The 1009064-nt window shown below is 42.9% G+C and overlaps 4 protein-coding genes and 2 long non-coding RNA genes across 8 annotated transcripts; 3 read left to right on the forward strand and 3 right to left on the reverse strand.

The window, feature by feature from the left end:
* Positions 1-21344: 21344 nt before the first annotated feature.
* On the reverse strand, positions 21345-110222 carry LBH (LBH regulator of WNT signaling pathway). 3 transcript variants are annotated; one of them, XM_073791472.1, is made up of 6 exons: positions 109398-110222; positions 105641-105786; positions 98301-98530; positions 78464-78602; positions 45181-45283; positions 21345-23979 (listed from the first exon to the last, which is right to left on the reverse strand). In XM_073791472.1, the coding sequence occupies exons 4-6, from the start codon at positions 78523-78525 to the stop codon at positions 23791-23793; spliced, it is 354 nt and encodes a 117-aa protein (XP_073647573.1). In that variant the 5' UTR covers positions 78526-78602; positions 98301-98530; positions 105641-105786; positions 109398-110222; the 3' UTR covers positions 21345-23790. The 3 variants fall into 3 exon arrangements, with proteins under 3 accessions (XP_073647573.1, XP_033694679.1, XP_019798543.1); XM_033838788.2 differs by lacking the exons at positions 98301-98530; positions 105641-105786; positions 109398-110222 and adding an exon at positions 87550-87605; XM_019942984.3 differs by lacking the exons at positions 78464-78602; positions 98301-98530; positions 105641-105786; positions 109398-110222 and adding an exon at positions 47871-48111.
* Positions 110223-110369: 147 nt separating this feature from the next.
* YPEL5 (yippee like 5) lies at positions 110370-122382 on the reverse strand. The gene is made up of 3 exons (XM_073791473.1): positions 122365-122382; positions 113720-113884; positions 110370-112277 (listed from the first exon to the last, which is right to left on the reverse strand). Exons 2-3 carry the CDS (start codon positions 113858-113860, stop codon positions 112053-112055), a joined length of 366 nt encoding a protein of 121 aa, XP_073647574.1. The 5' UTR covers positions 113861-113884; positions 122365-122382; the 3' UTR covers positions 110370-112052.
* A 2911-nt stretch (positions 122383-125293) lies between these two features.
* Positions 125294-137436, forward strand: LOC141276350 (uncharacterized). Its single transcript, XR_012325760.1, has 3 exons — positions 125294-125691; positions 126030-126098; positions 137218-137436. It is a non-coding gene; the product is annotated as an uncharacterized lncRNA (long non-coding RNA).
* On the reverse strand, positions 134249-135549 carry LOC117307867 (eukaryotic translation initiation factor 3 subunit F). Its single transcript, XM_033838410.2, has one exon. It carries the CDS (start codon positions 135523-135525, stop codon positions 134434-134436), a length of 1092 nt encoding a protein of 363 aa, XP_033694301.1. The 5' UTR covers positions 135526-135549; the 3' UTR covers positions 134249-134433.
* A 121120-nt stretch (positions 137437-258556) lies between the features above and the next one.
* Positions 258557-955511, forward strand: LOC109551098 (ALK tyrosine kinase receptor-like). Its single transcript, XM_019942470.2, has 9 exons — positions 258557-258652; positions 310761-310892; positions 558724-558849; positions 578329-578493; positions 746688-746889; positions 888492-888619; positions 945193-945324; positions 953051-953182; positions 955348-955511. Exons 3-9 carry the CDS (start codon positions 558807-558809, stop codon positions 955509-955511), a joined length of 966 nt encoding a protein of 321 aa, XP_019798029.2. The 5' UTR covers positions 258557-258652; positions 310761-310892; positions 558724-558806.
* An 18783-nt stretch (positions 955512-974294) lies between these two features.
* On the forward strand, positions 974295-994778 carry LOC109551100 (uncharacterized). The gene is made up of 3 exons (XR_012325761.1): positions 974295-974448; positions 994391-994485; positions 994656-994778. It is a non-coding gene; the product is annotated as an uncharacterized lncRNA (long non-coding RNA).
* Positions 994779-1009064: the final 14286 nt, after the last annotated feature.

The following is a 1009064-nucleotide window of genomic DNA, read 5'->3' on the forward strand; positions in this document are numbered from 1 at the left end:
CTGCACTCCCAGCCCCATTCGAGTTCCTTATCACTTGCTTCAATTTCCCCATTACATTTCACTGTCAGGCCCACCATACATTTTGTTAGTTACTTATTTTTTTACTGTCTATCTCCTCTCCTAGAATGTAAGTTCCATGAAGGCAGGGATTTTTGACTGTTTTGTTCACTTTTGTATCCCCATTGCTTAAGCATACAGTAGGTGCTCAATGAAGATTTGCTGAATGAACTAATTCATAAGTAAAATATATCTTGTCTTCCCAAATGCTTTCTCCCTGCAGAAGTGAATGTGAAATGACTGTGTCTTATGAAGTGGGGGCCAATGGGGTCCCTGAATGGAGGAAAAAAATAAGATTATGAACCCAGAACACAGTCCTTTAGAAAGGCAATTTTTCCTTCTCTGGCCCTTGTGGGTTGGCAGAGTTAGCTAATCGTTTGGGAATGAAGACAAAGAGAGACTTTCTAGGTAAAGTAAGAATAATTACAGATGTGACAAGCTCTCTGAAATGGAAAAAGGGGTGAGGGCTTATTATCATTATTAGTGAGGGCTGCCGTGCACTGGGGTTCATTGTGGTCCCCCAGCGACCCCCCATGGGCAAACACATAGCTTTTTATGACTAAAGTTGGCTTCCTTGGCCTGACTCCTTACTTTGGGAACATAATCTTGGCCTGAGATGTCGTTGCCCAGCAAACCAGGAGGAACCATCCAGCCTGGTCAAGACCCAGGCAGGCCCAGGCCCAGGTGAGGCAAACCAGGGACTTAGGGCACAAAATTCAAGGAGGCACCCACTCTGGGGCTCATGACAGAGCAGGGTTCTTCCTCACAGGAACCTGAAAATGAGAGGCTCCTTAAATCCTTAACAGGATGCTTACTCTCAGGACAGGAACCATGACTTCCGGGGTCCTGGGCACTTGCACCTTTGTCATCCTTTCCCTCCACTAAGAAATATATAGGAAAAATTATATTTCAACTTGGTATAAAGACAAATTTAATCCAAGCTGGATTATATTTTTTTCTTCTGACTTTAAAATAAATTAAAACATTTTTCATGGCCTCTAAAAGGGTCCTAGGCAGTGTTCCTACCATGTCTCATGTTTAAGATGGCCCTGGCAACGGGGGGACACACAAACCTGAGAGTCCTCCTAAATTTTGTACCCTAGATGCCTCACTTGTCTCACCCTAGTCCCACTTCTGGGTGCAGGAATATTTACAGTCCCTAAGTTAGCAACCTCCATTGAGTGATTTCACTTCTCTGAGCTTCAGTATCCTCATGTTTAAAATGGTTATAATCAAGAATTGTATATCCAGTCTCAACAGGAGAATATAATAAAGTCACTATATGATCCAGCAATTCCACTCCTAGGTATACATCCCAAAGAATTGAAAGCAGAACTCAAACAGATGCCTCTGCACCCATGTTCACAGCATCATTATTCACACTAGCCAAAAGGTAGAAACAACCCAAATGTCCACTGACAGATGAATAGACAAAACACAGTGTACACATACAATGGGATATTATTCAGCCATAAAAAGGAATGAAATTCTGATACAGGTTACAATATGGATGAATCTGAAAACATTATGCTCAGCGACCTAAACTGTATGCAAAAGGACAAATACTGTATGATTCAGTTTATATGAAGTACCTAGAATAGGCAAATTCAATAGCGACAGAAGTTCAGAGATTCGGTTAGGGATGATGAGAACCTTCTGGAAATAGATGGTGGTGATGGTCGCACAGTATAGTGAATGTACTTAGTGCCACTGAATTGGACACTTAAAATGGTTTAAATGGTACATTTTACCACAATAAAAAAAAAAAGAATCTATACATAAGCACTCTGCACAGGGTAAAATGTCATACAACTGTAAGAAATCATTATTATCATTATCGATCGTTATTGTATTGCTGTGGTGGAGGAGCGTTCCAAAGTTCTCAGACAGATAGGCGGGCATAAAACTACTTTGTAAACACAGCCTTTCTCCAGCCTGGACCTGTAGCCCCCCGCCCATGCAGCCAGCAGATTTAATGACCAAGTGGAAGAATGAATGGCTAATGGCCAAGATTCTTGAAGCACTGGGTATGATCGAGCATACACTTTCATCCTGGAGACCTGTCATTCTGTGCCCTCCAACAGTATTCCCTACTGGGGACGAGGGACATGGGCTTGGCCGAGAGAGCTAAGACAGTCCTGGTGTTGGTGGCTCGAGGAGGGACCCATGAGGGGCCAGGTCACCCATCAGGCCCTGACAATGGGTACTTTGTGCTGAGGTCAGCCTGATTGATATCCTGGTTTGGAAGGAATGTCCTGGTATCTGCATGAGCTGAAAGGGAGCTCTGGGATAGGGACCCACAGGCCTCAGCGGCAGAGCTACTTCTCTTTCCATGAACGGACACTACTTGCCAAGATGAAGTCTTATAAAACACACACAAGAAGTGAGGTGGGTTGTGGGATTCCCAGGACAGAGGACACTTCACAAACGAATTCCCCACAGAGAAGTCTGTCCAGAGCCATTTCAGTTCCAGAGACACCCCTCCTCTCAGGGGAGCCCGTGAACTACCTGGAATTTGTCGGTATCTGTGGAGAGAAAGTCTGTAGCTTCTATCAGATTCTCAAAGGAGTGCATGACCCCTACAAAATGCTTTTAAAACTACTGTTCCTGTGAATTTAAAATGTGATCTTAAAGATCAGTATTTAACTTATACCCAGTTTTCAGAAGGGGACGTCTGGATTACTTCAAATGATGTGTGGGACTGCACACACCTGGCAGCAGAGGAAGGCAACGCCTCAGTGGGGGTCACTGCTCAGTCCTCCCACCCTCTTCTCCTAAGTGAAGCCATTCGTTTTTTTTTGTTTGTTTTATTTTTTTTGCTGTACGCGGGCCTCTCACTGTTGTGGCCTCTCCCGTTGTGGAGCACAGGCTCCGGACACACAGGCTCAGTGGCCACGGCTCACAGGCCCAGCCGCTCCGCGGCATGTGGGATCTTCCCGGACCGGGGCACGAACCCGTGTCCCCTGCATCGGCAGGCGGACTCTCAACTGCGCCACCAGGGAAGCCCAAAGCCATTCGTTTTTAAACAAGCTTTACATCTGTGCACAAACGCTGGCACCAAGTGACACCATGGCTCCTGTGGACCATGATTCCTCCTCATTCCTCCCGGCTTTTGTACACATGGGTAAATGACACACCCGTGTCGCCAGTCAGCCCAGAGCCCGAGCCCCACTGATCTCTTTAATAACTCTTAGAGGTCTATTTTAAGCCCCCAAACAGAGTCTTAGGTGCTCCATGAGGACTTTTGGCCAGGCTGGTGCGTCAGGTAAATGCCAGCCCGCTGGGCACTGCACATCCCTGCAAGGCGGCGGGGGTGGGGGTGGGGAAGCGGCGAGGAGAAGGGTCATAATGAATGGGTAATTTAAAGGCTCTGAAGAGTGACTCAGACATTCCAATGGGGCTTTTATGTTTCCTTTTTGTTGATGTGTGAAATGTAATTGTAGTCATTTTTTCCAATGAGTTGATAAACAGTGATTATCCACGGCAGCTTTTGAGCTGGGGCCATTGTGAACCAGTCCACATGCCAAAATTTTTCTCTCTCTCACCCCCAACACCTAAGATAACCACTCCCAAGCCTAAGGTCAGAGGTTCTTTGGTCTCAGGAATTTTAGCAAAGCTGCAGGCTGTGAATGGTCAGAGGCTGTCTGGGAAGTGTGGCCATAGTAGGGGGTTGGAAGCTTGTGAGCTCAGGCCAGACCCTCAGCCCCACCCACCCCTCCTTTGTACCTGGGATGAAGGCAAAACAGAGAAATGGCTGTTCAGCATCAGAAAGATGGTCATCAAGAAAGGGGCAGGGGCTTCCCTGGTGGCGCAGTGGTTGGGAGTCCGCCTGCCGATGCAGGGGCCGCGAGTGCGTGCCCCGGTCCGGGAAGATCCCACATGCCGCAGAGCGGCTGGGCCCTTGAGCCATGGCCGCTGAGCCTGCGCGTCCGGAGCCTGCGCTCTGCAGCGGGAGGCGCCGCAGCAGTGAGAGGCACGCGTACCGCAAAAAAAAAAAAAAAAAAAGAAAGGGGCAGAAGACCTATAATATTTGGTGAGCCCCATCTGTGGGGCAAGAGCTAAGCTAACTAGCCCCTTCCACGTGAATCACTTCACGTAATCCTCACAACAGTAGAGAATTGCTTAAACCTAATGCATACTAAATGCCAGATGTTATACATACCTGATCTTTACAATCATTACTCCAATTAATTATTATTATCTCCCTTCAATTTATAGATGATGACACTATACACACACACAGAGGATGAAGTCACGTGGCCAGTTAGGGAGCGGTGGGGGAATTGGGGTTTGAACCCAGGTCTGTCTAACTCTAAAATCCATTCTCTCACCACCGCACAAGGCTGCCTCCCATCAGAGAGCTGGTCTTGCTGGCCCGCGATGGCCCCTATGACAATGCCCAGCTGTGACAATGTAATAGAACCTCCCAGGTATTCCACAAAATGTAGCGGTTCATGGTTTTCTCCTCACCAACCACAGAGACACAGGCTTTCAAGGAGAACCTGCTTTATTCATTAACTGGTTGCTGGTTCACGGCCTGCTAGGGAGTGACCGTGGACACAACCAGCTGGGGAGGTCTGCTGAGTATCACTGATGTGTGCTGTCATCCATCCTCCCACAGGCAAGGGGACAGGAGGACAGCCCCTTAGAGTGGCATCACGCTGCCAGGGGCACAGCCCTCATTTCTGTGGGGAAATTCTCTTTGGTGACAGGACTGTTGCAGGGACCCCCCAGGCCAGGATCCCATAACCCAACCCTAGCTGGCAATGTTGGGTAAAGGACGGAAAAGCAAGCTGGGACTGGGGTGGTACTTCCGGCAGCTGCTTCAGGTCGTTCTAGCTGGGCTGCTCTAGCTACCCTTCTTGGTGAGAAGTCCTGGGGTGTAGCAATGGGGCCAGGCTGGGGTGGGGCAGAAACACTGGTGAGAGATGGAAGGGGTGTTTGGGAAGGAAGTTTCCATGAAGGTTTGGCTGGCAGGGCAAGGAATCAGGGAACTGAAAGTGAACAACAGATCTGAGGCAGAGATTAGAAAAATGGCAGGACCTTTTTCTAATTGTTTGCACTAAAGACTGGGTGAGGTTTGGATCCCAAGGTAAATTTTTATTTATATAGGAAAGTTTAATACTCACAATTTTAAAAAGGGGTGGGTAGGAAGGAGCAGGTTATTTATTCAAAAGAGCCTTGGTGACTTAGAGTTAAAACTGCCTTTAATACTATGGGCTTCCGAGTTACTCATGATTAAAATGGGGGCTGTCGTTCCTCAAAGTTAGTTTGTCGGGGGCATCAAGGAAGCAGGGGAGAGTTCAGGAGTCACTTTACTATTAATTCCACTGAAGTTAATCATCTTTTTACTTCTGGCTGCTTTTAAGATTTCCTTTTCATACTAGGTGTTCTAAATTTTAATTTGTTCTGTCTAGGTGTGTATTTCTCGTCATCTTTTTTAGGGGGATTCAGCAGCCTTCTCAAATTTACGGATTATTCTGTTTAATGATTTATGACAAGTTCTCATCCATTCTCCTTTTTGTTTCTTTAAAATTTATCTTTTTCTTCCAGTTTTACTGAGATATAATCGACATACAGCCCTGTATAAGTTTTAGGTGTGAGAAGCATAATGATTTGACTTATATCCTCATGAAATGATTACCACAATAAGTTTAGAAATGATTCCCACAATGATTACCATCATCTCATATAAATACAAAATTAGAAATAGAAAACAATTTTTTTCCTGTGATGAGAACCCTTAGGATTTACTCTCTTAACTGTCCCATGTAACCTACAGCGGTGGTAGTTATATTTATCATGTTGTGCATTACATCATTAGCATTTATAACTAGAAGTTTATACATTTTGACTATCTTCGTCCAATTCCCCCTCCTCTCACCCTCTGCTGCTGGTAACGACAAATCTGATCTCTTTTATTCTGAGTTTGTTTTTGAAGTATAACTGACCTACAACACTATGTGAATTCCTGGTGCACAACAGTAATTTGATATTTCCATACACTTCAAAATGATCACTACAATAACTCTAGTTACCATCTGTCACCACACAAAGATATTACATTATTATTGACCATATTTCCCACACTATATACAATATTTCACACCCACAACTCACTTATTTTGTAACTGGATGTTTGTACCTCTTAATCTCCCTCGCCTATTTCTCTCCTCCCCCAGGCAATCACCTGCTTGTCCTCCATATCTACGACTCCGTTTTTGTTTTTTTATGCTTGCCTTTTAGATTGCACACATAAGTGAACTCATAGTATTTGTCTTTTTCTGTTTGACAAATTTCACTTGGCATAATACCTTCTAGGTCTATTCATGTTGTTGCAAATGGCAAGATTTCATTCTTTTTTATGGCTGAGTAATATTCCATTGCATATATACAGCACATCTTCTTTATCCACTCATCTATTGATGGACACTTAGGTTGCTTACATATCATGGCAATTGTAAATAATGCTGCAATGAACATAGGGGTGCATATATTTTTTCAAATTAGTGTTTTTGTTTTCTTCAGCTCAATACTCAGATGTGGTCTATTTTTAATTTTTTTGAGGAATCTCCGTAGTGTTTTCCGTAGTGGATGCACCAATTTACAATCCCAACAACAACGCATGAGGGTTCCCTTTTCTCCACACCCTTGCCAACACTTGTTCTTTGTTGTCTTTTGGATAATAGCCATTCTGACAGATGTGAGGCGATATCTCATTGTGGTTTTGATTTGCATTTCCCTGATGATTAGTGATGGTGAGCATCTTTTCATGTGCCTGTTGGCCATCTGCATGTCTTCTTTGGAGAAATGTCTATTCAGGTCCTCTGCTTATTTTTTAATCGGGTTTTTCTTTTTCTGATGTTGATTTGTATAAGTCATTTGTGTACTTTGGATATCAATCCATTATCAGACATATCATTTGCAAATATCTTCTCCCATTCAGTAGGCTGCCTTTTTTGTTTTGTTGATACTTTCCTTCACTGTGCAAAAGCTTTTTAGTTTGATGTGGTCCCATTAGTTTATTTTTGTTTTTGTTTCTGTTCCCTGAAGAGACAGATGCAAAAAAATATTGCTAAGACCAATGTCAAAGAGCATACTGCCTATGTTTTGTTCTAGGAGTTCTATGGTTTCAGGTCTTACATTTAAATATTTAATCCATCTTGAGTTTATTTTTGTTTATGATGTGAGAAAGTAGTCCAGTATGATTCTTTTGCATGTAGCCGTTCAGTTTTCCCAACACTATTTATTAAAGAGGCTATCTTTTCCCCACTGTATATTCTTGCCTCCTTTGTCATAAATTAATTGCTCATATAAGTGTGGGTTTATTTCTGGGCTTTCTATTATGCTCCATTGATCTATGTGTCTCTTTTTGTGCCAGTACCATAATGTTTTCATAATGGTAGCTTTGTATTATAGTTTGAAATCAGGGTGCATCATACCTCCAAATTTGTTCTTCTTTCTCAAGGTTGTTTCAGCTATTCAGGGTCTTTTGTGTTTCCATACAAATTTTAGAATCATTTCATTAGGATTTTTGTATCTATATTCATCAGTGACACTGGTCTGTAATTTTCTTTTTTTGCAATATCTTTGTCTGGTTTTTGGTATCAGGGTGATGTTGGCCTCATAGAATGGGTTCAGAAATGTACCTTCCTCTGCAATTTTTTGGAATAGTTTGAGAAGGATAGGTGGTAAATATTTAAATGTTTGGTAGAATTCACCTGTGAAGCCATCTGGTCTTAGACTTTTGTTTGTTGGGAAATTTTTAAATTACTGGTTCAATTTCATTACTGTAATTGATCTGTTCACATTTGCTTTTTCTTCCTGATGCGGTCTTAGGAAATTGTACATTTCTAGGGATTTGTCCATTTCTTCTAGGTTGTCCATTTCTTCTAAGTTGGCATATAACTGTTTGTAGTAATCTCTTGTGATCCTCTGTGTAACTTCTTTCTCATTTCTGATTTTATTTATTTGGGCCCCTTTCTTTTTTTCTTGGTGAGTCTGGATAAAAGTTTATCAATTTATCTTCTCAAAGAACCATATCTCTGTTTCATTGATCTTTTCTACTTTTTTTAGTCTCTATTTCAATTATTTCTTCTTTTATCTTTATTATTTCTTTCCTTCTATCAACTTTGGGTTTTGTTTGTTCTTTTTCTAGTTCCTTTAAGTGTAAGGCTAGGTTGTTTGAGATTTTTCTTGTTTCCTGAGACTTGTATCACTATAACCTCCTCTCTTAGAACTGTTTTTGCTGTGTCTCATAGATTTTGGATAGTTGTGCTTTCATTTTCATTTATCTCTAGGTATTTTTTGATTTCCTCTTTGACTTTTTTCACTGACCCATTGGTTTTTAGTAGCATATTGTTTATCCTCCATGTGTTCATGTTTTTTTGCAGTATTTTTCTTGTAGTTGATTTCTAGTATCATAGCATTGTGGTCAGAAAAGACACTTGATATGATTTCAATCTTCTTAAATTTATTAAGACTTGTTTTGCGGCCTAGAATGTGATCTATCCTAGAGAATGTTCCATGTGCACTTGAAAGGAATGGTATTCTGTTGCTTTTGGATGGAATGTTCTATATATATAAATTAAATCCACCTGATCTAATGTGTCATTTAAGGCAGGGGTCCCCAACCCCCAGGCCTGTTAGGAACCAGGCTGCACAGCATGAGGTGAGCGGCGGGCAAGCAAGTGAAGCTTCATCTACCACTCCCCATCACTCCCCATGGCTTGCATTACTGCCTGAACCATCCCCCCCACACCCCAGTCCATGGAAAAATTGTCTTCCACAAAACCGGTCCCTGTGGCCAAAAAGGTTCAGGGCTGCTGATTTAAGGCCAGTGGTTCCTTATTGATTTTCTGTCTGGATGATCTGTCCATTGATGTAAGTAGGTGTTGAAGTCCCCTACTTTTGTTATGTTACTGTCAATTTTTCTTTTATGTCTGTTATTATTTGCTTTATTTAAGTGCTTCTATGTTGAATGCATATATATTAACAATAGTTATATCTTCTTGGATTGATGTCTTGATTGTTATGTAATGTCCTTCTTTGTCTCTTGTTCCAGTCTTTGTTTTAAAATCTATTTTTTTCTGATATAAGTATTGCTATCCCAGTTTTCTTTTCATTTGCATTTGCATGGAATACCTTTTTTCATCCCCTCACTTTCAGTCTTTAGACTTGAAGTGAGTTTCTTATAGGTAGCATATATATGGGTCTTGTTTTTGTATCCATTCAGCCATTCTATGTCTTTTGATTGGAGCATTTAGTCTATTTACATCTAAATTAATTATTCATAGGTATGTACTTATTGCCATTTTGTTCATTGTTTTGGTGTTGTATTTGTAGTTCTTTTTCATTCCTTTCTTCTCTTGCTCTCTTCTCTTGTGATTTAATGACTACATTTAGTATTATGTTCGGGTTCCTTTCTCTTTTTTGTGTGTATCTATTACAAATATTTGGTTTGTGGTTGCCACAAGGTTTATATATAAAACCATATATATATATATATATATATATATGATTATTTTAAATTGCTGATCTCTTAAGTTCAAATGCATTTTAACAATCCTGCTTTTTCACTAAATCCTACCCCCACTGCCCATGTTTAATATGAATCCCTTAACTACTTATTGTGGATATAGATGATTTTACTACTTTTGTCTTTTAGCCTTTCTATTAGCTTTATAGGTGGTTGATCTACTATCTTTTTTATATATTTGCTTTTACCAGTGAGATTTATTTCCTTTCATAATTTTCATATAGGTAGTTGTGGCCTTTTCTTTTCTGCTCAGAGAAGTCCCTTTAACATTTCTTGTAAAACCAGTTTTGTGGTGCTGAACTCTTTTAGCTTTACTTGTCTATAAAACTCTTGGTCTCTCTTTCTAATCTGAATAATAGTCTTGTTGTGCAGAGTATTCTTGGCTATAGGGTTTTTTTTTCTTTTATGGCTTTATTTTTTTATAGGTTTTAAAAATTAATTAATTAATTTGGCTGCACTGGGTCTTAGTTGTGGCATGCAGGATCTAGTTCCCTGACCAGGGATCGAACCTTGGACCCCTGCACTGGGAGCACAGAGTCTTAACCACTGGACCACCAGGGAAGTCCCTATCACTTTAAATATATTGTGCCACCCTCTTCTGGCCTGCAGAGTTTCTGCTGAAAAGTCAGCTGACAGCATTATGGAAGTTCCTTTGTACATAAAGTGTTGCTTTTCCCTTGCTGCTTTTAATATTCTCTCTTTCTCTTTAATTTTTGCCATTTTAGTTACAGAGTGTTTTGGTGTGGTCTTGTTTGGGTCGTTCTTGTTTGGGACGCTGTGCTTCCTGGACCTGGATGTCTGTTTCCTTTCCCAGGTTAGGGAAGTTTTCAGCTATTTTTTCTTCAAATAAGTTCTCTGTCTCCTTTTCTCACTCTTCTCTTTCTGAAACACCTACAATGTGAATGTTAGTATGCTTAATGTTGTCCCAGAGGTCTCTTAAACTCCTCATTTTTAAATTCTTTTTTCTGTTCAGCTTGGGTAATTTTCACTGCTCTGTCATCCAGTTTGCTGATTCATTCCCCTGTATCATCTAATTTACTGCTGATTCCTTCTAGTGTATTTATTTCAGTTATTGTATTCTCTACCTTTGTTTCTTTATGTTTTCTAACTCTTTGTTAAACTTCTCACTGTGTCCATCCATTCTTCTGCTGAGCTTCTCGAGCATCTTTATGATCACTAGCTTGAACTCTTTATTGGGTAGATTGCTTATCTCCACTTTGCTTAGTCCTTCTTCTGGGGTTTTATCTTGTTTCTTGAATATGTTGGAATATATTCCTCTGTCACCTCATTTTGCCTAATTTGCGGCTTTTATTTCTATGTATTAGGTAGGTCAGACATGTTCCCCAATCTTGGAGAAGTGATCTTATGAAGGAGACATCCTCTGGGGCCCAGCAACACACCCTCCTCTGGTCACCAGACCCATACGGTCTAGCAATGTCCTCTGTGTGGGCTGCATGGGCCCTTCTGTTGTGGTGGGCTGACTACCGTGGACGTGCTATTAGGTGTGACTGACCTCTGGTCTGGTTGGTTGACAGGCCCTGCCTGGTGTGGAAGTTGCCAGCCAATGATGGATGGGGCCAGGTCCTGGCACAGCTGGCTGTATAGCCTGTGGAGTTTCAGTCCTGGTGCCATCCCACTGGTGGGTGAATCCAGGTCCTGGGTTAACTGGCTGCAGGGCCCTGGCAGTCCTAGGGCTAGTGCCAGCCCACTGGTAGGTGGGGCTGGGTCCTTAGCCCTCTGGTGGGTGGGGCCAGACCCCAGGGTAGCTGGGGCCTCTGGTGGTCCTATGACAGCTGGTCTGCTAGTGGGTGGGGCTATGTTTCTGGTGGTCCTATGACAGCAGGTCTGCTGGTGGGCAGGGCTATGTTTCTGTCCATGTAGCTGCTTGGCCATGAGCTTCCCAGGACTGGTGCTGACCAGCTGGTGGGCAGGACCATGTCCCAGTGCTAATAAGCTATAGGTAGTATTGCACAGTGGTGCCTCATGGTAGAATGAACTCCCCCAGATGGCTGCTGCCAGCATCTATGTCCCCAGGGTGAGTCCCAGTTGCCTCCTGCCTCTCTAGGAGGCTCTCCAAGATCAGGAAGTGGGTTTGACCAAGGCTCCTTTCAAATTACTGCTTCTGCCCTGGGTCCCAGAGCATGTGAGATTGTGTGTGTGCCCTTGAGGAGTAGAGTCTCTATTTCCCACAGTCCTCTGGGTCTTTTGAAAGTAAGCTCCACTGGTTTTCAAAGCCAAATATTCTGAGGGCTAGTCTTCCTTGTTCAGGAGCCCTGGGCTGGAGAGCCCAATGTGGGGCTTGGACCCCTTGTTCCTTGGGGAGAACCTCTGCAATTGTAATTATCCTCCCATTCGTGGATCACCTATCCAGGGGTGTGGGTCTTGACTATACCACATCTCCACCCTCCTACCCATCTCGTTGTGGTTCCCTCTTTATATCTTTAATTTTAGAAGATCTTTTCTGCTAGTGTTCAGGTCATTCTCATCAATAGTTGCTCTGTAAGCAGTTGTAATTTTGGTGTGTTCATGGAAGGAGGTGAGTTCAGTGTCTTCCTACTTTACCATCTTGGCCACTCCCTCCTTATCCATTTTCTTGTTGAATATCGTATCCCTTTTATTTTCCTTCTTACCACCTTCATAAGCCCCAGTTGGATGTATATTAGATATTTTATCTCTGTTCTCTGTTTCTACTCCATGTTTTCATGTTATTAAGCTCTTTATTTCTCTATCCTCAAAGTTGTTGAGGGACAATGTTTGGCACATAGAAAGCACATGATAAATCATTGTACTCTTTCCTGGTAAAGGTGGGTAAATATATAATTACTGGGGGGGGTGTGGTTAGGTGAGCCTTATATTTAAAAGACAAACCGAAAAATGCATCACTGCAAAATATATTTGTATGAAGAAGAATTGGGATACAGAATGGTCCTCTACATCTTTGCTACTCAGGCATGGTTCCTGGACTATAGCATCAGCCTCACGTGCAGAATCTCAGGCCTTACCCCATACCTGCTGAATCAGAATCCGTATTTTAACAAAAGCCCCAGAAGATTCACATGCACTGTAAATTTTGAGAAGTGCTGTTGCTTTACAAACTTGCCTGAGAATATTGGAATCACCCGAGATATTTTAAAAACTACGGGCTCCTGGGTCTCACCTCCAGAGACACTGATTTCATTGGTCTGGGCATTGAGTCTTTTGAAAGCTCCTCTGTAATTTTAATGTGCAGTAAGCATTGAGAACCACCACTCTGCATCCCTGGGCTTTCAGGTATTTGGGGGATCTGGGCAGGGGGTGAAGCCGAAAGAACAGGTTGCCCGCTCAGCTTTCCCAGGCAAAACCTCGCCACAGCAGGAGTCGGCCCTGGCTTTTGCCTAAAGGAGGCTGCAGGGCTTAAAGGAAGGAGATTCTGTGTTCTAATCCCAACTCTGCCTCCCCAGTAGGCTGTGTCCCTGAGCCCAGTCATTGCTAGCCAAAAGAAGGACCAAGTAAGTGACTCGTCTCTCTGAGTCCTGGTGTCGTCACTTGAAAATGAGGCTATTTATTCCCTCCAGCCATAAGGTGTAAAGTTTCCCCTACATTTTCTGTCCCTCCTGCTTTATGGTCCTGCTGAAGAGGGTTTCTCCCAGCTAGGCTGGCAACACTGGGGCTTGAAGCAGCTTCAGGTGGAGCAGGTGTGCTCCTGACGGGTAGAGCGTATGATTTCATTTACAGGAAGGTGGTGGGGGTCAGAGTAGTGGTTACCCTTTGGAGGAGTAATTGACAACAAATCGGCACTCGGAAGCCTTCTGGGGAGTGATGGTATTCTATATCTAGACCTGGGTGGTGGTTTTATGGGTGTATAAACCTTCACTGAGCTATTCACCTGGGAACTGAAGACTATGTAAATTATACCTCAATTAAAAACAAAGAGCAAGTAGTGCTCGGCAGGCCCCCAGGGGAATAAAAAGTTCAAATCACTTTATAGCCAGGAGCTGGGAGACTTTGGCTGGTTTGGGAGCTAAAGCAGAAACTGGGTAGGTGGGGAGAGAATGAGAGTCGGAGACAGACCCAGAGAGACAGGTACAGACAGAGATGGACAGAGAAGGTGCTTAAGGGAATAAGCTGACCCGAATTCCAGGTGGCTGAATTAGTCCTAGGTAAAAAGGGTGGGGTTTGGCATCCACGTAGGGTGACCAACCATACTGGTTTGCCCAGGACTCCTGGTTTTAGCCCTGAGAGTCCTGCATTCTGGGAAACATCTCAGGCCAACGCAGTGGGGACAGTTCCTCACCCTGTTCCCAGGCCTTGGGCTGAGGCTGGCAGGGAAATGAAGCGGGTCCAGGGAGAAGCTGCCCCACCCAGGGCCCCCAGGACGGTTAGGGAGATGGGCTCTCTCCTCTTCAGCCCGCGGTGGCTGGGACTCCGCAGAGTGTGAAATGCGGCAGCGGCCACCTACTTCGTGGCCGTCCTAGATGTGGCTTCTGTCCAGTCTCTGCCTTCATGGCACCCATCAGGCTAGTTTGCAATTGCTTATTTGCTTATGGGTATTTCTCTTGGCTTTGCGCCCCTGGGGGTTATGGGTGAGGCTTCCTTGCCCTTGCGTGCTGTACTCTAGCTCTGCTCAGGGCCCCAGCACCAGGCCCTCAGGGGCTTCCTCGTCTTCTGGGGCCATAGATCCTTTTGGATCCTTTTGGAAAAAGTTTTAATCCTCTTCTCAGAGTAATGCTTTCAATGCATAAAATAAAATGCAAAGTGTTGCAAAGAAAATCAACTATGCTGAGATACAGCTAAGCCTTTGTGACAAAGTCATAAGTGTCCTTTATTAATGCTTTAACAAAATGAAGCAGCAGGTGTGATATTCTGAGGTAGCCATGACTACAGATGGTAATTCATGATACCTGCAACAAGTGTGCCGTGAAAATGAAAATACCTGTGATATCTATGGGTGACAATCACAGGTGCTGCTGACAGTACAGTGCTTTGTTGCCTACATCCCTAATAGCAGGACATGCTAAATTTCACTTAGTAGTTAAGGAAAATACAGATGTACTTTCTGTCCCAATCCAAATTCACATGAACCCCTGAATTCTGCCCATGTGCCCAGGATAAAAAAGTGCTGCGTAAGTGAATGAAAGATCAGAAGTGTGTATTGTAAGCTGTAGAGTGCAGTGCCGTGTAATATTGTTGTCCTTGGGGGATGCGGGTGCTTCTGGGATGGGCAGGGGAGGATGAGAAGCAGGCTAAAACCAGATTATTGGCCAGCAAACTGCGAGGCCAGAAGCAAACAGGGCCGCCTGGTCTGTGTGTTTCAGACCTGGCGGCTGATTTTCAGCAGGCTTTGCTCCAGTAAAGTAACACTGGGCCAGATCTCACCCCCTCCCTCCATTCCCCAGCGTGTAGGGAGACTGACCGCTCGCAGAGCTCAAGCACTGAGGCGAACAGGGAACCTCTCTCTTCAGCCTGGAGAGAGGACTTTGGGGGCACAGTGGGAGGTGCTTCGGGGTCAGGCCATGCCCATAGCCAAGGGAGAGAGCTGCAGGGAAGGCCTCTGTCCTCACTCCACACGTATCCCCCCAACCCCCATCGAGACAGGTTTCAGGTAAGCCCTCCTGGGCTGGGGCCCTCTTTTAAGAAGAAAGTCCACCTGGGAGAGGTGGTGCATTCAGAGCTCAAGATCTCAGCATGAACGATTTTGTATATCACCCTGTGTAAGAGTGCAGGGGAGCAGAGACCCTGGGGGCAAGGGGCCCCATTCCTGGCACCAGCCCAAATGACCTCCAGCTGAAAAACTGCCCTCTAATTAGCAATCAGGAAATCAAGGCCTAGCACGGCGCCAAGTAGCATGACCCCAGCTGTAGAGTGGTGAGAATCCAGCCCTCTAGACCGCACGCCCCTGCCCCGCACGGCAGAGCTGCAGAGCACATGGGTTATTTTTATCTAACGGCGCTATTGTTGGTTGCCTGGGAGCTGCTGTGGTGGGTCTAGCAGCACTGAACTTACAGCCAGGATTTCCTGTGCAGCTTCCTCCTCCTCCCTCATGCAAGGGTCCCTCCCTCTAGCGCTCAGGAGGCAATCTGAGGGCTGCCTGGAGCTTAACCCTGGCCTCCGAGGAGGAGGCCAAGGGCATCGTGGCCTTCTTCTCTGGCTGGTCCCCTCAACACAGGCCACCCCGACCCCACCCTTGGGTGCCTCAGCCCCATTTCCTCTGCAGAGAAGGGTATAAAGGTACTTTTTCTAGTTGCCTCTCTCCCACCCTACAACTCTATGAGGTAAAAGCACTCACTGCTTTCTAGAAAGCCAGGTTCACTCAGTGACTCGCAAACTGTTTTGACAGTGGCACAATTTCTCATGACCCAGTACACACATCCATACATAGGTAGGCATGAAACCAAGTTTTCAGGGAATAACAATCTTCCCATGTCTGCTGCACTCTGATATGTTTTTCCTGTTCTATTCTAGTCTTTTCTGTCATCTTTCTTTTTAAAAATTCTGGTTGCAAACCACAAATACATCGATTTCACAACCCAATAATGATTCATGATTCAGTTGGAAAAATACTGTGCCAGGTACATCTTTTGGAGCTATTTCTCTTTTCTGAATGAAGGGCCCTTGAGTTTATAGAGGGCCTCTGAACGAGGCACGGTCCTGGTTTTGGAGTTATATCCATTTTACAGAAAAGGAAGCTGAGACTCAGGCTGAGGGGCTTGTCCACGAAATCAGCCAGAGTGGGAGCATTTATGCCATGGAAATTGGCAAAAGTTTTAAATCAGGTTTTTTGGGTTTTTTTCCCTTGAGCACCAGCTTCTACACATTTACCAGCACATCATTGATTCTAACCCTGCTTTCGGTATATTTTAAAGCCCTCTGACCTCAGCTTCCTCATCTGTAAAATAACATTAAAAATGCCGACTTCATGGGAAAAAAATATATTGAGTACATTCTGGTAAGTATGAGGGACAATGGAAGGAAACAAAAATGCAAATAATCCCATCACTTGCCACCGTAATGGGATTTGAAAGATGAGGTCCCCAAACTCCACCGTCTTGTATAATTTCCATCATTGCTAATTGTAGTTTGTACAGAAAAAAAACCTCTCTCTATAAAAACCCACACTTTGTAAAACTGTTGTGAGAGTTAGAAGAAATTACGGTAAACCTATAGCCCAGTGCTCTATAAATAGTAGCCAATATTAGAAAAGGGTGAATTCATACTTTTCTGATTGGAAATGGCAACAGAAGTAGTGCAAATGGAATTACATTTCAAAGCAGGACCTTCTATGCAGGTAAATGGGGAGAAGGGAGTGTTCTAGTGAATGTTCTGATACATAGGCTATAAGGACAAACATATCACACATCAATCACTAATTTTCAAAATTCTAGAATAAGCTCTTTACAGCCTCAAACTTACCCAGTCCCAGTGCAGCGGTGCCCCCTCCATCTGACAGATACCTCTGCCTGGTGACACCCAGAAAAGACTCAGCCTTAGGACAGCATGGGCTCTAATTCTGGACAGTGGCCTCGGCCTGCTTGAAACCCCCTCCGGTCCATTGCCACCCTGCTCTCTGAGGCCACACAGGAAAAGTCTATATCATCATCACCATCATCATACGGTAACAGCGGCTGTATTAGTTTCCTATTGTGGCTCTAACAAATTACCACAAAGGTAGTGACTTAAAACAACAGAAATTTATTATCTTACCGTTCTAGAAGTCAGAAGTGCGAAATGGGTGTCACTGGGCTACAGTCAATGTGTCGGCAGGGCTGTGTCCCTTCTGGAGGCTTCGGGGAGAACTGTTTCCTGGCCTTTTCCAACTTCTAGAGGTACCTGCATTCCTTGGCTGGTGACCCCTTCCACCATCTTCAAATCTCTCTTTGACTCTGGCACTCACTCTTCTGCCTCCCCCTTGTAAAGACGCTTGTGATTAGATTGGGCTCACCTGGATAATCCAGGCTCTCCCAAGACAAGGGCAGCTGATTAGCAACCTTAACTCCACCTGCAACTTTAACTCCCACTTGCCATGTAACATAACAGAGTAATAGGCTCCGGAGGTTAGCCTGTGGACAACTTCGGGAGTTGGGGGTGTTATTCTGCCTACCGCAATGATTAACATTTTGAGCACTCACTGTGTGCCTGCTACAGTTCTAAGCATGTTACTTGTAATAGTGCATTTAAACCTCACCACAACTCTGTGAGGTAGGTACCCGTTTTACAGAGGAGGAAAGTGAGGCCCAGAGAAGAAAAGTAACTCACCTAAGGTCACACAGCTAGTAAGAGGCAGGCCTGAGCTACAGATCCAGGGCCTTGAGCTCAGAGCCCATTCTCTTAGCCATAACCACACTTCAGTAATTGGAAGACAGATGTACAAACTGAATTCTACCTAATTTAATTCTCCTTTGATGATCCAGAAGCCCCTTCAGGCAGTGACATTGCCTCAGGTCCATCAATACTGACTGCCATTTGCCACCCGGTCAGACAACTTTGGGTGGGCTGACCAGTGGATTTCCGGGGGCTGGGATGCCTGACGAGCCTGCTTCCTTCCCCAGTGGGCTTCTCAGAGTGGGCAATAGTGATTCTAAACTCCGCTCTGTGATATCTGGCCTCAGCTACTTCTCTTTTCCTCTATTCTAGCCCTGCTGGCTTCGCAGACATTCCTCAAAAAAGTCAAGTCAATGTCTACCACAGGGCCTTTGCATTTGCGGTCACCCACACCTCTACACAAAACTCAAGCATCATTTCAAACAGGTTTCTGCCCAAGGATCTCCTCTTTAAAAAGGAGCCAGACATCAGGCCTAGCTTGATGGGAGATGTCTCCCCCTTCCCTCTCCAATATTTCGGTGGACAGAAGGCATTAAAGTTCCCTTCTTCTCCCTGTTTTCCCCTCCTTCATGGTGAGAAATAAAAGGGGCAGACTAAGGGAGGTGCATTTGTGAGTAGGGAGCTGTCCTCACCTTGAAGCTCTCCTTGACTCTGGTGTGCACACAGGACTCAGAGCAAAAAACAGGGGAGAGAAGGAAGGGGCCGGTTCCTTAGATGTTTAAGGGGAAGAGAGGTAAAACCCTGACTTGTGGAGTGCCTACTGAGTGTTCAATCCTCACATCCCTGTGCAAGAGGTACTAGAAAAGAAACCTGAAGATCCTGGACATTAAGAAACTGGTCCCAGATAACATATGGAGGGGCTGAGCAGGACTTGAATACAAGTCGTCCTGAATAACACAGCAAAGGTCACCAGTTGCCACCAATGTTCCTCCTTTAGGGACAGAGGAGGTGACCTGGGGTGGAGTGGGGACAGCATTGAAGCGATTGACCAACCATGAAGATGAATTTTTTCCTAAATGAATAAATATTCTATTTAGAAAGTCACATGGAGACAATGGGAGACAGAAGTAAAGACTCATGTTTCCATCCCCAGGGGATATTTGCATGTGGATGTACAATTGTTCTAACACCAATTGTTGAAAAGACTGTCCCTTCTCCACTGAGTTGCCTTGGCACCTTTGTCAAAAATCAATCATCCATTTACGTTTGGGGCCATTTCTGGACTCTGTTCCGTGGATCTCTTTGTCTATTTGATGCCAACGCTAAATGTTTTGATTACCGTAACTTTGTAAGAAAGTTTGAAATTGAGATTTGGGTTCTCTAACTTTGTTCTTTGTTAAAGTTGTTTTGGCTATTCTAGGTCCTTTGCATTTTCACAGGAATTTTAGAATCAGATTGCCAATTTCTGAAAAAAAAAACAACTTGCTGGGATTTTGATTGTGTTGAATCTATAGCTCAATTTGGAGAGAACTGACATCTTAACAACATGGTGTCTTCAGAGCCATGAAAAAGGTATACCCCTCTGATTACGTAGGTCTTATCTCATATCTCTCAGTAGTGTTTTGTAGTTTTTATTGAATAGGTTTTGTACATCTTTTGTCAGATTTATCCCTAAATAGTTTATGTTTTGATGCTAATATAAGTGGAATTTTCAATTTCAATTTCCAATTATTCATTGCTAGTATACAGAAATATAGTCGGTTTTTGTATATTGATCTTAGATCCTGCAACCATGCTGAATTCACATGTCAGCTCTAGTAGATTTTTGGGGTAGGTTCCATAGGATTTTTCTACATAAATGATATCATCTGTGAATAAAGACAGTTTTCTGTGGGGCTATGTTCAAGGAGGCTGTGTTGTAATAAACTCTATCCTCAGGCTGTCTGGGGGACACAGAGGGCAATCCAAGATGAGGATGATCAAGGCTTGAACATTATCTTCAGGGCAGCAGATCCATAGATCTAATGGTCTGACAGGCTAATGTTAAAATGGATTGATCTTCCACTAATATCAATTGAGCTCAGCACAGATCACTTGATTACTTATACTGCCCATGGTTAAGAGCCCAGATGTGGGCTGAGTGAAGGCAAAAATAGCCAGCCTCAGGTTCAACAAATGTCCAAAAACCCTTTCCACAAAGCACCACCTTCTCTCACTCTGACCTCCATGAAGCCCCCTTCCTGGTCTCTTAGCCTTCCATCTTGCCCGCTCCAATCCCATCTCCATAAAGCCAGATTGTGTAAAAATGTAAATGATACTGTCCTAGGCCCTGCACTTAGAATAAAACCCAAACTCCTCACCCAGGCCTAAGCATCCCTCCTTGCACTGTTTCCTCCTCCCCATTCCCTCCAGTCAAGCTCATCCCAAGCCTTTTCTGCCGGAAGTACTCTCTCCATGCACCTCACCCGCTTCTTCTCCTACCCCTTGTCACTTCTTCAGATGCCTCTCCTGACCCTTCCAACAGACACTTACTCTTAGAGCACCCGTTTTTCCTTTAATTTTACACTAAAGCAGTGCAGTAAGAGCTGCGACCACTGTTATTTTGTTCACCCAAACTCTTTAACAATGCCTGATAAGTCCTAGGCACTCAGTCAATGGTTTGAATGATTCCTGGATTTCTCTCGAGCTATATACACACCCATTCATTCACTCCCAGTCTTTGTGAACAACTTTACAATATAGTTTGGATGTTTCTCTTCCCTTAGAAGGGCGGTTTAAAACCATGGCTGTGAGACTTCCCTAGTGGCACAGTGGTTAAAAATCCACCTGCCAATGCAGGGGACACGGCTTCGAGCCCTGGTCCAGGAAGATTCCACATGCCGTGGAGCAACGAAGTCCGTGTGCCACAAACTACTGAGCCTGCGCTCTAGAGCCCACAAGCCACAACTACTGAGCCCACATGCCACAACTACCGAAGCCCGCGTGCCTAGAGCCCATGCTCTGCAACAAGAGAAACGACCGCAATGGGAAGCCTGTGCGCTGCAACAAAGAGTAGTCCCCGCTTACCACAACTAGAGAAAGCCCACGTGCAGCAATGAAGACCCAATGCAGCTAAAAATAAATAAATAAAATTTTAAAAAAAAACAACCACCACCATGGTTGTGTGTTAAAATCTAGGTGATTCTAAAAAATGCTAATGCCTGGACCTCACCCCAGACCAACTGAAATGCAAGTCTGTGGGGGTAGGATCCAGGTTATTTGTATTTTTTTAAAGCTCTCTTGGTGACTCTGATGCACATCCAGAGTTAGAACCTCTAGCATAGAAGAAAAAAGCTGCTTTCATTCAACCAGCTGATAAAAACCATGGATGGGCTCACCCCAGAAGGGTCAGAAGGTGAGATATGTAAGGACCCTCACATGGGGCTCCACTGAACTCAGCCTCCTGCAAGAGTATCTCCTGTGCTTTGTCTGTTCTAATGGAGCAGCAAGAAAGAAAGAAACCAGACAAGAGTGGAAAGCATTTTCAAACTTTATTTACAACTGTCACAGTGACAAAAAGTAGTTTGGAAAAAAAAATGCTAGTTTCTCCCTGAGCCTCAAAAAAGAACAGATAGAAGTTATAGGAGGTTCATCTTACAACAGGCATTTTTACTGAAATACTAGGGGGTTTTTTGTTTTGCTTTGTTTTGTTTCAATAGCATCAGTTAGAAATACACACAAGTTACTTAAAAAAAAAAAAGAGGAGGCCAGACAGGAGCTCAGTCACTTGTCCAAGAGCAGCTGGGTCGCCCCAAGAGGCTCGCCGCTGAGGGTCCTGACTTAAGCTGTCAGCCCCTGGCCTGCTCAGACTGCACGTGACCGTACAAAGGGGTCTAGTGACCGGCAAAAATAATAAACCACCCCCATAAACACACATATACACAAAGTAGATTTGTTATGCAGTTTACAAGCACGTTCCCATCAGACGGCAAGACCAGGACAGATGATACAGGGGAGCAGATGAGAGGGGAACACAGAAACATGGGATTTTCCAAGGCAAGACCCCATCCACACAGGGAGGCACGGGATGAGAACTGCAGCTGCGGGGGTGTGAGGGTAACTGGAAAGGCTCCCTGCAGCCAGAAGGAGAGGGAGAGCGAGAGTGAGAAGCCCCCTCGCAGGGCAGGCTGCAGGCCTCTCCCACTTGCTCGAGGAGCTGGAGGAAGTTATTGCCATCAGTGTGTGCAACACAAGCAGACAACACAGAGGTTGGGGGCAGAGGGGTGAGGGGGTGAGCGTTGGCTTCCCAGGACCAAGTCCTGCTGATGTGACAACAGCACACGCTGGTCCTCCTGCACCAGCGTTCTCCAGAGCCACACTGACCTTGAGGTATTAAGTACAACTCTACACGCATGTCCCAGCTGGGATCAAGCTGGACTGACTGGAGCCCCGAGGGGACACGGTGGGTGCCTCCGCTGGCCGAGTACGGCCCCAGGGAGGGTCTTGAGCACACCTCTTAGCTGCACCGTCCTGCTCTGAGATAGAGACGGTCTGAAGGGCTTGTCCTGCAATCTCTGCAGCTCCAGATGGTTCTTAACTATGACGAGAAGCTCTAAGTCCAAGCTAGCCTTCTCTTGCAACTTGCCCTTGCAGGGGTCAGGTGGGAGGTGAGGAGGGACGATGCTCCCTCGTCCTGTCCCCTGCATCCAGACACACCGCGGAAGAAGCCCAAGACCTCATGACACCCTTTAGTTTCAAATTCAATCCCCAGGCTGCTGCGTGAGAGCCTGTCACTGCCATCCAATAACTCCCAGGCTCTGCCAGCTCTCAGGACCTGCGTTAAAGCTCACTTCCCCCACAAGAAACAGAAAAAGCATCCTCCATTCGCCATTCAGCTCCCACCGGAAAAAGAGGCCAAGATCCCACGCGGGAATGGGTGCTGTGGCTGGCCAGGCTGGCTGGAATCTGCGGCAGGGCTGGCAGCCACCCTGCCTGACCGCTGTGCCAGGGCTGGGGGGGTGGAGATGAGGAGAAGGAAGGGCCAGCCAGGGGGAGCCCACCACTCTGTGCCTCTGCCCAAAGGGAGAGCAAGTGTGTGGGGGGGCAGGTGGGGATGGACCTTGGTGTCCAAGCATCTCCATCGGCCCTCCAACAAGGGTGGGAAGGGCTCTCGCTACTTCCAGAAGGGCTGGGAGGCAAAAAGGATAAATCAGGGGAGCGCTCAACATTGCAGCCTCTTTAAAAACCTCCAGATTACGGGGGCACACGCACCTGCTAGGGCCTGAGGGGAGGGTCTGGAGAAGGAAACGGGAGGCGTTCCTGGCATCGGCATCACCTCCAGCTGGCTTTGCAGGTAGCCAGCCTCCACTGCTCTCCTCTGCCTGCCTCCCCATTACAGACCAACACATCTGAAACAAAAACAAAGGCTGGCAGTGGGCAAATCTAGAGAGAGATGAAGACTTTGTTGTCTGATGTCCCAGCAGCCAGAGCGAATGCTTGCTGGGTAGGTACTTCCTGGCTGCACTTCTCTGCTCAATGTTTTCTTTAAAATGTGTATTTTCTCTTTCATCTCCTGTTTGTTTTCTTGCCCCAGATGTTCCTTGCTAGCTTTGCACATCCCCCCATCCCAGCCCACCCCCAGAGCCCACTGGAATCCCACGGCTGCCCCCAGCCTGCTTGAGTTCAGATAAAGATCTCCAAGACGCCCGCCTCCCCGCACCCCCCAACCCCTGCTCTAAGCAGCTTCCTTTCTCAAAGGTCCGGCGTGTTGTCGCAGAGGGCTCCACTGCCCGACATCTCAAAAAAGGAAAAGAAAAGAAAAGAAAACCAACTCAGTGATTTGCAGGTGCAAAACGGAAGCCATCGTCTGACTTTTTCAGAACTATTGTGGCTCATGCTCTCCTTCCATGGTAGCGGGAAAGAACACAGTTCAGGTACAGATGCTGTCTGGTGTGACCCTGTGGGAGCCGGCGTGGACCCTACTGTTCCTTGTCTTCGTTCGGTGTCTCTTCACAGTTGTCCTGTTCATCCTCCTGGACCAAGAACTCCTCGGGGGGCCACCGGAGCTCCCCGCTCTCTACCTCCCCCTCTGTGGGCTCCACCACGATGGAGGGCAGACGGTCCTTCAGTTTGCAGCAGCGGTCGAAGTCTGACGGGTCAGGGAAGATCTGAAATAAAAGCGGAGAACCCCATCAGGTACACGTGCAGGACCGAGCCCCCGCTATATACCAGAGACCGTGCTACGCCCTTGGGATACTGGGGAGCAGCAGGTGGGATACTGCAGAGCATCAGGCAGGAGCCAGGGAACAAACTCTGGGGCAACAAGGGAAACCCAGACTAATCCTGAAGCTGAAAGTTTTCATGGCAGTGCCACCAAATTTGCGTTTGTACTTTTTGGTCTTGTTTTCAGATAAAAGAACTCAAAATCATGTCCACAGTGAGTCACATCTCCATTTGCAGCAAGCATTTTACTCTAGAAGTACAATGCATACAACAGGTGCTATAACATTAAATTCCTCCCAGGATAATTATTGGCACCTACCAGGTACTTTACATATATAATTTGGACCCAACACAGTCAGGCAGAAACATAGGTGCTGCTCACGCCACCTGAAAGAATCCAGGAGATTCCTGGAGAAGGAGGTTGCCCAAACCATTCAGCCTGGAAACGAGCAGTGGTAGAATGGGATCAAACCCAGGTCTGCCTGACTCCCAAGTCCGTGGCCAATATCACGTGCCTCTCAAGGAGACGGGTTCTGATCTCACTGTAGCTGTAAAGTCAAAGTCAAATCAGGGTTGAAGGCATGGCCCCAGACACAGGCACATGGGAACATAATCCCAGGCTCTTTTTTCACCTGTAAACAACACCCGGCTCCTTGACGGCTCTACACCTGAAAGAGTCTACTTCTCTTTCCACAGTCCTGTCAACGAGGTTCCTTTTTCTGATGCCTACTGTGTGTCCTGACCAGAGCTGGGAGAAACCCCAAACCAGGCTATAAAATCCAGGCTCTGCGGATTCCCTTTGCGCACACTGCCCTGTGACTACAGCTGACCCAATTCTTTGCCCAGCAGCTTAAGTACTTAATCCAATGGGCTGCTGGTCTCCTGCCACACACAGCTCTCGGGGACACGCCAGAGAGCCGGAGAGAGGAGACTGTCTGGGACGCCTGGGCTCACAGAATCACACGGCACCTGCAAGGCCATCTCTTCCAACCTCTCCATTTGATAGATAAGGAAACTGAGGCCCAGAGCGGTCAGGAGACTTGCTCAGGGTCACACAGCTTGTTAATGGCAAAAGAAAGGAAAGCAGACCCTGGAGGGGGTGGAGACACACATTTGAAGAGATCCCGGGGGTTCCCTGTGCCTGGCTCTGTTCCTTGGAGGTAGCAGAAGTGCTCTCCTAGAAACTCAGGCCTTCCCAACTTCTGGGGTGTTATGAGGGTACCCAATCTTATTGCACCTAGCCCCACGCAGTGCTGTCCCCATCAAGTCCCTGACCATGTCAGGGGCCACGTGGGGCTTCCGGGAATCAGGGGCCTCAACACAACCTCCCCAATCCCTGCAGACGAGTGATTATTAACCATTTATCCAATAAAGCCCTATTGCTGGGGGATTAAGTCTTAAGCCAGCTGCACAACCAGGCATCATTAAAGACTTAACGGGGCTTATAAACAGGATGGTAATGGCGGCCAGGAGGAAAACAAGGCAGGGAGGGGCTCGGCTAGTGGGGTGAAGGGAGGGCGGGAAAGATGACGCCCCCCTGCGGGCTTTCTCTTCCTGATGCAGCCAGCCCTGCAGGTCTGCCCCTGGACTAGGCTCTGCGCACAGACCCATATGCCGAGCAGGGAGAAGGTCAAGTGGCTTACTTGGGCCCCTCCTCACTTCTCCTCTGGGGAGCCGGAGCCTCCTGCTGTGGATGAGGACACAGGTGCCCTTCCGAGCACAAGCCTTGGGCATGAGTGAGGGGAACCCCCACGAGTGGAAAGTATGCTACAGTTTACAAAGCTTTTTCAGATACCTCTGGTAGGCCTCCCCTCCCCCCCTCCCCCGCTGCCCAGGAGCAGAGGGACCTGGGGCTCTGAGGGTCACAAGGAAGAGCCAGGATTCAAACCTAGATCTCCTGTCTTCAACACCTGTGCCTCTTGAACAATGAATGGATGCCACTGGGTCAACATGCCCACTTCACAGAAAACTGACCAGGGAGGGTGGGCAAGACGCTAGGCTTTTTTTTTTTTTTTAAGATTGATTAAGATTGATTAAGATTAAGTTGGGGGTAGGAGTTTATTAATTAATTTAGGATTGATTAAGATTGATTAAGTTGGGGGTAGGAGTTTATTAATTAATTAATTAATTTTTGCCTGTGTTGTGTCTTCATTTCTGTGCGAGGGCTTTCTCTAGTTGTGGCAAGCGGGGGCCACTCTTCATTGCGGTGCGCGGGCCTCTCACTGTCGCGGCCTCTCTTGTTGTGAAGCACAGGTTCCAGACACGCAGGCTCAGTACTTGTGGCTCATGGGCCCAGTTGCTCCGTGGCATGTGGGATCCTCCCAGACCAGGGCTCGAACCTGTGTCCCCTGCATTGGCAGGCGGATTCTCAACCACTGCGCCACCAGGGAAGCCCAAGACCCTAGGCTTTAATGGCCCATTTGGCAGTTCAGGCCCCAGGATGACCATCTGGGCAGCTAGGTCCAGAAGATGAGCTGCCCCGTCCAAACGGTTGTTCTAAATCTTCAAGGACAGAGCTGCGAAATATCAAGAGGGGATGGACACCTGGCCCAAGACAGCCCTGGGCCCCTGCCTCTACCCTCTGACCTAAAGCCCAGGGCTGGGCCTGCGCTGTGACCCCCTGGCTGAGAGAGGTGGCACCCGGCTCCTAGCTAGGATCGCACCCGCTGAGGAAGAGCCAGAGAGACAGGCAGCGGCAAGGCCAGCAGAAGCAGGAGGACAACGACAAGGGCGGAGAGCATATGATTTTGTTCTAAGCCGGGAATGCGTCTTTAACTAAAAGTGGGGGGAAAAGTGTTAAAATAAGGAGGCTGCTGATGATGGAAGATATGCCAGGCACGTTTGCTGAGCAGAATCTCAATCTTCACAATAATCCTCTGAAGTATGCAGTGGTGTGATCACTTTTTATAGATGAGGAAACTGAAGCACAGAGAGGGCAAGTGACTTACTCAAGGCCACAGAGCTAGGAAGCGGCTGAACGGGGACCCAAACTCAGACCCACAGGACTTCGAATGAGGCGCTCATTTGACAACACTTGGGTCAAGCCACATCAACCTTGACATCACTTGTACAACCCTAACCAAGACCTCTCAAACGCCCGGGCCTCAGTTTCTCTTTTTAAGAAGTGAAGTGGCCTTCTGGTCTCACTAGGTGGGTGCAAAGCCTGGGCAAATACAGAGATGATAAAATGCTTTGAAGACATATGCTAAACTCAAATCGGAATGTCCTCTTTGGAGCAGTTTCAACAGGACTGCGAGAGCAGTCTCCAACAGCAGTTTCAAACTCCAAGCAAGAGGCAGAAATACTAACACAGTAATTAAAATAACTCTAAACAATGCCTTTCATACCAGGAGCCACACAATTAAGTCTTTTAAGTCCTTGGGGGAAGTCTGAGCATTGAACTTCTGATACTGCTTACTTGCCAGAGAACTTTGCTCCCTGAATTGCTCAAAGCAGGCGCCATGGAAAAAAAACTTTTTTTCTTTTACAAAGCCTGTTAATTACATTTTTAAAAATCACTATAATAATCTAACCCTCCCATCAGAGATTATATTGTATTATCAGATAATACCAATTTATGCCTCTGAAAATTGTAGCTCTCTCCAAAGACAAACAAAACGCACCCAGAACCAACCAGCTTCTCATTTCCTCACATCCAGACAGAAAGCCTTGCAGAGCAAAGCTGAGTATTTTGCCAGTACAATCTTATCTCTGACAGCTGCCTAAGAGGCTGACCCCAAGGAGGTCAAGATTTTTCCACTAAGTCATGCTTTTTAATCATCTAGGCAGCAGAAAAATGAGAGGTTGCAACGGCAGTTTGACGGGGTGGGGAAGGCAGTGGAAAAAAGGACTCAAGTCAGACTTGCCAAGCACATGACAGGTAGAGTTGGGGCAGCAGGCCAGCCCAGCATGCTGTTTGCCTGCAGGAACTGGCCAGGAATAAAGCACTGCCCCTGTTCCAAAAAGAAACTGCTTCTGGTTAAACCTCTTACCCCAAAGCGTCCCTTCTCCTTGGACTGGAGAAGGGGAAAAAAATCCTTTTCGTTTCTCTCTGAAGCAAAAGGCTCCTCTCTAAGGTGTCCAGAAAGGAAGATGGGGAGGCTCTGAGAAGCATTTCCCACCCTCACCCTCCAGGGCAGAACAGATCACAAAGCATCCATCCCAGCTGTGATTCTCTCAGCCTTGCCCCTTCCTCTGTCCACCAACACCGGACTCCACATCCAGCTGTTACACTCGGCTGCCAGGGCTGATGGCTTGGATGAAACTAATAGACACCAAGTTCCCTCCTTTGCAAATGACATCTTGGAGATCACATGCACCAAGAACATCCCGGGCCCTGCATGTCCCACTGTGGGGAACAGCAGGCATTCAAACTTGGTAATGGTCGGGCTTCCCTGGTGGCGCAGTGGTTGAGAGTCTGCCTGCCGATGCAGGGGACACGGGTTTGTGCCCCGGTCCGGGAAGATCCCACATGCGGCGGAGCGGCTAGGCCCGTAAGCCATGGCCGCTGAGCCTGTGCGTCCGGAGCCTGTGCTCCGCAATGGGAGAGGCCACAACAGTGAGAGGCCCGCGTACCACAAAAACAACAACAAACAAATAAACAAAAAAAAAACTTGGTAATGGTCAATTTTATAGCGGACGCTTCTTCAAAGGCATCCTTTGCCAGGTGGCCTCCAATCCCAACAGGATCTGACATTTTGGGAACTCAAATGAGTTCACTCAAAAGGTCAAAGGAGGGGCTTCCCTGGTGGCACAGTGGTTTTAAGAATCAGCCTGTCAATGCAGGGGACACGGGTTCGAGCCCTGGTCCGGTAATATCTCACAAGCTGTGGAGCAACTAAGCCCGTGTGCCACAACTACTGAGCCTGTGCTCTAGAGCTCACGAGCCACAAGTACTGAGCCCATGTGCCACAACTACTGAAGTCCGCGTGCCTAGAGCCTGTGTTCCGCAACAAGAGAAGCCACCGCAATGAGAAGCCCACGTACTGCAACAAAGAGTAGCCCCTGCTCGCCGCAACTAAAGAAAGGCCACACGCAGCAAGGAAGACCCAACGCAGCCAAAACTAAATAAATAAAATAAATTTAAAAAAAAAGGTCAAAGGAGCTTTAGGACCTTCTAGGAAGAAATGGTCTGTGAGATGTAGTTTGGATGCCAATATACTGGAATTTCTGCCTGTAGATCAGAGCTGTCCAACAGAACTTTCCGCAATAATGGAAATATTTTCTATCTGCGCTGTCCAATGGCAAACACCAGCCACATGTGTCTCTTAAGCACTTGAGGCTAAAATTTTTAATTCCCTTTCATTTTTATTAATATAAATTTATATGAAATATGTAAAGTTAATATAAATTGAAACAGCTACACAAATAAATAGATAAATATGAGGACAGTGAAAGCAGGACCGTCCAGGAAAGCTCAGGATGCTTGGCTAATAGACCGACACGGGAGGCCTGAGAGCAGAGAAGTCTGGGGTTGAAGGTGAGCCCCTGGAGATGCGAATTAGTCAGCAGGCTTTTGTTGAAAGTATAAAAGTCACCGGTCAGTCGGCTCCCATTTCACCTACAGAGGGGAACTGAAAGGTAATACCAGGGCTCCAAAGGCCCGAAATTTGGGGGCCTAGCTATCGACTGTCTGCCTCTAAGCCAGGTGACCTAAACCTGGCTGCCTCTGGGGTGGGAGAGAAGAGAGATGCCTGGCACCTAGGATGGAAAATGAGCGACTCTGGTTGGAGCAGCCCTCCCCTGTGTGCGTGCATCCCTCAGCCGTCACCCCTGACAAACAACCCGAGCTGGCCACAAAGAAGGTGGAGGGCTCGGCAAAGAGCTGAGAGATGCTAATAGGGAAAGCGGACACCAGCAGGTAGAGGAGATGAAAGGTGGTTAACTAGATACAAAGGGCTAATTACCAGCTCTGCAAGCTGAGACCCAGGGAGCTCAGCCATCCTGCTCCTTTTTGCTGGGGTGGAACAGAGGAAGGAGGCGTGCTGGGGTGCGGGGGAGAGGGCAGGTGGGACAGAGGGCCTGCGATGAATAACCAGGTGGCTCTCCAAGGCCCCAAGAGGGATCTGCCTCGGCATCCAAAACCACACAGTGTGTCTCTCCCCTCTCTGGTTCCAGAGGAGGGGGTAGAAATGAACCTCAAACCTGTGATGGAAAATCTCCACTCCCACAGGTAGACCAGGAGTCTGAAAGATCTGGCTTTTCCCTTGTCCCCGTGTTTTGTTATCTCTATGACTGGGGTCAAGTCGTTTTAACTTCTCTGAGCCTCAGCTGCCTCGTGAGTAAGATGAGGAAGGAATTTCCACTCTACAGTATTGTTGAAAGGATTACACGATGCTTCAGCCTGAGTGCCAGCACGGAAGCCAACAGGCTCAAAGATGTGGAGGCCCATCGCCCCCCTTTCCTCATTTATAAATTGGGATTACTACTAATTCCCATCTTATAGGCTTTGGAGAGAATTAAATACAGGTATGTCTGTATGTTCTATAAACTTTAAATTCCTAATGATGGTTCTTATTAGGTAAAGCTGGGGTCCCCAGGGAGCATTTACAGTAAGGCACTGGAACGTCTGTAGCTGTGGCTTGGGACAGGAGGAAATTAGCAGCACTCCTGGGCTTGTGCTCACAAAGTCTAGGCCAGGTTCTCTGGACTTCTCCTACAGTACCTCTCTTTTCCCAGGGCATTGGTTAGGCCAACTGGAATGGAAGCCACTGCCTTGTCCAGATCCTGGCCTTTCAGTGGAAGCCCCTGCAGCGTAAGTCTCCCCATTACGCACCCTCCCCTCCTTCCCCCAGCCTACTCTAGGGGCCTGCCGCCTGGGTTTCTTATTTTTCCTGGAGAATAACAATGGATGGGCCTTGTGTGTTTATTCGTTCCTAGGAAGGGCTGGTTTCTAACAATGGGCAGATCTCTACCAGCATCCTGCTCTGACAAAGGCTGAGTGAATGAGGGGCAGCTAATTCAAAAGAAAAGTACACCCTGCTTTTTGTCCCCTAACAATACGTGAAGGCAAGAAATATGTTCTTTGAAATCCTCGCCTCCTGCTATTTTATCATCATCATCATTATTTGCATTTTATTGACTTTTCAGAGTGAAACGTGGGTGGCAAGAACAGAAAGAATTATAGCAAAGGGGCACAGTGGCTACTGCCTGGATTCAGAGGATGGGGAAGAACATTCTAACACCTCCACTCAGATGCTAATGACCTCATTCTCCATCCTTGAGACTCACGTCACGCAAATCTCCCCTGGACTGGGGTTATAGACTATCCACCTCACCCTCTCCTACACTTCTCTGGTGTCTCTAATCCTACAGGAGACTTGAGCAGAGATTTGGGGCTTTATTAACAACTGTTGGATCTCCTTCCTTTGGATTAAAGATGCTTAAGCCTCCAGCCTTGAAACTTAAAAGAAAAGGAAATCCTCTGGATAAACACCATCTTTCATAAACATCTCTCCAACACACACCCATCCTGCAAGTCAGGAGTTCCAAATTCCAATTAATTAGCACGAATTGCTGCAGATAATTCGGGCCCAGCGAGCTGATGGGGCTTTTGTAATGTTACAGAACATCTCTCAAAGTTCTCCAGGGTGGTAAGAAAACACTGCAGCTTTCTGGCATAGGATGATTTCAAATACCCCCATCCAAATATGCCCCCTGACTATCTCATTATTGCCCTTTGAAAAGAAGACATGCTTCCCAGTCATCTCTGGGCCTTGGGGGATGGCCTCTCTCTCTCTCTCTCTCTCTCTCCTGCTGGTGCCACCCAGGTGTCCCACAGCCACACACCCTCTCTCAGAAAGCCCAGACTGACAGGGCTGCCATTTCCAACCATTCCCTCATTCTTTGTTTTGGAGACAAAAATCTTGAATATTTAGCCTGGTCCCATAGCCTCCCATTCTCTTCTTGTCTGGGGTTCCCCTATTACCTGGCTTCCAAAACCATCGTTGGATGGAAACCACTCTCAAGTCTCTGAGGACTTGCTTACAGCCCAGGCCCAGGGCCCTGCTTGGCCTTCAGTCACCACGACCTCTGCAGCACACTACCAGGCCAGCCTGCTTCAAGGCTGCTTCTCTCCTGATTCTCATGACCCTGCTCAGGTTCACCTGACCTGTCTAACCTCACCTTCCCTGTGCCCTCCCTGGACTTGGTGTCAGCCTAGGCTTTTCTCTGGACTCAGGCAGCTTCCTGGCTTCCACTGTCCATCTTAGGCTGAGGATTCCCCAATCCACGGCTTCACTGCCCTTTCCACCATCTGTGAAAGTCTCCACTTGGATGACATCCATCACCCCCAACTCACCTTTTCCCAAAGTGAGGTCATCAGCTAGTTTATATCTTTCTTTAAGTTAAAAACTTTTCTTCCCCTCTCCAACAGGAAGCCTTGCTTGATAGTAGGTCCAGTAAAAGAGGCCTGGAGATTATAGTTGATCGCAACTGCAGTATTGATGTGAAAACACTGAAGCAAACAGGGCTATGTTCCTAGAGGTCCGCTAATCTCATGGAGACCATCTACACCACCTGCACTAACAGGGAGGTGATGCCCAGCTAGCGTCTGATCAGACACATTCTGTTCAGTCTAGAGCAGTGGTTCTCAAAGCTTAATTCCTGAGCTCCTTTCAGGGACAGAGTGTCCATGGAGTTAAAATATTTTCTTAGTAATACTAAGATGTTATTTGCCGTTTTTCCTGTGCTGATACTTGCGCTAATGGTATAAAAAGCAACGGTGGGTGAAATTGCTGGCACCTGAGCAAGGATTAATGCTGGCGGCAGCTGCAAACTGTGCTGGTGGTCATTGTATTCGTCACCACCTCCCACTTGCAATTAAAAAAAAACAAAAAAACAACTTCGGGCTTCCCTGGTGGCGCAGTCGTTGGGCGTCTGCCTGCCGATACAGGGGACGCGGGTTCTGTGCCCCGGTCCGGGAGGATCCCACATGCCGTGGAGCGGCTGGGCCCGTAAGCCATGGCCGCTGAGCCTGCGCGTCCGGAGCCTGTGCTCCGCAATGGGAGAGGCCACAACAGTGAGAGGCCCGCGTACAGCAAAAAAAAAACAAAAACAAAAAAACTTCATGTCCTTGATGAAGCAGTAAAGATTAATTTTTATTAAATATTGACTGTTAAGTACATGTTGTTTAATATACTCTGTGATGAAATGCAAAGTCGTTATACAACACTTCTGGTGCACATCAGAGCACAATGGTTGTCTCGCAGAAAAGCATTTATGGGATTGAGTGGTGAGCCGCTTTTTCCATGGGACGCCATTTTTAGTTGAAAGAATGACTGACCAACAACCATGGTTATTCAGACTTGGGTATTTGGCAGACCTGAGCCTAATATTTCAAAGAAAATGAGCCTGATATTTCAAAAAAATGACTGATGGTATTTGTTACCAATGATAAAAACTGAGGTCTCAAGCAAAAATTAGAATTTTGTAAAACTTGTATCAGCCACCATAATCTTGACAGTTTCCTATCACTTGAAGAATTTCTGATGAGACCACATATTAACTAATGTGATTTTTTTTGATATTATGTAACAAAATGTGTTAACTTTGGAAGATCTGCATAACTCAGCAAACCTATATTTTCCAAATGATCAGTACAGCACGTTATGAAAACAAGCATGCGTAAAAGATTCGTTCAAAGTGCAAGATAGGCTAATGAATTTTAATGTAAGAGTACAGAAAGTTCATTGATAAGGTTTCAGATTCCACATTACCACTAACCTTTAAGAAACTACCACTTACTGAGTTTTGCCAAAATATCAAAGAAAAATATATGAAAAGGCTACTAAAATCTTTCTCCCTTTTCTAAGTACATATCTGCATAGGCCAGATTTTCTGGCATAGGCCAGAAACCAGTAGTTGGTTTCTACTTCAACCAACACCGATCACAACAGATTGGAAGCAGAAGCAGATGTGAGACTCTAGCTGTCTTCTATTAAGCCAGATATCAAACAGATTTGCAAAAATGTGAAACCTTTCTTTGTGCTGAACTTTTTTTTTGTTTTGGAAAATATATTTATTTTTATTAAAAATCATTACTTATATTAACATGTAATGGTTTTATTGTCATTTTAAAGGAATTAATAAATAATAAAATTTTTAAACTTTTAATATCAAAAGATATAACCCACATAAACAAATATCTCTGGGGGTCCTAAATAATTTTTTAAAAAGTAAAAGGAACTGAGATTTAAAAATTTGAGAGCCAATGGCCTGGAGAAAAAAATACCTTCACAAAGATGACTCCATAAATCAAGGTTGAAGGATAATATGTTTTAAAACTGGAAAAGATTTGAGGGGAACATAAGAGGTGCCTTCAAATACTTAAAAGGCTGACATGAAGTCTAAGAGAGAGCAGATTTTTTTTAACTCCAGGGGGCCTATCTAAAATCAGAATGGAGGATTTCACTGCATTATACAACTTCTAACAAAAATGATAGAATGAACTCTCTCCATTACAGATGGGGAAGGCAAGGTCCAAAGAGATGCTGGGAGTCGCCTGAAATGACATAGACAGTAGCAAAGCCAAGATTAGAAACCAGTTATCCAGATTCATACTTCATAATCCCGCTGCGCTGAAAGGTTCTGAGCTCTGTATCACTGGCAATGTCCAAAGAACACGTAAGTGACCCAGTGCCACGCTACTGTAGAGTGCATTCTCACATCTGATAGAGACTGGCCCAGTCTCAAAGGTACCCTCCCCCTCTGGGATGCTATTGTATCTCAGTTTTGATCCCAAGGAAAATATCTATATCCACGATCTCCAAACTTGGAGATTGAAAGAATCTTGAAAGAATTTTGAAAGAATTGAAAGAATTTTGAAAAACTGTCTCCTTTCACACCTTTTAAAACCGACACCTAAAACTTCTGCTATATTATAAATATTACCATTTAAAAATAAATTTTTATGCCACTCTTTTAAATAAGTACTCAATGGCTTATAAACACCATAGCAATTTGATATCTACCATCACCTATTTTAAAAACTCATAAGCAAGCTCGTAAGTCAAATCTTATTCCTTTCTCTACTTGAAAATGTATTTCCATTCTACTGCTCCATAGAATTTTATATTAATGTATTTTCATGTTTGAAAGTTTTTAGTCATTAGCTTTTTTCATACTTCTCTGCAATAAAAAGATGTATTTGTAAATTGGCTTTTAATGTTTTTATGTCCCATGACCCTAAGCCTTGTTAGTTAAAAAAATAAAGTTCTGGATTGGCTTATTGCAGCTATTAGTATATAAGTAATCAATAAACATACCACAAATAATAATTAAACGCAAAGGTAATTTTTCACTGGTTTTTTTATAGATAGGTGGGATTTATGACGCTTCTTAGACAGTAACATTTTTAAATGGTCCATTTGTTCGATTCTCCTAAGGTTTCTATACGCTGGGAAGGTACCTTAAAAGATTCACGTAGGTGAGAAGCAGGTCCTCTTACAAAGGGGGTGGAGGGCAATCTTGATAGGAAAGGTAGGAAGAGAAAACTGGTGAAGCCTGTCTTCAGGAAACGCAATTTTAGAAAAGGAACAGAAGGAAGCTAAAGATGTGGAAATTGATTTCTCCAAAATGCTCTCTGCTGTCGTATCCCTTGAAAGTTTCTGTGAACCTCAGGGGCAGCTGAGGTTTTAACACTTTGGTTTTAACACTTTGTTAAAACATGAAGGGGTGTATACATAGAACCTGATTAAGAAGTAATCTGGCATTAAAACCTCCAATATTAGGGTGCCAAGGAAAACAGCCAAGAACGTTTCTGATATGGCTTTAACTGCTATATCCAAGGGGGCAAACGACCAAAGAAATACAGAAATCATAATTTAGTATTAGCTTATCTTTAAGAATGCTTCCGTCCAAGAGGACAGATTCAACTCTTGAAGAAAAAAAACTCCTTCATGGTAACAACGGTGACGCCAGTCCCAGGAAGTCAGGCACCACCATGGTTACGCTTTCCCGTCCACATACACACTATGGCTCAATTATATTTTTTCTTTACTCACTTGTTTAAAACATTTAAAAAATAAAATAAAATTCTATCACTACATAAATGGAAAAGTAGTATTACTTGTCATAGGTAATAACCATAAAATACACTAACATTTTCAAAGTTTGTCTGTGTAACACCTAAATTAACTTTGTAAACCGCCAGGCATATTGGACTCTACTGGAACATTGGCCTAGGCTGTTTACCTGTCGCAAAGAACCTGGAGCCTTGCGGTGCTATTGGGTGGAAGGCCCTTGAACACTGGCCCAAGACTTCCATTATGTTCAGATCTACTTCTAAGAGCCCAGTTTATCCTTGATTCCAGGGAAGCAATATTTCTAAAACCATGACCATTCCATAAGCCAGACCTGGAACCCCAGGAAAACCAAGATGGTTCAGGGGACTAAACGTGCGTCTGTTCAACCTTCGTGGGTATCCAAGCCAAGGCAACTACCCTGGTCTTCCTCAAGGTCACACGGTGCTCCAATGTCATTAACAGAATAAAGGAGATAAGTAGGGGGATCGCCAACTCATATACATTTGTAATTCACAGAGCATGTCAACATACCCACTAGGGGACAAGAATGTCCCTGGCTAATTTGCAATGCTGGCTAAATGGTGCCTAAACATCATTAACTGTTATCATCTCTGCTCAAAATAAGCAGTTAACAAACTAGGGGAAGATGTACAACATCTCCCAAACACTTTAAAGTAACCAAACACCTTTCTGACTCTCTCCACAAAGCTCCTCCATCATCCCATTGGTATAGATTTTACAACCCTGAGATTCTATTTGTAGAGCTTTCAATGCTGGGAGCTTATACTATGATAAACTCTTTTATTTGTCTTCTGTTATTAAGGTAATATATAATCAAGAGGCTTAATGATGTTTAATCTCTTTGATTCAGCAATTCTACTTCCAGGAATTTATTCTGAGGAAACAAATCAGACCTGCGCAGAGATTTGTGTAAAATGATATTCAAAGCAGTGTTCTCTGTAAGAACAAAATATGCCACAACCTAAATATTCAGCAATAAGTGGTACATAACAAAATGAAATGCCATTTTACAAAGAAAACCAAGTGACAGGAACATAGTCACAATATTATACGAAGTGAAAAAAGATTCACTCTGGCACATACAGTTTTACCTCAATTTTATTTTTTTAATAAAAATGCATATAAAATACTGGAAGTAAACATACCAAAATATTTCAGTGATAGGAATATAGGCATTTAAAATTTCGTTTGTACTTCTCTATATTTTCCTAAATTTGTAAAAGGAATTAATATCACCTTTATAATTATAACACACACACACACACACACACACACAATCTCTTACACCTTTTGACTCAGAAATTCTATTCCTAAGACTCTAAGGAAATAGTATAAACTATGGACAAAGATTTATATATAAAATTATATATAAATTATCACATTATTTATAAGAGAAAAATATATACAATTTAAAAATAATTCAACAATTGGAGAATGGTGAAAAAATCATGTTGTAACTTTATAACTTTGTGCAGTTATTAAAATGCTGGCTTTGAAGCATTTTTAAGATAAATTTTGGGCTTCCCTGGTGGTGCAGTGGTTAAGAATCCGTCTGCCAATGCAAGGGACACGGGTTCGAGCCCTGGTCCAGGAAGATCCCACATGCCGCGGAGCAACTAAGCCTGTGTGCCACAACTACTGAGACTGCGCTCTACAGCTCATGAGCCAGAACTACTGAGCCCATGAGCCACAACTACGGAAGCCCGCGTGCCTAGAGCCCGTGCTCCGCAACAAGAGAAGCCACCGCAATGAGAAGCCTGCACACCACAACGAAGAGTAGCCCCCGCTCGCCGCACCTAGAGAAAAGCCCGTGCACAGCTACAAAGACCCAACTCAGCCAAAAATAAAAATAAATAGAATAAATTAATTTATTAAAAAAAAGATAAGTTGTGATGATGTGATGCTGATGACTTACATACCATTAAGTAAAAAAGCAGAACACAACCCTGTGTGATCTTGGCCATATAAAAACAACTTCTGTGGAAAAGATGCTAAAATGTTAACAGTTGTGATTTATGCATGGTGAGATTATGGTGACTGGAAAAAAAAGTTTAAAGAAGAAAATAAAAATTCCATAATGGGCCTATGCTACTTTAAAAATTTGAAAAGTAAGCATAAGAATAATAAAATACATAGTTTGCCAGTGAAAATATGAAATTACTCAAAAAAGGGGAAGGAAAAGAAAATTTTCCTGTAATTACAGCACTCTGATCTAAAACAACTGCTATTAACATTCTGCTGTCTGCCCTTTTGGTCGTGTGTGTGTGTGCGCATGTGTGTGTGAGTTCATGTAAGTGCATGCGAGTGTGTGTGTGTGTGTGTGTGTGTGTGTGTGTGTGCGTGTGAGCCTCTGTAGGCATCTCAGGCTCTGTCCCATGGGGATCAGCGGCTGAGCCTGGGGCTGCCCACACACCTTGGGCTAATGCTCACCTGCGGATAAATTAGAACTGACACATAGGGCTGTGTCTGGAGAAAATGGTTAGGAATTTGGGAAAACCAAGGATGCTCTCAAATCCAGGGTGGACATGTGTTTCAAGTTCTACAAAGTAAAGACAGGAGATGAATTCAAGGTATACTAATTAATTCTGCCTGGCAACCACCTTCAGGTTCAAGTTAGGAGAAAGTCAGACCTAGAGACCAACGCCCCCCCCCCACCCCCCGGACTGAGGTTTGTGACTTCCCTCTTTGCTCAGGGCAGTTCTCCTTTGGATGAGAGATCTGGAACCTTCCTTCCCATTGGCTCCAGTACAATTACTGGCTGAGTTGCAAGCAGTCGATGTCGCTTCAGCTAAATGCTTGGGTGCCTCTTCTATACAATTTACCTAAAAGGGGCTTCTGACAGTGTAAGGCAATTAATTCTAGCAGTGAGGGGACTGAGGGAGCTCCCAAACTTCCCTTGAGGTCAAAACAGGCTGGAGAAACTTTTGGCAAATATTAATTTTTTTCTAAGATAGGTCTGTGCAACGAGGGGCCCTCCCCCAGTCAAGGAGTGGGGAGCAGACACAGGAGCTGATTGACTGATCAAGAATCCTCCTGAGCTGGGCTCCGGGACAAGGGAAGGGCAGGTGGCGAGGCGAGAGACAGCCGAGGGGGGCGCAGGGTCTATGAGACTGAAAAGGAACGAAGCCCCAGCAACTCTGGGCCCCGTGTGAATGAGGGCCTGTCTTCATCCTCCGAGGAGTATTTCAGGACTCGGGCCTGACAGATCATTTCAGGACATTCACTAGACACCCAGGAATAGCTCTTGGCTCCAGTCACAAGATTCGCCACCCAAACTCATCCATTTCCCTAATGGTACAATCCTCCTCTCTATCCGACCCGGGAGACTGGGTCACCATAGAGAAAATGCTGATTCTATAAAAACCCGCGCCGTGGGATAGCCGAGGTGGAGGCATAATTCTCAGTTCAGGAAAGGGAGAGAGGAGGTGTCCAATCAATCATACAGCATCCATTAAGCAACTACTCGCAGGACACTGTGCCCGGCATTGTGGGAACAAAGCCGTCTAAGACACAGACCCTGGGCCTGGAGAGGGATGAACACACCACCGCCTGAGAGGCCTCAGGCCTAACACAGGCCCTTTGAGAGAAGGCCAGGTTGTATGGCTCCAGTGTGTGTCACGTTGGCTAGGGAAGCGAAGAAAGCTTGTTCTCTCCCTGGCAGTGCTACAGACTCACTGCTGTGACCACAGTGTGTGTGTTGGGGAGGAACCCCATGGGAATAATTCCAGCCCTCTGCAGGCCCTCACCCAGGGGCACTGCAAAACACTGAACACCATGTTTGTGTCAAGGCCTTGGGCACTGAAGGAAGGTGCTGGATCCCTCATACAAAGGAGACGTGACCTGAAACTGATGTGACCTGGGCACTGGCTCAAAAAGAGGCCACACGAGGCTTCCCTGGTGGCGCAGTCGTTGAGAATCCGCCTGCCGATGCAGGGGACACGGGTTCGTGCCCCGGTCCGGGAAGATCCCACATGCCACGGAGCGCCTGGGCCCGTGAGCCATGGCCGCTGAGCCTGCGCGTCCGGAGCCTGTGCTCCGCAACGGGAGAGGCCACAACAGTGAGAGGCCCGCGTACAGCAAAAAAAAAAAAAAAAAGAGGCAGCACGTTCAGACACAGGCCCAACGCCACCCAAAGACATGAACTCCTTGTGCCTCTGAACCTTGTGGCCCTAACTGCCTGTTTGCCTCATGTTCTTATGAATGTTCTTGTACCAAGCAGGGAGCAGGGTGGACGGGGTAGGGAGAGGAAAAAGAAAACTCACTGGGATTCCAGGAGCATGTCGTGTCCATGGGGGGACATCTCCTGCCAAGTGCTTTGGAATTTTAGCTTTATGTTTCTTCAGGGACAACTGAGGCTTTTTTAAGTCTGATGTGAAAGATGTTTTCCTGGTGACCATGGGACTTCTGTGCGCCTGCCCAGCTGGGCCTCCAAAACTCTTAAGAATATGTGGGGTACCATAGCTGGGAGTATCCAACGAGACAAGGGCACCAGGAGGAGGAGACAAAGGGAGGTGATGACTTATGCCTGGAGTGGCCTTGTGAGCGGGGGCTTGAGGGAGGCGAATAGAGACAGGCGCAGGAACCCCAGCCCATCATTGATTTCAACACCTGCATTTACACGGGTGGGAGCAAGGAGAGCCAGCCTCGGGGGTCTCATAAAGAAAGGCTCAGCAGAGAGGTGAGTGAAGAGAAAGTGTTTCCGAAGTGCTACCTGACTTTAGAGGTTCAACTGAGACTATTCTTTGAGAGAGGAGTTGCTGCTTCTGATAAAGAGCGAGGAGGGAGAGATAAAGGAGTCGTCTATTGTTGGGCCTTGGAGATGGAAGAAGCAGAGAGCTTCTATCTGGGGAGGAGCTATTCTCAGCCAACACAGTGCATTAGACCCGTCCTAATGCAGAGCTAAAAGCGAGGCTCAGACTGCAAGAAGCTAACGGCAGGGCTGTGGCAGGAGAAGGTCACCCACCACTGTCCGTTCTCCCTATCCTATCAAACGCCAGGATATCCCTCCCTCCTGTCGGGAAATGCAGGGGAAGCTCTTAAGGAAGGCCCAGAACACGGGGCACTGTGGTACATGTAGAATTAGCGCCTCTGGCTTACAGCGCATCCTCCCTGGCTCCCCTCATCTGACTGGTGGGTGGCCGTTAAATGGTAGGAGTATGAGACCAAGAACAGCAAGAGGAATACAAAAGGTGACCAGGGAGGGACATGTATGCTGATCAGAGAGGAATTTAAAGGGCCTTGGGAAGGATAAAAGTTATCAGATCTTGGTCCAGTTGCTTTAGATGGGAGAGTCTTAAGTGAAAACTGGGGAGCCATATCTCTGTCTAGAACTTAGCAAGAGGGATAGAACTGCAAAAGCCTCAGCAAACTGTGCTGGGGGAAGCTAGGCAGCACAGCCCTTGTGGTGGCAGCATCAGTGTCCACAGGCAAATGCCCAGGTCCCTTCTCCAGGCCAACTCAGGCCCAGCACGGAAGGAGACCCAGTCAGAGAGGCATTCTGAATTGCCACATTCTTAGAGTCCCTAGAGCTGGGATGCGGGAGCCTGCAAGGCAGCCACTGACCTGCTCCCCTGAATTAGGGAAAGGAAGAAGGCATTAGGCGCAGACGTTCCCATCCCAGGGGCCAGAGAACAGGAGGCTGACAGATGCAGTGTGGGAAGCGAGCTGCAGCCAGCAGGGGCAGAAATGTCCACATGGAGACCCTCCCACTCAGCCCTGTGAGCTGGCCGCCACTCCCATCCCACCCAACATGTCCTCTACTTTCTAGTAACCATTCACTCACCCACCCCACGGGGTGTCATAATTCATGCCAAGTGAGAGAGCTGACGTGCATTGCACATACTGAATTGACTCTCCAAATAAATGTTAAAGACAAAACAAGGCACCGGCTCTGTGGATTTTTTATACATGCTAACTCCCTAAGCACAAGAGACGGGCTTACCCGAATCTTTCAGGGGATAAAAAGACATCTATCTGACCCTGAGGAGGCCCTTTAAAAATTCTAAGGCAGAAGTGAACGCGGGCAGCTTCAGAACCAAGAGACTCAATTTAACTGAAAGCACCACCATCCATTTAGCACCTGCTCTGTGAAGGCCCAGGGCCAGCAGGCACCTTGGGTTGGGGAGGGCTGCAGGAGGGGTGATGGCTGATGGGCACAAAGAGGGAATAAGTCATCCCCTGCCCTCGGACACACGGGCAGGGAGAAGGTCAGGCAGGACCACGGCAGCATCGTTTAAGCACAAATGCCACAGGTGCTGGAGAAGAAGGAGATCACATCTGGGGCAGAGAAATCAGGAAAGCTTCCTTCTGGGTAGACCTGGAAGGTGGGGGAACAACTGACAAATTCCAGTGTGCCTATTTATTTTATGACCTTGTTTCAAGGTCAAACCACAAGTCTGAGATTCTATTTCAACTGCCAAGTTGGGATTGATGTCTCCTTCCCACTTTTAGTTCCTTGGAAAACCAGGTCGCAGTAAAAGCCATGTACTATTATTACCCTCAGGAGGAATGCCAAGAACAGAGTTCAAAGATCTCCTGCCCCCAGAGCCAAGCCTAGCCTGAGCATGTACAATGGACAGGCTCCAGCCAAGTGCAGCCCCAGCCAATCCCCAGAGCTCTGGTGGGAATGTGTTTAATTGGATGGCACTGGCTTTGAGTGGGCCCAGAAAATACCGGCCTCGTGACAATTGGCAGATCAGTTCGCTGCACAGCGCTGCGCCTGGCTGAAACAGGGGCAAGCCAAGGGGTATCTGAAGGTGCAACAAAATTAGAGGTGCGAGTGTCCTCTCAAAGCCTCTTTCAAGGCCCAGCCCAGTCTGACCTCCTTCTCCCAAGCCTTTAGATTGCCACACATCCCTGGACTGACCGTAGCCTTCATATTGCTCCACCAGATGGCCTGTGTTCCAGTTATGTACATGCTAGTTTCCCACGTGAGCCCTGGACCCTTCCTACAATGCCCAGCATAGCATGTTACGTACAGCAAGTGTCCAATAAATACTGCTTGCTTGACGATAACCACCTCTCCCCTTTCTTTTCACCAGGCAACCAGAAGACCTTTCTGAAATCTTGTGACAGAGTGCTTTGAAGTTCTAGGTAAGATATTTTGGAACTGTGCAGTAGTCCCCACTCAGGTAGCAGGGCAGATTTCCTGAGAGGCTGTGAAAACTGGGCCCTAAGTCTAGCACCACAAAGGAAGATTTGCGGGCCCTTTTCTTAGGCAGCATCGAGTTATCTTAGGAACCCAGAGGCGATTTTATTTTCCTCCTGCCGTGGCAGCCCCAATTCAGCTGTCCTCACCCAGCACTGCAGCCCCTTCTTGGGTCATGACCTGTTCCTACCCTCAGATCCAGCGGAATGGGCTGAAGGTCAAGAAAACTGCCCTGTAGGACCTGGTCCTTTATCCTGGAACATGTTCAAAAGGAGAATATCAAAAAGCACACACAGACATACTGATGACTGTGTTTGGAAAGGTTTTGTGATGGAAATCTAAAACCCAGAACTGAAAAAACAAAAAAAACAAAAAACACCTCACCTGTAACCACAAAGAGATTCAGTCTGATTCAGTGGCTTGGAAACTGGTATCCAAAAACACCCCAGCTGGTAGGTCAGGAAACTTCTACCCTCCCACAGGCTGTGGGGCTTTCAATTGTCTCTCTCAGACCCGCTCTGAGGGTAGAAGGTACAAAACCAACCAGGAAAGGGTATTTTCCCCCTCCCTCTGAATCCCCGCAGCCTACCTGAATACTTATTTCCAGCCAGCAAAAGGGGCTTGGCCATTTTGACACACAACAAAGGGGCCTTCTCTAACCTCCCAAGTGTGTCTGAGGTGACTCTTGCTGTCACCTGCCAAATTACCTTACCCAACCTTAGCTTTCATCTCAGCTCTCTTTGATCACCCTCCCTCCATCACACCCACCCAGCTTTCTATTTTCTCTTCCTTCACAAAACAAATGCCCCTGGAATGGTTCTAAGGCAGAACAAGTCTAGATTCTAGCCAAGAGCCAACCTCAAGGCACAGACACATGATACATCAGAAGAGCAAGGTTTTGGAGTTCGAGACTCAAGTCATCCACTCAGTCTGAGCCTGTTTCCTCATCTGTGAAACAGAACAAAAATTCCCATCTCAGTGCCCACGGTCAACAGTGAATGAGTAACATTTGTAAAGTGCATGGCCCATAGCCACATTCAGTTAATATCTGCTGAATGAGCCCATCACACTTCATTCATCTTCCCCGGACAGCCATCCTACACAATTTCCCTAGCTCCGAGATCTTCCCTTAAGAACAGACTCTTTCCTCCCCTGAAGGTAATAACGTAGGCACTCTTCTTGGAAATCTGAAAACAGTTCACTGCTTCGGCGCTATCTGGAGGTCTCTGCAGCGGGCTGTGGGCAGTGGAAAGTGAACGGCAGGCCAGAATCTGAATGGGCTGAGAATCTGAAGGTGTTACTTAGACCACTTTTTTGGTCCTTATATATTCTGGATCCACCACACAGCATAATCTCTATGCTGGATCCTGGCAATAACATCCCTGAGACAGCTACCCTTCTGGGAAAGGTCTCTTCAATTCTAAGTAGTTTGAACATTAACCCTGTTGGAATCAGTTGGTCAACCATCAACCAGAGGAAGAAAGCAGCATTTGACACAGCAATGCCTCCACCAGACTACCCTTCCCCATAAGCTGCCCCTCACAGCAGTGTTGCTACTGCCCAAGGCTTGGGTGGGGAGGGAAGTTCTGATCTGAACTGACTGCACATTATCACTTCCCCCTTTGCCACCATGAAGGGGAGAGTCCACAGCAGCCAGGATGACTAATTAATAACATCAGCTCATGCTTCCTGAACGCTTACTGCCTCCCAGGTACTGTGAATGCCTTATCCATGTCATCTCATCATGTTGAATCTTCACCACAATTCTGTGAAGTAAGGACTCTTGTTGCCCCATTTTACAGATTAAGAAACCGAGGCTTACTGGCATTAGGGGACTTTCTCAAGGGTGCATAGCTCTTACAAACAGCACTGGGATACAGAACCAAGTCTGCCTCCAGCCCCAGCAAAAGACACTAGGCTCTAAGGAACCAGAAGGAAACCAGTACTGAACTTACCTGATAGGAAAGGCCATCCTTTCGGGGGCTGAGGCCTATTTCCTCCATGGATGGGGTGTTCATCATCACCTCAGTCATCTCGGCTGATCTCAGATAGTCAGGGCTGCCAAGAAACCCAGAGCAAAAGTCAACAAACACACGCACTTTCACATGCCTACTCTCAGTGCCTTCTGCTGTTAAATTAGAGGACTGCCTGGAAGCAGGATGAGAGGTGTTCAAAACAGAACTCGCTGAAAAACGAGCTCATGCCCCGAGGAAGCACCTTACAAGCCTAGAGCATCAGGGCTCTCAACCTCCACCAACAAAGCTCATTGTCTGAAAACCGCTCTGGCAAACCTCCTCTTCCCTCCTCTCCTGTACTAGTCCCTACTGGCACAGAGCGACTCTGGATTTTCTTTTAAGTGACAGAACTAGAAAAAAAATAAAAACAGTAAGTAGCTGAGGCCGTCTATCTATATTAAAACCAATTCAACCCGTCTCTAGGGGAACTGAATATTATCATTACATAATGATAACAGGTCAACCTCAGAGAAACCAAGTTCGATAATGCTGCCTTCCTAAATTTCTCTCTGTGTCTCTGGTGTTCCTTTTTGCAAAATGTCCCACTTAAAGCCCCAAAGGGTCAGCTTTCTGAAAGCTTCACATCTGCCATCCAACCTCCTTCTCTAGCCCCAGCCACAGCAGCTGCAAGCTCACAGCTTGAAAAACATCCCCTGGATTAAAAGCCTTAAGGATGCCCGGACTCTGACTGCAAAGGAAATTTCCAGAGGGGCCAAGCTGGCCCACCAATGGCTGACATGTGAAAGTGCTTTGTACTCTGTAAGCAGGATACAAATGTTCCATTATCCTCACACAAGCCATGGGCACGTACAGGGTCCCGAATGTGTAATGCCAAATAGCACATACCAAAGTCAGTGTACTCCCTACCCAACAGGCAATATTTTCACCATCATGCCTTTACACATGGTTAAAAAAAAAAAAAAATGTAGGGTAGGCCTTAGAAAGACTGTATCTAAGGAAACAGGGGTACCAAACTCTTCTTCATTTTACAGCTACTACATAGAGTAGAAATGGCACAGGAGTTGGAAACAGAAGCAATAGGTTCTGGTCCAAGCTATGCCACTCAAGTGCTGTGTGATCTTGAACAGGTCGTATAACCTCTCTGAGCTGCAGATGCGCTGTTAGTCTGTTACCATGATGCTAATAATGCATATCTCACAGCTATGGTAAAGGACTAATCTCTGGGGGGGAAAGCATTGCAAACTATGAAATGCCAATCAACTGTAAAATAATACCAAACCTTAATCTCTCAGGGGACAATAACCCTGATGAGTCTGAACACCATTTTGGCAAGTTTTGAGTGGCCAGGGGCACACAGCCTCCACTGCCTTCCAAGTTTCACCCGTATGGTACCTGGAGGTGGGAGGGAAGGAGAGCTCAGAGGAGAGAGGTACGCAAGCCTCCGGGGTGAGGAAATTTTTACTTTGTTTTGAGAGTTCAGTCTCCTCTCTAAACAGAGACGGGCTGGATTGGGGGAGGGGAGACTAAAAGAAGATGCTAGGCTTCCGGGCAAGTTTAGGGTCAGGAGCTAGGACTCCAAAGTCAGTTTCCCCCTGGGTTACGGAGAGGCTACTGCCCACCCCCAACGTAACGGGCCAGAAGAGCGCCCACCGGGCTCTCGCCAGGCTCTTAGCCTGGTGTCCGGGCGTTCGCTCCTCGCTCCCGGCTGTGGCGCGGGGCCGAAAAGTTGAAGCAAGAAGCATGAACTTTCCGGTATCTGAGCTGAGCAGGACTGCGCGGACACGGAGCCTGCGGGGCCGGGCTCTCCACGCCCGCACCTGGAAGCGAGCTCCAGGCCGCCAGCGCTCGCCCCCCGACAGCTCTTCCTCTTCCCCAGAGCAGGAAGGAAGCAGCAGACGGTGCGCAAGTCCCAGCGGCCGTGGGCCTCGCTCTTCAACGAGGCGGGCGCCCGGGGCGCATCTCTCCCAGCCCCGATACCCGGTCGGGTGCAACCTCCGCCTCCCCCCACCCGGCCCGGGCTCCTTCCCGGCGGGCCCGGTGAGGGCGGCTCCTCCCCAACCCGGGCCCCCATCAAGGCGCGTCGGGTTTAGGGTCTATGGAGAGAAAAGGGATCGAGAGGGTGCAGCGAGGAACTGTGCTGCTGCCTGTGGCTTCAGTCGGGTTACGTGTGGGGAGAGCGTTTTCCCTCACCCCTCGGAGCTCTGCAAAAGCCGCCGCTGCACCAGCTCAGCCCCGCTGCCGCCGGCCTCGACGCCAAGACTTGCATGCAAACAAAAAGGAAAAGGGGAGGGGCCCGGGGAGAGCAGGAGCCCCCTACGCCAGGCAGGGCGCGCGCCTCCCGCAGCCCTCCGCGAAGGGGCTTTTATTAGCCGGGTTCAGCCGTGACCCCTGGTTCTCCCCCGACCCCACTACGGCCGTACGCACACCCTCCCAGCCGTAACTTAAGTGAGAGCTTCGAGTTCACTTCCTTTGTCTGGATGCTCTCAGCGCCACCTCCCCACCCCCACCTTTGCAACCTTGACGTTGACTCCTGCTCCGGCTTGGGCGGCGGGTTAGTGCCCGGCGCCCGCGCCACCCACTGCCCTCGCACAGAGCAGGCACGAGCAGGCGCCTGGGCCCCGCAGCCACGGCCGCGAGACGGATGCCCGCCGAGGGCGCAGGATACTCACCAGTGAATGGGGAAATATACAGACATGAAGTCCTTGGGGAGCCTGACCCACGCCCTTGTGATTTAAACACGGTCACTGCGTCTCGGGTAAGGATGTCACGGGCGCAGACAGGCGCGGCAGGCTGCCGAGTGTGGGCACTGGGCGTTCGCCGGTCCGCCTCCCGGAGACAGCCCCACTGCCAGCAGCGTCGGCAAAGCAGACGGAGCTCTCGGCTCTCCACCGAGCTCGCGGCCCCACAAAGAGCCCAGGAAGCCGTATTTATAGGGGCGGGGGCGGGGCTCGGCTCCGGGAGGCCCCGCCCCCCCTCGCCCACTCCTGGAATAACGTCACCAAAATCATGAATGGCTTCGGCGCTCGCAGCTCCCGCTGGCGGCGGCTCGGGGGCGCGCTCGGCTCTGCTCCCCGAGGGCAGTGGTTTGCTGCAGCTTCTAGCCCGGCCCCCACCCCACGACTCACACACTCAAACACGCGCGTGGCCACGCGCGCGCGCGCACACACACGCACGCAAGGGGACCGGAGTTCAATGTCAACGCTACTTCAGACCTACAATCCCGCGGGCGTTGGCGCCCCGCGCCCCTCTCCCTGCACACACCTCTGGGGCCGGGTGGGGGGGTACTTGGGGGCAGAGGACCGTGGTGTGAGGAGGGCGCCGGGGCCCGCTCCGGACGTGACCGCTCGGCGCGGGGGCGGGCGCCATCCCTCAACCAGTGCCCTCTTTTGTACCCACTCGCCGTCCCCGGCCCACACCTCGGGATCCCTCTTCAGCGTACATCCCCCAAACTAGGCCTTCCCCTGACATCCTCGCCCGTGGCACCTGGATTGCTGCGCCCGAGACGCGTCTCTTCTATCCCTGGGAAGATGCGTGCAAATGAGAGCACAGCTAAAAAAGAGGCAGTGGGAAGGTGGGAGGGGACGCGGAGCTGCGGGACCGAGTGCCCGCGGGGGTCACGTTAGCTTGCAAGGGACTGGTCTGCAGCCCTGAGCGCCGTGGAGGGTGCGCGAAAGGATGTGGTGTCGTCGTAGGGTTTTTCCATTGGACACATACACACCCGAGCCGTGGCGGGGGAACGGGGGTGCTGGAGGACGCCGCACAAGCACATCCCACCAGCCTTGGCTCCCAGATCTCCTCCAAGAAGAAGAAACAAAGAGCTTCAGCCGAACCCCTCCCACACTGCCCGGGAATTGCAACGCCGGGAGTCCCTCCGTGCGGTCAGGCTGCGCAGCCCCCAGAGCAGGGATGGGAGTCTGCCCCTCTGTGGCTGGAGTGCGTTGCTTCACACCTCTGCCACAGAGACTCCTGTAAAATGGCTTTATAACCCTGACTTAAGTGTGTACTGGGGACAGAGGAAGTCTATGTGTGTGTGGAGGGGGGAGGAGGGGTGACAGGGGGAGGACGGTATCCAAAACTAGGCAAAATGAAGTGTGCACTGAAGTCAGCTCTTTGAAAGATAGTGAATGTATTGAATCCATATATATGCGCTTAAAAGTAGAAACATCAGGTTTATCTCAGGTAAAGGAGGATAGGATTAATGGTGAGGGTTTAACAGTGGCAGGGCCATGAGGAGGCACTCATAATTTGATCAGCCCTCTCAAGCCAACCCAAATAAAAATAATCGCTAAGAATTGACAAGAATAATTAAATTAAAACTAACTTTGCTATTTTTAGTCATTCATATATACAACCTGAATAAAAACAGTGAACTTCCAATGAAAATGCAGCTTCAAGATCAGCCCCCTAGGGACTTCCCCGGTGGCGCAGTGGTTAAGAATCCACCTGCCAATGCAGGGGACACCGGTTCGAGCCCTGATCCGGGAAGATCCCACATGCCGCGGAGCAGCTAAGCCTGTGTGCCACAACTGCTGAGCCTGAGTTGTAGAGCCCGTGCTCCGCAACAAGAGAAGCTACCGCAATGAGAAGCCCGCGCACCACAACGAAGAGTAGCCCCCCGCTCGCCACAGCTAGAAAAAGCCTGAGTGCAGCAACAAAGACCCAACGCAGCCAAAAAATAAAATAAAATAAAATAAAAAAGATCAGCCCCCTAGTTGCTCCCTCCAACCAGAGAAATTCAGGAGCTTCTCGTCACCCCCATCTCCACTCCCTCCCCACAAGATAAATCAGAAATTGATTTGTGCTTCTAAGTACCACCTCCATTCTGCTCCTCTGGAGGTACTGTCCTGATGGAGGGCGATGATGCTTCTGTGGACAGGTGCCATGGTGGGGTGGGGATTCCAGGTGTGAGGTTACTGCCGCCAGGGGACTCTGTTTGTGCCTTGGGTGTAGGGTGGGGAAGCTTCTCAAAGGGTGGGTGTGACATGTCATCTACTCCACCAAAGGAGAAGCCAGTGCTTGGAGAACTGGTTTCCAGGCTGGACTTTCTGGGGCACTTAGAGGAGAGTGCCTGAGCTAGAGCCTGGGTGAGCAGAACTGATGCCTTCTGCCATCTCTCCCCAGTAGCAACCCGTGGCAAGGCCTGGCATGAAAGACTGTCTCACCACTCTTACACCAACAGCCGTGCATTACATCTTTGTGATTATTGCTTTGTGAAACTTTCAAAACTCAGAAAGCTACCCACACACACACACCCCTTAGTGTCAAAATGGCCTCATTTTTGAGAAGAGGATGGGAAGTAAGGCCTCCATCAGCAGATATCTGGCCTATCGGGCCTCTGGAAAAATTTCCTACGTTGGAGAACACTGAGGTAATTATCTTATGCTCCTCTTGGGGAAAATTTGTATTAATGCCAATTTTAGCTAAATTTCACCTCCGTCAGTAGGATGCAGTTGAAAGTAAGCCTTGAGTTGGGACCCCAAATCTATAGTTTCTGTTTCCCCTCTGGGTCCCCATGACACATTCATTCATTTGAAAACATGGGAAGCATAGGGCTAAACTTTTATACAACTATAACAAATATAACATTTCTCAATCCGAATACTCTCTATAGCACCTGGCAGGTTTTCAAAACATTTCCATGATCTCAACTTTCAAAAGAATGTAGAAAGATTACCATAGCACAACTTTACAAATATGCCAACAGAAGCTGAAATAAATGAAGGGGGTTTCCAAGGATCATACCGCCACTCTACTACATTGCTGTGGGCCACTGTGTTTCCTTCATCTCTCTAAAGACACAGGTTATTTTAACCTGCAGACTGACCATTTCTTCCCGATACCCCATGAGATAGGTTTCTATCTCTGCTTTCTTTGAATAAATGAAGAAACAGAAACACAAACGAATGAAGTTGCACTGAGCTGCAGAAACTTAGAGCTGAAAGAGACTTTCCAAATCACCGAGTCCAGTCTCCTCATTTTACAGGTGAGAAGACATCGAAGATTAAGTGGCATGTCCAAGGTCGCCAGGCTATTAAGTGGTATTGATGGAACCTGAACGCAGGCCTTCAAACTGCTGGTCAAATGTTCTTTCCACGACAACCCCACGCCTTGCATTGCACTTGCCAGGAAGTCAGCAACAGAAGTCAAACACACGACCCGGTCTCTTGAAACCCCCTGAGTCCACCACCACCATTTATTGAGCATTTACTATGTGCAGACCAGGGAACTAAATACGTTTCCGTAGTCCCTTCTCCTACCTTTGTCCCCAGGAACTAGAAAGTTGAATTGCAATTCTGCTTCGATAAAAATCCAAGTGTAATGAGAACTTTACAACTTGAAAAATCCAAGTTGTAATGCTTTCCAACATTACATAAATCCAGTTTCCCAGCTCCTTCTCACTCTCACCTAAAATAAGAGTTAAAAAAAAGAATAAAGGTACTGAGCTTTATATCTCAGACACCACTATGCCATGTATGCAGGACACGTCTCTAATTACTCATTGAGTAAAAAAGTCTCCATCCACATTCATTTAGCAACATATTCCCACACTTTATGTCCCTTCTGCCTTTGCAAAAAGGCAGTATTGCCCGCAATTTGCCTAGTAGTGGTGAAGCTGGTTCTTGGGTTAGCTAGAAGGGACTTCACAAGGTAAGTTTGCTGAGATACATTCCCATCTGTTAGAACACTTATGCCTCACAAACAACTTTAAGACAGAGGCACTATTGCCCCATTTTAGAGCTGAAGAAAGAGGTTCTGAGAGGTTAAGTAACGTGACTCTCAAATGGCTCAACTAAAATTTGACTCTGGGGCTTGTTGGTTCTAAAGCCTATATTTTCCCCACAATGCGACATTTATCCTCCCCTCTGTGGCTTTGTTTGTTTTAACAGCTAATCTATAAACTGAATACACAGGTGTTGATTCCAATAGCAAAGATCAGGACTACTTTGTGACCATCCAGTGGGGTAGTAGGGCTGGCAGAATAAAATTTCCCACCCTGGGAATCTAGGAATTTCTCAAACTATCAGTCAAAGGCTTGGGGTTTAAAAAAAAAAAAAAAAAAGTGAGTGGGAGAAAGGGAGTTTCTAGCCAATTTTTCAGTGAAATTCATTTGAGTATATAAGAAATCTGAAAGGCAAGAATGTGTGTGGGTTGATGTGAGGATGAAATGAGATAATGTTATGAAAACACTTGGTAAGTTGGAAAGCACTGAGCAGATGCACGGCTTGTTTTTAAGATGTGGAGGGGGAGGAAAGAAGGGGTTCGGCAGACATGATTGCATCTGCTTCAGTTTTTCACTTATTTCAACCACAGACTGCCCCATTTCCCCTGGAGCCCCTTGACTGAAGTTTCCAGCTTTTGTGGGGCAGACATCAGAGGCAAGCAGTGAAGCTCTGCCTGGTGGGCACTGCTGTGGTGCCAGAGTCCTAGCAGCTCCCCTCACACCCCATGGAGTTTTCGGTGCCTCCCAGCAAGCGTTCAGCTGGGTTCTGGGCACACGATGAATGAGCGGGCCTGAGAGTGTGGGCACGCTCTCCCACCTCGGCCGTTAAGGAATTAGCAGTCCATGACACAGAGCAACCCAAACCCACCAGACAGAATCCTCTAGCCTTCCACTGACTTTGCTCTAAGTCCTCAGCAAGTTGTGTAAACTCTCTGTCTCAGACTCCTAAAGCAATAAGGCAGGCAATAGCGTCTCTTTTTAGCTCTCAGGGCACTAATAAGGCTGAGAGAAGTTGCTTTAATAAATGCTCAAGGGCGAAGTGCTCTGCATCCTATCATCAGAGCCCTGCAGCCCAGTATGAAGCCCGTGGATGCTCTTGCCCTGTGCATCTCACGAGGAGCCTCCACCGTTCTGCCCAGAACGTTCTCACCCCCAAAAGAAGCCTGGGATCTGGCAGCCCATGAACTCTTGCCTTCCCAAATATCAAAGAGATTTCAGCCCTGGCTTATTCTTTATTTCTATCAAGGGGGCTTTGAACCAAAGGGATTTTTTCAGAGAAAGAAAACTCTATGGAATCTTTAGGGTCCAGGCTCTTAAAAGAAAACACTAAAACTGGAACCAGTTCAAGGCTCTCGTGTCCAATTAAGGAAATACTCACATTCCTGTCCTGGCTCTGGCCCTAGCGTGCTTTCTCTCTTTCCACATCTACACAGGAATGTACTTTAACAGCCAGAAAAGAGGTTACTATCACCAGGACACAGATCATATAGCAGAGGGCTCCTCGGGGTGGACTCCAGCAGGCTGATACCTTCCTCGAATTAGACAAAGAGCACAGACCACAGAACAATCCAAATTCCCTTCATACCACCCTATCCCCCGCCATTTCACCCACACCTCTGGACCAGAGAAACTCCATGGCTCCTGGGGGGTTAGGAAAAAAGAGAAAAACACTTACAATAGTTTCTTGTGAAGAAAAGCACTTTCAGTTTTCTTTTCAAATATACAGGATGTCAGCTAGCTTCCTCCAGGGCCAGCTGTGTCCCTCTTGATTTCACACCCACTGTTCCTCCTTGGAGGAACAAGCAGTGAATTATGCACGCTGAGCAGCTCCTTCTGAAGGCCTCTGCCAACTCTGTAACCCAAGCTAACACCAGCTCACTGGAGTCCCCCGTGTACTTCACACCCACATGGTGCCCAGCCTTGGGATCAGATAGCTGGGTCCATATTACACCTTCCTGACCTTTCAACAACAATTCTACCAACAGGTAGAATTAAGGCGGTATTAAGCACCTACTACATGCCAGATGGTGGAGTTCCAAGGAATTATTTTAGGAGGTCTTTAGTTCTCTCCCATCTCCATCACCCCCAAAACCATCTCAAATAGACACACACACTATGTGATAATAGGGGGTCTGATGGGCCAACACAGCTCTAAGACGAGTCACTAAATTGTTTTAGCGATCCCCTAAATAATTGTAAAGCCGAATAAAAACAGCATGTGTGCTATGTAAGTACCGTTTGCATATAAAAACCCGAGCCTCTGTGATTTGATTGAAATAAAACGAAATGTGTTGTCCTCCTCCAAAAAACAAAACAAAACAAAAACAAAAAAGCCCTATAGCCTCTACCCTTCCTACCAGATTTCCCATCTCTGAGTTCCCTTTATAAAGAAATCAGGGGTTGCCTCTGGTGCTTGGCATGGTGTCCGTCACTGGGGAGATTGGGAGATGCCAGCCCCTCTAGGACCATCTGACAGCTGTTGTGATAGAGATGTGAGCATGGGGGGTGTCGTGATTACTCTTGTCCTGGGGAGAAGGGTGCTGACTACCAGAATATAAATTCTACAAGGGCAAGGATTGAGTCTGTTTTGTTTACTGCTGTACCTTCACCACCTGGAAGGGTGCCTGGCACATGGTAGGCACTCAAGAAATAGTTGTTGAATAAATGAATGGTATCAGGAGAAGCGAAAGGGAAAGGATGCTACTGAGCTGGCCTCAAAGGATGGGTAAAAGCCAGAGAAAGGCGATGCTAGCAACAAGAACAGCATAAGCAAAGACCCAGGGGTGAGAAAGTGCCAGGGTGTGTTGGGAACCAGGAGTGAGCAAAAGAATCTAGAGCTTGGGGTGGGGGGACACTGGAGGCCCCTAGGCTCCAAGTCTGCATGTGAAATGCAATACTTATTTGTTAGGAAAGGGCCTTGTGCTCAGCCGCATGGGCTGTGCACCAAATTTCTGGCAGGAAAAATGTCTGGAACTTCTGTTAGCCAAACCAGTCCAGTTTTCCTCACCTCTACATTATTTGAGTTAACATCAGCATTTCTCCTCCAGTTGGGTGGGGCCTAAGCAGAAGTGTTAAGTAGGTCAGATTGAATTTATGTGAATCGTGTCTTCTGAGACTTCCCCTTTCCATCTCCTCTTGTTTCACACCTTTTTTCTGACCCGCCTCAGGCACCCACTGATCTCAAGAAACCCATGCTCCCTCCTACATATTGGCCTTCCAAACTCCAAAGCCATCTTTTTTTCTTTTCCAAAGAAAAATCCACTCTTCAACGCCCTAATGTCAGGCAGCTGCCAAGCAAGTGAACTTGATCTGCCAAATTCACACTATTGTGAGAACGACATGCTCACAGTACCTCCAGGGTCTCCAACTAATAGTGCCATTTCAGGCAGGCTGAGTGGGTGAGAGGGAAGATCTCTGTGGTCCCGGAGCCTGGAGTATGGTTGATGGTCGGAGGCTGAGGGGAAACCATGCCCTGAGAGGACAGAGAAGGAAGTGAACCCCTCAGAAGGGCTCGTGGGTGCAACCATGGGCACAATAGAAAACGACTTTCCTAGTCGGTCACAGCCCTTCTGGAGGGATCTGATGGGAATCTTTGACCCCAGCTCGAATCTGACGACAGCATTGGAGCAGATTAACGCCAGTGATCAATGGGGAGGGGTATAAAAAGTCTGGGCAGATCATTTTCTTCCTTCCTTTGTACTAAGAAGGGACGGAGTTTTAGACCAAAGGATACTTCTCCAAGTGGACCCCAGGCACCCAGCACCCTTGCCCAGGCCAGGCCAAGCAGCCCACGTGTGCACCAGGAGAGGTGGCCTTGACATCACTACTGAAGTCCTGCACCAGTGTGAGCAAAGCTGATGACAGGTCATGATGGCGAGGAAGGCCAAATGCCCTTTCACATGCTTGATGAGGCCCTGGGGCGTCAGAGGCTTCCATGAAGGGTTTCTAAGCCTTGCGAGTGGACGGCGTGGCACATGGGCTCGGGCAGAGCCGAGGACAGTACTGCTCACCAGCTACTGAGGACAGTGGGGCAGCTGGCCCCCACGTCCTCCACCCCCGACCCTGACATCAAAGCCTGAACTGCAGGACCCTTGCCTTGCATCTCCACCTGCCTTCTGAGAGAGCACCTGGCTGTCTCCTTCCTCATCACCCTGGCATCCTCTTTTTTTTTTTTTTTTTTTGCGGTATGCGGGCCTCTCACTGTTGTGGCCTCTCCCGTTGCAGAGCACAGGCTCCGGACGCGCAGGCTCAGCGGCCACGGCTCACGGGCCCAGCCGCTCCGCGGCATGTGGGATCTTCCCGGACCGGGGCACGAACCCGCGTCCCCTGCATCGGCAGGCGGACTCTCAACCACTGCGCCACCAGGGAAGCCCTGGCATCCTCTTAAGAAAGGAAAATCAGGGCTTCCCTGGTGGCGCAATGGTTAACAATCCACCTGCCAATGCAGGAGACACGGGTTTGAGCCCTGGTTCAGGAACATCCCACATGCTGCGGAGCAACTAAGCCCGTGCGCCACAACTACTGAGCCTGCGCTCTAGACCCGCAAGCCACAACTACTGAGCCCGCGTGCCACAGCTACTGAAGCCCGCGCACCTAGACCCTGTGCTCCATAACAAAAGAAGCCACCACAATGAGAAGCCCGCGCACCGCAACAAAGAGTAGACTCTACTCGCCACAACTAGAGAAAGCCTGCACACAGCAACCAGGACCCAGTGTAGCCAAAAATAAATAAATTAAATAAATTAATTAAAAAAAAAAAAAGAAAAAGAAAGGAAAACCAGAAATAGGGAAGGAGACCCTCCTGAGGCTGTTTTCTAACTTCACTCTTTAATGCCCTGATGTTACTATTGAAAAAAGCTAGAGCATTCCAGTCTTTCAGGAGGCTGGGGGCGGGCGGCCCCCACCCCTAGCCACAGGCTTTTTTTTATTTAGGGGTAGTTGGAGAACCCAACTGAAAGCCCTGACCCACTTCACTTCCTGTTCCTCACTGGAGGAGGTCTCCTCCACACATGTTCCCCAGGGTTATTCTCCTGTTATTGCCTCCACCTCCAGGACCCTAATGTTCCCCAGTTCTTACTAATTTCCTCACTTAAAAAGAAGAATATATAAAGACTAATGAATTACACACCATATATGATGTTGTCTGACATTCTTAATAAGAGAATGAACAGGTCTCTTTACTTGTCTGGCCTCAGTTTGCTCCTCTGTAAAATGGACCTTATATTCCCTGCCCTCAGCTCGTCACACATAAGGGTGCAGTCGGGGCAGACACTCTGCTTCCTTGGCAGAAAGGTACAGTGTTAAATTATTCTCTACTGGATCTGCTTGAAGATGAACAGTAAAAAGAAGGGATAGTGAAACCCACATCAATTATTTCATTTTGTTGCTTAACAGGAAAACATAGCAAAGGTAGCAACCCTTTCTTGTTTTCTGAGAGAGGCCAAGCCAGTTCTCTTAGAAGAGGATGATGCCAAATATAATGGTTGATAACCCATCTCTCCCTCTTCCCAGCACATTTCTCAGAGTATTTGCACTAGTCTTGCACTTGCCAATGCCTTGGCTAGAAGCACACGGTGTGTGAACTGCTGCATTTCCATCAAAGCCCAGGGAGGTTCCACCAGCCTTAATTGGCAGGCAGACGGCATCCCGCCTTCACAGCCTGCCCTTCTGCACATGGGGACACGAGCAGATGAAAGCTATTTGTTCAACAAGGAACATTAAGAAATACCCTGGTATTGAATGCCAGCAAGTCACCCAGCTCTTTTTTTGTTCTTGGGACCTCCACATGTCCACACAGGCACATACACTTACATGCCAGGGGCACCTCCGCAGTTGAACAAGTGCTCTGTTTTCTGGGTCTAAGGTAGGGAAATCACACTGACCTCAATCCAAATAGAAACAGAAACTTATCCAATTCATGTTGTTTTACCACTTTGTGTATAAGTGTTTGTCACAAGCAGCAACAAATACCTCCCAGTGACTACAGGGGAAACAGGTGTGAAGGACTGGTGTGATTCCAGTATCTGACATTCTCTTCCTTCCATAGAGCGATGACGGGGGGCAGTGGGGGCCATCACCGTGACAGGAGCCCGCACAGGTATAACCATCTGATGGCAAGTAAGGAGGGGCGAGCTGGAGCAAGGGAGGTCAGAAGGGGACCTGCTGTGATGGCCCAAGAGAGAGGTTGTGTCCATGGGAGGTGCAGATGACAAGGTGAGAGGCCATGCAGAGATGGAGGCTTTAGAACTCGGTAATTGTTTGGATGTGAGAGCAGAAGGGAGAAGGAATTGGAAAAGTCTTGAGCTTGGGTGACTGGAAAACTGCCACCATCCACTGGGAAAACAAAGCCCAGACGGGACTGATTTGGGGAGAAGAGGATCATGTCAGTTTTAGATGGGTGGGGCGTCCACGTGATGACTGCCTGTTGAGTTGCGGCTGTGGCTATAAGTGTTGTCACACCATCCACACTAGTTGTTTCTCTCACTCTGGGATCCCTGGTGGCTAAGGCTTCTGTTCTGAAGGTCAGGTCTGGCAAGTCTCTGTGCCGTGGGTGCTTTGAAGCTGTTGCAGACTAGGTTCTTCAGAGGCAGCTGTGGAGACAGGGTTTGGGGCCAACACTGATGAAAGGAAGGGGAAGAAGCAGGCTTGGGCCGAGAAGGAAGTCTAATGCAGGCTCAACAAATCTCAGCCAATCCTATGGGGAGCTGTGGGGGAAATATTACCTGTCAGAGTGTCCCGCATTGGGACAAAATGCCTGGGCCTTTGTTCTCCTGCATCTGCAGTGTGGGCTGTCCTGGGGAAGGCCTGATCTTGGCAGAGGAGGCCCTCTTCAGCCGAGGCTGACCTTGAAGGAGCTGGGAGCTGGATGCAGTCTGCTGACCCCACTCCCAGCAGCTGGGCAGCAGGTGCTCTCCTGAAGCGGATCCAGGTGGCACATTTCCATTTCTATCACAGACCCCAAAGCTTGCAACTCTGCTTTCTTGCCTCTCTTCCATTTGCCGTGCATCACGGAGGACCACAGCTTGGGGAATCCTCCTGGAACGGACAGATTAGATGCCAGCCCATCTTCTCCCTTTTGCAGGCAACAGAAGTAAGGCCCAGAGAGAGGAGTTGACTTTCCTCAGTTGTGACAGTCAGTGAGCGTGAACTCAGGACCAGCACTGGTCCTCTGGCTCCTCAGCCTGTGCTTTCCCAGGAAAAGAGACTGCTCTGTGCCCAGCAAGTCATGGCGGGCAGACCATTGCTCCCAGCTCGGGGATGGGCTACAGGTTGTGCCCCGTCTTCACCTTCATTGTCTGCAGATTTGCTGGGAGTGCTCAGGACGCACACCCCAAAATTAAGTGAGGTGGGCACAAGGCCTGGAGAGCAGACTAAATTCAGATTCGCAGAGAGGCAGGCGTGAGGAGTGCTTAGAAATCAGACTGTCAGATTACCAGAGCAGTTCCTTGCCTCTGATTTTTATCCTGGGACGAAGCCAGCTCCGCAGGGGTCATTCTGGAATCTTTCACAATTGCTCTCGATGGACTAGGCATTGGCATGGCCGTCAGCCTGCACTGGGCGAATTAGAGGAAACACCCCCATGAAACAACCCGTGGGACTTCCCATAGAGCTGGTGTTGAGGACACTCTTGATGACATTCCACTGTGTCTTCTGGTTCTCCCTCATGAAGCCCCATGGGGAACCTCAGCACCAGGAATAGCTGTGCTTCTCTGAAGCAGCTGCTTCATTTTTATAGCATAGGTGTAGTGAATGCTGTCCATGCTTTTCTTTTTTGCTTTGTAGGTTAGGAAGTCAGAGCTCGATTTAAGATAACTTAGGCCAAGTGCGTGGGACCTTAAAATATTTGATAAGGTATTGACCACACCAGGCTTAATCCTCTTCTTTTATTTTCCCTTCCTCCCATATTCCCTCTCCTTATTTTTTTTTAAAGTTTGCTCTCTTTTATGTGGTTTCCGTAAACTCCCTCAAATACTTTGTAGGATGATGTAATATGTAAATAACAAAATTAAATGTGACTTTTTGGAGGCCTTCAATTTGTCTTGGGACTTGCTGCTCTGAGTATTTTCTTCTGTGTAACAAGGATGGAGTTGTAATGGCTTCCAGGAGGACCTGAACCTGGCCTTCCCCACCCTGCAGTACAAATCATGGTCGCATCTTGGAACCACTATGGATGAGGTTCAAATGCTAATGGAGTCCTAGAGCAGTCCGACTTCCTAAGTGGTCACCAGAATTCAGGTCTTCCAAGGGTCTGGGGGAGAGTATCATATTTTTCCCACTTTGCCCTGTGTGTGGCCAGGACCAGCTAGCTGGATTGCCTTGCTGGTTGAGATGCAGATGTGATGCAAGTTCATACCCGGAAGTTGTCTGGGTTTTGCAAGGGCACATCACAGTTCTTGGAGGTATTTAAATATCTCCAGGTGGGTCAGTCAATTACAACTGCCTTCACGCTGGTGTTTACACAAGCTGGGGCATTTTTTTTCCCTCCTGCAGTCCTAAATGGCCCTTAAGAGGCATTCTTTCCAAGCTGACACATCAAAGCATCTCCTCCTGGTATTTAGAATCTTAAACCGCATTTCCTAGGGGTGAACACATCAGTACAATAGGGATTTGAAAACCAGACGTGTCCACCTTTCTGAGTGACTATCTCTACTGTGGCCAGGGCTTACTGGGCCAAACATTCACTCCAGGATTCCTGAAGTCCTGTGCTTGGCCCTGATGATTCTGTACAAAAGGAATTATTCATTCTCGGATGTCAAGTGGGCCGATCACCACAAGCAGACAACGCCCAGCCCTACACAGGGTGTGTATTATCCTTTGTCTTTGGGTTATTTCAGATCGTGGGGAAGGGGAGGGAAGATAGTAATGAAAGGTTTTGGAAATGACACTTACAGAGCAGGAATTAACCTCTCTTAGCCTCAAGTTCCTTGTCTGCCAAGGAAGGGGCAGGGATAATAATGCCTACCTTGCAGAGCTGGTATGAAGAGTAAAAGAGCTCAGTGACAGAAGACACCTGGTACAGCACCTGTCACAGAGTCAGACGGGGCTCCTTAAATGGTAACTATTTCGACCGTGTAAAATGCACACGGTCATCTCAACATTGAGGCTTTGCCAGCTCACAGTGTGCTCCATAGACCAGCACCATCAGTATCACCCGGCAGTTTGTTAGAAATGCAATTTCTCAGCCCTGCCCCAACCTGCTGAATCAGAAGCTGCATTTTAAGGAGATCCCCAGGTGACCATATGCACATTACAGTTTGAGAAACATCAAATTAAGGGACGTCTGTTTTACCTTTGAATCTGGTGGATTTGATGGCATTTCTCTTGGCAGCCACAGTCAGTAAATGAGTCTGTCAGTCAAATCTAGGCAATATTTACCTAACACAGCCTGCTTGGGGCCAGGCTGGCTCTGCGGTAGCTCTGGCCAGCCCGTGGCTTGCCCTGCTCACCTGCCTGCCGCGGTCACCTGCCCAGTGGCCAAGGCTCCGGGGAGATGGAGGGCCCCTTGTTTACAGGGCAAGCACAGATAAGGTTTCTCACAGCCCCACCTGAGCTCCTGAGCCAAGGTAAACTTGCTCTCCAGAATCGCTCCCTGACTGGAAAATGTGTCAGTCTATTTATTTCTCACTCCCACTGGAAAAAAGGTGGGGTGGGGGGGAGTGGTTTGTCATGATGTCATTCTTTCCACGGAACTTCTCAAAGGCATCAAATTTCACGGTGACTTCCAGGCACTGCTTGTGTTTCGCTCCACAGTACAGAACAGAACTGGCCAGAAGCACAAGTTTCTCTTCCTTCTCCCAGCTCTCTGCCCCCTTCCTCCTTCTCTTTCTGGGGTTTTCACTCCCTGAGGGTTCTGCAGGCAGCCCTGCAAAAGGAACCTGGGAGCCACGAGGTGTGGAAAGTTTTCTTAGCATTTCTCTCACAGGTGACCTGTGTCTGGGGAAACAGTTGCTGGTTGGTGGGGATGGAGGGCAGGTGCTGGCTCTAAGTGGGTAGGGAAGGAACTCTCTGGGGGCAAGGTTAGCACTTTCCAACACATCAGAGAATTAGGAACAAAGGGTGAAATGATTTTTCTAAAACCATACAAAGAGTCAGCAACAATTGGGACCATTGCATTCATCACAATTCTTGTTTACATTTCTCTGGAGAAGAGCTGAGACTTTCTGATTGGAAAGTCTGGCTCCCACAATCTGACCAGAGAGCACTGGAGGAAATCGGGACTCGTGCTAGGAGTGCGAGCCCATCATTCATTCCCTTTGTCAATACATCAAGATGTCCTGTCATTCAACATTGCTTCCATCTCAAGTCTGAGGTACTTACTAAGAAAATGAGAATTAATAGAATAAGAGAAGGGCATTATGCAGACCAATAAAGACAATGTGCCGTGAACTGAGAAATATGATTAATCCAGTCCAATTTAAAAACTTTAAAAAATGTATTTGTAATATTTCAACATGTAGATAAAATCAGAGACTAACACAGTGAACACCTATGGACACACTTCACAGCTATATCAGTCAGGACAGAGTTGGTTGTGCTGTGGTAACAAACATCCCCAAATTTCAGTGGCCAAGAGCAATAAAGGTTCATCTCTCACTCATCCACCTGTACTCCACAGGTTATCTGGAAATATCATGTCTGCTTAGGGCCTGGGGAGGAGAGAAACTTTGTCTCTGGGCTGCCATGTTGGCCAACACTTTTGTGCACTGACACCAGAAATGTAAGTCACTTCCACTTCAGTTCATTGGCCAAAGTCTCCAGGCTACCCCTAACTTCAAAGTGAATGGAAAATGCAATCTTACCATGGGCCTGGAAAGCAGAGAGCCAGAAATATTCAGTGGACAGCATTAATGATGGCCACATCAGCTTTAGAAAATATTAGTATATTGTCTTATTTGCTTCAGGTCTTCTTACTTCAAAGAAAGTAAATATTAGAGACACAGCTGAGTTTCCCTCTGTCCTCTTCCCCACTCCATTCTCCTCTCTCATTTCCCAGAGTGAAGCACTGTTTTGAATTCAACATCCTCGTGCATGTTTTTATATTTTTTATTATATTTATTGCATTTTTATGTATCCATAAACATTATAAAGTATTATTATGCTTTTAAACTATACATGTATATGTGTGTGTATACATAATCATAATCTTCTGCAATGTGCATTTCTCCCCTAGCATTACAATTATGAGATTTTCATCTATGCTGACACACACTGTACTGTATTCCATTGTATAACTATAATACAATTTAGTCATCCAGTCTCATGGACTTTTAGGTTGTTTCCATGTGGCAGCATACATCTTAATACATGTCTCCTTGTGCATATATTCAAGACTGTACGCCTAGGAGTGGGATTTCTGGACACGACCACCTACAACTTTACTAGTAACAGCCAAATTGCTCTCCAGAATACTTGTATCAATTTACAATCCCACCAGCAGTGAATGAGGCTCCATGACATAACAGATCTTTGCCAGCACTTGGCATTGTCTAACATAAATTTTTGCTGAGCTGGTGGGTGTGTATGGTATAACATTACTGTTTTAATTGGTATTTCTTTGATTAATAGTGAAAGCAAGCATCTCTCTGTATTTTTATTGACCTCCCGGGGTTCCTCTTCTGCAAATCGATAGTTTATATTCTTTGCCCATTTCCCCCCATGTGTTGTTTATCTTTTTCTAATTAATTTTAGAGATTTCTTTACATGTTATAGTCACTGAAAATATCTTCTCCCAGGCTATGGCTTGTTTTTCACTTTGTTGTAGTGGCCTTTTGTTGTGTAGAAGTTAATTTTAATGTAGTCAAAATTATCCATTTTTTCTGGTTTCTATTTGTGTGTGTGCATTTCTTAGAGAAATCCTTCTTTATCTTAAAGTCATGAAGAATTTTTCTATAGTTTCATCTTGTATCTTAAACTTTTGCTTTTTGTTTTTATTGAAGAATTCTTTAATCTACCTGGGGTTGATTTAGGGTAGAAATCTACTTTTGTATTTTCCATATGAAAACAGTTGCTCCTTAGACTCGTTTACTAAATAGATCCACACTGATTTGTGACATCTCTGCCTTATATTCTTTCCAAGTGCAGGTGGGCCAGTGGCTGGGCTCTCTATTCTGCTCCATTGGTCTATCCTTTTGCCCAAATGCTATTGTCTTCATTACTAAATATTTTGATGATAAGTCTTGATATCTGGTAGGGTAAGCTCTTCTACCTTGTACTTTTTCAAAATTGCTTCTCAGTTATTCTTGGCCCTTTCCTCTTCCAAATCACTTTTGGGATCAGATTGTCTAGTTCCAAACAAAACAAAACACCCTGTTGGACTTTGATTAAAATTCCATAGATGAATTTGACATCTTTATGATTTTGAATGTTCCTATTTATTCATTTCATTTTGTATGACATGTGATTATGATTTCCAAACCCTCCATAAGACTCCTCATTTCCTCCTCTGCTCCCCTCTCCAACCCTTCCCACTTTTACTCAAGCATTGCTTACTTCCTATTTCTTATTGCAGCTTCAGTATTTTTACTTGTATTTCTTTTTTTAAAAATTTATTTACTTATTTTAATTTTTGGCTGCGTTGGGTCTTCGTTGCTGCACACGGGCTTTCTCTAGTTGCAGTGAGTGGGGGCTACTCTTGGTTGCGGTGCATGGGCTTCTCATTGCGGTGGCTTCTCTTGTGGAGTACGGGCTCTAGGCACACAGGCTCAGCAGTTGTGGCTCTCAGGCTCTAGAGCACAGGCTCAGTAGTTGTGGCACACAGGTTTAGTTGCTCCGCGGCATGTGAGACATTCCCGGACCAGGGCTCAAACCTGTGTCCCCTGCATTGGCAGGCGATTCTTAACCACTGCGCCACCACGGAAGCCCTTTACTTCTATTTCTTATCTGCTTCAAAGATCTCCTAATTCTTCCAACTTTTCCCAGTGTGCAAAAGGTAAAACCTAGACACATATCATAACGACAAAGGGTAAAGAAAAGGGTTCCAATAGTCTCCTATGAGCAGATATGACAGCATAATTACATATAGGGGGGTGCACAATAATCTTTTCTGATCTTCAGGAGGTAGTATGGGAAAGAGGCCATTCTGCTGAGTTTGAATCCCAGCTCTATCATTTACCAACTCCAATTTTGGGCAAATTACTTAACCTTACTCTGCCTCAGTTTTCCCTTCTGTAATGTAGGGATGAAAATATTAATTATCTCACAGCATTAGTATGAGAAATAAATAAGTTAATGTATGTAAAGTGCCTGGTATATTGTGTGTTATCTATTATTGTCATTACTAAGATAGGATTACCATGGCATACCAGGAATGTGGCTAGTTTGAATGTTCAAACTAGATAATGTCAGAGTAACTCAGTAATCTTAACACCAGACAGAGAACTTACTGGTTAGTGTTGTATCCTCTCATTAGGTAGAAGGGCACCAGCCACATTATTGCAGGTTTAATCATTAGTGGTCCTCAGTGGTGCTAGTTTAGTGTTAACCATGTTGCAAATTTCACAGAATCTTTGAGTTCAGGGTTGGATGGTGCCCAAGAAAATCAAATCTAATTTCTTACCTCATGCTTGAAACCTCTTAAAATAAAGCTATAGAAGAGGAAGACTTTTATGAAAGAAGATCAGAAAAGCAAGAATATTGAAAGGGTATCAGATCTACTTAAAAAATAAAACTGAGGAGATGGTAGAAAATAGTATGAATCAATAAAGTTTCAAAGATTGCTGGGAGTGGCCATTAAGAGAAGCTGAGGGCTTCCCTGGTGGCGCAGTGGTTGAGAGTCTGCCTGCCGATGCAGGGGACACGGGTTCGTGCCCTGGTCCGGGAAGATCCCACATGCCGCGGAGCGGCTGGGCCCGTGAACCACGGCCGCTGAGCCTGCGCGTCCGGAGCCTGTGCTCTGCAGCGGGAGAGGCCACAACAGTGAGAGGCCGGGCGTACCGCAAAAAAGAAAAAAGAGAAGCTGAAAGTAAGGGGGGTGGTTCTAAAGAGCTGATAGCCTGGGTCCAAAAGAGAGAATTTCATTCAGAAAAATGTCTGTGCCTTGGACACCAAGGGCATATTCTCAAGAGTCCACATTACTGCCTAAATGGGTTATTTGAAGGTCTTGGAACAACCGCTCCCCTCTTCCTGCCACCAGGCTGCCAAGAGACCTGGTACTTCTACTTTTGTGTTAAGACCTTGGGTGCCCTACTGAAAGAATATATATATATATAATTTATGAGGAGTAAGCCCATATCATCCAAGGAACACTTAGATTGAATTCCTCAGCTTAGGCCTAGCTAAGAGCAGGACATAAGTTATATACATAGCAAAAGAAGTTCTGCTGGGCAGAGGGGAAGGGAAATGCTCTGGGCGTTGGGACCCTCTTACAAGCAGGGAAGGTCAGAATGGAGCCTCAATGAAACCAGAGCAGGGAATGGTGGGGGGATGGAGTGAGGTAATACAGTATAGGGTTGTGAGTGAGGGTGTGGGAGGGGAGGGTGAAGGGTGGATGGAATCACCCACCTGGAGTTGGCTCTAGCTCCCAGAGGTTTCTTTCAAATGATCTGAAGAGCCACAGACCTGTGGGGAGTCTTGACCCCCTCCAAGGAAGCAGGGTTAGATCAAGGCCCACATGTGCCCATGTGGGAATCTCCCTTCTGAACGCAGACTCCAGGGTCAGAGAGTTTTACATGCACTGTGGTTTGTCCCTGATGAGAGCAGCACCCTGTTTACAAGCACTTAAATATTTTTTTGCTGCCCCTTACACCCCTGGAAGCTGGAAAGGACAGTAACATTCTCCCCAAGATATGGAAGAGAACACTGAGGGTCAAAGAGGAGGGCAACTTGCCATTGGTTCCACAGCTGGACAGGAAGGAGTCAGACAGGCCACACATCGGGAGCCCCACAGCTGCCAGAAGGGAGCTTTGAGCCAAATGGAGAGCTGGTCAAAGCTATGGCAGGCACTCACCCCAGGTCATTATCTTAGAACATGACTGGGCTGGGCTGGCTGCCCTAGGTGTTTCCTCCCACAGGGAGGGCTCTGCTAAGGAGCTGCCACCCTGTAGAGGTCATACACCTGGGTGTGGGCACACAGTACTGTCATGAGGCTTGGTTGCTGCCCCGGCTGCAACAGCACCTCCTGCTCTAGCCCTGTGGTCACCGCCACTCCTCCATTCTCTTCATTCATTCATTCAACACACAGTGAGCACTGACACACTAAGAATACAGAGGCAAAATAGGCCCCTATCACGGCCTTTTAGCGTGGGGGAAGGAGGCAGTGGCTAAGCAGACGAGGGCAACGAAATCTTGACTCTCTTTTCAAGAGCGGGAGGATAGTGAAGTGGTTAGTATCACAGACTTTGGAGCCAGAATGGGAAAATGAATTAAGGCAGGAGGATATATTTGAAGGTATCGTAATTGAGAATGTTGTAGAAATAAAGAAAATATAAAACTTCTGTTGAAAGGATTCAGTGTTAAACAAGATAGATAAAAAAAGGAACTCACACCTAGAAATATTGTAGTAAAAGTTAAGAACATTAACAACAAGGAAAATTCTCAAAATATTTATAAAGAAAAAGTAGATCAATGAAAAAGGAAAAAGAATCAGAATTATATGAAACCTCAATAACAAAAATGCATACAAGAAAGCAATGAAGTAATATTTTTAGTGTTGGTGGAAAAGGACTTCAAACCTAGAATTTTATATCCAGCCAAAACATCATTTAAATGCAAGTAAAATAAAAGTAGTATCAAGTATATAAGGCTTCAGAGGGCTTACTCCAAACCCCTTTTGAAACATTCTTAGAGCCAATTTTTCAATGCAGGAAATTAGAAAAAAGCTCCAGAATAAACCTAGAAGGAGGAAGAGGAGAAGGATGAGGGAGGAGGAGGAGGAGGAGAAGAAGGAAGAGGAGCAGAAGGAGGGGAGGAAAGGAAAACATAACATAATGTCAGAAATCAGAGAGACAGAGTGCAGAAACAACAAGACATTAAGCTGGTTTCTTGAAAAGGTTGTAAAATATACAAATAGTATATGACAAAGTTAGAAGAAGAAAAAAGATATGTAAACATGCAATTAATATTGAAAGAAGCACCAGCACAAAAAGTTTTAGACTAACAATATTATGAAAAATTGAAATTTGGAGACATTAAAATTGATACAATTCTGGAAAAATATGAAATTCCAAAGTTGCAACAGTAATAAACAGCAAACTGAATTGTCAAGTATTCAATAAAGAATTACAGTGTAATCAAAGACCTCTCCTCTTCCTGAAAAGCCCTAGGCTCAGATGGTTTTACAGATAAGTTCCACCTAATCATAAGGATGAGATAATACCCTGACATATACAAACTGTTCCAGAAAATAGAAATCAGTTTCGCCTTTGTTATAAGACTGGTCTAACCTTCATTACAAAGTCAGATAAGGATGGTAAAAAAAAAGAAACAAAAAACTATAAGGCTATTTCATGTTTGAATATTGATATGAAATTCTACATAAAATATTACCTAACTGTATCCAAGAGTGTATTTAAAAAGTTATGACCAAGTAAGGTTTATTTTTAGAATACACGAAAGTTTAATGTGAGAAAAAACTATTAATGTAATTTTTACCATTAATGAACAGAAGAAGAAAAATTTCATGATTATCTCAAGAAATGTTTTAAAAAACATTTGAACTTTTATTGTGAAAACCATTTGTATCAAATAAACACTTCTGAATTTTTTTAAAAAGTCTCCAAAAAAACTAGAATAAATGTTTATTTTCTCAACTTGATGAAGGCTATATATTAAGTGTCTACAACATATATATTACATGGAGAAAGTTTAGGTTCATCCCCACAATCAAGGGTGCCTGTTATCACTGCTATGGCTCAGCATAGTACTAGAGACCTAGCTAAAGCAATAAAAATCAGAAAAATAAATAAGAGCTATAGGAAGGAAAGAGAGAGAACTCTGACCGACCACACTGACAACTCAACATAATAAAAAAATTATTAGCACTAATAAGAAAGCTCAGCGTTTGCTCAATGAAGATATCACAAATATCTTTCTTCTATTGATATATCACCTATAAAAAGTATATTAAAATAGAAAATATATGAAAAACATACAGTTTTTTTCAAAATAGCAAAAACAAAACAAGCCATGATGTATTTGAGTATCATTCTTACAAAAGAAGCATAATACCTTTAAAGAGAAAAAAATTAAACAAAAAAATCAGACCTACAGAATGGGAGAAAATATTTGCAAATCATATATCTGATAAGGGGTTAAAATCCAAAAAATATAAAGAGCTCATATAACTCAACAGCAAACAAACAAATGCTCTGATTTTTTTTTTAAGAGACCTCTTTCTAGAGAAGACATACAAATGGCCAACAGGTAAAAAGGCACTCAGCATCACTAATCATCAGGGAAAGTCAAATCAAAAGCACAATGATATATTACCTCACACCTGTTAGAATGACTGTCCTCCAAAAGGCAAGAGATAACAAATGCTGGCAAGGATGTAAAGAAAAGGGAACCCTTCTGCACTGTGGGTGGGAATGTTAACTGGTGCAGCCACTATGGAAAACAGTATGGAAGTTCCTCAAAAAAATTAAAAATAGAACTACCATATGGTCCAGCAACCCCACTTCTAGATATATATCCAAAGGAAATGGAAACAGGATTTCTAAAAGAAATCTGGACTCCCATGTTCTTTGCAGCATTTTATTCAGGATAGCCAAGATTGAAAACAACCTAAGTGTCTGCCAGTGGATGAATGGGTAAAGAAGATGTGAGATACAGATACAGATATAGACATAATCTCACATCTTCTCTATCCATTCATGTTTTATATATATATGAATGTTATTCAGCCATGAGAAAGAGGGACGTCCTGCCATTTGTGACAACATGGATGGACCTTGAGGGCATCATGCTAAGTGAAACAAGTCAGACAGAGAAAGACAAATACTGTATGATATCACTTATACATGAAATCTAAAAAGCTGAACTCATGGAAATAGACTATAATGGTGATTGCCAGGGGCTGGAGGTGGGGGAAATGGGGAAATATTTGTCAAAGGGTACAGAATTCCAGTTATAAGATGAAATAGTTCTGGGAATCTAATATACAGTATGGTGATTATAGTTAATAATACTGTATTTATACTTGAAAGTTGCTGAGAGTAGAACTTAAATGTTCTCACCACAGAAAAAGAGATGGTAATTATGTGATGTGATGCAGGTGTTAGCTAGCACTATGGCGGTAATCATTTCACAATATACAAGTATATCAAATCAACATCATTGTACACCTTAAACTTACACGATTATATGTCAATTATATCTCAGTAAATCTGGGGAGGAGGGCAGAAACTTCAGTGTGCATAGAAATCATATGGGGAATCTTGTTAAAATGCAGATCTAATTCAGTAGAAGTTGGTGTACCTGAAATTCTGCATCTCTAACAAGCTCCCAGCTTCCAGATGGCAATGCTGCTGGTCTAGGGACTACATTTTGAGTAGTAATGCAATAGATCTGTGCTTTCCAATAGGTAGCCATATGAAGCTATTTAAATTTTAATTTAAATTAATTAAAATTAAATTTTAGCTCCTCAGTCACACAAGCCACATTGCAGCTGCTCAAATAGCCACACGTCGCTAGCGGCTACCATACTGGACAGTACAAAAGTATAGAACATTTCCATTATCGTGGTAAGTTCTATGGGACACCACTGCTTCAGCATCCAACTATTAAAGAGTACGAAAAACTTGTAGAAGATCAAAGCAAGAGTTCAGTGATTTACTGTCAGCCTCATAAGGAGCTTACTCGGACTTTAGGTGACGGTGAGGACTGACTAATGTGTTGATTGTGTACATCACTGTCACCAACCTGGATGAAGGACTCAGAAGCATGTACAGTAAATAAACAAATAATACAAAACGAGGAGGGAAACACGTCCAAGATGATAAAAAGTCTAGAATAATATAAAACAAATCAGAAGCCAATAAGAATAAAACAAATTAAGTAGGCACAAGTAGCAGGTAATATACTTAGGGATGCAGGAGTAGGGGATGAGTAAAGCATATAAATGGGAAATGACTAGAAGTGTAGAAAAAAAGGAATCAAAATTAGGGTCCATGAGTTGTGAACGACAATAACAAAAAAATGCTTGTTAATAGCATCATAAACACATTATTGGTCAGAAATGTATCTGGCTCAAGCCTACAAATGAATGAATAAATAAATCAATCAGTGAAAGAACCAACCAACCAAATCAGAGGGGGTGCCCATTTAGGGGGTAAGAAGAGGTGTTGAGTGGGAACACAAATTGGGGATGATAGGAAAAGGAAATAAAATTAAATCAAACAAAACAAAAGAAGGTCTTCGCTTAGCTTGACGATGATAATGTACATAAGTTGAGAATGATGACCTTATATGTCTATACCGGGAGTTTAAAAAGAGAGAAAGCAGATGGAGAGAGATAGAAGATCTCTCTTGATAGAAAAATTAGTACAAGGTGGTGTCTTTAAGGCCATAAGACCAGGTTCTGAATTGGTTGGGGTTTTGTCATTGTTGTTCTTGTTGTTGTTTTTTAACTACTGCTTGACTTTGGACAAATTGTTAAGCTGGCTGAGAGTCTCTTTCTCTTAAAAAATTGGAGTTAAAACTGTATCTGTCCTACCTCCCTCTCAGGACTGTTGGCCTGGTGAACAAAATCACAAATGAGATGGGAAGTTGTGCTCCTGGGAAGAACTGTAAAGTGTTGTTACTGTGACGAGTGCCGGGTTGGGGGTGAGCAGCAACGGGGTCCTTGGTCTCTCGCACTTAGCCTCACCAGCAGCATTTCAGTTCTGAGCTGTCTGGCTGGGAAGGGACTCTGCCCACCATCCCTGGGGCTGAGGGAGCTGGGCCACATCACTGAAAATCAGGCCTCTCAGGTGCTGCCGGGGAGGTTTGGGGCTCTCCTCTGAGGACACAGGACCCCGGAGGACAGGCAGCCCATGTGAAGCATGTCAACTGGAGTGGAGTGTCCTGAGGTCAGAGTGACCCTGATCAGAGAATGGGGGCAGTGGCATCCCCTCCTCTGCCTACCACCTCCACATCCCCAGCTCCACACCCCCTCCCCTGGCCTCCCAGCACAGGTGTCAACCTGGCCTCCTTGTCAACAGCTCACGTGCTAGTGAGAGACACTAGAGCAGCCTTCATTCAAACCCAGCTCCACTAACCTGCCAGCACATTTTATAATTTGCAAAGTACTTTAGCTGATCATCCTACGAGGCAGTTGTTATTACCTTCTTTTCATGGATGCAGACGCAGGCACAAACAGGGAGAGTGACAGAAGATAGACACTGGGGGATTCAGGACCCAAATCTTGGATTGTTTGTATTCGAATCCGTGCATGTTTCAGTGTCTTGTGCTGCTGTGGGCCTCTTGCCTTCTGGGTGCAGGGGACCCAGAAGAGAATGCTTTTCTTTCCATACCCCTGGCTCCCAGATGCATGCCACCTGAAACCACAGCGGTCCACACCGGCACTTTCCTACTCTTTCTTTGGGTTCCCTCTCGGTGAAAAATTCTTACTCCCAGACCTCCGTGGGCTTTAAAGGATGTAAGCACCTATATAGAATGGCAGGCTTCTGCCCTCTGCTGGCAACTCACGAGATTGCCCTGAGCTAACCCATCCATTCAATTCCACCAAATCCATTTCTTCTTCTTTGAGATCACTTTCTTTCTTGAATAAATACTCTGGGATTTTTCCAGCTCTTACTGTGTCTGAACAGAATACAAATCATAATATCATGCAATGAGCATCAGACTAAAAGTTAGGAAACCTCGGCTCGAAACTGCTTGTTTTTTGTGGGATATTGGGCAAATCTTTCAGCTTCTTTGAGCCTCAGTTTCCTTATTTGTAAAATGGGTATAATATCTACCCCTTGGAATGACCGTGAGGATTGAGTGATAGGAAATACTTGAGGGTCACAGAGTGGGGTCTGAGGAGAGTCCCAGTTAATATTTGTTCGTACTCATGGCTTTGCAGGATTTCCAGGACTCCTCCACTTGCAGGAGACCTCCTAAATTCAGTTCAAATAGTTCAAAGATTCATAGAGCTGGAAGGCAGCTAAAGGCAGGTCACAAAGTGGTTTTTAGAGGCTCCCTGTAACGCACATTAAAAGTAGCCAACACCCTATTCATTGTTCAAATAGTCCTGCCCCCAAACCTCACCCCATATCCTCACAAAATGCGGAAGCTGAGCGTCTTGAGAAGCAGCCCATTTCCCCTTTGGCCAACTTGGCCTGGGAGCAACTTCTCTCTCCCTTGTGGGAGAGCATCCCACTTGACCCAGAAGTGAGGCCCAGAAGTAAGGTCAAGGGGAATGCTTGGGGCATATGGTACTTTCTGCCAAAATCCATTTGCTCTGCTCTTCGGTGGATTAGTATAAGCTGGGGGCTGCCTGGTTCTGCCTTTATTAAAACATCTCATTCTTGAATTCTCCCACGTTGGAGTGACATTTGGAAGAACAGAGTCCCTACCTTACAATGCAAGTGTTTTTGAGTGGGTCTTTTGGCCATTCGTAGCTCCATGTGGAAGCCAGCCCCACTCACTGATGCCTGCAGCACAGGGGTCAGAACTACCATTGGTGAGAGGTTATTTGGGGACAGGTAAGCCTGGATGGGGTGAGGGACCTAGAGCAGTGAGGGGACCAGGGAAGGCCATCTGGGGAGAAGAGCACCCAAACCGGGAGGCTGGGGACATGTTCGGAAAAGGAGGTGGAGAAGGCAACTTGAATTTCTTGACAGTTTTGGCAGAGGAGCTGCTGAGAATCATCTCATACTCTTTGCCACTTGCGGGCAGGTTTTGCATTCCTGCATTAAGAAATCACCCAGTCTGGGGACTTCCCTGGTGGCGCAGTGGTTAAGAATCCACCTGCCAATGCAGGGAACATGGGTTCGAGCCCTGGTCCGGGAAGATCCCACATGCCTCAGAGCAACCAAGCCTGTGCGCCACAACTACTGAGCCTGCGCTCTAGAGCCCGCGAGCCACAACTACTGAGCCGCATGACACAACTACTGAAGCCAGTGTGCCTAGAGCCCGTGCTCCTCAACAAGAGAAGCCACCGCAATGAGAAGCCCACGCACCACAACAAAGAGTAGCCCCTGCTCGCCGCAACTAGAGAAAGCCCACGCGCAGCAATGAACACCCATGCAGCCAAAAAATTAAAAAAAAAAAAAAAAAAAAGAAATCACTCAGTCTGGATGGCTACACACCTCAGCCTCCCAGAGCCCTCCCATTCTCCCCAGAACCCAAATCTGATTGCCAAGCGTCTGCCCTGCAGCTCATTGTTCTCCTACTTAATCCATCTTCTATTCCCTTTGGAGGGAAGGGAGAGGGATAGTGATGATGTGGAGGAGATACAGGCAGGTTTGCCCATTCCTTCCTTGCCTTTTATTTGTACAATACAGACACCGTTTCCCTGACTCACTATTTGTGGGGTCTCCAGAAAAAATTAATTCTGAATGCTTTATCTCCCCTGCTAGTCTGTGGGAGCCTTGAATGTAGGAACCAGGACTTCATGTGTCTGAAGCCTCACATAGTGCCTGGCACACGACAGGTGTACAAAAATGTGTGTTGAATTTAAATGAACAGCAAGTCATCTGAAGAGTTTAAAGTTGGAAGCTTGACATCATTTAGTCTAGTAGCTCTCAAACCTGGATGTGCATTAGAATCACCCTAGGAGCTTTAAAAAAAAAATTAGAGCCCTAGTCCCTCCTTAGACCAGTTAAATCAGAATCTCTGAGAGCAAGATTTTCGTAGTTAAATGACCAGAAAAGAGCTCATCACCTGAAGGCATGCTGCAGTGAATCCTTTTATGAAACTGAGGTCACTTTCTAATGCACCCTAATTATCCACTGCATTATGTTTCAGTCATATAATACATTTTCTTAAAGTTGAGCCTATGTGCTCTAAATACATAGAACATGAATTTTTAAATAAGTAACTAGCAAATATAGAAGGAAAAAGGTAATTTTCACTGGGTATTCAGAGACTTGCCCATTTGTGGAGTGGCAAAAGGTTCAGCATGATATCATAATGGTTGAGCTGAATTTCATTTGAAAAAATGACAAATAACCCAAAGGATGGAAAGGAGTGAGAGAAGGAAGACCCCCCACCCCCAATAAGAGTCTTTGTGTGACCTATTGGGACAGATTCTGGTCTAAAGACACCTTCTTTGGGGACTTCCCTGGCGGTCCAGTGGTTAGGACTCCGCACTTCCACTGCAGGGGGCGAAGGTTTGATCCCTGGTCGGGGAACTAAGATTCCATATGTCTTATGGTGTGACAAAAAAAAAAAAAACCCCAAAAAACAAAGACACCTCTGGAAATGTGTATATATCTGAATATCCTCTGTTTAAACAGAACAGAAGTGATAAGAATCTAGTGTGGGTTTTAATTATATTAAAGTGTCTGCTGAGAGAAGCTTGGCCAGCACTACCTACACAGCCCCAGCTGCATGGAGATGGCAGGGAGGGTTTTATAGATCACAGCACTTCAGGACTGGAGCAGGATAGAGACAGGCAGAACCTCAACGTCTTTCTCTGAGTGTGGTCCGGAACCAGCAGTGTGGACCTCCCTCATCCAGGAGCTCGTTAGACCTACTGAATCTGAATCTGCACCATAACAAGATCCCTGGATGGTGTACAAATACGCGGAAGGTTAAAAACATTGCCTTTAAAGGTGCCCCACTCGGCCCCCTTCTGATGATTGCCACTGGCTTTACGTGGAGAGGGCTAGATCTTTTCTTTCTCACCCCAGTAGCCAGTGTGTAATAAACTCTTACAATATTTTAACAGCCTTTCTGAGCCCTCATGACATTTTCTCTTTATAGGGAAAAGAAAAAAAAATTAAAAAGAAATGAAATAGTTGTCATTACTGATTTGAGGCCCAGAGGGAGAGAGGAAGAGATCAAAAGTCAACATCTGTGATTCTGCAAATAGAAAATGAAATGTTTCCCAGGCGGGCTGGGAAGCAGCCATCGAGTGCTCGGCTGGTCCTTCGTGGTCCTGTCGGAGGTGGCTGAGTTCAGCCCAGAGCCTTTAAAGGGCTGAGGTGGGAGCGCTTAGCCAAACCCCCAGGAAAACTTGAGGTGGGTCTGCAAAGGCCTAGGCACCAAGAGCGCAGGCCACTAACAGTCCTCTGCTCACTGGAGACCCTCACAAGGAGCAGGATAAAATATCACCTGGACGTTGGACACTTCGTACAGGTAATGCTCCAGTTACCTCCTCCCCACCCCCACCCCCAGCTCTGAGCCTTGTCCTTCCTCTGTCTGGGGACCAGGTCTATCTGGGGAGCATGAAAGTGATGTAGAGTCCGGAGCCTTCTTTCTGCTCTGAGAGAAAAGCCAGAGTGTTGCAAAGTAATCAAGCTGCCAGCGTTCTGCGCTGGGGTCGAACATGATGGGGGCCGGTGGGGTGGTCAGGGAGTGAGGGGATTCGTTCCAGAGACTTAAGTCTCCCAGAAATCCCTGTGATCCATCCATACCTGGATGGGCTTCCCCATCAGGGCTCCCAGAAGACGTGGGACAGAAGCAAAAGTAGTGAATGCTACAACTGGCTTTAGTGAGCTCCTCCTGTGGGCCAAGCATGACACCAGGTCCTTTTCAAGCATCATCCCTGTTACTCTGAACAGGAACCCTACAAAGCAAGCAGTCCCCCATTTTACAGAAGAGGAAAGCTGAAGCTCAGAAGGCATGAGTACCATCCCTATGTTCAAAGAATTAATACACAGCAGAGCTTGGATGAGTACCCAAGCTCAGTGGTCTTCTCCCTACTGTACCTGCCTCTGTACCCAGGGATTGAGAAGCACCCAGTTCTGGCCCTAGCCCTTAATTAATTGGCCCCGTCACCTTAAGCAAGGCCTTTTGTTTCTCTTGGCCTTGGTGTGCTCATTTGTAACAATGGGGATTAATGGGCCTCCCTTGTGTTTTAAAGTGCCTGGCACTCAGCAAATCCCCAGTGGGTACTAGTTTTCTTCCTTCTTCCTTTTAAAATGAAGGGATGGCCTTGGCACTAAGATGTAAGTCGTGGAGGTTTAAGACTGTGTGGCTGACCACCCGCAGGGAGGGCTACTATCTCAGATGGAAGGGCTCCTCCGGCGGGGTTCCTGTGTGAACCAGCATCTTTGCTCTCCTTCAATGCCACACCTGGCTCAATGCTCTGAGCACTCTTGTCCTCTGTGTAGCCTTGGGACCTCCAACCAGACAGGCTCACCTTGACCCAGATGCAGTTTTCTTTTCCCTACTCTGAATTCTGGCCAAGAGCAAACCTCAGATACACTGACCTCAGGACCATCGATTCTTGGGCCTTCTGCCGGCACTCCCAGCCTGCAGGGCTCCAGTGAGGGAGGGTGCTGGGGGGGCAGGGCTAGAATGGTTCCTCTGCTCCGCATCCCCTCTCCACCCTGTGTCCCCTCTCCACCCTGCATCTCCTCTCCACGGTGGGGAGAACACATGTCAGTCCAGTGATTCAGTGCTGAGGGGCCCCGAGCCAGAGTCCCCTGGCACCCTGAACAGGGTGCTCATTGCTGCCTGGGCTCACGCCTTAATCACTCAAGAATCAGAGCTGGGTATCACTGAACCACTCTTCATTCCTGACTGAGTACTAGGCAAACGGTCAAAATTGGATGCATTCCTGGCTTGAGGGTTGAGAGTAGGAAGAAACACCTTCTTTGTATATTTTTTCTATATGTTTGGATTATAGTTTCTTTGGGGGGTAAAGCATTAAATGTTGGTGCTCTTTAGCCAGTAATTCCATCGTCCTGAGGACATATTCTGGGATAGGAACTAAGGTGTATATAGATGTTCATGACATTGCCACTAAAGATACAGAAAATAGCATAAATGTTCAACAATAGGGAAATTGTTGAACAATTATGCTACAGCTTTATGATGGACAATGATATCCATTAAAAGTGATGTTTTCAGTGATGTAACCACTGGACCGCCACTTCCCTGGCGGTCCAGTGGTTAAGACTTTGCCTTCCAATGCAGGGAGTGCAGGTTCGATCCCTGGTCGGGGAGCTAAAATCCCACATGCCTCGTGGCCAAAAAACCAAAACATAAAGCAGAAGCAATATTGTGACAAATTCAATAAAAGTTTAAAAATGGTCCACATCAAAAAAAAAAATCTTAAAAAAAAAAATAAAAGTGATGTTTTCCAAGAACTTTAATCACTGGGCAAATACAAGAATCATGTTAAGAGAAAAAAGTGGGATTCAGAACTGTATACACAAATTAATTATAATTGTGAAACTATATGTAATACAGATGTGTGTGTGTGTATATAATATATAATAGAATAATATGTAAAAGACAAAACCCTAAATGTTAACAGTAGATGTGGATTATTTAATTATGGGTTTATTTATTTATTTCCTTGTTTAATCCTTTCTATATTTTCAGGTTTTCTTGTCAAATTTTAAAAATATATTTTAGGAGAGGGAAATCTGTTTGTATAAAGGGCACTCCTTAAACCCCATCCAACCAGTACCCGCCACGCAGGCTGATGCTGGGCTCCTGGCTCACCTCATTGGTGTGTGGCAGCTGTGAGTCCACTGTCCCTCTTGCTCCAGCCCAGTCTTCTCCATCTGCTTCTCCAAATCCTGGGCCAGCTGTGTGTATGGCTCTGTGGGTCACCAACTAACCCTGCAAGTCACCTGCGTCACTGAAAGGAAGCAAGACAAATACAAGTTGCAGTTTCTCCCTGAGGGGCCCAGTTCATTTTTGTGGGTTCCAGTTTGTCCTTTTCTCCCCTACTTCACATCTATCTTTCCTTCCCAACTGCTGGCCCAGGGGACTTCAGGCCCAACACTGGATGCAGAAACAATGACTTTATGTAGACTGCTTAACCAGATCCGCAACTGTGTGATGCCTAATTCTCCCCCAAATGTCTTTACTTGGTATCACTCATCGTGGCTCTGCCTCTCTGATCAAACTCCAGTGGATAAAGTGAGGGGTGCAGGGACACAAAGATAAACCCCAGAGCTGGGCTTTGATCCCAAGACTCTCCAAAGCCCACCTTCTTCCATGACAGTATACAAATGCAGATTCCAGGGCCCACCCCAGACCTACTGAGTCAGACTCTCTCATGTGTGAGGTTGGGAATCTGAATTTTAAATACTCTGTCCAAGTGTTTCCTCTGCACTCTCAAGTTTGAGAAGTCCGAGGGAGTAGAGTTGGTCTTCCTTTCCCCACCCTATGTGTTCAAATCTGTACTATATCTCTGACATCGATGCCCTTTGGAGGAGGTGATTTTCTCTTGCTTTTTTCCCATCACCTGTGCTCCTCCCCCTGGAATGGGCTGACATCTGAAGGCTGGACTCCCAGGCCAGCTGCCTGCCTTCAAGCTATCGTCCCCCTTGGTCTCTGGCCAAGTGGCTGCCAGTTGGCTGCCAGGGGCAAAGGGCAGCTGACTCTCAGGCTGGGGCAAAAGGTCAAGGGTGCACCCTGCTTGAGTAGACAGTTACCAGCCCATCAGGGAAGATCACACAGGGCACCCACATTGGGGCAGCAGTGGCCTCTGCTGGACACACAGCCAGGAAAGGCCACCTCTAGGCTGACCCAGGCTTTGCACTATGATGGCCTCAGCCCACTGGGAGCAGCTGGATGGACATGAGATGGATCTGAAAGCCTGAAGCCACACCAGGTCACATGCCTGAAGAGATCCCTTTGCAGGAGAGTCCGAAAGGCCTGCTGTGCCTTTGTTCCAAGGAACTGAGTGTTTTACAGACTTTCACAATCCAGTTCAATGCACATTTGTCAGGTGTTTGCGATGTGCTGAGCACAGGGGTGGGAACTGAGGCAGAGACAAGGGGAAGGGTAGGTCTCGTTCTGCACGTTACTCACACTCCTGCTGGGGGTCGAGACCCACACGTGTGGAATCACGGACTGGAAGGCAGAGCTGGAAGGGGCCTCCAAGAGCTCGCCAACCCTCCCTCCCCCATTATAAAGAGGAAACTGAGGTCCAAAGAGGTCAAGGGTACAAGGACTAGAGCCAGAGTTGATGGCAGAGGCTGCACTGGGTGCCACAAGCAGAGAAAGGAAAGCGACACCAACGAGGGCTGGGAATGGCGGGGCGGGGGCGCCCACCGAGATGGCATCTAAGTTGAGTTCTGAAAGAACGGGAGGAAACAGGTGAAGGACAGTGGGGAGGAGGAATCCAGGAGGCAGGAAAAGAATGAAACAAGACCTGGGACCTTGGTGCCCACTGAAGTACTGGAAGAGAGACCCCCGAGGAAGGGTCAGCTGCATAATTTGGGGACCCCATGCAAAATAAAAGTTCAGGGTCCCTGCTGGGTTAGGAAAGTCATTCTCCCCTCCCACAGCTGAAGGGCTATCACCTCAAGCCACAGAGGCCAGGTGACCTCAAGGGATTGCAATCCTCACACCCAGTTGCACTTGTACCTCCATCAGGGGTCGGCAGGAGGTTCTAGCCAGGCCACCTATGCCAGCCCTGAAGGAGGACGGCTGCTGGCAACCCCACCCTGAGATGTGGCGGGGTGGGAGCAGGGCATGTGCCTGACCATGACCTTCCCCATACCTGTAATCAGGTCCATGGGTCTGTCCCTCCAGTGAGACCTGGTCACCCCCTGGGCAGAGAATGGCAGTGGCTGCAGGAGAGGGGTGGGGAGGGGCAGGCAGGCAGGGCCTGGAGCCCCAGGGGGCAGGGAAGAGGGTCCCCGGGAGGCGGCAAGGGGAGGGACCATGAATGAGACCAGGCTCCACTGTCCCATCAGACTTCACTCAAAAACACAAATTCAAAGACAGAATTATTAAGAATTTCAAGACAGCAACTGCAGAGCATTAAACCAAGAGTGGAGGGACCCTTTAGGAGTGCGGGGCCTTGTGTGACTGCACTGGCCACATGTCTATAAAGCTGGCCCTGCCCAGGGGACCTCGCCTGCAGCCCTCGCCTCCATCCTAGGGAGCTCCGTCCGCAGCACAACTAGTCACTAACAGCAGTCAACACCCAGTGAAGAGAGAACAGAAGAAATGAAACCAAGAGCCAGCGCAGAAGCTCAGAGGAGGCAAAGTTGAGGGAATGCAGTACAGACAGAGAGAGAGGAAGGGAGAGAGAGAAAGACTGTATGTGACAGCCACCAGGGAAAAAAAGTGTATTTTAAAATTTTTTATTGAGTATCTTCCACTTGGGCTAAATGATGTCCTATTTTTTTTTTTTTTTTTTAACAAAAAGCCCTATTTTGATTTTCCATCCCAGCAGACTGTCATTTGACATTCAAAACTACATCAGTACCATAAAAACAAACCTTTGGATGCTTGTTAGTAAACAGTTTGGGGGAGCTGTAAAAATATTTTCAGTTGGTGAACATTTTTTGCAATTTTAGTCTAAATAAGACTATCCACAAGAATATAACATTTGTGATGTTCTCCAAGTTTTAAATGTCAAGTTAAAAAATAGAAGTACTTTTTTGTTTTAAGCTGCCTATATTTACAAAGCACTGTTTTCACTGCGTTGTTTACAAATGCCTTGTTATTTGATTCCTACGTCAGCCCTGTGAGCTAAGGGTCAGTGCCTGCTGTACAGACACTTATCTTAGAAAGTGGACCCCAGGCCTGGCTTTAGGTCCGAGCTCTGAGACCTAACCTCTCTGCCCTCGGTGTCCTCATCTGTGAAATGGGAACAGCTTAATCTCTCATATGCTATCATCAGGTGTCATGCTAAATGAGTGTGTGTTGGAGCCCTGGTGTAATGGCTGGTATAGGGCAGACATTCAAGTGATAGGTTTTCATTAAGTCCCTTAAATTCTCCCCTAAATCCTATGCAGGGGGTATGATTATCTCTGTTTGTTAGTGCAAGGAGAAGAAGGGACCTGGTGAGCAGAACTTCAGGAACTGCCCCTGGGCCGCCTGACTCAAAGCCTGGGTCGTCTCCACTACCCCACACCCTCAGTAACCCCCCGCAGGTGCTAATGTCCCCACTTCAAACGTGGGAACTGAGCTTCAGAGAGTTAAGTGATAGGCTCAGGGGCCCACAGCTCATAAAAGGAGAGGGGTCACCTTTAGACACTAAATCAGAGACAAAGAAATGCATGTGAAGCAGAAATAGAGAACAGACTGGAGATTGCCAAGGAGGAGGGGGGTGGGGGAGGGATGGATTGGGAGTTTGGGATTAGCAAATGCAAACTATTATATACAGAATGGATTAAAAAACAACGTCCTACTGTATAGCACAGGGAACTATATTCAGTATCCTGTGATAAACCATAATGGGAAAGAATATGAAAAAGAATGCATACATATATATATCAATACATAAATGTATATGTGTAACTGACTTTGCTGTACAGTAGAAATTAACATAGAATTATAAATCAACTATACTTCAATAAAATAAATTTTAAAGAAAGAAAATAGCAAGACAAAAAAAAAAAAAGAAAGAAATAAAGAAATGCATGTGAAGTGCTTAGCACAGCTCCAAAATGATAAGGAGGAGGGAAAGGAGGAGGGAGGCAACCCCCTCTCTGCCACAGCTGCCTCCCTCCTCCTGGTTTCACCACCTTCAAGACACAGGCTATTGTCGGGGGGATGGAAGGCACTGTGACATTTCCCCTCCCTCAACTCTGGGTCATACTTTGTCATCCAGTCCCACAGCCACAACCCTGGAATTACTGACCCCTTAGCCCCCAGCATGATGTCCTGCCACCATCCAGGCACTTTCATTTCAGGGTGACATTGACACACAGATCTGCTAAAAATAAGATCACGCTCCTATTTCAACGGGAGCATTGCAGTGGTGTATGAGCCTGCTAAGGAGCGCCCCCTCCTGGCCCCTGGTCAAACAAGGAGGGAAAGCTCTTTGTTTGCAAGCTAACTAGTGCTGAAGGCAGCCAGCATGTTTCTTTTCCTACACCTGGCCTCACTGTAATCCCACCCACTGGTCACTGCTACCAGGAAACGGTGGTGACCAGAGGCAGGAGATCTGTGAGAGGCATTTTTCAATCTATCAAGAGATGAGCACTGGTGTCTCTTTTTTTTTTTTCTTAAATACACAATACGTTTTAGAGCAGTTTTAGGTTCACTATACGTTTTAGAGCAGTTTTAGCAAAATTGAGTGGAAAGTACAGTGGGTTCCTGTATACCCTATGGCTCCCCACATACACAAAATTCCCCCATATCAACGTACCCCACCAGTGTGATATATTTGTTACAATCAACGAACCTGCACTGACACCTCACGTTCACCCAGAGTCCATAGTTTACATTAGGGTTCACTCTTGGTGTTGTACACTCTGTGTTTTTTTGTTTGTTTGTTTTTTGGGGGGTCTTTTTGGCTGCACCATGCAGCATGCAGGATCCTAGTTCCCCGACCAGGGATCGAACCCGCACTCCCTGCAGTAGAAGCACAGAGTCTTAATCACTGGACCACCAGGGAAGTCCCAGTGTTGTACACTCTGTGGGTTCGGAAAAACTGTATAGACATGTAACCATCATTATGATATCACACAGAGTATTTTCACTGCCCTAAAATCCTCTGTGCGCTGACTATTCATCCCTCCCCTCTAACCCCTGGCAACCACTGATCTTTTCACTGTCTTCATCATTTTGCCTTTTCCAGAATCTCATACAGTATGTAGGCTTTCCAGATTGACTTCTTTCACTCTGTAATAGGTATTTAAACTTCCTTTATGTCTTTTCCCTCTACTTATAAGGATACCAGTCACTTTGGACTTAGGGACCACCCTAATCCTGTATGACCTCATCAGATGTAACTTGATTACATCTGAAGACCCTATTTCCAAATAAGGTCATGTTCGCAGGTTTCAGAGGTTAAGACTTGAACATATCTTTTGGGGGGACAGAATTCAACCTATAGCACAATGTTTTCCCCATTATATCAGCTGCCTCATCTGAAACATGACTAAAATGTCAAATGCTTCATTCAGGCATTATTTGTTCTCAGTTCTGCTTGAAGACTTCACACTATGGCAGAAAGAAATAAGAGTGGTCCTTGAGCTGTGGGTTGGCATCCCAGCTCTGCTGTACATTACAAGTGACGATTCTCATCTACTTGCCTCGGTTTCCACATATGTAATTATAAGGAAGTCAGACTGGATAGGTAGTAAGGTCCCTTTAGATCTTGATTTGACTATAATGACAAAAATCTTATACAGCACCTGTGTCCAAATTATAGCTATTTTAACCCAATGCAATGAATATTTACTCAGCGCCTCTATGTATCCATCTCTAATTATATTGCATTTTCCACAACTAGATATGTTCCCTAGGGCAGTGACCATGACTAGCGCCTAGTGTGGGCTCCGGAAATGCTTGTTAAATAAACAAGAACACAGAAGACAGAGGTTAGAGTGTCAGATTATGTTGACACCAAGTGTTGCAAGTGTTTATGCCTTGTTTCCCCAAAGGGAGTGTAAGCTTCTAGTGGACAGAGCCTTCCTCTGTTATTTACAATGCCCAGGGCAGGGCTAGAGGCAGTAGAGATGCACCACACAGTTTAACACCCTCCCCCTTATTCATTTTTACATAAACACATAAATGTGATCACATCAGACTCGTTGGCTCTTTTTTGTTATGGTTCCCTTTTGTTTGGTTCCAACTTTCCTCTCTCCCCCACCCTCTTCAACACCTACCACAAACCCAAATCCTGCCAGGGGTAACTGATATTAACAATCTTGTATGTTTCTTTCCATATTTTTCTCCATATATGTAGACTCACATAGAGGCACATATTCATGTACATAAGTACTCATGTCATAAATGGGGAGGTTGTTTGTCATGGTTTTATATGATAGGATCATATTTTAGATGCTTTAAAAGCTAAAATATTTTGCTTTTCTCATTTAATAATAATACCTGGTGGAACTCTATCCAAGTCCATTGGTATAACTCTAATTTGAAATTTTAAGTGAATGCACATTATTTCATGGTACAGGTGTACTGTAATTCATTCAGCAGATGGCAGATGGGCCATATTTGATTTGTTGATCACTTGTTCTCGAGGAAGAGAGTTGCCGAGAATTCTCTGCTCTTACTGACAAATTATGTTATCCTCATTTCCCACCCTCCTCCCTCTGCCCCAGAGGTGTTCACACGGGCCTGCCAGTACTTGGAGTTCTGACTTCTCCCATCAAATCGGAATCCACACGGTTCTCAATATTTCATCTTAATGGGATCCAACACTTTTAAAAATGGAATCCAGACTTCCTGGGCTGTTTCCAAAGGAGATGACTTTTTACTTAATGCCATCAACCCTGCTAATCCTGTCTGAAATCTAATCAACACATCAGACACGGGAAGAAAATGCTGTTTCTTAAGTGAAACAGAACAAATTTTCCACAATGAGATGTCTCCTCTTGATCAGGAGCCCTGAAATGCGGGAGGGGCAATTTCCAGGAGCCCTAAATGGGCTGAGAGGCAGGTGAAGGAGGTGGTCCTTGCAGGGAGAGGCAGCAGAGCCTGACCCGGGAGCTGGCCCTCCAAGCTGAAGCACTCTGCCTCGTGGGCGGGGTGAGTCCTTCCCAGCATCTCCAGTCTTCAGCTGCATCAAGAGAGCAAGAACTGGGGCTTCCCTGGTGGTGCAATGTTTAAGAATCTGCCTGCCAATGCAGGGGGCACGGGTTCAAGCCCTGGTCCGGGAAGATCCCACACGCCGCGGAGCAAGTAAGCCCGTGCGCCACAACTGCTGAGCCGCGCTCTGGAGCCTGCAAGCCACAACTACTGAGCCCACGTGCCACAACTACTGAAGCCTGCGTGCCTAGAGCCCATGCTCTGCAACAAGAGAAGCCACCGCAATGAGAAGCCCGCGCAATGCAACGAAGAGCAGCCCCCGCTCGCTGCAACTAGAGAAAGCCCGTGCGCAGCAACGAAGACCCAACGCAGCCAAAAATAAATAAATAAATAAAATAAATAAATAAAAGAGAGCAACAACTAAGTTGATTGTTGAAAACTTTTTTAAAGTTGTAAAACATAGCCATGTACATAAGAGTATATGAAACAAAAATGTTATGAAGACTTTCATGAATAAATGACCATCTGTGCGACCACCTCCAGGTCAAGAAACAATATTACCTGCACTTCAGAATATTACCCCCTCCTGTCCTTTCTGGTAACAATTCTTCACTCCTTCCTAAAGGCAGCAGTGTCCCAACTCTTGTGAGAATCACCTCCTTGCTTTTGTTAAAAAAAAAGTGACGTTTTGTAGTGTGTTATCACTACTCAACTTAATACAAACATATCATCCAATTGGTTGACATTTTGTAGTGTGTTATCACTACTCAACTTAATATAAACATATCATCCAATTGGTTGAAGGCCTCAAGTGCAAAGACTGAGGTTTCCAGAAGAAATTATCCCCAAAACTGCAATATAGAAACCCTGCCTGAGTTTCCAGCCTGCTGCCCTGCTGAATTCAGACTCAAGATTGCAGCATGAGCTCTTACCCACGCTGACAGCCTGCTGGCCTGCCCTATGGAGTTTGGACTTGCCAGCCCCACAATCATGTGAGCCAAAAATTCTCTCTCTCTGGCTCTCTCTCTCTCTATATATATATGCATATACGTGTGTGTGTGTGTGTGTGTGTGTGTGTGTATCTCCTAACTAAAACATTCACTTCATCTTTCAAGCTTTCATTTTCTCATCTATAAAACAGGAAATAATGGAACCAATCTTGTAAAGTTGTTATGAAGATCAGATATAACACATATAAAATTTCTAACACAGATATTTAATGGGTATTTAATAAATGGCTATTTATAAAAACAAAAACAAACACCTAATTTGTGTCAAGTAGATCCAGAAAGTGATATCTGCCCATGTTAAAGAAAAAGTTAGTAGAACCAAAGAGTACAAAATAAGTAATAGTCTCTCTCTCAGCCCAAAGAAAACTACTGTTAATGGTGGCTTGTATTTCTTCCAGAAGTTTTCTATGCAAAAGCATACACAAATAGAATCAAGCTATATCTATAGTTCTGAGCCTTAGTTTTAGTTCAAAATGTGTAACAAACACCTACAAAACTGTCTCCACATGGTCTAGATTCTGAGCAATGTCCTGATCAAAGAAATAGCCACGACAACCAAAAGGTAATTAAAAACGAACTCAAGTTCATATTCATATTTTTTGAACCACATGAAGGATCTGTCTTAGAAAACCCTGTTTTTTTTCCTCTCTCCTATTCTCTTGGCTCACACCCCTGAACTATCCTGCATTTCATTCTTCAAAATTCCATGAAAAACTTGTCCCTCAGCGTTGAGTCCCGGTTCCTCTTCCCTTCCTCATGGTCCTTCCCTCCTCTCACATAGGAAAAGCTCACAGAAACTTCCCTGGCAAGACAAGACCCCTCAGCTTCAGAAAGAGGAAGAAACTGAGTCTTCTTTAGAGGTGGGAGGGGAAAGGCTGGAGACAGGACAACAACAACATGACAGTGATGTGCCAGGTGCCAGGCACTGTAGGTTACCTGTATTTAATTCTCACGCAAACCCTACGAGATGGGTGCTGCTCTCATTCACATTTTACAGCTGAGGAAACCAAAGCTCATACAAGCTAAGTAGCTAGGTTAAGGCAGTTGTAATTTAAATAGCTAGCGTGTTGCAGAGGCCAGGGTCAAACCCACGACATTAGAGAGATTCCTACTCACATGCTAATAGGTTTTGTCCAGTTACCCTTCCCCTCTGCTGATTTCTTTTGTGGACCTTCCCAAGGGGATGTCCAATGTCTAATAATGCCTCCTATTAACGCCCCCTGTTTACAGGCTAGAACCTCCCTTTCTTACATCATAATCTTCTTAGGACCATATTGAATTCCTCTCTGGGGATTCTTTGGGCACTGCTGGCTAGAGCTGAATGAGTCCATTTTACCTCCTCCTCACATACTAGGCTGGGGTTGGAATGGCACCATGGCAGTAAAAATCTTTTTTTTTTTAACATCTTTATTGGAGTATAATTGCTTTACAATGGTGTGTTAGTTTCTGCTTTATAACAGAGTGAATCAGCTATACATGTACATATATCCCCACATCTCCTCCCTCTTGTGTCTCCCTCCCACCCTCCCTATCCCATCCCTCTAGGGGGTCACAAAGCACCGAGCTGATCTCCCTGTGCTATGTGGCTGCTTCCCACTAGCTATTTTACATTTGGTAGTGTGTATCTGTCAATGCTACTCTCTCACTTCATCCCAGCTTACCCTTCCCCCTCCTCGTGTCCTCAAGTCCATTCTATACATCGGCATGTTTATTCCCGTCCCGCCCCTAGGTTTTTCAGAAACTTTTTTTTTTTTTTTTAGATTCCATATATACATGTCAGCATACAGTATTTGTTTTTCTCTTTCTGACTTACTTCACTCTGTATGACAGACTCTAGGTCCATCTACCTCACTGCAAATAACTCAATTTCATTTCTTTTTATGGCTGAGTAATATTCCATTTTATATATGTGCCACATCTTCTTTATCCATTCATCTGTCGATGGACGCTTAGGTTGCTTCCATGTCTTGGCTATTGTAAACAGAGCTACAGTGAATATTGTGGTACATGATTCTTTTTGAATTATGGTTTTCTCAGGGTATATGCCCAGTAGTGGGATTGGACAGCAAAAGTCTTAATGATACCTTTCAATTCCTAGTCCCCTCAAGCTTCAACACCTTAGTTATGGTAAGGAAAAGGAACTGTGGGGAGCAAGCAGCCTTTCAATCCCTATTTGTCATAATCTATGTAACTACGAGGCCTATGTGGGTTTTTAAATAGGTCCACAAATTCTTTGAAACTCCTCTCTCCAAGAGAGGGAATCTAAACCTCCCCTTAAGTACAGGTTAGACTTAGTGACTCAATTCTAACAACAACAAAATCTAACAACAACAACAACAAAAGTGACAGAAGTGATACTATGTGATTTCCAAGGTTAGGGCATAAAGAGGATACAGCATCTGCCTGGCTCTCTTGGAACCCTTGTTCTTGGACCCAGACACCATATCCTGAGGAAGCCCAAAGTACATGAATAGGCTACATGTTGGTTGTCTGGCCAACAGCCCAGCTAGGCCTTCAGCCTGTGGTCAGCCTCAGCAGTCAACTGTGTGAGTGGATGAGCCTTCCCATCACTCCAGCCCCAGCCTTCGCTCCTTCCAGCTAAAGCCCCAGAGCTGGTGGAGCAGAGACAAGCCCTCCTCACAGTGCTTGGCCTGAATATCTGAGCCCTGGTACCCACAAGAGATAATAAATCATTATTGTCTTAAGCTACTAAGTATTGGGCCACATTGTTACACAGTGACAGACAACTAATGCAAAGCCATTTCCAATCTCATGGTGAAATATCTGAAGGTGAATGATGGGAGTACATTGTTCTCACTCCTTATCTTGCCACGTGGAAAGCAAATTAGAGACTTATACTCAGTACTTGAGAGCCCTGGGCAGGGGAACCTGCTTATCCACACCCGCTGAGACCTGGAACATCAGGGATCTGTCCTCAAAGGGTGGAGCCACGCCAGCCTGGACATCAGACCTGAGCGCCACTTTTCAGTCCTGCTTCTTGCTGGCTGCTGGAGTGTCTTTTCTTTCTTCCTCAGCTCACGGGCACTCACATTCAGTGGTACCTCAGAGTAACACTGAGGGCCAATACCCTGTGGTTTACTCGTTTTTGGCTGCATATCATTGGCCCAGGAACTCAGGGAGGGCGTGCATGAACCCTTGTGCCTTGCTCTTTGGGTCCCAGACAGAAAGCACACTGCAATCATTTGGGGAGATGTCAAATGTTCCCCAAGTCCCAGCTGTAAGGTTATGAATTTGATGTACCCATCCCAGTTGCTATCTACCCTGCCATATGCTTATTTCAGAGAAGTGAAGGTGACCCGTCCACCCAGAAATGCTCTCTTGCCAACACTGCTCTGGGTGGGGCCTTGGAAACGCTCAGTTGGGTGGGTAGTGGTATCTCCCTGCTCTGGTGTCTGTTTATCCTCGTCCTCTTTCTGTAGCACGTTCCAACCCCTTCTTAAACATTTCCTCTTCCCCCCAGCATAGGGCTCCCTGTGCATCTTCCCAGTGGAAAGCAGTTCAACCCTGTGCTTCCCAGATATTTGGTCCCCAAGGCAGTGGCTAGTGGGCAAGCAGGTTGTTGGCTCTGAACTAGCCTGACCAGCAAATTCCGATTCCGCAAGGGAGTCTCAGAGATTTCCTCCATTTAGTGACTCACACAATCGTTCTCCACTTGGAACAGCCAGTTCTGAGCCATGCTGTCTCCCAGAAATTGTAATTCCAGTCTCATCCTCATCTTTACAACGTCCCTTTTGCTTTCCAGTGGTGTTCCAGGAAACTTGTTCATGCCGGGTTCTTCTCTCTCTCCCCCTTTCAGGAGGCCAGGATACAAATGCAATTTCGGCTCACATCCAGGGATCTGATTTTAATTTAAGATGCAGCTGGCCTGCTCCTTAATTCCAAAATTCTTAACAGCAATCTCCACCCGCAAGTTGTAACACTCACAAAGCCACCCACATGGTACAGTTTTAGAGCTGTGTAACCATTAATGAAATACAGTGTATTGTTCTACTTCATTTAATTTAATGGCTGCATCATGTACCATGGATGTACCATAATTTGTTTAACTAATCCCCTATTGAAGAACATTAAGGTAATTATTATTGTTATTAAACGAGCAGCTGAACCTTGGAAACACACTCTTAAATGCTTTCCCTCTGAGGAAAATGAAGAAACTGACTGTTTCTTATCAAGCTAACCAAACCCTTGGAGATTATTATACCCCAGCCTGAGATTCACTGGCAGCCTTAGAGGTTGTTACCGATAGGAGTGGGCCACTCAGGGTGTTGGAGCCAGAAAAGGTTGACAACCAGCACAGCCTTTGAAGACTAAATATTCAAATCAAGGACAAACCTCTGAAAGATCCACTGATGAAAAGGTAACCAAACTTCCATGTATTTTCTTCTGATTATAATCCTCAGGACCTTCCTTTACCCAGCCACAGAATATGTCTTCTTGAATATGCTTATGGGTGATGTCTCTTCCTCTTAGATGTTCAGAAAGGCCTGCTTGCTGTATAGGAGAGAAGCCAAGAGACTCAGGGTGTCTGCACAGCCACAGCCCCCCTCAGATGACGGGAGGCTCCTCACCAGCAATGTGCCCTGTTTTGTGTCTTGTGAAAGTGCTTCGTAGCCAATGGCAGCCACATTTAGGCAGACAAGAGAGAAGGCCTGTGAGAGCTCTCCATCCATGAGAAACACTGCACTGGACTGTGGCAAAGAGACCCAATCAGAGCCCAGGCTTGATGGGGAGACCACAGGTAGATGGTGTAGAAGCAGGAAGTCTGTCAGCAAGGACTGATGTGCCAGACACTCCTCTAAACGCTTTACATGTTCTGACTCTTTCAATGTCACACTAGCCCTATGAGGTAGGCGCTATGATCGCCATTCTGCAGATGAAGATGAAACTGTGCAGCTCAGATTGGGAATTGAACCCATGAGCCGGGACTCGAACCCAGCCAAAACCCAGATTGGGACTTGAACCCATGGTCTTTACACGGGCCTCTCACTGCTGTGGCCTCTCCCGTTGCGGAGCACAGGCTCCGGATGCGCAGGCTCAGCGGCCATGGCTCACGGGCCCAGCTGCTCCGTGGCATGTGGGATCTTCCCAGACCGGGGCACGAACCCGTGCCCCCTGCATCGGCAGGCGGACTCCCAACCACTGTGCCACCAGGAACCCATGGTCTTTTAATTTAGATCAGACACATAGTCTCAGGACTTAATGAAGCTCGGGTTCTTGATTGCTCGTCACAGAAAGAATTCAGTGAAAGACAAAGTGATAGGTAAGAAGTGGATTTATTTAGAGAGAAACACACTCCACAGACAGACTGTGGGCCATCTCAGAAGGTGAGAGCGGCACCAGGGTATGGGGTTGTCAGTTTTTATAGGGGTGGGTAATTTCATAGGCTAATGAGTGGGAGGAGTATTCTAGCTATTTTGCGAAGGGACGGGACTTCCAGGAATTGGGCCACCGCCTAATTTTTGACCTTTATGGTCAGCCTTGGAACTGTCATGGCACCTGTGGGTGTGTCATTTAGCTTGCTGATGTGTTACAGTGAGTGTATACTCAGGCTCAAGGTCTAGTAGAAGTCAACCGTCTGCCATCTTGGGCCTAATCAGCTTATGTCATGTCCTCAGGCTATGTCATTCTTTTAAAGGTTGTGCCCTGCCCCCTTCCCTCCTGTTTCAAAGAGAATGAAGCTCAGAAATGTTACACAACCAGCTCAACGGAAGCCCCCAGTGACACTGAGATCTGGACCCCGCAGCCTGACTCATGCTCCTACCATGACACTCACTGTTTTTCATTGTAGTTGAAGTAGAAGCGGCCACAGTGAGGGGCCATAAAGAGTAGATAAAACAGAGAGAGAGGTTTTTAAAAAAATATTATTTTATAAATTTATTTATTTATTTTTGGCTGCATTGGGTCTTCGTTGCTGCCCACGGGCTTTCTCTACTTGGGGCAAGCGGGGGCTACTCTTCGTTGCAGTGCACAGGATTCTCATTGTGGTGGCTTCTCTTGTTGTGGAGCACGGGCTCTAGGCGTGCAGGCTTCAGTAGTTGTGGCCTGTGGGCTCTAGAGCGCAGGCTCAGTAGCTGTGGTGCACTGGCTTAGCTGCTCTGTGTCATGTGGGATCTTCGCAGACCAGGGCTCGAACCCGTGTCCCCCGCATTGGCAGGCGGATTCTTAACCACTGCGCCACCAGGAAAGTCCGAGAGAGTTTCTTGACTGTCAGGGGGACTAGAGTCGGGAACTAAGGGGAAAACAAGGTGATCAGGTCACCAGAACAGCCATTGGTCCTGAAGGACAAGGAACCCTTGTTCCTGAGCTCCAAGGGTGGGTGGGGCACGCTTTGCCGTTTCTCAATCTCCTTCTCAGATCACATTAGGCCTCAAGAAACTGGAGGCAGTCTTTGTTCCCTAGGGCTTGAAAGAGCCTATCTAACTTGCTTTATTATGTTAATTGTGCAGATAACCATTATAAGAAGGAAAAAAAGAAAGATTAAGGTAAATAAACCAGGAGCTCGAGTGCCCAGCTGAGCAGCAGATCAAAAGACAAAGGAATTGCCGGTCTTGGGACCTTAAAATCAGACAAAGCTCCCTCTGTAATTACAGGAGTCTGTGCATCAACACTACTGCCAATTTACTCTCCACTGTTTCACAGGTTCAATAGTTTCTCATGTCCTTTATTTATTTCATTGTCACATCCACCCTATGAGGCATGCCAGATAGGTACTACTACAGATGAAGAAGCTGAGGCCCAGGGATGGTGGGAATTGCCCAGGGTCATGCAATTTGATAGCTGCAGAGCCAGAACTGGAACCCATGGTTTCCCAGTGGGCGTGGAACCAGGTCACAGCAGTTCTTGAGAAGTGAGTGCATGCATCCCTTCCCAACTCCACGTTCAGCAGCAACGCTTTGGTAGCTTGATGGAGTACTTACACCATGGAAACAGGAAGCACTAGAAATCTGGGCTCCCTGACTCTCCCTGCCACCTACCAACACACCACTGAGTTATCCCACTAATGTTTCAAGTTATTGCTGTAGAAATTGTTATGGCCCTTAAGATTTCAGTTGATGCAAAATAACTGAGGTAGGAAAGGGCTGTATTCCCAAACCCTTCAATCCCCCCTTTGTGGCAGCAGAAATCATAAGAACTAGCATTTATTTTAGGGCTTGCTGAGTGCTTTGTGCTCTGTGCTTTATGCGTTATCTAATTTATTCCTCATTACAACCCTTTTCTATAGATGAAGACATTTGAGAATTTATGTAAATTGTTCAAGGTCACACAGTTAGAAAGTGGTGAAACTGGGATTCAAATCTAGGTTTGTCTGAACTTCTTAATCATGGTGCCACTGTCTTAGTTCCTATTATTTCATAAGTAGAACAGACTTTTCGTCTCAGTTCTACAGCACCCCTCCTTCTCCCATGCTGTAAACATATAATTGAATTATAACTAAAATCAATCAAGACAACTAATTTCTAACACATAATGAATACTTTAAGGACCATCTCAAACCTCAATAAAACTCCATAACCTATTAGACCATTCTAGCAATTTATAACAATGGCCTATAGAGAATGTCAGAATTGATATTCTGCTCTCATATTATTTCAACCAACAGAGATATTTTACATGATAATTGGCTCTTAGAAACCACAATCCAATTTAATTTATTTATGAATACCTTGTATTTATATTTCATGGATATTGTTTTAATTATTAAATCACTACATCTTGGAAAGAAATGTAATTTTGTTATAGAGCAAGTGTTCTTCATGTTGACATCTGTAATGCCATTTTAAAAGTGTATGAGGATAGGGCTTCCCTGGTGGTGCAGTGGTTGAGAGTCTGCCTGCCGATGCAGGGGACATGGGTTCGTGCCCCGGTCTGGGAAGATCCCACATGCCGTGGAGCAGCTGGGCCCGTGAGCCATGGCCGCTGAGCCTGCGCGTCCGGAGCCTGTGCTCCACAATGGGAGAGGCCACAAGAGTGAGAGGCCCACGTACCGCAAAAACAAAAACAAAACAAAACAAAAAAATGTATGAGGATAAAAAGATTGCCTAGGTTTCAAAAACAAAATTTGGCAGATTTAGCTGGAAAACATTTTGTCGGAAAATAAATACTACACATTCAGAACTATTTAGAGTTCTAAAGTAATTATCTTGATGATTAAGGGGAAAAACCCACCTGCTAATGCACTTTAACCTGTAGTGTCCAGAATTAATATCCTAATTCAGAGAGATGGGCTGACTTGAATTAGACAACCAAGTCAGGAGGGCAGCACCACTGAATCAACAGAGCATGGATTTGCGGTTGGCAGCAGGGACCTGGCTTCAAATCCCAGCTCTGCCATTTTCCATCTGTATGAACTTGGGTGAGGTTCTGAACCCACTCTGAACATTGGTTTCCCTAGGATCAACAATACCTACCAAACAACAGAGTTATGGTGAGGATAGAACTGGTTATATAATTTGCAGGGTACAGTGCAAAACGAAAATTCCTTGCTCAGAAGACATTAAGAATCTCAAGATGACAGCAACAGCAGAGCAGTAAGCCAAGTGCAGGGGCCCTCCTAAGAGTGGGCCCCTGTGAACTACGTGGGTCATGTACCCATGCAGCTGGCCGAGGGTAGGATTATATTAAATGCCGCATGTAAACTGCATCCCACTTGGGAGGTGCCTGAAGAATGTCAGCTATTTGTGTTTTGGCTCAGTTCGTCACTTTATTTTTATACAGCGTGGAAAAGAAATCTAATAGTCCCTCTTTTTTTTTTTTTGAAGATAGGTGCCAGTCAAGCTTCACAGAATAGGCTGATAGATATCTAGCCCTGAAAGGGCTCAAAGCATAGCAGTTCAGGGTGCAGGGGGCACAGAACTCAGGAGAGCTGTGCCGAACCCCAGCCCACTCCACCGCCCCGCCCCACCTTTCCGTCAATTTTTGGAAGAGGAATAGAGATCGCAGGATTCTGTTTCCTAGCAGAGGTCTTGAAACCATAAAGCCAACCTCATGGGCTTTGTACTACATTGAATTAAACTCCTAACTCTAATTTCACCAAATAGGGTTACTGGGAGACCAGGAAGTAAAGCTTGATAACTGAGTTCCACTGTCCAGAAGGAGTCAGGAGAGAACAGAAAATCAATTTCCTGATTGTGCAGAAGCTCATGAAGCTATTAAGATACATTGGGACGAGTCTGTTTCTTTGTAAGGAGGCAGACATTTCTGACAGACTGTTCACATAGAGGGGGCCCGTATGGTTTTCTAAACATTTTTCTTTGGGGGTCCTCTTCATCGTGGGCTGATGGAGCCTCCGCTGATTGCCTTTGCTCTTCCCTACTGCAGGTAAGAGCACCTGACGAGACTAGGGATTGGAAAGGTGAGTGTCCCTGGGGTGGAGGCATTCATCAACCTCACGTGGATAATCTTGGGGGCTCCTTTTCGGGTCATTTTCCTAAAAACATGTGTCCAGCTTCTCCTCAAAGCCTACCACTCTGATTCTCACAGCTCCCCACTTTCTTCCATAGGACAGAAGGAAGCACCCCAATGTCTCCATGGTTTCAGAACACTCTCCATTTTGCATGCTGCTGTGCATTTCTACCTGAATAACAACCTAGAATTGTATTGAGCTTCAGTTTCTATATGCCTCGTCCAGCTGGTCGATGCAGGTCTCTACTTCATTCTGTGTGCCTTGAAAGTGGAGATAAAGACAAGGGTTGTTTTATAAAGTACTTTACATTTGGTACTCGGGGAGGGTATCTGTTGCTCACTTACTTTAGGATCTTCCACAGCACTCAGCACAATACCTTACATGTAGCAGGTGCTCAGTCATTATTTGTTGAATGAATATATTCCTATAGCACCATTTGTTTTTATCTATTTAGTTTTATCATGCCACCAAGACCATAACACCCTTGAAGCATTCATTTATAAAAATATTCACATTAGGGCTTCCTTGGTGGCACAGTAGTTAAGAACCTGCCTGCCAACGCAGGGGACATGGGTTCGAGCCCTGGTCCGGGAAGATCCCACATGCCGCGGAGCAACTAAACCTGTGCACCACAACTACTGAGCCTGCGCTCTAGACCCCGCGAGCCACAACTACTGAAGCCCGTGTGCCTAGAGCCCGTGCTCTGCAACAAGAGAAGCCACCTCAATGAGAAGCCTGCGCACAAAAACGAAGAGTAGCCCCTGCTCACCGCAATTAGAGAAAGCCCGCACGCAGCAATGAAGACCCAATGCAGCCAAAAATAAATAAATTGAAAAAATATATATTCACATGAAAAGATGCTCAACATCGCTAATTATTAGAGAAATGCAAATCAAAACTACAATGAGGGACTTCCTTGGTGGCGCAGTGGTTAAGAATCCGCCTGCCAATGCAGGGGACACGGGTTCGAGCCCTGATCCAAGAAGATCCCACATGCCGCGGAGCAACTAAGCCCGTGTGCCACAACTACTGAGCCTGTGCTCTAGAGCCCACAAGCCACAACTACTGAGTCCAAGTGCCACAACTACTGAAGCCCGCATGCCTAGAACCCGTGTTCCGCAACAAGAGAAGCCACTGCAATGAGAAACCCTCGCACTACAACGAAGAGTAGCCTTCACTCGCCGCAACTAGAGAAAGCCTGTGCACAGCAATGAAGACCCAACACAGCCAAAAATAAATAAATAAATATATATATATTTATTAAAAAAAAAAAACTACAATGAGTTATCACCTCACACTGGTCAGAATGGCCATCAACAAAAAGTCTATAAACAGGGCTTCCCTGGTGGCACAGTGGTTGAGATGCCGATTAAGGGGACGTGGGTTTGTGCCCCGGTCCAGGAGGATCCCACATGCCGCGGAGCGGCTGGGCCCGTGAGCCATGGCCACTGAGCCTGCACGTCCGGAGCCTGTGCTCTGCGACAGGAGAGGCCGCAGCGGTGAGAGACCCGTGTACCGCAAAAAAAAAGGGGGAAAAAAAAGTCTATAAACAATAAACGCTGGAGAGTGTGTGGAGAAAAGGGAACCCTTCTACACTGTTGGTGGGAATGTAAACTGGTACAGCCACTATGGAGAACAGTATGGAGGTTCCTTAAAAAAGTGAAAATAGAACTACCATATGATCCAGCAATCCCACTCCTGGGCATATATCCAGAGAAGACCATAATTCGAAAAGAGACATGCACCCCTATGCTCACTGTAGCACTATTTACAATGGCCAAGACATGGAAGCAACCTAAATGTCCACTGACAGAAGATGTGGTACATATATACAATGGAATATTACTCAGCCATAAAAAAGGAATGAAATAGTACCATTTGCAGCAACATGGATGGGCCTAGAGATTATCATACTAAGTGAAGTCAGAGGAAGACAAATATCATATGATATTGCTTATATATGGAATCTAAAAAGTGTTACAAATGAACTTACTTACAAAACAGAAACACACTCACAGACTTAGAAAACAAACTTATGGTTATCAAAGGGGAAAGGTGCGGGGGAGGGATAAATTAGGAGGTTGGGATTAACATATACACACTACTATATATAAAATAGATAACTAATAAGGACCTACTATATAGCACAGGGAATTCTTCTCAATACTCTGTAATAACCTACAGAGGAAAATAATCTGAAAAAGAATAGGTATACAATATGTATATGTGTAACTGAATCACTTTGCTGTACACTTGAAATTAACACATTGTAAATCAACTATACTTAAATATAAAATAATTTTTTTGATTTATTGAGTGCCTGCTGTGCAACAGGAAAATTCTGAAAACGAAAGGAATGAACATGATTAACTCTATCAAATATTACAACATATGCTCTTTTACAATAACAATGTGGCATATCTAGAGAGGGAAAGCAACTCACTGGGCGAGAGCGGGTTCAGTCATCTAACCACAGATCTTCGCAGGGACTGGAGTTTCTCTCACTGCTGGGACTGAGATCTGGCAAGGGTGAGGGTCCCAGTGCAACATCCAGGATGGAGAAGATCAGCTTTGGGATGGTTTGTGACAATAACTACGGAACCACACTTCATGTCAACTGGGGGCTTCCCCAAACAAGTTGGAACCTGGTGTCTTCTTAGTCCATTTGGGCTCCTATAACAAGAATACCACAGAGTGGGTAGCTTAAACAATAAAATTTTATTTCTCACACTTCTGGAAGCTGGAAAGTCCAAGATCAAGGGGCCGGCAGGTCTGGGGTCTGGCGAGAGCCTGCTTCTGGCTCATAGATGGCTGTCTTCTTGCTGTGTCCTCACAAGGTGGAAGGGGCAAAGGAGCTCTCTGGGATCTCTTTTATAAGGCACTAATCCCATTCACGTGGACTCCACCCTCATGACCTATGCTCATCCCAAAGGCCTTACCTCCTAATACCATCATATTGGGAATTAGGTTTCATATACGAATTTTGGAGGGGTACAAATATGCAACCTATAGCACCTGTCAAGTGCAAGTTTGTTCTCAGAAGCACCAGGGCTTGGTGTGATAAACACAGCCTTCAGATCAAGCAGGATGATCTCCTCCATTACTTGCTAGCTGAGCTTCCTAGGGCAAGTTGTTTCACCTCTCTGAGCTGTAGCTATTTCACCTGCAGAATGAAGGCACCTAAACCTATTAGACACCTAATAAGGAATAGCTATCACAGTGTCTTGACAATGGGGCTGATACAAGGATAGGCTCAAAATGTGTATCTGGCTAAAGGTTAAAGTACTATCTCTACCTTTTCTAATCAGAGCTGCATAAGGCTAATTGATAGCATAATTCTGGAGCCTAAGAAATGAGTGCCTCTTATAGAACTGAATTGTCAAGGGACGAGCTGAGGCAATAATCAATCCCTCTACAGCAGTGCTTCTCAACACAATCAAACCCAATGCCTCTCTTTTATAACCATTTTAATGCTTTGTATTAGTCAAGGTTCTCCAGAGAAACAGAATCAATAGGATATATGTAGATATACAAGAGGAGATTTGTTATGGGAATTGGATCATGTGATTATGGAGGCTGAGATATGCCATCTGCAAGCTGGAGAGCCAGGGCAGCTGGTGGTATCATTCAGTCCAAGTCTAAAGGCCTGAGAACCAGGAGCTCTGATGTCTGAGGACAGAAGATGGATGTCCCAGCTCAAGGAGAGAAAGGGAATTGCCCTTCCTTCGCCTTTTTTGTTCTATTCAGGCCCGCAAAGGATTGGATGATGCCCACCCACACCGGCGAAGGATCTTCTTTACTCAGTCTACTACTGGTCTACTGATTCAAATGCTAATCTCTTCCAGAAACACCCTCACGGACACAACCAGAAACCAGCTATCTAGGCATCCCTTAGCCCTGTCAAGTTGACACGTAAAACTAACCATCATGTGCCCCTTTACAGTGTTGAAGCTCATAATTATTAACACCTATCTATGTGCATAATTTCAAAGAAAAATAACACCCTGCAATAAAAAGGAGAAATAAAAGCAATGTATAATATTACTTATATGTATGTAGCTCAATGTGTAAATGCTTAAGCACACTACATCAGAAGAAAAAAGGTGCCTTCCTGACATTTTCACAAGCCCCCTGGAGCCCACGTGGTTCTGCCTACTACCCAGTTCTAAGGGCAGGGGGAGTAGGTATCAGGCATCAGTCAACTCCTGGTACATTAATCTTCACCCTCTCACCCCCAGCCCCTACCTTGACCCCATCACCAACAAGGAATGAGGCAAAGCATCCAGGATATGTTCTAGCCCTTTCTACCCTCCCCTACAAAGCTCTGCCTCTCCAGGGCGAGGAAGATGTAGCAGAAGAAGCAGGAAGGCCTTTGATACCCCGAGTCTCAGCCTCAGAGGAGATGAGGGCCATCAGGGCTCTCTGTTCTTTCTGAAGGATGAGGAGAGCAAGGAGGGGTGCTTAGCTGTCCGACCCATCTCTCACCTCCCAGCAGGAACTAGGGTGCTGCACTCTGACCCCAGCTGTCTTCAGCTTGCGGGCCCTCTCTCAGGCTGGCTGGCTGGCTAGCTGGTCCCTGGTTTCCAACTCTTCTACGGCTGGGGCAGACCCAGCTGACAGGCCTGCACTCCTTGAGGCTGGGCCTGGGTCTGCAAATATGTGATGAGGGGTCCCAAAACCTTGGGCACAAGAAGGACAGTGTCAACTGCCCTCCTGCAGCAGGACTTTCTCATAGGCTGACCATGAGGTGTGCTCACTGGCAGGGTGGGGGGCTCCGGTGCACCAGCACAGCAGAGGGAGAAAGGCCTGTCACTCGGGCTAGGCTCTCTTTGGCCCTTTCTTCTCAGGGGCGAATGAGTCATTTGGACAAGACATACAAACCCTCCCCCAGTGGTGCCTCATGGCCACAGCACCCGTGATCAGGGTCTTTGCTCAAGCCCAAGAATGGGAGCTTCTCTGGCCACTGGGGAGTTGTATTCAAGCCTGCCCAGAACTTGCTTTAAAGCTGTGAAGCGGGAGAAGCAGGGTTCTGAGCCGTTCTCTGGGCTTCCTAGCTACACGGGCAAGGGATCTACTCTGAGCCGATTCTTGGGCCTGGTTGTTCCCCAGGGACTGCCATCATCTCTGTCCACGGGGAGCAGGGGCCTGAAGTGGCTGGCCTATTTCCTGGGAGGTCTGGCATTTCCTCTTGCCAGACCCAGGTGCGCCCACTGCTTGAGGGAAAAAAAATGCCAGCTAAGAAAATGGTCCAATGGCGCTCCCTGCTGGTCATATGCTAGACTGCGTGGCTTTGCAGACGGACATGCCAACCTGTTGTTTCTCACTTGGGAGAGGAGACTGACTTATTTTTAAAAGCACTATATTAGGTAACTATTGCTGCAGAAAAAATGAGTGGCTTAAAAAAACAATACTGTTTGTATGGGTCAGGAATTTGGTGTGGCTGGGCAGTTCTGGCTCCAGGTCTCCCATCACGTGGCCATGAGACATCAGCCAGGCCTGCAGCCATCTCAGGGACTCACTTCAGAGGTGGTGCATTAAAATGGCTGGCAAGTTTGTGCTGGCTGTTCGCAAGGGGCCTCAGGGCCTTTCCATGGGGGCCTCTCCACAGCTGCTTGCCCGATCTCATGGCACTGGAGACTGACATCCCCTGGAGCAAGTGATTCAAGACGGTGAAGTGGAAGCTCAGATGGTTTTTACCACTTGGCCCTGGAAGTCACACACTGTCACTTGCACGATATTCACACAAACTAGCTGTGATTCAGTGTGGGAGTAAACTACACGAGGATATGAATTCCAGAAGGTGAGGATCCCTGGTGCCATCTTGGAGGCTGGCTACAGCAAGCACCTACCATGTGCTAGGTAGTGTGTGAATAATATATAACATCAAACAGAGCATACAATTTGCAATTATTGCATGTTGACTATGTGTCCAGGTGCTCAGTACTTTCCCTGAGTTATCTCGTTTATCTTCACAACCCTACCAGTTTGGTCCTGTTATCACCCATGGAAGAGGTTAGGAAATTGGGACTTAGGGAGGTTAGATAGTGAGGTCACATGGCTGATAAGTGGTTGAGTCAACATTCAAGACTTTGTTCTGTGTTCACTATGCTGAATGCCTTTCTAGGCATTTAGAGCTAACAACCAAGGAGGTGGGCACAGATGAGGAAACTGAAGCTCAGAGAGATCAAATAACATAGTCAAGTTTACAGAACCAGTCAACGGCAGAGCCAGGGTTTGAACAGAGGTGACACCAGAGCCCATGCTCTGTCCACCCCACTGCATTGCTCCAGAACAGAGGAGAAAGATACAGAAAGAATACAAAGAACTTTGAGGTAGCCAGCCCATCCAGTGCCTTTGTATCTATCAGAAGACACACCCTCTGGGAGGCTGTAGTTCTGCAGGCGCTGGGCTTAGCAAGCTCAGTCCTTACTTTCCTCCTGGGCTAGGTGCTCCTGCCCAGGGCAAAATCTGAGTGTGGTATCCCTCGGGTAGGAAGCTAACAGGTAGACAAATGGGAGAGAAGTGGTCATAAGCTTAAGAGGGTGGTGGCAGGGGAAAAGGAAAGGGGATGGGAGGAATAATAAACAAAAAAGGAGAAGGGAGAGAGAAAATTTTATGAGGAGGGGAAGAACAGGGAAAAACGATAAAAAACAGACCAGGTGCATGGGGCCTGATTAGTCCTCCCAGGTGAATGCTTGGGACCTTCTCGACGTGTGGCGGGGAAAGCAGAAGACCAAGTGTGTGAAGTCCTTCGACTCCAGTTCACACATTCCTCCCCACCTCCATCACTAGTCTGGGGAATGGGGAGAAGGAAAGACACTGGCCAGAGGACAACCTGGTTTCAGGTAAAATGGGGTACAGCAGGGTGGGCAGCCTCCTGGGGACCCAGGGAAACCCAATGCAGAGGATAACCACTAGAGTATCAGAGAGCTGATGGATGGATCGATTAACTAGAAGATAAAACTGGAGAGTATAATTGATAGCTTCATCATTGCTTTTCTTTGCAGTTTGATCTCCAGAGCTAATTGTTTAACTGGCAGGTTCAGCTTTATTAGTGGCCGCTGATGATCTAATGTCTGCTTGCTTTTGCATTTGAGTTTGTCAAGTTTTACTTTCACAGCAGGTTATGGAGTCAGAAGCCACCTGGAGGGGCTGATAATTTGAAGTATAAAGAGTTATGAGACTCAGAGGCAGAAAAACCTGGATTTGAGTCCTAGTTTCACAGCAGCTGGAGATGACAAGCCGCCACCCCTGCCCCAGTAGCCACGAGTGCTCCCACAATCAAGCTTGACTTGGGCTGCCTCTCTGGAAAGTTCAGCAGCCTCCCAGAGGCCAGTCTCTAGAAGGAGGGTGAAGCAGAAAACTCACTTTTTTCCTGCCTCCTCTACTCCAATAAGATCTAACAGTTGCCAACTGGCCTAAAAAACATATCTGTTTGTTTCACTCTTCCACTCATAATCTTGCAATGATTTCCATCTACCTATGGCATAAAATTCAAATTCCTGAACTTTTGCTTATGCTGTTACTTTTTATTGAAAATCTTCTACCTCTCTCTGCCTGGTACTCTCCTATTCAAACTTCAACTTGATTATCCACCCATTCACCCATCCATCCATCCATCCATCCTGCATCCCGAAACTCTACTTCAGTGCTTCCTAAGCTTGTCTGCACATTGGAATCACCTGGGGAGAGTTGAAAAAAATGCTGATATCCTATCTCATCTTCAGAGACTGTGATTTAATTGGCCTGGAGTGTGGCCTGGGCTTCAGAAGTTTAAAAAGATCCTCAGGTGATTCTAATGTGTAGTTAAGTTTTGGGACCACTGCCCCACCACTCTGTACCATATACTGTCATAGCCCCTGAGGACTTAGAGATAAAAGTTGGTTTAGACTAGAAATTTAGTGTAGAAGGAGAAATAGATTGGTAAATATATAATTACCCAACAATGTACACAAGTGCTATGAAAGAGGTAAGCCAGGTATTCTCGGGAAGGTACAGGAGGAGCACATAACCCACAGTGGTGGGACTGAGGGATGGTGGTCAGGGCTGCCAAGTCTTCCAGGACAAGAAGGGGGTAGGCATCCCAGTCGGATGGAAACCTGAACACAGCACAGCAAGCTGGAGAAAGCATGTCACTTTTGGGGGTGGACAAGAACTTAAGGTGACTGAAGCTTTGCGGGCAGTGAGCTTGTGGAGGCTGATGGGGCCTTACAGGGAGCACGAACTGGAGAGCTAATGAAGGCAGTGTCAGTGGCAGGGCAGGTAGGGCACTTGGTGAACTTCTCCAGGGAACTCTCCCTCACATCTTCTCCACCTGCACACTCCAGCCCACGACAGAGCCCTAACCTTCCTTATGCCTCTGGCCCGTAGCTCTGTGCCTGGCAGAGAATAACTGCCCACACCTCATGTCACATGGTGAGGTAGAGAAAACATAGGCTTCGGTGTCAGACCAACTTGATTCAAGACCCAGCTCCAGCGGTATGATATTGGGTGAGTCAGCCATGTTCTCTGATCTTGGTTTTCTCCACTATAAAATGGAGAAAATGCCAAGCTCATGAGATGACACTGAGGATCAGAAGAAATTCAACAGTGTTTTTCACAGTATGGTCCTTGGACCATCAGCCTCAGCACTGCCTGGGAACTTGTTAGAAATGCAAATTCTTGGGCCCCATCCCAGACCTGCTGACTCAGAAACCCTGTGCAAGATGCCAGCACTCTGTGTTTTCACACACCCTGCAGTTAGTTCTAATACATGCTGAAGTTTGAGAAACACTGATGTAACTGCCTCATCCCTGTGCTTGCTTTTCTGGAAACCTACATTACTCCTAAAAAGTAGAACAATCGAACCAGCCACAGAGCTCCGGCCTCTGCTCTGGCCCCCCCTTTCCTTCTTATTGGTCACTGCAGATGTGAGGCTCAGGAGGTCAGGCTTTGAAGTCAGTATGTTTGAGAGGGAGTTCCATGCCAGCTGTGGTGTGTGTGTGTTTGTGTGTGTGTGCGCGCGCCTATGCAGATTTTTGACCTCTAGTAAAGCTGTGTGACCTTGACCTCTAAGTATGTGTTTCCTCATCTGGAAACGGAATTGCTAATACCTATGGGCCAGTCACAGGTCTAAGTACTTTCCACATATTGATGCATTTTATCCTCACCACAGCCCTATGGAGTTAGTACAATTATTATCCCCATTTTAGAGACAAGGAAGCCAAGGCACAGAAAGGTTAAGAAACTTGCTCGAGGGCACACAGTTCTTAAGTGTTACAGCTGAGATTCAGGCACAGGCCCTCTGGCCACGGAGTCCATGCTCTTAGGCAGTCTGCCTCCAAAGTCTCCTCTGAAATATGAATAACGCATCCGACCTCTAGCATACTCTGTGGTTGTGTTGAAATGCCTCACCTAAAACAGTCTTCTCTCTGCTACTTACAGAGAACATGCCTTAGTCACTTCACCTCTCCTGGTCTTAGTTTCCAAATGTTTAAAATGAGAGGTTGGACTAGGTGAGGGATGTAAGCAGGAGCCCCTAAGGTGTAAAGAATAAGCTGTTTTGTTTATTTGACTTAAACCAAGCGTCTGTCTTTAATTGGTATATGCTCCCCCTCTTCACTCTATAACCACCCCTTTCAGTAGTCTTACACCAGGCCCACTTTCCTTATTTTAATGAACTGTCTGGCATCCAAAGGCATCTGAGTTTGAGATCACTAATCCGACAATGCCTAAATCTACAAGTTTACAATTCTTTCACCTTCGCCTTTCTTCTCCCCCAATCCAACTTAAAGAACACTTTACCTGGGCCGTTTCTTGTGCAAAGGCTCTGAGCCTTGGCCCCTGCCTTTCACTGTTACGGAAGTCCTCTACTTGGCATGTCTGTTGGAGGTGAGCTGGTGTTCCTTCTTTTCTCCATGTGCCCTGAAAATGCTGATTTACATTTGCTTCTGGAAGGGAGACAGAGGAAGCTCATTTTAGAATGTAAGGTTAATCCAATTTCAGAGTCCATTGCACATGGAAAGATGATTTCTGTTATTTCCATTTAAACTGGTAGGTTTCCTCTTTTCAAACTTAGAACTTAATTGCTGGAAAAACAAAGGCCTTTTATTCTGCTTTATGAGCTTGTGTACCCCTATGTTGAATGTCTTCATTTCCTGTAGCAGGAATACAGTCAGTATTGATACAGTGGCTTTGAGGATTTGTACTGGGCTTTGCAAACATCCTTCGTAAGGCTGCTGGGAAGTAGGTGCCAGGTGTTGCTGACTAATGACTAGCATATTGCCTGACACACGTAATAGGCACTCAGATATTGCTGAATATGGATAAATGAACGAGCAAATACTTTCTAGCAACTGGAGCCTAAGCTAATTAAATAACTCATTGAACCTCACTCAATTTATAGAAATGTTTTGTTTTTAGAATACTGTAGGGCTTATAGTTTTCACACATGTTCTCTAGAAATTAGTTTCCATATTTTTTTAAAGTTGAGGAAATGAGGCTTCAAGAGGTTAACTAACTTCAAAGTCACACTGTGATGTTCCTGTGACCTCAGGCTGTCATTGTCAAAAGACAATATCAAAAAATAGTTGTTGAAAAAAAATTTTGAAGTTGTGCAAGCTAAAGCTTTAGATACTAAAACAAACATGGCGGAAAAAAATCACTTACCATAAAAATCTGGAAATAGTACTATTACTTGTATAGTAATTCATAGTTTCTAGGGCATTTTCTCACGGACGATTTCATCTGACCCCCTGCAATTCTACTCCAGTGGGGTGAAATCGCCTCTCGCTTCAGGTTAGCTGACCATTAACAACAGTAACAGACTGCCCCAGATATTAACTCTTTTCCAAGGCAGGCCAGACTGGCACTTAAGAACTGAATATCCTGCATACTCCTGCCACCTACTGGTGCTTTTCTGGTAGCATGGGTTTCAGCTAATTTTATATTAACAAACGTTTTTTCTTCAGTGGGACCACTCGACTCTTTTACTCCTTATCACTCAAGTCCTTAAAAAGACCCCGCTGCCCCCATCTTTGAAACTCAATTTCTAAGGAGGCCACTCTGAAACAGGACCTAAGACTTTCTTAGGAAAGGGGTGGAAATACTTCTGACTCCTTTTGGCATACTGGCAGGTTTCAGAAATGTCTATGAGCACCTTCCAGTTGGCTTAGAGGCTGGAGGAAGGGAGGTGGCTTAGCCAGGGACAGAGAATACTCACGGATTTCACGCTTTCGTAGTATTGCCTCCACTTTGCCCAGTATTTTCTGGGAGGGCTACAGGTAGAGAGCGGGTCAGCTGAGAAGGTAGTGTGCCAGATGCTGACAGCTTACTCCATGGCACCCCAACAGTTAGTGGAAGAGGAATGAAATTCTGGGGGACAACTGAAGCCAACGTCCTGACTCAGGGGCACACCAGTGAAGTTTCTCAAACTGCACCAATCCCTGAAAACCTCTGGTCAATACCTTTTTTCAAAGCTGGGCTTTGCTCTGGATACAAGTTTTTAAAATTATTACACAAAATCTGTCTATGTACTTTACTAGAAATCCAGGGCTGAGAGATGACTTGTTCATCTTTAGGGCAAATTACCAGAGTAGGATTAAAATGAGATGATCTGGTATATAAATAGTTTCTCATAATTTTAGGGTTCTTTAAAAATTGAACTAACACTATTATAGCAGTAGTGTGAAATAGGCTGAGGCAAACACGGGAGAAAAAATTGGATGTGAAAAGTAACTAGTGGAATTTTAGTGGAAATTCTTGCAGGATTCTTTTCAAAAAGTAAATTTGTCTGACTGGGGAGAAAACTTGTATGCTTTTTTCTTTATCACTGAGGTTGTATTTAATGAACTTTTAACCTTCCCTTCCTTCTGCTCCATGTTAGGACAAAAATAGAAGCTCTGACAATTTCTGAAAGCAAAGTAAAATGTCTATTGTAGCAGATGATGAAAGCTTTCTTATGGTCAAAGGTCAAGACAGTAACATTTGATAAACAGCAGATTTCATGCCCTAATTCCCTTAAAGATTTAGCAGTACATATCAAGACCAGGAAGGATTTATAAAACTTTGAAAGCATTCTGGTCATTCTTTAATTTAGAGCAAAATTAAGTTGTGAAGTGTTGTTCAGGATTATTGAAAAAAAACAGTAGTTATTTCAAACATTTGCATGATACTTAACAGGTTTTTAGGCCATATATTTCACTATATTCTAACCAGAATCATTTAAGATAGGGCTTGTTTTCATAATTCATACTTGAGAAAACTAAGGTTCAGAGGTTAAGTCACATACTTCCCAGTCATGCAGCTGATAAATCACAGCATTGAAGACAGGTCTTTATAAAGTCTAGTGATCTTTCTAGAAACTCTTCCCGAAACTTCTCCTCTCTTTAAACATCAGTTTATCTGACTATTGTACTTAACTGTTTAAAAGAGCCACTGTTTTTAAAAAGCAGGTGGAAATTAATCTGCTTTTTCTTAGTCATACTTCTAAGCCTGTGGGCCTCCTGTGATAAACACCTGCGTTTACCAGGTGGTAGCACACCAAAACTATACATTATTTTGTTTGAACAACCCTTTGAATAGTGATTCTCACATCTTAGCAATAGGTTATCTTTGCAGTTTTGTAAAAAATCTGATTTCTTGGCTCCACCTCAGGGACCAATCCAGTATAGTGGGAGGGAATGGAGACATAATTCACTGTTAACAAGCCTCCCAAAATGGTCAAATTGCAGATGATTTTAAAGAACATAAATATGGGCCTTCCCTGGTGGCACAGTGGTTAAGAATCCGCCTGCCAATGCTGGGGACACGGGTTCGAGCCCTGGTCCAGGAAGATCCCACACGCCGCAGAGCAACTAAACCCGTGCGCCACAACTACTGAGCCTGCGCTCGAGAGCCTGCGAGTCACAATACTGAACCCGTGTGCCAGAACTACTGAAGCCTGCATGCCTAGAGCCCGTGCTCCACAACAGAAGCCACCGCAATGAGAAGCCCGTGCACCAGGATGAAGAGCAGCCCCCGCTCGTCCCAACTAGAGAAAGCCCGCGTGCAGCAACGAAGACGCAACGCAGCCAAAAATAAATTAATTAATTAAAATAAATAAGTAAAGCAATGCCCAGGATCACAAAACCCTTAATGGTGCTTTGAAATGTATATTTTTTTGCCTTAATGTAGAAAAGTTTCAATTTGGGAAGTACCAATATTTTAAAATAAAGAAGCCATACAATTCATATCCAATTTAGGATGAGTATCCATGCTAATTTCTCCTCTTAGTTGTGCTTTATTTCTATAACAGATATTTTCTTATCATTGCAATGTGCTACCTTAAAAGGAGTTTTTCAGTTTAATCTTGCTCTATTCCCAATTCACACCTTTCCTAGATTAAGTTTTGGTTTTATATGGCTCCTCGTGGGAAACCAGTGTTAAAAAGTGACATGCAATTAATTAGTGGATCTGTTTGAACTGTGAGGTATTTTTAACTGTTGTAAAAATGAAATCCATAAACCTGTCTCTGAATATTGTACAGTTGGTAGTTTCCAAATCCTGCCTGATCAAAAATTACCTGTGGGGCTTCCCTGGTGGCGCAGAGGTTGAGGGTCCGCCTGCCGATGCAGGGGTCACGGGTTCGTGCCCCAGTCCAGGAAGATCCCACATGCCGCGGAGCGGCTAGGCCCGTGAGCCATGGCTGCTGAGCCTGCGCATCTGGAGCCTGTACTCCGCAACGGGAGAGGCCACAACAGTGAGAGGCCCGCGTACCGCAAAAAAAAAAAAAAAAAAAAAATTACCTGTGGACTGATTTAGGCCTGGGCTAGGGCCCAGACTCTACATTTAAACACCCCATATATGACTTTTATGAATAGGTATTGAAAACTGAAAATAGAAAACAGTTATGGTATTGCTATTTTTCTCCTCCAATCCCAAAGTAGCCACTCACAATTGTAACTTAAATCATTACATAATTACTAACAGATATTTAACTCAGAATATTCACTTTAGGACAGTCTCTGTACACATTTCAGTAAGCCACTCATTATACAGTATATTCACCTGTATTTGGTTAACTTTTCCTTCCCACAGCAAAATCATTCCCACTAGTGGTTTCCCATCTCAAGTGCACAGTGTGTTTGCTTTTCTGTAAACAATTCAATCTGACTGGATCCTCCATATTGCTATTTGTTTTTGTTTTTTTGCAAATGAAGTTTTTAAAAGGAAGGGTGTAGAGGAACTTGCTGCTATGGTACCTGGTGCAGCCACCTGAAAGTTAACCTAGTGCTATGACATTTTATTTGTTCATATATACTGAATTATAGGTGTCAGTGTCTGAGGCAAAAGTCATCTCAGAGAAGTTAATATTTGTAAATTCAGTATCTCCATGTGGAAATTAGGTAGAGTTACCTAAACCAGAATGTCACTTTATCACTGCCAACTGAAAAAGCTATAGCTACTCAAAGGTAAGATGTATGTGTTCATAGATAAAAAACTAAGATGATTACTAGACAAGGATAGTGGAAAATAAGTAGCAGTTTTGCACCAATGCAAGACAAAATATACTTTATTGTGACAGCAAATGCACATAGTGCTATAGGTAAGGCATGCTACTAGGAATCTGCATATAATCAAAGGCTGGTATGGAAATGAATGGGAATCAGTGTTGTGTCTTAATGCATGAAGATTTAGTCCATGGTGAAGGAAAGAGAAGAATTTGTGTCCACATATCTCAAATGCAATATTATACACCTACCAAATCAGAGGCCTATGCCTCTAACCAAGAGCCCAAAGGCAAATAAGAGAAACTTAATCCTAACTGTACTCAGAAATCACATCTAGTATCAATAACAGAAAGATTTTGCTAACTAATTTGAAGCAAATTTCATCTCTAGACAAAGACCTAGAAATTGAGCAAACATCCATTCATTCATTTAGCCAATTTTAACGCCATTTATTCCACCAGAAATACTCGAATATCTAGAAATAGTTTGGATAGAGAAACATTTACATTTTAATACTTCATAATGTTGTAAATTTTGGGCTAAAATAACCCCCTGAGTCAAATTTGATCCCTTTCTATTTGAAGGGGCCAAGTAGAATTTCAATTTCAACAGCTAAACTTCTGAGGGAAGATCTGAGAAAATAATGCTAGAAGATCTAGTCCTTTGATGTAACTATCAGGCTCCACAGACTTGTCAAAATCAATGCAAAACTGAGGAGGATAGGTTGAAACACTTTGCAAAGCAGTAGTTTTAGATAGGCTGCTTCACTTCCCTCCTTTTAAAACAGATGCAGATGAAATGCTTTCTGCATGAATGCACACTGACATTCTGTTCAACTGTTTTCTAAATGCAATACTGTGGATTTAAACAGTATGCTTTAATTTAAACAAAGTAGAATCTTATACACAATTTAGCTTAAGAGATGAAAAGAAACACTACTATGAAAATTACTTAACAAATACTCTGCTCTTTTAAAAGGTGATTTTAAAAGCAACACAGGACCAAAAACATCCAACTATTACTTTATTTATATTACTATGCTTAAGTTACATGGAAAAGACAACCAAGCAGTTCTGCCCCATATCAAGAAAAGTTTCCAATCAACACCAATTATGTGGTGACAAGTAACTAGGAATGGTGACATCTTTGGGTCAAGACTGACAAGGAAGAATGGGCTCTGATGCTACGGTTCATCTCCAACAAGAATATGGCACAATGGCCAGCACAAGCCATACTAACACTGAACCTTTAGCGCTGGTCACAAATTCGGATCTCTTCTCTGAAGCTAGCAAATCAAGTGAAATAACTGGGTTTAAAAAAAAGTTTTAAAATGAAGCCCAAATAAATTTAAGAACCATGCTCTTGACACATTTTCCTTTCAAAATTTACATAAAACACTTTTTCACTCTAATGGTCCAGATATTTTTCCTCACATAGCCCACCATGTAGCTGCAGATAGACTATTCTGCCTCAAGATGTAAACATAGGGGGGAAAAAATTAACGGCATCCGCATAATATTCTCTCTACACACTGCTGTTGGATGGAAAATAGAAAATTTAAAAAAAAAAAAAGAAAGAAGGAAAGAAAGGTTCCATCATAGATTCTCACAACCTCTTGTTCCACAGTTCATGAATCCGACTCTGATGCTAAGGTGACAGTGTATGTAAGTAGATTTTTGTTTTCAGTGAAGAAGACCTGGGAAAAAGATGGATTTATCTCTTTTTCTTCAAGAGTTATCAGATGGTACATGCTCCTCAAAGCCCTCACTTTCTCGAACTAGCGCACGTTCTAGGATCACACGGCCTTCCTTATAACGCTGGCTGTCTTCAGTGGCAAACTCATAGATCCATCCCAGTTTGCTATTGCAGTTTTTGCAGCTCACATCTCGAACCATGTGGCGGCCAGTGAGCATGACCCGGTCTTGAACTTCACTGTACTGCAGGTTAACTACCTAAGAAACATGTGAAAACAAAATTGCAAAGCCATGTAAGTTATCTGCCAAAAATGGTACACAATATTTTTGTTGGTGCAAGAACAGCAACTTCAGAAAAACGAATAGCAGTTGTTACTTTAGTCAAACCTATAATACATTTCCCAAGAGCTATTTTTACAAACTGCTGGGACAGGTAAGCATCTGTACTCAACTGGACATCTAATGTAACCATGCATTATTGTATTAGTCTAAGTCACACTATTATACACGTTAGTTACACTTCTGTGTTATAGTGAAGAGTCCTTAACTTGGAGTCATAAAACGTAGGTCTGGGTCCAACTGTTATAATTCACCACTCAATGATGAGTACAACTATGGCTACCAATGCAAAAGAACCTAGTACGCAACAGGTACCCCATAAAAAGAAATTTGGCAGATTTGTTTCTGAAATTACATTTTATCTATAAAGAGACTGGGGTAGATTGCAATACATAGTTTTCAAGTGGGTTCAGAGAATCTGTGAAGAATTTCCAATGATTCTTAACAACCAATAATCTTCCACACTTTACTTTTCTGTAAAGAACCAGATAGTAAATATTTTTGGCTTTGACGGCTATATGGTTTTTGTTATAGCTATTTAGCTCTGCTGCTGTAGCACAAAAGCAACCATAGATAACACATAGAAGAATAAATATGGTTGTGCTTCATTAAACTGTACTTACAAAAACAGGCAGCTGGCCTGCCATGGTGTGCCAACCCCTGCTCTATACCGAAATAAAGAGCAAGGGGTATATACGCTATCAATTCTTTGAGAGAAAAAACTTATTTCTAAGTGGAACAGGGGAGTGTCCACTGGAGAGGTTTAAGTTGAACTTCTAAGAACAGGACCTTGGACTAGTTCTGTTCCTTAGCGTAAAGTATTTGGAAATTCAAGTTTGCTGGTACACATTAGATTCCAGGAGGCAGAATCACATCAACCAATTTCAAAGCCAGCCAGAAATTAGAGAAGGAGGCAGACTATACACTAATGTGTAAGTCAGGAAGCGCTCTTCCTGTTAGCAAACCTCTTAGCCAAATCATAATCAGAAGGATGACTGGTAGGCATAAGTTAAAGCAAGGGAAGTTGGTTAGATGATCCTTATTCACTTGCACTGTCAAACTATGACAGCTTAATGCAGCTACCTCTCTATAAGGATAAATCCGTGATATGGGGGTATCTTGGCCCCTTCAATAGTCTGTGAAGTAACTACCAAATTCTTACACTGAATGTCTTCTGAAGCAACGGAGACCACCCTTCTTATTATAATACAATCTTTAAACTCTCAACAATCAGTTCTATAGAGCACTGCTCTCATTCTGACTCTTCCTGGCATCTCCATGCTCTGAGGGGTATTCTGGTACTGCTATCAAATATATCCACTGAACCCACTTAGGAAATGAAACTGGTTTTCCCCACCAACCTTGTTAAAAAGAAATGCTCTGCCAGTGGCGCCTGTGAATCGAGTGGAGATGAGTTCTGAGCGGTTGGTCAGGATCGTATCGCAGTTTGCACAGGAAAACAGACGGGTACCACCAATATGATCAAGGAAAATCCTGCCCATTTTTATAGCTGAAGTTCTAAAAACCTAGGAGCAAATGGAAAAGGACAAGAAACACATTATGATTTTTTGAAAAAATTTGTTAGTACCTACTTGGTGGTGTCATAGAGAACCATTTATATACACATATGTGATCTCTTTATAGTACTTAATACGTGAAATAGCTGACTCTGAACAAAAGGATCCAAAGTTCACACACTGAGGAAACAAATAGGCATACCCAAACTAAGAACATTTTAGAAGCAGTAAGTCAAGGAAGTAAACATGCTTAGGAAGGCCAAAGAATGGTATCACTTCTCTTTTGATGGGTATGAAAAAAACAGGAAGACAGTGGAATATCAAACTGAATGATGAGAAGCACAAGCAGAGAGGTGAGAAAAGAGGTTTAGCACAGGGTTAAGTATACATTCTGAGTATGTGTAATTTGAGAAAAGACTTGTGGGATGAGAGTGGGATGATCAGATAAGAGTAGAAAAAGGGGCGATCAGAAAACAAGAGGGTAGTCTGGTTCGAGAGCATGGGGGGCCTGGCTCTCTGGTCATCAGGTGCGTCAACAACCACGAAGGGGTGATGGCACTAACAGTAGTTAAGTTTGAGTCTGTGGAGCACTGTACTAGGATGCTTTACTTATTTCAAAATCATCACGACAACTCTGTGAAGTTATCGCCCCCATTTCAAAGATTACCCAAGGTTACTAACTGGTCAAAGGTTACACAGTTTCAAGTACAGAAAATCGTGACGGGAATACGGCTCACCCAAGTCAAAGCCAAAATTTTTCCATTACTCTAACACAAGAAGAGGACACACAAGATGGTCTAGGCTGGCATAAGGCTAGTAAAACAAGAACAGAGAAGAAGGGAAAGATGAGCCGTCGTTATGTAGCTTACTATTTTTAAGAAATCCTTCCAATTCAACAAATCACAGAAGTTCTGAAACATTGCAAAAAATCTCTGAATCCAACTTCTGAAACAAGGATAATCACACTCCAATATTTTAAAACTTAGGAGAGTTAATATATGCAACTCCTTAAATTCACTGCAATTAATCGCCTAAAACAGTATTTTTAAGATCTAGACATAGTCAAGAACACACTATAGCTTTTCATTTTAAAAAGCATTTATTCCTGCGTGTAGTGATCAGCTCCTATGTTTTAAATATTTAACATTATATGTCTTTAAAATGGCACGCAGAGCTAACACAGCTACCACTATGGAAAAGAAAAATCTAGAAGCCATGTGTAATCCACTGTCATCTTAAACTTGGGGAAATTCCATTACAAATTAAAAATTCCATTCCTTCTAACATCTGTCAACTTCCTCAGCCATTAGGCAGTTCTAATGTCATCAGAAATGTCATTATCACAAAGATAATTATGACTCCCATTACACATTATGATATGGGAGTTTAATAAAGAATGAAAAACAAATAGTGACTATAATTACAATGTATAGCTTGTAAAAGGAAAGCCAGTGCACTAACAAAAGTGTCAATGAGTAAACCCTGGGTAAAAACACAAGACTTATGACATTTAGCTTTCTGATTGTATTTCTGCAAAACGACAACAGAAGGTAAGACTTGCTGTCTATTGTTTCAGTCTCTAGGATAGCATTACTTTTCCCAGATGCCTAAGAACACATTATTTGTTATGCAAAGGTCAAAGGCTGCAAATCTGAGGCCTGCTGGCTGAATTCATTTGGTGGCAGAGGCATACAGCAGTGAACAAAACAACCCTTCCCTCACAAAACACAAGTGGACATGTTTAATCTGGAGCACAGTTTTTTACTTTTAATAAAAAACCGCTGAGAATCACTTAAAATTTGAGAGATTTCATTAAGAGCCTGTATTGGGCCTTTAAAAAAAACAAAAAACAATGGGGAGAGCTGGCAACACAGGGCATATATTCTCATAGGGCAACAACTGGCTAGAGGTGAGTGGTGGCTGCGACTCCCCAAGCTAGGCCATTTCATTTGCTTTGTGTCCATTCTGTGCCACAAAATTACTTCACCTGTTAAGACACTTGAGTTTATGACTCTTGATATAAATTAAGCATTCAACAACCCTGTGAGTAGTTGATTTTGGTCATCTTTCTTAATACTGGTCATTTAGAGAAAGGAATCAACAGCAGGGTTTTATAGTCTCACCTCTGAAGACATAGTCCTCAGAATCTATATTTCTCTGAAAACTAGTATTTGTGCAGTAATTTAGCCTCCAGCTTGGGCTTCTGGGAACTGTTACTTTCAAGCCAATTTTCCTTCAAACTTTTAAATACAATATTCATCTTGTAAGTTATTTCAACCATAATGCAAGAATAACTATATATTTTTGAATTGACTGTGACAGATACAATACTATTGAGGAAAATGTTCAGAACTTCAAAATGAACTCTCCTGATACCTTCTACCTACATCTCTATCTTTGGTTCAGTATTACAACATAGCTGTGGCCATCTGCTTGCTACTGGATACATGCAAACTATTTCTAAATGGGGTAAATAGATTTAACATGCCTTCTCTTCCCTGCTTCAAATTCAGACTATTTTTAACTTTTACCCAGCTATTTTTTACTGGATTCAGTTACATGATTCATTACCAAGACTAAAAATATCTGTACAGAATCACTATTCCCAGTTGCAGTTGCTATTTGGAGAGTTCTATATATGTTTATAAAACTGTAAAATGTAGTTCTAATTTGCCAAAAGAGAGAAGCCTGAATGCCATGGAATCCAGCAGAAGCAAGCAAAACACCACTTGCTGTTGAAGGTCTCTGGGACATAGAAAAACCTTCGCAGGCCATTGGGTCCCAGGTGTTAGGCTTTAGCTTCGCTGGGCTAGGAGTGCAACCTAGTGCTCACTTCCCCTGTGCACATTCGGGAGGACTGACGTCAAGCAGACTGCCACTTCCTTACAGAAGGGGGAAGGTTATTAAAAAGCTAACACATAACACCTGAATCAGGTTTCTCTGGACCTGGACAATATATTGAACTCTGTCTTAGACTTAATAATATGGGACACTGCATTTGGTACTTTACATATCACATTTAATCTTGACAATTTCTAAAGTAGATATTATCCTAATTTTGAAGAGGAAGAAATAAAGACTGTGACTTTATGAAACCATCCAAACTGGGATGTGAACTAAATTCTGCTCCAGTTCTTTTCACCCCACTTACTCTCTAGTGACCAGAAGAGACAGCCAGATTCAGTCCTTCTCCCTCAGATTTATCATGCACCCCTCCTGTCTCCATGCTGAACCTGCTATATTCCCTAACTTTGTTGATGGCAACTCCAATCACTCTCCTAAACTAGAAACCCTGGCAACTTCTTTAAGAAACTGCAAAATTGACAATACCTCCGCGATCGCTTTTCGAGGTCTTTCCTCCCCCTCCCTCATCAATGTCTTAGTTCAAATTCTCATCACTTCTAGATAAACCTCTTGTGGTCAGGGAGTGTGCATTAGTAAATGCAACATACATTCACAGGTGCCACTACATTTATGCTAAATTAGATAGTGCTACAAAAGGTACTTCAGCCTTACTTACAAAAGACATGGACTTCAGCCACCCCTTTCTAAGAGCTTATACAGACCACTCCTCTACAAACTTTGAAACTTTTTATCTGACAGGATAGAATATAGCTGATTCTTTAAAAACAATTTTCTTAAAGGAATAATTTACATAACATAAAATTTGGCCATTGTAAGTGTACAAATGAATGACTTTTAGTAAATTTACAAAGTTGTGCTACCATCACCACAAACCCTTTAGCTTTAGAATATTTCCATCACCTCCCCCAAATCCCCACAAACCCTTCTTCAGTCAATCTCCAGCCACAGGCAACCAATGATCTACCTTCTGACTGTTTTTACATCTAAATTATTTCCCAGATATGCTAATCACCTTGCTTGGATTTAGAAGAGTACCAAATATCTTCAGTCACATATCTCTAAAATATCTTAAGAATGAATTGCTTTCACAGATGACTAATGTTCTCTGTATTGATTCTGGGGGCACTTACTGTGTCCCTAAGTAATAAAATGTGTGTTATGGTATCAGTGTTGAAGTTCAAGTTTATAACCAAAATTAGCCCCAAACTCATCATTAATTAAAGCTTTAAGACGCTCTCTTCCTTTTTAGCATTTCAAGCAAAAAAGAATCTAATAATTTTAATTTTTATAAGTGCCATTCCCCAAATAATTTAATAAATAAGGTCTCTTGGGTACTAGATTTTCTTTGCTGTAGGTTATTGAAACCTTAAAAGGTGGAAGTAAGAAAATTATCAAATTTGAGTGTTTAACTGGAAGCCTAACATCAGTTCATTTGAAATTACTGGAAACAGTAAGGTGTCAGGTTGAAAATATAAGTGAAATTCACACATGATATGTTGATATTTTAGTAATTGATTTCAATTTCCTCCCTCTTCAATAAATAGAATTTAGCTACCTAGAATTTTCAATTTCTATTTTAATAGGAGACTCCAGTGAAGCAATAGATTAAGACCTTTACCTTTTTACAGTTTTTTAAATTTATAGGAGTTATAGAATCTAAGAGAAAAAATAGTTTTTCTCTTTCAGAAATCCATGAAAGACAGTCTCCAGGAATGTATTATTTTAAAAATTAAGACATTATGGACTATATAATTTCCAGGTCAATAAAACAATTTTCTAAAAAAAGGTTTTTGGATTTAGTTTTTTAGAGCAGTTTTAGGTCCACAGCAGCAAAATAAGGCAGAGATTTTCCACATGCTCCCTGCCCCAACAAATGCATACCCTCCCTCATTATCAACATCCTTCACCAGAGTGGTACATTTGTGACAACTAATGAACCTATAATGACACATCATAACCACCCAAAGTCCATAGTTTTTTAGGGATCACTCTCAGTGTTGTACATCTTATGGGTTTAAACAAATGTATAATGACATATATCCATCATTATGTTATCACTGTTTTAAAAATTCTCTGGGCTCTATTCTTCCCTCCCTCTACCACCAACCCCTGATCTTCTTACTCTCTCCATAGTTCTTCCTCTTCCAGAATGTCATACAGTTGGAATCATACAGTATATAGTCTTTCCAGATTGGCTTCTTTTTCTTACCAATATGTACTTAAGGTTCCTCCAAGTCTTTCCATGGCTTCATGGCTCATTTCTTTTCAGTGTTGAATACTATTCAACTGTCTGGATGTACCAGTGTATTTATCCATTCACCTACTGAAGGACACTATGGTTGCTTCAAAGTTTTGACAATTATGACTAAAGCTGCTATATATATCCCCATGCAGGTTTTTGTGTGGATATAAGTTTTCCATTGGGTAAACGTCGAAGAGTGTCACTGCTGGATTATATGGTATGTTTAGTTTTTTAAGAAACCACCACACTGTCTTCCAAAGTGGCTGTACCATTTTGCATTCCCACTAGGAATGAATGAGCTCTACAACCTCACCAGCATTTTGTGGCGTCAGTATTCTGGATTTTGGCCATTCTAATAGGTGTGTAGTGGCATCCCACTGTTTTAACTTACATTTCCCTGATGACATATGATGTGGAGCATCTTTTCATGTGCTATTTGCCATCTGTGTATGTTCTTTGGTGAAGCATCTGTCAAGGTCCTTGGCGCAGGTTTTTTTTTTTTTTTTTTTTGCTGTACACAGGCCTCTCACTGTTGTGGCCTCTCCCGTTACGGAGCACAGGCTCCAGACACGCAGGCTCAGCGGCCATGGCTCACGGGCCCAGCCGCTCCGCGGCATGTGGGATCTTCCCGGACCGGGACACAAACCCGTGTCCCCTGCATCGGCAGGCGGACTCTCAACCACTGCGCCACCAGGGAAGCCCTTGGCCCAGTTTTTAATTGGGTTGTTTTGTTACTGTTGAGTTTTAAGAGTCCTTTGTATATTTTGGGTAACAGTCCTTTATCAGATATGTCTTTTGCAAATATTTCTTTCAGTCTGTGGCTTGTCTTTTCATTCTCTTAACATTGCCTTCCACAGAGCAGACTTTTTCATAGTAATGAAGTCCAGCTTGTCAATTATCTATTTTCATGGGTCATGCCTTTGGTGTTGTATTTAAAAAGTCATTGCCATTCTCAAGGTCATCTAGGTTTTCTCCTATATTATCTTCTAAGAGTTCTATAGTTTTGCATTTTACATTTAGGTCTGTGATCCACTTTTGAGTTAATTTTTGTGAGTGGGGGTGTAAAGTCTGTGTCTACATTCACTTTTTTGCATGTGAATGTCCAGTTGTTCCAGCACATTTAAGGTTATCTTTGCTCCACTGTACTGCCTTTGGTCCTCTGTTAAAGATCAGTTGACCACATTTATGTGGACCTATTTCTGGGCTCTCTATTCTATTCCATTGATCTATTTGTCTGTTCTTTCACCAATACCATACTGTCTTGATTACTGTAGATATATATTAAGTCGTGAAGTTGGGTAGTGTCAGTCTTCAGACTTTATTCTCCTCCTTCAATACTGTGTTGGCTATTCTGGGTCTTTTGCCTCTTTATAGAAACTTTAGAAAAAATTTGTTAATATTCACAAAGTAACTTGTTCGAATTTTGACTGAGACTGCATTGAATTTACAGAACAAGTTGAGAAGAAATGACATCTTGACAACATTGAGTATTCCTATCCATGAACACGGAATCTCTCTCCATTCATTTGGTTCTTGTTGATTTCATTCATCAGAGTTTTGTATTTTTCCTCATATAGATCGTATACACATTGTTAGATTTGTACCTAAGTATTTCTTTGGGGGGGGCGGGCGTGCTAATGTAAATGGTACTGTGTTAATTTCAAATTCCACTTGTTCACCACTGGTACTGATTTATACACACCACACACACATACACACTAACAAATATCCTGTTCATTAGTCTGGTTCATTGCTGAATATATTCTTTAAAAGCAGTGGTCAGCAAACGAAGATCTACAGACAAAATTCAGCTCACCACCTATTTTCATATGACCCAAAAGCTAAGAATGCTTTTTACACTTTAAAATGGTTGGGGAAAAAACACTGAAAGAATATTTTGTGACATGAAAATTACATGAAATTCAAATCTCAGTGACCATAAATAAAGTTTTATTGGGACAGAGCCATACCCATTTGTTTATACTTAGCTGCTCTCTCACTACAATGGCAGAATTTGAGTATTTGCTACTTAAACCTTATGGGCTGCAAAGTTCACAATATTCACTATCTGGCCCTTGACAGAAAGTGTGCTGACCCTTGCTGAAAAAATTGTTTGGAGAGCAGAAGAGCTTTTCATTTAAAAAGCAGACAGTCTTTCTCAGAAAAAAAGGAAACTTGATTGGCATTCAGGTTTAAGGATCAACAGGAGTATCCAACAAAATCAATTTAATCCCACTCCCCTCTTCTTCATGGATTTTCTAACTAAAGTCCTTAACTTTCTGTAGTAAATTCAGCATGTTGAAGATCAACAATACAAAGATTATAAAAATAGATAGTATACCCAGCTGCTGCCTCCTTCTCTCTCCACCCCTAGGATTTAAACAATGTAGCTCAAATACTTGAACTCAGGGTTCAAATCTCAGCTCTGCCGCTTAAAAGTTGCATAAACTTTGGGTAAGGTATCCTCACCTCAGTTTCTTCATCTATAAAACGGTGACAGCAGTACCCATCTCTGAGTTGTGAAAATTAAATGGCGATAATACATTTTGAGAACAGTGCCTGGCACACAATAAATGCTAAATAAAGATAAATCTAGTAAAATTAGATTATCTTCTTCAACATTCTCCACCTGAACTTCCCCCTCCAATTACAGATGAAGAAAGCAAGGCTCAGAAAGGATATGAAACAAACAATATTAACTGGCTTCATTTCCTGTTAATCACTGCAAAGCTAAGTGACCAGGTGACAGAAATTACATGCAGGAGGAAAGTTAGAAACCTTGTGAAGCATCTCAAATTCTCAGTATCATAATTCTAGGTCTTAAAATAGGCACTTGACCTCCCTGTAACTAATAATCCAGTTGGGACTCAACCCTGGCAAGTAGAATTCACAGGAGGAGGAATCACACTTCCCAGCCCTAAAAATACCAGGGAGGCATCTCTAAGAACCCTCTGGTGGGAAAACACCCAATCCACAGATAGACTTTTCCTTTGTAAAAGAATTATTTCCTCAGGGCATTTCCACAGACCAGAAAACACACACTCTACCCAACTCTAGCTATCATTGGACAGGTAAGAGTTTTTCCACTGCACTAGGAGGTGGTGGGCAAATACAAGACACAAAAACTCTCTCCTGCAGGGAACTGAGTGTGCAGGAGCCTAGTGCAGAAAGGGTTAAAGGAATCTGCCCTTCCAGGAAAGGCTGTGTTTTGCAATGGTTTGGCTAAAATGGAAACATGCGGGAGCAAGCTTGTATATCTGGTTTTCAGTCTCTTCCCTCTCCAAAAAGGGAAGGAACAAAACTCAAAGGACTTTTAACAGTGCTGGGCTGATTACTATAATTAGCATCTAACTCTACTGTTATCTCATCAACTATTTCATACCAATTTGTGATGAAGTTCTATTGAAAACCTACAAGAGAAAATAATAAATTTAGTTTGATCCACAAAACCAATTTTCCAATTTTTTTTTTTTTTTTTACAAAATGTTCACCAAGCCAAGGTTTCGGTGACACAAGAAAGCTATGCTTTCCTCTTGTTCTCTTGCAATACCTGACCAGTTTACTTTGCTGTTTCAAATGATGTTCTGGTTGTGCAATCAGGTCTTCATTTTTTTTTTTTTTTGCAGTAAGCGGGCCTCTCACTGTTGCGGCCTCTCCCGTTGCGGAGCACAGGCTCTGGACGCGCAGGCTCAGCAGCCATGACTCACGGGCCCAGCCGCTCTGCAGCATGTGGGATCTTCCCGGACCGGGGCACGAACCTGTGTCCCCTGCATCGGCAGGTGGACTCTCAACCACTGCGCGCCACCAGGGAAGCCCTCAGATCTTCATTTGACAGTAACTTTTATATTTTTGTTCTTGCCTGCTAATAATGCCTTTGTTGTTGTTAAATGTTTTCCAAGCTCACTGTTTCTATAATTCTTATTGTTCAGTTATCTCCAGAAAATAAGACTAGTCATGTAACTCAGTGAGTCAGCTAAACAATCTGAGTTGGTAATCGCCCCAAAACAGCTTTTGGCAAGACAAATTCAAGATCTCTCATTTGCTGTGATGCAATACCATGAGTCAAAAAAGCCTCTAATTGGATGGACTGGAGTACAATTTAACTCTCTGGTTTCCTGATTCAGGTGTCAAGTAGTAAGTTTCATGTCACACCTAAGGTTCAGTTCCTACACCACCAAGACATTACTACACAGGATTATCAGAGAAACTGATATTGGTTTATATAGCCATTTAGGCACTATGAAACCTAAAGTGATAATCTGGGCAGGATTATACTTGGTAGGACTATCTTCACATCTTAATATTTAGGATTAGCCTCATGTCTCATGGGCTGTTTTTCTGGAGGGTAGTAGCTAATTTAATCTCATTTTTAGACTTAACTTTGGCCTTATTTCCCTTCCTTTTTAATTTTCTAAACCTTTTTTTCTTTCCTACCACTTAAATAGAGCAAAAGAAAAGGCAACTAAGTCTAGGGAAAGGTCCTCAATGATCCAGCCAGATTATTTTAGAAGCAGCAACATGTATTTTACATGTTAAAATCCAATTTAGTGTCCCTGTATAGAGTTAAATAACTTACTTAAGCACATTTCATCAATACCCTCTCCTATAGATAAGATGGCTGCCAGAAATAAACTTAAAAAAAGAAGCAAAAAAAGCCAAACAGTAAGCCTGTATTGGGCACTGAGCTGGGTGAGAATGTGATAAAGGCAGACATTGATTCTTTCCAAGGAGCGTGACATTTTACCTGGTATTCCAGTACAAAGCCAGAAAGATAATGGCATATGTGGAAAATACTTTGTGTGCCAAATTCCACAAGCTCTACCTTCTCACTATCTATAAAGGCTCTGGGCCTCTTTTTTTCCTCCTAGGCCTCTGTTTGCCTAATAGCATCCCAAAGCCTCTTCATTTTCTAGGTCTAATTAATATCAATCCACTCTAGGATGCTTCACTCTTCTCACTGCCCCATTTTTGAACTTCTACAACATCATTTCATAACTTACTAATATTTAACTGCGTACTGTTACCCAATTTCATTTGCCTATGCCTTTTTACTAAAAACTGTGCGTTTCTAGAGAAAAGATCATAAATTATTTGCAATTTCCTTCTTACCTAACATAGCGCGAGTATGCAATAAACTTTTAGGGAAAGATTCCACCAAGACGCTTCACATCTGGCACAAATATGTACCCTGGACACACTTCATGCATTTTGGTTCGTCTTTTGTTGGAACACAGCTGCAACACTGCATATGCAACTGTGCAAGATTAGCTAATACCCTATTGCCCCCAGTTACTTCAGCAGCAAGTCTAATTTCCCCAAAACACAAGGTTAGCCTGAGGTTACTTCAGGTTTTCCATCTGTCAAGGAGATCTGAAATAAAAATCCTCAGATTACCAACAGGGCTCTGTAAACAGAAAAAATTTAAAAATAAATGAGCTGTACACCTTCCCAGACTCTCCGCGCAAGGGGAGATTAATCGGTGTCGGGATTAAACAGATCTTTGTAGTATTCCAATTTTCCAACTCCCGCTGTCCGGAATACTCATTGTCCTACCTACGAGTGCAGAATAAAGGGGTGACCAGGGTGCGCATACGCCCCACCGACAAGGAAAGCAAGGATGCTGTTCGCGTGGGGCAGCAGGCGGCCGCGCGACACCCCGCGCCGGTGAGCACCGCCGCAGCCACCCACGCCCCGCGGCCCAGGCTAGCCCCAGCTGATTGCGGGCACGTGACGCCGCGGGCCAATCGGGAGGGGCCGGGGCCCGAGCGCGGCGCGGCCGGGCCTCCTCCAGCACAACAAACACGGGCCGGAAACAGCTGAGCGGGCGGCCCCGCGGCCCCGGCCGCCCGACGGCCGCCCAGCAGTTGCGCCACGCCCTCCGTCAAGCGTACCCCTCCCTCGGCCCGGGGATCTCCTGGGGTGCAAGAAGGCAGGGTGGCGGGCATCCAGCCTTTGGGGGGCAGCAAACAAAAGCCAACGCCGACCCCCGCTCATGGCCAGTGCCAACCGAAAGGGGATGTGGCCCCTTTGAAGGACAGGCCACGCCGTGGCGTTATTAACGCCGCACATCTCGGAGTCGAGTTCGGACTTCACCTCGGGGCCGTGGGCGCAGGCCCCGGCGGAGACCGCGGCGGCGCGGAGTCCGGGGCGCGCCCCCGACACTGCGGCGGGGACGCGGCCCGTGGGGGCGGGGCAGCCCAGGCGACGGGGTTGCTGGCCAAACTGCCCGCGGAGGGGCGCCGGAAGCCCCGGCCGCGACGTGCAGGGCCTTAGAGGCTGCGCTGGGGCGGGAGGGCGCGGGCGCCGAGATGGAGGTCGCGTCCGTTGCGGTTGCGCCGGTTGCCCCGGTTGCGCGGCGGGGGCGGGCTGACGGCGGCCGCCGCGCCTGGGCCTCACAAAGAGGAAACAGGCCAGCTCGTCAGCCCGCAGCCCCGGCACCGGAGCCCGCCCAGAGGGGCGGGGGTCGGCCGCGCTGGGACCCCGGAGGGAGCGCGGGGAGGAAAAGGCACTTCCTGCCTGGGCCTCCCGCCCCGGGCCGATCCCGAGTGTTTCGAAGCCGCTGACCCAGAGGGGCGCCTCAGCCCCCCTCAGGCCCCGAATCCAGCCCCCGACCGCCGCACTCACCCCGAGCGGCTGTAAGATCCACGGCCGCCAGCGGCTCTTCGGTCCTCAGCTGAAACGAAGCCCCCTCAGCCAGCGGAGTCTCCAGGTTTAGTCAGGCCCTGGCCTTGGCCCCGCCTCTCCCTGGTTGGGCCTCAGCGTCAATCACCCGGCGTAGCCCCGCCCCTCGAACAGTCGGCTCTCCCGGTTGGCCCAGAACGCCCATCATTTCTAGACCCCGCCCTCTCCCCGGCACCCAGCCCTTTCCGCTGGGCCCCGCCCCTTCTCTGGCTCACCCTCCCCCACCCCCGCTCCCCTTTGCGTCGCGGCCCGCCCCTCCCAGAAGCCGCAGACCCAGGGCAATCTCCCTGCAGCTCGCCCCGCCCCTGACCCAACGCCCGGGACTCGGACAGCCAATCAAAGAGGCTAACTCTGCCCCCTCTCGAGACGCAGCCAATGTGGAGAGACCTGAGATCCACCCCCTTCCCAGCTGAGAGCACACAACACAGCGTCCACGTGAGTCAGCTTCTTAAAGGAGACTGCCCGGCCTTTCTAATTGCTGCAGCTGAGAGACATTGCGCGTTATCAGCGTCACCAGGTGGTGGCTAGGGCCTAGTTTCCTGAGGCCCAGTGATGAAAACAACAGGCCGCTTTTCTAGGTAAAGCAGGTGCCTGGATAGTTTAAATGCACCGTGTAATTAATTTCTTTGAGATTGTTTACTCTTGCCCCTCCTTACAGTAGGCCACCTTTTATTTACAAACCCCAAACCCTTTGAGTCTGGGCATATAGGAACAACTGGAGCAAGCATTTTTCAGGTGTGGCCGAACTTTATTTACAACTGCCTGAGTTCTTTCTTGGTAGTGGAAGTGTTTATCAAAAAGATGAGAAAATTCAGAGTCTTCTACATGAAGATTTTTTTGCCTCAGAGAGTCTGAGATTTGTTTGTTGAAAAGGGTAGCTATTCCCTTAATCCTCATCAACGCTTAAAATGGAAGATTTTGCGTCTCATTAAATTAGAATTTCCCAGGTTATTACATTAATGGTCTTTGGATTAATGGATAAAGTAGAAATGTTTGACGATAAAGTAGAAATGTTTGACGATGCCTCTTTCTCAGGTAAAAAAATAAAGACTAACATTTGAGACTAACCTGCAAGGTGCTTAAAGCTGTCTTTAGTGGGATAGAGGTTTCGGAGCAAATCGTAGCATTTGACTCCTCACCAACCCCAAACTCACCAGTATTTTCATTCAGGGCAGATAAAAACCTGGATTATCTTTTGATAAGCGAGTTTTCCAAGAGATGAGGAAATTTAAAACTTTTTAAAAGTTTTTTTTCTCATTATTCATTTGTTTTTACTTAGTTTTAATTACAAAATCAATACATGTTCATTGTAGGAAGGTCATACAGTCTCATTTCATAACAGAGACTGTCCTCTGCTTACAGCTTCATGTGTTTTTTCCTATTCTTCCTGAAAGGAACGTGCATCTCTTATTCCTCAATTTGCTTTTTTCACTCAATATGTTATGGCCATCCTTCCATGTCAAATATATCTTTTATCTACAAATTTACCTTTGTCTCCATAGTTTTTTTATAATAGGACTTCATCTTTTATTAAGCATTACTTTTTCTACTAACAGACATGAGGTTGCCTTCAATCTTTTGCTATTAAAAATATATTTTTTAGAAACTTGTATTCGTTGATAAAATATTGGTCAAATATTTCTGAATATAATCGTTTGAAAAGGGCATACAATGCCTAAACCCCAAGGAATGAGTTTTTCTCAAAGTGAACACTTTAAGTACCAGCAAAAAACAATGGGAAAGATATTTATTCATTTAACAAATACATATAAAGCACTTACTGTTCCAAGTGCTTTAAAATTATTAACTCACTTTTCATAATAACCCAGTGAGGTAAGTACTGCTATCATTCCCATTTTACAGCTAAATAAACAGAGGCATATTGATTAACTAACTTGTCCAAGATCACCCAATAGAGGTATTGAATACAACATTTGTAAACTTGTAAAAGAATGATTAAAACCATATTTTAGAAAGATAAATCTAGGTGTTGGTGTTGTGCAGAGTTAGGATCCACATATGAGGAAAGGTGGGCAGATAGGAATGGAATGGAAGGGGTAGGTTTAACATTAACAAGAATGGCTATACAGAACTGACTGATTGTATGTAGGTGGGCTAAGAAGAGAGAATTTTCAAAGATAAACCAGAGGTTTTATCCTAGGTGATTGGTAGGGTGATGACTTCCTATTGCTAGGTATAGGGTGGTTGAGAAAGTTGATTTGGGGTGAAAGCTGATGGGTCTGGGATGATGGTGGCATGCCCATTAGAAATAAAGAATTTACTGTTGAAGATAACAAATATGGAAGAGAAATAAAAAGAAAGTTTGAGAGATTTGATATTTTATCTTGTTTGATTTGTGTTATACGTATTAATTTAATTTGGAATAAATTTGCACTTTATAATATTGAAACTTTCCCACCAAGAATATGGTATGTTTCTCCATTTATTCAAGTGTTCTTTTATGTCTTCCAGTGAAATGTCATGATATATCTGTCTTCCTTTAGGTTGCTTCTATCTTCTTAGAGTTATATTTAGGTATTGTATATTTTCTGGGGATATTATGGACTGAGTTATGCCCCCTTGATTCGTATGTTGCAGTCCTAAGTCCCAGTACCTCAGAATGTGGCTGTATATTGAGATAAGGCTTTTAAAGAGGTGATTAAATTGAAATGAGGTTCTTAGGGTTGAGCCCTAGAACAATCTGACTGGCATCCTTGTAAAAAGAGGAGACTGGGATATACAAGGGATGTGTGTGCACAGAGAGAAGATGGCCACCTGCAAACCAAGGAGAGAGGCCTCGCTAGAAACCAAACCTGCTGACTGTTTGATCTTGGAATTCCAGCCTCCAGAACTGTGAGAAATCAGTTTCTGTTACTTAAGCCACACAGTCTGTGGTATTTCATTGTGGCAGCCCTAGCAAACTAATAGAGGGGGTTACTGTGAATAGAAACTTCTCCTATCATATAACTCTAACTGGTTGGTTGTTATTTTGTAGGAAAGATAACGATTTTATAGTTTACTTTCCTGAATTTTCTGGATAGAAAATTCCTCTGCCTGCAAATGATCATAATTTTGCCTACGTCTTTCTAGTCATTTTGCCTTTTATTTCTGTTTAAATATCCTTGTACATATATCTTTGAGTACATGTGTGAATATTTCTGTCAAACAAATTCCTAGAAGTTATCGATAGTTTGTAAGGTTTCTTTTTTTAAAATGGGTATGCAATTTTATCAAATACCTTTTTAGTGTCTTTTGAGATAAACATTTCCCCCTTTATTCCTTTATGTGATGTATTACAATAACCCATCTCCAACATTAAACCAGATTTACATTTCTTGAATAAAAGTTCCTTCATCACTTGACATATGCTAACTCTGACATTCTTCAAGTCCATAAAATAAGAAACAGGAATATACCAACATACACCAACATACCATGGTGTTTTATCCTGGTTGCTGATTATACTTTCTGGCCTAAACTGTCTGATATCCCCCCAGATGGGTGATTCAATATAACTACAAACCCTGGGTCAGGCTTTCAGAATGCCCTTCTGTTGCTGTTTCCTTGGACCCCTCCTCTGTGTGCCTTCTCTTGCTTTAAAGGACTCACACTGGCGCTGCTGCTTTAGAGGTAAGACCACCTTTCAAGTGTGTGCTTCATGAGCAATTAGCTATGAGCCTCCCCACACTTCCCATGGCCTATGAAACCTCCTTGCTTCCCAAACTTGAAACATGTGGGCCTCCACCCACCTGTCTCACTCTGCAGATACTCATGTCTCATAATTTAAAGTCAGATGAAGACTGTTGGAAATGAGCTACTTCAAAGTTTCTCTACTTGATGTTTTTTCCTACATCACCTATTTTCTTGGCACTTTCTCCTGTGTTGGATGAAAAACCACCTTTCTTCTTTTCCAGGGTCTGATGGACACCTATACCTGGATAAAACTCTGAATCTTGAAGCTCAGTTTGTTCTAAACAGAACCCACATTTCCTCTCTCAACAGCAGAGACAAACAACAATTTCCTTAGGCCTAGGATTGTCACTCCCTTCTCGTGTCTGTTAATGGACCCCAATCCCCCAATCCCCCATGACTTCGTCAATTGCTGCAAGTATTCTTTGGACTCTACATACAAGTGACCTGTCCTCACACCTAACACTATAGTTTAGACCCATGTAACTTCTTACAATAACCCCTTTATCTTTTCCCTTGCTTTATATTGACATGACATGCACTTGCTGCCCACCCTGCCCCCGCCATCCTGCTTCCTGCAAAGTTGCCTGGACCACAAGGACCAGGATTCCATCCTAGGGAAAGGAACCTGGATCCTGAATGCTGTGTAGCGTAGAGTTGACATACTAGCCTAGGACTGTATGGTTTTCACTTTAACCTAAACTTATGAGAACTCTGGGTAATTTAAACAAAATAGCTCCTTTGGGAAGAAACAGATATATGTAAATACAATTTCAGATTAGTAGTTAACATAAAAAATATATAACTTATTCTGAGTTACAGTCCTGCCACTTTACTAAAAGCTGTCTCAAATGTCACTGATCGTAAAATACTTCTTTTTTGTATTTGAAATCATCAGCCAAACATCCATAAAAATTCTTCAGAATTTTTATCCTTTTGGCTTTGGCAGTAAAGTAGTCACCTGTGGTAGACAGAATAATGACACCTTTTGCCCCACGAGTTATCTGTGTTCTAATGTGTGGAACCTGTGTATGTTACCTTACGTAGCAAAAGGGACGTTGCAGATGGGATTAAGTTAAGATCTTAAAATGGGGAGATTATTCTGGATTTTTCAGGTGGGCCCAATATAATGACAAGGGTCTTTATAAAAGGGAGATAGGATGGCCAACAATCATATGAAAAGATGCTCAATATCACTAATCATTAGATAAATGTAAATCAAAACCACAATGAGATATCACTTCATACCCATCAGGATTGCTACTCCTAAAAAAACAAAAACCAAACAAAACAGAAAACAAAAAGTGTTGGCAAGAATGTGGAGAAATTGGAAGCCTGGTGCTCTGTTTCGGGGAATATAAAATGGTACAGCTTCTATGGAAAACAGTATGGAGTTTCCTCAAAAAGTAAAAAATAGAACAATTCCACTTCTGGGTATATACCCCAAATAACTGAAAGTATGGTCTTGAAGAGATGTTTGTATACCCACGTTCATAGCAGCATTATTCACAATAGCCAAAAGGTGGAAGTAACGTGAGTGTCCAACAATTTAATGTTTAAACAAAATGTGTCTACCCATACAGTGGAAATAATTCAGTTTTAAAAAGTAAATAAATTCTGACACATGCTATGACATGGATGAACCTTCAAGACATTAAGCTAAGTGAAATAAACCAAACACAGAAGGACAAACATTGTATGATTCCATTTATATGAGGTATCTAGTGTACTCGATTCATAGAAACAGAATGTAGCATTGTGGTTGCCAGAGGTTAGGGGGAAGAGGATATGAGAAGTTGTTTAAGGAGTGTAGAGTTTCAGTTTTGCAGGTTGAAAAAGTTCTGGAAATTGGTTGCACAACAATATGAATGTATTTAATAATACTGAACTTTACCTTTAAAAATGGTTAAGATGATAAATGTTATGTGCATTTTACCACCACTAAAAAAATAAACTAGGTTTTCTAACAACAAAGAAAGAAAGAAAGGAAGAAGGGAAGGAAGGAAGGAAGGAAGGGAAAGAAGAGAAAGAAAACAAAGGAAAGAAAGAAAAGGGCGGTAGGAGAGTCAGAGTCAGAGAAGTAGATGTAAAGATGGAAGCAGAGATGGGAGTGATGTTGGGCCATGAGCCAGGAATGCAGGCACCCTCTAGAAACAAGCAAAGGCAAGGAAACAGATTCTCCCCTAGAGCCTCCCAAAGGACCACCACTCTACTGATACCTTGACTTTAGCCGCATAAGACCCATTTTGGACTTGTGTCTTTCAAAATATAAGATGATACATTTGTGTTGTTTTAAGCCTCTAGGTTTGTGATAATTTGTTACATTAGCAATAGGAAACTAATACTTCACCTGTTTCCTAAAGTCGTATTGTATACTGAGTTTCCTTATGAATTACTTGGTGCTATTTATAATTAGTTTTAATTTTGTTACTGCACATAACTATATTTCTTCTAATGTATATTATTTCCATAAGTCTGACCTAGCAAATGTTGAAGTGGTCAGGGAGCAGAACCTCAGTCAATAAACCTCCAACCCTTACTTGCATCAGGTTGTGTCAACCAAAAGGATATTGTAATATCCTCCTCTAAATTTATTTTAAAACCAACAACAAAAGCATTAGTAAAATTTCCACAAACTTTCCCAACAATAAAAATGTTTACATCTCAAAATCTGAGTTTTGAGGTAAGGACAGATAAATGTCCCAAGTCGGTGGTGGCAGGGGAAGGGGCTGGGGAACTGGAGAATAGAACAGGATAAATGGTGGTGAGGAACACAGGCTTTAGAGCTATTTAGCTCGAGTTCAAATACCAGCACTGCCACTTTCTACCTGTCTGACCATAGGCAAGAGCTTCAATTTAATTACTGAAAATAGTGATAATTTTTGAGTTACTGTGAGCATTAAATAATGCATCTGTTGTCAAATGCTTAGCCAATGTCCCTGGTACCTATTAAGTACTCAGTAAAAGTTGCTGTTGTGTTAGTTCTTGTCATTATTTCCATGACTCTTGATTATGAAGCTGAGTCCAGAGTGAGAAGGTTTTGCTGTTTTCCCTGTACTGTCCACATTATAAGGTCACCTTGCATATTGCCCGGCAAATACCTGATAGCTCTCTCCCATGGTTCAACCCTGATTCAAAGAGTACTTGAAATACTGCCAATAGCCTGACATGGAGGTAAGAAATGAGCCATTCAGGGACTTCCCTGGTGGCACAGTAGTTAAGAATCCAGCTGCCAATGCAGGGGACACGGGTTCGTGCCCTGGTTTGGGAAGATCCCACATGCCATGAAGCAGCTAAGCCTGTGCGCCACAACTACTGAGCCTGTGCTCTAGAGCCCATGAGCCACAACTACTGAGCCTGTGTGCCACCACTACTAAAGCCCACGCACCTAGAACCCGTGCTCCGGAACAAGAGAAGCCACTGCAATGAGAAGCCCGTGCACTGCAACGAAGAGTAGCCCCCACTCGCCACAGCTAGAGAAAGCCCGTGCACAGCAACGATGACCCAACACAGCCAAAAAATAAAAGGAAAGAAAGAAATGAGCCATTCAACTTTTTGCAAAACCTGTCTGCACACAAAAAGGCAATTGCACAGGTCTCCTGGCTCTAAGCTAGAATTCCATCATTGAGATAACACACACTCTTACTGACCACTATTACCAGTGGTAGTCATTTAGGAGGACACACTTTGACCATAAACATTTAAAACACCACCAAGCACCAAGCAGATCTATATGAATTGATATATCATGATATCCAAAATACATTATTAAGTGAAAGATGTAAGCTATAGGATTGATTAAATGCATAGTCTGATCCAATTTTTTACAAAAATACCATTATATGTATTTATATACATACAGACAAAATTCTGAAATATTCACTTTCTACACTGTCCTAGTTTTCATAAACATATTTTAAATGTGTACGTTTAACTTTAGCAACCAGAAAACTGATAAAGATAAATTTTATTGCCACAAGCGCATTTAAGTTTAGTGTGCCCTCAACTTTTATTGAGGAATGATACAAAAAAATGATCATGTGAAGAATCTGCATCTTCTGCAAAACTGCCTGTATCAGTCCATACCAGTAATCCAGCAATCCAGCCTGAAGTAACTAAGCATAAGAAGGAAATGTATTGGCACACATCACCGAAGAACAGGAAGGGTGGTCTGATCTGGCCCGAGAGAACTTAGATGTGGCCAAGAATGGCTGATTCTGTCTCCACTTCTGTTTCGCCTTGCACTTCCCTGCCATGGCCTCATGCAGCTCCATGCTTACATTATCACAGCTTCCTGACAAGAGAGGAAAGTCTTTTCCCTGCAATCTCCAGTTAGGAAAGTTCTAGAGAAGGATTCTGATTGGCCTGGCTGGATCAGGGACCAGTCACCATGGCCAGATGTGTGAGGTCTTGTGATTGGCATCCCCTATACCTTCCCAGCTCCATGGGGTTGGAGTTGGGGAAATGGCTGCTATAGTACATAACAAAGTCCCATAGACTGGATGGCTTATAAACAACAGATATTTGTTCCTCACAGTCCTGGAGGCTGCAAGTCCCATACCAGGGTGTCAGCATGGTCGAGGTTCTGGTGACAGCCCTCTTCCAGGTTGTGGACTGCCAACATCTTGTATCCTCACACGGCGGAAAGAGAGTGAACTAGCTCTCTGGCCTCTTCTTCTTTTTTTTTTTTTTTTTTGCAGTACGCGGACCTCTCACTGTTGTGGCCTCTCCCATTTCGGAGCACAGGCTCCAGACGCGCAGGCTCAGCGGCCATGGCTCACGGGCCCAGCCGCTCCGCTGCATGTGGGATCTTCCCGGACCGGGGCACGAACCCGTGTCCCCTGCATCGGCAGGCGGACTCTCAACCACTGCGCCACCAGGGAAGCCCTGGCCTCTTCTTTTTTTTTTTTTTTTTTTTTTTTTTTTTTTTTACAAAAGGTAGGCTATGTTTATTTACAGTCACAAGCAGTTGACTGACTCAGTGTGACTCAAACCACAAAGAAACCATTTCTCCTTCACTCCATTCTGAGTCCCAGGGTTGGCTGGGGCCCAGCCTGGTAGAGGGCTGCTTGCGGACCATTCACAGGTTCACAAGTTTCTCATTAAGGGCAATCTGTGACTGCGTGAGATTGGCCAGGTACGTCACCATCAGCAGGTCGTTGATGTTGCTGTTGAGCATGGTCTCGAAGTCCTCAGGAACTATTTTGGGTACTTGGTTAACCAGACTCATCAAGAAGCGGCCCACGGTATTGTCAGCTGACACCTTTCCAGACAGCACGTCCTCCGCATACTGCAACACTGTGCTGAGGGCATCCTGGATACGGGCCGATGCCCCTCCCACTTGCTGCAAGTCACTGGAGAGGCCGATTACCCGGTTGGGGCTAAAACAGGTCTTCATGATCAGGTCAACTCCAATGCGTTCAGTGTCGTAATATGCGTATTTCACTGTCAGAGGGGTGAACATCACCCCCATGGTCCTCCCAGGAACACCCATTAAAGTGCTGACGTAGGCCTTAATGCTCATGCGGCCGTTCTGCAGGCTCGTGTCCACTGTGAGGTGAATGGGGTTGGGGGCTTCCCGGCTGTAGTACTCGTGGATCAGCACGGAGTGCTCTGTGATGTCATGGCCCGTAGCATACCAGCCCAGGATGAGCTCATTTGGAGAGACTTTCTTGTGCAATTCATACATGTTCTTAGCAAATTCCATGTCAACAGCCACCTCATCTTCTGACTCATTGTGCGGCACTGAAAAGCAGTTGGTGACTTCCACTGAGTGCTTGTCCACGGTTCCCAGCAGGGTCCCGATGACTCGGGCAGCGCCCTCGTTGCGTCGCTCGTAGCTGTCCACGATGGAGGCCAAAATGACCGGGTGCAGCCGGACCACGCGGCCGCCAGGGAAGGGGCCTGGGAGAGCCGGGCCAGGCAGCGACTGTGCCGGGGCCTGCGCTGGGGCTGGCGCTGAGGCCGGGGTCTGGCCCGGAGCTGCGGTCGTAGCCGCTGCTGCCGCCGGGTCTGAGGATGAGGCTGGAGCCGGCGTTGGAGCAGGAACCGGCGCTGGAGCCGGCGCTGAGACTGAGGCTGGGGATGGAGCCGGGGCCGGGTCTGAGGCCGCAGCCGGGGTTTCGGTTGGGGTGGCGGGAGGCGTGCTCGGCGGTACCGCCGGTGTGGCCATCTTGTCGAGAAGGCCCTGGCCTCTTCTTTTAAGGACAGTAATCCCATTCATAAGGGCCCACACTCATGACCTAATTACCACCCAAAGGCCTCATATCCAAATACCATCACATTAGGGGTTAGGGCTTCAACATATGAATTTTGATAGGAGAACACAAGCATTCAGCCCATAACAATGGCATTTCTCAAAAGAAGGGTGGTCCTGTTCCAGGCAGATGGAGCCATATATTTTTATTGCTGAAGACATTGCCAGGATGCATTCTAGCATCTGTTGTAAAAGTTCCTTGGTGATCAATTTGCCCTTAAACTAAGGCTCAGAGACAGGAAGCGTCAGCATGCTTGGGGAAGATGGAAGACTGAGGGACTCTGTTTAACAGAATAACGTCTGTAATGAGCAATAGCCAGGGACAAGGTTAGAAACCGAGGCTGACAATAGATGGTAAAGAGACCATAAGGGCTAGTCTAAGAAATTTGGCTGGACCAATACATTTCTTTTAAAGTATAATTACAGGTAAGTTTGTTTTTAATCCCAAAGTCTTTAAGGTCTTGAGAGCCTCAATTTTAAAAGTTTCAAAACCTAGGTTTTTAGGAACAGAGCCTCACTATTGGAAAGGGAATGCTTATATGCAAATTTAAAAATGAGTCTGTTAGACATATTGGTGACAGGACTGATGAATTTAGGTGTTCTATCAAGAAGTATGTATTAGTTAGGGTTCTCCAGAGAAACAGAACCAATAGAATATATATGTATAGATAGATAGATTTATTATAAGGTACTGGCTCACACAATTATGGAGGCTGAGAAGTACCACATTTACCATCTGCAAGCTAGAGATCCAGGAAAGCCAGTGGTGTAGTTCAAAGTCCTGAAAGCCAGATTGCTGATGGTATAGATTCCAGTCTGAGTCTGAAGCCCTGAGAACCAGCAGTGCCAAGGGCAGAAGATTATTGATGTCCCAGCTCAAAGGTTGAATCCTTCCTCTGCCTTTTTGTTCTATTCAGGCCCTCAGTGAATTGGATGAGGCCCACCCACATTGGGAAGGACCATCTGCTTTACTCAGTCTATGGATTCAAATGCTAATCTCTTCCAGAAACACCTTCTCAGACACATCCAGAAATAATGTTTAACCAGATATCTGGGCATCCCATGATCTAGTCAAGTTGACACGTAATGAACTATCACAATACCTTTACATCCTTACTGTAATTCTGAATTTTAACCAGTGCCAGCTGAATAAGCTTCGATCTGAAAAGATTTCATCCTATGGAGTTCATAGAAATCCCTTTGTTTTGACAAAGGTTGTAATTATATCAGTAATCTTGGAGGAGGCTTACGGCTAGCAAACTTTTGACTTCTGCAGATGTGTTCCCTGGCTCCAAAATGGACTTTGGAGAATGGGCAAACTGATCACTTCTTGGAAAAAGAAAAGGAAAGAAAAGAGAGGCACACAGAGAGATAAAGGATTCAAAGATACAAATATAATGACCACACAGTAGATAGAAACATAAATCAGTGCTTATTTATCAGATTATAAATAGCCTTGTCTTTCCCCAATGCCATGGCCATTGTGTTCCTGGGTAACTGTAACAGGGAAGAACTAAATCGGACTCCACGTTGGATCTGTTTCTTTGACTTTAACCTTTGCTTTTCGTTGCCTTTGTTATTCTAATCGTGCAAAATGGCCTGCCTCAGGGAACCCTGCCCCTCTGATGTTCAGCTCACTGGGAGACAATCTGACCCCGTCCACCTGCGAACGGCTGCAAGAAAGAAGAAACTAACACATCCCCTCACAGAGACTGCTCATTCCAGATGTTTTGCAAGAATGATGGCTCTTTTACTTCCTCACCGCCTCTCCCTCTCTGATTCTATAAAGGAAACTGGCATCCAGAGCCCGATAAGATGGTTTTTCAGAGACGCTAGTCTCCATCTTCTTGGTCTGCCGGCTTTCTGAATAAAGTCGTCTTCCTTGCCTCAACACCTCGTCTCCGATTCATTGGCCTGTGTGGCGAGCAGTATGAGCTTGGACTTGGTAACAAAACCTCATGTCACTTAACCTGTACCAGGCAAATAGGGTTAACTGTACCCACTGTGACAGCTCTGTTTCACTAGCACTGTTTAGCTCAGTGGGAATTCTGCAGAAAGACTTCAAGCAGGGCTGAGCTTTGTCTTTCGTGGATGTGCCATCCGAATTTCAAGAAGAACACACCATGAATAATAACCAGCGCCTTTTGGTGATGGTACGTGACAGTAAAATACACTGCCATGTACCATCACCAGATGGTGAGTTTTTAATTTTCTCCAAGCAGCACTATGTCACTGTGGTTTTTTCCCTTAGAAATCATTGGGAAGTATTACAGTTTTCCTTTCTTTTTTAAATCCAGTTTTTGAATGACATATGTAGAATGCAGAGTAGGTCATATGTAGTATTCTGTGTGACACGTGAACAAGTTGAAAAGGGTGACAACTTTAATAACGAGTGAGAAAGCTCAGGTAAGGGGAAGGAGACGGTAAGAGAGATTTTTATAATTTATGAAGATGTGAGGACATTTTTCTAAACCAAAAGAAGTATCAGGAAGTATTTAGTTAGCTCTGTTCTTCATGAAGTAATACTTTATATGGTCCCAAATAAGTCACAGTAATAATAACAATGATAGTATATTTAAATAGTTTTTACTATGTGCTACTCAGTATTCTAAATATTTTACCCATATTTTAATTTATCTAATACAATAACTCTATGGGATGGCTAATACTGTATCCACATCTTATAAAAATATGACAATACTGAGGCATAGAAAGGTTAACCTATCTGCCCAAGGCATATTGTAAACAGTGGGGCTTCCATGAGCACTCAGGCAGTAGGGCTCCAGAGCCCATGCTCTTAACTGCCACACAACCTGATTAATAATTTTTCCATTTGTACACAACTTTGTATTCTAGAAGATACTTATACACTCATTATCTCTTATGTATAAACCCTGAATGCCACAGAATGCTAAGCACATGGCAAAGCCTGGATTCAAATACAGACCTTGTGAAATGAAGTCCACACTCATTCTCCCAACCCACAGTTCTCTCTTTAAAGTCAGGAAAGACTCTAAACCAACAATTCCACTTTTGGAACTTAGTCTGTGAAAACACTTATCCAAGGGTGCAAGAATATATGTAAAAGAGAGTTCTTTCAAGCACTATTTGTAATATCAAAAAAAGGAGAAAAAAAAACACCCTGGAAATGATATAAATGTCTATCAGTAGGGAAATGGTTCAATAAATTATGGTATAAACATGGTATGCTATCTTGTGTTAGGATGTGGGTTTATATGCACTGACATAGAATGGTGTTTGTGTGATATTTTTTAAGTGAAAAGAACAACATGAAAAGAGTAAATATAGCATAAAACCATTATTTTAAAAAATTCTGGACACATATGTATGTTTTCATTCCTTCATTCAATAAATATTTACTGAGCACTTACTGTGTACCAAGCACTGCTTTATTTATTTACTTTTTAGTATTTTTTTATTTTAAAAAAATTTTTGGCCACACTGTGCAGCATGTGGGATCTTAGTTCCCCAACTAGGAATGAAACCCGTGGCCCCTGCATTGGAAGCGCAGAGTCTTAACCACTGGACCACGAGGGAAGTCCTTAGCAAGCACTGCTTTAGAAACTGGAGATGCAGTGCTGACTACAATCGAGTCTGTGCCCCTCATGGGTGATGGACTCTAGTGAGAGGGAAACTAAACAAGTAAGTGATTAAATACTTGCAGGTCATCTTATCTTGAAGAGAACTCAGCAGTGTGTAGGGTTAAGTGTGGGACAGCTATTTGAGGTCCTGTAGGAAGAGATATTTGAGAAGGAGCACCAAGTGAAGATGCCAGAGGAGAGTGTCCCAGACAGAAGGGACAGAAAATTGAAGGTCCCTGCATGGAAGGTGCTGCACGTAGCCTAGAAAGGCTAGTGAGCCTGGGGCATAGGGGCTTAAAAGTGGGGAAGATCACATAGAGCCAAATGGGTAGGATTTTATTCCAAGTGTAATGGAAAGTCATTGCAGTCATTTAAACTTCACTTTCATTTTGCATTTTAAAACAATTCCTCTGATTGCTCTTGGAAGCATGGAGATCAGTCAAAAATCGAATGCTATAATCTAGGTGAGAGTAGACAGTGGCTTACAACAGGGCCGTGATAATAGACACTGTGAGAAATGGCAAAATTTAGGATATTTTGAAAACAGAGTCAACAGGACTTATTTTAACATCTTTATTGGAGTATAATTGCTTTACAATGGTGTGTTAGTTTCTGCTGTATAACAAAGTGAATCAACTATACATATACAAATATCCCCATATCCCCTCCCTCTTGCGGTTCCCTCCCACCCTCCCTATCCTACCCCTCCAGGTGGACACAAAACACCAAGCTGATCTCCTTGTGCTATGTGGCTGCTTCCCACTAGCTATCTATTTTACATGTGGTAGTGTATACATGTCCATGCCACTCTCTCACTTCGTCCCAGCTTACGCTTCCCTCTCCCCGTGTCCTCAAGTCCATTCTCTACGTCTGCGTCTTTATTCCTGTCCTGCCCCTAGGTTCTTCAGAATCTTTTTTTTTCTTAAGATTCCATACATATGTGTTAGCATATGGTATTTTTTTTCTGTTTCTGACTTATTTCACTCTGTATGACAGTCTCTAGGTACATCCGCCTCACTGAAAATAACTCAGTTTCGTTTCTTTTTATGGCTGCGTAATATTCCACTGTATATATGTGCCACATCTTCTTTATCCATTCATCTCAATGGGACTTATTGATGCAGTAGATGTGGGGTGTGAGGGAAAGAGAGGAACCAAGACTGACTCCCAGATTTTAGCCTGAGCAACGAGATAAATGTTGGGATCCTTTAGTGATGGGGAAACACTGGGGCCTCAAAGAATGGATTTGGGGCATGGAGTGGGACAACAATCATTTAAGCCCATTTTGGACTTAAATTTGAGCTGCTTATTTGGAATGCAAGTAGAGATATCAATTCAGTGATTGTATATTCCTATGTGTGTTACTTCCTGGGAGTTGACTGGAATTAGACAGAGATGAGTCAGGACTTATACTTTTTCTTCATAAGCTTCCGGGTCTTCTAAAAAAACCTTTTTTCTTTTCTTTTTTTGTTCTATTTTGTTTTGTTTACAGTAAGCTTCTGTTTCTCTGATAGTCTTTAAAATTCAAAAGAGAAGATGTGTATAAGTGGAAATTTATGAGTTTGTGCAAAAGAGAGAAAGACCTGGAAAGAGAAACATCAAACTGTGAACAATGGTAACCCTTAAGCAGTTTAGCTTTTACACTATATATTGATCTTTTTTTTTTTAATTAAATAAAGAGGCTGTAAAACCTTTGTAGTTTCAAAAAAGAAGTCAATGCAAGTAAGGGCAGGTTATGGTCTCTGTACCACCTCTGCTTCTGGCAGGAGCCCAAGAGCACCCCAAGGTCTCAGTGTCCCCTCTTCCCTATCCATTTTGTTCCTGCTCTCCTCTGCCTGGGATTAACTGCGCTGTTCACAAGAAAAACTCATGCCTCTGTTTAACTCTATTGGTTAATAAAGAAAAGTCATCTTTCTCTTTGATAGTAAAGACCACATTCACAAATTTGAAATCTTAACAAACTCAGTTTATGGAACTGTAGAGCTGAAGGAGCCTGGAGAGTATGTCGCCTAACTCTCTCATCTTACAGATGAGGAAATCAAGGTTCTGCGGGACAGTGATTTTGTTGCCATCAGTGGTGGGTTACTAGGGTGGTAGCACAGTCTAATGCAGCACACTGCCACTTTGTAATCAGTCAGATCCCCACAGTCTTCTCATCACCAAGGTATCATGGTAGCTGAATTCCTCACCAGAACATAATAGCAACAACAGGGGCCTGGTGTGGGGGATGTCTTATCTAAGCTCTGCTGGGGAAGCATTGAATCTCCCCAGCCCACAGCAGAGGGCATGGGTCTAGTAATCACACGTGCTGAGCCCCAGTCAGCTTTTCTCTCCGTCACATAGTCACAGATTCTCTCTGTGGGTCAGTTCAGGTCCTCCAAGAGGCAGATGCCAAGATCAAATCAGAGAATTAATGTGCAAGATGGGCAACGGAGGAAACAGCTGAAGAGGTGAGGCTAAAGCAAGTGAGAGCATCAGACTGTGAAAGGAAAGAGGAAAGGGAGATTGCAGAGCAAGAGCTTAGGGCCATCTCCAAAAAAAGAGAGCCTGTTAGAGGAATTCTGCATCAGGCAGAAATGGCCCAGCTGCAGTAGCCCCTGTGGGCTCAGGCTGGGAGAGGCCAGGCAAGTGCAGCTGAGGCATGCTCTTTGGTGGATCCAAAGTTGTGGCCACTGGAAGCTGCGCTCCCTGCAGTAGTTTATTTTTGGTGGGAGGTCCAAGCGGCACATGTCTATGACCACCATACTCTTTCTGTTTCTTGTACCCATCATCTTCCTGCAGCTCCTTCCACTGTAGACACTTTCCCCACCATCTCCTTCCCCTACTGGTACCTGATGTTCTGGCCACATTACACTCCCTAGAGCTCCCAGACACTTTGTGAATTGTACCCACTCTTTGCATGTCATAGAAAACCTCTGCAAAGCCTTCAGGACTTTTGATCTTGATGTAATTTGTCAAATTAAAAATTTCACATAGTTGTGTTAAGCATATAGTTAGGTGATAACGTTTCAATCCCTCTGTCAATCTCCATTTTTTAGTGTATCTAGATCATTTGCATTTAGTGTAATTATTGGTATGTTAGGACTTCAGCTGTGTCTTATCTTTTGTTCTCTCTATATTTGTTTTCTGTGTTTTTCATTTCTTAGTTTTCTTTTTCCCTCATTCCTTTGGATTGCTTGAACTTTTCTTTTAGAACACCTTTTCCTCTATAGTGCTTTTTGAGTATATGTCCTTGTTATCTTTTTAAGTGGTTTCTCTAGGTAGTACATTATATATACCTAACTTATTACTGTCTATTGTTGTCAACACTTTACCAGTTCAAATGAAATATAGAAACTTAAATCCCTTGCCCTCCCCACCTATAATATAAATGTCTTAAATATTTCCTCTACATGGAGAACCACATCAGACGGTATTATAATTTTTGCTTTAACAATAAAACTTAATTTTGAAAACTCAAGAGGAGAAGGAAGGACTATTGTATTTATCCATATTTTTGCTTGTGTGTGCTTTCTTCCTTCCTAATGTTCCAAGATTCCTTTAAAAGCATTTTCTTACTGTTTACATAATTTTCTTAGCCACTCTTTTAGTGTAGTTCTGTCTGCGAGCAAAAAATTCTCTTAGTTTTCTTTCATCTGAGAATACCTTGATTTATCCTTCATTCCTGAAGGATATTTTCTCTGGATAGAAAATTCTGGGTTGACAAGTCTTTTCTTTCAGCACTTGAAAAATGTTGTTCTACTTTCCTTTTGGATTCCATGTCTTATTTTGTGAAATTTGCTGTCTTTCAAATTGTTTTCCCCTATAAGGGGATGTTGTTTCTTATTAGGATGTTTTCTTTGTCTTTAGTTTTCAGAAGTTTGACCATGGTAGGCCTTAGTGTGAATTTCTTTGGGTTTAACTGTTTAGGGTTTGCTCAGCTTTCTGAATCTGTAGGATTATGTCTTTTGACAACTTGGAGAAGTTTTCAGTCATTATATATTAAGGGACTTTTCCAGCCCAGCCCTCTTTCTCCAGGACACTAATGTTAGATATTTTGTTTTAGTCCCATAGATCCCTAAGGCTCAGTTCATTTTTATTTTTCAATTTATTATGTCTCTGTTGTTCAGATTGAGTAATTTCTATTGTCCTATCTTCAGGCTCCCTGATTTTTTATTGTCTCTTATATTCTGCTGTAAGTCCACCAATTGGGTTTATTTTATTTCAGTTACTGTGATTTTCAGTTCTAAAATTTCCATTGTTCCCTCTTTCTTTGCTTTTTTAAAAAAAATCTTTTTATTTGTTTCAAATGTGCTTATAATTGCTCACTGAAGCATTTTTATTGTGGCTGCTTTAAAATTTTTTCCAGAAAATTCTAATATCTTTGTCTTCCTGGTATTGGCATCTATTGATTGCTTTTTTCATTTAGTTTGAGGTCTTCCTGGTTCTTGCTGTGATGAATAATTTTCTATTGAAAGTCGTTTATTTTGGGCTTTTATATTGTGAGACTCTGAATCTTGTTTAAACTTTCCATTTTAGCTGGCTTCTGCTAACACCACTCCGGCAGGTGTCAGATAAAATCTAGTGTGAGCCCAGCGGATGAAGGGGGAGCTGCTGCCTCATTTTCCCAGGGGTGGGGTTAGAAGCCCAGATTTTCCATTCAGCCAACCTCCGTTGACACCTGAGGGGGAGGATTCCTCAGTACTACTGGGTAGAAGTGGATATTCTTTTTTAATTAATTAATTAATTAATTAATTTATGGCTGCGTTGGGTCTTTGTTGCCGCGGGCAGACTTTCTCCAATTGCGTTAAGCTGGGGCTACTCTTCGCTGCAGTGCGCAGGCTTCTTACTGCAGTGACTTCTCTTGTGGCAGAGTATGGGCTCTAGGTGTGCGGGCTTCAGTAATTGTGGCACGCAGGCTCAGTAGTTGTAGTTTGCTGGCTCTAGAGCGCAGGCTCAGTAGTTGTGGTGCATGGACTTAGTTGCTCCACGGCATGTGGGATCTTCCTGGATCATGGCTCAAACCCGTGTTCCCTGCATTGGCGAATTCTTAACCATTGCGCCCCCAGGGAAGTCCCTGGAGGTGGGTATTCTTGATCCCCTATTGGCCTATACTACACACCCTGCAGGGAGGGATAGGAGTGGCTTCTACTGTACCACAGGAGGAGGTGGCTTCCTTATTACTGGGCAGTGGTGAAAGTCCTCCCCTGAGCCTATGACACCAGTCTAGTGAGGAGAGGTAGGGATGCCTCATTACTGCAGGATGGGGGTGGAAGTCCAGGCTCCCCATGTGGCCTCCAATGACACCACATGTCTAGATGGTTATGGGGGAAGGGGAGAAGGAAAGTTTTAGCTCCCACTTGGTCTTCTCTGACAACACCCTGCCAGGGGGCTTGGGAACCCTATTACAGTCTGATGAGGATAGAGGTCTAGGCTCCTTTTGCTGGTGAGGGTGGGGATGGGACCATAGTTTTTTTTTTTTTCTGTGGCATTTGACTGGAGTTGAGTAGTTATTGTATAAAAGTTTCTCTTCTGCTAGACTATATTTTTCTTGGTTCTTTGGCTGGAGAAAGCAGGCTTTATGACTGCCTGTTTCTATTTCTGAGTTGCTGGCTTCTTCAGCTCCAGGTCTGGGGTATATGAGGCAAAAAGGAAACTCAAGACACTAATCACAGTGTCATTCTTTGAGTCCCAAGGTCCTTAGCTTGTCTTCCTTCTCTCCACCTTCAGAGTCTTCTTTTGTTTGTACTATATTGAATGTCCAGGGTTTTTGGTTATATTTAGCAGGACAAATAGGGAAAAGTATGCTTGCTCCATCCTTCTGGAAGCAGAAGCCCTCATGTAACATTTTTAAAAAGGTAAAGTGTAAGAATGAAATCTAGTGTCAGCCTAGTCTTTTGGCTGTCCCTGGGCAGCAGGGACTGCCCAGGAGGAAGTGAGGAGGGGGAGTGGGTGAGGCTCCTGTCACAGGTTGACTCCTCCTGGAAGCAGACTCTGACATGGAGCTAGCATGTAGGAAGCTCAGTAGGGGGCGTTTTGGGGATCAGCACCCACGGAAGAGAAGGGAAGTGAACAGAGCAAGGTTGCGTAGACGGAGATGTCAAGTCCTCATGGGAACCTCAGCAGACCCTACAGAGCATTCTGAAGATGGGATGGGCTTTCAGAGCTGTCCCGAGTTGGGAAAAGAGGTGCAGGCCTTTAGAACCCTCATCATCAGTCACAGGATGGGACTCATCCCAAAAAGATATGTGACAGGGCAAGGCAGTTTTCTTCATTGAGGTCACCCCTGGAGAGGGCTAACAGTTGAGGGTGGCCTGCCAACAGCGCTCCAGCAGCTGGGGAACCAGTCCTTCATCCAGAAGGAAGGACACTCTGGATGACACACCACAGCTTTTGCCACATGTACTTCTCGGCATTGGGCCAGTGACAGAGAGCTCTGATTACTGTCCTTAAGTTGTGGCCAGATCTGGGTTTTGTTGGTTCCCATTGATTTTCTAGTTTTGATCAGTGTTTTCAAGGGTAAGCCTCAGACGGGAGGTTTTCTCTGGACACACAAGACTACATTCCAGCAAGGAGCGCAGAGTTCTCACCCTGTCCTAACCCACTGTGTCTGGCTCCAGCCAATTTTGCTTCAATTTAAACTCCTTGCATTAAGACTGAGCTGCCACCTTTAAAGACATTATGGCTAACAGTACTGATAATATGACTATCATTTATCGAGCAACACTACTTTTCTGTCGATTTACATATTTTATTTTATTGAGCACTCACAACCACTCAATGTGGTAGGAATTATTATTTTGCTAAATAACTTGCACCAAATCTACAAGCTACCAAGAAGCAGAGTCAGAATCAAACTCTTGTGCTTTTTCTACCATTCTGTGCCATCTGCCTCCCATTCACTAGGGTCTCAGGCGGCTCAACAGAGCCATTTTTATGTAGCACATTCACTCTAAGCTCTGTACAAAATGAGACTGTCACGTGCAATTTCAATTTTAGAAAAGAATTTGGAAGAAAATATTTCAAAATATGTACTTTGGTTATCTCCAGAATGTTAGGGCTACAGGTGATTTTGTTTTCTTCTATACTTAACAGTATTTTCTAAAAATTTTGCAAGAACATATATTATAGGTATAAAAGGAGAAAGCCTTTTAAAAAAGAAAATAAACAATCAGACAAAAGAGATTGTTTAAAAGTGAAGCCAGGAGCGGAGTCAAGATGGCTGTGTGGGAAGATGTGGAGTTAGCTTCTCCCCACATCTAGGGCGCCTGCCGGCCGCTGGTGGGGGACTCTGACATCCAAGGAGATGGGAGGAACACCAAAATGGACCAGTAGGATGTAGGGGGACTGAGGGGGGAGGAGAAATGGAGGCCAGACAGGATCTGCGACCCTGAGGCCAGGGAGATCAGGAGAGGCAGGTGGGAGGAACTCTCTGGGAAGAGTGGGAGAGGAGAGGAGGGTATTTACCCACCCAGTCGAGACCAGGAAGCCTCTTGGGATCCCAGGTAAGGTCCCCTGCCCTCTGAGACCAGGGTTGGGGGGCATGCCTGGGCCCCTTCTGTCCCTTGAGCCTAAGCCCCACCCCCCACAGCTCCCAAGGCCTTTTCCAGCCCTGTGGGTCCTGAGCATTGGCCCCGCCCACTGCCCAAACCTTGCCCTTGCTTAGGCCCCACCCTTCACAGCCAAGGCCTTTTCCCCACTTTTTCTTTTTTCTTTTCCCTCCTCCTCTTTTTTACTATCATGGTACTGAGGTAACTTCCAGTTGTTGATTCATCTATATTTTTATTTTTATATTCTTTCTAACATATCTGTTAGTTTCCTAGTCTAATTTTATTTTTTACTTCGTTATTGTTCTCTTTTTTTTGCTGCCCCACACAGCTTGCAGGATCTTGGTTCATGAGCCTGGGGTCGGGCTGAGACTCCTACAGTGGGAGCTCCGAGTCCCAACCACTGGACTAACAGAGAACTTAGACCCCAGGGAATATTCATCAGAGTGAGGTCTCATGGAGTTCCTCATCTCAGCATCAAGATCCACCTTTACCAATATCCTACCAACTCCGTGTTGGAAGCCTCAGGCCAAACAACCAGTAAGACAGGAACACAATCCCACTCATAAAAAAAAAAAAAGAGAGAGAGAGATGGCAAAAAAATATGTCACAGATGAAGGATCAAGGTAAAACCCTACAAGACCAAATAAATGAAGAGGAAACAGGCAGTCTACATGAAAAAGAATTCAGAGTAATGATAGTAAATATGATCCAGAATCTCAGAAATAGAATGGAGGCATGGATTGAGAAAATACAAGAAATGTTTAACAAACATCAGGAAGAACAAACAAACAGAGATGAACAGCACAATAATTGAAATAAAAAATACACTAGAAGGAATCAATAACAGAATAACGGAGGCAGAAGAACGAATAAATGATCTGTAAGACAAAATGGTAGAAATAACTGCCGAGGAGCAGAATAAAGAAAAAAGAATGAAAAGAATTGAAGACAGTCTCAGAGACCTCTGGGAAAACAATAAATGCACCAACATTCAAAGTATAGGGGTCCCAGAAGAAGAAGAGAAAAAGAAAGGGTCTGAGAAAATATCTGAAGAGATTATAGTTGAAAACTTCCCTAACATGGGAAAGGAAATAGTCACCTGAGTCCAGGAAACACAGAGAATCCCATAAAGGAGAACCCTAGGAAAAACATACCAGAACACAAATGAATCAAACTAACAAAAACTAAATTCAAAATATTAAAAGCAGCAAAGGAAAAATAAAAAATAACATACAAAGGAATCCCCATATGGTTAACAGCTGATTTTTCAGTGGAAACTCTGCAGGCCAGAAGGGAGTGGCAGGATATACCTAAAGTGATGAAAGAGAAAAACCTACAACCAAGATTACTCTACCCAGCAAGGATCTCATTCAGATTCGATGGAGAAGTCAAAAGCTTTTCAGACAAGCAAAAGCTAAGAGAATTCAGCACCACAAAACCAGCTTTACGACAAATGCTAAAGAAACTTCTCAAGGCGGGACACACAAGAGAAGAAAAAGACCCACAAAAACAAATCCAAAACAATTAATAAAATGGTAATAGGAACATACATATCGATAATAACCTTGCATATAAATGGATTAAATGCCCCAACCAAAAGACACAGACTGGCTGAATGGATACAAAAACAAGACCCATATATATGCTGTCTACAAGAGACCCACTTCAGACTGAGGGACACATACAGACTGAAAGTGAAGGGATGGAAAAAGATATTCCATGCAAGTGGAAATCAAAAGAAAGCTCGAGTAGCAATACTCGTGTCAGATAAAATAGACTTTAAAATAAAGACTGTTACAAGAGATAAGGAGGGACACTACATAATGATCAAAGGATCAATCCAAGAAGAAGATATAACAGTTATAAATGTTTATGCACCCAACATAGGAGCACCTCAATACATAAGGCAAATGCTAACAACCATGAAAGGAGAAATCAACAGTAACACAATAATAGTAGGGGACATTAACACCTCACTTACATCAATGGACAGATCATCCAAACAGAAGATAAATAAGGAAACACAAGCTTTAAGTGACACAATACACCAGATAGATTTAATTGATATTTATAGGGCATTCCACCCAAAAGTGGCAGAATACACTTTCTTATCAAGTGCTCATGGAACATTCTCCAGGATAGATCACATCTTGAGTCACAAATCAAGCCTTGGAAAATTGAAGAAATTGAAATCTTATCAAGCATCTTTTCTGACCACAGCACTATGAGATTGGAAATCAATTACAGGAAAAAAACTGTAAGAAACACAAATACATGGAGGCCAAACAGTGCACTACTAAATAACCAAGAGATCACTGAAGAAATCAAAGAAGAAATAAAAGTACATAGAAACAAATGACAATGAAAACATTACGACTCAAAACCTATGGAACACAGCAAAAGCAGTTCTAAGAGGAAAGTTTATAGCAATTCAATCTCACCTCAAGAAACAAGAAAAATCTCAAATAAACAATCTAACCCTACACTTAAAACAACTAGAGAAAGAAGAACAAAGAAAACCCAAAGTCAGTAGAAGGAAAGAAATTGTAAATATCAGAGCAGAAATAAATGAATATAAACAAAGAAAACAATAGCAAAGATCAATAAAACTAAATGCTGGTTCTTTGAGAAGATAAACAAAATTGATAAACCTTTAGCCACACGCATCAAGAAAAAAAGGCAGAGGACACAAATCAATAAAATTAGAACTGAAAAAGGAGAAATCACAACTGACACTGCAGAAATACAAAGGGTTGTAAGAGACTACTACAAAAAACTATATGCCAATCAAATGGACAACTACGAAGAAATGGACATTTCTTGGAAAGCTACAATTTGCCAAGACTGAACCATGAAGAATTGGAAAATATAAACAGACCTATCACAAGTAATGAAATTGAAACCATAATTAAAAATCTTCCAGCAAACAAAAGTCCAGGACCAGATGGCTTCACAGGCAAATTCCATCAAACATTTATAGAGGAGCTAACACTGATCCTTCTCAAACTCTTCCAAAGAATTGCAGAGGGAGAAACACTCCCAAATTCATTCTACAAAGCCACCATCACCCTGATACTAAAACCAGAAAAATATATCACAAAAAAAGAAAAGTATAGACCAATATCACTGATGCACATAGATGCAAAAATACTGAACAAAATACTAGCAAACAGAATCCAACAGCACATTAAAAGGATCATACCCCATGATCAAGTGGGATTTATCCCAGGGAGGCAAGGATTCTTCAATATATGCAAATCAATCAATGTGATACAACACATTAACAAATTAAGGAATAAAAACCATATGATCATCTCAATAAATGCAGAAAAAGCTTTTGACAAAATTCAACACCCATTTATGATAAGAACGCTCCAGAAAATGGGCACGGAGGGAACCTCCCTCAACATAATAAAGGCCACATATGACAAATCCACAGCAAGCATCATAGTCAAAGGTAAAAAACTGAAAGCATTTCCACTAAGATCAGGAACAAGACAAGTATGTCCACACTCGCCACTCTTATTCAACATAGTTTCGGAAGTCCTAGCCATAGCAATCAGAGAAGAAAAAGAAATAAAAGGAATACAAATTGGAAAAGAAGAAGTAAAACTGTCACTGTTTGCCAATGACATGATACTATACATAGAAAATCCTAAAGATGCCACCAGAAAACTACTAGAACTAATCAATGAATTTGGTAAGGTTGCAGGATACAAAATTAATGCACAGAAATCTCTGGCATTCCTATATACCAACAACGAAAAATTAGAAAGAGAAATGAAGGAAACACTCTCATTTACCACTGCAACAAAAAGAATAAAATACCTAGGAATAAACCTGCCTAAGGAGACGAAAGACTTGTACTCAGAAAACTATGAAACACTGATGAAAGAAATCAAAGATGACATAAACAGATGGAGAAATATACCATGTTCTTGGATTGGAAGAATCAATATTGTGAAAATGACTATACTACCCAAAGCAATCTACAGATTCAATGCAATCCCTATCAAACTACCAATGGCATTCTTCACAGAATCAGAACAAACAATCTTACAATTCCTATGGAAACACAAAAGACCCCAAATAGCCAAAGCAATCTTGAGAAAGAAAAATGGAGTTGGAGGAATCAGGCTCCCCGACTTCAAACTATACCATAAAGCTACAGTAATCAAGACAGTATGGCACTGGCACAAAAACAGAAATATAGATCAGTGATACAGGATAGAATGCCCAGAGATAAACCCACGCACATATGGGCACCTAATTTACAACAAAGGAGTTAAGAACATACAATGGAGAAAAGACAGTCTCTTTAATAAGTGGTGCTGGAAAAACTGGACAGCTACATGTAAAAGAATGAAATTAGAACACTACCTAACACTATACACAAAAATAGACTCCAACTGGTTTAAAGACTTAAATGTAAGACCAGACACTACAAAACTCTTAGAGAAAAACATAGGAAAAACACTCTTTGACATAAATCACAGCAAGATCTTTTTTGACCACCTCCTAGAGGATCAGAAATAAAAACAAAAATAAAAAAATGGGGCTTAATTAAACTTCAAAGCTTTTGCACAGCAAAGGAAACCATAAACAAGACAAAAAGACAACCCTCAGAATGGGAGAAAATATTTGCAAATGAAACAACAGACAAAGAATTAATCTCCAAAATATACAAACAGCTCATGGAGCTCAATTTCAAAAAAAACAAACAATCCAGTTAAAAAATGGGCAGAAGACCTAAATAGACATTTCACCAAGGAAGACATACAGATGGCCAAGAGGCACATGAAAAGATGCTCAACATCACTAATTATTAGAGAACTGCAAATCAAACTACAATGAAGTATCACCTCATGTCAATCAGAATGGCCATTATCAAAAAATCTAGAAACAGTAAGTGCTGGAAAGGGTGTGGTGTAAAGGGAACCCTCCTACACTGTTGGGGGGGATGTAAATTGATACAGCCAATATGGAGAACAGTATGGAGGTTCCTTAAAAACCTAAAAATAGAACTACCACATGACCCAGCAATCCCACTACTGGGCATATACCTTGAGAAAACCATTCAAAAAGAGACATGTACCTCATTGTTCATTGCAGCACTATTTACAATAGCCAGGACATTGAAGCAACCTAAATGTCCATCAACAGATGAATGGATAAAGAAGATGTGGCAATATATACAATGGAATATTACTCAGCTATAAAAAGAAATGAAATTGAGTTATCTTTAGTGAGGTGGATGGACCTGGAAGTCTGTCATACACAGCGAAGTAAGTCAGAAAGAGAAAAACAAATACCATATGCTAATGCATATATATGGAATCTAAAAAAATAAAAAATGGTACTGATGAACCTAGTTGTAGGGCAGGAATAAAGATGTAGACATAGAGAATGGACTTGAGGACACGGGGTGGGAGGGTGAAGCTGGGGCGAAGTGAGAGTAGCATCGACATATATACACTACCGAATGTAAAACAGTTGGCTGATGGGAAGCAGCAGCATAGCACAGGGAGATAGGCTCAGTGCTTTGCGATGACCTAGTAGAGGGGTGGGATAGGGAGGATGGGAGGGAGGCTAAAGAGGAAGGGGATATGGGGACATGTGTATCCATATGGCTGATTCGCTTTGTTGTGCAACAGAAACTAAAACAATATTGTTAAACAATTATACTCCAATAAAGATCTATTAAAAAAAAAAAGTGAAGCCAGCTGTCAGTGGGCAAAGTGTGAAAAAAACCCAACATGGTCCATGAATAGACACAATTTATATACTCTGTCCTCATTTGTAGAAATGATTCCTGCTATGTACTAGATGAGTTTCTGAAATGTTGATTCTAGATCAGTGTTTTTTAAGTTGGAGCTTATTTTTAGGATAGGGAAAGTACTTATATAATACTGTAGTAATTTCCTTTGTAAAGTGTGGATGAAAAATGTTGCCTGCCATATCAGTAAACAGAGGATGTTGTGGCCATCAAGCCATCAGCCACTGCAGCAGTGCGCCTCCCCCGAACCCACACCCCATGGGCACCCTGAGGGGACTCAGGATGGAGAAAAGCAGGATACTGGCCCTAGATAGTTAAGGTGCATATCAAAGGAATGATTTCAATGAGCCTAGACTATTGCATCTTCCCATACATAGAAAAGCACTAAATTCATTAACGTGAGATGTCTGGTTTTTCTTTAATTAACAGTAATCTTTTGATGTTCTAACTATTGGGGTTTTTTTGCAAAAACTCCTATATATCCCGGGTCCTACCTTTCCGGTTCCACACCTTCCCTCAGAGCTATCTGAGAGGGTGTCTCCTGGTCTTAACTCCTTAGTACATCCACCGAATAAAATATTATTCTCAAATTTTAGGTTGTACATTTTTTTCAGTTGACAAAAGTTACGATAATATATTTATTCACACTTTATAGTTGACAAAGCATTTTAATATAAACTTCTAGCTCGACCCTTCCAGCACTGATGGGTGAGGCATTGTCTTCTTTCTTTAACAGGCAACAAACCAGCCTGAGATTCAAAATTTTCAGTGTGTTGACCCATACGGCTAGAAAAAAAATCCACCTAGGACTAAAATTCATGTCTTATGACTGCTCAACCTAGTCCTCTTTCCACTATACCAGCCTTGAATTTAGTTACTTGCAAATAGTAATTTCCATGTCTACTTGACATGAATTTGTTTTAAAAGCATTTCTTTCATTAGTTCATTCTAAAGCTTTTGAGTGCCTGCTATGTGCTAGGCCTCTTCCCTTGACTGAGGACACAGCAGGGCATGAAACAGACAAGATGCCAGTCTCTTGGAATTTACAGTCTGTGGGCCAGGGCTTGGGGCATGGGAGAGAAAATTAACGAAAGAGCATTGCCAGATGGTGGCTCAGTATGATGACGATGGCAAGCCCGATGCTAGGGCAGAGAGAGACTCATTGGGGTGTGGGTGTGGGGTCACTTCAGGAAGGGTTTTCTGGGGGTTCTTTCAGAGGAGGTGGTATTTGTGCTATACCTGCAAGATGAAGCCAGTAATGATTGGGAGGTTAGAGCGCTCCAGTAAGAGGAAACCATAAGAGCAAACTCTCCGAGGTGGTGGGTATGAACTTGGTTTGTTTGGAACCAAGGGAAGGTCTGTATGACTGGACTGGGGGCTCTTGCAGCACCAGTGGACTATGGCTAAGAATCTGGCCCATGGCTTACTTTCAGCCTTCCACAGAGCAGGGAACGGGGCCAGCTCTTCCCTGAGGCTTTTGTGTAAGTGATAGCCAGCAAGGTCTGGTGGGTTCCAGGCCTGGCCCTGGCACTCACTCCACCCTATTCTTGGGCACATGGCTCCCTGCATTCCCAGCCTCAGTTTCCCCACCCATGAAGTGAGAGGTTATTGAAACCACAGAAATGTGTCTGGGGGGAGGTGCTCTGAGAAGCTCCGGTTCTTTATGTCTCAGCGCAGAAAAAATTCAGCGAGAGGCAAAGTGATAGATAAGTGATTTATTAGAATAGGACACTTGTGAGGTTTACAAGCAGGTGGGCAGGAAAGAGGGTGCCAACCAGAGAACTTAGTGGGCTATATTTATAATCAAAGGAAGAGTGGGGAGGGGCAGAAGACCACCTTCTTCCTCATTCTTGAGATGTCAAGCTTCCATCATCAGTTCCTCCTCCACGTCGGGAGGGGGAGTTTTCTTGTATCACTAACTACATGGTCAAGCCAGGACTGTCATGGTGCAATGGAAATGAGTAAAAAGGCAGTAACATATACTAAAATATGTTAAATCATCTCAGGTTTCAGTATAATGTCACCTTTTCCTTATATTTTTGTTTTTAGTGTGCACAGAATAGCATGTCCTAGGAATCATTTACTTAGTGACCCCACTGGGGAGGATGTGGGTCTCATTCCACAATTGTTGTATTGTTTGGGGGCATGTCTCATGCTTCTGTTGTATGGTTTTGTTGCTAAGCAAGCCTGCTTGGTTTTGTGGTTAAGCAAACCTGCTCTCTTGAGTGATCAGTTGTCTCCCATACCTTTTTCTTTCTTATGATCCCTTAGTGGGATTAACTATTTAATCACCTACTTTGTCCCTTTACTCTGTCCCTATCATTATCACTGTCCTCTCCCACTGAATTCATCCCCCCCCCACCCAAGACCATAAATTCTGTGAAGACTGAAACAAGGTCTCTTTTTCATATACAACTTCTCTACACCGCCAACCCATCCATCCACCCACATTCAAAAGCAGAGGCCATTTTTGTTAAATCATGACAGATCAACTGATATAGAAGGTGGGGTTTAAGAAATACATAGGGGTTAGAATAAGCTGAATTTGTTGACTAATTGTAAAAACTCGCAGTAATATTGGCTATAAAAAGAAAAAGGAGGCATATGTAGGCCCTGCAGCTGGCTCACTGCTAGCTCCCAACCAGCCCTCACCACCTGGGCTTGGGTGCAGAGCCCTAATCCAGTCCCTCACTCGGGTGAGTTGCCGGGAAGAAACGTGCTACCTTGCCTAACAGGCTCTTTAAAAGTCTGGCTTCCTAGTCTGGAAGTCTTCTGGAATGAGATTTACTTGTCTGAACAGCTGTACTCAGACTGGTGGCCCCATCCTAACTATACCTTCTCTGAAAAATTTAGTGAAAAGAAGGGGTAGATGATGTTTGCTCAGCTTTATCCTTAGGAATAAAAGAGCAAGTTTTCCGAATTCAGAACTGATCACTTACTCCCAGCTCTCCTGGGGCTCCCCGTCACCCTCAGAAGGAAGTCCAATGTCCTTACGGAGAATTTTAAGGTCCTGTGTGTTCTTGCTCCTACCTCTCCCCACTGCCAGTGTCACCCCACACCATTCTATTCTGTCTTTCCTCCTTCTCTGAGTCCCGGTATCGGCCATCCTGACCTCTCTCCCAAGGCTGGGAATTCTATTCACCTTTCCCACTGACTCTTTCTTTGGCCTGAACTCATTCTTATCCTCATCCCTCATGTGTCAGTTTGAGTATGACTGCCCTGGGAGATCCTGCCTGGGACACAGGTTCTTCTGTTCCAAGTCCCCACAGCCCTCAAAGTAACTCGCTCTCTCATATCTCATTGTAATTTGCCTTTAATGCCCAGCCTCTCTGAGGACAGGGACCATCTGACCTGTTCACATGGCAGTCTTCCTGTCTCACCAAGTGTCTGGCACAGAGGACAAAAATCTTTGCTGAATGGATGAACAAGTTAACCAGGAAGGCCTTTGAAGCCTTTTAGCATGGCTTAGATTTTAGGGTGAAATTTAAGGAATCTCTTGAACTTTTTTTTCTCAATTTCTGGCAATTGTTGGAATGAACAGGGCCTGTGGCTAGGAAGGGGAAGGCGAGATAACAGTAACAATGGGAGGAGTATTGTTACGCTCTTAACCTCAGGCTCTGCTCTATGCTCTTTACATGAATTATCTCATTTCATCCCCACAATTGCTATTATTATCTCCACTCTGCAGCCAGTATGGGTGGTGGGGGAGAAGGGTGATGAATATTAGGTGGGAAGAAAATCAAGATGTAAAGAAGGTACTGGAAACTTCAAATAGAAAGAAAAGCAGACTCAATCTGGGCTCTTTTGGAAGAAAGGAAAGGGGCCCCAGTCTCTGGCTTCAGGGCTGGTAAGTGACTCTGGGTTGCCTGGTCCACAATAGACAGGGTTTACCCAGTGCTGGCCAAATGTTAGGCACTGGGCTAAAGTGCTTTACGTGCACGCTTCATCCAATCTGCAAAACAGCCCATTGAGGAAAAGGAGCTTCAGAACAGTTACATCACCTGTGCAACGTCATACAGCTGGTTAGTGGCAGAGCTGTTACTTGAGCCCAGATTGACTTCTGTCTTAGCTCTGGCTGGTATAACAAAATACCATAGGTTGGGTGGCTTAAACAACAGACATTTATTTCTCACAGTTCTGGCAGCTGGAAAGTTTGAGATCAGGATGCCAGAATGGTCAAGTTTTCGTGATAGCCCTTTTTCCTGGCTTGCAGACAAATGCCTTCTTGCTGTGTCCTCACATGGCCTGGGGGGTTAGGGTGGATAGAGCGAGGTTGCATTGGTCTCTTCCTTTTCTTTAAGAACACTAATCCCATCAAGGTGACTCTACTCTCATGATCTCATCAAAACATATTCACCTCCTCAAGGCCTCACCTCTGAATACTATCCCACTGAGAATGATTAGGCTTCCACATATGAATCTTGGGGGGACAAAAACATTTGTTCTGTGACAACCCTGAAGTCAACATGCTCACTGGGGGATTCCCAAATGGTCAATGAAGCACCAAGTTCTGGTTCACTTCTTAAATTAGCTGAATGCATTTACCTGAAGCATTGAGGCTGTGTTAGAGGTTTATACAAACAATATACTGCCCAGATCAGCAAGTCCAAGTGTATAAGGGCAGGTATAGGACCCACCTTTGTCCAGGTAGGAGACAGATGATTTTAACTGAGATCCTCAGTCTGGAGACCCCCAGAGAATCCTCTGAGCTGAGCCCGGTCTCTTGATTCCAGATTTTTTTGGCTAGTGCTTCAAGTAATTTCTCTGCTCCCTGGTTAAACCTCTTCCCTATGACATCCATAAAGCACAGTCTCTCCTATAAAAGCAAAAATTCTTTTTCTCAAGCTGAGTCTTATGTCCCAGTCAGATGCCCGAGGTCTCTTCTTTCTTACAGTTTCTGCTTCCAGAGCCATTTCATCTCTCCAGATAGGGTGACCAACTTGTCCCTGTTTGCCCAGGACTTTCCTGGTTTTAGCACTGAAAGTCCTCTTTCCTAGGTCTCTGAGTAAATTGGGATGTTTGATAATTCTGTACCAGGAATGGGCAGAGAAATGTTTTTTTTCTCACACGCACCATTTCTTTAGCTCTCAATGTATACCAGCTGTCTGATTGTGTGACAAACTTTCAGCTTTGTTCCCAGAAATTGGCAGGTTAAGAGCAAAGTATTTGGGCTTCCCTGGTGGCGCAGTGGTTAAGAATCTGCCTATCAATGCAGAGGACATGAGTTCGAGCCCTTGTCCGGGAAGAGCCCACATGCCGTGGAGCAACTAAGCCCGCATGCCACAACTACTGAGCCTGCGCTCTAGAGCTTGCGAGCCACAAGTACTGAAGCCCGCGCGCCTAGAGCCCATGCCCTGCAACAAGAGAAGCCACCGCAGTGAGAAGCCCGTGCACCACGATGAATAGCTTTCGCTCGCCGCACCTAGAGAAAGCCCGCACGCAGCAACAAGGACCCAACACAGCTAAAAATAAATAAATAAAATAAATTAAAAAAAAAAAAAGCAATGTACTTTTGCAGACATGGTTGGCTGACTTCTTTCATGTCCGCATATCCCCTTTTGGACACTAGGTGGCAGCCTTTCCCCCTTTTCTAAAGAAAGACTGTGTCTATCACTTAACAGGCCTTTGGGAAGTCCTAGCCTTGCAGGAAAACCATGGGCCAGAGAGAGAGAGAGAGAGAGAGAGAGAAGTGAAATATATTTATGTTTATGGGACAGACTGGAATAAGCAGATTAGTGTAAAATGGCAAGTGGTAAAAAGCAAAAATAATCAGATTCAGCTCAAAATCCTTCAAGCATTTAGAATTTAGGGTGGGAAGAAAGGCATGCTGGGGGCGGTGGTGGTACGATGAATTGGGAGATTGGGATTGACATATATACACTAATATGTATGAAACAGATAACTAATAAGGACCTGCTGTATAAATAATAAGACTTAAAAAAAGGTAACTATTAAGAAAATTAAAGAGGCAAGCCACAGCCTATGAGAAAATAGTTGCAATGAACGTATCAGATAAAGGCCTTGTATTCAGAAGATTGAAAGAGTTCTTACAAAACAACAACAAAAGACAAACTATTAATAAAGTAAGGAAAATACCTGAACAGACACTTCACAAATAAAGAAATGCAAATAGCCAATAAGCACATGAAAATATGCCTAACAGTATTAGTCTTCAGGGAAATGCAAATTAAAACTACAGTGAGATACCACTCCAGGACCACTAGAATCACTAAAATTAAAAATTAAAACAAAACAAAACACTGACCTTATGAAGTGCTATGAGAATATGAATATACTGGAATACTCATGACACACTGGTGGAAATATAAAATATAAAATGATGTAACCCCTCTGGAAAATAATTTGACAGTTTCCTAAAAATTTTTTTTTTTTTTTTTTGCGGTATGTGGGCCTCTCACTGTTGTGGCCTCTCCCGTTGCGGAGCACAGGCTCCGGACGCGCAGGCTCAGTGGCCATGGCTCACGGGCCCAGGCGCTCCGCGGCATATGGGATCTTCCCAGATCGGGGCACGAACCCGTGTCCCCTGCATCGGCAGGTGGGCTCTCAACCACTGCGCCACCAGGGAAGCCCAGTTTCCTAAAAATTTAAACATACATCTACCATATAAGCCAATATTTAACTTCTGCTTATTTATCGAAGAGAAATCAAAAGTTTATGTCCACACAAAGACCTGTAGACAAATGTATGTAGCAGTTTTATTTGTAACAGCCGAATAATGGAAACAACAAAAATGTCCATCAAGTAAATGGATAAAAAAATTGTGGCATATCTACACAATGGAATATTACTCAGCAACTCATGCAACATGAATGAATCTCAAAATAATTATGTGAGTGAAAAAGCAGGTAAAAATGCATATTGTATGATCACATATATATAAATTTTAGAAAATGAAAATTAACATGTAGTGACTGAATGAAATTAGTGGTTGTATGGGGATAGTGGTGGAGAGAGAATTTTGGGGGTAATGGAAAAGTTTGTTCATGGTTGTGGTTTCATAGATGTATATATGTAAAAAAAAAAAAAGAAAAAAATGAAAGGTATGCTGTTTTACTGCAGAGTGGGCCTACTTTGACCATCTGATCCGAATAATATGCCCATTGTGAATAAATTGTATAAAGGAGGAAAAAAGCTAACTGGAGTTAGAGAAGCCAAATGCAGGGAACAGAACATCTTCTGGGTTGATTTAATTACAGTTTTGGTTCTCTGGGTGAGTGAGCAGCACGATACAGGAGACATCCCCTCAGGTGTGTGTAAGCAGGCCCCAGTGAGTAGCTGAAGACAGGCTGGCAAGCTGGGGGAGAGGCCCCTCTGGAGGCTGGATGACTCATTCCACCTGCAGAGAGCACACTGGCCATGAGCCTTGCTCATCCTTCTTGAAGCTAAATTTATACACTGAGAAAAGAACACAGTGGTGCTGAAGCTGGCAGGAGGGAGCAGAGGAGGAGATGGGAAGGGAGAGTGGCATCATCTTGGGGTGGGTCACAATTGATTTTAAGTGGATTCACACCATAAGGGTTTTGTGAGTGAGCCCAAGGAATTTTCTTTATGGAGAAAGTAGTATATGAACAACGCTGGTTTTTCTTAAGCATCTGTCCCCTCCCCTTAAATCTCAGTAAATACTAACACTGAATGTGTGAGGCCCACAAATTATGCTACTGACACCACCTCCCCTTTCAAAACCTTGTTTGAGTTAAGGATTAACACACTGCTCTTCACAAGCCATACTGGTTAACCCAGAGGACGTGCTGGGTGAAGCTGGACAGGCCCTCAGTGGCCCAGTGGTCCAGGGGCTTTTCAAATTGTTGGAGAGTCCTAGCTCTCCAGAGTTTCCCTAAAAGTGTTATATTTGATTCTGCACATGGAATAATTTTAAAATGTCTAAAGAAACTGTTACCACTTTTATCTCTTTTATTATGGGCTCTGGAAAAATTTGGTTTGAAAAAAAATTCCTTATTAAGGGTAAAAGTTTGAACACCACAGATCAATTTTTCAGACCCAGAGTGGTAAAGTCAAACAGCAGCCTTTCCCTAGAGCTGATCATGCAGGGGGATTAAACCCCAGTGGACGGGGTTGCTGCTGGCAGAGCCCAATCAGCAGACACTCTTTTCCTGTATTGGCTCCCAAGTCCTTTGAACTCAGAGGAGCAAGTCAGAAGAGGTCTCCGAAGTGTGAGCCTGGAGTGGAGTCAGCAGTGCTAGAGATGAGGATGTTGTGAGGAGAAAGCTCTGGGGAGGCATCACCTTAAGGTGCTTCAGCTCAGATGCTGGAGTTGCTCTCTGCCTTTCAGAGACTGGGAATTTGATGCCTCAAGAAGTTGTATCTGCTTTTTCTTAGACTCTTTGTAGCTGGAGGAAGGTCTTCACTCTTGTCCCTGGAAGTGGGAGTCTGGTAGGGCACAAATTGAGAAGAGTCCAGAACTGCAGGGCTGGTGGGAATGTTCCAGACTGGACAGAAATGTGACATAAGTGGTGGGAGCAGCAGAGTGGAAAGAGCGATCGATGCAAGGAGGAAAAGAGACCTGGGCCCTTTACACCCCTGAGCCTCAGTTTCTTCACCTGTAACATTAAGGAAAATAATAGGGGTTCTACATACCCCAAGCGTTGTTTTGAGAAACAAATCAAATGATATATATGACCAGGTGTTTTAAACCATAATGTTGAATACTGAAAGTAGCTGACAGTTTTAGAGCACTTACTGTATTAAACACTTGACACAGCCAGTGCTCACAGAAGGGCTTGTAAGAAGCAGTGACACCTTAACATAATGAATGTGGGCATCCTACATTATACTTGCTGAGAGCAGGGATTGTGGCATCACACAGGCCTGGGTTTGTTTCTGCCTCTAACACTACCCACCTATATGTGAGGCTGGTTTCAGTTTCCTCAAGGTGACACCCAGCTTACAGGATTGTACTTGTATGGGTCAAATGAGATGATGCATATAAAACATTTAGCAAAATGCTCATCAAGTGCCTAAAATATTGGCTCAAAGATGATCCTTTTATGTGAGCTTCTGCTGAGCTTCTCTCCTAGTCACTAGGGTATGTTAACATTAATAGGGCATTGTGCCTGCATCTGCCCTGAAGTGTTTACAGCCTAACTGGGAAGTAAGACATAAGCATGGGCAGATCACAAACATATAAGGCAATTGTAAAATATAACAAACGAGGGGTCCAAACTTTATATATTTTAAGGAATATAGAGTAAGGAGAGCAGTAAGTTCAAGGAGTCAGGGCAGGAAGACTTTTCGTAAAGCCATTAGAGGTCCATACATTTGATTTCTTGTCACCCTCAAGGCAACATATAAAGTAAATCATAGGTAATCCAAACATCTTGTCCTTGTTTAATCATGTTTCCTGAAGGTCTATCATGTTCTGGATACAGTTTATACGGGTGGATCCAGGCTATTTGGAGTAAACAGTGGGTATAAAATGGAGTAGAGCAGAGCTGCTTGGACTCGAGTGTGCTCAAGATCAGCTGGCAGGTTGTTAAAAAGTCTATAGACCACACTCCAAGAGGTTCTGATTCAGTAGGTCTGGGTTGTGGCCCATGGGTTTGCATGTGGGTCTGCAGACTGCACACTGTGAGCAGGGCTGGAATGGGAGCCGTCAAGGGCTGCCCTAGGACCAGAGCACACACCTGGGCCTCTTGCTTACTGGTGTGAATTCCATTTGCTCCTATAACTTTGACTTGTCCCTGTTCAAACAACCCTCTTGGATGACCTGGGGAGAACTTCTCAATTTCTCAGAACATCCATTTCCTCATTTGAAAATGGAAATGATATCTATATCACGGGGTTGTTGTGAGAATTAATGATAATATAAGCAGAAGTATGCTGCGCTGTGCCCACTTGCCATGGAGCCTCCCTTTCTCTGGACTCTGCATCTTGCCTGCCATCCCTAAGTGTGTGTCTGCCCTGTCCATCTTGGTTGACTCTTCCTGGTCCTGTAGCCTCTTCCAGGACTTGGCCTGACTCACCCGACTTACAGGACTGCCAGAACTCTTCTCACTGACCCAACACCTAGTCATAGTTCCTCCTTCATTGGTTTTTCTTGTTGCAATTATCCTAGTCAGTTCTGCTATAACAAAGTACCATAGGCTGGGTGGTCTACAAACAACAAATGTTCATCTCTCACAGTCCTGGAGGCTGGAAGTCTGAGGTCAGGGTCTAGTTCTGGTGAGAGCCCTCTTCTGGGTTGCAGCCTGCCAACTTCTCATTGTATCCTTGCATGATGGAAAGAGAGAGAGCTAGCTCTCTGGTCTCTTCTTACATGGGCCAAATCCCATTCATGAGGGCTCCACCCTCATGACCTAATTACTTTCCAAAGGCCTCACCTCTAATACCATCACACTGGGGATTAGATTTCAACATATGACTTTGGGAGTGGGGACACATTCAGTCCATAGCACCTATACATTTCTGAGAACAATCTCCTCCAGATGTTTTCACATATAGATATCTGAACTCTGTGAACCCTTCTTGATTATTATAGCTAAGACTCTTGTGTCCAGAACGACCAAAACCTGGGAAGTTCTATTTTATAGTGAACATACATCTTTTGGCTATTTTCCCTGACTAGGCACAGAACGGGCATTGAGCAGGCTAGGCTCTTCATTGTACACAATAATTGGTTAATGGAATGAGCATTGAACAGGGCCAGGTCAGTCAAATTTCTCCCCTGGGATTTTTCATACAGTAATTGAGAAAGTCCGATATCTCAGGTGTCTCCCAGACTTCAGCTCTTTTTACAATGTGACTTTTTCACTCCTCCTGTTGAGAAATGGGGTTTACGTTCCTTCTCCTTGAATCTGGGTAAGTTTGGGACTGTGGTGGAAAAAATGTTGTTTGATAGCTGAGGCTATATAATAAAAGATAAGTGTTTTCTATCTGATTCTTTTGGTACGCTTACTCTTGGAACCCAACCACCATGCTATGAGGATGCCTAAGCAGCCACATGGAGAGGTCATGAATAGGTGTTCTGGCTGATGGCCTCACTGAGGTCTCATCAACAGCTAACATCAATCACCAGACAAGTGGGTGAGGGATCCCTCAGATGGTTCCAGATCCCAGCTGTCAAGTCACCCTAGACTTTGAACCCCAGCTGACACCACAAAGACTAAATAAAGATGAGAGCCCTGCCCAAATCATAGGTAACAGTAATAATTATTATAGATTCATGAGCAAAATAAATTATTGTTGCTGTATTAAACCACCAAGCTTGGGGTGGCTTGTAATACAGAAATAAATAACTGAAATATGGAACTTGATAAGAATTTGGAATTTCCAGCGGCCATGTCCACTATATGAAGATAATTAACTGGTAGTAGGAGAGAACAATGCCAAACAGATTAAAGTGAAAAAATAATAATAAAAGAGACTGAGTTCCAATGATGATTGAGTCCTCAGATCCAGTCCCTGAGGTCCTCAGATTTTCACCCACTTCTGCAGTTTTTCCGCTCACACTGTGAGCTACCCATTCCAGTTTCCTTTCAACAAATCTGTTTTCTTACTTAAGATAGCTTGATTTGGATTTCTACCACCACTTTCACGAAGAGGTCTTAGTGACACTTGTTTCCTTCAGCACGCATGCTACAGCATTTCTACTCAAGGTGTGGTGCAAAGATCAGCAGCATCCGCCTCGACCGAGAAATGCAGATTCCCAGGCACCATCCCAAACCTACTGAATCTGTGGGGATGGGGTCCGGGAATCAGATTTTAACAAGCTCTTCAGGGGATTCTTACACATATTAAAGTTTCAAACTCACTCTACATTTTAGTAGTGCCTTATTTTATTATTATTACTTCTTACCTTCCCTAAAGTATTAGTTATAGGATGATGCAAACAACATAGGGTTTTAAAGGTCAGTTCCTCACCCTACCTCTCCACTGTATCACTCATATGAGCTGTATCCCAGGTTTGAGGTGCTGTTCACAGAAGAATGGAAAAGGAAGTGTGAATGATAGTGATACTATATGGGAATAATTTTCCCACAGAGATTATGGACTTGAAATTATTTATTCATAACCATTTTTTTGCTCTATAGCCCTGCCTAGGTGTTGAGAGTATATCTGGATATTGACACAGTTCCTCTTCCCAAGTTAACTGAAGCTTAGTTTTGGAAAAACAATATGAATAAAAGAAATTAATAATGCACTGTATGTAACTCATGCCAAAAGCCAAAGGACAGATACGGCCATGCATTCTGGATGCCCTATACAATCACCACTTCAAATATTTTGTTCCCTGGCCCCATACACTATAAAAACGTCCTCCAGAGTCCAATTTTTGAGCATTCAAGCAACATTTCCCAGACTGTCTTTCACATCTGTCAACAGTACAAAATTCTATATCCACGTGTCCCAATTTTGGGTTCAGAAATATAGTCTCTATAGATAGGTTTTTAATGAAAGGAAAGATAAATTATCATCTAGTGGTGGAGCCAAGAATGGATTTTCAGAGGATGTGAAATTAAGTTGGGTCTAAAAGGATGGGCAGCTTGCATTCTAGGGGAAAAGGGGGAAGGGCAGCCTTGGGGTGGAAAGGGACCATATAACTTGGGGATTGCTGAGGAAGTGCCAGGGAGAGCCATGGGCCTGTTAGACTGGACTGTAAAGGAGAAAAGCTGGAGAAAGGAAAGATGGGTATTGTACTTGTCCACGTAAATCATGTGGGACCACGGGAAATGGGAGAGCAAGAGCTCACCATGAAAATGATCTTTGAGAAAAATGACTCTGACAGAAGCATGTAGGATGGGTCAGGAGAGACTGTGAAAGGACTCCTCTTAAGGATTTGCCGTGTCCCATGTCATTTCTGTCCCATTCTGTGGGGAGACGGCACTTTGCTTTTTAGGCCTTTAATCCCATATAAAAATAGTTCCAGGTTTATTTTAACTGCAGTCCTCATCAGTCATTTTCCCAGGAGATTCATTCCTGTTGCTACATCCTTCAAAATGCTGACTCTCTCTTTCTAACCTGTGCACATTTTATCCTGCATCTAATCTCCCACCACACCCTCCCCTCCCACCCCTGCCCCATGTGTGGCATTCTCTACCTTGATCAGTGTTTGGCAAACTCTGGCAATGATTTGAGAGTGTTAAAAAAAAACCACAACACCTTTATTAAAGTATAACTGATATACAATAGACTGTGCCTATTTAAAGTGTATAATTTGATGTTTTGACATACATATATATAGAACCATCACCACAATCAAGATAATGAACATATACCTGATTCCTGGAAGTTTCCTCATGCCAATTAGGGGGCATTTTTAGCTGCATTTTGCAGGAAGAGTATCTTCCTGCTGGGGGAGTGGTGATCAGAATAGAAAATGGATCCCCTTTGGGCATAAACGTGGACTCCACGCCATTTCATGGGCAATTCCATTCACCACTGTCCCCCTTATGCCCCACAGCCCCTGCAGATTTTAGGGAATGGTTCTGAATAACCATTTCATTGCAATATTAGGTTGGCAGCAGTTAAAATCATATGTTGATACAAAATGCACAATGCCTCACCTGACTTTTATTACTCCTTATTCTTCTTCCTCTCTAAAAATAAAAAAAGCCATAAGTTTTGATTGCCTACCAAGTGCGAGGTACTGGGGTAAAGGCTCACATACCATTTTCCACTCAATTCACTTTTCTGAGGTGGATATTTTTTCTTAATATATTCTTTCCAAGGTAGGTAAGTTAGTGACTTGCCTAGGGCTCTGCAGTAGGTAAGTAGAGGTACTGGCATTTGAACTTTGCTTTGGTGACTACAAACAGGGCCTCTGTGTGCAGCAGCACAGGTTGGGCACTGCACAACTCCAGGGGATCTCATTCACATGGACTGCAAGGGCCTGCTCCAAAGCCCGTTCGCTTTGTTGTTGCCTCCTTTTAAATGAGCTAGGCAAGATAGAAGCTGATGGTGCAGAGGAATATTTCCTGGGAGAGGCTGGCTGACCATTAGGAAACCACATGCAGTTATACGTATTGTAATGAATTCACCAAGGTCTGGAATCTGGTTCTCAGCTTTGTAGGTCCAAAGCTGAGCCAGAATTTTCCAGTCTCAAGCTTTCTGACCCACACTGCTGATGCCATAGTGCTTAATGTGCACCAAGTATACTAAGCTTTTGTGCTGGCCAGACCAGTGCCTTCTTTCCTTAAAGACCATTGGAAGCAAGATTACTAGCAGGTGGCCTGGAGAGCATGGACTCCAGACACAGAGAAATAGTTGTCTCATTTGAATATTTAATGATATTAGGCTGAGATAACCCAACCCACCTATTCCTCCACTGCTAGGAGCTGAATTGTGCCCCCCAACCATTCATGTGTTGAAGCCTTAATCCCTAATGTGACTGTACCTGGAGACAGAGTCTTTAGGAAGCAATTAAGGTTAACCAAGGTCATAAGGGTGGGCACTAATCCAATAGGACTGTGGCCTTATAAAAAGAGGAGGATCTCTTTCTCTCTCTGCCATGTGAGGACACAGCAAGAAAGTGGCCATCTGCAGGCCAAGAAGAGAGTTCTCACCAGAACCAGACCACGCTGGCACCCTGATCTTGGACTTCCAGCCTTCAGAACTGTGAAAAATAAATGTCTGTTGTTTAAGTCACCTTCATTATGGTGCCCTAAGACAACCACAGTTGCAATAACAGCAAACTGGATTTTGTTTCTACCTAAATTAGGCACTTTCTCACCTGGGAAATGTTTTTTTTTTTTTTTTTTTTTTTTTTTTACTTTTATTTCTATTTTTTTGGCTGTGCTGTGTGGCATGCAGGATCTTAGTGCCCCGACCAGGGACTGAACCTGTCCCCTGCAGTGGAAATGCAGAGCCTTAACCACTGGACCACCAGGGAAGTCCTGGGCAGTGTTTAAATGGGCCCAGACCCCTCCCTTGAGCTCTGGACCCATAGAAACACTTGGATATCTTGCTAGAACTTCCACCTAAAATAGAATGCATTGTCTATACCTCCAACCTCCTCCTCCTTCTGGGTTCCCCAACTCAGCAACCGGCAATACTATCTACCTGGGAATCATGCTTAGGTCTTCCTTCTTCCTTACCCATATAGCTAATCAGTCACCTAATCAAGTCCTGCCACCTCCACAGCCTATTTAACAATTCTTTCCATCCAGCTGTTACTATCCAAGATCAGGCCACCATCATCTCGCTCCTAATTGGCATCTATGTCTCCTACCCAGTCACTTCTAGTCATTTCTCCTCCCAGCAGTCAGAGTAACTGTTTTAAAAAGCAAATCTGACTGTATTATTCCAATGTCCAAACTTCTTACCTGGCTTTCCAAGGTGCATGAGATCTGGACCTTTCTTGTATCTCCAGTTTTTCTCTCACCACTCTCCCCTCACAGCATAGGTGGTGGTCAGGCTGAATTCCCTTCTGGCCATTTTGGGACCTGTTGTGTTTAGTTTCTGAAAGTTCACACAAACTGGTATCCCTGCTCAGGTCACTGTTCCTTTTTATATATACGTTTCTACTTTTTTTTTTAAATTTCATTGTGATAAAACCACTTAATGTGAGATCTACTCTTTTTTAAAAAATTTATTTTATTGAAGTACGGTGAATTTACAATGTTGTGTTAATTTCTGCTGCACAGCAAAGTGATTCAGTTATACATATATATATATATATACATTCTTTTCATATTCTTTTCCATTATGGTTTATCACAGGATATTGAGAGAGCTACTCTTTAAACTGATTTTTAAGTGTATAATACAGCATCGTTAACTATAGTTACAATGCTGTACAGCAGATCTCCAGAACTTATTCATCTTTCATAACTGAAACTTCATACCTCGCCCCCTGAGCCCATCCCACCCCTCCTGTTTAACTCCTACTCCTTTCTAGAAGATTGGGATGATTGAAATTTAGAAGCTAAAGGAAGGGGCACTGCTCAACTGGTGCTGGAGTCTCTGAGCTTGGAGGAGGGTTCCAGTGGAACTGGGACTCACACCTCTGATGGGGGAGAGCCACTGGCTGGTACTGGACTGGTGCTGGTGTCTCTGAGGCAGCATGATAGGACTGGTTTTCCAAGTGCTAGAAGAACTGCAAGCTGGATTTAGCTGCTGCTGCTGCCAGGGTGAAGTAGTGCAGCTGGGCAATACTCACAGAAACAGGAAGCAGCCAGGAAGGAGCAGTCCTCTTTTCCTCTGCCAGCCTGCAGATTCTTTCTAGAGTCCCTGACTGCCAGAGCCTAATGGCAAAGTAGGGTTGCAGTGCCAGCATCACAAAGCAGGGAAGAAAGATGAGTTTAAAGCCAAGAGAAAACAGCTTACTGACTGCCACACTTTCTCTGATAGACTTTCTTCAAGAAGGAAGATTTATTCAATAAAATTTGAAGCAGCAAATACTTAATATTAGTTAATTCTTCCTTTGTGGAATGAGAGGAGCATAAATAAGGAAATGAAATAAAGTTAACATAGCATTCTGTTAACCTTGCACTTCATGCACATCATTCCTTTGAAACAAAAACCTTTTGAGAAAAGTAGAGAATAATTATTTTCTCCATGTTATAGATGGGGAGACAGAAACACAGAAGAGATTTCCTCAGGGGTCAACCTGATTGGAAATGGGAATTGGTAAATCAGAGTCTTCCAATTTATAATATAATTTTATGCTTTCATGTTCCTTAAAATGTCATAATTTTAATTGTGTTAGATAAAAATCAGGCAATTATTGTGTTTTGAAAAATGTATGTACCTGCATTTTTAATTGTCTTAAGCTACAAATATATATCTAAAGGAAGCAAAACTGCATTAAAGCAAGTATTAAAATTTGGTCTTTTGGATACTGTTTTACTCTGAGGGAAAGGGACTATTCTTCAGGCAGTGAAGCAGATTAAAGAAAGTTACTATTCTGGGCTTCCCTGGTGGCGCAGTGGTTAAGAATCTGCCTGCCAATGCAGGAAACATGGGTTCAATCCCTGGTCCGGGAAGATCCCACATGCCGCGGAGCAACTAAGCCTGTGTGCCACAACTACTGAGCCTGTGCCCTAGAGCCTTCGAACCACAGCTACTGAAGCCTGTGTGCCTAGAGCCCGTGCTCCGCAACAACAGAAGCCACTGCAATGAGAACCTGCGCACAGCAACGAAGACCCAACGCAGCCATAAATAAATAAATGAAAAAAAAAAGAAAGTTACTATTTTAATCATAGCTGTTTCACAAGCTAATGATTCAGGAGAAAGTTTAGATTGAATTAGGCCAAAGATACTTTATATTTTTTTCCAGAAGGGAAACATTTCTATGAAATTTTCCTATTTTATTTTTTAACTCCAAGTCAACGCCTTTGATTAAGGCAGTTTATTGTTCTGGGTGCCAGTTTAGCCTGCATGGATATTTGTAAAATTAGCTTGTGGACAAAAATCTCTACTTCCTTCTCAACCTCCCTCTATTATCATAAAACAAAATAAAGGATTAGAGCCATAGCCTTTTGGTAAGTCAGCTCTTTCCCCAGTGTGAAAGCTCTTCCTTGGTTTTGATTCCCTATTCAGGCAAAGGCAGCAGAGGTAGATTCTAATTCAGCTCCAATACTATCTGGGTTTTTATCATAGCTGCTTTAAAATCCATGCTAGACATCTGTGTCATCTTGGTGTTGGTTGATTACCTTTTTTCAATCAAGTGGAGATCTTCCTGGTTCTTGATATAAATTTTTTATTGAAACTAGGATATTTTGAGTATTATGTTATGAGATTCTGGATCTTATTTAAATCTTGTGTTTTAGCAGGTCTTCTCTGACACAGCTTTGGTAAAGGAAAGGGGGACATATATTACTCTGTCATTGTTAGGTGGGGATGGAAGTTCAGGTTCTCCTCCTGGCCTTAGCGCATACCTCTGGGGGAGAAAGACTTCTTGTTACTACTAGACAGTGACAGTAGTTGAGGTTCCCTACGTGTCCTCTGCTGACACCACGGGGAAGTGGGGATGGAGGAGCTAGCCTCATTATCACTGTGTGGCGGTGTAATCCCAACTCTCTCTAGGTCTCCTCTGATCCCCTAACACCACCCCAGCAGGGAAAGGAAGGGAGGGGTGCCACTAGAAATCCAGGATCCCCACATAGTCTGCACTGACCACTCCACTCTATGTGGTCGGGGATGGCTGTTACTGCTCCGCAAGAATTAAAACCCCAGCTTCCCACTTGGCCTTCTCTGACTACACACCAGTTGCAGGTAGGGTGCTGGAAGGGGGTTGGTGATGCCTTTTTACAGCCTGACAAAAGTGGAAATCTAGGCTCTCCATCTGGCCTTTACTGGTGAGGATGGAGGCTGGGGTGGCCACAACTTTTCTGTGGTCTTGGCTGGAGTTGAGTGGTTTTTGTCTAAAAGTTTTCTGTCTTGCTAGATTGCTCCTTTCCTAGTCCTTTGGCAAGAGAGAACAGACTTTGCTTGGAGCTTTTTTTTTTGGCACTTATTGGCATTTCCAAGTTGTCAACTTCTCTAGTATCCAGTCTTGAGGTAAAAAAGAAAACTTAGAGAACTCACCATTGCATAGTTTCTTGTTCCCTGAGGTCACTAGTCTGCCTGTCTTCTCCTAACTTTTTGAGTCTTCTTATGTTTATTTTAATGTCTAGGGTGTTTATTTGTACTTAGCAGAAAAAATAGGGGAAAATATGTCTACTCCATCTTTCTGGAAGGAGTAGCCCTAGGTCAGTTTTAACTCTAGCAATCTATGGGTCTTTGATCCTGGAGCCCTATAGAGTTAGTTTGGACTCAGCACCCCAGTGGTGCCTAGTGGCTGAACGTTAGTCCAGCACAAACGGTGATTCTGCCCTGACTGCTGTGTGACTCTGCCCAAGTGACTGTCTCTCTCTGATTTCCTACATGTCCTGACCCGGGTTCCTGGAAATGTAAGGACCTCACTTTCAGAACATTCTTTTCTCTTTCCTTCTTGCTTTCCTTGACCATTAACCCTGGCCCTGTTCCTTTATTGTTTGCCAGTCTTTTGTCTTTATTTCCCTTCTCTCATTTTCTTCTTATCCCATTTCCTTCCTTCCTTCCTTCCTTTTTTTCTTGTTTTTCTGACTTGACTTGTAGGAACAAAGTAGCAGGCCAGCCCCTGAGAGTACACTTTTTTGTCTTCATGGGGGTAGGGGAGTTGAAGGACACTTTTCTGTTGTGATATTCACGTTTGTTCTCCCTAGCGTATTTCAGGGTACTTATCAGTGAGGGTCTTTACTTGTAAGGGCTTAATAAGGTTGAAGGGTTGATACCCTCAGGGATCCCTGCTAAATATGTTGCTTTACACCTAACTTTGTTGAATATTGCCCCTTTGTGGAGTGAGTGGGAAATTCAGACTAGAGGAGACTCAAGGACAGCCGGATATTTGAAAATATGATAAAGATGTCCCCTGAGTAAACTGCCCTTCCTGGATGATGTTTCTTTTCTTGATGTTGTATAACTATTTAAACCAGTTTGTGATTCTGATTCATATGCATCCTTTTGAAGGGAAGTGCTGTGGGAAGCATAAAAGTAGATGCTGGATTTCCTGAGAACTAGGGTTGAATCTCAGCTAAGCCTTGTAGGAACTGTGACCTTGAGAAAGGCCCCTGACATTTCTGAGCCTCTGTGAAAGAGGAAGTGATCTCAGGGTGATTCTGAGAAGGGCAAGGTAAGGGGAGAGTGCAGGGCAATGTTAATTTCCTTCTTGCAGTGATGAAGGAAGGAGGGGCCACAAGTAAAGCGTTAAGGGAAAGGCTTCCATCTGGGTCTGGATTGTGGCTGCAAGTGGATGCCTTGAGTCAGAGGAGGAGGGGAACTGACATTGACTGAGGTATAAAGTGCCAGGTAATGTGCCAGGTACTTAAATGATTTCTGTTATCCATCCAACAATCCTGTGCAAAAGGTACTATAATCTCTACTTTTTAGGTGGTAAACAGAAGCTTGGAGACATTAAGCAACATACCACATGCCTAATAAGTGGACACTGTAAGTGGTGGTGTCAGCTTTTGAACCTATCTGCCTGTTTTTTGGTTTTTTTTTCCTTTGTTACCTTGACCTGATGAGTGTTGGCAAGGATAGCTTTCTGTTGAATTTGTCCTGGTTTACTCTTAGGTTACCTGTGACATCACTTTTAGAGTTGCTAAGAGGTAAAGGTGAAGGGGCTAATAATTTGGCTGCTGCTACCAGGTTCCACTTCTTCCTCCACCATCTGCCAGGAGGGCGAAGTAGGGGTTCTCTAAACAGGTTTGAGTCCTGGGCTGAAGTGGGAACAAAAGGGGGCTGAGGAGCTGGGCTGAGCTGCAGAAGCTGAGATCCTGAGTGAGACTTGTCTGACTGGGGAGGGCTTTTGGGGGATCAGGCCTATTTGATATCCCTGGAGGTCTGCAGAGGGGAGGCTTCTGTGGGAGGGGTGGTCCTGGAAGACTGTATGTATATTCAAGATGTTGGGAGTACTGTGACTTAGGTGGCCTAGGAGATCTCAGCTGTGCTGGGGCATGTTGTCCTTGTCCACTGTTGTCCTTGACTATGGGTTGGTTGACTGGATATTTGGGGTTATCACACTGGCCAGGGAGGGCTGGGGAAAACTTTTAGGTTGAAGGGTGGACCTAAAAGGTTGTAAACTTTTAGGTTACAGGGGGATTGCTGGAACAATACCAGTGTGGGGAAAGGAGAGTGCATGAGTCAGAAAAGGAATGCAGTTCTTTAACATTTGTGTCATACTTACTAGCTTAAAAATATTCTTTCATGTCCATCATTTGATCTATTATTTAACCATCAATGTTGGTTGAATTTACTATGAGCCCAGCACTGTGCAAGATACAAGCATTCAAATAACTGAGATAGACAGTACTCTCTGCTCTCCCAGAGCAAAGGGTCATCCCCTTTGCTCTGTGAATAATAACTCTGTGAAGTTGGCAGATTAAGAATGATCCCATTTCCCAGATGGGGAAACAATGGCTCAGCAAGGTTAGGAGACTGGCCTGTTAGGGCATGGTACACTGGGACCTGAGCCTAGGTTTACTTGTTCAGCGGACCAGTGTTCTTTCTAGTATTCTATGCAGACTCTATCTGCATTTGTGTATGTTGTGACTTTTCATTGTGGAAATATACTTCGTTCAGACCACTACAAAGTGGTTCAGACCACTACAGACCACCTGCAGTGTGTATCAACACAAAAATCCATCCTCTTACAGCTTGGGGATGAGCCGTGGAGAATGGCAGAGAAAAAGGTGGATATGGGTGAGTCCATCCTATTTATTTGCTGAATTCCCTTCAACTATGTTTGAATAGCCTTTCTGGAATGCCCCAGAGTCCTACAAATAAACCACCCATTCTCTCTTTTTCATTTATCTTATTATGAGCTGAGAGCTTCTCAAGCTGGCAGTTTTGAAAAGGATTGAAACCATAATTCATCAACTATATTTACTGAGATTATAAAATTACCCACCTGTTTATATATACACTCAAGCACAAACACAATCATGTCCTTCTGCAAACTTGATGGCCAACCAGCATCCCTCCTCTCTTGGATGCACTCTCAAATATCTTGCTTCTCTCTTGCTTTGTAGCATTCTTAGCGCAAAACTCTAACCTTGGTTAAATGTAATTCTCTGTCTTCTCTATGCCTATACTCATGCAGCTGAAGATGGCTGGAAAAATATACAAAACCATGCTGATTGGTCTTACTCTAAATTCATACTACAAACTTCAGTGGAGCCTTTGCACCTGCTCAGCAGTCCTATCATATTCTCATAGTCCATTTGCTGTCTCCTACTTTCATAGGTGATATTTTGCTCATATTTTCTATTATAATTATTAAACAATATTCACAGCAGCTTTGTTTGTAAGAGCCAAAAAATGGAAACAACCAAAACAGCCATCAATAAGTAAAAAGATAAACGGTGGTGCATCCAGGTGAGAATACTACTGACCAATATAAGGAATGAACTGCTGATACATGCAAGGACATGAATGAATCTAAAAGTCATTATGCAGAATGGCAGAAGCTAGACAATAAACAGTAAATACTACATGATTCTATCTATAAAAAATTCTAGAAAATACAAACTAATCTGTAGTGTCAGAAAGTAAATCATGGTCACCTGAGCAGTAAGGGGAAGCCAAAAAGGGCAGAATGGGGGTGTTACAAAGGAGCACAAGGAAACTTTTCGAAGCGCTGGGTAAGTTCACTATCTCGATTGTAGGAATGGTTTCACGGGTGTACATATATCTTAAAACTTATAAAATTGTACACTTTAAATATGTGCGGTTGATTATGTATCAATTATACCTCAACTAAACTCTTAAATTAAAAAAAATATAAATCAAATTAAAAAATCTATCTAACCAATGTAAAGCCTGCTTCATGTTGACTCAGTATTTTCCTTTTGCATCTGGATAAGGAGCTACAAAATTTGATCTACTGTTTAAGAGTATCAAAACACACTTAAGGGCTTCCCTGGTGGCGCAGTGGTTAAGAATTCGCCTGCCAATGCAGGGGACACGGGTTCGAGCCCTGGTCCAGGAAGATCCCACATGCCGCAGAGCAACTAAGCCCGTGCACCACAACTACTGAACCTGCACTTTAGAGTCTGTGAGCCACAGCTACTGAGCCCATGCACCACAACTCCTGAAGCCCACGCCCAGAGCTTGTGCTCCGCAACAAGAGAAGCCACCACGATCAGAGAAGCCCACGCACCACAACCAAGAGTAGCCCCTGCTCTCTGCAACTAGAGAGAGCCTGCGTGCAGCAACGAAGACCCAATGCAGCCAAAAATAAAATAAATAAATTTATTTAAAAAAGCCACTTAAGTCTTAGGTCTCTGATCCTTTGGATTTTTCTGCAATTTAAACTGGGTGCACTGGAAAGAAAACTTCACATGATTTTGATAAAAGACACCGGAAACTGTTTCTAAAGGAAACGGTATAAGGAGGACATTATGAAAAATCTCGGTACCTCGGGGCCTGCACATCAAAAACCATAGCTGCTGATGTACCAATTTCGCTACTGAGGATGGAGAGTGCAGGGGGGCTGCTGCGTCGGGTGGGGCTGGGGAGGGGTCGGGTGCGGGTGTACTCACACTAAGACCCAGCTCTACTGAGTCCACGTAAAGAAACTTCCCACGGCTTCTCATTTTCTGCTAGCCTGTAAATCCAAAGTCCTTGTGCATCCTACTTAAATTTGGAGGTTTCCTCCCCCCTCCTCTCGTCGGTCCCCATCTGACCAATTCCACAGCTATTTCTGATCATTTCTCCACACGAGGCTTCGTGTAATAACGTCCACTGCCCACCCTGCCCTCGCTTGTACGCACCGAAGGGTTACGGTGATGCCTGGCTCAGGTTTGCTGAAGCGCGGACACTGGAGCGAGGTTCATTGCCTAAGGGAGGACCTGTTCCTGTTTCCACAGGAGACAGAAATGTACTCACCACCTGCGGTTTTCAGGATGTTCCCATGCCCCCAGGACAGCCCTTCAGGAAACCTTGCTCAGGCCTAGGTGACACCCAAGGTGGGAGGGAGGGGCGGGCACAGGTCCCAGTGGGCACGGGTCTCGCGGGTCTTGCGGGTCTCGCGGGTCTTGCGGCGCGGCGGGTGCGCGTCTGCTTCCGGGTCAGCTGAGGGCCGGACGCCAGGGAGGAGGTGCAGCAGCAATGAGTGAGGCGGAGCGCCGACGACGCTGGAACAGGCCTGGGGCTGAGTGGAGGTGAGTCGCCCTGCTCTCCTCAGAGAGAGCCCTCATCTTCTGAGGCCGACGACGTGTCTGTGGCTTGCAGGTTGCCTGAGAGCAACGTTCTAGAACACACGGTCGTTGTGAGGGCCCCGTATCTCCTCTCTGTGTTTGGCCAGAGCTCCTTGCATGGTTCAGCAGCCACGTCTGAGGGGGGGTGGTCGGCGGGGCAGGTCGGCCTCTGCAGTTTGGGGGCGGCCGTGGTTTGCGAGGGCTCTGGAATCCTCGCCTCTGCGTGTAGGGATGGGTCTGCACCTGGGGTAAATGGTATCAGCCGTGCAAGCAGCTTCCCAGAGCTCCAGCTCACGCTCCACAGGGCCCGAGAGGTGGCTGGAACAGGGGCTGCATGGCTCTCCGTTATAACCCGTGACAGTTGAGATCTTACGTCCTATTTCTGTGAGACAGCGGAAGCCACCAGAAGAGAACCTGCACCGCCACCCAAACGTACCTCCACCCTCCCACTCTGTCTCTCCCCTTCTGCTCCTTCCTCCTTCCTCTTATTCTCAGTTTAATCCTCAGGCTCCTAAATTTGTCCACCTTTGGCATTCTATCCTACCTCCTCGCGTCTACTCAGGGGCACTGCTTCTGCAGCCACCTTCATTTCCATTCAAGTTCTTCCATCATCATTTTCCTCTTCACTGGATCATTTTTTTTGAAATTTTATTTTTTTATACAGCAGGTTCTGATTAGTCATACATTTTATACATATTAGTGTATATATGTCAATCCCAATCTCCCACTTCATCACACCACCACCCTCACTTTCCCCCCTTGGTGTCCATACGTTTGTTCTCTACATCTGTGTCTCAATTTCTGCCCTGCAAACTGGTTCATCTGTACCATTTTTCTAGGTTCCACATATATTCCATATGTATGCGTTAATATACAATATTTGTTTTTCTCTTTCTGACTGACTTCACTCTGTATGACAGTCTCTAGATCCATCCACGTCTCTACAAATGACCCAATTTCATTCCTTTTTATGGCTGAGTAATATTCCACTGTGTATATGTACCATATCTTCTTTATCCATTTGTCTGTCGATGGGCATTTAGGTTGCCTCCATGACCTGGCTATTGTAAATAGTGCTGCAATGAACATTGGCGTGCATGTGTCTTTTTGAATTATGGTTTTCTCTGGGTATATGTCCAGTAGTGGGATTGCTGGGTCATATGGTAATTCTATTTGTATTTTTTTTAAGGCACCTCCATACTGTTCTCCATAGTGGCTGTATCAGTTTCCATTCCCACCAACAGTGCAAGAGGGTTCCCTTTTCTCCACACCCTCTCCAGTGTTTGTTGTTTGTAGACTTTCTGATGATGCCCATTCTAACTGGTGTGAGGTGATACCTCATTGTAGTTTTGATTTACATTTCTCTAATAATTAGTGATGTTGAGCAGCTTTTCACATGCTTCTTGGCCATCTGTTTGTCTTCTTTGGAGAAATGTCTATTTAGGTTTTCTGCCCATTTTTGGATTGGGTTGTTTGTTTTTTAATACTGAGCTGCACGAGCTGTTTATTTTGGAGATTAATCCTTTGTCCGTTGCTTCATTTGCAAATATTTTCTCCCATTCTGAGGGTTGTCTTTTCGTCTTGTTTATGGTTTCCTTTGTTGTGCAAAAGCTTTTAAGTTTCATTAGGTCCCATTTATTTATTTTTCTTTTTATTTCCGTTTCTCTAGGAATTGGGTCAAAAAGGATCTTGCTGTGATTTATGTCATAGACTGTTCTGCCTATGTTCTCCTCTAGGAGTTTGATGGTGTCTGGCCTTACTTTTAGGTGTTTTATCCATTTTGAGTTTATTTTTTTGTATGATGTTAGGGAGTTTTCTAATTTCATTCTTTTACTTGTAGCTGTCCAGTTTTCCCAGCATCAGTTATTGAAGAGGTTGTCTTTTCTCCACTGTATATTCTTGCCTCATTTATCAAAGGTAAGGTGACCATATGTGCATGGGTTTATCTCTGGGCTTTCTATTCTGCTCCATTGATCTATATTTCTGTGTTTGTGCCAGTACCATACTGTCTTGATTATGGTGCCAGTACCATACTGTAGCTGTGTAGTAGAGTCTGCAGTCAGGGAGCCTGATTTCCTCCAGCTCTGTTTTTCTTTCTCAAGATTGCTTTGGCTATTCGGGGTTTTCTGTGTTTCTATACAAATTGTGAAATTTTTTGTTCTAGTTCTGTGAAAAATGCCAATGGTAGTTTGATAGGGATTGCATTGAATCTGTAGATTGCTTTGTGTAGTAGAGTCATTTTCTCAATGTTGAGTTTTCCAATCCAAGGACATGGTGTATCTCTCCATCTATTTGTATCATCTTTAATTTCTTTCATCAGTGTCTTATAATTTTCTGCATACAGGTCTTCTTTCTCCTTAGGTGGGTTTATTCCTAGATATTTTATTCTTTTTGTTGCAATGATAAATGGGAGTGTGGTCTTAATTTCACTTTCAGATTTTTCATCATTAGTGTATAGGAATGCAAGAGATTTCTGTGCATTAATGTTGTATCCTGCTACTTTACAAATTCATTGATTAGCTCTAGTAGTTTTCTGGTAGCATCTTTAAGATTCTCTATGTATAGTATCATGTTATCTGCAAACAGTGATAGCTTTACTTCTTTTCAGATTTGGATTCCTTTTATTTCTTTTTCTTCTCTGACTGCTGTGGCTAAAACTGCCAAAACTATGTTGAATAATAGTGGTGAGTGTGCGCAACCTTGTCTTATTCCTGATCGTAGTGGAAATGATTTCAGTTTTTCACCATTGGCTGTGGGTTTGTCATATATGGTCTTTATTACATTGAGGAAAGTTCCCTCTATGCCTACTTTCTGGAGGGTTTTTATCATAAATGGGTGTTGAATTTTGTCGAAAGCTTTCTCTGCATCTATTGAGATGATCTTCAAAGCTTTTGCAGAGCAAAGGAAACGATAAACAAGACGAAAGGATAACCCTCAGAATGGGACAAAATATTTGCAAATGAAGCAAGTGACAAAGGATTAACCTCCAACATTTACAAGCAGCTCATGCAGCTCAGTATTAAAACAACAAACAACCCAATCCAAAATGGGCAGAAGACCTAAATAGACATTCCTCCAAAGAAGATATACAGATTGCCAACAAACACATGAAAGAATGCTCAATATCATTAATCATTAGAGAAATGCAAATCAGAACTACAATGAGATATCATCTCACACCAGTCAGAATGGCCACCATCCAAAAATCTAAAAACAATAAATGCTGGAGAGGGTGTGGAGAAAAGGGAACCCTCTTGCTGCACTGTTGGTGGGAATGTAAATTGATACAGTGACTATGGAGAACAGTATGGAGGTTCCTTAAAAAACTAAAAATAGAACTATCATACGACCCAGCAATACCACTACTGGCCATTCACCCTGAGAAAAGCATAATTCAAAAAGAGTCACATACCACAGTGTTCATTGCAGCTCTGTTTACAATAGCCAGAACATGGAAGCAACCTAAGTGTCCATCGACAAATGAATGGTTAAAGAAGCTGTGGCACAGTTATATTGATTGATTTATTTTTGGCTGCATTGGGTCTTAGTTGTGGTGCGAGGGGCTTAGTTGCCCCACAGCATGTGGGATCTTAGCTCCCCCACCAGGGATTGAACTCTCATCCCCTGAATTGGAAGGCGGATTCTTTACCACTGGACCATCAGGGAAGTCCCTGTGGCACAGTTATAGAATGGAATATTACTCAGCCATAAAAAGAAACGAAATTGAGTTATTTGTAGTGAGGTGGATGGACCTACAGTCTGTCATACAGAGTGAAGTAAGTCAGAAAGAGAAAAGCAGATACGATATGCTAACACATATATATGGAATCTAAAAAACAAAACAAAAGAATGGTCATGAAGAACCTGGGGACAAGACGGGAATAAAGATGCAGACCTACTAGAGAATGGACTTGAGGATATGGGGAGGGGGAAGGGTAAGCTGGGACAAAGTGAGAGAGTGGCATGGACATATATACACTACCAAATGTAAAATAGATAGCTAGTGGGAAGCAGCTGCATAGCACAGGGAGATCAGCTTGGTGCTTGGTGACCACCTAGAGGGGTGGGATAGGGAGGGTGGGAGGGAGGGAGACGGAAGGGGGAAGAGATATGGGGATATATGTATATGTATAACTGATTCACTTTGTGATAAAGCAGAAGCTAACACACTATTGTAAAGCAGTTATACTCCCATAACGATGTTAAAAAATAAACAAACAAAAAACCTCCGCAAAACAAAAACACACAAAGAAAGAAAAAAAAGTGGAAAACAAAACCATAAAAGTGTTTGAAAAAAATAGTGACTTTTCCTTTAAAAAAGAAAAAAGAAAAAAAAACAAAATTGGTGAGTTTTTGTGTTGCCATTTTAATATCGAAGATGGAAGAAAAACAGCATTTTTGGCATATTATGCTTCATTATTTTAAGAAAGGTAAAAACAGTAGTGAAATGCACAAAAAGTTTTGTGCGGTGTATGGAGAAGGTGCTGTGACTGATTGAACATGTCAAAAATAGTTTGCGAAGTTTCATGCTGGGGATTTGAAGTTTCTTGTGCGAGATTTCTCGCTGGACGATGGTCCAGCGGTCGGGTAGACCAGGTGAAGTTGATAGCAATCAAATCGAAACAATAATTGAGAACAATCAACCTTATACCATGTGGGAGATAGCCGACATACTCAAAATATCCAAATCAAGCGTTGCATATGATTTGCACCAGCTTGGTTATGTTCATTGCTTTGATGTTTGGGTTCCACATAGGTTAAGTGAAAAAAACCTTCTTGAGCGTATTTCCACATGCAGGTGTCTACTGAAACGTAATGAAAATGTTCCGTTTTTAAAACAACTTGTGTTGGGCGATGAAAAGTGGATACTGTACAACAACGTGGAATGGAAGAGATTGTGGGGCAAGCGAAATGAACCATCACCAACCACACCAAAGGCCAGTCTTCCGAAGAAGGTGATGTTGTGTATATGGTGGGATCGGAAGGCAGTCCTCTATTATGAGCTCCTTCCGGAAGACCAAATGATTAATTCCAACAAGTACTGCTCCCAGTTGGACCAACTGAAAGTGGCATTTGACAAAAAGCGTCCAGAATTAGTCAACAGAAAATGCATAATCTTCCATCAGGATAATGCAAGACTACATGTTTCTTTGATGACCAGGCAAAAACTGTTGCAGCTTGTCTGGGAAATTCTGATTCATCCACCATATTCACCAGACATTGCACCTTCAGATTTCCATTTATTTCGATCTTTACAAAATTCTCTTAATGGAAAAATTTCAATTCCCTGAAAGACTGTAAAAGGCATCTGGAACAGCTCTTTGCTCAAAAAGATAAAAAGTTTTAGGAAGATGGAATTATGAAGTTACCTGAAAAATGGCAGAAGGTAGTGGTAGTTGTTCAATAAAGTTCTTGGTGAAAATGAAAAATGTGTCTTTTATTTTTACTTAAAAAACCGAAGGCACTTTTTGGCCCACCCAATACTTTTGCTTCAGTAAGGCGACTGTGCTAGGTGAAGATCTAATTCATTTTGAAATTCACCTGGTATTGGTCTTTGTGAGGGCTATCAGTCTTACTCCGAGGGTGTACCTCTTCCAGGCGCCCACCTGAAATCCTGGGGATACTTTACAGAGTCCTGGACTCCACTGTTGATTTCGCTAGCCCTTGAGACTACCAGAAGCTTTGCTTAGTTTCTCAACTTCTTTGTTGTCACTTTCAGCAAATATTGTGAGAGGAAAAAGTGTAGCTGTGTTTCTGACTCCCATCTCTATGCTTCTCTCCTCTCTGAGGTCTAGGTTCAAGTTCTCACTGTTTCGGTAAGTCTCTGATGTTTGGAAACATCTTTTAAATAACAGATGTGTTCTCCTGGTTTTTAAATATTCCTGATAGAAGACTTGGTCTGATACAAGCCATAGCTTTAAGCACAATCTATTCAGGTTTTGAGTTCAGTGATTATATTTTTATTTCTAATTTGTTTCTGGATCTTTTACAAATATTCTAGATCATTTTTTATAGGCTGGAACATGATTTCCATTCCCCTTTTCATTAAATGTACGTGTATATTTTATCACAATATAATTAATATACGATAAAATGTACAAATCTTAGTTTAGTGAGTTTTTTTTTTTTTTAGTTTAGTGAGTTTTAACAACTGTATATCCTAACCTCTCTCCTACTTTGTCCTAATCAACATATCGGATATTGTCAACATATAGAATATTGCCATAATTCCAGAAAGTTCCTTTGTGTATCTTTCCAGTTTATTTTCCTCTTCTTTCCCAGATCTTCTGACTTTTATCACCCATAGGTTAGTTTTGCCTGTTTTTGAACTTTATATAAATAGAATCATACAGTGTCTATGTGTGGCTGCTTTTTTATTTTTAATTAATTAAATTTATTTTATTTTTGGTTGTTTTGGGTCTTTGTTTCTGTGCATGGGCTTTCTCTAGTTGTGGAGAGCAGGGGCTACTCTTCCTTGAGGTGCATGGGCTTCTCATTGAGGTAGCTTCTCCTGTTGCGGAGCACAGGCTCTACGTGGGTGGGCTTCAGTAGTTGTGGCACACGGGCTCAGTAGTTGTGGCACACGGGCTCAGTAGTTGTGGCTCATGGGCTCTAGAGCACAGGCTCAGTAGTTGTGGCATGTGGGTTTAGTTGCTCCGCGGCATGTGGGATCTTCCTGGACCAGGGCTCAGACCCATGTCCCCTGCCTTGGCAGGCTGATTCTCAACCACTGTGCCACCAGGGAAGCCCTATGTATGGCTTTTGTATTTGTCTTCTTTTTCTCAGCATAATTTTTTGAGATTTATCCATGTTGTAGTTAATTTCTTTAATTCATTTCCTTGTTATTGTTGAGTAGTACTTCACTGGATGAGTATCCCACAATTTGTTTATCCATTCTCCTATGGATGAACATTTGGGTTGTTTCCAGGTTTGTCCATTATGAATAAAGCTGCCATGAACATCACTGGACAAGTGTTCTTGTTGACATATGTCCTCTTCTGCTTTCACTTATTTTATATTTTCTATCTGATAATTTTGTCATCTGAGTCATTTGGGATCTAAATCTTTGCTTTTTTTGTTCGCCCTTTCCTGGTGGTTTGTTTTTGTGTTTTTGGTTATTTTTGGTTTGATCATATTTTGCTGACTGTGGGAATCCTGAGGGGTTTGAGCAGTTTTGTATTTGCATCTGCCAGGGACCCAGGGTGATTTTTTCCAAGAAGCACTTGAAATTAATTTTCCCTTTGGGGTTCTCTGCATATAGATAGTGTATTTTCAAATCCCTCCTGTGGGAGGGAAGGCTTGTGCTAATAAATTCCCAGGGAGCCTTTTTTCCCAACTCTGTGTTGTGGCCTGAGACAGCTCCTACATTAACATTTTCCCCCAGCTCACTCCTCTGCAAGGGTGTGCTCTTCAGAGACCCTGTATGCATACAGAAGTCTCACTTCCAGCTTCCACCTTGGGTCTCTCAGCGCCTGATCTTGGATCTTCCATGGGACTGTTAAAACAGGGCTTCTGGGTTCTGTGCAGAGAAGCCAGGGCAGCCTAGGTTTCTCTCATCAATCTCCTTTCAGTTAGACTTCTATTTTTAGACCTTGTGACTTTCCCTTACTTTACTATGAGCTTAGCTATGCATTCAAAAGATGTTTGATGGGCTTCCCTGGTGGCGCAATGGTTGGGGGTCTGTCTGCTGATGCGGGGGGTGCGGGTTCGTGCCGTGGAGCGGCTGGGTCCTTGAGCCATGGTCACTGAGCCTGCGCGTCCGGAGCCTGTGCTCCGCGGCGGGGGAGGCCGCAGCAATGAGAGGCCCGCGTACCACAAAAAAAAACAACAAAAAAAAAGATGTTTGTTATACCTATCCCATACTTTTAGATATTTATAGCAGGAACTCCTCTCCCCTATTGCCTGTTCACTGCCCCAGAGTGTTATCTCTGCTTCATGTTTTCAATTTCCAGTTTTTAGCATGAGCAGCAAGCCTGCTTACTCATCATAAAATCCTGCATTGTCACAGGATTTTTTGGATAGCATTTTAGCACTTATTTCTTTTCAGCTGTCTTCAATCAGAAGTAGCAGAGCTGTTTGCTACCTGGCCACGAGAGGGATAGTTTTTGTAAAGATTTTGAATTCGGCCAGTTTCCTGCTTCCCCTTTCCCTTGGTGGTGCTGAGCAGAGTTCTGAGATGCCCCTCCTTCTTTACTCAAGTTAACCGTTGCTGGTTTGGCCTTTTGTGGTGTTTGCAGACTTCACCAGAACTGTGCACCACCCAAGGCCATTCTCTGCTGCCTCCCTTGACTTGGCACAAATGGCAGTTACTCTCCATCCCCTGGGCTTTGGGGTTTTGGCTGTTTCCTAGTTTTGCTGAAGGTGAATTATCTTCTCTATTTTCCATCCTTTTTGGAAAGAGGTGGTTAGATACACTGGAGAGAGCATTTGTTGAGCTGCTGGTGGCTGAGGCCTCATGCATCTGTGGAACAGATGTTCCCCCTTCTGGTCCTTAGTCCTCCTCAGGAAAGCTGTGCTCCTGCTGCACTCTGAACCTACGTGTCACAGCCCCATCCCATTTCATCCCATCCCATTGTGCTTGCCTGCTTTTTTGGCTAGATTAAAAATATCTTCAGGACAGGATTGTCTTTTGTTCTTGTACATATAGTGCCTGGCACATAGTGTGTGCACCAGAAGTATTTGTTTACTAAATGACTTTGGGTTCACTCAGAGGCTGTGTCTTAGCCCTTGGGGTGCCAGATGTGGGACTGTAGATACCCACCCCCACATCTAAGGCATCTCCCCGGCTAAGTCCTGATGATGTGATGTTAAGGAATGACCACTTGCCTTAGGACCAGGAGACCTGGGTTTGTAGATAAATAAGTTAACTTCTCTGTGGTTTAATCTTTCCTTAAAATGGGGCTGTGACAGCTTGCTCTGCCTGCCTTGTGAGGTTGTAGTGAGGATCAAATGAGGCCATAAATGTTAAAGTACTTTCGAGGCTGTGAAGCTCTCTTTTCAGCTCTCATCATGGAAAAGGATCTGTGTGTTTCACCGAGTTTAGCTCATTTACCCACTGTCACCTAATTCTCACCACCCCTCAGCCTGACATGCCTGGGAAGCTGGAGGGCAGCCCTGGCTGGGTGATGTCTGGGAGTAGGCCTGTCTCTTGTGCCCTGAACAAAAAGGGAAGTGTTGAGAGCCTGGAGTAATTGCCATGACCACTGGGTGTCACTCTTGGCCTTAAAATAATGTATTATCCCCCACCCTGTAAATTTTCCTTTTCTGTCAGCCTTGGTTCAGGGCATTAAGTATGGTAGGTCTTATATATCCTGTATATTTCCAGTATGTGTTCTTATAGTTTTTAAATTCCTGGCAGCAACACTTGCAGCCATCACCCAGCACCCATTTAGGCCTTTGCTTTCAGGTAGAGGGTACTTGTGCAATTCTATTGTAATTGATTTTAATTTTCACTTAACCAACGCATGACCAGAATGGTATACCTGTGGCCAAAATGTTCATAAACTGGATTTCAGAGCCGAAAGTGAGTAAAGTTTTGGAAGTCATTACATTTGGGATTGGTCATGGCAAGTTCTCTACCACCTTCCTTCTCAAGATTTTTGTTGTTAAATATGTTTTTCAAACCACTGCCTCAGGCTACCTTGTGTTTGTATTGAGAATAGCAGGACAAGGAAGGGAAATCTCTGACTTTACCTCCACCAAGGTCTTCCAGATGGACGAAACCAGTGATACTCCAATTTAGTTTTTATCTTCCTTGAGCTGTCTGGGGGCATTTACTCTGTTGATTACTCACCCCTTTTTAAAAATTTTTATTTTTATATTTTTGAAAAGATTTTATTGGAGTATAGTTGATTTACAATGTTGTGTTAGTTTCAGGTGTACAGCCAAGTGAATCAGTTATACATACACATATATCCACTCTTTTTTAGATTCTTTTCCCATATAGGTTATTACAGAGTACTGAGTAGAGTTCCCTGTGCTATACAGTAGGTCCTTATTAGTTTACTCACCCATTTTAAAAACACTCCCTCAACTTCAGTTCAACTTTCTCCTGGTGTACTTTCTAGTTCTCTAGTTGTTTCTTCTTAGCTGGCATCTTGGGCTCCTCTGCACCCATGGTCTCTCCCTGTTTCCTAGGGGTGCTGTCCTTGGCCTCCGTTCTACTCTATACAGTCTCCTCTCCAAATCTGTATTTTATATCCAGAGCTCTGCCTATTTCCATCTCTGCCTGGGTGTCCTGAAGGACATTGCTTTAAAAAGTAGTTTTATTGAGGTTCATTCATTTTAGGTGTATAGTTTATGAATGTAGGTAACTACCACCTCAGTGAAAATATAGGCTTTAGAAAAATGTACTGTCTCTCACTCTGTAAGTTTTTTTTTCACATCTTAGCCTTGGTTCTCAGTATTCCCTCACCCTAAAAAGTTTCTTTGTCGTCCTTTGCAGTTGGTCCCCTGCCTGACCCTTAGCCCCTGGCAACCGCTGATCTGCTTTCTGTCACTATGTTGTTTTACCTTCTCTAGAAGTTAATGAAAATAGAGTCAAATGGTACATAGGCTTTTTTTTTTTTACAGCTTTTAAAAAAGAAAAATTTATTTCTTTACAGTTAAAAAATGCAGTATTTGGACATATACAAAGCCAGAAATTTTCTTCAAATACTAAAATTCAAATGTAACATACTACCCAGAGACTACACATTTAGCTAAAACAGGATATAGCTGTTCACAAGAACTAATTTCAAAATATACATATGTGAATTTACACAACTGATATTTAGAAGTTCTTCAAAATCTACATGTAAGCTAGAAAGTTAAGCAAAGTTGTCTTTGTCTCTGTAGCTTACAGCTGCAGACTGGCTGTGTGTCACGGTACGCAGCCCTTTCTTGCTCCTCTCCCACTCCAGCTGCAGTGTGGACCTGGGGAAGAGAAGCTGCTGTCTGGGTTCCTTTCCTTTTGGCTATTTATGGCAGAGGTACATTATGCTTGGTCTCAGCCGGGAAAGAACATAAGGTACATAGGCTTTTGTGTTTGATGTCTTTCACTTAACCTAATCATCACTTTTGAAATGTGTGAGAAACAAGCTTATCTCTTATGCGAAGCTTCTTTTGGGATGGTGCCTCTGTTCACCCTGATAGGTTTCTGAAGTCAGAAACCTGGGTGTCATTCTACCCAGGCCCCTTCCTCTCATTCACTGTGCCCAACACCCTGCCATGTCCAGTTAGTCAGGAAGTCCTAGAGCTTCTTTCTCTTCTTTATCTCTGAGTCTACCCTTCTCTTCATTCCCAAGGTCACTGACTTAATTGAATTTCTGTTTACTTCTTACCTCTCCTGTTTGGTCTTCATGCCTCCATCTAGGACCTCTTCAATCTGCCCTTTCTCAGAACCACCAGCGTGTAGTTCTAAAACACAAATCTTATTCCACCACTTCCCTCTTCAGCGGCTCCCCATGGCTTCTTTTTTTTTTTAATTAATAATTTGTTTGTTTTTATTTTTGGCTGCGTTGGGTCTTCGTTGCTGTGTGTGGGCTTTCTCTAGTTCAGGCGAGCAGGGGCTACTCTTCCTCGTGGTGCGCGGCTTCTCATTGTTGTGGCTTCTCTTGTTGCAGAGCACGAGCTCTAGGTGCTCCGGCTCAGTAGTTGTGGCACGCGGGCTTAGCTGCTCCGCGGAATGTGGGATCTTCCCGGGCCATGGATCAAACCTGTGTCCCCTGCATTGGCAGGCGGATTCTCAACCACTGTGCCACCAGGGAAGCCCTCCCCATGGCTTCTTCGCTTAGCAAATGCTACCCTCCACCATGATTTGTTTTTTTTCTGCCTAAATCTCAGTATCTTATTTTTCAGAGCTTCCTCAAGTACAGCCAGTGCTCAGCCATTTCTTGTGATTTTCTTGCAAAGGCTGCGCTCACTCATGCCTTTGCACATGCTGTTCCCTTGACGTGGGATGCCCTTTTCCTTCTCCTTCATCTAGCCATCTCCAATTCATTCTTTAAGAGCCAACTTATATAATTCCTCCTCTGCAATTCCTTCTCTAGCCACAGCCCCATACTGGGTTAGGTGTTTCTCCATCATCGCATTTATCATTAGTCATATCAGATTATATCAGTCTATTTGTTGGGTTAGTTATCTGTGTCTCCCACTAGGCTCTAAGTTCCTTGAGGAGTTTGTGTTCTGTTTGAGTTTGTATCCTCTGTTTTTAGCATAGGGCCAGGCACAATAGGTGGCTCCAGTGAATGTCTTCTGAATAATTAAGGTAGAATGGAGGGAGAGATCTGGAACACAATGAAGAGGCAAGGGGGAGAAGAGGCAAAGGGGAGCGTCAGGAAGACCTGACGTGGAAAACAAATTCTCATTTTAACTGGCCTTGATCATAGGTAAGTTTACCTGTTGTGAAAGGAGAAGAGTAAGGGGGGGAATCATTGGGGAGAATCCACAAAGAGGAATGAAGTATAGGAAGGCATGTTCAAATGTCTGGTCCCTCATTCTAGCAGTGAAAGTGTGTGAAGGAAGAAAGGGAATAGCTTCATTGCGTTTTAGCAAAAAGTTAAAAAAGATTTTAAGTGAGGGAAAGTCAAGAGGGAAAGAGAGCCTAAACTATGACAAAAGCAATAAAAATGAGGGAAATATACATTCTTAGATTTCTGGGTGAGAAAGCAAGGCTACTAAGTCCCAGACAGTGCTTTTTTGACAACATCATTCAACTGGATGGGTCACAGATGTCATTCTTATTGTGAACAGTGTCCTGCAGTTTCACAGTACTCTTGTAAGCATTGTCTCATCGTATCTGCACACCAACCCCGGGAAGTAGGTAGAGTTGATATGATGAATCCCATTGACTAATGCAGAATGGGAGGCTTAGAGAGTCTGGGTGACTTACTCATGCCACAGGACTGGCTGGAACTCTTTCTTTCTTTTTTTAATTCTTATTACTTTTTAAAATTTATTAAATTTATTTATTTTTGGCTGTTTTGGGTCTTCATTGCTGCACGCGGGCTTTCTCTAGTTGCGGTGAGCAGGGGCTGCTCTTCATTGTGGTGCGCGGGCTCCTCTTGTTGCAGAGCATGGGCTCTAGGCCCTTAGGCTTCAGTAGTTGTGGCACGCAGGCTCTACAGCACAGGCTCAGTAACTGTGGTACACTACTTACTTAGTGTGATGCACCATCACTACTATGGTGCAGCCCTTAGTGAGGGCTTAGTTGCTCTGCAGCATGTGGGATCTTCCTGAACCACGGATCGAACCCGTGTCCCCTGCATTGGCAGACGGATTCTTAACCACTGTGCCACCAGGGAAGTCCCTGAAGTACAACATTTGATAAAGCTCAATACCCATTCATGATAAAAAACCTCCAAAACTCTTAGCTAACTAGGAGTAAAAGGAAGCTTCCTTATTAAGATAAGAATTTGCCAAAAAATAATAAAAATCTACAGTAAGCATAATTAATGGTGAAATTTTAAAAGTTTTCCTGAAACATCAGGAAGGAGACAATGATGCCCCCAACACCACTTCTCTCCTACATTGTACTGAAAGTCCTAGCCAGGGAAATAAGTCAAGAAAAAAAAAAAAAGGCAAAATGAATAGGAAGGAAAGAAATAAAACTCTCATTATTTGCAGATGACATGATTGTGTACACAAAATTCAGAAGATTCCACAGATGTGGGATTTGAATTATTAGGTGAAATTGGTAAGGTCACTGGATACAAGGTCAGTGGTCAATAGCAGCAAACAATTAGAAAATGGAAACAAAAAGTATACTGTTTTCAAAAATGTCAAAAGCATCATGTATTAGGAATAAGTTTAAAGAAAGATATGCAGAACTTCTATGTTGGGTCTCCTTCAATATATAGAATTTCACTTAATTCTACTGTTTTCACTGAGATACCTGATCCTTATTTTCTGATAAATCTGATGTGCTCAAGAGAGAGCCTTTTTTTTTTTTAAACATATTTATTGGAGTATAATTGCTTTACAATGGTGTGTTAGTTTCTGCTTTATCACAAAGTGAATCACTTACACATATACATATATCCCCATATCTCTTCCCTCTTGCATCTCCCTCCTGCCACCCTCCCTATCCCACCCCTGTAGGTGTTCACAAAGCACCGAGCTCATCTCCCTGTGCTGTGCAGCTGCTTCCCACTAGCTATCTACTTTACATTTGGCAGTGTATATATGTCCATGCCACTCTCTCACTTTGTTCCAGCTTGCCCTTTCCCCTCCCCGTGTCCTCAAGTCCATTCTCTAGTAGGTCTGCGTCTTTATTCTCGTCCTGCCCCTAGGTTCTTCATGACCTTTTTTTCTTTTTAGATTCCACATATGTGTGTTAGCATACGGTATTTGTTTTTCTCTTTTTGACTTACTTCATTCTGTATGACAGACTCTAGGTCCATCCACCTCACTGAAAATAACTCAATTTCATTTCTTTTTATGGCAGAGTAATATTCCGTTGTATACATGTGCCACATCTTCTCTATCTATTCATCTGTTGATGGACACTTAGGTTGCTTCCATGTCCTGGCTATTGTAAATAGAGCTGCAGTGAACATTGTGGTACATGACTCTTTTTGAATTTTGGTTTTCTCAGGGTATATGCCCAGTAGTGGGATTGCTGGGTCGTATGGTAGTTCTATTTTTAGTTTTTTAAGGAACCTCCATTCTATTCTCCATAGTGGCTCTATCAACTTACATTCCCACCAACAGTGCAAGGGGGTTCCCTTTTCTCCACAGCCTCTCCAGCATTTATTGTTTGTAGATTTTTTGATGATGGCCATTCTGACTGGTGTGAGATGATATCTCATTATAGTTTTGATTTGCATTTGAGAGAGCCTTTTTAGTTCTGTTAAACTAATGGCGAAACCTCTAGTCTTCTACCAAAATAGAGAGATGTAGTCACTTGGGTACTTGAGAGTGGGCCTCTTCACTGCTTTTAATCTTCTTGTTTTCAGCTCCATCCCTTGCCTCAGCCATTTGAGTTTTCTGGTTCCTGAAAATTCAGAGGTTTTTTATGGTTCTGGTGTACAAATTCGTTTGCTTCTTGATGACTTCTTTCTTTTCATGCTTAGTTTTCAGCTTTGCTTCATTTCAGCTTTCTCTGTATTATATAGTTGGCTATCACTTCCATTTTCCAAAGCCTTGTTGATATCTTTTGTCTGCTGTTGTCTTCTTTTTCCTCTTTGTCCTTAACAGATTCACACTTAAAAAAAATTCTTTTACTGTCATTTTACTAGGATTGGAGGAAGAAGCAGAGATAAATGCATGGGTTCAATCTGCCATGCTTAACCAGAAGTTCCGAATGAAGTTATAAAAAGCAAAGTCACTTTGCATGTTTTTTAACATTCACTTTATTAGTATTTTTAAATTTATTTATTTTTTATTTTTGGCTGTGTTGGGTCTTCATTGCTGCACACGGGCTCTTCTCTGGTTGTGGTGAGCGAGGGCTATTCTTTGTTGCGGTGCGCAGCCTTCTCACTGCGGTGGCTTCTCTTGTTGCGGAGCACAGGCTCTAGGTGCTTGGGCTTCAGTAGTTGTGGCACATGGGCTCAGTAGTTGTGGCACATGGGCTTAGTTGCTCTGCAGCATGTGGGAACTTCCTGGACCAGGGCTCGAACCCGTGTCCCCTGCATTGGCAGGCGTATTCTTAACCACTGTACCACCAGGGAAGCCCACTTTGCGTGTCTGTTGTACTTGATTCCTGTACAAGCCATCTCACACCTGCCGTCCCATACCCCGCCTGCTTCCACAGTTCTCTTAGTTGCTTTCCCTCACAGGCCTTTGAGTCTGTTGTTGCTTTACCAGGTGATATTTGGGGGTCCAGCTCAGCCTTTAAAGCATGTCTTCACATTGCATCCCAGCTGTGTTTCACACCATGAGGATCTGGTGTTGACTGACAGGAAGGAGACCACGGTCCTGGAGTCCTCAGTCCCCCTGTTCATGAGGTTGTCTTTTGGGGCTTGAAAGAACAGAGACCAGCTTGAACAGTGTAATTAATTAAAGCATATTCGAACTGATTGGATAATCCTAAGGTAGCTTAAGTTTAAGGAAGTGAAGGGGTAAAGGAAATAGGAATAGATGCAGAAATTTAGAGAGAAAATTCTCTTTCTTTTTCTCTCAGGCTTGTCCCAACTCCCAGTACCTGATAAAAAAAGGTCTTCTTATCCTGTTACTTGCTGAGCAAATGGCTCTCCTTCCTACCCCCTCCTTGCCTTTCCTCTACCCCCAAATATCTACAGTGTTTCCTAACTGTGAGGCTGGGGAGTACAGCGATCAGGTGTGGGAATGCCAGCAATTCTAATTATGCTTCCACCCCTTACCAGCTCTGTGACTTTGGGCAAGTCACTTTACCTCCTTGTGCCTGTTTCTTCATCTTCAAACTGGATCAGTAATAATGCCCACCTCATATCGTTTTTGTGAGAATTAAATATATCAGTATGTAAAAGTACTTAGAACTGTGCTAGACACATATTTAGCACTCAGTGCACAGCTGTTATTATTATGTGCTTTTCTCTGCAAATGAATTTGAAAGATGTAATCATCATACTCAGGAGCTCACCATTTGCATGAATAGGCAAGACAGACTAGTATTTGAGTGCAGAGGATGCTATGAGGGCCAAGAGGGACAGTCAGAACTCAGTGGGGATTGGTGACTGGTGGTTGTTAGTGTGTAGAGGACATTTAGGAAATTATCCTGGAGCAGGTAGTGATCCTTGAGTTGAGCCACAGCGGGGAGAGTATGAGTTAGCCATCATCAGAATGTAAGCATCGTGAGGGCAGGAACTTATCTTTGGTACCTAGAACAGTACCTGTCCCATAGTAGTGCTCAATAAATATTTGTTGAATGAATGGATGAGTGATAAGCTGGAAGAGTGGGCCAGGGAGTAAAGAATTCCAGATAGAAGAAGCAGTTTATAGGAAAGCACTGGGTTCAGAGAACGCATGACACACAATTGGGGGGAGTGTAAGGGCATAGTAGGGCATGAGCTCAAGGTCTGTGTCAGAGAGAGGAAGCCAGAGAGGAGGCAGGCCTGGGACTAGTGAGAATGTGGAAGATGTGCTTCACGGGACACAAAACCGACGAACTCATTTTAGTGGCACGTGGGCCCCAGACCCTCATTTTCTTAGCCACAGTGTCTCAGTTGCAATAGCAATTCCAAATAATACCAACCAAGTTTACATTTTTATAATGCTTTCCATTCTACAAAGCAACAAAGCATTTTCACATGTATTATTTCATTTAAGAATCACTGTACCTTGTGAGGTTGGTAATATCCACATTTTAAATATAAGAAAACTGAGGCTTAGAGGGGTTATGGGGTTTACGAAGGTTACTCAACTTGCAACCCTGAGATTCAAACTAGGACTTTGGACTTTAGGCCCAGTACTCTTTCTCTCGCGTAACAGTGGTCACACTGATTTGCATTTCTCTGGAGAGCATAGTGCTTCACTGTTGTTGCAGAAACATAAATTCATAGTATACTGAATAGTTTTAAAATAAAACGCCCATGTAACTGTCACCTAGCAATAGAAACATTACCAGCCATCCCAGAAGGTCTTTATGTCCTCCACTCTGGTCTCAACCCCCTTCTCCCTCCAGAGGTAATCACTTTCCTGATTGGTACAGTACTAACTTCATTGCTTTTCTTTCTAGTTATAGCACCTATGAATGCAGACTTGTTTTTTTATCAATCAAATAATCATTTATAATTGGCATTTTTCATTAGCCTATAATTGAGAGACCACTTCTGTGGTTTAATGCATAATTATTCTTTTGTTAAATGTTTCGTGAGTATCTCCTAAGAGCCCAGCAGCTGGGTTCTGAGGAGCTAGAAATAAAAATATGCCCTGTCTTCAGGCTGGAACAACTTTACTGTCCTTGCTTTAATAATTGGTATATTAAAGATTTTTAATTAGAAACAACAACAGTAACAACAGCAACAGTGACCCACAACAGCTCTGGGATGTGAACACTTGATGTCATTTGACTTTTCACAGGTATGCCTCTACCCTCCTGGCTAGGTTGTCCTCTGTTCTATGATGGGTGGCAGGGCAATCAGAATACCAGCTCCTCATTTTGACCACTTGCTATCATGTTGGCAACTGGAATTTGTGGTATTGTTCACCTTCAGAAATAAATTTATTGTCCAGTGTTTCTCAAATTTGAAAATTCATAGCCTCCTGAGGATACATGTACATATCTCCAGCTTGAGAGATCCTTCACTAAAAGTTAAGTGCTTGTAGTTCTGGGTAATCACTTGGTGTCAGTATGTCAACACCCAGTTATAACACTAACATTGAAATCTCATGACAGTATTCAGGTATCAGTGACCATCCATGAGGTACAGAATAAACTTAGATTAATTTGTAAAGGTTATCATAAAAAACGGAAATAGAAAACAATTTTTACAGAGAGCTTTGAATTCCTGAGGCTATCTCTACAGCCCCCAGTTTGAGAAACACTGATATACTTTGTCAAAGGAAACGCATGAACTTCCATGTTGATTGGAATTATAGATAAACCCATGACCAGTCTGCTTTTGTATGCATCTTGATATCTTCAAAGTAGATCTACTTTCTAGGTATGTTTAGGTTCCATTCTTATAACCTGTGTTTGTTTTTTTTTAAATTTTATTGGAGTATAGTTGATTTACAATGTTGTGTTAGTTTCAGGTGTACAGCAAAGTGATTCAGTTATACATATACTCGTTCTTTTTCATATTCGTTACCCATGTAGGTTATTACAGAATATTGAGTAGAGTTCCCTTTGCTATGCAGTAACACTTGTTCACTCCAGGGGAAACTGTTGACTGCAGAGGGTGGATGACTGAGTTGCAAATTATTCCTGGATAATCTATGAGAAATCAATAGCAAACTAGGTCAAGAGACCTGTCATTGGATCCCCAGAAGCTTTTATTTTAAATTCCCATTGAAGAACTGGGAGATGATCTGTTTTCCCAGTCTGGTTACTTGTTAAATCAGATGCTTCGGTTTTTGCTCTGTTTGTTCTTTCTCTGACCACCAGACCCAATGGATTAAACAACTCATTGTGCCAGTTTGACCTATGTTTGTTCTAACATATGGAACAGAGTTAATGAGTTTGTTATGAGTACAGCAGGATCCTACTCAGTGAGTCATGGAATTTCTGAACAGAACAGAAAAGAACCAACATTGAGTAACTGGATTGTCACAGCAGCCTCCTAACTTGTTTCTCTGTCATCAGTCTTCATTTGCTGCAGTCCATTTTCCACACAGATCATAGTTGCCTTGTGTCAGGTTCCCTAGAAACAAAGCCTGAGCTGGGGTTTGGGGATGCTAGTGTAAGAGCTTTATTGAGAGTGCTCTCTTGAGAAGGAGAATGAGGGAAGCAGGACATAGAAGGAGGAAAAAAATGAAAGGATGTGCTCCCAGCTAGAGCTCAGCTTCAGCCTGATCCCATGGGATGCTCTGGAGTAGAAATGGCACCACACAAGTGGCCCCACCTTGAGGCAAAGGGGCCAACCCTTTGTAACCCATGTTAACCACTCTTCGGCTAGTGGAGAGTGGGCCAAGGGCAGTTCTTCAAAGAAGAGTGGCAGCTGTGAGCATTGGCAGCCAATACTCACAACAGTGGGGGGATGGGTGCTGTCCTGGAAAAGGTGATCTGGGCTGGGCGGCAGCTGTACACATGACACTAGGTAAACTTAAAATGCAAATTTGATGCTGACAGCTGGTAAATTGACTTGTCTAGGAGCACACATCTAGTGCTTTGCAGATACAGCCTGCATCCCTTAAAGTTTAGCCTAGCTTATATGCTATTTGGTGATTTTTCCCAAGACCATGTAGCTATAGTTAAAATGCTTCATTTGAGATTAAGTTTCTTGGGGTGGAGCAACAACAACAACAAAAACCCCTAAACATTTCTGATAATTCAGGCAGGCTTGGTGGTGAGGCACGCTGGGACTGGTCTGGCCCTACTGGAACTGACTAGTTACAGCACAGTCTAGTGAGGAGGGTAGTCTGTAATATTCAAAAGACTCTAATCCAGTGAGTTAGACACAACATTGGGGTCTCTATAAAATGGCATTCTTACAGTCAGGTGGGTAACAGAGTAATTCTGGAATAGGACACAAAGGGCCCAAACATCCCCCCAAGCTTGTCTCAATGTAACTTATCTAGATCCTATCCACTGAGGGTGATGGGACTTCTGATATACCCTTGTTTTAGTCAAGGTTGGCTTGGGGACTGTGTGGGGCTTGTCCTCAAAGACTTTGTTGAACAGGGCTGGGTAAGGCCAGGGCTAACAGGAATTATACTTTGATTCAAATCTTTAGTAAAATAAAATATTTCCAATTTAAGAAGCTGAAATGAGGAGCTGGGTCCCAAGGGGAACTGTACTATTTTGTTACAAACTAGTTGTTGCTTCATTTTGGTGAGAATTAAGCTTTTCCCTGAAGTCACTGGATGGTTTGATGATCTTCATAGCAATTATAGATGCAGTCTGGAAGCTGGTGCCAGATGAAAGGAGCTGTCCCTGCGGTCTTTATCCCTGTGTGCTTTATTGACTGGCAAATATGACACAGAGAATTTCAAGCATAATGATTGCTCATCCAAATAGATCAAATCATATTTCTAAAAGCTGTCTTTTTTTTCAAAGCTAATACGTTTGTTCCTAACTCACTCTGGGGCATCGAGTTGTAAGGAACAGATTGGAAATTATTTTATTGATTTTTTTTCTTTTTTATTTACCAAAAGTGAGAGTGATTTCTTTTCCCTGAGTGTTGCTCAGCTGTGAGTATAGCGAAGGACATTAGGAGGTTTGGGTAGAGTTGTATTGGAACAGTTACAGCCTGACTTTGCTGCCCTGGCACATAAACACTCAGGAAAGTGCATTGTGGAGTGAAAGAGCAACTTCACTCTACTGTCTAAAGGGCAAAGTCAACTTTTCTTTATGGCCCTGGCTTAAGTGGCCATTGGAAGAGCTCAGTGGCCTGTGTAAGCAGTGCTCAGCAGACTCACAGCCTCACCAAGCCCTCGAGATCATAGCATGGGACAGCAAAGGCCATTCTCTTAGCTGAGATTCTTTGGGAATTGTCTGATTCAGAATCTTCCTTTTCTCCTTGGCCTCCAGTCTTTCATCAGGAGGGAGAATGAGAAGAGTTTATCTCTGTTGAATCCAGGAGAAGGAGCTTTTCTTGCTACTTACAAGAAGGAGGTGTTGGGTGAGGAACAGGAAAACATTTTTTTCTCTCAATTTTTTCTTTCTCAAGGACTCTCCCCGTTTCCACTTCCAAATTGTTTAAACAATTAACAGTGAAATATCATGTTTAGGATGTCTTCACATGGCCCTGTCTGTTTTTTGTTCCCCTAACTGATTTCGAAAGTTATGCAAAGTGGAAATTTTTATGTGCACTATTAGCAGACAGTAATGACTTACTTACATGACACTGTGCTAAGTAGCTTCACATGCATTACTTTATTTAATCCTCTAAGGAACTCTATGAATTAGGTTATTATATCTGCCTCCAATTTACATAGCCAGAAAGTGTTGAACCTGGAATTCAAACAGAGGCGTATCACCTGAAACTTCAGGGCCTATGCACTTCACCATAAAGCAGCACCACTTCCCAGCTCACTGAGAGTGAAGACATACCTAATCAGGGAGCTTGCTCTGAGGGCCTGGCTTCAAGGTATAGTGGCACCTCCTCATCCTAGCCAAGGTCTTATTGTGGGGCTACCACAGTGATCAGAGCCAGGCAACCCCATAGAGGTGCAGCAAGTTCATTTCTGACTATTTATACTACCCCGTATGACATGCCCCATTCACTGACAACAGGTGGTAGAAGACAATTCTTAAATGTAAGAGAAAGATGCGCATTGGCCTGCAAGCAGCACTTCAACATCATGACAGAAGGAAGACAGTTCACTACCTTATTGAACTTGTGCGTTACCTATTGCTTCATGTTGACCCAAACTGCGTGAATAGATTTTTAATTATAGCTGCTTAGACCTCAGAGTTCTGGAGGTCTCTGAAGAGACCCTGGAACTAGTGTTAAAAGATGGACCCTGGCATCTCCTGGATGCTCGGACTATGAGCACCATGAGAGGAATTCTTCAATGCTATAAACGTTAAGATGTTGCAGATGTACTCCATTAAAATGAATCAGTATCCTATTAACTTGTATGTGTTTGATGTGACCTGTTAAATTGATAAGCACCACCCATGCCTCTCACATAGAGACATAAAGGTAATAAAGCAGTAGTTTTCAATCCTGGATGCACATTAGAGTCACTTATAAAGCCTAGCAATACCTGGGTCCTACCTGAGACCAATTAAAGCAGCCTCTCTGGGTGTGAGGTCCAAGCATCAGTATGTTGTCAAAGCTCTCCAGGTGATTCTAATGTATGTGAGGCTGAGCACCACTGGAGGAAAGCTAAGTCAGCTGTAAAACTGTGTTAATAAACCGTGTCCTAAGTAAACTATGATACAGATGGGAATTTGAGCATTAGTGTGCAGTCAGTTGACTAGCCCGGAAGAGGTCTCGGTGGTGATAGTGGAGTTGCCCACAGTGATAGCTTTGTGGAAGCTAGGTAGGGGAATGGTAGAGAGTGAGGGATAAGCTGATTGTCTGGCAGACATTGCTACAGCAGCTTTGAACTCTGGTGGAATAACTGGCTACGACTATGCAGGACATGGGGTCAGCTGGCTATAGTTCCAGCCAGGTGGTGGCATTGGTGTATTGTTGTGTGAAGGTTTGGGGTGTAGGGATGCAGGTACATAAGGGTGTAAAAGCTGTTGGAATTATGGCAGCCTTATTGAGCAAGATTATAGACCTTGGAGACATATAGGGCAATGGCAGCAGCCCCAGGCCAAAAACAGTGGACACAGAGCTAGGAGGGATCAGGAAGTCCAGGCCTCACAGGTTTCCAGGCCAGTCAGACAGCTGTAAAGATTTCTGTCCTACCAGAATCCCTGTTGGATGCTTCCTTTTTGAAGTTTGTGACATGACCTACCTTAGAAAAGCATCTCTTAGGAACATTTAGAACTGTGCATCTGCAAGTTTATATAGTGATAGTGAAGCGAGGACATTGTAGAGGATGTTATATTCAAAGTGTTTGTTTGCATGGTCTTCATAATTAATGTGCAACTCCCTGTCTGACCCTCTCACCCCATCCCCCACCCCCAGCAAGAATAACAATGCATTGTAACTAGTCCAGAATTTAAGCCTACAAGAAGGCAAAAGTTTGGAGACTCCTAGAGGGAAAACAGGAGGGAAAAAAGCCTCCATCTCTGAACCTAGACCTGTGTCTTAATGGAATCCTGCTTATTCAAGTAGTTGCAAAGGAGCTGGAACGGAATGCAGAGATGTGGCTCAGCCCATTCTGCGTTCTGCATATGAATGGAGACTGGTCATTCAGTCACTTGCTGGGCTTGGAAACTTCCAGATCTGGGGCCCAAAGAGGCTAAGGCAGGGCCCATTGTCATTTCATGATGTGGTCCTATCTCCCATCACCGTATCACCATAGCTCAATGGATGTCCCTTAATGGACTCCAGTCCCTCCCTTCAAGGAGCCCACAATCAGGTAAAGTGGACAGATAATGCACACAACCATCTCTAGGAGAGTGCAGGTTTAAACAGTGGTGTAATACTTCCACCTGCATCCTCACTGTGTTATGAGAATCAGTTAGCCAATATAAGTATAACGTGCAATAGCAGTTAAGGTATTAGTGTTATCAAAATTCAGGATCTTAAGCTATATTTCAGCTGTATTGCCATATTTTTCATGTCAGAACCTGATGTTTAGTGCAAAATCACCTACACTTTAGAAATGAGGTGAAGCCTGCAGGAACAGGAAGTTCTTAAGCATTATGTCAAGAGGATGCCATTACAATATTTATACATGCTCTGGTTTAAAGTAGCTCCTTAACTATAGTCTTCTTCCTTGCTCCTTCTTCCAAGCAAAATGATGAGACCAACTTTGACATATGGAAGAATTTCTGCAGTGCAAATTATTCTGGAGGAGAAAAACAAAACATGGTTTGCAAATGCTGTCAAGGAAATGTTTCTTTCCAAAGGCTGTAAGCAGAACAGAGCACGTACTAGTGGGTGTGTCTTGTGGCTCTGCATGGCTGTGAATGAGAGGACCATGGGGATGTGTATGCCAGGAACTTCACCCGTGTTCTCCACCCAGATGTTTTACTACAGTGCTTTTATGATCCCGGCATTTTCACCTTGAAATCTTCAAGACATTAAATATTCCAGGCAGCGAAATTCTTACACCTCTGTCTGTCATTATTGTAGACAGGATGACACCTGTATATTAGTGAATACCTTGGCCGTGCTCTTCCAAGAGTTCTGTATTCTTGGATCCCACCCTGAATAGCCTTAAAAGCATCCTTAGAGGGAATGTTTAAATTATGAAGACTATCTCATTTTTCCTGCAGGCTCTTTTTGAGTGAATCTCTTCATAGTCTTACTGAGTGGGAAATGGCGTTGGAGCAAAGGAGAAGCAATGATGCTTTTATCTTACAGCACTTACACACATAGGTGGACAGTATGTGGGGAAAGGAATCATTGCTTTGGTAACGACACCTCATCCAGTGTTGTGCAGCAGCAGTGAAACAGGAACCAGATACACAGCAGAACTATTTTGCTATGAAACACAAAAGGAGCAGAATAGTGTAGTGGATAGCAGCATAAATTTTGAAGTCTGACAAAACTGGCTCTGTCATTTACTAGTTGGATGATTTTGGATGCCGTATTTAACCTTTCAAGGCCTGAGTTTCCTTAGCTTTAAAATGGAGGATAACTGCACTTACCTCATAGAGTTGTTGTAATAACGCATAGAAAGGGCTTTAGCTCAGGACGTGGTGCATTGTAAACACTTAAACACAGGTCCTACTGAAGATATGAAGATAGCCTAGAGCATTTGCTTTACTGACCGATAAAATAAGTACTATTATGTCTGTAGCTGGATGAGAGGTTATAATAGATAAATATTCATGTGTGACTGCAACAGGATATTCATCTCCTGATTTAAATATGTTTCTTTATGACATCATGAAGTTGGGAACTCTCCAAGTGATGCATAGGTGCACAAAGAATGTTACAAACATGTAAAACTACACTTGAAGCTGTCTTCCTAAAGGAAGAGCAAAAACACTGGGTGAAATAGAAATTAAAAGTTCTGTTAAACAAAAAAATAACTTAGTGGCTTCTTAGAAACATAATTTTAATTTTTGTCAAATTAATACATATGTATAATTAAAACAATCAACTAATACTACAAAGTTTATGTTAAAAAACTGTAGGTCCCTGTTTACCCCATTCACCTTAGAGTTCCACTCACCATTGGTAAAGACTTCCAACTCTTTAATTTGGTTGTTTTCTATTTATCTCCTGTTTCTATTAACATACAATTTATGTCTCATAGTGAGTTTTCAATTCTATATATTATCTGTTGACTTCCATTTCCTCAAATGACTGGTGATTTTTGGACAATCATTTATATTGAATGAGGTCCTAGAAAGTAGATTGGATTTACCTCCCAAGCAGGGAAAGTAGACAAATCTGAAACCCAGGTTGGGATTGTAAGACACTTGTTGACTTGCTTTTCATCTTCAAAGAACTTTGTTGATACTGTTTTCTTTGTCTTTTTGGGCCACTGTCCTATTTATTCCTTTACGGTCATTTTAGTGAGGTTTGAGATGGAACCAGAAATAAATGCTAGGAGTCCATCTATGTGGAAAAATCACATCTATAACTTGTCAGTAGCCTTTGAGAGGCTACTAAATAACAATTTATTTTTATTTATTTTTATTTTTTTTTGCGGTACGCGGGCGTCTCACTGTTGTGGCCTCTCCCGTTGCGGAGCACAGGCTCCGGACGCGCAGGCTCAGCGGCCATGGCTCACGGGCCCAGCCGCTCCGCTGCATGTGGGATCTTCCCGGACCGGGGCACGAACCCGTGTCCCCTGCATCGGCAGGCGGACTCTCAACCACTGCGCCACCAGGGAAGCCCTAAATAACAATTTTTAAACATTACCAGTTACAATCAAATTTTAATCAGTCATTTCCTGTGGGAAATGACAATTCATGTAGAGGGGAAAGAGAGGATTTTACTTCTTATGGCACACACTTTAAAATATATACATAATATACATACACACACATATATATATGTACATATATATTTTTTAAAAAATTAAACTACTCATGATTAATACAAGGACACTTCAGACAAGTTAGTCATCTGCAGTCGTTGTTGTTCAAAAATTACACTATACCAGGGGATGAGATTGTGGTTAGGATTGAAGTTTCCATTCTTTCATTCCCATTTTGAATTGCTCAAAGTTCTGAGGAAAAAGTCTTTTAGGTTATTTTATGCCAGCCTAAAATGGCTTTGGGAATGTTAAAAAAAGATTTTTACTCACTTTGAACAAAAATTGATAAGGCCTTGCAATGAAAAACAGTATTTTCTATGATGATGTCTATTGGACTCTAACCATGTACTAACTACAGAATGACTGAATAGGTATTCCAAAATTACTAAACAGAGTAAAGTTAAAGGTTTCAGTAAGGCGTGAAAAGTAGTTTGCCTTTATCTGCTGCAGTTGTCTTGAGTCCAAGAGTGAAAGGCCTAAAGGCAGTAATAGCAGCTGTAGTAACACACCAAAAAACTCAGAGTAGAGGAGAGTCAAGGCCAGAATTTGGACCTCTGTAGTTCCATCTTGGTTTCAGCCATCATGCTAAACACAGGAACCAAGTGCTTTTAAACAAAACTGAGAGGTCAGAGGGTGGCATTCTGCCTGGGATGTTTGGAAAAAGCTTTATCAAGAAAAGGACGTCTAAGGTGGATAATATGTCACTGCTCACATGGGCAGTGTCTACTCTCAAGCCTCTGTGAGTTTTAGAAGGAATATATGATTGTAGGAGGTAAAGGACTTGCTGGTACTCTTCATGTTCCTCATTTTACATAAAGATATTCTTGATTTCCATGTAAGGAATGACTCTCTACTTGGAAACTTAGACTCACTGGATTGTAAAGCTACAAAGATCAAGTCAGTATGGTATTGGAATTAAGATAGACTTGTCAATCATTGGCATAGAATTGACAGTCCTGGAACAGATCATCCTTATATGGTCAATTGATTTTCAGTAAAGGTGTCAAGGTAATTCAGTGTGAAAGGAGAGCCTTTTCAATCTGTGGTGTGGGAACAATTGGTTATTCTTGCTGGCACTCTTCCTTTTTCTCATTGCATGTGATAAAGCTATTCTTGATTTCCATAAGAGAAGTGACTCTCTACTTAGAAACTTAAAATTACTGGACCACAATGGAATTAAATTAGAAATCAACACCTAGGATATTTGAAAAACTCCCAAATATATGGACATTTAAACAACATACTTCTAAATAATATGTGGATCAAAAAGAAATTACATGGAAATTAGGGAGTATTATGAACTAAATGAAAAATGAAAATACAATGCATAAAAATTTGCAGAATGCATCTAAAGAAATGATTAGAGGAAAATTGATAGCTTTAAATGCTTCCATTAGAGAAGCAGAAAATATTAAAATCAATTATCTAATCTTCTACATTAACAAATAAAGGGCAAATTAAACCCAAAGGAAATAGAAGGAAGAAAAGAATAAAGATCAGAGAAGGAATCAATGAAATTTTAACAGGCAAATATTAGTGAAAATCAATGAAATCAGAAGCTCATCTGTGAAAAGATCAGTAAAGTTGATAAAAATTTTGTTAGACTGATAGCAGAGAGAGAGAGGGAGAGGGAGAGAGAGATTGAAAGATTGAAAGAGAGAGAACAAGAGAGTCAAATTCTTAGTCTCAGAAATGAAACAGGGACATCACAGTAGATTTTACAAACATTGAAGGGTAATGAAATGAAAAATTTTATGCTAATGAACTTGACAACTTAGATAAAATGGATAAATTTCTTGGCAGACATAAATTACCAAAGCTCACTCATAAAGAAATAAATTGAATTGTAGCAAATCTATTGAATACATTGAATTCTTAATTAAAAAACACAAACCTTCCAAGCCCAGATAGCTTTATTAGAGAATTTCATCAAGCATTTAATGAGTAAATAATAGCAGTCCTATGCAAACTCTTGCAGAAAATTGAGGAGGAAGGACCACTACACAATTCATTTTATGAGGCCACTATTACCAAACCCAGATGAGATATCACAAGAATAGAAGACCACAGACTAATATCCATCATGGACACAGATTTAAAAATCTTCGCAAAGTTTGAACAAACTGAATCCAGCAATATGTAAAAATGGCAGTATACCATGACCAAGTGGAGTTTATCCTAGTATTTAAGGTTGGTTTAACTTTATCAAATCAATCAATGTATACACCATGTTAATAAGATAAAAGGTAAAAATTAGTTATTTAATCATCTAAATAAATGCAGAAAATGCCTTTGAGAAAATTCAACAAAATAAAAACTCTCAGCAAACTAGGGCTAGAAGGGAACATCCTTAATTTGAGAAAGGGCATCTATGAAAAACCTACAGCTAACCTCACACTTAATGGTGAATGTGTTCCATCAAAGGTCAGGAATAAAGGAAGAATCTGCTCTCGTCACTTCTATTCAACATTGTAATGGAGGTCTTAGCCAGTGCAATAAGGCAAGAAAAAGAAACAAAAGACATAGAGATTTGAAAAGAAGAAATAAAACTGTATTTGAAAATAATGTTAGCATGTACGTAGAATGTTCTAAGGAATTTCCAAGAAAAAAGGAACTAGAACTAAGTGAATTTAGTAAGATTGCATGATACAAGATCAGAAAACCAAAATTAGCTGTATTTCTGTATACTAGCAAATAACAAGCCAGAAATAAAATTTTAGAAATTTCGTACACAATAGCACAAAATACTCAAATAAATTTAACAAAAGCTTTGTAAGACTTCTACACAGAAAAATATACAACATTGTTGAGAGAAGTTAGAGAATACCTAAATAAGTAGAGAGCTATGCCAGGTTCATTAATTGGAATACCCAATATTGTAAAGATGACTACTCTCCCAAAATAGATCTATAATTTCAATGTATTCTAAGTTAATATTCCAGTCAGCTTTTTTTTTAAAGAAATGAAATTGACAAGCTGATTCTAAAATTTATGTGGCAATACAGAGGACCCAGAAAAATCAAAACAGTTAAAAATAAGTTGAAGGGGTTACATTTCTGATTACAGAGAATACTCTAGTTATAGTGATCAAGCCAATATGGTATTGGCATAAGGATAGACTTGTAGATCATTGGCACAGGATTGAGAGTCCTGGAGCAGATCACTCTTATGTGGTCAATGATATTCAGTAAAGGTGTCAAGATAATTCAGTGGTGAAAGAATAATTTTTTCAGTGGGTGGTGCTGGAACAAATGGTTGTTTATGTGGAAAAATGGACTTTGGCCCTTAATTCATTGCCATACACGAAATTAATTAAAACTGAATTAAAAAGTGTTAAAATCATAACAAATTTGTAAGCAAACATAAAAGAATCTTTTAAGCAACATGCATCCAACTAGAGATTATCATACTAAGTGAAGTAAGGCAGAAAGACAAAGACGAATACCATATGATGTCACTTACATGTGGAATCTAAAAGTCAGAAAGAGAAAAACAAATACCATATGCTAACACCTATATATATGGAATCTAAAAAAAAAAAAAGGTTATGAAGAACCTAGGGGCAGGATGGGAATAAAGATGCAGACCTACTAGAGAATGGACTTGAGGACACCGGGAGGGGGAAGGGTAAGCTGGGACAAAGTGAGAGAGTGGCATGGACATATATACACTATCAAATGTAAAATAGATAGCTAGTGGGAAGCAGCCGCATAGCACAGGGAGATCAGCTCGGTGCTTTGTGACCACCTAGAGGGGTCCTTATCCCTCCTTATCCCTAGAGGGATAAGGGGGGTGGGAGGGAGGGACACACAAGAGGGAGGAGGTACGGGGAAATATGTATATGTATAACGAGTTCATTTTGTTATAAAGCAGAAACTAACACACCATTGTAAAGCAATTATACTCCAATAAAAATGTTAAAAATAAAAAACAAACGACACAAATGAAACTTTCTGTGAAACAGAAACAAAATCAGGGACATAGAGAATAGCCTGGTGGTTGCCAAGGGGGAGGGAGGTGGGAGAGGGTAGGAGTGGGAGTTTGGGATTAGCAGATGCAAACTGGTATATATAGAATGGATAAATAACAAGGTCCTGCTGTGTAGCATGGGGAATTATATTCAGTATCTTGTGATAAACCATAATGGAAAAGAATTTGAAAAAGAATGTATATATGTATAACTGAGTCCCTTTGCTGTACAGCAGTAATTAACACAACCTTGTAATTCAACTATACTTCAATAAAGATAAACTTAAAAAAAACAAACAAAAAGATCTTTTAAAACTTGGGTTAGGCAAAGATTTCTTTGATAGGACAAAAAAGCTTAAACCATAAAAGAAAGAAATTATAAATTGGATTTCATCAAAATGAAAAACTTCTGCTCATATAAAAACGTTTAAGAAAAGGAATGAAAAGCCATGAATAGGGAAAATTATTTGCAAAATATATATCTGATAAAGTACATACAAAAGTGCAAGGAACTTTTCTACAACTCAGTAGTAACATAAAACAAATAATTTAAATAATGGGTAAAAGATTCAAACGGACATTTTACAAAAGAAAATATCGAAATGCCCAGCAAGCACATGAAAAGATGCTCAACATTATTAGTTATTAGGGAAATGCAAATAAAACCTCTGTGAGCTATTGTTCATATTCCCAAGAGTGGCTAAAGAGATTGACAGTAGTAAAGTGTTGAAAATAACATGGAACAGCTGAAATTCTCATATTGCTAGAGGAAGTGAAAAATAATACAGCCTTCTTAAAAACAAGTTTGGCAGGTGTTTTTTTTTTTTAAATAAAGCTAAACATACACATGCCATATGACCCAGCAATTCTGCTTGCTATCTATACAAGAAAAAAACCACACATGATCACATATGGAGACATTATTCATAGTAGTCTCAAGTTAGAAACAACCCAATATCAACCAACTGGTGAATGGGTAAATAAAATATGGAATATCCAAACAATGGAATATCACTCAGCAGTAAAAAGGAAAGAACTACTGATAATCACAACATGGATGAATCTTAAAACCATCATGGTAAATTGAAGATGTCAGACACAAAAGACTCCATACCACATATTGAATAATTCTGTTTAGATGGGATTCTGGAAAAGGCAAAACTATCATTGTAGAAAGTAGATAAGTGGTTGCCTACTACCCCAATGTCAGGGATTGGCTGCAAATAGGTATAAAGGAACCTTTATATCTATGGATGAATTGGATGAACTAAATGGATGAATTACAAGTAATTTATACTTTAATAAAAAATATAAAAATACTGCAGAAAGCCATTTACACAAGTAGCTGGCTTTTTTTCTAGGACTCTTAAAAAAATGTTTTAGCTCTAATTGTTTTCCTTCCTTCATGGTGGCAGTATGTGGTGGCATGAATTTTGGACTTTCAGTAGTTCTGCATGTGAACTCTTAGATGTAGTTGAGCAAGCCTTTCCTGGAAGTATTGGGGTAAAGTGGGGGTAAAAACCTAAATCCAGATCACATTTGATTATTTTGAGAAATATTTAAAAAATAGTTTAGACCACAAAAAAATGACCTGAAATTTTTGGCTAGAATTCTTTCCATCAAAAATTTGCATGCTTGTTTATTTGCATTTTTTAAGATTCTGTAGTGCCCTCTTCCTCCTGTCCCCTTGTTTAATGTGTTGGTGAAGAGAATGATTTCTCCATCTGTTTCCACAAGTGGCAACATCTTATGCTTCTGGAGAATAAATGATGAGAACGTAAATGTTCCTTATTGAATGACCATATTTTGCCTACTCTGTGGTTGACGATTATTTTTAGAGAATCTTCTAGAGGTCTAGGTCTCAACAATGAGAAGAAATAGTAAGCTTTTTGTATCCTGAGCAAAGAAAAGTTGGAACAAAATAGGAGTTGGATTAATGCTTATGAGAAATAATACATTTTTGTCTTGGTTTCTTTGTCTTTCTCCTTTTCTTTCTCTCATTATCTTTCTAGCTTTTATACACACACACACACACACACACACACACACACACACACGCACGCGCGTACACCCCTTCATAACAATTGTGACATTTGGAGCTAGAAATGAAGAAGGTAAAATAGAAGTCAAAAAATTCAAAGGCAAAACTTTAAACGAACCATTTCCATTTCCATGATTTTATCCTAAGGAAAAATTAAGTACATGAACAAAGTTTAAGTTATAAGGTTTTCATCTCATTTTTGTGAATAGTAAAACATTTTTGTAGTAGTGAAAAACCAATCTAATGTTAACCAATCTAAATGTCATGTAGGGATTTTATTAAATAAACTACTGTAATTTTATACAGTGGAATAGCATGCAGCCATTAAAAAACCATGTTATAGAATATTTATTCTACTACATGGGTAAATGTTATTTTGCTAAGCACAAGGTCAGGTTTGCTTCCATGACTGGTGGGTCCTGGTCAGGTCTACTGTGGGACCAATAACTCTTTAAGAAACAGTAGACGAAATATACCACTGTGGTGCTGCAAGAATTTCCTTACATAGTTTTAGAATGGACCCGTGAATGCTGGCAACCCCCAATGTCAGGGATCCTTTACCACTTGCTTCTTAAAGTGCAATCCATGCACTAACATCATCCTTGCACCTGAGACTTGTTCGGCATGCAGAATCTCAGTCCCCACCCCAGACCTAATGAATCAGAATCTGCATTTTAACAAAAGTCCCACGTGGTTCCTATGCACATTAAAGTTTGAGAAGCCTTGCATTAGCCTGACTCTGTGAGGGCTGCACAGGCCATCAAACTTTGGGTGCCCTTGGAGAGCTGCACTAACTTATTTGTGCCCTTGGTCTTGTAAATAACTTTGCACTGCATGATTTGCTGGTTTGGAAGTCAGTCTCAGTGAAAACAACATCAATGGAGTTCAAGCCACTATTCTCTGCCATCTTTGAACCAGATCAGCCTTTGTTATCTGGACTAGCTCGTATATATGATTCTAGATTCTAAAATGATTCTAGTTCCTAAAATGTGTTCACTGGGACACTGGTTCATTCATTTTCTCAATATTACCACTTATTAAACCCAGCTCTGTTATAGGCACTGGGGTTACAGCAGGGAACCAAACAAAATCTGTGCTCTCATGGGGCTTATGTTATATTTGGAACTGGTATGAACAGATTAAGAAAATAAGAGCTACGTGGGATTTGTGGCCATATATATGTATTAACTGAAGTTTCTCACATGCTTTAATATATTATTGGGCATTTATAAGTTACTATGGGGTAGAGAGGGTAAGGTGGGCAGAGGTTGAGGATATTCTGTGCAGCATTTGAAAAACTGATTTGACTGGAGCCTCTTTATTAAGGGGATCCTGGAAAGATTCATGTTTTGCAGAAAACACTTTGACAAATGTAATTCCAAAATCTTAAGAGTGAGAGGATTTCTTACTGTTGTTATTGTTATTCAGCTCAGTAGGGTAGGAATCTATTTTTCACAAAATTCAGAGATGTTTATTTCTTCTCTCCTTCACCTTCAAGTAATGATACTTTATACTTATTTAACAACTAACTCCATTGATGCTTAAAACACGCTGACATTACTCCATAATGATGTTAAGGGCAAATGAAGTGAGAGGCTGGTATCCTCACCCACATTTAATAGATGAGAAATTGTGAAAGGAGAAAAAAGTATTGGAATAATAATAACTATAATAGAGTGTGACAGCCAGAATTCTAAGATGGTCCCCATAACCTTTACCCATCATGTTACTCCTGTGATGATATATCTTACATGGTAAAAGGGATATTGCATATGTAATTAACAAAATTAGTCAGTTTACCTTAAGATAAACAGATTATCTGGTGGGCCTCACCTAATCACATGAACCCTTTTAAAAGGAGAGTTTTCTCTGGCTGATGTGTTGATTTCAGCCTATGATACTCAGAGCGGAGAACCCAGTCATGCTGGCCTGGACTTTTGACCTTCAGAACTGTGGATCTTGTTTTAAGCTGTTAAGTTTGTGGCAATCTGTTTCATGTCAGTAGAAAAGCAAAACACAGACCTAGAGAGTGATTGTGCCTCTTATTTAACAAATGAAGAAACTGAAGCCTATGGAAATGAAGTGCTTTGCCTGATAGGAGTGTCTTAGAGGGTCTTTGAGGTCGCTTCCGGAGGTCACTTGCATCTTTAAAATGCAATAGTTTTGTTTTTTTAATTTATTTTATTGAAGTATAGTTGATTTACAATGTTGTGTTAATTTCGGTTGTATAGCAAAGTGGTTCAGTTATATATATACATTCTTTTTCATACTCTTTTAAAAAATTTATTATTTATTTATTTATTTTTAAAACATCTTTATTGGAGTATAATTGCTTTACAATGGTGTGTTAGTTTCTGCTTTGTAACAAAGCGAATCAGCTATACATATACATATATACCCGTATCTCTTCCCTCTTGCGTCTCCCTCCCTCCCACCTTCCCTATCCCACTCCTCTAGGTGGTCACAAAGCACCGAGCTGATCTCCCTGTGGTTTATCACAGGATATTGAGTATAGTTCCCTGTGCTATACAGTAGGACTTCGTAGTTTATCCATGCTACAGTATTATAATAGCTTGCATCTGCTAATCCCAAACTCCCAATCTATCCCTCTCCCACTCACCCTCCCCCTTGGCAACTACAAGTCTGTTCTTTATGTGAGTCTGTCTCTGTTTCATAGAAGTTTGTGTCATATTTTAGATTCCACATATAAGTGATATCATATGGTATTTGTCTTTCTCTTTTTGAGTTACTTCACTTAGTTTGATAATCTATAGTTCCATCTATGTTGCTGCAAATGGCATTATTTCATTCTTTTTATGGCTGAGTAGTATTCCATTTATAAATGTGCCACATCTTTTTTTTTTTTTTAACTTAAAATGGAAATTTTATTTTCCTTCTATACATCATGACTGGGGGGGGGGTCATCATTTTATTTATTTATTTATGGCTGTGTTGGGTCTTCAATGCTGCAAGCAGGCTTTCTTTAGTTGCGGCGAGTGGGGGCCACTCTTCGTTGCAGTGCACGGTCGTCTCATTATGGTGGCATCTCTTGTTGCAGACCGCGGGCTCTAGGTATGTGGGCTTCAGTAGTTGTGGCACTCGGGCTCAGTAGTTGTGGCTCATGGGCTCTGGAACACAGGCTCAGTAATTGTGGCGCATGGGCTTAGTTGCTCTACAGCATGTGGGATCTTCCCGGACCAGGGCTCAAACCCCGTGTCCCCTGCATTTGCAGGTGGACTCTTAACCACTGCGCCACCAGGGAAGCCCCATTCTGATTACCACATCTTCTTTATCCATTCATCTGTTGATGGACATTTAGCTTGTCTCCATGTCTTGGCTATTGTGAACAGTGCTGCTATGAACATAGGGGTGCATGTATCTTTTCGAATTATAGTTTTGTCCGGATATATGCCCAGAAGTGGGACTGCCAGGTCATATGGTAACTCTATTTTTAGTGTTTTGAGGAGCTTCCATACTGTTTTCCATAGTGGTTGCACCAACTTACATTCCCACCAACAGTGTAGGAGGGTTCCCTTTTCTTCACACCCTCTCCAGCATTTGTTATTTGTATACTTTTTTTTTTTTTTCTTGCGGTACGTGGGCCTCTCACTGCTGTGGCCTCTCCCGTTGCGGAGCACAGGCTCCGGACGCGCAGGCTCAGCGGCCATGGCTCACGGGCCCAGCCGCTCCGCGGCATGTGGGATCTTCCCAGACCAGGGCACGAACCCGTGTCCCTGCATCGGCAGGCGGACTCTCAACCACTGCGCCACCAGGGAAGCCCATGTAGACTTTTCGCTGATGGCCATTCTGACCAGTGTGAGGTGGAACCTCATTTAGTTTCGATTTGCATTTCTCTAATAATTAATGGTGTTGAGCATCTTTTCACGTGCCTGTTGGCCATCTGTATGTCTTCTTTGGAGAAATGTCTATTTACTTCTTCCACCCATTTTTTGATAGGGTTGTTTGTTTTTTTGTTGTTGAGTTGCGTGCCTATGATCCATTTTTAATAAACTAATGTGTAAGGTGTAAGGTCAGTGTCTACATTCAGTTTTTTTTTATGTGAATGTTTAGTTGTTCCAGCACCATTTGTTGAAAAGACTATTCCTTCTCCATTGAATTGCCTTTGCTCATTTGTCAAAGATCAATTAACTGTACTTTTGTGGGTCTGTATCTGGGCTCTATTTTTTCGATTGAGCTCTGTCTATTTTTTCATGAATACCACCCTGTCTTGATTAGTAACAGCTAAAGTTGTAGATCCAGTTCTCCGACTTTGTTCTCCTTCAGTATTGTGTTGTCTCTTCTGAGTCTTTTGCCTTTCCATATAAACTTGAGAATCAGTTTGTCAATATCCATAAAATAACTTGTTGGGATTTTGATTGGGATTGCATTGAATCTACAGGTCAAGTTGGGAGAATTGCTGTCTTAACAATATTGAGTCATTTTTGGAAAATATGATTTGCCACACTTGATGAGGGCAGGAACATTTTTGCCTCTTTTGCACTGTTATAGCCCCCAAATCTAGATGAGCATTTAACAGGAAATAGATGCTCAATAAATATTTTTATTACATGAATAAGTAAGTCTTTCCAATAGAATGTCCAGCCATGCATTCTACATCTTTTAAATCATCACCCTGTCCTATGCTCTGTGCCAAACCTGGGTGGTGGTGGTCCCATACTCATTTGGACTTCTCTGGACTCAGTTGATGGAACTTGGAGCCTGAGGCTATAACCTCTTCCATTAAAGAGCACAGCATGGGGTAGCTGTCACATGCATACTCAGCCCACCTCTTTTTTTTTTTTTAACATCTTTATTGGAGTATAATTGTTTCACAATGGTGTGTTAGTTTCTGCTTTATAACAAAGTGAATCAGTTATACATATACATACGTTCCCATATCTCTTCCCTCTTGCGTCTCCCTCCCTCCCACCCTTCCTATCCCACCCCTCTAGGTGGTCACAAAGTACTGAGCTGATCTCCCTGTGCTACGCGGCTGCTTCCCACTAGCTATCGATTTTACATTTGGTAGTGTATGTATGTCCATGCCACTCTCTCACTTTGTCACAGCTTACCGTTCCCCCTCCCCATATCCTCAAGTCCACTCTATAGTAGGTCTGTGTCTTTATTCCCATGTTGCCTCTAGGTTCTTCATGACCTTTTTTTTTTTTTCTTACCTTCCATATATATGGGTTAGCATACAGTATTTCTTTTTCTCATTCTGACTTACTTCACTCTGTATGACAGACTCTAGGTCCATCCACCTCACTACAAATAACTCAATTTTGTTTCTTTTCATGGCTGAGTAATATTCCATTGTATATATGTGCCACATCTTCTTTATACATTCATCTGTTGATGGACACATAGGTTGCTTCCATGTCCTGGTTACTGTAAATAGATCTGCAATGAACATTTTGATACATGACTCTTTTAAATTCTGGTTTTCTATGGGTATATGCCCAGTAGTGGAATGGCTGGGTCCTATGGTAGTTCTATTTTTAGTTTTCGAAGGAACCTCCATACTTTTCACCATAGTGGCTGTATCAATTTACATTCCCACCAACAGTGCAAGAGGGATCGCTTTTCTCCACACCCACTCCAGCATTTATTGTTTCTAGATTTGATGGCCATTCTGACCGGTGTGAGATGATATCTCATTGTAGTTTGGATTTGCATTTCTCTAATGATTAATGATGTTGAGCATTCTTTCATGTGTTTGTTGGCAATCTGTATATCTTCTTTGGAGAAATGTCTATTTAGGTCTTCTGCCCATTTTTGGATTGGGTTGTTTGTTTTTTTGTTATTGAGCTACATGAGCTGCTTGTAAATTTTGGAGATTAATCCTTTGTCAGTTGCTTCATTTGCAAATATTTTCTCCCATTCTGAGGGTTGTCTTTTGGTCTTGTTTATGGTTTCCTTTGCTGTGCAAAAGCTTTGAAGTTTCATTAGGTCCCATTTGTTTATTTTTGTTTTTATTTCCATTTCTCTAGGAGGTGGGTCAAAAAGGATCTTGCTGTGATTTATGTTATGGAGTGTTCTGCCTATGTTTTCCTCTAAGAGTTTGATAGTATCTGGCCTTACATTTAGGTCTTTAATCCATTTTGAGTTTATTTTTGTGTATGGTGTTAAGTGTTCTAATTTCATACTTTTACATGTAGCTGTCCAGTTTTCCCAGCACCACTTATTGAAGAGGCTGTCTTTTCTCCACTGTATATTCTTGCCTCCTTTATCAAAGATAAGGTGACCATATGTGCGTGGGTTTATCTCTGGGCTTTCTATCCTGTTCCATTGATCTATATTTCTGTTTTTGTGCCACACTGTACTGTCTTGATTACTGTAGTTTTGTAGTATAGTCTGAAGTCAGGGAGCCTGATTCTTCCAGCTCCATTTTTCATTCTCAAGATTGCTTTGGCTATTTGGGGTCTTTTGCGTTTCCATACAAATTGTGAAATATTCTGTTCTAGTTCTGTGAAAAATGCCAGTGGTAGATTGATAGGGATTGCATTGAATCTGTAGATTGCTTTGGGTAGTAGAGTCATTTTCACAATGTTGATTCTTCCAATCCAAGAACATGGTATATCTCTCCATCTATTTGTATCATCTTTAATTTCTTTCATCAGTGTCTTATAATTTTCTGCATACAGGTCTTTTGTCGTCTTAGGTAGGTTTATTCCTAGATATTTTATTCTTTTTGTTGCAATGGTAAATGGGAGTGTGTTCTTAATTTCACTTTCAGATTTTTCATCATTAGTGTATAGGAATGCCAGAGATTTCTGTGCATTAATTTTGTATCCTGCTACTTTACCAAATTCATTGATTAGCTCTAGTAGTTTTCTGGTAGCATCTTTAGGATTCTCTATGTATAGTATCATGTCATCTGCAAGCAGTGACACCTTACTTCTTCTTTTCCAATTTGGATTCGTTTTATTTCCTTTTCTTCTCTGATTACTGTGGCTAAAACTTCCAAAACTATGTTGAATAAGAGTGGTGAGAGTGGGCAACCTTGTCTTGTTCCTGATCTTAGTGGAAATGCTTTCAGTTTTTCACCATTGAGGATGATGTTGCCTGTGGGTTTGTCATATATGGCCTTTATTATGTTGAGGAAAGTTCCCTCTATTCCTACTTTCTGCAGGGTTTTTATCATAAATGCGTGTTGAATTTTGTCGAAAGCTTTTTCTGCATCGATTGAGATGATCATATGGTTTCTCTCCTTCAATTTGTTAATATGGTGTATCACATTGATTTGCGTATATTGAAGAATCCTTGCATTCCTGGAATAAACCCCACATGATCATGGTTTATGATCCTTTTAATGTGCTGTTGGATTCTGTTTGCTAGTATTTTGTTGAGGATTTTTGCATCTATGTTCATCAGTGATATTGGCCTGTTGTTTTCTTTCTCTGTGACATCTTTGTCTGGTTTTGGTATCAGAGTGATGGTGGCCTCGTAGGATGAGTTTGGGAGTGTTTCTCCCTCTGCTATAGTTTGGAAGAGTTTGAGAAGGATAGGTGTTAGCTCTTCTCTAAATGTTTGATAGAATTTGCCTGTGAATCCATCTGGTCCTGGGCTTTTGTTTGTTGGAAGATTTTTAATCACAGTTTCAATTTCAGTGCTTGTGATTGGTCTGTTCATATTTTCTACTTCTTCCCGGTTCAGTCTCAGCAGGTTGTGCATTTCTAAGAATTTGTCCATTTCTTCCAGGTTGTCCATTTTATTGGCATAGAGTTGCTTGTTGTAATCCCTCATGATCTTTTGTATTTCTGCAGTGTCAGTTGTTATTTCTCCTTTATCATTTCTAATTCTATTGATTTGGGTCTTCTCCCTTTTTTTCTTGATGAGTCTGGCTAATGGTTTATCAATTTTGTTTATCTTTTCAAAGAACCAGCTTTTAGTTTTATTGATCTTTGCTATCGTTTCCTTCATTTCTTTTTCATTTATTTCTGATCTGATCTTTATGATTTCTTTCCTTCAGCTAACTTTGGGGTTTTTTTTGTTCTTTCTCTAATTGCTTTAGGTGCAAGGTTAGGTTGTTTATTTGAGATGTTTCCTGTTTCTTAAGTTAGGATTGTATTGCTATAAACTTCCCCCTTAGAACTGCTTTTGCTGCATCCCGTAGGTTTTGAGTCGTCGTGTCTGCATTGTCATTTGTTTCTAGGTATTTTTTGTTTTCTTCAGTGATCACTTGGTTATTAAGTAGTGTATTGTTTAGCCTCCATGTGTTTGTGTTTTTTACCAGTTTCTTCATATAATTGATATCTAGTCTAATGGTGGTGTGGTCGGAGAAGATACTTGATACGATTTCAACTTTCATAAATTTACCAAGGCTTGATTTGTGACCCAAGCTATGATCTATCCTGGAGAATGTTCCATGAGCACTTGAGAAGAAAGTGTATTCTGGTGTTTTTTGATGGAATGGCGTATAAATATCAATTAAGTCCATCTTGTTTAACGTATCATTTAAAGCTTGTGTTTCCTTATTTATTTTCATTTTGGATGATCTGTCCATTGGTGAAAGTGGGGTGTTAAAGTTCCCTACTATGACTGTGCTACTGTCGATTTCCCCTTTTATGGCTGTTAGCATTTGCCTTGTGTACTGAGGTGCCCCTATGTTGGGTGCATAAATATTTACAATTGTTATAGCTTCTTCTTGGATTGATCCCTTGATTGGATTGATCCCTTGTCTCTTGTGATAGTCTTTATTTTAAAGTCTATTTTGTCTGATATGAGAATTGCTACTCCAGCTTTCTTCTGATTTCCATTTGCATGGCATATCTTTTTCCATCCCCTTACTTTCGGTCTGTAAGTGTCCCTAAGTCTGAAGTGGGTGTCTTTTAGACAGCATATATACAGGTCTTGTTTTTGTATCCATTCAGCGAGTCTGTGTCTTTTGGTGGTAGCATTTATTCCATTTACATTTAAGGTAATTATTGATATGTATGTTCCTATTCCCATTTTCTTAATTGTTTTGGGTTTGTTATTGTAGGTCTTTTCCTTCTCTTGTGTTTCCTGCCTAGAGAAGTTCCTTTAGCCTTTGTTGTAAAGCGGTTTGGTCGTGCTGAACCCACTCAGCTTTTGCTTGTCTGTAAAGGTTTTAATTTCTCCATCAAATCTGAATGAGATCCTTGCTGGGTAGAGTAATCTTGGTTGTAGGTTTTTTTCCTTTATCACTTTAAGTATGTCCTGCCAGTCCCTTCTGGCTTGCAGAGTTTCTGCTGAAAGATCAGCTGTTAACCTTATGGGGATTCCCTTGTGTGTTATTTGTTGTTTTTCCTTTGCTGCTTTTAATATGTTTTCTTTGTATTTAATTTTTGATAGTTTGATTAATATGTGTCTTGGGCGTGTTTCTCCTTGGATTTATCCTGTATGGGACTCTCTGTGCTTCCTGGACTTGATTAACTATCTCCTTTCCCATATTAGGGAAGTTCTCAACTATAATCTCTTCAAATATTTTCTCATTTCCTTTCTTTTTCTCTTCTTCTTCTGGGACCCCTGTAATTCGAATGTTGGTGTGTTTAATGTTGTCCCAGAGGTCTCTGAGACTGTCCTCAGTTCTTTTCATTCCTTTTTCTTTATTCTGCTCTGCAGTAGTTATTTCCACTATTTTATCTTCCAGGTCACTTATCCGTTCTTCTGCCTCTGTTATTCTGCTATTGATCCCTTCTAGAGAATTTTAAATTTCATTTATTGTGTTGCTCATCATTATTTGTTTGCTCTTTAGTTCTTCTAGGTCCTTGTTAAACGTTTCTTGTATTTTCTCTATTCTATTTCCAAGATTTTGGATCATCTTTACTATCATTATTCTGAATTCTTGTTCGGGTAGACTGCCTATTTCCTCTTCATTTATTAGGTCTGGTTGGTTTTTACCTTGCTCTTTCATCTGCTGTGTGTTTTTCTGTCTCTCATTTTGCTTAACTTACTGTGTTTGTGGTCTCCTCTTTGCAGGCTGCAGGTTCATAGTTCCTGTTGTTTTTGGTGTCTGTCCCCAGTGGCTAAGGTTGGTTCAGTGGGTTGTGTAGGCTTCCTGGTGGAGGTGACTAGTGCCTGTGTTCTGATGGATGAGGGTGGATCTTGTCTTTCTGGTGGGCAGGTCCACGTCTGGTGGTGTGTTTTGGGGTGTCTGTGGCCTTATTATGATCTTAGGCAGCCTCTCTGCTCATGGATGGGGCTGTGTTCCTGTCTTGCTAGTTGTTTGGCATAGGGTGTCCAGCACTGTAGCTTGCTGGTCGTTGAGTGGAGCTGGGTCTTGGCGTTGAGATAGAGATCTCTGGGAGATTTTCGTCGTTTGATATTACGTGAAGCTGGGAGGTCTCTTGTGGAACAGTGTCCTGAAGTTGGCTCTCCCGCACTGACTCCTGGCTGGAGCACCAAGAGCCTTTCATCCACATGGTTCACAATAAAAGGGAGAAAAAATAGAAGGAAAGAAAGAGGATAAAATAAAATAAAATAAAGTAGAGTAAAATAAAATAATTAAAATTATTAAGAAACAAAATTTTAATAAGTAGAAAAAGAAATAAAGCAAAAAAACGGATGGACAGACCCCTAGGACAAATGGTGAAAGCAAAGCTATACAGTTAAAATCACACACAGAAGCATACACATACACACTCAGAAAAAGAGAAAAAGTGGAAAAAATAATATATCTTTGCTCCCAAAGTCCACCTCCTCAATTTGGGATGATTCGTTGTCTATTCATGTATTCCACAGATGCAGCGTACATCAAGTTGGCTGTGGAGCTTTAATCCACTGCTCCTGAGGCTTTGGGAGAGATTTCCCTTTCTCTTCTTTGTTCTCGCAGCTCCCGGGGTTCAGCTTTGGATTTGGACCTGCCTCTGCGTGTAGGTCGCCTGAGGGCCTCTGCTCTTCGATCAGACAGGACGGGGTTAAAGGAGCCGCTGATTCAGGGGCTCTGGCTCCCTCAGGCTGGGGGGAGGGAGGGGTACGGATGCGGGGTGAGCCTGCGGTGGCAGAGGCCGGCATGACGTTGCACCAGCCTGATGCGTGCCGTGCATTCTCCCGGGGAAGTTGTCCCTGGACCATGGGACCCTGGCAGTGGCGGGCTGCACAGGCTCCCGGGAGGGGAGGTGGGGATAGTGACCTGTGCTCGCACAGAGGTTTCTTGTTGGCGGCAGCAGCAGCCTTAGCGTCTCAAGCCCCTCTATGGGGTGCGCGCTGATAGCTGGGGCTCGCGCCCATCTCTGGAGCTCCTTTAAGCAGCGCTCTTAATCCCGTCTCCTTGCGCACCAGGAAACAAAGAGGGAAGAAAATGTCTCTTGCCTCTTCGGCAGGTCCAGACTTTTTCCCGGACTCCCTCCCGGCTAGCCGTGGCGCATTAACCCCCTGCAGGCTGTGTTCACGCCGCCAGTCCTCTCCCTGTGATCCAACCGAAGCCCGAGCCTCAGCTCCCAGCTCCCGCCCGTCCCGGAGGGTGAGCAGACAAGCCTCTCGGGCTGGTGAGTACTGGTCGGCACCGATCCTCTGTGCGGGAACCTCTCCGCTTTGCCCTCCGCACCCCTGTTGCTGTGCTCTCCTCCGTGGCTCCAAAGCTTACCCCCTCCGCCACCCGCAGTCTCCGCCCACGAAGGGGCTTCTAGTGTGTGGAAACCTTTCCTCCTTCACAGCTCCCTCCCACTGGTGCAGGTCCCGTCCCTATTCTTTTGTCTCTGTTTATTCTTTTTTCTTTTGCCCTACCCAGGTACGTGGGGAGTTTCTTGCCTTTTGGGAGGTCTGCGATCTTCTGCCAGCATTCAGTAGGTGTTCTGTAGGAGCCGTTCCACCTGTAGATGTATTTCTGACGTATCTGTGGGGAGGAAGGTGATCTCCGTGTTTTACTCTTCCGCCATCTAGAAGCTCCTCAGCCCACCTCTTGTTAGCGGCCTCATCAAATAAAGTGCAGGCCTCTTCCTCTCTCTGGCAGTCTGCCTTCTGTTTTAAGACCCCAAGAGCCCCGGCTGGAAAGACTGCCAGTAAAGTCATCCCTGGACATCTGTTCTCTACGGGGCAGGTAACTTGTATAACCAGGCAATCACTGATTGGTTGGCTAGGCCTACCTTTTCTCGGAGAACCAAGCATAGAAACTTGGTTAAGTTTTGGTTTGCTGACTTGGGTTTAGCATGAGGGACTTCATCTTGGGCCTAGTCTGGCTACTATAACAGGACAAAACCCTTTTGTCTAGAATTGTTCCATTTCATAGAAGAGAAACTGATTAAACAAACTAAAGTGGTAGGGGAGCTCCTGATTTTAAAACTTGGCTTCTCTGTGGAGTCAGAGGAACCTAATGTTGTCAGCCTACTCTGTTCTCTGCCCCCAAGGCTGCATGGGCTGCTTTCTCTGCCCTTCTGAACATTTATTTCTACCTCTGTTTGCCCAGAGCCCATCCTGGCCTCTACCTGGTAGAGCCTCTGAACCTAAATACCTCCTAGCTTGACTCCTCATGGTTGATTGACTCAGTCTCTGATTGTCCTTATTTGATATTGTTGGCTTTCGGTGGGGGGTGGAATTGAGGTATTTGGGATCAGGTGTCCACTCTCGCCCTGTGGATGGGGCAGTCTTTAAGAAGTCCATTATGGAGACTGCTATTACAAGTGCCAAGCAAGGGTGGCTGTCACCTGGTTTTGTGCAGCTCTTTTAAGAAACTGCTTCTGCCCTGGCAAGACACACCATATTATAAAGATCCCATTCTCTTCCCTCCTATTCTCTATGAACCCTGTTATCCAGAGATCTTTTATGTCATTTCCTTTGTCACTTAATCTTTAATTCAGCTCTTTCACCCTTCAGCTTTTTCTCATTGATGCTTTTGTCTCTTCTTGGATTAGACTATCTGGAGGGCCTTTAGGGACATACATTTTATGACTCCACATGGTCCTTGGAACCTTCCCTTTCCCTATTTGTTCTAAGAGCAACCCCAACCTCAGTGTGTCCTGGCTTTGAGGGCAAGGACCAAACAGCCATGGCTGGAATGATGGTGACCAGATGGGATAATGCTGATGATATTTGTTTCAGAGGCCCAGCTGCTTGGCTGATGTAAATGCCAGGTGATGTCCATGAACATGACAACTGTGTGGGCTCCAGGGCCACATTCAGCCCTCTGACTCTTCCTGTGAGTCACCCTCACTGGGGGTTGTTGAATCACTACAATCAGGAAAAGGTACTAATACTTGGCACTGAAATTTAGTAGCTCTACTAGCCTAGGGACTTCATTGACTGGAGGGAGAATCAATGACAGGCTCTTTATGACCCAGGGCTTCTACTTAGCACTCCCTAGGCCATCCCATCCAAGAACAGGAACTGTGCTATCTTTGAATGGACATTTGAGAGAGAAAAATTTCTTTTTGTTGTTTTATATCCCAGATATTTATTCCTCTTCTCTACAACTCAGACCTACATCCTATATATCAAGGTGATTATAATCTGGCCTTTGGAAGGTGGGGAAACAATTGATTAGAGATGTTTGGGAATGTCTGACCTTGGCAAGCTAGTAGCTATGATGTTATTAGACTCATAACTCTGTCTTTGGGGAAGTATGTGTTTAGTAGCATTGTTATTCTATGTTTGCTTGCTTAATTGCATCTCTATGCAACCCAGTTTATGGTGTCAAAAGTGCTTTTTTGCTTTCTTTGAGTCTGTTCCACATTCGTTTTTAACTTTTCTCAATTCTGATCAACTCCTCGAAACATTTTCTGCTAAGAATTCTGTTGGATTACTGTAGATTAAATGTCTGAGTTTGGCTTCAGAAGATAAGGATTCTAAGCCTTGGTTGGTTGGTAACTCAGAGTGAGCTTGGACAAGTCACCCTGAGGAGGATGAAGATAAATGGTCCTGGCTCTGTTAACATCAAAAGAGAAAACTTATTGGAAGTCATTTTACTTTTCTGAGCCAGTGCTCTCATTTTAAGGAGTTGTTATACAAATGAGCTTTGGAGAAGCCAGATGTGGGTTCAAATCCCAATAGAAGCATTGATTAGCCATGTGGTCTTGGATCAGTTTCTAAGTCTCATTTTCCTTTTCATCTGAGAAGTGGGGAAAGAGTATCTCATTACATTATGTTGGAGTTCAGTGAAGTGATTTAGATAAAGCATGATATGCATTATATTGCAGCCTCTTCCCAACTCCCCAGCACATCCTGTCCCCGTATTCACCTCTGTTTTTTTCATAGCATTCATCAATTTTTAGATTCTATATCATTTACTTATTTTGTTTCGTATCTGTCTCCTCCCACTAGCTCCACAGGGATAGAATTTTTTTGTTTGTTCTGCTCACCTGCTGTATCCCCAATGCCCAAAACATAAGCATTCCATAAATACTTGTAGAACGAATGTTAAATGAATGTGATTCTTGTAGAAAAGAAAAAGAAAATTTATCAGGCTTTTTCTGCAAAGGGCCAGATAGTAAATATATTAAGCTTTGCAGGCAGTTCAGTCTCTCTCCTAAAGAGTCAACTTGGTGTATAGTCTGAAAGCAGCCCCATAGACAGTACATAAACAAATAAGTGTGGCTGTGTTCCTGTAAAATTTCATTTGCAAAAAAACAGGACTTGAGCTGGATTTGGTCTGTAGGCTATAGTTTGCCTGTCCCAGCTATAGACACATTGGGTGGTTCTGAATTCTGATGTCATTCCATTTATTTATTTATTTATTTATTTATTTGCATTGGGTCTTAGTTGCGGCAGGCGGGCTCCTTAGTTGTGGCATGCGAACTCTTAGTTGCGGCATGCATGTGGCATTTAGTTCCCTGATCGGGCGCCCTGCATTGGGAGCGTGGAGTCTTAACCACTGCACCACCAGGGAAGTCGCCTGACGTCATTCCTGTAAATCATTAATTTAGAAACAGCCCCATTTGGCTTCCTTTGGTAGGAAAGAGGGAAAGCCCATCTTTGATATTTTCTCTTTGCCCTCCAGATGCACTCTCCTTGCTTCTCCCTGCTGCCTCTGTCCTAGGGGGCTGACCCTAGATGGCTTTATCCTTTGCCCTCTTGCTTCTGGTTGATTTCAGTGCCTTAGAGGCACTGGCAGGTATTCAGAGCATGGGAGGGGAGGGGGATTGGGGTGCTTATTCTTCAACTTCCTCCCTGCTGCAGTGGAATGGGGAGACTGAGTTCCTTTCCTATAGCCCCAGCTCTTTGCAGCTTCCGATTCTACTGTTTCTTGATCCAGGACTTAGTCATTTTTTTTTTTTTTTGGTGCGTTCTCTTAGCTCTTTTCACACCTTTGTAAACAGTGCCTTCATTAAACTTGCTTTTCTTACCAGCTTTAGAGGGGCTGTCTGTTTTTTGCCAGGTCCCTGACTCATGTACTGTCCAAAGGAAGAAACACGTAGTGGGAGCCAACTACAGCCTCCCTCATTCCTCATCCTTAACTGCAGGTGCTCCCAGCTCTCCTGTAGCAGTTTCAGAGCTTTTGTTTTTTGTAAGACTTTGTGTTTTCTCTTCTTTTCCTGCCAAAAAGGGCAGATAAAAGAGAAAATGACTTGCCTGAGGTGGTAGGTTGACAAAGAAATGAGAGATTCTACTTATTTCTCAAATTCATCAAAAACTAGAACAGAGTGTCTGAATTTTTCAGTTCTAGACCCAGACTTTTCACTCAGTAGCCCTGTCTCTTTAGACAAGTTATGTAACTTCTTTGAGCCTCAGACTGGTTATCCTTAAAATGGGCATAATAATCCCTGCTATGCAAATTTGTATATTTAGTATGATTACAACTTAATGAAAAGGAAAAACTCAACAAAATGAATTCTTAGAATGTGATATACTATTGAAAAAATGTTAAGCATGAAAATCTACAGGTAGTTTTTTCCCTTCCTGTATTTTCCAAATTTCGTAAGTGTTTACTGTTTTTGTTTAGAAAGAAAGAAAAAAGCACAGTCTCTGTCAACTCTACAAAGTGGCTCAGTAAATGAAATGAAATGTTGTATATGTTGTATTCAAATGCACTTTGAAAACTGTAAAGTGCCATGAGAATTAGAATTACTATGATTAATTTACCCTGTGGGTTTGAAACAATGTGATTCAGTAAGTGACCCTTTGCTTGTCTAGAGGGGACTCCTTTTGCCAGGCCCTTTACTCTTGGGTCCTCAAAGCTCAAGGAGATATTACAGGCATACCTCGGAGATATTGTGGGTTTGGTTTCAGATCACTGTAATAAAGTGAATATTGCAATAAAGTGAATATTGCCATAAAGCAAGTCACATGAAGTTTTTGGATTCTCAGCATATATAAAAGTTATGTTTACACTGTACTGTAGTCTGTTAAGTGTGAAGTAGCATTATGTCTAAAAAACCATAGCTTAATTAAAAAGTACTTTATTGCTAAAAAATACTAACCATCAGCTGAGACTTCAGCAAGTAGTCTTTTTTTGCTGTGGAGGGTCTTGCCTGGATGTTGATGGCTGGCTGACTGATCAGGGTGGTGGTTGTTGAAGGTTGGTGTGGCTTATTTCTCAAAATAAGACAATAATAAAGTTTGCCACATCAAATAGACTCTTTCACAAATGATTTTTCTGTAACATGCAATGCCGTTTGATAGCATTTTATTCAAGAACTTCTTTCAAAATTGGAGTCAATCCTCTCAAATCCTGCCCTGCTTTTTCAACTAAGTTTATGTACTATCCTAAATCCTTTGTTGACATTTCCACAGTCTTCACAACTTATTCACCAGGAGTAGAGTCCATCTCAAGAAACCACTTTCTTTGTTCATCCATAATAAGCAGCTCCTCATCTGTGAAAGTTTTGTCATGACATTGCAGCACTTCAGACATATCTTCAGGCTCCACTTCTAATTATAGTTCTTTTGCTGTTTTCTGCCACATTTGCAGGTACTTCCTCCACTGAAGTCTTGAACCCTTCAAAGTCATCCATGAGGATTAGAGTCAACTTCTTCCAAACTTCCATTAAGTGTTGGTATTTTGACCTCTTCCCTTGAATCACAAATGTTCTTAATGGCATCTAGAATGGTAAATACATTCTAGAAGGTTTAAAGTTGACTTCGACCAGATCCATCAGAGGAATCACTATGTATGGCATCTATAGCTTTACAAAATATATTTCTTACATAATAAGACCTGTAAGTCAAAATTACTCCTTGATCCATGGGCTGCAGGATGGATGTTGTGTTAGCAGGCATGAAAACATTAATCTTATTGTATATCTCCATCAGAGCTCTTGGGTGACCAGGTGCATTGTCAATAGCAGTAATATTTTGAAAAGAATCTTTTTTTCTGAGCAGTAGGTCTCAACAGTGGGCTTAAAATATTTGGTAAACCGTATTGTCAACAGATGTGCTGCCATCCGGTCTTTGTTGTGCCATTTATAGAGCACAGGTAAAGTAGATTTAGCATAATTCTTAAGGGCCCTAGGATTTTCAGAATGGTAAATGAGTATTGGCTTCAACTTAATGTCACCAGCTGCATTAGCCACTAACAGGAAAATCAGCCTCTCCTTTGAAGGCTGGCATTGACTTCTCTCTTGCTATGAAAGTCCTAGATGACAACTTCTACAATATAAGACTGTTTCATCTACACTGAAAATCTGTTGTTTAGTGTAGCCACCTTCATTAATGACCTCAGCTAGATCTTCTGGATAACTTGCTGCAGCTTCTACATCAGCACTTGCTGCTTTACCTTGTACATTTATGTTATGGAAATGGCTTCTTAAACTTCATGAACCAACCTCTGCTAGCTTCAGACTTTTCTCCTGCAGCTTTCTTACCTCTCTCAGCCTTCATATAATTGGAGAGTTAGGACCTTGCTCGGGATTAGGGAATGTTATGGCTGGTTTGATCTATTCAGACCCCTAAAACTTTCTCCATATCAGCAATAAAGCTGTTTCTTATCATTTGTGTGTTCACTGGAGTAGCACTTTTAATTTCCTTCAAGAACTTTTCCTTTGCATTCACAACATGGCTAACTGTTTGGTGTAAGAGGCCTAGCTTTTTGCCTAGTTTTTGACCTATCTCAGCTTTTGATGTGCCTTCCTCACTAAACTTAATCATTTCTAACTTTTGATTTAAAGTGAGAGACATGTGACTCTTCCTTTCACTTGAACACTTAGAGGCCATTGTAGGGGGTATTGACTGGCTTAATTTCATGCTGTTGTGTCTCAGGGAATAGAGAGGCCTGAAGAGGGGAGTGAGCCGCCAGTCAGTGGAGCAGTCAGAACACACACAACATTTATACATTTACTGATTAAGTTCGTCACCTTATATGGGCGTGGTTTGTGGTACCCCAAAACAGTTATTGTAGTAACATCAAAGATCGCTGATCACAGATCACCATAACAAATACAATAATAATGAAAAAGTTTGAAATGTTGTGAGAATTACCAAAATGTGACACAGAGACACAAAGTGAGCAAATGCTGTTGGAAATAGAGCATTGATAGACTTGCTTGACGCAGGGTTGCCACAAACCTTCAATTTGGCAAGAGTTTCTTTTCTCTTTTTTTCTTTTTATGGCTGCACCATGTGGCATATGGGATCTTAGTTCCCTGACCAGGGATTGAACCCACACCCTCTGCCTTGGAAGCGTGGAGTCTTAACCATTGGACTGCCAGGAAGGTCCCACCACAAACCTTCAATTTGTAAAAACTACAGTATTTTTATAGTGCAAAAAAAAGCGAAGCGCAATAAAATGAGGTATGCCTATACTGGAGGTTGGCAGAGACCCTGATGCTCTGTTTCACTTCTCCTGTGGTACAACCTACCCCTCAGGTTGCCCTTTCCCTTGGGCTGTCCTGATTTCAGCATCAGTTATTGCACCAGTGTCCTAAGGGATTTCCAGAAGCACCTTGCACAGCTCTAGGCCCCAAGGTCTTTTTGCCTGCTACATGAGCTCAGACCCTGCTAGATAGGGGCAGCAGGCACCAGTCCCTCCTCTTCATCACATTCCTGTGCCTGAGCTCATCCTCTGCATGTGCCCTGGCCCTCGGGATTGAGGGAGGATTACAGAATGGGGCATCACGGGCGTTTTTTATTGACCCTCTTTTCTTGTATGTTTTTAGGATGAATCCTTTCCTTTGTGCCTATACGGCATGATGTTTAGTGTTTGCCTTCACTTACCCTCCCAAAGAAATGACTTTCCTAAAGTGGCCCTTTTTTTGTTATACACACACATGTACAGATAAAGCTGAAGTTCCATTTTCCTCCCTTCGTAAAGTCAACCACTGTCATGAAATGAATTTGGGTTTATATTTTATATTAATGTTTTCTGATTTAGAAGTGATGGATCATATTTATGTTCTTTTAATTGTTGCCTTTAAAATTTTTGAATAAAAGTTTTTATTGAAATGTAGCATACATTCAGAAGTTGTGCAAATTCTAAGTGTACAGCTTGATCAGTAGTAGTAAGGAGGGGTGGTGGGAGCAGTTCATTGCAGCTTTAGGCAATGAACTGCAGCTTTAGGCAATGAACTGTGGCGGGGAGGGGGGGCGTTCACTGCAGAGAGTTTAAAAGCAAGAGAAAAGCAACCAGGCTGCTTTTTAGTATCATTGTACATTGGCCATTGCTGTGGTAGACCACTCTCATGGTCCCCCTACCTTGGGACACCTCTTCAGGTTGATAAATATCATAGGGTGAACACATCCATGAACTACTACCCACATCTAGTAATGGAATCTGCCAGCACCCTGGAAGACTCACCTATACTATCACAGATTTGTTTTGCCTATATTTTAATCTTATATAAATGGAATAATACAGTATCTACTCTTTCAAGTTTGGCTTCTTTTGCCCAGTATCATGTTTGTGAGATTCACGCATATTGTGTGTTCCAGTAGTTTATTCATTTCTGTTGTTGTGTAATATTTGATTGTATGAGTATACCAAAATGTATTTATCCATTCTTCAGTTGATTAACATTTGGGTTGATTCTGTTTTTGAGCTATTCTGGATGCTGCTGCTCTGAATGTTATTGTGTGGTTTTTTTTGTTTTTTTTTTTTTTAGTTTATTTTATTTTTGGCTGCGTTGGGTCTTTGTTGCTGCGTGAGGTCTTTCTCTAGTTGAGGTGAGTGGGGACTACTCTTTGTTGCGGTGCATGGGCTTCTCATTGCGGTGGCTTCTTTTGTTGCAGAGCACGGGCTCTAGGTGCACAGGTTTCAGTAGTTGTGGCATGGGGGCTCAATAGTTGTGGCACACAGGCTCTAGAGCACACGCTCAGTAGTTGTGGTGCACGGGCTTAGTTGCTCTGTGGCATGTGGGATCTTCCCAGCCCAGGGCTCGAACCCATGTCCCCTGCATTGGCAGGGGGATTCTTAACCACTGCGCCACCAGGGAAGCCCTGTGTGTGTCTTTTGATGCACATATGTAGGCATTTCTATTGGGCATATACTGAGAAATGGAATTGCTTAGTTACAGAGTGTACAGTTGTTCAACTTTAGTAGATATTATCACTTTTTTAAAATGGTTATGCTTATTTATACCCCCGCCAGCAATGCATAAGAGGTTCAGGTGTTCCGCATGCTCACCAACATTTTGTGTAGTCAACTCCCCAAATTTTAACCATTCTGGAAGAAGTGTAGTGGTATTGTATGTGGTCTTAATGTGCACTTCTTTGATCTCTAATGAGTTTAAGAAACTTTTATGTTTATTGGCCATTTGGATACTTCCTTTGTGAACTGCCTGTTCAAGTCTTTTGCTCCAGTTCTGATTGAATTGTCTGTATAATTGATATGCAAAAGTTATTTATATAGTCTGGATAAGCTCGTTTTTTCAGTTATATATAATGTCTTTTCCTCTATCAATGTTGTGTTTTGAAGCACAGTAGTTTTTAATTTTAATATATCAGTAGATCAGTTTATCAATTTTTAAATTATGATTAGTGCTATTGTATCTTGTTTAAGAAATCTTTACCTGCTACTAAGGTTAATTCTCTTATGTTACTGTCTAGAAGCTTTATTGTTTTGCATTTTATATTTAGATCTGTAATCCACCTGGAATTGATTTTTATGTATAGTGTGAGAGAGGGGCCAGTTTTTTTCCTATGTGAATATCCAGTTTACTCAGTAATTGTAAAGTGATGAAAGTAATCATCATGGTTTTGCTCCCAGTCTCAGAGGAAAAGCATTCAGTGATTCAGTGAAACGCAGTGTTTGCTGTAGGATTTTTGGTAGCCATCGTTTGTTGGATGAAGAAAGTTCCCTTCTACTCCGTGTTGGCTAAGTTAGTTTTTTCTTTCAAATCATGTGTTGATTTTCATCAGATGATTTTCCCTTATTTATTAAACTAATTTTTGAAAATTATTTTTCAATTAAATTAGAAAATTACATTGATAAATTTTTAAAATGTTAAATCAGTTTTACTTTTTGGAATAAAACTGCCTTGGTCTTGATGCCTTATATTCTTCTTGTATACTGTATTTTAGTTGTTGCATAAATGTGGGTCTTGCCCCCCATTGCTTTGAGAAAGGGGTTTGCCTTGTACAGATTTGATAGCCCTCCCCCAATAGTGCTGAGCCCTTAGGAGATGCCCAGTGAGTTCTTGTGGCAGTAAAGGGCCATTAATCCAAGTAGAGTCAGTCATTTTTCCTTCCTGCAGTCTGGTGAGTTTGACAGTTTGGATGGTGTGATTCTCACAGTGGCTAAGGAGCAGCTCAGGAATGCTAATGAAGGGCTTCCTTTGGTAGTCTCCTGTGAGTCAGCAAATGAGCTCTGTAACTTGGAGAGCCAGAAGTTAATTAGCGCCCCAGTATAGACAGACCCTGATGGAAATAAGGGAATTTTGCCTGTCAGAGCAGACCACTAAGCAGTTTTAAAGATGAGGCCAGGATTGGGGACGTGAGGCAAAAGGTGAACGGAAGCCAGAGCTAGGGTTTATGAATAAATGTCAGTAAGGAACCAGGAGAGGCCAGAACACGTGGCCTACACAGGATGAGGAGCGGACCCCAAATCTGGGTATCGCTGTCATCAAGAGTTGCTGTTGACTCACATCTCTCCCTGGTAGCAGAATAGAAGAGAGAAATGCAGGAGTTGTGTGCAGCATGAAGAGCTGAAGCAGATCACCTGCCAGTGGGCGACGATGGATGAGGGATTTTAGGTGTCCTGCATTGCGTGTTCATTTTTCTTTGAGACAGGATGGAAAATCTAAAACCCCACCTGCTTACAAGTTTACTACAATAACCCAAAGAATAAATAATTTGCCAGGCAATATACCATGGATAATGTTCTTCAAATGAAGTCAACTAGACTATAGACATCAGGCAAAGATCAAAGATTGGGGCCTTCCTTGCCCCAAGCTGCATAAGTGATGTCCACTGTAAGTGTTGGACTTGGATGTGCTGGTCGTGCTGGGAAGAACTTCAGCCAGAAAAAGTGTCACTCCCTTGGCTTAGGCAGACACTTAATTAGGTTAGGAGAAATGCCAAAAAGCAACCTGTTGAAAGCTAAACTATTGGAAGGCACCGTGGATAAAATATGCAAAATGCCATGGAGGCAAAAGTAAAGAGGCCTGTAAAACCTCCTGAAATGGGTTTAATCTTCTTTTTCTCCTACTGTGGAAGCTCTGTCCTCTTTACCATTTAAGACCCACGAACAGATACTCCTCATACACTCCCCACCTGAATTTTAATTTATTTAGTTTTAAATAAATTTATTATTTATTTATTTTTATTTTTGTCTGCGTTGGGTCTTCGTTGCGGTGCGTGGGCTTCTCATTGCAGTGGCTTCTCTTGTTGCAGAGCATGGGATCTAGGCGCACGGGCTTCAGTAGTTGTGGCTCGCGGGCTGTAGAGCACAGGCTCAGTAGTTGTGGTGCATGGGCTTAGTTGCCTCCGTGGCATGTGGGATCTTCCTGGACAAGGGCTTGAACCCGTGTCCCCTGCATTGGCAGTTGGATTCTTAACCACTGCACCACCAGGGAAGCCCCCCGAATTTTAATAGTAGGTTGAAGATGGAAAGGAGGCTCCTGATTCTTTCATGTCTGATTCAGGTGTCCCAGCCATTCTGTGTTCCCTAGGAAATGTGCAGAATGGAATGGCGATGATCAAAATTCTGCCTAGTTTAAGCCCGTTCTTCAGAAGTTTAACTATTTGAATGAAATGTTGCTGATGTGCCATACCCATTTCTTACTGCAACAACAATAATACAATAGTGATGTCACCTGGGGCCTCCATAGCCAGAGGAAGGCCTAAGCCGGTCCTCACGGTTTATGCAGATTCATGGTCCTAAGTTGCACTGGACTGGCCAGATGTAAAATTCAGCCTCATCACACACTCACCTCCCCCCCCCCCCCCCCGCGCACTTCTACCAAGGTTTTTTATTAGTTAGTAATTTTGCTACAGATTTGAGGCATGGTGGGGTGGGGTGGGAAGAGGGTGCAGGAGGTTATATTCTGCCTGTCAAAGCCACTAGCTATCTCCCTAGCTTTCCCCTTGCTACTCCCTCATGTTTTTCTCTGCCTTTTCTTTTAGAAATCCTTTTTCTTGTCACATGCAGAGAAGTTTCGCTACCTTCTCTGAGCTCTTGGTACCAGTGATATCCATGCTTTACAGGTTGTATATATCTTGGGTGAGCTTCTCAGGGAAGTTTTCCTACACAGGAGTCTCTTCCTAAGAGATTTGGTACCAGCCCCTTTTAAACACTTTGAAGTGGGCATCATTATCCTCTTTTTACACTTGAGGAGACTGAGGCCTGGAATGAGTTCGTGAATTGCTTAAGTTAACACAACAGGGCCAGTATCCTAAATGAGGTTGCTTGACCCCAAATCCTATGCTGTTTCCACTACTCCATGCTGCTTTTAAGGGCTCCTTGTAAGCATTGCAAAGCCTTTTACCTCCATGACCTCTCCTGTGGTCAGGTAGGAAGTGGGTGCACTTTGTCAGCCTTCATACCATATTGTTGCACAGTGCTTTCACTCACTTTATTTTATGAAAGCCTGCGAGTAACCCCTGTGAGTAACCCCTCACGTGTAAGTAAGCCCTATTTAAAGAAGAGGAAGCTGAAGTTGGGGAGGGAAGTGACTTGGCTAAAGTCCCACCGCTGGTGAAGAGCATACCCGAGGCTAAAACCCAGGCCTCTCCCTTCGAGTCCATTGCTTCTTATACTGTCACTTGACACAAACTCGAAAGGTCAGAAGTTTGTAGAATCCTACTGATTTCCACTTGGTTTTTCAAGATAATGTTTAGCCTAGAACGGAAAGAATAATTGGCTCAGCCACACATGTGGGTTTATCCTACACCTGTCCCCAGGGCTCAGCTCGTGTCTGAAGCTGTGTCATCTCCAGGAGTAGCTGGTGGGTATTAAACCCTGGGAAGGCCAGAGGAGACCTGAAATGGCTGGGCCTTCACATTTATTTTCTTCCCTTCCCTTGGCTTTTTGTGGAGCTGAGCCTGTGATTAATCAGGCTGTGAAGCAAAGGAAATAAAAAAAAACTGCCATGGAAAGAACTCTTATTTATTTAAAATTGAAAAAAAAAACCCCAACTCAGAAAAGACTGAAACATGTTTCCAATATATAGATTTGATTATCTGGCTGTGAACAAGGGGACCTAGTCATTTAAAACTAAAGATTAGATATTTGGCGAGTTTGTTTGATGAATCATTTGTTCTGGGAGGAGCCCCAGGATGGTCAGGCTTCTTTCATCTTCTCTCTGTACATTCTGAGGTGCTAAAATTGCTCTAATTGTTTGATGTCACTTTTTCTCAAGGGCCAGTGTAGGGATGGAGTCAGAGAGGCCCAACATGTCTAACCTATAGGTTTGAACAAGGCTTGTCATCTGAGCAAGGGAGCCCTAGGTGTCTGTCACCAGGAATGACCATTAGACCACCTTCCATGTAGCACACAAATGCGCCAGCACATTTGCTTTTGACTTTGATGGTGAGTATCCATCAGAAACACAGCCCTTATTCAGCTGGGAGCAAAGATGAATGCTTCGTTGAGACAGCAGAACAGAATGGAGGCCATAGGAAGCTGTGGATATTATTATTGTTCTCTAGGGCAGCTCATAGACGAGAAAACCTGGCAGTGAGCGCACAGGAAGCAGTAACTGGCGGATATAATTCCGGCAGTATGAACACTGGGACATATTGTTCAGTGCTTGTAGTTGAATTGCAAAATAAAATCCCGGTGGACAGAAGACCCCTCTTCCCATGAACTCATGCCCTCTCCTCCCTCAAGCTGCTGTGTTCACAACAGGTTTCTCTATTACTCCGCTACTGATTAATTTTCTTCAGGTGCAGTTCTGATCATGTCCCTCTCTTGTTTAAGAACCTGGAGGGGCTCCCTCTTGTCTACAGAATAAAGCGAATTTGGCACTCAAGTTTGCTTTACCATGCTCTCCCACCTTTTCCACATGTCATCCACGCTTCCCTTTTTTCACTCTGCGTTTCAGCCACTGTGTTCCCCATACCTGCTTTCCCTTCTTTTTCAGTTCATGCCTTTCCTTTCTTTTCTTTCCCAAATGCCCTAAAGCTCATCTTTGCATGCAGCCATTTTCCCCATGATTTTAGAGCACTGGTGAAATGATACTTCCTTCTTTAATTCTTCTCCTCCAACTAGACACGCCTTCTTCCTCCTCTGGGCTCCCACAGTACTGTGTCTTTCTTAGCATAGTACCTATCACCTTCCGCTTTGTATAATAGTTGCTTTGTAGGGTTTCTTTTCTGCATGTCTTTACCTCATATGTTCTTTGAAGGCAGATTCCTTATTGTGTCTATCTATTCTGGGGTCAGGCAGGATGTCTTGGGCAGAGTGGGCATCCTGAAATGTTTGATGAATGACTGAATGAATGAATGAATGAGAGGTTTACTGAGGCAAAGGTTAGCAGTCTTTGACCCAGGTTGACACCCAGTGCTTGCTTCTGTCCATCCTTTCCTTCCTTCTCTGTTTTCCTCTTTTACTTTTCCCTCTTCTCTCTTTACCTTCTCTTTTTCTTCTTCTTCTTTTTTTTTTTTTGTTTCACCTGCCCCCAAGCCTTGGTCTCTGAATAGCTCTGCTGGGCATACCTGATCTCTCCAAGTGCTGATTCCTGTGATACAGGGAGTTTTCCATAGTCCCAACAATTTATTTTTGGATTTTTAAAAATTGAAGTATAATTGACCTAAAACACTGTGTTAGTTCCTGGAGCATAACATAGTGATTCAGTATTTCTCTACATTACAAAATGATCACCATCATAGTTTCCATCTGCCACCATACAAAGTTATTAAAATATTATTGGATATATTCCCCACGTACATTTCATCCCTGTGACATTTATTTTGTACCTGGAAGTTTGTACCTCTTAATCTCCCTCACTTATTTTACTCATTTCCCCCACCATCCTCCCCTCTGGCAGCCACTTGTTTTTTCCCTGTATCTGTGAGTCTGTTTCTGTTTATGTGTGTTCATTTGTTTTGTTTTTTAGATTCCGCATGTAAGTGAAATCATATGGTATTTGTCTTTCTCCTTCTGACTTGTTTCACTTAGCTTAGTACCCCCTAGGTCCATTTATGTTGTCACGAATGGCAAGATTTCATTCTTTTTTATGACTTAGTAATACTCCATTATATATATATAAATATGTATATGTATGTATGTATATACACATTTTCTTTATCCATTCATCTATTGATGAACACTTAGGTTGCTTCCATATCTTGGCTATTGTACATAATGTTGCAGTGAACATAGGAGTGCATATATCTTTCAGAATTAGTGTTTTTATTTTTTCAGAAAAATGCCCACAAGTGGAGTTGCTGGATTATATGGTAGTTCTATCTTTAATTTTTTGAGAAACCTCCATACTGTTTTACCTAGTGGGTGTACCAACTTACATTCCCACCAACAATGCACAAGTGTTTCCTTTTCTTAAAATCCTCGCCAACACGTATTATTTGTGGTCCTTTTTTTAATGGAATCAAAATATTTATTGCTTTTGGCCCAAGGGCCTTTTAAGGTTTATAGAACAAAGATGAGAAACAATGGCTTTTTTTTTTTATATGGTAAGGATTGAAACAAAACTAAGGATGAGTTTTTGAGCATGAGACAAGGTTTATTTTAGAAATTCATCTCATAAAAGAAAACATCAGAGCAGTACTTTCTCACACAATTTTAATTGTTGCTTTGATTAAAACATGAAATTGTCAGTTCAAATAAAACCTTTAGTAACTCCACTTTGAATTTACATTAAGCCTAAGCCATCTGTTTGGCTAACTATGGATGTTAACAGTTGTGTTGATACGTCATACTACCTCATCAGATTGGTAGTATTAAATGAATTAATATACTTGAAACATTTAGAATAGGACTTATCATGTAGTTAGGGCTCCATACATTTATTTAGTCATCATTTTTATTACTAAACTTCACCACTTTAAAACATACTTTTTTTTCCTTTGCATTTGTTGCAGCATTTCTGAAGTTGGGATAGTGTTCCATAAACTGATTAGTAGCATTTTTTTCGTTCTTAGTGGTACATAAAATGAGTGTTTCTCTACAATGAGGTACCACCTCACACCAGTCAGAATGACCATCATCAAAAAGTCTATAAATAACAAATGTTGGAGAGGGTGTGGAGAAAGGGAACCCTCCTACACTGTTAGTGGGATTGTAAGTTGGTGCAGCCACTGTGCAGAACAGTATGGAGGTTCCTCAGAAAACTAAAAATAGATTTACCATATGATCCAGCAATCCCACTCCTGCGCATATATCCAGGTAAAACTATAATTCAGAAAGGTAGATGCACACCTATGTCCATAGCAGCACTATTCACAATAGCCAAGACATGGAAACAACCTAAATGTCCATCAACAGATGAATGATAAAGAAGATGTGGTACATATATACAATGGAATACTACTCAGCCATAAAAAGAATGAAATAATGCCATTTGTAGCAACATGGATGGAACTATAGATTATCATACTAAGTGAAGTAAGTCAGAAGGAAAAAGACAAATACCGTATTATATCACTTATATGTGGAATCTAAAATATGACACAAACGAACTTTTATGAAACAGAGACAGACTCACAGACATAAAGAACAGACTTGTGGTTGCCAAGGGGGAGGAAGAGGTGGAGGACAGATAGACTGTGAGTTTGGGGTTAGTATATGCAAACTATTACATATAGAATGGATAAACAACAAGGTCCAACTGTATAGCACAAGAAACCATATTCAGTATCCTGAGATAAACCATAATGGAAAAGAATATAAAAAACAATGTGTGTGTATATATAGGTATCTCAATTACTTTGCTGTACAACAGAAATTAACACAACACTGTAAATCAACTATACTCCAATAAAAAAATAAGAGTTTCTGACAACTGGTAGTGTGTTTAATTCAATAAAATATATTATTTATTTATTTATTTATTTATTTATTTATTTATTTTTGCGGTACGCGGGCCTCTCACTGTGTGGCCTCTCCCGCTGCGGAGCACAGGCTCCGGACGCGCAGGCTCAGCGGCCATGGCTCACGGGCCCAGCCGCCCCGCGGCATGTGGGATCTTCCCGGACCAGGGCACGAATCCGTGTCCCCTGCATTGGCAGGTGGACTCTCAACCACTGTGCCACCAGGGAAGCCCTATATTATTTATTATTACTTGTTTGCTATTCTCATTATTATTTTTGGATGTTTTACTATATTTTTCTATTCCACAAGTGATTACCTCTCTTTACACAGGGATAATCAAATACATATCTCATATGTGCTCTTTTCAATAACAGCCATTCTGACAGATGTGAGGTGATATTGTGGTTTTGAGTTGCATTTCCTGGACGATTAATGATATTGAGCATCTTTTTATGCTTCTGTTGTCTATCTGTATGTCTTCTTTGGAAAAATGCCTATTGAGGTTCTTGCCCATTTTTTTTTTTTTTACAACTGGCCTCCTGTTTATATTTCTTTTTTTTTTAACATCTTTATTGGAGTATAATTGCTTTACAACGGTGTGTTAGTTTCTGCTTTATAACAAAGTGAATCAGCTATACATATACATATATCCCCATATCTCCTCCCTCTTGTGTCTCCCTCCCACCCTCCCTATCCCACCCCTCTAGGTGGTCACAAAGCACCAAGCTGATCTCCTTGTTCTTGCCCATTTTTTAATCATGTTGTTTGTGTTTTTTTTTTTTTTGATGTTGAGTTGTATGTGTTCTCTGTATATCATTATCAGATATATCATTTGCAAATATCTTCTCCCATTCTGTAGGATGCCATTTTGTTTTATTGACAGTATCCTTTGCTGTGCAGAAGCTTTTTAGTTTAATGTCCTCTCATTTGTTTTTGTTTTTATTTCCCTTGACTGAGGAGATAGAGCCAAAAGAATATTGCCAAGACTGATGTCAAAGAGCATACTGCCGGGCTTCCGTGGTGGCGCAGTGGTTGAGAGTCCGCCTGCCAATGCAGGGGACACAGGTTCGTGCCCTGGTCTGGGAAGACCCCACATGCCACAGAGCAGCTGGGCCCGTGAGCCATGGCCCCTGAGCCTGCGCGTCTGGAGCCTGTGCTCCGTAACGGGAGAGGCCACAACAGTGAGAGGCCCGCGTACCGCAAAAAAAAAAAAAAAAAAAAAAAAAACAGCATACTGCTTATATTTTCTTCTACAATTTTTATAGTTTCAGGTCTTACATTTAAGTCTTTAATTCATTTTGAGTTTACTTGTGTATATGGCATGAGAAAGTAGTTCAGTATGATTCTTTTGCATGTAGCTGTCCAGTTTTCCCAACCCCATTTATTGGAGAGGCTGTCTTTTCCCCATTTTATATTCTTGTCTCCTTTGTCATAGGTTGATTGACCACATAAGTGTAGGTTTATTTCTGGCCTATTTGATTCTGTTAATCTATGTGTCTGTTTTTGTGCCAGTACCATACTGTTTTGATTATTGTAGCTTTGCAGTATAGTTTGAAATCAGGGAGCATGATATCTCCAGGTTTGTTCTTTCTCAAGGTTATTTTGGTTCTTATGTGTTTCCATACAAATTTTAGAATTATTTGTTCTAGTTCTGTGAAAAACGCCGTGGTGTTTTGATAGGGATTGCATTGAATCTGTAGATTGCCTAGAGTAGTATGGTCATTTTAACAATGTTTATTCTTTCAATCCATGAGCACAGTATATATTTCCATCTTTTTGTGTCATCTTCAGTTTCTTTCATCAGTGTCTTACAGTTTTCTGAGTACAAATCTTTTGCATCCTCATGTAGATTTATTCCTAGGTAATTTTTTGATGAAATTGTTAATAGGAGTGTTTCCTTAATTTCTCTTTCTGATAGTTCATTGTAGTGTAGAAATTCATCAGATTTCTATATATTAATTTTGTATCTTGCAACTTTACAGAATTCATTGATGAGTTCTAGTAGTTTTTGGTGGTGTTCTTAGGATTTTCTATGTATAGTATCATGTCATCTGCAAACAGTGGCAGTTTTATTTTTTCCTTTCCAATTTGGATTCCTTTTATTTCTTTTTCTTGTCTGATTGCTGTGTCTAGGACTTCAATACTATGTTAAATAAAAGTGGTGAGGGTGGGCATCCTTATATGATGTTGACTGCAGATTTATCATATATGTCCTTTATTATGTTGAGGTATGTTCCTTTTATACCCACTTTGTGGAGAGCTTTTAGCATAAATGGATGTTGAATTTTGTCAGAAGCTTTTTCTACATCTATTGAGATGATCATGTGATTTTTATTTTTCAATTTGTTAACGTGGTGTATCATATTGATCAATTTGTGGAGCTTGAACTATTCTTGCATCACTGGGATAAGTCCTACTTGATCATGGTGTATGATCCTTTTAATGAGTTGTTAAACTCAGTTTGCTAATATTTTTTTTAAAATAAATTTATTTATTTATTTTTTGGCTGCGTTGGGTATTTGTTGCTGTGCACAGGCTTTCTCTAGTTGCGGCAAGCGGGGGCTACTCTTCGTTGTGGTATGCGGGCTTCTCATTGTGGTGGCTTCTCTTGTTGCAGAGCATGGGCTCTAGAGCGCAGGCTCAGTAGTTGTGGCGCACGGGCTTAGTTGCTCTGCGGCATGTGGGATCTTCCCAGGCCAGGGCTCGAACCTGTGTCCCCTGCATTGGCAGGCGGATTCTTAACCACTGCACCACCAGGGAAGTTCAATTTGCTACTATTTTTTGAGAAGTTTTGCATCTGTGTTCATAAGTGATACTGGCGTGTAATTTTCTTTTTTTGTGGTGTCTTTGTCTGGTTTTGGTATCAGGGTGATGCTGGCCTCATAGAATGAGTTCAGAAGCATTTTTTTCCTCTGAAAGTTTTTGGCATAGTTTGAGAAGGATAGGTGTTAACTCTTCTTTAAATGTTTGTGGAATTCACCTGTGAAGCTATCATCTGGTTCTGGACTTTGGTTTGATGGGAGGATTTTTTTTTCTTTTTTTTATGGATTTAATTTTGTTACTGGTAGTCTGTTCATATTTTCTTTTTTTTCCCTTCCTGATTCAGCCTTGGGAGATTGTATGTTTCTAGGAATTTATCTGTTTCCTCTTTGTTGTCTATTCTATTGGCATATAGGTTTTTTGTAGTAATCTTTTTAATGCTTTGCAGTTCTGTGTCAGTTGTAATTTCTCCTCTTTAATTTCTGGTTTTATTTGGTCCCTGTCTTTCCTTTTAAATTTTTCTGGCCACATTTTTATCAATTTTGTTTATCTTTTCAAAGAACCAGCTCTTAATTTCATTCACCTTTCTATTTTTTCAGAGTCTTTATTTCTGCTCTGATCTTTATATTTCTTTCCTTTTAGTAACTTTTGGTTTTGTTTGTTCTTCTTTTTCTAGTTTCCTTAGGTGTAAGATTAGATGGTTTATTTAAGATTTTTCTTGTTTCTTGAGGTAGACTTATATTGCTATAAACTTCCATTTTAGCACTGCTTTTCCTGTGTCACAGATTTTTGGATTGTTGTTTCCATTTTCATTTGTCTCTAGGTTTTAAAAAATTTCATCTGATTTTTTTCAGTGACCCATTGGTTTTTGTAGTAACATATTTTTTAGTCTCCATGTGTTTGTGTTTTTACAATTTTTTTCTTGTAGTTGATTTCTAGTCTCATTCTGTCATGGTCAGAAAGGATGCTTGATACGATATGATATGCTTGATACGATATGATATGCTTGATATGATTTCAGTCTTCTTAAATTTATGGAGACTTGTTTTGTGACCTAGCATGTGATCTATCCTGGAGACTGTTCCATGTGCACTTGAAAAGAATGTGTATTCTGCTGCTTTTGAATGGAATGTTCTATCTATCTATCTAGCTAAACTCCATCTAGTCCAATGTGTTTTTTTTTAAAGGCCATGTTTCGTTATTGATATGTGTGGATGATCTGTCCATTGATGTAAAGGGGTGTTAAAGTCCCTTCCTATTATTATGATATGTACGTTTCTCCCTTTATGTTTGTTAGTGTTTGCTTTATGTATTTAGGTACTCCTTTGTTGAATGTGCATATATATTTACTATTGTTATAACTTGTTGGATTGACCCACGTATCATTATGTAATGTACTCTTTGTCTCTTGTTATAGTCTTCATTGTAAAGTCTATTTTGTCTGTCTGTATGATTATTTTTTATTTATTTATTTTTTTGCGGTATGTGGGCCTCTCACTGCTGTGGCCTCTCCCGTTGCGGAGCACAGGCTCCGGATGTGTAGGCTCAGCAGCCATGGCTCACGGGCCCAGCCGCTCCGTGGCATGTGGGATCTTCCCGGACCAGGGCACGAACCCGTGTCCCCTGCATCAGCAGGCGGACGCTCAACCACTGCGCCACCAGCGAAGCCCCTGTATGATTATTTTAAGTTGATGATCTCTTAAGTACAAACATTCTAACAACTGCATTTTTACTCCCCCTCAAGTGATGTTTAATATTTTTGACATCATATTTTACATCTTTTTGTTTTGTGTATCCCTTAACTACTTATTATGGATATAGATGATTTTACTACTTTTGTCTTTTAACCTCTCTACTGGCTTTATAAGTGGTTGATCTGCCACCTTTACTGTATGTTTGCATTAACCAATGAGATTTTTCCCTTCATAATTTTTATATTTGTAGTTTTGGTCTTTTCTTTTCCATACAGAGAAATCCCTTTAATGTTTCTTTTAAAGACAGTTTAGTGCTACTGAACTCTTTTAGCTTTTGCTTGTCTTAAAACTCTTTATCTCTCCTTCAAATCTGAATGACAGTCTTGTTCAACAGAGTATTCTTGGTTATAGTTATTTTCCTTTCATCCCTTTAAATATATTGTGCCACTCCCTTCTGGCCTTCAAAGTTTCTGCTAAAATGTGAGCTGATGGTCTTATGAGAGTTGCCTTGTACATAACTAATTGCTTTTGCTTTGCTGCTTTTAAGATTTTCTCTCTATCTTTAATTTTTGCCATCGTAATTGCAGTGTTTCTTTGCGTGGATTTCTTTTGGTTCATCTTGTTTGGGACTCTCTGTGCTTCCTGGATCTGGAAGTTTGTTTCCTTTCCCAGTTTAGGGAAGTTTTCATCTATTATTTCTTCAAATAAGTTCTCTGCCCCTTTCTCTTTCTCTTCTCTTTCTGGAACACCTATAGTGTGAATGTTAGTATGCTTGATATCATCCCAGGTCTCTTAAACTCTCCTCATTTAAAAAGATTCCTTTTTCTTTTTCTGTTCAGCTTGGGTGATTTTCACTACTCTTTCTTCCAGTTGGCTGATCCATTCCTCTGTATCCTCAAATCTACTCTTGATTCCTTCAAGTGTATTTATTTATTTCAGTTATTGTATTCTTCAGCTTCATGTGGTTCCTTTTTTATATTTTTTAACTCTTTGTTAAAGTTCTTACTGTGTTCATCTATTCTTTTCCTGAGTTTGTTGAGCATCTTTATGATCATCACCTAGAACTCTTTATTGGGTAGGTTGCTTATCTCCACTTAATTCTTCTGGGGTTTTGACTTGTTCCTTTGTTTGAAATATATTCCCCTGTTGCCTCATTTTGCCTAATTTGCTGTTTTTATTTCTATGTACTAGGTAGATCAGTTATGTTTCCCCATCTTGGAGAAATGGCCTTATGTAGCAGATGTCCTTTGGGGCCCAGCAGTATACTCCCCTCTGGTAACCAGACCTATATGCTCTAGGGGTGCCCTGTATGTAGGCTGCATGGGCCCTTCTGTTGTGGCAGGGACTATTGTGGGTGCATGACAGGTGGGGCTGGCCCCTGGCCCAGTTGGCTGCCAGGCCTTGCCTCATGTGGATGTTGCTGGGCCACTGATGGGCAGGGAAGGTTCTTGTATGGCTGGATATGGAGATTAGGGGGGCCTGGGGCTGGTGAAGGCCCATTGGTGGGCAGATCAGGTCCTGGGCATGCTGGTGGGTGAGGCCCTGTTCTGGGTTAGCTGGCTACAGGACACTTTATGGGGCCCTGGGGCTGGTGCAGCCCTGCCGGTAGGTGGGATTGGGTCCCCAAGTGGCTGGCTAATCAGCCTGGGGCATCTTGGGACTGATGCCTACTGGCAGGTAGGCAGGTAAGCCCTTGGTGCTAATAGGCTACAGGTAGGACTCCAAAATGATACTTGTGAGCATCAGTTTCCTTGTGTTAGAATGGTGTCCTCCAAGTGGCTGGCACCTGATTTATGTCTCCTGGGGGAGTCCCAGTTGCTTTCTGCCTCTCTGGGAGGCTCTTCAAGATCAGCAAGTGGGTTTTATCTAGGCTTCTTTCAAATCACTGCCTCTGTGCTGGGTCTTGGAGTATGTGAGATTTTGTGTGCACCCTTTAAGGGTGGAGTCTCTGTTTCCTACAGCCCTCTGGCTCTCCTGTATTCAAGCCCTGCTGGCCTTCAGAGCCACATGTTCTGGGGGGTTGTCTTCCCAGTGCAGGACCCCAGACTAGGGAGAACCTCTGCAATTGTGATTCTTTTCCTGTTTGTGGGTTGCTTACCTGGGAGTGTGGGTCTTGACTATACCATGTCTCTGCCCCTCCTACCCATCTCATTGTGGTTCCTTCTTTATATCTTTAGTTGTGGAAATCTTTTCTACTAGTCTCTAGGTCCATTCTCATTAATAGTTGTTCTGTAAATAGTTGTAATTTTGGTGTGCCCATGGGAGGAGGTGAGCTCAGGGTCTTCCTACTCTGCCATCTTGTCCACACTTGAAACAAATTTTAAAGAAGAAGAACAACAAAGAAACTGTAAAGTCAGAATGGTCTGGTATGAGGAAGATAGGGACCTTTCTCTATATGATGCTTGTTTGCTTTGGAGAGTACATTTGAAAATATGCATTTGTGGAGCATTCTCTTCTGTCCTCTGGGAAACAACAAGTACTCTTTCCTGGCCAGTGTCTCTGCTTACCTCCAGTAGAGGGTTAAGTATGGAGGAGGCAGATGGGTACAGCACTGAATGGCGGCCAAGCCGCTTTTCTTACCAAGATCATTCTACAAACCCCACCTGCCTCTGCAGTCAAGGTTACTGGATATAGTGGTTTGGCTTAAAGAAGCAGGAAACCAGCAAGGTGCTAGGGAAACACCAGGTTGGACTTGAGTCTGGCTTTGCCACACACTGGGGTGTAGGGGGGAACCTGCCAACGTATAAGGGGCTCAGTTTCCTCTTCTGTACAGTGAGAGAAGGGATTGGATCATCTCTGTGGTCTTTTCTAGATCAGACTCTTCAGAATTTGTGATTTGAGATTGCAGATCCAAGAAAAGACTGCCATGGCTCAGCCTGAGCCAGGGCCAGGAGGTGGCAGCACCTGCCCTGTTCAGAGCCCATAGCCTCAGCTGCAGCCGCAGGTTCTGGGCCGTCACTGCTGTAGAGCTGAGGTGGACATCATGCTGCACCCGTGGTTGGACTCTTCAGTTATGTCCCACTGCAGGTTGTTTGTAGTGTCCTGGGTCATGACTGCCAAGCCCTGAGTACAGGAAACACTGATTGCTCCCTCTCTGCCTGCGTCTGACTTCACCTGGCATGACACACACAGACCAGGGCACACTCATCCCCAATGAGGCCCTCGTGACTGGCTCATATCCGGGCAGCTCTCTGGAGCTCCTTGACGCAGACTTGGGTCTCCCCCAGGGCAGGTGAGAGACGCATCCATGACTAAGTGCCTGTGTTCGCCCACTCTGAATATGCACTCCTGTCTCCCAGGGACCCCTGTGCTGTTTTTAACAGATGCATTTGCTCACGGCAAAAATGGAAATGCGTGATGCGTGGCATGACTGATTGAAGTACAGAGAAAGTGACTTGGGGGCTGTCCCTCAACTTGTGCGGAGCTTTTACTAATACATGGGGATGGATATAGACACTGAAAATGCAATGGGATGTTTGAATTGCAAGGAACCTGCGAGATTATCTAGTTCAGCGGTTCTTAGTCTCTGCAGGGCATCACCCAGGAAGCTTTTCAGATAGCCAGCTCCAGCCCCACTGAATAAGAATCTCTGGTGCTGGAACCATGGAATCTGTATTTTTAACAAGCTCCTCAGGTATGTCTAATGTGGTTGGTCTGTAGAAAGGCATTTAAGAGCCACCATACCATCTAGTCTGTAACAGTGCATTCAGGGAGCTTATTAGAAACAAATCGAAGTGTGAAGCCCAGCACTATTTTAACAAGCTCTCCAGGTATAGGGGTGACCAACTCATCCTGGCTTGCCTAGGACTTTCCTGGTTTTAGCACTAGAACTCCAATGTCTCAGGGCCTCCCTCAGTCATGGGAACACAGGGATGGTTGGTTCCTTTATGAGGTGACTTTTGTGCATGGTAAAGTTTGAGAGGCACTGGAAACAATCTATTTCCCAGTTGAGGCGATGGGGGCCAGAATGGAAGCAGTTTGCTCATGGACATGCAGTGAGTTAGTGGAAGAGATAGGACAAGGCCTCCACGCCAGCATCCTGGCCCTTCTTGGAAACACTTTGCTGTAAGTTGCTGCCTCACTCTTTCCTACTTTCTGCTAGGAGCTAACCCTGGAGGAGCTCATTACACAGTGGCCATATTCGGGGTGAATAATCTGTATTATTATCTGTATTCTATGGCCTAACCTGAGTGAGGTGTGCAACAATGACAGGTACAGGTGCCATCAGACTTTAATGAATTCTTCCAGGTCTTCTCTTGGCACAGGTGGGTAAGGTGATTTACAATTTAATGCATTTCCATTTGACCATAATCCCTGGGATAGCAGCATTACTGAGATGGAGAATCCTTGAGAAGGGATTCATACCCAGGGGTATGATCCAGTTGAGTTAGGGTCCTTGGCTGCTCTGCTGCCTCCAGGGTCCCGCCAGAGGACCTGGGATAAATCCTAGCATTGCTCCCTTTGTTCTCTCACCATTGGCTGACAAGACTTGCTAGGCTGTGCCTGATGATCAACAACAGTTTTGATTTATTTATTCCAGAGTGCCTACTGCATTACCAATTAGGTAGGAATGGAGTAACAGGCCAGAAGACTCTTGTGATACAGTGGTTTTCAGACTGGAACATGTGGCAGACTCACCTGGAGGGCTTGTTAAAGCGCAGATGCCTGTGTGACTGGTGATTGGTACATTATTAGCGTCTGAGTGACTTTATCATGTGATACTCATTATTGATGTCACCAGGTTGGCCTAAATGTATAAGGCAGGGCACTAGATGATTTCTAAGGAGTCTCCCAGCAACAGAAATTTTTACTTATAAATAAAGAATATGTGTCTTTACGTGTGATGTACTTTCATTATCAGTGTTCCCGCTTTCCCTAAGCATCCCTGTATATAGGCTTATATTTAAAATCTCACAAATAGAGAACAATTCTTTTGATGTAAAGGTTTAGCATAGAAATATCATTAACATATAAATATCTAAGACTAGGGGAAGAAAGAATACTAACATTTATTCAGAGCCTGTTGTTTCAGCTGTCACAATAACAGAAATATTAAGCCTTATCAGTCATTTGTACTTAAAACCTCTTAATCTTGGTGTCTGTGGTGCAAGAGTCTCCTGATTTCCTTCCTTTTACCTCCCTGGCCGTCCTTCTCAACCCCCTTCACTAGCTCCTCCTCTTCCTGACTTCTTAATATTGGTGTGCTCAAGGCTTGGTCCTAGGCTCTCTCTCCCTGGGGAATATCATCTGTCCCCTCAGCTTAAAACCCCATCAATATGCTCGTGACTCCAAATTATACCTTCAACGTGGACCTCTCTTCTAAGCTCCAGCTGTCTACCTGACAACTTTACTTGGATATCTTTAGACACCACATATGAAACTTGTCTAAAGCCATATTATATATAAAATCTATTTCTCTATCTCCATAGCCCCTTCTCTAATCTAGGCTACTACCATCATCTGTCTTCTGAGAAATACAATGGTCTCCTTCTGCTTTATTCCACAGCAACCAGATGATGCTCTTAAAATGGAAAGCAGGCAATCTTTCCCATACTGAAAACCTTTTAGAGACTCCCCATCCACATTCCTCACCATGACCCACAAGGGCCTGTAGGAGCTGGCTGTGCCACCCCTCTAAGCCTCATCTCATACCATGTTTCTCTGCAGCCCACATGCTCCAGCTATATGCTTTCTTTTGGTTTCTGGAGCACAACAAACTTTGTCACACCTTTGTATGTGTTGTTCTCTGTACTTGAATGTATGTTCTTTCACTGTATTGGTGTGACTGGCTCCTCATCCTGCAGGTTTCAGCTTAAACATCTTGATCTTCCAACATCCTTCTCTGACCATCCCACCGTAAGCAGGTGCTCCATGACTTGTCATTTTCTGTTTCAGCCTCTTGTTTACATCTGTCTTTGACCTTACAATCTGTACCTATTTTATGCTTCTAGTCTGATTCCTTGTGTCTTGTCTTGCTCCCCCATTGGGCTGTGGGCTCTATAAGGGCAGGGAGTTGATGGTGGGAAAGAAGCTGACTTCACTGTCTGGTGCACAGAGCAGGCACCAGAGAGTGAGTGAATATATCAGATTCCATCTGGAGCATATAACCCTGTTCAGGGGTACCAACCATGGGAAAGAAGGAAAGAAGAATGGAGGAAGAGATAGAAGGTTCAGACACGAGGAGCCATGAGCATTGCCAACAAATAACGTGGCCTCCGAATTTTGCTTTAGACTGGCCTGACTGCAGGTTTCCCAACTTGCCTGTAGTATAAGTCATGAGCCTGTTTCACAGACCTTCTTCCTGTGGGTCTTATTCTTCTCCCCTGAGCATCTCAGTAGCCTCTCTTGGGGCATGAGGGTGGCAGTATTTTAGTGCATCCTCAGATCTGTGCCTTTTGGAATGAGTTTGAGGGAAGGAAGACCTTGCTTGTGGTGGAGAAGTGCTTATGCAAAGTAGGGCAGCCATCGAGAAGTTCCCATCTCTCCTCCCTCTCTCTTATGCTTAGAATACTCAGACAAGAAAAAGCCCTGTACCTCAACAGCCAGAGAGGGCAAGAGATATGGAAGGTAGTATTGTGTATTTGAGGACGAATAGGAAGCAGTAGGTTCTGAGTGTGAGCGAGTAAGAGAAGGTAGAGGATACGGAGTTCTGCTCTGAAAATGACTTGTCAGCCTCTTAGCTAGGCTTGGTCCTGGGTATGAGCACCACAAGGTGGTCTTGGTGTCTGCTTATCATTTATTCATTCCTATATTCATTCATTCATTCAGCAAACATTTATTGAGCACTTGTGATTGGTGCTTTTCTAGGCACTATGTAGATAAAGATGAATGGAATACAATCCCTGCTCTTAAAAGTCACAAAGTTCATTACAGTCATTATGATAAGAACAAACATAGCTCTATGCATAAGTCCCTATGGGAGCACAGAAGAGGAGTCCTAACTCAGCCTGTATAGTCAGAGGAAGCTTCTGGAAGGAATTAACACCTAAACTGAAACTTTGAACAGAAGTTAGCTAAATAGAGGATAGGGGAAGGAGGTGCAGAAATTTATTTATTCACTCTGTAATTGTTGATTGAACCCTACTCTGTACCAGGCACTGTGATAGTTATTTATCTTCTTTTGGAGGCTACCCAGGAAACAATTGCGTGAAGTACTAAGCTTGGTGGGGAGCAGGGAGCTATGGGAGAAGCATAGTATATTGATTTAAAGCATGGATTCTGATCAGACAGAACTGGAATTCGTTTTAAATGTAGGCTTTCACCACTCACTATGTGACATGAGCAAGTTGCCTAAAGTCCCTTCACCTCGGGTTTCTCATCTGTACAGTGGGGGCAGTGATAAACATCTACTGTTGTTGTGAGACTACAATGAAAAATTTATATTAATAATTTAACATGAAGCCAACACATAGTAAACACCCAATAAATGATAAATGTTATAACTATCATCATTATCATTGCAGTAAATTATATAATTAACTTCAATATTTTTTCCTCCCTTACCAGTAAGAGGATTCAACATCCTTTCCCTTTTCCATGTGACTTACAGTGTCTCCCTGTGGGAGGAGTATACGCCTCAGTCCAATGATGGTGAACTTGGCCATGTGACATACTTTGGTCAACAGATGTAAGGATGTCATGTGTACCATGCCTGAGGAGAAGTGTTTAGAGGTGTCCCATGTTTCCAAAAGAATGTCATGTTATAGATTGGGACTGCTCCATCAGCCTGGGCCCTAAAATGAGAAGACGCAGGGAAGAGAGCTGACGTGAAGCCACTGTCATGTAACACGGGAAGAAAGTTAAGAGCTAGTTGTAAGCCACTGAGATTTTGCAGTTGTTTGTTATTGCAGCAAAGATAACTAATAATATTATCATCTTCTCATAGGAGAGGAGAATTAAGGAAGATTCTTTGGAGAAAAGTATTTCTAGGTTGAGCCCTGAAGATGTTCTAAATAGTATTTTGACATAGTGGATGTGGTGGGGAGTATTCCAGGTGAAGGGGAAAAATCCTATAAAGATTCCTGAATTCAGAAGAAAGTGTTGCTCATTAGAGGAATGAAAAAAAGTTGAGAATGGCTGAATAATGAGAAAGGGAGAATGGAAATAAGTGCAGCTGGAGAGAGAGTTGGGGCCACATCATGAAGGGCTTTGTAAGCCATGATAAGAAATTAGCACTTTCTTGTAAAGATAAAGGAAGACCATTTCATGATCTGCTTTTACATTTTAGAAAATCATTGCAAACACTAGGTTAGAGGTGCAAGGAGACATAGAGAAGTCTGGTAGAATTCCAGGAAAAGGATGATGGGCCTGAGAGAACAGAGGGAAGTGGATAAGTGTGAAGTATGTTTAGAAAGTAATGGCAACTTCTTATGTGAAATTTGAGGAGAAGGAGTCAATGATGAGGCCCAGAGTTAGGGATTAGGTGGGTGATGTTGATGGAGAGCATAGGCGAGGAGCGTTTTAAGGGAGGCAAATGAGGAGTATTTTTTGGCCATTTTGGGTTACAGGTGCATGAGAAACACTGACATTCCTCCTAACAACAGCAGTATACCCAGCTAAAAACTACATTGTCCAGCTTCCCTTGCAGCTAAGGAAAGGGGAAGAGTCAAGAGGAAGTGATGGTGCCAATGATATGATAATGCAAACTTTTCCTGAATTCTCCAGCAGACTTCAGCTTGTCACTCACTGGCTAGAACAGTACTGTTTATCATTTTAGGTTTGGTTTGTATTCTCCACAAACATTTTCCTTGTGTGCATATTTTATGATATATAATTTTTGTTATTCTGTAACTTGCTGTTTTTTAACTCAACAATATATCTTAGAATCTATTCAAGTTGTCACATACAGACCTACATCATTCCTTTTAACTGGTGCATAGTATTCCAATATGAATGAATGTATTACCGGTTATCTGATCACTCTGCCATTGATAGATGCATATATGGTTACATTTGTTTGTTTCCAGGTTTTGCTTATACAACCATGCCATGAGGGGTATCTTTGTACTTGCTTCTTTTTTTTGTAAGAGTTCTGTAAATGTTTCTTACAAAAACAAATCTAACAAATAATGTCTGGGACAAATAATGGAATAAAGAAGGGTCAGCAGGTAGGCATGTTTTCAGTTTTAACAGATACTGTCAATTGACCTTCAGTGTGGTTGTATTGATTTTTACTCCTACTGGTGATGCAAGAGAATAGCTGTTTTCCCATATTCTTCTCCCACATGGTATTATACTACTTAACATTTGGATCATCTGATGAGTGAAAAATAGTATTTAAGTTGATATTTTCATGTCTGTTAGAAAGACTGTACATTTGTTTGTTTATATCTCAGTTGTAAATCTTCTATGAACTGTTTGCTCATATCCCCAGACAATATTTTTTAACTAGGCTGTCCTTTTCTTGTTGATTCCTCAGAGTCTTTGAATATTCTGGATACTTGTCCTTTCTTTATATTTACAAATATTTTAACTTAGTTTTTTAATAATTATTTAATGCTGTATTTTAATATATAGCATTAGGAAAAGTCAGATTTATTTATCTCTGTGATTTTTACTTTTGGCATCTTTATATCCAAGGACATCAAAATATTATTTTATATTTTCTTCTATTTCTTTTATAGCTTTCTATTTTACATTTAGGTATTTATTTCATCACCTAACTGTTCTCCCTCTTCAAAGAGACAGCCTCCTGCTCTAATATCAGTTTTTGAGTAATCTATCTTTCCTCTTCTTATTAGAAATGCTCTGTCTATCACTTATCAAATTCCCATATATACAAAGGTCTGTTTCTGATTCTCTGTGTATTCCATTGATCTATTCCTTACAATGACAGATGGGCTGTATTTACTTCTCCAGATCCATTCTCTATCCTTTTTTACCATGCCCGCTGCCCTGGAAGGCTGTATGGAATATATAGACTACATCAAGAGACACTCCTACACTTGGGCTTCCAGGTGGGTTTGACTAATGGGGGATCTCCAGTAACGGAGGGAGTGACCAGGATGGGGTTGGGGTATTTATTCTCCTGGCTCTCTTCCTGCAGGGTTGCTTTGGGCTGGCTGTGTCCTGCTATGGAAGGTCACATATCTTCTCAACTCCTTCCTTCTAGATTTTGGATTCCAGATTATCTTCCTGTGGGGTAATAGCCCCATTTTGCATATTCTGGGGTAGGGATGGCACTCTTCCTTCTGATTTCCCTAGACCCTAGATCTATATCGTGTAAGTAGCCGGTGTGTAAATAGCCCCTTTATCAAAACTCCCTGGAATCATCCTAATCTGAGTGTGCTCTTAGTCTCTTGCTGGGACCCTGAATGATACAGTCACATTGAGATTCTGACTGGGATTGAATTTAATATATAGATTGTTTTGGGGAGAGATGAAATACAGTATTAAATCTCTGTATCCATAAACATAATTGATCTCTATTCATGCCTTTAAAAACTTTCAGTAAGTTTTTATGTTTTTTAAATAAAAAACGCTTTGCATATATATATATATTTTTTTGCGGTACGTGGGCCTCTCACTGCCGTGGCCTCTCCCGTTGCAGAGCACAGGCTCCGGACATGCAGGCTCAGCGGCCATGGCTCACGGGCCCAGCACTTCGTGGCATGTGGGATCTTCTCGGACCGGGGCACGAACCCGTGTCCCCTGCATTGGCAGGTGAACTCTCAGCTACTGCGCCAGCAGGGAAGCCCCCGCTTTGCATATTTTTACTAGATTTATTTTTAGGTAGCTTTTGTTTCTGTCATGAATATGATCTCTTTTCGAAAATATTTTAAATTGATAAATCCTAGTTTATTAAAACGTCACTGATTTTTGTGTAGTGATCTGGATACTTTGCTAAACTCTCTGATGAATTCCAATTATTTTTCAGCTTATTTTCTTCAACTTTCTAGGTATATAATCTCATCTGTGGGTAATAAAAGTTTTATTTTCTTTCAAATTTTTAAATAACTTTAATTTCTTTCTCTTGCAGTTTTTCTTTTTTTGGCACTATGTTGAATAATATTAATGATAATAAACATTCTTTTCTTGCATCATATTGATAGGTGTCTTCACCTAATTAAGCATCTGTTTCTCATTTGCTACAAGTTTTCAGAATAATAAACAGCTGTTGACTTGTATTAACTGCTGTTTTTTAAATCAGTGTGTTTTTTATTAGTCTGCAAATGCACTTTATATACTTTTGAAAAATATTAGTACATAAATGTAGAAGACATGTTCTATTTAAAGACAGTATTTGAAATGGATTTTCAGAAAATTAGCTCACAGGTTAGGAAATATGGGAAATGGATGTAGGAAATGTTCTCAAATGTGACTTCCAAAAATAACCAAAATAACAACAATCATACAGTGAGTGCTTATTCTGTATTAGGCACTGTCTCAAGTGATTTTTTAAAAAACTTTTAATTTTGATATAATTTTGGATGTATAGAAAAGTTGTAAAAAATGGTACATAGAATATTAATATACTCTTCATCCAGCTTTCTGTAAATGTTAACATCTTAACCATAATCATAGTACAATTCTCAAAACCAGGAAATTGACACTGATGCAAGACTATTAACTAATCTACAGACCTTATTTGAATTTCATCAGTTTTCCCACTAATGTTCTCTTTCTGGTCCAGGATCTAATCCAGGATTTCACATTGAATTGGCACATCTCCCTGATTCCTTTAGTCTGACAGTTCCTTGGATTTTCTTTGCCTTTCATGAACTTGGCACTTTTGAAACATCCATGCCAATTATTCTGTAAAGTGTTTCTCAGTTTAGCCTTGTCTGATGTTTTCTCTTGAGTAGATTGAAGCTAAGCATCTTTGTCAAGAATACCACAGAGGTGATGTGCCCTTCTTAGTGCATATCATATCTGGGGGGACATAGTGTTGATTTGTCCTGTTACTGGTCATGTTAACTTCACCCACATGATTAGGATGCTGCCTGTCAGGTTTATCCAACATAAAAGTCACTCTTTTCTCCTCATAATTAATAAGAATTAACTTATTTAATTTGTAATTAATAACAATTTTGTGGGGAGATACTGTCCTGCTTCTCATACTTTTTTGTCTACCATACTCTTATATTTTCTTCTCTTTATCTGTTTTGAATTATGGATAAATTATTACAGATTTATCTTCCAGTTCTCTAATTTTCTCTTCAGTTATATCTACTTTACTACTAAACATTTATTGTATTTTTAATTTCAAAATCTCTGATTGGTTCTTTGAAGAATTACCTATTTGAAAACCTCTTATTCCTATTTTATTGATAAAATGTGTAATTAATTTTTAGGAGGATTTTAACTGCATCTTTGAAAAGCCCTTTAAATTTTTTTCTATTACTAGTTCCCCACATGGAACTTCTTTACATTGTTGGAGAGTTACCTCTTATGTTCACCTTCATCTGATACTTAATAATTCTTGGTTCTACATTCATTTTTAGTGACAGCCTTCTCCCCTGTGACCCTGGGACATGCTGGTTTCTTTCCAGTTAGCTAGATGCCCTCTCAGCTGGTGTCATCAGGTGTTTCTTGGCATGGCAGGTGAGACAGCCTCCTGTGCTTCCGGTCATGGTGACTGACCAGTTTCCCACGTAAGTCTTGCATTGTCTTCTCAGGGAGTGTCAGGAATACCCTGTGGAATCTTAGCTTATAACATGCCTTCCTATCTACTTTTTTTCCCCAGTATGCTGCTCAACTTCAGATATACCAAATTTTCTCTACTTAATGTATTTATTAAAATTTTAGGGGTTTTGGGTACATGACACTTAATGTATGCTATGCACTGTTCTAAGTGCTTAACATATGTTAACTTATTTATTCCTGGCAACATTTCTGTGAAGTGGGTATTTTTTATCTACATTTTATAGATCAGGAGAGTGAGGCACAGAGATATTAAGTGGCTTCCCCAAGATCACAGAACCAGAGTATTGCCAAACTCAGGTCTTTTAAATCAGATACAAATCTTCCTCTTGCACTTCTCTCCTTATCAGCCAGTGGGCCCAGCAGCTTCTGTAGCCGGGATGCTCCAAGGTAACATCCTACCACTCACGTAAACCCTGTAACCACAGAGGCTGGAATTGCTCGAGCAGCAATTAGTTCTGCTGATGCAACCCACAGGACCCTCAGGGCACAATGACATGTTGGATTTTGGACCTTGTTCTTCCTTGCTCTGCCTCTGCTTCAAACACTGTTCTAGGATTATGTTGTCGAAATAAGGTTATTGTAGGCGTCAATTCCCGGTGAGACCTTAGAAAAGTAATTTTTCTTCCTTTGAGCCTGTTTTTTCCAACTGTAAACAAGTAGAAGATTGAGAGTGAAATGGAAGAGGGAATTTTTAGATTTTTTTTCTTCTCTAGTTCTAAGGATTCTTTGAATCTATAATTCATACATACTCATTTTTTAATCATTTCATTGTGTTTTGACATGTTTTAATCCCCCTTTATTTTTTGTATGAATCAGTCTAAAAATTAAATTAATACATTAAATTTTTGAATAATATACAAGTGCTTAAAATGAGAAAAACACTGTCTGGCTTTCCACCTCTTCTCCTCCCAAATATTACTCCCTGAAGATAACCACGCATGACTGTCTCTGGTTTTAGTTCTCCTGGAGGTTATTTCCATACCTCTTAATAATGTGTGTTTCACCATTACTTGATTTATGAGCTCCAGAAATAATCTATTGGGCCCTGCTTTGAAAGATAAGGATGTACCTCCCCTGTTATGGCCTAGGGGGGAGAACCTTTGCCCCAGCTCTATGATCTCAGCTAAATCCCGGGGGTGGTACCTCTGCAAGATGGGAAATTCCCCAAGTTTGGCTGCTTAGGCAATGTGGAGGCCTTATTCAGGTTTGTGAAGCTGAAAATTTTACCACAGGGAGGCACTGGAGACAGCTTATGACTGTACTCTGAGGAGGGGCTTCCTACTCTGGGGAATAGTGGCTTAGTTTTTAAAGAGGTTAATTAAGAGGGAGTACAGTGATTGTCTCAGATCAGCACACAGTTTTTTGCTCCCAAGAGGGCCTTGTGGCATTGGGGAGCCAAGGAACAGGGGCTACTTTACTATAATTCATGTTTGTTGTTGTTCCAAGCAGTGGGAAATAGCAAGGTCACCTGAAATAGGAATAGCTGAGTGCCCAGAAGTTCTCTGGCCATGCCCAGTGACTGGTATGGGAAAATTTGGAAGTGACCTACGTTATCAAGTTTCTTCCTTCCTGCTGGGGACCAGGAGAGCATCCTTTGGAACCTTTGGGCACAGGGACTGTGGATAGGTGCTGGGAGCAGGTGGCTGCTCTCTGACAATTAGATTGTACCACAGGAGGCCTGGGGAAGAGTAGGAGCCACAGAGAGGACAATCTTGCAATGCTGATCATCTTTCTTACCAGCGTGGTCTTAGTAGTTCAGAGACCATTGTCACATGCCTGTCACCTGTCAGGCTCTACCCATTCAAGAGTCATAGCCGCTACTAAAGTGCACATTGGCATCCACTTCTCTGTGATACAAGTGCCTTCATGCCTCAGAGCTCCATCAGGAGTCCTCCTCACCTCACTGCTGTTACCACCTGGAACGCAGGGACTGCCAGCCCACACAGAGTGATGATGGGACAGCCCTGTGGACCTCAGCAGAGGGGAGACTTGGGGAAGGCCACACATCTCTACACTGCCCTGCATCTTCCATCCTCCATCTCACCTCCATACCGAGCTGAATGGCTGGTGGCGATAAATTAAGGTAATTACAGTATTAGAGGAAAAAAGGTGATGAACCAATGCTTGCTTTGACTTTTTCCATAGTCCAAGGGGAAAAAAACCTAACCAAATAATTAAACTCTTCACTGGGACCCCCCCCCCCTTGGGTACACCCTGATACCTAGTCTCGCCTCCTGTGCTTGAGGTTTCTTTTTCACTCCATTTGTGAGAGACTTTTTCCGTTATCCAACATATAAAACCTCCACCTTTTGAAAACTTAAAACTCATAACCTGTATCACAGAGGTGGATCTCATCCCAGAATCTACTCTTTTCACTATACCTCAAACCAGGGACTTGATCTGTAACAGCATAAATGGGATGGGGAGGAGATACTTGGATGGGGTAGGCCAGGGTTGGCTTTGGCACTCCAAGGTCTGATGCCCACTGGAAGTCCCTCCATCACTGTGATGGTAGGCCCCTTCTTTATTCCTTGTCTTCAAACCTGTACGCGTGCATGCACGCACACAGACATCTCACAAAGACACACAGTATTTCTCTGAGACAGTGGTATAAAGGAAAAAGAAACATCATCATTTCTGCAATATCATCTGCATAGATTGTGCTGCCAGGAACAGAGAGAGTGCTTCATCAGTTGTTCTTGTTCATCCTCCCGTATGTCCCAGGCCCATTGCTCTAAAGAGAAAGATGGTCAAAGACCCTGGACATTTTCTTTTTTTAATAATAATAATATTAAATTATAATATTAATAATTTAATAATGATGTAATAATCATTTAAAATAATCATTTGGCCTGAACAAATTCTTAGATATGGTGTCTTCCTCCCTCAGTCTGTAGCACTCATCCGGAAGTGGTGGCGGGCACCGCCACTCCCATGATGACTGGTGTATTACCCTGTTTTATATATCAGAAGGAGGAGACTCATAGAGGCTTTCTGGTACCTCCAAGGTCAGATGTGGTGGAGCCAGGACTAGAACCCAGATCTGGTGAGTCCAGGCCTAGAGCTCTTTCTACCACATTAAAATGGAAGAGAACATTGCTGAGTATATATCTTGTTAAAACAGATTACAATGCCAGTAAAGAAGAAATTAGTGTGAGGATGTACAAGACAGGGGGATCTAGAGTTCAGAATAGATCAAGATATCACTATATTTTCCAAGAAAACCTAAGGAAGAAGGATCCTGTCTGTTAGCTTGGTATAGGAGGACTTGTTCTTACTCTTCAGCCAAATTTTATATTGGCTACTTCAAGGATCTTAGTTTATTCATCTAAAGACAGGAGAGTTTGGATTATGATTGTGCCTTTCCAACCCCAGCATTCTGTGATGTAAAAAGCTAGCATAACACATGATATGAAGTATGGAGAATGACTTCCTTGTCACATGTTGACTCAGGAATGGTAAAGCCATGTAGCAACAAGGCTAATCTTATAGCTGTAGTGTATCTAAGGTCATCGAGTTAGCCTGGCCCTGCAGCCACAGTGAAAAGAAGTGCTTCATTTCATGATTGTGGAAGATGATTGGCCATTATTACGAGCAAAGAACTCATATCGAATTCTCTGTGAGGTTAAACAGATCTTCAGATAAGACACTTGACATGTAAAAGGAAGCTTAAGTGGGTCAAGAAAAAGAGCTGTTGGCTGACACTGAAGGATTCAGGAAGGTCAGATACACGTGTGAAGTGGGGGCCCATCATCTGCAAGACTGATGAAAATTTTAAAAGGACAGAAATTTGGTTTGTACAAATAGACAATTATCTGTAAGAATGATGGTTGAGGACTTAAACTGAGAAGAAAGAACAGATTCATTTTGAGAGAATGCTGAAGGAGGAAGGTTTCTGTAATGATCATGCTGTGCATTTGATTAATGATCAGAAATAGTCAGGACTTGTCATTCGTCTGTATCTCTCAAGGGAAGCTGGACACAGTAAAGGATTTTTGAGGAAAACAGTATCTGGTCAAATAGTTCCTTCTATCTCTGACTCACCTCTCTAGTCTACTTATAGTCACAATTCTTGATCTGGAAGCCCTTATCAAAAAATATGGATAATATTCATCTCACAGATTGTTGTAAAAATGTGTATGAAATATGTATGTGTATGAAAGGGCATGGCTACTTGAAAAATCCTCAACTAACATTATTGCTATGCTTTACGGGGACAGCAATAAAGGGGGTGAGAAGGCAGTGTGGTATTTTGGTGAGAGCCATGGCTTTGATATCAGGCAGCGTGGATTCTAATCCCTGACCTGTCACTTATAGATAAATCGCTTAACACCTGGAGTCTCATATTCCCCATCTGTAAAATGGGGATAACAAATCTCACTTGCACAGGTGTGTGACTTAAAGCCAAAATGAATAACATATGGGAAGACTTTGCAACTGCTAAAGCACTGTATAAGTGTGAGGAATTATAAATATTATTATCACTTGGGTCCCCAGTTTATGGGATTGAAAGTCAGCTACTCCAATGACAGATGAGTGGGAATACATGAATGATTACCCTCAAAGTATACTTTTGCTCTTTGCCATCTATCACCAATAAATACTTGATTTACATTTGAAATTTGGCAACCCGGAAAGCCATTAATCCAAATAAATACTCAGCGCTCTGCAAAGCAAAATGTTTCCCAGCCAGAGCCTCCGCCTGCTCTGTGACGCTTGCCTTGCACATGTGCAGACAGACTCATTTGCTGCTGGTGCTGTCTATACTGATTCACCCCTCAGTCAGTCAGCAGCCTGGCATAGGTTGCCACTGTGCATGCAGCAGCTTGCAGGATCTGCAGGCAACTACAGAGGAAGGACAAACATTGTCCTTACGAGCTGACAAGCTAAGAGCTCCTGTCATGAATGACTACTGTTTCTGACTGTCCAGCCTTCATTTACCCTCTTCTGGTAAGAAAACATCAATTTTCCTTTTGTTAACCATCCTTCCCCCACTCTTGCCAGTGTTATTTTTGGGAGAGACTGACCTTAACCCCTTGCTCTAGAAGTGGGGATACAACCCAGGCCTTCTAAACAGAGAGAGCCTTGATGATTGGTTCTGGGAAGGGCAAGTCAGTTTGACCCATTAAATGTCAGGTCCAGAGGTCTTGCTCAAATATTGAGAAAAAAGTCTTTCTGAGCCTCAGGAGTACTATAGACAGCTTCCTGGTATTATTTCTGAGCACCTGGATCTAGCTGGACCTGAAGCTTACATTGGACTTTGAAGCTTACATTGGACTTTGAAGCTTACATTGGACTTTGAAGCTTATTACCCCAACCAATGACTTCCTTTTGCTTGCTTGTTCATTTGTTTGGTCTAGTCAAAGCTGTGCATAGCTTTGTGCATAGTTATAGCAGTGTTCGTTCCTTCAGTCTACACACTACTTATTGGGTGCTTTCTTGTGTCAGGCCCTGTGCAGGGAATTTTGATGACAAAGACATGGGCTCTCCCTTCATGGAGTTTGCAAACTAGTAGGAGAGACACAGAATATTAAAATAGAATATAGTAATTATAATGAGTGATATATGTATGAGGCATTAAAGAGCATAAAGTGGAAGTCCTTAACTCATCTAAGAGTATGTCAGGTGTGGAGGATCTGGAAGGCTCTTCTACCTTGAGGAAATAAACCCTGAGAGGGTACTTACTGGATGAGTAGGAATTATCCAGGAAGTGATGGGGAGGAAAGGAAATATATGCTTGTTTTACCTCTGAGATATAGAGAATGGTGCGCGTGTGTGTGTGTGTGTGTGTGTGTGTGTGTGTGTGTGTGTAGGTATGTATGTATGTGTGTGTGTGTGTGTTTGTTGAGGGTTGGGGACTAGAGATGAATTACAAGCAGGTTCAGGATTCTAGAATGAAAATGAAAAATCTCATTGGAAAGTGATAGGATACTGGAAGGAATCTGGATGATGGGAGGAGTCCTTTTAGCTATGGACTTCTCTTGGGTTTTTGACTTCATCCTGTAGGTCATCCATGAAATGTATAAAGCAGGAGAATGTTTTGAAAGATATACGAGCAGCTATATAGAGAATGGGTTTGAGAAAGACACACTTGGAGGGAAGGAAACCAGTTAAGAGGCTCTTGATGAGAAGCCTAAGTTTGAAGAGACAAATATAGATTAGAGAAATATTTTGCAGGTAAAATTTGTAGTGTTAGTGCCTGGTTGTGGGGGAAAAAGATAATAGAGTCTAAATTTTTTTGGCTTGTGTGACTAGTGAAGGTAGATGACCAACTAAAATGATGAGGTTTTTTTGGGCATGGTAAATTTAAGGTACAAGAGGGATGACTGGAAAGATAGACCCATCCATCAGGCAGTTGGATATATAAATTTGTGGCTTGATAGAGAGGTCTGGGTTGGAGAGAGACATTTAGCTGTCATCAACATGTAGTTAAAATGATATTATCTAAGGAGAAAAGTGGGGTATAAAGAGTAGAGCATTTGGGAAGAACCCTGAGTACACCAATACTGAAGCATTGCGCTGGAGTAAAAAGAACCCTGAAAGGAGGCCCTGAAAGAATCGTTAGAAAGATAGGAGAAGAACCAGGAGTGTGTGGTCTCCTAGAAATCAAAGAATAGAGCTTCATGATGGAGAGCGTAATAATCTGTACCACATGCAGTAGAGTATAGGGAAAAAAAGGTTATTCCAAACTACCTATGGTATTTGAGTCAGGAAGTCATCTAGTGATTATAGAGTTGGTTCAGTAGAGGAAGGATGGGAGTGGGAACCAGAGTGGAGTAAGTTGAAGGTGACAATAACTATGACCACTCTTTGAGAAGTTTACCTAAAAAGAGAGGGAAAAGATGGTATAGTAAATGGAAATGGACCCAGTATCAGGGAAGGTTTCCTCTTAAGGACTGGAGCAATATGAGCATATTTCCAGGATAACAGGAAAGAGAGAGATACCAGAAAGGGGGAAGTGGGACATATAAAATGAGAAGGTTTGGGGATATAGCAAGACTTTAGAGCCGGGAGTGGGTGTGGTCAAGGGCACCGTGGATAGTTTGGCCTTGGAAAGGAGGACATGTTATGATAATGGGAGGAAATTTTTTAGGATGGTTATGGGTTTTAATAATTGGATTGGGGAAATCTTTGGGAAGAATACACGTTATGGCTCAGTTTCATAGAAGTAGGAAATGGCAGGGCGAAGGTTGGAAAGTTGAGGACATAATACCAGATAACTGTTTTTCCTCATGTGGCCAGTTGTTTCTAGTTGGCCAGGAATAGACCATGACCAAAAAGATAAGTAGCTGAATGGCACATGGCCCAAAGGCCTTGTCTTTTTCTTTTCTTAAGATATAATTTACTTGCCATAAAATGTACCTTTTAAAAGTGGTTTTTAGTATCAGTACATTCACAGTTGTACACCTATCACCACTGTCTAATTCCAGAACACTTTAATGACCCCCAAAATAAACCCAGCTAGAAGTCACTACCTATTCCCCCCATCCCCCAGTCTCTGGGCAACTGTTAATGTATTCTCTGTTTCTATAGATTTGCCTGTTGTGGATATTTCATATAAATGGAATCATACAATATGTGGTCCTCTTTGTTACCGACTTCTTTCACTTAGCATAATGTATTCAAGTCTCATCCATGTTGTAGCATGCATCAGTACTTTATTCCTTTTTATTGCTGAATAATCATCCATTGACAGATACTCCACATTTTGTTTATCCATTCATCAGTGATGAATATCTGATTTGTTTCATTTTGGGGGTATTATGAATAATACTCTTAGGAATATTCCTATACAAGTTTTTGTGTGGACATGTATCTAGGAATGGAATTGCTTCGTCACCTGATGTTTATGTTTAACTTTTTGAGGAAATGTCAAACTGTTTTCCAAAGTAGCCGTACCATTTTATTTTCCTACCAGCAGTATAGAGTTCCAATTTTTCCATATCTTCACCAACACTTGCTATTATTACTTTTTCAAATAATTATCTTAGTGGATGTGAAGTGGTATCTCATGGTTTTTATTTGAATTTCCCTGATGGCTAATGATGTTGAGCATCTTTTCATGTGCTTATTGGCATTTATATATCTTCTTTGTAGAAATATCTACGCAAATTCTTTTCACCTTTTAAAATTAGGTAATTTGTCTTTATACTGTTGAACTGTAAAAGTTCTTTATGTATTCTGAATACTAGATCTTTAGTAGATACGATTTGTAAATATTTTCTACAATTCTGTGGATTGTTGTCTTTTCACTTTATTGATAGTAGAGTATCATTAGAAGCACAGATGTTTTAAACTTTGATGTAGTCCAATTTCTCTATTTTTTATTTGATTGCTTGTGCTTTTGGTGTCATATCTAAGAAACTATTGCCTAATCCAAGGTCATGAAGATTTACACATGTTTTCTTCTAAGAGCTTTATAATTTTGACTATTACATTTAGATTTTTAATTCATCTTAAGTTAATTTTTGTATATGGTATGGGATAGAGGTGCAAATTCATTTGTTTGCATGTTGATATCTAATTGTCCCAGCACATCTGTTGAAAAAGACTATTCTTTCCCCCTTTTAAATTGTCTTGGCCCCCTTGTCAAAAATGAATTAACCATAAATGGTTTATTTCTGGATTCTCAAGTCTATTCCATTAATCTATATTATCTGTTTCTGTTCTTCTGACAGTACTACAGTATCTTTTTTTTAAATTAATTTATTTATTTTTGGCTGTGTTGGGTCTTCGTTGCTGTGCATGGGCTTTCTCTAGTTGTGGCGAGTTGGGGCTACTCTTCGTGTGGTGCGCGTGCTTCTCATTGCAGTGGCTTTCTCTTGTTGTGGAGCACAGGCTCTAGGCGCGCGGGCTTCAGTAGTTGTGGCATGTGGGCTCAGTAGTTGTGGCTCGCGGGCTATAGAGCGCAGGCTCAGTAGTTGTGGCGCATGGGCTTAGTTGCTCCGTGGCATGTGGGATCTTCCCGGACCAGGGATTGAACCTGTGTCCCACTGCATTGGTAGGTGGATTCTTAACCACTGCACCACCAAGGGAGTCCCCAGTACTACAATATCTTGATTGCTGTAGCTTTGTATTAAGTTTTGAAATTGAGAAGTGAGTCACTATTTTTATCAAGATTTTTTTGGGTTATTTTGGGTTCCCTACATATCTATATTAATTTTAGGATGAGATTTTCAGTTTCTGCAAAAAGGCCAGCTAGGATTTTGATAGGGATTGTGTTAAATTTGTAGATCAATTTGGGAAGTACTGCCATCTTAATAGTAGTCTTCCAATCCATGAACGCAGGTGGAAATTAGGTTACTGACTTGAGATTCCTTCTTTTTTAATAAAGATTTTAAAGCTATAAATTTTATATTTGAAGTTTTGGTCTAATAAGCACAATATCTGGGTTTTTCAAGAAACTGGGAAACTGAACTTAGAAAGTCTTTATTTGCTCAAGGTCACATAGCTAATAAACAATATAGCAAGGTTGTAATTTGGAGACTGAATGACTCAAAGTTTGTTTTATTTGTTCTCTATTGCTTTTTTTTTTTTTTTTTTTTTTACGCTTAGTCTTCAAAGAGTGACTTTATGTCAGGTGCCAGGGATGTAAAGGTTGCTAAGATAAATAAGCCCTGGACTTTGGTCTCAAGGAGCTAACACATTAGTTGAGGGAAAGAAATATGCAGATAAATGAGATAGAGTAGTACAGGTGCAGATCTAGATGCCTCTACTGGGATAGTTGTGGTGCAGAGGTGAGGGTGAGGAGTGCTGCCTATGAAATGGGAAAACTTACTCTATTTTAAGTGCTATCAATAGGATCTGAGTTTTACCAGGTAAATAGGATGCCAGAGGGGCCGAGTGACCATTGTGTCTGTGTGTTTTTGATGTAAATACTCCCTTCTCCTGTCTGTGAGGGTCATAGCTTCTTCCTTCATTTTGGTTTGGGAAGAGGGAAGAGCATCTTGGGCTCAATTTCCTGTCTGTTTCAGGGGCTTGACACAGCACCACGGAGTTTCGTTGCTGGAAGGAAGGCCTGGTGCATTTAGACAAAAAAAAGAAAGACTTTCAGAAATATGAAGGGACTAAGGTGGCAAAAGGACCTGTTGGATTTGTCTTCTGTGTGGTATTGTGGGCAGGTCACAATGAAAAAGGTCACAATGAAAAAGGCAGGCAAGATTCAGAAAGCATGTGGGCCATTTGGTCAATCTTGGTTTTCCCACTTTGGGCAAGAGATACTTTACTCTCTTCTTTATAAATAAATAAGAGAGGAATTGCAATGATAAATAGCAATTGACTCCTGGCTGTTGTATAGGAAAGACAGTAGGTTGAGGTGGAGTCTGTGGTGATGGGAGAGCAGGCGACCCAACTGAAGTCAGCAGGAGTATTGGCTCAGGCAGTGTGTTGACATGTGGAAATGTGGGCCTAGTTTTCCCAGGTCTACTGATTTTTCAAGAGAATTTGGAAAGTTAGATTTTTTAATAAAATCACTCAATTTTTAAGTGTAGGCAATTTTTTTAAAGACTAGGTGGGCTATTAATCTTCAGGCCAAACATGATACATCTGCAAGCCACTAGTTTACAGCCTTCACCAAATCAGTTTGCAGCCAGGACCCAGCATTTTTGGCTTTGGGGACCAGCTTTTAAAGCATATAGGAACCTGGGATAACTTTATCCCTTGGGGAGCATAATAGCACCTGTGCTGGAGTGGGAATCATTCCTCCTATCTGGGGTCAGACTGACATGTCCTTACTTGCTGTTCCTGGCTCCTTTGGTGAGCCATGCTTCGTGCTTCTGGTTTCCCCCGAGGTCCTTCCTTACTTGCTCAGACACCTGAAGCAGTTATCTCTAGAATGATTGGGGAACACTAAAGAATGCAACTTTCTGGGAATCCCACCAGGACTATGCTGTTCAATATGGTAGCCACTACGTAGGTGTATATGACTGTTCAGCAATTGAAATGTGGCTAGTCCAAATTGAAAGGTGCTATAATACATGTAAGATTTCAAAGCCCTTGCTGTGAAAAATAGTGTTAAATATCTCAATTTTTATATTGCTTACATGTTGAAATGATATTTTGGATATATTGGCTTAAATAAGATGTATTATTAAAATAATTTACCTGTTTTTACATTTTAAAAGTGTAGCTACTAGAAAATTTAAAATTGCATATTTAGGTGACATATTTCTACTGAACAGCACTGCACTGGGTCCTTCCCATTCCCAGGGTAAATTGGGAAAAGATGATTGCTCATTCTATTCTCATTATCATGGGGACATCTACTCTGAAGCGCATGGGAGATGATGGGACTGTTGTGGGGGAAATAGCCGGGACTAGAAATGTCACATCACTTCTGACAGTTATGCCTTTAAGACAGGTGAATATATGCCTGTAGAGTGGCCACTGAACCATGAAAGGAAATGCAGTCTCAGGGGATGCCTGCAGGCTGACTGACTCTCACAGATCCATTGTTACTTCCTTTTATTTTGACCTCTGACCCTGGGTTCTACTTGTCATTACTCTCTCAGGATCTGGCACATATTTGGACTTGAGGGAGTTGCCTGGGCCATTTTGAATAATAGCCTTTTTTCCTGCAATCAGCATAGAACTGAGCCAAACACTGAGTGTGGATGAGTAGGTTCAGGGATGAGAGGGTCCTTCTATCACCTCATAGCCAGAGTACCACCACTGGAGTCCCTTTTCCTGGCTGGTGTTGGAGGCTGGATAGTGGCCCCCAAGCACTCTGACTCTGGATGAGAGATTTATTCCCTTAGACCCCTGACAGAAGTTAGGAGTCTGTGTGGTAGACTCCACCCTGCTCCGTACCCCATGGGCCAAGGGGTATTGGGAGGATACCAAGAGAGGCAAGAAAAACCTAGAGCTGAAGTGTGTTCTGTCATCTGGGAGTGCGTGCTCTACAGGAGTGCTGAACGCTGAGTGTACCAGCAGGAATTTTAACCAGCAGAAGAATCAAAGCAGTAGGGATGAGGGTGCAAGTGTTGGATTAAAAGCATTAGAAATCACTTTCAAAAACACTGTGCTGCATACTACCACCAGCATTATCATAGAAAGGTCCTTTTCTCCTTCCTTCTTTTTGCTCTCTTCCTCCTTTCCCTCCTGTTTCCTTCCCTCCCTCCCTTGCTCTCTTTTCCTCTTTTTGTGCAGGGGCATGAACCTGCCAACATATCTTTGCAATCTATCAGAGCCCTGATTTATACCACTCAGAAGTTTGCATGGCTGTCACCTCATTAAGGTGTTTGTGTCCTGGCAGAGCCTGAACTTGAATCTACCTTGAAGGTGTAATTGTGTGTTGCTAATGTAATGGCTGAAGTTGCCCATGCAAAGAGCAACATGGAAAAGGTCACAGGAGGAATGCAAGGTCACAGAGCCACCTGAAGCGTGCTCAGGATTGATTTGCTCATTTACTCCAATTCCAGAGAGAAGTCTCATGACAGCAGGTAGGACTTGCAGGGGGGAAGGATTGCAGCATGGGCTTGTGCAGATGGGAATGGAGAGGAGTTTATTGTGCTTTCCAACTGCTGAAAGCCTCACTGAGAATCTGAGCACACATAGAGCAATAGCCCCAACCCAGATGCCTGTAAATATGGATGAATCGATGGGAGAGATGGTCGCCTCTCCCCTAAAGATGGCTTGCTATTTCCTCAGCATTAGCAGATTTATCTGCAAAACAATATAGGAAGTTTTTTTTTTTCCTTCAGAATAGATACAAAATCCAGGCTTGCTCTCCAGTATTTGATCTACTTCCCAGATTCCTTGGGGAGGTGGTGTGGCATGAGAGATGTGGCTAGATCCACCACTGTGATGCTTTTCTTCTCCTCTCACCCAGGGGAGAGTGGCTGACTATACCACAGGGGCCCTCTGCTCCCTTAGATTATATCACATTTATGACTTCAGTGAATATTTATTAAGCACCTGAAATGAGGTGTACCAGGTGCTGGAGGTACTGCAGGGAACAAGGTAAGCATGAAGCCTGCCCTGGTGCTCAACCACTAGCTGAGGATGCAAGCAGTTGCAGTTTGGTAAGTGCTATCATGAGGGACAGAACAGGGTGCCAGGCCTGCACAGAGAAGAGACATCACACCCAGAGCATGTAGCACAGGGAAACCTTCCCAGAGGCAGAAGACCCTGTGAATCCTATATTCATGGATTCATGAAAGGGACTTCAGAATTCATCTTGTCCAGTTCTTGCAACAGTGAAGAAATTGAGTACCCCCTCACCCAGAGAAGTAAAGTAAAACCCCAAGTTTACAAGAGCTGGTAAGTGAAAGACCAACTGAACTCAGGCCTCTTTTCTTCACTCTATTATTCTGTTCCATTAAAGTCATTCTTTTCTTATAATGTTGGGTGTTAAACCAACTGAATTTTAAGACATCAGATGAAAGAATTGATAGGGACCACAGTATTGCTATTAATCACATAACCGATATTAGAGAATATGACTGTCCTTAGGTGGAGGTTGAACTCCAGGACTAGGATGAGCTGTGCACCCTGTCCTAGAGGTACTGGAGCTGAGACAATGCATGCACCTGTGGATGGCTTACTTTGAAGAGAAAGAGGAGATCTCGAAAAGGGCTAGGCTACCTTCCCCAGATTGTCTTCCAAATGCAGCATTTGGATGGGCCACTCAGTACCTCCCAGGGCACAGTGAGTGACAGGACAGGAGGAACCAGGAGTGCTATGTTACGGGAAGAAGGAGGAAACACCAGAAGAAGGGAATAAATACTCTCCCAAAACTCACGTTCCATACTCATCCATTTGTCTGTCAAACTATTTTTGAGCACCTTCTCTTTCTCTGTGCTAGGTGGCAAGGATTTAATGATGTTATCTTGGCTACTAGAGAAGTCATTATTTAGTAATAAATAGTATTTTCCTTGAAGTTTAACATTAGGAGAGGAGGGGTTATTAAACATAAATTCCAAGCAACTCAATCAGTAGTTCACACAGTGCCTTTTTTCCGTCCTTTGAGTTTCGTGAAGAAATCCACATGGGGCACCACTTGCTATTATAAGGCCCTTATCTCAGCTTTGCACAATCCAAGTCACTGTGAGGTGGGAACTGAGTTCTGTCCTTCTGTGCTAAGTATGGAACAATTGTTTCCCTCTTCCCTGTGGCTGCCAGCTGGTCCCATTATGCTGTCACGCCATCACTCCCTCTGTTCCTTCCCGCTACCCCTCCCCTTCCAGTATAAAGCATCTCTTTTCCTTCTCCCCTACCCCGCACCCCGTAAAGAAGGACCACCAGCCTTTGACTCACCTCTCTTCCAAAATTTTAGTGACTTGTCTCTTTCTCGGACTATGCTTAACTGATGTCACAGACCCCTCATTTTGGAGGGGTCTCAGTATAAGTGGGCATTGACCTTAATATAAGTGAGTTTTCTGTGGTCTTACTTTTGGCTCCCCCAAAAAGGAAACCCTGAGAGAAAAATATGGATTCAAGTTATTTATTTGGAGGGGCAGCATCAGGAAGTACCAGTAAGGGAGTGAGAAAGCAGTAGAGAGAAGGGAACCAAGTCAGCCAAGTGTGGGGTAATGAGTAAGTCACTGCTGTGGAACCTGGGGCTCTGTTCCCAGGCCCTGTGTGCAGCGTGCCTCAGAGTTGTTCCTGAAGGCTGAGGAAGTCAGCATATTTATCCACCAGCTCTCAGGCCTCTCTAGGTAAAGGTTGCTCCTGTGGCACCAACTCCCAGAGCAGCCTGGAGGCCAGACAATGCTTTGAGGCAGAGAGACAATGCAGAAAGCCATCCACGTGGAAAAAACTGTGTGGTGACCTCTGGGGTAAGCTGGGGGTGTGGGCAAGGCACTGACCACCTAAGCCATTCTTTGCTAATCTCTCTTTCTCTCTTTTAAAAATAGATCTTTATTGGAGTATAATTGCTTCACAATACTTTGTTAGTTTCTGTTGCGCAACAAAGTGAATCAGCCATATGCATACACATGTCCCCATGTCCCCTGTCTTTGCTAATCTCTTAATCCACTGTTTCTTTCATTTAAAAATATTTACTATACTTGTCGCACTTTTCAATTTTATATTAATTTGTAAGTTCATACGTCTAATATCTGTCTTATTTGCTACCGTATACCCAGTACTTAGTTCAGTGCCTGGAACCTGGGAGATCCTCAATAGTTATGTGTTAATTGAATAATTAAATGAATGAATGACTCCATGCCTTTGCATCAGCTTTCTGTTCTTGAGGCGTGTCTGGGACTACCTCTAGGGCTTTAGTTACAAGGGGTAAGGGAGGAGGGAGGTTGGAAGCTATACCTGAATATAGGTAGTTTTCTTCCTGAGAACTTCTATAGGAGTGGGGCATGGCTCTCATTAAAATGTGTGCACTCCTGACTCTCGTAGCTTAAATCTGTAGGGAAACTCTAAGATCCCTTCAATAGCTTACTCATTTGACAAATATCAAGCACCCACTGTGGGTAATACACTGTTTAGAGGTATAAGATATACAAGCAAGGTACAAGATACAAGTCTTGTTCTCACAGACCTTACAGTCGAGTTAGGGGTAATAACATAACCCATGTAAATTACAAAACACCTTACAACCAAGAGTTGGATTGCAATCTCAGACTAAGTATTAAGTATTTGTAGGGTTCAGAATCATCAGGGGGATTCAGTATAGCAAAGGGGAATGGAGCAAGCTCTGGACTTGTGAAGAGACTTCGGTTTGGGTTCCTTCTCTATCACTAGACTCTAAGACTTTTTTTTTTTTTTGCGGTACGCAGGCCTCTCACTGTTGTGGCCTCTCCCATTGCGAAGCACAGGCTCCGGACACGCAGGCTTAGCGACCATGGCTCACAGGCCCAGCCGCTCTGCGGCATGTGGGATCTTCCCAGACCAGGGCACGAACCCGTGTCCCCTGCATCGGCAGGCGGACTCTCAACCACTGCGCCACCAGGGAAGCCCTTTTTTTTTTTTTTTTTTGAGCTCTAAGACGTTTGAGGGCACAGACTAGAGTTGATCCTGAGAGAAGAACTACTCACAATATTTAGAGCCCACAGGAGCTACCTCATTCTTTGCCCCAAGGCTGAGCAGTATGGATTACATTAACGGTGCTGATGCCCTCTGGTTTCTGGTTGGTTTTGACCAATGGAGAACCCAGTTGGTGTGAAGAGAGTGAGGCCAGGATATTGGCATTCCATGGCTCCCTCCCTGTGGTCACCTTGGCCCAGCTACTGACTCTTTCCTATTCTTTCCTTCAGGGGTCCATTTACCTGAGCCTCTCTCATTCCCTTGGGTTTCTGCTAGCTCTGGATTCCCACACTAACCTTTAGGTTCCCTGTGTCTTTCCTACATCTTGGTAAATAAACCCTCTTTGAATTATCCAATTTCAACATGCCATCTCTTTTCTACTGGGACCTGTTACAAAAACTCAGACCCTGCCCATAAGAAACTAACAGTCCAGTAGGAGAGAGAGTTCCAGACAAGACCATTCTTTTTTGTTGTCATTGTTATTTATTTATTTTAAAATTTATTTATTTATTTTTGGCTATGTTGGGTCTTCGTTGCTGTGTGCAGGCTTTCTCTAGTTGTGGCGAGCAGGGGCTACTCTTCGTTGCGGTGCACAGGCTTCTCATTGTGGTGGCTTCTCTTGTTGAGGAGAACAGGCTCTAGGCACGCGGGCTTCAGTAGTTGCAGGACGCGTGCAAAGTACTTGTGGCTTGCGCGCTCTAGGGCACAGGCTCAGAAGTTGTGGCACATGGGCTTAGTTGCTTTGTGGTATGTGGGATCTTCCTAGACCAGGGTTCGGACCCGTGTCGCCTGCATTGGCAGGAGGATTCTTAATCACTGCACCACCAGGGAAGTCCAAGACCATTCTTAATCAAAGAAAAACTGAAGACAGCATGCTGATGAGCTGACAAAGGTGTGATGATTCAGATTATAGGTAGCTAGAGGGCCTTTTCAAATTTACTTTGGAATATACAGGTGATAAAAACTGTTACAGAAGAGATTATTAACTATAATTACACTAATTTAATTGTGGCAGCATGATTTACTGAAATAGTAATTGGGGCTTTGTTTTTAACATCATTATTAGAGTATAATTACTTTATAATGGTGTGTTAGTTTCTGCTTTATAACAAAGTGAATTAGACATACATATACATACATCCCCATATCTCCTCCCTCTTGCGTCTCCCTCCCACCCTCCCTATCCCACCCCTCTAGCTGGTCACAAAGCACCAAGCTGATCTCCCTGTGCTATGCGGCTGCTTCCCACTAGCTATCTGTTTTACATTTGGGAGTGTATATATGTCCATGCCACTCTCTCACTTCATCCCAGCTTGCCGTTCCCCATCTCCGTGTCCTCAAGTCCATTCTCTATGTCTGCGTCTTTATTCCTATCCTGCCCCTAGGTTCGTCAGAACCATTTTCTTTTCTTTAGATTCCATATATATGTGTTAGCATACAGTATTTGTTTTTCTTTTTCTGACTTACTTCACTCTGTATGACAAACTCTAGGTCCGTCCACCTCACTATGAATAACTCAATTTCATTTCTTTTTATGGCTAATATTCCATTGTATACATGTGCCACATCTTCTTCACCATTCATCTGTTGATGGACACTTAGGTTTCTTCCATGCCCTGGCTACTGTAAATAGAGCTGCAATGACTATTGTGGTACATGGCTCTCTTTGAATTATGATTTTCTCAGTGTATATGCCCAATAGTGGGATTGCTGGGTTGTATGGTAGTTCTATTTGTAGTTTTTTAAGGAACCTCCATACTGTTCTCCATAGTGGCTGTATCAATTTACTTTCCCACCACCAGTGCAAGAGGGTTCCCTTTTCCCCACACCCTCTCCAGCATTTATTGTTTGTAGATTTTTTGATGATGGCCATTCTGACTGGTGTGAGGTGATACCTCATTGTAGTTTGATTTGCATTTCTCTAATGATTAGTGATGTTGAGCATCCTTTCATGTGTTTGTTGGAAATCTGTATATTTTCTTTGGAGAAATGTCTGTTTAGGTCTTTTGCCCATTTTTGGATTGGGTTGTTTGTTTAATATTGGAGTGCATGAGCTGCTTGTAAATTTTGGAGATTAATCCTTTGTCAGCTGTTTCATTTGCTAATATTTTCTCCCATTCTGGTTGTCTTTTCGTGTTGTTTATGGTTTCCTTTGCTGTGTAAAAGGTTTTAAGTTTCATTGGGTCCCATTTATTTATTTTTGTTTATGTTTCCATTTCTATAGGAGGTGGGTCAAAAAGGATCTTGCTGTAATTTATGTCATAGAGTGTTCTTCCTATGTTTTCCTCTAAGAGTTTTATAGTTTCTGGCCTTATATTTAGGTGTTTAATCCATTTTGAGTTTATTTTTGTGTATGGTGTAAGGGAGTGTTCTAATTTCATTCTTTTACATGTAGCTGTCCAGTTTTCCCAGCACCACTTATTGAAGAGGCTGTCTTTTCTCCATTGTGTATTCTTGCCTCCTTTATCAAAAATGAGGTGACCATATGTGTGTGGGTTTATCTCTGGGCTTTCTAACCTGTTCCATTGATCTATATTTCTGTTTTTGTGCCAGTGCCATACTGTCTTGATTACTGTAGCTTTGTAGTATAGTGTGAAGTCAGGGAGCCTGATTCCTCCACCTCCATTTTTCTTTCTCAAGATTGCTTTGGCTATTCGGAGTCTTTTGTGTTTCCATACAAATTTTGAAATTTTTTGTTCTAGATCTGTGAAAAATGCCAGTGGTAGTTTGATAGGGATTGCATTGAATCTTTAGATTGCTTTGGGTAGTAGAGTCATTTTCACAATGTTGATTCTTCCAATCCAAGTACATGGTATATCTCTCCATCTATTTGTATCATGTTTAATTTCTTTCATCAGTGTCTTACAATTTTCTGCATACAGGTCTTTTGTGTCCTTAGGTATCTTTATACCTAGATATTTTATTCTTTTTGTTGCAGTGGTAAATGGGAGTGTTTTCTTAACTTCACTTTCAGATTTAACATCATTAGTGTATAGGAATGCCAGAGATTTCTGTGCATTAATTTTGTATCCTGCTACTTTACCAAATTCATTGATTAGCTCTAGTAGTTTTCTGGTAGCATCTTTAGGATTCTCTATTTATAGTATCATGTCATCTGCAAACAGTGACAGCTTTACTTTCTTTCCAATTTGGATTCCTTTTATTTCTTTTTCTTCTCTGATTGCTGTTGCTAAAACTTCCAAAACTATGTTGAATAATGGTGGCGAGAGTGGACATCCTTGTCTTGTTCCTGATCTTAGAGAAAATGGCTTCTGTTTTTCACTATTGAGAATGATGTTGGCTGGGATTTTGTCATATATGGCGTTTATTACGTTGAGGTAATTTCCCTCTATGCCTACTTTCCGGAGGGTTTTTATCATAAATGGGTGTTGAATTTTGTCAAAAGCTTTCTCTGCATCTATTGAGATGATCAAACGGTTTTTATTCTTCAATTTGTTAATATGGTGTATCACATTGATTGATCTCTGTATATTGAAGAATCCTTGCATTCCTGGGATAAACCCCCCTTGATCATGGTGTATGATCCTTTTAATGTGTTTTTGGATTCTGTTTGCTAGTACTTTGTTGGGGAGTTTTGCGTCTATGTTCATCAGTGATATTGGCCTGTAGTTTTCTTTCTCTGTGATATCTTTGTCTGGTTTTGGTATCAGGGTGATGGTGGCCTTGTAGAATGAGCTTTGGAGTGTTCCTCCCTCTGCTATATTTTGGAAGAGTTTGAGAAGCATAGGTGTTAACTCTTCTCTAAATGTTTGATAGAATTCTCCTGTGAAGCCATCTGGTCCGGGGCCTTTGTTTGTTCAAAGAATTTGAATCACAGTTAGTTTCAATTTCAGTGCTTGTGATTGGTCTGTTCATATTTTCTATTTCTTCCTGGTTCAGTCTCGGAATGTTGTGCTTTTCTAAGAATTTTTCCATTTCTTCCAGGTTGTCCATTTTATTGGCGTATAGTTGCTTGTAGTAACCTCTCATGATCCTTTATATTTCTTCAGTGTCAGTTGTTACTTCTCCTTTTTCATTTCTAATTCTATTGGTTTGAATCTTCTACCTTTTTTTTCTTGATGAGTGTGGCTAATGGTTTATCAATTTTGTTTATCTTCTCAAAGAACCAGCTTTTAGTTTTATTGATATTTGCTATAGTTTCCTTCATTTCATTTTCATTTATTTCTCATCTGATCTTTATGATTTCTTTCCTTCTGCTAACTTTGGGGTTTTTTTGTTCTTTCTCTGACTGCTTTAGGTTAAGGTTAGGTTGTTAATTTGAGATGTTTCTTGTTTCTTGAGGTAGGATTGTGTTTCTGTAAACTTCCCCCTTAGAACTGCTTTTGCTGCATCCCATAGGTTTTGGGTCATCGTGTTTTCATTGTCATATGTTTCTAGGTATTTTTTGATTTCTTCTTTGAATTCTTCAGTGATCTCTTGGTTAATTAGTAGTGTATTGTTTAGCCTCCATGTGTTTGTAGTTTTTACAGATTTTTTTCCTCTAATTCATATCTAGTCTCATAGCACTGTGGTCGGAAAAGATACTTGATAAGATTTCAATTTTCATAAATTTATCAAGGCTTGATTTGTGACCCAATATATGATCTATCATGGAGAATGTTCCATGAGCACTTGAATTAACGTATCCTGGTGTTTTTGAATGGAATGTCTTATAAATATCAATTAAGTTCATCTTGCTTAATGTATCATATGAAGTTGTGTTTCCTTATTTATTTTCATTTTGGATGATCTCTCCATTGATGAAAGTGGGGTGTTAAAATCCCCTACTATGATTGTGTTACTGTCAGTTTCCCCTTTTATGGCTGTTAGCATTTGCCTTATGTATTGAGGTGCTCCTATGTTGGGTGCATAATATTTACAATTGTTTTGTCTTCTTGGATTGATTCCTTGATCATTATGTAGCGTCCTCTTTGTCTCTTATAATAGTCTTTATTTTAAGGTCTATTTTGTCTGATGTGAGAATTGCTACTCCAGCTTTCTTTTGATTTCCATTTGCATGGAATATCTTTTTCCATCCCCTCACTTTCAGTCTTTATGTGTCCCTAGGTCTGAAGTGGGTCTCTTGTAGACAGCATATATATGCGTCCTGTTTTTGTATCCATTCAGCCAGTCTATGTCTTTTGGTTGGAGCATTTAATCCATTTACATTTAAGGTAGTTATCGATATGTATGCTCCTGTTACCATTTTCTTAATCTTTTGGGTTTGTTATTGTAGGTGTTTTCCTTCTTTTGTGTTTCCTGCCTAGAGAAGTTCTTTACCATTTGTTGTAAAGCTGGTTTGGTGGTGCTGAATTCTCTTAGCTTTTGCTTGTTTGTAAAGGTTCTAATTTCTCCATCAGGTCTGAATGAGATCCTTGCTGGGTAGAGTAATCTTGGTTTTAGGTTTTTCCCTTTCATCACTTCAAATATATTGTGCCACTCCCTTCTGGCTTGCAGAGTTTCTGGTGAAAGATCAGCTGTTAACCTTATGGGGATTCCCTGGGATGTTTTCTGTTTTTTTTTCCTTGTGGCTTTTAATATTTTTTCTTTATATTTAATATTTGATAGTTTAATTAATATGTGTCTTGGCGTGTTTCTCCTTGGATTTATCCTGTATGGGGTTCTCTGTGCTTTCTGGACTTTATTGACTGTTTCCTTTCCCATATTAGGGAAGTTTTCAACTATAATGGCTTCAAATATTTTCTCAGTCCCTTTCTTTTTCTCTTCTTCTACTGGTTTCCCTGTAATTCGAATGTTGGTGTGATTAATGTTGTCCCATAGGTCTCTGAGAGTGTCCTCAATTCTTCATTCTTTTTTCTTTATTCTGCTCTGCAGTAGTTATTTCCACTATTTTATCTTCCATGTCACTTATTCATTTGTCTCCCTCAGTTATTCTACTATTGATTCCTTGTAGAGAATTTGTAATTTCATTTATTGTGTTTTTCATCATTATTTGTTTGCTCTTTAGTTCTTCTAGGTCCTTGTTAAAAGTTTCTTGTATTTTCTCCATTCTATTGCCAAGATTTTGGATCATCTTTACTATCATTACTCTGATTTCTTTTTTCAGGTAGACTGCCTATTTCCTCTTCATTTGTTTGGGCTGGTGGGTTTTTATCTCGCTGCTTCTTCTGCTGTGTGTTTCTCTGTCTTCTCATTTTGCTTAACTTACTGTGTTTGGGGTCTCCTTTTTGAAGGCTGCAGGTTCGTAGTTCCCGTTGTTTTTGGTGTCTTCCCCTAGTGGCTAAGGTTGGTTCAGTGGGTTGTGTAGGCTTCCTGGTGGAGGGGACTGGTGCCTGTGTTCTGGTGGATGATACTGGATCTTGTCTTTTTGTTGGGCAGGACTGCATCTGGTGGTGTGTTTTGGGTTGTCTGTGACTTTATTATGATTTTAGGCAGCCTCTCTGCTAATGGGTGGTATTTTGTTCTTGTCTTGCTAGTTGTTTGGCATAGGGTGTCCAGCACTGTAGCTTCCTGGTCCTTGAGTGGAGCTGGGTCTTAGCGTTGAGATGGAGATCTCTGGGAGAGCTTTCGCCTTTTTGAAATTACTTGTAGCCAAGAGGTCTCTGGTGGGCCAAAGTCCTGAATTTGGTTCTCCCTCCTCAGATGCACAGGCCTGACACCTGGCTGGAGCATGAAGACCCTGTTAGCCACACAGCTCAGAAGAAAGGCAAGAAAAAAAGAAAGAAAGAAAGAAAAATAAAATAAAATAAAGTTATTAAGATAAAAAATTATTAAAAATAAAAAATTAGAAAAGAAAAAAAAGAACAGAGCAACCAAACCAAAATACAAATCCACGAATTATAAGAAGTGCTGAAAACTATACTAAATAAAACAAAGCAAAACAAAACAAAAAACCCATAAAAACAGACAGAAAGAACCCTAGGACAAATGGTAAAAGCAAAGCTATACAGACAGACTCACACAAAGAAGCATATACATACCAACTCACAAAAAGAGAAAAAGGAAAAAAATAATTTATGTAGATATAAAAATATAAAAAGGAAGATAGCAACCAAATCAATAAACAAATATACCAATGATAGTAAACTCTAAATAGTGAACTAAGATAAATGTAAAACCAGAAACAAGTTGGATGTAGAAAGGAAACCCGAAGCCTACAGTTGCAACCAAAGTCCACTGCCTCAATTTTGGGATGTTTCATTGTCTATTCAGGTATTCCATAGATGCAGGTTACATCAGGTTGATTGTGGAGATTTAATCTGCTGTTCCTGAGGCTGCTGGGAGAGATTTCCCGTTCTCTTCTTTGTTCGCACAACTCCTGGTGTTCAGCTTTGGATTTGGCCCTGCCTCTGTGTGTAGGTTGCCTGAGGGCATCTGTTCTTTGTGCAGACAGGACGGGGTTAAAGGAGCAGCTGATTAAGGGGCTCTGGCTCACTCAGGCTGGAGGGATGGAGGAGTACGGAATGCAGGGCAAGCTTGTGGTGGCAGAGGACGGTGTGACTTTGCAACAGCTTGAGGTGTGACATGTGTTCTCCTGGTGAAGGTGTCCCTGGATCATGGGTCCCTGGCAGTGGCGTGCTGCACAGGCTCCTGGGAGGGGAAGTGTGGATAGTGACCTGTGCTTGCACACAGGCTTCTTGGTGGCTGCAGCAGCAGGCTTAGCTTTTCATGCCTGTCTCTGGTGTCTGCGGTGATAGTCAAGGCTCACGTCCATCTCTGAAGCTCGTTAGGTGGTGCTCTGAATCTCTTCTCCTCGCGTACCCCGAAAAAATGGTCTCTTCCCTCTTAGGCAGTTCCAGACTTTTTCCTGGCTAGCTGTGGTGCACTAGCCGCCTTCAGGCTGTGTTCACGCAGCCAACCCCAGTCCTCTCCCTGGGATCTGACCTCTGAAGCTCGAGCCTCAGCTCCCAGCCCCCGCCCACCCCGGTGGATGAGCAGACAAACCTTTCATGCTGGTTAGTGCTGGTCGGCACCGATCCTCTGTGCGGGAGTCTCTCCACTTTGCCCTCTGCACCCCTGTTGCTGCGCTCTCCTCTGTGGCTCTGAAGCTTCCCCCCTCACCGCCCACTCCCCCGTCTCCACCAGTGAAGGGGCTTCCTAGTGTGTGGAAATTTTTCCTCCTTCACAGCTCCCTCTCAGAGGTGCAGGTCCCATCCCTATTGTTTTGTCTGTGTTTTTTCTTTTTTCTTTTGCCATACCGAGGTACATGGGGAGTTTCTTGCCTTTTGGGAAGTCTGAGGTCTTCTGCCAGTAGATGTTCTTCAGGAGTTTTTCCACATGTAGATGTATTTCTGATGTATTTGTGGGAGGAAGGTAATCTCCATGTCTTACTCCTCCCCCATCTTGAAGCAAGGCTGGGGCTTTGTTTTTAAAGCTATACAGTGTGCATTTTCTGTACCCCACCGAGGCCTCCCTCATCCCAGGAGCTTCCTCCTCCCCCCAGGAGACAGTGATTCTCCTGGCTTTTGTTTTGCAAAGTCTGTGCTTCAGGAGGGAATGTGCTGAGCTTCAAGAGAAGGGAAGAAGGTGGAGGCAAGTGCCTGGCATCCAAGAGCCTCAAGATTTTGAAACTGTCAGAGGAGAAAGAGGATTTTAGAACATCCCTGAAGACCAGGAGAGAAAGAAAAGTTCTTAGGTTCATGGTAGTAGGCACCAGTGTGTGGCCCTGGAAGGTACTGCAGGGAGGAGGGAGGACCTCAGAAGAATGGCTCCTTGGGGCACCAAAATAGGCTGGACCTGGTACTCTGGACACTCAGCCTTGGGCCATGAGCCCAGGAAAGAGGAGATGCTCACCTTTGTGAGATTTCATGGGCTTGGACAATGATCATATTAGCGATAGACCATGGACCATAGAGCCATTCCTGAATGATGCACACACACTAGGCCAGGTCCCTGGGAACTTTGCCAACTCTGGGTGAGGAAACTATGCCACAATAGTGACTATAGTTGAATTTCCTACCAACCCAATGAGATGGGGTCTCAGAAAAGAGTCAATTTTATTTCAGGAGGTAAAAGTAATGTAAAATTTCTTATGTTCCATTTTATGGAATAAATTCATACCTGCTACACATGGGTACCTCATCTAGGACTACTGAGAATGCCAGTATAGCACATATCTGTACCACAGATGGATTGATGACTGCCATAGCACTGGGACTGATGAGTTTTGAGGAAGTGGCTGTTTCTCTATTGGAAAAGTGGTGGGCAGAGATGAGTGTGAACTCTTAGAAGTCACTGCTGATTTGGAGAACACCATGCACTAGTGATGAAACTGAGTTTGAAAGAGTACTATAGAATGCTTTAAACTTTGGGTTGATACCCGGTAGCTTATACAATGTTTGGAAGGAAGATAATACAAGTGTAGCTTTGTTAGGTTACACTGACAGTGTTAATTTCTCTGAAATTCCCCAGAGGATACAGAGACATTTGAGACTCACAGAAGGAGAAATTTAAGGCCCTATCTCTGCTTTTATTTTTTAAAAACAAACAAAATTTAATCTCTTTCTAGGATAGAAAGGCATCAGAGACTGATATCACCAGAGTCCCCAGTAAAAAAACTATTTCCCAAGGATTATGACGGGTAGAGAACAGATGTCCAGGGATGATTTTACTGGCAGTCTTTCTAGCCAGGGCACTTGTGGTCTTAGAAGAGAGACTGCCAGAGAGAGGAAGAGGTCTGCACCTTATTTGATGAGGCCGCTAACAAGAGGTGGGCTGAGTATGCATATGACAGCTACCCCATGCTATGCTCTTTAATGGAAGAGGTTATAACCTCAGGCTCCAAGTTCCATCATCTGGGTCCAGAGAAGTCCAAATGAGTATGGATCACCACCCCCAGGTTTGGCCCAGAGCCTAGGACAGGGTGATGATTTAAAAGATGTAGAATGCATGGTTGGACATTCTATTGGAAAGACTTACTTATTCATGTAATACAAATATTTATTGGGCACCTATATCCTGTTAAATGCTCATCTAGATTTTGGGGCTATAACAGTGCAAAAGAGGCAAAAATATTCCTGCCCTCATGAAGTGTGGCAAATCGTATTTTCCAAAAATGACTCAATATTGTCAAGATAGCAGTTCTCCCCAACTTGATCTGTAGATTCAATGCAATCCCATTGAATTCAGTGCAATCAAAATCCCAACAAGTTATTTTATGGATATTGACAAACTGATTCTCAAGTTTATATGGAAGTTTATATGGAAGTTTATATGGAAAGACAGAAGACTCAGAATAGACAACACAATACTGAAGAAGAAGAACAAAGTCGGAGAACTGATTCTACGACTTTAGCTGTTAGTAATCAAGACAGCGTGGTATTCATGAAAAAATAGACAAAGAGCTCAATCGAAAAAATCGAGAGCCCAGATGTAGACCCACAAAAGTACAGTTAACTGATCTTTGACAAAAGAGCAAAGGCAATTAAATGGAGAAAGAGTTGTCTTTTCAACAAATGGTGCTGGAACAACTAAACATTCACATACAAAAAATTGAATGTAGACACTGACCTTATACCTTACACATAAGTTTATTAGAAATGGATCATAGACATGCAACTCAACAACAACAAAACAAACAACATAATCAAAAAATGGACAGAATAATTAAATAGACATTTCTCCAAAGAAGACATACAGATGGCCAACAGGCATATGAAAAGATGCTCAACATCATTAATTATTAGAGAGATGCAAATCAAAACCAAATGAGGTACCACCTCACACTGGTCAGAATGGCCATCATCAAAAAGTCTACAAATAACAAATGCTGGAGAGGGTGTGAAGAAAAGGGAACCCTCCTACACTGTTGGTGGGAATGTAAGTTGGTGCAACCGCTATGGAAAACAGTATGGAAGTTCCTCAAAAAACTAAAAATAGAGTTACCATATGATCTAGCAATCCCACTCCTGGGCATATATCTGGACAAAACTATAATTTGAAAAGATACATGCACCCCTATGTTCATAGCAGCACTGTTCACAACAACCAAGACATGGAAATAACCTAAATGTCCATTGACAGATGAATGGATAAATAAGATGTGGTACATACATACAATGGAATACTACTCAGCTATAAAAAGAACAGAATAATGCCATTTGCAGCAACATAGAAGGAACTAGAGATTATCATACTAAATGAAGTAAGTCAGAAAGAGAAAGACAAATATCATATGATATCACTTATATGTGGAATCTAAAATATGACACAAATGAACTTTTATGAAACAGAAACAGACTCACAGACATAGAAAACAGACTTGTGGAAGGGGGAGAGGGGTTGGGAAAGGGATGGACTGGGAGTTTGGGGTTAGTATATGCAAACTATTACGTATAGAATGGATAAACAACAAGGTCCTACTGTGTAGCACAGGGGACTATATTCAATATCCTGAGATAACCCATAATGGAAAAGAATATAATAATTAAAAAAGAATGTATATGTATTTATAACTGAGTCACTTTGCTGTATACCAGAAATTAACACAACATTGTAAATCAACTATATTTCAATAAAAATTTTTTTTAATTGATCATAGGCCTAAATATAAAATGCAAAAACATAAAACTTCTAGAAGATAACATAGGACACATCTAGGTGGCCTTGGGTTTGGTGATACGTTTTTAATACAATACCAAAAGTATAATCCATGAAGTAAAAAATTGCTAAACTGAAGTTTACTAAAATTTAAAACTCCTTCTCTGTGGAAGACACTGTTAGCAGAATAAAAAGTAAATTAAAGATTGAAAAAATATCTGCACACATATCTAATAGCACACATATCTAATAGCAACTTGAATGCAAAGTAAACAAAGAAGTCTTTAAACTCAACAGTAAGAAAACAGATAACTGGGTAAAAGGTCTGAACAGACACCTCACTAAAGAAGATATACATATGGCAAATATGTGAAAAGATGCTCAATGTCAGATGTCATCAGGGAATTAAAAATTAAAACAATAATGTGGTATCACTACACACCTGTTAGAATGGATGAAATCCAAAAAACTGACAGCACTGAATGCTAATGAGGATGTGGAACAGTAGGAACTCTCATTTATTGCTGATGAAAAGATAAAATGATACAGCCACTTTGGAAGACAGTTTGGCAGTTTCTTACAAAGCTAAACATAGTCTTACCGTGTGGTTCAGCAATTGCACTCCTAGATATTGACCCAAATGAGCTGAAATCTTATGTTCACATGAAAACCTACAAGTGAATATTTATAGCAGCTTTATTCATAATTACTACAAACTGGAAGCAACCAAGATGTCCTTCAAAAGGTGAATGGATAAACAAATTGTACATTCGTACAACAAAATATTATTTGGTGATAAAAAGAAATGAGCTATCAGGCAGACCACGAAAAGACATGGAGGAAACTTAAATGCATTTTGCTTAGTGACGGAATCAATACGCATGAAATAGCTACATGCTGTATGATTCCTACAATATGACATTCTGGAAAAGTCACCACGTTGTAAGGCAGTCCCAGCTACATGGAGACGTTATATGATGGTGTTCCAGACAGTACTCCCAGCTAATGTCCCAGATGACAGCATCAACTACTAGACATATGAGTAATTCTTAAGGTAATTTTAACCCCCTGATGTCAAGGTACCCTCAGCCTTCTAATCTTATAGCTGAGGATGCAGATATGAGCAGAGGCAAACCATCCCCACATTCATTGCCTTTGTCTGAAATCCTGATACACAGAATCCATGAGCATAATAAATGCCTGTTTTGTGCCACTAAATGGTGGGATAATCTGTAATGAATGACTGGAACATTATATCTCATATTCTGGCTACCATTTCAATGGTAGAAAATTAATTCTTACATGGTGCTTGTCAAGGAAGACTCAGAAATAAAAATATTTAGAATAGAGGTTTACCTGCAAAGAAGTTCAAGATAGTGAGGACTGTCTCTCCAAATTATAAAAAAAACTAACAAACTGAATTTCTGTGTTAGTTTCCTAAATTATCAGAAACTTAGTGGCTTAAAACAATGTCAATTTATTATCTTGAGTTCTGGGGTCAGAAGTCCAAAATGGGTCTCAGTAGGCTAACATCAAAGTCTCAGCAAGTCTACATTCCTTCTGAAGGCTCTAGAGGAGAAACTATTTTATTGTTTTTTTCTAGCTTCCCAAGGCAGCCCACATTCCTTGGCATGGATGCATTCTTCCTTCTTCATTGGGCCAAGTCCTCATGCTGCTGTCTCTGAGTCTCCCTTTTATACTTCCCTCTTCCACTTATAAGGGCTCTTGTGATTTAATTGGAACCAACCACAAAATCCAGGATAATCTTCCCATTTCAAGGTCAGCTAATTAGCAAACTTAATTCCATCAGCAAACTTAATTCTCCTTTGCTCTATGTCTTCACGTACCACAGATTCTGGGGATTAAGACATAGATATCTTTGGGGACCAATTCTGCCTACCAAAGTTTCAAACTAGCTTTACAATCAGTGGATGGGTAGGTATTGATTCTCTATTTAAATGTAACAAAAACATTCAATTTTTAAAACAAATTGTGATGGGCGATGAAAAGTGGATACCGTACAATAATGTGGAACAGAAGAGTTTGTGAGGTACCACCACCAACCACACCAAAGGCTGGTGTTCATGTTGTGTATATGGTGGGATTGGAAGGGACTCCTCTATTATGAGCTCCTTACAGAAAACCAAATGATTAATTGCAATAAGTACTGCTCCCAATTAGACCAACTGAAAGCAGCACTCGATGAAAAGCGTCCAGAATTAGTCAACAGAAAATGCATAATCTTCCATCAGGATAATGCAAGACCGCATGTTTCTTTGATGACCAGGCAAAAACTGTTACAGCTTGGCTGGGAAGTTCTGATTCATCTGCTGTATTCGCCAGACATTTACCTTCGGATTTCTGTTTATTTTGGTTTTTACAAAATTCTCTTAAAGGAAAAAATTTCTGTTCCCTGGAAGACTGTAAAAGTCACCTGGAACAGTTCTTTGCTCAAAAAGGTAAAAAGTTTTGGGAAGATGGAATTATGAAGTTGCCTGAAAAATGGCAGAAGGTAGTGGAATAAAAGGGTGAATATGTTGTTCAATAAAGTTCTTGGTGAAAGTGAAAATTATGCCTTTTATTTTTACTTAAAAACCAAAGGAAGTTTTCTGCCAACCCAATATTTCCATTCCTTAAGGTGGTTGAGAGTATGTTTTCACACACTTTTTTATCCATCTACAAACTTTGCATGTGGTAGGTTCTCAATAAATGTTGATTGATTGACCCCCCTCCCCGCCCCCAAAAAGTACAAGTAGGGAAAGTAAGCATATTCACATACAAATTATATTGTTCTGTGGAAAAAGAATAATTAAAATGACATGCAGAGCAATCTGAAACCCATATGGGATGCTGAAACCTGCCCTTCTTGTTCTTGTTTATCTCAGTGAACTCTTAGGGTAACTTTGTGAAGTAGGTGGGATGGATCTGTTATCCATATTTTACAGATGGGAAAGGAAGTTGCAGGGAAGGTGCATGACCTCTCTACAGTCACCCAGGGATCACTATAGAGCCATCCTTGAACTCTGTCTCATGTTTCCAAATCTAATGCTTTTCTCTTGTATACTCTGATGCCCAAGAATCCCCTTGGTCTATTCCTGTAAAGGTGGATTTCCTGCACGTGTGAAAATCTTACATTTGCTTTTGTTTTCCCCTTTTCATCCTTTCCTGGCCTAAGGGATTTCTATTTTCCCTACTCTGTTCTATGATTTCATTTCCAGCCTGTTCTTCATATGGAACTTGATATTTTGGGGCATTGTCAGGGACCAGCCAAGAAAAGCCAGCACAGAGCAGCTGTGTGAGTGTTTTATCTTTCTCTCCTCTATTACTTGTAGACGCTCTAAATTTTATGCTTTTATACCATTGTGTTTGGACTGGCAACAGCTGATGAAGTCTGAACTTATTCTTAAGTGATGATCAAACTTCCAAGTGTCTTTTAGGATTGTCAAGGGGCAGAGAGAGCCAAAGTCACCAACAGCCCCCTCATTTGAGCATTCACTAACATAACCATCCATCTAGCTTTTTTTTTTTTTTTTTGCGGTACGTGGGCCTCTCACTCTTGTGGCCTCTCCCGCTGCGGAGCACAGGCTCCAGACACGCAGGCTCAGCGGCCATGGCTCACGGGCCCAGCCGCTCCACGGCATGTGGGATCTTCCCAGACCGGGGCACGAACCCGTGTCCCCTGCATCGGCAGGCGGACTCTCAACCACTGCGCCACCAGGGAAGCCCATCTAGCTATTTAAAAATATTTATTGGACATATTTGGAGAAGTGGAATTGTTCAAGATTACTCAGCCAGTTAGCAGCAGAGGTGGAATTAGGAGAAAAAAGAAAGAGATGGAATTAGAACGCAGTCAACTTCCCCAGCTACACTCATCACCATCACCAAACCATTAATAGAATGTCATGGCAAGATGGTGTGGTCAGGTTGTGAGGACTGCTCATCTCCGTCAGTCCTCAGATGCCATTTTCTAAACATTTTCAAATTCAGGGATTTGTTGACATTGGGAGATGTCAATGTACAGAGCAAAAGACAAAGCTTGGGGTAAGATTGGGGTTTGAATCCCAGCTCTACCAGATATTAGTTGTGTGCAAGTAAGTTAAATAATTCTGAATATTACTCTCTTCTTTGTCTAATGAGAATAAGATAACTATCTTTCTAAGACATTTGTGAGGAATAAATGATATGGTTCACATGAAAACCTATGAAACTATGTGACACATAGCAAGTGCTCAGTAAATACCTGCTTCCTCCCTCCTAACTGTCTGCAGTGCATTCATCTACTCCTCAGCTCTGTCCCTGAGGAAGGAGACACTGAGGGTAGGTCAGGCATACCTGGTAACTGAAATTGTAGTCTTGGTTCTGCTGTTGCCCTGGATTAAGATGCAGCCTAATACTGTACATTTTTAACATCCATAGAAGTGTGGGTAGTCAAGCCTACTCCTCCTAATAACCTCATGAGGTTTGGTAAATGTGCTGAGCTCCTAGGCCTGAAAAATCTGTAGAATGATTTAAAAAAAAAAAAGGAGGCTCGGCTTCTAATATCACTATGCCAGTGTGTAGAAAATAAGCAACCAGAGCAACTTGCCAGTGATTGAGAACTGTAAATATTTCGGTCCAAAACAAATTTATAATTCGTCAGAAAGCATTTGATTAATAGCCCCAGGGATTGAAATCCTTTATCAATGTAGTTACTATCGTTAATAGACATGTATTAAAAAACAACTATGCTCTAGGCAGGCTACAAATGAGAATATTTAAACACAGCCCAGATCTACAATGAAAGGATATCGAAAAACAAGCCAAGCATGCATAAATGAGAAATGTATTAAGGGGAGAGGGGGTGTGGGATTAGACTAAGGTGAATCAGGATACCCCCTGAGCACTGCATATGCCATGGAACTCAAAGTCTGAGAAAAAAGATGGGGGAACTGGTCCAAAAGAAAACAGGGAAAATGATAAAACAAGCTTTGAAGGATGATTAAATGCTTTGGGTTGATTCCCCTACAGAAGAAAAGTTTCAGGCTTATAAGACTCCAGCTGTCCATTGTACACATGCACATCCATCCAACTCTCAAATGATTTCCCTCTCTTCCCCTCTGCCCTTGTTGTGATCAATTTCCAGTTTTACCACACTGCAAGTCCTCTGAGGACAAGAATCATGTTTGTCTTTGAATGTCAATCCACTAGTGCTTGTACAGAGTAAGGTGCCTACCTCATATTTATTGGACTATTGAGTTATTAGAAGGGAGGATGGATGTAGAGTGGTGAGGCCACAGCTTGCTCAGAGGAATGAGAAAGAACGGTTTTTTGTCACTACTCAAAAAAGTGTCCTGACACATTAGTGTAAGGGTATTTGTTTAAATGCTGCAGTGGACATCTGTTAGTTGCTTTCCTAGCATGTGCTGCTGCCTCCCCCATCTTTCTAATAGCACAGAGTTTCCTTCTGTGCTGAGGTGGGGATTACCTCACCTTCAGCCAATTAGTGTAATCTCATCTTCCTTGATTGGGTGTTGTTCTAAGGCCAGATGATAACCCAGGCCTAAGCTAATACTCGGTGCATGGGCATACCTTGGCCACTCTGATTCTTTCAGGTTGGTCCAAATCAAAATGAAGATTGTTAGTCTGCTCCAGGTTTTGGAGAAGAGAAGTTTCATGTTTCTCTCTTCCCTCTGGATGATGTAGAACATGAATATTGTGTTGGAATAACTGTAATCACTTTGCTTCAGTCAGAGATGAAGCAAGTACATGAATAAGGGTGAAACCTGAGAAATGGAACACAATTCTGAATCAAATGGCCCTGAAGACAGCTCTACATTGTGGTTCTCTGTATGAATCAATACATTTCCTTCATGTTTAAGTCAATTTGACTTGGATTTTTAGTAATATTCATAACATAATGCATACTAGGTGATGCACCTGTAATTCTGCCATCAAAGTTGGAATCTGAGAGGCAGTGGCATGGTGGTTAGTAATTCAGGTCTGGCTCCACCACTCCATCACCACCTCTGACACTGGGCATGTTATTTGCACTTTCTGAGACTCAGTATTTCTCATATGTAGAATAGAGTAAGGATAATAGGCTTGTGAGGATTAAATGAGGTAACGCATATACACTGCTAAGCATATGAGACTTCAGAGGAAAGTAGCACAACAGTACTGACATGAACTACACAACTTTGAACAGTCCTACCTGGGATTTTGAGTATAAAAAGACATGTCCTGAGTTATAATTGAACTTCCTTGTCACATTTCTCTTACTTAAGCTCACACACCTAAAGTTCTTTGTGTCTACTTCCTAGAAGGTCAAGTCAACTCAAATGGTTAATTATTAATAACACTGTCCATTTTATTGTGCTTTATTCATTGTATTTTAGTTAGGGTTCTCCAGAGAAACAGAATTAGTGAATGGGATGAGAGATGGAGATATACAGATCTCTCTCTCTCTCTCTCTCTCTCTCTCGCTCGGTGTTGCTCTATTTATTTATCTATCTATCTATTTATTTATCTATTTATCTGTTATAAGGAATTGGATAACACAATTATGGAGGCTGAAAAGCCCCAAGATCTGTAGTCAGCAAGCTGGAGTCCCAGGAAAGCTGGTGGTGTAAGTTCCAGTCCAGGTCGAAGGCCGGAGAACCTGGATTGCTGATGGTATATGTTCCAGTCCAAGGGCGGGAGAAAACTGATGTCCAACTCAAGCCAGCAGGAGGCTGAGGTTCCCTCTTACTCAGCCTCTTTGTTCTATTCAGACCTTCAGCTGACTGGATGAGGTCCACCCACGTTAGGCAGGGCAACCTGTTTTACTCAGCATATTATTTCAAATATTAGTCTCATCCAGAAACTCCATCACAGACACACCCAGAATAGTGTATGACCAAATATGTGGGTACCTTGTGGTACAGTCAAGTTATACATAAAACTAACCATGATAGTCAGTAATCCAAAAACGTTTATTGAATACCTCCTGTATACTAGGTGGTGTTCTAGGCACTGGGGATATGGGAGTATAAGGGTGAGAAAGAAAGAGAGAGAGGGAGGGAGGGAGAGAGGAAAGAAGGAAGGAAGGAAGGGAGGGAGGAAGGGAAGAAGGAGAGAGAAGAGAAGGGAAGAGAAGAGAGAGAGGAAGGAGGGAAGGAAGGAAGGAGAGAAGGGAGGGAGAAAAGAAGAAATGGAGAAAGAAAGGAAGGAAATCCCTATTCTCATGAAGGTGTTTTTTCTGAAAGTTTCTTCATACTTTAGTAAGTTCTATCTCTTTATTGTCTCATTTAATCCTCATAATAAACCTGTGAGGTGGTTTTGACAAGTATTGTATCTTCACTGTACAAAGGAGGAGATAGAGACACAGAGAGATTATTTTGTTGACTTGGCCAAGGTCACACAGCTCCTAAGCAGTAGAAACAAGACTAGAATTGAAATCTCCTGAAACCAATGTAATGCTATTTTCACTATACTGGATTTTTATGTACCTGTTTACCCACAGAGAGCTGCAAAGTTGAGAAGAGTCCATTTACAGAATTAGCTATCTCTATTCTACAGTCTGTTTAGGGACAGACAGTGCTATCTGAAGTGTCAAATCATGTGTAATGACTATTACTACTCTTTTGCCGACACACCCTAGCAGCCTTTCTTGCCTTTGTCCAGTGGACAGATGCATTTGAGAAACACACTTGGGTTGGCATCAGTTGACCACTTAATTCTCAACTGAAGATGAGCTCTTGCTTCGTTTAATGGCTCTTAAAATGTTGACATACATGGGGGCACAAAACAGCACTCTTTCTTGTTTTTCCCTCCTAAAACCACAATAAATTATTTAAGGAAGTTTTAATGAAATGCATCTGTCACTTATTAAGATGGATGGCTGGAAGGCAGCTTTCCATTACTGGAAATGGCAGAATCAAATTGGGAAATAACAGTCCTCAGCATCTTCTCCAACTGGCGTTAGCATAATGTGTTGGGGAAAATGCCACCTCAGCAGAAAACTGCTATTGTGTGGGCCAAAGTTCTTTCCCCAAAAGGGTTGTGTTTACCAGTGGTGTTCCTCTTCCCCTTGGTAACTGAAATGGCTAAGCTTGAGAGGGAAGCTTCCTTGCCTAGGACAACTTGCCTTGGCATTTGGAGGTTGGGGCCTCTATTTCACAGCACCCATTCAACAAATACTGGATATCTACTATGTGACCAGCACTCTTTTGACCTTGGGGGTTCCCAGTGAGAGCAAAACTATGTTCCTGTTTCACCTTGCTACTACGCATGATGGGGACACAGTAAATAAAGTTCAGAAAGTGTTTCATGCTATCAAGGTAATAAAGCCAAGCCATAAAGTAAAGAGTAGGTGGAGGAGGGGTTTATTAGAGAGAATAAGATCTCTTTCACAAGTCATGAAACCAAGGCCCTTATTTCAGGATAACCACTGTATTTTTTCTCCAGAGGGAAACTGTGCAGTTAGCATTTTGTTATTATTGTTGATGATGTTAAAAAGGATTTTTGAGATCGTTTAATTCATCTTCCATCTAAATAAAGGAGTCCCTTTTTCAACAACCTAATAAATGATAGTGGACTAGTCACCTTTTCCTAAATATATCTAGACTCAACTCATATTTTCACAGGAAGAAAAATCAACTGAAAATATTTGTTAATCCATATAGTCTTTCAGCCGACAGTTATAGGCCTCTGTTACGCACTAGGCACTAAGGAGGAAGCAGTGAACAAGGAGCAGGACATCAGCACGCCATTCATTTTCATACCACTTTATCCTTATGAAGAACTGTCATGCATGATTTTAACCTCTCAACCATCCTGCAAAGTAGGCAGAACAAGTATAATCAAGATATGGAAATTTATGATTGTCCTCAGTGCTATTCTCTAAATATTTCTGGCTTTCTGTTTTCTGGGCACAACCCTTTTAAGTAGTTGTGTCGGTGTGACATGCTCTGGCCAGTGAAATATGAGGATATCATGTCACCAATGGACAGAGGTTCTTAGGGGACCTTTCCCTTCCCACTTTTGTGGTGATCAGGATGCTTGTGTGCCCAACACTGAGAAACCATGGTGAACAAAGATCCCTCCTGCCCCACACTGGATCTGTAGTGTGAGCAAGAAATTAAACTTTTGTCATATTAAGCTGCTGAATTTTATGGTGTTATAACTGCCCCCTGACCTGGCCACAACTAATAAAAGGTTTCATCTGATCACCTTTCCTCACTGGGAGCTTACTCTCTTGTGGAGCAACTTAGCATCTCAGAGAGAGTCCATTCCACTGCTAGAAGTTCTAGGTGTTGGGAAGTTCTTCCATCAAAATTGAAATGAAATCTGCTTTCCCATCATCCCCCCTGGCTCCTCACTCTTCCCTCTGGAATATCAGTGGAGAAACCTACACCTCCTTCTACATGGCTGCTCTTCATATAGTATGACAGGTGTCATGGCTTCCCTCAGAGCTTTGTTCTCCAGGAGAAATGTGACTGATACCCTCAAACTGGTTCTTCAATGACGTGGTTCCCAGATGCCTCATTATTCTTGTTTCCAGTCTCTAGATACACTGTAACTTACCATTGTAGCTTTTAAATGGGGAGATCATACTTTCAGGTGTTTTATGATCACATCTACTACAATGAAACCTATTTTTTATGCTCAGGTACTGAAGCTAAAAAAATTATTAAAATATTTAGTAATCTTTTTTTTTTTTGTGGTACGTGGGCCTCTCACTGTTGTGGCCTCTCCCACTGCGGAGCACAGGCTCTGGGCATGCAGACTCGGCGGCCATGGCTCACAGGCCCAGCCGCTCCGCGGCATGTGGGATCTTCCCGGACCAGGGCACGAACCCGTGTCCCCTGCATCGGCAGGCGGACTCTCAACCACTGCCCCATCTGGGAAGCCCAAGATTTAGTAATCTTTAAGGCAAAATCAATCATATACTTTCTGCTTAAAACCCTTCAAAGGCCAGCATTGTGTTTAGGGTAAAGCACTTGCAAGACTGTAGGTGATCTGACCTCAGCCTCCTTTTTCAGTTTTACCTTCACTGTGTTGGTCTTTTGCCTGTTTGCCCTCAGATCTGTTCCTTTTCCTCCTCTACATTACAATGGGGCTGAAAGAATGCATTCCAGGGCTCTCCTTTCGGCTGGATTCCACCTAGGTTTGGCCTAGCAAAGGCATTGGTGGGGGATGAGGGTGGGGAGGGTATTTCTACTCCCCAACTGCTGTTCCAGGTCGGGTGGTGTCTCCAGAAATGGCTGCATTTTCTCTTTCTCCTTCTGGCTCCAGTTCCCACCAGGCTGTTGTGACCTCTGTAGCCCTACTCCTGACAGGCAGTCATCATTGTGCTGTGGCCTCTGCCAGCTAGCTCCAGCTCTGGGCTCTGGTAACCCTCCTCTGGCTTCCTGTTGTCACTGATCACTGAGCTGCTTCCTCATCCTCTCTTTATCTTCTCAACTCTTCTATCACAGTTGTAAAAAAAATTCCCTCTATTAAATTTACTGTATTTGAAATACCTAGAGAGGTTTCTGTTTTCCAGCATTCTGCTCTCAGCCACAGTGAATATTTTTCAGTTCTTGGGATAAGCCATGTTCTTTCTTGCATGTCTGAAACAGTTTTTTCTTTTTCCTCCCAAACATGACTAACTTCTATTTATTTTTCAGTTCTCAGTATAGGTACCTCCCCAGAGGTTCCCTTAGCACTGTATGCTCACTTTTATCAGTGTGTTCATTTACTGTTGAACTGACCATTACCCTTTGGAATTATGAGCTCATGGCAGGCAAAAGCCATGCCTACCTTATTTATTGTATTCCCAGAACCTGGTGTCTGGCTCCTAGAAGGTGTTCAGTGAATAACGGAAGAATAAATGAATTATTAATATATGTAAAACATGGTTTTAAACTCAGCATTGTGTATTTTGAAAAGTGAAGTGAGTGCCTTGGTAGCTATCAATGATGTCTGGAACTTTGAAGGTGATGAGGAGTGTTTTGGAGAGGCCTTGTATTGTGGCTTTACTTTGTACAGAGACATGTATGACATTGATTTATATTTTGGATGTCTGTGAGGCATGAAATTTCTTGAGTTTTTTACTGCAAAGGAGATAACCTTGGATGAGGAATTGTTGCCAGATGTTGTACCAGATGATCATGCCATTGGCATTGGCCCAAGATGCTGTAAAAATGTGCAGAGGGCACAGATTGTTGGCCAGGGCATCCTCTAGTGCTAAGGTGACCACATGAGGTTTGGCCAGTGGTGCTGACCTTGGGTCCCACCCTTGACTAGGGATGTACTGGTTAGGGGTACAGCAGCTCTCCAGTGGGCTTTATCATGTATGATGCTGCCACTACCACCCATAAGTATATAGACTTCCCTTTCTGGTCACTCAGTTGGTTCCGAGGGGCTCTCCAGGTAGCCAGCGAGCGGGTCTGGGAGAGGGATGATCAACTCTGGTGCCATTGCATCTAGCTAGGTATTGAGGACAGGGGAAGCTATCTCCTCTTGTAGGTCCAGGTATTCCAGTGGGCCCAGATTTGGCCCTAACCTGTCAGTACTATTTCCATTTCAATAAGGAGGCCTCTGTGACCATGCTGAGCCTGTAGGATGCTGCTTTTGTGACCCAAGACATAATGGGCAGCTGGGTAAAGATTGGTCTCGTAAAGCTGAGTAAAGTCTGGGCTCAGGGTCTGTGAGAGCTTCTACGCATCTCTAGAGGAACCCAATATGTGGCCATCAGTTGCTGCTTTAATATTGTATAGTATGAAGCTGAAGAGTTTATTGCACTGAAAGTTCATGAGCAATTTATGGCCATCATGGGTGGTCCAGAAACTTCAGGAGGGGGTTGCTAATGCCTGTACAGTGAAGGAGTCTTCAGAAGGCACTAATGGGATTGCCTGTTGCATTGCAATTTGGACAGATTTTAGAGACTTTTGTTGTAGGGAGCCCCATTCAAAGTGGGCTGATTTGTGAGTAACAACATAAATGGGATTTAGTAAAATTTGTAAGTGAGGAATATATTGCCTCTAAATTTGAACAGATCCAGCAAGTGTTGGGCCTGCCTTAAATCAGTGGGTGCAAATAAGGTGAGGAGTTGATTCCTTTACCAAGTAATGCTCAGAAATGTTATTGAAATTGTAGAGCCTTGAATCTTATGGGGAACAATGACTCAGCCCTAACTGAAAAAGTCTATGACAAATGTTTGTATCTCCTGTGTGAATGTATCCTTTGAATCTCCTCAAAGGAGGATGTAGTCAGTGTGATGTCATACTTGTGTTCCTGGAGAAAATGCAATGCAGTTAAGATCTTGCCTGCGAAGAATGAGTGTGATGGCAGGGCTGTTGAAACACCCCATGGGGAGGCAAGTGAAAGTATATTGTGTTCCTTCAAAGGGGAAGGCATATTTCAGTTGAAAGGCTGTCAAAATGAGCAGTGAAGAGAACATGTTAGCCAAATCTATAACAGCATAATACTTTGCAGTTGCTGATTGAGTGGAGTCAGTAATATCAATGATATTAGATATGGGAACCTTAATTGAGGGAATTATGGTATTAAGGTTAGGGTAAACCACTGTTAGGTATCATTTATTTCCATCAAGTTTGGGCACTGGACAAATTGGGTTATTAAAGAGGGAGACAGTAGAAACAATGACCCCTTCCTTCAGTAAGTCTTGCATAATGGCTTTTAATTCCTGTGGATCGTGTTTTAAAATATATTGAGCTATATTAACTGCTTTAACCAGGTTAAAGGGAGGTGTGGTGAAGGCCTATGAGATCCCATTTTGTGAAACCAGCTATAAGTGCCAAAGACGTTGTTTAATTCAAACTTATTGCTTATTGAGTCGGGGTATCCATGCCCACTATGGGATATTTTAGGGAAATTAGTGCTATGACATTGGGGAATTCAGGTAAGACAAATAATGCTAATGGTTAAGATGAGGCATTGCTGTTTGCCCTATATTTTAATGTCCCATAACTCCCCTAAGAACATAGGTAGGACGTTGTTTAAATTTTGTGGGACTCCAGGTATAATTGTAACTTGACCCCAATATTGACTAAGGCCATGAAGATTTGCCAGTTGTGGGGAGGCCAATGAACCACTAGAGAGATATAAGGGAAAATTGTCCCTGGGTGGTGGCTTGTACCTCTGGGAGTTGCTGAGTACCTAGTAGCAGGTTTGTGGCAGTTGCCACTGCCTGAAATCAGGATATTGGATGGTGGGCCCTTGGGGTGTCAGGGGCATGAGAGTCATGAAGGTCTGGAGGCAACTTGCTATGTATCTGGTGTGGCCTGGCATTGGGTGCCTTGTAGCTTCTGCATAGTTTGCTGTAATAAAGCTTGTAACTCGTCAGGGGTTGTGCCCAAGATTAAATGATTGGGAGACCCAGATTTCAGAGTCTCCAATATTAGGCCTTTTGATGAGGTTGTTGGTTTTGGGGAGGCTGATTGCCTGGAGGTCCTTGGTGAGGCAACAAATAACTCTGCGCCATCTAATGCTTTCTTAATGAGGCAGCCTGGCTAAAAGGCGGAAGCAAGTCTTTTCGATTCTTTGGGGATGACCTTTAAAAAAAATTGTCTGGTACAGCATCAAAAGGCCCTGTTCTGGGGTAGTAAACACTTCTGATTGATTGGGATGTTTCTCAAAATAGTAATAAATACATTGCATCATGCCAGTTTTCCCCAATAACTATTATTCTTCCTTCAAGTTTTTCCAACTATTGAAGGCATGAACATTTACAGTGGTGGCAGTGGGATGGGTTCATTTCCATGTTGTGAGCACCCAGTAGATGAGAGGAAAGACAGGGAGATGAGCTCTAGAATGCTGTGGGACAGTGCATATTATGGTCCCATTTCAATAGATCAAATGGGTTGCTCAATAAATTATTAATTTTGGGATCATGAGGTATGCCTGCCAACTAACAAATCTCAACAAGTGTTAACATTAATTCTGAACTGTGTTATAGAGGTGCAATAGCCAACTGGTTCCCTTTTCATCTTCCCATTGAATAAATTCTTATAGTCAGTTTTGAATTTCCAGTAGGGCAAATCACAGACCTCTGTTATAGTTTCTTTTTCCTCCACCCGAATAAAAGAGTTTTGAGTAGTTATAAGGAACACTTCGGGGGAGGTCTTGCCCTGTCCTACCTTTAAGTTTCTCCATTTGGGGAATTCCAGTCAGCGTTATAAGGGTCAGGAATTTCACGCCCCACATAACCTCACCCACAAATACCATCTGTTTTGTTGACTGTGGCGCCTATGCTCCACGGTGGAGTTGGAATGGCCGCTGAGCATGCTGATAGGTGGTGGCACACAGAGTCTTCGGTGTTCACTTTTTCAATTTTCCAGTAAATTTATAGTTTCCTCTGGCCCCTTTGGGGAATTGGGATGACACATACTGGTACATTTTCATTAGTATCTGTGCCTCACAGATTTCCCCTCTCCAGTGCTGAGGATCACAATCTTTTTTATGACAGAAGCAAAGCAGCAACAGCAGAGAAGCAGTTTCAGCTGCACAGAGACCCGGTGAGCCGAGTGCCCTGTGGAGCTTGTACTTTAGCATGCCACATACTTAGTTGTTCTTTCTCGTCTGAGCAACCACCAATGGCACAGTTGTATGTTTGTCCCTGAGTGTTCTCTAGAGAGTCATTCTCAGCCTGGAGTTGGTCAGGCTCAGCTTATGGTAAAATCAAGACACATGGTTCACTCTGAGACGCAAAGATAGATCTGGGCCATGACACACCACCCAGAGTGACTTTAAGGAAGGCACCAATCCCATTTAGGGACTCCTGTACCTAACTGCCAATTATCAAAGTTTTTGATTTAGGTCAGTTAGATCTATAACAGAGTCTCAGTCGGACTCAGCCTGTGCAGCACAAACTAGCTCAGCTCAGAGTGTAAGCTCGTCAGCAGGCCACAGCACAGCTCAAAGGGCATACGGGCCAGCAGGCAGCAGCTCCAAATGCATACTTCCTAACAGGCAGCAGAGCTGGTTAGCAATCCAAAAATAAGAGCACAAACACCCCTAGGTGGTCGTGGTCATTGCCTAGACCATCATGCTTACGATGCCTGTTGTCTTGTGGTTGCCTTGGAGGTTGGGATCAGTCCCTCACCCCAAATTTGCTTGGATGTCGAGACTGATGATGGCACACATGCACCAAGAAAGCATGAAAAAAAGTTCATTTCTCATATATTGGGGCTTTCTGGAGAGAGCAGTTCATGCATCCAAGCCATTTTGAAATGGCTTGAGTGAAACAAGGGGATAGCGGCTTTGGTTTTTACTGTGGTTAGGAGGGCAGGGGCAGAGTGAGTATTCCCATGCATATCCAGGGTTTGTGTGGTTTGGAGTTCTCTGCTGATGCCCAAGGAGAGAGCACCAGGGCTTTCTTACCAGCTTGTCAAATGTGGGGCAAGGGGGCAAGAGGGAAAGAGATGGGGTGGAGCCTGTCAAATATAAAAAATGGAATCAGACTCTTTAATACGCTGATACAAAATGTTTTACAAAATTCTGATTTTGGCTTAAAAACTCAAATTGTATCATTAGCAACAAGTTTTGTCAGGTGTTTTCTAAGAGTGACAGTCTCACTTTGCTTTTGACAAAGTATCTGCTAAATACACAAGTCTGAATAATCATAGTTTGTTAGTCATTCTTTCAAGTAAAAGTGTTCCATGGAAAGAGTAGTTAATGCAGCCTGCAACTCAATCGCACAAGGGCTTTTACTCAGGACAGCCACAGAACTTGGGTATACAACAGAAGTGCTTTATGTTTACTTCCCATTTTCTTACACAGACTATTAAGAGACATTTACTTAGGTATCAAGATTTAATGAAATTAAGCCTGTTTACTGCTTCATTAAGGAAATTGGTAGAGAAAGTGCACTTTTCTCTTGACATGAGTGCATGGCTGTGAAGAGCATCATGTCATGACTACTGGTACAGTTGGTGGTGTGGCCTTGGTTCATGCTAAGATGCCAGCAGTCTTACCTAATGTTGCCTCTGTACCATCAGTGAAAATGTCAACTCAGTGAAAAGAGCAAGTAATGTCTTAGTATTATTATGAAAGTAGTTTTGAACTCATAGCTCCCCAAAGTATCCCAGGTACCACCTTGCCCCCTTACAGATGTTTGCATCTCACAGCTTGAAAACTGCTGGACAAGATCAAAATCAAGTGGCAAGGAAGTATACTTTTCCCTCCCTGAGGTCATAGTACGAGGTTGCTACTACAAGGGGGCTGAAGAATGGGACCAATAATTCAACGTACCAGGATGGGTGTCTTATCAATCTCAGCTTGTGTTTAACTGAACTCACTCTCTTAATTTGCATTTTGTTCCAGGTTCTGTTTAGAGGAATCAATAATAAACAATGAATAAGATGTTCCCAGATGAGTAGAGGTTGGACACACTGCAATAAATGATCATAAAGCACTTATAAATAGGTCCTTTGATAGAAGTACATACTTTGTGATAAGGTAGCACAGTAACTAAATCTTCACATTGGGTTCAGAAAAGATTTAACTAAGGATGTGATGTTTAGGCCAAGTCTTAAAGGATAGTAGAAGTAGTTCAGGTAGGGAAAGAAGGATAGGAGCTTTCGACTGAGGAAATGACATGTGTAATGACAAGAAGGTGACAGAGTGAAATCTGCTGACATTTCTTCAAAACCAGCTCCAACTCTGGGCTTCTATGACTGTCTCAGCGACCCCTTTGTTAATCACCGCAGATTACAACTTGAGGCTTATTCTCATCTCTGCCTTCTCCTCTTTATCTGTTCTTTCATTGGTTCATTCATTCATTTGTTCATTTACTCATTCATCAAAAGCATATAAGCACCTGTTAGATATTTTTACAGAGTTGCATCTTATCCAGGTTGGAGCTCAAAAGTCTGAAGTGGAGAAAGTAGGAAATTACTTGGAGTCCATAGTTAACTTCTGAAAATTCTTTAGATCACCCATCAAGAACAATATATATAATTTTATGAAGACACCAAGAGGGGGTTCATGTAAAAAAGGACCTTTACATATTAGACTTACAGAGCCCTTCTGTGAGATGCTTACACTATGAGAGGCACATGGTAGCTGAGTCTTAGTGAAGGAATCAGATTCATAGATTCTGGTTCATGCTCATTCCCTGAAACATGACCACTGAGAGGAGTAGCAGGCAGATGAACATGACGTTTTTCATTGTTCCTCCCTCTTTCTCATGCATGCACATACACACTCCCATAGTTGAATTTATATAGATAAATGCATGTACAATGAGACTGCCTGCCTTCTATTTTGTCTCTGGTTATGTTGGCACTTACCATTTCTTTTCTGCCACCTCTGTCACCACTCTGCTCAGAGCTGCTGGTTTGCTGTTATGGTCCTGGGTAGCTGGCCTCCTGCGTGCTTCCATCCATTCTCTGCATTAGAGTCAAAGCCTATATGATACCCTATTGCCAGCTGAACACTCAGCACAGACAAGTTTGTACCATGTAATTTTTAATCTCTCTGACTTCTTTTTTCTTTCTTTTTTTTTTTTTTGCGGTACGCGGGCCTCTCACTGTTGTGGCCTCTCCCGTTGCAGAGCACAGGCTCTGGACGCGCAGGCCCAGCGGCCATGGCTCACGGGCCCAGCCGCTCCGCGGCATGTGGGATCTTCCCGGACTGGGGCACGAACCTGTGTCCCCTGCATCGGCAGGCAGACTCTCAACCACTGCGCCACCAGGGAAGCCCTATCTGACTTCTTTATTCATTGAGAATGTGAGGTCTTTGAGGGTAAAGATCATCTCTTTTACTCTCTGTATCCTCAGACTCTCTACTTAGTGGGACCTTCATGAATTCTGGTCCTTTTTGATGATGGTAAAGGTTACATTGAAGTATACATTGTGCCCATTGCATGCAAGTTGATGCCACTTGGGGTTTTTTCCCTCCTATATCCACTCAGCTCCTCCCGCCCTCTGCCTTAAGGTAATCAATGAGCTGACAATGTTTACTCATTTGTGAGCTCTGCTTCTAGGAGACCTAAAGCTGTCAATCACTTATCTTTTGCAGGTCTGTTTTTCAAACCTGATTCTCTTAAAGTCCCTAAAGCAAATACAACCAGTTCTTAAGCATTTACAAGGTTGTTCTGCATAAGAGCAATCACCCTGCTGAGTGAGTTCTTCCTTTTGCCTGGAGGGGCTGTGTGTCTAATGGAGCACCACATACAACAGGGGGGCTCTTCCATGTGCCTCGTCCAGGTGTGTGAAAGAGCAGGGGACCCCCATCCATGCAACACTGCATAGAGTGGAAGTTTAATAAATGTTCCTTATTATTTGTGCCCAACTTCTTTCTAAGAAGAATTCAAGGTAGATTACAAAGAAAAATAAGTTAATCATAATAAATAAAAGAGGCAAAGAAAAAAATGTAAGCTGAAAAAATGTTAGTGCAGAAATGTACACTGTGATTCTATACACTTGTAAGGGCGTGTCATTTATTTGCGCCTTGCTTTCTTGCAAGACCCTACAGTTGGAACTATCATAGGGTCACAGTGTCCTGAGGTTAAAACAATACAGTCAATTGAGAAGCACAATTGCTATTATTGAATCCAGAGAGAAACATCTCTCAAGGATTTCCATAAAGAGAATCCCTATAGTAAACAATGTCCTTGACAAAGTTCTTACAGTAGATGCAGTAGTGGGTTTCTTAGGGCTATTTCTTATAATGTCCCCAAACATAGCCTTAGAAAGGGAGTAGGATATCTTGGAGAAAAGAGGCTTCCTTTGAGTCTGGGAGGGGAGAGGATAGTCCTGAACTAGACCAAGGCAGGGCTGGGCAGGGCTAGGCCAAGCAGGGCTCGCTGGGCAGGATTGAACTGGTTTGAGCAGGGCTTAGCTGGGCAAGGCAGATTGGGCAGAACCACACAGTACTGAGCGGAGCGAAGCGTGGCTGTGCTGTGCTGAACAGGTGCGGGCAAGGACACGCAGGCTGGGCAGAAGTCAGGAGGACTGGGCAGAACTGGGTAGGACTTCTAGGGCTGAGTGGACCAGGGCAGAGTAAGGCAAGGCTGGGCAGGACTGGACAAGACTGAGCAGGTCTGGGCAGAAGACAAAATATAGGAGGGCAGGATCTCAGACTCTGGGAGGAGTTGCTGAAAGAAGGAAAATGTCCTCTGTTCCCAGTAGTCCCTAGAAACTGCAACTGCAGAACTCATCCTCCCTGCAGCAGGGAGGCTGCTTGCCCTGTTTACACTATGGCTTGTGAACCCTGAGGTCTCCCCTGAGGATACTGCCTGGATTATCATGCTCTGAATGAATAGTATCATGGTTGGTGAAGACCATTTGGATCTAATATGTCCTCTTCCTGGAAGGCCCTTCTTCCCTGGAAAGTTCCTTGTCCTTCAAGACCCAATACAAATGGCACTTTGTCTGTGCCACATTCCTGATGCCTCAGCTCTATAATTTGCTGACCCTTACCTGCATCAACCTTGAAGCACCAATAATTTGTATCTGTGTCATTCTAGCGCTGGTTGAAATTCATCCTTTCCTTCCTGCTTGTTCATCATCATGAGTGAAAGTGATGTTACATGAATGATCTCTAATTTGGCACACCTAATATTAGTAACAAATGATTTGTAGTATGCTTCACAATTAATATGTCGGGACATCTCTATTTCAGGAAAGAAAGTGGGGCACGAGAGGATGGTCATGTCTCAGGTCTCAGGCAAGTCCCTGGGACAGCCACCAAGTGTGGGTTCTTGGCTTCATGCAGGAAGGAATTCAAGAGTGAGCCATAGTAAAGTGAAAGGTTTATTCAGGGAGATACGCACTCTGTAGACAGAGTGTGGGCCATCTCAGAAGGCAAGAGGTCCCAGCGGACCAGGTTGTCAGTTTTTATAGGGGTGGTTAATTTCATAGGCTAATGAGTGGGAGGATTATTCCAGCTATTTGGGGGAAGGGGCAGGGATTTCCAGGAATTGGGCCACCACCCACTTTTTGGCCTTTTATGATTGGCCTTGGAACTGTCATGGTGCCTGTGGGTGTGTCATTTAGCTTGCTGATGTATTACATGAGCTGTACTGAGGCTCAAGATCTAGCAGAAATCGACTCATCTGCCATCTTGGACCTAGTTGGTTCTAACCAGTTTATGTCATGTCCTTAATGGCTATGTCATTCTTTTATTTATTTATTTATTTTTAAATGTTTATTTATCTATTTGGCTGCGTTGGGCCTTAGTTACAGCATGTGGGATCTTTTTGTTGGGTGAGTGGGGCTTCTCTAGTTGCAGCGCATGGGCTTCTCTCTAGTTGTGGCACGTGGGCTCTAGAGTGTGGGGGCTCAGTAGTTGCGACATGCGGGCTTAGCTGTCCCATGGCATGTGAGGTCTTAGTTCCCCGACTAGGGATCGAAGCTGTGTTCCCTGCATTGGAAGGCAGATTCTTAACCACTGGACCACCAGGGAAGTCCCCATGCTTTTAAAGGTTGTGCCCTGCCTCCCTCCTGTCTCATCTTTACTGGGAACCACTTTCATGGACTAAGATAGATTTTACTGCAGGATGAGGAACTAGAGTTGGAAGGGTCATTAGGAGGTCTTATTAGGAAACAGGCCCAGGGAAGATAATTGACTTACTGGAAGTCCCCCAGAGAATTCAGGGGAGAACCTGAGCAAACTTCTTTTGACTCTTGGTCTGATGTTTTCCCCTTCAAGACTTTTCAAAAACATGTGACTTTATATCTCAGGGAGCTCGGGGTTAATGGCTCTGAAACCAAGATTCTCAAAATGTGGATCAGTAACTCTCAGGATTTGGGGATTTGTAGAAACCTTTCTGGAATGATACTTCCCACCCTGAACTTATGATCCCTTTCCCCCATAATCCTATAGCTTCTCCAGGGGCTTCTTCTCTTTTTAATGAGGAGCCCCTGAAGTTGAGTGAGAATCACAAATAAACACATCCAGATCAGCCTGGTGGAAAGAGGATGGACCCTAGAGTCAGACAGACCTGGGTTTGGATCCCAGATTCATAACTTGAGTGAATCACTTACCATCCCTGAGTCTCAGTTTTCTAATCTGTAAACTGGAGAGAAGAGTATCTCATAGGATTGTCATGAGGAATACGAGGTAATAAATGTGAAATGCTTAGCACAAAGTAGGTGCTCAATAGACATATTTTTGGCATTCTCCTTAAAAGAGTCCTCAGATGTAATTTAATAGAGTCTGTTCATGTCTGGGAGTCAGTTCAGAACAGCAGGCTGTTTAGGAGTACAGGCTCTGAAGTCAGACTCCATCCCTAGTTCAGAGCTTTGCGTCACGTAATTACAGGCTATGCCAAGTTGCATAGGTGAGCCTCAGTTTTCTCATTGCCCCTGCTTTATAGAATCATTTTGAAGATTAAATGAAATACTGCGTGCACATGGTTTAGCTGTGCAATGCTTAGTATCCATCAATGCCAGCCATTACCGGCAGTATTATTACCTTATTAAAACACTTTAGACAGATGACAATGAAAATCTTCCAAAGGCTGGGGCTCCCTGCAGCAGACAGCAACTCCTCCAGCTCTACCAACAGGCCTGCTGAACCCTGCAGACACCTCCTGTCTCTGGGCTTGATCCTCTAGCCATTATGAAAATGCAGGGAGCCTCGTGGCAGGTGCCTCTCCCTCCCTATACGTGGTGAGCCTCACTTGTGTAAAGCCTTAGAAGCACATCTGAAAACTATGTACCAAGTGCAGGGGCCCTCTCCTGCCCCCCTCTCCCAACTCAGGGCTTCCCTGATCCCCAGCCTCCTCTACTCTCCCAGGGCTGCTGTTGTAGCTCTGGATCCAGGACGACTTCTTAATCCACTGCCCCTCTCCCCACTGCTTGGCTGTCCCTCATTAGCAGTGCAGATTTTCCCAGCCAGGACCTGCCTAATCCAGGGTTTGAAGCTTTACCCAGGTAAACATGTAATGAGCGCAGAACACAGTGGACTCCATCCTGAGGAGGTCAGGAGGATGGGGAAGCAGACCCCTGGGGCCGGGAACAGGAGCTGGAGGAACAGCTGCTGCTTGCATCTGCACTTGCTGCGCCCTACCTCCCCTCCTCTCAGTCTTAGCTGCCCCGGCAGGCTCCGTGGGGGCGTGCACTGGGCTGGCTTCCAGCACCTCAGAGCTGTGGCTCTCATCAGATCAGGTCATGTAACTCTGCCCCCCCACCCATGGCTGAGGCAGGGACACTCGGGGAGACCAGATCCATGATGTAACTGGGCAGCCACTGGCAAGCTGGACTGACAGGGCAGGAAGGGCCCCTCCAGGAGCAGCCTCCTTAGTCATCCCTGGGGGAGGGTCAGGGCAACAACAATGCACTTTCTCTCCCCACAAGGTCCTGTGCCTGGCTGGACCCCTGGGGACTTGCACTGACTCCGAAGGATGATGAGGTCCCAAGACATAGACCTTGAAAGAGGGCGTCTCCAGGGGTCTGTGAGACACAGTGAAATGAAACCACTGCTTTGGAAACTATTTTCATATATGTTATATATGTATCATGTCGAGTTCCATAGTTTGCCTGTGAGGTGGTCAGGGCACATTTATATCCCCAGTTTATAGATGGGGGAACTGAGGCCTAGACAAGATGAGTAAAGGGCCTGATGTTGCTAAGTGAATCAGGCAGGGCCAAGACTAGAATCAGAATTTAGGTCTTCTGACTGTAGTCCATACTCTTCCTAAGGGAGTCAGCTGCTCCAGGCAACTTCACCAGAGGTCTCATCTGCTCCTAGGGAAGGTACTCAGAGAGACCCTAAAAGGTGGCTAGGCCAGGATGTCAGCGTCTGATATAATATGAGTGCTGGGAAGGCTAGTAGGGGAACGAAAAGAGCTCTGATCCCCACTCAGCCAGGCAGCTTGGGTAATCAGTTACTCCACAGAGCCTGTTTCATCTTCTGAAGAATTGGTACAAAAAGAACTGTTTTCCAGATATCCTGGGAGTCTTGTGAGACTAAAATTAAATGAGATGAATGTGAAAGTGTTTTGTAAATTGTAAACAGTCATAAAAATGTATATCATAGTTAATGCAGAGTCAAGGAACCAGGTTGGCAGAACTTACAGAGGAAAACCAACAAGGTAAGAAGAAAGGAGAATGTTAAAATAGGGCTGGTTTTCTTTTCTTGTCGCCTTCCATCTTCTACCTTTAGGCTGTCTACTCTTTAAGGGAGGTACTGACATATTTTATTTGATACAGAAATTCCAAGACCAGCTTTAAGATGAAAATGACTTTATGAGATAAAACGCCAACATATATTCATAACTTTCCTTGAACTTCAGATTTTAAGCATGTTATTATATTGATAATTTTAATACCACTCTCTCTACTCCCAAGAATACAAATTACGTATTTATCTGTTTGACACTATGCATTAAAATAAAAACAATTCAATGTGGAAGTGCTAATATAATTTGCACACAGATACCACTTAAAAATCATGTCTTAAAAATGTCACACTTACCTTGAACAAGTTTTAGTGGGGATACATTACAAAGCAGAGGGAATAAATGCATCATATCAAAAGTTGTAAAATATAGAATCCTTAATCAACTGCAAGTGCAAGTTTAGACTCCAATAAAGGAAAGTAATTATGTGGGTGAATACTTATTTTATTTTATTTTTTGACATCTTTCTTGGAGTATAATTGCTTTACAATGGTGTGTTAGTTTCTGCTGTATCACAAAGTGAATCAGCTATACATATACATATATCCCCATATCCCCTCCCTCTTGTGTCTCCCTCCCACTCTCCCTATCCTACCACTCTAGGTGGTCACAAAGCACCGAGCTGATCTCCCTATGCTATGTAGCTGCTTCCCACTAGCTAGCTGTTTTACATTTGGCAGTGTATGTTTGTCAGTGCTACTCTCTCACTTCATCCCAGTTTACCCTCCCCGCCCGCCATGTCCTAAAGTCCATTCTCTACATCTGCGTCTTTATGCCTGTCCTGCCCCTAGGTTCTTCAGAACCTTTCTTTTTTTGTTTTTAGATTCCATACATATGTGTTAGCATATGGTATTTGTTTTTCTCTTTCTGACTTACTTCACTCTGTATGACAGACTCTAGGTCCATCCACCTCACTACAAATAGTTCAATTTTGTTTCTCTTCATGGCCGAGTAGTATTCCATTGTATATATGTGCCACATCTTCTTTATCCATTCATCTGTCAGTGGGCACTTAGGTTGCTTCCGTGTCCTGGCTATTGTAAATAGTGCTGCAATGAACATTGTGGTACATGACTCTTTTTGAATTATGGTTTTCTTAGGGTATATGACCAGTAGTGGGATTGCTGGGTCGTAGGGTAGTTCTATTTTTAGTTTTGTAAGGAACCTCCATGCTGTTCTCCATAGTGGCTGTGTCAATTTACGTTCCCACCAACAGTGCAAGAGGGTTCCCTTTTCTCCACACCCTTTCCAGCATTTATTGTTTGTAGACTTTCTGATGATGCCCATTCTGACTGGTGTCAGGTGATACCTCATTGTAGTTTTGATTTGCATTTCTCTAACGATTAGTGATGTTGAGCATCCTTTCAGGTCTTTGTTGGCAATCTGTGTGTCTTCTTTGGAGAAATGTCTGTTTAGGTCTTCTGCCCATTGTTGAATTGGGTTGTTTGTTTTTTTTAATTTTGAACTGCATGAGCTGCTTGTATATTTTGGAGATTAATCCTTTGTCAGTTGCTTCGTTGGCAAATATTTTCTCCCATTCTGAGGTTGGCTTTTTATCTTGTTTATGGTTTCCTTTGCTGTGCAAAAGCCTGTAAGTTTAATTAGGTCCCATTTGTTTATTTTTGTTTTTATTTCCCTTCCTCTAGGAGGTGTGTCAAAAAGGATCTTGCTGTGATTTATGCCATAGAGTGTTCTGCCTATGTTTTCCTCTAAGAGTTTTAGTTTGGCCTTACATTTAGGTCTTTAATCCATTTTGAGTTTATTTTTGTGTATGGTGTTAAGGAGTGTTCTAATTTCATTGTTTTACACGTAGCTGTCCAGTTTTCCCAGCATCACTTATTGAAGAGGCTGTCTTCTCTCCATTGTATATTCTTGCCTCCTTTAACAAAGATAAGGTGATCATAGGTGTGTGGGTTTATCTCTGGGCTTTCTATCCTGTTCCATTGATCTATATTTCTGTGTTTGTGCCAGTACCATACTGTCTTGATTACTGTAGTTTTGTAGTATAGTCTGAAGTCAGGGAACCTGATTCCTCTAGATCCATTTTTCTTCACAAGATTGCTTTGGTTATTCGGGGTCTTTTGTGTTTCCATATAAATTGCACAGTTTTTTGTTCTAGTTCTGTGAAAAATGCAATTGGTAGTTTGACAGGGATTTCATTGAATCTGTAGATGGCTTTGGGTAGTATAGTCATTTTCGCAATGTTGATTCTTCCAATCCAAGAACATGGTATATCTCTCCATCTGTTTGTATCATCTTTAATTTCTTTCATCAGTGTCTTATACTTTTCTGCATACAGGTCTTTTGTCTCCTTAGGTAGGTTTATTCCTAGGCATTTTATTCTTTTTGTGGCAGTGGTAAATGGGAGTGTTTCCTTAATTTCTCTTTCAGATTTTTCATCATTAGTGTGTAGGAATGCAAGAGATTTCTGTGCATTAATTTTGTATCTTGCTGCTTTACCAAATTCATTGATTAGTACTAGTAGTTTTCTGGTAGCATCTTTAGGATTCTCTATGTATAGTATCATGTCATCTGCAAACAGTGACAGTTTTACTTCTTCTTTTCCAATTTGGATACCTTTTTTTTTTTTCTCTGATTACTGTGGCTAAAACTTCCAAAACTATGCTGAATAATAGTGGTGATGGTGGGCAATCTTGTCTTGTTTCTGATCTTAGTGGAAATGATTTCAGTTTTTCACCATTGAGAATGAGGTTGGCTGTGGGTTTGTCATATATGGCCTTTATTATGTTGAGATAAGTTCCCTCTATGCCTACTTTCTGGAGGGTTTTTATGATAAATGGGTGTTGAATTTTGTCAAAAGCTTTTTCTGCATCTATTAAGATGATCATATGGTTTTTCTCCTTCAGTTTGTTAATATGGTGTATCACATTGACCGATCTGCGTATATTGAAGAATCCTTGCATTCCTGGGATAAACCCCACTTGATCATGGTGTATGATCCTTTTAATGTGCTGTTGGATTCTGTTTGCTAGTATTTTGTTGAAGACTTTTGCATTTATATTCATCAGTGATACTGGCCTGTAGTTTTCTTTCTTTGTGACATCTTTGTCTGGGTTTGGTATCAGGGTGATGGTGGCCTGGTAGAATGAGTTTGGGAGTGTTCTTCCTTCTGCTGTATTTGGAAGAGTTTGAGAAGGATTGGTGTTAGCTGTTCTTTAAATGTTTGATAGAATTTGCCTGTGAAGCCATCTGGTCCTTGGCTTTTGTTTGTTGGAAGATTTTTTTTTTTTCGGTACACGGGCCTCTCACTGTTGTGGCCTCCTCTCCCATTGCGGAGCACAGCTTCCAGACGCACAGGGTCAGCGGCTATGGCTCACGGGCCCAGTAGCTCCGTGGCATGTGGGATCCTCCCGGACCGGGGCATGAACCCGTATCCCCTGCATCGGCAGGCGGACTCTCAACCACTGCGTCACCAGGGAAGCCCCTGTTGGAAGATTTTTAATCACAGTCGCAACTTCGGTGCTTCTGATTGGTCTGTTTATGTTTTCTATTTCTTCCTGGTTCAGTCTCAGAACATTGTGCTTTTCTAAGAATTTCTCCATTTCTTCCAGGTTGTCCATTTTATTGGCATATAGTTGCTTGTAGTAATCTCTCATGATCCTTTGTATTTCTGCAGTGTCAGTTGTTACTTCTCCTTTACATTTCTAATTCTATTGATTTGAGTCTTTTCCCTTTTTTCTTCATGATTCTGGCTAATACTTTGTCAGTTTGTTTATCTTCTCACAGAACCAGCTTTTAGTTTTATTGATCTTTGCTATTGTTTCCTTCATTTCTTTTTCATTTATTTCTGATCTGATCTTTATGATTTCTTTCCTCTGCCAACTCTGGGGTTTTTTTGTTCTTCTTTCTCTAATTGCTTTAGGTGTAATTTAGGTTCTTTATTTGAGAGTTTTCTTGTTTCTTGAGGTAGTATTGTATTGCTATAAACTTCCCTCAAAGAACTGCTTCTGCTGCATCCCATAGCTTTTGGGTCATTGTGTTTTCATTGTCTTTTGTTTCTAGTTATTTTTTGATTTCCCCTTTGATTTCTTCAGTGATCTCTTGGTTATTTAGTAGTGTATTGTTTAGCCTCCATGTGTTTGTATTTTTTACAGTTTTTTCCCTGTAGTTGATTTCTACTCTTATAGTGTTGTGGTTGGAAAAGATACTTGATATGATTTCAATTTTCTTAAATTTACCGGGGCTTGGGCTTCCCTGGTGGCGCAGTGCTTGCGAGTCTGCCTGCCGATGCAGGGAACGCGGTTCGTGCCCCGGTCCGGGAAGATCCCACATCTCGCGGAGCGGCTGGGCCTGTGATCCATGGCCGCTGAGCCTGCACGTCTGGAGCCTGTGCTCTGCAACGGGAGAGGCCACAACAGTGAGAGGCCCGTGTACCGCAAAAACAAAAAACAAAAAAACAAACAAAAAAAAGAGTTTTAAAAAGACAAACCTTTAGCTATACTGACATAGAAAAAGAGAGAAAACACAAATTGCCCAATATTAGGAATGAAAAAGGGACATCGCTATATGTAATGAATGTAATTATAAGAGAATATTATAAATCACTTTATGCTAACAAATTCAATAATTTCTATAAAATGAGCAAATTCCGAGACAGACACAAAAATATCAAAACTGACTCAAGAATAAATAGAAAATTTGAATAGGCATACAATGAGTAAAAAATTCTGATTAGTATCATCCCACAAAGAAAAGCCCAGGCCTAGTTGAATGAATTCACATATATGAATCAAATATATGCCAATCTTACACAAACATTTTCAGAAAATAGACAAAAGAGCTCTTCTCAGCTCATTCTTTGGGGCCAGTATTATCTTGACACCAAAGCCAGACAATGATATCACAAGGAAAGAAAACTACAGAGCATTAGTCTTCATGAAAATAAATGCAAAAATTCTTAAACTAAATCCAGCAACATAGAAAGGATTATGCTCAGTGACCACATGGGATTTATTTCAGGAATCCAAATGGATCAGAGACTTGAATATGAAAAACAAAACCACACAAGTGCTAGAATAAAACATGGGCAAAATCTGCTGTGACTTGTGTATATTCTTATTAATTCTGCTTTGAACTTTGACTGTAAAATCCAGATTTAATAACAGAAAAGATAAATTTGACTACATCGAAATTAGAAGAAACTTTTCAATGATAAAAAATTCATGCAACTTGACTCATAATAAGAGAAATTAAAATTAAGATTATACTGAGATACCATTTTTTATCCTTCGGAATTAGGACTGGAAAACAGGAACTCTCATTCATTGCTGGTAGGAATGTGAAATGGTACAACTCCTATAGAGGGAATTTGGTAATATATAACAAAATTACATATATATTTACCTTTGATCCAGATATCCCTTGAAATATACCTCTGACAATAAAGAATACATATCTTCTGGGGTATTCATTACGCCTCCCTTTACTTCCTATTCCCTCACCTCTCAATTTCTGTGAGCTGAATCATACATTGCTAAAGTTGAGAGTATCTACATGATGTTTTGGAATTATAATTAAGTTTTCTTTGCCTTAACTCTAAGTTGATTCCAAAAGTGGAAGCCAACACAAAGCTTTGAGGTTATTTATGAGGAGGTGCTGACTGTTCATTGCAGAGCCAAGTACAATACTATGCTCCAGTTACCAATCTTTCTCTGTAGTTGCAATATCTTTCCTCTTGTACATCTTAAGGGGAAAATCCTCAGATGGATTTCTTTATTACATTCCACCACTTGCTCCAAATCATGTCGTATTTAAGCTGATTTCATATTTGGATTTTGCCTTTCTTGTGCTTGCCCCTCCTCAACCCCTATCCTAAAGTTATGAATTGTACATTTTTCTTGTTAAGAGAAGACTTTTCTCCCTATTCCTTTTACCACTCAGTCTGTCTGTTGTTCAAAATCCAGTTCATTTCTTCTTTAAGTACAGTGATCTCCTATTCTTTGTCAAGCCAGCTGCTTCATATTTGGACCATAATTTTCCTGAGAGCTTTTCATTTTTCTTGGAGTATCTTTTTTATCTTTCTTTGTATATCTAACACTTAATACACAGCAAATGTGCCCCCCCTCAAATGTTTGTTAAATGGATTCATGCATCCATGTGCTGAGGGGAATACATAGTAGCTAGAAGGAAATTCCCATATATATTTATTAAAATCTTTCTTTCCACTGCTCTCTCCTTTTCTTGTCCTTCCATCTTTTCATTCACTGATTCAGCAAACATTTGGTGAATAACTCTTCTTAAGGGGTTCTAAATCAAATAGGAAAAGGGAGTTATAAAGTAATAATTACAATACAATAAATGTTGTGTTCTGATAGTTTTCTGAATGTAAAACTGACATATAAACAAGTAAGTCTTCACCAAAGGGGATTAAGCTCCTACTACATGTCTGCCCTCTGCATAGATTAACTCAGTTGATTCTCACAGTAGGGTTTTCATGTCTGTGTAATACATCTTTTGTTCATCTTATAGGTGAGAAACAGGCTCAGGGAGATTTGGGCTGTGCCTGGGTTCCACAACCAGCAAGTGACTGAGACATTGCTTCATCCAGTTCTTCTGACTTTAAACTCTTCTGCTCTCTCAAGTGTCGGGTGCCGGCCACAGGTAACTTTTACGTCTCCCAGAACTTAACCCTGCTCAGACATAAGACTGGCAGACAGAAAACACAGAGTTGGATTTAAGAAGATTGTTCTGACTATAACTAATACCCTGGGGGCCTTTAGGGGAAAACAAGCCCAGTGTTTATTGGCCTCACACAACTCTTTTAGTCTCAGCACCTAGCTTCTGTTCTAAGGAGTCCTGGTTTCCCCATCTTGCAGCTGGTCCTCAAACCCACATGGCCAGGCCCCAGCTGCTGGGCCCAAAGGGAGGTGCAAACACAAGCTCCAACCTGCAGCTTCCCTCACTGCTCTGGACATGGGCTTTGCATCAGCTCTGCCTGCAGGGCTTTGTTTAATTATTGTAAACCTGCTGACTTTGTGCTTTGCGGGGTTTCTGTTTGTTTGTTTGTTTTTTAAGTACTGGATACTTAAGTTTAGTAAGGGATCTGGAGGAAGGAGTACAGCATTTATCCATCATTGGCCATGTCATTACCAAAAGCAGTTGGTAATTTCCAGGCCAAGATTGTGCTGGAGCCAGCAGTCAGGAGCTCAGCTTGGAGTCCAGGGGTGCTGGGAGCCCTGAGGGACTGCAGAGCCACCTGTTGTACATCGGCAGGCATCCAGACATCCAGGCATAAGGCAGGGGCCTAGTAATGGTGGGGAGGGAGACACAGGCCCCAAGAGCCAGTCTAAGGGGCCCTGCAGAAATGCCAGCTTTGGAAAGTGTGGCAGAGGGAGAGGACACAAACACGGTACATTGCCCTTGAACACCATGTGCTTTTCTTGCTGTGCCATCGAGCACCTCTCGAGGGGGGATGCCGCTGGGAGGGCACAACTGCCCATGCTCTTCCTGACAATTTGCCCTCAGGGTTCATGTAACCCTTTTGAGCATATTCAACCCCCAACTTCACCTCTTATAAAAGCTCCCAGTGAATAATGGGTCAGTATATCTCAGGTTGGAAAAGAGAAGATCACACTGCTCCAGAGAGGGCAGAAATGTATGTAGAGGTAAGGAGCATGGACTTGAAAATCAGAATAAGCACTTTTCCAGTGTCACCTGAGTCACTTCTTATCTTCCTAAACTGGGCAAGGAACTTAGTTTCTCTAAGCCCATAAGATCTATACAGTGGGGCAAATGCTACCTACCCAGTAGTTCGGTGTAAAGAATTAATGAGATAACATTTAAAAGGCATAAGATACAGTGCAAACGCTTGCTGAGTCATGGCTGAGTAAAGGACTCTTAGTCTTACCCCGTGAATAGGCTCAAGGGATTCCTCCATGTTCAGTGGACTCTAGACTGAGGATCCATGCATGTTAGATCCTCTACATGAACCCACACCTTCTTTCTCTTTCTGGGTTTGGCTGATCCTAAAGTACTCAGATTAAGTGTTTTTCTTTGCCTGGAAGTTTCCCTGACCCCCACCAGGCAGTAAACTCCAGGAAGGCAGGGAGTGTATTTTCTTTTTATATTCCAGCATCACTTATAGTGTGTGGTGTAGAAAGATCCAATATGAGCAGAACTGAATTCAGGGTCCAAGTTTGTCAGGCCAGAGTCAGGTGCCTGCTGTGGAGGAGGTAGGGTCAATAGCGTGGCCTGTGCCTTTAACAGAACAGGATCCAAAGCAGAGCAAACTCTTATTCCTGCGTGCCTTGTCTGAGCTGGGAATACCTGTGGGCACTTTAGGCAGATGTAAGCCATTAAAGGGAGAAGAAAAAAATGAAAGGAGAGAAAAATAAGAGGAGAAACAGGAAAAGGAAATATAGACTTGTAATGGGTCCATTATAGATCTTTTCTGATTGCACAAAAAAATCATTGCTTGACTGCACATGAAAATGGAAGAAGAGAAAGAGATGAAGAGCATTAGGGAAAGGACAACCAAACAATGCCTCTGTGAAAAGACTTGGCTCTGTGTCATGCAGTAAATAAGCTCTAGTGAGATTTCAACAACAGGAGGAGGAGAGTATGGGGGCCACAGGGCTCCAGCTCTGGAGTCAGATTGTCTGGTTGTGGGATCCTAGTTCCACCAAATAGCCACTCAGCTAGCTCTTTTAAAACCTGGTTTTCTGAGTCATACAATGTAGATAATAATAATACCTTCTTGTTGTTGTAAGGATTAAATGAGATGATCAGTGTAAAAGCAGTTGTCAGACTGCTTGGTACATAGTAAGTGCTCAGTAAATTATATAAATGTTGATGATTTTTTCTGACTGTCGCAGGCCTGACTCCAAAGCCTCAGAGAGTTGGGGGAAAGTGGGATGAAGAGGAATCTTTGTATATAGGGTAATATGGCCTAGAACAGGTCTTCTCTTATCCCAGTTATGTTCATTGAGATGCCCAAAACATTTGTTGCTATGGCTCTAATGGAATTAGTCATATGGAGAGATGAAAATAAAAACAACAGTGGAAAGAATGATCCTGGAGTCAGAACACCTGAGTTCTGGTCTAAATCTCACCACTGCTCAGTTTCGTGACCTTGGGCAAGTTCTATAAGCTCTCTGGGTCTCTGCTCACTCCTCTGCAAGTAAAAGAATTGGTCTATAAGGTCTTTTTTTTTTCCTCTACAGCAATCATTGATTCTAATATCCAGCCAAATGGAATTCAAACATTTTTTCCTTCTTGTCTACATTTGCTTGTTACCCTACCCATTTGGCTAGGGGCTGCAAATTGATTAATAGGCAAAGCAAATCTCACCAGACAGGTTCTTTGTAAAGGGAATTGATACTGAATAAGTACAAGTTATATCTAGCACTATATGTTTAAGTACTTAAGTTTAAGAACCCAAAGATTTCTGGGGCAGAGGGGAGGGGAGGGAGTGGGCACGAGAAATACAGAGCTTCCTTAGAATGCAGAGCATGATCAGGCATGGGTGTGCATTGGTCCCCTTCTAAAATACAAGCAGTGAGTGAATATGGCAGGGGTTTCCATCTCAGGGAAGAGAGAACCAAGAGCAAACCACAGTGATTGATTATACATAACCAAAGGGTTGTCTCATGGTGAACAGGGGTGAGCTGTCTGATGGAAGAGGACATAGCCTCCCATGGCACTCCAGGGGAGAATGATGGCCAACAGGGCAGATTGCAGATTTCAGTGTAATGTAAGAAGACCCTTCCATTTCATTTAAAGCAGGATCTGGAAAACTTTTTCACTAAAGGGACAGATAGTAGATATTCTAGACTTTATAGGCCATACAGTCTTTGTCATATTTACTCAACTCTGCCACTGTAGTATGAAAGTAGCCATAGGCAATACATAATAAGCATGGCTGTGTGACAATAAAATACTATTTACAAAAGCAGGTGGCCGGCCAGATTTGGCCTGTGGGCCGTAGTTTGCTGACCTTGTCATTAGAGGAGCCCTCCCCCACAACTTCACAGGGTGGACAGTGTTCCAGTGGAGGTCGAAAGACCCTCTTAATAGTGCCAAAGTGTATATCCCTGCCTTGGGTACGTGTTCTGATTAGCTGGCCTGCAGGGTGCCTTTAAACAATAAATCCCATGCTTCTTAGAGGGTGGACATAGGGTGAGACCATGGGGTCCTGAGCGTCTGAGAGGGGGCAGAAAATCTTGGAAGGAGAAGCTGGGGCTGATAAGACAAACTCCATGATTAACCTGGAGCTGCTGCTGTCTAGTTTGACGCTTTTCAATTTTGATTTTTTTCTCTTTGAAGGAACAAATTTGGGCAGATTTGAAGGGGATCTTGTAGAGATGGTCAATTACTAATATAGCAGATGGGAAATTTTTTCTTTTTTTTTCTTCTGATATTTTGGTTCCCTTCACCCCATTTGCCCAACATACACACACACACACACACACGCACGCACGCACGCACGCACACACACACACACACACACACACACACACACACACGCTTCACCACTCACGAGTTGTGTTTACATTTTCATGCAGACCAGCTGGATATAGAACAGGCATCTAAGAACCCCAAAGGAGCACAGCCTGAGCAGAAAGCTGTCGTTCTACTTCACCCCATGGCCTCCTTTTCTTACTTTGCTCCCTCACAATACCATGCCCTTCATTGATTTCCTTCATAATCTGTTCAGTCTTCCTTAAAAATATATCAGGACTTGGAAGCAGAAGGAGGGCTTTGGAGTTGCCGGAGGGACCATTAAGTGTACATACACCAGGCTGCTATTATCTGACTCCAGGCCACCAGGCTCTGCTGCATGTGGAATGTTAAGACACTGGGCTCCTCCAGGGACTGCCAACTGTGGATCCTGTAACAAGCCACTGATAAGTCTAATCTTTGTAAAGCCCAGCTCAGGTGGAGCCACGCAGGATTCTAGTGCTTTACCTGGCCATTCCCTTCAACCAGGAGGGGCTAGGCATCCTTATAGACTTGCAGTGAATTATCTTTCAGTTTTGTGGTGTAGCTGACTGCAGATTTCTAAGACCTGGCCTACTGGACACTTGCATTTCTGTTATTTTAGCATCTTCAGTGTTTCAGAGTAGAAATATGATGGGAGTTGGGGGTCACACCATTTGGGTTCAAGTTCTGGCTCCATCTTTTAGTAGATATGGGGCCTTGGGCAAGTCTCAGCCTTGTGAGATTTAGGTTCACCATTTTTGAAATGGAAATTTAAAAGTAAAATAAAACAAAGGTGTGCTAAGTCCAGTGGATTCTCTTTATTCGTGGTAGTTATGTTCTGTAAAGGAGATGAGAACTCTGAATTAGTGAATACTGAATCAGTGCTCCTGGGGGAAATGCAGAGTTAGGTTTCTGTGAGCCTCTGTCGCAAAAGTTTAATTAATCTATCAATACATAACGCTGTTTTCTGTGTGTTTCTATTTAAAAACATTTAATATCTATCACTGATTCATTAACATTAAACGCACGGCCAACAGCACTGTGACTCACGTCGGAGTGCAGCCTGTCTAACACACGCATTTTCTCCGCCTTCTTGCTGTGCAGCACTCCAGCAGCGCAGTTGGGGACTACCATAAACAGTGGAATCACTAATACACAGCACAAAATGTGAAAAACGTGGCACTAAATAGACAGCAGAAAGGGCCCTGGTTTATAGTATGAAAACTGAGACCAAAAGAATACCACCTTGTTTCACCTCATTGGGAATGTGTACAAAAATGTTTGCTGCTCTGCACATGTCTGTGAGTGACAGAGAAAGCACTGCAGGTATTGATTTGGGTGTTACAAATAAGTTTTAGTGAGTAGGAGAATTTGCAAATATCAAATGTATGAATAATGATGACCGACTGTGCTTGAGACTCATCATGAGGATCTACTGTGATAAAGTCCAAAGGACCCCATCTAGTACACAAAGCCCTCCAAGTTCTAACTTCTGCCTGCTTTTCCAACCCTTTCTGTGGTTGCTGTCTGACACACACCCCATTCTCCAGTCATCTTTGCTGTTCTTTGGTCAAGGAGTGCTGTTTCTTACTTCTGTGCCATTGTACACACTATTTTCTGCCTCAAGTGCCCTCTTTATCTCCACAAAGCTATTATTCTACTCAGGGAATGCTAATAGGTAGAAAATGTGGTCTTTCACACATTCTATATAGTTGCCTCAGAATAAAAGGATTTGATTTTTAAGATTTATTTTTTAAGTTGCATGTAAGTCATGGGACAAACGTGAAAATTTCCTTTCATTAAGGACCAGTTTCTTCTGATTCTCCTAATCGTCAGCTCTTGCAGAAACTCAGTCCTGGTGAATGCTCTCAGTATCCAGGGTTGGGAGGAAATTCCTGCTTCATTTTTCCAGGCTTTTGTACTCAAGATCTGTGAAACTCTTACTGTTAGCCTGTGGTTTCCACCCTTGACCTAAGCTTTCATTACATGAGACCCTTTGGAATGGTAAGGTTGGAACACTCATAATCAAAATAACATCAGAAACCAAAGTCAACCGTTTATATCTCAGAATAATAGTCCATCCCTCAGTCCTGGTCACTCCAGGTCAGAGCTGGACTTCCTAGAGATGTGGAACCAGTAACACAGCGAGTCCCATGAGTCTGGATCCCAGGTAATTGTCTCTGACAGCTTGGCTAGATGTCCCTGCCAGCTGGGTTTGAGCTCCCATCTGTTCTTCCTACCCTTTGGACAGGTCTGCTCCATTCTTGCCTTGTTTCATGCCTGCCTCTATCTGTTCCTGGGGCTTGTTTCCATGTATGTTTCATCTTCACTGCTGCCAGCTAATTTCCAGCTGCTCCTGGCTTCTCCCACCTGCATGAGCTGCCTTCCTGCCACCCTTCCTGCCAAGGCTCTGACTGTGCCACCTGACTGCAAGAAGAGGTGGCACCAGGTAGTGAAAGAACACTGGGTTGAGAGTTAAGTAGACGTGGGTTCTGGCTCTGGTCCCACCTCTCGTTATCTGGGTATTGTTCAAGTCCTTTATTTTTCTTTATCCCAGTTGCCCCATCTATAAAATGAAAGGATTGACTAGATTGCTGAGGGCTTTTCCAGCATTCACATTGTGTGGTGCTATGAGTTTTTGGAAGGGTGATGGATGGGATGGACCTGAGTTGTCCACAGGTGGCTAAACTACCTTTGACTAGCTCCAGGGCTAATGAAAAATCTGCTCCATGACTGCTTGGTTGAAAAGGTCCAGCCTCCTTTTCTGCATTTCCCAGGCTTGATGGTGACAACACCTGTGTGAGTGCTGTTGACAAAACTAAAAACTGGGCAAAAGTAATAACAATATGGAGGGTACATTATTTGGTTTTCAAAGTAACCTCACATTCATTCATTACTTATCTTCTGGAAGAGAAAAACCTCTCAGGGTATCAGTAAAAGTCTTATTTCTCACTTTTCTGATGCTGTTTGGTGGCTTAGAGATTGGCTCAAAAAGGAAACACAAGCGGCAAATGCTCATGAATCAAAGCAAGAGAATGTTCACTAATTGGGGGCATTTATAATTTAAAATAAATGCGACATGTTGATGATGATGAGGGTGGCGCTGTTGTTGTTGTTGGTGGTGGTGATGATGATGATAATGATAACAATAGCCAGCACATACAGAGCATATAATGTGCGAGGGCCTGTGCTAGGTCTGAATACATACTATCTCATTTAATCCTCAGAGTCACATTGTACTATTGTATTATCCAAGGTCACACTAATATTGTATAAACAGCAAACCCAGATCTGCTTAGGGGGCAACCATAATGTTAGTAATAATAGTCTTTTACATGTACTCTCAGTTTATAAGCCATTTCTCATAGATGATACATTTTCTGTTTTGACTTTGACAACAACTCTAAGACATGGAAAAGATGGATGTATCTCATGTTATGGATAAGCTTGTAAGCTGAGATTCGCAAAGGTCTTAACTCCTAAGAGACCAGGCCAACACACTCCTAAGAAAGAAGTGATGAAGATCACTTCGGGGCCTGCATTGGTGATTCAAGAAGGACAATTCCATCGTTGTGATTTATACAACAACAAAGAAAGTAAAGCGTTTACTCTCATGTAGCAAAAGCATTTGCTTAATTGCATGCCCTTTGGCTGTGTTGAAACCTGATTTGGAAATATCTGAGACCATGAAAAGTTCTTACAATTCTTTAAAAAGAAAGCGGTTCCCCTTCTCCTCCGTGAGCTTGGGCTTATTGCTTTTTCTTTGTTTTTTGTTTTTGTTTTTATTATTGATTTTTGTCCTGGTGGCACTCTGGCCCTGCCTGCCCAAAGCTCATTCCTTAGGTCAGTGGAGGGGGGGTTACAGTATTATTGCAGCTACTGCTGCTCTCTGCCCCTCAGTGATGGCTGCTTTTTCTGCTGAGTTTTTCTTTGAAATCATTGAACTTTGAATTTTTATGCCTGCTTAATTTCCAGTCTGTGTTGCCTTGGCTGTGGCCAACCCTTAACCCAGGTGCTGTGCAGAGAGTGGGGTGATGGGCAGTGGAGTGGAGTTGAGGCTAGGGCCCTTCTCCTTCCCACACTGCTTTCATTCTCCTCAAGGTCAGCCAGAGGGCTCAGACAAGAATAAAAGACGATCTCAGTGTCCTCACTTCCGGTTTCTACATTCAAGAACTTTATGAACTCGTTCTTTTCATCTTTCTTCACATTTCTGCCTTGTCTCAGCTTGCTGCCATGTGCTTTTCTGAGTAACTTTCTTCTTATTTCATCTTCTGAGTCATTCATAAGGATGCTAATCATTTAGAAGGATGGGAGCTTTCCCTACCTGGAGAATGCTTTTTCCTGAACTCATGGAAAGTCTCTTTGATTTGCCCAAGAAGCAAGAAAATGAAATCTAGACTAAGTGGGAAAATATTCTGTGTGAGTAACATATTTATAAGCTCTGGGTGTTATATCAAATCCCCACATTGTGGAGAAGCTTGCTGCCTGCTCCCATTGGCAGAGTATGTAGTTGCCTATATAGTGTGTTTTAAAGTTTGCTAGAAAAGGCTTCCTGCCTCTAAATATGTTGCCTTGCACTCTGCCATTACAGATATATAACTTAGTGTTAAATAATTTTGCCTTCTATGTTCTTGTGATAGGGGTGAGAACTTCTTTCAAAATCAGAATACTCCTAAGGTGATTTTCAGCTAGAATTGTGTTTGACTCGGTAACAGAGTCTGGATTGAGTTTTACCAGGTGCAGCAGATGCCTGTCTATATGCTTCTCACTGCTACTGAAAATATCCTCAATCTTGGTCCGAGGGTTTTTTCAGGCTGTGGAAGTATGTCTGGCCTGTGTGTACAGCAAGCCAGTGTGCTGGAGAGTTAATGCCCTGCAAAAGCAGCCTTCCCCCAGGGATGGATGGGATTTCATGGGTACATGCTCCAACCCCCTCTCCCCTTGGTGGGATAATTCTGGTATGTGTGCTACATGGTCTCTTGGACTTCACCAGTGGGACTAAGCTCCAGTTTCCCACTGTGGTAACTGAATAGATGACACACCATTTTTGGCTTCCTTCCCTTCCCTGTGTCACCATCTCCTGGGATTACTTCCCAAATGAACAACAGTTGAATTCCTATCTGAGGGCTGCTTCTGTGGAAACCCAAACCTAGACACCAAGAAACAGTAGGAAGGCAGAGTCCACAAAGCATGAAGGATCCAGGCTGCTTCTTCCAGCTCTACCACCTTGAGTCTGTGGTTTTCAATGTCATGATGGCAAGAGAGCTGCTGCCTCTCTAGGCATTAGGTCCATATTTCAGTCAGGAAAAAGGAGAAGACACCGAAAGCCAAGACAGAGACCAAGATCTCCCCCGTCAGAGGTTTTGCCATTTTAAATGGGAAAGGTTACCTTCTCCAGAAAGTTCTGCCTGCACCTTTTTTGTCTGAATTGTGTCACCCCCACTCCCACTGTTAAGGGAAACACTGACTGAAACCTCCAGCCCTGGCCAGGCAAGATAGTAGCCACTTGCATGAGTTATCTTAGAATAGGAGGTCCTGGTAAGGAGTGCGGAACTAAAAAGCTACCACCAACTAGAACAACTTGGGAAAGGTCAAAAGGAGAGAGGAGATGCCAGTCCATATGTCCTACCAACCTCCCAGAATCCTTGCTGGAATCCATCTTGGCTGAGTGATGTGAGTGCCACCAGGAAAGACCCTGAGTCAGAATGATTGGCCAGAGACAACCCAGGAACTAATTCCATTACCATAAACCTGAGACCGCAAGCCACGTGGCAGAGCAGTTCTCCTGGGTTCCCTTACCCTGCTGCTCTCCCCCTTCCCAATATAGTCTCTTGCTTTGTCAGCATGTGTGTCTCCTTAGACAATTCATTTCTAAGTGTTAGACAAGAGCCCCACTCTTGGCCCTTGGAAGGAGTAACCCCCTTCCTGCAACACCACTGTAGTGGATACTGGGGAAGCAAACAGTTTTAGCTGAGCATATTACCCTGACGAACAAAACTGGGACTCTCATTGTAAAATAAAAAGAGAATGGATATTGGGCAGGCAAGTAGCAGTATTTGTCACAGAAGTTAATGCCTTATGACGTATTACTAACATCTGACTGGCATGGTTTTTTAGACCCCGCTGCTCGAAGTATCTGACTAGCAGCATTGGAGTCACATGGGAGATTGTTAGAAATGCAGGATATCAGACCAACCTTTCACCTGCTGAATCAGGATCTTCTTCCCCCCCCCACCCCGTGTCATGCGATGCGGCATGCAGGATCTTAGTTCTCTGACCAGGGATGGAACTCATGCCCCCTGCAGTGGAAGCCTGGAGTCTTAACCACTGGACTGCCAGGGGATTCCCCAGAATCTGCTTTTTACCAAGACTCTCCCACCAACCAGGTAATTTGTATGCACAATCAAGTTTGAGAAACCTTGTCTTAAATCACTTTCCTTGGTTTTGAGATGAACAAGGGCATCCGTAGCTCTCAGTATCCTTTCCTTGGCCTTGCGAAGTGCCTTCTCAGTGGTAAATTTCTGTGGAATGACTAAGTCATGCCAACCCAGGGTTGGAGGAGAAGCTTCCTCCCTCATCCCTCACAATTAAAGTGATCCCCTCTCCTTTAGACTGCTCCCCTCCCCCGTGCCCTTTGCATCTCTCTTTTCTGTATCATAGTCACTTTTGAACTTCTCTCATTGTTCTCTTGGACCAAAAAATCTAGGATCTTTTTCTCATTCATCTTAGCATCATTCCCACCCCATTCTCTCTCAACACCCAGCTGAGTGCTTTGCTAGGTTAAATTGAGCTGAATGAAACCTTCTTCTATACCTAGTTCCACCTTTTTTTTCATTGCTTTGACTATTCATTTCCATGTTCCTTTTCTTAAAATACAGCACATCCCACAACTAACAAGGTAGTGTTTACTTTCTGGATTTTTCTAGCATTGTTTTAAATGACTATGGTATTGCATAAATAGAAAAATGGAGTGCAGAGATTTCAAACAGTTTTTGGCAGCAGGATTCTTTCTGCAAACATAGAAACTTAGTGTATGCTCAGATTTGAGGCAAGCTGCTGTGCTTTAGTGAAGTGGTGGAGGCCAGGACCCCCAGCCATGGGCCTCCCCTGCAGTTTCCCTTTGAACCTCCATCGTCCTTAAGTGTTTTTGACCACAGTACAGTTGGGTGAGACAAAAGACTCCATGGCCCACCCATCCCCTCTTTTGGTGATGGATAGGAATTGGAGAGGATAAAAAAGAATCGGAGAAAAACAAATCATGATAAATTTGTTGCTAGTGAGAAATATTGGTTGGCCGAAAAGTTCCTTCAGTTTTCAAGTAAAAATAAGAGACTCATTTTCACCAAGAACTTTATTGAACAACATATTCACCCTTTTGTGTGTTCCACTACTTTCTGCCATTTTTCAGACAACTTATAACTCCATCTTCCCAAAACTTTTTATCTTTTTGAGCAAAGAACTGTTCCAGGTGCCTTTTACAGTCTTCCAGGGACTGGAAATGTTTTCCTTTAAGAGAATTTTGTAAAGACTGAAATAAATGGAAATCCGAAGGTGCAGTGTATGGTGAATACAGTGGATGAATCAGAACTTTCCAGCCAAGCTGTAACAGTTTTTGCCTGGTCATCAAAGAACATGCGGTCTTGCCTTATCCTGATGGAAGATTATACGTTTTCTGTTGACTAATTCTGGACGCTTTTCGTCGAGTGCTGCTTTCAGTTGGTCTAATTGGGGCAGTACTTGTTGCAATTAATCGTTTGGTTTTCCGGAAGAAGCTCATAGTAGAGGACTCCCTTCCAATCCCACCATGTACACAACATCACCTTCTCTGGATGAAGACCAGCCTTTGGTGTGGTTGGTGGTGGTTCATTTCGCTTGCCCCAGAATCTCTTCCGTTCCACATTATTGTACAGTATCCACTTTTCATCGCCTGTCACAATTTGTTTTAAAAATTGAACGTTTTCTTTACGTTTACATAGAGAATTGCATGTGGAAATACGGTCAAGAAGGTTTTTTTCACTTAACTTACGTGGAATCCAAACATCAAAGCGATTAACATAACCAAGTTTGTGAAAATGATTTTCAGCGCTTGATTTGGATATTTTGAGTATGTTGGCTATCTCCTGTGTGGCATAATGTTGATTGTTCTCAATTAATGTCTGGATTTGATCGCTATCAACTTCAACTGGTCTGCCTGACCATGGAGCATCGTCCGGCGAGCAATCTCCAGCATGAAACTTCGCAAACCACTTTTGACACGTTGGATCAGTCACAGCACCTTTTCCTACACTGCACAAATCTTTTTTTTTTTTTAACAAATTTTTTATTTTAAAATAATTTTGGATTTACAGTAGAGTAATTAAGATAATACAGAGAGCTCCCATCCACCTCCACGTAGCCTCCCCTAATGTTAACATCTTCTATAACTGTGGTACATTTATGTATTTATTTATTTATTTTTTTAACATCTTCATTGGAGTATAATTGCTTTACAATGGTGTGTTAGTTTCTGCTTTATAATAAAGTGAATCAGTTATACATATACATATGTTCCCATTTCTCTTCCCTCGTGCATCTCCCTCCCTCCCACCCTCCCTATCCCACCCCTCTAGGTGGTCACAAAGCACCGAGCTGATCTCCCTGTGCTATGCGGCTGCTTCCCACTACCTATTGATTTTACATTTGGTAGTGTGTATATGTCCATGCCACTCTCTCACTTTGTCACAGCTTACCCTTCCCCCTCCCCATATCCTCAAGTCCATTCTCTAGTAAGTCTGTGTCTTTATTCCTGTTTTACCCCTAGGTTCTTCATGACATTTTTTTTCTTAAATTCCATATATATGTGTTAGCATACGGTATTTGTCTCTCTGTTTCTGACTTACTTCACTCTGTATGACAGACTCTAGGTCTATCCACCTCATTACAAGTAGCTCAATTTCGTTTCTTTTCATGGCTGAGTAATATTCCATTGTATATATGTGCCACATCTTCTTTATCCATTCATCCGATGATGGACACTTAGGTTGTTTCCATCTCCGGGCTATCGTAAATAGAGCTGCAATGAACATTGTGGTACATGACTCTTTTTGAATTATGGTTTTCTCAGGGTATATGCCCAGTAGTGGGATTGCTGGGTCATATGGTAGTTCTATTTGTAGTTTTTTAAGGAACCCCCATACTGTTCTCCATAGTGGCTGTATCAGTTTACATTCCCACCAACAGTGCAAGAGGGTTCCCTTTTCTCCACACCCTCTCCAGCATTTATTGTTTCTAGATTTTTTGATGATGGCCATTCTGACTGGTGTGAGATGATATCTCATAGTAGTTTTGATTTGCATTTCTCTAATGATTAATGATGTTGAGCATCCTTTCATGTGTTTGTTGGCAATCTGTATATCTTCTTAGGAGAAATGTCTGTTTAGGTCTTTTGCCCATTTTTGGATTGGGTTGTTTTTTGTTTTGATATTGAGCTGCATGAGCTGCTTGTAAATTTTGGAGATTAATCCTTTGTCAGTTGCTTCATTTGCAAATATTTTTTCCCATTCTGAGGGTTGTCTTTTGGTCTTGTTTATGGTTTCCTTTGCTGTGCAAAAGCTTTGAAGTTTCATTAGGTCCCATTTGTTTATTTTTGTTGTTATTTCCATTTCTCTAGGAGATGGGTCAAAAAGGATCTTGCTGTGATTTATGTCATAGAGTGTTCTGCCTATGTTTTCCTCTAAGAGTTTGATAGTGTCTGCCCTTACATTTAGGTCTTTAATCCATTTTGAGTTTATTTTTGTATATGGTGTTAGGGAGTGTTTTAATTTCATACTTTTACATGTAGCTGTCCAGTTTTCCCAGCACCACTTATTGAAGAGGCTGTCTTTTCTCCACTGTATATTCTTGCTTCCTTTATCAAAGATAAGGTGACCATATGTGCATGGGTTTATCTCTGGGCTTTCTATCCTGTTCCATTGATCTATATTTCTGTTTTTGTGCCAGTACCATACTGTCTTGATTACTGTAGCTTTGTAGTATAGGCTGAAGTTAGGGATACTGATTCCTCCAGCTCTGTTTTTCATTCTCAAGATTGCTTTAGCTATTCAGGGTCTTTTGTGTTTCCATACAAATTGTGAAATTTTTTGTTCTAGTTCTGTGAAAAATTCCAGTGGTAGATTGATAGGGATTGCATTGAATTTGTAGATTGCTTTGGGTGGTAGAGTCATTTTCACAATGTTGATTCTTCCAATCCAAGAACATGGTATATTTCTCCATCTATTTGTATCATCTTTAATTTCTTTCATCAGTTTCTTATAATTTTCTGCATACAGGTCTTTTGTCTCCTTAGGTAGGTTTATTCCTAGATATTTTATTCTTTATGTTGCAATGGTAAATGAGAGTGTTTTCCTAATTTCACTTTCAGATTTTTCATCATTAGTTTATAGGAATGCCAGAGATTTCTGTGCATTAATTTTGTATCCTGCTACTTTACCAGATTCATTGATTAGCTCTAGTAGTTTTCTCATAACATCTTTAGGGTTCTCTATGTTTAGTATCATGTCATCTGCAAACAGTGACAGCTTTACTTCTTTTCCATTTGGATTCATTTTATTTCTTTTTCTTCTCTGATTCCTGTGGCTGAAACTTCCAAAACTATGTTGAATAATAGTGGTGAGAGTGGGCAGCCTTGTCTTGTTCCTGATCTTAGTGGAAATGGTTTCAGTTTTTCACCATTGAGGATGATGTTGGCTGTGGGTTTGTCATATATGGCCTTTATTATGTTGATGAAAGTTCCCTCTACGCCTATTTTCTGCAGGGTTTTTATCATAAATGGGTGTTGAATTTGCACAAATCTTTTTTTTGCATTTCAGTTGCATTTTTACCTTTCTTGAGATAATAAAATGTATTATGCCAAAAATGTTGCTTTTGGGCCTTCCCTGGTGGCACAGTGGTTGGGAGTCCGCCTGCCGATGTGGGAGACGCGGGTTCATGCCCCGGTCCGGGAGGATCCCACATGCCGCAGAGTGGCTGGGCCTGTGAGCCATGGCCACTGAGCCTACACGTCCAGAGCCTGTGCTCCGCGGCGGGAGAGGCCACAGCGGTGGGAGGCCCATGTACCACAAAAAAAAAAAAAAAAAAAAAGTTGCTTTTTTTCTTCCATCTTCAATATCAAAATGGCTATACAAAAATTCGCCAATTTTGATAAGTTTTTTTTTTTAGATGCACACTGATATGACAACTGTCACAATACAATCTAACAAAACTGTTCTGAATGAAATTAATGACAACTAAGTGCTGCCAGAGCCATCTTACGGAAAAAGTCGAATGAACTTTTTGGCCAGCCCAATACATATTGCATAATATTCACATTATAAAAGAAGAAAGTGAGCATACACAAGTCTATATATGCTTAAAAGTGCCTTGTGATTTTAAAACAACTCAGTGATTTTATCACACTTTCTTTGACAGAGGTTCAAGTTATTCCAATGGCACAAATTCACAGGCAGCACATAACACATTAAGTGTCCTTATAAAAGCAAATTAGCACAGGGATATAGATGACTAATATTAAACTTTAATAATTGGAAAAATTGTAGGCCCAAAGTACTGTTAATGCAGCCATATATCACTATACACCATAGAGTTAAACAAATAACTGATAGTACTCTAAATTAATATTAATGAAGCAAAATGAACAGCAGTTTATATTTTGAAAAATTAAAAGTAGCAGCTCTTGAAAACCTCACCAGCTCACAATAGTGTGGTAATCTTGTTGGTAGTAGAATCACTTGGAGTATTATTTGCATTGAGTGAAACTCACAATGGCACTGAATACCTGGTGATAAGAAAGCCGACTTCCTGAAGATTGTTGGTGTACAACTACCTCTAAGGCATTGCACTCACAGTTAGCAGGAGCTGGGAAAGGCGGCCAGGCTTTTCAAGGTGTCCTCACTTTTTAGTGGGTACTGAATTAAACTCCTCTGCAAACTCAAATAGTGAGTACATTTTTAGTTTATGAACGCCAACATTTAATAACCTTGATAACTCAATTTAAGTCGTTACTAAGTAGCCCATAATTCCATGTCATGATGAAAGTCTACAGAACACTCATCATTCCCTGAAGGAAGGGAGACCTCTTGTATTCACCAGACTTTGAAAATCACTGCTCTAAAGAAGTGGAGAGAGAGGTTAGAAAAATGCTTTGCTTCCCTCGTAGGGGCTTCCTTCATTATGTCATGCTGCTGGAGATAGAAGCTAAACTCACCAGTTGGGCTCCCTCAGTAGGCCAGGCATGCATTCATGTCCCTGCAAACTCGCCTTGATGTGGTGTGACTTGCAGGGAAGCAACTGGAAATTCATTAGTGGAGTCCCCGTAGGCCCTAGGAGGCATGTCAGTGGGGCAGCTTCTGAGTGAGGGTTCCTTAATGGGCTGAGCTAACTTTACTCTGTTGCCTAAAGACCAATTTAAAAGCAGTTCAGTAGTTCTGCCACTTCTCACCACATTTGACTCCAACCACAGGAGCTGCCTGTGGGACTCCTCAGTGTTCAAAGGCCATTTTTCAAAGTGAGTGTAGACAGTTTGTAGATATGGCTGTTCATCTGAAGGGTTTGTTGTCCTTACCTGTGACCATAAACTCGGGCAGGCTGCAGATGAGACCTGCTCAGCTTCAGCAGGCTTTGGGGGAAAAGAGGAAGCAGGAAGGGGGCAGAGGTGGTTACAGGGCAACCAATTCTCTCCTACAAAAATGGGAGCCAGCAGATCAGTGATGGGGCAACAAGGGGATGCAGCAGATGCCATTTTGCTCCTGTTAACCTTAATATCTGAGGCAGTTCAAGAGCAGGCCTGGGTTCTGAGACACTGCAGAGTTAGAGGCAAGCTTGCTTCATAAATATGACATACAGAGCTTTGGGTACATGCCCTTTATGGCTGGAAAGATCTCATTGTCATAGTTTCTCATGGCCATCACAGCAAAGGCTGACTTCTTTAAAGAAGGTTCCAAGTTACCTCATCTAGTCCCAGGTTTAATGGACATGTCTTACCCACTTCTTTCAGAATGTCCATTAGAATCTACCCAGGAGTGATTTGCATGTCTCCATCTTCCAATAAATGCATGGGAACCCTTGGAGACTCTGGGTCAAGATAGTTTAGAAATAATGTTTGTTTCCCCTAGGGTGGCCAGAGCAAACAGAGAGAATTCTAAGAACAGCCTGATGATTTAACTTAGACCTGGAAGAGTTGAGGAAGAAGGGCTGGACTTCCTAGGCCCTGGAGGGAATTTCATTAGCTCTTGTAACAGTGATGGAACTGTAAGGCGGTGCTTCTCTTCAAATGTTGGTGTGCATAAGAATCAGCAGGTCTTGAGTGGAGCCCAAGATTCTGAAGTTTTAAGCAGGCATCCCAGGCTATTCTTATGTTCTTCAGGAATTACTGCTTTTAGGTTTGGTTTTACAGCCTGCACAGGGATGACAATTAGTTGGTTTGGGGTCAGGATAAAAAAGTGTGTCTGAAATGACTCGGAGGCTAGGGCTGAAATATGCTTTGTGAGTCAGAGACAGACAAGGACTTAGGGGGTTCAGGAAAGAGATCAGTGGTATATGAATAGGTTTGGTTTCAAAGATTTTGTAGGCATGATCTCCTTTTCTTAAATATTCCTTGAACATTAGTTAGGCCTCAATATTAACTTCTCACTCAGCACCCTAAGCTGAAACTTGTGTATTACCTCCTTTATGGTAATCCCCTTTAGAGGAGAATGTTTAAAAATATCTTATTCCGGTCCTCAGGTCAAGGTTTACCACCTGATTCTGGACAGCAAACTCATTCCTCCAGTTTGAGATGCACACACACATTATCTGGCAGATGCAGGATGGGGGCACAATGATTAATTGGGGGGATCTGAAATTTTGATGGGAGCATGGAGTTTGGAAATGTAAGAGTTGTAATTCAATAAAAAAGTTGTATTTCTCAAGGCACATCCCAGATCAGGCTTAATGGTGAGATATTAGAATCATTCTCATAAAGTTAGGAGCAACGCAAAGCTGTACACTACTGTCATTATGATTTAATTTATTTTTGGAGGAGATAGCCAATAAAACTTGGTAAGAGAAGGAAAGATGGTATAAAAATCAGAAAGAAGCAAAATTATCATTGTTGGCAGGTGATATAGTGTGTACTTGGAAAGTCCAAGAGGATCAACTGAAAAACCATTACAAGCAACAAGTGTATTTGGTAAGAAAGTTAGATATACAAAATGAGTATAGAAAAATCAGTAGCATCCCAATATATAATACCAATAACCAGTTAGAAACTATATCTGAAAGAAAAAAAAATCTGTTTACAATAGCAAAATAAACAGTAGGAATGAACATTACAAGGAATATGCAAAAACTATATGAAGAGATTGTTAAATGTTACTAAGAACCTGTTTTTTTTTTTTTTAAATAAAGACCTCCTGTTTTCTTGATAGAAAGACTCAACATTATGAGGATGCAGATCTCCCTATGTTAACCTGTAAATTTTAAGTCATCTCAATAGATAAAATAACAGGGTTTTTTAAAAACTAGTTGAGTTCTACAATTCATATGGCAAAATAAAGGAGCAAGGATAGGTAAATTCTGTAAAGGAAGAATAATTGGGAGGAGGGGACAGCTTTCTACCTATTATATTCCTGGAGAGGGGTAGACAGATGGATCCATGAACAGAATGGGGGAACCAGGAGGAGATCCAAATGTAGGCAAAAAATTATTTTATAATAAAGTGGCATTTCTTATCAGTGGGGAAAAGGTTTTTTTATGAAATAAATACTGAGTTAATTCAATGAGTCCCATTAGGAATCAAATTAAAAAATAAAGTTTGACTCTAATTCTTTACCAAAAAAGTCCAAATGGATTAAAAAATTGAAGCATAAAAAACAATCCCATTTAAAATCATGTCAAAAAAAAATACAAACGAATCAACTTAACCAAGGCGTTGAAAGATCTACACACTGAAAACTGTAAAACGTTGATAAAGGAAGTTGAAGATGATTCAAAGAAATGGAAAGATATCCCATGCTCTTGGACTGGAAGAATTAGTATTGTTAAAATGGCCATACTGTCCAAAGCAGTCTACAGATTTAATGTGACCCCCTGTCAAAATACCCATGATAGGGCTTCCTTGGTGGCGCAGTGGTTGAGAGTCCGCCTGCCAATGCAGGGGACACGGGTTTGTGCCCCAGTCTGGTAAGATCCCACATGCTGCGGAGCGGCTGGGCCTATGAGCCATGGCTGCTGAGCCTGCGCGTCCGGAACCTGTGCTCCGCAACGGGAGAGGCCACAACAGTGAGAAGCCCGAGTACTGCAAAAAAAAAAAAAAGCCCATGACATTTTTCACAGAACTAGAACAAATAACCCTAAAATTTATATGGAACTATAAATACCCCGAATTGCCAAAGCAATCCTGAGGAAAAAGAACAAAGCTGCAGACATAACCCTTCCAGACTTCAGACAATACTACAAAGCTACAGTAATCAAACAGCATGGTATTGGCACAAAAACAGACATACAGATTAATGGAGCAGAATAGAGAGCCCAGAAATAACCCCACACACCTATGGTCAACTAATCTATAACAAAGGAAGCAAGAATATGCAATGGAGAAAAGACAGGCTCTTCAACAAGTGGTGTTGGGAAAGCTAGACAGCTACATGTAAATCAGTGAAATTAAAACACTACCTCACACCATATACAAAAATAAATTCAAAATGGTTTAAGGCCTAAATATAAGACATGACACCATAAAATTCCTAGACGAGAACATAAGTAAAACATTGTTGGACATAAATCGTAGCAACATTTTCTTAAATCAGTCTCCTAAGGCAAAAGAAATAAAAGCAAAAATAAATGGGACCTAATCAAACTTAAAAGCTTTTGCACAGCAAAGGAAACCATCAACAAAATGGAAAGACAACCTGCAGAATGGGAGAAAATACTTGCAAATGATGTGACTGATAAGGAGTTAATATCCAAAATCAATAAACAGCTCATATAACTCAATATCAAAAAAACAAATCACCCAATCAAAAAATGGGCAGAAGACCTAAATAGACTTTTCTCCAAAGAAGACATAGATGGCCAACAGCCCATTAGAAGATGCTCAACATCGCTAATTATTAGAAAAATGCAAATCAAAACCACAATGAGGCATCACGTTACACCATTCAGAATGACAATCACCAAAAAGTTTACAAGGAATAAATGCTAGAGAGGGTGTGGAGAAAAGGGAACCCTCCTGCACTGTTGGTGGGAATGTAAATTGGTGCAGCCACTATGGAAAACAGTGTGGAGGTTCCTTTAAAAACTGAAAATAGAGCTACTATATGATCCGGCAATCCCACTCCTGGGCCTCTCTCTGGAAAAGATGAAAACTATAATTCAAAAAGATACATGCACCCCAATGTTCATAGCATCACTGTTTATAATAGCCAAGACATGGAAACAACCCAAGTCCCCATCAACAGACAATTGGTTTAAAAAGATGTGATATATATACACACACACATGCACTCACGCACACATATGAATATTACTCAGCCATAAAAAAGTGAAATATTGCCATTTGCAACAATATGGATGAACCTAAAGTATATCATACTAAGTCAGAGAAAGACAAGTATTATATGATATCACTTATATGTGGAATCTAAAAAATAATACAAACGAATCTATATACAAAATAGAAACAGACTTACAGACATAGAAAACTTATGGTTATTAAAATGGAAAGGGAGGGAGGAAGGATAAATTAGGAGTATGGGATTGATAGATATAAACTACTATACATAAAATAGATGAGCAACAGGGATTTACTGTCTATTGTAGGGAACTATATTCAATATCTTGTAATAATCTATAATGGGAAATAATCTGAAAAAAATATGTATGACTGAATCACTTTGCTGTACACCTGAAACTAACACATTTTAAATCAACTGTACTTCAATACAAAATTAAAACGTAAAAACTCATAAAAATACTAGAAGAAAATATAGTGTAAACTTTAAAATATCATATGTGTGTTGGGTCGGGGGGGTATTGTAATCCAGAAGCCATAAAAGAGATTATTAATTTGATAGTTGCAAAATTTGTTTTGTGTGGTAAGATAAAACAATCAAAAGGCAAAAGACAAGAGATGTGTTAGTTTCCTTAACACTTAAAGAAACCCTGTTAATTAATAAGAAGGAATCAACAAATCAAAAGACAAATGGACAAAGTATATAAGGAGGGACTTTACAAACAAGAGGATACAAAAGACTTTTCAAAAAGAAAAATATACTTTGATCTACTCGTAATAGAAGAAATGGAATTTAAAAGTACACTGGGATACCATATTTTTAACCATCAGATTTTAATGATGAAAAGTTTGATAGCAGTGTGATGATGAAGCTGCGAGGAAACAATCACTCTCAACTATTTTGGGTATAAAAAGTGATATATTCTCTGTGGAAGACAAATTGGCAGTACTTATTTTAAATCTGCATACCCTTTGAGCTATTTTACCCCTATGAATTTATTATAGAGATATACTTGCAGTTGTAGAAAATGAAGAGCATACCGAGTTATTCTGTGCAATATGTATTGTTATATAATAGTAATAATGGAAGCAAAGATTTAAAATAAACTAAATTCCATCAGTAGGAGCTGGTTGAATACATGTGGAACAACCATAAAATAGAAGGAAATATAGCCACTCAAAAACACCAAGGCTGTTTTATAGGTGCTGTGATGAAATAATCCCAAATACATATTTTCATAATAAGAAAAGAGCTACAGAGTATATGTGTAGCATGCTACCAATTTGTATGTGTGTGCGTGTGCGTTTGTGTGTGTCTGTGTTAGGATCTATATCAACAGATCTCAAACATTTTGGTCTCCAGAGGCCTTTACAATCTTAAAAATTATTGAGGACCCCACTCAAGGGTCCTCAGTTGTCTTAGAAAATTCTAGAAAACCCAAGAATACACAAGCACACACTCCATTAGCTGCCAAAGTGATGACATGATCACATATCATGAAGCTTCTGGAAAACTGCACTGTACACTTGTGAGAAAATAAAAGTGAAGCATTTGAGTCTCTGTTTTGTAGATAAGTTCATTTGTGTCATATTTTAGATCCCACATTTAAGTTTTATTATGTGCTGTTTATCTTTTTCTTTCTGACTGACTTCACTTAGTATGATAATCTCTAGGTCCATCCATGTTGCTGCAAATGGCATTACTGCATGCTTTTTTATGGCTAACTAGTATGCTGTTGTGTATATATACATCTTCTTTATTTAAAAAAAATTTATTGTAGTATAGTTGATTTACAATGTTGTGTTAGTTTCAGGTGTACAGCAAAGTGAATCAGTTACATATACATGTACATATATCCACTCCTTTTTAGATTCTTTTCCCATATAGGCCATTACAGAGTATTGAGTAGAGTTCCCTGTGCTATATAGTAGGTCCTTGTTAGTTATCTATTTTATATATAGTAGTGTGTATATGTCAATTCCAATCTCCCAATTTATCCCTCCCCACCGCTTACCCCCTGGTAACCATAAGTTTGTTTTCTACATCTGCAGACTTGTGGTTGCCGAGGGGGAGGCTGGGTGGGGGAGGAATTACTTGGGAGTTTAGGATTAGCAGATGCAAACTATTATATACAGAATGGATAAACAACAAGGTCTTACGGTATAGCCCAGGGAACTATATTCAATATCCTGTGATAAACCATAATGGAAAAGAATATGAAAAAGAATGTATATGTGTATAACCAAATCACTTGGCTGTACAATAGAAATTAATACAACATTGTAAATCAGCTATACTTCATAAAATAAATTAAAAAAAAAGTGAAGCAGGTAAATAATGCCTTGGAATTATGAGAATACTTTTGACCTTATGGACTCCCTGAAAGAGTCTTGAACCCCAGGGTGTTGGACCACACTTTGAGAACCACTGATCTACACATATGTGATTGTATATGCACAGAGGAGTTCTGCATGAATACCCCAGAAAAGGTAAAATTGTTGCCTCTGGAAAAGGACACTGGGAAGACCAGGGAACCCTGGTAGGAGAAAGATGTACTTTCACTGCATAACTTTTCAATTCTATGCATGTGTTAGTGGTTACATTTTTTATAAAGAAACTTAAGGATCTAAAGAAATGAACTGAAATGAAAACAGATTTATGAACTATAGAATTAATCAGAGTCATGGATTAAGATCGATGTACAGGAATATTTGTCACAGGATTATTTATAGCACCATGTCCAAAAATAAAGACTGGTTAAACAAATTATGGTACATCTATACATTGTAATTCTCTGCAGTCATTAAAAATCATAAATCCCTGGAATGTTCTGTGATGTGGGAAAATGCTCACAATATAATGTTAAGTTAAAAAATTGTGTAGGATATGACTTTGCATGAACCAAATTGTAGTAATTTAAAATAATACTGGAAGGAAATATAACAAATTTTGAGTCATTATTTTTGGGTGGTGAGACTATGGGTTATTTAAACTTCCTTTTAATATATTTCTGAATTTTTCAAATTTCCTATAATTAATATGTATCACTTTTATAATCAGAAATAAAATGCTATAAGAGAAAGGGAAAAAATGGAAAGTATTAATTCCCAGGGCTCTGAGGGGATGCGTAGCCTCTGTTATAGGTGCTGATGGAGCAGTGAAGTGTTTTTGAGGGGTATCCCGCCTCTGGTTGCTAGACGAGCCTTACCTTGGTTGATGATCCATCTTGGTGGATGTTTGGGGACAGGCAGCACCAGCTGTGATGGATTGGTCAGCAATGGCGTGGCTTGGCTGGGGAAGCAGGTAGAAGGGGGGAGAGAGGAACCTAGTGAAATGGAAGGAGTGGTATACTTGTTATACATTACTTCATAACAAATTAATCCAACCTAAAATAAGAGTAAACATTATCAACTCACAGGTTATGTGAGTCAAGAGTTTGACCTCAATAAGTGCTCTGCCTCAAGGTCTCTTATGAGGTTACAGTCAAGATGTCAGCTGAGGCTGTAGGCATCTGAAGGCTTGACCCAGGCTGGAAGATCTGCTTCTAAGGCAACTTATTCACATGTCTGGCAAATTAGGTTGACTATTGGCAGGAGCCCTTTGTTCCTTGCCACACAGACCTCTCCATAGGGCTTCTTGAGTATCCATATGACATAGCAGCTGGCTTCCCCTGGAGCAAGTGGTCCAAGAAAGCCACAGTGTCTTTTATGGCCAGACCCAGAAGTTGCACACTATCATTTCCACATATTCTGTTGGTGACACTGGTGAGCCCTATTCAGTGTCTGAGGGCAATGCACAAGGGTGCAAACATAAGGAGATGGGGCCATCTTTGAGGCTGGTTACCACTAGTGGACACCTGCTGTTCAAAGTAATAGGCAAGGCTTCAGAGCTTGGCTAGCTTGGCTAGCATGGCTAGTGTTCCACGGCCAAGCATCCTAGACTGGTGGGAAGTTTGATGGTTGTTACTACACAGTGGGGACTGACTAGCATGGCCATACTGAGGCTGCTAAGCCACCAGGAACCATCTGGCAGAATTTAGAACTTGGAAAGGGGAAGGAAGTATGAAGGAGGCCCTTTCCTCCTGAAACTAGATAGCTCTCCCTGTTTACAGGACTGCTGTCATGTGCTCGGGGCCCAAGTATTAGTCACTGGTATTACAGCCTTGCATCCTGGATACTTTGGATCAGCATGATGTAACTTTATTTTATATAAATCCTTGAAATACCTGCTACGTGTGAAAAATGCAGCATCCAAATTGCCTCATATGTGGAAAACCTGCTATACACAGAGGTCGCATCAGACCACATGTCCAGATTTGTGGATTTGAAAATATGGTCTTTTTGCATCTAGGTTTCCCAGTACTGGCTGAATCCACCTGGGTACTCAGTTCACAGCAAAGAAGAGAAATCAGAGGACTTTGGGGCTCAGTCTTAATGGGATAATCCAGGTCAGTTCTGGATAGCAGGGTGAGTAGTGTTAGGGTCAGATACCCCTATGCTTGGAGAGCAGTGTCTAGGTAGGATCTTTGTAAGGAGTTAGTGCCAGGAAGGACTAGTGAGAGGGAAAGGGCAAGTGTCCCACCTTGTCTTAGTTTGATTTGCCAGGAGCAAAGTCCATCCCAAATTTTCTCAAAAAGTGAGGTGTTTAGGGCTTCCCTGGTGGCTCAGTGGTTGAGAGTCCGCCTGCCGATGCAGGGGACACGGCTTCGTGCCCCGGTCTGGGAAGATCCCACATGCCGCGGAGCGGCTAGGCCTGTGAGCCATGGCCGCTGAGCCTGTGTGTCCAGAGCCTGTGCTCCGCGACGGGAGAGGCCACACAGTGAGAGGGCGGCGTACCGCAAAAAAAAAAAAAAAAAAAAAAAAAAAAACTGAGGTGTTTATTGCAAGGCCTGATGGAAACCATCAGTTTTTAGGAAAGGGGGCATTATGGTGCCCCACTATTCATGACTCACATGTCAATTCCACACAGTCTCTGCTTCCTAGTTGGAGAGGGAAGCTGATTGGCTCAACCTAGCCTGGGGATGGGCCTCTCTAGAGTCAGGTGTTCACTTCTGGTCTAATCAACCATGGCCATGGCCTGTGTCCCATGATAATAAGCAATGCTTACTCTTGGTTGTGGGCCCAATCAGAAGAAGGGGGAAGGGGGGGAAGATGGGCATCCATGGGAGAGAAGACTGGGAACTAGTATGCATACACCTGGGCCAACAAGAGATTGGCTCATAGAAACCAGTCAGTGGAGAGCAGATTTCAGAGGAAGGGTATTGACTAGGGGGAGGGCCCTGTAAGAACAAGGCTAAGCTCAGCCCATTAAGAAATTAGGGAGGGCTTCCCCGGTGGTGCAGTGGTTGGGAGCCCGCCTTCTGATGCAGGAGATGCGGGTTCGTTGCCCCAGTCTGGGAAGATCCCACATGCCGCGGAGCGGCTGGGTCCGTGAGCCATGGCCACTGAGCCTGCGTGTCCGGAGCCTGTGCTCTGCAATGGGAGAGGCCACACCAGTGAGAGGCCCGCGTACTGCAAAAAAAAAAAGAAAAGAAAAGAAAAAAAGAAATTAGGGATAAGGTGTGGCTTGATCACAGGAACAAGACAAAAATAGCAGTTATTCGAAATAGGATTCAGTGATTAGCTTGAAAGGCAATTGATGCTAAGCCATCTGATCTTAATTCCTCCTAAGTAGAACCGAGATTCGTCTCTGCATCTGGGTAGGGTTCAGTCAAAGGGGTTCAGTCACCCCTGGGTCTGAATAAGAAAGAAAGTCCGGGACAGAAGACCAGGCAGGACAATGCAGATGTAAAATGATGGATCAGATAGGACTGGCCAGTGGGAATTGCCTGTTATTTTGATCATTAGGACAACTGGAGCAGGTAAACTAGATGTAATCTATTGCTCAGAGATTGACCTGTCTACGATGTATCTGATCTATCACACAGACATGATTAGGCTCTAAGATACCAAAGCCTTCTCCTTGATGCCACTAAAAGTCACAGGCCAGGGCACTAACCTGTGTTGGCTGAAAGTCAGAAAGAACTAAATGGAATGGATACTGTGTTGGTTTGGAGCCCTTAAAAGATTTTTCAAAAGGACTACATTGATAATCAAATTACCCAAAAAGTTTTACTTTTATCTTCCCTGACCAAAAAGGATATTTAAAAAGACAAGAAAATATTAGGATAGCAGCAGGTGATAAAACCAACACGTGCTAGTTGTAGTAATAGCTCATGGCCTTCTTCCCTAATGTACTGTGCTTCAGCAAACATGGGGATTGCTGTGAAGTACATAGTGGTGAACTGTTTGCTTTGCTCTCTCTTGTTGTTTCTTCTCTCTTCAGTAAATGTGAGATTTTTTATAGTTTCCGGGAGAAAGCTGTCACTCTTTGGTGTTTGAGAAGGGTTTTTTCTGTGTCTCTGTGGCCTCTTATATCATGCCTTGTGAGGGATGAGAGCAGACCAAGCTTTTCTGTTTTTCCACGATGACATATGCAAACACTGAGAGGCTGTGCTCTCCTGTTGGCTGTGGATCCCAGGAGAGTTAAGATCGTTTTTTCTCTGGGTAACACCAGTCTTCTAGATCCTGCCTGGTCTAAGTCATCTAAGTCAACACTTTCAGGTTTTCCTTTTCCTTGGGAATCAATGGGTCTGTTTGTTGGATATTTCTCCACCTTGTTGGCTCTCTCATAATAGGATACGTCATCATATGGATATTTCCAGCCAGAGTTATGAGTAAGAAAGCATGGGTCATTTCCAGGTTGGAACTTCTGGTTTTTTGGTGCAAGACCCTCTAAGTTCACAGTAGAGGTTAGCTGCTCCATAGCCTGGATCCCTAAATGATTATGATGATCAGAGCTCTCTGCTGACCTGAAATGGATATGGGTTTTGAGAATATATTTCATCGTTAACGAGATTTGTTTTTTTGTTGTTATTACAGCATAACCTAGCTATCCTGACTGATATACTTTCTTCATGGAAATCAAATTCTATTATTATTTATTATACAAAACTATTAAAAGTATTTGTAAAAGGAAAAAAAAATCACCCATAATTTGCCACCCCCAATAAGCCTATTTATCAGTGTTTTCCTCCAGTTTTTTGTTTTTGTATTTGTAATTTTTGCTTAGTTATAGCATAGACATGAATTCAATTTTGTATTCCGGATTTTCTCATTTAATTTTATCAAGACCTCATGCTAGTAGGAACCTTGTCTGTTTTCAGATTCATCACAGTATCTCTCCTTGGCACCTCATGTAAAGCCAAGCAGATAGTAGGTGCTTAATAAATAATGGTTGAATTAACAACTCTAGCTACTTTCCTCTTAGCATGATGATTATTAGAAGGTATCTTATGTATGACTGGCCAGCAATTGCAGGCTATAGATTCAGAGCTCAAGTCTGTCTACTAGTACAGACACATTTTTTTTTTTTTTTTTCCGGTACGCAGGCCTCTCACTGTTGTGGCCTCTCCCGTTGCGGAGCACAGGCTCCGGACGCGCTGGCTCAGCGGCCATGGCTCACGAGCCTAGCCGCTCCGCGGCATGTGGGATCTTCCCAGACCGGGGCACGAACCCGTGTCCCCTGCATCGGCAGGCAGACTCTCAACCACTGCGCCACCAGGGAAGCCCGGACAGACACATTTTTAAAAAGAAATCTTTGTTTTATTTTTCCTGTTTTTAGCATTAGGTTCAAACTCTTTTTCTGGTTCCCTTGGAAGTTCATAGTCTCCTTCTAGTACCTGTCAGCTGTGGTCCTTTGTCTTGAATAAGACCTTTTGGCCACTTGTAGAATCTCATACAGAATTCAGCGTGGACAGTGTCTTAAAACTATACCTGGTTCTTCTTCTAATTTGATGCATGAGCCAAGAGAAATCAAGGATTTTCCCAAGATCCATAGAGCCTCTGAGAAGGAAGGTTGTGATTAAAATCTTGTTTCCTGAACACAAATCCACAGTTCATTTGAATGTTTCTTCTAGGTCACATTTCCTGCTCTTGTTCCAGGGTAAGCTACTCTGATTATGAGTTTCCAAATGTCTTAGCAATAAGTATCTTCTAATGTCTAGCTTCAGCTCATCTTATTGATTTTTCTCCTACCTTCTTTTCCTTCTCTTGCTTCTCCTCCTCTTTTCCTCTCTCTCCCTTTCTCCTTTGTCCTCCTCCTCCTTCTTTTTGACCAACTGAATGCCTGACTTAACCCTGTAGGTCTCAGTCAGATTTTACAGTTCTGATGTGTGTTTTGCCTTAAATCACACTGCCTGGATTTGAAATGCTGTTTTTATTACTGCTCTTCTTATAGAGAATTCAAACACCTCCTTATCTGAGTTGTCCACTTGACTATTACCAGAAACTGGGAATTTCCTGAGGAGGGTCTTGTGCTTTCAGTGTCCTTCTTGGCCCTTTCCTTTCCCAAGTTATCAACAAGGTGACCCAGAGCAGCCCACCTCATTAACTGTGTCTTCATGGCTTCCAGTATCTCCTGTCTGCTCTCCCTGCTACTCCCACTCCCTATATCTCTCTTTTTTGAGTTGGGCTTTCAGTTTCTTCCTTGTTCACCTCTACCCATTTCAGTCTGTTCTCCCACACTCCACTTTCTGTCTTGTGAGGTCACCAGGATTTGAGAACATGGACTTCTTAGTCAGGTATCCAGGTTCCAATTCTGTAATAAATCCTGTTACCTGTGTAGTCTGTTGTTGGGAAGTTACCCTCTCTGAGCTTCCATTTGTGATCTGTAAAATAGAGATACTGTTACTTCCCCTCACAGTGTTAGTGTGACTCTTAAATCAGATAATACATGAAAATTATTTTGAAATGTGCTGGTCCATAATATGTGCACAAGACATGTTAGTTATCACTTCTGCTCACACTTTTAATCTTTCTGTCTCTATCTTCTCCATTTGCTCTTAACTGCTCTTTTCCATCTCCCATGCTTAGATAGCAATGATATAGGATAGAAGTGTCAAAATTATAGCTGTAGGCATGAGGAAGAGGCCAAATTTGTCTCAGTGAGATGTGTAAATTTTGGAGGAAAAGAATCACTGGTTTGAATTCCAGCTCTTATTTACTTGCTGTTTGACCTTGGGCAAATTATTTTGCGTCTCTGAGCCTTAGGTGTTTTGTCTCTATAATGGAAACAGTAATATATATCTTTCCCCAAAAGGCCACTATGTGATGTGATACACACACACACACACACACACACACACACACACACACACACACACACACACTCTCTCTTACAGATGCATATGTATAGTAACCAGTAGCCTCTAGCAATATTCATTTCGTACTTTTTCTAAATTATCTAACAAAAAGAGAACATTTTTGAGATTCAGTGTGATTTAATCTATATAGAGAGGCACTTCTCTCTATAGGGAAATTTGAGAAAATTTATAAAAGCATGAGAATTGAGACCCTTGTGTTCACTAGGTGCGAAGGCAGTGGTCCTGGTGATTATCTGGGAAAATGTTAAACCCTGGCGGGTGTCTTAAGTTGAAAGTCTCTGCAGCCCCCTACTGGCCATTGATTGTAGCTGATTCATAGTTAGTGACAAATTTCTGGAGTCAGTTTGACAAGAATTATATAGAGAAAAAAGGACTGGAGTGGGGAGTGAAAGGACCTGCGTTTTAGTCTTTTTAATATTTCAAATAGAAAATTATTCTTTCACTAGTGTGCATGCCAGTGAAATATGATGAAAATCCAAACATATTTGCTCACATACTAGGAAATTATTAACCTCCATACCTTTTCCTTCCTCTTTCTTTTTCTCCCTCCTTCCCTTCTGCCACCAAGGTAGGAGCATCATTTCTTCTCTGGATCAGGTCTTGCTTTGTTGCTCAGTGAGGGAGATTCAACTCCACTCTGTGCACCAAGGATTGTAGTTTTGTCTACGATTCTAGTGAACCACTTGTTATAAACACAGCCATTATCCAGGTTCTGTGATAGAAGCTCAGGAGAGATGAAGGGAGAGACTGGAGATAGAGCCCTGACTTCACAGGTGAATAAAAATGGCCTGCAGTTCTGAACTCTCACTCCCAAGGCTGTGAACAGGAATGCCAGATCATTATTCCTTCTAGCTAAGTCATTCCTAGATGTTCTTAGCCTGTTACCCATGGAAGGGTATGGGAGAGCAGTGGTTAAGAGCACCTGAGTAAGAGCTTGGGAGGCAAGTAGGACTATGTGACCCTAGGAAAATCAGTTAAGATCTCTGCGACTCAGTTTCCTTACCTCTAAAACTAGAGTTTAAGATATTTACCTTGCAGAGAGTAAAGGAGGTGACACATATTTAAGCACCATTCTGAGAAAACGCGGGGTGACTGAGATCTGAAATATTTGTTGTAGCTGAATCGCAACTCTGTGAGATTGCCAGCCGCTTCCCACCCTCCCCCTAGTACCTCCCCTCCCCCCCCCCGCCATTTTTTCTTGTGTGGATGGTGGGATCGTTAGGTTCCCAGGAATGCGTTCAAATAATGGAAGGGTCAGAGAAGATTATGTCTCAGGGCTCTGATCCAAGCTCCGAGTTGGCAGTGTCGCGCCGCCCCTCCCCCCTCCCTTCCCCTGGCCTCCAGTTTTATTCCAGAACTGCTTTTCCGAAGTCGGACCCGTTTACTCTCTTAAATGCAAAATTAGAGAGAATGCTTGATTACAAAGGCCTCTTCCAGTCCTACCATTCATCCAAAACACGCCTCTGTTCACACAGCAGCGAAATAGGGCAGGGAATCTGGAGGAGGGGAAGGAGGGAGAGAGGGAGGAGGGATGGATGGAGGGCGGGGCGGGCTCTGTGCTTTTCTCAATGAAAGCCGAGGCCTCTGCAGATTTGCATAGGAAGCCGACCTCGCCGCGCCATTGGCTGGCGGGTGCGAGCGGGGCGGGGCGGGGCTGAGTGGGCCCAGCTGCGGAGAGGAGTTGGCATTCGAGCCCCGCCCCCGCCTCGGCCCGGCCAGCTCCGGGCTCGCGCTCTCTGCTCCTCCAGCTGTAAGTGGCGGACGCCCAGGCAGCTGCGATAGAGCGGCTCCGGGGGTGGCAGCGGTGGTAGCAGCTGGCACCCCCGCTGCAGCGGTCCGGAGGGTCGCGGAGCACAGAGGCGACTTCCGGCCGCGCTCTGGCCAGCCACAAAAGACGCGGGAGCTGCTGATGAGTGAGGAGGGGGCAGCAAGATTTCGGGCTCTTGGGCCCTGAATGCTTTCACTCCGCTGCTGCCGCCAGGGCCGCTCTGGTGCCTGGGAACTCTTGAGACGCCGGAGGAGAGCAAGGACGCTGAAAACTTGAGCGGCGGGGGCTCGATTCAGGTCCAGAAGTTCAGCGAGAAGTGCAGTCCGAAGACCTCCCGCTGCGGAGGGTCGAAGGAGGGTGCGAGAGAAGGAAGCCGGTGCCCTCGGTCACCCCCCCCTTTCCCCCCCCCAGACGAGGAAAAGAAGCTCAGAGGAGCCGAAAACAGCTCAGGAGGCGGCCAGGACAGCAGACAACAGCTCTAAGCCACCGTTTCCAGCAGGAAAGTTGCAGAGGATTGGAGGCCGCTCGAGAGCGGACACACCACAGCTCAGGCCGCGGGGGGCAGGAGAGGACGGTACCCAATTGCCATCTCCCTTCAACCATAGTAGTCTCTCTCGTTCCAGAGCGCGGGGAGCTACGGACGGGGGCGCGGCTTTCCGCGCGGCGCGCGAGAGGCACAGGGTCCCAGCTGCCGAAACCTTCGCGCTTCAGGGTCTCTTGACACGCCCCTGAGCCTCCAGCAGCGTTTTGTTGAGATTCCTGCTCGCCTCCTTGCAGTTGGGGGAAAGGGAATCGAGTGCACGCACAATCCCCCTGAGATCAGGTGGAAGGAGCCCTTCAGGACCAACGACTGTTCGGAGCCCTTTCCCATTTGGGGGGGTGGGGGGAACGGAGGGCGAGGCTGGATCCCGGAGACTCGGGAGACTAGTATAAACAACCCTCCTTTAGCGGGATGGGAGCCATAGGGCTTATGTGGCTGCTGCTGCTGCTTTCACCGGCAGCCTCAGGCTCCGGGACCGGGACCGAGACCGGCCAGCGCGTGGGCTCACCAGCCATGGGGTCGGCGCTGCAGCCCCGGGAGCCGCTCAGCTACTCGCGCCTGCAGAGGAAGAGCCTGGCGGTGGACTTTGTGGTACCCTCTCTCTTTCGCGTCTATGCTCGGGACCTGCTGCTGCCGCCGCTGTCCCCTTCGGAGCCGAGGGCCGGCCGGCTGGAGGCGCGCGGCTCGCTGGCTCTTGACTGCGCCCCACTGCTTAGGCTGGTGGGGCCACCACCCGGCGCCAGTTCTCCCGCCCCGGCCCGGGCATGGACGCTGTCCAGGGTGCTGAAGGAAGGCTCGGTTCGCAAGCTCCGGCGCGCCAAGCAGCTGGTGCTGGAGCTGGGAGAGGAGGCGATCCTTGAGGGCTGTGTAGGGCCCCCAGGGGAGGCGACTGCGGGGCTGCTCCAGTTCAACCTCACTGAGCTGTTCAGCTGGTGGATTCGCCACGGCGAAGGACGGCTGAGGATCCGCCTGATGCCCGAGAAGAAGGCGTCGGAAGTGGGCAGAGAGGGAAGGCTGTCCGCTGCGATCCGCGCCTCCCAGCCCCGCCTTCTCTTCCAGATCTTCGCGACCGGGACCGGTGAGCAGCTCCCGCCCGAGCGTTTCGGGATTTGGTTTCTTAGAGGCATCAATTTGCAACCACTATCAACTAACCCTCGTTTCCAAAACCTCAGCCTGCGGTTCTTAGCTTTCTTTCCTCCTTCCACAAACCTCCTTCCCCAGTTAGACTGTATTTTCTTATTTTCTCCCTGAACGCAGTCACTCCCCAAGGGGACTCTCCTTTCCTCCCCAGCAACCAAGTTGGGAAAAAAGTTTCCTGTTCTTGGAAGAATAACTCTTTCTACTGACTTTACACAGGGTCTCAGCCAAGATTGGATGCCCTTCTTCTGGGGCTCCTGGGACAGTTGAAATCCCTCTAGTCTGTGTTCTGAGAGCTTGGTTCTAGATCTCAGAACTGTTGCCCTTCTTCTTTTCGCTTTGTTCCTCTTCCTGGCCTCCACAGATTTTGGAAATGTGATACACTTTCTCATGGAATATAGAACTCCTTTTCATATTACTGAATCCCACCCAGCTATCCCATCCAAATGCTGGCTTACGTAGAAATTGCCTCTTTTTCATTAATTCATTCTGCTCTCCACCTAACCCCAGGCTGCTAGCCACTCATAGACTCTTGTTCTTCCTCTCAGATGTGTTGGGAGAGCCCTAGAGGAACTAAGGGACAGGGGACAGGACGGAGCTGTGGAGAGAGGGAGCAAAGTTGCCAAGATTGTTTCCTTTGGGGAGTCACTCTGAAGCCAGGAAGAGACAATAGTTGATTTCCCTTTCTTTCCCTGTTCCCAGTTCCTTCTCTCCAATTCTTAGCTTGAATATCTGCAGCAACAGATCTGGATGACAGTCTCCGGCAGGCCTGTTTCACTGCAGATCTCTCTGCTGGAGACTCCTGAAATGGGGTTTCTGTTTCATTTACTCTCATTTTCTTCCCATATTCACTGAGTTGGGGGTGTTTATTCAGACACTTACTTCTAACTCTTCCCATAATATCCATTGACTGGGAAAACCAGGTGGCTTTGAATGGATGTTTCTCTTGTAAGACCATTGGGGAAAGGCTTGTCAATAAAATACACAATGTAAGTGAATGAGAAAGCACAGAAAAGAAAGCATGACTTTTAAAAGCCTACACTAATTTCATTGGGCAAAACCCAGCATCTTTTCTGTCATTCTTGTTGTCAGAAATAAATGAAATTCTTATGCTCCACTGGTTACTAATGTCTTTTATTCATTGGATGGAAAGCATTGAAAAAAAGCCCATTGTAGAGCTACAAGTATCTCCCATGCTTGTCCCAACACACACACATGCTCCCACATATACCCAATAGTCTAATGCAGCAGGGATATTCAGAAGCTGAGGTTTCTCAGTCATTGCAGAGAAGGCATACTGGTATGTGGTCCGCATGGAAAACAGAGTCTGGATGCATATTTCAGCATTAGCATTAGTGGCATTGGCACCTAAAATGACCCCTTTGTGTTCAGTTTTGGAATTTACACTAGCTCATGGTAAGAGACAGGGTCTGATGAATTTGACAGTGCTTTCTGTGAACTGAGATAGGAGGCCAATACTGTTGTCTCACTACAGATACTTTTATTTTTTTGGAACTAATTTATTTATATATTTTTAAACATCTTTATGGGAGTATAACTGCTTTACAATGGTGTGTTAGTTTCTGCTTTATAACGAAGTGAATCAGCTATACATATACATATATCCCCATATCTCCTCCCTCTTGTGTCTCCCACCCACCCTCCCTATCCCACCCCTCTAGGTGTTCACAAAGCACCGAGCTGATCTCCCTGTGCTATGCAGCTGCTTCCCACCAGCTATCTATTTTACATGTGGTAGTGTATATATGTCCATGCCACACTCTCACTTCGTCCCAGCTTACCCTTCCCCCTCCCCATGTCCTCAAGTCCATTCTCTACATCTGCATCTTTATTCCTGTCCTGCTCCTAGGTTCTTCAGAACCATATATATATATGTGTATATATATATATGTGTGTGTGTGTGTGTGTGTGTTAGCATACGATATTTTTCTCTTTTTGACTTATTACACTCTGTATGACAGTCTCTAGGTCCATCCACCTCACTACAAGTAAGTCAATTTCATTTCTTTTTATGGCTGAGTAATATTCCATTGTATATATGTGTCATATCTTCTTTACCATTCATCTGTCAGTGGACACTAAGGTTGTTTGCATGTCCTGGTTACTGTAAATAGTGCTGCAATGAACATTGCGGTACATGACTCTTTTTGAATTATGGTTTTCTCAGGGTATATGCCCAGTAGTGGGATTGCTGGGTCATATGGTAGTTCTATTTTTAGTTTTTTAAGGAAGCTCCATACACTACAGATACTTTTGTAAAGAACAGCTGTGCTTTAATGTTGTCTTGGCTTCTGTGGTTTATACATGCTACGTTCTCTTTTAGTGCTTAATGTTTTTGCAATGGATATAAAAATTATTTCTCTGGGAATGCAGATTTTCTTCCACTTTCATGTCTCTGAGCATCTCTGGAACCTTCCCATCATTTCTTGTTAAATGACCGTAGGCTCTAGCAGTGTAGATGTTGATGATAGGCAAAAAGGGCCCTTTCTACAGCCCTGAACTTACCTACTGTAAACAGGCAGGTTGCTTGAAGTTATCAGTGTTGCCTGTGAAGAGTCACACGCTTAATGCTTTTGAAGAATATACTCCAGTCAAGCGTTAGATAGGGAGTTGAAGCTGCCGAGTGAGGGAGTTTCATGTAGAGATTAGTGTGCTCCAGGAGCTGCTCTGCTACTGGCAGTAGGGAAGCACAATGAGCATCCCAAGTCCTCCATCAGCAACACAGTCCGTTTGGCAGCTGGACCAAGCCCTTATGCATCATTCGATACATCTAGCAATGGTGGTTTTAGAAAGAGCCAGGATTCTGCTATTAAAAGGCTAGAAATTTTGGCCAAGCATTTTTCATCAGGATTGGGATCAAATGTTTATTGATGGGATCAAATAAGACACTAAGTGTAACTGGATGAGGTCCCAATGACCTCCAGAGAGACAGCTTAACTGAAAAGCACTTCAGGCTTTGTGGTGACCGCACTTGGAACAGGCTGGACTCTCCTGCTCTGAGACATATGCTGTCTGCAGTTAGGCAGCCGGCCATGCAGGACTAGAGGCCTAGCTTCTCGCTTTACCACTGCCTCCCCAACCTCATTTAGATACAGTCTCCACTTAAGATTCCCTATGGAGGGAGTGGACACACCCTTCCATATCATGTTTCATGTTTGGGGCAGCATATACTATTGTGGTTTCATTCATTTTCTTGTATGAAAATTGAAGCTTAGGTTCTCACACTTGGATTGATTTTACTGTTTATCATGTTTGAGGAAATGGGTTTCTTCTTTTTATATAGGCTGTGATTTGTAGAAAAGGCATTTACCTGTTCTGTGACATAGGATCTTCAATTAAGCAAAGGAAAATAGGCGCAACTAAGTAAATTTCTCCCTGCTTCTGCCCAAGTAACTAGTGGTCTGGTCTAGAGGGGCGTAATCTTGCTGATGGGACTATCTGTGGGGAGGGAAGCAGAGAGGATGAGTCTTCTTCCACCCCTTGTGTTGAGGGGCCTGGGGCAGTCCATTTATCTCAGACTAAAGACAGGGTACCAAACCAGAGCAGGACCATGGCTAGGAATGTGGTAAAAAATGGAAGGCACCTAGTCAGGACAAAGCAATACCTTCATATCATTTGCAGTTTGGGCTATCTGACAGAACAAAAGAATGTCTAAAGAGGCCTTATAATGCATGACATACTAATGTCTTTTCTTTATGGGTTGTTTTGAATTCATAAATGGGATCGACGTTTCGAAGTCTGAAGTAGTTCCCCAGAGCACCCATTCATGGAAAAGAGGTAGAGAGACAGCTTCTGGGACTGTACAAATGGTGTGCACTATCTTGGGACAGCCCAAACCACAAAAAAGTTGTCTGCCTGGAGGCTACCACATTGCCCATAGCTCCACTTTGTAACCTGTTTTGTAGATGTTTTGACATCTTGCTTCTGCCATCCTCCATGCAGAGGCCTAGAGGATAATGACCTGTGGGGTAAGAGGGCCTGTTTCCCTGTTAATACCCTCCTTCCCACTCCAAGAAAGGGGAGATATGATTTGGGACTTTATATGTACCACGGAGAGGCCTAAGCAATTTAGAGTAGGTGTATGCAATGCAACACCCCTTGACCCTTGACCTCACATAACTGTCAGTCCCTTCCCATTTCATTTCTGGAAAGGGCAAAGAGAGAGAAGGAAGATAAAGAGGAGAAACTGGAGCTCCCAGAAGGGATATCGGTTATTGGAGGTGAATTGGGAGGGTTGGAACTAGTCCAGAGAAGAGCAGAGAGCTGATTTAAGAGTGGAAGGGACTGATTTATGATGAAAGATGAAAAGAATTAAATATATATGGCTGGGCTAAGTGGTGATGAAGGGAAAGCCATGGTAACAATCTACAAATCTCTGAGGAGGGAAAGTGGCAGTGAAGAAGAAGAGTTATTTAGTGTGGCCCACAGAAGTAATAGGATGAGACTTTCAGAAGGAAACTTCAGGTTGGATATCAGGGAAACCTTATTTTCTGAAATTGATATTCCTCTGGCTATGGAATGGAATTCCAAGGGAGCAAAAGTGTAAGGTGAGATGTGGGTCAGACAAGCCACAGCATTCATAATTAATCAGTTCTGTATTTTCAAATGTTGAGAAACTGCAACAGGCAGGAGAGCCAGGATGGGGACCAGCGGCAGGAATCAGGATATTTTGGGTTACAACTCTTGAGATTCTCTGGGTATTGATGTTTCCAAGAGGAAAAAAAAATAACTGCATATGTAACTCTGAAGTTTGTGAGAAGTGCTTACAAGAAGATTGTTAGTATCTTGGAAAAAATATTTTGAAATTACTGAGTTTATTCTTCTCTGTCCCCAGATTAAACAGAGTGTTTCTCTGGGGTTTTGGTATATTCAGTAGGCGGAGGCACACTCACCTAGGACTATGCATCTAAGATGCATTTGTAGGTGTGTGTGGCATCAAGTCCTTGGGCAAGACAAAAGGTACCCGGGTCTTGAGAAGATGAGATCAGTTCTAGGTTTGGTGAACTCCTACTGGTACTGAAAACCCTTTGAAATGCTGAGAATATATACAGCTGTTTGAAAGATGGGATTCTTCTAAATCCAGTTGACCCTTTCACAAATTTACAAAAGAGAAATAAGATTCATAAGGGGTTTGTGTGTGGGATGTTGGAGGAGGGAGAGTGTTATCGTTAATATAAATGAGTGCTTTTATAAGGCAGTTTGTCTGCTGCAAGTGAAGAGGGATGGGCCTGCGGGTAGGAGAAGAGGAGAGTTGTGTGAGCAAAAGCTGCAGCCTACTGCTACTCTTAACATTACTGCCTGACAACTTCACTTCATAGAAATTTGCCCAGCCTGATTTATAAAAGACATTTTGCTTTTTTAAATAGCCATTCTTGATGTCCTGTTACAGTTGTATGGAACTTTATAATTTATAAATCACTTTAATATTTATTATTGTTACCAATCCTACAGTAGGAAGAGCAAGTATTTGCTTTATTTTATAAATGGAGTAACTGGAATCCAGAAGTTTGATAACACTTTTTCAAGGACATTCAGATAGAAAGTTTTAGAACTGGAAACTTTCATTTATGTGTTGAGAGGTTATGAGTTGCTAGAGGATGTGGTAGGTACTGACTAGGACCACAGATCCTGCCTTCAAATCAGAGCTCTTTCCACTACAGGAATCATCTCAAGGTTCATGTTATAAACAACCAAGACATATAAATAGAGGAAAAGCTTTACATTATCTTTGTCAGAAGGCCATACAATAAATATTTGTTGGGCAATAGCCATGACTTGGAAATTTTTCTTAAAGTCTTTTTTTTTTGAAAGTTGTTTTGTTTATTTTTTAATTGAGGAGGTGAATTTTTAAAAATATTTATTTGGCTGTGCCGGGTCTTCACCGTGGCACACGGGATCTAGTTCCCTGACCAGGGATCAGACCTGGGCCCCCTGCATTGGGAATGCAGAATCTTAACCACTGGACCACCAGGAAAGTACCACATTTCTTAAAATCTTTAAGGCCCAGTTTCATCTTTTGAAAAATGGGTATAGTAATAGTTCCTATCTCAAGATGTCGTCATGAATATTAAATTAGATGATGCATGTAAATCCTTAACCCAATGTCTGACACATCATAAACTGCTCCATCAATATGAACAATTATAATTTTTCCTAGAAGCAGCAACACCCCAGCATCTGGTTGTGTAGCTTGTGCACTCTACAATTCCAAGGGTTCTATATACATTTTAGCCTATTTGAATGGTGCCATCTGGAGTTGTGCAGTCCTCATGTGTGGCAATACGTGGCAACCCTGGCAGAAATTGTGGTACTGTGCATTCCCCATGCAACTAACTTCTAATTCCTAAGAGATAAGAGGTGAGATCCAGTGGAAGTAGGGAGTGGCCAGGGTGGTAGTTTCTATTGTCCAATCATGGAAGGCCTGGTTTTCCCAGAAATATAGATGAGAAGGGGCGTTGAGGTGTGGTATTTACTTTATTCCTATCAACTATTATCCTCTTATAGGTCTTTTGACCTTGGATTCAGTCCAGAGATTCAAGTAGCATATTTACAATCCAATTCTTTGTTCTTCTGTAGAAATAAACCAAGCCTTAACTTTGTGAAAGTATGAAAACTAATGCCAAGGAAGAAAAGATAGAGGCATTACAGAACAGTGGTTTTTAGATGGTGGATCTTCCCTGAGAGTGATCTGTGCAGTCCAGGTCCCACCATGTCCACAGACATGCTGGACCACTGGCCTCTGATAACTCCTTTATTGTAATTAGCTGGAGCTGTGCCCTTCCTGTACACTTCTAGCCTCACTCTTCATTGTCAAATGGAGAGATGGAAAGGTCTAAATGGTAATGGACATGAGCCCATGAAAAGCAATTAAATCTTTGAAATTCCATGGAGACACATAGCCCATGGACTTGAATGGGAGGCTGACTTAGGAAAATACCTCAACCTAAAATAAGCTGTTAAGCATCTACACTGGATTTTATAGGTGGTGGGTTTTTTTGTGAGCCAGAGATGAGCCATTGCCTCCAAAAGATGCACATGGACATCATCTGTGCTTGGGAGTAGAAGAAGATGGGTGTTGGTGAGGATGGTTATAGGTCCAGGGGTCATGTGGGGAGAGCTGCAAATAGAACTAGCAAGGAGCCCTGTAGATGCCTTCTTCCTTAGAACCATTGCCTTGTCCTCCGATCTAGGTTGTGGCCAGTGTTTCTTAACCTAGTGATGACCTGGGCTCTTTCACACAGTAAAGGTGTGAGATAGGAGCAGTTAAAAGTAAGCGTTGGCCTGGTGGTGAGGTAGTGGAAGGGGGGAGGTACCCCAGTGCCTTTTTGGGTGAACCACATTTCTCAGAAGAACTTTTATTTTCTTCAGTAAATCTTGTGATGAAATTTCCAGCTGGACTGTTCTGAGCTTGGGTCCTTTCCCAGGGAAATTCTGTCAGATTCATTTGGTGATATAACCTAGGCATTCCAGAAAGTGGGAGGCCCCAGAACAGGGCAGGAGGAGAGCTCCCTTGGGGCAGATTCACCTAACCAAATGGTTAATTAAGAGTCTTTTTTCCTTGAATCGTCCCTTTCTGGCTAAGTAACAACAGGTGCATGAAGAGGTAGGCAGCCAGAATTCCCTGGAGTAAGGAAAATGCTAAAGGGTAGGTATGAAAAAAAAGTATGAAATTAAAAATAGAAATCTAAGCATGCTTAAAGGAAATCAGGCAACTAGCCAAAAGAAATCAGAAGGAAAATCTCAACCATTGGCTATATTTTTCATTTCCTCTTATTTATATTTTATTCAGTTTTCACTGGAATATAGGTTCATGAGGGTGGGCATGGGCAGAACTCCTCTATAGATCCTTTTTACATTCTCAGCCCAGATAATTAAAATAAATATTCTTCGGTGAACTGAACACTAGATTAGGAACTAGGAGGCCTAGATTCTTTTATGATATTTTCCTTTATTGGATTTGAAATAGTGTGCAACTCCTTGAGCCTCTGGGTGTTTGTTCCTAAAGGAGATAATACAGATCTTGTCTTGACTACCTCATGGATTCGCTACGAGCATTGTATGAGATAACCTATGTGGAAGGCTTCAGTCTGGATTATTCAGAAATAAATATATAGGGCAGTAGAAAAAATGAATATACAAGATCATGAAAGGTACTGAGTTTCTGCTTTATCCATCCATGGTTTCAGCCAACCCTTGGCGTTAGGAGCAGCTGTACAAGGTCCCAGACTTTGAGGCAGCCTTAAGTTTCAGTTAACAGCTCAGAAGAACTGAGAAGGGGTTGTGTAGCCCTTCCCCAAGGTTCCTAAAGTGAGATTCTTTCATTGAAATCAGTTTGCTCAATTCCAGAATTCTCTGGAAATGGATCTCTGGTAGTGGGACATAGGAACCTGTATTTTAGCGTCAGAAAATGATTTGTTTTTAAATTAAGGGACAATAAATACAATAAAGTGGATTGAGTGCATTGATCTTGTGTACAGCTTGATGATAATTCACATATACAACACCCATATAATCACCGTCCAGATGAAGATGCAGAACATTTCTAGCATCCCCAGAAAGCTTGCTCCTGTCCTTTTGCAGTCTGTCCACCCCCTAACTAAGGTAACCATCCTTATCATCCATTAGTTTTGTCTATTTTTGAATTTCATGTAGATGGAATCATATCACATGTACTATTTTGTGTCTGGCTTTTTTTACTCAACATGGTTTCTGTGGGGTTCATCAATGTCATTGTGTGTACCAGCATTCTTTCTTTCTTTTTCTTAAATTGCTGCGTTGTATTCCTTTATATGAATATAACACCATTTATTTATACATTTTCCTGTCAAGGAACTGGACTTGTGCAAAATCAAAAGTAAAAGGTCCTATTCTAAATAATGGGTAAAATAATAAGTCAAAGATTTGGGGTTGAAGCCCAAGGCTACTTATTTTCTTCTTTGAACTTCAGTTTTTCTTATTTGTAAAGTGAGAAAAATAATACCCACCTCCCAGGGTTACTGTGATAATTAAATAGGATAAGGCATGTAGTAAGCCCTGACACACAGTTGGTATTCAACAAGTGTTAGTTTTTTCCCCAGTTCTTGATTATATTTCTTCCATTGGTGGCCAGAATGGATTCTTCAAAAGCTTCCTAAAGCAGGGAAGGGGGGCCTTGTTACAAATGAGGTCATTAACTCACAGAGGGAAAAGTAACAACCAAGGACCATGTAAGTTACATGTAATAACTCTTAATTTTATTTTAAATAAGTAAAATACTTTAAATAAAACAAACATTTCTTGCACTCAGTCAAAATTAACAAATAAAATATTCAATAAATAAATCAAAAATTTCAAAACTCTTTGGTCTTATATTCAGGTCAAAGAAGAGAAAAAAATGTAGAGCGGACAGAAAAAGGTGGGCAGAAACACAACAATATTTATATATATAGAGAGAGAGAAAAATGAGAATGACAGAGATATAAGTGGAGAAACTGAGAGAGGAATGTATAAGAAGAGGTAACCCAGGAAAATAGAGGGCAGGAATTATCTTCTGGACACTGAGATGCATAGATATAGAAAACGAGACCAAAAGAGTGACAGAGGGAGAGGGGGAGGGAAGGAGGAAGGGAGGAACACTTGATTATTTTTGGTCTGGAAGGATTATTTTTGCCCTGGTGTCTGAACTTATGACCAACATTATATAATGGTTATTTTCAATTTTATTGAAGTATACTTCACATATAATAAAATGCACCTGTTTGATTTGTTTAATAAATGTATACATCTGTGTAACCACCGTCTTAATTATTACAGTATATAGAACATTTCTGTCAACCCCTAAAAGGTTCACCTTTTGCAGTGAACCCCCTGTACGTCCTGCCCTAGGCAATGTCTGATTTTATTTCTATTGCAGTAGATTAGTTTTGTCTGTTCTGGAGGTTCATATAAATGGAGTCATACAGTATATTCTCTTTTGTGTCTGGCTTCTTTCGCTTAGAATTCCAATGCTTTTAAGATTTTGTTGTGTAGTTGTGTGTATTAGTAGTTTGTTTCTTTTTATTGCTCAGTAGTATCTCATTGTATGAACATACAAGTTGATCCTTGAACAACACGGGTTTGAAGTGCGAGGGTCCACTTATATGTGGATTTTTTTCAACAGTAAATACTACACAGTCCGCAGTGGTTTGAATCCACTGATGTGGAATGACAGATATGAAGGAACTGAACCCTGTATTGGGAGGGCCAAATATAAATTATATGCAGATTTTCAACTGTAAGGAGGGTAGGTGCCCTTAATTTCTGCATTGTTTAAGGGTCAACTGTATTACAATTTATTTATCCATTCATCTGTTGATGGACCATTAAATTGTATCAAGTTTGGGGCTCTCATGACTAAAGCTGTTATGAACATTTTGTGTATAATTCATTTTGTGGACATATGTTGTCACTTCTCTTAAATCATATGGAATTGTTGGATTGTATGGTAAATGCATGTTTAACATTATTAGAAATTGAAAACTATTTTTCCAAGGTAGCTGTACCATATTATACTCTCATCAGTGATGTATGAGAGTTCTACTTGCTCCATCCACATCCTTGAAAATACTTGGTATTGTCAATGTGTGGTGGCATTTCATTGTGGTTTTAATTTGTGTTTCTATGTATTGGTTAGCCAACATTGCATAGGAAATCACCCCCAAAGTTAGTGGCTCAAAATAATAGTAAATAATTTATTATCTTTTATAGTTCCTGTGAGTTAAGAATTTGGGAAAAGCCTGACTTGGTGCTTTTGGCGTGGAGTCTCTCATTGTGGGCAGATATCAGCCAAAACTGCAGTCATCTTAAAGCTTGACTGTGGCTGCAGGATTTACTTACAAGGTGCTTTGCTCACATGGCTGGCCATCTGATGCTGGCTACTGATGAGGTCTCAGTTCTTCACCAGGTGGTCCTCTCCACAGGACTGTTGGAACATCCTTGTGACCTGGTGTCTGGCTTCCCTCAGACTGAACTTCTATTGAGGTGATCATATGGTTTTTCTACTTCTACTTAATTTTTTTAATAAATATGATGAGCTGTAGTATTTAATGTTCAAATATTAAATTAGCTTTAAATTCCCTGGATAAACCCCACATGGGCATGACTTATTCTCCTTTTTTTTTTTTTTTTTTTTGGCTGTACTCGGGCCTCTCACTGTTGTGGCCTCTCCCGTTGCAGAGCACAGGCTCCAGATGCAGGCTCAGCGGCCATGGCTTATGGGCCCAGCTGCTCTGCAGCATGTGGGATCTTCCCAAACGGGGGCACGAACCCGTGTCCCCTGCATCAGCAGGCGGACTCTCAACCACTGTGCCACCAGAGAAGCCCCTTATTCTCCTTTTTACATATTGTTGGATCAGCCCACTAATACCTTGTTGAGGATTTCTGCATGTTCATGAAGATTACTGGTCTATAGATTTCTTTTCATGTCTTTGACAAGTTTTAGGGTCTAGGTAATGCTGAGATCATAAAATGAGTTGGGAAGTGCTCCCTCTTCTTTTTCCTGGAAGAGAATTGTAGTTTTTTCTTTCTTCAATTATTTTTAGTAGAATTTGTTACTGAAGCCGTCTTGGCTTGGTGTAGACTTTGCTGGAGTGTTTTTTTTTGTTTTGTTTTGTTTTTTTTGCGGTACGTGGGCCTCTCACTGTTGTGGCCTCTCCCGTTGCGAAGCACAGGCTCCGGACGCGCAGGCTCAGAGGCCATGGCTCACGGGCCCAGCCACTCCGCGGCATTGGGATCTTCCCAGACCGGGGCACAAACCCGTGTCCCCTGCATTGGCAGGTGGACTCTCAACCACTGTGCCACCAGGGAAGCCCCAGCTGGAGTGTTTTTAATTACTAAGTAGATTTATTTAATAATTATAGGATTATTCAGATTATCTGTTTATTTTTGAGTGAATTTTAGTAGTTTGTTTGTATCCTTAAAGAAATTGGTTCATTTCATCTTATTTGTTGAATTAATGCAAGTTAGGTTGTTCATAATATTCCCTTATTTTTTTTATGTCTGTAAGGTCAGTAGTGATGTCCCTTCTTTTACTCTTGATGCTGGTAATTTGCAACATCTCCCTCTTTTCTTTGTCATCATTCTGGTTAGAGAATGACCAATTTACCAATTTTATTGAATTAAAAAAAAAAACTTTTGTGATATTGATTTCTTCTATATTATTTTTCTTATTCAAATTTCATTGATTTCTGCTCTGTTTTTATTATCTTTCCTTCATTTTGTTTGCCTTGGGTTTAATTTGCTCTAATTGTTTCTAGTTTCTTAAGATCATTGATGTGAGATTTTTTCCCTCTATTTCAAATATAATCATGTAATGCTAAAATTTCTCCCTAATAACTGCTTTAGCTGCATCGTACAACTTTCATTATGTTGTAATGAAATTTCATTTATATTCAATTAAAGTATTTTCTAATTTTCCATTTGGCTTTCTCTTTGACCCATGGTTATGTATAAGTATGTTTTATTTCTTAATATTTGGAGGATTTTCCAGATATCTTTCTTTCACTGATTGCTAGTTCAGTTCTGATATGATCTGAGAATATACTTGGTTTGCTTTCAATAATTTAAAATTTGTTAAGGTTTATTTTATGGCCCTTATCTTGCTGAATTTCCATGTATACTTGAAAAGAACATGTTTTCTGTTATTGTTGGGTGGAATGTTCAATCAATGTCAGTTAGGTCGATTTGGTTAATAGTGTTGTTCAGGTCTTTTATATCCTTGGTTTTCTGTCTGTTTGTTATATGTGTCACCAATAGAGGAGTGCTAAAGTCTCTAGGTTTTTGTTTGCCTCTTTCTCCTTTCAATTCTATCATGTTTTGCTTCTCTATTTTGAAGCTCTGTTATTTTGAAGCTCTGTTATTATGTGCCTACACATTTAGGATTGGTATGTATTCTTCATAATTTGCCTCTTTGATTTTATGCAATATCTCTTTTTATCTCTAATGATATTCATATTTTGAAGTTTCTTTGATATTAATATAGCCATTCAGCTTTCTTTTGATTAGTGCTAACATGGTATATCTATTCTATCCCTTTACTTTTAATCTATATATTTATTTAAAGTATATTTCTTATTGAAAATGGTTGGATTTTATGTGTTTTTTTAAATTTTTTTTAAAATTCAGTCTCACAATGTCTATCTTTTACTTGGTGTGTTAGACCACTTGTATTTAATGTTATATTTGATATGGTTGGATTTAGATCTACAATTTTTATTATTATTATTCTCTGTCTCTGGTTTTTGTTTTTCTCTTGTCTCTTTCCTGGCACCTTTAGAGTTAGTTGAATATTTTTCAGTTTTAATTTATCTGTTTTTTTGCTGCATCTCTTTGTATTGTTATTTTAGTATTTGCTCTTGGGATTTTATATATGTATAGACTTTCACAGTTTATTTTGAGTTGACAGTTTACTACTTCAAGTAAAATATGGAAGCCTTACAACTATATATGTCCCTTTACCCACCCCCTTAATATTATAGTTGTCATATGTGTTATATCTACATAACTTAAAATCCTGCTAGACAGTATTTACAATTTTTTCTTTCAGCAGTTATTCGTATTTTAAATAACTTAAGAGGAGAAAACTTGTCCTTTATATTTACTCAGATACATACCATTTCTTTTGTTTTTCCTTCTTTCTTAAAGCTCCAGATTTCCCTATTTTATCATTTTCCATCAATCTAAAGAATTCCCTTTTGAATTTATTTTAGAACAGGCCTTCTGGTAACAAATTCTCTTAGGTTTTCCCTTATCTGAATGTCCTTATTCCCCCTTCATTTATGAAGAATATTTTTACTGGGCACAGAGTTCTGGGTGGACAGTTCTTTTCTTTTTGCTCTTTAAGAATGTTGTTCCTCTCTTTCATAGTTTCTGGTGAGCATTCTGTCATTAAATTGTTCTTCCCTATATGTAGCTATTTTCAAGATTTTTCCTTTGTCATTGGTTTTCAGAAGTTTTACTATGATGAATCTGTGCATGAAATTTTATTTGATTCTCTCCTCTTTGCAATTTGTTGAGATTCTTGATCTGTAAATTTAGGTCTTCCATGATATTTGGGGAGTTTTTCAGCCATTATTTCCTTTTTTTGCCCCTGCACCAATATCTTTCTACTCCCCTATGGTACTCTAATTGCACAACTATTAGACCTTTTGATATTGTCTCACATGCTCTTGAGGCCCTGCTAATTTATTTTTTCAAATTTTTTTTCTTTCAGTTCTGCAGATTGGACAGTTTCTGTGATTTGTCTTCAAGTTTACTGAATCTTTACTCTGTCATCTCTATTTTGTGATAATTTTTTATTTTAGATATATTTTTCAGTTTAAATTTTCCGTTAAAAAATTTCTATTTACCTACTGAGAACCACCTTTCCATCTCTTTTCCAGAATGTTTATGTTTACCTCATGGAACATAGTTATAACAGCTTCATTAAAGTCTTTGATAATTTCAGCAACTGATCATCTTGTTTTTGGCATCTGTTGATTATCTTTCTCCTTAAGAATTGGTCACTTTTTTTGTTCTTCTTTACATATTGTGTAGTTTTAGGTTGCATCCTGGAAAATTTGAACATTATGTTGTTTGGTCTGACACTTGAGTGTGGTTTAAACCTTAGTTTTGTTCTTAAAGCCTTTGTTTTGTTGCTTTGAGTCTGTCCACCCAAGTGCTGCTCACAGGTGAGCTGGAACCTTGGGTCATTTTCTTTACAGAATTAACATATTTCCTTCTCCATCTCTCTCCTCTTCTAGATTTTCCTTAAATTCACAGTTTTACCCACTTGTACTACTGTGGCACAACTCCTGCAACTAGGGTTGCCTTCAGGCAAAACAGAGAGATAAAGAGAAACAAAACAGGGATTCTCTCCATACTCTTTAGCCTGAAGGGGTCCCTTTTACCCAGTCTTCTGGCCTGAAAGATGTGTTTTTTACAGGGTTTCTATTAGAATTTTGGCTACTGACACCACCAGCTAAGCTAGCTCTCTTGAGGGCTTATTGTGAAATGAGAAAAAAAGATAAGAACAAGCAAAGAAGTGGAGATCTCCCTCCATACTCTCTGGATCACAGGGCCCTTTTCCTGGCCTTTTGGCCAGAAAGAAAGGATTTCTCCAGGTATCCTTATGAGCTGCTTTTCCAAGTTTTGACTTTCTTCCTCAATATTCCTGGTTTTATTTACTTCTCAGAGTCCCTTGATAGTTGTTTTTGTATTTTGTCCAGAGTGTTTGGTTGTCAGCTGCAGGATAATAGGATTTAGTGGGCTTACTCCATCTTGGCTGTAGTAGAAGTTCCTTGTTCCTTTTTGAGTCACTTTCAATCTACAATATTTTTCTTTCATCCATTAATATTTAGTGTTGTACCATTCTTCTGTATTTAAATTTGCTCAGATTCTGTTTGCTAAGAGTGTCTTTATTTTGCTTTTATTTCTGAAGATTTTCACTGGATATACTTTTAGGTTGATAGCACTTTAGTGTTGTCCTGTTGTTACATGGTTTGCATTGTTTCTGATCAGAAATCAGAGAAATTTTTATCTGTATTTCCCCTTCTGTTTCCCTCCCTACCATCCCTTGGTTGCTTTAGGATTTTGTGTTTATCATGGGATTTCAGCAATTTGATTATTATGTGTATTGTGGTTTTCTTTATGTTTTTCTTGCTGGGATTTGCTGAGCAACTCTTGGTTCTGTAGGTTTATATTTTTCATCATATTTGGAAATTTTTCAAACATTTTTTCTGCTCCCTATTCCTAAGAATCTAATTACAATTATGTTATACAATTAATGTATTCCCACATTTCATTAAAGGTCTATTAATTTTTTTTCAGCCCTCCTTCTCTCTCCACTTTTGTCTGGATAGATTTTTTTGCTTGTTTTAAAGTTCATTCCCTTTTTTTAAAAAATAAATTTATTTATTTACTTATTTGTTTATTTTTGCTGCATTGGGTCTTCATTGCTGCTCACAGGCTTTCTCTAGTTGCAGCGAGTGGATGCTACTCGTCATTGCAGTGCGAGGACTTCTCATTGCGGTGGCTTCTCTTGTTGCGGAGCACAGGCTCTAGGCACACAGGCTTCAGTAGTTGTGGCACGTGGGCTCAGTAGCTGTGGCTCACGGGCTCCAGAGCACAGGCTCAGTAGTTGTGGTGCACGGGCTTAATTGTTCCATGGCATGTGGGATATTCCCAGACCAGGGCTCAAACCTGTGTCCCCTGCATTGGCAGGAGGATTCTTAACCACTGCACTACCAGGGAAGCCCAAAGTTCATTCCCTTTTCTTCTACAGTGTCTAATCTGCTGATAAACCAGCCCATCTAATATATTTTCAGTTTTGATATTATATATTTTTTTAGCTCTAAAATATCTACTTCCATTTATGTTTCTCTCCTCATTATGTTTATGTTTTTTTAAAAGTCCTGAACATATTTATAATAGCTGCTTTAAAGTTCTTTCTGAGGTAGTCTGGTACCATGGGAAAGAGCACAGCCATTAGAATCAGACTTCCTGGGTTCAGATCTTAGCCTTAATGCCTACAAGCTGGGCTGATCATAGGCAAGTTACTTATTAACCTTTCTGGGCTTCAGTTTCCTCAAAATGGTACAAAGAGATTATCTCTCTTGGAGGGCTATTGTGAGAATAAATGAGATAATACCTAAAGCTCTTAAAACAATAGTGCCTTGCACATAATAAGCACTCAATAAACATTGACTGTTATAATTTTTTAAGTTCCTTTCTGCTAATTAAATTATTTCTCTCATTTCTGTGTCTGTTTCTATTGACCAGTTTTTCTCTTGGTTAAATGTCACATTTTCCTGCTTCTTTGTATACCTAGTAATTTTTTATTGGATGTTGCATATTACAAATATTACATTGTTGAGTATGTGGATTTTGTTGTCTTCATTTAAAGACTGTTAACTTTTGTTTGCCAGGCAGTTAATTTACTTGCCCATCAATTTGATACTTTTGAGGATTATTGTCAAGTTTTACTAAAGGAGTTTAGAGGAGCCTTTATTCTATGGTTAATTTAGGTTTTGTCTTAAGATTTGGCCTTTCTACGGTCTGCACTGAAAGCCTTAAGTGTTCAATGAGGTTTTCTACTCTGGTTATTAAGCACTTAAACATTTCCCAGTTCTGTGTGAGCTGCAGAAGTTTTTCAGCTTGCACTTCCCTCAGAGATGTTCTTTTCCTGATAACTATTCTTTACCCAGCCTTGTGTAATCTCATCCTATGAATGCAACTTAATACTCAGCCAAAGACTCAAGGGGACCCCTGTGCAGTTTTATGGAGTGTTTTATCTCTCTCCATCTAGATGTTCCTTCTCTGGTTTGCTCCTTGATAATTCAAGCTGCATCAGCCTTCCCAAACTCTGCTGTCTATTACCTCAGGCCTGTGAGACCACCTTGCTCTATTTGGATCTCTCCTTCCTGTATCAGGGTGTGGTAAATGCCTCCAGGCAGAAAATCAGGGCAGTGCTAAAACCTACCACATTTTATTTTCCCTCTCTCGAGGGTTATAATCTTGTGCTACTGATTATCCAATAAAAACAGTTTTTTCATATATTTTGTCAGCTTTTTATAATTTCACAGCTTTTTATGACAGAAGGGCTAATCCAGTGCTTGTTGAGTACTCCATCATAGCTGGGCATCTGTATGATGAATTTGGAGATCAGAGTCATATTGGTTTGTTTCCAGAGAAACAAACCCCATGTAAAAAGATGTGAAAAAAGAGGGAAGAAAAGTGAAGGGAAAGAATACAGAAGACCTAGTTTCTATGTTGTTGATTCCCAACAGTAGATCCACAGAGAATCTCTCTCCCACATCTTCCCCTGGCTCCAGGCACACCCAGAGTTGTCCATCTCCTGCTGCCACCAGTAGCAGAACCGGTCCATTTTACTCAGTGAGCCCATTTTGATTCCTTCTTCCAGGATTTAGGTTTAAAAGCACAGGGAAAGACCACATTTCTAACCAAAGATGGAAGAGAAAAGGGTTTCTTTGAAACTGATCAAATGCAATTAAGGCAGAATATACAATTCACATACCTTTGATTAACCTTTACCTAGAGAGAAATGATTGGTGATTAAGAATTAGATGAGGTGAATAATTATGTCAGGAATCTGCCTTCGAAGAAATCTCTTTCAGCACTAGAGAAAAAGTTGATAAAAAACATATAGATATAGATGAGAGGGCTCACCAAAGAGAAATCAGACAAAGGAATTCTTTTTATGGATACCTATAAGTTTGGACTTTTGCCTGAGGAAATGCTATTTATTGGTTTGTTTTTTTACTGAGCACTTACCAAGTTGAATGAAATACAATCTCTTTCTCCCAGGAGGAGTTCACAACTAGCTGGGGAGAAAAGGCAGACAAGCCATGCTAATAAATAACTCCAGTGAAAGGTATCACTTGAATGGTGGACAAATGATACAAGTGGTTATAGTGGTTCAGTGGAGGCTTGAAGAGGTCAGTTCCTGCTGGGGTGATTAGGGACAGGTTCAATCTGTACCTCCAGATCCCAAAAACCATTCCTTTACAGTCTGATGAGCTCCACTTGTTCAGTGCATGATAGGAGAGGTGAAGTTCCTCTGAGACAGGAAATTATACCTCTGAAATTTTAGAAAGAATAAACTTATTACCTTTTGGCAGGGAGTCAAGTCAAAGGATATCTACTGAGAATGATGGTTTTCTTTTGGGATTACAATAGAAGTGAGTTAGAAAAAACATCCAGAAGGAGGTGATTTGAGAGGTCTTGGAGTGAGTACATAATTTGACTTGAAAAAGAGAAGGTCAAAGGACCTTTCAACTTGGGGCAATAACAGAAAATAATGCCCAGAGGAAGAACAACTGGTTAGAGAGAGAAAGAGAGAGAGACAGACTGACTGTGGTGTGTGTGTGTGTGTGTGTGTAAGAAAGTAGAACTAGCCAGAACAGAAAGGTCTAAGGAGTATTGGGGGTTGAGGGGATGGGTACTGAGTCAGATACTCTGAATTAGATGTGGGACTGCCTTATTGAGTCAAGAATTTACATTTGATGCTGAAGAAGTCAGAAAGTGTTTAGTTCTTGAGAAGGGGTGATGCATGTTGATTGCACATTGACTGAAGATTCTTTAGGAAATGTAGTTTAGTCATGGGTTTCAGGCCTGGACCACAGGGAGGGCTGGTAGTTGGATCTGAGCCCTGAGAGGCTGTCCTATGGGCTCAGGAATGAGAGACTCAGAGACACCGAGATGTGAGGGAAACAAAAAGGAAGAAGTCAAAGGTCTAAGGTTTTGGGCCGGGGACGCTGTAGACTGGTAGTGTTACTGATAAAGCAGACAGTTAGAATGAGGATCTGGTCTGGGGGAGAGTGGCTAGCATGGTAACAGTTGTAGTGGGTATCCATCTGAGGATCAGGTTATCTGGTATGCACATGGAGATGTGGAGTGGAAACAGGAAAAAGTGAGAGGTCCAGACAGAAGATATGGATGTGGGAGCTATTTACATGGAAGGAAGGTCACACCTAAGATTTAAGAAGGCTCAGAATTAGGCAGTGGAATGGAGCCAATGATGTTATCAGAAAGAACTTTGTTACAAGAAGGAAGAGAGGCCGCTGGATTGTGTGGTGTCATGGAAACTGAGGGAGACAGATGTTCCATAGATGAGTAGAAAGGTCATTGTGTTTGACCAAGAGCCTTCTGGAGAGCAGTCATAGGCACAAGGAAGTTTAGAGGCAGTGCTGAGAAATTGGAGCAAAATGTGCTTATGTAGTAGTTCAGGGAGTCTATCTGTGAAAGGAAGAAGAGAAGAGAAAGAGACTGAGATGTCAGTGATGTTAGAGGGTTCAGCAGAATGAAGAAAGGGTGTGTTAAGGATAGACAAACTTCTTAATGTTGAAAATCAGAAGGGGAAAAGCTAAAGAGAAAGGAAGCTTCAGGTACCAGAAAGAAAGGGGATAATTGTATAGCAAGACCACTCAATCTAGGCATTGCAGACTCTTATACAGGCCTCAGATGCCATTCCATCCAGGCTCTGTCTGCTTCTGCAGTCTCTTCTTTACTAGTGTTACTGCCATTTCATCTTTTAAAATATGTCTGGGGGCTGGGGAATCACTATTTTATGAGACTGCCCTGTGCTTGCTGGACAGATCTGTTGGAAAAATATTTAATACTGGCTGAATTCTACTCCTCCGTAACTTAATACTAATGGTAACAGCTACAATTGAACAGTTTTACAGATTACTGTATTTAGTCCTCACTGTAACACAGTAAGGTTGATTTTATTATTATTCCCATTTTATTAGATATTCCCAGATAACTAAGTCTCAGAGAGGTTAAGTCACTGGCCAAGATCACATAGCTAAGGAGAGAAGGACCTGGTATTTGAATCCCAACCAGTTTAACTCTACCCCTATAATCGCTATGTCTTATTGCTCCTACTTGTGACTGTTATTCGTTCCCCAAGTAGTGTCCTTTCTCCAATATGAGGGCCCTTTAAATGTTTAAAGTCAGTTATCCTACATATGCTGGATAATTTCCTTTGTCTCCTCCTTCTTTTCTTTCTCTTCCTTTTTCTCACCTTTTTCTTTTCTTTTTTTTTTTTAAATTGTTAATTCAACAAATAATTATTGAGCAGCTTCAGAATATCAGACACTGTGGTAGGTGATGCACAGATAGCAATGAATAAAACAGACCAAGGCTTTGCCCTCATGGGGTTTATAGACTGTGGAGGGAAGCATATTGAGTGTGCAAATTAACAAATACATATATAATAAGAAAAGATGATGAATGCTGTGAAGAAAACAGACATTCTAGCCTCCCTTGTCAGTTTTCCTCATAAACTCTGGGTTTCAGAGTGCTCACTATGCTTCTTTCCTCCTGACGCCTTCTCCTCTTAAGGGGTGTCCTTCAGATGAGGACAGTTTCTGCTGCTGTGATCTGATCATTGTGGAGCACGTTGAGACTCTTAACTGGGAATCCTTGTGATACTGCAGCTTAGAGGTAGGAATGGGCAGAACCACAGGCAGGGGTGACTGGAGAGAGGACAGATGTGCAGAGGGCCATGCAGAGATGAAGGATGGAGAGCCCAGGAGTGGGGACAGATGGTTTCAATCCATTCCATGAAGTATGAGCAAAGGTCATGCTAAATAGATCACGAAGCCATGCATCCCCTTCCATTCCACAGATCCTGCCTTTCCCTTCATGCTCCAGCCCCTCTGAACCCACACATCTGCTTTACAAATGCAGCTGAGGAGGAAAACACTGAATACGCATGTGTCACAATGGGCAGCTAAGGTCAGAAATGTGCTACAGAGAAAGGTTTCTCCCCTTTCTCCCTTCCCTCTTTCCTTCCTTCCCTTCTAGTCCCCTCCCCTCAACCCTCCCCTCCCTCTCTCCCTCCCTCCCTTGCTTCCTTCCTTCCTTCTTCTTTCCTTCCTTCCTTCCTACCCTCCTTCCTTCCTTTCATAGTATTAGTCTTAATACCATAGTTTGGAAGACTCTGGTTGGAGAAAAATGTCAAGAAGTACAAATGCAGATTTGATACATCTGACCTTTCTTCTCTTCAGAACAATAAATGTCAAATAGCTTAAAATGACAGCCAGGATGGCTAGAGATTATTTATGTCCTTAAATATTTAGAAACATAGTTTAGACTTAAGTCTAATTTACATGAAGATTCTGACCAATGAGAATCATAAAGACTTTTAAGGGGCCAGCATAAGCAGTGATGTTTACATTTAAGAAAACAGAAAATGTTTTGAAAAAGCATTCTGAAAAATCAGAATAGAATGAAGTGGTAAGTGATTCCTGATAAGTAATGAGAACACTTGATAATATCAAGAAAGTATTTTGTGACACAAAATTGTGTTTGGGTTTTTTATATCTGCATGGTGTGGTTTGGTAGCATTCCAGAGAAAGACCTACAATCCACATGTCCTGTCCTTTGATTAAATACAAAATATTATATATATGCATTTTTACTTGAATCATTTATCCGCATTTTACTAAAGACGTTTTACTGTTAAAACAGAAGGAGGGAGAATTATCTTGCTCCAGCTGTGTAAATCCTGATAAAAGTATATAATCCTTCAGCCTGTGGAGGGTGTCATTCTTTACTCTACCTCATACTCAATTATCATCAGGAGCAGCAGCGTCCCTTTTAGAGTAGAGGCTCTGAAAGGTGTTTTTTGTTTTTGTTTTAAATAACAGCCACATGGCACAGGGATATGGGCTCGGTGCTTTGTGACCGCCTGGAGGGGTGGGATAGGGAGGGTGGGAGGGAGGGAGACGCAAGAGGGAAGAGATATGGGAACATGTATATGTATAACTGATTCACTTTGTTACAAAGCAGAAACTAACACACCATTGTAAAGCAATTATACCCCAATAAAGATGTTAAAAAAAATAACTATGAACATTAGTTAACCCGTTTACTTCTGAAATGACACATCATTGCATTGTGTTAAGAAAATAGAATCTGAAGTTAGTTCTGGTTCTGGTACTCAACTCCAGAACTTAGAAGTTCATAAAGTAGTGAGACAATAACATTTTTCTGCTCCTGGAAGTCTCATCTGTAAAATAGAGATTATGTAATAATAGAGATCATTATAGCATTTGCTTTATAGGGTCCTTATGAGGAGTAAATGAGATAATTAAAAGAAGAGTTTAGTACAGCACCTGCCACATGGTTAAAGGACTGGAAATATTATTTATTATCTTCTATTTTAGTATTATTGTTGTTTTATTAATAAAACAATATTGTTTTATTAATAAAAAAACTATTTTTTGTTCCTTTTTTATATCATCTTTGCTGAAATTTAGCTGTATTCAGAATTAGAGTTTATCCTTTATAAAATACAATTAAGCAAAGAACCCAAAAGAAAGCTTTAAATGTTATAGACTAAAGCAGCCTATTTGCTCAAAGAGCTAAAGTCATCAGAAAATCAGTGCCATCCCATTGTGCATTTCCTAAGAGTTCCATATGGATCCAGCAAATCTTTTCTTTGTTTCTTTTTTAATGTCAAATAATTTTAATTAATTCATGAAGATTATTTCTAAACTCTTAGGATATTCACTCTAAGATCTTTTACTTTCATAGCAGAAAAAGTCCTTATTTCTATAATGAACTATGAAGTTTGAAAACCTATGTAAGTTGAGGCAGTGGAAGGAGGCAAGAGAGTTTTGGACCAGGAGTCGTGGGATTAGGTTTTCATTTTAGGATATGCTGACTTGTCCTATTTGAACCTAGGCAAATCACCTAAACGTTCTCAGTTGTAGTTTCTGTCATGTGAAATAAGTGAGTTCTAATCTCTACTATCCCTTTCCTATTAAAATTCTGTGATTCAAACCTATTTCCAGGGCTGGTTTTTTGAAGCATTACTGGGAAGATCCTATTTCTATAAACAGTTGCAGGGTTAATTAGAATTTCATAGAGCAGTGATAGGAAATGATAACCTTCTCTGATGCTTATATGTTGGTAACTAGCAGATTTTGATAAGAATTGTTTACCTCTAACTAATATACCTTTTCTCCACATCTATACCAGCATTTGTCATTTTTGGTCTTTTTCATGATAGCCATTCTGACAGGTGTGAAGTGATACCTCATTGTGGTTTTGATTTGCATTTCCCTGATGACTAGCGATGTTGAGCATCTTTTCATGTCCCTGTTGGCCATCTGTATGTCTTCTTTGGAAAAATGTCTGTTCAGGTCTTCTGCCCATTTATTAATTGACTCATTTGTTTTTTTGATATTGAGTTGTATGAGCTGCTTATACATTTTGGGTATTAACCCCTTATTAGTCATATCATTTGCAAATATTTTCTCCCATTCAGTAGGTTGTCTTTTCATTTTGTCAGTGGTTTCCTTTGCTATACAAAAGCTTTTAAGTTAATTAGCTCTATTTGTTTATTTTTTCTTTTGTTTTCTTTGCCTTAGGAGACAGGTCCAAACAATATTGCTATGATTTATGTCAGAGTGTTCTGCCTATGTTTTTTTCTAGGAGCTTTGTGGTTTCTGGTTTAATTTAGGTCTTTAATTCATTTTGAGTTTATTTTTGTATATAGTGTGAGAAAATGTTCTAATCTCATTGTTTTACATGTGGGTATCCAGTTTTCACAGCTGTACTCATTAAAGAGACTGTCTTTTCTTTATTGTATATTTTTGCCTCCTTTGTCATAGATTAGTTGACCGTAAGTGCATGGGTTTATTTCTGGGCTCTCTATTCTGCTCTGTTGATCTATGTGTCTGTTTTTGTGTCAGTACCATAGTGTTTTGATTACTGTAGCTTTGTAGCATAATCTGAAGTCAGAGAGCATGATGCCTACAGCTCTGATCTTTCTCAAGATCATTTTGGTGATTGGAGTTCTTTTGTGTTTCCATACATATTTTAAAATTATTTGTTCTAGTTCTGTGAAAAATGCCTTTGGTATTTTGATAAGGATTTCCTTGAATCTATATTTTGCCTTGGGTAGCATGGTCATTTTATCAATATTAATTCTTCCAATGCATGAAGAATATATGCATATATACTTTTTTTTTTTTTTTGCGGTATGCGGGCCTCTCACTGTTGTGGCCTCTCCCATTGCGGAGCACAGGCCCCGGACGCGCAGGCTTAGCAGCCATGGCTCACGGGCCCAGCCGCTCTGCGGCATGTGGGATCTTCCCAGACCAGGGCATGAACCCGTGTCCCCTGCATCAGCAGGCGGACTCTCAACCACTGCACCACCTATACTTCTTAATAGCTTATCGGCTATTTCTTTAACATTGTTCTCCATTCAGCAGATAATCATAGAGACCTCTTGTGTGTTTAGAACTTTGTAAAGTCCTATAGGGTAAAAGACAATAATCGTAAAATGTGGTCCCTGACTTTAAAGAACTTATAGTTCAATAAGGAAGACCAAAAATATGGGATTTGGAGTCAAAAGTTGGAGATTCAAGACTTGACACCAGCATCGATTAGCTTCATGATCTTCATTTAAGCTCTTTTGAGTCCTAGTGAAGTGCAGGGGATGATTCCAATCTCACAGGGTTGTTGACAGGCTCAAATAAGATTATATATGTAGAATAGTGTTCTGTAAAATTGAAAGCCCTGTTAAGCATTACACCAACTATTAGAAATGATACAAGAGGGTGTAGATGTAAAGGCTAAATGTCTTAGAGCAAAGAACAGTGAGTAGGGGGTTAGTGAGTAGAGACTTCCTGATGGAGCTGAGGCTTGATGGGTTCTGGAGATGAGTAGGGTTTGGATAGTCAGGATGAAAGAAGGAGACCACTCCAAGTGGGGAGCATGGAACATGGAGCATGGAGTGAAGGTTGCTCAATTCAGTTTGATTAACTCAACCAGTCCTCCTGGATTACCTAATATGAACCTCATGCTCTACTGGGACTTCTCTGTTTGGAGAAGAAATGTTGTGTTGGAAAGTACAGTTGGGTGGATAAGATGGGATCAGGACATGACAGGAGGGCCTTGGAGAGCAAGTAAGAATGTTTAACCTCCTCATGGCAAGAAATAGGCAGCCATCAATAGGTCTGATATGAATAGCATTTTAGGAAAATGAAATTGGTAATGGTGTGCAGTCTGGATTAGTATGTAGAGACTGGAGTCTGTAATCTGGGGTGGAGGGTGGGGGAAGATTTGGAAAGTGGGATGGTGGAGAAAAGGATGACTCCAGAAAAACTTAACAGACTTTGGTGTCAGAGGCAAAAGAGGGAGGAATCCAAGTTTTTCTAGAACTTTTTACCAGTAAGATTAGAATAACAATGGTTCATTTGATAGGAAAGAAGAATTGGGGGAGAAAAGAAATTTGGGAGGAAGAGTTGAGTTCCATTGGCGCATGGGGAGTTGAGATGGTAACCAATTCCAGGCAGCAACATTCTGTAGGCAATTGGAAATGCGGGACTAGAACTCATATAAGAAGTCAGGGTTAGGCATGGGGATTTGGGAATCATCAGCACAGAGACTCATAAATTATGCACTTTGCTTAGGCTTAATTTCATGTTTTTTAGAAGATAAGAGAAATGAAAAGCTTGCTGAATTATGGATTATGCAACTGTATTAAAAGTAATTCTCCCTTTCCCCCTCCCTTCTGTCTCCCTGATGATTTTTGTGTTCTGTTCTTCTCTCTGATCCACTTACCCTTCCCCTAATACTTTATAAACTGAGGGACACAATAACCTCTATTTCTGTCAGATCAGAAGATTGTCAGTGAAGAGATTAAGGTGATCAGGAATGTTTACCAGAAAATATGATGATCCTCTTGGCACCTTCTCCAATCCTTCAGAGATCAGAGGGATACAAACTTTCTCTAGAGGAAAACAACCATTTATATTTATGGGAGGAAATATTAAAGAGCTAAATTCTCAGTTCCCTCGACAGCCCCACTGTTTGTTTTGCAGCTTTTATTAAGTAAAGCAGTGATTCTCAGCAAGAGACAGAGCTGCTTGGCAAATAATGTAATCAGATGAAGTAGGGTTTTCAGACCTGGTGGGTGGACTTGAAGTTGGGACTCCTCTCCTGGCACTCAGTTTTCATTTGTGGTTTGAACTGAGTTTGCACAAATAGCAGATACAGCACTCAAAGTTGAATTTTCTTTAGTTTATCCTCTTCTTCCTCCCCTTCAAAGAGAAAAATTTCCCAGCAATTTGCTTAGATGTTCTCAAGCATTACCTGGTACAGAGAGTATCTACTTGACTTTACATAAGGTAATAATGAGGAGGAGGAAGTTGGAGAAATAAGACACATGGTGCTAACATTTATTGAACATCTATTATATGCCAGGCACTTTATAGTCATTCTCTCATTTAATCTTCACAGCTGCAAAAGATGGATATTTTAATCTCTGTTTCACAAATGAGGCTCTGAGGCTCTGAGGGGTTATGTAACTTGCCCAGATCATGCAATTAGTAAGTGACTGAACTGGGATTGGGATCCCCTAACTGGGGTTAGTTTTCTAAGCCTGAATGTTTCTTTTTTGTTTCAAACTTGTGCTTCCTTTCCATCCCTATTATAAGCAGAAATTATTTTTTAAAAAAAACACTTGATTGTAATTTGACAGAGGCCTGTGGGGTAGGATGAGAATCCAGTAGTTCTCAGATCCATCCATTCCTCAGCTAGGTCACTCATTTCCCATCCCTCTCTCCTTCCTGCTTTCTCTTTTGTTTTTCCTTTACCTATCATAGTGGGATGCCCTCTTCTCTCCTTACAATTCTCTCTCGAGGTGGACAGGTTGAAGGATGAGGCAGAGTGGTAAGGAAATACAGCACCAGGTCCTTCATTTTTCAGGGCATCCTGTGTATACTTTTCGTTGACCTTCTGTGGAGCCTGGTCAAGGGCATGTGGATACTACAGTTTGGCTGCATTACAGCTTCTGATTTTCATGTTGACTGTGGACAGACATTGATAGAAGTACCAACTACATACAAGGTACCATAGTGGGTGCTAGAAAATTACTTTGAAGTAAATAAATCGAAATTTCCTTAAAATTAAAAAAAATGTGTTTAAATATTGGATATTTAAGAACTATGGGTCAAGGATAAAGGAGTGTGGAAGAAAGAGGAGCAGGCCACAGTCCTTAGAAACTAACAAGTTCCTGGGGATAAAAGGCAAGGACGGCTTGATGTGTGGCCCTGGCCACCTGCCCTTGTCCACTACACAGTCACTCTTTGGTCCACAGCCATCAGCTGTCCAGGGCTCTCTATTAGGCAGCCCATTTTCAGTGACATCCCTTGGGTGGCGCTCCATGCAGATGCTCTCCTCCCCTTACCTTTTTCTCCTCCTCTGAAATCTAATACATGAATGAATGGATGAGTTGGCCTACCCTTAGGGTAGATGTATCTGGGAAAGACCCATTATCTGGGCAAGACAGGGAAATTGGAGTGGGCCAGGCCCCTCAAAGCACTCCCAGGTCAGTCAGTGCATGTTGACTACAGCCTTCCAGCAAAGTGTTGCTAATAGTGAGGATTTTAGGTCAATGAGGAGGCAAGGCCAGCTGTGAAGATGAACTGAGATGCTGCGCATGAGGCAGTCACCACAGCACTTGGCACGTGGTAAGTGCATCTCTAGATGTTATTTGTACCATGATTATGCTTATTCTCATTGAAATCAGTTAAAATGCTTTTGTCTGCAAGTAACAAAGACCCAACTAAAAGTAGCTGAACGATCTTTTATAATGAGAAGTCAAGAGTTGGTGTGTCTTTAGGGTTGGTTAATTCAGGAGCACATGGAAAGGCAGGAGCACAGGAGCACCCAGGTCCTTTCTGTCTTTCCACTCTGCCTTCCGTAGGGTGGGTGGCTGCAGAAGCTCCAGGCACCTTCACATGAAGCTGAAAAAGGGCAGAGTTTGTCCTTTGTTCCTTCATAAGAGAATGGAAAACTTTTACAAAGGCTGCTAGTCGTTTTCCGCTTGTGTCCCATTTGTTAGGGCTACCTCACATGACTATGCCTAAATCAAGAGGAAATAACACAATTCACATAGTCTCAAACTTGACCTTGCATCAGAATCATTGGGAGGGCTTGTTAAAACAGACATTGCTGGGCTGCATCCCCAGAGATTCTGAGTCAGTAGGTCTAGGGTAGGGCCTGAGAATTTGCATTACTAACAAGTACTCTGTTAGTATAGGGGCCACACTTTAATAACCATTGGCTTAAACTGTTCAGTAGTCATCTCTCAGGTCTAGAGCAGTGCTCTTGAAGTACATAGATATCCCAAACCTGATCAGAGTTGAGGCTCTGTTAGCAAGAAGGAAGGGGGAAAATGCCTGCTGGTTAGTCACATCATCATTTTTAATTTTTGGAGTTATAGAAAGGGCAGAAGGTTTCATATTAGGCTCTTGATTCCCTCTGGGTCATATCTTGTAGGGGTGCTTTCCTTTCACTTAGGACAATCCCAGAGAACGTCTGGATTACCAATTCAACTCAGCTGAAGACAGGAGAAATTTCACTGTCATGCTATTACATGGGCTCTTGGACCTCAAATATTAAGTTTAGTAGACCACTGGAGATGGCAGTGGCTGCTCCTTCCCCCTCTCTCTTCTTCCTCATCTTCCTCTTCTTCCTTCTTTTTTTGTCCCTACAAACTTCAGCATCATATGAAACTTTCATATTTCAGAGAACCAAATTCTCCCTTGTCCTGCAATGTGTCCACTCCAAGCTTCCCACTTTGGGGCTGTGCAGCTCCTTTGGTAGCAAAGGCTGAGGGCCTTATAGCTGGAATCTGAGCAGTCACAGGCTCAGTCATCAGGAAGCTTGATGCTGTGGTTACTTCTAAATGAACAGTCATTATGGATGCTAATTGAACTTGAAGTTAATGAAAAAGGGTTATTTTACAGGGCTTAAGTCGAGGCCAAAATTCTTATTACAAGTTAATTATTCTCCTTAAAAGGCACTATTACAGCCATGATTGTTTCTTATCAAGTTTTTCTCTAGTGCTGAAAGAGATTTCTTCGAAGGCAGATTCCTGACATAATTATTCACCTCATCTAATTCTTAATCACCGATCATTTCTCTCTAGGTAAAGGTTAATCAAAGGTATGTGAATTGTATATTCTGCCTTAATTGCATTTGATCAGTTTCAAAGAAACCCTTTTCTCTTCCATCTTTGGTTAGAAATGTGGTCTTTCTCTGTACTTTTAAACCTAAAACCTGGAAGAAGGAATCAAAATGGGCTCACTGAGTAAAATGGACCGGTTCTGCTACTGGTGGCGGCAGGAGATGGATAACTCTGGGTGTGCCTGGAGCCAGGGGAAGGTGTGGGAGAGAGATTCTCTGTGGATCTACTGTTGGGAATCAACAACGTAGAAACTAGGTCTTCTGTATTCTTTCCCTTCACTTTTCTTCCCTCTTTTTTCACATCTTTTTACATGGGGTTTAAGCATTCAACATAAGAGTTTGGGGGCAACACATTTCGATTCATGTTGACACCCAATTCACCATCACAGCTCTGTGCTTTTGTCAAGCTATTTCTTCTTTTGGGTGCCCTTTCCATTCCTCTCCAACTGTGGCAATGCTCTTCATATCTCAAGTCTCTGCTTAAATGTCAACTCTTCCAAGCCACATAGCCCCCACCCTGCCTCCTTCAAGAGGGATTTACTACCTCAGAGCTGTGACTGCATGCCTTGCCCGGCTGTTTCTATGGCAGTGTCTGTCTTCTTGCATCCCCTCTGCCACTCCCGTAATACCACTGCAGGGAACAGTTTGTGGACCCCCATGGGACATTTAGTTTATGCCCCTTACAATGGAGAGACATATGCCAGAATCTTCTGGCACCAAACACAATGCCTGTGAAATGAATAGAAGGCCAGGGAAAGCCATAGACCCATAACCTGTAGCCAGCCCCCGCTTTTCACTCCTGCCATTGGCAATACTGGAAAGCCACTGACTCACTCCTGTGGTCCTCCTTTCAAATGCCCATTGGCCATAAGGAAACTCCTAGAAGAGCCAATAGCCAATAACCTGCTGATAAACCAGTAATTAACCGGATTGAGGCTCACAATTAACATGGTGAGGGACCTCCTGAATTAAGCCTCTGGAAGTACTATTAAAATGCAAATATAATCCAGAAGGAGTAAAATAAGAAACCATGACCAATCATGCAATACTCATTTACAAAGGCCATGATTTCTTTTCCACATTATTTAACCAGTCACCCAGTAGGTTTCTGAAGGAATGGTACAGGAGCAGGACCACGGTTTAGCCAGGCTGACAGCCACAGCATAGGGATTCTTGGAGCTGCACCTTCCATTCTCAGTTTTTGTCTCTCTGCCAAGACTTCTAGTCATATAACTTTCAACTCACAGCCCATTCTCTTTTAGAGCAAAGCTTTGTCTTTTAACCCTTGTTCACATTGTTTCTTTCAAAATGAAAAAAAAGATCTCCTAATGGAACCCCAATTCACTCCAGTGTTGTCTGCCTTCCTAGGTTGTCACTCATTCACAGTGCAAAATGGCGAGGAGGAGGCTATCCTGAATAATAAATTTCAGGGCTAATTAAGAATTAGAGAGAGAATTAGGCTCAACCAGCAGTCCTTGTGTGTGCCACTGTAACTTGCCAACCCCAAATCCTGCCTTATCTCCAGGCATAAAAGCCACATTAAGTTTTAAGACCTGACTCAATAATATATTATGGATAATGATGACACCTTGATATTAAGTCTTCAGAAAGGAACCTGGGCATATGACTTGACATATTGAGGTTTTACCACTGATAGAAATGTTAGAGTTTTATGGCTTTCACTGATTGTTAAGCAAATACTATATCTTTCTATGGAAAATACTAACCCAAAAAGTGCATTTTAAGAGGAGTATGTGTAAGCAGAGTGTGTGTTTGTGTGTATGTGTGTGTGTTTAACACATTGCCATACTTAGATAGTTCCCTGTCTTTCTCTAAATGGAAAAGCAAAATACTTGAGAATTTAAAGGGAGTTGAAAGTCAAAGAATATCCTGCATTAAAAAAAGTGCTTAGTAGGGCTTCCCTGGTGGCGCAGTGGTTGAGAGTCCGCCTGCCGATGCAGGGGACACGGGTTCGTGCCCCGGTCCGGGAAGATCCCACGTGCCGTGGAGCGGCTGGGCTCATGAGCCATGGCCGCTGAGCCTGCGCGTCCAGGGCCTGTGCTCCGCAACGGGAGAGGCCACAACAGTGAGAGGCCCGTGTATGGCAAAACAAAAAAAAGTGCTTAGTGCAGTCTGGCTGCACCACAGCTGCCAGGCCCTTGGCCGACGCAGGGAGCCCCGCAGCGATGTGGACTAGGCCGTGTGGATGACAGGCTCTTGGTGCTCCAGCCAGGCGTCAGGGCTGTGCCTCTTAGGTGGGAGAGTTCAGGACAATTGGTCCACCAGAGACCTCCCAGTTCCATGTAATATCAAACGGCGAAAATCTCCCAGAGATCTCCATCTCAACGCCAAGACCCAGCTCCACTCAACGACCAGCAAGCTACAGTGCTGGACACCCTATGCCAAACAACTAGCAAGACAGGAACACAACCGCACCCATTAGCAGAGAGGCTGCCTAAAATCATAATAAGGCCACAGACACCCCAAAACACACCAATAGATGTGGACCTGCCCAGCAGAAAGACAAGATCCATCCCCATCTACCAGAACACAGGCATTAGTCCCCTCCACCAGGAAACCTACACAACCGAGTGAACCAACCTTAGCCACTGGGGGCAGACACCAAAAACAACGGGAACTATGACCCTGCAGCCTGTGGAAAGGAGACCCCAAACACAGTAAGTTAAGCAAAATGACAAGACAAAGAAACACACAGCAGATGAAGGACCAAGGTAAAAACCCACCAGACCTAACAAATGAAGAGGAAATAGTCAGTCTACCTGAAAAAGAATTCAGAATAATGATAGTAAAGATGATCCAAAATCTTGGAAACAGAATAGAGAAAATACAAGAAATGTTTAACAAGGACCTAGAAGAACTAAAGATCAAACAATTATGAACAATACAATAAATGAAATTACAAATTCTCCTCAAGGAATCAATAGCAGAATAAATGAGGCAGAAGAATGGATAAATGACCTGGAAGATAAAATAGTGGAAATAACTACTGCAGAGCAGAATAAAGAAAAAAGAATGAAAAGAATTGAGGACAGTCTAAGAGACCTCTAGGACAATATTAAACGTACCAACAATCGAATTATAGGGGTCCCAGAAGAAGAAGAGAAAAAAAAGGGACTGAGAAAATATTTGAAGAGATTACAGTTGAAAACTTCCCTAATATGTGTAAGGAAATGGTCAAGTCCAGGAAGCACAGAGAGTCCCATACAGGATAAATCCAAGCAGAAACACCCCAAGACACATATTAATCAAACTATCAAAAATTAAATGCAAAGAAAATATATTAAAAGCAGCAAGGGAAAAACAAAAAATAACATACAAGGGAATCCCCATATGGTTAAGAGCTGATCTTTCAGCAGAAACTCTGTAAACCAGAAGGGAGTGGCAGGACATATTTAAAGTGATGAAAGGGAAAAACCTACAACCAAAATTATCCAGCAAGGATCTCATTCAGATTTGACAGAGAAATTAAAAGCTTTACAGACAAGCAAAAGCTAAGAGAATTCAGCACCAACAAACCAGTTTTACAACAAATGCTAAAGGAACTTCTCTAGGCAGGAAACACAAGACAAGGAAAAGACCTACAATAACAAACCCAAAACAATTAAGAAAATGGTAATAGGAACATACATATCAATAATTACTTTAAATGTTAATTGATTAAATGCTCCAACCAAAAGACATACCCTGGCTGAATAGATACAAAAACAAGACCCGTATATATGCTGTCTACAAGAGACCCACTTCAGACCTAGGGACACATACAGACTGAAAGTGAGGGGATGGAAAAAGATATTCCATGCAAATGGAAATCAAAAGAAAGCTGGAGTAGCAATTCTCATATCACACAAAATATAATTTAAAACAAAGGCTATTATAAGAGACAAAGAAGGACACTACATAATGATCAAGGGATCAATCCAAGAGGAAGATATAACAATTGTAAATATTTATGCACCCAATATAGGAGCACCTCAGTACATAAGGCAAATGCTAACAGCCATAAAAGGGGAAATCGACAGTAACACAGTCATACTAGGGGACTTTAACACCCCACTTTCACCAATGGACAGATCATCCAAAATGAAAATAAATAGGAAAACACAAGCTTTAAATGATACATTAAACAAGATGGACTTAATTGATATTTGTAGGACATTCCATCCCAAAACAACAGAATACACTTTCTTCTCAAGTGCTGATGGAACATTCTCCAGGATAGATGATATCTTGGGTCACAAATCAAGCCGTGGTAAATTTAAGAAAATTGATATAGTATCAAGTATCTTTTTTGGCCACAACGCTATGAGACTAGATATCAATTACAGGAAAAAATCTGTAAGCAATACAAACACATGGAGGCTAAACAACACACTACTTAATAACCAAGAGATCAATGAAGGAATCAATGAGGATATCAAAAAATACATAGAAACAAATGAAAATGAAAACATGACGACCCAACACCTATGGTATGCAGCAAGAGCAGTTCTAAGAGGGAAGTTTATAGCAACACAATCATACCTTAAGATACAAGAAACATCTCAAATAAACCACCTAATGTTACACCTAAAGCAATTAGAGAAAGAAGAACAAAAATCCCCAAAGTTAGCAGAAGGAAGGAAGTCATGAAGATCAGATCAGAAATAAATGAAAAAGAAATGAAGGAAACGATAGCAAAGATCAATAAAACTAAGAGCAGGTTCTTGAGAAGATCAACAAAATTGATAAACCATTAGCCACACTCATCAAGAAAAAAGGGAGAAGACTAAAATCAATAGAATTAGAAATGAAAAAGTGGAAGTAACACCTGACATTGCAGAAATACAGAGGATCATGAGAGATTGCTACAAGCAACTATATGCCAATAAAATGGACAACCTGGAAGAAATGGACAAATTCTTAGGAACGCACAACCTTCTGAGACTGAACCAGGAAGAAATATAAAATATGAACAGACCAATCACAAGCACTGAAATTGAAACTGTGATTAAAAATCTTCCAACAAACAAAAGCCCAGGACCAGATGTCTTCACAGGCGAATTCTATCTAACATTTAGAGAGGAGCTAGCACCTATCCTTCTCAAACTCTTCTAAACTATAGCAGAGGGAGAAACTCTCCCAAACTCATTTTACAAGGCCACCATCACCCTGATACCAAAACAAGACAAATATGTGACAAAAAAAGAAAACTACAGGCTAATATCACTGATGAACATAGATGCAAAAATCCTCAACAAAATACTAGCAAACAGAATCCAACAGCACATTAAAAGGATCATACATTGTGATCAAGTGCGATTTATCCGAGGAATGCAACGATTCTTCAATATACGCAAATCAATCGTGATACACCATATTAACAAATTGAAGGAGAGAAAGCATATGATCATCTCAATAGATGCAGAGAAAGCTTTCGACAAAATTCAACACGCATTTATGATAAAAACCCTCCAGAAAATAGGCATAGAGGGAACTTACTTCAACATAATAAAGACCATATATTACAAACCCACAGGCAACATTGTCCTCAATGATGAAAAACTGAAAACATTTCCACTAAGATCAGGAACAATACAAGATTGCGCACTTTCACCACTGTTATTCAACATAGTTTTGGAAGTTTTAGCCACAGCAATCAGAGAAGAAAAATAAATAAAGGAATCCAAATCAAAAAAGCAGAAGTAAAGCTGTTACTGTTAGCAGATGACATGATACTATACATAGGAATCCTAAAGATGCTACTAGAAAACTTAGAGCTAATCAATGAATTTGGTAAAGTAGCAGGATACAAAATTAATGCACAGAAAGCTCTTGCATTCCTATGCACTAATGATGAAAAATCTGAAAGAGAAATTAAGGAAACACTCCCATTTACCACTGCAACAAAAGAATAAAATACCTAAAATAAACCTATTTAAGGAGACAAAAGACCTGTATACAGAAAACTATAAGACACTGATGAAATAAATTACAGATGATACAAACAGATGGAGAGATATACCATGTTCTTGGACTGGAAGAATCAACATTGTGAAAATGACTCTACTACCCAAAGCAATCTACAGATTCAATGCAATCCTTGTCAAACTACCAACAACATTTTTCACAGAACTAGAACAAAAAATTTCACAATTTGTATGGAAACACAAAAGACCGTGAATCGCCAAAGCAATCTTGAGAAAGAAAAACTGAGTGGAAGGAATCAGGCTCCCTGACTTCAGAGTATACTACAAAGCTACAGTAATCAAGACAGTATGGTACTGGCACAAAAACAGAAATATAGATCAATGGAACAGGATAAAAAGCCCAGAGATAAACCCACGCCCATATGGTCACCTTATCTTTGATAAAGGAGGCAAGAATATACACTGGAGAAAAGACAGCCTCTTCAATATGTGGTGCTGGGAAAACTGGACAGCTACATGTAAAAGAATGAAATTAGAACACTCCCTAACACCATACACAAAAATAAGCTCAAAATGGTTTAAAGACCTAAATGTAAGGCCAGACACTATCAAACTCTTAGAGGAAAACATAGGCAGAACACTCTATGACATAAATCACAGCAAGATCCTTTTTGACTCACTTCCTAGAGAAATTGAAATAACAACATAAATAAACAAATGGGGCCTAATGAAACTTAAAATCTTTTGCACAGCAAAGGAAACCATAAACAAGATGAAAAGACAACCCTCAGAATGGGAGAAAATATTTGCAAATGTTGCAAGTGACAAAGGATTAATCTCCAAAATTTATAAGCAGCTCATGCAGCTCAATATCAAAAAAAAAAAACAACCCAATCCAAAAATGGGCACAAGACCTAAATAGACATTTCTCCATAGAAGATATACAGATTGCCAACAAACACATGAAAGAATGCTCAACATCATTAATCATTAGAGAAATGCAAATCGCAACTACAATGAGATATCATCTCACACCGGTCAGAATAGCCATCATCAAAAAATCTACAAACAAAAAATGCTGGAGTGGGTGTGGAGAAAAGGGAACCCTCCTACACTGTTGGTGGGAATGTAAATTGATACAGCCACTATGGAGAACAGTATGGAGGTTCCTTTAAAAACTACAAAGAGAACTACCATATGACCCAGCAATCCCACTACTGGGCATATACCCTAAGAAAACCATAATTCAAAAAGAGTCATGTAGCACAATGTTCATTGCAGCTCTATTTACAATAGCCAGGACATGGAAGCAACCTGAGTGTCCATCAACAGATGAATGGATAAAGAAGATGTGGCACATATATACAATGGAATATTACTCAGCCATAAAAAGGAATGAAATTGAGTTATTTGTCGTGAGGTGGATGGACCTAGAGTCTGTCATACAGAGTGAAGTAAGTCAGAAAGAGAAAAGCAAATACCATATGCTAACTCATATATATGGAATCTAAAAAAAAAAAGTTATGAAAAACCTAGGGGCAAATCAAGAATAAAGACAGACCTACTAGAAAATGGACTTGAGGTCACAGGGAGGGGCACCGGTAAGCTGGGACAAAGTGAGAGAGTGGTAGTGTATATATGGACGTATATACACTACCAAATGTAAAATAGATAGCTAGTGGGAAGCAGTTGCATAGCACAGGGAGATAAGCTCCGTGCTTTGTGGCCATCTAGAAGGGTGGGATAGGGACGGTGGGAGGGAGGATGATGCAAGAGGGAACAGATATTTGGATATATGTATAACTGATTCACTTTGTTATAAAGCAGAAAGTAACACACCATTGTAAAGCAATATGACTCCAATAAAAACGTTAAAAAAAAAGTGCTTAGGAATAAGAATGAAGCATTAGATAACATTAGAGCACCCTGATTTTTTTAATTTTAGAAGAAAATATCCTGGCTAGAAGGCATGCTACTTGGGTTCTCAAGTCTCTTACTAATTAACTAGATGATCTTAGATAAGTTTTTGAGAGTTTAAGACCTAACGCTTTGTTGGTTATTTTTTTGTTGTGTTGTGTTTTGTTTTGTTTTGAGTTAGTTTTTGCCTCCATTTCTCATATAACCCTCCTAAGCAGCCCTATGAGGGAAGTACGTACACTTTTCCCACTTCACAGAGTCTTAGAGAGGTTAAGTCACTTACCCAAGTGGTAGGGCAGGGCTCTTGCCCAGGGCTCTTGGACCCCAACACCCACCGTCAACCACCATGCTGTGCTGCTGTCTTGAGTCCAACAACACCTTCCACAATGCAAATACTCAGTGAGTGCCTACTGTGAGCCAGGCACGGGGAAGGGGACAGAGACAGAAGTGGCCCCTGTTCTCAGAGCTTGCAGATCAGGACAATTAAATTCTCTCTGGGCTCCTTGATCTACTATAAGAAAAGAGTTCAGGTCATTGATATCCCTTCCAGCCTGAAAGCTTATGAGCATTTAAACAATGACTTCTACTCTTCCATCTCTTTATTAATATTATTAGTCACATGCTTTTATTGGATGGCTGTCATGTGCCAGGTGCTCCACTAAGGGTTTTTATAGGATTATTGAATTTAGTCCTCATACCAGTCTAGGGAAAGACTGCAGATGAGGAAATGGAAGCTCAGAGAAGTTACCTTGGCCAAGGTCATTTCATTTATAAATGGCAGAGCAGAATTTGAACCCAGCTCTTTTAGATCCATGATCTCCCCCATGTAAACAACTTCTTGAGCTACTGCTCTTGAAATTTAATAAGCTCCATTCATTTAAATGAGCTAATCCCTATTACTACAGATATCATGAAAACAGAATTCTAGGTAACTGAGCAAGTCTGAAGCCTGGGCAGCAGCCTGCTTATTATAGGCAACATTGTACACCAGAGAATTCAGACCTGGACAGCCTCAAACCTGGTGTTTTGTTTGTTTGAAGCTGAGAATGAATCTGGAAACCTTCACAGCAGTGAGAGTTAACATTTCACCACAGTGAATTGAACTTGGGAAGTTGTTAGTTATAAAAACAACAACAACAATAGCAAAGGACTAATGTTTATACACCCCTTTATAAGTTCCCAGGCCTTTCTGCATCCATTATCTCATTTGATAGAGGAAAAGAACAATGGAATGAGTTGGAAGCCTGCAAATATATAAAATGATATTATTGAGTCTGTCAAAGAGAAACTCAGAGCAATGAGAAAAAGGAGCGGGGTCACTCGTCAGAAGCAGACAGGCTTATTTTTAAATACCTGATCAGGATGGTGGCTGAGCAGTAAATAAATGTAAAAGAACCATGAAGCTGTGAATAAATGGAGCAAGCTTTTTCTGAATGGAAAATAGCTGAAATTCCAGAGCCAGGGAAGGGGAGGGGTGGAAATATTCAGAAATTATGGCCTGAGAAGAATCTCTAAAGCTGTCAGGCAGCAGGCGATGAGAACAGCCCATCAGGAGTGGCCCAGAATAGATGGGGCTGTAAATCAAGAGGGGGAGCATTATGGCCATCACAAGGCACCGCTGTGCCTTGCTGGGGAATGGACTGGAAGACTTTATGAGAGCTGGGTCTACCTGGCTCTGGGCATGATGGAGTTGACCGTGTCAACCTTGGGAAGGCTCAAAATTCAACTTGCTTTTAAAAATGGGCCTGAGGGGTTACTTAGATTATCTTGAAGATCTGCAAGTCATTTTTTCTCTCTCTCAAGAGTGTATTTAAAATAAAAAAAGATTATATTCTGTTGGGAAATAATGTATGCGTGGGAGGAGGGGAGAGGTTCTGGATATATAGGCTTCTATGTGTTTGAATTCCATCAGTGCCCATAGAAGCAGTCTGGAGTGTTGGTGGTGGAAGGGGTGGTCTTGGTTCCAAGTCCCAGACAGGCCACTTACCTATCAGTTATGTGAGCAATCCCTTCAGCTCTCAGCCCTCAGGTTTTCTCAGCCTCAAATTATCATCTATAGAATGGGGACAATATCCCAATTATAGATCATTGTGAGGATCAAATGAACTAATGATTGTAAAGCACTTGACATAGGGTCTAGTGCAGAGTACGTTATCAGAAGCTATTATTGGACAGGGAAATAGGCATATCTCTTCATTCAGGAATCACAATCAGCAAATGAAGAGTGTAGTAGAAATCTTTCTCTGAGTTATGCTGCATAAATAACCTCAAAGTCCTGTTGCTTTACAACATTTATGTATTTCTCATTCATGCTGCCTGTTGGTTCCATGGATGGCTGGTACTGTCAGTTCCAGGCTGTCAGTAGGTTCAGATCTGCACCATGCATCTTCTCATTCTGGGATGCAGGATGAAGGGACACCTCTTATCTGAGCCTCCATATTCTCATGGCAGAGGAAACAAGTGCAAGAGAGCTCTGAGAGCCTCTGCTTGGAGCTGGCACCTTGCCACTTCTAATACATTCCAGTTGCCAAAGGAAATACTAAGCTAGGCCAACATCAGTGGGGCAGGGAAGTATATTCTCCCATGGTAGATGGAGAGGGGAGACTAAATATTCGCAGGACAATAATCGAGTCCATCTCAGGGGGTATGCTTGGGATCATGGCTGTGTGTGCACAGTCATCTGACTGGGTCAGGAGGAGATTGAACTCAGTCGAGCCGCTGTTAGGTAAACAGTGGACATGAGGTTGGAGAATGGGCTTTTGTCGAATCTTGCTCTTGGCTCTGGCATTGTGTGGAGAAAGGCTGGATGTCAGGAGGGCAGTGGCTGGGTTCTCCCCACCGCTGTTGCCCTCAGGTATTGCTGCATCTGTGGCTCCGCCTGTGACATGGCAATGACTTCCCTAACCAACCCCTTCAGCTCTCAGCTTTCGGGTGGCAGTTCCAGGTCTGTGTGAGCTGATGGTGAGTCAGTGTCTCCCTAAGCAGTTGGATGTCAGTGTTAACACTTGTTCCCAGACAGCATCAGAATTCAGTGGTTTCTTATAGTTCTCCCCAGAATCATAAAGTGTCCTTCTTTATGGGCCTCAGACTTGTCATTTTTAGATGAGATGTGGTGGAGTGATCTCTAAAGCCATTTCCGGTTTCTATGGCCTTTGACCATGATGATTTGACAAGCGTTTAGGAGGCATGTATGAAATACTTGATATGAAACTTCCTAATGTAGATGTGTTAATGGCAACATTATGCTCATTAAAGCTGCATTGCATTACCCACATTACTATAAAAGGGTAATTGTCACGCGGCATCCTCTCCAGGTCTCCTGTTACACTGGGGTGCTTGTTTCTCCTACATCCTCTTTAAAAAAATCTGCTTAAAGGCTGAAGGGTGTCACTAAGGTGTGTATGACTGATCATTATTTCCATTTTTGGAGGAGATGAGTCTTTACCTCCAAAGGAATGACTTTCAAATACCATGATGTGGCAAGTGTGAAGAGGACGACACTTTGGGCAGGAAGCCCCCTCTTCTTCCTTTTTCCCAATTTGATAAATATTTATAGAGAACCAATCCCCATGCTTTCATTTATATTGACTTACTTAATCCTCACAAAACCCCCCTGAAGGAAGTCAATATCCCCAACTTACAGATGAGAAAACCTAGTTCCAAAGAAATGAACTTACCTACAGTCATACAGCCAGGAAGGGCAGCTCTAGGCTACAAACTTAGGTCTATTTGCCTGCAGTTCCCCTTTTATTACATTTTGATGAGATGTGCACTGAGCTAAGAGTTGGGGGCCTCTGTCCAAGACTTGAGCCTGCTTCTGGCCTGAGTGGCCTGAGGCAAGGCTCTGACAATGTAGAATTGAGGCAAGGGAACATTTAGCTACTAGGAGACCTTTGTTTTCAAATCCAGTTCACAGTTTATTAATTCTATGACTTTAGATTAGTTACATTTATATGACAGAACTTATGATACCAGCCCTGCCCACCCCACTGAGATTCTGGGGCAATCTGAGGACATAATAAATGTGAAAATACTTTGTAAACTGTTTAATATTATTCAAATATAGACACTGGTGGTGGTTCTCCTTAGAAGGAAATGGGAACAAAGCTGACTGCCACTTCCCTTCTTAAAGAGAGGTTCTGCCTGGAAATGAAATCCTACCCCACAAAATGTTTGTTTTGAGGGTTCCAGGATGCAAGAGAAGGAGTATCAAGTCTGTAGCTACTTTGTAGCTACAGAGAGAACAAAAGACAGAATTTCAAACTCACTTGTAGAAAACCCAGTACACAGAAATCCAGATTTCTACCAAAGGCATTCGGGGATTCAGGCTCAGGCTTGTTTGACTTGGAAACTCCCACTTTTTCATCCTAAAACACTAATTAGGCTAGGAACTAACAGAGGTTACCAAAAATGACATGGTCCCTTCACTCTAGTGACATACAGTCTGACTGGAGCAGGGAAAAGGCACACTTTCACAGAACAGCTAAATCACAGTGCAGTGTGGTATGGGGTATTGGGTCTATCACCAAGGTGAATATCTGGTTAAGACAGAGGGTGAAGCTTGCTTCTCTCCTACTGTAGGCAGGAGAGAAGGCCCTGTGTTCCACCTAAAAGTGTAATGGCCTAGAAATACTTGTTTAGAGGACTGAAAACCTCAGGATGTATATGTTTTTGGAAACAGTGCTCTATAGTATGTTTGTAAAGCACCCTGTGTTCTCTTAAGACTTCACTTGACAAAATGTGTATCAACAAACAGCATGCAAATCCCTTTTTTATACCAACAGTGAGTTTCCCACGAGTCAGTAGGAAATGCTAGGATAGGATGTTAGGGTAAAATTTTTCTAATGATAATGAAACCATCTTAGAAATTGACGTGTAACTTGGTATTTTTTCCAAGTGGTTTTTAAATGAAAGTATAAAAGATGCAAAGATTGTGGGTATAGTAAGAAGAAATCCTTTTTGGAAAATTAATAGGAAGTCACTGTACATGTCTTGAACTTGACTTCTGTGAAATTAAAGTGCTCCAGGGCTTCCCTGGTGGCGCAGTGGTTGAGAGTCCGCCTGCCGATGCAGGGGACATGGGTTCGTGCCCTGGTCCGGGAGGATCCCACATGCCGCGGAGCGGCTGGGCCCGTGAGTCATGGCTGCTGAGCCTGCGTGTCCAGAGCCTGTGCTCCGCAATGGGAGAGGCCCGCGTACCGCCACAAAAAAAAAAAAAAAAGTGCTCCAGAGCTACTACAACATACTGAAAGAAGCATACATGATTTCTTTTGGGTAAATCACAGCGTGTTTCAAGACCACCGGTGCCCATGTGCCTCTGAGTTCTGAACTAGGTTCAGTGACTGGAGCAGCACAACACCTGAAAGTTCTACATGTGATAAAACCTGTGCTTATTTTTATTTATTTATTTATTTTTTGCAGTACGTGGGCCTCTAACTGTTGCGGCCTCTCCCGTTGCGGAGCACAGGCTCCGGACGTGCATGCTCAGCGGCCATGGCTCAAGGGCCCAGCCGTTCCACGGCATGTGGGAACTTCCCAGACCGGGGCACGAACCCGTGTCCCCTGCATTGGCAGATGGACTCCCAACCACTGCGCCACCAGGGAAGCCCAAACCTGTGCTTATTTTGATTGAACAAATGGCAAAATCCATTAAAAAATAGGTGCTACAGATATGGTAATTTGTAACAGTTGAGAATTAGCCCAGAAGTTGCCATATTGTATCTAGAGGTTTATATTTCTTTGAATCCTGCTTTGAATTGTATCATTTCTTAAATAAGAAAATGTAAGTTAATATAGTTGTGTTAACATTGGTCATTAGCTAATACATAAGTTCATTTTTTATAGAAAAAAAATTGATTGAACTGTGTGCTCAATGCCTCCAGGCCCAAGGCTCCATACCCAGGAATAGCCATGATAATTGGGACATTGATGTGTATGACCAGAACCCGAGGCATCAACGTTTATTGGTCAGCAGCTAGCTGAGTCACAGATATTGTCTGAATCTCCAAGAGGTGATAAACCACCAGTGAGTCCTCTTCTCACAGTCATCTTTATGGATGTGTCTCTATTCAAATGAATGGTGGAGAAAAAGGTACCCAGAAGGCTTTATGACTACCTGACCTGACATCCTCATGTGCCAGAGGTTTTCCCTTTAGCCATTTTAAGCTCCCTGTGAAATCTAAACATAAGGATATTTCTTTCTTTTGAAATAAAGGTCTTTGAACATAGCAGCTCTTCCAGTAAGCCTGAGAAGAGATTAGCTGGCTGAGTTCTAAATTAAATGAAGCTACCAGAGAATGAGACAACAGAAACAGTAACAAACAGGAAGGATTTGGGTGCAGTGGAAGATGCAACATAACGGGTTGTCAAAACCTTTTCTTTTTCTTTTTTTTTTAACATCTTTATTGGAGTATAATTGCTTTACAATGGTGTGTTAGTTTCTGCTTTATAACAAAGTGAATCAGCTATACATATACATATATCCCCATATCTCCTCCCTCTTGCGTCTCCCTCCCACCCTCCCTATCCCATCACTCTAGGTGATCACAAAGCACCGAGCTGATATCCCTGTGCTTTACGGCTGCTTCCCACTAGCTATCGTTTTTACATTTGGTAGTATATATAAGTCCATGCCACTCTTTCATTTCATCCCAGCTTACACTTCCCCCTCCCCGTGTCCTCAAGTCCGTTCTCTACGTCTACGTCTTTACTCCTGTCCTGCTCCTAGGCTCTTCAGAACCTTTTTTTTTTAAAGGTTCCATATATATGTGTTAGCATATGGTATTTGCTTTTCTCTTTCTGACTTACTTCACTCTGTATGACAGACTCTAGGTCCATCCACCTCACGACAAATAACTCAATTTCGTTTCATTTTATGGCTGAGTAATATTCCATTGTATATATGTGCCACATCTTCTTTATCCATTCATCTGTCAATGGACACGTAGGTTGCTTCCATTCCCTGGCTATTGTAAATAGAGCTGCAGTGAACATTGTGGTATGTGACTCTTATAGAATTATGGTTTTCTCAGGGTATATGCCCAGTAGTGGGATTGCTGGGTCATATGGTAGTTCTCTTTGTAGTTTTTAAAGGAGCCTCCATACTGTTCTCCATAGTGGCTGTATCAATTTACATTCCCACCAACAGTGCAAGAGGGTTCCCTTTTCTCCACACCCTCTCCAGCATTTATTGTTTGTAGATTTTTTGATGATGGCCATTCTGACTGGTGTGAGATGATATCTCATTGTAGTTTTGATTTGCATTTCTCTAATGATTAATGATGTTGAGCATTCTTTCATGTGTTTGTTGGCAATCTGTATATCTTCTATGGAGAAATGTCTATTTAGGTCTTCTGCCCATTTTTGGATTGGGTTGTTTGTTTTTTTGATATTGACCTGCATGAGTTGCTTGTATGTTTTGGAGATTAATCCTTTGCCAGTTGCTTCATTTGCAAAAATTTTCTCCCATTCTGAGGGTTGTCTTTTGGTCTTGTTTATGGTTTCCTTTGCTGTACAAAAGCTTTGAAGTTTCATTAGGCCCCATTTGTTTATTTATGTTGTTATTTCCATTTCTCTAGGAGGTGAGTCAATAAGGATCTTGCTGTGATTTATGTCATAGAGTGTTGTGCCTATGTTTTCCTCTAAGAGTTTGATAGTGTGTGGCCTTATATTTAGGTCTTTAATCCATTTTGAGTTTATTTCTGTGTATGGTGTTAGGGAGTGTTCTAATTTCATTCTTTGAAAGTAGCTGTCCAGTTTGCCCAGCACCACTAATTGAAGAGGATGTCTTCTCTCCACTGTGTATTCTTTCCTCCTTTATCAACGATAACGTGACCATATGTGGGTGGGTTTATCTCTGGGCTTTCTATCCTGTTTCATTGATCTATATTTCTGTGTTTGTGCCAGTACCATACTGTCTTGATTACTGTAGCTTTGTAGTATACTCTGAAGTCAGGGAGCCTGATTCCTCTGGCTCCATTTTTCTTTCTCAAGATTACTTTGGCTGTTTGGGGTCTTTTGTGTTTCCTTACAAATTGTGAAATATTTTGTTCTAGTTCTGTGAAAAATGCCAGTGGTAGTTTGATAGGGATTGCATTGAATCTGTTGATTGCTTTGGGTAGTAGAGTCATTTTCACAATGTTGATTCTTCCAATCCAAGAACATGGTATATCTCTCCATCTATTTGTGTCATCTCTAATTTCTTTCATCAGTGTCTTATAATTTTCTGCATACAGGTCTTTTGTCTCTGTAGGTAGGTTTATTCCTAGATATTTTATTCTTTTTGTTGCAATGGTAAAGGGGAGTGTTTTCTTAATTTCAATTTCAGACTTTTCATCAGTAGTGTATAGGAATGCCAGAGATTTCTGTGCATTAATCTTGTATCCTGCTACTTAACCAAATTCATTGATTAGCTCTAGTAGTTTTCTGGTAGCATCTTTAGGATCCTCTATGTATAGTATCATGTCATCCGCAAACACTGACAGCTTTACTTCTTCTTTTCCAATTTGGATTCCTTTTATTTATTTTTCTTCTCTGATTGCTGTGGCTAAAACTTCCACAACTATGTTGAATAGTAGTGGTGAGAGTGGACAACCTTGTCTTGTTCCTGATCTTAGTGGAAATTGTTTCAGTTTTTCACCATTGAGGATGATGTTGGCTGTGGGTTTGTCATATATAGCCTTTGTTATGTTGAGGAAAGTTCCCTCTGTGCCTACTTTCTGGAGGGTTTTTTATCATAAATGGTGTTGAATTTTGTCGAAAGCTTTCTCTGCATCTATTGAGATGATCATATGCTTTCTCTCCTTCAATTTGTTAATATGGTGTATCACGATTGATTTGCGTATATTGGAGAATCGTTGCATTCCTCGGATAAACTGCACTTGATCATAATGTATGATCCTTTTAATGTGCTGTTGGATTCTGTTTGCTAGTATTTTGTTGAGGATTTTTGCATCTATGTTCATCAGTGATATTGGCCTGTAGTTTTCTTTCTTTGTGACATCTTTGTCTGGTTTTGGTATCAGAGTGATGGTGGCTTCGTAGAATGAGTTTGGGAGAGTTCCTCCCCCTGGTATAGTTTGGAAGAGTTTGAGAAGGACAGGTGTTAGCTCTTCTCTAAATGTTTGATAGAATTGACCTGTGAAGCTATCTGGCCCTGGGCTTTTGTTTGTTGGAAGATTTTTAATCACAGTTTCAATTTCAGTGCTTGTGACTGGTCTTTTCATATTTTCTATTTCCTCCTGGTTCAGTCTCAGAAGGTTGTGCATTTCTAAGAATTTGTCCATTTCTTCCAGGTTGTCCATTTTATTGGCATATAGTTGCTTGTATTAATCTCTCATGATCCTTTGTATTTCTGCAATGTCAGGTGTTACTTCCCCTTTTTCATTTCTAATTCTATTGATTTTAGTCTTCTCCCTTTTTTTCTTGATGAGTCTGGCTAATGGTTTATCAATTTTGTTTATTTTCTCAAAGAACCAGCTTTTGTTTTATTGATCTTTGCTATTGTTTCCTTCATTTCTTTTTCATTTATTTCTGATCTGATCTTTATGGTTTCTTTCCTTCTGCTAACTTTGGGGTTTTTTTGTTCTTCTTTCTCTAATTGCTTTAGGTGTAAGGTTAGGTTATTTGAGATGTTTCTTGTTTCTTAAGGTAGGCTTGTATAGCTATAAACTTCCCTTTTAGAACTGCTTTTGCTGCATCCCATAGGTTTTGGGTCGTCGTGTCTCCATTGTCATTTGTTTGTAGGGTTTTGTTTTGTTTTGTTTTGTTTTTTGCGGTATGCAGGCCTCTCACTATTGTGGCCTCTTCCGTTGCAGAGCACAGGCTCCAGACACGCAGGCTCAGTGGCCATGGCTCACGGGCCCAGCTGCTCCGAGGCGTGTGGGATCTTCCCAGACCGGGGCATGAACCCATGTCCCTTGCATCGGTAGGTGGACTCTCAACCACTGTGCCACCAGGGAAGCCCTGTTTCTAGGTATTTTTTGATTTCCTCTTTGATTTCTTCAGTGATCTCTTGGTTATTAAGTAGTGTGTTTTTTAGCCTCCATGTGTTTGTATTTCTTACAGATATTTTCCTGTAATTGATATCTAGTCTCATAGCATTGTGGTTGGAAAAGATACTTGATCTGATTTCAATTTTCTTAATTTTACCAAGGCTTGATTTGTGACCCAAGATATGATCTATCCTGGAGAATGTTCCATGAGCACTTGAGAAGAATGTGTATTCTGTTGTTTTTGGATGGAATGTCCTATAAATATCAAGTAAATCCATCTTGTTTAATGTATCATTTAAAGCTGTATTTTCCTATTTATTTTCATTTTGGATGATCTGTCCAATGGTGAAAGTGGGGGGTTAAAGTCCCCTACTATGAATGTGTTACAGTTGATTTCCTCTTTTATGCCTGTTAGTATTTGCCTTATGTATTGAGGTGTTCCTATGTTGGGTGCATAATATTTACAATTGTTATATCTTCTTCTTGGATTGATCCCTTGATCATTATGTAGTGTCCTTCTTTGTCTCTTGTAATAGTCTTTGTTTTAAAGTCTATTTTGTCTGATATGAGTATTGCTACTCCAGCTTTCTTTTGATTTCCATTTGCATGGAATATCTTTTTCCATCCCCTCACTTTCAGTCTGTATGTGTCCCTAGGTTTGAAGTGGGTCTCTTGTAGACAGCATATATATGGGTCTTGTTTTTGTATCCATTTAGCGAGCCTGTGTCTTTTGGTTGGAGCATTTAATCCGTTCACATTTAAGGGAATTATCGATATGCATGTTCCTATTACCATTTTTTTAATTGTTTGGGGTTTGTTTTTGTAGGTCCTTTTTTTCTCTTGTGTTTCCCACTTAGAGAAGTTCCTTTAGCATTTCTCATAGAGCTGGTTTGGTGGTGCTGAATTCTCTTAGCTTTTGGTTGTCTATAAAGCTTTTGACTTCTCTGTCAAATCTGAATGATTTCCTTGCTGGGTAGAGTAATCTTGGTTGTAGGTTTTTCTCTTTCATCACTTTAAATATATCCAGCCACTCCCTTCTGGTTTGCAGAGTTTCTGCTGAGAAATCAGCTGTTAACCTCATTGGGATTCCCTTATGTGTTAACTTGTTGTTTTTCCCTTGCTGCTTTTAATATTTATTCTTTGTATTTAATTTTTGATAGTTTGATTAATATGTGTCTTGGGGTGTTTCTTCTTGGATTTATCCTGTATGGGACTCTGTGCTTCCTGGACTTGACCAACTATTTCCTTTCCCATATTAAGGAAGTTTTCAACTATAATCTCTTCAAATATTTTCTCAGTGCCTTTCTTTTTCTCTTCTTCTTCTGGGACCCCTATAATTTGAATGTTGGTGCGTTTAATGTTGTCCCAGAGGTCTCTGAGACTGTCTTCTATTCTTTTCATTCTTTTTTCTTCATTCTGCTCTGCAGTAGTTATTTCCACTATTTTATCTTCCAGGTCACTTATGCATTCTTCTGCCTCAGTTATTCTCTATTGATCCCTTCTAGATAATTTTTAATTTCATTTATTGTGTTGTTTATCTCTGTTTATTTGCTCTTTAGTTCTTCTAGGTCCTTGTTAAACTTTTCTTGTATTTTCTCTATTCTGTTTCCAAGATTTTGGATCATCTTTACTATCATTATTCTGAATTCTTTTTCAGGTAGACTGCCTATTTCCTTTTCATTTGTTAGGTCTGGTGGGTTTTTTCCTTGCTCCTTCATCTGCTGTGTGTTTCTCTGTCTTCTTATTTTGCTTAACTGACGTGTTTGGGGTCTCCTCCTCACAGGCTGCAGGTTCGTAGTTTCCTTTGTTTTTGGTTTCTGTCCGCAGTGGCTAAGGTTGGCTCAGTGGGTTGTGTAGGCTTCCTGGTGGAGGGGACTATTGCCTGTGTTCTGGTAGATGAGGCTGGATCTTGTCTTTCTGGTGGACAGGTCCATGTCTGGTGGTGTGTTTTGGGGTGTCTGTGGCCTTATTATGATTTTAGACAGCCTGTCTGCTAATGGGTGGGGTTGTGTTCATGTCTTGCTAGTTGTTTGTCATAGGGTGTCCAGCACTGTAGCTTGCTGATCGTTGAGTGGAGCTGGGTCTTGGCGATGAGATGGAGATCTCTGGGAGATTTTCACTGTTTGATATTCCGTTGGGCTGGGAGGTCTCTTGTGGACCCGTGTCCTGAACTTGGCTCTCCCACCTCAGTGGCACAGCCCTGACTCTGGCTGGAGCACCAAGGGCCTGTCCTCCACACGGCTCAGAATAAAAGGGAGAAAAGAAAGAGGAAGATAAAATAAAGTAAAGTTATTAAAAGAAAAAATAGAAAATAATTATTAAGAAAAATACTTTTCTTAAGTAATAAAGAAAAAAGAAACGCACAGATGGAACCCTAGGACAAATGGTAAAAGCAAAGGTATACAGACAAATTCACACACAGAAGCATACACATACACACTCACAAAAAGAAAAAGGGAAAAAAAAAATATATATATATATATATATCGTTGCTCCCAAAGTCCACCTCCTCAATTTGGGATGACTCGTTGTCTATTCAGGTAGTGCACAGATGCAGGGTACATCAAGTTGATTGTGGAGATTTAATCCACTGCTCCTGAGGCTGCTGGGAGAGATTTCCCTTCTCTTCTTTGTTCGCACGGCTCCTGGGGTTTAGCTCTGGATTTGGACCTGCCTGTGTGTGTAGGTTGCCTGAGGGCGTCTGTTCTTCGCTCAGACAGGAGGGGGTTAAAGGAGCCTCTAATTCAGAGGCTCTGGCTCACTCAGGCTGGGGGGAGGGAGGGGTACGGATGTGGAACGAGCCTGCGGCGGCAGAGGCCGGCGGGACGTTGCACCAGCCTGAGGCGCGCCGTGTGTTCTCCCTGGGAAGTTGTCCCTGGATCCTGGGACCCTGGCAGTGGCGGGCTGCACAGGCTCCTGGGAGGGGAGGTGTGGAGAGTGACCTGTGTTCGCACACAGGCCTCTTGGTGGCTGCAGCAGCAGCCTTAGCGTCTCATGTCCGTCTCTGGGGTGCGCACTGATAGCCGCGGCTCGCATCCGTCTCTGGAGCTCCTTTACGCAGCGCTCTTAAACCTCTCTCCTCGCGCACCAGGAAACAAAGAGGGAAGAAAAAGTCTCTTGCCTCTTCGGCAGCTCCAGACCTTTTCCCGGAATCCCTCCCAGCTAGCCGTGGTGCACTAACCCCCGGCAGGCTGTGTTCACGCCGCCAACTCCAGTCCTCTCCCTGCGATCCGACCGAAGCCCGAGCCTCAGCTCGCAGCCCCGCCCGCCCGGGCGGGTGAGCAGACAAGCCTCTCGGGCTGGTGAGTGCCAGTCGGCACCGATCCTCTGTGCGGGAATTTCTCCGCTTTGCCCACTGCACCCCTGTTGCTGCGCTCTCCTCCGTGGCTCCGAAGCTTCCGCCCTCCGCCACCTGCAGTCTCCGCCCGCGAAGGGGCTTCCTAGTGTGTGGAAACCTTTCCTCCTTCACAGCTCCCTCCCACTGGTGCAGGGTCCGTCCCTATTCTTAGTCTCTGTTTATTCTTTTTTCTTTTGCCCTTCCCAGGTACGTGGGGGAGTTTCTTCCCTTTTGGGAGGTCTGAGGTCTTCTGCCAGCATTCAGTAGGTGTTCTGTAGGAGTTGTTCCACATGTAGATGTATCTCTGATGTATTTGTGGCGGGGAAGGTGATCTCCACCTCTTACTCTTCTGCCATCTTGAAGCTCCTCTCTTCTGCCCATATTTGGATTGGGTTGTTTGTTTTTTTGATATTGACTTGCATGAGCTGCTTGTATATTTTGGAGATTAATCCTTTGTCAGTTGCTTCATTTGCAATAATTTCTCCCATTCTGAGGGTTGTCTTTTTGTCTTGTTTATGGTTTCCTTTGCTGTGCAAAAGCTTTTAAGTTTCATTAGGTCCCATTTGTTTATTTTGTTTTTATTTCCATTTCTCTAGGAGGTGGGTCAAAAAGGATCTTGCTGTGACTTATGTCATAGAGTGTTCTGCCTATGTTTTCCTCTAAGAGTTTGATAGTGTCTGGCCTTACATTTAGGTCTTTAATCCATTTTGAGTTTATTTTTGTGTATAGTGTTATATGAAAGGGTAGCATCTGCATAACTTGGAAATTTGTTAAAAATGCAGAATCCTAGGCCCAACCCCACCCCTGCTGAACCAGAATCTGCATTTTTATAAGATTTCTAGGGTGGCAGTTTAAAAAGTGGGCCCCAAATCGTTGATACTTTCATTGACAGGTGGGGAGTCTATGTTTCCTGTCCTTGAATCTGGGCAGGCTTGTGACTGTTTTCACCAATAGTTAGTTATTGCAGAAGTGACCCTGTATGACCTTCGGAGAGTAGGTCAGAAATGGCCCTGTAGTTTTCTCTGAGATGCTCACTGTGGGAGAAACTAGCTGTCATGTAAGAAATCTGAGCGCCCTCAGATTGTCATGAAAGCATGTTGCTAATCTGTCTCCCCTAAGCCTAGTCTTCCAGCCACCCTTGCCAAAATGCTGGACATATGAGTGAGGCCACCGTGGAACTGCAGACCAGCCCATCCACCACTGAATACCACCAAGTGACTCTAGTTGGTGCCATAGGGAGTGGAAGAGTCAGCTAAACCAAGCCCTGCCTGAATTTCTGAACCACAGAATTCATGAGATATAATAAAATAGTTGTTGTTTTAAGCCACTACATTTTTGTGGTCATTTGTTACCTAAAATGTATCAGTACCAGATGAACTGTACGCCCAATAAAAATTTGAGAAGCACTAGACAAAATGACAACAATAACTCACTCAGGGAGGCATTGAGAGAAATGTCAAATGCTAGGGTGGTTTAAGATGTTCCTGATTTCAAGTGGGAATGCTGTTCTTTCAGCCTTTCTCTTCTTGTCTTTACTGTGTAAACCACAGCAAGTCTTAAAATAAGACTGAAAACTGACATCTATTAAGTGTCTACACTGCCAAGCATTGAGCTAAGTAAGTGCTTTACTGTGTTATATCAGCTACTCTTCATGTGACCCTATGAGTGAGGTCTAATTATTCCTATGTTATCAATGATGGAACTGAAGCAAAAGAGGTTATATAACTTGCTCAAGGTAAACCACCAGGAAGTTAAATGTAGGTCTCTATGATTTGAATTTCCCTTGACTGCACTCGGTTTTCTGTTCATGGCACATGGTTGAGATGCATTTGCCCTCAGGCCAGACAAGGTACTGTCAGTTAAGAGCACTCTTACTTCCTTCTCTTTCCTCCTGGGAGGAAATGAACATGGCTGGTACCATAACCTGAGTTTTGAGTTTCATCTTTTTTTATATCCAGTCTCTGATGGAAGGGCTTACAAAGACCAAGATGCAGGTAACTAGAGAGATACAGGACCGGGGTGCTGCACATATGTGTTGAATTGTTCTTAGGCAACAGGTTCAAATGTAATTAACTGGCCTAAGAGAAAATCCTGTCTCAATCTTCAATGAGTAAGTAGATCAGAGCCTAGTTTTTAACCCCATTGAGTTGGAGCTTCTCTGTATATATCTTTTGGGAGAGAAATGTATTTCAATTCAGCATCTTCTACTGAGTGCCACTGTGTGCTTGGTGCAATGCTGGCACTGTTGGGGGTGCCATTACAGTGGTGAAAGAGACTCAGCACCTCCATCAGGACTTCCTCATCATGTACTAATGAGTATCACTGGGCAGAGGCCAGAGGATAGTTGGCCCAAGATAGGCCTGTGCAGATTTACCAGAGAGAGATGGGGTTAAGAGCATCCAAGGAGGGGCATACTTAGAGCAAAGGCCTCAAATAAGGAAAAGGCCAGAGGGATTGGGGAATGGCAAAGAGACCTCAGTGGCTAGAGTTAGTTTCAGGCTTTGCATTGTGTGTGTGGATAGGGAGGGGCTAGGATGGGGAACCCCCATCTTGTTGACCTTCCTAACAGGAAAATAAGGGATTCTTAGTTTTTGGTAAAATTCCCTGTCAGTATCAGCAGTAAGTTTACTTGTTTTTCTGTTTATTACCAAGGAAAAATGTTTGGATATTAGCTGGAACTGCCAGATTCAGCAAATAAAAACATAGGATGCCCAGTTACATTTGAATTTCGGATAAACATGTTCCATACAATATTTGGGATACACATGTGCTAAAAATTTATCTGAAATGCAAATGTAACTGAGTATCCTGTATGAGGCAACTTTAGTATTAGGAAAACATAAACAGCCCCTTGGACGTCTCATGTCTATTCCACAGATGAAGTGAAACCTACTTGGTATTGTCTAATTTTTATAAATAAATGAAGTTTCTAAACCCAGTGTAATAGTTTATGTGTTTATAGTTTATTGTGTTTTGTTTATACATTATTTTTTGTTTCTTTTTTTAAAATGACCTGTTTGCAGTCTGTCACTGGTTTCTTCCTGTCTGCCTTTATTCTCTTGATTTTAACACTTCCAAATCTGACAGCCAGTTCTGGAAGGTGTTCTGCCTCAAGCTAAGGTTTGCCATGAGGTGACACCGAGGCTCTCATATTGATAATCCTTCATCACCTTTTGCGTTTCGCAGCAAACTTGGAAATGTTTGTGTATTTAGACAGCCTTAAGAAAGTGTCCCTGCTTGCAGATGGACAAATTGGGTGGAGGCTGTGGTGTGGTTGGGGGGTCTTCACCAGGCTCAGGATCAGGAAACACAAAAGGACATGCCCCACCCCTGGGACTCACTGGACTGAGGAGCCTCTAGTTTCTTCCTCCAATTTGATGGCAGTAGAAATTATAGAGAATTTGAGTTCTGAGACCAGGGAAGGGGGAGGAGGACATGCAATGAAAATAATGATGAGAGTGATTCATTTTGACCTAGAGTAGTTGAAGAGGAAGTGGGAAGGTGAGGAATTAGGAAAAGTTTCATGGAGGAGGTGGCATTTCAGCTGAGCATTAAAAAGTCAGGCAGAATTTTTAGCCCATTCTTGCCTGTGGAATCTCATCCACTCTCCCAGTCCCATTACGTTACTTTGTAAAGACTACAGTGGCCCACCTTGTAACAGCAGGCGGAGGAGTCAGGGAGACAGCCAGCACCCTGCTGTGTCTGGATGTGCTGGCCGGGGAGCCCGGCCCATGGGCACGAAAGTTTGCTGTGCCCAACAATGCCACCATGTCCTTTGCTCCAGAGTCAGAACAGTTCAGCCCCATGTATCTCCCTTGCTTCCTGTAACATACAGAAATGCCGCTCTTTGAAACTTGGTAAAGGCACCAACCTTTCAATCAGAAGAGGGAGGATCATAATTAATGATAATAGCCCTGTTTTAATTACAGCTATTTAGCAAGTTAGCAGAACAATAACAGTAACACAGCTCGACCCTGAATGGGACAGGAGCAGCCTGCTCTTTCTCTCAGCATTCACATGGTGCCCCTGGAACTTTGCAAGGCTCAGCTCCCTGTAACTGGAGGGATTGCAAGTGAGGACTAAGCAGTCTGCAGCTCCCTTTAACCCAGAGAAATCTTTCTTCCTTGCTGTCTTCCAGACAATTTGCATCTCATGCCAGGTGCATCTAGCTTGAGTCAGTGGCCTCTGGGGCTGCAAGATTGAAGACAGACCCACATTCTGTTGGGGTAGAGGCAAGAGCTGTGTGTGCAGACCCCAGTGAGCCCCCTTTTGAACCATCCATTCTTGGCTCAGTTCTCTGTCCTGGCCAGACAGCTAATCCTAGAAAGGTAGCCCTGGAAGGGACCTTAGAGAACCTCTAATCCAGAGACTTTCAAACTTCTTAAGGCCAGAAGAGCTGCTCTACTTGAAGGAGAGGGGTGAGAATGCCACAAAACCCTGCTCACCCCGCCTCTATCTTGCCTCTTGTTATAGCTGCCTGGTTGCTCCATGGAACCCTTAAGACTCCTTGAAGAAGTTGTTCATCACCCTCATTTTTAAAATTGGGGGAATAGAGGAAATACAGCTTTCTTACATCTAAGCAATTAGATACGGGAAGAATTAAAACCTGGATCTCCTCTCTCTCAGGCATGTGCCCTTATAAAAAACCCACCTAAGCTACTCTTTCAGTGCTGAAAACCGAAGTCCATGTATCCATAGATCCCCAAGGACCTATAATAGAGGAAAGGAGGAGCCTAGGTAGGTCTTGAGGTGTAGAGAGCCCCTAAGTCAGTGGCTTTTAAGCTGTGTGCCACAAGTGGATTGGAGAATTCTTTTGTGTGTTTGTGTGCGACACTTATGAGCACCCTTTTTTCTTTGTAGAGAAGAGGGTCTATAGTTTTCATTAGATTTCAGTGAGATTCATGATCCCAAATATTTAAGAACAAAACCCAAGCTACTGCTTCCTTTCCAGATCATATCAGCACACCCTCCTGCCCTGGGGCACATCAGCCTTCCCAGCTGGTTCTTTCTACTTCACAACTAATTCCAAGTGACCACAACCTAATGGAGATAGAACCTGACAGGCAGCAAAGGCGTGGAGCAGAATGGAGAGGAGCAGGTTCTTCCCCAAGGCAGCCAGGGGGAGATTGGCTCTGAGAGATGACAAAGTGGCCTTGTCATTAATGAGGGAGATACCTCTCCAAGGATTGGTCTGCAGAGGAGACAGCACTTCCTCAATGCAATCTCTTCTGACAAGACCCAGACTTTAACAGATGCAGAAGAAATCTGTAGGATGGGGTTTCTTGGATCTGCTTTAAATCTGCCACAGCACATTGGCAGTCAGAGGAAATTATCACAGATGATAAAAGAGTTGGATTAGTATCAGATGACTGTGAAGTAATAATTTGTCCTTTTGAAATAATTCAGGTGGCCTTTCTTCTCTGAGAAATTCAACCCATGAAGTTTTGGCCTTGTTAGTTACCAGATTTACAGGAAACTTACTGGCTGCTTCTTACTGAAGGAAAAGAGAAATTTCTCCCTAAAAGACTTGTTGTGGCAATCTTCCTTCCTCTTCTGATTCATAAGTGGGCATGTGTTTGTTTCCAAGGAACAATAACTCTGTTGCTTTTGAGAGCAAAAGGACAGAATAAGCTGGTGTACTACAGCCACCCCATCTTTTGAGTCAAGATGAATAGACGTCCTCGACACCCCAACTTTCTATGTCAGTCTCCTGGGACATGGTTTGGGAGGGGAAGGCATTAGACCAAGGAGCTGGAGCAGAAGAGTTTAAAACAGGCTGTCTGGTCACACACCATTACCAGTCATGACTGGATCAAGGATCCAGTGTAAGGATCTTGCACCAGAGTGTAAATCATTTTCATCACTGAGTTTGCAGGTTAGTTCAGCTGACATTTTTTTCATTGCAAGACCTTCTTGCAGGAGGATGCAGTGTGTTGCTGCTTGCTTGGTGTACACTCCTTATTTCATCATGGCCTGGCACTTTGAGAAGCACTGGTTGAAAATGAAAGTATTTCCTCAAACAGCTTTGTCTAAAGGTTGGAAGTTTTCCAGGCCAGATGCTCTCAGAATCCAGGAGAATTGATTGGAGGAGAGCTTCTTGTCAGCTGGGTCAGGTCTGTGTGTCCTGGTGCTGCCGTGCAGGCCTGGGCTACCTGTGAATAGTAGCCCCTCAGGACCATACACTGGAAAGCTGAGTGCCCTAGTCATTGAGTGCAAAGTCATGGTCCTAGAGTCATTGTTGGCAAAGGGTGCTGAGTAGAATTACCTCCCCTGGGGGCACTGGGGCCCACCAGGGTGGCACTACCTAGCATTAGTCCTGTTTCTTGCCTGTTCTCTGCTTAGCGCCTCTGCCTAGACTCTGCCCAGCCAGCCTGCTGTGTTCTCGTGCAGCTCCTTGCCCTGGCCTCTCTTCCAGCTCCATCTATTCGCCTTGCCTTTTTGACTCTGGATTCCTGGCCGATGTAGTCTCCTGATGCCACTTTCCTCATAGACCCAGTGACCCTGTACCCCACACACTTGCTGACTGTAATCCTTCCCAGTCCCTCAGCCCAACTGTCTGCTGGGCTTGGTACCCTGTGCTGGCCTAGCTCCCTTCCTTTGAAATTCTCTTTGCTCCCAAATCTTATGGCAAGGGAGTTCCTTCATCATGGTTATTAGAAACTGCTTCATTCTCCAGAGTAGTGGAAATTCTAAGGTCCCAGTAGTGACCTGGGCCTGCTGGTAACATCCAGACCTGAGCTGGGTAAAGTTGTTAGAAAATGCCCCAGCAGGACAGTGCAGCATATTTGTCAGAGAACAAAACTGAGGCTTGGTATTAAATCTGAGGTTGATGGTTTACCAGCTTTTGGAGCTCAGGCAAGTCACGTGACTACCAAACCTCAGTTTCTCAGTCTGTAAACTATGGACAATCACAGGGATGTGTGAGGACAGTAGATGCAGTGGACACACACTTAACACAAGGCTTGACTTATGACAGTTTCCAGTACTATCACTTAACCACCCGGAGACCTAATTTCCCTAAAGACCCATGACTTTCTTCTCTGTTTTTTTCTCTCGAGTTTCTACTTCTCGGTGGGTAGAATACTGCAGCGCCACACTAATATTTCTCAGAGGCAATCAAGTCCCTTTGCAAATGGTAAACAGGTGGTTTCTTGGTAAACAAAAAGCTGTGTACTTGATTTACCCTGCAATCCAACAAAATGAAGGAGACAGCCTTTTATTCTGTACAATAACAGAAAAGCCATTCTTACCAAACAATAACTCTCTTCAATTTGTCTCCCAAGTTGGGGTGGATGGAATAATCACCCCTACAGACTGCAGTAAGCAGGTGCCCCCCAACCCCTGCCCTCTGATCTGGTGGACATGTCTCTCCTCTGGGCCTTGGAAGGAGTCCAGTGTACTGGTGCTGGGTAGAGGGAAGAGGGGCTTCCTTGCCTCTGCTTCACTGGGAGCCACGTGGCAGCTGGTCATGCTTGGGGGAACGGCAGCCTCCTGGGCAGTCTGCTGCATCCTCCTACCACTGAGCCAGGGGCAGCCACGAGGAGCAGCCCCTGAAGCCCACCTGCCCTGAAGGTCTGGGCAGAGCCTCTGTGTGGAAGGACTGGTGAAGTGGGGATCTTGCCCATAATTTGCCTCTGCGTTCTGTGAAATTCTGAGCCAATTAAATTGATGGTGGACTAGGGCGGGCCTCCGGAAACAACTAACTTACTCACTAAATGAATGAATGAACAAATGAACAAATGAGCTATTATTTATTTAAAATCTCCTGTGTGCGAGACACCATTCTAGGCACTAGGAATACAGTAGTAAACAAAATGGGAAAAAGTTCCTGCTCTCATGGTGTTTATATTCTGGAGGGGAGAGCAGGCAATAAACCAAGAAATACATAGCATATCAAGGGACGATAAAGGTTAGGGAGAAAGTGAAGCCTGCTAAGGGCGTGGACAGTGATGATGATGCTTTTTTACGGGCAGGGCAGGCTCTGTGCCAAGTGATGTTAGAGTAGGAGTGGGAATGATGTGAGAGACGGAGCCATGAGCATGCCTGGAGGAAAGATCTCCAGGCAGAGGAAAGAGCAAGCGGAGCTCTGAGGTGGATGTCTATTTTGGTCCACAACAGCCTCCAACTTTAGCTTAAAAACAAGGGGAGAAAAAGTTACATATTTATTTCTAATATCTAAGTATGACCCCATGGGGGTCAAAGGAGACACTGATCTTTGAGCAAATTACTCATTGGACCTCAATTTACTCACTTATGATGTAAATGTGCTGGATTAGGTTTGCTCTCAGCTCCCTTCTGTAGGATAGGGTTTGGAGACTGATTTTTGTTATGGGTCCTGGGAGGCTATGAAAGCAGAGACAATCTGGGATCAAGGCATTATACATAGCTGTGGTATCTGTGTTTGCTTCAACCCTTTAACGTTCATATGTGGTAAAGGGACACTCAATAAATATTTGCTGAATGAATGACCTAGAAGTCAGGCAGACAGATGAGGGCCAGGAGAAGCTATTCAGAAATGCAGCAGACACTTGGGAATGAAGGGGCTGGGTGGTTAGATTTGATGACCTTTCAGGTCACTTTCAGTCCTGAGAATCTAGTTAAACTCCAGGGTTTGTTTGAATACAGGTGTTTTTTTTTTTTTTTTGAATACAGGTTTTGCTACATATCAAATTATCTCAACATTTAGTAGTAGCTTAAAACGGCAAACATGTATTATCTCACAGAGTTTCTAAGGGTCAGGAATTCAGGAATGACTTAGCTGGAGCTCAGATTCTCTCCTGAGGTTGCAGTCAACTGTTGGTCAGGGCTGAAGTCACCTCATACTTGGAGCAGGGCTGGAAGACCTGCTTCCCAGACAGATCACTCATGGGGCTATTGGTGGAGGCTTCAGCTGCTCATCCTGAGGGTCCTCCACACCAGGACCAGAACCCCTGCACAGAGCTGCTGGAGTGTCCTCACCCACACCAGGACCAGAACCAGGACCAGGGACTAGAGTGAGGCAAGTTCTGGCTCTGCACTTCATAATGGCAGCTAGCTTCCCCCACTGTGAGTGACTCAAGAGGGAGGGAGCAAGCCGGAAGCAGCAGGATTTTATTCTATTAGTTGGAGGCCAGTATGTAGGTCCAGCTCATAGTCTAAGGAAGGAGTATGTAAGAATTTGTGGACTTGCAAAAATCACTACATTCACTTTTTAGCCATGGGAGCCTCATCAATTACTTTCCATCCTCAGGTGCTCATTTCTAGCTCTTAGCATAGTGCTTAAATTATGCAAGGCATTCGATTAATGTCCGTTTGTTTGTCTAGGGGAAAAGGCAAGAATGGGTGGACAAAGGGCTGAGTGGGTGGTCAGATATTTAAAAACACATGGGCCACACCCAAGAGATTATAATTCAATTGGTTTTAGGTGAGATTTGAGGACAGATACGACTTTTTAAAAATAAATTTATTTATTTTGGCTGCGTCGGGTCTTCGTTGCTGCGCGTGGGCTTTCTCTAGTTGCAGCGAGCAGGGGCTACTCTTCATTGCGTTGCGTGGGCTTCTCATTGCGGTGGCTTCTCTTGTTGCGGAGCACGGACTCTAGGCACATGGGCTTCAGTAGTTGTGGCTCACGGGCTCTAGAGCGCAGGCTCAGTAGTTGTGGCATACGGGCTTAGTTGCTCCATGGCATGTGGGATCTTCCCGGACCAGGGCTTGAACCCGTGTCCCCTGCATTGGCAGGAGGATTCTTAACCACTGTGCCACTGGGGAAGTCCCAGACACGATTTTTTAAAAAATGTTTTGTGCTTATTAAACTTTTTATGTATTTATTTCTTATTGTGGTAAATTATACATAACATAAAATTTAACCAGTTTTAAGTGTACATTGACATTAAATGTATTTACAGTGTTGTGTAACCAACACCAGTGTCCATTTCTAGAACTTGTTCATTACCCCAAACAGAAACTCTGTACCCATTTAACAGTAACTCCTCATTTTTCCCTGCCTTCAGCCCCTGGTAACATCTAGTCTACTTTATTTCTCTATGAATTCACTTTATCTGGGTGCTTCATATCAGTGGAATCATGTAATAATTGTCATTTTGTGTCTAGCTTATTTCACTTAGCAAATGTTTTCAAAATTCATTATAGCATGTGTTAGAATTTCAGTCGTTTTAAGGCTGAATAATATTACATCGTATGTATGTACCACATTTTATTTATCCATTAATCTGTTGATAGTCATTTGGCTTGTTTCCACCTTTTAGCCATTGTGAATAATGCTGCTATGCACATTGGTGTGCAAGTATCTGTTTGAGCCCCTGCTTTCAATTTTTTTGGGATATAAACCCAGAAGTGGAATTGCTGGATCATATAATTCCATGTTTAACTTTTTGAGAAACGGCTATATGTTTATAAAAGCTCCTCAGGAAATTCTGATTTGCATCCAGAGTGATAAAGACTGATAATAGGTGAGGACTTCTAAGGAGGTTCATCTGATGGGAGGGGAAGGACAGAACTAGGAGTCAAGGCAGATCTTGGTAGTTAAGTCCACGCTGTTTGCTTCTGTGTAAACTCACCTCCAATATCATTCATGAAGTCCCCTCTGATATGAGAATAACTGTATGCAAGTCCAGAATCCACTCTTGACCTCCCCCAATGGCTTCCTGTAAGACTTTCAGAAATGATTTCCCCACATGTATCTCAGTTTCCCCATGTGAAAACCCATATCATGCCTGCTTTCCTTCTCTATTCCTGGCATGTTGAGAAATGACATTGGTAATGTGGAGATAAAATCTCTGAAGCGTGCTTGAACAGTGTAAACAGTGCTTTCTCTGGATGCGTGTGGGCCGAGAGGTCCTGTCCATGATATGGTAACTGCTTTAGGTAAGGGCTCCAGCAGTGTCCCTTACTGTGCACGTCTTAATTTTCTCATCAATTTTTGAGTTCCTTTCAAGAGGGAGGGAAATGTCTGTAATGATGTATCTGATACAGCTTGTCATTGCCAAGGTTTCTTTCAAGTATGCCAGCCTTTGTCACACCAACAGAGCACTTTTTTTTGTACTGGGCTTCAGTTGACAGATGTCGAGTGTTGCTTGGTTCTGGGTGGTAGGGATGGGGCCCAGTGAAGGAAGCCATAGATGAGGAAATAATCTTGCAATTTTTTAAAGCCACGAAAGCAATCACACCAAGTATTTTGGGATGCACAAATCCTGGGGCAGTGGGTCAGGAGGATTTGTACATCCATTTCTTTGCATCAGTAGATTTGGTTAGTAGTTAGTTCATGCTTTGAGAGCAGAGCAATTTCTATTTGCACTTGGTGAGGTCATTGTAAGAATGGCCCTTTTTGGAACTTGTATTTCTCTACTGCTAAATTTGGGCCATGCAGAAAAAAAGAGCTTCCAGACCAAACCAAGTTCCCATGACACATGAGGAAATAGCTACTTTATTGACGACATTAAAAGGGTCAGGTTTTTGAGGCCCAGTGCAGAGCGGAAGCGCTTCTCATGCAACTCTGATCTGGGTGACGAGGAAACGGTGGGGCTTCTGATTGTTCTGGTGGTGGTTCCATATCACAGGCACCCGAGAAGGGTGACTCCAGCTCAGGTGGCTACTGCTCTGCTCAAGATACAGCCACTGGGAGGCATCTGCTTCTTCCTGTCTGGCTTCCATTGAGATGCAGCTTTGACTTCAAATGCTGAATTCTCTTCCTAGAGTTTGGCTCTAGGCATCTTCTGGATTCTGTCTCTGGGCAGATTTCTAGCATCTTGGTTTGTTCCACTGATTTTAGTTGCCCCTCTACCTCTCTGAGCTGAAACCAACACTTGAGCGCAGTTGTTATTACTGTCTCCCCATCATCACCACTAGGTTTCCCTTTCTGAGGGCCTGTATGTCTCAAATGCCAGAGTTCTGGTCGCACCTCAGCTTCTGTTGCTCCCTTGGCGTATGCTGGCCTGTTACTTTGATAAAACATCAGAGTCAGTAGCAAGAGCTGCAGCCTGGAGTGGACACCAGCAGTGCCCCAGTTTCCTGAAGGGAGTGTGGATGCGGACACAGCAAGCTGAGGAACCCACCCAGTCTAAGTCACTTCCAAAGTAGACTTTGGGAATCCCCTGGGGCTCTTCCAAGGAGAGATGTTATACATCTTTTTTTTTTTTTTTTTTTTTTTTGCGGCACGCGGGCCTCTCACTGTTGTGGCCTCTCCCGTTGTGGAGCACAGGCTCCGGACGCGCAGGCTCAGCGGCCATGGCTCACGGACCCAGCCGCTCCACGGCATGTGAGATCTTCCTGGACCGGGGCACGAACCTGCGTCCCCTGCATCGGCAGGCGGACTCTCAACCACTGCGCCACCAGGGAAGCCCTATACATCTTTTAAACTGCTTACTTTTTGATTGGTAAATGCCCTAGCCAACTTGAAAGTGGGGAGGAGTGCTGGTTTTGGACAAATCTATAGCAGAGATGAGGAAGAAGAAATTTAAAGAAATATATAGTTATGAGAGGCCTTAATGATTATCTACCACATATTTTATTGTTTTGTCCACCTGTTTTGTCTCCTGACCAGATGAGAAAACTGAGGCCTAGAAAGATCATAGGATGTCCTTAATGTCATGCAGCTTTTCACCAGTCAGCTGTATCCCCTGACTTGCTCTTTTCTTAAATTTTTTAGATTTATAAGTTCCCAGTTCTTCTGCATTAAGAATGTTCTGGAGACCAGTTCAGTCAACCTCCTATCATTATTTAAATATTCTAGGGTCTCTTCTATGAAAGTATCTAGAACTTTATAAAAAAGTGATGTAGGTGGAGAGTGTGAGGTTTCCTGAAGCTTGGGTCTAAGGGTCAGTGTGTCCAACAGGCCCATGAGATTATCAGCCCTGTATGTAATGATACACAATCTGTGGCTTGGAGGGCAACGGGTTGCATGGTTTCTTTGGCAAGGAGGGGGTGTCACAAGGCAGGCCTCTCTACCAGATATGCGTGTTTTTTCTCCATTCCGATGAGGCAGGTACTATCGTTGTTCTCAAATTGTGATTGCTTCTTTAAAACTAATGCCAAGCTTCTGTCAGAGATGGTCTGCCATATGCTGTGAACCAGCTGTGTGGCCTTGGACAAGTCACTTTCCCTCTTTAGGCTTCAGTTTTTCTCCTCTGTAAAAAAAGGGGAATTGCTAATACCTGATTTTTAGGGGTCCATGATTCCATGACCCATGTGCTATCAACAGCATTTACTATAGAGTGATCCCAAGCCTCTTTTTAAGCACATCTTCAATTTCTACATTTCTCACAGGCTTTTTATGGTCAGGAATATAATTGGGACCATTGGTTGGGAGTTGATTCCAGAATCAAAGGTTTTGTTGCTGTTAGATGCTGGGCCTACTCTGATTTGATTTTTCCCTTTTCTTGTTGCTTGTGTCTAATGGGCCTAAGCTTCTCACTGCCGTGTGGTTAGACAAAAACCAGCCTTGGGCTTCTATCTATGGAGCACTAGCTGGGTGGGGGTGGGAGGACCCCCATGAGGGAATGTAGTGGCTGATCCCATGAATCCTGTCCAGGACATTCCATCCAGGAGGATTTAAGGGGTCAGTGCAGGAGAGTTGTGTGGATATATTATGGCCTTCATTCTAATTGGAGATAACCCTAGGGGAGCCTGGATTAGTCTAGATACAAACTTCTGCTAGGCCAGAGGAGGCCTGCAGTGGCGGTTGGCCGTGGGCTTGGTTTCGCTGGGATCTCTCTTCTGCAGTCAGGCATCCCCCTCCTCAACTCTGGGCTTCTACCAACTTTCCTGAAGCCAGTGAGGTCTACGCCAAGGTTCATGTGTGTCGAACAGCTGTACCTCTGTGTTCCCACAATGGACTGGAAAAGGAACATGAAACACACCTATCCACAAACTGAAGGCTGAGGTGCAAGACAGTCCTGGAGTCATTACATTTGGCCCCCTTTCCTCCAACAGTGGTTATATGAACTGCCCTGTGATATGGCATGGCCTTGTGGTTCTTGTGGGCAATGAGGATTGCTCTTCATCACAGACCTATAGCACTTAATTTCTCTTACAGGGGAATTGGGAAACAAATCTTAATCAGTCTTGCCCTGATTTTATTTCCCTAAAAAAAGTCTACCAAAAAAGAAATTTATAAAGTAAATAAGGAAATTCACTAGTATCTCTAGACATAACCAGCACTATTAGTTTGAGGCACATCTTAGAATTTTTTCTTTGAGGAGAAATACATATAGTTGCATATTTTTAATTTTATTTAAAATTTGATTACATTTTCCACATCTTTTTTATTTATATATTTTTTAACATCTTTATTGGGGTATAATTGTTTTACAATGGTGTGTTAGTTTCTGCTTTATAACAAAGTGAATCAGTTATACATATGTTCCCATATTTCTCCCCTCTTGTGTCTCCCTCCCTCCCACCCTCCTATCCCACGCCACTCGGTGGTCACAGACCACCTAGCTGATCTCCCTGTGCTATGCGGCTGCTTCCCACTAGCTATCTATTTTACGTTTGGTAGTATATATATGTCCATGCCACTCTCTCACTTTGTCACAGCTTACCCTTCCCCCTCCCCATATCCTCAAGTCCATGCTCTAGTAGGTCTGTGTCTTTTATTCCCATCTTACCCTTGGTACTTCATGACCTTTTCTTTTTTTTTTTTCTTTTTTGCTGTACGCGGGCCTCTCACTGCTGTGGCCTCTCCCGTTGCGGAGCACAGGCTCCGGACGCGCAGGCTCAGCAGCCATGGCTCACGGGCCAAGCCACTCCGCGGCATGTGGGATCCTCCCGGACCGGGGCACGAACCCGCATCCCCTGCATCGGCAGGCGGACTCTCAACCACTGCGCCACCAGGGAAGCCCTATGACCTTTTTTTTGTCTTAGATTCCATATATATGTGTTAGCATACGGTATTTGATTTTCTCTTTCTGACTTACTTCACTGTGTATGACAGACTCTAGGTCCATCCACCTCACTACAAATAACTCAATTTCGTTTCTTTTTATGGCTGAGTAATATTCCATTGTATATATGTGCCACATCTTCTTTATCCATTCATCTGTCGATGGACACTCAGGTTGCTTCCATGTCCTGGCTATCGTAAATAGAGCTGCAATGAACATTGTGGTACATGACTCTTTTTGAATTATGGTTTTCTCAGGGTATATGCCCAGTAGTGGGATTGCTGGGTCATATGGTAGTTCTCTTTGTAGTTTTTAAAGGAACCTCCATACTGTTCTCCATAGTGGCTGTATCAATTTACATTCCCACCAACAGTGCAAGAGGGTTCCTTTTCTCCACACCCTCTCCAGCATTTATTGTATCTAGATTTTTTGATGATGGCCATTCTGACTGGTGTGAGATGATATCTCATTGTAGTTTTGATTTGCATTTCTCTAATGATTAATGATGTTGAGCATTCTTTCATGTGTTTGTTGGCAATCTGTATATCTTCTATGGAGAAATGTCTATGTAGATCTTCTGCCCATTTTTGGATTGGGTTGTTTGTTTTTTTGTTATTGAGCTTCATGAGCTTCTTGTAAATTTTAGAGATTAATCCTTTGTCAGTTGCTTCATTTGCAAAAATTTTCTCCCATTCTGAGGGTTGTCTTTTGGTCTTGTTTATGGTTTACTTTGCTGTGCAGAAGCTTTGAAGTTTCATTAGGTTCCATTTGTTTATTTTTGTTTATATTTCCATTTATCTAGGAGGTGGATCAATAAGGATCTTGCTGTGATTTATGTCATAGAGTGTTGTGCCTATGTTTTCCTCTAAGAGTTTGATAGTGTCTGCCCTTACATTTAGGTCTTTAATCCACTTTGAGTTTATTTTTGTGTATGGTGTTAGGGAGTGTTCTAATTTCATTCTTTTACATGTAGCTGTCCAGTTTTCCCAGAACCACTTATTGAAGAGGCTGTCTTTTCTCCATTGTATATTCTTGCCTCCTTTATCAAAGATAAGGTGACCATGTGTGCGTGGGTTTATCTCTGGGCTTTCTGTCCTGTTCCATTTATCTATATTTCTGTTTTTGTGCCAATACCATACTGTCTTGATTACTGTAGCTTTGTAGTAAAGTCTGAAGTCAGGGAGCCTGATTCCTCCACCTCCATTTTTTGTTCTCAAGATTGCTTTGGCTATTCGGGGCCTTTTGTGTTTCCATAAAAATTGTGAAACTTTTTGTTCTAGTTCTGTGGAAAATGCCAGTGGTAGTTTGCTAGGGATTGCAATGAATCTGTAGATTGCTTTAGGTAGTGTAGTCATTTTCACTATGTTGATTCTTCCAATCCAAGAACATGGTATATCTATCCATCTATTTGTATCATCTTTAATTTCTTTCATCACTGTCTTATAATTTTCTGCAGGTCTTTTGTCTCCTTAGGTAGGTTTATGCCTAGATATTTTATTGTTTTAGTTGCAGTGGTAAATGGGAGTGTTTTCTTAACTTCACTTTCAGATTTTTCATCATTAGTGTATAAGAATGCCAAAGATTTCTGTGCATTAATTTCTGTGCATTAATTCTACAGGTCTTTTGTCTCCTTCGGTAGGTTTATTCCTAGATATTTTATTGTTTTTGTTGCAGTGGTAAATGGGAGTGTTTTCTTAATTTCACTTTCAGATTTTTCATCATTAGTGTATAAGAATACCAGAGATTTCTGTGCATTAATTTTGTATCCTGATACCTTACCAAATTCATTGATTAGCTCTAGTAGATTTCTGGTAGCATCTTTAGGATTCTCTATGTATAGTATCATGTCATCTACAAACAGGGACAGCTTTACTTCTTCTTTTCCAATTTGGATTCCTTTTATTTCTTTTTCTTCTCTGACTGCTGTGGCTAAAACTTCCAAAACTATGTTGAGTAAGAGTGGTGAGAGTGGGCAACCTTGTCTTGTTCCTGATCTTAGTGGAAATGGTTTCAGTTTGGTGAAATGGTTTCAGATCTTTGCTATTGTTTCCTTCATTTCATTTTCATTTATTTCTGATCTGATCTTTATGATTTCTTTCCTTCTGCTAACTTTTGGGGTCTTTTTGTTCTTCTTTCTCTAATTGCTCTAGGTGCAAGGTTACGTTGTTTATTTGAGATGTTTCCTGTTTCTTAAGGTAGGATTGTATTGCTATAAACTTCCCTCTTGGAACTGCTTTTGCTGCATCCCACAGGTTTTGGGTCGTCGTGTATCCATTGTCATTTGTTTCTAGGTATTTTTTGATTTCCTCTTTGATTTCTTCAGTGACCACTTGGTTATGAAATACTGTATAGTTTAGCCTCCAAGTGTTTGCATTCTTTTTTTTTTTTTTTGCAGTACGCGGGCCTCTCACTGTTGTGGCCTCTCCCGTTGTGGAGCACAGGCTCCGGACGCGCAGGGACAGTGGCCATGCCTCACGGGCCCAGCCACTCAGCGGCATGTGGGATCTTCCCTGACTGGGGCACAAACCCATGTCCCCTGCATTGGCAGGCGACTCTCAACCACTGCACCACCAGGGAAGCCCCACGTGTTTGTATTTTTTACAGATCTTTTCCTGTAATTGATACCTAGTCTCATAGCGTTGTCGTCGTAAAAGATACGTGATATGATTTCAATTTTCTTAAATTTACCAAAGCTTGATTTGTGACCCAAGATATGATCTATCCTGGAAAATGTTCCATGAGCACTTGAGAAAAATGTTGTTTGGATGGAATGTTGTTTTTGGATGGAATGTCCTATAAATATCAATTAAGTCCATCTTGTTTAATGTATCATTTAAAGCTTGTGTTTCCTTATTTATTTTCATTTTGGTTAAAGTCCCCTACTATGATTGTGTTGCTGTTTATTTCCCATTTATGGCTGTTAGTATTTGCCTTATGTATTCGGGTGCTCCTATGTTGGGTGCATAAATATTACAATTGTTATATCTTCTTCATGGATCGATCCCTTGATCATTATGTAGTGTCCTTCTTTGTGTCTTGTAATAGTCTTTATTTTAGAGTCTATTTTCTCTGATATGAGAATTGCTACTCCAGATTTCTTTTGATTTCCATTTGCATGGCATATCTTTTTCCATCCCCTGACTTTCAGTCTGTAAGTGTCCCTAGGTCTGAAGTGGGTCTCTTGTAGACAGCATATATACGGGTCTTGTTTTTGTATCTATTCATCCAGTGCATATCTCTTGGTTGGAGCATTTAATCCATTTACATTTAAAGTAATTATCGATATGTATGTTCCTATTACCATTTTCTTAATTGTTTTGGGTTTGTTTTTGTAGGTCTTTTCCTTGTCTTGGGTTTCCTGCCTAGAGAAGTTCCTTTAGCATTTGTTGTAAAGCTGGTTTGGTGGTGCTGAATTCTCTTAGCTTTTGCTTGTCTGTAAAGCTTTGAATTTCTCTGTCAAATCTGAATGAGATCCTTGCTGGGTAGAGTAATCTTGGTTGTAGGTTTTTCTCTTTCATCACTTTAAATATATCCTGCCACTTCCTTCTGGCTTGCAGAGTTTCTGCTGAGAAATCAGCTGTTAACCTTATGGGGATTCCCTTATGTGTTACTTGTTGTTTTTCCCTTGCTGCTTTTAATATTTATTCTTTGTATTTAATTTTTGATAGTTTGATTAATATGTGTCTTGGGGTGTTTCTTCTTGGATTTATCCTGTATGGGGCTCTCTGTGCTTCCTGGAGTTCACCAACTATTTCCTTTCCCATATTAGGGAAGTTTTCAACTATAGTCTCTTCCAATATTTTCTCAGTGCCTTTCTTTTTCTCTTCTTCTTCTGGGACCCCTATAATTCGAATGTTGATGTGTTTAATGTTGTCCCAGAGGTCTCTGAGACTGTCCCCTATTCTTTTCATTCTTTTTTCTTCATTCTGCTCTGCAGTAGTTATTTCCACTTTTTTTATCTTCCAGGTCACTTATCCGTTCTTCTGCCTCAGTTATTCTACTATTGATCCCTTTTGAGAATTTCTAATTTCATTTATTGTGTTGTTTATCTCTGTTGTGTTGCTCTTTAGTTCTTCTAGGTCCTTGTTAAACGTTTCTTGTATTTTCTCCATTCTATTTCCAAGATTTTGGATCATCTTTACTATCATTATTCTGAATTCTTTTTCAGGTAGACTGCCTGTTTCCTCTTCATTTTTTAGGTCTGGTGGGTTTTTTCCTTGTTCCTTCATCTGCTGTGTGTTTCTCTGTCTTCTCATTTTGCTTAACTTACTGTTTTGGGGTCTCCTCTTCACAGGCTGTTGGTTCGTAGCTTCCGTTGTTTTTGGTTTCTGTCCGCAGTGGCTAAGGTTGGTTCAGTGGGTTGTGAAGGCTTCCTGGTGGAGGGGACTAGTGCCTGTGTTCTGGTGGATGAGGCTGGATCTCGTCTTTCTGGTGGGCATGTCCACGTCTGGTGGTGTGTTTTGGGGTGTCTGTGGCCTTATTATTATTTTAGGCGGCCTCTGTGCTAGTGGATGGGGTTGTATTTCTGTCTTGCTAGTTGTTAGGCATAGGGTGTCCAGCACTGTAGCTTGCTGATTTAAAATATCTTTGTAAACATGATTTTAATTACTGCATAATATTTTCTTTAATAGATATATCATAATTTGATTAACTCTTTCTCTAATGGTGGAAATTTACCCTAACTTGTTTTCAAGTCTTTTTTCTTTTGATTTGCTATTATGCATTTTGCCAACTTACTTCACCAAAGATTATTTAAATGTATACTTCCACCAGTAATGTATGAGAATACTCAGCTCACAATACAGCATTATTATCATTTTGCTATTATTATAGATGAAGATCATTATTACCTCATTATTATTTTAATTCAAAATTCTTTGATAACCCATCAGGTTGAGTACTTACCATTTGGATTTTCCCACTTCAAATTTTTCTGTTTGCATTCTTTGCCCATTAATCAATTGGGATCTTAGTGTTTTTGTTTCGTTTGTTTGTTTTTTGGTATTTGCTCATTTGCTTATAATCTTTGTTGCAGATATTATTGCTTAGTCATTGTCTTTTAAAATTGCTTATAATTTTTTGGCATGCAGCTCAGTCTGACAGTATTTTCCTTTGTAATTCTTTGCTTTTAAATTTAGAAAGTCTTTCCCCACAAGAAATAAAGTATTCCTTTATCCATATTTTCTTCTGTTTTATTATTTGATTGTTTATATTATGCTCTTTGATCATACTGAATTTATTTAAGTGTAGGATATAAATTGATTTTCTACTGAGTAGTTAACCAGTTCTTCCAGTATCAATTTTTAAATAATCTTCTCTTCTTTACTGATTTGTGATACTTCTTTTAACTTTTTAATAAGGTTTGTTTATGGCCTATTTGTTCCTTTTTGTTGATCTCTGTTAGGGGTAATGTTGGGAATATTAGGCAGTTCCTAGTTCAAGGGACAAAGAAACACATTAATCTTACCTTAGCCAAACCACTTGCCTCCCTGAGAGGTACCTAAGGAAGGTATAGGCACAAAGGACAAGCAAATTAATATTTTATTTTTAGCTGGCGTAGGCTCTACACCCTAATATGTATGCTCCAGTTTTCTCTCGCTGCATAACAAACCACTCAAACTTAGAGGTATAAAACAGCTACTTTATTATGCCCATGGATTATATGAGTCAGGAATTGGAAAGAGCATCACAAGGACGTCTTGCTTCTGCTCCACGATATCTGAGGCTTCAGCTCAGAAGACTCAAAGTCTGGAAGAGACTGATGGCTAGGGGCTGGAATCATCTGAAGATTTGTTCAGTCATCTGCCTACTGATTGAGGGTGGCTGTCAGCTGATATCTCAGGTGAGACTGCCAGCCAGAATACCTGCTTGTCACCCCAGGTGGCTATATGGGATTCCTCACTGTGTGGTGGCTGGGTTCCAAGAGTGAGTGTCCCAACAGAACCAGACACAAGCTTTACTACCTTTTATGGCTCAGAAGTTACGTAGGATCATTTTTCTGCCAGTCTCAAGACTTAAGGTGATAGAAGGAGTGTTAAAGTCACATTATAAGGACAGCCTGTGGGAGACAGCTTCTCATGATGGCAGAGTAGAAGGATGTGTCCTCACTCCCTCTTGCTAGAGCACTAGAATCACAACTAACTGCTGAACAATCATTGACAGGAAGACATAGAACTCACCAAAAAAGATACCCCACATCCAAAGACAAAGGAGAAGCCACACTGAGATGGTAGGTGGGGTGCAATCACAACAAAGTCAAATCCCATAACTGCTGGGTGGGTGACTCACAAACTGGAGAACAATTATACCACAGAAGTCCACCCACTGGAGTAAAGGTTCTGAGCCCGACGTCAGGCTTCCTATCCTGGGGGTCCAGCAACGGGAGGAGGAATTCCAGAGAATCAGACTTTGAAGTCTAGCATGATTTGATTGCAGGACTTCGACAGGACTGGGGGAAACAGAGACTCCATTCTTGGAGGGCACACACAAAGTAGTGTGTGCATCGGGACCCAGGGAAAGGAGCAGTGGCCCCATAGGAGACTGAACCAGACCTACCTGCTAGTGTTGGAGTGTCTCCTGCAGAGGCAGGGGTCGGCTGTGGCTCACCACAGGGACAAGGACATAGTCCGAAGAAGTTCTGGGAAATACTCCTTGGCGTGAGCCCTCCTGGAGTCTGCCATTAGCCTCAGCAAAGAGCCCACAGGCTCCAGTGCAGGGTCACCTCAGGCAAAACAACCAACAGGGAGGGAACTCAGCCCCACCCATCAGCAGACAAGCAGATTAAAGTTTAACTGAGCTCTGCCCACCAGAGCAACACCCGGCTCTACCCACCACCATTCTATCCCATCAGAAGCTTGCACAAGCCTCTTAGAGAGCCTCATCCACCAGAGGGCGGACAGCAGAAGCAAGAAGAACTACAATCCTGCAGCCCGTGGAACAAAAACCACATTCACAGAAAGGTAGACAAAATGAAAAGGCAGAGGACTATATACCAGATGTAGGAACAAGATAAAAGCCCAGAAAAACAACTAAATAAAGTGGAGATAGGCAACCTTTCAGAAAAAGAATTCAGAGTAATGATATTGAAGATGATCCAGGACCTCAGAAAAAGAATGGAGGCAAAGATCGAGAAGATGCAAGAAATTTTTAACAAAGACCTAGAAGAATTAAAGAACAAACACCTAGAAGAATTAAAGAACGAACAAACAGAGATGAACAATACAATAACTGAAATGAAAAATACACTAGAAGGAATCAATAGCAGAATAACTGAGGCAGAAAAACAGATAAGTGACCTGGAACATGGAATGGTGGAATTCACTGCCATGGAACTGCATAAAGAAAAAAAGAGTGAAAAGAAATGACGACAGCCTAAGAGACCTCTGGGTCTCTTTAAACGCACCAACATTTGCATTATAGGGGTCCCAAAGGAGAAGAGAGAAAGAAAGGACCCGAGAAAATATTTGAAGAGATTATAGTCAAAAACTTCCCCAACATGGGAAAGGAAGTTCAGAGAGTCCAGGCTGGATAAACCCAAGGAGAAACATGCTGAGACACAGAGTAATCAAATTGACAAAAAAAAAAAAAAAAAAAAAAAAGGCAAAGAAAACTAATTGAAAGCAGCAAGGGAAAAACAACAAATAGCATACAAGGGAACACCTGTAAGGTTAACAGCTGATTTCTCAGCAGAAACTCTACAAGCCAGAAGGGAGTGGCATGACATATTTAAAGTGATGAAAGGGAAGAAACTACAACCAAGATTACTCAGATTAGATTACTCTAATCTGAACAGCAAGGATCTCATTCAGATTTGATGGAGAAATCAAAAGCTTTACAGACAAGCAAAAGCTAAGAGAATTCTGCACCACCAAACCAGCTCTATGACAAATGCTAAAGGAACTTCTCTAGGCAGGAAACACAAGAAAATAAAAGGACCTACAAAAACAAACCCCAAACAATGAAAAAAATGGTACTAGGAACATACATATCGATAATTACCTTAAATGTGAACGGATTAAATGCTCCAACCAAAAGACACAGGCTCCCTGAATGGATACAAAAACAAGACCTGTATATATGCTGTCTACAAGGGACCCACTTCAGACCTAGTGACACATACAGACTGAAAGTGAGGGGACAGAATAAGATATTCCATGCAAAGGGAAATCAAAAGAAAGCTGGAGTAGCAATACTCATATCAGAAAAAATAGACCTTAAAATAAAGAATGTTACAAGAGACAAGAAAGGACACTACATAATGATCAAGGGATCAATCCAAGAAAAAGATATAACAATTATAAATATATATGCATCTGACAGAGGAACACCTCAATACATAAGGCAACTGCTAACAGCTATGAAAGAGGAAATCGACAGTAACACAGTAATAGTGGGGGACTTTAACATGTCACTTACACCAATGGACAGATCATCCAGACAGAAAATTAATAAGGAAACACAAGCTTTAAATGACACAGTAAACCAGATAGATTTAATTAATATTTATAGGGCATTCCACCCAAAAGTTGCAGAATACACTTTCTTCTCAAGTGCACATGGACCATTCTCCAGGATAGATCACATATTGGGTCACAAATCAAGCCTCGGTAAATTTAAGAAATATGAAATCATATCAAGCATCTTTTCTGACCACAAGCTATGAGATTAGAAATCAATTACAGGGAAAACAATGTAAAAAACACAAACACATGGAGGGTAAACAATATGTTACTAAATAAGAGATTACTGAAGGAATCAAAGAGGAAATCAAAAAATACCTAGAGACAAATGGCAATGACAACACAATGATCCAAAACCTATGGGATGCAGCAAAAGCAGTTCTAAGAGGGACGTTTATAGCAACACAATCCTACCTCAAGAAACAAGAAAAATCTCAATTAAACAATCTAACCTTACACCTAAAGGAACTAGAGAAAAGAGAACAAACAAAACCCAAAGTTAGTAGAAAGAAAGAAATCATAAAGACCAGAGCAGAAATAAATGAAATAGAAACAAAGAAAACAGTACCAAAGATCAATAAAACTAAAAGCTGGTTATTTGAGAAGATAAACAAAATTGATAAACCATTAGCCAGACTCATCAAGAAAAAAAGGGAGAAGACTCAAATCAATAGAATTGGAAATGAAAAAGGAGAAGTAACAACTGACACCGCAGAAATACAAAGCATCCTAAGAGACTACTATAAGCAACTCTGTGCCAATAAAATGGACAACCTGGAAGAAATGGACAAATTCTTAGAAAGTTATAACCTTCCAAGACTGAACCAGGAAGAAATAGAAAATATGAACAGACCAGTCACAAGTGATGAAATTGAAACTGTGATTAAAAATCTTCCAACAAACAAAATCCCAGGAACAGATGGATTCACAGGTGAATTCTATCAAACATTTAGAGAAGAGCTAACACCCATCCTTTTCAAACTCTTCCAAAAAATTGCTGAGGAAGGAACATTCCCAAACTCATTCTACAAGGCCACCATCACCCTGATACCAAAACCAGACAAAGATACTGCAAAAAAAGAAATTTACGGACCAATATCACTGATGAATATAGATGTAAAAATCCTCAAGAAAATACTAACAAACAGAATCCAACAACACATTAAAAGGATCATACACCATGATCAAGTGGGATTTATCCCAGGGATGCAAGGATTATTCAATATATGCATATCAATCAGTTTGATACACCATATTAACAAATTGAAGAATGAAAGCCATATGATCATCTCAATAGATGCAGAAAAAGCTTTTGACAAAATTCAACACCCATTTATGATAAAAACTCTTCAGAAAGTGGGCATAGAGGGAACCTACCTCAACATAATAAAGGCCATATATGACAAACACACAGCAAACATCATTCTCAATGGTGAAAAACTGAAAGCATTTCCTCTAAGATCAGGAACAAGACAAGGATGTCCACTCTCACCAATATTACTCAACATAGTTTTGGAAGTTCTAGCCACAGCAATCAGAGAAGAAAAAGAAATAAAATGAATCCAAATTGGAAAAGAAGAAGTAAAACTGTCACTGTTTGCAGATGACATGATACTCTACATAGATAATCCTTAAGATGCCACCAGAAAACTACTAGAGCTCATCAATGAATTTGGTAAAGTTTCAGGTTGCAAAATCAATGCACAGAAATCTCCTGCATTCCTATACACTAACAGCAAAATATCAAAAAGCGAAACAAGGAAACAATCCCATTCACCACTACAACAAAAAGAATAAAATACCTAGGAATAAACCTACCTAAGGAGGTAAAAGACCTGTATTCAAATAACTATAAGACACTGAGGAAAGAAATCAAAAATAACACAAACAGATGGTGAGATATACCATGTTCTTGGATTAGAAAAATCAACATTGTGAAAATGACTGTACTACTGAAAGCCATCTACAGATTCAATGCAATCCCTATCAAATTACCAACGGCATTTTTTACAGAACTAGAACAAAAAAATCTTAAAATTTGTATGGAGACACAAAAGACCCCAAATAGCCAAAGCAACCTTGAGGGAAAAAAACAGAGCTGGAGGAATCAGACTCCCTGACTTCAGTCTATACTACAAAACTACAGTACTCAAGACCATATGGTACTGGCGCAAAAACAGAAATATAGATCAATGGAACAGGATGGAAAGTCCAGAGATAAACCCACGCACCTCTGGTCAACTAATCTATGACAAAGGAGGCAAGCATATACAATAGAGAAAAGACAGTCTCTTCAATAAGGGGTGCTGGGAAAACTGTACAGCTACATGTAAAAGAATGAAGTGAGAACACTCCCTAACACCATATACAAAAATAAACTCAAAATGGATTAAAGACCTAAATGTAAGACCGGACACTATATATCTCTTAGAGGAAAACATAGGAAGAACACTCTGACATAAATCACAGCAAGATTTTTTTGACCCACCTCCTAGAGTAATGAAAATAAAAAAAAAATGGGACCTAATGAAATTTAAAATCTTTTGCACAGCAAATGAAACTGTAAATAAGACGAAAAGGCAGCCCTCAGAATGGGAGAAAATATTTGCAAGCGAATCAACAGACAAAGGATTAATCTCCAAAATATATAAACAGCTCATGGAGCTCAATATTAGAAAAACAAACAACCCAATCAAAAAATGGGCAGAAGACCCAAATAGACGTTTCTTCAAAGAAGACATACAGATGGCCAAGAGGTACATGAAAAGCTGCTCAACTTCACTAATTATTAGAGAAATGCAAATCAAAACTGCAATGAGGTATCACCTCACACCAGTTAGAATGGGCATCCCTCAGAAAATCTACCAACAACAAATGCTGGAGAGGGTGTGGCGAAAAGGGAACCCCCTTGCACTGTTGGTGGGAATGTAAATTGATACAGCCACTATGGAGAACAGTATGGAGGTTCCTTAAAAAACTAAAAATAGAATTAACATATGACCCAGCAATCCCACTACTGGGCATACATCCAGAGATAACCATAATTCAAAAAGGCACATGAACCCCAGTGTTCATTGCAGCACTGTTTACAATAACCAGGTCATGGAAGCAACCTAAATGCCCATCATCAGACGAATGGATAAAGAAGATGTGGTACATATATACAATGGAATATCAGCCATAAAAAGGAATGCAGTTGGGTCATTTGTAGAGATGTGGATGGACCTAGAGACTGTCATACAGAGTGAAGTTAAGTCAGAAGGAGAAAAACAAATATTGTGTATTAACGCTTTTATGTGGAATCTAGAAAAATGGTACAGATGAACCGGTTTGCAAGCCATAAATAGAGAGAAAAATGTAGAGGACAAACGTATGGACACCAAGGGGGGAAAGTGGGGAGTGGTGGTGGTGTGATGAATTGGGAGATTGGGATTGACGTGTATACCCTAATATGTATAAAATAGATAACTAATAAGAACCTGCTGTATAAAAAAAGAAATAAATATCATACAACAGTGCCTCCCAGGACAAACACTGTGAGTTTTGTTATTTGTTTATACCACAAATCCATTGAGCTGGGAACAGGGAGTTGGGTTAGAAAGCAAGTTTCAAGGCATGAGGGGGCATGTGTAAAAGTAACTAATAAATATTTGTTGAATGTAAAAATAAAAAAAAGTTGAGCATGTGGGATGCAAGATATTGTTGTTGCCATCTTTTGATGAGGTACATTATCAGGGCAGGAAGCTTTGACAAGCTGGCCTAGAACATGAGGCTTAGAATATTTCTCCTGCTTGATGTTCTCTTCCCCCAGATACACACATGGTTCGCTGCCTCAATAACTTCATATATTTGCTCAAAGTCACCTTCTTAGTGAAGTCTCTCCTTACCACCCTATTTAAATGTGACTTCAGGGCTTCCCTGGTGGCGCAGTGGTTGAGAATCCGCCTGCCGATGCAGGGGACGCAGGTTCGTGCCCCGGTCCGGGAAGATCCCACGTGCCGCGGGGCAGGTGGGCCCGTGAGCCATGGCCGCTGAGCCTGCGCGTCCAGAGCCTGTGCTACGCAACGGGAGAGGCCACAACAGTGAGAGGCCCGCGTACTGCAAAAAAAAAAAACAAAAAAAAACAAAAATAAATGTGACTTCACCCACACCCTGGAACTCTCTATTACCCTTCGTTGCTTTATTTTTTCTTCAATAACACATCATTTAACATGCAATCTAGTTAATTTTATCTTATTATTTATTGTTTATTTCTCCTCTGTAGAATATAAACTTTACAAAGGCAGAATCTTTGTCTATTGACGTTCATGGATGTCTTATAAGTGCCCAGAACAGTGACTGGTACGTAGTAGGTGCTCAAAATTATTGAATGAGTAAATAGATGAGTCAAGGGCAGGGGCCCCTCATCCCTTTCTTTCTCCTGGCCACCTTCCTTCTTGGGGCTTCTTTTAAAGCCAGATGAGACAATCAGCCCATCTGTTTTCCTTCTTTTTCCTCTTCTTGACTTCTGGAATACATACTCCCACCTTCCTGCTTTAACTCTATAGCCTTTCTACTCACCACTCCCTCCTTAATGGGTAGTCCTCAGTCTGTTTCAGCTGAAGCATTAGGAGTGCTCTCCAGGCTCTGGGCCTCCCAGGTCCATCATACCTGCTCCTGCCACCCTTGCTGTCCACCTGCTTCTGCAGGGCCCGTGTCTTCTCTGTTGTCACCCACCATGGGAACTGATGGCACTGCTCCCTGGGCAGCTGCCCATTCCTCCATCCTCACCAACTGTGGCTGTGTCATCTCCTTCCACCACACTCCTCACTCAAGCAGTGCAAGGACACTTTGTCCTCAGGACAACTCTGGGAGGCAGGAAGGCCAAATATGGAGGAAATGAGGAAATTGAAGAGCCAGTGTAGTAAAAGAGTTTGCCGAGGTTACAAAGAACAATAGCTCAAGCTAAGATGCCATGACTTGGAGTCCTTGCATCTCCACTTACAGGCCTCTATTTCCTTTTGATGTGGTGACAGTCTTATTTTGTGACTCTGAGCCGCTTCTCAGTCTCTTTGTGTTTCAGTTTTCCCGAAAGGGGATTACAAAACATCCTAAGGCAATTGTAAGCCCTCAAGTTGTCAGGGACAAAACAGCAATTCATGAATCAGTTGAGTAGCATGAGCAGAGCAACAGAATGGTTGAATATCTCTTTAGGACAAGTGAACCTTGTAATTAGATCAAATTACCTTCCAGAAATACCATTTTGACTGTTCTTAATACAGAAGTTACATACTGAGCAAATGACGGTTTTGGTTTATGGTACTTCTACTCCAGCTGCCTTCACTCTGGAGGACATTATGACAATCTCCTGATTTTTTTAAGGACCAGACTTCTTTGAAGGGATGTAAGGACACAAGAAAATAACTTTATTTTGCCTTCTTTGACATGCTCATTTGAGTTCTGGGCCTCGATAAAATGAAGACTATTTTCTAGAAGTTTCCCCTTCAACCTGTCATTCTGCTGTTGTTCAGTGAAGTATCTATCCTGTGGAATGTGGAGTGGGCTGCAGGCTTTCTTTATGTAAATATATTAATCCTTCTGTCACCCTGGAAACTGTCATCCAGTGCCAGCCAGATAATGAATTTCACCCGTCAGATATTGAGCCAGTGTATATATTTTTGCCAAAAGGTAGAAACTGACTTGTTTGCAAGTGGCAAAAATGCCTAGGAATGCACAGTTGTGACAGGCACCCTGGGTTTCCGTTGCTCACTGCCGCCTATGAACCACAGATCAGAGAGAGCAGGAACAGAGAGCCCCCAGGAGCCACACCGGGTTGCGTGATGCGCTTGTCTTGCCCACACGACAGTTGCAAGAGTTTTGGATTTTCAAACAGGTGACTTGTTCTCCATGTGGCACATTTTCAATAGGTCTTTAAGGACTTTTTTCCTTCAGTCCCTTCTCTGTTTCAGTCTCTCTCGACGCCTTTAATCATGGAGTTCTTTTCATCTGCAAACTCTAATTCCTCCTCATGTAGGTTCTCTTTAGTCCTCGCTAGTCCCTGCCAAATCTGCATATCATAGTGATCAGCCTTCAGCGTAGGAATGTAGCTCATAAGTTTAACCTGTAAATAGAACTGCAGTTTAAGCTCCTTATTACCATAGAAATTAAAAATTCTTCCACTCCCATGTAGGTTTGGTCCTTAGACAAGGTCCGCTAAACCCGCCAACCCCTAGTGGGCTGTGAAAGCCTTGAGCATGCCGCACACTGAGCTGGCACCTCTCCTGAAAGGCGGCAGACGCTGCCAGCTCCCCCTGCTCGAGGCCCCCAGTGTATTGCTCATCACGCTGTCAACTGCGGCTCTGTAGACATGAAGGGGTTTCATTGCTCTTCTTTTCACTCCAGTTAACCAGAGAGTCAGGGGGAGTGAGTTCAGTTCCTGGAACTGAGCTGGAGATAGGAAATGATGTGGAGGAGATGATCTCCTGAGAATCGAGGTGGACTCATTCTACTTCCTGAGGAGTGGGAGGAGACCCTTCTGCAGCCTCTAGGCTGGTCAGGGTCAGCCTACATTTTCCCCATAACCTTGTCTTTCTCTGCCCTGAGAAAGACATTGATGTTGCTGTGGCTTTAGAAACAGTGGAAACAACTGTTTATTTTTCAAAACATAAAGAACTAATTTCCTGCCAAGCACTGGGCTAAATGCCAAGGATATGATGCTGAATAGATTGGTCCCTGCCCCCAGAGAACTTTGGGCCCTGGGGAGAGAGACCTTCGGCATCCAGAGACCTGGTTTCAAGTTCTGAGTCCTCTCTTACTGGTAATATGACTTTGGGCAATAATAACAATATCAATAACAATAATAACTTCTATTTTGGAACGCTAACTATGTGCCAGACAGAATGTTAGGTGATTTCACACACATTATCTATTTAAATAAATTTGCCTTTTCAACTTTCAGTTTCTTTGTACCAGACAGACTTTTTGCCAGCCTAGGTTTTCCTTCACCACAGTCCCTACCCTCATGCCCCCATGACCACAGTCATGTGATGTAGGGATGGATATCTGAGCAAAGATGGGCCAACAGTTTCTTATCCTGGAATTTGGGGATAGGAGTGAGTTGTGTCAGGAGAGAGAGTAGAATGTGAATCTATGAGTGTCTGGGTATGTGGATTGTTATACATCAAACTGAGGAGCAGAGGAAGTCAATTCACACATGAAAAACAAATAAAGCAAATTGGCAGAAAGGTGGAGACAAAAGAAGCTGAGAGGGGTCGTGGGAGTTTCCCAGGCCCAGGTGCCAGTGTGCTCTGGACGCCCAACTATTTGCTTGTTCTTGGGTTCTCTGAGACAGCCTGAGTCCTCGCAAAATCTTCCCTTGTTGGCTGGAGCTAGTATGAATTGTCTCTCTAGCCATTGTAACAAAAGGTCCTAAATAATGCATTTCTTTTGTGCAAGGAGAATTGTTGTCAAAATTAAATGAGATCATGTGTCTGAAGATACTTTATAATCTGTAAGGATATATTTAAAATACATGGGATTATTGGGTGATGAGGATGACCGTGATGATGACAAGATGAGGATGATGATGATTAGCATCAAACAATGATAGACAAGCTAAGTTCTCTATAACATGTAAGATGGGGAGAATTTTCCAAGAGAGATCAAATGGTGATGATATAGCTAGATGTTGGGTGGAATAGACCAGGATTTGGTGCTGAACCCAGTGGCTTCCAGGATGATTTAGGAGGTGATCTAGAAGTTTGAGTTCAGTGAGGATGAAGCTTGCATCAGGGGAGCAGCTGCAGTCCCTCTTGAAAGAGTCTCAGGAAGTATTGTCCTAGATTTGCCAGAAAGGGTCTCCCCCTCACCCAAGAAAGGGAGGGCTTGTTTCCTCCTTCTGCTCCTGGAAATCCTAACTCTAATCCCACTATTTTGAAATAGTTCTGGCCAGCTTCTCAGTAAAAGTGGGGGCTAAGTAGCAGTCCCATTGAGTGAACGTGCCCTGTGAAGTCATTTTAGGGTGGCAGAGAGGTCATGGCCATGTTGGGAAGATGTCATTGAGCCAGCCACCAGCTCTGCTAATTTAATTACCTGCAGGTAAGTTCTGCCCTGGATTGACAGGGGCAAACCCATTCAACTTAGTAGCATCAGGCCAGAGTGTGGCTGAGAGAACCTGGCTGACATCTCTGACACCTTTGATGGATATCAGCCCTGCTTGATTCCAGTGTCCTTCAGGGTTGAGGATGGTAGGTGTTTGTCATCACAGTGTGACTCACATGAACTGCTGGCTCTATACACATCTCTTCTAGGAAAAACACTGTCCTTTCTCCCAAGATGGATGTGTCCTCTCAAGCTGCAGACTCTTCCATCGTTAGAGACACCCTGGCACCTGAGACTGTTACAGAGATGTGGCATGATCTTCTTCTCTCATCCAATGGATTTAACCTCTTTTCTTTGTGTTCTCTTCCCCTGGTCATTAAATGAGAGAATATATATGGGAAAGTGGCATGCAAATACATTCATTTATTCAGCACATATGTATGTATTGATTGACTATGTGCCAAGCACTATAGTAGGATTTATCAATGCACTGGAAAGAGAAAGACATGATATCTTGGGACTTGAATTCTAGGGGCAGAAACAGAGAAAAACACTATGCAGTAAAGCAGTGGAAACAATCTTATATTGAAGTGAATGTTGTAGAGGAAATAAACCAGGGGCAGAGGTAGAGAAAGAAAGGATCCACTTAGTTTGGGAAGCCAGGTAGTACTCCTTTGCCAAGACCCAAAAGAGGAGAAGGAACCTGCCCTTCCAGAGAAGAGCATTTCAAATAGAAGAAACAATGTGGGTCAAGGCCCAAGGCAGAAGAACCAGTTGTGTTCAAGACATGGAATACGGCCAGTATAACTGCAGTGTGGCAGATGAAGGGAGGACTGGCATGTGTGGGTAGCTAGGGGGAAGAACACAGACTCTGGAGTCAGACACACATGGGTTTGGATCTCAGCTCTGCCCAACTAGCTGAGTGATCTTGGGCAAGCACTTAACCGCTCTGTGTCTCAGTTTTCTTATCTGGAAAATGGGGACAATAGTATTTATATCTTGGGTTATCATAATTATGAAATGGCATAAAGCATTGTTTCTGTCCAAGGCTTCTGAGAACCAGATGCCAAGACAAGATTAGGTGTGCAACAGATTTATTGGGAGAAATACCTTGAAAAAGAAAGTTAAGGAAGCCAGAAAAGGTGGTGGGTCTTCAGATGTTGATGCAGGTCTGACACCTACAAAGGAGAGGGGAAGGAAAGCATTCCGAGAAAGATTTGACCAGGCCAGAGGGGAGCCCTTGAGCCAAAGCTGCTTGTTGGCAGAATCTGATAGTGGTATCACTGCTTTGCTCAGTCGTTGTCTGGGAACTGCCAAGGCAGAAGCGTGGCCTTGCTGTGGACTCTCGGAGTCAGAGGGGTGGCTGCTGAGGCTGCTGGTCAACCGCGTTCCTGTAGCAGGACATCTGAGCCGTGCATTTTCATGGCTGCCGACAGTATACGCCTTAGCAGACTCTTCTGGTACATAAGAGGTGTTCAATTTAAGTGTAGCTTTTGTTAATAAATTATTATTTCCAAGAAATCTTAATAATCACTGTTGTTATCTTACCCTTGTTTTCTTGATTCTTTTTCTCTTTTTCTCCTCTGCCTTGGCTGTCCCCTAGCCAGCTGGTAGAACCTCCGGACATTACCCATCCTCATGGTTGAGCAAGGGAGTTCCTAACAAGAGTGAGCAAGCAGTTGCCATATGCTGGGATTTGAGAGATAACAATAAAATTACCTTTTCTTAAAAAAAAAAAAACAAAAAACCTGTCACATTACCAGAAGTTCCATCATTAAGAATATCCTCCTTTGGATAAGCCTCAGACCACAGCTCCCAAGGGCAAGATTTCAAAGTCTCTGTCCTTCCTGCCGTGGCCTCCTCCCCTGTCTTTTTGCTGCCTGCCCCTGATTCCTCCATTTATTTGGAACCATCTGTTGATTATTTAATACATATGGGTGAAGTCAGTGGTTTTAAAGTTCTTGAAAATGGCTTGTTTTCAACAACTTAAGCTGCTTGCCGCCTTCTTTACACATGTCACTAATGCATAGGTCTGTCTCTTGAGTGAGCAGAGGCCAACTGCATCTCCAGGGTCTTTTTGGCCCAGCCTGGCTGCTATCCCAGAACTGACCACTTGCTGAACAACCGCTGTCTACATTGGACCCTCCAGACCCTGCATCTTCTTGTCACTCCTCTTATCGTCTATGGAGGGTCCTGTCCCAGTGCATGGCCCCTCTAGTGGGACATGGCCCCTCTGTATTCTGCCCCATCCACTCAAGTTGTTAAATAAAACAAAGTGGCTATCTCCTGTGAATGTCAGAAAGTTCAACTCCATAAGACCCATCGTCTGTGTAGCCCACTGTTAGCACATAAGAGATACTTTGTGAAAGGGGTAGTTCAACTTTGGGTATGAATTATTACCTCAAGGGATGTTCCTCATCCTTAATTATATGCTGTTATCCATAAAATGTTAGCGCTCCTATGATTCCACGTATGTAACATTATTGAAATGACAAAATTACAGAGCTGGAGAACAAGTTAGTGGTAACTGGGTGTTGAGGATGGGGGCGAAAGAGAGGTGGGTGTGGTTATAAAAGGGCAACACGAGAGATCCTTGTGGTGATGGAAATGTTCTGTACCTTGACTGGTGGTGGTGGATCCAAGACCTAACAGATGTGATAAAATTGCACAGAACTAAACACACACATACACATACACACACGTACACATACACACACACACACACACACACACACACACACACAGAGTACAATTAAAACTGGGGAAATCTGACTAAGACTGCTGGATTATATCATTGTCAGTATCCTGGTTGTGCTACTGCTGGATTATATCATTGTCAGTATCCTGGTTGTGCTACTGTTATGCAGCATATTACCTTGAGGGAAACAGGGTAAAAGGTACACAGCAGGATCTTTCCTTATTATTTCTTACAACTACATGTGAATCTACATTTACCTCAAGATAAAAAGTTTAATTAAAAAAAAATGTTAGCACTCCTAGTTCTAATCCTCAGTGGTATTTGTTGAACTGAACCATTTATTTATTCTTTGTCAGTTCTGCCTCTTGGGAGCAATAGATTTCATGGGGCTTTCCTTCACTTAATTAGAGAATGTTTCTACTTCGTTTCCAAAATGTACCTCTGGCTTCAGCTTCTCCAGTGTTCTTATTCTTATAATTCATGATTTTGAAGACATCACTCATACGTCCCTTGGTGCTCTTGCATATGGACTGAAGAATCCCAAAAATTTTAGAGTAACCTCAGTGTTCCTTTGATAGTTGAAACTGCTCTTCTCTGGTTCCCCACCTGTGAATTTTTTGTTTTCTAAAGCAACAGGGATCAGACCACACTCAGCTACAGTCCAATGGTGACTGCACCATGATTCAGTATAGTCAGAATGGGATCTTCTGTTTGGTTTTTATTTTTCCTCTTCCTTTCTTTTTCTTTCCTATGTTTTTGGCTATAGAAACACATTAAGTAGACCTTTGGGGTCCAATTGTGGAGATACTCCCAGGTGAATTCCCTAGGTCTTAACTGGGAACTGAGAACTCTGAATTCTTTAAGTTGGAGAAAACTCCCCTGCTGCCTTTCCCCACCTAATCACATAATCTCAGAGGATCTTGTGGCTTCTTCAAATCAATTTGCCAATTTAATACCCCAAAAAAACTTACTGTCATCTGCAAATTCTGAAAGTGCATTGCACATTCATACTCTGGGTAATTTATAAATAAGGTAAACAATTTTGAGTCCAGTTCTAAATTCCACAGAGATGCATATTCACCCCTTCTAGATGTTTCCTACCTCTAGGTCAGGGTCCTGTATTTGCCAGATCCCATCCCCACAGTTCTCTGCCCAGCACATGCAGTTACACAAGGACAGCTAAGATGACCTAGCTAAAAAGTAAAACTAAGAACCATGGTCTAACTTACTACAGAATCCTAGAGGCAGAAAAGACTGGGAGGTCACCTTATTTCTAATTCAGCACTCCTCCTAACTCAAGAACTTCACTTGTTAGACATTCTTTCTTATGTTGAGTTCTCAGCTATGTGCCCTCAGGAGAGACACAGGTCCTTCCACCTACGATGCTTCTCCATAAATTGAAACCCCTGTCCCCTCCGTGTAACACCCACACACACCTTCAGCCTTTTGTGCACATCAAAGATAGACAGACGACACGACCAGTCCTCCTTTACCCACTTAGATGGGAGGCGTGATTTGGTGAAAGCAGCCTGATGGTGGATTTACAACCATCTGGTTTCAGATATCTTTTCCTGTACCTACTAACTGGTGACCTTGAGCGAATTACTAACTCATCCTCAGACTGCTTCTTCACATGTAAAACCTATCTCAAGAGGTGAGGGGAGAAGTAAGTGAAGTCCTGTATGTAAAATGCCAGGCACATAGTAGGTGCTTTCACCATGACAACGTATGTTACTAGTAGTAGCTGTAGTAATTTACTAAACACTTACTATGAGCTAGATACTGTATGTACCAAGCACTCCACATGCAACATTTATTTTATTCCTCATAACAATCCTATGATAATGACATTATTAATACTGATATTTCCTGCTTTACAGATGAGAGAGCTGGGGCTGGGTTAAGTCACTTGTCCAAGGGCACATAGCTGGAAGATGGTGGAAACAAAATTCAACCTCAGGTTTTCCTGACACCAGAGGAAAGACTCCTAACCTACAGCTCCATGTCATCTGTTTTTCCTCTTCCTCCATCAGAGAAGCTCAATACATTAATCAGGCAGTCTCGTCACATCTTTTCTTGGGACGAGACGGTGAATCAGTAAAGAGCATATGCATATTTTAACTGGAAGAAGCCACAGTACCTCTCACTCGATGTTAATGTAATTATCATGAATTTCAAATTAATGTCATCTGAATTAATGGGGTCACACATTAAGGAACAAAACATGATCTTTAGGGTACTTTTTGGTGTTAAAATGTGATGATTCTATACACATAGAAAATTACAGGGAAGTAAACAATGAAATAGTTGAAGAGTTGGGAAGACTAAACAGAGGCTAGTTTTCATCAGGATTGACCTAGGAGCTGTAAAGCCATGGATGTGCAAAATTGGCAGGGCCTCTGTCTCTCCAATCTTCTCTGACCTGGTGGCTCTAAAGTGAGAACCAGGACTTGTAAATTCCTGTAACCACTTATTTAAGGGAAGCAGGGAGACCTCTGTCAGTGTGTTGATTCCTACTAATTAATTTTTAGGAGCTGTTCTTTTAATTTTTCCTAAAGTTCAAGGATGTAATCCTTAAATATTGACCAACTAATTAAAGGTTATATATGAGCCTATTAATCAAGATTCTTATCTTTACATTTCCATTTTCCCAGCTGTATGAGGCAGCAATCTCTTGATAGCAGGAGGAAAGGAGTAGCTCTTCCAGTGTCGTTCTCAGGAAATGAGGATGGCACTGCATAAAGAGATGGGTCACTTGGCCATTTAGGCTCAGCACCGTGCAGCGTGAGCTCAAGATTCAGACTGATTCAGGTGTAGGTGTAAGTCTCTTAACCTGTGAGCCTTGGTATGTTCAAGTGTAGAAAGGAAATAATGATAACCTTACTACAGGGTGACTGTGAAGATTAAGTGGCATAATGTATGTTAAAAGTTTCCAATACACTGGAAACCATGGTGCCGCCTCCTTCATTGGTTCATTTAATAAATATTTATTGAGTCCCCCTGTGTGCCAGGCCCATGCCATGCACCAGGATTACAGTGGATTACATTGTTTACAGTGGAAAATAAGGTAGGTTGTTCCTGTCCTCAAAGACCTCACAGTCCAATCAAGAAGACAGACCAGGACTTCCCTAGTGGCACGGTGGTTAAGAATCTGCCTGCCAATGCAGGGGACATGGGTTCGAGCCCTGGTCCGGGAAGATTCCACATGCAATGGAGCAACTTAGCCCATGCGCCACAACTACTGAGCCTGCGCTCTAGAGCCCGTGAGCCACAACTACTGAGCCCGCGTGCCACAGCTAGTGAAGGCTGCGCACCTAGAGCCCATGCTCTGCAACAAGAGAAGCCCCCGCAATGAGAAGCCTGTGCACCGCAACAAAGAGTAGCCTCCGCTTGCCGCAACTAGAGGAAGCCTGCGTGCAGCAACGAAAACCCAGTGCAGCCAAAAATAAATAAATAAATTTATTTAAAAAAAGAAGACAGACCAAAAAAAAAAAGTCACAGATAAAATATGTAATTATAAAATATGATAAAGGACATGGGAAAGAAACAGGGCTATAAAAGAGAATATGCCAAGGGCTGGGGGGAAAAGGAAATGGGAAATTGCTGTTTAATGGGTATAAATTTTTCAATTATGCAAGATAAATAAGTCCTAGAGGTCTCCTGGATGACGGTGTGCCTGTAGCTAGCAATCCTGTATTGTGCACTTAAATTTTTGTTAAGAGAGTAGAGCTCATGTTAAGTGTTCTTAGCACTGTAGAATAAAAATATATACAAATAAAACGAGTGTATTTAACAATAAAAAAGTGTGCACACACATCAAGGCACTCATATTAGTAAAACATTTAGGATATTGCCTGGTACAGAGGATGTGGTATATCAGTGTGTGTTGAATAAAATAAATACGTACAGGTATTAGGGCTTTATTCTAAGAAAATAATCATGGGACGTGCAGAGATTTAATTGCAAGGATGTTTAACCCAGGGTTGTTAATCTAAAGTTGGAAACAACCTAAATGTCAAACAATGGATGACTGACTAAGTAAATCATATTAATCCATAAAAATTAAAGAGAACCCAGAGAGTGTTAATATAGATCGCACAGATAGTGAAGGGTCTGAGGATGTGAAAACTGATATGTGAAGGATGAGAAAGTCCCATCCTGTTCAGGGTGGGTGGAGGGTGGGGGTAAGAGGAGAACATTCCTGGTGGAGGGAACAGTAAATAGAAAGGCTGGGAGGTGGGGAGAAGCCTGGCAAGTCTGAAAGATGAGCCCCAAACAAGGAGAAAACGGAAGGAAGAAGGAGAATCTGAGAGGCTGGGGAGCCAGGCAGGGTCTGATCCTGCCTGATCTCCAGGCTGTAGGAATGAGTTTAAATTTTATTCCAAGTACAATGGATGGGAAGCCTTTGAAAAGCTTTAAAGTGGGAGGATGGCACAATCTGATTGACATGTTAAGAAAACTGCTCAGATGGCTGCATGGACGATGGATGGGGAGAAGGACAGAGGTGGAAGCTGGGAAGCCGGTCGAGAAGCTGCCGGACCAGACTAGGTAAGAGTTGATGGCAGCTGGCCTGGCATGGTCCAAGTGGGGAGAGCAAGGTGGCTCTGAGATACTGTCTGGAGTCAGACAAGTAGGACCTGTGACAGACTGGGCATCCAGTGAGAGAAGGTAAAGAATTAAGGATGAAGCCTGGGTTTTTGGTTTAAATAACAGGAAGATAAAGCTGTCATTTACTAAGATGGGGAAGACTGGTTTGTGAGGAGAAACAAAAAGTTCAGCTCTGAACATGCTGGATTTGAGATGTGTGTGAAATATCCAAGTGGGGAGATCAGACAGGCTGTGGAGGAGTTAGGATTGGAGGTAGAAGTTTTGAAGTCCTCAACCATACTGGTGGTTTTGAAAGCCTACATCAGTAAAGGTGGTTTTATATTCCCATTTAATAATAACAACCACTAGTTTATGAGTTTTCTCTATGTTGTTCTCAGTTTAGCTGTCAAACACACCCATTAGGTTGTGTACCATCAGGAGTTGTAACTGAGCGACTTAGGACAGGGGGAGTATTTGTGGAGGAAGATTCCAGAACTGTTGGAAATCTCTGCTGGGAAATCCACTTCTCCAGTTCTGACTCCTACAGCTAGGACTTGAGAGATCTTCTCCACATTGCAGAATGCATCAACAGCCACTGTCATACTCCTTGGACCACCTGGGGTGGCCCGTCTTGGTGAGCCTGGGTGATGGTGGGTGAGGCTGCCAACCTGATTTTTGAGTCTGGAGAGGTTAGGGAGCCACACAGATTTCACTGCAGAAGAGCCACATAGACTTCACTGCAGCCACAAAGATTTCACTGCACAGCCTTGGCACTGACACACCCCATCTGCTTGTCTTATTGTCACCTGGGTGGAAGGCTGTGATGCCCATAGAAAGGTAAGGAGGTGTATGAATTATTAATGCATTGCTACTTTAGCCACCTTAGCATATGCTCCTCCAAGGAATCAAACTTTGTGCCACAGGTCATGGGATAAACACTACATAATGGGCTGGAGTTCTTATACCTGTAGAAGCACCTAGGGGAACAGAAGAGAAAAATCAGTAACAATTTTTGCTCTGTTCTCTATCTTCCCCCACAGGCAGATATGGCCAGAACAGAGTAATAAAATGAAAAAGTTCTCTTGGGCTGAAATGTAAGACAATGCTGGTTTTAGCCCATGTTCTCCTGCTTACTGCCTCTCTGCCCTTTTCCTACATGTCCCCTGAGCACCCCGAATCTCAGCCAGTCTATCTGAGGAACAGGAGCAATCTCTACCTGCTCTGCCCTTCTCCCAGAACCATCTTAAAGATCAAACAGGGCAATAGGTGGCGGTGCTTTGGTAACATTAAGGTGCCATAGAAATATGAGAGTTCTGTTTTCATTTATTCAGGCACTGCCCTGCCCTCGTGGAAGTTACAGTTGGTGAGGAGGCTAAACACTGAACAGACAATGGCAAGCACGGACGTAAAGGGGACAAGAAGAGGTGTCCTTGGAGACTGTAACAAGGGGGGTGGGGCACTTGGTCTTGACCAGTGGTTCTCAAAGTGTAGTCCCCGGACCAGAATCACCTGGGAACTGGTTAAAAATGCAAATTTCCAGGTCCCACCCCAAACCCAAGGAATCAGAAAGACTAAGGGCTTGTGTTTTAACAAGCCCCCCAGGAGTTTCTGACCCCTGCCCAAGATTGAGAACCACTGGTCTAGGCATTCAGGGAAGACCTTCCTGAGAAAATGAGCTCAGTGAAACCTGAGAAAGAATTAGAATTTGGTCAAGACAAAGGGGAGGGAAGTGTGGGGTTAAGAACACTGTTCCAGAGGAAGGTCCTGGCACAAGAGAGAACTTGGTCCTTTTGAAAAACAGAAGTCAGTCCAGTGTGGTAGAAGCAAAGGAAGAGCAAATGGAGAAGGGTGTGAACGGAGCAGCCAGTGGAAGCAGCCTTGTAAACCTTGGGAAAGATTTTTGCAGTTCGTGCTCAGGTCCATGGGGAGCCATTAAAGGGTTTTGAGCAGGGAAGGGCTTTTTCTGGTCCATAACGTGCTATTGTACTTTTAGAACATTTCCTTACAATTCAATAAGGCAGTTAATTGTCTTAATTAGAACTTCCACTAATTCAGGAAAAGACAATATAACTATTGGACCAACCCATGGAAATATATTTGCCTCTAATTGTGTTTGGCACTGTGCTAGGCATGATAAAAAGGATGCAGAAAAAGATGTCTCCTTTCAAAGGATTGAGAACCTGGGTGAGAAGACAGATGAAAGTACACACGCAGCTCCGGGTGAAGCATCCCAGACATCTTCACGTTAAATCTCTAATGGCCTGGGTTGGCCGTGGTAGGATTCCAGAGACTAAGTAGTGAATGAAGGGTGGGGGCAGTAAGACAAGGCTTCCTGGGAGAGGTGGGCACAAGCCTGGCATGGCAGAGAAGGAGGGCCTGAGAGAAGGTGTAGGGACAGGATTAGCTAGGACTCTTCCTGTATCCTGAGGGAGCAGCCTTGACAGGATTTTACAGTTCACATTGGGAAGTACTGGAAAATATGCTGGGAGGAGCAGGCTGAGACCAGATTGTGCTACCAGGCCCAGGGAGGGGAAGCCCCTGGACTGTCCTGACCCCAGATGAAGCCATCCTTGGGGTTGTGGGCAAGGGCACTGCTGGGAGGCCTCAAGCAGGGAATTTTCTGCAATCACCGCTGGGAATATTTTTTCTGTCTCTTTCCCAGGCTCTTGGGCATCCCTGATAGTTGACTGCTTCACACTTGTTTTTAAATCCTTTTATTGAACTATATTAATCATAGGAAAAAGTCACAGATCTTAAACTAACAGTATAAAGAATCTTACCAAATGAACACACCTTTGTTACCTTCACCATGATCAAGAAGCAGGACATGGCAGCGCCCTGAAATTCCCTGTCCCCGCCGTTCCCCTTCCAGCTGCGTCCCTCCGCTAGAGAATCACTGTCCTTTTTTTGTACCTTACGTGCTCTTTGTTTCTGGCTTCCCACCGTTACACGTGTGAGGTCCATCCATACCATTGCCTGTAGTCATAGATTATTCCTTTTCATCGTTGTATGCTAGTCTGTCGTGTAAGTGCATGGCCATTTATTCATTCATTCTACTGTTGATGGGCGTGTAGGTAGTTTCCAGTGTGAGGTTAAAATGCAACAAAATAATACCTCACACCAGAGGTATCAACAATACTTCAATTTAGAAAAAACGGAAACGTCTGTCGAGCACTTCGTCTTGTGCCACGCACCTACTAGGTGTTTTATATCCCTTGCCCCCTGTAATTCTTACACAGCCCTGTGGGGTAGTTTCTGTTCTTTCCCCCATGTGTGGATGGGAAGCTGAGGCGTGCCTGGCCCAAGTCACATGCCAGGCCCATACTCACGAGTATGTCATGGGTAACGTTGAAAGCCAGGAGGTCGGGCTCTAATCTGTGCTCTTCACTGCCACACGGCTGGTGTCAAATGAGTGCAGCCAGCAGGAAGGGCCATGGGAGGAAGGGCAGACAGGGCACCATGCCCAGACAGGGCCGTGGGAGCCCCCACTTCTCAGGGGAGGTGGAGTTTGGGTGGGACCTCGAAGAAGGGGTGATACTTATGCAGGCGGAAAAGAACAGGCAGGTCCTGGGAGATGGGGGACCAATCTGAGCACACTCCTAGGGTGGGCGAGGGGAATGCTGGGGGCCCAGGGAGGCTGCCAGAGGAGGTGAGACCATGGGGAGAGTTGGCATGTCCTGGTTGTACTTAGAGTACAAACTCTAGGAGGATATTGTGGCAGGTCCATCCACCAAGTGCTGCCTGAGTTGATATTGCCCACTCCAGGGTCTCTACCACTTGGCCACTGCTTGGCTCTCTGGCGGTCGAATCTCTGTGGCCCTTACTTCTGCACTTCCTGTGAGCTCAGCTTCCCTTCCTGAGTCAGCTGCTGCCCACCGCCCCCAGGACCAGCCTCCCTTTGGAAAGGCTCCCCCATCTTGTCCTCCTGCACCTGTTGTGGGATCACAGCTACAGGGAGTTCAGAGCCCAGACCTGCCTGAACCTTTCCCTCCCCTCCCCACAGAGCTGAGAGCTTAACCTTCACTCCCCATCCCAGGGAACCCTCTGGACGACAGACAAATCCATTAACACTTATTAAGGTTTTAAAGGCTGGGTATTAAAACACTATGCAGAAAGCCCTGCAGGCTAGCAGAGACAGTTTAGAATTCTCTACTCGTCCCCCTTTCACCACTAGCAATTTGATAATTATCTTGAAGACCATATGGTTTGAAAGCCCATCATCTGCATAGAGATGTTCCTTTCCTTCCTCCCTGTAAGTCTAGCTCAGTGGTTTTTAAACCAGCTTGTGAAAAAGCCTTTCTGAACCAGGTGGTAAACATGAAGCAGAGCACATATGCTGCACTTTATAGCCAATTTAAGGGATTTTCAAGTATAGTTTTGACTCTATGCAATTTTCACCTTTTGCGCTGACTTTGGAATTGAAGTCCCACTGTATTGCTGAGCTGGCTGGGAAGAAACTCTTCCTCCTGCCCCATCCCTGGGGGACTAAGGCACACTCACACCCTCTGCCTCTGAGCCCCCAGGGACCCTGGCAGCTGCATACCCAGTCTTGCCAGCAGCCAAGAGGACACTTCTTGGAGACTTGGAAATCTCTGCCACCTTATGGAGGGATTTAAATCCAGTTGGCTCCTAAGCTGAGCCTATAGTGTTGGAGGCAGGAGCCTGTCTCCCCCACTAGACAATGAGCTCATCTAAAGGCAAGACTGTTTCTTCTTTTCTGCTCCTTTTCTCCCTCCCCCGCTTCCTCTTCTTTCTTTCTTCCTCCTAGCCCCTCCTCCTGTCTTGCTCTCTTCCCTCTTCTTCGTCCCTCCTTTTCTCCTCCTCATCCCCCCTTTCTCCCCCCTATCCCCCAATCCATATTTCCACCACTGAACACAGTGCCTGGCACAAAACAGCTCTTCTGTAAAGTGTGATGGATGAATGAATGTCATTATTTGGCTTCAGAGGAAAATTCACTCTTTTTATTTTTCAGTCTGGGATGCTTGGAACTGGATTGTCATTCACCTTTCTGTCTTTTTCATTATTCCCTGAAAGCACAAACGCAATTTAGGCTATAGTGAAAAATGAAGAGCATTAGACCAACCTTTTAAAGTTGCTTGGTCAGTACTTCCTGCTTGCTTGTACTTCATGGTGCTGTCATCACCGGGTAATTATAACATTAAGTATGTACCTGATTAGCAAGTTGCTTTCAATTAAAATTCCCTGTTGGTTTCCTAGCACCTCAGGGCTCCTGGAGCATTCATTCAGCTCCTTGGGCTGCTGGCAAAGTTTCAGCTCCAGGGGGGATAGGAGCAGACTTCCAGAGGTCCTGGTCAACATCCTCCCCAACTTTCCCAGTACTATTTTGCCAGCTGTGTGGTAAGCAGCTCCAGAAGGGGGATAGCTATTCATAAGGGAGTGCTGAGGCCCTGCAGAGAGGGACGGGAACCCCTGCAACCAGAGCTTCTCTTGGAGATTCGTAAGCCATATTCAACCTGAGATTCTTCCCTGTGCCTTAGCTGGTGGGCCCACCTGGCTTCTCTTCCCATGTTTCCATGCAGAGGAGATGGCAAGGGTGTCAGATCTGTTTCTACTCCTATTCCCTTCACGTGTATTTACAAATTCTATAGCTCAGCAAGAGTCTGGTTCTAGAGGCAGGGTGACCTGCTTATAAATCCTGGAGCAAATGATTTTTTTCTGAACTTCATTTCCTCATCTGTAAAATGGGCATAATAATAGAACCTATCTCTTGGAATTCTTGTGATGATTAAATGATATATATAAAGAGCTTCACATAGTTGCTGGCATGTAATATACTCTCAGTAAGTGGTGTCTACGACTATCATGATAATGACTACTACTACTACCACCACCACCACCAGTAGAAGTAGTACTTCTACCCAGTGAGGAGGTTGCCCAATTTTTGGCAGTCTCCAGAGGAACATGGCATCCCTTTATTGCAATGTTGAATGTCCTTTAATGCCAGGGAGAGGAGGTGGGCATTGGACCACTCAGAAGACTATGGGTGGAGAAAGGAAGCCATTCACAGGATAGACTGAATAGGCTGTGGAGACTGAGAAAGTCTAAATGTGGAGCAACATCAATATTGGGACCTCAACATATGTGCCGGTAAAATTCACTAATACTTAAAGTAAATGCCTATTTCTTTTACAAAGGATTATATCCCCCTTACCATATAAACAAAAAAAAAGTATTACTATTTTATTTCAAAAAGTATTTATTGGGCACTCACTGCATGTCTAGTAGACATGATAAATATTTATTCAATCACCCAGTGACCTTTTGTATGCTTACTCTGAGTTGGGTGTAGGTGTACAATGGTGTACTATGGGAGTTGCTGTACAGAAGGAGGAACTGAGGCACAGAGAAGTCAGGAGCCTTTCCTAAGGGGACACAGTGGCAGGCTTCCTCTCACTTATCTTGGATCCCTTTCTACTGTAGTGCACTGACATATAGTCTCTGCTTTCAAGCAGATTGCAGTACTTCTTATGGAACAAAAGTTATAAGCAACAGATCATTGAGAGCAATCATTCATTCAACAAATATTTATATCCCTACTGTGTGCCAGGTTCTAGGTGATGGATGAATACAAGAGACAAGTTCTTGTTTTCATGGAGCTTATATTCTAGAGGGGAAGACAGACAATAAATAAGCATATATATATATATAAACAAGGCAATTTTACATAATGATAAATATTGTGGAGAAAATAAAACATGAGACCAGCAGGGCCAGACTGTGGAATATAAGACATCATATTCCCAAGTCCTAAATTAAATTTCTTACAATCATGGCCTCAAAATGTATGACCCAGTATGCAAGCACTAAATATAGACGAGACCATTGGCAAAGTCTTCCTTCATGAGGTAGGATTTAATATGAGCCTTGAATGGGAAATGGGGGCTATACATTGTGTTAAAGAGAACCCTGTCATGAACCAGGACACAAGGCCTTTTAAGAGAATTTGGAGAGCCGGATTTCCCCAAATCTGCCTTGGAGCACAGATGTTGTGAGACGCTCCTCAACCAAAGTCTTCTGGGAAAGTCTTTTAACAGTTTTGGGAAATTATAAACTAGATTTCCTTCTCTAGGGTTGAAAAGAAGCTATAAGGGATTGGGGACCTTGGATTATAAAAGATGCAAGGACACCTCTTGCATCTTTTATAATCCAAAGTATCCCAAATTTACTTGACCATAGAATTTTATTTATTTTCAGAACTCTTATTAACATCCCCTAGAATTAAGGTATAAAAGAGCACCCTTTGGGAATCACTGCTGAAATAGAAACGGGGGTTTACATGGGCCTGAGGGATCAATAGCCTCAGCCCTGGGATCCCAGGGTGGATGATTCACCACTTGTGCCCACGATGGCTCATGCTGGTGATCCTCTCCGGTGACTCAAATCATTGAGTTTCAACTGTGCCTTTGTTCGCTATGATCCACTTGCCATATTTTCACTTTGCTAGCAGAACAAGGGAGGCCCTGGAGAGAGGAAGTGAGTAGACATGTATTCGTAATCCCCCCTCCCCCCCAGCCTAGCTGTGACTGAGCTGGTTATGTGAATGCTCTTGGGCCTTAGACGACAGCCCTGGGAACCTCCAGTGTCAATGTTCTGAAGGGGTCGATATCCACAGGCTATGAGGGGCCTTTCCTTGGGATGGGCAGCGTGTGTGTGTGTGTGTGTGTGTGTGTGTGTGTGTGAGAGAGAGAGAGAGAGACAGAGAGACAGAGACAGAGACAGAGAGAGACACAGACATGGAGGCAGGAATCGGGGTGAAGATGAGTGTATTCTTTGCTGTACACTGATGCTAGTGACAACAAAACCATATTTTCTAACTTCAAGCTCTAATTTCTCTGCTGGTGACAGTGAACCTTAGTTAGTCAATCTCTTAGATGACTCAGGGTTGGTTTTATGCTCATGAATCTTAGAGACGTAAGGGACCCTAGTAAGAAATCATCCAGTACACTCTCCCAGTAAGAACCAGGACAATGGTTCTAACCTTTGGAGGGTTGTGGACCCCTTTGGGAATCTAATGACAACTATGGACCTTAATCCTGGAGAAAAAGCACAGGGATGTATTCAAATAACATTTCACCTACAACATCAGAGGTTTACAAGCATTTTTACATTGCTTATCTATAATATATTCAATAACCTTTTCTTGAGTACCCATTTAAATATCCATAATTGAGTCCCTTTGCTCCTTGGGATAAAGTGAAAACATTTTTTCAAATGGCACACATGGCCCTGCATGATCTGTCCCTGCTCCCCACTGCCCTCATCTGGCACTACTCGTTCTCTATGCTTCCGTTTGCTACCCATCTAGCCATACTGTTGCCCTGCTGAGGGTTCTTGTGCTCACCTTGCTTCTCCTTTCCACAGGGCCTTTGCATATGCTGTTCCCACTACCTAACATGTTCTTTCTTCCCTTGTTGCTCAGATTAATCCTTCTTATCCTTCAGATAGCAGTTCAGGGGTTACTTCCTCAAGAAGGTTTCCTTGACCTTTACCAGGTCCTATATATCAGATTATCCATTCTATGTTCTCATTAACACTTGTGGATGTTTCTTTCAAAAGTACCTGTCATAGCTGAGTTTTACCTCTCTTTGTGAGATTAACTGGTTGATGTCTGGCTGCCCACTAGACAGTAAGCTTCATGAGGGCAGGGACTGGGTCTTTGGTGCCTAATGATGTGCTTGACACACAGTAGGTGCTTGGTGGTAACGGTGTGTGGGATGAGAGGATGCTCTTTGGTCACCAGTGTGCACTATATCTCAAGGCAACACATTCCATGGTCCCAGGGCTTCTGTTGGCTTCTGGTTTTGATAAGTAACTATTTATTGCATGTCCATTATACTGACAAATTGTGAGAAGTTTTGTCCTTCTCTAAGTAAATCAGTGAACACTTTAGTCTTTACAAAGCTGTTGGCCAGGTCTCTACAATGTAAATTTCCCTCAATGATTAAATCTACACCTAGAACTTGGACTTCACTCTGCCCATCCTTACGCTGTAGGAGTGTATGATAACCATATCCATCAGTAGCCATCCACACAATCACATTTGCAGTTTGTTCCTTCCTTCCTTCTTTCTTTTCTATCTCCTTCTCTCCTTTCTTCTAGCACTTGCATAGCCACCTTCAGGAGTTAAGAAGTTGTCTACACACCCACACAACTCTTGGAGGAAATTGTATGTGTAGGCGTGCACCTGTTGAGTGGGAGTGGGTGCAAAGTATGGCACAATTTCACTACCAGTATTTCCATTTCATAGTTGAAACTAACTCTGTGTGGTCGTGGGGCACTAAGATCCCTTCTAGTGGACAAGGCCCTGGCCTTCCACCCTCAGTCCCATTCCCCTTCTCTCTACCAACGGGACCTCATAATATCAGTATTACTCAAGTCTCACCCGATCATCCTTACCTGTTCACCCTTCCCTGGACATTTGGTCAAGCCATGTCCTGGGGACTTCTCACAGTGGGGAGGAGAGATTGTGAACCTAGCCTCACAAGAGGTGAGAAGCCAGAGAACTTCCCCTTTATCATTTCCTCTGCCCGTTATGCTAGAACATTTGCTAAAAATTTCCCTTCCCCTCAGCATCCTATCACCAAAGTCCAGATATCTATGAACTTTGAGCCCATAGTTCCCCAGATACAACTTACTTCCCCACTTGTAAGAGAGGAGTTTGGATGGAACTAGGTGTGGAAAGGGATGTTTCTACAGCCCCAGGTGCTCAGGGCACACTGCTCTTGTTGTTGAGACTACACAGACAAATATAGCACTTGGCAAAGCTGCTGTCATGGAAATGAGCCCTGCCTGCTCAATACTGCCTCACCTTCTCTCCCCAGTGCTTGATCCATGCTGTGGAGGCCTGGAGGATGGTGCTAATCAGCTCCTGCCCTATTGCCATTGGAAATGTCCAGAGCCCTTACTGCCCCTTAACTACAGCTGCCCCTAACCCAGAAGCGTGATTGTTTATCCTTGGAGACTTGAGTGGTGACTGTGTAGTGGGTGAGAAAGTCCATTGTTAAGTGAGAAAAAAACCAAAAAACAAAAACTGACACATAGGATGTAGCTGTGCACCCCAGTGGAGCACTAGAGTGATGATCAGTGAGCTCCTAAAACACCCCCCAACCAGTTCAGGTTCACCCTCCAGTTTCTGCTTTTTCTGAGATGTGATGGCAGGGCTCTTTTTGAGTTCCCATGATCAGGTATACTTCCAATAAATTCTTTGTTACTTGAGGTAACTCGTTGCAACCACAAGAGTCTGCCTAGATAGAACCTCTCCTAGGGTTCTTCATATATTTTTAAAGTTGTCATAAATATACCTGTCACATTTTCCCTTTCAAATTGTAGACACCTTGAGGCAGGTTTCAATTCATAGTCATCTTTCTAGCTTCTGATACAAATTTGTTAGAATAAAGAGAGAAAGGGATGGAGGGAAGAAGGGAAGGAGAGGAGGCAGGGAGGGAAAAAAGGAAGAAGGAAGGAAGAAGAGTAAGAAGAAAGGAGGAAAAAAGAGAAGGATGGAGGGAGGAGGGGCAGGGAAAGTAATTTTACGAGGTATGTGACCTGTACAACCTGCATGTCATCATACTGTACACCATGGCTGGGTAGGAGTGGGGAGGAGGTGGGATGAGGGTGAATGAACGTTAGTGGCAGAAGAAAGGCCAGACAAGCCCCTGATTCAGAGCAGAGTTTAGTTTTTGGAGAAATTAGTTTTGATGGATATTTTTGGAAGTTGAGAAAATGGAAGTCTGTTTCACTGCCAAATCTGCCTGTTTCAATTTGGCAAACACAGATTTCTTCACCCTGTTTTGTGTTTCAGATGGCGCTGAAATGAGCAGTGCTGGCTAGGCTGTACTGACTGGGCTGGTTGTTCACTAAAGCTCCCTGAGACTCACTGATCACTGAGCACAGCCAACAGAGGCTGCCTGCTATTCCCCAGAAGACCAATAGAGGGCTCTCAAGAATACTGAGCAAAATCGGGTGGAAGTCACCACCCAGAGAGGTTCAACTCTTAATGGCAGTGATTATTATGCTTACCTAACACAAATGGATAGAACTGGATTCAGATGGTAAAGGTACAAGTGAAGGGGTACCTGCCATGAATGCAGTAGAATAAGTTGCTACATAGGAAGGAGCTCAGATTAGGTTAGCTTGTATACAGTATGTATATAGTATGCTGGATATATTAAGACTTGATTCTGTGAACTGTTGTCTTGGAAAAAAAAATCACTTAATTTCTCTAGACCTCAGTTTGCCTACTTAAAGAAAATAATGGGGTGATACTGAGATAGTCTGTATTTATGAGACTTTTTAAGACATAACCTTATATTACTATAACTTAAAACTACATTGAGAACCAATCCGACAAAACATGGCTTACTCAAAAGGAAGAGGGTTAATTCTGTCCCCCAACACAGGCCTAACAAAATGGTCCTATTATCCACGTGGAGTAATAGTTTGAATAGGGATGCTGTCTTTGATGATTAATGAGCTAGACACAGTGTGGTGAGAGTGAAAGATAACATTAACTATAGCCAAAAGACTTAGATTGAGATCTTGACTTTATTTACTAGCTAATCACTTTACCTCTCTGAGTCTCAGTTCCTTCATCTGTAAAGTTGGGGTAATACAAATTTCCTTGCCTACTCCAAAGTGTGAAGGTCAGATAAGATAGTGTAACAGAAGTACTTTGCCTATTGCAGTGTGTCACAGAAATGTTCATCTATTAATAGATGCACTAACTTACATGGTCCTAATTTACTGACATAGTATGTGTGAATGCCTTGAGTCCTTTCGTTCCTGAACTTAAGGTCTCATGCAAACAACATGATAGCCATAGTTTTTCATTGTAATCTTCTTTCAACAGAAAATAAATTAGAAAAGTAATATTTCTGAAATGCAGAGGAACAGGAGCTAGATTTGCAGATCTTAAAACTGGAAGAGAATTCAAGAGACTAAGCAAAAATGAAGCAACTGACAAAGGATTAATCTCCAAAATTTACAAGCAACTCATGCAGCTCAATATCAAAAAAACAAACAACCCAAATTCTGCCCAAAATGGGCAGAAGACCTAAATAGACATTTCTCCAAAGAAGATATACAGATTGCCAACAAACACATGAAAGAATGCTCAACATCATTAATCATTAGAGAAATGCAAATCAAAACTACAATGAGGTATCACCTAACACCAGTCAGAATGGCCATCATGAAAAAATCTAGAAACAATAAATGCTGGAGAGGGTGTGGAGAAAAGGGAACCCTCTTGCACTGGTGGTGGGAATGTAAATTGATACAGCCACTATGGAGAACAGTACGGAGATTCCTTAAAAAAGTAAAAATAAAACTACCATATGACCCAGCAATCCCACTACTGGGCATATACCCTGAGAAAACCATAATTCAAAAAGAGACATATACCACAATGTTCACTGCAGCTCTATTTACAATAGCCAGGACATGGAAGCAACCTAAGTGTCCATCAGCAGATGAATGGATAAAGAAGATGTGGCACATATATACAATGGAATATTACTCAGCCATAAAAAGAAACGAAATTGAGTTATTTGTAGTGAGGTGGATGGACCTAGAGACTGTCATACAGAGTGAAGTAAGTCAGAAAGAGAAAAACAAATACCATATGCTAACACATATGTATGGAATCTAAAAAAAAAAACCCAAAATGGTTCTGAAGAACCTAGGGGCAGGACAGGAATAAAGATGCAGACACAGAGAATGGACTTGAGGACTTGGGGAGGGGGAAGGTTAAGCTGGGACGAAGTGAGAGAGTGGCATGGACTTATATATACTACCGAATGTAAAATAGATAGCTAGTGGGAAGTAGCCGCATAGCACAGGGAGGTCAGCTGGGTGCTTTGTGACCACCTAGAGGGGTGGGATAGGGAGGGTGGGAGGGAGACGCAAGAGGAAGGAGATATGGGGATATATGTATATGTATATGTATATCTGATTCACTTTGTTATAAAGCAGAAACTAACACACCATTGTAAAGCAATTATATTCCAATAAAGATGTTTAAAAAAATGACTAAGCAAAACCACATGATTTATACCCAATACTGAGACTATATTTGAAGTAGGAACTAAGATTCTTTTGTTTCCATTTATTTATTCATTTAATCGTTCATTTCAGTTGCTTGATGCTCTAAGAATACAATTTTTGGAATTAGGGTAAGAACTAGAGTCTAGCAACGGGCTTGTCTACCTATCCATCCCTTCAAGCGTATGTTGGGATGTACCCATTTGCCAGACACCATGTTAGATGCAGGAAGCAATACAAAGATGTGCAAACCTTGATCCCTCCTTTCAAGGAAAGTGTAGCACTCTGCCTGTCATTTGTAAGTGATATAGAAATAGAGATAAATTTTGTTTTTGTTGTTTTAGGATAAATGAGACATGGATGTCAAGGAGGTAGTATAGTGTTTAGGAACAAAAGCTATGGAGTCAGACAGCCCTGGTTCTAATCCTAGATCTGCTAAGTAGACCACCTTTGTCCTTGAGCAAGTTATTTGGCTTTTCTAAGCCTTGGTTTCCTCTGTGTAAATCAGGTTAATGTTATCTACCTTGAAGAGTGGCTGAAGGAATTACATGACCTGATTATTAATTAGTATGCTACTATTTTAGTAGCATATAGTAAACCCACAATACATGGTAGTTATTATTGGAATCATTATTGTTGTAGAGAGCCACAATACCAAGCTATGCTAGATTTCATAAGACAGACGCTGGGAGCCATGCAAGTCCAGAGAAGGGAGCACTCAGCGAAGGCCCTTTGGGGACACTTAAAGGATAAGAGGATTTTCCATTGGCAGATATAAAGAAAAAGTCATTCCAGAGGAGTGAAAGGCCCATCCCTCTGGGAGGGATATGGGCAAAGCAGGGAAGCAGGAGAGAATGTGAGGAGTGCTGGGAATGGAGAGACATTCATTTTGCCATGAACAAAAAGCTCATGTTGTGATCTACTTTTAACGTATTCATTCTGAGTTTGAAATTTCCTTAAAGATATCTTGTCATGTCTCTCTGTGTAGGAAATTGCCTTGATTATCCTAATGTTTTGCTGGTCTGAATTGGAAGGCAGTTACTTGAAATCTTAAAGATGATGAAATTTGTCTTCTGGAATTCTGAGCTACTTTTTCCTCTGCCAGTTTTCCATCTTGCTGGGGCCACCCACCCTGCCCAGTCAACCAGGATCTTCATTTACTTAAAAAAACTTTATTCATTTTTCTTAATACATATGTAATATATGTTTATTGAGGGGAAATTAGAATAAGAAAAACTATCTCTTGTGACCCCCGTGGTATTTGACTCAGCCATCCTCACAAAACACATTCTTTTTTTTTTTTTTTTTTGCTGTACGCGGGCCTCTCACTGTTGTGACCTCTCCCATTGCGGAGCACAGGCTCCGGACGCGCAGGCTCAGCGGCCATGGTTCACGGGCCCAGCCACTCTGTGGCATGTGGGATCCTCCTGGACCGGGGCACGAACCTGTGTCCCCTGCATCGGCAGGCGGACTCTCAACCACTGCGCCACCAGGGAAGCCCAAAACACATTCTTAGAAAAGCTGAGAAACTAATATATAATAAGGTCGAATGGTTTTCAGTGTGGCCCTATTTAAAGGCCATTTGATTTTTGAAGAGGCATAGAGCTTCAAGGTAAATTACTTGGAATTTCAGGCATCCATAGGCACATATGGACGTCATTTTGGGTGGTAAAATGATACCAGTAAAATGATATTTTTGAAGTATTTTGTACTTTAAAAATAAAAGTACATTATTGACCACTTATATACAGATGTTGATTTTATTTTTACTTCTTAAATTATTTTATTGAAAAATAATATATATTCCAAGAAATGCACATTTCTTTAGTGTACAGATTAGTTTTTTTGTGTGTGTGTGTGGTACACGGGCCTCTCACTGCTGTGGCCTCTCCTGCTGTGGAGCACGGGCTCTGGACTTGCAGGCTCAGTGGCCATGGCTCACGGGCCCAGCCACTCCGCGGCATGTGGGATCTTCCCGGACCGGGGCACGAACCCACGTCCCCTGCATTGGCAGGCGGACTCTCAACCACTGTGCCACCAGGGAAGCCCTACAGATTAGTTTTGACAGTTGCATGTACCTGTATAACCCTTATCCTTATCAAGATGTACATTACCATCACCACAGAAAGACCCCTCATTCCCCTTACCTGTAACCCCTCCTACATAGGCAACCAGTCATATTTCTTCCACATAGATTATTTTTGCCTGTTCCAGAACTTCATATAAATGGAATGATACAATATGTGTTCTTTTGTGTCTGGCTTCTTTCATTTAGCATAATATCTGTGAAATCCATAAATGTTGTGTGTATCAGTTTATTCCTTTTTATTGATTAATAGTATTCCATTGTATAATTATATTAAAAACTCTTTATACATTCTCCTGTTGACGGACATTTGGGTTATTTACAGTTTGGAGCTATTATAGATAAAGTTCCTGTGCACACCTGTATGCAAATCTTTTATCTATCATTAATTTTTAGCAATTTGATGATGATGTACCCTGGTGTAGCTTTCTTTGTATTTATCTTGCTTAGAATTCATTGAACTTCTTAGATCTATAAGTTTGTATTTTCCATCAAACTTGGAAAATTTTTTGTTTTTGCAAAAAATTTTATTTCTTCTTTATTATTATTTCTTTATAATATTGAAGAAATATTATTTCTTCAAACATTTTTTTCTGATCCAGGCTTTCTTTCTGTTAAGCCTATTACCTGTATGTTACACTGCTTAATATTTTCCCAGAGATCACTGAGGCTATATTCATTTTGTTCTTGTCATCCTTTTTTCTCTATTTCTCTCTACTTTTAGTTTGGATAGTTCCTATTGCCTGGTTTCGAATTCACTGATCTTTTCTTTTGCAGTGTCATCTGTTGTTAAGCCCATCCAGTGAAATTTTCATTTTGGACATTGTATTTTTCTCTTCTAGAATTGCCATTTGGTTTTTTTTTCATTTACCATTTCTCTATTATTTCTTCTTTGTTTTCTCATTAAATTTATATTTTCCTTTTAATCTTTGAACAAATTTAAAATACCTATTTTAAAGTCATTGACTGCTAATTTATTCTTCTCTATCATTTCCAATGTGTTTCTACTAGACTTTTCTCCTGGTGATAGATCACATTTTCTTGCTTTTTTTTTTTGCCCATCTGCTAATTCTTTTATTGTATGCTGGACATTATTGATGCTACATCATTGACTGCCTGGATTTTGTTGTCTTCCTTGATAGATAGTTTAATTTTGTTCTGGTAGGCAATCAATTTACTTTTGAATCAGTTCAATCCTTTCAAGGCTTGTTTTTAAATTTTCCTAGGTAAGACATGGAACCTAAGGCTAGCTTAGGCCCACCATTAAGGACTGGACTTTCTGAGGTCTATACTGAATTAATTGAGGATTTTCCACTGTGTTGGTGAGGACTCTCATGTCTCCCAGTCCTGTGCAATTTTCATTAGATTGAAATACAATTTCTAGGATGCAAGGGAAGAGTTATCCTCTGGTAGTTTTTGTTTCTTTGGTAGATGTTATTTCCCTGGCCCTGTGAAGTCTGCCCTGCATATGTGCAGTGTAGTGTTCAGCCAAAGACTAAAGGAGACTTCTCTGCAGGTTTGTGGATCACCTTCTTTGTATAGCTCCCTTGTTTCTGGTACCATATCACATAATTTCCAACCACCTCAGTACCCCTGAAACTCAATGCCTGTCTCCTGGGCTAGATCATGTTTGGGCCCCCCCGTGTTGTACCACAGTACAACAAGTGCCTCCAGATAGAAAACTGAGTCAGTTATGTGGCTTATCTCATCTGCTGCCCTTTTCTCAGAGGTCACAGTCTTCTGCTGCTTGCTATCCAATTTCTGAAATAGTAATTTCATATGTTTTCATTAGGCCATATATATCCTGACCAAGTAAAAGACCACACAAAGTAATTCTTGTTAGTTCATTTTGAATATGGAGAAACTAATGCACTCACCATGGATTGTCTAATGTTACTAATTACCAACCCATGGGAAAGCTGGAATAGTAGCAATATTTTTCAGCTCTTGGTTTCTCTAAACCCACCACAGAGTCTTTTGGAGAAAGTATCTGTAAGCAGATTATGGGGATAAATTGCTACTCATGGAAAGCAAACCATATTTCATAGAGGGGCAACAGATATCAGGGTTCTAAGCTCTGATTTACTATAGAAGTCATTAGTAAAGTTCACCCCTGGATGCTTTTGCTCGGGTGGGGCCATGGAACTAGTTCTGGACAATGAGTTGTTAGCAGCAGTGATGTGCGTTAATTCTGAGGGAACACATATTGCTGGCTGAGTCTTTCAGTTTCTCTTTTCATTATGTCATGGTAACTGGCAATGTTCAAGATGATGGCTCTGTAAACCTGTGTCTTTGAGTGATTAAGTTGAGCAGAGACAGCTTCTTAACTCTCAATGGACAGGTAGCATGGACAAGAAGTAATCCTTGTTTTAAGCTACTGAAATTTGGGGTGTTACATGTTTTCATGGTATAACTTAGCCTATCCTGAATGTCAGAGAGAACTTTGATAAAACTTGATTGTCTTGGGTTGGTTCTCCAGAAACAGAACCTGAGATAAAAATTAGCATGCAAGTGACTTACTAAAGAAGTGCTCCCAGGGGAGAATACTAAGGGAGTGGGGGAAGCACGATAGGGAAGGGAAGAAACTAAGTTAAGGTGTGATCTCAGGCAAAATTCCCTCAGCTAGTGTGCTGCAACCTGATTTTACAGGGGAATTCTGCAGCTTAAATTATGCCTTGGTGTTTTCCCAACTCAAAGCAAAGGAGTTAGGCTTTCTTATGCCTACACATAGCCAGGGTTGGGGAGAAGAGGTTGGTCCATGCAGAGTCAGTAGAAGGCTGTACAAGGGGATTTTGGTGAAGCACTGGTGTGGTCCACTAGTGTGATCACAAGGGAGGAAGAAAAGGCTCAGTACCTTCATTTTCAGTTATATATAACAAGAAGACTCATAAATTTATTTTTTATGAAAATGGCGTGGAATAAATGCACTGTAATATTATTTGAGGATAGAAATGCTAGTGGTTGCTGAAGTCTCAGATGGAAAGGCCATTTCTTCCTTATGTCAGTATGTTTTGACTGTTGATATATACTCCATAGTAGAGCCACTGAATATGCCTCCCAAATATTTCTAATTTCTCCTACTTTCTCAGCTTCTGAATCAACTTAGAGCAAAATAGAGCTTCAAGATTTGCCTTCAGCTCGTGTTGTTATTTATTATTTGCTGGCTACCATGCTATACAAAAAGACATGGTCACAATTGCTTGTTTCCTTGTCACCACTTGATTTACCCCCTCACTACCCAGCCTGAGTGATGACTGCCTCTTTATTTGGCTTAGATCACAAGGTTTGGGGGAGCTTGTCTTAAGGGGAAATTTTTCGTAACTAAGAGAGCTGAATAAGTTGCATTGTCTTTCTGCTCTTTTGAAAGGTAAAGCAAATGGAATTTTGCCTGCCATGATTTGAAGTGAAGGTGTGTGCTTTTCTTGCTGTAGTTGATGATATAGTTAGTGCTGAAGGCGGATCGGGGAACTCTGGTCTTTGTGGCTTTGGTGTGAGTGATGTGGAAAGACTTCTAAATTTGGTGCAGTAAAGTGGTTTGGGACCAATTGCCAATTCGGGAGTATAGAATCATACCCCTCTTTTTCTTTCCCTCCTTTTTTTGTGATCTCCCCTTCCCACACTCACACACCTTGTATTTGTTGACATTTCTGGACAGAGTATTTCCTGTTGCAATCTCAGTTCTTCATCTTGATTTCCATTATATTGGCATTATAGCTGATGTGTAAACCAACTTCACTATTAACTTTGGCAAATCTTTACCGTCGCCTCCCACTCTATCTAGTTTCTATATATTAGCTTTGCCCTAATTGTTTAGAGTTGATCCTTCCCCTAGAATTTTCCGCCTCCAGCTCTGTCAACCCATTTCCCAAGATAACCTGTCAAATCAGTTGAGAGAATTGATGAGACTGGCTATTTGGCATTGTGTCAAGCCCACAAAACCTGGCTAACTCAGCTGAACTTTTCACTTTTTATTACTAACTGGGTGGGTATCATGTAGACAGTAGACATACCATATAATTAGAACTCTCAGTCAGTAAGAAGCATTCTTCTCACCTTGTCCCCAGACAGCATTAGCTGAGAAGTCAGTGGTTTTGACCTTACCAGATCTGTGACCTTACTGGACACATTATCTAATTTCACTAGCATTTTGGAGTTTCACATTTCTGATGTGTATCTTAGGACAATTTTAATAATATATTAAACATTTGCATGGCCCTTTGCAGTTTACAAAGTCCTTTTAATTGGGCTAGGGCATTTGTGTGGGCCCTGTGTGCACATGCCTCTCTCTCATGTTCATTCTATATATTCCACCCCTCCATAGGCAACCAATTTTGGGTTTCTTGGTTGTTGCTCTGTTGTTTTCCCCCTTGAGAGATCCACCCCTTTCTCTTCACCTCAGTTTCCTGATTCTGACACATTGAGCTCTGTCTCTGCTTCTTGGACATACTCCTGCTTGTGAGACCCCCTGCCAGAAACTGATGTGATGGGACTCTCCACACTTAGCTTTCTGAAATTACCGCCTGCTTGTCCCATAATCTTGCTTTACCTCTTCCAGTCGTGTCATTTGTCCAGAGTCCTGTGGAATTAACTTCTGAGAATCCAAAATTCCAATCCAGTCTTTTCATGATGTTGAGTGAGATGTCTCACATTACAGTCCCTTGCTTGTTCATCTCCATAGAGGTGACAAAGCAGGCAGGGGACCTCACCTCCCAGTATAATAGTGAAAATTCACCCTTAACTCAAGATTCCTTTCCTGTTGCTAGAGTTACTCCAAATAGCCTGTTAAGTACACTGAGATATTTGTATGATAAGACCTTACCCAGCTGAAGAGCACTGTGAAACTGCCACTTTGCTAGCAGTCTCAGAATTAAGCATGCAATGAAAATGGTTAGCCAGTTCAGGAGATAGCAGCCATTAACTTAGACAGATAATACCTTGCACTTGCTGTATATTTGCTCACAAATAATACCTTGCACTTGCTGTATAATAATGAGTGCTATTAAATACGAATGGCCTCATTTGTCCTCCTGGCATGTGTGTCCCATAGAGAGTGACACATATGTATGTGGCCATTTAGCATCTTGGGAAATGTAGCCTAGACAAGTTAAGAGATTTTTATCCGTAACCAAGGCTAACTATTAGGTGTTGAACCTTGGGAAGGCATTGTATTTGGTAGACTCGTGCCATAAAAGCTGTAAATTAGAACGAGGGTGGGATGAGAAGCCAAAAATATAAACTGATTTGGGTCAACAGTGTTGGGACGGGTCAGCATGGGTCACAGTGCAAACAGTAAAAACAGAAGAGGAGCTGATTAGGAACTAGGAGTTCGGCCTGTAGTGGAGTTGTCGTACCTAAGGGCACAGGGGAAAGAAGATCTAAACTGTGCTTCTCAAAGCTTAATATACATACCAGTCTCCTGAGGATCTTGTTAAAATGCAGATTCTGATTCAGGAAGTTAGTGGTGAGTCCTGGGACTTTGCATTTATAACAAGCTCCCAGGTGGTATTGATGCTGTCTGTTACTGGATCACCTTGAATAGCCAGGTCTCAGGAGTCCTGGGCTGGGGACTGGAGAAGACCTTGCACCAGTAGGACTTCTCTTAGCTGAAGTATCTTTTGAAAGCCCCAGATCTGTTTCTAGGATTGGGGAGGTAATGACTGTCAATGGGTCATACTGGGTTATGCCCATATCCTGGAAATCGACCAGTGATTTTTCTTAGACTGCATTAGGAGCAACCCTACTCTTTGAAGGTTGGGGATTTTTCCCCCTGCATGATTAATTCAGTTGAAAGGAGAGAGAAGTCTTTGCTGTCAGTGTCTTTGTGAAGGACAAAGTATGTATTTGTTCACAGAGTTAAAAGAAATGACTGAAAAACATTTTCCTGAAGGTATTTACAGCCAAGAGCCTCACTAAAACATCCACTACACATTGAATAGAGGGGGTGATAGGCTACACAAACACTCTGTCTCAGCAAATCCAAGCCAAGTCAGTGTTAAACGTCTCAGCAGCCAGTGGCTCCGTGCCACTTCAGTTTGCCAAGGGAGTGATGAAGGATGCCCAGATTGGAAAGCAAAACCTTGGGAGAGACAGCACATTACGGCATCAACTTAATGGAAATATCAAATCTTCACCCAGAGGCTGACAGCTCCTGTGCTTCTATCAGCCCAGAGTATTTGCTGAGACTTGTAGCTACTGGAAGAGAGATCAAAGTCCAGGAGGGGGAAAGAGCCTCACAGACCAGGGCCATACCAGGCTGAGGAGTAGGTATATACGCTTATAGCTTGCAGCAACAGGCTTCAGAGAATCTGGGTCAGCTTTGCACTGGTACCCTGGGATTTTTCTAACATGAGAACTCAGTAGTGTTAGGATGGGTTCACAATTCACTGAGAATTAATCTAATGAATAATGTATTTCCTTCTGTAAATGGAAATTATCTTAGTAGTGGACCCACCTCCTTCATGTGACTCTAAATAAACTAGTCAGAACAGCTGTGAAGAGCCTAAAGCACGTACAGCCTTGCTTGGTAATGATCTTAGGCTCCATGCGGTAGGACTGCGGGTAAGGGATGTTCTTGCTCCCTGATCTTACAAACAGACATTTGGACTGCTTCTCACCCAGCTCTCTGGTCTTGGGAGGGATACCAGAATTTACAAGCTCAACTCCAGTAGGCCCTAAGGGTAGAGCTGGGTTAGTTTAGCCCCATCCGCCCTTCATCCCAGGGCCCTTTGCAAAGCCAGTGGTGGGAGCTTTCTCAGGCTGTGGAACCAGCTTCTCAGAAGGGACATGAATCACCTCAGATGGAGTTTGAGACTGCCGATTAAGTCCCTGACCCTGCCCTCAGCCAAGAGAGCTCACTAAACAAATTGGACTGGAAATAATAACCAGAAATCATCTTTAATAGGTAAACTCTGCAAAACACTCGTTACTTGATAGCAATTCATAAGCAGAGAAGACCTGTACATTAGAGAACATCACATCATTACAGCGAACTACATGGAGCAAGTGTGTTTCCTGTTGGAAATGTCTGGCTTGCCCCTTCTTAGGTGGTCAGTGGGGTTTTGCATTAGACAGTGAACCACAAATTAGGGATTTTGAACACATTCCTTAGCCTCTCTGACCTTGACTCCTTCCATATAAAATCATCTTAGAGGCCTACCCTTTCAGCTCTGATATTTTAATTTTTCTGTGCTGGACAAAAGCTATACAACGACAGATGCTTCTGAACTGTGTGCTGTTCTGAGACCATTACTTGATATCTCTAAGCCTCTCTTTTCCTTCTAGCAATATTTGCTCCATCACAAATCTCATGATCATGCTTGAAAGATACTGGATTAAGACCAGTTTCTCTGTTAATGTCTAACACTTGGATTTGAGTTCATATATTTGGAAATCAATCTCCTGTAAGAGTACAGCAGCTGAAGGCAAACCTTTCTGAAATGTCACACCATTAACATGCCCCCTTAAATGCTATAAAGTTTGACCCCGGACTGATATCAGCATAGCATGTGCCTGTAGACTTGCAGCCATGAGCTTAGCTAAAAGCATTCTGAGTGTCAGTCCAGTTCTCTGTTCCTAACGGCAAAGAAACCAGGAGATGCCCTCTCCTCTGTGCTCAGTCAGTGCTTGGGGTCCGAAAGACGTGGCAGGTAGCCAGGGAGAACGAGATCTGTTTTATTGTGCCGATTAATCATGAAGGGCAAGACAGGCATTGGTCTGGTGTTGGGTTTTTCTCCTGAGAGTGTGAGAACATTATTCTCCTCATTCCTTGCACACCAGGAACATTTGCTGCTGCTTCAAGCACAGAAAGGGTTGTATAAACATTTTAATATTGCATGAGGCTTGTATAAGATCGACTGCGTTTGTGAATGCTAAACCCTGACACATAAAGAGACAGAGAGAGTAGAAAAAAAAGAGAGAGATTTTTTATCAACTGGGGAGACTGTAGTAATTCAGAATGTTTTGATGATTCTCATTGTAGAATTTTGTTATGGTGATATATCGAAGCCGATGATAAATCAAGCCCCAAATGCCACAAACTACAGGGATATTTTCTGTTTTTGCTTGATTTTTCACACACAAAAAAGTCTTATTAAATCACAGCCATTCTCTCTTCCTTTCCCCCCAAGAGTTTGGGTTTTGCACTTGGATTTCTACTATCCCAGATGGAGAGGCAGGGTTCATATAGATTGTAAAACTATTGTGATTTTCTCCTTCCTACAAAACAGACAACCATGACAGAGCTTCTGGGGAGGGCGTGGTAGGGCAGCACAGGGCAGGCCAGTCCCAGGTGGGTATCTGTCACCTGAAAGGGCCTGAGGAAGGGCAGCTGTGTAAAGAAAACTTATTTTGTTTGGTTTAACATCCGTTGAGTCAGAAGAGCAAGCTGTGGATCACCAGGCATCCTTAGTAATGGTTCCCCAGCCTCCTGAACGTCTTTCTTGTAATCCCTCTCCTTCAAGCTCCACCACCTCCACATCTAACTGCCTTATTTTGTTGTTTTGGTTTCTAGCTTGTAACTATTCCTTAGATGCTTCCATGTTTCTTCATCTCCTTCCTAGTCCAAGTTCAAATCATCTCCTGTCTGAATCACTGCACTGGCATCCTAGATAGAGTCCTTTATTTTCATCTAGTCAATCCCTGGTACACAATAGTGATTTTTTAAAAATAAAACATAAAATAAGCTTTCCAAGATAAAAACCTATTTCCATTACAACCATGCTTAAAATCACTCAGTGATCTCTTCTAGAATGCCTTTAGATAGAAATGATCTTTAAGCTGGAGTATCTGGTCCTTTAGATCTGCCTCCTGCCTACTCTCCAGCTTCAACTGCCACCATTCCCTGCCTTGCACCTCATTGTTCAATCCTGTTGCTTTACATTCCTTGAAGTACCAAGTTCCCTTGTTCCTCTGGCTTTTCACACACACTTTGTGATATTTATTTAGTTCTCTCCTTCTCCCCCTTGACTGTAATTAGGACATGGACTGAACCATGCTGCTCATCTTTCTCATTGTTGTGCCCCAGTGACTAACAGAGAACCTGGCCTTGTGATAGGCATTCAGTACATATGTGATGAATGAATGGATGGACAGATGAAGAGATGAAGCAAAGAAGAGTCAATGTCTGGAACAGACTTTTTGTACTATAGCTCCTTCCACATATTGTACAATCATTGAATTTAGAGATAGAGGCCAAACAGGGAGGGACCTTAGGGAGAATATGACCAGCCACCTCATTTGATAGGTGAGGAAACCAAGTCAAGTGATTCACTCAACATCATACAGCTGCTAGTGGGCCAAGACTAGAATCAAGGTCTTCTACTGCCTATTCTATTAATCCTATATCCCTTGCCATACCTCTAAAGATTTCATATTTGTCAGCTCTTAGAACTTTAGAGCTGGGAGGAATTTCTTTGTCATTTTATGAGTGAGGAACATTGCTGAGGGTCAGAGAGGTAGAGGGACTTCCTCCAGGTCAGTTTTTGCAAATTGACCAAGTCCTAGAGAACAGGATGGGCACCAGCCATTCAGTTGGAGCCACTGCCAAGCTGAAGTGAGGCAACTCTTGAGCCAATAGCACATGACTTTTGACTATGCATGAGGCCAGGATGGTGCCCCTAGCAAATGGTCAGAATTCAGATTCAGCTATGCCAGTTTCACATTTCCTCTGCCTTCGCCCAGCTGAGAGCTGGTTCTGCCTTTGTCTTACTGCTCTGGCACTTTAGAACCCTAGGCAGGTCCTGTAAACTGCCAACAGATTCTAGACCAGCCAGGTGGAGTTCCAAATCTACCCCTTGGGCAGTGGGGAGCCATGGAACCACTCACCTTTCTGTGCTTTGGTTCCTCCCTTGGCTGAATCAGGAGGCATCCAGGGCCTGGGAGATGACTTTACTGTATTACCGTGAAAATGTACATAAAATCCTTTGGGCTCCTTAGGGAAAAGGACAGTGTAAATTCCAGACATCTTTGTTATTTCTTTCTGTAGAAAAAGACCTGATTTGAGGCTTAGAAGCTAAGCAAATAGGGACTGAGAAGCTTTGTGAGATCATTTTGCTTACTAACAGGCCATGAGGAATGTCAGGAGAACATGGAGGATAGTCACCTTGGAGAGGCCCATCAGCCCTCAAATCCCCTGTTCTGGGGTAATCTTTAGGAGGGTGACTGTGGGGAGGAGTGGTTTAGACAAGATTGATTTTCCTTTGCTAAAACTTAATCCTGACTGGCAGCAGGAGATTGAGTTTCTCTCTATTCCCCGAGGTCTGAGGAATGGGTACAACAGAGAGAGGTCAGGACAATTCAGTTTGTGAAATGCATTCCAGAGGTCTTTCCATTAGTGCCGGGAAGATGTCAGGACCTGAGTGGTCTGGAGTAACTGAGCTCCCCAGGACCACTCCAGATGTACTTTATCATGGGTGGGTGGCCAAGGCTGTGGGTGGTGATGGCTTCCTTTTCATTCTCATTTGTGGGGGCTGGTCTTGGTCCTTTCAGGGAAGGAGGATTGAGGAAATTCAGGGATCAGAATTTCTTACTGAGAAGGCCCCAGGGTCCTGAAGTTCAGGGCTTCTTCACTTTCATCTCCTATGCAAGATAAATTTACCCAGATTCCTGCAAGTCCTCCTGCAGTCTTCCCAAGAGGTAGATTCTTGGGGACAGGGTGCAATAACAGAGAAAATGAAAACCAAGCAGGGTGGGAGATGGCAGAAGGTGGGGCTAGGGAGAGCTCTCTCCATGACTCGCACAACCTTCCTCTTCTTGATCGGGCACCAGTGGGTGGAAGAGCACAAGGTGGGTTCTACTTGGTGGCACAAATTTTATTGTATCTCACAGTTTTGGTGGGTCAGGTGTCCAGACATGGCTTAGCTGTATGGTTTAGGCTCAGGGTCTCTCCTCAGGTTGCAGTCAAGTTGTTGGTCAAGGCTGCAGTCATCTGAAAGCTTGACTGGGGCTGGAGGATCTGCTTCTGTGATGGCTCATTCTTGGCCTCAATCACTCACTATGTGTACCTCTCTGTAGGGCTACTTGACTGAGCTCATGACATGGTAGCTGCCTTCCCCAGAGGAATTGATGTGTAACCTAAATTTGTGAGTTATGTGCTATCACTTCCACCACATTCTATTTATTGCAAGTGAGTTGCTAAAGAAAAAAAAAAAAAACGAAGAAGGAGTATTAGAGAACGTGTGGACAGCCTGTTACCCAAGGCATCCCAATCTTAGGGACCTATGTTTTCCATCTTCATGTCAAGTGAATGTGGGCACTGGAATTTTCCATTCCTCGCCTGCAGTGGGACCCAACCCCAAGAAAGACACATTGCATTCTGGCCCACTGAGGTAGCATCATGCATCAGGGAGTGTGGATGGCGTAAGTAAGCAGTCACTTCTGGTAACATCTTTCAGTGCCCTGCTGACTGTGGGGAGGCTAGTTCTCCAAATGAAATCCTTTTAGCAAAAGAGAACAAAGGTGTACAACATTGTAAATCGACTGTACTTTAATAAAAAATGATAAAAATGATTTAAAAAAGAGAGAACAAAGGTACATACATCCTCATGCTGCATGTATTTGTTTTAACCCTTACCTAATGCCCTGACATAAGTGCTACCATACAATTGGTAACATCAGTTTGGTATGGCAGTGAATTTTTCTGTACACAATAGGGAGATGTGAAAACATCAGGGTGGGTGGGAGTCTAGGGCTTCACCCAGTTATCCCTGTCATGGTAATAATTGATAACACTCAGAGAACACTTAAAAGGATCCAATCACTGTTTTAAGCAGTGTTAACTAATTTTCTTCACTCAACAATTCTGTGAAATAAATGCTGTAATTCATTTACAGGTAAGAAAACTGAAACACAAAGAGGGTATATAACATATCCAAAGTCAAATAAGCAGCAGAATGTTTTTGAGCCCAGCAGCGTCTGGCTGCTGAATCTGGGCTCTTAGACGTAAGTCCTGGTGGCTTTACACATAGCCTTGAATGAAAAACAAACACACAAACACACAAACAAAAAAACTCCCCCCAAAACAGGGGATAAGGCAATGTTTCTCGATTTGTAATGTGAGTATACATCTCCCAGAGTCCAGGGAAATCTCTTAAGATGCAGGTTCTGATTCAGTAGGTCAGTTGGGGGCTGAGTCTACATTTTTAACTCATTTAACTCATTTAACTCATTTTAAGTCTACATTTTTAATTCTTTTGAGAAAAAGGTTCTCCGCCCAGTCTGGACTTGAGAATCACGGGGGTAGAGTGGAGGAGGGAGATGTTAAAGAAAACAAAAATGAGAACAACCCTTCTGCCCAAGTTCCACCCTGAAAAGTTCTGATTCACTTGGTCTGGGGTGTCTTCCTGGGGAAGCAGTAGTTTTAGAAGCACTCCAGGTGATTCTCATGTGCAGCTAGGGTGTAGAACCAATACCCTAGGGATAAATCTGCAGTCCAGGACCAGACTAGTCTTATTTCTTTTGGCAGAAGCTGTGGCATAGGGTCCCCAAGGTGAGGGCCACCCCATGCTGGGCCAGGCATTATCAAACTCTTTATCCGCTATGGAGCTGCTGAAGGGATTGGGGACAGAGCAGCTCAGAGCTACGTTACTTATGCAACAGAATATTCTCGGAGCAGAGCACTAATGGGCTGCCTTGCTTTGGGGGAGAACAGCAGGTCCCAGGCTGGAAAGCCTGCTTGCTGTTCCGGCCAGCGTGTGCTGGGGATGCAGTACACGCGCCTGGCTGGGCTTCCTCTGGCATCGCATTTTGCATGACACTTTTTGTTTTCATTATGCCTAAATTTGGCCTGCCCAGAGAGCGTGATTAAAATGAAAACCTTATTCTAACCGGGCTCAGAAAATGGGGGAAGGAATCTAAAAATAGGCCACGGAAAAGGGAAGAACTCAAATGGTATAATGACCAAGTTGGTTCAAACACACACACTTGCAGTAATTTCTCTTGGAGAGAGAAGACAGCAGTGACATCCACACAGGTGTTTGTATAATCCAGGTCACATCAAACTCCTCTCTGCTTTACAAATTCAAAGCCCTGGAAAAATGGAAGCAGACAGTAATAGGAGATAATAAGAGGAATAACAAGTCTCACTCCCTGCTTCTCGCACAGTGGTGCTTGGTGTGCCAAGAGGGTGTCTGTAATGCACTTTTGTTCTCTGCAGAGAAATACTGGATGGTGGGAAGAAACATGTCCTTAACTTTCTAACACAAAGCCTGAAGAGGACTGGCTATGGACACTTGGTTTCTAGTTTCATTCCTTGCTTTCTCTGTAATTAGATAACCCACCCTTAAGAGCTCAGCTTAAATTTAACTCCCTGTAGAAGGCGCCCTCTAGTCCCCTGGCCTAAGTTAAGTTCTCCAGTTCCCAACACCACCTCCGTTTCCCCATTAGGGGACTTGCTTCTCTTTATTACTTTTGTTTGATCTGTGTTTAGCTCAGCCGTACACCTCCATGGTCTTTTACAATACAAGACACTTATTAGATGCTTAGTATGAATGAATGAATGAATGAATGTATGAAGTCTTGGGAAAGACATTTAAGTTCCCTGGGCCTCCTTGTTCAAGTCAGTAAAATATTGATAGAGAGGAGTTTGGGCAGGTGACCTCAAAACTCCCTTTCTCTTCTGAGTCTCCATTAAGAAGGCTTTACTTTTTGTGGCCTAGCAGTCCACTCTTGAGGGACAGAGTGGTTGGCTGGGCACACCAGTGGCAGAATGCATGGCCCCAGCCTTGTTGCTAAGACTTAGGAGCAGAAAAGATCACTAGAAGAGATACCATCTTGCAATCACATTGTGTATTCATCTCACACCTCATCCCCTCAACACATTCGTGCTGTGTGACCTATAATTTATTCTAGTGGTTTGGTGTTGTGTGTGTAGGCTCTGGGGTCTTACCCTGGCTCAAATCCCAGGCTTTACTAAGCTGTGTGACCTAGAGCAAATTACTACTTTCCCTCCCAGTGCCTCCATCTTGCCCCTTGTAAAACAGGAAGGATAATTTTTCTACTTTTTAAGGTTGTTATGAGGATTTAATGAGTTAATACACATAAAGCACTTAAAGCAGGGCCCAAAGTAGGCACTCAATAAACGTCAATTTTTTTTTTTTTTTTTTTTGGTAGGAGTTTATTAATTAATTAATTAATTTATTTTTGGATGTGTTGGGTCTTCGTTTCTGTGTGAGGGCTTTCTCTAGTTGTGGCAAGCAGGGGCCACTCTTCATCGCGGTGCGCGGGCCTCTCATGGTGCGCGGGCCTCTCTTGTTGCGGAGCACAAGCTCCAGATGCGCAGGCTCAGTAGTTGTGGCTCACGGGCCTAGTTGCTCCGCGGCATGTGGGATCCTCCCAGACCAGGGCTCGAACCCGTGTCCCCTGCATTAGCAGGCAGATTCTCAACCACTGTGCCACCAGGGAAGCCCGTGTTTTTTTTATTATTCCCATTCTCTTGTATATTCCTGTCTCTGCCCCTTTGTCTTTATTCATGAGCTCCCACTCCTCTACTGAAATCTGATTCAGCTTTCAAGGCCCAGCCCCTCATAGACCATAGATCACAGCCTGTCAAGCTGGGAGGAGCCGTGCAGATAATTAAATCCAAATAACCTCATTTTACAGATGAGAAGTCGGAGGCACAGGGAGTCTCAGCCAATTGCTCAGGGTAGCAGAGTCAGCTGGTGTAGCACTAGCCCCAAACCTGGGGGACGGACCCTACAGCTAGGGTTTTCCTTCTGACACTGGGTAGCCTCCCTCTTTGGAGCTCAGAGCTCTTCTTGTTGGCGTCTTTCCTTCTGGTGCTTGCTCTCTTATGAAGTCTTTTCAGTAGGATGTGGTTAGTAATCACTTTTAGAATAGACTTTCTTGATTAATCTTACATCCCCATTTGTTAAGCAGGTTGTTTTTGTCCATAGTAGGTATTCACCTCTAATAATAATGAGCTATATTGGATTAGGACATCATTATTTACAAAGTACTTTCTGATATGTTGCTATCTCATTGATACAAAAATGCCAAGAGGCAGGGATTATTTTTATCTTCTCTAGAGAAGAGGAAACAGGGTTAGAGAAAGGAAGAGAATTGCTCAGAGCCACCCAGCCAACACAGAGGGGAACTTGTCTGTCTGCAAATGGCCCTGCTCTTCCTTGCTTGCCCGAATGAATGAATCTATTACTTAACGTTTCATGTGGATTTGTCTTGTTTCCTTCACTAGAAGGCCTGGGCCGTGTGTTAAGAATTATTTATATTCTCAAAGGGTCTACAGCAATCACAGCAGTCTCACAATATGTGTTTGTTGAAGAAATAAGTAACAGTTTTCACTGCTGCCTTCAACCTTAAAGAGGTAGGGTCTGTCCAGATACACACATATTGTTGGCTGTGTGGCCTTAATCCACTTACTTCCCAGTCTGTGTTTCTCTTTTCTGTACAATGTGGTTAAAGCTATTTGCCTCCTTTCAAATTGTTGATGATGCTTTGAGAGCAGGCTGGCAACTAAACTTTTGTGGTCTCCTCAAGCTGTTAGAGCATAACCCCGGGAGAAAGAGTGGGTATGGGAGCTTTAGAGGCTCAGTCTTGGGGCAGAGTCTTTCAGGATTGTATCAGGAAGCAAAAGTTGGTGGGGGGGGGGGCATGTTCAGGAGGTGGGAGGGAGGCACATGACTAACCCACTCCCACACCCTGTTCCCTCAATCTTTAATTTCATCCTTATTTCATGAATTAATGATGACACCACTGCCTTAATATTATTCATTAAAGCAGTTGATTCCATGCACCTCTGCATGGCCTCCTCTCTGAATCCCACAGAGAGACCTCTCCACAATCTAACAGCAGAGGCTTCCAAGAGCAAACCTCCTCTCTCAGAGAGGGACCAGCACAAGAAGGGGGCTTGTGCAGTATCCAGGTGCCTCCCTTGCCTTCTAGGTCCCACCAAAGAAATCTGTTTAAACAGATGATGGACCAGGAATACTGGAGTCACTCAAAGACTTGAATGAACAGTCCCTACCCCCTCCGTTTTATTTTTAAATAAATTAGGAATAGCCGTAGAAACATAGAAAATTTAAATTGAACCCAGAGGGGTTACAAATTTAAATGCCTATAGGTGTAGGCAATTTATGTAATGAAATGAAAGAATGAAAAAAGCCCAGTCTGATAAAATGGTACAAGCTGGCTTCAATGAAAGAGGTCAGGCTTAAGTGGACTCTTGCCTTATGGGAATGTGGGACCATAAATGAAGGCTTGCTGTTTTTAAGTGTTGGCAACTGATTTAAATAAAAACAAATTAAAATGACACACACAAAAACTGTGGGATAAACAAGACTGTAGGGCAGGATGCAACCTTGGATACCAATTTGAGATATGGGATGGGTGACCGCATTCATGTAGCTGACACCAAAGGCCCTAGCCTTGGGTGGGAGAGAAGCTTTTTTTTTTTTTTTTTTTGCGGTATGCAGGCCTCTCACTGTGTGGCCTCTCCTGTTGCGGAGCACAGGCTCCGGACGCGCAGGCTCAGCGGCCATGGCTCACAGGCCCAGCCGCTCCTCGGAGTGTGGGATCTTCCTGGACCGGGGCACGAACCCGTGTCCCCTGCATTGGCAGGCAGACTCTCAACCACTGCGCCGCCAGGGAAGCCCGGAGAGAAGCTTTTGAACACGTTCTGGAGGTCAGAAAGTTTTGGCTACACACTTCCTTTTTTAAAGTGTGCCCCTAAGCGGTGTTTAGTGGTGATTCTATAAAGAAATGCAGGTACTGTGTTAAATACTGTACACACTTTGACTCATCCTCACAGCTTTGCAGTTTGGCTATTATCATCCCCATTTGGCAGAGAAGAAAACAAAGGCTAAGGAAGCCTAAGTAACTTACCCAAAGTCACACAGTTGTGAAGTGACAGAAGTAGGGTTTAACCCTAATTTGGACTGCTGTGCTAGGAATATCTGAGATTCCAGACACAGTCACAAAGCACTCTAGATTTTTATGGTTCTCTGCTTGTAGCCGGCAACATACCAGAAAGCATATAACACTGACGCTGGATCTGCTCATGTATTATCCTTTTATTCATTCCAGATTGGATTAGAGGGTCTCTAAGACTTGACATTCTGTGGTTCTGGGACACAAACACAACTACTACTGCTACTAACATTTCCCTGTGTCGACAGCTTACTAGTTGCCAAGCTCATTTAACTGCATGTGATTCTCACACCAACCCTATGACATAGGTATTAGTCCCATTTCACAGAGGAGGAAACTGAGGCTCAGAGAAGTTAAATAACTTGCTCAAGCATGCAGTTAATAAGGCAGTCCCAGGATTGGGGCTCAGGTAGGTCTGACTCTTAACCCCTGAGCAAAGGTGAGGTGCAGGTTTGGAAAACAGGCGTGGTCTGTCTTCCCAAGGGCCCTGGAAGAGCACTACTGAATCACAGCTCCACCACGTACATTAAGTACAGTGTGACACGAGCAAATCACTTAGCCTCACTAGTGCCTCTTCTGTAAAATGAGGTAATAGTAGCACACCTCCCTCCTGGGGTTGTTGTTGAGTTCACCTGTGTAGAGTGCGTGGAGCCATGCCTGACACATACTGAAGTGTTCCATGTTGTTTCACTTTCTTTTTCCATTGCCCAGAACCTGTGCTCTCACTCCCTAGGAGGTCAGCTGCACATCTGTTCCTCCCTTGAACCACTGTGGGGGAGATTTGGCCCAGACTTCTGGAGAGAAGCTTAAAAGATGTTATGGAAACATTAACTTATCCTTTGTTCCTCTCCTTAAGTGTCTTTCAGCCATGACAGCCACGGACTTAATAGAATTCAGTTCACTAAAGTTCTATTAGTTCTGGATATGAGTTATAGAAGGAGGTTTCCCAGGCAGCTGCTTATGGGACTGGCAGTATAATAGCTATTTGCCACATAATTATGGATTAAAGGATTCCACAAAGACAACACACTTAGATAGTTTAGATGAGGGACTCAGGGCAGGCAGGGCAGGTGTGGATGCTGCAAGGGTGTGTTGTAGAGTTCAGCATTGGTCCAGGGAACAAGTTGTCAAACTACAATGGAGCATTATTTGTGCAGGGGGAGGGGGCCTTCTGTTTTTTGAGGAAACATGCAACCAAGTTCTAGGAGGTTGATTTTTATGCTTCTATTTTCATCTAAGTAATGAATTCAATAGACTGTCTTGAGGGAGACATTGCCCCCCTGTTTGTGATGTAACAAGAATGTGTATTCAGCCTTGCAGCCCTCGATAGGTTTATTTCCTTAGCCTGCTTCCCTCCTCCCCAATCCGCTCTCTAATTCTTACACCTCCGTCCTTAGCGCCAGAGATTCTAGCTTGTGACACCTCTGCTGTGCCCTTCTTTGAAGCTTGCTGGCCAGACTGAAAGGGATGATTGGCACCTTCACCTAAATACAAGAAAGAGAATGCTGACCAGAGGGAGGGGAACCCCAGAAAAGACATCTTCGTGTCTCCTTTGACATCTGGCACAGTGTGAAAACTTAGTAGGTGCTCAGCAAATGCTGGCTGGAGGAAGGCATGAACATGCTGTGCTCATAATCAGTCAGATTTATGGGGATGCTTCTCAGTCCTCCATCACATCCTCTATGAAGTCTTTCCTGGTTGCATCTTCATCCAGAAATAATGTCTTCCAATCTAAAATCCCATGAAGTTTATTACCTCTTAAGAGAGTACCACACTTCACTTCTGTCGTATGTAAGTCTTGGTTCCCTGGCAGGACTGCACACATCTTCAAGTCAGGACCAGTTTGACCCCATCTTTATTATCTGTATGGTACTAGCATGAGCCCATTAGTGAGAAGTGTGCGCATGTGTATATGTATGTGTGAACTTGAACAGCACTTTTTCTGTGAGGGTAGTCCACACTGCAACTCCTAAGTCTGTCTCTCCCACCAAATTGTGAGCTTCTCCAGGCCAGAGGTTGTGTCCTACACATCTTTGCCTCACTAGCGCATGGCAGAAGCTCATGCTCCTCACACAGCCATGTGTATATTCCCCTACGTGACTGTGCTTGCCATCTCTTTGCCAGGGATGCACATTTCTACTTTCTTTCAAGACCCTGCTCAATTACTTCACGCCCACCAGAAGAAGATGCACTGAGAAGAGATGATTTCTCCTTTATCTGTGCCATCACTATACCTAATAGAGAGCCTGGCTTATAGTAGCCGGGCAAAGAGATTGTTGAATAAATAACATACAATTAATACTTTATACTTTCTGAATAGAAGATGGACTCTGGGAAAGGAGACCAGACTCCACTGTGCACCTATTTCTTTTTTTTAAAATTTAATTTAATTAATTAATTAATATATTTATTTATTTTGATATGTATGTCTTTTTTCTTTTTTAAAAATTTAATTTAATTTTTTATACAGCAGGTTCTTATTAGTTATTCATTTTATACATATTAGTGTATATATGTCAATCCCAATCTCCCAATTCATCCCACCACCACCACCCCCGCCACCACTTTCCCCCCTTGGTGTCCATACGTTTGTCCTCTACATCTGTGTCTCTATTTCTGCCTTGCAAACTGGTTCATCTGTACCATTTTTCTAGGTTCCACATATATGCGTTAATATACAATATTTGTTTTTCTCTTTCTGACTTACTTCACTCTCTATGACAGTCTCTACGTCCATCCACGTCTCTACAAATTTCGTTCCTTTTTATGGCTAATATTCCATTGTATATATGTGACACATCTTCTTTATCCATTCATTTGTCGATGGGCATTTAGGTTGATTCCATGACCTGGCTATTGTAAATAGTGCTGCCGTGAACATTGGGGTGCATGTGTCTTTCTGAATATGGTTTTCTCTGGGTATATGCCCACTAGTGGGATTGCTGGGTCATATGCTAATTCTATTTTAGTTTCTTAAGGAACCTCCATCCTGTTCTCCATAGTGGCTGTATCAATTTACATTCCCACCAACAGTGCGAGAGGGTTCCCTTTTCTTCACATCCTCTCCAGCATTTGTTGATTGTAGATTTTCTGAGGGATGCTTATTCTAACCGGTGTGTGATGATACCTCATTGTAGTTTTGATTTGCATTTCTTTAATAATTAGTGATGTTGAGCAGCTTTTCAGGTGCCTCTTGGCCATCTGTATGTCTTCTTTGAAGAAATGTCTATTTAGGTCTTCTGCCTATTTTTGGATTGGCTTGTTTGTTTTATTAGTATTGAGCTGCATAAGCAGTTTATATATTTTGGAGATTACTCCTTTGTCCGTTGATTCGTTTGCAGATATTTTCTCCCATTCTGAGGGTTGTTTTTTGTCTTGTTTATAGTTTCCTTTGCTGTGCAAAAGCTTTTTTTTTTTTTTTTTTTTTTTTTTGGCTGCATTGAGTCTTCATTGCTGCACTCAGGCTTTCTCTAGTTGCCTTGAGCAGGGGCTACTCTTCATTGTGGTGCGTGGGCTTCTCATTGCAGTGGCTTCTCTTGTTGCAGAGCGTGGGCTCTAGGCACATGGGCTCCAGTAGTTGTGGCACAAGGGCTCAGTAGTTGTGGCTCACAGGCTGTAGAGCGCAGGCTCAGTAATTGTGGCACACAGGCTTAGTTGCTCCGTGGCATGTGGGATGTTCCCGGACCAGGGCTCGAACCCGTGTCCCCTGCATTGGCAGGCAGATTCTTAACCACAGTGCCACCAGGGAAGTCCCTGTGCAAAAGCTTTTAAGTTTCATTAGGTCCTATTTGTTTATTTTTATTTCCTTTACTCTAGGAGGTGGGTCAAAGAAGATCTTGCTGTGATTTATGTCAAAGAGTGTTCTTCCTATGTTTTCCTCTAAGAGTTTGATAGTGTCCCGTCTTACATTTAGGTGTTTAATACATTTTGAGTTTATTTTTGTGTATGGTGTTAGGGAGTGTTCTAATTTCATTCTTTTACATGTAACTCTCCAGTTTTCCCAGCACCACTTATTGAAGAGACTGTCTTTTCTCCATTGTATATCCTTGCCTCCTTTGTCAGAGATTGGTTGACCATAGGTACATGGGTTTATCTCTGGGCTTTCTATCCTGTTCCATTGATCTATATTTATGTTTTTGTGCCAGTACCACATTGTCTTGATTACTGTAGCTTTGTAGTATAGTCTGACATGAGGGAGTCTGATTTCTCCAGCTCTGTTTTCTTCCCTCAAGATTGCTTTGGCTATTCGGGGTCTTCTGTGTCTCCATAGAAATTTTAAGATTTTTTGCTCTAGTTCTGTAAAAAATGCCATTGGTAATTTGATAGGCATTGCATTGAATCTGTAGACTGCTTTGGGTAGTGTAGTCATTTTCACAATATTGTTTCTTCCGAACCAAGAACATGGTATATCCCTCCATGTGTTGGTATCATCTTTGATTTCTTTCCTCAGTGTCTTATAGTTTTCTGGGCACAGGTATTTTACCTCCTTAGGTAGGTTTATTCCTAGGTATTTTATTCTTTTTGTTGCAGTGGTGAATGGGATTGTTTCCTTAATTTGTCTTTCTGATCTTTTGTTGTTAGTGTATAGGAATCTGGGAGATTTCTGTGCATTGATTTTGCATCCTGCAATTTACCAAATTCATTGATGAGCTCTAGTAGTTTTCTGGTGGCATCTTTAGGATTATCTATGTAGAGTATCATGTCATCTGCAAACAGTGACGGTTTTAATTCTTCTTTTCCAATTTGGATTCCTTTTATTTCTTTTTCTTCTGTGACTGCTGTGGCTAGAACTTCCAAAACTATGTTGAATAATAGTGGCAAGAGTGGACATCCTTGTCTTGTTCCTGATGTTAGAGGAAATGCTTTCATTTTTTCACCATTGAGAATGATTTTTGCTGTGGGTTTGTTGTCTATGGCCTTTATTATGTTGAGGTAGTTTTCCCCTATGCCCACTTTCTGGAGAGTTTTTAACATAAATGGGTGTTGAATTTTGTCAAAAGCTTTTTCTGCATCTATTGAGATGATCATATGGTTTTTATTCTTCAATTTGTTAATATGGTGTATCACATTGACTGAATTCCATATATTGAAGAATCCTTGCATCCCTGGGATAAATCCCACTTGATCATGGTGTATGATCCTTTTAATGTGTTGTTGGATTCTGTTTGCTAGTATTTTGTTGAGGATTTTTACATCTATATTCATCAGTGATATTGGTCTGTAAATTTGTTTTTCTGTAGTATCTTTGTCTGGTTTTGGTATCAGGGTGATGGTGGCCTTATAGAATGAGTTCCTCTGCAATTTTTTGGAAGAGTTTGAGGAGGATGGGTGTTAGCTCTTCTCTAAATATTTGATTGTTTCACCTGTGAAACCATCTGGTCCTGGACTTCTGTTTGTTGGAAGATTTTTAATCACAGTTTCTATTTCATGACTTGTGATTGGTCTGTTCATATTTTCTATTTCTTCCTGGTTCAGTCTTGGAAGGTTATACCTTTCTAAGAATTTGTCCATTTCTTCCAGGTTGTCCATTTTATTGACATAGATAGTCTCTTATGATGCTTTGTATTTCTGTGGTGTCCATTGTAACTTCTCCTTTTTCATTTCTAATTGTATTGATTTGAGTCCTCTCCCTCTTTTTCTTGATGAGTCTGGCTAAACATTTATCAATTTTGTTTATCTTCTCAAAGAACCAGGTTTTAGTTTTATTGATCTTTGGTATTGTTTTCTTTGTTTCTATTTCATTTATTTCTGTTCTGGTCTTTATGATTTCTTTCCTTCTACTAACTTTGGGTTTTGTTCGTTCTTCTTGCTATAGTTCCTTTAGGTGTAAGGTTCGATTGTTTATTTGAGATGTTTTTTGTTTCTTGAGGTAAGATTGTATAGCTATAAACTTCCCTCTTAGAACTGCTTTTGCTGCATCCCATAGGTTTTGGATTGTTTTTGTTGCCCTTTGTCTCTAGGTATTTTTGATTTCCTCTTTGATTCATCAGTGATCTCTTGGTTTTTTAGTAACGTATTTTTTAGCCTCCATATGTTTGTGTTTTTTACATTGTTTTCCCTGTAATTGATTTCTAATCTCATAGTGTTGTGGTCAGAAAAGATGCATGATATGAGTTCAGTTTTCTTAAATTTACTGAGGCTTGATTTGTGACCCAGGATGTGATCTCTCCTGGAGAATGGTCCGTGTGCACTTGAGAAGAAAGTGTAATATGCTGTTTTTGGATGGAATGCCATATAAATATGAATTAAATCTATCAGGTCTATTTTGTCATTTAAAGCTTGTGTTTCCTTATTAATTTTCTGTCTGGATGATCTGCCCATTAGTGTAAGTGAGGTGTTAACTTCCCCTGCTATTATTGTGTTACTGTCGATTTCCTCTTTCATAGCTGTTAGCATTTTCCTTATGTATTGCGGTGCTCCTCTGTTGGGTGCATATATATTTATAATTGTTATACCTTTTTCTTGGATTGATCCCTTGATCACTATGTAGTGTCCTTCCTTGTCTCTTGTAACATTCTTTATTTTAAAGTCTATTTTGTGTGATACGAGAATTGCTACTCCAGCTTTCTTTTGATTTCCATTTGCATGGAATATCTTTTTCCATCCCCTCACTTTCAGTCTGTATGTGTCCCTAGGTCTGAAGTGGGTCTCTTGTAGACAGCATAAATATGGGTCTTGTTTTTGTATCCATTCAGGGAGCCTGTGTCTTTCGGTTGGAGCATTTAATCCATTCACATTTAGGGTAATTATTGATATGTATGTTCCTATTACCATTTTCTTAATTGTTTTGGGTTTTTTTTGCAGGTCCTTTCCTTCTCTTGTGTTTCCCACTTAGAAAAGTTCCTTTAGCATTTGTTGTAGAGCTGGTTTGGTGGTGCTGAATTCTCTTAGCTTTTGCCTGTCTGTAAAGCTTTTGATTTCTCTGTTGAATCTGAATATGATCCTTTCCAGGTAGAGTAATCTTGGTTGTAGGTTCTTCCCTTTCCTCACTGTAAATATATCATGCCACTCCCTTCTGGCTTGTAGAGTTTCTGCTGAGAAATCAGCTGTTAACCTTATGGGAGTTCCCTTGTATGTTATTTGTCATTTTTCCCTTGTTGCTTTCAATAATTTTTCTTTGTCTTTTATTTTTGTCAATTTGATTACTATGTGTCTCGGCATGTTTCTCCTTGGATTCATCCTGCCTGGGACTCTCTGTGCTTCCTGGACTTGGGTGGCTGTTTCCTTTCCCATGTTGGGGAAGTTTTTGACTATAATCTCTTCAAATATTTTCTCGGGTCCTGTCTTTTTCCCTTCTCCTTTTGGGACCCCTATAATGTGAGTGTTGGTGCATTTAAAGTTGTCCCAGAGGTCTCTTAGGCTGTCATCATTTCTTTTCATTCTTTTTTCTTTATTCTGTCCATGGCAGTGAATTCCACCATTCTGTCATCCAGGTCACTTATCCATTTTTCTGCCTCAGTTATTCTTCTATGGATTCCTTCTAGTTTATTTTTCATTTCAGTTATTGTATTGTTCATCTCTGTTTGTTCTTTAAGTCTTCTAGGTCTTTGTTAAAAATTTCTTTCTTCTTCTTGATCTTTGCCTCCATTCTTTTTCTGAGGTCCTGGATCATCTTCACTATCATTATTCTGAATTCTTTTTCTGGAAGGTTGCCTATCTCCACTTCATTTAGTTGTTTTTCTGGGCTTTTATCTTGTTCCTTCATCCACTACATAGTCCTCTGCCTTTTCATTTTGTCTCTCTTTCTGTGAATGTGGGTTTTGTTCCATAGGCTGCAGGATTGTAGTTCTTCTTGTTTCTGCTATCTGCGCTCTGGTGGATGAGGCTATCGAAGAGGCTTGTGCAAGTTTCCTGATGGGAGGGACTGGTGGTTGGTAGAGCTGTGTGTTGCTCTGGTGAGGAGAGCTCAGTTAAACTTTAATCGCTTGTCTGCTGATGGGTGGGGCTGAGTTCTCTCCCTGTTTGTTGTTTTGCCTGAGGTGACCCAACACTGGAGCCTGTGGGCTCTTTGGTGGGGCTAATGGTGGACTTCTGGAGGGCTCACACCAAGGAGTACTTCCCAGAACTTCTGCTGTCAGTGTCCTTTTCCCTGTGGTGAGCCACAGCCGCCCACGCCTCTGCAGGAGACCCTCCAACACTAGCAGGTAGGTCTGGTTCAGTCTCCTATGGGGCCACTGCTTCTTCCCCCTGGGTCCTGATGCACACACTACTTTGTGTTTGCCCTTCAAGAGTGGAGTCTCTGTTTCCCCCAGTCCTGTCAAAGTCCTGCAGTCAAATCCACTAGCCTTCGAAGTCTGATTATCTGGAGTTCCTCCCGTTGCTGTACCCCCAGGTTGGGAAGCCTGATGTGGGGCTCAGAACCTTTACTCCAGTGGGTGAACTTCTGTTGTATAATTGTTCTCCAGTTTGTGAGTCACCTATCCAGCAGTTATGGGATTTCATTTTATTGTGATTGCACCCCTCCTACCATCTCAGTGCAGCTTCTCCTTTGTCTTTGGATTTGGGGTATCTTTTTTGGTGAATTCCAGTGTCCCCCTGTTGATGATTGCTCAGTAGTTAGTTGTGCTTCCAGTGCTCTTGCAAGAGGGAGTGAGAGCACGTTCTTCTACTCCGCCATCTTGAACCAATCTCCTGCACTTATTTCATTGTCATATTTTATGTCTGTCTCCTCTCCTAGACTGTGTATGTGTGTGCGAGCACGTGCATGTATGTATGTGTGTGTGTGTGTGTGTGTGTGTGTGTGTGTGTGTGCATGTGTATGTGTAGCCCGAGTTCCCAGCTCAGTGCCTGATACATAATAAGTGACCCATAAATATGTGCTGAATGCCAGAAACCCAGGTGAGAGATGTTATGGGAGGAAAAACAGCCAGGAATGATTGGAGCATGGTGGACTCTGTGAAGGACCTTGGGGGTTGAGGTCTCCCTATAGATATGGCATCTGTAGTGATGGTTGAGATCTCCCCTCCCCTTCATGTGGCATCAGCCTAAATCAGCTGAGCCAAGTCAGTGGTTCTTTGTACTTCATTGGGCTTCTGGTTCCTAGAGCCAGGCTCCATTTTGGTGACACCAGTATTGTTACAATTTCTCAATAGAAGGCAAATGGAATTTAATCTGAAACCCCATGAAATAGGAATGGGATATATATGGAATAATAATGTAAAGTTCTTGGGGGGCAGTGCTGCAAAAAGATACTCAGTGGTTGGTATTAGCCCTGTGTTTTCCTCCCCTCAGGGGTGTGTTGGAGTTCAGCTCACACAGGCCCCTGAGAGCCAATTATGTGCGTTTCTTCCAAATCCTGTTCAGCAGCTTTTTGTTGATAGCCAGAAATTGACAATTGTGGGAGTATTTACACCACAGAAATCGGCAAATGCTACAAATCAGAGCTTATCTCCTCTCTTATCCCCAAAGTTGGCTGTTAAACATTTATCAGTGTACCTATGACACCCCCCTTCCCTCTCCTCCAGGTTTTGCTTGTGCATACTTGATTTTTTGTTGCGTGTAGCTTCAATGGGTCCAAGCATAGTGAGATATGTGAAGGAGAATTGGGTGAAGGTGGACTGTGCTGTAACCTGGGTCTCATATCTTCTTCTTTCTTCAGGCACCTGCATCCCCCCGGCTAACACTTGGTAGGCACAAAGAGGCATGGAGGACCTAATTACTGTCATTTAAAAATAGGGATTTACCTTGTCCTCTTTCATATTTGTCTGTGTCCCACCCCCCACCCCCCTTTAGTTTCTTTCCCCTTGCATCCTCTACTTAATTTTTTTCAAGACTTTACTCTATTTGTGCCATCACTTTGCCACATTAGCATCACAGAATCTGGGAACATTTGAAAAGGAAAGGACTTAGACATCATCTGTTACCTAGGAAGGTATAACATAAATATATGTTATTTCTTGTACCAGATTGAATCCACTGATTGAGGCGGCCCTGTATTCTGAGTCTGTATGTGAGCTCAGTGGGAATGAGAGCCAGAATTGATTATTTATGTCTGTTAAGGGTGTGGGATGTGGGAAGCAGGTCTGGCTTTGTGCATGTCATGTAGTTGAAGATCCTAAGTTCAATCCATCTCATGAAATAGATAAGAAAACTGAGGATCAGAAGATTAAATGGGTTGCCAGGGTCACACAGCTTGTAAGTGGGTAACCTGGGATTCAAACCCAATTTCTTTTTCAATGCCTCACCTTGGATTTCATTTCTGCAATGAGATATTCAGCCTTGATGGAGGAGAAGAAAATCATCAATAACATGAATTTTAAATCCAGATCAGAACTAGGAATGGAGAGGCAGAGAGATTACAAATCTTACAACACAATCTACCATCCTCTCCTTGGTTTTGTTGCTTTTGTGCTTCAGAGTTACCTCCTTGTGTGAAATTAGCTTGTGTTAAGTGAAGAACAGGATATTTCTTGTTTGAGGCAAACAATTAGTCCCATCTCACCCCCTGTCAGTGAGTTATATGCTTGATAATTTGGAAGCTCTGCCTATGCATAGCCTTTGGAACCAGAGAACATCCAGTTTGGAGGGACTATTAAATTTGGTCTAATCCTCTTCTCTTAAGAAATGGTTTGACCTCATGATGATGCAGTGTAACTACTACTATTTTTTAGTATCTCATGGGTTGGCAATCTCCACATCTCTTTTAGGTACTTATGGGAAAGATTTTGACCCCATCCTACCAACCCTCTCTCCATTGTGCTACCTCCTCAAGCTCCTCCCTGTGTCATGCTCTTAAATTCCAAAGGAGGAGTTAAGATGTGCCCTTCCTACCTTTCCACCTTGCCCTTTCTTCCTCACAGCCTGGCGTTAGACTATGTGAATTCTCCTCATTTTTGTGTCATTTTACAACTCTTTTAAGACTTCATCTCTTTGGACCCTGTATGAGTCTGTTCAGCTGCTGTAACAAATATCACAGACTGGGTGATTTAAACAATAGGAGTGTATTCTCTCACAGTTCTGGAAATTGGAAGTCCAAAATCAATGAAGGTGCCTTCAGGATTGGTTTCTGGTAAGGCTTCTCTTTCTGGCTTATGGATGACCACCTTCTCACTGTGTCCTCACATGGCCTTTCCTCTGTGGGTGTGTGGAGAAAGCTATCTCTGGTGTCTCTTCATTTTCTTATAAGGAAACCCATCCTACCAAAGTAAGGCCCCTCATTTAACCTGATTACCTCCCTAAAGGCCCTATCTCCATTATCTCCTCTTAGGGCTTCAACCTATACATTCTGGGGGAACACAATTCAGTCCATAACAGACCCTTAATATAAAGCCCAGGAGATAGTAGGACAGGTGTTGTGATTGCCTTTTTATCAGCCTAGGGTCTGAGGCTCAGAAAGCTGACAGTGTTGCCAAGTGACTTGCATAGTTTGCCAGGCTGGCCAGTGTTGAAACTGAGGAGAGAACCTGTTTTCTGACTCTGCTCCTGACCTCTTCCCATTGTTCTCTGAGGTCCCTCAACACAAGTCACCCCCAACTACAAAATACAACAGTTTTTTTCTCAGTCTTCATCTTCTTGACATTTAACAATATGACTACATACCCATTATTTTTTTTAATGATGACATCTTAATTAATTTAAATCGTAAAGGAGAAACTGTACCCAGAACACCACCATCTTGACACCATAGCTCTTCTCTTTCGTCTGTGTTACATTTCAAGTTTTGTCCATTTGTATTCATTAGACTCAGATGTAATGAGTAAATTGGAGCAGGAAATCCATGGGCTTGTCAAGCTTTTCCAGTCAATGACTTGGGAGGATTCTAAAGCTATGGGCAGATACAAGCCCAAGCAGTACGAACTGGTTGCAGATAGACTGGTCCTTTTCCATGAGGCTGGACTATCCAGCAGTTACTTTGTTGCTGTCTTCATAAACCAACTGGCCAGTACTAGTTGCTCTCAGGAATTTTCTGGCTTTATGTATATCTCTGGGAAGTAATCATTTGAATTCAGGACAGGGCAGCAGAAGATACATCAAGAGCCCCCTGAGGCCTATGCTTTGACTGTATCTCAACATGGTAAGTGGGTGTCATTGGGATTTCATATACTATTCCGAATGTCCTGCATACCCACCCCTACCATCAGGATAAAGGCCTTGAGGAAGCAAGGTGCTAGGCATATATATCAAGAAGCAGCCCTCTCCTGCCCTTAAACCAAGCTTCCTTAATGACAGGGAAGTAGTGAAGGCTAGTAGAATGAATATTGATGGAATCAGACCAAGTATAGTTCACATTCCAACTCTGCCATGCAGCCGTTCATTCTTTAATATCCTCCCTTGTTCCAGCAAAATTTTAAAAAGCCCTGCTGCCTTGTTACTTGCCATTGGGGTGACATTTGTAAGATACTTAACTGATTTCTGACTTTCGGTATAATGGAGATTCTAAGAGCCACTTTGCAAGGCTATTTGGAGAATTAAACAAAATAACGTGTGAAAGTTCCAAGTGTAACACGTGGCACATAGTAGGTGCCCAGAAAACAGTATCTGTTCTTTAAAAAATGGATGTGTGTGCTTGTGTTTGCAAAGCCTTGTATAAGAAAATGTCCCTCATCCATATTCTTCTTTAAAACTCATATGCTAGTGGATGCAGTTTAGCTTCTGCATAAAGTTTATGCTGCCCTGGCATCATCAGTAAGGGGCTCAGTGGTCTGATGAAGCAACCCCTGGAAAGGCTTTAGGATTTGAGAACAGCAGGTGATTATGGGTGGGGCTAAATTATTTACTTCATCAACGTGTCTCTGGGCTTTATCATGCAGACCTGTCATAGGAAGCTGTACATAAAGATGAATAATGGATCCTTTAACTCAGGGATCTGAAAGGTCACTGGGGCCGTGACAGTCATATAAAGTTGTGTCTTCTGCATCCATCAAGATGCAGTTGTGTATGGATGTGAGGCATGGCAGGCAGCATGAGGCTGGATTTTGCTTTCCACTTAGTATTCTGGCCACACTGGGCTGCCATGTGGAAAGGCGATGATTAGCCCTCTGGAGGCCCAGAATACTGTACTTAACACCATTCTTTGCAGCCACTACCTCCTGTGGTGGTGCATTCAGGCCAACAGAGGTGTTGGAGAATGGACCAGGGAGTGTAGGATAAGGGCGTGTCTGTTTTTCCATCTGAGAGGCATCCTGGCTTGAGCTCACTTGTTATCTCCAGGGACCTAGGAAATTGATGGAAAAGGAAAAGAAAATGAGGCAAAGAGACTAATTCTGTCACCACCATGTGATGTACCCAGTGGGGGTCAATTGACTGTTCTTTGTACGTTTCTTGGCCTGATAAGGAGGGACTGACTCCTGCCGAGGCTCCTGGGTCCCAGAGTTTTAGAGAAGTCATGTGGCTTCTCTGAGCTCCACATGCTTTTTGGACAAGGCTGACTTTCACCTTCTCTCCTCCTTCATAGGGGCCCAGCAACAGGAGTGGAAGACACCAACCAAATGTGCTACTTTGGGCAAGCCATTTCCTGCTCTGGGCCCTTGTTCTCTGAGCTCCAGTCACATTAGTGCCGCATCATCCATGTCCTATTTGTGTAACATGTACTTAATATTTTTTTAAATGGACTAATTTTTTACTTCAATAAATTTATGTTTAAAGAAGAAACCTCATGTCATTATAGCAAATGGATATGGAAAATACTTGAAAGAATATTTAAAATGAATACCGAGCAATGAGATTAAATTCTTACTAGATGCTTTGGCTAAATCAAAGGTTCTACACCTGAAGCTTGCTCTCTCTCTGTTAAAAAGGGAGCTTGACAAGTGTTAGAGAAGTGTTAAAGACATAGTAGCATCCAATTGAGACTTTGTTTTTGAGGTACTCAGAAGGGATAAAAGAGAACTGAAACAGGAGTAACTTTCTCACGATGTAATTTAATGACATTTAATATCTTGTCCTTGTGTCACCTGCAGCGTTCCCTGGCCCATCTAAAATCCTAACATACTAACAGTGGTATGAATCCTATACTTTGGGGGAAACTGTACTAGGAAGCTTTAGTTCCCTTTCAACTCCAGATTTTTATTACTTCCATCTATTATCCCTAATGATCCCGTAATTAACTGTTTCTATTTCCACTTTCACTTCTACTTGCTTACTGGCTGTATTAAGCCGATATTTGCTTGAACCACCCACCCAGCACTTTGCACCTTCAAAAAGCTCCCACATGCTAATTAAAAACTACTGACACTTAAATAGCAAATTACTGGAACCTGGAAGCAGACCAAGGAAGGAGCCCCTGAGAATCCCCCTGCCCATGGCTCCTGCCCCTGGCATGCCTTGGGCCCTTGAGTGCAGAGCCCTCCCTAAGGGCTGCTGCCATTCTGGTGAGTAATGCTTTGAGACAGATGCAAAATCGATAGCACTAGACTCACACTGCTCCAGTTATCTTACATTCTTTTTCGTTCACCCTCCCTTGGCTTCCCCTAGGTGAGAGTATGGGGAGAGATTCATCTCCTCCCTTGTTTCTTATTGTATTACTGTTATAGCCACAGGGATGAGAGTGACAGATATTTCTAGGTTGTCAAGGGAGAGATGAGAAAGATGAGCTCTTTGTAGCACCTGACAACTCACCATAAAGACCCAAAGTGCTATTTGTGTTTTTTTTTTTAAATAATGTTTTAATTGTCATCTTCGGTCTGCACAGATTGTAATCCTTGCTGAGGATCACTCCCAAGTGAAAGTGCTTTAGGTGGTTGAATTGTCTGAGATCTCTTTAATGAAGAGGTATGTCTGTGTGTGTGTGTTTGTACGTCTATGTTTTCCCTGACAATTGTCTAACATAGACCTAAGATCTTTTCCTTCAAGACCCCTGCTTGTCCTTTTTACCACCATCTAAGTTGAGACCTTCCTCTGCGACTCCCTCTTTTTGCTTCCTTTCTCTTAGACATCCAGAAATAGCTCGCTACCCAGGCCTGGATGTTCCTTGTGTGGCAGGAAAGTTGTCATGAATCAGTCATTTTGTCCCTATTCTTGCCTCATTTTATAGGCGATGGATCTCAGGAACAGAGAGGGTAGGCATATTCTGAAAGGTCAGAAGTAGGACTAATGGGCGGCACCCTCACATCTGGTGAGCACCCTAAACCAAATGCTGGCCTTCCTCTAGCAAATGGAAAGCACCAGAGGTATGGTGGGAGCCATGGGCCCTACCTCCAGGCAAGGAAGTTTTTATTAGCTTGAGAATCTCTCTGACCTTCTGTTGCCTTATCTGACAAATATGGACAGTCCTCCAGGCTTTACTTACCTCACCTCATGGTCATGGTCATGGTCATGGTCACAAGCTGCATGTGAGGTGGTGGTATGAAAGTCCTTTGTGACCTAAAGAATGCTGGGCCAAATATAAGGCTTCAGGGACCAATTCATACCCTACACCCAGCCCCTCTTCAGTTCCTACGATGTCCTTAGTTCCAGGTGGAATGACATGGCATCAAGGGGGGCAGAGCACTGGCTGCTTGTGAGCCCCGCTCACCTGTCTGCGGGGTCAGAGGCAGCAGGCAGGCACCCTTAATGTGCACTTAGAAATTCATCTGTAAATACAGTGGTTAGCTTTTGGAGGATGAGAATTGTTCTGAAAATATTGTAACTGCTGGCTTTACAGATAGGCAGTCTTTTACATCTGCAATACAGTAACAAGAAAAAGAAAAGGAGATTTCGTTTTCCTGGTTTGCCTCTGAGTATTGTCTAATTGTCTTCAAAAACAATTGACTTGGTGTTTCTTACCCAGCTTCTAATACTCAGCATACATATATTATGTCTCCCAGCTTACTTATCTATTTACCATTGTTGCTTGGGGAAGGTTAATTTCCTCAGTCTAAGTTGTTTGTTCCCTGAAAATGCTGCCTTTAAGGGACACTGAGGCCAATCCCATGGAGATGAGCAGGGAAATGGAGAGCGATGTGGTTTACTGAGACACAGATCCGCAGAATGGTTTGGGTCCCCTCCCCCAGCCCTCCACCTCCAAGCTTGGGATCCCGTTATCTAGCTGCATAACTGTCTTTAATCTACATTTCACTGTAGACAACCCGAAACAATGTTTATTCTACATGAATGAATCAACCCTGGTGCAGCCAATTTATTTCTCGTAGTAGGATAAAAAGACAATTTCCACATGATGGATCTGAACAAACATACAGCAACCTGAATTAATGGTTAAGAAGGTGAAGACCAGCACCCTGACAGCCCAATGTTATTTTTATCTCTAAACAGAGCCAGAGACCATTGAAACTCTCTATTCAATTTTCCACACCTTGACTATGATGAATACCCCAAACATGATAGTGGGATGGCAGACTCGTGCAAACGACCAATTACTATTTTAAGAAGTTAATGACAAGTTGCTGGTCATTTAATTATGATTAAACAACCAGTTGGGCTTCCCTGGTGGCGCAGTGGTTGGGAGTCCGCCTGCCGATGCAGGGGACACGGGTTAGTGCCCCGGTCCAGGAAGATCTCACGTGCTGCGGAGCGGCTGGGCCCGTGAGCCATGGCTGTTAAGCCTGCGCATCCGGAGCCTGTGCTTCAACAACCAGTTGAAGTCAACAGACAAGGGTTTGCTTGTCCATATTCAGCTTTCCAATACTAGCTTGCGGGAGCTGGATCTCTTCTGGCCCACTCCCTGCCCAAGTCTGCTGCCTGATGAGCTAAGTTGTTCAGAACCTCACATTAATGGAGTTGTGGCAATGGTCTGAATTTGGTCTGAATTACATGGACAATTGCCCAAATTGCCACTTTGTTTTGCTCGCAACGACACAGCTTGTTGAGAACGAGTATCTCCCTGAGGTTGCTTTAAAAAAAAAAAGACTTGGCATTTAATAAAAGCAATTCCTTACTTGCATTATAGTTCAAGCCATTTAGATAATTAAAGAATTCCTTTGAATACATCTTAACTATTTTTAAAAGTTCTCTTATTTTTTAAAAACCCCATTTAGGTTATTTGCACATTCAAAAGGAAACAGAGAAACTGGACTAAACCAGAATGCATGGTTTGGGGTTTGGTATAGAGAGGATGGCTATAATTGTCCAAAATATGTCTTGGACTTTCTTTTTGATTTTCAACCTCCTCCTCTTTTGTCATTGTTGTTATAAACCCAACTGATAACCAGATTAGTTTCAGGGTTTTGTTTCTTTTCCCCTTTCCAGTGTAGGTACAAGGGAAGAGAACAGTGGTTTAAAACTCATGCTGGCAGGGGGAGATGGGAAAAACAAAGATCCTGCATAATCTGCCAACTTAATAATGAGCCCCTGAATACAGAATTGGCTATGAGAGGTCCTCCCCATTTCCCTTTAGTGACAGGCAAGACCATGGAGTTGCCCACTACAATCAACTATTCAGCTTTCTTCTCCTCTCATTCACTCTCCATACTTTTTTTTTTCTTTTTTTTTTTTTAACGGTACGCGGGCCTCTCACTGTTGTGGCCTCTCCCGTTGCGGACCACAGGCTCCAGACGCGCAGGCCCAGCAGCCATGGCTCACGGGCCCAGCCGCTCTGCGGCATGTGGGATCTTCCCAGACCGGGGCACGCACTCGTGTCCCCTGCATCGGCAGGCGGACTGTCAACCACTGCGCCACCAGGGAAGCCCCACTCTCCATACTTTGACTGAGCTTAAGTGCGTGACTATTTTGGGAGGCATGAATGGGTTTCTTATGTGACTGAGCAAAACATATTTGTACTTAATTTGGTCTGGGAGATTTTATTTTGTTTTGTTTTGATGTTTAAACCAAATCAACATTTGAAACAGAACTATTTTCTTTGATAGTACAGTTTACCTTATAGAACTAGAGGTAGGTTTTGATTTGGAATATATTATTATTGTCATCATTATTATTTATGCCCTTCTAGACCCAGGGGTTAAGAAGTTGTTAATTCTGTGATGTCCCAAACAGTTTTACCCTGAGACTGCATTGCAGTGCAGTGGTAGAAAGAATCCTAACATAGGAGTTAAGTGACCTGGGATCCTAGAGCTGACTCTTCAGTCAACAACTGTGACTTCAGGCTGTGATTTCTCAGCCTCAGTTTCCTCAATATGAAATGATGGGTTCCTGGAAGATTTCTAGAGCCTCTTTTAACTTTAATGGTCTGTGTTCTCCTGGCAAATAGAGAGGTACATTTCTTTTCTCCTGGAAAAAGAGAGAAGTCAGACAGGGATTCAGCAGAAAGAAAGAAAGCAAAAATGAAAACGTTAAAGGAAGAAAATGAAGCAAAAACAAGGAATAGAGACCAGTTTCTCTTGAAGTGGCTGTGTTGCCTTCTGATCCTTGAAGGAGGCTGAAGGTAGCACAGCAACAGCATACACAATGCACAATACAGGCGAAACCTATATGTCTTGGTGCTGAATTCACAATCATTAAAAACATGAGAAAACTGAAGCTTTGCTCAGTACACGTGGCAACTAGAATGCTCTCACTCTCTTTTTTTTAACAAAACAGTCTCTGGGATGGAGCGATAGATGACTAGTCATTGAGCTTAAACAATTCTATGCATTTTTCAAATTAGATGCAATGAAGGGGAACTGCAAATTGGGAAAGCAAATGGGTTATTGTTTCCTATGTTTCTTGTTTTCTTCTCTTACTCTTGGTAGGAGACATTTCTCACACCACCCACTGGTTATTACATATAGTTTTTCTTTTCCTCCGTTAAGTAGGTGGGAGAGAGGTCTCCTGCTCCGTCATCTTTTCTGGCTTAAAGGATGTACCTATCTTTCTATCTGTGGATTCCTGGGAGCCTGGGGTGGCTGCTTCAACACCTGTCCCTCCCTGGGGAAGGAGAAGACTGTGCATGCCCTTAGGGTTGTTCTGCTCTGTGAGTAGGACCCATCTGAATCTAGATGAGAGAGAGAGAGACAGAGACAGAGAGAGGGAGAGTGAGCCTATGGGAACTAACAGCATGCCTACTCTCAGCTGCAAGGCTCTGTTCTGTTACCATGTATCAGAGTTGTAAAATGACTAAGCTGTGAGTTAGCTCCCCAAATTGTCTTGCTCAGGACCTGGAGGCCCCAAGCCTTGGGGAAGCTGTAGTTCTTCCCTTCTGCCTGCATTCCTTGGTGGTGGTTGTGGATGGGATAGATTTGAGCCAAAGGACTCTTCTTGGATCTCAAAGAGAAAAATCGGCTATTAAGTCCAATGTGGGGGAAATCTGAATGCCTCAGGGCCCTGGCCCCTCTGAAAGCTCTCCAGTTGTCAGCTGGAAGCTCCGGGGCCCTTAACCCCAGTGTTGTTTTTTTGGGGGGGGGGTGTTATAAGGGGCTGTGAGCAGTCTGTCCCTAGTGAACAGCTGCTTCTAACAGGGATCCTGTTCCACAGCAACTTATTCTCTGTGTAGACCTAAACTCCTCCTTCCAACTCGCTTTTATAGAACCATCTTAAGATTACGTTTAAAACAAGACAGGGTATAAATAACAAATAAGTTAAATGAATGAATGGTTCAGGGATTGCTGGATTGATGAAGATACATGCAAGGATTTATTGGTCTGCCCAGAGGAATGTTAAGGGCTGACTCAACCTGAGGCCTTTCCTTTGGCCAGCATGGTGGTGGCTGGACCTACCTTAGGTCTTTATTCTCTGAGAGACTGATCCTGCTGTCTCTTGGCCATGAACTCCCTGCCCCAGCTTTCACCCTTTTTAGCCTCAGTCAGGGCATCACCTCCTCTGAGGGATTTCCTCCCTCTCCCATGTTCCTCCCCATCACTCACTTCTAAGCAGTGCGGGTGTCCCTCTTCTGGGCCACCATCATTCTTAGAGGATTGAATGTACCACAGTGAACTACAGTTGTTACTTTGCATATTTGCCTCCCCTATTTGGAGGTAGGGCCTTTGCCCTCTTCTGCACCCAAAGGCTACACAGTGCCTGGCACAGAGAAAATTCTGAATGCAGGTACACTGAGTGAATAAATGAATATATGACCACTGGCATCATGCCTTTTGGGAATCCACGTTTGCACTCCTTGTTCAGTCAAATGCGATTTGTTAATGATAGTACAGTAGTATGTCTCTCATTTTGAGATCTTTTTTTATCATGATTTTTTATCCATTTCTCTTTTTGGCCAACTATTCTCTAACTTTTAAAAAACGCTGAAATTCTAAGGTTCTTAAAGTGATGTTTGGTCATTCTTTCCAACCCATTTCTTCCCTATAGCCCTTTTCAGAACCACTTCAGCATCCTCTTTGCTGCCCTGGCTGGATCTCAGTGGATCACTCAGGAGGTTTTTTTGTTTGTTTGTTTGTTTTTAAAATTGGAAGTTTCTGAAAATGTTTCTTCTTTAGTCAAAAGAGAAATGAAGTGAAAAAAACATGGAATGAAGATCTCTGGAAGCTTTATTGGTTCTGTTGTAATCTTTCTGGTGAGAAATGCCACACCAAAAAGAGCTAGCTGGTGCAGCTAGCTAGGTTTAGATTTCAGATAGTTTTACATCCCCACATCTCACTGATTCCTTACCATAGCTCTGTGACAGAGGAGAGCAAATATTGATATTCCCATTTTCAAGGTGGTAAAACAGAAACTCAGAAATGCTTAATGTCTTACTCAAGTTCTCACAGATAATAAGCTCAGAGGCAGGACTAGAGTCAGGGCCCCTGATGGAACACAGTGTTCCAGCCACTACGCGCTCGCCATGCTCTCATTCTTTCTCTTTTGTTTTTCAGGAAAATTCTGCAGAAAAGTCAGAATCCCTCCCCCTCTAGGAATAAGCTTTCTGTGCATATTGCCCTTAGGGGCTGGATAAAAGCTTCTCTACCTAAATGGCATTTGAAGGATGAGTGGAGTTGTTTGGGTTACCATCATCCTACCTTTGGATGTCTGTGGAGGCACGGCAGGTTCTAGATGTGGGGGCAATTTACAGAACATGGTCAAGGATCATCCCCTACTTCTCGAGAGCTTCGCCATTCCCTAAATGCACATGCAAGTACCTTTGCTAGAAAGACCTGGACACTAGGAGCAGGGAATTTGTAGTTTGTGATGGGAAAACCAAATTCTACATATTTTCTATCTCACACAAAGTCTATGTTATGTATTATTTCTAATTTCCAACCAATGATTCTCATTCCAGAAATATTTGAAATCATAATTTTCGAGCGGCAATAAAAAATAATTCTTAATTTCTTAGCTCTTCTTTCAATGGGATGCATGTGGATAATTTGCACCTGTGAATGAACCTATGGCTGAGAGTACTTGGCTATTTCAAAATGGAGGGTAGCTGGTGAAAGTACTGATTTCGTAATAAAGCACTCAAAATACTTTTATACATGCACACAGAAAAAGAGGATTTGGCTGTGTTAAAATTACCAAAACGATGGCAGTTATTCCCCTTTTGAATTTAGATTTCTGAGCTTGTTTCCTGATTATCTAATGTAGTAAATGATACTGGCAGGTGTGCTCACCCTCTCCTTCCTGAATCAGTGCTTGATGACAGTTCCAGTGCAGTGCTCTCCTTGGTCTTTAACCCTCAGGCAGTCTTCCCTACCCCAGCTGTAAGACTTGCTTACTGACCAGGGAGATCCAAAGCTCACCACCCACTCTCTTCTGCACATGGTCCCACCCACTCATGTATGCCTTCCCCTTGTGCCCCTTGGATGGCCAGGGCTAAAGCCTTACTTGACTCAAGCTCTTGGGTCAATGACTACATGAATATACGAGTCTAGTCCTTTGGTAAAAGTGAAAAACTCCTCACATTTCCCTCTCTTTTAAAATCTTCAACAAGTATTTATTGAACACCTACCTTGTGTATAGTTATGGACATGAGTAAGAAAGAGTCCCTGATCTTAAGGAGATTTAAAATATAAGAGTGGACAAATAACAAACCAGTGCATAAGTAGTTCATTCATTCAACAAATATTTGGTGAGTATTTATATGCCAGGCATTTGAGATATATTGATGGATGAGACAGACAAGGTCCCTGCATTCAGGGAGCCTATAATCCAGAAAGGGAGAGAGATAATTAAACAAACAGTGACAGTAAGGAGTAATAAGTGATTTGATGGGAGTAGGGAGGATGGGGTGCTCTGGGACCTCCAAGCCAAGGAGGCTACTTTAATCAACTGGGTCTTAAGTGAGATTCAAAGGAAAGAAACCAGATATGATTGGGGATGAAGGGGCAAAGATCAGAGGATGCTTCAAGGAGTATTTGAAAAAAAATCTATGAAAGATTGATGAATCATAGCAGGAGGAGAGCATTTTTGGTGGAGGGGATAGCATGAGCAACACATGGAGGTGGGAAAGCAGAGAATGTGTTCAACGAATACAGAGTTATCTGGACTGGTTAGAATACAGTGCGTTCACCCAGTTGTGGAGCCAGCACTGTTAACAGAGTTCAGAACAAATCATTTTTAAATTTATGTCAAAAATCTTTAAAAATGAGTCAAATCTGAAGAAAGGTGGCTAGAATACTATTATAAATCTCCATATACACTTCTGTTAGATTTTCCAATTCTCAATATTTTGCTACATTCTCTCTCTCTTTTTGTGTATACACACATACATGTATGTATATGCTTATATATTTGTAAAGGAAAAGCTCAGCTTTTTCCCTTTCTATGTAAGGAAAAACACAGTTCTTATCTACTGTGTCTTTCTTTATCCTGTGTGTCTCTTTTACCTTCACAGAGAACACTTCACTTCTCACCAAATATGTGGAGGATTTCCCTCGTACCAAGCAATTCTCTGCAACATAATTTAACTCGATTCTGATGCCATCTACCCGAAGACAGCGTCAGATCCCACAGATTAAGGGCTCAGTCCCACAAGACTGAGTCCCTTTAGCCCCCACACACACTTGAGACACCAGTTGCAGGCCCGGGTTATCACCTGAGCTTCTGATCCACCAGTGTAGGTCAGAGGTTCCAGTGACCCCTTCCTTGGGTTCAATTAATTTGCTAGAGCGACTCACAGAACTCAGGGAAACACTTGCTTACATTTACCAGTTTATTATAAAAGGATATGGTAAAGGATATAGATGAACATCCACATGGAAGAGATGCATAGGGCGAGGTATGTATGAAGGGACGTGGAGCTTCCACACTCTCTCTGAGTGTGCTGCTCTCCTAGCACCTCCATGTGTTCACCAACCCACAGGTTCTCCAAACCCACTACCATTAGAATTTTGTAGAGGCTTCCTCACATAGGCACAATCAATTGTTAACTCTCATCTCCAGCCCCTCTCTTCTCTCTGGAGGTTGGCCAGGGGCGTGGGGTAAAGCTGTAAATTCCAAATTTCTAATTATGGCTTGGTCTTTCTGTTGACCAGCCCCCATCCAGGAGCCCAGCCAGGGTCACCTCCTTCAAACAAAAGATGCTCCTAGTGTTCTTATCATTTAGGAAATTACAAGGGTTTTAGGAGCTCTGTGCCAGGAACTGGGGGCAGAGACCAATACATATTTATGTACATCTATATATAATTTTTTGTTATTGTTGTTGTCACTGAACCATTTGACAGTAAGTTGTAGATACCATGACCCTGTGTCTATCTCCTAAAACCAGACAAATGGGATTTTATTTGTACTTACTCTTTTACATTAACAAAAACAACTTATTAAAAGGTAGCTCAACTGCCCCCTACCGCATGACATTCATCATGCACATTTTCACACCCCACTCCCTCCAGCCTCAAGTTTCCTTTAAGGTAGTTTCATCTCCACCTGCATCTTTCTGAGCCTTGAAATGAACAGCTGCCAAGTAGCCAGGTTGCTTGGAGAAAAGGAACAAATTTAAACAACTCCAAAGTCGTTTGCAGTCTCTGCTGGCTTGGAGGAGACAGGGCCATCTGTGCTTCCTGCTCATATCTCAGGACCCGAAAGAAAGTATTCTGAGGCTTAGGAGAAAATGACATAAAATTAATCCATTCCACTCTCAGAGATCATAATGAAGCTGAAAAAGAGGTACAAAATCAATGCATTCTTATTATAATTTCCAGATTGCCATCTTCCCGTTTGTTCAGATGTGAGTCTGATGGCTCAAATTGGTCTTTGGAATATTTAAGAAGCTTTTTTGGTCCCTTAATATTGGCTTATCAGTTCCAGTAATTTTACCTCCCAGAATGAAATTGGCTGCTAACACTTGGAGGAAATCCATGCTGTATTTTTTGGTAAGTTTTGCTGATCGTCACCCACCAGGCTACAGTAAATGTGCTTCTGGTTTATTAGGAAGACAGCTGTGGAGACTGGATGCTTTATCACAAAACTTCTGGTCATCCCAGGAGCTCTTCCCCAGCAGAGAGAGCCTTTGTCAAGCATTTATCGATTTTTCTTCCTGCACAACGCCTTAGATCTCCTGTTTAGAGGCAGTCTTCCCATTTGACTTCTGGGATAAGAGAGAAAAATCAGGCCTGCAATAAGCGATCCTTTTATTCCTCCTTCAAGGCCATGTGTCTGGGTTTCGTAGAGATTAAGAAGCAAGAGAATGGTAGAAAGAAAAAGTGACTGAGTTTGAAGACCAAATCCCATTTTTCAAGTGTTGCAAAGTAATAATTGGAATATGCATCTATATTCTGTTTATAAAACTTTATTGTAAAATAATACACATTATTTTTTAAATGATGGAAAATACAGAATAAAATAATAGTCCATAATTCTACCAACTAAAAATTATTATTTTTTTTAACATCTTTATTGGAGTATAATTGCTTTACAATGGTGTGTTAGTTTCTGCTTTATAACAAAGTGAATCAGTTATACATATAGATATGTTCCCATATCTCTTCCCTCTTGCATCTTCCTCCCTCCCACCCTCCCTATCCCACCCCTCTAGGTGGTCACAAAGCACCGAGCTGATCTCCCTGTGCTATGCGGCTGCTTCCCACTCGCTATCTATTTTATCTTTGGTAGTGTATATATGTCCATGCCACTCTCTCACTTTGTCACAGCTTACCCTTCCCCCTCCCCATATCCTACTAGAGAATATCCATTCTCTAGTAGGTCTGTGTCTTTATTCCCGTCTTACCCCTAGGTTCTTCAGGACCTTTTTTTTTTTCTTAGATTCCATATATATATGTGTTAGCATATGGTATTTGTTTTTCTCTTTCTGAAAAATAATTATTTTTAACAACTTAATATTTCCTGTCAGTCTCTTACTTTGTGAATTTTAAACATAGAAGTGAAAATATATTACAGGAACATTGTTTTTTTTTTTTTGCGGTACGTGGGCCTCTCACTGCTGTGGCCTCTCCCGTTGTGGAGCACAGGCTCCGGACGCGCAGGCTCAGTGGCCATGGCTCATGGGCCCAGCCGCTCTGCAGCATGTGGGATCTTCCTGGACCGGGGCATGAACCCGTGTCCCCTGCATTGGCAGGCGGACTCTTAACCACTGCGCCACCAGGGAAGCCTTTTTTTTTTTTTTTACAAGAACATTTTTAAGATCATATTTTCACTTAACATTACATAAACTCTTAATAAACATCTTTTTTAGAGGTTACATAATATCTTATGGATGTCTGTAATTTACTTTGTCATTTCTTATTTCAGGCAGCTAGTTTGCTTCCTCGTTGTTCTGGTTTGTTTTGTGTTTCCTATAAAGATTGCAGCAATGAGTATTCTTATGCAAAAAGCTTTTATCAGATCATTTTCTTGGGATGGATTTCAATAAGTTAAATTACTGGGTCAAAAGGTAGGAACATTGTAAAGGCTATCTATGTTTGCTTTCAGAGAGTTTTAAGAAATGCTCTACCAGAACAGTTTATACTCCCACTAGCAGTATATAAGAATGCTTATCTCACTGAACACTTGCCAGAACTGAATATTACTTTAAAAATACTTTTAAATTTAATAGGTAAAGAAAAAATGCAATCTTATTTTAAATTGCAATTCTTTGCTTACTAGTGAGTTTGAACAATTTTCCACGTTTGTTAACAATTTGTGTGTGTATTTTTTTTAACATCTTTATTGGAGTATAATTGCTTTAAAATGGTGTGTTGGTTTCTACTGTATCACAATCAGCTATACGTATACATATAGCCCCATATCCCCTCCTTCTTGCCTCTCCCTCCCACCCTCCCTATCCCACCCCTCTAGGTGGACACAAAGCACCAAGCTGATCTCCCTGTGCTATGTGGCTGCTTCCCACTAGCTATCTATTTTACATTTGGTAGTGTATATATATCAATGCTACTCTCTCACTTTGTCCCAGCTTACCCTTCCCCCTCCCCATGTCCTCAAGTCCATTCTCCACGTCTGCGTCTTTATTCCTGTCCTGCCCCTAGGTTTGTGTGTATTTTTTGTTAATGTCCACAGACTTTTAACCTACTAGTCTCAGTGTTTTTCTAAATTATTTGGATGATATCAGGAGTAACCACTGTTTGTTGTAAATTTTCCCAGTTCGAAAGCCTTTTACATAATTTTTATGCAGTTTTAAAATTTCATGTTGTCAAATTTTCTTCCTTTTTCTTTTAATTTTTAAATTGCTTTTAATCTTAGAAAGTCCTTTCTTTTCTAGAGATGCATGAGATACTACTTTGTATTTCCACTGAGTTTTGTTATGGATTTTTTAAAACATATTTCATTCTATCTACCTTTTTATGTGGTGAATGATTTGGATTGAGATGCCAAATGAACTTTTTCCCACATAGTTAACCAATGGCTCCAGCAATATTTATTGACTAATCCTGCCCTCCCAACTAAACTGAGATACTGTTTTTATCATGTATTAAATTCTCACATAGACCTGGGTCTGTTGCTGAGTCTCCGTTCAGTTCCGCTGGTCTCTTTTTGTTGTCAGCATCACACTTTTTAATTTTCTTTTTCAAAAAAGATGAAAACCTTTTTAAACTATTTGTTGTAACAGAGGAATTTTAGAATAATTTTTTCGAGTTCCAAAGAAAACCTATTGGTGTTTTTGTTGAAATGGTTAAACCTATACACGAATCCAGCCTTCTTCAAGATTCCAGGTTTTTATTTCATCAGTTCATGTTATGATCAGAACTACTGATTCATAAATTAGACAGTAATACAAATTTTCAGATCACTTGGTGCATCCGAGTTGTTTGGAAAGAACTCTAAAATGGAGTGTTTCAAGTTCCCTAGAATTTCAGTTGTTAATTGATCATTAATGACAAAGTCTGTCTCTGGGTCTATATTAGACAAAACGTAGAAACTGGTTGAATGTAAGTCAATGGATGAATGAATGAGATTGCAGATGGGCCATGAAAAGCAAAAGATCTGGCTTACCAGAGGCCTTCAGTGCCATTTGGGCCAAGTGACTGTTACTTGGAAATTCCTGATTTCAAGTCTGATAGTATCTACCAGTGGTTCCCCATGTATGATACAGAGATCAGAAACTCAATATTTATTGAACTATACTAGGCATTTTGCTAGGTGCTTTTCATGTGTTATCTAACAGAAGAAAAAAAGGTAGAAGAAAGTGAGAGACTTGCCAGAAGTCATGGAGCTTGTAAGAGGTAGAGCCAGACACAAATTCACATTTCTTGGTCTATAGAGTCTTCACAGTCTGTTTCTGTTCCTATAGCCTATGCATGGGCAGGTCAAATGAATCAGTTCTTAAAGAAGGTTATTTCATCTCTTCTAATTTTAATGTGTCAAAAACAGCAAAGGAAGTAACATCTTAGAAATAGAGTCCCAGTAATGATTATTTATTCTTGGAAAAGACCCAAAGATTAATCTTTTGTCCCTATTACATGGAAGTAGATCCACAAAGACATGGGTCACAAGTCTACCAGGGGTGTGCTTGGGGACCAGAGGACTTTGCATAGATTAAAGTCCAGTCCATATCAATTGTGATTGCATAGACATGAAGGCTTGACCTGGTGTCTAGTCTTAACAAGAGCAGACCTTCTCTTATCTGCTTTCCACTCTGCTGCACTCCATCCAGGCAAGATAGTCTAATTATGGCATATGCAGGATTATGAACTGTGGTTTACTCTTCCTAAAAAAAAAAAATGACATTAATGTTGCTGTAATCATTCTTTAGCTGCATGTATTAGAGATTCCTTCCCCAGAGCCCCAAACACTTTGCAAATACGATCTCGTTAACCTACATGCCAGCCCCCTGTGGTAGGTCAACCGTCTTGGCGGCATTCGGGAATTGAATTATGCAAAGAGAAAGTGGTCTTTTCAGAGCTGCCTGTCAGCTGAGGATGGGATCAAAATTAACAAGGAATCTTAGAATGTACAGGGCCCTAGATATCACCTGGTCCAAAATTCTTGTTAAATAAACAGGAAACTGAGGCCCAGAGGGACCATATCACTAAAATCCAGGATTCTCAATCATGGCTGTTTGTTGTCATCACCTGGGAAGCTTTAAAAATATGTACCCTTGTCCAGGTTCCCATCCAGACCAGTTTAATCAGTGTCTTTGGGACCTCCCTTCATGAATGGTTTTAAAAGCTTTGTAGATGATTCTAACGAGTAGTCAGAGTTGAGAGTTAGGTGGACAAAAGCAAATCCAGGGACAAAAAAAAAAGCAAAACCAAAACCAAAAAAAAGCAAAACCAGGGACAAAAGCAAACCCAGTTAGGGATCTGTCCATGGCATCCCTTTTTCATTCTACATCATATAGTTTGGCTTATGGCAAAAGTTCTTGAGGTTTTAACAATCCAGGCTGACATCTTTGAAACGGGAAATATCTGTAATAATTTCATCACTTTTCACTTTATTTCATCAGCAGAGACACATTGCAAAGCTGTGGCAACATGATGCTGAAGTAACTGTGTTATTCCACCGAGCCAGTCAATCAATCAGTCAGTTCACTGGACAAAATCAGTCAGATCAGCTGGTTGGCTGACTCAGCCATTTCAGGTAGAAGGGTCCGGCTAGTTGTCTAGGTGTAGACATTACTTTTCTAGACCTTGCCTTTTACAGGAAGGTGTGTTGATATTATATTCATGTGTTATATTATTTTCTGTTGTAAGCTCTGTTCTGGGGAGCACTGGAGAAGCTCAGCATTAGCCTTGTAAAGGAATAAATGAAATCCTATCCTCTGGCATTATAGGGATTAGAGATTCAAGCGTTCCTCACTGTGCCCATAGTGAGTGCTCGATAAATGGTAGCAATTTTTATGCTCACATTGCCCTGGGATATTGTAGCGACCTAGACCCAGTTCTAGACAGGCACATGTGCATGTGAGCGTCGCGCGCATGTGCGCACGGGCACACACACACACACACACACACACACACACACAGTATACCAGTATGGAGCATGTTTTTAGATTTAGCTCTTTGCACACTTGGTTAAAGGTGAAGGTGGGAGGAAGAAACAACAATCTATTCATACTTTCACCTCCAGGAAAAAAGCAGCTCTACAGAAAGTGGCACTGATGGGGGAACTGGAAACACAAACAACATAAAGCTGTGTCTGAATCAGACAGTGCAGTTCCTCTTACCTTTTAGCCTTCTGTGAGGTACAGCTCTTGTGGGTCCCTTGGCTCCAGCTCCTTAGTCCGCTGGCTCCTGAAGCCAAAGCCCCTTGACCCTGGAACCTGGGATCACTGTTGTCCATCAGCTCTGTAGTTCTGCATATCCTTTTCAGTTTTATTATTTCTGACAATAAGCCAGTCTGATTGAAGTCCTGTCCAGTCCTGCCTGTGACCTGAGTCTCACTCAGTCTCACCTGAATCCCCAAGTCGCTGTACAACCTCGGTTCTCCCTAGCCTCTGCATCACACAAGCAACAAAAATGCTCCCAGTTTCCAAGGCAGGCTGCTGGGGATCTGTCTAGACCTCTCTGGTTTCCGCAGCTAGACCTCTTCCTTCCTTCCCTGATGAAGTCTGTTACATTCACTCGTCCACAGGAACATCCCCTCACTGCCTGCCTCTCACACACTCTAGCCCTTCTTGTCTCGAAACCCGTCATGACAGGTGCTGCGGCACGTGGCCAGGTCGTGAGCCATGTACCTGAGGCACTCGGCAAGTTATCACTAGGCTCCTTAATCTAAACAGCTGTTTCACCGTCAGATGGTTGGGTGAACTGAGACAACTGAATTTGCGGTCCTTAAAGACAGGTCACAGCCTAAAGACCAGGCAGAGGCTCTGGAGCACGTCTCTTATTGACTGTAATCACTGCTTGCTTTCAAGAAACTCTCTTACCTTCATAGAACTCCTTAATATCTGCAGCAAATGATGATGTGTTTCCATTTCTACAAACTATGCTTACATGCCATGCCTAACCAATATTTTCATATACCAACACTTTCAATAAAGACATGGACTTTAGGCTCACTTTGGTGAGATTAATGTTTACAGAAGAGTGCCAAAGAGGATCCTTGGTGACTTTGGTCCCATTCTTTGGTGTAGGGCAGAGTTGGTTATGTAGTCCCAGACACCTTTTCAGCATATGGTAAAAAAGAAATCTATCAACTCTAAAATGTTCCCTGGGTGGATGAGATTCCTCTGAACTTTTCCTGTGCATCCTAATATCAAGGGAATGGAAGATAAGGAGTAGTCAGAACCCATAGGGACGTGGTGATGGGGAGACCAGAGTAGGGGCCAGTGGTGGTTCATGGCTGCCATTCATACTAAATTCCTTTTTCTGCTGCAGGGTTCATTTTTAGTCTCATCTGCTTTCTCTCTGGGTCTTAGCCTCGTGGCCTGCACAAATTCGTTTGCCTTGCTTCTTCTTTTACACGTTTTCCCGTATCACATGGGCTCATACCCGTGTAACTCTTCTTTGTTAATGCAAGGCTGTGTGAAAGGTTGTGGAGAAATGAAACTTTTGTAAATCTAATCATCTTTCAAATGTACTCAGGAGCTTTCTATTTAATAGGAGTCAGGCTTGAGTCTTGCACAAAATGAAAAAGACTTTAGCAATCTCACTCACCAGTTTGTCTTCACTGAAAGGTTGTTTTTTTTTTTTTAAATCATGAATTTTCTTAAAGCTCTGCCTCACTTTCCTGAAGCAATGAACAGGTGTCTGCAGTTTGTAGGACCTTGGTATACTCTGCTGAAAGAGCTCTGATCTCCCCACTCCCCTCACTTACTACCCTTGCTTGTATCCAACACTTTTTACCTAACAGCACATGTGCACCCAGGTATTCTGCAGTTCTTGGAGGGAGGTAGGGCAGGTCGGGCTCATGCACAGCCATTCAAGAAATTTGTGGCAAGAATCTACACCCTGTTTTCCTGATTTATAAGCAAGTGCTTGTCCCTCACTTCGCTACACTGTCTCCCTATAGTAGGATTCACCCTACAATGGGATACTTCTTGTCAATGATTTAGAGCATGTTCACCTTGATCCCTCCTTTCTCCATCAGAGGCACATTCAAAACTGCTGTGGGTTAAAGATGCTGCCTTCTTGGATTCTTCACAGATCCTCTACTTGAACTACACTTTATAAACTAAAGCAGAAGGGAGCACTAGCTCTCTTGCTAAACAATTGGGAGAATGGTTTAGGAGGCAGTATAACATAGTGGGATGGCTGGCTTGGGTTCTTGGGTTTGATCATGGTCTAATTAATTATTATCATTGTGAACTTAGACCAGTTTCTAAACCCCTCTGAACCTCAGTTTCCTCATCTATAAGATGGATATATTAATTCAACCTCAGAAAGTTGTGAATATTAGAGAAAATGTGTATACAGCATGGTAGGTGCTGAATAAATAGAAATCATCATTATCCTTAGTGTTTACTAGAACTAAAGTTGTTTTGACCTCATCTTTGTTTTGTCCTTACCTCCCCACTTTGTCTACCCTTCTGTTTCCTGTTACACTGCTCTTCTGGTTTTCTGTTTTCTGTCTCCTCACTCCCTAATTTCTTCTTCTCTCTCTTGCTCCCTCTCACATCTAACGTTATGGTATTCCCATTCTCTTCCATCAAAGGGTCATAAAATTTCAAATCTAAAACAGCTCTTGGATATTCTTGGATCCAGCTCCTGTGTGTCCGATGAGACAACTGAAGCCCAAGGAAATTGACATTTATACAAGGTCACCAGGTAGTGGAACCCTGGAGAACTCAGGTGGATGCTCAGCCTACCTGCTCCTTTATGACTCTGTCTCGGGGGGTGAACACGTGAGGGATGACTATCCCCAGGGAGCCTAGTGGGGAGAGGGATGTTACAGTGCTTAGTCTCCCTAAAGGACAGTGTTTTTCTTCTTTCCTTTCTAACCTCTCAGGAGCATTTTATATTTCAAAGTTCTTTGATAAAACAGCTATAAACCAGCTCATCTCCTGGGGCAGCAAAACTCAGATGAGATTTCTCCTGAAACTTTCTTGTTGTTGAACTGGGGGTATTTAAAAAATTTTTTAGTCATTAAAAAAATCTACAGTTGCTCAGCAGGGATAGTACATCATGAATGAAAAGTAGTGGGCCTTTGATCTAATTTTGTGTGTGTCTGCTTTCTCAATTATAAATGGGCTTTTGTTATGAGACAAGTTGACACTTATAGAGTTTGCTTTTCATTGGTCTGTGGTGAGTTGGGAGCAGCTGAGGCTGTGTTCTCTTTTCTTAGTCCTATAGCAAGACTGTGACTTGACACCTAATTGGACATTGTTGCTTAGGCCCTTTCAATATTCCAGGCATTGAAGAGAGAGAAAATTGTGTTCCATCCAGGAGAATAACACCAAAACTAAATGTCAGGTGACAGTTTAGCATAGTGGTGCCTGATATGAACTATTGATTATGATGCTAAAAAGAGAAAAGCACATCCCCGAGAAAAAAGCAGGAAAAAATGGGGAGCCTAGAATGCAGCAGCTATCTGTAAGTCAGTGCCCTTGAGTAATGACAGATGTCTTGCGTGGGCTCAGATTTCTTTGAATCAGCCTGGAAATGGATCCCAACGCCTCTACCATCAAAGGCAGCAGGAGTGTTGATGTTAAAGCTGTTTTGAGTACTGTTAATGTTGAGGAGGATGGCTTACACAGGACATCCATCCAGAATGTGGTTGGAGGGCACTCTGCACAAGGGTCTGTGAGTAAGGACTGGGGGATCAGAACTGGCATAAACACGTCAAGAAGGCTCATTTGTCTGTGTTCTCAAACAGGCGAGGTGAGAGGCACAGGCACGTGGAAGGCTGCTCTGGGGAGCGATAATTGTGTTTGGAGCCTTTCACTCCGGTGCAGGTCACCGGTTCAGTTCAAACCCAAACTGCTGGAATTGTTATGACTTGATGGATGATGGGAAATCAGGTCGTGGCTCTCATTCGGCTTCCTAAAAGTAGTCCCTGTAATTGGTCTCCTTTCCTAGAAGACTGCCGAAGGCTGGGAAGGGTGACAGGCACAGAACTGTTCTGAGGCCAGGAGGGGGTTCTGCTGGGATGGGGAGGGGAATACATGCTGGGCGGGCACAGAGAGGAAAGGCGGAGCAGTGGAGGGAAGAAAATGCTTTATTCCTCTGGTCCCTGAAAATGCAAGCGTTGCTGGGATCCTGAGTCCAGGCTGTAGGCAGACCAGCTTGGGGACACTGGACAGAGAGTTGGACTGAGTCCCATGAAGAAACTCATGTCTGACCCACAAGCCTCTTTGTCTCTCTCTAGTTCACCTGTAGCACAATTCCAGAGAGTCCTAATCTAATTTCAGGACACGAGAGTGTAACTTGTGAGCTAGCTTCCGGATCCCTTGTTTAAACCTCCAACCTTTCAGGTATCAGGCTATTGTAAAGCCTAGGCTCTTGCAAAGCAAAAGTTTTGGCCCTTAGATTTCAACTGCTTTTCTTGGTTTTTCTACTACTGTCACCCCTTTCCTGATGCAGTGAATGGGGAAAGGCGGGTGTCAACGGGTAAGAGGAAATATATGGAATAAAAAGTCCATCAGTTATTATCTCGAGCGGTCATCCTGCTCCACTTCATTACATGTGTTTCTTTCAAGAATAACCCTATTCCTGAGCTCTAGAAGCCTGCACCCAGGCCAATCAGTGGACCCGCCTATGGGTCCATCGGCTTCTTGTCAAGGAGAAATTCTCCCTGTGGGCAATTCACAAATCCAAAAAGCCCTGCAAAGGTCTATTTTGTAGAGTGAAATAGGGGACAGAGGAAAGAGCCCATGAGAAACCTGGCTGGGTCTAATATTCTATGGCTTACAACCTTTTGGTCACAGGATAGGAGATGAGGGACAAAACTCAATACAGCTCATCACCCGTCGTAGTAAGTAGGCAGTGTCATTTTTGTATAGATGAGAAAGTTTATTTGTTTGCTTTGCACTTTGCAGATGATCTGTTTCTAAAAAGTGTGCCTAGCGTGTCAACTACGTGATCTTGGGCACCCTGGAGGTGGGAGCCCGGTTTCTGACCTGGAAGGCCCATGGGAGAGTGGGGAGGCTGGTGTGCTACAGCTATTGGTAAGCTTGGAAGAAGCCTAGAGAGTGGTTTCCACCTGTCTCTGGAGCACAGGATTTGTGCAAAAGCTTACATGATGGGGTATATTTCTTTGAGGGACTGGCTCTGCCAAGGCAGAAGGTGGGACGGAAAACAAGGGTAGTGTTCTGCAGAACAAAGCGCTACATTTGTGCTCAGTCCCAGAAGGAGGTGGATGTGTTTTAAGTATTTGTATGTATGTTTGTCCTTCATTACACGTTGAACTCCCTGAGGGTAGTATCAGAATCATCTCTGTTTCCTCCATCCCTGGTGGCTGCCAGACACGTAGTAGATACCTAGAAATTACTTCTGTTAAGAGTGAGTAAAGGGGGAGAACAGAGCGTGGGGTAGTTCTACCTTTTCTGAAGATGATGCTTGGCTGCCTTGGCATATTTTTAGTCAGTTCCTACCTGGCCTGCTCTTTGAACTACACTTAAGCATCTAGAAAGTCATCAAAAAACATTTTGCTGAGTACGCAAGAAACAGATCTTAAAAATTAGAACTTAGGTTTCCATGTGATGATAAGGTTAACGCTTGGTCAATGGAAAGGATGTTGGATGTATTTGAAGAATCTCTCGCCATCCTCACCTTCCTCAAGCAACGTGGGCTCTTCCTTGTGGCATCTGTTCCTGCTACAGTCCTCCAGTTGTGCTAACGTGAACCATTCACTTCAGCCGAGGTTGGTGCTCAGATCTTCCCTGGGTGTCCAAGGATTAGCTTTCCACACCTGGCTCCCTCCTGCATGCTCCTGACCCCACATGAACCTGTCATGTTGCAGTTAGTCCCAACCAATAGTCTTTTAAAATGAGCTTTGCCCTTTGAAAACCAGCCCTAAGCACTTTGCATTCCTTTCCTGTTTGAAAAGTTCATTTCTGTTCTATGCTTAGTTCTAAAAATACCCAAGTGAGTGGGAGGCCCAAGCCATGCAGTTCAAAGCTGTTCCAGTAGGTGAGGGTCACAAGGGCTTCACAGTGAACTCACTGAGGTGGATCCATCACCTTCACAGCTTCAGGAAATGAGCTTTGTGAAAGACAAAGTAAGAAGGTGAGCATCCCATCACCTGGCATTCTCAACTCAATGGAAGACAGGACGGCACAGAGCAAGATCCTGAAAGTTGTTGAAATGCCTGAGTCGAAAAGGGCTGTGACATGTCTTGAATTTTTTTTTCCAAGATAGATGCAGTGTTTAGACAGTATTGACTGCAAGTCAACTGATAGTCTTCAGTCTGTGTTTTTGAGTGTGCATGTGGAAATCACGGGTCGATACCCATTGTCTTCAGGGCTGGGATTCTTGATCCACAATTGATGCTGGGTATTTGCTTCTCAGCATTCCCAAGATCAAGGAGTCTTATCCAAAAGCCCCATAAATGAAAGACTGTTTCTGGGTGTGAGTGAAGTGATATACTTGTCCCCTTTACTTATAGTTGTGTCAAAGTGGGTAGCAGAGGCCTGATCTCTGTTTTGACTCCACGCCCTTGGAGAATAAAGGCACGGTGAGATACATGCTGTTCAAACACTAAGCTTTTTACACTCTGTTTATCTGATTCTTCTGTCTAATTAAAGTTACCTTCTACACTTGATTGGTTTTTAAAGCCCAATATTTAGCAATTAAACCTTCTTTATTCTAACAACTGGGTGGCACTTTTCTGAGTGATTTAGCACATGATGTATTATCTGCTAAACCAAGAACTGGCTTCCTTGGAGAGCTTCTCTTCCAGAATTTAATGCTTGGGTGACCACTAGGAACACCCACTGAGGAATCTGTAGACAGAATTGTGTGGATTCAGCTCAGGAGTCCATGGAGCAGGTGTGGGGAGATCCTTGACTTGAATTAGAATGGGGAGACCTGATTTAATCCCCAATGAGGCCACTTTTCTAGAGCTCCCTCAAGGTCTTCGAAGGTGTGCTTTATCCATGTCTATGAGTCATAGCCAGAGAAGCAGGGCGGGTGTTGGTAGGGAAGCTGGCCTGACCCCACCATCATAGAGGGAGCTTAGCCCTGCCAGCCCAGCCCTGAGCTAAGCCTCCTTGGTGTGCAGAGTGCTTGATGGGAGGATGCTGGCAGATCATCTCCACTTGGTCCTTCCTGAGAGCCCAGTCAGACCACCACAAGGCTTTCCTTTTTCCAAGTCCTCTCAGACAGGAAGACCTGTGATAGGACATGCAGGGAGTGGAGGGGTGTCAATGTCATAATCAAAACCTCTCCCCTCATCTCACAAGAGTAGACTCTGTTTCCTAGTCATATTTGTTAGGTTTTTGAAGGACAGAGTTTTAGTGTCATCTTTTCCAGGGAAACAGAGAGGAGGCTGTTAAGGAGATGGTAGCCGTTTTATAGAGAAAGGATCAGTACGTTTACCTCTTCCTCCCGGCCTTGCTCCTGCTGCCCTCCCAACAGACACACACACACACACACACACACACGCACACACACACGTGTGCTCATACCCCAGTGGAAACACCTGCACACACATACATGCAGGCACACATGCACATACATACAACCTCGCATGTTCAAAGCCAGTGAATCTGAGCTGTCCGGAAATTCACACATGCTGTCATTCTGGCCTGTTCTCACTCTGGTGGGAGGACGTCTTCTCCAAGTCTAGCATTTGTGCCGAAGTTTATTCAGTGACAGTGGCCCTTCCTGGGAAGCCCGTCCAGCCACAAAAGACGTTCTTTATTTGTTTGAAAGTGTTTTCAGTCTTTTATCCTCACATGTGAGTCCACAGTGATGCTTAAGGGAGGCCAAATTACTGCCACCAAGCTGATCTGATTCACCATGAGGTGATTAGCTCTGCCACCTGACACCAAGGACTGTGGGGCACATCTTAATATATTTGTATTCCCTGTACTGTGAATGCAAATGATTTAAGGTTTTTTTTAGACTTTTTGTCCTTTGCTGAGGACTCCCCTGGGGAGGATAACTGGAACTATTGAAGACCCAGTGTAGTCATTCTGGCACGTTTGTAAGCTTCCTCTGTGACACCTCTGTGCCTGGAGTTGAGGTGTCCTCCTGCTACTGGAGCCCTTCTGCATCTGAGTTCACTGTTTTCACAAGGTGGAAGACTGGGCTGTTGTGCAGGGATGGCACGGAAAGCAAGGGGCCTGTAGGAATGTTCTGGGAACTTCTGTCTGAGATGGTTCTGGGTGAGCTCATAAGCTTAGTGCAGTCAGAGCTGGAAAGGTCTCTAGTCCCTCCCCACTCAAAGTGTGGCCTGAGGACCAGAGAAACGAACATCATCCAGGAGCTCGGTAGCTGCAGTGTCGCAGCCCCCAGCTTAGGCGTGCCAAAGCAGAATCTGCATTTTCACAAGAGCCCCCAGTGATCTGCAGGCATGTAAAAGAGAACGGCCAGTCAGCTCCCTCATCTTATGGGCTATTCTAATAACTGTCCCTCTGAGATATATTGAACTGAGAAAATGTCTACATTGGGGAATGGAAAGGAAGCAATACAGCAGAAATTGGCAGTGTGGAACTCTGACTCTGGGGTCTCTGGGTGTCAGAAGGACCAAGGAACCCAAAGATAGGCAAAGAGATAGACAGTGGCATGAGAGGGCGCAGAGGGAAGGTCTGAGTCGACACAGACTTCCTTGACATCCCTTTCTCCTCTTCTTCTTCTCCATAAAGCCGCTGCCACTAACCTTGTGGGTGCCCACTTCTAGGCTGGGTGATTATTTTAAGAGACCTTGGTCTGTAAGAGTTTTATGGTGTGCTCATTTGTCCAGTCCTGCCAGAGAACTAAAGGTAAAATAACAGTAAGCTGTAAAACAGGTATGAACAGTCTCATGCAATTCTGGTTCTCCCATCAATAAATACTTTAATCTTTGCTTTAAAATAGCAAATGCGAGTTTCACGTGTGAGCCCCAGCTTTGCTGGTACCCTGGGCACATCACTGGGGAGTCAGACCCTGCCCAATGCACCCTCGTCCTGCCCTTGCGGTGGTTTGAGGAGACTCATTCCTGAGACTAGATTAGGAGACTAAGGTCCCAGCTCTGTGTCTCCCTCCCAGTGACAGAGCCACTTACCAGTAGATTGGGGACCAGAACCTGGTTTCTGGGTTCCACTTGTTGAGGCATTTCTACTCAGGTCACCAGTAATCCTAGGTCCACCTTGGCACAGCCGGCGCCCTGAAGGAATCATGAAAATAATTTTGGCTTCCAGGGCTTGACACAAACTAGGACCTAGGACCTGTTTTGAGTTTATCCACATCTTGGTGTCTGGGAGTTCTCTAGTCTTTGAAAATCATGTGACTTTTTCAAAATGATCAAGAATTTTTGAAACACCCTATGAGGCCAACACTTTTCTTGTCGTAACCTTTATGGTTCTCCTTCAAGGCAACACTTTCGCACTGAAACTTTGAATTACAGCAATTGCTCATTCTCATATTCATTGGATCGTTACTATATTCTAGCCAGGAGGCTAAGCAGCTCTACTTAATTAATTTAATCCTACAATAGCCTATGGGTCAGTACTATTATATCCCCATTTTACAGATTAAGTAACTGTCTCAAGGTCATTCAGTTAGTAAGTTGGGAAGCAACGATTTGAACACAAAGAAATCTATCCAGATGAGCCTAAGCTATTAACCACTGTGTTATCGTCCATTAAAGGTATATGGAGCCCTTCTCTCTCTCTCTCTCTCTCTCTCTCTCTCTTTCTCTCTTTTCACCTCTGCTTTGGCTTTTTTTGCAGGGGAGGGAGACTACTCATATCCTGCATGGTGGAACTGGTCTACAACTATGAGTAAGAAGTTTGGGATATAACATCTCAGTCCTCCACCTCATTCTTCCATGTGGTGTTCAGCTACTTGGGAGAGGTTTCCTTCTCTCCTAGTGGCATGACTATCTCCAGTTTCTTTGGTTAGCAAAATAACAAGACTATGTCACTTTGCTTTAGGTCAAGTGTTTTGGTAACAGAAATAGTCAGCTTCAGTGAAACATTACCCTGACTTCCAAGTTAGAGAATGGTTTTGCCCACAGATTTCAGCAAGACCTGAGGGTAAGAAAGGATTTTAAAAGCCCTTTTGTCCAAATTCCTATCTAATTTATGACTCCCCTTTATAACTTTCCACCAAGCATCATGTTGTATTTTGGTTTGTCTTTTAATCAGTCAAAGGTGGCCATGTGCTTATTGACACTTTCAATGATTAAAATAAAAGATCTTTTCCCTTGCCTGTACAGATCTTCAATCTGGCTTTCTTTTCTTGTCTCCATCTTTTCTCTTCTTAGAACCTAGTTGTCTGTTTGACATGAACATCCAAGTTAATTACATCCAGAAATAAATCCCTTCTTTCAGTTATAGAATGATTAACTGTGTAAATTTAAATTAACCCAGCACCAAGTCAGCATTTTGAAATCATCTTTTTGGCAACTCTTTGGTGAAGCTTGTTTCATCTACTGATTTTTCTTGGGAGTACAATTAATACTGTCCATTTTCAAAGAGGGTCCATATATACACAACCGAAGTCATTTAATTGTTGTCTCCAGTTTTTCTATTTCTCTTTTGGCCTGAAGAGCTGTACCTTTTGTATTTTATTGGAAGAAATTTATCAGACACGTGGCATTCTATTTTTATCTCTTAGGCTCACCTCAGAGTCCAAATGTCAGCATTTTTGGAAAAAGCACTGGGCTAGAAGCCAAAACAACCGAGTGAATCCTAGGTTGGATTCTGCCCTGGGACCTTGGTCAAGGCATTAACCTTTGGGAATCCTGGTTTCATCCTCAGGAAAATGGGCATTCTGCCAGCTCTGCCCTTGTCATAGGATTGTTGAGAGGCTTGAAATAGGGAATGTATATAAGAGCACTCAGTAAACCGTAATACAGGATGGAAGATATAAGGCCGAAGCCCTGGGTTCACAGAATGGTTACGAAGTGGATAAATATGGAGATGGGGAGCCAGAGAGCATGAGAACCCCAAACTCTCAACTTGACAGTTGATTCTTATCTATCTGGAGCATGTGTGTCTGCAGATGTCAGGGAGGGGTTGAGATTAAGTTGCCTCAGAGCTGAGCTTTCTTTTCAGTGAGAAATGTGTCCGTCAGGGCATTTCAGAGCAACACAGAGAGAATGAGTTCACAGTCACTTGTACCAATGTAATGAACACTAATTAAGTATCCTGTTTGTAAATAGCACTGAAGATAGTATAACATAAACCTTACGTGGCCATTTCAGGAGGTGGCATTAACCAGAGGTGTGTTGTTCCGGCCACCACTGTGCATTGCTTTCAATTGCTCTGAGCATTGTCAGGCACCTGATTTATATTTTTCTGACATTTTCATCAACAGGATTAGCTCTCAGTTGGATATTATCCTACCAAATTGTGTTTTTCCCAAGATTTTTATAACTCCAGTGCCATCCTAGTTCTAAGACCTTCTCTTTAAGGAAGTCTTCACATAAAAGAGGTCTTCACAGATCCTCTTCCTTCTCCTGTTCCTTTCGAGATTCTAAATTAATCTCTTTCTTCTTTAAATTCTTATTTTTTATGATGCTTTCTGAAAATAATATAATTTTACGAGGAAATCCATGAAACAAAATTCAGCCCAAAACGCACATAGTGCTTAATGCAATAAATAGTTCAGCTGTCATTTCCATCATCCATCCCAATGGATAAATGTGTTACTTGTATTTCTTTGAAAAATAATGAGTCTTTCAGTTATCAATAATTCTTAATTTTATACCAAAGAAACCCATCTTTACCCATACTTATGTAGTGAGTTTTGCATTCTATGGGCATCAATGACAATGCATTTTGGGGAAATCTACCAAGGTACTAACTGATGAAGTCAGAGCTAAACCCTCCCAAAGGGCAGAGGCTTCCTCTCCGAAGTCATAAAGAACAGAGGGGAGGGTAGAAGTCACTCTAAGAATGCAGGCTCCTGAGAGATCATTTTGGCTAAATTTCTCTAGTCAGACTTCCTTATTCCTTACTCATTCCTGAGCAATAGCTGTAGGTCCAGTGGTGTGCCTGTAAGTGTTTAAACGTTGGTACTCTGAAAAGGAAAATGTGTGTGTGTATAGACACACACACATAGACACACACACACATTTAATGTATATTTTACTGATACAAAAGATATGTACTGCACAATTTACAGATAATAATAAATAGTTTTTCTTTGTAAATTTAACTTGATTCTCACAGAATGCTTCTGTTGATTTTTGCCAATTTAAAAAAATTTGTAGGCAACATATGGTTGTAATTAACAAAGGAGTAGAGTTCCAACATCAATGGTGGTTGATATTTTTATTTATGTTACCAGGTAAGACAAACATGAAACAACAAAGATATAGGTTGAAACTCCAGCACACTGTTACGTGACTCCCATTTTCCTGGAACTCTGAAGAGAAAGAAGTTTTTCCTCCATGTCTAACCCAAATCCCTTATGTTGCATGTTAAGCCAGTCCTCTGCTTTGAACACAAAAACAGATAGGAAAACACTATTATGATCTGGGAGAAGAAAGGGCACTCGAAAGAATGAGATTCACTCCTTTTTTACATTCTATTGTTTTATCAAAATTTGTGCCTACCTGTAGTTTAAAAAGGCAAATGGTGAACAAGTCTTGTCAATGAACACAGCAGTCCTCTGCTCCTGATCGTTTGTTTACTAGACATGCCAAGCCATGCCTTTCTTTTCCCTCCACTCTCCCTATAGTGTTACCTTTTAATTTTGTTCAAGTCAATATTCAGTGTTTATACTCTATGGCAATGCAAATTAGATTCATGGCTAAGCCTTTACTTTTCCTTTCATGCACAATCTTTTATTTTCCCTAGGGGTTTTGTTTATTTTTGTTTTGTTTTACATTTACATTTAGATTACATTATATCCTTTTATATTTGCTTAGTTTCCTCTGAATTTATCACTGTTTCAACCCCAAACTCTCTGCCAGTTTTCTAAATGTCTTCTCTACATATCTCATGTGTTCATTCACTTGCCAATCTCATCTTCTTTAAGAAATCTCTCCTGGAACCCTCTGCCCTGCTCTGAACTGGATGGGTTACACCCTGGCATCTGGGGCCCTCCCTTCTGCCTCATCCTAAGAACTTCCTTTGCCTGTCCTGTGTTAAACCCCTCTCTGCCAGTGTCCTGCTGATTCAGGTGTAACATATCCCCATGTAGTGTCCTGAGAAAGAATACAGGGAGGTAAAATATTTGAGACCTTGTATATTTGACAAAGCCATTAACTTACCTTCATATTTGATTGGTAGTTTCTCTTAGTATAGAATTCTAGGTTGAAAGTCATTTATCTTCAGATTTTTGAAGGCATCACTCCATTGTTTTCTAGCTTCCGGTATTGTTTTCTAGCTTTGCACTATCAAGAAGTTCAAAGCCTTTCAAATTCACAATCTTTGGAATGGGATCTGTTTTGCTTTTCTCTTTCTGGAAGTTTATTTGATTATATCTTTGCCCTTTGTGTTTTAAAATTTCATGACACTGTGCCTTCTGAGTTTATTTTTATATTGCTGTATGAACCCCCTTTAATCTGGAAATTCGAGTCTTTCAGTTGAAACACATTTCCTTGACTTGAGTTATTTTGTGGTTAATTTCTTTCCCTTGCGTGTGTGTGTGTGTGTGTGTGTATCTGTGTGTCTGTGTCTGTGTGTGTGTTGTTCTCTCTTTCTGGAACTCTTATCATTTGCATGTTGGGCATCCTGGACTTGTCATTTACTTTTCTCCTCTTTTCTGTCCTATTTTCTATCTCCTTATCTTATAACCCTCTGTTGACCTTTCCATTTTTACCATAATATTATAAATTTCATCAGTCCCTTTTTTTTATTCTCTTAGTGTTCTTTTTCTATATTATCCAGTCCTTGTTTGCATAAATGCAGTATATCTTGTTTTGTATCTTCAGGTTATTAAATATATTTTGAATATAAAATGTTTTGTTTGAATGATTCCTGTTAGGTTGCTTTTGTCCTGTGTGATTTGATTTCCATATTTCACATTAGAGACTTTTCTCATGTGTCTGTGAACTCTAGTTTCTGCTTTTATTAAGAGCAGAGCACTCAATGCTGTCTGGAAGCTCTGAGCTTGCCATTGAGGCTTGTTACCTGTGGGCTTCACTGTATGCTGTGGCTGGACTATTTTGCTGGAGAACTTCGATATCAGTGTCTTTAGGTCTTTCTGCTTACCATGTTCATATCCCCTTAGGAAAGCCCTCTCAGTCTCCTGCTTACAGGTACAGGTCTGGTGGCTACATTTGTGGAAACCCAGTGGGGAAGAAGGTTGGAGGTCTCGGTATTTAAGATGTAAATGCCCACTCTTTCCCCTGTGTCCAGTACTCTTCCCTCTTCCTCTAGTTGTGCCTGGTGTCCCCTGGACCAGTGGGTCTCCATCTCTCCCAATCCAGATAGCAAATGCACATTTCATTCCTGCTGTGGATTCCACTGCTTCTCAAGTGGAATTTGATCAAGCTTCTTTACTTAGCTCCCCTCCCGTCCCACATTTGCAGAGGTGGTAGAGTCAATTCCTCCTCCTTTTGAGGGGTTCTGCTGGGAAAATGGGGCTGCTTCTAGGCCTCCACAGTGTCAGCTGAGGATACAGCTTTCTCAGATCTGTTAAATCAATTGAATATTAGTCTACTCATCCATTTGCTGTCCAGTTTCCAAACTGTTGCTGCTCTTGTCTGCTTTCTCATTCTCTTTGTCCTTGCGAGTTTACACTCCCCTCTCCTCCCACAGCATTTCAGCGCACATTTGTTTCATGGTACCTCTTTTTGTGTGTTATAGTTCACTGTAAACCTGTCTAATGTCTCCTCTGAAGAGGGAGCTCCTCTGAAGGAAGAGATGCATGCATCCCACATATTCAATAGCCCTTGGTACTTAGCAGTGAGAGACAGCGTGTGCTGAAATGCACCTACACTGAGGTCAGTTCAGTGGCCTGGCTGGCACGGGGCTAGGTGCTGAGGCCCAGAGACTGGGGGCCCAGTCTCTGCCCTCAAGGAGCTTATGGTTGGGTGCTGTTTTCCTCCTTCCAACCATAGGGGGTCTGGTTCTGACTATTGGCCTTTCAGTGGCTAAAGAAAGAAGTGATGGTTCTAATCACAAACTTTCCTTGTTCTCTCTTTATCAGAAAAGAGACATAGAGGGAGGTGAAGACAGCCTAGAAACAGAGAGATACAATGTCTGTAGATGGTAAAGTAAAGGAAGGGCTGGGGTGAGGATGAAAGTGAAGAGGCCCAAGCCCCTTTCCATACTCTTCTTTTATATGAAAGATTGTTTTCTGATTATGCAGTAATGCAAGGTCATTCTGTATTTGAGAACTAGAGAGAAGTTAAATAAAAAACTTGAAGTTGCTGATAATCCCACCACCTTAACATATTCTGTTGTGTGTATATATACAAATACACACACAAACATAATTTAGAATCATACTGAATACAATTTATACATATACTGCCTTTACGCTTAATGTTACATTGTGAGCTTTTCTTACACCACTAAATTTCCTTTGAAAGCATGAGTCTTAATAATTGTAAAATTCTACTGTGTAGATGTATTTTGTATTTTAAACTATTTAGACTCTTAAAAATTTTTTCATTATTATAAATAATGCTTAATTAATAATCTACAATATCATTTTAACCCATTTCTAATTATTTCTTTAGAATTTATGCAAATGGTTTACTGGGTTATGGAAAAAGGACTTTTTAAAAGATCATAATGCCTATTATCAAGCTGCTGAACACAAAAGTTGCACTCATACTTAGTACCACCAGCTGATGATAAAAGACTATTTCTCTAGTCCCTTACACTCGTGTGTGTGTGTGTGCATGTGTTTGTGTGCATTTCACAAGCAAATTTCATTAAGTTTGCATCTCCATATTTGATTAAACTATCCCCTTATTATTTTTTTTAGCTATTGGGTAGCTACTTTTAAAATCACTGTCTTGTTCAGTTTTGCCCATTTTAATATTCTCAGGTTTATAATTTTTAATTGAATATCAAGAACGTTATATATCAATGTAATCAAACTTTTGTTGTGTCTTTTCCTTTGGTTTCTTCTTTCTTTTTTTACTTTTGACATCTTCTGACATACAAATTAGTAGATTTTTATGTTATCAAAGCTGTTTTTCTCTCTATGCAGTTTCTTCTTGCTTTATACCAGGAAAGTATACTGAGTAGATGTCCTAACAAGGACGTGAAGAAGTTTCTTTCTCAAAAAGCCATCAGACTTTCCCGGAGTGGCTCAATTACCATTTATTAGGCCCACATTTACTCAGAATCTGAAGGCAGGCTCAGATACTGGATGTGAAGATTAGGCTCTTTAGAGCTCTGGCTCCCTTTGCTAAATGTGTCCATTGTCCCCTCTGCCACTTACACAGAGAGGATGTGCTGGCTGCTGGCAGAACCACAGACATTGCCACAGCTGTCATCAGGTCTCTAAATCATGAAAATTCCCTGGTATCCCCTTGAGATACTCCAGCCTATAATCCACCTTAATTTGAAAGTCCTAGGACCCTCTCCAGAAGACTTGCTTAAACAAGAATTAGCAAAGGCTGCTTCAGGCACCAACTGACAGCCGGATGGTAACAAGTCATTTTTCTCTTCTTGTAGCTACCTAATGAGTAATCGTCAGAACTTCCCCCAGACTGGGGCTAGAAGATGAGCAGTGTTTCTTGGAGTTATGTCCTTTCATCTTGCCTGCTTGACATCCCTGTTGACAGGACACGAGATTCTGGGCCAGATGGTGCTAGGAACATTATACAGATGAGTGGCAGGAGCCCAGGTGTGCTGAGCAGGGGAAGGAGGCAGGAGAGAGACTGGGTATTTCATCACTGGAGTGTACTAGAAAGAACAGTTCCAGCTGGGGTCTGTCTCTTCTTGAGAGCCCAAGTGATTGATGTTAGAAACAGATTCTGAAATGCCTGTTTCACTAAGGGCCCAGGAAAAATGAATATGTGCATCGTAATGACTTCATCTTCCATTATGAAGAGAGAAAGTATAGTTTGCGATAGAAAGAGTGCTGTGCCAGGAGTCAGAGGTCCTGGGTTCTACTTCCTCATAGGGGGACAAACCGTGCTGGTTTGCCTGGGACTGATGGTTTGCCCAGGACATAGGATGCTTCATTTTAAAACTGCAATAGTCCTGGGCAAACTGGAATGTTTGGTCTCCTAATCTAGCTATGTGGCCTTAACCGTGTTGTTTACCCTGCTGAGCGACTGTCTCCTGACATCTATCCCTGCTCTGCCTTTAAAAAGTTGAAGTAAGAATCACCAAGGTATTGGGAAGCAGAGCAATTTATAACTTGGGTGACCTTAATCAGGTTACTTAAAATGTTTAAACTAGATCTTACTTCATTGTCTCTACAATGAGGGTAATACTAGTGAATACCTCATCAGATTACTATGAGAATCAAATGAAAAATGAAAATTATATGAAAATTCCTGATCACAGTCCCTGGCACATAGTAGACCCTATTATATGTTAGCCATGGTTCTCATTATTAATGTATGTAGACCACTGTCAAAAGTAAACTATACTGATGTCATTATTACTGGAAGAACCCTTGAATTTAGGGAAGTCACCTCTGCCCTCTTTGGGTTGGATTGCCCTCATCCAAGAGCCAGGAGTCTCAGAAGTCCAGGGTGTACAGTGGCTTCCAGAAGAGCCTTTTGGAGGCTGGGCTCTGGGCTAGTTAGGAACCACACCCAGAACCTGGCAGTAAAGATCTCTTCCTCTTCCCCTGGACATGTATTCCAGTTCTGTCAAGGACAGTCATATGCTTCTTATTCAAAAGTAAGGTTGAGGTGAGGTGTTGCAGGTGAGTTATATAAAGGATTTTATTTAACAGTCGTTTATTAAGCTCCAGCTCTGCTCTAAGCCTGATGCTTGTTGTCCTGCATATAAATATGTGGAAGACTCAGTTCCAATCAGATCCTCAGGCACTCACAGTCCTGTTTTGGAGACAGATATATGTAAGTTTAGATCATAGACATTTGTTTAGGTGCCATAACAGAGATGTGTGTGCAGTGCTGGGAAGCCCAGGGAAAGCACCGACTTCCTGGGATATGTCTTGAAGAATGAGCAGAGGATGAGAAGAAAGTTTCAGAAAGTGGAGAGACTATGCACAACTATACAGGCACAGCCTGCATGGAGTATATGGAGTGATTCTTGGAGGCTGAGGAAGAGAATGGAACCTACACTGTGTAAATTTAAATGCCCAGCTTGCAGGTCTGAGAGGTCCAGAGCAGCCTGAAGGGCACTGAACACACTATGAAGGAGCTGGGCTTTGTGGGAGATCCAAGGGGGTCCATCCTAGGTGTTTAACGAAGAGATAGAGAAGGTCAGATTTCTGGATTTGAGCTTGCTTTGTCTACACAGATTTATCCTCGGTTCTGTTCCCCATAGCACTGTTTATAGTAGCAAACGTTAGAGTTGTTATGGATTCCACTGAGTCAGTTATGCATTGATACAATAGAATATCATATGGCTATTTAAAATTATATTGGTGGGGACTTCGGTTAAGACTCCGCGCTCCCAATGTGGGGGGTGTGGGTTCGATCCCTGGTCAGGGAACTAGAGCCCACGTGCCGCAACTAAGAGCCCTCGTGCCGCAACTAAGAGCCCGCGTGCCGCAACTAAGAGCCCACGTGCCGCAACTAAGAGCCCGCGTGCCGCAACTAAGAGCCCGCGTGCTGCAACTAAGACCTGGCACAGCCAAATAAATAAATAAATATTAAAAAATTATATTGGTGATGTACATTCACTGGCATGGAGAAGTCAAGGGATTAACCTCGAATAGGGAATCGATTGGACACATTGGATTAGGGTTGAGGGAAAGCTGTGTTCTATTCATGATTGACCACACAGAGGTTACGGGATGTCTTGGGTCCCTGTCCTCTCACTTGTCCCTTAGAGATTAATGATCTCCATCTCCCAGAGTGGCTGTGAGGGCAAAATAAATAAGTTGGTACTGGAGGGAGTTCTAAGGATTCTTGTAAGTGGTCTTCCCTTTCTTTCTGTTTCACCCATTTACAGCTCCCACCACTCCTCCCCTCTGGCCCCAGCCCAGAAAATTGGCCCTGGCCCTGTTACATGGGAATAGGAGCCAAGACTCCCTTTTGGTGTCCTAGGGCTAGGGGACGTGGGTTAAGATTTCAGGGGTCTCAGAGGACTGAGACAAATCATCAATAACTATGGAGTGCAGCCTTCAAAATTATACGAAGGGACAACAGGACAGCACCCTCCACCCTTCTGCTACCCCCTGTGACCTGTCAGGCAGGGCCAATTGGTTTCCTGCAGCAGAGGTGCTATGAGCTCCTCCAGAGGCAGCTGGGTCTCCAGTATCCGATAAACATGGGGGCTGAGCTTGGTTTGATGGGGAAACACTTAATTTCCTGGTTTATGAAGCGCTCATTTTTATTAACTGTCCTATTTTATTAGACCTCATTCATGGCCTGGAAAAATACCTATCCTTGAAGGTCCCAATGCCAAGATCTCCATCCAAGCAGAGGGAAGCTCAAGGGTCACATCTCTGGGGGAAAAGCTGACTCTCAAAGTGCCTAGAAAGAGATAATGTTATTTATATCATTGTAATAATACTAGTTGGGCCTACTATGCGTCTGATCCGAGACTGGTGCCTTATATGTCATCTAATCCTCAACGCACCCCTATATAGTGGATATCATTACCCCCATTATACAGATGAAGAAATCGAGGTTTAGCAAAAGTATACAACTTGCTCAATGTCATACAGCCAGATAGTGGTGGTACATGACCTATACCTAGGTTACCTGACTCCAGAACCATTGTTGAGGCACTACCATAGATTTCTGGATCTAGGAAGGGCCTTAGAGCTCCCCCCACCCCAGGCTCCTTGTGTGGCTGGGTGCCTCCTGCTAGTTGCTTAAGCCTCCCTGTATTCCCATTTCCTCTTCTGCTTCACAGTTCAGAGACACAGTGGGGTGCATCTCCAAAAACTGCTTATATTTTAAGCACTGACATCATCTCAGTCACAATGGAGTCCTAACTAATCCTTTACTCTCTCTCTCTCCTGCAACATGGATTTGGCATGATGCTTTCTCTTGTCAGGTAGATCGAGGTCTATAAGTTGCTCCACAATATATACTCATGGGGCAACTGCAAAATGCAACCCTCCACTCAGCTATTAAAATAACCTTCCCTCTGTAATGGATTAGTTACTTCAGCAATGAGGCCCATTTGAAGGGAAATCATGGGATAATTGACTGTCGAGCAGTTGAGCAATGTTAAGGTCAATTGTAGTAGAGGTCAATTCATTTGAACAATGGGCTTGCTTCTGTCGGGCCTCATAATGTTGATAATAATAACTTTGGTTTAATGGAAGTGTTCACTGATGTTAGAGAAGAATGAACTATTAGACGTTCAGATTAAGTATTGTCTAAACTCAGAAGGTTTTGGAGCTGGTTTGGTCATAGCAAATGTAAAATCCTCGGCTAGGGAAAAACGACTTTAAAGAACAGATGGATTTAATGTCAAAGGCAAATGATTTTCTTTCCCCCTACACCGATTGACTTGAATTTACACTGTGTAGACCGTGATTATTCCCTGACTCTATATTTACAGCTTCTCATTGGTATTTTCCAGAATAATTAAGAATTTAACCTAGAACAGGCCATTTTTAAGTAGAGGTGAATGCTTTTTGATTTTTAAGTGAACTGTCTAAATTAGGTACTAAATATGCATTGTATTCTCCTTACCTCCTGTTTAAAGGCCTTCTAAACTTCTGGACTCATTACTGGAACCCAAGGGAAGAGACTGCTCACCCCATCCAGAAGTCTGTTTTTGTCTGGGGGGGGTTCCTCTCATCCACAGAGGGCGAGCTGTTTCACAAACGTGCCGCTCTCCCTGGGGTTGTGTGGAACCTGAGGACAAGCCCAGTGGTCTCTTTAATGGGGGCACCAAGGGACTCCCCAGTGAGTCCCCAGCAGACAGCTGCAGGGGAAGGCAGCTCTGTAGTTTTTGCTTCAATTCCACTGGAAATCATTTCCAATCTATTTCTGTTTTGCTTGACAGTGCTGGCTCTTCCTTGTTCCTTTAAAGGATTTACTTCTCCAGGAAGAGTGTAACTCTGCATTCCCCCGAGTAAGGCTGCCCTCCAGGTTCAGCTGAGAAGGAGGGAGATACTCCTCAGGAGTGCCTGCTTTTCCGGTAGAGAGTCTTCATCCTTATTATTGCCACCATTTGGCACAGGAAGGCTGACGTGGCCGGGAAAACTAGGAGCTCTACTCTCATCTGTCTGCCTTAAATGTCTGCCTACTCTTCCTCTCTGCCAAGCTACCTCCCACATTTATAAATGGGGCCTGTTCTCTTAGTTCTCCAGCAATGAAGCCCTGTGTCTGTCCCCTAAGCTCATTCTTTTTTAGTGGGAAGGGGCCCCTAAGGCCCAGTCACCCTGCAGCTGCTGGATTCTACAATGTAACAACAGTTCCTAAGAGAGGGGATGTATTCTTTCTGGGAAGGTGGGCCCTGTGTCCCTGGAAGGCAGATTAGAGCTGCAGAGATAATTCACCAGAAATTTCTGGGAAACCTGCAGCCACAAGCAGTTGTTTCTTTCCTTAGAGCAGAAGGGAAGGCGGGGGCACTGTGAGGCTTTGGAGGGGTGTAGGCATGAAAACAGTCAGAGGTGCGTTCAGAGTTCCAGGAAGGAGACGAAGGCATGATGAGGCATGTTGAAGACAGCTCACCTGATCTTACTAAAGGTTAGTGAGTTGTCTGCATTCCAGGGTACCAAGCACTCCTTCTACCTTAAACAAAACTGAGCAGGGATCCCAGCATTTGTGTGTATAATGCCTGTTGCAGGAGAGAGAAATGCCAGTCAAACAGGGCAACTCATGAATCCATGGCACTCACCTGGACCAGGTCAGAGGTCAGACTAGTTAGCAAAGATCACGGAGGAGGGCTTTATGGAATCTGATGGGTCCATTTAGCTTTTGAAGTCTAGTGTTTGGAACATCTCCAGGAAGGGTGGGCCTCAGTGCATTCTGCACTGGGGTAGCTTGGCCAACAATAATAATACTTGCTGACATTTAGTAAGCCCTTACTATGTGCCGGTGTGGCAGCCAAGAGAATGACGTGCATTTTCTCACTTCATCCTTACCCAGTAAGGATGCAAATATTATTATTACCGCCCCCCCCCCATAGTCAAATGAAGAAACTGAGACTTAGAGGGGGAAATAGCGTGCCTGAGGTCACTCAGATAATAAGTACGGGAACCAAGAGTCTCACACAAGTTACTTAGACTGCTGAGACAGGCTGAACATAAGTGTGTGTGTGTGTGTGTGTGTGTGCAGGGCGGGTGGGGGGGCAGTGATTAACCGGGGGGGGGAAGATTTTGCCTACTTCACATTTGTCTTGAATTGTGCTGGCTCCCTTGTGAATATATGGAAAATACCAAATACATATATATATATGTATACACTACAGAAATTCACAAAATGAACTACATTTACCATCACCTTCTCCCCCACAGTTAGGGCTATCAGACAAGATTCTCAGTATAAATGGTGATCAGCCATTGCTATATGGACTTCTATTTATCTGGAAGGCCGATATAAAATTCACAGCCAGAGTAAAGCAATTATCAAAGCTAGTTCTCTAATATTAACAAGAAAAAAACATAAAATTGATACATAACCAATGAATAGTCCTGTCCTGAAGATCTTCTAAGTAACTCTCTTTTAGAATTCATCTTCCTACTTTCAGGCTAGACAGAATGAGGCCAAACATCTTGCCTGGTCTGAAAGCAGGAGTAGAATGGTGGCTGAGTAAAATACTTCTAGCTTAGTCACACTTCCTCTGACTTTACCTCCATGAGAATGATAGGCAGAGGTTTTAAAAAATCCTGTAGTACTGCCTTTGTTTTGGTTTCAAACATGCTGTTGATAACAGCTGTTACTAGTGTACAGTGTGTTTATTGTTGAGTAATTATATCTTACATTCATATTGGCAAAGCTCTTATTTGCACTCTTACGAGCAGTGGACATCTTGTGTGCACAAATGAATTAATGTGACAATGGCTTTTGACTTTGGAAGCAGTGACTTATTAATACTTTCATCCATACTGTTGTTAAATAAATATTCAGATCTCTCAACATGGTACCTATCACTGATGAGTTTCTCCAGCTACAAATTCCACAGGATCATGTAACCCAGAGGACCAAATTATAGAAAAGAGAGATAGAAACTAGGGACATCTTTCTTATTATGATTTTAAAATCCTGTCCAAAAGCCATAGAGTGTTTCTGATTTAAAACAGTCAGATTGGTCATAGCCAGACATTGGAAACTCCCCAGAGAGGATATCAAGAGGAAGACCTCCTGTGCTATATCCTGTCCCTAGAAGACTAAATCAAAATGACATGCCTCTCCTTCCACCCCACACACGTGCATGCACACACATGCATATCCATGGATCTTTTATTTCTCTAGAACTTCCTAAGTCCCTGGTGGAGGGCTCAGTCAATAGTATTGCTTGGTTGTTTTATTATTACTTACTATTTATTATATACCAGCTAAATCAGCCACTAAATTGGAAAAATGGAAAGGCCGACAGAAAACCTAAGTTAGGTGAAGGATGATGAATGTTTTCAAGGAACAGGAAGGTACAATAATGAAGAAAAAGGTCTTGTGTGAGGATCCTGCAGACTTGCATTTAAATTGGTTAACTTCAGAAAAGAGATGAGGCTGGCAAGCAGTGAGGAGACAGCTTGGAAGCACAGAGAAAGGGGATGGGACATGAAAGAACTGCACTTGGAAAATAATCTAGTGCCTTCATTATGTGCAAAGTGAAGTGTGGATTGCAGAGAGAGAGAGAGAGAGAGAGAGACAGACAGACAGAGACGGCTTTTAATTCTCAGAGAAGTTAAATTCTACGACAGTGTACACCAAACATATAAAGAGGAAGTGATCTCCACGCATACAAAGGGACTTGGTAAGACATGGTGAGAACAAAAGGAAAACAAGACGTTACCTTTGAGACTTTTCCGGGCAAATCTGAAATGTCCAGGAAATGGGAGACTTGAAGGTCTGATGGAGTAGGAAATGTATTTTGACTGAAGCCTTTTTAATTGGGAGGAGGAGAAAGAAAGAAGCAATAGAGGTCTGGAGGGGGTCACCCATGGGGACAGGTGATGAATAAGGCAGGAGCGAAGCCTGGGGAGAGAAGAAGAAGCTGAGGAGAGCGCAGGGTTCCACATGCACACACACAGGGTTGGAGAGCAGAAAGGAGCCCGAGGAGGCTTGGTCCACAAGGTGCAGCTCTCGCTCATCTCTGAAACATCCCATGGGCAGGGAAGCCCTGTGGTCAAATCACCATCCCAGACACAACTAGGACAAACCTGATCCTCAGAAAAGGCTTCTCCAGTGCTTCGTTAGTCAGGAACCATGACTGCACGGTATGCCAAAGTGAGTGCCAACCCTGAGTCCAGCAGGCAACCATTCCTCCAGCCAATGTTGAACCAAAAATCAGCCAACCCTTTCATGCTCCCCAAATAAGAGTACTGTGGGTAAGGTGTGAACACTGTCTCTTAGGACTCTGCGAGAGTTTTCTCGAGTGCAAAGAACCAAGACCTAAGTAAGACCATGTCTGTCTGGTACTCAGAACCTTCTAGATCAAGGATCAGAAACTGCAGATGGCATGCCCTGTGTGCTAAGAATGGTTTTCAAAGCATTGCTAAAAACAAACAACAGCAAACAAAAAGAAAAAAAAAAAAAAAACTAGTGAAAAATGTGACAGAGGCTGTATGTGGCTTTCAAAGCCCAAAATATTTATTAAATGATCCTTTGTAGAAAAAATTTGCTGACCTCTGCTCTAAAGGATTTCAGGACGTTTAGGAAGAAATCCAGGTGATGTTGACAGACCTGACCAAAAAAATAAAAAAAACAATGGCAACAGCAACAAACACAGGATGCCAACACAATATTTGAGATACTCTTAAACTAAAAAATCACTTGTTGTTTATCTGAAATTCAGATGTAACTAGGCATCCTTATTTCCTTATTTTATCTCGCAACCTGTGTACAGGGCATAAAGGGGTGGTATAACAAGACCCTGGCTTCTGGAATCAGACCACCTGGGTTCAAATCCCAACTCTCCCACTTATATCACTGGGCAGGCAGTTGGCCTTTCTATGCCTCTGCCTTGTCATCTGTAAAATGGGGATGATGGGCTCTCCTAGGGCACCTGAAACAGTGCCTGGCATCAGCCACTGTTACTATATCATCGTGCTCCAGGCCACCCCTCTGACTTCACCTCCTGCTTCTCTCCCCTCCCAGTCTTCACTCCAGCCACAGTGGCCTCCTGGCCCTTTCTGGACCCTGCCACACAGACTCCTGCCTTAAAGTCTTCGCACCCATACTATCCTCGACCCAGAACTCTCCTCTTTCTTTCAGTGTCACCTGCTGTTCTTGACCTCCATGCATACAGGATTCTGATCAGCTGCCATCTTCTTAGGGGCCTTCCCTGACCACTCTGACACTCCCTAGCCCCCTGTTCTGCTTTACTTTGTCATCGTAGCTTTTACCTCTCCCTGACGTTATATATCTGTCCTACTTGTTCCTGGTCTGCTCTCCCACTTAGAATGTCAGTTTCCTGGGGGGCAGGATCTTGCTCTTCTTTTCTTTAATTTTTGAATTTTATTTAATTTATTTTTTTATACAGCAGGTTCTTATTAGTCATCAATTTTATACCCATCAGTGTATACATGTCAATCCCAATCTCCCAATTCATCCCACCACTAACCTCCCCGCGGCTTTCCCCCCCTTGGTGTCCGTACATTTGTTCTCTACATCTGTGTCTCTATTTCTGCCCTGCACACCGGTTCATCTTGCTGTTCTTATTCACTGTTATCCCAGTTCGGTATCTGGCTCTTATTTGAAGAATAAATGAATGAATGAATAAATGATGGACTGTACTTCCATACAGGGCTTAGTTCTGTTCTCTTAAAGTCCCAAGGCAGTTCTAAAGCAATCAACATATATTTACAAGGGTCTGCTATGTGGTGGGGAAGAAACAGATGGGTCCTGGCTCCCTTTTGAGTTCACAGCCTGGCTGGGAAGGCAGATACTGCACAAGCACTTAGGAATGATGAAGTAGAAAATCTGAAAAGGGCTGTCAAGGAAAAGTCTTGGGGCCCTTGAGAGCATTTGGGAGGTCAGCGAAGGCCTCTTCCAGGAGGGGGCCTCTGAGCTGAGTCCTGAAGCGAGACCAGCAGGTAGCCAAGTAAAGAGGGGGAAGAGCACTGGAGGCTGAAGATGTGGGCCAGGTGTCTCAGATTCCGCAGCCTATCTGTCCTGTGTGTGTCATTTAGGTTTTGTCATTAGCGTTCTGGGTCAGTACTACTGAGATGGATCTGGGCTAACAGCAGCCTCCTTGCATGTACTTTTCAAAATGTATAGATATTATTCTTTTTGAGTCATTTTAGCACTGGTGGAAAGGGAGGAACTGGCAGGTCTGAAGAGTAATCCATAGGTCGATGATATGTCATAGATACCATGAGGGTCCCAAACCTTCTTCATTGCCATTTTCTTCTCTGTGGGGACATCCATTAGGAAGAGCACAGGCTTCCAGCCATGCCTCAGTGTTCTTCTGCCGACCAGCTGCGACCTTGTGCAAGTTAGCTACCCTTTCAGAGCCTCAATTTCCCCCTGTACAAAATGGGGAGGTGGATATTAATACGTGCCTCACAAAGTTAATAAGAGAATTACATGAGAAGGAATGTCATGTGCTCAGTTTGTTGCCCGGCAGAGTCAAGGCACCCAGGAATGGACAGCTCCTGTCTCCCACTTCCCCCTTCTGAAACCCAGCCGTCTTCTATAGGCAGGATCCAGTCTGAGGAGAAGGAAGATGTCAGGTTAGCATTTTCCACCATGTGCCCTTTGAATCTCGGTCCCCTGAGATAGTCTGCAGACAGGTGTCGTGGTAAAATAGGTCCCTGGAGAACAGCTCCCCCAGACCTCAGTGTTTTTCCTCAAAGCACCAACCAATGGCTTTGTCTCAGAACAGAGCCGAGGATGTTTGGGTGTTTGAGACATTGGGGCTTCCTGGCCAAAGCGTTTTGCGATGCAGCCTGGACCCTCATATAGTGCCTCTCCCCTGTGGAGAGTCAGGGCCCCTGAGTGCGGGGTTGAGGTTGAAGCAGGCTGGTCCCTTGAGGGGAGCTGGAGCTAAGAAGCCAACAGCCCACAGACAGTGATGTTGGCTGCCAGTTTCAGAATGAAATCACTTCATTGTGGGAAACTGCTAGAGGATCCCTCACTGCCACTCCCCACCGATCCCCTCGCCTCCACCTCCCAAAGTTAGTGCTGTTAGAGAAGCTACTAGAGGAGAAACTTCGTAAACATTCCTTCATAGGCAGCCAAGCTCAAAGTCACCCACTCATACATGCTTCATACCAGCTCTGGGGCTGGGTCTGATAGAAGAGCCCATCTCATATCCATACTGGCTCCCAGCAGCTCCTTAGACTGAGGAGCTATTTTCTCCTGCACATTCTATACTACTTTTCTTCAAATGAATTTAGAAGCTATTGTGCTTAGAAAAATATAAACTCACTCAGAATCATTTTTCTTGTTGATTAATAACAATATCAGTGGCTACTCAGGTACAGCTAACAACATGCATAGGTTGGCAAAAATGTTTAGCCTGAAAATAGATCTTCGTTGCCATATAGTTTTGGAACACTGCTTTAGAATATGCGGTATTCCCTCATCAGAGATGAAGAAACTGAGTCAGGGAGCGGCTGGTATCCTGCCTACAGTCAGTAAGGGTGGGCAGGGGAGGGGTGTGTGTGTGTGTGTGTGTGTGTGTGTGTGTGTGTGTGTGTGTGTGTGTGTGTGTGTGTGTGTGATGGGTCACGCTTCAAACTGCCCTGTCCTGCTCCAGATATCCTTCTGCAGAGAGATGCATCTGGGGGAGAAAGAATGCTGTATCCTTCCTTCTGCCATGCTTGTTCATGATTACCCTAGATGGCCTGGCTGTCTTATCTGATAAGCCCACTCCCATGCTTGGGCTGGCAGCATCCTGCAAAGGCATATGACAGAGTAGAAAGAGAACTGCATTAGAAGTCAGAAAACCTGGATTCTAATCCAGCTTAACCATTTATTATCCTTGTGGTTTGCGGTCAGTCAGTTCATCCTTTTTTTTTTCTTTTTGGTTTCCACACTCACATCTGTATAAGGGGGGAAAATCTCCTTTGCCTTCCTTACAAAGATGCTACAAAGTAACAAGATTTAAAGCATTTTGAAAACATTTAAAGGAATTTAGCCAGATTCAGGCTGCTGATTGTGTTTAGATGCTAGTGCCAAAAGTGAATGTTTTCTTTTGGCATGTTTAGCATCAAATTCATGGCCTGGAATTATCAAAAACTGACCAGAAAAAGTTTCTTAGAGTCTTTCAAGGGCACCCTGTTATAGTGCAGTCGAGTTTAAACCTTGGGAAGTTGCAGGCTGAAACTGGAAATCGCCCTGGGTAATGGAGAGCCAAACTGGGCCTTACAGCAGAGAGCAGGGTGACTTATTTTTAATGTTTCCAACATGAAAGACTACAATCGATTTTTTTCCTCCTTAATCTCTCCAACTCCCTAGCTTTTATTGTTTCTAAAATAAGATAAACCAAGCAGGTGTTATTTCAGCTCCGTAAACAATCTTTATTTTTCTGGCCGATAGGAATAGAAATTGAGACGGAGACCAGGATTGCAAGAGGAGGAAGCAAGGTAATCAGGGAAATCATTGATCTTAACTTAGTCAACTACTACCACTTCTGCAAATGCTCACAGTGGCTGCGCCGCCCCCCCCCCATAATTCACCCTCCAGTCTTTGTCCATACCTCATGAACGTGCGGAGCCTCCAGTAGCAAAATCTTCAGGTGCTCTGGTTCCTTGCTCAGATCAAATCACACTCATTTTTTTTAAGATTAGTGGCTGCTCCAAAAATGACTTCACTTTCTTGATCCAGGCAAATAATTGTCAAATGATTTTGTTTTAATGCCTCAGTGCTGGGAACATTGGAAGGGTTTCCATTTTATTGCACATTCTGAAGTTCTCAACCTGTTTCTCTACCCTTTGTGTGTTTCTGCCATGGGCAGAGCCATGTTAGCTTCAAAGACCTTTTCTGAGTTGGAAGACTGTTGGCAGGATGTTGACAAAAGTAGAAATGAGACTGATGGGCCTAGCCGAGGAGATGGGCACTTATCCTGGGCTTGGTATGAGCACAAGGGCTGGAACGCACACAGCCCCACTAGCCTCAACAGCTGGTGGCAGCTGGACATGGGCAATGCACAGGACATCTACTGTGGCTTCACTTGCAGACCGAGGCAGACACCCAGCTAGCTGCTGCTGGGGGTGGGCATCCAGCCAGCCGAGCGCCAGTCCCTGCTCCAGCTCCGAATCCTCTCGCTCACTCTTGGGTGTGTCCTTCGAATTCTTGGGGAGCAAGGTTTTTCCTTCTTCCTACCTTTAAGGGCCATTCTACAGTGTTGGTATAGTTTTGTTTGTTTTTGTTTATGAAATGTGTTTATTAACTGCATGTAATTGGGTTTTCTTGAGAAACACAGTAACCTCAATTTAGGAACTCTGTGCCCATATATGTAATCTGTGATATGAATTATGATAAACAGAAACTCTGCATTGTCCATGGACAAAGATTTGAACCATTTCCCCACCTTTGAAAATAAAATAAACCCCCCTTCCTTAAGTGTAGACATTTGTAGGGTACAGATGCCTTTATACATTCCATTGTGTGTAATCCTCAGCATGGTCCCCACAAGAGAAATTAAATAACCTGGGGCTCCAGGTCAGGCTAAATGACTATTTGAGGTCACTCTGATGGTCAGATGACAAGACTATTTTTCCTTCTTCCTACCTTCCAGGGCCATTCTGCCATGTTGGTGTCCTTTGTGAGGGGAGAAGCAGCAGGGTATGGAGGACAGGGAAGGTCTTTGGTGACAGACAGACCTGGGTTAGACAGTGGTAGCTTTGTGTAATTACCTTAGCTTTTTGAGTCTCTGTTTCCTTATCTCTAAAATGGGACCGACATTACCTATACCATGAGACTCAAAAATGTTAATTAAAATTACCATCATTGTTCTTTGAGGTTATTATTAATAGTGTTTCTAGGGTTTATATATATTTTCATCACCAAAGATTGGGGCTTGTGGTCAAACAAGACAGAATATCTGAACTGGAAAGTGTCCCCCAAATCCAGAGCATGAGAACACGATCAGCACGCCCTCTGCCGCTACCTCACCCAGCTACATGTCACCCCATGGAAGGCAGCTTCTGCCTCAGAATTGTCCCTAAGCTTTGGCAGCTTGGAGCTTTACACAGGTAGGGTTCTGACCATTGGGATCCTGTCCTGCCTTGGAAACCAGCTGTCTGGTGTCATTCATTAACTCAGAAGGCAAGAGAAGCAGAAAATGCAGTCGTTGCCTAGAAGAGAAAAAGAAACTGACATGCTCATACCCAAGATGCATGCGACCCAATGCCTTCACCAGCACCGAGACCACAGGACAGGCCAAACCCAATAACACTACTTCTCCGGTCCCAGCTCCAAGCACTCACATGCGCAGCTGAGGTGCTGTCTGTCTGGGATGACTTCTTTGGCTGCTGCCTCTTCCCTGAGATACTTCTCAAGGCTGCCCTTGAGATGTTGACATGAACCTGATTTCAAGGGTCTGGGGCTGTTTGAGGGAAGGGGCCACACCTCTAATTATCACAGGTCCCAGGGAGAATGTGTTACCATTCTGTGAAATGAGAACTCATTTCTCCTCTCCCTGTCTTGTGGGAATCTGGGGAAGAACTCGATGAACTAGAAAGTGTCACCCTACTTTCCATATAGGCAAGCTGTTGGACTAAAGCAAAGCTACCCTCATGTGGGCCAATAAATGATTGAGCTCATCTGGTTGAAGGTGTCTGAGTTGGAGGAAGTTATGACCTCTTTTTCTTTGGGGACTGAGAGGGAGAATGGGGTCCCACCACCCTGTGTAGGAGCTTTCCTCCTCCTCAGCAAGGATTAGGTCTTTCCTTGGGCTTGGTCCTAAGGACTTCCTTTGGGGATAGAAGGCGCAGCACATCTGGGACCCCTGCCCCTAGTCAGCAAGAAGTCCCACAGGTCCTTCTGGTGCCCTGAGGACATTTATTTAATTCTGTTGTCTATTCAGGATTAGTGTGCTTAGAACTTGAGGAGCTGTTTAAAAAGACATACCACCAGCCCCACACCCCCAAAGAATGTCATAATGAGGGTGGGTAGGTAGGGGTGAGTTGAAAAGCTGCTTTGGTGATTTTAATAAGATTACCTTTCACCTAGACCCCTGGTTTCCAAAATGTAGTAGCCAGAGCAGCAAGGTCAGCATCATTTGGAAACTTGTTAGCAATGCAAATTCTCCGACGCCACACCAGACCTACTTAAATCAGAAACTCTGGCCGTGGGCTGAGAAATCCATGCTTTAACAAGTCCTCCAGGTGGTTTTGATGCATCCTAAAGTTTGAGAGCCACTGTCCTAAGTGGTCAGGAGGACTGGATGCAGGTGAGTTATTTCTGCTCGGTACAGGCCAGGGGACATGCCTTCCATAAAATCTTCTGTTAGTAGCGTTTAAAGTTCTGTCCACTAACTGCCTTCTATGAATCACTCAGGGTTCCTGGGCCTCACTTCAGATTTGCTGAATCAAAATCTTTGCATTTGGGGATCTAGGGAGAGTGCTTGCTTAACATGTCCCCAAGAAGCTTCTTAAGCCTAGTTACTTCTAGTAATTACCTCATTGTACAGACCATCATTACTCAAAGTATAGTCTATGAACCAGCAGCATGGACATCACCTGGGAGCTTGTTAGAAATTCAGAATCTCAGGCCAAACCAGAACTATAGAGTCAAGACCTGAATTTCTAACATGATCCCCAGGTAATTCATATACATGCTAACATTTGAGAAGCATCGCCTTAGACCGTTGGCTTGGACCACCTGCTACATGTGGACAGCTGCTTCTTAAAGCCGTGAGTGGGAAGTGCCATTCCAGAGTAGACCAAGGACTCTCACACAGTACCAGTGTCCCGTGGGTCCTGCCTCAGACATCCTGGAGCATGTCCTGACGTGTAATTAATGGGGTAATAGATGCCCTTGCAAACCACTGGAGAGCTGGTCAACACCTAAGGAGTGTAGGGTTGTGGGTCTTACATCTTTTAAGAACAGAAGTTCACTCAAACATCTTTCCAAACTACCTTTTGTTCTTTCCAGAGGAGAAAGGAAAACCCAGTTCACTCATCACCACCTAGCCCAGAGAGGCAAGGTTTAGTACTCACTGGACTCATTCTTTTGTTTGTAGTTAGTTTCATGTAGCTTTCCAGAAAATACTTGCCAGTAGTTCTTTACACCTTAGTGTGAGTTGAGGTTAATTCATCTTTTCTTTGGATCTTGACACTTTTGAAGGGAAGGCTTGACAATATGTGCTGGAACAGGCTCTACTCTTCCATTCAAGGAACTTTAGGCATCAATAGCAGATGAAAAGGTGTTTGGGGGAGGGGACATTCAAATAATGAGCCTTCCAAGAACTCCTCAGTCACGTCTAGTACCTGGACCTAACCTCTGAGTATTGCTGGTTTGTTTCTCTTTTATATTTCTGGGAGGAAAATTGTTGGGCTGAATGGTCTCTGGGACTCTTTCCTTTTTTGGAAATTCTTTGGAGTATTTGTTGAACGTTCATTCTGTGCTAAGTCCTTTGCTGGATATTGAGGGGATGGGAAATTTAAGGTGATGCTTCCTCTGGTCTCCCGGTCTGGAGACCAGAGGAGGACAGAGTTATTCTCTTCCTCTCACTTCAAAATGGATGTACTTGGGTGGTGACCCAGGAGTATCTATAAAGAATATAATGGAAACCTCTACATTTATTGATGTGAAGAAACTAGTTCATCCATTCATTTGTTCAACAGGTTTTTTTAATGTCTACTACTTGTAGATAGTTCTTCATGAGATTTATTTGATTATGGAAGAAATCTTTCTTGAAAGCACCTGCTTCCAAAGATAAGTTTTTAAAATTTCAGACTAGTTGGAACATATAATGGATAGAGCACTGATTAGAAGAAAAGAACTATTTTCCCACCAGTTTCCCAAAGGGCATTTTGAGGGAAGTCAAGTTGAAATTGTAAATAAGGAGGACCTTTCCATCAGTCAGTACTGGCCACCCATGGATTAGAGTGACCCATCCCCCTCAGAAATACAAACACACACACACACATACACACATGGAACTGGTGGAGGAGAGGCAGAAGGGTCAGCTGTCATTGCCAAGGGCTTTGAGATGAGACATGCACTTGGTGGCCTCCTGAAGTATCTTTCAGCCCTGAGATTTTGTGAGAAATACAGAATTGCATGAGATTCATCTGAAGAATTGTAGTTCTTTTAGCATAACAATATCTACATGGCTTATTCCATTATGTTTCTGCAGGATGAATAGAAGGACTGGCAAATGCAAGCTAGATTTTATTTTTCTGTCCCAAGTGAGAAGACACTGGGAATATGGTTCAGATATAATGGACTGAGTAGAAAACATCAAAGGCTTAGAATTAAAAGGGCAATAGACATCGTAAGGCTAGTAACTGAGAAAAATTATAGGAACATTTTCCTCCTAAATTGGCCTAAAGTTCTAGAATTGTGGAGGAGCCCAGAAGATATCAAGCTTCATTTACTAACGGGTCTCCGAGTTAGTATCACAAGACCCAACTAGGGGAGGTACTGGAGGTGGCATGGGAGCTGATTTCTGCATAAAATTCTATCACTAGGTAGAAAACTGAGAGTTTAGATTAAGTCATCCTCCTATTTAAAGGGTTCAAACAAAACCAGATCTTGTCATATTTGACTGTATTTGTCTTCTAAAGATCCAGGCTTGAAGAGGCTCATAAATAGTTCTCCTATAATTTGGGTACCTGTCACCAGCATGCACAGACCCAGTCCAAATATTAGCTTTATGCCAGGAATGCCTTTCCAGAGATTTTTGTATGCAATTCTTATTTTTCACAAAAATTAATTGTTCAAAATTGATTTCCAGCTGCTTTTTCCTATCAGATCTTTACACACACCCATACTTAGCAGTATAGCCCAGTAGCTAAGAGATCAGGTATGGAGTCAAACAGACCTCAGTGGGAATCTTAGCTTTGATTCTTTTTAGCAGTGTTAAATGAGGGCAAGTTATATATCTTCTCTGGACCTCAGTTTCATCAGCTAGAAAATGGGAATATTTCTAATATCTATCCCAGAGGGTTGTTGTAGGACTAAATGAGAAAATATTCATAAAGTGCTGGCAGAGTATCTGACTCATAGAAAGTACTTCATTAAGATCACTTTTATTATACCCGATTTTTTCATAGTGGGGCTTGAGGATGTGGACCAATATCCTAGCATCCTAGAGGTCAGTAATTGATCTCAAGATTTGAACAGTCTAGGATTCCTTCCTTCTTTCATTTCTAACAAATATTTATTTAGTACCTCCTCTCTGCTAGGCAGTATTTTAGCACTTGGTATAGATGCATAAGATAGAGATTATCGCTGCCCTCATGGGGTTTGCACTCTAGGAGAGGAGCCAGACAGTGAGCAAGTGGCTAAACAGAGATGTGGTTACAGATTGGGATGAGCAACGTGAAGAAAGCAAATGATGGGTAGTAATGGATCATACCAGCATATGGGAACCTCCTCTAACAGGGTGATCAGAGAAGGACTGTTTAAGTAGGTGACATCTAAGCTGGGCCTGAAGAATGAAAAAGATCCAGCCAGGCAAAGAACCACTGACCCCTCCATTAGTACACGAGGTAGACAGAGTTTCACCAGGAGTACTCCATCCAAGTTGATAGCCCCAGCTTTCTTCCCATCTGTACAGGAAAAAGACTTTGCCAGCAAGTGGGAAAGAGAGTTTTCCTAATTTTATTGCATATGATGGAAGGTTCAATCATATCACAGTTCTCTAGGGCTCAGCATATTTTAGGATTTGCACCACGTATAAACGTTCTCCAGAGAAACAGAACCAAAATGAGATAGAATATATGTGTATGTTTATACATATAAAATGAGATTTATGATAAGGAATTGGGTCATGAGAATATGGAGGCTGAGAAGTCCCATGGTCTGCAGTCCATAAGCTGGAGACCCAGGAAAGGTGGTGGTGTAAATTCTAGTCTAAGTCTGAAGGCCTGAGAACCAGGAGTGATGCTGATGGTGTAAGTTCCAGTCCAAGGTCAAGAGAAGACTGATTTTCAGCTTAAACAGTCAGGCAAAGAGGGAAAATTCAACTTTCTCTGCCTTTTTGTTCCATTCAAGCCCTCAGTAGATTGGATGGTACCCACTCTCATTGGGGAGGGCCATCTGATTTACTCAGCCCACCAATTCAAATGCTAATCTCTTCTAGAAACACCTTTACAGACTACCCAGAAATAATGTATAACCAGATATCTGGGCATCCCTTGGCCCAGTTAAGTTGACATGTAAAATTAACCATAACACATCACCAATATACAGTTTCTGTCTATTGCTGAAGAAGTGTAACTTGTGAAAAGAGATTTAGAACCAGAATACAACATTTCTCTGCCACTTCCTAGTTGAGTGAGCTTCAGCAAATTAATCTCTGAGTCTTAGTTTTCTCATCGGTAAAATGTGAGTGTAGCTTCTGTTGTTGTTAGAATTGACATTGAAATGAGATAATGCATACAAAGTGTTCAAGGACTTCCCTGGTGACGCAGTGGTTAAGAATCCGCCTGCCAATGCAGGGGACACGTGTTTGAGCCCTGGTCCGGGAAGATCCCACATGCCGCGGAGCAAATAATCCCGTGCGCCACAACTACTGAGCCTGCACTCTAGAGCCCATGAGCCACAGCTACTGAGCCTGCGCTCTAGAGCCCACGTGCCACAACTACTGAAGCCCGTGTGCCTAGAGCCCGTGCTCCGCAACAAGAGAAGCCACTGCGATGAGAAGCCCGTGCACTGCAACGAAGAGTAGCCCCTGCTTGCCGCAACTAGAGAAAGCCCACACACAGCAACGAAGACCCAACACAGCCAAAAATAAATAAATAAATAAATAAATGAAGTGTTCAGTCTAGTGCCTTATATATAGTATTCACAGAGTAAAACAAGTTTTCCTGTGGGATTGTTTAAAATAGTGTAAACCACCCCTATTTTCTACCCCATGTGGTTAAAAAAAGTCTTTGGCATATGTGATGGCTTTGAAACATGTCTGCCAACTCATTGACACTCCTTCTGTCAAGAGGTGGGGTGTAATTCCCTTTTTAAAAGTGGACTTTCCTAGTGACTCATACCTAACTGAGAGTAGCAGAAGGGACACTGAGTGACTTCTGAGGCTACATTGGAAAAGGTAACAGCTTCCATCTTGCTCTCCCCCTCTTGGGGTGTTCCCCCACCACCACCCTTGGCGCTCAACCACCAGACTGTGATGAAGATAGGCAGCCACATGGAAAGGCCACTCATAGATATTCCAGCCACTGCCCTGGGTGAGGTCCCCGCCAAGAGCCAGTATCAACCCCCAGACATGTGAGTGAGCAAGCCTTTGGATAATTCCAGCCCCCAGGCTTCAGATACCCCTGCTGACCCTCAGTGGAGCAGGGATGAGCTGCACCTGCCAAGCCCTGCTCAAACTGCATATTCGTGAGCAAAATAAATGTTGTCATTGTTTTAAGCCCTAAGTATTGGAGTGGTTTGATACACAGCAATAGGTAACTGGAATAGCACCCTTCCCTGCCTTGGTCCATTCCACGCCCTACCATAGTGTCTTTCCTTCCATCCACTCTGGGTCCAGAGTAGCAGAGATATTAGGAAGGACATTGTATTGTAGTGAGATCTTGTTTCTTCCAACACCCTGCAAAGTTTTGGGCAAGTAGCTTCTTCTCTGTGGGCTTTAGTTTCCTCCTCTGTGTGCTGGCTTTGGACTAGATACTCTCTCATGCATTTGCTAGTCCCAAGGTCATGTAGGAAACCAATATGGAAATAGGGAAAGTTGCACGCTTTAGGCATTTTGGATTGTATGTCTAAGTTTTGCATGCTGTAGTATAGAAATCCAATGTTCTCTGAGAGACTTCTTTGTGAATTTTCAATTAAAGAAAACATAGCCTAAGCACTTTTGATTTGAGAGGGAGATTTTACGTCTCAAGACCTCCAGGTGAACTACGAATGGGCTTCGTTGGAGCCTCGCAGGCCCGTCTTGATCCAATTTTCTAGTAATTCTCATAGAGTCCTCACTAGAACCTGTGCCCTGAAGAGGCCTACAATTCCTGGGGGCCCATTTAACACCTGTAAATTCTCTTTTTTTTTTTTTACATCTTTATTGGAGTATAATTGCTTTACAATGGTGTGTTAGTTTCTGCTTTATAACAAAGTGAATCAGTTATACATATACATATGTTCCCATATCTCTTCCCTCTTGTGTCTCCCTCCCTCCCACCCTCCCTGTCCCACCCCTCTAGGTGGTCACAAAGCACCGAGCTGATCTCCCTGTGCTATGCGGCTGCTTCCCACTAGCTATCTATTTTACATTTGGTAGTGTATATATGTCCATGCCACTCTCTCACTTTGTCCCAGCTTACCCTACCCCCTCCTCATATCCTCAAGTCCATTCTCTAGTAGGTCTGTGTCTTTATTCCTGTCTTACCCCTAGGTTCTTCATGACATTTTTTTTTCTTAAATTCCATATATATGTGTTAGCATATGGTATTTGTCTTTCTCTTTCTGACTTACTTCACTCTGTATGACAGACTCTAGGTCTATCCACCTCATTACAAATAGCTCAATTTCGTTTCTTTTTATGGCTGAGTAATATTTCATTGTATGTATGTGCCACATCTTCTTTATCCATTTATCTGTCGATGGACATTTAGGTTGGTTCCATGTCCTGACTATTGTAAATAGTGCTGCAGTGAACATTGTGGTGTATGTCTCTTTTTGAATTACGGTTTTCTCAGGGTATACGCCCAGTAGTGGGATTGCTGGGTCATATGGTAGTTCTATTTGTAGTTTTTTAAGGAACCCGCATACTGTTCTCCATAGTGGCTGTACCAATTCACATTCCCACCAGCAGTGCAAGAGTGTTCCCTTTTCTCCACACCCTCTCCAGCATTTATTGTTTGTAGATTTTTTGATGATGGCCATTCTGACTGGTGTGAGATGATATCTCATTGTAGTTTTGATTTGCATTTCTCTAATGATTAATGGTGTTGAGCATTCTTTCATGTGTTTGTTGGCAGTCTGTATCTCTTCTTTGGAGAAGTGTCTATTTAGGTCTTCTGCCCATTTTTGGATTGGGTTGTTTGTTTTTTTGTTATTGAGCTGCATGAGCTGCTTATAAATTTTGGAGATTAATCCTTTGTCAGTTGCTTCATTTGCAAATATTTTCTCCCATTCTGAGGGTTGTCTTTTGGTCTTGTTTATGGTTTCCTTTGCTGTGCAAAAGCTTTGAAGTTTCATTAGGTCCCATTTGTTTATTTTTTTTTTTTGTTATTTCCATTTCTCTAGGAGGTGGGTCAAAAAGAATCTTGCTGTAATTTATGTCATAGAGTGTTCTGCCTATGTTTTCCTCTAAGAGTTTGATAGTTTCTGGCCTTACATTTAGGTCTTTAATCCATTTTGAGCTTATTTTTGTGTATGGTGTTAGGGAGTGATTAATCTCATACTTTTACATGTAGCTGTCCAGTTTCCCCAGCACCACTTATTGAAGAGGCTGTCTTTTCTCCAGTGTATATTCTTGCGTCCTTTATCAAAGATAAGGTGACCATATGTGCATGGGTTTATCTCTGGGCTTTTATCCTGTTCCATTGATCTATCTTTCTGTTTTTGTGCCAGTACCATACTGTCTTGATTACTGTAGCTTTGTAGTATAGTCTGAAGTCAGGGAGCCTGATTCCTCCAGCTCTGTTTTTCGTTCTCAAGATTGCTTTGGCTATTCGGGGTCTTTTGTGTTTCCATACAAATTGTGAAATTTTTTGTTCTAGTTCTGTGAAAAATGCCTATGGTAGTTTGATAGGGATTGCATTGAATCTGTAGATTGCTTTGAGTAGTAGAGTCATTTTCACAATGTTGATTCTACCAATCCAAGAACATGGTATATCTCTCCATCTGTTTGTATCATCTTTAATTTCTTTCATCAGTGTCTTATAATTTTCTGCATACAGGTCTTTTGTCGTCTTAGGTAGGTTTATTCCTAGATATTTTATTCTTTTTGTTGCAATGGTAAATGAGAGTGTTTTCTTGATTTCACTTTCAAATTTTTCATCATTAGTGTATAGGAATGCCAGAGATTTCTGTGCATTAATTTTGTATCCTGCTACTTTACCAAATTCATTGATTAGCTCTAGTAGTTTTCTGGTAGCATCTTTAGGATTCTCTGTGTATAGTATTATGCCCCCATCTGTTGAGTGATTTCTGGCAGATGGTCTCTAAAGGGTGCTGTTTGTTTTATCATTTCAGTTTCTTCTGAAGAAGGATTTGAAATCAATTTAGGGATCATGTTTGGGGACTTTGTCAAAACTACAGGCTCCAGCTCAAACAGGAATCAGTCCTCAGGGGCTCTCTGATGACAAAGTGAAAGTGATCTGGGCTGTTCCCTGTATCCTTGTTCTCATCCCCTTCCTGTGCCAAGTGGTTGGCTTTTCTTTCCAAGTCTATTGCCTCCTTCAATTATTCTTTTATTTCATACCACTGAGGTGCGTCCTGCTCTGTCTTGTGTACAAAACTGTCATGGGCTAGGCTTTTCTGTTGGACAAAAGCTAGCCTGCCTGAAAGGGTCGCTTTGAAAGCCAGGTCTCCAAATCAAATGTCATACCTCTAATAGAAACAGGAGAAACTCTTCTAATTAAATAGTACTTCTGGGCAAGCTTTGGAGAAAAAAAAAGAAAAAAGATTGTAGAGGCTTTAGAGATCTCAGCTAGCTTATAGAATATCAATGTGGAAAAATGGATTTGTTTGTTTATCTACCCCCTCACCTCCAACCATGGACAGGCAGATCACGAAACTCAATGTCAGAAAACATTAGTCCTGAGAGCCCAGCCGGAACACAACTTGTTTTTCTTAGTCTGTTTAAGGCTGCTGAGATTGGATTATATCCCTGGGATATTGCGTTTTCTATCCTTCTACTGCCTAGAGCTTGGCCATTATTGTGATATTGGCAGAGATGTTGCCAAAGTACAAAAGGTGCTTGGTGTTATGAGTCCTTAACTGAAGGATGGCTGGCACATGAAGGACCCTGTTCCTCAGCTGGGCTTTGCAGCTGTTGTCCTGACTGCAGCTGTGTGTAAGGTTGGCTCTCGCTGTGGGATGCTCTATCAGTCTTAGAGCAAAGGAAAAGGAGGTAATAAGAGGTTTGGTATTGGAACCTCAATTGAAATTGCAACCCAAGGCATCTTTTATCACCTAGCTAGAATGGGAGAGTAGGTCAGGTTTGACATGCCAGTGGTCTCCTGCCTGAGGTTCTCTGTCCCTGAGCTGTGGTTGTTGGCTTCAGTTGGTTAGAGCACTAAACTAAGGGGTGGACATCCAGTGTTGGATCCCCAGCTTGGTGGAGGATCTAAGATGTGGATATAAAGGCTGTAGGTAAAACGAGAGCCACAGCCAGGGACTAATTTGCCCACAACCTGTAACAGAGGCAGGGCGGCCCATCTCTTCTCTCAGCTCCAGCCCAGGTCTCTGTCCAAGTCCGGCAGCCTGTAAATGGAGTCCGTTGATCACAAGGGTGACTGGAGAAGGGTGTTAGCACTAGTAGCCCATGCCTACTATGGGAAAAGCAATTTTGAGTGCTTGCCCTACAGGTATTGGTCAGCAGTGCCACCTTAGGGTTAAAGATGGTACCTTACGTAATGAACCTGGCCTTGCAGTCTCCTCTAGTAATAGGGCCCTGGGCAAAATAACCTCCCTCCCCAGTTCATCCATAGTCATACAGGCCCTGCCTGAGGTGAGGCTGAATGGAAACTCAGGCCTTGTCAAGTGATAGAGATTGTCTCCAAGTCCCAGGGGAGCCCTGTGGCTGTGAAGTTGTTGGCATGCAGGAGGCCAGTGTTCTCACTGATAGAGGAAGCAGATATCAGGTTTTACTGCAAAAATATTTAGCTTGTTTTTCATGAGTGACTAAACCTTGAGTCCCAGCACTTTGGCTGAGTGATTCTCCTCCCCACCTCAGCTCCTCCTCCAAATCCCCTTTGGACCTCAGTCATGTAACTGCTAGGCCTTACCAACTAGGGTCCCTCATAGCTATGTAGGAGCTATGCAGCTTAAGTCCCATTCAGTCTATATATATGGCACCTTCAGCTTGCCCCGGGAACTTTACAAGCGGATGAGGGCCAAAGAGACTTTTGTTTTGGAAGAATCATCAGGACGACTCTAATTTTAAGAAAGGTGTAGATCTTGGTCCCTGTGGGCTTCCCAATGACTAGACGAATGTCACTGGGGGAAACGTGGGCAGGCTAGATTTATTAACCAAGTAGCTCGACCGAAAAGTTCAGAATGAATCTGACCTCTTTTTCAGATTGTTTTTTGAAATTGATTGGCTTCAGTAGGCAGATTATAGGAATTTTAAAAAATCAAGTATTCTTATGTTAGTGTGATTTGTCTGTTTTATTTGACACTTAATATTGACACTCTTCATTACCATTTAGAACCTAATGCTTTCATTTTTAAAATGTTTGTTTCAGTAGCCCATGAAATAGGTAAGAACTGTCATGGTCAAAAGATAAGAGAACAAGAGGATAAGTAAGAGTCTATCAGTCTGTTGATTATCCCTCTGTGTGTCTAACCACCTATCCCTCTGTCTGTCTGACTGTCCTTTGTACTTCTGACTGCCATCTGTCTATCTGTGTGTGACTGACTAGGGGTGCCTCTCCTTCCCTCTTTCAGAATGTCTTCCCTTCTTCCATCCTTTCCTTTCTTTCTTCCCTTTTTTATTGAATAATTGTTTGATTTCCTCCTATGTGGGAAGCATTATTTTTTGTTAATTCATGAAGCTGATAGAACTCCTTAGTACCAGAGTGAAGCTTAAAGGTCAAGTATATTGACCCTGCAGAGTTGGGGCCAGAAAACTTCTCAGTGTCAGAATGAGAGATGTGAAACACCAGTCTCTCATCTCACAGAGAAATGCAATAGCTCTTTGAAGTTCCACTAAACTAGAGAATGAATATGGATGGTGTAGGCATTCAATAAATGTTTGCTGAATTGAATGCAATAAAAATGATAAAAGAGACATTATAAATGCATTTTTTAAAACTTCATTACATGCACTGAAAGATGTTTTTGACATTTTATCTACATTCCTAGTTACATCCCGAATGCCTGGCACGTATGATGATAGAGTTCCTTGCAGTGCCATGTTGTGAATCAGTGGCTGCAGCGTCAAAACCCATGCTGGCCTCCAACAATTTAATTCTAATGTGGGGCGGGGAGGAGACTCACATTAAAGCAGTCATTGATATATGCTTGGTATTCACAATACACATCTCATGAAATCTTTTAGTAATTACATAAAGTGGAATTTATATCCCCATTCCATTTTTTAACAGATGACAAAACTGAGACGCAAATACATTCATTAATCTGCCTCTGTCACATACCTAATAAGTGGTAGGATGGAAATGTAAATCCAGGTTTATCAAACTTTGCAAAATATTTAACCATGTTTTTTGTACCCTTTTCTATGCACCCTTCAAATCACATGTCACAGAAATTATTTTTTGCTATTTTGAGATTTGAGTTATCAATAACAACTATTCTTCCATGTTCTAACTTACAAACATTTCATTTTGAGTCTCATGAAACTTTAAGCATAAAGCTTCAAAATGTCAGATAGGGCCAATTATGTACTTAAGTTCAGGCCAGTCTTTAATGAATTCAGTTCCAATAGGGAATAAATGAGTCTGTCTCCAACAGTCCTTGTATGATCATTTCAGTTTTTCATTTGACACCCTTTCCCCATGTTGAAAGTCCTAAGATATATATACCTAAAACATGCCTCAAAATTTTCCTGGTCTTAAAAACCTGGGCAACCTCCTCTAAATATGAGCAGGGACTTCTTCATGAGCTGCGTTATCACCACCCTGTAAATCTGGGGTGACAACGAAGTAGTAGATGGCTGTGCAAGTTAAAGAATTTGCCCAGTGGGCTCCTATGCTAAATTATGCTGTCAGGACATAAACATGGAAGCCTATTTTCTGATAAAAAGTAATGATACGGGGCTTCCCTGGTGGCGCAGTGGTTGAGAGTCCGCCTGCCGATGCAGGGGACACGGGTTCGTGCCCCGGTCCGGGAGGATCCCACGTGCCGCGGAGCGGCTGGGCCCATATGAGCCCAGTGAGCCATGGCCGCTGAGCCTGCACGTCTGGAGCCTGTGCTCCGCAACGGGAGAGGCCACAACAGAGAGGCCCGCGTACCGCAAAAAAAAAAAAAAAAAAAAAAAAGTAATGATACGTAGAATTTGAGCATGATTCTTCTGCAAAAAGAACATGTAAATTTGTAATGTGTTATTTACTTTTCAACAAAGTCCATTTGGTTGTTCTTTTTCTATTGACACAGGCTCCAAACTCCATGAGGGCCAGGGCCACTTGGGTATGAAACTCAGTTTTATGTCTACAGCACCCAAGTCCTCAGGTAGTATTTGGTAAATAAATGAATGAGTATAATATAGCATAAGCTCCTCCCAGATCTGAGACTGCCCAAGCTGTCTTTCTGTCTTGCTGTTGCTGGTGATCTCTCTGCTTCTCAACTCCTCCCATGCCAGGCTTTGGGTTTCTAGGCTCTCATTAGGCCCACCAGCCTTTCAGTTTTGCTCATCCCCTCTTGTGCCTGTCTTTCTCCTTCTCAGCTTAGCTCAGATACTCTCAACAGGATCATGTGTTCCTCCTGGCTCTAAAGTGCAGGGTCTGAAGTTCAACTCCAACCATTTCCCATCCTCTGTGCAGACAAATGTACTGTGTTATTCTGGGGAACCAGCCCAGGATGTTTCCTAGTGGTAGAAACAGGGAGGATTATGTAAAATACAGCAGATACCAAGCTGGGAAGGATGGTAGAGGTAATACCTTCAGTAGACTCTTCTTTCCTGGGCAAACCTTGCTCATAGCAGATGTCCCTGCTACCTGCTTGTTTTGCTCTGGACTCCCTGGTTTGTTGGTTCTTTTCCTAAAACAACATAAGAACTAAATGCAGTTATTATCAATGTTCTTTGCCCACTGCAGAGCCCAGGGGAGTCAATGCTGCCTATAGTTTGGAGGTTTTGCTGCTAGTGGTGTCACTTAAGATTGGAATTAACGTCTTTTTAGCTGCCATGCTGCATTGCTAGCTATATAAGAGCTTAGGGCAATCATACATCCAGACTTTTTTTTTACATGAAATATTGTAAAATCAGCACCAACTACAACACCCTAAAACACATTCTGTAGTTGTATAGAGGATATTTTTACATTTTTAAAAAAGTAATTCACATTCAACAGGGTATAATGAAAAAAATACAAATATACAAAACTACCCATAATTATACCATTCAACAATATCTTCTGCTAACATTTTAATGTCTAGCCTTCCAATGTGTATTCCATGCATTTATCTGTAGCTATCTATCACATATGTATTTTTTTTTTCACATATGTATTTTAACTAAACTAGGATCACACTGTTTGTATTGTTTTATAACTTGCCTTTTTTACTTAACATATTATAATATTTCTAAATCAATAAATAAATTTCTACAATATCCTTTTACTGAGTAATGTTGTATTTTAAGGATACCCATAGTATATGTAACCTGTCATCACTGTTATATATCTACCTGTTTCTAATCTTTAAGTGTTACCAAGTATTACAGGGGATATCATTCAGGCTAAGTCTTTGTGCATATTCTTCATTATTTCCTTGGGATGTTTCTAGAATTAGAAGCAAAGCAATGGATAAATCATTTTAAGGCTTTTGATATGTAAACAATTGATACTTTGAAAACTTCAATGAGTATTATATTTCATCCTGTATTTGGCTTAGATAATTTCAAATCTTGAGTCTGTTTTCTGTTGTATCAGTTGTCACTACAAATTCCATAAACATCTCTTCGATGCCTTGTCACTGATTTTTAAAAAAATATTAAACAAGACAAGGTCACTCGTTTGGCAGGTATTTGCCAAAAGTTAACACTGTGTAAGGCACTCTGTTCTTGATCCTCTTTAATTTACATAATACAGGAAGCATTGTTCCATTAATAAATAATTCAAGATATTTTCTGTTAAATTTGTTCCCTTTCTTTTTTTTAAAGTTATTTATTTATTTTTGCTGTGTTGGGTCTTCGTTTCTGTGCGAGGACTTTCTCTAGTTGCGGCGAGCAGGGGCCACTCTTCATCGCGGTGCGCGGGCCTCTCACTATCGCGGCCTCTCTTGCTGCGGAGCACAGGCTCCAGACGTGCAGGCTCAGTAGTTGTGGCTCATGGGCCTAGTTGCTCCACGGCATGTGGGATCTTCCCAGACCAGGGCTCGAACCCGTGTCCCATTCATTAGCAGGCAGATTCTCAACCACTGCGCCACCAGGGATGCCCCCCCTTTCTTAATGCACTAAATATGTTACTTTGTCAAATTTTATTTTATTTTATTTATTTATTTTATTAATTAATTGATTTATTTTTGGCTTCATTGGTTCTTCGTTGCTGCCAGCGGGTTTTTCTCTAGTTGTGGCGAGTAGTGGCTACTCTTCGTTGCGGTGCGGGCTTCTCATTGTGGTGGCTTCTCTTTGTTGCGGAGCACGGGCTCTAGGCCCACGGGCTTCAGTAGTTGTGGCACATGGGCTTAGTTGCTCCACGGCATGTGGGATCTTCCTGGACCAGGACTCGAACCCATGTCCCCTGCATTGGCAGGCCGATTCTTAACCACTGCGCCACAAGGGAAGTCCCTCAAATTTTAAAATACATTGTCGAAATGGAAATAAGGGTAATTTGGCATGAGGATGACTTCCTTGTTTTTCACCCTGGATTTAAAAATAATTAAAAATATAAAGAGCACCTGCTTACTTTAGTAAATTAGAAAAATTCAGAAAAATATAAAGAAGAAAATAAATGACTCATAACCAAACCATTCAAAGACAATTACTGTTAATTGGTGTATTTCCTTCCAGGCATTTTCTTTGTATATTTTTTACATAGCTGAGATCATACTATATAGGCAAGTTTTCAAGAGTATAATGTAAATATTTCCTCTTGTTATGAAAAACTCTCTGAAAACGTTATCTCTAATGGCTTCATAATATTTCATCATGGAAATAAATATATAGAATTTGACGGTTAATAGTAAAAATGCTAGAGTAAAATTGCATGGGTTCTAGTCCTGATGCTGCCATGGTTATCTTCTGATCTTGAGAAGTTACTTTTCTGCGGCTCAGTTTCCTTATATACAAAATAGGGATAATTATAACCTCTATCTTTTAAAGTTTCTGTAAGGAATACATAAGACAATTCAAATAAAGCTTAAACTGGTACCTGGCACATAATGAGCATACAATGAAAGTTATTATTATTTTTCCTATTACTACTTAATCATTCTACCTATTGCTAGATATTTATCTCAATGTTACTGAGATAACATTTACCATTATAAAATTACTGTAGAGTATAATTCTTCACAAACATTTTTATAACCTTAGAATGTTTTTCATAAGATAGAATCAAATTCAGTGATATGAACACTGTTAAGATTCTAAATATTGCCAAAATTGCTTATGTACAGTATAATGCAGTATTGTTATTCTCATCAGAGAGGTATTGATAGTTATGTACAAATCGGGATCACCTGTGGGACTTTTTTTTTTTTAAAGAAGATGTTGGGGGTAGGAGTTTAGTAATTTATTTATTTATTTTTGCTGTGTTGGGTCTTCGTTTCTGTGCGAGGGCTTTCTCTAGTTGTGGCAAGCGGGGACCACTCTTCATCGCGGTGCGCAGGCCTCTCACTGTCGCGGCCTCTCTTGTTGCAGAGCACAGGCTCCAGACGCGCAGGCTCAGTAGTTGTGGCTCACGGGCCTAGTTGCTCCGCGGTATATGGGATTCTCCCAGACCAGGAGCTCGAACCCGTGTCCCCTGCATTAGCAGGCAGATTCTCAACCACTGCGCCACCAGGGAAGCCCACCTGTGGGACTTTTTAATCCTCTCCTCTCATCCTCTCCCCACTCACCCTCATCCTCCCTCTCCCAGATGACATGTGATAATCAGAATCTCTGGGGCATTTGGACACTCTTATCCTTTTAATTTCTTCAGATGCAAAATGAGGATATCCGATATCTATTTCATAGGGTTGTTGTAATAAAATAAAATGATGCATGTGTATAGGGCTTTATACATAGTAAGCACTCAGTGTTAGCCATCATTACTTTATTATTACAAATGACATTAAATTTATAATTTATACTCCTACCAGGGAAGTATAAAATTGTCTGTCTCATTGCCCCTCATCAGTGTTCTGCATAATTATTTTAAAATTTATTTTAAATTTAGTTTAAATTAATTCAAGCTATTTAAAGTATTAATTATTTTAAAATATTTTCTGATTCAGTAAGTAAAAGGTAGCATTTCAGTGTTTTAATTTGCTTTCCTTTCATTACTGTTGGAGTGGAACTTTTGTCAAATATTTATTAGCCATTTGTATTACTGTATATGAGTGTAGGAAGGGGAGGGAGGGAGAGAGAGATAGACGGACAGACACAGGGAGGGAGTAAGGGAGGAAAGGAGATCAAGATCTATTTATTTTATAGGGGTCTTGATTTTGTACTTTTTCTTTTTGCGGGGAGGAGATCTGTTGCTCTTTGGTTAGTAAGAATGTTATCCTTAATCTGACCATGTTTTATTCCTACTGAACTCGTTTTGTTTCCCTATGATCAGTATATGTTTCTAAAGTTTTCCAAGCCCTCTGGTTAATTATCCATTTTAGAATTTTGCCAGAGAGCATTGTTAAGCTTTTAAGTCTATGGTCTCTTAACTCCATTCTTTTTTCTCATTAAAAAAAAAAAAATCTGAAAACATTAGCCAGTCTCCTATTCTCTGGCACAACTTGAAATCTCCATGATTGCTCAGAGCTTCCAGACGGTGATGGAGATTGTCTGCAGCAGCACTGTATGTCTGGGCTTGAATGTGGGTGAGGGGAATGAATATAAAGAGCACAGATGACTCGGTTGCAGTCAACGAATCCAGGAAACAGGGTCAGAAAGAGGCTGACACCTGAGTCGAGTGTTGGTTCTATGCCCTGTCCCTCTGCTTGTTCTCCAAGTCTCCCTCCTAATTGGGTACCTAATTTGTTTTTCCATGCCTGAGTTCTCACCTTGGTAACCTCTCAGACTGACAATGTATCTGGCCCTCTCCACCCTTTGTAAGCATCGGAACTCTACATTCAGGCCATCGACTATTGGCCTCTCTGACACAGGCCAGTAGTCTGCCAGGATCTGCAGGTCCAAGCTCTCATTGCCACCTTTTCTGGAGACCACCCCTTCAACCCCCACTGTCACTGTCTACACAGCTCTGAAAACCTGCCCCGTCTATGTGGCTGTGTATGGATTTCAGGTCTTTGCCTGCTGCCCACAAAACTCATGTTCTCCCTCTTAGGCACCATGTGGACTCTCCCTGAAATTTTAGAACTCAGACTTCTTAATGGATGTGCTCAAATTTTGTCCAGCATTTCCTTTATTTACTGTAATAATAATACATTATTGTTTATGGTGATATAAATAGCATTTACTGCATGCTTACTGTACGTAAGGCATTGTGCTAAGTGGTTCATAGGCACTTTCTCATGGAATCTTCAAGGCAAGTATATAAGGTTGAGCCTATTATTGTTCCCACATCACAGATGAGGAAAGCGAAGCTTAGGGAAGTTGAGTAGCTTGCCTGAGGTCACCCTGGTGGTAGTAAGTGTTGGAGCTGTGAGTTGATTTCAGGTCAGTCTCATGTCTAAGCCCATGATCTAAACTCCAAGATGATATTATACCATCTGGGACTCCCCATCTGGCATCCTCTTCCTAATCTAGTTTACGGCTCCTTTTATAAACCTACACCTCCTATCACATATCTCTATAAAAAATGATAATTCAAAACTGGAAGGGGCCCTGGCTGCCATTTCATTCTGCTGGGGTGACATCAGGTTTTGTCCTCCCTGACCATGCTTGTTAATTTCTACATGACTTCTGGGGAGCCCGGCTGGGTTACTCTTCTTCAGTTCCCCCTTGCACTAGCAGGGTGAGGGCCCCACTAGCCACCTGTATGTCTCTCTTTGCTGTCATGCTCTCCTATTGGCTCTGTGAGTGGATTTTCATCTACTCACTTCCTAGCTTTTTTCTTGCTCTCACCAGCAGGCTGCTTCTCATTCTGGAGCTTCTCTCTGTTGGTCTAACATCCGTTCCACTTATATCCACTCTGGAAGGTCAGGAGCCCAATGTCTTTACTTTTGGGGTCTCCCTAACAATTAGCAACCCACAAACATGTCTCCCTTCAGTTTTTTCACCTCATGGGTGAGTTAACCCTATTGTGGATATAATTGCTACTTATCTTGGACAAGAAAACTGCACAGATCTACAAATCTGGAGAGTGAGGAAGCCACAGATAGAACTTCTAGGGTGTGTGCTAACAATTCTTGCCTCCCCTCTGCTTGTTTCAAAGTCTGGAACCCAAGCATACCCCCAGTGAACCCCAGTGTACCTGGAAAAGTAGCTTTGGGATCTGGCTTTATCCCTGTAACTTTCACATTCTGACTACAGCAACTTCTTAGTAGTGGCAGATTTAACAGTCATAGTTTCTACTATTTGAAAGTGTCTCTAAATTCCACTATATGTAACAAATCTTCATTTTGTTTAGGTAAGAATTTGAAAGCCTCATACCCTTAGGCTGGGTGTGGGCACAAGTCGCTTAGTGGGTAATTTGATTTTTCTATCTATTGTGGCAATGCATTTTATGGAGGAAATGATATGCTACTTATTCACCTGTGTCAGGATTCCAGAAGTCTCTGGATGTGTCCCCGTGCAAAAAAAACCTAGAGTTTATTTACCCTGTGTGAAAGGTTCAGGGCAAAGTGATGCCTCCCCTCCCACTGCTAATCTGTTGCTGAGTGTGAACAATTAGTAGGGAATTGACTTCACCTTCCTACAATGCCTTTCCAGGTCATGGACAGAACCTCCCTAGAGGTCAGGTGCCTTCTTATACACAATTATAAGTAATATAAGTAGTAGTATCCAATTAGCTTGTGTTTCATTCATCTGCTCCAAATATTTTTAATTCTCAATCCTGGCTGCTTCTCTTGGGCTGGATCAATACAGGGCATGCTATCCTGATGAGAATGGAAACCTTTGGTTTGCATTTGGAGATAGGGAACTGAGGAAATATTTTCATTTCCCATCCAGAAGTTTAATGTTGTGTAGATGCTGCTTGAGTGTAAACTACTCGTATTGAATATAACGTTTTATTCAGCAGGGTTTTATTCAGAGGGTTTAGATTCTTATACACACGTGCTGGTAGCCATCATGTCCCAGTGCTGCCCAGAATCTCCAATGACAGCAAAACCTAGGAAGTCTTGGGGAGAGTGCCCATTATCTTGGAAGCTACTCCTGGAATCATTGCCAAAGGCAATTCCTCAGAGTTTATGCTCAAACCTTAGAAGGCTCCTCCTGCCACTATGATTGAAGGGGCAAGGGAGGGAGCCAAGCCGGCTTGGTCAGCAGATGTCATCAGTCACGATGAGTCACTAATTCTGATGAGACTTCCGATAAGACTCCGGTATGATGACAGATGAGGCCACTATAGCAGTTAACTCAGTCATTTGTAATCATTACTTTTGGACCATTCAATAACCATCCTGTGAAATTATTTTCTGAATTTCCCAGAGTAGAGAAAGGAGCTGAGTTTCAACCCTTTTCTTGGTGAAGCATCTTGGCAGTTATAAACACTTGCAGGGAACTTTCTAAGGCATTATCAGATCCAACTTTAAGACCCTTATTTACCAAAATCACCTGCTTTGTGTGGGTGATGACACAGTGTTGGACACACCTGCTCTTTTCCTGACTCTGCCCATGGAGTAAGTCCCGGATTCCTCTGTGGCTAACATCTCTGTTTTTGTTTCAAAGTGTCCCCAGGGCAAGATGCAAGGGCGCTCTCTGTCACTTCTCATAATTGTGACTGTGGCCATACCTCTTGGCCCAGAGCTTTCTTCCCCAACAGTGTGCCGTGTCATGGGTGTGTTGTAGATGGCCAGCTGGCAGGCAGAGATACCAAACTGTTGAGGCCCTCAGCAACTCTGGGAGGCTGAGGTGGACCAGGTGTGGCTAAAGTCCCACCCTCACCCGAAGCCAGTTGCCTTCTGTTTACCCCAGTGGGCCATACAAATATTATCATTTTCTCTGTGTGTCATGATATAGAAAAAGGTTAGGAAGCACTGACTTAACCTCTTTGATTTTCATTTTCTTCCTCTCTAAGTTGGGATTTTTAAAAATATCTTACACAGTCATTGTAAGAATCAAAGGCGTGAATGCATATGAAGGGGCTTTAAGAGCTGTCATGCATTTGTTGGGTATATCATTGGCCACAGAGAGATAGAACTCTGTCTTTAGTTTACCCTCCTTGATTGTCCCTTTGAGAATAAGATGGAATTTCTCTTTTTAAAACAATCTTTCCTAAGTTATGAAATCAGAGTACTGCATCTATCCTTGAGGTTCAAGCACTGAAATACATTTCCTACAATCTTGTGACTCCTTTAAGGCATCTACTGGAGCAGAAGTTCTTTGCCTCTGCCCAGTGAAGTGCAGTGATGCTGAGGGTACACAGCATCCCCTGACTTATCTGTATTCACATCTCAGCTGCTCTCAACTCTACCCAGTCCAGGGTCCCCCCTTCCCACTAAAGACTGTCCTGTGTTGCCTTTGACTGCAGGCCCATGCTGTGGGCGGAGAGCGTCTCAAGTTTCCATGGTTTTAGCATCTGTGCCCCAAGGTGTGAGCTGGCTGGTGCTGGCCCACAGGTCTTCTGGAGATGACGTCTCTCAGTCCTGCAGACACAGATCTCACGGGTGGAGAGTAACTCCATCTCCTCAACAGACCTTAAGCCAAATGCTATCTTGATAAGCAAGTGAAAACCAAGTCACAAAACAATATACTCTAAAAGGGTAACACTGGCTTTCTGGATGCGGAGGTATGGGTCATATTTATTTTCTTCTCTAGACCTGATTTTTTTTCGGATTTTCTGTAGTGAAACTGAAAGAGTATTTGAAATTATCTTTCTAAAAGATGCACTCAAGATGTGCTGCATGAAGGCAAATAACAGCTCCGACATTCCTTCACACTTGCTGGCTCCAAACTACTGCCTCTGCTTTCAGAGTCAGGCGATTTGGAGGCGGTGCAAGCCAGGAGGCAGCAATGTGGGCCATTGAATTTTCTCTTTTCACACATTGCTCTGGCAGCTAATTCCAGGGTGCTCATCTGTATGGTGGCAGCATGACTTTCATGTTTTCCCCAAGGTGTTTTATGGCTTTTTTACAGAGGTACTTTGAATAACTTTCAAAGTCTGCCACCTAGTTGTGGCACGTGGGCTCAGTAGTTGTGGCTTGTGAGCTCTAGAGCGCAGGCTCAGTAGTTGTGGCACACGGGCTTAGTTGCTCCGCAGCATGTGGGGTCTTCTTGGACCACGGCTTGAACCTGTGTCCGCTGCATTGGCAGGCGGATTCTTAACCACTGCACCACCAGGGAAGCCCCATCTATCTCTCCTTTATAACGTGCACCAACCCTGAGATGTTGCAATGATTTGTGAAGTTGTTGGACTGCTGTCTGTTGCTGCCCCACCACACTCTAAGCTCCTCAGCCTGTAAGCTTTAAGAGAGATGTTTAATTCTATTTACTAATACATCCTAACTGTCAAGGGCAGAGCTTGGCACATAGGAGATGCTCAATAAATACTCATCAAATGAATTAATCTTAGCTCCTTCCCTTTTGGCTCCAGGGCCTTGGGCAAGTTACTTAATCTCTCTGAGCCTTAGGTCTCATTAGAAATGGGGATAATAATCCCCCTTTGAGAAAATTGTGAGATTGACATGGGACAATGGTTATAAAATACCCAGTATGGGGCCTGTATGCATAATTGGCACACATGAAGTATTGGCTTTTCCCTTACTTTCTTTTTCATCCCAGAGTATTGCACAGAGCAGTAGTTTAAAGGTTTAAGGAACAAAATATATGTCACTCTATTTCTTTCCCCTCCTTCTTTCTTTATTACTTTCTTCCATGGTTAGGCGAGACACAGAATGAAGGGTCAGAAGATCAGTTTCTCGAGTTTTCACTAATGAGATGACTTTGGGTAAAGCACTGGTCCTTCCTGTGTTTCAGCTTCCTCGTATATACGATGGGAAGACATACATAAACAGTATTTACAATCCTTCCCAACTCTCTCACCCTGGGTCTCCGCATAGGAGTCAAGGGTAACATTGACCACTGCTGTTCACAGTGCAAGATGAATGGAAGCAAGAGGGAAATGCAGCACCAGAACAGGGAGAAGCAAATTAGGTTATTGGCTTATCTGTTTTAATTTAAGTTGAGTTTATTTTAGTAATACAGGTGAAGAATGTTTTAAAATGTATCATCATGACAGTGCCCTTTGGTAACAGCACAAGGATTTCTGATGTATCTTTCTTCAAAAGAGCCTGAGGGCTTTGTATATACTGTCTCATTAATTCTCAGAGCATCCCTAAAGTTGGATGGGAAAGCACGATGAGTTCAGTTTTAAAGGTAGAGAAACAACGCTTCAAAAATGTTAAGTAGCTAACCCAAGGTCTCACGGTAACATCACTGTTCCCAGGAACCCAGGTCTCTATCTAACACAGCAGCCTGTAGACTATTTTGCTTCCGGTTTCTAGAAATGTGTCCAGCCATGGGTGAAAGGTCTTTGTTCTGAGCAAAGTAGTATTTAAAGTGTGGTTTCCTGGAGGATAGACTCTTTTTTTTCTGGAATGAGAGGAGTGACAAGTAGGTAAAGAAGGATTGAAAGGGCTGGAAGTTACTAGAAAGTATTCTGCCCCTCTCCATCTCCCCATCCCAAATGTCATTTCCCTGGACCAGCCAAGGCCCCATTTCAAGGCCAAGCATCAGACCTGGTGGTTGTCATGGAAACAGTGCTGGCTGAGCTTGAGGCCCTGGAGAGCCAGCTGCCCTGACTGAAGGTGTGTGTTTCTAGGTCACCTTCTTGGTTGACCTGAAGGGATTCTGTAGTCCTCAGTTAGGAGAATGCTTCAGGCACCTGCAATCTGATCGGTGTTTCTTCTGTATTTCACACACTGTCACTGTTCTCCAGGGCAATCAACATCATCTCCAAGAGGTCTGTGTTGAAGAGTGGCATTTCTGGTTGGTCCATATATCAGGGTCTTCAGTCCAATGTCCTATCATGATTCTCACTATGTGACCTTGGGTAGGGCAGTTGTGTTTTCTGAGTTTCAGTCTTCTCATCTGTAAAAGGGGTTAATTAATCAGACTATTGTAAGGATTATGAGAGTGAAAGGCCCTGAAAGGCATCAGTAAGTCATAAACCACAGTGATTGTGTAAGTAGTTAGGATCCACTCCTCTACGCTGGAGGTCACGTCTTCTAGTGTAAATGGGCCATGCCCTCCCCAGGGCTCACCCTTGTAACTGTCGCTTCCTAACTAGAAATATCAGGTCAAGAGAAGACTAGTTGTTTATGGATAGTTTGTAGCTTCTTGTCCAACTTAGCCAGAGACTACTGGGCCTGCTGGTGGCAGTTGTCCCCACAGTCACTCCCTCACCTGGAAAGAGAAGGGTCCTTCATTGAGGGACTAGTTCCCTAGGCTGCCTGGGCTTTATGTCGCTTGTGGTACATTAGTTATTTAGTGCCTGGTAAAGCTCTCTGAGATCACAAAATGAAAGGCCCGGTGGCAGTTCAAAGTCTTCCTTTTGATTATTATTCTAGTCAGTGTATTTTGGGGGGAGAAGATAGGTTCGAGATCACAGTGGAGGAAATTTCATAAAGAGAGTATGAACAAGCCACAGAAACGGACCCAGAACACAGGGTCACATTGCCCTGCTGATGGAAGCGCTCCGGCCTGGGAGGAGTGCTTGTGTGTGTGTATGTGTGTGTGTGTGTGTGTGTGTGTGTGTGTGTGTGTGAAGCATCAGGCTATCTGGAGAGTGATACCTTCTTTGTTGCGTTCTTGGCTTAGTTCAAATGCCAATTATTCTTCCTCTACTACCAAAAGCCAGTGAGTCTACCTGGCCTAGGTAGGTAGGACCAGGGACCAAGCACACCTGGAGCAGGGATTCCACGGCAAGAGGAGACATTGCAGGCTCACAGGCCAGTCAGGAGCTCTTTCTTGGGACACTGAGGTCATCTCTAGATAGGTCACAATGTAGTGACTTGGGACACAAAGTCTAAAGGGGCAACATTGAATGTCATATTACCTTCATTGTCTGGCTTTGACCATGAATTATGAGTCACTGATGGCCTACACAGACATGGTATCAGGGCTTACCTGGGGTCTATGCCCCTGATCTGGCCCTGACCTTGACCTTGGAAAGCATATACTACATGAGACAGAACAACAGCCTCCATGAAAAGTTTTTGCTAATTTCTTCTAAATCTATGAGCTTGAGACTTGTGAATGAAATTAATAAAGTATTATACTTCATTGTCACGAACAACCAAGGTAGTTTGAACAGCCTGTTTGATAAGTGGTCTAATGGCACCTTCCTAGGTGGCAATAAGCTGTAGTGGTTAAGGAGGAGGAAGGCCCAGTCAAGTTTTCTCTGGGCCACTCCAGATCCCAGCTCAACTGCTTTGATGGGGCTCCAGCTCAGGAAAGATGGGCAACCTTGGAGAAGGAGGGATTCGGTTTCGGCCTTTAAGAAAGGGTAGAATTTAGGAAAGCAGCAGGTCAAGAAGGACGTTCTAGGCAGCTTGGGCAAAAGATTGGAGACTTACGTGTAACGGAGACCATAGAATGTGAAAGGATTCTGAGTGGGAAATAAGGACGAAAAAGCAAGTAGTGGCCAAAGTGTGATGGCTTCAAATTTACACATTTTAGCCATTTCTGCAGCAGCCTCTTTGTGATTCCCTTTCTCATTTGGGTCTAATATACCCTGCAGGTAACCAATCCCCAAGAGCTAGAACCATGCTGACAATTTCCTTTGTGTTGCATCAATATTCCTTAATGCCATGCCTTGGGAAGGAATGCCTGCTTTTATTGACTGACATATGGGGTTCACCGCTGAATGAACTCAGTAGTTATACACAGGTCCTTTTGGGATCGGGTAGAGGCAAGGAACATGTGTTGAAACTATGCCTTTCAGTGGTACAAGAGAACATTATGAGAAATAATAATTTTTGCTTCAGGACTTGAGCTACCAAGAAAGAGCACAAACCTTCCTGTCAGGGGGAGTGGGGTTTAGTGAAAGGTGAGGTGGAGTGGGGGCCTTTTAGTTCCCATTCAAATTCCGCCCTGACACTAATAGCTCCTCTCTGAATGAGCCAGCTGGAAGGAAATGTGAAAGCAAACTCCACGAGAATTGACTATGTGAACTGGAGAAGAGCTTAGTGAACCTCTAGTTCAGCCCCCTCAATTTCCAGGCCTGGAGAAGGTGTGGAGAGGTCTTTGTGTTTAGGACAAAGGACACATCTGCTAATTCTCCCTCTTCTGTCTGAAAATCACATATCAGTTTTTCAGACTAAATGAACTGCCTGTCACAACTCCAACATCACCGCTGACTCTAGTAGTCATGTAAATTCACTGAGAAGGTTTCTTCGGCTGCACAGGTGTGGGATCCGCCCCGTGAATACTGAAACTGTTTCCCTGGGCTGCCAGTCCCAGGCAGGAGGCCTCTCCTGTGCACCGGGCCTTGCTGTGCCCGCTCACTGCTGTTTGACATCTGGACAGCTATTTATTTGGTCACATTAAGCTTTGCTTCGTGTGACACAAAATCATTGTAAAAGAATGCATTATTAAGTGTGTTTTCAAATAAGGGGAGAAACTAGCAGGCTGTCACTGATTGTTTTATTGTTGAGAGGAAAATAAATAAGTAAAATGTGTATAAGGCAAGGCAGGAGCAGTTCCAAGGAGCGTTTAGAAGAGAAGCATTTTTACATTTTATTGATGGAGGTTTGTAAAACATGCTTGCTAGTGAACCCATGTAAAGTATGTGATTAGCCTGAGTTAAACAGCTAATAAGTACCAGAGCTAATAATTTTCTCAAAGGCTCTGGTTTCATTATTTGACAAATATTTATTGAGTGCCTACTATGTGCCAGACATGGGGACATAGCAGTGACTAAGGAGAGACACAATAAACAGATGAATATAAATATAAGCAATAATAAATGCAGGTCAAGGTGATAGAGAGTGGTTAATGGGGTGTGCTATTTTCCTATAGGATGATCGGGAAGCTCTCTCTGAGGAGGTGACATTTGGGCAGAGACCTGGATGGAGAGAGGAAATGACCTGTGACTCTAGGGGAGAGGAGCTTTTTAGGCTGAGAGACCCACCAGTGCAAAGGCCATGAGATGGAAGTGTATTTGGCGAGTTTAGGAATAGAAAGGAGGCCTGTGGGGCTGGAGCTCCATGATCAAGGGAAATATGTTTGGAAATGAAGTCAGAGAGAGAACCGGGGCCAGATCATGTGGGACCTTAAAGGGCTAGGCTATGGCTGAATGCTATTTCAGGGCTGGAGTGTCAATCTGACTGCTGTGTGGAGAGCACACTGAAGGTGAGCAATAGTAGAAGCAGGGAACCAGCTGGGAGCTTATAGCAGTTGTCAGGGTAAGAGGTGATGTGGGGAGAGAAGAGAGGGACAAAATGCAGGTAGAGTCATCAAAATTGTTTGATAAACTGATGTGGGGTGTGGGAAAAAGAAGTTAAGGATTCCTCCTTGGTTTTGACCCAAGTAACCAGGAGAGTTTTGTCATCGCTATCTGAAATAGGGAACACCTTGGGTTTCGGTGGAGGGACATCAAGTTTTTATTTTTGCATGTGTTAAGTTTGTGATACTTACCCAGGAATAAAATGGAGATTTCAAACTGGCAGTTGGACATACATTCTGCTGTTCAGGGGAGAGGTTGGGCCTGGAGATATAAATTTAGTAGTATTAATATGTAGATGGTATTTAAAGCTTTGAAATTGGATGAGATCATTTTTGGGAGTGAGTTTAGATGGAGAAGAGAAATGTCCCAAGTCACCCAACTTTTAACAACTATCAAATAATAAAACAGAGATTCCCTCCCCCATCACATTTTTTAAAAAGAAAAAAAAAAGCTGAGCTTATTTACATGTCGGGCAAGAAATTCACTGAGTAGTTCTCTAAGGAATAAAAGTCAGAGTTTTTTTTTTTTTTCTTTTTTTGGTACGCGGGCCTCTCACTGTCGTGGCCTCTCCCGTTGCGGAGCACAGGCTCCGGACACGCAGGCTCAGCAGCCATGGCTCACGGGCCCAGCCGCTCCGCGGCATGTGGGATCTTCCCAGACTGGGGCATGAACCCGCATCCCCTGCATCGGCAGGCGGACTCCCAACCACTGTGCCACCAGGGAAGCCCAAGTCAGAGTTTTTAAAGCCTAAGGAAGAAGGTTACATGGTGGTCATACTAATTCAGAATTGAAAATCAGCACTTTGCATAGGAGAGAATGAATTCATAAGTCTGAACATGCTTGTTTAAAACAAGTCCCTTGTTCATTGGTTAAGAGACTTTAGTGAAGTTCAGGAAGGGTCTGGTGTCCTGGGGTCACTTGAAATTCATGGTCATTGATCATTGTCAGCTGGTTAAAACCACTGTGATGAAATACAGTATTCAGCCATGAAATCTCCTGGGAAGTTACTGCTGGCAAGTGGAGAATGTTCCTTTTGTACAGCCCGGAAAATGAGGAGGATCTGGCAAAGAAGAGTAGAGAGGACCTTCCACCGAACTAGGAGGCAAGAACTATGGCAACCAAGGACCATGTGGTCACTGAGATGTTAAGAATCCAAGAAGCAGAGAGGATCGGCAAGGTCCAATGCTGCTGAGAGGTCTGGTAAGAGAAGGACCAAGACTCGTTCATTGTGTATGCAACTTGGGGTCTTTGATGACCTTGACCTGGAGTAGTGGAGACAATCCTGATTTAATTGAGTTTAAAAGAAAATGAGAGGGGATGGGCTTCCCTGGTGGCACAGTGGATAAGAATCTGCCTGCCAATGCTGGGGACACAGGTTCGATCCCTGGTCTGGGAAGATCCCACATGCCGCGGAGCAAATAATCCCGTGTGCCACAACTACTGAGCCCGTGCTCTAGAGCCTGTGAGCCACAACTACTGAGCCTGCGTGCCACACTACTGAAGCCCACACGACTAGAGCCCGTGCTCTGCAACAAGAGAAGCCACCGCAATGAGAAGCACGTGCACCGCAATGAAGAGTAGTCCCCGCTCACTGCAACTAGAAAAAGCCTGCGCGCAGCAACGAAGACCCAATGCAGCCAAAAATAAATAAATAAAATAAAAATAAAAAAGACATTAAGAGAAAAGAGAAAATGAGAGGAGAAAACTAGAGACAGAAGCATAGGCAAATCTTTTTAAGGTATTTAGCTGTGAAGGAGAGCAAGTAATTGGATGATGGCTGAAGAAGAGTGTGAAGGTCAAGGAAGTTTTTTCTTTTCTTTTTTTAAGATGGTGTATGTTTGCTGCAGATGAGATTGGCTTGGAAGAGGGGGAAATTGTTGATGCAGGAGAAAGGGCAGACTATTGCAACAGCTGATTTCTTGGGAAGTGATGAGATTAGCACCAAAGTGGAGAGGCTGCCACTGCTTAGGAATGTAGACAGCATATCTGTTACAACAGGACAGAAGGTAGCATATATAGGTACTGATACCTGTAAGTTGGTAGATTTGTTTCTCTTTTTTCAATGAAACAAGTTCACTAGCTGAGAAAGTAGAGGAGTGGGGGTGGAGGATTGGAAGCTTGAAGGTAAGAGAAACTTGGAAGGAGTGGGTCTAGAGAGAGGGAGGGTGAATTGAGCCCATTAGCAAATTCAGAAGGATTCCTGGGCAGTCCTGCCTGAGGGTCCTCTTGAGGTTTGTTGTGATTTTTAAGTGAGACTTGTCAGCATCTGGTGTACTCCCCCTCCCCTTTTGCTCCCCTCCTCTCCTACCACCACATACAGCTGCTCAGGACAATTGTGAAGGACAGAAGAAGGAAGTGAGTTGCAGTTGTTTGCAAGGGAATTATTACAGTGGAATTATAATAGTGTTGAACACTGGAATCTAAGCTGAGGATGCAAGAGGGATGGTGCACAGTGGAAAAAGCTGCGTCAAGAGGTTGGGGGTTTCATTCTGCCTAGACACCCTGTGGTGCCTGGAAAAGGGCTCAGGATATCATCTCCATCTCCCCCACCCCAAAGGAAAAACATAAAACTATCTTATCTGTAACCAATCGGTAATGCCCTCAGTCCAGAATATATTTCCTTACTTTTATCCTCAGGTGGTCTTGGCCATCACTTGGGCACCTGGAAGCTCTTGCTCCTACTTTCAGCTCTCCTTTCCTTTCTGCCTCTCTCCCCGGGATTCCAAGATACACTCTACTTGAGCCAGCGGGTCTTAATTCACACCGTCACCCCATAAGTCTGTGCTGGTGAGACCCATTTTACTCTGATCCTCACGTTCTCAGAGGGAAGCACCAAAGAGCCAAGTTTTTTTTGTTTTTTTGGTTTTTTTTTTTGCGGTACACGGGCCTCTCACTGTTGTGGCCTCTCTCGTTGCGGAGCACAGCGTCCAGACGCGCAGGCCCAGCAGCCATGGCTCACGGGCCCAGCCACTCCGCGGCATGTGGGATCTTCCCGGACCGGGGCCCGAACCCGTGTCCCCTGCATCGGCAGGCAGACTTTCAACTACTGTGCCACCAGAAAAGCCCTTTTTTTAAAAAATTTTGTTTTAATATTTATTTTATTTTATTTTATTTGGCTGCATCGGGTCTTAGTTGCAGCACACGGGATCTTTCCTTGTGGTGAGTGGGCTCTTCATTGCAGTGCATGGGCTTCTCTCTACTTACGGCACACAAGCGCAGTAGTTGCGGCACGCAGACTTAGTTGCCCTGCGGCATGTGGGATCTTAGTTCCCTCACCAGGGATCGAACCAGCATCCCCTGCACTGCAAGACAGATTCTTAACCACTGGACCACCAGGGAAGTCCCTAAGAGCCAAGATTTTTTCTTGCTTAAATGGATTGCTTCTTATGGCATAGCTTTCCTCTATGCCGGAAACCCCCATTCCCACCAGGGCTGAGGATGGGGGGTAGGTGGTGGAGATGGAGTGTGAAGGAAGCAGAGAGCCTCTTCCCTGCACTTAAATGCAGTACTTTCTTTTTTCTCTTCTAAATGTATGCATATTCTATTAACTTTAATTAGAGCACATTTCTGTGTCAGTGCTTCTGATTTGGGCAAACAACCTCATTCATGCAGACTGCGTCTTTCTCGGTCCTCACCTTCTCAGGTGAGGAGGCTCATCCTCTTGGTTGACGCCTCCATTAGCTCGCCCAGCCTGATCCGGCAAATCACTATCCACTTCCCTCTGAGGACCGTGTGAACCCAACCTACTAGCAGAAATTCTGGGAGTTCCCGTAGGGGCGGGATGAAAATGCTTGCTTTCTCTTCAGTATTTAACTTTGAAGGTGCCCAAGTATTTATTGGCATTTTTGGATATAAAATGGTTTAAGCTTATGTCTTTAGGAATGACCCACAGTGATGCCCATGGCTCCTTGCTGGGCCATGACTCAGCCCTCAGAGCCCTTCCTTTTGAATGATTTCAGATATTTCTTTTCCCTGAATATATAACCTGGCCCTCATCCATATTAAAAGTCATCTGCCACTCTGTGCAAACCCACAGATTCATAAGTGCTTCCTGAAGCCTAGCCCCATCCACTTGGTGCTTCACATCCAGGAAGAAGTTAATACCATTCCCAACCTGTATGGCTAAGAAAAAATGACATCATTGTGAAATAGGGAAATGTTACCTAGACTTGGTCTTCCTGTTGCTTCAGAATTGCTTAAAATTTGAACTATGCTGATGACGCAGACATAGAGATGCCGATTTTTAATCACATGGGGGTTATTGCAAGGAGTTGGTTGTCAGAGCCTTCTCACATCCCTCGCACTGTTGCCCCATTCTGGAGCATACTCTCATCTCTGACCTTAGCCATTGACTCGTGGGGATGCTGGAGGGCCCTGTAGAGAACTGAGAAGCACCATGCAGTAGTTTGTGGGGGTCCATGAAGGGTGGTGGAAGGAGCATGGGCAATAGCATCAGGCCAATCTGGTCTGTTGCCTCTGGTCTCCTGCCTGGCCACGTGGCCACAGTTAGGGCATCCAAGCTCTCTCAGCCTCAGTTTCCCTGGGCTCAAAATAAGGCCCAATAATAGTATTGATACTTATTCACGAGGTTGTTTTAAGAAGTGAATGTAATCACACACTTAAAGCACTTAGCACAATGCCTGGTCCATGTGTGCTCAGTTAATATTATTAATTCTTTAAAAGTCTAATAAACTCAAGCCTGCTCCTAAGTAGACGTGTGTGGTCTTGGACCTCACTTCTCTCAGCCCCATTGCCCATCTATAAAACAGAGTTGATGTGAGGGTGAAATGAGATGGCTGCTCTCTGAAACTTACTAACATAATTTCTGACCCCTTTCAGTGCATTCCTCTAAGCCATTTTGGAGAAATGCTGCAAAAGATGTATCTGGGTACTAACCAATTCAATTCTTATCTCTTTAGATCAGATGTGGGAGAAAAGTCAAAAACTCTTTTCTTTGTACTCAGAAGCCAGCACTTCCAGGTCAAATCTTTGGAAGGCAGAAAGAAGAGTGTTTCTTTTAGGAAGGAGAACGTAGAATGCCCATTCTGTTCTAGTGGCAGGAACAAGTGGGCTTCACCCAAAGGCAGCACCTGTAGATAAAACAGTAGAGTGGTCTGGAAACAAAAGTCTGCTGTGGCCACTCAGGGCAGTTACTTCCTTAAAGTGTGTGAAGAGGGATTGATACTAAAAGAGGGTTGAAGGAGGATCGCGTGCTGGAGGTGATGTGGAAGAATCTACAAAGCAAATAGGCTAAAAAAATGCTTCTGCTACTGTTGCTTCCTTTTATTCTTTCTCTTCTTCCTCCTCTTCCTCTTTGTGAAATCAGTCCAGGTGGTTTAACAATTACTGTCTGAGTAGCAAACCAGCCCACCCATGGTATAGCATGGCCTCCTGAGGCCAGGCAAAACTGGCTTCAGTTTCAGATTCCATCATTTGCCCCTCTGAGCCTCAGTTGTTGCATATGTGAAACAGGATGGTAATGCTTATCTCAGAGAGTCACTGCGAAATTATGTGGGTTAAGAGCCCAGCATGGTGCCTCGCCCTTGGAAGCTGCAGAAGAAATTCCCTTCCTTGCCTTCTCCCCACACTCAGTCTTGCTACATGTCTATCTCCTAAACAGAACTGATTCCCAAACTGATTCTATTTTTTTAACAGAAAAAGCTTTGCCTGCCTTAAAACGTTAGCAAATAGTGATTGAGTTGGGGATTTCTGGGAAGAGCTGCATAAGAGCATGCAGCCTGTGTTCATTTGATTTGTAGATATATTATAATTACTTTTCATCCCACAAAACCCACTTGAGGTACTGTTAAGCAAAGGAATAATGCTGCTTTTGCTCCTTTTCTCTCAACCCTTCTTTCTCTCATGCAAATCAGAAACATTAATCCTTTGTGGCTCCCTGGACTCTTAGTTATGGGAAAACTCATCACCTAGCTTTTTTTTTTTTTTCCTGAAAATAACACAGTTGTCAAAACTCATAACTTCTGAGTGCAGTTTCAACACTCTCATTGATAAGGCAGTAACCCAAGCAAACAACGTTAGATGAAATTACAAGTCGGAACATAAAGTAGAGTGGAGGCATTATTTAAATGAGATGAGTTAAAGTTCTCTGTAAAGTTGCACAAATTCTGATAAGCAGAATAGACTTTGGATAGAGCTATTAGGCCAAGCCATTAAGTAGCCTGGCTTCTAGTTCATCTCCCAGAGATCTTTGGCATGGCCTAGGTCGCAAGATTCGGACTTCTTCGATCTGGCTGCCCTTGGTAGAAAATGTGCAGTGAGGTCCTGAGGTCAATTCAACCTACTCGTGACTCAGTCTTTTTTCCCCTCATTTTCCAACTGATGTCATGAAAGCCTTTTATGAATTTTCTTTTATAAGCAATATGAGTGACAGCTAAAAGACACATCCCAAGGGCAAAGATCGGTGTTCTCTTTGTCTTTTCAGGTTCCCGTCAGAGCTCCTTGGAGTCACCAGCAAACCTGCCTTCTCTTCCTCCTGATTCTCTTGCCTGGAATCTGACCTGGATAATGAAAGATTCCTTCCCTTTCCTGTCTCATCGCAGCCGATATGGTAAGTATATTTTGATAGTTATTTGTGATGTACAGTCACCATCTCATAATTAAAGAAGTTGTGAGTCTCAGCTTGTGATGTATGGCTTGTCGGGGAGGAAGTCTTTCTGTACCCTTAGTCTCCATTGATACCCAATTTAAGACCGTTTCCCCCAGGACTGGCTTCTCCAGACTGACAGCTGCCTTATGTATCCTGGAGGAAGCCAAGGGCTTTGTTGCTGCCATATCTCATCCCCCAGCCTTTATATGTGTGGTATTCCTGACATCCCCTTACCAGTCATTAGATGTAATGCTTATTTGCATTTTGACTGTAGCTTTCTAGATACAGGGTTCTAACCCATGAGTGTTTCTAATAGTGATCTCTTGAAGAGAGGATTGTTATTATGAGGGTCTTCTGGGGCCCCTCAAGTGATTTCCTTATGTTTAGGTACCTCCTTAAAAGTACCCAGACGTGTTCCTAGGTATTATTTTCAGTTCATTTGATTCTGCAATAACCTCAGAGGTAAGGAGGCCAAGTCCCATTCCATTTTTAAAGATGCAGAAATTGAGCATAATAAGATCATACAAAGTGGATTTTCTAACTACAAAAGCAGAATTCTTCCCTTCACTTTTTCTCCTAGGGAGCTACCTACGCAGACTGGTAGGGTGAGGCCATATTTACGTGGTGTAGCATTCCTCATCTTCCATGTTCATCCTAATAGCTCACAGGAGCTGGCCTCTGCAGAGGAAAGGGGTAGGTTTGGAGGAGAGCTGATGTATTTCAACTTGGACATTTTTTTCTTCTCTTGAACTCCTTTAGGGTGAACCCCATGAGGGCAGGCACAAATCTGTTTGCTCCCCACTTTATCCCATCACATAGAAGAAACTCAGAGGCTTGTGCATGATAAATGAATGCAGAGGTCTTTAGGGATGGAACTCACTCATCAGGCCTGATTCAACTAAGTATTTATGAACCTGGTATACACTGAGCTCTAGATTCCCTTCTGGGAATATTTACCTATTCCCGCCACTCAGTCTCTGCCCTGGGCCTGAGCTTTTTAAAGTGCACCTAACAGACCTTCCACCTGCTAGTGTCCCTCTTTCGTAGAGCAGTGAGTCTTGGTTCATATTAATTGTACCTTCATTTCAAACTTAAAAAAATAAATGCATGAAAAACCCTAGGGCAGTTTAGAATTGTACTCTGCTGGGATGTTTCCTGCTATGCTGCTAAGCCTCCCCGGTTGCAGGGGAAGATCAGTAGTTGTCAGGAGATTCCAGATAAGAATTACTTCTTGATTTTATTTAAGCCAGACACTGAGTATCACCTTAGGATAAGGGCAGGTGTTTATAAATAATTGAAATCTTGTCCTTTATACTGTTATTGCTTTGTAAAACCAGATTTGTGATAGAACCAGTCTTTGGATAACGTTTTTTGAATTTGCTCTCAAAGTCATTCAGTATCTACACAACTTCTATAAAATGTAGAATGTCCAAAACAGGCCGGTCTGCCTCCTGCATGACACAGAGGACATTTCATTTGTTCTCTCTGAAGCATCTAGAAAGAGATTTCAGGTTGAAAGGAGAAAACCACCAGAGCTTATTTAAACTGCTACATGCCCACTGCTTGGCTCTGATACACCTGTTTCCTCTCCCTGGGCCTCACCTATCTCATGTATAAAATGAGGGTGGGGTGGCATGCTCCTTGGGCAAAGGAATAGATATGCAAGACTCCTAGGATTCCTTTCAAATGCTCCTTTTAGCCTAGAAGCCTCATGATTTCCCTTCTTGGCGGAGGAGGGAACCCAAACCATTGGTCAGGCCTTGCTGAAATGCTCAGTGAGGGTGCCAAAGTCAGCACCGTCATTGCTACCGAGTCACAGGGTGAGAATAGATGATTCTTGGTTGGTGGCTCCTTGACTGAGTGCGGTGGTAATCTCAGAGCCTTTTCATCTCTTCCTATATTTAATTCAGCGGAGACTCATAAGGACCCACCTGTCCCCACCACCACCGGTGTGTGCCTGGTTCAGTGCCAGATGTTAGAGGTGATACAGAAACAAACATAAGTGAGACTTGCTCCTGCTCTCTCAGAGCTTATTGTCCAGAGAAACAATCCTGTAGGGAGCTCAGCCCGTTGCCACAAAGAGCACCTCTGGGGCACTGAGGTTGAAGACTAGTCCTGAGACACACAGCAGTGCAAACTGAGACTCCTGTTCTCTTAAAGATGTTTGCGGGGCTCAGCCCATATCTCTCTATGAACCAAAGAGGCCAGCAGGCTCACTGGTGGCAAATCCACACCTTTCAACTGCCGCAAAAGACATTTTAAGAAATGTTAACAACTTCATTAATTTTAAGACCTCAAACTTGGGCAGAGAAATTTGACTGGAAAATTGCCGCCTGAAGGGATAGTTCTTCAGACAGTGAGAAGTAACCAAGACTCAGCAAGCCGATGCGGGCCCTGAGTGGTGGAGCTTGGTGCCTGGCTGGCTGTCTTCACCTGCGTTCTGGGGTGGAGGTGGGCGGGGACGTCCGGAGGGGGAGGTAGGAGAGGGCGGCAAAGGTAGGCATCAACAACCCGACCACAGGCATCATGATAGGCAGTGGCGGGCCATCCCTCTCAGGCAAGCTTGTCCAGTCCTGAATTGAGTATGGCTTTCTTTTCATGGGTGTTTTATGAGAAGAGATGAGGTGGAGAGAGACTAATAAGATTTACTCAACCCAGTCCGTAATTATCTGCTTGAGGAAAAAGTTTGACCTACCTTTTTGAAGTCTCCCCATATTTCTTCTAATTTACGTTGGGGCCTTTTATGTTGTGTAAAATATATTTTCTTCAATGGCATTTGGTATCAGATTCCAGCTCTTTCTTGTCTCTTGTCTTGAATGATGGAAGCCTGCTAATTTCATCATCAACAAGCAGAGCTGCACATTCTTCCCCCAAGGCTTTGAAGAGGCTGGGGGCGGGGGGCGGGGGGGGACATCTAAAGAAAGAACTTGTTTCCTTTTATCATCCAGCTCTGATGCCTTAAGACTTATTTACAGGCTTGGCTAAAGGATTGGACTCCAACTCCCTACCCAGATAAAAACCTGTTTTATTTGGTAACTGCAGGTAGCTAAGAGATTGAGGCCACTGGGGGTTTTAATCACTTTGAGTTCTAGAGCCACAGAAGCAGATGATATCCTGCCCACCTTTAATTCATGTTTGCCTATTCTGGGTGTATGAAGAATCAGATCACCTTTTAAAGTAGAATAACCAAAGTTTCTACCCAGATGAGGCAGAGAAAGAGGATTTTCATTTATTGGAAAAAAAAAAGTTTGATACTTTGCAAAACTCTTCCATGCCCCCCTTTCTCACTTAAGCTTGTCATAAAATTGTGGTGAGTGAAAATTATTTTATATCCCACTTTTATAGAAATGTAAATTGAGGGCTGAAGACATTCATTAACCGTGCTCCCAAGTTATGGAGCTGGTGAGCATTAGAGAAGACTGAACCCAGATTTTCTGACTTCAAGTCTAGTGCTCTTTCTACCACATCAAAAAGTTAATTCAAAGATGAAGTCCCCACTCTATGGAGAGGGCACTCATTCCCTGGACAACCTGGTGTTTGGACTGAATGACCAATCTGATATCCAAGATGTGGGCAGCTGTAGGACCAAGGCTTGGTGTCCCCAGATTGAGACTATCCCAGGTAGGCCAGGTAATTCACCTCATCCTAGACATGGATGTAGGCCCCCCCAGGCACTATGGGCAGTCTTGCCTTCCCTACCATAGACTCTGGTCCCTGCTATGGGTTCAATATACCCCTAGTGTCCATGAATGTGGCCTTATTTTAAAATAGGGTCTTTGTAGATGCAATTAAGTTGAGTCCATACTGGATTAGAGTAGGCCCTAATCCAATATAACTGATGTCCTTATAAGAAGAGAAAACAGAGATACAGGCATGACACATAGGATGAACACCATGTAAAAATGGAGGCAGAGATTAGAATGACGCATCTTCAAGCCAAGGAATGCCAAGGATTGCCAGCAACCACCAAAAGCTAGGGAAAGGCCTGGGACAGATCCTCCTAGAGCCATCAGAGCGTGGTCCTGTTAACGTCTTGATCTCAGACTTCTGGCCTCCAAAGCTGTGAGAGAATAAATTCCTGCTATTCGAAGCCACCCATTTTGTAGTGTTTTGTTATGACAGCCCTAGTAAACTAATGTAATCCTTCATCCCTCCAGTCCTCCAGTGTCCAGAGCACTGAATCCTGGAAAAGAAAGATTCCTCCTAAAATCTCAGCATCAGGGCACAACAAAGCCATTGTTGGACTTTAAATAAAAGTTCTATTAAAACTTTGTCTGCTTTCAAGCCCATTGGGACCCATCCAATTTAGGGACTGGTGCTTTTGGAAACAAAGAAAGATTAGACTTTTTAATTACTTCCCCTGCTGCTGCTACCACCAACACCAGTCTTGTTAATGTATCAATTTCTCTGATTGAAAAGACTGGGTAAATTAAATCTCTCTCTCTCAAAAAAAAAAAAAAAAAATCAACCTACCACAGAATCAAAAATGGAAAGCAAATAAGTCCTCCAGCCCCCCGTGGGATTTGCTTCATAGCTCTGGCAGGAAGTCAGTTTGATCACATTTCTGAAATTACTTATTTAATGTGGCTGGCCGTGATCTGCCATTCTGCCCTCAGAAGCCTGGTGTCAGTGAAAAGCAGCTCCACAAGGGAGCATCCCTTGTGGACCATTGTCAGGGCTGAAAGCTTTCTTACCAATTTCTCTGCCCTGATAGGCCAGGCCTTTTTGTGTTCTCTTCCCAGCCCTGTTCCACTGAGCTGGGAAGTCAAGTTCATTCCTAGCCCTTGCCTCTGTATTTTTATCTACAACATGGTAAGCACAAGGCTCTGCACGTATTCACCAAAAAGGCTGAGTCCCAAAGGGGACAGCAGTGCCAGCAGTCATACAAGACCAAGGGCAGGGAACATCTGTTACCCTGAGGACCAGTGACCTGCTGGGAACCAATGAACTCAGTCTGTGGAAATCAAGTGAAAAGCAGTTGGCTCAGGTGTTTCAAGGAGATACTTGTTTAAAATGCTCCACTGGATCACATTCCTTGCCTTTAAAATAAAGACATATAGACCCACTCAATAAATAACAACAATTTATCTCTGTGTTAATGGCAGACTGAGTGAGGAGAAACGGAAAGGAAACAAGTCAGATTAAAAGATAATAAAAGAATGATTAACTAACTGACACAAAAGCAAGAAAAAGAAGTCAAAAGAGATCCATTTAAAATGACTGTCACAGACAGGGAAAGGAATTGACAAAAGGGAAAGAGAGAGATGAATGGGGGAACAGAGACAGAGACACACCAACAGATAGACAATGTGGAAAGGATCACTCAGGGTTGTGTGGTCTCCTGGCCTTGTATTCTTTCTCCTACTAACATGGTCTCAGCTCTCACACCTGGGCAGGTGGCTCCCTAAAGCTTGCTCCAATCTTGAGCAACCTCCTCCTGAGGGTTGTTTCTGCATCCCTACCTATCTGCCTGCATCATTTCCCCCTTAGTGTCCCAGAGAATGGGGTAATGTATATAAACATTCTTTGAGCACCAACTGTATGCCTGGCTCTGCTCTAGACATGGCCATGATAAATACAAATAGTACAAGGAGCTCTTGAGGAAGAGGCAGACATGCCTGCTGTATGACAGGTGCAGTAACAGAGGCGTGGCCAAAGCTCCCTGAAACACAGGGAGGGAAAGACAGTTCTGCGGAGGACTTAGGAAGGCAGATGTTCTGGAGACAGAGACTGCTGAGCTGGGCCTTGGACCCAGGCACCACTGAGATCAGTGAGAAGGGCTTTCCAGGCAGAGGGAATGCATGTGCAAAATGGTGTCCAGGAACAGGTCAAGCCCAGTGACACAGGGTAAAGATGGTCTGGGAGAGATGAGCCTGGAGAAACAGTTAATTCTGGGTGTACTAAGGGTTTAGATATGATCTTACATGTGAAGCATAGGTTGGAAAAGGAAGGGCAGGAGGGGAACCTGGGAGAGATTCTGGCTATAAGGTGAGAATGACTTGGTTGCCCACGTGGGAGAGTCCAGCTTGAGTAATTGAATAGATGGAGATCCCATTATCAGAGTAGGGAGGAGGAGAAACATTTGGCAAGGAGGGATGGTGACCGCGACGTCTAGAGGGAGAGGAGAAGATGGTGAGATCTTTGTTGAACAAGTTACATTTGAAGTGCGTTCAGGACATGCAAGTGAAGAAGGCCAGTAGAGAGTTGTAAATCCATGTCTTGGCTTTGAGGAGAGAGGTGTGATAGAGAATTATTAGCATAGGCTATGGTTGAGGCTGTGATTGGAGGTTGAAGACCCAGAAGGGATACAGAAAGTTGCATTTAAGAAGTAAACAGAAGAAGAGGAGCATGACAAACAGAGATGAAGAAATAGGAAAGATAGGAGGAGAACCAGAAGGTGGAATAGCCACAGAAACCAAACGGGTAAAGAATTTTACATGTGGGAGTCACCAACAGTGTCGAAGCCACCCAACGAACAAGGACTGTGAGAAGGCCTTTCCTCACTCTGGTAAATACCCTTTCTGTTTTACATACCTCCTCCTTCCCCCATGTTTCCTTCTTTCTCATTCCATTTTGTCCACAGTTAATTTGTTTTTCCTTCCCTTGAACCTGTCTCCCTAGATTCTACCTGCTCTAGCTTGCAAGGCCCAGCTCAGTCCCTGCTTCTATCTCAGAGCTTTTCCTGAGTACCCAGGGTGCCCTGAGTCTCTTTCGCCTTGGAATTTTTCTTATGGAAAAAGTTGATGGAATTTTTTGTAACACTAGGGTGGTATCATCCCCCTCTTGAAATCTGAGAACATTCTGACTGTTTCCCGAACATCCCGAATTCTCCAAGAATCCCACTGTGTGACACCAACTCCACAAAACCCTGGACTCCCCAGATGTTTCTTATGACTCAAGTTACTTTCCTAGTTTGTATTTCATCCTTTTTATGGCCCAAGTGTAAACTAGGTCATATAATAAAGCAATCATGGATGAGTCTAATTTATCCAACCCAAGGTAGAGAAGATGATAAATGTCACTTTTATCTATCTATCTATCTATCTAATCTACCATCTATCTATCGTATATCCACTCATCCAATGGGTGTCTACAGTTTGCCAAGCTCTTTGCTCCTGCCCCTCATAGAGATTCTAGCCTAGTTCACTTTTATCATAGGCCTAAGATGGTCCTAAATGTCCATCTGAATGGTGCTGCTTAAATACTTGTCTGATTGTTTTGTATATATGTGCAATACCCCTGGGTCTGATGGACCATCAAACCTAATAGGAAGGTTTACTTGGGAAATAAGGCTTTTAAGCCTGTGGCATTTGTCAAGACTTCTAGAAATGTATGCCCAAATGAGGACATTTTACTGTATGTAAATTTCAAAATAAATAATCAAACATTAAAAAAATAAAATAAAATCCTTATTCATTCTTTAAAAAAAAGAGATAGTCTGCCTGTTATATTTAGTAGAGCTTCTTTTTGGAAACCATATAGTGAGCATTCACACCCCACAGCTGGTGACCAAATTAACCCCAAATTAGAACAACCTGCAAGGTTGTAGACCTCACTGTTCCCATTTTTCTCACTAAGGAAGGTTATATAATGTCTTTCCACAGCACTTTGCATGTCTGATGTCACACTTTTCTTCATATCTTAGTTATGTGTGGCCCTGAATCATCATGATTCCTAGACTGTAAGCTCTTAGAGGTCAAGTAATCTGCATCTTGTTTCCTTTGCATCCCCAGTACTTACGCCAGTATTTTGTACTTGGTTGGGTTCTTAGTAAACATACACTAGATGAAATTGCAACATTTGCTGAACAATCCAGGGGCAAACTAGGAGTATACTCGAGTCTCTCAATTCCCAATCTGGAGCTTTTCTGCCCCTGAGGATCTCTATTTTAGTAAAAGGTATGGATGTTCCCATAAACGCTCTTATTCCTAATGTCATATTAATTGGTTTCAGAACAGACGTGTGTAAGGGGAGAACAGTTCCTGGCCTGGGCATATTTTCATTTAGAAGTCAAAGCTGTGTCTTTAACTACTTTGGGCAGGTTGTTTTTGTTTGTTTGTTTGTTTGTTTTCCCCTCAATCTAGAAAAGCATATTTAGCAGACATGAGCGAGCTGGGAAATTTTTGTTTTGACAGCTTTGGGACATCTGAGATATTGTATACAGAGCATTTCTAACCAGTCTAGAAAGACATGTGTCCAAAACATATGTGGGAAAATGACTGATCAAGAGTGAGAAAAATGAGAGAAAATCCTCTTAAAATGAAATGTTTTGTCAAGAACAATCTCAGGTGCAAAACTTCATGTCAGAAGAACCCTCAGATTAACAAGACTTTAACCCGCCCATTTGAGCAGATGCCTAGAATAATTTGGTCTGTGAGAAATTCATGGAGATTGTGAGCTGTCAGGGCCCACAGCAGTCTGGTCAAACAGCCTCATCTTACAGATGAGGAAACGAGGCGCAGAGAGGTCAGTGATCTGCCCAGGGCTAGCGGCAGAGCTGAGATTCACACTCAGGCTGCCCGCTTGGCAGAGCCCCCATCTAACCCTCCACAGCAGACACGTGGGTGATGGCTCATATTTCCTCAGTACTTGGGCTGCAGAGAATTTCCTCACATGTTACTTCTGAGCGTTGCTTTACTCATATCATCACTTTGATTCCTTCGATCTCTGTCAGCTCAGCGGGTTCATGCTGCCCTAAGGGTTGCATCAGTGTAGGGTCCGTACCATCCCGGTGTGGGTAAAGTCACATCCAGGCTCAGGCTACTTGCCTCACCATCACCTGGAGAGCTTCTTAAAAACAAGATTCTGGGGCCTGGGGACTGTAGGATTAGGTTTGGGAACCACAGGTCTTTCATTCACCTCCTAGTTGCCTTTTGAATCTCCTCTGTGACATCCAAGCAAGACATATCCCAGCCTCTGTTTGAACAGTGGGGAAGAAACTCAAGTTGGGATTGAGTTGTGGAATTCATTGCCAGCTCTGATTCTTATGAGTGTTATTACCTTCAGTGACTCAAGCCACTCTCTTTGATTCTGATTGTCATCTGAAAAATGGGAATGGTCATGATTCCTAATTGACAGCATTACTGTCAGGACTGACTATAAGGATAGAGTTCCATGTGCTGGAGCACAGGTGCCTCACTAATGCTCTCTGAAGAGGAATCAGACCCACTCCAGTGAGAAGCCAATAGCCTGCATTTTGGTGGCATGGCTCTATTTGCTAGAAAATATTTCCTTAACTTTCTTTAAGTCCCTAACTTTGTCCTCTGGGACCTGAGAGCACTTTACCTTTAACCATGATACTATCTGAGCTGGAATTTAATGCTATGCAGTCCAGCTTCAAAATTCATACAACTACATAAAAATAAGCAATACTAGTTACCCACCTCCCTGGAATAACCTCATTCCTTCCTCTCTTCTTAACAAACTTCCTAGCTAAACCTCTATCATCTGTCAAAATCCTTCCATCCTTCAAGATGCAGCCCAAAAGTTGCCTTCTCCCTGAGCCTGTGATCCTTCAGGCAGAAGGTCTCTCTTGTTCTGTGTCCTCCTGGCTTCACCAGGTCTGCTTACCGTGAGAGCCAGGCGTGAGTAAGTCCATCTCTCCCACTAGATTGGGAGTTTCTGAAGGTCACAGGGTTTGTGCTAGGGAAGCCTGTGTTTTGAGATTGGCATCAGGGAGGAACCTCATGTTCACCTCCAACACTCAGGAGATCCTCACCAGAAGAGACAGAAGAGTAAGTGGGGAGGACCGTCTTGCATGTTCTGAGGTCAAGGCTTCCCAAGACCTTTTCTGGTTATTGGGGCTACCACACTACTCAGAGCTCTCCTCCAACCATCTGGTTTCAGGAATGATCTCATCTGGGTGGATGTCATGCTGAGCAGTGTACAAATTACCAAGGTTTTCACCATGCTCTCTGGAGCTGGCCTCGTTCTCTTAGAGGTACCATGTTCTGCATAAATGCTTCCTGGAAATTGTAGGCAGAAAACTGGACTGGAAGTCCAATCTGGATTTTGGTCTTAGCTTTCTGCTTCTCCAGGCCCTAGGCCATTCCACTTTGGCCAAGTCACTTCACCTTCCTGAGCCTCAGTTTTCCCATCTATAAAATGAGGAGGCTGTTAACTTCAGAAGTCTAATTATTTTCAATTTTCTGTTCTGGGATGAAGAGCCAAGTCCCATTTCTTCAATCTGTAATATTGTTATGTCCACAGATAAGAGAAATGAGAATTGAGCTTTGTGTGCCAATCTCCCACCATTGTGAACATGCATGCACACACATCCTCTTCTGAGATTGTCTTCCGAGGCTGCATTTATATAATTAATTGATTGAAGGAGACTTGGCCCTTCTTTGCTGCAGCTTGATTATAAGTGAGCTAAACAGATGTCTTGAATTGGGCAATTGGTTCCCAGATGCATTGTAGGGGGCAAGCGGTGGGAAAGAATTGAATGATTTCAGTTCTGGGACACCACGACAAATGAACAGTGGTTGGTGGGAGGGGGGCAGACGGGGGGCAGGTCTTACAAAGTGTGTGACAAGATGTTGATGGCAGCTGGTGGATTAACATCAAAGGTGATTGGTGGGCTAAGTGCTCCTTTAGGAGATAACCCAGAAAGGGGGAGTGGAAGTCTCTAATCATCTGAGCCTGAGCTGGAAGTCAGGAATCTTGGGATTCTGCTGACCAGCTGGCTAGAACCAAGTTAGAGCGCTTGCTTCAGCCATCTGTCCAAAGGGAAAATTGGTCTTAGAATGGTGGAGATGGATGAGACTCATCTCATTCCACTACTTTATTTTTCAGATGAGGAAACTGAGGCCTAGAGAGGTTAAGGGACTAGCTTGAAGTAACACCTCAGAGCCAGGGCTAGAACCTAGATCTTCTTACTCAAGGTCTAGCATGACTTCACTTCCAAAGGGAAGCTTGATCAGCACATCAAAAAACAAAGATTGAGTGAGGAGCTTCAACAAAGTTTGACATAGGCAAAGTTCTGCCTTCAGTGCTGGACATGCCTTTTATCTCCCCTCTGTCGTGGCTGAGCCTGGAGCCACCTGGAGAGCAAGAGCAATGACTGCCATCACTTAGTAATAATCGAACGATGTGCAAGTCCCCACGCCAGGTGCTTGATGTGTGTATTGCATTTAATCCTCCTCACGGTTTCCTGAGGTGGCCCCTGTTTTAATCCCTATTTTAAAGTGAAAAAATTGAGCCACAGGGAGATTAAATAATTTGCCCTGGGATAACACAGCTAGTAAGTGACAGAGCCAAGCTTTCACCTTGAGCAGCCAGACCGCACGCAGGATCTATGCTTCTGTTTATCCCCCAGACACCCTGGTGCCCCTCTGAGGTTTTGATACAAGACAGGGCAAGGGAGGAGGGTATCTGTTCTGGATAGCATCTCCCTGAGTCCTCCAAGCTCAAGTCAGTTCAGCTCATCTCCAGGTTCCTGGTGGTAAACCTGAGGCACAGGGAGATCAAGTGATGTTGATGTGTTCTGCAGCACAGGCCCTAGGTGGTAAGGACATCCACATATAGTATCTCACTGGTAAGAGAGCACTTCCACATTCGTTACCTTATTTGATTGTCACAGCAGATATTATTATTATTTTTATCAACATCATTACTGTGATAATTCTCTCTGGTTTATCCATGAGGAAATCCAGACTCAAGTGGTTAAATAAATTGCCCAAAAGCACAAGGCTGATTGGCCCAGAGCCGGAAGAGTTTCCAAGAATACTCTAGTGATCTTCCCCTTTCACTCCTAGGCCACCCTTTTTCCTCCCTTTGTTCTCACTGTAGCTTCTGGCCTGTGCACAGACTTGCTCTCCAGCAGGAGATTCCAGCAACCATCAAAAAGCAGCTTGTTGGCAGAAGAGGACATTTAGGATGAAAGAAGCCAGAAAGCCTTATTGGAGATTATCTGAGCCATCAAATCATTGGGAAATGGTTGAAACCTAGCCATGTATGTTTTTGCCAGCTTATTCCAGAAAAACACAGTATAGATTTTTTAGAATTTTAAGAATTATTTAAGGTATTGTTTTGTTTGTTTTTTACCCACAGCTTTGAATGAAAATAGTAAAAATTGCAAGGTCAGGAACTGGATTTTAGTATCAATCCTGCAACTCACCCACCATGCATCCTTTGGCAAGCCCCATCATGTCTCTGGGCCTCAGTTTCTTCCTCTAAGATGGTCCTCAAGGTCCTTCATGACCTTGAGGTCAACAATTGGAAAGTTCTGGGGAATCCCTTGAGAAAAGGAGACCCCATTTTGTGCCTTAGGATTGGTGGCAGCCGAGGGAGTTCCCTTGAACTGGATACACTTCTTAAGGACGGACAGTATTTCGAGAATGCTGGTTCCTGGAGCTTTATGTAATGAACTGTAGTTTCAAATATAAAGCTCTATTTTATGGCCTCTAAAGGCCACCTATAAGAAAATTGCCACATGTGTATGAAGCTTCACATGGTTCTTTACTGAATATACAAATCAGGTTTGTCAGGAATACATTGGCATTTGTATATGCCGCCCATGAATCAATCCAGCCTCGGCTTAAATGTGCCAATAAGCCAGGCCTGAGGAGGGGAGAGCTGGTGATTCAGTAACTCTGATTTTCAGCCCGGCCCAGGCCTGGTGCCTACTGGAGAGGATGGCACTCGGAAAGGCCTCCACAGCCAGGAGAAATGCCCTCCGTACTGTGTGTGAAGGACTTCCTGACCAGCCACGTGACCCTGGATAAGTCTTTTCCGTCGCCTGGGTCTTGGTGTTTTCACCTGTCCAATGGAAGAAACAACCTCAAATGTCACTTCAAGTTCTAACAGCTGACTCTGCAAATATCACCTTCAGGCCGAACTACCGACTTTCCCACGGTACAGCAGAATACTAAGGAAATGGCCGTGTGCCATCAGTTGACTGCCCCACATAAATACCGTTTCTCCTGGTAAACAGAAAGCTGTGTTCAAAAGGGCATGGCTATGTAAATTCTGAATCAGCTAATGTGCACTGGAAATTCTCCATTCCAAGCACATGCATCATCTCACAGAGTCCTCCTAGCAGTTCTGGGAAGTTAATCTTATCACTAAGATGACTGAGACTCAGAGAGAGGGAGAGAGTGCCCTGCACTGCACAGCTGACAAGTGGCAGGATTGGAGTCAAATCTCAGGTCTTGTGCCCTATCCCTGAGAAACAACCGTGATGGTGTTAAGGTTGCTTAATGAATAAGACATATGGGCAGAGACACATAGGAAAAGACTGCAGAGCTGGGTAGGACCAGAGAGACCACCATTCAGCAAGTGAGGGGCATCAGGCCCCGTGTCAGGCTATCAGCATCCCAGTAGTTAAACACTAGGTCAAGATAACTAGAGACAGAAGAGTAACCCCAAGACAAAATCACAGTCATGTTGCCATATTTAAACTAGTAGCAAACCTGATAATTCTCTGTTTTCAGATGCAGATCCCAGGGCCGAGTATACAGTTGAATAAACTCTCTTGTGGGCCCCTGATGGCCAAAGAAAACTTGCCCATCCCACTGTCAGTTCCCTTACCTGTAACCCTCATCCCTACCCAGGAAACACAAAGGATATCCCAGAAGATGTCAGGAAACATAGACACAAACATTGAGCCCCAGACTTTAATGCACCTGTAGGCTTGGCTTCCTGAGTCATGCCTATGGGGATTAAGACTTGGATCTTATGGGTGTATACACTGACTCAGTCCTCACCTAGGGTATCCCAAGTCCACCTTTGTGAAGGTGGGATCAGGGCCTTTAAGGACAGCTCAGATGCTTCGGCTTCTGTCCTGCCTCCAGCGTGGCCCTGCCTGTCCCTGCATGGGCCCAGTTCCTGTCCTCCCTCACTGCAGGTCTGACTCCTGTTGGTGTCTGTGGCTCTAAATGAGGGGAGGTCTTTCTGCTGCCTTTTCAGTTCATAATTCCGTTTGTGAGATACTGACATCAAGGCCTTGTGGTCCCATGGAGGAAGCAGGTCAGTGGAGCCCAAACAGTCACTTCCTGTCTGAGTAACTTCAGGTGTGACTTCATTTCTCTAAGCCCCAGTGTCTGTCAAATGGGGATAAGAGTCCTGCCTACTTCATAGGGATTCAATAAGATAATGATGTAGGGTGCCTGGCATACTGTCTGACCATGGTAAGCCCTCAGTAAATGTTACCAATTAAGCAAGTACTTCCCACAGGCCTTCATGGAGTTCCCCCTGTCTGGGCTCTTCTGTAAACATATGCCCCGTGCTACCAGAGTCGAGAGCATAAGTCCAACCCCAGGCTTGACTTCTGGAACACGTGTAATAAGAGACAAAATGAAGGGTGAAGTACCATGGAATTGATAAACATGGCATTCTTCTCTTTTTTTATGACTCTGCTTTTCACTCTGTGTTATTTGCTTCCAGTCCTCGAGCTGGGCTGAGGCTGGGCGACATCAACCAGTGGGCTCCTATGGACCTGCCCAGGCTGGCATCTGCCACCTGTGGTCATCTGGAAACCAGCCAGCCTTGGGAGGCATGTCTTAAAATCTAAAGGAGGCCCCTAATTTGAATTGTCTTAAGGAGACTTAGGAAACTAGTGAGAGGTCTCTAGGTTTACAGGGTTAGGATGAAGGAGGTACAAAGGACCTTGATCTAAGGGATTTTTTGGGAGCCTGAGGTCAATCTGGATACATAGGAGGGCTGTTGGATTTTCTAAGTCCACCCAAGGGAAGACCCAAGGGTCCAAAGTACACCACGTCTCCCTGTTACCCTTCTGTGGTGTTATGGACAGTGCCTGAAACTTCCATGCAATCTCCTTCTTGTAGCGCAGACTGGGAAGATCCCCATCTCTGCCCAAGTGGCCAAGGCTCGCTTCCTAGGCACAGGTGTTGGGCATGATTGCTTTGGTGGTTTCACACATTCCCAGAGGCTAGATTTCCACCTTCAGACTCAGTGTCAAAGTGCTTGGTCACTGCCAACTCACTACAGCCAAGGGAACTGCATCACTCCGGGCAGGGCCACCACAGGGTTCTTCTGATGGGTTACTGTGCCGTTCTTCTGAATGGCTGTGTTTTATACTAGAACAATTCCTTGAAGCTAACTGTTAATTCAGTTTTTGAAATATGATTCATATCCTGGAAGGTTTCAGAATATGGGTACAGACTGATAAAAATGCATGAATACACACACAGACACAGACGCGCGCACACACACACACACACACACACACATTCACATTCACCCTCGCACAGTCATCTGTAAAACTTGCCTGAACCTTCCTTCTTAATTCTTTGACAATCTTGAGGCAAACTGAGACCCCATGGAGTGTGATGCACATTCCACCTCCTTCCCTGGGGAACCTGCTTTAGGGATGACAGCAGGCCCTCATTTAGAGGCAGGCAGGGTGAGGGGACCAACGGTCTGTAAGTTTGGTTGTGTTGGCCAAAGATGAGCTCTATAGAATCACTGACCTTCAGAGATGGAGGGCACCGTAGAGGGGGTATGCTTCATCTCTTTCATTTTCAAATGCAGAAAGCCAGACATGGACGTGCTGAGGCCCCTCAGCTGCTGTGTGCAGGACTGAGCCTGGAACTATCCTCACTGCTCTACCAAGACCTTTCCCTTCACAGCACTTGACACTCCTCTCAGCAGGCCAACTATTTCCAGAAGATTCCATTACTTTATCTTTCTTCCATGATGGAAGTGACTAGAAAGTGGGGAGCAGTGATTTCAACTATGTGTTTAGCAGGTTCTGGAAAGTTAGATTCTCCTGGTTCCAAACAGGTATGTAAAAAGGAAGGTCGAAATCTCTGGATTCTTCTGCAGGTCAGTCACTTTGTAAAATGGACCTGACACAGAGGAAATATAGATCTGTCTCCTTAGGGTAGTACAGAAGCCTTTACAGGTATGAAAAGGTTGCAGACTTAGTATCTAATAATAACTGAAATATAGCACTTCATAGGTTTCTCATATATAATTTAATCTGTTGGCCCTGGATTAAAATTCTGAAGCTGTGGAGGTGTGATGAATAACATCTAGATCTTCAGCATTAACCAGCCCTGGGTCACATTCTGGCTCTGCCGTAGGGTAGTCCTTTGGTCTTTGTACAAGTAGAGTAAACTTCCTGAGCCTCAGTTTCCTCAGCTTTAAAGAGAAGACACAATTCCCTTCTCAGTTTTGTTCAGTAGATTAAATACAGTGATATAAGAAACTCCTTAGCACAGTCCCTGGCAGACAGCCGGGGTCAGTGAATGTGATTTCCGGCCCCTCTCCTTGGGCATGGACCTGTTCAACCATTGGGTTGCTTAAGGCTGAACACCTCACGGAAACCCTTAGCCCCTCTGAGTCCTGCCTATAGGAGAGACTCTACAGCACCCACCACAAAGGGGTGGAGTCAGAGGAGGGCTAAAGAGAGAGATCCAAGAAGCATCCTAGGTCTAGAAACTCAGGAAAGGCCTAAGGAAAATGAGGCTTAACCTGGTGTTTTTAGAGAAGGCAAATCCCAGGTATTATTGCTCGAAAGGCACAGAGGCTAGCAAAGGAGAGAGAAACCTGTGTAGAAATTTTATAAGAAATTAAATCAGAATATAGAAAAGCCCAATCTGATTTCACCCAAAATGAGCAATAACGTTAACTCCATTCCTATTTAAAGCCAAAGAGTACATCTTTGACAGCTAAAGAGAAGCTGCCTCAGGGCAAGAATTTCAAAATGAACCCATTTGATAACAGGAGTATCTGCCTAGCTTGTTTTACTAGGCAGGGTCTGACCCAAACACAGCTGATTATCAGACTCCAGAGTTCAAAGATCCAAGAACTGATGGCACTTGAGACTGGGGTTGTAGATTCTGTTGTCTGATTGTCTAATATGCACACAGCGCATTTGCCAGGCAGTGTCTGAGCTGGCATGCCACACTTCTGTCCCAAATAAAAATAGGATGACTTTAATTGGAGAAGAAAAGTCAAGATGGAGGATGGGTCTCAGAAGTTGAAGCTTTGGGAAAGGTACCAGTAATTGTTGATGTGGGAAGGAGGTGGCCAGTAGCTTTCTCTCCCACCTTCTGACTTGATCATTCACTAATGTGGATGGGTCTTGTTAATCATCCCCAGAGGAGCCAGGTTTAATGGCTACACCTTTCGTTATAAGAATAATTTTTGTGCTACAAAGTACAAAATGTTGGATCGGTTTTCTTCTCCTTGCATTCTGCTATCAAACCAGGTTCCTGGCAAGCAAGTCTTGAAGATTAAGACAGCCTACAATTCATGGACACCAACTCATAGCAGCAGTTCAGCCCCCAGAGGCAGGTAGAAATTCTTCAAGGCTGATAAAATATGTACGCAGCAAGTGGCCTGTCAACTCAAACAAGGCTAGCCCTGCCTGTTTCAGCTTGACATTATAAAGGTGAATTGTCTGAATCGTGAAAGGGCGAGTGGTATTAACCTTAGGACCAGAAGGATGGCAGCTCCTGGAGAGCAGCTGGTACATAAATCTCGGCTGGTTGAGAAGTAGAAAGATACTTTAATGGAAGAGTAATTGAAGGATTTTTTTCTTCCCCCGCTAAACTTAGATCGTTTGGCCAATGTCAGTGGGCATTATTTTGCTCCCACTCCAGGGCAGGGCCATCTTCTATGGTGTAACTAAAGGACATTCCAGTGACTGGCTACCTGCACTAGTCTTGGCCCTACTTCTCCTCTGCCTCCTGAAATTCCCAACAGAGACTCATCTTGGAGATCAAGGTAGCAGTAGCTCCAGAAGCAGCTGTTAAAATGCACAATGATAATTGGGAGTTAGTAGTCATTAGCACCACCGCACAGATTGATTTATCAAATTAGTTATAACCCTTCTGAGAGCAAGGTCTTTGGAATCTTAAAAAAGTCAAATCAGCAGGAATAAAGACGCAGAGGTAGGGAATGGACTTGAGGACACGGGGAAGGGTAAGGGTAAGCTGGGATGAAGTGAGAGAGTAGCATTGACATATATACACTACCAAATGTAAAATAGATAGCTAGTGGGAAGCAGCCGCATAGCACGGGGAGATAAGCTCGGTGCTTTGTGACCACCTAGAGGGGTGGAATAGGGAGGGGATATGGGGATATACATATAGCTGATTCACTTTGTTATACAGCAGAAACTAACACAACATTGTAAAGTAATTATACTCCAATAAAGATGTTAAAAAAAAAAAGTCGAATCAGGAAGGAGCTTTAGAAGACATCTAGTGTGGGTCTCATTCTGTATTTGATGAATTTAAGGCCCAGAGAGGTTAAGTGGCTTATTCAAGGTAACCAGCAAATCAATGGCAGAGTTGGAGCTGGAACCCAGGTTTCACTGGGTACTTGTTTCTAGAATCATCAAGTCTAAACCTCTTATTTACGGATGAGGGCACCAAGTTCCATATGTGAGAAGAGACTGGCCAAGCCTGGATACCAATCAAATTCCCCATATTCCCATCCAATGGTCTTTATATCAAATTTTCCCTTTCTTCACACCCCCAGGGCTAAAGGGAGATGATGAAGTAAAGGGTGGATGACTAATTTGGTTTTGGGCACATATTCTATTGATCCATCAGTGAGCATTGAGGCCTTCTAGGTACAAAGTACTTCAGCCACTTTGGGTAATAAACAACAAGCAAGGCAAGGGAAAGAGAAGGTAAGTGTATCCTAAAAGTAGGGCAGACGTGGAATGATTGGACACAAGGATGATTCATGCAAAGAAGCCCAGAAAGCGATCACACAGAGTCCCAGGACACAGCCTCTTTCTGCATCTTCTCTCTCTCCTTACCCAGTGACCTTCCCCATTCCCTCCCCAAGAGAGAATAAACTCATTAGCTATCACAGCCTTGGCTCTCCTCTCTGGAGGGTGATTGAATAGATGATAGGGCTGTCAAACAGGGTTGTGAGTAGCTTAAGTTCCCTTTGGCCTTCTCTTCTCAGTTAGGATCCTGATGAGGATTTTTCCTGAGCATCAACTGTGGACCAGACTCATGTGTACAGATAATGAATTATACTACTAGTTCTTACAGCAATCTCCAGAGGTAGAAATTATCATCCCCAATGTACAAGTGAGGAAATTTCAGGCCAGAGAGGTTAATTTTCTTGCCTGACTTAGATTCAGACCCATCTGGTTGCAAAGCCAGGCTCTGCCCACTTGACCTCAGGCCCTCTCCATGTCACCAGGTAACCTTACAAGATGCAAATCTTTTCATGGTCCGACTTGTTTAGCTCTTTTTTTACCTGCCTTCTGTGAAGATACCTCCCATAATCTGAGTTATATAAAGAACACTTTTTTTCTCGTAGTCTGCTTTTCTCTTGTAGTCTCCTTTTCATGGAGCTCAGCCACCTGTGGAATTGACAGCCTGCCATACCTCGTTAGGGTGAAGGTTGTGGGTGAGATGGAGGCCAACTTCCTGGAGTGGAGGAGTGGGGCTGGAAGGTCACATTTGGGAGACAGTTTGCTCCACTGACCATTGGCTGTCCTTGCAGGTCTGGAGTGCAGCTTTGACTTCCCCTGTGAGCTGGAGTATTCCCCTCCACTGCACAACCTTGGGAACCAGAGCTGGTCCTGGCGCCGTGTCCCTGCCGAGGAGGCTTCCCAGATGGACCTGTTGGATGGGCCCGAAGAGGAGCATGCCAAGGAGATGCCCAGAGGTAAGGGCAGAGGCCACTGCAAAGCGTCCCAGATGGGCCAGGATGGGGCTGGGATGTCTATTTCTGTTTGAAATTTTGAGGCTTCTCCACCCCTGTTCCATCCTGTTTCCTTTGAAACCTATTTGTAATATCTGTGCCTCTTCATGTCTTCTTGGGCTATACAAGGAAGAGGAGGTTGCAAGTCCAATTTCAGGATCAATCCAACCCTTTACGCTCTTATTAATGAAAGAAAATAGGATTTCATAGCTCTCTTTCATGCAGATTTCCCAATGTAAATATAGAAGAAAATGTTAATCTGTTTGTTCATTTGGAATGGGGTTGCCAGTTAAAACACAGGACATCCAGTTAACTTTGGGCTTCCAGTGAATAACAAATGATTTTTTAGTATAAGTATGTCTCATGCAATAGTTGGGACATACTTATACTTAAAAATTATTCAAATTATACTAAAAAATTCTAATGTAATTGAGTGTTGTACATTTTTATTTGCTAAATCTGGCAATCCTAATTTGGAAGGTGTTGTATAACTGAGTTAAATGTTAGTTTCAAAGCCATTAATGAATATTTAGACTGCATATTAGTTCTGCAAGGTGCTTCCAGTAGTTCTTTGCTGTTTATGAACATCCTCTTCTAAATTATCAGGACTGGAAAAGGTAGGCTGAGGGTAAGTAGTGGGTGCTTGTTAAATATTTGCTGAGTTTTTAGAGAGAGATGTGGAGGCACTAAGCCCTAGCACTGCCTCAGGTCTCTTTAAGGCAAATCTTAGAGCTCCCAATTCCTTGGACTCAGAAAACTTTACTGACCCAGAATAGACCACCTATATTTCTAACTTTCAGGAAGAAATGATAACTGACATAGTACTGGACTTACTGGACATTCAGAGTAGTATTTTCAGTTTGCAAAGCCCTTCCAACTGCACTGTCTCATTGGATTCCAATTTTGTGAGGGAGTCAGGACAGATGGGAAAGCTAGGGCTCAGAGAGGGGAAGCAACTTGCTAAAGATCAGCTTATACATGTGGGTCCAGGTCTAGATGTCTGCCGTGATGAGTCATAGACCAGAATACTTTTCACCATATCATGTTTCTGTCTTTGTAGCGAAAGCTGTGGTGACAGCCTGCTGTGGGACCAGTTCTTAGGGGTGATTATCTCAGGCAGATGCTCTTGGGAAACTAACAGGGACAGGGCTCAAGTACGCTCATGGGAGACTAATAACTAGTAACTAATGCTCCCAGGCTCCTACATCAGCCTTGAGCCCTGAACTATGAGGCACCTTTCTTTTCTACACACTCTCCCAGGCTGACCTTTTCTATTTTTATGACTCTCTTGAAATTTCTTGACTTTGATACATATTTTAAGCTGCTTTCATCTGGATACTGTTGTGTAACGTAGGGTGTGTATGTGTGTAGGTGTGTGCTCTTAACCCAATAATGCCTCCGAATATTCCGGAGAACTTATAAAAAAATACTTCCTAAGCGCTATAGCCTAATTCTGATTCAGTAGATCTGAGATAGAGCCTAGAAATCTGTAGATTTTAAAATTTTACTATAAAAGCTAGCATGTGCAAAAAAGTAGATATAACATATATGCAAGGATTAAAGATTACAATAAAATCAGTACTTGTATTCTCATCACCAAAGAATTTGAATGTTGTCAGTCCCTTTACAATCTCTTCTGTCCCCCACCCAGATCAAAAATCTCTCCCTTTCCCCAGAGGTAAATATTATCCTGCACTTTGTGTTAATCATTCATTTGCTTTCTTTGTGGCCTTACCACTTATGTATATAGCCTTAAACAACATATAGATTAGATTTGCAACCTGTTATATAAATGGAATAATGTTTTTGTTCTGTGATTTGCTCATTTTGACGCATGTAGCTGTGGTTCATTTGGTTTTGAATCCATTGCAGAAAAATACCACAATTTCTCTCTTCCACTGTCATTAGATATTTGGGTTGTTTCCAGGCTTTTGCTATTACCAACAACTCTACTGTCAGCATTTTTGTGCATGCCTCTTGGTGCGTATGCACGTCCAAGAGTTTCTCTAGAGCGTAGAACTTGGAGTGGAATTTCTGGGTCACAAGGTACAGCTTCCATTTCAATAGATAATCCAATGTATTTTCCAAAGTGGTGGCACCAAGTTATACTCCCTCTAGTGATGTATTAGTACATCCGGGATCCTACATCCTCACCAGTACCCGGTATTGCCAGACTTTGTCATTTTTGTTCATCTGGTGGATGGAATACAGTATGTCATTGCAGCTTTGATTTCTATGGGACTCCGTTTTATTTTATGGTTGTGTAAGTTTCTCAGGTGATTCTGAGGTTTACTGTACTATTGGTGTAGACCCTTTTTCAGGCGTACTCCCATTCAGCCACCCTTAGGGATGTCTCTGTATCCCAATTCCTAACCTCTAGAAACAGTCCTGGCAGTACATGCAGTTTTGGTCATTGTACGGTTTTTTTATCTGATAACTATTGAATTGTGATTACAGTTCAGTGAGATCAGGAGAGAGGGACAAGTGGCAACTGTCCACAGATGTTGTGGTGTCAGACTTTATAACTTTGAAGATCAGTGCTTTTTAAATTTTTAAACAAGTTTTAAAGCAGTGCCAATAGATTATGTATTGCCACTCTCTGACCGGTTTCTCCTCCTCCATCCTCAATCTTATGATCTTTAGAATCTGCCCGTTACTCCCTGTACTGTGAGAAAAAATAAGGAAGGAGAGGAGGGAAGAAAGAAATACTCACTTCTCGGTGGTCCTGACTGTGGAAATATATTGAGGCCTTTATGTTTCTATAAAGCTGAGTCCCAAGGGCCAGAGCATGCATTGAATGTGAACCATTTCCCATTAGATGAATCAGCCAGGATTCGAATCTCCACTTTTTAGTAAGTATTGCCAACTTCCATCTCTCTGAAAAATCACCGCTCTTCCTAGCGTGGTAGAATCTCACATCACTGAAGATGATGATGGGAACAACCATGACAAAGCCGCTGTGGATATACCAGTTCATTTTATCAAGTTCTTTAGTGAACAAACACATCCAAACATAACTTGGGGGAATCTCACCATTATCAAATACTTGTGTTTATTTTTTTGGGGGTCTAATGGAGGGATCTATATTCCACAGCCTTGGTCAGTCTTAGAAACAAGAGACTATCCTCCCAGCTTTTGTAGCGATGCTTCTGGAAGGTCACTGAGAGGTGTTCAGAATTTCCAGTAATGGACCACTCATTGATTTTTGAGTCAACTGATTACATCGCTATCTGTTCCCTGAAGTAGGGTTGCTCCTCATGAAGCAGGCTGATGTATTGTAATGTCCCTTGGCCTTCAGGGAAAGAGGTGAAGGTGAGGGGAGAGGAAATGACATGCCCAATCCAGACAGCAGCAAAGCAAGGACCTAACTCTCAACTCTTTAGAATCTCACTTTCTCTGTCATTTCGGCAGAAATAATACCATTGGTGGAGATAAAAAGGAGTGATGGAGTGCCCTTTAGGGCACTGTAGTCAATAGAGTTTTTTTTTTTTCTTGTTTGTTTTTTAAACTCAACATTTATTGGTTGGATGGTATTTAGACTCTATTACAATATTTCTTGTCAGGGGATATAGAAGAGCCAGAGAAAGGCAGCGAGATAATACCAATCACATATAATGAACTGTAGGAGTATAAATTCTGAATGAATTTAATTTATGGCCCCTGTAGCTGAGAATAATAAGGGAGAAACAATTCAGAGCAGCAAGATAATAAAAAGTGATGATCTTGATAGAACACAATATTATAGATTAATAAAATCTTGAGGAATCATCAGGTGGAGGCATTCTGTGACTTTTTAAGAAGTGTCAGGGGCATGTTTAATGTCTACTACTTCTGGAATTAGCGAGATAAGATTTTGATCTCTAGCTAAGCTTTAGCTTTTTTTTTTTTAACATCTTTATTACAGTATAATTGCTTTACAATGGTGTGTTAGTTTCTGCTTTATAACAGAGTGAATCAGCTATATATATACATATATCCCCATATCTCTACCTTCTTGCGTCTCCCGCGTCTCCCTCCCACCCTCCCTGCCACCCCTCTAGGTGTTCACAAAGCACCGAGCTGATCTCCCTGAGCTATGTGGCTGCTTCCCACTAGCTATCTGTTTTACATTTGGTAGTATATATAACTCCATGGCACGCTCTCACTTAATCACAGCTTACCCTTCCCCCACCCCATGACCTCAAGTCCATTCTCTACGTCTGTGTCTTTATTCCTGTCCTGCCCCTAGGTTTTTCAGAACCATTTTTTTTTAAAATTCCGTTTTAGTTCTTTAAGGAACCTCCATACTGTTCTCCATAGTGGCTGTATCAATTTACATTCCCACCAACAGAGCAAGAGGATTCCCTTTTCTCCACACCCTCTCCAGCATTTATTGTTTGTAGATTTTTTGATGATGGCCATTCTTACCTGTGTTAGGTGATACCTCATTGTACTTTTGATTTTCATTTCTCTAATGATTAATGATGTTGAGCATCCTTTCATGTGTTTGTTCGCAGTCTGTATATCTTCTTTGGAGAAATGTCTATTTAGGTCTTCTGCCCATTTTTGGATTGGGTTGTTTGTTTTTTTGATATTGAGCTGCATGAGCTGCTTGTAAATTTTGGAGATTAATGCTTTGTCAGTTGCTTCATTTGCAAATATTTTCTCCCATTCTAAGTGTTGTATTTTTGTCTTGTTTATGGTTTCCCTTGCTGTGAAAAGCTTTTAAGTTTCATTAGTTGCCATTTGATTATTTTTGTTTTTATTTTCATTTATCTAGGACGTGGGTCAGAAAGGGTCTTGCTGTGACTTAGGTCATAGAGTGTTCTGCCTATGTTTTCCTCTAAGAGTTTTATAGTGTCTGGCCTTACATTTAGGTCTTTAATCCATTTTGAGTTTATTTTTGTGTATGGTGTTAGGGAGTATTCTACTTTCATTATTTTACATGTAGCTGTCCAGTTTCCCTAGCACCACTTATTGAAGAGGCTGTCTTTTATCTATTGTATATTCTTGCCTCCTTTATCAAAGATAAGGTGACCATATGTGGTTGGTTTATCTCTGGGCTTTCTATCCTGTTCCATTGATCTATATTTCTGTTTTTGTGCCAGTACCATACTGTCTTGATTACTGCAGCTTTTTAGTATAGTCTGAAGTCAGGGAGCCTGATTCCTCCAGCTCCATTTTTCTTTCTCAAGATTGCTTTGGCTCTTCGGGGTCTTTTGTGTTTCTGTACAAATTGTGAATTTTTTTGTTCTAGTTCTGTGAAAAATGCCAGTGGTAATTTGATAGGGATTGCATTGAATCTGTAGATTGCTTTGGGTAGTAGAGTCATTTTCACAATGTTGATTCTTCCAATCCAACAACATGGTATGTCTCTCCATCTGCTTGTATCATCTTTAATTTCTTTCATCAGTGTCTTATAGTTTTCTGCCTACAGGTCTTTTGTCTCCTTAGGTAGGTTTATTCCTAAGTATTTTTATTCTTTTTGTTGCAATGGTAATTGGGAGTGTTTCCTTAATTTCTCTTTCAGATTTTTCATCATTAGTGTATAGGAATGCAAGTGATTTCTGTGCATTAATTTTGTATCCTGCTACTTTACCAGATTCATTGATTAGCTCTAGTAGTTTTCTGGTAGCATCTTTAGGATTCTCTGTATGTAGTATCATGTCATCTGCAAATAGCGACAGCTTGACTTCTTCTTTTCCGATTTGGATTCCTTTTATTTATTTTTCTTCTCTGATTGCTGTGGCTGAAACTTCCAAAACTACGTTGAATAATAGTGGTGAGAGTGCGCAACCTTGTCTTATTCCTGATCTTAGTGGAAATGTTTTCAGTTTTTCACCATTGAGAATGATGTTGGCTGTGGATTTGTCATATATGGCCTTGTCATGTATGGTCTTTTTTATGTTGAGGAACATTCCCTCTATGCCTACTTTATCAAGGGTTTTTATCAAACATGGGTGTTGAATTTTGTCAAAAGCTTTTTCTGCATCTATTGCGATGATCATATGGTTTTTATTCTTCAGTTTGTTAATATGGTGTATCACATTGATTGATTTGCACATATTGAAGAATCCTTGCATTCCTGGGATAAACCTCACTTGATCATGGTGTATCATCCTTTTAATGTACTGTTGGATTCTGTTTGCTAGTATTTTGTTCAGGATGTTTGCATCTATGTTCATCAGTGATATTGGCCTGTAGTTTTCTTTCTTTGTGACATCTTTGTCTGGTTTTGGTATCAGGGTGATGGTGGCCTCGTAGAATGAGTTTGGGAGTGTTCCTCCCTCTGCTGTATTTTGGAAGAGTTTGAGAAGGGTAGGTGTTAGTTAGCTCTTCTCTAAATGTTTGATAGAATTGGCCTATGAAGCTGTCTGTTCCTGGGCTTTTGTTTGTTGGAAGATTTTTAATCACAGTCTCAATTTCAGTGCTTGTGATTGGTCTGTTTATATTTTCTATTTCTTCCTGGTTCAGTCTCAGAAAGTTGTGCTTTTCTAAGAATGTGTCCGTTTCTTCCAGGTTGTCCATTTTATTGGCATATAGTTGCTTGTAGTAATCTCTCATGATCCTTTGTATTTCTGCAGTGTCAGTTGTTACGTCTCCTTTTTCATTTCTAATTCTACTGATTTGAATCTTCTCCCTTTTTTTCTTGATGAGTCTGGCTAATGGTTTATCAATTTTGTTTATCTTCTGAAAGAACCAGCTTTTAGTTTTATTGATCTTTGCTATTCTTTCCTTCATTTCTTTTTCATTTATTTCTGATCTGATCTTTATGATTTCTTTCCTTCCGCTAACTTTGGGGGTTTTTTTGTTCTTCTTTCTCTAATTGCTTTAGTTGTAAGGTTAGGTTGTTTATTTGAGATGTTTCTTGTTTCTTGAGGTAGGATTGTATTGCTATAAACTTCCCTCTTAGAACTGCTTTTGCTGCATCCCCTTGGTTTTGGGTCATTGTGTTTTCATTGTCATTTGTTTCTAGGTTTTTTTTTTTGGTTTGTTTGTTTCTAGGTATTTTTTGATTTCCTCTTTGATTTCTTCAGTGATCTCTTGGTTATTTAGCAGTGTACTGTGTAGCATCCATGTTTTTGTATTTTTTACCAATCTTTTTCCTGTAATTGATATCTAGTCTCATAGCGTTGTGGTCGGAAAAGATACTTGATATGATTTCAATTTTCTTAAATTTACCAAGGGTTGATTTGTGACCCAAGATATGCTCTATCCTGGAGAATGTTCCATGAGCACTTGAGAAGAAAGTATATTCTGTTGTTTTTGGATGGAATGTCCTATAAATATCAATTAAGTCCATCTTGTTTAATGTATCACTTAAAGCTGTGTTTCCTTATTTATTTTCATTTTGGATGATCTGTCCATTGGTGAAAGTGGGGTGGTAAAGTCCCCTACTATGATTGTGTTACTGTTGATTTTGCCTTTTATGTCTGTTAGCATTTGCCTTATGTATTGAGATGCTCCTGTGTTGGGTGCATAAATATTTACAATTGTTATATCTTCTTCTTGGATTGATCCTTTGATCATTATGTAGTGTCCCTCCTTATCTCTTGTAACGGTCTTTATTTTAAAGTCTCTAAGACTGTCCTCAATTCTTTTCATTTCTTTTTCTTTATTCTGCTCTGCAGTAGTTATTTCCACTATTTTACCTTCCAGGTCATTTTGCTTAACTTACTGTGTTTGGTGTGTCTCCTTTCACAGGCTGCAGGTTCATAGTTCCTTTGTTTTCGGTGTCTGCCCCCAGTGGCTAAGGTTGGTTCAGTGGGTTGTGCAGGCTTCCTGGTGGAGGGGACTGTGTTCTGGTAGATGAGGCTGGATGTTATCTTTCTAGTGGGCAGGACCTCATCCAGTGGTGTGTTTTGGGGTGTCTGTGACCTCATTATGTTATTAGGCAGCCAGTCTTAAGGTCTAGCTTTAAAATGGACAACAGATTAGCAGTTCCCCCCCAAAACTCCTCCCCGACCCCTCGCTCATATGCATACACAGGAAGAATGGGAGTAGACTCAGCTGGGAGTCTAGAGTCTTCCTGTATCAACTCAATTCTCTTCCAGGGCAGTGATTCTCAAGTTTCTACTTTCTTTTGTTTTGTTTTTGGTGGAGGGCCTGGATGGAACTCTGCTACTGAGATTTTCCTGTTTATCTAAGTAGCTTAGTTTTCAAAAAGTTGAGAAATACTGTTCTGGAGCTCTGAAATGACTAGCGAAGCTGCCACAGATGACGAGGTACTGCAGTGCCAGAGTGGGGTCATTTAGCCTTTTGGTCCACTCCTGTTGTACCCTTCTGTGTTAGATTCTAGTAGTTGCTGCAACAAATGAACACAAACTGGGTGGCTTAAAACAACAGAAATTGTGCTTCCCTGGTGGCACGGTGGTTAAGAATCCATCTGCCAATGCAGGGGACACAGGTTTGTTACCTGGTCCAGGAAGATCCCACATGCCGCAGAGCACCTAAGCCCGTGCACCACAACTACTGAGCCTGCACTCTAGAGCCCGTGAGGCACAACTACTGAGCCTGTGTGCCACAACTACTGAAGCCCACATGCCAGAGCCCATACTCCACAACAAGATAAACCACGGCAATGAGTAGCCTGCACACCACAACGAAGAGTAGCCCCCACTTGCCACAACCAGAGAAAAGCCCATGTGCAGCAACAAAGACCCAACACAGCCAAAAATAAAATAAATAAAATAAAATAAATAAATTTATTTTAAAAAAACTACAGAAATTAATGTTTTCCAGTTCTGGAAGCCAGCAGTCTGAAATCAAAATGTTGGTATGTTTGGTACCTTCTGGAGGTTCTGCAGGAGGATCCATTCCATACCTCTTCCCTAGCTTCTGGTGGTCAATAATTGCTCCCCTCACTTTGTCTGTATAATCAGTCTTTAGCAAAGACCTCTGGTTTTAGAAGGATGTTGAAGCTGGGAGAGCAGTCAGGAGAGATAGGCAAACTGGAATAGAAGAAACATGTAATTGGAAACACACACACACACACACACACACACACACACACACACACACTCTCTCTCTCTCTCTCTCTCTCTCTCTCTCTCTCTCTCTCTCTCTCTCCAGGACAGTACAATGTTCCTTTCTTTTCACTTACATCAAATGGGGTGATCCAAACTGGGACTGTCTATCTACGTCGAGTGTTCCCCTGAAGCTCCCTTCCTATTCTGCTCACGCTGTCTACTATGAAGTTTCTGGTTTAAGGCAGTGGTCTCTAAACTTTATTTTATTGTATGCCCCATTAGTAAAATATTTCTGAGCACCCCTGCTATGTATGTATTCATCAATTATATGTATATATTTGTTTCTATTGTATAATACTATTGGTAAAGCTTATTTTGTTTCTTCTTTAAATTAAAATAAAAATAATCATGCACACACTTTGGAGACCACCTCAGGACATCTGTCCTCTATAAATGGGATTGGGTTTGCTAAGGCATGTCACCCAGCCCCAGAGTCATTGATATCTCTGTACCTTTCCAGTCCTTTAAGAAGCCTTCTGGGCAGACTTCCCCCTATCTATTCATCTACCATGTCCTGAGCTGCGCTGGCTGGGCACTCTCCATCAAGAAGGCCTTTCAGACAGGTTTAGCTCTTGTGGTCGCTCTGAGTTTCAAAGACCATTTAGTCTCTTTTTTCAGAATCTATATGGTTTGAAAAGGAAAGGAATCACTTCTTGTCTAAGTGCTATTAATGTACTAACTCACCATCAAGAATCAAAAGATATTTTTCTCTATAGACTACCTGACAGGCCTGAGGAACAGGGTTGCAACCAAATATTTTCTATTGGCTTATCTAAAAACGTATCTTGGGGGTGTTGTTTATCATGGTGAAAAACTAGAAATCATTTAAATGCTCAAACAATAAGGATTTAGTTAAATAAGATATAGTATACCTAAATATTATGCAGCCATTATATTTATGCTATATAAAAATATTTAGTAATATGGGAAAGTATTCAAGGCCTATTAGATTTTTTTAAAAAAGGTTAAACGATGTGTGTTATATAACTTGTTTTGTAAAAGAGAAAACTATATGTATATAAGAAAAAAAGTCTTATAAGGAAATATACTAACATAGTAGCAGAAGTTATTTCTAGATGACTCAATTATCAGTGGTTTTTATTCTCTCCTATGTGCTCTTGGTATTTTCCAAATTTGAGTCCATAAGCATGTACTACTTTTATAATAAGATAAAACATGTCATTATTTTTTTAATATAAGGAGATAAAAAATTCTCATTTGAGGCGATGTATTATTGAATTATTTTAGACTTCTTTGGGAAAAAAAAATGTTAAAACATGTTAACTATTTTCTGCCACAATGACCAAAGAATCCAGCTGTACTGGCTTGGGTGAGATAGACAAGCAGATGGACAAGCAGGTTGCGTTCCTGCCTGCCTGAGTAGGTTACAGGGCACCAGCAGTTCACATCTTCTCACAAATCCACTGTACCCCCACCCCACCCTCTTTCTGCTCCGCTTATCCTTGAAGGGTTACAAAGGGTGACCACTTGTGCATAAGGCTCAGGAATGGACCCAGGGGCCAAGTGCAGCATGTAAGCAGGAGTGACATCAGCGTGACCTATTTCTATTCAATCTTTGCCCCTTCAGATGTATCAGAAGGGTTCTGGGTAGTCATGCATTTCATATGAACACAACTTCTCATCATACTAAGGTCACTGGGGCTATTTGTAGCCTCTTATCCCTGCCCCTCTTCTGGAACTCACCATGAGAGGCCATATTAGTTCCCTGGTTCTGCTTACAGAAATGTGTCTGTCATCTCCTGAGCAATCAGGTCACTGGGACTTAGATCTTGACCCCTCAACAAGCTGTGACTTGTGATTCTTTCATACTAATGAGATTCTGGTGCCAACCTGGCAGCTGGACCTTGAGCTCCAGAGAGGGATTTGCCTTAATGAGTTGGCATGTTTTCAGGGTGTCTGGTGAAGTATTTCTTGCCTCCCCATCAGAATGGGCCTCTTCCAGGGTGTTGCCTTTGCCTTCTACAGGAAGCCTTCAGTGGGAAGGGATGGATTATGGTTGTCTGGTGAAGATTGTGCCCTTCCTTAGCTGAATCTAACAACCCTGCCCACAAGGCATGTGGAGTAAGAGAGGAAGACAAGAGTTGGAGGGAAAAGGGACCTGGACTCTTGTCCCAACTTTGCCATAAGGGATGTCACTTTACCTCTCTGGGCTGTAGGTTCCTCATCTGTAAGGTAAAAGTCTTAGACTAGATTGTCACTAAGGCTACTTCCTGCTCTGATATAAGACTGGGTGTCTTATATCAGAGACTGGGTGTCTTATATCAGACCTGGCACAAAATTTGTGAGCCACAGAAATCCCCACCAGCCTCAAGAGATATACCCATTCCCAAAGACTTAGCCATGGGTTCTGGAAGCTGGACACCCTCATGGCTCAAGTCACTCTTCAGACCACAGCACCAAGATGGGGCATTGCCTCTGGAAACCTATATGGCACTCTTGAGGGGAGGAAGAGGAGCTCCTTGAGAGGCTAGCAAGTCTGAGGAGTGTTCACAGCATAGTGCCGTGAGCTGGTGTGGCAGATAAAATTAGGGCCACCCAAAGAAGCCCTAATCCCAGAACCTATGAATATGTTGCCTTACATGGCACAAGGGACTTTGCAGGTGAGATTATCCTGGATTTTCCAGATGAGCCCAATGGAATCACAAGTGTCCTGATAAGTGAAAGAGGGAGGCAGGAGAGCCAGAGTCAGAGAAGATGTGATGATGGAATCAGAGGTCAGAGAGAGACAGAGATTTGAAATCATTTAATTATGTGCTATTTGTATCAATTTTTAAATTCCATTTATTCTTTGAATCGTATATTTCTTCCCTAAATCAACAATTGGTAATCCCCTACTGAATGCAGGGCACTGTAAATTAAAATCTAAGTCAAGGGACACCTAAAATCAAGGGGGGGAAACAGTTCCACGTAAAGTGGCAGCACAGCAGCTGCTGGTGTTGAAGATGGAGGAAGAGGCCATGAGAGAAGGAATGCAGGCAACTTCTAGAAGCCAGAAAAAGTAAGAAAATAGATTTGCCCTTGAATCTCATCCAGAAGGAACATAGCCCACCAACTCATTTTAGACTTCTGACCTCCTGAACTGTAAGATAATAAATTTGTATTTTTTTAAGCCACTAAGTTTCTGATAATTCGTAATAGCAGCCATAGGAAACTAATACTGCTGGTCTTGAGGAACTTTGGAGGAAAAGTCATATGCTTTTGAGGCACCATTCTGGAAAGAGCAGGGCTCAGAGGACTAACTGGGCCTTAGAGACACATTTCCTTGTAGTTACTGTAGGAGATGTCCTTTGAGTTATTGCTGGGAAGGCAGTCTGTAGACTTCCCCCTGTACAGGGAACAGGGCAAACATCTCTGTGGACCAGAAATGGAACAGAAAGAGCAGCAGCAGGAGCTGAGGCTAGAAGTATGCAGCTGCATCTGGGAGTCTGGCTCCTGTGGGTAAGAAGGACTGAAGACACCCCAGGCTAGTACCTGGAGAGGCTCACTGCTCAAAATGGAGGAGCTGGGGTGAGGCTACCTCACCTGTGGAAGGAAGCTGTGATGCTGCCCAGGACAGTTGCTCTGAAGCTCCAGTGAGAGGTAGGTGGAAGATGCAGTGAAAGTACACATGCAGGGCCAGTGGTGAGTGGCTGCCAGTCAGGCGCTGGGCTCTGTCTCAAGAGAAACGGGAAAGAGCTATAGTCTGCAAAGTGATTTTCCATCCATGATTACCTTTGAATCTCATAAAACAACGAGACAGGTAGTGTTAGTGTCCCTAATGTATAGGTTGGTAAACTAAGGCTAAATAGTAGGCTTCAAAGAGAGGAAACTCGGTCTTTTTCATTCATTATGATGTCCCACGTTTACTCAGAAGAAACTGGGTCTTTCTCATTCACTGTGATGTCCCAGGAGCCTGGCCCAGTGCCCAGAATAAAATAGACATTCACTAAATGTTTCTTTCTTTTTAAAATTTATTTTTATTTTATTTATTTTTGGCTGTGTTTGGTCTTCGTTGCTGCATGCAGGCTTTCTCTAGTTGCAGCGAGCAGGGACTACTCTTCGTTGCGGTGTGCGGGCTTCTCATTGTGGTGGCTTCTCTTGTTGCGGAGCATGGGCTCTAGGTGCATGGGCTTCGGTAGTTGCAGCACGTGAGCTCAGTAGTTGTGGTTCATGGGCTCTAGAGCACAGGCTCAGTAGTTGTGGCGCACAGGCTTAGCTGCTCCACAGCATGTGGGATCTTCCTGGACCAGAGCTCAAACCTGTGTCCTCTGCATTGGCAGGCAGATTAATCACTGCGTATTTCTTGACCCACAGATGGAAGCTTAGAGAGATGAAGTAAGTTGCTCATCTACAAAGTCTACAAAGCTGGAATGTGGCACAGCCAGGTCTTGAACTCCAGTTTTTGAATACTGAATTTCATATTTTTTCCATTATATCAAACTCTTCATAAAACACCGTGCTTCCCAGGCTACTCCTATATAAGACTTACTCTCATGAGATGTCTAACAGTATTCAGAAGTTCAGGGCATCGTGCACACACCAGTGATGCTTGGGAGACTCCCTCTGTTCCATGACACAGCCTATCCACTGTGGTATCTGGTAAGGGCAGTGTCTTCAGAAGGATCTGGGGAAGGCTACTCTCACCCATGTCTTCTCTGCAGATGGCCAGGGCAAGGAGAGCTGCCTCAGGCAGCCACAGCATGAAGCTTGCCATCTGGGCTACATAGCGATTCAATCAGTATGAGAAGATGGAATCCGGTTACTGCAACTAGAACTGCCCTTCCAGAAACGTAGGGAGCATTGTGCTGAGAGTTGGGAGTGGTGGGCTGCCCTCGGCTAACATGCGAACTCAGGCCTCAGTTTTTCAGTTGGTAAATTGAGTGTGTAGGCTCTTAGATAGGCTCTAAGAGCATGTGGAGTTGTCTTTCTGATTTTCTACTTCCTCTTATTAAGGTTTTTTATTAGTGTTATCTGGATTTTTAGCCTCACTGATTTCTGTATATCAAATGGTTCAGATAAGACGCATCTTAAAGAAATATGGGCTCTGTTAAAGACAAGCTATGAACCGCTTGGAATTTATGCTTGAAGAGAATTGAGGGAAAGCCAAGACCTAGCAAAGAGGAATAAAATAAAATTCTCTTGAATGGGGATAACTACAGTGTAATTCTACTTACAGTGGAAAGATAATCTTTACTCATTCAAGATGGAGAAAGACTGGTCTAATGTAAGTTGAAGAGAGACCTGGGGGTCATTTTCTCTCTATCGCTCTCTTTCCTGACTTGTTATAAAAATGAATGGAGATGATGCACAAGAGACCACTCTGTAAACAGGAAAATGGCATAGCAGAGTAACACATAGCCCAGCCTAATAACAGTCATCCCAGCCACAGCAGTCTGAAGCAAGGGGTACTGCTCTGTCTTGATTTAAGAATCTTGACCCTAAAAGCCTTATTTGGCCCAGGTGTCCATGTATAACATATTTAAGACTTTTTTGACGTGACAAAAGAATTTGCTGAGAAGGACTGTGCACAGTTTCAAATCTAGTGTCCAGTTTTCCTACTGAAGGATTGGTAAGGACCTTTTACCTGGTTGCTATTGTAAGAGTCTAGGTTTTTCTTATCTAAAGCATTATGATCTATCTTGATTCTCTCCACTTCTTGCTTTAGAATTTTTAGTACTAATTGCTAGTCATACTTAATTGAAACATATTTATTTGGTATCAGTTCTTTCTTAGCTAATTTTTGTGGAAGCTGTTATTATTTGAAAGTATGCTGGATTTACTAGACTTACTTGTTAATGAAACTGCCCGCATGCATGGTGTGGCAGCTCCCTGTGTCTCTGTTGTGGAGTACCCCGACCTGCACTTGTTTTCTCTTTGCCACCTGTCTTCTGTCTGATGTGATTGGCATTCTCTGCACTGGGAAGCAATGGAAGAGGTATTTGAAGTATTATGCTGGCAATAAAGAATTAGTTACTCCTTGTAAATAAAATTAGAATGGTCTAAAATGCGAATGTTGCAAATGAGAATGGTCTTCTCATTCTGAAGTAGAATTAAATTCACTTCTGCAGCAAAGGTATAAGATGCTCCTGTTCAATACCTTCCCCTCCAATATTGCTTGCACTAACACAAGTACAAAATATTATTCGGGTATCGTTCCTGAGACTATATACTCTGCCTCTCCTAAGAATTATTTTTCTTCATTTATTAAGAAACTGCATTTATACCCCAAAGGTATCCATTCCAACAGTGGTATGTACTCAGGGAGCTGCCAAGTGTGGGGGGAATCAGTGCATTGCTGCTGTCCCTCCCATGTCCAAGCTCTTAACACAGATTCTTCCCTATTTAGTCTTTAAATATAAATTACATCAAAAACATTGAGCATATTAAAATATAGAGCAATCAAAATAATCAGTGTTTCAAAATGAAGAATTTGGAGAAGTTAATAGTCTCAATTCTTTGGGCTTGGCAACCCTCCAGAGATCAACGGCAATTGTCTAGCCTTCACATGAGTGCTTCATTCCTTTCTCTTATTTTTTCTGTCTTTCCTTTTTCGTCTGTCTTCTATCCTTGTGTCCTGTGGCCCTCTTCCCTCCTCAACTTCTATTTCTCCTCAAAAGCGAATGCATCCTTCACATAAACAACTCTGGAGGCAGAATAGGCAGGATCAGCAGGATTAGCTGACACACAGACTGGAAGTAGGCTTCTCCTACCGATAAAGACAAATTCAGACCTGTTGCCTTTTGTGTGATACTTGTACAAGGATAAATTTGAGAAATATTGCTTGCTAGAGAAACAAGAAAGTTGGGCAAATTCTGGAAGTCTTGTGTTTCAAGAGGAAATACTTAAAATTAAAACCTCATGTAAGAGAAAAATAAGCTGAGTCAATTGGCTTCTTTGTCCCTGAGGTCAGAGTCAAGATGGAGAGTCAGTGTTCTTCAGAAGGGAACCAGGTGCTAGGATGGTGTGGAAGAAGGATCCCTAGTGAGTCATATCTTTCAGAGGGATTTATATATTGAGCTTCTGCAGGAAATGTAGTTAGCCATACTTTCCCCAACACCTCTATCAGCGGCAGTGGCAGCCCACAACTTTTTAAAAACCCATGTTTTCACAAAGCATGAATAGAGTCATTGAGTCCATTTACCCTGGAAAAGGAAAAGAAAAAATAAAGTGAAAATAGAGGAGAAACAACCAAAAGGTATGATATTGATAAGGAGCTTTCCTGTAAACATGTTGGACCAGATCAAGAAAAAGGATTTAGCCTGCTCAAGAAGGGCTAAGGTCAAGGGGAGGTAAGGCAGCCCTGGGACAAGCTAGGCTATATGGAACCTCTGTGTGAATTTGAAGAAGTTGCCTCCACTGGGTGAAGGAATTAGGAGAAAATGCCTCTTCTGGTTGTGTGCAGCCAGTGCTAAAACTCATAACTTGACAAGCAGAACATGAGCTGAATCTCAGCCCCACTTGCCCCCTCACTTAACACATTTGTGCAGGGCACAATCCACCCAACTGTATACAATGACCCTGTCAATGATTACCAAGGGCTTACTTTACGCCAAGTACTTATCATACTATGCCTTATATGATTCTCTCAATAAGCCCATAAAGTAGTTTCAGAGAAATGAATATCCATGTTTCAGACTAATAAAATAAGTTTCAGAGAAGTAAGGTGAGGCAGGATTTCCAGCTATGGACAAGTGAAGGGACTGGCAAATTATCTCCCTGAAAAGAAACTCCAAAGCTGGACTAAATTGACAAAAACAACCATATGAGTGCTCTGAATATTGGCCAAATGAATCTAACAATCTGAGAAGCATTTGTGCTTAAGAAGCTGTTGAACTTCTATCTTTCCTTCAGTGTGTGGTTGCAGATAAGACCCAGGTAAGAACGTGGGAGTCTGTGGCATTCTGACCTGGTGCTTCTCCTGTCTACCTAACTTAGTCTACACAGAGGTCCTGCCAAAGTAGGGTACACCGTGAAGACCAACAGCTTCTGTGCCACACTTGAAGGGGGCTCACTTGATTTGGAGGAGGAGGTAAAGTACTTGCCTGGCAGTGTTGTAGGTGAAAGTGAAAACCTATGACTCAACTGGCCTGCGACTCTGTCATGGTTGGGTCAGGCACATTCATGATTGAGACTATGTATATTTCCAGTGGAGATGGGAAAGAGTCCAAGCCAGCCACAACTTTCTAGTCAACCCTAAGACTGGGAATATATGCAGAGGAGACATGAAAGAGATGAGCAGCCCAAGCACTGAATGCACTTTTTTACCCACAAACAGACCTACTGGCAAAAGACAGAAGTCTTACTGGTTCAAGGTGTTTGAGCATATCCTCTGCCCAAATATCTGCAGACCACTAAGCTACACACAAATGACCCATAGGAATTCAGGGTAAAAAGTAAAATGAAAACGTTAAAAAAAAAGAAAAACTGAACAGAGACATCAGCAGCCACACATTATAGGGAAGATGGATTTCACAGATGTAGCTCAGCCAAGTGATTAAACAAAGGAACTAACTTAAGAAAGAAAACAAAACAAAACAGCAACAACAAAAGGACCATCAACAATCTTCAGGGAAGAAAATTAGAATACACAGTTGTTAGCAGACCTGCCTTACAATAAATATTAAAGTAAGACCTTCAGAGTGAAATGAAATTATAGTAGGAGATAACTTGTATCCATGGGAAGAAATGAAGAACACCAGAAATAGTAAATATGTGAGTTAATATAAAAGACTCAATAATTATTTTTTTCTTATTTTTTCTTAACATTTTTGAAAGATATAAGATTATATAAATGCACAATTACAAAGCTTTATTGTTGACTTTACACATATATAGATATAGTATGTAAGACAATAATAAAACAAAGGGTAGGAAATGGAAAGGAGCTATATTTGAACAAAGTTTCTGTATTTTACTGGAGTTAGGTTAGTATTAATCTGAAGTAGACTGTGATAAGTTCAGATGCATAACGTCGAGCAACCACTAAGAAAATAGCTCCAAAAACATTTTTAAAAATTCAACAGAAGTTTTTAAATGGTACATTGCAAAATACTTGGCAGTCAAGAAGGAACAAAGGAACTAAAAAGACAGGAGACATGTAAAAAACAAATAGCAAAAAGACAAGTGTAAATACAACCAAATCACTAGTTATATTGAACGTAAATAGCCCAAACATTGAATCGAAAGACAGAGATTGACAGACTAGATAAAAAAAGCAAGATCCAACTATGTGCTTTCTACAAGAGGTACATCATAGATTCAAAGACAAAAATAGGTTGAAAGTAAAAGGGTAGAAAAATAAATATTTGCAAACAGTAGCCATAGGAGAACTGAAGTAGCTATATTCATATCAGAAAAATTTAAGATTTTAAGACAAGAAACATTACTAAGGAAAAGATGGAAATTTTACAATGATAAAAGAGTCAATTTACCAGGAAGATATAACAATTATAAATGTATATGCATCTAACAGCAGAACTCAAAATACATGAAACAAAGCTCCCACAATTGAGAGGAGAAACAGATAATTTAACAGTTCTAGTTGGAGAGCTCAATAACCCCCTCCCAATAATGAATAGAACAATAAGCAGAAAAGGATATAGAGGACTTTAACAATACTAACAACCAACTCAACCTAACTGACAAATATAGAACACTCTACTCGAGAACTATAGAATGCACATTCCTTTCAAGTGCACAGAAAACTTTCTCCAGGAGAGACCATGTGTGAGGCCATAAAACAGTCTCAGTAATGGAATCCATACAAAGTATATACTCCAACCACAATGGAATGAATTAGAAGTTGACAACAGAAATAAATCTGGGAAATCCACAAATATTAGGAAATTAAACACATAATTCATGCATAAAATAAGAAATAACAAGGGAAATTAGAAAAGTTTAACTAAATGGAAATTAAAATAAAACATAAAAATTAGGGGATAAAACTAAAAAAAATTGCTTAGAGAAAAGTGAATAGATTTACATGCCTATGTTAGAAAAGAAGAAAAGTCTCAAAAAGAAAGGAAAGTAAACCCAGGCATGGAGAAGAAAAGAAACATAGATTAGAACAGAAATTAATAAAATAGAAAACAGAAAACAGTAGTGAGAATCAATGAAACCAAAAGTTGGTTCTTGGAATGAGCAATAAAATTTAACTGGATTAACCATGGGGAAAAAGAGAAGATAAAGCAAATTACCAAAATCAGCAAAGCAAAAGCAAACATCACTACAGACCCTAAAGAAATTAAATGAATATAAGGACATGGTAAATATTGTTTACAATATTACAATAAGTTGTAAATAAATTAAACAACTTGTATGAAATGGACAAATTCCTAGAAGGGCACAAATTATCAGAACTAATTCAAGAAAAAAATAGAAAAATTTGAAGAGATCTATAACAGGTAAATAACCTGAATTAGTAATTAAAAACCTTCCCACAGAGAAAAGCCCAAACCTAGATGTCTTCACTGATGAATTCTAGCAAATATTTAAAGAACAAATATTGGTAACTTTCTTTTAGAAAATAGAGGAATGAACACCCCAACTCACACTATAAGACCACTCACTTTTCCCAGATACTAAAGGTAGAAAAAGACATCACAAGGAAAAAAAACACCAATATCCATCTTGAACATAGATACAAAAAGCCTTATGAAAATAAGCAAATAAAATTTAGCAACATATGAAAAGGATGATACTGTGATCAACTGGAAATTATCCAAGAATACAAGATTGGTTTAACATTCTCAAAAAAATTAATGTAATACACTATATTAATAGGATAAAGGACATAAACAATATGACCATCTCAATAGAAACAGAAAAGGCATTTGAGAAAATCCAACATCCATTTATGATAAAATCTCTCTACAGACTGGTAATAGAAGGGAATTTCCTAAACCTGATGAACAGCATCTATGAAAAACCCATACCTAACAACATACTTGATGAAAGACTGAAAGCTTTCTCCCAAGATGGTGGACATGGCTTTCATCACTTCTGTTCAACGTTGAAACTTACCAGTGCAATAAGGACAGGAAAGAAAGAAAGATGAGAGAAGGAGGGAAGGAAGGATGGGAGGGAGGGAAGAAGGGAGAAATTAAAGGTAAACAGATTGAAAAGGGAAAAAGAAAATTTTCTGTATTACCAGGTAACATGATCCTTTATTTAGAAAATCCAAAAGAATTTACATAAGAAAGCAAAAACTAATAGAACAAAAAAATGAATTTAAGAACATCACAAGATACAAATTCATATACAAAAAATAATTATATTTCTATGTTCTAACAACAGAAAATTCCCAAAGGGAATTAAGAAATCAATTCAAATGATAAAAGCATCAAAAAGAACAAAATACTTAGGAATAGATTTAACAAAAGTGTAAGCCTTGCACACTGAAAATTACAGAGCATTGCTGAGAGAAATTAAGGGATAATATAAATAAAAGGAGAGCCATTATATTTTCATTGATTGGAAAACTCAATAGTGTAAGATGGCATTACTCACCAAATTGGTCTGTAAATTCAATGCAATCCCTACCAAGATCCCAGCAGGTTTTTTTTTTTTCTCCTCCCCTCTCCCCTCCTCTCCCCTCCCCTCCCCTCCCCTTCCCTCCCCTCTACTTCCTTCCTTTACCCTAAAATCTGTATGAAGATGCAAAGGACCTAGAATATATAAGACAATTTTTTTGTGTAAATTTATTTATTTATTTATTTTTGGCTGCATTGGGTTTTTGTTGCTGCACGTGGGCTTTCTCTCGTTGTGGCGAGCAGGGGCTGCTCTTCATTGCAGCGCCCGGGGCCTCATTGCTGTGGCTTCTCTTGTTGTGGAGCATGGGCTCTAGGTGTGTGGGCTTCAGTAGTTGCGGCACATAGGCTCAGTAGTTGTGGTGCACGGGCTTAGTTGCTCTGCGGCATGTGGGAATCTTCCCGGACCAGGGCTCGAACCCATGTCCCCTGCATTGGCAGGCGGATTCTTATCCACTGTGCCACCAGGGAAGTCCTATAAGACCATTTTTTAAAAGAAGAAGAAAAATTTGGAAGATTTACATTATCTTCTTTCAAAACTTACTATAAAGCCAAAGTAGTAAAGACAGTGTGATATTGGGGCAAGGAGAGGCATATATATCAATGGGACAGATTTGAGAGTGCAGAAATAAATCCTAACATTTATGATCAATTGATTTTTGACAAAGGTGCCTAGGCAATTCAATGCGGGAAAGGTAGTCTTTTCAACAAACAGTGCTGGGATAATTGGATATCCATATACAAAAAACCAAATTTAGACCCCTATTTCACACCATATACAAAAATTAACTCAAAATGAATATAGACCTAAATGTGAGAGCTGAAACTGTACAGTTTCTAGGAAAAAAAAAAAAAAGGATAAAATCTTTTACCTGGAGTTGGGAAAATAGTTCTTCAATATGACACTACAATCACAATCAATAAAAGGAAAATTAATAAATTGTACCTCATCAAAATTTAAAACTTTTGTACTTAAAAGACACCATAAGAAAATGAAATAAGCCACAGCCTGGTGGAAAATATTTAGAAATTATATATTATGTAAACAATGTGTATAACTCTTGCAATTCACTAATAAGCCTAAAAATCCAATTAAAAATGAGAGTTATATCATCCACTTCAAAGGGATTTAGTGAAAATTAAACAAGATAATACACTAAAGCTCTCCTTTGGCAGTATTTGGCATATGGTAAATAATAAATGGCAGTGAGAGTTATGATCAGAAAAGTTATCACTATTTTATAAATAAACAATTTGAGCTCCAGAAAAGGTAAAGAACTTGCCCTAGGACACTCAGGGTATAAGCAGCAGCATGAACCAGACTCCAGCTTGCAGTGCCCAAGGAGGATTTAGAAAATTTCACAGTGAACTTCAGATTGGGTGAGTGAAAGGTGCTCCTTTGTGCCATCCCATCATTCAAGGTGACCAAGGATGGGGCCACCTCCAGTATCCCTGTCCCATCAAGTTCTGCTATTAGGGGAGGTTGTGGGGAGAGGGAGAGGAAGGAGCAGCCTGCCTTTAGTGGGCAACTCTCACGGTCTCACAGCTCTCACTCTTTCCCTCACTTGATTTTCATTAATTGTTTAAACATTATCACAGTTCATTGTCATTAGTATTTGCAATAGAGAAAACTTGGAAGCTACTTTAGATGTCTGTTAATAAGAACTGGCCAAATTAACTAGGATTTAATAACAAGTCTAATTACAAAATTTAATTTAATTACATAATTAATTACAAAATTATTACATACTTATTGTGAAAAAAATTTGGATAGGTATATGTACTGACATGGAAATGTATTGATACATAGTAAAATGAAAAATGTAAGTTGTAAAGTACTGTGAGTATTATGACCTCATTTTGGCTTATATGTGTTTATTTATGTATAGAAAATATCCAGGAAGCATTTATATCAAATCGTTATCACCAGTTACTTTTGGAGGGTAGGATCTTGGTTGGAGAGACAAGGGGATAATACACTTTTGTGTCGTTAGAATTTTTCATATATTTCTTTTGTAATTAAAAATGAAAGAAGTATAACACTTTAAAATGCTTTTATTTAAAAATTCTTATTTTTGTCTCATTAAAAAAAGAAATAAAGTTACTTAAAGTCACACAGCTAGTAAATGGCACACTCAGGATTTGAACTGAGGATCAGATATATGCCTTCTTCAGCATACCATCCTCCTTTAGAAGGAACCTGGATGAGAAATGAGGAAGTGCTTCCTAAGCATAGGTTGTGAATCGCTGATTCAATTATCAAAAGAGGTCTCAGATTCTCCTGTTTGGGAAATCCTGAAAAATGGATAGTGGTCTAGAATGGTTCAGGAAGGCGATGAGAGTCTTGTGAAGAAACAAGGGCATTGACCAAGTGACTCCTAGAAGCGCCTTTCTTATTCTTTTGTGATGCAACAGAATAAGGAAATACCATTATGTTGATAGTATCAAATTAGGTAGCAAACTTTCAAAGCAGCAAGGGAAAAAGGGATCCTAGAAACTACCATCTAGTAATTCAATCCCTGTTAAAACAGTGGAACAAATATTAAGAGGAAAAAAATACTATCTAAGATAATGGAATTATGAGCAATAAGCATTATGGGTTTTAAAAGAACAAATCATGCCAGACAAAGTTGATTGCTTTTTTGATTAGTAGACTAAGGGGATAGAGTAGTCGTAATATATCTTGATTTTAGCAAAAGGTTTGATAGTGTCTCGTGAAATTTTACTCAGGAAATTAATTGAAAATGGCCTAGAGATGAGCACTGTTGTGTGAACTTCAGTGTGGTGGCAGGACAGCAGAAGGGAATGAGAAACAGCAATGTATCATAGTGGGGAGATGTGGAGTGGGAAGGTTCAGGTTAGGGGTCAGTTCTATTTAATTATTTCATTACTTCTCAGGAAGAAGAGGAGGCAGCTCTTACGTGAGTGAAATATATATTATATCTTATCTGTGTGCTTTAATGAAAAAATCCTTTAAAAGCTAGCAAGTCTACCTGGTTTCCAGTCCCAGTTGTAGCCTTGGTCTGGGTCCCAGAAGGAGCCGTATGGATTCAAACAATATCATGTGATCCTATAATGAACTTCAGCTCTAATTCTGAATGATGAGTTAAATATAATGGCCTTAGCCAAGAGCCCTACCTATCCTTGTCACCATGCCCTTATCCTGCCTAGGCTCCCTCTCAACCCCTAATACCTGGGAGCTCTCCAACATCTTGGAGCCCAGCACTCAACCCTAAAATCAACTCTTATTACCTACTATGTGCCAGGCCCATGGTGGACATAAAGGATGAAGAATGTCATAAATGCGTAAGACATGAAGGATAGTTAAGTGACAGAGACATTAAACTGATAGTGATCACTGCTGTAATCAAGTTTAAGGAACATTCTATGGAAAAATAGAGGAGGCTGAGTAGAGGAGAGAGAAGGGGAATTTGGGAGAGCCAAAGGTTGCTGAGGCCAGCTTCAAAGAGGAGGTGCTATTTGACCAGGGGCTTAAAAAAATATTACGTAAGATGGGCAAGGAAAGGGCAATTCACCCAGGGGATGGAGACAAGTTACTCAGCCTCTGTAATTGATCTGTAAAATTCTAACAGTAATCATATCAGCTGTGAGCATTGTTGGGGGGATAAAGTGAAGTGTTATCTGTATAGAACATAGCACTGTGCAGAGCACAGAGAGAGGTTCAACAGTTGGAAGCCATTATGCTGCTGCTGATGGTTGGGGCAAGGGGCAACGTGGGATGGGGTTGTGGTGGGACACAAGGATGGAAAGACATGTTTAGAACCAACTTGTAAAGAAGGACCTTAAAAGCCCCATTAAGGAATCCAGACTTTATAAGGCAGACAATAGGAGGATGTTAATGGGCTTATAAACAGAGGCGGTAACTTGGCCAGATCTTGTTTTACCAAGATCAGTCTGATAGTGATGGAGGAAGAATATAAAGAAAGAGTCAGGTAAGAGGCTACTCAAGTACAAATGAGGACCCAAACTGGGACAAGTCCCACTGGGGGTAGGAAAAAGGCTGTGAATCTGTGGTCTGTCTTGATAACTGAGGGAAAGAGAATCAATATTAACTTGATTGCATGGTTTCAGCAACTAGATATTTTGTAATGCCATTATCTGAAAAATGGAGCTCAGAAACAGAAAGAGCAGATCACGAGTTTGATTTTCTATCATTCCATGGAAAGTTTCTGTGGACTTATGCAAATCGTGGCTCTGAATTGTGGTGAGAATGCCCTTCCATCATTACTACCTTTGCTTGTAGAAGTGAGATTTTAATAGGCTGACACTGAGCTGTCTCTCTCAGCTCTCAGAGACATTGACAATAGGAGCAGTGTTGTAGGAGAATCATCTCTGGACATTTTACCTGGGGAAGAATTGGAAAAATTATACTAATCAGGAGGAAGTAAATGAGGAACCAAGAAAACAAGGGAGTTCCCAGAGATATTACACTTCTCTATTTTTTCCCTCTTATTTTTTTGTTTCAGCAAACAAAGAAACATTCAAAAGTCCCTCTCAGGGTGTTTTCAGTACAGAGCCAAACATTTCATTATTTCCCTATTTGACACATAGGCAAGCACAAGAGAGAAGTATTATAAATATCCCGACCTGAAACATATCAGGTTATAGACTAGACCTATTTGTTGTGATTTCCCTGCATTGCTACATGTGGAACCAAGTCTAAACTCTCTCAACCCCCGATGTCCAATGTTAGATTTTGTCCTATGCTTTCCTTTAAACATTAAACAAAAGAGAATGAAAAATAGCTGAAGAGATTGCCTGGCTCATTGAACCCTGTTGTGAGAACATATTCAGTATGTCTTATATACACGACACATCTGTGAGTCATCCAAAATACAATCCAGTCCTCTTGAAATGGTCCTCGTGAGGTTAAACTCAATAGAGGGAAATTGCTCCAGCACAGCTGTCATCACTGCCTGTGGTTCTTCTTGGGTAAAAGTTGCTGAGAGAATGGGGAAGGGAGTGAAGGAAGATGATGGGAAGGAAACAGAGAGGGAAAGCAATCATTTTTGGACCAAGAATTTTCTTTCAATTTCTTCTCTTAAAGTTTGATTGATTATGTTTACTTTGACTCACCTGAAGTGATTAATAAGAGCATGGCTTTGTGAAAGAATTTTGTGTCAGTGCAATCAAGACAGTTTTACTTAAACTTATTTCAGTTTCCCCAAGACATAATCACTAGGTCATTTTGGAATCATGTTTTATGGTTGGTTGGAAAGATGAATATTATGAGTTTCAGTGGGGGGAAATTAGGCCCACAGTTTAGTCTGCTCTGATTTATGAATTGCCCTTTAAGGAAATATAGTGGTAGTCGAACATGGAGTTATGGAAAGTCAGTGTTGTTCAGAGAATGTGTACAGTGAAGGGAGTATTAGTCCAACAGCCAAACTTTCTATGAGTTGACGTAGGAATATGCAGATCTCTGGTTTCTTGTCAATTTTCTAACAGCTCTTAAGCACTTAGTATCTACTAGACACTTTTCTAGGCCTAATGGGAAATACATAGCAGTGTAAAGATATGTTACTTTTTCCAAGGAGCTTGTACTTTCATGAAAGTGATGTCACAAGCTTGTGGCAAGGGTTTAACTGTATTGTAAAAGTTGGCACACAGGGCTTCCCTGGTGGCGCAGTGGTTGAGAGTCCGCCTGCCGATGCAGGGGACACGGGTTCGTGCCCCGGTCCGGGAGGATCCCACATGCCGCGGAGCAGCTGGGCCCATGAGCCATGGCCGCTGAGCCTGCACGTCCGGAGCCTGCGCATCCGGAGCCTGTGTTCCGCAACAGGAGAGGCCACAACAGTGAGAGGCCTGCGTACCGCAAAAAAAAAAAAAAAAAAAAAAAAGTTGGCACACAGTTTCCTCTGGGGGAGAAACTGTCTTTTATTTGGAAAAATATATTCATACAAATTGCTTGAGGGTTAGATAGTAGATCTGTAGTCATGGATGTACACGTATTGTGGTGAAAATAATGAGAGGACATTTCCTGAAAGAAGAGAAATGGGAGAGAGGACCGGTGAAGCCATTGTTGATAGTTTCCTACTGGAGGAGTTGTTGAAGGACTGTAGGAGCTGGCATGACTAATGTTCATTTTGAGGTCATTTGTATTCCTCTGATGTAAATTCCTACTCTGAATTTATTGTTGTGCCTGACTACAAAACTATTGTTTTCTAGTAACACACAAATTGCCTTGTATAAGTGGCCTTTTTGATGGAACTCAGGGAAGGGGTCAAGTTTCACCTTGGGGCCAACTTGTTGTAAGACAAACATGACATTGGCACAAATGAGACAATTTACAAGTTTGAAGCCAGAAATGGCCATGAGCACCTGGGAATTTTGGAAATCTTAATTTGAATTTGAAAATTTTAAACTTCCACAAAGTATGGAATTAGAGGTTTAAGCTCATCTTCTCTAAACCTCAGAGGGCAGGGAAGCAGGCCCTAGCTGACTTCTAGACAGCATATGCGTTGAAAAGACAGCTATAAAAGACATAGTATGAAACCTGCTACGTAAGTGAGACTTTAGCAGATAAGAGCTTTTCTTACATTGGCCTCTGTTAGACCGAAGTTTCCTGCTATGCAGATTCTAAATGATGTAGAACAGCCATTTCAGTAAGTGTGTAAGTAGAGTATAGAGTGGTTACAAGGACCATGGAGTCAAACTGCTTGAGTTCGTGTCTTGGCTCCATATTTATTAGCTGTATGACCTTGGGAAAGTTACTTTATTTCTCATATGCGCAATCCAAATAAAGAATCCTACCTTGCAGGGGTATAGTGAGGATTAAATGATTAGTACATGGCAAGGCCTTCAAACACCACCTGTAAGTCCTAAACAATCATTGTTCTTTCTGTTGTTAGGGTTCAAAGGAATTTCACATTCATGTGTCCTCACAACATTGCCATGAACTATTCTTATCTCAGTCATAGAAATGGAAACATTTGTTTATTCATTAAATGAAACTATAATGAGCCAGACAGTGTGGTCGGTCTTAGGGATACATCCCAAATCACAGAAGCAGTGCAAAATTAATTTGTCATCTGTAAAATAAGACTAATAATAATACCTACTTGTAGGACTATGATGAGATTTCTGTGAGGCAACATATATAAAATCCCTAGACCAGTGATTAATACTCAATAAATATTGATATCTTCCCTTTCTTTCCATAACTATGTTACCAGGAGCTAGAGATAAACAGAGGGGCAGTGAGTGCTTTTGACCACATAGGAAGAGGCCCACCATGAGGGCTTCATGGGAGAAGTCAACCAAGTGAGAAGTACGGCGAGCACCACGGTTTCAGTCAGGGCAACCTAATTCTTCTATGCCGTTACGGCCAAAGCAGTGCTTCCAGGTGGGGGTGGGGGAGGGCTGTGTAATCACATTTAGGAGGAGACAAGAAATACAGAAAATAGTGGAAATGAAGAAGATCCCAAAGAGAAGATCAGTGCACTTGGTGCAGCTGTGCACACTTTTGACTAGAAGGAAAGTTCCAGCCTTACTGGCTTCCTGCCTGATGCCTCTATCCTTGCTTTTTCCCACCTCTCTTTGCCCTCCTTCTCCCCTCTCCCTTGGCCGTATCTCTATTTCTCCTCTTTTTCTTCTTCCCAGTTTTCACCTGATTTTCTTTATCCCCCTTTTGCCCTTACTGCCTCCTATATATCTTTCCTTCCTCATCACACCCCATCTATTGGAAAGAAAGAGGGGACAGAATTAAGCATTGGTCTGAGGATTGACAGAACTGGCATCCGGGGAGTGGCCCCAGCCCCACAGGTGACCTCTGGATGAGAATGGCCTTCAGGAGAGCAGCTGAGACCTGCCACTCTTCTGTTCCTTGCTCCTCTGAACAAATTGGACACAGATGACTCAGGCTTTAAAGTGTTCTTCCGTCTGTGTTCACAGTTAGTCCACGTGCTTTCCTTTTTCAGCGGGTACAGCATCTCCTGGACCAGAGTTTAATCACACAACCAGTCAGCCAGCGTGTCTGGGAGTCTGGGAGTGCGGAACCCTGGTTGGGCCTGAGCCCCAGAGAGACCCATCTCACCTCCATTTTCCACTTTACATCAGGGACTTGCTTGCTAAGGTCAAGGCTTCCTTCCAAAATTGTACATATTAAACAGCTGTTTATTTTATGATGTCTTGGGATAGGCGTGTTGATCTTTTCAAAAGATATTCCAGCTAATAATACAGAAAATAAGGGTAGGTAAGAAAGGGCCATATTAGGGCAAAGAAAAGGGAAGAAGAAGTGAGGAGAGATGAGAAAAGTGAGAAGATGGAAGGGTATATAAAGAGTGCAGATAGGAAGAGAATAGAAGGAGAAAGGGTATCTCTAAGAGACTGGTTAAACTGCTTATATTAAATTTTTTATGAAGATCAAGACCTGAAAATAAAAATAGATACACACACATACATACATAATACATAAATTAAATTTAAAAAACTAACATCCATACTCACTTTCCAAGTGAATACTGAGTTAGAGTGAATTGTCAGAAATGCCTGGTCCCTGATGACATATATTATAAGTGTGAAAATGAGTTGGCTTTTATTTTGGAGTCTGTTTACCTGATAGGTTGGTGCAGTTTGTTCGCTTGCTCTTTTAATATATGAGGTCTAGTCTCGGCCCTGAGAGACTACGTAATTTGCTTCATTTCCCTGAACTTCCAGTCTCCCGATGTAGAACACAGCAATTTGAATGTCTCACGTTCCTGCTCATTTAAAGTGCCTGGCAAGCTTTTGTGAGCAGTCCAGGTCCTACGCAGTGCTGAGTCACAGCAGACGACAGCGGCAACCCATAGTGGAGACTCCATCCCATCTCCTCAGCTCACTTTCCCAACGCAGAGGAGCCCACTCCTAATTGCAGTGATGTTAGTCATACACACTTGCCTACCTGAGACCCTCACCAACTGATTTGCCGCGGGACATGAACTGCTGTCAGTGAATGCAATGCTTGTTTCATTAAGTAGCATTGTTCCTGGTAAGACTGCAAACCTCCCTATCAGCCACTAATTGTTTTGTTTGAATGGGTTTAGAGGATCCCGATCATTTCTGTTAACTACCTGCAGGGGGCTGACAGTGAATGTGCATGCTAGGAGGTGGCAGGAGAGGGACCACAGTTCTTGAGCACCTGGATAGACATTAAAACTTGGGCTTTGGGCTTCCCTGGTGACACAGTGGTTGAGAGTCCGCCTGCCGATGCAGCGTACACGGGTTCGTGCCCTGGTCCGGGAGGATCCCACATGCCGCGGAGCGGCTGGGCCCGTGAGCCATGGCCGCTGAGCCTGCGCGTCCGGAGCCTGTGCTCCGCAACGGGAGAGGCCACAACAGTGAGAGGCCCGCGTACCACAAAAACAAAAAACAAAAAAACTTGGGCTTTAACTTCACAGTCTTTTATTCAAAAGGAGGTGGAGGGAAGGCTACTGTGAAAGCCTGGTAAGATGTATGTGGTGACTTGTGATAATGAGCCCCTCCCCAGCTGATTTTTTCTTTTTGCTGAAAACTTTATAATCTTAAATAAAATATAAGAGATTTAAAACCCACAGCAGCTGAACAGTAGCTTAAACTGGCTCAAAGAGGGGACTAAACTTATGGTCCCTGCTTCAGTGTAGTTTATAAGTCTCTCTATCTTGGTTTATTCTAGGGGTGAGTATGTAATAAATATTATATATGTGTATTATATATTATGCAAAACATATAATTAAGAAAACTTGTATCACTTAAGCCACCCTAGAAAGTAAATATACTAGCACGAATATGCATGCTCAGCAAAATGGCATTCAATGTCCTTGCGTATTACATGTCTAAAGAAAAATTGCTAGTATTTTTTGAGGCCAGGTCAACCTCTGTACAAATACGTGGGTGTTTTGATCAAGCACTTTCTTGGCCCTGGCTCTCCCATCTCCGAAGAGGGGCTCTACCGGACCAGTGACGTCTTTCTGAAAGGATATTCAGTAGTATCTGCCAAATGCTTGACATTTCTTTGAGAAAGGATATATTTATTAACTCACATTTCCTGATGCTAGACGAGATGCCAAATGCACATCTTTCCATGCAGGTGGGCAGTTCAGGTGAGCTAAGGGAAGCCTGGAGAAGTTAAGCAACCTTATCATGGCTCTAAAGCTCTTCAGTGGGAGAGGTGGGCCTATAGTCCACTCTATAGTGGACTTTTAACTGATGTATAGAGGCAGGAATAACCTCATTCTAAGTAGTTTTATGATATATAGAGGCAGGAATAACCTCATTCTAAGTAAATGAGGTTATTTAAATGATGTATAGAGGCAGGAATGACCTTATTCTAAGTATTTTTGTTTCCTTTGTATCTCATGGAATTACTACAGTCTTTCAACTCGCCTTGAGTGGATCATGGAGCAGTGGATGGGGGTTGGGGGGAACAGGAAGAACCCCAGAAGCTCCTGTTTTTGTCAGCCTTGTGGTTGGCCACACCTCCTACTCCCAGAACCGGGGACAAATGCATGTCCTGGAGACACTCCTGCCATCCCTCCAGCTGTTCAGATGAGTGAGACAGATGCTTTGGCCGGCAAGTGACCTGAAGTGACTGGCAAAAATTAATTAACTTGCTGTGGAACTAATAATAAGCTGCTGGTTTGTTTTCTCTTTCCCTAACACCAGTCACCAAAGAGTTTTTCATTAGGGGCTGAATGCTTCCTTTGTAACCAGAATAACCTCATTAGTTACAGTTCCATCGTGGCTGGAGAGTTAGACAACAAATCACTGTCTCCTCCTCAGCCACCGTGACCTAACTTGTCATCTTTTATAGTCTTGCTGGGAGGAGTGTCTCTGCACCCCCAACATCCTCCATCCTTTCTTCAAGGTCTCCTTCCAAAGTGACTTTCAAATATACCTACTTACAGTTAGTTTTTTTGTTGTTGTTGTTGTTTTTTCTTGACAGCAGAGCTATTTTGTGTTTGTTGACTCAGGCATTTGTTGGAAAGACAGGGATTCTGGTTGATCTATGTTCATACTCTCAACTCCCCTGGCCCCTTTGTCTAGCCACCTTGGGTTGGTACTCTGCCATTTTCATTCAGATTTGCTGTGTGCTTTACAAGGTGCACATCAGTTTCAAAGACATCTTTCGTCTTCACAGCAACCCTATGTGCTATCCGCATTTTATGGATGAGGTCATTGAGGTTCACAGAGGTAAAATATCCAGAATTATGCTTCTACTGAAAGATGCAACTGGTACAGAGACCAAGACTTTTGACCCCAAGTTAAGTGTTCTTTCTAACATCAAAGCTGTCTCTCGGCTCCCTGTTTTTCCATGTTATCTTTGCAGTCCAGATTTTGCATTCCCCCCCAGCGCACACAGTCTTTCACCTTAGCCCTGTTGCTCCTTTCTTTAAGACTTTTGGGCCCAACTAATTGTCTTAAAACCACCATAAGTAGGTAGCAGGGCAGGGGCACTGGATTGCAAAAGATCGCCTTGTGTGGCTCATCCTCCTTGTAACTTCAGAAATCTTGCTTCTAGCTGGCAGCTTACCCAAACCAATGCCCTAGTGCTTGATGGATACTTTGAGTGAGTGCTTAGTGAGAAGGAGAAAATGAGAAGGCAGACCAGGGAGACACTGTGCTCCTTAACTAAATAGGAAAAAGTTTCTAAGATTTCTTCCTTGACCAATTTTATTCCATGCAAAGAGAAATGGAGAATGAGGAGCTAGGACAATGAAGTCTGTGATGGGGACTCACAGGCTCCAAAACTCCAGATCTACCTTGGCACAGGGTATAGTTGTTTTACTCCTCCCTCATTGGATACCGAGTCTCCCCACAGAGACTCCAATCTCAGGGTCAGACTGCCCGGCTTAAATCCTGGCTTTACTACTGACTTGCTGTTTGACTTTGAATAGGTCACTTAACCTCTCTGTGTTTCAGATTCCCCATGTGTAAGGTTGAGACAGTAATAATCTCAACTTCATAGTGCTGTTGTATTAAATAAATTAATATGTCCATGTCACATAGAAATGCTTGACACACAGTTAATATTTAATAAATATTAGGGGGCTTCCCTGGTGGCGCAGTGGTTGAGAATCCACCTGCCGATGCAGGGGACACGGGTTCATGCCCCGGTCCGGGAAGATCCCACATGCCGCAGAGCGGCTGGGCCCGTGAGCCATGGCCGCTGAGCCTGCGCGTCCGGAGCCTGTGCTCCGCAACAGGAGAGGCCACAACAGTGAGAGGCCCGCGTACCGCCAAAAAAAAAAAGAAAGAAAAGAAAGATATATTAGGTAGTACTATTACATTAGCTAAGAATTGAAATTTAACATTTTTTTCTTTCAATATGTTCCTCTGGATATGGAAAGAAATGTGTGTATATATGTTAGCCAGGTTTCAAAACATGCTTATGGTCATTAGTTCTCCTATAAGTGTTCTGCAGGATAGAAATTTAAAGTGTTTGATTTGGGGTGGTTTAAATATATTCATATAATACTTGAGTTGGAAGGGACATTTGTAAAATTTACCCTTTGTAGCATACAGTCCCATGAGTTTTGAAAAAAACATACACAGCTGTGAAACCACTACCACAATCAAGAAAAAAAATTCTATCACCTCAAAAATTTCTGTCATGTCTCCTCTGTGCATTTGAATTTGTATGTACATGTAAGCTTTTGACCCTCAGACAGAATTATATATTCTTAGAGGAAGAAGTCTATGGATGTAGAGATAGAGATAGAGATATAGGCATTTAGCAGAATGGAGACTCAGCTCCCTTGACCCAGTCTTCGGCTATTGTATGATCACATGTCAATCGATAGAGAAATGCAAGAAGTATTGAGAAACTTGAGATTTAATCCAGCATTTTCCCAAGCTGTTTAAATTCAGTCACTCAGAAAAGAGAAATGCATCTCAATTTTTTCAGTTTTTTTCTACAAAGAGTGTCTAGATTAGTTTATAATTTTTCAAAGCAATTATATGATACATGTTTGTGAGTTTGTTTTAAGAAACTTGATCTCTGAATGGAACTAATTGAGACTTTACAAACAAGCTGAGGATGAGAGTCCAGAGATCATGAGCCTAGAAACTAAGGGACTATCTTCTTGCCCAATGTGGTCATTACTGAGATGTTCTAGGCCCCACTGGACATAGCTCAGAATAATCAAAGGGAGAACTTGATGAGTTCCTCACGGAATCCGTTGTTAGTAAGATTTCAATGTTATTGTACATCTCCTAAGATACTATTTTCAGTGTCTTTCCAAGCAACCAGAAGACTGGCTTAGAGAAACACCATAGGGAACTGGTATATTATAATTTACTATTCCATTGGACATCTTGATATCTTTCCAAAATCATGAACCTCAAACCATTTAATTATGTCCACAAAATGTTACAGTTCCCAGTTTCTCCAAATCTCTAGGTTATTAGTCCTATTATATTCGGTACCTACCAACATTTCTACAATATTCTGAAGTTGCCATTTTTCTACCTACAGGAGCATCTCAAGATCACTTTTCTCTAATCCAGACACACAGAACCTTCTTAGACTTTGAGGGTTAATAAATCAGAGATAAACGTGACTTGTCCTCTTTGTTTTTTGCATATTCCTAATAGGTTTTTTTTTTTTTTTCTGTGTTGCGTCTTTGTTTCTGTGCGAGGGCTTTCTCTAGTTGTGGCAAGCAGGGGCCACTCTTCATCATGGTGTGCAGGCCTCTCACTATCGTGGCCTATCTTATTGTGGAGCACAGGCTCCAGATGAGCAGGCTCAGTAGTTGTGGCTCATGGGCCTAGTTGCTCTGCAGCATGTGGGATCCTCCCAGACCAGGGCTCGAACCCGTGTGCCCTGCATTAACAAGCAGATTCTCAACCACTGCACCACCAGGGAAGCCCCTAATAGTATTTTTTAACGTTTCTCTGAATTCTATTTCTGGGAACCAATATCTGGTCTTTAGCCGTTCTGATCCATTAAGCTTCTTGATGATGTCTCTAGTTGGTAGAACAAAAGAACTTGTTTTATTGGCCTACAGTAAGCTACCAATGACAGAAGCAGCCAGTTTATCATCTTTTCTTTATTAACGGACATCAGAGTAATTGATGAGGACTTTTTTTTCAACCTCTGGTGTATTTTTTAAATGGATTGATTCTGGGGCATTTCAGTTCATTTACTGACAGCGTCTTAAGGAGTAGAATGTGACTGTAATCAATTTTCATTATCATTGTGTGGCTAATAGGGCTAAAAATAAGAACTCTTAATTTGCTGTGGCATGATTGATTATCCAAGAAGGATATGGAAATAACATCTTTTAATATGCCTGGAGAGCTACATTAGACCTTTAAATTTTTCTTCCTCAAAACATATCACTTCCTGTAGTTTTCTATCCACTAATAAAACAACTCAGGACTTATAACATCACTTTTCTCCAGACCTTAATTTCAAGTGATCTCCAGTTGCAGTTTTCATATTCAGTGTTCCCCTGCATACAAGCTCATGGCCAAAGCTTTCTTTTTAATAGATTCTCTCCATCCTGTGTCTCTTGAAATAATTCTTTGAAGCTGTGCTAGATTTGGAAGACCCAGAGCAGCTTCCTAGAGTCCTGACTCTGCTTGTATATGTTCTCTCTAGACCAGAAGTTGGCCATCTGGAGTATGGGGTTCATCACGGAGTCTCCAAGGTGGTATGGTAAAGACAGAAATTTGGAGACCATAAGGCCTCATGAGCAAAGTACTAGGCTGGGAATAAGGAGACATTGGGTCTAGTTCCAACTCTGTTCCATCATCTTAGCCAGCTCTTACTCTTTGGGGCTTCAGCTTCCTCCTCTGTAAAATGAATTTAATGCCTGTCCTGTCGCACAGCGTTGTTGGGATATGCCAGTGATACAGCGTGTATAAATTTTTGCTTTGTAACTATAAAATTCTGTGTATTATTTTTATTACTTCTCGTATTCTTTCCCTCTCTATTTTTCATCTTCTGTTTCTATGCCTTACAACTTTCCCATTTCCTTACTTTCCAGTAACTTTGGTTACCCTTTGCTCCTGCCTAATAGTTATTGAGCATCTACACATTTCTGGTCCTTTGGGATACGTTGAAGCATCTAATACTCACATTACCTCTGTGGAATACTTATTGCCATGATCTTTTACAGACAAGAGACTGATGTTCAGCTTAAGTTAACTTAGGTAAACAAGTGGTAGAGTCGTGATTTGAACTGAAGACTATCTGATTCTAGGGAACTGTTCCTCAATAGAGTGTTTCTCAGATCTGAAGAGGTTGCTATTTCCTGGCCTGACCTAATTAAAAGATGTGTTGTACTCAAAGGCACAGCCAAAAGAACAGGAATTGGAGAAAGTCCCAAGTGGATAAATTGATGACTTTCTTCCTCTTTAGAAATCGATATTGCTTGTGGCCTTCAATCTGTTCAGGAAACTTTCATTATGGGAAAGAGTAGCTCTCAGTAGAATACCTTCGTCAATCTCCTCATGATTTCAAATCACTGTTATACAAGAGAATTTCTTACCACTTCATTAACCAGCCTCATTCATTTTTTATTCTACTATGGGCAGGAAACTCTAGGCCAGGGTAGGAGGTCCCAACGTGAGGACTCTTATGCCTGGGGATCTATGATAAGGAATCCCAAAATCTGTTCATAGATGAAAAGGTAAAATGCTATCTAGATGCTGTTTTTCAATGCTCAACATCACTAATCATTGGAGAGATGCAGATCAAAGCTGCAATGAGGTATCACCTAACACCAGTCAGAATAGCCATCATCAAAAAATCTAGAATCAATAAATGCTGGAGAGGGTGTGGAGAAGGGGGGACCCTTTTGCACTGTTAGTGGGAATGTGAATTGATACAGCCACTGTGGAGAACAGTGTGGAGATTCCTTAAAAAACTAAAAATGGAACTACCATACGACCCAGCAATCCCACTACTGGGCATATACCCTGAGAAAACCATAATTCAAAAAGAGTCATGTACCACAATGTTCAGTGCAGCTCTATTTACAATAGCCAGGACATGGAAGCAACCTAAGTGTCCATCAACGGATGAATGAGTGAGGAAGATGGGGCACATATATACAATGGAATATTACTCAGCCATAAAAAGAAACGAAATTGAATTATTTGTAGTGAGGTGGATGGACCTAGAGTCTGTCATACAGAGTGAAGTAAGTCAGAATGAGAAAAACAAATACCGTATGCTAACACATATATATGGAATCAAAAAAAAAAAGGTTCTGAATAACCTAGGGGCAGGACAGGAATAAAGACGCAGACGTAGAGAATGGACTTGAGGACATGGGGTGGGGGAAGGGTAAGCTGGGACGAAGTGAGAGAGTGGCATGGACTTATATATACTACCAAATGTAAAATAGATAGCTAGTGGGAAGCAGCCACATAGCACAGGGAGATCAGTTCAGTGCTTTGTGACCACCTAGAGGGGAGAGATAGGGAGGATGGGAGGGAGACGCAAGAGGGAGAAGATATGGGGATATATGTATATGTATATCTGATTCACTTTGGTATAAAGCAGAAACTAAGACACCATTGTAAAGCAATTATACCCCAATAAAGATGTTAAAAAAAAAACATATAGAAGCAATAGTGAAGAACAAAATACAAATTCATTTAAGAGCATCACTAAATTCACAGGACAGTAGAAGCTGTCTTCATTAACCTCCACTTTTACCAACCCACTGTATTAACTGCTCCCTCTGTAAAGCATCGTGATTGATGCTAACAACAGCCTGAACACTCGAGGTCAACAGGCTATTCTCTAGCATACCTGCACCCTTCTGCTGCCATCAGTTAAGATGTTAGCTTCCCAAGAGTCCCTTGTTTTATTTGTTCGCAAAGATATTTATGGTAATTACAAAATTCAATTACAATGCAAGAACAGAGCCATTGTTTTTATGAAAATTCAGTTGAATGCTTTGGAAAGATTCAATAAAGGCAAGCCACTAAAAAAAGAAGTTGCTGCTGAATGATGCAGGGCCACTCAGAAAGGCTCTGCCGGTTGTCACAGAACAGTTCTGAGGAACACTCTGGATGACACCCCCTCGAATTGTATAGGGCACAACTGCAAGGCAGTGCACAGAGCATTTGCGTTGGGAGTAAGATGACCATAAAAGTTTGGAAAGAAAAGCATGAATATCTTTAAGAAGTCTATTCAAAATTCTCTGCAAATCCTTTTAGGTTCCTGTTCTTCTTTATATAAACCCAAATGGGAAATTGTAGGCAATGTGTTATGGATATGGGGACTGTAAGAAAGATGACTCACAGAGGACCCAAGACCTTGGCCTTGGCCCTACATCAAGATGGGTATGTGAATATATGTACCTGTCTTCTAGTTTATTTCTATTTTGAATGTTTAAGTGTCCTATTTTATAATTCTCTGTCTTAACTGGCTTTTTGGATTAATACATGAACTGCTCGTCCTGGGAGCTCTAACCTTTATTTGTTTACGTGTTTTCAACCAGCAGATACTCAAAGTATAGCCATGATCATGTCATGAAGGGTGGTCTATGAAAAGTTTTGAAGTTAAAAAGATTTGTTTTGGTGGCACTCAGCTAGCTGTTAACTGAGCACAGGGCTAGGTAATGCTGTCATTGTCAGAGAGGGGACCTAGATTCCTACAAACACCCATATCAGTTTCTGTGCAGGCCACATGCTCTCTGAATAGCCCACACCACTGTTGTTCCAAGAGCTTGAAGTCACTAGCAGACTCTGCATTCTCCATAATTACACCCAATTTTCCAATTGAATTATCGCATGATTTAATTCATTGGCTGCATCTGGAGAGCATCAGCATTGTGCAGCTGTTGCAGCTTCAAGAGCTAATTGTTGCTAAGCACATTAAAAGTAGCCCTATTGCAGTGCACTGCAGTCAGAAAGGGAGGGGGTGCAAACTTTCATTTCCCATTTTCTCTTTGGTTGAATCATCACCCAAAGAGCCTAAGGGGTAGAAAACATTTAAGCCCTGTTAACATGGAGACCTCATTGGGTATGGTTACTGTCACTGGATGAAAGCGCTTAAGTGAGTCAGACATATCCAGATACCAAAATGCATAGAGACCTGAAAGCTTTATTTGGCATGTCTCACAGAATCATGACAAATAAGATTAGGTTAGAAATTAAAGGCTCTGTTAAAGGGGAGGCAGTGCATCATCGAAAAAGGAAGCCAATTGTTGATGAGGCACCGAGACATCTGAAGACCCCCAAATCTTAGTTCCAGTAAGAAGTTACCATATATCTGCCACACGACCCTTATGTTAAATTCACCTTAATATGTTTCCATAGAGCATCAACTATGTGCATAGTCATTTGAAGGCTTGCTTCAGTCTAAATATTTCCTGATACTCATCTTCAATCTCTTGTTATTTGGTATCTTAAAGTCAGGGATCTGAAACTCTGAAAAGCATGAATTGGGTATTTCCCTTACCTCCTTCCCTTCCCTGTGGTTCCAAGTACTTAGAGTTTGACTTCCAAAGAATCTTCATCCTCTGCCTAGATTTAGGGCTCTACTCATAGGTTCTATTTTTACTTGAAAGGTAACATTTATGGGCTCATTAAAAGATATCAGGGATGTTCTGTCTGAACTGAAGGCTGGCACGGGAGGAAAGCAGGCCTTGGGGGAGCCATATGTAAAGGCTGAAGGTGGAAATGTGTCAACTGGGGGGAAGAATAGAGGGATGCAAAATGGAATCTGAGGAGAGTCCAGGAGACAGGCAGAAGTGAGGTCATGGGTTTACACCATACTAACTACTAGGGGATTAAGGGAGAGTCTGTATCCTAAATGGTGAGATTCCCAGGCCTATTCCTCCCCAACCAAAGACTTCAGGAGAGTGGCAGTCAGGCATATGCCTACCTATCCAGGCAGGAAAGCAGAAGGAGCCTCCATTAAGAGATTGACAAGCCCAAGAGAAAAATCTATTCATATTGACAGGGAGGGGGGACCCTTTACACAATGGTTAAGTCCTGGCCCAATCATCCTCCTGTGAACTTTACAAAGCAATTGACCCCATCCATGCACACAGAGATTCCAACTGGCTTTTTGTTTTTTTCTTAACAACTTTATTGGAGTATAATTGCTTTACAATGATGTGTTAGTTTCTGCTTTATAACAAAGTGAATCAGCTATACATATACATATATCCCCATATCCCCTCCCACTCGTGTCTCCCTGACACCCTCCCTATCCCACCCCTCTGTGTGGTCGCAAAGCACCGAGCTGATCTCCTTGTCCTATGTGGCTGCTTCCCATTAGCTATTTTACATTTCGTAGTGTATGTATGTCCATGCCACTTTCTCACTTCATCCCAACTTACCCTTCCCCCTCCGCGTGTCCTCAAGTCCATTCTCTACATCTGCGTCTTTATTCACGTCCTGCCCCTAGGTTCTTCAGAACCATTTTTTTGTTTGTTTGTTTCCGTATATATGTGTTAGCATACGGTATTTGTTTTTCTCTTTCTGACTTACTTCACTCTGTATGAAAGATTCTAGGTCCATCCACCTCACTACAAATAACTAAATTTCATTTCTTTTTATGGCTGAGTAATACTCCATTGTGTATATGTGCCACATCTTCTTTATCCATTCGTCTGTCAGTGGACACTTAGGTTGCTTCCATGTCCTGGCTATTGTAAATAGAGCTGCACTGAACATTGTGGTACATGACTCTTTTTGAATTATGGTTTTCTAAGGGTATATGCCCAGTAGTGGGATTGCTGGGTCGTATGGTAGTTCTACTTTTAGTTTTTAAAGGAACCTCCATGCTGTTCTCCATAGTGGCTGTATCAATTTACATTCCCACCACCAGTGCAAGAGGGTTCCCTTTTCTCCATACCCTCTCCAGCATTTATTATTTGTAGATTTTTTGATGATGGCCATTCTGACTGGTGTGAGGTGATACCTCATTGTAGTTTTCACTTTCATTTCTCTAATGATTAGTGATGTTGAGCATCCTTTCATGTGTTTGTTGGCAGTCTGTAAATCTTCTTTGGAGAAATGTCTGTTTAGGTCTTCTGCCCATTTTTGGTTTGGGTTGTTTGTTTTTTTGATATTGAGCTGCATGAGCTGCTTGTAAATTTTGGAGATTAATGTTTTGTTAGTTGCTTCATTAGCAAATATTTTCTCCCATTCTGAGGGCTGTCTTTTCATCTTGTTTATGTTGTACTTTGCTGTGCAAAAGCTTTTAAGTTTCATTAGCTCCCATTTGTTTATTTTTGTGTTTATTTCCATTTTTCTAGGAGGTGGGTCAAAAAGGACCTTGCTGTGATTTATGTCATAGAGTGTTCTGCCTATGTTTTCCACTAAGAGTTTGATAGTGTCTGGCCTTACTCTTAGGTCTTTAATCCAGTTTGAGATTACTTTTGTGTATGGTGTTAGGGAGTGTTCTAATTTCATTCTTTTACATGTAGCTGTCCAGTTTTCCCAGCACCACTTATTGAAGAGGCTGTCTTTTCTCCATTGTATACTCTTGCCTCCTTGATCAAAGATAAGGTGACCATAAGTGTGTGGGTTTATCTCTGGGCTTTCTATCCTATTCCAATGATCTATATTTCTGTTTTTGTGCCAGTACCATACTGTCTTGATTACTGTAGCTTTGCATTATAGTCTGAAGTCCAGGAGCCTGATTCCTCCAATTCTGTTTTTCTGTCTCAAGATTGCTTTGGCTATTCGGGGTCTTTTGTATTTCCATACAAATTGTGCAATTTTTTGTTCTAGTTTGGTGAAAAATGCTGTTGGTAGTTTGATAGGGATTGCATTGAATCTGTATATTGCTTTGGGTAGTATAGTGATTTTCACAATGTTGATTCTTCCAATCCAAGGACATGGTATATCTCTCCATCTGTTTGTATCTTCTTTAATTTCTTTCATCAGTGTCTTACAGTTTTCTGCATACAGGTCTTTTGTCTCCTTAGGTAGGGTTATTCTTAGGTATTTTATTCTTTTTGTTGCAATAGTAAATGAGAGTGTTTCCTTAATTTCTCTTTCAGATGTTTCATCATTAGTGTATAGGAATGCAAGAGATTTCTGTGCGTTAATTTTATATCCTGCTACTTAACCAAATTCATTGATTAGCTCTAGTAGTTTTCTGGTAGCCTCTTTAGGAGTTTCTATGTATAGTGTCATGTCATATGCAAACAGTGACAGTTTTACTTCTTCTTTTCTGATTTGGATTCCTTTTATTTCTTTTTCTCCTCTGATTGCTGTGGCTAAAACTTCCAAAATTATGTTGAATAATAGTGGTGAAAGTGGGCATCCTTGTCTTGTTCCTGATCCTCGAGGAAATGGTTTCAGTTTTTCACCATTGAGAATGATGTTGGCTGTGGGTTTGTCATATATGGCCTTTAATTTGTTGAGGTAAGTTCCCTCTATGCCTACTTTCTGGAGGGTTTTTTTATCATAAATGGATGTTGAATTTTGTCAAAAGCTTTTTTCTGCATCTAGTGAGAAGATCATATGGTTTTTATCCTTCAGTTTCTTAATATGGTGTATCACATTGATTGATTTGTATATATTGAAGAATCCTTGCATTCCTGGGATAAACCCCACTTGATCATGGTGTATGATCCTTTTAATCTGCTGTTGGATTCTGTTTGCTAGTATTTTGTTGAGGATTCTTGCATCTATGTTCATTAGTGATATTGGCCTGTAGTTTTCTTTCTTTGTAACATCTTTGTCTTGTTGTGGTTTCAGGGTGTCAGTGGCCTCATAGAATGAGTTTGGGAGTGTTCCTCCCTCTGCTATATTTTGGAAGAGTTTGAGAATGATAGGTGTTAACGCTTCTCTAAATGTTTGGTAGAATTCACCTGTGAAGCCATCTAGGCCTGGGCTTTTGTTTCTTGGAAGATTTTTAATCACAGTCTCAATTTCAGTGCTTATGATTGGTCTGTTTATATTTTCTATTTCTTCCTGGTTCAGTCTCAGAAGGTTGTGCTTTTCTAAGAATGTGTCCATTTCTTCCAGGTTGTCCATTTTATTGGCATATAGTTGCTTGTAGTAATCTCTCATGATCCTTTGTATTTCTGCAGTGTCAGTTGTTACGTCTCCTTTTTCATTTCTAATTCTACTGATTTGAATCATCTCCCTTTTTTTCTTCATGAGTCTGGCTAATGGTTTATCAGTTTTGTTTATCCTCTCAAAGGAGCAGCTTTCACTTGTATTAATCTTTGCTATTCTTTTCTTCATTTCTTTTTCATTTATTTCTGATCTGATCTTTATGATTTCTTTCTTTCCACTAACTTTGGGGTTTTTTGTTCTCCTTTCTCTAATTGCATTAGGTGTAAGGTTAGATTGTTTATTTGAGATGTTTCTTGTTTCTTGAGGTAGGATTGCATTGCTATAAACTTCCCTCTTAGAACTGCTTTTGCTGCATCCCATAGGTTTTGGGTCATCGTGTTTTCATTGACATTTGTTTCTAGGTATTTTTTGATTTCCTCTTTGATTTCTTCAGTGATCTCTTGGTTATTTAGTAGTGTATTGTTTATCCTCCATGTGTTTGTATTTTTTACAGATTTTTTCCTTTAATTGATATCTAGTCTTATAGCGTTGTCGTCAGAAAAGATACTTGACATTATTTCAATTTTCTGAAATTTACCAAGGCTTGATTTGTGTCCCAAGAAGTGCTCTATCTTCGAGAATGTTCCATGAGTACTTGAGAAGAAAGTGTATTCTATTGTTTTTGGTTGGAATGTCCTATAAATATCAATTAAATCCATCTTGTTTAAGGTATCATTTAAGGTTTGTGTTTCCTTATTTATTTTCATTTTGGATGATCTGTCCATTAGTGAAAGTGAGGTGTTAAGGTCCCCTACTATGATTATGTTACTGTCGATTTTCCCTTTCATGTCTGTTAGCATTTGCTTTAAGTATTGAGGTGTTCCTGTGTTGGGTGCCTAAATATTTACAATTGTTATATCTTCTTCTTGCATTGATTCCTTGATCATTATGTAGTGTCCTTCTTTGTCTTTGTAACAGTCTTTATTTTAGAGTGTATTTTTTCTGATATGAGTATTGCTACTCCAGCTTTCTTTTGATTTCCTTTTGCATGGACTATCTTTTTCCATCCCCTCACTTTCAGTCTATGTGTCCCTAGGTCTGAAGTGGGTGTCTTGTAGATAGCATATTTATGGGTCTTCTTTCTGTATCCATTCAGCCAGTCTGTGTCTTTTGGTTGGAGCATTTAATCCATTTACATTTAAGGTGCTTACCGATATGTATTTCCTTATTACCATTTTCTTAATTGTTTGGGGTTTGTTATTGTACATCTTTTCCTTCTCTTGTGTTTCCTGCCTAGAGAAGTTCCTTTAGCATTTGTTCTAAAGCTGGTTTGGTGGTGCTGAATTCTCTTAGCCTTTGCTTGTCTGTAAAGGTTTTAATTTCTCTGTTGAATCTGAATGAGGTCCTTGCTGGGTAGAGTAATCTTGGTTGTAAGGTTTTCCCGTTCATCACTTTAAATATGTCCTGCCACTCCCTTCTGGCTTGCAGAGTTTCTGCAGAAAGATCATCTGTTAACCTTATGGGGATTCCCTTGTATGTTATTTGTTGTTTTTCCCTTGTGGTTTTAACATTTTTTCTTTGTATGTAATTTTTGATAGTTTGATTAGTATGTGTCTTGGCATGTTTCTCCTTGGATTTATCCTGTATGGGACTCTCTGCAATTCCTGGACTTGATTGACTATTTCCTTTCCCATATTAAGGAAGTTTTCAACTGTAATCTCTTCAAATATTTTCTCAGTGCCTTTCTTTTTCTCTTCTTCTTCTGGTACCCCTATAATTTGAATGTTGGTGTGCTTAATGTTGTCCCAGAGGTCTCTAAGACTGCCCTCAATTCTTTTCATTCTTTTTTCTTTATTCTGCGCTGGGGTAGTTATTTCCACTATTTTATCTTCCAAGTCACTTATCTGTTCTTCTGCCTCAGTTATTCTGCTATTGATTCCTTCTAGAGAATTTTAAATTTCATTTATTGTGTTGTTCATCATTGTTTGTTTGCTCTTTAGCTCTTGTAGGTCCTTGTTAAAGTTTCTTGTATTTTCTCCATTCTATTTGCAAGATTTTGGGTCATCTTTACTATCATTACTCTGAATTCTTTTTCAGGTAGACTGCTTATTTCCTCTTCATTTGTTTGGTCTGGTGGGTTTTCGCCTTGCTCCTTCATCTGCTGTGTGTTTCTCTGTCTTTTCATTTTGCTTGACTTACTGTGTTTGGGGTCTCATTTTTGCAGGCTGCAGGTTCATAGTTCCCATTTTTTTTTGGTGTCTGCCCCCAGTGGCTAAGGTTGGTTCAGTGGGTTGTGTAGGCTTCCTGGTAGAGGGGCCTGGTGCCTGTTTTCTGGTGCATGAGGATGCATCTTGTCTTTCTGGTGGGCAGGAGTGCATCTGGTGGTGTGTTTTGGGGAGTCTGTGACCTTATTATGATTTTAGGCAGCCTCTCTGCTAATGCGTGGGGTTGTGTTCCTGTCCTGCTAGTTGTTTGGCATAGGATGTCCAGCACTGTAGCTTACTGGTCATTTAGTGGAGCTGGGTTTTAGCATTGAGATGGAGATCTCTGGGAGAGTTTTCGCCATTTGACATTATGTGGGGTTGGGAGGTCTCTGGTGGACCAATGTCTGAACTTGGCTCTCCCACCTCTGAGGCACAGACCTGACACCTGGTTGGAGCACCAAGATCCTGTCAACCACACGGCTCAGAAGAAAAGGGAGAAAAAAGAAAGAAAGAAAAAATAAAATAAAATAAAGTTATTAAAATAAAAAATAAAAAAATTATTAAAAATTGAAAAGTAATTAATAAAAGAAAGAAAGAAGAGAGCACCCAAACCAAAAAACAAACCCACCAATGACAGCAAGCACTAAAAACTATACTAAAAAAAAAAAAAAAAGCCAAAAAACGGACAGAGAGGACCCTAGGACAAATGGTAAAAACAATGCTATATAGACAAAATCACCCAAAGAAGCATACACATCCACACTCACAAAAAGAGAAAGAGGAAAAAATACATATATATCTATATATATATAAAAGAGAAGAGAGCAACCAAATCAATAAACAAATCTAAAAATGAAAATAAACTCTAAATACTAAAGCATAAAACTAGAAACAAATTAGATGCAGAAAGCAAACCCCAAGTCTACAGTTGCTCCCAAAGTCCCCCGCCTCAGTTTTGGGATGATTCGTTGTCTGTTCAGTTGTCCCACAGATGCAGGATACATTAAGTTGATTGTGGAGATTTAATCCACTGCTCCTGAGGCTGCTGGGAGATATTTCCCTTTCTCTTCTTTGTTTGCACAGCTCCTGGGGTCAGCTTTGGATGTGGCCCTGCCTCTGCATGTAGGTCACATGAGGGTGTCTGTTCCTGCCCTGACAGTGCGGGGGTTAAAGTAGCAGCTGATTCAGGGGCTTTGGCTCACTCAAGCTAGGGGGAGGGAGGGATACAGAATGCAGGACAAGCCTGCAGCGGCAGAGGCCAGTGTGAGGTTGCAGCAGCCTGAGCCAAGCCGTTTTTTCTCCTGAGGAAGTTGTCCCTGGATCACGGGACCCCGGCAGTGGCAGGCTGCACAGGCTTCTGGTACAGGAGGTGTGGAGAGTGACCTGTGCTTGCACACAGGCTTCTTGGTGGCTGCAGCAGCAGCCTTAGCGTTCCATGCCTGTCTCTGGTGTCCACACTGATAGCCGTGGCTCACACCCATCTTTGGAGCTCATTTAGGTGGTGCTCTGAATCCCCTCTCCTTGCACATCCTGAAACAATGGTCTCTTGCCTCTTAGGCAGTTCCAGACTGTTTCCGGGACTCCCTCACTGTTAGCTGTGACACACTAGCCCCCTTCAGGCCGTTTTCACACAGCCAACCCCAGTCCTCTCCCTGGGATCTGACCTCTGAAGCCCGAGCCTCAGCTCTCAGCCGCCACCTTCCCAGCGGGTGAGCAGACAACCTCTCAGGCTGGTGAGTGCTCGTTGGCAGTGATCCTCTGTGTGGGAATCTCTCCGCTTTGCCCTCTGCACCCCTGTTACTGCGCTCTCCTCTGTGGCTCCAAAGCTTCCCCCCGGCCCACCCCTGTCTCTGCCAGTGAAGGGGCTTCCTACTGTGTGGAAACTTTTCCTCCTTCACAGCTCCCTCGCAAAGGTGCAAGTCCCGTCCCTATTCTTTGTGTCTGTTTATTCTTTTTTCCTTTGCCCTACCCAGGTACGTGGGGAGTTTCTTGCCTTTTGGGAAGTCTGAGGTCTTCTGCCAGCATTCAGTAGGTGTTCTGTAGGAGTTGTTCCACATGTAGATGTATTTCTGATGTATTTGTGGGGAGGAAGGTGATCCTTTCAAGAAAATTGAAATCATATCAAGCATCTTTTCTGACCACAATGCTATGAAATTAGAAATCACTTACCTTGAAAAAGACATTAAAAAAAACCAAACACATGGAGGCTACACAATACATTACTAAATAACCAAGAGATCACTGAAGAAATCAAAGAGGAAATCAAAAAATACGTAGAGACAAATGACAATCCAAACCTTATGGATTGGATTGAAAAACATGACAATCCAAAACCTATGGGATGGAGCAAAAGCAGTTCTAAGAGGGAAGTTTATAGCTATACGATCCTACCTCAAGAAACAAGAAAAATCTCAAATAAACAATGTAACGTTATACCTAGAAGAACTAGAGATAGAAGAACAAAGAAAACCCAAAGTTAGCAGAAGGAAAGAAATTGTAAAGATCAGAGCAGAAATAAATGAAATAGAATCAAAGCAAACAATAGCAAAGATCAATAAAACTAAAAGCTGGTTCTTTGAGAAGATAAACAAAATTGATAAACCTTTAGCCAGAGTCATCAAGAAAAAAGAGGGAGAGCACTCAAATCAATAGGATTAGAAATGAAAAAGGAGAAGTTACAACAGACACCACAGAAATACAAAGCATCTTAAGAGACTACTACAAGCAACTCTATGCCAATAAAATAAACAACCTGGAAAAAATGGACAAATTCTTAGAAACATATAATCTTCCAAGACTGAACCAGGAAGAAATAGAAAATATGAACAGACCAATCACAAGTCATGAAATAGAAACTGTGATTAAAAATCTTCCAACAAACAAAAGTCCAGGTGAATTCTATCAAACATTTAGAGAAGAGCTAACACCCATCCTTCTCAAACTCTTCCAAAAAATTGCAGAGGAAGGAAAACTCCCAAATTCATTCTATGAGGCCACCATCACCCTGATACCAAAACCAGACAAAGATACTACAAAAAAATAAAATTACAGACCAATATCACTGATGAATATAGATGTAAAAATCATCAATGAAATACTAGCAAACAGAGTCCAACAACACATTAAAAGGATCATACACCATGATCAAGTGGGATATATCCCAGAGATGCAAGGATTTTTCAATATATGCAAATCAGTCAACGTAATACACCATATTAACGAATTGAAGGAGAAAAACCATATGATCACCTCAATAGATGCAGAAAAACCTTTTGACAAAATTCAACACACATGTATGATAAAAACTCTCCAGAAAGTGGGCATAGAGGGAACCTACTTCAAAATAATAAAGGCCATATATGACAAACCCACAGCAAACATCATTCTGAATGGTGAAAAACTGAAAGCATTTCCTCCACGATCAGGAAGAAGACAAGGATGCCCACTCTCACCACTATTATTCAACATAGTTTTGGAAGTCCTAGCCACAGCAATCAGAGAAGAAAAAGAAATAAAAGGAATACAAATTGGAAAAGAAGAAGTAAAACTGTCACTGTTTGCAGATGACATGATAATATACATAGAGAATCCTAAAGATGCCACCAGGAAACTATTAGAGCTAATCAATGAATTTGGTAAAGTTGCAGGATACAAAATTAATACACAGAAACCCCTTGCATTCCTATACACTAATGATGAAAAATCTGAAAGAGAAATTAAGGAAACACTCCCATTTACCATTGCAACAAAAAGAATAAAATACCTAGGAATATACCTACCTAGGGAGAGAAAAGACCTGTATGCAGAAAACTGCAAGACACTGATGAAAGAAATTAAAGATGATACCAACAGACGGAGAGATATACCATGTTCTTGGATTGGAAGTATCAACATTGTGAAAATGACTATACTACCCAAAGCAATCTACAGATTCAATGCAATCCCTATCAAGTTACCAACGGCATTTTTTACAGAACTAGAACAAAAAAATCTTAAAATTTGTATGGAGACACAAAAGACCCCGAATAGCCAAAGCAGTCTTGAGGGAAAAAAATGGAGCTGGAGCAATCAGACTCCCTGACTTCAGACTATACTACAAAGCTAAAGTAATCAAGATAATATGGTACTGGCACAAAAACAGAAACATAGATCAATAGAACAAGATAGAAAGCCCAGAGATAAACCCATGCACCTATGGTCAACTAATCTATGACAAAGGAGGCAAAGATATACAGTGGAGAAAAGATAGCTTTTTCAATAAGTGGTGCTGGGAAAACTGGACAGCTACATGTAAAAGAATGAATTTAGAACACTTCCTAACACCATACAGAAAAATAAACTCAAAATGGATTAGAACCCTAAATGTAAGTTTGGACACTCTAAAACTCTTAGAGGAAAACATAAGAAGAACGCTCTTTGACATAAATCATAGCAAGATCTTTTTTGATCCACCTCCTAGAGTAATGGAAATAAAAACAAAAATAAACAAATGGGAGCTAATGAAACTTAAAAGGTTTTGCACAGCAAAGGAAACCTTAAACAAGACGAAAACAAAACCCTCAGAATGGGAGAAAATATTTGCAAACGAATCATCAGACAAAGGATTAATCTCCATAATATATAAACAGCTCATGCAGCTCAATATTAAAAAATCCAAAAATCGGCAGAAGACCTAAATAGACATTCTCTAAAGAAAACATACAGATGGCCAAGAAGCAAATGAAAAGCTGCTCAACATCACTAATTATTAGAGAAATGCAAATCAAAACTACAGTGAGATATCACCTCACACCAGTTTGAATGGCCTCATCAGAAAATCTACAAACAACAAATGCTGGAGAGGGTGTGGAGAAAAGGGGACCGTCTTGCTGTTGGTGGGAATGTAAAATGATACAGCCACTATGGAGAACAGTATGGAGTTTCTTAAAAAACTAAAAATAGAATTACCATATGACCCAGCAATCCTACTACTGGGCATATACCCAGAGAGAACCATAATTGAAAAAGACACATGCACCCCAATATTCATTGCAGCACCATTCACAATAGCCAGGTCATTGAAGCAACCTAAATGCCCATCAACAGATGAATGCATAAAGAAGACATGGTTCATGTATACATTGGAATATACTCAGCCATAAAAAGGAGCAAAATTGGGTCTTTTGTAGAGACGTGGATGCATCTGGAGACTGTCTTACAGAGTGAAGTACGTCAGAAAGAGAACAAGAAATATCATATATTAACGCATATATGTGGAACCTATAAAATGGTACAGATGAACCCGTTTGCAGGGCAGAAGTTGAGACACAGATGTAGAGAACAAACGTATGGACACCAAGGGGGGAAAGCCGCGGGGGGTGGGGCGTGTGTGTGATGAGTTGGGAGATTGGGATTGACATGTATACACTGATGTGGATAAAATGTATGACTAATAAGAACCTGCTGTATTAAAAAAAAGAAAGAAAGAAAAGAAAAATAAAAACAGAGATCAAAACCAAGAAGCAAAATAAAGAAAGGGATGGGATTCTCAGAGTCAGTGTTGGGAGCAGGAATAAAACTTAAACACACACACACACACACACACACACACACACACACACTAATGATAACCACAGAAAGTGCTCAGCACAATTAGCTCCAAAATACAAAAGGTATACATGATAGCACATAATTGTGAAATTTTTAAAAAATAGAGAATGAGGAAAGATCATACATCTTTCAGAAGAAAAAATATAGATCACATACAAATAATAAAGAATCAGAGTAATATCTGCCTTAACATCAGCAACTTGGGGATCTAGAAGTCAATTGATAAATGTAATCAAAATCCCAAAGGTAAATAATTTCCAAGCCAAATTTTCATATCCAGTCAAACTTCCATTAAACATGAAGTTAAGGGCTTCCCTGGTGGCGCAGTGGTTGGGAGTCCGCCTGCCAATGCAGGGGGCGCAGGCTCGTGCCCCGGTCCGGGATGATCCCACGTGACGCAAAGCCGCTGAGCCTGCGTGTCCAGAGCCTGTGCTCCACAGCAGGAGAGGCCACAGTGGTGAGAGGCCCGCGTACCACAAAAAAAAAAAAAAATGAAGTTAAAATAAAGATACTTTCATAAATTTAAGGTCTAAAAAATTTACCTTTTATGCACCCTTTCTTAAAAAGATACGGGAGGATGTGCCACATGGAAATAAGACAATAAAACATGGAATAGGAAAATATGGGAACCATGAAACTGAAACAAAAGACCCATCCCAGAAGAGAAACAAAGAGAATTCTGAATATAATGGCAAAAGGAATTCCTGAAGTGAATTAAAACTGTTGCATGCTACACAATGAATGAACCTCGAAATCATTATGCTAAGTGAAATAACCTAGTCACAAAAAGACAAATACTGTATGATTGCACTCATATGAGGTACCTAGATTAGTCAAATTCATAGAGACAGAAAGTAGAGTGGCACCCTCCAGGAGCTAGGAGGATGGGAAATGAGGAATTATTGTTTAGTGGGTATGGAGTTCCAGTTTGTAAAGAAGAAAACAGTTCAGGAGATGGACAGTAGTGATGATTGCACAACAATGTGCCACTGAACTCTACACTTAAAAGTGGTTAAAGTGGTAAATTTTATGTTGTGTGTATTTTACCACAATTAAAAAAAAATAATCTAAAGTGTTTGTTCTGGAGAGTGGGAATTAGGGAGAAGGGAAAACTGCTTTCTGTTAAAAGCCTAGAGTCCTAGTTGACTTCTTAAATTATGTATGTGTAATACTTTAATAAAAATATTTTTTTCAACTAAAACTAAATGTTAATGCGATAGGCATTCTAGGCAAAAGGAACAAGTGCATGAACAAACTCAGGAAGGCATGAAACAGCATGAGGAGAACCATAGGAAAGTCCACACTCCTGGAGGGTGTTGAACAGGCCATGGGAAGGAGCTGGGGCTTTACTCTCTAGGCCAGTGTTTCCCACAGTGTGGTGTGCACTTACAGATGTACCTGATGATCTTTGTCATTTAATAGTTATATATTTAATTTTAAAGTACCTTCTATTCATAACAAATGACACTGATTTTTAGTTTATGGTGATGATACAAATTCCTTAAACGAAGTTTATAAATGTGAGTTGGTTTTAAGAAAAACATTAAGTTGATAATAATACGAGATGCACACAAGTGTGGCAAAAAATCATGAAGGTGGTGCATGGATGATTAAGGTAGAGGAAACACTTTTCTAGGTGATAGGGAGCGCTTGCTGGTTTACATGAGGCAGAGTGTCCAGGCCGAGTTTGAGTCCCATATCAATCCAGGGAATATGAACTGCCTTCTACAACTCTGAGACCTGGAGGCATCTTCAGAGGCAGTCTTGAGGTGGCGCTAGAGCTTCAAATAGCGACTCTCTGTTCTGTAAGTCTGCCTACAAGTAAAAAGAAGTGGCCATTAAAAAATAAAAGATTGAAGACCACAAAAATAGATCATTCTGGTTGTAGGGGACGGGGTGGAGAATTAAGGGAGAAAGGCTGAGGAACAGAAAGACCAACAGAGCAGCTTCTGCAAGTGACCTAGGAGGAGACTATGGCCTGGCCTGGGACAGTATGTAGGAAGAGGGGGAGATAGATTAGAGAGGTAGAGCTCCTGACTGCAGGCATAGTGTTCTACCTGGTGGCAGCCCATCTGAACTGCAAGTATACGCTTATAAAGAAATACACAGCTCTTAGAGAACAAGCCTTATCTGCCCAAATAAAGAAGTGATGGCAGAAGTTTATTGCCATATCGAATTTTCCAACATTAGTTACACTATTAGGAGCAGTTGTATTAGAAACTGATTTTTCCAAGCCCAGAAAAGTATGAAAGTAACAGAGGAACCATATGTTATAGTAGGAGACTGGACTTGGAGCCATCATTCATTCCCTCCTTCACTCATTCGTTTATCCATCGATTCATACAACAACTATTTATTCAACACATATGTGTAAGGAACTGTTCTATGTACTGGAGACCCATCAGTGAACAGAATTGACATCAATTCCTGCTTTCCTGATGCTTATATTCTTGTAGAAAAAAACAAAAAAATAAGTTAGTAAAATATACAATGTGTTAGAAGAGAATAAATTCTATAAAAAATAATAAAGCCGGGAAGGTCAGAATGACAGGGCAAAATTTTTTAAAGGGTGGTCAGTTAAAGCCTTGTGTGAGGGTTGACATTTGAGCAAAGACTTGAAGGAGGTAAGATAATGAGCCATGCAGACATCTTGGGGAAGAGCATTCAGGATGAGGGAGTAGCAAGCACAAAGGCTCTGAGGCAGGAGAACGACTAGAAGGTTCAGGAATAGCCAGGAGGCCAAGGTGACTGGAGCAGAGTAAGTCAGGGGATGAGTAGCAAGAGATGAGGTCAGGGAGGTTTGAGGGAGTTGGGGGGCAAGATGTATGGTCTTGTAGACCATTGTAAGGACTTTGGCTTTTACTCTTTGAGAAAAGGAAGGCCTTTGGAAGGTTTGGAGGCAAGGGGTGACATGCTCTACCTTAAGTTTTAAAAGGATCACTTTAGCTGGTATGTTGAGACTAGACTACAAGAGCTGAGGCAGGTAGATATGTAGAAGGCATTTGCAAGAATCTAGGCAAGAAAAAAAGGTAACTTGAACCAGATGCTAGCAGGACAAGTAGTAAGGAGTGGTCAGATTTGAGGTGTATTTTGGAGGTATTGCCTACCGATGATTTGGAAAGTTTGGGCCTGGAAGGATGGAGTCACAATAACTGGGGTTAGGAATGACCTTGGATAGATCAAGTTTGTATGGGTCGATCATGAATTCAGTTTTGACATGAGAAATTTGAAACAACTATTAGTTGTCCAAGTGGAGATCTTAAGAAAGCAGAGAGATAAATGGGCCTGGAAGTCAGGGAAATGGTTTGGGCTGAATATACAACTCAGGGTCTTTACTAAGGAGATGAGGTAGCCAAGGAATGAGTGTAGCTAGAGAAGAGCAGAGGTCCAAAGGCTGAGCCCTGGCGACCTCCAACAAGTTGGGGAGATGAGGAGGAACCAGCAAAAGGGATGGAAGAGAGGACGGTGAGGTAGGAGGAAACCCAAGAAGGTCCTGTGTCCTGGAAGTCATGTGAAGACACTATGGGAGTGGGAGTGATCAGTTATGGATAAATGCTGCTGATGGTCCAGGAAGAACACCTGAGGCTGAGGATTGACCACTGGATTTAATAACATGGAGGTGACTGGTGACCTTGGCAGGAGCATCTTGGTGGAAGATGGGACAAAAGCCTGATTGGAATCATAGTTGCTGGGCTCTGGTCCATACCACTAACATGCTGGGTGACTTTGAATAAATCATGCAACTTCTCTGGGGTCCGTTTCCTCATTTGTCAAATGGCGGGGTTTGAAGTAGAAGATCTTTAAAGCCCCTTCTAGCGCTAAAATTAAAAGATTTTGTGATGATTCTAATAAAGCGGGTTTTTCTTTTCATGAAACTGATACCCCAAAAGTATTTGGAATCTGAAACTTGCATGTGGGGCTTCTCTTTTCTCAGAGTGAAGAAAATGTGGGTGGAAATGCAAGACATTCAGCAAACTGACCACTGGGTCTAATGTGAAAGAAGCCAAGTTAGTTCATAGTTTGTTTCAAGATAATGGAACACACATGCACAGACACATTTTCTGACTTTTCCCACAAGGAAAGACACCTCATTTACATTTGTATTTTTGTTTTTATTCTGCGTGTAATATTGATCCCATTTAATTAAGATTTCCAGTCTCTCATTAAACAGTTTGTTTTGGTAATTTCCTGAAAGTGAGCCTATACACTTTGATAGCTCCACCTTTGCCATGGAAGCACCTACCTACTACCACCTGGTGGAAGCAAAAATATTACAAAATAGAGGAAAAGAGAAAAGTAAAGACACTTTCTTAGTTCACTGCTCCCAAGGATTGGTCCTAGGTCTTTCCAGGTAATACTGACTTTGTGATGTCTCCAAGGCCTTGGAGGCTGTGGGAATCTGCATGACCCCATGGAGATCTGACACCTGGGGCTTGGCATGGCTTCCTTACATTCAAAGCCAATGAAATCCAGACATGCAGAATATTCACTGAGTATTCCTGGGGGAATGAACTAAGTAAGTGAGGGTCATTAAAATTAATCCTGGTTTTCTGAAACCACTTTAACTCTCTACTTAAGAAATTACCTATGCAAGCATTGTTTTAAAAAATACCTTTTTGAAGAAGTATTCTTAGAAAACTGTTTTTAGTAGAGGTTGAGTTTTGTATTTTTAAGATCTTCCATTCATGTCATAGACAAACTGTGAGCATACCTGGTTGCTAAGGGTTATAAACTTCTTTAAATTATCAGCAAACATGATAGCTAACAACTGGATTCCTACATGAATGGAGAAGATTCTGCTATCTCTGGAGAGTAAAAAACAAAGCAAAACAAACAAAAAAAAAAACCCTTTAATTTGAAAAAAAATAGTCACTGGCATTTAATATGCTAATGCAAAGACACACCAACATGACTATAATCTCTGTGTTTATGAAACTTCAGGGAAAGCTGGAAGCAACTCTAAGCAAGGAATAATAAAAGATGACAGGAAACTGCTAGATTTCTATCACTATAGAACCCCATTCCCTCTCCTCCCCTGATTTTTCTGAGCCAGCTCAGAGAAGAGGGTCTGAGTTACAAGACAGAGCGAGCCAGAGTTGTGACACTGAGGAGAAGGGAGATTTTCCCCAAAGAAGTCTGTACTGTTCCCGAACAACCCTAGGATTCAACACCATATTCGAATGAGTGAGATAAAAATATTGGAGTTTCTCTTAATAAAGGAAGCGATTAAATATCACATGAATTTAAGATCACTTTAAAGTATAACTTGACCTGGGTGTTTATTTAGTGAAATAGTTCTGCATAAATGTATAACATTTTAAAATTGTACTACTTGATATTGAGTGGCAGTTTTGCCAATCATGGCAGAAAATAAGGGGAAACAGGGAGGACCCAACTAATGATAGAGACCTACTACATGCTATGATCCAAATTTTTAATTTGATATAGGAAGAAATAAGAAATCATTGAAAGCCTGAAATGATCTTAGTTGGAGCAGCAGGCAGGCCAAGTAAATTTAGTAGTAGAAGTGTCAAATGATCAGTGAGTTGGCATTGGAAAGGAGAAAATGTGGCGTATTTGAGTGATGTCATAGAGAGTGAAACAGCTGGTCTTCATAAGCTCCTTCCTGTCACAGTGGAAAGACTTAGAGAGTTAGACTGTGGATCTTCTGGTCTACTCCTCTACACTTTAGATGCAAACTCAAGGCCAGAGAAGTAGGATTACCTACCCAACTATCAAGGGAATTAGTGCAGAATCAAGACTAGAATCTGTGTTTCCCAGGCTAGTGCTTTCCCAATGCTTCAACGACATCTTTAAGTCCTCTGTGAAGCTTAAACCTTAAGGGACATGTCTAAATGAGGAACTTTGGTGGAGATGGGCAGGGAAAGCTGCTGTGAAGGACAGATGGGTGGGGGGTGGGGTAGGTAGATAAGAAGGGATCTTCAGCTCTGCTATTATATAGATTTTAGAACATCCAACTAAACACCCTCGGTGCCTTCCTCTTCTTCCTCTTTCTCCTGTCTCATTCAATCCCATGGCCTCAACTCTCATCTCTAAGATAAATGATCCCCAAATCACTTCCTTCAATCTCTTCCAGTCTCCAGTTCTATATTTCCAATTGCCTGCTAGACATTTCCTCCTAGATTCCCACTGGAGTCTTAGGCTGAAGATGCCCAATTGGAATTTATTGCCTTTCCTTCAAAATAACTGTCTTAGTTCCCTGATTAGTACCATCATCCTCCCAGACATCCAGATCCAAGCTTTTAGCATTATTTTTACTTCTTTCTCTTCCTTGCAAATCCCTGATGAATTGCAATCTACTTAGATGCCATCATCACTGCATCTCTTGTCCCTGCCCCCTCTTCTCTGCCTGCTCTTAGCTCATGCCTTCATTGCCCTGTACGAAGCCTTTTATGATACCCTTCCTTTGGGCTTTCAATGTCCAATACTCTTTTATCAGGATTTTCCTCCAAAATCTCAGACTTGGCTGTGTCACTCCTCTATGAGAAAGCCTTCAGTGTCTTGTATTGCTAATATAATTAAGTTCAAATTTCTTAGCCTAAAATTTAAAACCTCCATAATTGTTCCAACATATTTTTCCATTACTTTACCTGCACACAGGGGCCACTGAAGTCAACTTTGCTAGATTCAGCTGTTTACTAACCCTATATATGTGGTAAGCACCAGGCCTTTGCCATATGCTGTTCTCTTTGCTGGTGATGTCTTTCTTTCCATTGCCAGCCCTGGAAGATTAAACATCTACCCATATTATTATTATTAGTTTCACTCTTTGATGCATGTTTCAAACCCACTGTAACCCTTAAAAAACTTTTATTATTCTTCCCCAGACAAAAGGATTCTCTCCTTTAACTTTCTCCCAAACCGTTTTATCTCTTTCTCTTTAGAAATCTTCACTTTTCACTTTCTGTTAGGTATTATTATTTCTGAAGTTTAAATCCCCAATAAATTATGAGCCCCCAGAGGGTAGAGATGGGTTTGATTTAATCCCACCTAGTATGATACTTGGGTATCATGCTAAGTAGGTGCTCAGTAAATGTTAATTAAGTGAATGACTGAGTGAATGTTAATGAATACATTTCTGAAGACAGTCGGCAAGTTGGTTTTGAATGAAGTAGAGAGGTAGGAATGGAAAGAGATTTGGAATTTATTCATATTCTACTGATGGTGGAAATTACACAGGTTTTTATGGTTGTTGCTTTTTTTTTTTTTTAAGATGAGGTGAAAAGGCGAGATCCAGGTCTGAGTCAGGGAAACTGCAGAACATAACCCAGGATGAGAAGGGCCCAGTGAAAAAGGAAGCTGAAAGGGAAAAGGATATACAATACCCCGAAAAGAAATTTATGCAGACCCAGATTTGAAGCCAACCTCTGATTATCTACTATTTATTTATTTTAAAGAAATATGCACCAGATTTTAGTGCTTCCTTTTTTGTTTGTCTCCCAATATATGCATGTACCAGAACAATCCAGGACTTGATTTACCTTTGCTGATCCGGCTTCTTTTCTCTGAGCTTATTTATGGCCTTGAGAGAGGCATCGTGTCCTTGCTGATAAAGGACAACTGAACTGTATTCTAGGCTCAGTCGCCAAGTTGCTGTACGACTCCTAGAAAGTTGCTTTCTTACCCAGCTGCCAAGTTTTCCTGAACTATAGGAAATGAGGACCACGTGTGAAAGGTAGAGTCCTAGACTAGAGCATCTCAAAATTTAAAGTGCATTCAGTCTCCTGGGACACTTGTTAAAAAAAGTTGATTATGGGGCTTCCCTGGTGGCGCAGTGGTTAAGAATCCACCTGCCAAGGCAGGGGATACGGGTTTGAGCCCTGGTCCGGGAAGATCCCACATGCCGCGGAGCAACTAAGCCCATGTGCCACAACTACTGAGCCTGCTCTCTAGAGCCCGTGAGCCACAACTACTGAGCCTGCGTGCTGCAACTACTGAAGCCCTTGCACCTAGAGCCAGTGCTCTGCAACAAGAGAAGCCACCATGATGAGAAGCCGCGCACCCCAATGAAGAGTAGTCCCCACTCGCTGTACCTAGAGAAAGCCCACATGCAGCAACGAAGACCCAACGCAGCCAAAAATAAATAAATAAGTAAATAAATAAAAATTAAAAAAAAAAGTTGATTATGTTTCAGTAAGTCTAGGCTGGAGCCTGAGATTTGGCACGTCTAACAAACTCCCAGCTGGACCCACATTGAATAACAGGGTCCTTTTGAATACAGGAGGAACCTTAGAGATCAGCCAAGCCAGTGGTTCACAGCCCCAACTAATCCTTAGGATCAACTGGGGAGCATCTAAGAATACAGATACCCAGGCTTCACACCCAGAGGCTTGGATGGGGCCCAGACAAGTGAGGTTTTAATAAGCTCCCCAGCTCATTCTGATGCATGGCCAGGTTTGAGAACCACAAATATTGTCTGGCCGCCACCCCCAACTAGAGATGGCAAAACCGAGGCCCAGAGACTACCTGAATTCCACGAAGAAAGATTTTGTTCATTTGAAAGGGGTTTTCCTGAAAAAATTACCCCTATGCATTTCGTTACTGTAAGTGAAAGTTCCCCTTTAAAGCCACAGAAATAACTGGGTCCTGTATAAAATTTATTTCTTAAAAGCTACTAACAGAGAAAACCAATGTTTTCAGTCTCTTTTAGAGTGATAAATTCTCTAGGTTACTTTAGTGTCATCCTAATGTAGGGGGTGGTGGTAGGTGGTGGTAAGTGGTGGTAAGGAATGGCTATTAAGCAATTATGTTATTCAAACACATTATTATTATTACCATGATGAGTGGACTCATTATAATCAAACAATAAAAGTGTGAATGACTTTGCATTGTTATTAGTGTCTGTCTCAGTGCCCCTGCCTTTCCCAGGGGCTACTGCGTTCAGCAGAGATGATTCACCATGTACCGTACTTGTAGTGCTCAACTTGTAAGCTGTTGGATTAGTTTTCAGAATCCAATGTGGTCATCTTTTCTTTGCTGGTGCTGACCTATTGTTCATTTAAGATTCTTGCTTCCCCCTCGCCCAAATAACCTAATCTTAGGAAGCCTATGACCTCCCTGTATCCACCCTTGTTGTTTTCCCATCCTTTCTTTCTTTTTTTTTTTTTTTTTTTTTTTTTAACATCTTTATTGGGGTATAATTACTTTACAATGGTGTGTTAGTTTCTGCTTTATAACAAAGTGAATCAGCTATACATATACATATGTTCCCATATCTCTTCCCTCCTGCGTCTCCCCCCCCCCACCCTCCCCATCCCACCCCTCCAGGCTGTCACAGAGCACCGAGCCAATATCCCTGTGCCATGCGGCTGCTTCCCACTAGCTATCTACCTTACTACGTTTGTTAGTGTGTATATGTCCATGACTCTCTCTCGCCCCGTCACAGCTCACCCTTCCCCCTCCCCATAACCTCAAGTCCGTTCTCTAGGAGGTCTGCGTCTTTATTCCTGCCTTACCCCTAGGTTCTTCATGACATTTTTTTTTTCTTAAATTCCATATATATGTGTTAGCATACTGTATTTGTCTTTTTCTTTCTGACTTACTTCACTGTGTATGACAGACTCTAGGTCTATCCACCTCATTACAAATAGCTCAATTTCGTTTCTTTTTATGGCTGAGTAATATTCCATTGTATATATGTGCCACATCTTCTTTATCCATTCATCCGATGATGGGCACTTAGGTTGTTTCCATCTCCGGGCTATTGTAAATAGAGCTGCGATGAACATTTTGGTACATGACTCTTTTTGAATTTCGGTTTTCTCAGGGTATATGCCCAGTAGTGGGATTGCTGGGTCATATGGTAGTTCTATTTGTAGTTTTTTAAGGAACCTCCATACTGTTCTCCATAGTGGCTGAACCAATTCACATTCCCACCAGCAGTGCAAGAGGGTTCCCTTTTCTCCACACCCTCTCCAGCATTTATTGTTTCTAGATTTATTGATGATGGCCATTCTGACTGGTGTGAGATGATATCTCATTGTAGTTTTGATTTGCATTTCTCTAATGATTAATGATGTTGAGCATTCTTTCATGTGTTTGTTGGCAGTCTGTATATCTTCTTTGGAGAAATGTCTATTTAGGTCTTCTGCCCATTTTTGGATTGGGTTGTTTGTTTTTTTGTTGTTGAGCTGCATGAGCTGCTTGTAAATTTTGGAGATTAATCCTTTGTCAGTTGCTTCATTTGCAAATATTTTCTCCCATTCTGAGGGTCCCATCCTTTCTTTCACACAGCAACTAGTGATCATCAGAATTATGAACCGACATTATAATCCCCCTACTTAAAACTTGCCAGTGGCTGCCTGTTTCTTTTAGGATAAAATAAAAATCCTTAGCAGGTCTTCCCAGACCCTTAATAAACTGTTCCACTTCCTTTCAGCAGCCTCATTACCAGACATTCTTCCTTTCCCTCTTGCCATACTGTTTTGGGCTTCTGGGATATTCTAACATCTCCAGTTTCTGGAATGTTTTAACATCTCTCACCTAGGGACTTTATATATGCTCTTCTCTCCATTTATAAGATTTTACCCAGCTACATCATCCTCATCCTTCAGCTCTTAGCTTAAATTTCTGTTGCTCAGGGAGCCTTCCCTGACCACCAGACTAAATTAACACCCCCAGTCAATCTCTTCCGTAAGATCTGGTGCTTCTCCATTGGTAACAGTGACTACACCAGTAATGACTTGCTCAATATCTTTCTTCCTTCACTCATGATAAGCCTCAAATGGACACAGCTGTCCTTTCAAAGCTAATTTCTCATTGTCCAACACATACCTGGCTTAATAGTTGTTGGAGGAATGAGTGTAAGAATCACCAGGCACTTGAACTGACCATACAGAATGCCAGAGATCTAAGGGGAAACAAAGAAACTGAGCCTCCTTCTGTCTAATTCTCTGAGTTAAGGGCTTCCCTCCTTTTCCCAGTATCCACATCTCCCCCCAGATACATTTTTAGAAACTCTAAGTGATTAAAATATTTCACCCCTAAACTGAACATCTAGTCCCAGCATCTTAGATCTACGTTTCCTAGAACTGCTGTTGCAGTGTTACTCTTGGAGGATACATGGGTGAAGCTACACAGAGCCCAGAACTATACTTCTGTGGAGATACTGTTGTGGATGCCATTTGCTACAGCACTCCATGTCCCCTATGGAAAGGCCCACCCAAGAAATGGCTCTTTTAGATTTAATGTCAGGAAGAGCTTTGCTTCCTTGGGGAACTGGTGAGTGCTTTCCTTATGCCTACTGAATTTCTGTACCACATTATTCTCTCTTAGCTTTTGTTGCCAGGAAGCTCAAAGCCATATTCTCAGCTCAACTTTTGTAACTGTGGAAGCCTATGGCTTGTGTACTTGCAATATAAATTTGCCCTGGTCTTGATTTTCTATTCTAAATGTACTTTCTCTGCTCTTGATTTATTAAATTATTTATAGCTTTCTATTTTAGAGTACGAAGTCTTATAAGCTTCCTCAAATCCTTAGTGGCATGAGGCAGGGAGATATACGAAAGAAAGAAATTCATGAGGCTCTGAGATACATTCCCTTTAAAGTCCAGAGGGTTCCTTTCGCAGGTGGTACTGGCAGGAGCCATGACTAGAGGGAGTCCGGCTGGCAAGGGTGTTCCTTGCCATGCAGAGACATGGCAGAGCTTCTGGGAGAGGGAACCCTTTTGGAACAGCTTATTGAGGTGATTTTGTTTCTGATTCTTGCCAAAGCTATCCTCAAGTGACCCAGAAGTGTTAGTGTCTCTGTCCTCCCCTTGAATTGTTTTCTGGGGAGGGGCTAAATAGAGTAAGCTTTGTAATCTGTCCTGGAATTCCATGTGAAAGCTACATTTCCATTGGCATAAATCTTCTATTATAAGGTCAGAATTAGAGTGCTTTTGTAGACAAGAGTGTAATTTTACTTACTTTCCAATTCTACTTAAGTGTCCAGCATTGCAGTGGAAACCCTATTTACTTTAAGAATTCATTTCTGTCCCTAAAGGAAACAAGAATGAGCATATGTTCCACATGTACTGTATGCTGGATACTATGTATGTACCTCAGAGCTGATTTAACTCCTGTATCCACCCTGTGCACCAGGCTCATTATCTGCATTTTATACATGGATAAAACAAGGCTCAGAGAGAGACTTGCCCAACATCACCTGGATAATGGGAGGTGGTGCCAGGATTATATCAGACCTTCTGAGCCCAACAAGGCTGATCTTCTACAGTCTACTGGGAAGATCACGTGAAAGCAGGATAAGCTTAGGGCAAAAACCAGGCTGCTCAATGGGTAAGATAAAGAGCAGTCACACGTGGAGCTGGGAAAGGACTCAGAGGCAGGCAGAAGAGAAAAGAAGAGACCTCACTGAGTCCCTGGCCTCATGAAGATGCTCCAGCCCACTTCCATCTCCTTCCTCCATCCTGTCATCTTTGGTATACTACTGTTGCCACAAACAATTTTCCTGACATTCTAGGCTATCCTGGCTGTCAGCATTTTTGCCACTTGGAAATTAGATACAGATAGATATAGATATAGCTATAAATATAGACACAGACACAGACACAGACATAGATATATCCACAGCATTCTTCTGGGTGGGAGATGCTTCTTGAAGGTGAATACTAATCACTGACTATTGATATTGGCAGAAGTTGCTATATATTGAGGTATTGTCATGTTCTGGATCCTTTAGAGGTCTTATCTCATTTAAGCTTCACAAAAGCCTAACATGGTAGACATTATTATCTCTGCATTGCAAGTGAGAAAGCTGAGGATTGCAGAGGTTGTCCATGGTCATGCTGTAAGCAAGTACTGATGCCCCAGTTTCCTGCCTCCATTTTCTATCATTGCTGAGATGCTAGCCGTGGTCAGGAGAATTCTCTAAGTATTAAGTTTGAGGTGCCGCTTTAGGGAGAATGGAGTCAGTAAAGAGGAATGAATTTCACAGACATTCATAAAGCTCTGATTTGAACATTAGATCTCTCCACTCACTTCATTGACATGGATATTGAGTTTTAATAGCAACTATATATTTTAATTAACTTTAAAATTTTAAGGTAATTATAGATTCACATGCAATTGTAAGAAATAATGTAGAAGATTCCATTTGCTCTTTACCCAGTTTCTACCAATGGTAATATCTTGTAAAACTGAAGTGTAATATCACAGCCAGAATGTTGAGATTGATAGAGTTAAGATACAGAATAGTTTCAACACCACAAGGATGCCTCATATTGCCCTTTATAGCCACAGCACTTCCCTTCCATCCCCATCTCTTCCTTTACCCTGGCACCCACTGTTCTGTTCTCTATTTCTATAATTTTATAATTTCAACAATACTGGATAAATGGAACCATACAGTACATAACCTTTTGGGATTGGCTTTTTTCACTCACGATGAATTCTTTGGAGACTCACCCAAATTGTTGCATACATCAGTAGTTCATTCCTTTTTCTTGCTTAGTAGTATTCCATAGTATACAAGTACCATAATTTGTTTAACCAGTTACCCACTGAACAGCATTGGGGTTTCTAGTTTGGGGCTAGAAATAAAGCTGCTCTAAACATTCAAGTACAGGTTTTTGTGTGAAAATGTCTTCATTTCTCTGGGATAAATTCCTAGGAGTTCAGTTGCTAGGTGCTATGATAATCACATGTTTAGTTTCATATGAGATTGCCAAATTGTCTTCCAGAGTGGCTGGACCATTTTATATTCCCACCAGCAAGGTGAGAGTGCTGTAGTTTCTCTTCATCCTTTCTAGTATTTAGTATTGTCACTTTTTAAGATTTTAGCCATTCTGATAGGCATGTAATATATTATTGTAGTTTTTTTTTTTACATCTTTATTGGAGTATAATTGCTCCACAATGGTGTGTTAGTTTCTGCTTTATAACAAAGTGAATCAGCCATACATATACATACATCCCCATATCCCCTCCCTCTTGCGTCTCCCCATTCCACCCCCGCAGGTGGTCACAAAGCACCAAGCCGAACTCCCTGTGCTATGTGGCTGCTTCCCACTAGCTATCTATTATTGTAGTTTTAATTTGCATTTCCCTAATAGTGATGTTTAACCTCTTTCCTGTGCTTATTTGCTATCTATATATCATCTTTGGTGAAATGTCTGTTCACGTCTTCTGCCTGTTTTCTCATTGGACTGTTTGTTTGTTACTATTGAGTTTTGAGTTTCTTTATATACTCTAGTTACCAGTCTTTACTCAGATATGTGGTCTGCAAATATTTTTTCCCAATCTATAGCTTGTCTTTTCATCTTCTTTTTTTTTAAATTAATTAATTAATTAATTTATTTATGGCTGCGTTAGGTCTTTGTTGCTGTGCGCGGGCTTTGTCTAGTTGCGGCGAGCGGTGGCTACTCTTAGTTGTGGTGCGCGGGCTTTTCGTTGCAGTGGCTTCTCTTATTGTGGAGCACAGGCTCTAGGCACATGGGCTTCAGTAGCTGTGGCTCAAAGGCTCTAGAGCGCAGGCTCAGTAGTTGTGGCGCACAGGCTTAGTTGCTCTGCTGCATGTGGGATCTTCCCGGACCAGGGCTCGAACCTGTGTTCTCTGCATTGGCAGGCAGATTCTTAACCACTGCACCACCAGGGAAGCCCTGTCCTTCCATCTTCTTAACAGGGTCTTTTGCAGAGCAGAAGTTTTTAAAGTTGATGAAATCCAAATTATCAATTTTTCCTTTAACGGATAGTGTTTTTGACGTCAGGTCTAAGGTTCTTTGCCTTGCCCTATATATCCAAAATTTTCTCCTATATTTTTTCTCAGAGTGTTATATTATTTCATCTTCCATAAGTCCATGATCCATTTTTAGTTAATGTACAATTGCTCCAAGACCATTTGCAAAGCCTATCCTTCTTCCATTGAATTGCTTTAGCACCTTTGTTAAGAATATGGGCATGCTTTGTGTGGAGTCTATTTCTGTGTTCTCACTCTATTCCATGGATCTATGTGTCTGTCCCTCCACCAACAGCACACAGTCTTGATTACTATAGCTATATAGTATCTTGGAATCAATAGAGTGATTCTTCCCACTTTATTCTTATTTTTCAGAAGTGTTTTAGCTATTCTAGATCCCTTTTCTTTCTATATAAATTTAAGAATAATCTTGTCTATGTCTACCAAAATCTTCCTGGGATTTTTATAGGAATTGTATTAGACCTTATTATTAGTTTCCTGTGGCTGCTATAACAAATTACCACAAACTTGGTGGCTTAAAATGACAGAAATATGTTCTCTCAGAGTTCTAGAGCCAAAAATCTACAACTGAGCTGTCAGTAGGGCCAGTCTCCCCCAGGAGGCTCTAAGAGGGGAATCCTTTTCTTGCCTCCAGCTCTGGTGATTTCCAGAATTCCTTGGCCACATCACTCTGCTCTCTGCCTCTGTCATTACATCACCTTCTCCTGTGTTTGTATAATTGCCCTCTACCATAAGGACACTTCTGATTGGATTTATCCAACACTTGGATAATCCATAATGATCTCCCCATGCCAAGATCCTTAACTTAATCACATCTGCAAAGACCCTTTTTCCTTATAAGGTAATAGTTAATTTACAGATTCCAAGGATTAGGACCTGGTATCTTTGTGTTCCTACTGTAAACCTATATACATGTCAATTGGGGAAAATTGAGATCTTTACTATGTTGAGTCTTCTAATCCATGAATTTGGTATGTGTCTCCATTCATTTGGACCTTTTTTCATTTCTTTCATCAGCTTTTTGTAGTTTTCAGCACACAAGTTATATACAGGTTTTGTTAGATTTATATATAAGTATTCAATTTTTTGAGCAATTGTAAATGATACCGCATTTAAAATTTTGATGCCCATATGTCCATTGCAGATAAACAGAAATACAATTGATTTTTGTATGTTAATCTTGTATCCTGCAACCTTGCTAAATTCACTTATTAGTTATGTGATTTTTTAAATTGATTCCTTGGGATTTTCTATGTAGACACTCATGTCATCTAAAAATCAGGGCAAATTCAGCAACCATTCATAATAAAAACTATCATCAAAATAGGTACAGAAAGAACATAGCTCAACATAATAAAGGCCATTTATGACAGACTCACAGCCAGCATCATACTCAATGGTGAAAAGCTGAAAGCCTTACCACTAAATTCAGGAACAAGACAAGGATGCCCCACTTGTATTTAACATAGTATTAGAAGTCCTAGCCACAGCAATCAAGCAAGGAAAAAAAAAATAAAAGGTTTTCAAATTGGAAGGGAAGAGGTAAAACTGTCACTATTTGCAGATGACATGATACTTTATATAGAAAACCCTAAAGTCTTCACCACAAACCTATCAGAACTAATAAATGAATTCTGCAGAGTTACAGGATACAAGATTAGTATACAGAAATTTGTTGCTATACAGTAATAATAATGAAATATCAGAAAGAGAAAGTAAAAAAATGTCATTTAAAATTGCAACAGATTTAAAATCACATCAAAAAGAATAAAATACCTACGAATAAACTTAACGGAGGTGAAAGACCTATATTCTGAAAACTATAAAACATTGATGAAGGAAGTTAAAGATGATACAAAGAAATGGAAAGATATCCCATGCTCTTGGATTAGAAGAACTAATATTGTTTAAAAGGCCATACTACTCAAAGCAATTTACAGAATTAATGCAACCCCTATCAAAATACCCATGACATTTTTCACAGAACTAGAACAAATAATCCTAAAATTCATGTGGAACCACAAAAGACCCTGAATTGCCAAAGCATCTTGAGGAAAAAGAACAAAGCTGGAAATATAACCCTCTCAGACTTCAGGCTATACCACAAAACTACAGTAATCGAAGTGTGGTACTGGCACAAAAACAGACACACGGGTCAATGGAACAGAATAGAGAGGCCAGAAATAAACCCACACACCTATGGTCAAATAATCTATGACAAAGGAGATGATTATACAATAAAGAAAAGGCAGTCTCTTCTTCCCATCCAAATGGTGATGGGACAACTGGACAGCTACATGTAAAACAATGAGATTAGAACATTCCTTCACACCATTTACAAAAATAAACTCAAAATGGTTTAAAGACCCAAACCATAAAACTCCTAGAAGAGAACCTAGGCAGAATACTCTTTGACATGAATTGTAGCAATATTTTTTTGAATCATTCTCCTAAGGCAAAAGAAATAAAAGCAAAAATAAACAAATGGAACTTACCTAAACTTAAAAGCTTTTACACAGCAAAGGAAATCATTGACAAAATGAAAAGACAACTTACTGAATGGGAGAAAATATTTGCAAATGATGTGACCAACAAGGGGTTAATATCCAAAATATATAAACAGCTCGTACAACTCAAGATAAAAAAAAAAAAAAAACAACCCAATCAAAAAATGGGCAGAAGACTTGAATAGACATTTCTCCAAAGAAGACGTACCAATGGCTAATAGGAACATGAAAAGATGCTCAACATCACTAATTATTAGAGAGATGCAAATCAAAACCACAATGAGATATCACCTCACACCTGTCAGAATGGCTGTCATCAAAAAGTCTACAAATAACAAATGGCAAAAGTATGTGGAGAAAAGGGAACTGTCCTACACTGTTGGTGGGAATGTCAATTGGTGCAGCCAGCTTGGAAAATAGTATGGGATTTTCTGTGTAGACACTCATATCATCTAAAAATCAGGACTTTGTTCAGGCTTTGTTTTTTTTCCTCAAGATTGCTTTGGCAATTAAGGGTCTTTTGTGGTTCGTCAAAAAAACTAAAAATAGAACTACCATATGATCCAGCAATTCCACTCCTGGGTATATAGCTGGAAAAAATGAAAACATTAATTCAAAAAGATATATGCACCCCAATGTTCATAGCAGCACTATTTACAATAGCCAAGACAGGGAAGCAACTCAAGTGCCTATCAACAGGCAATTGGATTAAGAAGATATGTTGTTTATATATATATAATGGAATATTACTCAGCCATAAAAATAATGAAATTCCGCCATTTGCAGCAATGTGGATGGACCTAGAGAATATTGTACTCAGTGAAATAATTCAGACAGAGAAAGATAAATACTGCATGATATCACTTATATGTGGAATCTAAAAAAGTAATACAAGTGAATGTATATGCAAAATAGCAACAGACTCACAGGTACAGAAAACAAACTAGTGGCTACCAAAGGGGAGAGGGAGAAATTAGGGGTATGGGATTAACAGTTACAAACTACTATGTTTAAAATAGATAAGCAACAAGGATATGCTGCATAGCATAGGGAATTAAAGTCATTATCTTGTAATAACTTAAAATGAAGTATAATCTGCAAAAATACTGAATCACTATGATATATACCCGAAACTAATATAATATTGTAATTCAACTATACTTCAATAAAAAATTCCATTTTCATAAAAAATAAAAATAAGGACTATTTTATTTCTTCCTTTTTGATACATATGCCTCTTATTCAACCCCCCCCCCTTTGTTTTTGCCTTATTGTCCTTGCTATAACTTTCAGTGCTATATTGGATAGCAGTCGTTAGAGTGGACATCTTGTCTGTTCTCAACTTGTAAAGCATTCTGTCTTTTACCATTAAGTATGATGTTAACTATAGGTTTTTTGTAGACTTCTTTTATCAAGTTAAAAAGTACCCCCCTCTGTTCTTAGTTTCTTTAGAGTTTTTATCATGAATGGATGTTGAATTAGTCTATTGCTTTTTCTACATCAATTGATATGATTATGTGATTTTTTTCTTTAGCTTGCCAATATGGTGGGTTATACTGATTGATTTTTGAGTGTGGAATCAGCTTTGCATCCCTAGAATAATTCCCACTTGGTCATGGTGCGTAGTTATTTTTATATATTGCTGATTTTTTTGGTCAATATTTTGTTAAGGATTTTTGCATATATATGCAGAGAGGATATTGGACCATAGTTTCTTTTTTTGTACTCTGTCTAGTTTTGGTATCAGGGTAGTTTTGGCTTTATAAGATGAATTGGGAAGTGTACCTCTTCTATTTTCTGGAAGAGATTATGTAGAATTGGTGTTAACTCTTCTTTAAATGTTTGGTGGGATTCTCCAATGAAACCATCTGGGCCTGGAGATTTTTAAATGATGAATTCAATTTCCTTAATAGTTGTAGGGCTGTTCAAATTAATTATCTATTTCATATTGGAAAAATTGTGATAGTTTGTGGTTTTGAGTATCGGTCTATTTTATCTACACTGTTAAACTGATATATGTGGAATTGTTTGTAATATAATCATATTATACTTTTGATGTCTGTGGGATCTATAGGATCCCTTGATTTGGTCTTCATATTGATAATTTGCTTCTTGCCTTTTTTTTACCTTTGTTATTCTTGCTGGAAGTCTGTCAATTTTATTGATCTTTTCAAAGAACCAGCTCTTTGCATTATTGATTTTTCTATTGTTTATTCTGTTTCCAGTTTTATTGATTTCTGCTCGTAGATTTATTATGCCCTTCCTTCTGCTTGTTTTGGGTTCATCTGGGGTTTTTTTCTTCTTTTTTTGGTTTCTTGAGTTGAGAGTATATGTTATTGATTTGAGAATTTTATTCCTTTCTAATGTAAGCATTTGGCGATATATAATTCCCTTTCAGGGATATTGGCTTTATCTGTGTCCCACAAACTTTGATATGTTGTTTTTCATTTTCACTCAGTTCAATGTATTTTAAGATTTCCTTTGAGAATACCTTTTGACCCACAGGTAGTTTTTAACGTGATAAAGCTATCCCACACCTGAGCACATACCCAAAGTGGAGCCTCTTCATGTTCTAAAGAAAATTTTTGACATGATCATTGTTATGACTATGATGAAACAGTTTCTACCAGAGAAAGAAGTGAGAAATGAAGCCCATTAAACTCATGAAGTAGGTCATCATGGACTCAGTTCACCCCCAACCCAAGGTGCAGTATGTACCCCTGCTCTCTAGTCTGCTGGGGATGTCATAACAAAATACCATAGACTGGGGGGCCTGAACAGTGGAAATTCATTTTCCCATAGTTCTTCAGGCTAGAAGTACAAGATCAGAGTGCCAGCATGGTTGGTTTCTGGTGAGAGCCTTCTTCCAGGTTTGCCAGTGGTCACCTTTTCACTGTGTCCTCACGTATATGAGAGTGAGAGAGATCTCTTCCTCTTAAAAAGGCCACCAATCCTATTGGATTAGGGCTCTACCCTTCATTACCCTTTTAAACCTTATTTATTTAAACTTTATTTAACTTTATCTTAACCCTGTTCAACCTTAATTGAACCTTAATTATTTAACATTAATTACCTCCTCAATCATGTAAATTTAACCTTAATCGCTTTCTAAACTTAACCTTATTTACCTCCTAAATTACCTAAATTTAACCTTAATTACATCCTTAAAGCTGTATCTCTAAATACAGTCACCATGGGGGCTAGGACTTCAACATATGAATTTGTGGGGGAGTGACACAATTCAGTCCATAGCAGCTACATTCCCACCAGCCCTATACCCTGAGAGTAGAACCTGGCTCTCTCGGCTCTCATGGGCTCAGTTCAGCATCACTCACTTTTATTGACTTCGTACTTCATGCAAAGTTATGCACCAGACAGCATGGAAGTGGAGAGGGAGAAGTCTCAGCCTTTAGGAGTTTACCACCTACTCTAGGTAGAGACTTGCAGAAACTCTCTGCAGGAGGCAGCTCTAAGAGACAGATCTGGACCCACCTCATGACTCCACCACTTACTAGTCATGTGAGACCTGTGCAGTTCACTTATTTTCACCCTTATATGCTAATTAGAGACAATCCCTATTCTGCCTGCCTCAAAGGGTTAGGATGATCAAACGAGGTATGCACAGGAAACACAAATGAAGTGCTTTGCAAAGTTGCCACATGGGAGAAAATGGGGATTTGATTCACATTGTGGGAGCAGAGGATACATAGATCAATGGAGAGGAAACTGAAGCAGGGTACATGGGATGGGAGAAGAGGGTGTAGAGCAGCGGTCCCCAACATTTTTGGCACCAGGGACTGGTTTCGTGGAAGACAATTTTTCCACGGATGGTGGGTCGGGGGGAATGGTTCAGGCAGTAATGTGAGCGATGGGAGAGATGGGGAGTGGCAGATGAAGCTTTTCTCGCTTGCCCACTGTTCACCTCCTGCTGTGCGGCCTGGTTCCTAACAGGCCACGGACCAGTACTGGTCCAAGCCGGGGGCGGGTTGGGGACCCCTGGTGTAGAGCATGGAAGGCTGTGTTGCAAGCTCTAAATTTCATTCTTAAGCAGGTTAACTGTGGAGTTCAATGCTTATTTTTCAGCTTTCAGAAGACCTTGACATCCATTTTCATTTGATGAACAAATAGTGCTTTGAATTGCTCAGGGCAGATATTACTTTCTCAGTTTTAGCCGTTAAAAAAAAAAGAAGAAACTCAGAAAGGTTAACTAATTTGCCAAGATCACAGAGCTAATAACTGGTAGAGCTGGAATTTCTAACTCCTATTCTAGTCCTTTGTCTACTGTCCCGCCAGCTGCTGTAGAAAGGCACAGCCAATCCCTCGATGGGATCTAGAATTAAAGCACATTTTCATTCTCACAGATTCACACATATTAGCAGAGCCAGAAGTAGAGGCTCATCCATGTTACCAAGATTTCCCTGATTGATCTCAATTCTCTTGAATTTATGAACAGCTTAGACTCCTACCTGGAATGATTATAAAGGCTAGGTTTTCCTTTGATTTGTTTTTGAGTTAGTTTTAGACGTAGTCTTCATCATCCTCATCATGAGATATGCCCCAGGGGCCAAAAGCATCACTTATTCAATGATATCTATTAATGAAAAATTTTCTTAAATGAATCTTAATGAACAACATGTATGATATAGAGAATGCATCAATGCTTTATAAATCTTAAAGCTCTCTATATAACTGTAAGAGCTTGATACTCACTTATTTTTATGTAGTTTGTATATATTTAGTACAGTTTTACTTTGGTCATTTTATCTATAGACCCAGTGAATTGACTTTCTTATTTGAATATCTTGAAAATGTACATTTTTATATCCTGAACTTTCACAAAGAACCTAAAGTACCATGTACTACACAAATCACACCTAAATACATCTGTCTAAAGAGGGATTAGTAATAATGGATCCTTGGCCAATGTGATGCTGGGGCTTGAAAAGTTAGCCCACAAGAAAAAGTAGACATCAGTAGGTAACTAGGCTATGAGTCATGCAGGGTGAATACCAAAGTTTCTCAAAGACATAGATAACCAAATTTCAAAAGATCACTTATGATGACTGTAGTATATATTTCCTCCTATATGTGTTTACTAAGTTAGCAAAGCATTAATCTAGGAGGACTGCTATAACATTTATTGTGATACCCTTAAGAATAATATTTTAAAAATTATATTAAAATTGTAAGTACCTAGTACACTCAGGTACTCAATGATTGCCAATCTTGATTCCATCTCTCTTTTTCTTCTCTGCTTTCAGTAAAAACATTTTCTTCTCATTTATGGTAGTTTGAGTGTCAAAGTCCCTGAGCTACCATATAACTCCCCAGTGCGTGGAATTAGAGACCCTGTACTTAGGCTTAATATCACTTTCAAAAAAGTGAAATAAAATTCCTTATCTCTGATGGCTCCATTAATTCCAGAAAGTCCCTAAGGTTGCCTTTTAGCTACTGTTTTACTTTCCTCCTTCTTTGCAAGGAGAGACTTTTACTTTCTCCCCACTGGCTTTGGAAAAAGCCAGAAGAGAAGGAATATCTGCAGTCCACTTAGGGTACCTTCCTGTGCATCCACAGCTACTGTACTCCTACCAAGTGCCTTCCACCTCACCCTCTTTCATGCCATTGCCAGCACTTTAAGGTACATGTGGCTATTAACGCTTAGTCAGGTTTCTGTCTAGACTCTGAATTGTAGCTGTGGTGCCTCAGGAAGACAACTGACATAAACTACCTAAAAAATAATGTTTTACTATTTATGATTAAAGAACTTTTATAGGCAATGATGGAACATAGAATGGGAGCTGCATTTGTTGGGTACACTACTGCCTCTAGGGTATGCCCATCATTTTATAGGTCTAGAAATGTGAGGCAACCTCCCAGGGTCAGCTTGTTTTCAGTTAGCTTAATGGTTAAGACTCTGGGTGTGGAGTCAGACTGACCTGCATTCAGTTCCTGTCCCTTACCTGCTGCAGTGTGACTTACTGCTCTAAGACTCCATCTATAAAATGGGAATAATAACAGTACTCACCTCAGAGTGTTGCTATCAGGATTAACGGAGATCATGTATGTAAAGGACTGCACAGAGACTGGCAACTCAACAATATTGAATGTTGTTGTTGAAAGATATATAGTGATTACTAAGTGGACAGCAATGCCTTGGATTGTGGTTTTTTGGAATCTGTGCTTGATGTAACAGAAATAACTACAAGAACAATTTAAGATTATTCAATTTAAGATTCTCCTGTATACCTTAACTTTAAAAATCCTAAAAGAAGGGCTTCCCTGGTGGCGCAGTGGTTGAGAGTCCGCCTGCCGGTGCAGGGGACACGGGTTCGTGCCCCGGTCCGGGAAGATCCCACGTGCCGCGGAGTGGCTGGGCGCGTGAGCCATGGCCACTGAGCCTGCGCATCCGGAGCCTGTGCTCCGCAACGGAAGAGGCCACAACAGTGAGAGGCCCGCGTACCCAAAAAAAAAAAAAAAAAAAAAATTTCTAAAAGAAGAGTTTGACTACTACGTGGGGGAATTCAATATTCCATTTCAAGAAAGGTTCAAACAAACTCCTGTTGTAGGCCATTATGAACCTGTTCACTACCATAGATGTCTGCTGGATAAAACACTTGTGCTTAGAAAGCAATTTTCCACTTGCTCCATTCCTTCCTTAGAATCTCGAACTTTCTAGCACTTGTATATAGTTACTTTGTTAAATATAATTAGGTTTAAAATATTTGATATGAAAAATTATTTTAACCATAGTTAATAGGCAGTAGTCCTGTGGATTGACTTTGAGTGTGGGGCTTCTTAAGCACCCAGAAACATGTGTGAGGGGGAAATTCTCCCAGGGTGCCCAGGTCTAGATCTGACTTCATTGCTATAGCACGCATATAACTAGACAGCGCTCTGTGTGCCTCCTTTAAATAACAACTTGCAGCTTATCATAGAAAGCATGTAATTTTGCCTTCTAAACCCTCTCATAGCAGGCTTAGGCTCCATTTTTATTTTAGTTCCTTGCATCTTCTCTACAAAAGAAAGAATGACAGCCCTGTGTATGTTTGGTGGTGTGCTGCAGCTTCTGTGGAGAGACAAATCACAGAGTTTTGAACATACTTAATCTGTATTATGTAGCTCTTTTATTATGGTCTTTTAAAATTTTTTTTTACAGACTTTCTGGTATTTAGATAGCTTCTCCTTTAAAGCTTCATTAATTTTAAAGTTATTTGCATTGAATTGCTTGGGTTACATAGGAACTATTTTAGCAAACAGGTTCTGCAGTCTGGTTTCTGCCAAGGATATGGTTTTAGTTATTAAGGTAGCTAGACATATTTTTCTGACTCAAGCATTTTAAGCAGAATTCTACTAAGTTTTAAAACAGAACTGCACACGATCCTCTTTGTAACAACGTAGTAGGTTTGCTATGCAATAACAAATGAATACAGTATAATAGTTGTGAAGTGGTAAAACTGAATTCTGTCCAAGCAAATTCTGCCATATGGTTCCTGCTGCTCATAAGTTTGGCTGAAATCCTAAAGCATTCTCCTGGTAACTATGGCTGCTTATACATTTAAGTCCCATGGAGTCACGAAAAATTGCAGTAAAGTGAAAATTTGCTATATAACATGTTTTAATGGGGAATACATGTGATTCATCCTGAATGTGCCAAGATTATACAGAAAAGCATAAATTTTTCTTATGGTTTTGTGGGACGATTTAATGCTCATAGATTTCATGTTGACAAAGGTAGAATGCTTTCAGTGAATCATAAGAGGACTAAATGGTGCTTTTATTATATTTGTGGGTCTCAAGGAAACATATATCTGAAATCATAATGGAAGTCAAAGGGAAAAGAATATAGCTTAATACTTACTTTTTAACTTTACACATAGCTGTTTGGGGACTGCCTGAGATGCATAAAGTAAGATGAAGCTTCACTGAATTTACTAATTCTTCATCTGAAGAATTCTTCAACTAAGCCCTGTTGATTTCTCCACTGAATTCTGAAAGAGAATTAATGATATTTCCCAAACCAAATCAAGGTTTGATGCTCTAAAGATTACTTCACTCCTTTTCCCTTTTTCAGCAGTTTCTTTCAACTTGGGCCCTTTGCAGTGCCATCAAAAATGGAACACGCTAAACTTTTCTGTCTTTAAACACACTGTCTTCTTGCTTAAATGGTAATGAATAAATTACTTTCTGCCACCTGACAGAAAGATGAATTGTTTAGCACTTATTATGCAGCCATCTACTTTAAGCCCTGATTACAGTTCAATTCATATTTGATTCATAGAACTTGAAGTGTTCATCATTCCACCCTCTTTCCCGCTTTGAAAAGTCCTGGGACATCTTCATGTTGTAACAAACAAGACGTGACTCATGCCTTCTCATTCCTGTCTCCTGCTGGGGTCTTAGCAGTAAACCAGCCAGAGACACGTTTGCAAGAAACAAGACTTAAGTTGGATGGATCAAGTGCTTCACAATTCCCTGGCCCACTGCAGTTCACACAATGTAAATATAATACTCATCTTCATTTGCTAAATTAGGGAACAGAAATGGACTACCAGCCATCTGATGCAGAAATTTGCAGCATCAACAGTGAGCGGTGTTTTGGGAGAGAGGGAGTGGAGAGCAGACAAGTGTTCTTCCTTGCAAACAGCCCTGCTTTAGAATGCATGAAAAAATGTTATCCTCTCTTGGTTCTGTGTAGAGGGTGGCTGGGGCCAGAGAACAGAGGAGAATTTTCTCTTATAATTGGGCTAGAGAGAAATCTTTTATGAAACAGAGCCATGGTGGTCTGGAAAAGGCTGCTATTTGCCTTCTGGAGTGTGTCTTGCCCAGCCAAGCCTCTTTGCGTCAGCCAGGCCTCAGAGCCACTGCGGTGCCTGGCATTAAGCATCATTAGAGAATGATGAGCATGATTACCTGACACTGGTATCTTTCTCTTTTGGAAACTGCACCCAGACTCCTAGAAGCAGGTCTAATAACTGCAGTGGGTAGATTGCAGATGGTTTTGGAGAAGCCCCTGGATGCAGTGATGTTTGACAGCTGGGGAAGGAATAAGAGGAGCATTCTTTTCACTGCAAGTCTCTCCTACTCCTTGAACCTCTACCATCATCTCTGCAGAGATGGAGACCTGTCTTGCTAGAAGGCAATCATGTTCGAAGCAGAAAAGTAGAGTGAAAAAAATCACACTGTCATGGTCTTCTCGGGCTGCTATAACAAAATACCACAGACAGGGTGGCTAAACAACAGAAATTTATTTCTCACAGTTTTGGAGCCTGGGAAGTTCATGATCAGGGTGCCAGCATGGTCAGGTTTTTGGTGAGGACTGTCTTCCTGGCTTACAGATGGTTTCCTTCTTGCTGTGTCTTCACATGGTGGAAAGAGAGCTCCCATTTCTTGTAAGGACACTAATCTCGTCATGACCTCATCTAAACCTAATTCCACCACCCTCATGACCTCACCTAAACCTAATTCCCTCCTAAAGGCCTCACTTCCTAATACCATCACACTGGGGGTTAGGGCTTCAACATATGATTTGAGGGGACACAAACACTCAGTCTCTTATGCATATTGTGAACAGTTTTCCAGAGCCCTGTGCTTCTTCTCACTTCTTTGCATTTTTACAGGTTGTTTCCTCTGATGGGAATACCTTCGTCTATCTTGCCTCTCTTGGCAAACCCATGTTTAAGATGCAGATTGTATCTTAAGTGTAAGAGGGTTCTCTTTTCTCCACACCCTCTCCAGTAGTTGTTATTTGTAGACTTTTAAATTTTTTTTAATTTATTTTTATCTTTTTAACATCTTTATTGGAGTATAATTGCTTTACAATGGTGTGTTAGTTTCTGTTTTATAACAAAGTGAATCAGCTATACATATACATATATCCCTATATCTCTTCCCTCTTGTGTCTCCCTCCCACCCTCCCTATCCCACCCCTCTAGGTGGACACAAGGCACTGAGCTGATCTCTCTGTGCTATGCAGCTGCTTCCCACTAGCTATCTGTTTTACATTTGGTAGTGTGTATATATCCATGCCACTCTCTCACTTCACCCCAGCTTACCCTTCCCCCTCCCCATGTCCTCAAGTCCATTCTCTATGTCTGCGTCTTTATTCCTGTCCTGCCCCTAGGTTGTTCAGAACCTTTTTTTTTTTTGTTTTCTTAGATTCCTTATATATATGTTAGCATATGGTATTTGTTTTTCTCTTTCTGACTTACTTCACTCTGTATGACAGTCTCTAGGTCCATCCACCTCACTACAAATACCTCAATTTCGTTTCTTTTCATGGCTGAGTAATATTCCATTGTGTATATGTGCCACATCTTCTTTATCCATTCATCTGTCAATGGACACTTAGGTTGCTTCCATGTCCTGGCTATTGTAAATAGAGCTGCAGTGAACATTGTGGTACATGACTCTTTTTGAATTACGGTTTTCTCAGGGTATATGCCCAGTAGTGGGATTGCTGGGTCATATGGTAGTTCTAGCTTTAGTTTTTTAAGGAACCTCCGTGCTGTTCTCCATAGTGGCTGTATCAATTTACATTCCCACCACCAGTGCGGGAGGGTTCCCTTTTCTCCACACCCTGTCCAGCATTTATTGTTTGTAGATTTTTTAGACTTTTTAATGATGACCATTCTGACCAGTGTAGGTGTTACCTTATTGTAGTTTTGATTTTCATTTCTCTAATAATTAGTGATGTTGAGCATCTTTTCATTTGCCTGTTGGCCATCTGTATGTCTTCTTGGAGAAATGTCTGTTTAGGTCTTCTGCCCATTTTTTGTTTGGGTCATAACCATGATTTTTAATGGTCATGAAACATTGCATTGGATTGCAATTTAACTACTCCTCTGTTATTGGACATTTAAGTTCATTCCAGGTATTTTTCTATTTTAAGTAATGCTGCCCTGAATATCATCATGGTGATCACTTTGTCACAGCTTATATTATTTTCTGAAGAGAGATTCTCAGGAGTGTCAAGGTCAAAGTCTATGATGTTACTATTGTGTGTGATGTGTCTTGCCAAATGGCTTTCCAAGGGCCTTGAGACAATTTATATTTCCACCACAAAGTAGAAGTTGAGTGCTTCAACGCACCCTCAGCAGAGTCGAGTTCTGTCTTTTTTTAAATCAGCAAATTTAACAGGTAAGATAATGGCTCATTCACAAAAAATATTTTTCAGCATTTCCTAGGTGCTGGGAACTGGGTCTCACACTGGGGATGCTGAGATGGAGACCACTGGTTCTGCCTATGCTCTAGAGGAAGAAACTGGAAACTAAACTAACAATTATGACCAGAGTCGCAGTTGCTGCCAGATGCAGGGGAGGGACCCACACCTGGCCTAGGAAGTTGGGGAAGGCTTTCTGGAAGGTGTGGGCTTGAGTTTAGTCTTGAATGAAGCATAGTGGTTAGCCAGGTGGAAGGGGCCATGAAGGGCATTCCATACCAAGGGAACAGCATGTACAGCGGAGGTGTGAGGGAGCTGGCTTATTTGAGGAGCTATAAGAGATTGGATATAGGTATGTTTGAAGGAGTGTTGAGATGTGAGGCTGGGTCTAGGTCATGCAGAGAAGCTGGATTCTTTTAAAGTTACAGTCTTTAAAGGTTGTTGTTCTTTGGTTTTGATAATAAAAGCAATCTCAGTAGGACCCTGCAATGGAGTTTCTGACTGCATAAGATTAGATTTGCCGATTGGGTCACAGTATTAAATGTTACAGTAGTTTAGCTGTATGGATGCTTCACTAAGTAAAGTTAACATGTAAACTACTAGTATTGCTGCTTCACTAAAATGAGGTTAACCTGTACTGTAGCCCATCTGACAGAGTAATGAAACAGGCAGAAATGATCTTCAGAGTCGTCCAGCCACCCCTATGACACCTGTTTTTTGTTCCTCTCCTCCTTCCTAGTTCCCACCACAGTCTTCGGAACCTACCATAGCCAGTTCCTCTCTAAGTAATCTCTCAACACCACAGCATAGGATTGTTAGGACAAACTTTTACACTAAGATGCTGGTGATTAGTTAAGAGGTCTAGCCCCTCACACGTCTAGAAGAATTTGGATTTTAAAGGGAGTCACTTGGAGATAGAAATTCTTGCAACCCAAAAAAAATATCCAATGTTGGAATTTCAGGCCAGAAGCCTGGCCAGTGAAGGAACTATTTAAGCTTGGGCTGATCAAGCAGTGTCTTCCTGGCCTCTCCATCATCCAGCATAGCAGAGGGCCTTTGTGCAAGTCCAAACCTGGATGTAACCTTTTGTCCCGTGCCCAGAGGTCGGCTTCCTTCACTCAATTGCCCACTTCATCTTCTAGATGGAATGTGGGATCAGTGTCCTGGGATAGAGTGTGTGGTCAGCTGTCTCTGAGAGCTGGTCAGAATCAGGATGATGGCCAGTGGCTGGGGAGGGCTTTTGTGAAATGGCCACATCTCCATAATCTCAACCTCACCTACTTTTTAGCCCTGGTATTAAAAAAAAAGAAAAGAAAAGAAAAGAAAAAGAAAATCATCTAGGGCAGTGTTTTTCTTCACTCTTCAGGAAAACATTGTAATTCCCTCCCAGAAGATTTCCTAGATCTTAAATATCAGCTCAAATATTTATGCATGAAAAATTAGAGGCCATGAATGATGCATGTGTTCTAGAAACTCTGCTCGTAAATCTCCCCTCCCTCCTTTGGAAAGTCCCCCAGGATGGCAGCCAAGACCTCATTTCCAACCCCTATTTGGAAGCCACCTGAGATGAAATTTCCTATTTGTTTCCGACTTGCATGGCCTTTGAATATTAAGCCCTCCCTGTGGCAGATGAGTCTGCTGTCATCTTGTCTGAGATACTGTTCTTTTACTTGACCAGATTATAGCACAGTTGTCAGTTTGCTCTTTAAAAGTACTACTTCACAGGGGATTTGTGAGGATTAATGAAATAATATTTGAAAACCACTTTGAATTTGTATGCATTTTTTCTATGGAGACTCGGGGGTTATTATTTCTTAGTGTTTATACTGTATCTTCCATGTAAGAAGTTTTAAATGCTTTGTTAATATTTGGATGTGTTTCAGTTAGATGATGAAGCTATTGGCTGTTAGAGCTAGAGGGGCTTTTGAGATGGTCTAGTCTTAAATCTTCAGACTGAGGGGCCCAGGAAAAGCCTGAGGCCTAGAGAACCTACTCAGTGTACTCTGTACCACACAGCTGCGTAGAGTAGAGTTGGTTCTAGAATCCAGCTGTCCTGGCTCCTTGTTCGGTTCTCCATGTCTGCTGTGGAATGAATTGTGCCCCTCCAAAAATTCATATATTGAAGCCCTCACTCCCCAGTACCTCAGAATATGATTTGATTTAGAAGTAAGGTTGTTGCAGTTGTTACCAGTTAAGATGAGGTCACTCTGGAGGAGGGTGGGCCCCAATCCAATTGACTGATGTCCTTATAAAAGGGAGAAATTTGGACACAAGCCACATAGAGGGAGAACACCATGTGAGTGTGAAGACAGCCATCTCTAAACCAAGGAGAGAGGCCTGGAAGGGATCCTTTACCTCACAGCCTTCAGAAGAAAGTAACCTTGTCAACACCTTGATTTTGGACTTCTGGCCTCCAGAATTGTGAGATGATACTTTTCTGTTGTGGTACTTCTTTACAGCAGTGCTAGCAAACTAACACCAAGTCTTTCCTGTTCTGAATACTAATTATTGCCATTTAGCACATTAAGAGATTAAGACAGGAAGAAAGGGAATCATTTGGCCCCGTTGAACCCAGAAGCCCAGCTGCTTGTCCTCATTCACCCCAGGCTTCTCCTGGGGCTGCAATGGGCAGCTGCCCTTGCTTGATGTCCCTTGGAAGCCCTCACCGTGGGTATAGGCACCTGATTCAGCCCATAATACTAAGCCAGTGCCCCAGGAGCTGCTTCCTGGCATTCCTCCAACATCCTTCACATCATCAGAAGGCAGCAGCAGGGCAAGTGAGGGCAGCAGCCCAGGGACCCTCGCTGCATGTTGTTCGACAATCCAGGAGGGGTCTTCAACTATAAATGAATGGAGATAGGTGCTAAAAGTCTTCTTGTGAATGAGATGCTGGCAGCTCAGAATCCATTCTCCTAGGATAGAGCACACTGTGCATCAGGGTGGGTTCCTAGGCCTGTCCACAAAGCCCATGTAAGTTGTATTATTCCAGAAGCTGCATACTAGCAGCTGTTTGTGAAGTCACAGTAACATGGAAGGGCTCTTTCAGAGGAGCCGTCAGGCTTGCAGGCAGATTGTGGGGCTTTTAGGAGAGGGAAGGGATTAAGAATGCAACACCTCAGAATTCACACAGTAAAAAGGGATGGAGAGAACCCAGAGAGCTAAAACTCGAGGGTTCAGCACACCCAAGGAATACTTTGGAGAGGTTGTTTTTAAACACACTGGGAAAAGCTGAGTGAATTTGAAAATCAGGAAAAGAGCCAGCCCCGTGAAATCACAAACAATCCCAGTGGAGGCCTAGAGAGGTTAAGGCATGTGTTTGAGGCCACATGGAGAGTGAGTGGCAGAGCAGGGACTCCTGGCTGCCAGCCCAGGGCTCTCTACTGTGCAGACCATCCAAACTTCAGTCCATTGTTTCCAAAGCCACATATCCCTCCTGCTGTCATTTACTTGGTATTATTATAAGTCAGTTAGCTTTTTAAAAAACTTAAATATATTTAACTTCACCTAAAGCAGTAATATCTGCAAAATTATGGGTTTGATGTTCTAGTTATATAATTTGTTTCTTAATACATATTCAAATTAAATGCATAACTATTTTAAAGTGTTTTATTTTTAATCATCTTGCACATCACCAGTAGTAGCCACCTGTTCCAAAGTTTGGGCAACTCTGCACCAGGTGGTAGCAGGTGATGGAGAGAGGAGAACTGGGGGCGGGATCCATGTCTTCAATTCCTTGAGGGAGAGAGAGTGGACAGGTCGGTAGCACAGAGGGAGGGTTTATCTCTGGAGAGGAGGGAACTTCTTTTCCCAAAATGAGGGCAAGTGGATTCAGGGGCAGAGCATCATTGAAATGGAGGTGAAACAAAATGACAGAGCTCATGCCCACTGACCTTGTTTTTTTTTTCAACAAAGCAGTATGGCAAACTGATGACAACTTGAAAGGAGCATGGAGCTTTAGGTTTTAAATTAGAATTGTATTATAGTCCCCTGAGACTCAACCTTGTTTGTCAACGGGCAGAGGCAACTTGTTTCAGGAAAAAAAAAAAAAAAAAGTTGAACTCTGACCCTCAACTGTGGTTCTTAAAACACTGCTGTAATTGCTTCTGGATTGGATTTTGAAGTTGACCTTTGATCAGAGACATTGGTTTCCTAAGATGAGGCCTTTCCCTGAAAAAAGGCTGGTTTGACTGCTATGAACTAGGCTGAATGTGGGTCAAAGACTAGGAGCATTTCTAAAGAACTGGCCCATCCCCTCCCCGGCAGTAATGTAATCCCATTTGTCTGTGTCTGCTTTTGTTTCCTGTGATTTTGGTGTCACATCCAAAAGATTATTGCCAAGACCAATATGAGCCAACAATCCCACTTCTGGGTATATATCCAAAAGAGCTGAAATCAGGATCATGAAGACATATTTGCACTCCCAGGTTCATTGCAGCATTATTTACAGTAGCCAAGATATGAAAACAACCTAAATATACTTTGGCAGATGAATTGATAAAGAAAATGTGATACAGAAATAGAGACAAAATGTATATATACACACACACATACATACACACACAGTGGAATATTTTCAACTTTAAAAAAGAAGGAAACCCTGCCATTTGCAGCAACATGGATGGAACTGGGAGACATTATGCTGAGTGAAATAAGCCAGACACAGAAAGACAAATACTGCATCATCTCACTTATAAGTGGAATCTAAAGCAGTCAAACTCATAGAAACAGAGAGTAGAATGGTGGTTGCCAGGGGCTAGGAGGAGAGGGAAATGGCCAAAGGATATTTCAGTTACGTAAGATGACTAAGTTCTAGAGATCTAACGTACAGTGTGGTGATAATAGTTAACAATACTGTATTGTATAATTGAGATTTGTGAAGAGGATAACTCTTAAACTCCTCACCACACACTCACACACACACACACACACACACACACACACACACAATGGTAATTTTGTAGAGGTGATAGGTATGTTAATTAGCTTGATTGTGGTGATCTTTTCACAATGTGTACATATATCAAAACATCAAGTTATACACCTTAAATATATATAGATTTTGTATACTGAAGATATCTCAACGAAGCTATTGAAAAATGTAGAAGTAAACTGCCAGAGAGTTCATATGTGGGACCCATCAACACCTGCCATGAATTCTTTATCAGACCAGTTGTTATCAGCACAGGGACTGAGTGCGTACGGTGGGCCATGGTGACGTGAAGCTGGAGGGAAAATGCAAAGATGAGTGAGACCCACTCCTGCTGTGGAGGAGCTTCCTGGTCTAGGATTGGGGGTGGGGACAGGGCAGATATTATTAATAACAAAGATAATTATAAAATGTGAGAAGAGATAACAGCAATGGTACTGAGCACTTACTGTGAGCCAGACACTATATCCAAGCACTCAATAGAATTCATGCAACAACAGTCCAGTGTGGGGGGTAGAATTATTCTCCTCATTTATTGATGAGGGAACGGAGGTACAGACAGGTTAAATAACTTTCCCAAGGTCAAAAGTTAAAGAAAAGTGGAATTGGGGTTTGACTCCAGGCTGTCTGGTGCCGAGTCCTGTACTAGACAGGCCTTGGAAGTGGCGGTGAGGGTTGCCCGTGAAAATTGTGCAAAGGAATTGACATTATAGAAGTGAATATCATTTAACCAAGTTGGAAAAACAAGAACAGGGAACAGAAATTTCAGAAAGTCACAAGCAAGAGCACAGATGCTTGAGGTCTTGTTAAAGAAAAAAATTATTCGTGACACTTGTTAAAGAATGGTAGTGCAGACTTTATTCAAGACTATTGCAATAGAGATTTTATAGTTTGGGAGACAGATTGAGCTCAGCCCCGAATACAACGAAAAGTGGGAATTTATAGCCAAGGATTGAAGGGGTGAGGGCATAAAATTAGAAAGAGGAAATATCAGGAATAATGGGGAATTCTGGATAAATGGGCATAACAAGAGTCTTGCTGAAAGCAGGCCAGGGTGATCAGATACTGAGGATGAAAGCTTCTGGCTAAACCATCTTGACAGGATTCTTGCTAAGTTGGGCTCTTGGAGGATGGGGCCTCATTGGGCTCAGCGAGCCTGACTAACATTTGGTCAAGGAGAGAATACGTGTCAATCTCTGAATCATTTGGAGGGGATGGAATGTGCTATCAGTCTAGAGGGGAGAACCTTGAAGAAAAGAGACAAGCTAGGTGAGTCTGCAGTGGGGGGCGAGGGCTGGAGGATAGAGAGGGAAGGGAACTAACCATAACTGAGCCTTTACTGGTACCCCAACATCATGCCAGTCACTTGAAATAGGTTAAAATTAAAAATATATATATTTTCCAGCTTTATTGAGATATAATTGACACATAATATTGTATAAGTTTAAGGTGTACAACAGTGGTGATTTGATACACTTATATACTGCAGAATGATTACCACTATAGCATTAGCTACAACCTCCATCCTGTCACAGAGTTACCATTCCTTTTTTGTGGTGAAAACATTTGAGATCTACTCTCTTAGATCTACACTCAAGTATATAATACAGTATATAATACAGTATTATTAGCTAAAATCAATCACCATTGTATATTAGATTCCCAAATTTCTTAATCTAGTAAGTGGAAGTTTGTACCCTTTGAGCAACATCTCCCCATTTCCCCCACCCCCTAACCCCTGGCAACCACCAGTCTACTCCCTGTTTGTCTGAGTTTGCCTATTTTAAGATTCCACATATAAGTGTTATCATACAGTATTTGTCTTTCTCAGATGGATTTATTTCACTTAGCGTAAGGCCCTCAAGGCCCATCCATATTGTCACAAAATGGCAGGACTTCCTTCTTTCTCGTGGCTGAATAATATTCCATTGTATGTATGCATGTATGTACGTATGTACATACATGCATACATACATACCACGTCTTCTTTATCCATTTATCCATTGACAAACACTTGAGTTTCCACATCTTGGCTATTGTGAATAATGCTGCAACAAACATGGGAGTGCAGATATCTTTTTTTTTTTTGATATTCTGTTTTCATTTTAAAATACGTTAAAATTTAATCATGAGGTGGGGATTATTCTTCCTGTTGAGCAAATAGAATTTCCAAGAAGTCAGGTGATACAGAGCTACAAGTGGCAGAGCTGGGGTAACTAACCAGGTCCTACTGGTGTCAGAGCCCCCTGGAACCTGCTGCAGGGGTTGCTGTCAAGGGAGGGGGTGAAGAGGCAGGGGGTGCTGGTCAGCGGGTGTCCAAGGACCCAGGGGTCCAAGAAAAGCAGGGCACTGGTTTAGGGAAGGAATGACAGGAAGAGTGGAGTGAAAGTAACCCTGCCTCTGGCTCCTCCTCACTTTTTCGGATCCTTGACATCCCTGTTGAGTCTCCTACAGCCTGAGCTCCCTGCGCCAGATCAACACTGGTTGGAAGCAAGATGATGGAGCTAGGCAGCAAACCATGGCTCTGCTTTGCTGTCCATTACTCCCTGTGCTGTGGAGCTCACCTTTTCCCTGACTCGCTAGAAGTGGCCCTGTCTCTGCTAAGCCAGAGGAAAAGCAAGTCCAGCTGAATTTGCACAAAGCTAAGTAGCCAGGCTACCGCAGGGCAGGAGTAAATCAGTCTTGATAATCGCATTTGGCAGTATTCGAAGCCATTTTGCTTGGACAGTGCAAATTCACTTAATGGTACAAAATGCTGTTTATTTGTTATGGAAAAACACTGAAGTCAGGCCCACTACCTGGTGTTCAGAATCTCTGTTCCATAGAGAAGAGGGCTTTATTTCCTTGGTGTAGGAGACATAGATGTGTAAGGTGCTTGGGTACCTAAGTGTTACATGCCCAGCTGGGGACCAAATGTCTGCTGGCGTCCACAACAAGGAAGAGCAGTGTGCGAGCCAGTGGATTGTGTTTCCATTTACACTTGTGTTTCCAAAGCTGATTTTTTTACAGTAAGGGCTTATTCCTGAAAGGAATGTCAACATCTGAAAATATTAGCTAATTTGACTTCCTGAGTAGAAATGCAAAAAGGATTGAGATGATTTATTATGTTAAAGCTCAAATAAACCTTGACAATTAAAAATGGAAAGGGAGCCAAAACTAATCAAAAGGAGAGGAGAATGAGAAATGCCAGGCATCTGGGATAAATTTATGATTGCAGTTGAGCACTAAAGTTAGCTCCAGGCTTCCTTTTGGTATAAGCATTCAAAAACTAATTTGGGTTAATAAAGTTTTTTAGGTTCATTGACAGAAAGCTACTGATATGACCACAATTGTGGCAGAACACTTATGACTAAACAATTAATTTGGGGATTGAAATGTTAACAGGACTGGAATTCATGAACTTGCTCTCCGTTCATGTTTGCTGTTGTACTTGAACATGTATGCTTACTCCAACCCCCCCTTGTGTGAGCACATCCAGAGTGAGAGGAGGTCACGCTCCCTAAGTTTTATATTTGCTTTGATTTCTTTCTTCCCAAACTGGTCTGGCGTTGTTCTTTGATTGTTGACACGTCAAAGAGAACCAGAGCTGGACAGTGGTTACAGCAGTAAAAACAGATTTGACTCGGGAAGAATTGCAGTAGGAGAAAAGAGACCCCAGTACAGAACAGGGCTCAATTCTGAATACAACAAGGAAAAGTGGGCATTTATAGCCAAAGAGCAGTTGGTGATGGAAAACCGCTCGAAAGTATGTTAATTCTTGTTACGCTGACCTAACAGGATTCTTGCTGAAGGCAGGCCTGGGTGATCAGACATCACCTGCGGGGGAGGGGGGGGCGGTGCCGCATGAGTAATTTGGTCAGATATCGGGGGTGGGGATCTGGATAAACTGACTTGACAGGATTCGTACTACATTTGGGCTATACAGGCCGGACAAGGAGGGACACTGAAGGTCAAGGTGCAGAGGGCTTTGAGGAGCCTGGTGAGAGTTAGGTCAAGGAGAGAGACTTTGTCCAAAGACAGGAGGGGAGACAGCAAAACTGCCTGTTCCCAGATTCCCCTCCTCCTCAACGTTAACAGCCCAAGCCCTCAGTAAGCACTGTGTAGCCCTCCCACTCCCACTCCCATCCACTTTGTGAGCTGAAGTATCTGGAGAAGTTGCCACTGTGGATTCCTCCACAGCAGGCCAGGCTTCAGGGCTTGAGGCCAAGGGAAAAGAAGGAAGAGGTGAGAAGAGCAGTGGCTGGAAAGAGAATGACCACAAGAGAGAACTCTCCTCTGGACAAGGGTGATTCCTCCTCAGCTGGCTCAGCACTTGTTGATCTCATGATAACTTTGGGAACAGAAGAGAAGTTACCCATGTTGGAAGTAGAATTCCTACATTTGTCTTCAGCTTGAAACCCTGACATGTGGACATGACTGCCAGGAATGAGTGAGACCAAGAAAGCAGAGTGAAATGAAACTTATCAGGGACTTTAATGATCACCCGGATAAAAATTTAAAAAGCAAACTTGAGGGAGGTCCCTGGTGGCTTAGTGGTTAGGATTCCGGGCTTTCACTGCCATAGCTGGGGTTCAGTCCCTGGTCAGGGAACTGAGATACCACGAGCTTCGCGGCACAGCCAAAACAAAAAACAAAAAACCCCAGCAAACCTGAAGCTAAAAGTGAAGGGAACAGATGCAAGTTATATTAGAAAAGGCTTATTTTTTAAATTTCTTCACATTTAAAATCAGAGACACTGCTAGAACACTACCGAGATGGGATGACAGAGATATCTCCTGAGTATAAATGCATTAAACAGACCATTAACATGGCAGGCAGTGGGGTGGGGCTTGGGGAGGAGGAAACATGGGTTCTGGTGCCCACCCTGGCATCAAGTCTCAATTCAGCCACTTTCGGGCCATGTGATCTTGGGCAAGTCATCCTGCCTGGATCTGCTATGGTAAAGAGGTAGTGGCATTAATATTGGAGAGGAAGAACTTATGTGTCTGTCTGCTGTTTGTTCATTTATTTATCCAGTCTCCCAGTAAGGTTTAAGATGGTTGACATAACCATTTAATCAAACTGCTAACAGCACACAAGCAAGCAAAAAATCCCCCAAACCCACATTACAACTCCACCTAATTCACAGGGTTATAATGAGGTTTAAATGAAGTACTATTTATGAGAATGTTTACTTTTTTGATGGGCACATAGTAGATACTTAGTAAATGTTTGTTGAATCTGAAAATATGCTTCCATAGCCCAAGGAGGCAAAGCATTATGGGTTTTGCCCACAAAGCACCAAGGAGAGCTAGAGAAAATATCCTCTGCAGCCTCCTTTCCCTATACAACGTCTCACATCTTCCATCCCCTCAAGGCCTGTACTTTTTTTTTAAACATCTTTGTTGGAGTATAATTGCTTTACAATGGAGTGTTAGTTTTTGCTTTATAACAAAGTGAATCAGCTATACATATACATATATCCCCGTATCTCCTCCCTCTTGCATCTCCCTCCCACCCTCCCTATCCCACCCCTCTAGGTGGTCACAGAGCACCGAGCTGATCTCCCTGTGCTATGCAGCTGCTTCCCACTAGCTATCTATTTTACATTTGGTAGTGTACATATGTCCATAAGGCCTATACTTTTGATGGTGCTCTTGCTGCCATTCTCCTGCAGCCCACCATCCCTGGAGTCTATCAGATAAATCACATTTGGTCTGATGGGTAACATTTCCCCGACTGCCCCCTCCCATACCCTGCCTTTATTAGTGACCCAGGTCATGTGAAGGAAACATCTGTTCTTCCTTAGGAGCTGAAGCCTGAGAAATGGGCTACAACAGGAATCTGGGAGAATCAATTAATGGTCCCAGATACCTTCAATACATTTTGCAGTGGGGTCCTGAGGAAAGTACAGCGTCAGCAACTCCAGACTGATTTCGGTATAAGTGAAATGTATTCAAGTAACAAAATTCACAAGCAGACATAGAGCATGATTTTATTGAGTCATTTTTTTAATTACTGTTGAGAGGCAGGATCTAGTTACAGAGAAATGATTTGATGCTGATGCCCAGACTCTAGCTGAAAAATGAGATACAGGGTAACATTTGCCCAATGACCTTTTCCTTCCTCAGGACAATTAATAGATCTTATTTTTGTAGAGCTATGCTCTTGTCAGTTTAAATCCGGCTTGCTGACCAAACTGGAGAGAAACCATTGTCTCCAGAAGACCAAATGCCCCTGTCTGCTGCTGCCTGGAGTCTAGTTTGCTGGATGGTGTGAGTGGAATTTTAGCTTTATCAGGCCAGGAGTGGAGTGGAAATAGTAAACATGGAATTCGAATGAAGGGAAAGCAGAAAGTAGAACTCATCTAAGCAGAATGAAACCCTTTAAATGAAACTGCATCTTTCTCAATAATAGCAATTCTAATGTTCTTAGAGTCATTTTTATAATAGCTTTCTCTGGAGTATGTACTACATTAGGGAATCCAAGTCAGAGCAAAGGACAAGTAGTCCCGAATCTTTTGTCCACTGTGCCAACAGTGAGTCATCTGCCATCCATATGCCTTGGTTTCTCCATCCACACCATAGTAATGGCAGTACTTTTTTTTTTTTTTTTTTTTTTTTTGCGGTATGCGGGCCTCTCACTGTTGCGGCCTCTCCCCCTGCGGAGCACAGGCTCCGGACGCACAGGCACAGGGGCCATGGCTCACGGGCCCAGCCGCTCCGCGGCATGTGGGATCCTCCCAGACCGGGGCACGAACCCGCGTCCCCTGCATCGGCAGGCGGACTCTCAACCACTGCGCCACCAGGGAAGCCCAGTGGCAGTACTTTTAACTCCATTGCTGCCTGGGGGTAAATAGAAAGATTTATTAGCCAATATTCGCTTTAATAGCCAAAAGAGTTATATTGGTATCTAGGTCCAGCACGAATGGATCTAGTGCTTTTTTCTATGCTCACAGGACTATTTGAAGACCTGGCAATAAAGTGAAAGGTGAGATTTACATGAGACTAGGTCTCAAGAACAAAACCAAGACCAATGGGCAGAGGCTTTAGGTGAGGCTGTTTTTGACTCAACCTAAGGAAAGTTACCTGAGAGTAAAAATATTTTGTTGATAAAGAGGCTCAAGTGGAGGTGACCCTCATGTCACAGATGTTTCAGGGGTCACTGGACTGATGCAAAATGGTGGGACAATATGACATTGGTGATTCCATCCAAATCTAAGATTCTGGGTTCTAAGATGTTATTCACTTTGAATGGAGAGATGAGTGAGGGAAGACCTCTGTAACAATGGTTCTTAACATTTTTCTTACGTGGGCCACCAGGACGGGCTAAAGATCTCACAGAACCCCTGGCACTCCCCACTGGCCACTGTATAGCAGAACCTTCTCAAAATGAAAGGGCAGACTCAGTGCTTTGGACTAGACTCTGGTGAGGGTAACAAAATTAAAACCATTCACCTTGCTAAGGTATGGGCATTAAAAACTAGAAGTGCAAATATGGGAGACCAACCAGGAGATACAGGGACACGCGACAAACCACACAAGATACTCACTACTTAATAATAGTCATAGTTTAGAAAGCTGGAAAGGTTAGCTTAAATGTGAGGTAAAAATTCATTTCACGCTCCAGAATCCTCTAAGATTTATGCCGCAGGAAGGAGTAATGGCTGCTTAAGGACAAAAACCTTGGTCTCAAAGGGTCATTTTGGTGGTAACAAGGAGCCTCGGGAAGAACCTGGCCTAGAGGTCAAGGGTTAAGTTGCCATTATCTGTTCAAAGTCGGCCTTCACTGAAAAACTACATGAGAGGGCTTCCCTGGTGGCGCAGTGGTTGAGAGTCCGCCTGCCGATGCAGGAGACACAGGTTTGTGCCCCGGTCCGGGAAGATCCCACATGCCGCGGAGCGGCTGGGCCCGTGAGCCATGGCCGCTGAGCCTGCGCGTCCGGAGCCTGTGCTCCGCAGCGGGAGAGGCCACAACAGTGAGAGGCCCGCGTACCGCAAAAAAAAAAAAAGCTACATGAGAGCAGAAATGGAACCTGTGTCCACACCCCCCCATCAATCACATGACCAGGATTCATATATCAGTTTTGCCACTTACAAGCCATGTGATTTGAGGCAAAAAGACCTAAACTTAGCTTCCTCAGCTATGAAATCATGTTGACTCCTAGAATCCCGAGGCAGGCAACTCACACCTTTATTCATCCACCCTGAAGCATTTACTGAGGGCCTACTATGCGTCTTCCAGGGTTTTAGGCCCTTGGATTGTATCAGAGAACAAAAAAGTACCTGCATTCATAAAGCTTATGTTCTAATGAGGGAAAACAACCGAGAAATAACTAAATATATTTAGAGAGGATTTCAGATGGTAATAAGTGCTAAGAAGAAAAAAAAAAAGCATGCTAAGGGAGCACTGGTAGGCAGGAGTGAGGGGTGAGGGTGATATTTATACATATATTTACAGAGAGTGATCAGGGAGGACCTTACTGATAATGTGGTATTTTAGCAAAAACATGGAAAGAAGTGAGCCAAGCAAATTTCTGGGGAAAGAACATTCCAGACTGAGGATAGAGATAGAAATGTGGGAGTCACTGGCATTTAAAGCCATGAGACAGGATGAGATCACCTAGAGAACATGTAGGTGGAGAGAGGCATTCTAGTGAGGTGCCTTAGGGAATTCCAGCATTTGGAGGTCAGGGGGATTATGGCGACCCATGGAATACTAAGAAGGAGGGGCTGGTGAGGTAGGAGGAGAGCCAAAGGAGAGTAGGATCCCAGAAGCCAAGAGAGGGAAGTGTTTGGGGAGAAGGCTCATTATCTGTAGAATACTGTAGATATTCTGAGTACAATAACTGAAACTTGACCTTGGGTTTAGCCACACGGAGGTTGTGGTGACCTTGACAAGAGCCATTTCAGGGGAGTGGTAGGGGAAAAAGCCTCAGTAGAGTGGGTTCGAGAGAGAGTAGGAAGAGGGAATTGGGGGAGATGAGTATAGACAATGTTTTAGGGAAGGTCTGTTATAAATGTCAGCAGAGGAATGGGGATGGGGTTCAAGAGAGTGTTGGTTTGCTTTTTGAGATGAAAGATATGTTCTTTGCTCAGGAATAATCCAATAAAGAGGGAAAATATGATGATATTGGAGAGGGAATCCTCCGGCCCACTGAGGGTTCTTCCCAATTTCTAATGCTGCCACCTCCTCGAGGAGAGAGGCACTGCTCCCTGTACCACTCTGGCCTAAGGGGGAATACCACAGCCCTTATTGTAAGGATATAATACCAGAAATGGTGAACTAGGTTGGGGGTGGCAGACGTTTTCTGTAAAGGGCTAGTAAATGTTTTAGGCCTACTGAGGCTCAGTCTCTGTCACAAACTACTCAACTCTGCTATTATAGCACAAAGGCAACCATAGTTAATAGGTAAATCGTAGGTGTGGCTCAGTTTTGATAAAACTTTATTTACAAAAACAGGCAACAAGCTAGATTTGGCCAACCACTGAACCAGATAATCTGCATCAAGAGGTGAACTCATTCTTCTTCAGTACAACTGCCCACAGGGGTGCCCAGTTTCTAGCTACTTCTATGTGGCAGGGGCTGTTGTTTCTTTCCCTTACACTTAGGAGAACTCTCAAATACACTTAAATTCTTTGAAGTTCAACACAGAGGCCCAAGACCTGTAATGGCCCATTTAGATTCCCATTTCCTTCCTGGGGTCCTGCCCCTTTTCTCTATGATTGATACCAGGAATATCTACTCTTTATTCCATTTTCACAAGACACCTGTTTGGGTCCAAACTGAAAGCAACTCTTAACAATCCACATTGTGGCTTATCCAGTAAGGCTTTCACTTACTTGCAACTCATTTCCTCATTCCTGGGAGGGAGTCAGGGAAGGGAAATGAAGTGAGCATCTAACACATTGGCTGCTTATTTTCTCTATTGAAAACTTTATTGGAAATATGAGACTTGGAAGCATATCGTATAAAGAATGGTTAGGAAATGTTAGCTTACTGGGCCTAGAAAAAGATGGCTGGTAAGGTTATGGGGGTGTGGCAACGGGTGTGAGAGGTGGGGACACATGGCATAGTCATGGGCCTCTTTCATGGAAGGGAAATGGAATCCAAAGGATGGAACCAAGAATATGAGGTCAGACTTACAGGGAACAAATTTCCATTGATGATCATTAGTCATTTTGATTCTGTTAGAGGGGTGGGGAGGCGGCATCACATGAGAATTCAAGCAGAAACTATGGAGAGGACACTCAAAATTCAGGTGTGTGGATGGGCTGGCTTTTTAGTCACCTTGGGTTCCTATAACAAAATATCGAGCCTGGGAGGCTTTAACAGTAAATATTTATTTCTCTCAGTCTGGAGGCTGAGAAGTCCAAGATCAAGGTCCTGGCAGATTCAGCTCCAGGTGAGAGCTCTCCTTCTGACCTGCAGATGCCTAATCCTGCATAGCTGCTGTCTAGCTATGTCATCACATGTTGGAGAGAGAGAGAGAGCACTCTGGTCTCTATTCCTCTTCTTATAAGGACACTAATCCCATCATGGGGGTCCCACCCTCACGACCTCATCTAAACCTAATTACATGCCAAAGGCCCCACCTTTATCATCACATTGGGGTTTAGGGCTGCAACACATGAATTTTAGAAGGACATATTCAGTCTTTAACAGCTAGATGACCTTTTAAGACCTCTTCCAATCCTGAGAGTTTATGAGATCGAAGCTATCAACTCAAACATGGTTTCCTCTGAGCTTTAGATTATTGCCTTCCCCATAGCTTCCTCCAGCAGCTACCCTAGCCCCCAGTGTCATTAAACATCACCTATTTTTATTAGTTGAAATATGCTTGAATATTCCAATGGCAATGATTGAAGGAAGGATTCACTGACTTTTCGAGAGACTTGAATTAACACCAGTATTGCTGCCTTAATACAGCTGGTTTGAGCAGAGCACTCTAATCCAGGGACATTTGTTTGCACAGGCCTGTGGCTTTGTTCCCATGTCAGAAATGTGAGCAGGAACAAAAGCAAGATAAAGCAGAGCGATGTGGCTGGCGTCAGAACATGAAACTCCTGCGGTTGTTGCATATTGTAGTAGAATGGAAAGAAACCTCAACTTCAGCACAAACAGAACACATCAGGCCCCTTTTCACCAGAAACGCTTTATCCCTGTAAGTGTCTTTTCTCAGGGAGGTGTTCAAAGTGGCTTTTAACAAAGCACCTTTTATCCCAGGTCCTTGGGGATATTTACCTGTCACAGATATCTAGAAAACCGGCTGTGAGGGCCAGGTTAGATTCTGGGCCGTGGTTTTTGCAGTCCTTGTTGTCAGTTTGGAGAAATTCAATAAGTGGAAACGCTGCAGGAGTTTGAAAGGTCTGAGTTTAATCCCTGACACATGTCTGAACTTCAGCATGGCCCTTCTCTGCTTTTCTTCTCTGTTGTAACTACTCAGCTCTGCCATTGTAATACAAAAGCAGCCAGAGTCGATATTTAAATGAAGGAGCATGGCTGTGTTCCAATAAAACTTTATTTATGAACATTGAAATTTGAATCTCAAATAATTTTCACATGTCACAGAATATTATACTTTTGATTTTTCCCCAGCAATTTAAAAGTGGAAAAATTATTCTCAGTTCTTGGTTCATACAAAAGCAGGCAGCAGGCCAGATTTGGCCCACAAGCAGTAGTTTGCCAACCTCTGTGTTTGACCTTGAGTATACAATGACAGATGCGATCCTAGCCTCGTGGCACTTATTGTTGATGGAAGAGATGGATATTGAACAAATAATTTGAATCGTTTTTATGTAATTACTAATGTCATAGGAAGGAAAATAAAGAGTTAATTAGGAATTATAACAGTGAAATATCATTTAAATTGGGGAATCAGAAAATGAAATGAGAACAGAGACCTAAAGATGAGTGATATCCAGCCAGGAAAGAGTGGCTAAAATAGGAAGTCTTGGGCTTCCCTGGTGGCACAGTGGTTGAGAGTCCGCCTGCCGATGCAGGGGACACGGGTTCTTGCCCCGGTCCAGGAAGATCCCACATGCCGCGGAGCGGCTGGGCCTGTGAGCCATGGCTGTTGAGCCTGCGCGTCCGGAGCCTGTGCTCCGTTGCAGTGGGAGGCAGAGAGGAATTATAAGGTCAAACTGATAAACTGACTGGTGAGTTTTAATCCTTCACAGTCTTATCAGGTAAGTAAATGCTCCAGGAAGTTTTCAGAGAGAATGTGGTGGCCCAGTGTGCTGGGGGCAGTGTGAGGGAATGACCTTGTCTCCAAATGTGACACAGGAGAGGGAGTTCCCTGTGCCTTCCTTACTGTCTTCCTATATTTTCCCAGAGGTTCTGGCCTCTTCATCCTGCTCTTTTTTCCTCGCCTGGGAGGCAGGTGAGAGGTAGTGACATTGTGAAGCAGAACAGGAACTCTGCAACTGAGAGTCAGGTGTGCTGCGTTCTGGATTCAGTACTGCCATCCCTTGTCATGTGGTCCTGGGCACATTGCTTACCCTTCCCTAAACTGAAAAATAAAGGACTTTTATACATCAAGAGTCTCCAGGCAGGTGACCTAAGAATGACCGAGTGGAGGGACTCCAGGGCCCTTCAGAGCAGGAGTTCATTCAAAAATAGAGTTCCATGAAAGGCCATTGGACTTGGTGACTGCTGGGTCCTCCCCAGGCCTGGCTCTCTGTGATTCTGTGAAAAGAGTCTTTTCTACAAGCCTATCCATGTTGGATCCCGAGCTAGGAGGGAACCCAGGTCTGGCTACTCCCTGGGTCAATGGAATGTGGTAGTACCTGTCCAAGCCCTGTGTAACAAGAATCAGGGAAAGATCAAGCCACTTTCTTCAGGAAAATGATAACTTCTATCCTGTTGGCAAACTATGAGGAAAAAACAAAAATATATGATTCATATCAAGGTTGTTCAGATTTCTATTACTTCAGTGGCAGCACAGGTAATTAGTGACATAAACTAGGTGGCAGGCATTTAACTTCCCAGTAAATCAGCATCTTACCATGAGAGGCTCACACCCCAGAGAATTCTGAGCCAGGCCAAGTTTCTGTCCCCTCACACCTTGAGGTGTCACAGGAGGCAGCCTCAGGGCTTCTGGCCAGCTCTATCTAGCTTCCTTCTGTGCCACCGTGAAGCTGCTTGCCTCAGAGCTTCTATCTCCCCCTCCGGTCTGATGATCCAGTAGGCTTTGCGTCTGAGTCTGCTAAGGGACATCCAGACCACACATGGCATGACAAGGTTCTGGACCCGTTTTATTGAAATCTGCCCAAACTGTGTTCTGAGTCACCTGAACCCAGCACTGCTCCCCTGGACGTGTTCTTCAGGCCTATTTGTATGAGGTTCCTGCCTGCCTTTTTTTTTTTTTCTCTTCTGGGAATGTCTTCCCACGGCTCTCTTGACTCTACAGAACCCTCAGAGAAGCTGCGTGAGCACCATAATTCTGTCCTGTTCTCTTTGTGCAGTCATCACACAAACCCACAGGTACTCTTGACACTCCCACTGGGAAGAATGGAGTCTTTAGAATCCAGGCCTTGGGTTGTACCTACTTCCCCTGGGAATATCCCCCTAAGTCACTACCCTGATTTCACATCGCAGTTAATAAAGTCTTTTCATTCATATCCTTGCAATGGATACTCCAGATATCCTCACAGGAAGGTGGAGGAGTTATGATTATCCACTGGGACACATGGGGAAGCTGAGGCCCCAGGATCAAGTCATTAAATCAGGATGGAGCTATAACTGGTACCCAAGATCTTGATTAAGTATGAAATTAATATTTGTAAAGACTCAGAACCAGTCTGCGGGGCTTGTTTCAACACCAAGCTCCCACTCCCTGATCCCCTCTGATATTTCTGTACTGTTCACAGAGACCACTTGCCAAGCTCTGAATTGGCTAGTTTGAAACTACTTTTAGAAGGGGCATCAGACAGAAGAAATTTCTCTGCATATAGGCAGAGCTGTGTGCAAATGCCATTTTGGTTATTTTAAACTATTTCACAGTGAATTTGAGCTCCAGAACTGAGTGATTTCTGAGGAGTTGTAAATAGGTTACAAACCCTATTCTGAAACCATTAACCAAGTATAGTCGATGACCCAAACAGCCCTCTCCATTTCCACGTAGATGGATATCCCCTGGGCTTGCCTGTTATGGAATTTGCCATTAAGCTTCAGCAGAGACACTTAGCCCTCTCTTAATTCTCCAAGCTAAGCTGCCTATTTCCAAATATATGACCTGAGTTCCTTCCTAACCCCCCACCAAGCCACCACCATGCCTCTGTGCTCTAATTTCTATTTTATAGCTTATTCACTAGCCCAGCTGTTGAAGTGCCCAGCCCCTCCCTTTGAGTCATCTCATCCTACCATCTAGCTCCCAAAAAGTTCAGCCCTACCTGAATCCTCTGAGCTCCCAGGCCCACCACACTGTGCGACCAACATGGCGTACAAGCAGTGCCTTGCACCCAGGCAGCAACATGGTCTCGGTGGGACATCTCGCCTTGTCTCCCAGCACTTTTCAGAGTCTGCTTCCCTCATCCCTGTCTTCTGGTTTGCTTCTCCTCTGATGCCAGGAGCTATGTCTTCAGCCTCAACATTTCGTTTTCCACATAAACAATGATTTAATTTCTTCTTTTACAGCCTTCATTTCCAAAATGTCTATGGATTTTCTTTCTTGGAACCCCCTCTTGTTATTCCATATCTTATATTCTTTTCCATGAATGCTATTGCCTCCTTTATCTCTTTGAGTTTCTTAAAGATACTCAGAAGCTCACTTAAGGTTATTCTAGTATCTTTATTCACCTCAGGTAAGTTCTTCTGTTTGTCGTCTGCCTTTCAAGGTGTTATTCTCCCACATAGGCTGGAGGATTTCTGGTTTGTGAGCTCATCTTCTACTGGAGGTTTTACCTCTCAATATTCTAGGTGCTACCCCAGAGAAACAATCTTGCAGGGCGTCAGCTCCAGGCTTGAAGGGAAGTGGCTGCTGATCAGGCCTGTGCTGGTCACTGGTTTGACCCCTTCCTGGATGGGTGGTGTGGTTCCCAGCCCATCCTCACTGGTGCAAGGCAGCTCTGGGTCCTAGTCTCATATGACTGGAGCTTTCCTAACCTAGACACAGGTGAGCAGCTCAACACTGCCTGCACCCCAACCTTGGTATGATGGCAGGAGTGGGAGATGACATAGCTTAGTTCTGCAACACCTATGAGCATCATGACCCAGCTCCCACCCTCCTGAGGATGGTCTTGGCTTCACTGTAGGCAAAAAGCATTGGCCCTGTTGCCCATTAAAGATTCCCTTTTTTCTTTATCTCTTTTGAGGTTTAAGGAATCACTATTTGTCTAGTGAGAAGTCTCTTTCTTGCTTTTCAGTATGAGATATATATTAGTTAACTCTTATTATTCAAATATTGTTCTATCCTTTCCTGTGTTTGGTGTACAAAAGTGAGGTATAGCTTATGCTCATTTTCCCATCTTGAACAGAAAGTACAAGTTCAGATACTACCCTTCTGATCCAGGCAGATCCCTGAGAGCCTGCATTTTCTTACAGGCCCTGCCAACAAAGCCCTGGTCACATTCTTATACCCCAAGAGCAGGCCGATTCAACAGCTTAACCTAAAAGCCCCCTTGGTACCTCATGATTCGAGCCCCCAGCTTTCTTAATGGCAACTTCTCATCCCCTGCTAAGGGATTTTTCAGCTTAAAAACGTGTTATCACGTAAAAGAGCCACCATCCTATTCCTGGCGGTCAGTCCCTCGTTGACTTTCAAACATTAAAAAGTACTTAAGAGCTCACACTTGTATTTTATCACATTTGGGATTCTCCCTTATTCTAAGGATGTTCTTGTTACACCATAGGCTTTTCAATTACATAGCACTCCTCTAGGACAGAGTGTAATATTTTTTTGCGGAGTCAGATATTTAAGTGAATTTTATTGTCAGATTTTCTTTGTAGTCATTTTAAAGCCAGACACTGTTTCTTAAGTTACCTTTGCGGGTAACTTATCTGTTGATGACACAGCTATATCTTTTTTTTTTTTTTTTTTTTTTTTTTTTTTTTTTTTTTGCGGTACGCGGGCCTCTCACTGTTGTGGCCTCTCCCGTTGTGGAGCACAGGCTCCGGACACGCAGGCTCAGCGGCCATGGCTCACGGGCCCAGCCGCTCCGCGGCATGTGGGATCTTCCCGGACCGTGGCACGAACCCGTGTCCCCTGCATCGGCAGGCGGACTCTCAACCACTGCGCCACCAGGGAAGCCCACAGCTATATCTTTTTACAGTGTTCCAGACCATACAACTTAAGTGCCTGGACATTGTTATTTTAAAGTAGAGATTTTTTTTTTCTTTTTTTTGGTTTGTGATTTTCTATGTGTCCTTTTACTTGTAGTTTTAGCTGTTCATATATTTTATCATAGGGAACAGAAGTATGGTTTAAGGTGCCTTAAAATTTAAAACATAATACTTATTTGAATAATATGAATGTTATGTTTATAAGTTTTTCTATTATAAAAGCAATTCATGCCCATTGTAGAATATTCATTAAGTATACAAATGTATAAAATAAGAAAATAAAAATTATTCATACTCCTATCAACCAGAGCCTTTTAATCACTATTAATATTTGGGAGCATTTCCTTCCAGTCTTTTTTCAATGTATGTGAGTGTACATATATATTATATATTCCATAATTGGAATCAGTACATGTATATATATATATATATATATATATATACTATGCATATATATATATAATTTTTATAGCCCACTATTTTCACTTAGTATCATGTAATTTTAAATCGAGAGCCAACTGCCCTTTGCTTTCTATATCTGTTGCAGCTCCCTTCCTTCTTTATAAAGTTATGAAGCCATGCACTTTCACGGTGTCCCTGATAAAAGGTATTAGGATGAGAGCAGTTTGCTTTAGGGTCATGCACTGCCTTAGTGTCACCCCTATTTTTCTATACTGAGTCCTATTACACTAGTCCATGTGCAAAGAAAACAAAAAAACACAGTGCGTGTTTTTTAAAAGTACTCTCTGATCCTCAGTTTTTTCCTCCCTTAAAGTGAGGAGATAGAGTAGGTGGTCAAATTTTGGCCCAGCGTCCTTTGGCGGAAACTGGCATTGGCATCAGCACAGTCCTCGTGTGAGCAGCGCTTAGCCCCTCTCCTCTCAATCCTCCTCGGCCCTGCATCCCCTACCTGCCCTGCTGTCCTCTTCCTACGCCAGAGGCATTCTGCATCTCCTCATCTGGTGAAAAGAAAAGAGAGCTCTCTAGGAGCTTTCAAGGTTTTAATTAAACATGACATCAGCTGAGTAGCAGTATGTATTAAAACTTTTATTAAAAACACTGCTAAGGTTCCACGTTAATCAGGAAGCCACATCTTCCCTTAATGGACAGAATTACTGATTAGATCATTAGAACCAGTGAGACCTCTCAGCTGTCAGACTTGTTTTCCCTAATGCAAAAATCTGTATGAGTCACTCTCATGTTAGGTATTAATAAATTTATTATTTGATTGGTTATGTAATTTTAAGAAAAGGGCACCTGGCTTTGTTGAGGAATTTCTGACGACTCCATGGCAAATGGAAGGACTCGGCACCAAATTAGCAGCATCAATTCATATTCCTATAGGATTTATCACCTTTCACGTGCTCTGAAGCACAACAGATATGATGGCTCTGGGAATGAGCACTAAATCTCTCCCTCAACACCGTGTTGGCAGTAGCTACTTAAGTAGAGTCTGATTTGTGAGGCTGGCCAGGCTCACTGTCCACTACCTCTGTCACCGCCAGTCAGGGGATCGGATTTCCAAAAGACTGTCTCTTTTCTTCCAAGTTCCTTCAGCTAACTTTTATTAATAGTCTCATATTTCCCAGGTACTTTTCTGTGACCTTAAAGAATTTCATTGATTTTATCTTACTCCCAGTGTTGGAGTGAGTGGTATCTTCATGTCCATTTTGAAGTCTGGAGGTGCTAAGAGATATAGGTACTGACTGGCCCATAGTTACACAAACTAAAAACCCAATGGCCCAGACTGGAATGCTCCCTCTGGGGAGGAATTCAGTACCAGAAAGTCCCCTTTGACCCTCACCACAAAGAGTAATGATGAAAGACCTCATGGACCACTTGATGAGGTCTGACCTCATTCAAGGTGTAGAAGTCAGTATGCACTCCAGAAATACTCCTGGGAAACTCCACACCTGCTCTCAATGCTCCTTATTAGGAGTCAGACCTGCCCCAGTGTGCCTGGGAAATTCTCAGGTGGCTGGAGTCCTTGCCACCACGTCAACACTCTTCTGGAGTCTATTTTCTCTAGGACTGTTTTGTCTACAGCCAGCCCCTTACTGTTAGAGCTCCCCACTGGGTTTCATGAGCAACTCATAAATCCTTAACATGGCTCAAGGCTCTCAAAATCTGGCCCTGATCACCCCTCCAGGCTCTGCTTTCCCCTCCCCATCTCCCAGTCATCCTGAATTTCTGTCATTTCTTTAGGGGTCCATACCCTTCTCTTGACTTCAGTCTTAAGACATATTTCTCCCTTTGCCTAGAACACTTTCAGGTAGGGGAAGATGGCTTGGGAAAGAGAAGATGAGTTGTTTAGGACATGTTGAGTGAAGCTGACAGCAAAATATTCTGAATACCTGTAGGCTACTAAAAATATAGGACATGGAGAATGCAAGAGACTGAGACTCAAGCCGTAGATCTAAGAGTCATTTTCAGAGAGAGGGTGATTCCCATCAGTGGGAATAAAAGGAGAAGTGAGAAGTGCATAGGTCCCAGAACAGAGCTTCTAGTGGGGTTTGGGGAAAGAAAAATCTAGCAAAAGGGTGAGGTAGAAACAGGTTCAACTGGGGAGATCAGAGGTAAGAAGAAAATAATAGTGTGTCATTGGAAGTAAGAGAGGAGAGCTAACACTTGTTGAGTGTCTAGTCAGTGCCAACTCTGTATTGGGTAATTTATACACATGTAGCTGAAACTCAAACCTAAAGTTTAGGTTCACCCCAAAGATGATTCCAGTGACATATTACAGAGATCAGTAGGATGAAGGTTGAGAACAATCATTAAATCAAGCTAAGGAAATCATTGATAATTAACAACAGATGAGACACTGTTGAAATGAGGTGTAGTTTTTATTAGTATTTATCATCTTTGGGATATAATAAAAGAAGCACTGGACTAGAAATGCAGAGGATCTATTCTTAACTCTTCAATTAACTAAGTCACCAATGCATTTGACTTCGTTTTCCACAACGGTGAAATGGTATATATTACTAAAGGATTTGGTCCTCCAGCTCTTTCTGGAATCCATAATCCTAACCAAGTGAATTTTTCAGGAAATGTACATATCCGACGTACTGCTATGTGAGGCAGAAACATTGCCTACTTTTTTCACTATTGTGTCCACAGAACCTAAAACAGTACCTGGAACATAATAGACAGTAAATATTTCTCAGTTACATATATCTTTTATTAATCTAAAGAAAAAAATAGGCATTATCACATGCAGAACTTGGATAGTTAGGACAGTATATTAAAATTCAAACTTCAAGAATAACAGGTAAAAATTATCGTTCTGAAATAAAGTGAATATTCACATATATTTTCTTTCTAGTTAAAATAGTGGGAATTAGAGTTGAAATTGAGAGATGGGCCAAGAAGTTTGAGAATCACTGGTCTAAATTGCTCTGCCTTTGAGCTATTAAAATCAGAAAGATGTAAGTCAATCCAAGTCTTTACTATATAGCCGAAATATCATTATTCAGACGGTGTTCATGAAATTGCGGAAAACAAACCCAAACTGCAACAAGGACAATTCAGTGCTGCGTTTTGGGCTGACCATGTGGATTATACTATAACCTGGGAAGACACGGACCTTTTAAATATACTTACTGTGTTCATCTTCTCTTTTGAGAACCAACTTTTTTTTTTTTTCTGGTTATAAATTAGCCCCTGTTTATGACAGAACATTTTGGAAATGCAGAACTGTAGAAAGAAGAAAATAGAAACGACCCATAACCCTAGCTAGTAGTGATGCCCTGTTTTATATTTGGAATGTTCCCTCCTGTCTTTTTTCTAGGATACTAATTTTTCATGTAGCCCCTCAAGCTGAGGTTAACTTAGCCATTGGTAGACGGACATTTGGGAGGCCCAGCAGTTAACTTATGCGCTCTCCACGCCCACCTCCACCTTCTGGAGAGCGAGGACGGGGCTCAGTTGTCTGGGTTCCCAGGGTCTGAGTGGACACTGTCCTTTACCCACAACTCCTCAAACACAGTCCTAGCCCCGTTTCCTCATTGTCCAGCCAGCTCGCATCTCCTGAAGCGCAAGATGCCTCGTCTCCGGCCACAGTTCACTCCTGTCATTGTCTGGGGCACTCCTGTCTGCTCTCCCCTCAGTTCAGAATTCTCTCAGCTTCAGAGAACCTCTCCCCTGGGCTTCGCTCTCAAAGCCACCACTTTATCTCATCAGACTTCTTTCATTCGCGTACTTGGTTCTAAAATTCATAAAATTTTCCTTTACTTGAAAATGTTCTGTTTTTTCTCTTTGTTTTCCTCTCGCCACCCCCCACCACATTTTCTTATTGAGGGAGGCTGTTTTAAATCCATTACCACACAGAGTAATCTCAGTTATACACACAGCAAGTAGGCAAATCTGGGCGAGGCAGCCACTGTCTAGTGCCCACCCTGGTTTCCAATGTGGATCATTCTGAAACCAAGTTCTACTTTAGCAAAATTGAAAGTGCTTTCACATATCTGAACAGCAAGAAAAAAGTGGAAAATCATCTTAATATTTCCTAATATTGAGATATTACGCTTCATGTAATCTAAATGTTTGAGTATTCATCTACTTGGCATCACTCAGACATCTGAGTGAAAGATTGATTGTTCAGTTTTCATCCAGATGTTTTAATAGTGTAAAAAGATAGATTTGGATGCATGACTTCCTTTCCATTTAGAATTATTTCTTGTAAACACCCAATTTTTCCATTTCTTCCTTTTGCATTTTTATATGGGACTTTATTTCTCTAGCCTCCTTTGTCCCCCCTCCCAGTTTTTGTTTAGAAAAAGTGGAGATCTCCATTTCACTGTGTTCTTCTGAGAGAAGTAAAAAATGAAAGAGAAAATCCCACTGCCCTTCAGATACCCGATACCTATGTGTACCTGAAGTGGTGTGCTATTGAATATTTAACAATTAGATCTCCAAAAAAAAGAGGAGACCTTATATGTAGTGTTTGCCTATTTCCATGGTGTAAATCTGCCCATCATGGCTAGTTTGAAGTTACTGACATGATTTTACTGAATGTGGTGTTGGGAAGAGATGCACAGGTCACACCATTATATAGTATTTCCACCATGCAGATACAATATGTGCAGAAATCTATAACCTCAAAAACATAAATGCTAGTAAATAATTAGGAAGTGATGAATTTGATGTATTGATTGCCTTTGTTTTTAATTTAATTTTTGTAATTCAGGATTTCTCACCCTTGGTACTGTTGACATTTGGGGCTGGGTAATTTTTTGTTAGGGGTCTGGCCTGTGATTATAGGATGTTCAGCAGCATCCCTTAGCTTCCACCCACAAGAGACCAGTAGCACTCCTAAGTTGTGACAACCAAAAACCTCTCCAGACATTGCCAGTGTCTCCTGGGGTGCAAAATCGCCCCCTGGTGACAAGCACTGATTTTTTTTTTGCGGTACGCGGGCCTCTCACTGTTGTGGCCTCTCCCGTTGCGGAGCACAGGCTCCGGATGCGCAGGCTCAGCGGCCATGGCTCACGGGCCCAGCCGCTCCGCGGCATGTGGGATCTTCCCGGACCGGGGCACGAACCCGTGTCCCCTGCATCGGCAGGCGGACTCTCAACCACTGCGCCACCAGGGAAGCCCCAAGCACTGATTTTAATTGTAAGTTTTTATACTTTAACTTTAATAATAGCTGTACTTAACAACCTTCTCTCAAAATTCCTGAAAATTTAACAATCAGCTCTTGCTCTCTCACCACTGTATCTCCCATAGAGAAGCTTGTCTAGAGAATATACTGCTTTGCCATGGTCACATAGTGTATCAGAGAAAATAAAAAGAGGAGTGTTCACCTTCTGACCTTTTTGGTTTCTGCAGTTAACCACTGGGTTTGTCCCCTCCCAATAAGCATTGCAACATCTTTCTTTCATTTCTATGAATTAAAGAGTGTCTTGGCCGACTGCCTAACTTTCTTCCAAAGTGGACTTTACTTTGTGCACAGCCCTAGAGTTCCTTCTAAGTGAATGTGATTTTCTGCTCAGCCAGACTTAAGAATCTCTCCCAGATCCTTATGTGCTTTACAAGGAAGCCAGCTTTGGAGTGGGAGGTGAGAAGCAGGCAGAAAATGAAGGGAGAAGGGGCTGCTAAGTCAGTGATAGGCAGTGATCTGGGTGAAGAAGGGCCAACTATCCCAGTCTTGGGAGAGACTATGTCCTGGAATAAGAAATTCTAGTCTGTCCCCATCTCTCCACTCCAGGGGAAGGGGAGCTGGAATGTGAAAATGTGAACTGAGAGTTCTGCCAAGCCATGGGGCTGGGGGGCCCTACCTGTCTCATCCATAGGCAATAAGGTTAGTCTTTGTAGCTATTTGAGGTCATTTCCAACCATCTCCCTTTCTGGGCCTTTCCTGACCTGATGCCCTCACCTTTTGCTCTAACCAAATGCCCAATGGCCCTTCACAGACCGAAGTTACCTTTGGCTTCACGCAAAGCTTCTACTGCACATGCCAACCAGGCACGGGGGAGCATAACCTGTGGGTTAATTTGTCCCAACTTGTGAGAACCAAATTTTAACCCACTGTCCTTTCTGTGTCAAAGAAATGTTCCAATATTGGTAGAGTTTGCTTAGCGGGATATATTAGTTTCCAAGGGCTGCCGCAGCAAATTACCACACACCAGGTGGCTTAAGACAACAGGAATTTATTCTCTTATAAGTCTGTTGGTTTTAAAGTCTGAAGTCAAGGTGTCGATAGGGCCAAGTTCCTTCCGAAGTCTCTAGGGGAGGATCCTTCCTTGTCTCTTCCGGCTTCTGGCGGCTCCTGGTATTCCTTGGCCTATGTTAGTACTCTAATCTCTGCCTCCATCTTCACACGTCTTTCTTCCCTGTGCCTCTGTGTCTCAAATTTCCCTCTCCTGTCTCTTATAAAGATGCCAGACATTGGATTCAGGGTCCTTCTGAACTAAAATCATCTGCAAAGACCCTATTTCCAAATAAGGTCATCTTCACAGGTGCTGGACTCGAGGACTAGGACACATCTTTTTGAGGGACACTATTCAACCCACTGCAGGGGAACTGGGAATGAGGGTCATTTCTTCTGCTTCACCAAACACTGAACCTAGCCAGGAAGTGAGGAGAAGGAAGTCGCCAGCGCCGGCGATCCCTCTCTCCAGGTGTCGGAAAGATGAAACACTGGCAAAAAGAGATCTTAAGCCAAAAAGGCTAAAGATGGACCCGTGAGAAAGGCAGCAGAAAGACTAAAACCCAGAAAGAATTCAGGCCCTGAAAATGCTAGTGACGGCCCCAAAGGTTTGTTTTAGCTCTGTTAACAGTGATAAAGAGAGGGCACAGGCCCACAGCTGGGGGAAGACAAAGTAATATACGTAACTAAGGTTCTGGGCATTGATTAGTTTTGAAAAAAGCCTTCTTTTTTTCTCCCTTCTCCTACCAGCCCCCCTCCTTCCTCTCCTCCCATTTCTCTCTCCGTCTTTGCTGCTTTCCTTCCTTGCCTCCCTTTTCTATCTGACCTTCGGTAAGAAAAATCCAAAGCACAGTCTCCAAGGGGTTGCTTTAGCGCTCTGCGTTTATTTCTGTCTCTTTAAATTCTGATGGAGTCTAGCCTCTGCCTGTGCTCCTCCAGTGTTTTATACTCTCCTGTCTTCCTAGCCATCAACATTAATGTTTCAGGACTTTGTGGTGTAATGAAAGAGGCAGCCATTCCCACTCACCTGAGTCCAGCCCTCCTGTGTGCTTCTCTGTCTTGTTTTCTATGCTTCCCTTTGTTTACTGTCCTAGCTGTGGCTGGCTGGATGCTTTGGTAAGCCTGATATTGCTGGAGGTCCCAAATTTAAGAGGAGCTTTAACTCTTTGAACTTCTTTCTAGTGACTAAAAGGAATGAGAGGAGCATTTCGTGTCAGAATGAGGCACTCCAAAGGACCTGAGAAGTGAAACTGGTTTAGGTGGCATCATGAGTGTTTTGTTTTAATATGGGGGCTACTGAACATGAACATGAGTTTGGATGTAAAACAGTCAACCTTTAGGGGCTTCCCTGGTGGCGCAGTGGTTGAGAGTCCGCCTGCCGATGCAGGGGACACGGGTTCGTGCCCCGGTCCGGGAAGATCCCACATGCCGCGGAGCGGCTGGGCCCGTGAGCCATGGCCGCTGAGCCTGCGCGTCCGGAGCCTGTGCTCCACAACGAGAGAGGCCACAACAGTGAGAGGCCCGCGTACCCAAAAAAAAAAAAAAAAACAACCTTTAAAAGTAACCAACTGAAAACAAACTCTGGAACCATGCATGCACATGATTTGGGTATTTCACTGTAGACTGATTAATGCAATACAAATTAGTGACCAGTTTTCAAGGAATTAAAACATAATAAAATTACCAATAGCATTATGTTTAGAAGAATTAAATTGTTTCGTGGTTGAGGATGCATGTGTCCTTAGCGTGCCCCTAGTCATAGTTATGCACACGGTCATCACTGCCCTGTAGACCTGAGCACAGGTTGGCTAACAAGAAGTCCTTCTGATGACAAGCCAGATAAGCCAGCTTTGGCTGGATGGCATTTGGGGGAGACTCTTCCCCAATGTGCTCAACAACGTCCTATTCCCTGGCACGTAGAGAATTTGACTTGATGACCCCAAAGTCCTTCCACACTGGCAATTAGACAAGCCTGCTACAGGGTACTTCACTGTTTACTTTCCATTCTGCCAAAGAGCTTCCACCTCATACAGAGATAACCACTCTTTGGTCACCGATTCTGTCTTTATAGAAGCACTTTATGCCAGTTCTGTGAATATTGATTGGATCCTCTAGGTCACTAGCTGAATGTTTACTCATCCATAAAATGGGGATAGTGCAACTTCCCATGCTAGCACCATGGATGAGAAGGCCCCGACTGTACAATAATGGCGGAGTGACCCAATGCTTTAGGTTATTGTCATAGTCATGGCCTGAAAACAGCAGACTGAGTTTTTGAGGTTTCTCTGGCCCTTGTGATACTGAACGCTGTGTGGTATAGCAAAGCCCACAAAGTTCAGGACCCTAGAGACCTGCATTAGAGCTCCAACTCTACTGCTTATAAGCTGTGTGACCTTGAGCACGTTGCTTAATCTCTGCCCCTCAGTTTGCGCTGTGTGCAGACATGGGCCCACCACATTTTTCCTGGGCCCTTCCTTATGCAGGGCTGTTATGAAGACCTTTACCCATCTGAAAAAGAATGAGCTTGGACCAGGTCAGAGCTTCTCCACCTTCACCTGTCACACAGCTCTGGGGCATCCCTGACAGTTGGTCTTGCCTGTGAACTTCACCTGTCATTCATGTCTTGGGAGACCCCCTCTTACTACCCTAAGAGAGCAGATCAGAATGAAGTGAGAGAGAATAGCACTCTTATAATGAAAATGTCAAATCTGCTCTAATTTTTGAATAGACATTAATCCCTCGCAAGCTTTGGTAGTTTATTATTGGTAGCAAATTACTTATGATACACCTCACCTGTCACCGCTCCATGGTTGAAAACTGCAGAAATAATAAGATTTCTTCCACCTCTCGAAATCTCAAACCTCAGCCATGTGTTCAGGCTGTATAAATATAATTGTTGACTACGATGATACCAAATGTATACAGAGAACAGAACCAACAGAGCACCTCCCAGAAGAGAACAAGGGGCTCGTCCACAAGTACCCAAGTGTGTTCACACAGGTGAGAGAATAGCATGGGGGTCAGCTATGACCTGCAGGCCAAATCTGGCCCTTGAGTTAAGAATGGCTTTTACATTTCAAATGGTTAAAAAATATATCAAAAGAAGAAAACTATTTTGTAACACATGAAAATTATGTGAAATTAAAATCTCTGTGTCCATAAATAAAGTTTTTTGGAACAAAACCAAGCACATTTGTTTACATATTATCTATTACCACTTTCTCTGCACCAGCCAAGTTGAGTTAGTTGTAATAGAAACTGTCTGGCCCACAAGGCCAAAAATATTTACTATCTGATCCTTTACAGAAAATGTTCGCCAACTCCTGGAATAGCGTGTGACTCATCTTACCTCAATCCCCAAATCTAGAGAGAAAATGAGAGTTTAATTTCTACTTCATCTCTTTCTCTACAAATAATTAGGGTAACTGTATAATTTATCATCCAAACTGAGACCTTTGTGAGAGTGCCTTAGTCTATTCAGGCTGCTGTAACAAAATACCACTGGGTAGCTTATAAACAACAGAAACTTATTTCTCACAGTTCTAGAGGCTGGAAGTCTGAGATCAGGATACCAGTATGGTCAAGTGAGGGCTCCACCCTCATGATTTAAGCACCTCCCAAAGGGCCACCTCCTAATACCATTACAGGGGGCATTAGAATTTCAGCACACATTCAGACCACAGCAGAGAGTGAAAGGGACAATGGTGTAAACTGAGACAGAACTGGGAAAGCTGGGACACATGGTCACCCTACTTAAAATCCTTGGTGTGAACAAACTAGAGTAAGTTTGTCCTGGTTGGGGTGTGGGGCGGAGAGGTAGGGGGACAGAAGGCCTTGTTGACCCAAACTCTAAGGGGTTCGTTCTCTGGCTTCTTGAACTAGTAGAAGCATCTCTGCACAAGATTGGAGAGGAGGACTGGATCTGGGAGGGTTGACCTCCGCTCACTCTGCCCGCCCACTTCTTTCCTGTCCCACACCCTCATTGTTTAGGTAATATTTCAATGTTCCTGTACATTCTTGCTTTTGGAGGGATAAGCTACTTAAATTTATTTTTTCGTACATAAGAGAATATTGAACACAACATAAACACAGTCTCTCACCTTTATTCTTCTTTTTTTTTTTTTTTGAAATTTACTAAAAGATGTCACCCAACCTCTAGTTATTTGTTTGGGAGATCTGGAATGAAAGAAGCTAAAGAAGGAAATGTGAAGCTGCTGACAGGAATTTTCAGGAAAACCAAAAGCAAAATGCTAAGTATTTGCCCCAGGCCAGAGAACTGACAGTAGCATGTGGTTGAACTGAAAAGGGAAGTGGTTTTCAGGTGCTGAGACCTTTGGTTCGTCCAACTAGTTCATCTCAGGGAAAAAAAGAAACCTGACTGACTCTGATAGAGGCAGAAGGAGAAGTGATCTCTCAAAAAAGTCAGGGCCATATCACCTTGGGCTTTATATTTCATTGTGAAATCGATGCTTTGAGTTATGCTTAAAAATAAGCTCACAGCCTAAGCCAGTTATGAAAGACAGATATAACACATCAAGTAACAGCCAGGGATCATGTGTCTGCTGTACAGGAGACCAGGGACTTTGTGTCTGTGCCTGGGTCTGAAACTTGGGAATATACTGTCCCTCTTCCACATGCAGGGGAATTAGATTACTCTCCCTCCAATTGCCCTGGGGTGTCTCCTAACTCATCAGTGGAGAAAGGCCCACTGTGGGAGCAGAGCTAACTCTCAGGCTAAGGGGAGGAGGGAGCAGGAGGATGTAGGTGCAAAGCTGTGCTTTAGGCCCCACCCTCACAGGCAGGTGAGGCCATGCCCACCTCAGCCTTATGGATCCCCCATCCCAATGTTCCTTCATCCTGGGTTTTGTCCTGTTGAATCTGGGACTCTTAGCTAAAAAGTCCTGGAAAATAATCACCCCTAACTCTGGGATCCATCTCAAGGATTTTACTTCCCTGGCTTGGGTTTTTGTTTGTTTGTTGTAACCTAGTAGAAAGAAAAGGAATATGTGTATAATGGAAAATGTGGGGTCTTGCCCCTGGATGCTAAATGTACTATATATTTTTTGGTATGTGGCAGTGGGTTGGGGTGGGGGAATCCTCCTGATTCACTTCTAATCACAGTGCATAAGTTGTTACCTGCGTTACTTTCTTCAAAGAGGCCAGGTTAAATGAACACTAAAAGTGTTCCTATGTCCCAGTTAGATAGCAAAACCACTAGCTAAAAGGATCTTAGCGATGACTGATGCATTGCCATGGGCTCAGGGCTTGAGTCTTCAACAGAAGCCCAAAATATACCAAAATAAATTCTGGATTTCAGCTAAATTTAGTTAAATTTAAAAGAGCAAAGCATTTTTTAAAACTTAAAAGAAAAGATGTGTGGACAGTTACTTTGTCCTCAAATGTAGATAAGAATTAAAATAAATTGAACAAATATATTGAGATAATTATATAAGAAATAAAAAACAGCAATCAAAAAAATTATAAACAGGGCTTCCCTGGTGGCACAGTGGTTAAGAATCCACCTCCCAATGCTGGGGACATGGGTTCGAGCCCTGGTCCGGGAAGATCCCACGTGCCGCAGAGCAACTAAGCCTGTGTGCCACAACTACCGAGCCTGTGCTCTAGAGCCTGTGAGCCACAAATACTGAGCCCGCGAGCCCCAACTACTGAAGCCTGGGCGCCTAGAGCCCATACTCCGCAACAAGAGAAGCCACCGCGATGAGAAGCCTGCATATGCAACAGAGTAGCCCCCGCTTGCCGCAACTGGAAAAAGCCTGCGCACAGCAACGAAGACCCAGCGCAGCCAAAAATAAATAAATAAAATTAATTAATTAAAAAAAATTATAAACAAAATGGAAACACAAACTTATTTTTCAAAAATACATAGGAAGGGGCTTCCCTGGTGGCGCAGTGGTTGAGAGTCCGCCTGCCAATGCAGGGGACGTGGGTTTGTGCCCCGGTCCTGGAGGATCCCACGTACCGCGGAGCGGCTGGGCCCGTGAGCCATGGCCGCTGAGCCTGTGCGTCCGGAGCCTGTGCTCCGCAACGGGAGAGGCCGCGGCAGTGAGAGGCCTGCGTACCGCAAAAAAAAAAAAAAAAACATAGGAAGATAGTGGATGTATTAAATATGTGTAAAAAGCCTCATATAAGTAAAAATGAAAAGCATTAATACCCTAAAAAGAAACATGGGCAACATATGAAGCAACAATTCAAAGAAAAATATGTGGAAAAGATTAATAAAGAGATGAAAAATGATTGAGATTCTAGTAATCAACAATGCAACTTAAATTTTGTAACAATGTATGATGATGGATGTTAAACAATGAAAAAATATAAATTAAAAAATAAATTGTTTTCAACTACAAAATTGGCAACTTTTTTAAATGATAAAAACATAATACTGCCAGTGAAGTCAGTATGAAATAGGCATGCTTCCTATGCTGCTAGCAGGAATGTAGGCTGATGCAATATTTTTGGAAAGTAGTTGTACAATATTTACCAAAAACATTAAAAATGTTTATATCCTTATAGAGGACAAACTAGTGGTTACCAGCTGGGAGAGGGAAGGGGGGAAGGGGCAAGATACAGGCAGGAGATTAAGCGACTCAAACCACTACGTATAAAATAAATAAACTACAAGGATTTATTGTACAGCATAGGGAATATAGCCAATATTTTATAATAACTTTAAATGGAGTATAATCTATAAAAATTTTGAATCACTATGTTGTACACCTCAAACTAACATAATATTATAAATCAACTTTACATCAATATAAAAAGTTTGTATTTTTTAAACTCCTAATTCTCTTAGGAATTTATCCTAAAATAATAATTTAAAACTTGAACAAAAATATATTCTAGGAAGATCTTTACACAGTTATATTTATAACATCAAAAAACAAAATAAAACCCTGAAAACATGCTAAATGCCCACAAATAGGAAAGCATTAAATACATAGAGAATATTTAAAGTAACAGAGGGCTTCCCTGGTGGCACAGTGGTTAAAAATCTGCCTGCCAATGCAGGGGACACGGGTTTGAGCCCTGGTTCCAGAAGATCCCACATGCCATGGAGCAACTAAGCCCATGCACCACAACTACTGAGCCTGTGCTATACAATATATCTTTGTAACTTATTTATTTTATACATAGTAGTTTGTACCTCTTAATCTCTTACCCCTATCTTACCCCTTGCCCACTCCCTACCCCCACTGGTATCTACTAGTTTGTTCTCTATACCTGTGAATGTTTCTTTTTTGTTATATTCACTAGTTTGTTTTATGTTTTAGATTCCACATATAAGTGATAACATACAGTATTTGTCTTTCTCTGCCTGACTTATTTCACTAAGCATAATACCCTCCAGGTCCATCCATGTTGTTGCAAATGGCAAAATTTCATTCTTTTTTATGGCTGAGTAGTATTCCACTATCTAGCTCTCTCTCTCTCTCTCTCTATCTATCTATCTACTTACCTACCTACCTATATCTACCACATCTTCTTTATCCATTCATCTATTTATGGACACTTAGGTTGCTTTCATATCTCAGGTATTATAAATAATGGTACTATGAACATGTGGGTGCATGTATCTTTTCAAATTGGTGTTTTTATTTTCTTCAGATTATACTCAGGAGTGGAATTGCTGGATGGATCATATGGTAGTTCTATTTTTAGTTTTATGAGGAGCTTCCATAATGTACCCACAGTGACTGCACAAATTTACATTCCCACCAACAGTGTACAATGGTTCCCTTTTTTCCACGTCCTTTCCAACATTTGTTATTTGTCATGTTTTTGATGATAGCCATTATGATAGGTATGAGGTGATATCTCACTGTGGTTGTGATTTGCATTTCTCTGATGATTAGCAATGTTGAGTATATTTTCATATGCCTATTGGCCATCTGTATGTCTTTGGGAAAGTGTCTATTCAGGTTTTCTGCCCATTTTTTAATTGGGTTGTTTGGTTTCTTTTGATATTGAGTTGTATGACCTGTTTTGACATTGAGTTGATGAGCTATGTTTTGGCTATTAACTCCTTATCATTCATATTATTTGTAAATATTTTCTCCCACTCAGTAGGTTGTCTTTTTGTTTTGTTGATGGTTTCCGTTGCTAAACAAAAGTGTTTGTATAATTAGGTCCCATTTGTTTATTTTTGCTTTTGTTTCCTTTGCCTTAGAAGACAGATCCAAAAATAAAATATTGTTACAATTTATGTCAAAGAGTGTCTACCTATGTTCTCTTCTGAGAGTTTTATGGTTTCCAGTTTTACATTTAGGTCTTTAATCCATTTTGAGTTTATTTTTGTATATGGTATGAGAAAATGTTGTAATTTCATTCTTTTACATGTAGCTGTCCAACTTTCCCAGCACCACTTATTGAAGAGACTGTCTTTCTCCATTGTATATTCTTGCCTCCTTTGTTGTAGATTAATTGCCCATTAAGTGTGGGTTTGTTTCTGGGCTCTCTATTCTGTTCCATTGAGCTGTGTGTCGGTTTTTGTGCCGGTACCATACTGTTTTGATGACTGTAGCTTTGTAGTACAGTTTGAAGTCAGGGAGCATGATACCTCCAGCTCTGTTCTTCTTTCTCAAGGTTGTTTTGGGTATTTGGGGTCTTTAGTGTTTCCATACAAATTTTGAAATTATTTGTTCTAGTTCTGTGAAAAATGCCATTGGTATTTTGATAGGGATTGCATTGAATCTGTATATTGCTTTGGGTAGTAAGGTCGTTTTAACAATATTAATTCTTCCTAACCTTATACCTAAAGGAACTAGAAAAATAAGAACAAACAAAACCCACAGTTAGTAAAAGGAAAGAAATCATAAAGATCAGAGCAGATATAAGTGAAATAGGGACTCAAAAAAAATTGAAAAGATCAATGAAACTGAAAGCTGCTTCTTTAAAAAGCTAAACAGAATTGATAAACCTTTAGCCAGACTCATCAAGAAAAAAAGAGAGAGGGTCCAAATTAATAAAATCAGAAATGAAAATGAAGAAGTTAAAACCAACACCACAGAAATCCAAAGGATCATAAGAGATTACTAAGAACAACTATATGCCAATATAATGGAAAATCTAGAAGAAATGGATAAATTCATAGAAATGTTCAATCTTCCAAGACTAAACCAGGAAGAAATAGAAAATGTGAACAGACCAATTACCAGTAATGAAATTGAATCAGTAATTTAAAAAAAAAAAAAACTCCCAACAAACAAAAATCCAGGACCAGATAGTTTCACAGGTGAATTCTTCCAAACACTTAGAGAAAACTTAACACCTATCTTTCTCAAACTATTCCAAAAAATTACAGAGGGAGGAACTCTTCCAAACTCATTCTCTGTGACCAGCATCACCTTGATACCAAAACCAGACAAAGATATCCAAGAAAAGAAAATTACAGGCCAATATCACTGATGAACATAGTTGCAAAAATCCTCAACAAAATATTAGCAAACCGAATCCAACAATACATTAAGATGATCATATGGCATGATCAAATGGGATTTACCCTAGGGATGTGAGGATGGTTCAAAATCCACAAATCTATCAATGTGATACACCACAGTAACAAACTGAAGAATAAAAACTGTATGGTTTTTATGATCATCTCAATAGTTGCAGAAAAACCTTTTGACAAAATTCAACATCCATATATGATAAAAACTCTCAACAAAGTGCCCTTGGAGGGAACATACCTCAACATAATGAAGACCATATATGATAAGTCCACAGCTAACATACTCAGTGGTGAAAAGCTGAAAACATTTCCTCTGAGATCAGGAATAAGACAAGGATGCCTACTCCCACCACTTCTATTCAACATAGTATTGGAAGTCTTAGACATAGCAATTGGACAAGAAAAAGAAATAAGAGGAATCTGATTTGGGAGGGAAGAAGTACAATTATCACTGTTTGCAGATAACATGATACTAAACATAGAAAATCCTATAGATGTCACCAAAAAACCACTAAAGGTCATCAATGAATTCGATAAAGTTGCAGGATACAAAATTAATGTATAGAAATATGTTACATTTCTATACACTAACTGCAAACTTTCAGAAAGAGAAATTAAGGAAACAACCCCATTTATAAACACATCAAAATGAATAAAATACCTAGGAATGAACCTACCTAAGGAGGTAAAAGATTTGTACTTAGAAAAGGATAAGACACCATGAAAGAAATTGAAGAAGACACAAACAGATGAAAAGATATACTGTGTTTATGGATTTCTGCAGATCCTTAATTACCAAGTTTCTCTGTGAGAAAAGGAATCATTTCCACGATCACAGGAGTATAAAGTCACATGTGTACTCTGTGTGCCTTTCCGAGAGTCCCAATGCATGATTACTATATCAAACTTTGTTAAATTCAGGTTTGCCCAAATTTATTTGACTAATATCTTTGCAAAATTCCTGTTGAGATCCTGATGAACCAGCCATTAGTCCTCAGATTTTGCTTTGGAAAAATTCCCAAGGAACATTTATTGCTTTTAAAAGTAGAGGAACAACATTTAACAAATAATAAAAGCGGAAGCTCCCTGTATGATGGAGTGACTGTAAGTGTGGTATTTTATGGATTTACTACCTCCTTGACCTTACATTAAATCCTACCAGATTTGACTCCAGGATGCTTCCTAGGGACTCATTCTCACAGAAACCCCATTCAGATTTGGTGACTTTGGAGGTTTTGGGGGGAGTGGGCTCTGTCTTTTGAGTGTCCACCCCCCACCACCACATCTCGGCCTTGCCTTTAGCACTCTGCTTCCTGCTGCTCCAGAGCCAAGATCCAGGAAAGACAGAGCTCATTTTCCTTGTTACGTGCCGTGGCTAGAGTGGCCAGAATGCAGAGCTGGAGAAGGTGGTGAGACCTTGATAGACACAGAGTAAATAAATCAGGCCTCTAATTAAATTTACATGATAAATAAATAGGTTGTCTCATTTATTTGGTAAACAAATTTAGGCAGATAATGAGATTTCTACTAGAGGCCAGTACAATGCCCCAGAGGCATATGCCAGCTATCACCCTGTTAACATTCCACGTTTTCTGTAAAGGGCTTATCTGGCTCATCAAGTGGTTGTGTATGTAGGAGAAGGGACACGTGACAGCAAGCAAGATACATGCTGGTACATACAGGAGTCTGTCCTTCCATTTATGGCCACAGAAGAAATCAGAGAATAGCACCCAAGAACGGGTTTTCTTTTTAGGGAAGAAGGAAGCAGGTTTGTCATGGTCAAGGAACAGAACAGATGGAGCATTTATATCTCAGTGTTAAAAATCAGGAAACTGAGGTCAAGAGAATTAGAATCAAGACATGTTCTCTCCTCAGGGCTCTGCTGTGACTAGAGGTCTAGCAGAGAGCCAGGACGTTTGGTTGCATGGAAGAAGCTTCCTTGAGTTAGAGAGGCAGGCTGTGGGATTTCCTCCTGGCCAGTGAGGTGGCCTTAAGCAGATCACTCCATGTCTGTGTGACTTAATTTCTTCATCTCTAAATAGAGACTAATAATGGTGGAAGGATCAACAAATGTTTGTGAGATTTGGAACTCTTTACAAATTGTAAGGCATGATGCAAATGTTTTGTTTTATTTTAACATTATGTAAATAACAGTAGGAAGCAAAGTATAGTAGAAAAAACAATTTCTCTGGATTAAGAAGAGTGCTGGCCTTGAATTCTGACTTTTCATTCTTTTCCCTGTGTGAAGATGACACTGGAAAAAATTCTGCCTGTCTCTGATTCAGCCTGTTTGTCTTTCTGTGTATCCATTCTTGTACTCTTTATTTCTCTAGTTCTGTCTATGAAACAAACATGATCACTTCTTGGAAGGGAATCTTGATGCCAGACTTCGGAGAATCCTGTTCCCTAGAATTACTGTGCAGGTGAACGTTCTTTCGAGCATCGACATAGGAACTAACAAAATGAGTGTCCCTTTAATTCATGAGCCTCTCTAGCCCTGGAAAAGCTGGCAGTTACAGGACAGGTGAGAATGTCTTGGATGGGGTTTCTGAACAATCTGACATGTTCATGGTTCCTCCCCAAACCCAAGGCCTCAATTTTAGGTCCTAATTATCAGACTGGTCCTATGAGCTCCTGCCTCAAATTCCCTCTCTGGGCCTTATTGCCAGAATACAGGAAAAAGTCCATTCTGCATTAGAAAAAAACAAAATAAAAACACATAGAAGGAAAGTGAGTGAGATTCCCATTCTTCCAGGATTTGGGATGGAGTTTATAAGCTCCACTCAAATCTCCCTCCTCCTTGAGCCCTTCAGGATTGCCTCAGCTAGAAGGCCATTCCCCTCTGCTGCACCTGCATGGTGTTTTGTTTCTAACACTTTTAGGCTCTAGTCTCGTTCTCTTCTCCAGATACATTTTTGTCCATGCAGATCTTCTCCTATATAAACAGTGCAAACAACATGAGGTCAGGCCTTTCAAACAGACAGGGCCTGATAAATGCTTGTTGAGTCAATGTTCGGCTTGAGTCTACACCCAAGGACAGGGGAGAGAGAATTGCACCATGACCATCACCTTGCAGCCCACTCTGCAGAGGTGCCACATATTCACCCAGGCCCACGCTACCCTTATCCTGGCTTTTCTCACGTTTCTCTCTGCTTAAGAGATGAGGAAATGAGGCAGGATGAGCATATAAGCGATCCCTGGGCAAAAACTTAGAGCCAGATGCCAATCTTCTCAAAAATTATTCTCACTTGAAAAGGAGTAGGAAGAGAGAATAAAGAGACTCCTTCCTGATTCGTGAGTCCAGGAGCTGGGGTCCCTGCTTTACCTGCACTTCCCTAGTCATCTCTGATGGTCAGCATTTCCTGCAGCTCTGGCTATTGGTCCAAGTGCCTCCCACCTCTAGCCTTGACCTGCAATCTCTAGCCCTCAAGATGCCCCACCTTCCCAGCGTCTCCTCCTCTAGTGCTCTGACTGCAGGGAGTGGTGAGCAGAGCCTGGCGGGAAGTGGGCACAGCAGAGTGGTCCTTGTGGGTGTTCCCTGGGCTCTGGGGCTCTGGGTGAATTCCACCAGGGAAGGCCCTTCTTCTGAACTGTTGCTGCACACAGGCTCTATCCCAAGCAGTTCTTGGGATAGAACTGCTTGGGATAGTAGGGACTTAGAGCTGCGTAGAAAACCTCAACCTTGGGAAAAGAGGCACCATATATTCACCATTACTAATTCACCCCTGAGTCCTGGCCTTTTCTTTGTCTCTGCCTGAGACATGAGGAAACTAAGATAGAAAAGGCCTTTAAGCTATCACTCAGCAGAACCCGACAGGGCTGACCACTGTGGAAACCCGTGGGCGAGCTGCCGTTCAGCCTCTTTGAATTGCCGCCTCTGGGCAGCAGGATGGCATAAAGAGCCCCAAACCACGTCAGGGCCTGTCTCTGTTCAAGCTGAATTAAACTGTCATATGGATGGCAACTTTCCCCTCCACATCTGTTTAGCATAGTTTAAAAATCACAGCCCTTGCACCTACACTATCAGCACCACATGTGGTTCATCTTCCTTATTATCCTAAATTAAAGCGCTGCCTGGTGTCTGGATTTTCTGCATTGACCGTAATAATGGAGCTCTAATCTGACTCCCAGTCCAACTTTGGGAGACAGCACGTTGAAGCGGAGGGGAGTTATGTAAACCTGATTTCCGAGGGCCACAGCAAAGGAGACCTCCACTGTGGCTGGGCCTGAAGTCCCAGGCTTAGGTTATAATGACATTCAGATGCCAGCGCTGGCCTTGCGGTTGGCTCCTGTGCGTGACAGAGAGAGGGAGAGCGAGAGAGTACACGGAAGCAAGTGCATCTGGGCTTCGTTAGTTGGAATGTAATTTACGAAAGGCAGCTTTTCAGATGTTGGGATAATCAGCAGGCTGTTATCGAGGTAGCGCATGGTAATCATGGGTTGACATGAGCAATCCATGCTCAGTGAAATAAATGGGCTTGCCTGGCAGGGCAGCGGTTGGACTTTAATAAAAAACAAATTGAATTTTTTTCCTGCAACTTAATATAAGAATCATCTGGACATATGCATAAAACCCACACAGTAGCAAAAACCCCTCACAGAAAGAAAAATGCCACAGCGCCGGGTCTCAGAGCCAATTTCAGCGTTATAAATTCTGCACATGTTTGGGCAGTGGTTGAGACGGGGGTGGGTGAGGTGAGGAGGGGAAAGCAATGCAGGGACCTCTCAGCCTGATCCCAGCATAAATCACATAATAATGGAAAAGTAATTTAATAGCATCCTGAAGCCTCGAAGTGAATCAGTGCTTTTCCTACGATGAGGCTGGGCTCTGGTGGGTGAAGAACTTGAGGCTGTTGACTCCTAGAATTATGCCCTCTTTGGGGGCCGTATACCCACGTGCCTTGCTCGGTCAAGACTGGAGTCTTCGCTAAGGGGTCTGTTCACCTTTCCTCTATATGCCCAGTGTCCAGAGCACATGGATGCTGTGGCTACTCACCCAGAGCCTTCAGTCTGCCCCGCGCACCATCTCTGCTGTCCTAAGGGCTCCACAGGGCACCCCCCTCCATGCCTCGGAGCAGCTGTTTCATAGTCCAACTAGTTGGCTGTATGCACAGCTTTTCAAGTCTGGCACGTAACAGGTGCTCTTGGACAAGCCTTGGGATGGCTTATGTATGCTGAGTCAGTTTGCAGGGCATAGAGGAAAAGGGCAAAATTTCAGCAAAGAGCACTGAGGACATCGATGAGGGTGTGCAGGAGGCCACTGGAGTTTCTTTGCATATAACAATACAGGTTATCATCAAAGCTGGGCTGAACATTTTCTGTCATGTCACCCCACCAAGTGGACCAGAATGTCATCTTTTTGAAGGTCAGATTAAATAAGCCATGGGCATCTTTAAAGCACCTGAAGCTTATAAGGATACAAAAGGGGAGCAGAGACTTATTTTTCATGGCAAGTTGATTTTAAATATAGACATTTGTACGAGGATGACGTCATCATTAAAGATCAGAGAAAGCCTAGAATTCTAAAGCTGGAATGATCTTAGAAATTATCCATCTGTAGATGAGGAGGCTTGAAGACATAATTACTTGCCCAAGGTCACACAACAAATTGGCTGCAGAGGCAGGGCTAGAACCCCAGGCTCTGGGGTGTTTGGTGCCGCTCCATGTCCTATGGAGTCCCAGACCCATTCAGCAGAGCTACCTACAGATGCTGTAGAAAGGGCCTGGCAAACCAGGAACTCCTTGAAATATCTCACAGCAGATAGCTGCTGCTTCTTCCAGACTGTGCACTCCCCTGTCGACGTTGCTTAGACACCCTTCCACTTCCCACATTCCACTGCCCGTGACTACAGCTCCTGGCATCACCAGCCGGGACAGCATGGAGATAGCAATCAGATTGCTTGAAGGGCAGGCTGTGGGGGAAGAGCTTGACTAACCAGCCGGGATTTGTACTAACCAGCTGGGAGACCTTGGAGAAGTCAGGCTCCTTTGACTCTCAAATGTGGACATGGGATAAACAACTCTGGGGCTTTCGTGGCAGTTTTTGTTTTGCTGCAGTGGAACCCTTTTATACCAGGTGAACCCTTCACTGGCCACACCCTCCAGCATTAAGAAAGAGATGGAGTGGAGTGGTTGTGGTCGAAGGTGGAGAGGAACATGTGCCTTCTTTCTCTCCGCTGCACACTCCTAGCAGACCCTGAGATCGCCTCTCAAGCTCAGGACTCTGCAGAGCATGGTTAGAAAAGCACTGGAATGAGCTGTCTCAAAGGCCCTTTCAGCTTCAGCATTTTATGATTCTGTTAATAGCCCGGACTCAGGTGTCTGAACAGAGACCATATTAATTCAGGGCACTGTACCCTGTGACCCCTCCCGAAGCTATTGCAGATCAAGATCCTCTCCTGCTCTTCTTTGACCAGGGGAGAGAGCCCAGTGCAGCCAGGGGGTGCTGCCCTGGGCCTGCCCACCTCCCTGGTACCCAGTGCCTCTCTCTGCTTTCCCCTGATCTAAGAAGCAGCATAGCTTCAAGGATTGAATACCCTATCCTGCAAGAAGAAAGACCTTAGGTGTCTTGAGAATTGGATTAGGCTGTCCGTTTAGGTTGCTGGAAAAGACTCATCACCTGCCAACTCATATGAGAACTGGGGCAGAGATTCACCAAGCACATGCATCGCTCTCAGATCAGTGGGGTTTTTTGTTGTTGTTGTTGATTTATTTATTTGGCTGTGCCCGGTCTTAGTTGTGACACGTGGGATCTTTGTGGCAGCACATGGGATCCTTAGTTGTGGCATGAGGGATGTTTAGTTGCGGCATGTGAACTCTTAGTTGAGGTATGTGGGATCTAGTTCCCTGACCAGGGATGGAACCTGAGTCCGCTGTCCTGGGAGCGTGGAGTCTAGCTACTGGACCACCAGGGAAGTCCTGGGTCAGTGTTTTAAGCCATCTGGGAAACAAGGAAGTTGTGAGACATGTTCCTGTATTTTGCAAAGCTGGGGGTGGATTACACATGCTAAAATGATGGTCCCGTGATGGGCAGTGATGCACGGAGCTGCAGCATCCCCTCAGATAGGACCCTCATCTCCTCTCTCTGCCTTTACTAATCCTTCACTGTCTCAGCCCCAAATCCCCTCCGTGTGGACTTAACCAGCCCGCCCCCTGCACCCATATATTATTATCTGTGTTATATAAGGCAATTAGACGCACTGTGAGCACTGGACTGCTCACCAAATCCCTTCTTGCATGTTTCGCACCTCAGGCAAGGAAGTGCGATTTATTCAGTGACTGCTGGATGCCAGCACAGGTTGTATGCAGACTGTTACAAAAAGTTATCTGTTTTAAGCTCATCTGAAGTGTATATCTTTATTTTCAAGTGAGGAAACTGAGGCTCAGAGGGATAAAATGACTCAAAAAGAATAAAGAGCAGGCCCAATATTTGAACCCAGACACACCAGAGGGTATTTTATGAACTCCAGTGCCACTTCACGCAAGGGCATGAAGTCTTGGGCTCCCGAGGAGCAGGAGGGGGCTGACAGGTAGCTAGGAAATTCTGCTAAGGACCCGAGAAGGGACTGCCAGGGGCATCTGCAATCAGCAGGTAGATTTCCTGAGGGTACTGGGTGGACAGAAAAGAGATGGAACCAGGAGGGAGCAAGGGCCGCGCCCATTTCCTGAGCAAACCTGACAGAGCACCCGCTGAGGATGAGAGCCGCTCCCTCACCACGTTGGCAGTGGCCGTTGAGGGCGGGGGGCTGCCAAGCTAGCCTGCGGTCCCAGGGGAGCATGCAGGGTGCTAAGAAGGAAACCGACGCAGGAAAATGAAGAGCACCACCCAGGCTGGGACCTGCAGCCATGGCCCTAGACAGGCAGGAAAGGGGGACTCGGAGTTTTGCTCCTGGTCTCTGAGAGCTTAAAGATCAGGTGAGTTTGGGGCAAAGCATACTTGTAAACTGGGCCATTTGGAATATATAGGCAACCCCTGCTTTTTATCAATACAACATATTTCTCTGTTTCATTCATTTCAAATGAAATGAAATTCATTAATTTCTCCAAAATGTACTTTGGCGAATCAGTCAGCCACACCCCTGTGCATCTGCCATTTCACAGAAAAGGGGTCACCGCAGGCTCTTCCCTGGAGCACCTCCTCGTTGTTTCTTCAGCAGTGAGACTAGCAGGAACCTGCAGGCAGTCTTGAGTGGGGAGGTTGATAAGGGAACAGTGTGTTCTCAAATAAAAACGTTTCCCTTGCGACACTCTATACCTCTCAGGATATGCCATTCAGGAGCATATCAACGTGTCCCTGACGTGAAGCCCCCCTGCACTCCATTCTGGCCGTGTGCTTGGTAAGCCTGGCGCTAGGCAGACTTGGCCGACAGAAACACCGCTCCAGGGCCACAGCACTGCAGAAGAGCAATCTTCTGCCCAGAAACTTTCCAGAAGGCTGGGAACTCGCTTATCTGCTGGCAAAATTGCCAACTGGGGGATTCAGCGCTGCTTCTCTGCAAAACAGGCGCTGAATTACCCCACACTTAACAAATGGTTGCCCTGCTCTCCTAAGCTTCCAACACAAATTGAATTGTATTTTTTCATTCGTGTATACAGTGGGTGTGCTCTAGCGCCAGCACTAATTTCCCCCAAGCAAGATAAATGCACAGACCTGAGCCTTCCTGCTTATATTATGTCTCATTCCAGCAAATTAAAATGTCACAAAGTTCCAGGATTATTTAGGAGACCCGGTCAGATGGGAGTGGTGCAGTGGAGGCGGGAGACTATCATCTGCTTTCACACCTCAGCCATCACTTAGATAACGAAGAATGAACACTGATCAAAACCTGGTTAAACACTCACCACTTGCCATAAGATGAGAGTCTGTAGAAGGCAGTGTCGATGGAACCTTGCGAGAAGCAAGAATCTCTTGTTTTGGCAGTTTTCTTAAGTTATTTTTACGTTACTGGTATCCTGTTGTGGATCATCCCCCCCCCCCCCCCCGCATTCACTCTTATAACCAACCACAATCAATTTGGCTTAATTTGGTCCTATAAAAATTTTCACCTAGAGTGGCCACTTGGTGAATCAAAGTTCATGAGTAAACAAAGTTCACACGATGAGAATTAGAGTTTGATTTCAAGAGGCTCTGAGAGGAGAATAGCAGTAGGAAATGGAATTGAGTTTGCAGCTGGAATGCCACTGGTTGTGCCCGCCTGAATTCTCTGAAGTTGCCAAAGGACAGGTATTAATAATTTAATACATTGCTTACGCATGACCCTTTTCTCACTGGTATCTCCCAGGCGTCAAAGGGCACTGCAGCAGCTCACTTTTGTCCCTGAGGCATCCTTTTAGGAAAGGGGGTGTGAGTCATCCCATTTTCCAGAGCAGAAAACACAGGCCCCTAAAATCCTCCTGAGTACTGAGCAGTACCTGAGAGAGGAATGCAGTGCCACCCCACTCCTCGCCTGCAAAATGGTGGAAGCACTGACCTCAAAGCAATTCTAGGGAACTTTTCCCTGTTCCCGCCCAGAGGTCAGGCTTTTCGCACCAAATCTTCATGAACGAGGGTCTGCAAAGGGGCAGGCACTTCATGTGAGAAGTAGTCAAGAGAGGTAGTTCGGAGACTAAAATATGTGACTTTCTGGGACATTTCAATGGTTTATAGAGCCAGTGGGACCAAACACATGAAGTCAAAGCTGTCCCAGAAAATTCAAGATAAATGGTAGCCAACCGATGGGGGCTGACAGTCAAAAGCAGGGGCCACCAAAAAGGCAGGCAGGTAGAAGCCCATCGTAATGATACTTAACCCCCTCATGTGTGTTTCAGTTTAGAAAGAGCCTTCAAATTCATCTTATTCAACATCCTGGGGTCAGAGGTGTCATGGCCCTGCTTTACAGGTAAGGAGGCAGGGCGAGGCTCAGGGAGACGGAACGTCAAGAACAAATCTCTGAGCACAGCTGGGATCCAGACACAGCTCTCCTGGTGTGCAGCCACATTCTGACCACTGCACCACACTCCCTCTCCACACAGGGTTAGAAACAGAGGAGCTTGCTGTCTCTGCTCCAGTATAAATGATGACTGCAAGGGAAGTTTTCAGATGGAAGGTTCTGGCCAAGGACTCTCCTCACTTGAAGCCTTAATACCTGGGGTTCTCACTGCCTGAAATCCTCTCCCCGTCTCATCCAGGTCCCCTCCTGTACGTCCCTCAGGTCTCTGCTCAAATGCCAGCTCGCCAGGGGGGTCTCTTCTTGCTACCTACCCATGCCCATCAAAGTTATCCTCCTTACCTTCTTAAAGTTTTCTCCATAGCATTCTCACTTTTTATTTGTCAGTGACCTGTCTCCTTCCTCTGAGTCCAGCCGTGAGAGCTGAGACTTTGTCATCCTTGTTGCTCTATCCCTGTGTCTAGATTAGGAGTTGGCTGTTTCTGTAAAGGGTCACGTAGTAAATAGTTTAGACTTTGGGAGCTGTACATTCTCTGTTGCCACCATTCAGCTCTGTCACTGTAGCGTGAAAGCAGCCATAGACAATGCGTATATCAATGGGCATGACTGTGTCCCAGTAAAACTTTATGGACACTGAAATTTGAATTTTATATAATTTTTATATGTCATAAAATATTCTCCCCACCCCCCCCCCACCCAGCCATTTCAAAAGATAAAAAACATTCTTACCTTTTGTATGGGCCGTACAAGACATGTTGGGCTCAATTTGCCTTCAGGCCATAGATTGCTGACCTCCTCGTCTAGCTCAGTGGCTGGCACAGAATAGGCACACTGTAAATAATTGTTGAACGAGTGACTGAACAAATACTTGCCTTAACCATATCATGCAGTTTTGTCAGGCAACAGGTAATCAGCCATCCAGTGTTGTTTAAGAGGCAGGTGCCATGAAGGGGGCTCTGGAAGTCAGACTTGGCCCTGTGCGCAGGGAGCCCTCAGTCTTGTTGTGCATGTAAGGGGAGGGAGGGCAAGGAGGGGAGGAAGGCAAGGCAGGAGCTGTAGGAGCTTTTCATCAAAACAAGGGGAAGCCAGGGAATTATCCCATCTTCCCTGAAGCTTACCCAGAGACTGGTCCCCTTAATAAAAACCTCTTTGGACCTACGGATGGACAGGATGATGGAACAGACCCACAGATATAGAGATCAAACTAGTGGTTACCAAAGGGGAGAGGGAAGGGGGAGAGGCAAATTAGGGGTATGAGATCAAGAGGTACAAACTACTGTGTATAAAATAGATACGCAACAAAGATATATTGTATAGCATAGGGAATTACAGCCATTATCTTATAATAACTTTTAGTGGAATATAATCTGTAAAAATACTAAATCACTATGCTGTACACCTGAAACTAACGTAATATTGTAAATCAACTATACTTCAATAAATAATAAAATACTTAAAAAAAAAAAAAAAGAGCTCAGTAGCCACAGCCTGAGGGGGGCAGTGTTGTCTTGGAGGCCTGATTCTCTAAAGAAACACTGCAGAATGCTTGTCCCTTAGAGACACACAGACAACTACAGTGCTGTGCGTCTGGGACTGGGGAAGGAATGCACTGGACACTGTGGGACGGCAGGGGAAGAGGCCCCTCCCACAGGCTGGAGAAGTAAGGTGGATCAGAGGCATTTCTCAGAGGAAATAGCTGAGAGAAACCTTCATTCATACATTCAACTACCAAGTGTTGAGAGGCACTGGGGTAGGAGCTGAAGATAAAGACAGGCGTGGGCTTTACTTTGAAGAACTCAACAATTGCTAGAGGTTCATAGTTAACTATTATTTCATTAAATTGGTGGTAGGTGCTATGGAGAAGAAATAGAAGGTGTCATGAGAATACAATAGGCACCCAGGCTAGGTGCCAAGGAGGGTATGGGTTTGTCTGGCAGACAAGTGGGAAGGGGCGTGCCAGGCCTGTGCAAAGGCTCAGTGGCACGAAGGAGCCATCAGTATGGCCACAGTGTGAGGTGTGTGCTGGGGAGAGGGGGTAAGGACTCCCCCTGAGGGGGTGCCCAGCTACCCCAGGGTCTTGTGTGTGGTGCTGAGGAGTTTGGGTTCAATCGTAAAGTCTGAAATTTTTCAGTTGAATGGTGGCCAACCATGTCTCTGGATGGTCTAAAATCTTGAGTTCTCCATCAAGGGCTTAAGACCTGTCATTGAATCTGCCTCACAGGAGAATTTGCAAGAAAAGAACTTGCCACCTATACTTAGGGTTGAGCAAACCCCAGACAGCTCGTGATGTCAGCCGAGATATTCTAAACAAAGCATCACAATCGGGAAATGACACTCTGAACAGAGACCTGTTTTTCTTTAAAATGGGACATGATTCTACCCATTTTGCAGGATGAAAAGTTCAGAGTTGTCTCCAGTGAAAGTGAGGGTAAGATGATTTCCCTCACATCAGTTCTTAACCTTTTGTCACTCATTCTGACACATTCTTCAGCTGGGTTTTCTTTGTGTTTGCAAGTGTTCTTGTTTGTAAACCACCCCTTTGCATGGCTGAGCTCCTGTGGGTCTCTGGATGCCTCTGAGTATGTGGCTCTGTGTGGCTCAGTGTAGATCTCCTTGGTCCCTCTGCAGACTATTCGTTTTCATCTTTCACCCTGATGGGGGGAAGGAAACCTGTGATGCCATGCCTCCCCCACTCCCTCTGGGCCTGTAGGCTCCTTCTATGGTCCTCTGTTTCCATTTTTCTCTCCTCCAACTTTCTCTTTCCCCTCTTTTGTCCCCCTTCCCCTCTCCCTGCCTCTCTGCTCCATAATTGTCCGTAATATAGACAGAAAATTGTATTATTTTGTTATAATTATTTGAAAAGATTTTATGTTTCCTGCTTTTCATTTAAAAGGCTGATGAGAGAACAGTATTATATTCCTCTCTCAGAAACCGGTAAATAAAAGGTTTTCTTTGTGGATGAGCCCTCCCTGGCTACAGCGTTCTCCATCTGCTTTCTACACAAGGGTGCCCTACGCCGGGGAACTCCGTTCTCATCAAAATCACTCTTGCTAGAGCAGCCAGCTTTACTGTGGGGAGAGTGAAAACTCTAAGAGAGATAAGCTCCAGGGAGCCCTCCTCTGGAGCTGAAGTCACCCAAGTTCTGAGGAAGAACTTTCTCCACGGGCTCAGCCTTAGATCCCGCTTGCCCTGAGACTGTTTGCATCTCTGTATGAGACCCTGTGGTTTGGACTGGAAGAGGTCCTGAAAATAAGCCAGTTTCACATACTGAGACAACTACATATGCATATAGCAACTCTTTTCCTTAAATCATCTTCCAGGTCTAATGTCCCTGTAATATCTTGAGAATCGATCTTAGTTGTGTTTATCTTCTCTTTCTTTTTAGAAATTCATTAGAATCCTAGGTTTTAATAGTTGCATCCTTGATATAAGGAGTTTAATTGTGCAGCTCTTAGCATGCCCTAGAGAGTCTAATGAGGAATAAATAATCCTAAGTAGCCTCCCTTAGGGATGAGGAATATACTCTTTACCCAGAGGCTCTTGTTAAGGAGATTTGCTAGTTGTTTCTACAGTGATAGGCTACTCCCCAATTAGGTAGGAGATTCCCTCAGGGCTGGAATCATTTCTTATCCTCTGAGGGTGTTCCCTTAAGTCCTTAACACAGGGCCCAGGCAGAGGAAGGATTCCAGACTGTCCCCAGGAGTGCTTCTGTGCCCTCGGATTGTTTAAGCAATGGTTAAGGAACTCTATCAGTTTTCTTCTTGCCTTCATGTCCTCATCTGTAGAAGGAGACACTCTCTCTGGACCTCATTTAGGGGAAGAAAAGGGAAAGAAAGTCCCATTTATTGAGCATGAGTGACATCCTGTGCTTTCCCATCTGCTCTTACCCCTGACTTCTATGAGGCACATTTTAGTAGGAACTCAGGCTCAGTAAGGCTAAGTGATTTACCAAGTAATGCAGTTAAGTGTTAGAAATGGGACTAAGTGACTTCTGGGTAAGGACCTAGAATAGCGGTGGTAAGGGGTCAGTAGGTGTTGATCACTGTTTCTATCACTGCCGTAGTCACAAAACCAAGCTACTGGATTTCCAAGCCCATGCTGTAAGGGTGAATGAGAGGAAACATGCAGAATTCACTGAGGTAGGATGAAGAGCCTTGTACATTGGGTGAAATTCAAGTAGTTTCCATCACATGTAAACTACAAGTTAACAGCCAATGTGGAAAGGGTTTGCCAGTGGGGCTGTACAGGTGGAAGCCTCCCTCCTTGGGTCTCTGGCCTCCTTCTTCCAGCCCAGCCTCCTTCCTTGGGTGGAAAGAAGGCTACTACATAGGGCCCAGGCTACAGTCTTAAAAAAAAAGACTAATTTTTCCCAGGGCAAGAAGTGGAGAGACCCAGCATAATTTTGGAGCGTGTTCTGTCAGTCCCTCCTGCAGACTGCACCCAGGAGTCAGGCTGATGAAATGGCACCGCCCATGACCACTCCAGTGCCAAGCAACTGCTTTTCCCACCCAGCCCTGCTGAGAATGCACTGGCAACACACACCAATTTTACAAACAAGAAAGCAGGATCCAGAGGAAAGAAGCGTTTTCTCCCCAATTAAAGTTCGTTCTTTCCCCTGTTTTTACCATCTCCGCCGACCAGGGGCCCAGCTCGCATTTCCTCTTTCTTCACTTCAGAGGCTGTGGGATCAGTGTGCAGGTGGAGCTGGGGAGGGAAGGGGGACCCCTTGACGCCCAGGTTCCCGAGGCTTTGCTGCGTCCAGAGACCACTAGGAACCTGGACTTGAAGGGTTTGAGTCACCCGCCTGGAAAGCACACACTCATTCAGAGTTACTGACTGAAACTGGTTCCCAACTCGATTTTCTCTGCCCCTTCTCATTTTCCTGCCTAAATTTAAGCATTGACACTTGTCGCTGCTATAAAATGTAGCCGTGGGGGGAAAAAAATGTCTCTGTGCGGTTGACAAAAGAGAAAAGGCACTCTGTTCAATCAACTGTGGGAGAGACAGAATTATTTATGCTGCCTTTATCAGTCACTGGAAAAGGTAATTTCATTGCTGAATTTCAAGTTTTTCATTAATTAACCACTTTTTCAGTTCAGTGCTCCGCAGCTAGGCAAAAACCCATGGCAGAGCCGTTTTGGAAGGGGGCTGGGGGGAACTTGGCTTTGGCCCTAATGCTCCCAGTGACATATGGATGTTTTCATGTGTTTGTTTTCTGCAGTTTCTTTGGCTGTGTGCTGGTGCAGATGTTGGTTGTTTCATTTAAGACTCAGAGTCTCACCCAAACTGTCTGCAATTTAGTATGTCATAATATATACGTGGGTAAATCATCTCTGTGTCATCTTTCTCAACGTTCCGTTATTAAAGCCCATTTATCACGGTAGAATGTCCCTCCAAGAGATGACACAAGGTGCACACGTCCCCGAGTCTGGTATTTAACACTAATAGGCTGAGCTTTCTCTCTGAAGCTAAACTAGGAATTGAGAAAATGCAGCGGAATGAATCAGGAAAATGCTTTCTTGGAGATGGAATGAGATTGAGACTAGAAAGGGGATTCGGAAGAAACCTGAACTCTCCAGATAATTGCTTCCTCTTTTCCACTTCGCTCAGAAAGTGGAAACCTGGCGAGACTTGCCTAGGGAACAGCGAGTGACTTGTTTCAGGGAGTCCGTGCGGCGGCTCTCCATGAGATAGAGGTGTGCAAAGTTTTCAGAACGTTTTCAAGCGTAGCAATGAATGGATGATATTGTGTGATTGTGACATTTCTGTCTGAAGACATCTTTTGGGATCAGAGTCTTTGAAATGTCATTCTGCCAAAACAGAGAGCAGATAAAAGCTTTGTCGATTCCGAGACACCTGAGTGGCTACTATGTACCAGGCTCAGGACAGGTTCTAGGCGTGTGGAGAAGAATGTGCGCTTGGTCCCCATGAGCTTATGAGTGAATGAACAGTGAAAAATGGCCCCAGGGCCTGCCTGTTGGCTCTTAGCAAGGCCAGTATTTCTGGGCCCTGGTCACATGATCCCACAGTATCTGTAGGGAATCAATTACCTAAGCCATAGGTAATCAGTTTGTCAGCTGGGATGCCTTGAGTATGTAGTGAGTTTTTAATGTCTGAGAATACCGAAGGCAGTGAGACAACCAAATAGTGTGATCTAGCTTCTGTAGCCTTTGGTCACAGAGCAGCTGGCTTTCCTTAAAGGCCCCTCCTCACTAGGATTTCTTCATTTACAGAAATCACCACCCAGAGTTCCTTACATCTTAAAAAAAAAAAAAAAAACTTTTATAATTTATTTTTATTAAAATAACATATTCATTGTGAAAATTTGAGAAACCAAAGCCAGAAAGGTAGAAAAATTACTCATAACTGTATGACTTCAAGATGACCACATTTAACATTTTGGTGCATATCCCCCCAGTTTCTTTCTATGCATATATCTATGTTACATAGTTCATAGATCATACTACAGTTCTGTTTTGTGACTTTTTTATTACATAGAAATATATCATAATCATCTTCCAGGTCGGTTGTTCTCCTCCAGCTTTATCTCCTCTTCACATTGTATGCATGAATTACTTCACTTAACCATTCTCCTTTTTAGGCTGTTTCTTTCTTTCCTTACTATTATCAATATGTCATAATGTTCTGGAAACTAAATTTTACTCACCTCCATATCATTTCTATTAAACAAATTTTCAGTTTTGAATTGCCGAGGCTAAGGTTTTTGCCACATTTCAAAGTTATTGCCAAATTTTCCACCAGAAATCTTCAACCAATTTACGTTCCTGCCAGCAACATGTGTGGCAACTTGTTTCTCAGCATTCTTGCCTTGGTTTCTTACAAGGGTTAACTTCTTAACAACACATGAGTGCTTTGGGGATACACCCAGAACATCTTATTTCTTGTATTGGGAGACAGAAAGTTAATTCTGCTACTATTACTGGTTTCTTAAATATAATGGGACAAGCTAGTGGTGCCTCCTCGATGCTCGAGTGAGTTCTGTGTAAACCCAAGATGTCCCGACCAAGCATGATGTGGCCACTTGAATCCCCGGGAGCCTAATAACTGGTTAAGGTTCAGCCGTGGTGAGTGCCATCATGAATAGGCCAGGATAAACTGAACAACTCATAAAGTGATCCAGGCAGGGTGGCTCTGGCTGGGCCTTAGCCTGTTTTCCTGACCTGGCTTTCCTCCCCGCAAGCTTGTAGCTCAAGCATGGGACACTAGGTTCAACTTGCCATAAAGGGCAGCTCCGGTAGACCCTGTATAACTAGCCACACTGGAAAAGTCTCTCAAGGCAGTAAAAGCTAATTCGGTGCTGATACACAAAATTCTGAGTGTTAGTAGTGGTTCCCACACATGCCCATAGATTTTTCTCTTTCTTTTCTCTTCTCTTTCCTTCCTTTTTTCTTCTTCCTTTCCTCTTCTCTTTCCCTTTCTGCTCCTTCCTCTTCCTGTTCCTCCTCTTCTTCTTTTTCTCTTTTAACTGCTCTAATTTAATCCCACCAAGTATTGAACTCATATGCAAAAGGTAATAAAATCCTTCTATGAGAAAAACAGAGTTTATGTTCAGAATAACAACCTCTGTATTTTGCAAGATTCTGTGAAGTTGCTGCTGTGCGACAGGGACTGGGTGAGGGGAGGCTGGCTGCTTTTGTCTTGCCGCTCTGCTTTGCCATGTGATAAACCGATCCCGGGGAGAGGTGGCTGCTGGCAATTAAGAGAGCTGGGCCACTGCCTTGGGGATTCTGCACTGAATAATCTGACTGAGAAGGAGATCCCTAGGGTTCCTCTCATTTGTTTGGGCTCTGTTGTTGTTTATTCAGGAGCTAACAAATATTATTTTTCCATAATCCACTTGCTTGATGCCTGGTTTCTAACACTTGATTGGTTTTCTCCTCCCTTTGCTCTTGCTACCCTTCCCTCACTAATTGTAAGCTTCTCTTAGGCTTGCCAAACAGGGTTCTGGGATATCTATCTATATCCATCTATCTATCTATCTATCTATCTATCTTCCTGCACTTCAGTGCCCTTCATGCTCACCATTAGGAAGCTACATTCTAGCAAAACCTAAGTTTAAATCTCCGTTTCACTGTTTGGGGTCTTTTTTATTCTTAGATTTGAATCTTCTTTGCCTCAGTTTTGTCATCTGCAAAAATAGGTATACTAATCCTCTCTCCCAGGGATTTATGTAAGGATGGAATGAGACTACATTAAATCATCCTGCCATGCAGAGCCACAACAGCCCCACAGTTCACATTGTCAGCTGGAGCTGTGCTGTGCAGTCATTTTCCCCAGCGCCATGCCTGGCACAGCAAGGTGATCGGTAAATGGAAGCAGCTGCTACTGCCTTTCTACTTCCTTCTGAAAACAGCCTCAGGTCAGTAGGCTGTACTGTTATCCCCAGTTGTACATGGGCTGCAAGTCTGGGGTCCCAGTGAGAGGTCAGCTGTCCTGACTCTCTGGAAAGGTCTATGAATGGTGGATCTGAAAGCAGACAAAGTCTTCTCCTTCCCAAGGAAGGAAGCAGAGTGCCTAGGAGGGCACATCACATATCCATTGTCTAGGCAGAGCCTAGTCTCTAGAAATGTCATTCTAGTCTCATAGAAATGTCATCCATACCTATGAGAATGAAACTGGTTGCCTTACCTGAGCTGCCCTAAAATCCCCAGCAGACTGCTGACATTCACCTGGTGAGAGTTTGGAACTGATCTAACTAACAAACTATGCAATTCCTGGATCTCTTCTAGAAACAATGCTTTCCATCAGTTCATCCTGGTGGTTCTCAAATTTATCTGCACATTAGAATTTCCTGGAAATTTTAAAAAATTGTCAAAGCCCAGGTCCCACTCAGACCAGTTAGTCACAATCTTGGGGGTGAGACACAGATACCAGTGTTTTTTTCAAGGCACCAGGTGATTCCCATGGCAGACCAGTTTGAGAAGCACTTGATTTAGCCTAAGGTGCAAAGAAGGTGAAGACGGTGCAGTGACTCAGAGCCCAGCATGGTCCGTGCCTGCCATTATCTGGTCCACCATAGCGCTGCCTGCCCCCAGGAAGGTTGCTGGGAAATTTGCTATGGGCCGTGTTCTGTTCCATTGATTGTGATGCTGTTATGTCTCTTGCTAAGGCCTCCTTGCCACATGCGTCCGAGGCATAGCATCTAATCTCTATTTTCCTTGGAAGAACTCAGAGGAGGCTTTGCAAATACCATAGTGAGAGCCTTAAGGGAAAGTAAACCAGAGTAGAAGTTTTCAATCACTTTGCCCTCAGCAGGCAGGACCCCATTCCCTAGTCTCTCTGTAATAAAGCAAGAGGCCCAGGGGTCCTCTCAGATCAAACCCTGGAAGAACCATAGAAAAACCAAGTTATTGCAGCACAAACACACCAAAACGTAAAGCAACAACCCAAAGATAACAACTTGTCTCTGACTCAGAGCAGAGCTTTAGATGTCACCACCCTTCTTAAGGCCTCTGATTCCTCACCCATGATGATCTCAGTGGATAAACTGAGCTCTTCCATTCCAGGACTCTGTAAATATGAGTGCTTTTTATTATTATCATTTATTTCTTAGGAGGGAAATGGAGGAAAAAAAAGAAATAAATGGGAGGATAGACTGAGCAACCCAGGGTGAGGCATCCCTACAGATGACCTTGGTAGTGACAAGAAATCTTGGAGGAGATGGGCATTTTGCCACATGGTCTCAATAGAGGTAGGAAACAGTGGTCTTTCCTTCTATAAGGATGGGAAGTGGTAGAGGAGATCCTCCATGCCAGGCACAGGACTAGGTGTTCTGTGAACACCCATTTGACAGTGTCTACTCCTCTGTTGATTTGATTTTGTTTCAATTTTGATAGTTAAAAAGATAATACAGGTAAGAGAAAATGTCTGTCACCCACTTGAGACTGGCCTTTCAGAGTCCAAGTTAGAATGGTCTGTTCCCAAGGTTCAGAAGGATTATCCCCTGAGAGGAGGGTATATTATCCCCAGGGATGGGGGAGGCAACTCCCCACATCAGAAATAGACTATGAGTTTGTATGTTACAAAATCATCAATTGCCCTACCTCCCCCTGGTGTGTCCTTCAGCCTCTGCCATGTCTGTCTGTAGAATTTTGCTGATTTCAGGGGGGAAGGATCCATGATCCACGTGAGCAGCATCACTGTGGATGAGGATGCGTTAGGCTTTGAAAATCATCCTAGTCTACAGATGGTCTCAAGATCAGGCAGGAAGACTAGATATTCCTGAGTTTTTCTATTGCTTCCCTGGATCTTCTCCCAACTCTAACATCAACCCTTCCTCCCCCTGGAGTCGAGTGATCTTTTCTGAATGGTAATCAGTGTCTCCCTTTCATTCTTTAATCCAAGTTACCCCCTTGCAAAAATTGAAAATATTTATATCATAAAAATATGTAAAAGCCTCCTACCAGGGTATCTAGCACAGAGTGAGTGTTCCATGTAAGTAAACTGAATTTGAAATGAATTGTCTTTGGAGAGAGATTTGGGTAATTAATTGTTAAACAGCTAATACTTTCTACCATGTTCTAGGCCCTATGCCAGCACAGAGGAGTCAAACTGACCACTGCTTTGGGAGGCCATGTTTTTGTGAGCAAAGCAATATAAAGACCAGCTTCAATTCACAGCAGTTTAAATGGCCTGTCTAGGCAGGGGATGTAATGGCCTGTCTAGGCAGGGGATGTAATCTTCATTTGATCTTACCCTTGGGAACCAAGTCACGTCTCCAAATAGAAGGTACCCTACCCAGGATGGACTAGCCCTTTCAGATCTGCTAAGCCCTTTGCTGAGTAATGGCATTTTGCCAAGGATCCCAACCTCTGGTCACTGGAGCACTTGATAGAAGGCTAACAGTTAAGAAATGTTAGAACAAAGAGAAATCTTTTCTCTGCCCCCAAGCCCTCCATTCTTGTAAATTGGGTCCACGTTCACTCCAGTGAGTATGTTGTGAAGTGCCAGAGGCAAATGTTAAAATTTTGCAGATGGAAAATGTCGGGAATCTAGCTTCCCCTTTACTTTCTTCTTCCCTCCCCCCTTCCCGGTTGTTCTGCTGTTGAGCCAATTACGAGGAGTGTAATGGCCTGATCAAGGAAAGAAATTGTCCTGCTGTACTTGGCCCTGAGCAGACACCATCAGGAGAATGAACATTTGGAGTCTCCACATTTTAAAGAGGAAATTGACAAATACATGCTGAGAAGGTTATAGGCCTAGAGAGGGGGCACGCCTGATCAAAGAACTGGGGGTATACAGCGTAGAAAAGAGAGAACCTAGAGGTTCTGATAACTGTTTTCAAATAGTGGAAAGAACATTGTGTGGGGAGAGGATAGACTTCCTCAGTCCTGTCCAGATGGCAGGATAGGACCCGTGAATGGACATTAGAGAGCAGCAGGTTTGAGCTTGGACTAGGTCAGACACAGCTCACAATGAAAGCTCATCCGATACAGAAGGCGCTGTCCCATAAGCTGCAGGCAGCACCCTCCTCAAGGTGCTCCAGCAGAAGTTGGATGGCTGCCAGGGAGAGCAGAGGGGGATTCCTGCCCTGGCTGGTCAGAGGATTGCAAGGTTTGTGTGGCCGGTGGGAGTCTGTGCTTCCTCCTTGTCCATTTCTTCCTCTTCCTCTTTCTCTTAATCCTAAATCCATTATTATGTCCTTGCTGAGCAAGGCCGGGGATCGGTGATGCTCATGCTGGCCTACACCCGAGTCCCTTTGCAAACCTTTCAAATAGCATCACCAAGACTCCGCCCCAGACTAGTTAAATAAAAATATCTGGGGATGAAACCCAGGCATCCACATATGTTTATAGTCCCGCAGGTAATTTTAATGGGAAGCCTGAGCTGGGAACCACTGGCCCAGACAAGGAGAGAATGTGATAATAACCCTGCTCCACCCCCTGCCTACCCCAGGCCACTGACATTTACCCGTTTAACATGCTGTATGATATTTTTTTTTTAAATAAAGTATAGTTTTGTCTCAATATATTAGTAGCATTTAAGTTTAGATCCTCGTAAGTGGTTTTAGTAGCTTATATTCTTATATTACTTTAGCAGGTAACACTGGCATTGAGAGAGATAAAGGGTGTGTGGACATGTGGATATAAATGAACATGATCCGTTTTCAGACACGGTGGATGCTCTACTGACGCTGAACTTTGTTTCCTCTTAAGCTTCTGTGCCTCACCCAGCAAAGGGCCATACCTTCCTCCATGCCCAGCCCAACACTCCTCTTCCAGTCACCAGGCTGCTGTTGTATAGTCAGTCACCTAATAACTGTAATCCGGGCAGTGCCGCCTTATTTTAAAGTCTTTTGAAGGGTGCAAGCATTCTTTTCTCTTATGGCGCTTGTTGTGAACCAGAAAGAAGGGAAGCCATTCTCTGAAATTGTAAGGAGCTGTGGAGCTATACTTAGCTGGTATCATGGGACCTTCTAAAGTTGTGCTGTCCAATAGAAATGTAATACAAGCAACATAGGCAACTTGAAATTTTCTAGTAGCCACATTAAAAAAGTAAAAATAAACAGGTGAAACTAATCTGAATACATTTTATTTAACCCAGTATAGCCAAATCATTATAATTTCAATATGTAAATGATATAAAAATTATTACATTAAAAATCACATTTGAAGTTATTATATATTAATAAGATATTGAGTATAATTTACATAGTACAAAATTTTCTCATTTTAGGTATAAGAGTCAATGATTTTTAGTAATTTTATAGAGTTAGACTGTGGTGTGCAGCTACCACTACAATCTAATTTTAAAACAGGTCCATCATGCCCCAGAAAGCATTCAGCCTATTTGTAACCATTCTCAGTTCCCAGCCCCAGCCCCAGCCCCAGGCAACCACTAATCTAGTTCCTGTCTCTGTAGCTTTAAAGGTAATTGTAAAATATGTGTCTTCTGTGTTTAGCTTCTTTCATTTAACATAATGTTTTTGACATCCATTCGTGGTGTAGCGTGTATCAGTACTTTGTTCCTTTTTATTGCTGAATAATATTCCATTTTAAGGATATGCCACAATTTGTTTATCCACTCACCAGTTAATGGACACTTGAGTTGTTTCAAGTCTTTGGCTATTACATATGAATAAAATGCTGTGAACATTCACATACAAATTTTGTGTAGACAAATACAGGAAATGTTTTCATTTCTCTCGGGTAGGTACCTAAGAACGGAATTGCTAGGTATACGTTAACTTTATGTTTAACATTTTAAGAATCTTCAAAACTGCTTTCCAAATAATGAGATATTTTGCATTTTTAAAAATGTATTCAAAATCTGCTGTGTGTTTTATACTTTATAACACATTCAGTTTGGACTAGACACATTTCAAAAGCTCAATAGCCACATGGGACTTGGGGCTACTGTATTGGACAGTACAGATCAAAAGTGTCTGCCCAGACAGACATCCTATTCGAATCCCAAGCCAGGTCAGAAGAACACACACAAAAACACACACACGTCCATGCATCTCTAAACACACACATATATGCTCACCATAAACTCATGCACAGCAGTTCCACTCTTATTACTCTTCTTCTATGACTTATTCGTTTGCCTTTACTGAATGTTGCAATAATTAGATTGTACTAAATAAATATGCTTTACAATAATTTATCCGTGGCTTGCTGAAATACATTTCTCACGGAACCAAAGGTGATAAATTAACAGAAGTATATCCCCCTAAATGAAGATATAGAACCTCATGAAGAGTTGATGGCAAATATTCAGAGTATGGCCAGGCAACGAAGATTAGAAAGCTGAACATGATAAAAATTATGTCATAGTTCTGGAAATCTCTATTTCTTGTCAGTGGCGACGAGTGATTAGCCAGTGCTTCTTCTGGCAGGAGTCTGGGGCTACACCTCTTACTCCATCACTCTGACCCAGTTATCAAAGATCTCGAGATGTTTGGTCTCTTGGCTCTCTGGATCCCTACCAAATAGCCTCGGATGTAATTCTGAGTCTTCAAAACCACCTACAGAGTAAGGGTCTCCAGACCATCAGATGGGTCCCCCTTCAATACACAAATTCCTGGAAAGGCTGTTGAAGTTCCGTTTAGGGTTATCTATACCACTTAAGGCAGCTAAGCTAACATCCGTCCACCTTTTCAGGAACTCTCTTTGCTTTCAGATCTGGGTAGACCTGTCAGAATCTTTCAGAGTGTATCAGATACTGGATGTATATTGACTAGAAAGGTAACTTTCCCACCTGTGCATGTTTATGGTAGTGTTTATGAACAGAAAATTGTAGGCTACCCTCTTAAACTTTTCAGGTTTGATCTGTTATAGCAATTAATGGAATATTTCACATTTCTAAACCTAAAATCCCTGTCAGTTTAATTCAGGAGTCACTTATGGGTATCTCCTATCTGCAGGGACTGGGAGAAATGCTGGGGAGAATGAATAAATAAATGAATGGATGAATTCTGAATGAATGAATCACGATGTGCACCCTTGGGGAGAACATAGACTAGCTGGAAACATGGGCACAAGTCATAATAAGGCACTAAGTTTTGGAAAATGTTATACACAATGTTATGGATGTAGGAAAGGAAAATAAGACTAACTTTGCTTGAGGAAGTTGGAAAAGGCATATCAGAAGGGCAACCTTTGACTATGCCTTAAAGGGTGAGTAGGAGATTTCTAGGTGGAGAAGGGGAGGAAGGGCAGAGGGGATGGTCTGTGCAAAGGCTTGGTGGCATGGAAGAGAACAGCCCAGGATAGCAGTGACCAGCTCTGTGGATTGGGGGCTGGGTCACAGAGTGAACGGAAGGACCTGGGGGCAGGGAGATGTAAAGGTGATGCTGAGTCAGGCTAAGGAGTTTGGGCTTCATTCTATAGGCAAAACTAACAGTAAAAAGGACTCCTGGGAGAGGCGGAATCCATTTAGCCAAGGATTAACTCTGAGATGAGCAAAAGCGTGTCAGTGTGGAATCAAAAATTTTCAAATCTAGGAGTCCTTCCAAGTCTAGAGTTCTATGATTCTGTGAATGACCTAAAGCATTATAACACATGCCGTAAACAGATAAACATGGTTGAAAATGAAGAAGAGATAGGCCTTTGATTAAGAATGATCATATAGTATTTATGGAAGCCAGAAAGAAGGAAGAACTTTTCAGATCGGATTTTGTTGGCATCAGTGTTTTCCACCAACCAGAGAATTTTTGAAACACAAGGACTCAAATGAGGAATGCAGTGCAGACATCATTAGCCAGACATGGGAGGAGGAAAGAGACAGCCTTTCATGTCTTTAAAGGCACTATGGACTCTTAGCCCAGAGGACCCCTTTGCCAGGGCTTCAGAAGAGCACATGCATGCAAGCCCAGACTCCCTGAGTCAGCTTGGAGGAGAAGGCACAGGAGACGGCACATATGCAAATGTCCATCTTAACTCACAACCTAAAATCCCAGCATCCATTATTTTACAGCTCTTTGGCACCCATGGCCTACCTGTGCCTTTTGTTTTGCTCTTACTTCTCTTTCCATTATATGTTCCTTGAGGACAAGGAGGGTACATATACCCCTTTAGAGTCTTCCCCCACCCCATTCAATATAATGCTCTATGTAGTAGATCTAAAATCTGTTTTGTAACCTATCAGTGGGTGTTTCAGATGAAGGAGAATGCTTTCATTTGGGGGCCCTTGGTCAGTTTTGTCTAGTACCCATCTGTTAGTTAAAGGGTTAAAGTAAAGGATGCTGACCTGTCTCTACTACCTGTTCCCAGTCTGCCAACCTGCTGAAACATCCCTCTTGCCAAATGCCCCAGGTTCTGAGACCAGGGAGCTCTGAGGCCTGAGCCCTGAGGGTCTGATTGGAATTATTTCAAAAGTAGTTCCCTAAGAGAGTGTCAGCATCCTTGGCTGGATAGGAAATACCTACATTTCTCAAGACCATTTGGTTCCTGAAAACCAAGCACTTTCAATATGTCTTAATGTTTCCAAATAGGCTATTTGATGACCTGCTCTAGGCTACTTATAAGCAGAATTTAGAGGATATGTCTCAATTTCAAGGTTATGCTTAGTGCCCTTATTCTTTTCTTTTTTTCCATTAAAAAAGGTTGTGTTTGCTTTTTTTCAGTCATCAATCAGTCAGTGAATATCTAGCTGTCTAAAACTTGCACAGTACTTAGAGAACAAAGTATATGTGATTTTTTTTATACCTTTGTAGGATAAATGTTCTAATCCATGGAATAGACCACATGCTGTATGAAATATTGTAGACTGGAGTCAGATAATAAAACTGAAACATTTGTAAAGATATTTCTGATTTAACCAGATAGTATTAAAAGAAGGAAGAAATCAAAATATAGAAACGTAATTTAATACAAGTTCGCTGGACGAGAGATATTTATAATGTGTAACAGGCTAAACCTTGTAAGTATATACACTACGAATGCAGGCTAGCTTTGGTCCGTTGAGGCCTAGTAACAAACTTCCAGAAACCTAGGAAATATCATGAGTATAAACCTGTGCAGGTAGAATATTGATCAGAAAACCCTAAGCTGGATGTCACTTCCAGGTTTAAATGAAACCTGGATAGTTCTCATAGGCCCCACTAAAATTACTAGGAAAACCTAAGATGTCTTGATAATAACTTTTATTTAAAGGAGAGTGAACCCATGAAGTCACAGTGGCTGCCTTTCTTATGTCCCTCCCTGGCCCACTGCCATTCAGGTCACTATACAGTGACTGTGACCCTGAGAATGTGTCCCTGCTTCATTTCTTGTATCCTTCATCACTGAAAGTTGTCAACAACAACTTAAGTGCTCAGGACAGTCTTATTTATGATAGTAATGATTGTGATGACAGTAATAATGAGAATGAATAGTTACTGGGCCTTTGATGAACACCAGAGAGGATACTAAGTGCTTTTACATGGTTTCCCTCGATGAATCCCCACCACAACACTATAAGAGGGTCCTATCACTGTCCCTATCTTACAAATGCCTTAGAGAGGCTGTTTACCTCATTGTACAGTAAGATCACACCTCATATAATAGAGCCAGGATTTGGCCCAGGTGGTCAAAGCCTCAAGTGCTGGGACCAAAGCTCCAAGTGCTGGGGCCATGACCACTCCAGGCTGCAGCATCTCTCAGGTAGGCTCCCAGATACCAGTTGGGCCGTTACAGGTACAGAGCTCTGATGCCAAGTTCCCCTTGGGGCCAATTTTGCCCATCTTCTCACTCGGTAGGGTTGCAGCTGCTCAGGATTTCAATCCTTTTCTCCTACGTTATGATCCTTTAGCTTGGCTCTTAAGGCAGTTTCCTTCTGCACAAACTTACACCTAAAATAGCCTGAAAAGCTATTATTTCTTCCATAACCAAGTGTTTTTTTCTAAACTGTTTTTGTAAATATTTGACAATTATCCTTTTCTTTTTATTTAGTCCTAAACAACTGACTGATCTTTTTTTTCTGATTTTTGAAACTCCAAGCATTCTTATTTTCCAAAGAAATTGAGAGTCTGCCCTTATTTATTTACCATGATTACCTGTATTAGGATGTAAGATACAAGATACCAACTGCATCTTCAGACTCTCACAATGAGTGTCATTTAACCATCTGCTTCTTTAGCTGGGCTTTAGTTATAGAATTTCTGAATTGAAGGTAACATAAATTATATTCATTAGGTCCAAACCAAGGGAACAAAGAGGAGAGCCAAGTGTTGGGTAGGGGTAGGAAGTAGGCAGCAAATTCCACTTATAGAAATGGGCAGATCAAATACTCAGATTGACTCTTCCCGGTTCAGAAGCACTGGATTTAAAATGAATCCTCGTAGCTCCATGGTTGAGATTACCACACAGATTCCAAGAGTCTGATTTGATGTCATAAACTAAAACTCAAATGCCTACAGCAGCCTGTCAGACCAAGTAATTAATGAAGTGCGCCAAGAGTATGATGATAAATGGCCACTGACCCTTATCCTCAGTGATGGGACACTAGGGAGTGGTGGGGACTATGGAGAAGTAAGAGCACATTGAGACCACTGAGTGGGTAGCAGATATTCAACTCTGGCCAATTACTGCCACCAAAAAACCAGGCCCATTCTTGCCAGACTTTCTTTTTTTCCCCCCAGAGCAGCTGGATATGCAGATATTAATGTGATTGATGTTTCCTGACGTTTAAACATTGACTACCAATCCAAATTTAAAAGCCAGTGCTGACCAAGACCTGGGCCAAAGGAAAGCCTACCCATGGACAATGGCTTCTGAGGACTGATGATTTGCCAACTCTTTCCTAAACCTTCTTCTCCAGGCCTGATATTGTTTCACAATTTAGATGTCACTTGAAATTTAGGGCTTTTCTCTCTCGCTAGCTGTAATAGCTAAGGAAGTCCTAAAGAAAGCTTAGTTTACAATATAAATTCAGTGACTTCACTTAGATTTTCTTTTTTTTTTTCACTTACTGATTTCTATGAATATAATTACGCTTAGAAGTTCCATCCAATACTCATAAAGCAATTGGTGTACCTTTAAATATAGTAATTATTCTTATCAAATATTATTGAAGTTAATACTAAGGAAAGCCATTATAGAACACTCAAGTTCATCAATATAAAATGGCAAATTGGTAAACTTTATACGTAAGATTTGATAGCGTAAAATTGTTCACATTGTTTACATTAAAAACAAAATTAAATGACAAAGAACAAATGGGAATGATTTCTTTTAGCAAATATAATAGACAAAGGGTTAATAGCCTTGCTTTAAAGAATTCTTACAAAATCAATGAGGAAAACACTAAATTTCCTACAGATAACTGAACAAAAGAAATGAACAGACAATTCACAAAAGAGGAGAAATAACTAATTAAAGAACATATGGGGAAATGATTCAACCTCACTAGTAATTAAAAAAATGCAAATTGAAACAACAAACATCATAATTGCAGGCAAGAGTGCAATGAAACAGGTACCTGTATGCATTGCTGATGGACAAAATAGAAAGCCTTGTCGACAAGCAATTAGTTACTATAAACCAAGAGTTCAGTTCTGTTAAGTAAGTATTGAGCTCCTTCTGTGTGCTAGGCATTGGTATATGCAGATGACAAAGGCCTACCCTTATTCTCAATGAGTGAGTGTGTTCTGTATGAGAGAAAGACACAGGTAACTCCATCATTAAGAGGTAAATGGCAGAGGCATCCACAGCATGTGAGAAATGCAGGAGTAAGACCATCACTCAACCTGGAGAGTTCAGAAGGATTATTTGAAGAAATGACCCTGAGCTGACTCTTACAGGGTGATTAGAATGTGGCTGGATGAAGAAGGGCAATGAGAAGGAAAAAAAAAAGAATAGGAGGCGACCTCTGCAAAAGGTAGAGCATGGGCAAAGAGACCTGGTGTCTGCAGGAAGTTTGGAACTGCTGCAGCATCCAGTGTGAAGCAGGAGGCTGCAGAGGGAGCCCAGGTGGCCCATGCTTTGGTAGCATGAACTTCAAACCAAAGGCAGCGCAAGCAGGGAAAGGACACAATTAGATATGCATTTTCACAGTCCCTCATAAAAGTGACTGTGGTTTACTTTTCTAATTTAAAAAGTAACAGATGAAAACAAACAACCCAATTAGAAATTGGGCAAAAGACTTAAATAGACATTTCTCCAAAGAAGATACACAAATGACTAATAAGCACGTGAAAAGATGTTCAGCATCCCTAGCCGTTAAGGAAATGCAAATCAAAACCACAGTGGATACCATTTCATACCCATTAGGATGGCTATTATTGTTTTTTAAGTAAAAAAAAAAATGGTGAGAATGTAGAGAAATTGAAATTGTTGCACGATGCTGATGGGCATATAAACAGTTCAGCAGTTCCTCAAAAAGTGGTATTTCTTAAACATAGAATTACCATATGACCCAGCAATTCCATTCCTAGGTATATACCCAAAAGAATTGAAAGCAGGGACTCAGAAAGATACTTGTACACCAATGTTTATAGCAACATTATTTACAATAGGCAACATTATTTACAGCAACCCAAATGTCCAGCAACAGAAGAATAGATAAACAAAATGGGGTATATATACACTATATATATTATTTAGCTGTAAAAAGAAATGAAATTCTGACAAATGGTACAACATGGATAAACCTTGAAGAAATTATGCTAAATTAAAAAGGACATTCATAAAAAAGGCAAATACTGTATGATTGCACTTATATGAGGTACCCAGAGTAGTCAAATTCACAGAGACAGAAAGTAGAATAGAGGCTACCAGGGGCTGCAGGAAGTGGGTAAATGGGAGCTTCTGTTTGGGATGATAAAAGAGTTCTGGAATTGGGTAGTTGTGATAATTGAATAGCGTTGTGAGTGTACTTAATGCCACTGATTTGTACACTTAAAATGGTTAAAATGGTAAATTTCATGTTGTGTACATTTTACTATAATAAAAAATACTGGAGAAGTAACAGGTGTTTTGGAAAATTCAAAAAAGTATAAAGAAAAATATTCTACCATCCAGAGTTACCCATTTAACTTTTTGGTGAATAATCTCAGGTATTTTCTTTTTCCATATATATATTCATGTATTTATTATAAGTATCTTACCATATCAGGTCATTGCTATCCATGCTATTTTGTAACTGCCTTTTCCATCTAATGATCAAGGGTGAACATCCTAGGTGTTTATACAGTGTGGCGGTTAAGGGGGTAGTAAGCCCTGGAGACAGACCAACAGTTCTGTGTCTTGATTCTGTTGGTTACTTGGCTACCAGCTGTGTGGCTCTGAGAGGTCACCAAACCCTCTAAGCTTGTTTCTGCATCTTTACAAAGAAGATGATAATAATAGTACCAAACACATGGTTGTTGAGATTAAATTAGATCCTAAATATGTATAAGCACAGTGCTTGGTAGTCAATAAAGGAAAGCTATTAGTAGTAGTAGTAGCAGTATTTAATAATCCTCACTTATTTTTTTTAATTATTTATTTATTTATGGCTGTGTTGGGTCTTCGTTTCTGTGCGAGGGCTTTCTCCAGTTGTGGCAAGCGGGGGCCACTCTTCATCGTGGTGCGCGGGCCTCTCACTATCGCGGCCTCTCTTGTTGCGGAGCACAGGCTCCAGACGCGCAGGCTCAGTAGTTGTGGCTCACGGGCCTAGTTGCTCCACGGCATGTGGGATCTTCCCAGACCAGGGCTCGAACCTGTGTCCCCTGCCTTGGCAGGCAGATTCCCAACCACTGCACCACCAGGGAAGCCCCTCACTTATTTTTAAGACGGTATTTTTAGTGGCTTCATGAAGTACTTCATCACATGGATACACCATACATTACTTAACTAATCTCCTATGTCCAACATTGACCGTTTCTAAATATTTTGCTCACATAAATAGTGCAGAGCAACTTTCCAAAAAAGTATTTTTGGATAACTCTATTTTTTTTTTCAAAGCAAATTCCTAGAAAGGAAACTGTTGGGTCAAAGAATGTGCACAGTTTAAGGTTTTTGATACATGTTGGTGGACTACCCCTCCAGAAAGACTGTACTATTCTGGGGAGCAAGAGAACAACTTTTTCTATAATCGCAAAAAATTGGAAACAACCTAATTGTCTAAACTAAGGAAATAGCTTGAATGTTATGTCCACTTACTTGGAATATTATACAAGTATTTATAAATATGTTTGTAAAGCCTACATAAGAGCATAGAAAATGCTTATGACATAATGTTAAGTGAAAGAACAAGGGATAAAGTATACTTAGTGAGATTATAAATTTTAAAAATTCTATGCGTATGGAGGAACAAAAAAACAAAATAGAAATTTCGAGTAGTAGAACTAGAGATAAATTTTTTCTCTTCCTTTTTTTTTTTCCTAAATTGTTTTTAATGAGCATACAGAAAAGAAAAATAATTTCACTGGGAAAGTATGATTTGCCCCTATATTTGAAGGCTGTTATTATATTTAGTTTCAAATTGCAAGTAGATCTTTAAATAAGCACCCATGGTAATGAAGCCCATATTTCAATTTTCTGGTTGAAAATATTTCAGATACAAAGTCACCTTCTTGAGCCTTGTCTATATTTTCAAAGACTGTGGCTCTTGGAGATTTCTACTGTATGGTATTGGAATCAGCAGCAAGATCAGCAGACATCATTCCCAAAGGAAATTAAGCTAACAGGATTCTGGGAGATACAGCTACATTACCCAGACACAGCCCAGCTGCTTTTGCAAGGGCCATCATCCAGGGAAAGGCTGTAAGTGTTCAGTCATTTGTATGGACCCCCTAGGCTCTGGGCCCCTCCATCTGCACCACCTTGAGCTGATAGGCAGGTTAACTGATATCTCTGAACCTTAGTTACCTCATCTAAAAAGTGGGTATAATAATCACATACCTACCTTACTAAGTTGTTTAAAATCAAATGCAGTAAACCTTGTAAAATGTTCACCTAGTGCCCAGGACATGTTAGGCACTCATTAAATGTTAGCCATCATTATCATTATATTATTATCATCCTATAGTTCACTTGCTGTTTTTACAGATAACAGTGAGGCCTAGGGAGATGTGACTTGTAGTTTAGCAGAAAGAGCCATGAATTTGGAGTCACATGATCTGGACTGTAACAGTGCTTGAAGCACGTACTCATCCAGTGGCCTAGGGCAAGACACTTGATCCTCAGAGCAAGGCTGCCCAATAGAAATATAATATGAGCCAAAAATGTAATTTTAGATTTTCTAGAAACCACATTACAAAAAGTAAAAAGAAACAGGTGAACTTAATTTTAATAATATATTTAACTCAATATATCCAATATTATCATTTCAACATGTTATCAATATAAAAATTATTCATGAAATATTGTATATTCTTTTTTCTGTACTAAATCTTTGAAATCCATTATACCTTTTATACCTACAGTACATGTCAATTTGAGGCTAAATTTTCATCTGAAATAGTTGATCTGTATTTCATAAAATTTATGGTTGAAAAATTAGATTTGCATACCCAAGTTGTTCCAAACATATTTTTCTATTAACTAAATCAAGTATCACTTTTTAAATTAAATTTTTAAATTAAATTTAAAATTTTTTAAATTAAATAAATTGAAGAATTCAGTTTCTTAGTTTCATCAGCTTCATTTCAAGTACTCAGTATCCACGTGTGGCTAGTGGCTGCCGTGGTAGACACAGGTACAACTGGGGAAAGCATCTATTTCACTGAGTTGTTATAGGATTGTTTGTATGGGAGAGTTTTATAAATCATAAAATTCTGTCCAAATAGATTTCTTCTCCTCCCCAAATCACCCACCTAATGAGAGGTGGCCCAGGGAACAGAGCCCAGCCAGTATAATTTCCATGTATGAACATTTGAAATGTGAACAATACTCACCTTGAGCTTTTCAATTTTTTTTAACCATGACCCACAGTAAGAAGTATATTTTACATAACAACATGGTACACAGAAACGTGTGAGTGTGTGTGTGTGTGTATACATATAGATCAGCAGCCATTATTTCCCAAGGGAAAATTGCAATATGGATATTTTTAAATTTCATTTTTTTCCTCTTCCTGATCCCCTTCTCTTTTTCCTTCTCATCCTTTTTATTTAATGCTGGTCATGACCCACTGAGTTGATTTCATGGCCCACTAATGGGTTACAAACGACTATTTGAAAAACACTGATCTTAAAGAGTCCAAACTTCCAGGCATTTAAAAAATTATTTGTTTTGTGTTGCAAATAATACTCCTTCTATAGCCACTAGGCAGTTGAAAAGAGAAAAATGTTCTCCCCAATATAGACAAGAAGAATGACACTATTTTAGATAAGATACGAGAAAATAAGTGAATTACCCGCTTTTGTGTTAAGTGTAATGTCTTTATCCATTTAGAAAATGTTTGTTGAGGGAGCACTGTCCCTGTCATTGTGTTAGGCACTAGACAGCTGGCCCAAGACAGGCAAGATCCCTGATCACAGAGCATCAGCTATAAACAACAGAAGCCCTCACCACAGTAGCTTAGCCAAATAAGGATCTTGGACAGGCAATGGTGCAGATGTCCAAAAACACCATTAGTGACAACCCTTATTACCTTTCCATTCTGTGTGCTCATGATTGTCACTTCATGGTTGCAAGACAGCTACCACACCTCCAGACATTATGTCCATGTTCCAAGCAAGAAGAAAAAGAAAGAAGCAGAGAGGGGTTCCCAAAATTCTCCAGAACGTGGGCTTGCCAGATAAAACATAGGCTGTCCAGTTAATTGTGATTTTCAGATAAACAATAAATAATGTTTTTAATATAAGTATGCCCCATGCAATATTTGGGACATATTTACCCTGAAATAATTATTCATTATTTATCTGAAATTCACATTTAACTGAGTGTCCTGTGTTTATATTTGCTAACTCTGGGCACTCTATGAACACAATTCTGCTTACATTTCGTTGGCCAGAACCGTGTCACTATCTGTGAGGAAGGCCTGTTAAATCAAGTCATTTTGAAACTTCCAGTCTCAATAAAAGAGAAAGGCAAGAGAGAAGGAAGTTGGTCTGGGTGTTGAGTGAGCCAACCTAAGGTATCTGCTACCAGTCTGTTCCCCTCTGGCCTTCCTTGTAGATCATAGTAAGGAATTTGGATTTTAATCTATTGTTAGTAGGAAACTGTTGAAGACTTTAAAACAAGGGAGTGTGACTGACTAAATTATATTTAAGAAGATGACTATGGCTGCTGTCTGCAGAATGTATGAGGGGAGGGTGAGTGGGACATGGGAAGACCAGTTAGAAGAAGCTGGATCATTCTAGAACATTTGAGAGCTCAGCCTAGACCTTTTTCTCTGCCCAACCCTCCTCAGGCAGGTCCATTATCTTCCTGCACATGAGTTTCCTCTTCTGAAGAACAAAGAGTTGGGGGGGAAGGTCTCTTGGTGCTCCATGGATCATTTCCATAGTAGCATGTGGTGACGTGGTAGCCTTCCCCTGCTTTGTGGCTTTGTGATATGGTTGTCAATGTTTGTCCAGGCTTCGTGCTCCTTCTTCAACAGTGGGGTGACTGAAAGCCACAGCACATGGAATGTCAGAGCTTATTACTATGAGGCTGAGATCCTGTGAGACTTCCACAAGGATATGGGTCAAAAATTGCTTTTTCAAATTTTTAATTTAAAAAAATGCAAAGAACAGCACAAATAAAGTAATACAATCTGCTACCTCTTAGCACAATTTCAAAAGTAAAATGGAAGATTCTTATACCCTGACATCTGGGACTTAAAGCAAAAATTGAACAATTTAGGCTTCCCTGGTGGCACAGTGATTGAGAGTCCGCCTCCTGATGCAGGGGACATGGGTTCATGCCCCGGTCCGGGAAGATCCCACATGCCACGGAGAGGCTAGGCCCGTGAGCCATGGCCACTGAGCCTGCGTGTCCAGAGCCTGTGCTCTGCAACGGGAAAGGCCACAACAGTGAGAGGCCTGCGTACCGCAAAAAAAAAAAAAAAAAAAAAAAAAAAAATTGAACAATATGATTCCAGAGTTAAGAACCTACATAGAAAAGGGAAAACTTGAGGGAGACCTTCAAGATGCTGGAGGAGTAAGACGTAGAAATCACCTTTCTCCCCAAAAATACATCAGAAATACACTACATGTGGAGCAACTCCTAGAGAACACCTACTGAATGCTGACAGAAGACCTCAGACTTCCCAAAAGATATATTTTTTTTTTTTTCCTTTTTTTCTGAGTGTGTATGTGTATGCTTCCTTGTGTAATTTTGTCTCTATAGCTTTGCTTTTACCATTTGTCCTAGGGTTCTGTCTGTCCTTTTTTTTCTTTTTTTTTTAAGTATAGATTTTAGTGCTTGTTATCATTGGTGGATTTGTTTTTTGGTTAGGTTGCACTCTTCTGTCTTTCTTTCTTTCTTTCTTTTTATTACTTTAATTTTTTTTTTAATTTTTGATAAATTAAATTTTTTTTTTATTTTAATCACTTTCTTTTCTTTTCTTTTCCTTTTTTCTTTATTTCTTTATTTTTTTCTCCCTTTTCTTCTGAGGCAAGTGGCTGCCAGGGTCTTGGTGCTCCAGACGAGTGTCAGACCTGTGCCTCTGAGGTGGCAGAGCCGAGTTCAGGACATTGGTCCACCAGAGACCTCCCGGCTCCATGTAATATCAAACAGCGAAAACTCTCCCACAGATCACCATCTCAACGCTAAGACCCAGCTCCACTCAACGACCAGCAAGCTACAGTGCAGGACACCCTATGCAAAACAACTGGGAAGACAGGAACACAACCCCACCCATTAGCAGAGAGACTGCCTAAAATCATAAAAAGGTCACAGACACCCCAAAGCACACCACAGGACACGGTCCTGCCCACCAGAAAGACAAGATCCAGCTTCATCCACCAGAATACAGGCACTAATCCCAACCACCAGGAAGCCTACACAACACGCTGAACAAACCTTAGCCACTGTGGGCAGCCACCAAAAAAACAGGAACTACAAACTTGCAGCCTGTGAAAAGGAGACCCCAAACAGAGTAAGTTAAGCAAAATGAGAAGACAGAGAAACACACAACAGATGGAGGAGCAAGGTAAAAACCCACCAGACCAAACAAATGAAGAGGAAATAGGCAGTCTACCTGAAAAAGAATTCAGAGTAATGATATTAAAGATGATCCAAAATCTTGGAAATAGAATGGAGAAAATACAAGAAATGTTTAACAAGGACCTAGAAGAACTAAAGAGCTAACAAACAGTGATGAACAACACAATAACTGAAATTAAAAATTCTCTAGAAGGAAACAATAGCAGAATAACTGAGGCAAAAGAACGGATAAGTGACCTGGAAGATAAAATAGCGGAAATAACTACCACAGAGAAGAATAAAGAAAAAAGGATGAAAAGAATTGAGGACAGTTTCAGAGACCTCTGGGACAATCTTAAACACACCAATATTCAAATTATAGGGGTCCCAGAAGAAGAAGAGAAAAAGAAACGGACTGAGAAAATATTTGAAGAGATTATAGTGGAAAACTTCCCTAATATGGGAAATAGTCAATGAAGTGCAGGAAGCACAGAGAGTCCCATACAGGATAAATCCAAGGAGAAACACCCCAAGACACATATTAATCAAACTACCAAAAATTAAATACAAAGAAAAAATATTAAAAGCAGCAAAGGAAAAACAACAAATAACGTACAGGGAATCCCCATAAGGTTAACCGCTGATCTTTCAGCAGAAACTCTGCAAGCCAAAAGGGAGTGTCAGGACATACTTAAAGTGATGAAAGGGAAAAACCTACAACCAAGATTATGCTACCCAGCAAGGATGTCATTCAGATTCGATGGAGAAATTAATCTAAATTTGACAGACAAGCAAAAGCTAAGAGAATTCAGCACCACCAAAGCAGCTTTAGAACAAATGCTAAAGGAACTTCTCTAGGCAGGAAACACAAGAGAAGGAAAAGACCTACAAAAACAAACCCCAAACAATTAAGAAAATGGTAATAGGAACATACATATCAATAATTACCTTAAATGTAAATGGATGAAATGGCTGAATGGATACAAAAACAAGACCCATATATATGCTGTCTCCAAGAGACCCACTTCAGACCTAGGGACACATACAGACTGAAAGTGAGGGAATGGAAAAAGATATTCCATGCAAATGAAAATCAAAAGAAAGCTGGAGTAGCAATTCTCATATCAGACAAAATTGACTTTAAGATAAACACTATTACAAGAGACAAAGAAGGACACTACATAATGATCAAGGGATCAATCTAAGAAGACAATATAACAATTGTAAATATTTATGCACCCAACATAGTTACACCTCAGTACATAAGGCAAATGCTAACAGCCATAAAAGGGGAAATCAACAGTAACACAATCATAGTAGGGGACTTTAACACCCCACTTTCACCAATGGACACATCATCCAAAATGAAAATAAATAAGGAAACACAAGCCTTAAATGATACATTAAACAAGATGTTCTTGTTATTTATAGGACATTCCATCCAAAAACAATCGAACACACTTTCTTCTCAAGTGCTCATGGAACATTCTCTAGGATAGATCATATCTTGGGTCACCAATCAAGCCTTGGTAAATTTCAGAAAATTGAAATCATGTCAAGTATATTTTCTGACCACAAGACTATGAGACTAGGTATCAATTACAGGAAAAAAAATGTAAAAAATACAAACACATGGAGGCTAAACAATACACTACTAAATAACCAAGAGATCATTGAAGAAATCAAAAAAGAAATCAGAAGAATACCTAGAAACAAATGACCATGAAAACACGACGACCCAAAACCTATGGGATGCAGCAAAAGCAGTTCTAAAAGGAAATTTACAGCAATAGAATCCTACCTCCATAAATAAGAAACATCTCAAATAAACAACCTAACCTTACACCTAAAGCAATTAGGCAAAGAAGGACAAAAAAACACCAAAGTTAGCAGAAGGAAAGAAATCATAAAGATCACATCATAAATACATGAAAAAGAAATAAAGGAAACAATAGCAAAGATCAATGAAACCAAAAGCTGGTTCTTTCAGAAGATAAACAAAATTGATAAACTATTAGCCAGACTCATCAAGAAAAAGAGGGAGAAGATTCAAATCAGTAGAAATAGAAATGAAAAAGGAGAAGTAACAACTGACACTGCAGAAATACAAAGGATCATAAGAGATTACTACAAGCAACTATATGCCAATAAAATGGACAACCTGGAAGAAATGGACACATTCTTAGAAAAGTACAACCTTCCAAGACTGAACCAGGAATAAATAGAAAATATAAACAGACCTATCACAAGCACTGAAATTGAGACTGTGATTAAAAATCTTCCAACAAACAAAAGCCCAGGACCAGAAGTTTTCACAGGCGATTTCTATCAAACATTTAGAGAAGAGCTAACACCTATCCTTCTCAAACTCTTCCAAAATATAGCAGAGGGAGGAACACTCCCAAATTCCTTCTACGAGGCCACCATCACCTTGATACCAAAACCAGGCATATATGTCACACGGAAAGAAAACTACAGGCCAATATCACTGATGAACATAGATGCAAACATCCTGAACAAAATACTAGCAAACAGAATCCAACAGCACATTACAAGGATGATACACCATGATCAAGTGGGGTTTATCCCAGGAATGCAAGGATACTTCAATATGTGCAAATCAATCAATGTGATACACCATATTAAAAAATTGAAAGGTAAAAACCATATGACCATCTCAATAGATGAAGAAAAAGCTTTTGACAAAATTCAGCACCGATTTATGAGAAAAACCCACCAGAAAGTAGGCATAGAGGGAACTTACCTCAACATAATAAAGGCCATATATGACAAACCCACAGCCAACATCATCCTCAATGGTGAAAAACTGAAACCATTTCCTCTAGGATCAGGAAAAAGACAAGGATACCCACTCTCACCACTATTATTCAACATAGTTTTGGAAGTTTCAGCCACAGCAATCAGAGAAGAAAAAGAAATAAAAGGAATTCAAATCGGAAAAGAAGAAGTAAAGCAGTCACTGTTTGCAGATGACATGATACTATACATAGAGAATCCCAAAGATGCTACCAGAAAACTACTAGAGCTAATCAATGAATTTGGTTAAGTAGCAGTGTACAAAATTAATGCACAGAAATCTCTTGCATTCCTATACACTATTGATAAAAAATCTGAAAGAGAAATTAAGGAAACACTCCCACTTACCATTGCAACAAAAAGAATAAAATACCTAAGAATAAACTTACCTAAGGAGACAAAAGACCTGTATGCAGAAAACTATGACACTGATGAAAGAAATTAAATATGATACAAACAGATGGAGAGATATAGCATGTTCTTGGATTGGAAGAATCAACATTGTGAAAATGACTCTACTACCCAAAGCAATCTACAAATTCAATGCAATCACTATCAAACTACCAATGGCATTTTTCACGGACCTAGGAAAAAAAATTCACAATTTGTATGGAAACACAAAAGACCCTGAATAGCCAAAGCAATCTTGAGAAAGAAAAATGGAGCTGGAGGAATCAGTCTCCCAGACTTCAGACTATACTACAAAGTTACAGTAATCAAGACAGTATGGTACTAGCACAGAAACAGAAATATAGATCAATGGAACAGTATAGAAAGTCCAGAGATAAACCCACGGACATATGTTCACCTTATTTTTGATAAAGGAGGCAAGAATATACAATGGAGAAAGGACAGTCTGTTTAATAAGTGGTGCTGGGAAAACTGGACAGCTACATGTAAAAGAATGAAATTAGAACACTCTCTAACACCATACAAAAAAAAATAAACTGAAAATGGATTAAAGACCTAAATGTGGGCTTCCCTGGTGGCGCAGTGGTTGAGAGTCCACCTGCCGAAGCAGGGGACACGGGTTCGTGCCCTGGTCCGGGAAGATCCCACATGCCGCGGAGCGGCTAGGCCCGTGAACCATGGCCACTGAGCCTGTGCATCCGGAGCCTGTGCTCCACAACGGGAGAGGCCACAACAGTGAGAGGCCCGCATACCACAAAAAAAAAAAAAGACCTAAATGTAAGGCCAGACACTATAAAACTCTTAGAAGAAAACAGAGGCAGAACACTCTTTGACACAGATCACAGCAAGATCTTTTTTGATCCACCTCCTAGAGGAATGGAAATAAAAACAAAAGTAAACAAATGGGACCTAATGTAACTTAAAAGCTTTTGCACAGCAAAGGAAACCATAAACAAGTTGAAAAGACAACCCTCAGAATGGGAGAAAATATTTGCAAACGAAGCAACTGACAAAGGATTAATCTCCAAAATTTACAAGCAGCTCATGCAGCTCAATATCAAAAAACCAAACCACCCAATCCAAATACGGACGGAAGACCTAAATAGATATTTCTCCAAAGGAGATATACAGATTGCCAACAAACACATGAAAGAATGCTCAACATCATTAATCATTAGAGAAATGCAAATCAAAACTACAATGAAGTATCATCTCACACCAGTCAGAATGGCCATCTTCACAAAATCTACAAACAATCAATGCTGGAGAGGGTGTGGAGAAAAGGGAACCCTCTTGCACTGTTGGTGGGAATGTAAATTGATACAGCCACTATCGAGAATAGTATGGAGGTTCCTTAAAAAACTAAAAATAGAACTACCATACGACCCAGCAATCCCACTACTGGGCATATACCGTGAGAAAACCATAATTCAAAAGGAGTCATGTACCACAATGTTCATTGCAACTCCCTTTACAATAGCCAGGAGATGGAAGCAACCTAAGTGTCCATCGACAGATGAATGGATGAGGGAGATGTGGCACATATATACAGTGGAATACTACTCAGCCATAAAAAGAAACGAAATTGAGTTATTTGTAGTGAGGTGGATGGACCTAGAGTCTGTCATACAGAGTGAAGTAAGTCAGAAGGAGAAAAACAAATACCGTATGGCAACACATATATATGGAATCTAAAAAAACCCGAAAAAAATGGTTCTGAAGAACCTAGGGGCAGGACAGGAATAAAGATGTAGAAAATGGACTTGAGGACACGGGGAGGGGGAAGGGTAAGCTGGGACGATGTGAGAGAGTGGCATGGACATATATACACTACCAAATGTAAAATAGATAGCTAGTGGGAAGCAGCCCCATAGCACAGGGAGATCAGCTCGGTGCTTTGTGACCACCTAGAGGGGTGGGATAGGGAAGGTGGGAGGGAGATGCAAGAGGTAGGAGATATGGGGATATATGTATACATATAGCTGATTTACTTTGTTATACAGCAGAAACTAACACAACATTGTAAAGCAATTATACTCCAATAAAGATGTTAAAAAAAAAATAAGGAAAACTTCATTTCATGCTTCTCTCCTTCCAAAGTGGATTTTGTTACACCAAAGGCACTTTAGTCCCCTAACTCCTCCCTTCCCTACCCCGCCTACAGCAAATACTTTTATCTCTCCTTCCTCCTTCTCTTTGAATTAAATCAAATGTTTAGTTTTCCTTTGGCTTCTGCTTTCTCTGTCTCATCAAATCAAGTGCTGCTCCATTTTGCTTGAGGATTATCGCAATAAGCTCTTAGGGAAAAGAGGTTTCTCAGCACTTCAGCTTGTTTCCTTCTAGTTATTTGCTCTGCCTTTTATTATCTTTTTTTTGCTGAGTCCCCAGGACACAGAGACACACAGAGTATGTAGAGATCTTTGGCCTTTTCCTTTTTTCCTAAATGAAACCTGTTGGTTAAAAAAAACATAAACAAAAAAAATATGTCTCCCCCAAAAAGGTTTGTCCTTTTTAACAGGGTCAGAGATCTAAAATGAGATCTACATAAACATACACACATACACACGGATATATACATGTAAATATATGTATGTATGTATCTATCTATCTATATATATATACACACACATATAGAGTATGTCTACACATGCACACACACAAATATACATGTATTCACTGTATACACACACAAGCATAAATATATGTTACCATTTCTAGGGAGCTTTTTGCCTCAGTTAACTTGGACCTGAGAGATAGTTTACAGAAATCCACCAAATAGGCAAATGTACTACCACTTTACGCTACAACTGAACTCATAGTGTTAAGATTAATAATACTGTTAATAAAAATCAACTCCTTCTACCTCCCTTTCCTCCCTTAATGAACACACTTGGTTTTTCTAATCATTAGATCTCAAAAACCAATACCATTTCTCTTCAAAGTACTTCATGATGAAGGTGCAGTAAAGCAATACATTTAAGTTCTGGTGGTGGCGGGTAGCAGAGCTAATTCCAAGTATGTGACATCATAGCAGAGTGAGACAGTAAAAGTGCCCAGGGCTGGGACTGGAGGAGCTGGGTCCTAACACAGCTCAGCTGCCTGCTGTGGAACCCAGGCATATCCCTTCAACCCCCTGGACTGAACGTCTCACCTGCCAGGTGAAAAGGTTGGACTAAATAACTCCCAAGGGCTCTAAGTCTGGATTCCTAAGTTATCCCACTTTTAGGCAAGGCATGGCAATGAGGACAATCCCACCTATTCCTTCCTGTAAATTTCAAAACTTTGAACTAAAACCTAAAACCTGAGTTGAGATTACATGGGGTAGCAGAATTCGAATTTGGAAAATAAACAATAAAGGAGCTCTCTCAGTGCCCCCAATTTGGCTTGGCACTTCATAAGACCACGTGAACAGAGGAGACCCTCAAATACTTCCCAGACTGGGGGGACTACCCTAAGCCCCTATGAGTGATTTCCAGAGGATAACTCATCCATCTGGTTCCCACCTGCTCAGGCTTTAGTCTGTGACTTTAGATATGGGGCAGTCAGATAGATGGGCTTGATGCAATCTACTGGAGCCCGATCCTTAGAGCTGTGAAAGTGCAAGGAAAGAAGGTGATGTCTGGGGCAACTGGAGACCAAGCCATAGAACATTTGACCAAAAATATCATCATAAAACTCTATTATGGGCAGGCAGATACTGGGTGTTCCACTGGACAGGGTGTCTGAAAACCTTGCTCCTGGTTCCAGATCTACCACTGATCTGCAGCGTGACCTTGGGCAAGTGTTTAACTTATTTGCTTCTTGGTTTTCTCCCCAGTACAGCAAGGGATTAAGCTATGTGACCACCATGTTTGTTTCTGGCTCTGACATTCTGAAAGTCAGATGTGGAATGTAGCATCTTTAAGTATCCTCAGGTAGAGAGACAGACGTAGTAACCCAGACGAGGCTTTCCAAAAGCATGATTCTGCTATAAGAATCTTAGTTTTTGATGAGAGGACAGTTTGAAAGTCATACAAAGAGAGAAGATTTAAGAGATGACATAGATGTAGATATAGATATATTATTCACTTCTACACTACCTTCATTCTTATCATGATGGTTATTTCCTTTCTCACTTTCTGCAGATGGTCTCTAGAGCAGAAATAGAATAGAGTTTTCAAAGCATATTCCATGGTACATGATACGCAATAGCAAAAGCGTTCTGTGCCCAAAGGAGTTTGGGAAATTTCATTTTATGTTTTACTCTTGAAGAGTCACAAATCTTAATGGCATATTAAGGTTCTAAGATGTCCTGCAAGGAAAGAACCTGTTTGCTTTTGTTTAACTCTGTAATCCTCAAACTTACTTGATCCCAGAGCTTTCTCATACTACCTATTAACACCTTGTGGGGCTGGTGTTCTGTGGAACATACTCCGGGGGATGGCATTATTCCCTGACGCTGCACCTAGTGGCATGTGTCTGCACATTGCACTGCTTCTGTCCATATTCCAGCCCAATAAACCTCTGTTGTTCTTTAAGCCCCCCATGATATGAATGGCATCATTATCAATCAATAGCTTGTAATAATGATTTAATAGTTTAATTGCAATATAGACAATTAGCCAGAGGTGCCAGAACTGTGTGTGATTTATTGAGATGGAAATCTGTCCATTCATGCATTTGTTTATTTGTGTTCTCAGGCAAAGAAAATGATTAAGAGCCTTATGGTTCAGGGTGGTGGACTGAGCACACATTTGTCTTCTCTCCTGCAGTCCCACTAAAGCAATAATAAGGGATTCAACAGAGGAATAAATCCTGAATAGCAAACAGAGCAGGAAGGGAACCATGAGTGAATTCTAGAGCACAAAGAGGAGATGGAAGCTGTTGATGGAGGAAATAAAGTGACCAAAGCTGAGAAAATGCTCCCTTTAGAGCAGAGGAGGGAGCCCATCTGCTGGGAGGCACCATGAGTACTGATAAGGGATCCTCTGAAGTAAAGATGAGAGTCAGGAGGAAGAATGAGATTCCTCTGTGGTGTGGTTAACCCATATTGTCTCTGCCGCCTTTTAACCCCATTTTCCCAGATGAAAACATAGCAGGGTGCTTAACCATGAGGGAGAGAAACAGGGGGCTCTTCTCTAAACATTCAAGTGGACTTGGGAGAACTAGGGCTGCTAGTGGGCGTGTTCATGGTTCATGCAGAGCGTGACTAGTCCATGATGCTGGAGTTGGGGACCGGGCACTGCAGGATGGCCGGCTCCCCACCAGCCATCAGGCCAATTCTGACATGGAGAGCAAGCACTGACTGTGTGCAGAGAAGTTTCTATCTGTGCTCCTCGTTTCTCCTGTTTCTATATGAGGGGCTGATCCAGGACCACCCTACATATGATAGCCCAGAAACATGAAAAAGAAATAGCAACAAAAAAAATTGACTCCAGAGGAAACAAAGATAAATTAGGTAATAGAAGTTAACTTGAGGGATAAATCTCTTCAGAAAGATTTAAGACTGAGAAGAGGGAAATGAAAATATCAGAGAAATAATAAAACAAATTTATCAGAGATGAAAGAAATGTGTTTTCTGATTGAAAGAGCCCACCAAATGCTACCGCAGAATTTTTACAGAGATCCATTCCTAGATCCATTGTATTGAAATTTCAGCACCTCCTAAAGAAAGATCCTGAAGGCTTCCAAAGGGGGCGGGGGGAAAGCAGGCTGACTACAAAGAAATTAACAGTAAAACCAGCCTCAGACTTCACCTCAGTCACACAGATGCTAGACAGCACTAAAGCTAGGCCTTCAAATTTCTGAAGCAAAATTTCTGATCTATAAACTATAGCCAGAAAATCTATTAACCAAGTATGAAAACAAAATAAAAATATTGCAGATATTCAAAGATTCGCCAAGAAGCTTTCCCCTGAGGAAATTTCCTGAGGATGGTGGGACTAATGGAAGAGCTCTAGTGAAAATGAATTCCAGAATAATAGCTGTACTGGAGGCCCGGAAAGCAACTGGTACAAATTAAAAACAGGGTGTCAACGTCTTCAAGAAGGGAGAGATTTTTCAAGGAATGTGTAGAAGTGCTAGAGATATGGTGCAAAAGGCAAATAGAAAATAAATAAAAGAGAAAAACAATTAGAAATTTCTGAAAAAACAAAGTGCACAAGAGATTCCTGATTCAAATAAATATAAGGCAAATTATAACGTGCCACAATTTTGACAAGTGACAATGTAAGACAGAGGAGAGAGAATGAATATTCATTTACTCTTGATGTTAGAAACATTCTCTGTGGAGTGGGATGCATTACTGGACCTATAAAGACGTTTATAAGTATAACCATTGGTCACTGTAGTGAAAATATATATATATAGTTTTCAGTATAAAAGCTCTGTTTATTGATTTTCAACATTTAGCATCAACCTATAAACAAAACACAAGAATTAATCATTCTTACACAACCTTGACAATATAGAGGAAAACATAGCTGCCTTGGGAGGTGGACGTGGAAAAATGCAGAAGAGCAGGAAGACTAATAGCATCATCTTCCAGGGAGGAGAGTCAGGTGATGCTGTCTAAAGCTGATGGAACAAGTGATACATTTGCCATGAAGAGTTAAAAAGGAAAGTAATAAAAAAAGTAAACGGGGATTAAAAAAATAAAGAATTCGAAGGGGGATAGTATCATTTTTTTTTACTGTACCATCAGTGTTAAGGAGCCAAAATTGTTGCACCAACAAATAACTCTGTGATCATAATATCTAGAATCATGAAGGCAGCTGCCAAAAGAAATTAGAAATCCTTAAAAATATTTTTGGGACTTGGTGAGAGGAGCAGCATTTGGGGATAGTTTTTTTTTTTTTAATTATTATTGTGAGCTACTCTGAACTATTTAACTCCTCACCATATGTATAAATTACTTTCATTTTTAAAGTCATTGAGTGCCTGCCATATGGCAAGCATTGTGTTAAATACGAGACATTTAGAGGTGGTACCAGCCTTATAGCATCAGCATCTACAGAAACAAATGATGCTAGGACAGGAGCCCTTCCCAGGGATGCATTCATGTGAATTGGAAGAGAGGAGTCAGGGCAGGGAATCACAGTTTACAGAATATTTGGCCAACTGATTGAAACTGTTGGCATAGAAGCCTCAGAGAGGTGAATTAGGAAAAGTCTTTAGGACTTAGGAGCTTGGAGATTTGACATGTTTCCTTTAGATTAATAATATTCTAGGCAGGCAGAGAGAGTTACTGACAGTTTGGAGCTCTAAGTGTCCTTAGAGAGACTCTATCCAACCTTTTCATTTTACAGACAAAGGAACCTTGGTAGTGGCAGAGCTAGGGCTCAAACTCAGTCCTTCTGATTCCAAGTTTAGTGATAGATAAAAGGAGCTCCAGACTGAGACACCCCTCAAAGCTGGAAATCAACATTCCTCACATACCTACTAAGGGCCAGGCACTGAACTGGCCACTCCATGCATGTAGTTTAATTTAATCTCCACAACAGCCATATGAGGGAGGCACTACCCATATTAAATCTGAGCAAACTAAGGCTTAAAGAGTTTAAATGATTCGTCTGAAGCCTAGAACTGGATAGAGATAGAGCCTGAATATGAAAGAGTCTGTCTGATCTCAATATTCATGCCCCTTGGTTTCTGGCTCATAATTTGAGCCCTGCTGGCTGGGATAAGAGCAACACATCCCTATGCCGGTGACCAGAGATAAAAATAATAACCACTTCATATTTAATCATTGAACACATCAACACAATCCAATAATAAGGAATCCATGATCGTGGCACCGTGTAAGCAGGGCTCTTTGATCTGCCTCTCCACCCCTCCATGGCCCACACTGGGGGAAGATCTGTGAGATGCCAGGCCATCCTTCTTAGTTAGAAGGGACCCCAGGAGCCTTCCCATAGCCCCAAGCTATTCTGAGCAAACTAAACAGGAAACAGGGAAAGAGGAGAGAGAAATTCTCACTGACTTTAAAAGATTTATACTGACAATATCCCAAGGAGCTTACGAAATGTATTTTTTCCTTTTGTTTTATTTTTTGGAGGTAGAGGAAAGCTGCTGATGAAGAGAGAGCTCTCAACTATGGAGTTTCATTGAGAGTGAAAATATTTTAAGCTCAGTCCCTTGTTGATAGTCCAGTTGCACAAAATAAAATTCATATAAACATTATCTCACATATTAGAACTGGAAAAGTAATCCATCTTCCAGTCAACTTTGAAAGAGTCTCATTATTGAGGTACTGAATCACAGGAAAGAATTCAAATGTGTTTCCACACCCAGGAGGGAGGAACGGTGGTACAGGAGAAGCCCCAAAGCCCCAGCAACTTCAGCTTCATTTGCTCCTGCTGGGAACTTGAGTTTCGCAGGGGTGCGTGTGTGTGTGCGCGTTCGTGCACACACGCACACACAAGCACACTTGCATGTTATCTTTCTGAGAAAAAGGGAAGCACCTCCTTTATTTTGCCCACACTCTTTCTTTTAGTAGCTCAGAAAACTGGTTTCAATCCAACTTTCCACCAACTAAAAATACCAGAGTAGGGTCTCAGACCAAGACACAATTGTTGCTCCCTAATATGTGGCATGTGTGGCTTCATCCTAACCCCGGAATGCACCCCCAATGTGTCTGCAGCAAGACTGTGCCCCCAGAGATGCTTCCAGGGCTCTCACTTGCTCTGAAAAGATATACGCTAGCCTAGTGTTAGAAGCCCCGGTAGAGTCCCAAAGTCTGCCCTAACATAGCACCTTTGCTTACAGAGGTAACATACGAAACACATCACATTTGCATGTAGTCTCGTCCTTGCCTAGTGTGAACTGGTGGTAGAGGATGAGGTTGGGTCAGTTTTGATCCCTCCTGCCCCCCACCATACCAAATTCGTCTTCCTGAAGCACCACCCTGATGATGTCCCCGTCCTGCTCAAAAACCGCTTCTGGCTCCCTGTTATCCACAAAGTAAAGGTGGACATCTTTAGCTGGGAATGAAGTGTTCTCTGTGGTCTGGTCCACACTCACTGCCCTTCCTCATTTCTCAGCCTTCTCGTCACGTGTGCCACTCGGCAGCCAAACGCCACTACACCTTTTCTACATTTCTGCCTTCACTCCTCTTCCTCTCAACTCTTGCACAGCTGTTTCTGCCAGTATCCTTGTTTTTCTCTCCCTTTAAGACCTAGGTCAAAGGTCATCTTCTTTATGAGTCTTCCCAGCTGAACCTAATGTCTCTTTCATGGAGCCTCCCAAAGTGCTTTATGTCTTGTGTGTCTTATGACTCTATAACCTCTACTTTTGATTAAAATTAGTGCAGACATGTCATCACCCCTACGGGACCTCGAGTTCCTTGAAAGCCAGAACTGGCTGGCTCATGTCTGTGTCCCCAGGGCAGAGCCAGTGGTTGGATGTTTGCTCAAAGCAGGCATCCAATAAATGAAATTTGAGGGCAGAAAGGAGTAAGGAATCCAGTGAACAAATGGATTTGGTCCAGTACCCATCTGCCCGCCTTTCTCCCTTCCCATCCGTCTGGGCTCCTGAGATATACAACTTGCCCGCAAGGCACCCTGGTCATATTTTAGGATAAAGAATACAGTGGGACAATGAGAAAGATACAAGGGAAAGAACACTGGTTAGGAGTCCAGAGACCTGGAGTCTGGTCGGTCTCTGGACTTTCAAATTAAGACTGGGCAAGTCATTTCCTCATTCTGATCTCCAGTCTGCTTCTCTAGAAAAGAGAAGACATTATATTAGATAATCTTAAAGTCCTTTTTTTTTTTTTCAAAATTATAACTTTAATATCCACAAATGAGAACTTTATATAAACTCATATAAAGTAGTTAGAATTGGCTGATAGCAACAAGACTTGACGTGATAGTTGAAACAAGTAGAAAGTTGCTATTTTAGTTTGTAATAAATCATAGAAAAAGACAGTTTCTAGCCCGGGCTCAGCAGTTGTACATTGTCAGGGTTTGTAAATGTATTAACTTTTTCCATATAGTCACAAGGTGGTTGCTACATATTAACTGTCACAACCTCATTCAAGGCAGCAAGAAGGAAATAGTGGTGGGAGTGACACCATCCCTTCTGTAAAGAAAGGAAACTCTTCCCAAGACACGGCCAGTGGATCTCTGCTTACAGAACTCCTTGTTCAAAGCCAAGTTCACTGCTAACTGAAATGAAGGCTTGAGACATGAACATTTAATCAGACTTACAGTACCCCACTTGGCAAGAAAGAATAGTGAATTGGATGAGGAGTAGATAACCAAGAACTTCAACATCATTGGTGTAGCCTCTTATTATTTATAAAAACAGTTTCATATCAAAGGATGATCCCTGTGAGGATAGAATTATTTAGGAGCACTTTTTAAAAAGGAACTAAAGGCAACCCCAATCTAAACAGTATCAGAAACAATAGTTTACCTTATTAGAAACAAATTTTGGAAAGGCCCATAAGTTTAAATGAATCATATTCCTACCTAAAACACTGAATTTGTTAATATGCATTTGTTTAATTTACTTTGTTTGAATATGTTTATATAACTTCTATGTTTTCAAGGCAGAACTGGGATAGAGGAGGAGGAAAACATTTAAAAGTACCTCCAATTCCTTCTGGTCCCATTTCCTATTTTCATCTATTAATAATCCCACATAGCTTTCACTATTTAAAGTCCTTTCTAATTCTGAGTCTTTAATTCTAATTCCTTTCTTTTACCTCTGTGCCTGTGACAAGAATGTCTCCCCCATGGTAAAACAGGATAATAATATAGATTATTTACTGAGGGTTGTAGAGCACTTTTCAAAGGCCCATAGGCCATGCTGAAACTTCCCAGTAATTACAGAGGGTTCAGTTTCCAGTACTGACCCAAGTCCCTGATTCAACTCAGAAACAGTCTTGTGCTGACCTCATCCTGATTGTAATTAGAAGTCACATTTATTTACTTCTAGAACATTGCACCTCTCCAAATTCCTGACACAATATGTGTGCTTGGAAATGCTTTGCTTCTGGTAAGAATCCCCTTCCTTCATCTGCATCATTCTTTATTGTAGGCTGCTAGTTCCCTTTGCCTACTCGGTAAATTGGGTTATCTGCAGAAGGAGACTAATTCAAAGCACTGGGGGGTGATTAAAGAAGGCTGAGCACTTGTTAGCTGGTTTCTACAGGAGTTGGGGGTCTTGTGGGACTAGGCTTTCACTGCAAAAAGAGCAGCATCTAAAGGTCCAAAACTTCAGTGCAGAGTGTAGCAAGTAAAATTAATGCACCAGAAGGAATACCGGGAACATAAAATGGTGCCCTGCTTTTATGCCGACAGTAATACCCGTGCATACAAGGTGCTTTTAGGTCTCTTGGACTGTGCTGCTGGAGTTAGGGTTGGCCTGCCCCAGAGGGAAACTCTACAGGCATGGCACCAGGAGGGATTTGTAGGGCTGTCTTCATGGAGACCAGTTGCAAATGCATATGATTCATAGACTCAGGAGCTGAAATGAATCTTAAGAGATGATTGACTTCAGCCAACCCTTCCCACCCCATTTTATAAATGAGGAAACCGAAACCAGAGAAAGTTAATGCTTTGCCCAAGATCACTTAGCTAGAAAGCAAAGGAGTGGGAGCCATGATCTTAGCTACATAATAAGTGACCCAAATAAGCCACCCACCTCTCAGAGAAAACCTTGAACTGGTCGTAACTATTTGGGAAGCCTAGAGCCAACCCATACATTCCTGGGAAACTCTGAATTGTCCAGCAGATGTCAGTTGAGTCCGAAGTTGGCTTGAGTGTGATATGGAGAACTCAGGTCAGCTCTGATTTAAACTGTGACCCATAGCGTGGCCTGAGATACCCCGGAGTGTCCTGGTTTGTGAGGTGTGGAGATACGCTACGTGGATGTTTATAAGATGGAACTGATGTCCTGCCTCCACTCTGGGAACGTGTACGGAGGGAGGGACTCTCTTTAGGCTGCCCTCCTCCACCAAGAACATCTTAGCACTGGGTTGAGTTTCTGACTCTCATCACTCTTTGGGGATTAAATAATCTGTCCTCGTCTTCTGCTTCTTATGGGACTTTGTTAATTGTGCCTACTGGCTGGGAAAGAATCTGTGAGTGTCATCTCTAACTTAGAAGACAGTCGAAATCAAATAATTGATTATTTTATAAAGGTGCTTCCTCTCTACCTGAAACTGTGTAATGTGCTCTCCATGCTTACCTCACATAATCCTCACAACCACTGAAGTAGACGTTTTCATTCCCATTTTACAGATGAGGGACCTGAGTCTCAAGAACATAGAGCTAGTAAGTAGGGGCGCTGAGGTGAGAACCTTGATCTGCCTGATGATAAAGCCCGAGTCCCAGGTCACCATCCTCTTGCCTCAGGCTTTGCTTTTTACAGAGACAACCTAAGAGAGGGGGAAGAGGGCCAGGTGTGTGTAAGGAAGGCAAGAAAGGCCTCCAGCATCGCTGACTCTGACGCCATTGGTCTCTAAATCCCGCCACAGAGCTTATGCTGGTCCTCCCTTCTGGACACGCTGCAGAGTCACCTTCCCTGTCTCTTGGCAGGCGCCTTCCTCCTCCTCAACACCTCGATGAACTCCAGGCACAGCATCTTGAGTCCATGGGTGAGAAGCAGCAGTGAGCACTGCAGGCTGGCCGTCTCGGTGCACAGGCACCTGCAGCCCTCCGGGAGGTACGTCGCCCGGCTGCTGCCCCACAGTGAGGCTGGAAGAGAGATCCCCCTGGTACCCACTCCAGGAAAGCATGGGTAAGTCCTTCCCCGTGTCCGAAACCCATTATGTAAATGGAGATTTGGCTTTGGGCTACAAATTTCCAGAACACCCTGGAAATTTGACATCTACTTAATTGACATCTATTTAAAACTCACAATCATCCTTTAATGGGTAGTAGGGTCCAGATGGAGCCATTACTGCTAATATTCCCTGCATGGTGTCTTGGGCACTGATCTGTGGGGTCCTCTGGCTGCCCAGGCTGACGGTCCTTCCAGAGGCCAGAGGACCAGCTGGCAGAGTGGACATTTAATGAGTGGCTATTAAAGATATTCATTTCCCAAAGTCCAGATGGGGCCAAGAAGAAAACAGCCAAGGGGAGTGTTGAAAGGCCAATATGAAAGTAATTGAATATGCTGGAAACTGGGTTTTACCAGAAGAAATCTGGCGGGAAGGGAAAGAGCAAACAATTGTGGCTGCCCAAGCAGGTCCTACAGCAGTGTGGGACACCACAGCAGAATAGGTCAGGGATGCCGCACGGTATCAGTTCAGGAGAGGAACATGATCTGTTCTAGAACCTCTAAGGCTTGCTCAACATTGAAGTCATACCCAATACCCGTGTCAGTGAACTTAAGCCTCCTGGACACACTCACATGCTTCCTCAGGGACCCATCAGGCCTCTAGAAGTAGTGACGCTGGAAAGCAAACCTGAACAAGGGAACCTCTGTGCCTGCCTTTTTTCTCATTCCATAAGACTTCAGTTTTGAGGGGTCCCTGCTCCGATAATCAACAAGAGTGCGAGATCCTTCTTTGTGGCGCGTTTGCTAGAGAAAGACCTCAAATTTTTCCTTCTAAGAAAATACGTTTCAGAAAGGCTCCATCTGAGCAATGATGTTCCCCATCTCCATGGTGTGCTGGGTCAGTGGGGAGATCCTGCCTACTGCAATTCCCATGAAGCTATATGGCCTCCTTGCTCATTTCTTGAAAGTCTCCACCCCACTCCCCTGCTACTGGCCCATCTGTATTTATTTGTGTTTCAAAGAACTACAAGCTGCTACAATCCCAGCAGGAATGAAATCTTGGCTTCAGAAAAGGTGTTCTCCTCATACCTAAACTCATATCTATCTTCTTGCCTCTGAAATGTCTCGTTGGACTGGCTGGGAGGGACCCAGCCACCAATTGTGTCTGTTCACCAGAAATCAGGAATGTCAGGTGTGTGAGCTGCCCACTATTAGGGATGAGCCGTCTTCTGATGGCCAAGGCTTCCTCCAGCATAGCCTCCTTTTCTTGTGAGAAGCCCCAGATGGCAAGGTCTCCCATCCATGGGTGGGGATGGCGGTGGCCTCGGCTGCAGTGCCATCCTGTATGTGTTTGCCCAGCCCCATGAGCTGTTTGTTTTGACTTCTGCTCAACATTCCTGCCCCACCAAGCCTGGCAGAAACCAGAGAATTCTTCCTGGGGCTGCTGGGACTTCAAGAAATCAATCTGTTGAGGTGCTAGGTAGAGGGTAGGGAGACATTGATGTTGCAGGTGGACATGGAGTTTGGGGTCTCCCTGAAATGCAGGCTGAGAATGAGCATGTGTGTGAGAGGACAAGTGCTGCAGGATTTCAGCACTTCCTAAGTAGCAGGGCCTGGTCCCTGTCTAGCATCCTCAGGAAAACGATAGCGCCTCGGTGTGACGGGCCACGGGGGCTTGCTAAGAGCTTTCCCCTCTTTATCTTCCTGTGCTCATAACTACCAGCTGAGTTCCCATTAACAAACAGGAAAACTGAGGCAGAGAGCAGAGGTAGGCAGCCTATTTATAGTTGCCTTAACTGGACCCCAGGTCTCCCCTTTCCTCATTCAGGCTGTTTTTGGGAAACCCATAGCCTCTCAGCAGGTATTCAGGGGGTAAAGGATCGGGTTGGGAAAGAGGAAATGGAAGATGAAGGAACCTTGCAAAAAGAGCTGATCTAGATTCTTTGAAGAGCCAGGGAGCATGTGATGGCAGCCTTTCCTCCTCATGTGTTGAGAACAAGGAGACCAAGACTGCGTGGTGCAGGAGGCCGTGAGCGTCCCCTGAGGCTGCCCTGGCCGCCAGTCTCCGTGTCCACCCTGCTGGCCAATGCATTTTCTTCCCAGCTTGACTCTTCCGTCACCAGGATCGGTCTGCCCCCTGGAGGGTGGGAGCTGAGGCAGGAGTAAGAGAGCAGGGGTGCTGGGCAAGCCCATTGACCTGATGGCTTTGCTGGGGCTGTCCCTACATCTTCAGGGGCTTTGCCTCAGGCCAGGCTCCGTGTGTCTTGTGCCAAGATGTTCTCCCCTCTCCCTGGCCGGGCCAAGAGTGAGTCCAGTTTAAGTTAAAGATGCCTGAGCTATAGCCTCCCCACTAACAAGATGAGGGCGCAAGGGCGCAGCTGAAGGGGCGACCCGTAGACTGCTTTGCTGCGTGGAGGAGATCTGCTGCTGGGCCTGGCAAGCTGCAGGTCACAGGCACTTGTCCAGCAACTCAGAGAGCTCTGGCTATTCATGTCGGCCTGGATCCGAGTTGCTCAGCCTCGGTACTATTGACGTCTAGTGCCGGACAATTCTTTTTGTGGGCACTGCACTGAGCATGGTCCTCGGCTTCCCAGGCCTCTACCCACTAGACGCCAGTAGCACCTCCCCTGGTTGTGACAACAAAAATGTTTCAGACATTGCCAGATGTTTCCTGGGGAGCAAAATTGCCCCACTGAGACCACTGAAATAAATAGAGCATTTTAGAGCGGGGTGGAGCCCTGGGATTTACCCGGTTCAACCGTGTCAGTTCACAGGTGTGGGAACTAAGGCCAGGAGAGGTAAGGGACTTGCTCCCTGTCACGTGATGAGTGTCAGTGTTGGGAGGCAAGTGTCTTGAGCCCTACACTCATGTGTATGTGCCAGCCACTGTACCAGGTACTGGGTTTCACAGACACATAAGGCCCATCCCTACCCTATAACAATAATACCCTATAACAATAGTAATTGTTATTACTCTTACAATAGTAATAACTATTGTTAACACTAATTACACACTTCCTAGATGTGCCAGCCAATCACTGCTGTGCACTTTACACGCCTTTTCTTATTTAATACTCAACAACACAATGAAGCAGGTACTGGTATTATCTTCCATTTCACAGATGAAGAAATTCAGTGAAGCCAAATAACTTGCCCAAGGTCACTGGCTAGACAGGGAGGAGGGGGTCTGAACCTAACCAGCCTGACTTCAGACTGTTTTTACCCATTGCTGGAAGAGCTCAATTGGACCACAGTAGTGCAGTGGAAAAATTATTATGCCCTTGAATCAAAGCCCTAAATTTAAGTCCTATTTCACTATTCAATCGTCAGTTCAATGAACAATCATTTATTGGGTATTTTGTATTTGTTAGGACCATAGAGGTGATAGGGATACAGAAGGCCAGCCTTTGATGGTTCATGAAAGGATATTCCATGAATGAGCTCTATGACCTGAGGCAAATTCCATCCCCACCTAAGCCTTGGTTTCCCCATCTGTAAAGTGGGGATGATGATGCTGGCCCAGCTCACATGGTCACATGGGGTCATGTGGGGTCATGTGGGGTCAGTGCAATTAAGGATGTGAAGGGCTTTGCACACTCTGAGCAGGATACAAATGTAAGAGGCCATTACTTAATACCCTCATCTGCTCTGCTCTGCTCTGCTTACAATTGGGGATCACAAAGGATTGAGACTCGTCTGCTCTCTGATTATGGAGTCAGTGTCAGACTCAAGAATCTGTTGGTTTTGAGGTCCTTGGCAGTTTGCCCCGCTGGAAGCTCATTCTCTTTAATATCAGAGATGACCCCAGCAGCCCAGTGATCACTGTGGTCAGGGGGACGTGGTGAAATCTTGGCGGTGATAAGAGTGATGACTACAGATGGCTTCCTCTCAGAGCAGAACATGGTGGTTCGGGGACCGCTACTGGGAGAACAACATTCGGCATTTGTAGTGGTGAGGAAGGATGTTGTCACAGCAAAGTCAGCTGGGGAGAGCCTGACTCAGAGGAAAGACAAGTCAGAGGCCACCAAGTCCCCAGGAAACCACTAAGTCGTGAGCACTCGGTGCAGCAGCCTGCGTGGAGGCATGGGAGACTGGGGGAGGCTGCTGGGGAAGCCCCTCCTCATTGCCTGGAAGGCCGCAGCAGCGTGCATGACATCTAAATGATTCAGAGCGCGAGCGCCTGAGTCTGCCAAGGCAGCCTGGCTCGGCCCGGGCCCTCCCAGGGGACAGCCGACGACGCGTGCCTGGCCTGCTCATCTGCCTGGCCAGAGCGGCCACAGAAGCAAGGAAGCAGAGAAATGGGCTGTCAGACAGCCAGCCCCGCTGGCCACAGAATCCAGCAGGCAGAGGATATCTTAACTCTGAATTAGAGGCCACGAAGTTCCATGAATTGAATGAATATAATAATACCTATTTAATATGATGAGTCGTGAAACGGCATGAGGAAGATGGCTCACATTGTACCCAACTGTAGTAGATACTTAATACATGCTAGATCCTTCTCACTCATAATTCATTTAACTCCCATGGATGGAGCGCCACCGTGTAATAGGTGCTAGGAATACACAGCCGGAGATGACAGGCACGGCCTTCAAGGAGCATCCAGTCCAGTAAGGGAGAAACAAGTAAAAAATCTGCTTATGCAGATGTTTTTAAATTAGGGCCCAGAAATTTTAAGAGGCTGAGCTAAGGTCACTGGCCAGCAAAGCCAGCACAGGCAGCCCAGCTGCTGCTTCTGCCTCCAGCACGTCCCTGCCTTTCAGCTGAAAGAGCAGTCGGCAGCAGTTGGCAGTGTGAAACTGGCGCCTTCCTGGACCCAAGAACACAAGCACAAGGGCTGGCGGTGTCTCAGGCTGTAAGAGCGACTCTCCAGGCCTCCTTCCAGGACATCGTCCCGAGTCTTCCTTCCTCTTCACGCACACAGTTTCTCCTGCAGCCTTGGGTGTCTGGGGACTTTATTATGTGTGACCAGAACTACACAGCGTGTAGTGGGAAGAATTGGACACTGAGGGGATAGAAGTTGCCAATCTTTTGAATTACTAATTTTTTTTTTTTTTTTTTGTGGTACGCGGGCCTCTCACTGTTGTGGCCTCCCCCGTTGCGGAGCACAGGCTCCGGACGCGCAGGCTCAGCGGCCATGGCTCATGGGCCCAGCCGCTCTGCGGCATGTGGGATCTTCACGGACCGGGGCACAAACCTGTGTCCCCTGCATCGGCAGGCGGACTCTCAACCACTGCGCCACCAGGGAAGCCCTGAATTACTAAATCTTGAAAAGATGTTTTAAACCTAAAGGATTTGGTGATACCCGGGCTTGAGCCAAGATAAGCGGTCCGGGCCTTTTCACAGCACAAACAAGGCTCATTCCAGTGGGTAGCAGAGAAACAAGATTCTTCATGGCATGAAGCTTCACCTTTCTGTGGGAGCTTAACCCCTACACTCAAAGGAGACTTGAGTTCCATCTGTCCCGTTGATTTCCTGATGTGGGAAGCCAGGCCTAGAGGCCTGATGAGGTATGATGAAGGTCAAAGTGCAGGCTCCTGACAAAGCCAGGACTCACGCCCATGTTGGACCCCAGAGCCGAGTTCTCCTGTGCTCTCTTTTGTCTGTCTCCCAGCTGAATAGTTGCATTAAGAAATTCTCAAATTCATTGCCCTTGGACTAAAAACTGCAGCCCCCTGCCCAGGTGAAGAAAAACCCATGTCCGTGCTGTGTACCCACACAGCTGCCATGTTTATTTAAACCAGTCAGTTCTGACCAAAGAGTCCAGCTTTAAAACCAGGAACAATCCTAATGGGAGACCTGCCGAAGGAATTTAACCCAAAGCGATATTGATTCGTGGGCGTCAGGAAGTGTGCTGTCGGTCGGGGCTCCACCGCTAATTTGCAGTGTGGTAGTAGAACAACCACAGCTCTTCCCCACCTCAGCTTCTTACCTCCTGAGGTGGAGATTCCAGTGCCCCCGCCCCTTCCTCCATCCTGCAACGCCAACACGCCACCTCAGGTTGCCACTCAGGATGGAAGAGCAGGAAATGCTAGACTCTGCTCTATGTATGGGCCCCCCAGTCTGGCACACAGGACAGTTACCCACTACTGACCCACAGAGACCTTCCACCGCTAATGTACAGAACCTGGATTTTCCTATAAACAGACCGGTTGGTCTCAGCAGGCTGAGTGAGGGACAGGCTCAGGGTAGGGTAACGTGGAAAGATGACGCAGGGCATTTGATCATTTATTGGAATTGATGACGCAGGGCAGGTGATCATTTATGGAAATTGATGCCCTTGAGTGGCAGTGTCACAATGCTTTAATTTCAGGCCCAGCTTCTTCTCACTTTCAAAGTCATTCGTAGTGTCAGCTTTTCCCTTTTCCCCTTGGTCTGAATAACACACTAATAAATGTACAATAAGAGCTTTAATGTCCGGGTGATTTACACTAAAAAGAGAGAGCCATTCAAAGGCTTTAAAGATGATTTTTAAAAGCCTTAAAACTCACACCTAGGCTTGTCAGGGACATATTTCCCGGACACCCCGTCACAGGAACAGTCATGCAGCCGGGAGCTCTCTGAGCAGAGGCGGTCGTGAGATTCCAGTCCTAAGTGTGCGGAGAGGTAGGCCCCACACACAGTGTGGGCTTGGGCAAGTCTCTGAGTCTCTGGGAGCCTCAGCTTTCCTATCTGTATAATGGTAATAACCGAACCACCTCATAGGGCGGTTGTGAAGTTAAATTAGATAATGCAGGGTGGGTGTTCCCCTCACCCCTCCCAGCTGCCCCTCTTAGGGCTCCTGGGCCAGTCTTCCTCCAGGCTGCTCAGGGTTGTAGGGGAGTGGGTGTAAGAAGGGCCAAGGTTAGCAATTTCATGCCCCTCGGAAAAATCTAGGTTGCACTCCAAAGTACCAGTCCCACTGACTGTGCCTGGATGTATCCTATTTCTCACCCCTTTAAGTAGTAATATTGAAACAGTGATTAAATGCTAGTCTTCTCTAGCACATGGACTTTAAGCCATCGAAATGGTAGGTCTCAAGATTTGGGGGTACAAATAAGAACCACACAGTTTACAAAATCCATACAGCTGAATTCCCCCCCAGTTGATTCTGATTTTATTAGTCTTGGGAAGGGGCATGAGCATAAGAATTTTTAGAAGTGCCACCAGGATTCTGATGTGCATCAAAAATTAAGAATGACAGCTAATATCTCAGTTTGACTTGCTTGATCACATAAGCGGGTAGCTTTCTATAACTATTTACTAAACACGAAAGAGAAAAGTTAAAAAGAAAGCTTGGAGAGGAGAGATGGACTTGTGTGCAGGGTGGAGAGTCATTTCTCTCTCCCTTATGGGTAGACATCCTAGTGACAAGGCTATCCAAGCCTGGCCTGATCCTGCCTGCTGTGCAGCTCCCAAGCTGGGGTAGCTGGGTGTATCCCAGGTCATGGATGGGACTGGTCTCCACTGGTTGGTCTTCTCAGAACACATCTGTTATTCTTTCTTCAAAAGGACTGTGGCTTTCAAGGCCATGGAGACTGAGAAGAATACATAGTGGACTAGAGGGAGCCTGACCTTTTAGAGTCAGAGGGAGTCTCCATCCCATCTATCCATCCATCTATCCATCCATCCATCCACTATTCACCCACCATCTACCATGCATCTTGTTCTTCAGAATGCCGTATATTGTCTCTCATCTAGTTCCCAGGTTAACAGCAGGGCCATAGCACTCTTTTTTGTTCTTAGGAGGTAGACACTATGTTGTCAATATTCATGGTAAATATCTGCACAGTGCTTGTTCAGGGTACCAGATACATCAACATCCATCGACTCATTTCATCTTCACTGCAATCTGTGTCGTATATATTATTATCCTCACTTTACAGATGGGTAAACTGAATCTGAGTGATGAGTAAACTGAATCACTGAAAAGAGGTTCAGTGATTTGTCGATAGTCATGGGTAACACACAGGGGAACACAGACCTTCTGTGTCTTTTTAAAATCTCATGTTATTTCCCCGAGGAAGCCTTGTAGTTGAACCCTTGTAGCACACCTGGCTCTGGGGAAATTAAGACCTGTTCTCAACCAGTCAGGAAAAGCTCATCTGATATTTGGTCATCTAGTTCTGGGCCACGCGCCTTGAAGCTAGAGTCCTTGGTTTGTACATCTTCTCATTCTTCACAGTGCCTGGCACGGCACCTAGCACATAGAAGGTGTTCTGTGTTAGGTGAACGGACACCAGATCAGTTTACAATAGTTCTGTGATGCAAGTCTTCTTAAACCTAAGCTCTGAAAATTAAAAGTTCAGCTTGAGATCAGAGAAGAGTCTCCAATCAGTCAAAAGATAAAAAGTACTTCTCCCCACCCTCTGCCCACGCCCAGGGATAGATGTGTGATTCTCCCTGGGGCTCAGGAAGCAGCTGTCAGAGTATACCTCAACTGTGAAGGTTGCCACTAAGTACAAAGGACAATTCCTTTCCTGGCAGGTACAACTTTTACTCACGATTGCTTTCATTGATGGGCGTCAAGAAAAATAAATGAAAAGACGATCGGCTTCTGCCAGTTTTGACCTTCGAGATTTGACAGCCCAAGGCTTGTAGTGGGGCTCTTTTGAGCTGATTGCTTTCATTTTCCCACTGTGCCCTGGATATTTGATGGATTGAACACTAGGAAGATTAGAGAACTGTGAATACCTGTAAACCCCTCTGGCAAATCCCATAATGATAAATATATGTTATATGCAAAGAGAAGTCAAAATGCATAAAAGCAATCACTTCTCATCTCAGGAGTGCTTACTGAGCTTCACCGTTTCCCAGTGGGGAGGGAGATATTAAGAACAGGTGGAGGAATTAGGCGATACACCACTGGTGTCAAGGAATTCACCCATTCATTCTATCATGCGTTCTGTCAACAAACGTTTATGAGTCTTACTCTGTCCCAGGCAGTGGTTGGACTCTGATGGTTCATCCTGCCTTCAAGGGGCTCAGAATGAGGTTTGGTGTTGGACGACATCAGGGACAGTTGCAGTGCTGTGATGGGTATGTGCGCAGGTGCCGCGGAGGTGCTGGTGACAAGCTGGCACGGAGAAGACAACTGAGCTGGCTCTGATGGGAGAAGGGGAGTGGTCAGGTGGACAGTGAGAGGAAGGCACCCCATACAAAGGGGGCACATACGCCAAGGCCTGGCAGCCTGAGAAAGGAGGTGGTGTGCCGGGGCCGCGTGATCGCTCCGCCACCCTGCCCCATCCAGTCTCTCAGCGAGCCCAGACTCTCAGGTGTCTGTCCCACTGGCTTGCGTGGCAGCAGAACCCATCCACTTCCCACCGAGGCAGTCTCCAGACAGACGTCTCTAGACCCCCACCCCTAGCCCACCTCTTCTTGTAGCAAACATCCTGCTACAAGTGCTCAAAAGATTTCACCCTGGGTCCAGGCACTTTTCATACTTTCTCTTTCCCTCTGGTAGGATCTACCTCCCTGGAGACAGTCCATGTATGCAACTATTTTCTGCTCCAGCACAAGTGGATTTCAGAGTACAAGCTCTTTATGCTTTTTGGCCACTGTTGGCTCAGACCCCAGGACTCTCCTGTCATCTTTCCTTCCTCCCCTCCTCCTTTGCAGGAAGAGTAGCTAAGGCATGTTATTCCTCACGGATTGCCCTCCACCTCATTCTCTGCCAGAGATCCTTATTCATTCTTCAGCCCCCAGTTCAATATCTCCTCCTCTGAGAAGCTCTTTTAGGGTTCCTGGAATGGCATTGGCCCTGTGGCCTGTGATGATCCAGCTGCAGTCCTGGCTCTCCCACTAGTCGACAGGGATCCAGTGCTCTCTCATGGCTGACTTCTTCCTAAGTGCCAACACATAGAGGACAGAGAAGGAGTGAGGCTGCTGGCAGAGGGTGAGCCGGCACCCTGGCAGCCCGAGTAGGGGCTTGCCTCCCTTCCTTCATTCCTCTTAATTTGTATAATAATAATAATAATAATAATAAGGACGAGATGGAAAATTTTAGTCCTTGTTTGGGCTGCTATAGCAAAATGCCACTGATTGGGTGGCTTATAAACAACAGAAGTTTATTTCTTACAGTTCTGGGGTCTGGAGGTCCAAGATCAGGGCGCCAGCAGGAAGAGGGCCCTCTTCCTGGTTCATAGTTCCTCACATGGTGGAAGGGGCAAGGGAGCTCTCTGGAGCCTCTTTTATAAGAGCACTAATCCCATTCATGAGGGCTTCCCCCTCATGACCTAATCACATCCCAAAGTCCCCACCTCCTAATGCTACCACATTGGGGCTTAGATTTCCACATGTGAATTTGGGGCTCAGACCATAGCCAGGAGGTAACTGGTGCTTCCTGTGTGGTGCTGGGCGTTGGTCTAAGTGTCTTCCATGTGTCATCTCACTTAACACTATGCTTACCACCACTCAACCGGGGAGGCACTTTTATTACCTGCATCTTATAGTGGGGAGGAAGCTGAAGCTCAGTGTGGTTAAGTAACTCCCCCAGAGTCACACAGCTAGTACAGCAGACCAGATTTGAACCCAAGTAGTCCAGCTCCAGAGTCCATGCTCTCAATCACTATGCTACAGGCTTCCCTATCACCAATAATTAGGAATACATTATCATTTATGTGTGATGATTAACCTTTGATTATTCTTAATAAATGCCCAGCTGCATATTTTCTATGGTATATATATATATATATATATATATATATATATATATATGATCCTTCCCATCCAAAATTAAGGGCAAAATTCTAAGGCCTCAGCCCACAGAAGAAACACATTTTGGAGAGCAGGCAGCCCTGAGAACAGGAACTAGAAAGCATTATGCCTGGCCCTGCAGAAGGTCATAGAAAGTCCAACCAGGGAATGTGGCCTCGGATTCCTATTTCCTGAAGCTCTGTTCCAATCCTGCCCCCTGCCTGCAGGTATCAGGTCTCTGTCTGTGGCAAGGAGGCAAAAACAGGTGATGGAATCATCAGCTCTTTTAGCTGTAGTGGAGAAAGGTTAGGTAACCGGTGCTGACAGCACAGGAGTAAAGAAACACCACAACCTGCATAATCACCCAGGTCAGCCTTGTACTCACTCTAGGCCTCAAAGTAAAGCTCCCTGTTTTTCATTACCTGGCCTGCTTCTAAGTTTTCTTTTTTCCTTTTTGTTTTGTTTGTAGTGCCACACTCACATGTCTAGCTAAACCCCTTGCTGTTAGAAGAGAGATGCATTCTTTTATGGTTCAAAGCCTATGTTAAGAGCTGATCAACCAAGGGATTTCACATTTAAAAGGCTTTACAAAAATCTACACACGGATTTGGTGCAATGTCTCTTCCTGAGAGAATCTTACATCACTAAACTCCAAGAGGAGAGTTCCCACTGCTTTCAGATTACTGATAGCTTTCCCTCTGCCAGTGGGTAAGTCTTGTGGTGGCAAGAAAGGGGAAGGCTTGAAAGGAAGGCCACAGCTTTCGAATAGAGCAGGCTGAGCCCAGGCGTGCGAACTACCATTGCCAGTGGCTTGGATATTTCGTGAGGCCATTCACCCAAAGGCACCAGGTTACCTGAGTGTCTGGGGCCTTCCTCCACCCACGGGGTAACTTTGCTGAAATGACTGGTGAGCAATGGGCCTCTGAGGAGAGAGTCTGTTTCCTCCGTGGCCCTGCTGCTTGACTCAGATTTTCAGTCCATTTGAAGGAGTGTGAGGGAGAAGCCAAAGCCGAATTGTTATTCTGTGTTGTACTGTTAATTCTGTGGAACGTTCCTTGAAGCCTTCGAGGATGATAACCTCAGTGACTCTTCCTGGGTATTAGGAAGTCCCAAAACGGAGCAAATCAAGACCTTAAGGAGAGAACTGGCAGGTGAATATTGCAGGCTGCTGTTAATCCTTTGCTTCAAACCCTTCAGTAAAACCCTGTCCAACCCAGGCTCAAGTCTGAGGCCATTGGCATGGCACCAACCCTGACCTGGCCCCGCCTCTCTTGAGCCTGCCTCACCCCATTCCCTTAGACCCGTACTTCATTTACATCAACTACTTACAGTTGCCCCCAAGTAAAGCAAGTTGTTTCAAGCCCTCTTGTCCCCCTCCACACACACACACACACACACACCTGCCTGACCACCACATACAGTCTTTCTCCTCTTTCAAGAATGAATCTCTTAGTTCCTCTTCCATCAAGCCTTTCCTGAGACTCCACACCCACCCCAAGCCATGTTAATTACACTGTCCTTTGCACCAACTTTTGTTGCCTGTTCCACATCTCTATTAGAGCTCTCAGCACTGTACCACGTCTGTTTCTTTACACGTCTTTCTCACCAAGTAGGCTCCCTAAGAATAGGGATGGGCATTATTTATCATTTTATCTCCAGTGCTTAGCACAGTGCCTGACTCACAGTGTATGTTCAAGAAATGCTATCTAGGGACTTCCCTGGCAGTCCAGGGGTGAATACTCCACGCTTCCACTGTAGGGGGACGCAGGTTCGATCCCTGGTTGGGGAACTAAGATGCCGCATGGCACAGCCAGAAAAAAAGAAGAAAAGAAAGGGGCCAAGAACTCTTCAAGAACTTAAGATATAGTTTTAAGGGGAAAAAAATGCACCTAGAAAGCTCTTCACCAAAATTTTACCTCTATCTTCCACAACAACTTGCTTCCTTCTACCCAACCCCAAATATATTGACTGTCCTCAGCCTGTGTCATCATTTGTAGCCTAACCATCCCACACTGCTAAGCAGATGCCGGCATACATTAGCCTCAGAAATAAGTGGTTCCAATGTTTTCTGATTACCCCACTGTGATCCTTTTATCCCTTGCAATTTTCTAAGTAATTTCCTATATATTTTTTCTATGTTTCCTAATCTTCTACTTGGTACTTTTCCCCCAGTTTCTCCCCCTCCTTAGTTTACTGAAGTCTTTACATCCCCACTTTAAGCACACTGGCTCCTATTGAGTTTTTTACCGTTTCACACAAGCTAGGATGAATTCCAGTTGCATTCTCTCCACTGTTCCTTGAATATCCCCTCCATTATCTTGTTTTTCTCTCCCAGGACTACCATTCCTCCCTGACTGCATGGAATTTTATTCATTATTCTATCTCTATCGGATGTTTACCTGCAGGCCTGAGAGAGACTCCTCTGTCTGGAGTTTTGCAGCCTGGTCACTCTCCATAGGGAGCCTCTTGGTGCCCATTGGGTCATCCTCTCAGTAGACCTAGATGATTTCCATTTCTCAAAATCCCCATTTGTCTGTCATCTTTCTTGATTAACCTTCTGTCACCTTGTCTAAGTTGTCTAACCGGCCTCTGGGGTGTGGGGAGCCAGCGACAGCAGATCCATTGTGTACGGAATGTGAGCCAGATGAATTTGGTGGTTGACAAAGCCAGAATTCAGATAAAAATAAAAACTCCTGCATTTCACTGTATGTCCATGGTCCTTGGGTCCTTGGCCTTCTTCTGTGTCTCCAAGTTCACATTCCCACTTAACCATTTATGCTAAGATGGGTTAAAGGCATAGTCTAGCTAGCAGAACTTGGAAAATATTTCAGTCATAGAATTATCAAGCATTAAAGAAGCTTAAAGGTTATTGAATTCATGATACAGCCAGTATGGAGAACAATGGAGGTTCCTTAAATAACTAAAAGTAGAACTACCATACGACTCATCGGTCCCACTACTGGGCATATACCCTGAGAAAACCATAATTCAAAAAGAGTCATGTACTACAATGTTCATTGCAGCTCTATTTACAATAGCCAGGACATGGAAGCAACCTAAGTGTCCATCGACAGATGAATGGATAAAGAAGATGTGGCACATATATACAATGCAATATTACTCAGCCATAAAAAGAAACGAAATTGAGTTATTTGTAGTGAGGTGGATGGACCTAGAGACTGTCATACAGAGTGAAGTAAGTCAGAAAGAGAAAAACAAATGCTATATGCTAACACATATACATGGAATCTAAAAAAAAAAAAAAAAATGGTTCTGAAGAACCTAGGGGCAGGACAGGAATAAAGACTCAGATGTAGAGAATGGACTTGAGGACACGGGGATGGGGAAGGGTAAGCTGGGACGAAGTGAGAGAGTGGCATGGACTTACATACACTACCAAATGTAAAATAGCTAGTGGGAAGCAGCCGTAAAGCACAGGGAGATCAGCTCGGTGCTTTGTGATCACCTAGAGTGATGGGATAGGGAAGGTGGGAGGGAGACGCAAGAGGGAGGAGATATGGGGATATATGTATATGTATAGCTGATTCACTTTGTTATACAGCAGAAACTAACACACCATCGTAAAGCAATTATACTCCAACAAAGATGTTAAAAAAAAGTTATTGAATTCAACCCCTAACCAATGCAAGACCCTCTTCCTAAGCTCCTCTGACTTTAGTTCACCTGGCTCCAACCAGTAGCACACTCACCATCTTGCACAGCAGACCACCCCATCACGGGGCAGCTAGAGCTGCTAGGAAAAACTTGCTAATGGCCCCCTCATTGGCTTTGTTCCCTTGGAAAGTTATTGAATGTCTCTAAAAAGTTATTTAATTTCCTCAAGCCTCTGGTGTCTCATCCATAAAATGGGAACAGTAATACCTACCTTGTAGGATCTTTGTGAGGATTATTGCTTTGAACAATGATAGCTAATATATATTGAGTTCTTACCATGGTCATAGCACCAAAGCATATGATGGCATTTAATACCGCCATTTCCCTATGAAGCAGTACTATGATAATGTATACAAGGCACCTAGGATCATTGGAGTAGACAATATATGTTAGTCCCGTTCCCATTTCACCATTATCTTGATCCTCTATTTCTCCTCTGAAATCACATAGAACAAGCCTACTTTCTCCTAACAAAGCAGTTTTTCATTTGAGGATAGTTTTCATGTCTCTTCTTAGCTTTCTTCCCCAGGCTAAACAATTTTATTTCTTCTCTAGCATATTTTCCAGAGCCACATTCTTCCAATGTGATCTTACTAGTGAAGGGGTAAAGGACTTATTCTTCAGTGATCTGGAAAACCCCACCCACCAATGTAGGGTAAACTTGACTCTTTCTTCCACTAGCTGTATCTACTGTTTGAAACCCAGACACCCGCAAGTTGACACCATTAGGAACCAGGGAGGCTGCCAGAGCATTCCATCAAAGTCACGTCTCAGACTGTTCCCATCGGTTTTTGCCGATGGAGAATCCTCACGTTTCTCTTGTGAAGAATGCTTTTGTTTACTACTGACATTCCCCAAAATGTCTGATTCAAAAAGAAAATTAATTCTGGCCCCAGCTTTCACGTCATCTTCTTTGTCTGTCATCCTTGTGGTCTGCCATTTTTGCCCCTTTGTTCCCCTAATTGCCGGAGACATTTTTATACTGAGTAAATTGCATCAGGCTCACTGCAAAATGAATCAATTTGGAAAGAGTATGAGCTGCACTGTTGTCTTAAGTGTGCATTAACATTTAGATGTGTTATTTAAAACAGGTCTGGGGTTAGTGCCAGGGAGACAGCCTCATGACTATTCTGACTCACTCTCTGTGGCTGAACTTCACAGAAGGGAACTGGGGAACCCTGTAACCCATCACCAGCCCTGTTTAATTCTCCATCCCTCTAGGGAACACTGAACTAGGTAAGATCTTTTAAGAGCTCAGATTTGGGAACTTGATTGACAAACTGAGCTTGACTTGGTGATCTCTGAGTGAAACACAGCTGGAAGTAGGAGCCGACGGGGTGGGAGTTGGGGGGGAGCATCTCTTCCTCTTCCACCATCCATCAGACACACACATGACATCTAGGTTTAAGCGCAAACCAGACAGCCAGAGTCCTTGGCAGTAAAACATAGCACACACAAAGAAACAAAACACGCCAGCCACCCTCTCTAGTGTAAAAATTAAACAATGCTCTGGAAACCAGTGAAAAAGAAAAGCTGCCATCCGGATGATCAGGCGGTGATTCAATGAGCTAATTCTTTTACCATCAGGAAAGTCGGGTAATATCTCCATTAGTAGCAGAAGGTTTAAAAATTGGAGAGAGTGGCAACACCAGGACAATTGTCTGATTTATGCTTTCTCAATCACCTGAGCTCATGGCCTAAACTGGTAATGGACTCCATCCATCAAAAAATTATCCCATCTGGCATCCTGGTTTCTGAAGAAATCTGGACGTCCTCGTAGAGAACTGGCTAAATGATATAATGTGTGTGAAAGCCCTTAGCGCAGTTCCTCAGTAAAAGGGGGTTGAATCCATTCAGTCTATTTTAATTTTATGTTCAGAGATATGATGGTGCATTAGATTACACAAGAGAAATAAAACATCAGTTGTATAATGCTATAATTAAGATCTCAAAGCCTGAGATGTATAACCATGAGGATTGTAAGAATGACACCTTCTCAGGGAGATCTGCTAGACATCTCCGTCCCTGTGTGTCCCTTCTCTCTTAGCCCCTGAGGCTCTTTGTGAGTAATGGCGCCAATCTCATGGAAGGTCACCAACTGTGCATATCTGCCCATTTCTCTCAGTGGAGCCCCAGCTTCATGCAGGCTTTCATTTTGGTGTCTACAGAGTCCAAAACAGTGCCTGGCACACAATACATATTCAATAAATATTTGTTGACTGAGAAATATTTCCAAATAGAACTCAAAAATATTGTCATGCTAATTTCTGAGTTGAAGTAGATGATAGGTAAGGGTATCTGCCTCTGTGCTAGGCAGGCAGAAAGTTGTAGAATCTCTGACCAGAGATAGAACACAATGCATAAAGACCGCTGCTGCCACTTGCATAGCACTTACTATATGGTGGGCATTGTTCTAAGAGCCTTTACCTATATTCACCTATTTAATCTTCACCATAGTTCTGTGAGGTATCACTGTTATTATCCCCATTTTATGGATGAAGGCACTGAGCTTGCCCACAGTCCCACTAGTACTGATCAGAGCTGGGATTTGAACCCACAGGGTCTCACTCCAGAGCCCAGGGAAGGGGAGGCAGGGGGAGGATCAGATCTGTGCTCCAACCAAGTCCCCAGTAGTGCACTTATTTCCTTTTATTTATAGGCAAAATTGAAAAACCACTAAGGGGAGGGACACAAACATAACATTTTGCTGGATAAACTGAGGCAGGATGGAGGTAAGGAAGTCTGCATGCATTCTGCTGCTGTGTGGGAACCCCCGCTGAGCTGGGACCCAGACTCCTGCTCTCCCACTGCCCGAGCCCCCCCTCAAATCGCTGGACCCTGCCCTCCTCAGCCCTGCTCAGTCAGGCTTGAACTGACCGTTCACATCTGTGTGAATAGGATTTCCAAAAGCTCTAGAGGAAAAGTGCAAAAAATCTGTCTCTTTTCCAATTGGCTCTGAAAATATCTTCCTCTACTTGAACCTTCCCCTCTTGCTAATGCCTTTTGATGCCTGCACTTAATTGCTTTTAAACAGGAAGCTGCTGTGATCAGAGAATTCAGAGTTACATCTGCATCTTTTGTGCTGAAACTATTTTACCATACGCTTTTAAAGCTGTTTACAGGTTGACTTTGATGAGAGCAATGTAGGTCTCACCGGTCTTGCTATAATTTGACTGGGGAGAGAAAATTATTTATTGATTCTCACTTCAAAAAGAAAATCCACAAGCGTGTTTCCCACAACCACGTAATTACATTCTGACCCCCATCTTGGTGAGATCTTGCACCGTGGCCCACCTCCCTCTCTCTTTCTGTCCAGGGTTGCCTTTCTCTTTGCTTCATTCATTCACTCGTTCATTCATTCATTCACTAAATACTTAATGAGTATTCCTCTACTACATGCAGGGAAATATACGGGATGGTGGGGAAAAAGCTGAGAACAAGCAGAAAAAATTGCTGTCCTCAGGAAGCTTGCATTCTAGAGGATGAAATGAATGTTACGTTACTAATTACATGTATAATCATGCAGTTGCCATAATGATACATGACGAAGGAGTATAGGCTTCTATGAGCTCTTAAAAGAGGGAACCTGACCCCGGCCAGGGGATCAGATGAGCCTTCCAGAGGAAGTGGCCTTTGAACTGAAGTCTGAAGAAAGAGTAGTATTATGACTAGTGGGAAGATTCTTTCTGGGAGTAGAACAGCATATGAAGGCCCTGAAGGTGAGATATTTTTGAGGAAATAAAGGAAAACTGATGCATCTGGGTCTGAAAGTAAAGAGAGGGCTTACTGGGGAAAAGGATGGGGAGAAAGGCAGAGGAGGGATCAGACACATTTAGGACCACAACCTTTATCTTAAGAGCCAAGGAAAGCTGATGTAGAGTTTTAAGGATAGAACCGTGAGTGAATTGGAGGTAGAGTAAAAGTGGCTGGAGACTCCAGACCTTTTCAGTGGTCCAGAGGACGGGGAGGGTAGTCCTGTAGTCAGAAAGTGAGGTATAGAGAGACGTGAACAGGCTTGTACATATCTATGTACAAGGTACAATGGACAAGATTAGTGCTGGATTGAATACAGGTGAGAGAGAAAGGAAGGTATTTTTGCCTTGACCAATTGGGTAGATGGAGCGATTCATTAAAACAGGCAAAAGTGAAGGAGGCACACGTGTGGAGAGGAAAGTAGAAATTTTAGTTTGGAGATGGAGTTTTTAGAATCTTATAAACATCCAAGTGGATATGCAGGTGGACATGGGGCTCTGGAGCTCAGAGAAAAGATCTGGGCTGAATAAAAATAAATTTGGGAGTTGTTAGCATGTTGGCATGACTTTGAAGCCAATGGGAACGTATTAAAATGCTTAGGAAATTAACTGGTAATAGATCATCGACCTAAATGTAAAATCTAAAACTATGAAATTTCTGGAAGAAAAGATAGAGAAAATTGCAGCAAAGTTGTGTAAGCAAAGGTTTCTTAGCACACGAAATGTATAAACTATACAACAAAATATTGATCAATTGGAATTTATCAAAATTAAATACTTTTGCTCTTCAAAGGATTCCATTTAAAAAAAGAAACAACAGAATAGGAGAAAATATTTGAGATTTTATCTATGCCTATATCTATACCTATATATCTGACAAACGGCTTGCACCCACCCAGTTAAGAAATGGTCAAAAGACTTTAATGGACACTACACAAAAGAAGATACAGAAATGCCATTAGTAGGTGTGGAAGTGGGTGTGCAGGTGGTTAGCTTGGAACTGGTGAGAGATGGCAGCTGGAGGGGCAGAGGAATCAAGGTCACTTATTTGTGCCCCACTTGTCCCTTGGTCTGACTTACATGGCTAGAATACAGCTAGTCAGAATGGAGCCCCTGATTCATGAATCACCTCCCTCACGAAGGCTTCCTGGGAGACTTCAGCCCACTCTGTTCTCTTTATTTCTCAATTCCGTATAACTATCTAAACTAAATGACACTCCGGTGTCCCATCCCATCAGAGAATGCCTGTAGGTTGCTATACTAAATTCTTTGTTTACTTAGTCTATCAACATCCAGTGCTCTCTTTGTTCACAAATTGTTTTGTATAGATGTTTCTGGTTTCCCCAACGGGACTGTTCTTACTGTTCTTTTGCTGTTAGTTATTGAATTTTTTTGTATAAGTTAGGCACTTTACAAATATTGTAGGTATTGAATACTTGTAAAAGCCTATGAAGTAAATGTTACTAACTTCAGTTTACAGGGAAGACACTAAGGCTAAGGGAAATCAAATAACTTCCCAAAGCATTAGAACAGGATTTGAACTTCGGTTTTTGTGGGTTCTGAGTTCTCAGTTCTTTCTGAGTTCTAAAGCCTGCTCGTAAGCACTGGAGACACGGTCTCCTTCCAGTTGGGGCCATGTTTTATACTTACTTTGCACACCTTTGTGATTGGCATGGTGCTAAGCACATGGCACACGCTAAACAAATATTGATTTGTTCACTGATTCCCTCAACTAATACTTTTATGCTTTGAAATAGCAACCACCTGCCATGAGGGACTCATAAGGGGCTTTAAGAATGTCAGTTGGGCACACGTCATCCTTGCCAGAGCAGATGAAGAAATTAACTAAAGGAGCTCCAGACATTTTGTCACCGCCTTGGTTTGAGAAGAGGAAGGCAGAGCAGCTTCCTACTCTCTGCTCATCCCAGCTGCCTTTCCAGCTCTTCTGAGACTTCTCTTTCCTTCTTCCAGAGAAGCCACAGGAATGTCAGGAGATTGACTGGTCACCTTGACCCAGATCCAACGTAGTAACTTGTGTTACACCCATGATCCCCATAAGGAATTCTAGAGCAGGGAGTGGTGGCTAAAGCCACTGCTTGGTCTTTCTTCTTCTGATTGCAAAGTGACAAATCCCAAATGTGAACACAAACAGATAACAAGTATCTTGCAAATAAACCTCCCTCACACGTAATCACCTAATCTCTCTCTCTCCCTCCCTCTTTCTCTGTCTCTCTCTGACTCTCTGTCTCTGTCTCTGTCTCTGTCTCTCTCTCTCTCTGTCTCTCTCTCTCGCTCTCTCTCTCTCTCTCTCTCTCTCTCTCTAATGCTACCTTCTTTCTTTCTTCCTGGCACTCTAAAGGCCAAACAAGTCTCCATTACAATTGCTTACCTAAAAGGTTTTCTTAGTTGTAAAAGGCATTCTATCGGAAATAGACTGGAATAGATTCCAGTTATGTAGCCTTGATTTTTGCATAATTTAGGGTGAGTCACTGTTCTTTGATGAGTCAGTTCAGGGATAAGAATTCATTCATGAATTAAGGTTTCCAAGGATTCATGAGGACCCAGAGTGAGATACTTGCCTAGAAGGTAGAAAGGCTCTTTTCTTCCATATTTCAGACTTTATATTCAGCGAAAAGCTCAAGAGTAGGCGGGACGAAAGGGATTGTACAAGTAAGTACAGAAAGCTTTTGCTGATCTAATTTACTCTTTTTTGTGTGTGTGCGTGTGAAAACATTTTATGTATTAGATACAAATAGTGTATTTATGAATATATTTAAGATATTGTAAAATTCAGACACTTAGGGGCATTTAAGTTTCAGAGCCACTGAATGTTTCCTGTTCCTTAATTTCTGTTTTTATATTTTATTTTATTTATTGTTTTTAATAGATCTTTATTGGAGTATAATTGCGTCACAATACCGTGTTAGTTTCTGTTGTACAGCAAAGTGCATCAGCCATATGCATACATATGTCCCCATATCCCCTGTCTCTTGAGCCTCCCTCCCGTCCTCCCTATCCCACCCCTCTAGGCCATTGCAGAGCACCTAGGCAATCTCCCTGTGCTATGCTGCTGCTTCCCACCAGCCAACTATTTTATATTCGGTTGTGTATATATGTCGATGCTACTCTCACGTCACCCCAGCTTCACCCTCCCACCCCATGTCCTCAAGTCCATTCTCTATGTCTACCTCTTTACTCCTGCCCTGCAACTAGGTTCATCAGTACCATTTTTTCTTTTTTTTTTTTTAGATTCCATATATACGCGTTAGCATATGGTATTTGTTTTTCTCTTTCTGACTTACTTCACTCTATATGACAGACTCTAGGTCTGTCCACCTCACTACAAATAACTCAATTTCATTTCTTTTTATGGCTGAGTAATATTCCATTGTATCTATGTGCCACATCTTCTTTATCCATTCATCTGTTGATGATGCACATTTAGGTTGGTTCCATGTCCTGGCTATTGTAAATAGTGCTGCGGTGAACACTCTGGTGCATATCTCTTGTTGAACTATGGTTTTCTCAGGGTATATGTCCAGTAGTGGGATTGCTGGGTTGTATGGTAGTTCTATTTTTAGTTTTTTAAGGAACCTCCATACTGTTTTCCATAGTGGTTGTATCAATTTACATTCCCACCAACAGTGTAGGAGGGTTCCCTTTTCACCACACCTTTTCCAGCATTTATTGTTTCTAGCTTTTTTGATGATGGCCATTCTGACCGGTATGAGGTGATACCTCACTGTAGTTTTGATTTGAATTTCTCTAATAATTAGTGATGTTGGGCATCTTTTTATGTGCCACTTGGCCATCTGTATGTCTTCCTTGGTGAAATGTCTATTTAGGTCTTCCGCCCATTTTTTTAACTGGATTGTTTGTTTTTTTTGATATTGAGCTCCATGAGCTGTTTGTATATTTTGGAGATTAATCCTTTGTCTGTTGTTTCATTTGTAAGTATATTCTCCCATTCTGAGGGTTGTCTTTTTGTCTTCTTTATGGTTTCCTTTTCTGTGCAAAGGGTTTTAAGCTTAATTAAGTCCCATTTGTTTATTTTTGTTTTAATTTCCCTTATTCTAGGAGGTGGGTCAAAAAAGATCTTGCTGTGGTTTATGTCAAAGAGTGTTTTTCCTATATTTTACCCTAAAAGTTTTATAGTGTCCGGTCTTACATTTAATATTTAATCAATTTGGAGTTTATTTTTGTATATGGTGTTAGGTAGTGTTCTAATTTCATTCTTTTACATGTAGCAGTCCAATTTTCCCTGCACCACTTATTGAAGAGGCTGTCTTTCCTCCATTGTATGTTCTTGCCTCCTTTGTTGTAAATTAGGTCCCCATATGTGCGTGGGTTTATCTCTAGGTATTGTATCCTGTACCATTGATCTATATTTCTGTTTTTGTGCCAGTACCATACTGTCTTCATTACTGTAGCTTTATGGTATAGTTTGAAGTCAGGGAGCCTGATTCCTCCAACTCCATTTTTCTTTCTCAAGATTGCTTTGGCTATTCAGGGTCTTTTGTGTTTCCATTCAAATTGTAAGATTTTGTGTTCTAATTCTCTGAAGAATGCCATTGGTAGTTTGATAGGGATTGCGCTGAATCTGTAGATTGCTTTGGGTAGTATAGTCATTTTCACAATTTTGATTCTTCCAATCCATGGACATGGTATATTTCTCCATCTGTTTATGTCATCTTTGATTTCTTTCATCAGTGTTTTATAGTTTTCTGAGTACAAGTCTTTCTCCTCCTTAGGCAGGTTTATTCCTAGGTATTTTATTCTTTTTGTTACAGTGGTAAATGGGAGTGTTTCCTTAATTTCTCTTTCTGATCTTTTGTTGTTAGTGTATAGGAATGCAAAAGATTTCTGTGTATTAATTTTGTACCCTACAACTTTACCAAATTCATTGTTGAGCTCTAGTTTTCTGGTGGCATCTTTAGGATTCTCTATGTATAGTATCATGTCATCTGCAAACAGTGACAGTTTTACTTCTTCTTTACCAATTAGGATTCCTTTTATTTCTTTTTCTTCTCTAATTGCTGTAGCTAGGACCTCCAAAACTATGATGAATAATAGTGGTGAGAGTGGACATCCTTGTCTTGTTCCTGATCTTGGAGGAAATGCTTTCAGTTTTTCACCATTGAGAATGATGCTTGCTGTGGGTCTGTCATATATGGCCTTTATTATGTTGAGGTAGGTTCCCTCTATGCCCACTTTCTGGAGAGTTTTTATCATAAATAGGTGTTGAATTTTGTCAAAAGCATTTTCTGCATCTATTGAGATGACCATATGATTTTTATTCCTTAATTTGTTAATGTGGTGTATCACATTGATTGACTTGCATATATTGAAGAATCCTTGCATCCCTGGGATAAATCCCACTTGATCATGGTGTACGATCCTTTTAATGTGCTGTTGGATTCTGTTTGCTAGTATTTTGTTCAGGATTCTTGTATCTATGTTCATCAGTGATATTGGTCTATAATTTTCTTTTTTTATGATATCTTTTTCAGTTTTGGTATCAGGGTGATGGTGGCTTTGTACAATGAATTTGGGAGTGTTTCTCCCTCTGCAATCTTTTGGATGCATTTGAGAAGGATCGGTGTTAGCTCTTCTCTAAATTCATAGAATTCACCATCTGGTCCTGGACTTTTGTTTATTGGAAAAATTTTAATTACGGTTTCAATTTCATTACTTGTGATAGGTCTGTTTATATTTTCTAATTCTTCCTGTTTCTGTCTTGGAAAATTGTACCTTTCCAAGAATTTGTCCATTTCTTCATGGTTGTCCATTTTACTGGCATACAGTTGTTTGTAGTTGTCTCTTACAATCCTTTGTATTTCTGCAGTGTCAGTTGTGAGTTCTCCTTTTTCATTTCTAATTTTATTGATTTGTGTCCTCTCCCTTTTTTTCTTGATGAGTCTGGCTAATGGTTTATCAATTTTGTTTATCTTCTCAAAGAACCAGCTTTTAGTTTTACTGACTTATGCTATTTTTTTCTTCATTTCTGTTTATTTCTGCTCTGATCTTTATGATTTCTTTCCTTCTACTGAATTTGGGTTTTCTTTGTTCTTCTTTCTCTAGTTGTTTTAGGTGTAGGGTTAGATTGTTTATTTGAGACTTTTCTTGTTTCTTGAGGTGAGACTGAATTGCTATAAACTTCCCTCTTAGAACTGCCTTTGCTGAGTCCCATAGGTTTAGGGTCATCGTGTTTTCATTGTCATTTGTTTCTATGTATTATTTTATTTCTTCTTTGATTTCTTGGTTATTTAGTAGTGCACTGTTTAGCCTCCATGTATTTGCGTTTTTTACAGTTTTTTTCCTGTAATTGATTTCCAATCTCATAGTGCTGTGGTTAGAAAAGATACTTGATATGATTTCAATTTTCTTCAATTTTCCGAGGCTCAATTTGTGACCCAAGATGTGATCTATCCTGGAGAATGTTCCACGTGCACTTGAGAAGAAAGTGTATTCTGCCACTTTTGGGTGGAATGTTCTATAAATATCAATTAAATCTATCTGGTCTATTGTGTCATTTAAAGCTTGTGTTTCCTTATTCATTTTCTGTTTGGATTATCTGTCCATTGGTGTAGGTGGGGTGTTAAAGTCCCCTACTATTATTGTGTTACTGTTGATTTCTCCTTTCATGGTTGTTAGCATTTGCCTTATGTGTTGAGGTGCTTCTATGTTGGGTGCATAAACATTTATAATTGTTACATATTCTTCTTGGATTGATCCTTTGATCATTATGTAGTGTCCCTCCTTATCTCTTGTAACAGTCTTTATTTTAAAGTCTTTTTTATCTGATATGAGTATTGCTACTCCAGCTTTTTTTTTGATTTCCATTTGCATGGAATATCTTTCACCATTCCCTCACTTTCAGTCTGTATGTGTCCCTAGGTCTGAAGTGGGTCTCTTGTAGACAGCATATATATGGGTCTTGTTTTTGTATCCATTCAGTCAGTCTCTCTTTTGGTTGCAGCATTTAATCCATTTACATTCAAGGTTGTTATCGATATGTATGTTCCTATTACCATTTTCTTAATTGTTTTGGGTTTGTTTTTGTGAGTCTTTTTCTTCTCTTGTGTTTCCCGCCTAGAGAAGTTTCTTTAGCATTTGTTGTAAAGCTGATTTGGTGGTGCTGAATTCTCTTAGCTTTTGCTTGTCTGAAAAGCTTTTGATTTCTGCGTCGAATCTGAATGAGATCCTTGCTGGGTAGAGTAATCTTCATTGTAGGTTTTTCTCTTTCATCACTTTAAGTATGTCCTGACACTCCCTTTTGGCTTGCAGAGTTTCTGCTGAAATATCAGCTGATAACCTTATGGGGATTCCTTTGTATGTTATTTTTTGTATTTCCCTCACAGCTTTTAATATTTTTTCTTTGAATTTAATTTTTGTTAGTTTGATTAATATGTGCCTTGGTGTGTTTTTCCCAGGGTTGATCCTGTATGGGACTCTCTGTTCTTCCTGGACTTGGGTGACTATTTCCTTTCCCATGTTAGGGAAGTTTTCCACTACAATCTCTTCAAATAATTTCTCAGACCCTTTCTTTTTCTCTTCTTCTTCTGGGATCCCTATAATTCGAATGTTGGTGCATTTATTGTTTTCCCAGAGGTCTCTGAGATTGTCTTCAATTCTTTTCATTCTTTTTTCTTTATTCTGCTCCTCGGCAGTTATTTCCACCATTTTGTCTTCCAGCTCACTTATCCATTCTTCTGCCTCCGTTATTCTGTTATTGATCCCTTCTAGTGTATTTTTCATTTCAGTTATTGTGTTGTTCATCTCTGTTTGTTTGTTCTTTAGTTCTTCCAGATGTTTGTTAAACATTTCTTGTATTTTCTCAATCCATACTCCATTCTATTTCCGAGATTCTGGATCATCTTTACTATCATTACTCTGAATTCTTTTTCAGGTAGACTGCCTATTTCCTCTTCATTTATTTGGTCTTGTAGGTTTTTACCTTGCTCCGTCATCTGTGATATATTTTTTTGCTGTCTCTTTTTTTTTTTTTTTTTTAATGAGTGGGATTGTGTTCCTGTCTTACTGGTTGTTTGGCCTGAGGCTTCCAACACTGGAGTTTGTAGGCCATTGGGTAGAGCTGGGTCTTGGTGCTGAGATGAGGAGCTCTGTGAGAGCTCACTCCGATGAATATTCCCTGGGGTCTGAGGTTCTCTGTTAGTCCAATGGTTCAGACTCGGAGCTCCCACCACAGGAGCTTTGGCTCCACTCCCGGCTTGTGAACCAAGATCCTGCGATATGGGGTGGCAAAAAAAAAAAAAAAAAACGAATAATAACAAAGTAAAAAATAAAATTTAGACTAGGAAACTAACAAATATGTTAGAAAGAATATAAAGATAAATATATAGATGAATCAACAATTGGAAGGTACATCAGTACAACAATAGTTAAAAAGAGGAGGAGGGAAAAGGAAAAAAAAAAGAAGAAAGAAAAAAAAGCGGGGGGAGGCCTTAGCTGTGGAGGGTGGGGCCTAAGCAAGGGGGAGGTTTGGGTGGTGGGCGGGGCCAATGCTCAGGACACACAGGGCTGGAAAAGGCCCTGGGAGCTGTGGGGGGTGGGACTTAGGCTCAAGGAACAGAAGGGGCCCAGGCGTGCCCCCCACCCCTGGTCTCAGCGGGCAGGGGACCTCACCTGGGAGCTCAGCAGGCTTCCTGGGCTCGAGTGGGCGGGACAAACGCCCTCCTGTCCTCTCCTGCTCCTCCAGGACCGGAGAGCCAATCCCAGCTGCCACTCCTCATCTCCCCGGCCTCCCTCCTATGCCCTCAGGACCAATGTGGCTGGGGGTTGGGGCACCCTGGGAGGGCAGGGGACAGGCCTGGGAGCTCAGCAGGCTCCCTGGGCCTGAGGGTGGGGTAATCGCCCTCCGCTCCTCTCCCGCTTCTCCCGGAGGGCCCCTCCCACCTGCCTTTCCGATCTCCCCGGCCTCAGGGGCGAGGATCCTGTCTGGCCTCCACTTCCCCTCCCGCCTCAGTACCCCCACATCGTACCGGTTCACTTGGGGGTTCCTCCCGTCTCCTTGGGCGGCAGGGTCCCCCACGAGCAGTGGTCAGGCACCCTAGTTGTGGGGAGACGGTAACTCGGAGTCTTACCACACCGCCATCTTGACTCTGCCCCCTAATTTACTCTTAGAACAGCCTTCTCCATGGTTGAAGGATTCCCTGTTCTCTTTAAAGCCTTTGTATCTTGGCTACATTTAAAAAAAAAAAAGAAAAAGCTTCTTTTAATGTATCGGGGGAAACCAGGGATGTGATGGAGGTGCTTCAGTGAGAGAGGAGGCTGAAATCAGTAATGCTGGAAAAGGTCAGAGCCAGAATTGTTATTTAAATACTGAATACCCCAAATTTGCTACAAGTTGCTTATGAACATTCACAGAAGTCAGTGTCCATTTCCTCTAGAAGCTTTGATTATAAGGAAGCCTCCTGCACATGCCATTAGCACCTTAGGCTGTGTGTGTGTGTGTGTGTGTGTGTGTGTGTGTGTGTCCCGGAAACAAGCATCTTTTTATAGCATGCCTTAAATATCCCTCTTTCCTGACTCTTCGCACATTGTGGTACCTGCGCACACTACTCACATGCCATTTCCACTACTGAATCAGAATCTCCGGGAGGAGGAGCCTGGGACTCTCTTTAATAGTGCATGCCAGATGACTCCCAGGAGTGGGCGAGCATGGGGAACAGGAATGAGATGGTTTATTGTGCTTATGAACCACCCAGAGATCTAGTTAAATCCAGATTCCGTTTAAGTGGGTCCGGGATGGAGCTGAAATCTGCATTTGTAACAAGCTCCCCAGGTGATGCTGATGCTACTCCAACCACTTTGCTTAGCAAGGGTCTAAAGGAAAGGCAGTGAATGTCCACAAGCAGGTGTTGATTGGGGCTAGAGGCGAGAATAATTAGAGAGGGACTGAGCAGACTTTCTGCTCTCCTTGCTCATCTGATGAGTGATGGTAGAAACGATTCTCGATTCTTGAGAAAGCCAGCAAGGCCCTCCAGGGTGGTAATTCCTCAGTAGACTCACCGAGTTCTAGACCAGACCTTCAGTTTTGCAGGACCAGTCATACTCAAGACTCAGGCAAACCACACTCCCGAAGAACATATGTAAGTCATATATGCTAATTTTTAAATGCCCGATAAAACATATAATGATTGGTTAGAATCCTCTCTTTGGCCAACATATGTGTCTCTGCCCACAAGCAGATCCACATGGGCAACTAAAACTCAGATCACAGTCAGCAGGTGGCTTGGTGAGCAGACCTTCAGAAGCGTCAGCTGAGTGATTTCAGTGACCTCTCATGCTGCCGTGGGGACACACCTTAAGTCATGTCTCAGTCAGCCTGGCCTGCTTTTCCTGCTCCTATTCTTGCTTCTCCTGAAGCGTTTAAGTTCCACTCATTCCTTTTGTCGCTCAAACATGAAACACTTCTAAGCCCCAGGCACTGGGCTGGGCACTGGGTCACAAAAATGTTAGTGAAAATTGAGCCCTACTCTTCCTGATTTGCATCTGGAAGCTACTCTATGTCTTACTTGTTAAAAAATAATTTTTAATTTAAAATTTTAATAATGGTAAAATACACATAAAATTTACCATCGTAAGCATTTTTTAAAATATTTATTTATTTAATTATTTGGCTGTGCCGAGTCTTAGTTGTTGCATGCAGATCTTTTAGTTGCAGCATGCAGACTCTTAGTTGAGGCATGCATGTGGGACCTAGTTCCCCAACCAGGGATTGAACCTGGGCCCCCTGCATTGGGAGCACGGAGTCTTACCCACTGGATGACCAAGGAAGTACCTACCATCTTAAGCATTTTTAAGTGTACAGTTCAATTGTGTTAAGTACATTTAAGGTGTTGTACAACCATTACTAACTATGCATTTCCAGAATTTTTCATCCCCAAACTGAAACTCTGTATCCATTTAACAACAACTCCCTATTCCCCTTACCCCCAGTCCCTGGCAACCACTATTCTACTTTGTGTCTCTATAAATTTTACTACCCTAGGTACTCCTATATAAGTGGAATCATACAGTATTTGTACTTTGGTGACTGACTTATTTCACTTAGCGTAATGTCCTTGAGATTCATCCATGATGTAGTATGCTTCAGAATTTCCTTCATTTTAAAGGCTGAATAATATTCCATTCCATCTTTATACCACATTTTATTAATCCATTCAACTGTCAATGGACATTTAAGTTGCTTCTACATTTTGGCTTGTGAATAATGCTGCTATGAACACGTATGTACATATATCTTTGAGGCCTGCTTTCAATTCTTTTAGATATATACCCAGAAGTGGAATTGTTGGATCATGTGGTAATTCTATTTTTAATTTTTTGAGGAACCACCATTCTATTGCCATGGTGGTCGCATCATTTTACATTCCCATCAGCAGTGCACAAGGATTCCAATATCCTTGCCAATACTTCTGCCTCTTACTTCAAGCAACTTCCTTAGTTATAATCTGGGCCGTTGCCCCAATGTCCCACCCAAAATATACTCTCTCAGTCTTCCCTGCCCCCTCCAAATTCTGCTCAATCTCTAAAGCTAAGTCCCATGTTTTCTAAAAGTCCAAGGTCATTAGCCAATGATGAACTCACCTCATCTTTATCTGAGACCACTCCTGTTTTCCCTTGATGATGAGTATCTCATTCTCTAATCACCTCTTGTTACTCCAAGTCATGTTCTATGCTCATTGGTTTTTACCCAGCAGTGAAAGCAATTGGTATTTATTGTAACGTGCTTGATAGAATAAGAAAAGCAAGAAGTGTGCAGACAAAAAGGGATCAAATGCCCAAAGCTTGATTCCTGATCTAAGAACTCTGTACATGGAGAAAAGAGCCCGAGTCCTATTGCCCCAGAACACTGTCTCTGGTGGAGGCTTACTAAGAGCCTCTGCACCGTCTAGTCGGACGTCCTTCCCCCAGCCACAGTCACCCTGGAGAGCACTGACCGTAAACATCATCAGTTGAGGAGAGATGCTTCTCAGAGGAGAACTGGCTCTGGGAGTGCTAACCACAAATTGTAGCAAACCAGAATTCATTAGTTCAGGGGACTGCTGCAGAAGTCTGTGTGAGTTTTATTACAACGTCTGCAGCCATTTACATTACACAAGGGCCAGGTTTTCTTCCATATCCATTCACCCCATGGTGGATGCCAGCAAATAATCCCAGTGGGGCTGCTGCTGGCTACCAAACCAAACAAACGTGATTTTTTTCCCAATTAATCTGTCGCCTTTTGAGTTTGAACTCTTCCCGACCCTTCATTGTGTTCTCTTTAGGGATGCTATAGAAACCCTTGGCTGTCTTATGTTATAGAAAGAGCCTATCAGTGCTGGCGTTGGCCTCTTGGAATGATGATTTCTCTGCCATCACATGAATGCTCTGATGTGTGACATGGCCTCTGCTCTCCATGGCTTGCCCTGCACCCATTTATCAGCATGAAGCAACTCCCTGAAGCCCCAGCCACCACTAATGGCATGGGCAGCAGAGGGCTCAGTTCCAATGTCCCTTCAAGCTCTTCCACCCAGAACGGAATTTCAATCATGTCAGGAGTGTCTGACCCAACACAGATCTCCCAAGCTCATCAGAACCCAAGGGGAACTGGAAGCTCTGGCAGGAAGGAGACTTTTAGGATATTTAAAGCAACTTCCAGCTGGTATTTGAAGGCCTGCCAAGTGGTTGTCGGCCTGTTTGAACTTCTGTGACAGGGAACTCACTGCCCTCCAGGCACTTCAGTCATCTCTAGACAGCACTTTTGTTCTGGAGCTGTTGATGCCCCAGTCTGCTGAGAAGGAACTGGCATATACGTAGGGAGAAGCCCCCTCTCTGGCTCTGGGGTAAGAATTCGCCTTCCTGCCCTGAGAACAACAGAGCATCCCATCTGTTCCCAAGTTATGCCTCATCAAGAGGCCCCAAAGGTTTTGGAGTTACTCTGTACCCAGCTGGCTACCCTTACCGTGGTCCAATTACTACCCACTCCCCTCCCCAGTGGGAACCACGTTTCCCTCATAATCCTAACAGCTGGACCCCCGGGGTGTCAGCAGACCATAAGCAGCCCAGGGTCTCTGCCCTACTTCAAGCCCTCATCACCTCTTGTCTTGACCATTACAGTCACCCTGGACTCACCTCTCTGTCTCTAGGCGCCTTGCCTCCTCTCTCCATGCAGCTGTCAAAACAACCTTCTAAAATGCCAATCTGACAATGGTATCATGCTCAGCATCAGGGCATCCCTCTTCTGTGAAATCAAGCCCATCTTACTGCCGAGCCTTGGGGTCTCTCTGGTTCTCCAGGTTAGTCCACCCCTGGCTGCTTCCCCGACTCCATCTCAGGAAGGACCCCACCATCCCAGCATTACCCAAGGCTGGGATTCTTCCTCATCTCCTCCTTCACCCCTCACCCATATCCACTCTGAGAGCAAGTCCCACCCATTCTACCTACAAAATATATATTTAGCCACTTACCCCCACTCTCCCACCTCCCTGGTCCAAGCCACCATCATCTCTCACCTGGGTGACAACAGTAGTCTCCTAACTGGCCTTCCTACTTCCACTTTTGCTCACATCTAATTCATTCTCTACATAACAGTGAAAATAAACTTTAAAAGTATAATTCAAATTATGTCATTTCACTGTAAACATTTGAATGGCTTCTTATTGGTCTTAGAATAAAATCTGGACCAAAGCCCTGTATGACCTTGCTTTGCCCACATATCTGACCACCTCTCATACTAGTCTCTACAGTCATTGTGCATCTGTCTCTACCAACCACAGGCCCTTTGCACTTCCTGCTCCCCCAGCGTGGAACACCCTTTCCGTGGCTCTATAATCTGCTGCTCATCCTTTAGGTCTCAGCTGAAACATCACCACCTGTGGAACGCTTGCTGTGACCTGTTTTTCTCTATTACACCACCTTGTTTAGTTCATTTTAGCACTACTCACAATCTGTAACTAATTAGTGTACTTGACTCCTTGTTTATTGTCTAACTCGCTCAATAGAAAGAAAGGTCTATGGAGGCAAGGACCTCTCTCTTTCACTATATCCACTGGATTAACCACATCGAACACAGTTCATACCATGTGATCCTCTATAAATTTTGTCCACTGGATGCTAAATGAATCCAGCCCCTGCTGCTTCTTCAGTCTTTCTCCTCTGCCACTCCTCACCATGACACCCACATTCCAGCCATGCTGATTGGAATTCCCTGAAGATGCACACTGTTTTCCATCTCTGTGCCTTTGCACATGCCCCTGGGCTGGGATTCTTGATCTACTATGTCTAACTAGAAAACTCCTCTGATTGAAATATCATCTCTTCTCCACAGCCTTTCCAGCCTCACAAAGCAAAGTTAGTCCCCCAGACCTCCATGGCCACAGTATGGTGCCCGTGGCTCTATTCTTGCTCTTGGAAACTTGGTTATAATGATTCGTTTTCCTATCTCTGTCCTCTGTAAACTCTGATATCCCTGAGGAAATAGAGCATGTCTCCATCTCCCCAACCTTCATGCACAATCAAGTCTAGAACCTCGAATATATTAGTTGCTCAACAAACATTTGTTGAAAAGATGACTGAATGAAGTGGAAGAGCAGTCCCTGCATGTAAATTCAACAGGCCAGGTTACTAATCTCAGCCCCCTGGTAATTGGGTAACTCATAATGCCACTTTGTGTCTCAGTTTCTTCACCTGTAAATTGGGAATAATAAATCATTACCTATCTAAGGATAGTTTAAGAATAAAATAAAATAGTAAATACAAAAACCGTTTGAAAAATATAAACTCATTCATTTCAAAAATACTTGAGTCCTTCCTTAGTGCTAAGGCACTCAAGTTACAAATATGGAGACATGATCTTTTAAAGGGTTTTACTTCTTCAAGATGGCATTAGCCACCCACCATTAAGACACGTCTACCTCCTACTGACTTGGTTCTTGGTCTGCTGCATCTTTGCATGAACCCTTTGGTTCTGGATTCACTACATACCTGTATAGTCTTGTTTTACTGAAGGTCTCTGCATGCTTTTCAGCTATAATCATGGCTGAGAAATTCCCTTACCAATCCTGGTTCCACTTCAGGAAAACTGTCAGCAGTACACACAGCACCAGGCCCATCCATCTGTGTAAGAGATAATGCAATTCTAAGACAATATTTAACATTGTGAGATGAGGCATAAACTCAATATGTTTTCAGGCAGAATAGAAAAAAATATGTGCCTCATCTCATTAATCACAGTAAGAATGAGGGATGGGGCAGGTACCCAGGCTGGTGCTCTTCCCTTCAAGTTAATCTGTCTTAATACTAGGCCCTTGATAAAAAGAATGCCCATGCCGTTGTTCTGCTTGCTCAATGGCAATTTACATTGGTGGAGCACAAGATTTATGGAGTAACAAGAACCTCTCAGTGATAAAAAACTTGAGTGATCCGTGCTGTGTTTGGAGGTAACCTACTGCAAACACTCTCTGGGGTGAAACTTCAAGAGAAGGATTTCAAGGTAGGTATTTATAAAACTGATCTATTCACAAGTGCCTATTGGGTTCATTCATTCACTCAATGAACAAATTTCTACTGGGCACTGACTCTTGCAAGAGGCTCTGTTAGGGGTTTGAAGCTGCCAAAGAAACCAGATATGCTCTGTACCCTGGAGGGACCCGCATTTGGGGATATGCAACTCATACACAATAATGAGGGCGCCACGGGGACTGCAAGCTCTGCTGTACACCAGTGCCTGTCACGGAGCCTGGCATGGAAAAGCTCATTAAAAATCTGTTAATGACAAGTGCCCATCAACAGATGAATGGATAAAATGTGGTACATGTGTGCAACGGAATATTATTCAGCCTTAAAAAGGAAGGAAATTCTGACACATGCTACAGCCTAGACAAACCTTGAGGACATTATGCTCAGTGAAATAAGCCAGTCACAAAAGCACAAATACTATGAGTCCACTTATATGAGAACCCTAGGGAGGTAAGGTTCATGGAGAGAGAAAGCAGAATGATGGTTGTCAGAGGCTGGAGGTAGGAGGGAATGGCGAGTTATTGTTTAACGGGTGCAGAGTTTTGGTTTTGCAAGATGAAAAATGTTCTGGAGACAGATGGTGGTGATGGTTGTAGACCAGAGTGAATGTACTTAATGCCAGTGAACTGTACACTAAAAAATGGTTAAGATGCTAAATTTTATGTTGTGTATAGTTTAACCACCACAACAACAAATTTTAAAGGTCTATCGGGATGTCTAGAGAGAGCTTGAGGCCAGAGATGCAATGGAGTGTTCCACAGAGAAGGGATCACTGGGAGGATATGGGCTTTCCCAGGGAGGTAGGAAGAAGAGGGCGTAGAATTGTGCCAAGGCCACACTCCAGCGGGTCAAGGAAGGGAAGTGTGGTCAGAACTTGCAGGAGCAGTGGGCCAGTTAGGGACATGGAAATGAAGGATCAGAGAGTTCCAAGGAGATCATTTTAGAGCATGACAGACGTTGACCAAAGCCTTTGCATTTGACAAGTAAGAGGTAACAGGCAACCCCTAGGAGAGCTTCTTCAGAGAATTGTGTTGGCAGTGAGACTGCAAAAGGTTAAATACCAAGCGAATGGAGAATAAGACATTGAAGTTTGATAGTAAAGGAAGGAGAATGATGGCAGAAACTTGAAGGAATCAGTGGACAGGGGAGAAGAAAGATTTAGCAAGGGACACAGGGATTGAAAGAAAAGGAGAGATGTTCTAGAAGGATCTGGAATGGTTGGGAAGGATGCTTTGGGGGATTCCTTCTCCCTTTGAAACAAGAAGGCAGGATAAGGAGATGGAGGAGGTATCAGGAAGAAATAAGGCGGAGAACAGGGAGCTGAAGGGCTCCTGTCTCCTCAGGGAAGTGGGAAGCAAGACCGAGTGCTGACAGTGAGAAGACGCGAATGTGCCAGAGAAGAGTTGAGAGTTTGGAGACAGTGTTGTAGGGAATGTGGACCGGCATGGATTCAGCTGAGATCAGAGCCCCTGTGCGTGTGGGAAGCCCAACAATGCTCAGCTGCTGGTGGCCTGAAGGAAGAGAGCACATGGAACATTTCCCAGAGAGACAGGCTTCCCAGGATGGGCAAGGGCATGGGTAAATCCCACCTCCACGAGGCCTGGGCTGGATGGCAAGGAAATCAGGATCCAAAGGAGCTAGGAAGGTGTGAAGTCAGGGACTAGGGTTCATGATGACGGTGAGGAGATGGTTCCGGAAGAAAGAGAAGGAGCTTTGGAGCCTGAAATCCTGGTCGAGCAGCTGTGTGGGATGGCAGCGTCCAGGTGAGTGGTGCTGACAGGGAGTGGACACCATCCAGGTACAGGAACTGTGAGGTCCACATATTTGTGGGATGTTGAAATGTCCCCAGAGATGGTGACAGGGTGATGAGGTGGGAACAAATGTTAGATGAATGAGAAAACCAACCACCAGGGAGGGAAGATGGTGTGAAGAAGAAAGTTTACTTGGCTGGCTAGGACAGGAAGGGGAAGAGCTTGTTGAAAGACAGAGGCGCCACTGTGGGGGGATGGGAGCTGAGGGTACCACAAGACCCAGTCAGTCAGGAAGAAACGGGCTGGCGGCAGGAATCAACTTCCACTGAGGAAGGTTCACTGTGGGAGAAGCGGAGGCCACCCATGAAGAAAGGAGGGCTGGAAGGAGAAGGTGCTGGAGTTTGGAATTTATAGCTTGAGCAATAATTGTGAACAAGCTGGATGAGGAGTCAGGCTAGAGGGACTAGAGGGACGGGAGGGGGTTCCAGACGGAGGCCTCAGGGAGATGTGGTGAGAAAGCGTTCACACTCCAAGCGTCCGTGAACCTAGTGAGCCCTCAGCCTGATGGAGAGGACCCCTGGGAAGGAGGTCAAGGGCAGTACTCAGTGGGTGGATTCTCAAGTGCAGCAAAGCTGGGCTGACAAGCATGTGTCTTGGGACTGGAGGACTCCTATGTGCAAGCATGCCAGCCAGGACGCCAGGGTTCTCATTCCAGCTGCCACCAGCCAGCTGTATGAACCTAAGTAATAAGCCTTTTCTTTTTCTTTTCTTTTTTTTTTTTTTTTTTATTTTGAGGGTTAGGGGAGCTACTCTGAGTCTTGGACTCCTTTTCTGAAAAATGGGAGTTGTTTAGAATAGGTGATCTTTCAGCTTCAAGATGCTGTGATGCTGTGAATCTGTTCCTTGGTGTCTTCATGCCACCACTTCTGCCCGTGTTCCATTATGATGATCCAAGTCCGCCCTGTCTCCATTGGTGGGAAGGATAGACGCTCATTAGAAAAAAGTAGAAGCCCTTGGCTGAGGAAGAGTGTCATTACATACTTAATCCGGGCAGCTGCGAGCACAAACGTCTCCTTCTTCCAAATCAGATACAGCCCTCCGGCTCTCGGGAGACAAATGAGCAAAAGGCTGAGGCTCGGCACGTGGAGCCGGGCTGGATCGGGGACCCCTCCTCCCCTCAGCAGGATGCTTCAGCACAGGCCCCAGGCTGCACAGCTCCGACTGATTTTGATTCTTGTGACAACAGAAGTGTCATTGAGGGCACGTGAGCACTCCCATTTTACAGACGAGGAAACCAGAAACCAGAAAGCTGCGGTAACTTCCCCCGCATCTTGTACGCCCTCCACACACACACTCCAATTCTTTGGATCCTGCTTTGGATTCCTGAAAAGTGTCACATTTCAAAGCTCCTCTGTATTTTTGCGTATTTTATATCAATGAGTATTTCCTTGCCTAAATAGCTTAACACTTCATGGATACCTCCTCCTCCACAACCCCCTCAACCCAGTCATCATGCCTCCCATTCCACTTTCCAAACCATATTTGGACATTAATCCCATCACCCACAGTCAAAATGCCATCTAATCTGGAAGGAATACAGTTGCAATATTAGGAGAGCAGAGAATAAATACTGAAACCCATAACACTTTGTCATCCTCTTAGCTCCTGTATGCACTTACTGAAATGCATTTGGCCAAATGAGAAGAGGGGGAAAGAGAAATGAATGCTAACAAAATTAATAGCAATGGCATAAAGAAATTGTATTTTGACTTATACTATTATTACTTATTATAAGTGATACTATTATAAAGATCTCAGGCACTTTCAGTTAGTTCTGTGTTTCTTGGACTTAAGAAGAGAGAAAAAATTTAAACTTACTTCCTGGACCAGGAGAGTAATAATCATTTTATGACTATGTATATTCATTTTCTTAGCCTCAGATGAAAAAGGTGACCAGGGACTAGTGATAACAAATGTTCATGCTTTATTTGTCAGGGCACCCTACATGACCAAAACAATATGGTTTATGGAGTTCCCATGAGAGCAGAGTATTGAACCTAAATGGAAGAAAAAGATTCTATCTTCAAGGGATTTGCCTTCTCGGTGGGAATATAGGGCCTAGACACATAAAAGAGTTATAATCAGTTTTACAAAGACTTGCAAGTCACCGCCAAGTGCTGATTGGTAGGGAGCAACAGAGCGTGGGTCTGTGTGGAGCTGACAGAGGAGAAAAGGGCCCTGAATGATCTGAGGTTGGTGAGGACATGCATAGAGCTGGGAGACCAGGTCACTCTGGGTTACAAGCACAGTGTTTGACATAGACCAAGGCTTTGTTCATATTCAGTCAATATTTGAGGCAGAGCATATGTTGGTGGAGAGGTGGGCGCCAGGTATTGCCAATAGAGGGAATGGTATGCCAAGCTGTAGACAACATCCCCAGAGCTCTGGTAGAAGTTTTGTGTTCTCCTCTAACAACAGTCATCATCATATTCCAGGCCCTGTAGGTTCATCATCCTGAGATCCTTACAACTACCCTCTCACGCAGTGATGGCAAATGGGCGTCAGCCAACCCCAATTGGCTGTTAGTAGTTGCTTGGGGCATCATGTGGGTGGCATCCAGGCTTGGTGAGAAAGGGAGTCCTGATGGGCTGTGGGATCTGCCATGGGCAGAGAGTGATGTGGTACCCACAAATGTATTTGCCATCTCTATTCTAAGAGATGCCCACTGATTAGATTAGGAAACCAGGGTTAAGTTAAAGAACGTTCATAAACTCATATAGTTGCTTTTTGTGAAGCTAGGGAAGGGTAATATTAGAAAAATGAATCCCTTTTTCAAGACATTTTCCTTTCATCTGTTGTAAAATTGTCATAACATAACAACTTTAACAGAGCAAAAGCCACTCTACCACCACCTCCTGGAAAGTTGTCCCCAAAAAGAGATAAAGATCTATAGCATCTGTGATGTGAATGCCTTAGATGTGGCATCCTTGTGCAGGACACAGCCTGCACAGCTATACATTGATGACCCTGAACCAGGATTTGAAACGAGATGATCTATAGTGGTTCCACTACCCCACACTGCCTTAAGGAAAAAGTGAGGCAGTTGTAGGGGAAAGGCAGTAAGGTTTTAGAGGGCCTTCAAATTTTGCCTAAAGAGCTTGGATCTGATGTAATAGGTAAGGTGAAAAGGGCTGTTTATATGCATATGCTCTCCTTAAATCAGATGTTTATAGGTTGAGTACCTATAAAGTTTCGCATTTTGCGAAGCGTGTTACTTTTTTTGTTTTGTTTTGTTTGTTTTCTGCGGTACGCGTACGCGGGCCTCTCACTGTTGTGGCCTCTCCCGTTGCGGAGCACAGGCTCTGGACGCGCAGGCTCAGTGGCCATGGCTCATGGGCACAGCCGCTCCGCGGCATGTGGGATCTTCCCGGACCAGGGCACGAACCCGTGTCCCCTGCATCGGCAGGTGGACTCTCAACCACTGCGCCATCAGGGAAGCCCATTACACTTTTTAAAATACTTCAGATAGGTTATTTCGTTTGATCCCTACATGTGAAACTACAGTAGATTCCTGAACAAGGAATCATCATCAGTTGTGGGGGAACTGGGGCATGAATCTCAGAGCAGAAGTTATATAAAGCTTCCCTCTTTTAAAAAAGGCATGTGAGGTTGTACTCCTTTCCTCAACTAGGTTTGAATTCTCTTAACTGAAACTGAAATGTGCATTTCATTATTTGATTCATCAGCATCTCGAGTAGACTTGCTAAATCATAGCTCCAGTCACGGGATGTGCCAGAATAATTAATTACACTGTGAATCCTCCTGACAGCATTTTCCAGGGACTGAGGGGGGAAAAAAAAAAAGACTAAACATAAGAAAACTGGAAAATCTGGGTCAACTTTCTATATATTCATCCTGGGCTTCTTCCATTTGAGTCCTGGCTTTCTGTAATTGAGTGACCTTGAGCAAGTCACCTCCTGAGTTTCCTCCCCTAATAAAAATGAGAAGGTGGGAATAGATTATCATTCAAGGTGGCAGAAGGGAAAGAGATGATATATTCAATTAGATAATTTGAGGTGCATTTAAGAGAGAAGATTCTTTATAAAAGTGTGGGCAGGGTAAGGGAACCACCAGGGATAGAGCAGTAGCCCAGGGCCAGTAACCACAGGCCGTTACTGCCCCAGTCCTGAAGGGAAAGTGGAGCGCAATTACCAGAATCCAGAGGAAGAGAGCTGTGGAGAGAAGGCTGCCTTGAGAAGGGCAGTGACCTTTACTGAGGCACAGACTGGCATGCCGCAGCAAAGGAAGTAGAGAAGTAGATTCCCCAATGCTACTCTCCTTCCTCCCTCTAATCTACAGTGATGCTCCCCATTGGCCAAACCCAACTAGAAGACAGAAAGCAAAGGAGCTGGGGATGTACTCCATGCAGCTCAGCCTCCTGCAGCAAAAAACAGGGAGAAGGGCAGAGAGGGAGTCAGGGGTTGGGCTGGAGATGCCCAGCACACTCCCTGAGTTCATCCAATATGAACATACTCAGTGTACATCAAACACCCTATCCTCTTAAAGCATGCCAAATGGAAACATGTTAGAATTTTTTTTTTTTTGAGTAGAGAATGTGCTGGCAACTTAGGGGAACATGGCATAAAGCATGGAGTCTGCCATGGTAGGTGAGCAGAATACATTTACAGAATGAACAAATACATGAAAGAAAGGAAATAGCCCCAACTGAGGTCTAACAGCAAAGAACTATGACTCGCTACACATACACACACACATGCACACGCACAGACCGTCTCTAAAGTAAACTTTAAGCTTCTCACAGTGACATGGAATTTACTAGGCAGTGAGTCAATTCTGAGATTCCAACCTTGAGGCAGAATCACTGAGGCACCCAAAAGGTCCATTGTTATGCTGTGTCACAAGCCTGGGCAGACCTGGAATCCCATGATTTTAAGTCTGGGAAGGACTTGAGGAAGCAGCTAGTTCAACCTGCCCCTTTCTATTGCAGGGTGGGTTCCATGAGCTGCAGAAGGGCCTGTCAGATACCCACCTGGACGGTGCAGAACCTGTGTGGGAGCCATACCCAACCCTTGCTTCCCCACCCGCCCCCTTTAGGACTCAATGCTTCACTCCAGTGTGGCAGTTCTCGTGAGTGTGGGAAAGCTTGCTGGTTTAAAAACTTTCAGATCTTAAAAGATCTCAGAGCCCCAAACTTCATGGGCCTTCTAAATATCCTTTCTGCAATCTTAGCATTCACCTCTCATCACGATTTTCCCACAGCTTCTGCCCAAATTGTCTTAACTGCACTCTCCTTCGCCATTAACAGAGCCCCTGAAGTGGACTAATACCAGGTCTGAAGACCTAAAGGCTTGGGCTGTTCTTGATACTAATACTACAGATAATTATAAAACCTGCCATTTATTCATCACTTTCTGGATGTAAGGCTCTGATCCAGACAATCTCACATTCCTTATCTCAACTAACCCTCCCCAGACCCATCGAGTTGGGGATTCTGCTTCTTGTTGCTCATTTGGGGGCTCTGGGGTAATTGCCCCAGACACTGAGCAGCCTGCGTGCCTGCCAAGTTAGTGGGAGGCTCAACGTATTTCTCTGCACTCACCCCGATGTCTCCCCTGTGCTCTGCAAAGACCTTCAAGGGTAGGAAGAACCTGCTACTTCACGTGTTTGGGGACCTGTTATCCTGGTAGTGATGGCCTTGCAAAGAGGGATTCTGTGGACTGTATCACTAACCAAGCCCCAAGGGCTCTGCAGGGCCTTCTCAGGGAGCCTTGTTCAGCCTCTTCACCGCATGCAAGTCCTAGACCTGGGTGCTGGAAGACAGGGGGTAGCTAACATTATTGAGGGCCTACTCTGTGCTTTGTGCTTCAGAGAGTCCATGTGACTTAATCCTCCCACAACCTTGTAAAGTCCGAATTATAATTCCCATTGTACAGATAAGGAAACTGAGATTTGCCAAAAGAGTAAAAAGTGAAGTCAGTTCTGTTTTGAAAGCAAATATTCTTTTCACTACACACTGCTCCCTCAGATAATGAAAGAAAAAAGGGAAGACAGGAAAGCTTCAGAGATCATCTTGGTCAGCCTGTCACTGATGCAGGGACCTCCTAGAAGGACAGCTCATTCTGTTACGGGACGACTGGAGAAAACATTCTCTGATATAATATGACTTTGGCCTTGGCTGGGTTGGGGGACAGAATTTAAGAATGAGGGGAGACCAGGGCCTGGACCAGAGGACTCCCTGAGGCAACTGGAAATGCCAGAATCACAGGAGTGAGCTACCCAGGTGGAACCATATGAAAATATGATCAGCCAGCCTTCCAGTCTTCATCCCAGTGTTGGATAAAAACCTGTAATAGGACAGGGCAGAGGGCAGAGAGACATTAATCCACACTCCTTTGCTGTTGAAGCTCAAGTAACTGTAAATCCACTTAATACTGTTATCAACTAATCCACATCTATCTTATTACTTGAAAGGATAGCAGGAGAGATTTCATCGAAAGCTGAAATGAGATGCATGTTCTCTGCTGCATTACTCCCCGACCTGTGCCAGGCCTAACAGAGAGAAAACGACATTGGTTTGCATGCCTGATTCTGAATTTACCCGTAGTAGCTTTTCAGTGATCCCTGCATTCTTTTCTAAATGCTCCCAAACCATCTGGTTAGATTAAAATTGAGCCAAGGATCTATGCCAGTATTCCCACTATGAAATGGATTTTTTAAATTCAGAACACTTACCTACATCTAAGCTGCAACAGGCATCTGTGTAATCAAGACAGCCTTGAGTTACCTGCATGACTTAGACAACCACACCCTTGATATCACATCCAGCCTCAGAACTCACCTTTAAGAACCTTTATGAACACAAGACATTTCTCTCAGTTTCATTCTTGTCAGCAGAACCGCTGGACCAAAATGAAGTCAACGAGTTTTTGCTAAGCCCCACTTTGTGCCAGACACTGAGCCAGGCCCTGGAGAAGCCAGAACTGAATAGGGCCCAGTCCAGGCCAATTCAGAGTCTCACCCTAAGGTCCTGATTCTTTCTTCCCATCCCTAATGCCTTCTCCCACTCTTTTTAAGCCACTCTGACCTGAACCACCAAGGACTCACACCGTTGTCTCTTCTCTCCTCAAGGGCAGGGACTGTTTTATTTCTCCATGCCTGCCCAGTAGAGAGCCCCATGTCTTCCATGGAAAAAACACTCGATACACACATGTAGCAAGGGTAACAGTGTTGCTGATGGGTTGGGGAAAGAAGACACAGCCTAAAGATAAATTAGTTTCTGGTTTAGAAGGAAGGGATTACAAAACACATTAACTGTAGTGTTGCCGATTAATATGATTGAGTATTAAAACAGATCCTGCAATACTGTAATTTGGAATGGAAACCATGACATATGCTTCCAGTCAAGCCAAGGGTGGTATTTTTCATTATTAGCTTTTGATTAATCCTGCTAGATTAATCCTACAGCCTATACATTTGTTCTTAAGGGTTTAGTTGCTGTTATGTAAATGAATTTTCAGCATCCAGTTCACCTTTAAGGTAATTAAATTAAGTGTGGTTAGTTAAGGACATTAGGCATCTATGAAAAGTGCCTAAGAAAAATTTCATTTGCTCAGATGAGAAGGTGGCCTTCTCTGCTTCTTTTCCTTCGTTCCTGTTTCTCCCAGGTCTTGGGTCCTCCACATCCCCTCCCAGCCTCCTCTCCTGCTGACTCCAACTAATTTGTCAGTTAAAAAAGGACACATGGGGCTTCCCTGGTGGCGCAGTGGTTGAGAGTCCGCCTGCCGATGCAGGGGACATGGGTTCGTGCCCCGGTCCAGGAAGATCCCACATGCCGCAGAGCGGTTGGGCCCGGGAGCCATGGCCGCTGAGCCTGTGCGTCCGGAGCCTGTGCTCCGCAACAGTGAGAGGCCCACGTACCGCAAAAAAAAAAAAGGACACATGTTGAGTAAAAGTAACAACCTGTTTCATAAACAAGCTCAGCTGCTTCTGACTCAATTCGTTGAATTGTATTCCAGTTTTGATGGTGTAATGTTGCTCACGCACGAACTGTGTATTTAACATGAATTTTAGAATCAAAACTCAGCTGTTGGGTCTAGCAGATTAGAGAACTGAACTTACCTTTTCCTGCCTCCTGGGTAAATATGAAGAAATGTCCCCTTTTAATAGTGGATGCATAGCATAGGGTGGATGGGGAGTAGAAAGAGCATGGACTTTTGAGGTAGGCAGGCTTGGCTTTCAGCCCGTCCAATTCAGTTCATTCGTTCATTCATTCATTCATTCGGTGAATACTTATTGAGCACATACTGTGGACCCACCCCATTCTGGGCATAGGGGAGAAGCAAAGAAAACCGCATTTTATGAGCATTGCCTGCTATTGGTCTTCTTTTTAACATGTTTCTCCCTTCTATGGGGCCACGTCCTCTTCAGAACACCTGCGTAACCAGCAATACCTATTGCCATGTCCTTCAGATTCCAGATCCTGGGCCTTTGCCAGGCTCAGCACCTGAGACAACTCCTCATTTTGGAATAAGCTTCTAGGGCCCAGGTTCTGCCTGCTTCAGTTAACCCATCCTTCTGGAGTTTACACACCCTATTATGCCCCAGTTAACACATTTGTCATGCTTTGTGATTTGGGGCAGGATCAAGCCCCAAAGATTAATATAACATCTTTGGAAGTACTTATGCTTGTGGAATATTTAGCTCAATTAATCATTTATTGAGCATCTATTAAGTGCTATGTATTATGCCAAGCCTCAGGGATATAAAAGGGAAAAAACTAAGATTCAGACCTTGTTTTGAGAAATGTACAGACTAATATGAGATGTAAACATATAAATAAATAATTGTGGTCTCTTTTCCTCTCCTTTGCATAATGCATATTCATTTGCATAGTTCTGCTCTAGTTCATAGTTCATCTCTAATTCTTCTTTAAGTGGAGTTTTTGTTTTTCTTTTTATCCTGAAGATGACTGGTTGTGAATTCTCCTTTAGCAAGCTTTTAGTCCTTTGCTTTCTTCTCAGAGCTTGTAGCCCCACTCACTACTCCAGTGATCCCAGTGATCATGGGTGTTGAGCTGGTGCTAATAAAGTGATATCCCTCTCCTTTGCTCCATGAAACCAAAGTCATGGGCTTGGACAAAGACCACAGCTTTCCCAGGTGGAGGAGGACCAGGCTTGATCACAAGTGCTCAACTAACTTCACCTTCCTGCTAAGTCTACCTGATATTCACACCTCTAAAGCTCTCATCTCCCTTTAAAGATACACCATGGTTCTGGGGCTCCACTGGATCTGATGTTCTCCCCATAGACCGGATCTGATGTTCTCCCCATAGACTGGATCTGGTGTTCTCCCCATAGACCGTCATTACTAAGTGAGAGGTAGAGATCATGAGTAAATTATAAGGAAAAGAATGTTAGATGCCATTTTTTTTTCCATTCTTTGCTTTTTCAACCAACCTCAGTGTAATTTATGAAACATGACCATGAAGGCTATCTCGATTCTTAGCAATGTTATCCAACCTAAACCAACCCTACAGCTCCAATGCGATCAGTCATGCTGGGGGAGCTGCTTGACATCCCCTGAACTAGTGCTGCTCTGCTCCAGAGCTGCTGAGATTAATTAGATGTTTAGGAGAGATGGGGAGTCACCAGTGTTTGAACATCAGTTTAGGAAGTGACCCCAGCATTCTGCTGAATATAACAGCGTGATGAAACACAACTTATATAATAGCAAGTAGGCACCTGGTAGAGCATGGTGACAAATTATCAAGGAGTAAGTAATAGGAACTTGTCAGTTGCCCAAAAAGCAGCCTACGAAACTAAAAGAATGCAAAAAGTTTAATCATTTACATAGGCGTATATTAATAGCACCTGTTTTGTGCAGAGAACGGTCCTAGGATTACCTAGACTTGCATATGAGTTAATCCCTGCTGCTATGAAGCCAGGGTCTAAGTAGGGCAGGCAGAATGTCAAAGGCTGTTTGTGTGTCTATGTATGCATGCATGTGTGCATAACTATTATGGAAGAGTCCAACAGAAACAAAAAAACAATCTAAGAAAATATGCTGAGCAGAGAAGACCAAAATAACTCCAGCCACACTGGGTCCCTCTTGCCTTTGAATGTGGACTGAGATCCAGGAATAAGCACAGGATAACATGAGGCCTGCGGGGAGGGGGTCAGACACACAAGCTGTCAGTGCTGGGTCTGGCCCTGTCTATGACTCTGATTCTGTCTCATAAAATGACAGATGAGTAAATGAGCAGGAAATTCAATGAAGTAATGTTTAATACCTAGTAAGGTGAGTGGTACATAGTTTGCATGGAGTAAATGTCTCCCCATCTCCTGAATCATCTACCATTAACCCCATTTTACAGATTAGGAAACAGCTTCAGAGAGGTTAAGTGAGCTGCCCAAGGTCACAGGACTGTTAACTACAGAGACAGGACTTCCAACCTTGCATCTGGTGCTCTGAACAATGTACCATGTTGCCTCCCATTTCACATTTTCATGGATTAACCATCTCAAGTAGAGTCCTTTCTTCAGCTGATGTTGGAGTTCATAAGTAGCACGATTCTAATCAGATGCAACCACCTTTCCTCAAAATCCACGCTGGGACTTGGAAGAACAGTGCCACCTTATCATCTAACCTGAATCCTATTCCCTCAGCTTCAGATTCAGTCAGAGCCACAGACAACTGTCTGGGGGCTCAGCAGTTCCCTCCCACACAGCTCTCCCACCTCATGCCCGGCTGCTGTTCCAAATGCAGCAGAGAGCCGATGGGAAACCCCCATTCAAGCTCCCCCACATGCTACTCTGTTTATTTCAGTCCCTTTTGGGCCATGATCCCAAACTGGCAATCCTTAGAAATCCAATTTTTGTCTACTTTTTTGATGAGTCCAGAGTTCAGAAAGTTAGAGTTGCTTTTTAATTAATTCTACCTTCCAGAAGCTGGAAATGCATAGTCCTGCTAACAGTGGTCCCCTCTAACTCTTCTGGAAAATGTGTATGGACCTGTTAGTTGGCATTGTTTTGGGTCATTATTTTTCTCTTAAGACTCTACTTTAGAAGAACTTGCATTTTTGAAATTGCTGTCCTTTAATTCCATAGGCAGTTGATTTAAGCTTCATTTTTTTCCATTAAATGAAAATTAAATTAAGCTCATTATTGTATTCAGCAGGCATTGATTGTACTCACTTTGTTTTTAATTAAATGCTACTATTCATTATTTCCTCCCGTGTAGTACTTTTAATTTTGTTTGGTATATAATTTGGGGTAACAACAATATCAGTAAATTATCTCACATAAATAATATTCAAAGAGAAAAACATACAGAACACACTGTGAAAGCAATTTGAAGGTATTTGCTTATTGTTTTTAATTTACTGGTAGAATATTTATCAGGGAATATTTTTCCATGTTGTTCCTTTGTGATAAAACAGGGCATGCTCATATCTCTCTTCAGCAGCTCTGACTTTTGTAGTTAATGGATGACTTCAAGATGTCATTGATCTTAAAATGTGCTGACTTTATGTGCAACACTGAAGGTATGGTCCAGGGGGTAGATGCTTGAATTTAAGTCTAACAACATTATCAGAAAGCTTCAGAAGAACGTCCAGAGAAGCTTATTTAGTTTTTTCCTATAGCATTTGTGAAGCACTCATTTCATGCCAGTCTCCTGGGTTCTGGAAATGCATGGAATGATGGAGGACCACGGACCTTGTCCTTCTGGTACTTGTATTCTAAAAGCTAGGAGATAACCTAATATATACTGACTCCAACCCTCCAAGAAAACAAGACTCCCATTAACCTGCTGGCAATGCCTAGGCCTTCCTCTACAAGTCTAGACTTTGAGGAAGATCATGTATTTTGCACTCCCTTCCTCTAAATATATCAGAATCATAGGTATGGAATAACATAACTGAGCTCAAAAGTACAGACACCATCTCTCAAATCCAGAACAGAAGTGGAAAATAGTGAGTAGATCAAGCTGCAGGCCTCCAGGGCTCTGGGTAGAGAAGCAGTCCATTCAGCTAGGAATTTGGCCCCTACTTGTAAGTAGTTCTAAGGGTGACCACCAAGATGAGAGCTCAGTCGTCAGTGCTTTAGCCAGGGTTGACAATGGGATAAGCTCCCCCAGTCATACAGGGAGCCTAGGCCAGTGTTTTTAGCAAGCCGTAGTCCTATGGGGAATGTCGTGTGACCTGGAACTGAAGCAAATTGCCAGTGACTGGATCTGATTTTGGCCTTGAGAGAGTTGCAAGTGCCACGCAGACAACTACACAAGGAGGGGTAAGCCTGGCTGGGAAGAGGAGGACATGTAAACAAACAAATCACTCAAAATGAGCCTAGCCTTCAAGTACAAAATCCGAAAATGTAAAAACATGTCAAGAAGGAAGGCTAAAATCAATGATCAGGATATGAATGCTCTTCAGATTAAAAGAAACTTATGTACCAGTCTGAATTGGTTTTAAAACAAGTACATTTAGTATATACTCAAATAGATACATAAAGGAAACTTCTGTTTAAAAAGTTATGAAACAAAAGTTATGAAACAAAAGCAGGCTGACATGAAATCAGAACAGGGAGATATGAAAAGGAGCCAATTATAAATATTAGAAATAAAAAGATAGTCATTAAAAATAAAATTTTAAGTAAAATTTAGCAGCTTACTAGATGAGATGAACTCTGGAATGGTCTTGTTCAAATGGAAAATTAGTGGAGTTTATGATTATACTCAAGGATTCACCCAGAATGCAGCAGAGAGAGACAAAGAGACTTTCTCAGTTTTTAAAAAAGCCGTTGAAGACGTGGAAGATAGAGAGGGTCTTACATAGTCAGGTGTCAGGAGAGAGTAGAAGGGATAGAGGAGAATCAATACTTGGGGAAATAATGTGAGAATTTTCCAGATGTGAAGAAAGGCAGAATTATTTAGATAAAAAGTTCACTCCAAGTATGCAGCAGAATTAAGGAATATATATACATATATTCCTTAATTATACGTATATATCAAGGATAATAAAGAGAAAATCCTTAAAAAACTAGTAGAATATTTTTATTTGAGGTATAATTGATATATTAGTTTTGGGTATATAACATAATGATTTGGTATTTGTATACATTGCCCAAGTAGAATATTTTTTAAAGGGATTAGCTATAATCAGAATGTCAAACTTCTCATTAGCAACAAAAGATACCAGAAAACAGTAGTCTGATAATATCTTCAAATTGCTGAAGGAAAGCTGTCAACCTAGAATTTTTTTTCTTTAAAACATTTTTAAAAATTTTTTATACAAGTTTAAAAGGTTACTTTCCATTTACAGTTATTACAAAATGTTGGCTATATTCCCTGTGTTGTACAACACATCCTTGAGCCTATCTTATACCCAATAGGTTGTGCCTTCTACTTCCCCACCCCGATATTGCCCCTCCCCCCCAACTGGTAACCACTAGTTTGTTCTCTCTATCTGTGAATATGCTTCTTTCTTGTTATATTCGCTAGTTTGTTGTATTTTTTAGATTCTACATATAAGTGATATCATACAGTATTTGTCTTTGTCTGTCTGACTTATTTCACTTAGCATAATGCCTTCCAGGTCCATCCACATTGCTGCAAATGGCAAAATTTTGTTCTTTTTTATGGCTGAGTAGTATTCCATTGTGTGTACATACTACATCTTCTTTATCCATTCATCTGTTGATGGACACTTAGGTTGCTTCTGTATATTGGCAATTGTAAATAATGCTGCTAGGAACATTGGGGTGCATGTATCTTTTTGAAATAGTGTTTTTGTTTTCTTCAGATATATGCCTGGGAGTGGAATTGCTGGATCATATGGTAGTTCTATTGTTTTTTTTCTTTTTTGAGAAACCTCCATACTATTTTCCGTAGTGGCTGCACCAACTTACATTCGTACCAGTGGTGTATGAGGGTTTCCTTTTCTCCACATCCTCTCTAACATTTGTTATTTGTGTTTTTTGATGATAACCATTTTGACAGATGTGAGGTGATATCTCACTGTGGTTGTGAATTGAATTTCCCTGATGAATAGCAATGTCGAGCATCTTTTCATGTGCCTGTTGGCCATGTGCATTTCCTCTTTTGAAAAATGTCTATTTAGTTCTTCTGTCCATTTTTTTAATTGGGCTGTTTGTTTCTTTGATGTTGAGTTGTATAAGATGTTTAGATATGTTGGATATTAATCTCTTATCAGTCATATCATTTCTTTTTTTTTAACAAATTGCAATAAGCTTGAAAGCAATTGTTGTTTCTACTTATAGTCATATCATTTCTAAATATTTTCTCCCATTGAGTAGGTTGTCTTTTTGTTTTGTTGATGGTTTCCTTTTCTGTACAAAAGCTTTTAAGTTTAATTAGGTTCCATTTGTTTATATTTGCTTTTGTTTCTTTTACTTTAGGAGATGGATCCAAAAAAATATTCCTGCGATTTATGTCAAAGAGTGTTCTGCCTACGTTTTCCTCTAGGAGTTTTATAGTATCTGGTCTTACATTTAGGTCTTGAATCCAATTAGGGTTTTTTTTTTTAACATCTTTATTGGAGTATAATTGCTTTACAATGGTGTGTTAGTTTCTGCTTTATAACAAAGTGAATCAGATATACATATACATATATCCCCATATCTCCTCCCTCTTGCATCTCCCTCCCACCCTCCCTATCCCACCCATCTAGGTGGTCACAAAGCACCAGGCTGATCTCCCTGTGCTATGTGGCTGCTTCCCACTAGCTATCTATTTTACATTTGGTAGTGTATATATGTCCATGCCACTCTCTCACTTTGTCCCAGCTCACCCTTCCCCCTCCCCATGTCCTCAAGTCCATTCTCTACATCTGAGTCTTTATTCCTGTCCTGCCCCTAGGTTCTTCAGAAACATTTTGGGGTTTTTTTAGATTCCATACATATGTGTTAGCATACGGTATTTGTTTTTCTCTTTCTGACTTACTTCACTGTGTATGACAGACTCTAGGTCCATCCACCTCACTACAAATAACTCAATTTTGTTTCTTTTTATGGCTGAGCAATATTCCATTGTATATATGTGCCACATCTTCTTTATCCATTCATCTGTCAATGGACACTTAGGTTGCTTCCATGTCCTGGCTATTGTAAATAGAGCTGCAATGAACATTGTTGTACATGACTTTTTTGAATTATGGTTTTCTCAGGGTATATGCCCAGTAGTGGGATTGCGGGGTCATATGGTAGTTCTATTTTTAGTTTTTTAAGGAACCTCCATACTGTTCTCCATAGTGGCTGTATCAATTTACATTTGCACCAACAGTGCAAGAGGGTTCCCTTTTCTCCACACCCTCTCCAACATGTATTGTTTGTAGATTTTTTGATAATGGCCATTCTGACCAGTGTGAGGTGATACCTCACTGTAGTTTTGATTCGCATTTCTCTAATGATTAATGATGTTGAGCATCCTTTCATGTGTTTGTTGGCAGTCTGTAAATCTTCTTTGGAGAAATGTCTATTTAGGTCTTCTGCCCATTTTTGGATTAGGTTGTTTGGTTTTTTGATATTGAGATGCATGAGCTGCTTGTAAATTTTAGAGATTAATCCTTTGTCAGTTGCTTCATTTGCAAATATTTTCTCCCACTCTGAGGGTTGTCTTTTCGTATTGTTTATGGTTTCCCTTGCTGTGCAAAAGCTTTTAAGTTTCATTAGGTCCCATTTATTTATTTTTGTTTTTATTTCCATTTCCCTAGCAGGTGGGTCAAAAAGGATCTTGCTGTGATTTATGTCAAAGAGTGTTCTGCCTCTGTTTTCCTCTAAGAGTTTTATAGTGTCTGGCCTTACATTTAGGTCTTTAATTCATTTTTGTATATGGGTTTAGAAGAATGTTCAAATTTCTTTCTTTTACATGCAACTGTCCAGTTTTCCCAGCACCAATCGTTTCTCCATTGTATATTCTTGCCTTCTTTGTCATAGATTAATTGATCATAAGTGCATGGGTTTATTTCTGGGCTCTCTATCCTGTTCCATTGATCTATGTGTCTATTTTTGTGGCAGTACCGTACTGTTTTGATGACTTTAGCTTTGTAGTCTGAAATCAGGGAGAGTGATTCCTCCAACTCTGTTCTTCTTTCTCAGGATTGTGTTGGATATTCAGTCAACCTAGAACTTTAAAGTCATGTAAAGTATCATTAAGGAATAGGGTCAAAACTAAGACATTTTCAGAATTATTAGGACTAAGAGACTTTACAATCCATAAAATCTCATGAAAAGAATATTCAAGAATGTATTTCATCAAAAAGGAAAAGAAATCTGGAGGCAAGGTATGGGATAGAAGAAAGAGTAGCTCAGAAATGATTAAAATATGTTGGTAAATTTTAAGATATTATAACTAATCATTGATTATAAGAAATAATTTAGGATATTTTAAACGGTAAAACTAAAACTCTAAAAAAAGTAAAACAAGATTGGAAGTGGTGTTCAATATGTACTTTAAGGATTATAAGTTCCATGTTGTTTTGGGGAGAAGGATAGAAACACAGAAATAAATTCAATTTAGTTTTTCTTAAAAATAAATTATAGTTAAGTATGTATGTAAAATGTTAAGACTGTTTCAAAGAATAGAAAGATAATCTATAGCTTCTAATTGAGGTGAGGATAAAGTTAATATAATATGCATAGCATATACTATATATGCTATAGTATATATGGTATCTATACTATATATGATATAGTATAGTATCTATCTAATAGAAGGTAAGGGGAAAAATAAAAGCAAGAAAATTGTAAAATATCAAAGAGATAATGATGGTTGTTGGTTGAAATAGGTTAAATATATCAGTAATCACACAAAAAGATAAATTAACTAAAGTCACCTATTTAGAAGACAGATTTTCACAATGAATTTAAAAAGATAAACGTAATCTAGCTACCTACTCCTTACAAGAAGCACACCTAAACAAAACCACACAGAAAGATCGAAAATAAGGATATGAAAAAAGACACACCATGTGACCAGAAGAAATGATTAATATCAGACAAAATGGAACTCTGAGCAAAAGCTTGTAATATGGATAAGGGACACAACAAAAATAATAAAAGAAGACTCTAGCAAGAAGACATAGCAGCAGTAAATGTTCATGTACTTAATGATGTGGCCTAGTTATATGTAAAGTAAAAGAAAACTGAGCAAAAACAAAGAGGAACTGAAAAAGCCACTCTATCAGAAATTTGAAAAACAGAAAAATAATTAGTAAGGATACAGAAAATTTTAAAGAAATTAACATGTAGCATCTTATTATGAACCCAATAAGTATAGAGTTGGCATTCTTTCCACAGACACGTAAAACAGTTATAAAAATGTACCACATTCTATATTCAGAAGTCTTACATTTCCCAGGACTGATGCCATAGAAATCATATTCTCTGATCACAGAGCAATTAAATTTAGAATAAAAATAATACCAACATATGTTTGAAAACATAAAAATGTCCTACATGACTCATGTATTAAAAGACAACCACAGTGGAAATTACTAAGTATTTAGAACTGATATACAATAAAAGTGCTAATAAAAATTTGTGAAATGCAGCTACAGTGAATTTTGAGATCAAATTTATAGCCTTATATACAGTTTCCAAAAAAATTTATGATTTAGGGGCTTCCCTGGTGGCACAGTGGTTGAGAGTCTGCCTGCCGATGCAGGGGACACGGGTTCGTGCCTCGGTCCGGGAAGATCCCACATGCCGCGGAGCGGCTGGGTCCGTGAGCCATGGCCGCTGAGCCTGCACGTCCAGAGCCTGTGCTCCTCAACGGGAGAGGCCACAGCAGTGAGAGGCCCGCATACCGCCAAAAAAAAAAAAAAAAATTATGATTTAACTCAACAAGTTACAAATTTAAAACCTAATAAAACTTAAATTAAAAAAGAAATTTTAAGTTTTTTTTCTTTTTTTAAAAAAAATTAATTTATTTTTGCTGTGTTGGGTCTTCGTTTCTGTGCGAGGGCTTTCTCTAGTTGTGGCAAGTGGGGGCCACTCTTCATCGCGGTGCGCGGGCCTCTCTTGTTAGGGAGCACAGGCTCCAGACGCGCAGGCTCTGTAGTTGTGGCTCATGGGCCTAGTTGCTCCGCGGCATGTGGGATCCTCCCAGAACAGGGCTCGAACCCGTGTCCCCTGCATTAGCAGGCAGATTCTCAACCACTGCACCACCAGGGAAGCCCAGAAAATATTTTTTTTAAAAGGGTAATAAAGAGTGGTTAGCAAAGCTGGTTCTTTGGAAAAAACGAATAAGTCAAACAAAAGAGAAAAAGGAAAATCAGGCAATAACTACAGCTACAGTAGAACTTTTTAAAAATAAATTCAGTGTCAATAAATTTGGAAACTTAGATGAAACACAATTTTCTGGAAACAGATGAATTGCAAACATTGACTCAAAAAGAAACAGAAATGCCAAATAAACTGATAATGATTAATGAAAGTGAATCAATGAAACTTAGATGAAACACAATTTTCTGGAAACAGATAAATTGCAAACATTGACTCAAAAAGAAACAGAAATGCCAAATAAACTGATAATGATTAATGAAAGTGAATCTTCAACACCCCGTAAAAGATGCAAGATCCTTTCTAACCCCCCAGAAACAGATAAATAAACCTTATCTTTTACAAACTATTTCAAAGAATAGAAAAAAAGGTAAAACTACCTAACTCATTTAATATGGCCAGCATACTCTTGATAACAAAACTGACAATAAAGTAACACTTTAGACCAATCTCATTTAATACCATAAGCCCTAAATAAAATACAAGCAACCAAATACATCAGTGTATTTTAAAAGTATATATAGCATAACCCATTATGATTCGTCCCAGGAATGCAGGGATGGATCAGTAACGGAAAACCTATTAAATAGACAAAGCCATTTTATCTATCTATCTAACTATCTATCTATCTATCTATCTAATTACCTACCTGTATAATAATAATATAAAAACATTCATGAAATAGAAAAAGACTGAAGTCACGATAGTGACTACATCTATGAAGAGATGGAAAAAATAGGATTCAGGAGGATAGATAGAGTGGCTTCAACTTAAAATATATATTATTACATTAAACAAAACCTAAATCAAAATGGTAAAAAAATAATGATTTGATAAAGCTGGGTTGGGCACACAGGTGTTATTTAAATTATTCTCTAAGGGTTTCTACGTGTTAAAAGTATCTCACAATTTAAAGTAAAATGTTACTTAGGGATCATCTGTCTTGGGACTTCTCATCCTTGGATGTACATGTAAATCATATGAGAATCTTACTAAAATGCAGATGCCCGTTGGGTAGGTCTCTGGGCTGGGGCCTGAGATTCTGTACTTCTGAAACGTTCCCAGGTGATACTGATGCTACTGGTGCATGGACCACCACGCAAGAGTAGTTCTCAAACCTGGACATACATTAGAGTTGGTTGGGGAGCTTTAAAGAGAACCTGATGCCTGTGCCCCTGCCCCAGAGATTCTGATTCAGTTGGTCTGGGGTGGTGCCTACACACCGGTCCTTTTGGAAAGCTCCTCAAGTGATGCTAGCATACAGATGTGATTTAAAACCATTGAGTGCAACTCATTTTATAGCTAAGGAAACTAAGGCTCAGGAGAGGCAGATCCGTGTTCGGGTTGTGCAGCTTGCTGGTCACTAGAACCTACTCTTGAAATTCCTTTTCCAGTTGTCTTTCTAGGCACAATATTTTTACTTCAATCCCTTCCAAGCTCCTGCCCTTCAGGTTTCCAGTTTTAGGGTGTCTGTTGCTCATTCACTCTTAGCCCAATAACTGTGTAGTCATAGCCGAGTGAAATAGGATTGGGCAGATCCAAAGCATGATTGTAAATCGAGTCAGGCTGCCACTGGCACTCTTCAGCCACCTCCCTTCCCATCCATTGCCCCTCCGGGCACAAACGGAAACCCTCTTGTGGAAGTTCTTGCCATGGATTTGAATAAATGACCTCACGGAGGAATAAAGAACTTTCTTCTCCAAAGTTCTTCAGGTTTTTGTTTTGTTTTGCTTTGCTTTGTTTTCTCTTGCACAGCACTCTCCTGCTCTCTCATCAGCTGAAATATACAACACTGCAGTCATTCCATTGCACTAACAACACTCATTTATGTGCAAAGGACCCGTGAGAACCACACATGTATCTCATGCCGAAGAAAGCCTTAGTACGTGACCTCTTGTCACGCTATTAACTTGACACAGGTTTAAAACATTAGGTAAACTTTTCCCAGGTGTTCCCAGCTTTCATTCTTCTAGCCTTGATCTCTGTTTTTCCTTACTAATCCACACTGATTTGATAATCCTCCCTCAGATGTAGGCATAGACATCTTTCACCCTTAGTTCTCCTTGACCTTGAACAAGTAGGATTTATGCCTGAACTTCAAGTCCACCTTCAGATACAGAATTCTGGAACTACAGACTTTAAGAGTTTAGAGACTAGAAAATCTCACAAATCAACCTTCCCTTTTGTAAAACCACAGCGGTGGCATAACTTACTTCTACTCATGGCATGTTTTCCAGTGGTATATCTCATACTGACCAGCTGAATCCTACCCCTAGCAATACCTTTCCAAGCCCAGAGAGAGTCTTTATGGTTCAAACACTAGTGGGGGTTTCATTTCTAATACTGGTCTCATACCAGGACTGTCTCAGGGGAAATAGGCAATGACTGGTTAGGATTCACCCAGGGGTTACACTAAAGGTTTATACTTTGTCCATTTGGGATCTGTGGTCACAGGCAAAAAGGGAAAGGCACAATTGGCTTAATTAGGATTTCTAACAAGCCCACTGAACGGGCTGTATTCTTCGGGCCGTATTCTTTCTTCTAAGGCAGGTAGGATGTGGGGCAATTAATTACTTTCCTTTTTTTGTAAGAAGAACTGAGGTTTAAGAAAATCAATCCACAAGTCATTCTGTTGCTGGGTTTTAAATAGTACCTTGACCCTCTTCCCTGAATACAAAGTAACTACTGTATCAATAGTCATTCCTTTCTACTTATCATTTTTCACGGCAGGAAAGCTGTGAACCATGTAAAGAGAAAAATGACAGCTGCAGAGGAGTCCCAGAAAATCATATTTAAGGTATACAAAGAAGAAAACTTAAGACTCAAAAATCATCAGAAATGAAAAGAACTTAGAGACAATGAGTCTAACACCATTGAAGAAATTGAAGCCTAAAGAAGTAGCTTTGCCAAAGTCAGAGACTCTAGAAAGCTAAAGAAAGACAGGGACCTAGGGTCTGGCAGGCACAGAATAATCAGTTAAGGTGGGCCTTTATTTATGCAATGTGTGCTGATAAAATAGTACACATAAATTGATTTTTGGTAAAATCAAATCATAAGTGAAGTCTATTATAGGAGCTTGCAGTTTACAGGAATCCTGTGATAAAGACTGAAAAACAAATTTCCCTTCCCCATTGCTTAATCTGGGTTTGTCCACGGGGAGTTGCTTGGAGCCAAATATGTTGGCAAGTTAATGAGTTCTTTCTTACTGCTGAGTCTGTTTTCTCACTAAGATGAAAATGATGAAATGGTAAAATAGTTAAAGCAATAAACTACAGGTCAGGAATCCAAGTTCTAGTTCAGATCTGCAATGCCACTAACCAGTTACGTGGGCTTGGGTGAGTCACTGAACCTCCATAGGCAGCTAATTCCTCACCAGCTGTTTTAGAATAATCTCTAAGGCCTCCCCTTCCCTAAATCTGTTACTGATCCTCAGACGCAGGAACGTAGGCCCCCAGTAGAGGAATACACTCAGGTGCTATATGCAGTGACTCAAAGGACCGCACTCAATCTTTTTCCTTGTTTAGGACCTGCTCAGAGTGTGATCCTTGCTCATCTGCAGCATTACCACCTGCGAGCTCATTAGAAGCGGAATCTCAGGCCTCACCCAGGCCTCCAAATCGCCAAATCTGCATTTTTAGCAAGGTCTCTAGGGGATTCATATGCGCATTGGGAAGCATTGGCTCAGGACACCTCGTCCAGCTTCCCAGATGATAGTTTTTCTTGGAGCTTCCTCGCTGCCCGTTTTCGCATCCACCTGTGTGTTGATAGTGCTTGTCAGGCTCTAGCGGACCCAGCCAGCCCCAGTTCTGCCTCCCTTCCTGTGTCTGACTGACCTCTCCTCTCGGCTGGTGTGTAAAGTAATTGTGTAGGTTGACAGACAAGATCAAGAAAGGTAAACATGTCGCTGGGGCAGGGGGACAACAAAAAAGCAGAGACAAGACATATAAACAGACAACCTGGAATCAGTTCAGAGATAAAGTCCCATACAACTCAATCAGCTCTGAAAATACTTACAATATGTTATGTCTATTTAAGGAGTCATTAGACAAGTTTTTCTAGGTCGAGAATAAAAAACAAAAAGACAAATAAATAAAAGAAAAATAAGAATATAAACAGGCAGTTCACAAAAGAGAAGTAGAATGGTCAATAAATCCATGAAAAGATGTTCAACCTCAGGGAATTAAAATTAAAGCAACAAGATAACCATTTCAACATCTCTCCAAATGGCAAAAAATGTATCTTTTATTCTTTTTTAAAATAATATTTTACTTTTAATTGTGAAATATTGCAGACATACAGAAAATAATATAACAAACACCCATGTACCCACTGCTTAGAATAGATATTAACATTTTGCCCTATTTGCTTTTTTTCTTTTACCCCTTTTTCAGTTGATAAGGCTAAGGCTTGGCTCCATTCCCCCTTCATCTCCCCCATCACTCTCCTGAAGTTGCTGGGTGTTATTCCATGTGAGACTTGGTACTTTTCCTACATATGAATGTGTCCACAGTCAATGCATATTCTTGTTTTGATCATACTACATATGTCTTTTAGAACTTGTATTTCTTCACTCCACATTGGGGGATTTTTCTGTGTTGATATATAGTTTATCCATTCTTTTTAAATGGCTTTTTATCATTTAACTGAATGAATACAACAGTGAGTCACAGGTTGAAGGGAATGAAAAAAAGACTAACAAATTTTAGTTCTTTGTCTAGTATATTTTAGCTCAAAGATTTCTGTACCAGATTCCAAGAATCCCATGCCCCTTTTCCTGGTCTAAACCTGTGGCTTCCACCCCTGAGGTGAATGCTCTCCTCCACATTTTACTAACTTCTCCCAAGGTCACTGCCAGAATGGAAGCACTCATGTCTCTCGGTGGTGGCAGAAAGGCAGAGGACCAGCAACCCTTAGGGCCTACAGTAAAGCTGCCTCATGGTCCCCTGTCTTACCCCATAGTCTGCAATCAAAGTGTCCATGATTGGAAAAGGCTCAACTCCCTGCATCCAACAGTACAGGGGGAAAATGCAAATACTTTAACGCTGCAATTTATCCTAAAGGAGATTTGCAAAGCCGCATGCCTGAGATTTATGGTGTGACATCCAGAGATTTCATGCACTGTATTTCTCATTTATGGGCCTCAGTTTAGTTAAGAGAAAAGAAGCTATCTAGAGCAAAAACACCCTAAAGCTTTGGTAAAATGGGATATTGAATTAATTCCAAAATCACCATGTGGATAAAAAGTGAGTTTCAGACCCATGTGTTCAAGCATCCCCTGGCCTGCTTATTAGCTCCCTCCTAGGTCTTGTTGACAGCGCTGTGCTCTGAGAAACCTGTGCTTAAGAGCGCAAATCCTACAGCTCTCTCATGCAGGCCTGGAGCCTAGAAAGCTCAGGGTGGAACCTTTCCCCTAAGTAACCTGGTGATGTGACTTGATTTGCATATGCAAATGACTCATTCCTAGTTGGTCTACAGGAGCCTGGAGAGCACAAAATAAGTCCTCTACTTCAAAGCTCTCCTGAAAAAGCACAGGGTAAGGGAGTAGTGAAGAGAAAGCAGTGGCCACCAGGGAGACAAGTCCTCCACCTGCCCATGGCTGTTTCCACATGCACACACGGATGACAGCACCTGTCCTACCTTTCTTGGAAGGAGCTTGAGTGACTCATGGCAGACAATGGATGTGAGGGCTGTCTTGAGGCTGCAATGCACTTTATACAAAATAAGGATCATTATAGTCACGTGCACAGTACAAGATGGTTTGTTGATTGACTCTAAAAAGAGATTACAGGAGGGAGACGTATACCACATTCATTTATAGGTTTATGTTTTATATGTATGAACATGTTTATGTTCACCTGTGTGTTTGTATTCATATTCATATTTGTGATTATATTGATATTCATATTTCTGTCTATTCGGTCTGGAGCCAAAAGCAGGGAACCTAGAGAGCTCTGAGAAGCTGAAAGTGAGGCAGTCTCTTCAATTCTTATGGATGGAGAAGCATACACCAAGTGGGGCAGTGCTTTGTACAGCTTATCAATATTGAACTCAGACTTGGGAAAATAGTCTTTTTTCTTTGTTGTTTAAACTCGATGTGTTATCTGCTGGCAGAAGATCTTGCCTTGCCTTGCCTATATGCTCCTGCACAGCACCTCCATGTAGAACCTGAGCTGTCTTGATTCTAAATCACATTCAGCTGCAGCTCACATTTCCTGACTGCCGGCCTCATGCTGGCCGGGTAAGTAATTTGCCCTAAGCCATCCAGGCCCATCTGAAGTCCCCACCTTTCTCATTGCCCCTTACCACACTGAGACCCCACTTTCCTTTGCATCTTTCCACATGCCCGATGCTTGCCATCCCTGCACCTCTAAAACTGGCAGCTGGTTAGGATCTATCACCCTCAGAACTGCTGTCTCCCAGAGCAGAAGAGCTGGAAATTGCGAAATGTTACCCCTTTAGTCTATGACCTTCAAAATCTGGGAACCACTCCAGGTTGTTAAGAACCACGTAATGTCTCTGATGAAGCAGCCTGAACCTGAGGGTGGGGACTTAACTGACTTGCTTAGCTGGGAAGGAAAGAAAATCAAACATCAATTGAACACACATTGTGCGCCAGGCACTCTCCTAGACAATTTCACAGTTTCCATCTTCCTAAATCCTCACCACAACTAGAGAGACAAGTGTTGTAGTTTATTTTATGATATAGAATCTCAGAAAGGTAAGCATTGTATCTCAGACCACACAGCTGGTAAGTGATAGAGCAACTTTCTGTGTTGCGTGCTGCGCCTCTGGCCTGTGGGATGAGGTGGTACTAGGCATGTTGATATGGGTTTATAATCTGCAGGTCCCTGGCTCATTCCAGTCTCTATGACCCACTCAAACCCTCTGTGCCAGGCATCATCTCCCTGTTCCTCTTCACTTACCCAAACCTAACCCAACCTGCACTGCTCAGCTCAGCTCTCTGATGGATCACCTCTTCCTGTAGAGCCACAGTCTTTCTAGTCTGGCGTCCCCACTCTACTGATCCTCCGCCCACCAAGTGATAAATGGGAATCCCGCCTCTGCATCACCCAGTCACGTCCCTGAAGGCATAGTGCAGGGCCCAGGACAGCCATCTGTGGCCCTCCATGTGGCTGGAATGCCATTGTTAGCATTCCATTATTTGGTTCAAGAATTTGTCTTTGCTAATAGGGAAGGTAATAATGCACTAAGCCTTACTGGGCATTTACATCATTCTTTGATTTCACTTTATGAAAGCAGTTTTGATAAGAACAAGACTAGTAGGAAGTCTATTGGAGTTGCTCAAGGACAATTAAAAGAAGAATAGCAGTTGAGAAGAAGATTGAGTGGGAGAGGGGTGACAGAGGACAAGGTTGACCTCACCTGAATGCTGACTTGGCCTAAGGGCCAGATAGGTGTTGACTGATTGGTCAAGGATTCTGGAAGGGAGAAGTAGAATAATTCTTAGGGATCATCTAGGCCTGTTGGCAGAAATTACAAAAAAAGAAGCTAAGGTTCAACAGAGGTAGCCGTCAATCTTTTTTAAAACACACATCTGACTGTGCCAATCCCATACTACAAGCTATTCAACTGTTGGCCACGGCAGCCAGGCTTAGATGGAGACAAACCTCACGCAGGACACACACCCATTAGCATATGCAGATTCTGACTTTCCTTCCATTCAGTACATAATTATTTAGTGCCTGATACGTTTCAGCCCCTTTAGGAACCAAGTGAAATGTCATTTCCTCAGTGATTTCTTCATTGCTCCCAGTCTGATTAGTCCTCCCATGCAGAACCCCTGTGCTATTCTTCCATAGTATTTGTCACCCTTTGTAATGAAACATTTATTGGTGTCTTTATTCGCTTAAAGTCTGCCCCTCACACCCGAACTAAGCCGTAAACTTCACGAGGCTGGGAGGTTTGTTCGACATAGTGAAGTGAGTTGGTTGTCCAACACATAGTAGATATTCAATAAATACGTCTTAAATGAATAAATGAATGAATAAAATGTGCTAGGGACTGGAGATATAGCTAACAATAAGACGATATGGAGTCCACCCTCACAGAACTTAATCAGGACAGAAAGGGGAGGCAAAGCAGACAGTTATCAATGGGGCAGGAGTAATGATGCTGATGCAGATTTCCAGGGGAATGGGGTGGGGGGCACCATCCTTGCTCTACTCTGCCCCTTTCCCATCCACTCTTGAAACTGACTAGAATGCAAGTGAGTGAGAGTGAGGTGCACAGTGACTGCTCTAAAGAAAAACAACTATAAAAAAGCAAGTCAATCAGTACCTGAAGAATCATTGTTAACAAATTACTAGCAATGCCTCTCACAACAAATTTCTGCATGTGACATTACAGCGAGAGAGGCTACAGGATGGAATCCTAGTTCCTTCTGCCCGTGGGGTTGCTTTGCAACCTGCCTGACCTGTCTTTTCCCTCCTCTCATCTCTTTTCGCTGGGTGCCCTCACATCCCCTGAGTCCCAGCCCACATGCCATGCTTTCCTGCCCTTTCCTGTGCTCCCTCCCACCTGGAAGCACCGCCCTCCTCCACCTGGAAAGCCCTCCTGACTGCCTGGGCTGCCAACTCCCTCTCTCTTCTGTGCTCCTGCCCACTCTCTGCCTCTTCCACCATGGCCCTGGTCATGAGCTATATCCATATCCCTAAATACATACAGTAGTTGTTTCTGTATAGTGGGATTATGTGTGGTTTTTATTTCCTTCTGGATACTTTCAGAAATTTTCCTTTTTTTTTCTACAATGTATCTTTCCTACAATTATCTTTATAAATGGAGGGAAAAACTGCTGGTGTTTAAAAAAGATTGTGGGTATTGTATGTCTGTCATTTCCGCAATACTCTGGGAACATCAAGGCCAGAAACACGGTCTTTTTTGTTTCATCTTCAAACTTAGAACCTATCGTGTGCTCATTGTATGTCAGATGGACGGATGGATGGATGGATGGACGAATGGGGAGAAGAGGGCAGCAATTGAGTTGACAACTAAAGACATGAACCTGAGCCTCAGTTTATCATCAGGAAAGTGAATAACAAATCCTGTCGGTCTCAGCATCACAAATTAATAGATCATTCCCAGGGAGTCTCGTGGCCATTCCCTCCCATAGCAAGTGCTGGTGGGGCTTGCAGCTCCCTGGGATCTCTGGCCCACTGTCCCCACGCTATCTGTCTGAAGTTAGCCCTACATGGCACAACTGAGACTCTCCTTTCATTGCGGTTGTGGAACTCGATGTCACCAGTCGCATTGCTGCCTGTCTGGCATTTTATAGACATGCTTTCTCTGTTTATGGTGATGTCAGTTTGCACAGTTTCTCTTCAGGAGCTCAGAGCCTTTCAAGCATGAGGCTCCTGGAGATGCATGAGCCTTTATCGGGACCTCAGTGCTCTTTACTCAGTGGGAGCCAGCTGTGCTCTCAGCTGTCTTAACTTTTCAGCCAGAATTTTCAAACCTTTGACTGAGAGGCCAGGGCCAAATGGAGACTGGCCCCAGGGGTTTGCCGATATCTCCACGGAGGAGCGGGGATTCGGCCACACACTCAAGGGGAGGGAGTGAGGACGGTGACACGTGCCTCCCTCTGGTGCCCTCTGGAAAGGCCTGGAGATGTCATCTCATGCAGCTAACCCAAGTGGCCCAGAGTGTTCACCAGTGTGAGGGCTTGGAGAAGGGAGGAAGCCCCGCAGGGTAGGGAGGGCCTAGGGGATAAGACGGAAGGAGATTCTGCCACCTACAAAGTATGTGGCCTTGGGCAGGGCATTTCCCCTCCCTGAGCCTATTTCCTCTTTAGCCAAATGGCAATGGTGTGAGCTGAGATAATGTGGAACACTAATAAGAGGCAGGAAAAAATAAGGGAAAAAATAAGGAAAGCCCTCCTGTTTGAAGGTTGCCTTTGGGCTCCCTGCGCCCCGTGGCACTGAGATGTTCCTCTGGTTCAGCTGCGGGCCGGGCGCTGGGGGGCGGATCTCCAGGGCTGCCTGCTGACCTGCCTGCTGCCTTACTCACTGTCTCCTCTCCACTCCCCTCCCTCACTGCCGCTCCAGGAGGTGAGCTGCAGAATCAGAGGCAGAGTTGACGCTGAGTGGGGGAGATAGGAAAGGACCTCAGATTAGACAGAGGAGCCCTGAGGCAGCTTCTTCTGCAGAAACTTCGAGGGTCCTCTAAGGTCTCCCTTCAAAGTGACGCCAAAGCCTGGGCCTTGACAAGTGGCAGGAGTGGCAGACAGGCCCGACAGGCAAAGCACTTTGAGTAGTTAGTTAGTTCAGGTTTTTGTGCTCCTCTGTCTTTGCCTTTCAACTTGATCTGATGAATCAACCTTCCCCACAACCGTCTTTCTCTTCTGGCCCCGACTGACTTTTATTCCTCTAGAAGACCAATCTGAACTAAACTTCCCCCAGTCCAACAGAATAAGAAATGAATTCAGGAGTAAGTTTCTATACTGCAATGCCATCTTGTGAAAGAGGGCTAATTCCTGAATTCAAAATTTTTTCCCAGAGGCAAAATAGGTAGTATTGCTCCAGAGTTAGTTACACAGTGGTAACTGGAACTCTGTTCGTGACAGTTACACAGAGCCCACTCCTTGGGCGTTTGGGAAAAGAAACACAGTTCTGCTGAGGAACAGAAAATCATCACTGCTGCCGTCAGCATCCCCAGCCACCACTCATGTCTTTTCTTCTTTGAATATTTTAAATGAAATATAATACATATGCTAAAAACCACACATCAGTGCATAAATTCTTACAAAATGAAATTATTCATAAAACTACCACACAGACCGAGACATGAAACATTTCCCAGCGCGCGAGAAGCCTCCCTATGCCCCTTCTGGTCATTACAGATTCCTTAAAAATATTCATTATTTGGACTTCTTTCCCTATAGACTAGGCTTTCCTGCTTTTAAAATGTATATAATTTTATATGAATGAGCATATGAATAATATTAACTGTTTTTTGTCTGTGAGCTATTTCCATTTAGTTGTATGTACTGGCAATTCCATTTTCATTGTGTAATATTCCATTTTATAGATGTACCCCAGTTTATCCAGTGAATTAGGTTGTTCATGTACATGTCTTTCAGTGCACATGTGTTTGCATTTCTTTCAGATATTTACTTAGGAGGGTCAAAAATGTGTGTTGGGCTTCCCTGGTGGCGCAGTGGTTGAGAGTCCACTTGCCGATGCAGGGGACGTGGGTTCGGGCCCCGGTCTGGGAGGATCCCACATGCCGCGGAGCGGCTGGGCCCATGAGCCATGGCCGCTGCACCTGCACGTCCGGAGCCTGTGCTCCCCAACGGGAGAGGCCACAACAGTGAGAGGCCCGCGTATCGAAAAAAAAGTGTGTGTTTGTTCAGCCTTAGAAGATATTGCTAAGCATTTTGCCAAAGTGGTTGTACCAATTTACACTCCCTCCAGCAGTATATGAGACTTCTAGCTGCTCCATATTCTCAACTTGGTAGGGTCGGGTTTTTGTTTATTTTGTTCTGTTATGTTTGTGTTTAGCCATTCTACAGGGTGTGAAGTGGTATTTCATTGTTGTTTAACTTTTCATTTCTTTGATGAATAATGATGTTGAACATCTTTTCATATGCTTATTGGACCTGTGCAAATCTTTTGCTCTTTTTTGATGTTATTGTACTATATTTTTTTTACTATTTATTTTAGGAGTCCCTTATGTATTTTGAACAAAAGTCCTTTATCAGATATATGCATTATAAATACTGCACATCTTTTTCGCCAGTTCGTGGTCTGCCTTTCCAATTACTTAACAGTATCTTCTAATGAGAAGAACTTTTAAATTTTTATGAACTCCTATTTACTAATTTGGGGTTATGGTTAGTCCTATTTATGTCCTGTTTAGGAAATATTTACCTACAGCAATGTCATAAATATATGCTCCTATGCTATCTTCTAGAAGCTGTATTATTTTGCCTTTCATATTTAGGATTATAATTTATTTAATGTGGATTTTTATATATGGCATGAAGTGGAGATGCAGACTCACTTTTTCAAATAGGTAGCCCATTAATCCAGCACTATTTGTTGAGAAGATTATCTTTTTCCCATTGCATTTCAATGGCATCTTTGTTATAAATCAGGTGATTATAAGTTTGTTTCTGAACTCTGTTCTATTCAGTTGGTCTCTATGTGTCTGTCTTTGTGTCAGTACCACTCTGTTTTCATTAATGTAGCTTTATGATTTATCTTGATATCTGGTACTCTAAATGCTCCAACTTTGTTCTTTGTTCTGCTTCAAGATTGTCTTTGCCGTGCTTAGCCCTTTACATTTCCATATACATTTTAGAATCACCACACACACACACACACACACACACACACACACACACACACACACACACAAATCTGATTGGGATTGCATTGAATCTCTAGATTAACTTGAGGAGAGTTGATATTCTCACGGTACTGAGTCTTCCAATCCATTAGCGTAATAGAGCCTTCCATTTACTTAGGTCTTCCTTAATTTCTCTCAGTAATATTTTGTAGGTTTCCTTGTGTTCTTGCCAGTATTTCTTTAGATTCATTCCTTTGTGATCTTTAAGTGCTTTTGTAAAAGTTGTTTTAAAAATTTTATTTTTCTTTTATGACTAGGTTTTTTTATTTTTTTTTATTTATTTATTTTTTTAACATCTTTATTGGGGTATAATTGCTTTACAATGGTGTGTTAGTTTCTGCTTTATAACAAAGTGAATCAGTCATACATAAACATATGTTCCCATATGTCTTCCCTGTTGCGTCTCCCTCCCTCCCACCCTCCCCATCCCACCCCTCCAGGCTGTCACAAAGCACCGAGCCAATATCCCTGTGCCATGCGGCTGCTTCCCACTAGCTATCTACCTTACTGCGTTTGTTACTGTGTATATGCCCATGACTCTCTCTCGCCCTGTCACAGCTCACCCTTCCCCCTCCCCATAACCTCAAGTCCGTTCTCTAAGAGGTCTGCGTCTTTATTCCTGCTTTACCCCTAGGTTCTTCATGACATTTTTTTCTTAAATTCCATATATATGTGTTAGCATACGGTATTTGTCTTTTTCTTTCTGACTTACTTCACTCTGTATGACAGACTCTAGGTCTATCCACCTCATTACAAATAGCTCAATTTCGTTTCTTTTTATGGCTGAGTAATATTCCATTGTATATATGTGCCACATCTTCTTTATCCATTCATCCGATGACGGGCACTTAGGTTGTTTCCATCTCCGGGCTATTGTGAATAGAGCTGCAATGAACATTTTGGTACATGACTCTTTTTGAATTTTGGTTTTCTCAGGGTATATGCCCAGTAGTGGGATTGCTGGGTCATATGGTAGTTCTATTTGTAGTTTTTTAAGGAACCTCCATACTGTTCTCCATAGTGGCTGAACCAATTCACATTCCCACCAGCAGTGCAAGAGTGTTCCCTTTTCTCCACACCCTCTCCAGCATTTATTGTTTCTAGATTTTTTGATGATGGCCATTCTGACTGGTGTGAGATGATATCTCATTGTAGTTTTGATTTGCATTTCTCTAATGATTAATGATGTTGAGCATTCTTTCATGTGTTTGTTGGCAGTCTGTATATCTTCTTTGGAGAAATGTCTATTTAGGTCTTCTGCCCATTTTTGGATTGGGTTGTTTGTTTTCTTGTTATTGAGCTGCATGAGCTGCTTGTAAATTTTGGAGATTAATCCTTTGTCGGTTGCTTCATTTGCAAATACTTTCTCCCATTCTGAGGGTTGTCTTTTGGTCTTGTTTATGGTTTCCTTTGCTGTGCAAAAGCTTTGAAGTTTCATTAGGTCCCATTTGTTTATTTTTGTTTTTATTTCCATTACTCTAGGAGGTGGGTCAGAAAGGATCTTGCTTTGATTTATGTCATAGAGTGTTCTGCCTATGTTTTCCTCTAAGAGTTTGATAGTTTCTGGCCTTACATTTAGGTCTTTAATCCATTTTGAGCTTATTTTTGTGTATGGTGTTAGGGAGTGATCTAATCTCATACTTTTACATGTACCTGTCCAGTTTTCCCAACACCACTTATTGAAGAGGCTGTCCTTTCTCCATTGTACATTACTGCCACCTTTATCAAAGATAAGGTGTCCATATGTGCATGGGTTTATCTCTGGGCTTTCTATCCTGTTCCATTGATCTATCTTTCTGTTTTTGTGCCAGTACCATACCGTCTTGATGACTGTAGCTTTGTAGTATAGTCTGAAGTCAGGGAGCCTGATTCCTCCAGTTCCTTCTTTCGTTCTCAAGATTGACTAGGTTTTTTTAAATATAATTTTTGTTGTATATTGATGCTGTATCCAAAGACTATGCTAAATTTACATATTGATTCTAAAAGTTTATAGATTATTTTGGATTTTCTATCCTGTTATCTGCCAAAGTTGACAGTTTTATTTTTTCCTAAATATTATTCCTTTTATTTCTTTTCCTTGCCTTGTTGTATTGGCTAAGAGAGCCAGTAAAATGTATATTAGAAGTGGTGATAATGGATATCATTGTTTCATTCCTTAACTCAGAGGAAAGCTTTCAGTATCTCATCATTATATATGATGTTAGCTGTAGGGTTTTCAAAGATGTCTTTATCAGGTTGAGGAAGTTTCCTTCTGTTCCAGTTCCTATGGTTGCATCACAAAACTTAGCGGCAAAAAATGTCCATTTATTATGCTTGAAGATTCTGAGAGTCAAGAATTTATACAGAGGCTAGTAAGGAAGGCTTATCTCTGCCTCACAATATCTGGGGCCTCAGTTGGAAGACTTGAAGTTGAGGGGATGGAATCATTTGAAAGCTTGTTCATTCACATCTGGTGGTTGATGCTGGCTGTTGGCTGGGGGCCTCTCTACTTGGGCTTCTACATACAGTCTCGCCATACAGGCTAATTTGAGCTTTCTCATAGCATGGGGAATAGGTTCCAATAGCAAGTATCCTGCAAGAGGTCAGGGTGGAAGCTGCATTCCCTTTTATGGTCTAGCCTCAAAAGTCACACGGCCACACTTATTGTATTCTATTCAGCAAGCTGCTCACAGAGTCCTGCAAGCTCTGGCAGAGCGTGGGGGGGCAGCATATTGCTGTGGCCATGTTTGGAAAATATAGTCTGCCACAACTTCTATAGCTAATGGGCTGAGGGTTTTAATCATTAATGGGTGATGAATTGTGTCCAATTCTTTTTCCATATCTATCAAGTCATTTATATAATATTTATTCTTTTTTCTGTTAAAGCAGTGAATTACACTGACTGAATCTTGAGAATGAAACCAACCTTATATCTCAGAGTTAAGCCCACCTTGTGGTGATGGATTACCTACTTTACATGTAACTCATGTTGATTTGCTCATATTTTGTTTAGAACTTTTGCATCTGCATTCATGAGAGAGATTGGCCTGTAATTTTTCCTCCTAGTAAGCCTTCTTGGCTTTTGTTATCAAAGGTATGGTAACCTTGTGAAACAAAATGGGAAGTCTCCCTTATTTTTTTTATTTGCTGTTGAGTTTGTATGAAATTGGTTGTACTGCATCTTTAAATATTTGGAAGAATTCACTGGTAAAGCCTAGAATAACCTTTATGGAAAAGTACTTGATTATGTACCATATTACTATGCCGTTAATTGTTACCTAGAGATCACTAAAGTATATATTAAATTAGTATGCTTACCATTCCTGCACAAGGCAAGAACCTTAGATTACTTAAATTCCATTTACTCCCACCCTATCTTTTGTCCTTTTGTTGTTATATATTTTATTGATACACGTATTTTAAACCTCTCAAGGCAGTATTACTGTGTCAAAATAAATAGTCAAAATTTATTTAAATATTCTTGCACATTTTTCCTTCCCAGTGCCCTTGAATTCCTTACATTACTGTGCTTCTACCTGGAACCATTTTCCTATCGCCTCAAGAACTCTTCTTAACATTCCTTTTAATGAAGGTCTGCTGGGGAAAAACTGCTCAGCTATTTTGACTGAAAATGTCTTTATTTTACTTTCATCTTTGAAGACAGTTTTCACTGGGTAAATAATTCTTGCCTGACGGTCATTTTCTTTCTGTGCTTTACGTATATCACTGTTCTCTTCTGGCCTTCATTGCTTCTGTTGAAAAGTCAGTGTTCAGGTTTATTGATGCTTCCTTAGAGGTAATATGTTTTTCCCCTCTAGCTCTTTTAAAGATTCTCTTTTTGTCTTTGATTTTAAGCAGCTTTATTATGATATGACTATTTATGTTTATTCTGTTTGGGGCTTATAAAGAAACAATGTTTTGTTAATTTCAAAAAAAATTTTTTTTTTCTTCAGATACTGCCTCTGTCCTTTTCTCTTTCTCCTCTCTTTCTAGGACTTCAGATTACATCTATTTTACACCTTTTCATTGTGTCTCATATGTCTCTCTGACTCTTTTCTGTGTTTTCCATTCTTTTTTTTTTTTCTCCCTGTGATTCAATCTGGCTATTTTCTACTGGCCTCTCTTTTAGTTTACTAATTCTCTCTTCTGCTGTGTCCAATCTGCTATTAAGCCCATCTATTGAATTACTGATTTCAGTTATTGTATTTTTCACTTCTAGAATTTCCAGTTGATCCTTATTTCATAGATTCATGTTCTCTGATGAAATTCTTTATATTTCACTGATTTTCTTGAACATATTTTTCAGATAATTATTTTAAAATATGTATTTGATAACTCCAGTACCAGACTTCAAGGTCTGTTTTTCTCTTTGTTTTTTTATCTTGGCTTTGGGTCATTTGGCTCTGTTTCCTGTCATTCCTGGTAATATTTTATTGAATTCCAGAAGCTTTAGATGATGTTCTTCTTCTTCAGAAAAGTTTCATTTTCTTTGGCAGGCAGGTCACGTTGATTCAATCAAGGAGTAGATGATTCAGGGCTGTGGAGTCTCAGTGAAAGCCTGGGTAGAATTGGCAGAAATCAGCAACTTACTGAAAGACAGTGAAGGGGCTGGCCTGAGGAAAGGAGGTAGATTAGTATTGGCAAGAGAGAAAGAGAAGTCAAACACTCTAAGCTGAGAACCTCAGTGACAAGGAGAATGATGCCATTAGGAGAGCTGCAAGGAGGATCCGAATTGGGAAAGAATAGGGAGGGATTTGATTGCCATGGAGTTGGAGCATGCCTGTGAAAGGATGTTGGGGCTGAATAGACACAGTGATTTCAGCTTTTTGGAGAGAAGCCCTTGAAATACAAGTTAAAACTTAGAGTCAGAGGGACCTTATCAAAATACTTAGGCTAATAAAAGCTGCAATATCCAAAGACCACCTGCTGCTTTCTTATTTGATATTCTTGTTGACATCACTGGCTCTTCCCAGGCCCTGTCAAATCAAAGGTTCTGGTATGGAGAAGTCAGTTTGCCACAAGATAATGGCTAATGTTCACTGATTTGGGTAATTCCTTATGTTGGTCCAACATATCCACAGATGTGAATAGATTGAACATTTATCTTTTCATTATCTTGTTGACAGGATGCCTGCTCCTTCATTCAGATTGGCGGTGAGAATAGCTTCCTTAGGAAAGCTTCTTAGCACCATCTTTACCTTCTCAGGCCTCACTAGGGCTGGCTACTTCCAAGACACACCAGTCTGTACCATTAACGGTGAGGCAGTTACTGCAGTTTGTTTTGTGCCAATTCAGTTTGAACCTGACCTTTTCATCTATGAGGATAGAAGGGAGAAATGTACGCTCGTGAACTTACATTGCACCCACACCTCCAGTAAGCTGACATTCTTCTAGTCTGTTATGTCCATGGCTCCTCAGTTTCACCACAAAATATATCTATTGGCTCACCGACTGTTCAGCACTGGTCTAGATTAGCAGGACTCAAACTTTTTTGTCCCAGAATCACTTGACAGTCTTACAGATTATTGAGGGCCCCCCAATTTTTGTTTGTGTGGGTTAAATGTATTGATTTTATATTATTATTAACCTCAGAAATTTAAAAAATATTTATCTATTAATACATTTGCAAATAATAGTAAATCAATTACACAGAAACATAACATATTTTAAGAAAAATAAAACATTTTTACCAAAACGAAAACAAATTTAGTGAGAAGAGTGGCATCGTTACACATTTTTTTGCAGATCTCTTTAACGTCTGCCTTAGTAGAAATCATGTAGTTTCTGGAAAACTCTACCATATTCTCATGAGAGAATGAGAGCAGAAAAGGCAAAGAACATCTAAATATGATTATGAAAATAGTTTTGCCCTTATGGATCCCCTGAAAAACACTCAGGAACCCCCAGGGATCTCTGAGGCACACTTGGAGAAGCACCGGTCTAGCTGATTAGCTTTTATACTAGAAAGAGTGAGAGGATTCCAAGTTCTGGTCTTCAGTCAAGCTCTTCTTTTTAAATGATCCTCTCAGCTTTTAAAATCAGATTTAAGAGTGTGTTTGAACTCTTTCAAGTGACAGAGATTAAAGGTAAACTAAGTGAAAAAGCAAGATTAATTGGCTCATGTAACTGGGAAGTCTAAAATACTAGGATTGGGCTTCAGATTCCACCCTGTCAAGGGGCTCAAGAATTCCCTAGAATGTAAGCATTTAGAGGACTTGTTCACTGCCACACCCTCAAGGCCAAGAACAGTGCTAAACACATCATAAGTACTCTATATAGGCTTGCTAATTAATTAAACAATAGATTAAGTACTGTTAGCAGGACTCTGTTTCCATTCCTCAACTCTGCTTACCTCTTATTTCTATTATCATTTCCCTAGAAGCTGTAGTCAAACTTGGTTCTCAGTGCTCAGAATCCTAGAGAAGACATTTTTTTCTTCACACAGCATCTATATAATTCCCAAGAAAGGAAAATCATTGCCCTTTCTTGGGCCATGTGCCCAAGCTGGATCAATTATTGTATGTGAGGGGAATGGGTATCCCCAGCTTAGAAGGAGAAGGGGAGGGGATTATTAACAACCCCACCAGAATCAAATCAAGTGAAAATGTGGCAGTTCCCCAGATGAAGGAACTAAGCATACATCACACAAAATTACGGATGTCCACTAAAGATTTCATAGATAATAACCTATCAACAAATATCTAATCACATAACTCAAATTATCAGATGTATAATATGTGGTCTGGTCACTCAGTGATCCAGAAAACTGGATGCCACCCAAGTTAACAACTGGGTGATTGATTTGTGATTATTCAAGTTAGTTTTAGTCACTGAGCTCTAGAACAAACTATTTGACTTTTCTCTACCTCACTTCATCAAATCTAAAATATGTGAGGGCATTGCTGTCCTGTGTCACACCATTTAGAAACCGTCAGTGATTGCTTGTTACATATAAGAAAGAATCTCAAGGCCAAGTCCTTTCATCCAACACAGTGGTTCCATGGTTCCTGGCCTTTTCAAAATTGAGGAGCCCTTTTTGTTTTTAAATTTTAATTTTTTTTTTTTTTTTGCGGTACACGGGCGTCTCACTGTTGTGGCCTCTCCCGTTGCGGAGCACAGGCTCCGGACGCGCAGGCTCAGCGGCCATGGCTCACGGGCCCAGCCGCTCCGCGGCATGTGGGTTACTCCCGGACCGGGGCACGAACCCGCGGCCCCTGCATCGGCAGGCAGACTCTCAACTACTGCGCCACCAGGGAAACCCGAGGAGCCCTTTTAATGACTCCCATGTAGTAGAAGTTGTTTAGTCATAAACATTAATTGATTAAAAAAATGATAGTCTTATCAATTTAATAACACTTTAAAATTTGCACCATTAGAGCGTCAACATGTATTTGAATATTGTTATGCATATTTTGTGTGGCATATTTGACAGTCAGTCTCCAAATAAAGTTTGATGTGTGTGTGTGTGTGTGTGTGTGTGTGTGTGTGTGTGTGCGGTTTCCATGACTCTCTGGACATAGAATGACAACAGATACTGAGAACTAAGATATCAACACATTAGAGAGGTTTGGAAATTCTTTTCTAAGGTCTTTACTAATATTTTCATGGAAGAAACAACCCATGTGGTGCCCTGGGACCATGAAAAGTTGAAAAATTAGTTGAATTTTTAAAATTCAATTTTAGCTCCATTTATTAGCTGTATTTCTTTGTTTTTATATCTTAGTGGGTTTTTTAGAGTTTTTAGTATTCATCTTAAAGTTATCAAAACCTACCTTTAAATAATATTGCTTCATGTGTAGTATAAGGTATATTGGTGTATGTGCAGTCCCCACCCCCCAGCCTTTGTACTGTTGTTGTTATACACTTTAATTCTACATGTTATAAATCCCACAATACCTTATTATTTTTGCTTTATGCTGTCAGTCCTTTAAAGGAATTGAAAAATGAGACCAAGTGTCTCTTATGTTTACCTACATATTTACTCTTTCTGGCATTCTTCATTCCTTTGTGTAGATCCGAATTTCCATCTGGTATTTTCCTTCTGCCTGAAGAACTTCCTTTAACATGTCTTATAGTGAAAGTTTCTATCAGCTTTTTGTTGCAAAACTTTTACTTTGCTTTCATTTTTTAAAAATGTTTTTGCTTAAAAAAATGTCAAAGTTGACAGTTTTTTCTTTCAGCACTTTAAAGATGTTGCTCTGTTGTCTTCTGGCATGACTTCTAACAATGAGTTGGCTGCCATTCTTATGTTTGCTCCCCTGTACATAATGTATGCTTCTTCTCTGGATGCTTTAAACATTTTTTTAATCATTGTTTTTAAGCAATTTGATTATGATAGGTCTTGATATGACTTTTTGTTTTTTTCAGGTTGGGGTTCATTGAACATTGAACATAACTTAACCCTATTACTACTAAAGTGTGATTCTTCTGAGTACTTTACTGAATGGTATTACTAGGTCTGTCCACTCTGGCTGGTGGCTCCAGGAATTGTAGCCTATTGCTTTCTGGTGCTTCTTTTCTTGTCCTCTGGTGGTTTTCTCACATACATCCATGAATTCATACTCAACCAAAGGGGATTCCTCTGCAGATTTCCAGGGTGTTCATGTTCTCTCTCTCTCTCTCTCTCTCTCTCTCTCTCTCTTTCTCTCTCTCCATCTTCCTCTCTGGTATCTTGCCTGGAAACCATAGATAGCTACTTTGGTTTTCTTTCCAAACTTCCATCTTGGCCTCAACGCAGCAAAGTCAACACGCTCTGTTTGGGCTTGCTTGCCCTTAATTGCAACCTGAAAGCTTCTTCCAGGCAATAACCTGGGGAAATTATAAGACTCATCTCATTTCTTTCCCTTCTGTCATGTACCACAGTCTTGTGCTGCCTGTTGTTCAATACCTGAAACCCACCACTTTATATGGATTTCTGATTGTTTATGACAGGAGACCAATCCCTATAGCAGTTAATGTACATGGGCAGAAGCAGAAGTCCCGTAAGGAGCTTTGAATAAATGAAAGCAACAGCAGACTTTTACATTTAAGACATTTTTTCAGTATTTAACCTGCCATTGTGGATCTCAGAACAACAGTCATCATTTTCCGTGGTATTTCAAATGAATATTTGGAATATATCTGCTTGCTGCAGGAGTCAGTCCAAAACAAGGGAGTGCATAAGTGCTAATTTCCCTGGGTATTTCACATTTATAAGAGAAGTGAGCATCTACATTGTCCTGTAAAGTTCCAGCTGAAGTCTCAAAGAAGCAAATAAAATTATCACCCACATGTTTTTGGTTTATTATTGATAGCATGTTAGTTTTAGGTCAGATTATGGTATAGATTTTTATGTTTATATTATATGACTGCTTTGATTATACAATAATCCCAAATGTGCTATAATATGTTCAATATATTCATTCCCATTTTATAGGAGCTGGAACATAATTTAATTATTTCAAATGATGTTACATTTTGCTCTTGAGCCTTGTTATTGGCCATATTTATAATTAATTGGATCCTACATCTTTGGTTAGGAGCACAACCCTTTTTATGGCATAATTCCTATGGGGGAATAAGAATCATTTTATAATTATTTGCTTTATAACACTGTTTTCAGGGACATATTGTGGCAAAAGTAGCCTTTGCTTTAAACAGCTTTAGTTTAACTCCTGCATTGCTCCTCAACACAGTATGTGTATATGTCTTATCTGCTGAACTAGGTAACAATGTGCTAAAAACAAAGATCAAGTATTGTAGTCTTTTGTATCTACAATTCCTTACATATAAGGGGAAAACAGCAAGGCATAATGCTACTTTATTTTAAACTATATTTTAAATCAGCAGAACCCTTTCTTCAAATTATGTTTTATATTTGACAGTCCAATTTATAAAATAGATTAATAAGAATTATTCTAGTTGAAGTGGGATAAGGAGCCCAGACCCCCACTCACTTCTATTGCAAGGTAGTCACTGGAACACCTTTATTGTACAGTGAGGCTCCAGGGTAGGTGGTTCAGGATTTAGAGTCAGTCCATCTGAGTTCAAGTCCAGGACCCACTATTTACTCGCTAAGAGATTTTAAGCAAGTAACTTAACCTTCTCTGTGGCTGTTTTCTATAAAAGAAGGATTTTAATAATTATAACACCTCTGGATCAGTTAGGGATGCTTTTAGCTAAAGGTGACAGAGAAAATCTAATTTAGAGTGCACCCTCAAAAAAAACCCAAAAAACCCAGAGGTTCCTTTTTTGTAATTAAGAACAAGTTCAGATGTATTCAGTTGCTGAGGGTTTTTTTTTCACAGTTTAAGTGGTATTGTTGAAGACCCCCAGATCATTTTATCTTTCTGCTCCACCATATTTAGCATCTGGGCTTTCATCCTTATACTTGTTGCTTTACAGTCACGAGATGACTATTCATTTATGAGTTTCTGAAAGAAAGAAGGGGCAGGCATTCGCCTCAGGAAGTTGTTTTTTAGTTCAGGAAGGGGAATTCTCCCCAGTGTACTTCTTTTTATATCTCATTAGCTAGAACATGCCCATTTTTTGCCAACCAGTTGCCTGAAGTAGTTTGTTTGGACGTCAAAAAAATTTCCCTGGACAGGATACGGGACCCATGTTTCCAGGTTTCATGGGATCTCCAGCCCAAGAGATAAATGCATCAGGATGCTGCTGGCAGAGAAGAAGAGAGCTCTCTGGTGTCTGCCGTGTCTGCCCCCACACCTACCTGATGGCGTTTAGATGGCTGCTGTGAGCTTCAAATGAGGGCGTACATGAAAGTGATTTTCAAACTGCAAAAGCACCATCCACGTGGGATTCTTTATTATATTAACTTCTTGGTGAATGTTTGAGAAGTGAATGAAGGTGAAAATTTCAGTAGAGAGTAGGAATGACATTGCAAGTCCTCAATCAGTGATTATCAAAGTATACCCCCCGATGCCTATATTAGAAGGCATCAGAAAGATTGATAATTAAAAATATAAGTTCAGACCTACTAAAATGTTAGGTGAGTCCCAGAAACCTATATTTTAATACATTTCCCAAGTAATCCTTATGCCCCTTAAAATGGAGAACCATGACCCTGCATGACTGGGGACAACCCAGTGAGGTAGAGCCAGGTGTTCTTGCATAGATGTGCACATGCAGTGGGTTTTTTGAGGAACGAGGGAGGGGAACACCAAACAAAGGAGCAGACTGCTGAATAGCAACCATACCTTCTCTTAAACCTGAAACACACTGTAAGCACTCAATAATGTTGGCAACTTTTATTATTATTGACAATTTTCTCCAGCACCAGGAGACCTAGATCTTAATGGAAACTTCAGCTATGGTTCAGTTGTTCAGTCACCGTCTGTGAAATGAACTCACTATCGCCCAAGCTTGCTAGCAGTAGACACCATGGAAGTCTCCTAATTCAATCCACAGGGAACAATAGGAAGTTTTCCAGTGCATTCCATAGGTCAATAAGAAATCTCAAGACTCAAGACTGTTTCGAAGTTATTTGCAAGACTTATGTAGTATCTTTAAAGGGTATAGACTGCCTCAAAAGAAAGAGAGAGTAAAACAAATTCAAGCTGTAATGATTAGTGGCATCTCCTTAGCCCAGGGTGTTGGGAAGGGCAGATGATAAATTACTACAAAATCCTTGACAGAAATACTGAAAAGGTCTACATAATATAACGACATAGCATGTCTGAAGCTAAGTATCTGGGTATGATTAAGCAGATCCTTTCCTGGTTGATTTTGAAACAAATTAATCAAGTTGTAGGTGATCATTCTAGGCTGTGTGTCCCAAGTTGTATAACTGGAGCTGAAAAATATTTGTGTATAGCTATAGATATAGATATAGATAGATGTGTGTGTGTGTGTGCGTGTGTGTGTGTGGAGGCACATATACACATATATACATATATGTTTACATTTATATAGATATACATATATACACACGTTGTAAAAATACTGAGAGTCACATGGTCAATATGGTTATTGGTTTAAAAAAAGCAGATTGCAAATGTTCATTTGTCATTCTTTGAGCCTTTTTCCTACAAGCCAAGCACACCTCTAGAGCTTGCACCAAGGCTATTTGTAAGCACAGCACCTGAGAACTTCCTAAACTTTCTAACATGTTAACGGTACCTTCAAGGTGCTGAAAAGTTAGGAAGAGCAGGGGGAGAAGTATATGGAAATAAGGAGGATTTTTTTTTTTACCTTGGACAAGACACCTAGGCTCTCTCAACTTCCATTTTTGCACTCATGAGATGGGAATAATAATACTGACAACACAGCTGTTCTAGGGATCAAATGGAATAATGTGTAAAGCACCTAGTACAGTCGCCAGTACATAGTAAGCCCTTGATAAACCACTGTTATTTTTACTTTTATACCCTCTATGCTTAGATGTGATAGGTTTGAAGAAGTGATTTGAGCCTAAGCTCCCTGATTCATAGTGTTCAAAGGTACCACCTGAGAAAAAGAGGGACAGTCCCGGCCTGACCTGGCCAGGTATGCTGGGGGCTCAGGGCCTGGCCTGGGCTCCTGTTGGAAGAGTTCTCCCTGAAACCTGCAGGCTGCAACCTGCTCTCCAACAGGGAGCCACAGATGTACCAAAAGTTGGATTTGGAAGAAGGCTTAGAGAAACACTCTTTGGCATCATCCTTTAGAAGTCCAGTTCCAGCCAGCTGCGGAACCCCTCCCCACTCCTGCCTCAAGCAGGGACTGCCCTCCAGTCTACCTCCTCATCCTGTTTCTGAAGGTCACCTGAGCATAGGTGGGCAGGTGTGTAGATCCCCACCCAGAAACACCATTCAGCAAGGTGGATGAGATTCTGGTTCCCACGCCTGAATTAAGCTGGTGCTAAAATGTTTGTCGGCCCAATGAACTAGGTAGGTTAGGATGCTTTCCTTCAATTTTGAGACCTAGAAAGGTATTTCTCTCTTCTTGTTTTAAACTCAAGAGAGATTTGCAATGGTTCCTCAGGTGCACCTTTCTGCCTTCACTTTGCTTTAAGGAATAAATTATTCTTAAGGCATAAAATAGAAGGAAGCAAGTTCTCCAGACTCACTTATAATTGTGTTCCTTCTTTGAGTATGATCATCTTTGTGCAGAAATGTTATTCTGTGCCGTCTCCATCTGTGTGGCCACTTTTCAGTTATAATCTTGTAAGGCAAGGAGAGGCTTCGTGAAAATTAGATATGCTCTGTGGGGAAGGAAACCAGTATGTGTTGAACAACTACAGTGTGACAGGCATCATTCTAGATATTTCACGTATGATATCTACTTTAATCTTTAAAATAACCCAGTAAGTTAGATGGTAATATTTCCATTTTTTTACTATGGTAAAGTATACATAAAATGAAATTGACCATTTTAAATGTAAAGTTCAGATGGCACTCACATTTTTCTGCAACTGTCACCACCATTCATCTCCAGAACCTTTTGCATCTTCGCAACTTGAAATTCTGTACCCATTAAACACAAACTCCCTATTTCCCTCTCCTCCCAGCCCCTGGCAACCGCATTCTATTTTCTGTCTCTATGAATTTGACTACTCTAGGTACCTCATGTAAATGCAATCATACAGCATTTGTTCTCTTGTGTCTGGCTCATTTCACTTAGTATAATGTCTTCAATGTTCATCTATGTTGTAGTGTATGTCAGAATTTCCTTCCTTTTTAAGGTTAAAAATATTCCACTATATGTACATACCATATTTTGTTTATCCATTCACCTGTCAGAGGGCACTTGGGTTGTTTCCACTTTTGGATTATTGTGAAAATGTTGCTATGAACATTGGTGTACAAGTATCTGAGTCCCTGCTTTCAGTTTTCTTGGGTATATACCTAGGAGTGGAATTGCTGGCTCATGTGGTAATTCCATGATTAACTTTTTGGGGAACTGCTAAAATGTTTCCACAGTGTCTACATCATTTTCTATTCCTACCAACGATGCAAGAGAGTTCCAATTTCTCTATATCCTCACCAACACTTGTTATTTTCTGGTTGTTCTTGTTGTTTGATTATAGCCATCCTAATGGATGTGAAGTGGCATTCCCGTATTATAGGTGAGGAAGCTGAGGGTCAAAAATCTAGGGTAACTTATTCAACAGCAGGCTATTAGTAAGCAAAAGAGGCTCAGTTCTAACCTAGAGCTCCTAGGCCTCAAACTTTTTGCTGTATTCCTTGCATCAGCACAATGCTCAGAACTCAGGGCCCTTGGGAAAACCATAGAGGAGAGAGTCTGTTTAAGAGAAGAGCTCCATTGAGTCTGTTTCTATCTTGAAAAGCCACCCAAGGATGGACAGACTGTTTCCATGATGTAATTACCTGGTCAAGAGCACAGCTCAAAATTTCAGTTTCCACAGTTATAAATAGAGGCTTTTGAATTCCCGTTTCTCTCACTTCTCTTGGGCAGTCAAGTGGTTTTTGACCTTGTTCCAACTAAGGTTCCCGCTGAGGATATCATGCATGTTCCTTTCTGCAGCCAATTAGATTGTTCTGACTGTGGAGCTAACAAACAGTTCTTGTTTGAAAACTCAGAGTGAGAGAGAGAGAGACAGAAAGACAATGAAATAGAAGCATGAGGGAGAGAAAAAGATAGTAGATTCTGAGGTTGGTGTAATTAGCATGGCGTAAACAGCATTTCAGCAAGTTAAACAACTTCCGTGTCTGTCGCTGGCCTACAGGACGACAGGAGTCTCCAACTGGAGACCAGACATAAGGTCCCACCTTGCAGCTTTCCTGGGATAGGAGAGGCTTCCATATCTTTGTCATCTGACAGATGACACCAGCCAATGCTTGGACAGGGCAAATGCCTTGACTGAGATCCCACAGCTAATAATATGAGAGGCAAGAAAGGCCCCCAGTCTGCTGACAGTTCCCCTGGGCTTCTGCACTGTTCCACTGGCCTCCTGCTTCAACACTTTGTGAAAGAGGGTGACCAAGGGCCCCTTTCTATTAAAGTCTAGTCTATCCCACCTGCTAATGACTACTATTAGCAGCGTGAAAGATGGGGCAGAGCAGTGTGGAGTCAGAACAGATGATGTCTAAGACCCTTTCAAGAGCTTTGGATGAGCGGGAGCTGGGCTTGAGTTCTGGCTTCATGACTTTAGTGCTGTGTAAATTAGGATCGGTCATCTCACTCTCTGAGCTTTATTTTCCTCATCTGTGAAGCAGAAATATTAACGTAATTTCAAAGGGTTTTTACTGTGAACAGCTAAGGAAGTATATAACTAGATGCTAGGCACACAATTAGTCATTTATAGATAGAATTGAAATAATGTTCATCAGTGAAATTTCATTCCTTGTACTGGAAAGACATCTCAAATTTTGAGCCCTTCTTATGTCCTTAAATTTGGAGGACAGCACAGCACATGAGTTTTTACATCCTGCACTTGAAAATAAATTCAGTTCTGTAGGCCATCCCAGGATGGGCTGTTTCACTGAATTAATTTTGCTCCAATGTCCAACAGTCTATAGAGACTCACTTACTCAAGCCCTCAGGACCCAGGCCTTAGACTGTGCCAGTTCAGTTCAGCAGCCAAAGTTATTAACCTGCCCACCGAAAGCTGGAGAGTTCTCTTAGGAAGGCATTGCATGTGTTAATCCAACCACTGCATTTAAGCCAAGTCATTAACTACTTTAAATCGAATTCAGTAAATGTGTATCGAACACCTAGAATGTGGCATGGGCGCTGGGTTCCGGGAACACAAAGGTAAATAGCCATAGCCCCTGCTTGGGGCATATCCCCGAGCCCTTGTGTATCTAGGCCATGTGACAGGTGCTGTGAGTGAGCCTTTTCCTTGAGGACCTTAACAGGGCTGTTATGTTTCACATCTTCTGAGTCTTCCCAAAGGCGTGCACTCCCTTCTTCCCACACTTCCTCCAATTCTTCTTCCTCCCTTCCCTTCCTCTTTCCCTCAACAATTTTCTCCCTTACTCTATTCCATCCTTCTTTCTTCCTTCTCACCTTCCTCCCATTCACAAATAATTAGCTAATTCCTACTATGTAAAAGGTACTGTTCTAGAACAAGACAGATAAGCCCTTGCTCTCAAAAGCTTATATTTTTTTAGAAAAATCTTTTATTTTAAGATAATTTTAGACTTATGTAAAAGTTATAAAAATAGTACAGAGTTCCTATATACCCTTCACCTAACTTCCCCTTCCACCAACATCTTATATAACCATAGTATAAATACTGAAACCAGGAAATTAACAGTCCTACAGATATTATTAGCATTTTTTTCCAGTTTTCCTACTCCTTTTTCTGGTTCAGGAACCAGTATAGGTTCCTGTATCATGTTTAGTCATCACGTCTCCTTATTTTTCTCCAGTCTGACAATCCTTCAGTCATGACCTTGACACTTTTGAGTAGAACCGGTCAGATATTCTGTGGAATGTCACTCAATTTGAGATTGTCTAATGTCTCATGCTTAGATTGTGGTTCTGCATTATTGGGAGGATACCACAATAGTGATGTACTTGATGTCAAAATGTTTTGTCACTGGTGCTGTCAACCCTGGGTTACATTTGGAAAGTTAACACTTGGTATGGGTGGTTTCTGATAGTTTTCTCCTCTGTAATAAAGTTACCCTTTTCTCCTTTATAATTAATTAGTATCTTGGGAGATAGTTTGAAACTATGCAAATATCTTCTTTCTCATCATGCTTTCACCCACGGATTTTATTACACATTGGTATTTGAGTGCTTCCTTAAGAAGCCCATCTTTTATTAGGAAGAGTTAGACAATAAAGAAGAAGCGAACTAAATTAGATGATTTTAGACAGTGAAAGGGTTGTAAAGAAAATATGAGAAGGTGGGGTGACAGAAAGAGAGGGCTATTTTAGACGGCACATCAGGGACATCCTCTCTATGTAGGTGACATTTGAGCTGAGATCTGAGTAACAAAATCCCAGCTGAATGAGATCTGAGAGAAAAGCACTCGAGGCAAAGCACAGGGCAAGAGCAAGAGCCTGGAGACCAGCATGAGCAAGGCCTGCTTAAGAAAAGGAAAGAAGCCAGGCCTGGCTGGCGTGGGGGTGAGTAAGGGGTAAAGTGGTGGGAGCTAAGGATGCAGAAGTAGGGAGAACCAGATCAGGTGAACCTTGAAGGTAGGGCAGCAAGCTTAAAAGTTTTCTAAGTGCAGTGCATCTTCCTCCATTAAATATGTTCTCTCTGTGCTGCCCCATAGTATATTCGTTAGCCACATCCGCAACTTAAATTTACATTTCGATTTGCTAAAATAAAATAAAATTGAAAATTTACTTCCTCAGTCACACTAGCCACATTTTAAGTGCTCAAGGGTTCCACTGTGGCTAATGACTACCCCATTGGATGACACAGATATGTAAATTTCCACCATGGCAGAAAGCTCTATCGGATAGCCCACTTACGTATGCCTTCTGGAGGTCATTTATTAGGTGTGTTTCTATGGGTGATACAGAGTTGAGTGAGTTACGGGCCTGGCTCTCCAGTAACTTTAAGGCTAGTAGACAAATAGGCAAATAAGCACAATACTAGGTAGCATGTATTAAGACCATGGCATAGCACAGAAAAAAATACTGTAGGGTTTGGACGAAGCACTTGTAACTGGATGGCCAGAAGAGGCTTCTGAAGAAGCAGTGCTTAGATGTCTGGAAAGATCTAGAAGGATGGTAAGATTCTGATGGGTTGAGATGAAGAAGTTTGGTGTGAGCCGAAGTTCTGGAGATGTAAAGTTCCAGATGAGGATGACGAGTAGTCTAGATTGGCTGGCGTTTGGGGGTGTGTGTAGGAGAATGTAAGGGGAAGATTAGCTGGCAGGTGAGCCATATCGTGTGAAAGGCCTGGAAGCCAGGCCAAGGAGTTTTATCTTTATCCCATAGGCAGTGGGGAGCCACTGGTGGGTTTTTTGGCGAAAGGAGTAACCTTACAGAACCATGGTATATGAGGTGGACTATGGTTGGGGAGAGAGACAGACTGCAGGGAGAAGGTTGGAAATCCATGTGCAGTAGAGCAAGCGTGAGGTCATTCCTATTCCACCATATATTTTTCTAAAACCTAAAAGCATTCTCAAGCACATAAAGTTAGGCTGCTTGAAATGTAACATTTTGAAGATAAATGTAACATTTTGAAATAAACTTTGAGCCTTGAAAATATACTATTTACTCCGTATAACAAACAGATATGTTACATAACTATAGTATAAATACTGAAACCATGGAGTTGATATTAACATATAAAGCCCACAGGATCTGATTTGGGTATAAACAGGTGTTCTTTGTGAATGTTCATTCACCAAAATCAGGGTTTTTTAGACATTAGGCTTCATAAAAATGACCCGGGCAACATGCAGCAGCGCAGAGTGCTGGGTCCCACCCCAGGGGTTCTGATTTTTTAGGTATGGGATGGGGCCTGGTGACATGGATTTTAACAAAAGAAGCAGTAATCTGAGGAAAGTCACCCAAGAAACACTACCCAGTCCTAGTTCCTTATGAGCTCTCTGTCTTCAAGTTAACAGATTCCCCTCTTCATTAGTTATAGGCTATAGCCCTGCAGATATAAAAAAAGAAATGTTCCCCTTTCATTATGCCTTTTTCTCCCACCTCCATGAAGTAGTAGACTTAAGAGGACTGTAACATATTCTTCCACTTACAATTTCTTTTATCCAGTTTAAATAGGCTTAAAGAAGTATCCCATCATTTTCCTCTTTTTCTCCCAAGTGCTGATTTCCAGAGCTTGATCTGTCCACCTTTCTCCCATGCTTCCCTTATAGAGACATTAGTTTTGCATTGCCCCGTCCACCCTGCACAGCTAAAGCTCCTGCGAGCACAACGACCTTGTTGAAGTCACTTCCACGGACCTTTCAGGGCTCTGCCAGTGCCCTGGGATTACCACATCTAGCACTTGTAGGACCCTCAGAGCTCTGGTCCAACTGGTACCATGAGTGTTCTAATAATCCTGCAGAGCTAGAGTTGCTACCAAAGCCATTTCACAGATGAGATTACCCAATCTCAGCGGGCTTAACTGGCATCCTTAGGGGCACACAGTAATTATCTGAGTGATTTTGAACATAGGTCTCTGAACCCAGCGTCCCATATAGGTTTTTGGTTTTTTTGTTTGTTTGTTTGTTTTGTTTTTTGCGGTACGCAGGCCTCTCACTGTTGTGGCCTCTCCCGTTGCAGAGCACAGGCTCCGGACGCACAAGCCCAGCAGCCATGGCTCATGGGCCCAGCCGCTCCGCGGCATGTGGGATCCTCCCGGACCGGGGCACAAACCCATGTCCCCTGCATCGGCAGGCGGACTCCCAACCACTGCGCCGCCAGGGAAGCCCCAGGAGCTTTCATATTTAACATGGCCCCTTTCTTCCAAATACGTCACATTGCAGACAAACTGCTTGCGAAAGGAGCTTCAAGATTTCCCTTGGCAATCCATGCCTCTGTGAAACAAATGGGGGTTTTGACACAAGAGCCTCATATGCACAGACAGTTCCTGTAGGGAAGTGACTGGGGAGGGAACTAGCATCCAGGAGCCCTCGGGTTCTTCAGCCAGATCCTCAGGGCCATTGTCCCCTCGGAGGGCTTCCCTGCTCCAGATGCCGTGCCTCCAGGTACAAACACAGGTGAAGCAAGCTGGGTCTGGACTGTGAGCAGAAACATACCTAAGAGTCCAGACTGTCAGAACCTGCGTTAACGGAGACCCCAACACAGGGACTGGCCAGACCCCGATGTGCAAATATCCTCTTGAGACATTTGCCCGGCAGCTTGAAGAGAAGGTAGGAAACATGTAGCCCTCAGAGTGCAAGACCACAGCCACCGCCTTGGGAGGCCTTCTCTGCTTCCACTCACCTCCCTCCCACCAGGCAAATAAATATGCTTTCCTGTAGGCCCCCGTGGACATTGTTTAGACCTTCACTTACCACAAAAAATTCAACTTAGTTGATAAGGTATATAGTTCCCTACGGTACTGTGAGCAGGTTCCATGTTCTCCAAATCCTAGCCCTGGACCCTGCTTTCTGGCATGTAGTAGATGCTCAATACAGGTTCAGCTAATGAATGAACAAATAAATAAATTACAGGGTGTGACAGCTGTCTGCCACTCTTGGAAGACTGTCATGCCAAGAGGGATTATTTCTGCCCTTTGTGCACCAGTGGATAGAACTAGGATCAAGCAGTAGACGCGATGATTTTAACAACATAAAGTAGAGGGGTTTGTTTCATTTCGCTTTCTAACCGCCTGGACAATGGGAAGTTGAGATGGGTTAACTGCTGTGGAGCAGGCAGTGAGAGCCCCATCATAGGGGTTCAAACCGGTAAGTGGAGGAGGATATGCAAAGATGTTAAGGGGACACAAGCATGGGTGTCTGGATGGGCGGCTGGTCTAGTCACCTTTAAAGTGTCTTCCAACCTTGGGACTCTGATTTCAGGATTTGTTTTTATTTACCTGCATGGCTACTTTATTGGCCTGAATATATATGGGGATATTTTTCATCTTCCAGAGTAATCCGAAGCAGCGTCTCCACTTACCTAGAAGCTTTTGGTGGGCAGCATGGATTGACTTATAGTGGGGCTGACTTGCGTGTTGCATGATTCACTGTGCTCTATAGATGCCCCCAAACACGTATATCATTGTGTCTGCTGTTCCAAGATGACACTGTTATTTCCCACCTGTGCAAATACAGCTGTAAAAAAATGATGCATGGCCAGCCATCCCTTCCCTAGAGTGTAGACAGAGAGCACACACCCTCGGGCCTAACACGCCCAAGAGGCACACACACCCTCTTCTGAATTTCAGTACTGGTTTTCAAGCCGGTTGAGAAGGGAAGAGAATTGCAAATGAACTCACATTACCAGCAAAACCAAGCCAGCCTCTCCCCTAAATTACTTTGTATATTAAGTCTGTGGACTGCAGAAACCCCTGCGTCCTCTGTGCCTTCCTGGAAAATCAAAAAGGTTTCCAGCAGTTTCAGCAAACAAGCAGACTCTGAGCCTTCTCTCTTTGTTAGAGATTTGATTCAAACTGTGTCTGCTAGCAGTGAAATACAAAGGGAAAGAAAGTCAGTATGGTATAACTTTGAAATTTTTAGCAAGCGCCACGGGAAAGAATAATAAACTATAAATTGCTGCATCTGGCCCTAAATTTACAAAGAAAACAATAATACCGGAAACTAAAAATGTTCCTCTCCTTTGTCATTTAAAAAAAATAGTTTCCGACTCTTCATCACTTTTTGTTCACCCTTTTCCTTCACCAATTGTTGAACTGCATCAAAAGCAACATCGCTTTCTCCCCACCCCTCCCTTAGACAATACACTTGTGAGGAAAACTCCACACTAATTCACGCAGCAGAGAGATGGGGAAAAGTTGAGAGTGGTAAGGCCCTCCGCCCCAAAGACGAGAGGTGTGGGTGCGTTTTTTATTAGGAAGCAAAGGCAGGAACTTACCCGGAAGACCAGTGCCATTGACCCTGAGATGTAAAGTGACATCTGTGTTCAAGGTGAAATCCCTGCATTTCTCCCCCAGCCACCCTCTTTTCTTAACCAAAGTTGCCATTGAATCGTGTCATCTCCTAATAGAAACAGACTGAAGAGAAGGACGGGGCCTGACTCCATTTTCCCTTCTTTTATGTGTGTTCAGCAAACCAGGACCAATTCTATTCTATTTCATTCATTCAGGGCAATCATCTTGGACTGCATTATGATGAACACATAGGATTTTTCCCCCTCCTGAAACCACTGCTTGCTGTGCTGCTCAAAATAATTTCCCAATCTGACAAAAGCACCGCATGTCAGCAGACCTGTTCTGTGTGTACTCTCGGTCCCCATGCTACCCAGATGTTGTGGTGGCTTAATCTGAATGCCTCCAGCCCAGAGGCGAGTGTACCTACGAGAGTGGTTTCTGCAAGAAATCACAGCGGGCTGCTCTTAAAAAAACAACAGAAAATGACCTCTGGACAAGTAATAGGGCTTGGCCCCTAGAGGGTCAGGGTTAAGGGAGGTCTGTTCCCTGCTTCCTCCGTCATCTCAGGACGGATGGAAGCAGGAGGAGGCCGGATGACATATCAGGGTTAGTGCAGCTGTACCATCGTCGTGGGTAATGAACCAAGTGGGTGGCAGAATCAGAGGACATAGAGAGGGTCTCTAGGCACAGGGAGGGAGCCGCATCATTTCCTCTCTCTGCAGCCTGGCTCCTCTAGGTATATTAAAGGTATTGACACCTGGGCCTCACTGCTGAGGTTCCATTTAATTGTTCAGGAAGGAGGCTGAGCACTGATAGGTTTCAAATCTCCCCAGGTGATGTTAGTGTGCAGCCAGGGTTGAAAACCTCTTGTCCAGACTTCGGAGGAGCAGAAGAAGGTTGCAGAGCACCCGACGCAGGGTTAATGGACAGTACCTGTGAGCTCTTCTCATGAACGTTATTATCGTTAAGCCAAAGACTGGTTGCACATCCTAGGAGCATCGGGATTGTAATCCCCTGGAGGGGCTGGCCTTGTCCCAGAATTCGTGTCTGCTCACGAGTTTCCACCCGCGAAGATGTTCAGTAAACATAGCCTGATTTGTTAAGGTGACCCCTAGGAAGCAGTTCAACTTGATTTTTTTTGTGCTTATAGCTGTGAGCTATGACCATGATGCAATTGTTTTGAAGCATCCTGGAGTTGGGTCAGGACACATGGGTTCTTGTTCAAGCTCTACCACCTTGATCAAGTCCCTTCCCTTCTCTTAGCCTCAATTTACCCATTTGTAGAACAAGGGTGTTGGATTATTTGATCACTAGAGACTCACCTGCTCTGTCTTTGGCTTTAGAAGCAGAAGTTAGCAAAGCACTCCTGTTTGTCTACTAACAGGAGACTCAGGCTAGGAGCAGTGATTTAATAATGCTCTTTGGTATTTGGAAAATAAGCAATATCAGAGGCACAGATCCAGGGAGGGGTAAACATGTTTGGAAGGATACTTAATATTACATACTAAACACATGGGGAAGAGGGGAGAAGGGGGAGAGATTCTGGTGGAAAGGTCAGTTGGGTCTAGGTTATGAACAGTCTTGAGTGCCTTGATCAAGTATTTGGACTTTATTCAGAACAGAATCGGGCACCAACCATGAATGTATGTCAGGAAACTGATGCCCAGCTGTGTTGTAGCAGCCAACTCTGGCATCCACATTGCCAGGGAGTCCTTAAGGGAGGACTCGGACCTTACTCTGCTTCCATCACTAAGTGCCTGGCACCATCATTGTTCAATGATTAATGAATGAAAGACTGCATAACTGATGTCCGATATCCTGATGAGTACTGAAAAGGGATCATGACCAGCTGGTAAGCCACACAGTAAACTCTAGGTTCCCTAACATCCGTATTTTCTTAAACACCTGGAAGGGTGACTGACGTTTAAAATATTCTTCCTGATTCTTCCGAGGATATAAACAGCCTTTGGCCACCAGATCTTTCTAAGCCAACACAGGGACACTATTTGCACATAATTTTGCATGAAATGTAGTCATTTACATATATTTGCATAGTGCTTTCAAAAAGTCTTAATTCCAAGTATGTCAAATAAAATAAAACAAATTCGTGTAATCTACTGCCATTGTATGTCGGCCCAGCTTGGGGGTCCTGGTGGTGATGGGGCCAGATTTTAGAAAGCTGTGACCACCCCTGGCTCAGTGTATCCAGGGGAAACAGACACGGTGAAGTGTGAGAACAGGGGACTCTCTGGCAGGGTCAAGTTTCAAGCATCTGGACAGCGCTCTGTAGTTCACAAACCCAATGTACATCCCTTATTTCATTTAAGCCTCACCAAAACCTGTGTGCTTGGTAAGGCTGGGATTGCTATAAACTTTTCATTAGCAAGGAGGTTACAGAGGTGAAGTGACTTGCTCGTGTCACGGTAGTAAATGGTCATGCCTAGACTTTATTCCAAATCTAGGCCTCTTGGTCCTTGGAGACTTTATGCTCTGAGAATTGATCCAGAGTTCCGTTGAGAAGAGGCAGAATGTCCCCATTTACTGCTAATCCAGTGTCTCCTCTTCAGCCTCCACACTGCCATTGGGAAACTGTACAAGGGAACCCCTGATGGCTCAAAGACAGTGTCGCCTAGCCTGTGATGCATCTGGCCCTAAGTAATTGCCTTTTTATTGTTTGAGACAGTTAGCTGAAAGTTATGGTAATGGGGTGAAACTATAAGCAGCTTACAGGTTACCAGAACATTAATCCTTTCTTTTTTCCCTCTGATTTCTTCTTCCCTCTGAGCATCTCTGTGGGACCTTTTCCACTGCATTAGGTAGAATTTATTTTTAGACTTTTCTTCTTATGACATACTATCACCTATCCACCCTTGCTTAATTACTCATTTCCATATTTGCTAAGATATAGATATAGTTATATAGAAACATCTATCATATAGATAGATAGATAGATAGATAGATAGATAGGTAGGTAGATAGATGTTTCTGATGTAGGTCCCAGACAGGAAGACCTCTGGTCTAGGGAGTAGTGTTCAGGAGCACCAGATACACACAGATACACACAATGGGAAGTGGGAGTCAAATCACGGGCTTTGGGGCCAGACGGAACAAAGTTCAAAACCTGGCCCCTCCATCTTGGATAACTTGACCTTGGCCTCTTTGAGCTTCAGTATCTTCATCTGTAAAGGCAATGGGGCATCTGCACCTCCTAGAAGCTCAGACTGATGCTTTGAGGCTGATCCTATGCATTTGGGTGAGCCTGGACTGGACGGGCTTGAGCAGACCTGAAGGGCCATCCTAGGAGGCAAGGAATGTTCCCACGCTGCTGACTAATCCCTGAGGCACAGCCCACACAGTGCCTATGGCTCACAAATACTTTTAAGGCCCCATGAAAACATTTTAATTTCTTTGAAAATCATAGGGAGGAAAATGAGCTTTTAGGTGGAATAAAATGTTTTAACATATAATATTAATATATTGGTTTGGCCGAAAAGTTCGTTCGGGTTTTGCCGTAGCATGAAAAACCCGAACGAACTTTTTGGCCAAGCCAATATTTGTACACCAACGCAATTGTAAAATCGAATTTTTAATGTGCTTTGTGGAGGAAGGGTCCCATGATGGCAAAAGTGCCCAGGCCCTTGGAAGTCATAACGCAGCCCTGGATGCTACAGCCTGGCCCTCTGTCGGCCCCTGGGCACCCAGTCTTCATCTATTCAGTCTCCACCTTTTCATTTACAAAAGAGCATCCAAACTGTGGGCCTTTGGTCACCTAGCCCCCAACATTTCAAGATGCCCAGTGAGAACTGGCTTTTCTGAGAAGGTCATTTATATCAAAATCACCGTTGGTTTGTCCAGACTTGGCTACTTGCTTGCCCTGTGGCTTGCATCAGCCAGTGTTTTTTTGCGGTACGCGGGCCTCTCACTGTTGTGGCCTCTCCCGTTGCGGAGCACAGGCTCCAGACGCGCAGGCTCAGAGGCCATGGCTCACGGGCCCAGCCACTCCGCGGCATTGGGATCTTCCCAGACCGGGGCACAAACCCGTGTCCCCTGCATCGGCAGGTGGACTCTCAACCACTGCGCCACCAGGGAAGCCCCAGCCAGTGTTCTTCCACACTTCTCAGTTTTCCTCATGTTCCTGCCCACAGCCCTCCAGCTGCCTCAAGCCAAGCAAGAGAAGGGACAGAGGACAGAGGAAGGAGAGAGTGCAGAACTGGCAGCTCCTGGCCCCCTGTCCCATGGCACACCTTCTGTCCTCTGTCCTCTTCATTCACGGATTGCTCAAACAGGATAAATAAATAGTCCATTAGCAATTACATTGTTCTTTATTGTAGTTTGATATAAACTTCTGTGAACATAGGAGAACCAATGCCAATCATGATGTGACTTTCTCCTTTCTGTGCCTCAGTTTCTCCATATGCAATTTGGGGATAATAAGAGCAGCTTTGGAGGAGCACTGGAAAAGGGAAGGAAATTATAGCTAGAAAGGTGCAGAACCTTCAGAAGAAACATTCTGCCTGAACTAGGAGTTATTATTAGCCTGATTATCTGTGAGCTCAAGCCTCTCAGAGTCGCCCGGGCATAAGGACTTACTGTGTTTATAGGACTAAACAGTCTCCTCCACTTCTTTCCTGAATTGCCATCCATTAATTTCATCACTAGTGAAAGGGCCCTGATGTTTTTATTACTTTCAGTCCACCCCCATGACCTGTGAAAGGGGAAAGCAGTTTGTTCAGCTTAGAGACTTAGCAGCGCCCCTTCCCAACCACTTCTGAAATGCTTGGACCATCTCCTGGCAGAGCTGAGGTCGAACTGTGAGGAAACAACAGCAAGAAGGGGAGAGCGAGAAGAGAAAAGGAAGAAGGGGAGGTCATAGGGAAGGGAAAGGCCACCCTCAGCTGCCAGCATGTCACTCCAGGCCTGGGCCCTCGTTCTCCATCCCATGGTCATCCTTTGAGCAGAACACTCAGGAAGTGCTCCCTGACCCCTGCATCCTTGTCGAGTTGTGACTTTGCCCTGTCAAATTCTGAGTTAGGATCAGAGGCCTTTGACCCGGGAAGGACACTGGGAATCATTTGTCCAAAATTGTCCTTTTACAGATGAGGAAATTGAAGCCCAGAAGCCTAAGGTACTTGTCCAAGTTCACACAGCAAAGAAGCCAGGACTAAAACCCAGTGTTCTGATGTCCAGCCCAGTGTCCATTTCACTGTAGTGCATAGGGTTTTTAGGTATGTGGGTGTATGTGTGTGGATACACACATACGCACACATACATACACCCACACACACATTTCCACATGCTTGGGAGTCTAGGTGTGCTTTCATTATTTTATTCATAATTACAGCAACCAGGCCTGGAAAATAAGTAATATAGCCCCATTTTTACCAGTGAAGAATCTGAATCTCAAACAGGCTAAAGGAGAGTATTCAAGATCACCCAGGTGGTAGAAAAGCTGGTATAAAACCCAGTCTCCTGACCCCAAGATAGCACACTTCCCACCGCCCCACACTGCCTCCGAGCCAACTGTCCAGAGCTCTTGGCTAGGGCTGTTATGAAGGAGCCAGGATTCCCATCCATATTTATAGGAAAACTTTTGGCTCAACTGCATTCATGCTTAGAAGTCTCAACATTTTTTTAATTTATCAGAGGAAAGAGAGTAACAATGGAGTTGATGGGTAATTTGTGTAATGAATGCCCCAGAGCTCCCTGTACTATAAGGTTTTTTGATTCAGTGCATTTTCTCCACAGATGCTCTTTTTACTGGTCAAGTGGCATTATCATGAGGATTATAAAGGAGGGGAAAGATGCCTGCCGGAGGAGGGTGGAGGGTAGACATGATTTGGGTTTGTCATTAGTGATCTTAGGTATACTTTGGTGTACCTATGAGCCTGCTTCCTGCAAAGATTTGAATGATGAAACTAGCATGACCAGAGAAGGAGTTGGACATCTACTTCTAAATTAGTGCTAATTCAGCTTGTCTAGAAATGATTTGTGCCTCTACAAGACAGCATAACCTAAAGTTGTTTTCTTTCCTATGACCATAATTTTTACTTTTCTCACAATGGGCCAGATGGACGCAGCCGAGGGGACTTGCTGGGCTTCAGAGGAACGATGTATATTTCCTGTTCCTGCCAATGTTTGAAAAGACATTGTTACACCTTAATCTCAGTATAATCATAATACCCAAATCAAGGTCTTGAGAGAACATCCAGCCCCTTCCAAAGCACTTCATGGAAGCATGTAGTTGGCTCTTCTGTGGTTCTTAAGCCAGTACTGATGTTCAGGTGGTACACACCAATATGATTACGCTGGTTATAAAAACATTGACATATTTCCAGATCAGCTGGAAAATAGCCAGTTCTCTGAGCCCTACAAGTTTCCCATCACTTCTCCAGCTGCTCCAGAGTCAGGAGCCCAGGTGAGCACCAATAAGGAGCTGCCCTGGCACCTACTAATCTTGTGTTTCAATCACTTTGGTACCAAAGAGTGATGATTTCATTGTCATGACACATGAAAAAAGAAGTGAGGCAAACATGGTGTGGGTTCAGGTCCCTGATGGCCGAAAGACCACAGAGGACCCAGATAAAAGAAGGGTTTGCAGCAGCTGGCACAGCAAAACCCTTGGTAGAATTGATTCATCACACAACTCACACAGAGTTGGGAGTAAAGGCATGTCAACCTGAAAAGACCTGGATTAGTTTTCTGGGGCTGCTGTAACGAAGGACTACAGACTGGATGGCTTATTCTCTCACCATCTTGATGGCCAGAAGCCTGCGATCAAGGTGTCAGCTGGACTTTGCTCCCTCTGAGAGTCTGAGTAGAATCCTTCTTTGCCTCTTCCTAGCCAATGGTGGTGGCCATTGATGCTTGGCATTCCTTGGCTTGCAGCGACATCACTCCAATCTCTGCCTCTATCATCACAGGCCCTTCCCTCTGTGTGGCTTTCCTTTTTCTCCTTGTTAGAACATCAGTCATATTGGATTAGGACTCACCCTAATGACCTCATCTTAACTTGATTACATCTACAGAGACTTCATATAAGGTCACATTCACAGCTACCCAGGGCTAGGACTTCAGCGTATCTTTTTGGAGGGTACAATTCAACCCAAAATAGAACCTGAGTAGAAGCAGTCTGATGCCCTATGTGTCCTGTGAGCAGGAACGTGTTTCAGTCAACAGCACCTGCATCACACTGAATTGTCTGTTAATTTGAATTCCATGGTTTTGTACATTTGTTTGTATTTACTTCGCAAATAATTATTGAATTATTTTGTTTGGTTTCAATAGTCATGCAAAGGTTATAAGCATAAGGAGTTTATACCCACTTCTACGTTATATATTTTAAAATAACATTACAATACGAACAGTTTGTCAGTTCAGGTAGTCCTTGACAATATTCATTTGTTCTATTTAAAGTACCTGCACGTTGTTTCAGTACTGTAGCCCCTGGGGTCTAGATGAATGCCAGATGTGAGAGGAGATGGTGGCTTTCTAAACCTTGTATGTGTGAGTAAATCTGTTAAAAGCAGCTTGCCTGGGCACGTGGTCAGATTTCAAACTCCCTGCAGGCTTGTGTACCTCTTAGGACCAGCGTATGCCCTAGGGTAAATGTTGGGCCTTGACATGGCCTGGAGCCAAGGCCAGTTCCCTTAGGATCCTCTCCCACCGCACCCATGCTTCTCAGCAGTACTATCTGGTCCAAAGAGGGGCCAGATTCTGGCTTGAGTCCCACAGGAAGGTCTGGCCTCGAGATTGCCAAGCTCCAGAATTCTAAAGAAGAACTGGCGTCCAGGACAAGTCCACAGCTCCCCTCCCCCAGAATCAAGAGGAGCCCCAGGGTACACGAAACCCTACTCCATTGACCCTAATGGCCCCGAGGACAAATTTGCCCTCAGCAGTGAAACAAGAGAGCCAGTCCAAGGTGTTTGCTTCATGCTTTTTGATCCAGAGATGGATTGATGGACATTAGATGGAATTCTCAGCTCCACTTAAATATCCCTAAATGCAGACCCCTGGAGGGTGGGGACGATATCTGGGAGAGTAGCCTTAAGTCACTTGCAGCAAATAACAAATATCTTTGTTCTCTTTTTATCTTTAACTTTTTCTTGAGTTTTCCAAAACGTTTAAACCTCATTCTTTTAAAAAATATTAAACTAACTTATTTCCTCAAAAATCTTATATTAAAATCAATGCTTCTAAAAGATATTTCAGATTTATTCCATAACATTGTGCCTACCACCAACCTCATTCCCTTCTCACCTGCAATCTCCAGTTGGTGAAGCATTAACAAATAGTTGAGGGGCTTCTTTCTTCTAGGACCAGCCAAGGGGAGAAAACACTGAGTATGGAACAAGCAGACTTGGCTTAATCGCTGATTCCAATACTTAATAGATATTTGAATTTACACAACCCATTTAACTACATTGGGCCTCAATTCCCTAATCTGGAAAATGGGTACAATAATACCTCTCATCTTCCTCATAGTCATGAAGATTGAATAAAATAATGCTTGTGAAAGTTTTTTAAAAGGTAAATTTCTATTTAAATGTGAGCTATTTTTATCACTTGTCAATGTCCTTCAGGCAAAGGCCACCAGTAACACACCTGTAGCTACACAAGCTGGGTTTATTACTAGTTGCAGTACAGAAAAGACACCATGGGAAACATGGGGTGTTTCAGTAAGAGGGTGTTAGAAGGAACCTACCATAGGATTTGGGCTTTGGTTGGATGATTTGAGGGAGGTTTAGGGAAGAAGGGGGTTGCTCTAAATTGGATTCTGTACAAAAGTAGGGACAATTCTATGATTGGGTATCTCAATAAATCTTCTCAGAGAGGAAAGACTAGAATGAGGATCATGCTGCAATTGTGATTGGTAAAGAAGAAGTAGTAACTCATCTTTGTTGCAAGAGGGAGGTGTCTGGTATTTTGTATGCAGCACAGTGATCTTATTTCCATCAGTGCTTAGAAGGGCCCATGCTTTGTCTCATTTTATCATGATCTCAGAGTAACCCTGTCCGAGCTTAGTATTCTGTGTTCGTTTCTGATAGGAGAATAACGTGGCCGAGCTGTGAGAGCCAGGCCGGCTTCTGCATGTCAGGGGCCGCTCTTCTTTCTCACATCACACGTATTCAAACCAACAGTTTCCCTGTAGAACCATGGGCCTAAATGTAGTTTCAAAAATAGATGCACCTAGAGTAGGTAAGAGAGAGAAGGAAGAAAGGAGGGAAAAGAATAAGGAGGAGGGAATGAGACACTTAGAGGGAAAAGAAGTTACGAGGCTGTCGTGTATCCACCCCAAGAGGCCCTAGGAAGAGAGGAAAAGCTCAAATAAATTGAGTTGATTCCACTTCATAATTGGTCACCATTGGAGGCAGCATCAAAAGGACAGCCTAGAAAACACCAATGCTATTCAATTCCCTTCAGTGGCTCCAGTTTAACCAAATCCTGTGGATTTGGCCCTAACTGTTACCTCTCCCACTCCCCCTGAATTCTATGTCACATAGCCCTTGGGGTCTGTGCTTGCTAATGGTTTGAGGAGAATTTCAGAGCCATTTTCTCCTCTGGTCTATTATCAAATTGCACAGATGTTTCATAAAACTTAAAATGACTAAGCCATTTACCTCAGGTGGCTGATCAAGCAGGTTTAAAGAATTTCAAGGTATCAAGGAACCACAAGTGCTGAGTGGAAATTGAATTGCCGTCACAGATACAGTTTGTCCATTAAAAGCTCAACTTGATGGGCTAATAGAGAGTTATCAGCTGATGAGCAAACATCAGTATGATAGCAACAAAACTGGCCTCTGTTGAAAGGGGCTCTTCTCAAAGACCTCATGATACCCAGTAGAAGATGAACTCTTGATACCTGCTATGTCTCAGTTAATAGCATCAGTTGAATCAGATTAATTTAAAGGGACTAATGAAAATGATGTAAGAGAAGAGTTTGGAGGTTATAATTTGATGTGGCAATATCAGCTGAAAGATTATGAAACCAGTCCCCTTGGGAATAGGTACAAGTGATAGAAGTTAGAAGGGAGCAAAGGGTCCTGGCCTCATTTCTGTCAGTTCACCATGTCTTCTCAGGAAGATGTAGCAAAATTGGTTGACATCTATCGGTAAATTTTTTAAATGACTATCAGATTTCTAAGGAGTTCAAGTCTTACTGATGGTTTTGTAATAAATGGATCTTACACTTTTCTTGCATTACTAAAAATGTTCTCTGGCTGTACCTGCTATGCCTCTTGGCCTCTAGCTATCTCTTTTTTTTTTTTTTTTTTTTTTTTTTGTGGACCAAAGTTATACTCAAAGTCAAATCTTAGCATTATTGAGTCCATGTCTTATACAGAAAAATAAAAATACCAAAGGCAAAGGTGGAAAATTAAATGGTCAACAAGTGGGAGGAAAGAATCTTAATGACCAAATGGATCCTACCTTTGCTACTTGTGGTAGTATGCTCAGGCTGCTATAATAAGAATACTACAGACTAAGTAGCCTAAATAACGAACGTTTTCTCAAAGTTCTGGAGATTGGGAAGGCCAAGATCAAGACACCAGGTGATTCGGCATCTAGAGAGAACCCACTTCCTGGTTTGCAGACAGCCACTTTCTTGCTATATCTTGACGCGGTGAAGAGAGGAAGCTCTGGTCTCTTCATCCCCTTATAAGACCACTAATTCCATCACGACAGCTCCACTCTTATGGCCTAATCGCCTCCCAAAGACCCTGCCTCCCATCACATTGGGGATTTAGTCTCCAAAATACTAATTTGGGGGGAAGAGTGGACACAAACAGTGTATAGCACTATAAGGGTTAAAGTTGCCAAAATCTGTCTAGCTGACTGCTCTTGACACAGTTCCTCAATAAAATTGGCAAAAGGGTGAAGCTTGTATTGCCTTTTGGAGTCAACTTTACCTGTATTCAAATCTTAGCTTCAGATTTTATTACCTCTGTGACCTTGGATAGACTTCATAAAACTTGTACAAACTTCACTATTCTTATGTTTATATACATATATGTGGGGGAGAGGGCAATACTTCACTGTGTAATTGCCAGAACCAGGTGAGATCATGGATATAAAAGCACCTAGCATTGCACTTGGAGGTTCAAAAACTTTGAGATGTTATGTTGTTCTCAGTTATCTTCTTGTTTACAGCACCTGGCAGGGCCACCTCTGACAGATGTGTAAAGGGATTACTCTTGAAGTAGATCCAGCAGAGTGGTTCTGGTGGGCTGAACACTGCTATGAGTCTTCATGTTGAGAAATGAGCTTTGACATTCCAGGTGAAAGAGTTTGATGACTATTTGGCATTTAATCATTTGAGTGCCAGGCATATAGTAGGCTCAATATATATTGTGTGTAATGAATGAATGTCAAGTGGTAGAAACTCTGTTTCCTTTAATTGATTAGTTCATTTCCCCTGTGTTTGGGTCAAAGCCACAAAAATCTATTGGTAGAAATGGTAATGGCCCACTAAATTGGGAGCTTCCAAGGACACTGCTTAATACAAAGCAAGTACTTTCTTGAACTGTACTGGGTTCTTTAAATAGTTGTACGACCTTGGGCAAATCAGTTCAGTTCTGTAGTCTTAGTTTCCTTATCTACTAAATGACAGCTTCGGGCTGGAAGATTTCCACCATTCCTTCCAGTTCTAATGATCTGTGATCCGAAATTGTGTCACTGCAAATGGATTTCCTACTGACCTAATGGGAAACATACAATTGCCTTATCTGCCAACCATGAGCCCAGCAATGTCCATTAGAATTAGAAGGCGACTCTCCGTTGTAAGTGGATGTTCTATGTGTTGGGGAGTGATCAATGCCTTTCCTTTGTGAGCGAGGTGTGATTTTGATAAACGCCTATCTTATGAATTTTAATCATGTGGCTTGTCAGCGCTCCTCAAACTCTAAATACCAAACTATTGTTATTACTCATGGACTGATTTAGAACCAGGTCAAAAAAACAAGTCCCAAACGTTAACAGCTGAAATATTTATGATGCAACTAGCGTTGCTTCCAAGTAATGCACACCATATTCAGGAAAAAACACTTTATGGCAATCCAGGCCTTAAATTGATGAACATGTTTCCATTTTAGCCTGCAAATTGTTCATCAGAGAGCAATCCATGTGAATTTGATATTCCTAGGAGGCAAAGCCGGGGTGAGAGTGAGCCTTGGGACTGATTCTGCTTGTCACCTTTCAGAAAAGGAATAAGCTATCCCCAATATCCCATTGTAGCCCCAACCCTATTTTCATTAGTCCATTATGCCCCTCTGTCCTCTTTTTTAAAGGACAATGTGCCTACTTAGAGTGTATCATATAGATAGCTATATAAGATTGATACAGGAGTTTTTGAAAATATTCAGTTAAAAACTGCATGCATTCCCTTAGGAAATGTAACCAAGGATGATACATTAGGGATTCTTGTACAGGTGCAAGTGGTGACGTGATATGGAAAACATCCTTTATAAAACTGCAGGCAAAAGTATGCACCCCTATGCCCACTACTTCTTCACACTTTCCTTTACTTTACAAACACCCAGTGACTGATCCAGATATTGGGAGTTTGGGGTCAAAGAAGCTCTGAGTTTTGAAACATCTTGTAGATATTCCATTAAATTTGGCCCAAGAGATCCAGAAAGCCTTAATAGGAATTACCAGCAGGACAGGGTGTGTACACCAGGTAGGAGAAGCCATTTAGGCTAAATTGGCCAAGGTAGTGAAGAAGGAAAGAGATACATTTTCTTGTAACTTTTAACAAAAGAGTAAAATCCATCAATCAGTGAGCAAGCACTTACTAGGCACCTGCTCTGAGCAAGGCCTTGGGGTAAGCACTTGGGGAGAGTACAAGTTAGCAGAAATTTGGTATTCTTTCAGATATAGTATCAGGCCTCCTAATACTGGTCTCTTGTCCTCTCATCAAAACCCTCCAGAACCTTGCTACTCAAAGTGTAGTGCACATCAGCATTACCTGGGAGCTTGTTACAAATACAGAATCTTTAGCCCCACTCTGGACCTACTGAATCAGAATCTACATTTTAACAAAATCCTCCTGTGACTTACATGCACGTTAAAGTTTAAGAAGCACTGCGGAGACCAGAGGAGTCTGAGAAACTGTCACTTAGCTAAGCAAAGGGTACTTACAGGGGGCGTCCTGAAGTCCCTACCATGCATCCAGTATTGTCATAACAGACTTTTATATCAGTAGTTGTTAAACATTGCCTGGTCACTTGGGAGACAGAGATTTTCTCTACAAGTCTGATAAAGAGGACATTTTTGTTGATTATGTGAAATCATAGATGGTCCAGCTGGGTAGGATCTTACTGACTACAGATTCCCTCCTGGTAGAGATAAGGAAGCCCAGAGCAGGGAAACGATCAATGGCCCATGACTAGTAAGTGGGAGAGCTGGGGCTAGAACTGAGGTTTCTGAACTCACTGCTTATTCACCTCCACTTCACTGAGAAATGAGGACAGAGGCCCAAGGGCATGTCTGGATGAATCACTTACAAATCAATTGCTGGTCGATGGATCAGATCGGCAAAAAATGACATCTAATTTACCATTAGGTAATCCACTGCTTAGAGTCGAATTCTCAAGGGGAAAAAATGGAATCATAATAACACAGTCATTTGTACTGTAATCAATGCCATGGCATGAGTAAGGACAAAATTGATACTGACCAAGTTTCATCAAATAAATGACCTAGTTATCATAAAATCTAAAGTTATTTGTCCCAGTACAAACCCAGGAAATAACTGTGTCAGAGAGAGGCCTACGTACCTGTAACCTAGGCTTCAGGGATTGAGGGGGTCTCCCCAAAGTTCCTTTTATGCTAAATGTCCGCCCTCAAGTTCCATCCTTCAAGAGCCCGTAAAATGCTGCCTCTGCACTCAGCGAGTGGGAATGAGAATGGAATGAGATGAAATGGTGCAGAACACTTGCTCCTATACTGACCTGGGAGCTCCTAAAGACAGAATGCACATCTGATTCATATCTGCTTCCCAAAACATCTAGTACTTAGTAGGCTCTCAATCCCTATTTGGTTGGTGGAACTTTTAGGGGGGTGCTCTTTTGTAAATCACAGGTCGATTCAGCTTCTATAGCAGGAATCACTGCAGCAACTTCGGGGAGCCTCAAATCTGCTGGCAGCCATCACCAGAGGCACAGACCTACCTGAACAACCCCAAAGTCCCTGTTGCTGTTCTTGCTTGCAGTTGGTGCAGTACACATACCTGTCAGTCAGCTGAATCAAGGGGCAAGTAGACAATTTGCACGTAATCCTGAGCAAGAAGAAAGGTTTAACCAGATTCATTAGTCAGTCCTCATGTGCCTAGAATAGACCATTATGAATGGAGAAGACAAATCACTTCAGTGGTTTTGATTTGTGATTTAGTTTTGGCTAAAATTCAGAGTTAGTTGCTTACAGGAGTCAAGAGGATTGACTCTCACCTCCTAGTTAATCCATTAGCCTGAATGTTCCGCTCTTCACCCTGTTGTTTTCTGTCTTGCAGACATAGCCTTGAATACAAAGTAATGACTCTTGGGGGACACAACCTGAGAGCATGTTATCTTCTCATATTTCTCATTTGGTTTGATTTTCCAAACTCCTAGGTCCCTCTGTGTCTTCAGCTATTTTAGTGTTGTCCTTTCTGGTTTGTTCCTTATAATAGTTCTCTTGTCTCTGGCATCTCCAAATTTATTTTTTGTGGAAGTGATTATGTTTCCAAGAACTCTTACTTTTACCCCCTAGTTATAGAAAAAAGCCATCCCTTTGCAACGTAGCTCCTTGACCTCACCTTGCATTGCAGCCCAGCTGCACTTCATCTGGAATGCTGACAGAGTGTACCAGCACTGCCCTGACTGAGCTCTCAATCAAGATGCCCCCAAACATAGGAGATTTGTGTGGAATCTAGCATCAGAAAACATGGGAGACCATATACAATATGTGGCCTATGCCTTGCACATTCATTTCTTTGTTCATTCATTAAACACTATTCATTAGTTGTTCGCTTTACATCAGGCAATGAGCACCTGTCACAGTCTGGGTATGCCCATAGGGTCCATTGTATCTCCACAGTTGACTTATTAGCTTTACCTCTTTGCTTTTTTTATTTTTTAGGAGTTGCTGTTGTGCAGGGATTGGCAAACTATGACCCTCAGGGCAGCTACCTGTTTTTATAAATAAAACTTTATTAGAATACAGCCATGTTTATCTGTTATACATGTTCTGTTGCTGCTTTTGTGCTACAATAGCAAAGTTGAGTAGTTGTAATAAAGACTGTGTGACCCTCAAACCTAATATATTTACCATATGGCCTTTTACAGAAAAAGTTCCCCTACAGTTGGTTTACAGCATACTTTGCACATTTTAAAATTGGCTTATATGGTTTTTTGTTAATGAGTTCTAAGAGTTTTTTGTATATTCTGGATAACACGCCCCTTATCAGTTATATAATTTGCAAATATCTTCTCTCATTCTGTGAGTTATCTTTACACTTTCCTGATGATACCCTTTAAAATGCAAAAGTTTTTAATTCGGGTGAATTCCAATTTCTCCATTTTTTTCTTTTGTTGCTTATATTTTTTGTGTTATATCTAAGATTCCATTGCCAAATATAAGGTCATGAAGATTTACTCCTATGTTTCCTTCTAAGAATTTTATAGTTTTAGCACTTAATTTAAGCTTTTGACTCTCTTGAGTTAACTTTTCTATGGTATGAGGTAGGGCTCTAACTTTATTCTTTTGCATTCAATATCCAGTTGTCTCAGCAACATTTTTTGAAAAGACTATTTTTCCCCCATTAAATTGTCTGGGTATCCTCTCAAAAATCAATTAGCCATAAATGTGAGAGTTTATTTCAATTCTATTCCATTGATCTATGTATTTATCGTTATGCCAGTATCACATTGTCTTGAATACTGTCGCATTATAGTAAGTTTGAAATCAGGAAGTATAAATCATCCTATTTTGTTCTTATTAAAATCTGGGTCACTTAAACTTTTATATGAATTTCAGGATCAGCTTCTCAATTTCTACCAAAAAGTCACCTGAGATTCTGATAGAATTACACTTAATCTGTAGATCAATTTGGAGACTATTGGCATCATATCAACAGTGATGATGAACATGGATTTTTAAAATTTATTTAGATATTTTTTATTTCTTTCAACAATATTTTGTAGTTTTTAAGAGTATAAGTATTGTACTTCTTTTATTAAATTTATTTCTAAATATATTTTTGATACTATTTTGATACTATTTTGATACTATTATAATGGGATTGTTTTCTAATTTCCTTTTTTGGATGGTACATTGCAAGTGTATTGAAATACAATTGATTTTTGTATCCTGCAAACTTGCTGAACTTGTTTACTTGTTTACTAATTCTAATATTTGTTAGTGAATTCCTTAGGATTTTCTGTATATAAGATCATGTCATTTGCAAATAGAGATAGTTTTACTTCTTCCTTTCCAATCCTTCCTTTCCTTATTTTTCATGCCTAATGCCTTGGCTAGTACCCCCAGCATTGAATGGAAGTGGCATGACCTGATATCTTTCTCTTCTTCCTGATCTTAGAGGAAACCATTCAGTCTTCTGTAATTAAGTATGATGTTAGCTGTGGATTTTTTGATAGATGCTCTTTATTAGTTGTCTTATATTCCTAGTTGTTGATTATTTTATCATGAAAGGGTGTTGGATTTTGTCAAATGTTTTTTCTGTATCTATTGAGATGATCCTGTGGTTTTGTTTTGTATTCTACTGATATGGTATATGACATTAATTGATTTTGAAATATTAAACCAATCTTACATACATCCCACTTTGGCATGGTGTAAAACCCCTTTCATATGTTGCTGGATTCACTTTGCTAGTATTTTGTTGAGGATATTTGTCTATATCCATGAGAGATACTGCTCTGTAGTTTTCTTTTCTCATCACGTCCTTGTTTTTGGTATCAAGGTAATACTGGCCTCATAGAATAAATTGAGGGGTTCCCTCCTCTTCTATTTTTTGGAAGAGTTTGTGAAGAATTTGTATTATTTCTTTAAATGTTTGGTAGAATTAAGCAGTGAAGTCATCTGGACATGAGATTTTCTTTGTGGACAGGTTTTTTTCTTTATTGCTAATTTAATAAACTCTCACATATAACCTAGTTGGTATCTACCTAGGACTTTGTCTACTTCATCTAAGTCATCTAATTTACTGGCACATTTAAAAAATAGTATTCCATTACAATCCTTTTTATTTTGTAAGGTTGGTATTATAGTAATGTGCCTTCTTTCATTCCTGATTTTGGTGATTTTCGTCTTCTCTATTTTATTCTTGGTCAACCTAGCTAAAATTTACCAATTTTAGTGATGTTTGCAAACAACCAACTTTGATTTTCCCTATTTTTTCCTGTTCTCTATTTCATTAATTTCTGCTCTAATCTTTATTATTTCCTTCCTCTGATTGATTTAGGCTTAGTCTGCCCTTCTTTTCTAGGGTCTTAAGGTGGGTGGTTAGGTTATAGATTTGAGACCTTTCTTCTTTTTTAATGCAGGCATTTACAGCTATAAATTTCCATCTAAGCACTGCATTAGCTGCATCCCACAAGTTTTGGCGCATTATTTCTTCATTTTAATTCACCTAATTCTTCTTTGACCCTGCTATTTAGAAGTGTGTTGTTTAATTTCCATGAATTTACCAAATATGTTTCTGCTGTTGTTTTCTAATTTTATTCTGTCATGTTCAGAGAAAATAATTTGTGTGATTTCGATCCTTTTAAATTTAATGAGGCTTGTTTTATGGCCTAGTATGTGGTCTATCCCAGAGAATGTTCCATGTACACTTGAGAAGCATTTATATTATGCTATTGTTGGATCAGATGTTCTATATCCTTCTATTAGGTCTAGCTGATTTATAATGCTGTTCTATTCTTCTATTTCCTTGTTGATCTTCTGCCTAATTTCTATCCATTGTTGAAAGAGGATACTGAAGTTTCTATTATTGTGAATTGTCTATTTCTCCCTCCAATTCTATCAGTTTTTGTTTCATGTATTTTTAGGACTCTATTGTTACATATGTTTATGTTTATAATTTTTATATCTTCCTAATATATTGATCCTCATAATTATGAAATATCCTTTCTATATATAATAACATTTTTTGTTTTAATGTCACTTTTGTCTGATATTAGCATACCCACTCCAGCTTTCTTATGGTTCCTGTTTACATGACATATATTTTTCCAGCTTTTCACTTTCAGCCTGTTTGTGTTTTTAAAATAACATGTATCTCCTAAAGACAGCACGTAGATGGATTTAGGTTACCTGCTAACCTTTCAGTATTTTGTATATATCATCCCACTGTCTTCTGGCCTCTATTGTTTCTGATGAGAAGACAGCTGTTGATCTTATTGGGGTTCCTTTGTAAGTAACAAGTCACTTTTCTCTTGCTGCTTTAAAATTTTTCTCTTTGTCTTTGACATTGAGCATTTTTACTGCAATAAGTCTGTGTGTGGATATTATGTGTTGAATTGTGTCCCCAAAAGAGATATGTTGAAGCCCTAACCCCCAGTGCCCGTGATGTAACTTTATTTGGCTTCAGTGAGGTCTATTTCCCTTGCAGGGTGAAGATTCTGAAGTCACTCTTCAGTCTTGGTTATGCTAGGATGACATCCTGCAACGTCAGTGGTATTAACAGGGCTCTCTTGAACTGTCTCTTTCCCTGACTCTGTTAAATTGTCTGCTTCTAGCATCACATCCAGCTGTTGGCTGCCACAAATTATTATCTGATAGCTCTATTGTTTTTGGCAAAGTTCTGGGGACATATATTCCTCCAGTCTGATCCAATTAAATGTGGGTCCCTTTGCATTCTTTGAAGTTTCTTTTGAACTCAGCTGGGCTCTTCCTAGCTGTCTCTTTCCCTGGTTCTCTCTGGTAAAATAGCTGTCCTACTGTTTACCTTCTGCTCTCATGAACCTACCAGTCTCTCAATTATTTACCACCAAAATCACCATTGTTTTCAAGAGCATCTTTAGGCCTGAACTCTTCTACACTGTTTCAAATAAAGTCAGTTCCTTTCAAGAGAACTTTGGAGATATCTGTTCTTATAGCCTGCCTCTCCCTGGGGCTGGGGACTGTTTCTCTTGGAGTGACACCCTACTTTATGGGCAGGGTGCTGGGCAGGGTTAGTAGCTTCTCTTCTTCTCAACTTGCCTATTCCAGCTTGGCACCTCCATCCTACACATGAACTGTGGTCAGGGTAATCAAGACCCCAACATTCTCAGTGTCCCATGTTTCAAGTAGAGCCTCTACTCTATGAGTGGGGTTGGGTGTGGTAAGAGAGCCTTGACCTCTTGACCACACTTGCCTGGAGTTTAGCCTCTACTACACATGGCTGGGGAAGATGAAAACTGTTATTGGCCTGCCCCTCCTGGAGAGGCTCCAGAACCCTGGATCAGGAGCTGGGGATAGAGGGAGCCCTGTGTTCTTCGCTGAAACTGCCTGGAGTGGAGTTTCCATCATGTTGAGCAGGGAGAGGGAAGGAGGGTTCAAATGTCACAGATGCTCACTGTTCTTACCGAGTTTTAGTAGGTTTTCTTGAATAAATGTTTTTTCATTTGCTGTATGTCCTCAGACAATTTCCAGAGGCATTAAATGATTAGGTTTTTTAAAACAATTTTCACCAGTTACGCGTCTTTCACTGGGGAACAGGTCTTCAGAGCTCCTCATGTCACCATTCCAAAAGTGGAGCCCCTCTGCAATTCTTTATCTTTCTGTCTCTCTCAGACCAGATGGGGAGCTCCTTTGGAATAGGGGCTGTATCCAAATAATAATTGCTGCCTACATTTACTCTGAACTATGCTTGGTGCTCTGTGAATATTATTTCTAATCCCCTCAATAGCAAGTTGGTTATTATCATCCCTCCATAGGTGAGGAAATTGAAGCTAAAGACAGCAAGTGACTTGCCTGAAATCTCGCTGTTAGTAAGTATTGGAGCCAAGAGCCCAAACCAAGTCACTCTCTCTAACGTCTGTGGTCTTCCCACTTCACCATACTGCCATTGTGCTCTAGTGTCTGGCATAGTGCTTGGAATACAGGTACTGGCTGAATGAATGAAAAAAAATTACAAATGAATGGATAAATAATTGAACTCTCAGGCATAACAAGCCCAAGAACATCTATCAGCACACAGCTCTTCTCTCTCCTTTCACGTTTTGCTTTCAGGCTGATTAGTGCATCTTCACAGCAACTTCTCTGACTTTGCTAATTAGTTCCTTTGCCTTAATGGCAATCATAATATGTAAGAACAACTTTAATCCTAAATTTGTTAAATTAAATCAATGGGTACTATATAGTCACAATGTTCAGGAAGTATAGTACTAAGCTCTCTGGAATTTGCAAAAGGTCTTCCTTTGAGTTTATTTCAGCAACAGATCATAGTAGTATTATTTTGTGCTATCTGATTTTTGCATAATTCGTCAGTTTGGCACCTTTTAGGTTAGTGATCTTTAATGCTGTATTGTTCAGAAACTCAGATCAGGTATGTCATTAGCAGTATGACTGTACCTGAGTCTATTTCTGACAAATACAATGATCTGTTGGACACCCTAAAAGTTGAATCAGTAGCTTCATTCCTAAAGTGAGCTTTATTTTTTCTAAGTTTCACTTTTTCTTTCTCTTCTCTTTTCTTTTTTTGAATTAAATTTTCATTACCCAAGTAACACATGAATTTATTCTTCTTGTGGAAATTTCTATGGATACATATTTGTGTGTGCATTTGTAAGACACAAGAAGATACATACCCAAACTTAATATAGTGATTACCTCTAGGGAAGGGAGTGGGAAGGGGAAGAAGGGAGCCTGCTGGTGAAAGAGGACACTAGGCTGATCTGTAATGTTTTAATATTTTACAAGGAGAATGTTTCCTCTTCCTCTTTGTTCCCTTTGTTCTCTGTCATTCTTAGTGCAAACATGTGAGAATGTGTAAATCCCTACCTGTACACGAGGTAAGTTCAGCCAGAACCGCCGAGTGAGCCTCCCCAGTGGCCAGAGGAATCATTCACCCCCTCTTAATTGTTCTTATTGAGTCGGAGAATGGGGGTGTCATTATTCTCGCCTGTGCCTTTTTCATCTACAATGTACATTTTCTGTTAGCTTGTCCTGCTGCAGTTGATGGCGGTTTTATTGATTAGATCATTTGCCTGTAAACACCAGCTTGATCACGAAGAAGCAGGGAGAATTGAAGACGTACTTCTAAAGGCATATTCTGTTACCAGTAGCAAGCCGCTGACTTACTTGCATCTTCAAGCTGAGGCAGCCTGGAGAAGACAGATTGAGATGTAGCATAACCTAGGCATTGACTCTGACCATCTTCCCAATTGATGCTAATTGATCCCATGTAGTTAGTCACAAAAGGATGCAGATTGTTGGTTAGGTCGATGCAACGTGGTGGGGGAGCCAGGACTTTAGGGTTTTGATCCTGATACAAATCCTAGTTTCACCACTAGCTGAAGGGATCATAGGCAAGTAACAGTCGTTTTTAAGTCAGTTTTAGTATCTTTCCTCCCCTTCCTCCTCTTCATTCTCCTCCTCCTTTTAGATTTAGAATTAAGTGAAATTACATGCGAAAGAATGTAGTTTCATGAACGCTGGGGCACATAGAGATAGTCTGTGATCGACTGCCAGATTTGTTTCCCTGGGCTAAGACAAAAAAACAAACAAACAAAGAAACCTCTTCTCTTTCTCCTTCTCACACTAATGTGCCCTCCATTTCTCCTCCTAAAAATATAAGGAGTAGTCCTCACCCATGCCCGTCTCCCCTGGCATTGTTGGTGACATACTTACAGGTAAGATCCCTTAGACTAAACAGAGATTTGATGCAGAAAAAAAATAAAGTACCAAATGCTGTTCTGATTGAGGTTTGGGGTTGTCATAGACCCAGGCACCACTTCCGAAGCAGTTCCTGAAACAACTTTTAAGATGAAAGACTTCCAATATCTATAGAAAGAGTAAGACTTGGGATCCTTGAGGAACAGTAACCCCAGGCCATGCTGAGTGCTTCCATCCTTTATATGGGGACTCTCATGAAGAAACAGCAGCTGGCAGGAGATGTCACTGGCATTTCTTATTTCCATTTGATAAGCTTGGTGTAAAGGATATCCAACAAGTCTCAAAAAGAAAACAAACTAAATAAAAGCTTCTTGAGCAGCATGTTGCTTTCATCAAACATTTCCTCAGAAAGTAGGTGTCAGGGCAGCTGGAAGAGAGAAAGGTGAGTGTCGCATTCGACTGGCACCTCAGGAAACACTCAGACCTACTAAGGCCGAGGTGCTGCTCTAGGTGGTAAGAAGCCTGGGACCAGAGAGGCCTCCCATAGGAGCAGGGATGAGGTTTTTCTGAGTGAGTAGATCCCACCAATGTGCGGCCTGCAGTTAGTCATTCCTAAGGCTGTCCCTGTGCAGAGGGGGACTGTGTTTTCTGTTAGTGAGAAAGTAACCCTCCTGGATCTCACCCGATTTTGCTGGGTACCTTTAGGTTCTTCTGAAAGGACTGGACTATCATTAAAGTCAGCCCTTTACTTCTGTGATCCTGGCCTAGAGGGACTGAGCCACACCTACCTTACCTCCAGGCTCTTAAGAGACCACCTGGTTTCAGTCTCAGACTCACAGCCCTTGGCCTCTCCTCATAGACAAAGCCCAAGGAGCCTCAGTGTGGAATGAAGTTGTCCAGGAAAATTCCAGAATGGGGTTCCTCTAACAGCTGATCCTAATCATTCTTAAAAGTTAAGAAAAAAGAAGTTGACTATAAAATGAGTTGCTTTTCTAGGATTTCTAGCAAACAAAGGCTCTTCTTGACAGTGAGGTATCCCATAGAGTTTACGATTTGCAGAATGGGGCTTTGCAGGGAAGTTCAAAGGTAAGGGCTCTTCTTTACCCCCACTGTGGCTGTGATCTGGGCAGAGGTGGCTCAAGATGCCTGACCAAAGCCTGGCACTTAGGGTCCTCCTGCCTGACTCAGATGCTCTGGCTTTCTGAGACATACGCGGCAGCCAAGCTGAGCGTGAAACAGTGAACTTGAAGTCAGGAACCACATCTGTTACCCATTGCTCATCCCTGGTGGGGTCAGAGAGCCCAGTCTCCCACTCACATACTGTTGGAGTAGGAAGAGGCCTTAGAAATAATGTCCAACACCTTTGCGTTTAAAGGAAACAGGCCCGGAGACATCAAATAGCCTTCCAAATGCCTCCTCTCCCAGAATGCCCCTCAAAAATCTCATTTATCTTAATATTCTCAGCCGCCTGCAGACATAGGACATCCGCTCAACGACTGTTGAATGAACGAATGTACATTGTGGTGGTGACTCAGTGGCAGAGCTGACATTAGCACACAAAACTCTCTTTCCTACCCCATCACTCAATAAATCAACACTTAACACGACTTAACCAGCACGTTCAAGCACAGTCATCTGGAGCCAAAGGCAGACTCACAGAAGGTGGCCTCCTGCTTGCACTCAATCTGGACAGCTTTTCCTCTCATTGCTCAGTTGACTTCTGGATTGAGGGGCTGCAGCTTGCAGTACCAGCAGAGGATATTCATTGACTCAGGGAATGGATTGGAGCCAGTTTCCCCTTTGGATACCAGGCGCCACCAGGGAAGCCCGATCACTCATTCATTTTATATTCATTCATCATTTAAAAAATTATTTATTAAGAGTATGCATCATGGGGCTTCCCAGGTGGCGCAGTGATTGAGAGTCTGCCTGCCGATGCAGGGGACATGGGTTCGCGCCCCGGTCCGGGAAGATCCCACATGCCACGGAGCGGCTGGGCCCGTGAGCCATGGCCGCTGAGCCTGCGCGTCAGGAGCCTGTGCTCTGCAACGGGAGAGGCCACAGCAATGAGAGGCCCGCGTACCGCAAAAAAGCAAACAAAAAAAAAAAATGAATGAGTGATCAACAAATTAGTTAATACTAGACAAACTTCCCCTTAACCTCTAATCTCTATTTTCCTATGCCACCCAAAGCAAAGAAACTCACTTCTTAGTAATATGATTTGAAAAGCAAGGTAATAAAATATCTGTTCGTAATTATGCTTTTTTTTTTTCCTCTGAACTCCTTGTTTGAAAAAATACTATAAGGGAGTAGAGTATAAAAGCTTGGAACTAAAGGCTGGGTTTTCTGGTCCCAGGAATCCCCAAGGAGCACTGAGGTGTAGAGGTTGGAAAACATAAGGAATTAGACCAACCAGAGCACATAGAGGCTGACTGCTTTCTGGTCTAGGTGAATATTTTTTAATTGCAGAGTTGATTCAGGCCTCAAAGGTCATGAACTGGGAAATCTAGCTCTCTGTGGTTTTACTCAAATTAAGGACTAATCGAATCCAGCCAGTAAAAGCAAACCACTTCTTGTGGGTTGTGAGTATAGGGTAAGAGAAGAAAACCAGCAAGCAAGAACTTATAGGGGTTCTGTGCCCCAGGATTGTGAAGCTTACAGGTCTCTTCTGTAGATTTTCGCAAATAGAATTACAACTGAACTTGTGGCAAATAAATACATAAAATAAACATGTCCTGAAGCATACTAATTAAAAGCCCAGCCACTAGGGTTAGTGAACTCTCAATGTTAAGCATGGTATTCGGCTGAATTCCAGTACATGGGACCATGATTCTTAGCAGCTGCAAGACTAGAACACAGCAGTTCCATTCCTTATGCATGTAAAGCACAAGGGATGGGACAGCATTGGGGAAGAGTCTCTTCCTGGTGTCATATCTGGGCTTTTTATCTGGCTTGGAAATTGTCTAGTTGGTGATCACAGGATGTAGGCTAGAGGCTGCTTAATCAGAAGAAAGAGCCTTGCCTTGGAATTAATATACTCTGTCACTAGCTGTGTGGTCTTGGGCAAATCAGGTCCTTCGCCATCAGTCTCTTCATCTGGTGAACTAAGGGATTAGAACAGAGGGTCTCTCCTTTCAACCCTAGGGTTCTCTTTTGTGGATGAAATTCTATGTGTCTGTGAATATTTGTTCTTTGTAGCATCTATAGGACTATCACTTTGAAGTATAAGTTTGCCTCTTGAACAGATTCAGGAATTTTGAGGAAAGGAAGGAGAATGGGTTTCAGAGGTTGATTCACAAAGCAAAGGAAGGATGCTAACATTGCTTGACCTGAGAGAATCTAACAGGAGTAATTCTTGTCTTACGAACAAATATTTATTGACTGCATACTACAAGGCAGGTGTTGAGTCAGGTATTGGAGGTGCAACGTGGAGCTTATAGTCTAATGCCATTTTACGCGTGGAAAAGCTGACTTTTAGAGGGGTTAAGTAATTGGCACAGGGTCAGGTAGCTATTGGTGGATGAAATCTGAATTTGAACCCTCATCCCTCTGACTGCTGTAGTATGTCACATTGCATCCTGGGAATCGAGACAAAAGGACCAAAAGGAGCCTGAGACTGGATCTGAAGTCTTGATATTCTTCCTCGTGGCTCCACGAAAGTGAGTTATTCATGCTTCCTGACACTATCCCCAAAGTCTGATAGCCTCTGAAAATCCCTTGTCTCCCGTAATGATTATTGTTGAACCATCTTCTGTTAACTCATGCTAATCCCTTGGAAAACTGCTTCTGGAAAACTCAAAACTAAACTTCTGAAGCCTGGCCCTTGGGTGCCATATTTGATATTTCTAGAAGCTAAAAGGGGACTTAGTCCTATTTCACATCACAAATCAGGTACAGGAAGAAATAGCTAAAAAGATGGCTCTCCTGCAAATTGGAGTTCCATTCCCTAATCCCATTCCCCAAAGCCCCTGGCTTCTTGTTGGATTGGCATATAGGCATTCAGGCTCCTGGCAGAGATTGTGAAGAGCGGGTTCTGTACCCATCCCACCCTCCCACTTCTGACCTGCAGCCTTCGGGTCTCAAAACAGTGAATCTGACTGGGGAGCCTGCTCATTACAAACCAGTGGATTGAAGAAGTAATTCACCACCCTAAGGTCACTCCTTGCTCACAGTCTCTTGTAGAGATGCAAGGTAGAGATCTGAAGGATCTAAGGGATCAGGATGGGGCTGGGGAAAGGGTAATGACCTGAGTTTAGACTCCATCTTATGCTAAAAGGATAAAAAGAGTTTTTGAGAAAAGCATGCCAGGTTAGGTGACCGAAAAGAGCTTTAGCAGAAGGAACTAGACTAGGGATAAAGGATGTGCTTTGGGAGCAGAGTGGAAAGATTATGGGTTTGAATGCCAGCTCAGCGTACTAACCATGCACTTTGGGTTACTAGGCATCAGTGTCTGTGCCAGTTGAATGGAGATAACACATCCTGTGGAAAACTGTGAAGATAGTTGCTAACAAAAGTCGAGTTTGCAGTAAAAGTTTCCTGCTATTATTTTGCTGTATTTGTATTGTATTATCCTTCATGAATCAGGCAGGATTTCAGACCCAGCATGTCAGCACCATAGCATTCTGGATAGTCACTTGTTAGTGAGGGAAGGGGAAGCTTAACTGTGAACAGAAACATGTGATTTTGTTGTACATATGTGTGAGGTGCATATATGTGCACGTGTGAGTGTGCCCATATCCTGTGCAGACATGCAGGTGTATGCGTGTCCCTGGGCCTGGAGCCACACCTCCAAGTGGCATTCTTTGAAGTGACTGGGGGTTCTGATAACCTCCCTTTTCATGCAGCCTGCCTTGAATGTGGCAGTTTGAGAATCCCAATTATAGACTCTGGTCTCAAAACAGCCTAGAAAAAATCAAGACAAGCCTCACAAACATTGTCTCATTAGTTCAGTGAAACCTTACTAATTTACCCTAATTGTGGGGAAGGATTGTTTTCATGCGGGAAATGTCTGAAAGGGGCTTGCTTTAATAAATAGACAGGACTTGTTTGTAATTAGTGGTGCCACTCACACACAAACAATCAATGTGCTTAGTCCTTAAAAACGCTTTGTTCTCGTAAGCGGGTTGCACATTCCCACTGCCATCTTGAAGCTGCTAGTGTAAGGGGTGACCTGGGAGCAAGGGTCTTTTATTTTCCTTCTTGTTTCCAAGTAAACAACAACCTAACAGACGGCCAAGGGGATTGAACTAGGGCTCTTTACAGGGAGAGAGGGAGACAACAACAGCAAAGCTGGAGAGTTTTGGCAAGAGTTAAGACTCAAAAATCCTAAATGCTTATCCCAGCTCAGTCCCCAAGCGGTCAAGTTACTTTATCTCTCTGGGTCTCAGTTTCTTATCTCTCAAGTGAATGAGTTTACCACAATGGTTTCTCATTGCTGTTAAATCATAGCATTTCAGGGCTGGAAGAAGTCCTAGAGATCATCTGATTCAACCCCTTGATTTCCTTGTGTTCTTCTCATACTCTGAAGCTTCCTGAGCTGCAAATTATGAAGGTTGAATATATGTTTAATGATACATGTGACTGAGATAAAGGCTCAGGCAAGAGGGTGGGACTCGAAGAACTTGACTTGAATCAAGTTCCAAGCAGAGAACAGATGAGCAGCCAACAGGGCACCTGGAGAATGGGCAGCCAGAGAAGCCAGAAAGGGGCAATGGGGTAGAGAAGTGGGCAGGAGGACCTAGGGTTCAACAAGCAAAATAGGTCACCAACAGAGCAGGCAGCAGGCAGGTGGGAAGCCCCTTAGGAATCAAGAACCCAGAGAAGAAGAGCCTTAGCAATGAAAGGCAAAAGTCAGCAAAAATATAAGGCCACAGCCCCAAAGTCCCAAAGAAGAGGATGAGGCCTGATGGAGAGCCATTGGCCCTGCCAATCGTGGTAATTACAAGGCTGGAGGTCCAAAGGTCTCTTCTCTGATTAAAGCAATTCAAGGAAGCCCTGGGCTTGTGAATTGTTTCCTACCCTCTGGAGACATGTAGAATAATGGATGGGAGGACTGGCTGATTGAAGGGAGCACCATGTGGTGGGGGCAGCCGGGAAGAAATGGTTCAAAGCAGCAGGAAGTGCAGCACTGGTGGCCCAGGTGGCCCATCGGATCAGAGCTGGAGCTGAAGATCTGAAAGTCATCTGCACAGAAAGCAGCACTGAACCTGTGAGAATGGGCAAGTTCTCTGCAGAGAGAGAAAGAAAAAGGTCAAAGACGACCTCAGAGAACACTTTATTCTGGCTGGATAAACAAATTGAAAGGTGACCTATCCTCTTACCTCACTTGAAGCTAATAGTGAAGTATGTATTGAGGACAAGTGGAGAAAAGACAAGTGACATTTTAGAGGACACAAGAATAAATATGGGCTTTCTTCCTTGAGTTGCATGTTACCAGGTCCACCTGTCTGTGCCTCCCCTCCACTTGCATTACTGTCCACCGATGAGATGGCATCTCCATTGTCTCCAGAATGCAAACAACAACTAAATGAGTCCCTGGTTTTCTTTTCCTTTAGAGAATATGGGTTGAGATGTGGAAGACACAGAAATAAATCAGCCTCTCCATGTGGTTGTTTGTGTGTTTCCTTCTCCCTGGGCAATTCTATTCCAGAGAAAATATCAGTTTTCTAACTGAGCATCTTCATGCTCAAAACTGGTGACCTTGAGGCAGTTGTCTGGGGCAGCAATCTCAGAAAGGTCTGCCTGCCTCCTAAATGCTCATCTTCTCAGCCTGAAATTCCTAGAACTAAAAATTATCTCATCCACTCATCCTCCTTTTTTTTTTTTAACATGAAGAACCAGTCCAGGAGAGATGAAATGGCTCACTCAAGGTCATTAGTACATATAATGGTTAGATAATATTTCTCAAATCAGAGTATTGTATGAGCCCTTTTTAAAGTAAAAAAAAGGATACTTTATGGGTCCCTGTAACACATGCTTTTTCCTCCAGGGAACCCCAGACTCCAGGTTAAGAGTGCAGAGATTAGTTCAAGGTGACTGGTGGTAGGGACTTGTCTCCCAAAGGGCCAGGCTAAGACATTTTGTGTGCTCCTCTCTCAGCGGCATCCTGAGCTCCAGTTGGCTCATTGCCCTGTATGGCCCACGCCCATCCGGAGCTCCTGGCACGTTCTATAAACAGGGTCTTTTCCTGAATACTTTGGCCTCTAGGAGTCTTCCCAGACCCCACCCCGGAGCCTGCTCACTCTTCCTCCTTTGACTATGGTGATACATGTTTCTGTGCCTCCAGTCCTAAGGGTCTCTGTCACTGTTTGGTTTCCAAGGCACACCATGAGGTATTGGCCTTTGTTTGGCTCACCTGCTCTCTAAAATCTACACTCATCCAAGGTGAGGCAGAGGAGGATGGAGGAGACGCCAGGCGATGTGATGGCTGGGCCGCCATGACATGGCACGTGGGGGAGAGAAAAGTCAGCGGCCCCATAGGAAGAGGGCACAAGCCCAGGAAGCTCTGAATGGAATGTGGGTAGAAAAGGCTGCTGGTCAAAGAGGGTGTTGTGAGGACTTGATCTATAGCATGTGGGAACTGGAGGTCCCTCGGGAAGGCCTAGACCTACGCCCCTATTTTGCAAATAAAGAAGAAACCAAGTCCCAGAGACCCAAAGGAGCTTGCCTGGTCCCACATGGATCAGGAGGCAGTACAGGTAGTGGTTAAGAGCAGTAGTTTTGAAGTTGAGCAGACCTGAGTCCTCAGTTCACACTACATCTGTTACTAGCTGGGTGACCTTGAGCAAATCACCTAACTTTCTTCAGTTTCTGTTTCCTCATCATGATAGACCTACCTCATATGGTGAAGGTTGAATGAAAAAAATGGATAGAAGTGCTTAACACAACATCCATTAGAACTGAACTTAACACAACATCCATTAGAACAATTAGAACTCAGTAAATGTTGACTATGAACAGCAGCAAAGGTGGAATTAGAAGCCAGGTTTCCTGAAGCCCTTATCTGGGATGTTGCACATCTCACCCATAGGGGATAAATTCATAGGTTTACTTATGGTTGAGCCTGGGTGGAAAATATGGTCTGCTAAGAAGATAAAGAACTGCCTCAGATCAGAAAGTTAGGAATTCTAGGCAGCTGGAAGTGTTGCCTAGAGAGCTGAGGGACAGTTCTGCCTGCCCAGGCTTGAGCAAGGAGCACAGGTGATGCCTGTGGACTCCAGGCACAGAATCAGATGTGCTGCTAATTGGGACGGCTGACACACGGACAAGATCAGAGTCTGCCACGGATGGGGGATCAGGAAGTTCTGCCTCCCCATCAATATTCATGCCTGTTCTTTCCTGAAAATTCTGTTCTAATTTCATAATACAGAAGGTCCATGAATTGGGCAGCCATCTCAGCTCTACGCAGACTCTGCAGATGAGTAGAGAAACCATCAGTGATGGTTGGACCTGACTTCAGAAGTGTTAGTCATCAGTCAGACTGAGGCCCCTGAGCCTAAGAGGGACCTCATATTTACTGAAGGCAATCTTGAGAATGGGCTGGGAACAGTTCAGCTCATAGCCTCACAGATTTTCATTCCACCTCAAATTCTAAGGAGTCTCAGTACAAAGGGGTTCTGGGCAGAAGGAATGGAGAGTGAAGAGGTGTGGGAGAGGGGCTTCAGGAGGTCAGAGTCCCAGAGAAGCCTAGGGAAGACACAGGCATATCTAGTGGAATGATGTGTTCGTTCCTTTGACCTTTTCTATAGAAGGTGCCATGGCCTTCCCTGAATTGCATCCCCAGGGAACAGTAGAGGGTGACTTGTCCCAAGGTCATGCTCATCAGTGATAGGGATGGAGAAATGTCACTCTGGGCCTTGCTGGCTCTGCAATTAGTCAAATGCTTTGCTTATAATACAATCACAGCTCTCAGCTCTGATTATTGGCATCATCAACATCATCTATTAATGGATTTTGAGCTGCTCTGGGTACAGGGCATTGTACAAGATGCTAAACAGTGCCAGATTCAGAAAGTGAAAGACAGAAAAGAGCAGAAAGTGGACCAAATCAGGCATCATTCTGTGTAGCAAGATTTAAATCAGCCTGAATCCATTCGTGTGTGCTAATCTTAAAGGGCCAGGGCCTTCTAAATTTCAGAAAGGCATTAATTATTCCAGAGTCTTCTGTATCCTTCCTCTCTCCATTATTTTCAACTGCTTACTTTTAACTAGAAGTATTTAAACTTCTATTAGTTTTCTTTTATCCCTTTTGTTAAATAAACTTTCCTTTATCACCTCACAGTCTCTCCTGGTGAGGCTGTCTGCAGGAGGAGAACTAAGCAGAAATCCAACAGTTAGAACAAAATAAATAGGTAAAGGAGGACTTGCCTCCAAGTGAGCCAGAGCGCGCTGTGTTTGCACAGTGGTGCCTTGCTACCTGGCATTTCTACCTGAGGTTTCTTTAGTAGCTTAGCACAGTGAGGAGACACACTTTGCTGAAAATGCCCATCACCCTGGCATGAAATGTGCTCTACCCGCTACAGAGCTCCAAACATCTGTTCTGCCTCCTTTCATGCATGTGCTTTTAAGCTGATGGTGGGAGACAACCTGCCAGAAATGTCTGAGTTTCCACCAAAGACCTATTATAGGTTAGAAGGCAGACGGCATTGTTGTACTGAAAACCTGTTCATCAGAATTTCCAGAAGGAACAGATATGAAAGGTTCAAATGAACTCTTCAGGGTTTCTCCATCTAACCAGGCCTGAAGCTCTGCCCCTCATTAATCTTTAATGAACAACAAAGAAAAATGTGTCGCTGGCCAATTATCATGTAGGGTGGCAGATGCTGAGAGAGGAAGAGTCCCCAGAGTCACATCATTTAAAGGGACACTGTCAAAAAGAACGTCTTATTTTGAAACGGATTCCCTGACCTGTAACATTGTCTATTTCTTGTTAAACTTGAATTGTGCTTCTCTCTCGACACTTCTACCATTGTCTCTGTCTTGGGGATTTGAACTTTAAAACTCTGGAGCAATCAGGTGACAGAAACTGAAGGACTGACGTGCTTTTCCTTGTGTCATGATGCCTACTTGGACTGTCTTTTCCCTGCCTCTATTTCCTTCAGATTTCCTCCTAATTAATCTTGTCCCATGCTGAGCTAGGCTCTCCCTGACTTTGAGTTTTCTTAAGCAGTCTCAACATGTGAATATAAGTCCCTTTAGGGCAGGATCTATGTCTCATCTATATCCAGGACCTACCACGTGCCTGGTACACAATATGCTCAGTAAGTGTCTATTGAATTCAGTGAAATTGCTTGTATGCACCTTGGGCTAATCTATTTCTTATTCCATGCTACCTCTTTAGCCTTCGCAATTAAAACATTCCTTGAGGGTAGGATTCCTGTGTTATTCTCCCTTTGCCCTACCGCTAAAACACTTGCTACAGATTAATGTAACAGGACCTCCACATGTTGTGTGGCCACATTAATTGTTGTTCAAAGTCAGATTTTTATACCAACCCAGCGTGAACTATATAAAGTGTCCTGTTGGAGTGCATCGTTATGTGCTCTCTATATAAGATGAAACTAGGCTAATCTGACTAGATTTCCTTTTATAGACAATTTTATTTTTAGGTTTAAATGCAAGGATCTCAATGCTATATTTTTAGGATTCTATTTACATCAGGAGTCAATCAGAAAATGTTTTGAATTTAAAAATATTAACCCCAGTTAAATTCTAAACAAGTTGCTGAAGAAGTAGTTTTGGAACTTTTAGAAAAGAATGCGGCAATTCCAAGAGTCAACACAGGCTCACCTAAAGCCAGTCCTGGAAAACCCTTTCTTCAGAAGGGGTGTGAGATTAGGAGGATAAGGGAAAGTGACAGACAGAGCATCTTGATTTAAGCACCCATTTGACAGTGTTTCCCTTAATATTCTGGTAGATGAGTCTGCAGCAAACTGAACGCTTGTATCCGAAGAGGCATAGTGAGTGAGCTCTGTCCATCTGAAAGGTGTCTCTAAGAGAAATGAGAAAGGGCTTTGCCTTGACCTTTGATGACTCTTCCATGTTTTTAATGCATGACCGAAATGGTGGCAGAGAGGGGATCAACATTTGTTCAGACCTATGACATTCTAGAAGCCACATGTTCATTATCTCATTTCATAGGGGGGCTGATCTACTGATGACACCAAGCTTGGTAGGAAGGCTGATACTACAGATTCTAAATTCTGGAAACCAAACCAGTTAAAATTTGCTGCAGGAAATGTGATGGTCCTGCACTCAGGTTCTAAACAATCTGCTGCTTTGAGCCACAACCTATAAGAGCTGGCTTGGAAACAGCTTGTGGGAAGAGGATTAGAGAGGGGTGGGAAGGTGGAGAGATTCCGATTGATTACAAGTTAACATAAAGCCCTGGTGTCCTGCAGCTGCTTGAGAAGACAACGCCCTAAGGGGCAGCAGGTGCAGAACCAAATCCTAGGGAGGGTTGACCAGTATTCCCTGCATCAGCCAATCCAGTGCAGGGCACTGCCAGCGCCCTAGTATCCAGGAGCTGAAATCAGCTTCAGGAGTCATCTAGCTGTATTTTTGTCGACGAATTGTAAAGGGACAAACTTAAAAGACGTCCAGAGGAGAACGACCACATCAAGGCAGGTACCAGATATCAAAACAATAGAAATCTATTATAACATATATTTTCAAAGCACTCTCCTATTCATTCTACCATGTAGTCCTTCCAACAGTCCTGTGAGGAAGTCAGTGAAATAGAGGAGCCGTGAACAGAGAGGTGAGGTGACTTGGCCAAACCACCAGCCAGTGAAAAAGCCAGATCTCAAGCCAGGATCTCTGGACTCTCAGCCCAGCGCTCTTCCTAGGAGCCATGCTGCCTGTCCAAGTCAGCTCCCGGGCCAGCCCTCACCCAGCAGCTGCTCCCTGCAGGGCCTGGCGCAGAGCAGCTGCATAACAGACAACTGCACCCGTGGCTTTCAGCAGAGCTGGAGCTGGAGTGCCCTGGGGAATGGCTCTGCCAGGTTTTCACTCAACACCCTTCTGCCAAGCCCACCCTCCCTGCCTGCACTGCTCTTTTGTGAAGTGAGGGATGTAAAACACAACCAAATGCAAACCTGTGGTCCCCTGCCAGCCTGGCCCTCAGAGCTGCCCCTACTCCTAGAAACAGCACCCTGATTATCATTCATTATTTCTACTTCTTAGTATTAAAGCTCTTTTAATATGGCATTGGAGACCACTGGGGAGTTTTAAATTTCATGTCAAATCAGAATTTATGGGCCAGTTCTGAAATGTTACCTCTGGGCTCAATAATTGCAATTCCCTTTTAATCGCTCTCTTAGACACCTCTGTTAAAAGACTTCAGTTATTTGCACACAGTGGCCCCCGGGATTGGGCCAATCTGAATACTCAATTCGTGTCACCCTCTTTTGGAATCTTGCATATGAGGCTTTAGCCATGGGCCCAGTTTGAAGATACCAGGTCTAACAAACAGTCCCACCAAGGAACCTGGGAGGGTTCTTAGGAATCTCCCCTCACAGGGAGTTGGAAGTTCAGGGATCGTACCTCCATCTACCCCTCCCCCTCCACTCCCCAATAGGAAGCAAGAAATGAACGCGTTAGGACGTGCATGTTCCACCATGCTTGTTGTGAAAGCTGTACGATTCTGGAAACATGCAAATGATGTTGGGAATTTTTCCATGGGAAATAGCTTAAAGGAATATGATTTGAGGATTCAGGTGGGAGGGTCAGGGAGGGGAGAGATCCTTTAACTGAGCCCTAGGGAGCCCTGTGATGTTTGGGGGAAAGTGAAAGCAGGTGTTATCTGAGGGGTTGTACAGTATTGGAAAGGGACCCCCATCACCAAGGACAGAAAGAGGATACAGGAGCAGCAACAGCCTGTGAAGGGCAACCATGTCACAGAGAAGAGAGAACAGCTGGAGTGACAGCAAGCTCTTACCCTCTTCCCAAACATCCAGCTGGACCAGGGTGTAGTGAAGGGGCTAAGACAGAATGCTGGGGGCAGGAGTAGCTAAAGGAGCTACCTCTGAGGTGTCACTAGTGCTTTATAGCTGGTGACAGCAATTTGTATGGGAGAAATGCACCGCTCTGTATCCAGAATCACCAGTTGCTGAAAGAAGGTTTAATTGTGGGGCCGAAAACATTTGCTTCTGTTTGACAGTGGGCTGGGTGGGGGACAGAGCTCAGACTGGGAAAAGGGGACTTCACCAAAGAGGCTTGGGAGGAAAAGAGAAAACCCAGGACTCAGGGCCTCATACACTGATGCTCCAGTCCTGACCTTGAGTGAAGGCAGCCAGGAGGGAATGAGACTCCTCGATCTTGGCGAGGAGGTACCCCAGGCCCTCTGTCATCAGCCCTTTACAGGCTACAGAGGGATTTTCTGCACTGGCTGGCGCAACCTGTGAGAAGACAATTAGTGGCCTGGTCCAAAGCACGAAGAGCCTTCATCACTCAAGAGTATTGATCTAACAAGGCAGTGGACTAAGGGGCATCTCCAAACAGAGTGTAGTCACCCCATGGGCAAAATGATTCATTGGGGGTACTATTAACATAGCAACTTATATGTATTACTCATCTAAAAATAAGATATTAAATTCTACTAATATTTGATATCAGATTGACAGGGGTATGTGTGCATGCTCTAAAGACTTTTATAATAAAGGAAAATAAGTAATAAGATCTTTTAAATTAGATGATGTACTTGATACTAAAGGATACGGTGGCATATAATTTAATTCAATACGGGACTTTAGCCCCTGGTCCACCCAAGGCACCTGCCCACAAAACACAAACAGAGCCAAGTCATAGGTGAGGACTAAAGGGCCCCAGTTACCTTTACTCAGTTCAGTAAGAGGCAACGAGGATTAGGTGTCAGATACTGGCCCTAAGTTTCTAGCGTCTGTGATCTTTTTCTATTTAAAAAACTGAGTTCCATTTCCTTCTGCTTTTCATGCCTCAATTTTCTCATCTGTAAAATGGGAAGAGTTATATATTATCCCTGTCCCATAAGAACTGATATTTATTTTCATCCATGTAAAAATGCCAGGGAAAGAGGAGGCTCCCAACTCAGATTTTTCCCAGGCCCCTCCCTACACACATGTTTTTCATGCCCCCGCCAAGGGATGGCTCTAGAAACAGAACATCATTAGCGAGGCTCCACATGTACCAGTGTCAGGCAGACATCATGGCAGCCAATCCCCACACGCCGAGGCCCTTCCTGTTTCTGGAGTCTTCAGGGGACGGAGAAGAGAGCACCAGCCTGGGAATCACGAGACCAAGCCCTGGCACTTCCTATCTAGTCCTCTGAGGAAGCCCTGTAACCCTTTATTCCACTCTACCTGGCTGTGGGACTGAGGATAAGAGCACCTGTGTTCTTGTCCCCCAGGGGGGCTGTAAGAATCAGGTGAGAGGGTGTGTGTGGAAACATGGAGCCACTCAGATGGGAGCCAGTGTGCTGAGGCAGTGGTCCCATGGCTGACCCAAGAAGCACTCACCCTGTGAACCTGAGGATTCTGGCCTGGGGTCCATCTTCACCCTGAGCCCATCTCTGGTCTAGATCTCCTGATACATGCAGTAAATTCTGTGCTCTGCACGCAGTGGGCCCTCAAGAAACTATCTCAGCCGTCTCTGGGATACCTCTCAGCTCTGAAGATGTGGGATCTCTGAGTGTCTGAGGCCAGCCTCCCCATCTCCTACAGCAGCCCAGGCTACATCCTGTTTCTGTGGGAAGCCAAGGCATAGAGAGACATCCACGGACTTCAAGTTTGACAGGCCAGAGTTTGAATCTCAGCTTAGGAAATGTTGCTTACTAAATCGAGAGCAAGATAATTCGCCTGCTGGAATTTCAGTTTCCTCATCTGTACGATGGGGCACCAACTCCTACCTCTCACAGCCCCTAAGAGGATTAAATGAGATGGCTGTGTAGAGTTCCTTTTTATCCAAGAGTGGTCAGTATTATAACAGTTATAATAATCTAATAGCAATATAGCAAGTATTACCATCATTGCTGGATGTCGCCACTGGCGGGTTTCCAAAGGCAGAGATGCTAGCAGAACACAGATTCCCTTCCACATCCTTCAGGGTCCACCGACAGCAGCGCCTGCTACCCAGCCCCTGCTCTGTGAGCATGAAGAGCCAGAGATGAGTGTCTGCCACCTGCTCGGTGCAGAGGCAACCAGCCCCTAGAATCAAAGGCTCAGGGCTGTTTTGAATGATGTCTCTGAACCTGCTGCAAGCTGTCAGCAGAGCTTTGGAAACACCCACAGTGCTCACACTAGCCAGGAGCTCCTTTGCTGGACTCTGCCCAGCCTTCGTCACCGTCTGCTCCTGCAGTCCTCTGTCCTTTGAGGATGCCTTAGACTGAGGAGGGGAAGAGGACTCTGCTTGCCCTCTGGGCTCCACGAGAAACATGCCAACCATTGGATAGGCTCCAGCTTCCATGATCTGTCAGTACAAGGCCTGAGCAAAAGGGTGGGTCTTACAACCTCATCCCCAGGAGTCAGTTGTTTTGACTCTTTGGAGGTCTCTGCTTGCCTTGGTTTTAACAAAACTGCATTTCAGCCTCACCGGTGGCTCTGGTGACCTTTGTAATACAGTAGGCACTCAGGCAGCCCTTTCTAAGGCACTGTGAGAGGCATACATCCCTTGAGAGGCAGGTAAAGGAAGATAGGCTATTCCTGTCTTATAGGTGAGTGTTCCCCAAGCCCTTGTTGATTAAATAGACCCCTGAAGGGGGAACAGGGAGCCTGCCCTTTCCAGAAAATTGCAGTTTCCAGTATATAGGGCCAGGGCCAATGTCAAAAGATTCTGAGTGTTCAAGGCTTTCTTATTATAAATATTCATAGTCCAAGATGAATTGAGAAGGGGGAGGAAAGCTTAGCCCACGCCTAGGGATTCCTGCCCACCCCTAACCCCAGCCCACATCTTTCTGGCTCTGCTTCGCAAGTGCTCTGCTTCTAGCGCATCCTTGCAAAGCTCCAGGTCACTCTTTTGAGCTGACCCTTTCCTGTCATGTGAGAACTGGTGGTGGAAATTTCAGCCCAGAAATTGGCTCCCGGCTAAACATACCATGGGCACAATCTCAGGGCCCCTCAAGTGGTTCCATCTGCTACGTTCTAGAGAGCTCCCACATGGCTGACACAGTAGAATCCTGAAGTTCAAATTCCATTAGTTTCTTCAAGCATGGCTTAAAGGTATGAGCATCACCCAGGCAAATCTAATGGGCCCGTGGCTCCTGGGTTAGTAGCCAGCACTTGCTAGTATCATTCTAAAGTGGGGCCTCCCCGAGGCTAAGGTGATATTGCTCATCCGGGAGCCTGAGGTAAATGTGTAGGAAAGTGCCCAGCGCTCTTTCTGGCCCCAAGGAAAATGGGGCTCCTCTGCGAGAAATGAACTCTTTTCCCAGCAGCCTGTGGGCTGCCTGTCCGTGGCGGGGGTCGTCACATAGAGGGGTGATGCCATGCGTCATCCACCGTCAGTAAAAATATTGTAAAGTTTGTTTCTCCACTTGCGGGGGGGGGGGATATTTTTTTCTTTTCTGTTATCGTTTATCATAAAATACTGAGTATAGTTCCCTGGGCTATACAGTAGGTCCTTGTTGTTTATCCATTCTGTATATAAAAGCTTACATCCGCTAACCCCAGCCTCCCAGTCCATCCCTCCCCCAACCCCCTTCCCCTTGGCAACCACAAGTCTGTCCTCTATGTCCCTGAGTCTGTTTCTGTTTCGTAGATAGGTTCATTTGTGTCATACTCTAGATTCCACATATAAGTGATATCATATGGTATTTGTCTTTCTCTTTCTGACTTACTTCACTTAGTAGGATAATCTCTAGGTCCATCTGTATTGCTGCAAATGGCATTATTTCTTTTTTATGGCTGAGTAATATTCCATTGTATATCCGTACCACATCTTCTTTATCCATTCATCTGTTGATGGACATTTAAGTTGCTTCCATGTCTTGACTATTGTCAGTAGTGCTGCTATGAACACAGGGTTGCATATATCATTTTGGATTAGAATTTTGTCTGGATATATGCCCAGGAGTGGGATTGCTGGATCATATGATAATTCTATTCTTAGTTTTTTGGGGTTTTTTTTTTTGCGGTATGCCGGCCTCTCACTGTTGTGACCTCTCCCGTTGCAGAGCACAGGCTCCGGACGTGCAGGCTCAGTGGCAGTGGCTCACCGGCCTAGCCGCTCCGCGGCATGTGGGATCTTCCCAGACTGGGGCACGAACCCGTGCCCCCTGCATCGGCAGGCGGACTCTCAACCACTGCGCCACCAGGGAAACCCCTATTCTTAGTTTTTTGAGGAACCTCCATACCGTTTTCCATAGTGGCTGTATCAACTTACATTCTGGTGGGGATGATTTTGAACTATCCACTTATATTGGTTTGCTAGGGCTACCATAAGAAAGAACAAACTATAACAAACTGGATGGCTTAAACAACAAACCTTAATTGTCTCACAGTTCCGGAAGTCCAAGCTCAGGGTGGCACCAGGGCTGCTTCCTTCTGAGGGCTGTGAGGGAGAACCTGCTGCACACCTCTCTCCTAGTTTCTGGTGGTTTGTTGGCAATCTTTGGAATTCCTTGACTGGAAGATGCATCACCCCAAACCTCTGCCTTCATCTTCATGTGGCATTCTCTGTGTGTGTGTGCCTGTCTCTGTGTCCAAATTTCCCCTTATTATAATCCCCTTATTATAAGAACATGGTCATATTGGATTAGGGCCCACCCTGATGACCTCATTTGAAATTGATTACCTTTCTAAAGACTCTATTTCCAAATAAGGTCACATTGGGAGGCACTGGGAGTTAGGACTTCAACATAGCTTTTTAGAGCGACACAATTCAACACAAAACACCACCATTTCTAAACATCCCTTCTAGGACCAGAGTAGACCAGCCAGAAATAACAAATGTCACTTCCTTCAAGAAGCTTTTCTACAAATGTCTCAGGGAGAGTCAGGCACATCTTGCCCTTGCTCCCCTGTACCAGTCATTCGGTCCAACCTGGAAGATGAATTCCCTAATCAATGAAGAACAGCCCAGTAGAGAAAACATAGAAAAGGGATGCTGGGTACAGGGAACCCCCTGAGCACATGCACAGGGGCAGGAAAGAGCCCTGCCATATACGGGGAACCAGAGGCGGGTCTTGAGGGCAATGGAGAGGGCAGTGGTCATGCTTGAGTTTTAAAGAAATTATTCCAGACACATGTATAGAATAGAACCCTTCTGTGTCTACAGAGTAGAGCAGAATAGTTCAGGCCTCAGTCCTTCTCTGCCACGTGACAGGATTGAACATGGTGATTTCCAAGGTTTCCAAGATTCATGCCAGATTTACATCTTTCAACCCCACAATAACGTCATCTACTATACCTGCCACAGTACAGTTTAGGCTCTAGCAGGGCCGCTGAGCCTCTCTGTGCCAGGGGCTCGGCATATGGTCCATCAATGCCTCTGGCAGTTGCCTCCATGCCCCTGGATGGCCACCCAGCAAAGGGGCAGTACAGGAGCAGTGTGTGAAATGGGGACAAACCTGTGGGCTGTCCCGGCCCCGCCCAGCCAGGACCCTCCATCCTTTTCCAGCTGACCACTATCCCAGCCCCAGAATTTGCTTACAGCGCCACAGTTTATGGCCAGGTCTACCCTACCGTATACGGTTTCAGCACAGTGGCCTGACTTGGCCAGAGATTTATGACTGAAATGGAGCCTCCTCTGGGCTTGGGCATCAGCATTTTGCTTGGCACAGAGGCTTGAGTTCACACTGAATGAATCAATACATTAACGCATTAAATGGCATTTAGGCTGGTTCTCTAGGGAGCGAGATGGGAGACTGGATCTCATTTGAGCACAGGCAAGGAGGACAGCTTGCCTGGGCTCAATTCCTGGGCCTTGAGGCGGGGACACAGGTTTAAAGCTCCAACCCCTGCCCCATTCAGGACTCAGGGCTCAAGCTGGAGGCAGACTGGGCCAAAGGAGGGATCCTCCAGAAAATGGCCACATTTCAGGTTTCAGTGTTTTCTTCATCTTCTTTATCTGGCTCTGCGGAGGATGTATTTTAAAAAAACGAAAACAAAAGAACTAACTGCATCGAGTTGGCTTGAAAAAAATGATTGTATTTGAAAAGAACAGGTGGTGCTAAAATTTTATTGGAAGGAAGAGAAAGTTAGGAAAACAGATTCCAGACTCCCCCTGGCTGCTGGTGGGTGATGTGCCCAAACCCCCATACAGAAGAAGTTCCGTGGGCGAGATGACCACCTGAGCCCCTACGCAGGGAAAAGCCACCACCCACCCTGCCAGAGAGACTGAAGGGTCTGTGGAATGGGGAACCCCTCTGGGATCCCCTCCTGTGCTCTTTTCTGTAATTTTAAATGATTCCTGGAATGCTGGTACCAACCAAACTCTCTCCCTTCTCACTTCCCCGGCCCAGAATCCCGCTGGTCCCTCCACACAGCCCCCGATGGGGGAGGCTCATGGGATGCTGGAGGAGATAGTGACTGGCATGGGACCTAATCCAAAATTCAGAGAAATCAAAGGGGGCCTCAGGGCTCTCAGGCTCACTACTTCTGACTTGAAGAAGTTTTCTCTCACTTGATTTTTTGCCTACGTAATCAGTGTTCCCTCCTTTAAAAAAAAGAAAACCGCTAGTGAATCCTCTGTGTATTTTTTTTTAATCTTATTTATTTATTTATTTTAGCTGCATTGGGTCTTTGTTGCTGCACGTGGGTTTTCTCTAGTTGCGGTGAGCGGGGGCTACTCCTCGTTGCAGTGTGCGGGCTTCTCACTGTGGTGGCTTCTCTTATTGCAGTGCACAGACTCTAGGCACGCAGGCTTCAGTAGTTGTGGCACTCGGGCTCAGTAGTTGTGGCTTGCAGGCTCTAGAGCGCAGGTTCAGTAGTTGTGGCGCACGGGCTTAGTTGCTCTGCAGCATGTGGGATCTTTCCAGACCAGGGCTCGAACCCGTGTCTCCTGCATTGGCAGGCGGATTGTTAACCACTGAGCCACCAGGGAAGCCCTCTAGGTATTTTTAAATACAAACTAGAGCAAAGAAATGTTCTTGGACAATAAGCTTAAAACCAATAGTTGCTTGAGAATCAACTTACACCCTTAAACATTTTATTTTAATTTGCAATTTCTAAGCATATGCTAATTCACCAGTCTCTTGCTGTAGGGCCAAGGCCTTTGCTTCCAGTGTGGCCCTGTTGATTGGGAGTTTTGCATTGTCTTTCCATGTAAGTCACATTCATGACACCATGACACCACAGCCACGATTTTCAGTTTCAGTTTCTCTAAGATGGAAATAATTTTAAAACACTCGTGAACCAATCTGAAGGTTTGGGGATTTTTAAGGTTTTTTTCCCTTGATCTTTTCTGTTGCCCTATTCACATCTAGTTAAACAGCAATTATTTTTAGTGACTTACCTCTACTAGTCTTCACAAAGTAATTCCAAGTTTTCTTGCTCACATTGTATCAATTTAATGAGTACAGTTGGCATAAACAGAATTGGGAATAGCTAAATTAGCTCAGGTGATAGGGGTGGAAAGTATAGGAGCACTAGAGAGTAACCTTGAACATTCAGTAACCTTAAACATTCAGAGCAAGTGTGTTCCACTGAAAATAGAATGTAGAGATTATGCTAATCCAGGAAGCAAATTGGTCACCAGGAGGTCATTTAAGAACATTTCTTCTACTAACATTTTTTCTTATAACTGTGGCTATAATCAGTCTACTCCCCTCCACCCCACCCCCAGTGGTTTAGGGGTGAGGTCTGCAGAGGTCGACTCTCAGTCTCCTCTTCGTGGCCTGGTATATAGAATGTAGGAAAAAACTCTCAGCCAGGGACCAGGGTGGATATCTGCCTCCCTCCCACAAACCCATGTATTCCAACCTGGTTATGATGATGTGGAACTAGAGGAGAGAAGGAATAAGACAGCCTGGGACCTCACTGGGAGAAGCCAAAATATTTCTTGGAGAAGGCCTTTTCTGAGCACTGCTACTCTTCAAATACTAGCCACCCCCAACCCACTAGAAAGCTCTTCTATAAAACTAGCTATTTACATTTAACATAAATTTACACCCATGTGCAATATAGTAGAAAGTGCAACAGTTTTGAAGATAAATCGTCTTCGGTTCATATTGCCTCTTACCATTTACTACCTGGGCAAGGTTATAAGTTCTCTGAGCCTCAATTTTCTCTCTTATAAAATAAGGATGACAATATCTGTTTCATGCATTTATTGTGAAAATTAAATGAGATAAAGTAAGATAGCTGCCTTAAATCCTTTCTGGAATGAATAAACACACACACACAAATAAATGAAATGTATATCGAGTGCCGGGCACAATGTTCCCTGGGGTATCTGCATTTGTGCATTTGTCTCTTTAGCTCCCCATGGGAGACTGGAAGGAATCCCCAAAGTTTTGCTGTTCTGGGGTGGGAGGCTCTCCCCAAATCTCTGAAATCCTGTCACACATGGTCAGTCTCCTGTTTCACCTTCTTGTAAAGTCATTCCTTGTAAGGTCATCCGCCGTAGTGGGTGTAGGAGAGAAAAGAAACACTAGCATAATAATAACAGTATTAACTAATGCATATTAATAACAGTATTAGCTAATGCTTACTGAGTGTCAGCTAAGTACTGTACATGTCTCAACCCACATGGTCTTCACCACATCCCTATAAGGCTCTATTATTATCCCCACTTCTTAATGATGGAACTGGGCACAGAGAGGTTAGGTAGGTAGCTGGCCAGAGGTCACAGCCAGTAAGAGGCAGAATTTAGATTATAAAACTGGAAGTCTGCCTCCAAAGTTTCCACTCTTAATTAATATATTTCTCCTGAAGGAAGGAAAGAAAAAGGGAAGGGAGGGAGGGAAGGAGGAAGGAAGGAAGGAAGGAAGGAAGGAAGGAAGGAAGGAAGGAGGGAGGGAAGGAGGGAAGGAAAGAAGGAGGGAAAGAAGGAAGGGAGGATGGAGGGAAGGAGGGAGGGAGGGAGGAGGTAAAATTAGAAGAAGCTAAAGAGAGGCCAGGAAAAAGAGCCCAACACCATTCAATTTTGTTCTTTGCTCAAAAGCATGACAGAAGAATTAGGGGAAACGCAGTCTGGGAACAGTGTCTTGGCCCCCGCCTCAGGAAGGCTGGGCCACCTTCTGGATGCCTGTCACCCATATGGTATCTCTGATAGAAATCAAAACTGCTTTCCAGCCGCCAGTGCTAAGGTCGCAGTAGAGTCCACTGTGGCCCCAGGGAGCCCAACCCTGTCTCAGCACCCCTCTGCTCCCACAGCTCCCCTCCAGCAGAGCCAGAGGCCACCCTCAGCCTCAGGGCAGCTCTTTTCCACCGCAGGCTCGTGGGAACCACATCCTGAATCAACCTGAAACCTAGCTTCCATCCAGATCCAGTCCTCTCCAGGACACATGCATCTAACTTCTGGGAAATTTTGAAGGACAAGGAATAACAAAGCCAGGGCTACTTGGGTAAAAGACCCCACACCACATGCCAAGTGTTATTATTACAGAAACTTCACTAGACAAAGGACTCTCCAGTAAAATTTACATTGATCTGGCATTTTTTACTCCTGCTCTCTCCCATAAAAATGCTTTCAAAGCAGGCTGGTTTAATGGAAACAATAAAAAGTAGTGCTGAAAGGTTTATATTTGCTGCAGAACTACTACAAGGTCTATTTTTAAAAAACCTTGAAAGTTATGTGTGTTTTATTCCTTTAGGATGAGATTAGGGAGAGAAGTGCAATTGAGTTTTTTTTTTTTTAATTGATCTAGACAAGCTCCCACAGGCCCAATTCCTTATTTCTAATGAATCTTCACACGGACGTCCGGCCACTTGTCAAGAGAGAGTCTTAGCAAAGGGACATGTGGAGTAATGTCAGCTGTGAGGCCTGAGTCTTGACAGTGTTATGCTCGGTAGTAATAATAATCATATGACTGAGCTCCGTGTGAAAAAGACGTTGCTGGCTGTCTAATTGTGTGGTTTCCATCATCCTCAACTTAACCCATGAGCTTGGCTATCCCAGCACGGGGTTAGTCGCCACCTGAATGACTTGGCTGTTGTAGCCACTACAGAACATGAGAGTGACCACATCTTTTAGCTTCAGATCCCCAACCGTGTTCACCAGGGCCAGAAGTTGAAACAAAGGCTCAGGAGGACATGGTTTCTAACCTTAAGAAGCTTAAAAGAGACAGTTTAAGGGGGTGTTCATAGGGACTATGGAGTCACATGACACTGGGTTTAAAATTCAGCAAGAAGAGCAGAGCATACAGTAGGCCGTCAATGTTAACTGTTGCTGTTGATCACGTTATTAGTGCTGTTATTATTATCACTGGAATTGTTGCTCTTGTTAATATTCATATTGCTAAAGATGGCAGTGTGGGAATATGTGGAGTTAGCGTCTCCCCACAACTAGGGTACCTGCGGCCGCTGGTCAGAAACCCCGACACCCAAGGAGATGGGAGGAACCCCAGAGTGAACCAGTAGGATGTAGGGGGACTGAGGCGGGTGGAGAAGTGGAGGCCAGACAGGATCAGCGCCCCTGAGGCCGGAGAGATCAGGAGAGGCAGGCGGGAGGGACTCTCCGGGAAGAGCGAGAGAGGAGCGGAGGGCGATCGCCTGGCCCACTGGGGCCCTGGGAGCCTGCTGAGCTCCCAGGCCAGTACCCTGCCCTACAAACCCCCTCCAGGCCACGTGGGTCTTTGCGGGCATAGGAAGGAGGCTGAGGGGAGAACAGGAGAGGCAGGCAGGAGGGGGCCGTCAGAGACCTTTCTCTGATGGAGTCTCTTACTGCTTCGCAGCTGAGCTGTGGTTTGTCACGTCTCACTGTCTTTTGTGTACATGGTTCTCACTCTTCCCGTCATACCTTCCCTATCTCTCTGGGCAGTATTTGACTTCTGCCTGAGGTTTGAGTCATTCCTTACCTCCTTACTCACATCCTGTTTCTCCATGAAAACCTCCATGATGACCCCGCTCACTTCGATCTCCTCGTTCTCTAATTTCGTATACACTCTAATCCGTACCAGCCTGTTGCTATTTGTTATCTTGGGTTTTGTCCTCTGATTGCTTTATTTGGGAAGATCTTCTATTCTGTTAGAAAAATCTTCAACTTTAAATGGACTGTGAGAGCATTTTGTACTTTCGTATTCACTGTAGCACATAGCACAGAATAGGTGCTTAATAAATACTTGCTAACTCATCAATAACTGAAGCAGAAAGGCACTCACCACGACTAAAGGATTTTGTCTACAAATTTGGTTGGCCTTTCTGCTCTGTTCCACTGGCCTATTTGAATATCCCTGTGTTAGTACTGAACTTCATAATTACTATAGTTTTTTAATTTATTTTTTTCTTTTCTTTTTTTTTTTTTTTGCGGTACGTGGGCCTCTCACTGTTGTGGCCTCTCCCGTTGCGGAGCACAGACTCCGGACGCGCAGACTCAACAGCCATGGCTCACAGGCCCAGCCGCTCCGCGGCATGTGGGATCTTCCCGGACCAGGGACGAACCCGTGTCCCCAGCATCGGCAGGCAGACTCTCAACCACTGCGCCACCAGGGAAGCCCTATAGTTTTTTTAAAAAATAAATCTTGATATCTAGAGGAAAGCCTCCTATCTTTTTCTTGAACAGTGTCCTGCCTGTTTGGCCCTTATACATTCAAACTTCCTTATAAATTTTAGAATAAGTTGTTAAGTTTCTTTAAAAAAAATCTGTTGCAAGAGGGATGGGGGGCTGGGCGAAGTAGGTGAAGGGGATTAAGAGGCACAAACTTGTAGTTAAGAAATAAGTCACGGGGATGGAACCTACAGCATAGGGAACATGGTCGGTAATGTTGTAATAACTTTGTAGTGACAGAGGTAACTAGACTTATTGTGGTGATCAATTCATAATGTATATAAATGTCGAATCACTATGTTGTACACATGAAGCTAGTATAATATTTATGTCAACTACACTTCAATTAGAAAAATAAAAAGGAAAAATAAATAAATAAGGTGATAAATATATCTCCAGGGCAAGAAAATATTATTTTGCAAGTACAAACTGGAATTATATCTCAAAAGAAGTGCTTGTCACAAAATTAAAGTTTTTTTTGCGCCTTAATAGAAAGTTAACTTTTAGACAGATAAATTAACAAATTATGTTAATGTTATTTTTAGTGTCAAAAAATAAAAAATATCCGTTGAAGTTTTAGTTGGTGTTACATATAAACCTTAAATCAGTTTGAGAACTGACATCTTTACAACATTCAGTCTTTTAATCGTAAGCTTGGGATATTGCTTTATTTAATTGGGTCCTTTAAAAATATCTCAATAAAAGTTTATGATTTTCTCTACAGATATTTTGTACTTGTTTTGTTAGGTCTATTCCTAGGTACTTTAGACTTTTTGATGCTCTTGTAAGTGGTATCCTTTTAACTTGAAACCCAGAAGTACACAGCAGAGATGGAAAGAAAGCTCAAAGAGAAGCCCTCTATTTGTGGTCTGAGGAGCAGGAAAGGGATCTCCTGCTAGACAGAAAGTGGAGGAAGTCCCTGTTTTCTTTTGTGATTGCTCTTTTTTATGTCTTTGGTTCTTTCCCACCGCAGTCCCTAGGCAGTCCTGCATGTTGTAATAGCAGCAAGGGATGGCCACGCACCTAAAACCCCAAGGGAGGGGAACCCTTGTTTCTGGCCAGAGAAACTGTGGTCCCAAGAACAGGGATGGAATCCCCATTAGTTTTTCTTCTTTTTTCTTACTGCTTGGCCCCATAGGCAGAGTCAATCTCAAAAGGTTATATGACAGGGGCTCCCCTGGTGGCGCAGTGGTTAAGAATCCGCCTGCCAATGCAGGAGACACGGGTTTGAGCCCTGGTTGGGGAAGATCCCACATGCCGCGGAGCAACTAAGCAACTAAGCCACAGCTACTGAGCCTGCATGCCACAACTACTGAAGCCCGTGTGCCTAGAGCCCGTGCTCCACAACAAGAGAAGCCACCACAGTGAGAAGCCTGCACACTGCAACCAAGCGTAGCCCCCGCTCGCTGCAACTAGAGAAAGCCCACATGCACCAACAAAGACCCAACGAAGCCAAAAATAAAAATAAATAAAACAAACAAACAAACAAGAAGGTTATATGACAGAGCAGGGAAATTAAAGCCTAGGCATTCTACCCAGAGTATCAGGAAGGGGTGCCTCTGGGAGCAGGAAAGTGTCAAGGAGACCGTGGTGAGGAAGGAGCTCAAGGAAGTGATCTCAGAATGGTGGGCTTACTGCCAGGTTGTGTGTGCATGCGTCTGACCACGGGCTTCGGTCTCCTGCACAGACCACTGCCCAGGTCTCAGACTGACTACTGGGTGGCTCAGCACACGAGACAGATCCCAAATAGGCTTTGGCAACCGAACTGACGTTGGAGCCACAGTCACAGAAGATGGGTAGGAACTGCCAGCCTGAAACTAACCGCCTGCTAACTGTCGAATGCCTGCTAAAACAGAACAGAGCAAAACAGTCAGCACTCTCCATGGAATTTAAGCAAGACCCAAAGTCCTGTAAAATAATGTTCATACTGTACAGGATACAGTCCAGAATTGCTCCAGATATGAAAAGCCAGGAAAATCTCACCAACTCTCAAGGAAAAAGACGATCAAAAGATGCCAACCCTGAGATCATACAGACGTTTATCAGATAAAGATTTTAAAGAATATATTATAACCCTCTAAGAATTAAGGGTGAACCCTCTTGAGACAAATGGAAAATTTCAGCAGAGACATGAAGGTATAAAAAAAGAACCAATAATTCATATACACACGCACACACACACAAGTACAAGTAAAACTGAGGTAATCTAAGATTGGTGGATTGTAGCAATGTCGGTATCGTGGTTGTGCTTTTATGCTATAGTTTTGTAAAATGTCACCTTTGGGGAAAACTGGGTAAAGTGTACAAGAGATTTCCCGATACTGTTTTTTACAACTGCATATGAATTTCCAGTTATCTCAAAATTTTCAAATAAAAGGAAAGACTCAAACGGATATTTAGGACTGAAAAATATAACTGAAAATAAGAAATTACTCTGTGAGTTGACTTCACAAAGTCTCTCTCCCCCACCCCCAACCCAGTTTCTGCTGTTGTGGTTCTGGCCCTCACTGCTGGCCTCTGCTTCCAGTCTCTCCTCCTCTGGTTCCTTCTAAACTTTGCTGTCGGGGTAATGTTATTCACCTGTGACTGTTCATGCCATTCCTCCTTTCCAAAGCCCATCAGAGGCTCATTCCTTACTGAAGAGCTCCGGTTCCTTTGCCAGCACTGTTACCCTCTAAGATTTTACTGTGGCCCATCTATCCAGGTTACTTCTCCTGTGTTCCCCGAAAATCCATTTTATTCCAGCCAAGCTACTCATCCTTCTCTGACCCTGTCTTTCTTTAAGTTTTTTTTTTCTTTTTATCCATCCGTAATGGCAACCTTCAGTTCTTTCTGATCATACCTCCAGTATTCACTGGAAGAAATCTGACGTATCTCTCAAGACCCATATTGGAATGTGATCTTCTTTTATTTTTTTTTATTTGAGTATAATTGCTTTACAATGGTGTGTTAGTTTCTGCTTTACAACAAAATGAATCAGTTATACATATACATATGTTCCCATATCTCTTCCTGCTTGCGTCTCCCTCCCTCCCTCCCACCCTCCCTATCCCACCCCTCCAGGCGGTCACAAAGCACCGAGCTGATCTCCCTGTGCTATGCGGCTGCTTCCCACTAGCTATTTACCTTACATTTGGTAGTGTATATATGTCCATGCCTCTCTCTCGCTTTGTCACAGCTTACCCTTCCCCGTCCCCATATCCTCAAGTCAATTCTCTAGTAAGTCTGTGTCTTTATTCCTGTCTTACCCCTAGGTTCTTCATGACATTTTTTTTTCTTAAATTCCATATATATGTGTTAGCATATGGTATTTGTCTCTCTGTTTATGACTTACTTCACTCTGTATGACAGACTCTAGGTCTATCCACCTCATTACAAATAGCTCAATTTTGTTTCTTTTTATGGCTGAGTAATATTCCATTGTATATATGTGCCACATCTTCTTTATCCATTCATCCGATGATGGACACTTAGGTTGTTTCCATCTCCGGGCTATTGTAAATAGAGCTGCAATGAACATTTTGGTACATGACTCTTATTGAATTATGGTTTTCTCAGGGTATATGCCCAGTAGTGGGATTGCTGGGTCATATGGTAGTTCTATTTGTAGTTTTTTAAGGAACCTCCATACTGTTCTGCACAGTGGCTGTACCAATTCACATTCCCACCAACAGTGCAAGAGGGTTCCCTTTTCTCCACACCCTCTCCAGCATTTGGAATGTGATCTTCTTGATGAGGCATTAATTTATCTTTATAACCATGATTATTGTCTCCTCCTTCTATGCTAGGGCTTATATCAAACATGTCCGCATATTATGGTTATTCATGTCTTTCTGCCACACCAAATTGAAAAGGTCTTCCTTTAGGGCTGGGACCATGGCTTGTTTTGTTTACGACGCTCAGAGTGCCAAGCTCATTTTTCACCCAGAACGCTTTGTAAGTGAGTAGAATTGGAATGGATGCCTGATGGAATTCGAAACTGGTGTAGTCCATTAGGTTTCTTATTTACATAGTTTGGTTCTGTAGAATTGAAACAGAAGTCTTAATATTAAGTAGAGTATCATTCATGAGCCCTCTTTTAAAATCAGTGTTTTGGGGAAGTTGGGTGTAGTGAGAGTCGGGTAGTCATTCAGAGAGTACAGGGTTTCTTACTATCTGACTCTGACTTAAATGAACAATTGCTTTAATGATTTGCAGAAATTTTTACCGCAAATTTACTATCTAAATAGACAGTCTGCTACAATGAGTTTGCCTGCACACGCCAGTGAAATCATGAGTTGTTTGCAGGCCTTAGTAAGTGTGCAGCCGTCACAGCTGTACCAGGTTTGCTTTACACGCCAGCACTGTGCAGACACACTAAGAGTGCACTAAGTATCAGACACTTAGATAGCTGGGTTTTAAATGCTCTATATTATTTAGAATTCCTTAGTGGATTTTTAAATAGGTGGAAAAGATACTTTAGTGATATTTGGGGAAAGTGATTGGGGTTTTCAGATGGGCTTAAGAATACATTCTTTTCTTTCCCCTTTAAATAATGAAACATTGGGGAAACACTTTCTCTGGTTGAGAAGACAATTTGATCAGAAAACATCCCAAATTTCAGGCATTCAGAGTAAACTACCTTGTTCAAAGTCATCAGGCAAATGGTGAGCAGAGCCAGAACTGGAAGTGGACAGCTCCAGAGAGACAACTGGAAGATAATGGATGGCGACAGGCCATCCACACTGTGCCTTTGGCTTCCCAAAGTCCGGATGGCCTCCCCTCACTGTCATATTGATTGACTAAAGCACCAATGCTGAGATGGCCACAAATCCCCAGCACATGGGTACAGCTGCACTTGTGTCTCTAGGAGGCTCTAGGTTAGAACATAACCTTCCCCTTTGCAAGCAGAAGTAGAGTTGCCACCAGCCAAAGAGGAAAACAGGACCCTGATGAGCTAGTTTCATGACCACTGCGATGTCAACAAAGAAAATGGAGGCAGAGAGAAAAGAGAGCTTGAGTTTTTTTTCACAGGGTTTTTGCTGTCTCTTACACAAATCTGAGCCTAGGTCTAAGCTTGCCCTTTTTCAGTCCCAACTTCCCTGGTTATAAAATCATGTTTAGCAACTACTCTGAAAGTTATTAAAGTTGCAGCAGGAAACTATGGGAGGCCAGAGAATTTCAGACAAAAGTTATTGCATCAGTAACTCAGAAACTAATCCCTAAAACAATTGACACATTTTTCCAGAGGGCTAGTGCCAATATAGAAATGGAAATCATTGTCAAGGGCCACTATGTACCTGGAATTAAAATCCATCATTCCTCAGAGCAGAGAGCTATGATTTTGGAAGAATATGAATAGTCATGCCTTTTATCACCATATTTCCTCGAAAATAAGAGTCCTTTATTTTTCAAAAGAACAAGAAAAATTCTGCTCTCTTTGTGTTTTTCCTTAAGGACCCCTCATTTACATTTTCTTTTCAAATTTTTTTTCTTTGACAGTCACACATTTAAACAGAAGGCCTTCTTTTCCTTATTCAATTGTATTGGTTTTATTTTGGATAGAAATCCTGTTGGGTACAGTAACAGAGAACAAACTACAACAGCAGTAATCCCTTCTACAGCATCTATTGTTGGGAAACTTAATACACTTTTTTTTTTAACATCTTTATTGGAGTATAATTGCTTTACAATGGCGTGTTAGTTTCTGCTGTATAACAAAGTGGATCAGCTATACATTTAATACACTTTTATTAAATGGCTGAGGCACTGGCTCCAGTGATCTGAATTAACTACAGAAGAGCACAGAAAGGGAACAGAAATGCCTTCTGCCTTCAGCAGAGCGCACTGCATGCCCAACAACATGGCAGGGACCGGAGACAAAAACTCCCATCCAGGAACACCCACCTGAAAGACCATAGATTGCCTTAGGCGGCGCCTTCATTACCAAAAGTTAACAGATGGAAAAGATTTAATGGGATCTTGGGAATTCCCTTGCTGTCCAGTGGCTAGGACTCTGCGCTTTCACTGCCGAGGGCCCAGTTAAATCCCTGGTGGGGGAACTAAGATCCCGCAAGCTGTGCAGTGCGACCAAAAAAAAAAAAAAAGATTTGATGGGATCCAGTGTTAACAAGCAAATAAGCAAATGGAGAAATGGGCCTTCTGATTCACTGTTGGAGGACTGACAACATCCTCAGAGTTTTAAATGTATGTACACTTTGACCCAGGTTCTAAGAATTTGTTCTAAGTTAGTATTTACGTAAGCACACAGGGTTAGCCTCAGCATGAGAGGAAAAATCAGGAACAATGCACAAATCATTAAAAATGCAATCATTGAAATGATCATGTAATTTATATTTATTGTCTTGTGACATACTGTTGAGTGGCAAAGTGCAGTCACAGCAAGCTTATGTGTGTATGACCTTATCTGTGTAAAACTGTAGCTAAAAGGCTGTTCACAGAGGAGTTCACCATGGTAGTCTCTGGATGACCTTCTGGGTGACTTTTACTTTCCTTGACCAACTTTTCTGGATTTTTAATATTTTTTAAAAAATAATATTTATTAAAAAAAATATTTTTTTTAATATTTTTTATACTTGGGGTTTGGGAGGGTGCTTTAAATTTTTTTCAAACAGAAAGCTAGTCTTTCCCTAAGTTCCTTCGTACTTGTACTGCCATACCTAAGCCCAACCTAGTGGCAAAACACTATGAAACATTGTGATGAGTTCATGGGTGTATCCAAATGTGAAAATTCATCGAATTGTACACTTTTGTACATGTGATTTATTTATTGTACATCAATTACACCTCTTTAAAAGGAAAGAAAATACAAAATAGTCCAGGTAATTTCCATTCTCCACACAAAATTGTCAAAATAACTATATACATAAAAAAAAAACCCTGAATCAATTTTGGAAAGTAAATTTGATGTTCCAATCAGTGACAGGAGGCTACTCCAAGAGGTTAACAGCCTGAGTGAGGTGTAAAAATGTTCATTTAGCTTATTCTCCGTTCTCCAGCGGTGTCAGTGTCCTTGATTATAGATAGATGCAGTGCTCAGTGTTTGACCAGCTTCCGTCTTCTTCTGTTTGAACCTTTTTGCGGAGTCCACGTCAATCTTAGGTAACTTTTACCCCAAAGCATATGCTTCAGTGCACTTTAATTTTCCTTCAGTAAATAAATAGCACTTGCTAGCTTCCCTTAAGTAGCTATATAGCAAACCTGAGGGTTCTGAGACTTTGGGATCTGATAAAATTACAAAAACCAAGCATTCTTTCCAGAGATAATAATGAATACACTGATAAATGCTTTGAAGACAATTCCTTCACTCTGCTGGCAGATTTTCTCAGACATGTATATTCTTTTCCTGTAAGACTAGCTACTGAAGTAGTCCAAAGGTCTGCAGTTGCCTAAAAAGTATGACAACAGGAACACCAATGGCTACAGTGGGTTTAAGAATTGGGTCTCTGAGTTAGCTGGACAAGAAAGAAACAAATGTGTGTGTGTTGCCGTCAGAGTCACCATCCTCAGAGTTTTAAATGTACATGTGCTTTGACCCAGGTTCTAAGCATTTGTCCTAAGGCAGTATTTACATAAGCACATAGGGTTAGCCTCAGCACAATCAGAAAGCGGAAAAAGGGTTCCACCTGTTGGTGCGGCATGAAGAATGTGGGCCAGTGCAGGGGTAGGACCTCTCTGCGGGTTAGGTCTGCTTCTCATCACCGTTTTTCTATGCTTTTCCCCTCTGCTTTCCAATGCAACCAGTTGGACTGTGCTGCAGGGAAGAATTGGGCGCCCAGAGAACCCGTTCCGAGTGGCCCTGGAATACATCTCGAGTGGAAACCGAAGCTTGTCTGCGGTGGACTTCTTTGCCCTGAAAAACTGCAGCGAAGGTACCTAAATCTGGCTTTCCCCTCCACTCCTTCGTAGCTTGTTGTCTTAAGTGGGTCAATTACCTGCCGCCATGATTAGCTGGGAATGTGCTCACTTATATAGAAATGTCTACAGTGCTTTGGGTCTGATTGTGAGTATTGTCAAGTGCTCCAGAGCTCAGCTGATCAATTTTCAAAGATCGAGTATAGTATTATATCTGCTTAACTTAAAACTTTATCAAATAGAATATAGTCTTTGTTAGATAACACATTAGCTTAACTCCCCTGGCTGTCAAATACTTTCAGCTGTGGTTTTGTTTTGTTTCGTGGAAATTTTCAAATGTTCACAATTGAATAGAATAGTGCAGTGAACCGCCATGTACCCTCAACCCAGTTTCAACAGTTATCAACATTCTGCCATTTTTGTTTCACCTATATCTCCACTCCGCTAACTTGATAATGATTAGTATTTTACTTTTCTTCCTGAGGTAAAATCTACAACTATGTATTTTAAATGATTTGATTTAAGCTGTCATTAAGGGACAATGTGGGAAATGGTTATATGTGAATTTTTTGCTTATTTTGTCAAAATCATTAGGGCATGGTCCACTGTGTCATTGAATTTCTTTTGCATAAGCCCTATATTGTGAATTTATTTCAAGATTTATTACCAAGAGAGGACATCTCTCTCCTGAAGAATAATTTGTTGATTTTTTTTCTTTTTGCCTTTGTTGCCAGGCAACTCTGAACTAAATGCAGTACTTAATCACAATAATTATATCTGTGTAGTTTTTTGTTGAGCTTATTTCCCCCTCCCTCTACAGAGTTTTTGATCTTCTATTCTTATTTTCAAGATCATGTTTTATATGTATCTTTCATTAGACATTGCCTCAAGTCTGACTGGTATGCAGGATAAGATTGACCATCAATACATATATGAGGTCGATCTTTCCTTGGTTCTTCAGAAGACCTAGGGTCATAATTATAAACATCCTTTATTATTTCCCACATGTAGAGGGTATACAAGATGGGCTTGAATTATACAAATCTTCAGGGAAAGAGTTGCTTTCATTGCCACTGTTCTGCTGTGCCTGTCTCTTCCCAGTGGCTCACTGGGAAGGGAGCTCTCACCTGTGCCATGGAACCTGTGGTCTGGCGGCCCAAGAATGAAGTGTTGACAGGAAGGAAGCCTGTGGCACTCCCAGACCTAACCTCTCCCTTTAGACTGTCCATGAACAACCATGAAGGCCCATGACACACAGCCATCTGTTGCAGGTAGAGGCCCCGTTTTGAATCTGGAGCTGGTATACGAAGCGGACCCCCTGTGGTAGGGAGCCCACTGACCACCCAGTTCCTTACGTTGCTGTAGCTCTTCATTCATTGCTGGCCTTGCAAGAACTTTGAAAAAGCGTATTTGTTTCTTTTTTTCTTTAATCAAAACTGATTTATGTGTGGGAAAAAGAGAAGTCACCATAACATGATAGATTGAACTTCAGTTCAAGTTGAAAAGTTGCTTAGCCTGTGATGTGAGGCACTGTACAAGAAACATGTGGTTTGGGAGAAAGCCAGGAGCTTGTACGAACGTTTCCACACTCACGAGCTTAGGGATTTGTGAACCTCTCTGTGTTCACAAATGTCAAGGGTCTACCTACGTACTGTCCAAAAGAGGCCATGTGTTGAAATGGAGCCGGTTAACAAGAATGTGTCAAGGAGAAGGCATTAGTTCCCAGAACTGGCCTAATTGCATTTGAACAACATCAGGAGAAGGGAATAAGTGACTACAAAACTCCAGGTATCAGGCCCAGCACAAACAGTCCTGCAAAAATTCTTTCTACCTTTGAAGGATATCAGCCAGTTGTGCACAATTTTCGTCCCTTAGAACTTCCTTTCAGCTACAAAAGTTTTCCTCTGTAGCTTATGTTGCATTTGCAGTGACCTGTTGCACAGTTTAAAAGACATGTTTCTTTTCTGCTTCTCTACCTTTATGAAGCCAAGAGAGATGACCTCTCTAACTTTCTCTAATGATCCAGAAAGTGTTTCTTCTGGCAGGACACCCTCTTAAGGAGGGAGAAAAGAAGTCTTCATCTGATTCCCTAGGGGAAGTACACTGGCCAGGAGACCCAGGGAGGTTCTCATGGCCCAGCTACCTTCCTTCAGAGGCTCCAAGTCCAAGAACAGATGGCTTCCATAGGGAACAGGTGTCCTTTACGCTCCTTCTCAGGCTTAGAATCCTGTGACCACCAAGGGGTGTGAAGGGATCACTGTGGATCTGTGTAAGGCAGAGAAGAACAAAGTGATCCCAGTGTGTCCTGAGAACTTCTAACTCTTCCTCCTGTTACAGAACAAATTCAGGTGCATATCAGTTGGTGTGGACTAGTTGCAAACATAAGAAGCACCCTAAAGCTACCCTCATATATTTAAAGGGAAAGAGTTGTTTTGGAGGCGTACCCAAGGCCTGTTTGATATAGACAAATGTCTGCGTTTTCTGAGGTCATTGCTTTAGTTAGGTCATGAAGAGGAGGAGCTAAGAGAAGTAATATCTTTGAGGGGGTGATGCTGATGACATGCTAGCCAGGTTGTTAATAGGTTTGCAGGTTGTCTGGTCTACTTTCTATAGAACTCTACAACCCTTCCTTGTCCCACGTGAAAAGAGGTGCCTTTTTTTTTAAGAAGATGTTGGGGGAGGAGTTTATTAACTACTTAATTTATTTTGGCTGTGTTCGGTCTTCGTTTCTGTGCGAGGGCTTTCTCTAGTTGCGGCGAGTGGGGGCCACTCTTCATCGCGGTGCGCGGGCCTCTCACTATCGCGGCCTCTCGTTGCAGAGCACAGGCTCCAGACGCGCAGGCTCAGTAGTTGTGGCTCACGGGCCCAGTTGCTCCGTGGCATGTGGGATCCTCCCAGACCAGGGCTCGAACCCGTGTCCCCTGCATTAGCAGGCAGATTCTCAACCACTGTGCCACCAGGGAAGCCCCCAAGAGGTGCTATTTTAATTAAACTGGAGAAAGGGGAAGTTGGACAATTTTCCTCACATAGGAGATGATATCTATCTGTGGGTGTCATCAGGGCAGAGGTCGTGCCCCTTTCCTCTCTGAATCCTGACACCTATCACAGTATGTAACAGTTAATAGCCGCTCAGTTAATAAGCAATAAAAGCTCACATCTGTGGAGCACTTACCACGTGCACAGGCAAAGTGCTGATCCCTTTAGGTGTGTTAGTTATCTCCTGCGAGCTTTACAATAATACTAAAAAATAGGTACTATTATCCTCATTTTACGTATGGGGAAACTGAAGTTCACAGAAGTTTCTAAAGTTGCCATAGTCATTCAGTTAGGGAAAAGTAGAGCCAAACTCAATCCCAAGTCAACTGGATCACCAAGCCAGTATTTCTGTCCATGACATTCTGCTGCCTTAATGGAATGTGTAAAGGCTGGAGTTTTGTAGATTACTGGAAACCTTAAAATTACCCTTGACTCTTCCTCTTATCCCCACATCCAGATGGTCAAGTCTTGAGCTCTAGGCTTGTGGCTGCCTCACAGTCTATCTGTTGCTATCTAGATGCTACTGTTACTGCTTCTCAAGTTTATCCTTCTGACTTCATTCCTCAGCCATGTGCCTTATCCAGGCCTTCACATATGCATACTGGGACTTTGGCAAGAGCCAGCTGGTCTCCCCGATATCATTATCCATCCTTCGCACATTACCAGGAAAATCTCCCCCAAATTCCTTTTCTTGTGGCACTTTCATGAGGATTTCAGTAACTTCTTATTGTCTACCACGCCAGAAATATGAGGGCTAGAATGGACCACCTCACTCATTTCCTGGGGCCAGGAAAATGATAGGCTGCAGGTCACCCAGCCAGTTGATGGTAGAGCTGGACCATCTTGACTCTGACCTTGGTATTTTCACCACTGCTCAGTCTTGCCTGGAAAGCCCCAGTGTCTCTGCCTGATTTCCAAGGTTCTTACAATCTGGCCCCCCTGTATCTGTTCAACATTATGCCCTCTGTTCTCTACACCTTCTGTCCTCTAGTCAGACTGGTGTTCTGTACACTATGCCAGGAGTGCCCTACTTGGTCCCAGGCCTTTCATTTTGAACACTGATTGATCATTTATGATCTAGCTTGGAGCCAAACCCTCCAGAACATCATTCTCAGCTAAAGAAATTCTTCTCGGAAGACTTTGCTCTCTGCATCTAAATTTAGTAGCTGTTTTATAATTATTTCTCAACTAGTCATTTTAGGACCCTAACTTGAGGTTCAGAACCTTGTCTTCTATTTCTTTTATTTCTCCAGGGGGCAGTTAACACCATGCTAAATACATAAGAAACACAATGTAAATATTTGTTGACTGATTGGCTAATCAATCAATTGATAAATGCTACTCCTGCTTTTATAGCTTTGGGCTACTACTCCCAAAAGAAAGTAGCAGTGAGTGGAAATTACTTGGAAGAGGTTTTCCCCTCATCTTGAAAGAGCAGTGTGTATATTCAGCACTGAGGGGAGGGATGTCAGCTCCTAGAGACACCCATGCCCTGGCTCCCAGGGAACCCTTAACCCTTTCAAAACGACCTTTCTTCAGCAGACAACCCGGAGCAATAGGATTGTGAAGGACACTCATGGGGACCCCTCATGTTCAGAGAAAGCTACAGAAAGACATATGTCAGAATGGCAGGATTAGCATACTGAAAAGGATTTGAAAACTATCAGTGTGCCTCTGACCAGCTCATAAAAATACATATTGCAAACACCCATCTAGCACCTTCTATGTGCCAGGTCCTGTTCTAAGCACATTGCTTATATTACTCATTAAGTCCTTATTGCTGTGAGGCGTACGTTATTATTATCATCACTCCCATTATATGGATGGGGAGATCGAGGCACAGAGGCCTAAGTAATTTACCCAAAGTCTCACCGCTTTGGCTCCAACTGGCTCCAGCATCCATACTCTTATCTACCACACATTGCTGCTACCTGTAGAAGGTCCCTGCTGGACAGGACCTCAGAAAGCATCTAATCTGCCTCCCTCCACCATGTGGAAATTGAATGCACAAACACCTAAAGATTTACCTTGAACTTTGACACACTAAATTACTGATTAGCCCAATGTGCTTTCTACTTCCATCTCAGGGTTGTCAAGTTCTCACTTTTTCTAAGAAACCAATTTAGAATTTCCCTCTCCCTGCCCAGATGGGTCAAAGGCAGTTTAGGAGGACCACCACCCCCTGATCAACAGTGGGCAAATCAAGGAACTAAAAATGGCTCCAGTGTAAGCTTAAGCCTATTTTACTGCAGGTCACCATAGTTCCACTTCTCTCTAATGAACCTGCAAGAATCTCACAGCTGAGGTCTCCCAGGTCAGCGCCACATTCAGCTCACTCACAGATTTCTCAGCAAGAAGTGCTCTTGACCCCTTACCCTATCAAGACATCTCCCTACACATTACCTCTTCTGATCCATTCAGAGAGGGTGTCAGAATCTTCACATTACCCGTGGTGGGGCGCAGGGTGGATATTTCGCTAACTTCTGTAGTTCAGGAAAGGGAAGAAATCCAAGGTGTCAAATGCAGTCCAACCACCGTGGATACCTTAAAACATGTGTCCCAGAAGAGTTGGAGATGCACAGATATCTTAACCTCTCTGGGCCTAAAATGAGTGCATTTGAACTAGATCCACAGTCCTTAAACATTTTTTAGAGGCTGAACTCTTAATTCAAATAAAATCTTATATAGAAGTCCAGTATATAAAATTACACAAGCAGAGCTGCCCTTGAGGAAGTGAGGGTGGGAAACCCACCCGTTCCACAGCCCTTGACACACCCTCCAAATGGGTTTTCATGAAGTACAGTTTGAGAACCCCTGGACAGTCTGATTTTCAACTCTCGTATTAACTCCAGCTTTTTGATCCTATCATATTGTACTTATTTAAAATGTGATAGACAAAAGTAGTTACATTAACCATACCTTCTTTAAATGATTAAGACTAAGCCCAAGGCTATTGTACTTTGAATATGGGCCATTTCCACAAGACAAATTTTTGTCACTGTGGGTCCTGGCTTTGAGATGCTAGGTATGGAGCTGGTATGAATGTTTCCAGTAAAACATGCGTGGCATCTCCTGGCCTTGTCTCCTCTCTCTTCTGACTTCACCAAAGACAGTGATGGGCAGTGGAGGATGTCCTCCTTAGACCAAGAGTTGACAAGAGGAAATGAGAGAAGCTAAACAAACAGATTCTAATCTTTGGCCAGCCATGTGGAACCAATTAGCCTCTAGAGTAAGCTCCAAAATCCAGCTGGGTAAAATGAAGGAGTACCTCATGGGCTCCTGGCAGCTTGGCCCAAACTGGGCATTTTCTGTTCCAAAAGCAAGCAATGCCCTGCAGGATCGTCAGTCTGTGCTTGTAAAATGAAGATTACTATGACACACTGTCTTGGGGCTGCTAGCAGAAAACTCTCTATGTAACAGACTCATTTATCCCTCTATCCATCCATGCATTCACTCACTCATTCGACAGATATTTACTGAGCAGTACTAAACTAAACACAATATGTATATAGTGACACTGATATAAACTTGTTTCTGTCTTAGGACTTAGTTTTGGTGTGGTGGCTTTAAGGTCTCCATTCTACTCGGCACAAACACTGCTTTCCAAAAGACCTCCCTGGCTTACATTTAGTGTGCAACGGAGGTATTGAATATGTGCTCCATTTGTAGAGATGTCTTCCTCCAAACTAGTTGCAATGCGCCTTTCTCAGGCCACAGAACGTGCGCTGAATCAGCAATCAGGGGATTTAAGTCCCCTTTCCACCTCTTATTTGCCATAGACTAGCCAACTCTGTGGATCAGAAGGGACATTAAAGGTGTCCCCCAGAATTGGCACACTGATCGTTTTTTAGTTTAAAATAAGAATAACAATATGTCAATGGCTGTCCTGAAATTGACCTTAATCATGAGGGTCAAAAGAGAAGATGGCTGTGGAGGTGTGTTTGTAGGTATTGCCCTGAGCTACCTGACTTCTCTGCCCTCACCTGGCCTGAGGCCTTTAAAAATGAAGCTGCTCGCTTTCTGCTGCTCGGTTTCTCATGGAGAAACTACTATTCACAGAAATAAACTGGCTCTTCTGACGCCTCCTGCAAACGTTTCATGTTAATGATAACCAAATGCCAAGTGGGCAGTGGGAGCTGCAGCATTGCCAACCTGACGCTGGCACCCAGGTGGCCACCACCTGGGTTGGTCTCTTTAAGGGACTGAATCAACTGTGCAGTGGTGGGAGCTATTGCTTGGAAGTGAAAGCCAAGGAGAAATTGGAGCCACAGCTTGGTGTCCTCACTTAGTTCTCACTGTGTCTTCCAGGTGGAGGGTGAGCCCCGTTTACCAAACACTCCCCTTCTTAATTCCCAATTTCTAAAGCTTCTTGCCCATAATTTATCTGTGGACTATACTGTTTAAAATGATGATTTCATCTTGCCACTGAGATCTACTCACATTTCCCCAAATGCCTCCCCACCTCAAGCTTTCGCTCCAGCTCTGCCCCCCTCCCCCATTCCCAATATCTGCCTGTCCCAGTCCTACATGTCTTTTAAAATCTCAGCTCAAATGCTGTCTTCTCCAAGAAGTCTCAGCCCAGAATTGTGTTTCCATATATTTCTGTTTTAGAACAGTCTACTTCCTTCCAGAGTTATTTATGTCTTGCTCAATAGATGGATGCTAGGTTCTAGTTTTAAAAAGACCGTGTCTTTTTTTTTTAATCTCCTATATCCCAGTTAGCAACTAACAGTGTTTTTCCCATGGTAAGCAATGAATAAAGGTTTTGCTGTTACAATGTAGGAGAGAGATTACAGGCTTTGGAATCAGACAGAATGAGTGTAGAATTCCAGCTCCATCACTTACCACCCTTTTGAGCTCAGAAGAGGTTTTTTGTTTGTTTGTTAGTTTGTTTTTATCTATGAGTTTGGGTTTTCTCATAAGTAAATGGAGCTAATAATATATAATTATGGGTTTGCTGGGAAATTAAAACTGATATTGTGTGAAGAGCCCCTAGGACAGTGCTTGGCACAGTAAATACCATCTTCCTCTCTCTCCCATGTCCCCTGACTGAGCTAAGTGTCCTCATTCTGGAACCAGGGCTGAATAATTCTGCACGACTAGCCCAGGGTGTGTTATATATTTGCAGGGTCACACCCACCTTTCACTTTAATTTTTATTGTTTTTTCTTTAATATATTACCTTTTTAATAATTTATTTAATTGTTAGTTTATAGAATTTAATTTTCAATAGTAATTGTTTATCAGCTAGCTCACAAAATTTCTGAAAATTTAATAATCAGCTCTTGCCAATGAGTATGAGCTGGCTGTAACCCACCACTGCACTCTTTCCTTCCCAGACTGCTTTTTCTAAACCCCAGAATATCATCTTATTCATATATCATCTTATTCTTATATCATCTTATTCATAAACATTTCAGCATACACCTCTAAAAGATAAAGACTCTTTAAGAAAAAAAAGAAAGAACCGTAATATCATTATCACACATAACAATTTTAATAATAATTCCTTAATATTCCCTAATAGTTCTCTAATCAGCATGTAAATTGAATCTACCTTTCACTCTCACTCTGGGCATTGTCTGAACCATTGGGCCGAGGGAGAGGTTATCCCATGTCCAGCAAAGACCCTGACAGCCCAGATCTACATTCTGATTTTGAAGGAAGCTGCTTCTGTATGCTTTTATCTCTAATACAGTCATTTTTTCCTTTGTGACTCAGTGCACAGAATCCACTGTGTCCCCAAAGGAGAAAGACCGTTTAATCCTGTGGAGATGACTGGAGACAAAGGAAGAGCCTGAAAGTCCTTTGACCTGCTTATCACACTGTCTCCTCAAGCAGACTAAACATGGGGTCTAAAACAACCAGGCCCCCAGCTTGTGGAACCAGAAAAGAACTTTGTCCGCCCTTCCTTTCCCTACTGATGCATAGCTGCTGTTGGCTTATGAATGGCTTATTCATAATCACTAATAAAGCCAATGAGAAATGCCCCACGAAGTGCTTGGGAACAATAATGCCTGCTTGGGCGACTATTTTAAATATTCGACCATTGAAAACCACCTGGAAATGGGGGCAGACACAAAAGGTCTTAAAATATAAATAGATAAGGAACCAGTGTGCTGAGGTCATTGTACTCCCAAAAGAAAATTACTTCCAAATTACAACTACATAAAAGAAATAATTGAAAAGATTAATCACACTAAAATAATTGGTCTATCTGACAAGTAATTTGGAGCAATATTTAGTCATTGACATCAATGTCTAGTAGTAAAATAGTAATGAATTTCATTCTCTGACTAATGTATTTATTTTATTAATGGTACTAAATGGTGTTGTTACTGCTTATAAATATTTCATAACTTTTAATTCATTAAAATGTTCAAGAAATTTCCAAAAGTATTTATTAGCTTTAAATCATTCTTAGTGTTCAATATGCGATTACCACTCTGCCTGGGTAATTAAAAAAATTATTATTTTGGGTAATGGGAGCCTCTTTGAACGCGGAGGATTAAGCCCTGGTTATTAATGAGACTATCGCTCCAGCTGGTGAGGAATGAGGGGCTTGGTGAAGCTGTGTTCCCTCTTCAGGTCTCTAAGGCCCTTCTGTAGCCATTCCTTAACACCTAGGGCTGTGAGGCAAACAGGGCGGACCCAGATCATTTAATTCTGGAGATGATAACCCATGTCTAAACTGACACTTCTCTTTCCATCCACCACCTCTCCCAGCCCCGTTTCATCTTCCTGGAACAGCTGAGAAAAAAATTCGTATATTCCAACCTCGCCCCTTCTGTTTCTTTCATTCTTTGATAGAGGCCATAACAGGTGAAACAGGCAAAAAGATGCAACAGAAAGAACAACGAGGGACACCACATAATGAATAGTGGAAGGAGGATAGGATTTGGATGAGGAAAACATGGATTTGGGTCCTGAGTTGTTTGGGTGCGGCGCATCCGTTACATCCTGCGGTACTGGATAATTCGTGTGTGAAATGAAGACAGTGGTACCTGCCCCAGGGTCCGTGTGGGGATTAAATATGTTAGTCTGGGTGCCCACATGCCTGGAACCTAGTGGGAAATCAAACAGGTTTAGTTCTACTCTTCTCTAAGTCCAAAGAGTGTGTCATGGCGGTATTGATCCAGTGGCCTTGGCACCTCTTAATTAACCTAGTACAAACAGTTGGTACGAGTCATCAAGGAAAATCAGGCCAACAGGGAGCTGTACGACTCAGGGACTTGGTGAAGTCTAAGGACAGGACGCCCCCTGGAGGAGGGGTGGGATAACTCCGCTCTCAGTGCTCTGCCCCCTAGGTCTGAGATCAGGCTCACTGCACTGCCTCCAGAGGCTCATCTGCACAGGGGATGGCTAAAGGCATTTGGTTGTGGGCAAATGGGGAGGGGGCGGGATCCACCAAGTGGCTTGAGGTGAAGTGTGGCCAGCGCTTCTCACGCTGGGATGCGTGTGCCTCAAGAATATATAGTGATGTTCTGGGAGTTTCCAAACCCACAGAATCCACATGGTACAGCTTTCCAGACTGGAGTGGAAGGACATTTTCTATTAAAATTTTCAGGGCTATATATTGGGCTCCAATGAAAACTGTGCACAAATTTAAGATAAAAGACCTTTTCTGCTCGTAGTGATTCCCCAGATTCCGGGAGGTGACTTCACCCTTCTCTGCCATTGGGGGAACATCAGAGGGTATGTTGGTGAAGCACCATTCCAGGGGGACAGAGGGACATGGGTAAGAGGAGGTACAGCCAGGCCTGGGGTCACCCACTGGAAAGCTGGTGCCAAAGGGAAGGTATCCTCTCAGTGCAAGCCATGGATGGGCAGAATGGCAGGCAGAACCCAGGTGACACCAGAAATCAGCAGTGGGGCCCTCATCTACCAAATGAAGCAGAGAAGGGCTCAGTTCCTAAACTTTAGGTACCAGATCAGGGACGGACTAACAACTATGAGATTGCACAGTCCCCTGTGCGTTGGCCTGAAGCTTCTTAAATTTCCCCAAGGACAGAATTGATCTCAGAGTTGGTTTGGTTTGGTTTTTGTTTGAAGGGGGACACAGGGAGGGGTACCAAACCTTTGAAGATCTGGGAGACATCTTACTTCCTCTCTTCCTGGACCCCTGGACAGAGCGCCTCACATCAGGGGTCTGGGAACGTCCGGAGTGGAGGACAGTGAGGGTGGGCTGAGGGAGCCGCCTGCTCTGCTCGCTGATGGGCGTAGACTTGGGAGCTCAGGAGCCTGCACTGCTGCTCTCTTCACTCATGGTTATTTTGCCATTTGGGGCCCTCTCTGTCTTCAAGTTATGCTGTGAGCATAGCTTTTGTGGAACTTTAGTTTGCCTTTCTTGTTGTGATTTGCTTGGGGAAGAAACACTGGGAATTGCTCCGCAGCTGCCTGGAAAGCCCCACAATGCACAGCTTGCAAACTGCAGGGCAAAAGGTCTCTGGGATCCCTGCTTCCCTAGGCTCCGACATTCTGGGATTCTCTGAGAAACTTATGGGTGGTTGTAGAGTCTTTCGGCTTTGGCCGCTTTTGCTTCTTCATTTAGCTCTTAGCCAGCATTTTGTGTCTATAAAACACTTAACAAACATTGACTAATTACTCCTCATTAATCATTCATGCAACTGGTAGACCAGGGTCTTATCATTTCCTTCAAGAACACGGGTGTAATATCCTGTCTGGATCCCAGGTCACACTCAGGGGGGCGATGGGGTCATCATGGCAGCACTGGGATCCTCCAGAGCTCGGTGGGGGAGTGGGCCGGAAGGCGGGCACAGGCTCTGTGAGGCTACAGCCACACTAGGATGCCCTTCCGCTCTATGAACAGGAAGGACAAGCGGCAGCGCCAGCCAATGGCAGCTGAGAGGCAATAAGCTTTAATCAGAGGCTTCTTCCTGGAAATTCACATGAACATGATAAGTCTGTTGTCTTAAAAGGCCCAAGGAGATTAAATGCCTCAACTTTCTTTTGCTTTTATAAGCTGATCCTTTCACTATTTGTGAAATGTAAATATAATGAAAACATTGGCTCTGATGAGCTCCCCAGTGCTACGGGGACAGGCAGCCCAAGTCTAGGGTCAGGAGGCAGCCTATCTGTAGGTTGATGGCTCAGGAACACAGAGCAGTGCAGGTGAACGGGCTGTCACAGCTGGGAACAGCAGCAGAAGGGACCCTGGAGAAGGTCACTTGGGTCTCTAGGAGGGTCAGGAATGGAGCAAGCTCCCTGCACCCCAGTCCCCAGAGGCTGAGGAGAGCCTGTGAGTAGCCCAAAGCCTCTGTCCTATGGACTTGGGCCCATGAGTGTATATAGCTGGAGTGAGAAATGCCCAGAATTACATTATGTGGGTTAGAACAGAAAGCAGAAAATTAGAAGGAAAGATGGTGTCTGTTTTCCTTCCTATCTTACCATCTCAGGAATGATATCTTTCTTTCTTGTTAGTGCACAGACACAGACGCTTGCTCACTGGCTATCACGTGCTCTCTCTCTCTCTCTCTCTCTCTCTCTCTCTCTCTTATTTTATCTACAGAGCATGTGTGTACACTGATGTTACAGGCCTGTCATCTAGGCCATCCTTCCCCTGGTGTGGCCCTTTTCCCCATTCCTTTCTCTCACCTCTTACCTGTGGCTGTGTGTAATGCCAAAGCTTCTCCTCCTTTCAGAGTCCTGTCATGTGTTCACTCTGTGATAATAAATAAGTAAAGGCAGACAGATCACTTTCCTTCTGTTGTTTCTTGGGGCATCCCGTCGACAGCCTCTCGCTACATCTCCCTGCCCTCAGCCTCTCTTCCCTCTGTCTCTCCCAGACTCTGGATATCTTTGTCTTTTTGTCTGTTAACTCACTCTCTTCTCATCTTTCTTCCTCTCCTTGTGAGGAAAAGAAAAGTGGGCCGTGGAATAGCCTTGGGCTGGCTGTGGCCGCCTCCATTATCGGTGAGCCCTGCTCTGCTTTCACTCCAGGCACAGGCCTGAGGCTCTGCGCCCACAGACAACAGCTGAGACAGGCAGGTTGGCTACACCGGGGTGGATCTGGGGTGTGTGCACATGGAGTCTTCCTCTTTTCTTCCTGATTCTAAGCAGAGATTTTCTCCTCTCCTCCTTTTGCCCTTTCCCCATGTTTCCTCCTTTCCTTTCATGTAGCTGTCACGCTCTCATTCAGCAACCTCACCACTGCCCCAAAACACACACGCTCCCTCTCTCTCTCTCTCTCTCTCTCTCTCTCTCTCTCTCTCTCTCACACACACACACACACACACACACAGAGAGAGAGAGAGAGAGAGGGAGAGAGAGAGGCACGTACATACTCATGAGCAGTGAGGAATTTTGAGGGACGTTTGGGTACGGTGACCCTGAGGAGGGCCTTAGGGGCAAGACCACCGTCTTTAGTTGAGAGTGAGGTCTCACCTAAGATGGAAGTCTTTCCTGGTGTTAATCACATGGCAAAGGCAAGGATCTGGGTAGATAAGAGGGTCTGGTGTTTTCCTCCTGGGGGTCAAGAAATGGAATTGGAGTGAGCTCTTGGGTACTGGAGCTGAGGTTGCGCTCACTGCATGGGAAGACACTAGAAGCTAGATAGGAAAACTAGCTGGGCTTGGGAAAACTTTCTTCTCTTCTGGGGTCAGCAAAGCACAGAGTCTAAGCTCATGGTGCACACCTGAAGTTTTCTCCCTTGTCTTTCCCAGTCTTTAGTAGAGTTGTGTTGAACGTTCCAGCTTACCTTGCTTGTACTCCAAGAGTTTTGTCTGGATACTGTCCAGGGTCTTAAAGGATTTAAATGTCACTCCTGAGACCAGATTGAAGATGGCAGTAGTGGTCCACAGGATTCTCCAAGGAAATGACAAACCTTAGAAAAAGAAGGAGGAAGGGAGGGAAGAAAAGCAGAAGAGAGGGAGCAAAAGCTTGAAGTCTAGCCCCTCCCCCCCAACCAGGAAGTCCTCCTTCTGGGCCAAACTTGGAGGTTCTGATCTTGCATTGATTAAGGAAGGTGGAATCTCCCTACCTGGTATATGTCCAGATGTATAAATTGGGCTTCCCATTTTCCCACCATCTACTAACTGGACTCCACAACAGAAATCCAGGCTTCCAGAACCAAGGCTGGAGACCTTACTAAAGAATCCAATCTCTTGAGACTTTTCTAGATTTAAAAATCTTTATTTTCACTTCCATGTTATTATATAATCTGGTGCAACTTCATCAGAGGCCCCACTGACATATGAGGTTCCCCCGTCTCTAATTGTTGGTTGTTGCTTTTCAGAGACAAAAACTAGAAAAGGAGTCACACAGTCACTACGAATGGGCTCTTTTGTCAGGTGCAGAACTCCTCAACTGCACCTCCACCCCAGCCCTTGGTTCCCACGCAGACAACTCCAGTAAGTGTGGTAGGAGAGGTAGCCCAGGGCTCTGTGTGCAGAGCTCCAGCAAGGCTTTACAGGACTCGGGTGGGTCATCCAAGTACCAAAGCCTGCTTGACTTCTGCTTCTGTTATTTCCCCCTCCTGCTAAGTTGCAAGCCTTCCACCTTATCTCTGTATCCCTAGCTCTTGGCTCAAAGCCTGCCACATGATAGGGGCTCTATGAGTTTTTATAGAGTGTTGAATGAGTGAACGAAAAAATGAGTTAAGAGGGAACAGTGTGGAAAGTGTCTGTGAAGGCCAAGCGGAGTGGAAAATTGAGATCAGCAGCTGGAAATTGTAAACAAGGCAAATGTATCAATGTTTCAGATGATTTCAGATATTCGCGTAATCATTTAGGTGGACATTCTACTTTGTAAGTATAGGCAAAGACAAACGCACCCTATAGCATAAGCTTAAATTCCAGATTCTCCCCTGCCAAAATAATAATAATTATTATTATTATTAGGACTTCCCTCGTGGCACAGTGGTTAAGAATCCGCCTGCCAATGCAGGGGACACGGGTTCGAGCCCTGGTTCGGGAAGATCCCACATGCCGCAGAGCAAGTAAGCCTGTCCCAGGTAGGAAATGCACAGACCTCGTTGCCCTAGCAGGGCCACTCATGTGCTCCCCTTTTCTAATTGTCTGTGGGGTCTATCCCACACCATTGTCCGTTCTGCCCCACTCTATGTTTTTATCTAGGCAGTTTCAGGCCTGTGTTTTGGGGCCTCATCGATTCCTGGTGCCAGATACACCAGACTCAATTTTTTTAACTCCAAGATCTGGTTCACTCTCCAGAAGTCCAGATCTTACCATTGAACATCTGTTTTTCCAGTGTATCTGCCCTCCCCCATCCAAGGCAGTGTCTGGAGAAAGCAACAGCAACTCTCTAAATGGAGGCGAATGAGGAAGTGGGTCTGCAAAGCTTAGGAAAAAGAAACCTCAGATGATGCTCCAAAATATTATCATATTTGGAATCATAATTTTCATAAATATCGTATCATCACACCCCCGCCTCCAGCTGTGCCTCCAGCTAGACAGTCCCCGGGGGGCGTTTCCAGTGCCCCTTTCTAACGACCTTCATGGAAAGCATCCCCACGGCAATTCTGATGGGAGACAAAGGACTCTGAATACTTCAAAATTCTAAGATGTTCCAGCCAACACCCGCTCCTTCTGGGTGCGGATTGTCGTCCTGAGTCGAGCTCAGAGCCCCACAGATCTGCGTGTGCATCTCTGTGGTTCCCCCCATGGTCTTCCCTGGCAAAAGATCATGACCTAAGGCAAACCCAGCCTGGGTTGTGTGATGGCCAGATTCATTTTTTGAAAGCACCTCTTCATCTGTTTCCTCCTCAAGATCCCTATAACCTGTGGAGTCAAGGTCAAATACCTTGAATCCTCACTTCTCTGCCCCAACCTGCCAGCCCAGACTTCTCCATCTTGGCCTCTGACTAAATCCCACAGTCCAACCCACCAAATCAACAACCTGTCCTCCGAACAGGCCAGAGATGGTCATTCCACTGGTCCCAGCCCCCTCTGTTCATCAGGGACCATCACAACTCTCAGCTCATCCCCCAGTGACGTCCGTGAGCACTTCCCACAGTATTGTCGTTTAAACCACGCATCTGGCACTAACTAGCCTTAAGGCATCCACTGCTCATGGCTTCTCATAGAAAGTGATTTCACTTTTAGTGCTAGTCTATGTGTTATGCAGAGTCTACCAACTCTTGATTCCTCCAGCCCCCATGAGAATGTGTCCCTGCCCGTCTAGATGGTACACTCTCTGAGGACCATGCACCGCAGTGAAACGGATTTTGGAGCCACACCCCAAAATCACCTAACTCAGCCTCTCTAAGCATTGGCTATTTCTCATTGTAAAATGAGAGTCATTATAATGCCAACTTTGGAGCAATGGGCTTAGACTCAGTGAGACAACCTGTGTAACAAATTGGCACAGGAAATTTTCAAAACCTTCTCTTCCTTCTTTCTCTTTAGAGTTCTATATTTCTTCCTCCTTCCTGCCCCCACTCACCAAAATGGGTCCTACCAGCTCACACAATGGCCCAATGCCTGAAACATAATAAGTCCTCAATAAAGATGTGCTTGATGGATGAAAGATAAATAGATGAATGAATTAATGAGAACAAACAGCATGTTAGGATCATTCTATTCCCACACTTGCTCTCTATTCCACATTCAGTCTCCACCAGGACAGCTGCACCCAGGCTCTGAGAGGCCTCCTGACCACTGCCCTGAGCCCCAGCTCTCCTTCATTCGTTTTGCTAAGGAAGAGCTTGACAAGGATCCCTGAGCAGGCTTCGGTTTCCTGGACAGTGAAAACCAGGGCACTTGCAAGGAACGATAGTTGGCGCTTTCCTCAAGGACAATGTGTCCTTCAGAAACAACTGGCAGGATTTCTATCAGAACTGATTCCGTCTTAGCACAAGTGTACTAGGGGCTTCCAGCTTTCCTAAGCAGTAACATGAGGCCCACAGCAAGCCAACCTCATTAGCTGGAACCTTCCCCAGGTTAACACCTGCCCTGTGTTTCAGAGAAATCGCCACATCTCCTCACGCTGTTCTGTTCCCCTTTCCAGGAGCCATGAGGCAATGTGATCATTACCTAAGCTGGGCACTTCTGTTCCAGGTCTGAGAACACCAGATGTCTTGCCGTGGAGGTGGGGTAGCTGTCTTAGACATAGGAATCTGGATGAAAATCCTCCTTTTAATTAATCTCTCATCATGAAAGACTGCAATTCAACGTAGAACATTAACTCAGTCATATTTAGTTGTTTCCCATTTTGAATATGTGTTTATGGCCCATAATAATGAGGGACTGTGAGGTTGGGTGACATTTTTAAGGGCTTAGATGTATTTCAGAGAGACCATTAGAGTTTCTTAATCTCAGTCCCAGGATGGGAGGAAGAAGGAGGTCTCATAGGGAAAGCTGTGTCAGTCCGCAGCAGTGGTACCCCAGTTTCCAGCTACGGTATTATATTCTCCCAATGCTTTTCACAAACAGATTGCAATCTGGTTTCTTCTATACACTTCTTAATAACTTTTCTGAAGAGATGACTGAGTCTGAATTGTTGACAAATTCTACAGCTTTCCAAGTATCCTGCTTTCACAGTGGGAATGATGAATTGAAGAGTTATTTCTGTTTTTAAAATGTGTCCATCACTGAGGTCCCTGGGCTTGTGTACAAAGATTAAAAGACACAATTCCCTCAGAAAAATATACTGAGTAACCTATATGTAGGCCAAGCCAACTACAGTCTAGACAATCCTCAAACCTACCCCTTAGATCCAGAGGTGACAGTGGTCCAGGGAGCTCATAGACCTAGTGGACATGTCCCAGTAGAAGTGAAGGTTTCATGAGGGTATGAGGGAGGAGGACAGCTGACTTCCACCTACACTTGACTTCCCAGTCAAGAGACCAACCTCTTTGGGGCTGAGTGCTGTGAGCTCAGAGAGGCACCACTCCATGGAAAAGGCCCTGCCTCCAATTCCCTGGATATGCTGTTTTCCAGAAAATAGCCCAACAGCAATGGATGAAGGCCCCAGGAATAAGGAAGCCAAAGTGGGGTCTGTGCTCCCAGGAAACAGACATTCCCAAAGCCATTGATTCATTATGTTAGTCCACACCCCAGGCTGTGCCTGAGAAGAGATCCCTGAAACCCCACACTTGTAGGAAAAGGCTCTAGACATCCAGGATGAAAGGGAAACTGGGGCTCACCCCCTTTCACTCAGGATCCCTGGAGAGGGGGAGAGGCAGGTGCAAAAGAAAGGGAAGGGAAGGGAGAGGCGGGGAAAAGAGGGAAGGCAAGGCATGGATGTTGATAAAAGCATTCAGAGGAACATCTTTGCCTTTTCCACCCCAAATATCAGCAATGTGGTGGAAATGCTGGCTAGAAAGTTAGTTGTGGTAGTAGCCCATGTAGATGGGAACCAGTAGAAGGGAAATTACATATGCCTAACACTTTCATTCAATGCAGTTTTGTTATTGTTCTGGGGGGGGCTGGAGTTTGGGGGGTTGTGGTTTCTTTCAGCATCTGCTCTTTGCTGGCTCCGAGCTAGACCCTGGGCAATATAAATATAAAAGCAACTAAACCAAGTTTCCTGGCCTTAAAGAGCTCAGCCTAGTGCGTAAGGCAGGCCCTGAAGGAAGTCATTACCATACGGTGAGGTGAATGCAGATAAAATGGTTTCTCAGCGCTGTGGAAATAGGGAGAATGCAGTGACTAACTCGGGGCTTGCGTGAAGATAATTCAGCAAAGCTTTAGAGGGGAAGCTGCGTATAGAAAAGCACAGAAATTCTTCTCTTCCTCTAGAGAGATCCATCTAGCTCCATGAGGCTCCCTGACCCCCCTTCCCTCCCCCGTCCCGTACGATCGATCCACTCCCCTTGCTGCATACACACCTCTCCTGTGAGAGTCTTTCCGCACCTTGTCACACAGTAAACACTCTGCCTCCTCCTAATATACTGTGAGCTCCTTTGCACGCAAGGACCATGTTGTGCTCACGTTTGCACCTTTAGCACCTAGGCCATTGATGTAGAATGTTGTGTGTCAGGTCGTGGGTTGCTAATAAGTGTTTGTTGGAAGGAAAGAAGGAAGGAAGGAGGGAGGGAGGGAAAGAGGAACTGAACTTCTTAAACTTCCAGCACTTACCTCCAGAACCTCTGCCATCTCCTGTATTTGGTCTCCTTCCAGTACCGCCTTCTCCATGATTGTCTCCACGATTGTCCCTCTTTCCCACACACACTGCTAATTCTCGCCCCCCATCCATGCCTGCACTCCCCGCATCCATCCACACTCTCCCTTTCTCTGTTTCTCCTCCTTTTCCAGCCCCTTCCCACTTCCCGTCTTACCCCCCAAGCCTTTTTGTCCTTTCCCCATCCTTCTCTCCCTAATTTCCCATTACTTTAATGGGGTCAGAGGTCTGATACGGATCATGAAAAGCAATGAAGTGAGGGAAAGGATGAGCCCAGTGTAATTTGTTTCCAGTCTTCTTACGCCTTAGGTCAGTGAGGAGCAAAGAAGAACCCTGGCCCAGTGCCTCCACAGCCTTCACTCTCTGGGTTGCTGGCAGTGGGTAGACCGCAGTATCCAAGGATCACATGGCCAATCCATTTTGAAAGTTTCCAGCCCAAAGCAAGAGTCATGCAGAGCCCCTGCTCTGCTGAAAAAGAGCCCACCCAGTGAGCCCAAACTGTAGATCTCACGGGAATCACCCATCCCGGCCTCCTTACTTCACAGCTTAGGAAACCCAGGCACCAGAGAAATCAAGTGACTGACTCAAGGTCTCACAGCAAGTCACGACTGAGCCAAAACCAGAATCTGGTCTCCAGACAACTAGTGCAGTGTTTTTCCCACTACAGTGCATTGCCTCTGCCTGTGGCATACATTTCCTGCATGCCAGGATTGATGCAGCACACACACACACACACACACACACACACACACACAGTCTCACACACACACACACACACACACACACACACACACACACACACACACAAGGGGTCATTCTTCCTGCAGAGAAATGCATCCAGTTATGGGGAGGAAAGTGACAGCTGCTTAATAGCAGCTCTGTGGGATGGTTCTGGACTTAGAATGTGGAATATTATCTCCCATTAATAAGTTAGAGGAGGCTTGGGGAAACAGAATGTAATTACCCAAACGACTCTTTTTCCCAGATACCAAAACCAGTTCTCCTGCCCTGGTGAATAATGCTGGCGGGTCTTTTTTTTTTTTTAACATCTTTATTGGGGTATAATTGCTTTACAATGGTGTGGTAGTTTCTGCTTTATAACAAAGTGAATCAGTTATACATATACATATGTTCCCATATCTCTTCCCTCTTGCGTCTCCCTCCCTCCCACCCTCCCTATCCCACCCCTCCAGGCGGTCACAAAGCACCGAGCTGATCTCCCTGTGCTATGCGGCTGCTTCCCACTAGCTATCTACCTTACGTTTGGTAGTGTACATATATCCATGCCTCTCTCTCTCTTTGTCACAGCTCACCCTTCCCCCTCCCCATATCCTCAAGTCCATTCTCTAGTAGATCTGTGTCTTTATTCCTGTCTTACCCCTAGGTTCTTCATGACATTTTTTTTTCTTAAATTCCATATATATGTGTTAGCATATGGTATTTGTCTTTCTCTTTCTGACTTACTTCACTCTGTATGACAGACTCTAGGTCTATCCACCTCATTACAAATAGCTCAATTTCGTTTCTTTTTATGGCTGAGTAATATTCCATTGTATATATGTGCCACATCTTCTTTATCCATTCGTCCGATGATGGGCACTTAGGTTGTTTCCATCTCCGGGCTATTGTAAATAGAGCTGCAATGAACATTTTGGTACATGACTCTTTTTGAATTATGGTTTTCTCAGGGTATGCCCCGTCTGAAAGCTGTCACCACTGCTAACAGCACGGGGACCTGTTTTGTCACTCCGGGGTGTGGATTTGAGGTGCATCAGTTTCCTGAGGGCTCCTGAGAGAGTCTTTCCAACAAGGAGGATCTGGGCAACTTTGCTGCTCAGCTTCTGACGGCGCAGCCTCCGGGAACCCCCCTCAGATGTGGCCGTTCTTCTCCACTTCTCCTGGCCTCTCACTGAGCCCCTGGCAGCCTCTTTGGCTCCAGGCCCCAGTGACAGGATAAGTAGAGAGTGGGGATTCAGAGAAACACTCTATCCTTGGAAGAACCAAGAACAAGTGGGCTTCCTACCACCCCTCTTTCAACAAACCTCATACACAAGCATCTCAACTATAAAGCACAAAATTTAAGCATAACTAATTCATCTCGTCAACCTAGAAATAACTTCTCCTCCTCTAAATGTCTGCAGGCTTTTATTTTTACCACCATTATGGTACTTACGTTTTACCACAATTCCTTGTTATTTGTGCTCCTATCATATCTGCCCTAACACTGCTACTCTTAGAGGATAAGAGTCCATGAATCATCTCTGTATTTCCGCAGCACCAGACATCTACCACAGAGCCGTACACATGGAAGATGCCCAATGAGTAAAACCTTAACATGAAGTCACTAAAAAAACAGGTTCAATACATGGCTTTAGAGCAAAGAACCCACTGTATGCAGGGGTGAGCCTTGTGTAGGAAGCTCTGGGTAATGTGTGTCCTTTGTACTTGCTACTCTGCAGAGGCCAGTAGGCCTCCCAGAGGCTAGACCTGAGATGGGGGAGGGTTGTGTGGCCAGCGCAGGACAGCGTACAGACTCTGCAGCAGCTCACTATGCAGAAAGAAAGGAAACGGAACCCACTCAGGCTCAAATGGAGACTGAGACAGAAGGCTCCCTCATGGCTGTGTGCCTCTGCCTTCCCGAGCAGAGTCAGTGGACGGCAGAAGGCCAGGGACACTTGAGATGAGGTGGAAAAGCCACAACTCACGGCTTGTAAATCTGATCAGGCTTTCGGACTGTGGACACCCACTGCCCTGGACATGAGAAGGGAATTGAAATGCACATCTTCTTCCCCACAGCAATGTGGAAACATTTGGACAAAGTCTGCAAAGACGTAGGCACCACCAGAGGGCCGAGCTGCCTCAACTCTGTGTCAGGTAGAATACAAGATGGAGAGAGGAGGGGAGACGGTGGTGAGACCACCCAACCAGGCCGCCTGCTCGGGAGATGTGCAGCCTGGGGATGAGCTGGGTGGTGCTGGCCCCCTTCTGGGAGGTGAGCTGGCCGGAGCAGCCCACTAATGATACCGAGAGCCTGTATCAACTGAGTCTCTGGAAGTCCAACTAGAGAGTGTATTGATCCCAAAGTCACCCTCAGGTGGAACAGCCATAAATTACCCGTCAGCTTTTATTATGTGAGAGACTTTCACATCCTGAGAGTTTGCCTTTCTCCCTTTGATTATCCTAATGAAATACCATGACTTGGCCCAACCCCAAGAAAACACCCAAAGAAGAGGGAACAGGATTTCTAGGCTAATTGACTAAGCTCCCCGCTGAGAAGGCTGGGACACCAGCCCTGCCAGGAACTCTGCTGCGGGGGCGGGTGGGGTGGGGGGGACAGTCTGAAAGCCGTATAGCACAGCTTCAGTGGAGCTTGAAGGGGATGGAGGTTAGGATCTCGGTGCAGAGGAGCAATGGGTCAGCCTAAATAACCCCTCTGTCAAGGCATGGGGGACTGTCTGCAGTGCAAAACCCTGATTTGATGATCCCAGGGGAAGGACACCCAGGTCCCATGTTTGCATGACTGCCGATACTACAGTGCAAGTTTGACAGGCTCCTTTTAAATTCTGCTTTGGCCATCTTCTAGATATACTTTAGAATATTTCTAATTGTTCATCCGTAGTTTGAAAAGTCCTCTGCTGGGAACCAATTTATTTATTAATTCCCCAAATACATATTAATCACCTAGGAATGTGCATAGTAGGGAATCTCTGATCCTCACAGAGCTTGTGCTGTCGTCAAGAAGAAGGATATATGACAACCAGTTATAACAGAATGAAAGGCCGCCGTGGGGGAAGCTGTGGAAACAGAGAAGAGCAGGTGACTCCAAACGGGAGAGGTGGCATCAGTGCCTGCCTCTCTCTGAGACCACACACCATTGATTTTATGGAGATGCAGATGAGAAGCTGTGCAGAGAGGTGGGCACCCACGAGTAGAGTAAATCCGCATTCAGGTAGAACTGGTGAACAATCGACTTTCCCGATGCTTGAGCAAAATTAAGATGGAAATGGTTCCTCCGGAGCCCTTAGAAGAATTTGCTTTCAGCCGGACTGCTTCCTGGGGGCCAAATGCCGGGAGACTTTTGTTCTTATCTGGAGACAAACAAGACGGAGAGCCCTACACGGTAGGCTGATTCCCTAACGTTCCTCCTGAGGCTCAAATATTTATCTGAGTAAGGGATCTTCATCTTTACTTTTCACCTTAGACTAAAACATTTATTAAAAATTATAGAGTTTGGTTAGTCTTATCAGTCATCATTCAGAGAATTAAAGTTCCAAATAAATAAGATAAAATATCTTCTGAATACATTGCTTAATTCAAAGAACAAAGCCTATCGTTGGATTTTTTCCTACATTTCTGTAAGTTGTCCATCACACACACACACACACACACACACACACACACACACAACTTCAGAGATACCTTGACAAACTCGGTATCGTATCGGTTAAGAACTCTGGCTCTGCAGTCTGACATTCTGGGCTCAAGTCTCCATCCTGCTATTTACTGGCAGTGTGAACTTGGTCAGTTCCTTTTCTTCTCTTAGTCTCAACTTAGCCATCTGTAAAATACTGATAATAATAGTACTTATCTCATAGAGATGCTGAGTGGAGTAAATAAGGAATTGTATATTCTGGCTTTAGCACAGTGATTAGTACATCAGGAGGTTCGATAACTAGTAATTATTGGATTATAAAGACCCGGGAAATGACCAAGCCAATGAGATATCATTAAGCATCTCAGAAATCAAGGGGATAGTTCCTGAGATATACCGTCGACCACCACATGTAAGAAGAACACTCTTTCTGCCCACCCTTCCAGGAGACCCTGCTAAGTCAGCCTGCAGATTCTGCAAAGGGGAATTGTTAACAAAAAAGAACACGCCAGGTAGAGTCCCAGCCAGAGCTTGGCACTTCACACGGGGTACTTTTTAATTTTTTTAAATTTTATTTTATTTATTTATTTTTTATACAGCAGGTTCTTATGAGTTATCCATTTCATACATATTGGTGTACATATGTCAGTCCCAATCTCTCCATTCATTCCACCACCACCACCCCCTCCCCCCCACTTTCCCCCCTTGGTGTCCATACGTTTGTTCTCTACATCTGTGTCTCTATTTCTACCTTGCAAACCGGTTCATCTGTACCATTTTTCTAGATTCCACATATCTGTATTAATATACGATACTTGTTTTTCTCTTTCTGACTTACTTCACTCTGTATGACAGTCTCTAGGTCCATCCACATCAATGCTCCATTTCTCCAGCATCGGGAAATTCGACCGTTCACCGGTTCTACTTGAATGCGGATTTACGCTACTCGTGGTGCCCAATTTCATTCCTTTCTATGGCTGAGTAATATTCCACTGTATACACATACCACATCTTCTTTATCCATTCATCTGTCGATGGGCATTTAGGTTGCTTCCATGTCCTGGCTATTGTAAATAGTGCTGCAATGAACATTGGGGTGCATGTGTCTTTTTGAACTGTGGTTTTCTCTGGGTATATGCCCAGTAGTGGGACTGCTGGGTCATATGGTAATTCTATTTTTAGTTTTTTAAGGAACCTCCATACTGTTCTCCATAGTGGCTGTATCAATTTACATTCCCACCAACAGTGCAAGAGGGTTCCCTTTTCTCCACACCCTCTCCAGCATTTGTTGTTTGCAGATCTTCTGAGGGATGCCCATTCTAACTGGCATGAGGTGATACCTCATTGTAGTTTTGATTTGCATTTCTCTAATAATTAGTGATGTTGAGCAGCTTTTCATGTGCCTCTTGGCCATCTGTATGTCTTCTCTGGAGAAATGTCTATTTAGGTCTTCTGCCCATTTTTGGATTGGGTTTTTTGTTTTTTTAATATTGAGCTGCATGAGCTGTTTATATATTTTAGAGATTCAGCTTTTGTCCATTGATTCATTTGCAAATATTTTCTTCTGTTCTGAGGGTTGTCTTTTCATCTTATTTATAGTTTCCTTTGCTGTGCAAAAGCTTTTAAGTTTCATTAGGTCCCATTTGTTTATTTTTATTTTCATTACTCTAGGAGGTGGGTCAAAAAAGATCTTGCTGTGATTTATGTCAGAGAGTTCTTCCTATGTTTTCCTCTAAGAGTTTTATAGTATCTGGTCTTACATTTGGGTCTTTAAACCATTTTGAGTTTATTTCTGTGTATGGTGTTAGGGAGTGTTCTAATTTCATTGTTTTACATGTAACTGTCCAATTTTCCCAGCACCACTTATTGAAGAGATTATCTTTTCTCCATTGTATATCCTTGCCTCCTTTATCATAGATTAGTTGACCATGGGTGCATGGGTTTATCTCTGGACTTTCTATCCTGTTCCATTGATCTATATTTCTGTTTTTGTGGCAGTACCATATTTTCTTGATTAGTGTAGCTTTTTAATATAGTCTGAAGTCAGGGAGTCTGATTCCTCCAGCTCCATTTGTTCCCTCAGGATTGCTTTGGCTATTCGGGGTCTTTTGTGTCTCCATACAAATTTTAACATCTTTTGTTCTAGTTCTGTAAAAAATGCCATTGGTAATTTGATAAGGATTGCATTGAATCTACAGATTGCTTTGGGTAGCATAGTCATTTTCACAATATTGATTCTTCCAATCCAAGAACGTGGTATATCTCTCCATCTGTTTGTTTCATCTTTGATTTCTTTCATCAGTGTCTTATAGTTTTCTGAGTACAGGTCTTTTACCTCCTTAGGCAGGTTTATTCCTAGGTATTTTATTCTTTTTGTTGCAATGGTGAATGGGAGTGTTTCCTTAATTTCTCTTTCTGATCTTTTGTTGTTAGTGTATAGGAATGCAGGAGATTTCTGTGCCTTGATTTTGTATCCTGCAACTTTACCAAATTCACTGATTAGCTCTAGTAGTTTTCTGGTAGCACCTTTAGGATTCTCCATGTAGATTATCATGTCATCTGCAAACAGTGACAGTTTTACTTCTTCTTTTCCAATTTGGATTCCTTTTATTTCTTTTTCTTCTGTGATTGCTGTGGCTAGGAGTTCCAAAACTATGTTGAATAATAGTGGCAAGAGTGGACATCTTTGTCTTGTTCCTGATCTTAGAAGAAATGGTTTCAGTTTTTCACCATTGAGAATGATGTTTGCTGTGGGTTTATTGTATATGGCCTTTATTATGTTGAGGTAGGTTCCCTCTATGCCCACTTTCTGGAGAGTTTTTATCAGAAATGGGTGTTGAATTTTGTCAAAAGCTTTTTCTGCATGTATTGAGATGATCATATGGGGGTTTTTTGTTTTTGTTTTTTTCTTTGCATTACGTGGGCCTCTCACCATTGTGGCCTCTCCCGTTTTGGAACACAGGCTCCAGACACGCAGGCTCAGTGGCCATGGCTCACGGGCCCAGCCGCTCCGCGGCACGTGGGATCTTCCCGGACCGGGGCATGCACCCGTGTCCCCTGCATCGGTAGGCAGACTCTCAACCACTGCACCACCAGGGAAGCCCGATCATATGGTTTTTATTCTTCTGTTTGTTATTATGATGTGTCACATTGATTGATTTGCATATATTGAAAAATCCGTGAATGCCTGCAATAAATCCCACCTGATCATGGTGTATGATCCTTTTAATGTGCTGTTGGACTCGGTTTGCTAGTATTTTGTTGATGATTTTTGCATCTGTATTCATCAGTGATATTGGTCTGTAATTTTCTTTTTTTGTAGTATCTTTTTCTGGTTTTGGTATCAGGGTGATGGTGGCCTTGTAGAATGCGTTTGGGCGTGTTCCTTCCTCTGCAATTTTTTTGGAAGAGTTTGAGAAGGATGGATGTTAGCTCTTCTCTAAATGTTTGCTAGAACACATGGGGTACCTTGAACATTCCAGAGCGCAGGGAGAACTGGGAGGTTGGCACAGCACTCACCTATGACCAGGAGGACAGGATGAGTTTTGAATCTGGCCATGGTATGACCCTAAATAGCAAAGGCACCTGCCGTGAAAGTTTGCCAAGATTGCTGAGACTTCAGAAATAATATAACTGATCTTTCTAGAAGCTAAAATCAGTGACCTCTTCTCCCTGGAAGAGCCACCCAAGTCTTCAAAGAAGAACCATCTGAGCTGGGCCTTGCCAGGGGGTAGAACTTGGACAGAGAGATGTGGAGGGTGATCCAGGTGAGGGGACAGTGAGAACAGTGTTGAGGAGGGAATGAGGGCAAAGCACTCTCATCCACCTCGTCACCATTAATCAGAGCCGACCCATATTTAGTCCTGGCCAGGTACCAAACCTTGTGCTAGGCCTTTAGATGGGTTATCTTATTATCCTCACCCGAACCCACATGGTAGCTCATTATCCCAATATATATTTTTTTAATTTATTTATTTTTATTTTTGACTGCCTTAGGTCTTTGTTGCTGCGCACGGGCTTTCTCTAGTTGTGGCGAGTGGGGGCTACTCTTCGTTGCGGTTTGCAGGCTTCTCATTGGGTGGCTTCTCGTTGCAGAGCACAGGCTTTAAGCTCATGGGCTTCAGTAGTTGTGGCACGCAGGCTCAGTAGTTGTGGCTCGCGGGCTCTAGAGAGCAGGCTCCATAGATGTGGCGCACGGGCTTAGTTACTCCGCGACATGTGGGATCTTCCCAGACCAGGGCACGAACCTGTGTCCCCTGCACTGGCAGGTGGATTCTTAACCACTGCACCACCAGGGAAGTCCTATCCCAATTTTAATACAGAGAATTGGAGATGCTGAGACTTTCATTAGAGCTAATATATAAGAACAAAGTGACAACCACGGTCCTGACTAAACCTTTTCATTCAATTCGATGGGGAAAAGGCCTGGGGCTTGCTTAGGAAACTGTGACTAGTGGAGGTGGCTGAAGGTCCTGAGGGTGGGGTTGGGAGTTTTTGAGGAAAGTTAGACTTGGGGCAGTCCAGGGAGTGTTACAAATGGTGGGGAAGGCTTCAGGCACTAATAGGTTTCAGTTCCTATCCAGGAACCTGGAAGAGTCTTTACCCTCAGCTGCACTCAGGTCTCTCCTTCCCTGTCCAAGGCAGCCCAGAATAAACAGCACCCAGCAGCTGCACAGGAGCCCATGCTGTGTGCAGAGCCCAGATGGTGTGCTTGATTTTCTTTATTTATTTAGGTGTCATTTTCAGCATGATTGAGTGATTCCACCACCCCAGTGGGTCTGCTCGGTCTCCTGTCCCAAAATCAGACAGGAGGAGTGGAGCAAGCTTGGGGTTTCTGAAGTATACTTATCACTCATTGATTGAGCCAACTCTGAGCAAGCAGTTTCTACTAAATTGAGAACCAGGGGTAGCAAAATGCAGGAGGGTAGAAGGGAATACTCAGGTCCCTCGATTAATACTTTAGTGAAAATGTTAATTTTCTAATATTTTTTTACCTGGGAGTTTTTTCCCCCAAGTTAAATCTAATGTAAAGAAGCAAAAGAGTGAGAGTTAAAGATGAATGGATAAAGAAGATGTGGCACATAGGTACAATGGACTATTACTCAGCCATTGAAAGAAACAAAACTGAGTTATTTGTAGTGAGGTGGATGGACCTAGAGTCTGTCATACAGAGTGAAGTAAGTCAGAAAGAGAAAAACAAATACCGTATGCTAACACATATATATGGAATCTAAGGGAAAAAATGGTTCTGAAGAACCTAGGAGCAGGACAGAATAAAAACACAGACGTAGAGAATGGACTTGAGGACATGGGGAGGGAGAAGGGTAAGCTGGGATGAAGTGAGAGAGTAGCAATGACATATGCACACTACCAAATGTAAAATAGATAGCCAGTGGGAAGCAACCGCACAGCACAGGGAGATCAGCTTGGTGCTTTGTGACCACCTAGAGGGGTGGGATAGGGAGGAGAGATATGGGGATATATGTATACGTATAGCTGATTCACTTTGTTATACAGCAGGATCAAACACAACAATGTAAAGCAATTATACTCCAATAAAGATGTTAAAAAAATAAAAAATAAATTAAGAAAAAAAAGATTGAGAGTTAAAAGTCAGACTGCCTGAATTCAAATCCTGGTTCCATCTTTACTAGCTGTGTGATCTGCAGTGAGTTACTTGACCTCTCTGAGCCTCATTTTTTCATCTGCAAAAAGGCAGTTACTAATACTACCTACTGTTAGGGTCATAAGGAGATAAAGTGGGTCAATACTTGTAAAACCTCAGCACAGAAGCTGGCACATGTTTAGTGCTCAGTAAAGGTCAGCTGCTATTAGTCTGTGGAACGAACAAAAGCAGGGCTGCCGGGGTTGCATGGGGACTGAGGGGCCTGCAGTTCTGCCCCTTCAGCCTCCACCCACACTCTCCATGCAGGCTCTCGTGGTCCCTCTGGGGGCCCTGGGCAGTGGTGAGCCAGCACATGTTTAACAACTGCCTCTCCAGAGGGGTAGGAGAGAGGGGGCCCTGATTTTAGCATTTGTCAGTTTCTGTAGTGCAGACATTCTCATGGCCAATTTTAAAATACCACCCTGAGGTGACTGAACATGGACTTGGGAAGAGATGCAGGCACACGATTGGCTCCGGCACACCACTGGACCTAGGGCTCTGAGGAGCCTGGTGCAGAGCCCAGGGAGTCTTACTCCCCTCCTGGCTCTGGCTTTGTATATCCCACCTCAGGGTAACCCAAACTCTGGAGCTAAGCTTCCCCTAATGTTGGGCAAACATCAGGAATGGGCAGAGTATGGAGCAAGAAGAAAAAGGCTTGGAGAGTTCAGGGTCTTAGTTTTATGCCTAATCCAAAAGGCAATGTGTCTGACAGTTCAGTGATTCTTAATTAGATGAGATTGAATCAGCAGAACTGCTTCTGTGGCTTAAAGGATTTCCCTTCGAGTGCAGCCATTCAATTACTGCCAGGGCCCATTGGGCAACAAGCCTCAGCTGAGGGATGAGAGCACGGCATAATGGTGTGCATTGCAGAGACCTGGAAGGGTGGTGTGTGTGTGTGCGCGATGTGAGAGCACCTCACCTCTGCCCCTATGAGGCAGGGATAATTAAAACCTCTGAGTTTCAGTTCTTCTATGTCTAAAATTGCGATAAGGAGGAGAAAGGATAAAGAGGAAGATAAAGAGTTGGCCCGGTGTCCCGTGCACCCCTGATGGGATGCTGCTGTCGCCTTGCTCTGCTAAAGAGCTGCCGCTTAACCTCAGCTGGAACGTGGCCCAGAATGGCTGCCTCGGCCCCAAATCCACCCCAGGACCCTTCAGCTGAGCCCTCACAGGCAACCAGCACTGCCTCAGTCTCAAATTCTGAAGAAAGCCATCTGACTGGCCCAGATAGACCTTTCAAGCAAGGGCAACTAAACAACGGGTGCTCAGCTAGCCTGTGGTGGGGCTGCCCTTCAGTTTTGGCCAGGAAGGGGTCATACAGCATGGAGAGAACGCAGCCACTTAAGGCACGACAGACTCCTTTAGAGCCAGTGCCGGTAGCAGCCTCTCTTCAACCTCCTGCCTTCCTTGGACACGTGTCCAGTCTTTTGTGGCCCCTACATACTCAGATAAAATTCTGAAAGACCTTGTGGCTGGCACATGAGACCACCGGAAGGTCACACAAAAGGTGCAGGTGTTAGTGGGAGGATAATGTGGGACGTTTGAGCTGCAAGTGAAGGAAGTGCCTCTGTCTCAGAGTTGAGGCTCTCCTGCAAATAGGGACCAAATGGTTGTCCTTTGTTCAAAGTTTCAGCATTTGTCCCTTTCTCTCCCTCACTTTGAGTCTCACTATCCTAATCAGGGAAAAAGCAGTGAAGATGTTTTCCTTGTGGAGTGTTTATGAAGAATTTCGCAGCGTCTGTATGCATTAGGTTGAATCATATGAAATTGTGGTGTTCGTGGGTCCAAAATGGTCCATTGTAGGCAATTTCAACCTAGTAGGAAGCGTTCAATAAATATTTTCCCTTGAGCCCCTCACTTCACCATGACCTCCTCCACGCGAAAATACGGAAGCCTCAGCACTCTGCCCTCGGGTCCCTTACAGCTCAACACAAGTGTGAGCACAACACCCCTCCCTGGTGTGCAGACGGGCGGCTTCAGCTCAGACAGCGTCTTGTAAACCCCTGCGCTCTGCCCTCTAGAGACGGGGCCTGGCTGTGCGTGGTGCCAGACCCAGACTCGGCAGCACAACAAGAGCTCTGTGCTCTCAGGCTGGAAAGTTCCAGAGATGAGTCTTCAATCACGTTTTGTTTTGTTTCTCCTCTCTTTCCTGGAATTTGGAGTAATTGCAAATGTAAATACAGAAAAAGGTGAAAAATTGACGGTTGATTGATAGGGAAGAACAATGCCCCCAACTCGTTACCCTCCCTTGGAGCAGCCCTCTGCCAGCCCAGTAGCTCTTCTCAGCCCCTGTGGCCCAGCCGGGCCTGGTGAAGGAGGTGGGCCACGGAGGAAAGGGAGGTCGCTGAGGCAGAACCCGGAAGATGCCGGCCTGGGGGCCAAGTCAACCCCTAACGTCAGGGGACTCAGGACTAGCCCCTCCCCTCAGATTCCTCATCTGCAAGATGATCAATCAGTCAGGTGTGCTCTCACTCCAGTTCAGCATCAGTGATGTCTGAGACAGGGGTGCCTATGGTCAGATACCCTGGAATGAGAGGGGCAGCCAGGTGAGCCCTGTGCCAACTGTGATGCTGAATGAGTGGTCCCTGCCCATTCACTCCCACTCCCTTGACCCTTCTCACCTTTCTCCCTTCCCAGAGACGCCCTCCCTCAGGCACCGTTGAGCTCTGCCCCCTCCCCACACCCCCTATTCCTCACTGTCCCCCAGACAACACCTTCTGACCTCTCCTCTCCCTCCTCTTACCCATCACCGTCCCGGTGCCTTGGGGTCACTGCTCTACAGATGGATCTGAGGTGCCCGACTTGCTCATCGCTGATTAATTCGTCAGCATCGCGATCTCACATAACCCTTCTGGGCCTCAGTTTCCCCAGTTGACCTGCTGTTTCCTGTGCCTTCGCTTGAGCACGTTCACGATCGCCACCGGGCACACACGTGACTTTGGGGGCGATATGGGAGAGCAGGGCTGGGGCGCGGCCCTCACGCTGTACCCGCCTCGAGACCTCGTGGTCCACTACAGCTGGAGACTTGTTCGCGGCGTTCCCGCAGGCATCGCCGGCCACCCCGTGGCTTTTAAAGCATCTCCGCCTTTCCTCCTTACCTACATTCCACAACTGATAACAGTAATAAACCTGTACCCCTCGTGAGGCTGACCAAGGGCTTTCACACACGGCACTGCCTTTGCTCTTCCCCACACTCCTTATTGTGTCCGGGTTACCAGTGGAGGAGGTGAGGGCGCAGATAGACGTGAAGTGGAATGGCTACCGGTCGGCACACTGGAACACAGACGGCTGACTTCTAGCCCCCTGCCCTCTCCATAATACTGCACCACCTTGCTCTTCCACCTGTAGAGGCTAGAAGAAGAGATGGTGGCCGCAAACGTTGGGGCGATGACAAGGCTGGCTTCGCTGGGGCCAGGCCTCAGGAGGTTCTGAATTCCCAGGGCTACGCGGTCCCCAGCACGAGAGTTCTTGGCTTTTACAGCCAACATCTGCTCTTCACGTGGATCAGCCCCAACCGAGTGTCGGTTCCTCTCATCTTCTTCCAGCCAGAGCCCTCTGCTTAAGGAATAAGCACGCGCCTTCCCCACGGCCCCCCGCGGCCCCCCCCCCGGCCCCCCGCTGAGGTAACTGAACAGCACCTGGCCCATCCGGTTCTCTCCAGCCCATCTGGTTCTCTCCAGCCTGACTCCACCTCAAGAATTTTCAGCGGCAGTTGTTGCCACAAATCACTGAGTCTTTCCATGTATTTGCCCAGATTTCCCAAGTTGAGAATCTGATGGCTCTAGCTTACTTCTTTGAGCTGGACCACATACGTTCACATACGTCCAGGTTATGGACAGCCTAGGGATTGGTTGTCCCTGGCTCAGTCAGATGAGGTGGAGATGAGGATACAGGAACTCGGGGCAGTGCAGGCAGCAAGACTGACACATCCCGTGTGGGCATGTTATTTGTGCGCTGGCCTTTGCCTGGGACACCCTCCCGTCCGTCCTTGTCAGGTGGTCCCTACTGATCTGCCATGGCCCAACCCAAGTGTTGTCTCCTTTGAGAAGCCTTCAGTGAGTGTGAGTCAGTCCTACCTCTAAACTCTAATACATGTCTCCTCGGTTTTCCCATATGTCTTAACCCCCACAAGAATATAAGGTCCCAAAAGAATAAAAGTATGTTTCATCTATCTTTAATAATTCTATATATTAATTCCAAAAAAAAGCCATGATATAACACAGTATCTCCTACCACTGTTGGGGTGAAAAAGTGCCCCCTGTTCAAATACATGTAATGAATGTTGAGTTTTAAAATGTTGCCCAAATTTCTCTAGTATTGGGCTTCTCAGAGCCTTTAATTTGCTAGCTAACGTGCAATGTTAGACAAGAGTCAAACTCAGCAGCCCGAATTCAGAGCCCAGTTCAGGACCCGTTCTGCCTCATTCCTTCCATGTGGTCTGGACAAGAACCAAACCTCTTAGTGGCTTTATAGCGACTTCATAGAATTATAACAAAGATGAAATCGCATAATATGTGTCAAAGTGCTTCAGAAACCATGACGTTGACCATATGAGTGATTTACACTTGCTGTTGTATGAAGAACCAGTGTGTGAAGAACTCTGGTCCTGTTACTAACTGGCTTTGTGAATTGGGGCCTCTGAACTTCAGCTTTTCAACCATAGAATGATACTATTGATACATGGCCACCTTCTCACCTTGCTTCCTACCAACCTGATTGTCCAAGCTGTTGTAAAGCCCCAGCGAACTGAGGCCCATGGGTGCCCTGAGGACCCACAGTGCACCCTATGAATGAAAAGCATTTATTATGATGATGATTGGGCTGAGGTGCCCTCTCCAGAGAGCTGCCAGCTCTTTACAGACACAGTTCATTCATTCTCCTAAGCAGACCCATATGGACCATCCTGGGGGACCATCTGGCTGGGTAGATATGCCAAGTCAGCCTGGGAGAGATGAGGAGACTGCCTCACTGGGGTGGGGGCAGAATCCCATAACTCATGCTGTCAACCCACGGCCAACCTGGCGCAGACTGTGTTGTCTCTGAGAGAAGGGAGTAGACTCCCTCGCTCCCAAATTTCCCCAGTCCTCAGGGACCAGTTTGTCATGTTAATAGGCAGGCCATCAAGGTGACGCAGCAAAGCCCCATAGCTGTTCCTTATAGCCAAACCCTTACAGCAGAGGTTCTCAAGATGTGTTAAAGGACCACAGCACTGTCATAATTAGAAATGCAAATTATCAGGCTCTATCCTAGACCTGTTGAATGAAAGATTCTGGGGGTTTTAAGAAAACAGATTGTGGTGCGTGCCAAAGTTTGAGAACCACTTTCTTGGAGTAATTCGCAGGTTCAGGTGCAGAGCTCCTCTGTGGCTCATGGGAGGCGTTACGCGGACGTGGAGGGTTAGCGCGAAGGCAGCCCAGTTCCTGAGCAGTCATTATTCTAAGGGCTGGAGCCGGAGAGGTGATGGAAGTTAAAGTCTCCCCCTCACAACCCCGTTACTGCCCCTTCCTTCCCCCTTGTTGCCCAAGTAGCCCCTGCATCTTAGGAGTGGATGGGACAGTAATCCAGTTCTTTTATAATTAATTCATTTATAATCTTATTAGATGTAAGAGGAGACAGGCTTCCCAAATTCTTTTGCTTAGGAGCCCGGAATGTGGACCTAAATCTCCTCTCTGCCTTCTAAGAAAGGCGCCAAGGTCTTAGCTGCAGGCAGACCCCAGCAGCTCAGAGCATCGGCCGTGTCACTCCTTCCCCACCCACCCCACCCCAACCAAACCAAATGATTAGCTTTAGTGGTCTTGTTTGGTATTTCTTCCAAGTGTTAATGGAACTGCTCCCACCTCTCATTGCTAAGCAGGGACATCTGCTCTGACAGGTAGCCCCAGGTTAATTAATAACCAGGATGTGATCAGAAGCAAGTAGGCACACTCTCTGTTTAGCCTGGTATCCCCCAGCAACATTGTCTTATCTGACTTGGGAACCTCAGGGCCAAAGGCCATGCTGTGTCATTTATCTCTGCAGTCCCACATGGCATGTAGAGGCTGTTCTGCAGCTGTTTTGATTGGGGAGAATCTGCCCTGGGTTCACCAGAGTGTTATCAGCAGAGCCTGGATTGAAGGAACACAGAGTTCAGCGCCAAGCTGCAGCCCTGTAGCTGGCGGGCAGCAGTCCCGGGAGGCTTGGGGTTTGCCGAGGTCAGTGCCTGCAAGGATGTGGATCTGACTCACGATGCAGGTCAGGGGAAGCTTGAGACTGGCCTGAGGCAAGCAGGAATTGCTACCAAAGATGTTGGCACTGACTGTGGCAGAGAACCCATTGCCATCCCCTGTCTGCATCATCAGGGACCTCTCCACCCATGAAGAGGCAGGGGGCAAGGGGAGGGGCTTAGGTTTCGGAGCCTGAAAAATGACTCGAAAACTAAACAATTGAGTGGTCTTTGGCAAGTTACTAGACCTCTGAAAATTCTTTACCATCTGGATTAGGGAGAGAGCAAAACATATGTTGCAGGGTTGCTGTGAGAATCAAGTGAGCTATCATATACAAAGTACCTTATCACATAGGGTCACTTTCTCTTCTCCCCAGCCCCTCTGGGAACTCGATACTTTGAGGTAAGGATATAGGATTTTACTCAAATTTCCTAAAATTTGAGTATAACAGATTCCCAATTAGTTGCATAATGGCTTGCAAAGTGAAATAATGGAATGGTCTGGCCACACCAATACTTGGAGTTGGTGTTGGCCACTGGCTGATTGGAGTAGCTTCTCAGAAGCTTGTCATGTGTCCCTCCACGTGTAGACACTAACCCCAAACAGAAGCCTCCCCATTGCGTGCCCCCCCGCCACCCTCCAGGGTCTAGGCTCTGAACTCAGTGGGTGGCATTATCAAGAATGGAGAAGGAGAAAGACTCCGTACCACATGATTCCATTTATCTAAAATGCAACCAAATCTAGCGTGACGAAATGCAGACCAGTACCGGGACCCAGGGCTAGAGGGAAAGGATGGACTGAAAAGGAGCATGAGGAATTTCTTGGGGGGTGATGGAGAGATACTCTATTTTAATTATGGTAATGGCGTCACGGGTATATATCACTGTCATACTTCATCAATTTGTACACTTCAAATGAATGTGGCTTATTATGCATAAAATATTCGTCAGTAAAGTTGACAGAAAAAAAGAAGGGAAGATGTCTCAGCTCCTGAAAATTATTGTGAGGATGATTCAGCAAATGTAGGCTACATGCTTATTCTGCCTTTGTATAAAAGAACAGTCAGGACTTGAACAGGTATTCATACACCAGTGTTCATAGCAGCATTATTCATAACAGCCGAAAATGTAGAAACAATCTGTGTCCATCAGTAGATAAACAAATTGTATATGCATACAAGGAATTATTTGAATAATGAGGCTGAATGCCTTAAAAAGGAATGAAATTCTGACACAGGCTACAACATGGATGAACCCTGAGGACATTATGCTATGTGAAGTAAGTCAGTCACAAAAGGACAATTGTGATTCCACTTATGTGGAGTCCACAGAGTAGTCAAATTCGTCAAGACAGAAAGTAGAAGAGCAGTTTCCAGAGGCTTAGGGAGGGGGCAATGGGGAGTCAGTGTTTAATGGATACAGAATTTCAGTTTCGCAAGACAAAAAGAGTTCTGGAGGTGGATGGTGGCGATGGTGACACAGCAGTATGAATGTACATAATGCCACCGAACTGCACACTTAAAAATGGTTAAGATGGTACATTTTATGTGTATTTTACCACTATTTTTTAAAATTTTAAGTATGAAAAAGGGAGGGGACACCAGCTGGCTGGCTAGTAGTCATGCTGCCTGGTCAGTGTGCCCTCTACCAGCGCAGCAGCCCACCTGGAAAATCAGATTCCAGCAGACGCAGAGTACCAGAGCTTCCGAGGAATGGTCAGGGCCCTTTTGTTCAGGCAGGGTAAGAGATCTCACTCTTAGAAGGCTCTAGGATGTTCTAGAAGGTGTATTGGACTGGCAACCAGGAGATCATGACTCTGGTCTTGCTCTACCCCTTACAACCCATCTGACCTTGAACCAGCTTTCTCATCTGTAAAACAGAGGTGGACAATAATATGTCGTAGAATCATAGTCAAGATCAAATGAAATAATTTATGTTATTGAGCTTCAAAAAATGAAGAGTGCTGTGCAAATGAAGGCCTTTATTATTCTGAGTCACTGCTCTACAAGAGAGACAAGTGAGGTCAGTGGAGCAGGCGTAGACCAAGTCTGACCATCAGGGCAGAAATTAGGAGTGGAATTATCCCACTGATTGTAATGGAAGCGTGTTGCAGAGTGAACGACCAGCTCTTAGGGACTGCCTGGCCAGGTCAGCTGCCTCCGATTCATTCATCTCCTCCCAGTTGAGAGACTGACAGATGGACGCAGGAATTGCTTCCTAGTTCAGTGAGTGAAATGGATGCAGTGAATAGTTGACAGTTTACCCCTGAGCCAGTAAGTCCAAACTCCTCTGCACTGTGTTGGGCCTGGAACACATTCAATCTGACATAAGACAGAACAGAAAATGTATCAGAGTTTAGTTGATTTGTTTACTTAGCTGTCAAAGGAAATCAGATGTCGAGATCAGCAGTGCAAAGTAGCAATTTGTGCCTCTGTCAGAAGTGTGGGTCTAAACCTTGACTTAGAAGCCTTGCCAGAGCACTGTGGACATCTCGGGGATGCAGTAGCCCTGAGAAGGGCCAACAGCTTGGTGGTCCAGCGTGGGTAAGGTCCGTCTCCCCATCCCTACCTACCACAGGGCTCGCTGTACCAGCAGGAGGTTCTCGGGTGTGGGTCAGGGGTGTGGTTGAGATATGGATTCCTGAAAATAAAGCAGAGACTCCATTCAGATGGTACCTTGCTAAGCATGATGTTTTCCTCTCTAAAAATGTATGGAATCCCTGCTCTGCCTGCCTCCTGGAGTGACTGTGAAAAACTAATGAGATAATGGAAGTGAAAGTGTTCGAAGGGTTTCACGAATAGAAACGCAGGACGAATTGGTCTCCTTAGAATGTAAGCCTTGGTCTAGGAAGAGGGGGAGGATCGACTCTCTCGTGCTTCTTTTAGGGTAACTTTACTTCCTTTTTTCTGATTATAAAAGTTATATATGCCCATTATAGATCACATAAATTCAGAAAAGGTAGAATAAAGAAAACTCAAAGCATTCAAAATCCTCCAGCTCAGAGGTAACTTTGGCTGACAATTTGATATATTCCTTCTAGTTTTTCTCTGTTTTTTTCTCATGGGTTTTGCCATGCTGTCTCAGCATTCTTAGAAACAGGAGGGTTTGTCTTTTTTTTTTAAGTTAATTTACCATGAAAATGTTCTCATGTTAGTAAAAGTGTTTAGAAACATCTCTTTGTGTGACACAGCTGTGCCAACTGTAATTACCATTCCCCTGTCATTGGATTTCTTCCTTCTTTGTTTTTACTTTTATGTTATTATAATCTGCTATGAATGTCTTTGGGTCTAAATTATCTGTATAACTCTCTATTTCCTCAAGGATGTTTCCTAGAAGGGGAACTTTGGGGTTTTAGAGTCTGAGCAAAATTGTAAAGCTTCTTGTAACCAATTTCCAAACATTTCTAGAAAAGTTCTATCAGTTCATATTCTCACCAGCAGTATGTAGAAGTCCCTAACCCACTACATCCTTGCTAGTAATGAATATTATTTAAAAATCTTTGCTAATTTAATGCAGCCCAGCTTTCTAAGATCTAACCCTCAGTTGACTTATGTGCTTCAGAGATAGCACTATAAAAAATGGCTAAATGAACTTGCTGTTGTATTGGCTTTACAGATGCAGGTGAAGGTGTTAACTGTAACACTGATGAGGACCTGGGAAACCGTTTCTCTTAGAGCTCAATGTCAGAAAAAGCATTCTCCTAAGAACACTTTGAACCTTATAATGGATCCTGTTTCCTTTTTTGCTTTGGCTACTAGGAAGCACAGAAATGTACTTTAGCCAAATTTTAGTTATCATGTAGAAATTCTATGGCACATTTGTACTAAAATATTACCCTTAGATCACCCTGATTTATTTATTTATATCTCTTATTACATGTAATTGCAGGTAACCTCAAATCCTTTTCCGAACAACCTAGAAACAGTTGAGTTTTTCATCTGTTATCTTCAAGGACTTGAGCTTGTTTATTCCCCCTGAAGAGAGTAACTTTGCTTTCAGTAGAGTGTACTTTATAAGAAGTTCTGACTTGTGGTCCTCACCTTCATTTCCTTTCTGAAACTTAAACTCAGAGTTATGCACACAGAGGTCTCCAGCACCAGAGTCTTGGTACAATTTAAATGTGCTGCAAGTTCCACCCCACCACACCTACCCCTTCCCATCCCCTCCCCCACTTCTACCTTCCATTGGCGGGAGGCCTTCGAAGTTTGACATGACCGTAGCAGGAAGTAGACTGCTTAGCTCAAAGATGTCTGTGCTCAAGCATCTTCCTGAGAGTCTTTTCTTTGCTGGAGCCTACTTTAGACATAAGACATCCCAAACCAGCAGATCTGGCCCCGTCGATAACTTGGATGAGTCCCAGTCGTCAGCACTGCTGGTGCTGGTCCTTGGCCCGGGGTCTGCAATAGGCAAAGAGGCTGCCCTGCCAGCACGCTGGCGATGCTGCAAGGAGGTCCGGAAGTGGCTCTGCTGCTGCTCTGAATGCCAGGATCAGACTGCAGAGCTGCCCAAACCTGGGGTCTGAGCCAGCATCCTCCTCCCACCTGGCGCCTGCCCTCTCCCCTCGGCGGTGCTGAGCACTTCCACCAAGAGCTGCGAGGGGAATGCAGCACAGAGCAGCCCCCTCTGAAGCCAGGGCCTGCCATCGTCCACCAAGAGGCAGGTGTGTGCCAAGCAGCAAGGGGGGCCTCGTCCACCCAGAACTGCTCAGCTGACAAGGCGGGCCAGTGACTGCCAGTCCAAGCTCAGAGCAGAGCTGCCTGTCCATTCTCCTCATCGGTAAGGTGGAATCCCAGGTGTGAAGACTGGAGAGGGAAGTGTTATGGGCCAGCCTCTCTCTGACTGCTCTCCTAAATGCTGCTTAACCCTTACAATTACCTTGCAAAAGAAAAAGACATTTTTCTCATTTTCAAGAAGAGGAAGCTGAGGCTCAGAGAGGTTGGACACATCCAGGGTCCCACAAATATTAAGCGGCTGAGCTGGGCTTGAATGTGGTCTGCTACTTGCAGAGCCTTCAGTCCCTCCACTCACTGTGCTCAGAGGCAGGCGGCGGGGGCTGTGGCTGGGAAGGCTGGGACCCATGGGGAGAAGCCCTGTGCGGTCTCCATCACAGGGAGCAAGGCCAAAGCCGTGACGCATCTGCCCGCCCCTCCCCAGACACCATGACACGGCCATGCCAGGGCCGGGCTCCACACGCTGCTGGCACGCGGTACGGGTGGTGAGGAGGAAGAAATAGACCCCTGGAGCAGAGGAGGAGAGGGGAGAAGGCACCCCTACATCTTCAGGCCAGTCTTGGCTTCACTAAGAGTCCATGACCCGTAAACCACTGCAGTGACTACAGGGTAGGGAGGGGCTGTGGAGCCCTCCGCTCTCGGAGCTTCAAGGACCACCCCTCGTGACAAGCTGGGGGAGGGCAGCAGACAGGAGCTTGTGATGGGGAAGCTAAGTTAACAGGGACCGACCGGGACCAGCTGGATCCCAAGGCTCTCTGCCCACACCTCACCCTTCTGCAGCCTGTGGGTGTGTCCACACACAAGACCCCTGTGCCAGCTCCTTCTAGAGCCGTGCCTTCCCAGAATGCTCCCTCACCTCCGGACCATCCTGCACGTGCTACCCTGAGCCACAGTCGGAGTCCTCCTGGCACTCCCCGAGCTCCCTGATGTAACCCTGTCCCTGGGCCCTAACACCACGGCAGCCGCCCTGGGAGGCCCCGCAAGAAGAAGGGGTGTGGGTGGTCCAGCTCACTGCCCCTCGGCACCATCCCAGCCAGCAGTAGCCTACTTCTCTCATCTGCCTTTGCAGATAAAGGTCCACGAGTGCCCGAGGCTTAAGCCTCAGTGCCGTCTTGTACGTCTTCCTCCATCATGCCATAGTCCTATCCTGACGACTCTATTTTTGAAAGAGTTCTCACCAGCCCCCTTCTCTCCACCCCACAGTCCTATCCTGGCCTAGATCTGCCTAGATTCCTGCGATGGCCCTCTGGCCACCAGCATCTCTGTCCCCCAGCTCCACCCTACCCCACACCTTTCTCCACACCCTCTAGGACACGGTCCTAGTCCTGTGTCCTGCTCTGGTCCTGTCCCTTCTGAAAGTATTTTAGATATTCTTTGTCATCTGTGGGCTTGCATTCCCTCTTGTCTATTCCTGAGATTCTAAAATGGCCTTTTCCACCCTGGTGGGTCTACCACATTGGTTAAGAGCATAGACTTCAGAGTCAGGCGGGCCTGTTAGAATTCTGGCTCTGCCAATCCTCTGTGACCTTGCAAAGGACTCTGCAAATCATTGGATCCCAGTTTCCTTCTCAGTAAAATGTAGACAATGACAACAACTTCGTGTAGATGCTATGTGGTCTGAATAAGATAACGCATGTTGGCTTTTCACGAATTGCTTCCAGCTTCTTTTTCCAGCTTGCCCCAACCCCCCAGCTCATACTTGGGGTCACCCAGACAACCTGCTGTTCCCTGAGCATGCTGTCCTCTTCCTGGGGCTCCCTTGTCCTTTCTCCTTATTTGGTGAACTCCTGCCCATTCTCTGAGCACAACTCAAGTGTTGCCTCTTTTCTAGAGTCTTCCTTTACCCCATAATCAGACACCTCTCCTCTGTGTGCCTGTCATTCATACGTTCCAGTTTCTTATTTCTGAGTAGCAGATACTCCAGAGTGCAGCTGCTTAAAACAACTATTCTGCCTCACAGTTTTGTGGGACAAGAATTCAGGCAGGCCTCAGCTAGGTAATTTTTTTGGTACCACGTGGCACTGATAGAGGTCACACAGTGGTGTCCAGCTGGCAGACCGACTGATGGGCAGGGTCCAGGATGGCTTTTCTGCATGTCTGCTGCATTGGCAAAGATGGCAGGGAGGCTGGGCTCAGCTGGGACTGTCCCCTGGGTGCCTACACATGACCTCTCCAGCATGGTAGCCTTGGAGGAGTCAGTCTTCTTACATAGAAGCTCCAGGCTCCAGGGCCAAATATATCCATGAACAAGTGCTCTAGTCTCAAAAGTCACATGGTGGCTTCTACCATATGCAGTTTGTCCAAGCAGTCCTGGATTCAAGAGAAGGAGACAGAGATCTCCACCTCCCAATAACCCTCTCGAGAGGATTATTAATGAATGTATAGATCAGTTTTAAAACTGTCACAGTACACCTCTGTTACCTATTTTAACACTTATCAGATGATGATTACCATGATGAAAACTATTTGTCCACATATTTGCCCCAACATACAGGATGGCCTCAAGAGGGTAGACTATGTCTTCTTCATCATCTACCATTTATTGAACACCTATTATGTACCGGGCACTGAGGTTCATCTCTAATATATCTAAACCTTAAAACAACCCTGCAGGATGGATGTTGAAGCTCAAGGCAATTGAGTACTTTGTACAAGACCAAGTGGTGAAGTCAGAATTCAGATTTGGTCCATCTGCCTCCAAAACCAATCCTCTTTGCTTAGCCTCTGCACAGTTTGGCAGATTACAAAGACCAGTGGAGATTTGGGACAGCAACACAATTAAAAAACTTTCCATCAGGTCCATCTAAAATGGGTCGTCCTCATACTCCCAGAAGTTCCCTAGCAGAACCGCTCTCCTCTCTGGACCCTCCCTGAACTGAGAGAGGACACGTGTCTGTGCCCCTGAGACTTTGTAGGTCTGCCTAAGACCTGTGGGCATGAACAGTCCTGTAGGTGTCCTCAAATATCTGTTCCATCAAAATCTTGCCTCTTTTCTCACCTATTTTCTCTAAAAGAAATTGTAAACTCTGTTCAGTAGCACTTTACTCTCAAGCATAGAGTACCAGGCAGGAACCCCCCTGGGTGTTCAGGAAATACTAATAGAAGTGGAAATGGAGCCCTGTGTGCCTGGGGATCTGCTGGGCCTGAAGCAGCCCTCAGCATGATGTGCCCTACATTTATTTAATAGCAAGAGTAGAGGCTGAGAGGACTCTAGCTGAGCTGGGAGCCTCCCCATAGGCTTTCCAAATTGTCTTTCACATTTATCACCATTACTCCCCCCAGCCCACCTGGCACCCTCCTCCTACAAATGGAACTCTTCTCCACTATTCCCTGTGGTTGGCTGAGTCTTTGACCCACGGCAGTGGGGAGGGAGCCCCTTACAGCTCATCTGGTCCAACCCCATCACTTCACAGATAAGCAGACCGAGGCCAAGAGGGCGCAAGCCTGGTCCAACATCACTCGGCTGGTGCGTGGCAGTGTCAGGGCAGATCTGAGGCCTCCTCACCGCCAGGCCAGTGTGTTCTTGCTGCATCCAGTGCCTCACACATCAGCATATTCCACTGGAAGCCAAACAGAAGGGGGATTTAAAAGAAGAGGAAAGAAGAAGAAGAACCTGAACTTCTCGGAGAGCCACCGCAACGGGCTTTTCTCATTAGGCCATATTGATGTCTTCTTGCCCTGCCATCTTAATTAGGGCTTATTTTCAAGGCCAGCATAAATCAATAGGCTGATAATCATACTTAAGAAAGCCAGCATAATCATCTTCTTGGGTTTTTATAAATTGTGGTAAAATACATATAACATGAAACCCTTTTTAAGTGTACAGTTCAGTAGTGTTAAAAATATTCATGTTATGCAACCAATTACCAGAACTTTTTCATCTTGCAAAACTGAAACTCTGTACCCATGAAACAACAATTCCCCATTCTCCCCTCTCCCCATTCCCTGGAAACCAGCACTCCACTATTTGTGGAAGTTGAATTTCTATGAATTTGGCTACTCTAGGTACCTCGTGTAAGTGGCACCACACAGTATTTATCTTTTTGTGGCTGGCTTGGGTCACTGAGCATAATGTCCTTAGGGTTCATCCGTGTTGAAGCATGTGTCAGAATTGCCTTCCTTTTTCAGGTTGAATAATATTCTGTTGCATGTATATACCACATTTTATTTATCCATTCATCTGTTGATGGACATTTGGGTTGCTTTCATCTTTTGGCTATTGTGAATAATGCTGCTATGAACATGAATATACAAATATCTCTTCTAAACCTTGCTTTCAGTTATTTTGGATATATACCCAGAAGTGAATACCTGAATCACATGGTAATTATATGTTTAACTTTTTGAGGAACCACCATACGGTTTTTCGCATTGGCTGCACATATTACATTCCTACCAACAGTGTACAGGGCTCCAATTTCTTCTCCACATCCTGCCAACACTTGCTATTTTCCACATTTTTATGGTAACCATTCTAAATCACGCATCTTCTTATGTATTTCAGTTATGTCCATTCAAAGAATCAAGTGAAAGATAATACACACAAAAAATGGCTGGTACATAGTAGGTACCCATTGAATATTATTTCTTCTTATTATTATTATTTTAACCTTCTTCCCTGCCTGTCATCCAGCTTTCCTTCTTCATTAGATTTCTCCCAATTTTGTGGTTCTGAGAAGGTCAGACCCCAACATGAGAGTCTTAGAAGAGAACTAAAAACCAAAAAATGTAGAGAGATTCTTGACTCCTAGACAAAGCAAGTGACCTTGATCTTTTCATAGGAGACTCTACCCCCTTTCCAGATTTCTTTGCCTATCTAAATGAATAACACAGAAGCTCTTCACATTTCCTCCAAGGAAAACTTTGCTTCATCTTGACTCTGACTGGAACACTGAACATTCATAGCTTGGGGCCTGGTCCCAGCCTCCCTCTTAGTTTTGAGCCTGGAATGGAAAGTACTTTCTGACAGTGTCTCAGCCTCTCGCTACCTACTGTGAATCGGCCATCACATCTTTCCTCCCACCCCGTGTGGCAAGGTCCCAGCAGCCCCTGCCTGCTGCAGCTTCCTCAACAGCCCACCTTCCCCAGTTAGTGCTTCACCGCACGTGTGAGTGTGCAGCCATCGTCCTGAACTGGGTTGGCAGCACTGAGTGAGGTCTTTAGACAGAGCAGGCCACAATCACTGCAGTGAGCCTCTTACATGACTTGGTTGTTATATAGACGAATCCCAGCTATGTACACATGGAGCCATGGGGGTTGGGACTAGGTGAAGTCCTCCTCAGTGAAATGCCTTTTCTCAAAAATACAAATTCTAAATTGTGAGTAAAACATAAGTCCTGCTTCTGAAACCACTGCCCAAAGTTATTTACTGAAGAGTGTATATAACCTGTTCTTTTTTTTTTGCGGTACGCAGGCCTCTCACTGCTGTGGCCTCTCCCGTTGCGGAGCACAGGCTCCGGACGCGCAGGCTCAGCGGCCATGGCTCACGGGACCAGCCGCTCCGCGGCATGTGGGATCTTCCCGGACTGGGGCACGAACCCATGTCCCCTGCATCGGCAGGCGGACTCTCAACCACTGCGCCACCAGGGAAGCCCTATAACCTATTCTTTTAACAACTTTTATTGAGAGCCCACTATATGCCAGGCACTGTTCTAGGAACTGGGAATTCAGCAGTGAAAACACAGACTAAGCTCTCCATCCATCCTCTTAATGCTAGTGGAGGAGAAAGACTACCAACAAAATGAATAAGGACATTGTATATTTGCCCAACTGTAAGTAGCAAGGAGAAATAATACAGCAGGGAAGGGAAACAGGAAATGTCTAGGGTGGAGTCAGGGGAGAGACTTTAGGTCAGGTCACCAGGGAAAGCCTCACTGAGAAGGTGACATTTCAGTAAAGACAAAGGAGGTGAGGAGTGAGCCTGTTGTGGCTTCGGTGAGATCCTATGGGAATGTCAGGTGGTTAATAATAAAAATAAAATCTTAATCATTTGCTACACTCACTGGTTTACAGAGTACTTTTCCATAGCTATCTCCTTTGACCCCAAAAGCCTCTGATAAAGATGAGATTTTTGTCCAGTCCAGGGGATAAACTATGAATTCTGATATTCAAGTCCTATCTTATTCCACTATGCCTGGACCGTGTCTTAGCACCTACCTGGTACATCGCTCCCCTAAAAATATTTGACCAGCACTTGAGGGGCCAGAAGCCAGTCCAGAACCTGAGCCAGCCTCACCCTCCACCCCTCCACATTCCCAAGACTATGGGGCCTCTATCTCCAGCTCATCTTCTCTCTGTCACTCCACTTGCTTGCAGTCTGCCAGCCTCCCTCTTGTTGATTTCTGGGGCTACTAACATGGCCTTTTCCACCTGGTAGGTCTAGCATATTGATTAAGATCATGGGCTTCAGAGTCAGGTAGACATAAAATCTGTCTCTATGACCTTGGGTCCCAGTTTCCTTCTCAGTAAATTGGAGATAATAACTACTTCATAGAGTTGCTGTAGGTCTAAATAAAATGATGCGTAGAAAGCCTTTAACACGGTCCCTAGAAGATGATAAGCACTCCGCGAACGGTGAGGGTGGTAGTTATTCTCATCGTGACTGATATCTGTATCAGCACCCAATGGCTATCTTGTCTCTTCATCAAGCAGCCGTTCCTTCCACCATGGCTTCCATGGATGGAATGGAGGCAAGATGACCTCCCATCTGTCTTCAAGAAGTCGAATCTCCCCGACTCCCTTCTGTGGAGGTGCCTCATGGGACCACTCCCCCTAATCAGCGTTCCTGTCTCTACTCCTCCAGCCTGAATGATCTCTACTCCCCCTCGCTCTCCATCCCAAGCAGCCTTCTCCACTGTGTAATCTGCATAGTCCCTCCAGTGGTCTCATTGTAGATGTAATTTGTTTGTGATTAGTATTAATTCTCCAAGGTGCAACTGGAATTGTTCATTGTTCACTGAACAAGCAAGAGGAGAAAATGACATAGTGTATGGGGAGCTGTGGTGCAGAATGGTTAAATGTCATCGCTTTTTAGGGAGATTAATGGTAAATGTGCACCGAGGTCATTTACAACATTAAAAATAAAATTATTGCTTTGTCTTTTCAGCAAAGCAATGAAGATGAATGTCACATAGAGAAACCTTGGGAAAAGGACCATGCAACAAAATCAAGGGGTGTTGAGGCTACAGAGAGAAAATTTTTAATTTTTTAGGAGAGCTCAACCGCAGAAATGAAACACATACTGCTTTCCTACTGATGGCCTGCAGGAATCCTTGTGGTTCTTCATAAGTTTATATGAAGACCAACCCTGAGGAACTGGGATTTTGAAACCAGCTCTGTCATGTCAGCTGGCAACCATGCTTTCACCCTAGCACCATCCTTGATGTCCCCTCTCCCTCAGCCTCACCTCCAGGCCATCAGCCTGTCCTGTCAGGGTCACCTCCAACATGAAGCTCACATCACTCACTTCTTACCAGCTCCACCACCAGCAGGCTCAGGCAGGTTGCCTCCATCACCTGCTTGGTCACTTACAATGGTCTATGAGCTTGTTTTCCCACTTCTATTGCCCTCTCTAATCCATTCTCCCTAAATCGCTCAGAATGACCTCTTTAAAAATCAGTGACAGGGCTTCCCTGGTGGCGCAGTGGTTGAGAGTCCGCCTGCCGATGCAGGGGACACGGGTTCGTGCCCCGGTCAGCGAAGATCCCACATGCCACGGAGCGGCTGGGCCCGTGAGCCATGGCCGCTGAGCCTGTGCGTCCAGAGCCTGTGCTCCGCAACGGGAGAGGCCACAACAGTGAGAAGCCTGCGTACCGCAAAAAAAAAAAAAAAAAAAAAAAAATCAATGACATTATTTTCAGTCTCTTGCCTAAACCCCTTAAGCAAAATTCACACCCCTCCTCACAGCCTGCAAGATCCTGCCCAACTAGGCCTCGGCCTTCCTCCCCAGTGACCCTTCATGACCCAACCCTTTGTGACTTTTTGAGCCACACTGGCCTTTGCTCTGTTCCTAGATCATTAGCGTCATTTCTCACCGCCAGCAATGCACTCCCTACTCCTCCACAGCCTTTTCACACGGCTGACTTCTCTTATTTTTCAGTATCAGCTCAAATATCTCCTCCCCAGAGAGGGCTCCCATGGCCCACCTATCAAACTAGGTCACCCATGTCACCCTCTGTTCACTATTCTAACCCCAGGCTCTTAGTAGAAGCTCTGAACATAGTCGTTCAATAATTGTAAGCTTGAATGGGATTTGGCTGCGGGGGGATGTGTGTGTGGAATTGCTACAGTATAACCTAAAGGAATTAGCAGTTTCCAGAATGCAAGGAAATCCTACCTCACCCTGTTCTTCTGCTTAAACCTGGTGATCTATCTTGTACTTCAACATGCATTCATTAGCGCTTGCCATGTGCCAGGCACTCTCCAGGAGATAAAATAAGTACGACAGACCCCCTGCCTCAAAGAATTTAGAATTTAGGGGGAGAAGCTAGCAATGCAGACATAATTGCCCAATGCGAGAGACGAGTTCACAGTTACAGGTGTATAGCGATTGCCAGAGCGCCCCAGAGGGAGGCACATGTCTTCCTTCAAGAGAGAAGAACAAGCAGCTGGGGAAGGTTACACCTGAGTTAGGAGGAGTTGCTCAGATGGAGAAGATGATTCTAGCCCACCCAATCGGCTTACACAAAGGCTGAAGCCGTGGCTGCGTGTTCAAAACACCGCAAGTCATGGTCTTGAGCTGAAGGTGCAAAGGAACACAGTGATCTGGGGAAGTGGGCTGTTCCGGGTGTGCTAAGCCTCAATTTGGACTGAATCCCGAGGAAACCAGCAAAGGTTTGGATTCGGACCCGAAAGGAGCTGGGCTCAGAAAGCTAACTGGTGGAAGGGGGGACTCCAGAGACAAATAATCTTGAAAATTCATCATTGCAATTACTCTTCATAGCTATTATTTATGTTGCAAATTACCATTGCGTTTGTTTCTGCCACTGCTTTGCTGAAAAGATCTGGCCCTGTAGATCGTCGCCTCTACTGTGCGATGTGAGGGATCCCCAAAGGTGCTCTCTGTCCCCCAAATTTGGCCTGTCCAACCCCTCCATTGACCACTTCCCACCCAACTTCCATGGCCAATTCTCCCAAACTCCTTGGGACACTCTCTAAAATTAGCTCATAAGAACCCCACATACTGTTTTATGTACCCAATGTCATTTGATCCTCACAGAAATCCTGTAAATTAGATAGCCTCTCCAACTTGCAGAAGAGAGAAGCCTGTGAGCTGTGTCAGGGTTCACACCACTAGCTAGCAGAAGAGAAGACTGGTAGCTAGTGTTAGTTTCTCTGTACCTTAGGGGTCTCTTCAACACAAACTAACGAAGTGGTGCCTTGGGCCTGCTGGAGTCATAACAGAAATGGAATCTAGGCATGAAAGGAGCTCTGACAGCTCTGGACCAAGGAAGGAATTGTCCGGTGAGAGAGAGGGTGGTGCTGGAAGGCTTGGGATTCTTCCAAGGGGAGAAGGAACTGAAGATCCATTCATTTCCCTAACACTAGAGGTCCTCAGGTTGTGGTGCACCCAGTTTTCACCCAGGGAGCTTGTGGAACATGCTGGATCCAGAGTCCCCCCGAGATGTTCTGACCCTGTAGGTCTGCAGTGGGGCCCTGGAAGCAGCCTGATTTCCAAGCTCCATGTGACGGATGCAGAGGGTCTACAGACGCACCATCAAGGCAGTAGCCTAAGCCCGTGGTCCATGTGAGTGGCTGGCTGCGGAGAGTCTACAAACAAGGCAACTGAGGCCCAGAGGAGTGACCTGCTCATGGCCCCAGAGGCCTCGTGGCAAAAGGCGAGGCCTCGAACCAGCTCTCCAGACTTCCAGCACAGCACTTCCTCACCCAGCCCGCTGGGCCCTCTGTAGCCGGGCCCTCTCCTCACCGATTTATATTTTGAGTAGGAACCCAAGATGCCAGTTCTTTAATGAGGTTGTCCACACTACAATTTATGAGGCCAAAGCCCTCAGCAGGACTGGTCTCTGCCAGGCTTAATTTACACAGTTCTCAGACCTTCCAACATCCCCATTAACGTCCACGCAGAGGCGGCGGCTGTTAGCCTGTGAGCACTGTGGCTACGTCCTCATCATGTCACCATCCATTTTCATGTCTCTGGGCTTCTTTACCCTTGAGCACCGGATTCTCCTCGTCCCGCGAAGCAGTAAGTTTCCACTGGGAGCCTGGCCCAGCCTCTGGGCTCCAGCCAGCCCCACTCCTGACCTCCCTATGCTGTGGAAGTCAGCCTCCTCCCACACGTCATCTCTCCTTCTCTTTAATTAAGAGCAAGACCCCCTTCTCACTGATGCAGCACTCAATTTTTCCCCCTTTAATGAGTGTCATTAGTTAGGCAAGAGCAAGCAGGTGGGAGATGGCCTGAAAGCTGATACAAATGCGCCTTTTTTAATGCTACATAAATCACCGTAATTAAAAATTAATTAAGTGCCCTAAAACTTGACATTTGTTTAAAAAAAATTGAGTTAAGAGAGTTGTGTAGATTTTGTAGCATCAAATCTCCAAGACATGATTGAAGGAGGGGAGTATGTGTGGGTTTCTGTTTTGAATGCGCAATTAGGGAGAAGGAATCACTCCCAGCGAGTGAACCCAGTTAGTCACCCATGGTGTCAAATAGAGGTTCATGTAACCTCACCCAGGCCACACGTGTCTCAGGTGCAAATCTGAACCGATTTCTACTGCACCCAGAGGAGAGAAATGGGCAAGCAAGTGTCATGCTGTTTCAGGAGAGATGTTCCAGGATGCAAATGACAGATGACTGAGACAGGAAAAGCCAACATGAGGAAACCAGGGGAAGCTTGGTGGGTGAGTGACTTGGCAGCAGGCTCCAGGAAGTCATTAAATGGTCAGCATTAATAAAGACGACACACACTATACCAGGTCAACCCTGTAAACAGAGAGCCACCAACAACCATTGCTCAGAACTGCAGAATCAGGATGTCGAAGATGGAAGGGGTCTTGGAGGTCGGGTTTGAGGCCACCCCCCCTCATTGTACCAGGGGGCAGTGGAGAACCCAAGGGGTAAAAGACCCACCTAAGACACACAGGTGCTCAGGGGCAAATCCACCAGCCTCCAAGGAAGTGGTTCTCAACCCTGTGCTCATGAAAATCATGCCCAGAGCTTTTAAAACCACCAGTGCCAAGGGCCCGTCCTCCAAAGATACTGGTTTCATTGGTCCAGGTGGGCCCTGAACATCAACAGTATTTCCAACTTCCAAAGTGACTCGCTGGGCCGTCAGGGTGCTGCTCCAGAAGACGATCTAATCCAAGTGATGGGAGAAGAACCCCACCCGGGATCATCTGACCAGGTTCTGGGCCTTCCCTGTGGTTTATTAGCTGTGAGACCTCAGGCAAAGCACCTAGCAAGCAATTGGTTGCATTTTGTAGCGCCTTACTGCTTAGAAAGCATTTCTCTATCCATTATTTAATCTCTTGAGTCCTCAGTCTTCTGATTAATCAAATGGGAATAATAATAACTATTCTACCAGTTTTTTATGAAGTTCAAAGAGAGAAGGATTAGGAAAGCACATTGTAAGCTCTTACAATGCTATACAAAGGTAAGGAATGGTGACAGTTTACTACCCCCAGTGACTTATATTGTTATTCTGGGAAGAGCTACCTTTTCAAAGGTAATAAATAAATTTCCGTACAGAAGACCCTTGCTAACAAAAGGTCCCCAGGCAAGAGTTCTCCCCAGAGTGGCTTGATCTTAGCTCTCCCTAATCTTGCTGTGATTAGGGCATTTGGTGTTTCAGTGGTTTCCAGGAATCACAGGCGCTCGTGGCGGGAAGGCATCAGGATGTGCCAGAAGAAAGTGGGTGCTGGATCTTCTTGTCTAAGCTCTGCCCCTTCCTTGCTGCATTGGAGCAGGTTGTGACCACCCAGGGCCTCAGGTTACCCTATTCCACAAGCCAGAACAATCATTTCACAACCACAGAAAGGATGCTGTTTCAGAAACTCAGGCCCTTGATTAAAACCATTCACCAAGGGTACTTTCCTCCTTGGAATTTATGGGGCCCGTAAAAAACAGAACTGGAGAAGACAGAGCAGTTGTTTTTTTGTTGTGCTTCATTAGTTTTGAGTTTGGGCTGCTAGAAAAGATCAGAGTACTAGGCATCCATCTAATTGAATCTCTCACAAGCATAAAGTTCCCTGTGGTATGGAGGAGGCTGTACGTCGCCAGCCAGGGAGAGGAGGTAGGGAGGGGCAGGTAGAAGCAGGGCCTAAGGGGCTGACTTCTCTGGGCTGTGGCTGTGCAACAGAGAGGTCCTGGGGATAAACACTGGGGCATCCAGAGAGTGGAAGCGGCACACCCCTCCCACGACTGGACCCCTTCTTTGTCCAGGTTTGGGAGTAAAGGGCAGGGATACTGACTCCCTGCCCTTTCATACCCATTATCACCACTCCTGAGGACACTCATCACCTGGGGAGGGGGGACCCCATAGACAGACACGGTACAAAGGATAGAGAACAAGATGTGAAAATGTGGGTTTCCACCAATCTCTCCAGCAGTCCATGTAACCACTCAGAGCCTTTGTATTCTCAACTATAAAATGGGCATGATGATAGCTTCAATGGATAAGTTCAAGTCCCAAATATTGGGGTGGGGAGACCTCTATACAAGGTACTGTTATAGATTCATGGAGATAAGACTTGATCCCTTCCTTCAAGTCACTTAGAGTTTGGTGAGGAAGACAGGCATGCAAACAGCTGGTTATAACGTATCAGCAGAACGTCTGCCAAGTTAAATGCAAGAAGAAGTACTGTCCTGTGGTATCCCAGGGGAAAGGACAGTCCATGGATGGGGAGAGAATGGGAGAGTCCATGAAAATGTCACAGATGAGGGGCTGAGATCTGTATCCCCATTGCTGAAAGAGGAGGAGTTGGTGGAAGACGTTCCCTGATGAGAGGGCAACCTTAGCAATGAGAGAGCAAACCAAGACCTACAAAAGGCGACCCACACGTTACCTACCAACCCCACATGGAACAAATTCTCTAAGGTGCAAAAGAAGAAGAAGAAATCACCAAGGAAAATATGGTTAGGTTTCGATTACATACAAATTTTAAACTCCTAGATATCATTATAAACAGAATGAAAATACACGTAAAATACTGGGGGAAAATGTGAAGCATGTAATAAATAGTTTCACATCCTTATTAATAATGTCGTACAATTCAATAGGAAAACGTGAATACCCTAACAGATAAACTGGCAAAAGGAAGTGGGCAATTCCCTAAAAATCAGAGTAAAATAAAGCTAATAACACGTGCAAAAAAATATTCACCCTCGCAATCACAGAAATACAAATAAAACAGCAGGGGGATACTTTTAGTTAAAAATAGTGATAATATTCAGGGTTGGCCAGGATGTAGTAAGAGGAACATGCATGTATGAACACAGCTGGTGAGAGTGTAAATTGGATTAATTTCTAGAAAGCAATTTGGCAATATGTGTCAAGGGCCTTTAAAATGTTTATACCCTTTGATTCAGTAATTCCACTTCTGGGAATCTATCCTATGAAAATAATCTGAAAAGCGGGTGAAAGTTTATGCTCAAAGATACTCTTCAAAGTGTTATTATAAACAATCTAACACTGCAGTCATTGACTGATGTTGAAATAAATTATGGTACGTATCACGTAGGATTATAGCCATTAAAAAGTATTCTTATGAGGACTTTTTAAGCCCTTGAAAAAGCTTGTGATATAATTTTAATTAATTTAAGCAACATACATATATGACACAACTATACACACCTTTAAAGCACAGGCCAAAAAACACGAAAGAGAAATCTACCGAGATGTAAAAAAATGACGGCTTCTGGATAGTGGGATTCTGGGCATTGTTTTGTTGATTTTTACCCTGGTTTTGAACTTTAGACAATAGGCATATATTTTTCAAGTGAAGGAAAGTAAAAGAAACTGTAAAAGTAAAAGCTCTTTGGGGAATGACAAGTAAGTGGTATATGAAACGTGCATGTGTTCGTGAAAACACACGATGAGAAACAAGGCCTAATCATAAGGTGTGAAGAAAACAGGACACAGCTTACATTTGTTTCCAAGTTGAGGAAGGCTTGACAGGCGTTTTATGTGGCTCATGTTTTCTTCGGTCGGGCTGGGAATGAGGGCCATAAGGTCCTAACTGTATTTCGTGATCATGTACAAGGCATAGGAAAAAATACTTTGGAAACTAGAAATCACCAAGCAAAAGTGAAGGAGAATTTTTCTTATTATCCTAAATACGTCGACGTCTTCCTCACATTACTCCAAACTCTTGCTGCTATCACCAGGTCTACTTCGTACTTTGACCTTCTTGTCACCCTCCTATCAGAACCCTGTGATTATATTGGGCCCGCCTGGATAAGCAGGATAATCTCCCACCTCATGATCCTTGTCTTGATCTCACCAGTAGTCTCTCTCACCACATAAAGTAACATATTCACAGGTTTGGGGGATTAGGATATGGGTATTGGGGCAGGGTGGGGGGACACAGCATTATTCAGCCAGCCACAGAAGCATAACCTAATGCGCAGGGTTTTTGTGAACCCTCCCAGGGGCCAGGCACTGGCTAGGGCTGGGAACACACAGAGACTCAAGCAGCTTAGCGGAGCAGATGGGAGCATACACGTGTGTTCTGGTGCCAGGTTGCAACGAACCAATGCCAGATGCATCTAGAGCACAGCGTTCATGGGGAGAGACAGAGAGAGGTGAGACGGGAAAGGAAATTTGGGCCCACATCACAAAGGACCTTTAAGAACAGGTTAAAGGGTTTGGATGTGATTCCCTGAAAGAAGAAGGGCCTGTGTTTCCCATGCCCAGGAACTACTGAGAACGCCCAGCCAGGCTGGAGGCTGGTCTGACAATGCCAGGTAGCCATCCGCCATCAGCTGACACATTGAGCCTTATCTGGACTAGCCTGTGAAAGAGGGCCCAGGGCCACCTCCAACACCCCCTTCCATGAGATGGAGAGGCCAGCTTTGCAGTCTGACAAGCTGGGTCTAAATCCCACTTATCAGCTGTGTGACCTTAGGCAAGTCACTTAACCACTCTGACTCCATTTCCCCACTTAGGAAATGGACACTATTAAGACTTGCCTGGCTTCTTTACAGAACCAGATGGGCTGAGGTATACAGAGAGATTCTAGAAGTAAAGAGGCTGGACTTGATGTTAGTTTCAGTGCTGTTGGGAACCAGAAAATCATGGAATTTTAAAGATCATCTAACCTGGAGAGTCCCACATCACAATCAGCTGTAAGGTTTTATTAAAATAAAATTTAGTAAAGAAGAGTCTAATTTCACAGCCAGGGTTAAAGAAACCCGCCCCTCATGTGAGGCCCAGAGAAGCTGTGGGGCTTGGCCAGGTGAGGGTCCTGGTTCATCCTCTCCACCACCCAGCTGAGCATTGAGGTAGGTAGTATGGGGGTGGGAGGACTGTTGAGGCACTAGCTACCATCAGGATAGAGCTAGGAAATAGGACAGAGAGCAAGGCAGCCAGACCTGGGGGGTGGGGATAAGAGGTCAACCCAGGTGGGCCCTGCCCTCTCATCTCTACAGGGGCTAGAGGCTCCCCCATCCCATACCAACCGAGGCTGGGTATCAGGAGGCACAGTCAGAAATACCAGCCAGGCCCTTGCTAGGCGGTCCCCAGGCAAGGGACCCATTCAGTAGGCAGGCTGGGCCAGGCCAGCTGAAGCTTGGCTCTCTGAGGTCACAGGTTAATAAATTACCATAACTCATCATTCTTGATACAAAAGCAAATATCTGCTAATATGTTTGCTATAAACTGCCCCCTCTCCCTTCCTCCACTGGATAATATGACTTATCTAAGAATTTCAGAATCGGACAAGACCTTGGAAGTACCATCAAAACCCCTCCTTTTGTAGATGGGGAGACAGGGGGCCAGAAAGAGAAGGAACAGGGTCAGCATCACACAGCCATTCATGGAGGAGCCGATCCAGGGCCCAGAGCCCTGCTCTTACGATGGCGTTCTTTTCATTTCAAAACAGGAAGTGCTGTGTGTTTTAGTCACTCCAGTGGTGGAATCTGGGGTCAAGAGCATGGGGACGATATACTGGACCAGATATGCCTGTTGGTACCCCAAATTTGACCTTGAGGGGAAAGCTGTCTGTGTGCAGATGAGACTCCACCTGTAGCTGTCCACCTGGCACACTAAAGCCGTGGGTTGGAGGACCCCAAAGTGTTGTGGAACATGGCTCAAACCTCGGGCCACTCTACTACTCACATCACAGCCAGGGGGCCGGGGGGTTAGGGCTTTGACTTCCTCTTAGCCTCCTGGTGTTGACCCTGGTTTCGGCCAGATGAAAATGGGGTAGTCTCAGACCTTGAGATGTGAACGGCGTGGGAGGGATGCTCTCCCCGCAGCCTTCCCACGGGGCCACCCAAGCTGACCAGTGTCATGTGTCTCTGTGTGCTCTCCAGGAACATCCCCGGGCTCCAAGATGGCCTTGCAGAGTTCCTTCACTTGCTGGAACGGAACAGTCCTCCAGCTGGGGCAGGCCTGCGACTTCCACCGGGACTGTGCCCAGGGAGAAGATGAGGGCCAGCTGTGCAGTGAGTAGATGGGGCTGCTTCGCCCGCCCTGCCCCACCCATGCCCACACGCCCTCCTTCCCCCACCATCAGAGGCTTGAATGACCTCCCTTATGACCAGGGCCACTTGTGTCCTTCTGGTGGCAACTTTCAAAAGCTACACAGTCTTCAAAAGACAGGGCTAAGACCCATGGTCTAGAAACAGCATATAATTAAGAACCAAGCAAGATCTTATAATTTTTGCTCTCAACAGCCTCATGTATAGAGAAAAAGTGCAGACTAAAGGCCAACTCTAACGTGCCATGAGAAGCCCTCTACGCCAGGACCTCCGTCACATTTTAAGCCTTTCTTTCATGACCCACCTGCCTCCCTCCTCCCCGCAACCTTCCATGTACCCCAGCTCCAGCCATATCAAACCACCTCTCAGCTCCCTCACACCTCCCTGGCTTTGTTTGTGTCCTATCCCTTCCCCAGAATGCCCTTTCCCATCTTAAGTCATATCTGCTCCTTCAAGACTCACCTCAAGAGTCAGTCCTTCTGGGAAGCCTCTTCTGACCATTTCCCACAAGTATAGTTGGTTCTTCTCCCTCTGGAACCCGCCCCCTGGAATCCATGCACCGTAACATTTATTACTTTTTAACAGCTTTTTAAAGATATAATTTACATACCATACAATTCACTCGTTTGAAATGTACGATTTAGTGTAGTCACAACTGAGCAACCATCACCACAATCTAATTTTCGAACATTTTTATCACTCCAAAAAGAAACCCCTCGCAATCTCTCCTCATGTACCTCCAATCCCTCCCCCCCACCGACCCCCTCACCCACTGCCTAGCCCTAAGTAACCACTAATCTACTTACTGTTTCTACAGATGGGCATTTCACATAAATGGAATCATATAATATGAGGTCTTTTATGATTAACTTCTTTCACTTAGCGCAATGTTTTTGAGGCCCATCCGTGCTGTAGAATATATCAGTACTTCATTCCTTTTTATCGCCAAAAAATATTTCATTGTAGGGCTGTACCACATTTTGTTGATCCATTCATCAACGGATGGGCATTTGGGTCGTTTCCACTTTTTGGCTATTATGAAAAATGCTGCTGTGAACATTCATGTATGAGGTTTTGTGTAGACAGATGTTTCATTTCTCTTGGAAACGAAATTTCCTACCTAGGAGTAGAATTGCTGGGTCGGATGGTGACTCTATATTTAACATTTGGAGGAACTTCCAAGCTGCTTTCCAGAATGGCTATACCATCTGACAGTCCCACCAGTATTGTGTAAGGATTCCCATTTCTCCATATCCTCAGCAAAACTTACTCTTTTCTGCCTTTTTTTTTTTTTTTTTTTTTTTTGCGGTATGCGGGCCTCTCACTGCTGTTGCCTCTCCCGTTGTGGAGCAGAGGCTCCGGACGTGCAGGCTCAGCGGCCATGGCTCACGGGCCCAGCCGTGAGAGAGCTTTTCCCAGGGATCTTGTGGGATCTTGTGGGATCATGTGGGATCTTCCCGGACCGGGGCGCGAACCCGCGTCCCCTGCATCAGCAAGCGGACTCCCAACCGCTGCGCCACCAGGGAAGCCCTATCTGCCTTTTTATGTTAGCTACCCTAGTGGGTGTGCATCCGTCACATTTCATGGAGGTGGCTTCCATGTCTCTCTCCCTCACTGTGGACAGAGTGGGCCTGGTACTCTTCCCCATACCAAGATCTCAAACGATTTCTGGCACAGCATAGGTGCTCATTGACTCTTTGTTGATCAAAATGAATAAATGGGTTGGGAAACCTGGGTTCCCTAGAGGAAGCCGGTTGCTGAGGTCGCACTGGTAGTCAGGGGCAGAGTTAGACTCCCAGCACAGTGCTCCCTCCACTTGAAGACAGTGTTCTCGGCTGCTCCCTGGCAAGGAGTAAACACTCTAGAAGTTTTTTCCAGGGAAACCACGGACACTTCTAGCACACATATATAATGAGCTAAAAAGTAAACTAGATCCTGGAGCAGGGACAAGTAACACGGCATCTGTCCCTGTAGTGCTGTAAATCCAACACAGGGGCAGGGAGTGAAACAAGGGTGTTGTGGTTGGGAAAGGATGCAGCAGCCTGGGGTGCTGTGGGGCTCGGACACCCAACAAACGCCCCTCCCCTCAGATACACCGGCCCCAAGATGCTGTGACCTGCCAAATAGCTTTTAAGAAGGTAACAGTGTCCCCCAGGTCATTTGGAGGACAGATCTTCCCTCAGGGAAAGAAAGGTTTTATTTATTCCCTTTTAAATGAAACTATAAAGAAATCCATTTTTCAATTTGAAAATCGTCCTTTTTATACAAAACTTTCCGATGAAGTTTTCCAATAATCATGGAATAGTGGTTGGTCAGATAAAGCTCAGGAAAGAGTTGCAGGTAAAGCCCTTTGCTTGTTCCGCACTGTTCTGCTCCTGGCTTCCTCTCGGAGCTCTCACTACACACATGGACCAAGAGGAAGCTAGGCCTGCCCATGTTGCCCTGGACAGGGACCTGTCTGTGTGTCTCTCTAGTTATTTGTCTCTGTATTATTTCCAGCAGTGCCTCTGAGCTGTGTGACTTTGCGTTGGCCTTTTTAAAGTTTTTGATACCCACTTCCCAGCTGAGACACAGGTCAGGGAGTCCATGTCCTGATTTACAACTGGGGAAATGAAAGCACAGAGAAGGTAATTGATTTGTTCAGGGTCACACAGCATGTCAGGAACAGAGCCATGATTAGGGCTTGGAGCCTGCAGGATCCAGCCCATTATTGTGGACTTAGGGCACTTTCCCACCATTTCGGGGCTTGCCATTAATGTGTTTTCAGAGCCGACTCCAAGCTTGAGGGCAACCTGGTCCCAGTAAGGAAGGCAGGCGCCTGGAGCCCAGAAGGCTTTTCAGCCACACTTGAAAAGCTGTTCTGACCAGCTGTCAGAATGACCACTCCGCCCTGAAGAACACCCCCATGGAGCTCTTTGCTACAGAAGTCGGTTGCTAGAAGGGAAGGGGAGTTCAGTTAGAAGGAGGATTCTTCCAATCTTTTGGCCACTCTGACCTTGGCAGTACTCAGCAAGTATCCTTTTCCTTTTTGGGCGCCCCACTCTCTCTGGCATTTTTGCTGTTTTCCCTACCACACTGGCTGATGTTGATTCTGGAAACCATCCCCATGAAAATAACAACAATAATAATAGTAGCAGCTAACATTGTTGAGCACTTTCTATATGCCAGGAGCTGCTCCAAACACTCTTCGTGCGTTAACTTATTTCACCCTCACAGCAATCCTATGTGATGCTATTATGCCCATCTTACAGATGAGGAACCAGATTAGTCCATGATCAGACTGTTAGCCAGTGGCTGAGCAGTGATTCAGACCCAGTCTGATTCCAAAGCCCATGCTCTTAATCACCGCAAGCCAGTTTCACTTGTTTCGTGAGTTTCCAGCAGTTTCTAGCACAGCCTTCACTACATATCTACCCAGGATGAAGGGATGAGGAAAAGGCAGGGAAGGTCCAGGGCTCTTCTGGGGGATACTCAGATCATTCGTCTCCACCCTCTAGGCCTCACTTTCCTCGTTTCTAATATGAATTGGAACATGATGCCCGCTGACGTGCTGACGCCCATGATGCATTAAGGGCAGTGCTCTTGACCTCACTTGGTCCTTCCCAGGTGGTCTGGAACCTGTTAGAACATTTTCTCTGAGCAGTGGTCACTTTAAGCCTGTTGGGGATGTCCAGGTCTTCTAAGGAACCCCCATGAGGGTCAGTAATCTTGAGCGAGAGTTTTCAACGAAAAACTGCCACGGCTAGAATTTGGAGGGGAAACGTAGGTTGTGTCCTGTCAACTCCCAGCCTCAGCCCCCCACATTTTCTCTAGAAGGAATTACACGCACACACTACAGCTTCATTCAGATTACCAGACGCAACCTTGTGGGACATTTCTGGCTGGGACAAGTAGGGGACCTGAAAGGGAGGTGGTACCGCCCTTGCCCTTCTCCATCCGATCCGTTCACACCCCGTCCTCCAAGCCCACACACCATACACCGCACACCTTCTCTTTCTAATTAAACATTGCCGATCCATGTTTACATTCCAGGATGCTGTAACCCACTGAAGGGTGTCTTCAAGGTTCCCTGTGTGTCCTGAGCAATGGCCTCAACGGCATGCAGTGCCCCAGAAAAGGGTCAGGTGGCCCCGCTTCATCCCTTGGATGGGTCATTGACTCTCTCAGTATTGCAGGCAGCTCAGTCCCCCTCCACGTACTCAATAATCTCATCGGTTTGGTGGGCATACACTTCCTATCAGGCAAAAACAGGTTTTTTTTAAAGTTTATTTCTTGATTGTAAAGTAAAACATGTTGGTTGTAAAACATTTGGAAAATCAAAAAAGTACACAGGAGAAAATAATTATTGCCCATAAGCCTCCCTCTCAGACATTCAGAGATAACCATAATATTTTGATGTATTTCTTCTAGCACTTTTCCCATGACTCTATATTTTCAAGGAAATGTATAACACATATTTATCAAAAATGTTAACAGCGGGGCTTCCCTGGTGGCGCAGTGGTTCAGAGTCCACCTGCCGATGCAGGGGATACGGGTTCGTGACCCAGTCTGGGAAGATCCCGCATGCCGCGGAGCGGCTGGGCCTGTGAGCCATGGCCGCTGAGCCTGCGCGTCCGGAGCCTGTGCTCCGCAACGGGAGAGGCAACAGCAGTGAGAGGCCCGCATACCGCAAAAAAAAAAAAAAAAAAAAAAAAATTGTTAACAACGTTGTGAGAAGAAGTAGTGTCATCTGGCCTGGAGTTTATAGCTGGCAGCTCCTGGCAGCTGGTGCTAAGGTCACATCTCTATGACTCTATCAATTTGTGTCTCTTAGAGTGGAATCAGGTGTCGTAAGTGCCAAATGTTCTGGGATTGATTGACCCACACACAGCCGATGTGGCCATCCAGCCAACAGAATAACTGGCTGCAGCCCAAGAAGGGGGTGGGTTAGAGCAGCGCTTCTCAGACATTAAGGTGCAAAGGAGTCACCTGGAGAGCATTAAAAATGCAGATTCTGATTCACTAGGTCGGGAAGTAGGAAGGAGAGACCTGAGATTCTGCACGTCTAACAGTCTCACAGGTGATGCAAATGTGACTGGTCCCTGGACCACATTTTGAGTGGCAAAGGGTTAGGAGACTGAACCCACTCCCATGTCATTCAGCAAATAAGTATTTAGGTCCTACAGTGTGCCAAGCACTGAGCAGGTGATCAAAGGGGGTGACACCTTAGACGCGACACTGGGCGCCAACACTGCTCAGCAGTGGACTTCCCAGCAATTTCCCCAACCCGGCCTGATCTGCCAAGGGCTCGGTGCTGGTACCCACCCCACCATCGTCCTCAGGACTGGTCCTGCTGAGCACATGCCCTGATGTGCTTACAGTGTTGGAAATCCTCTCGGCACTCCTGCCCACCCTTCAAGGTTTTAATTGGCACGTAAATTGCCCGTTGACCTAACTATTTTTGCCTACCTCGTCTCCTTTTATTCAGTCAGCCAAAAAGAAAGGGGCTTCCACTCCCAGCTCACCCTGGACCCTTTGTCAAGCTGGGACAAGGACGGGCCTCCAGAAGGTGGAGAGTGCCAGTGACTTTCCTCATTCCTGTCCCAGCGGGAGGCATAGGCATTTCCGGAGAGGCAGCTGAGGGACCTGGCTCTGCCTCTAGGGCAGTGTTGGCAGTTTCAGCCTCTCCCCTGCTGCTAAGTTTCCCTGTCCCGGGTATGAGTGATCATTAATAACGCCACCGCCGCTGTATGTTTGCTCAACTCTGTTTGCAGAATGTTTCCACACTCTCTCCCTTGCTTTGTCCTCAAAACAGCCCTTCAAAATATACAGTAATCTTACCCCACTGTATAGATGAGGGAGCTGAGGCTCTGAGGAAGGAAGTGACTTACCTGAGGTCACAGAGCGGAAGGCAGTGAGGCCAGGACCAGAGCCCAGGTGTCCGGTTCTGATGAGGTACCAACACCCATAAGTCAGGCTAAGTTCTCTGCCTCTACCTCCTAAAAGGGTAAGGAGGGAATGATACACTGTGCGGGACCCAGCTCAGCCCTGCCTCTTCCTTCTACCAGGGGCCCATTGCCTGCTAGAATCTTCCATCACGGTGTTCAGTTTAAAGCATATGTGTGAAGGACGCTTTGTGGAAGGTCACTTCCAGCTACCAGTTAGTTTTTGCTAAAGAAGTGAATGTGAGATCCCTTGAGGGGGGCATAAAAAATAAAATAGATCTCCTTAGTTTTTGGATTTTTAATCAGGGGAACATGCGGCGCTTGCGGGGGGGATGATTTCTTCAGGGGGGTATAAATGGGAAGAGATGCTCAAAGTCAGTGACAGCCTGTTGTAATTTATAATTCTGCCTCTGTGTGAAATGCACAGAGAATCAGGGAGAAATGAGTAATAATTCACTAAGGTGCTGTCACAGCCAGGAAGCGGTAGGGCCGTCTTTGTCAGCCTGCTGTTGCCAAGAAGGCTGAGACAGAGGAAGGACACTGAGAGCGGTGGGTCCGGCTCGAGAGCTGCTGTGTGGAGACAGGCCTGGCCGGGGCTGTTGGGTACTATCAGGGTAGCCGCCTGGAATGGCCCACTGGCTCCTCGGGGCTGAGAGCCTTCCCCGCAGCCATTCTCCAAGTAAACTGGAGCAAGGGAGCTCTCTCTACCCCTCTCCTCCTGTCCTCCTCCTTCTGTGGGCAGTGGGGAAATATATGGTGTATAGAACTGACTGTGACCTCTTTAATGGGACCCGAGGTCGGGCTGATGTAGGGAAAAGCGTTAACAGGGCCCTTTATGCTGAGCCAACAGATGATATAAAGAGGCCCCAGGGACTGGGATTGCTTGGTCAGGATAGGCTAGGTTATGCGGCAGTAGTAAACCATCTCCAGATTTCCGTGGCCTAACATAACATTTACGGCACCTGTCCACTAAGCGTTGGGGTGGGAGGGGCCTCTACTCCTTGGGATCTCTCGTGCTGGCAGAAACGCCGCCATCATGCAGCAGCACCAGGAACGAGAACTCTCCTTGGCTGCTTTAGCAGAAGAGAGAGTCTGAAAATGACACCAGGGCTTTTCACAGCCTCAATCCACAGGAGATGCACAACACTTCCACTCACGTGTCATTGGCCAGAACTAGCCATGTGGCTTCACTTAACTGCAAGGGGGTTGGGAAATAAAGGGGAGCAAATAGATAGTTTTGAGCAATATGTGTCTCTGCACGCAGGGGTGATTTGAGGGACCCAAACCAACCAACGCCCAGCCAACACTACCACTGCCACCACCACACTCTTATCATTGTGCCATTAGAAATGCCTTTCAGTGAGTTATACACTGGCTTTTCTAGGATCATGTTCATGGTGGATCTGTATAAAGAGCACAGAATTTAAAAGCAGAAGAGCTGGGTTCAAATCCCAGCTGGGTTACCTGTCGGCTGTGTGACCTTGGTCAGGTTGCTTAACATCTCTGAGCCTCTGCTTTTTCATATATAAAACTGGGTTAGCAATACCCCATATTATTATTTTTTGAAGATCAGAAAAGTATAAACCAGCACACGTACAAGTTAGGGATTGGGCTTCTCTTCACTATGAGCATGATTAGACATTGAGGGTCTGGCTGGGGAGCTATCATTAACGAGGATGGTCATGCCTGGCTAACTTTACTTGCTGTTGGCATATTTTGCCTTTAGCAGTCCTGGAAATGACTGTACCCCTGTGCTCTCCCTGAAGGTAAACTCCCTGCTGGTTTTTACTGCAACTTCGAGGATGGATTCTGTGGCTGGACCCAAAGCTCACTGTCACCCCACACGCCCCAGTGGCAAGTCAGGACCTTAAAGGATGCCCGGTTCCAGGACCACCAAGGTACCACCCTCTCTTCCCTTCCCCTGGTGCTCACCTGGCCAGACAATAGACTTGGGGTACCACCCCAGAGGCACTGGACCTCCCCCAAGGACCTGCCCTGGGGTACACCTACACAATTCCCTCTTCACACTCTCTTGAGCATTAGAATGATTGAATCAAGCCAAGGCTAATGTCACCTTTTGATCCTTAAAATGAGAACTTTGATCAAGGATTAGCTGGAAGATAAGAATAAAAGCAAGAACAGTAATAATCCATTCATCTGACAAGTGTTTGTTGAAACCTATTACGCATCAGGAACAGAAATCCTTGAGAGATAAGGAAAACTGTAGCCCTCTTTATGACCGGGGAGGCTAAGGCTCAGGTAGGCCGTTGCGTCATTTGCCCCAGAACTGTGCCCTGGGAACCTTGCCCCATATCTAGACCATTGCCTGCGGCCCGCCTTCCTCGGTCATACCCCCCAAACCCCGCATCCAGCTGCCCCTGGCAACTCCCACCCTCCCCTCATTAGAGTCCCTGCTTGACTGCCAGAGGGGCAGAGGGCCTCCACACACCCAAGAGATGCCACCCATGCTGGGCTGGGCTGACTCCACGCCCGGAGGAACTGGCCTCGGGATCAGAGGAGGTCTGTGAGGCCAGCATATCTCCAAGAGCTGGGCAACTGGAGAGGCCAGACCACCCAGCCATGGGCCTATCCTAGGTCTGTACACAACTGCTAGGACTGAGCAGGCCCTGGGGCCCACTTCTCTGCAGGATGGCGGGCAGGGGCGTCTCTCTCCCTTCCCCTCCCCTGTATCTACCTGCTCTTTGTGGAGCTAGAGTCCCTTGTACCAAAATTTCTCTCTTTCCAAGCAACGATCATACATCCTACAGATTCCTTTAAGGATTCATAATAATGATAAATGTGAGAGAAGACAATGTCCAGATCAACCACTGAGGGTCTCAGAGCCCGTGCAGTCCTGTCCTCGGTCCTCAGAGCTGGCTGCATCTAGTGAGTTGGCTTTGGGCCCCATTAAAACGGAGGCTGAGTCATGGCACCACAGGGGAGCGCTGCAGGGCCCTCCCCAGACGTAGAGGCCAAGAGCGCCTGCTTCTCCTGCCGGCCTCCTCACCGCTCTGTTGAATACCTCTAGTGACAGGGCTCTCACTGCCTCCAAAAGTAGCCCTTTCCATTGTTTAACAGGTCAGAATCAAACACCGCTTTTCTTCGTCGAGCCCCACCCCTCTGTAAATTCTACTCATTGGCCCTGATTTCTGTCTCCTGGAACCCCACAGAACTGGACTACACCCTCTCCCACAGAGGCAGCCCTTCAGATATTTGAAGACAACCATCATGACCTACCGACCACGAAAGGCCTTTTCTCTCCAGGGTCACATAACCCCAGCCACTTGATGTCTCCTCAAGGATGGGCAGGGTGCTTTCTAAGATTTCTGGCCTGGCCTAGTTACTCAGCTCTGGACCCACCTGAATTTGTTACTTGGTAGTAACTCTATAAAGACTTTGCTAAGAGAGAAAAATAGAAATGAAGGACTGAGTTCCTACTTGGGGTTCTCTGAGGCCCCTAAAAAGTCGTGAGCTCACTCTGGCCCCATCTCCATAGCACCTACCAGCTACAAAATACTCCTGGAGGTTTGCAGATGCTTCTTCCCACCACCACGTGGGGCTGGGGCCCATGTTCTGCCAGGTTTTCAGGCAGGTCAGTGCTTAGAAAACAATAAGTGAGTCTTCCTGGTCAGGGCATGGGGCACAGGATGACCTGGGCTCCGGAGAGGGGAGAAGACAGTGAAGGTTTAGAGACCATTGGAGGGCAAAGCGCTGGCATGACTGGATACGGGGGGCAGGGGTGGGCCTGGGGGAGTCCAGCATACTTCAGGCAGCTCCCGGGCTAGGGGCTGAAGCTGGTGACCTTGGGAGATCAAGGACGCAGTAACCCAGGTGTATGGTGCTGGGGTATTGCAGGCCATTTGGAATGAAGACCTTTGCATGAGCCAAGTTTTGTAGACAGTGGTCAGCAGGCTGTCTTCTCCATTAGAGGCCGCAGAAAACCTGTATCCTTAGAGATGTCCTGAGGCTAGAGAAGCATGGTGCAGGGCCCATTAACCCTGCACCCCGAGGCCCTTCAGTGTGCGAGGTTGGTGCGTCTTTGACTCTTTTCCTCTCTGCCCAGGCCACGCCCTGTTGCTCAGCACCACCGATGCCCCCACCTCTGAAAGTGCTACGGTGACCAGCGCTACGTTTCCTGCACCGATGAAGAACTCTCCATGCGAGGCAAGTCTCACTGTTCCTCTAGTTCTCTGCCTTCTCCTCCCACCTCTGGGCACTTCCAGATGAACCCACACAGATGAGCAAAGTAGCCTGACGGTCGGGCTGCTTGTTCTCTTGCAGGAGGACAAGAGGGCCATTTGAGCCAACTTCTAGGCAGACAGTACCCACCAACGTGGTAAAGTCCCATCTGCAGAGAATCTTACCTTAAACACCATACTCAGCTTCACTGAACTATTTGCAATAGGACCTTGATTTAAACAAAACCAAAAAGTATTTCCAAGGCACAGCAGGGGAGGGTAACAGCGACTTGCTACAGAATCCTTTTTAAAAATGTCAATCTCTTATAATACATTTTAAATATTATAGAACATCAAAACTTTGACTTACATAAATTTCTCTAAGGCATCAATGGCATTCAGTGAGGTACCTCCAGAGCCACTTAACCAAATGATTCGTGTAGCTGTTACCTCTTTAATGTGAAGACTGAAGGTGCCATGATTCTTAACACAAGGTCACATTCTCTAGGGACCAGGAGATGTGCTAGACCCCAGCAGGGCCCAGTGATTAAGCTCGTGGACTCTGGAATCAACTACCTAAGTCCAAGTCAGGTTCCATCACTGACTGGCTGTACAATTTGTTTGATCAGCTAATAACCTCTCAGGACCACAGTTTCCCCACCTGGAAAGTAGAGACAATAAGAGTGCCTACCCCAAGGAGGGGAGGCTTAAATGGGTTAATATATGTAAAGGGCTTATCACAAGGTCTGGCACAACGTACGTACTACAATAGTTAACCAACAGTCTCTGGTACCCTGTATAATTATGCAAAGGAGAAAGGGAGAGAGGAAGAGGACTTAGCCAAAAACCTGCCTCCATGCTCTTGGAGAGCCGGGCCGTGCCTGTGCTTCTCTGCACTCCCACCAAGCACTGCGTCAACGCCTTGCACACAGTAGAAAGCCAGCACAGAGTTTACATTCGTCTGTCCTCTCTTTCTGGAAACTCATAGGTGAAACACCTTTCTGGCTTCATTTCAGGAAAAGCTCTGTGCCCTTGGAGCAATTTGTTCCCTTTGAAACAGTGGGCATTGTGAAACCGACTAGATTCGCTTCCCCTCTGAGGGGCTGCCGGCAATCCCAGGCAGGTGGGGCTTTGACCAGCAGAGATGCAGGAAAGAGCCTCCCCCTGCTTAGGGGTACAGGCAAATTCAAGCCCTCCAGACTTTTTGTGAAATAAAAACCCACAAACATAAAAAAAAAGAATGGAAGAGATGTATCAATGATTTTTTTTTTTAATCAGAAGAATGGTCAGATTAAATCTCAGGCTTTACCCAGTAGGCAAATAGGGGTTCATGATGTGTAGTTTGTAGCAGCCTTACTCCTGGTTCAATTTTATAACTACGTTTGCCCCATCTTCCTTACCCTCTCCTAGTTTATGTTATCTGACTAGGTTTTGTGTATCTCTGTGAGCCACCTTAAATCCTTTCTTGAAGAAGTCAGGGCACAAATAAATAAAGTCATTATGTTAAATTGTATTTGAGAAACCACGCTTTCTGGTGCAGATGATGGAATTACTCAGTCATCATTGATATTTCTCGGGTGCCACAGAGCAGCACCTAGAAAGGGAGCTTCTTAAGAGGAGATCTAAATGAGGAGAGTTGGTTGGCCCATCTGAGAGGTGAGGGGGATCCTTAAAAGCATTTCATCTTTAAATTTATTCTTCACTGGATTTAATATGAGGCTGATTTCAGAAAAAGAAATGTCAAGGTAAAACTGGTATTTTTCTAATACTTCATCATTTCTCTAATAACCTTTGGGTTGATCAATAGCTTCAACAGGTGTTTTGTTTTACTCGCCTGTTCTATTATTCCTCCAGTCACATTTGCTCTGGGCGGTTTCCGCTATTTCCTGCCCTTTTCCAGAACTTGGCTCAGCACAAGGAGTGAAGGGAAAGCAATGAGTCCAGTCCGCGATCAGCTCAGTTATTTCGCATTCGGGTTTCAGACTATTCATCTCAGGCTGATGGGTCTTTGAATTCCCAACGTTGGGGGAAATGTTTTCATCAGAAAAATAAATGACCAAGATAGAAATATGCATTTCCAGGTTCGTAAGCCCTGCCATCTATTTCAGTCGAATCCTAAATGCCGAAGGCAGGAAGTTGATTTCCATCTCTCTGGCTGGCTGAATGTCAGCGACGGGGAAACGGATGTTGCATTGCTGTGTGAGACTGTGTGAGGTTAACCCCCCAGCCCTAAAGAGGCCTCCGATGGCTGTGGGGCCCTAGTGCAGGAAGGCGGACACCGGATAGAGCCAGGGGTGAAGGTCTCTGATGAGGGGCGAGCCCACGGGAGCAGGCGGCCGGCTGAGCTGAGCTCCAGGCTGACACCCACCACTGAGCATCTTCTCTAAACCCTAACAGTCCTGGTCCATGGCCTCCAGGGAGCTGAAGTAATTGCAGAATAGCTCAAAATACCCCAAGAAACCCCACAGTCGTCAGTGGGTTCCATAGGGGAATTGGTGTCGCCTTCGATGCCTTTCCTTGGAAATCTAGCTGTAAGCGGACTAGTAGGCCTAGGTTTCTCCAGCTGTGGTCACTTGGAAAACATGACAAATGCAGATTCTTGGGACCCACCCCAGACTTCCTGAATGACGTACCTGACAGGGGCCCGGGGATCTGCATTTTCAAACCCCACACTTGGTGATTTAGATGAGACTTAAGAGCGACTGGCCATAGGCGTCCTTGCCAGTTGTGACCGAAATTCATTCTGAGCTCACGCTGAGAGTTGTCCTCCATTACCTGGGACTCCAAAGAATGTGCTGTGATTTGCCTTTTAGAAAGATGAGTCACAGAAGGGGGCAGAAATGACAGGGCGGGGGACAGACGTGGTGGAGACAGAAGGGGCTGGGAGAGCACCTCTCAGAGCCCGCGTGGAGCCGGGTCAGGTGCCCACCGAGAACGGAGACAGAGCCAGGGTGTGTCTTTGTGCCAGCCAGCTTGCAGAACACTCAGAAGCCTTCCAGCTCCGGCCTCCTCCCTCCAGACCCCTGCAGCACCGCAGCCAGCCGCCCCTCTCCACCGTCTGCTCTCGGTGCACACGCTGCGTCCACCCCGGCCTGCACGCTTGCACGAGGGGCTTGAATATTTAAAGACTTCCGCCCAGCCCTGCCCCGCCCACCTACCACCAGCTATTCCCTGCGGGAAAGTGAGGCACCACTTATGATATATTCCGATTTTATTTTATTTTTATTTTGCTGAGCTCCAGTTCAATTAATTAAAGTTGCCTCTGGGGAGGGGAGCCTCACGGTGGCTTTCCTGCACTCGCTTGCTGTCAGAACTGCTGGCCTCCGCTGTGGCTGGGAGACACACTGGGATGTGTTTAGCATTGCAGCTGCTGGTAATAAGAAGGACGGGAGAGTGGCAGAGGCCGTCTCCACCCCTCCCCTGCCTTTCACACATCCTAGAAGCCCGAATGTCTCAACAAGCCCAGTGTGGCTTGAAGTTCTATTTTATTTGAATAGCCTGCCTGTGACTAGAATAGTTTATGCCATGTTCTCAGGACAGAACAAGGCTGGGGGGGCGGGCGGGGAAATGGGCTTCCCTCAATCTCCTACCCCCCTCCAAAACATGGAAGTAGTTTTTCATCTATGAGCTGCAGGAATGAAAGGGACACAGGAAGCGGCACGTGAGCCACTTAATTTGTGGTGACAGCCTAGGGCAGGCCAATTCCTGGCTACTGGTCTTCTGATCTTGCCAAAGCTGCAGCCGCCTCTGAGCTCTCCCTGCACACGCGTGCGAACACGCAGGCACACACACGCTAGGGCTGGCGCACGGCCGGTCCTTTCTACTCCTGGCATCAGCCCTGTGGTGATAAAAGCTTTCATTAGCGGCTAGGAGCTGCTGAGATGGGAGCAGAAGGCGACCAGAGGGCCTCCTCCATGTCGGCATAAGCTATCTGGCCTGCAGGGAAGGAGACCTCAGCTCCGTGTCATTAAAACCAGCAAATGTGGCCAGAGGAACGTGGGAGAGGAGGCTGGCATCTGGAATTGCCTTCTGCCACCTGTTAAGTTCTGCTCAAAGGCCCGCTGAGGAGGAGCCTGCTACGCAGGCAGGGCCCCCGAGGCTGGAGGCGAGGGAGTTGTTCAGCGAATTGCACTCTGGTTGATTTTGTAAGGCTTTCCAGGCTTCTGGTGACCATTCCTGGACACAGGGCCCATCCTCTCCCAGGGATTTGGCTGGTGGGGCATTCTCCAGCATCTCGGTGTAACCCACAGTGAGTGTCATGGCTGTGCTGATGGGGCTTGGTCAAGCTGGCCTCACTCCCTCCCCATGGGCAGACAAACAGGACTTCCAGATAGGAAGAAGACAGGAACTTCGTGACTCCTGTGTTTTAACAGTTTATTAAATTCAATAGCAAAATCCCCCTTGGAAAGGCAAAAAAAGAATAAGAGTAACAATAATTCCTCTAGGATGGCTTGAGGTAGAAAAAAATGCAAAACCTGAATGGCTCTTCCTTTGTCAGCCCCACCAAACCCTCAACAAGCAGGAGCTAAAGATGCTAAGAATATTCTATGCAGCTCACTTTCTGGAGTAGATCCTAGGTGTCAGGGGCTGCCCCGCCCGTGATCTGGGTCAGGGTTCATGCAGGGCTGCCCAGGGGATGGAGCGTTCCATCTGTTCAGGACAGGAAAGAAATGTACCCAGAGCTGCACAGCCAGTACATACAAAATCAGGATCAAACTCAGGCCTTATGACTTCAAGCCTCGTGCTCTTTCTGTCACATTGCCCTGTCCCCGGCAATGGTGGTACCTTCTCAGTTTCTGGGGAGTTGATGTGGGCCTCAGAAGCATCCCTGAGGACTGGCATGGCTCTCACCTAACCCAGAGCCCTCACCCTACCTCACCATAGATTCCTCATCTCCAGAGGCAGGAAGGGAATTCATACCATTTTGTAGCAGACTAGTTACCCACTTTGCCTCTCCTCAAGCTGGGACTAGTTGCTGGGTCTAATTCCTGAGCAACCGAGGCGACACTGCCACTCACCTTGTATGTGCCTTGTTCTCAGCCCCACGTGCTCTCACATATTTTAGCAAATCAGGAAGGAGAAGCTACCCCAAGGGGCTTCACGAGCTTGATCCCGAGTAAGGCTGTCATTTCCTGGATTCATTCAACATTCTGCCTAGAACATGGGCCCACCTGGGGAGAAGCAAACTTCAGCCTTCCCTTCTCCCTACTTACCGTCCTCCCCTGTGTCTCAGCTGAGTGCTGACTGGGGGAAGAGCAAGCAGTTTCTTCCAGAGTCCACCTAGGACAGCCTCTGCCTTGTGTGGCCAAGCAATGCTGCACAAACACTTTGTGGTGGCTGCAGAAACCCTCTTTGTAAACAGTTAGGGCTCAATGCCAAGCTAGGGGGGATTCTGGGGCAACACCATGCCTAGCTCCCCTCCCACGAGCCTGAGCACCTTTGCACGGTGTTTGAGGTCTGGATATCCAACTCCCATCTCATCTAATGCTGTGACATCCACTGCAGTGACAGAACGCTCACCGACTCACAGGCAAGTCCCGCTCGTCTTCGGACAGCTCCAGGCTTCAGTGTTTGCTTAAATCAAGAGCGAATCCAGCTAGACTTGCCAGGGCTTGCTTTTGCACCCTCTACTCTCTGCACCCCTCCTCTTCGGCTTCGAGGAGCCTTGAAGAAGCAGGGATAGAACTCCATGCTTCCTGTGCGACATCCAGCTGGGCTGTCCATCTCTGTCCAGGACGTCATGGTGGGCCCAGCAGGAAGCACAGGGCCCCTCTGGCTCCCGTGTGGTGATGCTGACATCTCAAGCAAGTCAGAGCAGCGCGGTGGCCCCAGGCAGCTGCCTCCCCCGCTGCCCCATGGCCCGAGAGTTGTGACATCTCCCATGTCCAGAGGAACCCAGCTGGTCATTCGGGGTCAGGACAAAAGGAGCATCACCAAGGCAGTGTGACGTGATAGGAGAAGCAGCACCTGGAGGTCATTCAGACCTTGGTGGAATCCTGCCACTTTCTAGCAGGGTGACCTTGTGCAAATACCTCACTCTTCTCAGCTTCAGTATCCTCTGCAGGGCTGTTGGGAGAAACAAGTAGCCAAGATAGAAGAGTGCCCGGCCCGGATCTGGACACATGGTAGATGCTTAATAAGTGTGGTTTCTGCTCCTCCACTGCTGCTATTACTATTATTACCTTTTTTTTTTTTTTTTTTTTTTTTTGCGGTACGTGGGCCTCTCACTTTTGTGGCCTGTCCCGTTGCGGAGCACAGGCTCCGGACGCGCAGGCCCAGCGGCCATGGCTCACGGGCCCAGCCGCTCCGCGGCATGTGGGATCCTCCCGGACCGGGGCACGAACCCGTGTCCCCTGCATCGGCAGGCGGACTCTCAACCACTGCGCCACCAGGGAAGCCCTACTATTATTACTTTTGTGATGAGTCCAAGGTCAAAGGCCAGAGCCTGCCCTATCCTGAATCTGGAGAACTTGGTCAGGGGTGGCACCCTCAGGACGAGATACATGGCAGCTGCCAGGATGGGACCAGAAAGGCAGCGTGGAACTTGGCTGGGTTCGATGGGCGCACAGATGCCTGGTGAGAGGACTGAGGAAGGGAGGGGCACAGAGGGTCCTCACTCAGGCGGGGAGCCAGCGAGTATTCATTTCAAACACACCATGTGACCAGCCTTGCAGGAGACAGACCGCAGGAATCTGGGAACTTTTTAGTGTTTATTCAGCAGAAAAGTTAAGAACACTTACTTTCAGTATGACAGGTCCTGGTCTCCAAGTTACTTATGAACCACGTGGCTATGTTACATTAAAAAGCAAGCCAAAATTCTTAAATAGAGCCCTCAAACACCCTAAATCTTTGTACTCCTAGGAGAAAGAAACCTTCCCTTCGTCTGGGGCTAAGGGAGGGACCCTTAATAACTGTAGAGTAACTAAAGGAGTACGGTAGCCCCCCCTTATCAATGGAGGATACGTTCCAAGACCCCCAGTGGATGCCTGAAACCACAGATAGTACCAAACCCCATATACACTATGTTTTATCCTATACTGACACGTGGGTAGTGTATACAGCATGGATACACTGGCCAAAAGGATGATTCATGTCCCAGGCGCGACAGAGCGGGTCAGCAGGAGATTTCATCATTTTGTTCTGCTACTCAGAACGGTGCAGAATTTAAAACTTATGAATTGTTTATTTCTGGAATTTTCCATTTCATATTTTTGGACTGCAGTTGACCTTAGGTAACTGAAACTACAGAAAGGGAAACCGCTGATTAAGGGGACTACTATATTTTTTAAATAGTGATCCCCTCCTGTGTGTCTGGCACTGTGCTAAGCATCTCACTTGCATTATCTTATTAACAAAACAGACTTGTGAGGAATTGTTACCCCCATTTACTGATGCAGAATCTGGGGCTTCAAAAGCTTAAGTAACTTACTAGTCACCCTTGCTAGTGAAAGGCAGAGCCAGGATTCAAAACAGGTCTGTCCAACTCCAAAGCCAATCCTGCAAACACCCTAAGGTCACTGGACTAGACTTAGGTCACTCAAGTCAGTCAGTCTCCCTAATTGGGAATAAAACTGCCTGTGTTACTTGCTCGAGGATCAGATGAAAATAGGAAAGCTCTTTGCAATCTCTACAATATTTTATGAATGGCAGAAATTATTATTATCCCTCTTCTTACTCTGCATAGGCGTGAAGAAGCCACTGCTGACATAAATTCAGACGTTCTTATTTCTCCTCTGGGTCAATTAGCAACATGCAGACAGCTTGGGAGCATTCTTTTGCACAGTTCCTAGTATTAGCACCGGGGGGATGTGCCCAATGAACCTGCTTCATCATAATTAATTAATTAATTGTGCAGCTTCTCAATCGTGAGTATAACCTTGATCCAGGATAAGCGCAAACAAGGAGACTCCTCATCGATTCTCAAGGGTCCAACAAATATAGCCCTACTGAGATTTGGAGTCCAAATAATTCTTACCTCAGTACCTAGAGCTGGGAAGCCACTGGAACCTAGCATTCTGTCCCCACTTACTGTAATGTGGTTGATGCTGCCAGAACACGTGCTAATGGGCTAAAGTAATCAACAGCCATTGTAATTACAGTCAGACATAATTAATTTAATACCTTTGAGTCATTCAAACTTAATACCTCAGCCATTACATGATGAAACTGAGGCATAGAAGAATTACTGTCAAGGCTCGTGGGTGTGAATAAAGTCCTCCTGGGCACTTGGCAGAGATTTGGGTCCGATTCCAAGTCCACCTGTTCATCATACGCCCCCTTGTGGCTCCCACTAGTGGTGATCATTATAACACGTTCGTGTGGTCCACATGCACGGGCCAACCTGTTGAAAGCACACTCTCCCCAGCTGTCAGGGCATAAACACTCCCCAGGCGGCTTTGCGACTTGCAGATACTCTCGTGCCTGGAGTCCATTCTCTTTCTGATGGCTGTTCATGAAGGTTGTAGGAATTTCATTTCACAGAGTCAATCCTGTTCCCCAGCTAAAGGATTTCAAAGCTGTTTCTCAGCATCATCTCTATCACCTACAGAGAAACTGAGGCACAGAGGAGGTTGTTTGCCGAAGATCACCTCATTACAATGTAACTCAAAAGATAATATTGTTTCCTTCCCACAAGACTGGAAAGATAATTCTATAGGGAACCTGGAATATAAAACACTGGGCTGAAATTTTTAATACAGCATCCTTCATCCTGTCCTATTCTGCTTTTTGTGAGCTGTTTATCTCTGTCGTTGTTCCCTACCTGCTTTTTCCAATACAGGAAGAGGAACTAACATTGATAAATGTATCTGGTAAACTGGGCACTGGGCTCACATAATCCTATTAAAGTCTCCTAGTGACTCTATAAGGAGAGTACGGTTGGCCCCATTTCACAAATGAAGACTGAGGCCCTGAGATATTATGTCATAAATAAAGACAGAAATGTTCTTTCTGATTCCAGAGCCACAGCATGACCCCACTTCATTCCCCCAGAAGCTCCCACCTTCCCTTGGTCTTCCTTGCAAAACCCACAGTTCAGGCCAGAGAACCTGATCCTCCCCAAAGCAGTGAAAACACAGCATTCTCTTCTCCCACTTTCCAATGATATCGGAATCCTCCCTTGATGCCTTTTTTAATGCAGTGTTTATTGTTTTTTCTGATTACAGAAACGCTCTGCATTCATTGTAGAACATTAGGAAAAACTAAAGAAGAAAATTGAAATTGCCCAGTTTTACCCTCCAAAGATAACCCCTGTTACCATGTTTGTAAATTTCTTTCCAGGCAGATAAATGTAGATTTGAGCAGAGGGTTAGATAGATAAAGGGTTTATACAAATTTGGTATCATACCGTATAAGCATTTTGTGTCTTCTTCATTACTTAATATTGTATTTTCCTAGATCAATATCATTCTTCATAAATATGATTTTACCCTAAATTTATTCATTTTGTTCTAGTTGTCAAAAGTAATGGATGTTCATTGTAAAAAATTTAGAAAAGAAAGAAAATACCAAAGAAGGAAAAAAATACCCGTAACTTCGTAACTTCACCAGCCAGGGTCCAACAAATATATAATCTTCATTGCTTTTCTTGCTGTGTTTTTGCAAAGGGGACATGTGGATGTCCCTGGCTGGGTGTTCTATGGCTTCAGTGTGATGCCTGAGAAAGAAGGAAAGACATGGGGTGCTGTTTTCAGAAAGGATCTCAATGTTTTAAGTCTCTTACATGGCCAGGAATCCTTATGCCTCCGTAACTGCAAGTATTTCCCAGCATATTTTATTTGCTTGTTATCAGAAATCTGCATCTGGCCTGCTTCTTGCTGAGTTGGGTTGATTTTTCATTAGGCTATTTATAGCTAGAGAGTTGGTGTTTATTTTTTCTGGGTGAATTAGAAGATGGTGTACAAAACACTGGGTTTTGCAGTGAATCAGTACTCTCAGTTAAAATTAATAAGACCATATTGAAACCAAGGACCTCTTAAAATTACAAATTCAACCAAGGGAGAAAGGGGGGTGGTGGGAGGAATTGGGAGATTGGGATTGACATATACACACTATTGATACTATGTATAAAATAGATAACTAATGAGAACATACTGTATAGCACAGGGAACTCTACTTAATGCACTGTGGTGACCTAAATGGGAAGGAAAAAGAGGGGAAAAATTCACTTTGCTGTGCAGTAGAAACTGACACAACATTGTAAAGCAGCTATACTCCGATAAAAATTAATTAAAAAAAATAAAATTACAAGTTCACACCCAGAATTAACAGCCCTGTTGCATCTTAGATTGGGAAGAAGCTTTAGCCTCCATTCAAAGCTTGGATGTCCTTGACGACATCCCTAATCCTGGCCATCCAGTGAGTGCTGGGCGACCCATAGTGTGGGGAATATCGAAGGAGTACCCACCCCACTGCCACAAACAAGCTCATTTCTGAGCATCTCAGTCTGTTAAAATGTGTTTTCTTCTGTTTAAGTGAAATACGCACTAGAACATCCATTCTTGGTTTTGTCTCTACTGCTAGAATACATGCAGCCCTTCAGAAGTTCAAAGAAACGTAGCACCTCCCCTTCATAGCATTTCCTATATTTGGGGGTGCTGCCTGCTAGTAGACATTATTTGATACCATTGAGTCTCTTTTGTCCAACTTCAGCCTAAATTCCATACTGATTTTGTTTTAATTGGTTCAAGAGAAACTTGTGAAGTTGCCACAAGATATGCATAGCGAACAGGGGGCATATTCTAGACATAAAATTGCAGTCATTACCTCTGGAGGAGGAAAGGGCCGTGAGAGAAATAATAGCATTAGGCCTGGCCACGAGGCTGCTCCTGCTTTGCATACAGAACTTTAATTAATAAAATGACAAACACTGGTAGCACATAATTGGAAAGTCTATTGGGCCCCACCAAGAGGGAGGGAAAAATGGCCCAGAAAGGGCAGGCTGGGGCCAGAAAATACAATTGCTGGTGGCGTGCTCCTGGCGTTGTCTCTTTTCACTTGTCTCATTTGTTGTCTGCATGTAAAAGGGTTTATTAGTCAAAAGCTGTCACTTATGATCTATATCTATTAGAATGGGTCTAGAAAGGATCAAAAATTTTATTGTTACAGGCTCCGACAAGTGTTACTTCCCACAAATATTATGTAGGATTTGTATAAGATTTCCCATATTTGTGTGAATACATTTGAGGTACAGCACACACACACACACACACACACACACACACACACACACACACGTATTTGTGACTATTAATTGTCTGGCAGAGGCAGAAACAAAGGTTGTAAATGGTTTAAAATGCACTATCTCGGTAATTCCCCCAATATGAAGATGCTTCTATGATAAGATCTTATTAAAATATAAATTCTGATTCAGCAGGTCAAGGGTAAGGCCTGAGACCCTACATTTCTAACAAACTCCCAGTCATGCCAACACTGCTGGTCCACAGACCACACTTTGAGCAACGAGTATCTGGAAAACCTTCACAAGACACATCCAAAAGATTTATGTATTACCGTAATATGTTACATGTGTATAGCTCTATAGATACGGTAGAAGGAACATAGAACCTAGTATGGAACCCAGGTCTGCAGCATATGGGCTTAGTGACCATGCATGACATACTTAACCTTTCTAAGCCTTAGATTCCACATCCGAAAAATGGGTATGATAATATGTACAGGAAGGGATGTTGTGAGTGTAAAATGAGACAGCATGTACGAGTGCCTAGTATAGCTCTCTAGTATTCAATAAAAAGTCAGTTGATGCAGGAATAAATTGCAGACATAGAGAATGGATTTGAGGACACGGGGAGGGGAAGGGTAAGCTGGGGCGAAGTGAGAGAGTGGCATGGACATATATACACTACCAAATGTAAAATAGATAGCTAGTGGGAAGCAGCTGTATCACACGGGGAGATCAGCTCGGTGCTTTGTGACCGCCTAGAGGGGTGGGATAAGGAGGGTGGGAGGGAGACACAAGAGGGAGTGGATATGGGGATATATGTATACATATAGCTGATTGACTTTGTTATACAACAGAAACTAACACACCATTGTAAAGCAATTATACTCCAATAAAGATGTTAAAAAAAAGAAAGTCAATTAATGAAGTGCTTTATCCTGTAGGCCACCCAGATAGAAATTGGTCTCATTAAGATCAAATTCCAAGAGAGTTTTTTGCCTACTCTGGGTACCTGAACTTGACTGTCAAGATCAAACCAGGTCTACCTGATTTGAGTATCCATATATAATGACATCAAAAGGGTTGTTTAACCTAGGGCTATATAAAGAAAATGGAAGACTTCAAAAAGGACTTCAGCCTTCAATCTGTTCTGGGAATCACATATAGCTGCTCTATACACTTAGATACAAGTAATTAATAAGGGATATTCTGTAAGAATTGATATCCGTCCTCCAGTTCTATTGAAGAAATTGTTGAGGACCCTATCCTGTAGGTCCAAGATGATAGTTCTGGTCCTGTTTGCATCCTCAGATCATCCCTGCTCACCCTCAGCCCACGGATCTCTCACTCTCAAGGTCATTCTCAGGCTTCGCCCAAGGATTGTGTGGCAGCCACATGAAGACCCTCTGCTGAGGACTGTGTCCTCCCCCACTGCAGGAAAAACACTCCTTCTATACCTTGGTGGTGGTGAGCACAGCATAAGCCATTTTCTAGCTATTTAATGATTGCCTTTTACTCAAAGTCCAAGGTGAAAATGGACCCCTCATGGAGAAGGCCAGGCTGCTTCCTGCACTAAGTAGCCCCATCTTCCCAGTGGTCTCAGCCTGGCTGCATTTTAGAATCACCTGGAGAGATTTGAAAAACTGTCAGTGCCCAGGACCTACCCAAGGCCAATTAAATCAGAATCTCTGGGGGTGGAGCCCAGATGTGGGTAGTCCCGAAAGCTCCCCAGGTGATCCTAATCTGCAAAGCATGTTGAAAACCACAGGTTTAACCATTTCATTCACTATATGTGAGCTCTACTTTCACATTCTTTAGTTCAATCTTTTTTTTTTTTTTTTTTTTTTTTTTTTTTTGCGGTACGCAGGCCTCTCACTGTTGTGGCCTCTCCCGTTGCGGAGCACAGGCTCTGTATGCACAGGCTCAGCGGCCATGGCTCACGGGCCCAGCCGCTCCGCGGCATATGGGATCTTCCCGGACCGGGCCCGAACCTGTGTCCCCCGCATCGGCAGGCCGACTCTCAACCACTGTGCCACCAGGGAAGCCTCACTCAATCTTTATAAGCACTTTTAAGGCCAGCAGGGATGGTATGGTTATTATCACAAGTTTGTCTATAAGAAAATAGAGGTTCAGAAGGGGTAAGTGGTTGGCTTAAACTCATACAGTTAATTCTTTCTGGCCTTGGAGAACAAACTCCAAGTTATCCCATTGTCAACAGGCAAGGAAACAAGGAGAGTCTGACAAGCCACCTGAGAATGAATGTTGATACAAAGAGCAGTTGCTTCTGGCATGTTCTGGAAAGGCAGTGGGACGAGTGATAGAAGCAGAGGGGCAAGGCCCTAGAGGCTGCTCTCTAGTTCCATGCTTCTCTGCAGATTTTGATGCAGTAGGTCTGGGGTCAGGCCAGAGATTCTGAATCTCTAACGAGTTCCCAGGCAACATGGATGACACCAGCCTGAAGAGCCCTCCTTGAGTAGCAAAGCACTGACTGACTCTTAGAAGCAGAATCTGGAATCACTGGGTTTAAGTACAGGTGAGAAATGGTTAAGTGAAAGGCTTTAGGTTCTGCACTGCCTGTATCTTGAGAAAGAACAGCATCTGCCTGGCTACCTCACATCTTACCAGACACTCAGTGGATGAAAAACATAAATGGCCAAAAAGCATGCTTTGCTAGCTGCTCACTGACTGCCAGCAGGCAATCTTATTCCAAACCATTTGCATCCATTTCCAGAACTAGACTTTGCTGAAACTCAGACAGTGCACACCTCGGCTTGAGCTTGGCTATAGGTACCTGTTTCCTAAATAGGTGGTAATATTGTAAGATGAAAGTTAATTTTTAATTCTTCTATTTATTCATAGCACTAAACTGGATTAAGCGGCCATCTTGACCCAAATCCTGACTATCTTATGTCAAGTGTCTTGACTTGACTGTCTTATGTCCTCACTGTCAAGTGGCTCTGATTACTTTCCCTTTTGCTGTACTCAGCACAATTGCAGTTACTCATTTAAATTCAGACTTCCTGACTAGACGATAAGCTCCTTGAGGGCAGGGAAGAGATGCATAATGTACAGCACAGAGTAGGTATGCAATAAATATTTGTTGAATGAATGGATGGTCATCTCTCTCAAGGACTGATACCCAGAGGGAGCCCGGTAGACCTCTTAAGGAGCTAAGGATGCCATCCTAGGCACCATCCCTTGGCAGCCAGCCCAGTTCTCTCTTGCCCAGGCTTATTGTCATAAAATACAGTGCAGGAAGATGGAGAAACTCAGCAGTCACTGGTCTATGGCCCCGTGTCTATTGTATAAGACAGGACTATATCTCACCGACATGCTCATGCCACTAGCAGAATCTACTTCAAATGTAGTTTCCTAAGAGCAACTGAGAACTATACAGTTTGCCTACAGCCAGTTGGCTGCGAAGTGGGTAGACCCTCCCCCCTTTCCGGGAACCTGACCCCTGGAATGCAGGCAAATGCTAAGGAGCTTCACAGGATGCAGAGCTGGTTTCTGTCCCTGAGAGGGGGAACCTGGTAAAGAGGAGGGTCTTCTTGTGTATGTATACATTTTTATTCCTTCTTACATTGATCGGCTCCTACCATGTGCCTACACTTGACAACTACTGTGAATTCAAGATGAATAAGACAGTCTCTGCCTTGAAGCAACTTGTGGCCCAAGGGGGATGAGGGTAGGAGGGAAGACAAGGCAGCAGAGCTACACCCCGTGATGGTCCCACCAGCCTCCGTTATAAGAGTTCAGACAAGGGGGATGTCATTTCTAAGACAGGTTAGAAGAAATGGCTCCATGAACAAAAAAAAAAAAAAGATTTATTTTTTAAGTGGCAAGAAGGAAAGAAGAGGTAGAAGAAATGGAAGGATCAAAAGCACAGAAGCAGAAAAACGTGGCAGGTGCAAATCTGGCATGTAGACCTGTGGGGGGAATCTAGGAACCCACACTCCTTTAGCCCCAACCTGTGGACTCCTGGGTGAAAACTCTGGCAGTTCCCACGACTTATCTGGTCACTCTAAGGTAATACACACCTAAATTCTCTTCAAAACCCAGAACACATGCGTATTGAGAAATCAAAATTCCCATCCCGTCAAAACTTCTGTCTTGCTTAAAGTCAGGGCTTCTTCCTTTCCCCTCCGCCTACCACTCTCGGCCCTGTTGCAGATTAAAAGCCTGGAATCTGGGAGACGGTGATCATTGGCCTCTTTCTTCTTCATCCAACTCTCCTCCTCTTCTTGCTAACTTCTGACCCTTCAAGATCTTAAGTGCAGGGAAAGAGAAGAGGTAAGGAGAATAGGGAAGCTCTTACTTGGCCCAGACTGTTATAGTGACCTGCGTTGGTATTCTCCAGATGTGACAGGTATTTAAGGCTTACTATTTCTCACAGGGGGCACTTTTGCGGTTTGTTTGGAGGTCTACCTTTCTCCCCAGTCCCTCCACTATGGCTGGGAATCTTTTGCCTTGACTAGGGCATATGTGTCTCCCATCCAGTTGGTCACTTACTGCTTACTCTGCCTTTGGACATCTCAGGATATCTGCAGCTTCCTTCTGCTGAGTTCTATTTACCCCTCCAAGCAGCCCTTGCAGGCAAGATCTAAAATGACTGGCATGGGCTCCTTTGTACACGGCCCCCTCTAGTGTAGTTTATGTGCAGCCCTCATGCATTTTTTTTGCCCCAGCAAACTCTGGGAGCGCAGGCCACCCAAAATTGTCACTTCTCCCTTGTTCTGCCATCAAAGCAGCTAACCACCCTCTTGTTCATACTTTAGATTTTCCAGGTGAGAGATTGACACTAATCCGCTGTGCTCCCAAATTGCAGGGGGTAAATATTGAGTACTTGTTATGGTAGCACTAAAACCACTCTCTCCTGAGTTGGGATGAAAAGGGAGCCTTCTTCACAGGAAGGTGAAGTGAGGTGAAACTCATGATACACCAGAAGCACCTTCCCAAGACTCTCTCTTAGGAGTCAACCACCAACTTTTTTATATCCAAAGTCTGGTTGAGGGATTAAGAAGTGTGTACCCTATTTTCATCCACGTCTCTTGAAAGCCCTGTATCTCGCTATGCTGTCAGACTTCCCATTGAAATGTAATATCTATTGCCTCAGGGCTTGAGCCAAAATTCCTTTTTAATATTGTGTGGCACTATGTATTATCTCATCTAATTGGCCCTATAACCTTGTAAGGTAGATAAAACAATTCCCTTCTTAGAGAATAGAGAACTGAGCTTCAAATTGACCAAAGTGGCAAGAACAAGTTTTGAATCCAGATCTCTCAGACTCTAGAGCTCTTAGACCATCCTAGGAGGATACATGTGGCTCAGCAAAAGTTCTTGATAGATATCCATTGAATGATTGGAAAGTTGATTTGTCTAGATTATAGAGGAATGTGAATGGCTTGATATTAATTGATAGGGAGTGAGAAACCATTGCAGAGTCACAGATGGCAGTGATAAACAGGAAAATGTGACAGAGATATACTGAAGAATTTAGAAGGGAGAAAGAATGGATAGGGAGAGGCACTTTTGGAGGCTATGGAAAGAGTACAAAGAGAAAGTTATAGAGGACGTGGTGAATGTTACTTTAGAGTCATGAGGGTAGAAGCCAGATTGAAGGAATTTAAAGAGAGAATGGGCAACAAGGAAATAAAGGCAGTGGTTACGTACCAGTTATCCAAAATGTTAACATCTGAATGGAGGTACAGAAATAGGTTGCAAGCCACAGGAGCTAGCAGGATCAAATAAAAAATATTTTTCCAGGATACGTGAAACCTGATCTTGTTTGTAAATAGAGGAGCCAGAAAGTAGAGAGACTCTGAAGGTACTGAAGAAAGGAAGAGCTGTTATTGAGAGCAAGGACGAGGGTAGCAGGGTGGAAAGAGAAGGGGTTAGAAGAAAGTGAAGGACACATCTTCCTATAAGACAGGGAAGGAAGAGAGAAGGTAGGTAAATAGATAATTATGCTGTGGGGAAAAAAAAGAGGTTGAAGGAGATTGCACCTGGTACAGTAAATCTTTATCAGTAAAGTAGGAATCAAAATAATGGATCGGGAATTGGGGACCAAGAGGTGACAGCATCAGTGATTGAGGAAGAGTTTGAAACACCCACTGTGCTATGTGTGTTAAGAAATCAACTGTGGAAATCACCAGTGGATGAATAAGTACCATGAACATGAACCATCCAGGACATTAAGGTTCAACAGTCCAAATCAGCAATATTCTGTGGCCAGGGAGCAAAAGGAGAAAAAGCATGTAGCAAGCATTGCCCCAAGCTGGTCGCTGCAGGATAATGAGCTGAGGGCTGAGAGGGTTTAGTTAGCAAGAGTAGGATTAAAATTTCCAGTCATGGCATCCAGACTGCTCAAGAAAGCCAAGTGGGACCAGTGAAAAAATTTAACAGATTTGTGAGATTATCCTGGGACATGCAGTGGAGACAAGTATTTGCTACACTGGATTTGGGAAAATGGGAAAGGTATAAGCGAAGAGGTTATATGGTTATATAGACCAGGCTTACCAGGCTCAGGGGTGGCCTTCTTAGTGAAGGGTTGATATGCAACAGAGCCGGGAGTCTTCTGCTTCAGTGCCTCATGGTACGTAACCTCTTCGATCAGATTGTGAGTCAACCATGAGTTTAGAGTCTAGGAGAAAAGCAGTAGTGGTTTACAGAGAGGCATGTTTTCAAACAATGAGAATCAGAGAAAAGGAGGGATCATAGCTGATGAAAACTCCAGGTTGCCATAGGACATAATTTATCTTCCTTTCTATAATAGCCATTTTTATTACAGGATCTGAACAGGAATATTTAGGACAATGATATGCTGTAGTTGTCCTAAGTTTTAAATGTTGTTTATAGATTGTCTATCAAACATACAAGCTCTATTATTTTAAACACAAAGAGCAGAGACCTTGTTTGTAGTATATACTGCCTCTGGGCATGACTGTACTTAAACTTTCTGAGATAGATTGGTTACAGTTCCCTTTCACATGTCTTAGGGAACAATGCCATAGAAACCTATAATAAAGACACAATGAAAACATATAATTATATCTTGCCTTAGGCAAAGTGTGCACCCTCATTCTGAAAGATACCACATTAAAAGATCTTTATAGGTAGATTCTTATCTCACTTTTGCCCACCAGTGACCACAGGTATCAAGTCATAGGGTCTCCAGTTAGCTAAGACATGACATGGTACCATTCAAATAAGATTATTACACTCTTTGGGGAAGGAATAAAATTCAATGATTCGTAAATCGCTAAAAGAAATTGAATCACACAATCACTTGCCCAAGGTCACAAAGTGAATTGGGGCCACAGACAATAATCTTTGGGTCCTGTTTAGGAAGTTCATTTAATACCCTGTTGACCTCGATATACCCTTAGAGGCAGAATCTTGTGAAGTTTAAGATGATGACATCAACCTGAACAAAGTTCCAAAATTGCCCATCAGTTTCCCCCTCTCACCTCCTTGAACCTTGGTGAAAGCCACTTCGGGAGACCGCGAGTGAGATCAGGCTGTGGGTGACCAGCTCTCCTCACGGGGAAGACCCTGGCTGAGTCTCCAGCCAAATCCTTGAGAATTCCAGGAAGGTAAGTAACACCTAGTCCTTCTGGCTCTTCTCTCCCTTGCAGCTCCGAATGTCCTGGCTCATCCGTGGAGTGTTGCAGGGAAATGTCTCCTTGGTGCTGGTGGAGAACAAAACCGGGAAGGAACAAAGCAGAATGATCTGGCATGTTGCCACCACGGAAGGCTTGAGCCTGTGGCAGTGGACGGCGCTGCCTCTCCTTGATGTGGCCGACAGGTGGGCCTTTACCCAGCCCCATCAATCCCTTTTCCTGTATCAGCCAAAATGCAGAGGGGCCCTTGTCTTCCCTCCCCCTATTCCTTCTACCCAAGACACACATCCAGATACGCACAGACACGTGCACACACAAATGTGCACACACATTCTTCCTGCAGACTTACAGGAAGCACTGAGTTTCTCTGAGGGGTTTCCATGCTAATGAGATGAGTATCTCTCACACCTCTGGCCTGGCCTGATTGGCTGCCTCCAGTGTCTGTAGGAAAAAGTAGAACCGAACAACTCATATGACCCCCAAAGAATAATCAGGCTTTATGTGTATATGGCATTTGCTCTTAATTAATGGATTTTGCCTTACTTTTCCATCTGACGTTCTATTTATTCCTTATTAACAATAAGAAAACCTGTGACATAGGTAGGACAGACCTTATGGAGCCTCATTCCTGCCCTTTTACAGGGTTCTCCTTCACTGAGAACCAAAGAGGTGAAGCAACAGCAAGTCGGCATTGGAGTGAGGACTGGTGCTCTGGCCAATCCCAGTCCGTGCTCTGTGGAGCCTGGTCCCCAAAGCAGGTGGATGAGAAATTCTTCAGTAAACAGGGGAGTGCTTCTACCAAAGGCCCTGATTCCTAGTTAGATTCTAGGACTAATGCCCTTTGTAACCTTGAACTTCTCTGGACCTCAGTTTCCTCATCTTTAAACTGAGAGGGTTGGACTAGAGGATCATTAACTCCGCGTGGCTCAGAAATGGAGCAGTAACTTCTCTGCTCAGCTGCCACTTGTCTCCCCAGGATGGCACCAGTCTGCCACCTGCAGTCGGCCTGGAGCCAGCAGTGCCTGACCAGCACAGTTGCTAATGTGATGCTCCGCTGTGTCACACTGAACTCTCACAGTTGGTGCTGGTCTGTTCCGGACCAAAAAGTGACGGGGAGGGAGGGACTCATTTATATAAATGGGACAGAAAACTGGATCTGGAAGGGATCTTTAAGCCATCTTTACTAGGCTAAATGTCAAAGCCTACGATCCAGGGCAGCCTCTGCTTTTGACTCCCCAGTACATTCAAATTGCTGTTCTAGTGGATCCTTCGAAAAATGAGGGCAAAGAGCTTAAGACAAAGTGGAGGGTGATGCCCGTTGACACACAGCTTTGTAAATATATGGCTGGGTCCCAAACTCTTCACCCAGATTTCAGAGTCTGCTATTTCCAAGAGCTCATAACTCAAGCTGTGCTGTCACACGAAGCTGCCATCAACCTCTAAGCAGCAGCTTCCCGCTCCTTCAGACGTGTGTGGGTTAAAGATCAAAGCACTTGGACATCCCAGGGCTCACTGCTGCCCCCAGGACAAATGGATTTAATTAAAACGGAGGAAGGGGCAGTGTGGGCGCCCTCACCATAGACTAGTCTTTTGTCCTTCGGGATTGCAGGGGCTCGTGTGCAGGGCATGGGGAACAGGTGGGTAATGCCAGAGTCCTCCCTCCTGGGAAATGCTAAATTAATTCAGATGAATCAGAAGGTTTTTTTCTCCTCGATCCAGCAAGTCCTCTCTCTTTCATAGCCACTCCAGGGGATTTAAGGCAAGTAAGATGTTGACTCTGTTCACTCCCGTCGGCTAGAGTTTTGTTTGAAGGAGACTTTGTTCTTAGCCTCCCTCCTTCCTGTTAAAGGCTGTTTACCAGACTGACATTTCCAATACTGATATTGAGACCAAACCGTCCTGTGGGGATTCAGACAAAGGCCAGCTTGGTTGAATGATGCCTCGTGACCTAATAAATGTGCAATTACACAAGTGGCCCCATTCACCGGGCGCCTGCCCACCACTGACATGCTCTGATGTGGGATGCTGCCCTCCCCACTCCCTGGAACTAGAGATGATATAGGAGGCATCAAGACCCAGAGGCAAATGGAACTGGAAGAGAATGAGGCAGAGCAGCTTTCACTCGCTGAAATCCAGCTAGGCTGTAGATGTGACTGCCCCAGAAAACCAAAGCAGACCTGTGGGTGACAGAGCACAGGCTTTAGAGTCAGAGAGTCCCAAGTTTAAACACTGGCTCAGCCACTAACTAGTGTGACCTCGGCCAATTACTGAACCTCTCTGGGCCTTGGCACCTACATCTGCAAAATGAGTATAACATCAGTACAATTTTACAGGATTATTACAAAACTAACTAAAGTAACTGTCAAAAGCATCTATGTGTAGTACATGTCAGTGAAGTTTATTTCCCACACCCTGCATCATCATCCCTTAGTTTTGTGGCCTCAGATAATTTATTGAATACGTGGTACAAATCACAACCGCTGATCTTCCAAGTCAAGTCATATGCTATTATTTTTTAAATGTATTTATTTTATTTATTTATTTTTGGCTGCATTGGGTCTTCTTTGCGGTGCAGGGGCTTATTGCAGTGGCTTCTGTTGTTGCGGAGCACAGGCTCTAGATGTGCGGGCTTCAGTAGTTGTGGCATGCAGGCTCAGTAGTTGTGGCTCACGGGCTTAGTTGCTCCGTGGCTTGTGGGATCTTCCAGGACCAGGGATTGAACCCATGTCCCCTGCATCAGCAGGCAGATTCTTAACCACTGCACCACCAGGGAAGTCCCAAGCCATATTCTATTAAACAAAGATAATAAAGTCTATCTCTTAGGCTTGGAGAAGTAAAGTGCTTGGTGAACTGCCTGGCTCACAGTAAATGCTTAGTCAGTAGTAACTACTAACAATAACTATGATATAATAATAATAATAATAATAATAATAATATCTCCCCATCTAATGCCTCAGAAAAGGCTAAGATGGACAGTTTAGCAATAATAACCAGTCATGCAACCCTCAGATGGGGGTACGTGTTCATGTGAATTTGTGGTCGTCAGTGCTCTGTAGACTTCTTATAAAGGGGAAGCACATACTCCCTCTTACTTTCAGGGAGAGTGAGCTATAGCTGCCCAGATTGCCAGAAAATGAAAATGGGAGGATGGAGAAGGTAGAGGAAGAAAATAAATAAGGGAAAGAGACAAAGAAAATGGATAAAAGGCAAAGACCAACTCCCTTCCTCCCGACCCTGAGATAGACATTGGCACCTTACCATCTGCCCACATGCCATGAAGTGTCATTAGGCAGGTCCTGGCTTCAGCTATTCAGCACCTGCCTCTTGGACAGCTCTCCAGCCATGGACCTTGAGAGGGCAAGGACTTCATTCCCTATGTTGTCCCAAATCACCTCTGCTCCCAGGTTCCCCAACCTCCAGACATTACAAAGTTTTAAAAGCAACTTTATTAGGGCTTATGGATTAGCCCTAAAGAGCTCCCAGGCTCTAGAAACTCGTCATAGCCCCCAGACATTACATGAAACTAGCCTCCACCTAGATATGGCAGTGACCTCCTGTCTTGTCTCCTTGCCTCCATTTTTTATCCCCACCCAATCCAGTCTACACAAGGAAGCTGGAATAAACTTTCTGAAATGTAAATCTAATTATTTCTCATTTTTTACATCCTTCCATGGCTTCTGTGGTTTTTAGAGTGCCTTTCAATTTCCTTTAAAGAGACCTTCATTTAGGCCCACATGTGCTCTATCCAACCATAACCTCACCAGCCCCTTTTTATACACTCTTCTATTACTCTACCTGGTAACCTCACTAAACTTCTTTCAACTCAGTTGCATCATGATAAGTTCTTACTTCCAGGCTTTTGCACCTGCCATTCTCTCCACACGCAATGTTATTCTACCTTCCATCTCCCTGATTACTACCCTTCCTTAACTTTTTAAAGAAGCGTCCCCAGACCCCTAGACTGTATAGTATACATACAATACAGTCTCATGACCCTTGAAACACCTTTATAATGACTTATCACTCTTTGCTGTCTGTTTTTTATTATCTAAATATACACGCCAACAAGGCAGGAATCAGGCCTCTCTTATATTGCGGTTTCCTGATTGTGTAGTACCATACCTAACACATATGCCCAATAAATGCATGTTGACACAATAAAGTATTGAGGGAAATTGCATGTATTTTCAAATTCCAGCTGAATTAACTGAGAATTTCACTTACTGGAATCCATCTAATATTCTTCCTCTCTTCAAACTACGTCTAACAAAACAGATAGAATCACAGTTTAAGAAATACTACTGTACAGTGTTCTGTATATCAGAACAATACCTGTGTCCCATCAGATGAACCCAAACAGCATTTGTTACTCTTGTGACAGGGAGTTCTCTTTAGACACTTGCCTGGTACCTGCACTCTCTTTGCCTCTGGGCACTGTCCTGCCACAATCACTTTGTAAGAAAGACTTTGATCTTAATTGTGTGCCCTGGTCCTTGTGAGTAGGGAGACCCAGAACTGGGCACTTGAGAGTAAAGAGCTGTATTCAGATTGCTCCCACCTCACAGTAGTCCTTCTGTCAAGACTCAGAGAATGTGCCATAGGTGTATACGGGCCGCTGACAGGGAGGCATTGATCCATGGAAGGATATTTCTTCTGTCCGCTTACAAACCGGCAAAGTGATAGAAACAATGCCATAGTCTGTCTTCATCATGAAGTGACAGGAACTTCACAACCTACTATAAATAGTGGCAAGAAAAGGCTCCAAAAGCCGTGCCCAAGATGCTTTGAGCAGTGGCAGTGCCCCTGGAGTAGAGACATGTGCTCTCAAGGTAATTTTTTTTCTATTTTTTTAACCTTTCTTTTTTTTTTAATTTAATTTTATTTACTTTTTTATACAGCAGGTTCTTATTACTCATCCATTTTATACACATCAGTGTGTACATTGTCAATCCCAATCTCCCAATTCATCCCACCCCCCCCACCCCCCGCTGCTTTCCCCCCTTGGTGTCCATATGTTTGTTCTCTACATCTGTGTCTCTATTTCTGCCCTGGAAACCGGTTCATCTGTACCATTTTTCTAGGTTCCACATATATGTGTTAATATACGATATTTGTTTTTCTCTTTCTGACTGACTTCACTCTGTATGACAGTCTCTAGATCCATCCACGTCTCTACAAATGACCCAATTTCGTTCCTTGTATGGCTGAGTAATATTCCATTGTATATATGTGCCACATCTTCTTTATCCAGGCGTCTGTCAATGGGCATTTAGGTTGCTTCCATGACTTGGCTATCGTAAATAGTGCTGCAATGAACATTGGGGTGCATGTGTCTTTTTTTTTTTTTTTTTTTTTTTTGTGGTACGCGGGCCTCTCACTGTTGTGGCCTCTCCCATTGCTGAGCACAGGCTCCGGACACGCAGGCTCAGCGGCCATGGCTCATGGGCCCAGGCGCTCCGCGGCATGTGGGATCTTCCCGGACCGGGGCACAAACCCGTGTTCCCTGCATCGGCAGGCGGACTCTCAACCACTGCGCCACCAGGGAAGCCCTGCATGTGTCTTTCTGAATTATGGTTCTCTCTTGGTATATGCCCACTAGTGGGATTGCTGGGCTGTATGGTAGTTCTATTTTTAGTTTTTTAAGGAACCTCCATACTGTTCTCCATAGTAGCTGTATCAATTTACATTCCCGCCAACAGTGCAAGAGGGTTCCCTTTTCTCCACACCCTCTCCAGCGTTTGTTGTTTGTAGATTTTCTGATGATGCCCATTCTAACTGGTGTGAGGTGATACCTCACTGTAGTTTTGATTTGCATTTCCCTAATAATTAGTGATGGTGAGCAGCTTTTCATGTGCTTCTTGGCCATCTGTATGTCTTCTTTGGAGAAATGTCTATTTAGGTCTTCTGCCCATTTTTGGATTGGGTTGTTTGTTTTTTTAATATTGAGCTGCATGAGCTGTTTATATATTTTGGAGATTAAGCCTTTGTCCGTTGATTCGTTTGCAAATATTTTCTCCCAATCTGAGGGTTGTCTTTTCATCTTGTTTATGGTTTCCTTTGCTGTGCAACATTAGGTCCCATTTGTTTATTTTTGTTTTTATTTCCATTACTCTAGGAGGTGGATCAAAAAAGATCTTGCAGTGATTTATGTCAAAGAGTTTTCTTCCTACGTTTTCCTCTAAGAGTTTTATAGTGTCCCATCTTACATTTAGGTCTCTAATCCATTTCGAGTTTATTTTTGTGTATGGTGTTAGGGAGTGTTCTAATTTCATTCTTTTACATGTAGCTGTCCAGCACGACTTATGGAAGAGACTGTCTTTTCTCCATTGTATATCCTTGCCTCCTTTGCCATAGCCTAGTTGACCATAGGTGCATGGGTTTATCCCTGGACTTTCTATCTTGTTCCATTGATCTATATTTCTGTTTTTGTGCCAGTATCGTGTTGTCTTGATGACTGTAGCTTTGTAGTATAGTCTGAAGTCAGGGAGACTGATTCCTCCAGCTCTGTTTTTTTCCCTCAAGACTGCTTTGGCTATTCGGGGTCTTTTGTGTCTCCATACAAATTTTAAGATTTTTTGTTCTAGTTCTGTAAAAAATGCCATTGGTAATTTGATAGGGATTGCATTGAATCTGTAGATTGCTTTGGATAGTATAGTCATTTTCACAATACTGATTCTTCCAATCCAAGAACATGGTATATCTCTTCATCCGTTGGTATCATCTTTAATTTCTTTCATCAGTGTCCTATAGTTTTCTGCATACAGGTCTTTTGTCTCCCTAGGTAGGTTTATTCCTAGATATTTTATTCTTTTTGTTGCAACGATAAATGGGAGTGTTTCCTTAATTTCTCTTTCAGATTTTTCATCATTAGTATATAGGCATGCAAGAGATTTCTGTGCATTAATTTTTTATCCTGCAACTTTCCAAATTCAGTGATTAGCTCTAGTAGTTTTCTGGGGGCATCTTTAGGATTCTCTATGTATAATATCATGTCATCTGCAAACAGTGACAGTTTTACTTCTTCTTTTCCAAATTGTATTCCTTTTATGTCTTTTTCTTCTCTGATTGCTGTGGCTAGGACTTCCAAAACTATGTTGAATAAAAGTGGTGAGAGTGGACATCCTTGTCTTGTTCCTGATCTTGGTGGAAATGGTTTCAGTTTTTCACCATTGAGAATGATGTTTGCTGTGGGTTTGTCATATATGGCCTTTATTATGTTGAGGTAGAGTCCCTCTATGCCCACTTTCTGGAAAGTTTTTTATCATAAATGGATGTTGGATTCTGTCAAAAGCTTTTTCTGCATCTATTGAGATGATCATATGGTTTTTATTCATCGATTTGTTAATATGGTGTATCACATTGATTGATTTGCGTACATTGAAGAATCCTTGCATCCCTGGGATAAATCCCACTTGATCATGGTGTATGATCCTTTTAATATGTTGTTGGATTCTGTTTGCTAGTGTTTTGTTGAGGATTCTTGCATCTATATTCATTAGTGATATTGGTCCGTAATTTTCTTTTTTTGTAGTATCTTTGTCTGGCTTTGGTATCAGGGCGATGGTGGCCTCATAGAATGAGTTTGGGAGTGTTCCTTCCTCTGAAATTTTTTGGAAGCGTTTCAGAAGGATGGGTGTTAGCTCTTCTCTAAACGTTTGATAGAATTCACCTGTGAAGTCATCTGGTCCTGGACTTTTGTTTGTTGGAATATTTTTAATCACAGTTTCAATTTCATTCCTTGTGATTGGTCTGTTCATATTTTCTATTTCTTCCTGGTTCAGTCTTGGAAGGTTATACCTTTCTAAGAATTTGCCCATTTCTTCCAGGTTGTCCATTTTATTGGCATAGAGTTGCTTGTAGTAGTCTCTTAGGATGCTTTGTATTTCTGTTGGTGTCTGTTGTAACTTCGTTTTCATTTCTAATTTTATTGACTTGAGTCCTCTCTCTTTTTTGGATGAGTCTGACTAATGGTTTATCAATTTTGTTTATCTTCTCAAAGAACCAGCTTTAGTTTTATTGATCTTTGCTATAGTTTTCTTTGTTTCTATTTCATTTATTTCTGCTCTGATCTTTATGATTTCTTTCCTTCTGCTAACTTTGGGTTTTCTTTGTTCTTTTTTCTCTAGTTCCTTTAGGTGTAAGGTTAGATTCTTTATTTCAGATTTTTCTTGTTTCTTAAGGTAGGCTTCTATAGCTATAAACTTCCCTCTTAGAACTGCTTTTCCTGCATCCCATAGATTTTGCATTGTCATGTTTTCATTGTCATTTGTCTCTAGGTATGTTTTGATTTCCTCTTTGATTTCTTCAGTGATCTCTTGGTTATTTAGTAACGTATTGTTTAGCCTCCATGTGTTTGTGTTTTTTACATTTTTTTCCCTGTAATTGATTTCTAATCTTATAGCATTGTGGTCAGAAAAGATGCTTGATATGATTTCAGTTTTCTTAAATTTACTGAGGCTTGTTTTGTGACCCAAGATGGGATCTATCCTGGAGAATGTTCCGTGCGCACTTGAGAAGAAAGTGTAATCTGCTGTTTTTGGATGGAATGTTCTATAAATATCAATTAAATCTATCTGGTCTATTGTGTCATTTAAAGCTTGTGTTTCCTTATTAATTTTCTGTTTGGATGATCTGTCCATTGGTGTTAAGTGAGGTGTTAAAGTCCCCTACTATTATTGTGTTACTGTCAATTTCCTCTTTTATAGCTGTTAGCAGTTGCCTTATGTATTGGGGTGCTCCTACGTTGGGTGCATATGTATTTATATTTGTTATATCTTCTTCTTGGATTGATCCCTTGATCATTATGTAGTGTCCTTCCTTATTTCTTGTAATATTCTTTATTTTAAAGTCTATTTTATCTGCTATGAGTATTGCTACTCCAGCTTTCTTTTGATTTCCACTTGCATGGAATATCTTTTTCCATCCCCTCACTTTCAGTCTGTATGTGTCCCTAGGTCTGAAGTGGGTCTCTTGTAGACAGCATATATATGGGTCTTGTTTTTGTATCCATTCAGTGAGCCTGTGTCTTTTGGTTGGAGCATTTAATCCATTCGCGTTTTAGGTAATTATCGATATGTATGTTCCTATTACCATTTTCTTAATTGTTTTGGGATTTTGTTTTGCTTTGTTTTGTTTTTGCGGTATGCAGGCCTCTCACTGTCGCAGCCTCTTCCATTGCGGAGCACAGGCTCCGGATGCGCAGGCTCAGTGGCCATGGCTCATGGGCCCAGCCACTCCGCGGCATGTGGGATCTTCCCAGACGGGGCACGAACCTGTGTCCCCTGCATCAGCAGGCGGACTCTCAACCACTGCACCACCAGGGAAGCCCTGGGTTTGTTTTTGTAGGTCTTTTTCTTCTCTTGTGTTTCCCACTTTGAAAAGTTCTTTTAGCATTTGTTGTAGAGCTGGTTTTGTGGTGCTGAATTCTCTTGGCTTTGCTTGTCTGTAAAGCATTTGATTTCTCCATCGAATGTGAATGAGATCCTTGCTGGGTAGAGTAATCTTGGTTGTAGGTTCTTCCCTTTCATCACTTTAAGTATATCATGCCACGCCCTTCTGGCTTGTAGAGTTTCTACTGAGAAATCAGCTCTGTTAACCTTTTGGGAGTTTCCTTGTATGTTATTTGTCATTTTTCCCTTGCTGCTTTCAATAATTTTTCTTTGCCTTTAATTTTTGCCAATTTGATTACTATGTGTCTCTGTGTTTTTCTCCTTGGATTTATCCTGTATGGGACTCTCTGTGCTTCCTGGACTTAGGTGACTATTTCCTATCCCATGTTAGGGAAGTTTTCGACTATAATCTCTTCAAATATTTTCTCAGGTCCTTTCTCTCTCTTCTCCTTTTGGGACCCCTATAATACGAATGTTGTTGCGTTTAATGTTGTCCCAGAGGTCTCTTAGGCTGTCTTCATTTCTTTTCACTCTTTTTTCTTTATTCTGTTCTGCAGCAGTGAATTCCACCACTCTGTCTTCCAGGTCACTTATCCGTTCTTCTGCCTCAGTTATTCTGCTACTGATTCCTTCTAGTGTAGTTTTCATTTCAGTTATTGTATTGTTCATCTCTGTTTGTTTGTTCTTTAATTCTTCTAGGTCTGTGTTAAACATTTCTTGCATCTTCTCAATCTTTGCCTCCATTCTTTTTCTGAGGTCCTGGATCATCTTCACTATCATTCTGAATTCTTTTTCTGGAAGGTTGCCTATCTCCACTTCAGTTAGTTGTTTTTCTGGGGTTTTATCTTGTTCCTTCATCTCGTACATAGCCCACTGCCTTTTCATGTTGTCTACCTTTCTGTGAATGTGGTTTTTGTTCCACAGGCTGCAGGATTGTGGTCTTTCAAGGTAATTTTGAAGGACAGCACCAATTCAAATACTGTCTTGATGTGTACTTAAAAGTTATCTCATTACTTTATATCTCCCTCGTATAACTGGTTTTCTCCATTCTCTCCCCACTTCATCAGCTTCCCCCCTCCCCCCGCCATTCAACTGCCACTCCTTCTGTTGGAATTAATTCTACCTTTTCTCAAAATGGAAGAAACGCAAGTTCTCTCCCTTTATTCTAAGTGTCAGTCTCTTGCAGGGACATACCCTAGTTTTCCTCTTTATAATTATATATCCTAGTAAATTAAGCACAATCCTCCCACACCATCCTAAGCTTTGACATGCTTACAGTGCAGAAGCAGATGCTAAGTTCAACTCATTACGAGATGGATTTGGAAACACCGTGAATCAAGCCATGCCCTACAAATCACTGCAATCGTACCGCCAAATAGAACGTACATAACTTATCACACGTATGTAGGCTCTATTCCCCAGGACTATCACTGTAGAGGCTTTTAGCCACACAGTTTAACAAGAAGAAAATGTTCCCTCTGGAGACATTTAGATTTCTGTTCCCTTTGCATCCTTGGTCCTAATGACAAGTGGTGTGTTTCACAAAGGCATCTTTCAAATGGGATTAATTAGACTGAGAGTTATGGTTTCATGTACTTAGACCAAAAACTCCTCAGAGTCAAGATTTTTCTCCTAGTCCATTCTTGTTTCTCATTCACAGAATCCCTGTTTTATATACACAATACTTTCTCTTTGTGTAGCATCTTCTGTGTTGAGAAGGGCATTAGAGGGACATTTTCATTACTTATTCTTACCTGAGTAGAGAAGTACTCTACTCAGTGAGTGAAAATCCAAAGTGGAGATCCAGAGATTTCTAATGAACCTTAGTTTGCAGGTCTAGTTACGCCCCTGAAAGAGTTGTGTTTGATTCCTATTTTTGTGAGTTGAATCACAGCTTCCTCATAGAGCCATGGAAGTTATAAATGATGATGATTAGAGCTAGCATTTGTTGAGTCCTCACTGCATGGCAGTCACTATAACAAGTACTTAAAATACATTATCTCATTTCATCCTTAAAACAGTCCCTTGGGGGTAGATACTATAATTAATCTCTTTTGTATAAGAGGAAACTGAGGTCTAAAGAGGTGAAATAATTTTCTCTTGCTCCTGAGGCTAGTCCGCTTCCTATGTACATGTGTGAAGAAATGAAAGCACAGTGCTTGGCATATAGTTGAAAACTTGGTATATAGTAGCCATTACAATTAACAAAATATTTTGGTTTGGGGATTTTTTTAGGCCACACCTCTTACTCATTTTGAGTTAGTTTCCTTTGCTTCATCCACCCCCTGAGATCCATTGTCTTAATTCCCCACCACCAGCTCCTGCTAGAGACCTCCCCCGACCCAGCCCCACCCTGCCTGCCTTCCTTCTCTCACACCTCCAGCGGGGCAGCATCACAAGCCCAGGGAGAGTCTCCACTCTTCCTTCCAGAGAACACCATCAGGATAAGCAGAGGCTTCGAGACAGGAATGGGGTTTTTTTGTTTTGTTTTGTTTGTTTGTTTTTTGCGGTACACGGGCCTCTCACTGCTGTGGCCTCTCCCGTCGCGGAGCACAGGCTCCGGATGCGCAGGCTCAGCGGCCATGGCTCACGGGCCAGCCGCTCCGCGGCATGTGGGATCTTCCCGGACCGGGGCACGAACCCGCGTCCCCTGCATCGGCAGGCGGACTCTCAACCACTGCGCCACCAGGGAAGCCCCGAGACAGGGATGTTTTATGTGCGTTCAAGAATAGCCAAGTAGGCTGTGTCAGAGAATCCTGAGCCGTCTCCTTGGAGAGGGTGGCTGTGGATATTAGGTCAAGTATCTTGGACTCTGGGCTGTGGGGAATAGAGAGCCATGAGCAAAGTGATGCGATGGAGGATGGGAAACTGAGATTGAAGACTGTTGGAGGCTCTTGTGAGGGACCAAACATTATCTGAGCCTCAGAGTGGAGCTCAGAAAGGGAGAAGAGGAGCTGCGGGAGGCGCTGCCTACCAAATGGCACCATCAGCCTGGGACAGGCTTGGGTCAGGCCTCCGAGAAGAGGGAGAGAGTGGCTGGGGTCTTAGCAATGCAGTGTGCAACCAGGCATTGACATATACAAATCAAACATTCATAACTCTGGAAGGATCTGGCCTTGTTTCTTTCTCAGAAAACATCCCAGATCATTGGAGCAAGGAGTAGATTAGCAGCTCTGAGCTTTAAATCCTATTTCTAACACTGATTTACTGTGATGTTTGGAACAAGTTGTTGCTTTTGATTGCTACATTTCCACAATCAAGAGTGCAAAACAGTGAGACAGATCCGGCCTGTGAGGCTGGTTTAAGAAGTAGTTGCTCAAAACAGCAATAAATGAAGCCCTTTAGAATAACAGGATGTTCAGATCTGCTCGAGATTTTATTGGTCATATCCACAGCTCAGTTTACAAGAAAAAGGCATACATTTTTCTTAACTCTTAGTGCCTCTGAAAATGTAGCCCTGTGTTCTCAGCCCCTTCTCTTCCCAGGCACAAGGTTTGGAATTGAGGAGATACCAGGGCTGTTGCTATTTGAAGCAAAGCAGCTGGATTTCCAGCCGCCTGATTGACCTCCCACCCACACCTTCAACCTGGCTCCCAACCCCACACCTCACTCCTGAGTGATTCTCCCGTCCACAGCACTACCATTCTTTTCTAGGCATTCAGTTCTTCAGTCTTCCTTGACTTCTCTCACTGCCCAGATTCAATGTTTTCTCAAGTTGTGTAGACTCTAGCTCTATGGGGGCAGAACCAATAGGGACTTGACAAATCTCATGGTCAGAGAATAATATGAATTACAAGTCTGTCTGTATTCCTCAAGGTCAAGTTCCATGTCTTATACATCTCTATACTCCCAGCTACAGACACAGTGCCTGACTCATAGAAGGTGCTCAAATAATCTTTGCTTGAAGGCAGAGGAGGAGATATGTAACTTATAATACTGCCCGAGGAAGTACAGATTTCTAATAAAAAATAATATAAAACAGGAACAACAAACTAGAATCTCCCATACTGAAGAAGGGCTTCCAATATGAAAATACTCATATTACATAGATTTTAAAAAACCATAGGTGCACCTGACAAGTTTCAGTGACTTGCCCAGGGTCCCACCAAGTATACAGCCCATTCTTCACCCCACTTTACCTTTTGAGACTCTGCTTCCACCACGCAGAGAAGGCTGCTACTTCACCCTCATAAAGATATTTGTGTCAGGGAGAAGGGAACCAGCAACCACCCTTTCCCTGGATCTCCTCTCCATGGGGAGGGCCGCCATCTCTGGCACCATCTGAGCCCTCCAAGCCACAGGCTAGCACAGCAGCAGTGGGTAGAGGATGAGGCTAGTGTTGGAAATGTCTGTGTGTCCTGAGAAAGGTGGAGCAGGTGTCCCAGTCTTTCTGAGATGAGTGGGTATAGGCGCTTTCTGGCTCTGAGGGGCTGACTGTACTTCACCAGTAGTATGGAGGACATAAGAGGCTAAGCGAGATTAAAAGAGTTTGGATGGTTCTGCAAGGGATGGCAAAAAAAAGTGGCTGGGAAAGCAAGAGGCCCGGGTTCCCATCTTCCCTCTGCTACTGTCTCCCTGTGTGACCTGGCAAGTCAGATGATGCTCCCAGGAGGTCCCTGCCCTTCCTTCTTCAGCTCTCTTCTTATGCTGGTGCCCCCAGAGATAATCTAGCCTCAGTAACTCAGAAGGGGACATCAAGCCCGAGAAGCTCGCTCTCATGCTCTCGCTCTCAATCTCTCTCTCTCTCTCTCTCTCCCTCTCCCTCCCTCTCCCTCTCCCTCTCCCTCTCCACCTCTCCCTGGGGAAAGTACATTAATTCTCCTCCCTTGGGGCACTTGACACACTCGAGCCTGTGGGGCAGGTTTTTTTGTGCACAGATACCTCCCGATGGGCCAGGGCTCCAGGAAGCAAGATTTCCCTTTCACCTTTCCCCTGAAAGCCTGGGGCCCAGGGATAGCTCAATATATGGGACACAGAATGAGAGAATGAAAGAGCAAACTGGGAACTTGCTGGAGAAGGGCTTCTCCCCGCTCTGCAGCCTGGCAGTACATCCTTGTGGTGGGCCTTTCCGATAGGAGGCAAGCCAGAGCAAATGTGGGCGCCAGATCCTTAAGAGTCAGCCTCCAAAATGAGCAGAGACAGCCAGTGCCTGGAAGGCTGGGACTGGGAAGGTTGGAGCGTTCTCCATGCTTGCTCAGCCGGACGGAAGATTCATTTTCTCCCCAATTTCACCCCAAAGCGCTCCCTCACAGAAGGCAGATTCACTGTGAAAGATCTGTGTGGCCCTTGGCAGCCCTGGAATTGCTCTGTAATGACTTTTCCCCTCTCTGTTCTTGATGTCATTATGCCCAGAGGGGAGACCATGTCAGGAGATGGTAAATTACTCTGCAAATGGGACTGCCGGGGAAGCAGGGGGCTCCCAACTGCTGAGTGTGGCCTAGAATGTCCAGCCCACTGCTACTCTACCGTGCCGGAGCCAAAGACTCCTAGCATCAGGGCACACGTGCCTGGCCCTGGCCGCGTTGATCCTAGCCAAGGCTGGTCCCAGGCACCCAAGGCTGGCCATCAGCCCTTCTTCTTCCACTGGTAACTGAAGTCAATTATGCAGATAATAGGATGGATGCAGCAGGACTTTGTCATCACATACATCGTTCTAATAGAAATGCATACAGCGACCCGAGCTTTGCGACGGTCCATTTTAGAAGCCTTTTGCGGAGCAAGTCAACTGCACGGTGAGAACTGGAAGAAAGCGTGTCTCCTCAGCATATCTGCCAGCCCGATTCTAAGCAGCCAGAGCCCGGAGAGCCCCAGCTGCAGAGAGGGATGTGGGACGCTCCCACCTCCCAAGCCCGCTGAATGGTCAAGCTGCAGAGAGGGATGCGGGACGCTCCCACCTCCCAAGCCCGCTGAATGGTCCACAGAGTAATCCAAGACGTGCAGAAAGGGATGCGGGACACTCCCACCTCCCAAGCCCGCCGAATGGTCCACAGAGAAATCCAAGACGTGGTGCCTAGCCATCAAATGCCTGTCACCCAGCCCGCCCATTCTTTCTTCTCTCTCTCCAAAGCCTTCCTATTCCCTCAGTCCACATTCAGACGCACACCTTTTTGTCAGCTATTTAAAATCAGTAAGTGAACTTAATTAGGTTTGTCAATCCCTAAGGCTGGCAAGGTGGCAAGTAAGGCATTATATCCACCGTCCATTAACAATCTGTGGCCTGAACGAGGTTGTGCGTTTCTGAGCTCTGCGTGAGCTGCCTCCGCACCTCCCATGCAGACATCTACCCCGTGGGTCTGGGCGGCACCTGATGCCAAGGCCGCCCCTCTACCCTGGCCCTCTGCCCCAATGGCCAGCTCACAGAAGCCCCCTGGGTCAGCTGTCAACAGGCCTCTCTGTAAAGCTAAACGAGACAGAGTCGGGGGGCTGTTCTTCATGCAAAGCCAGGCTCCAGCCAAGAGCTCTAGCCAAGTCTGTGTTAGCAACAAGCTCCAAACCCCACTGGCTGGAAAAGAGGGAAAAAGCAACGACCACCCAGGCAATCAAAAGCGTCTTCTTTGGAGAAAGAGAAAGCCCTGAGGAGGCGTGAACTGTGGAGGGGCAGGGAGTGAAATCCCCACGGCTGAGGGCCAGACGGAGGGATCTCAGCTGCCACGCTCTGAAGTGACACAGCTCAGTAAGGGAGCTGGACAAGCCCCAGAGAGCTGGCTTTTCCTTGTCGCTGACCAGGCTGCCCACAGAGAGGGAGAGGGAGGCTGTGCCGGCCCTGAGGCTCTGCTTCCTTTCCCCACACAGAGCTGAGGCTTTGGGGCAGCAGAGTAACCCGTGCACTTGTTAGAACCACCTGGCCCCTGCCATCCTGGCAGTAATGTGGCATGGACCTTGTTTTCTCTCAGACCCAGAGCAGTCCTCCTGGTATGTGCTAAGACCCAAGACCTGAAGCCGCGGCTGACTCTGGAGCGTGACTTGGTGTCTGCACTTAGATTGGAAAGACTCTGAGAGCCTTGAGGGAGTCTCACCCATCCCCAGCTAGGAGAGGGCAAGCAGAGCCAGGAACAAACTCTCCTTCACCTGAGGTTCAGGCAAAGATGCTCTGCGAGGTACCATCCAAAGTAGAGAAGGCTGGGTCTGGTGGGCCCTGATCGCCACCTGGTCTCCTGGCTAGTGGTCCCACAGAAAAGAAGCTCCTAGGTTGGGTCTTCTGTTCCCTCCCTGCCCCATCATCCGCAGACCCCACTCCCCAACTGCCTCTGCTTCACCCCTGCCCCCCCCCCCACTTCCCAGCCTGATCCACCTGTCCCCTCCCTGCATCCTCCAGAGTCTGGAGCATTTGGGGGAGGGTTGGCAGCATGGCCTCCTGGGTGGACAGAGGCAGCATCACATGTTTACATCTGATTCGGCATCTGACTGAGTCTTCCCTGATTGTTATGAGTGTTCCTGACTCAAAATATGTGCAATTCCCAGTGTCAGTCAAACTCTTTGAGACAGGAGCTGCCACTGCCGTTGCCTTGCGGAGCGCTTTAGAAACTCTTCTATTTAGGAACCACTCCAGCACCAGCATGCATCGTGCCATCCATGCTAAGAGGCCCAGTGGCTGGATGAGAACTTTGCAGCTCTAATCTCTCAGTAATAAGAAGGAAGGCAAGAGAGGGGCAGGGAGAGCAGAGAGGGAAGGGGAGACATGCATTTAGGGGAAGAGATCAGTTAGGGGGAAACAGGGGTTTCGGCCCTCTCCCCCATGCTCGATAGGCAGACAGGTGTAACTTACTTTCTCATGTTCCCCAGGCCCTCCTGGAAAGTACTCCCATGATGCACCTCAGCACTGAAATCGGTGCCTGGCCTGGCCCCTTGGCCTATGGAGGACAGTCTAGGAGATGATGAGTCTGAGTGGAGAATTGGAAAGGTGGACGGAGGGCCCCTTCCCCGCTGCTGTGCAGGAGCGTCGGGCAGATTTGCCTCCCTGATGTTCCACCAGGGAACGTGATTCTTCCTAGTCACCCTCTCCAAGTAGCTCTAAGCACCTGTTTTCTTGCTGCCTGGGAGCAGTCTCTCCCTAACCCTGGCAACTGCTGTAAAGAGAATGAGACAGCAATATTAGGGCGCTTGTTTGCCCCTTGAGAATCCCAGGTCTGGCTGTGCCTGGGGGTTACACAGGCTCCAGCTAGGAGTTCATCTGTAGACCACGTCCCCTGTGGAGATCCAGGAAAACCACACCTCTGACCTCGCCAAGACTCGTGGAGAAACCCAGTGCAGGTGTACTCCCCATCTCCGCGGCCTGGTGGAATTCTCCCTTCCTCTGAGTTCTCAGAGCATCTTACCGCCACCTCTCACGTGGCATCCACCTCCTTCTAACTGATTCTACACCGACATAGACACCCTTTGTCTCTCCACTGGTCAGCAAGCAACTTGAATGCAGCATCTTGTCTGATTTCTTTTAGAATCCCTTGTAGGTCTGAAGTAGGACCCAATACATATACATGAGAGGTGTACGTGAAACGAAAATCCTCTCAGTGGGTGCTTGTCAAGGTCATCACGAAAGACGCCTCTCAGAGGCCTGTGCCAACAGCTGGCTGGACAAGTTGGGTGGGTTCGGCCCCTCCTGCACAGTCATCCAGCCCAGAGCAGGATCTGGGGACTCTCCACTGGGCACTCTTCTTTCCAAGCCCAGCCAACCGCCAGCCCTCTGTACCGGTCTATCCTAATGGAGGCACGTGGGCCCCATCATGGGGAATACGGCCTGAAGGCGCCAGTGCGGTTGGCGTGAGTACAGCGGGTTCAGGCCTTGCCTCTTCAGAATCAAACCAGGTTTGGGCCCCCTAATCGTGACTTTCAAATAAGAAGGATTATTTGTGATCGACCAGATTTCATAAGACAGGTAAAGGCATAGACGGATGTACGGAGTAGCTTGGTTAAGAGTAATTGATCACAAAAACACTATTTAGATAAAAGTTTGATTTTGTTTTCAAGTCTTTCCCCCACAAGAGGCAGTACTTCTTCTCTGGTCCCAGCATTGAGCCCTTCTACGTGTGGATCAGAGGCCATCCGCTCACGGGCACAATGGGGGCTTTCGGCCTCTGTGGCAGTTCACGCACTAACTATAAAGCTTTGCTGCCCTCACTGCAAATCATAAGCAGACATTCTTTCTCCTCAGGTTTCTTTCCTTTGTGCCTCTCCTCCCTCTGCTAAGGCTGTTTCCTGTGTTTGCTCTGCTCTCTTTGCCCCGCCTTCTGCATGCTGTCAATCTCCCACTCCTGCCAGCGCTTCTGTGTTCTGCTCTTGCTACCCCACACTGCCAGCTCCACTGTCTGAGTTCCCTCTCCCCTTTTGTTATACCAGCATTTTTGAACTATAATTTGCATACCATCAATTCACCTGTTTTAAGTGTACACATCAATGACTTTTAGCAAATGTACGGAGTTGTGCAAAGAACACCACACTCCAGTTGCAGAATGTTTTCGTCCCCCCAAAAAGAACTCTTGTGTTGGTTTACAGTCAATACTGTTCTCCTTCCCAGGAAACCGCTAATCTGCTTTCAATCTCTATAGATTTGCCTCTTCTATACGTTTCATATAAGTGGGAAAATGTAGATGAATAGTGTCGTGAGGCCTTTAATTACCATCTGGCTTCTTTAACTTAGCGTAATGTTTTTGAGGTCTATCCATTTTATAGCCTATAACCATGCCCGTTCTTTTATATTGGGGAGTAGCATTCCATTGTATGGCCACCGCATGCGTGGTTTATCCAGTCACCCATTGGTGGGCATGGGTTGTCTCTCTTGATATTTTAACATCCACACCAAAGACTGTGCCTGCTTCTGTGCAATCCAAGGTCATGCTGGATTGACTTTCTGAAAGGTGGGAGAGGGTTTTTAAGTTCTCAGGAAACTCACTTTACAGCAGGACAGGGCTGGCTATCTGAAGTCTTCCAGGAGGATGACTTCCCAGGAAACAGATGAACCAAAGGTATTTTCTATTTATCCCACTCTAAAGCCTTCCCTGCCCACAGTCCCAGGATCTGATCCTCCAAGGCTGTGAAAGAGATGGAAGGAAACAGTACGTCATGGGTTTACTGTTAACATTTATGGCCCCCTCCGTGTTGCTTACAAACACTCCCAGGGATCACACTCAAATCATTTACTATTTAACAGTCAGTCGGGCACTGCAGAGACCAACCCCAGTCAGAACTGATACTGAGCAAGACATGGGTTCCTCGAGATCCCTCTCTGTGTGAGGAGTTAACCTTTCAGTTGCTGGATAATGAGGAATCCAGGGGGCTCCAGGGACAGAGCCGTGCTGCCTGAGGCAATCAACAAGCAGAGGACACGTGGGGGACAGAGGCGCCTTATCAGTTGGCACAGGAGCATCTCAATAGTTTAATAATGTCTTCAGCCCCGCCTGTGAGCACCAGCTGGTACGAAGCCTAGCCCTTCTGCCCACCCTGCACACCCAGAACGCACAAGAGGTCTCCTCAGAGTATCCGGGAGTCCTGATCTCAGGCCCCAAGCTCCAAATTCCATTAACCTACAGAGCAGTCCCACAGAAAGGGAAGTGCCCTGTGCTGGAGAAGCAGGGAGATGTTGACGGCTCCCCGCTCGCCGCCTCCCTGAGATTAGATGAGGCTGATAACAGCTACAGTTGCGAGCCGGGTCATCAGTGCACATTGGGATCGCGCTGGACGTTGAATCCAGGACATGACCCACCCGCGTAGTTTCTCACACCCGCTCCTCTTCACACGCTTGCAGGTTCTGGTTGCAGATCGTTGCCTGGTGGGAACAAGGATCCAGAGCCACCGTGGCTTTCAACAATATCTCCATCAGCCTGGACTGCTACCTCACCAGTGAGTGCACCCTGTCCCCAGCACTTGCCCCCAGCCCAGGCTATCCTGGGCCTCACAGTCCCTCTTAGACCCAAGCCCGTGGTCTCTGCCACCTTCCCCAGGGTGCGCTCATCTCTCTCCCTCAAACCGAACCTCACTTAACTCAGCCCGTGGGGTCTTCTCTCTTCTAGTTGGTGGGGAGGACAAGATGCTGCAGAATACGGCACCCAAGTCAAGAAATCTGTTTGAGGGAAACCCAAACAAGGAGACAAAACCCTGGGAAAGCACACCAAAAGAGAACCCCGTCTTTGACCCTACAGGTAAGGGTTCAACTTACATATCTGAGCAAAGTGATCTTATGTCGCAAAAGGTAGAAGAAAGATATGTGCTGTGATTGGGGTGGGGAGAGGTGTTTATAGAATAAAATAGTCGACCTTTAGAAAGAACATCACCTACACCCTGGCTAATGGGCTCCAAGAGGAAGCTGTTTGGTTGTCCTGTTCCCCGGGGAAACGGAGCTTGTGAAAGTTGTGCAAAGGAGCAACTGTCCTCCATGGCTGGGAAGTACCCAGGCCCCGGCACAAACAGGGGAACCAAGCTGGTACCCTTGTCTCAACTCAGTCCTTCGAAACCACTCCCCATTTACTGAACAAAGCAAACCTTCCATCGATTTCTTCTCCTCATAAAGAGGGCTGGGCCCAAGGCCAAGGTTATCCGTTGCTCAAAGGCAGACTAGCTCATCAGCGGTAAAACCCCCCAAAGCTTCAGGTTCACCGCATTTCCCCAGAGCTTGGCTCCCTTCTGAAGCTGTTTAGTTCAGCATCCCCTGCGCTGAAGGGCTTCTCGTGGGGCCCTTGCTGCTTCACACATAGGCCTCTTCAGCCTCTGGCCCTAAACTGCGGGTGTGACTTCTCATTAAGTTTTATTTGGGGCAATATGAGGACGATAGCCCAGGAGACGGCATTTCACGTAGCTCTGAGAGACTGCTCTGAAGAGGCAGGGGGGACAGTCAGTGTATATGTGGTTTTGGTGAAGGGGGAGCACGTGCAGTGCAGCACACAGGACAGAAGGTTGCTGCTAGTCTCATGAAGGTTACAGCTGGCCACAAGGAGCAGACATCACCACGAAAGAGTTTAGTGCTTTCTCTAGATGTAAGGAGATGCAAGGATTGGGCTCATACAATATTCTCCTGTGGCTTCCCTGGTGGCACAGTGGTTGAGAGTCCGCCTGCCGATGCAGGGGACACGGGTTCGTGCCCCGGTCCGGGAGGGTCCCACATACCGCGGAGCGGCTGGGCCCATGAGCCATGGCCGCTGAGCCTGCGCGTCCGGAGCCTGTGCTCCGCAACGGGAGAGGCCACAACAGTGAGAGGCCCGCGTACCGCAAAAAAAAAAAAAAATTCTTCTGAAAGTATCTAACTATTTGAAGGCCTGTTCTGCCAGTTTTTTTAGAGCACAGAGTGTCTCATTCCTGATCTACCCCCTGAACTCCTTTCAGGGTGACTGGAAGGTCAGCGGTCACAGCAGCTTATGATTTGATCCTTGTAGAGGTAGATGCCAAGTGCCAATTTGTAGTTGACAAGCTTAACCTAACTCAGAGCTTCTACCCGGGAGAGGCCCCTGGAGAGGAAGGGAGGGCTGGGGGCAGAGGGAAGGGGAAGGAAAGAACAGTCAGTGAGCACACCTGACCCTGGGCTGGGGCGTCTCACACATCTACTCCTCTAGTCCTCACTCTGCCCCAGGGCCCGCTGCCGTTATTAGAACTGCAGGGAGGAGAGCGATGATGGGGAAGAATGTAAACATCCCGCAGCTGGTAGGAAACGGGGCCCAGACGTAGCCCTGAAGTCTGCACTCTTCAGCCAACTGAGCTACTGCGAGTATCTAATTCTCCTATCAGAGATCAGCGCTGTAGACGGAAAAGAGCTGGGAGAGTGGCCCAGACGAGAGCCCCTGCATGATCAGTAAACAGATCTGCTCCCAGCCATCCCGACAAAGGACAGAGGAGGCTGGATAATAAGATTTTCTCCCCAAAGTTCAGCACTGTCAGTTTCTGCTGGGCTTGGAACAAGGGTGGCTGGTGGCATTTCCACTCTCCTCCCGGCAGGCTTTCGAGCAACTCCTAGAAATGCAAACGCCAGTTGGGTCTTCTGAAAACCTTCGCTCGCAAAGCTTCCAAATTTCTAAACGCTCCTCACGTCCCCCAAGCCAGCCCTTCCCTCTGATGAGGGCCTGACCCTCTGGGTCTGGGGATTTCCTTGCGCCCAGCCCACGGGGCAGAGCTGAGCCGCTGTAGCATCCAGGCAGGGATTAGCCTGTCCAGGTGCTTCACGGAACATTCTCGGAAGCCTCTGAGTCACTTCACCTAATCAGATGAAGAAACTGAGAGAGAAATGGGGCAAGTATTAAGGCTGAGAAATTACGTTTGTCCGCTTTGCACATATAGTGACACTAACCATATGGTTGGGATGATGCAATCACAGGCTGCAGAGCTCGTGCTCGCTCTCTCTCTCTCTCTCTCTCTCTCTCTCTCTCTCTCACTCTCTCTCTCTCCCCCTCTCCCCCCGCCCCCCAGCAGTAATGACCACTGGGGTGAGGAGGTGAATGCAGGCTCTGTCACCTTCTCTCTCTCTAAAAGCCCAGGTAAGGACAGGCAGGACCCTCCCCCGACCCCGGACCAGACGGCTCTGCCTCGGCTTCCTAACCCATCTCTCCTCTTTCGAGCTTACATATTGTGTAGGAGGGCAGGATGGAATCAGCTCAGTTTACATGCAAACAAGCCCAACCCACAGGTATCCATAACTTGCAGAACCCTGGCATCAAGCCACAGTCTTGCCTTTGAGTTGGCTGGTGACAGTTGGTCTACTGTATTCTGAATACACGTCTGTGCCAAAGGTTGGTGGGGAGACAATTAAAAATGTGTGGAAAAGAGCACTGGACCAGGAGTCAGAACTCCCGGCTGGCCTACACTAGCAAGCTGTGGTCCTAAGACAGGTCTCACCTCTGTCCGGCCTTCCATCCCCTCATCTGATGGCTGGGGCACGTCAGCAAACCCTCAGGTAACAGTTCGTGTTTGAGGGAATAACGCAAACACAGACAAAGGAGAGAAAACTGCTACTTTTGAAAATCAAGGTTGAAGTAGACAGTCTCCAGGTCCCTCGCCATCCCCAGCTCCATGGTTCTAAGAGCTGAGGGGATTTGGCATAAGGGAGCCAGAGCTCTCCTTGGCCCACTGCTAATGTGCCCAGAAGCGAGGGTGACGCACTGTCCATTTCCACACACACTCCTATGATTCAAGGACAGATGCCAATTCCAATGAGAAAGTTTTATGTGTTTCACATAAATTGATTGGGTCTATTTCTGCTAAATGCATTATCCGTTCACCACAGAACAACTATTAGAGTTAATAGAATTTGTAGCTAGAGCCATTATGCTCCAAGCACACCCTTCTGGGGATGACAGCGTTATTGGAAGGCAGGCTTCACGGGGCCTGGCCTCGCTCACTCAGAGCTGTCTTCTCACTCACTGGGGGTCTTTGTTTCCATCAGAGCCTTTCGCACCTGCAGGCCCAGCCAGGCTCATTTCAGCGGCATACCCCATTAGTGAAGATGTACCAGTTCCTAAAGAAATGCATGTGTCTCATCCAGTTCCAGAAAATCCTATCGTCTTATCAGCTGTTGGCATTACAGACGACCTCATGCCAGGTTGGAGGTACAGAGGCGGCTGGCATCCCTGCTTTAGCCGGGGCTCTTTACTATGTGCCAGTTTTGAAGGCAGGAGGCCCCCAAAGCATTGGGAGGACAGGCAACAAGTAAAGGTAGACGCCCCACTCACTCCAGGGGGACCTCAGAATAGACTCCTTAACAGCTTCTTGCAGAAATAACCAGTGACGAACTGGGACTGCATGAATGCAGCAGCGAGCAGGTCGGCTGTTGGGGACCTAGATCTGGCCCAGGGTTTGTCTGTGTCATCACGTCATCTGCTTCTGGTTACCTGGCTGGGGGAGGGAGGACCCACAAGCGCTCCTGGTTAAAATGCTGATTCCTGGGCCCCGCGGACCTGTGTAATCTTAATGTCTGAGAACGAGAGGTCAAGCTCTGCCTTTTTAACAAACTCACAAGGAAAACCTGGTTTGAAACAGAGTTTAGGAACCCCAGGCTGCAGCCCGACCTCCTCGATGCAGACGGGCGTGGACCTTGGGATGGAGAGGAGGCGGGCTCGAGGCCACACAGCATCCTCCGAGGGTTCAGCTCTCAGACAGTAAAGGCCTCGCCTCATGCGTCTCCTCGTTACACAACAATAATAACCACGATCACTGAGCACCGCCATGTGCTGGGCTCTTTCACGTGCATTATCTCATTTGCTCGTACTATAATATTACCCCCCATTTACAGATGAGGAACTTGAGGCCCACAGAGAGGAAGTAACTTGCTCTAAGTTATACAAGTTGTGTAAAACGTTAAAATCACATGCAAAGTAAAGTTTTCTAAGTCAAATAGCATTTGGAAGGGCAACGTTTCCTTCAAGAAACCTTAAAGGAATCCCACTGTTGAACGGGTCTTCTAGAGGAATCTCTCTTTGAAAAACCCTGAACTGAAAATGTCAGTTTTTGCTTAAACAGAGCACATAGGCATCTTCACTAATATTCAAAACAGCACACCAGGCGTACAATGCACCTCCGCACATGTAAGAAAGCTGATCATTGCAGCTAATTTGCGTCTCTCCGTGCACCCCAGCCTTCGTGGGTGCACATGAAAGGCACTTCTGTCGGCACCCGTTCAACTGCGGGGAGCCCCTCTTTGAGAGCTGGGCCGGCACGGGGCTGTAGATATAATCCTCGGAACCCGTTCGGGCACTGGCCGTTTCGCTGCTCAGCTGGCCTGCTGTTTAACCATGTGCTGCGCGTTCTCTCTTATCCACTGATTTTAGATTATCACCTATTTATAGCCAGAGTACTAGTGATAACGCGTGAAGCACCAGCTCTAACAAGGCTCGTGGGCCCCCAGTCACTGCGGCAGGCTCGGCGCCCTCCAATTAGGATGTCACTCTTCGTTTGGGTGCAGCTCCCTTCCCCAGGAGCTAGCGCGGCTGTGCTCCAGGGAGAGAGGTAGCTTGGAACTAATTCGTGACTCACAATCCCCATTACTCATGTTAACAAGTCCCTCCCAGAGCAAGAGGCTTTCAAGCTGGGGCGCCAGTCAGCATCCCCAGGAGCTGGCCGACACCAAGACCCAGGGGCAGCTTGGTGGCCGAGGGAGAGACAGCACTTCTGCAGGGACCCGGTGATGGTGACAGGGAGGAACTGAAGGCTGGATAAGAAGCCATGCTCCCTGAGCAGAGCACCCACTGGCAGCAGAGCTTCATGGGTTTGCAGACGGCCCCCTTCCCTCTGCACGCCCGTCTCCAGCTATTAAGCACACTAGGTGTCTCTCATGTGATCCTTACAGACTCTCCCCACCAGTCCCCCAGGAGAGACATCACGGTCCATCTCCCAGCCCTGCCACCTACTTAAAGCCACTCACTTCTCCTTTCTATGCCTTTGTTTCCTCACATCCAGAAAAATGGCGCTTATATTGTTAGGGCTTCCATCTCATAGGTTTGAGGAAAGGATCACATACGTGAATTGGTGTCAAGGGCTTAGAGAGGTGCTTGACCCAAAGTGAGCTACATGAGCTGTCATTATTTTCCCTATTTTAGAATTGGGAAGACAGAATCAGAAAGGTTATGCGGCTTACCTCACCAATCAGCTGCAGACCCAGGGTTCCCACTCAAGCCGGCTCACCCCAGAGTCTTCCCGCTCTAGCCCCATGCCCACTAGGAACAATCCCAGATACCACCCAGCTGCTGACTGTGGTTAGGGAGAAGCTCTTGCTACATCCAGACTGGGTACATCCATCTTCTCTTTCCACGAGGAGATTCAGCTCAGCGTTCAACACAGAAAACCTCATTGCTTTCTAGTTAATGTGTTCACAATTCCCTGAATCTCTCTCCTAGAAAAAAAAAAAAAATCACATCGAGCCGAGTTTAATTTAACAGGCCTGTGCTGGTGCCCGCTCCATGCCCTGTCCGTGCTGGGTGCCTTGGGGCCTGCAGCTGCGAACAAGCCAAAGCGCCCCTCATGGAAAATGTACCAGCCAGAGCGGGGCCCACATAAGCCCGACATGAAGCCACTGTTACCCCAGTACAAGGGAGTCTCTGCATCCCTTTTCAGGTGTCCAGTTCTGATCACAGCTGGAATTAGGTCAGGTGCCCCCACTCCCCAGCTCTGCCTTTATCCTGCCCTGGATGGTGAAAGGGTCTCCATCCAAGACTGGTGCCTTGCAAATTATGCTGAACTGATCATCATTTTTGAAAAGAAATCCAGTGTCCTTTGAGAAAGCAAGGAATCAACAGTGTACTTCATAACTGCCCGACCCTGGGCCCCACTGGAAAAATAGTGCAGCAGCATCCAGCTCTGGCAGACTCAAAAACACTTCACGAACCTCCAGCCTAATACGACGTGCTGGTTGGCATTATGGCGAAGCTGCAGACAAAATGCCTTCACACCATGCCGTGGTTCCTCTCAGTAGCAGAGAGGACCCATTGCCTTTCTCTCTCCTGGCTGGCCTGAGAAAACATGTTGTTTTTCCCATTTGTTTTAGTGAAAGATTACATAAGTGAGAGACAGTAAATGACCTGGGAACTCTGAGCTCAGCACGCCTTGATTAAGATCGTTTAGCTCCAAGACTAACAGGACGCAAAGGCCCCTCCATCAGTGCAGGTGCGTTAAGCACTTGTTATTTGGGAAGCCCGCTTTTAATTATTGTCCTTCTCTCAGACTTGCTTGTTCTGCCTGCAAAATAACCCTGCATCCCCTCGGGGCCTATTCAGCTCTTTGCTTGTTAGAGCAAAGCTTCAGCGATCCTGGACAGAGAGGTTTTTTAAAATTTATCTGGACCCAGAGCTGGACAGTGGAACTAGGGGGAGAAAGGCTGAAATGCTAACTCTAGATCCCAAAAGGCTGTTCCTCCCTGCTTGCCCCTACATTGCCAAAAGGAAAAGGAACAAGAGGTGGAATCACCTTAGCCATCACTGAGTCAGGGAGAAGAGAGAGGGCACAGGGAATAAATGGGCCCACCAGCGCCCTCCACACTGGGTGCTTACCAAGAAGATGAGGCCAAAGAAAGCATTGGTTTCTGGGGAGGGCTTTGGGGTATACAGATGGGTATCTATTGCTTTGTAATGAACTACCATAAAAATATAGTGGCTTAAAACAACACACATTTGTTATATCAGTTTCTGTGGGTCAAGAAACCAGGCACAGCTTAGCTGGGTCCTCTGCTTCATAGTTTCTCATAAGCTTGCATAAGATGTTAGCCAGGGCTGGGTCTCATCTGAAAGCTCAGTTGGGGAACGAATTACTCCCAAGCTCACATGGTTGTTGGCAATTCCTGGAGAAGCTGATGATGAGAAAGAGAAAGAGAGACAGAGACAGAGAAATAGGGAGTCTACTAGCAAGATGGAAGTTACAATCTTATGTAACATAGTCATGAATATAACATCCTGTCACCTTTGTCATAGTCTGTTGGTTAGAAGCAACTCACAGGTCTCGCCCACACTCAAAGGGAAGGGATTATGCAAGCGTGTGGCTACCAGGAGGTAGAGATCACGGGGGCCACCTGACAGCCTACCTGCAGTGGCTTTTGTGTGTCAAACAATCACCAGGAAACTTTGAGAGCTCATTGTGGATTCTGATGGGCAGAATTCCTGGCAGCAATCTCAAGCCTCTCTGTTCAACATTCCACAGACACTTAAATATTCACTAAGTACCTACTGAGTGCCAGTCCATAGCAGAATGGAAAATGGACCAAGAAAGAATTCTAGAGACCGTGGTTCCAGCTGTGGGACTTCAGGAGAGTCAAACATTCTGAGCCCCAGTTTTTTCTTTATTCATAAAGTAGTGGTAATAATTACCTGCCACAGTTCTTTTTCAGAGCTGGCTATTGTAGTGAGCAAATGAGATCATTTGCTTTGAAAGGTACAAAAGAATATGCTAATATAAAATGTGTGATATTATTATTAACATTATTAAACTACATAACAGAAAAGACTAAGCCAGTTCACTTGTCCCTCATCTGTTGCCTTCTCTACATTTTCAGTGTATTTAAATCCTCCTCCTCCACCTATGAGCTGTGCACTCTTTTATTTGTATGTAAGTGTGTGTTCTGGGCATATTTTTCCTTAATATTTTTAATTTAATTTTATTTTTTTTGCGGTACACGGACCTCTCACTGCCGTGGCCTCTCCTGTTGCAGAGCACAGGCTCTGGACGCGCAGGCTCAGCAGCCATGGCTCACGGGCCCAGCCGCTCTGCGGCATGTGGGATCTTCCCAGACCGGGGCACGAACCCATGTCCCCTGCATTGGCAGGCGGATCCCCAACCACTGCGCTGAACCAAAGAGCTGAATAAAAAATTAAGCCCTCCTTAATTTTTTTGCGAAAGTTTCAAGCACATTCTAGTTTTTGCCCTCTTAAAGCTAACCATCTTAAGAAAAAAGGGGGCAGTATTTTGCATGTTGGGTCCTTTTGTTCAATCAATTCCCCCAACCCAGCTGATCATCAATTTGTAGGTGAAACCCTCAAACTCCACTTGGGGGAAATATGTGACTTGAGTAAGGACATAGAAGATTGCTCCCCAAAAGGCCCACTCGTTAGTATAAACTGAAAGAGGGTTTCTAGTCTTTCAAAGCTTGCCAAGATCTCATAAATAATGGGGACTTCAGGACTTTCTCCAGGGACAGCTTTTCAAACAAGTCCCAGGTGGTTGGATCTGAGAGGCCTGATTTGGTTTTTATAGTGAGTATTGACAGTGACTGCATAATAATGTGAGAGGATATTTTATTCTTTTCATTGTTATTTTTTATTGAGTGACTGACAGACTCAATGACCCAGTTCTGGGATTAATGTTCACAGCTAAGGAAAATAAGGTACAGCTTGGGCTTCTTCAGCAGCCCAGCTGAAAGTCAGAAAAACTCCTGGGCCTCAGAAGAGCTCCCTGAAAAAGAGGAGTATTTCTTTTCCTTCACCCAGATGTATGACTTGGGGCCTACTAACTGGTCCATTCAGTCTAACAGCTGATCGGCTCCCTCAACCATGGGGCCGGTGGCGTGTCCACACTGCTAAGGAGCAGGACTCGACTGTTTCCTTAGAGACACTGCAGGGCTCCCTGCCTCTCAGTTATGTGGGTGTGGGTGTGCGAGCGTGAGTGTGTGCTGGTGTGTGTGCGAGTGTGTGAAGGTGTGTGCCGGCTCCTTGGGAGCCTACCCCCTCTCTGCTGTGCAGTCATGAGTAAGACAAAATTTGCCTTTCGACACATCCATCTGTACCACCAGAACGCCTCTGGTCCGCTCCATCCTATGATGTTCTAACGCTAATACAAGAGCTCCAAAGGGTCAAAGATGCTTCCTTTGAAGTGTGCACAGTACGCGCAGCATGTGTGAGCTCCCCCTTCTAACCCCTCAGGTGGGTGTGGCGGCTGGCGTTTGGCCTACTCTCTTTTTTCTATTTTTTTTTTCTTGGTTTTGTTTTTGTTTTTCATTTAACAAAGGTTTATTAACTATCTTCTGTGTGACTGGCACTGTTTTAGGTCCTGGAGACAAACAGTGAACAAAATCGGCTAAGCTTCAATCTTGTAAAGTTTGCACACTAGAGGGAAAAACAGGAAACAAACAAGTGTACAGATGATGTAGTTTCAGATGGTGATGTGTTATGAAGAAAATAAAGCAAGTTAAGGGGACAGAGATGACAGTGGCAGAGCATGTGTGCTATAACGATGGGTGTTAAGGGAGAGAACTCAAGGTTTCGTCAGGTGTGCCTCAGAGCAGAACCGGGATAATACTATTTGTTACTATCGTCAAGACCCCACTTTTTACTCCTGGGCTGGCGTGGCCTGGGGAACCTCTGAGGCCCCTCTACAACGTAACTACTGCTCTCATAAACTCTAGAGGCCTTGACCATGAAGTGTGCAGACACAGAGCAGAGTGTGGTAGAGAAGGGGGAGCACCCCTGGGCTGAGCAGGCTGGGCCAGGGGAGTGACCCAGACACCTGCTCTCCTCCAAGGAAGGCAGGCTGAAGGCCACACACAGTTTCTAAAGAAGCATTGGAAACCCGGGCCCAATCCAGCCTGGCATTGCTGTTGGAGCGAGAGCAGCAGGACTCTCTGGTCAGTGGTGTTTTCTTTGCCAGTTGGGAGGAGATCTGTATTCTAGGAAGGCTCCATCCACATTACGTCTGATCCAGCCAATGTCCAGCAGCCCAAGGAAGTGTCCAGTCCAATAACAAAGATTACTGTTTAGTTGACTGCTGATGTGGGTTCGGGGGCCCTATACATGACTAGTCTCATTAGTTCAATGCCTGATGGTGTCAAGACTCACATCTCTGTGATCTTTTTTTTTTTTTGGCGGTACGCGGGCCTCTCACTGTTGCGGCCTCTCCCGTTGCGGAGCACAGGCTCCGGACGCGCAGGCTCAGCGGCCATGGCTCACGGGCCCAGCTGCTCCGCAGCATGTGGGATCTTCCCGGACCGGGGCACGAACCCGTGTCCTCTGCATCGGCAGGCGGACTCTCAACCACTGCGCCACCAGGGAAGCCCCTCTCTGTGATCTTTTTGGCCTTTTCCTCATGCTTGTTGCCTCATGGCCACTGCATCTCCAGGTACCATGACTGCCCTCAAGCGGGAATAGGAGAGACTTGCCTCTTCCCTTCTCTTCTCTAGTATAACATAGTTTGTCTTCTGTCTTTGGTCCACCATTTGGTCCTACTTGCTCCCCCACGACTTCCCTTTCTGCCCTGGACATTTGGATTCCCCCCTTTTCACGTGTCCCTGTTCTCCAATTCATCTTAGAAGGTCCGGGACCCTGACCCAGGAGTCAGGACACTTGTTCTTCTAGCTCCTAAGCACTTGGCCACTTGGGCTGCCTGCACCTCCATCTGCCCATCTGTCAGAGGTGTTACAGTCCCAAGGCCTTGTAAGGATTTCACCCTTCATGATTTAGAACCAAACAATAAGCAAGAACTAGTAACCATAAAGCAGTGAGGGGTGCTGGCCTCCCACACTGTTGCCTCTCTCCCAGGAGCCAGTGGACCTTACAACAGGAGGTACCAGACCAGGGTTTTCTCTGCCAGGTCTGTGGACAAGAGCAGATGAGGGCAGAAATCAATGACGCTTCAGGCCTGAGTGTGGCAAGGCGGGTATTTGAACCACTGCTACGTCCCACTTAAGCCTCAGAACCAAATCCAGTACGTGTGACCCCCAGCTGGGTGAGTCTGCAGCACCCGTCTCAATGTCAAATACTTTATTAACACAACTCTGGCCTGAAGCCAACTTGGGAATAACCAAATTAGCCCTGAGGCCTCCCTTAACTTAATTTTTACAGCTCTGCTTTCAGGATAGTGTCTTTCCTGTGACCTTTCCGCTCTCACGTGTTACTCACTTCCCCTCAGGGAGAAGGGGGTGGCTGAGAACACAACACAGACGCCATCACAGGAGCCATTAAAAACTGCCTCAGATTGCCAGGCGTCAGAGCTGTTTAGGGTAATTCAGTCCTGAAAGCAGCTTTTATCTCAACAGCCCAGATTTGCTGCCCTATTGGTGGGGGGCCGGCTTGTTCAGAGGTTCCTCTTCGCGAAGGGATGTCTGCCTCCCAGCAGAGAGGGATGTGGGCCTCTGGTCTTTGTTCCCCAGGAGACCTCGGCTTTTACAGGCATCCTGCCCATCTAGAGGAACTGCGTGAGGGTCTAGGGAGACAAAGATGTAAAAGTGAAGAAGAGATTATGTGTGTGAGCACGTCTAGTACAAAAGACAGAGCTGGTATTACAATTACTGTTGTTACCCCCTCCTAACTTCTCATCATCAAAATAGAACAAGAGAGAAATGACCAGAAAGCTACGCATGAGTAAACGAGGGGTGTGTGTGTGTGTGTGTGTGTGTGTGTGTGTGTGTGTGGAGATGCAAACAAATTCAGTCTGAGAAACAAAGTAGAACAACAAGGAAAATTCATCAACTGAAAACTGTTGTAGGAAGAGTAAATGTGATGTTCCCCTTCTCACTTAGTCTCTGTAACCACAGGCCATTTCTTTAACTTTTCTACATGGTTGCCTATCTTATGAGATAAACGTAACAGTTCTTCCCCCTTCCCTATCTACTGACCTAACATGGTTTTAAGAAACTAAACTAACTGGAGGATGGAGGTGCACCATCCGTGTACTGTAATTAAGTACATTGAAACTGAGGGACTAAAGATTTCCAGTCTTGTTGGTTCAGAATCACAGCAGCATCCTTTTATCTGAGGATAGAAGATCCTTCTAGTACCTTCTACCATCCACCAAATATAAGTACCAAAATATAAATACATTCCAAAACTCTGAAATAAAGGTTTTTTGTAGCTAGCTGCCCCTCAGTCTGATGCACAGAGAGGTATAGGGCCCTTCTCATGCCCTCACCCAACATTAGGTACCAAATAAGGTTAATCAGAGAACATCCTGAACCACTGAGAAAGCATACCTGACAGTAGAGAGAGAGGACAGTGAGTTAATATAAAATATTTATATCTGCAGCCATTTAGTAAAGGGTCAAAGAGCCCTAAACAACTTAAGTCCAAGTGGCACTATCAAGAGGAAGTTAAATTATACTTAGTGGGCTGTATCCAAAAAAAGGGCAGAATATGATGTAACAGCAAGTTCTAGGCCATGGTCAGTGGGGATGTCCCTGAGGTGAAGTCTGAAAAACCCTGCAGTCTCAGGCGTAGAAATACAGGTGAGGAGCCTGACCAGAGAGATGGTATAAAGGAGCTAATCATAGCAGATGATGTCAAGTGATTCCTAAATTTTAAAAAATTTTAAGGATTCTGGAAAGACGGCAGTGATGCCAGTAACAGCATAGTTTTTTTGTTTTTGTTTTTTTATCTCTCTGAATCCCTATGCAAAAATCAAGGAAACGTGTATCAAAACTGAAAACCCACGTATATTTACAAAAAAAAATATTTTGCAAATATATTCCCCTCCAACCCCAAAATACAAGTGAGTGAAGACAGAGCACCAACAACCATAAGACCTGCATAGTATCAGCATCTGAACAAGGGGAAGAGAAGAAAGGCTATCTTACAAACCTGAGAACAGGAGAACCCCCAAATAGCTGACAGGTATTTGCTAGAAATGACAGACAATCTGAAAATAGCTACTGAAACTAGGAGAGTTCTTCCCCAACCCAGTGGTGTGTGAGAGCAAGGGGCCTTTGGTAAGATCTGAAGGAGCTAGAAGAGTCTGGCCACTGAGCATCCTTTCCGGGAAACGACGCACACTGAGAAGAACTTTCTAGGACTGGAATCAATATTGACTAGGATAGGGATAATAGGGACCACAAAAAGAGAAGATATCCAGATTCAAGTGGGGGAAACAAATAGAGCCAGAAACGTCGGAAAGCAAACTGCCATAGTTTTTAACACTATATGAAAATTTAAAAAGTGTAGAGGGAGCTGTGTAAAGTTAGAAAAGCTCCTGGATCCTAAAAGTTCTAGCAAATTAATTTTATGTTAGAATGCATAAGTATCAAGATCGAACCCCATCCAAATTACAATAAGAATTTTAAAAGAACAGAGAGGACATAATAACATCCCTACAGAAAAATGAAAGCATACCAGAAAGACAGGCCCACAGAGGAGATGACAATTGTAAGCTATTTCAAAATGAGTTAACAGACAAGAAAACAATGAAAATAACATAAATCATTATTATAAAAATCAGAAACTAGATGGTAGAACTCTCTAAAGAATTTGAAATAAAAGGAAAAAATAATTTCAGAAATGAAGACTAAATTAGAAGGTGTGCAAAAGCAAATAAACATAACAGTTAATGCCTTATGAGAAATAGAAGGTGAAAAGAGAAACTTTTTTAAAATCAAAAAGATGGTACACATCAAAGAGAGGCAAAGAAGATCGAACACACAGATAACAAGAGTGCCTGAATAAAGAAAACCAAAGAAGGGAGACAAAACAAATATTTAAAGCTATAATTCAAGAAAAATGTTCTTATTGAAACTACTTATTAAAAGAGCGTATCTGTATATCTGAGAATACTGACTCATATTGAGCAACACCAAAGTATCAGTATATTATAGTAGAATTGCTGTACCTTAAGGAAAAAAAAAATACTGTGGGCACCTAAGCAAAAACAGCTAATGATTTATTAGAGAATGAAATTTGGGTTATCATCAGAGTGTTTGACAGCAATACTTTATACCAGAAGAAAATGGAGTAATATATTTAATATACTCAAAAGGAAAAAATATTATCAACATTCAAGAACTCAAGGAATATTGCTCCTATGAGCCCCTCCTAAGGAATCTACTTGAAAACAAACTTCAAACAACCAACGTGACTAGAGATATATCAACGTGATTGATATGGGCATTAAGCATACACTAGTTACAGACTAACTAAAGGTTAAAGAGGAAAGAGTAGTATATGTAATGGCAATGTGCCCAAACAATGTAGATAATGTTCAACTTCGAGAAATTTTAGGAGAATAGAGAGCACATATACCAAAAAAAATGTTTTTACAGATCTCAG

This window comes from Tursiops truncatus, chromosome 14 (genome assembly GCF_011762595.2).
Source record: "Tursiops truncatus isolate mTurTru1 chromosome 14, mTurTru1.mat.Y, whole genome shotgun sequence".
Lineage (NCBI taxonomy): Eukaryota > Metazoa > Chordata > Mammalia > Artiodactyla > Delphinidae > Tursiops > Tursiops truncatus.

Bases quoted from the DNA above. Each gene is read 5' to 3' on its own strand.
- LOC117307867 (XM_033838410.2), bottom strand. From the start codon at position 135,525: ATGGCCACACCGGCGGTACCGCCGAGCACGCCTCCCGCCACCCCAACC.
- LBH (XM_073791472.1), bottom strand. From the start codon at position 78,525: ATGGAGAAGACTGGGCTGGAGCAAGAGGGACAGTGGACTCACAGCTGC. The intron at 45,284-78,463 runs GTGAGCCAGGAG...GTTTCTTGGCAG, and splicing joins AGCTGCCACACACCAATGAG to CCCTGACTATCTGAGATCAG. The intron at 23,980-45,180 runs GTAAGTTCAGTA...CTTTTATTTCAG, and splicing joins AGGATGGCCTTTCCTATCAG to ATCTTCCCTGACCCGTCAGA.
- YPEL5 (XM_073791473.1), bottom strand. From the start codon at position 113,860: ATGGGCAGGATTTTCCTTGATCATATTGGTGGTACCCGTCTGTTTTCC. The intron at 112,278-113,719 runs GTTGGTGGGGAA...CATGTTTCTTAG, and splicing joins GAGCATTTCTTTTTAACAAG to GTAGTTAACCTGCAGTACAG.
- LOC109551098 (XM_019942470.2), top strand. From the start codon at position 558,807: ATGAAAGATTCCTTCCCTTTCCTGTCTCATCGCAGCCGATATG. The intron at 746,890-888,491 runs GTAAGTCCTTCC...CAATGCAACCAG, and splicing joins CCCACTCCAGGAAAGCATGG to TTGGACTGTGCTGCAGGGAA. The intron at 888,620-945,192 runs GTACCTAAATCT...TGTGCTCTCCAG, and splicing joins CCTGAAAAACTGCAGCGAAG to GAACATCCCCGGGCTCCAAG.